The sequence below is a fragment of the Eurosta solidaginis genome, chromosome 5 (assembly GCF_040869045.1).
Source record: "Eurosta solidaginis isolate ZX-2024a chromosome 5, ASM4086904v1, whole genome shotgun sequence".
NCBI classification, from domain to species: domain Eukaryota; kingdom Metazoa; phylum Arthropoda; class Insecta; order Diptera; family Tephritidae; genus Eurosta; species Eurosta solidaginis.
Window position 1 is genome coordinate 245,314,230 of NC_090323.1, and position 1,085,337 is coordinate 246,399,566.

The window sequence follows — 1,085,337 nt, forward strand, 5'->3', positions numbered from 1 at the left end:
ACCTATCAGCCAGGCTATGGCTTTTAGCAAAAAAAAAAAGCAGGTGGTCTCAGCGAGCCATGGTTCTTCGAAATAAAGTTATATAAAACTAATTAAAGAAAACATTTAAGATATATCTACTCTTCCATCTGCTACAAAAATCAAACCCAATATAAAAAAGACTGCCTGAAAGTATGCTACACATATTGCTTTTGCGCGCAGCGATCAAGCACGCAGAATATGACAACGTTAATAAATAATCATAACAACAAAACCAGCAAGCAACCACACTTATATACATGTTCACATTAAAGCAAGCAGCCACACTTGTGTACAAGGCAACGAAGAATATTCCATACATATAACCAGCAGCTTGAAGTAGAGAGATTATTTCACATACATATATGTATGTAGCTGGCAGCTAAGAGCAGAAGTTGTTAATCACACATACACACGCACATGGCTGGAAGAAAAGCATAAGCTATATAGCTAACATGAGATACAACTGTTATAGAAGGCATGTTTGTGAAACGTCTAGACCTTAGGAGAAATATGCGAACGAGGCAACAGAAATTATAAAAGCAGCGCAAGCTGAGAAATAATAATCAGTTTGATTTAAACACGCTATTAGTGAAGTACAATTGTACTACTTCCAAAGTAGTCTGAATAAAGAACATTTTGCAATACTGAATATTGGAGTTATTTATTCTACAGTTCAGCGCTTTGAACGATAGCAGAAGGTGCGTAATTATCAGGAATTCCCCAAAATTCGTTACAGTATGTACATATATATCAATACATCACAAGTAAATATCTAGAAAAATAAAAAAAAAACGTGGATGATAAAAATAATTGCGTTTTCAAACAATGTATGGGTGTTTCCGTAAAATTGTCATCTAAGAGCAAAGAAGTAAAGTTTTGTCTAAAAAAATTTTATAGATATATATAAATTTTTCAGATGGCTATGGAGAAAGTGCATCTTGATACTCATTATAACAACCAAATGTTGAAAGTGTAGCATCAGTTGGTCTATATGTTCAGAGAAGTTAGGTACCTTTCTGTTTCCTAAAAAGTTTTTAACAACCCAAACGAACTCGTCTTATACACATTTTTTATTTGCTTTCATGCGGCGTGTCAACTTTGGATCAGAAATTAGTATTCTTATCTGTGGTCCATCGAAAATCTAAGCCTTCACCTATTTAGAACTTAGTTTTGGAAATGATTTAGAAATATATTTGAAACATTCATCACTTTTGTCTAATAACTATCGTAGGAGTGCGAGTTCGACTCCCACTCCCGGGAGAAAAGGCTTTGAAGAGATTTACAAGGTATAATCGAAACAGCTGTCGCCTTGTCCGTCCTGATGTCACGTTGTTAAAATTTTTCCCAAATTATTAAATAAATTATAAAATTAAAAAATTGCTTCAAATAAATGTTTTCATACATTTAGAAAAGCAATATGGGCAATCCCCGATTATTAAAATCATACAAACAGACAAAATTGGTTAATTCGTTGTAGTTCTATAAATAGAACGAAAACAGCAACAAAAACCAAAGTTTCTTTGAAAACCGCCGTACCAAGCATAGCTTTAATACATAATTGCATACGAAGTATGCAATGTGTAAAAGATTAAAATATGCAAAAAAGAAGACAATTGGGAAGAACTTTACAACAGGCATGACGTAGCTGAATGCGTTCTAATAAAAAACGTGTTAAATTTTGATGGTATAATTAAGAACATTTAGGATCTCCTTTTCTTGCTATCGCAATGTAACACGCTTTTATTAGAACAATTAGGACTGTGATATAAACTGTAAGATTTAATAATTTAGGTGTAAAGTTTTAATGTTAAAAATATATAATTATGTACAATATAGAATTTTTTTGTCGCAGACGAAAAAGCCTAATTATCGTTTAAGCTTACAATGAACTTATAAAGTGTTATATTTCTTTAGAGTCAATTTATTGTTTACTTTTTAGTTAATTTTATTAACCAAAATAATAAAAGCTTATTTTTAAAAAAGTTTTTTTTTCTTTAATTTTATTTTTTACTTTTTAGTTCGTTTTATTAACAAGTAATAGAAGCTTGTTCTTATAAAAGCTTTAAATATAAGTATAGGGCGTGAAACAAAAACACATATATCAGTTACATCTGCGTATAATGCGTATTGGAATTTATTAGTACACATTTTATGCGCAGCAACTTCAGAGGTGTATTTAAAGTTTAAAGCATTGTAAATATAAGTATTGAAGTCATGAGCCTGGGCATTCGCGCAATTTTAGTGATGTAAATTGCATGGCGCCAGCGCCAATGCGGTGCCAGCTCAATGGTAGCTCATTGACGAAATTACTCCAAGCGAATTTTTGACGCTTCTTAGTAGTGAGTGCGTAGTACATTTTACTTGCGCTATTGAGTGAAACGACTTTTGTGTATCAGGCACGAGTTTGGTGTTATTGGCGCTACTGGCAGTGATGACACTGAGCTGTTGACGGTAGCGCTGGTAGTTCAGATTTTGAATCAGAGAAAGAATTGATGACCCGTGTGAATTATTATGGCTTTGGCCGTGTAAATTATTATGGTGTATTTGTATATTTTAGATTTAATGCACAATTAATATTTGTGTGTTTGAGCGGCCAAATAATAACAGTAGTATTGCTAAAGTGCTGCTTAGTTGATGGAATGTCGCTAATTTCTTAGCGATGATCAGCAGATTGTCAATATTTCGTTCAACGGACGCGCGAAATTGCCACATCTGCTCAAATTTTCCAAAGATTTTCCATTCTTGATTTAACTTAAGCTGTTATGCCAATATTTTTCAGCCAGCTTTTTTCAAATAGGTAATTTTTCCAAAAGCAAAATAAATTACAGAAAAGATTACAGGGTTAAACAGCCTTAAAAATTCAGCTATGTTGGTTATACACAGAAATACAACAGAGGGTTGTGTCTCCGCTTTTCGCAAGCGATGAGATTCACCACGCGTGACACGTGATTCACCACGTCCAAAACTCACAATCCACGGATAGGTACCGGCGTGTTTGTATGGGACTTAGGCTGTTATGCCAAAGTAAATACAAATCTTTACCGATAACTGTGTTATCGATTAATTTATCGAATTCTAACAAAGTAATATTGCATTGTCATCGGAGTTATACATGTGTGTAAAATTTCAGCTCAATCGGACACCGGGAAGTGTATCAAATTTAACTTGCAAGATTCCATTACAGACAACAAAAGTGAAAGTAAATAAAAGCTTATAAAAAGAAAAAGTTCTGCAGGGCGAAATCTAAAGCCCTTGGAATAATGGCAGGAATACTGTTCGTGGTATTACATATATAAATAAATTAGCGGTACCCGACAGATGATGTTCTGGGTCACCCTGGTCCACATTTTGGTCGAAATCTCGAAAAGGCCTTCACATATACAACTACCACAACTCTCTTTTAAAATTCTTATTAATACCTTTAATTTGACACCCATATTGTACAAACACATTATAGAGTCACCCCTGGTCCACATTTATATCGATATTTCGAAAAGCCGTCCACCCATAGAACTAAGGCCCACTCCCATTTAAAATACTCATTAACACCTTTCGTTTGATACCCATATTGTATAAACGCATTCTAGAGTCACCCCTGGTCCACCTTTATGGCGATATCCCGAAAAGGCGTCCACCTATAGAGCTAAGGCCCACTCCCTTTTAAAATACTCGTTAACACCTTTCATTTGATACACATATCGTACAAACAAATTCTAGAGTCACCCCTGGTCCACCTTTATATCGATATTTCGAAAAGCCGTCCACCCATAGAACTAAGGCCCACTCCCATTTAAAATACTCAACACCTTTCGTTTGATACCCATATTGTATAAACGCATTCTAGAGTCACCCCTGGTCCACCTTTATGGCGATATCCCGAAAAGGTGTCCACCTATAGAGCTAAGGCCCACTCCCTTTTAAAATACTCATTAACACCTTTGTTTTCATACCCATATCGTACAAACAAATTCTATAGTCACCCCTGGTCCACCCTTATGGCGATATCTCGAAAATGCGTCCACCTATAGAACTAGGGCCCACGCCCTTTTGAAATACTAATTAACACCTTTCATTTGATACCCATATCGTACAAACAAATTCTAGTGTGACCCCTGGTCCACCTTTATGGCGATATCTCGAAAAGGCGTCCACCTATAGAACTGCCTACCCCCTTTTAAAATACTCATAAATACCATTCATTTGATACCCATATCGTACAAACAAATTCTAGAGTCACCCCTGGTCCACCTTTATGGCGATATCTCGAAAATGCGTCCACCTATAGAACTAGGGCCCACGCCCTTTTGAAATACTCATTAACACCTTTCATTTGATACCCATATCGTACAAACAAATTCTAGTGTGACCCCTGGTCCACCTTTATGGCGATATCTCGAAAAGGCGTCCACATATAGAACTGCCCACCCTCTTTTAAAATACTCATAAACACCTTTCATTTGATACCCATATCGTACAAACAAATTCTAGAGTCACCCCTGGTCCACCTTTATGGCGATATCTCGAAAATGCGTCCACCTATAGAACTAGGGCCCACGCCCTTTTGAAATACTAATTTTCACCCTTCATTTGATACCCATATCGTACAAACAAATTCTAGTGTGACCCCTGGTCCACATTTATAGCGATATCTCGAAAAGGCGTCCACCTATAGAACTGCCCACCCCCTTTTAAAATACTCATAAACACCTTTCATTTGATACCCATGTCGTACAAACAAATTCTAGAGTCACCCCTGGTCCACCTTTATGGCGATATCTCGAAAATGCGTCCACCTGTAGAACTAGGGCCCACGCCCTTTTGAAATACTCATTAACACCTTTCATTTGATACCCATATCGTACAAACAAATTCTAGTGTGACCCCTGGTCCACCTTTATGGCGATATCTCGAAAAGGCATCCACCTATAGAACTGCCCACCCCCTTTTAAAATACTCATAAACACCTTTCATTTGATACCCATATCGTACAAACAAATTCTAGAGTCACCCCTGGTTCACCTTTATGGCGATATCTCGAAAAGCCGCCCGCCTATAGAACTAAGACCCACTCCCTTTTAAAATACTCATTAACACCTTTCATTTGATACCCATATCGTACAAACAAATTCTAGAGTCACCCCTGGTCCACCTTTATGGCGATATCTCGAAACGGCGTCCACCTATAGAACTGAGGCCAACGCCCTTTTAAAAAACTCATTACACCTTTGTTTTCATACCCATATCGTACAAACAAATTCTATAGTCACCCCTGGTCCACCCTTATGGCTATATCTCGAAAAGGCGTCCGCCTATAGAACTAAGGCCCACGCCCTTTTAAAATATTTACGAACACCTTTCATTTGATACCCATATCGTACAAACAACACATTCCAGGGTTACCCTAGGTTCTTTTTACAACATGGTGATTTTCCCTTACTTTGTCTCCACAGCTCTCAACTGAGTATGTAATGTTCGGTTACACCCGAACTTAGCCTTCCTTACTTGTTTAAGATAAATTCGATGGAATATTTCTTTCTGGAAACAATTCAGCTTAACGGTATGGTAAATGGCTGGTTTCCGCAAGCAACCTATGAAAAAATGTGCGGTTCGTAAAAGGCACGCTTCTCTGCTAGCTGGCTTTTAACTGAGACTATGCAAACCACTCCCATAAATTGTACAGAAATTTTACGAAAAAATCGAACATATTATTTACGCCCCATTCTAATGAATTGATAACGCTTTTCAAGTTTTTTTAAGCACTTGCTTAGCATGGTAGTTTGTTAAAATAAAATTGATTGGGCTACAAAACTGCATACTAAAAAAAAACATATCAAAAACCATCCATATATGTACTACTCCTATAGTGTTACTACGGGATGGATACACTCACAAAAAACAGAGTGCCGATATATTGCTTTTTAAATGTTTTTGTTTTTGTATTCAATGATCGAATGTACCTAAATTTAAATTGGTTTGCATTAGTACAAAATTCAGTTTGCTCTTAAATTATCGAAAACAAGTAAGTAAAGCTAAGTTCGGGTGTAACCGAACATTACATATTCAGCTGAAAGCTTTGGAGACAAAACAAGGGAAAATAACCATGCAGGAAAATGAACCTAGGGTAACCCTGAAACGTGTTTTTATGACATGTGTATCAAATGGAAGGTATTAGAGAATATTTTACAAGGGACTGGGCTATAGTTCTATAGGTGGACGCCTTTCGAGATATCGCTATAAAGGTGGACCAGGGGTGACTCTATAATTTGTTTGTACGACATGGGTATTAATGAGGGTTTTAAAAGGGAGTGGCCCTTATTGGTATATGTGAAGGAATTTTCGAGATATCGACCAAAATGTGTACCAGGGTGACCCAGAACGTCATCTGTCGCGTACCACTAATTTATTGATATATGTAATACCACGAACAGTATTCTTGCCATGATTCCAAGGGCTTTCGATTTCGCCCTGCAGAACTTTTTCATTTTCTTCAACTTAATATGGTAGGTGTCACACCCATTTTACAAAGTTTTTTCCAAAGTTATATTTTGCGTAAAAAAACGAATCCTATCACCATGTTTCATCCCTTTTTTCGTATTTGGTGTAGAATTATGGCATTGTTTTTAATTTTTCGTAATTTTCGATATCGAAAAAGTGCGCGTGGTCATAGTCGGATTTCGCCCATTTTTAATACCAAGATAAAGTTAGCTCAGATAAGTACGTGAACTAAGTTTAGTAAAGATATATGGATTTTTGCTCAAGTTATCGTGTTAACGGCCGAGCGGAAGGACGGACGGTAGACTGCGTATAATACCTGGGCGTGGCTTTAACCGATTTCGCCCATTTTCTCAGAAAACAGTTATCGTCATAGAAACTATGCCTATACCAAATTTCGTAAGGATTGGTAAGTTTTTGTTCGACTTATGGCATTAAAATTATTCTAGACGAATTAAATGAAAAAGGGCGGTGCCACGCACCTTTTGGTATTTTCTTTTATTTTTGTTTTTCGGTACACCATATCATTACTGGAGTTGAATGTTGACATAATTTACTTATATACTGTAAAGATATTAAATTTTTTGTTAAAATTTGACTAAAATTTCTTTTTTTTTTTAAAGTCGGCGTGTTTGTCATCCGATTTTGTCAATTTTTATTTACCGCACATATAGTAACAGGAGTAAAGTTCCTGCCAAATTTAATCACGATATTTTCAACGACTGCCAAATTATAGCTTGCAAAACTTTTAAATTACCTTCTTTTAAAAGTGAGCGGTGCCACGCCTATTGACGAATATTTTACTAATTTTCTATTCTGCGTCATAAGGTTAACCCATTTTTCGCCCAGATCATTTTGATATATGGAAGTCTATATCTATCTCGATTAGTTTATGCCATTACGGATTACCGTTATGCGAACAAAATTAATATACTCTGTGAGCTCTGCTGAGCTGAGTATAATAAAAATAATAATTTAACTGACGAAATTTGATAAAAAATGGTCACTGCTCTTTTCGTTTTCATTGTACAATCAACATTTTTTAATAGCACTGCATAGTTCTAGGCGTCTCTTTTTAGTGTTCAATTATAAAACATATCGCACAACTAGATCATTAGGTAGCTAACTCAAAAAGCTAAAATTTCGAAGCTGTATCTCCGGACTTCCTAGTTCTATACCTACCCGTATACTCGATTAATTAATACCTTCCTAATCAACGAAAAAGGGCTTCGTAAAATTTTTAAATTGCATTGGCGTCAGTTTTTCACGTTTTCTGAACGTTACGAATTTTTGAGTTGATCGGTGTTCTAGAAGGAGGCCTTTCCTGCGCACTTGATACTGCTTTAGAAATTTTTGGCCATAAAGTTTTAGGGTTAGCGATTGTTGGAATTTGGGGGTAGATCTAACTTTCCGCTTCGCTACAGAAACCCCCAAAAGAAAGAAATGTGCTAAATTCATTAGTTTAACATCAAAAACTCTTGAATGGGGCAATTTAATAACCGTATTGCCACTAACTTTAAGTTTGGCTTGGTCAGTGATAACAGATGTAGGAAGTGCGGGTTGGAGCAGGAAACAATGGAGCATGTTTAGTGCTGCTAGTGGTAACACTACGAACTCATTCAGTCTATGTGAGGTTCTCCCATCATCACCAACTCGAAAAAACTGAAAACGGTAGATAATCTAGAGCGTGCTCTTAAAACATCCTACAACAAATCTACCCCCTATCAGCGTCCAAAATCAGAAATCCCCGCCTAGGTGGAGTGGTGAACTAAGGGTGCTAAGGTCAAAAGAACGCAAGCTATAAGTCTGCATAACCAAGTTATGGCAACGAGGATAGCCAAGGCTGAGTCTTGCCAATCCTTTTATTCGTCGATTAATAAACGCCGTGAATCGTGTGCGTTTTGCAAAGTTCTGTTCGAGGAACCTCTCAACGATCACTTCTTGACAGGAGAGAATAGGGTGTGGGCGGAATCTGCTGAGCATTCACTAAACATCTTCTTGAACACTCGCTCTCTGATAGCGGTAACCCCTCAACTGACAGAGGTATTCGGTGCCAGCTGCTTCATTCGGACAGGTTGCTGAACTCCGGCATTAGCAAGAAAAAATATGATTCGATTCGAAAAGCAGGCAGAACATTACATGAATACACCCAAGACTAAAGACCAATTAGCCTTACCTTCTTCATGTAGAAGGTTCTGGATAGGCTCTTGGATATCCACATTAGCTAGGTCCTAGATGGCCCTAAGATTTATACGGCACAACATTCGTATATGGAAGGGAGTTCTACCGAAATGGTCCTCCATGAGCTTATATGCACCATAGAGAGTCATACAATACAAAGAATACACCCTAGCTTCCTTTTAAGATATAAAAGACCCTCGAATTAAAGTGGAACACTAGAAGAAGCGCGTCGAAGGTTTTACGTGTGAGCAGCCAAAAGCGACTTAACGTCAACCCTAGTTAAACGGAGCTGATACTGTTTACTAACAAGAACAACGTACCACAGTTTCGACTACCCTCTCTAAATGATACTCTCGTCACTCTCCCAGTATTTGGGCGTCGAGATACACGGCAAGTTTAGATAAAACCGAATGTAGGATTGAAAAGGCTTACATTACCTTCTATTCGTGTAAAAGAATCGTCCTCAAAAACGTGGGTATAAACCCAAACTCGTGATGTGCTTATATACGGCCATCTTTAGAATCATACTAACATATGGGGTTATAGCATGGTGATCGGCCATGGACAAAGAGTGCAACATTAAAAAGATGAAGCGAGTAAAACGGGCAGCTCTCAGAGGGGTGCGCTAATATTGTGTCCAACTGACGAATCAAATGTGCTCCTAAACCAGCTTCCTCTGTACCTTGACATATGTGAAACTGCAGCTTGTTCGGCACTAAGATTTGGTGAGTCTGATTGATCGAACTCGATGGAGTTGGGCTTACGGTGTCTTCTGCGAACATCTTAAGGTATCGTTGTCAGTCCGTCTACTCAATTTCGCTAGTATTTTCCAAGCGGAAGTTCCGGGATAGAGAGGACGTGTACGCTCCTGTCGGAGGACTCAGTGGACTCAGATAGCCAAGCATCCTCATCACTTCATTCAAGGCTGTCGGTTGCAACTGAGTAACCCTAGTGTGGGTATCTTGTAACAAGGACATAGAGGGCAACGAGAAGGCAGATAAACTTGCAATGACCGGGGCACTGTTTGATTCTGCGGATGCGGTTGAGATGCATATACACTTACATAGCAGATTGAAGGAGTTAGCAGTCTCCAACTGGTATTCTTCGGACACCTGCAAGAGAGCCAAGCAAACATGGCCGCATTACCATAGTAGGAGAGCCGTGAACCTACTTAATAAGTCAAACATTTAGGATCACTGCCACAATCACGCCACACTGGCCGCTTGAGCTTTATTCTGAGGACTCTTTTAACAGTATTTGCTGGAGCTGCGACGAGGAGGCAGTAAAGAAAGCGTCTTGCACTACCTGTGTGAATGCCCAGCTGTAGCACAAACTAGGTTTCTAACTATGGGCAGTCGAAGATATACTGCCGGAACTAAAGGAAGTAGCTTAATACTCTGTAAAAGATATCGGTAGGTTCATTGTCCGCACCAAATGGTGAGAACGGAGTACCAACTAACCATACTAAAACTGCAGCAATTGGTTCCCGGAGAAACTTGCATCAAAATAGCGCCTCTTGCGTTATTTGGACTCGGATCTTTGGTATCCGGGCGGCGCAGGAAACCATCCAACCGGTCAAGAAACGGGTCAAGAAAATTTGTTCTTTGAAATTTTCTTAAAACTATAATCAGTTCACAAGTAAAAATATTACTTATACTTGACGAGATGCTCAAATTCAGGAGCAGATTATTGTAATCGAATTTCGAAATCATTGTTAGTGGAAAATTCCAAGTTTTTGAAAATATGGTTGATATATATTTAGTAATTTTTTTTTGCTTAACAATTATTTCTAATTAAAACAAAACAAATAACGTTCATAACTTTTCTCCATACATCAAACATACATACATATCTTATTACGGCAAGGAAAGTGTTTCAAATTTATACCTGCGCGCTTTCACAAAATATCACACAATTTTTCCGCATACATTTTACGCTCTTCTATCACATTCTAATAACAATGCTATTGCTCTTTAAGTTCAGCTCCGGCATTCACATATCCTTCTCTACCACTGACATTTACTACCATTGAAAGTTGCCTTTGTTCTGCCTCTTTGGCCTTTTGTTCTGATGACTTGGCCCATTCTTGTAACTCTCCTGAAGCCCAGAACCAATAAACTAGACAGCCAATGAGGTAGATACCAGCCGAAATGAAAAATACTGCTTCCCACTCCTGGGATGTTTGATTTGTTACTAAATAGCCCGTCAACATCGGACTAACTATACCAGGAATGGTGGCAAACGTATTACCGAGACCCATTAAAACACTGGCATGTTGAGGTGCAATATCAAGATGGTTGACACTAAAAATTAACAAAAAATACATAAAAAGTTATATTTAATTTTACAGAAAACAAGTAAAGGTGTCTAAGTTCGGCTGTAACCGAACATTATATACTCAGCGTGAGCTTCAATTGTGGCACCGCCCGTTTAAAAAAAATGTCTCCCCATTTCCTCTTACAATAAAACTTGATAAGTGAAATATCATTGATTCAAAACAATTTTTTGCTAAGTTATAGCTTATTATTATAGTATACGACGCTTTTAAACTTGTTTTATATCTAATTTGCCGTGGTCTTTAACCGATCCAGTCCATTTTTACTAGAAATATTGTCTACTATAAGGACAATACGTGTACACAATTTCATTACGATATTTTAATTTTTCATCGAGTTATGGCTCCCGAAATATAGAAAAATATAGTCATAAAAGGGGCGGTGCCAAGTTTTTCCTATTTATTGTTATAAATCCACTTGGGAAATGAAATACCATTGATATAAAGCTCTTTTTTGCTACGATATAGCTATGTTTATTCGTTCACGACCCATTTTAAAAATCGGTTATATAAACGATTCCTTAAACGATTTCGTTAATTTTTCTCTAAAGCATTCCTTAGAGTAAAGGCAACCTCTCTGCCGAAATTTGTTACGATAGATTTAACGATTTTTGATTTATGATGAATAATATTGATTTTATCATAAGTGGGCGGTGCCACGCCCATTTTAAACATTTTTTTCAAATTTTTATCAAGAATCTCAATATCAGTCCACGTGTCAAATTTCAACATTCTCGGTGTATTCTTTACTAAATAATCGGGTTTTTTGTGTTTTCCAAAATGTTATAAATATAACAAGTAAGGAAGGTTAAGTTCGTGTGTACCCGAACATTACATACTCAGTTGAGAGCTATGGTGACAACATAAGGGAAAATAACCATGTAGGAAAATGAACCGAGGAAACCCTGGAATGTGTTTGTATGACATGTGTATCAAATGAAAGGCATTAAAGAGTATTTTATGAGGGAGTGGGCCATAGTTCTATAGGTGGACGCCGTTTCGAGATATCTCCATAAAGGTGGACCAGGGGTGACCCTAGAATTTCTTTGTACGATATGGGTATCAAATTTAAGGTATTAATGAGGGGTTTAAAAGTGAGTGGTGGTAGTTGTATAGGTGGTCGCCTTTTCGAGATATCGCCATTAAGGTGGACCAGGGGTGACTCTAGAATGCGTTTGTACGATATTGGTATCAAATTAAAGGTATTAATGGGAGCTTTAAAAGGGAGTGGTGGTAGTTGTATATGTGAAGGCGTTTTCCAGATATCGACCAAAATGTGGACCAGGGTGACCCAGAACATCATCTGTTGGATATCGCTAATTTATTTATATATGTAATACCTGCCAAGATTTCAAGGGTTCTTTATTTCGCCCTGCAGAACTTTTTCATTTTTTTCTACTTAATATGGTAGGTGTCACAACCATTTTACAAAGTTTTTCTAAAGTTATATTTTGCGTCAATAGATCAATCCAATTACCATGTTTCATCCCTTTTTTTCGTACTTTGTATATAATTATGGCATGTTTTTCATTTTTCGATATCGAAAAAGTGGGAGTGGTCTTACTGGATTTCGCCCATTTTTTACACCAATACAAAGTGAGTTCAGATAAATACGTGAACTAAGTTCAGTAAAGATATGTCGATTTTTGCTCAAGTTATCATGTTAACGGCCATGCGGAAGGACAGACGGACAACTGTGTATAAAAACTGGGCGTGGCATCAACCGATTTCGCCCGTTTTCACAGAAAACAGTTAACATCATAAAATCTATGCCCCTACCAAATTTCAAAAGGATTGGTAAATTTTTGTTCGACTTATGGCATTAAAAGTATCCTAGACAAACTAAATGAAAAAGGGCGGAGCCACGCCCATTTTGAAATTTTCTTTTATTTTTGTATTTTGTTGCACCATATCATTACTGGAGTTGAATGTTGACATAATTTATTTATATACTGTTAAGATATAAAATTTTTTGTTAAAATTTTACTTTAAAAAAATTTTTTTTATAAAAGTGGGCGTGGTCCTTCTCCGACTTTGCTAATTTTTATTGAGCGTACATATAGTAATAGGAGTAACGTTCCTGCCAAATTTCATCATGATATCTTCAACGACTGCCAAATTACAGCTTGCAAAAATTTTAAATTACCTTCTTTTAAAAGTGGGCGGTGCCACGCCCGTTGTCCAAAATTTTACTAGTTTTCTATTCTGTGTCATAAGGTCAACCCATCTACCAAGTTTCATTGTTTTAGCTTTCTTTGGTAATGAATTATCGCACTTTTTCGTTTTTTCGAAATTTTCGATATTGAAAAAGTGGGCGTCGTTATGGTCCGATTTCGTTCATTTTAAATAGCGATCTGAGATGAGTGCAGGAACCCACATACCAAATTTCATCAATTTACCTCAAAATTTACTCAAGTTATCGTGTTAACGGACGGACGGACATGGCTCAATCAAATATTTTTTCGATCCTGATTATTTTGATATATGGAAGTCTATATCTATCTCGATTCCTTTATACCTGTACAACCAACCGTTATCCAATCAAAGTTAATATACTATGTGTGCAAAGCACGCTGAATATAATTAGGAAATATGACATGCATTACGAGGTGTGTTCAATAAGTATCGCGAATTTTGTGTTTTTTTTTCAAAAATTATTTATTTGTTCATGAATATCTATTTTTTCCCCTTCAAAGTAATCTCCATGAGATAATATACACTTGTGCCAACGATTTTTCCAATCTTCGAAGCACTTAAAAACATAATTTTTTTTTTCTTGTTCAGTTCCTCCTTCGATGTCGTCTTTATCTCGTCAATCGTAGCGTAGCGTTGTCCTTTCAATGGCCTCTTCAGTTTACGGAACAAGAAAAAGTCACAGGGGGCAAGATCTGGGGAATACGGTTGCTGTGGCGTCATTACTACTTACTTAATTAATTGGCGCTTAACCGTCTAAACGGTTATGGCCGTCCAACAAGGCGCGCCAGTCGCTCCTTCGCTCCGCCAACCGGCGCCAATTGGTCACACCAAGTGAGTTTAAATCGTTTTCCACCTGGTTCTTCCAACGGAGTGGGGGCCGCCCTCTACCTCTGTTTCCATAGGCGGGTTCCGATAGAAACACTTTCTTGGCCGGAGCATCATCTTTCATTCGCATAACATGGCCTAGCCAGCGCAGCCGCTGCGTTTTAATTTGCTGGACTATGTTGATGTCTGCGTTTAGCTCGTACAGCTCATCATCATTGTGGCGTCATTAGTGTGTTGTTTTTGGCCAAAAAGGCGCGTCGAAATTGAGCAATTTTGGTACAAAATTGAATGACACGAGCCAATCGATATGTCTAGGTCCTCAGCAACTTCTCTAACGATGATTCGACGATTCGCCAATACCATTTTCTTCACTTCATGAAATTTTTCGTCTGTTGTTGAAGTGCTCAGACGTCCGGCACGCTCTTCGTCGTTTACATCTTCTCGGCCTTCTGAGAACATTTTGTACCACCGATAAACGTTGCTTCGGTCAAAGGTAGCTTCTCCGTATGCCACAGTCAACATTCGGAATGCATCCGCGTACTTAATTTTGTTTTTCACACACCTGTATCAAGGTTCTTTGATCAATTTTTTTTTTTTTTTGTGAATAGGTAAAAATCGAAGACGAGCCAAAACATGTGCAACCAAAGCAACTGTCAACAATTAATTGAACATTCAAAATGGCTGAGCTTGTCGCCATAAGTGAGATACATGAGTACCAACATAACGCCACAAAAGAATTTAAATTCGAAATATAGCGAAAATTCGCGATACATTTTGAACACATCGCGTATACTTACGCAAAACCAGACCACGCGAATGCGCCCAAGCCTACCGCAATAGTAATGCACACCACTGACCATGTCGGGTCTAACAAGTAGGCAGTCATAATCATAAATGTCGTCTGTGACAGAAAGGCGCCACAGTTGAAATAGCGACGAACTTGTGTTGTGGTTAAAATTTTTTTCATTTGCAACCAATCGGCTAAATAGCCGGACACACCCAGCAGAATGCCCATGGCAAGATAAGGTATAGCTGATACAAATCCAGTTTTATCCAAATTAAAGTTTAGAGTATCTATGAGAAATAAAATGACATATTAAATATTTAATGTAGACCACAGCAAGATTTTCATACCTTTAAGAAATGTTGGTAATTGCGTAAGCAGTGTATAGAAGCCCCAATTTTCGGAAAAATGCGAAACTACAATGGCATAGAAAGGTTTTGATGTAAGTATGGCTTTCCACGGATGCTTTATTTGCAAATTCCCACTATATCCTATTGTTTTCTGTATATATTCACGTTCGTTATCTGTACAGTAACGATCACATTCTGGACCCGGACGTACAATAATCACCCATAACACAAACCATATTAAACCAATGATACCAAACACATAGAATACACTCTCCCAACCATAAGCTGATGCTAAAAGTCCGGATGAAGGCATTGCAATAACGGTTCCAGCATAATTTCCTGCAAACGCAATCGAAGCCATACGCGAACGTTCAAGTGGTGGAGCCCAACGTGACCAAACTGCATGAATACAGGGAAAGGTGACTCCCTGTAAAATTTAAATAAAAACAACATTGGTGTGCATTATTTGGTCTGTGCATTAAGTATGGTAAGCAGTTTTTAAGTAATTAAAGTGAAATTTTAAATGGACACAAAAGCCACAGTTTGAAAATGCAGTTCCTGTGTATGTTCGCTGTAAATTGTATGACCTTTTCGCTCTTATTTTGAATCCAAATTAATAAATAAAGTTTTAGTTGTAAAGGTGGAGATTCGTGGTATTAGCGATCTTTGGGCATTATTGGTCGTAGTGCTTTTTATTTTATATTTATATTTTATTAAAATAATACATATGTTAAAAATAAACAATTGTGGGCACGCAAAGAAATCTATTTGTACTATGCCACTAAAGTCAGTATTTGATTAGAACCAACACTGCATTACCGGCAGTTGCTAACATTCGCCATACTGCACACTGCGATTACCCAGAAATAAGTTTGAACTTTTATTGATAAATTTAGAAATGAATACGAAATATGAGGTCTTAAAGGCCTAAAAATATGTTCGTCTAGCCAGACGACAACGCCGAAATGTGACATAATCAACTTGGGTACAAAAAAAAAAAGGATAAAATGAAATCCACAAATATTTGAATTGGATTGCTGCAAGTGATTTTGTGGCTTGCTTTAATTTACTTTTTAAAGAAATGTGAGCCATATTGGATTTTATGAAATAAAGCATATATGTATATTAATTATGTATGTATGCATGTATATTAACGTTAATAAAAAAGGCTTCAATATCTTTGTATAATAGCTTTCAGAACATGTTATTTTCTCGTAGATACTCTAATTGGCGCAATCGCTACATTTCGTCTTTCGCGTTGCATGGTATTTTTCCCGTTAGTTTGGCACAATCGAGCTCTTCTATACGAAGACCATTCAAAGATTATACTCGGCTTAATGCCACGTATGCCCGGCATTTGGCGAAAAGTGCAGATCCTAGATACACCACTGCGTTATCCACCGCACACCCTTGCATTTTATGAACTGTGCAAGCCCAAGACAGTATAATTGGAAGCTGTACTCATTCAATAGTGCCATAATTTCGTAACGCAGGGAACTGTACCGACCTGGGTTTAATTAAATTAACACAGTCGCGTCTTAATGGGAAGTCTCTTAAAGTTTGATGGCAAGATTCCCCCGTTCCGTACGATTATTTGCCCCCTATCTAAATTTTTGTATTATGTTTTCACTGTCATCGGCCTCTAAATTACGTTTGAAATTTAAAGTCTCTAGCTCACCGGGAAGTTACTTAAAAACCGATCTCTTAATTACCAATTTCGAAAATCGTATCTAAATATTTATTATCTAATTATTTCGATTTACAGAATTTTTTTCTCTTTTTGTTCCTTTGTCACGGCGTCTTAACCTATCTGTGAAGTTTCATGTTTGTAGCTCAATGAGAAGTTACTTAAAAATCGATTTCAAAATTCCCTCTGTTCCGTTTGATTTATCTAAATATCTCAGTCCGTGCACCCCCTAGCGAAACTTTTTGTATTGTGTCATCGGCTGTCAACGACCTCTGCATTAGATTCCAACCTAATAAAAACGCACGCAAGTCATTTTCTGTCAAAAATATTTCATGCACATACAACTTGTATGATAGCAGGGATGCACCTTAACGTTAAGCTAATCGTTTATCAAAAAATTTCCACCGTTTCCGTTGAAACACTTCGAAATATTATCGATAAAGAAATTATCAAGATAAATTGTATCTCGTTTTTAACCGAAACGAAAAGCTTTCGTTAACGTTAAAAACGTTAACGAAAACGTGATACTTTATGTTTGAATTGTGCTGGCAATGCTATAGCCATGGTGAAGCCGTAAGGTGGCAACAACGAGCGCACATACATACACAAACTCTATGTAATTTGTTTGTGTAATTCGTTGGTGGTAATGTCAAAAATACTCTGAGAAATGTTCGTACTGTCAAAATTCATGAGAAAAGTTGCAATCAGCTTGGATAATGCTTTCACCTTTAATGACTCCGCCATCAATCAGCTTTGCCAGCATAGTTTGAAATTAATAATCAACATAAACGATTTGATTTCGTTTTGATATGGCAGAAAACGAAACGAAATCATTTCGTTAATTTGACGATCTTAACGTTAATAAACGAAACGAAATGACTTCGTTTCGTTTATTAACGTTGATTATCGTAACGAAATGATATTGTTTCGTTGGTTAAGCATGCCTGTATGATAGCAATCGAAATTAAATTTGCTGCGTGAAAACCTAAGGCAAGGTGCACACGAGGCTACGCGTCATAGACGCGTATAGAATATTTCATATAGCTACAATTTCTCTACGCCTCAAGATCTGCACACGAAGCTACTTTCGAGTGTCGCTACAAAAAGCAAACAATTATTGGAAAAAATAAAAAATTTTATTTCTTCAGCTATATCCGTCCCCGAAACCAAAGGAAAATAGGTATTAAACGTTGTTTGCATCTCCGTGCCTTTGTAAATTATGAAAGGCAATTTTAAACCACCGCGGACTAGAGAAAAGGGTGATTTCTAGTTTCCAACATTTTTCAGCCTTTTAAACGCTTCAACAATGTCTAACCAAGCTGTTGTGGTGTTTAATACTCTTTTTCGCTTTGGTAATATACCTTTCACGCACTTTTATAAACTAAAGTAACATTTTTTAACTAATTACACAAATTTGCATACAAAAAAATGTAAACAAACATCTTGTTCTTCTTTTTTTTCAAGCGTGCGCACGCTCAGCGACCAACATTGCTGTACGCTTAGCTACACGAAAATTTCATGCTTTGTCGCTTTCATGCAGCTGACGCCTCGTATGCAGCTCTCCATTCAAATACATCTGTTCGGCATCAAAGCGTACAAATTTCGCCTGCAGCATCTATGACGCGTAGCCTCGTGTACACCTTGCCTAATTCGCTTTCCAATTTTCGTTCTGCGTAACATTTCAGTTTGACGTCACACATGCTTTACATTGTCGCAACGCATCGCATATTTCGGTTAGAGCAATAAACGCCGGTTGTTTGCGTGCGCCAAAAAAACGCAGTGTGATTTTATAAGGTTGGTTGACTTGTTAAGCTCTAAATTTCGGTTTAAAAATACCAAATTTCCAAATTCTTATCTAAATATTACGATCCGTGTGCCACCTAACCAAATTTTTTCTCCTTTTCTTACATTTTCCCCGTGTCTTCACTGATCTGTTAAGTTTTACGCTTGTAGCTCAATGAGAACTTACATAAAAATCAATCCCAAAATTCCCTTCGTTTCGTACGATTTTTCTAAATATCTCATCCTGTGCGCCCCCTAGTGAATATTTTTGTATCGTGTCATCGACCTCTGAATTAAGTTTGAACTTTTAAGTCTCTAGCTCAATGAGGAGTTACTTAAAAATCGATTGCAAAATTTGTATGAAAAGCGGACAAGCGACGTTCAACAGACCTAATATAAAGGAAGTAAAAACCGATTTTTATAAGAGACTGTTACGATCCCTTGTATAAACAAGTTTATTTCAATTGGAAGGACTTAACTTAAGAATACCGTTTGAATTCAAATTTGCAGTTGTTATTGTTAATAAATAGTTATTGATAACCGCAAAAAATTTACCTCGAAAACGCCTTCAATAATGCGCACTACGAGAAACATTTCTAAACTGTGTTTAGCCGCCAGTGGGGTGAGTAGCGTAAGTAGAGCAGTTGTACCGATACCCAAACCGAAAACCTAAAAACAACAAAAATCAAAGATTAACTTAATTGCTCTTTCCAAGAGTTTTCAAAGTGCATCAGCTTACAATGTTACCACCAATTTCTGCACCAACAAAACCGCCAATCAATTGCGTTGTTATGTAACCATAAAAGAATGAACTCAATATGAGACCTTTTTCTTTAGTATTCCATGGAAAGTCTTGTTCGTACGATATATTACCAGCATCATCGATTACTGTTCGATTCTCAGTCATGGCAACAATGGCCACGCTTAGATTGACGCGCAACGAATAGACATTGAAGAATCCTAGAAACGCCAATAGCACAACAACATAGCGACGTTTCTTCCAAAATTTCCATGATAGTGGCTCAGCTTCAATGATATCATTTCTATGGTAAGGGTGAACATAAAATAAGAGAAAGAAGTGGAAGCTCTACATATTTTAGCAAATATTTTGGTTGTTAATCTAACATGGCTATGTCCTTCTTATCTTTATATTCTATGGATTTAGGGTTACCAGATATTCATACATACTTATCAGCATTTTTGTTTCTGCAATTGAAATTTTTGCCTAAGCAAGCAGAAAAAATTTAGAAGCGACAAAAGGTCATATTATTAAAACATTTCAGCACCCCAATAAACCTTTCAAGGACGAAAAAAATTACTTCTTTATTCAATATCCGACACATACATTGTTGCCCTGTTGCCAGAATAATGAATATGCATTTTATGCGATTTTACATTAAATGGTTAACTGGTTTAGCCACTGAATGTTCTATATTAAATAATATTCCTGAGTAACTAACATCACCGCCATTTAAGGGATGTGATGGCAGACTTCGGAGCCAAGTAGTGTCGTTCATGCAGGACAGCGAAAGTCTCTCCGTTATCCGTATATGGTTTTAAACATGGCCTCAAGGTGGGAACTGGGCCGCAACCAGTTGAAACGATGCCGCCCCCCCCCCCCCCCTCCCTAATCCAGGGTGTTATGCGAGTTCGTGTCCATTGCATGGTTTGCGCAGTCAGGGTTATCAGACTGTATTCTTATGTACCCTTTTGGATACCAGTGTACCTCCGGGAGTAGCGGTGACTTGCAGCGGCCCGAATCTTGCCGTAGTTGACAGTTTCATATCCCCTTTTCCTTTTTTTCAACTTTTTCGGCCACCTGTGCAAGCTAGCAGCTGAAGGACTGTACCCCTTGGGGACAAGCCCAAACTTTCAGCAGCCGACAAAGCTAGCTAATTAGCTAGAAGAAAAGCAACTCCCGGCTGCACATGTACAGGTAGCCCGTCCCATGTAAGAAACGGGCACCCCGATCATCAGGAGATTGAGAGCAGGGCTAAGTATTCCACGGGCAAAATTACTGCATCGAACCCGGCAAAGGAAGCTTGCGCCAAACCAGCTGAATCTCCTGATGGTTCTAAGGCTAGCAAACGAGTCCCCCCCATCTATCCGCAACCAGCGGGACTTACGCAATGACATAAAGATAGTAGAGAGCCTTGGCAGCTCGCCCTGCGACATGTTTACGGCGGAGCAAATAAGTACTCTGGCCTGGGCCAGAAACATTGCTGCAAAAAACAACAGCAGTAGCACCTCTTCTTTCGCAGGTGCGCTGCTTCCTCTTCCACCACAACACCGGCCAACCGGAAGGCGCCGTCCTTTAATAGACAAAGATCTTAAGGGACCGTCCCGAGCGTTCTTAAGAGGCACAAGCCTTTGGCCTCCACCCCTCGTTCCCAGACCAGGATATTACGCTGGAAGTCTTGAACCGCGATCAAGGATGTCCTTAATGGCATTCTAAGGGGATTTAAGAACATAATGACCAAATTTCCGGGGCCTACTTGCACTATCCGCGATGCCGGCTGGTACCAATGCTTTGATATCCTGTGCCGATGAGAGTTTTTGGAGGCTTTATAAGCCATCGCCGCGGTAAGACAACAGTGGCTCGGCACCGAACTGGTTGCGGTCAGTTTGGAAGAAATTATGAACACCTTGGTTTTTAGTCTACCGGTTGCCAGGTCATTGCATATGATGATGACATAGTCCTGACGTCTACTAGCAAATATATTGGTCCATGGAAACTGGACTCAGCCGAGAAAAAATCGAGATGGTGCTCTTCACCCGCAGACGCAACATACCAGAATTTTGATTGTGACGGACTAAATATGGCTGCCTATCTTATAACTTTAAAAGAGCTGTTCTTGTATATTTCCATATCCGCTACTCAACTGAAAGACACAATTTTTTTTATTACTCATATATTTTTTAGATGATTGTCACTCAACTAAAAACAAAAAATATAAAAATCCGGCGGGTTAGGGGGTCTAGAATATACCCACGGCAGCGATTAAAATATTCAAATAATATTCAATATTGAACCTTAAGGTTGCTTGTCACCGTACCTAATCTATATCCGGCAATATACCATAAATATCCCAAAACGTTCAGGGAGTGGCTTTATCGCTACAACAATAAATAACCGCAAAAAAAAAAACAAGTAAAAGTGTCTAAGTTCGGGTGTAACTGAGCATTATATACTCAGCGTGAGCTTCAATTGTACACTTCATTTCAGATAAATTACTTTTCTACATAACACGTGGCACCGCCCCTTTAAAAAAAATGTCTCCCCATTTCCTCTTACAATAAAACTTGATAACCGAAATATCATTGATTAAAAACTATTTTTTGCTAAGTTATAGCTTATTGTTCTAGTCTACGACCCTTATAAACTTCTTTTATATCTAATTTGCCGTGGTCTTTAACCGATCCGGTCCATTTTTACTAGAAATATTTTCTGCTATAAGGACGATATGTTAATTTTTCTTCGAGTTATGGCTCCCGAAACATAGAAAATTGCTTAGTCATAAAAGGGGCGGTGCAACACCCATTTCCAAAAATCTTAGGTTAGGTTAGGTTGGGTGGTAGCTTCCCTGATAGGGGAAGCTCACTTGGACAACATGACGGTCCGTTGTGATACCACATATAATAAACTAAACTAACGGTGACGTAGATATAACTACTTAGAGAATCGTTGGGTAGCAACGATAAAGTTCCGAATGATCCCGATCTCAACCTTGGATAGCTCCTCGGGAGATCCAAGTGAGTCACGACCGAAATACTTTCGCCTAGTTCTGGCAAAACCTGGGCAGTCAAGCATAAAGTGATTTGGTGATTCCACCTCATCATCCTCCATACAGCTGCAGCAGGATGGAGTTTCCAATATATTGAGACGTACCGCATGGATACCCATGGGACAGTGCCCTGTCAGAACCCCAATGACCATTGATAGGTGAGCTTTAGTGAACCCAATTATTTCAGCAAACCTCCTGCCATCCACTTTCGGCCAGAAAGATCTTGATACCCTGCAAGACGTAGTGTCCGCCCAACGTTTGCTGAGCTGACTCAAGGCACAGCTATGGAAGAGCAATCCACAGGTGGCTAGCGGAATCCCGAAATCCCTACAGCCACCTTCATCCGGTTCAGTTGTACCGATTCGGGCTAAGAGATCTGCTTGACAGTTACCCGGAATATCACTATGGCCCGGGACCCAGATAATCTTAATTGTAAAATAATTCGATGCAAACACAAGTAAGGTCAGGTACTCCCAGACCACCCTCGGTCGCACTGTAGTTGAGCTCAAAGCCTTTATAGCCGCTTGGCTTCAGAGTAGATGTTAAATTCCCTAACCGTAGTAGCGCTGGATAGCATTTCATCCACCGCATCCTTAATCTCAGCAACTTCCACTTGGAATACACTGCAGTGATCAGCCAACTTACACTTGCGGCTTACATTTAGCTCTCGTTTAGCAAGCACTCCGAGTGTGTTTCTACTATGAAAAGCTCTTATGGACTCATTCAATTTAAGTGACGTCCTCAGGGACCGCCCAGTGCAGCCTAAGCTGTACTGACCCAATTACGGTCGTAAGTGTATTTTTATAGCAAGAACAAGAAAACCCACTAAGTAAAATTGAGTGCTAGTCAATGGTACAAACTTTCGTTGGATTTGCTTTTATGCAACAGTTATAAAGCGGATTATTTTTCATTATGAAGGCGGTTAAAAGTGTTTCTTATTTCTCGCCAAACAACTTTTTAAGGCAAAAAATTGTGGTGGTATCTACATATTCGTAGTATATACAAATAAACATAAGCATTGGTTCAAGTTGCGGAATTTAAATATGCAGATTTCAGCTATGTAATCTTATGTGATTATTGTATTAGGCGGTCGCTATGGTGTGATTGTAGCGTGCTCCCCCTCACCGAATGTTCAGGGTTCGATTCCAGGCAACATCAAAAATTGAGAAAGAAGTTTTTTTTCAATTAAGTAGAAGAAATTTGTTTCAAGCGGATTCGCTCCTCGGCATAAAACATGTATGTCCCGTCCCTCCAATTTGTAAGAAAAAGTAAAAAGGAGTACGATGCAAATTTGATGAGAAGCTCGGCCTCAAATCTTTTGGGAGCCTATCGCGCCTTACATTTATTTTTTATTTAATCTTATACTATGATTTACAGCTCCGACACATAAGCTGTTTTTCATATAGATGAGTTTAACACATGCTTATGCATTATGAGTAGATTGCATGTATTTTTATGGAGAATGGTAGAATGAGCGACACTAGCGCCATCTGATATTGAAAAGTAGCCAACTCCCCAATTTTGTTCCAAGCAAATCATAAGAAGAAGAATTTGACATTTCCTTTGGCTAAAGGTGTTGGCAAACTTTGCAAGTGAAATTATTTTTCCCACTGGTTGGTAAATTTTCTAACATTTTTCACAATTAAAAACTGCAATATAACAATCGAATACGACACAAAATATGTTAGCAAGTATTTTTTTGTATAGGGAGAATGTTTACAACAGTGCTTCGCGAAATTTTGTATGTGAATGGGCAAGGCGTAATAAACTTCAATTGCCAAGTCTGAAGTTCCTTCATATTTACAAACGCAACATCTTGGTTGATTGTGGCGATGTTATTGCAATGCGTAAGCTTGTGTTAAACGCATCTATTTTAAAAATGTCATTGTGGCACGGCCTTTAGAAAGCCATAGCTGTGTTTGCAAATTTGATTAATGTTTGTAGTATGTATGTCATTACGAAACACAGTTTATGGTGATTAGTTTTCTTGGAGAGCTTGTGTACGAAAAGATGTTATTGATAAATTATAGAAAGGAAAACACTTAGCAATTTTTATTTGACAATTTGGTCAGCATACTGCAACCTTTTAATTATTTCTCTTCCTAGAAAACATTTGTTTGACCTTATTATTTTCAAAGTTTGTATTTTTTTAATTTTATATTAAGTCGCTTTCATGTTTGTCCCCTCATTTCCATACGAATTTTTGACCCACGGAAAAGTTTTTTTCGCTAACTTTCCGTTGAGCTAGACACTTGATACTTACAGCTTAGTTCAGATTTGGGAGACATTACAATGCAAGTGAAAAAAAAAATCCACTAGGTAGCGCACGGATCGAGATATACAGAAAACTTATTTTAAAATGGAAATTTTGCGGTCGACTTTTAACTAACTACTCGGTGATTTACAGACTAGAAACTTAGCACATAGTTTGCGAGTTGATGGCACTACAATTCGTGGAAAATAAAATGCCGCCAAGTGGCAGACGAATCGAGATAAACGAAAATCCTTGAAAAAACGCTGGGAACCTTGCGATCGAGTTTTAAGTAATTTCCCGGTGTGCTAGAGACCTGAAACTTGGGCCTATATCTCGAGACCCAAGACACCCAGCGGTATAAAAAATTATCTGTAGTAAAGCACACATCAACAGCTTCAATTTGATATCCATAATGTAAAAACGCATCCTAGTGTTACCCTGATCCACGTTTTGGCCTTTATCTCGAGACCCTAGTCACCAATAAGTATGAAAACTAGCCTGTACTAAAGCACTCATCAACAGCTTTCATTTCATATTGAAATGTTCGAATTAATAAGAGGAATGTTTGAGTTTGAATGCCTGACAATAATTGAATTTATTAATGAAATTCTTTCTCTTTTATAGATAATTTCTCAACCTACACATTCATAATTATCCTAATACTAACAAACTAAAAATATGTACATTTGTAATAGTGGTATGCATACATGCAAAGTCAGCAGATTTATATTCATGTAAAATGTTTGTATATGAATATTTGGTTAATTCACATTATTGGTTGTATGTAAATATTTTGGTGACAAACTAACATTGACGATCGGCAGTGTATTGACCGCAGTGTGTGACTAAACAGAATTTGTTTTGTGTGAACTGACAAAGGTTTCATATTCAGCATTCCATTGATGTTAGCTAACCGCTGTGTTAGGTCAATGTAATTTATGTAACATAATATTGTAATATGATTATGCTATTACTAAAATGTATTGGCATAGAAGTTCATGGTGCGTAATGCCGCAAATGTATTGCATAGGTGGGCATGACGCATAATGCTACAATATCCATATTGTATAAACACATTCTAAGGGTGCCCGGGTCCATGTTTTGGCCTATATCTCGAGACCTTAGTCACAAATAGGTATGAAAACTACCCTGTACTAAAGCACTCATCAACAGCTTTCATCTGATATCCATATTGTATAAACACATTCTAGGGGTGCCCGGGTCCACATTTTGGACTATATCTCGAGACTCTAGTCGCCAATAGGTATGAAAACTAGCCTGTACTAAAGCACTTATCAACAGCTTTCATTTGATATCCATAATGTATAAACACATTCTAGGGGTGCCCGGGTCCACGTTTTGGCCTATATCTCGAGACCCTACTCACCAATAGGTATGAAAACTACCCTGTACTAAAGTATTCATCAACGGCTTTCATTTGATATCCATATTGTATAAACATATTCTAGGGGTGCCCGGGTCCACGTTTTGGCCTATATCTCGAGACCCTAGTCACCAATAGGTATGAAAACTACCCTGTACTAAAGCACTCATCAGCAGCTTTCATTTGATATCCATATTGTATAAACACATTCTAGGGCTGCCCGGGTCCACTTTTTGTCCTATATCTCGAGACCTTAGTCACCAATATGCATCCTTGTTCACTTCCCGGAAGAAAAATTATCCCACATTTTATTCTAGATATAACGCTACCTACATACCAAATTTCAGGCAAATCGAGCCATATATACGATAGTTTAGAATAAATCGGTCGCTGGTCCACTTCCCTTCGGAGTCCATAAGCCTCATACAAACATACATACATATATATATCCCATTTTATATATATAGATTACACTTAACATCAAATAACGTGTAAAATATATATTTATATAAATAACTAACCCGGTTTTGAAGACAATTAATTAAAATAATAATTAATAATTTACAGGCCAAAAAAAAAAAAATAACATTCTATTTTATTTCTATATTTTTTTATTTTATTACATATTTTTATTTTATTTTATATTTTTATTTTGTTTATTTATCTTGTTTTATTTATTTTATTAACTAACAAAGTAGTACCCATTGTTATTATTGTTGCAACCAACAAAAAAAAAAAAAATACTCCAGCTTGAATGTTCTCGTATGCTCTTGTAAACACTTTCAACATCAGCAAAGAAAATTACACGTTTACTCATATTTTTTGACTTTAGCGCTATACTTCCAACAAAAAACTATGCACACAATCTCCGTTCATTTTATTTAACACAAAAACAAGAAACACACATAGCGCTCGTAGTATGCATGTGAAATGGCTCGTAGTGTAAATAAATGTTTGGTATTTACATATATTGGGGTCATTTTTAAGTGAACCGATATGTTAACACTATAATTATATTTTTTTTTAATGTCCTGCACATCGAAAGAAACCTGGCCTAAATGGGATCCTAAAAGATCCTGTCACGTGTACAACCTAGGAAGGGATACAATTTCCACACTTGTGGGGGCACTAACTGGTCATTGCCTCATAGGTAGGCATGGTTACGAGCGCCTTATCGTCGTTGCTGTAGAAATTGTAAAGAGGATGATGAGGAGGAAACGGTGGTTCATCTCATTTTCAACTGCCCAGCACTAAGCGGAGCACGGAAGCGCTTCCTAGGAGCTCCATTTCTTGATAATCTGAGCCAGGTTGTGGAGCATGACGTCAAGGCCTTGGTAGCTTTCATCAGGTCCTCAAAATGGTTCGAAGAGGAAAGGTAACGGTGTTTTTCGTGGTATCACAACGGGCCTAATACTAATGGCCTAAGTATTCCCTCGGGCAGCCACACTAACCAACCTAACCTAATGTCCTACACTGCACCTTGAGAACACCTATCCATACATATACAAATGTTTGTTTATACCTAAGAACTATTTAGGCCGCAAAGGGGAAGCGAAATTTTCAACTTACCTATTTATATATGGCTTACAATTAATTTAATTAAGTTGAAAAATTTAATTAAATTATGTTGAAAAACTTAATTAAATCAAGTTAAATTCAATTAAATTAAATCGCGGGTTCGAGTCGAGCTCAAGGCCTAACAATAATTATGTTATCATTATTATTGTTATGATAAATTTTTTCTTAATTGAAAAAATTATTAAATTAGAATAGAAAAAAGAAAAAATTTTATACAACTGCCAAAGCTCGTTGTATAGATCCATTTCGGGAACTGCTAAATTCCTTCATCGGCAAGGTTTAGGCGTCGCTGCTATAATCATTCAGCCATCACAGCAGTTTTTTGTTTGTCTTCATTAATCCTACTTCTATTCTGGTTCTTGCCAATTGATATTCACAACACTGCGACATCTGTTGCAGAATGAATGTGAAAATTGGATTTGTTTGATGGCAATGCTGCCATAGTGTTATATTTTATTGACACTTTTCCCCGTGCGCTGGGATATATTAACAATTTTGTTGTTATATCGTCCTACTGATTTGTAAGATCGCGGGTTCGAATCGAGCTCAAGGCCAAGCTTTGGCAGTTGTCTAAAATTTTTTCTTTCTTCTATTCTAATTTAATAATTTTTTCAATTAAGAAAAAATTTATCATAACAATAATAATGATAAAATAATTATTGTTAGGCCTTGAGCTCGATTCGAACCCGCGATCTTACAAATCAGTAGGCCGATATAACAACAAAAATTGTTAATTAAATTAAATTAAATTAAATTAAACTTTGGTGATTTTCGTCTATGTAATTTACTTTTTTACTTACGGGTCATGATGCGCTATCTCCATTGTGTGTCCATTGAACTTTTCACTTTTCTTAAACTCCGCCATCATTAATAAAGTACTGTTTCAGGTGACAATATATTCAAACTAAAATTAAAATAACCAAATTCGTATTTATATACTTTATGCGCTGCTATATTTTATGTCGAACTATATTCTTATGGAAAGCATTTCCTGAGAAAATAAAATAAAATAGATTTTAATTAATTAGCAAATAATACGCACTAATGAATGCCGTAAGTTTAAATAAATATTGTTGAGTCTTTTGTTAAGGAAATTGGTAGCCCAAAAACAAATTGTGCACAAAAAATTTCAGACCAAATTTTTCATGCCATGCACGCAACGAAATGAAAGTTAGTAAATTGAACTTCATTCACTAAAATATATCCGCATTGCATGGTTAATTGAACAGAGTTGTTTGTAAGGAGGAAAAACTTGCATAGAAATTTCAACAGAAGAAAAAATATTAACTCAAGTTAACAATATTCTGTAAAAATGACAGATTCTCAGCCCATCTAACTTTTCGTTTTAAAGATTAATCTTTGTAATATCAACAACCACTGTTATATTTTAACAGTTTTTATTGGTATTCTTGTGGTGACATATCATCATCATCTTCCTCAACTCCAATTGAAGCATAGGGCCTCGACCACCGACTTAAATCTTATTCTGTTAGGTGCAGTTCTTGTGATGTCATTCCACGTGTATCCTGCGTCTTCGAGTTCTTTATCCACCGTTCTGCGCCAAGTTTTCGCAGGTGCACCAGGTCGTCGGCTTCCTTGTGGATTCCATCGCAATGCTTGTCTGGCTATATTTACTGGAGGTCTTCTGAGAGTGTGACAAATCCACGACCATTTACGCTTGGTTATTTCTGTGGCAGCCTTAGGTTGATTTGTTCTAGACCATAAGTCGTCGTGACATAAGCCGTGTTTTATTATATGTATATACATCTACATTTGCGTGTAAAAAAACGCTTATCATCACTTTGATAATGTTTAATAAACCCATCTAGCGGCAATAGTGGTACATAACTTTCTACAAAACGGGTTGTAGTAAATAGCGGAGAAACGCAGCTCTGCTGGTCACAGTGTATAACCTATAGCTTAGGCACAGGTTTTCGGTAGTTGGTTAATCTAAGCTTAAACTAAGTTTGCTTAAACTCTAGTCAAATTTAAACTCCAGTTAAACTACTGAGCAGTTTTTCAATCACAGTTTTCGCCTTTGGGGTAGGCTTTTTTGTGTGGCACATTGGTATTTTATTATCTAGATAATTTGTAGATACGGCAACAGCTGGATTTTGTTTACCCAACAAACATGGAAAAAATATTTCTCCAGCGAAATATATTCTAGTTACGGAGGTGATATCCAACATCATTATTTAATTATTCTTAAACCAGATAGTTCTCGAGTTGATATTCAACTTCATTCTCCAATTATTATCCATCCTTTGAGAGATTTTGGGAAATATACAGATCTGAAATGAATATCCAACATATTTCTCGAATTAATATCCTACATTGGTTATCGAGTTGAGGTGGAGTTGAAAAAAGCTCTAAGGTGGTACCACCAAAACCAGCAAAAGAAATTATGTATTTATTATTTTCTTTTCATGGAAATACTGTAGTATGGAATCTTACATTTGAGTCCAGTTAAAGAACCACAAGTTGCTAATTAAATTTATTCAACTTGAGTAATAGCATTATTTGCTTTATAAAAAATTCCCTCTTTCGCTGAGTACGCCATGATTCTCGAGTTGAGCCACTGTTTCGTAAGAACTCTTGAGATTTCAGAAGCTTGCGTAGTTATCAACATGAGCTCTAAGGGTACTCATGCCAAAATGCTTGTTGGGTATATTCGGCGCCATTTCAAACTAACGCAAATAAGTGATAGGTTAACCAGAGTTTAACCCTACCAGATTGGCCGCTTAGCTTCAACTCCAGTTAAGTAGACTGAAACCTGCTGAATAAGTTTAGACAAGCGAAGTTAAACTGACAAACAGAGTTGAACTTGTACTGAAAACCCGAGCCTTAATCGATTTTTTTTCTTTTTTTGTCAATAAATATTTAGACCAGGAAATTTCAGATTTTGTTTTTCAAAACGAGCCTGCTTTAATTTTCTTTATTATTGCTCAAAATAAAGCCCAACTAGCCACCTGCAAAAACATTTATGTCACTTTGTAGGGCAACGCCAATTTATCTGCGCCTTTGCGCTTTGAAGTTTATGGGAACGATCATGGTACAGTTATAAAGAAAAAAAAAAAAATATATATATATAAATATTTACGTTGCACCTAGCGCTTAAAATGCTATGTATTATAAAATAATTTTTGACCGCTAAAAGCTGTAAATAAAAATATTCCGTTCAGTAGTTTGTTTTAATAATTAAGCACTGAGTTTAACTTATCACTGAACGAAAAAATGTTATCAGCTGATCTACAAACAAAACAATAATATCATTTAAATATTACGTAGGCACGAAACAATTTGCATCTTTTAAAAAATTATATCATAATATCAATCAATTTTCTCGGATAAGATATATAATATGTATGTGTAGAAACATTAGGGTGGCCCAAAGTGGTGATGCTAAGATTTTTACGCTGTCACCTATTATGTAGGTTTGCTTACTATAATAAAAATATTCCTTCATTAACATATTTGCAAATAATATTTATTAAAATACTTAAATTTGTTTTTTATTCACTTGAAAACAAGGCGAATCTATACAAGGAGAAGAATGTCAAGTTACAAAAAAATTAGCATTAATTTCGATTCACTGACATCTTGCTGAACCAGAATATTGCTTGGAAATTATCTAGAAGAAACAATCAGCTGATAGAATAACACCACCTGGCAGGGCATTTTTTAAGGATTTTTCACTAGGTTGCCAAAGATAAGAAGAAAGTGTTAGTGTAGCAATTTTATTCGTTTAAGGCAAAAGAATTTTTTTTTTTCGTAACGTCGATTTTGAGAAGACGCGTATTTTATTTGATATCTGAATCAACGCGCCTTTTCAACATATGACATGTGCTGCCAACTCTCTTTACTGGGCACTTCACCACCTCACTCCATGATTGTTGAGAAAGTGATTTCCCATTATAATCAAATTAAATCAAACCACCGACTGTCAACTGCAGATGAGACCATCAACTCGAGAATGTTTGTGGCACTGAATTGAGCAGGTACAGCTTTATATGATCCAAGGCCAGCTGTAGCGGAGTTAGTTCGCAAGAAAGAGAGGCGTTACCGAGAACCTGGTCTCACCTTGTACTCCGACAGGGATTTCGTTTGGAAGTTTTTTCGTAAAGATGGCGGTTTGTGATTTTATAATCATATCATTTAATAGACGAATTGTCATTTTTATTATACCACATCGAAGTATTGTGGCAGATACCTACCAAAATAAGTATTTTGTACGGAAAACTTTGAATTCCTAAATATTTTAATATAAATATGTGTATAAGACTGAAAAATTCACCTATATGTGATGAAATGTATTTCAAATTTGTTTAACGTGCAATGTGAATTTAATCACTGTTATTGTTATATTAATTTATTAATTACATTGTTTGTGTATCAATAAATAAGAAAAAATAAATTTGGCCCCTTTTTTTGAGTTTTGGTCCATTTTTGGTCGAAAAAAAAAACATGCTGTGGCAACCTTGGTTGTGACTAACTCATACCAAAACATTTGCAATAAAACAAGTAATCCCACGAATAGTTATTTTTCATATCCAACGTATTATATACTTGCCGAAAATTTTTTTATTATATGCTGACAAAAATCATCGAACATGTGCAGAATATGTAGAATTTATATATGTCAGGGAAGTCGTGAGTACCTATGTTCTTTTCCATATAAATCCTCAATGACAGTACATTTGATGAACTATCATTCATTCGTTGATAAATTTTTATACTCAGTTGAGCAGAGCTCACAGAGTATATTAAGTTTGATTGGATAACGGTTGGTTGTACATATATAAAGGAATCGAGATAGATATAGACTTCCATATATCAAAATAATAAGGATCGAAAAAAAATTTGATTGAGCCATGTCCGTCCGTCCGTTAACACGATAACTTGAGTAAATTTTTAGGTATCTTGATGAAATTTGGTATGTAGGTTCCTGAGCACTCATCTCAGATCGGTATTTAAAATGAACGATATCGGACTATAACCACGCCCACTTTTTCGATATCGAAAATTTCGAAAAACCGAAAAAGTGCTATAATTCATTACAAAAGACCGATAAAGCGACGAAACTTGGTAGATGAGTTGAACTTATGACGCAAAATAGAAAGTTAGTAAAATTTTGGACAATGGGCGTGGCACCGCCCACTTTTAAAAGAAGGTAATTTAAAACTTTTGCAAGCTGTAATTTGGCAGTCGTTGAAGATATCATGATGAAATTTGGCACAAACGTTACTCTTATTACTATATGTACGCTTAATAAAAATTAGCAAAATCGGAGAAGGACCACGCCCACTTTTAAAAAAAAAATTTTTTTAAGTAAAATTTTAACAAAAAATTTAATATCTTTACAGTATATAAGTAAATTATGTCAAGATTCAACTCCAGTAATGATATGGTGCAACAAAATACAAAAATAAAAGAAAATTTAAAAATGGGTGTGGCTCCGCCCATTTTCATTTAATTTGTCTAGGATACTTTTAACGCCATAAGTCGAACAAAAATTAACCAATCCTTTTGAAATTTGGTAGGGGCATAGATTTTATGGCTTTAACTGTTTTCTGTGAAAATGGGCGAAATCGGTTGATGCCACGCCCATTTTTTATACACAGTCGTCCGTCTGTCCTTCCGCATGGCCGTTAACACGATAACTTGAGCAAAAATCGATATATCTTTACTAAACTCAGTTCACGTACTTATCTGAACCCACTTTATCTTGGTATGAAAAATGAACAAAATCCGACTATAACCACGCCCACTTTTTCGATATCGAAAATTGCGAAAAATGAAAAAAATGCCATAATTCTATACCATATACGAAAAAAGGGATGAAACATGGTAAGGTAAGGATTTTTTTATTGACGCGAAATATAACTTTAAAAAAAACTTTATAAAATGGTTGTGAAACCTACCATATTCAGTAGAAGAAAATGAAAAAGTTCTGCAGGGCGAAATAAAAAACCCTTAAAATCTTGGCAGGTATTACATATATATAAATAAATTAGCGGTATCCAACAGATGATGTTCTGGGTCACCCTGGTCCACATTTTGGTCGATATCTGGAAAACGCCTTCACATATACAACTACCACCACTCCCTTTTAAAACTCTCAATAATACCTTTAATTTGATACCCATATCGTACAAACTCATTCTAGAGTCACCCCTGGTCCACCTTTATGGCGATATTTCGAAAAGGCGAACACCTATAGAACGAAGGCCCACTCCCTTTTAAAACTACTCATTAACACCTTTCATTTGATACCCATATCGTACAAACAAAGTCTAGAGTCACCCCTGGTCCAGAAAGGCCCACTCCCTCTTAAAATACTCATTAACTCCTTTCGTTTGATACCCATTCTTTATACGGTGTGGCTACCTGGAAAGCTTTCCTTCGGAAGTCTACAACTTACGAAGAAATCTACTTCCGATGGTACAAATTCCGCATACTAGGACGTCGCACTTTAGAAGTTTTTACACATACACGTCGTGCAAATTTTTCAACTCCCTTCCTGCCACTGTACAGGTAATAAGAAATGTCAACTTATTTAAAAAAGAAGTTAAGCTGTATCTTTTTGGTTATAATCACTTTGAATTAGAAACGATGCTGAGGATGACCCTATAAACCGTACATACCTTAGGAAGCTGCAAATATTTAGTATTGATTCTCTTTCATATCTTTGATGATTTAATTTAATGTATAACATAAACTCTTTATGAAATTTTTATTTTTGTACACCCCACACAAAACAATATACCAAAGCTAGGACTGGCATTTAGAACTATGTTAAACTTTAATATAAAAAATGCCATATACTTTTCCTATGCTGCATAGTAATTTGAAATTATTTAATGTAATATTGTAATCTTAGGTTAATAAGTATGCATCTGGAAAATGTTTAATAAAATACAATACAATACAATACAATATTGCACAAACGAATTCTAGAGTCACCCCTGGCCCACCTTTATGGCGATATCTCGAAACGGCGTCCACCTATGGAACTAAGATTTACTCCCTTTTAAAATACTCATTAACACCTTTCATTTGATACCCATATCGTACAAACGCATTCTAGAGTCACACCTGGTCCATCTTTATGGCGATATCTCGAAAAGGCGTCCACCTATAGAACTAAGGCCCACTCCCTCTTAAAATACTCATTAACTCCTTTCGTTTGATACCCATATTGCACAAAAGAATTCTAGAGTCACCCCTGGTCCACCTTTATGGCGATATCTCGAAAAGGGGTCCACCTATAGAACTAAGCCCCACGCCCTTTTAAAATAATCATTAACACCTTTCATTTGATATCCATATCGTACAAACAAATTCTAGAGTCACCCCTGATCCACCTTTATTGCGATACCTCGAAAATGTGTCCACCTATAGAACTAAGGCCCACTCCCTCTTAAAATACTCATTAACTCCTTTCGTTTGATACCCATATTGCACAAACCAATTCTAGAGTCACCCCTGGCCCACCTTTATGGCGATATCTCGAAACGGCGTCCACCTATAGAACTAAGGCCCACTCCCTTTTAAAATACTCATTAACACCTTTCGTTTGATGCCCATATTGTGCAGACAAATTCTAGGGTCACCCCTGGTCCACCTTTATGGCGATATCTCGAAAAGGCGAACACCTATAAAACGAAGTCCGATTCCCTCCAAAATACTCAGTAACTCCTTTCGTTTGATACCCATATTGCACAAACGAATTCTAGAGTCACCTCTGGTCCACCTTTATTGCGATACCTCGAAAATGCGTCCACCTATAGAACTAAGGCCCACTCCCTCTTAAAATACTCATTAACTCCTTTCGTTTGATACCCATATTGCACAAACGAATTCTAGAGTCACCCCTGGCCCACCTTTATGGCGATATCTCGAAACGGCGTCCACCTATAGAACTAAGGCCCACTCCCTTTTAAAATACTCATTAACACCTTTCATTTGATACCCATATCGTACACAAAAATTCTATAACCTTTATGGCGATATCTCGAAAGGGCATCCACCTATAGAACTAAGGCCCACACCCTTTTAAAATACTCATTAGCACCTTTCATTTGATACCCATATCGTACAAACAAATTCTAGAGTCACCCCTGGTCCACCTTTATGGCGATATCTCGAAAAGGCGAACACCTATAAAACGAAGGCCCACTCCCTTTTAAAAATACTCATTAACACCTTTCATTTGATACCCATATCGTACAAACGCATTCTAGAGTCACCCCTGGTCCATCTTTACGGCGATATCTCGAAAAGGCGTCCATCTATAGAACTTAGGTCCACGCCCTTTTAAAATACTCATTAATACCTTTCATTTGATACACATGTCATACAAACACATTCCAGGGTTTCCCTCGGTTCATTTTCCTACATGGTTATTTTCCCTTATGTTGTCACCATAACTCTCAACTGAGTATGTAGTGTTCGGTTACACCCGAACTTAAACTTCCTTACTTGTTTCGATTAGCACCAAAAAACTTCATTAGAATTAGCAAGTTATATATTTTTTGACATTTTGGGGAAATCATATATGTTCAGAAAATGTCTGACTTTATTTCAGTTAGGTGTTGTTCACGCATTTTCGAAATTTAGTTGTGGCCAGATTATGATTACTACGTGGCCGCGGCGGACTACTACATGGCCATTTGGCCACGTTCGTATTACTTAAAAAATGCCCTGCCACCTGGTACTGAATTCGCCTTGCTTGAAAAGCTTTGAGCTGTTTAAGTGATCTCAAAAAAGGTTTGAGTTTTCGAAAATGATTTTTTTCCATATCATTATATTTTCGGACAACCCGTACATACAAAGGTAGATAATAAGCTAAAATTCTATACGAATAATGATGAGAATCGTAGCCACTATTGCTACTGTAATCAGCTTAATTTGCGATTAACTACACGCTCGCTTGAACAGGAAAGTATTATTTATTTAAGTGTCCAATAAAAAACGCAGCATGCACTTAATGTCACTGAAAATTTGAGCATATGTACTTTTTATATAAACAAATAGTATGCATGAGCTTAAGTACATAATTCATAAGTAAATAACAAAAAAAAAAATTGACTAGGAATTTGAAGATGAATATGTGCTCATGTACAAAAAATTTGGATTGCTTCATACGTTTTGCGATGTGTAGGAAAAACATGCTAAAAGTTGTTTAATAAGGCCTTCCGAGTTATAGAGTGAGGAAGATATGACCGGGCTTACAAAATCGTAATATATCTCACGTCTGGTGTTAGAACTTTTAGAAAAAGCATCGATATCGGCACTAATTTAAAATACTCGAAACAAATTATCGATTCTAGAACTTATACACAGTAAGAGGTATCTATTATACTCTATCCAAATGAGCACTTCGGAAATTTTACCAAAAGCCAAGAAACATTTACTAGAAAACATGCACGGACGTTTAAGTACCTGCGAAACACAACATTATAATATGAAAGCTGAAATAAACTACTTATACAAAAGCTGTAATCTATTGCAAGAAACAATGAAAAGAACACTGGGTAGGTTATTAAATTACATGGGAAGCAAAAAAAATGCAACACGATTGATACAAACGGTTTGACCCGAGATCTTTTAAAAAATAAGCAACCAGGTTGTGCAGGGTTTCAAAGCATAAAATTAAGGCTAAAAGTCAAATGACTGGAAATTACTGACCAAAAAAAAAAAAAATTTGGTGAAACGGTTTTATTGAAAACAATACATACATTACGCATTAAAATTTGTGAAATGAGGCAAGAAGGTTCACACATCAATACAAAATTGGTCATAAAATACGAACTGTGTTCTTGGAAAGACTGTTCTTAAAACAAGCCCATCGGTCACGAGTTAAGAAAAAACGTACTTAACAGACTTTTGTCAACGAATTTTCTTAATTCTGAACTTGTTTCGTTCGCTTTAGAACGATCTTTTTCTCTGAGTGTAGCTTGTAGGGAAGTTACTTAAATTTCAATTACAAAATTCGCAAACAATGCTCGCTACACAGAGTCAAGCTAAATAAAACCGTTTAAAAATATACATTTTATGACTTTGAATATTTAGATTATTTTGTTAATCGTTCTTTAGAGAACATGTATTCACTTATTATTTTATCTATAAAAACCTTTTGTTAATGAGCTTAAAGCTGGAGACATTGGTGCTTTATCGGTAACCGTATCGGTAACTAGTGATGGCTCGATATTTCGCTATTGGTGATTGCATCGCCGCTATTGACAAATCGCTAATAGCTATAGCTATTGCAATCCAAATATATCAGTGATTGGCTATTTTCCTTCATTCGATTCTTTTGAATGACAATCACCTCTGGCAGAATATCGCCAATAGCGATTATAGCGATTGGCGATTTTCCTTCAGCATGAAATTCTAATACTAATAGCAGCGATGCAATCATCGATAGGGAGATATCGTTCATCATTGCTCATCTGTGTGCTTTACTTTCCGAAACAGCGAACGGAACAAAGCAAACTTGTGCAACAACTAGAACGACGACATTGTGAAGTCGGCTAGAAACGCAGCCACGTGGTTTGGGTAATTTTTACAGACAAGCGAAAGATCGAACTCAAAAATAATCAACGCAAAGATCAAAGAGACCGCAAGGCACAACTCATTCAAAAGCAATTATCGAAGTGCAGAGGTATATAGAAGAAATTGTAATTGCACGAAAAGTTGATCCTTTTTTATGGTGGCAGAAAAACAATTACAAGTATCCCAATCTATCTCCTATAGCTCGCGAAAAGTTGGGGTGTTTAGGAACATCGGTTCCCTGTGAAAGACTTTTTTCTCAAGCCGGCCTTATTTTAAGCGAAAGAAGAATGCGCTTAGATGATGAAAAGGCTAAAATCCATATCTTTTTAAACGCCAATCATAAAATATAAAATTCGTTATATTTTGATTTTATATTTAAGTATTTATAATAAAATAATTAATATTTGTCAAAATATTAAACAAGCAATATAAGTTTAAACTTTAATTTCATGAAATGTATAAAAGAAATGGAATGACTGAATTTTTTTGTTTTTAATTACACTATGTGACGCCAAATAGACATGGGTCTTTAGACTTGGCCTAAGATTGATTGCCTGTGTTATTCATAAGTTCATACTTCTAGGCAGTAGCCGTTAACAGTTTTATAAAATTTGTGTTTTTGATGGTAAAATAAAAGAATTATAGAAACATATATCACTCGTCTTATTGTAAACAGATTAACTCAAAATTTAAGGTTTTTGGGAGAATGCAATTCAAGATTTGTCATATGGTTTGTATATGGTTGAATTCTCCGGCTAATTTCTAGGGCACTGCAGTGGGTGGCTAATTTTCTGCTAAAGAATATTTTTATAATAGTTTGAAGAATTTGCTATATTTTTCCTCTGTATTTTTAATTAAAAATTGATTCACTTTACTGTACAAATTTATGCAGCCAAATACAACTTTCAGAATAAATTCATACGGAGTATTTCTGAATACATCGGTGTAGTATAATATAGTAAATAAATCATGTTTTTATGGTGTTACATATACAGATTTATTTAGGGTTGATTCATCTTACATTTAAAAATCAAAGCATTTTCAATTAACAAAATTATAAAACAAAGATGCATATACATTTATTTCAGCTAGTTTCATCTCATTGAGTGTAATACGAGTCTGAACATATTGTCGTCAGCCAGTTAATAATATATATCATAACATCTCAGAAAATTAGAATTTCACATTACATTAGTTTACAATTAAAGGTACATACTTTTTTCTTTTTATTCCAATTTTGGTTCATATATTCTAATAAAATTTAATTTAGTATAAATTAATGTATAACATTCAATCTACTCTGGCAAAAAGAGTTAAACATTCATTTTTTATATACAAGTATACAAATAATTGCAGATTCGCTTATTAAAGATAAATTAAAGCGATCGCCATAGCTGTAAAAAATAGCCATAGCTGTAAAAAATAGCCATACCTATATTCACTGATAGCTCAAAATCGCTCTTCTGTATGGAATCGCTTGTTGAAATAAATCGATCGCTATAGCTATAGCTATAAAAAATAGCCGATATTCAAAAATAGCCATATCTATTTTCGCTGATAGCTCAAAATCGCCATATCGTCCATCACTATCGGTAACCTTATAACAGCTGATTCGACCAACCTTATGGGAATCAATGCAATCGATTATTAGTGCCGCTAAGGTCGTAACCGTATCTTAAGCTCCCATTACTGATACTTAGCATAGACTTGACTTGACTTGGCGTAAACTTGGCAACTTAGCCACTATTATACTCCACTTAGCGCATACAACCTGGCATCATAATCAGCGTTGAAATTTATTTTTAAATAAATGTCAATTTGTATGACCAAATGTCAAAATGAAATGGAAACAAACAAATGGCATCTCAAAATGGAAACGTCACTTAGAACTTACATAGAAAATCAAAATTCAACAGACTTCTAAGTCAAGTTAAGTTTTGAGTAATCAGTAACATGCAATGTTCATTTAACAGAACTGTAAGTGACAGTTCGCAAGCCAAGTCAAGTCTATGCTAAGTATCAGTAATGGAGCCTTTAGCCAACCAATTGGTTTTTGGTTTACCGTCGTAACGATAAACAGCTGATTACGTTAGGGATACGACTACAGCGATACGACAAACGGCACCAATGACTCCCGCTTAAGCAAAGAAATCGATAACGCATACGCATATAAGCAAACGCAATCGCAAACACAAACCATGGAATTATTTCCAAGCAACCAACAAAAGACAAATAAATAAAGAATCTTATTAATGCATTGATAGGCTACAGATATTATACAACAACTATAAATATTGAGGATTATGACACAAATATGCAAAAAGAAGGGATTTGTAAGCATTGGTTGCCATAAATATATTACATAAGCTATATTTTCTTAAGTACAGAAGGAATAATAGCAGCTGTAACTGTCATATAGACAGGGTGTTCCAAACTGCTAATTGGTATTTGCATTTTTATACTCAGCTGAGCAGAGCTTACATTATATTAATCTTGTTCGCATAACGGTACCCTGTAACGGCATAAACTAATCGAGATAGATATATCAAAATGATGATGTAAAGACGATAACTTGAGTAAATTTTGAGGTATCTTGATGAGTAAATTTTGAGGTATCTTAATGAAATTTGGTATGTACATTCCTGGGCACTCGTCTCAGATCGCTATTTAAAACGAACGAAATCGGACTATAACCACGGCCACTTTTTCGATAATGAATATTTCGAAAAACCGAAAACCTGTGATAATTCATTACCAAGGTCGGGTAAAGCGGTGATACTTGGTAGGTGGGTTGACCTTATGACGCAGAATAAAAAACTAGTCAAATTTTAGACAACGGGCGTGGCACCGCCCATTGTTAAAATAATGTAATTTAAAAGTTTTGCAAGTTGTAATTTGACAGTCGTTGAAGATATCATGATGGAATTTGGCACAAACGTTACTCCTGTTACTACATGTCCGCTAAATAAAAATTGGCAAAATCGGATAACGAACACGCCACGCCCACTTTAAAAAAAAATTCAAAAGTCAAATTTTAACAAATAATTGAATATCTTTACAGTATATAAGTAAATTATGCCAACATTCAACTCCAGTAATGATATGGTGCCACAAAATACAAAAATAAAAGAAAATTTTAAAATGGGCGTGGCTCCGCCCTTTTCCATTGAATTTGCCTAGAAAAATTTAATGCCATAAGTCGAAGAGAAATTTACCAATCCTTGTGAAATTTGGTAAGAGCATAGCTTCTATGACGCTAACTGTTTTCTGTCAAAATGGGTGAAATCGGTTGTAGCCACACCCGGTTTTTATACACAGTCGACCACCTGTCCTTCCGCTCGGCCGTTAACACGATAACTTGATCAATAATCGATTTACTAAACTTAGTTCACGTACTTATCTCAACTCACTTTATCTTGGTATTAAAAATATCGAAATATCGAAAAATGAAAAATGCCATAATTCTATACAAATACGAAAAAAGGGATGAAACATGGTGATTGGATTGGTTTTTCTTTACGTAAAATATAAGAAAAACTTTGTAAAATGGGCGTGACATCTACCGTATTAAGTAAAAGAAAATGAAAGAGTTCTGCAGGGCGATATCCAAAGCCCTTGGAATCATGACAGAATACTATTCGTGGTATTACATATATAAATAAATTAGCGGTACCTGACAGATGATGTTCTGGGTCACCCTGGTCCGATATCTCGAAAGCGCCTTCACATATACAACTAACGTTCACTCCCTTTTAAAACCCTCATTATTGCCTTTAATTTGATACCCATATTGTACAAACACATTATAGAGTCACCCCTGGTCCATGTTTATGGCGATTTCTCGAAAAGGCATCCACCTGTAGAACTATGGCCCACTCCCTTTTAAAATACCCTTTATTGCCTTCCATTTTATACCAATGTCATACAAACATATTCCAGTGTTACCCTAGGTTCATTTTCGTACTTGGTGATTTTCTCTTATTTTGTCTCCGAAACTCTTAGCTGAGTATGTAATGTTCGGTTACACCCGAACTTAGCCTTCCTTACTTGTTGGCTAAAGTCTTGGTTTCCTCGAAAGCGATGCCGCTATATAGCAGAAGTTAAATAGCGGTTGTCAAAAACGCCGCACTGTAAAACTAACTAGATGGAAACTAACAGCGTTTTCGTTTCTGAAAAAATGATTGCCTAAAGAAATGGAAAAACATTAATAGAATTACTCCTACCCTAAATTGCCACTATCAGCTGTTTGGTATGGTTACTCTGCCACACCGTCATTTTATGTAGGTTAAATGTGTGACGCTTTTGCATAGCGAGCAGGTAACAATTTTCACAAAAGAACGAAAAGGCGAGTGCAAAGAAAAAATTTACATTTCAAAAGGTTGTTTACAATCAGAAGCTTATTTTGCTATTGCAATTGTTTCGTTGGCTTTGAACTAGCCCAAAACCCTACATGCTGCTTCCAATATCTTTTTCGATAGTTCCAAACCAATGCATAAATATCTGAATTGGAAATATCAACTCCCTTTTTAGGATAGCTCAGATCGAAGCGAAAATTCGAAATATTTTTGGTGGTAAATTTTCTGCGTTGTCGGCCTACACCCGCTCTTTAAAAGAAGCGAGAATCGGTCTAAACCCGACTACACGATACAAAGTATGTCTGCATAGAAACCATTTCATAAGTATATATGTAAAGGCAATAAGTATTTCGGACTCCCTAAACTCGCTATCTGAAGGACTTAGGCATTGCTTATGAGAATTAGCTTATATATAAGTTGCTTGTAATTGTAAATTTACTATGTTGAATTTATGCCGTAAAAACTCCCTAAGTGAAATCCTTTTCCTGCCAATTTTCTTACCTATATGCTCAGGAGTTTACGTAAGAGAAAGGCTTTTAGGAGTAGAGAAAGAAGGCAAACTCATAGGTCCTAAAAGCCAGTGACAATATATGATATAATAAAACCCATACTGCCGATTTTTGAACTATAGGAAAACTAATAACTATCGAACTAGTACTTTTTGGTACTTTAGTTCTAGTTCTTTTAAACAAAAAAGGAAACTTAGGACTAAACAAGTAAGGAAGCCTAAGTTCGGGTGAAACCGAACATTACATGCCCAGCTGTACACTTGAAATGCTGTTAATGTTTCTTTTGTGTGCTTAATTGTGTTACAAGGCTGCGCAATAATACATATACATCATATGGTTCTATTCCGAACTAATTTTTCTTAGAGTTATGGCTCCCGAAACATAGAAAATTGCTTAGTCATAAAAGGGGCGATGCCACGCCCATTTTTTAAAATTTGAATTTTTTCCTATTATTGTTATAAATCCACTTGGGAAATGATATACCACTGATATAAAGCTCTTTTTGCAAAGATAAAGCTTATATTATTTTAAAAATATTTTACATAAAAGTGGGCGTGGTCCTTAACCGATTTCGTTAATTTTTCTTCAAAGCATTCCTTATAATTAAGGCAAACTCTCTGCCGAATTTTGTTACGACGATTTTTGATTTATGATTCATCATATTTGTAAAATTGATTTAACACAAGTGGGCAGTGCCACGCCCATTTTATAACATGTTTCCAAATTTTTCTCAACAGTCTCAATATCAGTCCACACGTCAAATTTCAACATTCTATGTGTGTTGTTTACTAAATAATCAGGTTTTTGTGTTTTCCAAAATGTTTTATATATAAAAAGTGGGCGTGGTTATCATCCGATTTCGCAAATTTTAATACCAATCTATTCTGGGTCCAGATAAGCTCGTATACCAAATTTGGTGAAGATATCTCAATATTTACTCAAGTTATCGTGTTAACGGTCAGAAGGACAGACGGACGGACGGACGGAGATGGCCTAATCAAATTTTTTTCGATACTGATAATTTTGATGTACGGAAGTCTATATATATCTCGATTCCTTTATACCTAACCCTCCTTTATACCCTAACCTTGTACCTGTACAACCAACCGTTATGCAATCAAAGTTATTATACCCTGTGTACAAGTACAACTAGGTATAAAAATTAAGGTGAGTAGACACAACGACCTATCCCAATAGAAAGGTCGTAGCTTAAACGTTTTGTTAACAAGATGGTATTTCCGAAATTCTGTTAGTAACGTCGTATTTCAGCGAAATCGTAAATAAACTCGTATCTCAGGAAACCGATTAAAAAGGTTTTACAACTTAGACAAATTTAATATTAATCAGAAAATATGTAAGTTAGAATTACACGGTTCTCAAACGACTTCGATAGGCAAACTGTAATAGAGACCCCTATGTCTGCTTTAGTAGGGTTAACAGTTTTAAGTCATTTACGAGCTATGGAGAGGGACTTAGTTGAATTGAATGCATATCTTTCGGTCAAAAAATTATTTTTTATGTGCTGCGAAACTTATATAACTTATTTTATAACCCATGGTTAGGTTAGGTTGAACTGGCCGGTCCATGAGGACCTCCATAGACTGATTGAGTCCGTAGTGTTACCAGAAGTTTGTTTTAACGATTAAACTGAAAAACCCTATCAAAAACCAGTAGCGGATTTGAGGGGGGTCGAAGAGGCGTTAGCCACCCCAATCCCCCTCCCCCTTTCCCCAGATTACATTTTTTTTCCAAAATTTATTCGGAACAAAATTTTTTTCACGAATTCCCAGAAACCCACTATTTATATGCAGTATTTGTATAAATATAATGATGGATATTTGATCGTTACTTTTCATAATGCAGTTTTTGTATGCATGCTTTAATTTTAGTATCAATTTTCAAATAATATTAGCGCTCAAAAATAAGAATGCTCATGCAAATCAGTCCAATGCTCAGAAATATTAGCGCTGTTTATAACATACTGAATCAAAGCGCTGTTTATAACATATTGAATCGGCCTTAGATAGCTTCGGAGGTTATCACGCCTTACATTTATTTTTTTTAATCAAACCTTACTTTATTGAATAAACGAAACGTACCATAGTTTACAAAAAACATCTGCAGGAATCATTAAGTGGACTATGTGAAACGCGCTGGTCTGAAAAACATGATGGAATAATGCAGTTTGAAGAAAACATCACAAAAATTATTGCTTCGTTTCAAGAAATTTCTACTTGGCAAGATTCAACAACAAGTTCTGAGGCCCGTTCTATGTTAAACTATATTTGCGAGACAGAGTTCGTGATTTCAATAATTTGTTTGGGCAATGCACTTTCTGTTACACGACCACTAAGCTTACTTTTGCAAACACTGTCAGAAGATTTGAGTCAAGCTTCTGAAGAATTGAGTAACACTTTGCGAACATTAAAAAACCATAGGCTTGAAGCAGGAAGTGGATTTTCGGGACTTTACAAAAAAATAGTCGTTTTAGCAGATGAGTTGAAGTTTGATATTGTCTTCCCACGAATTGTTAAAAAGCAAATACATCGGACGAATTACACTTCATCAGACGCTGAAGAGTATTATCGAAATTTATATACCTTTTCTTGATTATATCATTCCTGATTTATAAGGTAGATTACATGAAGTTACATTGCAAGTTTTTAGTCTTAATTTGCTACTCCCATCGCGAATCATCAAAGATAATACACTGCAAAAAAAGAATTTGTGTAAAGAACTTGCCCAAGATCTTGGTAAACCATACGCATCTCTTATTGGAGGAAATAAAATTAATCTAGATGGAGAGTACGAAGTGTAGTCAGAACGCTGGTCTAATAAGCCACACAAAAAATCAATTCTACTATCAGCTGAAAAAGTTTTAAATGATTGGAATGAATATGCGTTTCCAGCAAAAAATGCTCTTATCAAAATTCTGGCCACGCTTCCAGCTAGCAATGCTTGTGCTGAAAGGAGTTTTTCGACCCTTCGCCGGTTGAAAACGTGGTTACGGTCCACAATGTCCGAGAACAGACTCATTGGTCTTGCACTTTTAAATAACCATTTCGATATTGAGATTGATATTGATCATATAATTGAAAGATATATAAAACAAGTAAGGAAGATTAAGTTCGGGTGTAACCGAACATTACATACTCAGTTGAGAGCTATGGTGACAACATAAGGGAAAATAACCATGTAGGAAAATGAACCGAGGGAAACCGTGCAATGTGTTTGTATGACATGTGTATCAAATGAAAGACATTAAAGAGTATTTTATGAGGGAGTGGGCCATAGTTCTATAGGTGGACGCCATTTAGGGATATAGCCATAAAGGTGGATCAGGGTTGACTCTAGAATGCGTTTGTACGATATGGGTATCAAATGAAAGGTGTTAATGAGTATTTTAAAAGGGCGTGGACCTAAGTTCTATAGATGGACGCCTTTTCGAGATATCGCCGTAAAGATGGACCAGGGGTGACTCTAGAATGCGTTTGTATGATATGGGTATCAAATGAAAGGTGTTAATGAGCATTTTAAAAGGGATTGGCCTTCGTTTTATAGGTGTTCGCCTTTTCGAGATATCGCCATAAAGGTGGACCAGGGGTGACTTTAGAATTTGTTTGTATGATATGGGTATCAAATGAAAGGTGTTAATGATTATTTTAAAAGGGCGTGGGGCTTAGTTCTATAGGTGGACCCCTTTTCGAGATATCGCCATAAAGGTGGACCAGGGGTGACTCTAGAATTCGTTTGTGCAATATGGGTATCAAACGAAAGGAGTTAATGAGTATTTTAAGAGGGAGTGGGCCTTAGTTCTATAGGTGGACGCATTTTCGAGGTATCGCAATAAAGGTGGACCAGGGGTGACTCTAGACTTTGTTTGTACGATATGGGTATCAAATGAAAGGTGTTAATGAGTATTTTTAAAAGGGATTGGCCTTCGTTTTATAGGTGTTCGCCTTTTCGAGACATCGCCATAAAGGTGGACCAGGGGTGACTTTAGAATTTGTTTGTATGATATGGGTATCAAATGAAAGGTGTTAATGATTATTTTAAAAGGGCGTGGGGCTTAGTTCTATAGGTGGATCCTTTTCGAGATATCGCCATAAAGGTGGACCAGGGGTGACTCTAGAATTCGTTTGTGCAATATGGGTATCAAACGAAAGGAGTTAATGAGTATTTTAAGAGGGAGTGGGTCCTTTTCGAGATATCGCCATAAAGGTGGACCAGGGGTGACTCTAGAATTCGTTTGTGCAATATGGGTATCAAACGAAAGGAGTTAATGAGTATTTTAAGAGGGAGTGGGCCTTAGTTCTATAGGTGGACGCCTTTTCGAGATATCGCCATAAAGATGGACCAGGTGTGACTCTAGAATGCGTTTGTACGATATGGGTATCAAATGAAAGGTGTTAATGAGTATTTTAAAAGGGAGTAATCCTTAGTTCCATAGGTGGACGCCGTTTCGAGATATCGCCATAAAGGTGGGCCAGGGGTGACTCTAGAATTCGTTTGTGCAATATGGGTATCAAACGAAAGGAGTTAATGAGTATTTTAAGAGGGAGTGGGCCTTTCTGGATCAGGGGTGACTCTAGACTTTGTTTGTACGATATGGGTATCAAATTAAAGGTATTAATGAGAGTTTTAAAAGGGAGTGGTGGTAGTTGTATATGTGAAGGCGTTTTCCAGATATCGTCCAAAATGTGGACCAGGGTGACCCAGAACATCATCTGTTGGATACCGCTAATTTATTTATATATGTAATACCTGCCAAGATTTTAAGGGTTTTTTATTTCGCCCTGCAGGACTTTTTCATTTTCTTCTACTTAATATGGTAGGTGTCACAACCATTTTATAAAGTTTTTTCTAAAGTTATATTTCGCGTTAATAAAGCAATTCAATTACCTTACCATATTTCATCCCTTTTTTCGTATTTGGTATAGAATTATGGCATTTTTTTCATTTTTCGTAATTTTCGATATCGAAAAAGTGGGCGTGGTCATAGTCGGATTTCGCTCATTTTTCATGCCAAGATAAAGTGAGTTCAGATAAGTGCGTGAACTGAGTTTAGTAAAGATATATCGATTTTTGCTCAAGTTATCGTGTTAACGGCCATGCGGAAGGACAGACGGACGACTGTGTATAAAAACTGGGCGTGACATCAACCGATTTCGCCCATTTTCACAGAAAACAGTTAACGCCATAAAATCTATGCCCCTACCAAATTTCAAAAGGATTGGTTAATTTTTGTTCGACTTATGGCGTTAAAAGTATCCTAGACAAATTAAATGAAAAAGGGCGGAGCCACGCCCATTTTTAAATTTTCTTTTATTTTTGTATTTTGTTGCACCATATCATTACTGCAGTTGACATAATTTACTTATATACTGTAAAGATATAAAATTTTTTGTTAAAATTTTACTTTAAAAAAATTTTTTTTTTTAAAGTGGGCGTGGTCCTTCTCCGATTTTGCTAATTTTTATTAAGCGTACATATAGTAATAAGGGTAACGTTCCTGCCAAATTTCATCATGATATCTTCAACGACTGCCAAATTACAGCTTGCAAAAGTTTTTAATTACCTTCTTTTAAAAGTGGGCGGTGCCACGCCCATTGTCCAAAATTTTACTAATTTTCTATCCTGCGTCATAAGTTCAACTCATCTACCAAGTTTCGTCGCTTTATCTGTCTTTTGTAATGAATTATCGCACTTTTTCGGTTTTTCGAAATTTTCGATATCGAAAAAGTGGGCGTGGTTATAGTCCGATATCGTTCATTTTATATAGCGATCTGAGATGAGTGCTCAGGAACCTAAATACCAAATTTCATCAAGATACCTCAAAATTTACTCAAGTTATCGTGTTAACGGACGGACGGACGGACGGACATGGCTCAATCAAATTTTTTTCGATCCTGATTATTTTGATGTATGGAAGTCTATATCTATCTCGATTCCTTTATATACGTACAACCAACCGTTATCCAATCAAACTTAATATACTCTGTGAGCTCTGCTCAACTGAGTATAAAAAGGGAAGCAAAGAATTAAATTTACTGTGTGAATATGAACTATACAGAAGATAAAAATGATGTCAAAAAATTGGATGTACTATTGTTAATTTGAATAACTAAATGAAACCAAATATGTGTATGAAATTATTAAACAATGTAAAAAATACTAATAAATTTACCCCTAAAAAATAACGGTCTGCGATACGTTTCCCTTGTTGTTTTTTCTTGCATTTTCACGTATAAAGTACCTTGATGTGAACTTTGTTCAAAACTCATCAGCTATAGGGAGAAACAATTACTGACTGAAATAGCCCCCCCTCAAAAAGTAGCCTGGATCCGCCACTGTCAAAACCCAGACCTATGTTGTAAAATAACTCCGTCCTCTTGGCAAATACTAGAAGCTTCCTAGGACTTAAGCCACTTGCTACTTCAAGATCTGGCAGCTGTACCACTCCTAATAGCTGAAGTCTTAGCCTAGCAAGTGCAGGGCACGAGCATAGAACGTGCTCGATCGTTTCCTCCTCCAACCCGCACTTCCTACATCTGCTATCACTAATTTATTTAGCCATGTCCGTCTGTCCGTTATCATGATAACCTGAGTAAATTGCGATGTACCTTAATCAAATTTGGTATGTAAGTTCCTGGGCACTCATCTCAGATCGCTATTTAAAATGAACGAAATCGCAACCACGCCCACTCTTGCGATATTGAAAATTTGGAAAAATCGAAAAAGTGCGATGATTCTACCAAAGACGGATAAAGCGATTAAACTTGGTAAAACTTAGTAAAACTTAGGACAATGGGCGTGGCACCACCCACTTTTAAAATAAGGTAATTTAAAAGTTTTGCAAGCTGTAATTTGGCAGCTGAGTATGTAATGCTCGGTTACACCCGAACTTGTTATTTCATCCGATTTTTCTTGCGAGTACTAACTGAAGGTATTTTGAAACACCAATGAATATCAAATAATTATCCTCTTAAAGTTCCCAGCTAATTAAGGGCATCTCTTTCCTTCCTCCGCTATCAAAGGGTGGTGGCTATAGGAAAGCAGCATACTTTTTAATTTTCTTTGATACATTCAGCTGCCATAATGTAAACACCATTAATGTTCCGGGAAGTTTTTTTCTCGTATTCTTGATCTTTAGAACCATCCATGGTTACCTCCTCTGAACGACATTATAATAAATAATATTAGAGCAGACAATGACAAAGACTCGTCCGTATAAAACTTCAGCGACACCAGGTGCAACTACATTTGTCAATACCAAAAGCATCTTTTTATGTAAAAGTTTGCGCAAAAATGATGAATCGTTTCGCCGGCTTGTTCAAAAAGTTTAGTGGTCAGATGTTTTTCTGTCCTCATTGTTTTTAAGCCATGATATTTTCATTTCCACCACCTCACAGTTCGAGGTTTGTCATTGTACCTGGGCCATGCCAATGCTAAAACACCTTGGCACTAAGGGAGTAAGCTACCTGACGCACGTTTGCAAACCTGGGAAACCGGCTAACGAAGGCGAGTCATAAGGACCGTATCACCGTTTCCGCAACATGCATAGCACTATCGTCGCTTCCAAAAGCTTTTGACACAGTGAACCACGGCACTCTACTCCAAGATGTAGAAGGTTCACCCTTTCCCCTTCGTATAAAAAGATGGATTGCAAATTATCTGAACCTAGCCGACCATATCCACGGCCACTCTGTTTTACGTCGTGGAATATTGGACGTTCACGTCGATGGTGTTGTGCTACCGATTGTCAGTCATTCAAAGATCTTAGGGGTAACATTCGGTCACACTCTCACCTTCAAGGCGTATGCCATAGAAGTTGTATCTAAAGTACAAAGCCGCAGCAAAATCCTCAAGTCACTTGCCAGTAGCACTTGGAGAAAAGATGAAGAAACGTTGCTAGCCACGTACAAAGCAATTGGCCGGCCGCTCAACAGAAAGTCTAAACTATGGTGATACAATCTTACTATACCCTTCCTCACAAATGGCGAGGAGAAATGAATTGCCTTCTGCTTGTGTTTTGCAACAATTTTCTTATGGTCCAAGGAGTTACTGTGGCCTCATTAAATCAACGCTTGATTCGCAAAAATATTTTTTACCCTAATAATTTTTCAATTACTTTTGAAATTCCTTGTAATGTAATTGGAGAATTTTCAATTACAAACAAACAATTTTTTGTACTCGAGCCGAGTATTTGCAACAAAAAAAAAAAAAAAACAAAGTTGGTATTTAAAAAGCTTTGTATTAACAACCTTCACTTAAATATTTTTTCTTTGTGCAGAACACGTTTTTAAGTTTTTATGTATAAACAAATGCAAACAAAAAAAAAAAGAAAAACAAACAAAAGAACAGAATTTGATTGTAAAAGCTGTTTTGCACTAAATCAATACATTTGATATCCGACAACAAACTACGAATCGCGTGAGCCTCAAACAAAACTTTGCGACCGTTTTTTCTCAAACCGCTGACGTTTAACTCGAAAGACGTTAGACGCGGTTCATTGGTGCGAATGCACTGATTGCTTAAAAATTTTGTTTGCCATCGGCTAAGCTACGCTCGCAATAAAGTGGATAAGTGAGTTGAGTTTAAAAAAGCCGTGGGCAAGTCAAGCTTTGGCCTACTCGCTCGCTACAAGTGATCTATATGCATCTATTACGATTAGGGTTGTTACAATAAATGCAAACTAGGTTTTCACAACTTCACTCTCTGGGATTTCTCTAAACCTTTTTAAAAGAAACAATCTGTATGGTTTTTTCCTGTGAAACTTAAAATCTCTAGAGGATACTCATATCCATGGTAAAAATATTATATTTGTATTGTAACGAATTTAGAGCAATTCCGCTTATTTGCAGCCTTCTACTAACGTTCGAATCACTAAAATGTTGAATAAATAACTCCACTATTCAATAATGCAAAATGGCCTTTATTAAAGTACTTCACAATAACACTTCTACTTCGCAACTGATGGCTTGCTTAAATCAAACTGACTTGTCGTGCATCAACTGTTGCTGCTTTTATACTGTTTGGTTTCGTCGGCATATTTTTAGGCAGTTCTATTGCTAGAATTTACTAGTTAGTTACCAGCTATAACTACGTTTATAGCTTCTCATATGCGCGTGTATATGTGAGTGATACTTGCACAAATTATTGCCTACTTTGGAGCGCATCTTAGATAAGATATCTGCATGTGTTTGTGCGTCTCTCTTCTCTGCGTGTACGTACATATGTGTAGACATAATGACTGATTCGTTTATGTAGATACAAGTGACTGCCTGCTTTATTGTTGTTGTGGCTTCATTTACTTAGCATCTGAATAGCGATGTGAGTATCAATTAGTATCACTAATATTCGTCACAGTATCATGCTCATATCGGTCGAAATTGTAGGATGTTTTATTTAAAAAAATATATATTTAAAATAAGGAGAGAAAAAATTTTAATTTTGTTTGTTTAGGAATAAAATGTAATTTTCCATAAGAAAAGCGTGGATGCTTATGGAAAATAAAATTCTAATTGCAACAGAAGAATTTTCTAATTCCACTTCGTATAGTTCAATGCATTTGAATTGCATTCCATGAGTGCCAAATTTTTCTGTAATTGAAAAATTCGTCATAATATTTTGCAAAATTTTTATATACGGGCTCGGAAAATTATTCGATTAATCCACTAAACGGTTAACGATGATTCGGTATGAAGTATGAAACCCATAGCATGCTTACCAATCGGTTAACGGTATTCAAATAGTCGCCTAGCTTCGACTAATAGTCTCTTTTCTTTGACTAATATTGTTGTTGTTGTAGCGGTACTTCGCCCCATCGAATAGGTGCGATCACTCACTAACTCATCAATACCATCTAACGAGAGATCGAGGAAACTAGCTTTTTCAACAGAGTTGGACCAGAGAGATAAGGGTGCTAGATGTGTTGGTTCCTCATTGTAATAGAAAAGATGGTTGGTGTCATGTGGAGATACGTTACAAGCGGGACCTACGTTTGGTATGTGGCGGTTGATTCTAAATAAGTAAGAGTTTGACCTATTACAGTGTCTAGATCGGAGTTGAGTTAGAGCTAGAGTGACGCACGTTTCCCTGGGAAGGTTGTTTCCCTCAAGGTTGTTCCCCTCAATTGCGAGTTCATTATATTGGTCTTTAAGGACGGAGTTCACCGGGAAGTCTCTATCAAAGTAGCCCAACAACTCTCTGTATCTGAGGTCCTTTTCATGCTCCTTTTCTTCATTTTTAGGTGATGTATTTCTTCATAGTGCTCACGGAGATGAATTCTTTAGTTCCAGGGGATATCGACGTTTCTTGGTAGTCAGCAAAAACTATCTGTTCAACATTTCATTTCTCCTTTTATGAGAAGTATTATTGCCTCACTGTGTAGATAATGTTGTGGAGACATAAGAAAACATCCCGTGGCAGTTCTGAGTGCGGTATTTTGACATATCTGCAGTTTCCTCCAGTGTGTTTGTTTTAGGCTCCGCGACCATATTTCTTTATTACTGGTTATGCACGTTTCTTTGTCCTTGCCCCAAGTGCTGCCGTCAAGAGACTTGGGGGCTTTGTTATGGCTCTAGATTTTAGGTACAATTTCGGCTGTATGCTCACTGAAATGAAGGGTCTAAACGAACGTCGCACCCACTGTGGTCGATATTTGCTTTGTCCACGTTTTAAGTAAGATAGCCTTAACGATAACATTCTGTCGTAAGAAAATTCTCCCTGTCAATTGTATGAAACAGGCCCCAGGATGTGCGGTCTTAAAGTGTTAATCAAAAACAACAATAACAACTTTTCTATATGATCTTTGTATTCCTTTTCTGTTCACTACTTCCAGGTAAACAACTAAGAATTTCACTAATTTATTTTTTATTATTTTTAGAGCATATTTGGCCTTAAGCCGTAAAGCTCCATTATTTTATATTTGAAAACAAAACACTAATGTTTTGCTATAAATGCTAATGATAATATGATCTCTCTACAGTATAGGTTTTGGCCATTTATACATAAATGTATGTACATAGTCAACACTTATCACATAAAAAATTTATAAAAGGGGGGCTCATTAAAGCTTTTAAATTTATAAGGTGAAAAAATATATCCGTTTACACACATCACACAGGTCTCTGAATCTTAGACTAACAATACTTATTCTTATCTTTAGAAAGAAAGCACTGCAGGCTCATGACGGATATTTTGGCCTGTGCTAGCTAAGACTCCATATATTAGGAGTGATGCAGCTATCAGATCTAGAAGCAGCAATTGCTATAGGTCCTAGAATAGTTCTAGTATTTGGCAAGATCATAGTGTTTTTTATTCAAATGTATTGGTTTTTGAAAGTTAGGTCAGTAAACAAACTTCGGTAACTCATTGCACTCTTTCAGTCTACTTATGTGAGGTCCTCACGAAACGGCCAGTTCAACCTAATCTAACAGCTAGGTACAAAAATATCGCGAGTTAGCACTGAACGCAGACCTTTTTACCGCACAGTGAAAATTTGCAATAATATATGCATAACAATTTTAAGGTAAGAATTTAAAGTAAAAATGTCATACCAGTAGTGTTGGGAATTTTCAAATGAATTCAACTATCGATATTTATGTAGTTACTGAATTATTTTAACTATCGGATGAATTTTTTCATTAATTCATTCATTTTATCTGCTCTTTAGCTAGCCCGAGGCCAGTACCGATGTTTTTTGTAGTACATTTACTATACAAAACAACAATGTCTGAATTGTTTTGGTTATACCCCGGGGTAGCTAAAGAGCATACTTATATAAGACAAAATGTTGAATGTGACTAAAATTGGGTATATTTTGCTTCAAGCAAGTAATGCAAATATTCAATTTAAATGTCTTTGTTACATATTATACAAAGCGCATGCCTGATATGCAGAAGGTTTTGGTTCGCAACCCACTGAGTTTTTTGGTCTTACCAATTCATATGGCCAATATTTCAGTACTCCCCCAAACCGTTGGGGAGATCTTATTACGTTAAAACAACAACAGGACAGAAGATTAGTGAAATTGAATTTGTATATGTGTTGTTCAACAACATAATTTTGTTTGAACAGTCCCCAAAAATACACTATTGGAAATGTATTCGACAGGGACTGTTAAGGAACTGCTCGCTGTACTTATTGCAGTAGATAATGGAAAAGAAGTAGAACTATTTGCCTCTTCCGAAATTACAAACGCTATTTCTCCTGAATGACTTTCGAATGAATGAAAATGAGTGAACTATCGAATAACTCGATAGTTTTTTTCATTCGATAGTTCACAACAGTACATACTAGCATAACCGTGGATGCGTAAAAGCGGGGTTAACTGTAAATTATGCCGGTTTTTCAGTAAAAGTCCAACTCAGTTCGTCAGTTAAACTACGCTTAAACTTACCCTGCAGTTTTTCAGTATACTTTAACTGGAGTTTAAGCTAATGTTAAGCGGCCGATCTGGCAGGGTTAAACTCTAGTTAACCTATCAGTTATTTGCGTTCGTTCGAAATAGCGTCCAATATACCCAACAAGCTCATGTTGAAAACCAGGCATACTTCTAAAATCTCAAGGGTTGTTTCGAATCAGTGGCTCAACTCGAGAATCATAGCGTACTCAGGAAAAGAGGATATTTTTTTATAAAGCAAAAAATGCTATTACTTTCTCTAAGTGGATTCAAATCTAAGCTTCCATACTACAGTATTTTCACGAAAATAAAATAAAATATATATAATATATTTTTGATTAATTACACCTAATTACTGCTATCAACCAGGTGTTTACAATAAACAGCTGCTGGTTTTGGTGGTACCACCTTGGAGATTTTTTCAACTCCACCTCAACTCGATATGCAATGTAGGATATCAACTGGAGAAATGTGTTGAATATTCATTTGAGAACAGTACATTTCTCAAAATCTCTCTAAATTAGGAAATTGGAAAATATTAATGACGTTGCAGAGCAACTCGAAAACTTTTAGTTTTACAAAATTTCTCAAAGGTCGGATAGTGATTGAAGAATGAACGGATATCAACTCGAGAGCTAACTGGTTTAAGAATATTTAAATAATGATGTTGGATATCACTTCCGGAACTAAATATATATTTCGCTGGAGAAATTTTGTATCCATGTTTGTTGGGTAAACAAAATCCAGCTGTTGTCGTATCTACAATTTATCTAGATAATAAACAACCAATGTTGCCGCAAAAAAAGCATACCAAAAGGCGGCCTTAAACTGTGACTGATAAACTGCTCAGTAGATTGACTGGAGTTTAAATTTGACTAGTGTTTAAGCAAACTTAGTTTAAGCTCAGCTTAACCAACTACTGAAAAACCAGGCCTTAGTCCAAAGATTTCGGAACTTTACATTTTTTTACTACCTTAATCAACAAACACAACGGCTCATTTACATATACACTTCTTGTCCCCTCACTTATAAAATATGTTACAATTTGACTGATTTCAGTGACGTTGCGAGCATTATTTCATTAAACTTAAAATTCCCGTTACGTTCACTTTCTTACCAATATACGTGCAATGATTGATTATCACCTGGTATTTTTTTTTATGTACAACTAAATAACTCATGAATAACCCACTAGCGTTATGCGCAGTCTTTAACACACCAGTCTTGAAAGTAGACTAGTATGAAATTCATAGCCGATGAACTTTCTTTTCTTGCTATTGGCATTTGAGCGCAACTTGAATTCTTCAACACCACATCATTCACTAACATAACATAACATCTGTCTGTATACCGATTATTAAATAAATAATCTTTTTTTTTAGTGATTTTATAATCTAGATATTATAAAACTTGATTTTCTTCAGTATAAAACTTATCAGACTTTACTCTTTTAGTTTTGCGAACATAAACAAGGACGCCATGGTGCACAGTGGTTTTGGTTGTACTGGCAAGCTGAAAAAAAATTAATATCAACGCCAAACTTTAACATATTTGTGCAAAACTTAAAACTGAGGAGATCCTGAGGTCGCTGGTTACAAATTTGAAATTCGTTTTACAAAATTCAAAATGGCGTATGAGTTTTTCGAGTTGGCTCATTACGAATCAAAACACATTTTCAAAAATTTGGATAAGTTTTTTATATACATAAATTTAAGATAAACTGCTCATAAAAAAATGTACAACACAAAAATCAAAAAAAAAAAAAAAAAGTAAGGACGGGACCGTGTTCTGCTGTGCCGAAGACTTCATACCTTTCATGAATGGCGCTGAACAATAATCTTATCCCGTTCGTAATCTCCAAATAATCGGATGTATAAGATTAGAAATATATATTGAACAGATGTACATACCTAAACGATTTTTAAGATAAATATAAAATAAAAAATGGCGAAAAACCCCTCTATCTGAACGATCGGTTGTATAGGATATATATTATATATAACTCCAATCGGAATGATTTTTACAGGAAATCTTCTATGATATATTAGGATATACGTCACCAAGTTTCACGTTTTTATATTGGAAACTAAGGGAGAATTGGCCAAAAATCTTTCTATCTGAACGATCGGTTGCATGGGATAGGAATATACTATATACATATAGCTCCGATCAAAGTGAGTTTTTCAGCAAATCTTCTATGATATATTAGAATAAATATCACCAAGTTTAACGTTTTTATACTCAGTTGAGCAGAGCTCACAGAGTATATTAAGTTTGATTGGATAACGGTTGGTTGTACATATATAAAGGAATCGAGATAGATATAGACTTCCATATATCAAAATAATCAGGATCGAAAAAAAATTTGATTGAGCCATGTCCGTCCGTCCGTCCGTCCGTCCGTCCGTTAACACGATCACTTGAGTAAATTTTGAGGTATCTTGATGAAATTTGGTACGTAGGTTCCTGAGCACTCATCTCAGATCGCTATTTAAAATGAACGATATCGGACTATAACCACGCCCACTTTTTCGATATCGAAAATTTCGAAAAACCGAAAAAGTGCGATAACTCATTACAAAAGACAGATAAAGCGACGAAACTTGGTAGATGGGTTGAACTTATGACGCAGAATAGAAAATTAGTAAGATTTTGGACAATGGGCGTGGCACCGCCCACTTTTACAAGAAGGTAATTTAAAAGTTTTGCAAGCTGTAATTTGGCAGTCGTTGAAGATATCATGATGAAATTTGGCAGCAACGTTACTACTATTACTCTATATGTGCTAAATAAAAATTAGCAAAATTGGATGAAGAACACGCCCACTTTTTAAAAAAAAATTTTTTTAAATTCAAATTTTAACAAAAAATTTAATATCTTTACTGTATATAAGTAAATTAAGTCAAAATTCAACTCCAGTAATGATATGATGCAACAAAATACAAAAATAAAAGAAAATTTCAAAATGGGCGTGGCTCCGCCCATTTTCATTTAGTTTGTCTAGAATACTTTTATTGCCATAAGTCGAACAAAAATTTACCAATCCTTCTCAAATTTGGTAGTAGCATAGATTCTATGACGGTAACTGTTCTCTGTGAAAATGGGCGAAATCGGTGGAAGCCACGCCCAGTTTTTATACACAGTCCACCGTCTGTCCTTCCGCTCGGCCATTAACACAATAACTTGAGCAAAATCCGATATATCTTTACTAAACATATCCCACGTACTTACCTGAGCTCACTTTTTCTTGGTATAAAAAATGGGCGAAATCTGACCATAACCACGCCCACTTTATCGATATCGAAAATTACGAAAAATGAAAAAAATGCCATAATTCTATACCAAACACGAAAAAAGGGATGAAACATGGTAACTGGATTGGTTTATTGACGCAAAATATAACTTTGGAAAAACCTTTGTAAAATGGGTGTGACACCTACCATATTAAGTAGAAGAAAATGAAAAAGTTCTACAAGGCGAAATCAACAGCCCTTGAAATCTTGGCAGGAATACTGTTAGTGGTATTGCATATATAAATAAATTAGCAGTACCCGACAGATGATTTTCTGGATCACCTGGTCCACATTTTGGTCGATATCGCGAGAACGCCTTCACATATACATCTAAGGGCCACTCGCTTTTAAAACCCTCATTAATACCTTTAATTTGATATCCATATCGTACAAAAACATACCAGAGTCCCCCCTGTCCCACCCTAATGGCGATATCTCGAAAAGGCGTCCACCTATAGACCTAATGCCCCCTCCCTCTTAAAATGCTCAGTAACACCTTTCGTTTGATACCCATACCGTACAAACATTCTAGAGTCACCCCTGGCCCACCCTAATGGCGATATCTCGAAAAGGTGTCCACCTATAGACCTAGTGTCCACTCCCTCTTAAAATGCTCAGTAACACCTTTCGTTTGATACCCATATCGTACAAACATTCTAGAGTCACACCTGGCCCAGCCTAATGGCGATATCTCGAAAAGGCGTCCACCTATAGACCTAATGCCCACTCGCTCTTAAAATGCTCAGTAACAGCTTTCGTTTGATACCCATATCGTACAAACATTCTAGAGTCACACCTGGCCCACCCTAATGGCGATATTTCGAAAAGGCGTCCACCTATAGAACTAAGGATTACTCCCTTTTAAAATACTCATTACCACCTTTCATTTGATACCCATATCGTACAAACACATTCTAGAGTCACCCTGGCCCACCCTAATGGCGATATCTCGAAAAGGCGTCCACCTATAGACCTAATGTCCACTCCCTCTTAAAATGCTCAGTAACACCTTTCGTTTGATACCCATGTCGTACAAACATTCTAGAGTCACCCCTGGCCCACCCTAATGGCGATATCTCGAAAAGGCGTCCACCTATAGACCTAATGTCCACTCCCTCTTAAAATGCTCAGTAACACCTTTCGTTTGATACCCATATCGTACAAACATTCTAGAGTCACCCCTGTCCCACCCTAATGGCGATATCTCGAAAAGGCGTCCACCTATAGACCTAATGCCCACTCCCTCTTAAAATGCTCAGTAACACCTTTCGTTTGATACCCATATCGTACAAACATTCTAGAGTCACACCTGGCCCACCCTAATGGCGATATCTCGAAAAGGCGTCCACCTATAGAACTAAGGATTACTCCCTTTTAAAATACTCATTACCACCTTTCATTTGATACCCATATCGTACAAACACATTCTAGAGTCACCCTGGCCCACCCTAATGGCGATATCTCGAAAAGGCGTCCACCTATAGACCTAATGCCCACTCCCTCTTAAAATGCTCAGTAACACCTTTCGTTTGATACCCATACCGTACAAACATTCTAGAGTCACCCTTGGTCCAGCTTTATGGCGATATCTCGAAAAGGCGTCCACCTATAGAACTAAGGATTACTCCCTTTTAAAATACTCATTACCACCTTTCATTTGATACCCATATCGTACAAACACATTCTAGAGTCACCCCTGGCCCACCCTAATGGCGATATCTCGAAAAGGCGTCCACCTATAGACCTAATGCCCACTCCCTCTTAAAATGCTCAGTAACACCTTTCGTTTGATACCCATATCGTACAAACATTCTAGAGTCACCCCTGGCCCACCCTAATGGCGATATCTCGAAAGGGCGTCCACCTATAGACCTAATGCCCACTCCCTCTTAAAATGCTCAGTAACACCTTTCGTTTGATGCACATATCGTACAGACACCCCTGGTGGAACACCCCCTATGGAACTAAGGATCACTCCTTTTCAAAATACTCATTAACAGCTTTCATTTGATACCCATATCGTACAAACACATTATAGAATCACCCCTGGTCCACCTTAATGGGGACATCTCGAAAAGGCGTCCACCGATAGACCTAAGGCCCACTCCCTCTTAAAATGCTCAGTAACACCTTTCATTTGATACCCATATCGTACAAACAAATTCTAGAGTCAGCCCTGGTCTACCTTTATGGCGATATCCCTAAATGGCGTTCATCCATAGAACTATGGCCTACTCTCTCTTAAAATACTCTTTAATACCTTTCATTTGATACACATGTTATACAACCACATTCCAGGGTTACCCCAGATTGATTTTCCTTATTTTGTCTCCATAGCTCTCAACTGAGTATGTTATGTTCGGTTACACCCGAACTTAGCCTTCCTTACTTGTTATATTGGAAATTTAGGGAGAAATTGCCAAAAATCTTTCTATCTGAACGATCGGTTGTATGAGATATATACTATATATAGCTCCGATCAGAGTGATTTTTTCAGGAAATCTTCTATGATATATTAGGATAAATATCACCAAGTTTAGCCTTTTTATATTGGAAATAAAGGGAGAAATGGCTAAAAATCTTTCTATCTGAACGATCGGTTGTATGGGTTATATATTATATATAGCTCCGATCGAAATGATTTTTTCATGAAATCTTCTATGATATATTAGAATAAATATCACCAAGTTTAACGTTTTATATTGGAAATTAAGGGAGAAGTTGTCAAAAATCTTTCTATCTGAACGATCGGTTGTATGGGATATAACTATATACAGCTCCGATCAGAGTGATTTTTTCAGGATATCTTCTATGATATATTAGAATATATATCACCGAGTGTCAGGTTTATACTTTCTAAATTGCGGCAGGAATGACCAAAATCGTCTTATCTGAACGATCGGTTGTATGGGATATAGTGGTCCGATCCTACCGGATCCGACAAGTGTCTAATATAATACAAAAATACATCCTTGTGCCAAATTTTATTGAGATATCTCAAAATTTGACGGACTAGTTTGCGTTCAAACAGACAGACGAACGGACATGGCTATATCAACCCAGTTCGTCGCCTTGATCAATTCGATATACTTAATGGTGAGTCTATCTTCTATATTTCTCAACGTTACAAACATTGGACCAAAGTTAATGTACCATTTCATGTTCATGAAAGGTATAAAAATTCATCAACGTTGATATTTTGCCAAATGAAACATTGCACTTTGTTATACTAAAACAGTTCATTTGAAAATACGGAATACGGAATGGCTGTATTGATGGATTACAATAAGTCTCCAGGAAGTAAAATAACCAACCATTTTTACCTCAACCGAAAGGACCTTTCAGCTTAAATGTTATGCCGGTAGGTTAAATATTTATTAGCTGCTCAAACCTTCAAATCATCTAGTTTTAGAAACAGATATGCGACCAAAATTTGTCCATTACATTCGTTGAAGCTAGCAATCCAGGAGCTAGTCATGACTCATTCGTTTGGAATGTGAACAGCGTAGAACAGGAGCTATAAGAAGATTATGGGAATGCTAACACATAGTTACTTGGTATTGTATACCAAGTTATAATATTTTCCTAGGTGATTCTTTATATCCCTTTCAGCCATATTCGGTTACCCCGTTCAAAAATTCGGCGCGGTGGCGTGGTGGTAGCGCGCTCCGCCTACCACACCGAAGATCCTGTGTTCATTCTGTTCTTTCAAGCGGAATCGCCACTCGGCAGTGATTTGGCAAACACTCCGAATGTGTTTCTGCTATGAAAAGTTTCTCACCGAACCCTCATCTGCCTTGCAGTTGCCGTCGTAAAACATGTAGGTCCCGTCCCGCCAATTTGTAGGAAAATTTAAAGGAAGCAAGACGCAAATTGCAAGAGAAATTCTGCCAATTTTTAAAACATTAAATTCCTATCGTAAACTCTGATCCTGAAAATGTTATCACTCCGAAATGAGCTTGCCAACATCACCGAATCCAAATCACCTTCCACTATAAGAATGAGTATTGTTATTAAGTACATGTTTTATTGCAACATATATGTATATACTTATGTGCTTTAAATTCAGATACACTGTAAAATTCATTTATCTTAAAGCTAATAAAATATTTACATACAAAATTAACGTATTTGGTCTTGGCAGACTTATGTATATATGTAAATATGTATACATTAATCTTAAATATATCACTTGAATACAACTACTAAAAAATAAAACTTTTCACTTTTAAACATAATGGTAATACTAAAAAAAAAAATATTGCTTCAGTTGAGAAACAAAAATTCTTTCGAAACTTATAACTACAAAATATATCTTAAAAAATTCAAAAACAACATACAATTATAAAAAACTATGTACATATAAAAATATCACTAGCATTGTAAAAGTTGAATTAAACTTTCAAAAATTAGAGCCTGCAGTTCAGCTGCAGCAGTCAGTCTGTTTGTGGCATCCGCCATTGTGGATAAAATAAGTGTGATATCTTATCCGTCAACTCCCTGATAGGCAGTCTAGACCTAATAAGCTTCTTCCCCTGCTTATAGTCGGAGAACGAGTCTTGAAAATGTGAATAGCTTCACAAGGGCACATTTTTTCAGATTTGGTGCTTTTTAGTTGTTGAAACTATGACGCATCTAACCTATGAAAAACATTTTTAAAAAGTCTTTCATCCACATAACGTGGCATTTTAGTAATAGAAGGTAAGTTTGACGTACCTCGGTACTGCGGCAGTTGAAGGTACGCTTTCTTCTTGGATTATAGAGTGGGGGTTATCACGACTTCCGCACTTTTTCACAGTCTAACCATGGAATTTTCAGTTAATAATAAATTTCCTCGCTCTATGCAAATACTCGTTTTTAAGGAAATAAATTTCACGAAACCGCTTAATTTGGTAACATTCCGATAATTTCAATGGGACCTATCGTTGTGTCGAGTTTCTTATTACTGTTTCTTTTGCTGAAATGCAACCTAATGTGAAAGAAAGAGCTTTTAGACATACTTTTCAATATTTTGCATACGACCCCTTGGCCTTTAAACATACGCTGACTGCGAATGTGTGTTTTATATTATATGTGATAGGCCTGTGCCAATGATCAGCCTTTCTGAAACATTTTCATTTTGCCGCTGGTTTATCAACTTAGCGGGCGTCTCAGAGCCAGTTAGTTATTCCGGTACCTAGACTGCTGACTTAAAACGTATCTTACAAAACTAAAATATGATCGAATCTGCAAAAAAATGTCCTTCCATGAAACTCCTTTATTTCATGCCAGTTTTTGGACTATATTAGAAAATATATTTTAAAACTAAGGTTGGGTGCGAGTTCGCCTAAATTTTAGGTAGCTAAACTAATATTCCACTGGAACTTTCCAGCACTGCAGTAATTTAGAAAAAGCTATCAAAACTGTGCGAGTTGATTTGAAAATTTAAATTGTTATTTTCTGCTAAGAAAATAATAACAATATGGGAAATTTGGTATTTTTGATGCGATTTCACGTTTAAAAAGAACAGAGATCAATTAGGTCCGCGGTAAATACCTATCCCAAGATAGCAGTACAAGAAAATGCTGTGGCTCCGTTTTATAAGGCTTTTTTTTTCGGACATAGTAGAGCACATGCACAATGACATTTTCCACAATCCCCAGTTCAATACTGTGATGTTGATACGCCTCCAATAACTTCGTTAGGCCAATTAGTGCACTTGGCTGCCAAATATGTTGAGATTGCGGTCCATATTTGCGAATGATCCAATTCTTGTGTCTCCAACATCAGCTTGAACAATTGAACGTACAATCGATCGGTCCTTAATCGCAGCAGGGATCACCGCTCTATAATCTATGATTTACTTAAATTGAATGGACAAGAGCCATTTATTTGCATATAAAATATTGAAAAATCTATATTTTTGTTTTTGAAATTTGACATTTGAATTTAGGTTGAAAAGTATGCTCATAAAAATTCTAAATTTTTATTTTGCACTGCCTTACCGACAGTTCCCAGTGATTTAGGTTTTTTCTGTATTTAGGAAGAACTTTAGGTCAACTCGCACACAGCCTAACAAAATGACATGAAATATGACACTTTTTAAACCATCAGAATTCTGTTGCTCTAATTCCAACGCGAGTTCAGTACCAGGTGTCGTTATCCCTTCAGCTGATTGCTTTTTCTTGATTATTTTCCATACAGTGCCTTTTACTACCACAAACCACCTACCCAGATTGCGCATTCACGAGTTCAAAATTATTTCGTTCTGCGCATATACGTCATAGTGGACTCTTGAGCGAATAAAAAAAGAGCAAGAAATAAAGAGCTAAACGAAAAGAATCAATTCATACGTCATAAAAAACAGCTGATCTAATGTTTACAAAATAATCAAGAAGAAGCAATCAGCTGTTGGGATAACAACACCTGGTACTGAATTCGCTTTGCCACCATCTGGTATGGATTCGCCTTGCCGAATTCCGTTGTAACTTCTAGTTTGCCAGATATTAGCAGATAATTGAAAAGAATTGAAAGTATTTGAAATAACTTATTGGAAATTTAAATAGATTTATTCATTACTAAGTACCAGTAAAAAGTAATTGTACTTGATAATTAATTTTTTAAATGACAAAATCATTGTTATTGGCCAATTACGATTACCAAGTATATTAATAACTGTACAACACATTTTCCAGCAAAATTTTTTTTTGCTGGGCGCTTCACCTCCGTTTCTGAGTAGCGCTCAGGGCATGACAGAATTTTGTTCACGCCGTGTAAAATAACAGCAAGACATTTAAAATACGTACATGATCCCTGAAATTAACTAAATATAGAAGTATGGAGCCCATATTTGCATACAAATTAGCTATTTAAACTTGCTCTTGGAAAGGTTTGCCTCTACGTTGTAGGGAAGTCAGTAACTAGTGATAAAAATTTCTTGTTCGAAACTAGATCTAAAGTGCCAAGTAAGTACAAGTTTGCTAGTAATTAGATGTTCTCCTGTTACAAAATCGTCATTGTAGATTTTTATACGTATTTCATTTTTAACATATTGTTAGCATCACTATGCTTTTACTAAATAATCACAACAAAAACAACAATCATCCAAACTCACATAGAAGGCGACGAAGAATATCTCACATACACATATGTAGTCATCAGCTAAGAGCAGAAGTTGTTACTCACACATACACATACATGTGGCTAGAAGAAAAGCATAAACTACAAATATACATGTATATAGCTGGTAACCAAGCATGAGCTGGGGCTGTTCTGGAACACAGGTTCGTGAAACGACTAGACATTAGGAGAATTGGCGATCGAGACAACCGAGAGTATAAAAGCAGCGCAAACTGAGGAAACGGTAATCAGTTTGATTAAAACACGCTATTATTTGTGAAGTATAATTGTGAAGTACTCCCAAAGTAATCGAAATAAAAAGCAGTTTGCAATACTGAATATTGGAGTTATTTCTTTTTTATTCCACAGCTCAGCGATTAGAACGTTAGCAGAAGGTGCATAATAACCAGGATTTTCCTAAATTAGTTACAATATATTTGAGAAACAAAAAAATCTGCCAGCTTTAAGGAGTTTCAACAATGAGTATGCAATTTCTTACCCACACTTTCCACCAACTCTATCGTACTAGAAGCAACATATTCTATTCGGTCCAACTCGGAGCCAACGAAATAGTACCAAGAAAAGAACTGGATCATACCTATAAAGTTGTACACTAGTTCGGAACTATCTAAAAAGTGCCAAAAAACCAACCAGTTCTTAAGTGGAAATTTGTATCTAGTTAGGTATTACAGAAAAGGTAATGCAGTAGGGACAATTTGCACCGCCTAGGACACTAAAAAGTTCAATTCGCCAGTTGAAAACATGTAATTACGATATCGCGCGAACTAATAGGGGTTTCGAAAGCACCAGAAGCGCACTACTTTTGAACTAGAGATTTTCCTTACATGATTTTTGCAAGACTGTGTTCCAAGTTGTGAAATAACAACAAATTTTCAGATATTAAAAGACATTATTAAGATTAAAAGTGAGAGTGCCGATTAAAAACTTTATCTCATTCATAAATAGGCACACAAACGATATTATTTTTATTGGCATTGTGATTGTTATTTTTATAGCTTTCATAAACATTAAATGATATATGAAGCTCAGTCTGATCGACGATGTTTGTATGTCAGTTAGAGTTAGATCATATTATCTAACTTTAAGCAAGACGCAGTTCGTGAAATTATCAACGGCGAAATTTAGGGAGCCATAAAAGGTTAATAATATATGTCACCCGGTCTATGAAAAGGTGGCTTATGACTCAAAAAAGAAATTGCGACAAACAGCTGTTAACAACTGTTTTTTTTGCGAGAAACAGCTGTTTTTTTTTTGAGTCATAAGCCACCTTTTCATAAACCGAATAGTCCCTTGGATACCGCCGCATAGTGGAAACAATTCCAACAATTTTTTTCATTACTCTGCACGCTGTGGTGTGGTAAAAGCGTTCTTCGCCTACCAAGGTGCAAGTTCATGCGAAAAAGCTATGAAAAGCTTTCAGTAAAAAATCAAAAGTAGCATGACGGAACTTGGAAGAGGATCGTGCCTTATGTTTGGGATGATTATTTTAAAATTGATGATGGCTTTAAATGTGGAGTGAAGGAATATATAAAAGGGGTGTGATTATTACTTTGTAATTGAAATTTGATGTATGTACTTACTTTCGTTATGCATAAAAGAATTCGATTTCCTTATAATATTACCAACATTTTTAAACAAAATTCACACTTACAAAAACAAAACGCAGTTTGTGTGTATGCCCACTGTGTACCAAACATTCAAGCTCGCGTTCAGAGAGAGCATTCAAACACAACACATTGTAGCGTTAGATGAAATGTTGAAAAAAGCCAGCACTCGCTAATATCTAACCACTTAAGCATTTTCATTTCATTTCGTTTTGCTAGTGATCCTTTACCGAAATACTTTCGATTAGGTCTAACAAAGTCTAGACAGTAAAGCATGAAATATCTTTTGACCACCGCCGAAAAGTTTGCTCACAAAACAAACAGCTGATGATAAATCTACTCGTCTCTCACACCTGCTCACGTAGAGCAATCTTAAAGCTGGAGACATTGGTGCTTTATCGGTAACCGTATCGGTAACCTTATAACAGCTGATTCGACCAATCTTATGAGAATCAATGCAATCGATTATTGGTGCCGCTAAGGTCGTAACCGTATCGTAGCCAACCAATTGGGTTTTGGTTTACCGTCGTAACGATAAACAGCTGATTACGTTAGGGATACGGATACAGCGCTACGACATACGGCACCAATGACTCCAGCTTAAGGCCCAAATACTGATACTTAGCATAGACTTGTTTTGGCTTAAGAACTGTCACTTACAGTTCGGTTAAATGAACATTGCATGTTACTGATTACTCAAAACTTAGCAACACTTAACTTGACTTAGAAGTCTGTTGAATTTTGATTTTCTATGTAAGTTCTAAGTGACGTTTACATTTTGAGATGCCATTTGTTTGTTTCCATTTCATTTTGACATTTTGTCATACAAATTGACATTTACTGATTATGATGCCAGATTGTGCGCTAAGTGGAGTATAATCAAGGCTAAGTTGCCAAGTTTACGCCAAGCCAAGTCAAGTCTATGCTAAGTATCAGTAATGGGGTCTTTAGGCCTGATGATGTGGCTGAGCAATGAGGGTATATTTCTCTCTCATTACGTACCACCGCCACGATAGGTTTCTAGCGAGCCCGCAAAAACACGCTGCGTGTGGGCGAGGCTACGCGCGGTAAACTGAAGCGTTATCACGAATTAGTCTGTTTAACATTGCGTATGAGGTTATATCGAAATACTGATGCCCATAATCAACGAAAGCAGCCTTTGACAGCAAACAGTTATTTGTATGCTGCTATGTGTGAATTTAAGTTATCTGTAAACTTCATAAGGCTCTGTTCTGAAGAACACCACTAGCTCCGTAAGGATTGGGAAGAATCTCTCCTAGCGATTCAAAACCAAACGAGGCTTCAGACAAGGTGCCTCCCTTCCTGCAATTTCCTTAACATAGTGCTGGAGAAAATAGTTCAAGAGCAGACTATACCTTGATTGGTATAAACTATTGTAAGAGCGCACAATTACTGTCCTATTGAGTAGATCAAGAGGCAAAAAAGGGGTAAGGGCAAATGTGAACAATACGAAGTACTTGCTGTCATCCAAGAAAGAATCGGCGCATTCGCACCTAGGCTGTCAGATCACTATTGACGAATTTCCTCTATTTGGGAACTAGCGTTTATAGCAAAAACAATTTCGGCTTAGAAAATAATTGCAGAATAACTCTTTCCAACAAGTTCTACTTGGACTAAATAGGCATTGGAAAGTAAAGTTCTCTCTCGACGAACAAATCGTCCTCTACAAGTCGATCATTATACCTGCGCTGTTGTTTGTTTCGAAATACCCCAGCAGGTTAACGGGGCTTAGAATGTACCCGCGGCAGGTATGCCTGTCGTAAGAGGTGACTAAGATACCAAATTGATTGAAGGGGCTGTGTAGTGCAACCCTCTCAAGGTGTTGCCAGCGCAAAATATATGTAGCTTCTCCAACCCAATCGTCCACCTTCCCTGACCGAGCTCTGGGGCGAGAACTGGGGCTCTGGCGACCCCGAGCTTCTCATGGATGTAGAGAATGGGAGGGCGGATGGCCTTGAAAGTTTCATGTGGTCATACAAAATTGTGCCCGAGAGGGTCGGGCTGGTTCCTTAATGATGCTTGTTACCGGAACTGTATCCGGCAAAGGACCATCAACATCGATAACTCTACCGAAGGCCTTCGGGGAGTGTCCTTATCGCTACAATAACAACAACCTGGTACGAAATTATGGGCGGTGTCGAGAGAAGAAAAGATAGCTCTTGGAGAGTGTTCGAGAGAAAAGTTCTCCGAAAGATGTATGGTTCGCTCCGTGATACCGACGACGAGTATCGAGTATGTGCAGCGAATAAAGCCATCATGGCCCTCCAGCAATAGGAGTTTTCCAGTATGATCACGGATAAAACCCTTAATGACATATTTTTTTTGAATCAAATTTCTCAGTCAAATATTTACTTTTGTTTGTTTAATAATAAATTTTCAATCAAAACAAAAAAAAAAACCAAACGCATATTTTGAAAAAAATTTTATACCAATATTTAAATAAAAAAACTAATTAATTATTACCAACTTTTACTAGCTGAACACAAACCATGTCTGTTGGTATAAGCAGGCCTCCTTTTACCAAACTCGATGATGACTATTTGGTCAACATTGAATTGGAGCAACAGCCACCGCCTGAACCGGTTAAGAAAAAGAAAAAACTTACTAAAGCCGAGAAAAAAGCGTTAAGATTAAAAAGGCAGATTGAGTTTAAAAAGTTGGAGATAACGGTATGTACTTGTAATCAGCCAACCTTATCCCATAGGGCAGTTGTATTGAACTTCGTAAAAATTTCACATTAAGGAACATCTAAAACGAGAACTCGAGCTATCCAAGCAGTCAGCGAGACGAGGAAAAGAAGATTGGGAGGAAATATGTCGTGAAATTAAAATAAAGGAATTAAGAACTGAAGTTTTGGTATGTTGTAGGGGACTTCAAGCCTTAGAGTATAATAAACCTTTTATCCTAATATTTTTCTTTTACTTTTAAAGGAGTGGGAAGAAAAGACCCAAAGGATAATGGAACAGAAAGATGAGAAAATAAAAACTTTTCTGGCAGATATGGATACCACACAAGAAATGCATCGACGCAATTTTGAGCGGCATCTTCAGGTCTTGGATTTTGCCACAAGTAAGTTAAGGTTGTGCATTGAGGCCCTGTTTTTCAATGGGAATTTAAACTCTAGTTAATGTTGACAAATTAAAGTCGTTCAACAGGGCGTGGCAGTTGCTTCCAGTCGGAGTGGAGGTCACTCTCTTCCGCGTATTCTTAAGGAGTGTTCCGATTAGATTATTTGTTTGGCCGGAATATTTTTGTCCATGCTTCTGCACCATCAGCAGGACGGGCTCGATAAGTGACTTGTAGCTCATGATCTTCTCTGGCCGAGAGGGGACTTTAATTTTCAATTGCCTACTCATTCCAAAATAGCATTTATTGGCAAGAGTGATTCTTAGCTGGATTGCAAGTATGACGTTGCTGCTTATGTTTATGCCTGCTCCCAAATAAACGAAGTTTTTTATTGTTTCCTCAATAACCATCAAATCCATCTTCTCCACTTCTTTTTGTAGTTTGGAGAGAGAAAACTTAATCCAGTAACTGCGCGCTCTTATCGGAGCAGTTAGGCTCTGCAGCTTGTATTATCACTCTATGTGATACCTCGTTTAGTTTCAAACGGCTCGGAGATGTTCTTCCCAATTTGAACTTAACTCAATGTGTTGTTAAACATTATTTAGCACAGCCATTCAAGCTTTTCGGGGAAACCAAATTCAGGCATAGCGGAATATAGGCAACTTCTTTCCGTAATGTCAAAGGCTGCCTTAAAATCGATGATGAGGTGATTGTGTCAGAAGATTTGACATCTTGGATTTTTATCCAAGACTGGGCGATTTGGGAAAATCTGGTCTTGTTTCGCACTTACAAAAGTCTATGAGCTGTTTCACGATAGGCTTCAATCATTCAAAATATATGCTTAACAGGACCTTATATTTGTTACAAAGACGGCTGATTCTGCGATAATTGGCGCAATTTGCAGGACCCCCTTACTGTGGTCTGGGCAAAGAACACTTTGATTTCAATCGTTGAACATGCGCTCAACGGACCATATTTTGGAAAGAAGCTGATGCATGTGCCCTACAAATTCTTCGCCTTTGCAATTAAGTAGCTCTGTCGACAATCCATCAGAACCCGCAGCCTTGTTTTTATACTCAGCTGAGCAGAGCTCACAGAGTATATTAACTTTGTTCGCATAACTGCAATGTCTAACGGCATAAACTAATCGAGATATAGACTTCTATATATCAAAATGATCTGGGCGAAAAAAGAAATTTATTTAGCCATGTCCGTCCGTCCATCCGTCCGCCCGTAAACACGACAACTAGAGTAAATTTTGAGGTATCTTTATGAAATTTGGTATGTGGGTTCCTGGGCACTCATCTCAGATCGTTATTTAAAATGAACGAAATCGGACTATAACCACGCCAACTTTCGATATCGAAAATTTCGAAAAATCCAAAAAGTGCGATAATTCATTACCAAAGACGGAAAAAGCGATGAAACTTGGTAGGTGGGTTGACCTTATGACGTAGAATGGAAAATTAGTAAAGTTTTGGACAATGGGCATGGCACCGCCCACTTTTGAAATAAGGTAATTTGAAAGTTTTGCAAGCCGTAATATGACAGTCGTTGAAGATAACATGATGAAATTTGGCAGGAAAGTTACTACTATTACCATATATGTGCTAAATAAAAATTAGCTAAATCTGATGAAGAAGACGCCCACTTAAAAAAAAACAAAAATTTAAAGTAAAATTTTAACAAAAAATTGATTATCTTTACAATAAGTAAATTAGATCAATATTCAACTCCAGTAATTAAATGGTGCAACAAAATACCAAAATAAAAGAAAATTTAAAAATGGGCGCGGCTCCGCCCTTTTTCATTTCATTTGTCTAGAATACGTTTAATGCCACAAGTCGAACACAAATTAACCAATCCCTCTGAAATTTGGTAGGAGCATAGATTCTATGACGATAATTGTTTTCTGCGAAAATGGGCGAAATCGGTTGAAGCCGCGCTCAGTTTTTATACACAGTCGACCGTGTGTCTTTCCTCTCGGCCCTTAACACGATAACTTGAGCAAAAATCGATATATCTTTACTAAACTTAGTTCACGTACTTATCTGAACTCACTTTATCTTGGCACAAAAAATGGCCGAAATCCGACTATGACCACGCCCACTTTTTCGATATCGAAAATTACGAAAAATGAAAAAAATTCCATAATTCTATACCAAATATGAAAAAAGGGATGAAACATGGTAATTGGATTGGTTTATTGACGCAAAATACAACTTTAGAAAAAACTTTGTAAAATGGGTGTAACACTTCCATATTAAGTAGAATAAAATGAAAAAGTTCTGCAGGGCGAAATCAAAAGCCCTTGGAATCTTGACAGGAATGCTCTTCGTGGTATTACATATATAAATAAATTAGCGGTACCCGGCAGATGATGTTCTGGGTCACCCTGGTCCACATTTTGGTCGATATCTCGAAAACGCCTTCACATGTATAACTAAGGATCACTCCCTTTTAAAACCCTCATTAATACCTTTCATTTGATTCCCATATCGTAAAAGCACATTCTAGATTTACCGCTGTTCCACCTTTATGGCGATATCCCGAAATGGCGTCCACCTATAGAACTATGACCCACTCCCTTTTAAAATACTCTTTAATACCTTCCATTTGATACCAATGTCATACAAACACATTCCAGGGTTACCCTAGGTTCATTTTCCTACATGGTGATTTTCCCTTATTTTGCTTCCAAAGCTCTCAGCTGAGTATGTAATGTTCGGTTACACCCGAACTTAGCCTTCCTTACTTGTTTAATCTGGGTATTGTTATTTTAACTTCGTCATATTCGGTTGGGCTAAAATTTATCTAACTCATCGAGTTCGGGAGCGGTTTCATCATTTTTCCTGGGTTAGGCTGAACTGGCGGGACGATAAAGACCTCACATAGATTGAATGTGTCCATAGTGCTACCAGAATTTGTTTGACGACCAAACGGAAGAACCCCAATGAGGTGCCAGGATATATGTGAATAACTCCGTCCTCTTGTCAAATACTAGCAGTTTTCTAGGACCCAGATTAATCACTGCCTCCAAATCTATGAACTCTGCCGCCCCTAATAACTGGAGCCATGACCTGGCGAGCGCAGGGCACGACCACAGAACGTGCTCAGCCGTTTCTTCCTTCAGCACATACTTCCTGCACTTGCTGTTATTTACGAGGATTTACTTATAAGCATGTGACGCCTTCTCCAGTCACTATGCCTAGCGTGAATATTAAGTCTTCTCTCTTCAGAGATATGGGCCACTTTGTGAGTCTAGTATCTTGGGCTTTGCACATGTTCTTAGACATTTTGCAGCCCCCCCCCCCGCTTATGTCCACGCCTTTTTTGCTTGATGGATCATATGTAACTCCTGTCTCCTTTTGATTTCTGCCAAACGGATTGGGTCGTCTATCATCGACTCCTTTACCAACTCATCGCCCTTTTCGTTACCTTCTACCCGTTTACGACCGGGAACCCAGTAAAGATGTATGGTCCGGCCTGATCGAAGTTTTTTCAATGCTTCTTTGCATTCCAGAACAGTTATTGATGAAATACTGTGTGAGATTATTGCCTTAATCGCAGCCAGACTATCAATATTTATATTGACGCGACGGCAGCTTAAGCACGCTTTCTCCAGAATTTCTTCCGCTTTCTACAGTGCTATAATTTCCGCCTGAAAAATGCTGCAGTAATCTGGCAGCCTGATCTACTTATTTCTGAGTCAGTACAGTAAACAGCATACCCAACCCCTTCCATTAATTTGCGCCATCCGTATACACGTGTATAGCATGTTCTATTTCTGCCCTCCCTCAATTGTGGCCCCAATATCTCTTTCGAAGCTCAGGCACGGGACCATACATTCCGTTTGCCCGATATTAGATGGTGCTAGACTGCTGTGGCCATAAGACCTTCATTCAAGCTGCCCGAGGCCTTAAGCCTTGTTGGCGTTGCTAACGCGATGTTGTCGGCCGTTAAGTCTGCAGGCGGAATATGTAAAATTGCATGCAATGTTGCTCTCGGGTTGTTTTTAAAGCTCTCGTTATGCTAATCATTGATACTCTGCATACCCTCTCAAGTTTTTTGGTATACGTACTTTTTTGTGTGGCTGTCCACTAAACAAGAACTCCATAGTAAGGTATGGGTTTAACAATTGCCGTAAATACCCAATGAGAGAGTTTGGGTGAGAGGCTACCCGTGCATCCTAGCATCCTCTTGCATGCATACATTGCCGCGGAGGCTTTTTTCGCTCTCTCTTCCGGATGGAGTTTCCACGTCAATTTATATCTAGTATAACTCCTAGATACTTTGTGCTATATTTTTCTTGCAGGGTTACCTCACTAAACCTAGGCTTAGTCCAATTAGAAACCTTACACTTCCTAGTAAATAATACTAGATCGGTTTTTATCGCGTTGGCGGCTAACCCGACTCCAGGTGTCTAGGCATGTACACTCAGAGAAAAACGCCGTTCTAAAATCCAGCACCACCGGACTCAACTCAAGCTTTTCATGTTCTTACTTTTTTGTTCTTGAAAAACGAACGACCTGTTCTTAAAACAACAACCTTGTTCTTGAACTGACACCATTTTCTTGAAAAAAGAACGGCCGGTCTTAAAATATGAACAAATGTTCTATTAATGAGAACGATGTTCTTAAATCAAGCCCAAGAAAAAAAAAAACGGTACAATTCGTGTGCACTACAATGTTAAATACACCATTTGGCACCAGCTATGAAGCGGTTGTAGTGGCCCAGCGGCTATGATGTTGCGCTTGCGATCGTGTTGTGCGAGTTCGATCACCGCCAAACTCTGAATTTTTTAAAACAATTTTTTTTTGTTCTATTTTTTTAACTCTTATTTTTCGTTCAGTTCCATTCACATATCCACAGCTAATTCTCAAACTTGTTATGAATTGTTTTAAGTATATATGCAGATTACATCTTTAAATAAGAATAATTTCTCAATAAGAGAAAGGTATGAGAAAATGCTTATTATGCATTTTTTCTTAAACTTATGAATTTTAATAACAATTTTTTTGTTGCAAATATTCTTTATTTATGACAAAAATATTATTATTAATAAAAATTAAATAAATATATTTAAAAAAATACTTTCCCTCCCAACAAAGATCAAGCACGAACCGTTCTTAAATTGAGACCGAAAAATGTTAAATCGGCCCCAAATCGTTCCCGAAGCGTGAGAACGAAAAATCCAAATCAAGCCCAAGTAGTGCTTGAAATGAGCACAGAAGGTTCACACATCAATACCAAAGTGGTCATAAAATACGAACGGTGTGCTTGGAAAAACTGTTCTTAAAACAAGCCCATCGGTCACAAGTTAAGAAAAAACGTACTTAACAGACTTTTGTCAACGAATGTTCTTAATTTTGAACTTGTTTCGTTCGTTTTAGAACGATTTTTTCACTGAGTGTACATCCCGAAGGCCCTAATTCATCAGATTGGTTTTTTCCACGTTGCCGGTTAACCCGGCTCCAGGTTCCCAGGCATGTACATCCCAAAGGGCTTGATCCGTCAGAGAGCTGATTGTTGCTAGGCATCTGCCACTTATGACGACTGAAATGTCTTCTGCTTACATCGTGAATTTGAATAGTTCCGTATAGAACGGCATAGTCGGCTGGTTGAAGACCAGTGTCCATAGCGTTTGTAATAATACCCCACGCTATTCCTCTGTTACATGCACCCCATTGCGACGTCATTCTGCAGCTCAACATGGAGCCAATCCAAATTATAAAGGCCGGATGTACTTTAATCTAGTTGAGACTGTCCATGATTGCTCATTGGAGACGTTGTTGAAAGACCCAGCAATGTCCAAAAAAATACCTAGGACTCTCTTTATTCATGACCACCATATGCAATACCTTCCTTTGGTGAAGGCATGTTGTGCTGAGGAGAAAAATCCTGCATTCTCTCTAGGTTTTAATTTGATAAAAGATATCAAACCAATAGGGTACATATCACTAGTTCTTCACGCTTTTGGTATGAAGACTACTCTAACCGTTTTCCGAAGCTGCGGGACGTGGTTAAGTTGTATGTAACTCTCAAAGGTTGGAAAAAGTTCCCGCTGTGGAAGTTTGTGTTAAGTATTTATTCTGTATTTCCCTCAGATAAGACTCTTCCCAGTCTCGCCGTTTCGCTGTAGCATTCTATTTCGGCTATGCCGTGAAGCCGCAGAATTAAACATTTTAAAAATCGCCCCATTTTACAGATTGCTACAACGCCCTAATACAAGCGTCTAAGCGACTTTATGAATCCGAGGCACAACAAATGATTGTAGAATTTAAAGAAGAGCTCAACGCCCGCAAGGAGATCGAGGATGGTTTTCGCCTCAATTGTGAAAATATCATGCACGCAACGAATTTACTAGTGGAACATCAAATGTTAACTGACTATAATATGTATGTTGAGAAGCAAGATTACCAAGTGAATACTGAAATTGAGAAACGATTTCAAGTACGAGATGCAGTTACCGCAAAAATGAAAGCTCTCCATCAACAACTCGATAATTTCATAGGTTCACTTGTGAACACATCTCTGGACGCTAAGAAATATGAACATATACATGCTCTTATGGATCGACAACGTAATTTTGTTTACGAAACACGTAAGCTAAATGATATTGAATACCGTTTGACGCGCAACTATGGCGAATTGCAGCGTGAGTTAGTACACATTGAATTGGATGCACAGCGACGCTTTGCCGACTTACGACTGGAATATGAATTTTTTATGCAGGTGCGCAAAGGAATCGAACGCACCATTTCGCATGATAAGCACGTGGTATTTCAAAAACTACAGACACTATCTGGAGAGTGCTATGGCATGCTGAAGGTTTGTTAAATTCAATTTTTGGAAATTTGTTTATTAAGTCCCGGTGTTTCAGTATTTAGCTAAGCTTAAACTGAGTTTGCTTAAACTGTAGTCAAATTTAAACTCCAGTTAAACGACTGAGCAGTTTTTCAGTCACAGTTTAAGGCCGCCTTTGGGTTATGCTTTTTTTGCGGCAACATTGGTTTTTTATTATCTAGATAATTTGTAGATACGACAACAGCTGGATTTTCTTTACCCAACAAACATGGAAACAAATTTTTTCCAGCAAGATATATGTATATCTAGTTCCGAAAGTGATATCCAACATCATTATTTAATTATTCTAAAACCAGATAGTTCTCGAGTTGATATCTAACTTCATTCTCCAATCACTACCAACCTTTGAGAAATTTTGTAAAATTAAGAGTTTTCGAGTTGATCTCCAACGTCATTAATATTTTCCAATTATTATCCACCATTCCAGAGATTTTGAGAAATGTTAAGTTCTCAAATTAATACTCAACACATTTCTCCACACTGGATATCGAGTGGAGGTGAAGTTGAAAAAAAATCTCCAAGTTGATACCACCAAAGCCAACAGCTGTTTATTGTCACACACCTGATTGATAGCAGTAATGAAGCGTAATTTATCAAAAATAAATTATATATATTTTATATTATTTTCGTGAAAATACTGTAGTATTGGAATCTTACAAAGAACGACAAGTTGGGAATTATCCTTTTTCAACTTAAGTAATAGCATTTTTCGCTTTATAAAAACTTTCCTCTTTTGCCGAGTACACTATGATTCTCAAGTTGTGCTACTGTTTCGTAAAAACTCTTGAGAGTGTATAGGTATGCTAGTTTTCAACATGAGCTCTAATGGTATTTAAGCCCAAATGCTTGTTGGGCATATTCGATGCCATTTCGAACGAACGCAAATCACCGATAGGTTAACTAGACCATGCCAGATCGGCCGCTAAGCGCAGCTTAAACTTCAGTTAAAGTAGACTGAAAACTGCAGAATAAGTTTAAGCGTGGTTTAACTGACAAACTGAGTTGAGCTTGTAGTGAAAAACCGGACCTAAGTTGATGATTAATGTTTTCAAATAGGACTATCAAAAGCTATTGAAATATGGTGAATTATTACTTTCACTCTCTGTGATGTGCCGTAAATTACAAACAGAATCGGAAAAGATTATTGCGCCGAAAGAAAAGCATAAAACATCTGAGAACGAAACGGCATTATGCTTAGAATCATTGAATCTGGAGGATCATGTGGATGTGTCTGAAGCGGTAAATACATATGTATAATAATGAAAGTTTTTTTTTATATGAACACTACATTTCATCATGTGTATGAGCATTATGTAGCTTTACACTCTTTTTCAATACTAAATGGTAGTGCCTGAGCTATGATCTTGATATTATTGGCCTTAACAAACGCGCCGTGAGTTCTGCCTTCTTTGGTTTAGATAAAAAAACGAAACAAGTGAGTCTTGCGGTAAACGAATTGTACTTGCTCTCTCTATTGAAGGATATAAATTCGAAACTGGGAGAGATTTTGTTCTATTTGGAAACCAACAAAAACAATGTCATCTTAGAAATCAAACGGAGAGTACCTAACCCTTACCAAAAAGTGCTTCTTTGGACTGAGTAGGCAGTTGAAAAGTAAAGTCCTCTCTCGACGAACAAAAATCATGCTGTACAATTCGCTCATCATACCTGTCCTGATGTATCGCTAGAAATCATGGAGGGTTTCGAGAAAAAATTTCTCCAAAACATTTATGATCCTGTCAGTAATGCCGACGGCGGGTATCGAAGAAGGTGTAATGACGACCTTTATAAGTTTTACGCAGATGTGAAGATAGTGCAGCGAATGAAAAGCCAAAGGCTTCACTGGCTACGTCAAGTGAATGCGAATGGACGAAGATGCTCCAGCCAAGAAAGTATTTCAAGCAGAGGAATTGGGAGACCTCCACTGAGCTGGGAGGGGCAGATGGAGGAAGATTAAGCTTTCCTTGGTGCCCACTATTGGCGTCAGTTATCGCAAAGTAGGTATAGCTAGCGTAACTTGTTACGAAACAGCCAAAATCGTTTAAGCATCAGTTAATGATGATAATGTTTCATCCACACTTTCTACAGTTAGTGTTTTTATTTTTTTGTCAAGATGAGAGATTTGTTCTATTATTTTGAATATGTTTTAAAGCTATTTTAAATAAGCGTTATTTTTATATTTTCAGGAGCTGATAAAACAAATGGAGCTCATGAAATATTTTTGGCATCGACAAGCACTCGCCTCAACTCAAAATCTATTATTGGCCAGAGAAAAAAATGAATTATTAGAAGAAAATCAAAAGTATAAGGACTTTATAAAACTAATGAGCAAACGTGAAAATATTGAGGATATGTTGAAAACTTTGACAGTTACACCTTTATTACCAGAAGAACCTCCTAATTGTCTCTAAATATTTTGTAAGATGAGTTGGAAATCTTTTGTAACAACTTTTATTTGATCATTTATTCAATAAACTCCAAAAAATTTTGTAAAACAGACTTTTGCAGTTTCAGGCATTTTATAATTTATTAAGGTTATTAACTTTGTTTGCATTACAATTTCTCACTACTTTCAAGTTTAAGGTTTAGGATCATAGTTGAGTATATCAAATGTTAAAATTTTATAGAACGATACCGACCAATCTTTGTCCTCATCCTTATTCATTGTATTATCTTGGGGCAATGTATAGTCACGACGAAATCGCATAAAAATCTCGGCAAAAACGATGCGATGAGGCACAGACGTAATTTCTATGGGAACGCGCATATCTGCATCAAGTTTACGCAGCACTTCGTTAATTTCTAGTAATTCCTCGGATGATTCAAAATCTTTTGTATTCCTTAGACCAACAAACAACATGTCAATGAAGCAATATCGGCGCCCTGTAATAAGTTCGATTAAGATATTTTAAGGTACGTCCACACCGGTAACGAAATAGCAAAGTTGTATAACAATTGTTTTAAAACAATTGCAACTTTTTATACAACCAAGTTATCTAATTACTTTGATCTTTACCGACAACCTCTGGGTAACATGTAACCTGCTATAAAAACAGGAAAAAATTTATACAATTTTTTTCAGTTGAAATTCTAACAAGTTACATAACATTGGTTATATAACTGTTTGTAACACGTTTTGTTACTGGTGTGGACGCACCTTTAGATTTCGGTTTTTTTTTATAAATTTTCTTTAGGCAGATTTTGCTTACCGAAATTTTTGCGTGTGGCTACTTTCATTGGTATCGCTTTTCGTAGATGTTCGGTTTCAAAATTTACCAACCTCAAACGCGAATCATTTCGTGAGAGTAACATATCACGCGTAATTTGTTGAAAGCCCACGGGTGTTGTGAATTTACTTACTTTTCCTGTACTCTGATTGCGTATAATATCCGTGATGACGATGGCAGCCTTCATAATATGAGATGACGTTGAAATAAATAATGAACTTAAAATTAAAAAGAAACAAGTAAGGACGGGACTGTCTTCGGCTGTGCCGAAGACTTCATACATTTCATGAATGAGGTTAAGCAATAATCTTATCTCGTTCGTAATCTCCAAATAATCGGATGTATAAGATAAGAAATATATAGTGAACAGATGTACATAGCTTAACGATTTTTAAGATAAATATAAAATAAAAAATAAGTAGGTACTTTGTGTGAGGATCCAAAGTTTCAGGTTTTTTGTGGTCTGCGTGTAAAAACTATAACTACGAATCACGTATTTCAACAATATATGACGTAAGCGTAACTATTTGATGAATTTTGAAGCTTCTAGCCGTAAAAAGGGGGCAAAAATTAGAGTTTATATGGGGTATATAATATATATACCACCGATCTCTATGATTTTTTCAGACAACAATATATGCTATATACGTAAGCATTCGTTGAAATTTGAAGCCTCTAGATCTTAAAATAGGGCAGTAATTACGAAAAGTTCCTTATCTGAACAATCGGTTGTGGGGGATATATACTATATATACGACCGATCTCATCAATTTTTTCAGGCAACAATACGTGCAATATACGAAAGTATATGGTGAAGTTTGAAGCTTCAATCTGTTAAATTGGGTAAGATATTACAAAAACCCTCTTTTTCTGAAAAATCGGTTGTATGGAGGATATATGCTATAGTGGTCCGATCCGGTCGGTTCCGACAAATGTCTAATCGGACACCAAATACACCCGCTCACCAAATTTTATCAAGATATCTCAAAAATTGAGGGACTAGTTTGCATACAAACAGACAGACGGACAGACGGACATGGCTAAATCAACTCAGCTCTTCAACCTGATTATTTCGGTATACTTAATGGTAGGTCTATCTATTTTCCTTTAAGGACTTACAATTTTCGGTTTCGTGACGAAATTAATATACCATTTCATTTTCATGAAAGGTATAAAAATAGCAAAAAACCCCCTTAACTGAACGATCGGTTGCATGGGATATATATTATATATAGCTCCGATCGAAATGATTTTTACCATGATATATTAGAATATATCTCACCAAGTTTCACGGTTTTATATTGGAAACTAAGGAAGAAATGGCCAAAAATCTTTCTATCTGAACGATCGGTTGTATGGAATAGGTATATACTATATATATATAGCTCCGATCAAAGTGTTTTTTTAGGAAATCTTCTATGATATATTAGAATAAATATCACCAAGTTTAATGTTTTTTATATTGGAAACTAGCAGACCCGGCAGACGTGGTTCTGCCCTAAATTTGGCCGATCTGCATACATTTAAATAAGCTTTTTCCGTCTAACTCTGCCCTACCCTTCTACACTTTTTCCTAATCCTTTTATTTGCTCCTCCCTCCGTCTTTTTCGCTTCATCTCCATCTCCATCTCATTCTATCTCTTTCTCAGTCTCCTTCTCTCTTTTCTCTTCTGTCAAGTTTTCTCCTTCTTCTTCATCTCTTATTGCCAATCCCAGAGGGTGGTATGTATTTTGTTCAAGTCCCACTCCGAGTCTCAGTCTCAGTTCCAGTCCTAGTCCTAATCCCAGTCCCAGTCCGTTTCTGGTACACTTCCCGGAAAAAAAGCATCGTAAATACTAATATAGGCAAATTTACGTACGTATGTAAATAGGTATGTGGGTATTATTAATTCTTGTCTTTATTTCGGCTTCGCATGCATATTTATGAATTTTGCCAGGTTAATGCGACTAAATCGAATATCACAATGAACTTTAGAGCTCTCAGCAACATTTGATATCCATAATACACACACATTCTAGGGGTATCCGGTATCTGTATTATAGCACACATCAACAGCTTCAATTTGATACCCATATTATAAAAACACATTCTAGGTGTATCCGGGTCCACTTTTTTTGGCTATATCTCGAGACCTTAGCCTCATAGTTGTATGCAAATTATCCTGTACTATAGCACTCATCAACAGCTTTCATTTGATATCCATAATGTTTAAACATATTCTAGGGGTACCCGGGTCCACGTTTTGGGCTATATCTCGAGACCCTATCCTCCCAGTTGTATGAAAATTATCCTGTACTATAGCACTCATCAGCAGCTTTCATTTGATGCCCATATTGTATAAACACATTCTAGGGTTATCCGGGTCCACGTTGTGGCCTATATCTCGAGACGCTAGTCACCAATAAGTATGAAAACTACGCTGTACTAAAGCACTCATCAACAGCTTTCATTTGATAGCCATATTGTGTAAACACATTCTAGGGGTACCCGGGTCCACGTTTTGAGCTATATCTCGAGACCCTATCCTCCCAGTTGTATGAAAATTATCCTGTACTATAGCACTCATCAACAGCTTTCATTTGATATCCTTATTGTATAAACACATTCTAGGGGTACCCGGGTCCACGTTTTGGGCTATATCTCGAGACCCTAGCCTCCCAGTTGTATGAAATTTATCCTGTACTATAGCACTCATCAACAGCTTTCATTTGATAGCCATATTGTGTAAACACATTCTAGGGGTACCCGGGTCCACGTTTTGAGCTATATCTCGAGACCCTATCCTCCCAGTTGTATGAAAATTATCCTGTACTATAGCACTCATCAACAGCTTTCATTTGATATCCTTATTGTATAAACACATTCTAGGGGTACCCGGGTCCACGTTTTGGGTTACATCTCGAGACCCTAGCCTCCCAGTTGTATGAAAATGATCCTGTACTATAGCACTCATCAACAGCTTTCATTTGATGTCCATATTATATAAACACATTCTAGGGTTATCCGGGTCCACGTTGTGGCCTATATCTCGAGACGCTAGTCACCAATAGGTATGAAAACTACGCTGTACTGAAGCACTCATCAACAGCTTTCATTTGATGTCCATATTGTATAAACATATTCTAGGTGTACCCGGGTCCAGGTTTTGATCTCAAGACCCTAAACACGTAGCGAAAAAGAGGTAGACGTTGGCCGATTCTCAGACCTACCCAATATGCTCACAAAATTTCATGTGAATCGGTTCAGCCGTTTCGGAGGAGTTCAGCCTCTAAAACCGTGACAGAAGAATTTTATATATTAGATTAAGGGAGAAATTGCCAAAAATCTTTCTATCTGAACGATCGGTTGTATGGGATATATACTGTATATAGCTCCGATCAAAGTGATTTTTTCAGGATATCTTCTATGATATATTAGAATATATATCACCGAGTTTCATGTTTATACCTCCTCCAGTTTACGTCATGCTCTTTTAAATTTGCAATGTGCTCCTATTAATTTTTCCTACAAACTGGCCGGACGGAACCTACATGTTTTATTCCGACAGCAAAGTAGATGAGAAGCTTTTCATGACAGAAATACCCTGGGCGTGTTTGCGAGATCACTGCCTAGGGGCGACCCGCTTAGACAAAACTTTTTTCTAATTGAAAAAACTTTAAAAATTGTTGCTGTTGCTTTGCCCGGATCTGTTGCAAAGCCAGGATCTTTGGTGTGAGGGGCCGAGCACGCTACCACTATATTTTGAGGATCGTACATCCAATTCTTGAAGTAGGTATGAATGTCACTATGTACATACATATGTATCAATGTACCGTGACTGCTCCAGTGATGTCTAACGATATACCGGTCTTTGCCAGTTCATTCGCTTTTCCATTGCCATCTATACCCATGTGAGGGCAGATCTGCTTGTCTGTCTGAGAATATGCAAACCTCTCTACCGTTTACCGAGTTTTCCCAACAGGAAGCAACAGTCTTCTAACTAGGAAACTAGCTTAGTGTGGAAGACGGGCTGAGAGTTGGAATTCTAGCTATTCACAGAACAACAGTGAGGCGACACCCTCTTTACACTACATGTCGGCTGACCAGTCAGTTCTCTTTAAGTCCTTGTCAAAATTTAATGAAGGCGAAAGGTAATATGTTGTCTAATACACATCGGGTAACCTCTTAGAATAATGCTATGTCTATACTGATCCAGGCTCCAGCATCTAGACGCCTTGAGTCTGATGGCAGAGGTAGTAGGTGTTAAACGTATGTGGAGTTTAACCAGTCTGTTGATCATGACGTAAGTGCTCCTTTTACTCCTGCACAGGCTGCCCGTTTTAGGTACTCTGTTAAATTTTTTTAATGTTCTTTTGCTTGTCCAAGGCTCGCCACACTAGATCGATGCCTACGATAGGAAGGGCCTTATGACTGCTCTATAAGCAGCATTGTAAGTTTTGGTCATAGGCCCCTATTTCTGCTAACTATTCCCTTACACGAGTAGTATGTCATGTACTCATTCTCTACTGTTCTTTCGATATTGATTTTCCACTTTAGCTTTTTGTCTTATTCGAATCCAAGGTACTTAAACATAGTCGAGAGCGAGAGCACTCTGCTTTTCATGAAAATGGAAAAAATATTATAATTCATTACCAAGGTATGATAAAGTGACGATTTGGGGTTGACTTTACGCCAAGAAAAAGAAGCTTGTAAAAGTTCCGAAAATGGGCGTGGAACCGCCTACATTAAGAAAGAGAAAATTTTTAATTTTTCCAAGCCGCAAATTCTTAGCCGTTGAGGATATCGTGTTGAAATTTAGTTTGGAGTTTGCCCTTGTCATTATACATTTACTTACTTACTTAGTTGGCCCTTAACCGTTTAAACGGTTATGAATTATCTGCTACGGGTATTGCCTTTTTTTTGCCACAGTTTAATAATTGAGCAATATATGAGTCTGTGCGACAGGACCAAAACTGTCAAAAAGGGACCAGCGGGACCAAACAGCGGAAATGACGATTTTTGGTCCAAATGGACTAAAGTGGCAACCGGGGTTGGCATCACTACATAGATATACAGGCGAAACTTACCACAAAGAGTTTTGTCTCTGCTAATATGGTGGAAACAGCACTGCAGATGATATGTGGATTGTGGATTTTAGTAAACGTCAGAACACATTCAACATCCAACATCCATATTTGGAAACTTTTGATTTGAATTACACTGTTGGACAAAACTAAAGCACACTAGTAACTAGTTATTTATTATTTGATTTTTTGTACCGATTTTAAAATGACTTCTTTTATTTAAAGGCCCAATGAATAACCGAAACCGCCTAACGTATATATATATATATATATATATATATATATAGACTATTTAAAAAAAAATAAAAATATCTGGTTGTGGCTGAGTGACGGAGATTACATCAAAATGTCTCATACAAATTTTCAGAAGAGGGTACACAATTTTAGGAAAGGGTTCAAGATTGGGGTTACCTTTGTGTCCCCTAGTGTGACTGCAGAAACTTGCTACAAAGTGTGATGGTGTTCACCTTAAACCACCCTGGGCTCCCACCAACAAGGTGCAAAACTTTGCTGCCATATTTCGCAAATTTTTTTTTTTGCTTTTGCTTATTTTTTTTTACTTTTTTTTACTTTTTAGTTAATAAATAATCTAAAAATTAAAAATAGGGATTTAAAATTTTGCGTGATTTGCGTGAATGCAAACTTTTTTTGTTTGTTGTACCTATTTTAAAATGACAAAGCGATAGTGCGCGGGTTGTGTGGGTCGATATTCTTTCTTATCTGGCTCATTTATTATATCCGTTCATAAAACAATGGCCATATACAAAAATTTACTTTAGTGAATAATCAGCCATATTCCGCCGGTTTCTACTGCAAGACTTTGGTTACCCAGTAAGCAAGAAGTTCGTTGTGCGTCTGCCGCTTTAAGAAGATGGTCGAGCCTAACGGTTACTCAGTAGAAGAAAATACAGGCCTGTCAAACCACCGCTCTCAGAACCGGTACGGGCTGTCTTCTTATGTTTCAAGAACACCATCTACACATTGGGGCGAGAGTACGCCCCGTTAGGAAGAGAAATCTCAAAAACCTAGGCATCCAAACAGATATCTGATTGAAGAAGCCCCGCTTATCAGGGACTTAATAAGTCATCTCTGCAAACATTATGAGGAAAAATGGCACCTGAAAACTCAGCGATTTACACAAAATGGTGTCGGACCTTCATGCCATATTCCGCCGGTTTCTACTGCAATACGTTGGTTACCCAGTAAACAAGAAGTTCGTTGTGCGTCTGCCGCTTTAAAAAGATAGTCGAGCCTAACGGTTACTGAGTAGAAGAAAATACAGGCTTGTCAAAACACCGCTCTCAGAACCGTTACGGGCTGTATTCTTATGTTTCCAGAACACCGTCTACACAGTGAGGCGAGAGTGCACCACGATAGGGAGAGAAATCTCAAAAACCTGGGCATCCAGACAGATATCTGATTGAAGAAGCCCCGCCTACCAGGGGCTTAATAAGTAATCTCTGCAAGCATTATGAGAAAAAGTGGCACCTGAAATTTCAGCCTTATTTAGAAGAAGATCGCAAAATGGCCCTCATTGATTTACACAAAAAGGTGTCGGACCTTCATGCCATATTCCGCCGGTTTCTACTGCAAGACGTTGGTTACCCCGTAAGCTAGAAGTTCGTTGTGCGTCTGCCGCTTTAAGAAGATGGTCGAGCCTAACGGTAACTCAGTAGAAGAAAACACAGGTCTGCCAAAACACCGCTCTCAGAACCGCTACGGGCTGTGTTCTTATGTTTCCAGAACACCATCACACCACAGTGAGATGAGACTACCTTGGACAGAGTTAGTTACCTTCTCAATTTATAGTTAGCTATCTTGATTTGACGCGCTTATCACAAACCCTAACGAAAACCGAGTCATTCGAATGTAAATAGGAACGCTTTATAGGATAATGAGGTGTGGTTTGTCAATAACAAACCTTGTTCCAGCTAGGAAGGGAGTTATGTGAGCTGCCAATAAATTTTGGAAAAAACGGAGCTGGTAATTTTTGCAAGGAGAGACAAGATACCTGTTTTCAGAATACATATATGGTTGGGGAAATATCGTGCGGAGAAGGTATCTTCTTCTTCATTTAGTAGCCACTGATTCGCATGTCCATTTCCCTGTGCTCCCTTTTTGCTCACAGCATTCAAACAATTTATTAATTTGCACAAGAGGGGAACTAATGGAAAGTTCCTCTCCAAAAACTCTGCATACAGAGTCTTTCGCCCTGAAAACGAGGGCAATTAAACATAACGTTTTCTGTGTTTTCCAAATCAGTAGGACATTGTGAATAATAAGGATCCTCCTCTATCATACGCCTATGTAAATACTCCTCAAAAACCACCATGCCCACTCAATGTCTGCTTGACGTGCTAGTTTAGTTTACCGTGATTCAGCTCATACCATTCCTCTTCGTTCCGAACAAACGTGATCGATCTTCCAGCGCCCTTTCTTCAACCACTGTTCTTGTCATATAGCTTTGTTCGTGACCTTGTGCTTTTCATCGCATCTTTCGATGGTCGCCCGTTTCCAGTGCCATATAAATCGGAAATTTCCCTTGATAGCAGATCTACTGGGATTTTCCGAGGTAAAACAAGGACTGCGCCATCGGGCACCGTCAGATAAGCACTTGCTATTCGAAAAACAGTAATTCTTCAGGTTAGGGTGAAATTTGTCGAGTTGGAGCTTCCTTTAAAATTGGAAGGACTAATGACTTTAGCTTCGATCCAACAAAAACACTCCCTAAAGTTAAGGAGAGTGTTGACAGCGAAGACCGTCGGAATGGTAAATAAAACTGGTTCTTTACTATAAAACATTCAACTGTATGTTTGTCATGAAAGGCTTCTCTGCACAAGCACATTGAAGATCTATCAATATCTGGGAAAAATCGAAAGGCAGCGCATTAAACTTAAAAAAAAGTTCCACTTTAATCTCCTCGGCGACAATAGTTCCTTTTGAAGCTAATTAGCTAATCAGGGAAGAATATGCGTAATTGAAAGTTCTTATTCCAACAGTATTAAGAATTACTTAGTTCATATAAGCTCTTTCAAACTATTTATTTACCTGCTTGGATCCGCGTATGAATTCCTGCTCTTTGAAATTGCGATCCCATAAATAACGTAACTTTAACAAATTTGCCTTTGTTACCAAATACTTAAATGGATTATGTAAATAGACTAATTTCGGTATAGTTTTTCGCTGGTCATTGTTGCGTTGCATATTATTTTGCCAATTATTGGAATTTGATCTGTTGTTGTTGCAAAATGCAGACGATTTAACACGAGCCAGCACACGCTCGCACGTCCGTCTGTGCTTTGAAGTAAAAGTGTAAAAGTAACGCCATGAAGAATGCTGCAAACCCGAATGCAATTTATGATATTTAAGTCCAGCACGAAAGTCCAAAAAAATTCGATCAAAAACCACTAATAATTTTGTTGACATTTTTTATGAATTTTGTTTACTTGACTTTAGTGGAATCGAATAAAGTTTGACAACATTGGATGAAATTTGAGAAGAAAATAATGAGAACAGTAAAAAGTTTAGGGTTTAAACGCAATTTATAAATGACGGCTAGTACATTTTTTGAGTGAAATTCCATCCAACTTAAAAACTTAGCATAATGAAAGACTCAAGAAACAAACTTGACAAAAAAAAATTGCACAGGCTTCGTATAAAAGGTGGTCGCTTGCTTAGTATTGGCAGCTACATAAAGAATAAAGCGCAACAAGACTGTTAGACTCCTTTTTATGAATGCACATACAACCAGTTTTTGAAGGCAACAAAAAGGGGTTGTTGTTGTTGTTGTTGTAGCGACTCCCAAGGCTTTGGGGAGTGTTATCGATGTGATGGTCAATTGCCGGATACAGATCCGGTACGCTCCGGTACCACAGCACCATTAAGATGCTAGCCCGACCATCTCGGGAACGATTTATGTGGCCACATTAAACCTTCAGGCCATTCCCTCCCTCCCCGCCCCCAAGTTCCATAAGGAGCTTGGGTTCGCCAGAGCCTCAGGATTCGCCGCGGATAGGTGAGATTGACAATTGGGTTTGGAGAAGCTATATATTGCGCTGGCAACCTGAAGGGTTGCGCTACACAGCCCCTTGAATCTTGTAATTTATTCGCCTCTTACGACAGGCATACCTACCGCGGGTATATTCTGATCCCCTAACCCGCTTGGGGAACAGCAAAAAGCGGTCCTTATCAATTTTACCTTTCATGAAAATGAAATGGTACATTTATTAAGTTTGGCGTCTGTGTTTTTTATCTATTTGAACGCAAACTATTCCCTCGATTTTTGAGATATCTTGGTAAAATTCGGTGCCGGACATATTTAGTTATCTGATTTGGACATCCACGTCAATGGCATTACGTTGCCGACTGTCTTAAATTCCAAAACACAGGGTGTGATGTTCGATCAGAATCAGCATTTTGGCGAGCATGCAGGAGTAATGAAATACAACGCCTAGAGCTGCAAGAAAACCCCCAAGTTTCTTGCTGGCAGCAAATAGGGCAAACAAATAAATAAAATAAACGCTCGTAACCACCTATAAAGAAATTCGCCGGCCGCTTGTATGCTACGCGTACCCAGTATGATCGCCAAGAGAAAACTATAGGCCTGTCGAAATCCCGCTCTCAGAACTACAACGGGATGCCTATATATATCTGCAGAACATAACGTACGCAGTGAGGCGAGAATACTCCACATAAAAGAGAGAATGATATATCAATGAAATTCTGCTGAATACGCAGAAACCGAGGCACCTCAAAAGACATCTTATTGAAGAGATCACGCCTCCCAGCAATTTAAGAGCTCATCTCTTAAAGAAATCCGGCACTTAAGAATCCAGCCGTATGAAAAAATAAAATGATAAGGCTCTCAGATACATACATAAAAGGACGTCGGTCTACTATAGAAGGAGCTGTAGCGTTTTTCAGACGGAGTAGTAGCGGTAACCAAAGCAGTAGAAACACTTAAGGAAATAGCTTAAGTTGTAGCGGCGTCAACTTTTATATTGAGAGTCAAGCAACAACTAAGGCAATAATCTCGCATTGCACAGCATCTAAAAGTATTTTAGAGTATAGGCAAGCTGGAAAAATCTGGAAAAGGAGAAGCATACATCTGCAACATCTTTATAGGGCATATGGGAATAAATGGGAATGAAAAGGCGGATGAGGTAGCTGAAAAGGGCACATACCTCGAAGCTAGCTCCATAGACATACCAATTAGATTGGGCGCCTTTAAAGAAGGCGAGAGTTGTACACGATCGAGCAGAAAAGGCGTGAACTCAGGCTCGCAGCTGTAAAGTGTCGAAGATATTGTGTAGGTCTTACAACCTTAGACTAATAACGTTGCTTTTCTCATTAAAAAGAGAGGACTGTACACCCACTACGGGTACACTGCCTTCTGGCGTCGCGTGCCTCTAAATTAGGTGTGGTCAGTGATAGGAGAAGTAGGAAGTGCGGGTTGGAGGAGGAAATGATCAAAAACATGTTGTGCTCGTGCCCTGCGCTTGCCAGGCTTAGCCTCCAGCTAGGAGTGATACAGCTGTCAGATCTAGAAATAGCAAGTGGCATTGGTCCTAGAAAGCTTTCAGTATTTGACAAGAGGGCGGAGTTGTTCTAAACCTTAGGTCTTGGCTTTGATGGGGTTTTTCACCCCCAAGTAACCCTTATCTCTCTGTCCAACCATGTCGAAACTGCAAGTTTCTCTGGACTCCCGTTAGAAGATATTGATGACAATTAGTGAGTGATCGCACCTATTGGGGCGAACAACTACTACAATAAAAACAGTCCCGTCCATACTTGTTTTATTCAATTTCTTAACATTTAGCTCTGTTTATCTATATGTGTACGTATTGACGTATTTGGTACCTTAATATCGTTAATCTTTGTTGCTCATTTATCGCTAAAATTGAAATAAAAATACAATGTTTCAGCACTAAGGTCAGGCAAGAGCGCTGAAATCGGCAATACTGATCTTGTTGCTTGTTTGTAGACTTTTACCTTATCCAGGAGGAGGTTTATGAGCTGTTCGCTAGCAGGATCCCATCCGCCTATGACTCCTCTTCGAAACACCTCTACCTTGACCTCGGAGGCAAGCACCGCTAGCTGGCTAGCTAGAGGTTGGTATTTCTCCAGTTTCTGCTGCCGAGCCTCCTTGAAAGATTCCACTGGTATGATGATTCGGTCTTAGATTGCCAGCAGTATCGTGGGAGGCCTCTACTGTTATGTTTTCTCTCACATTCCTGGGACATCCCAGAGCTTTAACGAGTCTGAATTGAAAGTTGTTGTGGCTTCGCTGTCGTTCCGAGGGGGAAGGGGGTGCATTGGTTAAGCACATGGCGCAGGGCCTCTAAGTTCCTTTCGCATTTGGGACAGCGCTTTTCTGGGTGAGGCTTAAAATACTCTAGTCGCAGAAGGGAAGTGGATAAGTGGTTATATGGCGGTGTTTCCTCGTAACTTCGAAAAATTTGCCTTAGTCCCGCGGTTCGACAACGGTGAAACCCGCATCAGTTGGTACACCACACTGGATCCAGAGTTTAGGATCCGGTGCGGACTATGCCCAACGTTGATTTACTTTGCTGCTAATTCGGTTCTTTGTCATTTAAGGTCTTAATTATAATTATAATAATTTAGCATTCAGCCGATTTAAGCCTTACGTCATATCAGTTTTCCTCGTTTGCCATAACTGGGAGCACAAAGGCGGTCTCTCTATCGCTGCAAAATACGGATGTCACAGGGTTTCATCCTCGCCCGGATCGCCTTCATTCAATTGCAATCCAAAACCTACCAAACGAAGCCTCTGGATTTGTAATCATTGTGCTCATATTTTCGAGAAGCATTTTGGGTTGGTTTACGTCAGTCCACATTTTGGCTAATATCTTCCAAAATAGTTGGGCGATCGTATAGAAATTTGCTCTATGTGGAAACCCTTTTGAACACCTTTTATTTGTTATAAATATGGTTTAAGCACATCTCAGGGCTATCTCTTGTGCACAGCGTAAAAAATCGAGGAATATGAGATTGGGAAAATGAACTTGTTATGGACTAACCAGGTTGATTGCGAGGCCTCAAGTTCCTTATAATAATATTTGTATAGGAAAGGAACTAGTTTCCAACAAGCTCCCTTTGCCTTAATATGAGAAGGAAGATGAATGGATTCATCCCTTTCTCTGCCAATGTCTTTACAAAAAATTCGTTGAATGAACCATAATGCGACCAAGAAGGTAAAGAAAAGAAAAGAAAAGAAAAGAAAAGAAAAGAAAAGAAAAGAAAAGAAAAGAAAAGAAAAGAAAAGAAAAGAAAAGAAAAGAAAAGAAAAGAGAAGAAAAGAAAATAAAAGAAAAGAAAAGAAAAGAAAAGAAAAGAAAAGAAAAGAAAAGAAAAGAAAAGAAAAGAAAAGAAAAGAAAAGAAAAGAAGAGAAAAGAAAAGAAAAGAAAAGGAAAGAAAAGAAAAGGATGAGTTATCGGTTCTAAACCGACTAGGAATCACTTTGCTACAGAAAAGTTATCAATTTATTATGGAAAAGTTAATGATTTGTAGACAAAATTTAGCGATTTTATATCGAAAACTTATCGAACAATTATCGATATGCTATCAAAAATAACCAACTGTTGGCGACGACACATTTGTTTGTTATAAAACAGACAGCGAAAAAACTTCATTATAAAATCAATAACACATGCAACCCTTCGATATCAAGCCGATAAGAAACCAATTATAAAGCGATGACAAGCCAATAAAGAAAAAAATAAAATCAAATACATTTAGGCTGAGCTTTTCCTCCAACTTAGGTCGGGAGGCGACACCGTTTAAAAACACTTTTCTCTAAATTTTTGGTGCTTGTAAACTGAACCCAAAACCTTCGGTGCGGTAGGCGGGGGTACCCTACCATCACACCACACTACCCACCGATAGCTTGCTGATATGTCAGTAGCGTTTGTTATCAATAAGAACCAGATGAAAGTATTCTAAAAACCAGACATTATGTGTTTCTGGAAGAGTTACCGCTATTGCAGTTTAACAGGAATGCTAACACACTGGGATTGTGTTGCGTTACAACAGCCCTTGCAAAAAATTTACAGAACAAATATCTATGTATGTATATCAAGTTATGCTTTCAAAAGTCAAGTATTTAATTTGGTATGTACTACTGGCCTTGAAATGTAGATGATATTGCTTAGTAAAAAGTTACTTGCCAATTTAGGGGTATTTCTTAGTGTGTTTAAACCCGAACTATAAAATATTTGACCACGCGGGATTTGAAATTTTTTTTGTGAATGCTTTACAATTTGTTTTCACTTGTTTTATACCCTTTAACAAAACATGCATTTGAACAGAATTGTTTCATACATTTTAATAAGCAATGAAACCGTCGACTTCCAAGCTGCACTAAAACTTCGTTTATTGAGGTGCTCTAGTTTACGCCAGGTTGAAATTTTTCACGTTAATATATCTAAGGACACTTTTTTTTTTGCTCCGAATGCTCTACTTTTTGTTTCATGAGTCTGATCGAAATTTAGATAACAAATTTCTACACCACTTATTTTCAGTTGTCCAAGCCAAAATTGTAATTTATAACTTAAAAACTAAAATAAATCAAACGAGCCAGACCCGTTCCCATCTTGCGCAACAGGTTTGTAATTTTTTGCATTTCCTTAATTTTTATGAAATTTTCATGATTTTTAGGTTAAGGCACCATTAATCGATCACATTGGAGATGGTTAGGAATATGGGTATGGCTACGACTATGGCGTAAGCTATGGGTTAAGGAAGTTTAACTGGCCCTTTACATGCGCTTGCGCTGCCGTCTGGCAAATGTTAGCAACTACCGGTAATGCAGTGTTAGTTCTATTCAAATATTCACAATAGTGCCACAGTACAAATATATTTCGTTGTGTGTTCACAATCGTTCATTTTTAACAAATTATTTTAATAAAATATAGCTAAACAAAAGCACTGCGATTAATGCTCAAAGCTCGCTAATAGCACGAATCACTATCTTTTACAGCCAAAACTTTATTTATAGATTTGGATTCCAAATAAGAGCGAAAAAGGGACCTGCACATAAAAACAACTATTAAAAAATAAATATATGTAAGGCGCGATAACCTATGAAAAGATCTAAGGCCGAGCTTCTCTTCCAATTTGCGTCGTGCTCCTCTTGATTTTCCCTACAAATTGGCCGGACGGGACCTACATGTTTTATGCCGACTCCGAACGGCACCTCCAAGGCAGGAGAGTTTTCAGTGAGAGCTTTTCATGGCAGAAATACACCCGGAGCGCCTGCCAAACACTGCCAAGGGGCGACCCCACCTAATTGTATATGTAAAAACTTCATAAAGCGCAATTTTTTTCGCAGTTGCCGCGCATATTTTATTTTAATCCAGGGTTGCGCGTTTACAACTTTGTTTTGGATTGTTTACACTTTCTTTGTAAACAATTGTGAACATTTACCAGCATATATCATTTCAACTTATATTCTAAACTGTCATGTAGAACAGATCGATTTGAAAAGTCCAAAAAGTTACTTTTTATTTATTATAAAATGAAAATTAATGAAAACAATGAAGAATCGGAGAGTGAAAATGAATAAAAAATATTAAAATACTAAATATTAAAGGGTATCTTTTATTATTTTTTTACAAGATTGGAAAACTGTTTAAAAAATAGTAAAAATGCTTAATTAGTAGTAGATTGTTTCTGACTTATAAAAAAGAGCAAAAAAAAATGAATTTTTTACGTAAACAATTAGCTTGTAAACAATTACATTCTTTACATGTAAACAATTACTGTAAACAATCTAAACAGTTCACAGGCCCAACCCTGGTTGGATCTAGCATTGAAACTAGTTATGTAGCGGTTGTTTTTAAATTGTTTTCTGAAAAGTTTTTCATGAGATATTTGCTCTGAGCCACGCAGCTTGCTCTATTTATTTTGGGCTGCTCTGAACTGCTCTGCACTTATTTTTGATAAACAGCTCTGTTTCTAGAACAGAAACCAACATGGTTTATGAAAAATTTAATATAGGGTGCAGTACGTTTTTGCTAATTATAGCCCACTTTAAACTAACCAACACTACTTATACTTGCCATATCCAGCCCCCCACTTGCGTCAGTAATACTTTCGTCTTTCCTACGGCGTCAAAATATAATGCTAAGAGCAGATCCTGTTTCTGGTCATTGCTTCCACCGCAGTGTCACCTGCATATCCAACAAATTCCATGTTTTCGAAAAGATTATCTCTAGCACACCGTCATACATCGCATCCCATATCGTTGGCTCTACGACAGATACTTGAGTAATACCTCTGGTGATGTTGTGCTTTCTTGGTCCCTAATACCATATCGTTGGCTGTACGACAGATACTTGAGTAATACCTCTGGCGATGTTGTGCTTTCTTGATCCCTAATCCATATCGAAAAGGACTATTCTATCGTTACAACAGCTACCAAATATTCTGCGCAAGTGAGCGGATGTGCCAAAGTTTTGTAGCGCTGTTATTACATGCATTCAGTGCACAGTGTTAGGTTAGGTTAGGTCAGGTTAAGAGGGCATGCGTGGGAATTACCCACACTTCCCCTCATAGACATTTTTGTCCATTGTGAGTGCCTTCAGTAAGTGCAGAGTGGCGGCACATTCATTTAATCCCATTATCTCCAAGTGGTACTAAACGAATACCACTTGCTTTCTCTGATGAACCCAAGAAGAAGCGAGACGTCTACCTTCCCAACCTTTGCCAGGCTGTCGAAGAAACGTGATCGTTCTAATTGAAGCGCCGAACATTGGCAGAGAAAGTGGTAGATCGACTCCCCTTCCTACTCATCTTGACAGCTCCTGAAGAGGGAGTTTGTTGGTATTCGCCGCGGTTGGAGCATTGGTGCGATAGCACATTGACCTGTGATAACACCCGTAAGTACCCTCACCGCAGATTTGTTCAGTTTGAAAAGAAAGCTGGTGACTTTCCTATCCAAGCATGGCCCTAAGGACATTGAGACTTCGCAGTAACATTTGGTCCATGGCAAGTCCGTTGCCCTGTTCTCATTTTCCTCAATTCTCCCCAGGAGGTAACTCAGGGGCGGTCGGACGGAGCTGACTTATGTCTAAATTGGAACCTTTCCTAGCCATCTCATCCGCGAGTTCATTCCCTTCAATGCCGCTGTGCCCAGGAACCCAGCAAAGAGAGACATTAAGATGACTTATAGAAGCCAGAGAGGTTCTACACCTACGCACGATGTCCGATTTTATCATGTTGAACTCTAATGATCTTAAGGCGGCTTGGCTTTCAAGCAAGTGCACAGTGTTAGAAGCATTCTTAATATCCAAAGTACCTAATCAGTTCACAGAACTTTCTTTTACTTTGACTTCTATTAAAAGCAGTTATATTAACAAATGTAAGAATACGGATCCCGCTTATTTCGGGATGTCAACGAATGCAAAACTGTTGTTTTATCAAAATTATCCCATTTGTAATTTTCAAAATTCGCCAATGTCAAACATTCAACCACCAACGCATTGTTCGACTATCTCTACACACATCAACATTAACCTCATCATCATGCCAAGTGCATTTACAATAAATTTAACAACAACAACACAGCACAAATACAAAAAATCATACTACTCAGCTTCAGCCTTGCCAAACATCCCCTGAATCAGAAAAGAAAAAAGCACAGAACCATGCGCGTAATGCGGTGTGACGCTGGCAAAGACATGGGACTGACATACTGGCAGAGCTGCCACCCCAAAATATCACAAAGCAAGCAATACGAATGATAAAGGTAAGTGTTTAATATACTAGATAAATTGTAAATGAACAAAAGAAATACGAAAAGTAGCTGACGAGTCAGGGTAAACATCGGCTACGCACTCAAGTCGAAACACACACAATCACACTTGCACGTGAATAGGTAAGTTACATGCGCCCCACAGCAGTTATAACAACAACAACAACAACAGCAACAGTAGTGATAAAAACAGAACGAAAAGCCGGTAACATATTTGCAAAAATCAGCTGAACTGCAATAAATAAAAGAAAATATACAAACATACGGATAAATGTATACGAATGCAGCAAACATCAAATAGCGAGAGAAAAGAGAATCGTAGTAACCGGGCGAGAGCGGAAAATGTGGCATAGAAATTCATTTTCCAAATACATTTTCACGCTCACAAGAAAAGTTCCACATCAAATAATTTCCACACATTCGGATGACTGATGGTGCACCATAACATTTCGCATAGAGGGTTAATGAAATAATTAGTCAAGTTTTCTACAATTAAGCCATTACTGAAATCAATCTTCCATACAAATTCTTAATTATCTCATTATTACTTTATTGAATGCCTAATGGAGTGAAAAATCTAATCTGTATTGCTTGGGTAAAGCAACATCAAAACATAGAAAAAAGTGCTTTTAATTACAAAAAGGTTTTCTAACTGACAAGGCCCAATTTAAAAGCATGGGAGTAACTTTATTAGTCTAAGGTTGTAAGGCTTACATATGGTCTTCGACACTTTATATCCCCGCGCTTGGGTCGATCAAGTGTAATTCTTGCCTAATTGGGACGTCTAGCTTGTGCCCTTTTTAGCTATATCATCTGAGTTTTTATTTCCATCTATTCCTATATGCTTCTCCCTGTTCCAATCCTTTCATGGTATTGCCTGCTCTGTTTGGGCTCTAAGAGCGCCTTCGATGAGCAAATACGGAATCAGGTAGTGTGTTGGTTGTCTATTTGATGACGCTATACTATTAAGGCCGTATGATAAACGCTCAAACTGTTCCGAGGCACTGAGCCTCGCTGTAGCTGTTAACGCTTGCCACCAGATCTACAGGTGTAACGAGCAGAATGGAATATAGTGCAGCAGTCGGGGTTGTTTTCAGGACTCCTGTAATGCTAAGCATTGATAGCATGCATAGCCCCTCTAATATTTTCAGGCATCCTCTTTTTTGTGAGGCTGTCCTTCAAAAAAGGACTCCATGGTATTTAAAATAGCTGTAAATACCCAATGAAAGGGGGAGGGTGTTAGAACCCACGTACACCCCAGCATTCGATCCATCAAAGAGCTAATTGTTGGAAGGCATTTTCCATTTTATTAAAAAGCGTAATACATTTTTGGGGCTTTGACAGATGTTTGTTAATGAAGCAAGTGGTCCTGTGTGAAAAGGAAATATTAATTATTTCATTAAATAAAATTGTGATTCCATTAAGCATTGTTGGTATAATTCATTTATTTTTTTATTATTATTCGAGTATTTAATTAAATAATATTTAGTCTTAATATTTAGGGTGTCACAATACATGGGACTTTGATCAGAACAGATTCTGGCCGTTTGCGAAGCCCACTTTGTTAGGAGTTTGGAAGTAATTTAGTTGTTTTAGAAGATGATGTACCAAGATACCAATTATAAGAAGGGGTTTCGCTCAACCTTCATACTGGTTTAGTTTGTCAGGAATTATTCACGTTATAAAGTTTAAAGATTTAATTAAAGAAATATAAAATAGTATGGAGTTACAAAGTTAATAATAAATATGACATTTTAATCAGATTTGATTTCACGCACGCCGCGATGTTTAACAAGCTGATGTTCTTCAGTAACTGATTCATGTCGTCGACCACACTTAGGAGGGTTGCTATGGTCAATTATGGCAAAGTATGGCACGGTTGCAATTCATTGTCTTACACAATGCCATTCTGTTACCGTTTTCGCATACTGTTTGTTTACCGTAAAAAATGAACGTCAGACTAGAAGCGAATTGAGGATAAAAGGAATTGAAGTACAAGGAAACTGCTAGGTTCAGGGAAACAAAAAATGTTGTTGGACGTGTTGATTTAATCTTACAGTTCATTAGATGATTTGTATCATACAGGATATACAACACGCTTTCCTTAATATGATTCTGGTAAGTGCTTAACCAGAGCGTTGCCAATATCAAAGTTGTAGCACGTTAACGTGCGACTTCCGGAATAGCGTGCCTTCTTTTTCTGAAACATCTGGAAATCCACGAATGCTTTATTGCGGGCCTGCGCATTTCCTTTGGATTAAACTCTGAGTTATATCATATGACTGGTTTTCGGCATCTAGTGGTTTACTGCCGGAATGTCGTGGTTGGTAATAGCTCAGCAGAAGCTTCTTGTTCAGAATCTTATTACATTCTTTACTATGGAGCACGTTCGTCTCGTTACGTAGTTGGTGTATAAACTTCATAAGAAGACGTCCTGTGGCTATTCTAAATGGAGCTTTAGCAGACCTCCAACTTACAACGATAGGTGTGCTGTATATCAGGAGCCCACATTGGTTATATTAAGTTAGAGAATTTGTACACAATGAGAAGGAGTTTTTGCTAGATTCCAACTTTTTTGCATATGAACACGTCTTGCACTTCACCACACACAATTCAATTTCAATTTTAACCAGTTAACAGCAGAAAATTCTCTGTCAACAATTTCAGCTGGTGTATAAATTCACTGATTAGGCCATCAAAATGTATATCAATCTGAATGGTAGAGGTAGGTAAACCTCTTGATACAAGGGGAAAAAGACGCTCATATATATTTGAATAAGGTGTCATGTTTGATAACTTCAAAGGCACCCAGACACCTGTTTGCAATGCTTTATCTTTTCTGTATGATATCTGCTCCTGATCAGTTAGTTAGCCAACTTTATATCGCACGGCAACAGGTGCATTTCATCAAAGTCCTGAAGAAGCATTGCAGGATTGAGTGCTGAGATTTAAGTTATGATCAGCTAGTTTGATCACTATATTTCGCTCGGCCACAGGTGCATTTCCTTCCAAGTCCTAAAAAGCGTGGCAGGATTGATTGCTGAGATTTTGGCTCTGTTTTTAAAGAGCTCGACTAGCCAACGAGCGCATCTGTATAAGTACCGCATTCGAATGCACCCCGAATGTTCCTACTTCTGTTAAAACACTGCATATACACCGCTAATGCAGCATAAATCCACAATCCACAATTCACTTGAGCGCGCAATGCAGTCATCGTTGCCAACTTTGCTCAACAACTTAGCGCCAAGCCGACTTGCAACGCTAGCATCAGTGGTGACGTTCCAATTGGATAGCTGCACTTGTGCACATTCTGGTTGCTTTTAACCAGCACAACAGCGCTAGTTGGAATTTGTAGCTAATGCGTTGCGGTTGTTGAAAGCGGACGTGGAGCGAGTTAACGAATTCTTATGTTTATGTAGCTGGGCGTGCGTATGTGTAACGGTTAATGTGTGAAACTGTGCTAATTGGAGGAAGAATGCAAAAAAATTCTGGTTAAAAATCATATGCTAATTAAATTCTGATTGCTATTGCCACGACGGACGTTTAACGTTAGAGCAAAAAGTATTTGCATATGCAGAAATTGGCCTTGCACGGTGCTTCCTGTCGCAAGACAGCCTCCACTGGCTGGCCGTTCCGGTCAACGGTTTTCGCAGATGTTGCCAGTTAATAAAAAACGAATATAATTATTCTCCAATAAAGGTTTAGTGTGGATGTGTGTTGGCGTATATAAAAAGAGGTACAAGAAGTGAAAAAAAATATTCTGAATAAATTAATTTTTTTTTTTTTTTTGTTAAATCGTAAATCTTTGTAATAATGTACTTAATATATACATGCATACATACATGTACATGTACTTACATTCTGAACTGAATTAAATTATTGCCAATTCTTCCGATATTATTAATCACAAGCCTTGACTGCTGTAAATGCACCTTCACTAAGAATTATCGCTAGTTTAAGATTTCTTAAGTAACAACTATAAATTTAAAATTCAAAATATTATAAAAAATAAGTCGCGTATTTTTAAGATTTCCAAAGACACACTTAATCCTATAAAGCGCTTAAAAATCGCACAAAAGCGTGAGCAACATACCCCAAGCGTTTGAGTTGACACTAAAGCAAAAATAAATAAAAATACACTTAGGTAGTATAACCAACACGCCACTAAGAGCAAAATACAATAAAATTGCAACAATTGCAAAACGATAAAAAACTAAACAAAATACTAAAAAAAAAAAAGCAGCAAAAGTAAGCGGCTTAACATACAAACGGAAACAGCAAAGGTGAGTAGTATCTGAGTAACCTCCTCTACGTTGCTAACCTCAGCAAACTCTTTCCGGCGCACCATCTTTGGTTTGTGACGCTGTTCAAAGTGCTTGGGAATGTGTGTGTGTGTGTGTCTGTGTGTTGCGTATGTGTGCTATCTTACGCACATGTGTTAAGTGCCATATTGGCCGGTTTGTTGGTTATTTAGTTAGCCAAATAGGCTAAAAAGGCCAATCAAACAAAGTAAGCAAACAGAAAAAGAAACATCAAAGCAACAACAATACCTACAATTCTATAAAGAGAAGAACAATTTACAGTGGGTACCTATGCTTAAGAACTTTTGCTTTTCATTCTTATATAATGCATTAAAGTGGCGGTGATGTATATAAGGGCGTAGCCTGGGAAAGCATTATTAATTTAGGTTGAGCTCAATCATAACCCCAAATAAACTGAATGTGTCCATAGTATTACCAGAATTTGTTTGATGTTGTTGTTGTTGTAGCAGTGCTTCGTCCCACCTAACAGCCGCGACCGATCACAAATTGTCATCAATATCCTCTAACGGGAGTCCAAGGAAACTTGCTGTTTCAACAGGGGTGGACCATAAGGAAAGGGCTGTTAGAGGCGTTTGTTCCACATTACAATTAAAGAGATGGTTGGTGTCATGTGTGGACACATTGTAAGTGGGGCATACATTTTGTATGTCGGGGTTGATTCTGGATAGGTAAGAGTTTAACCTGTTACAGTATCCAGAACGAAGTTGAGCAAGAGTGACACGCGTTTCCCTGGGGAGTATGCGTTCCTCTTCCACGAGTTTTGGATACTTTTCTTTGAGTACTGGATTCACCGGGCAATTCCCGGCATAAAGGTCCGACGCCTGTTTGTGGAGTTCACCAAGGACCTGCTTGTGTTTTTTCGCTTCATACGGCTGGTTTCTCAGGTGCCGTATTTCCTCAAAATGCTTACGGAGATAACGCCTTAAGCCCCTGGGCGGTGCTGGCTCATCAATCAGATACCTGTTGGGATGCTCGGGTTTCTGGGTATTCAACAGGAACTGTTTGGTCAGCATCCTATTTCTCTCCCTGATGGGGAGTATTCTCGCCTCATTATGCAGATGGTGTTCTGGGGACATAAGAAGACATTCCGTGGCGATTCTGAGAGCAGTATTTTGGCAGGCCTGTAGCTTCTTCCAGTGGGTAATTTTTGGGCTTAGCGACCATATGGGTGACGCGTAGCACGTAATCTGCTGGCTAATTGCTTTGTATGTGGTCATGAGCGTTTCTTTATCTTTTCCCCAAGTGCTGCCAGCGAGGGATTTGAGGATTTTGTTACGGCCCTGAATTCTCGGAACAATTGCGGCTGCGTGCTTACCAAAATGTAGATCCTGATCAAACGTCACACCCAAGATTTTGGGGTATAGGACAGTCGGTAGCGTAGTAGAATTAGTTTGATCCTGGCCTTGGTTAATAGATGTCTCGATATATTGTAATTCTGCCGCCCCTAACAACTGAAGCCTTGACCTCGCAAGCGCAGCACACAATTGATGAGGCCTTAGTTATAAACATGTGTGCAGTTATTATGCCCATTATGTGTTTTAAGTATTCTCAATTTAGAGATAAAAGCCACTTTGTGAGTCTAGCGTGATCTTAGAAATTTTGCAGTTCTTCGCTACTGTCCACGCCTTTCGGGCTAGATATGTGCATATGCAACTCATATCTCCTTTTTATTTCTCACAAATCAATTGGGATGCCTACCATCGTGTGCCTCATCCTCCTTTTCCAGCTCATTTGCCTTTTCATTACCTTTTATCCCTTTTTGATCGAGAACCTAGTATAGATATATGGTCATGCCTGAGCGAAGCCTCTCCAATGCCACTTCCTCTTTGCATTCCAGGACACTTCTTGCTGAAGTACTGTGGGGAAGCTTTTAATTTTTAATAATATTTCTATAGGAAATTTCAAAGTTAATCAATATATATCAAAATTTGATGGAAGAAGGAAATACCACATAGTATTTTTCTTATAAACCTGCTATCGTAGCTCAAAATACATAAAATTTATGCTGAGAAAGGGCATTTATGAATCGAATTCTTATACTGTACGTTTTCACGAATTCTGTAAAAGGGGCCTTTCAAAAAAATTCTAAAAAAGCGTTCTTCAAAGTGATTCTCATAAAGGGCTTTTTTATATTTCTCTAAAAGCAATCTTGTCATGGGACACATCGGGAATGGGACGTTGTTCTTCTTAGCATCATCATCACTAGGTTAGGTTAGGTTAGTTTAGGTTAGGTGGTAGCTGCCCTGATAAGGATAGCTCACTTAGGCAACGCGAAGGTCCGTTGTGATACCACATACACCAAAAATAACGGTGTCTTAGATCTAGCTACTTAGAGAATCGTTGGGTAGCACCGAGAAAGCTCCGAATGATACCGATCTCAACTTTGGATAAATCCTCGGGAGTTCCAAGTGACTCGCGACCGAAGTACTTTCGCCTAGTTCTGGCAAAATCTGGGCAATCAAGCATAAAGTGATTTGGTGATTCCACCTCGTCATCCTGCATACCGCTGCAGCAGGATGGAGTTTCCAGTATATTGAGACGTACCGCATGGATATCCATGAGACAGTGCCCTGTCAAAACCCAAATGACATTGATAGGTGAGCCTTCGTTAACCCAATTATTTCAGCATACCTCCTGCCATCCACTTTCGGCCAGAAATATCTTGCTACCCTGCAAGACGTGGTGTTCGCCCAACGTGTCCTGGGCTGACTCGAGGCCCAGCTATGGAGGAACAATCCACAGGTGGCCAGCGGAATCCCGAAATCCCTACAGCGATCTTCATCCAGTTCAGTTGTACCGATGCGTGCTAAGAGATACGCTTGACAGTTACACGGGATATCACTATGACCCGGGACACAGATAATCTTAATTATAAAATAATTCCATACAATCTCAAGCGAGGTCAGGCACTCCCTGACCACCCTCGATCGCACTGTAGTTGAGCTCAAGGCCTTGATAGCCGCTTGGCTATCAGAGTAGATGTCAAATTCCCTAACCGTAGTAGCACTGGATAGCATTTTATCCACCACATCCTTAATCGCAGCAACTTCCGCTTGGAATACACTGCAGTGATCAGCCAACTTAAACTTGCAACTTACATTTAGCTCTTGATAAAAGACCCCCCCACCAACCTTTCCATCCAACTTCGACCCATCCATTAACAAGTTAACCGGTCCCATGCCCCAGATAATTCCTCTTCCCCACTCCTCTCCCGGTGGAATGACTGGGGTGAAGGTTGTATAGGGAGCAGTTATCGGCATACAATAGTCCGTTCTGTCCGGGATAAAGTCGAAACTGGTAAGAAGGCTAGAGTGGCCGAAGTCAGAAAGCCCATAGTTCATATCACGAAGCCTGACCAACGACCTTGCCGCGGCCGCTTTTCCCGCAATGTATGAGCCGTTTATTTTGAAAGTGGCATAAGTCATTTCCAACTCATGGTCTTAAATACATTGTTATTTTTAAACGAATGCATATATAGATGGTTCTACAATTATAAAATAATAATAAGAAGTGCATCTTTTGGATATTGGACTCTAAAAAACTGGAGGCGAGGAGAGATACAAACAAATTACCACTGAACATAAACGACATGAAATGACTTATGCCACTTTCAAAATAAACGGCTCATATACTGGATATATGTTCAGCATGACGTTCAGTTATCATTAACTAGCGCTTAACCGTCTAAGCTATTTTGACTGTTTTAAAAGAAGTCACCCCAGCTTTCCCTGTTTCACGATAATTGACGCCAATTGGGAGCACCAAGGGAGGTTAAGTTTTCATCCACCTGCCTCTCTCAATTTAGTAGGGTATCCTCCATATTCTGCTTCCAAGTTGCGGTGCCGATTGAAATACATTCTTGGCCGGAGCGTCTTCGCCCATTCGAATTACATAATCTAACGAACGAAGCTTTTGTCTCTTTATTCGCTGGCATATCCTCATTTCATTAGAGCCATCTAATCTTCTTTCGATATCGTCCATAATTTCGTCCATAAAAATCGCATGAAAAGGAGTCATGTCTGAAGCTTCGTTTGGTTCCGACTATTTGAATGGCTCGGAGAGGTCCTATTGCTAAAGAGCTCCTGCTGTTGCTAAACGTCACGTCATTTGGCAAAGGCTTATTACCTTGGCAGAGAGCTTAAATTCAGACATAGCAGGATACAAGCAACTTTTTTTCGCGCTGTCAAAAGCTGCATTGAAGTCGATGAAGAGATGTTGATGTAGATTCTCTTATCTTGAGTCTTCTACAGTATATGGCGCATCGTGGAGATGTGGTTGATAGGAGACTTACCAGGTCTGAAGCCTGATACTGATAAGATCCAATAAGTTCGTTGACTATGGGCTTTTGTCTTTCGCACAATACGCTGGATAGATCCTTATACGCGCAAGCAATAATTGGCGCAGTTTGCGGAATCGCTTTTCTTGCGTATTGGACAGAGCACACTTGAATTCCAATCTGGAGACATACGCATTTGGCCAGTTCGGTCGACACTGCAGCTAGGTGCCAGGGGAAAAGGGAGGCCTCCACTAAGTTGTGGTGGCATTTGGATAAAGATTTGACCTCCCTTGGTGTTCCCAATTGGCGTCGGTTACCGCGAAACAGGCAGAGCTGGTGTGACTTGTTACGAAACGGCCAAAATCGCTTAGGCAGTTAACGTCAATTATTGATGACAATGATGTGGTCGATAACATTTTGCACCCTGTATGTTACCATAGCTCTGATAATTCGTTGTATTCTACGTATAAAGAAACAAAAACAGCAAAATCAGTAAGATCAAATCATATTCGAAAATTCTTGAAAATGCTTTAAAATTGATGAAACAAATGAATGACTAGAAAGTAAAAATAACAGAGCAAAGAATTTCAATAGCAATTTCGATTTATTTTATTCATAAAAATCCATCTCAAACTAAATTTTGAAATAAACTTAGTAGCGGCCTTTCTGCATATATCAGTGCCACGATATGTGATTGCCTTCAAATTTGTTGTCCTATTTAAATCTCTCCTTTCACAGCTAAACTTTTTTTAGTTTTGCACTTAAAATGTTTATTGCAATATTTACTTATGTATACAAAGAAAAACAAAACAAACATTTAAAAATAAATTACTATTTCTTGCATTAAAAATAGTATGGAAAACCCATTACTGTCCTATATTAAGCTGCCTATTGATATTCGTCCACCTTGTCATAAGTGCACTCGCAAAAGTTTGGCCTTAAAAGGAAAAGTAGTCTAACTACCTTATCATAGAAACAAATTTTGCTTTGCACTTTCAATTTTAGTGCATGCACACATTCACATATCTATGTATATATTGGTGAACCTCATGGTATGAAAGTGCCTACTGTGCTCGCCAACTATTCCGAAAGTTCTAGATTCAAGTCCGGCAAAAGTTACATTACAATAATTTAGAAAAATATTTTTTTTGCTAAACGGGATTGTTCCTTCTGCAGTTGTTAGGAAAACATTTACTTCGAGTATATTTTTGCCATGAGAAGTTTCTCAGCGGAAATTCATCAGGCGTGCAGTCGCCATCAGATCTGACCACTTTGTAGGAAAAATATAAAAAACGCACAGCAAAAATAAGGAGAGAAGTTCGGCCTCAATTTCATTGTAGGTATATTGAGCAAAGTTATTTATTTATTTATATATTTATATTCTCACAAATATATTTAAATAAACATTATAAGTTTAAGGAAACATAATTTTAAGAGCTAAAACTAAAAAGAGAAAAAAAAACCTTTTGAGTGGTAATCACTCTAAATTTAAAAGTTGCTTCCAAGTGATGTTTATTAAATATTGGGTTCACTAGTTTAATGGACACGATTCATGAAGCAATAAAAATAGATATAACAAGTAAGGAAGGCTAAGTTCGAGTGTAACCGAACATTACATACTCAGCTGAGAGCTTTGCAGACAAAATAAGGGAAAATGACCATTTAGCAAAACGAACCTAGGGTAACCCTGGCCTAAACCTTTTCGAGATATCGCCATAAAGGTGGACCTGCGGTGACTCTAAAATGTGTTTGTACGATATGGGTATCAATTAAAAGGTGTTAGTGAGTATTTTAAAAGGGCCTTAATTCTATAGGTGGATGCCTTTCGAGATATTGCCATAAGGGTGGCCCAGGGGTGACTCTAGAATGAGTTTGTACGATATGGGTATCAAATTAAAGGTATTAATGAGGGTTTTAAAAGGGAATGGCCCTTAGTTGTATATGTGAAGGCGTTTTCGAGATATCGAGCAAAATGTGGACCAGGGTGACCCAGAACATCATCTGTCGGGTACCGCTAATTTATTTATATTTGTAATACTACGAACAGTATTCCTGCAAAGATTGCAAGAGCTTTTGATTTCGCCCTACAGAACTTTTTCATTTTCTTCTACTTAATATGGTAGTTGTCACACCCATTTTACAAAGTTTTTTCTAAAGTTATATTTTGCGTCAATAATCCAATCCAAATACCATGTTTCATCTCTTTTTTCATATTTGGTATAGAATTATGGCATTTTTCTTCATTTTTCGTAATTTTCGATATCGAAAAAGTCGGCGTGGTCATAGTCGGATTTCGGCCATTTTTTATATCAAGATAAAGTGAGTTCAGATAAGTACGTGAACTGAGTTTAGTAAAGATATATCGATTTGTGCTCAAGTTATCGCTTTAACGGCCGAGCGGAAGGACAGACGGTTGACTGTCAATAAAAACTGGGCGTGCCTTCAAACCGATTTCGCCCATTTTCACGGACAACAGTTATCGTCATAGAATCTATGTCCCTACCAAATTTCACGAGGATTAGTAAATTTTTGTTCGACTTATGGCATTAAAAGTATTCTAGACGAATTAAATGAAAAAGGGCGGAGTTACGACCATTTTGAAATTTTCTTTTATCTTTGTATTTTGTTACAACATATCATTACTGGAGTCGAATGTTGACATAATTTACTTTTATACTGTAAAGATATTAAATTTTTTGTTAAAATTTGACTTAAAAAAAATTTTTTTTTTTAAAGTGGGCGTGTTCGTCATCCGATTTCGCTAATTTTTATTTAACACACACATAGTAATAGGAGTAATGTGTCTACCAAATTTCATCATTATATCCTCAACGACTGCAAAATTACAGCTTGCAAAACTTTTAAATTACCTTCTTTTAAAAGTGGGCGGTGCCACGCCCATTGTCCAAAATTTTACTAATTTGCTATTTTGCGTCATAAGGTCAACGCACCTACCAAGTTTCATCGCTTTATCCGTCTTTGGTAATGAATTATCGCACTTTTTCGGTTTTTCGAAATTTTCGATATCGAAAAAGTGGGCGTGCTTATATTCCGATTTCGTTCATTTTAAATAGCGATCTGAGATGGGCGCCCAGGAACCTACGTACCAAATTTCATCAAGATACCTCAAAATTTACTGAAGTTATCGTGTTTACGGACGGGCGGACATGGCTAAATGAATTTCTTTTTTCACCCAGATCATTTTGATATATAGAAGTCTATATCTATCTCGATTAGTTTATACCGTTACGGATTACCGTTATGCGAACAAAGTTAATATACTCTGTGAGCTCTGCTCAGCTGAGTATAATAATAAAGAAATTCTCAAAACGGGTGAAATCAAGGTGCGATTATAGCTCAACGCCAGAATAATAATTTTTCGGTGGTTTGTTTGACTGATAAGTTGCTATTTCTATTGCTCTTTACCAACTATATTTAGTCAGTTTTGCGCCATCTGTTGCAAATCACTGATAATGCTGGATTTGTTTATTGTCAATTACTTTGTTTGACATTCAAAAGTGGTCTTGGTTTATTAACATTTAATTTTTGTTTTGTGGATCAGAGCTCAAGGCCAGAACAGTATTTTATTTTTTATTTTTTTTTTATGATAAGTATTGTTTTTTTAATTTTTCTTTAATTGACACAAAATCAAAATACAATTTTTCGATTATGGGAGATAGATCTCGGGTTACGCTCAAAGTGACAAAAGGGCATAATGGTTACGTGATAAAAGTAAGAATAGATATTACCAAATATTATAAATAGCATAAATAAAATTTTATAATACCGAGAAACGCCTTCTAACGGACACCTTTATTAGGTGGATTTCTCGCTTAACCTTGTATGCTAGTTTCATGCACCAAGTTTAAAGTAAAATTTTTAGAACGAATTGCCCTGCGTTACAATGAAAGAAATGGTGCTAGTAAAATCAACAAATCGGTTCTGTTGTACTTGACTTAACGGAAATTGGATGAAATTGATCGAGTTATGGTTAATTCGACCGAGTTCTTTGTCAAACGAACAAACTAGTTTAGTCATTTCAACCAAAGAGAAATTTTCGCTCTTAAGTTAACAAAATTCTGTAAAATTGACAGATTCCTTGTCAATCTAACTGATTTTTCTGTTAACACAACTGATTTTACAGGTAATTTCAACGGCGATCAACTGTCAATACATGAGCAAATTTCAAAGAGAATTTTACGCTCACTGCCCTCTCTACTTTGTACTTATGACGATGGTGCCACTTGTTAAAAAAAAAAATACCAAAATAAACCATCAAATCGAATAAACACACAAAATGTGAAAACAACAAAAAACTAGTTTTTTAGTTATCAATACAAAACAAAAAACCCTTTTTTGAATGTACTGTGCAAAAATTATGAGATACTGGGACACCTATCTATCGGGTACAATTTTGCAACTTCTCGTCCAAGCGAAATGTAAAATTGCGCCCTCTTGTTGCAAAAGTTTTGTTTGAACGAACAGGATTTTTCCAAAGTTAGTAACATTTTGTTCAAGTTTTTTCGAATTTTCACTCACGCGAACGAATTTAATAAGATAATAAAAAACATCCTTTTTTAATGTTGATGTTTCCGACAACATAAAAGTTTGAGTTGTTTTGGAATCGTTTCAACTTAAAGTGTTACGAAAATTAAACTTGCCGAATTACATGTAAAGTTACTCCAGTGGTGAATTACCTTCCTGGGATTTGATTCTTTACTTTTCTATAACTTACAAGTACTGTTTTTAAAATGTTACGTCAAACATTTATACTACAAGCTTTGTTCGAAACAATCGAGTATGGCAACTACATGCGAGGGAAGAAATTGAGAATGAGCTGAGCTGCAACTGAAAGAATTGAGAATCAGTTTTGTGACCCCTTTTTTCAGTTCTATTTGCAAAGCGAAGTTCAAAACTATAAATAAAATAAATTATAAAATATAAAATTTGGTGAAATTGCGTTTAATAAAACAAAATTATAAAGTGTATAATGTTTAATGTGTGCCAACATATTTGATGTAGCCCAATTGACGTTCGGTTAGTAAGTGCACCGTGGTGTGATGGTAAAGTGCTCCGCCTACCACACCGTATGCCCTTGGATCGCACCCCGGGCAAAGCAACATCAAAATTTTAGAAAGAAGGTTTTTCAATTAGAAGAAATTTTTCTAAGCCGGGTCGCCCCTCGGTAGTGTTTGGCAAGAGCTCCGGGTGTACTTCTGCCATGAAAAGCTCTCAGTGAAAACTCATCTGCCTTGCAGATGCCGTTTGTAGTCGGCATAAAACATGTGGGTCCCGTCCCGCCAATTTGTAGAGAAAATCAAGAGTAGCACGACGTAAATTGGAAGAGAAGCTCGGCCTAAAATCTCTTCGGAGATTATCGCGCCTTACATTTATTTACAACTTTTTTTGTTCATTTAACTACTAAAACGGTCAATTACGAATCACCGAATTTTGCGCAGTTGATTCAACATCTTGTTGCGATGGATAAAAACTGACAGAAATGTCGGTTGAATTGACCCGCATTTCGGTTGATTTTACCAGTATTTTTCTTTTAGTGTAGACGGACACCCTTTAGGCCGCACGCGTACAGTTATTAGCTATAAAATGGGATGAAAATCATCTACTGAGTCGACACGAACCTCTTAAAGGCAGACACTGAGAAACTCTTTCTTGACAAATCAATTAAAACCTCTCTTGGACGGACGTGAACTACCCGTAAGCGGAGAAACTGATAGAATGAAAAGAAGTTTATACTTTTGAAGAACGTTGTACTGGTTCCGGACATACAAACGTATGTATGTGCCAAATGGAAAAAGGAGGCTTTCCAAATGAAAGCAATTTCGCGTTAGATAAATATGTACTCATGTTTAAGAAATGTCACTATGTAGTATCGCTTTTATTCAAATAAGAAGTAAGGCTTTAAGATTGCCTGAAGTTGGGTAAGGTCAAAGTGGTCGAACCTTAAAGACTTCACATAAACTGAATTTGTCCATAGAGTTAACAGAAGTGGCTTCTAGATCTTAAAATGTATGATGATGTGATTTTTGGCACCTTTCAGCACTACGCTTGGTATCGAAAACTTTCCTACTTGGTTGATAACTATGTTCTTCTTTCCCAGTTCATCGGTCATTTCGTCACCGTCTATGCCCATATTACCGGTGCCCTATAATGATTGTAAGCTTACCTCTATTTCAATTCGTCAAAGCACTTATTGGCACCGTAACACACTTCTAGTTATTGTGCTCTGCGGGATTATTGCCTCAATGACCGCCTGGATGTCAATACAAAAGCTTACGCGAGTTCAGTTTGCGCAGTTTTTTCCTGTATCTCTGACAGTTTTTACGATATTTTCACTACCGAAACGGCAAAGTATAGTATAGACCATCCCGATTTCATTTGTTTGTCCGCATTTTCGTATCGTGTATCGTATTTTTCGACATTTCGGCGCCTTTACCCCAGCCTTCCAATTCTTCTGAGGCCGAAGCGTAAGCTTTCATAGTTTTTGGAACAGAACAATATAAAAAATTTAATTAGCCACCCATTCCGTTGAGGGGTGGGGAAAAGTTGGCTGGCAGTGAGTGTCCGCCCAAGGGAAGTTTAACTGTACTATGCCCATATTATACGGTCGTATGTACTTTTCCGAATATAGTAGATACATACAAAAATTTGTATATAGTTCCACTACCAAAAGCTGAATTAAATTCAATTTCCAGTTAGACTAAAGCAATAAAAAGCGAAAAAATATGAAAACAAAAATACTTACCGAGAAGATCTTAAGAACGTCAGATATGTTAAACACATTCGACTGGTTTAGTTTTATTATTATTTTTTTTGGCAACGTTCCAAGCATAATAGAGTTCTGTATAAAATTCTAAGAAAAATTCATGCAAGCCGAGCTCAGAAAGAACTGGTTGTAGTTAAGAATATATATCTGCATATTTTCGAATTGAATATTTCGTAGGTTTGCCGACTAATATCAGCCGAATTCCCGAATGGAAATGTGACTTATCAAATTCATCTTCTTGTAGCGATAAAGATAATCCTCGAAGATTTTATCGATGTTGATGGTCCTTTGACCGATATTGATCTGGAACGCTGCAGAAAATAGCACCATTTAGGTATTAGCCCAACAATTGTGCGAACTATTTCATATGACCACGTTGGACCTTCCAGATTTTCCAACCCCCGAGTTCCATGAGACAATTGGGGTTGCCTGCTAAATAAACAGGATTCTTCACGGTTAGGTGAGATTGACAATTAGTTTGGAGAAGCTATAAATTGCGACAGCAATACCTTGAAAAGGTTTCCCGTTGTGATATCACGAAAAGACACTATCACCTTTCCTCTTCGAACAAGAACCTGATAAATATTGAATATTGGAAATAGGCGTGGGAAGGCCTTTCTGTGACCAAGAGTTTTCTTACGATTCGAAGTTTTAACTCCAAGCTTATTTTGTTTACAGCCCTTAATATTCTTTTTAAAACTGGAAGAAATCGTATAAGGGTTATGCCCACTTTGATATAAAGGAAGTGTAAAATGAATGTAGGCTAATATAATAGGCAAAAAATAACTTTACTTCAATGCTATTTTACTTATCAAATGTATTTATAACAATAAAAAGAATAAATAAAAAAAATTTGGAAACGGGCGTGGCACTGCCTTTTTATGAGCAAATCATTCTTCTACGTCTCGAGTACTGGAAGTAAAACAAGTGGGCAAATACTTAGAACCAACATAACTTTAATGAATGGGGCTGAACAATAATCTTATCCCATTCGTAATCTCCAAATAATCGGCTGTATAAGATAAGAAATATATATTGAACAGATGTACATACATACCTAAACGATTTTTAAGATAAATATAAAATAAAAAATAGGTAGATACTTTGTGTGAGGATGCAAAGTTTCACATTTTGTATGGTCTGCATGTAAAAACTATGACTACGAATCACGTATTTCAACAATATATGATGTATACGTAAGTATTTGATGAAATTTGATGAAATTTTAAGCTTCCAGCCGTAAAAAAGGGGCAAAAATTAAGTTTATATGGGGTATATACTATATATACCACCGATCTCTATGATTTTTTCAGACAACAATATATGCTATATACGTAAGCATTTGGTGAAGTTTGAAGCTTCTAGCTATTAAAATGAGGCAGAAAGTGCGAAAAGTTTCTAATCTGAACAATCGGTTATATGAGATATATACTATACTAGTTTATTCCCATCGGTTCCACCCCACGTTTCTATAAAAATATTCAAAGTAAATAACATAAATTTTAAAGTTATTTTTAGGATGTATATTTGCGAATTTAGGAACTGCTGAAACCATACGAAATGAAATATTTTTTGTAAATTATTTGGAGTATAAACAAAAAGATTTTTTGATGAGCCAACTCTGGAGTAGGCTACCTATAATTGTCCATGGGTGAAACATGAGTTGGTAAGATTGACTCCTACTACAGCTAATGACTGTCCTTGAGCTTTATTGATAGACAGTACGAAAGCCAATCTAATAGAAAATTTGAGGTGTTTGTAATTTAAAGGCATATCTGTCAATATTGATTGAATCCTTGGTATGAAAACTTTGTTGTTTTCGAAATTTCTCAATCAAATAGCTGCTTCAATGAAATTGGAAGTATTGTGATGATAAACCTTGTCGCGTTACATATGCGCGGAGGATCCAAATTACGAAGCATAATATTATGGACCCTTTTTTAAGGATCAATCGATGATCCAAGATATTACTTTTCTTGATCTACTAAGTAGGTTCTCTGTTCTCCTGCTATCCTAGTTCGGTCAAGTTTGCTTGGTTATCTTGCCGGTGTAGGACGAACTGATTGGGGAATTAAGCGCCATGAGCGCTGCTTCACTACCGCCTCCTCCAACGTGATCCTACACGACCTCTCTATATCCAGAACTTCCATTTGTAAAGAACACTAGCAAAGTTGATGTTCACAGAATACACCCGCTTCCACACTGCAATACATTGTGTGGTAGTCTAATGACGGAGCCAGGAAGCCTTCTGAGTATAATACTGTGGCCATACCGCTTCTAGTTCCAACAGCCAGACTCACATAATCCTACTGCTTAACAAGTTGAAGTCTCACGTATGTGAAGGTCCAGAGGTAGCCACCATGCTAGGGCTCCATATGTAAGTATGGGTCTAATGGCAGCCGTATATAGAAATATCCTAAGTTTGGGTTTTAGACCCCGTTTTCTGCTGACGATTATTTTATACGATTAGAAGGCTATGAAAAATTTTTCGACCCTACTCACAGATACTTGAGGGTGAAGGTAGTCGAAACTGTGGTATCTTTTTCTTCTTGGTAGACATATTAGCTCTGTCGTACTAGAGTTTACGTTAAGGCCGCTTATGGCTGAGGAAGCTTTATTCCAGGAGTAAGATTGGAGCCCGGTACAATGAAGACACCTGCCGTTTAGAATATAACGTAATCAAATCGAAAATTTTCGGAAGTTCCTAGCCTCGCTGTCTCTTTTTCTCTTTTTTAAATATGGGAATATTTTTCTGCTTCCTTAACTGACATCTATAAGGCATCTCAATATATCTCCTTGCAGAGTCCATGGGAATAGTAATATTGAAGGAACTGAATTTGCAGACGAGATGGCCAGGAAAGACTCCGAAACGAACATGAGCGAGACGCACAGCCCCGTACAACCACCGCTTGGTTATCTGATAAGAGAAATCGAGAAATAAAGTACTAGGGCAACGGAATGGTTGTGAGGTCTCAAGGCCCTTATGATAATATAGTACTTGGGCAATGGACTTGCTGTGGACCAAATGAAATGACTGTTAGGTCTCAAGGCCCTTATGGCCATGTTTGAATAGGAAAGGAACCAGCTGCCTGCTCAAGTTACACAAATCTGTAGTGAGCGTGCCTACGGGTGTGATCCCAGCCCATTGCGCATTTGCATCATTGGTCCTACGTGGGCGCATACCAACAAGCTCCCTCTCAGAAGCTGTCACGATGCTGAGGAAGACCAGTCGTTTCATCACATTATCTGTCTATGTGTAAGACTGCCGACAAATCGATTCAGGTTTTTGGGGAAACGGTTTTTTGATAGCCTGGCCGAGGTTGGAAGGTGGATCTATCGCTGCTATTTAAGTTAGTACGTAAGAGAAAGCTAGTGGTTCGTTGAAAACTACTAAGAAGAACTGTGTTTGTATGAATGTTCCGCCAGCCGGCACTCACAAAGGGCATGGAAATTTCAAATGCACTCCCTCTTAAACTTATCTAACCTAGCCTAGGTCTCCACTTTTATATATCTATGTATGTGAATGGTGCGCCCGGTTTCCGAAGATGTTTCCGTAATCTTCCATTAAGAGAAATAAGTTGTGCGAGTGTGCGAAATCCACCACTGATTAACAAAGCGTTAAAAAAATTTAATAAATAAACCGAATCTATCTCCATGTCCATCTTTTACTTATATGGTTTTAAGCTATAAAATTTGGCAACTCAACATAAAGCTGTTTAACCACAAATGTACGGTAGCCAAAGTCGGCTCAAAGTCAATGCTATACTTTCGAACCATTAAAAAAAAACAACCATCTGCCACTTGACTCAATCTAAGTGTGGTTGGGTCGCTTCTTGGCCATGGTCGTGTGCGTAAGTGCGCAAAGTGTTTTCTAGCTTAAATTTTCACTACTTTCCAATAGAATGTGAATATGAATGTAGGTATGTGTGTTTATACTCGAAATGTGTTTGTATGGACCACTTTGTGCTTAAATTTAAGCGTCAGATTGGAGGCTGTCCGCTAGTGACAGCAATGCTACAAACAACTGTCAAACGGTCACTCACTCACCGTGGTTCCTTCACTTAGCGGCGCTTACTCGTAAATAGCATAAGTAAATATTTTAATTGGAAAAGTAAACAAATAAAATTACGCACAACAACAACAAGAGCAGTTACCGATCCAATGCATTTTGCCCAACTAAACAGCAAGTTTTACAGATTTTGTTCATTCTTTTCTTTGCCGCTTTATTAGGTTTTCGATGCCACTTTTCTTCAATTTACTTTTACAGTTGTGTACATATATATGTATGTGCGTTTACCCGACCCGTTTGAAGAAAGTATCTCCAATTTTTGAGCTATGGTTAACCGGTAGGGTCTCAGAGCGGCTACGAACGCATTGGGTATGGCTGGCATAAACAGCTTTACCTGCCAATGGACGAAATCAATGCTGAAGCAAAGTTTACCCGCCCACATTGGTGCGATTACAACTACCCGCCTTATAAGCAGAGGAAATCTTCAGGGAGGTTCTCTCACCGTTCTGTTGTAAGTTAGATTACAAATATAGAGATCAAAACAAATGGAGTGAAGGCAGTCGCATACGCAAACGGCGTCGTAGTCGCTGTAGCAGGCCCGTTCTTCCCAACTTTTAGTGATTTAATGGAACTGCTTCATCTTTGTAACAAAGTTTTCTTCGCAGGTGACGTTAAAATAACCTATTAAATTCTTTGAAACTATAAATTCAACGCGAATAAGTAGCCTTGTTACCAACAATGGTCAATCAAGGGTCAATTTTGATTTATAAGGTTTTGGAATCATCAAGGAATTTGTTTATCAGTGTTATAACTGAAAAAGACTTTAGCAAGAAAACAACTGTAGACATTTTTTTAGACAATTAAAAAGTATATTTCATTACAAACAAACAAAATGTATCCATTGAAATAACCGTTCCATAATCGCCTTGATTTATGATGCAAAGGCTTACGAAGGTGCCCGGTGTCAATGTTTTACAATGAAGAATAAGGGATGTATGAACTTTACGTGGATACAACTAGTTACAGAGATCAGAAAACAAAAATGGCCACGGCACAAATAAGGCAGATTTTATGCCAATGGTATCAGTTGTTACTTTTGTTGTAGTAGCAAAAACACTTCTCGAAGGTTTGGCGAGTGTTGCGGTTGTGCGCAGTTTCTTGCCGGATATGAATCCGGTGCGCTCCAGCACGACCACTTCTATGATTTTTCACCCCTTTAACCACCATGACAGTGGATTGTAGTTGCCAAGCATGCGTAACGCAAGAACATTTAAGCCCCTTAACCCAATGATATCAGTATAAGCAGCTTACGCCAGATGTTGTAAGCTAATTTGCACCATTAGTCTAGACTCTAGAGTTAAGTTCCCCAACATGACGTTAAAGAAGCCGCATAACAAGAAGTCAGTTTCTCTATAGACTCGTTTGGTTTCGAATAGTTGGGAAGATGCATCCTAATATTTACGGATCTTATGATGTTTCTCTTCATCATCTTCTCATTTGATAAAGCTTTATAAGCTCTGCAAGACACATAAAATAATAAAAAACGCTATATGCTCCTTTTATCGGCTGAGCTTGCAAGCCCATGCTGTCGATGAAAAATTATTAGCTAGCATGGAACTTGTAGAAAAAATCTGTTAGCCAAATTACAGATTGCACCTTGTGAACCTCGTTATCAATAAATACTATCCAAGCAATGCAGTACAAGAAAGCAGACTATCAAGTGAGACACGAGTCCCGCTGGCCCAACTTCGTTTTGGATACTTTAACCGGCTCGACCGGTTGTCGAAAAAAATCAGTTCGTTATCAAAATGTAATTGATTTGTTACGTTTTCGACATTATATCGATAACTCATCGATTTTTCGATATTTATTTGAAAACAACCAGACAAACAATCGGTAACTTTTCGATAACAAATCTTTATTTTGCAGATTACATCTCGATATCATCTTTATAACCAGTCCCCATTTTTTTTATGTATACCGACATCCCTCGATTTTAGTTGTAATTGATAACAAGCCGATAACCCTTCGATATCAAAATAATAATTCGCCTCCTGTAAAAATGTGATAATAATAGCCGGAACTTTGTCAAATGATTCCAAAATAGTGCCAAAATGATCCCGAAATAGTCGCATGCAAAATCCCATAATTATTTCGAAATGCCTCCGAAGTGAGCCCAAGGTGATTCTTCAACGATCTCAAAAAACAACTCCAAAATGATTTGAAAACAATTTCGGAACGAACCCAACATTACTCGAAATAATCCCAAAATTATTACCAAACCGTCTACAAATTATCTAAAATTGGTCCTGGAAATAGTCCCTGGATTGCCGCAAAAATATATGATCGTAGCGTTCTATGGTTATTCTAGTTTATATTTTGGAGAATGATAATTATTTACAGACTGTTTACAAGGGTGGGTCGATTTGTATGTACTAAAAAAATTTTCATATGTACACCCTGTCTGACCTGGTTGGCTGGCTGGCTGGCACGAATTTTGTAATTGAAATTTAAGTAACTTCCCAATAAGCTACAAGCTTGAAACTTGGAATGTAGTTCAGAATCCGATGACAATGCAATAATAAGAAAAAAACTCCGATAGGTGGCGCATGGACCTAGATATTCAAAAAAATTGTATTTGTATTCCGATTTGGCTCATATTGCAAACACATAATACATACATGAATAGAAAACGGCCTGTGAAAAAAACCGCCGTAGGTGGCGCAAGGGTCGAAATATTAAAAAAAATCGTATTTGTGTTCCGATTTGGCTCATATGGAACAAATATTACATATAGTCCGGTAGAAGTGAATCAAAATATTTTGGAGATCGAGGGACAAGCATACGTGGCGCAGAGTCGAGTAAAGTCTTTGGAAGGATTATGTATTGAGGACTTAGATTGTAACAAATTGTCAGGAAAGAGTCCGTATAATAATGAGTGCCTAAATGAACTAAATAGAATCAGAAATAATAAGCAATTAAATAAAGACTAAAAACTTGAAAAAAAAAAAAAAATGTTTAAGTTAAACCGTTTTATTGAAAATAATACTTACATGAAGTAATAATAATACTAAAAGCTAGAAAATAATTAGATAGGCCCTAGGTACTAGTCATCACACTCCTCATCAACCTAGGGCGTTGATCAGACTTTTAAATAAACGCGTTGGACGCGTCAAATTTCTATTGATACTCATAAGTAAGACCAACTGAACCTTAATAAGGTTACGCTACGCCTCACATTTTTAGAAAATTCACGCGCCCAACGCTTTTATTTAATTGTCTGATTAACGCCCTAGGTTGATGAGGAGTGTGATGACTAGTACTTAGGACCCACCAAATTATTTTCTAGCTTTTAGAATTATTATTACTTCAGGTAAGTATTATTTTCAATAAAACCGTTTAACTTAGAAATTTCTTTTTTAATTATTTTGTTGGTCTTCGATATTGTTTGTTATCCCTGATGAACCGAATAAATGTTATATCTGATATAAACACACGTGAGCCACGCTTCTTGAGACATGCATTCAAGCATTCTCTTTACTTTGCAACCCCTTTAAAATCCGATATACATTTTAATTTTCGAAATTAATAAGATTAATACCGTTTTCACACAGAAACTTAATCGAATCACAATTTTATTTAATGAAATAATTAAGTTTCGCTTTTCATACAGGGCCTTTTGCTTCATTAAGCGAACATCTTTTAGCAGCCCCAAAAAAATATTTCGTTTTTACAAAAAATAGTTAAAATGGAAAGCAGCCGTTTCCTTCTTAACCATAAATACAATCAAAATAAAATGTAGTCGCAACTACCCACAAATATTGCACTCACCCAAACAAAGGACTTAGATTGTAACAAATTGTCAGGAAAGAGTCCGTATAATAATGAGTGCCTAAATGAACTAAATAGAATCAGAAATAATAAGCAATTAAATAAAGACTAAAAACTTGAAAAAAAAAAAAAAAAATGTTTAAGTTAAACCGTTTTATTGAAAATAATACTTACATGAAGTAATAATAATACTAAAAGCTAGAAAATAATTAGATAGGCCCTAGGTACTAGTCATCACACTCCTCATCAACCTAGGGCGTTGATCAGACTTTTAAATAAACGCGTTGGACGCGTCAAATTTCTATTGATACTCATAAGTAAGACCAACTGAACCTTAATAAGGTTACGCTACGCCTCACATTTTTAGAAAATTCACGCGCCCAACGCTTTTATTTAATTGTCTGATTAACGCCCTAGGTTGATGAGGAGTGTGATGACTAGTACTTAGGACCTACCAAATTATTTTCTAGCTTTTAGAATTATTATTACTTCAGGTAAGTATTATTTTCAATAAAACCGTTTAACTTAGAAATTTCTTTTTTAATTATTTTGTTGGTCTTCGATATTGTTTGTTATCCCTGATGAACCGAATAAATGTTATATCTGATATAAACACACGTGAGCCACGCTTCTTGAAACATGCATTCAAGCATTCTCTTTACTTTGCAACCCCTTTAAAATCCGATATACATTTTAATTTTCGAAATTAATAAGATTAATACCGTTTTCACACAGAAACTTAATCGAATCACAATTTTATTTAATGAAATAATTAAGTTTCGCTTTTCATACAGGGCCTTTTGCTTCATTAAGCGAACATCTTTTAGCAGCCCCAAAAAAATATTTCGTTTTTACAAAAAATAGTTAAAATGGAAAGCAGCCGTTTCCTTCTTAACCATAAATACAATCAAAATAAAATGTAGTCGCAACTACCCACAAATATTGCACTCACCCAAATATGTGCCTATTTTCGAAAAAGCCCTATTATCTTTTGCAGCAAATGCAGCAAAAATTAAAAGTGAACTTTTTCGTGTTTTTTTATTTTTCGTAAATTTTTGGAAATATTTTATTTTTGATTTTTATTTGGTACATTGACAAAAAAATTTGAAGCACCAAGCAAACCCGACTGGATTTTTCACTCGATTGGGCATTCAATAAATCAATAATGAGATAACTAAGAATTTTTATTTTGTATTTAAGATCGAGTTCAATTCGGGCTTTAATGTAGAAAACTTTACTAATTATTTCATTAAGGCTCTGTGTGAAATTTGTCATAAAGCACTTTGAACCCATTTGTGCCACCTTGTATAAATGTATGTATGCACGGTTGCCACTTTTGGTCCATTTGGACCAAAAATGGTCCTTTCCAACCCCATTTGGTCCGCTGGTCCCCTTTTTCCAATTTTGGTCCTTTTTAGGCTGTAATCAAGATTGTTTGTTTTAACTGAGGAAAAAATGTTTAACACTGCATCTTCTTTCATTCACATAACATGGCCTCGCCAGCGCAGCCGCTGCGTTTTTATTCGCTGGACTATGTTGATGTCTGCGTATAGTTCGTACAGCTCATCATTAAATCTTCTTCGGTACTCGCCATCGCCAACGCGTAGAGGTCCATAAATCTTTCGAAGAACTTTTCTCTCGAACACTCCCAAAGCCGCTTCATCTGCTGTTGTCATGGTCCATGCTTATGCCCCATATAGCAGGACGGGTATGATAAGTGACTTGTAGAGTATGATTTTCGTTCGCCTAGATAGGACTTTACTTTTCAATTGCCTACCTAGTCCAAAGTAGCATTTATTGGCAAGATTGATTCTTCGCTGGATTTCAGTGCTGATGTTGTTGCTAGTGTTGATGCTGGTTCCCAAATAAACGAAGTCTTTTACTATTTCGAAATTATGGCTGCCAACAGTAGCGTGGTTGCTAAGGCGCGTATGCGCTGACTATTTGCTCGATGACAGCAGGTACTTCGTTTACCATCAAACCCATCTTTATCAGAAAAATTTAGTGTGCTGATATTATTCCATCAATAGCAGTAATTTTAGGTGCAATGATTATATCAAAATATTGGATATTTAAAAAATGTCAGTGTACATAATTTAGAAAACTAAGTATCTTAACCCAAGAAATATTTTTATTGGAAGTAAGGCAGGAATATTTTATTCCCGTTGGAGAGCAGAACCCCAGAAACTTTAAACATAACATTATTACTAATAACTAATTTCTCGTACCTCGTCAAATGGAAATTCGACCATTACTACTCAGTTCAAACTTTTAAGAGTTTTCAATAGTAAATCTGAGGACTGTGGCTAGAATGTGAGTTTTGAAATGTACATTTTTCTCTAACACAAATTACATGGAAATAATGTATATTTCAAAACTCACACTTACTGAATCTAAGCCATAGATGAGAAAATTGAAGCGTGAGGGTGCACTGGTAAGCGGAAGAGTAAATAATTAAATTTAAAAAAAGTGGGGCACCCAGCCTGCTATAGGGAAAATTTGTGTATCCAATTTTATTTCGATCCGTTAATTTTTCTTCGTGTTATGGCTCCCGAAACATTGAAAATTGCTTAGTCATAAAAGGGGCGGTGCCACGCCCCTTTATAAATCCACTTGGGAAATGAAATACCATTAATATAAAGCTCTTTTTGCAAAAATATAACTTATTTTAACCTTTTAAAAATCCTTTATATAAAAGATGGCGTGGTCCTTAACCGATTTCGCTAAGTTTTTTTCAAAGCATTCCTTATAGTAAAGGCAACCTCTCTGCCGAATTTTGTTACGATAGGTTTAACCATTTTTGATTTATGATTAATAATATTTGTAAAATTTATTTTATCACAAGTGGGCGGTGCCACGCCCATTTTCAAATTTTTTTCAAATTTTTATCAAGAGTGTCAATATCAGTCCACACGTCAAATTTCAACATTCTAGGTGTATTATTTACTAAGTAATCAAGATTTTTGTGTTTTCCAAAATGTTATATATTGTTACGAATATTAGCAAAACTAAGGGGTGCTGCCATCTCTAAGCCGATGCTAAGCAGCGCATTGCATGCACATCCATAGATCAATCATTATGTATCTACATAAACGAATCAATAATTATGTCTACACTTATGTAGGTACACGCAGCTGAGAGCAACGCACAAGCCCATGTAGATATGTTATCTGAAATGCTCCTAAAGTTATGCAATTGTGATTGTGAAAGTGTCGCTCACACATACAAGCGCATGGGGTATGAGAGAAGCTATAAGAATTATACATTTGTAGTTGTAGCGGAGAAATTTATAACTAACTAAATAATTCTGGAAGCGCCTAGAAGATGCCACGAGGAAATCACAGAGTATAAAAGCATCAGCGGTAGAGGCGCTATGTGGAGTTTGAATTAAGCACGCTATCTGTCGGGCAATAGATCAGTTTCATTTGAGCTATCAATCAGTTTGGTTATTAAGCTATTCGTTGCAAAGTATAAGTGTTATTGTGAAGTACTTCAATAAAGGCCATTTTTCCATTATTCAGTATTGGAGTTATTTATTCAACAGTTTAGTGATTCGAACTTAGCAGAAGATTGCAAATAAGAGGAATTTCAGTAAAATCGTTACAATATATAAAAAGTGGGCGTGGTTATAATCCGATTTCGCTCATTTTCAAAAGCAATCTGTTCTGGGTACAGATAAGCTCGTGTGCCAAATTTGGTGAAGATATCTTAATATTTACTGAAGTTATGGTGTTAACGGACAGACGGAAGGACGGACGGACGGACGGACATGGCTCAATCAAATTTGTTTTTCGATACTGATGATTTTGCTGTATGGAAGTCTATATCTATCTCGATTCCTTTAAACCTGTACAACCAACCGTTATCCAATCAAAGTTAGTATACTCTGTGTGCAAAGCATTCTGAGTATAATAACATTTTTATATAAATAAAACAGAACTAGTTTGACTTGCGGCATGGGTTTGCTCTAAGGTTTTTCGTTAAAACAATTATTTATATAAGGCTTTTTGTTAGAATGAAAGTGTGTGTGACTTTGTACTTTACCACAACCTGAAAACAAAGATTTTACAAAGAATTCTAGACATTCGTGAAATGCCGAATTTTTTGTAAGCCAATTAAAACTACAAAAATTTGGTCCATTTCTTTGGGATTTGGTCCTTTTTTTCGATGAATTTTGGTCCTAAATGAAAACATGGTGTGGCAACCGTGTATGGATGGCTTGCACCTTATGTTGTCACAAAACACCGTCGCATGAACAGTTAGCTCCTGAATCGCCTAGATATAAAACGGTGAGACGCTCTCCCATGTGAAAAAGTTAATATATCTGTTGCTCTTATCGGCAAACTGTAAATCACCAAATCGACACCAATTTTAATGTTTTCATATGCGCGTATGTGTGTGTACAAATTTCGCAGATATACCAATAGTCGCGCTGATTGCTGCAGATAAACCGTACGATCGAACGCCAACAAATTAAGACCAATTTAAAGTAAATTTTTATTTATATAAAACAAAATAACTGGGCTACGAGTGCCGGCAGGCCTAATAAATTTAGTGTATGCTCGTTATATTGGGACAATTATGGGACAACTACAACAATATCAACAACAGCATAAGTAGCAATAATAATGCTATCAGCGACAACAAAAACAAGTGTAACAACTAAAGCAGCAATCTTTTACATATGTGCAAATATGTATGTATATGTGTGCCTGCAATACTCGGCCATTATAGCCAGTTGTTATTAAACCAACAACAACATCCAACTCGAACATGGCGCTATTGATAATTGCTGCTATTTCGAATCAGAAGCGTTGTCATTTGAACACAAAAAACAATTTGCAAATACAATGTGTATTACAAGTTTTCCAGACTAAATACTAATAAACTGTGTATGTGAAAAACTTGGTCAATTATGTATTGCATTATTGATTCCAAAAAACTTTAAGTGATTGTGTAAAAAAATGTTTTCTTGCCGCTGACAAGCAATTTCCGTTAATTTTTTATGGGATTTTTTTTCTTTCGGATTTTCAAGTTATGCATTCGCCATATCGCTCATATCGCAACTAATTGTCGCTGCAACACATTCTACTGCTACTTTTTACTTCCTTCATATTACTTTCGTTTGTTGTTTTCCGCTAATTTCCATACAAAATTGGAGCATCTTGCAATCCATTTTTCAATAACTTCGCGGAGAGCTAGATTCTTTAAACTAAGAACATGGAACACGATTGAAAAAATTTTCGCGGGAGTCCAGGGATTGTGAAAATTGAAAAAATCATACAAACATGGAAATTTTTCTTTCGAGCTTTCAGGAACTTCCCGATAACCCTTAGACATGAAACTTTAGACCAGGCTTTGGGATAAGATTGTAATATGGGTATCAAATGAAAGGTGTTAATTAGTATTTTAAAAGGGCGTGGCCTTAGTTCTATAGGTGGACGCGTTTTCGAGATATCGCCGTAAAGATATATAGATTTTTGCTCAAGTTATCGTGTTAACGGCCGAGCGGAAGGATAGACGGCCGACTGTGTATAAAAAACTGGGCGGGGCTTCAACCGATTTCACCCTTTTTCATAGAAAACCGTTATCATCCTAGAATCTAAGCCCCTACCAAATTTCACAAGGATTGGTAAATTTTTGTTCGACTTATGGCATTAAAGGTATCCTAGACAAATTAAATGAAAAAGGGCGGAGCCACGCCCATTTTGAAAATTTCTTTTATTTTTGTATTTTGTTGCACCATATCATTACTGGAGTTGAATGTTGACATAATTTACTTATATACTGTAAAGATATTAACTTTTTTTTTTAAATTTGACTTTAAAAAAAATTTTTTTTAAAGTGGGTGTGGTCGTTTCCGATTTTGCTAATTTTTATTAAGCATACATATAGAAAATATAGAAATAGCAGTAACGTTCCTGCAAAATTTCATCATGATATCTTCAACGACTGCCAAATTACAGCTTGCAAAACTTCTAAATTACCTTCTGTTAAAAGTGGGCGATGCCACGCCCATTGTCCAAAATTTTACAAATTTTATATTCTGCGTCATAAGTTCAACTCACCTAACAAGTTTCATCCCTTTATCCGTCTTTGGTAATGAATTATCGCACTTTTTCGATTTTTCGTTCATTTTAAATTGCGATCTGAGATGAGTGCTCAGGAACCTACATACCAAATTTCATCAAGATACCTTAAAATTTACTCAAGTCATCGTGTTAACGGACAGACGGACGGACGGACGGACATGGCTCAATCAAATTTTTTTCGATCCTGATGATTTTGATATATGGAAGTCTTTATCTATCTCGATTCCTTTATACCTGTACAACCAACCGTTATCCAATTAAAGTTAATATACTCTGTGAGCTTTGCTCAACTGAGTATAAAAAAACCAAAAGCCAACTCTTACATTACTTCGGTGCTCGCTATCACGATCAACGAAAAAAATTGTCAGAAACAAAGGGCGAAAACAAATTTGACAATTGCTTTCTCACAGTTGACGAATAACATAATACTGTTTTCACACAGAAACTTAATGATCTCATTTCACCTGCTAATGAAATCGTAAATTTTTTGCTTTCACACAGAAGTAACTGCTCGATTAGTATGAAGGATGAGGCAGACAATCATGGCGGAACGATACAAGGTGCGAGCATGTTGACATACCTACAAACAAAAAAAATTCCATGTACTGGTAAATTCGATGGACAAATGTCAAAATCGTACTGCGCCGGTAGTTGATGTATCAAATCAAATAAAAAAGGTTATAATCAGCTGTTCGATGCGGCCACCTTGTATCGTTCCGCCATGCAGACAATGACATTTGCTTTGAAAACTAAGAAGCGGAAACGGAAGCGGAACGCTGCCAACAGAGTCGCATTGTGCTTTTGACTTCATTAGGCATTCGATTAGCTACTAATGAAATAATAATAGATTCGAATTTTGTAGGGAAGATTGAGCTCAATAAGCGTCTTAATGTAGAAAATTGCCTTTATTATTCAATAAGCCGTCTGTGGGAAATTAGTATAAAGCTAGACGATAAACGAAAACGTAAACTTCGGAGTACCATTAGCAGACAATATCGCCAACGCAGCTATCGTTCGCTAAGCGTCTTGCTCGCCAAACGGAATGAGGCCGATAATCTTGTTGAACTTTGAAATTAAAATTTTAAAATAACTACGGTAAAAACTTTTATGAGGAACAAATATATAAAGGTGTAGCGCATTTTGCCGAACTTAGGTAAAGATTATATCGAAAGTCTATTTATTGCACTCCAACTTTATAATTTTGTTCCTCATAAAAAAATTGTTCAGTGGTTATGTTAAAAAAATTTGTATATATTGTATCCTACTTCTTATTGTGTATGCAACTCTTATCTCTTTAGCTTCAATGAGGCCTCTAACATGGGTGTTATTTTTGACTCTTACTTTTCTTTCCTAAGCCATATAAATTGCAAAAGAGCAAATTCGTCGTTTTAGTGGTGACCTTACTGATGCGTGTACTCTTAAGCTTTTATACACGTCTTTTGGTTGCTCCAAGTTTGAAAATTCTATAAGCTACAAAGTAACGGAAGGGGTCGGGTCTGTTGTTTTCTGTGTCGATCCAGAAATAAGTATATCCTACCAGATCACTCCATTGTCTTTCAGTCGGAACTTGTAGCCATGAAGAAAGCAGCAGATCTTCTGGAGAAAGCATGCTTAAGCAGTAATCGCGTCAATGTATATATAGAAATCAAGGCGGCGATCAAGGAAATAATTTTAAAAACTACTTTATCAAAAAGTGTCCTGGATTGAATATACGCATTGAATAGACTTCAGCCAGGCCGGACTGAGTTTCCGTTGAGCTGACAAAGGAGGGTGCAGCGCTCGCTGAATCGGCGGTGGACGTTCCAATCCGTTTGGTAGAAACAAAAAGCAGACAGGAGTTGCATATGATACATCAAGAAAAAAAAAACGGGAACAGAATTGTGGGGCTACAAAATTTCTAAAATCATGTACAAATCCTACGATATTAGACTTACAAAGTGGTTCATATCACTTAAAAGAGAAGACTTTAGGCTCACGATGTGCACTCCAACTGGACGTTTCCTACTGGCGTCACATGCTTATAAGTTAGGTCCCGCCAGCAACAGCAGATGTAGGAAGTGTGAGATGCAGGAAGAAACGATGCGCTAGCGAGCTTGCCAGATCTCGAGGCAGCAATAAAGCTAGGTCCTGGAAAACTTTTAGTATATGCCAAGAGAATGGTGTTATTCTTTAACAAACATCCGTTTAGTCGTAAAAGAAATTCTGGTAACACTACGGACACATTCAGTCTATAGGAGGTATTTATTGACTGATCAGTTCTTTCCTTCATAGATTTTGGATAAGAACCTCTGCTAAGTCTGCTTTGAAAGACACTAAAGAAATTCTTAGTCAGCTCGCTGCAACGAACACGGACATCTTAAAAACTTTTGCAGTCTTTGGTTCATAAAATAAAGAATTTCATTGAAGCCGCTTGCAAAAACGTATTCTCATCCATAGGCTCTTCTAAGTAATTGTACAAGCGGTGTTGGACTAACTTCTTTTTATAGCAGTACTTCACACCACCCCATAGGTGCGAACAATTATGAATGGTCATAGGCATTCTATAACGAAAATGCAAGGAAACTTATATTTTCAATAGGGTGGGACCAAAACGGGCCTCTTTACGCTCAATGCAACCTGCTGAATTCTTAAATCAGTTTTCTGTTAGGATGCCCAGTTTTCTGCATTGAGTGAAATCAGTTGCTAGAAAACCGTGGCTTGTAACCTTGTGGTCTATAAAAGTATGCTGAGCCCAACACTGTGTAAACCAATGGATCCCACTTTTCTTGGTGCAGCAGTGCCATTATTACTGATAACTAGATGATGTAGTGAAACAGACTTCGTGCTTATATTATTCAATGAATAAACAGAAATCGTGGCTCATATGGAAAATTATAGTTTCCTCTTTCGGCCATATTTGCTAAAATTTTTCATGAGTGTATGTGAATTAGGCAGACCTTCTTATTTTGATACCGCTTACCTACTTCGGTGCTTTCTTTAAATTGCTTGCTAAACAGCAGCTATAACAACCAGGAAATAAAGAGCTACAGTTAATTGTACGAGCAAGTGCCCGTGCTCTGAAAAACATCGGTGTCAGCGGCGGATTTACATAAGGGAACTTGGGGCACGTGCCAGGGTCCCCACAAGGTAGGGACCCCAACAGAACAGTGGCGGATTAAAACTTCGTGAGGTCCGAGATTGAAATTCAGAAGGGGCCCTGCAGAACTCAGACAGGCGGGGGAGAAATACTAATAAATTATAATAAATAAATCCTAACTCTTAACCCTTAAACTTGTAACAGGCAGGGGAGAAATCTGAAATACTATGAAATTATAATAAAAAAACAATACTTCAACAAATAAAAGATGGAGAAATAATTTAAATATATTAAAAAACAAAACATAATATTTCTCCCTCACTCTTGGTTTAACAAAGTATTTTTTTATAATTGTATAGTATTTCTCCGCCGCCTGTTCGTGATTTAACAAAGTATAATTTAGAGAGTGCCAGGTCACAGGAGCCCCCCTGCAAACGGTGGGTCTTGAACCTATAGCACCATCATGTAGCCTCCTAATAATCTACCACTGCCAGTATAAAATCATAGATCAAGGTCCTTTTCCGTCCTATGAATCGTAATTAAATTAAATATGTCATACATAATTAAATATTTCAAAAACTTAATTATGCAACTCCATGTGAATTAGCAAAGAGTGCTAAAAAGTTACTTAATAATTACAAGAATGATCTTGACTCTAATTTAGAAATTGAATTTCTTTTATTCCAAAAATTTTGTTCTGAATTGCTTCAATTCGAACCTGAAGCTGGGATCAGCATAGAACAAGCGATGTACTCCTTGATAATTGAAAAGGAAGTCCGAGAAACTTTCCCGAATACTAAAATGGTTTTAAGAATTTATTTAACTTTATTGATAAGTAACTGTACTGGAGAGAGGTCTTTTTCCAAATTAAATCTAGTCATTTATTCCTTGAGAGTATCGATGACTCAAAAAAGATTGAATCATTTAACTATTATAAGCATGGAGCGTGACATTGTACGTGATATTAATATTGACGATATAATAAAATCTTTCGCTGAAAAAAAGGCACGGAAACGCTTCCTATGATTACAGGTAATAAATAATATAATAAATCTAACTACCTACAGGTCTTTTTTATGTAATTCTCTTTTAAATCCCTTACAAGGGGGCCTCCACATCATTGGTGCCCAGGGGCCCCACTAAACTTAAATCCGCCGCTGATCGGTGTTCAACAAATAAGAGCACGACAAATGGGAGTACGACGCACTGCACTATTAACCTCTTGTTTGGCAAGCAAGCATATCAGACCAGTTTTATAACCTTTATTCTATGACATTTGGTTTGGCTAAACTAGATAAAGTTGATTTCTGTTTGTTAAATTAGTTTCAGGAAACCATATAAGAAAGTCATTTGCGAATATAACAAGGTCCTGATGATTTGCAGCTAGGGCAGACCCTTTGTTCGTACTCCCTATGATATCAGCCTGTGGATACACTATCGCCACATATATCGTTGAAAATTTATCGAGTGAACAATATCGGTATCGATTTAATACCAGAGTACGTGCTCTCATCATAAGACTTGCATATTTTTAACTATGGCGTTCGATTCGAGCACATTTCAATCCCAATCCCACGAAGGATATCAGTGTTCCAAATATATAAATTCAAACAATAAAGGTCGGTGGTCGAAACCACAGAGCACATTACTAATTATACAAGCCACTTTTGAGCACAATTAAGGAAGACGCGGTATACAGGCATCACTGTGTTTTTTTAATAGTAACTCTCAAATCTCAACAAACTACACCTATGAGCTAACCTAAAAAAGGGATTACACAAAATATTATATCCAAACTATCGTCTTTTTATAAAACTAGCCGGACCCGTGCGCATCTTTCGCAATAAAATACAAAAGTCTCATATCAAATATCAACAGAAATCAGCTGTTCTATCAATCAATCATTTATCAATAACAATTTACATGTGCTTGCGCTGCCATCTGGCGAATGTTAGCAACTGCCGGTAATGCAGTGCTCGTTCTAATCAAATATTCACAATAGTGCCATAGTACAAATAGATTTCTTTGTATGCTCGAATCGTTTATTTTTAACAAATTATTTTAATAAAATATAGCTAAACAAAAGCACAACGAACAATAATGCCCAAAGCTTGCTAATAGTACTAATCTCCATCTTTACAACCAAAACTTTATTTATTGATTTAGATACCAAATAAGAGCGAAAAAGGGACCTGTACATAAAAACAGCAATTAGAAATAATATATAAGATAGTTAATTGACTGCTATTGCAAAGTTCAGCCAAGGGCTGAAACTTTCATTTGCAAAATTGCTAATTTGAAAATCCATAGAGATGAATCTGATAGTTGAATTATTATTTAAATGCCACATTCATATTATAATAAGTTATGCTACTTTATTTAGTTCATGGATCTTTTGAAGTCTATAATTAATACGGTTATTGTATATATTAGGGTGCACCAAAGAAAGAATTGTACGGTTTTTTTTTTTTGATACCGAAAAAATTTACTTGTGAGAAATTTACTATCGCATATTGATATAAACCAAAGATGCACAGTTTTTATTACCAGCAAGTATATAAAAAAATGTATTAAATGAAATTAAATTGCAACAGAAACAAGTTTTGAGTGATATCTGCTTCCCATTTGGATAAATATTTAATGTTACTTAAGTTTTTGAAGGACAACTAGCAGAACGTTGACGTCGTGATAAAAGCTGCTAACTCCACTTTTCACTCAAATCAAATTTTAATGGTGCTCCCCGATTTACAACAACTACTAACACGGATTTATTAGTTGGAGGTGTGCTTACCCCATAGCAACTATTCGCGCTATATAGGGCGCGTTTATAATTTGCACTGCAATACACGCATTTGACCAAGTATAAGAAAGTCGAAAACTACAGTGGTATTATTGACCAAAACAATTAACACAAATTTTATACAAAACAGAGTTAAGTGAGCTAAGAGAAAACCTTCTGTAATTTCAGACTTTGCCTCAGCGGGTTAGGGGGCTTAGAATATACCCGCGGTAGGCATGCCTGTCGTAAGAGGCGACTGGAATACCAAACTGATTCAAGGGGTTGCGTAGCGCCACCCTCTCAAGGGGTTACCAGCGCAATATATAGCTTCTACAAACCCAATTGTCAAGCTCACGTACCCGTGGCGAATCCTGTTTGATTTTCAGCCAAGCCCCTGGCGCCCGAACTCCTGATGGATCAAGAGGATGGGAGGGCGGAATGGACTAAAAGTTTCCATGTGGTCATACCAAATCGGTACCGAGATGGGCGGGCTTGTGCCTTTATGGTGATTGTTACAGGAACGTATCGGATCTGCATACGGCAAAGGAACATCAACATAGATAACACTCCCAAGGACTTCGGGGAGTGTCCTTATCCCTACAACAACAACAACAACATCTAAGAGAAGCATATTTTGAAACAAGGAAATTAAAGCGTAATTGAATAAAAGATCTAATTCAGCTAACACCAGTGGCAGATCTAGGGGGGGGGGGGGGGGGGATATGGGGGCTGAAGCCCGCCCCCAGTACCAAATCCTAGATCCGCCACTGGCTAACACATCATTTAAGCCATATTAGGTAGACATACAAATGTTTAATATCAAAAGGGTGATAAAAACGTAGAGACCAAGATGGAATAAGAAAGTTAATTCAATACAAGGAAGAGATATGAGAAGCTGATACTATTACGTTTCAGAAAATCCAAAGGAGCTTAGCACCGTGGGGTATTTTATCAATTTAGCTGGCCAAAAGTCGATTTTTGAAAATATTCCAATTTTTTAAATATACTCCCACTGAATAGTATACATACGCCAAACCCCATCTGCAACTTCAACGGAGCTAACCGCGCACATCTAAAGTTGTATAAAAATTGTGTGCAGTTCGATGTATTTTTTCTATTAAAAAGCAATACACCTTTCTAACCCAAATACTTGTTCACTTGTTTGGCCTTCATCAAATCTAGTTACATTTTCTTTTAGGACAGGTAAATGTGTAATTAAAAACCTTGCAAACAAAATGATATATATTTTTTTCATGGCATATCATGTCAGTAATTTTTTTGGAAAAGTTTATACCGGCGATTTTTTGACTGGTGATCAATTTTGTAAGAGACTGTCGTGAAAACCAGTGTTTTTTAGTTATCGTGATATAGTTTTATATTCTCCGATATTTGTTTTTTGTATATACCCAGATATATCTACAATACGGTGAGGTGAAAACCCTACCTAAAAAGGTATTAATTGGAAAGCGGGAGTGAAAGGCATGACGTGGCTGAATGCGTTTGTAACACTTCAACCATCGTAGGAGTGCGGGTTCAAATCCCACTTACTTACTTACATAATTGGCGCTTAACCGTCTAAACGGTTATGGCCGTCCAACAAGGCGCGCCAGTCGCTCCTTCGCTCCGCCAACCGGCGCCAATTGGTCACACCAAGGGAGTTTAAATCGTTTTCCACCTGGTCCTTCCAACGTTTTAATTGCTGGACTATGTTGATGTCTGCGTATAGCTCGTACAGCTCATCATTAAATTTTCTTCGGTACTCGCCATCGCCAACGCGTAGAGGTCCATAAATCTTTCGAAGAACTTTTCTCTCGAACACTCCCAAAGCCGCTTCATCTGCTGTTGTCATGGTCCATGTTTCTGACCCATATAGCAGGACGGGTACGATAAGTGACTTGTAGAGTATGATTTCCGTTCGCCGAGAGAGAACTTTACTTTTCAATTGCCTACCTAGTCTGAATCTTTGCTCGATGACAGCAGGTACTTCGTTTTGTCCTCATTCACCATCAAACCCATCTTTACCGCTTCTTTTTCCAGTTTGGAGTAAGCAGAACTAACAGCGCGGGTGTTTAGGCCGATGATATCAATCTCATCAGCATATGCCAGTAATTGCACGCTTTTATAGTATATTGTTCCAGTGCGGTTAAGTTCTGCAGCTAGTATAATTTTCTCCAGCATCAAATTAAAGAAATCGCACGATAGGGGGTCACCCTGTCTGAAACCTCGTTTAGTTTCGAACGGCTCGGAGAGGTCCTTCCCAATTCTGACTGAGCTGATTGTGTTGCTCAACGTCATTTTGCACAGCCGTATAAGTTTTGCGGGGAAACCAAATTCAGGCATAGCGGCATATAGGCAGCTCCTTTTCGTGCTGTCGAAGGCGGCTTTAAAGTCGACGAAGAGGTGATGTGTGTCGATTCTCTTTTCACGGGTTTTTTCCAAGATTTGGCGCATTGTGAAAATCTGGTCTATGGTAGATTTACCAGGTCTGAAGCCGCACTGATAAAGTCCAATCAGCCGGTTAACGGTGGGCTTCAATCTTTCGCACAATGCACTTGAAAGGACCTTATATGCATTTTGCAGTATCCACCTTCTTGTGGACTGGGCAAAGAACACTTAGATTCCAACCGTCGGGCATGCTTTCGTCCGCCCATATTTTGCTAAGAAGCTGCTGCATGCGCCTTACCAACTCCTCGCCGCCGAACTTGAATAGCTCCGCAGGCAATCCATCAGCGCACACGGCCTTGTTGTTTTTCAATCTGGTTATTGCTATTCAAATCCCACTACCGAAAGAAAAAGGCTTTGAAGAGATTTACAAAGTATAATCGAAACATAAAATTTTCCCAAATTATTAAATACCTTTCTTTTGATACCCTTATTGGCATATCTCATGTAATTTTTTTTAACTTAAAAAAGGTGTAAACCTTGTGAAAACATCCTCAGTGGCAACACCTAGATGAAACGCCTTAAAATGTAATACTATATCGATGAGCCAAATCATTGATTCAAATCGGTTAAGCTTTTCCGAGATGGTAGTGCATATACAAAGAAATATAAAAATGAAGGTGAGGTGGCTACCCTAAATGGCAACCCTACTTAAAAACGTCAATAGAAATGCGGAGTAAAATACCTTTCGTATGATACCGATATTTACATATCTCATGTAATGCCGAAAATTGACGCCGGATCCAGCAGAAACCGGGATTCAATCCATAGTAATTCTGCGCGGAACACCGTGAATTTACTGTCAGATATTTGCTTTCATAAAAAAGAAGTGAGACAACCAATTTTTTAGAAATAACTGCTGTTTTAATTTTGGCCAGCTAGACTGATCAAATACACCACCGTGCGTAGGTAATAGAAGAAATGTAATTAATGTGTGTAAAGCGGTGTGGAAGATGACACCCAGAACTCGAGATACCGTTGCTCGTCAGTAAAACATTACGAATTTTAGCAAATGTATCATGAGGTCACTTGTTAAGATTAAAAGATAGATGCGATGATGTATATTGGAACGATTTTCCCTCATCCCTTGTCAAATTTGGTTTCGAGACAAACCGGTTTCGCCGTTGTGCCATCATCAGTGTCGATTTTCGTTCCGATCTGTAGTTGTCGTTTGTCTTGTATTTATAGTTCGTAGGTACATGAGCAGATATTGTCAAAATTGATGCTTGCGTATATTTATGTGTATGTGATGTGTAGATGCGAATTACGACATTAGAGTGCTCATCTATACAAATCTTCTTGGAGACGCTGCACATTTTCATTGCTTTTAGTACTTCAAACAACTTTTACTCTAAACGTGAAGAAACAATTGCCAATATCATTAATAAATATCATGAAAAACGAGGGCCTTGTATATTTTCTTAGAGTACGCCAGAGTTGGCAATAAAAAGCTTATGCAGCATCTTTTAGTTAGATACACAAACGCAGCTAACTTTTGTATCAACATTTTGAAAGAGTGATTTACACTACCAGAATTTTTTACGTAAATCTTATATTAGCTGTTCTATGTCTACATTTTTTATTCGAAATCGGCACAAAGTTCTTTCCCTTTTTCCTGTCCTTCTAAAAAACACTGCGGAGTGACATTTTCACCGGCTTGGGTTTTCGTTGCCAAGCACAATACTGTATCAAAAATTTATAGCTTTTTTTAACACCCTATTACATACATGTATATAAAACCTCTAAAACATATCTACTGTGGCACTTGGCTTACCCATTTTTGTTATTACTACAGTAGTCGCTCACGAATAAGAACATTTAGTAATTATAATGTCCAGAAATTAGAATCAACTTTTTAAATACATTACACGATCTGAAATTAGAATCGAAAATTCTAATTTCTGAGCGTATTTTGTTTTTTTTTTTGTTGCAAAATAGACATGAAAATTCTAATTTCTGGACTTATTTTGTTTTTTTTTTTTTTTTGTTGCAAAATAGACATGAAGAGGGAATCCCCAATTTATTCACGTTACGCTCGGTAGATTTTCGTCGCGGTTCTGTACAGTTTTTGTTAGTTTTTTGTATGAAATTCGATACACGTGCACGTGTTTTGGCATTGTTTGTTTAAAAGTAAAAGTAATTCGCTGAAATGCCAAATAAACGTAAGAAAAATACTTTGTTATTCGAAACCAAAGTTCATATCTTGGAAAAGCTTGACAAAAGTGTTTAAGGGAAGCGGTTAGCCCTAGAATTTGATGTGGCGCCATCTGCAATAAGCTATATCAAATCGAATAAATCATCAATTTTAAACGCTGTTTCTATACCTATCATGAGGCTAACAAAAAATCATTGCACATCGCTGAACATTAGTTATGAAGTTTCGTTAAACACCTTAGCTTCATTAGGGGAGAAACTGCATTTATTTAAATATTTTTTCCAATTAACAAAAAAAATATACATATGTTTATTGTAATTGGAGTTTTTGGTTTTTGGATCTTTTTTTTTATTTTTAACTTTATATTAAGTCGCTTTCATGTTTGTCCCCTCATTTCCATACGAATTTTTGACCCACGGAAAAGTCTTTTTCGGTAACTTCCCGTTGAGCTAGACACTTGATACTTAGAACATAGTTCAGATCTGGCAGACATTACAATGCAAGTTTAAAAAAAAAATTCGCTATGTGGCGCACGGATCGAGATATACAGAAAATTAGTTTTAAAATGGAAATTTTGTGATCGACTTTTAACTAATTTCTCGGTGATCCAGATACTCAAAACTTAGCATATAGTTTTCGAGTCGATGGCACTACAATTCTTTGAAAACAAAATGCCGCCAGGTAGCAGGCGAATCGAGACAAACGAAAATCCCTGAAAAAACGCAGGGAATTTTGCAATCGATTTTTGAGTAACTTCCCAGTGAGCTGGAAACACGAAAATTGAGCCGTAAGTCAGAACCCAGTGACAATGCAATATTTTATCAAAAAAATTCGGATAGGTGGCGCATGGATCGAGATATTAGGAAAATTAATTTTAATTTTTGAATCATTCAATCCATTTTTAACTAACTTTCCCGTTACCTAGGGACTTGTAACTTAGCACATAGTTCGAGAACCGGTGACAATACAATTCGTAGAAAACAAAGTTCCGCTAGGTGGCCTGCTAATTGAGATAACTACAAATCCCTGAAAAACGAGGGGAATCTTGCGATCGATTTTTGAGTAACTTGCCGGTGAGCTAGAGACTTGAAACTTGGGCCGTGGATCAGAACCCTGAGACAATGCAATATTTTGTCAAAAAAATTCCGCCAAGTGGCGCATGGATCGAGATATTAGGAAAACTAATTTTAATTTGGGAATATTTCAATCCATTTTTAATTAACTTCCCGGTTACCTAGAGACTTGTAACTTAGCACATATTTCGAGACCCGGTGACAATACAATTCGTAGAAAACAAAGTTACGCTAGGTGGCGTGTTAATTGAGATAACTCCCTGAAAAACGAGGGGAATTTTGCGATCGATTTTTGAGTATTTTTCCAGTGAGCTAGAGACTTGAAACTTGAGCCGTGGGTCATAACTCGATGACAATGCAACATTTGATCCAAAAAAATTCGCTAGGTGGCACGCGGATCGAGATAGTAAGAAAACAGATTTTAATTTGGGATCTTGCAATCGATTTTTAGCTAACTTCCTGGATATCTAGAGATTTGAAACCTAAAATATAGTTTAAAACCCGGTAACAGTGCAATGTTTGATCAAAAAATTTGAGCTACGTAACGCACAAGTCGAACTATTTCTAAGATTAAGCCATACCTTCATGGCTAGCCTCCTGAGTGTTGCAGGCGTTGTAGAATTCCACCTCGTTGAAGGCCCAACTCAATGCACGTCCTTACATACTTTTAGGCGTGCGCGACTTTCACCACGATTCTTTTAGACTTTCAGGTGTATGCGAATTTCACCACGATTTTCAGCTGTGCCAATTAACTAGCTGACAAACGACTCTTGTTATGATGCGAGGTGGAATTCTGTTGTTTTCGCCACTAATTCTCTTAAATCTTGCTATTTTGAACAAATAAATAAAGACAAAAATTTTCATTTAGGAATTACTTAAATTACTAATCAAAGTTGCAATTGCCTTTTTGTAGACGGTACTAAAAAATTGAAAATAACAAGATGATAAAAAATGTTTAAGGATTACCTTTATATAAATGGACAAAAAAATAGAAAGCAATTTTTCCTTTAATACAGACATAGTATTCTTGAATTTTGACTAAAAAAACTTTAACAATAGCTCTTGTAAAAGAATTTTGGGATTTAAAATAATCAATTAGTTAATCCCAAGTATATGGTTTGCCTTAAATTGAAAGACTGAGCTCCACCTTTATAGTTTTAAATCCCAAAATTCTATAACAAAAGCTATTGTTAAAGTTTTTTAGTCAAAATTCAACGAGACTATGTCTATATTAAATGAAAATTGCCTTCTATTTTTTTGTCCATTTATATAAAGGTAATCCTTAAACATTTTTTATCATCTTTTTATTTGATTTAGCATATATGTATATTTAATAAAAAAAAAAACATGTGAAATGTATTGTACCGGATTGTTACCTTATGTTTTCTCGTTTTTTGTGAACAAAATTGAATAAGACACAATTTCAGTGTAGTTTTTTAATCGCCCTAAAAACAAAGTGGCTCTAATTTGTGAGCGTCTACTGTACTTAGCTTACGGCGATTTCATTGTTTTGAGGAAAAAAATTTTCATTTAATTTTTTGTTTCGCGAACTTTTCATACTTCATCTATTAAAATTTTTAAAGCATTTTACTTGCGAAATTAATTCATTTCTTTTATTACCCAAACTTTTTTTCTATGCCATAAATAGTGCTTAAAATTTTTAATTTATTTGCTTTCCATTACAACACGAAAACAAAAGCCATAACAATGGGGGCTTAATGCGAGTAAAAACAATGCAAAATTTAAGGCCAAAGTGAAAAAAATTTGCTGAAATAAAATCTGCGGGTGTTATAACTGTAAAGTGTGCAAATATAAACGGAAATAAAGTAATTAGTTTTGAAATTGATTTTTTCTTCTACCATTCCACTCATTTATTTTACTTAAATGAGTTTGGGTATTTTTTGTGCTTTTGAGTGTGAAATGGTTTACGTGAACTTTTTTTCCGCACTCTCACATTTGTTTAAAATTCATTTTTCATGTAACAATTCATTTTGCGAACACAAATTAAAGTTAGATAGAATTACTAATCTGTAGTTAACTTCTTTTTATTTATTATACTCAGCGTGCTTTGCACACAGAGCATATTAACTTTGGTAACACAATGGTTGATAGTAACAGCATAAACAAATAGGGATATATATAGATTTCCTAATTAGAAAAAAAAAAATGGGAATGACACCGACCACTTGTGATAAAAGCCATTTTAAAAATATATTATTCATCATAAATCAAAACGAAATTCAGTAGGGAGGTTGCCTTTACTATAAGAAACGCTTCGAAGAAAAAACTTAACGAAATCGGTTAAGGACCACGCCCACTTTTATATAAAAGACTTCTAAAAGAGTCGCTATATCTTATAAGCTATATCTTCGCAAAAAAGAGCTCTATGTCAGTGGTATTTATTTTCCCAGGTTCAATTATTACAAGAAATAGGAAAAAATTAAACTTTTTGAAAATGGGCGTGGCACTGCCCCTTTTTAACTAAGCAATTTTCCATGTTTCGGCAGCCATAACTCGAAGAAAAATTAATGGATCGTAATAAGATTAGCAGAAAATATTTTAAAAATCGCCGCGAGCGGTTAAGGGCCACGTCAACTTTTAAACAAAAGATGTTTAAAAGGTTTGTGGCTAGAATATATAGCGAAAAGTAAAAAATCCATTCAAGCAGTACACAACTTTCCTAGAGCCTCAAAAAAATAAATCCCTTGTAACTAAATTCGAAAAAGTAATTTAACTGAAATACACTGCACATCTGAAACTCACGCAGAGTATATAATGTTCGGTTACACCGAAATTAGACAGCATAAAGTTGGTTAAATTTACGGCCTTTTGTTTTAATGATTATCATGAATTAATAATAATATCTGGCAGACCCGGCGGACGTTGTTCTGCCCTAAATTTGGCCTATCTGCATACATTTTAATACGCTTTTTCCATCTAAATCTGCCCTACTCCTCTACACTTTTTCCTAATCCTTTTTTCAATCCTCCCTCCGTCTTTTTCGCTTCATCTATCTCAATCTTAGTCTCATTCTATCTCTCTCTCAGTCTATCTCTTTTATTCCAGTCCCAGTCCCAGTCCCACTCCGAGTCTCAGTCCCGGTCCTAGTCCTAATCCCAGTCCCAGTTCGTCTCTGCTCGGAAAAAAGGATCGTAAACACTAATATAGGCAAATTTATATACCAAATTTCAGGCAAATCGAATAGGACGTATGTAAATAGGAATGTGAGTATTATTAATTCATGTCTCTATTTCGGCTTCGCATGCATATTTATCAGTTTTGCCAGGTTGATGCGACTAAATCGAATATCACAATGAAAATTGCTTTACAGCTCTCAGCAACAACTTTCATTTCGTATCCATTTTACCCACACATTCTAGGGGTATCCGGGTCTATGTTTTGGCCTATATCTTGAGACCCTAGATACCCAGCGGTACAATATATTACTCCTTACTAAAGCACTCATCAACAGCTTTCATTTGATATCCATATTCGATAAACACATTCTAGGGGTACCCTGGTCCACGTTTGAACAAAATCGCCTGACGCATCTCTTCAAACACCGGCGACCAACTAACACACATTTTAGCCTTTTCTTTTATATATATGCATAGATTTTTATTTTTCACACTTCACTATAATATTAAAACTAAATGCATATATTTTGAAATTCGGCTTAAAATTTGCACATGGAGTAACTAAAGACTCTCCTGAATTAAAAAAAAAAAATGTATTAGTACTTCTAAATGGCGGGCCCCTCAGAAACCCCGGGTCCGGGGAAATCCCCCCCCCCTCTCTCGACGGGTCTGGTGATGTGCTATACTTGATATCATTGGCTATAATATTTTTTATTGATAAGCAGGTTGTTTAATTAAACACCAAGCAATTAGACGGAAGTACATCCCACCTGAAAATATGAGTGCTGGTGCGTGTACTTAATATTTTATTATTACGTATAAACATTTAACAAAAATATCAATAAAATAATATTGTGAATATAAAGGAGATATAATCTATCCTATATTTCAAGTTAGATCAAACTACACACGGGATGCAAAAAAATCAAAATCGTAGTTTAGGAGTCCATCGCGGACAAACATAGTGACACGTGATTTTTATATATAAAGATAATACCCAACGGATTAATATCCTCCAAAGCCCGTCCGACCGTCGCGGGGGGCGCAGCCGAATGACGCACGGATTTGGTTTTGCTTTTGCCGAGCTGTTGATAGGAGGAGGTTTTTTAAGCGTCGAGATCTAAAACTGCTCAGTTACAGAATAAAAATCATCAGCTCAGTACTATATGTAACAGTTAGAAATTACATAACAATTAGAAATTATACATATACATATATACTACATTGTTAAATAAGTGAACATTTTTAGTTTATTTGATTTTTATACTCAGCTGAGCAGAGCTCACAGAGTATATTAATTTTTTTCGTATAACGGTAATCCGTAACTTCTATATATCAAAATGATCTGGGCGACAAAAGAAATTAATTTAGCTATGTCCGTCCGTCTGTCCGTCTGTCCGTTAACACGATAACTTGATCTTAAGAAATTTGTCATGTAAGTTCCTTGGCACTCATCTCAGACCACTATTTATAATGAACGAAATCGGAACATAACAACGCCCACTTTTTCGATATCGAAAATTTCGAAAAACCGAAAAAGTGCGGTAATTCATTACCATAGACGGATAAAGTGATGAAACTTGGTAGGTGGGTTGACCTTATGACGTAGAATAGAAAGTTAGTAAAGTTTTGTACAATGGGCGTGGCACCGCCCACTTTTAAAAGAAGGAAATTTAAAAGTTTTGCAAGCTGTAATTTGGCAGTCGTTGAAGATGTCATGATGGAATTTGGCAGAAACGTTACTCCTATCGCTATATGTGTGCTAAATAAAAATTAGCAAAATCAGTTGACGAACACACCCACTTTAAAAAAATTTTTTTTTTTTGAAGTCAAATTTTAACAAAAAAGTTAATATCTTTACAGTATATAAGTAAATTATGTCAACATTCAACTCCAGCGATGACATGGCACAAGCAAATACAAAAATAAATTCAAAATGGGCGTGGCTCCGCCCTTTTTCATTTAACTTGTCTAGAATACTTTTAATGCCATACGTCGAACAAAAATTTACCAATCCTTGTGAAATTTGGTAGGGGCATAGATTCTATAACGATAACTGTTTCATGTGAAAATGAGCTAAATTATTTGAACCCCCGCCCAGTTTTATACACAGCCGACCGCCTATACTTCCGCTCGGCCGTTAACACGATAACTTGAGGATATATCTTTACTAAACTTAGTTCACGTACTTATCTGAACTCACTTTATCTTGGTATAAAAGATGGCTGACACCAACTAAGACCACGCCCAATTTTTCGATATCGAAAATTACAAAAAATGAAAAAAGTGCCATAATTCTATACCAAATATGAAAAAAGGGATGAAACATGGTAATTGGGTTGGTTTATTGACGCAAAATATTACTTTAGAGAAAACTGTAAAATTGGTGTGACACCTACCATATTAAGTAGAAGAAAATGAAAAAGTTCTGCAGGGCGAAATCAAAAGCCCTTGGAATCTTGGCAGGAATACTGTTCATGGTATTGCATATATAAATAAATTAGCGGTACCCTACAGATGATGTTCTGGGTCACCTTGGTCCACCTTTTGTTCGATATCTCGCAAACGCCTTCACATATACAACAGGCGGCCACCGTGGTGTGATGGTAGCGGGCTCCGCCTATCACACCGTATGCCCTGGGTTCAACTCCCGGGCAAAGCAACATCAAAATTTTAGAAATAAGATTTTTCAATTAGAACAAAATTTTTCTAAGCGGGGTCGCCCCTCGGCAGTGTCTGGCAAGCGCTCCGATTGTATTTCTGCCATGAAAAGCTCTCAGTGAAAACTCATCTGCCTTGCAGATGCCGTTCGGATTCGGCATAAAACATGTAGGTCCCGTCCGGCCAATTTGTAGGGAAAAATCAAGAGGAGCACGACGCAAATTAGAAGAGAAGCTCGGCCTTAGATCTCTTCGGAGGTTATCGCGCCTTACATTTATTTATTTATTTATTATATACAACTAATGGTCACTCCCTTTTAAAATACTCATTAACACCTTTCATTTGATACCCGTATTGTACAAACACATTCTAGAGTCACTCCTGGTCCACCTTTATGGCAATATCCCTAAAAGGCATCCACCTACAGAGCTAAGGCCCACTCCCTTTTAAAATACTCATTAACACCTTTCATTTGATACCCGTATTGTACAAACACATTCTAAACTCGCCCCTGGTCCACCTTTATGGCGATATCTATAAAAGGCGTCCCCATGTAGAAATAAGGCCCACTCCGTTTTAAAATACTCATTAACACCTTTCATTTGATGCCCATATCGTACAAACACATTATAGAGTAACCCCTGGTCCACCTTTATGGCGATGTCTCGAAAAGGCGTCCCTGTAGAACTATGGCCCACTCCCTATTAAAATACTCTTTAATGCCTTTTTTTTTTTTTTGGCGGGGAGGCTGAAAAATGCCTAATGCACCATAATTGCTGCCGTCGCAGCAACCGTGTGTCCGTAGACTAAAAAACAGCCCCGTTCTGGAACCGTCGCCCACCCCGGCACCAGTTTCGCATTACTTCAGGGTGGCGTTCCATATTTCTCATTTTTTAAGAGCCTACTGTTGTCCCTGCGTCCAGGTTCCCGCTATTTGCTCTGAGTGTCCATTTAATCGCCACTGTTTCGCATGCGCATTTCTCTGCGCTCCCTCTCAGCATCCATCAGGCGTGTCATTACTATAAATACCATTTTGCTCACTGCAGTCCAGCACTCTTTCCTGTTGCACATATGTGATACTAAATTTCTCGTGGTAGGTTCCTCCCCAAAGACTCCATGCAAGGTGAGTCTTTCATCGTGGAAACGGGGGCAGTGGAACATGACGTGTTCTGCGTTTTCTAACTCCGTGGTACACATTGGGCAATGAGGATCTTCCTCTATCCTACGCTTCCATAAACACTCTTTGAAACCGCCATGTCCACTCATTATCTGCGTGAGATGGTAGTTCAGTTCGCCGTGCTTCCGCTCATTCCATTCAGCTACGTTCCAAACTAGTGTGAAAGTCCAACGCCCTTTACTCGAGGCCTCCCACCGTTCTTGCCACTTAGCTATTGTTTGTATTCTTGCCCTTTTCTTGTCTTCTTCAGATGGTCGCTCGATATTAGTTCTATACAGATTGGCCATTTCGCTTGCCAGTAAGTCCACTGGGATTTTCCGGGTTAGAACCAGGATCGCGTCGTCGGACACCGTCCGATAAGCACTTGCTATTCTTAAAGAAGCAAGTCGGTACGCTGCTAATATATATTTTTGATGGGTCTGTTTAGATCCATACCACACTGGTGCTGCGTATAGTATTATTGAGCTGGTTACTGTGGACAATAGCTGACGTGTAGCTTCGCTCGGACCACCAATGTTAGGCATTATTCGCATAAGTGATCCATTATCTTTGGTAATTTTCTCCCCCACCGCTCTGAAGTGCTCTTTGAAAGTTAACTTAGAGTCAATGTGCACTCCTAAGTATTTTAAGGAATCCTTTGAGGTAATTCGGTGATCCCCGACAGTTAAGACTAACTCGTTCGCCGACCGTTTGGAGCTTACTAATACCACTTCCGTGTTTTGGCTAGCCAACTCCAGTCCCGTGTTGGTCAGCCATTCCTTTATTCTTGCTACGACGTCACTACATAATGCTTGAAGCAGTTCCAGTTTCTTGGCAACTAATACCACTGCAATATCATCAGCATATCCCCCAATTTGCGTGTTTTCTGGTAGATCAATCTTTAGCACCCCGTCAAACATTACATTCCAAAGCGTTGGACCGATAACAGATCCCTGTGGGACGCCTCCTGTGATTTTGTACTCTTTTGCTCCTTGATCCGTGTCAAAAAGAAGTACTCTGTCTTTAAGATAGCTACCTATTATTCTGCGTAAGTAAGCTGGAGTGCCGAAGCTTTGCAGCGCTGCCATTATCTGCATCCAGTTCGCAGTGCTAAAAGCATTCTTGATGTCCAACATAATCAGTGCATAGAACTTCCTTTTATTTTGGCCTCCAGAGATAGCTTCTCTAGCTATATTGACGACTGTTTGTATTGCATCTACGGTGGATCTTGATTTGCGAAATCCATATTGACTATTCGATAAGCCACCTGGTCTTTCTAGAGTCAGCTGTAGGCGCTCACTAATTATACGCTCGAAAATCTTCCCTAGGGAATCCAGCATACAAAGTGGCCTATATGAGGATGGTTGGTCCGGCTGTTTACCACGTTTCAGCAATAGGACAAGTCTTTGTCGTTTCCACGGGCGAGGGAACACGCCTTCTTGCATACAGGCATTAAAAAGATCAGTAAATAATGTAGCCCTAGTTGTGTTCGCGGCTTTAAGAGCTATGTTTTGTACTTCGTCGGGTCCTGGGGATTTGTTATCAGCAACTTTTTTGCAGCGTCCAGCACCTCTTGCGTTGTAATTTGCGGAATTTCCGTACTTTCTATATCCTCGCTTGGATAAGTCCAGCGATCTTGCGCCGGGAAAAGTGTTTCAACAATAATACTCATCAGTATCGGGCATGTAGGTTGCTGTGATATCGGTCCTTTAACTTTGGCCATCACAGTTCTGTAGGCTGATCCCCAAAGATCTAGGTTGACATTATCCAGCAGTTCCCTAAAGCATAACTTCTTGCTCTTTTTTATGGCATTTTTAAGTGCCTTTCTTCGTGCGACATAGGTGCTGTGTAGCTCCGCATATCGTGGTGATGAGCGTGCCCTCTGCGCTATTCTTCGTGCTTTGTGACATTTTCTACGCTCTTCCGCAATTTCGTCATTCCACCAATATGCCGGAGTGGGCTGTGCTTTCCGCGACTTCTGGGCATGGCAGCATCACATGCCATACCTAGCAACTTAGTGATTTGAACCGACTGGTCTTCCGCATGCGATTCTCGTACTATGGCGTCCTTCCAGATAATGTCAAATATTTATGGGTCGAAAAGGTGCTGTTTCCATTTCCTACTTTGTCGATGTCTTGCTGCTACCGTTCGTGGAGTTTCGAGCAGCTCTACGCTAATAGCTTTATGGTCGCTGTGTGTGTAGACGTTGCTTATGGACCATTTTGCTCGTCTTGCTATTTCGCTGCTAGCGAAGGTGAGATCTATAATGGATCGTCTGGTACCTGTATCGAAGGTATATATCCCTGGTTCATTTAGGAGTTCTAGCCTCAAAGAAGTAAGGCTTTCGAGAAGAACTCTCCCTCTTTCGTTGGTACGTCTACTTCCCCACACAGATGACCATGCATTGAAGTCTCCACACACTACTCTTTAATGCCTTCCATTTGATATCCATGTCATACAAACACATTCCAGGGTTACCCTAGGTTCATTTTCATACATGGTGATTTTCCCTTATTTTGTCTCCAAAGCTCTCAGCTGAGTATGTAATGTTCGGTTACACCGGTACTTAGCTTTCCTTACTTGTTTTATTATTCTCCAATACAAATACATAAAAATTAAAAACATTGTATTAGAGTTTAACAAAATGATAAAATCGGTAAGCATTTCCATACGGGTGAATGTGCGAACAAAGAGGATATCTCCGACATTACCAGTAGTGGTACTAACAGAACTTGTCGAACAGCACCCGCAAGGCTATTATGGAGAGAAGAAAGAGGATCTGTCTGACAGCACAGATTATAGTATAAAGAGGACTCTTCCACGTTCAGGCATTAAGAGTTACAATTAGTCTTTCCATAGGACATGCTCACACCAACTAATATAATGAGTTTAAAACTGGCTATGATCGCATGACCCTTTGCGACTCATCCCGGATTCATCCTATACTACTTGCACTTTTTGCAGGGTACTTATAAATAACCAAATGCTATACAATTTTAACCCAAAAACCCAATTACACAGTTTCAAAGGGGGTATGCATATTTGTTATGTGTGTGTATGCGTGTGTTAGTCTGTGCCAACACTTAATTAACTTCATTAAATACAGCTCAATAATTTTTAATTAAGTTGTACCACAAGAGTAACTATTATTCGTATGTACGGTTATATGTCATCATGGAGGTAGGTCAGTGGTGCACAATATCGGCAGAGCTTCCAATATAAACGCAACTTTTTTCGTAATAGCATGTGTTAGCATGGAGTATGTTTGAGCATAAAGCTCACTCATGAGATGTTTACTGCTTCAAGTACAAGCTAAAACCAGAGATGAGTCTTAAATATCAGCTGTCTGTACATTCAATTGTAAACAATGTTTCATTCGTTTCCAAGAAAGGGTCTTAAATATCAGTTGGCTATAGGGTGGCCTAAAATACGCAAAAAAACTCCAACAAATCCGTTCGGTTTCATTATTTGCAAATAAACTAGCAAGTAAGCTGATAAAAGCTTTTTAAAATTTATAAAAAAGGCAAAGTTTTATAAAAATATTTTGTAGTAGATAAGTGAAAAAATATGAAATAATATATTTCGATCGGGTTGCTTTGCTTGGATGCTCTGGAACCGCCATAAGATAACAACGAATGGCTAGTCTCTTTCTTCGCTTTGATGCGACAAAAACATTTATGTATATTCACATACAATAAAAAAGGTGAAAAATTTATAAGAAATTACGAAATTAAATCCACTGTTATCATGCGTGGTTCCAGGGGGGGGAGGGGAATTTTTTTTGTATTGACTGTAATGAAGTATATAATACTAATCTACATACTAATTTCTTATCACACAATGGATTTTGACTAATTTTTAATTGTTCATGCTTTTTTAGGTTATTATTACATATATTTAAAAAAAGTTCCCCCCCCCTCCCCCCCCCCCCCCCCTAGAACGCAAAAAAGTAAGAAAAATTAAAAATTTGTAAAAATCCGTTTTGTTATAAGAAATTGCTATGAAGATTAGTATTATATACTTCATTACAGTCAATACCAAAAAAGTCCCCCCTCCCCCACCCTGGAACCGCGCATGACTGTTATATTAACAAATGCAAAAAGAATAAACTTGGTGAAGTGTCTGCGTTGGCGTCCACAAAAAGCAGTTAATGAAATATGTTGCGTTAGCCTATACGTATACGTACAATTTATCTCAGCTGTCAAAAATGAAATGTCACAACGCGCTACAAAAACATGGCCTTTATCTATCCATTTACAACAATGCGAAGACTAAGAAGCCAACTTTTTCACCAATCGGAAGTTGCTACCAAAACCCGTTTCGTGTGCAGCCCTTCGATGAAAGAAACGAAAAAAAAAAGAGTTATTTTTTTCTTCCGATTTGTAATCCTGATATAAAGTCGACATTTTTGATATCCAATTTGATAAGTTTGAGTCAATTTTCGGTGAAAATCATAAATTAAACCTTTACCATGTAAAATACCCCAAAAATTATTCTGAAATGCCCAAATTTTTGAGGATGATGGCATATATGGCCAATATCAATAAAATGCACATTTGCACGCGCTCTCAGAGAGCGAGAAGTTTCATATCAGGTCTAAAACTGTTTGAATTGAACCTCTGTCGCTGACATTGAATCTTTAGGACCGTTCCATTGAGTTATCGAGCTCTGGCTCGCGATCAAAACTCATTGGAACGTTCTGGATCAACTTTATGAGAGTTGAAGATACTGATAGAATTATTAACATTTAAATAGTTTTGCACGTAAATAAACTTTATTTTCCTTACATTTTCTTCAAGTTGTTTACTCTTTCCGCGTTTTTGCTTTTAAATATGGTGAAATCTTTTACGTATACAGATATGTACACATATATAATTCAGTGCTACGATGGCTCAACTATATTTTTTTCACTTCACTGGAGTAGGGATTGTCAGAAGGAGATGGCAAACTCAAAATGAAACCAACACATTGACAACATTTTCTTACTGCACACAAAATCTGCTAAGTTTTATGTTTTCGTTAATGGAATTCCATTCCATTTGTCTAACACCAACACGCTGATTTTGACAATCTGAACAAATATAGTTGAGCCATGAGTGCTACCAACTCAAAAGTGGTTAGCTGTCAAAAAATCTGCTACAGAAAACGAAACGAACAGAACTGCTATACGGAACAGAAATTGAATCAGATAAATATCAGGATCACAACGTTGTTGTTGCATTTGCATGTTAAATTTCTATCCGGTTCACGCGTCATTGGAATGTCACTTTTGTTGCTGCGATCACTCGACATGTAGGTGAACGCCGAATACTTTTTCGAAGCTCACCGAAGCTCTCGTGTGCACCACTGAGGTAGGTGCATTTAAATGAGTTGATTATTAAATGAATATATTTGCTATGCATGTAGTTGTTGTTTGTGCAACTGGGCCTTTGCATTGATTTCTGTATTTATTAATATCGCGAGTTAAGGTTATTTGAATATAAAAAAATTTTATGATTTGTTAGATTTAAAATTTGTTTTGATTGCCTGCTTCACTTAAAGAGGTTTTTTCCATTAATCATGATTGCCATAGAACTCTTCAAGGTTAATATTTTCTTTGAATTGGTTTGAATGAGATATTCCTTAAATTTTAGACAAGAGGCTGCAATCACAAAATAAATGTTTTCTCGTGTACTTTTGATACGATTTCTCGTAATATGCTTTTCTTCTACAAACTATTCTCTTATGGTCTTTAAACTCATATAATTGAAATTTTATGTTTCTTCTATGCCACTACATCTTGTAAGGTTTTGGTCGATGCCAAATTATCGGAGTCTTTTTCTGTAAACCGCGAATTTCGTCAAGGCTGCCTTCTAAGTCCGGTATTGTTCTCGGTTTACTAAAATGAATTAAATGATTATTTATGCGGGGGTGCTAGAGTTGATAAATGGTATGAAGGTAATGGTGTGAAGGTAGTCAGGTACGCTGATGATAGTACCTTGCTTTCTGAAGCTACAGTAAATGATAAATTCAACTTGAACAAGTCAAAGTTATGATATTTAAGAAACGTGGTAGAATTTTTTTCTGGAAATACAAATACAGATACAAATATGAATACAAATACTGAGGTGTTACCCTCACTTGTCAACTATCTTTTATTAGGCACTCAGACTCAAAGTTGGCTGATGCGAAAAACGCCATTAATGCAACGTGTTTGAGCCACGTCAATAATTTTTTTATTTGCCTGTCGCAGAACATTAAAATCTTTAATACTGCATCTAGGTTCATCATGTTTTACAGAGCACGAGTTTTCTGGGGTTGACCAATTCAATCAAGTTGAGAATATAATATTAAATGATACTTATTCCAGCTTTCGCGCTTAGTTATATGTTGCATTTGGAAACTGGCTTGCAGCTGCTGTATTTAGATACGCTTGCACTACATATACTTCATGTTGCTCGCTGCTTCAGATTTTCTTATTACAGACTTCTGCGAATTCTAGCAGAGAAGACTGCCAACTTGGAGGTCGCCTGGGTAAACGTATGGAAGAATCTGCTAGCTGCGTAAGTATACCCTTCATTGCACAGATCACTGCAATGTCGTTCAGGCGCAGAATGTAGCCGTTAAGCAACCCGCAGTAACTCGGGAGCAAGCATGATTAAGCTACAGTCGCGCTAATATATACCATATTGATAGTCAGTTGGCGATTAAGGCAATAATCTCATACAATACTTCACCAAGAAGTGCCCTGAAATGCAAAGAAGTATTGGACACACTTCACTCAGGCCGAAGCATACACCTGTACTGGGTTCTTTGCCAATAAGAAGCTAACGAAAAGGCCGATAAGTTGGCAAAGAAGTGTGCAGCACTCGATGAATTGACGGTAGACCTCCCAATCCGTTTGAGGGATATGAAAAAGAGAAAAGAGTTGCTTATGATCCATCAAGCAGAAAATACCTGGAAAGAATCGCGGGGCTGTAAATTTTCTAAGATCACGTGCAAATCTTACGATGTTACACTGATAAAATTGCTTATATTTCTAAAGAGGGAAATTTAAGGCTCACGATAGACATATGAACTGAACACTGCCTTCTGGCGTCACATGCTTATAAGTTGAAGCCCCGTCACATATAGTTTTTCAAATAGATGCGTGTAACGCAATCTTATGCATGATGAGTAGATTTATGGGGAACAGTAGATTGAAAGACACTGGCGCCATCTGACATTAAAAAGTAGCCAACTTCCAACTTATGTTGCAAGCTAAGCATAAGAAGAAGAATTTGACATTTGCCTTGACTAAAGGTGCTTTCACACTTTGCAAGTTAAATTATTTTTCCCCATTTTTTGGTACTTTTCTAAAATTTTTCTCATTTAAAAGCTACAATTTAACAAATGAATAGGACACAAAATATATTAGCAAGCATTTTTCTTGTATAGTGAGGATGTTTATAACAAAGCTTCGCGAAATTTTGTATGTGGATGGGCAAGACGAAATAAATAAACTTCACTTTGAAGTCTGAAGTTGCAACATCTTGTTTGATTGTGGCTCGGCCATTAGGTCTCACCAGTAACGGTAGATGTTGGAAGTGCTAGCTGTAGGAAGAAACGGCTCAGCATATGATGTGTTCGTGTCCTGCGCTCGCCAGGTCAAAGCTTCAGCTACAAGAGGCGGCAGAGTAGCCAAATCTTGAGGCAGATATTAAGCTAGATCCTCGAAAACCTTAAGTATTCGTCAGGAATTATTTTATAACGTAAGTCCTGGGGGCTAGTTAGGGTTTTTCTGTTTGGTCGTCACACAAATTCTGGTAACACTATAAATATTTTCAGTATATGTGAAATCTTTATTGACCGGACAACTTAACCTTACCTAACCATTTTCACTACTTGTGAATTTGTTGTTTCCTAGTAAAAATTCTAAAACAATAACTAAATTTTAACGAAGTTCTTACCACTGCTTATTACAAATTTAACCAGCACTACTTAACTTTTAAATTACTGCTTCTTGCCATGTAATACACGACTGCAAATAGCTACTCTGTTTGCTTATGAATATTGTTTTTTATACTCAAATACATAATGTAGGTAGATATATATATATATTCACTTGCATTTTTTTCTAACCCACTTTTGCATACTTTTTAAAAAGTAAAATTATTAACAAGAAAATTACAGAAATTATTTATAATGGAGTAAGACTTTCGGTTTAGATATTATTTCGCATAACTCAAGAACGTGTTACTCGCCAAAAAGTAAGACAATCGACCGCAAGTGGAAAAATAAGAAAAAAAAATATACTAAAAATATAACAGCGAATTGTAGATAAGAAAAAAACCTAGAAATTATGCTTATTTACGGTTTAGTTTTGCATAAAAACATATTCGCATAGTAATAGATATTTACATTCCTACATACATTTTGCCAGCTGCAGTAGGCGCTTTCTGGGGCACTAACACAATTGCAAAGAACGCCAAAAATAGATATATTAGCGTAAAACAAGTAAGGAAGGCTAAGTTCGGGTGTAACCGAACATTACATACTCAGTTGAGAGCTATGGAGACAAAATAAGGGAAAATGACCATGTAGGAAAATGAACCTAGGGTAACCCTGGAATGTGTTTGTATGACATATGTACCAAATGGAAGGTATTAAAGACTATTTTAAGAGGGAGTGGGCCATAGTTCTATAGGTGGACGCCATTTAGGGATATCGCCATAAAGGTGGACCAGGGATGACTCTAGAATTTGTTCGTACGATATGGGTATCAAATGAAAGGTGTTAATGAGTATTTTAAAAGGGAGTGGGCCTTAGTTCTATAGGTGGACGCCTTTTCGGGATATCGCCATAAAGGTGGCCCAGGGGTGACTCTATAATTTGTTTGTATGATATAGGTATCAAATTAAAAGTATTAATGAAAGGGAGTGGTGGTAGTTGTATATGTGAAGGCGTTTTCGAGATATCGACCAAAATGTGGACCAGGGTGACCCAGACCATCATCTGTCGGGTACCGCCAATTTATTTATATATGTAATACCACGAACAGTATTCCTTCCAAGATTCCAAGGGCTTTTGATTTCGCCCTGCAGAACTTTTTCATTTTCTTCTACTTAATATGGTAGGTGTCACACCCATTTTACAAAGTTTTTTCTAAAGTTATATTTTGCGTCATTAAACCAATCTAATTAACATGTTTTATCCCTTTTTTCGTATTTGGTATAGAATTATGGCATTTTTTTCATTTTTCGTAATTTTCGATATCGAAAAAGTTGGCGTGGTCATTTTCGGATTTCGGCCATTTTTTATACCAATACAAAGTGAGTTCAGATAATTACGTGAACCGAGTTTAGTAAAGATATATCGATTTTTGTTCAAGTTATCGTGTTAACGGTCGAGCGGAAGGACACACGGTCGACTGTGTATAAAAACTGGGCGTGGCTTGAACCGATTGCGCCCTTTTTCACAGAAATAGTTATCGTCCTAGAATCTAAGCCCCTACCAAATTTCAAAAGGATTGGTAAATTTTTGTTCGACGTATGGCATTAAAAGTATCCTACAAAAATTAAATGAAAAAGGGCGGAGCCACGCCCATTTTGAAATTTTCTTTTATTTTTGTATTTTGTTGCACCATCATTAAAAATGAAAATAAATGTTAGGCGCGATAACCTCCGAAGAGATCTTAGGCCGAGCTTCTCTTCCAATTTGCGTCGTGCTCCTCTTGATTTTCCCTACAAATTGGCCGGACGGGACCTACATGTTTTATGCCAACTCCGAATGGCATCTGCAAGGCAGATGAGTTTTCACTGAGAGCTTTTCATGGCAGAAATACACCCGGAGCGCTTGCCAAACACTGCTGAGGGGCGACCCCGCTTAGAAAAATTTTCTTCTAATTTAAAAACCTTATTTGTAAAATTTGTGATGTTGCTTTGCCCGGGGTGCGAACCCAGGGCATACGGTGTGGTAGGCGGAGCACGCTACCATCACACCACGGTGGCCGCCAATGGCACCATCATTACTGCAGTTGAATGTTGACATAATTTACTCATATAATGTAAAGATATTAACTTCTTTTTTTTAATTTGACTTTAAAAAATCTTTTTTTTTTAAGTGGGCGTAGTCGTTCTCAGATTTTGCTAATTTTTTTTAAGCATACATATAGTAATAGGTGTAACGTTCCTGCCAAATTTCATCATGATATCTTCACCGACTGCCAAATTACAGCTTGCAAAACTTCTAAATTACCTTCTTTTAAAAGTGGGCGGTGTCACGCCCATTGTCCAAAATTTTACTAATTTTCTACTCTGCGTCATGAGATGAGTAACTAGGAACCTACATACCAAATTTCATTAACATACCTCAAAATTTACTCAAGTTATCGTGTTAACGGACGGACGGACGGACATGGCTCAATCAAATTTTTTTCGATACTGATGATTTTGATATACGGAAGTCTACATCTATCTCGATTCCTTTATACCTGCACAACCAACCGTTATCCAATCAAAGTTAATATACTCTGTGAGCTCTGCTCAACTGAGTATAAAAAGACAGAGAACCGAGTTAAGTGCAACAAAAAATAAATAGCGTACTAACTTAGTTAATATGCACAGCCAACCCAGCTCACAATAGTGCCAACGTGTCGTTAGGTAGGTCCATATTATGAGTACAACACTGATGGGGAATTAAACCCCGCGAATATCTGAAAATGGATAAATGAGAAACTCAAAACTAACCTCGTTTTTAGTTACGCGCCTTTTAGGATATACCGGCGTTCCAACACCTGGGAGGTTGTGGCCGTTGCGTAACAAGTCAATCCAGTTATACCTGTTTCATGAAAACGGACGCCAACTGGCTCAACAAAGGGGCACCACGGCTTCTTCCACCTGCATTTCTCAACTTGACATAGCTATTTTCACCTGCTACCAAATACGGGCGTCGTTAGGAATATTTTATAAGTCTCAGAACTTTTATCCATTAGTATAACTGCCGTAGCTAGCATAACCTTTGGGTTATTATTCACTGTTTTTTGTGCGTCGGAATCACGAACAGGACAACAAATCTCTCGAGCCCTCCAAGGGCTATCTTGTCGTCTCTCTGGACTATCAGAAATGGTGAGAAGTCATTATCCGGTTAATTTCTATGCCACCAATGCTTTTGTTCTTAATGTTGGTTCCCACATAGACAACGTCGCTCACACTTTCACATTTATATCCGTCAACAGTGATGTGCCTGCGCAGCCAAGGCACGGATGTGCTGATTCATTCAAATAGTTCGCCTTGTCCAATTAGAGAAGCCAGGACTTACAGCGCCTTTGTTAAGATCAACGATATCGAATTTACAGCTAGAATTTTATTCGGCATCATTAGGTTGAAACAAAAAAATAACCACGTATAGGTCACGTTTGGTTAGGAATGGCCCGGAGAGATCCCTACGGAGGTGGAGGAGTTGGCAAAGCCTTATTAACTTTATATAGAACTTAAATTCAGATAAAGCAGAATACAAGCAACTTTATTTTGCGCTGCCAAAAGCTACCTTGAAGTCGATAAAAGATGATGCGTGTCGATTCACTTATCGTAAGTCGTTTCCGGTATCTGGCGTGTCGTGTACTTCTGGTCATTAGTAGTTGGTTCCCAAATAGATGAAATCCTTTCTATTCAGAAGCTTAAATGCGCATTGTCTTGAAAAAAGCCTCCTTCCATTCATGGAATTTGTTTAAGGAATCAGTTGTTTGTTGTGAACTTCTGTTAAAACTTAAAGCGAATTTTGATGTTTATTGGGTTACTACAAGTGCTCCATTTATGTAGATATGTGCGTGTGCTTCAGTGCACTCGAATCAATTGAGTTAAGGACCCATATTAGGAAATAAAGCAAATGCAAGTGGCAGTGGCAGCGTTTTAGGAAATATTTTTAAATTTTTCATATGCCCCTTATTTATACTGACTTCAAAATAGTTACCCAGTGCAGTTCGAAACAAATAACGCAAAAAAGCAATTATTGCGGACGCACAGTGGTGCCGGATGTACATTTTCTAATTATTGTTTGCAGAAATTTTACCTCTTAAAATATCGGGGATATAATCATCATCATTAATTGGCGCTAATCGTCTAAGCGGTTTTGGCCCTTTCATAAAAAGTCACGCCAGCAGCTATTCCTGTTTCGCAATAAATGCAGGGATGTCAAGTCTTCCTCAACCTGCCTCTCCCAACCCCTGCTTTCAAGCTGCGGTGTTGACTGATACTTACTTGGACGGAGCGTTCTCGTCCATTCGCATAACATGACTTAGCCAAATCTTTTGGGGTTTTATTCGCTGCAATATCGCAATTTATGCATAAAGCTCATACGGCTCATCATTTTACCTACTTCGATGCTCGCTGTCAGGAACATAAGTCTTCCGGAGAACTTTTCTCTCGAACACTCCAATAGCCATCTAATATTTTCTCCACACCGTGCATGATTCCGAGCCATACATCAGGACAGGATGTTGAGCGACTTGTAAAGCGTGCTTTTTGTTCGTCGGGAGAGGAACTTACTTTTCAATTGCCTGCTCAGTCCCAAGTAGCATTTGTTGGGAAAAGCTTCTCTCCGTTTGATTTCCTAGTTGATATTGTTTATGCTGTTAATGCTGGTTCCAAAATAGATGAAATCCTGCACAGTCTCGAATTTATATCCGTCAACAGTGTCGTCGCTGTCAAGGTTAGAATGCGCCGAGTCTTTATTGGATGAAAACAAGTACTTCGTCTTTTCTTTATTAACTGCAAGACCCACTTTTTTTGCTTCTTCGAAGATATAAGAAAATAAAAAACTCACGCAGTTGCGAAAACCACTGATATTCTATTTTAAATACCAAAAGTTTCAGACAGATCACGAACTATTGGAAAACCTTCTTTTCTTCACCCTAAATTATTTTACTCCATTTTATTCGTTTAACTCTGCGAGTTTTACCATTAATAGTTAAAGAGCTTAAGATCACCGCCACCTAGAAGGGAGAATTTATGGTCAGGGTCAGAGCGACGCATTCGCAGAGAATGTGTACGGGCGATTCATTCTCCACCTCACAAAAGCTACAGATTTGCGTATCGGATAGATTTAAGTTACTTAGTTGATAGACGTAGACTACAGTGTGCCGTATAGTACATCTACTTAGGTTAAGGAAATTTGCTAATATTCTCGTTTCTGTAGAAATTCTCTTTGTAGACATTCTCTACTGGATTTCTGCCTGAAAAATAGTTTAGTAGCATCCCATTGAGTTCATGAATTTCTGCCCATAGATGCCAGCTCCCATTTGTCCATCATCAAATTTTAGCCTATCTGTGAACCAGACCTCCAAGACAGGGTCAGTATGAGGATTACCTGTTTCTTGAAGAGTTACTCCCACAATGGACACCTCAAAATTCCGTTAGATTCTGAGCGTAGGGGCCATTGCATCACTTTGTTGCAATACTTGATTTTCTATGAGTTTTTTATTAGTTTCTTATGCCCTGTCATGTGTCCGATCTTAAATAAAAAAATAAATGTAAGGCGCAATAACCTCCGAAGAGATCTAAGGCCGAGCTTCTCTTCCAATTTGCGTCGTGCTCATCTTGATTTTCATACAAACTAGTCGATGAAGCTTCTGAGGTCTTTGGCCACTAAGCGAAGGAAGCATAGGTGACTATTGGCTTACCAACAGTATTAAGGGTTCAGTATATCGTATAGGGATACAGCCCTATTCTTTATTGCCATGGAGTCGAATTCAGGCGAAGAAAGCCCTTGTTGCTTTCTTAAGGATGTCACCCAGGGTGGTTCTGGCATGGCCAGATGTCCCCATACGGTCATGGAGAGTTAAATGGGTTGAAAGTGAATAAAGTTTATTGCACTCGCTTGACAGTGGTTGGCGTTGTTCCTAAGTATATATAGTACAGAAAATGAATTTTAAGTAAAACCTTACATATCGAATGCATTGTGCTTATGGTCCGATATTGGCTCCCCTGAGACGTGCCAGTTATTGACAGTAATGGCAATATTAAATCAGCACGGAGTAAGAACTATAATTTTTCCTTTTATAGCATTTACTGTATGAGAATTTGCGTCACAGCAGAGGATCCATGCTAGACCACTCTCCTGACAATATTTGATGGCGACTTTTGATTCAGTGGTTGGAGTCATTTCCTCCTCACCCAGGAAGTATGTATAGGCCACGACCTATTGGGGTTGGAATCATAAGTAGTAAAGTTGTAAAGTATTCCTTTTTTAGGTCTCTCTTATGTAATCCAATACCACTGTGTGTCAGAAGCACGCGGGCATTGCGCTGGCGCTTTGTACGTCACTCACTACCAAGCACACATACTAACACACAATACGTAATACAGGCTTTTTATAGTCATATTGGAACTTTAGACTGTGGGTTCACAATTCTAGGTCAACGAAGTGAAATTACAAGCCTCTGAAGTGTTTTTTCCGCTTTGTTCTTTGAGTTCAAATTTTTGTTCTTTTATGTTTTGTATGCTGTCGGTAAATATGTAAAATTACTGTGTTTGTTTGTAAAACATATTTTGCCTTTTCATTCAATCTGTATTAATCTGACTTTGCTATTTAAATCTACGAATTATTATATGAATTATGCTACCAGTTATTTCTTTTTATTTTTCAACAAATACCGCTGTCCCGCTGTTTAAGTAATTAAAGAAAATTGCTGCGAATGTCAATGGTCTTGTTTGTTAAACTTTGTTCTAAATAATTTTTGAGTTTGTATCATCTGCTGGCATTTGGACAGAATTTTTTATTTTGGATACCAAATGCCGTATTTTGTTTTGGTGCCCTTAATGGTAACAAATGTAGATAAGAGGAAAATATTTTTGATGTGTAAATATCTTTGCTCACGGAACGGGGGGATCCTGAATGTCATGGCTAAATGAATTTCTTCTTTCGCCCAGATCATTTTGATATATAGAAGTCTATATCTATCTCGATTAGTTTATGCCGTTACGGGGTACCGTTATGCGAACAAAGTTAATATACTCTGTGAGCTCTGCTCAGCTGAGTATAATAAAATACAATAAAGTAAAATAAAATAAAATAAAATTATTAAAATTAAAAAAATTTTAAGTAGAATAGAATAAAAAGGAAAATAACATGAAATAAACAAAATAAATCAATATAAAATAAAATAAAATAAAATAAAATAAAATAAAATAAAATAAAATAAAATAAAATAAAGTAAAATAAAATAAAATAAATTAATATAAAATAAAACCAAGTAATATAAAATAAAATACAACAAAATAATATAAAACTAAATTAAATTAAACAACATTTGGTAGAATTAAATGAAATTAAATGATATTGAATAAAATAAAATTAAATAAATTAAATTAAATTAAATTAATTTAAATTAAATTAAATAAAATAAAATTAAATTAAATTAAATTAAATTAAATTAGATTAAATTAAATTAAATTAAGCAAAACTAAATTATATTAAATTGAATTAAATTAAATTAAATTAAATTAAATAAAATTAAATTAAATTAAATTAACAAACCACCGCTGTATAGCTAAATGGTTAGCGCAGCATGCCTAAAGCGTACTGATGATGAAGGCTTAGCACCCTTCGAAATGGATCTATCTGCGCAGCTATGGCAGGTTGTCTGACAAATTTTCTACTTACTATTCCAAAAAAAAATAAAATTTTTCAAAATTAAATAAAATTATTGTTGTGGCCTTGAGCTCGAATCGAACCTTAAATTAAATTAAATTAAATTAAATTAAATTAAACTAAATAAAATTAAATCAAATCAAATTAAATTAAATAAAAATGAATGTAAGGCGCGATAACCTCCGGCAAGATTTTAGGCCAAGCTTCTCTTCAAATTTGCGTCATGCTTCTTTTCATTATTCCTACAAATTGACGGGACAGGACCTACTTGTTTTATGCCGACTCCGAACGGCATCTGCAAGGCAGATGAGCTTTCACTGAGAGCTGTTCATGGCAGAAATACACTCGGAGTGCTTGCCAAACACTGCTGAGGGGCGACCCCGCATAGAAAAATTGTTTCTATTTGAAAAAACTGTTTCTAAAATTGTGTAGTTGCTTTTCCCGGGGTGTGAACCCAGGTTCGTCGGTGTGGGTTGCGGAGCATGCTACCATTACACCACGGCGGCGGCCATATCAAATTAAATTAAATTAATTCGTTGTAGTTCTATAAATAGAACGAAAAACAGCAACAAAACCAAAGTTTCTTTGAAAACCGCCGTACCAAGCATAGCTTTAACACACAATTGCATACGAAGTATGCAATGTGTAAAAGATTAAAATATGCAAAAAGAAGGCAATTGGGAAAGACTTCACAACAGGCATGACGTAGCTGAATGCGTTTACAACCATTTCAACTATCGTAGGGGTGCGAGTTCGACTCCCACTCCCGGGAGAAAAGGCTTTGAAGAGATTTACAAGGTATAATCGAAACAGCTGTCGCCTTGTCCGTCCTGATGTCACGTTGTTTAAATTTTTCCCAAATTATTAAATAAATTATAAATTAAATTAAGTTGAATTAAATCGATTGTTATTTACCTAGTTATCCTTTTGTTATCAAACAATTTTGGATAATCGATTTGTTATTAGAGTTTTATCAAAAGTAATCGATTTATTATCAAAAAGTTATCGATTGATTACCTAAAAATTATTGAATGAAAACATATTTGATATCGTATGGTACCAAGAAGTTTGTTTACTCTGACGGTAATAAATCCGGTGTGCTCTCAGAGAGCAGGTGTAAGAGTCGAGGTGCAAAATCATTGGCAGTCTGTTGCGATTTCAGCCGAAGTCTAGATTTGTTTGTGGTTTTTCTTCCTTACTTTCACCCGCGTAGGTCCTCGAATCGTGCCCACATCTAAAACTCTAGAGATATGCCATCCGTCTATCACAGCGTAGTGAATCCGATTGCATGTATTTCGAACGGGAAACATCCATGTATATTGCTGTATATTTGTTTGCATGTACCTAGTGCTGGATATGACCATGTCTCAAGCACCGACGAAGTCTATCAACCTAAGTCCATTCAAAGAAGTTTCAGTCATGTGGCTGAACTTTCCATTAACTAGCCGGGCATCGGCACCAATCCTATTAAGGGAACGATCATTCCAGGTGCATGTCCTTAACTCGTTAGCCTTTAAACGTTTGACGATATCCTCATCAAAAACGCGTTTCTTCTCAAAAAAAATTTACCTAAGTAAACGTTTCTTAAAGAAATTGTGTTTAAATGAGAAAAATTTTAATGTAGTGAGTAAGAATTTTTTTGTATAAAACTTTTCATTAATTTCAGAAAACATTTTGCTTCATTTTATTGATTCAAGAATACTTGGCGGTCGACATGGTGTGATGGAAGGTTGCCCCGCCTACCACACCGAGGATCATGCGTCCAACTCCCAGCCAAAGTAACATCAAAAATAAATAAATTTTTCTAACACCTAACTGATTAGAGATCTGGCGACTCTGCCGCTCCTAGTAGCTGGAGCCTTCACCTGGCGGCCGCATGACACGAGCACAGAACGTGCTAAACCGTTTCTTCTGCAGCTCACACTTCCTATATCTGTTGTTGCTGAAGAGGCCTAACTTATAAGCATGTGACACCAGCAGGCAGTGTCCCGTTAATATGCCCATAGTGAGCCTTATATCTTCTCTCTTCAGAGATATAAGCAATTTTGTCAGTCTAACGTTGTAGGACTTGCACAAGATTTTACAAATTCCGCAGCTCGCGCTTCTGTCCACGCCTATCCTGCTTCATGTATCATATGTACATAGCTCCTGTCATTTTGATTTTTCTCAACATGGGACAATGTCCCATTGGGACTTACATTTTCGACTTATCTAGTGCTGCAGCTTTCTTTGAAAACTCATCGTAAAGTTGCAAACATCAACAAGAAATCCACAGTTGTGGTAGTAACAATTCAATTTTTTATTATTTTTTTATGCGATTTTCTCCATTAAAAAAAAATGATTCCAAGGGATAAAAATATCTTAGTTTTTGTGAAAATAGCTTGTATAGATTAAGAAAAGCGTATATATCACGCAAAATCAATCCCATTTTGTCTTCGATTTTCGGACTTTATAGGATTTTTTTTAGTGTGATCAGACGATACTGGTGAAGTCCCCCTGCTAGCCCTTAAACTGATTATGATGGGTTGCACTAGCTAGGTTGTCGCCTTCTCATATTGGCTCACCACAAAAGGATATGTTCAGTGGCAACACAATGACCATTCCCTGATTCTGTGGAGAATGACAATCAGCAGCTTTCCCCACTCACGTGGACTTCTACACACGGGTTCACTCTTCGCTGAATAATATATTACCAATCTTCGCAACTTTTTTAATTTGTTCTCTCACAGGTTTCTCCTATTTCCAATAATCAGCTATTCAGCGTAAGCTTTCGTAAAGGGTTCGCAATTTTCACAAAAGGTAGATGTGTGACCATGGCGTAATCGACTCAGATTTAATAATAATAATAATACCCAACGGATTAAACCCTCCAAAGCCCGCCCGACCGGCGCGAGGGGCGCATCCGAATGACGCACGGATTTGTTATTGCCGAGTTGTTGATAGGCGGAGGTTTGTTAAGCGTCGAGATCTAAAACTGCTCAGCTACAGAATAAAAATCATCAGCTGAGTACTATACATAACAGTTAGAAATTACATAGAAATTATACATATATATACTACATTGTTAAATAAGTGAACATTTTTAATTTATTTGATTTTTTTTTTTTTTTGTTAAGAGTTAAGATAGGATAAGACAGTTTTCTTTATGGTAAAAAGTGAATCCGTTATATCAAATGAATTAGAATGAGTGTTAAAATCATGACACAAACACCGAAAAGATTCATTTAATTCGAAATTAGTTCTACACTGCCTCAAAAGAAGAGGTTTGTAATGTCTTGACACCCGTGATGGGACGTTGAAATTTACTTCGTTCAAAAGAATTGGACTAGAAATCAGTCCATTCAGGAGTTTAGCCATAAATATAACGCCTAGCATTTCTCTACGACTTGCAAGAGTTGGAAGATTGATAAGCTTTAACCGACTAGTATAAGGTGGAAGATTATACGCAGAGTCCCACTGAAAATTCCTTAAAGAGAAAAGTAGAAATTGCTTTTGTATTGATTCAAGTCTATCTGCATGAACTCGATATTGTGGATTCCAGACTATTGATCCGTATTCTAGTATCGGTCTAACTAAGGTGATGAAAAGGGCTTTAGTTACATAAGGGTCACTATATTAGAACTAACAAAGTAAGAATCAGATTTTACAGAAGTGAATTACGTACACCCAAAATTGTTTAATTCGAAATAAGTAATCAAACAAAAGCAAGCAGTTCACTATACTCCAATAATTTTATTTCTTACAATTTAAGTTGCCATTAATAAGAGTGTTATTATTGTTAATTGTGCTAACCAAAGTGTTGAGTGCTGTTATTTTTATTAACAAAAAACAAGGTTTGACGCTGGAGCTGGGCTCTTAAGCTTGAGTTTGCAAGCCAACGACAAAGTCATCCATCCTGAAATTGTGTGAACTGGCTTTCACTTTAATAAAATTTGTATTTATATTGTTAGTTTTGTTTTTGTCTTCGCTTCTACCTACACTTCTGTAACAACATCAAACGACCTATTGTTGTCATGCACAGAGTTGTTGTTGTGACTTCTTACTAATTTCGATATACCAGCGTATTTTTGATTTTCCTTTCCTCAGCTGCTGCCTTCATCACCTTTATTGTCATTCTCATTGTTAGAGGCAGCAGCAGCGACAGAGGCCGAAATACTTCTTCTACAGTCTCATAAAATCTATTCCAATGCCCCCACTTCTCGTTCACCTTCAGATTGTTTATTGCATTTGGCATATCTTTCGTGTTCATAAATTAGGAGCACGTCTGTTTGATGTAATTTATTTTCTTATTGTTTAATAGCAATGAACAAGCACACAGCAAAAAATTTTACAAAAACAAAACTTAATTTTTTTTTTTCTTTTATCCATGACCGCACCTCCCACTCAATAAAAAGGTGGCAGCAACCATGCTTTTTACCTTTCTTATAAACATAAAAACATTCATGCATACCTCGCTTATTTTAAACATATTTTCTATGAGATACAACAATAGCGTTAGTTGCAATAACAACCACTATTCAGGCGCCATAGCATTTGTTACACTTGTTATTGTGTTTCACTCTAACTGAATAGCCTTCCCGCTTCCTAACCCTCTCATTTGGCATATCTGGGCCCTCTTTCACGATTTAACATCTTTTACCAATTTATTTGCTTATCTTGCAAATAACCTTTATACCCTGCTGTGCTAGGTTAGGTAAGGTTGAACTGCCCGGTCCTAGTTTGTTTAACGACCGAACTGAATTACAACGACCTCTTCGCAGAAACTATACGCCTTTTAGGACCTATGCAATTTGCTTCTATATATGATAGCTGTATCACTCCTAATAGCTGTAGTCCTAGCCTGTAAATCCTGTAAAGCCTCTAAAGCTTATATTAGATTGCCCAATATAGATGTATGCTTCTCCTTGTCCCGATTCCCTACAGAGTATACACTCTAACACGCATTTAGATGCTGTGCTATGTGAGATTATTGCCTTAATTGCTAATTTACTGTCAATGTAAAAGCTAACACAATTTCAGCTTAAGATATTCTCTTTCAGTGCTTCTACTGCTTAGTTTACGGCTAATATTTCCGCTTGGAAAACGCTAGAGTAATCTGGCAGCCTGTTGGATATGTTTATTCCTGGATCAACACAGCAGACCGCAGTCCCTACTCTTTCCACTACCTTGGAATCATCTATGTACACATGTATCGCCTCGTCTGCCATTTGAGCACCCTTGCGCCAACCGTACACCTCTTTTGTGGCCGTAAGATCTCCCTCGAAGCGCAGATAGGGAATCAGGTAGTCTGTTCGTCTTGTGATTGATGAAGCTATACTACTATGGCTGTATGGTCGCGGCTCAAGCTGCTCCGAGGCACGGAGTCTGGTTGCAGTTGTTAACGCTATGATATTTGCTTTCAGGTCTATCAATTTTATTTATTCTCTGGACAAATTCTCAATCTCACAGCAGGGTATATAATTTTTGGTTTGAAACGAACTTTAAATTTTTTACTTGTTGTTTCTCTTCATTTTTTTGTCGTTGGTTGGTTAGTCTCTTGGCTAGGCTGTTTGTAAGCTTTTTAGCCAGCGCTAATGCTGCTGCAGTCTTAAATCCACCAGGCCAAAATCTCATGCATCTTTGAATAAATGCTGTTGGAATAAAGCATTTAACGGTATCCTTTGTTTGTTTTTCTTTGCAAAATTGGTGGCATCTGCTGAAATTTGTTGCAAATGCAACTTCTTTAGTTGTTTTTATTGCTTCTAATATTGACGGAAAAGGTGCTGCAAATATCGCTTGTTATTGGTGGAGTCGGCGTTGGCGTTGTGTTACAATTACTGTTTCTCAGCAATTTTTGTTGTTAATGCACTTATTGGTTGGCAGCAAGTAGCCAGTAGTGTTGCCAGGAAAAAATTTCTTTATGGCTAGAATCTAGAAAAAAGGGCTAGAAAGAGCTAAATTTCTTGAATTATTGTTGAGTTATTATTACTGCTGCATTCATAAGTATTTTTTGTGTTCATTAAGTCGTTGTTTATTTCAAAGTCATGAGAGCATTTATTCAGCCGTTTAAGACCACTTCTTATTGTCAGAAGCGAATTCAACATAACTAAATTCATTTTGTTTCTGTGTTTTCTTTTAATTAAACTCATGTTTGAAAACGTTCTTTCAACTTCAGCACTATTTATTGGCAGCAAAAGAAATTTAAGCACAAAATCGACAAGCTCTTGGAAAGGGTTTTCATTTAACGCGTTCTTAAACTCTTTAACCTCAAACCAAAAACTTAAAGTTGAAGTCAAATTTTTCCAATTTCGGAGACAGATATTCTTCCACTGCATTTCTAACCTAGTTATCTCATTAGTGCTATACTTGTTTTTATACGTTCCATGAACATGAAATGGTATATTAACTTTGGTCCGATGTTTGTAACGTTGAGAAATATAGAAGATAGACTCACCATTAAGTATACCGAATTGATCAGGGTGACGAACTGAGTTGAAATAGCCATGTCCGTCTGTCCGTCCGTCCATCCGTCCGTCCGTCTGTCTGTTTGGACGCAAACTAGTCCCTCAAATTTTGAGATATCTCAATTATATTTGGCACAAGGATGTATTTTTGTATTATATTGGACATTTGTCGGATCCGGAAGGATCGAACCACTATAACATATATCTCCCATATAACCGATCGTTCAGATAAGACGATTTTGGTCATTCCTGCCGCAATTTAGTAAGTATAAACGTGAAACTCGGCGATATATATTTTAATATATCATACAAGATTTTCTGAAAAAATCACTTTGATCGGAGCTATATATAGTATATATACCATACAACCTATCGTTCAGATAGAAAAATTTTTGGCAATTTCTCCCTTAATTTCCAATATAAAAACGTTAAACTTGGTGATATTTATTCTAATATATCATAGAAGATTCCCTGTAAAAATCATTTCGATCGGAGCTATATATAATATATATCCCATACAACCGATCGTTCATATAAGGGGTTTTTTTTGCATTTTTTTATATTTATCTTAAAATCGCTTAGGTATTTACATCTGTTCACTATATATTTCTTATCTTATACAGAGCATTATTTGGAGATTATGAATGGGAAAGATTATTGTTCAGCCCCATTCATGAAAGGTATGAAGTCTTCGGCACAGCCGAAGACAGTCCCGTACTTACTTGTTTTCATTTGTGAGATATGAAAACAATTGACGTTTCACAATTCTCAATGTGTTTTCAACTGAAAAGAAATCTATTTTTCTATATTTTGCGGCAAGCGTTGCCTTAATTGCTCTATTAATTTAAATATGAAGTGGCGACATATGTTACATATCTTTCTTTCAATAAATTCGTCTATACATTTATCTTCTTTTTTAATTCGTATATATTCTTCAAAGGTATAATGAAAATAGGGTACGGGAGACATAAGTTTATTATAATCTGAAGTTAAAGGGTCGAAACTCTTAGAACGTGACCTATGCTGTTGCACAAGCTGGAAAAGCAAATGTACAACCTCATGGCATAGTCTATCGATTAAAGTTTTTTGTTATCAGTTGAGTACCGAGTTGCAACATCATACATAACGAAACAAATAAAATAAAACTTCGACACACATAAAACACATTACGAATTTCACAATACGTATTGCCGAAATAGATTTGGAGCCAAAAAGGAGCAAAAATTTTAAAAAGGGCCAAAAAAGAGCTAGGAGGTAAACCGGAATTTTTGGAGCTAAACGTAAAAAAAAGGGCTAGATCTGGCTCCAAAAGCGTAATCTTCGTAGCTTTCTACCTTTTTATGGCGTTAATTGTAGAACTGATTATTCACGTAATGCGCCTCTTGTGCGAGCCCTGATTGAATTTAATTTAATCTCGAGTTCTATCCAATTTGATTTTTCACTTTCGAAAAGTGTTTTTTCTAAGATACAATATTCTAGGTTTTTAGTCTTAGTTTTTATTTTTCATTGTTAATTGTTATTAGTCTGTAAGAAACTTTTGTTCATAGACTAACTTAATAAATAAATAAACAAAATGGCAACACTGGTAGCCAGCCCGCTTTGTTTATAAAAACACGTTCACAACAAAAATGAGCTTAAATAAATCACTGTTGGTAGTGAGATAGTTGTGAGGTAGAAATGGTAAGACTAAATTTCTTGAAGGCATTTAGTGCTTGTTGTTGTTGAAATGCATTACGTTTGCCGCTGTCGTTTATTGTTTCACAGCTGACAGATCATTGCGGTGACAGTGATTTACACAAGACCTTGCCAAGTGCCACAAACTAATCCGCACTCGACGCATTCATAATGCTTTTAAACTTAATTGATTCACTAGACGCAGCTTGATGGGAAGGAAGTATGTAAAGGACATTTTAGTCAGTCATATATTTGAGTATTCGCCAAATTGAGCAACTTTTCCACGTGGTGGCGTATATGGTCGATCAAACTATGTTGCTAAACTGTGGTTCCGGCTGTGAATGCGCATCTCTCCGCGATCCACATAATTCGCGAGGCTCTTCAAAGCGGCATTTATGTTGTAACAAATTTAGTGAAATTCCGCTTATTTCAAATCTTCTGCTAACGCTCGAATCACTAAACTGTTGAATAAATAACTCCAATATTGAATAATGCAAAAATGATCTTTATTAGACTACTTGAAAATACACTTATACTTTGCAACTGATAGCTTGCTTAAATCAAACTGACTTTTTGTGCCTCTACCGTTGCTGCCTTTTATACTCTTTGATTTCCTCGTTGCATCTTCTAGGCGCTTCTGTTCTAGAATCTACTAGCTGGTTATTTGTTATAATTATAACTGCAGATGTACGTGTATAGCTCTCATATGTGCGTGTGTTTGTGAGCGACACTTCCACAATTACAATTGCATATCTCAGATAAGATATCTGCATGTGTTTGTGCGTTGCTTCTCCGCTACGTGTACGTACATATGTGTAGACATAATGATTGATTTATTGATGTGCATACAAGTCACTGCTTAGTTTTGGCTTAGAGATGATAGTATCCCTTAGTGTTGCTAATATTCGTCACAATATGATAACTGCTCCCGCTATGACATAAAAAGATATAAGATATGTCATCGGATGGAGGGTAATTGCCTTCGTAATGGCTTGAAATAACGTCATCTGCAGTAGTAGCCTCCAGAATAAAATACCAAACTACTTGGTTGTCTCTTGATCAAAGACCAATAAACAGCAGTTGAAGCATGTTTCTCACTTATTACTTAGCGCCGCTGCTGGACGTCGAAAGTATAGAGCTAGCCCGAAAAATCAACTGGTATTATGAGGTATGCCACAATTCCTTGGAAATAAGAACGCTGTCTATTTGTGAAAAGGGAACAAAGGCGCCCACTTAGAAGAAAGAAACGTAAGGCGGACTGGCGTGAGTATAAGGACCCCTGGACCCCTCGCTGATAGGAAGGTTTAAAGACCGGGCGCATTCGAGCAGAAACTAAAATAGCAGCCAAGTAATCCAGGTATACAGTGTACTACAATTTTTGGAAGGAGCACCTCTCGTAATTGATAAATAGCGTGGCAGGCGACGAACCAGCTACATCGAAAACAGGTGATAGGTCAGTTATGGGCAGGCGAGCATATGTCTTCAGATTGAAGTTAAAATGGCGATATCGTAAGCTGAACTAATTACCGTGGAGTCAGTCTGCTTAATGTTGCGCATCGAAACCCCTCACAAATGCGATCCTGTGGCGTTCTGACATTGGCTTTCCCGGTGAATACAAATATGAAGAAGTGTTTGCACGTGACAAAAAGAGGAGCGATGTGCTTTAACGGAATCATCTCGGTCTGTTCAGTTGCTTTTCTTGCAGTTTCTTGATCGACTATCTGCAATATATGACACAATCTTTGAAGAAGTGCTTCTGCATTGAAGAGGCTTGAACGCTTTTTGATTGTCGTACTAAATTTCAGCGGTTGTATGATTGTTAGATAGAAGTTGTCGAGAAGTCTCCTTTACGGCTGTTAGCTTTGGCTGAAATATGCTAACATAGCCCAGTTGCCTAGTACTTAAGGAGAGTGAAAGATCTGTCCGATAGAAAACACTGCCATTTAGTTTGCAACCATCGGTTAAGACTGAAGGATTGTGGGTATGGAATAGATATATTGTCTATTCGTGCTGATCTGAGATTCCTTTAGAGAATTTGCTGTCTAAAGGAAAGTTCGGAGTAGTATAATCTTGTTGACACAACTTTTCCGGGATGGTTTTCGGAATACTGTTATGACTAAATCTAATGTCGCTCTATAGCAAGACTGTATTCAGTCCAACCGCATTATATTTATTTTGGAGTTTACCATATTTAGCATAACCCCAGAGTCTTTATCGGTGTGGAAGGTAGTGTCCCATGTTTGTGCCAGTACAATTTACTGTCTTAAATAACTTCGAGGCATTTAACCTCTTAGGAATGTTCGAGCCTTATCCTGTTTAATTGCGGTGCTTCGTAAGATGGTAGTTTGTAGCGCTTGGCAAAAGTACCATTTAAGCCTTCGCAGTATTCGCTTTGTGGCGTTCGCATGGGACCGATTATCTATGAGGATTATTGGGGCCTGCAGTAGCTCGCATAGAGTCTAACGGTGTTTTCCGGTTGCCCCGCAAAGCAACATGAAAACGTTTAGAAACAGTTTTTTTTTTTCAATTAGAAAGGAAGCAATCTAAGCGGGAGTCTGTGAAAACTTATCTGCCTTGCAGCTGCCGTTCGGTGTGGGATAATGATAAGTATGCACTCTATCAACATCATAGGCACTAGATTTTTGTAGCTCTTTATAGCAAGTAGAAGGTAGTAAAGCCACAAAAATACCGCAACCACAACAATAACATTGCCTAATGAGATCAACATTTAAGGCTAATAAACAACTTTAGGAACAAGAATAATTATGCGTATCGTCGGTCTTTTCATAACAAAAGCTGGGATTGCATAAACGAAGCAAACCTTTTTCGCCATTAGTTTTTTGAGCTCTTGTTGTTGTTGTAGCAGTGCTTTGCCCCATTCAATAGATGCAACCACTCACTAATTGTCCTCAATATCCTCTAACGGTAGTCCGAGGAAACTTGCTGTTTCAACAAACAGAGAGATAAGGATGTTGGAGGCGTTGGTTCCACAATACAACTGAGAAGATTGTTTGTGTCATGGGTCTTTAAGAACGGGATTCATCCGATAATCCCTGGCATAGTAGTCCGACACCTTTTCATGTATAACCCTGAGGGCTTTTTCATGCTCCTTTTTTTATACGGCTGAATTCTTAAGTGCCAGATTCCTTCATAGTGCTTACGGAGATGACCTCTTAAGTTCCTGCGGGCAGAGCCTTTTCAATCAGATGTCTCTTGGGATGCCCAAGTTTCTGGGTATTCTGCAGAAACTGCTTCTTGAGCATTTTTTTATTTCACTGCTTTATGGGGAGTGTTCGCGCCCCGCTGTGTAGAAGATGTTATGGGGACATAAGAAGACATCCCGTGGCAGTCTGGACGCGGCCTTCAGTTTCCTACTTTTTGCGCTCTGAAAGGCTAAATTTAATTGATTCGCGCCTTTTTTCGTAAAAAAATAACTTTCAGGTTTTTATTTTCTTCACAATATTGTGACGAATATTAGCAACACTAAGGGATACTAACATCTCTAAGCCAATACTAAGCAGTGACTTGTATGCACATATGTCCAGGGAGAATTGGTATGTGAAGTCTTAATTGGGAAGGTCATGGTTCAACACCAATTCGTTGTGGCGGAGATCGTTGATGAAGCCATATTGGAAGTGGACTTCTTAGTTGACCATGACATCAGGATAGATATGCGGAAAAGGATTATGCGCTATGACAACCAGGATAGGCCACTTAACTTTAGTTTGGAGAAAGGGTTCAGCAGTAAGCGAGTGCTGGTGGTGGACATTCGACAGAGACCACAAAAGTCCAAGAAAGTAGATCGGGCAAAGGTTGATGGAACGAATGGGCCAAAAAAATTAAAACCGAAGGTACCTGCGAGAGAAACACTGGCATTGAAAAACCCTAATGGACGCACTAAAACGAACGAAAGAATTTCCCAGAAAGAATGCAAGGGTGGTTTCAAGCCAGGGCGCACTACTGTTGGGAGACGTCGGAATGATACTGATAATGTGAAGCCAATCGGTCAAGAGCAAGCTCTACAAAGTAGTTAACTGGCCAAACAACAGAGCGCGAGGAAACGATCCAGGATAATGGGTAGTAAGATGAAACGCAGGTACGATGAGAACAATAATTCGGAAGGTTTCTTGGAGGGATATTTGGTGCTGTTATACAACCATCACCGGCGGAAAGGTATCCAAATTTCGGTGCAGTTGGGAAGGCTCGTAAAAAGTTGCGAAGAAGATCAGTGATACCATCTACCTCATACAAACCATTAGGAAACTACGAAAGTACGAGTGGTTCATTTGGAAATGCTAGCGGCCTTTATATCAGGAAATTTGTCTGATCGGGGCGATCAGACTTAGGTGGAGGGCAGTGTGACGAATATTAGCAACGCTAAGGGATATATCATCCCTAAGCCAATACTAAGCAGTGACTTGTATGCACATAACCAAATTAATCATTATATCTACACATATGTCCATACAAGCAGCGGAGAGCAACGCACAAACACATGCATATATCTGAGATACTCCCAAAATTAGGAAATTATTTGTGCAAGTATCACTCACATATACACGCGCATATGAGAAGCTATAACGTGCATTTATAGTTATAATTTTATAGCTGGTAACTTAGTAAATTCTGGAAACGCCTAGAAGTATGGACGAGGAAATCGAAGAGTATAAAAGAGCGCAAACTGAGCAATCATATCTGTGTGATTTAAGCACGCTATCTGTCGAGAAGGAGTAGTGTTGTTGTGAAGCACTTTAGTAAAGGCCATTTTGCATTATTGAATAGTAGAGTTATTTATTCAACAGTTTAGAGACTCGAACGTTAATAGAAGGTTTCAGATAAGAGGAATTGCCTAAATTCGTTACAATATCATTCGCTTCACACTGTGTTTTGCTAAATGTAAACTACTGTTTTGCGGTTTTTTAAGGTAAAGTTAATTATGTAAAAATATTGTATTACTTATATTTTATAAACTATTTGCATTAGCAGGGCTTATATAAATTTTATTTGTCATATATTATGAGTTGGGAGAGGCATGTGGAGAAGAATTTGACCTCCTTTGAAGATCCTTTGGAGATAACAGATTGTCATCAAACTTCTCTAACGGGAGTCCAATGAAATTAGCAGTTTCAACTGGAGTGGGCCATCAGGAAGTTGCTGCTAGAGGCGGACGCTCCACATCACAATTAAAAAGATGATTGGTGGCATGTGGGGACACATTGTATATGTATATGTATTACGTTTGACGCGACTTATTTCGGACAAGCAAGAGTTTAGCCTGTTACAGTATTCAGAATGAAGTTGAGCCAAGGTGACTCGTGACTCCCCAGGTAGTTTGCTTTCCTCTTCCACAAGGGTTGGATAGTGTATATTGATAACCCGTGGCAGTTCTTGGAGAATTTTGACAGGCCTGCAGCCTTTTCCAGTGTGTGACCAGACCCAGACCAGACAGGCGACCACACTGGTGACGCGCAGCATTTGAGCGACCGGCCATTTGCTTTGTAAGTGGTTAGCAACGTTTCTTTCTATTTTCCTCAAATGCTGATGGCACACGAATTGAAGATTTTGTTGCGGCTTTATGCTTTGAATGCGATTTTGATGGCATGCGCCTTGAAGGTGAGAGCGTTAGAGAACGTTAACATAAGACCTTTAGGTGGCTGACAGTCGGAAGCATAACACGTCCAATATTTGCATCATCTGTTCCTTGAACGTCGTAAACAGAGTGGCTTTGATCGGATTTGATCGGTGATAATGCAAGGGCGCGCGAGATGAAGAGACTAGAAAGCCTGTGGAAACAGCTATTTATTCCCGAAACTAATTCGTTCATTTGAGGGCCAGATCCTGTTTCCATTATGATGCAATCGTACGCATTGAAAATAATAGTAACTCCTTCTTGCGGGGAAGGGAGCTTTGTGATGTGGAAATGAAACAAAAGCGTGGATAGAAAATCACCCTGTGGCACCACCTATTTAATTTTCTTAGGTTTTGAGGTTTCGTTCCTCAATTTAACCAATACTTGCCGACAATTTAGATAATTTTCGGTCCATCTTTTTAGACGAGGGGAAAATGGTGAACTTTCTATATCTTGGAGTATCGTTCTATGGCTGACTGTGTCAAAAGCTTTTGACAGATAAAGTGCCGCGAGCACCGTGCTGTGATAGGTTTTTATCTCGGTGTCTATGTTGTTTAGCGTGGTGGTAGTGCTATGCATTTGGCAGAAGACATGCTGATGGGTGGCTAAGCAATTTTGGCGGGTTAGACAAGGATTTGACGGTTGACCAAAATTTACCTTCACCGTCAGAGAGGTTCAAGTTCTTTAGATGCTGTTGTTGTTGCTGTAGGAGCGCTTCGCTCCATCCAATAAGCACCAATGTCCTCTAACGGGAGTCTAAGGAAACTTGCCGTTTCAACAGGGGTGGACCATAATGAGAGGGGTGTAAGAGGCGTTGGTTCCACAATACAGTTGAAGAGATGGTTGATGCCATGTGGGGACACATTGCAAGCAGGGCATACATTTTATATGTCGGGGTTGATTCTGGATAGGTAAGAGTTTAACCTGTTACAGTATCCACATCGAAGTTTAGCTAGAGTGAAGCGGAGAGTGCGGTCCTCCTCTGCTATTTGTGAGTATTGTTCCTTAAGTACTGGATCCACCGGGCAATTCCCGGCATAGAGATCCGACGCCTGTTTGTGGACTTTACTGGGGACCTTGTGCTTTTTAGCTTCATACGGCTATGTTTTCAGGTGCCGTATTTCCTAATAATGCTTACGGAGATGACCCCTTAAGCCCCTGGTCGGTGTAGGCTCATCAATCAAATGTCTGTTGGGATGCCCAGGTTTCAGGGTATTCAACAGAAACTGTTTGGTTATCATTTAATTTCTCCCCCTAATGGGGAGTATTCTCACCTCATTATGTAGATGATGTTCTGGGGACATAAGAAGACAGACCGTAGCGGTTCTTTAGATGCTCTTTCCATTTGGCAGGTTTGTGTTTATTTACCAGCCGCATAATATCCAAGTTTAGATTTCTAATTGATGGTCTCTATGGTCAAGTTTTCTCATTAAGTCACGTTGTGGTATGATTTCGAGTATTCGACCGAGCGATAAAACATGCCGAAGCGATGACTGATGAAAAGTTGTCCCCGCAATTAATAAATTAAATGTTTTATACAAAAATTTTGGATTCTTAGTCAATAAATTGAAATTTTTTTTAGGAAATGTTTTTTTTTTTATTTAAAGTAAGTGTTTTTTCTGAGTGTAAGCACCAAAAACTTCTTAAAACTTGAATACATATGCATTGCTACTAACATGCATACATAAGGTAGTCTTTCGTATCCTTCCTTCTCCTAAGTTGTCTCCACAAAATATCACCAATAATCCCGTAAATACTTACAGTGATTGTCAATCAATTCCCAAAATATTGTTGCAGCAATTGGCAAGTACATACATACATACATATAAAGTCTATAAAAACAATCTAGCGAATACGACTGGCTGCCAGAAAATAATCCAACTAAAAAGTCAATAGCAGTCAACAATGGCGTTGTAAAAACCATCATAGCTTCAAATTCAATGTTCATTCGTTTTGTCCTTTACTTGCAACAGCGCGCGTCGAGTCAGCGGAGCTCATGTACCTGCACCAATCATACCATTAGCAAATACTTTTGGTTTTTATAGTCACTTCTCATAATTTTTATACACAAAAAGCTTAAACGCTACATACATTTCTTGCAAACTCCGATGGTGCCTCTAACCTTTGATTTCTTGCCGCATAACTTACATACTCGTACAAACTCACAACTAAGTCACAACGTATGTATTAATGTACCTTAGCGCGTTGTGTCACAGAATGCGAGTCAGACTGTTGGTTGTTAGCTGGCTGCTCACTGTTGGCTTCCACATTCAGCATGAAGCATGAGTATGTACGGTTTTGTTTGAAAGTTAATGCTGCGGCTAAGATGGCCACTGTTAAATGATGAGAGGCAACCCGCACAACGTGCCACACAAGGTATGATGTAGCCTTCACAGCGGCGTCCAATGTTGGCTGGCATTGTCTAAACGGATTATGATCGCGTCGTCTTTTGGGAATTGTTGACTGCTATTTCTCACATAAGTCTTCCCTCGCTATGAACACACATACCTACATATACATATGCGCTTACAGTAACTTTGCACGAAAAGAGATTTTCGGGATAATATCGTCTGGCGCTTCTCCTTGACTATGACATTTGATGGTATGCGACTGACGCGCATTTTGTTTGTGTAGGTTTTGGTTTATTGTAGATCCGCTTACCACCTTTCGCGTGTTTTACGTTTCGAATAAAGCATAACATTTACATTATTTTTTTTTTTTTTATTTTTTTTTTTTACATTATCTTTAGCCAATTTTGGTTTGGGTTTAAGTTTTATTTAAAGTTAGCATTTGGTAGTTGTTTATGCAACTCATCACTCTCCTTATTCGTTTCAAACGTTCTATTCTGTATCTCTTTAATCTTCTACTTTGAAATATATTTATGCATGTACGTATGCACAAACATACAATTATGAGCAACTCTGTGTGTCCTAGAAGAATGATCAGTGCCATTGCTTTTGGCGCCTAACTTGTCTGGCTATCGCTAACTTGCCATAAATTTGTTGCTGTTAAACATAGCCTGGGACTAATTCGCAGTCAAGCCGCAACGCTTGATGAGCTTCAGCAATTCATTTTTCTTTGTTGCACTTGTCGAGTACTAAATGTGCAACTATGCATTGTTCGCTTTGGGTATAATATAAAAATAAAACTAAGAGGATTATTGGAAGCAAGTAAGCCCATTTATTTTGCGCGTATTTAATTCGATAGAATAGACCATACCCACACTAATATATGACATATTCCATTTAAGTATTTTAGCTGAGAGATACATTGGAGACATGCTGACCTAAAATTCTACTTGCGACCACCAAACGACACAGTCCACAGATCAAAGCATTCTACTTGCGCCGTTAGACGACCAAACGGACGAACCTCAACTAGGTACCAGGACTTATGGTATAAAATAATTATGTTCTCTTGGCGAATACTAAAACTTTCTAGGACCTAGCTAAATAGTTGCCTCGACATCTGGCAACTCTGCCGCCCTAATAGCTGTAGCCCTAACCTGGCGAGCGCAAGCCACGATCACAGAACGTGCTAAACCGCTTCTTCCTGCAGCTCAAAATTCCTACTTCTGTTGTTACTGAAGAGGCCCTACCTATAACCATGTGACATTAGAAACCAGTAACCAATTAAAAACCTCATCGTGAACCTTAAGTCTTCTCTCTTGTTTGTATTGAACAGAGTATTCTGGTCTAGGTCCCAACATTCGCGTGTCCCATCATTTCTTTAAACTCTTGTGGAACCTTACAGCTCCCGACCCCGTGCGCATATGACACCAACCATCTGTTGAAACCGAAAATTTCTGTTAGAGAATATTGATGATAGCGCATAAAAGCCCAAAGGCAATGCATTGTATAATCAGGGGAAAGAGGGGAAAGCAGGAGGAGAAAAAATGGACTTCATTTGGTGCTCCCAATTGACGTCAGTTATCGCAAAACACGTATCGCTTGCGTAACTGGTTACGAAGCGGTGAAAATGGCTGAGGTGGCTATGGGCAATTTATGATTTTGATGATGTTTTGACAGCGCACTGCGCTTAAGTAGCTGAAACCAGGCTAATCCTCTTCATCTGCTGACAACGGGAAACGAAATAGTACATGCACCATACCGTTTCCCTTTATTCCAGCGCCGTTTCCTATATTTCGTCCACCGGTTTTTTCCACTTTACTATTTGCGCGACCTTATCCTTTTCTTGATCGCGTCGTCGGACGCCGTCCGATAAGCACTTGCTTATATCAGTATGTCGTTAAGCTGCTAGTATATCTTAATGATGGGCCAGTTAAGATCCCTGCCACACTGGTGCTGGATGTGATACTATCGGCCTGGTAACGTACGAAAATAGCTGCGTATTCGCCTAAGGGCTTCACTAGCTTTAAAAACTTATTCTTCCTAGGGCATCATTACATTATGATTGAGGCAATTGCACTCATCCGATTTTAGATTCTTATTATCTGCAATTCGGAGTGTTGAATCCAGTTCCTCCTGCTCTGTTATTCGTGGAGTCTCCATACCCTCGAGGTCCTCGCTTTGATAGGTCCAGTAATCTTGTGTCGGAATAAGAGTCCCGACGGTTCTTCTCATAAATTTCGGGCGTGTAGGTTGCTCCTATTTCTGCCCTTCACAAAGATGAAGATCGACATTTTCCACTAGTTTCTTTAAGCACACTCTCTTCCTTTTTTCTATCATTACAAGCAGATTCTGCAGACGTTGCTCTGCCCAAGCTTTGGTCTATCTGCACAACTTTTAAGCATCTTTTACCTCTTACTCTCCCTTCTCCTCTCTCTCTCTTCTCTCTCTCCCCTTTTCCTTATGCTTTTGTTCACTCTTCCCTCTGGCTTTCTCATTTCCTGCGTCTCTTTCTCCCTCTCCGTCTTTTCCCCCACTTCTTTTCCGCTCCATCTATACATACATATCTCTCTATTTTCTTCTAACTCTATCCTTTATCCTTACCTCTTTTCTCTTCTCTCTAGTTATTATTGTGCTTCTCCATCGCTTTTCCCCAGTCCCAGTCCCACCCGAAGTCCCAGTTCCAGTCCCAGTCGGTCTCTGCTCCATTACCCGAAAAGAAGTGCATGAATATATAGATTATGCCCAATTTCAGGTAAATCAAAACAAGAAAATAATATGTCCAAAAATATCGGTCCCTGGTCCTCTTCTCGGAAAGGGTATCTCGGGCAAAGGACTACGTAAATACCAAATTTCACGCAAAACGGACCTCGAATAGAGGTTTTCAATAGATCGGTCCACTTCCCGGAAAGAAACGTCACAGGAACGCTATCCTATCCTTCAAGTTTGATCAAGCTGCACACGGTATGCAAACTTGTTTAAAACCGGTTAAGTATCTGAGGAGTCCATAGCGGACAAACAACGTGACACGAAATATATATACATATACTAGCAGACCCGGCAGACGTTGTTCTGCCCTAAATTTGGTCTATCTGCATACATTTTAATAAGCTTTTTCCGTCAAACTCTGCCCTCCCCCCTCTTCAGTTTTTCTTAATCCTTTTATTCAATCCTCCCTCCGTCCTTTTCGCTTCATCTATCTCTACCTCCGTCTCATTCTATCTCTTTCTCAGTCTTCTTCTCCTTCCTCTTTTTGTCTTCTCTCAACTTTTTCTCATTCTTCTTTATCCCTAATTGCCAGTCACATATGGTCGTATGTATTTTGTTCCAGTCCCATTCCGAGCCTCAGTCCCAGTCCTAGTCTTAAGCCGGAGTCATTGGTGCCGTATGTCGTATCGCTGTATCCGTATCCCTAACGTAATCAGCTGTTTATCGTTACGACGGTAAACCAAAACCCTATTGGTTGCCTACGATACGGTTACAACCTTAGCGGCACCAATAATCGATTGCATTGATTCTCATAAGGTTGGTCGAATCAGCTGTTAAAAGGTTACCGATACGGTTACCGATAAAGCACCAATGCCTCCAGCTTTAATCCCAGTCCCAGTCCGTCTGTGGTCTACTTCCCGGAAAAAAGGATCGTAAATACTAATATAGGCAAATTTATATACCAAAATTCAGGCAAATCGAATAGGACGTATGCAAATAAGTATGCGCGTATTATTAATTCATGTCTTTATTTCGGCTTCGCATGCATATTTATCAGGTTTGCCAGGATGATGCAATTAAATCGAATATCACAATGAAAATTACTTTAAAGCTCTCCGTAACAGCTTTATTTGATATCCATATTACGCACACATTCTTGGGGTATCCGGGTCCACGTTTTGGCCTATATCTCGAGACCATAGTGAACCAGGGGTACGAATCAAAGTACTCATAAACAACTACCATTTGATGGCTATATTGAACAAACACATCCCAGGATTAAGCAGGTCCACGTTTTTATCTGAAGACCCTATCCAGAACGGGACAAAAAGTATCCTATGTAGTCTACTGGTTCTAAGCTACCTCTCCACCAACTTTCAGCCAAATCGGTGCATCCGTTCTTGAGTTATAAATAATGTACCTAACACCACTTTTTTTATATATTTCTTTTCAGTTGGTACGGATAAGGTTGTGCACGTGCTTATTTAATTTTACATACATATATGAGATATAATCTAACCTATATTTCAAGTTAGATCAAACTACACACGGGGTGCAAAACAAATTCAAAATCGGTTCAGTAGTTTAGGAGTCCATCGCGGACAAACAAAGAGACACGTGATTTTTATATATAAAGATTAAGATTAAAGGAAAGAAAAAATTATTGAAATCGGTCAAACAGTTTTTGTGTATTAGCTTTGATATTTTGTACAACTAAGGTTTTTTAAACGAAATTTTCTGTCGTAAATGATCCCTGAATCAGAACGAAAATAACAGAGAAAAAATTATTAAAATCGGTAAAGCTGTTTTTTAGCTTTGGACGTACTATACATACATAAATTAAGCACTGTTCTTTGGGCTTTGAGGATAGTGCGCAGCTTAATTTGAATGCTTCCTTCCCGTTCTGGGCATCTAAAACTGCCTGCCGATTGTTGTTGATTTTAATATACTTATACTATTTATAAATATACTAGCTTTACGCGGCGTACATTGTAACGCCCGAAATGGAATGAATGTTGCATTAATTTTCTGTTTTGTTTCTTGATAATTTAGTTTATTGTTCTGTAAACTGAATTCGTGAAATTTTCGTTTAAAATATTTTGTTATTGTATCTTATTGTAATACATGTGGGTACACAATATTTTCGGTTTTTTCGTTCGGTGCAAATATAAACAAATTTTTTTGGCGTTCGAACTCTAGAGCAAGCAACATATAGCTTGGCATTTGAAAAGCACGGACTCTCTAAATTTAATCCTGCAACAGTAAGCGATTGTCCTTGTGCTTTGTTGATTGCAATTGCAAAAGCAAGCTGTACAGGAAACTGTAAGCGCTTAAAATTGAATGGCAAATCTGTAGGAACCATTGGGATCCGTGGTATGAGCATATCTTCACCTTTGCTTTTACCGCTGATAATTGTTGCTTCGATTATATACGGCATTAATTTCTACACGCTAGGGCTGGTTCCATTGCACAATTTTGGTGGCTCTAAATTCCGAAGAAGCATGATTGGTGAGCCAATTTTCAAAGTTAATATATGCGCAGGAATTCCAGGTGGTTCTAAAGAGTTTTGAAATTCAATTGGATAACTCAGAATTTGATCTTCATCTGTAAATGTGTCGATCGATTTATATTTCGTCACTTCACCAGGAATTTGGTTTTGAATGCGATCGTTGATTTTTTTAACAATATCATTTTTGGAAGCTAAGATTGCTCGTTCGCAAAGCCATAAAAAAAATTTTTTTATTTAAAATTCTTAATTCTAAATTTTGAAAGACCTTCGTCTTGATCGAGGGAACCTACAGCCAAAATTTTGTGATGATTGATTTGTGGGAAGTACGTTTCCATAGGGAACGCACACACAGAATTTGAATTTTATAGAAGATGTAGATAGATTGAAGCTAACAAATTTTTTAACGGCGGATTACTAAACGTCCAAAAGGCATAACGGCCAAACTCAACAATGCAGTTAAATTTTAGGTGTTAAAACAACTTAAGTTTGTACGGCAGCCATAGTTCTGAAAAATCCCATTTATAGGGAGGGTGCTACGTACCTTTTTTCCCAATTCCAAATTTTACTGGAGGGGTTAGGACTTAACGTCATATAGCTCCTTACCAATTTTCATTATCCTACCATTACTACATCCAGAGATATGCAGTATGATATATTCTATTTGTATGGGAGGTGCCACGCCCCTTTTTCCTAATTCTACATTTTCTTGGTGGTGTTATGGATTGACTTCATATAACTCCCTACTGAATTTCAATGTTCTGGCATGTATACCTTCAGAGTTACGCAGTACCAAAGATTCCATTTATATGGGAAGTGCCACGCCCATTTTATATATCGAAATTATTTTTAGCCTAAAACCTTCGCGTTGATCGAACGAACCTATAGCCAAATTTTGTGATGATTGAAGTGTGGGAAAAACGTTTCCATAGCGAACACACACACACACATACACAATTTGATTTTTATATATATAGATGTGGGTTCACCGCCGACCTAAATTACTTTCGAAGAGATCTCAAATTCTTTTAGCAGACACTAAAGTTTTCGCCAGCTGTTCGTTACGACATTTTCTTTTTTTTTTTGTGCTTCCACAGCTGCCGTTCACATTGTTGTTGCAACAGTTTTCAAACACGCACGAAGCGTAATGCAGCCGCAGTACATCTGAGCGTGTGAGACTGTAACGGTATGCCCGGCAACTGTCCGCCAGCGCCATCAAATTCTGTAGCAACCCATTTGCTTCACTTGCCATGCATGGCAGTCCGTCTTGTCTCGTAAAATCTTACGATTTATTACCAACTGTGATTACGCAACTTCCTTTTTGAATAGTGGAACCAACAAACAATTCTTGAAATTGTAAAACTACTGAGATTTGCAAGTGCAAAGCTGCCTAAAGTTGAACTACGACTACCACCACATACTCTTATTTGTATGTATGTTTGCATATAGACTGGGAACCCGATGGTAGCTGTACAACCGGCCAATGCGTGCGAATTTTCCATTTCATGCAATCGAGTGCCATAAATTATTCAGAGCAAGTCAAACTGTATGTCCGTTGCAGATATTGAATTTCAAACGAAATACTTGAAAGCTCTGCATATTACAAACATATGTACATAGGTATGTATGAAGGAGCAGACATAAGTCGAAACCGATAGCAAAAGTTATGCCCTAGCTCCAGACTTCAGCTAATTGCATACTCGTGTACCACATACAAAAAACATACCAACTAGAGGTTTACGCCGGTCACTATATCGGCGGCGGCGGCGTAGGCGTGGGCGGCGCGCCCGTGTACGCCGGTGTTCTTGCTTTAGAAAGCTTTTTTCTATTTAAAAAAAAATATTTATGAAAGGTTTTGTTTGTATGTATTTAAGGGAATCAACGTATTGGCGATTTCGGAAAGATCCGGGGTTTTTGCCTCAAAGTCTCGCGGATCGTTCAAAAAATTTCAAGAGCAGCTCCTTGCGGAGGGACTGTCCTTCATTCACTTATTCCAGGGAGGCTTCGAACCTAGCTCCGGTCTAAGGGACTGGTACTGCTGCGTCTGCCGAAAACAATTGAAGTACTTAAAATGGTCACACCATTGTCTGTATGTCTCGTACAAAGCGTAGTTTCACCGAAGGAAATGCTCTGGTGTAACTTGTATTACTCTTTATCGACACGATTTGTTTAAATTATTTGTGACCCCTTGCTGGTCACGCACAAAGGCGACTTGCGGTTGCTATTAATGGTCTTTAAATACTCATGGCTCTCATGGCACAGTTTTACCGATGAGCACCAACGCTGGCCTATTGTTAATCGCGCCAGAAGGGGCATCTAGTTTTTTCGGCTGTTTTAAGAGATATAATTCCCGAAGTGCGAACAGTAGCAATCCTGTCCACCACCTCCTGGCCCTCATACAACATGCCAGCACATAAGCTATAGGACTGTGACTTCGAACTCATACCTTTGTGAACGTCACTAGAAACTCTATGTATAGCTCCGAAGGCTTTCTAACGGATTTTTTTTTTTTTTTGTCGCGCTATCCTGCCTAGTACTACCAGAGAAACACCTCAAGTGAATATTATTGCGTAACTTATAGATGAAAATATTATAATCCTACATAATTTAAATTTTATAAGGGACCTGGATACTTTTTTTTTTTAAATGTAGATCAAAATTTGGAGACGTTTGTGTTCGAAACATTGAATTCAATATTCTTCGCAAAACCAAAACGATATGTATTTTAGAATGAAAGTCGACCAATTCTAAGCTCAAACTGTTGTTTTCCGGCCCTTTGATACAAGAATTCATTATGAATAACCGCGTAGCTTCAGTTTTCAGACTAGTTCGACTGTCCACTATGTCAGAGTAGTAGCACACCCGGTCATTTGTTCCACTGTCTGGTAGGGTTGCCAAATTTTTATTTCGGGTTCGCGGGACAAACCTCATATTTGAGTCAAATTAACGGGATTTTTAAAAATTTCCCGGGCATTTGAAATATAACAAACACCTATATATTTGTGTGGGTTCCTCATTTCGGCAAAATAATTTTTAGATAGAATTAAAGTCATTTATTTATAACAAATATTTGTATGAAGCAGGCTAATAATTAATACGTTTACTGTGTTTAATGCGAACTCAATATTCTATATATTCATTTTGCTAACGCTATTTTAAAATACAACACTTCCCCATGCAAAATAAATATTTAGGTGTGCGATAGGTCAAACATTGACAATATTGAGAACCACAGTAGGGATGAATTTTTCTTCTTTGCAGAGTTGCATGCAATATGCTAATGACCTGAATACAATCGAAGCCGCAAATATGGCCATGTTTCATAGCAGATTATAATTTATTAAAATTGATATTGTGAAAATGCCGGGACATAGCATTTCCCGGCGGGACACTTTAAAATTTGTGAAAAATACGGGATATCCCGGCCAATGCGAGACATTTGGCAACGCTGTCTGCGGAAAACTTTTGCTTCACCAATTTTAGTGTTCTTGCGAAGGATATTTAAACTTGGTTGATAGGCTAAAATTACTGTGATTCACTCCAAGGGACTAGTTGGGATAGGGCCGCCAACTGTAGGAAATGTCAAAACGGGAGACTCAGGTGTTGAATGATAACTAAAGTGTGAAAATAAAAATGAACACATTAAAAGCTATTTTAAAGTTTCGCAAATAAATAACAGATGTTTGAGTATAAGGACAAGTGATTTTTCAAACCCTCCCCACCACCACAAACAGTCCGCCACGTAATAGAAAGTGATAACCAATCAATTTGTAACCCTGTTAATTTTGTGGACTTTGGTGCAGTTACACTTACTGAACTTGACTTTATCACCAGCATCTCCACCCTGAAATCAGCATTCAAACGAGATTTATGTACATGGGTTAACTTCTTTCTTACTAAAGAAATGCATCTGGTCTTTATCGGCTTAAGTATGAGGTGACAATAATTTCAAATGAGACCTACTTACTAAACGATGTTACATAACTGATTTCGCTTATTATTTACGCCAATCGGAATATAGAATTTTTGAAAAAATCTGCATTTTTTTCGGGTAACTTGCTTTTTTAACAACTTAAGTACAATTTGAAAACATGTTCGACTTGGGTAATTTTATTTGAATGCATTGTTCCTTCTTAATTTTTTTTTTTAAATTATGCAAAGTGAGCATTTTATATAATTTTTCTTTTAGTATTTTGCTTTAACAACTTGGTGAATTGGCTGATGCAAACTCCGTGGTAAGCTGGCATTGAAAGCGCCTGTTTTTTTTTTTTTAATTACTTTTGAACGGGTAGAAAGAGTTAAATCTCGCAATTGGATTCTTATAACTGGCAGTGATTCGCATCCGTACATACCCCTTTCGACCATATCCGTCCAATTTTCGACATGAACAATTTACAGTCTAGACAGTATTAAATGAGTAGAAAATGTAGAAACGCGCCGGACGCCGCCGCGCCGATATTTTTGACATTCGGCGGCGGCGTGCAAAAAACGACGAAAATCGGCGGTGGCGGCGGCGTTTGTCGGCGGCGTACATCTCTAATACCAACATACAAATTTATTGTTAGATTTAATTTCAAAGTTTTATTGTTAAACACCTTCTTGGGATTGTTAAGAAATTCATTTGAATTCTTTTTTTAAATTTATTTATTGTTTTCGTTTGTATTTTCTCGCTTCGTTGGTACATGCATTTGCATTAACCGTTAACTGGTTTAACATACCATTAGACGTGGTAGTGTGAACCAATTCATGCCCCAGCATCAACAAGCCGGACGTTATTTCGACCCACTGACTTACAATAAATCTATGCAGACCATTGTCACCGATATTTAATGTAAGCCTGCTTACGGCGATGGGAAGAATATAGAACCACTGCTGTTGCTTAAGAATTTGTTCAAAGTAATATGTCTTACTGTGTAAATTCCAATTTAAGACCTACTCTAAATTAGATAAAGTTAGGCCAAACTGGTCCGCCACTAAAAACTCCACATTGACTGAATGGGACCATAGTGTTATAAGGGTTTGCCTGATGACCAACGGAAAACCCCCAATTAGGCGCCAGGACTTATGTTATAGAATAACTCCGTCCTCTTCGCAAATACGAGAAGTTTTCTAAGACCTAGCTTAATTGCTGTCTCGTGGTCTGACAACCCTGCCGCACCTCGCAGCTGGAACCTCGATCTTGCGAGCACAGGACACCAACACCGAACGTGCTCAAACGTTTCTTCCTACACCTGCTGTTACTGACCGTGCATTACATATAAGCATATACAGTGTTTAATTTTCTATTAGTAACGCTTTTTTTTACCAGTGTGACATTCCTTATCGTATCAGTTGTTTTCGCGGGCTTGCTGGAGACCTATGCTTTCTCAGCGACAGAAAGTAATGAGAGAATATGCCTCCACAGCTCGGGCACATCGTCAGGTTGAAGTTTGCTCTCAGTGCGTGGGTGCTAGAGCCGAGTAGTGTAATCAACGGCTATCTGTTTCGTAAGCAGATTTTCGACGACAGTCATTTCTCGTCCCACGACACTCACTTTATGTGCTACACAAAGGCGTGTACGGATCTTGGCTGTTACAAGGTGGTGGTCCGACTTGATATTTGTATCTCGCACCGTGCGAAAATCACTGGAACTATACCAGACGTAATCTAATTGGTTTCGTGTTCCTCGATCGGGAACATCCAATGTGCTAATTGTATCTTATAATGCTGGCAGCCGGTGCTGTAAATGACCGTTTTTTTGAGATGTTGGATGGACGATATATTTTCCGACTGTAAGACCACTGACCCCTTCCTTGCCCACCTTGACGCCTAAGTCGCTCAGCATTATTTTAATATCACTGCGGTGGCAGTTATTGAATACCATTATACTTTATCATAGAAGGAGTCCTTACCCTTGTCGTCCGCATCCTGTATTGGTGCGTAGGAGCATAAAAACGATATGATAAAAAACTTTGCCTTGATGCGGATAGCAGCGATACGCTAGATAACGATAGTATTTGACGACGAACTTTCTTCCCCACCAAAAACCAATACCTAAGCTATGAACTGCGCGTTTGTTTATATGGCTACTGTAGTAGTAGGTATCGCAAGGCTTTATCGACCTTGTGCCTTGCTCCATCCATCGTAATTTCTGTATGGCGGTGGCGAAGGCTTTTGCCTTAACAAAGACATCAACCAACGGAAACAGTCGGGCACCAGTACCTTCTACTAAAAGAGTGAGGACATTCTAGACACTGAAATCATGGTCTTTAAAATCAAAGTCCCTTAAGCGGTTGCATAAAAAATAGTTCTAATCCAAGCCGATTTAACTCCGAGAATATTTGGACCGATCTTCTCTTCCAGTTTGCTGCGCGCTCATTTTTGTCGGGACGGGACCTATATGTTTTAAGTTGACTATGAAAAGCAGCTGGTGGGCAGATGAATTTTCAATGATAAGCTTTTTCCAAAACCACTGGGACGATCTCGCTTGGAAGCACTTTTTTCTAATTGAAAAAATTGCTTTCAAATTTTTATGTTGCTTTGTTCGAGACTTCGTTCCAGGACCTGCGGTGTGGAAGATGGACGCATAATTTAAAAAGCGAAAACTTTATGGGATACGGTATTTTTAAAACTTGTACACACCGTTGCTCCAAAATATTTTCCACCACTGTATGCAGAAATGTGTACGTAAAATAAGCTGAATTTATTCTTTATGCATTTGTCAATCAAGTAACCAGTTAAACGCCCATATTTTAATACGTACCGACTTAAAAAAATTTGCAGTAGTCATAAAATTAAGCAGTTTTTTCGTTTGTGTGCCAAATCTGGTTTAGAAATGCAATTGGCGTACGACGCATAGCCAGCCAAGTAGGCAGTCGTCAGTATGTCACATCTGCACAAATGTGCAGATATCAAATCCACCTACATCTTTTGGCAAAGCTTTAAAAAAAATTATATATACCATAAAAATATTACAAGTGGCGGCAATTTTTGGCTCAACTTCCCGATCAGTTTGCCACAAAACTGTTCGCAAAGTGCATGAGAAGTGGGTTTATGACTTCATTTATTACTAACAAAAAGGTATGTTAAGTTCATAAAATATTTGGTAATATTAAAAAAATGTTTTACCATTGCAATATTGTTACATGCATTTATATTTTTTATGAATGCACTTATAAATGGGCACATACTTCACTAGATGAAAATATAGAACTTAGATTTAATTCAAATTTGATTTATGGTAGGACACATTCTCAGCCGGCTGACCTAAATTCTTTTTGTAAAATAATTTTAAATCTTGGTACTATTGTTGTTGTTGGCGACTTGTTTTTTTAGTTGTTCATATTTTGCAGGCTTAAGGTCGAGACCCCCAATTATTATTATTATTATTATTATTATTATTTTTATTATTATTAATAGGCCTGGAAGTACTGCGACCTTTGTGCAGATTTATTGTGCAAGACCTTTCAGCCTAATTTTGTATCTGGAGGCTATTGATGTATCTAAGTACCTCTTCAGGCTTTTTACTCCATACCACATAGTGATTTAGAGTCCCAGCACCTAGATGGGATAGTCTCTGCCTAGCTAGAGCGACGCATTCGCAGAGAATCTGAACCGGCGTTTCAGCATCCAGCTCACAGAAACGACAAATTTGGGTATCAGATAGATTTAATTTACTTAGGTAATATCGTAGACCGCTGTGTCCCGTGTAGTACCCAGTAAGAGTTCTTAGGTCTTGCCTGCTTAGGTTAATGAGTTTGGCTGATACTTTCGTTGCCGGAAGTATAAACAGTTTGGCCTGCCATTGCCCTGGGCAATCAATCCAGTGACGTCTGAATTGTTTAGTTTCCCAGTTACATATAGTTTCCCTGGTGTGTGCTTTTGTGAGTACACAAAAGGGCTCTGGACCATAGAATTCTGATGTAGCACCCTACTTTGCTAGGTAATCTGCATGTTCATTACCTTCATGTCCCTGATGTCCGGGAACCCATCCCAACATCACCGTGTTTTTGGCTCCAAGGGCATTAAGGATTTCATTGCATTCATCCACTAGCTTAGATGTAACTGTGTAGGATAGCAAGGCACGCAGTGCCATCTGGATGTCCGGCATAATGTAGATGCTCTTCGGTGTTGAGCCTCTCCGCAGACATTCTCTACCACAGACCTCTATTGCATGAATTTCTGCCTGAAATATGGTGGGGTAACATCCTATTGGTACCGATCTTTTGAAGTTTGGCCCATAGATGCCAGCTCCCGTTCTTCCATCATCGAATTTCGATCCATCCGTGTACCAGACCTCTGAGTCAGGGTCATTATAAGGATTTCCTATTTCCCAATGGGTCCTATCCACAATGGACACTTCAAAGTTCCGTGAGATTCTGAGCTTAGGGGACATTACGTCACGCAGTTGTAATGAGGGATTTCCCATGAATTTTCTTATTACTTTCATATGCCCTATCATATTTCCTTCCTTCAACTCAGAAATATTTGGAAGTCTTAGTGCACCTAGCGTTGTCTCTTTCTCTGTCAGAATATGGAAGGGAGGTATTCCCACTAGAGCACTAAGTGCGTCAGCAGGGGGGTTCTCATCGCACCCGTTATGCCAACGCAAACTAATCGATGCAGTTTGTTTAGTTTAGCCGTTGCCTTTCTTTGTGTGGCCTTCTGCCACCAAACTAGAGAAGCATTGGCCTTACGACAGTATTAAATGTCCAATATACAATTTTTGGACAATTCCCCCATGTTTTGCAGTAGAGACGAGTACAGGCGAAGAAAGCTCTTGTTGCCTTGTTCAGGACAACATCCAAATGAGCATTTCACGTAAGGGTTCTATCCAGTGTGACCCCTACATATTTAGCTTCTATTGAGAATTGTGTTTTTGTACCACCCAGGGATGGTTCTGGGATGGATACTTTCCTTCTCCGGGTGAAATGCACTAACTCCTGACCCCTGATTAAAATACTGGTTTTTTATTCGTTTGTTTCCGATATATTTCGGATACACTTCGATAACCGTCTTCAAGGAACTAATTTTAAGTCTCTAGACTAATCTGAAAAATACAGAGAAATCTTTCCTGGTTGTTGTTGTAGCAGTGCTTCGCCTTATCCCATAGGTGCGACCACTCATTAATTGTCATCAGTATCCTCTAACGGGAGTCCGAGGAAACTTCAATAGGGTTCGAGCAGAGAGATAAGGGTGCTGAGACGTGGGTTCAACATTGCAATTAAAAAGCGGGGTTGATTCTTGACAAAAAAGAGTATAATATATTATAGTATAACGAGTTCCTGGTATTTATGTTCGAATCTCTAAGAATAAATAGCTAAGATAGTCAGTATAACAAAATGTTCTTTATTTAGACTACTTTGGGATTAGTACTTCACAAATACAATTATCGCGTATTTCACTATGGCGTGTAAAAATCAAAACTGTTTCTTAAATCTCTGGCTCAGTAGTCCGACTTTGCCTTTGTAATGGGTTTTTTGTTTAATTTTTTCATAGTGCTTACAGAGATGACTTCTCAAGGTCCTGGGAGCATAGACCTCTTCAACAGATATCTATTGGGATGCCCAGGTTTCTGGGTATTCAATAGAAACTGGTTTTTCAGCATTTCATTTCTCTTATTTATAGAGAGTATTCTCACCTCACTGTGTAGAGACATAAGAAGACATCCCGTGGCAGTTATGAACGCCGTATTTTGACACGCCTTCGGTTTCTTCCAGAGTGTTTCTTCTAGGCTCTACGAAGTGTGAACGCCTACCGTAAAAGCGGCCGACTAATGGCTATCAGCCCTTCCTTATCTTTGCCCTAAATGCTGCCCGCAAGAGAGTTGAGGTTTTTGTTAGGGCTTTGCACTTTAGGTACAATTTCGGCTCCATGCTGGACAATATGTAGATACTGATCCAACGTCACTAGTTTTGAATGTAAGACACTTCTATTGGGTAGACACCTCCCACATACATGCACCAGGCCAAAAGAAGAATTTTTAGACGCCCCAGCGGGATAGGGGACTTACAATATACCCGCGGTAGGTATTCCTGTCTGCCACCGTGGTGTGATGGTAGCGTGCTCCGCCTATCACACCGTATGCCCTGGGTTCAACTCCCGGGCAAAGCAACATCAAAATTTTAGAAATAAGATTTTTCAATTAGAAGAAAATTTTTCTAAGCGGGGTCGCCCCTCGGCAGTGTGTGGCAAGCGCTCCGATTGTATTTCTGCCATGAAAAGCTCTCAGTGAAAACTCATCTGCCTTGCAGATGCCGTTCGGAGTCGGCATAAAACATGTAGGTCCCGTCCGGCCAATTTGTAGGGAAAAATCAAGAGGAGCACGACGCAAATTGGAAGAGAAGCTCGGCCTTAGATCTCTTCGGAGGTTATCGCGCCTTACATTTATTTTTTTTTATTTTTTTAGGTATGCCTGTCCTAAGAGGCGACTAAAATACCAAATTGATTCAAATGGTTGACCTTGACTCAGAGGTCTGGTTCACGGACGGATCGAAATTTGATGTCGGAAGAACCGGGCCTGGGATCTATGGGCCGAACTTCAAGAAATCGATACCAATGGAATACTACCCCACCATATTTCAGGCAGATATCCATGCAATAGAAGTCTGCGGAGAGGCTCATCCTCGAAGAGTATCTTCGTTATGTCGGACAGGCAGGCGGCCCTGCGCGCCGTGCAATCCTACATAGTTACATCTAAGCTAGTGGATGACTGCATTGAAATCCTTAATGACCTGGAAGCCAAACACAAGGTTTTGTTAGAAAGGGTTCCCATACACCAGGGACATGAAAGTAATGAACATGCAGATTACATAGCAAAGCAGGGTGCTATAGCAGCATTCTATGGCACAGGGCCCTTTTGTGGACTCACAAAAGCACACACCAGGGAAACCATAAGTAACTGGGAAACAAAACAATTCAGACGTCACTGGATTGACTGCCAAGAGCAAGGACAGGCGAAACTGTTTATAATTCCGGCAACGAAAGTATCAGCCAAACTCATTAATCTAAGCAGGGAAGACCTAAGGACTCTCACAGGACACTATGGTCTACGATATCACCTAAGTAAGTTAAATCTACCCGATACTCAAATTTGTTGTTTATGCGAGCTGGAGGATGAAACCTCGGTTCACATTCTCTGCGGACGAGACGCTCCCATCTATGTGGTTTGACTATGTGATATGGAGTAAAAAGCCTGAAGAGGTACTTAGATACATCAAAAGCTCCACAAAGCCTTGGGGAGTGTCCTTATCGCTACAACAACAACAATGAGAATTTTTGGAACAAATGCCGCTTTTCTATAAAATCGGACGAAACACATTTACTCAGCGGGCTCCAACTTCTGCTGGGACATTGATATCTGTTTTAATAAAAAGTCAATTCTTGGACGGACGCGAATTTCTCGTGAGCAGACAAAGTGTGAGGATAAATATCGATTTATAACAAGTCAACAAACTGTTCGTTAAAAACATAATGTCTTTTGCAAAACATTACGCGTAGACCCCCGCTTTTCCTGAACAGCCTTCTCGACTAGTTGCTTATTTGTTGCTAGTTTTTGCTTCTCGCATTCACTGTTGCCTGCTATGTATATTTGTGTGGCTTTTTTCTATTCCATCGGTTTGCCTTTCTGTTGTTGTTGTCCAACATTTACTAATAGCGGCATGGCAACGTATTAAAACTGCTAATATTTTCCACAATTTTAAACAAAACAACAAAATGTTCCTTGCTAAACTGGTGAACTGAAAACCATGATTTATGTAATAACATGACTACGTCCTCTTGGGTTAGGTTAGGCTGGGTTGACCTGGCCGGTCCATGAAGAAGAAGAAGTTTGTTTTGACGACCAAACTGAAAACCACTATCAAAACCCAGGGCTTATGTTATAAAATAACTTCGTCCTCTTGGCAAATACTAGAAACTTCCTAGGATTTAAGCCACTTGCTGCTTCTAGATCTGACAGCTGTATCACTCCTATTAGCTGGAGTCTTAGCCTGGCAAGCGCAGGGTAACAGCACAGAACGTGCTCGATCGTTTCCTCCTCCAGCCCGCACTTCCTGCATCTGCTATCACTGACCAAGCCTAATTTAAAGGCATGTGACGCCAGAAGGCAGTGTCCAGTCAGAATACCCGTCATGAGTCTACAGTCCTCTCTTTTTAATGATAGAAGCAACTTTGAGAGTATAAGGTTGTAAGACCTGCACATAATCTTCGACACTTTACAGCCCCACGCTTGAACCCACGCCTTTCCTGCTTGGTCGATCATGTGCACCTCTCGCCTTCGCTTAATTTCGCCCAGTCTAATTAAGACGTCTACGGAGCAAGCTTCAAGGTATGCGCCCATTTTACATAGTTCATCCGCTTTTTAATTCCCATCTATTCCCATATGCCCTGGGACCCAATATAGATGTATGCTTCTCCCTATCCCGATTCTCTCCAGGGACTGCTTACACCCTAACACACATTTAGATGCTGTGCTATGCGAGATTATTGCCTTAATCGTTGCTTGACTGTCAATAATAAAGTTAGCACGATTGCAGCTTGGACTATTTTCTTTCAGGGTTTCTACTGCTTTGGTTATGGCTACTAATTCCGCTTGAAAAACGCTACAGTAATCCGGCAGCCTGTAGGATCTGTTTATTTCCGGATCAGCACAGTATACCGCAGACCCTTCTCCTTCCACTACTTTGGAACCATCCGTGTACACATGTATCGCCTCGTTCGACATTTGAGCACCATTGCGCCAACTGTCCACCTCTATTGTGGCCGTAAGATCGTCCTCGAAGTGCAGATAGGGAATCTGATAGTCTGTTCGTCTAGTGATTGATGACGCTATACTAATATGGCCGTATGGTAGGCGCTCAAGCTACCCCGAGGCTCCGAGCTTGGTTGCAGTTGTTAACGCTATATTATTTGCTACCAGCTCTACAGGTGGAATGTGCAGAATGGCATACAGTGCAGCTGTTGGGGTTGTTTTCAGGGCTCCCGTAATGCTAAGCATTGATAGTCTGCATACCCCCCTAATTTTTTGAGGTAGGTTGCTTTTTGTGTGGCTTCCCACCAAACAAGAACTCCATAGTAAAAACACAATGAGAAAGAGAGGGCGATAACCCCCACGTACACCCCAGCATTCTTTTACATGTATAAAGTGCCGCTGAAGCCTTCTTCACCCTCTCCTCCACGTTGAGCTTCCACAGCTTACTGTCTAGGATGATTCCTAGATACTTTTTGCAAGGTTTGTCCTGTAGGTTCACCCCTCCTAACTTAGGCCTGATCCAATTTGGGACCTTGTACCTCTTACCTCTTGGAGAATACTAGAAAATTTTCTAGGACCACCTCGCTTGCATACGTGTCAATTTGGTTTCACATGATTTTTGATACTTTGCACTGCTACACTTGGTTGCACACCTTTCCTGCTTGGGCAGCTCTTGTCTCCTTTCGTAGCTCCCTTCTATATATTAAGTTTTCATTAATTAATCAAATCCGTTAGTACTAGTAACACTCCCCCTATAGTGGGTGGTTTGAAAGCAGGGACCTTCTATCTCCTTGTAAACAAAACTACCTACATTTAATTGGGTCTTACAGCTGCGCCGCAGGACACAGTGCACACAGGCACCGTGCCTAGGTACACCTGTAGAATATTATTGCTAGATAGTCAGCATAGGCTAGGAAGGAGAGAGAATACCCCTTTGCGCACTTGAATTATATGAGAGAAGGTCTCAGCTGACTATACAGTGCTCGGTTACATGCGGGGCTAGATATCCTTACTTGTTCATAACTTTATAGCAGATTTATATAGTATCAGTTTTATTACGGTTATTGAAATAATTGGTTTTAACATGAGTACGTGTGTACGAGAGTGCTATTTTATTTTACTAACATGTCCGACCTCAAACTTACAATGGACCAGCAATTAATTCTAAAGTGGTATACTTTGAGCTCAGACATTGGTTTGTATGATCTCACTTACATTTATTAGTTTGTTCGATTTTTAATTATTGTTCACACTAGCAATATGTAATGCATTAGACCGTTTTAGAAAAAAATTATTCTTTTCCCCTTCAAACTGACACATGATTTTAAATTAGGACTTGTCAGTGATAGCAGATCTAAGAAGTGCATATTGCAGGAGGTAATTATCGAGCACATTTCGTACTAGTGCCCCGCGCTCGCAAGGCCAAAGGCTCGAGTTGTTAGGATGGGCGCATTTATCAGATCTAGAAGCAGCAATTGGCATAGGTCCTAGACAGCTTTTTCGCTTTTTCTACTCGGGCTAGCCAGCTTAACCTAACCTAATATAATCTCATTTAAAACAGGCTCATTATTTTTTGAATATTTTAAAAGTTTAATATTAAGACTTATTACGCCTTTTCCGGGAGCCCTAGATTTCAAACTGATAGCAGTATGTTAATATAGGATCGTTTTATTTATTGGTTACAAATTGTGCAACTTATTGCGAATATTTTTCTAATAATACGCCCATATATTCCTTTTGTAATACCTAGTATGATTTATATTAGAAATTTGCTTTGTGCAAGTTCTTTTCTTCTCTTTCTATGATAATTCTCTCTAAGCGTGACGTCACATTATTACAAAAAATAATGTGACGAATATTAGTGACACTAAGTGATACTCATATCATTAATCTGATACTAAGAAAAGTAAAGCCACTACAACAATAAAGCAAGCTGCCACACTTGTATGCACATAAACAAATCAATCATTATGTCTTCACATATGTCCATACAAGCAGTAGAGAGAAACGCACAAACACATGCATATATCTGAGATAATCCCAAAATTAGACAATCATCGTTGGAAGTATCACTCACATATACACGCGCATGTGGCTATGCGAGAAGCTATAATCGTGCATCTGTGTTATAGCTGATAAGTTTATAGCTGGTAGTAAATTCTAGAAATAGAAACGCTTAGAAATATGCTAACGAGGAAACCAGAGAGCACCAGTTGAGGCACGACGAATCAGTTTGATTCAAGCACGCTATCTGTTGAGAAGTAGAAGTGTTATTTTGAAAGTAGTCTAATAAAGATCATTTTCATTATTGAATATTGGAGTTATTTATTCAACAATTTAGTGATTCCAACATTAGCAGAAAGTTTCAAATAAGCGAAATTGCACTAAAAATTTTTACAATAAATTGACCATCTCGATCTAAAACACTGTTTGGTTACTACTTCGTTATTTTTATTGCTTTATTATTCATCCATCCACCTGATAAGGTTCGACTCTTTGTCTTTGCTCTCTGGCTATGACATCTCATAGTAAAAAAAAATTCAGTCTCTTGACAAACATTTTGTTGGTTGTCTACTTTGATAATCCACCAAAGAGTTTTTATTTGTTAAGAGGTGTCACTCGATACCTCAGCAAATTACTCGATGTTTTCTCAAGGCAGTCGCAGGTCGTGTTTTTTTTTTTTTGTCAGATATATTTATGGAAATACCTTTTATACATTTTCGTGGCGTTTTTGTGTTTATTTTAATGATTGCATTAAATTAATTCTGTTTCGAAAAATCGAAATTGCGCAAAATCACTACACCGCATAAATACATAGGGTGGAGTTAAAGAAAAAAAAAAAGCTTAATTGAGAAAACATTCGACAGACAAACTTTAATACATGGTTGAAACTTTGAGTCGTAATATATTATTATTTGTTGATGTGTAAACATCTTTGCTCACGATATGTGGAATCCTCAATGTAAGAATTCTTTCAACGTGCGTTCTTTAAAAGTGACGCCAGCGCCAAAACGACGCAAAAGTCGAATGTGATGGGGCCTTAGGATATTCAAATTGGGGGGAAAAAATAAATATTTATGTGTGCAATTAAGAAATTTTAAAATTTGTTCATTATGAAAAACCGTCAATAATGTCAGAAAGCATTATACCTGGTCAAGGCGAATTCAGTACGAGGTGTTGTTGTCCCAACAGCTGATTGTTTCTTTTTGATTATTTTCCATACGCCTTGTACTTTAATATGTCAATTAATCGAAATAATTCAAACATTTCTTTTGACTTGGCATTCTTCAGCACGGCGCATTGGTTGAATTCGCTTTGCCACCAGCTGGTATGGATTTCCTTGTATCTGCCGCTGTTTTTGTCACGGCGTTTTCAACGAAACGGTCTAATATAGCTTTATATATACTTACATATGTATTTGTGTATATTTATATGAATGTATTTTTTTGCAATAAAAGTATTGCGATTTGTTCGGTGTGCGACATTGACATTAGTCAGTGACACGAGTTAGCAATATACATATATAAATACGTAAATCGTGCGTACGACTTAATTGTAAAATTTTACTTAATACCACTAATAAAAGCTCGACAAAGCTAAGTGGTCTGTGTTTTATGCTTAGCTGACATGCAAATGTTTCTAATTACACCATATCGTAATAAAAACGTGAGACTAGTTTATTTTTGTAAATTTCAAATGACACTAAACTTTATTAGATTTCGAAGTTAAGGTTTGTGTTGGATATTTTTGCATATAACGGCAAATTGCTATCGGAAATATGACCTTGAAGTTTTATGACAAAACTAAGGGGAAATTAGATCATAACTTTTGAGAATCGTAGAGCTAACTTATTCTATTATGTTATTTATGTATGCAGTTAGACTTTGAAACAAAGTTGTTCTTAGACCTTTCATAAAAATGAAATCGTATATTAACTTCTTCATGAATCTCAAAATTCAAAGTCTCTATAGGAAAATAAATAGGCCTACCAATAAGTATACCGAAATGATCAGGATGAAGAGCTGAGTTGATTTAGCCATGTCCGTCTGTCTGTTTGTATGCAAACTAGACCCTCAATTTTTGAGGTATCTTGATAAAGTTTGGTTAGAGGGTGTATTTAGGTGTCCGATTAGACATTTCTCGGAACCGGCTGGATCGGAACACTATAGCGTATATCCTCCATAAAACGGAACTTCAGAAAAAGAGAATTTTTGCATATCTTCCTCAATTTATCAGATTGAAGCTTCAACCTTCACCGTATGCATTCGTATATTGCACATATCTTTGTCTGAAAAAATCATAGAGATCGGTGGTATATATAGTATATACCACATTTAACTGTCATTTTTGCCCATTCAAATTTCATCAAGTACTTACGTTTACGTCATATATTGTTGAAATATGTAGATATGAGATTCATTGTCATAGCAGACCACAAAAAAGGGGAAACTTTGCATCCTCACACAAAGTATCTACCTATTTTTATACTCAGCGTGCTTTGCACACAGAGTATATTAACTTTGATTGGATAACGGTTGGTTGTACAGGTGTAAAGGAATCGAGATAGATATAGACTTCAATATATCAAAATCATCAGTATCGAAAAAAAATTTGATTGAGCCATGTCCGTCCGTCCGTCCGTCTGTCCGTTAACACGATAACTTGAGTAAATATTGAGTTATCTTCATGAAATTTGATATGTAGGTTCCAGGGCACTCTTCTCAGATCAATACATAAAATGAGCGAAATCGCACTATAACCACGCCTACTTTTTCGATATCGAAAATTTCGAAAAACCGAAAAAGTGTGATAATTCATTACCCAAGACGGATAAAGCGATGAAACTTGGTAGGTGGGTTGAAGTTATGACGAAGAATAGAAAACTAGTAAAAAAGGTAATTTAAAAGTTCTGCAAGCTGTAATTTGGCAGTCATTGTAGATATCATGATGAAATTTGGCAGAAACGTTACTCCTATTACTATATGTATGCTTAATAAAAATTAGCAAAATCGGAGAACGACCACCCCCACTTAAAAACAAAAAAAATTTTTGAGTAAAATTTTAACAAAAAATGTAATATCTTTATAGTATATAAGTAAATTATGTCAACATTCAACTCCAGTAATTCCACCCTTTTCATTTAATTTGTCTAGGATACCTTTAATGCCATAATTCGAACAAAAATTTACCAATCCTTGTGAAATTTGGTCAATGTGTTGCTTCTATGATTATAACCTTTTTCTGTGCAAATGGGCGAAATCGGTTGAAACCACACCCAGTTTTTATACACAGTCGACTGTTTGTCCTTCCGCTCGGCCATTAACACAATAACTTGAACAAAAATCGATATATCTTTACTGAACTTAGTTCACGTGCTTATCTGAACTCACTTTATCTTGGTATTAAAAAATGGCGAAATCCGACTATGACCACGCCCATTTTTTCGATATCGAAAATTTCGAAAAATGAAAAAAAAATGCTATAATTCTATACCTAATACGAAAAGAGGGATGAAACATGGTGATTGGGTTGGTTTTTTGACGCAAAGTATACATAAATTTAGAAAAAACTTTGCAAAATGGGTGTGACACTTACCATATTAAGTAGAAGAAAACGAAAAAGATCTGCAGGCCGAAATCAAAAGCCTTTGGAATCATGACAGGAATACCGTTCGTCGTATTGCATATATAAATAAATTAGCTGTACCCGACAGATGATGTTCTGGGTCACCCTGGTCCACATTTTGGTCGATATCTCGAAAACGCCTTCACATATATGACTAGGGGCCACTCCCTTTTAAAACCCTCATTAATACCTTTCATTTGATACCCATATCGTACAAACAAATTCTAGAGTCACCCCTGGTTCACATTTATGGCGATATCTCAAAAACGCGTCCACCTATAGAACTAAGGTGCACTCCTTTTTAAAATACTCATTAACTCCTTTCATTTGATACCCACATCATAAAACACATTTTAGAGTCACCTCTGGTCCACCTCTATGGCGATATCTTGAAAAGGCGTCCACCTATAGAACTATGGCTCACTCCCTTTTAAAATACTATTCCTATTGATACCCATGTCATACAAACACATTCCAGGGTTACCCTAGGATCATTTTCCTACATGGCGATTTTCCCATATTTTGTCTCCAAAGCTCTCAGCTGAGTATGTAATGTTCGGTTACACCCGAACTTCGTCTTCCTTACTTGTTTTATTTTATATTTATCTTAAAAATCACTTAGGTATGTACATCTGTTCACTATATATTTCTTATCTTATACAGCCGATTATTTGAATATTTCGAATGGGATATGATTAATGTTCAGTCCCATTCATGAAAGATATGAAGTCTTCGACACAGCCGAAGACAATACGCATACCCAAAAAAATAACTTTTGAGGATGCGAAATTTCTTTTTATTTATTTTTTTTTGACTCTGATTTTTAAGGTTTTTTTCATGACCAAATTTTTAGTAAGTCATGAAAAAAACCATAAAAATCGAAGTCGAAAAGAACTCAAAAAAATGAAATTTCGCAGGGCAGGCTCGAAAATTATTTCTTTGGGCATGCGTAGTAGATCTTTTTTTCTGAGCCCAAAAATCCATGGCGCGATATCGGTTAACTTTCGTCCATTCAAATCGACCCACCCTAATGTATATCTTATATATTATTTCCAATTGCTGTTTTTATGTGCAGGTCCTTTTTTCGCTTTTATTTTGAATCCAAATCTATAAATAAAGTTTTGGTTGTAAAGATGAAGATTCGTGCTATTAACGACCTTTAGGCATTATTGGTCGTACTGCCTTTGTTTAGCTATATTTTATTAAACCAATTTGTTAAAAATAAACGATTTGTGAACGCACAAAGGAATTTATTTGTACTATGGCACTTATGATCAATATTTGATCAGAACTAACACTGCATTGCCGACAGTTGCTAATATTCGCCAGATGGCAGCGCAAGCGCATATAAGTTTTTATTGATAGATTATTGATTGATAAAACAGCTGATTTCTGTTGATATTTGATATGAGACATTTGTATTTTGTTGCGCAAGATGCGCACGGGTCGGTCCAGCTAGTATATATATACATGTATTCGTCATTTTTATATATGCAAAAAAAAAAAAAAAGATGAGGCTGAAGCTTCTCACGAATAGGCTGACGGATGGATTGATGAGCATTACTAACTCTTAATATTTTTTCGTTAGAGGCTATCGAAATCCAGCTAGTAAAACCTAGTTGAAAGCCAACTATATCAAGTTTATTTCATTCGAGTAATTATCTTCTGGTTTCAGATAGGATAGATATCGTTAGCTTAATGTCAAAATGTGCAAAGTCACTTTTTACGAATTTTACAGGAGACGAAAAAAAGTGAATCATTTTTGAAATAACCTTTTTTGTCAAAATTGTGAATGAGGATATCTTAGTTGCACTACTTTTAAGTGTAGAAGCTTTGAAAAAGACAAATAAAAATCATGTATGCTAACCCAGCCACCGTGGTGTGATGGTAGCGTGCTCCGCCTACCACAACATATTCCCTGGGTTCACACCCCGGGCAAAGTAACATCAAAATTTTAGAAAAAAGGTTTTTTCAATTAGAAGAAAATTTTTCTAAGCGGGGTCGCCCCTCTGCAGTGTTTGGCCAGCGCTGCGGGTGTATTTCTGTCATGAAAACTCTCAGTGAAAACTCATCTGCCTCGCAGATGCCGTTCGGAGTCGACATAAAACATGTAGGTCTCGTCCGGCCAATTTGTAGGGAAAATCAAGAGGAGCACGACGCAAATTGGAAGAGAAGCATGGCCTTAGATCTCTTCGGAGGTTATCGCGCCTTACATTTATTTTTATTTTTATGCTCACCCAGCAGCTATTTTATGACTTAGCACAATTTCCGCACTCAAAACTAATTTTTTCTCCTGACTTAGCACTTTTTACTCAATATGTTTTCCCATCACTCCTCCCCTTTAATGATTGAAACATAACACTAAAACTATATATTTCACAAAAAATTCTATTTATTTGTCAAACTATTTCTAACGGTTGGCGGCCACCGTGGTGTGATGGTAGCGTGCTCCGCCTACCACACCGGATGCCCTGGGTTCAAACCCCGGGCAAAGCAACATCAAAAATTTTAGAAATAAGATTTATCAATTAGAAGAAAATTTTTCTAAGCGGGGTCACCCCTCGACAGTGTTTGGCAAGCGCTGCGGTTGTATTTCTGTCATGAAAAGCTCTCAGTGAAAACTCATCTGCCTTGCAGATGCCGTTCGGAGTCGGCATAAAACATGTAGGTCCCGTCCGGCCAATTTTCGGCATTTCTCTTCGGAGGTTATCGCGTCTTACATTTATTTTTATTTTTATGCTCACCCAGCAGCTATTTTATGACTTAGCACAATTTCCGCACTCAAAACAAATTTTTTCTCCTGACTTAGCAATTTTTACTCAATATGTTTTCCCATCACTCCTCCCCTTTAATGATTGAAATATAACACTAAAACTATATATTTCACAAAAAATACTATTTATTTGTCAAACTATTTCTAACGGTTCTGATTTGAACTCTACCTGGATGGTGCGCAGACAATATCTTATTTTTAAATTCAAAAAAATTCTGTGTTGTGTCTTATTCCATAGAGACAACTGCCACATACTTTATCTACAAACTAAATGCCAAATCTCTTAATCGTTGTCAAGAGAGTAAAGACTTGGGTGTAATTTTTGACTCCAACTCTCTTTTTCTGGTCACATTGACTTCATTGTTTCAAAATTTGTTGCAATGGTTGGGTTCAGTAGACATAACACCACACTCAAAAAAAATTATCATCAAGGCGATGCCATCTAGGCATCAATGTGCAATTTTTCGTCATCAATGATATTATGTTATTGACATTTTCGAAATATTCGTTTGATACTTGTATTTGTCAAGTTAATAGACTACATACAAATGTATTGCGTTTTATAATCAATCTAGTATTAAATGCTATCATAATGAAACTAGGAAATTTATACAGGTATCATTTTGATACATTTTAAGGGCGAAACAAATATTTTCCATGGGCAAATCAATAGTCAAGATACAAAATTGATACTTTTAATTATACTTTTTATAATATTTATCGTTGCATTGATACCACGAAAATGATACCATTTATAGTTCATTTTTGCACATCGTGTATATAATTAATAGTGATACTTTTTTTTTTTGAGTGCAGTGACTTTAAGAACCCTATGACGTTGAAGGCACTTTATATATCCTTGGTCAGAAGTGGTCTTGAATATTGCTCAATAATATGGAATCTTTCTATGAATCTAACTCCTACAAAATTGAGTGAGTTCAAAAAATGTTTACAAATATTGCTTTACGTATGCTTCACTGGCCAGACGGCCTCCCATCATATACCAGTAGTCACAAATTGCTCGGTCTTCAGGCTTTGCATGACAGAAGAAGTTTTATCTCACTCATGCTTGCCTATAATGTAATAAAATTTAGCACGAATTGCTCTGATTTATCTAATTTGTTCATTCCATATATTCCACTGCGTGATCTTCGGCATAATAGATTATTTATCGAAATAACTCATAAGACGAATTATGCTATGAATGAACCTATAACTAGGACTATACACTTAGCAAATCGAATCAGTAATTTTATTAATTTTAATAACAGCTTATATAAGTTTAAGCTTGAATTTTTTTCTATTTTTAACTAGTCTGTAAGAAAGCATGTAGTTATCGACATGTAAGGATTGAAGTAGATTATGGCCAGCGCAAAGCATTTATCAAGCACCAAAGGCATGTCTCAATTGGGTGAATCCAATTTCAAGGGGTTGTGTTCGCAAACCTCTCAAGGGGTTGCCAGCGCAATATATAGCCAACCCAATTGTCAACCTCACCTAACCGCGGCGAATCCTGTTTCATTGACAGCCGGGGCTCTGGCGACCCCAAGTTCCTCATGGAACTATGGGGTGGGGAGAGCGGTATGGCCTAGATGGTTTTATGTGGTCATATAAATCGTTCCCGAGATGGTCGGGCTAGTACTTTAATAGTGCTTTGTTACCGGAACGTACCGGATCTATATCCGGCAAAGAATCATCAACACCGGTAACACTCCCCAAACTTTCGGGGAGTTTCGTTGTCGTTAGTACAACAACAACAACAAAGCATGTACTTTTAGACTGAATGAATTAAATAAATAAATAAAATGCGCGCACAAAGAAATGATTAGTAATTCAGATTGATATTATTGACAGGTTGACTTAGCACATTTTTTTTAAACGCTGACGACTTAGCACATTTACACATCATTGCCCACAGCACGTAAAAATGAAAAATTAAAATATTTTTTTTTGTGTATTTTGAATTCAGTTTTAAAACTGCATTAAAAAAAAATGATTCAAAAAAAGTGACTTAGCACATTTTCACATTAAGCTAACGATATGGAGAATAAGTATATTCGTGTGTTTTGCAATTCTCCTCAAAGTATTGCCAAAATTGATCTGAAATTCATTAATTTAAGAGATTTCGTTCAATGACGGTCAGTTAGAGTGCAATGCACTCAACGCACATAAATACCGACAAATGCAAAAGTATTTGTGACCACCGAGATTTAAACACCAACTTAACCTGCTATTAAAAGACGACAGAGAAGAATTAAAAAGAAAGAGAAGCGAAAAAAAATTATATGAAAAGAAGGCTGTGAAATCTTTAAAAGTAAAGAAAGCGCAAGCAAAAAGTAAAAAGTTGCACAACAACATGATCTCTTCTATATCAGAAGGAACAACGACGGAGGAGGTGAGGGCGATCAAATGAGTCTGCAAGAACTGAGAAATGTGGCAAGCTTTTATTGTGGCTAATGCATTGATGTAGTTCTTGTGGCACAAAGTCATAACAAACAACGTCAGTAGAAGAGAGGAGCGGTAAATCTGGAAGTTGCACAGTCAAAAACTGGAAGAATTAGTTTATATTTGCAGTTCTCACTGAGAGAACGTTTGCAGAAATAATGTTAGTAAATTATTACATATATACATATCATATGCACTCAAAAATAAAATAATTTAAAAAAATGTTTTAAGTTAAACGGTTTTATTGAAAACAATACTTACATTAAGTAGTAATAATACTAAAAGATAGAAGATAATTGGGTAGGTCCTAGGTACTAGTCATCGCACTCCTCATCAATCTAAAAACGTTGGGCGCGTGAAATTCTGAAAATGTGAGGCGTAGCATAATCTGATTAAGGTTCAGTTGGTCTTACTTATGACTGTCAATAGAAATTTGACGCGTCCAACGCTTTTATTTAATCGTTTGATCAACGCCCTAGATTGATGAGGAGTGTGATGACTAGTACCTAGGACCTACCTAATTATTTTCTATCTTTTAGTATTATTACTACTTAATGTAACTATTTTTTTCAATAAAACCGTTTAACTTTAAACTTTTTTTTATTTATTTTATTATACTGAAATTTCACTAGCAAAATTTGAATTTATGTGCTCCAAAGTATTCTGACGTCACTTCTACCGGGAAATGAGTTTTTGTAATGAAATTTCACTAATAAAATTTGAACTTATGTACTTCAAAGTATTTTGACGTCACTTCTACCGGGAAATGAATTTTTTACAGAAATTTCTCTAACAAAATTCGAACTTATGTGCTCCAAAGTATTTTGATGTCACTTCTACCTGACTGAATATAATATTTGTTCAAAGAGCCAAATCGGGCAGACAAGTACGAGTTTTTTGAATATCTCAATTTTTGCGACACCTAGCGTGAATTTTTTTTACTAAAGCGGTTTCTTTTTCTGTATACCAAATATGATTTCCAAATATGAGCCAAATCGGAACACAAATACAATTTTTGTGAATATCTCGATGCTTGCGCCACTAGCGGCGATTTTTTTCATAGGTCGCTTTCTATGCATGTATGTATTATGTGTTCCAAATATGAGCCAAATCGGACCACACGTACGATCTTTTTAAATATCTCGATCCATGCTCCATCTAGCGGCGTTTTTTTTCATAGGTCGCTTTCTATTCTTGTATGTATTACGTGTTCCAAATATGAGCCAAATCGGACCACAAATACGATTGTTGTGAATATCTCAATCCTTGCGGCACCTAGCGGCGATTTTTTCTTATTATTGCATTGTCATCGGGTTCTGAACTATATTCCAAGTATCAAGCTTGTAGCTTATCGGGAAGTTACTTAAATTTTAATTACAAAATTCGCGCTGGCCGGCCGGCCGTGCAGCCGGTCAAGTCAACCTAAATAAAACCGTTTAAAAACAAGCTATATATAAGGAAAAATGGTGCATGATATTGTGCCCTGGATGTCCTTCCCTAAATGTGGACAAATAATTTTCTTACAAATTAAAATTATTCTTTTCCTTGGTTATAAAATAACTTTCTTAAAAGTGAAGAAAACGTATGAAAAAAGAAATTAAAAAAATTAATTTTGAACTGTGACGTCTGCGGATTTCTAGTCGAGGTGCTTAACATTACGGTTGAGTGGCCCTTATTCTTTGAGCTAAGTAGTGCACATAAAGATTGTGAGAAAGTTTAAATTAAATATTCTTGACTAGCCGGACTCGTGCGCATCTTCCGCAACATATCAAATATCAACAGAAATCAGATGTTCTATCAATCAATCATATATCAATAAAAACTTACGTGCGCTTACGCTGCCATCTGGCGAATGCTAGCAACTGCCGGTAATGCAGTGTTAGTTCTAATCAAATATTCACAATAGTGCCATAGTACAAATAGATTTCTTTGTGTGCTCAAAATCGGTTCTTTTTATCAAATTATTTTAATAAAATATAGCTAAACAAAAACACTACGACCAATAATGCCAAAAACTCTCTTATAGCACGAATCTCCATCTTTACAACCAAAACTTTATTTATAGACTTGGATTCCAAATAAGAGCGAAAAAGATACTTGCATATAAAAACAGCAATTAGAAATAATATAAAAGATTGAAAAAAATTTAGGCAACATTTTCCCTCAAATTTATGAAGGTTTGTGCAAAAATCAGGAATTCTTACTCCTTAAATTGAAATCAAGGTGAATTCAGAACCAGGTTTTACTAAGCCATCAGCTCTGATTGCTTCTTCTTGATAATTTCCAGACAAGGCGAATCCATACAAAGTGTTAGCCAAGCGAACTCAATCCGAATTGCCGAGTAGAAGAATGTTAAGTCAAAATAAAATTAGCATTGATAGCGATTAAGTGATATATTGTTCTACCAAAGCGTTTTGTGGAAAATATAAAGAAGAGCCAATCAACTGGTGGGATTACAAAACCTGGTATTCCCACATTACAACCACGTGACGTAATGCCCGCTAAGCTCAGAATCTCACGGAGCTTTGAAGTGTCCATTGTGGACAGGACCTTATAGGAAACAGGGAATCCCTATAATGACCCTGACTCAGAGGTCTTTTTCACGGATGGATCGAAATTCGATGACGGAATAACGGGGGCTGGCATCTAAGGGCCGAACTTCAAGAAATCGATACCAATGGGATGCTACCCCACCATATTTCAGGCAGAAATCCATGCATTAGAAGCCTGTGGGAGAGAATGTCTGTGGAGGGGCTCAACATCGAAGAGCATCTACATTATGTTGGACAGCCAGGCGTCCCTGGGAGCCAAAAATAAGGTTTGGTTAGGATGGGCTTCCGGACATCAGGGACATGAAGGTAATGAACATGCAGATTACCTACCAAAGCAGGGTGCTATAGCAGCATTCTATGGTCTTGAGCCTTTTGCGGACTTACAAAAGCACACACCAGGGAAACCATAAGTAACTGGGAAACTAAACAATTCAGACGTCACTGGATTGACTGCTCAGGGCAAAGACAGGCCAAACTGTTTATACTTCCCGCAACGAAAGTATCAGCCAAATTCATTAATCTGAGTAGGGTGGACCTAATAACCCTCACTGGGTATTATAAGGGACACTGTGGTCTACGATATCACCTAAATAAGTTAAATCTATCCGATACTCAAATTTGTGGTTACTGTGAGCTGGAGGATGAAACGCCGGTGCACATTCTCTGTGAATGCGTCGATCTGGCTAGGCAGAGACTCTCCCATCTAGGTGGTGTGACTCTTAGTCCCTATGAGATATGGAGTGAAGAGCCTGAAGAGGTGCTTAGATACATCAAAAATCTCCACATACATAATTAGGCTGAAAGGTCATGGTCAATAGATCTGCACAAAGGCCCCAGTACTTCCAGGCCGAGTAATAATAATAATAGCACCTGGTGCTAAATTCGCCTTGCTTCCAGCAACGTCTTGGTGCAACAAGATGTCAGTTAATCGAAATCAGAGTTCATTTTCTTTCGACTTGACATTGTTCTGCTCGGCGAGTTGGATTGAATTCGCTCTGCCATTATCTTGTATACAACCGCCTTTTTTTTATTTTTTTTAATATTTTTTAATGGACGTTGTGGCAGCGCGCTGCCCTCAAGTGGCCCAATGAAACCAGGCTAATCCTGTTCACGCGATCGATTTATATATATATATAATAACTTTTTATTTTTTTTATTTTGCCGAGTCTTTGATGGGCAGCGGTTTGTCAAGCGTCACGATCTGAGACTGCTCAGCTACAGAAGAAATTTCATGAGCCAAGCGTAATACTTAAAGAGAATAGAAGCAAACGTATTATACATTAATTTAGAGAGGTGAGAACAATCTTTTTTATAGAAAAAAGGGAGTCCGAGCTATCAAATGTGTTTGAGTGAGAGTTATAATCTTGGCATAAACGCCGAAAAGGTTCATTTTGTTCGAAATTCGTTCTACATTGTTTCAGCAGAAGAGGTTTGAAGTGTCTCGATGTCCGAGAGGGAACGCAAGAGTTCACTTCATTCAGAAGGAATGGGCTCGAAATTGATCCATTTAAAAGTTTTGTCATAAATATTACACCAAGCATTTCACTTCGACTAGCAAGAGTTGGAAGATTGATAAGCTTTAATCGATTAGTATAAGGTGGAAGATTAGTTAAAAAGTCCCATTGGAAATTTCTTAAGGCAAATAGTAAAAATTGTTTTTGTATTGATTCGAGACTGTCTGCATGGACTTGATAACGCGGATTCCAAATTATCGAGCCGTATTCTAATATTGGCCTAACTAATGTTTTAAAAAGTGCTTTAGTTATGTAAGGGTCGTTAAATTCTTTTGACCACCGTTTAACAAATGCAAAAACACCTTTGCCTTTATTCACTGTAGCATTAATATGAAGATTGAAACTAAGTTTGGAATCCATCATGACTACCAAGTCAATAAAATTATTTACAGTTTCTAGACCATAGTTGTTAATTGTATATGAAGCTGGTGGCGAAACTCTCCGAGAAAAACACATGAATTTACATTTTTTGAGATTGAGCGACATATAATTTACATTGCACCAGGTAACCAAGTGATTTAAATCCATTTGAAGCAAGGAATGTTCCTCAACCGAGGCACATGATTTGAAAAGTTTTACATCGTCTGCGTACATCAAGATTTTTGAGTATTTAATTGTACCAGATATATCGTTTATGAACAACAAGAACAGAATCGGACCAAGACGGCTGCACTGAGGAACACCAGAAGAAACATTGATGACCCCAGAAAATGTATTTTTAAAGATAACTTTTTGCGTACGATAACCAAGATACGAAGAAATCCAACATATAAGACGGGGTTGAAAACCGAGTTGACTGAGCTTATGAATAAGTAATGGGTGTGATACTTTGTCGAAAGCTTTACTGAAATCGGTGTAAATTACATCAGTGTGAAGGCCTTTTCTAAATCCATTAGAAACGTGGGTGGTAAATTCTAGTAAATTGGTGATAGGTGATTTGCCCTTACAGAACCCATGCTGCGAGCTTGCAATTATGGGGGAAATAGAGAATGTTAGGTGGTAGATAACAATAGCCTCAAATAACTTTGGAATAGCGGATAACTTTGCTATGCCCCGGTAGTTTTCTATTGAAGACCTGCTTCCATTTTTATGAAGCGGAATAAGAAAAGATTCCTTCCATATTGTTGGGAAACCGCCATAAATTAAAGATAAATTAAATAAATCTGTTAGCGGCTGATAGATGTTTGCAGCACATTTTTTAAGAAAGTGTGTCGGGATTCTGTCGGGGCCGTATGAATATGATACTTTTAAAGTTTTTAAATAATTGATTGAAATTTTCCACAATTTAGAAAAAAATTTATAGGTAGTTATTTTTTTCTGAGTGTATGGAAAAGAAATTGTACTAAAGGAAATATCTATAGAAAGAGCAACTAAGAAGTTGTGGCATAGATGTGTCAAGAACGTGGAGGAGTTAGAGAGGAGCTGCTATGCAAAAACAAAATAATAATACATTGAGCTTAAACAGAAACCTTAAATACCAGTTTCACTGACTCTGATCTTTTGGTTGGACTGGTATAAAACTTGTGGCTAGCTACAAACCAGTAGATGTAGCTATTTATTTGTATGTCGTCCAATACACACATGGAATCAGGCCTGCCACAGTTCGCATTCGTATGCCAATTGTTTTTGTATGAACATGCCTGCTGTCTGTGTGAAGGGGCAACTGGGGGAAACGTCACTTCCTGGAAATCCATGTGAATCAAGTTTAAATTTTTTTTGCATTCTTACATCGATATTTTATTTTCTTATTCGAGCACGATTTGTAGCTTGTTGCTACCATTGTTCAGCATGACTCATGCATTGTTAACAAAGCAAAAAAAATTAAAAAAAAACTTTTTGCGTGTTGCTCTGGTTTTGATTGATTGTGTGAAATCTGCATTCAAAACTTTTATTATATCAATGATTCGTATCAACATATATTTCTACATACACGCCAAAGTTTGACTCCCCCTAAAAGTTCTTAATCTTATTAAATCCCGTAAAAAGAAATATTAGCATCCTTTCCACGACAGCGGATTCTATGCATCGGAGCAACTCGGAAAATTTTTTCTCCGACCGATAGTGGCGCTATTTTTGGGTAAACTCATTTAAATTGTTGGGTCCCTCCACAAACTTCCATCCTCAGAGCAAATCTTTGCAGCTAGAGATATCCATACCCTAATATTCCGGGTACGTATTGAACCCAAATCCTGTCCTAGGAAGTGGTCCACCTACATTTGCCAGAAAAAAATCTATTAAGAAGGTCATACTACTACCAGTGTGTCTCGTGCAAAGGATGATTCTGATCTAAATTCCAAAAATCCATCGACTCTCAAATTTTTATAAAGCTTTTGTAGCTCCCTGTTGTTTGCGTCCAAGAACTTTCCATGGCTTACGATTAAGCGAATCTCCGCCACTTTTTAGCAGCACGCTGGCCAGCAGGCCATATCATCAATCTGCAGTTGCTCGCGTCGAACGGCGCCTACAGCTCACAAGGCTACTCCAATCCATCACTGCAAACTACAAAGCATGGATAGAAGCAGTACCCTGCACCATCCTCTGCCCCGTCTCGCCCCTGCTTTTCCAATCCAGCTTGGCAGCTGAAATCTTCGCAGTTGTTCTGGGCACTGCAGTGGCAACTATCTGACAGGTATATTCAATTACAAATTCGTCAACACTAGACACACCAGCAGTAGTCGGACAACACGAACGACAAAACCTAAATCCATCAAGACGTGTCTCATCTATCCCATCTATTACACACATACTGACAATTGCACTTCAGAATTCTACAATTAAATTGCAACAGGTTAACTGGAAAGATCGCGGAGATAACCGATTACATGAATCAAAATAATATCCGTATAGCCGAAATTCAATAGACTACTCTAACAGCCGGACAGAATCTCCGAAATTGTGATGGGTACAACATCAATAGAAAAGATCGCGTGAGGGGCAAAAGTAGATGGCCTCGCTTTCATCGCCCATCCTACCGCGCAAAAGAGTCCATATTAACCCAACATCAGCCGTAGGGACAAAGTCCTAAAAAGTCAAGGCATAACTGGTCGGCTCAGGTGATGTTAACTTATCAAAAATAAATATCTATATTCCTCCTGTCCCCTGCTGTCTAAGAGGCTATCGCCCTGATATCAGTGCGTCACTTAGAGGTAAAACCAGTGTTATTCTTGACGATTTTAACGCACACCGCGACCTCTGTCTTTGCAGCCTGCCAGCCGACACCGGAGGCAGAGAACTAGCACAGCTCGCCTGGAATTTCCATTTTCAGCGTAGGACTTATAAACTGCGTCATTTGTAACTCGAAAAGTGTTTCGATATTACTTGGCTTTCATATCCAGCAAGAATTTTTATAATTATATAATTTTAAATCCCAAAATTCTTTTACAAGAGCTATTGTTAAAGTTTTTTAGTCAAAATACAAAACGACTATGTCTGTATAAAAGGAAAAATTGCCTTCTATTTTTTGGTCCATTTATATAAAGGCAGAACTTAAAATTTTTTATCATCTTTTTATTTTAAATTTTTAGTACTGCCTAGAAAAAGGCAATTGCAACTTTAAGTAATTCCTAAGAGAAAACTCTTATCTTTATTTATTTGTTCAAAATAGCAAGATTTAAGAGAATTAGTGGAATTTTCGCTGACAACATTGGCGAAAACAACAGAATTCCACCGCGTATCATAACAAGAGAATTCCACACCGTTTGTCACCTACTTAACTTGCACAGCTGAAAATCGTGGTGAAATTCGCATATGCCTGAAAGTCTAAAAGAATCGTGGTGAAAGTCGCGTACACCTAAAAGTATGCAAGGACGTGTATTGAGTTGGGCCTTCAACGAGGTGGAATTCTTCAATGCCTGCAACACTCAAGAGGTAGCCATGAAGGTATGGCTTAATCTTCTAAATAGTTCGACTTGTGCGTTACGTAGCTCAAATGTTTTGATCAAACATTGCACTGTCACCGAGTTTTAAACTATATTTCAGGTTTCAAGTCTCTAGGTATCCAGGAAGTTAGTTAAAAATCGATTGCAAGATTCCCAATTGAAAATTAGTTTTCTCAATATCTCGATCCATGCGCCACCTAGCGGAATTTTTTGATATAATATTGCATTGTCACCGGGTTCTGACTTACGGCCCAAGTTTCATGTCTCTAGCTCATAGAGAAGTTGCTCGAAAATCGATCGCAGGATTCCTCCCGTTTTTAAAGGATTTGCAGTAATCTTGACTAGCACGCCACCTAGCTGAACTTTGTTTTCTATAAGTTGTGCTGTCACCAGGCCTCTAACTATATGCTAAGTTACAAGTCTCTAGGTAACCGGGAAGTTAGTTAAAAATGGATTGAAAATTCCCAAAATGAAATTAATTTTCCTAATATCTCGATCCATGCGCCACTTTGCGGAATTTTTTTGATATAATATTGCATTGTCTCCGGGTTATGATTTACGGCTCAAGTTTCATATCTCCAGGTCACCGGGAAGACACTCAAAGATCGATTGCAAGATTCCCTGCATTTTTTTAGGGATTTTCAGGGATTTTCGTTTATCTCAATTCGTCTGCACCCTGGCGGCATTTTGTTTTCCACGAATTGTGGGGCCATCGACTAGCAAACTATGTGCAAAGTTTCAAGTCTCTTGATCACCGAGAAGTTAGTTAACAGTCGATCGCAAAATTTCCACCTTAAAACAAATTTTCTGTATATCTCGATCCGTGCGCCACCTAGCGGATATTTTTTTCACTTGCATTGTAATGTCTCTCAGATCTGAACTATGTTCTAAGTATCAAGTATCTAGCTCAACGGGAAGTTACCGAAAAAGACTTTTCCGTGGGTCAAAAATTCGTATGGAAATAAGGGGACAAATATGAAAGCGACTTAATATAAAATTAAAAAAAAAAAAAAAATAATAATAAAAAAAAATAAACGATAACATTCAAGAGAAATACAATATTTTAAAGCCGCTGTATCTTGATATATTTGTTACTTACTGCATTTTGGTAAATTAGCTGAGGTCCAATAGTACTAAAAAGTTTCATCGAAATTGGAGTTATAAAAAATGTAGAGTCGTAAACTTGAGAAATTTTACATCATTTGCAAATTTGAATTATTTGGAACTACTTTGGGGAAACTGGTTTCCAAATATCAATGGGCTGATGAGTAAAGTACTTTTTTAACTCATATTCATTAAAAAATACAAAAAGTTTATAATGCTTTTAAAAATTATATTTCTTTATAAATCTCATATATTAAAAATGACTACTGGTTGTGTAGAATCGTAATTAGCTCCTTATCCTGCAGGGAAATATATCACATTCCAATCATCAAATACAAATTCTATTTAAAATTATAACATAATAAAACATAGCATAGTAAGACATAATGAAACATTGTTGAACATAATTCTACAATTAAATTTTACAATTAAAACATAAATAAGTGAAATTATGGTTTTTGCCTATAAAGTGAGCATACACTAAAGACGTTCCCACGAAAATTAATCTTAACTAACCTGACCAACAATTTTTCCCAGATGCCAAGTTTTAATCGGCTTAATTTTAGTGTAGTCGCACTTGGGTATAACAATTTTCACATATGAGTTTTCTATGACAAATTGTAAAAAAGGAAATTATGCTAAACAAAGCCTATGTGGTCACATTTCCTCATACCCATATTTGTAATGGCCAGCTGTTGGTGAAACACAATGCGACATTTGCAATAAAGTGATTAGCATTTTTCATGCTACAGCGGCTCGGTGAACAAGTGATGAAGGCGGACATGTTGGCGGGAAAAGCGCCTGTTTAAATTACCACATTACGCTGTCATAAACAATTAATATTAAACATAAATCAATGCATTTTACGGAACTTAATGCCAAAAAGATGCAAGTCGCCAAATAAAACAATTGAAAACAAGTTGAAATTCCATAAGTAATTAACTTTGGAGTTTTTATGCTAAAATTTGACTGCCTCCGATAGATATAACATTACCAAAAAATGTTTCTATACAATAGCGATCTTCCCTTTATCTCTCATTTCCAATAGAAGTTAGTGAACAAAAAACGCAGATGCAGGCAGGTGTCTGAGTCGCCAAATTAGCTACCCACTCCCTTGAGCGGACACCTCTCTTGGGCAGACAAAAGCTGACAGACGGTGAGTGTCCTTCCGGTGGTGATTTCACAGTAAATTACGCGGATATTTCACTTTAGTAGTGGTACAGTGTAGCAAAGTACGACCGCTAAAAAATTTTGGAAAAAGACCGTGGACCCTTGCCTATTTAAAGTTATCTCTCAATGATAGTATTAACGCTATAAATCGAACAAAAGTTGACCAATCCTAACGAAATTTAGTATAAAAATTATTTTTAAACCAAAACGTAGCAAAATTAAGTTCAGTTTTTAAAATGGGCATGACACCACCCACATTTAGTAGAAGAAACTTCAGTGATTCGAACGATAACAGAAGGCAAGGAATAATGCATAATGTTCGGTTTATCACGAACTTATACTTCCTTACTTACTTAATTGGCGCTTAACCGTCTAAACGGTTATGACCGTCCAACAAGGCGCGCCAGTCGCTCCTTCGCTCCGCCAACCGGCGCCAATTGGTCACACCAAGGGAGTTTAAATCGTTTTCCACCTGGTCCTTCCAACGTTTTAATTGCTGGACTATGTTGATGTCTGCGTATAGCTCGTACAGCTCATCATTAAATCTTCTTCGGTACTCGCCCTCGCCAACGCGTAGAGGTCCATAAATCTTTCGAAGAACTTTTCTCTCGAACACTCCCAAAGCCGCTTCATCTGCTGTTGTCATGGTCCATGCTTCTGCCCCATATAGCAGAACGGGTACGATAAGTGACTTGTAGAGTATGACTTTCGTTCGCCGAGAAAGGACTTCACTTTTCAATTGCCTACCTAGTCCAAAGTAGCATTTATTGGCAAGATTGATTCTTCGCAGGATTTCAGTGCTGATGTTGTTGCTAGTGTTGATGCTGGTTCCCAAATAAACGAAGTATTTTACTATTTCGAAATTATGGCTGCCAACCGTATCGTCGTTGCCAAGGCGCGTATGAGCTGACTCTTTGCGCGATGACAGCAGGTACTTCGTTTTGTCCTCATTTACCAGTGCTTATACTTCCTTACTTGTTTAAATTTGTTTTACTGACAGCTTTTGCTTTACTTGTTGAGTTTGAAATTTAATTAAAACTTAATTGTTCTTCGAAAGTCTGGAGTATTTTCAACTATTGAAATTAAAGCGCCAATACGTTTAAAAGTTTGGTTAAACCGAAGCATGGTTTAAAATTTTATTTGAAACTTCTAACCGCGTAGGGAAATGTTATTATGCAACATTTTTAATTAACTTTATATATTCAATTAAATTTTTTCTTCTTTCCAGAAAATTGGCCATAAAACTAGAGGTAAGTAAAAATTTTAAAATGAATTCATTAAACCAAAAAAAAAATATCTCTAAGAATTTTGATTAACTATAACTTTTTTAAATCGTAATTAAGCTTTTTATATACATACATAACTATATAAGCTTAAAGGTCACTTGCCAACAAGTTGCATTGTCTTCATGGCTTTAGCCACAAAGAAAAAGAGAAGACAAAAATTTAGTTCAGTAACCTTTTGAGCGCTTCATTATTATTTATTACTTCTAGGGTTTCTTTTCGTTCAATTCACACATAATTCACAAGAAATCAAGTAATTTGGAAATGTCGGAAGCTACGAGACGTATTTTCGCTCACAAAAAAATCAAGTGATAATAAGTAGATACATATGTGTTCAGGTTATTTTGTATGACTGCGTCTTAATAAGTTAGTAATTGTGTGTGGGTAGAAGATTTGTGGCAACTACTCTGTAAAGATAGTATACTTTGACTAGTCTTCAAGTCTCATATTTTGGGGATTTTTAATACAAATTTTAGATATTTTGGGTACAGCTGGGAATAAATAAGCTTCAAAATGTTAAGACCTGACTTAAACCAAAAATTAACCTCGCTATGTTTGAGGCTAAGGCCAAATTCTTTAGCGCGAATTGAAACTGTAGTTAAAGTTAATCCCCATCTAACTCTGCTGCTATGATCATTTACATAAAATTATCTCAGTTGAATGCGCCAAAGTGGCAGGGTCAAACTTTAGTTCACTTAAACTGCTACCGCAAAACTGGGCTTAAGTTTGGATCGATTAACGAAAACTTTACATAAAGGATAATGGATAGACCCACAAATAAGTATAGCGAAATGATAAGGCACACCAGCTTAGTTGATATAGCGCCATTTGTCTGCGTTTTTTTGTTTTTTTTTTTTTTGAACTCAAATCAGTCCCTCACTATATAAAATCTTTTGATTAAATTGGTGGAACAGACCCATTTTTATGTCCCATTAATCAATTGTTGGAACAGATACAACCGGTCGGTCCTTTTAAGTATAAATGGAGCTAAGTGGTATAGTAAAGATCCCCGCTATCGCTAAGTTATTCGAAGCAATCGTTACTAATCACCTAACATTTTCGATTTCCACATAGATCGATAGTTCTCTGCAACACTTTTGTAGTAATCGACCATAACTAATTTGCTTGAATTACAACTCGCTTCTCGAATGGTTTTAAAAACAATCATCACATCGACCTTATTTATATACATTGATTTCAGTAAAGCGTTTAACAAAGTATGCCACTAATCACTTGCCTGTAAACTCGAATCGGTTGGCTTTAAATCTTGTTTCACTCCTTGGATCTTAACTAAACTCTTTGGTACAATTCAAAGAGCAATTTTCAAAAATATTTGCTCAAAATATACTTGATGTTCTCTCGGGTGTTCCTCGGGGCCTTCTTGGCCCTGTTCACCTCTTTATAAGCGATATTTCTTCAACTATAAAATATTCTTAAATCTTCTTATGTCATATGCATCGATTGAAGAACGTTTACGGGGTTCTTTTGGGCAAGTTCTGTATCATTTCGAAATTAATTCGTACTCATTTCGGTCTATTTTGAAACCATTTTAGGAATATTACATAATACCTCCAGTTTTTCAAGGTGGATATGGTTACCTTAAAATCTATAAAAATCGTCGTTTATGTATGTTACATAGACGTATACTTCTCTCAATTGGCTCATTATAGCCACAACTAGTTCAATGAAATTTCTGGATCATTTCGAAACTATTTTATCATTTCAAGACCAATTATGTATCATTTCGAAAAAAACTGCATAATAATTTCGGCACTGTTTCAGGATAATTTTGAGATAGTTTTTGGTATAATTTTGGAATAACTCATTGATTTTTAAATGAATAAAATTAGGCTTTCGGTGTTAATTTGAGCCCAGTATTGTAATCGTTCCAAACTAAAAATATTTCATTGCAGTTGTAAATACTTTAGGTTTAGCAAACAAACTCACGCTATTAAATTGATTCATTACTGCAACATGCAATGTGAAGCGACGAGTCATCCTCAGTGTACGCTGCAGAAAGATTGCGTGCAAAGAGACAGAAAATTAAAAGTCTGAAAAGCAGTTTGTAATTTTACATTCGAAAAAGTGTGACACTTGAGTTTTTACACACACACTCACGCATACATAACCAAAGGAACCCTGCAAAAAATCGTGCGATTAGTCCCTAAAGAGATTGGTTTCCGAGTGATCTATTTTGTATACAATTGATCCCCTTTAGTCCCTTTTGGGAACATTTTCAGGGATTAGTCAGGTTGAAATCTGTGTAGCTCATTTTAAGAAATATTAAAAACAAAACAAGTAAGGAAGGCTAAGTTCGGGTGTAACCGAACATTACATACTCAGCGTGCGCTTGAATTGTACATTGCATTTCAGAAAAATTACTTTTCTACATAACACGTGGCACCGCCCGTTTAAAAAAAAATGTCTCCCCATTTCCTCTTACAATAAAACTTTATAAGTGAAATATCATTGATTCAAAACCATTTCTTGCTAAGTTATAGCTTATTATTCTACGACCATTTTAAACTTGTTTTATATCTAATTTGCCGTGGTCTTTATTCGATCCCGTCCATTTTTACTAGAAAAATTTTCTGCTATAAGGAAAATGTGTGTACACAATTTCATTACGATATGTTAATTTTTCTTCGAACTTAGAAAATTGCTTAGTCATAAAAGGGGCGATGCCACGCCAATTTTTCTATACTCAGCTGAGCAAAGCTCACAGTAGATTAATTTTGTTCGCATAACGGTAATCCGTAACGGCATAAACTAATCGAGATAGATATATACTTCTATATATCAAAATGGTCTGGGTGAAAAAATAAATTCATTTAGCCATGTCCGTCCGTCTGTCCGTTAACACGATAACTTGAGTATGTTTCGAGATATCTTGATGAAATTTGGTACGTACGTTCCTGGGTACTCATACCAGATCGCTATTAAAAATAAACGAAATCGGACTTATAACCGAAAAAGTGCGATAATTCATTACCAAAGGCGGATAGAGCGATGAAACTTGGTAGGATGGTTGACCTTATGACGCAGAATAAAAAAATAAAAAATAAATGTAAGTCGCGAACCCAGGGCATACGGTGTGGTAGGCGGAGCACGCTACCATCACACCACGGTGGACGCCAGCGCAGAATTGCAAGTCAGTAAAATTTTGGAAAATAGGCGTGGCACCGCCCACTTTTAAAAGAAGGTAATTTAAAAGTTTCGCAAGCTGTAATTTGGTAGTCGTTGAAGATATCATGATGAAATTTGGCAGGAACGTTACTCCTATTACTATATGTGTAACACATAAAAACTAGCAAAATCGGATTACGAACACGCCCACTTTTAAAAAAAAAAATTTTTTAAATCAAATTTTATGTCAACATTCAACTCCAGTAATGATATTGTGCAACAAAATGCAAAAATAAAAGAAAATTTCAAAATGGGCGTGGCTCCGCCCCTTTTTATTTAATTTGTCTAGAATACTTTTAATACCATAAGTCGAACAACATTTTACTAATACTTGTGAAATTTGGTAGGGGCATAGATTCTATGACTATAACTGTTTTCTCTGAAAATGGGCGAAATCGGTTGAAACCACGCCCAGTTTTTATACACGGTCGACCGGCTGTCCTTCCGCTCGGCCGTTAAAACGATAACTTAAGCAAAAACCGATATATCTTTACTAAACTTAGTTCACGTATTTATCTGAACTCATTTTATCTTGGTATAAAAAATGGCCGAAATCCGACTATGACCACGCCCACTTTTTCGATATCGAAAATTACGAAAAATTAAAAAAATGCCATAATTCTATACCAAATATGAAAAAAGGATGAAACATGGTAATTGGATTGGTTTATTGACGCAAAATGTAACTTTAGAAAAAACTTTGTAAAATGGGTGTGACACCTACCATATTAAGTAGAAGAAAATGAGAAAGTTGTGCAGGGCGAAATCAAAAGCCTTTGGAATCTTGGCAGGAATACTGTTCGTGGTTTTACATATATAAATAAATTAGCCGTACCCGACAGAAAATGTTCTGGGTCACCCTGGTCCACATTTTGGTCGATATCTCGAAAACGCCTTCACATATACAACCAAGGGCCACTCCCTTTTAAAACCCTCATTAATACCTTTAATTTGATACCCATATCGTACAAACGCATTCTAGTCACTCCTGGTCCACTTTTATGGCTATATCCCGAAAAGACGTCCACCTATAGAACTAAGGCCCACTCCCTTTTAAAATAATCATTAACACCTTCCATATGATACCCATGTCTTACAAACGCATCCCAGGGTTACCCTAGGTTCATTTTTGGACATGACAATTTTCCCTTATTTTGTCTCCAAAGCTCTCAGCTGAGTATGTAATGTTCGGTTACACCCGAATTTAGCCTTCCTTACTTGTTAAATTTGAAGTTTTTCCTATTTATTGTTAAAAATCCACTTGGGAAATGAAATACCATTGATATAAAGCTCTTTTTTAGAAAGATATAGCTTATTTTATTCGTCCACGACCCTTTTAAAAATCTTTTATATAAAAGTGGGCGTGGTCCTTATCCGAATTCGTTAATTTTTCCTTATAGTAAATGCAACCTCTGTGCCGAATTTTGTTACGATAGGTTTAACGATTTTTGATTTATGATTAATAATATTTGTAAAATTGATTTTATCACAAGTGGGCGGTGCCACGCCCATTTTAAAATTTTAAAATTTGTATCAAAAGTCTCAATATCAGTCCACATGTCAAACTTCAACATTATTGGTGTATTATTTACTAAATTATCAGGTTTTTTGTGTTTTCCAAAATGTTATATATATTAAAAGTGGGTGTGGTTCTCATCCGATTTCACTCATTTTCAATACCAATATATTCTGGGTCCAGATAAGCTAGTTAACCAAATTTGGTGTTGATATCTCAAAATTTGCTCAAGTTATCGTGCTAACGGACGGACGGACGGACGGACGGACGGACATGGCTTAATCAAATTTTCTTTCGATACTGATGATTTTGATATATGGAAGTCTATATCTATCTGGATTCCTTTACAACCAACCGTTATCCAATCAAAGTTAATATACTCTGTGTGTAAAGCACGCTGAGTATAAAAACGGCAACGAAGTGAGTAAAATAAAAGAGATCACAGGTGATTGAATCTAGTTATTTAAGAAAAATGCGGAGCCCTATACCAAACCTAAATTACTAGAACGTAGCGACTACGGCGGAGTTAGGGTTAAATTTTCGGATAACAGTTTGTATTCGTTTTTGAAAAGCGGGCAAACAACTTATATCAAATATATTTGGTGGCTTGGTATTGTATTTCTGCCATGAATAATGCGACTGGGCCCTATTTGAGTACTTATTTAACCTAAAAAGGACTATTTTTCATTTGTTCCCATATTGGTCCTATCGATCCCTTTCGGGTATAAATGGGTACAATTAGTCTCCTCATAGAACTTGCTCAAACAAAAGGGAACAGTTCAACTCATACAAAGAGTCCAAAATTGGCATTGGTCGCATACTCCTTTGCGACTAATCCCCGATTCATCCTAGACTAATCGCATTTTTTGCAGGGAACACTCAAACTGTTATTGTCTGTTAGTGTCAAAGTGCGAATCAAAATGTTTTCTAAACTCAATTAGAAAAGTTGTTCGATTTTCAAAGGAAATAGATAATATCATTGTTTTCTTAGAAATGCATAGAGTCAAGGATAAATAAACCACTTAAGTAACTAATAATCGTGCAATGACCTTTTTATATTATATTGTTATAATAAAACACTAATTTGCAGCGTTGTTTGGGAATATTTCTCTTTATTTTATTGGGATTATTGACCTGCGTACTTGCGTTTCATTAAGACATAATTAATTTTTACGACCATGCTAAGTGTATTTTGTCATGCGAACTGTATGATTAATTGAGCAGACTAATTAACTTAAAAACAAGGTGATCGAACTTTTTTAATTTATAAAGAATGCAGTACAGTTACTTGGGAATTTCCTAGAATTTCTCAATGAAGACAAAAAAAAAAAATATTGGCCACTTTTATCATCTGCTATGCCCCAAACTATTGACCTTTTTGGTTCTCAGGATAACACGATATTATAAAATAATATCTACACTAGGGCGGCCCTTCCATATCAAATTAAAAATATTTTTCAAACGATAGTACCTTGGTCAGAAATATCACACAACAATTTTTGGCCCGAATTGGTTCGGACGGTTAAAAAGTATCAGACAAGGGTCAAAGTTAAGACTTTTCTAAGCAGGATCGCCCCTCGACAGTAGCTTGGCAAACAATCCGAGTGTATTAATGCAATGAAAAGCCTCTGAAAATTCATCTGCCTTGCAAATGCCGTTCGAAGTCGGCATAAAATTTGTAAGTCACGTCCGCCAATTTGTAGGGAAAAGAGAAACTCCCTCAAACTAATAAAAAGTTTCATACAAAAATTTTAAATTGCTAGTAATTCCTCAATTTAAAGAAAATTTTTTTATGAAATGTTTACGTATTTTAGGTAAGTGTTTTCTTCTGAGTGTATAAAGTAGAGATTTTACAAATAAAAAAATATTATTTCGGATGAAAGCGCGTATTAATACCCAGCCCTAGGATCTTCGATATACATTAGGGAGGCATTCAACACGAAAAGTCAGAAATTTTAAGTAGTATGGAAGCCATCACAATTACAAGGTTCTTAGCGAATTTACTAAAGAAGAGATGAGACCATCACATCACTACTAAGGTAAAAATCTTGGCATGTGGCTACATGGCATTTTCAACCGATTTATACATAACTGCATGCTTGGCCAAATTTTAGCATAATATTTTCAACGAATTCAATCTTCGCTACTGCTAGGCCACTTTCCAAACAGTTTGACAAAAGTCGAATCTACATATATTAAAACCGGGAAATTCCGACCAACTCGTCTTATCAACGCATTAATCTCTGTAAATTTTTTTAAGGGCATGAAAAAAATGCATCATCACGTTAGAGATGTATATTTATAAAACTAATGGAGACTGCTGTTGTTCACTACATTGGGAGATTTGGAAATGTTTGGAGCCTGAAACTATCCATCGATAACATGACACATCAGGTTATTGAACAAGCTATTTTATTCGTTGGGTGCCTCCATTTTAATGAGAAGAAAAATCAGTGTGCAGACAGAAAAAGTAACTAAGTCAATTGTAGACACTAGGGGATGCCTCAAGGTGGTTTGATATTTTCTCTGTTATGGGTACTTGTCATTGATAACTTTCTTCGTCTACTGGAAAATGTGGGATTTGTTACAAAAGGGTATGGAGATGACTTTTTTCATTTCGAAAATTTTGGAAAATTGAAATTTAATTTTGTAGAAAATGCGGGTCTGTTTGCCTCAACCCTTTAATAATTGAGTACATGTACTATATATACTAATAAGTATAGAATTCCGAAAAATGGCCAGCACAGAAATTCCAAATAGCAGAGGTGATAGAGGCGAAGGGAGTATAAATGAAAGTCGAGTGGGGGTGGCAGTGAAAATGGGAATAAAATTCGGAGTAGAAATGAAACAAATATTTAGATTCGCAATATCTAGGCAATTATTTGAAGGGTGTATACAATACTTGATATATTAACTCTACATAAGTATGAGGAAGTGGTAAAGGGCTTGGGAGTGGGTGTGGAAGTGCGAGGGGTAGGGTGTGACAGTGCATGTGAAACAAATATTGAAATTAGCAAGAGAGCGTGAAAGTAGGCGTAGAAGTGAGAGTGACAGTAAAACAAAAGTAAAATTTTACGATATCTGCGTAATTAATTGAAGGAGATATCCACGTTTGGTATATAGATTCCATATATGAGGTAATACAGGTCGAGAAGGTAGAGGCGTGAAGGTGGAGGCAGGATTGAGAGTGTATATGAAACAAAAATTTAACTTTCAATGCCGCCGTAAATTTTTTGAAGGAGTTATCCAATATTTTTTATACCAGCTTCATATATGAATTTATCAAGGTAGCAGAGGTACAGGGAGTTTAAAATGGGGTAAGAGTGGGAATGAATATGAGAGTGGGGGTGAGGATGAGAGTGAAGTGGGAATGGTTTTCGAAGCGAGTGGGATAATTAGGATGAAAATGCGGTGGAAGTAAAGGAAATAAGGAAGCGACTGGAATAAGTAGGTGAAATGGAAGAAAAAGTAGTAAAGTTGCAGTCTATTCGATGAAATAGAGAGTAATATAGGGCAGGCCAATGTCCGCATGGTGCGCGAGTTAAGTAAAAGTTTAAAATGGAGTTTATACTGGCGAATGGAACAAAGCTTAGGGTCAAATATACAAAGTTTTGGCGGCCACCGTGGTGTGATGGTAGCGCGCTCCGCCTACGACACCATATGCCCTCTGTTCGCACCCCGGGTAAAGCAACATCAAAATTTTAGAAATAAAGTTTTTAAATTAGAAGAACATTTTTCTAAGCGGGGTCGCCCCTCGGCAGTGTTTGGCATGCGCTCCGGGTGTATTTCTGCCATGAAAAGCTCTCAGTGAAAACTCATCTGCCTTGCAGATGGCGCTCGGAGTCGGCATAAAACATGTAGGTCCCGTCCGGCCAATTTGTAGGGAAAATCAACGACGAAGCACGACGCAAATTGGAAGAGAAGCTCGGCCTTAGATCTCTTCGGAGGTTAACGCGCCTTACATTTTTTATTTTTTTAATTAAGGGCGCCCAGTTTTAGATAAATGTCCTATAGGCCCATATAAATCCCTGTACCAAATTTGATAATGATATTTTCATTTTTGCTCATGTTATCATGTTAGTTAACGGACGGGCATGGCTAAATCAAAATTTTTTTTCACAGTGATAATGTTCATATAAGAACATTTTCAAATTTGTCAAAATATGTATGAGTTTAACCCCTCAAAAGAAGCTTAGGACCTCACATGGACTGACATATGTCCACAGTGTCCTCGAGAAGCTTACTCTTAGTTAAAAATTTAACTTTTCGTGTTCTAAGCGGGTCTTAAGTCTCATAACATTAACTTTGGAATTTTCATTTAAATTTATTCTTGTCGCTCCTCAACGAAAATGATGACACGCATTTGCAAATTTTCCTTAGACAAACTTTCAAAGCATATGAATTTTACATACTTACCTACATATATGAATCAGCCAATAGCAAAATAGTTTAATAGGATAATCAGCACAAATCATTTTAACGTTGATTGTGACGGCCTCTTTAACATCAGCAGTAAATCGCGTCGCTTTGTTGTGGTCTTTGACTTTCCATCAACCTTACCACAAAACTTTCCTTTACATTTGTTTCCCCCATGTCTTAGATTGTTGTGTTTTTTTGTTGCTGTTGTTTAAAATATTACCGTTTGCTATTATGTTCTTTTGTTGGCACTGATGTTTGTTTCCTGTGTTGTGTATTTGTAATTATTAGGTATCCGTTGTCTACATACATTGGCATTATCTCTATGATGAAACTAGGTCAATCCAATCCAAATGGGCATTCAATTACATGCTAAAATACATACACATAACATAGATTCGCAGCAGTACATTCAACTAGTTGTATGTGAAAGTAGTACCAGTGCCAAGTCCGACTAGTCGGTACACAAATTGTTTGCCCTATAACTGGAAACTGAGAATATCCTACGAATGTTCTTTTTTTGCGGTTTTTGATGGAAAATGCTATTAGATTCTTATAAATGGCAATGATGGGCAGTTGCTGGTGCTGTTGTTGTATCGATACGGACATTCCCCGAAGGCCTTGGGGAGTGTTATCGATGGTGATGGTTCTTTGCCGGATGTATATCCGGTACGTTCCGGTACCAAGCCCGACCATCTCGAGAACGATTTGTTATGACAACATGCGCTCTTCATGGCCATACCGCCCTCCCGCCCCCTAGATCCATGATGAGTTCGGGATATCCAGAGCCCCGGCTGTTAATGAAAGAGGATTCGCCACGGATAGGTGGGGTTGACAATTGGGTTGGAGAAGCTATATATTGCGCTGGCAACCCCTTGAAAGGGTTGCGCTACACAACCCCTTGAATCTATTTTGTATTTTAGTCTCCTCTTACGATAGGCATACCTACCGCAGGTATATTCTAAACACCTAACCCGTTGGGGTAGTGATGCGCAGTCGTTGATACCCCTTTCGACATGAACAATAAACGGCCTATACAGTTTTAAATGAGTAGAAAATATAGTTACGCGCCGTTTAAGGTCCCTTGGAGGCGAGGCTTATTCAGTCAGATGTCTGTTGGGTTGCCCAGATTACTGGGTATTCAGCAAAAACTGTTTGTTCAGCATTTCATTTCCCCTTACTTAAGGGGAGTACTCTCGCCTCACTGTGTAAATGGTATTATGGTGGCATAAGAAAACAATCCGGAGCAGTTCTGAGAGCGGTGTTTCGACAGGCCCTGTAATTTCTGCCCATGTGTATCCCTTAGGCTCGCTGACCATATTGGGTATGCGTAGCGTGAAAGCGGTCTGCCAATTGCTTTGTAAGAGGTAAGTATCACTTTTTTATCTTTACCCCTAGTGCTGCCGGCGAGAGATTTGAGGATTTGCTGTTGTTATTGCTCTGTATTTTAGGTACGATTACGGATACATGCCAAAATGAAGATCCTCGTCGAACATGCCACCCAATATTTTTGGTTGAAAGATAGTCGCAATGCCATCGACGTGCATGTTCAATGTTCAAGCTCCTCTGATATCCATTTATCTTTCTTGTATGACTCTGATTCGACAGCAGCTTGTCACAAGCATTTGGCTGTTGTATATACTCGCCTTAAACGTAAGCAATTTCGTCTTATCTTTATTTTTTCTTCTGTCCACCAGTTAAGGCCTGTAACGCTCTTTATTTGGAAGCAATAGGTACATTGGGAAAAATAAAACAGATCAAAGTAGTAAGTAAACAATTAAATTAGTCACTTAAGCACAAAAAAATAATTAAAATTTTTAATGCAGTTTGGAGACTAGATTTCGGCCCGCATCAAACATCCATCTTTTGAAAACATTTTTCCTTTGGTTTTGCCTGCGAAATCTCGTGTAAATCCATCTCGAATAACCTTGTTATGAGCTCATTTATAAATCTTAATTAGAGCAGACACATCTTGGGTATTTGCATATTTACATATGAACATAAATATTGTTTTTCCTAAACCAATGACTTCAATGAATTTAGCATTGATGTAATTTATGAATATCCGCCTTCTTTGTTGACCAAACTCACTTCAGTTTACGGTTTGTGTGCTCTTGTGCCGACATAAGCATTCTTCTGACCACTTGACATTCCTTCTTCCTCTCCTCTTGCTACGTATTGCACTTGCCACAAATTGGCACACCCGGAAATATTTGACTCTTTACTTTGCTTGAACTTAATTGAGAATTATGCGTTATTAGCATAAAATATCTGTGCGTCTATGTTGGCCTGCTTTTATGCCTATTTGTTTTTGCTTTGTGTACTTAATTGAGAAATGACTTTGAATAATAGCAACACAATGCAACAATTGCTTAAGACTAATGGCATAATTTTGTATTAGAACGAAGAATTTGAGCAGCAGACTCCAAAGCAAAACTTGTGCTAGTGGAATAAATTGTTGGACGAAAAATTAGGCACATTTCCTATATAAACTGGAATCTAAAAATTTAAAATTAAAAAAAAAAGCTTTTTTATTTTTTAAGTTGATAAATTTTCGACAGAGGACCAGTTAAACTCTCAGCGTACGTAGATGACGTTACAGTTGTTATAAGTGGAACGTGTTTTCTAATAAGCGGCCCTCTGACAGATCAGGCTCTTCCGGGTGTACACGTCTGGTGGCGTGTTAGTCGCTAACGCGCAAAAAAGCCGATATAGTATTATTTACTAGGCACTATAAGGTCCCTATTTGAACTAAACCTAAGGTTTTAGGGGTAACCCACACAAACAAGTGTAGCCCAAAATATCTAGGAGTCAATCTAGATAGAAATTGTCAGTGCTTGTCGTCGAAACTTCGTGTGGAAAAGAGAGTGAAGAAAGCCTCCGTGGCACAGTATGCATGCAAGACGATAATGGTATGTATGTGGGGCCTATCGCGTGTTTACAGCGATTTTCAAGCACATAGGTTTTGGGAAGTGTTATCGATGTTGATGGCCATTTGCTGGATTTAGATCCGGCACGTTCTGGCAACAAGCACGATTAAGGTGGAAGTCCGACCATCTCGATTACGATTGAATTTGACCACATTCTTCACCTTCTAGGCCATTTTTTCATGCAGAAAGTGCCGTAGAAACCATAGCCGCGATACACTAAGCACCTTCTTATCCTGTGACGGTATATTCGGGTTCTGACTATGCAGAAGGCGCAACATATCCTCCGATTTTATTACGCATGGTCACCATGCTTTGACTTTTGGTATCGCGTGGGTCTGCGCTCTATCCTCCACATTAATAAGCACGTTCGTGCCTTGCGTTTGGAGGTTTGGTACAATTTCCTCTATTCACCGCTAGCTCGCGCAGTTTTCGAACGCTATCGCAACACTCATCCTCTCGAAAACAGCCGGGGATTGCTAGTTTGACCCTTCCGAGATAACCGGGGTCTTAGCGTTAACTCCGTTTTGTGGTTTCTCTGACTTACAGCTTTCGAGGTACTTTCTACCTCGCTATTGGGATCCATATGTATTGCTTTCGAGATAATACGGGATTATTTTTAGATAATTTGAACCTATTTTACGGAGTTTAACTAAGGATTATTTCGCGATTTCTTTTGTAATCATTTCTGGAGTGTTTAAGATTTTTTGTGGATAGTTTCGAAATTGGGTAAAGGACGATTTAGATATAAAATCGTACGTTCTGAAAGTGATTCCATATTTGTTTAGAGAAGGAGTACACCTTTATGATCCTGAAAGCCAAGAACGCTAAATTCTCCTTATTCTCGGCGAAGAACTCAAAACAAAATTTTGTTCAAGAAATTTTTTTTTTTTTAGAAAAATATTGTTTTAAATTTTTTTCAATAAAAATTCTATGAAGTGAATGGTGTCTTGCGCAATTTTTGATTATAAGTATTTTCCAAAGGCAAAAACGATTTTCTTACACGGAGTTCTCCTATCATCGGACTGCAAGATCAATCAAATAAAGAAACGCCTTAAAAAAAAAAATCAAATAAAGGCGTTTTACGTTTATGAATGCATTTCAGCTTACTGAGAGAAAAGTTAAAGTTGAATCAAATTTTTTTGAAATAGATTAAATCGACAAATATGCATACATCCAAGTGTAAGTCCAAACTTTACAAAAGCGAATGGTAATTAAAAAAGTTTCACACTTTTGATCAAAAGCATTTCAAGCACTATTTACACACATTCACCATGGACGATTGCCTCCGAATTTGTAAAAGCCAGTCATGAACTTTCAACTTTTTGTTTTGAGTTTCTATCAAACAATTGAATTGGAAAATTTCATAAAATATTTATTTATGTAAAACAAAAAAAAAAAAAAAAATATTGAGCATACTACTTGGAACTATAATTTAGAGCTTCCTTCACAGCAATTTGAAAGCATCTTCCTGTTTGTGTAATAAATACATACATAGTACGTACTTATATACATATGTACATGCATATATATTTTACATATGCACCAGCTGACTTTCGGGCGTTGTACAAGTCTTTGCCTGAGTAAAATATCGTCAACGAAAAATCTTGTTATGCATTTCCGGCGACAAATCAATACAAAATTGTAAATTTTCTTTTAAAATACAATCATGGTTGCCATCTTGCTGAAATTGTAGCCAATGTCGGTCCTTCTTTTATTAGTTCCTTTATATTAGTCTGGTTTCGTGTTTTTCCGCTAATATCAGAACAAACAAGTAAGGAAGGCTAAGTTCGGCTATAACCGAATATTATATACTCAGCTGAGAGCTTTGGAGACAAAATAAGGGAAAATCACCATGTAGGAAAATGAACCCAGGGTAAGCCTGGAATGTGTTTGTATGACATGGGTATCAAATGGAAGGTATTAAAGAGTATTTTAAAATGGAGTGGGCTATAGTTCTATAGGTGAACGCCTTTTCGATATCGTGACTCTAGAATGCGTTTGTACGGTATGGGTATCAAATGAAAGGTGTTAGTGAGTATTTTAAAAAGAGTTCTATAGGTGGAGGCCTTTTCGAGATATCGCCATAAAGGTGGATCAGGGTGACCCAGAGCATCATCTGTCGGGTACCGCTAATTTATTTATATATGTAATACCACGAACAGTATTCCTGGCAAGATTCCAAGGGCTTTTGATTTCGCCCTGCAGAACTTTTTCATTTTCTTCTACTTAATACGGTAGATGTCACACTCATTTTACCAAGTTTTTTTCTAAAGTTATATTTTGCGTCAATAGACCAATACAATTACCATGTTTCATCCCTTTTTTGGTATTTGGTATATAATTATGGCATTTTTTTTATTTTTCGTAATTTTCGATATCGAAAAAGTGGGCGTGGTCATAGTCGGATTTCGGCCATTTTTTACACCAATACAAAGTGAGTTCAGATAAGTACGTGAACTGAGTTTAGTAAAGATAAATCGATTTTTGCTCAAGTTATCGTTTTAACGGCCAAGCGGAAGGACAGACGGTCGAATGTGTACAAAACCTGTGCGTGGCTTCAACCGATTTCGCCCATTTTCACATAGTTATCGTCATAGAATCTATGTCCCTACCAAATTTCACAAGGATTGGTAAATTTTTGTTCAACTTATGGCATTAAAGGTATTCTAGACAAATTAAATTCAAATGGGCGGAGCCACGCCCATTTTGAAATTTTCTTTTTTTTTTGTATTTTGTTGCACCATACCATTACTGGAGTTGAATGTTGTCATAATTTACTTATATACTCTAAAGGTATTAAATTTTTTGTTAAAATTACACTTAAAATGTTTTTTTAAAGTGGGAGTGTTCTTCATCCGATTTTGCTAATTTTTATTTAGCACATATATTGTAATAGGAGTAATGTTCCTGCCAAATTTCATTATGATATCTTCAACGACTGCCAAATTACAGCTTGCAAAACTTTTAAATTACCTTCTTTTAAAAGTGGACGGTGCAACGCCCATTGTCCAAATTTTACCAATTTTCTGTTCTGCGTCATAAGGTTAACCCACCTACCAAGTTTCATCGCTTTATCCGTCTTTGGTAATGAATTATCGCACTTTTTCTGTTTTTAGAAATTTTCGATATCGAAAAAGTGGGCGTGGATATAGCCCGATATCGTTCATTTTAAATAGCGATCTGAGATGTGTGCCCAGAAATATACATACCAAATTCCAAAAAGATACCTCATAATTTACTGAAGTTATCGCGTTAACGGACAGACGGAGGGACGGACATGGCGCAATCAAATTTTTTTCTATACTGATGATTTAGATATATGCAAGTCTATATCTATCTCGATTCCTTTATACCTGTACAACCAACCGTTATCCAATCAAAGTTAATATACCCTGTGTGCAAAGCACGCTGAATATAAAAAGAGAGTCTTGAAATAGATTTTTGTGTATATTCCCAAGGAGCTAGAGTCTGGCGACTTAGGTTATGTTAAACTGGTCGGTCAATAAAGAACTCACATATACAGAATGGGTCCCTAGTATTACCAAAATTTCTTTGACGACCAATCGCAGAAACCCCATTTAGGTAGCAGGACTTACGTTATAAAAAAACTCCGTCCACTTGGTAAATACTAGAAGTTTTCTTGAACCCAGCTAAATGTGTAGTTGCCACAAGATCCTGCATCTATGCCGCCCTTAATAGCTGGAGTGTTTACCTACCGAGTGCAGAGCACGAACACAGAATATGTTTTACCGTTCCTTCCTGCAGAGTGCGCTTCTTACGTCTACTGTGACTAACAAGGCCTAATAAGCATGTAATGCCAGAAGGCAGTGCCGAGCTAATATGGCATCGCGAACCGTAAGCCTTCCCTTTTTAGAGATGTGGGCAACTTTGTGAGTCTAACGTCGTAGGACTTCTACTCGTCTTTAGAAAGTTTCCACTTCCGCGCGTAGACAAAGTCTTCCCTGCTTCATGGATCATATGCATCTCCTGTCTCCTTTGCCAACTCATCGTTACCTTCTCTCAGATTATGACCGGGGACCAAGTATAGATGTATGGTTCGGCCCCAATGAAGTCTCTCCAATGCTTCTTTGATGATTTTACAGGGATCGAGATATATAGTGCTTTTGGAAACTTGCGAGCTATTTTTAAGTGGCTTCTCTATGAGCTAGAAACTTACAACTTTACCATTGTTGATGTCACTGTGACAATGCAACAAAATGCGAAACTATTCCGCTAAGTGACGAACGGGTTGCAATATTTGGAAACCACAGGAAACCACAAAGGAGGGCACAGCACTCGATGAGACCGAAGTTGGATGTAATCCAACAAGGAGGAAAGGCGTGGGCAGGAGCCTGGGCCTGCAAGGTTTCTAAGATCATCTGCTAATCTTACGACTAAAATTGTTCTTTTACGAAAATTGTGGCCTGATCGCGACGCTAAGGCGTTACACTCTTACCCTGTATAAAATGACGGTGTGGCAGTGTAACCCTGCCAAACCAGCTGATCCTGACATTATATTTTTGTAACTTCAGAAATTTTTGGCGAAGAAAATTGAAATTAATTTTCATTATTATTGACAATGCGCTTGTGAGAACCAGCTGATACGCGGCGCATATAAGTTGGCACTTTTAAAGGGTAGGAGTAACTCGTTTAAGGTTTTAACGTTTATTTTTTTTTTAAGAAAAGAAACCGCTATAAATTGCTTATATCTGTAAAAAGAGAAGACTTCGGGCTCACGATGGGCGTACTGACTGGACATTGCCTTCTGGCTTCACATGCTATAAGTTAGGCCTCCTCAGCAACAGGAAGTGGACATATGTGGCAGATGCAAACGGTTATTATCCAACTGGTGATCATATACCCAAATTACCGGAACAAGTGTTGTTAAATTTATTAATAAATTCTGCCAACAACGCCGGCAAAGAGCTTAATCCGGTATTTGCAAAGCGAGCCAAAATATATGTATGTACAATAGGCCGGGTCGATTTGTGGGGAGGCAAACAAATCGCCCATTGCTCTGTGAAAATCATATTCTAGGGATCAAAATAAGAAACTTTGCCGAAGGAACCATACCTCTAAAACGAATTCTGATGTCCCCCCCCCCTTTTGGTTGTAGGGGCAAATTTTGAAAAATCCCACTTTGAAATGCCTATGTTTTTTTCTTTTTGGAGTTTATTTTTCTCTTTAGAAATTTATTTAGTCAGAACATATGTAAATGAAAAAATGAATTTAACTTAGTAATAGAAAAGAAATTAAAAAAAAAAATTATTAGAAATTAGCGTTTTTACAACCCCCTTTTAAAACCAAGGCATCACTGTGACACAATTGCAGATCGTAAAATTGCTTGTGTTGTTTTTTTTAAGCCACCACAAGACACAGCAGGTAGAATTGAAATTGCCCCTCCCCAAAAGTTCGACCCAAAGGGGGGGACATCAGAATTCGTTTTAGAGGTATACGATTTCACATACATATACGATTTTCACAGAGCAATGAGCGATTTTTAAATCGACCCGCCCTAATGTACAAATGTATTATTATGTATAATATTGTATATTATTATAAGAGTCAATGCATTTTAAGACATTCCAAAACGGGTCGAAATATATGTTTGTACAAATGAATGAATAACTTAATGAGTGAATGCTGGAGTCCTCCCTCGCGTGGTCAAAGCTTCCGCTACTAGGGGCGGCTATGTCCTAGAAAGCTTCTAGTATTTGCCAAGCGGACAGAATTTTTTTGTAACATAGTTCTTGGTACTTAATTGGGGGTTTTACGTTTGTTCATCAAGCATTTGATACATAAACAACTTAAACAAAGATATAATCATGTTAAACTTTGACATTAAAATTTTAACATAAATGTAAAAATTATTGTAAGGAACAAAAAGAGGAAGGCAGGTCGTCTCCTTCTGCGATAGTTCTGCCCTAGTTCGGAACTTATGCGATTCACAGCAGGGTATTTATAAAAAGTTTTTTTAGCAAACAGTTATTGATTTTAAAACTGTATATGCAACTACCAAATTTAGGGCCGGTTTAAAAATTGTTGTTCCTTTTTTCAAAAGTTTTGGCTCCAAAAATTTTTTTGATCTGACAATCTCTTAACGATGAATAAACGCAATCAGCAAAAAGAGACGTAAATGTGTAAAAGCTGACATTTTTACTTTGCATAATTTGCAAAAGTGTATTATGTTTCAAAAATTTCTAAACATTTTTCACCCACGGAATTGCATAATATTTTGGGCCTTGTTTTTCTCGCTTTCTTCATGCACATTGTTTCCTAATTGAATTTCAGTAACGCTTTGTTTTAGAGTGAAATAATAAAAAATATTAATTTTAAATAATATGGAAGTAAAAAATGCATAAAATTTCTAATTAAGATTTATACTCTACAACTGCTAATTCAACTTTATGGTGAAGGTGGCTGGAAGGAATGGCGCCTGAAACGTAGTCAAGGTATTATAAACTGGCAGTTTCACATTTGCATATAATCGAATGAAGATTTATTGCGTGTCATGTAAGCATAAATACAGGGTGCTTCATTATTATTAGTGGTGTTTTTCTTATGCAGATATACATCTGCGTTTTGTGGTTAAAACGATGTTTATCCGCATTTGTGTATGGTAAATAACAAAATTTTCTTCGCTTCGCGCTTAGCAGTTTATACAAAATTTTAATACTTATTGAAAAATGACGTCAGGAATCTGGTTCGGATTAAATTATGTATTATGTGGTAGCGTTGGCTTCTCTCTCGTCTCAAACTTAGGTTTTGCTTCACTTTGGTTCACTTTTTATACAAGAAACTTGATTTAAGTTGCGTAATTGTAGACAAACTTTTCGAAATAAAACAAAATTTGCAATCGTCGGAAAAAAGCAAAGAAAATGCAACCGAATGTCAAAAAATCTTACAAAATACAAACTCGCTCATTTCATTTTCAAAGCTTAGTTTTTATTTTTCCTGATTTTTATTTTTTGTGGTGTAACTTGCATCATAATACAAATATGGAGATGTAGTTCCGTTTCCGCCGCCATCACCCCCATTTGACATAAACTATGTTTTTGACATATTTTTGTTGAAACAGCGATACCATATCCTTAAAAAGTTAACGTTCCAAAGGGGCATATTTGTTGCAATTCTACTTGCCTCTTTCTTATATAAATACGAATTGGAAAACATCTTAAATATGTGTTGATTGTATGAAGGGTAAGAAAATTACTACGTAAGACTAAGGGCCTCTTTATACGCGTCGTCTTTTTTCGTCTATTTTTTGACGTTGAACAAGCTGTTTCGAGCTTGTATTGAGTTCAATACCGGTCGAAGAAAGTACTAGAATTGCATCTATCGGGGAAATATGTATCTATATCGTCCATATTCGGTTCAACATAACAGTTGCTACGATTTTAAACCCATGTGAGGTTTTTTCAACTATTGGATCATAAGCTATTGCTAGGGCTGGCAGCTTGTCGTTGATGTGAGGCCTTTTGGATCTGCATTGCTGTCACAAACTATTGATTAGTTAAAGGAAGGTAAGAAGAGAGTCCGCTTGACTAATGAATTCTAAAAAGAGCAAACGCTGCGACTTGGTTGCCATCAAGAAGATGAACGAAGTGATGGCGATGAAGCAGTTCCTCAGTAACTGACTGTGGCGCTAATAGATCGCACGTTTTTCTATAGGACATCTTTCGCATCTTGGGGATTTGAAGAAAGGTCAGAATGTTGCGAATTGAACCAGATCAATCGCTGACCACTTAGTTGATAAGGCTGTACAATATTAGCTCCTCCGTGAAATAGTTAAAAAGCGTTTCCCAATTTCCAAAGGCAAGGCCTGAATCCCATGTGAGGTGAAGTCGGAGGACGCGCGGAACCTGTTGCATCTTATGAAAGTAGTATACTGACAAGGCATTGAAAAATGCTTGCGTATATGCATCCTCCAGAGCAAAAAGGAGTCGTAATCGCAATGCTCGAAATATTGGAGAGAGAGGGAAAAACAAATGTTGCGGCGAGACATACAGATCCACTTGCCTTTCGAGGAAGCACACAGTTCTTAATCACTAGCCATGGCTGTAACTATTGACAGGTTTTTGTAAAATGTGTAAAATGTATTGGTACAGTTACTCAAGTAATAGTTCACGATACTTTTTGTATTTTTGCATAAATTTCTTAACAAGAGTTTGCAGTGTGATTTCACCAGTGATGTGGTCTAAAGTTTGAGAAGCACTCCTCTCCTTAAAAGAGGAAATAGATATTTCGTTACTTTCTTGATGCCGTATTTGAGTTGAATTCAATTAGTTCATATTTTAACAGCTCGGTAAATATTTATCCTTCTAAAACTAATAGTTGAATAAAAATATCCCATACAAAATTTTAAAATTTCCATCCCATAAATTTGTTGATATGGCAATGGTGCTTCAACGACGCAAAGCTGTAATGTGTTTGGGCTTCCCTTATTTAAGAAGCACGAATTCCCCGCAAAAATCGCGAGTACTTCATGCATGCATGTATGGAGTGCTCACTATGGACCAACCGAGTGCTCCAAAATTAACCACAATTCATACAAAAAATATGGTCCAATTAACATTGCGATGTCCTAGGACTGGACCATATACTCCAGTTTCATGGAGTACCCATAGTCCAATAAACATCGTGTTGTGATTACAATCGTTAAAAACGACCAATGATCGGCTTACATTATGTTCGTGTAGAAATATGAGTTGGTCCATTGCTGCATTACAGTGGAGTATAATGGTAAGTACTCCAGTGGACCACATAATCCAACGATTTTTGCAGGGTTTCAACATGCAACACCCTGTATGAATGCACACCTATTCACATACTTATGTATATTTTCATATGTGAAACATGTTTTTAATTAGCATATAGTTAAGTCGTAAATGCAGACACCACTGTTTTCGTTGTTGTTGTTGGTTTTTTTTTTTGTTTTTGTTGTTATTATTATACTATTTCTTGGGTATTATGCCGCAATGCCGGCAGTTATTCCTTCGATTAGCCAACGTCCGCCTGAACGTCGGATCTGTCGTTTCATTAGCTAGCAGGCCCATTTTTAGCGTGTTGTAGTAATTTTGCGGAATTTCAAGATTTCAATTTTAATTAATAAAAGCAAAAGTGCGGAAAGATATTTTGTGATGCTGCTGGCCCATACAAATCGCCTTAGGCTAACACCAACTTTAGTAGCAAAACCATTGACGTTTGTATTGTTGTATGTATTGTTAATACAGGAAAAAAAAATGCCGCCACAAATTTTTCTAGTCTCGATTAATACCGAAAGCAATTTTTAAGATTTTTTTTTTTTGTTGCTTGAAATGGAAGCATTGTGGTTTTCTTATAATAGGTACGGGTTGCGAATCTTAAGATTCTCGAATATTCTGTGCCTACTGTTATCATTAGAATCACTGAGCTGTTTAATAAATACACTTAAATCCGTGTTGTTCAAATTATTGCCAGATACCCAAATCGATAAACACTTTCTCAAGGCCATGCCACCATGCCCATTTTCAAGCCTCTTCTGTGTATATTTTTCAAGGCATTTAGCTCAAAGTGTTTGTTATGTTGGTAAAAAGTATACCCTAAAGTCTGTAGCGTGTGGCAGGACGCCATTGCTGTGTGAGCAAGGGTATGCTATTTCTCAAGGTCCTCAATTTGCTATGAGAGGCAGGACACCAACTCCAATGACAAGACAATAATTTGAAAGTGGCAAATAATGTGTTTAGGTGGAGTTGACACTGCTATAAAGGATGTAAGAATTATTATGCCTAGTGGCAGACCGGCAGAAGTGCATGGATATTCTATATATACAGTGCAATCGCGTACTTCACTTACGACGTATAAAAATTAGACTGAACCCTATTCCCTAGAACCCTTGCACGATAGGGGTCACCTTGTCTGAAACCTTGTTTAGTTCCAAATGGCTTGAAGAGTTCCTTCCAAATTCTGACTGAACTGATAGTGTTGCTCAACGTCATTTTGCACAGCCATATAAGTTTTGCGAGGAAAGAAAATTCAGACATAGCGACAGCTCCTTTTCGTGCTATCGAAGGCGGCTTTAAAATCGAAGAAGAGGTGATGTGTGTCGATTCTTTTTTCGCGGGTTTTTTCCATTATGAAAATCGGGTCGAAGGTAGATTTACCATTTTTCAACTAAAAGCGACCTGAAGTAGATATAGTTACATGGGTCTAGTCCCATGTATAGACCGCTTTTTTTGTGTGCCGGTGTTTTGTTAACGAATTCTTTTAAAAAATGTTGAAGGGCTTACTGAACATAAACGAAATTGATTATAAACTTTCAATCATTACTGAAGTTGCAACGGGAGTTTGAAAAAAATCTTTAATTTCAAAGGAAAATAATTGTGAAAATTAAAGTGAGACATAAATTTGTTCCAAGTTTTACGCTTTTTTTCTGTGTTATTTATTCAGTTGGTATAAATGATGAAGTGATGTATGTATGAATGTGTGCCTATCAAGGTCGAAGGGCGGGCTTTTCCAAAAAACTGTTAATAAATTCAAATCAATGATAGCCAAGTGCCAAATATCTTTTACCCAAACACTTTTTGATATATATTTAATTGAATAATTTATATAGATACGAACTTGACAAAGGATACACACATACAACTTCATATACGTACACAAAAAATCAGAAATGCTATGGGTAAAATCATTATCCATATATGTATAAGAAAAAGTACTGCAAAATGTATGTAGCTGACACTGATTGAAATCAGCAAATTAACATAAAATTAGCACCTCATAGATTGTGATGAATTGGTAAATAAATGTGTATATATATTGTGAATACCCACCAAAAAATTGTGTAAAGTACACATGATTTAGGCTCCATTTAGGCATGTCTTAGCAAGGCACCGTGCATTCAATGTGGAATGGAAGGAATGGACAGTTTTCGCGTTTGTTTATGAGGTGGGTTGGTTAAAGACTGAGGAATGCTTAGTCGATGCAGAGTCGGGTGGAGGTGACAAGGTAATGCTCGAAGCGAGGATATGAACAGCGTTGATTCTTACCAGAGAGTGAAAACGGAACACTATTGGAATAGGAGACGCTTGTACTAATAGTAACGCTGACCCTTCGGAGACTAATGTCGAAGTCTTATTTTTTAACGGTGTCACTCGGAGCGAGGATATTAACGACGTTGGTCCTCACCGGAGAGTGTTCACTTAGTACTGTAACGAATTTTGGGAAATCCTGGTTATTATGCACCTTCTGCTAACGTTCGAATCGCTGAACTGTCGAACAAATAACTCCAATATTCGGTATTGCAAACTGGTCTTTAAATTACTTTGGGAGTACTTCACAATTATACTTCAATTCACAACTAATAGCGTGTTTAAATCAAACTGATTGCTGATTCCTCAGCTTGCGCTGCTTTTATACTCTGGGTTTTCTCGTTCAGCCATTTCTCCTAAGGTCTAGCCGTTTCGGGAACAGTTGTATCTCATACTTGGTTACGAGCTATATACATGTATATTTGTATATTATGCTTTTCTTATAGCCATATGCGTATATATGTATGAGTAACTACTTCGGCTGATGATTACATGTCTGTAGGTGAGATATCTCTTCGTTGCCTTGTATATATGTTTGTAAATGATGATTGATGTGTTCATGGGCAAAAGCGTTGCATGCTTTAATGTTTTTGTTGTTGTGATTATTTACCAACATAGTGCATAACATAGTGATGTTAATATTCGCCACAGTACTATTAGAATAGGTGACGCTCAGAGAGAGGATATAAACGACGTTGGTCCTTACCGGAAAATAATGAATTAGTAGCGGAGAGTTTTTTAGTAACGGTGATGCTCGGAGCGTAATGCCAGTGTACTATTGGTAACGGTGACGCTTGGTGAGCTATGCCGGAGTACTGTTAGTAACAGTGATGCTCGCCGAGTAATGAGGGAGTACTATTTCTAACAAACCGTCGAAGAGGATATTATCAACGTTGACTCTCACCATACAGTGATGAGGGCGCAAATAGTATAGACTCAGGGAGAGGATGTCCAAGAATCAAGGACGGCGGTATTGGTGCCTGGGAGGAAATTTCATTAGTAATATGAACTACTAGCTATTAATATAGATGTAAACTCAAGATAGTGGCGTTGGCTTTAGATCAGAGTAGAAGAAGAGTGCGCCCCGCCACAGGCATTGGGTCGTATTCCCCTATCATCAAAGCAAAACGCTTGTACATTACCTTCACACAGTGAGTACTGGTATTGAGTCTACCAGATTTTTGTATTATCTTTCCGTAATAGTTTTCTATACAGAATAACACACAGATACTCGATTTTATTGCTGATAGCCAGGTTTTCGCCACCAACCTTGAGTGGTATAAAGTTCGGCCTTTTGTGCCTTCGTGTGAAGAGTACCAGTTCAGTTTTACCGTATTGTCGCATACCATTACAGAAATTGTAAGGGAGTTTTATCTGCATAAGAACGCAAATATCGTTCGAGTAAGCAATCACCTTATGGTCCTCCTTCTGTCTGATTTGTAGTAGCCGATACAGTGTAGCACCCAAAGTAGCGATGAGAGAACACTTCCTTACAGAGCGCCGCTATTTACCAGCCTATGAAGAGCATTTTCATCTATCACCGAGTGAATCCTTCTGCGAGTAAGCAGTTTGTGTATGCGGCATGTATCGTTTTGTAGGATCGTTAAGGCCGAAGTGAATACCTCGGAAACCTTATTATGTTGCTATAACTGCTTACCGAATATTTTGTCGGTGTATTTTCAGTGTATCCACGTATTTATATGCTTAAGATACATATTTACATTTAGAGGTGTGATTCATGCATGCAGGCGTGTGACGGGTATATGTAATTTTGTGAAAATTGGAAAATTATAATTTCTTATCGTGCAATTACAATCAAAAAAACAAAAAAAAAAATAAACAAATTGCATACAACAAATAAAACACACACAAGTACGTACATACATACAAATGAGTTATTGAAGCAGTGCTGCATGAATGAAATGACAATTGTAAACAATTGTGGTATTATAGTTGTTCTTGTTGTTGTTATCTCATAAGCAATTTGTATGCAAAACGCATTCGCCTTTGACTCTTAAGCTAAGCAACATAAAATTACATAAATTGCATACAAATGTAAAAATACATTCATACATACATGGACATAAGGCATTTGAGATGAAATCAAAAGAAAATCGAAGCAAAGCCTTTCTTCCCATTGCAAGACGAGCGCGCTGACACGTGACAAGTGAATGTTGTAGAAATGAAAATTTTTGACATTTTACATCAGTTGTTCACAATGACAATCCACAGCAGATGCGAGACGGCAACTTATGAAAGAAGATAATAAAATTGCAAATGAAGGCTGCCGTAGTAATAAATATTTTTATATACTTACGTAGGTACAGATCACTGTACAGTCGCTCGTCGCCCAGTACACAAGATGATGCGCAAATGTGCTCCTTAACTAGCTAATTGAGAACCTTCATATATGTGAAACTGCAGCTTGTTCGGCGGTAGGACTTCGTGATTTTAACTATAGCAGCTCGAGGCAGTATGAACACAGGCTTCCCCGTGTGGCTTCGTCATGAGATTATCACACACGCCCTAAGTAAAAGTTTAACTCCCCTCAAGACGGAACTGGTGGGGCGACGTGGTGCAAAAATAGGACGCAATTTTGCTCTACACCGACGATACCAAAATGGACTGCGGTGTGAAAGCGGGTGTCTTTAGTGAAAATCTAAAGGTGTCGCTGTCAGTCCGTCTTCCAGATTTTGCCAGCATCGTCCAACCGGAAGTTTTGGGTATATAAAGGGCGTGTACACTCCTGTCGGAGTATTCGTTGAGGGAGCGCGAGGTGTGCATTTACTCAGATAGCCAAGCAGCGCTCATGGCGCTTATCGCCGCTATAACTTCACGTAAAGCCATCAGCAGATGGAAGTGGTCGCTTCAAGCCTCAGCTAGCTTCGCAAACATAACACTTATATGGATACTTGGTCACAGGAACATCGAGGGCAATGAGAAGGCAGACGGACTTGTAAGGGCAGGGGTATTGCTGGATGCTGCGATGGTAATCGAGATGCAACATCTACTTACATCAAGCAAAATAAACGGCTTTATGGGTTTACGTAGCAGATTCAAGGAGTTCGCAGTCTCCAGCTCGGACACCAACAAGATAATCAAGCAATCCTTATAAATAGGTCAAGGAAAGAAATCTTAAAGATCACTGCCAAATTTACGTGATACTAGGCGCTTGGCCTGCATGATGAGAGTCAGTCACGCACCAAATAAAATCAAAGAAGCAGTCGCGCACCACCTCTTTAAATGCCCAGATCTAGGTGAGGTTAGGTTGAACTGGCCGGTCAATAAAGACCGCACATAGACTGACAACTATAACGCACACTAGTTTTCTACCTACGGGCAGAGCTTGAGGAAGTAGCTAAATGCTTTATAACAGATATCAATAGGTTCGTTGTCCGCCCCAAATTGTTCAAATTGGTTACCGGAGAAACATGTAGCAAAATATAGTCACTTGGGCTCGGATTTTTGGTATCCTGGTGGCATAGCAACAAACCAACCAACAAAAGGTCATCGGAAACAGCATTGAATACTGGGTAAGGCTGACGGTTTTCCACGCTCCTTTCTTCTAATTTGTACATTCCTTACACACAATATCTTGCTGTCGACACTTAACTTTACGTGGTAAATCGTAATTTACTAACTTACTTAATTAGCGCTTAACCATTTGCACCGACCAAGGGCTTTCATTTCAGCGTAGCCCTATTTAACATTAATTCGATCATCATCGATTGCGAGATCGGTTTCATCAAATTCACTAAGCGGTACCTTGCTGTCTCCAATTAGGAGGACAGAAAAGTGTTCACTCCATAATCTAAGTGTTCTCCGAAGTTCGGTTTACCAGTTCGCCGTTTTCGTACTTACAGGACTTTGTCGGAACTTAAAACCTTCACTCTGTTGCAGATTTTTTTTGGTAAAGTTTGCGAGCGGTACTCCATGTGCCTAGTAGCTGAAGCTATTAGCACTCACGGCTTTATGGCTTTCTTGTTTCTTAACAAAGTCAAGTCAAAATTTGCATCACAAAAAATTTTCCCACAATTATTCGTGAACTTTGGGTCACTGTGCATATTTCTCTAATATTTATATATGTAAATAAAAAGTAATGTGAACTTTACCTCAGACGCAGCTACAAATTAACCAATTGAAAATGCTTTAACACATTTCACCTTTTCAAAAACAAAAATAAAATAGCTATTTGAAACTATTTATAAACAATGTTGTAGAATTAGCCGGTGAATAAAAAAAAAACTTTTATTTCGCTAAATGCAAGTTATAGATAAATCAGCGAAAATGCAACCGAAGCAACAGCAGCCTGCAGTAGAGGCGGAGGCGGTTCTTTTAGACTTGACAGAAACATAAATATGAAGACGCAACTGGAAAGCTACATTAGAGAAATCTACAACGAATATCCCGGCCAGGATTACCATCTGGCTGATTTGCCTTAATAATTGTCCATTTTCTTCGCTGGTTTTGTTATAATTTTTAGTGGGTTATAGGCAAAGCTTGGGACCAGCCAGCTCTTGTTTCTGATGACTACCACGACAAACGTTGAACGGAGTATGATTTTAAAGATATTGATTTGACGGCATGTACCTAGAATGTCAGAACTCTTTAGTAGAAACTACCAATCCCGGCTGCATCGGTTGGTTGGTGTTCTTGTTAAAGCAAAAGCCGACATGAACGCCACCAGTATGACGAACGCAGTAGGGCAGAAGGGGGATGGGGCCTTTCGATGTGTACTTCAGTGCCCATATGACCAAACGTTATGTTCGGAGCCAAGGTAATGGTTTTGTGGTGGGAAAGAAACTTTGACAGCTGTGAACACAGCTGTGAACGAGCTATCGCCGCGATCCGCATTAAGGCGACATTTTTCAATATCTATTTTGTATGCCTTTCCGCACCTATAGACAATACGGACGAAAAGGGCAAGGACTCCTTCTAATCTATAAGAAACCAGAAAAGACAAACGATGATAATAAAATCATGCCATGACCTAAACACCAAGAAAATTTACAATGTAATATCTCCCAATGGGTTGAGACTGATTCCAAATACATATATATGGTCATCTATAGTACCAAGCTGCTTGGCTGTTTCCTGATCGAAGAATACGAAATCAAAAGGATAACGTCATAATCGAGAGCAGGCATAGTTTCAGTGTCCTATTGCGCAAGATACGAGATTCAACTATCGACTAGACCACAACCTTGTGGCAGCCGAGATCCGTAGAAGGCTCTTTGCAAAAAAGAAAGTTCGCGCAGTGAAACAAGGAAAGTTTGCCATCGAAAAACTGTTCGGGAAACAGGCAGCCGATGATAACTTAACTCGGCACTTACGCCTGCTAACTCAGAGCAATCATCGACCTGACGATGTGGCCCAGCAGTGGGAGCATATTTCTCTCTCCTTTCGTACAGCCACTGCTGAAACTATGAGTTTCGAGCGAAAAAGCAAAAAAAACTGAATACGATGAGGAATGTTAGGCTGTCTCGGAAAAAAAGTACGCTAAGTACGTACTCCCCAAAACCTTCGGGTAGTGTATTTATATTTACAACAACAATATTTGATGCAGGGTGTCATTTTTCATCCGTATGGTCAGTCAGGGGGTTGCAACCCTGCAAACTATAAATGTATACAATTATGTTTAAAGATACTCATAAAGTTCAATTCAAGTTAGAGCTACGTTGCTGATTATGTCAGAAAAAACGAGATTCCAAGCACCATAGTGCTGGGTAGTTAATGGGGGTTGGGTTAGGTTAGGTTAAAATGGCCACCTCCAGTGTCCAAGCGGAGAATCACGTAGGCTATTGTAACGTAGGATACCAAGAATAAGCACTTGCTACCTTTCTGTAGAAAGTGTTTCATACACCCATGAAACTTTACCTGCGTGTTTGCCTAATATAGCGCAGGATTTCATTTATATATTCAAGCTCCGCAAGGCACCCAAAGCAGTGTATGTGGAGACATGGGTACCTGGTATTCGAAAGGGCGGTAAATGGCGTAGATACTGCTTTGCGGTTTCTATCTTCTCCTCAGAGGACAGTGCGGCCAGTTAGAAGACCCACTAAAGGGCAAATAGACGGGCTATTATTAAGTATGGAAGTGCAGGTTGTAGCCAATACAATTTATTGTGGCGAATATTACCATTTCTAACATCACTATGCTGTTAGTAAATAAACACACTGACTTTAAGCCATTCACACATATAACCAGTAGCTTGAAGGGAAGAAAAAATTTCACATACACATGTTGACTACATATATGCAGATAAGAGCGTAGAAGAAAGAGAAACAATCACACATCACGCTATCATCAGCTAAGAGCAGAAGCTGTTACTCGCCCATAAACACGCGTATAGCTAGAAGGAAGCATAAACTACATATACATGTAGGTATAGCAAAATAACTAAATATGCGACACATCTCTTCCAGAAGGCATGTTTTTGAAAAGTCTAGACCTTAGGAGTAATAGGTAAACGAGGCTAACTGAGAGTATAAAAGCAGCATGGTGCAAGCGATAGTCAGTCAGTTTGATTTACACACGCTATTAGTGAAGTACGCGATAATTGTAGTTGTGAAGCACTACTCCCAAAGTAGTCTAAAGAAAGAATGTGTTTCTATACTAAATATTAAAGTTATTTATTCGACAGTTCAGAGATTCGAACATTAGCAGAAGCTGCAAAATATTCAGGAATTCCACAAGATTCGTTATATTATGTATACATGAGTAATGCTGTCAGTATGTACGTATTTCCACGCAACAATCGACCATACTTGAGTAGTGAATAGTCAGTAGAAGTCCAGTGATGATTGGTGGACCTATATTCCATTTTGTTATTCCATACGAAATTTTTTTCACATAATTAGCTTGTAATGGTTTTTAAGTTTTCTGCGTTGAGTGTAATTTACGATTCTGTCAGAATGTACATGACTGAGAGCAGCCGAATACATCTATTAAACAGCAAGTAGGGCTTTGATACCTGGGAGGTTGGAAAGGACTTGATTCCAAGCTGCTCGTCCCTTATATTGTTTTTAAATAGTAAGAACAGTTCAGAGGTGCCAAATTAATGCAATGCTTGCTGAAATCCTGACACAGACAAAGGAAAAGTGTAAACAATTTAAAATTAAATCTGCAAATGCCTCCAATTTTACTTTAAATATGATTCCAAAATCAAAATGCACCTGTGTTTAAATATACATTTTCCGCTGAGTTTAGATCTTTTTGTTTTAATTTTTCTCCTTTTATTTGTAATGAATTTTGGCATCGACAAAATTTTTTGGGTAAAGCAACCATGATTCAAACTCACTTTATTCTTGTTGTTGTATATAGTATGAGATGTCTTGCTGCTGCCAATGGCAGTTTCTTCATGCGCTAAAAACACGTACAATGCGGAACGCAAACAAAAATCACAAATAACCAACAGTTGGAACGTGCCATGCATTTACAACCAAAGTGCAAATTTACTGAATGAAGTTTTCAGTTATAGAGAAAATGTACCTGCCGAAAGTTAGTTAAACGTACAAGAACTTACGTAGGTTAGGTTTGGATTAAGTCGTCGCTCTTCAAAATCGATTACTTTTAAAAAGCAAAATGAAGATGAAGAATTACGATTCCTTAATTTTTTTGTTAAAATAATTACCAGATCCGAAAGATGAAAATCCGAACAAAACAAATCCGCGGACAATTTTTACAAATCACACATTAATCATGTTCCTGTATGAGAAATCTCTCAACTCGAACGAATGGCAACGTCGATTGTTAGTATTGATGATAGAGCCTAGGATAGTAGTTCGAAATAAACAGTCTCTTGTGACTTAGTAATATTGCACACCAAGATCAAATCAGGGTTCATCTGTATTAACAGATACCTTTGGGGCTGACATAAGGTATGTAGGATAAATGAGAAAACAGTACACCAAATATTGAAACATAAGTGCAACCTTAATATCTTCTTGTTATTTTAAGTTCATACGTTCGAAACTGCCTGAAGGCCTTAACATTAAAGGCGTGCCTTCTACCACCGAAATTGTGGAAACTACACCAATGCCGCAGCGGAAGCGATTGACGTTGTTAGCATAGATTCCTTCGCAAGACGGTCGAAACTCACACTGTCTCCTCTTCATTCTGCCCCCCCCCCTTCCCTTTATTGGGGTGCCAACAAAAAGCTCGGAGTTGGGTTTGAAAACCCGTACCGATACAAATTATGAGGAAGCTTTCCATAGCCTTGGAAATGTAATAAATGAACTAAATAATATAATTGGAAGCGGAAAACGATCAGGGAGTGGATGCATTTAAAGAGGTAAAGCAACCTAGGAACAAGAGAGATACCAAGCACTAACAGACCGCCACGTGCCTTTGCGAGGCTGCTCAAAAAAACTGATAAAACGTGGTCGCGAACGTTGCCTAGATGGTATTCCATTTCCTCAAGGCCCGCCAAAAATTAGGAAGGTTGTTCACAAGAATCCAGAAGACGAACTCCAGGTATCAGAAACCGCAAAAAAGATGACCGAGAAACCGAAATATTGAAAACTGTTGTGAGATAAAAACGTCGAATGTTGTAAGCAGGTCGTCCGTATGCTATAATAGTCAAAATAACAGGATCGCACTCATACTTGACCATCCTAAAAGTAGAAAAACTGAGAATTCATTGAAGGGAATGCATACAGTGCTCCGCAAAACCCATAAGACGGCAAAAGAAGAGTTACTTTTCAAAGTACTTGAGTAGTCAGCGACTAACCCTGCTAAGCTGGAAGAGGCTGTAGGCCGTGTACTCTCAGCAAAAGCTGACTTTTAATCGCTGAAGAAGGAGTCCACGTGGGAAGTTGTGCTCGCAGCTGGACAGCTTCGAAGTTAATCCATCTTGCGTGCATTCGGTACGGAAGCATACGGTGGAACGCAGATAGGAACTAGCTCTCTGCCGACGAAAACAGCCTGAAAAATAAGCGGCATTGGTAAAATTTGAGTCGGTCGAGTTTTTTGTCGAATTCGGGCAACTCAGTGAAAACATGTGCAAACGTGCTCAAATGCCTTCTTTGCACTAGGAGAGGAACCAGCGCCACTAATCACCACACCATTGGCTACATTTTCCCGTTACTAAAAGAAGGGGTACGGATATTAAGACCCTTATGAGATTATTACAGCTCAACCTCAATCACTTCGAAGCACTCCAAGACCTCCTGGAGATAACAAAAGGTTGGTACTGGATATACTGTGCGACAATTATAGAACGGCTTAGTGACCCCAACATACGCAGAGCCTTGTGCTCAGCCCAGACGGAATACTTGACGGAAGTTCCGTGGGGATACTTAGACGGTGGCAAATTTACTTTGGGTCGAAGTCCAACACTGCCATGGGTACTGGTGCGTATACGTAACATTTTTTATTGTTATTTGGCATTTAAGAGCTATATGTGTACGTACAAGTGAAGCTAATATAAGCGTGCTAGAAAGAAAATTTTTAGAAAACTACCATCATCATTGTCATCACTATGGACAAAAGCGGAGTAAGGAAATTTCGGAAGACAATAGTAATAGCCGATTCGATAGAACAGTGACGCTTGAACCTTGCTGATGATGACCTTTGTGGTTTATCAGCCCACAAAATAGATTTATACAGCTAGTTTTATAGAGATTTATTTGTTTCTATTCTAATTAAAAAAAATATAATCAATAAGTATATTATAACAATAATAATGAAATAAAAGTAAGGAAGGCTAAGTTCGGGTGTAACCGAACATTACAAACTCAGCTGAGAGCTTAGCTGCGTTGGTTTCGTAGGGTTACGTAGATGGTTTATAAGTGGTTTTTAATTCCATATCGTATACGTTTGGGAAATATCGACCAAATTGTAGACCAAGGGTGACGTTTTTTGGAACGATTTTCCTTCATCTTTTGTCAAATAAGGGCAAATCACCATGTAGGAAAATGAACATAGGGTAACCCTGGAATGTGTTTGTATGACAAGGGTATCAAATGAAAGGTACTAAACAGTATTTTAATAGGGAGTGGGCCTTAGTTCCATAGGGGGACGTCCTTTCGATCCAATCACCATGTTTCACCCCTTTTTATACTCAGTTGAGCAGAGCTCACAGAGTATATTAAGTTTGATTGGATAACTGTTGGTTGTACATATATAAAGGAATCGAGATAGATATAGACTTCCATATATCAAAATAATCAGGATCGAAAAAAAATTTGATTGAGCCGTGTCCGTCCGTCCGTCCGTCCGATAACACGATAACTTGAGTAAATTTTGAGGTAGCTTGATGAAATTTGTTATGTAGATTCCTGAGCACTCATCTCAGACCGCTATTTAAAATGAACGATATCGGACTATAACCACGCCCACTTTTTCGATATCGAAAATTTCGAAAAACCGAAAAAGTGCGATAATTCATTACAAAAGACAGATAAAGCGACGAAACTTGGTAGATTAGTTGAACTTATGACGCAGAATAGAAAATTAGTAAAATTTTGGGCAATGGGCGTGGAACCGCCCACTTTTAAAAGAAGGTAATTTAAAATTTTGCAAGCTGTAATTTGGCAGTCGTTGAAGATATCATGATGAAATTTGGCAGGCACGTTACCCATATTACTATATATACGCTTAATAAAAATTAGCAAAATCGGAGAAGGACCACGCCCACTTTTAAAAAAAAATTTGTTTAAAGTAAAATTTAAAAAAAAAATTTAATATCTTTACAGTATATAAGTAAATTATGTCAACATTCAACTCCAGTAATGATGTGGTGCAACCAAATACAAAAATAAAAGAAAATTTCAAAATGGGCGTGGCTCCGCCCTTTTTCATTTAATTTGTCTAGGATACTTTTAACGCCATAAGTCGAACAAAAATTAACCAATCCTTTTGAAATTTGGTGGGGCATAGATTTTATGACGATAACTGTTTTTCTGTTAAAATGGGCGGAATCGGGTGATGCCACGCCCAGTTTTTATACACAGTCGTCCGTCTGTCCTTCCGCATGTCCGTTAACACGATAACTTGAGCAAAAATCGGCATATCTTTAATGAACTTAGTTCACGTGCTTACTGGAACTCACTTTATCTTGGTATGAAAAATAAACGAAATCCGACTATGACCACGCCCACTTTTTCGATATCGAAAATTACAAAAAATTAAAAAAATGCCATAATTCTATACCAAATACGAAAAAAGGGATGAAACATGGTAAGGTAATTGGATTGTTTTATTGACGTGAAATATAACTTTAGAAAAAACTTTATAAAATGGTTGTGACACCTACCATATTAAGTAGAGGAAAATGAAAAAGCTCTGCAGGGCGAAATAAAAAACCCTTAAAATCTTGGCAGGTATTACATATATGAATAAATTAGCGGTATCCAACAGGTAATGTTCTGGGTCACCCTGGTCCACATTTTGGTCGATATCTGGAAAACGCCTTCACATATACAACTACCACCACTCCCTTTTAAAACCCTCATTAAGCCTTTAATGTGATACCCATATCGTACAAACTCATTCTAGGGTCACCCCTAGTCCACCTCTATGGCGATATCTCAAAAAGGCGTCCACCTATAGAACTAAGCCCCACGCCCTTATAAAATACTCATTAACACCTTTCATTTGATACCCATATCGTACAAACATATTCTAAAGTCACCCCTGGTCCACCTTTATGGCGATATCTCGAAAAGGCGACCACCTATACAACAACCACCACTACCTTTTAAAACCCTCATTAATACCTTTAATTTGATACCCGTATCGTACAAACACATTCTAGAGTCACCCCTGGTCCACCTTTGTGGCGATATTTCGAAACGGCGTCCACCTATAGAACTAAGGCCCACTCCCTTTTAAAATACTCATTAACACTTTTCGTTTGATGCCCATATTGTACAAACAAATTCTAGGGTCACCCCTGGTCCACCTTTATGGCGATATCCCTAAATGGCGTCCACCTATAGAACTATGGCCCACTCCCTCATAAAATACTCTTTAATGCCTTTCATTTGATACGCATGTCATACAAACACATTACAGGGTTTCCCTCGGTTCATTTTCCTACATGGTGATTTTCCCTTATGTTGTCACCATAGCTCTCAACTGTGTATGTAATGTTCGGTTACACCCGAACTTAACCTTCCTTACTTGTTTGTATTTGGTATAGAATTATGGCACTTTTTTCATTTTTCGAAATTTTCGATATCGAAATAGTGGGCGTGGTCATTTAGTACCAAGATAAATTGAGTTCAGATAAGTACGTGAACTAAGTTTAGTAAAGATATATCAATTTTTGCTCAAGTTATCGTGTTAACGGCCGAGCGGAAGGACAGATGTATAGAACTGGGCGTGGTTTCAACCGATTTCGCCCAGTTTCACAGAAAACAGTTCTCGGGCGGGGCCACGCCCCTTTTGAAATTTTCTTTTATTTTTGTGTTTTGTTGCTCCATATCGTTACTGGAGTTGAATGTTGACATAATGGACTTATATACTATAAAGGTATTAAATTTTTTGTTAAAATTTGACTTTTGATTTTTTTTTTAAGTGGGCGTGTTCCTCAACCGATTTTCCTAATTTTTATTAAGAACGCATATAGTAATAGGAGTAACATTCCTGCCAAATTTCATCATCACATCTTCAACGACTGTCAAATTGCAGCTTGCAAAACTTTTAATTTACCTTCTCTTAAAAGTGGGCGGTGCCGCGCCCATTATACTAATTTACTAATTTTCTATTCTGGGTCATAAGGTCAACCCACCTACCAAGTTTCATCGCTTTATCCGTCTTTGGTAATGAATTATCGCACTTTTTCAGTTTTTCGAAATTTTAGATATCGAAAAAATGGGCGTGGTTATACCGATTTCGTTCATAGCAATCTGAGATGAGTGCCCAGAACTTACATATCAACTTTTATTAACATATCTCAAAATAAAAAAATTATATTACAAATTAGAAGGTCGACAAGCCACAATAATCATTAAATCTAGAATATACCCGCGACAGGTATGGCTGTCATAAGATACCCATATGATTCATTGGGACGCCAGTGCAGTTTTTAGCTTCTCCAAGCCAATTTTCAACCTCACCTATCGGCGGCGAGTCCTCTTTCTTTAGCAGCCGGGGCTCTTGCGACCCACCTATGGAAGCAGAGGTAGAGGGCGGCCCCATTCCGCCGGAAGGACCAGGAGGAAAACGATTTAAACTCCCTTGGTGTGACCAATTGCCACCGGTTGGCAGAAAGAAGAAAGGACTGGCGCGCCTTGTTGGACGGGCGGTAAACTGTTAAGCGCCAATTAAGTAAGCAAATAAGTTGTCAAAAACCAAAGCCTCACTACATTGCTTGGTTTCACCATTCAGTGCACCCACCCAATATCCCATCCTCTTCAATACAAATGAAAATCCTGTTACAGCGATTATTAAGTAAATAAATAGAAATATGGAAGGCTTTTTTGACAAGCTGTCACGTCTTGGCATTTCTTAATAAGGTGTACAAATTTATTTTTAAGTTTACATACATCCATTCAAAACCCACCAACAACGTTCACAATAACATACCGATGTACAAAACTAGGAAAAATTCAAGTATTATAATTTATACAAACGCAAATCTGCTGTCATGCCTTGAATAATCATTTATTCTGCAAACGGAGCGCGGCTGCATTTAAAAGCCACTTAATATCTGGTAGCTGATTTTCTTCATCTTCCTGCCGGTCAACTCAATCATTGCTCCATTTATAAGTGCACATTGACTATATTCCATCATTATTCGTTTATTCCGCTCGCTATTGCAATGCAACTGTAAAGGCTTCAACTAACCACTGAGGTGTTCGCTGTTCACAAAGTGTTTCGAATTATATTTTTCATCTTTGAATTATTTTCTTTTTCGTTACTGGATAAAATGCCACATTACAGCCACTTCACTTTCAATTCGAATATATGTATACAGATGCTCTCAGTAAGCTTTTAAAACTTTTGTGTTGGTTATTGGTGCGAGCGTAAAAGGTCTTCCATATAGAGCTTTTCAAACAGGCTAGCAAAATTTGATATTGTACCTTTTCTTTTCTTGTTCTTTCTTACTTGAACAACGTTTGCGAACTAATCCAAACAATATCTTTACACAAGCCCTTAATTGAACACCGGTAATCAGCAAGCTATATATTAGGCTATTGGCGCTAATCGCTTAAGCTCTTGTGTAAAATACTTAATTATTTCGGCAACGTTCAATACTCTAAGGATGCACATTATACATATATGTAACACTTCTATATTTCTGCAAAAAGCTAAGTACATTCCCCAACATCAGAGTGCCGATATATTGCGCTCTACATGTTTTTGTTTTTGTATTCAATAATCGAATGCACCAAAATTTTAGTTTTTCCTTGTTACACTTATGCTGCTATAATCAGAAAAATTTTATAGGCTGTCTTGCTTTGATTTCGCTTCCAAAACACATTGCGAGCATTTTCTATTAGCAATATATGAGTATTACATATATGACATTATAGATAAAATATACCGTAACGAATATTAGCAGCACTAATGGATACTAATGGATACTATGGCCACCGTGGTGTGATGGTAGCATGCTCCGCCTATCACGCCGTATGCCCTGGGTTCAACTCCCGGGCAAAGCAAGATCAAAAATTTTAGAAATAAGATTTTTCAATTAGAAGAAAATTTTTCTAAGCGGGGTCGCCCCTCGGCAGTGTCTGGCAAGCGCTCCGATTGTGTTTCTGCCATGAAAAGCTCTCAGTGAAAACTCATCTGCCTTGCAGATGCCGTTCGGAGTCGGCATAAAACATGTAGGTCCCGTCCGGCCAATTTGTAGGGAAAAATCAAGAGGAGCACGACGCAAATTGGAAGAGAAGCTCGGCCTTAGATCTCTTCGTAGGTTATCGCGCCTTACATTTATTTTTTATTTTTAATGGATACTATCATCTCTAAGCCGATGCTAAGCATTGCCTTGTATGCACATCAATAGTTCAATCATTATGTCTACACATATGTAGGTACACGCATCGGAGAAGCAACGCACAACCACATGCATAAATTTGAGATACTCCCGAAAGTATGCAATTGTTGTGCAAGTGTCGCTCACACATACAAGCGCATGGGGTTTGAGAGAAGCTATAAAATCATGCATCCGTAGTTACAGCTGAGTAATTTTATAGCTGATAACTAACTAGTAAGTTCTGGAAACAGAAAAGCCTAGAAATATGCAACGAGGAAATCAAACAGTATAAAAAGGCAGCAACAGTAGAGGAACGAGAATCAGTTTCATATAGCACGCTATCTGGCGAGCAATAGTAGTGTTATTGTGAAGAACTTTAATAAAGGCCATTTTGCATTATTGAATAGTGGACTTATTTATTCAACAGTTTAGTGATTCGAACGTTAGCAGAAGATTGCAAATAAGGGGAATTACAGTAAATTCGTTACAATACTAATGTTAGAACATGGCCGCAGAAGCTGAGTGTTCTAACAATTTTTATTTGCTGATGTTACATGAACTTGATTAGCCTTAAAACTACCCCGACAGCAGCATTGCATGCCACTCTACACATCCCGCCTGCAGACCTAACGGCCAAAAACATCGCACTAGCAACGGCAACAAGGCTTAAGGCCTTGGGGCAGCTTGAGTCCAGGCCTTATGCCCATAGCAGTATAGCGCCATCTAATATCGGGCAAACGGAATATATGGTCCCGTGACTGAGCTTCGAAAGAGATATTGGGGCCACAATTAAGCCGGCGGGTTGGTGAAGGGGTGCTGAAATTGCAGAACATACTATACACATTTATACGGATGGTTCAAAATTAATGGAAGCGGTTGGGTCTGCTGTTTACTGTATCGACCCAGATATAAGTACATCCTACAGGCAGCAAGATTATTGCAACGTTTTTCAGGCGGAAACTATATCAGTGAAGAAATCAGCATAAATTCTAATTCTTAAGGCTCACTATGGGCATACTGACTGTAGACTGCCTTCTGGCGTCACATGCTTATAAGATAGGCCTCTTCAGTAACAGTAGGTGTAAGAATTGCGAGCTGCAGCAAGAAATGGTTGAGCTCGTTCTATGTTCATGTCCTGCGCTCGCCAGGTCAAGACTCCAGCTATTAGGGGCAGCAGAGTTGCCAGATTTGTAGGCAGCAATTAAACTGGTTCCTAGAAAACTTCTGGCATTTGCCAAGAGGACGGAGTTATTCTATAACATATGTCCTGGCACCTGATTGGGGTTCTTCCGTTTGGTCGTCAAACAAATTCTGGTAACACTATGGACACATTCAGTCAATGTGAGGTCTTTATAATTGTAATAAATAAATTGTATATGGAGCACCCTTCACTGACTTGTAGCCTTAGACCATTACTCTGTTGCCATGTTTATTATTTCCCACTTCCGTTAGTTAAATCAAAGAGTTCGAGAAGCAAGACATATCAAAAATACTGATTATTGCAAGTACAATTATGGGAGCTTAGATGTAAGTAGTACTCGATGACGAATGTTCTATTTGAGTCGTATTATCCACATTCTTCATTTTAAATTTCTCCTATTGATCACACTAATGTATGGCAAGTGAATGAACCAAAAAATTAGATAATTTTTAAGCAACAAATCTAGTGGGTCGTCTTGCTTGTTATCCCTAAAATATTAAAACAGGCAGAATGGACGCCTTGCACTGAATTTAGGTAAACCTGATGTCAAACAAAGCTCTATCACTCGAGGGATTTCCAAACTTGACATAAATTAAACATCCTGTGCCCGAATTATGAATACCCGTATATGTCTACGATCGTATTAATCGATAGTTTTATTCACGTCCGAGAACCCTTGTTTAATAAATGGCTCTAACTTTCGGGACGCATTGAGGTTCCTTGAGGTACTACCAAATTTTATTTAGGGATACGATTTTTAAGGTTTAAAGCCATTTTGAGGCTATTTACCGAACTGTTTTTGTATCACTCTTTCAAGACCATTGTAGGACTCTTTAGAGATCTTCTAGAATTTTTTCGGAATAATTTCGGAACTGTGTTGAAATAGGTTTGATATAATTTTAAGGCTATATTTGGGTCACTTCAAAATTAAATTTTGGATTATATAGAGAAAATATCCGAAGCACTTCGTGACTACTTTCAGAGATATTTTCGAAATAACTTTTGGTTTGTTTTCAAGGTTATTTCGGAACTTTATTGTGCTCGATTTGATCATTTTTTTTTTCATTTTTTTTATTTTAACCTTTATATTAGGTCGCTTTCATATTTGTGCTCTCATTTCCATACGAATTTTTGACCCACGGAAAAGCCTTTTTCGGTAACTTCCCGTTGAGCTAAACACTTGATATTTAGAACATAGTTCAGATCTGAGAGACATTACAATGCAAGTGAAAAAAGTCGCTAGGTGGCGCACGGATCGAGATATACAGAAAATTAATTCTAAAACGGAAATTTTGCGGTCGACTTTTAATTAACTTCTCGGTGATCCAGAGACTTGAAACTTAGCACATAGTTTGCGAGTCGATCTCACTATAATGCGTGGAAAACAAGTTGCCCGGGTGGCATAGATAAACGAAAATCCCTGAAAAACCCCAGGGAATCTTGCAATCGATTTTTGAGTAACTTCCCGGTGATCTGGAAATATGAAACTTGAGCCTTAAGTCAGAACCAGGCGAAAATGCAATGTTTTATCAAAAAAAATTCGCTAGGTGTCGCATGGATCGAGGTATTAGGAAAATTAGTTTTAATTTGGGAATCTTTCAATCCATTTTTAGCTAACTTCCCGGTTACCTAGAGACTTGTAACTTAGCACGTGGTTCGAGACCCGGTGGCGATACAATTTATAGAAAACAAAGTTCCGCTAGGTTGCGTGCTAATTGAGATAACTACAAATCCCTTAAAAACGAGGGAATCTTGCGATCGATTTTTGAGTAACTTGCCGGTGAGCTAGAGACTTGAAACTTGGGCCATTGGTCAGAACCCGGTGACAATGCAAAATTTGATCAAAAAAATCCGCTAGGTGACACGCGGATCGAGATAGCAAGAAAACAAATTTTAGTTTGGGAATCTTTCGATCCATTTTTAACTAACTTCCCGGTTACCTAGAGACTTGAAACTTAGCACTTAGTTAGAGGCCTGGTGACAATACACAGTTTGTTTCCACCTTTTGATGTAGACTGTAATGTTCCTACCACTACCGAGGCTCTCTTCCCATTACTTAACACATTTTCTTAAGTATTTTAGAGTTGGTTTTCCTTTACTTATGTCGGGGACGATTAATTACTCAGACCTGCACACTACCACAACGCCGCTTACAAGTTCCATGAAAAATATACGGCGACAGTCCCCTGTTTTTTTCGAAGGCTATTTTTCAATCGAAATACGCTTCCAGAACTTTCATTCATCTCTGGTCCAAGATAGATAGATTGCTTCGGTTCCCCAATGTATACGATTGAGAACGTATGACTCGGGATTGAGCAAGACCGCTATAGTGGTCCGCTTCCCACATCAGTGCCTTACTATACTCCTTACCTTCCTTTTAGTGAAATATCTTGTAGCATTTTGCTTCAGTTCGTTTATCTTGGGCAACAATTGCACCAGTCGTTCATTCACAAAATTAACTCGACTAGCACATACATATGTACATATAAACTTTTATTTTTGTCTACGTGTGTCTTTTAATTATATGTACATAACCACCGTATATGAAGCCTATCAGTGCATGAGCTCCACCCACCCCCATTCAGTTTGACTGGAGTATTGCATTCCTTTATGTGACATGAAACACAACAAATTGCTGAGGTACACGAAATCAGCAAAGTGTGAAATTAATGCGTCCACAAGCACTTGACAGCCGCATTAGTTTTCAAGACAAACAGGCCCACGCAATCACAGAAGCAGGCGGCTGCAAATTCACTCAACATTTTTTTGTTAGTAAATAAATAGTACGTGCGTCCAGCTTCCCGATAAAAAAACAAAGTGACACATACATACAAGCTTATATGTATTCTACTAAATAGAAATTGATAGCAAACTGGTCAGGAACAAGAACAAAAATGGCTTTAGAAGAACCTCTAATCGCCCACACCGATGATCACACATACCTAGGGAAATATAACCCAGCGGGAGAATCAACTGGAAACGGTCATTAATTGCCAAATTTTGATGGAATCCAAATAAAACCTCAAATGCAAATTAAAAATGGCATGAGTACCAAGTACTCGTGATGTTCGGGGTGTACACGTCTTGAAAATGTTGTGTTTTTAAGTTAACTAGAGCTCATCCAGGAGTTGAATGTAAATCACAGCAGATCCAGCTTTACCAGAAACAAATAAATTTAGACTTTTTAGCAAGAGCTTTTGCGGCTTTTTATCTGTAATAACCGTTACCTACAAATTATTATTTGACTATAAGCTTGTTATTGTCAACGCATCGGATTATTATAGGTTTATTACACTGAAAGAAGAAAGGTGCTAGTAAAATCAACAAATTGGTTCTGTTGTACTTGACTTAACGGAGATTCGGTGAAATTGATCGAATTATGGTTAATTCGACCAAGTTCTTTGTCAAGCGAAAAAATAAGTTTAGTCATTTCAACAGAAGAGAAATTTTCACTCTTGAGTTAACAAAATTCTGTAGAATTGACAGATTCCTAATCAATCTAACTGGTTTTTTTGTTAACACAACTGATCTCAATGGTCATTTCAACAGCGATCAACAGTCAATACATGAGCAAATTTCAAAGAGAATTTTACGCTCACTGCGCTCTCTACTTTGTACTTATGTATGCTGTGTACTTTAGTATGCACATATTTACGTATGTATATGGCGGCCGCCGTGGTGTGATAGTAGCGTGCTCCGCCTATCACACCAAAGACCCTGTGTTCACACCACGCGCAAAGCAACATAAAAATTTTAGAAATAACGGTTTTCAATTAGAAGAAAATTTTCCTAAGCGGGGTCGCCCCTCGGCACTGTTCGGCAAGCACTCCGAGTGTATTTCTGCCATGAAAAGATCTCAGTGAAAACTCATCTGCCTTGCAAATGCCGCAACATAGGTACTTTCGTACAAAGCTGTCGCAACAACTTTTTTTGTTCATTTGACTACCAAAACGGTCAATTACGAATCAACGATTTGTGCGCAGTTGATTCAACATCTTGTTGCTATGGATAATAGTAGACAGAAATGTCGGTTAAATTGACCCGTATTTCGGTTGATTTTACCAGTCTTTTTTTTAGTGTATCGACTTGGTATAGCGGCCGCTTACCATACCAAAGGTCTTGAGTTCAAGTCCATGGGCAAAGAAACATAGCGGCCGCTTACCATACCAAAGGTCTTGAGTTCAATTCCATGGGCAAAGAAACATCAACAGTTTAGAAAACAGTTTTTTGAAGTATGGGTTTTTCTTTTCTGAAAATATTGTTGCCCTATTGGTTCTTCTCAGCTCTCTTCCTAGTTTGTATGTTCTCTTTATGGGTATCATTACCTAAAAACTCAGCTACCTTACAGAGCACCAGGCGATCTAGTTCAAAAGTTAGAATTAAAGAAATATGAGGATACCACTTTTCACAGAAAATAAAACGCCAGTAGAAAAAAGTTTTTCTACTCGTGGTCGCCCCTGGGCAGTGTCTCATAAAGGAGCACGGCCAAGTTGCAAGTAAAGCTAGGCCTAAATCTCCTGACAGGAATATCGCGTTCAGGGTTTTTTCTTTATATCCTGGCTACAGATGTGTAATCGATTTTATAGTGATATTTTATCAGTTTCACATAGATAATCCGCCGATATCAAATCGGTAGCACTCCCATGAAAAATCGTTAACTTTCCGATTAAAAATCAAAAGTTTTTCAATGGCAAATCGATAAGTGAAATTCTGGTAAGGATAATAAATCCATAGCTTTTCAATAATAAACCGATAACTGGTCCAAAAATAATCAGTAACTCATTGATAACTTTTGTTATCAATAGAAAATTTATAACACTTCGATAACAAATAGATAACAATCCGGTCAATTCTGACATCGAATCTTTTATTCTTATTTCCTCCCCCTCTTTGAAAACATGAATATATTCTGTTCTCTTATTGGCCGGAATGTTTTGGTAATACCTTTCAATTTTTCCAGAGTACAAAGGTAGGTTTTATAAATGGACTCGCCCTCCTAGTTTCACACCCATCACCATGTTTTCCTCTCTAGCTATTTGTTCTTCCGAATCGTCTATTCAAATACAACTGAGTTAAAGTTTTACTTGTAGGAATGTTCACCAGATTTGTAATCAAGTATATTGTGACTAATTAATTTTTCTCTCATGGTATCTTCTTGTTTGGTATTTCAGGAGCTATACATATGAACATACAGCTGCGGTCAAAATCTTAGTAGTGAACATATGTACGTAAAAACGAATGAATTAAAATTATATGTAATCGCTTTTATAAAAAAAATTACTTTTCCCTCTTTTAGCGCAAATAGCTAACAAACAAAATCCTTTAACAATTTTAACCTTTATCTTATTTAAATAAGGTAAGCGAATATTCAGAAAAACTGCAGCGAGTTTGGCGCGTTTAAAAACTTAGCAGTGTAGTGGGGTTTTTTTTTTACATTGGATGTTGGCTAATATTTAAATTGATATTTAGTCGCCTGACCCTGATTCTTTTGGCATCTTTCAACCGAAATCGACACACATGCGCTACTTACAACTTCCAATAGTTGCGTATTCGCTGTTGGCTTGCGTTGAGCTACTGCCCCTTTGACATCAACCCACAAATTTTCAATGAAGCTTATGTCTGGCGACTGTGGCGGTCATTCCATGACATTTATGTCGCGTTCCTTAAACCATTTTTTTGCTATTTTGCCCGTATATTTCGGGTTGTTGTCTTGCTGGAACGAGCAAACAAATAGGGTTTAGTCTTTTGAATGTGGCAGAGTGATGTCCTTGAGCATATCAACATAAAATGCGACAGTCATAACTTTCCTAACACAATGAATGGGTCCCACGTCTAGCCAAGCAAGCATGCTTAGACCATAATACAGGGACCTCCATGTTGTACGGTTTTGTTTTATATTTTGGGTGGTATTCGATATTAAGTATCCATCCTACATATTGGCGTGATCCCTTTCCATCATATGACAATGTTCTACTCTTCAGATCATAGAATTATGCGCAATTTGGCCGAAGGTCAATTGAAATACTCTTTGGCACATCGAAGTCTCTTTTGTACATGCTTTTTAGTCAACAACAGTACTTTTCGTGGATTGTGAGCACCCTGGTCAGGCTCAAGCCAACGTCGACGAACAACTCAATGCTTGAAGACACTTTTAAGGCATCTCTAATCTCAGTAGCAGCCGCAAATGGAAACTGCTTTGAGTACGTAATTAACATCTCTTACCGACACTGCTGGCTTTCTTTCATGCTTTTTGCCACTTGATTGGTACTTCACGGCATTACGTACCATTGTTGGTGAGCATCCAATGATATTTTGCAGTTCCGCATAAGTTTTGCTCATAGCAAAAAATTTGTTTATGAGGGCGCGCTACGCAGGTGCAATAAAAATTTGGCCATTAGCTATAAAATATCAATTAAATAAACTAGCTCCACCGTTCCTTTTAAATTTTTCACAAAGCCGGTGGCGATAATTTTAAGTTTTTATATAATTTTTCATGCACTTCTAAAATTTTGACTGACTAAGTAAAAAGCCGTTGCAACTAACGGTTTAAACAAATTCCGCAAAACCATCAGGTTAATCCTGACAAGCGATTGCATATTTTGAAGGCGACTTCTTGGTCTAATGGGTTTTACACTGCATACCAAGAAATTGTTACGATGAAAAAAAAACTTTGCCACATACATAAATGAAATGAGCCATAAGCACTACTAAGATTTTGACCGAAACTGTACGCATCAACTTATAATAGAAAAGTAAAAATATTGAGTTGCAACTGAATAAAACAGACGATCACTTAGTAGCCTTTGACTTCACATGAGCTTCCTTCGCTGTTGGTTTGTTCATTCACTGTCAAATATCCAACCAACCGCACAATTTCCAAAGGCTGCACATTTTTTTTCCAGAGTTGCTTATTTCTGTGTAATTATTTGTGTCGTTGTTGTTTATGACGTTGGCTAAGATAAAATGGCATACAGTAAAAAAATTTTATGTATAATTAAATACAATTTTAAATTTAAAATAGCATATAAGAAGTTAGCTTTAGGTAGCTTTAGGGACAGCAACGGCATTCCGGTTTAGCGAATTTTGCCGAATTAAAATCTGGGCCTTTCTAACATGCAAGATATCAATAGCAGGATGGTAAATTTCTCGGGCATCAACACAACCAGCTTTTTCTCTAATATCTTGAGCAAAAGCTTATTGACAGAGTGTTATGAGCATAGGCAATGAATTAAAAAAATTAACACTTACACCAAAGAAATAGAGTTGGAGTGGGAGTAATAGGAAGAGGAAGAGGAAGAGTGCGAGTGGAAGTTGGAGTGGAAGTCCGAGGGAGATAAATGGAATAAGGAATCGATAAGAATAAAAAGATAAATGGAGGATTAACTAGACGATAATGGTATAGAGAGAAAAAAGGTGAAGCGATGCTCAGTTTTGGAATTTAGGCAAACCAATTTCGGGAAAGAAAAAGTCTGCCGGGTAGACTTATTTCTAATAAAAGAGAGTACATATGTACATTATGGTGGCCCTTCGTTGTATGGAGGGGAAAAAAGTGTTTGGATTCTTGATCTTACCCCTTAAAAATATGCAAATAGCTCAAAAACTAATCTATACAAAGTTTTAGGCCAATCAGAAAAGATTTAGAGGTGGCGCAAATGACTTGAAATCCTGAAAAATGACGAATTTTTACAATTTCGTGTTTCAGACTTCCATATTTCTAAACCCTACTAAAATTTATTGCTTTTCCATGCCGTAATAAGATCTGTATTTTCTTACTTTTCTAAAATGGCCACAATCTTCATCGGCCGATCAATAACAGAGTTACAAGGCAAAATATATATTGCTTTCGACAAACAAATATGAAAACTAAATTAAGTTTGTGCAAATGTGTGTATCAGTGAATCGTGGTATTCGGATAAAAAACGCTCAAATAAACTTATTTATACACAAATATATTATCCCTTGAAGCCAAACTTGAAGTTTATTTATTTAAAAAAGTATGCACATATATCTTTTTATAAATTTTCTTTCGAAATGCGTGATGCCACAACAAATTTAAGCCTGCGCTGCAACTTGTTCTTACAACAAGCATGTCGAAAGAAATTAAAAACAAAGTATAAAGAAATGAAAATATATATTTTAAAATTGCAAACAACTACAAAAAATTTCTTTGGCGTTGTCTTATTAAAACTAAACTGCTCTTGAATGAACAAATTTTGAATAGTAGGTTTTTTTAAATAGATACTTTTGTATTGGGATGGAAAACCACTTCCAGAAATAATAGGTCGTGAAAAGGTGAAACGACTTCCAGTCGTTGTTACTTACAGGAATGGCGAACAGTTAATAGGAGCTCCAAAGTTATATGCTGCAACAGGCTCGGAAATAGCTGATACGTTGTATGAACTGTTATCTGAATGGGATCTGAAGGATGATATTGTGGCCTGTTATTTTGATACGACATCGGTTAACACAGGCGTTATAAAAGGAGCTGCAACGTTATTAGAAAAAGAACTTGAGCGAAAACTTTTGTATCTACCTTGTCGTCATCATATTTATGAAGTTCTGTTGAGAGTTATTTTCCAGTAAATACTAGTAAGGACGTTCAGTTATTTCGGCGATTTGAAGAAAATTGCAAAAACATCGACAAAAATAGTTTTAGAGATTTGCTACAAAATAACGAATTGAAATTATTTTTAAGCGATAGCAAAGATACTATTTTAAAAAACTTTCTAAGGAATAGTTGAAAAAGAAAATAGTAAGAGATGACTATAGGGAATTATTGGAATTATATGTCTAGGAGCAAGTGATGGCATAAAGTTTCGTGTACCAAAGCCCACTCACCATGCTCGGTGGATGTCTAAGGCATTGTGTTGCTTAAAAATCCATTTATTTCGTGAACAGTTCAAATTAACGGAGTATGAAGAGAATTCGATAGCAATTGCTTAAATACTTAAGTATATGCGCGTTTATTATACAATTCGATGTTAAGCTTTGGTTTTACTGTACCAATCCTCATAGAGCACTTCTTCAAGACTTATCTTTTACTAAAGAAATTTATAAATACAGAAATGCTAATAAAAAAATATCTGACATTGCAATAAAAAAGTTTTGTAACCACCTATGGCACCTGTCTGAAGAATGTATTGCATTGGCATTGTTCGATGATGACGTCTCTTGTACCATGAAGAAAAAGATTGTTGAAGAATCAAAAGCATAAACAACTGCGACAAGGAAACAGAAAATTTAAAGAGGTTACACTTAAGGCCCAGAGAAATCAATAAATTCATAGAAAAAGAACTACACGATTTTGTAACAGAAATTATAATTGATTTTTTTGGTCGGTTTGGGACATCATCTCAATTTCTGGAAGTAGATCCACTATAAAGTAGTTAACGACACAGCAGAATGGGGAGTAAAGCTTATAGAAGAATATAATAGAATACTTACAAATGACGAACAAGAAAAACAACATTTTTTACAAGTTGCATCTGATTACAAAAAACAATTTGAATCACATACTAAATCATCATTTATTAGATCCTTGGAAATAATATCATATTATATACGTGTCAGCTAAAGTTTCACAAGATATACATATGTATATGTTTTAAAAATGTATTTTCAAAAAAATTTATAATAAATAAATTTGAAACAAACTCATTTACGTATTCTCATTATATACACATTCTTGCAGTAATGACACCGTGTTTAAGGCATAATTAATTTTATAACTTTATTATTGTTTGGCACCTTTTTGTTGTTTTAGATTTATTTGAAAGCCAAGTATCTCTACAACTTACTAATAACACGATAAATTACGTTTCACCCATAACAAATGAAGTAGGGTTGACCAAATTTAAGAAATTGTAAAAATTCTTAATTTGTCAGGATTTCAAGCTCTTTGCGCCACCTCTAACCCTTTTTCGATTGACCTAAAACTTTGTATATTCTAGTTTTTAGGCTATTCGCATATTTATAGGGGGTGAGATCTAGAATCTGAACACTTTGGAAAATTAGGGCCACCCTAATTTACATACAAACATACAAGTGATACGTGTAAAAAAAATTGATATTTAATATTAGAAAGTCACAAATGAAGTGAAAAGTTGCTATAGATTAATTTTTATGATGAATAGCAAACTTTTACCAGCTCTTTATATTTCCTAAATCACTTACTCACTTTTATCTCAAATCTTCATTATCAGTTTATAAACTAAACATTCAATACACGTCACTAAACATATCTTATGGATAATTAAGTAATACTAAAGCTTACGCAAAAAGTTTGGTGAACAGACAGAATGAATATTTAAATTTTATTCAATTATTAGAAAAGCATTTGCTGATGCCATGATTTTTAATTAGCTCTGACGACCTGGGGCAAAATTATTCATAAACAAGCAAATATGATTTGATGTGCTAACAAAACCAATACTTGCTGGCGGACAATTGGCATCCAGAGGGCTGTGGAAGATAAAAAAATATTTGTAGGCCATTGACGACTGCAAGTTAAAATAAAATTAAATTAATTACCACAAGCGCTTGCTCCAGCAGCTGCAACTTCCACAAGGAAATAGGAAGACCGTTTAATTAATCATATACTATAGTTAGTCAATATTATCAATATTTATGTGCCAGTTGTCCAATGAATTTGTTTATTTCCTTGAAGTGGAATGGAGTGACAAAAACATTTATTTATAATTGAGTTAATAGGAGCCTTATCTGTGCGCATGTCCAAGAAGGTAACCGCTTCAAATACACTGCAAAAATATGGATGGTTTTTTTTTTATTATTTTGGATCCCCAGAGGGTTAAACGGTTTAGAATAGCCCCGCGGCATATATGCCTATCGTAAGAGGCGACATAAATATCCAAATGATTCAAGGGTTGTCAGCGCAATTTATATATATTAATGGCGGCCACCGTGGTGTGATGGTAGCGTGCTCCGCCTATCACACCGTATGCCCTGGGTTCAACTCCCGGGCAAAGCAACATCAAAATTTTAGAAATAAGATTTTTCAATTAGAAGAAAATTTTTCTAAGCGGGGTCGCCCCTCGGCAGTGTCTGGCAAGCGCTCCGATTGTATTTCTGCCATGAAAAGCTCTCAGTGAAAACTCATCTGCCTTGCAGATGCCGTTCGGAGTCCGCATAAAACATGTAGGTCCCGTCCGGCCAATTTGTAGGGAAAAATCAAGAGGAGCACGACGCAAATTGGAAGAGAAGCTCGGCCTTAGATCTCTTCGGAGGTTATCGCGCCTTACATTTATTTATTTATTTTTAAATCGTTCGCCAGATGGTCGGGCTTGTACCTTAATAGCGAGTCTCTTTGTAGGTAATGAGACCATTTTTTATATTCAGTGGAAATTATTTTGTGAAAGGAACACACAAACACACTTGAGAGGGGAGAAAAAACAACAAGGCGGCATTATTTTTAGAAAATAAAACGCCATAAGAATTGCGTTTAACACGACTCACAAGGCGGAAAATTAAAGTGTTTCGTAAAACTTATTAAAAACAAATAAACTCTGCTTTTATGTGCATCATCTATGCCAAGTTCAGCACATGAGACTTTCAGTTATGACGAGTTGTTATATATAGCTTCACTCCATGCATCCATAAAATAGGCCAATATTTCTAGAATTTCTTTAACTACCAGTATCAATAAAAGAGGCGATAATCCATGGATACTGGTCGTTAAAGAAATTCTGGAAATTTTCAGGGAAGATGGAGCGAGAATGGTCGCATAGGACGACGACTTAGTGGATCTGATCATAGACAAAATCCTGCAAAATATTAGCGAGCCAATGGAAACGACATTTCCCGGAATTTGTGGGAGGGACGCAACAAGTTAAATGGTGTTACACTGAAATGAATTGTACTGTTAGTCCAGATCCTTAATAAAGTCCTCAAATCTCTTGCTGGCAGCACTTGGGAAAAATATATAGATACGCTCATTACCACTTACAAATCAATAGGGTGGCCGCTTGAATGCTACGCGTCCCTGATATTGTCACCAAAACCTAAAAGTTACTCACTGCAAGAAAATACAGGTCTGTCAAAACACTGCTCTCAGAATCGCTGCGGGTCTCTTTCTTATGTCCCCAGAACAAATGAAATACTGAACTAACAGTTTATGTTAAATACCCAGAGACCTTGGCATCCCAACAGACATATGATTGAAGAGGACCCCCCCTGCCAGGAGCTTAACATATCACCTCCGCAAGCATTATGAGGAAATTCGTAACCTTAGAAAACAGCCGTATGTAGAAGAACACAACACAAACTGGTCCTCAGTAGTATCAACAAAACGGCGTCGGACCTTTAAGCTGGGAATTTCCCGACGAACCCCGTTCTTAAATATAAATTCTCTGAACTTGTAGAAGAGGGAAGCAATCTCCCTAGGGAGACGCGCATCACTCTAGGTCAACTTTGATCTGGATACTGTAACAGGTTAAACGCTTACCTATCCACAATCAGCCCCAACATTCATAATGCCTGCTATGTGCCCCCATATGACACCAACTATCTCTTTAATTGCAATGTGGAGCCAGCGCCTCTAACATCCGTCTCACGCTGGCCCACTCCTGTTGAAATTACAAGTTTCCTTGCAGTCCCGTTAGAAAATATTGAGGATAATTTTTTATCGGTCGCGCTTATTGGAAGAGGCAAAGCACTACTACAACAACAACAACAAGGGTGAAATATTATTTTGTACGAGAGATCTTTACAAGCATTTGCGTAGGATTTGGCCTAAGGGACTCTAAGACTAACGGAATCCAACATCTTAAGACTAACCAAATACGGTCTTCACGTCTGACATGGACCATATTACGGCTGTTTTTGACTTCCAGAACCTAAGATATCCTTGAGGTGAGGATAGGAAGAAATATCCAGACAATGATAGGTGCAATTATATCTGTACAGACGTCTCAACATTCAAGAGGTTGATAAGCGCAACTCAGAACTTCCGCAATTAAATTGTGAACCTCAACTAAGTATGAATGTATCATAAACATATTTAGCAGGCGAGGCTCTGGCGACACCAAGTTTCTCACGGAATTAGGGACGGAAAGTGGGGGCGGGATGGCCTAGAAATTTCAATGTCGTCAAACTAAATCGTTCTTGAGGTGGTCGGGCTTGCCGGCTAATGGCGCTTGTTACCGCAATGTACCGGATCTATGTATATCCGGCGAAGGACCATGAACATTGATAATATTCCCTAAAACCTTATCGCTACAATAACAACACAAAATTCGAAGAGAAAACTGCAGCTGGACTTTACTTAAAATATGTGCATCGTACCAACTTCCTGATTCCTGCAATGCCTTCCACGAGGAGGTCTAAACACATAAAAGTTCAACATACCATCTGAATGATATAAATTTGCAGATAAAAAGGTCATCCAAGGTACCGCAATGGACATAAGCGAGGCTCAAAGGTTCGTGCAACCACTGCTGGGCTATATCCTGAGGAATGTTCAAGAACATTCTATAAGGCAACGATCTTGTTGTGTACCAATTAGGACGATTGCTAGGCCTCAATTTATGGCCATAATTGGATATGAATGGAACTAGCTTCTTTCTAAAGCTAAACGGGTCATCACAAATTATTTCGCTATTGAACCGATGCTCCGACACATAACAACATGCTTCCTCAGCAGAAACAGTTAGCATAAGGAGGAAGATGAGTGTAGTGATCACATTCGCTGCCGATGTCTAGGCTTGTAGACAAAACGCCTTAGGTTTCTGGGCGAATGGTTTTTAGAAAGCCTAGCAAAGGTTCGAAAGGCGGCTATTTTGCGTACCCTTAAGCTCATCAAAGAAAGCAAGTTCGCTGAGGACATCTGGGAAATAATCTATTTGGTGAAGGAATTCACAATAGACACATATATCTCCGAGTGGAAGTGTAAGAAATTCCGATACATGCCCTCTCAACATAACCCATCCTAAGTTAGTAGATATTACTTGGAATACAAACGTCAATGACAATTTGAACCGTTCAAAGTATGGAGCCATTTTCTTGTGGCGTTTGCGCCAACTCTATTTTTTTCATTTGTATCAACGCATTCGCATATCTCCATACATTTTCTGCTAGCTTTTGGATTCTTGCTTTCAAAATATTACGCAATCTTCCACACATCCGGACTAGTGTATTCAATAATCCAAAGTTATTACTGCTAAGCTGCAAATGCATTTAACTTTTGGCCTGAACGAAAAGTTGGATAATCCACATAATAGTCAGGGCCCTATTGCTTGCGGTCAAAACTTAATGATGGTATTTGAACTCGCTTCCATTTATCACTTTTTCCTATACGAACATTAAAATGCATTCGTATTTGTTCATATATATATATATATGTATATAATCCATAGTTATGTAACCCATCTTAAACTGCAGCGAAATTTTTCATATTAAGGCCCGGTTTTCAGTACAAGTTGAACTCAGTTTGTCAGTTAAACTACGCTTAGCTTATTCTGCAGTTTTTCAGTCTACTTTATCTGAAGTCTAAGCTGAGCTTAAGCAACCCACCTGGCAGGGGTAAACTCTAGTTAACCTATCGGTGATTTGCGTTCGTTCGAAATAGCGTCGAATATACCCAACAAACATTTAGGCTTCAGTACCATTAGAGCTCATGTTGATAGCTAGCATACCTCTAGAATCTCAAGAGTTATTACGAAACAGTGGCTCAACTTGAGAATCATAGTGTACTCAGCAATAGAGGGATTTTTTATAAAGCAAAAAATGCTATTACTTAAATAGAAAAATGATAGTTCCTAACTTGTGGTTCTTTGACTGGAGTCAAGTGTAAGATTCCAATACTACAGTATTTTCACGAAAATAAAATATATATGATTTAATTTTGATAAATTACGCTTCATTACTGCTATCAATCAAGCGCTTGTTTCTCACAATAAATAACACGACTCTACAAAAGAAATTTGTACTTTGTCCTAAAGTTTATTTCATGATTTATTATAAACAAAAACGAAAAGAAAAAAGTTGCCTTTCGTAATAGTTGTAGTAACAATACTCATTGAGCTAGAGTGATAACTGAATAAAGATCAGGTGTTTTGTACAAATCTAGAATAACCTAAAATATCGTCGCGAAAGTGTAAATATGAAGCCGATGCTTTTTATTATATATGTGGGCAATTTATTAAAGTTCGAGTTATAAAATATGAATTAAATACATCTCTCATCCTCTGTGAAGCCTACGAAGCATATTTTGGATGTCCTCTTTGGAATCAAGACAAGACATGGGTCCTACATGTTGCTTGTAGTTATTGTAAAAGATGTGTAGAGGGCAAGCAAATTTTATTTAAATAGTAAATTAAATAAAGTAGTAAATTAAAGACGTAGAGGTAAATATCCTAAGCTTGAATCTTCTTCTTATCCGGTCGCACATGATCTGACATGACCAGTACCAGAGCCACCGAAAAAATTATCGCAGAGAAGTGGCTCATCTCTTAATTCCTATAAAAGCAATGCTAATAAGGAGTTTTTACCGATACCAGAACAACCAAAACATCATTTCATCATAATGATTTGATTAGAGATTTAAATTTACTAAAAAGTAAAGCAGAACTTCACCTAAACTCGATATCCAATGTAGCATAACAACTGGAGAAACGTGTTGAATATTCCTATGAGAACTGTACATTTCTCAAAATCTCTCAAAGGTTGGATTATAATTTGAAAATACTAATGACGTTGGAGATCAACTCGAGAACCCTTAATTTTACAAAATTTCTCAAAGGTTGGATAGTGACTCAAGAACTATCTGGTTTAAAAATAATTAAATAATGATGTTGGATATCACCTCCGGATCTAGATATATATTTCGCTGGAGAAATTTTTTTCCGCGTTTGTTGGGTAAACAAAATCCAGCTGTTGCCGTATCTACAAATTATCTAGATAATAAGAAAACCGATGTTGCAGCATAAAAAGCAACCCCAAAGGTGGCCTTAAACTGTGACTGAAAAACTGCTCAGTAGTTTAACTGGAATTTAAATTTGACTAGGGTTTATGCAAACTTAGTTTCAGCTTAGCTTAACCAACTATTGAAAAACCGGCCCTAACAGAAACAACCAACAAAAGGTCGTTGGGATGTGCGTGAGTCTCTTTCAAACCAACAGTAGCCGATAATTGAAAATGAAATGAAAAAATAACTAAATTTTTTTAGCAACTTCCGTCATAAAAACTCTACTCCTAAAAAACTGCTACTCGTCTTAATTCAAATCCATTTATCTCAACTCAACTCAAACGCAATTCCACACAAATCATTTGGAGAAAATCAAATATTTAGTAACTATTGACATTGCTAATTGCAGCAAATGAACACTGGAAGCAGGGAGCTATTCGTACTGTTAAACCAAACAAGATTAGCGAATAACAAAAAAGTACAAAAACAGCTCTTCGAAAGTCAATCGCTGGCGTACAAACGTGCTCAACATAAGCCATACACTCCTCAGTTCTCCAGATGGTTGCATCGACTATCATTACGCCGATCACTTTATCGGCGGCGTTGGCGGCGTTGGCGGCGCGCCGGCGGAAGCCGGTATTCTTACTTTAAAAAGCTTGATTTTTCTATTTAAAAAAATAATATTTAGGAAAGATTTTGTTTGTATGCATTTAAGGAAATCAACGCTATGGCCATTTCGGAAAGATTCAGGGATTTTGCCTCAAAATCTCGCAGATCGTTCAACAATTTTCAGGAGTAGCTCCTTGCGGAGGGATTGTCCCTCGTTCACTTACTCCAGAGAGGCTTCGAACCTAACGCCGGTTTTTGGAATTGGTACTGCTGCGTTTGCTGAAAAGAAATAGCGATACATAAAATGGCTACACTTTTGTCTGTATATCTCGTACAAAGCGTAGTTTCACCTGGAGTAAACTCCTAATAATCGTCGCGAACACAATTTCTTTAAATCATTTGTGGCTCCTTGGCGGTCAGGCACAAAGGCGACTTACGGTTGCTATTAATGGCCTATTAATACTCATGACTCTCGGCACCTCCAGTTTTTTCGGCTGTTTTTAAGAGCTACAATTCACGATGTGCGAACATTAGCAATCCCGACCACCAGTCGCTACCACGCCTCCTGACCCTTACACCATATGCCAGCACAGAAGTTATAGGACTGCGACCTCGAACTCATACCTTCGTCGACGTCACTTTCCTAGAAGACCTAGGTGTATCTCCGAAACCTTTCTAACGGATGTTTTGTCGCGCTATGCTGCCGAGCTACACCAGAGAAACACCTTGAAACGTTAGAGAGTAACTATTCGGCCAAGGATGCCGCCCTCGAAATCATAAGCAGTCTAAGTGGATGTCATTGCGTAACTCATGGGTGAAAATCGTGTAATCCTCGACGCATCTACATAATTAAAATTGTACAAGGACCCTGGATAAAATTTAAAAAATGTAGACCAAAGTTTGCAGACGTTTGTGTTCACAACATTGTTCACAACATTGATTTCAATAGTCTTCGTTAATCCAAAACGATATTTTAGAATGAGACTGGACCGATTTTAAGTTGAAAGACGTTAACTGCTGTTTTCCGGCCTTATGATATAAGAGCTCATTATATATGGCCACGTAACTTTAATTTTCAGACTAGATCGACTGTCCACTATGATAGGGTAGTACCACATACGCTCATTAGTTCGACTTTCTTGGGAAAGCTTTTGCTTCCCCACTTTGAGTGTTCTTGCGAAGGACAAAGCCTTACCAGGTAAATATATGTACATATGTGCCTACGTATTCACATTTTTAAAAGGAGCCGTAACGTGTAGGTGATATTTAAACTTGGTTGATAGGCTAAAATCAGGGTGATTCATTCCCAGAGACTAGCTTTGGATAGAACCATCAACTTTAGGAAATGTCAAGTTTGGGTGTTGAAGGGTGAAGTGTGAAAATCAAAACTAACATTTCATACGCTATTGTATAGTTTCGCAAATTAACAACATATATCCTCAACTTAGGTATGAGATAAGAAACCTTTCAACCGAGTGTTTTTGCGCCTAGAACCTACTGAAGGACTTTGCAGCACCGCTTTCGCTTATTCTTTCATCCAATCGCAATATAAAATTCTTTAAAAATTCGGCACCCTTTTTGGGTAATTTGCTTTTTTTTAACTTGAGGACAATTTGAAAACATGTTCGCCTTGGGCCATTTTATTTGAATTCATTGTTCATTATTAATTTTTTGAAAAACAAGTAAGGAAGGCTAAGTTCGGGTGTAACCGAACATTACATACTCAGCTGAGAGCTTAGGAGACACAATAAGGGAAAATCAGCATTTAGCAAAATGAACCTAGGGTAACCCTGGAATGTGTTTGTATGACATGGGTTTCAAATGGAAGGTATTAAAGAGTATATTAAAAGGGAGTGCGCCATAGTTCTATAGTTGGGCGCAATTTCAGGATATCGCCACAAAGGTGGACCAGGGGTGACTCTAGAATGTGTGTTGTACGATATGGTTTTAAAAGAGAGTGGCCTTAGTTGTATATGTGAAGGCGTTTTCGAGATATCGACCAAAATGTGGACCAGGGTGACCCAGAACATCATCTGTCGGGTACCGCTAATTTATTTATATATGTAATACCACGAACAGTATTCCTGTCGAGATTCCAAGGGCTTATGATTTCGTCCTGAAGAACTTTTTCATTTTCCTCTACTTAATATGGTAAGTGTCACACCCATTTTACAAAGTTTTTTCTAAAGTTATATTTTGCGTAAATAAAAACAAATCCAATTACCATGTTTCATCTCTTTTTTCATATTTGGTACAGAATTATGGCATTTTTTTCATTTTTCGTAATTTTCGATATCGAAAAGTGGGCGTGGTTGTAGTCCGATTTCGTTCATTTTAAATAGCGATCTGAGATGAGCGCCCAGGAACCTACATATTTCATCAAGATACCTCAAAATTGACTCAAGTTATCGTGTTTACGGACAGACGGACATGGTTAAATGAATTTATTTTTTCGCCCAGATCATTTTGATATATAGAAGTCCATATCTATCTCGATTAGTTTATGCCGTTACGGATTACCGTTATGCGAACAAAGTTAATATACTCTGTGAGCTCTGCTCAGCTGAGTATAAAAATATGCAAAGTGATTATGTATGAATTTATTATATAACTTTTCTTTTAGTGTCTTTTTTTTTCCTTTTTTTGTTTTGGAATTTGGGATTAATGGCAGGGTTCTATGACCATAGCGCCAGGTACAAAATCAAAATGGTATTTCTAGATTGTCGTTTCATTCCACATGTTCCTCCGTTATTCATAATAGCTCCGTTATTTACAGTAGCTCGTTATTCAGTAATATCTAAATTCCGTTATTTCTCAAAATGTAAATTTTATTGGTTTTTAATTGGCACCACTCCAGGCACAAAATCAATAGTAATTTGGTTTTTATATGGCACAACGCCAGTTTTTAAACCTCAATATGAATTCACTGATTCCTGTTGGGAGTGCAAAATCACCACCCTGACTCCAGGTAAGGGAAGCCTTGCATCTCCCAACTCCGCCAAAACGCCAGAAGGAAGCACAAAGCCAACCTTGTGGTCTATTTAAATTTTCAGCTCAACCAAAAAAACCCGAAAAATTGCAATTGAGCCGAGGATGACACTGCACGACCACTCCGACGGACAGACTAACTAGAACGGAATGTTTTAGTGTCTTGTTTTAATAACTTTGTGAATTGGGTGGTGCAAAGTCCGTGTTAAGTTGACATCGAAAGCGCCTGTCTTTTTAAATAACTTTTTAACAGTTAGAAAGAGTTAAATTTCGCAATTAGTTTCTTATAACTGGCAGCGATGTGCATCCGTTGATACCACTTTGGACCATATGCGACCAATTTTCGACATGAACAATAAATGGCCTAAACAGTCTTAAACGAGTAGAAAATGTAGTAACGCGCTGGACGGCGCCGCCGCACCGATATTTTTGACATTCGGCGGCGGCGTGCGAAAAACGAAAAAACCGACGGCGGCGGCGGCGTTTATGGCGGCGTATATCTCTACTATGGGGAGCTTTTTTTCTGAACTTCAGCTTCATAGCTACAGGTAGTGAAATTTTTGTAAAAAAATATAATAAAAAAGTGCTTCACATTGAATGCGCGTGCGCATATGCTTGTTTTAAAAAGCGTTGACAAAAACCATGTCCGTTATATAGAAAAACAAAAAAAAATTTACCAATAGAGGAAAAACGTTGGCGGTCAAATGAAATGAAAATGTGCGTGTCAACTTGGTAATTTATCATATACAATGATGGAGTATTTCACCAGCTCACTGCATATTTTAACTTATACTTACGTATGTATGTCCAAATATAATGGCACCCCATAGGGTGTTGATATCGGACTAAATTTGTTAGCTTTATATGTGATTGATTTGCTTATAAATAGAGAAAGTTTTCAATGTTCGTATGATAATCAGGATTTTTTTTTTGGCGCTTCGTAACAAGCAACACGCACTATCCCTTTATCACGAAAGCTGGCGTCAATTTGGAGCACCAAGGGATATCTAGTCTTCCTCCATTTGCCTCTCCCAACTTAGTGGAGATCTGCCTCTTCCTCTACTTCCAAACTGCGAAATACTTTCTTGGGTCGAAGCATCTTCATCCATATGCATAACACGATCTAGCCAACGAGACCTTTCGGCTTTTCTCCACTACACTATCTTCATATCTGCGTAAAGCTTATACATCCCATCATAATACCTCCCTCAATACTCGTGGTAGGCATCGCGTAAAGGACACCGTCAATAATTCCGAGCCATACATCAGGACAAGTACGACTTCTAGAGCTTTATTTTTCTTCTCAGAGAGAGGACTTTATTTTCATTCCCAAGTGCAAAGAACCACTTTTTAGCAAGAGTTATTCTCAGTGTGAGTTCTAAGCTGACACGTTTTCACTGCTTATGCTATCCACAGATAGATGAAGTACTTCACAGTCTTGCATTTAAATAAGTCAACGGTGACGTGGTTGTCAAGGCGCTAATGCGCTGATTCTCTCTTGGGTTACAGTAAGTCGTTAATTTTTTTGCCTCTTTACCTAATCCAGGGAAGGCAGAACTTACTTTGCGTTTGTTAAAGCCAATAATATCACCAATCACAAATGATGATCAGCATTCGCTATTGATTTCTAAAGGCTCCATTATTAGATTGTGCCATTAGAGCTTAGTTCTGCTGCTAGAACTGGCTTGTTAAGCATTAGCTTTAAGAAACCATTCGAAAGGGGGTCACATTTTCTGAAGCCACGTTTATTTTACAGTGAACATTTTACAGGATATACCCAAAAAGAAGATATAGTTAGTAGAGTTATCAGGACTGAAGCTGCATTGATAACGTCCAATCAGTTTTTTGTTGGCTAAAGGCATCAATCTTTCGAAAAATATACTAGATAGAACCTTTTAAGCCATGTTAAGCAGGTTGCTTCCGCAGTAATTGCAGCCGTTTGCGGATTCGCCTCTCTTTTGAATTAAACAGATCACACTTAAATTCCAATATCCGTGTTTGAACAGCTCCGCGGTTAGTCAGTCGATACCCGGCGTATTGGTTTTCTTTAGACGCGATATTGCCATACTCACTTCCTCATAGTCCGGTTCTGGAACTAGTTTGTTGTCATCGGTTATTAAGTTATCGGATTCGCCTTCTCCCTCGCTCCCTGGCAATGAAGAGAAGTTCTCCCTCCACAAACTAAGCACACTCTGTACGTTAGTTACCAGCTCATTATAATCATTATTGATGGAACCTGTCTAGGTATTAAAATCTTCCGCCATCTGCCGATCTTTTTAATTGAATTTTAAGAATTCTAGGCAACTTTGAAGCTCCTCACTCTCAAGCCATTCTGCCTCACGTTTTTTCCATAAATATATGCCTCTCCACTTCCTTCCTTGCGCCTTATAACACCTAATTTTACCGCGGCGGCACGTAATGAGAGAATATATATGCTTCAATATCGTCTGGATGAAAACTGCTCTCAGTCACAAGACTCTTTTTTAAGTCACTGGGTGCACTTCTTTTGCATTCAGTACATATTTGGATCTCGTGGAGTGCGCATATCGAGGACAATGAAACTTTACCTGGCTTCGATCACGAGAAAATCGATTTTTTTCGTATTATATATTATATAAGTAGTATCTTTTATGCCGGAACCTGGTACCACATTTCTAGCCCCGACATAGTCCATCATAACCTCTACCCGATGGGAGATATAACACCGTGGAGGCAAAGTTTTCCGACTGTGGGACCAAAGATCTATTCCCTGTTTACGCTGAAGTTAAAGTCGAACAGCTTTGTTTTAATATCATGGTGGGGCAGTCATCGTATGTCTTTTTTAGTTTCTCACGCGTAAGCGCATATAAACGTTAAAAACTTCGTCTTAATGCGAAACGCGGCGAGACAGTCGTTCACAGCTGTGAACGACGGTGTGTATTTGGCGGCAAAGTTCCTTTCCCACTAAAAATCAACACCTTGGCTCCGAATCGCGAAACTCGCTCCATACGATCAATGTGGTAGATGTCGCATGGCTTTGTCGTCCTTATGCCCTGCACCGTCCATCGAGATAATATCAGCGAGCTGTTTACAAAGTTACAAGAAAACGAAGAAGACTCAAATTAATGTAAGCTTGTAAATAAAACATGGTAGAAAGGGTTCAATTTCGAAGTTTGATTGGCAGTAACTGTGCTTTTTAGGCTTATTCCAAAAAACGGGGAAATTTACGCTTATGAAACAAATTCTTTAAAAAAGTAGATTAGTTCAAAGTCTAAAAAAAATAATTTTGTGGAATATTGTGTAAATTTTCTCACAGCATAATTTTGCTGGATAGCTGGTAAAGGATCTAACCCCTAATAATTGGAACTTGCTGCTGCCAAAGTCATTCCTTTAGCAGCGCTCCCTACAAGCTCCCTTAAACTATATATTAACTATATCGTATAAAACCACCCTTTATTTCGTTTAATTTTAGTTATTGTCTATGTTTTCGAAGTAAATGACATAGCGTTGGAAGGAAATGTTATCAAAATGAGCAGGAAATATCCGAGACTTTGTTTTGCAAATTTAATAATAGAAACTGAGAAATATCTTTTATAAGCTAAAGGCATTTCCTCAAACTTTAATGAGTAGCCGATATATGACATTACGTAATTCAAGCATGTAGTATGCAATATATTATTCTGAATAACTTATAGTTAAAATTAATACAATATTAAAGACGAAATGTGCATTTCATATCGACTTAACAGATGAGCGAACCGAACATTACATACTCAGCTGCCAAATTACAGCTTGCAAAACTTTTAAATTACCTTCTTTTAAAAGTAGGCGGTGCCACGCCCATTGTCCAAAATTTTACTAATTTTCTATTCTGCACCATAAGGCCAACCCACCTACAAAATTTCGTCGCTTTATCCTTCTTTGGTAATGAATTATGGCACTTTTTCGGTTTTTCGAAATTTTCGTTACTGAAAAAGTGGGCGTGGTTATAGTCCGATTTCATTCATTTTAAATACCGATCTGAGATGAGTAGCCAGGAACTTACATACCAAACTTCATTAGGATACCAAATAAATTACTCCAGTTATCGTGTTTACAGACAGACGGACGGACATGGCTAAAGGAATTTCTTTTTTCGCCCAGATCATTTTGATATAAGATAAGCTTGATACTGCCACACCACGATGGACGTCACTCCTGGCAGCTACATAAATCAAATATTTGAGGTCTGGCTTCTACCTTTAGGTTATGAAGTGGAGCATTTTGTCTATTTTCCTTCTACTTAGTTAAGGTTATTAAGTCGACTTCAGGTAGCAAGATGGCAAAGATGTACTGGGATATGTTACAGGATATAGATGCTCCATAATTCGATGTCTAAATATTCTTTCTAAAACGAACAAACTATTGAATTCGCCAGCAATTTATTTATCGGTTGTTAGCACTGCTTCCAAATGTCGGTAAAATGGGACATTTTAAATTAAACAACGATTTTGAAGTTTTTTTTTTTAGTATTCATTTCAATTTTCTAGAACTGCAAACACAGACTTCAATGAACACAAATATTTAACGCTCCGAAATCACGGAATTAACAAATAAATTATCAAATTTAACTTAGGCACAACAAGTAAGGAAGTTAACGTTCGTGTGAAACCGAATATTATTTACCCAGCTGGCTATGTAGTTTATAGCCTCACGACTATTTCTAAATCGATTGTTACTACATCTGACTTAGAGCTCATGCAAAGCTTTTGAAATATTTTCAAATATCACTCATTTTCAATATCACGCACAGATACACTACTATCTTCGGCAAGATTGAAGACTTGGCAATCCGCAAAAATAGTGTAGAGCTGCGTCGTTAACTGTGCCCTCTCTGAATAAAGGTGAACAGTGTGCCTCTTTCAGTAACCTAGGACCACGCTAATTATTTACTGCAATCAAAGAAAAAATGTGTGTGCTCGGCAGCGTGTTACTCATGAAGAGCATAAATTCAATACTTTGAAGGACTTTGTCTATCGACGAATCAGCAACAACTGCGCAATTTCAGCATAGAAACCAAACGTGGAATCATTCTTGCCAACAAGAAACTTTCAAATAAGTAGGCAATTGAAAAGTAAAGTCTTTTCTCAATGAAAAAGACTCATACCTCTTGATATATAGAATCAAGAATAGTGGACGGTTTCGAGAAAAGATATGATGGTCTTTGGAGTACGCCACCCAGATGGGAGAGTTTCTGTCTTGTCAGCGCGACATATTCGAAGAGCATGTGAATGAGAACGTGAAGTTTCATCATAAATGCGACATTCAACTTACTAAGGTGATATGTTGTTGTTATTATAGCAATAGAGCGTTCTGGTAACAAGCATTATGTACTAGCACAGCCTCAGCGGGTTAGGGGGCTTAGAATATATCCGCGGTAGTTATGGCTATCGTAAAAAGCGGCTATAATACCAAATTGGTTCAATGGTATATAGCGCAACCCTCTCAAGGGGTTTCCAGCGCAATATATAGCTTATTCAGCCCAATTGTCAACCTCACCTACCCGTGGCGAATCCTGTTTCATTAACAGCCGGGGCTCTACCGACCCAGAACTCCTGATGGAGCTAGGGGGTGGAAGGGCGGTATGGCCTAGAAGGCTGCATGTGGTCAAACCTAATCGTTCCGAGATGGTCGGGCTAGTACCTTTATGGTGCTTGTTACCGGAACGTACCGAATCTGCATCCGAATGAGGACCATCGACATCGAAACACTTCCCAAGGCCTTCGGGGAGTGTCCTTATCGCTACAACAATAATAACAACGTACTAGCGCGACAATCTCGGCAACGGTTTAATATGACCACATTGAACCTTCTACATCATCCAACATCAGACTACAAGGCACGCAAGTGTGCTGGCTGTCTGACATAATGAGAATACTTCTCGAGAATAAGCCTTTTCGTAGACATCCTCCACCGCAAAATTCCATTGCATAGATTTCTGCCTAAAAAATGTTTTTCATACGGCTGAATTCTTGATTGCCGGATTTCTCTATAGTTCTTTCGTTCAGCATTTCATATATGTGCTTTATGGAGAGTATTCTCGGCTCGCTGTGTAGGTAATGTTCTGGGGACATAAGAAGAGATCCAGTGGCAGGTTGAGCGCGGTGTTTTGACAGGCCTGAAGTTTACACCAGTTTGGTTTTATTTAGGCTCGGCGACCATATTGGGGACGCGTAGCATAAAAGCGACCGACCAATTGTTTTATGGGTTGTTATGAGCGTCTCTTTATCTATGCACCAAGTGCTGCCTACAAGTGACTTGAGGATATTGTTGCGGCTAAGGTAGCGTGATGCCATCGACGTGGATTTCCAATATGGTCTACATTCGTTTTGTGTATATTGTAAATAAGGTCGCCGAGGATTTGGTTAAAAACTGTAAGGGCTAGGGAAAAAGCCTTTGATTTCAAAATATGGCTCGTCGATGGATGGGCCGAGACCTGTTGCCATTTTCGTGCAGTCATCCTCCTGTTCTATGTAGCCCGTATGTATTTTGCTTCCAATCATCACTATAGTCATAGTGCTGTTTTTTTTTCATATCATTTATGGAACTCTGAACATCTACTATGTATGTAGAAGTTAAACACAGCCGATCACTACAACTGGGTATACAAATTACCACACCATTCAAATAAAAAGGCATAACACGTAACTACGCAAATGCTGATATTTATATGCCTCACATAAATTTGGCACCAAATTCAGTGTAAAATCGCATGAGGAGAATTTAATTTTGTGCACGGGAAAAGTATGATTTTGAGGATGGTTCGGTGATTTTTGGTTGAGCCAACATTCATATCGAGTCACATATGAGATAAGAATTATGTGAATCATGACCAAAAGTCATAAAGTGGCTTAAGTGGAGTTTAAGCACCCGTAAGTGCCACAAATACCAATTGCAAATCTCTACAACAACGACATGGCAATGTGGCGTCAATTTCAACGTTGTATGTGTGCGATTTGTGCATGTGTTGCATGCAAACATGCCACAACTCTGATAGCAATAACAATATTCGTTTCAAAGAAAACCGCAACCCGTTCTCGTATTAACAACAATGCACACAACAACAATTTCACATGATTGTCGACTGCAAAAGGAATGAACAATCAAAGAAATTCGTCCCAGCTGGGAGTATTTAAATTCTTGCATGTGCAAACAACGCCTTCATAATTTTTTTTTGTTATTATTCCTATCACAACTTTTAGCGTTGTGTTTTCTTTTTTTTTTTTTGTGTGTGTGATTATTTTTATGATCGCGTGGCGCTTAAAAATCAATTTGCGACTGTCTAGACGCCGAGGGAGGGCCAAGTAGCATGACAGACCACAAACGGAGTAACAACATTCTTTAGCATATGAGCCCGCTTACACTTCAATTCCCCCTTTGGCTACAAATTCAAATTATTTACATACGCTTTTCGTAAGTAAAAACAGTGCAAATTGCGCTGGTCAAGGCTATATGAGCTCCCCAAGGATTTTTTCGACAATAAAGGAGAGTGTCAAATAGGAGGAAAACAACAAGAGACAAGCTGGGAAAATGAAGAGAAATATAAAGCAATTTTCTTAATTGGAAAATTGTAGCGTACGTAAGTGACCGTGAACCTTTTTGTAACTCGTTAAAAGGCTATTGCACGCAGTGGCATTTAAGGCGCGGAAATGTCAAGTTCAAGAGCGCATAAATAAAAACCGTTTAGACACTGAACTGCAATTCACACAATTTAAAGTGCTAGTATGATTTTTTACGCAATTGTGGTTTAAAAGTATTTGATCCACTTGAAGGAGGGCGAGTTATCTTTTTAATTAAACAGTTAATTGAAAAAATTTGGTAAACATTTTTTGAGCTTTGCCCCTCGTTGGGTAAACTCTAAGTTCAAAAGATAATCTACCATTCTGCAGATCGACCCTAGAGTTTATAAAATTAAAAGTAGATATTTTCTTGTGTTTCTTAAAATTTTCTAATACGTTTTCGTTCGTGTTCATGCTTATTTTCCATTTCCTTTTCGACTGCTGATAAGGTGATGACGGTTGGATAAATAAGAATTATACGTCACGGAAGCCAATAAACTTTGCACTTTTAAGAAATGTAAATAACATTTCAAAAACTTCTGCATTTGCATCTACGTAAGTTATGAAATGTTCCGAAACTGGTTTGCGTGTAAAATATCAGTGTTTTTTTTTGCGATATGCATGCAAATGATGGTGGGTAAAAAAAAAAACAAGTAAGGAAGGCTAAGTTCGGGTGTAACCGAACATTACATACTCAGCTGAGAGCTTTGGAGATAAAATAAGGGAAAATCACCATGTAGGAAAATGAACCTAGGGTAACCCTGGAATGTGTTTGTATGACATGGTTATCAAATAGAAGGTATTAAAGAGTATTTTAAAAGCGAGTGGGCCATAGTTCTATAGGTGGACGCCATTTCGGGATATCGCCATAAAGGTGGACCAGGGGTGACTCTAGAATTTGTTTGTACGATATGGGTATCAAATGAAAGGTGTTAATGAGTATTTTTAAAGGGAGTAGGCCTTAGTTCTATAGGTGGACGCCTTTTCGAGATATCGCCATAAAGCTGGACCAGGGGTGACTCTAGAATGTGTTTGTACGATATGGGTATCAAATTAAAGGTATTAATGAGGGTTTTAAAAGGGAGTGACCTTTAGTTGTACATGTGAAGGCTTTTTCGCTGTCAATATTCCAAGGGTTTTTAAATTCACCCTGCAGAACTTTTTCATTTTATTGTACTTAATATGGTAGGTGTCACACCCATTTTACAAAGTTTTTTCTAAAGTTATATATTTTTTTTTAACTCGGACTTTGTGGCAGCGCACTGCCCTCAAGTGGCCCGATGAAACCAGGCTAATCCTGTTTTTTTTTTTTTTTAATTCATACATACAATAAGCCAATCGAATTACAATGTTTCATCCCTTTTTTCATATTTGGTATAGAATTATGGCATTTATTTTCATTTTTCCTAATTTTCGATATCGAAAAGTGGGCGTGGTCATAGTCGGATTTCGGCCATTTTTTATGCCAAGATAAAGTGAGTTCAGATAAGTACATGAACTAAGTTAAGTTAAGATATATCTTTTTTTGCGAAAGTTATCATGTTAACGGCCGAGCGGAAGGACAGACGGCCGACTGTGTATAAAAACTGGGCATGGCTTCTACCGATTTCGCCCATTTTCACAGGAAACAATTGTCGTCATAGAATCTATGCTCCTATCAAATTTCACAAGGATTGGTTAATTTTTGTTCGACTTGTGGCATTAAACGTATTCTAGACAAATTAAATGAAAAAGGGCGGAGCCACGCCCATTTTGAAATTTTCTTTTATTTTTGTATTTTGTTGCACCATACAACACCGCCTGGAGTTGAATGTTCACATAATTTACTTATATACTGTAAATTAATAATAAATTTTTTTTTTAAAGTGGGCGTGTTCTTCATCCGATTTTGCTAAGTTTAATTTAGCACATATATAGTAATAATAGTAACGTTCTTGCCAAGTTTCATCATGTTATCTTCAACAACTGCCAAATTACGGCTTGGAAAACTCTCAAATTACCTTCTTTCAAAAGCGGGCGGTGCCACGCCCATTGTCCTAGACGTTACTAATTTTCTATTGCGCATCATAAGGTCAACCCACCTCCCAAGTTTTATCGCTTTATCCGTCTTTGGTAATGAGTTATCGCACTTTTTCGGTTTTTCGAAATTTTCGATATCGAAAAAGTGGGCGTGGTTGTAGTCCGATTTTGTTCATTTTAAATAGCGATCTGAGATGATCAAGATACCTCAAAATTTACTCAAGTTATCGTGTTTACGGACGGACGGACAGACGGACGGACATGGCTAAATAAATTTCTTTTTTCGCCCAGATTTTGATATATAGATTTGATATATAGAATTCTATATCTATCTCGATTAGTTTATGCCGGTACGGATTGCCGTTATGCGAACAAAGTTAATATACTCTGTGAGCTCTGCTCAGCTGAGTATAATTATTTTCATAACTTTAACGCAAACAAAATGTTATATAATCTGGTCTTTCTAACTTTAAAAAGAAGAAGATATCCTCTAAAATGAAAGTATACAGAAAAGCTTTGCCTGATTTCGATTTGTCCGAAGGGTGTCAATTGACCTTATGGCCACGTAACAAACGAATAGTTCGTCGGTTAAAAATCGATTACTTAAGTTAAATTGAATTCGATTTAATTTAATTTAGATTCATTTAATTTTGTTTATTTCATTTCATTTTATTTGAATTTTATTTTATTTTATTTTACTTTTTTTATTTAATTTTTTTATTTCAAATTTTCTCTTTTGAGGGTTTATATTAAATATCGGTTGTAAACAACAAGATACTTAATGCTATTTCATTATATTAACTAGTTACATTGATTTGGTTTTACAGTTGTTGGTAAGATTTTCTATAAATAACTACATATGTATCAGGGTTTTAAATTTATATAAATCATCGTAGATTAGTGTATGCTTAAGAATTTCCAAATTATAGAGCTTGTCGCTCCTCGCTTTTCGGTGAGTTGAAGTTCCTCAAGGCTATGGTTTAGTGATTTTGGGATAACTCCAGTTGAGGATATTACTATGGGAATTATGTCGATTCTGTGCAGCTTCCACATCTCCTTAATTTCGTGTGCCCGACCTTGATATTTTCTGAGCTTCTCCGCATAGCACTCTTGTAGGTAGTGTGTGTTTGGAACACCTATGTCTATTAGGTAAGCCTGATTCTCCTGCTTATTTACGATCGTTACATCAGGTCGGTTATGTGGCATGGTAAGATCTATTAGAATAGACTGGTCCTAATACATTTTGAACGCGCTGTTTTCAAGCGTTGCCTCTGGGGTATATGTGTAGTATGGGCATTCCGCTGTGATTAGATCATAACGCAGAGCTAGTGTTTGATGTATGATCTTTGCTACCTGGTTAGGCCTTGTTAAATATTCGGCAGCCGCCAATATAACACATGCACTGGTTATGCGGTGAATTGTTTCGGGATGTCTTTGACATCGTCTACAATTATCACTTTCAATAGGAGTTCGCATTACATATTTGCAGTGGTTCCTTGTTGCAATAACCTGGTCTTGGATGGTGAGCATGAACCCCTCGGTTTCAGCGTAGATACCAGAGTGACTTAACCACTCATTGGATGCTGATTTGCCCACTTCTCTATGTTCTAGAGCGTATGAGTTTGTTTTTGTTTCTATTTTATTTTTATTTTAATTTATTTTATTTTATTTTGTTTAACTTTACTTTATTTCATTTTTTTTAATTTATTAATTTTTTTATTTTTTTTTTATTTTAATTAATTTCATTTATTTTATTTTATTTTGTTTCATTTTATTTTATTTTATATTATTACTAGCAGACCTAGCAAATATCATTCTGCCCTAACTTTGATCTGACGGCAAAAACTGTATAGAGCTTTTACCTATCACTCTCTCTCTCTCTCTCCCTCCCCCTCTCTCACTTTCCTACGTCCTTTTATTCACTCCTCTCTTTGCGTCTTTTGCGGCCACCGTGGTGTGATGGTAGCGGGATCCGCCTACCACACCGTATGCCCTGGGTACACACCCCGAACAAAGCAACATCAAAATTTTAGAAATAAGGTTTTTCAATTAGAAGAAAATTTTTCTAAGCGGGGTCGCCCCTCGGCAGTGTTTTGCAAGCGCTCCGGGTGTATTTCTGCCACGAAAAGCTCTCAGTGAAAACTCATCTGCCTTACAGATGCCGTTCGGAGTCGGCGTAAAATCATGTAGGTCCCATCCGGCCAATTTGTAGGGAAAATCAAGAGGAGCACGACGCAAATTGGAAGAGAAGCTCGGCCTTAGATCTCTTCGGAGGTTATCGCGCCTTACATTTATTTTTTTTTTTCTTTGCGTCTCTTTCTCCCTGTATGCCTTTTCTATCCCTTCTTTTCTCTCTAGCTCTCTTTCCTTCTCCCTCCCCGCTCCATCTATACCAATCTCTTTATCTTTATCCAACTCTATCTCTTTCTCAGTTTTTTTCTTTTCTCTAGCTCTTTTTATTCTTCTCCATCTGATATTCCCAGTCCCAGCCCAGTCCCATAAAAAACTTCCGCTCCATAAAAATAAAAACATAATATAACATAAAAAAACAAAATAACAATAAAAAATTATTAAGAGGTGTATCATCGTTATCGCTTTTACGTTTTAAAAAATAAGATCCGATTCTCACACTCATTCACAAAATTTCATCAAAATCTTTCGAGCTGTTTCGAAGGAGTTCAACCACAAACACTGTGAAACGAAAATTCTATTTATAATTTAAATATTTTATTTTATCAAACACTCAATTTGTTTTTCTAAAGCTGACAACAGATTGTAAGCGAGAAGCGTTGCTATAATATAAAGATGAAAAATTATGAAAATTATTTCTTACGGAAAATTCCAAAAAGATGTCCGAGTGCTAGAGACGTTTGAAGCTTGTCAAATGTATGAAAATAAAAACTGCTTCTCGCCTAGCAAAGCTTATAGCGAGCACTCTTACGTCAGCTTAAAGCTTCAACATTTTTTTCCGCTCGTTTATACCTATATGACACTACTTTATTTTATCTGTATTTTTCGTGCATTTTCTCTTATATTTTTTGTCGCCCTCCCTCCTAATACGATTTCAGTAGTGGTGTAAGTCTAAAAACTATATTTCAAAAAACTAACGAAACACAAGAAAAATATAACCTAGTTCATTAAAAACAAATGAGACAGTTGGTATTTCGATAGGTTTTTTTGACAGTCGGCCCTTTTTTCTTAATTTTTTCTGACAAATGAAAATTTTGTTTATAGTTTGAAATTTTTGTGCATAAAAACGCAACCAAAATCAACTTTTTTGTGAAAAAAGAGAACCATCGGAGAATGTAATAATTTTTCCGTGTTATTTGCATAGTTTATATTGTTAAAAATGTTAATGAAAAAAAAATTTAAAACATAAACGAAAACATGTCAAACTCACTAATTTTGGGGGAATAGTGGTCTCGCTTTCTCATAATAGAAATTGTTTTCGTCAGTTTTTCTAGCTTAGAATCCAAGACAAAATAAAGTAGTGTCATATAGGTATTAGAAAAACTCATTTGTTTTGTTTTTGTTTTCAATTGGAATATTTTTCTAAGCGAGCAGAAAAAACTTTGAAGCTCTAGAAAAATATTTAATTATTTTTTCATTGTTTACACTTTATATCATCATATACGTAAACTTAACCAAATAATGTACAACCAACAAAACCCTAAAAAGAAACAAATTTCAACTTAAACCTGAATATCTAACCACGTGCTTTGTTTTGGTAAACTCAGTATCAGTAACAACAACAACGCATTTGCAGTGTATACATTTGTTCGAGAACTTGCATGCACAAAAAATGTGTAAAGGCTCAAAAACTTTAGTTTATATATAGGTGACATGTTTGCCTTGAGTTTATGTGTGATTTTTCTGACTATACTTACGCTTTCATTCTTCATTAGCCCATACAGCATACCAATGCCGCACACTACGCTTGCACTTGTATCTATCTATTACTTCATACAGTACGTATACCAATATTACGCACCAAGTCTGCATTTTCATTCTACATCTATCCCCTATATGGCATACCTCCTACAAAGATTACGCTTAGGCGTGCGCTTACATTTACATCAAACGCTTTTATGCAGCATTCCCCACTGCCGCGAGCAAAGATGTTTATTATATGCCAATAAGCGCACCCTACTACACATACTGATTAACATACACACGTGACCATTCAAGCCTTAAGGTTAATTTTATTCAGGCCAACGTCATCGCCAAAAGCTGATATTTTTTTGCTTTTCGTTTATTCGGATTCACATATTGGATATTTTAATGAAATCATTTAATTATCTGCAATTTGATTTGACATTGAGGAAAATTATACAAAAGTTTACTGAAAACTAATTTGCGGCTTCATTTAATTGTTAGTTATATATGTATATATGTAGGGCCCAAAAGGTAATAAAAACATAACTTAAAAACAAAGGAAATAGTTTTAATAATTTTATATAACATAAACATTTTTGGTATGAACTTGAGATTCATATGTATTACGTAATTGGCTTACTTATTCAAAACGAAAAGTTCGAAAAATATTAATTGTTTTTTTTTTTCTTGAAATTGAGAGTTATCAAGAATTTTTAGCAGTTGACGATACATGGTGATTGATGCATTGAATTTAATTGATTTTAACAAATGTTAAGCTTTTCTTATTTGTTTGACGGGTAAATGTTACTTTTTCTTCAATAAACGGTACACAAATATTGGAGAAAAATTGCAAAGTTTACAAACGGCGATGGTTACTAGGACATGATCCTGAATTTCACTTCTTCATCAGCTTCTCGGGAACTGAGTGTTGAGTTCGAATCTCCAACATTCATACTTTATATTAGTGTAAAAATAAAATAATTAAAAAAAATTTTTTTTAGTTAAACGGTTTTATTGAAAGTAATACTTACATTAAGTAGTAATAATACTAAAAGATAGAAAATAATTAGGTAGGTCCTAGTCATCACACTTCTCATCAATCTAGGGCGTTGATCAGACAATTAAATAAAAGCGTTGGACGCGTCAAATTTCAATTGATAGTCATAAGTAAGACCAACTGAACCTTAATCAAGTTATGCTACACCTAACATTTTTAGAAATTTCACGCGCCCAACGCTTTTATTTAATTGTCTGATCAACGCCCTAGATTGATGAGGAGTGTGATGACTAGGACCTACTTGATGAGGAGTGTGATGACTAGTAACTAGGACCTACCTAATTATTTTCTAGCTTTTAGTATTATTACTACTTAATTTAAGTATTGCTTTCAATAAAACCGTTTAACTTAAACATTTTTTTTATTTATTTTATTATACTGAAATTTCACTAGCAAAATTTTAACTTATGTGCTCCAAAGTATTTTGATGTCACTTCTATCGGACTGTATAAAATATTTGTTCAAAGAACCAACTCGGACCGACAAATACGAGTTTTTTGAATATCTCAATTTTTGCGACACCTAGCGTAAATTCTTTTTACTAAAGCGGTTTCTATTTCTGTATGTCAAATATGATTTCCAAATATGAGCCCAATCGAACCACAAATACGATTTTTGTGAATATCTCGATCCTTGCGCCACCTAGCGGCGATATTTTCATAGATCGCTTTCTATTCATGTATGTATTATGTGTTCCAAATATGAGCCAAATCGGACCACAAATACGATTTTTGTGAATATCTCGATCCTTGCGCCACCTAGCGGCGATATTTGCATAGATCGCTTTCTATTCATGTATGTATTATGTGTTCCAAATATGAGCGAAATCGGACCACAAATACGATTTTTATGAATATCTCGATCCTTGCGCCACCTAGCGGTAATTTTTTTCTTATTATTGCATTGTCATCGTGTACTGAACTACATTCCGAGTTTCAAGCTTGTAGCTTATCGGGAAGTTACTTAAATTTTAATTACAAAATTCGCGCTGCCCGGCCAGCCGTGCAGCCTGTCAAGTCAACCTAAATAAAACCGTTAAAAAATCCAATGTTACTAAGCTCTTAAGCGCGCCTAAAATATTCCACACAATTAGGATTAAATAGCATATATAATTAGTATGAACCTAAATGGTGAATAAAAGGAATAGCAACAAAAAGGCAATACTTAGAGACCAATTGCAAAGCGAGAAGCGGGGCATTAATATGGCTGAGTGGTCAAAGGGACTAGTGTAAACACTATTATAAAGTATGAATGTGAGAGATTCGAGTTCAATGCTCAGCTCCCGAGAAGCTGACGAAGAAGTGAAATTCAGAAACATGTCCTAGTTACCATCGCCGTTTGTAACCTTTGCAATTTTTCTCTAATATCAATAACAAAAAAAATTGTATAAAGCAATATTAGCATATCGCGCTAATTAAACACAGATGAAACAATACACAGCTAAACACGTTTTACTTGTATGTAAGTAACTCTCTTTTATAAAAAATAATAGTAAAATGGCGGCCCTGGTGTTGTAGTAGGGTGCTCCATCTATAACGCAGAAGATCCTGGTTTTACCCTCCGGGTAAAGTAACGTTCAAAATTTAGAAAAAAGTTTTTCAATTAGAAAAAAAAAAAAGCTTTCTAATCGGGGCTGCCCCTCGGAAATGATAAACATTCCGAGTGTATTTCTGCCATTCTCAGTGAAAACTCATCTGCCTTGCAGATGCCGTTCGCAGTTAAAACATGTAGATCTCGCCCCGTCATTTTATAGGAGAAATTTAAGGAGCACGAAGCAAATTAAGCATCCTAAAATCTCTTCGGAGGTTATTGCGCCTTGCAGTTATTTATATATAGAAATGTTACCTATATGCACCGGATCTATACGGCAGTGGTGAGACCCATACTCTTCTACGCCGTCACCGTATGGTGGACGGCACTCGATATCGAATCTAACAGGAGTAAAGTAACGAGAGTGCAGAGGATGGCGGCAATGCTCACCAGCGGTGCCCTTCCCTCCACTCCCACCAAAGCTCTTGAAACCATATTATTCCTTCTCCCAACTGATCTATATGGCAGATACTGTGCCTCCTGCAACGCGGCGAGGCTCAACGCTATCGAACCATGGAGGGATTGCAGGTTTGGTCACACCCGGATCCTGAAGCAAGTCCCTGAAACCTTCTTGAAATTGGACCATACAACATCGCCCCCTTGCTGGGACAACAAATTTTCCACAAGAATCCCAGAGAGGAACGAGTGGGCAAACGGCGTAGAGCGGGGATCACACGAAATCTCCGTTTTTACAGATGGCTCTAAACTAAACAACAGAGTCGGCAGCGGGATATTCTCGGAGAAGCTCAATCTAAGCGAGAGCTTTCGCCTACCTGATCACTGCAGTGTTTTTCAGGCTGAACTCATAGCTATCTGGGAAGCAGCCCGCTATCTGGCTAACCTACAGGTAACCAATTCTATTTCAATTTTCTCTGACAGCCAAGCTGCCATAAAATCCCTGCAATGCAGTAACACCTCGTCACTAGTGGCATTGAAGTGCAGAGAAACCCTCAACAAATTAGCTGAAAATTGCAACCTAAGCATAATATGGGTTCCTGGCCACTGTGACATCTCAGGAAACTGCGCTGCGGATGAGCTAGCTAGGGAAGGCACCAACTTGCAAACAACAACCTCCGCTGATTGGGCCAGCCCTCCTCTAAACACTTGCAAATACCACCTGCGATCTCTTTTCACGGATCAGGCAAACGCCAGATGGGCGAGGGAACCTACATGTAGTATATCCAAGCAAATCTGGCCTAAGCTGGATGAAAAGAGATCGCGATCGGTGATATTATTAAACCGTATCTCTATAAGCCCACTAGTGGGCCTTCTTACATGTCACTGTCTCATGGGCACTCACGGTGCCTATATGGGCCTGCAGACAAATGACTTCTGCCGCAGCTGCAGGGACGAGGAGGAGATAGAAAGCGTTGAGCACTATCTGTGCCACTGTCCCGCACTGTCAAAAACCAGGTACCAATGCCTCCACAGACACTCTTTTGGGTGCTTTGCGGAGCTTGAATCTATAAACCCAAACGATATCTTGCGTTTCATTAGGCAAACGCGCTGGTTTGGCCTCACTGGGGTCTAAACTCTCCTCTTCTTCGAAAGTAGGGTAATAGGAAATAGGGCCCCCTGCGTGGTAGCACAACGGGCCACAACGGCCTACGTGAGTCTCCGCTCGGACAGCGGAGGCAGCCACTCTAACCTAACCTAACCTATATGCACCGGTACCCGTAATGAGGAAATTAAACAAAGGAGATTTATCTTTAGAATTTCTTGAGTGTAATTTTATATAGAACCCAATTCTAAACAAAAATTCCTTGCGAGTTATTTTCTTGGTAGCTGGTAAAGTTTGCATCCTGTCGGATAGTGAGGAGGAGGAGAAGTCTTCTTAACAAATCCAGGCCGAACACACGCAAACTGATAGCTGTCTGCACCGGTCATTGGGTAGTAGGTACGCATGCGGAAAAGATGGGCATTCCGTATAATGACTACTGCAGAAGCTCCAAAGATTTAAATGCCAGGGAAACAGTAGAACACTTTAGGTGTAAATACCCGCCTCTAGCCATAGCACGACTAGGGTTCCTTGGAACCCCGTTTCTAAAAGACCTCAGAGGTTTATCTGTGATAGCAATCCCGAATATTCTTAATTTTATCAACAACTCGCGCTGCTTGTAATACATTGACCGTAACATTCCGTAGGTTTTTAGACGAGTTACATGGCATCAAAATGGCTACTTGGGCGACCAGGGTCGCAGCCATTTCACCTACCTACCTACCTATTTTTTTCACCCATTCCTACTATTCCAAATAAAAATTCCTTGTGACCTTTTTCACTTCTCCCATTCCTCTTATTCTGAACAATGTTCGAAAAAGCGGAAACCGGTTATGGGAGAAAAGTAGGTATTATGAATGTGAATTAGAGGGAGATTCTCTACCATTTCTTATGAGTTTTTTCACTTGTTAAATTAAAGGGAATGCAATAAAATAGTTAAAGTAAATTGATTCTTTTAAGAAAGAACACTTATTTGTACAAATTTGAGCTAAAATATGTACATTCTACCACAATATTCTTTATTTTAAGTTGAAAATTATATCATAAGCAACGGAAGAGCTCTTGGTATATTTGATGCAGCCATCAAGAAATTGCGCGAAGAGGCTTAAATAGATTTTGGCATATGACGAAGGACGAATTCAACTAGATTTGGCCGCCAGAAAATGGCTTTGCTGAATGGAAGCAGGCAACTCCAGCGGACTTGTGTTATCCCGTCGTATTTTTCTTCTTATGCTCCTCTGTTGTTGTTGCTGTGGTACCAATTCATAGCTCATTTCAGTGAATACCATATGAAATGCAATACTGTGCATTATTTATACTTTACTTTTTAAACAAATTCGCAACAACAATTAAACTTTTCAATTTTTTACAGAAAATAAGAAACGCGCAACGAAATTTCAATTGAAAAACAGCTGGCTTCGAAATCCTATTCCCCAATTATTGTTCTCCCTAGGAGAAAAGAATTGGAGACATTTTTTCGCGAGAATAAAAAAATCCGCGAGAATATCTAGAATTGGGCTGATAGTTTTTTTAGTCTTCTTATGAACTGCATAGTGTGTTATTTTATTAATATCTTTATTAGAAAGATGAGCATGAGGAATGGATAAGGTGCGAAGTAACAGTTTTTGAACAGTGGATCCATAGTAAAAACAATAACAGTACCGGCCAATTTTTTGGGATAATCACAACTTATTTGTTAACCCAAAATTGTAGTATAATTTGCACTTATAACTGCTGAGCTCCTCATGACCAATACTAAAATTCACAGTTATCCGAACCGTTACTTACTACACGAGGTTTCAGATAAACTTAAGTTTTATAAGTTATTCCAACTAATAGGTAATTGGTTCTTGTATCTTACCTTAATGTTGCCATCATTGTGTCACATCTGGCACTGTTACGTACTGGAATTGAAACTGCTGTGATATGCCGATGGTAATAAAATTAAAAAAAAAAAAAACAAGTAAGAACGGGACTGTCTTCGGCTGTGCCGAAGACTTCATACCTTTCATGAATGGGGCTAAACAATAATCTTATCCCGTTCGAAATCTCCGAATAATCGGATGTATAAGATAAGAAATATATAGTGAACGGATCTACGTACCTAAACGATTTTTAAGATAAATATAAAATAAACAAGTAAGGAACGCTAAGTTCGGGTGTAACCGAATATTACATACTCAGCTGAGAGCTTTGGAGACAAAATAAGGGAAAAAAACCATGTAGAAAACTGAACCTAGGATAACCCTGGAATGTGTTTGTATGACATGGGTACCAAATGGAAGGTATTAAAGAGAATTTTAAAAGGGAGTCGGCCATAGTTTTAAAGGTGGACCAAGGGTGACTCTAGAATGAGTTTGTACTATATGGGTATGAAATGAATGGTTTTAATGAGTATTTTAAAAGGGAGTTGGCCTTAGTTCTATATGTGGACGCTTTTTCCAGATATCGCCATATAGGTGGACCAGGGGTGGCTCTATAATGTGTTTGTACGATATGGGTATCAAATTAAAGGTATTAATGAGGGTTTTAAAAGGGAGTGGCTCTTAGTTGTATATGTGAAGGCTTTTTCGAGATATCGACCAAAATGTGGATCAGGGTGACCCAGAACATCATCTGTCGGGTACCGCTAATTTATTTATATATGTAATACCACGAACAGTATTCCTGCCAAGATTCCAAGGGCTTTTGATTGCGCCTTGCCGAACTTTTTCATTTTTTTCTACTTAATATGGTACAAAGTTTTTTCTAACGTTATTTTTTGCGTCAATAAACCAATCAAATTACCATGTTTCATCCCTTTTTTCATATTTTGTATAGAATTATGGCATTTCGTTTTTCGTAGTTTTCGATTTCGAAAAAGCGGGCGCGGTTATAGTCGGATTTCGGCCATTTTTTGTACCGAGAGAGAGTTCAGATAAGTACGCGAACTGAGTTTAGTAAAGATATATCGGTTTTTGCTCAAGTTATCGTTTTAACGGCCGAGCGGAAGGACAGACGGACGACTGTGTAAAAAAACTGGGCTTGACTTCAACCGATTTCGCCCATTTTCACAGAAAAAGTTACCGTCATAGAGTCTATGCCTCTACCAAATTTCAGAAGGATTGGTAAATTTTTGTTCGACTTATGGCATTAAAAGTATTCTAGACAAACTAAATGAAAAAGGGCGGAAACACGCCCATTTTGAAATTTTCTTTTATTTTTGTATTTTGTTGCACCATATCATTACTGGAGTTGAATGTTGACATAATTTACTTATATACAGTAAAGATATACAATTTTTTGTTGAAATATGATTTAAAAAAAATTTTTTTTAAAAGTGGGCGTGTTCTTTATCCGATATTTATTTAGCACATATATAGTAATAGTAGTAACGTTCCTGCCAAATTTCATCATGATATCTTCAATGACTGCCAAATTACAGCTTGCAAAACTTTCAAAATTACCTTTTTTTTTAAAGTAGGTGGTGCCATGCACATTGTCCAAAATTTTACTAATTTTCTATTCTGCGTCATAAGGTCAACCCACTACCAAGTTTCATCGCTTTATCCGTCTTGGCAATGAATTATCGCTTTTTTCGGTTTTTTCGAAATTTTCGATATCGAAAAAGTGGGCGTGGTTATAGTCCAATATCGTTCATTTTAAATAGCGATCTGAGATGAGTGCCCAGAAACCTACATACCAAATTTCATCAAGTTATCGTGTTAACGGACAGACGCACAGTGTTCGTGTAGAACAAGCTAGCTGGACAAAATTATTTTATGATATTTTTCGTTTCATATGCAGTCATTTATTACAACTACGTCATTTTTTTTCAGCCATATGTACTTTTTTTTTTATTTTTTTCCAAAATTTTACTTCATATGCATACATTTGCTTATTTCATATACAGTAACCATGTGAATAAGTGACATAGATCCAAAAAATTTAAAGGACTTAAGAATATTACTTTACTGTACTTAAATTGATTGGAATACAAATCTCAATACTCTAAAAAATTCTAAAAATTCGGAAAAAAATTAAAATTTTTTCTGAAAATTCGTCGAATTTTTTAAATATAATTAGTTTTTGTTATAGATCGTGACAAATTTTCTTACGGGAAATTAGTTAAAATAAATTTGCGAAAGCGAAAATTGTAAGAATTATCCAAAAAGGGGTGTCTACTTATTTATGTGAGTGACTGTACATATGTACATACATATTTTGTATTTATTTGAGTATTTATCCTGGCACTACAATTTTTATAGAATTATTTTATAGTACCAGTCAGGAATGTAAAAGTGAATTACAATAATAATACAAACAATGTAAATAATTAAATTAATTATGTCAAAATTACTTATTACAAAAACTTAAAAGTGAAGTATCATACAAAGTAGAAAAGACAATAGATTTAAATTGAATAAAACCTGATCCAACAAAATTATCTTATATAATTATGTTATTATTCGCTATCATCACTTTCTTTGGATGAGTCACTTGTGGAATAGTCATGAGCATCAGCAACACTACTGTGAAAGCTTGAAACAACTGGGGTATTTATTGACTCCTCAACATTATCGGGGGACAATAAATTTAAGACTTCTGAGTTAGACTTTAAATTTTTTCTTAGGTATCTCCCTAAAACTGTTAACTAAAGGATCCGCTGTTATAAGCAACATATCTTAAGATCTCTATTCGTGGCTTCAGCGTCTGCTTTTGTGTGTTATAATCCCTGAATCGTCTCAAATCTTTGTTACGGGCTTCCTGTGCTTCCTCTAAAAGTTGACCAATAGGTAAAATTGCTGATTTTATAATTTCAGTACTATGCCACTAAGAATTTATGAACTGTAACAGGCATATTAAAACCATGGATAGAGATTTATGTATAGTTTTTTGTCTCGACCGCAAGTTTTTTCAAATCTTTGGATATTTATATTGTACCCAGATGCTAATGCGCGAAGGAGAGTGTCGAATCTTTTGATGAGCGTTACATCCCAATCCCGTAATCTCAGCACTAGCCTCAGAATTTTCGAAAAACCTACGAGCAGTGTTGCCGTCATTGGTATTTGCCGAAACCTGGTTTTGGTTTATCTTCATCAATCATTGTATGTACCTGTTTTTATGCCTTGGTGACTGGTGCGGTAGGTTGTGGCAGGTTGAAGTCAATGATCTTCGGGTTTTTGCTTTTGGTGTGCTCTTGTTGACCTTGCGCGTTTATTTTTGTATGTTTTATGGCTACGTGTTTGTTCCCTGTACCAGGAAATTGGTTTTGCCGTTTGTAGATCAGCTTTAAAGGTTCGAATATCTCGTCGGAGCTGGTACGTACATACATCCTAATTTATATGTAGAGATAACTAAATCTACAAAAAAAAAAAAACAATTAAAAATAGATGTGCAAAGAATTCGCAATGGTTTTTTCTTTCGACTATTAGAGAATACTTGCGACTATAACATATGTAAAATTAAGCCCGGATGTCCGCGGATGTATGTAACTTTTTTGTCCCTAAATTTAAAAATAAAGGGAAAAATACCTTTTCTTCTTAATAACGGAATGTTAAATATATTAAAATACTCTAATTATGAAAGAATTACTATTAAAAAATTTTACTTACCTTCGAGTTCAGAATCCATCAAAAAAATTATGAAAGTGTTCACTAAAAAAAAATATGAATCTTAATATTCAACAAGAATTTTGCAAATTAATCAATGCATTTTACGGCCACTCCTGCCTTCTTACTTCAGTTTATATATGAGCAAAAATATCAAAAAAGAGCAAAATCCCGTTATTTTGTTTGTTTTCTTCATTCTCAACACTTTCTTGGAATAAGAACTTTGTTTCGGTCCAGCTAGCTTGTTCTACACGAAACACTGTGAGACGGACGACGGAAGGACGGACATGGCTCAATCAAATTTTTTTTCGATACTGATGATTTGATATATGGAAGTCTATATCTATCTCGATTCTTTATACCTGTACAACCAACCGTTATCCAATCAAAGTTAATATACTCTGTGAGCTCTGCTCAACTGAGTATAAAAATAGGTAGGTACTTTGTGTGAGGATGCAAAGCTTCACGTTGTTTGTGGTCTGCATGTAAAAACTATGACTACGAATCACGTATTTCAAAAATATATAACGTAAACGTAACTATTTGATGAAATTTGATAAATTTTGAAGCTTCTAGCCGTAAAAAAGGGGCAAAAAATGACAGTTTATATGAAGTATATAATATATATACCACCGATCTCTATGATTTTTTCAGACATCAATATATGCTATACACGTAAGCATTTGGTGAAATCTGAGGCTTCTAGCTGTTAAAATGGTGCCGAAATCGCAAAAAAAAATATATATATACTATATATACCATCATATATATATTATATATATCACCGATATATATGATTTTTCGACACAACAATATATACTATATACGTAAGCAATCGGTAGATTTGAAGCTTATAGCTGTTAGAATGGGGTACAAATTGCGAAAAGTTTCTTATCTGAACAATCGGTTGCATGAGATATATACTATATATACAACCGATCTCTATGATTTTTTTCAGACAACAATATATGCTATATACGTAAGCATTCGGTGAAATTTGAAGTTTCTAGCTGTTAAAATGGGGCTAAAATTGCGAAAATATATATATATATATACTATATATAACACCATATATATACTATATATACCACCGATCTTTATGATTTTTTCAGATAACAATATATGCTGTATATGTAAGCATATGCTGAAATTTGAAGCCTCTAACTCTTAAAATAGGGCAGTAATTACAATAAGTTTCTTATCTGAACAATCGGTTGTGGGGGATATATACTATATATACGACCGATATTATCAATTTTTTCAGGCAACAATATGTCCAATATACTAAATTATTTGGAGAAGTTTGAAGCTTCAATCTGTTAAATTGAGTAAGATATGACAAAAATCCTCTTTTTCTGAAAAATCGGTTGTATGGAGGATATATGCTATAGGGGTCCGATCCGGCCGGTTCCGACAAATGTCTAATCGGACACCCAAATACACCCGCTCGCCAAATTTTATGAAGATATCTCAAAAATTGAGTGACTAGTTTGCATACAAACAGACAGACGGACAGACGAACAGAAGGACAGACGGACATTGTTAAATCCACTCCGCTCTTCATCCTGATTATTTCGGAATACTTAATGGTGGGTCTATCTATTTTCGTTTAAGGACTTACAATTTTGGGTTTCGTGACGAAATTAATATACCATTTCATTTTCATGAAAGGCATAAAAAAACAAGTAAGGACGGAATGTCTTCGGCTGGGCCGAAGACTTCATACCTTTCATGAATGAGGCTGAACAATAATTTTATCGTGTTCGTAATCTCCAAATAATAGGATGTATAAGATAAGAAATATATAATGGAGAGATGTACATACCTTAACGATTTTTAAGATAAATATAAAATAAAAAATGGCAAAAACCCCCTTATCTCAACGATCGGTTGTATGGGATATATCTTATATATAGCTCCGATCGAAACGATTTTTACAGGAAATCTTCTATGATATATTAAAATATATGTCACCAAGTTTAACGTTTTTGTATTGAAAATGAAGGGAGAAATTGCCAAAAATCTTTCTATCTGAACGATCGGTTGTATGGGATATATACTATATATAGCTCCGATCATAGTGATTTTTTCAGGACATCTTCTATGGTATATTGTAATATATATCACCGAGTTTCACGTTTATACTTTCTAAATTGCGGCAGGAATGACCAAAATCGTCTTGTATGGAAAATATATGTTATAGTGGTCCGATCCTACCGGATCCGACAAATGTCTAATATAATACAAAAATACATCCTTGTGCCAAATTTCATTGAGATATCTCAAAATTTGAGACTAGTTTGCGTTCAAACAGACACACGGACGGATAGACGAACGGACAGTTTGTCGCCCTGATCAATTCGGTATACTTAATGGTGAGTCTATCTTCTATATTTCTCAACGCTACAATCATCGGACCAAAGTTAATATACCATTTCATGTTCATGAAAGTTATAAAAACACTTTTATCAAATTAGATACAGAAATAAAAACCACGGATTCTTGTAGATTTTTCTTGAGGTTCGAGTATCTTACCATTTTTGAACGAAAGAACAACTTATAATATTGCACTCTGCCGAGGGTTTTTCCTCTTTTGAAATTATTTAAAACTATTGTTTTTGAACATACAACACTTTAGAAAAACATAAAAACATTGAAAATGTATGGACAGTAAATCAATACCATCTTAAAGCTATGGTAATTTCGTCAATACTAAAAGCTATTTTCCTAAACACGTAATGTAAGCAGATGCTATATTGTTTGTATCTTCAATCTTGTTAATCGTCTTTTCTCTTCTTTCCATGATTCTCAGGCTTTCTAAAGTTTATCTTTTTGTTTCTTTCCTGGATTACAGTTTGAAAATGGTTTTGTAAAATTTATTATTAATTATAGTACTAACAACGAGTTTAATAATTTGATATATATTGCGAGTTAGGAAACTTTTTCCCATCATGGAATGTATGACGCTATTCATGTTCTGGCAGCTTTGAAATAAGATTTACGTTTTATAATTTAAAATAAGATAAAATATCTGGAATTGAATGAGGTACGTCAACTGTCAATTGTATTGAGGAAATGAATGTGATGAAGAGTGGAAGTTGTGGTTATCATTAAAGACCACTGAAGACCTGCTACCCAAAGAATCCGAAGGTTACGTATAGAACGTGAGAAGCATTTGTCTTTGCAGCATGGCAGGTGTTATGCTCAAAGGGAAACCTAAAGCTCTAAAGATAGAAACTCATACAACGTAATGATGGTATCCAACAATGAAATTCACCGAATGTTCCACCCAAATAGTTTAACAAAGCATATACAGCAATGAACTGTGAAACAAACATAGAAGCCACGCCAGAGACTCTAAATTCTCTCCTGATTGAAAGCTGTATCAACGATAAGGCTTCGTAAGAAATATTTTTCGGTATGACAACGCATTACAGATGACCTCATATCAAATTCAAAGGGCGTTTTAATAAGGGCCCTACCCTTCTTCAAAGACCTCACGGTCATCCGTATTTACAAATTAATTTTATTGCTGATCTGTAAGTCTAAGCAGCCACGCTATGTCAAGAACACGTTGGAGAAAGCGATGTTCTTCGAAGATTTTTACTTGGTTTATGCTTATAACAGAGATTGCCTTCATTATAACACATAATGAAGTTTCTTACACTGCTAAGGGTTAAAAATATGAAACCAATGAGCGTACAAATCACGCACATATTAGGAAAGTGCACTTCCAAACTTCCGTGTGCAGCTTATCAAAGCCACCTTGACACTTATTTACACTTGTCACATAGCTCTTTTAAATCACTGTCCTGCATCTTCTTTGAGAGTATAATTGCAAAAATGTGATTACAAGGCGCAGTCGGCCATGATGGCTAGTTTTATGTTAAAGCTGTAGTTTTCAGTGCTGGAAGGTAGGACCTATAGCACGTTAATATTAACAACCTCATTTAAGTAAAAAAGCATTAGGAATAGAGTACTACCCAGCGTCGGGATTCAAATCCCCAATTTTAGGTGGTATTTTTTGTTTGCCATATTCAATGAAGATTTCTGCAGGTATTTGTCTCGACCTAAGTATATACTCGATCGGTTAATGATCAAATGCTTAATTGCTTCGTTTTAAAAAATTTTATATTTCACTTTAATTTTTATATGGCACGAAAGCAGAAGAACAAGTATATCCTCAAAAGTAGGTATGTATGTATATATGTATGTATGTAAGTACAACATATATTTCCTTAATCAACACTCGGCTATTAGGGTGTTCGGCTTCTTGGCGATATTACCTCTTCATATCTAGCACGAGGTACAAGCATTAAAATATTCATCAAGCAACATTGCTGTCCTTCGATCGAATACACGTTATCAGATAGATCGCTGTAATAAACAGACGGCATGCCTCTAGTATTTTGGATGAGCGCACCGTTCGAGGACCTAACATCGACTCGGATTACTATCTCGCTCCTAAATGTAAGGCGCGATAACCTCCGAAGAGATCTAAGGCCGAGCTTCTCTTCCAATTTGCGCCGTGCTCCTCTTGATTTTTCCCTACAAATTGGCCGGACGGGACCTACATGTTTTATGCCGACTCCGAACGGCATCTGCAAGGCAGATGAGTTTTCACTGAGAGCTTTTCATGGCAGAAATACAATCGGAGCGCTTGCCAGACACTGCCGAGGGGCGACCCCGCTTAGAAAAATTTTCTTCTAATTGAAAAATCTTATTTCTAAAATTTTGATGTTGCTTTGCCCGGGAGTTGAACCCAGGGCATACGGTGTCATAGGCGGAGCACGATACCATCACACCACTGTGGCCGCTTCTACGTTGCCAAAATAGGTGCTCTTCCTATGCAATAAACAAAAAATACAAGGACACGTAGAGATCGGAAGGCTGCAATTGCAACTAACTACCAATGATTTTCCAACTCGACTCTTACACCTATTCTCTGAGAGCACAGATCAACCTGACGGAACGCAGGTTACTAAAGCCTGAGAAACCAGCTAATATAGGAGAGTCATATCGCCCGATTTCTCTCCTATCGCCAGTAGCCAAGACGGTTGAAGCCATTTTGCTCCCCTACTTCAAAGCAAATTTGCAGCTAGCCTGTCACCAGCATGGCTTCAGAGAAATCCATAGCACCACCACCGCGCTAAATGCCATCAGCAACCAGACGAATTGCGGTTTAAATCAAAACCCCCACCATAGAACAGTACTCGTTGCGCTAGACCTATCACAAGCTTTTGATACGGTTAACCATGGCACGTTACTGCAAGACCTGGAAGGGTCTACCCTTCCCCCATGTCTTAAAAGGTGGACCGTAAATTATCTGGGTGGTCGGCAGGCATCGGCGCAATTTAGAAATGAAACATCAAAACCAAGAAGAATTAAACAAGGGGTACCACAGGGTGGAGTCCTATCCCCACTTTTGTTTAATTTCTACATACCTAAGCTAGCTTCGCCACCAGAAGAAGTTACTATCGTTTCCTACGCCGATGACTGCACAATAATGGCCACAGGCCCAGGCCCACAGATCGATGAGCTCTGCAACAGAATAAACGGCTGCCTCCCTGATCTCTCCAGTTTTTTCGCCTCGCGAAAACCTGGCATTATCACTGACTTAATCCCCCGCGACCTTAGTTACAACACGGACGTCCCAAATGTCGACCATTTTTAACATCCACATCGATGGCACTACTTTACTGACTGTCCTACACCCCAAAATCTTGGGTGTGACATTTGATCAGGATCTACATTTTGGTGAGCATGCAGCCGCAACTGTACCGAAAATCCAGAGCCGTAATAAAATCCTCAAATCCCTGGCTGGCAGTACTTGGGGAAAAGACAAAGAAACGCTCATTACCACATACAAAGCAATTGGCCACCCGATTGCATGCTACGCGTCCCCTATATGGTCGCCAAGTCTAAAAACCACTCACTGGAAGAAGCTACAGGCCTGCCAAAATACTGCTCTCAGAACCGCCACCGGCTGTCTTCTTATGTCCCCAGAACATCATCTACATAATTAAGCGAGAACACTGCCCATCAGGAAGAGAAATGAGATGCTAACCAAACAGTTCTTGTTGAATACCTAGAAAACTGGGCATCCCAACAGGCATCTGATTGATGAGCCAACACCGCTCAGGGTCTTAAGGAGTCATCCCCGTAAGCACTAACACAAGCAGGTCCTCAGTGAACTCCACAAACAGGCGTCGGACCTTTATGCTAGGAATTGGCCGGTGAATCCAGTACTCAAAGAACAGTACCCAAAACTTGCGGAAGAGGAACGCATACTCCCCGGGGAAACGCGAGTCACTCTAGCTCAACTTCGTTCTGGATACTGTAACAGGTTAAACCCTTGCCTATCCAGAATCAACCCCGACATACAAAATGTATGCCCCGCCTGCAATGTGTCCCCACATGACACCAATCATCTCTTTAATTGTAATGTGGAACCAACGCCTCTAACACCCCTTTCATTATGGTCCACCCCTGTTGATACAGCATGTTTCCTTGGACTCCCGTTAGAGGATATTGATGACAATTTGTGATCGGTCGCAACTATTAGGTGGGGCGAAGCACTGCTACAACAACAACAACAACGGAACGCAGGATCATTCGGAGCATATCTACCGCCACTGTAGACAAAATGCTTACCGGCGACCGAAGAAAACAACTGGTGTGATTAAGAATACTGCATTACAACCGAAAGAAAAGACGCTGCCTACAGGGCGACGTTAAAAGCGAATGCAGCAAGAAGAGTGTGCGAATGGAACCGCGAGTTGAAAAGGAAAGCAAGACGCCTATAAATGATGAAAAAAAGTCAGAAGCCAAATGGTGCGCATGCAAGAAACTTGAGCTGCTAGTCACCAATAATAACGCTCGTAAATTTTTACCTAAAAATAACGATGTAATACTTCTCTCTAATAATGGAGACAGCGATTATGTCGCTCCGAACCGATTATGGTGAAGTCAGAATCGCAGTTTAGAAAACAACGAGCTATTCAAATACGGCGGTGGAGGGTAGGTAAGACGCATGCACCAGCTTCTTTGCAAAATATGGTCGGGCAAGTCCATGCCTGGCGATTGGAATCTAGGTTTTCTTTTCCCAGTGCTGCAAACTGCGCAAAACTACAGCTGAATCAGCCTTCTTAATATCGCATACAAGGTCCTGTCAAGTGTATTGTTCGAAGTATTGAAACCCACAGTGAACACGCTGATTGGACCTTACCAATGCGGCTTAAGACCTGTTAAATCTGCCATGCGCCAAATCTTGGAAAAAACCACAAAAAAAACAAAGAATTGACACACATCACCTCTTGGTCGAGCCGCCTTCGACAGTATGAAAAGGAGCCGCCTACATGCCGCTATGTCTGAATTTGGTTTCTCTTTCAAAACTTATATGGCTATGCAAAATAGCGTTGAGCAACAACATCAGCTCAGTCGGAGAAGGGAAGTACGTCGCCGAGACGTTCGAAACTAAGCGAGGTTTTTGATAGGGTAACCCTCCGTCATGTGATTTCATTAATTTGATGCTGGTAAAATAATGCAAGCTGAAGAAATTAGCCCTCTGACTGGTGTAAGCTGATAATATTCATAATTGTAGCAGGAACACCGCCGCCGTAAGTTCTGCTTACTCAAAACTGGAAAAAAGAAACGGGAAAGTCAGATCCACGTGGTACTAGAAATAATGTATACACTTTCTATAAATGACAAAACTTGTATGTAGGATAAAGAAAACAAGTAAGGAAGGCTAAGTTCGGGTGTAACCGAACATCACATACTCAGCTGCCAAATTTCAGCTTTCAAAACTTTTAAATTACCTTCTTTTAAAAGTGGTCGGTGCCACGCCCATTGTCCAAAATTTTACTAATATTCTATTCTGTGTCATAAGGTCCACCCACCTACCAAGTTCCATCGCGTTATCCGTCTTTGGTAATGAATTATTGCACTTTTTCGGTTTTTCGAAATTTTCGATATCGAAAAAGTGGGCTTAGTTATAGTCCGAATTTGTTCATTTTAAATAGCAATCTGAGATAAGTGCCCATGGACTTACATACCAAATTTCATTAATATACCTAAAAATTTACTAAAGTTATCGTGTTTACGGACAGACGAACGGACGGACGGACTTGAATTTCTTTTTTCGCCCAGATCATTTTGATATATAGAACCCTGTATCTATCTCGATTAGTTTATGCCGTTACGGTGTGCCGTTATGCGAACAAAATTAGTATACCCTGTGAGGCCTCCTCAGCTGAGTATAACAATATCGGCTAAAACTAAAACACCCTATCAGCAACGTTTGTATCTACACATATTTGTAAAAAACAAACAACAAAACTTGCACTTGACTAAAATGAAATCGCTGTCACCGCCGTCATCCAATTAAATGCAAATATTTAGAAATCGCAACTGTATATACATATCTATATATATACAAACATTTGATAGCGAAAAATAATTTCCCTCTGCGTTGATTGCTTGCTGTAAGCAAAGTAATGACAACAACGCCGATATTCGACGAACCAATTTAAATACAGCCACTGTACGTTGATAATTTGTTGTTGCAGTTGATTGGTACTAGCACAGCGTGTCCACTGGCGACAGTGGAACCAATAAAAGCCACCCACCAAGAGATACCTTGCAGCACCGCACCACTGTCCGCAACAGTGGTTCCTGCGAATGTGCAGCACTCACTTGTTGTAATTGTCAGACACGTAAATAACGATATTGTCACAGTCCGAATGGCTATGTTGGGGTAGGCCAAGATATAGAATACATTTGCTTGAGACACTTTGCTCGTATGGTAGACGCCAAATTGCCGCTTTGTGGCGTAAAATTCAAATGTATGCTTTTCTTAATTCAAATGGAGCGAATTTGACGCGGTGCCGTGTGTGTGTGTGTTCATATTTTTATATGTTTGCATGCGACTGATCCGTTTAATATCGTATATTATCTATGTTTAAATGTTATAGCCAGTAGTGGTAGCAGATAGATAGATTCTTTCAAATAGCAATAGTTGAAGATATCAAAGAAGTCGTAAATTTAGTTTCAGCAAAGCGATTACTTCGAGCAAGAATCTATAGTGTTATGTCCGTCCGCTTGAATTAGCGGTATGAAGTAACACATATAAATGAAGCTCATATATAACTTTGCTTCTTTTTCAATATTCCATATTTAATTGGAGGACACATATGGTCAGACTTAAACATTTATAGTACTTCCTAGCACAGCGTACCGGATCTATATCGGATGAAGGACCATCAACATCGTTAACACTACCAGAAACGTTCCGGGACTGTCTTTTTTGTTACAACAACAACCCTCTTTCGATTCCTTGCCAAATGCCTCTTCGTTTTCTTTGTAGCTTTACTCTTGGCTTTCCACTCAGAGATGCTCCACGTTTTCTTTTTCGTTGTCCTTTCCCTTCCGCCAGCCTTCGGTTTCGTTCCCTTCCGCTTGCGTTCGGCCGTTTGCTCCACTCGTCCAATGTGCCACATTTTATTCCGGCTCTTTCTTACATTTTCCATGTTTTTAATTGGAAAATTAATTTCGGTTCTTCTTCTTCTCCCTTTGGCTTTTGCTTCTTCTTTTTTCTCGTCTGTCCTTTTTTTGTCTTTGTCTTGCTTTCCATCTTTTTCTACTACTTCCGCTTGCTTGCAAGATACCTGGCCAGTTTCTTTCCTATCTCCTTTAGCTCCCTTTCGCATTGCTTTTCAGCCAACATTTTCAATTTGTCAAGCATTTATCCTATCTATTTTTATTTGCTTTCCTCCTTCCCTTCTTTTATTGGCCTTCTTCTTCTTGATAAACTTTTCACTGCTAATTTCGCTCCCTTTTCATGTCCCACTTATCATCCTTCCTTCTTCCTACCCCCTTCCTTTTTACTTCTTAATCAACTTATTTCCCTTCCTTTTGATTATTCTTCACATTCTTTTATATTTTATTCTCTTCTTCATACTATTTCTTTTTCACTTTTCTATCAATTTATTTCCCTTCCGTTCCCCCCTTTCCTTCGTCTTCTTTTCGAATTTCGTTTCCTCCCCATCTCCCCTTCCATTGTCACTATGACTTTCCTTAGTCGCTCTCCTCCTTATAACTTTTCCTTTTCTATCCCTTTCCAACGGTATTTTCCTTCTAATTTGCGGTTTGCTTTCCTTTCACTCTCTTTTTTCACTTCTCTTAGTCTTCTTCTAGCCCTCATCTTTTCCACCAATTTACATTACTCTCTGCCTCTTACCCTCTCAGTTGGCTGCCTCATTTACACATAAAATAACTATACCAAGTAGAGCTTACGTTTTCTTCTTGAACACAAGCGCGATTTTCGAGACCCGAAAAATCGAGAAGTATTCGTAAATCTCGCGAGCTTCTCGACATTTTTACTTAATCGCTGTATGGACAGTATTTATACACTTGATTTTTTTACTTGTGACTTTTTTGTTGATTTTATTGCTTCCAAAGACATTTAACTCAAAACATATTTATTATACATATAATTTTGTTCGCAATATTTTATTTTTCAACGAGACATCAAGAACACAGCTTCTCGCGAGATTCTCGAATCTCGAATTTCTCGAAATACTCGCGATCTTCCCAACTTTCAATTCAGTCGCTGCGTTGGTAATATTCTATACATTTCGGGGGTTTTTTACTTGTGGTTTTGCGGACATTTTGGCTTGTGCTCCAGAAGAAATCGTAAGCTCTACATAAAACAGCCAATGAATCGATTAAGTTGAATGTCGAGAAGCTCGCGAGCCTTACGAGTAATTCGAGATTCGAGAATCTCGCGAAAAGGCGAGACTCGCGAGAAATCTCTTCTCGAACATGTTCGAGAAATCGTGAACTCTAATAAGTATTTGATATCTAATTGAAGTAAAACGAATTTAATTATATGGGAAAGATTCTCCGTCGTCACTTGTTTGTTCCATCTTCAGTACAATTCTTCGTCAATTTCTAGTTGGTAATAAAATGTTTGGTATCATAGCAATATGGTATTTTTTGTTTGATTTTCTATAACACTGACATTACTACTAGATGATTTAATGAAAAGCGTTAATAAAAATAAAAATGAACACGAAAACAAAAAATTATTTTATTTTGACAAATCAATTCACAGTTTAAAGACATGCATACATATGTACATTCTTGCATATTTACGTACGAGTGAATTAGGAAAGATATGCCTTTCATATTTGGTTATTTTGTTTTTTGTAGAAAAATTTGTTTATATTTATCTCCCATTGCATACCAGTTTATCATACACATAATATTCCCTCTGATTGCCCCTGCTGTAATCGCGAAATCTATTTCCTTCCGCTGCTGCCTCTTTAGGCTATGATTTATGAGAGCGCATGCACTGAATTGAGTGCATTTTCGCCATTGCTATCACCATCCACAGCGCCAATGCCGACGGCATCACAAGATGAAAGCAAAAGTCATAGACATAAATTTAACAAAGTTGCAATGTTGACAACTGATGAACATAAATTTCATTTTGAGGAAAACTTTAAAGACTATAAAAAAAATTAAAACTCAAATATGATTGTCCACACGGCAAGTCTCATTTTATTTCATTATTTTATTTTTCTTTCAGATCATATGGCTTGACGGAAACGATGTAAGTATCCTTCTTTTAGTAATTTAAATTTTATAATACTGATATAATGTGTATAGAAACCTTGCTCACATATCGAGAACTTGATACGGGATAAAATAATCTTTTTTTTTGTTTACTTCAAAAACGTCCCATCTTTGAACTTGTTTCAAAATTGCACTTTGTGAGTAATGCTGACCGATCCCGTGATTTGTGAGGAATAACGTGACCTGTGATTGTGACCACTCAGGTCTAGCTGCTCTTATCCGTCTCTGTGACTGATTCAGAGCAAATACCATGACAATTAGAATGAATTCTTTGCATTTGCCTGCTGATTGTGTTGCGAATAAGTAGCACTAGATGTCGCAGTAAAATCCTACAGAAAACCCTCTGTAAACGCCCGTACTTACAGCAGATGTGGGTTATTCTATACGACAACATGACACTCCTAATACGCGTCCAAAAAATATCAGAAGCCGATGGCCACATTAAGCCTTCTTATTTGCCCACCCTGTCGTTAAAGTCGCCAAGCAAGACTTTTATATCATGGCGGGAGCAGCGCTCGTATGTTGATGTTAAGCGTTTGTATAAAGCGTCTTTCACGTCATCGTCTTGCTCCTCTGTCGGTGCAAGAGCGCAGATGACTGATACATTCCATGCCTGATTAGAAATGGGAAGCTCTCACACTAAGTCAACCATGGTTGTTCCTTTCAAGATGTCGCTGAAAAGTATTGTGATCTTTCAGTAGCTGTGACAAAGTTATTCCCACAATGGAACGCTGTGATTATAATTTGCTAAAATACTACTAAACTATTTCACAAATATGACTTTAGTGGTACCTCAAATGCGAAAGTTTCTGATTTAAAAATGCGCATTTTCGAATTACAATCGAAAGTAAAATTTTTTTTGCAATTTTGATAACAAAATTGTATGAGTTTTCAATAACACTGGATCACAAATTCCAATTTTTTTGGTGCACCAGAGACGCCATTATGAAATTCCTATGTAAAATCACCCCCTGATTTCGAAAATCAAGGTTATTTTTATTCTATGGTAACGTTTTTTGAGATATTTACGAATAACGGTTTTTCAAACAAAAAAATAATAATAAAAATTGGGTCCACTTCTAATATATAAAATTCTTCTGTCACGGTTTTAGAACTCCTCCGAAACGGCTGAACCGATTCTCATGAAATTTTGTGAGCATATTGGGTAGGTCTGAGAATCGGCCAACGTCTACCTTTTTTTCGCTACGTGTCTAGGGTCTTGAGATCAAAACGTGGAACCGAGTACCACTAGAATGTGTTTATACAATATGGATGTCAAATGAAAGCTGTTGATGAGTGCAATAGTACAGGATAATTTTCATACCCCTGGGTAACTAGGGTCTCGAGATATAGGCCAAAACGTGTACCAGGATACCCCTAGAATGTGTTTATACATTATGGATATCAAATGAAAGCTGTTGATGAGTGCTATAGTACAGGATAATTTTCATACAACTGGGAGGATAGGGTCTCGAGATATAGCCCAAAACGTGGACCAGGATACACCTAGAATGTGTTTTTACATTAAGGCGCGATAACCTCGTAAGAGATCTAAGGCCGAGCTTCTCTTCCAATTTGCGTCGTGCTCCTCTTGATTTTTCCCTACAAATTTGCCGGACGGGACCTACATGTTTTATGCCGACTCCGAACGGCATCTGCAAGGCAGATGAGTTTTCACTGAGAGCTTTTCATGGCAGAAATACAATCGGAGCGCTTGCCAGACACTGCCGAGGGGCGACCCCGCTTAGAAAAATTTTCTTCTAATTGAAAAATCTTATTTCTAAAATTTTGATGTTGCTTTGCCCGGGAGTTGAACCCAGGGTATACGGTGTGATAGGCGGAGCACGCTACCATCACACCACGGTGGCCGCCGTATATATATCCATTTAATACTTAAGTAACCTACTGGTACATAGGTGTTAGTATTCGTATATCAGTTAGTTAGTCCTTCGATTTTGTTGAATGAATGCTCATTTTTTTTTTTTTTTTTTTTGGTAATAAAACAGAAAATGCAAAAAAATAAAAAGTTTTCCAGATCCTTCTTCGCAAAGTACAAATTTTTTTATATTTTTACAAAACAATGGAAAAATCCGTAATGATTGTTCGTTATCTTTGAATCTGCAGGGCCTAGCAAAAAGTGTTTTATGCGCAGTTTATAGCAAATTTTATTTCCTTTTAAAAGCTTCAAACCGTTTTGGAATTCCTCAATTCGTTCTTGAGATATATATGATTAAGTGGACTCAGTTATTATTATTATTTTTTTTTTTTTTGGAAAAACCGTTATTCGTTAATAACTCAAAAATGTTACCATAGAATTAAAAATAACCTTGATTTTCGAAATCAGGGGGTGATTCTACATAGGAATTTCATAATGGCGTCTCTGGTGCATTTTGGCTGTAAACCAGTGTAATCAGTTGTCCCATACAAATAACTGCATTTATTTACCATCAATGCAAACTTCCGTTTTATAAGATTTCAATAAATATGCATAATTATTTATTTTCATTAAAGTAGTTTTGGTCACGTGAAGATTTTTGTTGAATTTTATTATTGCATTTTTTTTTGTTTTTGAGAAAGGTGATTTCGGCGTAACCAACCAATAAAGGAAACTTGTCACCACCGTGAATAGCGAACAGTAGTCAAAACTATTAAGTGGCAAGGTGATGATCAATGCAATCATACCAATTTACAGTAAATCATAGTGGTCAATATTCAATATGGTTGGTTTTATACGCAAACTTGGCTTCATAACGGTGTGAATCATTAAAACGTTTTCATTCACTTTTAAAATTGCACGTTGCATTGTTTGACTGTATAAGCCTATGAAAAATTCATGAGACTGTCAAGTGCGTAACCATAAATGGCAATTAAATAATAACTCAAACTCGCACTGAATGGCAGCCATAAAAATGGCTAGGAAAATTTATAAAAAATGCCAGCTAAAGCAATTAGAAATTAAAATTGGACTGAGGCTGGTCGATTACTTACATGGGAGCGTATGGGAATTGTTGGCAGAGCTTTAGTTATCATTGCAGCTAAACAAACCCGGTAGGGAAATCAGTAATTAGATACACGAATTTTGGGGTCAGAACTAGACCTAAAGTATCAAATAGATACTAGTTCGATAGTTTCTAGAAATTATTTAGTTCAAAAATCGACAATGTGATTTTTTTTATTTTTATTAGCTCCACACTATAAAATAAAAATAAATGTAAGGCGCGATAACCTCCGAAGAGATCTAGGGCCGAGCTTCTCTTCCAATTTGTGTCGTGCTCATATATCTTTTTTCCTAAAAATTGGCGGGATAGGACCTACGTGTTTTATGTCGACTCCGAACGGCATCATCTGCCTTGCAAGAGTTTTCACTGAGAGCTTTTCATGGCAGAAATACACTCGGAGTGCTTGCCAAACACTGCGGGGGCAACCCCGCTTAGAAAAATTGTCCTCTAATTGAAAAAACGTGTTTCTAAAGTTTTTGATGTTGCTTTTTCCGTGGCGTGAACCCAGGATCTTGGGTGTGGTAGGCGGAGCACGCTACCACCACACCACGGCGGCCGTCAGCTCCACATAATAGTGTTAGTAAATAATCACAACAACAGCAGACACACTTATGTACATGTACACATACAATGCGACGAAGAATATCTCACACACACATATGTAGTCATCAGCTAAGGGCAGAAGCTGATACTCACACATACACACGCATATGACTAGTAGAAAGCACAAACTACAAATATACGTGTATATTGCTGATAACCAAGCATGAGATACACCTGTTTGCGAAATGACTAGACCTTAGAGAAATGGGTGAACGAGAAAACCGAGAGTATGAAAGCAGCGCAAGCTGAGGAATCAGTAATCAATTTGATTTAAACACGCTTTTAGTTGCGAAGTGTAGTATAATTGTACTACTCCCAAAGTAGTCTTATAAAGCCCATTTTGCATTACAGAATATTGGAGTTATTTATTCGACACTTCAGCGATTCGAACGTTTCAAATAAGCGAAATTCGTTACAATATTAATTATATAAATATAGGGTAGCCACAAATAAACTGCCACTAGCTTTCAAGGGTTTCGACTATGAATATGCTGCCTTTCTCACTAATATTCCCGCAGGTTCGAAACCATCGACAAAGGGGATAAAATCGTACGAGAAGCAACATGTAGAATATCTGTAGGGATCGGAACCAACGATATAATACCAAAAAAAGTTGTTGCAAATTTCTACTATAGTTTCGAACTACATATCGAAATAATGCCAATAACCCAACTAGTTCTAAAGCAGCATTATTTATTTAGTTCGGAACTACACAAAAGGTAACGCAACAATTGAAAGTCCGTAAAAGATATAGAGGGCAAAAAGGTAGAAGTTTCAAATGCACTAATTAGAAGCGCACTAGTTTTGAATGAGAGATTTTTCCTACAGGAAAATGGTGATAGTCATGTTGTTGCTACATAAGCTGTGGCAGTTGTCAGTTGGTACTTAATTTTGTTGTTATCCTTACACTTTTGTTTATATACTATTCATGTTTATTTTACAAATAATATAATGTAATATTATTTATTGAAACTCTGCATCAACAGGATTCTTTTGTCGAAAGTGCTGCACTCAGAAGAAATTGGTTTTTTTTCTTACAAAACAACGCCAAAAAAAGCGGCATATACCTAATTATGATATCCCCGATTTGGCAACGTAATGCGGTCCCATATATTCATTCATATGTAACTATGTAAATGTGTACTTAATCATGCTTGAATAATAAATTGTAAAAATAAATAATTAACTGAAAAATCAAATTTACATCAATTTCTGAGTATTTAAGGGCTCCATAAATAAACACGAAATATCACGTACAATACATACATAACGACATACAACATATTTACACTTTGTTTGGTTGAGGTGCGATCAAATTTGTTTGCTTATTCCAATTAGCAAATGATTTTACAAGACAATAAACATGGCACAGATGTGTAGGAAATTTAAAGTATACCATCTTTACCTTCCGAGTATTATTAAGGTGCAGAGAAATATTTTTAAAAGCCTTTTTTTTTGACATAGTTTAAGTCTCAATATACGAATCACGAAATATGTAAATTTATATGTTAGTACCTGGGCGACCGAGCTTTGCTCGGCAACGTTTCGTTGTGCTGGCAACGTTTCTTTATTTTAATTTCGAATATGTGGCAACCTTAGATGGCAACCCCACTCAAAAATGTCCCTATTGTAATGCGGAGTAAAATACCTTTCATTTGATAACCATATCGGCATATCTCATGCAATTTTTTTTTAATTTCGAATAGGTGCCAACCTTAAATGGCAACCCCACTCAAAAATGTCCCTATTGTAATGCGGAGTGAAATACCTTTCGTTTGATACCCATATCGGCATATCTCATGCAATTTTTTTTTTTTCATTTCGAATAGGTGGCAACCTTGTGAAACATTATGAGTAACAACACCTAGGTAGAAAGTCTTAGAAGGTTATACATTATCTCTGTGCCAAATTTTATTTAAATCGGTTGAGCCGTTCCCGAGATCGTTCGGCTATACAAACAAACAAGAATTGCTCGTTTAAAGTTATAAGATATATTGTATGCTCTATTATCAAAGGCGCGCTTTTCAGGCGATCTGTTAATTTTAATTAATTACAAAAACAAAATACACCAGATAGAATAAATTTTAAACTGATAAGCTGATAACCATGGTGACGTAAAAAGACTCTCTGTTCTCTATGAAGAGATGTCACTTCCCTGCAAGGCACGATATTCAGTTTAAGCTATGCTTTAGAAAAAAATTTTTTAAAATTACCATGACGGAATTATGCTCTCAAGTTAAAAATAATAAACAACCAAGAGAAACATAACACTTGTAATAGAATTGCGAGTTCCATAAAAAAAATTTCTAAATACAGTCACTGTTTTCCCTTGTATTTAACCGAAGACGTTCTAAAGTGTCGTTGATCAGGACATAATGAGACGCACATATATTTCTTTGCGAAACCAAGGGAAAAGGTAGTTGTAACGGCATGAGTTTTCTTGAGAGGTGGATATTGCTTGACAAACGAAACATTTCGTTAGCATTTCTTGGGAGTTTTTTGGTAGGGAATTTCTCTTTTCTTGCGATGTAGATACATTAGCAACCACCCAACTATATGGATGAACACCACTAATATCAGTGAACAATGGAAGGATGCATCAGTGAATGCTGCTTAAATTAGTCATGCCTTAAAAGCTGGGTGGTTGCCGTATCTATCACTTAGGATTTTCTAGTCGACCTAAAGACTACAAATGAAAATGAAATGGTACCAAAGGGGATAACATTTTTGAATTGTCTCCCATTTATCCATGCGGTGTAGGCACATTATGCAAATATTAATTAATTAAATTCAGTCGGAAAAATAAACAGAAGTACCCCACGAAAATGTATAGAAGACATTTTGTGCACATCTCGCCCAAAAAGCCAGCGACTACCTCGAAGAAAACATCGAGCAAATGGCTAGAAGTAACGAATGATCTCTTTTTATATTTATCCTCTTTGATGGTAGTAACTGAATCTGGCTTCTTACTCAGCAGATCGTATAATTACGTGCGCAAACATTTCATATTGTGTACATGTACTTAATGGCACCACCCTAATATGCTGCAGAATATTTCGCAGATGTTTACCTCTTCAACTAAATGTCAAGTGCTCTGTATTTGATTTGCTAAGTGTTTTCAAATTTATTTGTTTATTTAAATCAATCACATCTTCAGTGAATACTCTCAAAGCCACATTGTAAGGTATTGCTTACAAATGGATGTGTTTAAGTATGTATGACATTTTTATTCCATAGTCAATGCTATGAACGTTTTTATACTGGTAAAACTAAATCGTAAAGTCGTTAATCTTACAGAGAAATTTTCTGTGGCTTATTCGAAGTGTCATCCTGATTTCGAGCTAAAGATAAGGATAGATATGATGAGAAACTTATAGAACGTGATTTGTGTTCACCGAGAAGAGCTATATTTTTCAAATAATTAGTAACACACTAAAGTCCAGATATAGCAGCATACAGACGTAGCGTATCTCCAAAACCCGACCTACTAGAGATTTATCAGGACTGAGGCTGCATGGTAGGGTTCATTCAGTTCGTTGAATTTGGGTGTGTGCCTTTCGCACCGTACTTTATACAGAACGTTGTATGCGATATTAATATATTGTAGTGAATATTAGAAATTTCGATATATCACTATGCCGCTAGTAAATAAATTATTCACAATAACTACAGAAAAGCGAGCAGATGAAATAGAAAACAGCCGCACATGTGCATAAGCAGCAGCCGAGAGCGCAGACAAAATTACGCCTTCCTATGTATTGTAATAAAGAGCGCAGGCGACGCTACACATACATGAGCACAGCAATAAAAATTGCATATGACAAAGAGATGTAATGCATGTATGTATATAGGCAAATCCAAATTAACATACAGAAATTAGAAACAAATACTTAAGCAACTATTCGAGTCGGCTTTTCACGAAAAGTCTAGACCCTGGGAAAAATAATGGAGAGCAAACTGAGAATATTAAAGTAGTGCAATGATATGACATTTTGATATACTGAAAATTTGAGTGTATTTGTTCGACAGTCCAGTGGCTCGAATGATACCTTAAGATACGAAACTATGTTATCTTTGCTAGCAAAGAGGAAACGTGTCCTCTCGAAAACTTAAGAATATACTAGTTGTCGGTTACCAGGTTGGCGTTATAATTCATGCAAGAATTTTTCTCAGGTCTGAAAACCTTTTGTAATTTACCGATTTTTCTAGACGAGGCTTTGCGAATTATTCCTAGCAACCACCATCTGGAGCTCCTCGCACTCACTTCGTTCAACTTAATTTTTCTTTCTTCTAAGTAAGTTCAATACAAAGAACTGCAACCATTCAGCGGGTCAACCGTCAAGCCCTATTGGTCTCTGTTGGTCTCGAGAGTTTTTTTAATGCATCCATTAGTACACAAAGCCAAATGTCGTGCAAACAGACGGGCACATAAAGGCAAACTTGACGTGAAACCCATTACCATCGCCCCAACAGAGATTAAGGAAGGCCCGGACAATACTGCCATGCCAATGCAAAAAATTCATGGCGCTGAGGGTGAATGCAACTTGACGTACGTTTTCAACCTTTCGCTGAAGTCCTTTATCATTCCGGAACAAAGGGAAATAGCAAGGAAAATTCCACGACTAAATTCTGGGAAACCTGCTAACGATATGCGTCATATCGACCGATATCGCTCGTTTCGTCAGTACCGAAGATTTTAGAAACCGTCCTGCTTCCTCATTTCAATGCAAATCCTAGCTTGGGTACCCATTAACTCGGTTCGTCAAAATTCATAGCACTACCACCGCGCTTAATGTTAGAAACGCTCAGATAAATTACGGACTGATCCAGGAAAAATCCAAGTTATGGGACGATGCACAGCTATAGGTGTTCCTCCCTTCCTATAAAGAGGTAGGCCGCAAATCGTCCGAAAACCTAGCAGAGTTAAACAGGGGGTGTCACAGGCTGGTTTCCTATCCCAGCTTCTATTAAATTTCTACATATCAAATTTTATAGCCAGAAGTAGCTACTATTACTTCATATGCCGTCGAGTGCACAATAACGTTAACAAAACCTGGCCCTCCAATAGACGAATCAGTTTCTAGGAAAACAAATATCTGCTTAGTCTTCCTGGTTTCTTCAGCTTGTGTCACTCTGCTTACGACATAGAAGCAACAGATACGTACATAGTGGGCGTTCATGTCGATAATGTTACCTTACAAAGCTCTTAGGGATAACGTTCGATAACAATTCCACCTTCCAGGCGTATGCCAACGAAATTGTATTCAACGTACAAAGCCGCAACAAAATCCTCAAGTCGCATGACGGCAGCGGTTGAGAAAAAGATAAAGAAACGTTGCTAACTACCTACAAAGCTATGGTCCAGCCGTTCCTGTGTTACGCGTCAGCAATCTGTTCGCCCAGAAACACACACTGGAAAAGGATGCAGGCCTTTCAAAATGATGCACTGAGAACTATCACTTGATGTCATCCTACGACCTATAGTAATTCAAAAGAGCCCAACATTAAAGAGCATAATGAAATACTGAACATAGAGTTTTTGTTCAGTTGTCATAAACCAGGGCTCCCTAGCAAACAACTGCTTGATCTAGCCCCGCCTTCAAGAGCGATAAAAACACATTTCCGCTAGCACTATATTGAGATCACGCACATGCCTACGCAGCCGTTGATTCAGACACGTTCTAAGCAAATACATCGGTAAACACCTTTGCTAGGTTGCGCCCGGTGAACTCTATCATCAATATACACTATTCTACCCTTGCAGAAGAAGAAATCAGACTACAAAGACACTACTCACCCTAGCCCAACTTCGTTCTGGATACTCTAACAGTTTAAAATCTTACTTGTACAGAATCAAACTCGACAATAATGTACACAATAACCTGGGTCGATTTGTATGGACGAAAGTTAACCGATGTCGCGTCATCGATTTTTCGATAGGATTTGGGCTCAGGAAAAAAGTTGCACTACGCATACCCAAAAAAACAATTTTCGAGCCTGCGAAAAAAATGGCGAAAGGGTAAAGTTTTCGATCAAAACACTTTTTTTTCAAAAACTGTTGTAAAAACGTTGGCGATAACAGTTTTTTGAAAAAAAAAACATTTTTTGGGTTTTTGGCAGTGTTTTGGTCGAAAAGTTTACCCTTTCGCCATTTTTTTTTTCGCAGGCTCAAAAATTATTTTTTTGGGTATGCGTAGTGGAACTTTTTTTCCTGAGCCTAAGTCTTATCGAAAAATTGATGGCGCGATATCGGTTAATAAACCGAACCAGTCTAGTATACAACAAATTTTTTCAATTTTAACTTACGCCCCTAGCAGCAACTTCCATATGGTACATTTCTGTTGAAACTGCTAGTTTCCGTGAACACCTGTTAGAGGACCTTGATGAAATTTTGTGAGTGGTCGAATGGAGCGGAGAACTATTAACAAAACAACGTTATCATATTCAGAAGAAAACGAAGCTTATCTCTTAAAGCTGAAACTGCATACTTCATAAGGCCATATTTCGAACAACGTCAGTCAACCTGAACCTACTGGGATGAAACTTTGGGTGGTCGTGAGGTGGTGAAATTCTTATATTTGCTTTATATTATGTTTTCATTTGTTGTAAACAAATACATAAATGAAGACATAAATTGTTTTGCGGTGTCAATAAAGGAAAGGAAGTATGAAAGTGACCATTCGTAAAAAACAAAAAACTGTTAATAAGAAAAAAATTATTTCGCTAAATTTATGAGTTTACAAGCATTACAAAATACATATTTTCAAATGCAACATAACCACTTATGGTTGTCGAACAGATGTAGGGAAAAAACTGCATGAAAAATCAAAGAGAGTTATGACAACAAACCCGCAAATAGGCGCAATCGCACTAAATGTCAACCAAATATTGGCGGTCAATAAATTTAGCTAACAAAATATAAAATCAAATGCCAAAATACTAAAAAACATTAACACAAGCTTAATTCGCTTACTTGCAATAAATCGAAAGTTATGACATGCATGAATATCGAAAACTTTTATATATATACACATGTCAGTATTTTCAATCGTCGACATTCAAATCGATTTAATGTATAGCAACAAAAGTTTACAATGTAAATAATGCGCCATTTAATGAAAAAATATTGTTTAAATGGTCTAGGGCACGGTTGCCATACCATGTTTTCATTTGGGACCACAATTCATCGAAAAAAAAACAAATCTCAAAAAAGGACCAAATTTTGTTTTATTTTATTGGTATACAAACAGTTGGGCAATTCACAAGTGCCGTGATCGTTATAAAATATAAAATTTTAAGATGTTTCAATTTTTTCCTCCTATATAAAATTTTAATAAAAGACAGTGATGAATTTGCTATAATTTTTTTTTTTCCTTTATTGACAACAAAAGTTAAAATTATTACAAGATTTCTCAAAACAAGCGAAGTTTTTGCGAGAGAAAATATCTTATTTCTATTTTACTCTATTTGTTATCAATTGTTATGAGTGGTTACAATAACAGACAACAGTAAGGAAATAATTAAAATTTAATTAAAACTAAAATATAGCTTAATAATTTAATATTATGTGAGTATAGTTAAATATATATGAGTGTAGAACGTACTTTCATCTAGATATTAAAATCAAAATTTGTAAGAAGTAGCCGTTAGACCACGAATTTAAAAAATTGCACATTTCTTGCATTTTTAACTTCAACTGGAAGTTTGTTGAAAAGTTTAACACCTTAATGTCTTAGTGACTTTTCGCATATTTCCGCTTTATTCTAACTCTAAGTGTATATTATGGGGTTGATTCTTCCGGAATGTTTAAATTATGCTTTACTAAGTTATTTTTAATTTTATAAAATAATATTAAAGTTTGAAGGATGGAGTTCTTCCGTACATCAAGCCTGTGTTGGTATATCAGTTCACTTGCTGTCCTTAGCGGCAAATTTAAAATGTTTTTTATTATTTTATTTTGAATTCTTTGTATTTCATTTGTTAGCTGTTCGGAACAAGTGTTCCAAATTGGATTTAAATAATTAATATGTGACATAACCAAGGCGTTGTACAGAACATGTGTTTTTGTGGAATAGGTTTTCGATTTCTATAAATAGCAAAATTTAGTGGTATTATTTTCATTTTCAATTTGTTGATATGTTCTCGCCAGTTTAAATTGGCATCAAACCAAATACCGAGGTACGTTAAATTGTCGACTCTCGAAATAAAGCTGCTTCAAATCATTCAATTTAGGTATATTTGTATAGTTGTTGAATATTATAAAGTTAGTTTTAGATAGATTAATTTTTAATAAATTACGCTGAAACCGTTGTGAAATTAACTTAAGGTCTCTTTGCATATTAGCCAAGAGGTCAGCGAGAGTATCAGGAGCATACAAAAAGGTCCCGTCGTCGGCATAGAAATGCTGTTTGAAAAAAAAAAAAAAATTTATGTAAGGCGCGATAACCTCTGAAGAGATCTAAGGCCGAGCTTCTCTTCCAATTTGCGTCGTGCTCCTCTTGATTTTTCCCTACAAATTGGCCGAACGGGACCTACATGTTTTATGCCGACTCCGAACGGCATCTGCAAGGCAGATGAGTTTTCACTGAGAGCCTTTCATGGCAGAAATACAATCGGAGCGCTTGCCAGACACTGCCGAGGGGCGACCCCGCTTAGAAAAATTTTCTTCTAATTGAAAAATCCTATTTCTAAAATTTTGATGTTGCTTTGCACGGGAGTTGAACCCAGGGCATACGGTGTGATAGGCGGAGCACGCTACCATCACACCACGGTGGCCGCCAAATTGTTGTTTATATATAATAAAAATAATGTGGCAGCTAACTTCGATCCTTGTGGAACGCCAGATTTAACATTTTTAATTGAGCTTTTTGTATCTTTGATTTGGACAAATTGTTTTCTATTAGTTAAAAAGCTTTCGAAGAGGTTAATAGCACTGCCATTAACTCCCAACTCCTTAAGCGTTTGGATCATAATATAGATATTTACTGAGATCTATTGAGAGCATTGTAACATATTTTTTCTTATCTAAGTTTTCATATAAAAATTCTGTGCAATTGATACTGGCAGATAATGTGCTTGAGTTTTCGGTAAATCCAAACTGATTATCGCTTATTATATTGTTAATTTTAATAAAATGTTCGAGTCGGTTTAGCAAAATGCCTTCGAAAACCTTATCGATTCAAGATGAACAATCAAAAATAAAATGTAGTCCATGGTATTGTATTTTCCCATTTCTAGAATGAGTCTATGTCGTTCACCAACCTAAGGTTGTGAACCTACTTTTGCTTACAAAGCTCTTGGTTTCAGCACAGTAAGGTTTTAGTAAGGAACGGTTCAAAATTTGCGTTGTGGTAACCGAACTATGTGGAAAACTCAATAAAGCATAAATGAAACTAAGCCATTTTGTTAGTGGTATTTTTATAGATGCTTAGGGCCGATTACACCAACTCGACTTAGGCTAAAACTTAATTGCAAATTAAGTTAGCCCAGTTTTGAGGCCAAGTTTTTTTCCGGTTTCACTAACTTAGCTACTTAACCTGTTTAGGACCGAAGCCTAAATTCTCATTAATAATAGAATAGAACCATGTTATCGACAGCTATTTCGCCTACATGCATGTATATGTGTACATAGGTAGGGTTATGTTGTTCGCACACATATACATGCATGCCGGTACAACTTTGTGGGAAGACTTTTCCCCCGGTTCAATAGTTGTCCTCGACAAGGCAACCGGCTACTTTTCCAGCGATCGTTGAGCGAACTACTAACAACCGTCCGAGGAGCCCCACCACATTTATTTATATCAAGGTAAATTAATTTGTTCTGATTAGAATTTTCAATTTAATAAAACCAATACTAAACGAGAAATATCTCGCCTTTCTCCTTTCTTTTCTCTATTACCAAATCGCAATTGTGGTGCCTCCACTCCCGTGCCGAGTATGCGACACACCACAATTGTACATGGTCCTTCGAGCCATTTCACATACAAAAAAAACCCTATCAGCTGTTTTATGCGTAGTAGTATTTTTGGCTACGTTATAATTACACGCCACACAGTGAATTCACACAATAGCGGGGTTGCTATATTTGCACAATGAAATAAGTATCAATACTACCATTTAATTCGACTCAAAATTTGTACTACAGCAACACTGATGAAAGTCGAGAACAAATCAGCTGACAGGTAGGCTAATTTGTGACACAGCTAAGCATTGGTGGTGAACCAGAAAAATTAAAAACATGACTTAACTAAGTTAAGTCGAGTTGGTGAAATCGGTCCTTATTTTTTCTCTTGACGTTTAAACTTTATATCACAGCCTGGATTCAGTAAATGTGAGTTTTGATACCTGGCATCAGGGGTTAATGGGGTTCTGCGGGGATAATTTTACACAAAATTTTTCTTCTAAAATCATATCTCTTTTGCATTTTCTTCAAAAGCTGAATATAATAATACAATTTTTTAATCGCATTCGTTGTACATTTATAAAATATTTCCTGTGCCAAAATACTTAGTTTTAAAGTACCTTGCGTGACTTAACACCACAAAAGTTATGAAATTCCTTGAACAAATTGAGCTGGTTGAGAAAGTTTTAAATATCGACGTGCCAAACAAGAAGTAATGCATAGAGTTTCTTTGTAAAAATTTTAAAAGTGTTAGGCTCACGGCAGAGTGGTCGCTATAAGCTATGCTGAGCGTGAAGTAATTTTTATTTTCATATTTTTTTTTTTACAAGCTTGAAACATCTCTGGCACTGTCACATGTCACTTTTATAATTTATTTAAATTTTATTTTAATAGTTTTCTATTTTTATATTACAGAAACGCTTCTCGCTTCCACTCTGTCGTCAGCGTTACTTTCTGTTTGGCACGTTGAACTGGCAAGTACAATTAGGTTAGGTTGAACTGGCCGGTCAATAAAGACCACACATGGACTGAATGTGTCTATAGTGTTTCCTGAATTTGTTTGACGACCAAACGGAAGAACCAAATGAGGTACCAGGACATATGTTATAAATAACTACGCCCTCTTGGCAAATACTAGCAGTTTTCTAAACCCAGCTTAATTGCTGGCTCAAGATCTGGCAACTCTGCCGCCCCTAATAGCTGGATCCTTGATCTGGCGAGCGCAGGACATAAACACAGAACGTGCTCAGCGCAAGTACACTTAATATAAAACAAATTAGTTTCATTCTTTTACTTAGTTTTCAATTCATTAAACTTCACGCTTCATCAGTGGCAAGCCCTGTCAAATTTCTTAGAGTTGCACGTGCATTTGAAATACATTCTTTTAGCTCTACTAGTGACAAAAATCTTTCACTATGTGTTTAATAAGCGATCGAAATATCTAGCCATTAATATTATAATTATTATAAAACAAGAGTTTTTTTTTTTTTTTGATAAGTCGTTTGTTTCATCAACAATTAACGACAATGTGTTTGCCAATACTTTTTTTTTAATGCCTCGCCTAAATTATTTCCTAGGTGAATGTAATTTTTGTGGTGAGAAATCAATTTAGGTAAATTCAATACCTGAGTGAAAAAGAAAGAAATGTACCAAAATCGGAGCAACTGCCTAAAAATGACCAAAATTGAAGAAAAGAGACCAGTGGACCAAATGAGGTTGGAAGGGGCCATTTTTGGTCCAAATGGAACAAAGTGGCAACCGTGGTATAGGTTTGAATATAGAAAAAATAAAAAGATTACAGGGCGGCTTATTTGAAAACATGCCGCCAAAGTGCATGTAAATAAAAATGTAAGATAATTTACAAAAATTAAAACTCGCTCAATCACTATTCATTCATTTAATGTTAGCTCTAACGCATGGGACATGCCCGAGGGTGTGGGGGAAGGTTGATGATAAATTAACGTTATGATCGAATTATAAACGCTTGATGCCAAATGCATCGGATGGATATTAAGAGTATTGTTAATATTTTCTAGGTACATTTGTTGTTGCAGTTGCTAACAATTTTTATTGCCAACATGCAACGGTCTATGATTACGGCATGTTGGCATTCAAACGTTTCATGTAATAACAACAAAAACAACATACTCATCAAAGCAACGGCAACAACTCTTTAAAGAGCTGATCCGAAGAATCTATTTTTTCGCGCTTAACAATTTTTGTTGATATTTGAATGTAATCTTTTGATTATTACATCATAATGTCATTGTGTGGAAATATAAAATTTACGTACAAATACCCACTCAGCATTTAGGTGATTAAATTTTGAATTTCCCTACATATAAATACAATTTGATTACTATTTCTGACTAAATAATGAGTTATCATTCAATTGGGAACAAGTGCAGTATACGGACAATGCTGATATAAAAAAACGAAAAATTGAGATCGATAGGTATTATTAAAAGAAACATAACGGTATATTTTTTTTTTGTTGGACAAACAACAACAAAAAAAAGTTATTAAAGGTCAAAGTTCATAATAAGCTTTTTTTTAATCTACATTACTTCTAAAGTATTGAACCGATTTTCAAAATTTTGACGTCGTTGGATATGTATTTTCAATACCTTTCATTTGATGTATATCTTAAGTATATAACTGCAAAGAATTTCCTGAAATAATATAATTTTTTAAAAAACATATCAAAATTTTTACAAACTGAATTTTTTTTAAATTTAATTACCGTATTAAATATATGAAAATATAGTTTGGTAGGTGGGAAATAATTTAAGCTTTCATTTAAAATTATATATAATATCCTTAGTCCCATCAATGCAATACCAACTGTCCTGTCCCTGGTATACCAAAACTTAATTTTGGGCAAATTAACAGTAATTCTGCGCAGAACACCTGGTATTTGTTTCCTTTATGTGCAGAAAATCTTTCCGAGTTGGCGGCCTTCGGCCGCGCTTATTTAAATAACCCTGGGCTACGCCATGCCAAGTCCGGGTGGTTGCCTGAACCGTGGCAACATGCCACGGTACGCACTCTTTTGCGCGTTTTTAGGTACAGCCTAATAAAATTACAACAACCATGTTTTGGAAATGGCAATAAGGCCATACTGGCTTTATTTCAATATACTTACACATACAATAAATTAGCGTTATATACTTAGTAAATATAGCACTTTTAAACATCGAATTTTTTAAGTATTTTACGTGATAGGAATACAAGCAGCATATCAAATTAAAGGTACAATGAAAAAAAAATTTTGAAAATCGGTTCGAATAAAGAGAAATTTAGATTTAAAAAAATGCTTCATATGAACTTTGACCCTTAATAACTCCTGTTATTGTCATTTGCCCACAAACAAAATTGTGTAGTTATACTCACCTTGACCATGTCTATCAATCCTCATACTTCATTTTTTGATTTCGGAATTGTCCGTATACTGCACTTTAAGCCTACTATTGAACAAAAGAAATAATCAAATATTAATATTTTTGATGATCAAAAACTGAATATAGTTTTTCAATCACATTTTGGGATCATATTTGAATCAAATGTGTTTACTTTAGGTGATCAAAAATTTTAATCATTTTTCATTCAGCTTTCTGAATCTTTTCTTACAATCTTTGTTGATTGAATAATGAATTTTATACTTGTTAAAATTTTACTTTTCATTAAAGATCTTATTTTTTTCACATACACACATTGTTTCAATCATGAAGTTCAGAAAAAATATATTAAAATTTTATTCTTCAAGACAAGAAATAATGTATATAGTGCTCCTAACAAAAGATGCCCTAACCAATTCTCCACCATCGGCTTCTCAGAAAATACAAATTATACCATTAGACAATACAAAGGTTGTGAACTATTTGAACCCCAGGTAAGTGAAACTCTCTTGACATATGTACCTGGATATGGCTTCAACATCGCGTACCATATCGTATTTTAAGATGTTGACGATCATAGCTGATGTTGGATGTTGTAGTCGCAGGTGTATATTGGTCTAGTTTGTTTGCGAATTACCTTTCGTTCAGTAGCTCACTTCCGCATGCTTTCTCCCCCTGATGAAATAAGATTACTATGTAGTATCTTATTTTGTATGAGATATAAAGAATAAATGTATGATAATCGCATTCCAAAAATTATTCAAAAATCTCAACCAAAATGATTGAAATATGTTCACGAATATTATCAGAAAATGACTGTGAAAAACATTCAAATATTACTCTAAAACAAATAAAACCCAATTTTAGAATGATATTAAATATGAACAAAAAGCGTTTCGAAATATCAATTATAAATGATTGTTCAAGAATAATCACATTAATGGTACATTTTTCTCCCGACGATACGTTAATTTTCGAGCAGAAAATGCTTTTAAATTTGAACGTGTTAAACATCTTGGGGTATGATATTTGAATATTTTTTGATCAAAATTTTCAAAAAATGCTGGCTGGGTACTATGTACTTTATATATGAACATATTGATATTTGATTCACATCTCGAGTTGAATTGAATATTAATTGTTGTCGAAAAACTTTTGTTAAAATCGAAAGTAATTTGACGGTATTTTTACTCATGATTCAATTACTAGAGATTTGTTCGCCAATGGTGGCAGAGCCTTGACACTCCCAAATTTAAAAATCTGGACGGTTTGCTTTTACAAAGTAAGGAAAACGGGGAATAATTAAATTTTCTTCAGCGAAAATTGTAGTAGAAAAGTACCTTGAGTGGTATATTAGTAGTAGGGCTGGGACTATCCGCATATTCGAATATCCGGATATCAATGCGGATGTCCATTGACACGGATAAAATCCGGACGGCATGGATATCCGGTTAATATTCGTTTGTGAAACTACTATATCATTATTTTTTATTATTTATTTTAATTATCGGCTTATATTTTGGCGCAGATTTAGAGAGAAAAGCTGCGTCCATACCATTCTCTTGAAAATGGAAAAACCGATAGTGGCTCCATAGACTTGATGTCCATCCTTTGTTTTGTAGCATTTTTTCCCAATATAAACAAATGGCACTGCTATTTTCACTTCTTTGGAAATGATCCCAAATCTTGCTGACCATTTTAGCACTCATTATTAGTTTAAATTGACGCTTTGTAAAATTGTTGATGTTTGTAAAATTGTAGCTTTTTAATTTTTGACATTAATTTAATAATCTACAAACATATTTTGTGAATAATTTTTCGATGTTTGCTTCATTCAATTCTTATGTGCAGATATTCAACTATTATATTGCAGTATCCGGACATACGGATATCCGGATTTCCGTTTACGTATCCGGATATCCGCACAGCTGATGGTTTGGTTTTGGATGGTTTTTATACTCAGTTGAGCAGAGCTCACAGAGTATATTAAGTTTGATTGGATAACGGTTGGTTGTACATATATAAAGGAATCGAGATAGATATAGACTTCCATATATCAAAATAATCAGGATCGAAAAAAAATTTGATTGAGTCATGTCCGTCCGTCCGTCCGTCCGTCCGTTAACACGATAACTTGAGTAAATTTTGAGGTATCTTGATGAAATTTGGTATGCAGATTCCTGAGCACTAATCTCAGATCGCTATTTAAAATGAACGATATCGGACTATAACCACGCCCACTTTTTCGATATCGAAAATTTCGAAAAACCGAAAAAGTGCGATAATTCATTACAAAAGACAGATAAAGCGACGAAACTTGGTAGATGAGTTGAACTTATGACGCAGAATAGAAAATTAGTAAAATTTTGGACAATGGGCGTGGCACCGCCCACTTTTAAAAGAAGGTAATTTAGAAGTTTTGCAAGCTGTAATTTGGCAGTCGTTGAAGATATCATGATGAACTTTGGCAGGAACGTTACTTCTATTACTATATGTACGCTTAATAAAAATTGACAAAATCGGAGAAGGACCACGCCTACTTTTAAAAAAAAAATTTTTTTAAAGTAAAATTTTAACAAAAAATTTAATATCTTTACAGTATATAAGTAAATTATGTCAACATTCAACTCCAGTAATGATATGGTGCAACAAAATACAAAAATAAAAGAAAATTTCAAAATGGGCGTGGCTCCGCCCTTTTTCATTTAATTTGTCTAGGATACTTTTAACGCCATAATTCGAACAAAAATTAACCAATCCTTTTGAAATTTGGTAGGGGCATAGATTTTATGACGTTAACGGTTTTCTGTGAAAATGGGCGAAATCCGTTGATGCCACGCCCAGTTTTTATACACAGTCGTCCGTCTGTCCTTCCGCATGGCCGTTAACACGAAAACTTGAGCAAAAATCGGCATATCTTTAATGAAGTTAGTTCACGTGCTTACTTGAACTCACTTTATCTTGATATGAAAAATAAGCGAAATCCGACTATGACCACGCCCACTTTTTCGATATCGAAAATTACGAAAAATGAAAAAAATGCCATAATTCTATACCAAATACGAAAAAAGGGATGAAACATGGTAAGGTAATTGGATTGTTTTATTGACGCGAAATATAACTTTAGAAAAAACTTTTTAAATGGTTGTGACACCTACCATATTAAGTAGAAGAAAATGAAAAAAGTTCTGCAGGGCGAAATAAAAAACCCTTAAAATTTTGGCAGGTACTAAATATATAAATAAATTAGCGGTATCCAACAGATGATGTTCTGGGTCACCCTGGTCCACATTTTGGTCGATATCTGGAAAATGCCTTCACATATACAACTACCACCACTCACTTTTAAAACTCTCAATAATACCTTTAATTTGATACCCATATCGTACAAACTTATTCTAGAGTCACCTCTGGTCCACCTTTATGGCGATATCTCGAAAAGGCGTCCACCTATAGAACTAAGTCCCACGCCCTTTTAAAATACTCATTAACACCTTTCATTTGATACCCAAATCGTACAAACAAATTCTAGAGTCACCCCTGGTCCACCTTTATGGCTATATCCCTAAATGGCGTCCACCTATAGAACTATGGCCCACTCCCTCATAAAATACTCTTTAATGCCTTTCATTTGATACACATGTCATACAAACATATTCCAGGGTTTCCCTCGGTTCATTTTCCTACATGGTTATTTTCCCTTATGTTGTCACCATAGCTCTCAACTGAGTATGTAATGTTCGGTTACACCCGAATTTAGCCTTCCTTACTTGTTTTTTATACTCAGTTGAGCAGAGCTCACAGAGTATATTAAGTTTGATTGGATAACGGTTGGTTGTACATATATAAAGGAATCGAGATAGATATAGACTTCCATATATCAAAATAATCAGGATCCAGAAAAAATTTGATTGAGCCATGTCCGTCCGTCCGTCCGTCCGTCCGTCCGTTAACACGATAACTTGAGTAAATTTTGAGGTATCTTTATGAAATTTGGTATGTAGGTTCCTGAGCACTCATCTCAGATCGCTATTTAAAATGAACGATATCGGACTATAACCACGCCCACTTTTTCGATATCGAAAATTTCGAAAAACCGAAAAAATGCGATAATTCATTGCCAAAGGCGGTTAAAGCGATGAAGCTTGGTAGATGGGTTGACGTTATGACGCAGAATAGAAAATTAGTAAGAATTTGGACAATGGGCGTGGCACCGCCCACTTTTACAAGAAGGTAATTTTAAAGTTTTGCAAGCTGTAATTTGGCAGTCGTTGAAGATATCATGATGAAATTTGGCAGGAACGTTACTACTATTACTATATATGTGCTAAATAAAAATTAGCAAAATTGGATGAAGAACACGCCCACTTTTTAAAAAAAAATTTTTTTTAATTCAAATTTTAACAAAAAATTTAATATCTTTACTGTATATAAGTAAATTAAGTCAAAATTCAACGCCAGTAATGATATGATGCAACAAAATACAAAAATAAAAGAAAATTTCAAAATGGGCGTGGCTCCGCCCATTTTCATTTAGTGTGTCTAGAATACTTTTAATGCCATAAGTCGAACAAAAATTTACCAATCCTTTTGAAATTTGGTAGGAGCATAGATTCTATGACGTTAACTGTTCTCTGTGAAAATGGGCGAAATCGGTGAAAGCCACGCCCAGTTTTTATACACAGTCCACCGTCTGTCCTTCCGCTCGGCCGTTAACACAATAACTTGAGCAAAAACCGATATATCTTTACTAAACTTAGCCCACGTACTTATCTGAACTCACTTTATCTTGGTATAAAAAATGGCCGAAATCCGACCATAACCACGCCCACTTTATCGATATCGAAAATTACGAAAAATTAAAAAAATGCCATAATTCTATACCAAATACGAAAAAAGGGATGAAACATGGTAACTGGATTGGTTTATTGACGCAAAATATAACTTTGGAAAAAACTTTGTAAAATGGGTGTGACACCTACCATATTAAGTAGAAGAAAATGAAAAAGTTCTACAAGGCGAAATCAACAGCCCTTGGAATCTTGGCAGGAATACTGTTAGTGTTATTGAATATATAAATAAATTAGCAGTACCCGACAGATGATTTTCTGGATCACCTGATCCACATTTGGTCGATATCGCGAGAACGCCTTCACATATACATCTAAGGGCCACTCGCTTTTAAAACCCTCATCAATACCTTTAATTTGATATCCATATCGTACAAACACATTCTAGAGTCAACCCTGGTCCACCCTAATGGCGATATCTCGAAAAGGCGTGCACCTATAGACCTAATGCCCACTCCCTCTTAAAATGCTCAGTAACACCTTTCGTTTGATACCCATATCGTAAAAACATTCTAGAGTCACCCCTGGCCCACCCTAATGGCGATATCTCGAAAAGGCGTCCACCTATAGACCTAATGTCCACTCCCTCTTAAAATGCTCAGTAACACCTTTCCTTTGATACCCATATCGTACAAACATTCTAGAGTCACCCCTGGCCCACCCTAATGGCGATATCTCGAAAAGGCGTCCACCTATAGACCTAATGCCCACTCCCTCTTAAAATGCTCAGTAACACCTTTCGTTTGATACCCATATCGTACAAACATTCTAGAGTCACCCCTGGCCCACCCTAATGGCGATATCTCGAAAAGGCGTCCACCTATAGACCTAATGCCCACTCCCTCTTAAAATGCTCAGTAACACCTTTCGTTTGATACCCATATCGTACAAACATTCTAGAGTCACCCTTGGTCAACCTTTATGGCGATATCTCGAAAAGGCGTCCACCTATAGAACTGAGGATTACTCCCTTTTAAAATACTCATTACCACCTTTCATTTGATACCCATATCGTACAAACACATTCTAGAGTCACCCTGGCCCACCCTAATGGCGATATCTCGAAAAGGCGCCCACCTATAGACCTAATGCCCACTTTCTCTTAAAATGCTCAGTAACACCTTTCGTTTGATACCCATATCGTACAAACATTCTAGAGTCACCCCTGGCCCACCCTAATGGCGATATCTCGAAAAGGCGTCCACCTATAGACCTAGTGCCCACTCCCTCTTAAAATGCTCAGTAACACCTTTCGTTTGATACCCATATCGTAAACACATTCTAGAGTCACCCTTGGTCCACCTTTATGGCGATATCTCGAAAAGGCGTCCACCTATAGAACTAAGGATTGCTCCCTTTTAAAATACTCATTACCACCTTTCATTTGATACCCATATCGTACAAACACATTCCAGAGTCACCCCTGGCCCACCCTAATGGCGATATCTCGAAAAGACGTCCACCTATGGACCTAATGCCCACTCCCTCTTAAAATGCTCAGTAACACCTTTCGTTTGATACCCATATCGTACAAACACATTCTAGAGTCACCCCTGGCCCACCCTAATGGCGACATTTCGAAAAGGCGTCCACCTATAGACCTAATGCCCACTCCCTCTTAAAACGCTCAGTAACACCTTTCATTTGATTCCCATATCGTACAACTAGAGACACCCCTGGTCCACCTTTATGGCGATATCTCGAAACGGCGTCCACCTAGGGAATTAAGGATCACTCCTTTTCAAAATACTCATTAACAGCTTTCATTTGATACCCATATCGTACAAACATATTCTAGAGTCACCCCTGGTCCACCTTTATGGGGATTTCTCGAAAAGGCGTTCACCTATAGAACTAAAGCCCATTCCCTTTTAAAATACTCATTATCACCTTTCATTTGATACCCATATCGTACAAACACATTCTAGAGTCAGCCCTGGTCCACCTTTATGGCGATATCCCTAACTGGCGTCCATCCATAGAACTATGGCCTACTCTCTCTTAAAATACTCTTTAATACCTTCCATTTGATACACATGTCATACAACCACATTCCAGGGTTACCCTAGGTTCATTTTCCTACATGGTGATTTTCCTTATTTTGTCTCCATAGCTCTCAACTGAGTATGTAATGTTCGGTTACACCCGAACTTAGCCTTCCTTACTTGTTTTAATATGGTTTGGTCACTGTTACAGAATTTGTTTAAAGAAAGCTGTACGATAGAATTTTAATCAAAAATACATTATTTCAAAATTTTGTTCAAAAGCGCCCAATGTGAGCATAAGTTCAATGAATTTTGGCATAAGAGTGAGTTAGTGACCCCCAGCGAGTTAGGGGGTGAGAATATATCCGCGGTAGGTATGCCTGTTGTAAGAGGCGACTAAAATACCAGATTCAAGGGGCTGTGTAGCGCAACCCTTTCAGGTTGCCAGCGCAATATATAGCTTCTCCAAGCCCAATTGTCAACCTCACCTATCCGCGGCGAATCTTGTTTCACTAACAAACGAGGCTCTGGCGACCCGAAGCTCCGCACGGAACATAGGGGTTGGGAGGGAGGTATGGCCTGAAGGTTTAATGTGGCCATATAAATCGTTCCCGAGATGGTCGGGCTAGCACCTTAATAGTGATGTGTTACCGGAGCATACCGGATCTGTATCCGGCAAAGGACCATCACATCGATAACACTCCCCAAAGCCTTCGGGGAGAAACCTTATCGCTACAACAAAAACAGGGAGTTAGTGAAAACCATTCTAAGACGAAGCGTTTTTGTGAAAAATTCAGAAATTTTTTAAAAATATTTTGAGATAGGATGATTTTGAACTGGCATCTGACATGTGGTGATACTCTACTCAGCAGCCACAATGAACTGACAAAAAAAAAAGAGCTTATTGTCTTAGAAATGTATAATCCGGCCTTGACTTTGACAGAAGAGTTAAGCTTTTGTGCAGTCCTACTACACTGGTAGTATTTACCATCTTATTCTGATATTTCGGAAAGCTCTTTTCCGTTTAAGTATTCATAGAAGTGTTCCAGATAAACCGTGAATTTAGAATATTCGGAACACATTCGTTTGATACTAACTCACGAGGTCCGAATATTCCAAATAAATATATACATAATATGCCAAATATAAAACGATTCCACAAATTCTTAAATGGAGACGCGTGTTCCGAACACACAGCACAAATAAGTAAACATGCTTAATCAGTACATTTCGTTTGGTATCTCCATTATTTACTAATGACATTTATACGTGAACCGATTTACTAGTCGCATTTTTGGCGTTGAACAATGAATTATAAATTGGTTTATTTTTCGAATGTTAATATATTTACGGAGGTGCACGATTACTTGGTGTCCGTACTTTTAATAAAATTACCTATGTCAGCTACACTAATAGATCCTCACTTCAAGTAATTGTGGACAAGTGAGTTAATCCTTTGTGGATTAGCTCCGTCTACCACACGAAGAAACTCCAATTACCGGGCAAAGCAGCACACAAATTTTGAAGCAAGTTTTCAAAAAAAGTATTGGCAAATGCTCCCAGCGTGTTTCTGACAGGAAAATCTTCTCAGTGAAAAATTGTCTACCTTGCAGACGCCATTCGAAGTTAGTGCAAAACATGTACGTCCTGTGCTGCCAATTCGTAGGAAAAATTAAAAGCAGCACAACGCAAATTGGAAGAGAAGCTCGGCCTAAAATCTCTTCTGTGGCTATCGCGCATTGTATTTATTAATTTTATTTAAATTGGCTTTCTTCTTAGCAATAAAAAGCCTTAATATTCTGTTAACTAGAGTTACCCCACTGGTTGAAATGCCGCCACCGTGGACGACACTATGCCTTTGCTTTTCTTTTTTACGATTTTCCTTCCTTTCCTTTACTTTCCACTTACATTCCTATATTTTGTTTTATAATAAATTTTCCAACTTAAATATTCTCGTTTGGTTTTGTAAACACTTTGAATATCAGCAAAGAAAATAACTAATATTTGCTCTCGCCTTATGCATCCCACAAAACAGCTCTCAAATCTGAGTTCGTTTGCAAGAGGACTGCTGGATTTCTCAACACAACAACATCAAACACATGTTGCTTTCGTAGTGTGAGTGGTAGTAATCCCTAAGTTGAAATACGTGTTTGACACTGGCTATATTTTACTTTTTTGAAGTTATACTTCTTTAGGCGCGTTATGGAAAATTATGAGGGTGAAATTTAGAAAAATGTGACAAAAAAGTCACAGGTTGAAAAAGAAATTCGTGTGTCTGTTCGCTGCTAATTGTAGGATCAAACATTCTTTGAGTGAGATGTATGTATATGGATATTTATAGGCAATCGAAAAAAGGCTACCAATAGAATAGAAATAGTGCCTATATTTTTAGAATTTTTTAATGTATGTAAATTAAGTGAGTTTGGGAAGTATCACTATCATTGCTCTTATTAGATTATTGTATTTTTATTAGGATGGAAAAAATGAAAGGAATTATATATACTGGCTGATATTATTTCCACCCTGCCAATGATCTCTACAGATATCTATGTATTTTTAAATTAGAAATTATACTCTCCCTAAGTGAGATTCGAATTCGAGTCGTCGAATTTTTAACACCGCAAACCTACCACTAGCTCTCACTCAGGAAGTGTATAATTTCTAATTTAAAAATACAAAGATGTCTGAAGAGATCTTTGGCAGGGTCAAAAAAGCTTTAATATCAGCCAGTGTGTAAGAGCATTAAGAGAAATTATTGTAAATACGTCTTGAACTAATTAAATTTATGAATGTAATAAATAAATAAACGATTAATCAGAGATCTTATAGTATGCATGTATGTAGATATATGTATACTAATGTTTTAATTAATTATTTATATATATGTATATATTTCTTCTGCACGTGTATTTATCACTGAGCGCCTCCTAAACGAAGGGACCGAGTTTGATAACATTTTGTGTGTGCATTCAAGGGGGTTTGAGGATGCCTTAAACTCACAATTTGGTTCGGGAAGTGGACCAATGCCGACCTATTCTAAATAACGTTATTTATGGCACCATTAGCTTGACATTCTGTACAGAGTTACCTTTTTGACAAAGTCTGGAAATCTTTTTATTCTGGTAAGTGTACCAGGGACCGATCTTTTCTTAATCAAATAATTTTTGGTTTCTTCAAATTTTTTATAGGGGTACTTATGGGACTAGCTTTTTATTTGAGAAACTTTTCTATCCGGAAAGTAGATCAGGGACCGAACTATTCCAAAAAAAATTTACTTAATAACATTCGATTAATTCGCGAATTTATGCTACACTTAATGTAGGAATAAATATTTATTTATTTAATTTTTCAAACTTAAACTGAACTCTTTTGACTTTGTTGACTATCTTTTTCCAGTCCTTTCATTGTGTTATTGTAATTTCATAATTATTTGCATGTAATTTAAAACCATTTTTAAATGTCAAAGAAATATAATTTCTCAGGGACGTACATGAGTACAAGCACCAATGGGAAAAAATAAAACTAGTATTATTTGCTAGGAAATATGAAGTCTCTAATTGGACTAAGCCGAAGCAGCAAAAAATATCTAATAGTCATACTAAACACTAAGCTGTCGTGGAAATTCCATGTGGAAGAGAGAGCGAAGAAATCCTCCGTGGCACTGTATAAATGCATAAAGATGCCAGGATGCAGGTGGGGCCTGTCGCCCAAACTCTCTCATTGGGTATTCACAGCAATTGCGAAGCCCACACTTTACTATGAGATTCTTGTAACATCGACAGATATATAAAAAAAAAGTTCTTATACCAAGAACTAGAGGGGGATATGCAGATTATCAATGCTAAGCATAACGGAGTCCTAAAACCTACTCCGACAGCAGCATTGCATGCCATTCTGCACATTCTGCCTGCAGATCTAATGACCAAAAATAGCGCGGTGGCAGCTGCAAGAAGACTTAAGGCCTCAGGGCAGTTTGGGTGCAGGCCATATGGCCATACTTCCGTCCATATAGCAAAAATGTGAGACGTTTCTACAACAAATGACTCTGTGCAACAAGAAATACTGTGTGAGTTCAAATAATGTATCAAATTTCGCAATGATAAGCTACTAAGAAAACCCCAACGCATATTATTTAAGTCGTATTATTTTGGTAATCAAACGTATTGATGATCCTATTACTTCTTATCTCCTTAAAAACTCAACCATTTGGAAACTGAATATTTTTTTAAATTGCATATGTAAGGCAAAGCTATAAACCGCTGCACACACACTCATGATATACAATGTGTATGTCAGAATGTAAGCGCCCATATACCCAAGTATAAATTCAACACCACCTGCTAGTTAATTATCGTTAATCAGGGAATAATCAAATTGCTATAAAAATCAATAACTATTATACGCACGATGAAAACGAGCGACCAACAACAATAAGCAATAATGACCATCAACACAAATCAACGCAATAAAATCTTCAAATTGCCACCAGCAAAACAACTTTCAGCTTCATGTACTTAAGAAACTTGTGCATGGCATGCAATCCCATACGAGCAGTAAGTTCCCAGTGATAAGATCAGTAGCGCGCAGGTAAACGTAAGCGTGTTGAACTCTCGATGGATTGCTTTTTTTTTTTTTATTATCAGAAGTAAACATTTCCCATCAGCGATGTAATGCCTTGGCAATAGATGCTTTTCCAAACCAACAAACAAACATGCATAAGTACACACGAATTTTTGAACACTGATTATTTCAAAATAAATATACTAGCTAGAGCTAAATTAGCTTAACTGACCAAATAGAAATTAAAGCTCTCCAAATTTACTGCGCTTTTTTAATATTTTCCAATATGTACTAGAATAGTTCTATTAGTCTAAATCTCGATTTTAAATGAAAGTTGTATCGGTATGTGTTTCATATAAAACCGTTGATTCGTCGATACTAATCGATAATACACCGATAACACTTTGGTAACACTCCGATAACATTTCATTTACTTTTCTATAACAAATCGATAGGATTTCTTCATCAAACCTATAACTTTTCAAAATCAAATTGATAACATTCCAAAAAAACCAATATCGTTCGATAACAAACGGGTAACGTTTTGATAATATAACGATAAACAATCCATTACTTTTCGAAAGTAAATCGATAAGCATCCTATAACAAATTTATAAATTTATAGCTTTTCGATAACAAACAAATAACTTTTTGATATCATAACGATAAGTTTTCCATTAATTATCGATAAATTATCGACAGTAAATCAATATAATTTCAATAATAAACCCATAACTCGTCGAAAAAATCAGTCACTCGCTGAGTTTCATCGAAGAACTAGCGGCCTTTTATAGATTTACAATCGAAAATTTATCGGCTACCTTTGTTATCGAAAGAAAATTCATAAATGGCAAATCGATAACTTATTTAAGCCTCTTTGATGACACCTATCAAAACCGATAAGAAATGGATAGCACTACTATGACTACTATGACCCGTCGTTAACAAACCGATAACTCATCGATAACAATCCGTTATAAAATTTGATAGCAAAATCCTAACACGCCACCTGGTTTGCACACATTTCGCAACAGTGTAGTGACTACAATTACGTTTACATTACTTACTCGTTGATATAGCATACCAATGCTACACACAATGCCTACACTTATATTCTACATACATATGTATAAATATTCCACCTCCTCCATGACTGCGCCTACGCTTACAATTAGCTTACACTTACATTCTGAATTCCCCTATACCGTGAACAAAAATGCTTCCACAACAGAAAATAATGTTGCGCATACGCCATGTAGCACCAATATGTGTGAAAGTTTGAAATGAAGAAAAATCGACTGACGCATCTCTTCAAACACCGGCGACCAACTAATACATATTTTCGCCTTTCTTTTTATATATATAGATTTTTATTTTTCACACTTCACTATAATATTAAAACGAAATGCAGTTTATCGTTGCTTTTGAATTTCGGCTTGGAAAACTAAAGAGTCTCCTGAATGAAAAAAAATATCTTAGTACCTCTAAATCCCGTAACATTTTATTATTACGTATAAAAATATAAAAAAATTGCAATAAAATAATATCGTGACTATAAACTGAGATATAACCTATCCTAAGTTTCAAGTTCGATCAAATTACACACGTGGTTCAAAACAAATTCCAAATCAGTTCAGTAGTTTAGGAGTCCATCGGGAACAAACATAGAGACACGTCATTTTTATATATTAAGAAGGTGTGACATTTTATTTGAATTTTTTCTAAACACTTTTTTTCTTTTTGAAGGTTTGAGAAGAAAAGTTCAGTACTGAAAATTACAAATAAACATATACATACATATGTAATACCGTTTTCACACAGAAACTTAATCGAATCACAATTTTATTTAATGAAATAATTAAGTTTCCCTTTTCATACAGGACATTTTGCTTCATTAAGCGAACATATGTCAGCAGCCGCAAAAAAATATTTCGTTTTTACAAAAAATTGTTAAAACGGAAAGCAGCCGTTTTCTTCTTAACTATAAATACAATCAAAATAAAATTCATGCGCAACTACCCATAGATGTAGCACCTAACCACATATGTACCTATTTTCGAAAAAGCCATATTATCTTTTGCAGAAAATGCAGAGAAAATTAAATTTTGAATTTTTTCGTGTCTTTTCTATTTTTCGTAAATTATTGAAAATAATTTATTTTTGATTGTCATTCGTTACATTGACACTGAAATTTGATGCACCAGGCAAACCCGCCTGGATTTTTCACTCGATTAGGAATTCAACAAAGCAATAATGACATAATTAATAATTTGTATTTTTTATGGAAGATTGAGTTCAATTCGAGCTTTAATGTAGAAAACTTGACAATTGGCATAATACTACTCCTATATTACTAATAGACAATCTCGCAATGTTTTTTGAATTCGAAATCTAAAGAAGACAACCACAAAATTTTTGTGATTGTAGCAGCATAAGTGCGAAAAGAAAAAATTTAAATTTAGTTACATTCCATTATTGAATACAAACCCAAAAACATTAAAACAGCAATATACCGGCATTCTGATGTTTGTGAATGTACCTATAGTAGCAATAAAAGAGTATTACATATACGCAAATAAATTAATAAACAAGTAAGATTGTCTAAGTTTGGGTGTAACCAAACATTATATACTCAAAACGAGTTCCAATTTTACAGTTCATTTCAGATAAACTACGTTTTTAATCCTACTGACGCTTATTTTATAATGACAAAATTTTTATTTTCCATAAATTGAGGTAGTCTAAGTTCGTGTGTAACTATTATTCGCAAATATATAGCTTTGTATTATAGTTTACGACTCTTTTAAATATCTTTTTCATAAAAGTGCGGGTGGCCCTTAACCGATCGCGTCCATTTTTACTAGAAATCTTTCCTGCTATAAATAAAGTATACATTCCCAATTTTATTACGGTATGTTAATTCTTCTTCGAGATATGGCTCCCAAGACATAGAAGATATCTTACTCAATTTTTTGATATTTTCTACCTTCATGTTTTAATTCCATTAGGAAAGATATTAAGCTCTTTTTTGCAAAGATATAGCTTATTTGATTTGTCCACAACCCTTTGAGAAATCTCTTACATAAAAGTCGGCGTGGGCCTTAACCGGTTTTGTAAGTTTTCTTCGTAGCATTCCTCATAGTAAAAGCAATCTCTCTGCCGAATTTTGTTATTATCGCTTTAACGGTTTTCGATTTATTTTAAAATTGATTTTATCACAAGTGGGCGGTGCCACGCACATTTTCAAAAATGTTCTCAAATGTTTATCAAGAGTCTCAATATCAGTTCACGCATGAAATTTCAACACTCTTGGTGTATTATTTACAAAACAATCAGGTCTTTGTGCTTTCAAAAATTTGATACTGTAATGAATTTAGTGCAATTCCTCTTCTTTGCAACCTTCTACTAACGTTCGAATCACAAAACTTTTGAATAAAATAACTCCAATATTCAATAATGCAAAACGGCTTTTATTCAAGTATTTCACAATAACACTACTACTTCTCGACAGATAGCGTTTCTAGCATATACTTAGTTACCAGCTATAAAATTATAACTACAGATGCACGTGTATAAGTGAATGATACTTGCACAAATAATTGCCTACTTTTGCGAGTATCTCAGATATATTCATGTGTTTGTGCGTTGCTCTCCACTGCTTGTATGGCAGTGATTAAAATGGTTATGTGCACGAACGGATGGACAGACGAACATGGCTAAATCCACTTTTTTTTCATCCTGAGCAAATTGATATATGTAAGCCTATATTTATCTTGATTCTTTTGTGCCGTTACGTTATATTGCCAAGGTTAATATACTCTGTGTGCAAAGCACGCTGATTTAAAATATATAAGTAAAACGAATTTGACGACAGTAGAATAAAAGTATAAAGCAATTGTAGAGCTCAATCACCTCGGTGTCCATCCACTTTGCTCTCAGCTTCTTACGAAAATAACGAAATCCAAAAACAATATCAACTGTGTGTAAACATAGTAGTCATACTCCGCGTTCCAATGATCAGTGATTCAGATTCGGATAAAAATTTAATACGCAAATGCAACAACAAATTGATGGATAACATTGTTGTTGCATTTGCATGTCAAATTTCTATCTGTATCTGGATAACGTTTCATTGGAACGCAACAATAGCCTGCAACATAAGAAAGTTTTCACGCAATCCATAGCTTATTTTGGGTATATTTTTGTCTGAATGTTATCTAGAAGTTGAAGTACATTAAGTTCTTATAGCAATATTTTAACGAGCTTTAATAAAGTAAAAATTTAAAGGGGAAGGCCAAACTGTGCCACTATGCTATTGTTGTTATGTAAATATGTCTTAGCATTTACGTGGATACATCTAACTACATACATGGCTACATATTTTTTAGTGCACCTACGTTGCCGACTGACTGGTGCATGCTCAGCCTAGTTGTAGTGATACGCTTCAATTAAGTGCTACTAACTTTATTTTTCATGCTCTTGTAACTGCGTTGTGATAAATAGAAACACCCAAGAAAAAAACGCGTAAAAATAAACAGCTAAAGTACTTGAGCGATGATAATAAGAAAGAAATTCGGCGACAAACCTTACAATTAGGTAATTATGATGTAGCGATAAACATAACATAGCCAACCAATCTGATCTGGTATAATGTATTTTTATAACCAGCTGTACTTGTACACAGGGCACTGATTGGAAAACGGTTGGTTTTACAGGTATAAAAGAATAGAGATAGATATAGACTTCCATACATCAAAACCATCAGCATCGAAAAAGAACATTGATTAAACCATGTCCGTTCTTCCGTCTGTCCGTTTTTTCGTTCGTTAACACGATAACTTGAGCAAATATTGAGATATCTTCACCATATTCGGTATATGGGCTCATCTGGAACCAAAATAGATTGTTGTTGAAATGAGCGAAATCGATAGCGATAACCACGCCCACTTTTTCGATATATAAAATTTATAAAAATGGAAAAAATGAGATAATTGAAAAAATTTGGTAGGTGGATTGGTTTTATGGCGCAAAACATATATTCCAAAAAATTTTGGATTATGGGCGTGGCACCACCCACATTTATTAGAAGAAAATTTGGAAGTTTAACAAGCCGTAAATCAAAATCCGTTAAATATATTACATCGAAATTTGGCAGAGACACTATACTTGCTAAATTATATAGACTGAGTGAAAATGATCAAATTCCTTTAAAGACCACGCCCACTTTTCCTAAAGGTCCTACCTTAACCAAATTTGCAATAACTGTATGGTATTTTACTATATTTGACTGATATTCTACTTCAGCAGTGGTATGGTTGAGCTAAGAACAAAACTTAAACAAATTTTGAAAACGGTCGTGACCTGCACCTTTTTTGTTACTCTTACCAAACTACATTTAATGCCATAAGTCGAACAAAAATCTCCCAATCCGAACGAAATTTGGCATAAACATTTTTTTCATTGCTACAACTGTTAAACTGAATTTTTACACGCTCAAGATTGTTATTGGTAGCCTCTGCATTCTTTTTGCTTCTTTTGAGCGAAAAAGAGTTCAGAATAGAACCATATATGTAATATTGTGCAGCCTTATTACACTGGTTAACCACACAAAGCAAACAACAACAGCGTTTCAAATGCACAGCTGGGAATGTTATGTTCGGTTTCACCCGAACGTAGATTTGCTTAGTTGTTCTTTTTGTCACCTGTTACAAGCGATGCACTATGGGTGTTGCTTACGCCTGTGACCGTGGAAGTAAAAAATTGCCCTTTGGTATTATGGCTGGTACGCCCTGCGGCTTCATTTACTAATGTCACTGCTTGTGTGATAGGGGTACTATGAATAGAAATCCTAATAACAACTTACATCGTCTCTCGGCTAGAGGTGAGAAGTGTGGGCTCATCTTACTCCGTGACATCTCGAGTCGAAGTTCTGCAGTTGGTATTATAAATGAGAAAGTCCGTAGTCTTCTTTATCGTTTGTGTCGGATTTATCTTGTCCGTTGTGAGCTTGTCCACCATGTTGTCCACATTGTGTGTTTATCTCGATAGATATCACTTTTGGATCGACGAGTATACTGGACAGCCGGCATGCGTTGAGAAAGTACCTATAAAACCGAGCTCGCCCGTGCATCTGAGGGGATCATTCGATATCAGCCACTCGATATCCACGCGCTGGCCGTTCATTCATCAACACAGGTACCTCGTCGCCTAGGATTAGGGTGGTATTGATGTGCCAATCCTAACATTCCCCAGATCCGGTTGGGGAGAATGAAAGGCTTTTCTTTTTGTCCGCCTCGTCTGACTCCGAAACATCTGGAGTAGAAGTTCTATAGTTGGTATTATAAATGACAAAGTCCGTCATTTTGTTTGTCGTTTGTGTCTGATTTATCTTGTCCGTTGCGAGCTTGTCCACGTTGTGTGTTTATGTCGATAGATATCATTCTTGGTTTGACGAGCATACTGGAAAGCCGGCATGAGTTGAGAAGGAACCTACAACACCGAGCTCGCCCGTGCATCTGAGGGGACCATTCTAGATCAGCCACTCGATATCCACCCTCTAGTCATTAATGCATCGACTTGGCTACATTGACGCCTAGGATTAGTGTTGTATTGGTACCCCAATCCTAACATTCCCAAGATCCGCTTGAGGAGGATCCACACACCGTGGGGCTGTCTACCCTACACTGTGGATGGAATGAAGGAAATGCTTTGCTTTTAGTCCTCCTCAGTCTGTGGTTCGGCCTTCCTATCATTCCACACTTCCGCGGGGGAAGATCGACAAACCGTTCGGCTTGTCTACCTCAGCCCTAGGATGAAGTAAATGGTAGGCTTTCCACATTGGTCACCGCAGTATGTGGTTAAGTCGCTAGGGAGATGCCGCAGACTGTCGCTTAAGCCCCTTCGCCGCAGCAAGGCGACTAACATTGAAGACGAATTATATATATTGTGATGAATACCCTTACTCCTTAACTAAATCTCAATATCTCTCGGTACTCTTGAACATAATTTAAGTGAGTAGTAACAAACACAAAACCAATTAGATCCATTATTTTACTTAGTTTTCAATTCAAATTTTAACTCGACGGCCATCGTAATGGCTCCATCAGTGGCAATCCCTGTCAAATTTCTTAGAGGCACACGTGCATTGGAAAAACATTTTCTTAGCTTAACTAATCAAAAAAATCTATCACGAAAAGTGTTTCTGGATACTAAAACAAGAATTTTTTATGATAAGTCAGTGTAATGCATTTTCCCGGATCTAAAATTTTTCATTGACTGAGCAATTTTTGTGCTAATAATTCCATGGAAGGAAATCGAAAACTGAATGCGGGTTAATGAAAGAGTGGCAAATGCTATGGGCAGAGTTGTGAATTTTTACCTCAGTGAAAAACAAAAATACCAAAATCGTGGCTACTGCCTAAAAAGTACAAAAATTGAAAAAATGGACCAGCGGACCAACTGGGGTTGGAAGGGAACATTTCTTATCCAAATGGAGCAAAGTAGCAACCATGATTAGAATGTTACTAAGTAAAATCACATAACAGAAAGCGAAAACCACATTTTTTGTTGGGTCTGCTGAATCCATGCAGGTTTTTATATGAAAATGATCTAATATAATGTACATATATTAAATTAACAGCATGTTGTATAATTGTTCGTATTTAATTATAACAATTAAAGTAGCGCCAGCGAATACAACAAAAATAATAATAACAACAAAAATTATTACAACAAAAGCAAAAGCCATGCACATTGTATAATATGAGCAACGCATTTTCAGAAATAAAAATAAAAGACTAAAAATACGCACTGGGAAGTATTTGTGGCAACAATAAATTTTCTTGCATTGTGTATTTGTGTACCACACACATAAATATGTATGAGCATATAGATAGAGAGGTGTGTATTAATATACTTTTCACCACTTACGCCTATGCATCGTCTGCAGTGGCACGATCTAATAGAAATCCCAAGTAAGAAGCGAGGCGTGTGGGCGCATCTACTAATGAGCAGCCATCAAATTATATGGAAATACATAAGTACGTATTGGTAGCGAACCGAAGCTGGAATGAATGGAATCGAGCATTTATATGTTTTGATGCGTAATCATCTTTGCTCACGGTTATGAGGGAATCCTGAATGTAAGCGTAAGTGTAAGTCTAGAATAAAAATGCAGGCGAAAATTTACGCGTAAGTGTAAGCACTACACTATAGCGTTATGTTGGAACTATGTATGTGGTTGGGGTGATATGAGTGAAATCAGACAGCCAATCAGGGCAAGAAAATGAAAGCAAAAGAAAAGAAAATATTGGAAAGTAAAGAAAATTAAAATAAGGGAAGAGAGCAAAATTAGGCAAAAGAAAGGAAGTATGGGCGTGTTGTCGATTTCTTATCGACGAGTTATCGGTTTGTTATTGGTACGTCTCCGAACAGATATGTATATAAGAGTTCTAGATTTGTGTCAAACTTCTAACGATAACAAATGTCATCAGGTTTTTGTAGCTTTACTATCGGAAAGTTGCCGATTATCTTCCGTAAATGTTAGCGATATGTTATTGAAAAGTTATCGATTTGTTATCGGAGTATTATCAGGTTGTCATCGGCGCGTTTTTATGTGTAATTCGTTTTCAAAAAGTTATCGAAATTTTGTTGATTACTTTTCCAAAAGCTATCGGCGTGTTCTGAAACATTATCGGCGTGTTGTGGGAAAGTTATCGAAAAGTATTAAAAAAACTTTTATCGATATGCTATCGAAATTTTACCTTCATGTTTTCGATTTGTTACCGAAAATTTGTCAACCTTTTAATGAAAAATCATCGATCTTTTAGCGAAAATTTATCGACTTGTTATCGGCCCCAATATTTTTTCGGTATGTTATCGATTGGCTATCAATAACTGATCGATTTGTTATAAAACTGTTACCGATATGCAACCGATACCGTTTTATTATAAAACCGACACCGATAAAACTTCAGTAAAATGTTGACGCATCCGTAGCGCGTCGATTGAAAGCTGCTAAGAAAACAATAAGAATCCTTTGACTCGAAGATAATCTTGCTTTCAATAATAAGCATAGAATTAATATTTTAAGTTGCTGATATCGGTTTTTACGGATAACAAGCCTACGAAGTTCTCAAATAACCCAAAATTATTTATTTCTGGTAAAGTCACCTCTGTTGTGTTGTGGTTGAGTGAAGAGGCAGTACACCACAAACTGGAATTAAGGAGGCCGTTCTTAATCTCTTGCCCTGTAGACAACCTTTTGATTTTTTGGCTGTTGTGGAAGATCTTTCGATTGCCCAAATTGATTCTTGCACTAAATTTAGGAGAAAAAGCTTCAATAACGGTTACCCGTTTTTTGATGAAAATGATAAAAAAACAAGTAACGAAGGCTAAGTTCGGGTGTAACCGAACATTACATACTAAGCTGAGATATTTTGAGACAAAATAAGGGAAAATCACCATGTAGGAAAATGAGCCTAGGGTAACCCTGGAATATGTTTGTATGACTTGTGTATCAAATGGAAGGTATTAAAGGGTATCTAAAGAGGGAGTGGGCCGTAGTTCTAAAGGTGGACGCCATTTAGGGATATCGCCATAAAGGTGGACCAGGGCTGACTCTAGAATTTGTTTGTACAATATGGGTATCAAATTAAAGGAATAAAGGGGTTTAACAGGGAGTGGTGGTAGTTGTATATGTTAAGGCGTTTTCGAGATATCGACCAAAATGTGGACCAGGGTGGCCCAAAGCATCATCAGTCGGGTACCGCTAATTTATTTATATATGTAATACCACGAATAGTATTCCTGCCAAGATTCCAAGGGCTCTTGATTTCGCCCTGCAGAAATTTTTCATTTTCTTCTACTTAATATGGTAGGTGTCACACCCATTTTAAAAAGTTTTTTTCTAAAGTTATATTTTACGTTAATAAACCAATCCAATTACCATGTTTCATCCCTTTTTTCGTATTTGGTATAGAATTATGCCATTTTTTTCATTTTTCGTAATTTTCGATATCGAAAAAGTGGGCGTGGTCATAGTCGGATTTCGGCCATTTTTTATACCAATACAAAGTGAGTTCAGATAAACAAGCGAACTGAGTTTAGTAAAGATATATCGATTTTTGCTCAAGTTATCGAGCGGAAGGACAGGCGGTCGACTGTGAATAAAACCTGGGCGTGGCTTCAACCGATCTCGCCCTTTTTCACAGAAAACAGTTATCGTCCTAGAATCTAAGCCCCACCAAATTTCACAAGGATGGGTAAATTTTTGTTCGACTTATGGCATTAAAAGTATCCTAGACAAATGAAATGAAAAAGGGCGGAGCCACGCCCATTCTGAAATTTTCTTTTATTTTTGTATTTTGTTGCACCACATCATTACTGGAGTTGAATGTAGACATAATTTACTTATATACTGTAAAGATATTAAATTTTTTGTTAAAATTTGACTTAAAAAAAAATTGTTTAAAGTGGGCGTGGTCGTTCTCCGATTTTGCTAATTTTTATTAAGCATACATATAGTAATAGCAGTAAAGGTTCCTGCCAAAACTTTTAAATTACCTTCTTTAAAAAGTGGGCGGTGCCACGCCCATTGTCCAAAATTTTACTAATTTTCCATTTTGCGTCTTAAGGTGAACCCTCCTGCCAAGTTTCATCGCTTTATCCGTCTCTGGTAATGAATTATCGCACTTTTTCAGTTTTTCGAAATTTTCGATATTGAAAAAGTGACCGTGGTTATAGTCCGATATTGTTCATATTGATTAGCGATCTGAGATGAGTTCCCAGGAACCTACGTACCAAATTTCATCAAGATACCTCAAAATTTACTCAAGTTATCGTGTTAACGGACGGACGGACATGGCTCAATCAAATTTTTCTTCGATACTGATGATTTTGATATATGGAAGTCTATATCTATCTCGATTCCTTTATACCTGTACAACCGACCGTTATTCAATCAAAGTTAATATGCTCTGTGAGCTCTGCTCAACTGAGTATAAAAACAATTGCCGAATAAATAACACAATTCGAATACCAACGCAAAGTCGAATATTGAATCGTAGGTGCATACCGATACGTCACAAGCATAAGCATAAACCAATTCAAAACAAGGAGGAATATTTGGCTTTAAGCGCTTTTTCTGTTGGTCGGTAGCAGCAGACGCTGCACATAAAAGTGAAATGCTGCTAACGCAAACGCCAACCTCGCAAAGCAAACACTGCACTCAATAACAAAGCTTGTATGTGAAGAAAAACTATATGAATGAAAATGAAATGAACGTGCAGGTAGCAGCAACATGAAATGGAAAGTTTTATTGTTTGCGTGAATGCGTTTTCCTTCAACAATAATAACAGCAACAGCTGTACAAGCGTTGAAATGAAGTTGACAAAGAATTTTTTTAATAAAAAAAAACACATTTTTCTCTGCTTTTTTAAAGCACTGATCAAATATGCGCATATTTTTAGATTTTAAATGAGTGGCAGATTTCACGTAGAAAAATTTATATTTCTAATAAATTTATCTTAAACGATACAACTTTTACGGTACCATACTTTTATTAGAGATTTGTTCCCCGTTATTAAATCTTCTCGGTTAAAAAATATTTTCATAATATACGAAAATTATATATATTTTATACATACATACGTATGCGGCGGATTGATAAACCTTCGGAGGTATTTTTCATGAAAAACATTTTACCAATAAGTTCTCTCTTCTCTGCTGAAGACGTTGGGGCATTATAAATAAACTTTTTACACAATGCAGATACTGGCCTAACAAGTATCTTCATTATATGATCGGTCATGTTTACGGTTAAATTTTTCGATCATAAACATTTTTTTATTAGCTGCTGGTTAAGTTAATAAAGTTAACGCTAAGCCGTTGTATTTTATGTTATGAATTCGATAGCAATTTCGGTGCACTTCCCTAAAATTCGAAGAGCGTTATTTAAACGCCAATAAATTTAGACAACCCCAAAAGCGATGAATTTCATTTAGTACAAGATAAATATATATATGCAGTGATGCATGAAACTAGTCACAAATCTACTAGTTTGTAACTAGAATTTTCCTTCTTCGATAATACAGAAAGTGTGCTGATTCTGTTCAAAGCCTAATTGAAGTTACCAAGTCTAACAGTAATTACAGCTCTTTTTGCGATGCTTAAAGGGTAAAGAATTGACATTCTATTCCTAGGAGGAATTCATTTTTGTTGTTGTTGTTGTTATGATTAAGATACTTCCAGAAGGTTTTGGGGAGTGTTTTCGATGTTTATGGTCCTTTGCCGGATTAAACATTTAACATTAGTGTACATAACATTTATTATTCAAGTACAAGACCGAACATCTCGGGAACGATTTAATATGAACACATTGAACCTTTTACGCCATCCCGTTCACCACTTAGTTTCATATATAACTTGAGGTCGCAAGAGCCGCTCCTGCTAAGGAAACAGAATTCGGCTCGTGTTGGTGAAGTTGTCAACTGGATTGAATAAGCTATAATTTGTGCTGGCAACCCCTTATAAAGATTGCGCTACACAAGCCCTTAAGAAACCGACTGAATCGAGAGAGTAAGTCTCCCTTCAACATATTTTATTTATTCACAACGCCGACCTTGTACGTGAACTTTATCAGACAAAAATTCCTCCAGCGTATTGCCAAATCAAAGGCAATAAACTCGAAAAATTTTCAAGGGCTACGCTTCAGCTATAAAATCCTCAGTTTGCTCCACAATTATGCCTGGACCAGTTTCCTCCCACATGGTCTACTATCAACGTCATCTATAAAACTGATCCAATACTGATAATCCAATATAAAATACTGCAACTTTGAAAAACTTGATATATATCCTATCCAACCACGGCTATCCTTTATCACATTTCATAGTTTAACTTCGCACTCGTACTAATTGTGAGATAAATGCCAGTTAGCTGGTTTAGCTGTCGGATGCGTACGCATGCAATTATATTATTAAGAGATTTTAGTAACGCATACAAAGTCGTCGAGTTTTCGACTTAATGACTTTTCTTGATTTAGTACCTTACAATTTTCCCAACAATAAATAAGCTTAGTCAAGTATTAACATAACATTTTATACGTTCAATTACGTGCGTGTTATGTGGTTTATCTGCAGTGCTAAGTTCAGTTTTTCCCCTTTTCGAATATATGTATATATATCACTTTCCTGTAGAGTACATAAATACAATACAAATTAATTGTTTTTTAAATTATCGCTGTGTCCAAAAAGTACTAAATTAAGATTACCGAAGATTTTTTTAAAGATACAACCGAAGAAACGCACACCCGCAAATTGACTTTATTTATTTATAAGAGGTTTATATACATCTTATATATTATTTCTAATTGCTGCTTTTATGTGCAGGTCCATTTTTAGCTCTTATTTGGAATCCAAATCTGTAAATAAAGTTTTGGTTGCAAAGACGGAGATTCGTGCTATTAGCGACCTTTGGGCATTATTGATCGTAATTCTTTTGTTTAGCTGTATTATATTAAAATAATTTGTTAAAATCAAACGATTGTGAGCCCGCAAAGGAATCTATTTGTATTGTGAATATTTGATTAGAACGAACACTGCATTACCGACAGTTGCTAACATTCCCCAGATGGCAGCGCAAGCGCTTGTATTATCTAATATATCTAATCTAATATATATTATAAATGGGAAAGTTTGGATGTTAAGATGTTTGGATGTTTGGATGTTTGGATGTTTGGATGTTTGTCCAGACGTTTGTCTTTGTGACTCAATAACGCAAGAACGGCTGGACCGATTTGGATGAAATTTTGCACACATATAGCCAATAGTCTAGAAGGATCTACTAGCTATATATTTTTCAAAAGGGGCGTGGTCCCCGCCTCCCAGGAACAGTTATAATTTAATTATTATATTTTTTCGTCTTTGCGACTGAATCACGCCAGAATGGATACACGGATTTTGATGAAATTTGGGACACAGACAATAGTCTACTAGCGAAATTTTTTTTCGTACATGGAAAGAGGGGTGGGGGTCCCACGACCCGTTCTAGAAATTATTTTTCATAATTTTTACACATTATAACTTTACGTATACTGGCCTTCACCAATATCACAGACTCAAGGTGTCAAATAAGTCGAGGGCTTACAAAGTAAGCAGTGACACCCTCCGCCCGCCCCCCTTTATCTCCCCCTCTGGTGTAAAATCCATAAATTGTTATAACTCAATCTAAATTTTCTCCTAAATCAATAGTTTTTGGTATCTGGTACATACAGAACGAGATCTAGACAATTTTGGAGGAACGATCAGTGGTCCTCTCCTCTACTTCCGCCATCCGCCCTCCATCAATTGTTTTTATTAGCACGCTTTTATTAGCTTTACCTGTATGTTTCTATCTAACTTTTTATTCGCTCCAATGCGCCTGCTGCCTTATTAACATGGTTTTATAATTAGCTTCACCTTGTTTGTAATCCCGTAAGGGTCATATCGAGACCCTTCCGGGATCATTTCTGGATGGTTTTCGGGATCGGTCCGGGATTACGCCGGGGTAATTTCGGGACTTTTTCGGGACTATTTCGGGATCATTTTGGGACCCTTCCGGGATCATTTCTGTATAGTTTACGGGATCCGTCCGGGATCCCGTCGGGGTTATTTTGGAACATTTTCGGGACTATTCCGGAATAATTTCGGGACTATTTCGCGATCATTTGGGGACCCTTCCGGCATCATTTCTGGATGGTTTTCGGGATCCGTGCGGGATCTCGTCGGGGTCATATGGGGACTTTTTCGGGATCATTTGGGGGCTCTTCCGGCATCATTTCTGGATGGTTTTCGGGATCCGTCCGGGATATCGTCGGGGTCATTTGGGGACTTTTTCGGGATCATTTGGGGGTTCTTCCGGCATCATTTCTGGATGGTTTTCGGGATCCGTCCGGGATCTCGTCGGGGTCATTTGGGGACTTTTTCGGGATCATTTTGGGGCTCATCCGGCATCATTTCTGGATGGTTTTCGGGATCCGTCCGGGATCCCGTCGGGGTCATTTCGGGACTTTTTCGCGACTAATACGGGATCATTTGGGAAGCCTTTCGGCATCATTTCTGTATGGTTTTCGGGATCCGTCCGGGATCCCATTAGGGTAATTTCGGGACTATTAGGGGATCATTTGGGAACCTTTCCGACATCATTTCTGGATAATTTTCGGGATCCGTCCGGGATGCCGACGAGGTCATTTCGGGATCATTTGGGATACCTACCGGCATCATTTCTGGATGGTTTTTAGGATTCGTCCGGGATCCCGTCGTGGTCCTTTCGGGACTTTTTTTCCGACTAATACGGGATCATTTGCGGACCCTTTCGGCATCATTTCTGGATAGTTGTCGGGATCCCGTCACGGCCATTTCGGGACTATTAGGGGATCATTTGAGGACCTTTCCGGCATCATTTCTGTATTGTTTTCGGAATCCTTTCGGGATCCCGTCAGGGTCATTTTGGGACTTTTTCGGGGCTAATACGGGATCATTTGGGGATCCTCTAGGGGTCGTTTCGTGACGTTTTCTGTTTTATTTCGGGATCATTTGGGGACCCTTCCGGCATAATTTCTTGATGGTTTTTGGGATTCGTCCGGCATCCCGTCGGGTTCATTTCGGAACTTTTTCTCGACTAATACGGGATCATTTGCGGGCCCTTTCGGCATCATTTCTAGATAGTTGTCGGGATCCGTTCGGGATCCCGTCAGGGTCTTTTCGGAACTATTAGGTGATCATTTGAGGACATTTGCGGCATCATTTCTGGATAGTTTTCGGGATCCTTTCGGGGTCCAGTCAGGGTCATTTCGGGACTTTTTCGGGATCATTTAGAGATGGCTTTCAGGATTCGTCCGGGAACCCGTCAGGGTAATTTCTGAACTTTTCCGAGACTATTTCGGGATAATTTTGGGACCTTCCCAAGATCATTTCTGGATGGATTTTGGGATCAGTCCGGGATGCCGTCAGGGTCATTTTGCTATTAGGTGATCATTTGAGGACCTTTCCGGCATCACTTCTGGATGGTTTTCGGTATCCGATCAGGATCCCCTCGGAATCATTGCGGGACTTTTTCGGGATCATTTGGGGTCCCTCCCAAGATCATTTCTAGATGGATTTCGGGATCTGTCCGGGATCCCGTCAGGGTCATTTAGGGGTGCGTTCGAGATCCCGTCAGGGTCATTTCGGGACTATATCGGGATCATTTCTGGATGGTTTATGGGATCCGTCCATAACCCCTTAAGGGTCATTTCGGGACTATTAGGTGATCATTTGAGGACCTTTCCGGCATCACTTCTGGATGATTTTCGGTATCCGTTCGGGATCCCGTCGGAATCAATGCGGGACTTTTACGGAATCATTTGGGATTCCTTCCGGCATCATTTCTGGATGGTTTTCGGGATTTGTCCGGGATCCCGTCGGGGTTATTTCGGGACCTTTTCGGGGCTAATACGGGATCATTTGGGGATCCTCTAGGGGTCGTTTCGTGACTTTTTCTGTATTATTTCGGGATCATTTTGGGACCCTTTCGGCATAATTTCTTGATGGTTTGCCGGATCCATCAGGGTCATTTCGGGACCATTTTGGGATCATTTGGGGACCCTTCCGAGATCATTTCTGGATCCGTCCGGGATGCCGTAGGAGCCATTTCGGTATTTTTTGTTACTTTTCCGGGATAGTTTTTGCACCCTTCCGGGATCATTTCTGGATCTGTGCGGGATCCCATCTGGGTCAATTCCGGACTATCTCGGGATCATTTTGGAATCCTTCCGGAATCATTTCTGTATGGTTTTCGCGATCCATCGTGGATCCCCTCGGAGCCATTTCGGAACTTTTTCTGGAGTTAGTCGGGATAATTTAGGGACCCTTCCTGGATATTTTCTGGATGGATTTTGAGATCCGCCCGGGAGCCCGTCAGGGTCATTTCGGAACCTTTTCGGGATCATTTTGGAACACCTTCAGGGATCATTTCTGTGTGGTTCTCTGGATACGTCTAGAATCGTGTCGCTCTCATTTCGGGTTTTTTTGGGACTATTCGGGGAACTTTTGGAGACCCTTTCGGGGCATTTCTGGATGGTTTTCGGGATCCGTCCGCGATAGCGTTGGCGTCATTTCGTAGCTTTTTCTGGATAATATCGGGATCATTTGGGATCCTGTCAGGTTATCAGCTCATTTAGTTCTTTTTTTTACTCAATTACAAAAATAAAATGCATTAGACAGAAAACAAAATTTTAAACAGATAATAAGCAGGCTAACGCGAATAGCCAATATATTTAAAATTTTCCTTGCGGACGGGGCCGCGGGTAAAGGCTAGTATATTATAAATGGGAAAGTTTGGATGTTAAGATGTTTGGATGTTTGGATGTTTGTCCAGACGTTTGATTTGTGACTCAATAACGCAAGAACGGCTGGACCGATTTGGATGAAATTTTGCACACATATAGCCAATAGTCTAGAAGGATCTACTAGCTATATATTTTTCAAAAGGGGCGTGGTCCCCGCCCCCTAGGAACAGTTATAATTTAATTATTATATTTTTTCGTCTTTGCGACTGAATCACGCCAGAATGGCTACACGGATTTTGATGAAATTTGGGACACAGACAGTAGTCTACTAGCGAAATTTTTTTCGAACATGGAAAGAGGGGCGGAGGTCCCACGACCCCTTCGAGAAATTATTTTTCAATAATTTTTACACATTATAACTTTACGTATACTGGCCTTCACCAATATCACAGACTCAAGGCGTCAAATAAGTCGAGGGTTTACAAAGTAAGCAGTGACACCCTCCGCCCGCCCCCTTTAGCTACCCCTCTGGTGTAAAATCTATAAATTGTTATAACTTAATATAAATTTTCTCCTAAATCAATAGTTTTTGGTATCTGGTACATACAGAACGAGATCTAGACAATTTTGGAGGAACGATCAGTGGTCCTCTCCTCTACTCCCGCCATCCGCCCTCCATCAATTGTTTTTATTAGCACGCTTTTATTAGCTTTACCTGTATGTTTCTATGTAACTTTTTATTCGCTCCAATGCGTCTGCTGCCTTATTAACATGGTTTTATAATTAGCTTCACCGTATTTGTAATCCCGTAAGGGTCATATCGAGACCCTTCCGGGATCATTTCTGGATGGTTTTCGGGATCGGTCCGGGATTACGCCGGGGTAATTTCGGGACTTTTTCGGGACTATTTCGGGATCATTTTGGGACCCTTCCGGGATCATTTCTGTATAGTTTTCGGGATCCGTCCGGGATCCCGTCGGGGTTATTTAGGGACATTTTCGGGACTATTCCGGAATCATTTCGGGACTATTTCGCAATCATTTGTGGACCATTCCGGCATCATTTCTGGATGGTTTTCGGGATCCGTCCGGGATCCCGCCGGGGTACTTTCGGGATCATTTGCGTACCTTCGAGAGATAAATTCTTGATGGTTTCCGGGATCATTACGGGACTTTTTCGGGGTTATTTTGGGTCCCTTTAGGCATCATTTCTGGATGGTCCTCGGGATTCGTCCGGCATCCCGTCGGGGTCATTTCGGGACTTTTTCGCGACTAATACGGGATCATTCGGCATCATTTCTGGATGGTTTTCGGGATCAGTTCGGGATCTCGTCGGGGTCATTTGGGGACTTTTTCGGGATCATTTATGGATGGTTTTCGGGATCCGTCCGGGATCTCGCCGGGGTCATTTGAGGACTTTTTCGGGATCATTTGGGGGATCTTCCGGCATCATTTCTGGATGGTTTTCGGGATCCGTCCGGGATCTCGTCGGGGTCATTTGGGGACTTTTTCGGGATCATTTGGGGGCTCTTCCGGCATCATTTCTGGATGGTTTTCGGGATCCGTCCGGGATCTCGTCGGGGTCATTTGGGGACTTTTTCGGGATCATTTGGCGGCTCTTCCGGCATCATTTCTGGAAGGTTTTCGGGATCCGTCCAGGATCTCCTCGGGGTAATTTGGGGTCTTTTTCGGGATCATTTTGGGGCTCTTCCGGCATCATTTCTGGATGGTTTTCGGGATCCGTCCGGGATCCCGTCGGCGTCATTTCGGGACTTTTTCGCGACTAATACGGGATCATTTGGGAACCCTTTCGGCATCATTTCTGGATGGTTTTCGGGACTTTTTCGCGACTAATACGGGATCATTTGTGAACCCTTTCGGCATTATTTCTGTATGGTTTTCGGGATCCCATCAGTGTGATTTCGGGACTATTAGGGGATCATTTGGGAACCTTTCCGTTATCATTTCTGGTTAATTTTCGGGATCCGTCCGGGATGCCGACGATGTCATTTCGGGCCTATTTCGGGATCATTTGAGATACCTACCGGCATCATTTCTGGATGGTTTTTGGGATTCGTCCGGGATCCCGTCGTGATCATTTCGGGACTTTTTCTCGACTAATACGGGATCATTCGCGGACCCTTTCGGCATCATTTCTGGGTAGTTGTCGGGATCCCGTCACGGTCATTTCGGGCTATTAGGGGATCATTTGAGGACCTTTGCGGCATAATTTCTGGATTGTTTTCGGAATCCTTTCGGGATCCCGTCAGGGTCATTTTGGGACTTTTTCGGGGCTAGTACGGGATCATTTGGGGATCCTCTAGGGGTCGTTTCGTGACTTTTTCTGTTTTATTTCGGGATCATTTGGTGACCCTTCCGGCATAATTTCTTGATGGTTTGCCGGATCCATCAGGGTCATTTCGGGACCATTTTGGGATAATTTGGGGACCCTTCCGAGATCATTTCTGGATCCGTCCGGGATGCCGTAGGAGCCATTTCGGGATTTTTTGTTACTTTTCCGGAATAGTTTTTGGACCCTTCCGGGATCATTTCTGGATCTGTGCGGGATCCCATCTGGGTCATTTCCGGACTATTTCGGGATCATTTTGGGATCTTTCCGGAATCATTTCTGTATGGTTTTCGCGATCCGTCGTTGATTCCCTCGGAGCCATTTCGGATCTTTTTCTGGGGTATGTCGGGGTTATTTCGGGACTTTTTCTCGACTAATACGGGATCATTTGGGGACCCTTTCGACATCATTTCTGAATAGTTTTCGGGATCCGTCCGGGATCCGGACGGGTCATTTCGGGACTATTTCGGGATCATTTGGGGTACCTACCGGCATCATCTGGATGGTTTTTGGGAATCGTCCGGCATCCCGTCGGGGTCATTTCGGGACTTTTTCTCGACTAATACGGGATCATTTGCGGGCCCTTTCGGTATCAGTTCTGGATAGCTGTCGGGATCCGTTCGGGATCCCGTCAGGGTCTTTTCGGAACTATTGGGAGATCATTTCAGGACCTTTCCGGCATCATTTCTGGTTAGTTTTCGGGATCCTTTCCGGGTCCCATCAGGGTCATTTCGGAACTTTTTCGGCATCATTTAAGATTGGTTTTCAGGATTCGTCCGGGATCCCGTCAGGGTAATTTCTGGACTTTTCCGAGACTATTTCGGGATAATTTAGGGACAATCCCAAGATCATTTCTTGATGGATTTAGAGATCTGTCCCGGATCCCGTCAGGGTCATTTAGGGGTGCGTTCGAGATCCTGTCAGGGTCATTTCGGGACTTCTTAGGGTCTATATCGGGATCATTTCTGGATGGTTTATGCGATCCGTCCATGACCCCTTAAGGGTCATTTCGGAATCAATGCGGGACTTTTTCGGAATCATTTGGGATTCCTTCCGGCATCATTTCTGGATGGTTTTCGGGATTTGTCCGGGATCCCGTCGGGGTTTTTCGGGACCTTTTCGGGGATAATGCGAGATCATTTGGGGATCCTCTAGGGGTCGTTTCGTGACTTTTTCTGTATTATTTCGGGATCATTTTGGGACCCTTTCGGCATAATTTCTTGATGGTTTGCCGGATCCATCAGGGTCATTTCGGGACTATTTTGGGATCATTTGGGGACCCTTCCGAGATTATTCCTGGATCCGTCCGGGATGCCGTAGGAGCCATTTCGGGATTTTATGTTACTTTTCCGGGATAGTTTTGCACCCTTCCGGGATCATTTCTGGATCGGTGCGGGATCCCATCTGGGTCATTTCCGGACTATTTCGGGATCATTTTGGGATACTTCCGGAATCTTTTCTGTATGGTTTTCGCGATCTGTCGTGGATCCCCTCGGAGCCATTTCGGAACTTTTTCTGGAGTATGTCGGGATAATTTAGGGACCCTTCCTGGATATTTTCTGAATGGTTTTTGAGATCCGCCAGGGAACGTTTTCGGAACGTTTTCGGGATCATTTTGGAATACCTTCAGGGATCATTTCTGTGTGGGTCTCTGGATACGTCTAGAATCGTGTCGCTGTCATTTCGGGTTTTTTTTGGGACTATTCGGGGAACTTTTGGAGACGCTTTTGGGGCATTTCTGGATGGTTTTCGGGATCCGTCCGCGATAGCGTGGGGGTCATTTCGTAGCTTTTTCTGGATAATTTCGGGATCATTTGGGATCCTATCAGGTTATCAGCTCATTTAGTTCTTTTTTTTACTCAATTACAAAAATAAAATGCATTAGACAGAAAACAAAATTTTAAACAGATAATAAGCAAGCTAACGCGAATAGCCCATATATTTAAATTTCTCCTTGCGGACGGGGCCGCGGGTAGAGGATAGTTGATAGATAATTGATTGATAGAACAGCTCATTTCTGTTGATATTTGATATGAGACTTTTATATTTGTTGCGTAAGATGCGCACGGGTCCGGTTAGTTGATTTTTATTGTAGATTTTGGTATTTTTCTTTATGCAGTCTAAGCAGGTGAATTTGAAGAAGAATTGCAGTTTCCTTTCCTGATGTCTACATTTAAAAAAAGTCGCCAGGAATTCATTCTTCTTCGCTTATGATATATGTTTATTTAATAATAATAATAATAATAATATATTTATTTATATATTATATATTATTACATTCCTTACAGACTAGTTACAGGTAAAGATAGACTACCAACTAATTTAACAGGTCATTTAGTAGCATTTTAAATATTTTTTCGCAATAGGAGAAGTCCAAAGCTGAAGAATTTGGCAGCAAGTTAAACTCTTTTAGAGCTCTAACAACAGGAGCATTGGCTGCATAATTGGTCCTCGCCAGCCCAACGTAAAATGTGGCATGATTCCTTAAACAAATATTAGGAATAAGAAAGAATATATTAAGTTAAAAATGAAAGTTAGAGATAGGAAGGTTTTCCTACAATTTAATGTCTTGAGATCAATAAGCATACATCTAAATTCATAAGCCGGAAGATCAAAATGAAGGGGGCACAGAGCGTACTTTAAAAAGACTTTCTGAACTCTCTCCAAACGACTTATATGACAGGAATCATACGTACGCTAAATACTAACAGCATATTCAAGTCTCGAGCGCACCAGTGAGGTTTTTTAGGTATACGGATCCGAGAAATCTGAGCTGAAACGTCTGACAAAAGCCAGCATAGAATAAGACTTAAAAAAAAAATAAATGTAAGGCGCGATAACCTCCGAAGAGATCTAAGGCCGAGTTTCTCTTCCAATTTGCGTCGTGCTCCTCTTGATTTTTCCCTACAAATTGGCCGGACGGGACCTACATGTTTTATGCCGACTCCGAACGGCATCTGCAAGGCAGATGAGTTTTCACTGAGAGCTTTTCATGGCAGAAATACAATCGGAGCGCTTGCCAGACACTGCCGAGGGGCGACCCCCTTAGAAAAATTTTCTTCTAATTGAAAAATCTTATTTCTAAAATTTTGATGTTGCTTTGCCCGGGAGTTTAACCCAGGGCATATGGTGTGATAGGCGGAGCACGCTACCATCACACCACGGTGGCCGCCATAGATAATAATATAATTAATATAATTAATATGGCTTTGAAACGAGAACTTCGAGTCAAAGACCACCCCAAGATCAGTGATTTTGGAAACAATGCTTAGTTGTGAGCCTGCAATATAATATGAAGTAGGGATAGGGGAGCGGGATTTGGAATAGGAGACATGGGAGCATTTTTTAATATTTAAGGGAAGCATATTTTTCTGGCACCAAGCTATAACATTGTCCAGATCACTCTGAAGTTTCAACGAGTCAGCGGAACACGTAATATTAATAAAAATCTTCATGTTATCAGCATACAAGAGGAATTTTGAAAATTTAAAACAACTAGTAATATCATTGATGAAAATCTCAAAAAGAATTGGACCTAAAATGTTTCCCTTAGGAACGCCTGAAGAAGCAATGAAAGAGTACGTCGACACCCCGTCAACTACAACTGAACAAGATCGATTTGAGAGATACGATTTGATCCATCTTAAAACACTTGAGTGGAAGCCAAAACACTGTAACTTCGATAATAAGATACGATGATTAACTTTATCAAACGCTTTCGAAAAATCAGTATACACGGTGTCAACTTGTGCGCGGTTGCTAAAAGCTTCAATGCAGTATTCGGAGCAAACTGCTAAATTAGAGGTAGTTGATCTCTCCGACTTGAAACCATGCTGATCTACCGAGATGAGACAACTAATGGCAAAGAAAATTTTATTTTTTATTATACATTCAAACAGTTTTGAGATAGTCGAAACGACAAATTGATTTGACGAATCCACAGTTCAACATCGTCTAAAGAGATTTCAAGAGCCCCAAAGTTTAGCGCGGAAACATTAGCACTAAGGCCACTGTAAAAATCACTACTACTCAAATTAGAGTCGGCCTCAAAATTCGAGCTGAAAAAATTCGCAAAATGATTTGCAGCAACTGATGCTGAATCAGCTTGTGTATCCTTGTAAAATACAACAGAGGGAATACTCGAACACGATTTTTTATACTTCACAAAACGTCAAAAAGCTTTCGGATTCAGTTTAATATCCTCTTCGAATTTTCTTATATAATTCTGCTTCAAGACTTTACTCAATGATTTAAACTCATTCAAATATTTTATATACATTTCTTTGTAAAAAGGAAGCCTTGAATTTTTAAATTTTTTGAAAAACATTCCTGGAGGCAAAAGTTCATGTTATCACTTAAAAATATGAGATCCAATATTCTATGAAGACTGTTATTAAAACTGTTATTCTGACTAAGGTCACTTTTTGAAAAACCGTCAATCACATATGTTTCAGCAAACGCATTTGAAGATTTTGGAAGAAGCCCCCTACTATTGTCAAAAGTATATCATTCTAAATTACTGAGGTTGAAGTCGCCAATTACGCAAACATTTTCATGGCTAGATGCTAAGGCTGAAATATTATCAACACGCTCTTTATAAAGTAAATCGCTACTAGAAGGGGGTATATACGAAGCACAAGTTAAAAGTTTAGAAACTCCATGAACAGAAATGCAGGGAATATCCAATAGGGAATCAGCATTCGGCAAAGGCACCAAAGTCGCACGAAATTTTCGTCGAACCGCAATTAAAACGCCTCCTTCTCTTGATAAATCAGTTTTTGATTCATCTCGATCTTTACGAAAAACGCAGTATATATTTTCATCGAAGAATTCACCATCCATAAAAGTATCCTTAAGCCAAGTCTCAACTATTACAAAGATATCATAATCCAGGTTTGAACTCATCGTAAAGAGTAAGTCGGGTTTGGTTCTGATACATTTTGAAAGTAAATTTTAAGATCTTTATGAGAATGTGTTTTTACTACATCCCGTGTTGAAATAGCCCGTCCTTGCGAAAAGAACGAAACGGCCGTATTTGAACATTTGTAGGTATTGAACAGATATCAGGAACTAAGACTGAAATGCATGTGAATGAGCACGTCTTATTTTACCTGAAGTGAAGAGAGAGTCACATGACTAAATCTTCTAAATACTCCAAAATACTAATTTTTTCAATGAATATTTCCTTTTTTAAAACATAAAATTTCCTGGCAGAAGTTGTAGCGTTCCGTATGTCTAAATTTTCAGCTAATACCAAGATCATGGCATGAAGAGGTTTTCTTTTGATGGTAACGTGTTTAATGCGCGAAGAGTGCCCTATATATTGGAACTTTTCATAAAGGCTGCAGTGCTCCCATACTTTTGACCACGAAGCAACTGTCTAATGCTAATTTCAAAGCAGAACTCCACACGATCGACTTGATCATTATATAAAACAGAGAATGTATAATCCTTGGTGAGGGATCCTAGAGTTTTCCAATTACCCATCGATACCAATATAAGGCAACTCAAGCTTGTCTAACCCTGTCTTTTACATAAAGCTGCCATAACAACTTGCTATCAGCGGTATTTCCCCAATTCAGGGTCGTCTAAACTCAGCTCTCTAATACCTCCGTATACCGAAGGTTCTCCGATCTTGATACCTAATCCGCATGATTTAGAGCACCCGGTAGCGACATATTATTATTTACCTCTATAAAATATCGTTCAGTTTATTCAGTCAAAAGCCTCCAATTGGCATTCCTTACTCTCAAGGTCTTGTCGAAGATCGTCGACAAAATCGATGCAAAGAGATTGATTGAGACATGACGGTCCGCCAGGCCATCCATCCATTAATACAATAGGTTGTGTTTCTATTATGGCTTTAGGAGCCCCCGATAGGGAATCAGGTAGTCTGTTGATGACGCTATACTACTATGGCAGTATGGTCTGCGCTCAAGCTGCCCCGAAGCACCGAGCGACGTTGCAGTTGTTAACGCTATGTTCTTTGCCACCATGTCTACAGGTGGAATGTGCAGAATGGCATACAGTGCAGCTGACGGTGTTGTTGTCAGGGCTCCCGTAATGCTAAGGATTGATAGTCTACATACCCCCTCTAACTTTTTAAGGTAGGTTCTTCTTTGCATGGTTTTCCACCAAACAAGAAAACCATAGTATAGGATAGGGTTTACAGTCGCTGTAAATACCCAATAAGAAAGGGAGGGCGATAAACATGTACCGTCGAGGCCTTCTTGACCCTCTCCTCCACGTTGAGCCTGCACAACAGCTTACTGTTTAGGATGATTCCTAGATATTTTGTGTAATGTTAGAGCTGCAGGGTCACCCGTCTTAACTTAGGCCTGGTCCAATTTGGGACCTCGAACCTCTTAGTAAGCAAGACCATATCCGTCTTCTCTGCATTGGCTATCAACCCGACATTGGTTGCCCAGGTATGAATATACAGAAGCGTCCATCCGCCCTGCGGCGTGACTCTGATTTCGTGGCTTCATACAATACACATTATGAGGTAATCTTCCTGCAATTTAACATGCAGTCGATACATTTGGTTATGGCTGGATGTTCTTTAATATGGTTAAGACCATTCATGTTCGCATATTTAGAAACATTGTTGAAAGCCCCGGCAATGTCTAAGACGACTCCGAGAGCATACCCATTATACTCCAAGGCTTTCTCTATGTTTATTACCACCCTATGCAGTGCAGTGTCTATCGACTTGCCTTTGGTGTACGCATGCTGTGTTGTGGAGAGCAGTTTTTCATACACGTGGATGCCTCTATCTCTACGTTTTGAGAGGAAAGGATGTTAAGCTAATGGGTCTGTAGTCTTTTGGGATACTTGTGACCGATCTTCCCCGCATTTGGTAGCAAAGCTGCACGAGCAGTTCTCCAAGAGTGTGGTACATGATTCAGTCTTATAAACCCATCGAATATTATCTTAATATATTCCACGACCGATGTATTTGAAACTTGTAGCATAGCCCGGAATATACCACCTGGGCTCGACGGTTTAAACTTAGAGAACGTATTCACCACCCATGACCTTGGTATCGGTAACCAAGACCCGCACTGCACGCTCCGTGATAGAAGTGTGAGTGCTGTCTACTGGCTCTTCTGTATCATTCTCCCGATGGAAAATGTATGAATGATGGAAAAAGCACCTCAAAGGACTCTTTACCATCACGTGACCATTCCACGTTCTCTTTCTTTATTGCTATGACTTTCTTTCAAACGTGCTGTTTCGCTGATGTCCGCACAGAAATTTTCCATGAGATTCTCTTCACCCTGGAAATTTCACGCCTGTATATCCTCAATAGATCTCTGCACTCGTCCCGACACGTTTCGCTTTCCTCGGTCTTTACTTACTTCAACATTTCTGTTACCTTCTTTCCTAGAAAACTCAGCTCATTGCTCCACCATGGCGGCTTTGCCTTTCCTCTGAATCTATTAAGGGACAAGCTATTTATACGCAGTCATAAGCGTCCCTGTTAAGAAATCATTGGACTACCCCAGTCCCTCCACATTGGCAACCTCTTTGGGTTGTCCCAGTTTTGTTTCTATATGTTTCTGGAACTTCGTCCCGTTCGTTGACATAGGGGTTCTAAAGGTTCCTCCCTTCTCTACGATAATAGAAGACGCAGAATAATCCAGAATTCTAGAGATTCGCAACAATATCTTTTAATGTCTGTGCCATTTCTCTTTAAATGTACCACACTCTTAATATAGTGTATGTAAGAGCGCACAGATCGCGATTTAATGTTGGGTCTCGCCCGAATATATAGTACCTTACTTGTTCTTGATAGTTTGGCAAGTGTAATAAAGCATACCAAATGTTAAACTACCAGCTAAAACCCCAAAAGCTTCCTGATTGGCACCCTAATATGCGTACATACATAAATACTGACAGCCTTAACGTATCCAACTACAAATTAGATTATAATTACAGAAGCAAACGGCTAGTAGATACGCGAAAACGTTTGGGTTAAAAAACTCAAAACAGAAGATATAAATATTTAACTATTTCAAGTTTATAAACATAAATAATTAACACCCCTAATGAAGGCAATACACAGCATACAATTAAGACAAGTATTGGGATTCTCAGGCAGATTGCAGACTGTGTTCAAAGTTGTTTAATTTATAAACGCTATTCAGTCTATGATTCAAGATAATCTCCATTTCATTTCAAAAATTTGAAAAAAGATACGCCGGGGGTCTCTACTTGAATACCTCTTATTTCCAAAGCATTTGTGTCACGAGAAGGGACATACATTTTCCATATAATTTTCTCTTTTATACTATGGGGCTATGAAATCTCTTATAGAAACCGTCCATGACTAGATTGGGTCATGCTAAATAGTAACTGCCCCTGTAAAGGAAGCGTACTTGGACATAATAAAGATATTATGTGATACCACCAGACATAAAGTTGTCGGAAGGCTATTTATAATATCGAATAAGACCAGTATCAACCCTAAATAAAGATTTCACCAGAAGCACGTGTGTGCCTAGAGTTTGCTTGGTTGACTCAAGACTAGGGGTGGGACTATCCGAATAAAAATTATTCGAATAATAAACTCTTTTATTCGCCAGGTATTCGTAATCCGAATAATATTTATTCGGAATTTTTATTCGTTTATTCGGATAGTACTATCCGGATAGTGCGCACTATCCGGATACTTCGAATAGTAAAATAAAAGACATTGCGTTTATTTACGCTCATCGCTTGTGCAGATGAGCATGCACATATATTTATACGTACATATATTTATGTGTGTATAGATGCATATATGCATATATTTTTTTTGTTTGGGGTTGCTTTGTTAATATTCATTTATTTAGTTACATATATTTACTTAACCAAAGTTGTGCTTGAGACTTAAGCTAGAAATAGTTATCGGGGTCGTTTACAACTATACTGATCATAGAACTTTGTTTATTAGTAAACAGGTGTGGAAATGGTAATATGGTAGGGATTTTTGTTTCCCATATACATACATATATACATATGTATGTATGTTAGTTGTATGGACAATTTTTGTTTTGATATCTTTTGGTTTGTATAAACATCTAATTGGTCACCATTAAAAAAATAAGTTTACATGTCATTGTCAACATTTTTTGCGAAGTCTGATGGATCAAAAGTTATTTAAGGTCAATGTTAACTTAATGAAAACTTTGGAAAAAATTTCCTAAAATAAAGTATGAAGCAATCCATTTTAAACGTCACAAAATTCTAGAGGAATTAGTAACTAGCTTCAAAAACGGCTGTCTGTCTGCTTTTGCCGCTCCTTGAAATTTGATTGTCCTTGAACACGTTAAACGCTGTAATATAAATACCCAAATGTGCATATAAGAATATTCTAACACATGTACATGTTGTATTCTTGCAGATCGTTTCAGTTGCCTCGTTCACCGGTTCTCCAAGGGTCTAGACTTCTCGCGAACAGCCTTCTCTTTTACCTCTGCATCTCATATTCACTGTTGCCTTCTATGTATATGTGTATATGGCTGAGTTATATGTGATATTTATTGCTGTCTTCTATTTCACCCTGCTTGACTTGCAATTGTTGTTGTCCAGCATTTATTACTAGAGGCATATTGACGTATCGAAAATTCCAATTTTGTCGATTTTAGGTGTAAGTCACAAAAAAATTTTTTTTTTCAGCCTCTATAGGAAAGTCTTAGCTTTAACCCCTGTGCGTCACATGTAACCTTCATATAACCGCGAATCTCATATATGGCAAATTTGATAAAAAAGACAAATTAAAAATAATTGCCTGTACAGCAGGCCCCAAGGTTTAAAGGAGTTTCTTTGTTATCAATTAATGCAGTCATGTTATTATATGCTTGACCCCAGACTGTAATTGAAAAAGACGCCACCTCTCAGCCACATTTGTAAAAATCGTATAAAATATACATAAGAAGAATTTCATTGTTGATTTCAACTTGTCTAAACATGATTTTGTCATCTATTACTACCACTAGCTTACGTAGGTTTCCACTATGCACCTTGTCGATGCTGTGAAAACTTAGCCGTGCTCCACACCTCCAGCCTATATGGGTTAAAGGTATTCCCTCTTCGAAGTTTTGCTTCCAATGAGAGCGGCGTGATTTCGGTGACTAAGAATTGAGTCCATTGGATGATTTACAGCCAGGGGGTATAACTGACTGTACTTCGATGTAGCCTTCCCAATATCTTGTGTTGATAACAAAGGGGGAAAAATTAGCTCTTGGAGAGGAAAATTTTGCGAAGATTCAATAAACTACGGCTGATCGACAGCAGGTGAATCCAATTAGAGAAGTATATTAGAGACAGGTACGGATCCGAGCGAGTAAGAGTGCTATCCGACAGTACCGTGCTCCATTAAGAATTGTCAAGCGTTTAGAAGCAATGGTCGATCCAACAGGCTAGGAAAGTGAGTGCTGCGCATGGGCCGTGGGGTGGTAGGTGTACGCCGAAGAAAGGTTAGGAGTTTTGCTGCGAGAAACCTTTGGTACGGCAACCTGTATTAGCCTTTGATACAGTCAATCATGACACTTTACTGCAGACTTGGAAGGGCTCACCCTTTCTCCAAGTCTCAAAAGGTGGACTGCAAATGATCTGTGTGGTCGGCAGGCATCCGTGCAGTTTAGGAAAGTAGGGTAGTGAGTAGTGTCCTATGCCCACTTGGTTTAACTTTTACATGTCTAAGTTCGCTTCCCCACCAGAAAGAGTAACTATTCTATCCTACGCCGATGACTGCACAATACACTTGTATTTTAGACATATGTAATGTTTTTGATTTTGGTATTACCATTTCAAGGGATGAGAATGAATTATAATACCCACCCTAGCGTACATACATAGATATATGTATATAGATATTTATATGTACAAGTGCAAACACAAATCTGTAATAAAGCACCACACCACGTCAGAGTAATTATTAGCTGCGTGAGAACTGCGCTAATCATTTGAAACGCTGTCAGTTACCAATTTGCCTTACAAAAAAAAAAACTAAATACAAAGTCAGCCGAACGTAAAAACGGCAGCACTGGTAAGCTATAATACTGAAGTGTCTGAAAAAAAAATTATAAATGTATATTTGCTAATGGCCTCAGTGTGATATTAATTTTCAAATTCTAAAGTCTATAAATTGGCGATTACTGGTTTTGTTTTGATGTTAATTACGGTCTTGTACAATAAACTAAATGATTTTTAAGCAAAGTTAGTCATGCATAAAAATAAGTAACGATAAATGCGCTAACGACTAATTGAATAAGTTAAATATATACATTAAACTCTGCAAAAAAGCGACTTAGTTCAAAAGCAAATAATTAAAGCTAATTTTTTGAGTGATAAATTCCTTGAAAACATGCTCCATGTTTTATTGTAAATTAAGCCAACTCGAAAATGTGATTTTTTTAAATTCTATGACTCAATAAGATAACCAACTGACGATAGTATGCTACATTTACAGATTACCGAAAAAGGCCGCAATAGCGGACAAAGGTGACTTTGAATCAGTTTTTTAAGGGAACTCTATGAAAAAAAACTTTGGTTGGGTATGGAATACTTCTTTTTACAATAATACGTGCAATTTTTCATCTTTTTGGGTGTCTTTGATGGGGATGTCTCGCCCTGCACACACCGGCGTCATCCCAAAACGTCGACTTGTAGGTACTTGCACCCTCCTCCCATATTTGGCCGGAGTCTCCTCGAGGTGACAGCTGGTAACGCTTCGGCGGGCGAATGCGTGCGGCGACATTTTTCTCCTCCCTATAACCAGATTTTCCTTCTTCTCGCAGCTCCCATCTGTACCCCATTTCCCCTGGGCCAAGCTTCCTGTAAACAGGGGCTATTTTTACCTCAAGACCGGCCATACGTTGCGAAGAGAATAAGGTGCCCATGCGTTGCTAACAAATATGGCGAATATAGAGGGGCCATATCGATAAAACCAGTAATTCCGAGTGTCATCCGAACCGTACTCATGGGATAAATAGCACTACGTTAGTGTGTCTTATAACGATAACCTCCAGATACCTGACGGCCTCTGGTTGTACTTAGTCTTTCTGGGATATTGGGAGCTATGTCCCAGCTTACCTACCTTCCCCCATACTCGTGGGTATCTAAGCTCAGAATCTCACGGAACTTTGAAGTGTTCATTGTTGACCGGACCCACTGGGAAGCAGGGAATCCTGACTCAGAAGTCTGGTAAACGGATGGATCGCAATTCGATGACGGAATAACTGGAGCTGGCATCTATGGGCCGAACTTCAAGAAATCAACACCACTGGGATGCTACCCCACCATATTTCAGCCAGAAATCCATGCAATAGAAGTCCGTGGTAGAGAATGTCTGCGGAGGGGCTCAACATCGAAGAGCATTTACATTATGTCGGACAGCCAGTGCGCCTTGCCTGCCTTGCAATCCTACACAGTTGCATCAAAAGCAGTGGATGACTGCACTGAAATACCCCAGCGGGTTAGGGGATCAGAATATACCCGCGGTAGGTATGCCTGTCGTAAGAGGCGACTAAAATACCAGATTCAAGGGGCTGTGTAGCGCAACCTTTCAGGTTGCCAGCGCAATATATAGCTTCTCCAGACCCAATTGTCAACCTCACCTATCCGCGGCGAATCCTGTTTCACTAACAGACGAGGCTCTGGCGACCCCAAGCTCCTCATGGAACTTGGAGGTAGGGAGGGAGGGAATGGCCTGAAGGTTTAATGTGGCCACATAAATCGTTCCCGAGATGGTCGGGCTAGCACCTTAATGGTGCTATGGCACCGGAGCGTACCGGATTTGTATCCGGCAAAGGACCATCACATCGATAACACTCCCCAAGGTTTTGTTAGATAGGTCCACGGACATCAGGGACATGAAGGTAATGAACATGCAGGTTACCTAGCAAATCAGGGTGCAAGGGAGCACTCTATGGTCCAGAACACTTTTGCGGACGTACAAAAGCACACACCAGGGAAACTATAAATAACTGTGGAACTTATCTGGATACTCTCCATACATCCCTTTTCCCTTTCCTTCATCCCTCTTCCATTATATTAGTGTCCTCTTCCTCTCCTTGCACTTCTTTCTATTTTAATCTTTTTCACACCTTTTCCAACCCTTTCCCAATACTCTTACTCTTCTTAATACTTTTCGTCTTTCCTTATTGCTTTTTTCCTTAATATTATTTATTTCAGAATAATTTATCCACCCAGTCCCTATTCCTCATCTCACTGTTTCCCTTTACATTTTCTTTCTCCCTTTTCTAACCTTTCTTTAGCTATTTCTTGGTTACAACAAATCGGGTTAGCCGCTATTTGGTAAAATTTATCGAACTATGTTTAATTTAACAGAATGTGTTTTTTTGTTTATTCATTTCAGCAGAATAGAAACTATAACGCCCTTCTCACTCGCATTTCTCTTAAGAATTCGATATGTGATTGAAATATTTTCGGAGATATAAAAAATTTTGCACAGAATGGGGCGTGGCTCCTTCCACTTTTCCACCATTTCATATAGGATTGTTCTGTCAGTCCTATTATCAGTTTATCTGGTTAAAAATACGTTCTGCCCAGTGTATTTTGCTTTTCTAATAGAACAGAAACATAACCACAAAAGCAGACAGTTTGATAAGCAAATCTATGAATAACCCAACTCAAATGCTCCTTTTGCTATAAGACAAACCTTGAGCTGATCATGCATATAAAGTTCATTATTTGCAGCTAGCATGGCATGTCTCACAAAAAAGCTTTTTAGCAATTTTACTTTCCGAGATGATGTATGCATTTAGTTATTATTTAATTTAATTGCTATCAAACACAACCGATTCTCATTACTGTTTTCTTTACTTTCAGATTCAATCGAAAATCGAAAATGTGCTTATAAACGTAAGTGCTTCCTTTTTTTAATCTATCTACCGTTCAGTAGAATAATGTCCTATGTCGGCCGCCGTTTTGAAAACAACCTATTTAAGAAAACTTTTGAGTAATGCCATATTTTAAAATTTTATTCCAAAAACGCCCCATTTGAGTTCAAATTCATTACATATTGTCATTAGCAGGTCATTTATCAAGGTGACTCAAACCAAGGCGGAGTCATTTTGAAATAAAATAAATCGAAATAAAAAATTATTCATCATTTAAAACTTTCTGATTGATGAATAACAAATTATTTTTATTGAAGCATTTCTTGAATAATGCATAACATTTTATCGTTGTTCAAAATATTGTGAGTGATGATAACCGGTCATTGAGCATTGAGAACGAGAATACGCGAACATGAAATGGACGCAAAAAACAGAAAAACAAATACCGCGCTTTCTCAACACCTGACTGACAATGACCATACAGCTGATTTTGGGAACGCAAAAATTTTAGATGTTGAGAGAAGATGCAAAAGGAGGATGACACTGGAAAGTCTCCGCATCCAACAACATATGATGAATGTCATGAATTTTAAAGAAGACATTGACAATACAAATAGCGCTTATACAGCAATAATAAAAAATGATAAAAACAAAAATAGAAAATTAGAAAAATGAATGTGTCGATTGTCCTGTGATATTATTGTGTTTGTACAACTAATTAAATTATTGTTAGTTATTGTTTTAATGTTGAATTTGTAATGTTTATTGAAAATAATGATTACTTTTGTATTTTCATGTTGTTTGTTTGAGAATAAATAGACTTCCTGATGATGACGCGGATGCGTCGAAATGGATTAAAAATTTGGTTTTTATATTTTGTTGATGACGCCCATCCCAGAATCAAACAAAGTGACAACTGAAATAATTTTTTTTTTTTTTTCTTTGGAAAGAAATTCTTACTTCAAAGAACTCTAAGCAAGCACAATAATCCTTTGTGATCTAAGCAATTTTTGGTACCACATATATGTACATATATTAAATACAAAAACCCGATTGCGTATTCTAAATCCTCCAAAAGAGTTTGAAATAGGAACAGATGTTTACAGCACAATTAATTGGAGCATATTTGTACATTCAGTAACTTTTCAAGGAACACGGACTGAGTCTCCTTGACAACCAACATTGCCAGCAAAAATAATTTTCTCTCGCTCAACCTTCCCTGCAAGACTCGACTGCGAGGACACAACCCTACATCAAGAAAAATCGCGGACGTAATTGATTAAAAAATAGTGCGATAAAGAGAAAGAAAAAATATCAAGAATACAAAGCAGTTTCCGGTACAGTAGGAAACTTGTCTTTAAAAAAAAACCTAGTGGCAAACAGCTTTTTATAACTCTGGTACAGCACTAAAATTAATATTATAATACGTTGTTTAACCATTGTGTTCTTGCCGGCTTTCTTTTAGGTAAGAAAATGTCAAAAGCGTATGTGGATCGGTTGTATAGATTGCAATTGCATGCCGATTGTGATGAAATGCGAAAATGGGTTAACACAAATACTCAAATGTTCACTTATTGTGTGCGCCAAAGACCGTTAGACTCCATTATATATATATATAATGATAATATTGTAGCCTTAGCATCTGATCACGAAAACGTTTGCGTAATCAGAGATTTCAACCTTAGCAAATTAGAATGGTCTAATATAAACGGTGGCCTTCGTCTCTACCCAAAATCTATTAATACATTTGCTGAAATATACTTGATTGACAGTTTTTCAAAATTTGACCTTAGTCAAGTCAACAGCTTTTATAATACGTTTCATAGAATTTTGGACCTTATCTTTCAAGCGATATAATTAAAATATAAATTTTTCTATCCAGGAGTGCCTCGGCCCTCTGTCTACTCCTGGTTTGCATCATGTACCGCTTGTTCTTCATTTGGAGTTTTATGAGTTTAATACTTATTGTGAGGACTCTTTTTCAAACTTTTGCTTTAAAAATTACGATGTCGATATTGTCAATTCGTCAATTAATTCTATTGGCTAGTATATGCTATTTACTGGGGTTGAAGTCTCAGGTTGTTTTGATATATTTGAGAATAATTTAAGCACTATCTGTAGTGACAACATCCCGAAAACCAAAAAAGGGCTTATAAAGTTCCTTGGTTTACTAAGGAGTTGAAAAAACTTAAGAATTTACGGAACAAGTTTTATAAAAAATTTAAAAAATCATAATTGCCTTCTCATACAGAAAAGTATTTGCAGTACTTAAAAGAGTTTAAGTCATTGAGCAAGGATTTGAAGAAGAAATATGTGCGTAACTTTGAGGCAGATATAAAATTGAATCCCAAAGCTTTCTGGGGGTACGTTAAGTCTATAAAATCCTGTTCAAGTATTCCCTCCGTTGTGTGTTTCAATGATAAACAAGCAGACTCTTCATCAGATGCCGCGAATCTTTTCGCTGATTATTTTAGTTCAAATTTTGACCCAGACGTGAGTAATAATTGGCTTCCCCCTGCTGATTCTATGTTAAATTTTGGTGGTCTCGAGCTCACTTTAGACGATGTTGAAAGGGGGATTCAGCAAGTAAAATTGTCATCACAGACTGATTCTGATGGCTTGTCATCTCTTCTTATCAAAAACCGTTCTGCTTTCGCCTACCCTCTATGGCTGGTTTTTAGTAAATCCCTCGCGCAAGGGGAGTTCGTTGATGCATGAAAAATTACGTTTATCACTCCCATTTTCAAAACTGACAATAAAAACAATATTGTTAATTACAGACCGATCTCTAAATTATCTACTGTCTCAAAAATTTTCGAATGTATTGTAAAAGCAAAAAATATTTTCTCAATAAATAGTCTAATCTCTGTAGATCAGCATGGTTTCATGTCGGGAAGATCAACCACGTCTAACTTGACAGTGTTTTCGGAATACTGCATCGACGCTTTTACTAATCGATCCCAAGTAGATACCGTGTATACCAACTTTTCAAAAGCCTTCGATAAAGTTAATTATAGTATTCCAATATCTAAATTACATTGTTTCAGTTTTCATTCTGTTTTTTTGAAATGGATTAAATCATATCTCTCGAACCGTAGTTGTATCGTGGTAGTTGATGGTGTGACCTCATATCCCTTCATAGCTTCTTCAGGCGTTGCTCGAGGAAGAATACTGGGCCCTATTCTTTTTGTGATTTTCATTAATGATATTGCCAGCTGTTGTGGTCTTTGATTCCAAGTTTTATTTTCATAGTCATTTAAACTTTACAATAGCTAATGCTTACTCGATGTTGGCTTTTGTTCGACGATTCAGTTCTGATTTCACTGACCCATATACTTTAAAATCACTATATACTACTTTCGTATGTTGGAGATTGGAATATGCCGTATTTATTTGGCGGCCGTTTTATGCTTGTCATATTTATCGTCTTGAAAGAATTCAAAAAGTATTTATTACGTACGCTCTACGTCCCCTTCATTTTGATCATCCTTTTCCTTCCTACGAATCCAGATGTTTGCATATCAATCTTAAGACTTTGAACTGCAGGACAACTTTTCTCTCTCTAATATTTGTTTTTAATTTAATACGTGGGGCTTTTATTGTCCCTACCTTTTAGAACGTATTTTCCTTGCTATTCCACATATATGCCTAAGAAATAATGCGTATTTTTTTGTGGGATTGGCAAGAACTAATTATGCTGCAAATTCTCCTCTTTCCAGAGCTCTTAAAGAGTTTAACTTGTTCTCAAATTCGTCAGTCTTTGATTTTTCCTACTCTGAAAATACTTTTAAATTGTTACTTAACCAAATGTTAGATTAGTGCGTAAGTCTTTATATATGCCATTAGTCTGTAAGAAATGTAACAATTTCAAGATGAGTAAATAAATAAATAAATATATATATGATTCCATATATGATTATATATACATATTTCTAACTTGTTCATGTCTTTATAACATTTTAGAAATCTTGTTTTTGACAAAATGAGTTGGTGTCAAAAATAAAAATATGAAAACTTTTTCACAGACAGAAGTTACTTCTACTTTTGTTTAAAGCACAACAGTTTTCTAGGGAATTTCAATTGTACGAAAATACAAAGCACTCGAGTAGGTTAAGATTCTATGTAAATCACAAACTCATCTCAAGTTCAAATTCAAATTCAAGTAGAAAACTTTCAATGCCATTCAAGCATAAGGAAGTTAAATACACCAAGTGCTATACATGCAGAGTGTGGTACGTGGATCGTGACTTAGTTGGACTTGACTTGAGTGAGTGTTTAACCACAATTGGCAATTATTTGCAAATTATTCAATGAATGCCATTTAAACAACGCAAATTTTCGGCTCTTTTGTGGTTTGGTTTGGTTGGATGTTACTTGATTTTACCTTCACACCTGATGCCACCGACTATCACTTTCTGTTTCTTTTATTTTATTGGCATGTCATTCATTGTTTTTGTGTTCAAAAATTATTGATCTTCTCGTAACGGTTTTATAGCCAATGGCGAACTTTTTGGTTTGCAAATTCTGTGTATTATGCCATTACTTTTTGTTCAAGAACGAGTGTCGAATAAAACAAAAGAATAAGTAAATTTCAGAAGTTATCTTTCATTTCTTTTATTTTCATTTCCCTTCCATTGATTTTCCTTCCTTTCCTTTCCTTTCTTGTCCTTTCCTTTCCTGTGGTTGAATTTCAACCACTGGGCGAACTCTAGTAAAGATAAAAATGTGTGAAAATAATTTCTTATGGAAAATTCAAAAACTTTTCAGAGTGCAAGAAACGTTTGAAGGTTTGTAAAAAATATTAAAATAAGAATTGCTTCTCGCCTCAACTTTACTTTTAATTCCTTGAAAAGATCCCCAAGCATAATATATGTACATATACATACGTATGTATGTTCATAACTCCTTTTGTCATGAAAAGCTTCTCGTTGGAAATTAATTTGCTTTGCAGATGCCGTTCGGAGTTCGCATAAAATATGTAGGTCCTGTCCCGTTAATTAGTACTAAAAATTAAAAAGGAGCACGACACAAATTGGAAAAGAAGCTCGGCGTAAAATCTCTTCGGAGGTTGTTTGTGCCAAGACCTTGACATTAAACTTGCCGACTTAGCAGTCGGCATGGAATAATTACAAATTATAAATATCACGCTTGACATGCTTTTGCAGATTAGACCTGTAAAGCACCTTTAAATGTTTCTTCATTCGAGAGCTAGCACTTTAAATATTATTTTACCTACCACGCAAAAAGATGGTATGAACACATTTTTTGGGTGGAAACCCCCTAAAATGATTCTTGATTATGAGAGATGTTTTTATAATCGGAAATAAATTTTTTTGTCTTGAATGTCATAAAGTATCATTGCAATAGTTAATAAATAAATTAATTAATGGACACAATGAAACTTTTAAATTTTCTTCTTCTAAAATTTTAACAAATTTCTATTTTTGTCATAGAGTTAATCCACATATCAAGTTTTTTTTTTTTAATTTTCCCGTCTTTGATAATGAATTTTTGCATTTTTTGGTATCAAAAAAGTGGGCGTGGTTATCGTTCGATTTCGTTCCCCCATTTTTAATACCGATCGGTTTTATGTCCAGATACGCTAATGCACCAAATTTATATAATGTAATAATATAATATATATCAATTTTTGCTCGAGTTATCGTGTTAACGGACAGATGGATAGACATGGCTCACGCATGGTATAACATGGTATAAAGAAATGTTGCTAAGTCATATGCCCTTTTTAATATGATGTTCAACTAATGTATGTACGTTACATTTTTATTGTATTTTATTGTATTGTATTGTATTTATTTAATCACATTAGTACATTAAGATAATGAAATCTTTTAAGAGTACAACAACCAGGTATTACAATTGAATTAGAAATTTGCATATGAAGCAAAATATGCCTAAACATTAATTTAAGTTACATAAATGAACAGATCAAAAAATATAAAAAAGGAGTATAAGAAAGTAGTATAGAAGAAATATAGAGAAGTAGTTTGAAATTATTTTATATAGCCAGTTTGAGTTTCAAGATTAGAACAATAGCTGTAAAGAATACGTCTATAGTTGTTTTGGTCTAGAGAGTTTCTCCCAGAAGCAGGGATTGAATTCCAGAGACGCATGGTGTTGACAAAAGACAGCCTAGTCGAAGGTGCATAATTAAAAGCAGGTACGGATAGAGTGCATGAGCGGAGAGACCTATTAAATACCATTTTATTATACAAGTATTCCGGTGTTTTTTTTAGGATCAGGCGAAACAGAAAAATGCAACTCCTTGCCTTCTGATAATCAGCCAGGTTACAGCCCAGAAGTCTAGATCTCCAAGCGGATATATGTTCAAACTTATGTAAGCCATAGACATACCTAGTGACATAATTAAAGGCAACCTTCATTTTATGGGTAGATCTTTAGTTGAGCTTATTGTATATTAGCTCCGAGTATGTAATAAGGGGTAAAACGAGTTGTGCGGCAGTTATGCGGCAGTTACTCACGAACGTGCGTACCAAAAACGTATCAGCTGACACGACCTATCTTATGAGTGTGCAATGTAAACAAAAACTCACCGACGTGCACCGCCCGTACGTACGTAGCCCGGAACGTAGAAATCAAAACAATTTTGATTTTTTCCGTAAGAACGTGTCAGCTGATCGCTCTCTCACTAGATAGAGTTGCCTAGTAAACTTTTGTGCGCTAATTTTTGACGGTTTGCAGTTTTATGCAGAAACACCTAATTAAAGTTTGAAAAATTTGGAAATTATTCGAAATAATTATTAAAAGTGCAGATTATAAATATGTAATCTATTTATATTTATTTAATATTAATTCCAGCCTTTTACAACATCAAAAATTAAATTGGAAAAAGTTGATGTTTCCATAAGCATGCATGCAAAATGGTCAATGGCAACAGTGCTTATCTGTAAACAATACATACACAAATATGTTATGTACATGTACGCAGACGCACACATTGATTCCTAAGGGCTTGAGAGTTCGGTCAAACGTGTTTCGTACGACTAAAAACGTACGTACGGCACACGTCGGTGGGTAATTGCCGCTTTGGATGGCAAGCTTTCTTTTGATATGTAATGGCGTACAAGGCGCAGACTGTCGCAAACTGCGCAGAGCCCCATACACCTTTCCTACCACGGGGTCAGAATATACCCGCGGTAGGTATGCCTGTCGTAAGAGGCGGCTAAAATACCAGATTCAAAGGGCTGTGTAGCGCAACTCTTAAGATTGGAAGCGCAATATATAGCTTCTCCAAACCCAATTGCCAACCTCACCTATCCGCGGCGAATCCTGTTTAACTAACAGACGAGGCTCTGGCGACCCCAATCTCCTCATGGAACTTGGGGATGGGGGGTAGGTGATTGCCTAAAGGTTTAATGTGGCCACATAAATCGTTCCCGAGATGGTCGGGCTAGCAACTTAATGGGTCTGTGGTACAGGAGCGTAACGGATCTGCGTCCGGCAAAGGACCATCACATAGATAACACTCCCGAAAGCCTTCGGGGAGCAACCTTATCGCTACAACAAGAACAAAAACCACGGAGTTGATATGATCAGTCTCAGTAAGACTAGTATTCATTATAACACCAAGGTTTCTAACTTTACTAACGGTCTTCACCGTAGCGCTCCCAATACTTAGCTCAGGTATTGTAAGATTTGCGATATTTTTTCTGGCAATGGGCAAAACAAATGATTTAGCTGCGTTTGTCATAAAATAGCAGATAAATCGTTATTTATTTTAAGGCAGAGATCATGCATATTGTTTTAGCAATCGGATAAATAAAGCTGAATATCGTCATCATATGCATGCATACTTACAAACTCACAGAAATAAAGCACATCACTCAGGAAAAGACTGAAAAGCAGTGGACCAAGTATGGACCCTTGCGGAACGCCACTCACCACTTTCTTTGGCTCCGATACATCTGATCCATTACTGACAAACTGATACCTGTCAGACAAATAACTTTCCATCAACCTCCGAGTGTACTGCCAAAACCAAAATAATGCTGTAGCTTATGACATAGTAGTGTCGACTGAGTCAAATGCTTTTGAAAAGTCAAGCAGACACAGAAGGGTTAAGTGGCATTTATCAAATGATACGCGTATGTCATCAAGTATTTTTATCAAAGCTGTTGAACAGCTGTGTTGAGCTCTAAAACCTGACTGGTTTGGCGAAAGTAAGTAGTGTCCGGTAACATGCGAGCTGATCTGTTCAGCTAATAGGCCCTCAAACACTTTAGATAGCACTGGTAAAATACTTATGGCCCTAAAATCTTCCGGAGAGCTTGCTTTTTTATTTTTGGGCAGAGTCAAACCTTAGCTACTTTCCACAGTTCAGTTCGGAAAGCATGAGCTCGTAATGGCATAGTTGATGATGTGAGTTATGGTGCTTATTGTATATGACAAAATTATTTTGACGAATTTAATCACAATTCCATCCAACCCAATTGCATTGGTTCCAATTTTATATATGCACCTTATGACTTCAGGCTCCGACACCGTACAAAACTCAAAAATAACAGGGTTTGAGGTACGCACAGAACAATTTACGAAGGGAGTGTTAAGCACATTTGGGCTTAGGGGACATTCAGTGGGAGCCTTACCACACACACGTAGGTTTTTTATAATCGGAATATATTTCACTTCTCTTGAATATCATAAAAATCATTGCAACTATATTTTATATATTATAATATATACACATAGAAAATTATGAAATTTTACACACTCAAGTGTGTGCTGAGCTTAAATATTAAGGTAACTCATTAAAACTCGTAAATACATCGGAACAATGCAAACCGCACAAATAAAACAATTTACATGTGAGCTTTAGAGATTTTCAGGCTTATGAGCTCTTCAAGCCGTTTTTTAATGTTATTTAAGCAACTCTTTATCAATAAACCTTGTGTTACAAAATATGCGCCCCTATTGAGTTTTAAAAATGTATTAAGCTCCATCTGCGATCTAACCAACTAAATAACTCATTAAACATGACGAGTTTCCTATCATTGCAGGCTGCTTTTGGTGAAATGTATGAAATTGAAGATTGAAAATGTTTAACGGGAACCGAACAGAGAGGAAGTTATGTCTAAAAGAAGTTGCCCTCCTAAGAATACACTGAATACGCGGCATCTGCAAAGCATATGAGTTTTCACTGAGAGCATTTCATGGCAGAAGTACACTCGGAGTGGTTGCCGCACTGTCGAGGGCGAACCCGCTTAGAAAATTTTCCTCTGATTGAAAAAGCTTGTTTCTAAAATTTTGATGTTGCTTTGCCCGGGGTGCACGCTACCATCACACCACGGAGGCCGCCATATAAATATGTACATACGTAAATATGTGAATACATAAATACGCATGCTTACATATACATACATATGAATATAGAAATGAAAATAGTAGTCACAAAACTGATTCTCAATTCTTTCAGTTGCAGCTCAACTCATTCTCAATTTCTTCTCTCGCATGTAGTTCATTGTTTCGAACAAAACTTGTAGTATAAATGTTTGACGTAACATTTTAAAAATAGAACTTTAAGTTATAGAAAAGTAAAGAATCAAATCGCAGGAAGGTGATTCACCTCTGGACTAACTTTACATGTAATTTGGAAAGTTCAATTTTCGTGACACTTTAAGTTGAAACGATTCCAAAATAACTCAAACTTTTATTTTGTCGGAAACATCAACATTAAAAAATTATGTTTTTTTATTATCTTATTAGATTCATACGCGTGAGTGAAAATTCATAAAAACTTGAACAAAAGGTTACTAACTTTGGAAAAATCCTGTTCGATCAAGCAAAATTTTTGCAACAAGATGGCGCAATTTTGCATTTCGCTTGGACGAGAAGATGCAAAATTGTACCCGATAGATAGGTGTCCCGGTATCTCGTCATTTTTTGTACAGTAAATTCAAAAAAGGGTTTTTTTCCTTTTGTATCGATAACTAAAAAACTAGTTTTTTTTTTGGTTCCCATTTTGTGTGTTTTTTCGATTTGATGGTTTTCTTATTTTGGTGTTTTTTTTTTTTAACAAGTGGCACCATCGTCATAAGTACAAAGTAGAGAGTGCAGTGAGCGTAAAATTCTCTTTGACATTTGCTCATGTATTGACTGTTGATCGCCGTTGAAATGACGTAAGATCAGTTGTGTTAGCAGAAAAATCAGTTAGATTGATTAGGAATCTGTCAATTTTACAAAATTTTGTTAACTTAAGAGCGACAATTTCTCTTCTGTTGAAATGAATAAACTAATTTCTTCGCTTGACAAAGAACCCAGTCGAATTAACCATAATTCGATAAATTTCACCGAATCTCCGTTAAGTCAAGAACAACGAACTGATTTGTTGATTTTACTAGCTCCATTTCTTTCTGTGTCGTTTTAAAAGAATTACTGAATTTTTTCACAATGCTTATAGAAATTGCTCCATAAGTCCCTGGGAGGCGGGGCCTCTTCTGTGAAATTTCTGCTGGGATGCCAAGGTTTCTGAGTATTCCATAAACTTTTTGCTCAGCACTTATCGTTTCTCAACTTTATAGCGAGTACTCTCGCCTGGCTGTGTATATGGTGGTCTGGTGCATAGAAAGACTAAGCGCGGTGATTTGACATGTTGTTTCTTCCAGTGTGCTTCTTTTAAGCACGGTTATCGTAGCGGAGGCGCATAGCATTGGCTGGCCAATTGGTTTATAGGAAGCTATAAGCGTTTCTTTGCCTTTACCCCAAATAAAGCAGAGACTTGAGGATTTTGTTTGTATGAACTTTATACACATACAATAAATACAACGACAAAATATAGATCCTGATCGAACGTCACACCCAGTATGTTTTTGTGTTGGACAGCAGACCTATTCCATTATCATGCAGTCATCAGCGTAGGGCGCAATGACAACTCTGGTGGGGAGCGAAAGGAGTTTCGATATGTATGTGGCATCCCTTGTTTAATTCTTTTAATAATTGTTTTATGTATCGTTTCTGAACTGGGCCGATACCTGCCGATCACACAAAAAATTTGCAGCCCACCTTCCACCTAGGAGGAAGGGTAGACCGTTCCAAGTCATGGATTCATGTTAGTAGCGCTACCAGCCATTTTTCGTTTTTCATGGATGAAGAATGTGGACAGATATATATTGAAGACAAGCGCCGGGTATTTAAATCTCTCATATCCAAGGTTTTTAAACATCGGCATGGCAATCGGGTCCATCGTCTTTCATGGTCGTTTCATCGCTGTTTCTATTAAAAAAATTCTTAATTAGATTTTACATTTGATTGAATGAATCGTATATTCGCTTTCATTATAAACAAGTAAGGAAGACTATGTTCGGGTGTAACCGAACATTACATACTTAGTTGAGAGCTATGGAGACAAAGTAAGGGAAATTCACCAGGTAGGAAAATGAACCTAGGGTAACCCTGGAATGTGTTTGCATGACATGTGTATCAAATGGATGGTATTAAAGAGTATTTTAAGAGGGCCATGGTTCTATAGGTGGACGCCATTTAGGGATATGGTCATAAAGGTGGACCAGGGCTGACTCTAGAATTTGTTTGTACGATATGGGTATCAAATTAATGGTGTTAATGAAAATTTTAAAAGGGAGTGGGCCTTTGTTCTATAGGTGGATGCCTTTTCGGGATATCGTTATAAAGGTGTACCAGGGCTGACTCTAGAATGAGTTTGTACAATATGGGTATCAAACAAAAGGTGATAATAACTATTTTAAAAGGGAGTGGGCCTTAGTTCTACAGGTGGACGCCTTTTCGAGATATCGCCATAAAGGTGGCTCTTTAATGTGTTTGTACGATATGGGTATCAAATTAAAGGTATTAATGTGGGTTTTAAAAGGGAGTGGTGGTAGTTGTATATATGAAGGCTTTTTCGAGACATCGACCAAAATGTGGACCAGGGTGACCCAGACCATCATCTGTCGGGTACCGCTAATTTATTTATATATGTAATACCACGAACAGAATTCCTGCCAAGATTCCAAGGGCTTTTGGTCTCGCCTTGCAGAACTTTTTCATTTTGTTTTACTTAATATGGAAGGTGCCATACCCATTTTACAAACGGACGGTCGACTGTGTATAAAAACTGGGCGTGCCTTCAACCGATTTCGCCCTTTTTCACAGAAAACCGTTATCGTCCTAGAATCTAATCTCCTACCAAATTTCACAAGGATTGTTCGACTTATGGCATTAAAAGTACCCTAGACAAATTAAATGAACTTTACTTTTATACTGTAAAGATATTAACTTCTTTTTTTAAATTTGACTTTAAAAATTTTTTTTAAGTGGGCGTGGTCGTTCTCCGATTTTGCTAATTTTTATTAAGCATATATATAGAAATAGCAGTAACGTTCCTGCCAAATTTCATCATGATATATTCAACGACTGGCAAATTACAGCTTGCAAAACTTCTAAATTACCTTCTTTTAAAAGTGGGCGGTGCCACGCCCATTGTCCAAAATTTTACAAATTTTCTATTCTGCGTCATAAGTTCAACTCACCTACCAAGTTTCATCGCATTATCCGTCTTTGGTAATGAATTATCGCACTTTTTCGATTTTTCGAAATTTTCGATATCGAAAAAGTGCGCGTGGTTATAGTCCGATATCATTCATTTTAAATAGCGATCTGAGATTAGTGCCCAGGAACCTACATACCAAATTTCATCAAGATACCTCAAAATTTACTCAAGTTATCGTGTTAACGGACGGACGGGCGGCCGGACACGGCTCAATCCAATTTTTTCTCGATACTGATGATTTTGATATATGGAAGTCTATATCTATTTCGATTCCTTTATACCTGTGAGCTCTGCTCAACTGAGTATAAAAATGACAAGTCCTCTTTTCAGCTCACTTCTATTTTTTTACTCAACTTGACAGTTGTGAAATAGCATTTTAACTATTAAAAAATAAAATCCAAAAATACATAGCATTCAATTCCTAACATAAAAGTCATCCTAAGTATGTCAAACATTCATTAGATAAAATTGGAACTCACTTTATTTTTCAAAATTGTGAAGGGACAAATGGCAAACTCTAAATAACAGCACTGCCACCGGTTGCAACTGTCAAACAGGAGGTCATATGTTACTGACAACCTCTGTATTTCGACATTCGCATTACTATCAATGTATACACATATATACATATGAACATATGTATGTAACTATAAATAATAATTTGCCTCTACAATTCTAATGTAGCATCTCAGATTTGGTCCGCAGTAAAATGACAAGTGTTTAGCTGATTCGTTGCCACACTGACCTCAAAAATTGCTATATGAAGCGCTACAGCATTAGCATCGTTGACTTGTTTGCTGCAAAAAAAAAATAATAATAAAAGTGAAAAACAAAAACAAATCAAATACAGAGACAAACAAAAGAAGCCATAATAATAACAATAAAAATAAAAAATAAAAACTCGATGAAGATGATGATCATCACATGCATGAATGTGGAATTTCTCGTTGAACACGCAACACAACACCTTCCAACATGCCACATGCGGCAGCTAGAAAATATAATATTGACGAGATACTGCCAGATATGTTGGATGGCGGAAATCACACACGCACACACACATGTGTTAATTTTTATACTCAGTTGAGCAGAGCTCACAGAGTATATTAAGTTTGATTGGATAACGGTCGAGATAGATATAGACTTCCATATATCAAAATAATCAGGATCGAAAAAAAATTTGATTGAGCCATGTCCGTCCGCCCGTTAACACGATAACTTGAGTAAATTTTGAGGTATCTTGATGAAATTTGGTATGTAGGTTCCTGAGCACTCATCTCAGATCGCTATTTAAAATAAACGATATCGGACTATAACCACGCCCACTTTTTCGATATCGAAAATTTCGAAAAACCGAAAAATTGCGATAATTCATTACAAAAGAGAGATAAACCGACGAAACTTGGTAGGTGAGTTGAACTTATGACGCAGAATAGAAAATTAGTAAAATTTTGGACAATGGGCGTGGCACCGCCCACTTTTAAAAGAAGGTAATTTAAAATTTTTGCAAGCTGTAATTTGGCAGTCGTTGAAGATATCATGATGAAATTTGGCAGGAACGTTACTCCTGTTACTATATGTACGCTTAATAAAAATTAGCAAAATCTGAGAAGGACCACGCCCACTTTTAAAAAAATTTTTTTTAAAGTAAAATTTTAACAAAAAATTTAATATCTTTACAGTATATAGGTAAATTATGTCAACATTCAACTCCAGTAATGATATAGTGCTACAAAATACAAAAATAAAATAAAATTTCAAAATGGGCGTGGCTCCGCCCTTTTTCATTTAATTTGTCTAGGATACTTTTAACGCCATAAGTCGAACAAAAATTAACCAATCCTTTTGAAATTTGGTAGGGGCATATATTTTATGACGCTAACTCTTTTCTGTGAAAATGGGCGAAATCGGTTGATGCCACGCCCATTTTTTATACACAGTCGTCCGTATGTCCTTCCGCATGGCCGTTAACACGATAACTTGAGCAAAAAACGACATATCTTTAATGAACTTAGTTCACGTGCTTACTTGAACTCAATTTATCTTGGTATGAAAAATTAACGAAATCCGACTATGACCACGCCCACTTTTTCGATATTGAAAATTACGAAAAATGAAAAAAATGCCATAATTCTATACCAAATACGAAAAAAGGGATGAAACATGGTAAGGTAAGTGGATTGTTTTATTGAAGCGAAATATAACTTTAGAAAAAACTTTATAAAATGGTTGTGACACCTACCATATTAAGTAGAAGAAAATGAAAAAGTTCTGCAGGGCGAAATAAAAAACCCTTAAAATATTGGCAGGTATTACATATATAAATAAATTAGCGGTATCCAACAGATGATGTTCTGGGTCACCATGGTCCACATTTTGGTCGATATCTGGAAAACGCCTTCACATATACAACTACCACCACTTCCTTTTAAAACTCTCATTAATACCTTTAACTTGATACCCATATCGTACAAACACATTCTAGAGTCACCCCTGGTCCACCTTTATGGCGATATATCGAAAAGGCGTCCACCTATAGAACTAAGTCCCACGCCCTTTTAAAATACTCATTAACACCTTTCATTTGATACCCAAATCGTACAAACAAATTCTAGAGTCACCCCTGGTCCACCTTTATGGCGATATCTCGAAAAGGCGTCCACCTATAGAACTAACGCCCACGCCCTTTTAAAATACTCATTAACACCTTTCATTTGATACCCATATTGTACAAACGCATTCTAGAGTCACCCCTGGTCCACGTTTATGGCGATGTCCCGAAAAGGCGTCCACCCATACAACTAAAGCCCACTCCCTTTTAAAAATACTCATTAACACCTTTCATTTGATACCCGTATCGTACTAACAAAGTCTAGAGTCACCCCTGGTCCACCTTTATTGCGATACCTCGAAAAGGCGTCCACCTATAGAACTAAGGCCCACTCCCTTTTAGAATACTCAATAGCTCCCTTTCGTTTGATACCCATATTGCACAAACGAATTCTAGAGTCACCCCTGGCCCATCTTTATGACGAAATCTCGAAACGGCGTCCACCTATGGAACTAAGGATTACTCCCTTTTAAAATACTCGTTAACACCTTTATTTTGATACCCATATCGTACAAACAAATTCTAGAGTCACCCCTGATCCACCTTTATGGCGATATCTTGAAAAGGCGTCCACCTATAGAACCAAGGCCCACGCCCTTTTAAAATACTCATTAACACCTTTCATTTGATACCCAAATCGTACAAACAAATTCTAGGGTAACCCCTGGTCCACCTTTATGGCGATATCTCGAAACGGCGTCCACCTATGGAACTAAGGATTACTCCCTTTTAAAATACTCATTAACACCTTTAATTTGATACCCATATCGTACAAACGCATTCTAGAGTCAACCCTGATCCACCTTTATGGCTATATCCCTAAATGGCGTCCACCTATAGAACTATGGCCGACTCCCTCATAAAATACTCTTTAATACCTTCCATTTGATACACATGTCATACAAACACATTCCAGGGTTTCCCTAGGTTCTTTTTACAACATGGTGATTTTCCCTTATGTTGTCACCATAGCTCTCAACTGAGTATGTAATGTTCGGTTACACCCGAACTTAACCTTCCTTACTTGTTTATGTATGAAAATGCAATATGACGAGGTATGAATAAAGGCATAGAAGTTGAAGAGCGTGGAAAGCGTATTTAGTCGTTAGACTTTCAGTCATGCAGACGTGATTGAAAACAAATTCTAATTATAGCCCAACAGTTCGTCGCTAAAGAAAAAGTCAAAAACTCGTATTATCGGGCATGCAAGAGTTCTGCCGCCATTTATTTAAGTAAAATGTCATAGAGACGAAGACGACATATGCTTTGCATTAATCCAAATGAAAGAATGTGTGTGGTTAACAACAACAATTTCTTAGTACATAAACAAATTGTATGCCTCTGTTAAATTTTTATACTCAGCTGAGCAGAGATCACAGAGTATATTAACTTTGTTCGCATAACGGTAATCCGTAACGCCATAAATTATCGAGATAGATATAGACTTTCATATATGAAAATGATCTGGGCGAAAAAAGAAATTTATTTAGACATGTCCGTCCGTCCGCCCGTAAACAGGATAACTTTAGTAAATTTTGAAGTATCTTGATGAAATTCGGTACGTAGGTTAGTAAAATTTTGGAAAATGGGCGTGCACCGCCCACTTTTGAAAGAAGGTAATTTGAAAGTTTTGCAAGCCGTAATTTGGCAATCGTTGAAGATATCATCATGAAATTTGGCAAGAGCATTACTCCTATTCCTGTATGTATGCTAAATAAAAATTAGCAAAACCGGATGACGAACACGCCCACTTAAAAAAACAAAAATTTTATGTCTAACAAAAAAATTAATATCTTTACAGTATATAAGTAAATTATGTCAACATACAACTCCAATAATGATATGGTGCAACGAAATACAAAAATAACAGAAAATTTCAAAATGGGCGTGGCTCCGCCTTTTTCATTTAATTTGTCTAGAATACTTTTAATGCCATAAGTCGAACAAAAATTAACCAATCCTTGTGAAATTTGGTAGGGGCATAGATTCTATGACGATAATTGTTTCCTGTGAAAATGGTCGAAGGGTCGAAGCCACGCCCAGTTTTTATTCACAGTCGACCGTCTGTCCTTCCGCTCGACCGATAACACGATAACTCGCGGAAAAACGATATATCTTAACTAAACTTAGTTCACGTACTTATCTGAAGTCACTTTATCTTGGTATAAAATATGGCCGAAATTCGACTATGACCACGCCCACTTTTCCGATATTGAAAATTACGAAAAATGAAAAAAATGCCATAATTCTATACCAAATATGAAAAAAGGGATGAAACATGGTAATTGGATTGGTTTATTGACGCAAAATATAACTTTAGAAAAAAACTTTGTAAAATAGTTGTGACACCTTCCATATTAAGTAGAATAAAATGAAAAAGTTCTGCAGGGCGAAATCAAAAGCCCTTGGAATCTTGGCAGGAATCCTGTTCGTGGTATTACATATACTATAAATAAGTTAGCGATACCCGGTCAACCTGGTCCACATTTTGGTCGATATCTCGAAAACGCCTTCACATATACAACTAAACCCTCATTAATACCTTTAATTTGATACCCACATCGTACAAACACATTCTAGGGTCACCCCTGGTCCACCTTTATGGCGATATTTCGAAACGGCGGTCACCTATAGAACTAAGGCCCAAACCCTTTTAAAATACTCTTTAATACCTTCCATTTGATACCAATGTCATACAATCACATTCCAGGGTTACCCTAGGTTAGTTTTCCTACATGGTGATTTTCCCTTATTTTGTCTCCAAAGTATGTAAATGAGTACCTATGTAATGTTCGGTTACACCCGAACTTAGCCTTCCTTACTTGTTTTGTTTTTTTTAATATTTTGGACGTCATTTATCGTTTGAAATGACCCAAAAATATATTTATACATAGCTATCACTCAAAATTTCAATTTCAACCCAATTAACGCATAAGTTTGCAGAACTGCACAGAGCAGCCTTTTAATTTTTCATAAACTAGGAAACATTGACTTTCGGTAGAATCTGAAACTTTTTTTAAGGTAAGTGAAATATTTCACAATTTTTGTTCGTTTTCATTTTTCAAACAGGAAAATACAAAAAATTTGGTAAAAAAGTAAAAATTAACTCCTCTAAACAGCAAAGAATATGAGCACATGAGTTCAGACAGAAGATAAATTGTTTGCTGCAGCAAATAAATCTTAAGCCGAAAGTTGAAAATGAATAAAGGGAGATGTTTACAGCGCGTCGATAGAAACAGCTGGTACGACGAAAAATGTCTTTGTAGTTTTGTCTATCTAATATCGGAAATCATGAGCACTACAAGCTTGAATTATTGGCTGGAGAGTTTGGCAGAAGGCATACAATTCTTTTCAAGCTATTTTCTTAATATAAATTTGGGGCCCAAAGATTATGAAGCAGATGCCTCAATTCAGAATGCTGGAGCATATATTCCACAATCCGATCAAGAATATTTCGTCTAACAAACCAAAAAGCAGACACTGTTTATTTGTCGAGGTAATCTAGTGCGGTTGCAAAAATGTGGAAAAATGCAAGCAAAAACTATTATGCGAAATAACATTAGTATTTCCCCTTCCGAGCCAATTTATTTGAAACAACAAACAATTTGACATAAGCAATGCACATTTAAAGCATTTGAAGAGGAAGTAGAAGAAGAAGTTAGAGGGGTATTACGAAAGTGAGTGAGATTGGGAAGGAGACTGTAAGCGGTAATTGGAAAGGGAGTGGAAGTAGTAGATGGAGTGTGAATGGGAGTAGGATTGGGAGTATTAGTGGTAGTTGTAGTGGTAATGGGAGTGGGAGTAGGAGGGAAGGTGTGTCTGAGCGAAGAATGAAATTTGAATTAGGAAGTGGAGTGGGAGAGGGATATGGGGAGGAAGTTAGTAATTTGGAGAAAAGGAGTGAGCTGTATAACTAGTTTAAGCGAATTGGAGGACAGGATTATTAAAAATAAATGGAAAACTGAGAAGGAAGGAGTCATAAGGAGAAGTGAAATTGCCATTTTTCAAATATTGAGGGGTAATTTTTTGGCTAAGGATACATCTGCCCGGAATGCTTATTTATATTATTCGCTTACCAATTTTTAACAATATTTCTGAAAAGGTAATAAAGTCACAGATTTTGAAGCCCAAGCAGTGCCAAGGTTATTTCCCTAAAATTTCAAATAAAGAATAATAAAGAAATATTTGGCGCGATTTACCTTTACGGAGAGATTCAGGCCGAGCTTCACTTCCGATTTACGTCGTGCTCCTTTTTAGTTTTTCCCTCAAGCTAGCGGGACTACTACGACTACGAACCGCAGCCACAAGGCATATCAATTTTCAATGAGAAAATTATGAGAAATGCATTCGAAGTGCTTGCCCAACTACTGCTGAGGGGTAAAACCGGTTAAAAAAACTTGTTTTCTAATTGAAACGAAAAATTTTTTCTAAATTTTTGAAGTTCCGTTGCTGTGGCAGCTAGAGCACGCTATTATCACACCACGGCTAGACACATGCAAAATTTAAATAATATGTGGAATTTCAAGTTACTGGAACTTCATAGTTTTGTTGACAAGTAAAAAGTGGACGTTGTTAAAGATGGACATTGCTGACATGGCCAACTCTTTAGGCTAACGGTAATTGGCGGATGTGCGGCTGGATGAGGATCAATTCAAGACTAATCTACAATATGATTGCTGCTTAGACTATCACTGGCTGCCACCGTATGTGCTTCGCCTGCCACACCGAAGACTCTTGGTTCAATTTCCGGCAAAGCAACAATAAAAATTTAGAAACAAGTGGGGTCTCCCCTCAGCAGTGATTTAGCGTATACTCCGAGTGCATATCTGCCATGATAAGTTTCTCAGTGAAAATTCATCTGCCTTGCAGATTCCGTTCGTAGTCGGCGTAACACATATAAGTCCCGTCCCGCCAATTGGTAGGAAAATCTCGGCCTTAAATGTCTTCGGAGCTTATCGCGCCTTGTATTTATATATTTTTAAGGGTATCGCTTTTCAAAATGCTCAAATTTATGTTTGTAAGTATGTAACTCTTTTATTTCAAATAATAAACAATAAATTGTTACGTATACATATCGGTACGGGTCTTTTTAGATGGTACGGATATGTTTACGTGTAATTGGTTGGTTTTTAATAAAAAAAATGTAAGCAAAAGTAGATGGGCGTTACCGAAAAGGATGATACCGTCTATTTCGGTGTAACATTTGAAAATATGAAGAGCTATTTGCCTTCCAAAGAAATTCCAAATCAATTTGATTAAACATTTTCTAGTTTTAACTTAAGCGCATTCATAAATACTAAAGCTGTAAAAGAAGGCAGAACTTATCAATCAATTGGCGGCCACCGTGGTGTGTTGATAGCGTGCTCCGCCTGCCACACCGTATGCCCTGGGTTCGCACCACGGGCAAAGCAACATCAAAATTTTGGAAATAAGGTTTTTCAATTAGAAGAAAATTTTTCTAAGCGGGATCGCCCCTCGACAGTTTTTGGCCAGCGCTCCGAGTGTATTTCTGCCATGAAAAGCTCTCAGTGAAAACTCATCTGCCTTGCAGATGCCGTTCGGAGTAGGCATAAAACATGTAGGTCCCGTCCGGCCAATTTGCAGGGAAAATCAAGAGGAGCAGGACGCCACTTAGAAGAGAAGCTCGGCCGTAGATCTCTTGGGAGGTTATCGCGCCTTACATTTATTTTTTATTTTTTACTTATCAATCGCAATCTTCACTACTTTCAACTACATCTTACTTTCCATATTTACTACAAAAACTCCTTAAATTTAAAAATAAATTACAAAAAGTGAAATGTGAAAGAAAAATGAATTCCTTTGCTACCCGCATTCCACAACCGCTCCCTAGACTAAGAAAAAACTCTCCTCGTCGTTAAGTGCCACAAATTCTGCTGTTAACAAGTCCATTTTTAAAACCATAAATTTCATTTATTTTTACAAGTTGCAACAAAAATTAGTATTAGTTAATAAGTGGGCTACGTTTTTTGGTGTTGTATCGGTTTCTGTTTTGAAATATGTTTTTTGCTACTATGAACCCATTATTATCCTCCTTTATCGCTTTTGAAAGTACTTTTGTAACTGTGTTTTGCACACTTTGTGTTCATAGCAATTAAAGTGAAAAATTTCAAAAGTTTATTGTTTCAAAGTGAAGCGCAAAATTTAATGAATTTACATTTTTAAAACTTTTAACTCATATTTGATATTGTGCGCAACCATCAAGGAATTGTGTAAGTGATTAGAAGAATAAAATAAATTCTAGCCGCCTTATATGCTTTATTTGTTGTTAAAAAAATAAATTAGGGTCATTACGCTTTCGGCAAAACTTACGAATAAATTACTTTAAGTATTTATAGCAATCGTGAATTTAATTGCTACAAACTGGCATAGAGGGCTTGCAATTACTTTGGCTGCCACAAGTTGTAGTTCAAAGCCCGGGGAGCAGTAGCCGTCGACTCCGATGCAACCGATTTGATTTTTAATTTTTTACTGAATGCAGGCAGACAATAGATTAGATGCTTATATTTTAGGATCGACGTTAATACCAGTTTCTTACCCACTCTGCAGGGCTAAAATGCAATTTTTGTGTCATTATATGTGACCCGGCCTATGAAAAGGTGGCTTATGACTCAAAAAAGAAATTGCGATAAACAGCTGTTAAAGATAAACAATATATTTCTTCAGTTTCTTAGTAGTTTTCTTTTTTTTTTTTTTGAGTCATAAGCCACCTTTTTGGGGTAAAGCAAGAAAATTGTTTTTATACACAGAGTGCTTTGCACACAGAGTATATTAACTTTGATTGGGTAACGGTTGGTTGTACAGGTATAAAGGAATCGAGATAGATATAGACTTCCATATATCAAAATCATCAGTATCGAAAAAAAATTGATTGAGCCATGTCCGTCCGTCCGTCCGTCCGTCTGTCCGTTAACACGATAACTTGAGTAAATATTGAGATATCTTCACCAAATTTGGCACACGAGCTTATCTGGACCCAGAATAGATTGAAATTGGTATTGAAAATGAGCGAAATCGGATGATAACCACGCCCACTTTTTATATATATAACATTTTGGAAAACACAAAAACCTGATTATTTGGTAAATAATACACCTAGGATGTTGAAATTTGACGTGTGGACTGATATTGAGACTCTTGAAAAAAATTTGAAATTTTTTTTTTAAATTGGGCGTGGCACCGCCCACTTGTGATAAAATCAATTTAACAAATATTATTAATCATAAATCAAAAATCGTTTAACCTATCGTAACAAAATTCGGCAAAGAGGTTGACTTTACTATAAGAAATGCTTTGAAGAAAAATTAACGAAATCGGTTAAGGACCACGCCCACTTTTTTATAAAAGATTTTTAAAAGGGTCGTGGACGAATAAAATAAGCCATATCTTTGCAAAAAAGAGCTTTATATCAATGGTATTTCATTTCCCAAGTGTATTTATAACAATAAATAGGAAAAACTTCAAATTTTAAAAAATGAGCGGGGCACCGCCCCTTTTATGACTGAGCAGTTTTCTATGTTTCGGGATCCATTAACGGATCGTAATAAAATTTGGTACACAAATTTTTCCTATAGCAGAAAATATTTCTAGAAAAAATGGACGAGATCGGTTAAAGATTACGCCCACTTTTATATAAAAGATCTTTGAAAGGGTCGTAGACGAAAATAATAAGATATATCTTAGCGAAGAAAGCTTTGTGTTTATAGAATTTTACTTTCTAAATTGAATTATAACATTATATTTGAAAACACTAAACTTTTTGAAAATGTGTGGGGCACCGCCCCTTTTATGACTAAGCAATTTTCTATATTTCGGGAGCCATAACTCGAGGAAAAATTTATATATCGTAACAAAATTGTGTACACATATTTTCCTTATAGCAGAAAATATGTCTAGTAAAAATGGACGGGATCGGTTAAAGGCTACGGCAACTTATATATAAAACAAATTTAAAAGGGTCGTAGACTAGATTAATAAGCTATAACTTAGCAAAAAATAATTTTGAATGAATGATATTTCACTTATCAAGTTTAATTGTAAGAGGAAATGGGAAGACATTTTTTTTAAACGGGCGGTGCCACGTGTTATGTAGAAAAGTAATTTATATGAAATGAAATGTAAAATTGAAGCTCACGCTGAGTATATAATGTTAGGTTACACCCGAACTTAGACACCTATACTTGTTTCTGTTTCTTTTGTTATAATTGAAATAGTTTTCAAGACATTTAAAAAGATAGCCTGTAAAATTGTCAGCTTTTAATTTAAGTATTAACAGGTGCCGCATCCAGACTTCGATTTTCCATAAAAATTGTTTTTATAGAAGTTGTACCAGAGCTCTAACCTTTAGAACTCAAATCGCTAGCTATACATAACATTTCAGGGAATTGAACTTATGTGGATAATATACATATCGTATGAGGAATCGCATAAAATTTGAGGTTAAACTTTAACCTCGAGTAACTACTAAACGAATCAAGTTAGCAAAAGAAATATTCGCACCTGTTTTGTAAACTTTTCAATTTCCTATAAGAATATGTATAGCTAGTGGTCTGGGCACTAAGGGTTAGAGCTCTGGTAGACTTTTTATAAAAAGTTGAAGATTTCCCATACGATTTGTATGGAAAACCTATTTCGCTATGAGGCTTAATATTAAAATTAAAAGCTGAAATTTTTACAGGCTATCTATTTAGACATCCTGAACAAGATTTTCATGATACCAAAAAGAAACAAAAGAAAAACTTTTTGGCACACCCTAATAGGTATTTGTATATTCGAAGCTCTTGCAGTAGGAGGAAAGTGCTGATCAACGTCATAATATGTAGAAACACTCTAAGCTCTTTTTTCAGGATTTTATTGAAATTGGTTTCACGAGGCGAGTGCAGCGCTGTACTTGGAAAATTTTGTTTGCACACTTCCTCTTGAAGTCACAAGTTCAAGTATCTCCATTGAATATCATACTTTTTATGAAGTGTTTGCAGTGATGCCATAGAAACAAAAATAAAATCTCACGAAATGAGTTGAATTCTCCTATTTTTTTCCTCATTCGAACGAGAAATTCCCTCATGTTTTCCCATACAACCTAAATACATACAATTTTGAATTTAACAGAGAAACATTAAATTTACCGCATATTCCCTATCTTCTACAATGAACCTTACACCTCAGCTAAATAATTCTCCAGACAAAGTTCTGCATAAAAATATCCAACAGAGCAAATTGCAATAAATTTATTATTTTGCTCTCGCTCCACTACAAATACCATTTCGTTTTTAGTTTATATTCTGCTATTTGCTTCACTACAAAACAAGACGTAGCTCGTAGCGGAGCCTTAGAAATGCTATCAGAATTTTATGCTACGGCTCCCCCCTATGCTCAGTTCATATTTTTCGTTTCTACTTTCTCTGGAGTAGCAAATGCAAAGACTAATTTTTACTCATTAAGTTGACATTTTCCTCAATGTGGAGGCATTTTTTTAGGAAATGTTTTCCTCATTTAAAGTAAATGTTTTTTCTTAGTGTACTGATAAGGAGTTTGCAGACTTCAGATTTAAAGTTATAAGCGCTATGAACAAATTTATTAAGCCTTATAAAGAAATGTTATAAGACTTATTTGCAAGTTTTTTGGTGGGTGTCTAACATGTGCATACATATTTAATTTGTGTACGAGTATGATTAAGCCTATTATTATGTAAGGTATTTGAAATAATTTGAATGAACAAATTACTTATTAGCGTATCTACATATAAACATATGTGTGAAGGCTTAATGAAGCTATCGTTGTAATTAACTGAATTGGATTTGACTTTTAAACATAAAATAAGTAAAACGAGCTTTTCGATGGAAAATTTTTAATAAATTTTGCAGTTTTTCTATATGCGCTCCTTATTAATTTTAATTTTTTTTTTCGCTTCTGTTGCATTTTCTGGCTGGTCTCAACTAAGAGATAAGTTTCAAATTTGTATCTAAGCGAACGATCTCTTTAAAATTTAACGCACAATCCCCCTCCCATATTCCGTGCTTTTAAAATGTAAGTTCTCTCTCTCTTGGAAAGATTACACTTAAACATCGAGCGCAAGATTACAAGTCTCGTATGAATTTCGATATGTGCGGCATCTTTCGGACCTTTTTTCTCCTTTTGTTACATTGCCTTTGTACTCTACAATGTTTCAAATTAGTAGCTCAATGGAAAGTATTTCAAAGACTGATTCCACCCGATCCTTACAATATTTCTAAATGTCTGGGTCCGTGCGACACCTAGCGAGACTTTTTGTCTTACCTATTGAACTGCCATTGACCACTGAACTAAATCTTTAATTAGTTCAGTTAAGTGTTTAGTTCACAAGGCACTTACTTAGGATCGGTTTTTCAGTAAAATTTTGTCAATTAAACTACGCTTAAACTTATTCTTCAGTTTTTTGGTCTGCTTTAACTGCAGGTTAAGCTGAGCGGCCCAACTGACAGGGTTAAACTTTAATTAACCTATCAGTTATTTGCGTTCGTTCGAAATGACGTCGAATATACCCAATAAGCATTTGGGCTTGAGTACCATTAGAGGGCATGTTCATAACAAGGCATACTTCCAAAATCTCAAGAGTTGTTTTGAAACAATGGCTCAATTCGGGAATCATAGCATACTCAGCAAAAGAGGAAATTTTTTATAAAGCCAAAAATTCTATTACTTGAGTTGAAAAAATGTAATTTCCAACTTGTGGTTTTCTAACTGGACTCAACTGTAAGATTCCATACTACAGTATTTTCACAAAAATAAATAAAATATATATAATTTATTTTTTATTAATAACGGTTCACTATTGCTATCAACCAGGTGTTTGTTTCTCACAACAAACAGCTGTTGGTTTTGGAGATTTTTTTTCAACTCCACCTCAACTCGATATCCAGTGAAGGATATCAACTGGATAAATGTGTTGAATACAAATTTGGGATCTGTATATTTCTCAAAATCTCTCGAAAGTTGGATAATAATTGGAAAATAAATAAAATATATATAATTTATTTTTTATTAATAACGGTTCACTATTGCTATCAACCAGGTGTTTGTTTCTCACAACAAACAGCTGTTGGTTTTGGAGATTTTTTTTCAACTCCACCTCAACTCGATATCCAGTGAAGGATATCAACTGGATAAATGTGTTGAATACTCATTTGGGATCTGTATATTTCTCAAAATCTCTCGAAAGTTGGATAATAATTGGAAAATACTAATGACGGAGAACAACTCGAAAACTATTAATTTTACAAAATTTCTCAAAGGTTGGATAGTGATTGGGGAATGAAGTTGGATATCGACTCGAGAACTATCTGCTTTAAGAATAATTAAATAATGATGTTGGATATCATCTTCGAAACTAGATATATCTTTCGCTGGAGAAATTTTTTTTCCATGTTTGTTGGGTAAACAAAATCCAGTTGTTGCACTATCTACAAATTATCAGATATCTATCTAGATAATAAAAAACCAATGTTGCTGCACAAAAAAGACAACCACAAAGGCGGCCTTAAACTGTGACTGCAAACCTGCTCAGCAGATTAACTGGAGTTTAAATTTGACTAGAGGTTAAGCAAAATTAGTCTAAGCTTAGCTTAACCAATTACTGAAAAACCGTGTCTTAATGGCAAGAATTCAAATCTCGTTGAATTTCCTCGGCACATGCGCAATCTGGCGGATTTTTATACTCAGTTGAGCAGAGCTCACAGAGTATATTAACTTTGATTGGATAACGGTTGGTTGTACAGGTATAAAGGAATCGAGATAGATATAGACTTCCATATATCAAAATCATCAGTATCGAAAAAAAATTCGATTGAGCCATGTCCGTCCGTCCGTCTGTCCGTTAACACGATAACTTGAGTAAATTTTGAGGTATCTTGATGAAATTTGGTATGTATTCCTGGGCACTCATCTCAGATCGCTATTTAAAATAAACGATATCGGACTATAACCACGCCCACTTTTTCGATATCGAAAATTTCGAAAAATCGAAAAAGTGCGATAATTCATTACCAAATACGGATTAAGCGATGAAACTTGGTAGGTGAGTTGATCTTATAACGCAGAATAGAAAACTAGTAAAATTTTTGACAATGAGTGTGGCACCGCCCACTTTTAAAGGAAGGTAAATTAGAAGTTTTGCCAGCTGTAATTTGGCAGTCGTTGAAGGTATCATGATGGAATTTGATAGGAACGTTGCTCCTATTACTATATGTATGCTTAATAAAAATTAGGAAAATCGGAGAACGACCACGCCCACTTTTTAAAAAAAAATTTTTTTAAAGTCAAGTTTTAAAAGAAAAGTTAATATCTTTACAGTATATAAGTAAATTATGTCAACATTCAACCTCAGTAATGATATGGTGCAACGAAATACAAAAATAACAGAAAATTTCAAAATGGGCGTGGCTCCGCCTTTTTCATTTAATAGAATACTTTTAATGCCATAAGTCGAACAAAAATTAACCAATCCTTGTGAAATTTGGTAGGGGCATAGATTCTATGACGATAATTGTTTCCTGTGAAAATGGTCGAAGGGTCGAACCCACGCCCAGTTTTTATTCACAGTCGACCGTCTGTCCTTCCGCTCGACCGATAGCACGATAACTCGCGGAAAAACGATATATCTTAACTAAACTTAGTTCACGTACTTATCTGAAGTCACTTTATCTTGGTATAAAATATGGCCGAAATTCGACTATGACCACGCCCACTTTTCCGATATTGAAAATTACGAAAAATGAAAAAAATGCCATAATTCTATACCAAATATGAAAAAAGGGATGAAACATGGTAATTGGATTGGTTTATTGACGCAAAATATAACTTTAGAAAAAAACTTTGTAAAATAGTTGTGACACCTTCCATATTAAGTAGAATAAAATGAAAAAGTTCTGCAGGGCGAAATCAAAAGCCCTTGGAATCTTGGCAGGAATCCTGTTCGTGGTATTACATATACTATAAATAAATTAGCGATACCCGGTCACCCTGGTCCACATTTTGGTCGATATCTCGAAAACGCCTTCACATATACAACTAAACCCTCATTAATACCTTTAATTTGATACCCACATCGTACAAACACATTCTAGGGTCACCCCTGGTCCACCTTTATGGCGATATTTCGAAACGGCGGTCACCTATAGAACTAAGGCCCAAACCCTTTTAAAATACTCTTTAATACCTTCCATTTGATACCAATGTCATACAATCACATTCCAGGGTTACCCTAGGTTAGTTTTCCTACATGGTGATTTTCCCTTATTTTGTCTCCAAAGTATGTAAATGAGTACCTATGTAATGTTCGGTTACACCCGAACTTAGCCTTCCTTACTTGTTTTGTTTTTTTTAATATTTTGGACGTCATTTATCGTTTGAAATGACCCAAAAATATATTTATACATAGCTATCACTCAAAATTTCAATTTCAACCCAATTAACGCATAAGTTTGCAGAACTGCACAGAGCAGCCTTTTAATTTTTCATAAACTAGGAAACATGGACTTTCGGTAGAATCTGAAACTTTTTTTAAGGTAAGTGAAATATTTCACAATTTTTGTTCGTTTTCATTTTTCAAACAGGAAAATACAAAAAATTTGGTAAAAAAGTAAAAATTAACTCCTCTAAACAGCAAAGAATATGAGCACATGAGTTTAGACAGAAGATAAATTGTTTGCTACAGCAAATAAATCTTAAGCCGAAAGTTGAAAATGAATAAAGGGAGATGTTTACAGCGCGTCGATAGAAACAGCTGGTACGACGAAAGATGTCTTTGTAGTTTTGTCTATCTAATATCGGAAATCATGAGCACTACAAGCTTGAATTATTGGCTGGAGAGTTTGGCAGAAGGCATACAATTCTTTTCAAGCTATTTGCTTAATATAAATTTGGGGCCCAAAGATTATGAAGCAGATGCCTCAATTCAGAATGCTGGAGCATATATTCCACAATCCGATCAAGAATATTTCGTCTAACAAACCAAAAAGCAGACACTGTTTATTTGTCGAGGTAATCTAGTGCGGTTGCAAAAATGTGGAAAAATGCAAGCAAAAACTATTATGCGAAATAACATTAGTATTTCCCCTTCCGAGCCAATTTATTTGAAACAACAAACAATTTGACATAAGCAATGCACATTTAAAGCATTTGAAGAGGAAGTAGAAGAAGAAGTTAGAGGGGTATTACGAAAGTGAGTGAGATTGGGAAGGAGACTGTAAGCGGTAATTGGAAAGGGAGTGGAAGTAGTAGATGGAGTGTGAATGGGAGTAGGATTGGGAGTATTAGTGGTAGTTGTAGTGGTAATGGGAGTGGGAGTAGGAGGGAAGGTGTGTCTGAGCGAAGAATGAAATTTGAGTTAGGAAGTGGAGTGGGAGAGGGATATGGGGAGGAAGTTAGTAATTTGGAGAAAAGGAGTGAGCTGTATAACTAGTTTAAGCGAATTGGAGGACAGGAATATTAAAAATAAATGGAAAACTGAGAAGGAAGGAGTCATAAGGAGAAGTGAAATTGCCATTTTTCAAATATTGAGGGGTAATTTTTTGGCTAAGGATACATCTGCCCGGAATGCTTATTTATATTATTCGCTTACCAATTTTTAACAATATTTCTGAAAAGGTAATAAAGTCACAGATTTTGAAGCCCAAGCAGTGCCAAGGTTATTTCCCTAAAATTTCAAATAAAGAATAATAAAGAAATATTTGGCGCGATTTACCTTTACGGAGAGATTCAGGCCGAGCTTCACTTCCGATTTACGTCGTGCTCCTTTTTAGTTTTTCCCTCAAGCTAGCCGGACTACTACGACTACGAACCGCAGCCACAAGGCATATCAATTTTCAATGAGAAAATTATGAGAAATACATTCGAAGTGCTTGCCCAACTACTGCTGAGGGGTAAAACCGGTTAAAAAAACTTGTTTTCTAATTGAAACGAAAAATTTTTTCTAAATTTTTGAAGTTCCGTTGCTGTGGCAGCTAGAGCACGCTATTATCACACCACGGCCATACACATGCAAAATTTAAATAACATGTGGAATTTCAAGTTACTGGAACTTCATAGTTTTGTTGACAAGTAAAAAGTGGACGTTGTTAAAGATGGACATTGCTGGCATGGCCAACTCTTTAGGCTAACGGTAATTGGCGGATGTGCGGCTGGATGAGGATCAATTCAAGACTAATCTACAATATGATTGCTGTTTAGACTATCACTGGCTGCCACCGTATGTGCTTCGCCTGTCACACCGAAGACTCTTGGTTCAATTTCCGGCAAAGCAACAATAAAAATTTAGAAACAAGTGGGGTCTCCCCTCAGCAGTGATTTAGCGTATACTCCGAGTGCATATCTGCCATGATAAGTTTCTCAGTGAAAATTCATCTGCCTTGCAGATTCCGTTCGTAGTCGGCGTAACACATATAAGTCCCGTCCCGCCAATTGGTAGGAAAATCTCGGCCTTAAATGTCTTCGGAGCTTATCGCGCCTTGTATTTATATATTTTTAAGGGTATCGCTTTTCAAAATGCTCAAATTTATGTTTGTAAGTATGTAACTCTTTTATTTCAAATAATAAACAATAAATTGTTACGTATACATATCGGTACGGGTCTTTTTAGATGGTACGGATATGTTTACGTGTAATTGGTTGGTTTTTAATAAAAAAAATGTAAGCAAAAGTAGATGGGCGTTACCGAAAAGGATGATACCGTCTATTTCGGTGTAACATTTGAAAATATGAAGAGCTATTTGCCTTCCAAAGAAATTCCAAATCAATTTGATTAAACATTTTCTAGTTTTAACTTAAGCGCATTCATAAATACTAAAGCTGTAAAAGAAGGCAGAACTTATCAATCAATTGGCGGCCACCGTGGTGTGTTGATAGCGTGCTCCGCCTGCCACACCGTATGCCCTGGGTTCGCACCACGGGCAAAGCAACATCAAAATTTTGGAAATAAGGTTTTTCAATTAGAAGAAAATTTTTCTAAGCGGGATCGCCCCTCGACAGTTTTTGGCCAGCGCTCCGAGTGTATTTCTGCCATGAAAAGCTCTCAGTGAAAACTCATCTGCCTTGCAGATGCCGTTCGGAGTAGGCACAAAACATGTAGGTCCCGTCCGGCCAATTTGCAGGGAAAATCAAGAGGAGCAGGACGCCACTTAGAAGAGAAGCTCGGCCGTAGATCTCTTGGGAGGTTATCGCGCCTTACATTTATTTTTTATTTTTTACTTATCAATCGCAATCTTCACTACTTTCAACTACATCTTACTTTCCATATTTACTACAAAAACTCCTTAAATTTAAAAATAAATTACAAAAAGTGAAATGTGAAAGAAAAATGAATTCCTTTGCTACCCGCATTCCACAACCGCTCCCTAGACTAAGAAAAAACTCTCCTCGTCGTTAAGTGCCACAAATTCTGCTGTTAACAAGTCCATTTTTAAAACCATAAATTTCATTTATTTTTACAAGTTGCAACAAAAATTAGTATTAGTTAATAAGTGGGCTACGTTTTTTGGTGTTGTATCGGTTTCTGTTTTGAAATATGTTTTTTGCTACTATGAACCCATTATTATCCTCCTTTATCGCTTTTGAAAGTACTTTTGTAACTGTGTTTTGCACACTTTGTGTTCATAGCAATTAAAGTGAAAAATTTCAAAAGTTTATTGTTTCAAAGTGAAGCGCAAAATTTAATGAATTTACATTTTTAAAACTTTTAACTCATATTTGATATTGTGCGCAACCATCAAGGAATTGTGTAAGTGATTAGAAGAATAAAATAAATTCTAGCCGCCTTATATGCTTTATTTGTTGTTAAAAAAATAAATTAGGGTCATTACGCTTTCGGCAAAACTTACGAATAAATTACTTTAAGTATTTATAGCAATCGTGAATTTAATTGCTACAAACTGGCATAGAGGGCTTGCAATTACTTTGGCTGCCACAAGTTGTAGTTCAAAGCCCGGGGAGCAGTAGCCGTCGACTCCGATGCAACCGATTTGATTTTTAATTTTTTACTGAATGCAGGCAGACAATAGATTAGATGCTTATATTTTAGGATCGACGTTAATACCAGTTTCTTACCCACTCTGCAGGGCTAAAATGCAATTTTTGTGTCATTATATGTGACCCGGCCTATGAAAAGGTGGCTTATGACTCAAAAAAGAAATTGCGATAAACAGCTGTTAAAGATAAACAATATATTTCTTCAGTTTCTTAGTAGTTTTCTTTTTTTTTTTTTTGAGTCATAAGCCACCTTTTTGGGGTAAAGCAAGAAAATTGTTTTTATACACAGAGTGCTTTGCACACAGAGTATATTAACTTTGATTGGGTAACGGTTGGTTGTACAGGTATAAAGGAATCGAGATAGATATAGACTTCCATATATCAAAATCATCAGTATCGAAAAAAAATTGATTGAGCCATGTCCGTCCGTCCGTCCGTCCGTCTGTCCGTTAACACGATAACTTGAGTAAATATTGAGATATATATATAACATTTTGGAAAACACAAAAACCTGATTATTTGGTAAATAATACACCTAGGATGTTGAAATTTGACGTGTGGACTGATATTGAGACTCTTGAAAAAAATTTGAAATTTTTTTTTTAAATTGGGCGTGGCACCGCCCACTTGTGATAAAATCAATTTAACAAATATTATTAATCATAAATCAATAATCGTATAACCTATCGTAACAAAATTCGGCAAAGAGTTTGACTTTACTATAAGAAATGCTTTGAAGAAAAATTAACGAAATCGGTTAAGGACCACGCCCACTTTTTTATAAAAGATTTTTAAAAGGGTCGTGGACGAATAAAATAAGCCATATCTTTGCAAAAAAGAGCTTTATATCAATGGTATTTCATTTCCCAAGTGTATTTATAACAATAAATAGGAAAAACTTCAAATTTTAAAAAATGAGCGGGGCACCGCCCCTTTTATGACTGAGCAGTTTTCTATGTTTCGGGATCCATTAACGGATCGTAATAAAATTTGGTACACAAATTTTTCCTATAGCAGAAAATATTTCTAGAAAAAATGGACGAGATCGGTTAAAGATTACGCCCACTTTTATATAAAAGATCGTTGAAAGGGTCGTAGACGAAAATAATAAGATATATCTTAGCGAAGAAAGCTTTGTGTTTATAGAATTTTACTTTCTAAATTGAATTATAGCACTAAATTTGAAAACACTAAACTTTTTGAAAATGTGTGGGGCCCCTTTTATGACTAAGCAATTTTCTATATTTCGGGAGCCATAACTCGAGGAAAGACTAATATATCGTAACAAAATTGTCTACACATATTTTCTTATAGCAGAAAATATGTCTAGTAAAAATGGACGGGATCGGTTAAAGGCTACGGCAACTTATATGTAAAACAAATTTAAAAGGGTCGTAGACTAGATTAATAAGCTATAACTTAGCAAAAAATAATTTTGAATGAATGATATTTCACTTATCAAGTTTAATTGTAAGAGGAAATGGGAAGACATTTTTTTTAAACGGGCGGTGCCACGTGTTATGTAGAAAAGTAATTTATATGAAATGAAATGTAAAATTGAAGCTCACGCTGAGTATATAATGTTAGGTTACACCCGAACTTAGACACCTTTACTTGTTTCTGTTTCTTTTGTTATAATTGAAATAGTTTTCAAGACATTTAAAAAGATAGCCTGTAAAATTGTCAGCTTTTAATTTAAGTATTAACAGGTGCCGCATCCAGACTTCGATTTTCTATAAAAATTGTTTTTATAGAAGTTGTACCAGAGCTCTAACCTTTAGAACTCAAATCGCTAGCTATACATAACATTTCAGGGAATTGAACTATCTACTTATGTGGATAATATACATATCGTATGAGGAATCTCATAAAATTTGAGGTTAAACTTTAACCTCGAGTAACTACTAAACGAATCAAGTTAGCAAAAGAAATATTCGCACCTGTTTTGTAAACTTTTCAATTTCCTATAAGAATATGTATAGCTAGTGGTCTGGGCACTAAGGGTTAGAGCTCTGGTAGACTTTTTATAAAAAGTTGAAGATTTCCCATACGATTTGTATGAAAAACCTATTTCGCTATGAGGCTTAATATTAAAATTAATAGCTGAAATTTTTACAGGCTATCTATTTAGACATTCTGAACAAGATTTTCATGATACCAAAAAGAAACAAAAGAAAAACTTTTTGGCACACCCAAATATGTATTTGTATATTCGAAGCTCTTGCAGTAGGAGTAAAGTGCTGATCAACGTCATAATATGAAAAACACTCTAAGCTCTTTTTTCACGATTTTATTGAAATTGGTTTCACGAGGCGAGTGCAGCGCTGTACTTGAAAAATTTTGTTTGCACACTTCCTCTTGAAGTCACAAGTTCAAGTATCTCCATTGAATATCATACTTTTTATGAAGTGTTTGCAGTGATGCCATAGAAACAAAAATAAAATCTCACGAAATGAGTTGAATTCTCCTATTTTTTTCCTCATTCGAACGAGAAATTCCCTCATGTTTTCCCATACAACCTAAATACATACAATTTTGAATTTAACAGAGAAACATTAAATTTACCGCATATTCCCTATCTTCTACAATGAACCTTACACCTCAGCTAAATAATTCTCCAGACAAAGTTCTGCATAAAAATATCCAACAGAGCAAATTGCAATAAATTTATTATTTTGCTCTCGCTCCACTACAAATACCATTTCGTTTTTAGTTTATATTCTGCTATTTGCTTCACTACAAAACAAGACGTAGCTCGTAGCGGAGCCTTAGAAATGCTATCAGAATTTTATGCTACGGCTCCCCCCTATGCTCAGTTCATATTTTTCGTTTCTACTTTCTCTGGAGTAGCAAATGCAAAGACTAATTTTTACTCATTAAGTTGACATTTTCCTCAATGTGGAGGCATTTTTTTAGGAAATGTTTTCCTCATTTAAAGTAAATGTTTTTTCTTAGTGTACTGATAAGGAGTTTGCAGACTTCAGATTTAAAGTTATAAGCGCTATGAACAAATTTATTGAGCCTTATAAAGAAATGTTATAAGACTTATTTGCAAGTTTTTTGGTGGGTGGTAACATGTGCATACATATTTAATTTGTGTACGAGTATGATTAAGCCTATTATTATGTAAGGTATTTGAAATAATTTGAATGAACAAATTACTTATTAGCGTATCTACATATAAACATATGTGTGAACGCTTAATGAAGCCATCGTTGTAATTAACTGAATTGGATTTGACTTTTAAACATAAAATAAGTAAAACGAGCATTTCGATGGACAATTTTTAATAAATTTTGCAGTTTTACTATATGCGCTCCTTATTAATTTTAATTTTTTTTTTTCGCTTCTGTTGCATTTTCTGGCTGCTCTCAACTAAGAGTTAAGTTTCAAATTTGTATCTAAGCGAACGATCTCTTTAAAATTTAACGCACAATCCCCCTCCCATATTCCGTGCTTTTAAAATGTAAGTTCTCTCTCTCTTGGAAAGATTACACTTAAACATCGAGCGCAAGATTACAAGTCTCGTATGAATTTCGATATGTGCGGCATATTTCGGGCCTTTTTCTCCTTTTGTTACATTGCCTTTGTACTCTAAAATGTTTCAAATTAGTAGCTCAATGGAAAGTATTTCAAAGACTGATTCCACCCGATCCTTACAATATTTCTAAATGTCTAGGTCCGTGCGACACCTAGCGAGACTTTTTGTCTTACCTATTGAACTGCCATTGACCACTGAACTAAATCTTTAATTAGTTCAGTTAAGTGTTTAGTTCACAAGGCACTTACTTAGGATCGGTTTTTCAGTAAAATTTTGTCAATTAAACTACGCTTAAACTTATTCTTCAGTTTTTTGGTCTGCTTTAACTGCAGTTTAAGCTGAGCTTAAGCGGCCCATCTGACAGGGTTAAACTTTAATTAACCTATCAGTTATTTGCGTTCGTTCGAAATGGCGTCGAATATACCCAATAAGCATTTGGGCTTGAGTACAATTAGAGCGCATGTTCATAACTAGGCATACTTCTAAAATCTCAAGAGTTGTTTTGAAACAATGGCTCAATTCGGGAATCATAGCATACTTAGCAAAAGAGGAAATTTTTTATAAAGCCAAAAATGCTATTACTTGAGTTGAAAAAATGTAATTTCCAACTTGTGGTTTTCTAACTGGACTCAACTGTAAGATTCCATACTACAGTATTTTCACAAAAATAAATAAAATATATATAATTTATTTTTTATTAATAACGGTTCACTATTGCTATCAACCAGGTGTTGGTTTCCCACAACAAACAGCTGTTGGTTTTACAGATTTTTTTTCAACTCCACCTCAACTCGATATCCAGTGAAGGATAACAACTGGATAAATTTGTTGAATACTCATTTGAGATCTGTATATTTCTCAAAATCTCTCGAAAGTTGGATAATAATTGGAAAATACTAATGACGGAGAACAACTCGAAAACTATTAATTTTACAAAATTTCTGAAAGGTTGTATAGTGATTGGGGAATGAAGCTGGATATCGACTCGAGAACTATCTGGTTTAAGAATAATTAAATAATGATGTTGGATATCACCTTCGAAACTACATATATCTTTCGCTGGAGAAATTTTTTTTCCATGTTTGTTGGGTAAACAAAATCCAGTTGTTGCACTATCTACAAATTATCAGATATCTATCTAGATAATAAAAAACCAATGTTGCTGCACAAAAAAGACAACCACAAAGGCGGCCTTAAACTGTGACTGAAAAACTGCTCAGCAGATTAACTGGAGTTTAAATTTGACTAGAGGTTAAGCAAAATTAGTCTAAGCTTAGCTTAACCAATTACTGAAAAACCGTGTCTTAATGGCAAGAATTCAAATCTCGTTGAATTTCCTCGGCACATGCGCAATCTGGCGGATTTTTATACTCAGTTGAGCAGAGCTCACAGAGTATATTAACTTTGATTGGATAACGGTTGGTTGTACAGGTATAAAGGAATCGAGATAGATATAGACTTCCATATATCAAAATCATCAGTATCGAAAAAAAATTCGATTGAGCCATGTCCGTCCGTCCGTCTGTCCGTTAACACGATAACTTGAGTAAATTTTAAGGTATCTTGATGAAATTTGGTATGTATTCCTGGGCACTCATCTCAGATCGCTATTTAAAATAAACGATATCGGACTATAACCACGCCCACTTTTTCGATATCGAAAATTTCGAAAAATCGAAAAAGTGCGATAATTCATTACCAAATACGGATTAAGCGATGAAACTTGGTAGGTGAGTTGATCTTATAACGCAGAATAGAAAACTAGTAAAATTTTTGACAATGAGCGTGGCACCGCCCACTTTTAAAGGAAGGTAAATTAGAAGTTTTGCCAGCTGTAATTTGGCAGTCGTTGAAGGTATCATGATGGAATTTGATAGGAACGTTGCTCCTATTACTATATGTATGCTTAATAAAAATTAGGAAAATCGGAGAACGACCACGCCCACTTTTTAAAAAAAAATTTTTTTAAAGTCAAGTTTTAAAAGAAAAGTTAATATCTTTACAGTATATAAGTAAATTATGTCAACATTCAACCTCAGTAATGATATGGTGCAACAAAATACAAAAATAAAAGAAAATTTCAAAATGGGCGTGGCTCCGCCCTTTTTCATTTAATTTGTTTAGGATACTTTTAATGCCATAAGTCGAACAAAAATTTACCAATCCTTGTGAAATTTGGTAGAGGCTCAGATTCTAGGACGATACCTGTTTTCTGTGAAAATGGGCGAAATCGGTTGAATCCACGCCCAGTTTTTATACACAGTCGACCGTCTGTCCTTCCGCTCGGCCGTTAACATGATAACTTGAGCAAAAATCAATATATCTTTACTAAACGCAGTTCACGTACTTATCTGAACTCACTTTGTATTGGTGTCAAAAATGGCCGAAATCCGACTATGACCACGCCCACTTTTTCGATATCGAAAATTACGAAAAATGAAAAAAGCCATAGTTATATACCAAATACGAAAAACGGGATGAAACATGGTAGTTGTATTCGTCTATTGACGCAAAATATAACTTTAGAAAAAACTTCGTAAAATGGGTGTGACACCTACCACATTAAGTAGAAGAAAATGAAAAAGTTCTGCAGGGCGAAATCAAAAGCCCTTGGAATCTTGGAAGGAATACTGTTCGTCGTATTACATATATAAATAAATTAGCGGTACCCAACAGATGATGTTCTGGGTCACCTTGGTCCACATTTTGGTCGATATCTGGAAAACGCCTTCACATATACAACTACCACCACTCCCTTTTAAAACTCTCACTAATACCCTTAATTTGATACCAGTATCGTACAAACACATTCTAGAGTCACCCCTGGTTCACCTTTATGGCGATATTTCGAAACGGCTTCCACCTATATAACTAAGGCCCACTCCCTTTTAAAATACTCATTAACACCTTTCGTTTGATACCCATATTGTACAAACGCATTCTAGAGTCACCCTGGTCCACCTTTATGGCGATATCTCGAAAAGGCGACCACCTATACAACTACCACCATTCCCTTTTAAAACCCTCATTAATACCTTTCTTTTGATACCCATATTATACAAACAAATTCTAGGGTCACCCCTGGTCCACCTTTATGGCAATATCTCGAAACAGAGTCCACCTATGGAACTAAGGATTACTCCCTCTTAAAATACTCTTTAATACCTTCCATTTGATACACATGTCATACAAACAAATTCCAGGGTTACCCTAGGTTCTCTTTACTACATGGTCGTTTTCCCTTATTTTGTCTCCGCAGCTCTCAACTGAGTATGTAATGTTTGGTTACACCCGAACTTAGCCTTCCTTACTTGTTTTTTATACTTTTGTTGTATTGTCTCAATGGCGTGATCCAAGTGTAAGGCTTCAAGTTTCTAGCTTAATAAGAAGTTAATAAAAAATCGATTGATATATTCATCTAGATATTGCTCTTTAATAATCAATATTCAACGTTTCTAGTCTCTAGATCATTGAAAAGTTGCTTAAAACTGGATAAAAAAAATTAAAAATTCGGAGGAGTCTTTTAAACATCACGATCCCTGCGTCACGCGGCGAATGCGTGTTCTATGTAGAAGAATCAAAATATTCTAAAATTACAAAGTGATACTAAGGCTTCCGATTTACAGCTTGCAAACCTTAAAACTTTCTTCTTTTTCCAAAATTTTACCAAATTTTTAATTTGCGTTACAAAGTTAACCCACTCGCCAAGTTTCATTACGTTGCCAGTATTTCTTAATGTATTGTCCCATTTTTTCGAAATTTTTGGAGTCAAAAACGTAGGTGTAGTTATAATCTGATTTCGAACTTTTTAAGGTCAAATATATTTTTAGTCCAGGTCAGTCCGTGTACTAAATTTGGTGAAGACATCCAAATTGTTCCTAAATTTTTCATGTTAACGAACAGACGGAGGACCACACCAAAGGCTGGATATAAAAGTGAAGTTTTTTTTAATAGTAGGCGTGGTCGCTATCCGATTTTATTAATTCTTAATTGGTATTTATACAAGAGCAAGCATAACTTCGGTGCCAAATTTAAAAATGAAATCTTCAACGGATTTTCATCTGTGCCTACTTCTAAATGTAGGCGGTGCCATGCCAATGACCGACAGTGCTTTCATTCAGAACTTTTCATCATTAAGGGTTTTATTTTTACATCTGTCCATTTCAACCGTGGTGTGATGCTAGCGGGCTCCGCCTACCACACCGTATGCCCTGGGTTCACACCCCGGACAAAGCAACATCAAAATTTTAGAAATAAGGTTTTTCAATTAGAAGAAAATTTTTCTAAGCGGGGTCGCCCCTCGGCAGTGTTTGGCAAGCGCTCCAGGTGTATTTCTGTCATGAAAAGCTCTTAGTGAAAACTCATCTGCCTTGCAGATGCCGTTCGGGGTCGACATAAAACATGTAGGTCTCGTCCGGCCAATTTGTAGGGAAAAGCAAGAGGACCACGACGCAAATTGGAAGAGAATCTCGACCTTAGATCTCTTCGGAGGTTATCGCGCAAAGTAAGCACCAACTAAGGAACTCAATTTGAAATGTCTTATTTCGAAATTGGAAAACGAGAGAAAATAAACTGGATTTCCTGATATATTTTCCTCACACAGTATGTTAATTCATGCACACTGTAATGGATTTTCTTTGAATCATAAAAAAAGAGTGGGCGCTGCGACGGTTTCATAGATTTCTGCACTTTCAATAGCAACTGCATCTGCAAAATCATCAAAATCGGATAAGGCGACTAAAACAAATAAGGCTACAAACAATTAAGCATTTCGCCACCCACCGCCACTTCAAGTGAACAATGAAACAAACAACAAGTAGTCAACCAAATACCAACAACATAAGCAACAAATAAAGGTGTTTAAGTTCGGATTAAACCGAATATTATATACTCAACGTGAGTTCCAACTGTACGGTTCATTTCAGATAAATTACTTTTTCGAATTTCGTTACGAGGAATTAATTATTATTTTTTTTTTTTAGGGCTCTAGAAATGTTGTCTAATGCTTGATCGGTTAGGAGCGTGGCACCGCCCATTGAAAAAATATGTTTCCAGATTTCCTCTTCCAGTAAAACTTGGCAGATGAAATATCATTGATACAATACTACTTTTTACAAAAAATATAGCTTATTATTCTAGTCCACAAACGTTTTAAACATCTTTTATATAAAAGTGTAGCATGTTCCTTAACCAATTTCGTTAATTTTTCTTCGAAGCATTCTTTATAGTAAAGGCAACCTCTCTGTCGAATTTTGTTATGATAGGTTCGCCGGTTTTCGATTTATGATTAATAATATTTGTAAAACTGATTTTATCAAAAGTGGGCGGTGCCAAGCCCATTTTCAAATAAATTTTTAAATTTTTATCAAGACCCAATATCAGTCCACACATCAAATTTAAATATTCTAGGTGTAATTTTTTTTGTTTTCCCAAATGTTATTTATGTAAAAAGTGGGCGTGGTTTTAGTCCGATATAGCTCATTTTAAAAGCCATGGGAGGTGAGTGCCAAGGAACCCATATACTAAATTTCAATACGATATATCGATATTTACTCAAATTAGCGTGTGCACAGACAAACGGACGGATATGGTTAAATCAATTCCATTTTTCCTCCTGAGCCTTTTGATATTGTGACGAATACTAGCAACACTAAGGGGTACTATCATCTCTAAGCCGATACTAAGCAGTGATTCATATGCACATCACCAAATCAATCATTATGTCTACCCATATGCCCATACGAGCAGCGGAGAAGAGACGCACAAACACATGCACATATCTTATCTGATATGCACCCAAAAGTAGGCAATTATCTATGGAAGTGTCACTCACATATACACGCGCATACGAAAAGCTATACACGTGCATCTGTAGTTATAATTATATACCATTAACTAAGTAAATTCTGGAAGCGCCTAGAAGTATGCGAACGAGAAATCACAGAGTATAAAAGGCAGCAACAGTAGAGGCACGACAATCAGTTTGATTTAAGCAAGCTATCAGTTGCGAAGTATAAGTGTATTTTCAAGTTGTCTAATAAAGACCATTTTTGCATTATTCAATATTGGAGTTATTTATTCAACAGTTTAGTGATTCGAACATTTGTAGAAGGTTGCAGATAAGAGGAATTTCAGTAAATTCGTATATATATCTCGATTCGTTAATACCGTTACGAACAACCGTTATGTTACCAAATTTAATATACTCTGTGTGCAAAGCACGCTGAGTATAAAAATAACAGAAAGCATTGGCATTGACTGTCGCTCCAACCAAAAACAACTTGCCGATACATTGCCTTAAAAAATTGCAACTGCCAACAGCAATAGGACAAACACATACATAGATACAAAGTTACAAACATTTAGCATATTTCATAGATATTCGTAGTCACATTGGACTTACGTATAAGTGCACATAAATAAGTTAAATGTTTTACGAACCGCAGACTAGAGATGGGTGCGATATATCAGGACCACAGTACTTACACACAGGCGGAGTTAATTTATAACATAGCTCCTGGTTTTTGATAGGGTTTTTCAGTTTGTTCGTTAAAACAAACTTCTTGTAACACTGCGGACTCATTCAGTCTATGTGAGGTCCTCATGGACCGCCAGTTCAACCTAACCTAACAGCTTGCGAATAAATACATATTTTGAACAAGATTCACCTAAGATGGATTGTGTTGTCGGAAGCGAAATTTAAGCGCACGAGGTATGCCTCAGTGACGCCTTCAACAAAACTGGATGTCGTGTTGGGGTCTATTGTCGTGACCTTTATGAAGTGACAATACTCCTTACAGAAGACTACGGATCTAGACCTGATGGGTGTCACTGTTTACACATAACAACAACCCGATTGCTGTCGAATCTACCTTTCCCCCCTAACTCAATGTTTTATTCAATTCCATGCCTACAGGATCGTATGCAGTCAGAGGTTCTCAATTTTATTCTAAAGGCGCCTCCCTAATACCGGACCACTTGCGGCAGTGATAAAATATCTCGTACGGCATGGAGCTGTGCCGTTGTTGACCGTGACTGAATGACCTTAGATTTGGAGATCATGGAAGCAGCATACAATGAAAAACGAAAATTTAGCCACCGATTCCTGAAAGGCTAAAATTGCGCCTTTGAACTGGGTGTTAAATCAGCTCTAAAATATTCTTTATGCTCGGTCACAGCATAAACCATTTCGGTCGTATGCCAGCTGTGATGAGGCCAAGCCTCTAGGCAGTACACCGGCGGCATAACGCGCAGAATAAGTTGAACAGCTCTAGGGATGGACCAGATCATCGAAAAGCAAACATATGACTTGTTTCAACAGACCCTCTGCGGGCAGCGGTGTTGAGCTGTCTAAAGGTCTTGGCTGAGCTATTCCACGGCCGCCGTGGTGTAGTGGTAACGTGCTGCGCCTACCACACCGAAGATCATGCGTTCAAGACCAAAAACAAAACAACTTTTTCTTAGCAAGGTCGCCCCTTGGCAGTAATTTGGAAAACACTTGGAGTATATTTCTGCCATGAAAAGCTTTTCAGTGAAAACTCATCTGCCTTTCAGATGCTGTTTCGGAGTCATAGGACCTAAATGGACCCGCCAATTTGTAATAAAAATTAAAGGCAGCAAATTGGAAGAGAAGCTCGGCCTAAACTCTCTTCGGAGGTATATAGCGCTATGCATTTTATTTTTTTTTTAATCTTTATATATAAAAATCACGTGTCACTATGTTTGCTCCCGATGGACTCCTAAACTACTGCACCGATTTGGAATTTATTTTGAACCCCGTGTGTAGTTTGATTGAAATATAGGATAGGTTATATCTCAGTTTATATTCGCAATATTATTTTATTGGAATTTTTTTTTAAATGTTTATACGTAATAATAAAATGTTACGTATACGCAGCGGCACTCGTATTTTCAGGTGGTGCGGATATACTTCCGTGTAATTGCTTGGTGTTTAATTAAACAACCTGCTTATCAATAAAAAATATTATAGCGAATGATATCAAGTATAACGCATCACCGCGCCCGGCGAGAGAGGCGAGGGCGGTGGGGGGATTACCCCCGGACCCGGGGTTTTTGAGGGGGCCCGCGATTTATAAGTACTAAGACATTTTTTTTTTTTTAATTCAGGAGAGTCTTCAGTTGTTCCATGTGCAATTTTTAAGCCGAATTTCAAAAGCAATGAATATCTGCATTTCGTTTTAATATTATATTGAAGTGTGAAAAATAAAAATTTATATATATAAAAGGAGAAGCTAAAATGTGGGTTGGCTGGTCGCCGGTGTTTAAAGAGATGCGTCAGTCGATTCTGTTCAATCGTGGACCAGAGTACCCCTAGAATGTTTTTATAGAATATGGATATCAAAAGAAAGCTGTTGCTGAGAGCTCTAAAGTAATTTTCATTGTGATATTCGATTTAGTCGCATTAACCTGGCAAAGCTGATAAATATGCATGCGAAGGCGAAACAGAGACATGAATTAATAATACCCACATACCTATTTACATACGTCCTATTCGATTTGCCTGAAATTTGGTATATAAATTTGCCTATATTAGTGTTTACGATCCTTTCTTCCGACCAGAGACGGTCTGGGACTGGGATTAGGATTAGGACTGGGACTGAGACTCGGAGTTGGACTGGGACTGGGATTGGAACAAAAGAGATAGACTGAGAGAGATATAGAATGAGACGAAGATGGAGATAGATGAAGGGAAAAAGAAGGAGGGAGGAGTGAATAAAAGGATTAGGAAAAAGTGAAGAGGGGGAGGGCAGAGTTAGACGGAAAAAGCTTTTTAAAATGTATGCAGGTAGGCCAAATTTTGGGCAGAACAACGTCTGCCGGGTCTGCTAGTTGTATATAAAGAGGAAGCATATCGTACCAGAATAAATTTAAAAATGCACGGGGTCGGGGTTAAATACAATTTTAAATCTCCCATCTCTACTAAATATTGATATTAGCTCAAATTGATGGGAAAAAGACTGTTTTGGTATGCAAAATGGGAAAAAGTAACTGTTAACTTTTTTGGAGCATAGTTTATGAATATGGGTAATTCCACTGAAGTACATGTTTTTCTAGTACTCTGTCAAAACTGACCGACACATATTTATTTACTTTTTTTTTTTGTCATTTGCCGGAAAAAAAATGTTTTTGATTTTTTAAATTTTTTTAAATTAAGAATCACGTTTTCAAATACATATATGACTAATCCAATTTCAAGAGCAATCAACTAAAAGACAGTCGATCTCTGAACAATTGTTGCTGAACATAGAATTTAGTATTAATAATGTACTTTACAGCACAATGATCGCCTATATTTCTTAAACGATTTTTTTTTTTTGTTTGTTAAAAAAGTGAAAATGCCCACGTTATACTCAATATCAAAATTTTCCAAATTGGGGTATTTTCAATTTTTGTTCTTCTGATTCGGATCGCCAAAGTCTGCTGAGAATAAACGTTTTCAAATCAACAAAGCTTTGCTCCTATGAAACAACTAAGGCAAATCTATAAAAGGTGAAGGCGAAGCGAATTCAACCCAATTCACCGTGCAGAAGAATGTCAAGTCCAAATAAAATTAACTGACATCTTGCTGAACTTAGGTGTTGTTGCTTGGAAAATATAAAGAAGGATATATTTTATTTAGAGGAGGGATATATATGAAGCACCTTCCAGTCCTGTGTCAGTATATTACTTTTTTGAGGCAAGAACAGGTTGCGCGCATCCTCCGACTTCACCACACATGAGACTCAGCCCTTGTTTTTGGAAGTTCGGAAAAACCCCCTTTGACTATTTCAATGTGCTAATATAGCTTAGCTTTATCAACTTAATTCTACTGAACCTGTGAAGAGTGGTAGCGGTTTATTTGATTGGTCCGGCCACATTGTGACTACGAGATCAAGCAGCTTCGTTTCTTCAGGTCTCCAAGTTTCATTATGTATCTGCCCATAAGAATACTTGCGATCTTTTAGCGCCACGCTCAGGAACTGTGAAACTGTTATGTCGATTCTATCGATGCTATCATTTTCTTGGTGACAACCTAAATCGCAGCGTTTGCTTTAAAAGGAATGGATGAGTAAACGGGAGTATATTTGTTATCTTCCTTTAGCTTATCAATCACTTCGTGGCAATAGCGCCTCCTGCTGCGTTACTTCGCATGATGGCCTGAAGGTACATACTAGAGCGCTGTAGGCTTGGGCTGAATCCTCACACCAGTGCTAAACTGTCGGTCCTACCAATGGCCTGACGTATAATAGCGGAAAATATATTATATGTATGTTTGCAGGGGCAACAAGGCAAGCAGAATTGCAATCTGAAATACAGTTTTGGACATTCATTTTTCAAGAATAAAATGGGAATGCCAAAAACACAGTAAAGGTGAAATGTGGGCAAAGGTTGACAAGGAGAAGAAATGGAAACCTCTTTATAGTTGTATCATGGTTTCAACTAACTTTTGACAAACTATTGGACATGATAACATAGAAATCTCCCCCTGCGGGTAAGTGGTTTAGAATATGCCCGTGGTAGGTATACCGTTCGCAAGTGATACACATGTCCATATTGCTCCCTCTTGAGTACTACAACGCTCGTGGATTGGATAAACATAGTATCTTAGGTTTATCCAATCCATGAGTGTTGTAGTACTCAAGCGGGGACAATAAATACATGTGTATCACTTGCGCGAACCTATCATGATCGTTATTAAAAACTGTATCCGCGGAGAGTAGAGAATGCGGTAGTGATCTGTACATACTGTATCATAGATACCTGTGTACGGGTCTCAGCTCCAGGCCTGGTGTGTGCTTTCATAGTGGTGGTAATACAGGAACTGTGGTTTCCCCTCGATTGCGAGGAGTTGTATAGTGCAACCCTCTCAAGGGGTTGCCAGCGCTTCTCCAACTCAATTGTCAACCTCACTTACCTGTGGCGAATCCTGTTTCATTAACAGCCGAGTGTCTGACGACCCCGAACTCCTTATGGATCTATGGGTTGGGAGGGCGGGTATGGCCTAGGAGGTTACATGTGGTCATACGAAATCGTTCCTGAGATGGTCGGGCTAATACCTTTATGGTGCTTGTTACCGGAACGTACCGGAACGATGTGCATCCGGCAAAGGACCATCAACATGGATAACACTCCCCAAGGCCCGCCCGATCATAAGATAATTTGGTACCAACAATCGTGCACTGAAGTGCTTGGTAGCAAACATCGAGCCTTTTTTGGCCCACTGATCATGCAATTAGATGGCAGGTACTCACGTCAAGCATGCAATATTTTACAGAAAAATCTATGATTATGGTGGCTGAACTTTCGTGGAATCGGCCATATGTAGATACACATGCGGTTTTTGTGCACTTGTTTTGAGCTGCGTTTATTTGTTGTTGTCACAATTCTGTTAGCTTTATGCTCCATTTGATATTGCTCGCTTTTAACGGTGTCAATGAACGACCTTCCGCAGCACCAGCATGCTTTAGCTTTTCATTTTTAGCCAGCAGAATTGATCACAGTGCAATTTAGCTTCGGGGCGCCCAAGCCACGTAAATTCATTTAAGTCAAACGTTTGTAAAAGTCGCCACCACTAACATAGCAGCCATCAACAGACACCAACGCTATCACTTGACTGTTACAAAAACACCGCAAGCACATATACATATATGCAGCTATAATACTAACAATAACAATAACAAATGCTATCAAGAGCACACGACAACCGTCAACAGTAACTGCATTTTATACCTTTTGCTTTAACGTTTGTTGTTGTCATTGTGCTGGTTGTCACTGTTGCGCTGCCCACACAAAAACGCAAGCAACATCGATTGGCAACGGTAATAGCATCAGTTGTTGCAACAACTTTTCAAAGTCTCAAAACTTTACTTTTATGCCCGTTGATTATCGCTGCCCTCGTCGCGTCGCTTCCTTTTTGTGCACACTTTGTTGCCTTCTACGACATTGCAAAGTTACTTCTTTCGTTGTTGTTACTGTTGTTATGTGCAATTAAAAATACCATCTGCACACGTTGTAATGTTGTTGTGATACTTGGTTTTTAGATGCTGCTCAAGTTTGGTATTGCCGTGCCCTTTTGTGTGACTATGGCATTAGCAATGGTTTTTGTTTTTATAATTTTATAGGCGAATATTTGTTGGCACAATCTTTGAGAATATGAGAATGCTTTTTTGCAAAATATTTTATTGGTGGGCTTTTTCTTTTTTTTGTTGTGCATTGATAAAACAGAACTGTCGTTGGTTATTAAAATTTATGTTCATAGGCAATTCAAATCTGGGTGGTCATTTAATAATCTTGGAATGTTCATTTTTATTGGTGCTTCTTTTGCGGATCTTGAAAGCTTTGTGTCGGATAGAGATGTTCTGGGATAAACAGATTCAGTATAATAACACACAAAAAATGTTGGTGTCAAGACCGCACTTTGTGGTGTTTGTCCGTATAAAAAAACAAAATAGTGTGGATTTCATTCCCAAGACGTGCTGAAAGAAACTACTCCAAAAAGAGGATTTAAATTATGTTTAGCTTAGGTTGAACTGGTAGTTCCGTAAGAATTTCACATAGAATGAATGAGTCCACGGAATTTAAATTAAAATAAAATTAAGAAAATTGAACGTTCAATGTGGAGAGTGGATCAGGCTACCATCACATTACTGCGGCTTGCTGCTTACATCTGTCATTACTCAATACAACGAGCGGCACGCGAAAATTTGCAAGTTCTATGGCTACTTCAGCCTCTTTGGCAGTGACGTGGAAAGCACGTTTCCCTTGACGGACATCAGTCGATATTGGGAGGGCAGCGAGAAGATAATCTGTGTATTCTTTACATTTTTACCTCTTTTCATTTTTAAAGTTGACGACAGTACGTTTTTCAGAATGGCTTTAGAAAATTACTTAGCACATAAACTGTGAACTGAATCAAGAACACCATAATAGAAAATACTCGTAGTGTTAGACTTATCAAAAGTCTTTGTGCCGTTAACCACGGCACGTTACTGCAAGACTTGGAAGCGTCCACCCTTCCTCCCATTCTAAAACTGTGGACCACAAATTATCTGTGTGGTCGACAGGCATCGGTGCAGTTAAGGAACTTAATATCAAATTACACAACACTGAAAGAAATGGTGCTAGTAAAATCAACAAATCGATTCTGTTGTCCTACCGAGTTCTTTGTCAAGCGAACAAATTAGTTTAGTCGTTTCAACAGAAGAGAAATTGTCGCTCTTAAGTTAACAAAATGTGTAAAATTGACAGATTCCCAATCAATCTAACTGATTTTTCTGTTAACACAACTGATCTTACAGGTCATTTCAATAGCGATCAACAGTCAATACATGAGCAAATTTCAAAGAAAATTTTACGCTCACTATGGCGGTCGCCGTGGTGTGTGGGTAGCGTCCTCCGCCTACCACACCGAAGGCCCTGGGTTCACACCCAGGGCAAAGCAACATAAAAATTTTAGAAATAAGGTTTTAAATTGGAAGAAAATTTTCCTAAGAGGGATCACCTCTCGGCACTGTTCGGCAAGCACTCCGAGTGTATTTCTGCCATGAAAAGATCTCAGTGAAAACTTATCTGCCTTGCAAATGCCGCAACATAGGTACTTTCGTACAAAGCTGTCACAACAACTTTTTTTTTGTTCATTTGACTACTAAAACGGTCAATTACGAATCAACGATTTGTGCGCAGTTGATTCAACATCTTGTTGCGATGGATAAAAATTGACAGAAATTTCGGTTGAATTGACCCGTATTTCGGTGGATTTTACCAGTCTTTTTCTTTCAGTGAAGAATAAAACAACACGTGCCACAGGATAGAGTCCTATTCCCACTTTTTCTTAACTTTTACATATGGCAGCTTCCTTCCTCAGCAACAACAGCTACCATTGCGGCCTACGCCGATGACTGCGCGATAATGGCAAAAGGTTCTCCATCGATGAGCTGTGCTATAAAATCAACGACTATCACTTTACTTCGGTGGCATCACGTTACCGACTATCTAGCATCCATAAATACTGGGTGTGACGTTCGATCAGGATCTACATTTTGGCGAATTTGCAGCCGCAGTTGTACCTAAGGTCCAGAGCCGTAGCAACATTCTCCGTCTCTCGTTGGCAGCAATCGGAGCAGAAACAAATAAAAGCTCTTGACCACTTTTAAATCAAATACAAGCAGCCAATATTACGCGTCCACAAAATGGTAGAGGAGCGTAAAAGCAACACAATGGAGAAAACTACAGGCCTGTCAAAAAGTCGCGCTAAAAAACCTAGTCATTTCAGCAGACATCTGATTGAAGAATTCTCGCTTCCTAGGAACTCAAGGCTTCATCTCCGTGGGCATTACGAATAAATCCAGCATTTAAAAATTCAGCCTTATGGAGAAAAGAAGCAAGAAACTTCCCTCTGAGACATCCACCAAAAGGCTTCGAACTACTATGCCAGGGAGTCCCGTTGAACCCCGTTTTTAAAGACAAATTTCCCAAACTCGCAGCTAAGGAAAGCAACCTCCCCAGGAGACTACACGTCTGCTTAACTTCGATCTGGATATCATTATAGGTTAAACTCTTACTTATCCAGAATCAACCCCGACATACCCAATGTATGTAGTGTGTCCCCAATTTACAACAACTATATTTTCAATTGCAATTTAGAATCAACGCCTATATAACATCCTCTACCTCTCTGGTCCAACCCCGTTGAAACTGCAAGTTCCCTTGGACATTGATGACAATTAGTGAGTGATCGCACCTATTAAATGGGCCGAAGCAAAGTTACAACAACAACTCCAAAGCTAGCTTTAATATTGCTCCGAAAAGCATGCTTCGAATTTATTGGTGTGAAGTTTGAAATCAAAGCTTGATTCGGATATTCTGCAGACTCTACATAATGTAACAATATTTCCACGCATGAGAATCTAAAAGTTTTGGTAGTAAAAGGAATTAAGTGACGTACAGGCTTTTCTTACTGGCAGTGTTTGATTCAAGTCGAAGGAAACATATTTTGACGAATTTAGTGCAATTCCGCTTATTTCAAATCTTCTACTAACGTTCGAATCACTAAACTGTTGAATAAATAACTCCAATATTCAATAATGCAAAATGGCCTTTATTAAAGTACTTCACTTATACTTCGCAACTGATAGTTTGCTTAAATCAAACTGATTGCTGATTGCTCAGATCGTTCCATACTCCTAGGCGTTTCCAGAATTTACTTAGTTACTGCTATAAAATTATAACTCAGATGCACGTGTGTATGTGAGTGACGCTTCCACAGATAATTGCCTACTTTTGGGAGCATCACAGATAAGATACATGCATGTGTTTGTGCGTCTCTTCTCCGCTGCGTGTACGTACATATGTGTAGACATAATGATTGATTCGTTTATGTAGATACAAGTGACTGCCTTCTTTATTGTTGTTGTGGCTTCATTTACTTAGCATCAGACTAGTGATGTGAGTATCACTTAGTGTCACTAATATTCGTCACAATATCATCGAAATACTTCAGAAAATCCTACAAAACGAACGAGGTTATCCCTTGAAAATAATTAAGCAAGCCCCTGTTGTATATTTCTACCATGAAAACCCTTCGCAGAAAAATCCATCAGCTTTAGCAGAAGGCTTGCGGGTCGGCGTTAAACGCCAATTAGTTGTTTTAGACAAGAAACTAACAATGAACAAGTTGTGCATAGCCTTGTCGTCTTGTTTCTAAACTCGAGTGATGTCTGCCGATCATCCCGTTAGTTTCCTGCTCATATTTTTAAAATCGAGGGGAGCTGATTCGTTAATAATCGTGTGAGTATTGTTTTATGTAGCGGCGTCAATCAATTTACGGAATCATCGGCAGTGTGCCGAGCCAAAAAGCGGGAGCAGTATAGCGGTTATATACTACAACACTTGTAAAAGGAATTGCATGAATTGGGGTCCTACACTGGGCTACTACAAACCTGACATGTTTTTTGTAGCTTTACCTTCCAAAGAGTGCCGTGCCGGCATATTTGATCACACTCTGGGATAATTTCTGCTTTTCTATTTGATTGAATAGATAGATGCGGAAAATTAAGCTGCCTTGCCGAAATACCTTTCCTTATCTTGAAAATGTTTTAGAGCTACGGGAACTCCTCCGTGGTGTAGATCGGTAAATAGTTGTCTAAGCATGCGCTGACGATGAAAATAACAGCCAGGCTGGCATAGATCCGCATAAGCCTGATGGCAGGTTGGGCTGATGATTTTGGTTGAGTAATGAAATACTCGGATAGTGGGAATCCAGTTAACTAGGAAGTGAAATGCACGATGTGTGTGGGTAAATCATTCCCTGATGTTTGGCAGGTCTTGCGGACTCCTTTATTTTAGGGATGGCTGAGAGTATAAAATGTTAACGTAATCGAGTTCTTGGTTTGATTTCATGTAGGTTTTTACTTTATGCTTAATTCTTAAACTTAAATAAAGTGCCAGTAAAGTTTCGTTGAAGGCTAAATAGCTTGTTTAACTATTTGGACTAAAACTTGTTGTACAAGACTTTTAGCGCCTGCGCAAATTGCAAATTTAAAATTAAAAAACAAAAACAAAAAAGAACAAAACTTAAATTGGGGCCATTTCAATAAATTCAAATTAGACGCATGGCCTGCAAAATTGGTACGAAAAATTAATTTTTTCCACCATCCAACAGCAATAAAAATGTGAAACTACTCCCATTGGACATTTGTTGCTGATAAGCGTGCATTTTACACAAACACATGCACGTGCTCATATCTAAGTAAGTTTTGCAGTATCTAAATATCGAGACTAATGTATATTTGCGATACAATAAAAATTATTACTGTTCAGCTACTTAAACAAATAAAACAATTTTATCGTGTCACATTTCGTTTCGCCAATTATTTTCTATCGCCTCCAATAGGCGATTTGTCGCCCAGTGGCCAACTTCTCAAATCCAATTTTATTCCATATTATTAAACGCTTGTCGATTTAAAAGTCAGTTTTGTTAGCAATTTTTTCTTACCTGCAGTTGTTGCATATATGTACATTAGGGCGGGTCGATTTAAAAATCGCTCATTGCTCTGTGAAAATCGTATTCTAGGGATCAAAATAAGAAACTTTGCCGAAGGAACCATACCTCTAAAACGAATTCTGATCTACCCCCATTTGGGTCGAACTTTTGGGTAGGGGCAATTTCAATTCTACCTGCTGTGTCTTGTGGTGGCTTAAAAAAAACGGCAAGCAATTTTACGATCTGCAATTGTGTCACAGTGATACCTTCATTTTTTAAAACGTTTGAATAAAAAACCCACACAACTATGTTTATGACATGCAAATGCATCAAAGTGATGCCTTGGTGTTAAAAGGGGGTTGTAAAAACGCTAATTTCTAATAATTTTTTTTATTTCTTTTCTATTACTAAGTTAAATTCATTTTTTCATTTACATATGTTCTGACTAAATAAATTTCTAAAGAGAAAAATAAACTCCAAAAAGAAAAAACATAGGCATTTCAAAGTGGGATTTTTCAAAATTTGCCCCTACGACCCAAAGTTGGGACATCAGAATTCGTTTTAGAGGTATGGTTCCTTTGGCAAAGTTTCTTATTTTGATCCCAAGAATATGATTTTCACAGAGCAATGGACGATTTTTTTGCCTCCCCACAAATCGACCCGGCCTAATGTACATACATATATAGCTGTGTTTGTATGCATGTTGCAGCTGTTATATTAATATTTATTTGCTATTGGTGGCATGGAATGCTGTTCCCGAAGCTGTTGTTAATTAAAAAAATAAAGCAAAAATTAAAAAAGTTTATTCAACATTTGGTAGAATAAACTCTGTTGCCAAATTATAATATGTAGTCTGTCTACAGCAGATCAGAGCTCACAGAGTATATTAGTTTTGTTCGCATAACGGTACCCTGTAACGGCATAAACTAATCGAGATAGATATAGACTTCTATATATCAAAATGATCTGGGCGAAAAAAGAAATTCATTTAGCCATATCCGTCCGTCCGTCTGTCCGTAAATACGATAACTTGAGTAAATTTTGAGGTATCTTAATGAAATTTGGCATGTAAGTTCCTGGGCACTCATCTCAGATCTCTATTTAAAATGAACGAAATCGGACTATAATCACGCCCTCCTTTTCGATATCGAAAATTTCGAAAACCCGAAAGAGTGCGATAATTCATTACCAAAGACGGATAAAGCGATGAAACTTGGTAGATGGGTGGGACTTTATGACGCAGAATAGAAAACTAGTATAATTTCGGACAATGCACAGTCGACTGTCTGTCCTTCCGCTCGGCCGTTAACACGATAACTTGGGCAAAAATCGATACATCTCCACTAAACTTAGTTCATGTACTTATCTGAGCTCACTTTATTTTGGTATTGAAAATGGGCGAAATCCGACTGTGACCACGCCCACTTTTTCTTTATCGAAAATTTCTAAAAGTGAAAAAAAATGCCATAATTCTATACCAAATACGAAAAAAGGGATGAAACATGGTAATTGAATTGGTTTATTGACGCAAAATATAACTTTAGAAAAAAACTTTGCAAAATGGGTGTGACGCCTACCATATTAAGAAGAAAATGAAAAAGTTCTGCAGGGCGAAATCAAAAGCCCTTGAAATCATGGCAGGAATACTGTTCGTGGTATTACATATATAAATAAATTACCGGTACCCGACAGAAGATGTTCAGGGTCACCCTGGTCCACATTTTGGTCGATATCTCGAAAAGACCTTCACATATGCAACTAAGGGTCACTCCCTTTTAAAACCCTCATTAATACCTTTAATTTGATACCCATATCGTACTAAAAAATTCAAGAGTCACCCCTGGCCCACCTTTATGGCGATATCTCGAAAAGGCATCCACCTATAGAACTAAGGCCCACTCCCTTTTAAAATACTCATTAACACCTTTCATTTGATTCCCATATCGTATAAACAAATTCTAGAGTCACCCCTGGTCCACCTTTATGTCGATATCTCGAAAAGGCGTCCACCTATTGATCTATGGCCCACTTCCTCTTAAAATACTCTTTAATACCTTCCATTTGATACACATGTCATACAAACACATTCCAGGGTTATCCTAGGTTCCTTTTACAACATGGTGATTTCCCTTACTTTGTCTCCACAGCTCTCAACTGAGTATGTAATGTTCGGTTACACCCGAACTTAGCTTTCCTTACTTGTTGTAAATTATTCTTTTAACAACTTTTGTGGTTAATGAATATACTTTTAATTTATTTCAGTCATTTATTATAATTGATATTTACTTACCTACTTACTTGAATTGTTTTATTTTTATTCTCTTTTTTTGTTTTGCACAAACCGCTCAGGTTTTAAATGTTGATTGACCAACTGACTGTCTGATAAAATTCATTCAACTGTGTACGAGTAGTAGCAGCCGCTGCTTAGAAATCAGCATTTGGTCGACAACATAACGAATAATGAGGCAACAACAATTTAAAGTGGTGCAGCTACTTTGATGTGTTGTTGATTTTAAATATATACACATACATCTTGCAGAAACCATGAATAATTTAGATGAGTGTGTGTGTTTGTTTGGTTGGTTGTTCTCTGCAAGTGTACAATCTGTCTAGCCTGTTTGTTCAGCAAAGATCCCCTTGTCTGCGAAAATCTATTGGTTTAATGCAACCACATTGAGGCTTGGCTTGTCTATTAGCAAACGTCTGTCATGTCTATAACGGCTGCTGTTATTCTCTCCTCTGTGATTTAATGTATGTATTATTACCATTTGAATGGTTCAGTTGAAATACAGTATTTATGTATTACGGATATACAGTGGTGGATTGATAAAGGTGTGATGAACGTATTTTGTTTTTATAATCAAAAAAAATGTGTGCTATAACTTATTTAGAATTCTTAAGCGTATATCGAAACAACTATGCCAAGATAATCATATATATATTATTTCTAATTGCTGTTTTTATGTAGGGGTCCCTTTTTCGCACTTATTTGGAATCCAAATCTATAAATAAAGTTTTGGTTTTAAAGATGGAGATTCGGGCTATTAGCGAGCTTTGGGCTATTTTGGTCGTACTGCTTTTGTTTAGCTATATTTTATTAAAACAATTTATTAATTAATAATAATTATATATGATAAATAAAATATATATAATAATAAACGATTGTTAGCACACAAAGAAATATTTTTGTACTATGGCACTATTGTGGATATTTGCACTGCATTACCGGCAGTTGCTACCACACGCTAGTTTTAATTAGTTGATAGAACAGCTGATTTCTGTCGATATTTGACAAGAGACTTTTATGTTGGTTGCGCAAGATGCGCACGGGTCCGGCTCGTATGTATTAATTTTTTAAGATTGGAAAAAATATCAAAAGGACATTTGGGTGACATGGCGTATGAGTAATATTTTTATTAAAAATTTGTATAAATGGTGGAAATGTCTTGGTCTCAAGGCCTTTAACTTACATTTTCATTGTATGTAATTACTTACCTACTGCAAGATGGTAGATCATGATTTTCATTTGCCGAGAGAGGAGTTTGCTTTTCAATCACCTACATAGTCCAAAGTATCATTTATTGGCAAGAGTGATCCTTATTTCTCTGGATTTCTATGCTGATGTAAAATCCAATCAGCCTTTCTTATTTCGAAATTATGGCTGCCAACAGCGGTGCCAAGGTACTTCGGTTGTCCTCATTCACCTTCACACATCTTTTCCGCTTCTTTTTCCAGTTTAGAGTAAGCAGAACTTATGGCGCAGTTGTTCAGGCTGATGATATCAATGTTGTCAGCATTTGCCAGTAATTACACGATTTTATATAATATTATTGCAGAGCGGTAAATTTTTGCAGGTAGTATTATTTTCTCTAGCATCAAACTAAAGAAATCGCACTGTAAGGGGCCGGAAACTCCTTTAGTTTCGAACTTAGCTTGGGCAGGTCCTTCCCGATTCTGACTGAGCTGATGGTGTTGCTCAACTTCATTTTGCACAGCCATATACGTTTTGCGAGGAAACCAATTTCAAGGGTGCAATTCCATAAAATTTTTATTTCCTTTTACGTTTTTACCATTACCAAAGTACCCAAATGGGATTAGAGAGGTCAGGCACAGATAACTCTCTTTGACAATTAGTTACAGTTTTTTTTTTTTTTTTGTAGGGATTTATAAGGCCACCACTGTTATACATACACTTGTGTACATAAATACTCGTACATGCATTCATTTAGAAAAGAGCGTTCGTTTACCAAGGTGTGTAATTTTTTAACCGGGCGGTTACTGTTTATGTCTTTATTAACTTCTTAATTACATAATCACAGTAATTTAGCTGAGCAAGTTACAATATTTGCGAATTAATTGTATGAAGAAACAAAAACAATGCAATTGACCACCCGCAACTTAGTGCAATAATCAATTTATTAGTTCTGAAAGATTGTAGTAGTGATAAAATCTAATTGATAGTCGCAATATAGTGAGGGACGATTACATAATTTCACTTTTATTCTCTAAAATAATTCATTTTATAGATATACAATCGTAGCACCTATATTTACTTGTTAAAAAAAAAAGAGTCAATTCAATTTTCTCTAGCTCTTTAAACGATTCTGGTCAAGCACCCTTCACCAAGGTAACTAGCATAACGGCTGAACTGTGACGAAGTCTAATTAGAAGTCGTTCATCTCACAATGAAATATTTTATACACCTTAGGTCTAAGAATCCACCGAAAAATATTTTTCTCGAAAATTTGCGACACGATAGTACATCTCAGGCTTGCATCTTTTTTTATTTATTTTTTTTATTTCGTGGAACGAGGAAATGCTTTATGCACTAACCGGGATATTTGAGCCTCATTGCGAGACTCTCCGAGTGTAGGACTCCCTTCTTCCATTCACTAAAACCTAACCTCCCAGCACGCGCAAATCCCCTTACCTGGGACCGCGTTTACCGTTACTTCGGGTACGGGTGCGCGCTACGTGAACTCCATGGCTATTTTCAAGCTAATGGGCTTATCATCCGTCTTCTCGTTTACTGATAAAAGTATATGCCTCACATATGTGCTGACCATATCCCATCTGTCTTTTCGGCAGGTCATGTTATTGATGACACTGCCGGGGGATAGGGGGCCAAGTAACTCTACCCTCTATCTTCTACCATCCTTGGTTTATCGGAAAAGTGGCCGCATTCGAAGAAGGTGTGGCGTACATCGTCTATTTTCGTACAGTACAGGCAGCTCGGTTATCAACCTTGCCCATTCTGTGCAGGTATTTGTGTAAGTAACCGTGTTTGGTAAGAAACTGGGTCAGGTAAAAGCCGAAGCTATTCGCAGCGCCCCTCTGCGTTGGACCAAGGTGAATCGGTTCTTCCGGTATTTGATTGCGTTTCCCCAGATTTCTGCACCATATAAAAAGAGTAAAGAATCCAAGGCTGATGCAAGCAGCTTCATTGTACCGTTGTCATTGGCCTGTGTTTGCTATTTATGTACTCAAATTCGCTATTATGCGCGCAGCTCTTTCGCAGGCTCCTCGTATGTGATCCGAGAAGGTGACTTTGCTGTATAACCTCACTCCCAGATATTTCGTTGAAGTGAGTCGATCTCCGTTTTTGCTGTTGGTAGCTGGAGACCGTGATCAGCAATCCACCTATTTACATTACGCATGACCTAGTTTAATTTTAGCTGTGTCAGCTCGCTGCTTGGTGCTGTTATCACAGCTGACACATCGTCTGCAAAAGCAAAGAGGAAGGTGGTTTCTGGCATTGTCAATGGAAGAAAATTGTTGTGAGTTATATTCATGAGATCGGGACCTAGTACCGAACCATGAGCTACTCCACTTGTTATATTGCTCGCTATTACTGTGCATTGCTCTCGTACTTCACTCGGCTCTTAAATACTGGTCGATTTGTTTGCCAGAATTTATGGATTCGCTATCAAAAGTTATGCTAATAAAAAGTTGTTGATTTGGAATGAATCTGTTTGTTTGCGCTTTATTGTTTTGTTATCGAAAAGTTATTGATTTCTTATCGGAGTGCTACCAATTTGTGTTATCGATTTAACACAACTGAAACCCGCCGACGATAAAAATTCGCTTTTGATAAAAAGCCGACAGCAAAACAATAGAGTAACTTAGCAGTATTTGTTATTACCGACTACGGGCCGACAAAGCTCTTCTCAAAAAGACCGGTAATAATTGTTACTGGTACACAGAAAGAAATGGTGGTAGTAAAATTAACAAATCGGTTCTGTTATTCTTGACTTAACGGAGATTCGGTGAAGTTGATCGAATTATGGTTAATTCGACCGAGTTCTTTGTCAAGCGAACAAATTAGTTTAGTCAATTCAACAGAAGATAAATTGTCGCTCTTAAGTTAACAAAATTCTGTAAAATTGACAGATTCCTAATCAATCTAACTGATTTTTTTGTTAACATAACTGATCTCACTGGTCATTTCAACATCGATCAACAGTCAATACATGAGCAAATTTCAAAGAGAATTTTACGCTCACTGCGTTCTCTACTTTGTACTTATGTATGCTGTGTACTATACGTATGCACATATTTACGTATTTATATGGCGGCCGCCGTGGTGTGATGGTAGCGTGCTCCGCCTACCACACCGAAGACTCTGGGTTCACATCTCGGGCAAAGCAACATAAAAATTTTAGAAATAAGGTTTTTCAATTAGAAGAAAATTTTCCTAAGCAGGGTTGCCCCTCGGCACTGTTCGGCAAGCACTCCGAGTGTATTTCTGCCATGAAAAGATCTCAGTGGAAATGCATCTGCCTTGCAAATGCCGCAACATAGGTACTTTCGTACAAAGCTGTCGCAACAACTTTTTTGTTCATTTGACTACTGAAACGGTCAATTACAAATCAACGATTTGTGCGCAGTTTATTCAACATCTTGTTGCGGTGGATAAAAATTGACAGATATTTCGGTTGAATTGACCAATATTTCTGTTCATTTTACCAGTCTTTTTCTTTCAGTGTAAAGTTACCTCTATTATGGTTTCACTTTAACCGTTGGGCGAGCTCTAGTTGATTTAGAAACATAAATTTTTCAGACTAACACTCTATTAGAAGTTGTTTTTATTTGGCTCATTTTATGTCCGATGCGTCCTCGTCGTATATTTTTTTGTTTGCATCCTCAAAAAACTGAGTGATGCCAAAATTTGCGGGCGCTCAACGTGTTGACGGAAAAAATATTTTCCAAATTCGTTAGCACACAGCATAGCTATGCTAATAAGACTATCAATCACATAGACGCTTACATATCACATATCTTCTACACATCACTAAGGTAAGTGCAATTGAATGTATCATAAGATTTTACCGCCCAACTGTTGAAAAACAAAATAATTTGGACGCACATGACTTAACACAAAATCAGCCTTAACAAATTTCACTTTTGCTTGTTGTTCAATAACAAAAGAATTCTCTGAAGTATAAACATTAAAATGTAAGCAAAACAAGCATCCAACATCAACGCCAACAATTGTTTTTAACCAAAAATGTCAGCAATAATACGAAAAATCTACAAATTTGACAATTACTTACAACAATTACAGCAAAACCACAGCATCCGATATGGTCATCACTGCCAACTTGTTGACACGCGGTATAGCAGCAAACCTAAATTTTAGCAAGTGGAGAAAATGAAGAAATTACAAGCGGCCACAGTTAAAAATGCAATTTCTATGCGCAGCCGCGTATTTATGTATTTATGTGAAGAGTAATGTGAATAACAACTAATGCCATAATAAAGTGACAACAGTTAGGAAAAACTTTCTTCAAAACAAATGCATTTCTTACAGCTTCTGCGAGCACACCAGCAGCAACCTGCGGCATTATAAACAAACAAAGGCGTCACGGCGCCTACCACAGCATACATAGTTGTCACATCCGCTAAAACTACTGAAAGCTTTGAAGCAAACGAATATCTGATCGTTTTGCCGCCCGACTTACTATTCGTTGGGACCAATGATCAGCTCTAAAGTTGTTTACGAAAAAAAACTGCAACTGCAAATGCCAAAAGGTGGTTTACGCAAAGGCGGGGCGTTACTTTTCGCACCAAAGTTGACACTAACCAGACGACTGCCGACTAACCAACAGCCTTACTGCCCCCCCCCCCCCCAACCGAACAGCTCATAAAAAACGTGAAAGAAACAAGTAAGGATGTCTAAGTTCGGGTATAACCGAACATTGTATACTCAGCGTTATCTTCAATTTTACAGTTCATTTCAGTTAAACTACTTTTCTACATAACTCGCGGTACCGCCCGTTTAAGTTTACAACAAAAATTGGTAAATGAAATATCATGTTTACAACTTTTTGCTAAGATAATGCTTATTATTCTAGTCTACGACCCTTTTGAAATTCTTTTGTATGAAAGTAGGCGTAGTCTTTAACCGATCCCGCCCACTTTTTCTAGAAATATTTGCTGCTATTAGGAAATATGTGTACCCAATCTTATCACGATCCGGTTTTCTTTTTTCTCCGACTTATGGCTCCATAGAAAACATAGAAAATTGCTTAGTCATAAAAGGGATGGCGCCACGCCTATCTCCAAAAATTTGAATTTTTTCTTATTTCTTGTTATAATTCCACTTGGTAAAAGAAATATTATTGATCTAAAGCTCTTTTTTGCAAAGATATAGCTTATTTTAAAATTCTCTAAATAAAAGTGGGCGTGGTCCTTAACCGATTTCGTTAATTTTCCTTCGAAGTATCCCCTAGAGTAAACGCAAGCTCCCTGCTGAATTTTATTATTGAGGTGTTAATTGTTTTTATACTCAGAGTGCTTTGCACACAGAATATATTAACTTTGATTGGGTAATGGTTGGTTGTACAGGTATAAAGGAATCGAGATAGATATAGACTTCCATATATCAAAATCATCACTATGGAAAAAAAATTTCATTGAGCCATGTCCGTCCCTCCGTCTGTCCATTAACACGATAAATTGAGTAAATATTGAGATACCTTCACCAAATTTGGTACACAAGCTTATCTGAACCCAGAATAGATTGGTATTGAAAATAAGCGAAATCGGATGATAACTACGCCCACTTTTTATATATATAACATTTTGGAAAACACAAAAAACCTGATGATTTAGTAAATAATACACCTAGAACGTTGAAATTTGACGTGTGGACTGATATTGAGACTCGTAATAAAAATTTGAAAACAATTTTTAAATGGGCGTGGTACCGCCTACTTGTGATAAAATAAATTTTACAAATATTATTAATCATAAACCAAACATCGTTAAATCTATCGTAACAAAATTCGGCAGGGAGGTTGTCTTTACTATAAGGAATTCTTTGAAGAAAAATTAATGAAATCAGTTAAGGACCACGCCCACTTTTATATAAAAGATTTTAAAAAGGGTCGTGGACGAATAAAATAAGCTATATCTTTGCTAAAAAGAGCTTTATATCAATGGTATTTCATTTCCCAAGTGGGCTTATAACAATAAATAGGAAAGACTTCAAATTTAAAAAAATGGCACCACCCCTTTTATAACTGAGCAATTTTCTATGCTTCGGAAGCCACAATTCTAAGAAAAATTTACGGATCGGGATAAAATTGGGTACACAAGCTTTCCCTATAACAGGAAATATTTATAGAAAAAATGGGCGAGATCGGTTAAAGACCATGCCCACTTTTATATAAGGGAACGTACCCAAACTACGTGACCCATTTTCTACAACTATTTGTCCCCCTCTCCCTCCTCGGTGACCACCTGTAGTATATTTTAAGACCCCTCCCCTGCCCCTCTAGTTTTCACGTAGTAGTTCATAAGTATGAATTTAAATTATTTTTTGCTAACTTAAAGAAAAATTTTATTTGATTTATAATTTGTTTTTATTAATTCGGAACCCACCGCGTTACGCGAAGCGTGCGTGCATACATATAATTACAAGTTAATAATAATAAGAAGAAAAAATGTATTTGAAAACATATTCGAACAACCACTTAATTTATAAAGTATTTTTCTTTTTTATTTCTTTTCATCTAATTCAACTTTAAGGATCTGCAGAGGTCGCACGCGATACACGCCGTCCACTGCATTACCGTGCACGTTTTTCTGATGATTTTTCATGGAAATTTTTGACGCGAAATGAATTCCACAAAAAATTGCAAGATTTTCTAAAGATAATTGACTACGTGACAAAGTCTCAATAACTCCCCTCATCCTTGTGGCCAGGTGTAATACCTAAAGAAACCCCCCCCACACCCCCTAAAGGGGTCACGTAATTTGGGTACGTTCCCTAAACGATTTCTGAAAGGGTCGCAGATGAAAATAATAAGCTATATCTTCGCGAAAAAAAGCTTTGTTTCAATAGAATTTTACTTTCTAAATTGAATCATAACATTAAATTGGAAAACACAAAAATTTTTTAAAATGGGTGTGGTACCACCCCTTTTATGACTAAGCAATTTTCTATGTCTCGGGAGACATAACTTGAAGAAAAATTAACATATCGTAATGAAATTGTGTACACATATTTTCCTTATAGCAGAAAATATTTCTAGAAAAATGGACGGGATCGGTTAAAGGCTACGGCAACTTATATATAAAACAAATTTAAAAGGGTCGTAGACTAGATTAATAAGCTATAACTTAGCAAAAAATAGTATTGAATCAATGATATTTCACTTATTAAGTTTTATTTTAAGAGGAAATGGGGCGATATTTTTTTTTTACTGGCGGTGCCACGTGTTATGCAGAAAGGTAATTTATCTGAAATGAAATTTGAAATTGAAGCTCAAGCTGAGAATATAACAATATCAGTCCACATATCAAACCTCAACAGATTAGGTGTATTATTTACTAACAAATCAGGTTTTTTGTGTTTTCTAAAATGTTATATATATAAAAAGAGGGCGTGGTTATCACCGATCTCACTAATTTTCAATACCAATCTCAATATTTACTCAGTTATGTTAGCGTTAACGGACGGACAGATGGACAGACGAAATGACGAACGGATACTGATCATTCCGATATATGGAAATATTTCTCGAATAATCTGCAAAACACAACCGTTATGTTACCAGAGTTATTATACTCTGTGTGGAAAGCACGCTGAGTATAAAAATTAAAGCGCGAATAGAAATGATTGATGAACCGTTTAAAAGACCAAATATGTTGAAATGCGTGTGCGTTTGCTGTGGCAGCTACTGTACGGCCAAAGTGTCTCAACTGACTTTACAAAAGTGCGCTACTAAATTATCTCCAAGTCACCACGAGTTTGCAAAATGGTCTAAACTAAAATATGTGCAATTGATACATTGCGAACTAAATTGAGATGCAGAAATTGATAGTTTCTTCGAGAAAGTTTCGCAAACAAACGCAGTAAGCTTACAATTCGGAACTGAATTTATTTATACCCAACACATGTTGGTGCGGTTAACTGTTTTGTATATTTGTTATATTAAGAAGTACTTAAGAAGTGGCAGGGTAACGCCTGACGTAAACTTTTTAAATGGTCATATCTTTTGATTTACAATTCGCAATATATGCATATTGGATGCAACGATATTGCTGTAGTTATGTATACAATCAGGCGATGGAAATTTTTTCTTGAAAACTTGGGATTGTCGATACGCATTATCATCATAATTAAAGCTGCAGACATTGGTGCTTTATCGGTAACCTTATAACAGCTGATTCGACCAACCTTATGAGAATCAATGCAATCGATTATTGGTGCCGTTAAGGTCGTAACCGTATCGTAGCCAACCAATTGGTTTTTGGTTTACCGTCGTAACGATAAACAGCTGATTACATTAGGGATACGACTACAGCGATACGACAAACGGCACCAATGACTACAGCTTAACTTACGCTTTACCGCCTAAGCGATTTTGGTTGTTTCGTCACAAGTCACGCCAGATATAGCTGTTTTGCACTAACTACCGCCAATTGGAAGCAACAAGTGAGGTCAAGTCTTCCTCCACATGCCACTCTCAACTCAGTGGAGGACTTCGGCTTCCTCTTTTTCCAAATTATGGTGTCAACTGAAGCATCTTGGTACATTCGCATAATATGACCTCGCCTGCGAAGCCTTTGAACTTTTATTCGTTGCACTATCTTTATATCAGCGTAAAGCTCCACATGCCCATAAAAACTTTAAGTGTATATGTTTATTCACCGCGCAGAGATGACGAACCCGCTCCCGCATTCATTGATGTTGGAATATATGCCCCCCCCCCCCCCCCCCCCCGATTATGACGAAGTTAGAATAGCAATAACAAGATTGAAAAACAACAAGGCCGTGGGCGCTGATGGATTGCCTGCGGAGCTATTCAAATACGGCGGCGAGGAGTTGGTAAGGCGCATGCAGCAGCTTCTTAGCAAAATATGAGCGAACGTGTGCATGCCCGACGATTGGAATTTAAGTGTTCTTTGCCCAGTCCACAAGAAGGGAGATACTGTAAAATGCGCCAACTATCGTGGAATCAGCCTTCTTGATATCGCATATAAGGTCCTTTCAATTGTATTGTGCGAAAGAGTGAAGCCCACCGTGAACCGGCTAATTGGACCTTATCAGTGCGGCTTCAGACCTGGTAAATCTACCATCGACCTGATTTTCACAATGCGCCAAATCTTGGAAAAACCCGTGAAAAGAGAATCGACACACCATCACCTCTGATGACGTCGAGCAACACCATCAGCTCAGTCAGAATTGGGAAGTACCTCTCCGAGCCGTTCAAAACTAAACGAGGTTTCAGACAGGGTGACCCCCTATCATGCGATTTCTTTAATTTGATGCTGGAGAAAATTATACTAGCTTCAGAACTTAACCGCACTGAAACAATATTCTATACAAGCGTACAATTACTGGCTTATGCTGATGACATTGATATCATGGGCCTAAACACCCGCGCTGTTAGTTCTGCTTACTCCAAACTGGAAAAAGAAGTGGTAGAGATGGGTTTGATGGTGAATGAGGACAAAACGAAGCACCTGCTGTCATCGAGCAAAGAGTCAGCGCATACGCGCCTTGGCAACCACGCTACTGTTGTCAGCCATAATTTCGAAATAGTAAAAGACTTCGTTTATTTGGGAACCAGCATCAACATTAGCAACAACATCAGCACTGAAATCCAGCGAAGAATCAATCTTGCCAATAAATGCTACTTTGGACTAGGTAGGCAATTGAAAAGTAAAGTCCTCTCTCGGCGAACGAAAATCATACTCTACAAGTCACTTATCGCACTAGTGTTGCTATATGGTGATGAAGCGGCTTTGGGAGTGTTCGAGAGAAAAGTTCTTCGAAAGATTTATGGACCACTACGCGTTGGCGATGGCGAGTACCTAAGAAGATTTAATGATGAGCTGTACGAGCTCTACGCAGACATCCACATATTCCAGCGAATTAAAACGCAGCGGATGTTATGCGAATGAAAGATGATGCTCTGTCAAATTGGAAGGACAGGTGGAAACCGATTTAAACTCTCTTGGTGTGACCAATTAGCGCCGGTTGGCGGAGCGCAGGAGCGACTGGCGCACCTTGTTGGAGGGCCATAACCGTTTAGACGGTTAAGCGCCAATTAAGTGAGTAAGTAATATAAGTTTATCAGTGGCTCCATAAGTATGTTTAAAAGTATTAAGGTGAGGTTAGGTTTTTTTGGCCGGATCGGCTAGTAGAGATCTAACCTACGGTGAATTTGTCATTAGATCCTAGGTTCACACCACGGACAGCAAAACATTAAAATTTTAGAAACAAGTTTTTTCAATTAGAAGATAGGTTTTCTAAGCGGGGTCGCCCTTCCGTAGTAATTCGGCAAGCACTCCGAGCGTATTTCTACCATGAAAAGTTTCTCAATGCAAACTCCTCTGCTTTGCAGATGCTGTTCGGTGTCGGCATAAAATATGTAGGTCCACTCCCGCCAATTTGTAGGAAAAATTTAAAAGGAGCACGACTCGGTCTAAAATCTCTTCGGAAGAAATTGCGCCTAACATTTATTTTTATTTTATTACCAGAAAATCTACTACTTCAATAATAATGACGTAACAATGGTCTGTCTGGTCGGTCTCGACAGCGGAAAATTGGAACTGATGCACACTTCCACCATCTCTCAAAGCCTAGATTAGATACCAACTCTGTATGTAAGTTATTTTGTGCTTTTATTTTAAACGAAGATTTATGCATGTATATATATGTAACAGGAGCGCTAACCCCACTGCAACTAGGGGAGAGTTTTTGAACCTTGCTTTTGTTTCTAGAGACTTAGCCTCCCGTACAAGGGGCTATAATGTTTTCTCTGAGCACTTCTTATCTGACGATCGCTAAACAGAAATCTCTCTTGGCGAGTCACGTCTCAAGAAAATCTCATTTAGGAACCCTAAACGTACCAACTCAGATTTCTATAGCTGCAAGCAAAGAAAACTTCTGGGCGTTAATTTTAAATCAGCATGGTGAACGGAGACACGTAAAACAACTCAGTGCTTGCAGTAAGCAGCTCTTAAATAAAGATCTCGGACTGGGAGTTCAACAAGCTGAGATTGGATGTTTTTAAGTATGAGGTAAAGAGAGCGAAGCGGGACTCCTCGTAACTGGTCCCTGAGGCTCAGGAGGGACCTCTGGAAGGATCCCGCTCCATTGGAGTACTTAAGATATGTGAATAGAAGCTAAGAGATAAGAGGTGAGGAATTCCTTAAATATCTTATAGATATTAATTTTCTCAATGTCCCAGTCCAAAAAATCTGCTTCTATGCCACCGGTTACCAGCCTTAGAGGAATGCAATCCACCCATTCGACGAGAGGCGAATTACATGCTCCATTGTCGCTTTTAAGACTCCAAAATCCCCGGACCAGATGGAGTAATTACTGCTCAACTAAAGTGGGCTTTTGAAGTTCCCTACAGCTGGCTGGTTACCATTAACGCCGGAATTCTTAGGACTGGCTCTATCCAAATTAATAGAAAATCGTCAAACCTCTGTATAAAGATAACATTTATTCCATCCCCTTTCCTTTTGATTACTCTGGAACACTTCGACTCTGGTCGAATTTATCTGAAGACTGGCGAGTGGCAGAACTGTAAAGACGAAGTGGGAGGAGCGACCGCTCACAGCAAGGTAGACAGGGTGGGCCAGAGTGGTGTGTTGTTTTTCCCCTGCTTTGAGTCGCGCTGATGAACGACCTACTCCAAGACCTCATTATTGGGGGTGTGCCGTTAATGTTATCTGAAATAATTAAGAACCTGGGGTTTGTAGTTGACTGCATGCTGTCATTGTACCGTACAATCGGTCAACACAACCATACAACAAAGCGCGCCAGTCCATTCTTCGCTGTGCTAACTAGCGTCAATTGGTAGCACCAAGGGAGTAATAATCGCCTCCCAAGTGGTCTTTCCAACGGAGTGGCGGGTTCCGTTAAAAAAAAGCTTGACCTAGCCAGCTTATTCACTGTGTTTTAATTCGCTGGGCTATGTAGGAATTTGCATAAAGCCGTCGTCAGCGAGTAGAAACCCAAAAATCATTCGAATAACTATTCTCCCAGAGTCGTCTTATATAGTTTTGTCATGGTCCATGCTTTTGCACTAGTGACTTGTAGAGCATGATCTTCGTTTGCTGAGTGCGGACTTTACTTTTCAGTGACATACTCAGTCCAAAGTAGCTTAAGTTGTAGAATGACTATACGCAGGATTTCTAGACTGACGTTATTTCTTGTGTTAGTGCTGGGACCCAAATAAACGAAGTCCTTCACTACATCGAAATTATGGCTGTCAGCGGTGACGTAGTGGTCAAGGCGAAAATACGCCGACTCTTTGCTTGATGACAGCAAATGCATAGTTTTGTCCTAATTTACCATCGAACCCATCTTTTCCACCACTTTTTTTGAATTTGGAGTAAGCAGACCTTACGACGCGAGTATCCTGATCGACGATGTTAAAGTCATCACCATACGTCAGTAATTTTACTCCAGGGCGGTTAAGTTTGGCAACTAGTATTATTCTCTCCAACATCAAGCTAAAGTAATCGTACAATAGGGTATTACCTGTTAGTTTGGAAGGGTTCTTCTAACTAAGCTGATGATGCTGCTCAACATCGTTTTGCCCAGCCGAATAGGTTTTACGGGGAAACCAAATTCAGACATAGCGGCACATAGGCAGCTGATTTTTGTTTAACTGTGTTTCTCTTGTAGGATTACCTTTCCAGTTCGGGCGTAGCTCAGTTCGGGCGTAGCTTAGTTCGGGTGTATGTATTTTTTTAAAGCAGGTTCACGCAGGTGCCGATAGAAATACTTAATTTCTTCAAGGATTGATAAACCAGTCCTAAATTAGTTCTTAAAAAGCAATACTTTGTGAAATCTTTGTCTCTTCATTTAGTCTCGCCGTCGAACGCGTAACTCTTTCAAGTTCACGTAAACATACGTATGTATTTTCAGCAGTTAAGTTTCGGGTTATATCAGCTAAGTGCAGAAACATGCGTTCACATAAATGTCTGTAAATATTAAAACACATTTATGAACCCACTTGTTAGTCATTAAGCTTAAGTGGCAATCTCAACAACGTAAAGAGCTTTAAATTGTTGAATCTTAGAAGTTGCACGTCCCATGACAAGCTTTAAAGCATCGAGATGCTCTTCTATCAGTATAAAGCCACTGTACGCTGCAACTTAACCCTGCATTACATTTTTCTTTTGCTTTCTTGTATTTCCCCATAAACTTCCTTTTCAACAAATATTTTCCGCAAGTTCAAGTTTAAGTTACATACATAAGTACAACAGTGTACATTTCTACATCAGTAGTGCACAGCACCGACAGAGCTTCGAATACAAACGAAAATTCATTTTGTAGTAGTATGTGTTTAATTACTAACTTACTTACTTAATTGGCGCTTAACCGTGTAAGCGGTTATGGCCGTCCAACAAGGCGCGCTAGTCGCTTCTTCTCTCTGCCAACCGGCGCCAATTGGTCACACCAAGCGATTTTAAATCGATTTTCTGGTCCTTCCAGAGGAGTGGGGGATGCTCTCTACCTCTTCTTCCATAGGCCGGTTCCGATAGAAACACTTTCTTGGTCGGAGAGTCATCTTTCATTCGCATAACATGGCCTAGCCAGCGAAACCGCTGCGTTTTGATTCGCTGGACTATGTTGATGTCTGCTCGTACAGCTCATCGTCAAATCTTCTTCGGTACTCGCCATCGCCAACGTGTAGAGGTCCATACCCATACATCTTTCGCAGAACTTTTCTCTCGAACATTCGATACGATAAGTGACTTGTAGATAATGATTTTCGTTTGCCGAGAGAGGACATTACTTTTCAATTGCCTACTCAGTTAAAAGAAGCATTTATTGGCAAGAGTAATTCTTCGCTGGATTTCAGAGCTGATTTTGTTGTTAGTGTTGACGATGGTTCCCAAATAAACGAAGTCTTTTACTATTTCGAAATTATAGCTGTCAACAGTAGCGTGGTTGCCAAAGCACAGTATGTGTTTACATGGCAAATAGTTGAGCACAGATTTGACTCATGAGATGTTTACTGATTGACTGCGTGATTTACTGAGTCTCTGTCGCTGCACTCACACGACATGTAGGTGAACGCCGAATAGTTTTCCGAATCTCTATAAAGCTCTCGAGTTCACCACTGTTCTATATACATTAAGTCCCCTTATTCACAGCTGATACTATTGCTTAACTGGAGAGCTCATCTCCTGCATACAAAGACATGCATGTAGCTCTTCCTCGTAGGCTTAAGATACTTGAACTTTGGCTTATTTCAGTTGTCATCTTGTTGTTTGCTTGTTTGTCATTTTGCAAAAACAAGTTGACCTATTTGTTTATGCATTGTTTCTCAGATTGTCACCTTCAGTTTCATGTTGTTGCTGCTGTAATTCGGACTTTTTTATTATACCAAATTGCGCTTTTGGTTTAGCTCAAGCTCGCTTGCTGAAACCAGCACATCGCCTGGAGTCAATAATGATTTATTTGCCACATTAGCTGTCGTGGATTATAGTTTTCGCAATTCGTAATTTTGCTTTTATTGCGATTTAATATTTATTACTTACGATTATTATTTTTTTTTTCTTTTTTATTGTAGTTAGTTTGTAGTAAGAAATCAAATAACAACATTATGTACTTTGTTCGGTAACTTTTTGATTTATAATGGTTAGTCGTTGTACACTTGGCGTTCGTTTTCAGTTTCTACATTGGTTGTTTGTTCATTCGCTCGTTGTTTTTGTTGCAGCTAGAAATATACTTCCCGAAGCTTTTAGAGAGTGTTATCGATGTTGATGGGCCTTTGTCGGATATATATCCGGTAGATTACTTTAACAAGCATCATTAAGATACAAGCCCGTCCATCCCGGGAATGACCACATTGAATCTTCTACGACATCGCCCCCCCCCTCCGCCACCTTATAGTTTCATAAAAAACTTGGGGTATTCAGGGCCTCACCGGCTAAAGAATGAAGATTTGCACGGGTAGCTGACATAGGGGTAGAGAAGCTATAAATTGCGCTGGACAACCCCTTGAATCCCTATTCATTCATTTTCGTTTTTGTTATTTTATATGATTCGCAAATATAAATCGAACCTAGCTGCGGATTTTTGCTGATAGTTCTTAGCCGGATAAAAATTCGAGACCCTCGGTTAATAGTACCCCCACGTACTACATAACACGACTGCCTTGAGACCGGCATCGAACCTTTTTGTTAAATATGACCTTGCTTAAACACATAAAATAAATTGATGTTGGTTCACGTTTAAAAATTCAATTATCTTGCAAATTTAAGCAATGCAGGTTTTCGTGCAAAAGCAAAATCAGTGCGTTGCCAACATGTGCTCCCGGCTACACGACATCAGATAAAGAAAGTGGTATGCCTGCCAAAACAACGCACTCTAAACAGCCACGGGATGTCTCCTTATTACATCTTAAGTGGAAGTGTTCTAGGTTAAAGAGCGCTATAAGATCCTGAATGAGCACTTCCGGCTGCATGTAACACAGTATTTTGACACACAGGAACATGTGCTGGATAGCATGCGTACCTTCACTGAGTTGGTGGCCCCTTTCAAAGAGTCACGCACTCCATTTTTAAAACCGCATTCTCGTTTACCGCAGAAGAAAACCCAGGTGGTCACGCATCACACTGGCTCAGGTTTTATCTGAGTACTTTAACAGATTAAAATCTGACTTATCCAGAGCCACACCTTGCATATGTGATCCTGTAGCGGTATTTCCCCACAACACATATATCGTCCATTCAACTGTAATGTGGAACCAATACCTTTAATATTAACTTCTTTATGTTGCCACCCTCATAACAAATCTATTGTTCCGACAATATCTGGAAATAAGCTTAAAATTTGGAGGCTGAAAGGAAGGGGAAAAAGACTGGACACGAAAAGAAAAGGAGAAAAAGAAAGACGAGGATAGAAAAGGAAATGAAAGAAAGAAGGGAACCGTTTTTTTTATAAGTGTGTTCTCGACGAGGCATAGAAGTTGTCGATCTGTTAAAAAGTGCTATAAATTGTCCATCGATAAAAAAAAGTTGTTGATGCGTATTTGAATTTTTTTCGACGAGTGAGTTGTCGATTCGTTATCGAAAAGTAATCGGTTTATTATCGAAAAGCTATCGAATACGCCTCGGAAAGTCTTTGACGTTACTAAAAATATAGCGATTTGTTGTCAAAAATTATTAGATAAATTATTGTAAAGATATCGATTAATACTTACTTAATTGGCGCTTAATCGTTTAAACGATTATGGCCGATACCTATTTATAACCGAAAAGCAGTTGATTTAATATCGAAAAAATATCGGTAGTTCGGAGGGCTGCCAATTTGCTATCGGCGTGTTACCGGTTCGCTTTCAAAAAGTTATCGATTTGCTAAAAAAAAAAAGAATTATCGATTTTTTTTCGTGAAATCGATATTAATGTAATATCCGTATAATGATTATGCATCAAAAAGTTAACAATATTTTATCAAAATATTATCGGCTTGTTATCGGAGTACTACCAGTTTTTAACTGGCATTTGTCGCTTTGTTATCGACCATTTATCGTTTTGTTATCAGAGATTAACGATTTATTATCGAAAAGATATCGATTTTTTGTCGTAGTACTACCTTGGTTAGTGCGATTTTTGCAAAAGCATCTTTTATATTCATATATGATGGTGTTACGAATCCTGGGGATTTCTGATAATTATACACCTTCTGCTAATGTTCGAATCGCTGAACTGTGGAATAAATAACTCAAATATTCAGTATTGTAAAATAGTCTTTATTTAGACTACTTTGGGAGAAGTACTTCACAATAACACTTATACTTCACAACTAATAGCGTAGTCAAATCAAACTGATTACTGATTCCTCAGCTTGCGCTGCTTGTATACTCTCTGTTTTCTCATTCGCCCATTTCTCTTAAGGTCTAGTCATTTCGCGAACATGTGTTCGAGAACAGTTGTATCTCATGCTTGGTTACGCAGCTATATACATGCATATTTGTAGTTAATGCCCTTCTTCCAGCCATATGCGTGTGTATGTGTACTTCTTCTCTCAGCTGATGGCTACATATGTGTATGTGAGATATTCTTCGCCGCGTTCTATGTACGTAAGTGTTGCATGCCTTAATGTGTACATGTACATAAGAGTGGCTGCTTACTGTTTTTGTTGTTGTGATTATTTACTATCAGCATAGTGATGCTAATATTCGCCACAATATGATTAATCGCTACAACTAATGAAACATAATTATGTAGCTTGCTTTAACGATACCATAAAATCAAGCACAAGAGGTTAATTTACTTATTTAACTGAGTGTAGCTAACCAGCGCTAAAAAAGCATAACTTTTCGGCCTAATTCGAACAAAGTATACCCGCAAATTAAAATTTTGCAAAGACTACTAACGTGCCATAATCTGTAATGAAAATTCAGTTAATGACAACATATGTTAAACGATTCGTTACAAATTTTTGCGTTGTTTAAAGTTTTCATTTTGAAAGATCTCAGGAGATAGAGTATTTGCTAGCTTGAGTAAACTGACCGTTAATTATAGATATTAAAATACAATTCATTTTCGCACTGAAGCTTTAAAGCTATAATATCACCACTAGTATAATGAAGGTATAAAACGTCCGACCAAGTATAAGACAATGAGATATAAGAGGAGTATTGGTTTAGGTTCTTGAATATGTTGTAATTGCATAAAAGACTCAAGAATTTATCACATCGTAAGGAAATATGTCCAAGCTTGTAGAAGGACGTTTTAAGTCGATTTTGAGCCGCAAGGTGTCCTGTCCCAACTTTTGACAATTTTCTATTTACTGCGGTGCTAATAAAATATCTTTCGGGTTCATCATAATAATAAGAAGCCCCTTGATACTAATACTAATTTAATAGCGTGTTTTTTAAATTCTATATGTTCAGCCACTATGTCAGGTCGGCGACATTAGACAACTATTTTTTAACAAGTCGACCATGAAGGTTAACAACAATGTTTATTTAACATACTAATATTAGTTAATGACGAAGCATAAAATAAATACGTACACTCTAACTAAGACATCGCAGTAAAAACATACCTTCCCATGGTATGCAGGAGAAGTTTCAGTTAAAATTTATTACTACATATAAACGCAAAGCAGTTGGTAAGTTAATATAGTCGATTATTTAAATCGGACTTAAACCCTTTCATTACGATCCACTATTGCTTTAACTTCAAAATACAGGAATCTTTAAAGAATATCTATTTGATTGAGAAAAATATTTACTTTGCTTTTTTTATTTCTATTATTATAATTGGGCAATTCAAAATGTCTTTTACTGTCTTATGTAGTACTTTTTAAATACGACCCTTGTAAGTAGTTTGCGCAGAGAAGAGTTTACTGTTCAATTGCCTACCTTGTCCAAAGTAGCATTTATTAATAAGAGTGATTCTTCGCTGGATTTCAGAGCTGATGTTGTTGTCTGTGTTGATCCTGCTTCCTAACTAAACGAAGTCTTTGACTATTTCGAAATTATGGCTGCCAACAGTGGCGTGGTTGCCAAGAGGCGAATGCGCAGACTCTTTGCTTGATGACAGCAGGTACTTCGCTCCCTGCTCATTCACCGTAAAACCCATCTTTACCGCTTCTGCTTTGAATTTGGAGTAAGCAGAACTGACGACGCGGGTGTTCAGGGTGACTGCCTTAATATTCTCGATATAAACCAGTAATTGCACGCTTTTATATAATTTTGTTCCAGAGCTTAAAAGTTCTGCAGTTCTCCAGCATCAAATTTAAGAATTCACACCATATTGAGCACTCTGTGTGAACCTTGTTAAGTTTCGAACATCTCGGAGAAGTTCTTCCAATTCTGATTGAGCTGAAAGTGTTGCTCAACGTCATTTTGCACATCCGTATACGTTTTGCAGGAAAACCAAATTCTTACATAGCGGCGTAAAGGCAGCACTTTTTCGTGCTGTCGAAGGCGGCTTCAAATTCAGCGAAGAGGTGACATGTGTTAATACTTTTTGCTTTGGCGCATAATGAAAATTTGGTCGATGGTAGATTTACCAGCCGCTGAAGCCGCTTGGTGGTCTCCAGTGTTTGGCACAATACGTATGATAGGCCCTAAAATGCAATACTAAGAAGACTCGCTGGTTTCGCGATAGCTGGGGCAGTTTCCATATTTTGCGTAGAATTTAAAGCATGTGCCTTAACATTAGCGCCCGTGGCCTTATTGTTTTTTAAACTGCCTATCCCTATTCTTACTTCTTTATAGTCGGATAGGGGGTACACAAAATTCCGTCATCATCGATTGCAGGCTCGAGCTCATCATCTTCTCTGGGTGTATCATCACTCTCCCTTCATTAAGAAGCGCCGAGTGTTCCCTCAATAATCTCGGTACTCTCTGCACATTGGTAACAAGTTCGCGGCTTTTGTTCCTACAGAAGTTCACCCCGGCCTTAAAACCTTTCGTCTGTCGAAGAATTTTGGTAAAATTCGCCGGCCTTGTTCCTAGTGGATAACAGCTCAAGCTCCTCTCACTCTCACCTCTCCGCTTCTGATTTTTACTTCCTGTAAAGGAAGCGTTCACACACTCTTCTTGTTAGGTTCGCATCTAACGTATCCATTACAACGCGCCATTCTTCATCGTGCCGTGGTCCCCGGTAACCAATTTTTTCATAGGCGGCGGTACGAAAGGCTTAGGAGGTATGCTTCCATTGTTTTTGCATTTCATCAGGTTGACCCAGAGAGCAGCTTTATGTGAGCAAGAACAACATAGTACATATGTGGGTCTTAAAATTATATCAGACCTTGTGAATTTCCTAAATGTGTCTTGCTACCACGGTTGCCACACCATTTTTTCATTTGGGACCAAAATTCGTCGAAGATAAGGACCAAATCTCAAAAAAAGGACCATCTTTTTCCTCCTTATAAAAATAATCGAACTAACTAAATAAAGGACTACATCGACATACAATAAATATAAGGCTAGTTTTACATTGTTCAATGTATAAAATTTTTAAGACTTTCTCTACCAACAGTTGAGGACCTTTTTTTGCATCGTTGATCGAAGTAATCTCCAATTTGCAGAGCAGTTTGTTTTTTTTTTTTAACAAGGTACAGTGGAAAAAATTTGGGCTACGCTGCCGCCGAACTTATAACTTGGTTAACCTTAAAAGAAATTAAACCAAAAATTGTGTCTTTCTTTTTCTAAGAGCTTACTTTTTCTAAATTGTTAGCATAGAGCTGGTCCCTATCAGGCCTGAGGTTAAAGTCCAATGGTCTTGTAGCAATAGATTTCTGATTCAATATTTTTCATATAGTTACTATGCAAATCTCACTCAAAATGGGCTTGGAATGTTTCTTAATTAGATGGTGTAAAAACGGCAGACAAACTCATGCTAAGTATTAGTATTAGTATGGCTCAACTCCACCATAGTCGTGAAATTCCTTGAACTCATTGATTGGCTATGTGAGAAAAATTTATGTATCGACTACCCACGATGCATAAGATTTTTAAATTTTTTTACAAATAGATCCTATTCAGACAAGTAAGGAAGGCTAAGTTCGGGTAAAACCGAACATTACATACTCAGTTGAGAGCTATGGTGACAAAATAATGGAATATAACCATGTAGGAAAACAAACCTAGGGTAATTCTTAAATGTGTTGGTATGACATGTGTATCAAATGAAAGTCATTGAAGAGTATATTATGAGGGAGTGGGCCATAGTTCTATAGGTGGACGCCATTTAGGGATATCGCCGTAAAGGTGGACCAGGGCTGACTCTAGAATTTGTTTGTACGATATGGGTATCAAATAAAAGGTGTTAATGAGGGTTTTAAAAAGGAGTGGTGTTAGTTGTATATGTGAAGGCGTTTTCGAGATATCGACCAAAATGTGGACCAAGGTGACCCAGAACATCTTCTGTCGGGTACCGCTAATTTATTTATATATGTCATACCACGAACAGTATTCCTGCCAAGATTCCAAGGGCTTTTGATTTCGCCCTACAAAACTTTTTCATTTTCTTCTACTTAATATGGTAGGTGTCACATCCATTCTACAAAGTTTTTTTTCTAAAATTATATTTTGCGTTAATAAACCTATCCAATTACCATGTTTCCTCCCTTTTTTCGTATTTGGTATAGAATTATGGCATTTTTTTCATTTTTCTTAATTTTCGTTATCGAAAAAGTGGACGTGGTCATAGTCGGATTTCGGCCATTTTTTATACAAATACAAAGTGAGTCTAGATAGGTACATGAACTGAGTTTAGTAAAGATATATCGATTTTTGCACAAGTTATCGTGTTAACTGCCGATCGGAAGGACAGACGGTCCACTGTGTATAAAAACTGGGCGTGGCTTCAACCGATTTCGCCCTTTTCACAGAAAACAATTATCGTCCAATAACCTAAGCCCGTACCGAATGTCACAAGGATTGGTAAATTTTTGTTCGACTTATGGCATTAAAAGTATCCTAGACAAATTAAATGAAAAAGTGCAGAGCCACGCCCATTTTGAAAGTTTCTTTAATTTTTGTATTTTGTTGCACCATATCATTACTGGAGTTGAATGTTGACATAATTTACTTATACACTGTAAGGATATTAAATTTTTTGTTAAAATTTGACTTTAAAAAAGTTTTTTTTTAAAGTGGGCATGGTCGTTCTCCGATTTTGCTAATTTTTATTAAGCATACATAAAAATTTCAAAATTTCAAATTTCATCATGATATCTTAACAACTTCCAAATTACAGCTTGCAAAACTTTTAAATTACCTTCTTTTAAAAGTGGGAGGCGCCACGCCCATTTTCCAATATTTTACTAAATTTCTATTTTGCGTCATAAGTTCAACTCACCTGCCAAGTTTAATCGCTTTTGGTAATAAATTATCGCACTTTTTCGGTTTTTCGAAATTTTCGATATCGAAAAAGTGGGCGTGGTTATAGTCCGATATCGTTCATTTTAAATAGCGATCTGAGATGAGTGCACAGGAACCTACATACCAAATTTCATCAAGATACCTCAAAATTGACTCAAATTATCGTGTTAACGTACGGACGGACGGACGGATATGGCTCAATCAAATTTTTTTTCGATACTGATGATTTTGATATATGGAAGTCTATATCTATCTCGATTCCTTTATACCTGTACAACCAACCGTTATCCAATCAAAGTTAATATACTCTGTGAGCTCTGCTCAACTGAGTATAAAAATACACAATATTTCAATATCGTCGGTTTGCTTGAAGGCACAGTTTGAGCATGAATTCTGTGATGTAAATTTTTGTTTTCAATAAAATTTTTTCGCCGGCCATCGTATTGGCTCCATCAATAGCAAGATTTTATAAAATTATCAAGAGGCATGCGTTCTTTTGAAATTAATTTAAAATTTTGTGTTTATCACTTTTATTTAGCTCTGCTAGCGACAAAAACCTATTACGAGAACTGTTCGTTAATCAATATCTGATCACCATAACAAGACCCTTCGTTCTGATAAGTCCGTTGTTTTATCTGCTACTAAAGAAAATTTGCTTTTTTTTGTAAAATCCACCATTAATCTTTAGTGTGCTTCTTTGGCTAAATTATTCGCTGCTGAAGTTTCCTCGCTTCTACTGCAATATAATGAATGAACGATTTTTGAATCTGTGCAACACATACATATGCAGCTAGCAATTGTGGGAAGAAATCAATTTCTAATAGGAAGACTGACTATATGTGGGTTGATGGAAACCGATTGCAATTAAGAAACTGCTTAATCAGGCAAGTTTTGGGACGCATTTTGCATTTTTACCTATGACAAAAAAAAAAAGTATCAAATCAAAGCTACTTGCCTAAAAAGGACCAAAATTGACAAGAAGGGACCAGCGGACCAAATGGGATTAGAAGGGACCATTTTTGATCCAAATGGACCAAAGTGGCAACCGTGCTTGCTACAAACATCAGAGATTTTAAAGCTGTATTCGCGAGATTCGCGTGCAAAGTGGCCGAAAAAATACAACAAAATAGGCACTGAGTTATATAATTTGAAGAAGTGCCATCAAAGGAAGTGCCTATGGGCTCATTAGCGGAAAAGATGATATTCAGCTTTCCTTTGTTATTATTTGTCTCCAAAAATAAACTAATGAGGCTAATGAAAATAGTTCGAATATAAAATGTATATTCTTTGTAAACGTTAGTATGTATGTACCATAAATCGATAAAAAGATTTATCCAAATAAAATATCAATCAAATGTGTTTCACATAATTTTTTCGCTACCCACATTTACGCTGCTCTGTACACTTGTTTAATGTTTATGCATCAAAATATCTTCAAAGCAACTGAAAATATAATCAAACAATAAGCTCATGTACCTGACCTACTCCGCAGTACGCAAATAAACAAAAACATTTAAAAGCGCTAAATGCAAACGAATGCAAAACAGTCCACACCTTTTACAAAACAACCTGCCGGAGGCGTCTTTTTTGCAGCTAAATAAATATTGCAAAACTAAATGTTGCCACAGTTTTTTTTTTACATAAATTATTGCATATATTTACACATATATATGTACATACTTATATGTGTGTGTAAATATTTTGCTCTCATGTTTTTCTGGTGGGGTAACTGAAGCTGGGATTTGTATGTGTTTTATGTAAAGCTAATTATTTTTATTAACATACAAAGAAGAAGTAACGCCCGCAATTTTTTCCAAATAACTCGTTTACAAGTGGAAAGTTTTAAGTACGGAGCAAACTCCAGTAAAAACGAAAATGGCAAACTTTTAAGAGATATCCAGAGAGTACTTGGATAAACGATGACAGTCATTTGCCGCCTAGGGACGACCAATCCGTACCCGCAATCGGTGATGACGCATTTATTGTGACATCAACCATCTCTTCAATTGTAATTTGGAAACAACGCCTCTAACACCCCTCTCATTATCGACCACCCGTGTTGAAACAGCAAGTTTTCTTGGACTCCCGTTAGAGGACATTGATGACAATTTGTGATTGGTCGCACCTATCCGATGGGGCGAAGCACTGCTACAAGAACAGCAATATATATTCAAGAGGTTAATAAGCATTGCGCAAAGCTTTATAATTTCAAACCTTCCGCACCCTCATTGTCAACCTTACCTACGCGAGGGGAATGCTGTTACAAATTTTAATCTATCATACTCAAAGCATAGAGCAAACGAGGATCTGGCGATCCCATGTTCTTCATGGAACTCCTCAAAACATTCGGGGAGTGTCTTTACCGTTAAAACAACTGTTTAAGTGACTTAAACTATGAACATTTTTCGTTCGTTTGTTTCATTAGCCATTGAGAATGCTTGTAATTCTCAACTGGTTAGTGAAATATTCTAAAGACATAGTTTAAATTTTTTATCCCAAAGCGGGGTTTTTCAAAGCAAAATAAGGTGGCTCAAACCGCAGCCAATACCTTAGAGCCCCCAGTGCTCGCCCCCAATAAATACATAAAAGGTGTAACAGGTACATAGCGACCTCTCTCTAAAAAAAAATAACATAACTACAGTCCACAAAAATAACAAATAATATAATTATAGAAAAAACAAAAAACTATTCGCCCGTCGAATCACCAACGCTTAAACACAACAACAACAATAACGGAGATATTGCCCCCCCCCCCCCTCCATACGATTTTGACGAAGTAAGAACAGCAGTAATCGGGTTAAGAAACAATAAAAATTGGTCGGGCGCTGATCTAATGCCCGCGAAGCTGTTCTAAAAAGGCGGCGAGGTGTTGGAAGTCACATGTATCTACTTCTATGCAGAGTATTATAGGGCGAGTAAATCCCCAACGATTGCAATGTAAGTTTTCTTTGCCCAGTTCACAAGAAGGGGGATCTATAAACTGCGTCAACTATCGCGAAATCAGCCGTCTTATCATCAACCAAAGAGACAGCGTATTTACGTCTTGGCAACTACGTCCCTTTTGGCAACTATAATTACGAAATATTACATGACTTCGTTTATTAGGAAACCAGCATTTACACAAGCAATAACATCAACTTTGAAATCAAGCAGACAATCAATCTTGTCAAAAAATGCTGTTTTGGACTAGGTAGACAATTGAAAGTTGTAGTCCTCTCTCAGCAAAGAAAAATCATGCTCTACAATACACTTAACGTACCCGTCCTGCTATATAGCCCAGAAGCATGGACAATGATATCAGACGAAGCGGATTTACGAACCTCAACGCATTGGCGACGGCGAGTACCGAAAAAGATATAATGATTGGCTGTATGAACTTTACGCAGACACCAATACAGTCCAGCCAATTAAAACACAGCGGCTACGTTGGCTAGGTCATGTTAAACGAATGGAAGATGATGCTCCGCCTAAAAAGTATTCTTGTCGGAACGTTCTTATGGAAGCAGAAGAAGAGAGTGACCACCACTCCGCCGGGAGAACCAGGAGAAAACGATTTTAATTATCTTGGTGTGACCAATTGAGACCAGTTAGTCCAACAAAGATGCAACAGGCGTGCTTTGTTGGACGGCCATAACCGTTTAAGCCGTTGAGCGCCAAATAAGTACGTAAGTGAGTCATGAATAAAAGGCAGTTGTATTTATGTTATGCATCAGTAAGTTGGTAATTCCGACTAAGAAAATACTATGGAAATATGACATCAGAACGTCCTGAAGTGCACGAAATAAGTTTTTTGTTACCTGTCATTGTAAACACCTGCTGCTATGCTCCTAAGGAGACCGTCTGCTAATTACATTGACAAATAGTATGCCGCTTTTCATGAAAACTCTTCCCCATATTGACAATCTCAACCTGCCCAGGGAGACCCGAATTGCTCAAGCACAGCATAGATTTAATTGTTCAGACTATACTGCGATGGGTCGTAGCTCTTGAACCAGCTTAACTTCTTGTACTACGGTTTGATTTCGATGAGTGGACGTAATTGCTTTGCGTGGCTCAATGCTGCTACAACAACAACAAAATTAAGTGATACGCTCTATTTTACGCAAAAAAACTCTTTCATGGTCTATCATAGCCAAAAACTATTTGCTAATTTCTTTTTCTTCACATTTTCTTTTTGTATCTTCGAGTTAATTATCATGCTATATTTACTACTTTGCTGTTTCTGATACGTTGGGTGCGGATATTATTTCGCATTTAACGAATCAACATTTTTTCTCCCATTCACATGGCCTCCTCTTCATTAAGGTCTGGCCGAAAGGCTTGTCAGAAATTTTGATGATGCCAATTAATTGCTACAAACTAATAATAGCGTAAGCTCCAAACGTGATTACACAATAGTGCGAAAAAAATTTAAGCACTCATACATACATACATACATACATACATATGTATCTATGTGTGAAGGTAAGATGAGAGTTAAAAAGCATAACTGATTTGGATATTTTCACCAATTTGATATGGTTAAAAATAACAAGTTTTTAATAATATTATTTAAGCCACTTTCATAGAAATGAAGTCAAAATTCGTCTCAATTTCACTTTAGCCATTGCGGAATGACCGAAAAATATTTAGTTTTTTGTTTGATATATTTTTTATATAATTGCTGAGTTTAGTTTTAACTCATTTGTTAGCGTAATTATAATTGCTTATAAGGGCGACTGTGATAAATAACATTGTTTTAATTAAATATAAAATAAGTCTTTACCATGGTCAAAAATTAACTTTATAGGCCCGTCACATAAGGTTTTTGATGCAGCATAGTGCGCTGACAGATGAGTAGACTGCATGTATTTGCATGGAGAGCGACAATTAGCACATCTGGCATGCAAAAGTAGCCAACTTTCAACTTTTGTTGGAAGCAAAGCATAAGAAGCAGAATTTGACATTTGTTTTGGCTATGAGTGCTTTCAAACTTTTGCAAGTAAAATTATTTTTCGCACTCATAGGTCGGTTGGTCTAATATTATGTTTATATTTAGTATTTAGTATTTATTTATTAAGCCAATTAGAATACAAAATCTTACAGGCTAAGTAGAAATATGTGGTAACAGTAGGCAAATTACTAGTATAAATCAATGGCTTACTTATAAAAAGGGTTTATTGTACTTAAAAAGCGCTCTTTTGAGCAAGAAAAATCTATTTCCAAATAACTTAAAATTCTATTAAACTCAATCAAGGTTCTAGTAATTGGCACTGATTGCACAAAGAGCTCTGAAAAGACGTACATTGAAGAATTCAGAGTTCCTAAGCGCTCTGGCAGGAATGTTTATGAAAATCCTCTCAAGGAGCATTGGGCAGTCAGTCGCACTACGAAAAACGTCAAAAATAAATGGCAGTGACAAAATTATTCTCCTGTTCTGCAGTGACTTTAAATTGATCAATAGGCATCTAGCTTCATAAGTCGGAATATGTTCAGAGAAGCGTAAGCTGCGCAAATCAAAATATAAGAATACTTTCTGGATCCACTCTATTCTTGCAATTTGACACTGATAATACGGCGACCAAATTAAACAGGCATACTCAAGTTTACAGCGCACAAACGCTGTATACAAAAACTTTAGCGCATAAGGGTCAGAAAACTCCGAGCTATGATGCCTAAGAAATGCAAGCATGGCATACGATTTCGAGATGCAAAAGTTAATATGGTCTGCGAAAGTAAATTTGGAGTCAAAAGTTACTCCCAGATCTTTTATTTCACTAACCCTTGTAAGGGGCGAGTTAGATAAATGGTATGAGGTATCAATGACATTAACGCGTTTTGAAAATGTTATAAGAAAACATTTTTTTAAGTTAAGGGTTAACCGATTGCTATTACACCATGTACTTAAATTATCCAAATCTAATGGCATCAGTCATGCTGACTGCGAATAAGTGAATAGATTTTTAAATCATCCGCATATAGTAGAAACCTAATTGCAGAGAAGGAAGAGCGAATGTCATCAATGAACAATATGAATAAAAGTGGTCCTAGGATGCTTCCTTGTAGGACACCAGAATAGGCAACGAAAGACGAAAACTTCACATTGTCTACAACAACCCTACAACTGCGGTTTTATAGGTATGATTCAATCCATTTTAGAAACACTGAGTGGAGACCCATACAGGCCAGCTTCTTAACCAGGACTACATGAGAAACCCGATCAAACGCTTTAGAAAATTCCGTATATACTGTGTCAACCTGACACCCAGACTGCAATGCTGCGATGCAGTCATCAGAAAAAATAGCGAAGTTAGCCAAAGCTGAGCGTCCCGGAAGAAAGCCATGTTGGTCTGGACACACAATATTCCAAACGAAAAAAAGTAATTTTTGTTGGATTATGCATTCAAAAAGCTTTGACGTAGCGGCAAGTTTTGAAATGCGTCTGTAGTTGCTAATATCATTTTTATTTCCACTCTTAAAAATAGGTGTAATAAAAGCCAGTTTCCACGCGTCAATGAAAGTAGCCGAAGAAAGGGAACTATTAAATATTAATAAAAAAAGTGTGAACAAGAGCTTCGCACTGCTTAAAAAAAATTGCTGACAGACCATCAACATCGGTATTTGATGACTGTTTAAGTCGAGAGATGCCACAAACGACATCAGCAAAAGACAGTGCAAGATTTGCAAAATTTATCGATGGTTGTATGTTAAAACTAATGTCATCACTATTATCAGACTCGGATGCGAAGTTGGCCATGAAAAACTCAGCGAACAGATTTGTCGCATCAGCTGGAGTATCAACAGCTGTATCGCCAAGGAAGGGAGAGGAGGGAATATTCGACACAGATTTTTTCGAGTTAACAAAATTCCAAAACGAGTTTGGATTTGTTTTTAAGTTTTCTTCAAAACTTCAATATTGTAACGAATTTAGCGAAATACTGGTTATTATACACCTTCTGCTAACATTCGAATCGCTCATCTGTCGAATAAATAACTCCAACATTCAGTATTGTAAAATTGTCTTTATTTGGACTATTTTGGGAATAGTACTTCACAATTGTACTTCACAACTAATAGCGTGGTCAAATCAAATTAATTACTGATTCCGATACTGAACATGTGTTCGAGAACAGTTGTACCTCATGCTTGTTTACGCAGCTATATACATGCATATTTGTAGTTAATGCCCTTCTTCCAGCCATATGCGTGTGTATGTGTACTTCTTCTGTACTTCTTCTCTTAGCTGATGACTACATATGTGTATCTGAGGTATTCTTCGTCGCCTTCTATGTACGTAAGTGTTGCTTGCCTTAATGAGTACATGTACATAAGAGTGGCTGGTTGCTGTTTTTGTTGTTGTGATTATTTTCTAACAGCATATTGATGCTAATATTCTCCACAATATTAACCAACGCAACATCTTGCACCATTGTTACGATGTTTACTTTTGCTTTATAACTCATGAACATGAGAAATTTTATTGTGACGCCGCCATAAGCAAGTGAGGCGGTCTAATCTCGGGTGTAACCAAACGTTATGCACCCAGTCGCGGTTTTCGGAAGAAAACGCATACAATGTCGATTTGTAATGAAAGGAAGCAACCAAGCTATCGCGTAGGAATATTGTCCTGTACATACTAACGCTATTCAAGTATTACACGTTTTGGTGTTTAGAAAATTTACATCTGGTGGCCCTTTGTTGTTACTCCTTAAAACTTTTGTTAACGCTGGTTCCCAAGACCAATTTTTTCACCTTTTTAGAATGATCTTCTGTAGCATCATGTTAAATAAAATATACGCTAGACATCTGTTTAGTTTATAATACCTCTCAATGGTTTCATTCAGTCCTAACGGCACTACGACCGGAAGTCGACGTGATTTCGTAAAACGGTATTGCGGCGGAGTGGCGTATGGCTGAAATCCGGCTGATTGTCGACTTACCAGGTCTAAGGTAGTAGGAAGCGGGCCTTTTCCGCGTTAATAGCCACTGATTGACCTTTCTTTTATTGGGACTGGGCAAAGCCCCTAATTATTCCCATTTGGAGCATTGTCCCACAATATTTCATGTAAAAGGTGATGCCGCTTTTTGCCAACGCTTCGTATCCGTGTTTTAACAGAATGGCGGCTAGTTCGTCGCTTCCTGTACTTTAGTATTCTTCAGCCAAAACATTCGTTATATTTGGGTAGAAGAACGTTGTCTCCGGCGTCAGTTATTGAGCTCCATGCCTCGAATTCCTTCCATAGCTGCCGAAGTTTTCGGCGTTTTCGAACCTTCCATCATCAGTCTCATTAGTAGAATTTCCGTACATTATTCCTATCAGCGATCGTCAAAAGCTGCACATACTCATGCCTTATACATCTTTCTTCTGATGAAATGTCATTCTTCCTGATGTTAAATGATGATTCACCAAAATGCAGTTATCTGAAAAAGCGCTAAGGGAATTTTAGTAAAATTTCACTGATTACCTTATTTTAGCTCACAAAACAGGAATACGAAAAAAAATCTGAGGTGGTCTCACTTCGAATTAAAACATAGTTCAGGCACATCGTGAGTCTTGTAAGAAAAAATCATATATATCAGTCGCAGATATAGTACATATCCCATACAACCTTTTGTTCCGGTAAGAGATTTATGGCCATAGCTACCTCATGCAGGCAACAAGAAACGTGAAACTTTGAGCTAGGATTACCGTTCTATTGTTTATTTGATATACATATATCGGCACAGATTTTTGTATTTGATTTTCAATTGCGCATTTTTGTTTTTGACAGTACAACCGTGTGGACCAAAATAGCGGTTACATTAACTGCTATCGATTTTTGGTTACACTATTAATACTCCGGTGTCAAGTTTGTCGATAACGGTCAGAATAGGCTGTTAGTGTCACAAGTCGAGTTTGGACGCTAAACTGACAAGCTCAAATAGTAATTTGAATAAAAACTTTTCTCTGTGCTACAATATTTTTGAAATTTTTTTTCGTGTCAATTAATTTTAATATCACACCGAAGTTCCTTGGCTTCATATGAAAGTGTTTTTTCTTTGCACCTCTTTTTTGTATTCAAAGTGCGAATATGTATCTGTGCCTATTCTTCAGGGCAAAACAAAAACAAAAGTGAAATGAGTGTATAGGGGTTGAACAGCTCTGTTGATTTTAGTCGATCGCACCCTCGAACTTTCGAATTTCCCCAAGTCTTGGCACACGGTTAGGGTTATCTCCATTCCGAAGGCCGTCAGAAGCTCTCATGCATCACCTAAGGATTTTATGCAGGTCACCTCGCTGTCCTAGTCAGAGGCAAATTTCTGGGCACCCTGCGCGATGTTCTGCAGGGCTACCTGGATACTGTGGCTAGGTGGGCTGAATCATGTGGATTGGCGGTCAACCCGAGAAAAACAGAATTGGTTCTTTTTACAAGGAGATATAAGATGCCTTATTTCAGAACTCCCTCAATAGGAGGGGTACTGTTGGCACTTTCTGATAGGGTTAAATATTTGGGGATTGTTTTGGACAAGAAACTGTCCTGGAGACCCAATGTGGAAGATCGGACCAGGAAGGCCGCCGTTGTATTGTACTGCTTCAGAGGGGCTATAGGATAGAGATGGGGACTCTCGCCAGGAGTAGTACACTGCCTTTGTGAGATGGTGGTCAAACCGATTCTACTATATGGGGTGCTGGTCTGGTGGAAAGCACTGGATACGGCGAGCACCTCTAAAATCGAATTATTTTACAATTAAGATTATCTGGGTCCGGGGCCATAGTGATATCCCGCGAAACTGTCAAGTGGATCTCTTAGCCCGCATCGGTACAACTGAACCGGATGAAGGTGGCTGTAGGGATTTCGGGATTCCGCTGGCCACCTGTGGATTTCTCCTCCATAGCTGTGCCTCGAGTCAGCTCAGCAAACGTTGGGCGGATACCACGTCTTGTAGAGTAGCGAGATCCTTCTGGCCGGAAGTGGATGGCAGGAGATCTGCTGAAATAATTGGGTTCACTAAGTCTCATCTATCAATGGTCATTGGGGTTTTGACATTGCACTGCCCCATGTGTATCCATGCGGTACGTCTCAATATACTGGAAACTCCATCCTGCTGCAGCTTGATGGAGGATGATGAGGTGGAATCACCAAATCACTGTATGCTTGATTGGCCAGCTTTTGCCAGAACTAGACGAAAGTACTTCGGTCGCGACTCACTTGGCTCTCCCGAGGATTTATCCAAAGTTGAGATCGGTATCATTCGGGGTTTTATCGTTGCTACCCAACGATTCTCTAAGTAGCTAGATCTAAGTTATGGTTATTTTTGGTTTATGTGGTATCACAACGGGCATTCGTGTTGTCCACGTGAGCTATCCTTATCAGGACAGCTACCACCTAACCTAACCTAACCTAACCCTCGAACCTTCAACATTTAGCATGTGAGTCAATAGCATAACCCACATGTATACTACAACTCCCACAAACGCTCATTTTGCACGAGTAAGAACAACCTCAAAAGGCAAATCAAACAATGCCGCTAAAGGCCGTCACTCATTCGCATAAATCACCGCAAAACATATGTTAATGTGTATACATACATATGTATTTACATACATGCTGTTTGTGTGCAACTGTCACGCTCGAAAGATCACCGACAATGGATTGTGTGAGTTTTTGTTTTAACTTTTTTAATAAACTCTCGTTTTGAAATGACTCATTTCTCGAGTATTGCACGAGATTTGGCTTTCCGATTTTAGGTTTTTACATTTATTTCGTTTCAGCGTTAATGACATCACAGTAACATTACATATGTTTGTTCCAATCTACTGGAAGTTGCAAAATTTTGCAATCTTAATATATATATTTCTACTGTGCGTCTGTTTGTAACTAAACTCCTCTTAAATGACTGGACCAACTTCAATGAAGTTTGTGTGTGTGCTTCAGGGGATTTGAGAATGCTTTAGATTAATAATTTGGTCCGTTTCCTTTCCTATCTCTCTGGGAAGTGATCCACCAAGTGTGGACCTATTCATAAAAAAAAATACAAGTAAGGACGGGACTGTCTTCGGCTTTGCCGAAGACTTCGTACCTTTCATGAATGGGGCTGAACAATAATCTTATCCCGTTCGTAAGCTCCAAATAATCGGATGTAAAAGATAACAAATATATAGTGAACAGATGTGCATACCTAAACGATTTTTAAGATAAATATAAAATAAAAAATGGCAAAAAAACCCCTTATCTGAACGATCGGTTGTATGGGATATATATTATATATAGCTCCGATCGAAATGATTTTTATAGGATATCTTCTATGATATATTAGAATATATATCACCGAGTTTCCCGTCTCGTCTTATCTGAACGATCGGTTGTATGGGAGATATATGTTATAGTGGTCCGATCCTACCGGATCCGACAAATGTCTAACATAATACAAAAATACATCCTTGTGCCAAATTTCATTGAGATATCTCAAAATTTGAGGGAGTAGTTTGCGTCCAAATAGACAGACAGACGGACGGACAGATGGACATGGCTATATCAACTCGGTTCGTCGCCCTGATCAATTCGGTATACTTAATGGTGAGTCTATCTTCTATATTTCTCAACGGTACAAACATCGGACCAAAGTTAATATACCATTTCATGTTCATGCGATTTCTTTGAAATTTGTTAAGGGGCTACCTCCGTGAAACGCTTATATTTTGTGAAACTTTTATTTCCGTAAAGTGCATCAGGGACGAAAAAATCTAATAAATGGTGCGATTTTCTTGAAATCCGGTGCGGGGGTACCTTTTTGGCCAAGATAATATTTGAGAAAATTTTAATTCCGAAAAGTGAACCAGGTACCGATCTATTGTAAAAAATCGTAGTTATGGTGCGATTTGCTTATACCCCTTTCTGACTTATTATTTGGGAAACGTTTCCCTCCGCAAAGTGGGCCATGGATTGAATTATTCCCAAAAACTTTATTTATAGTGGGATTTCCTTGAAATTCGGTACAAATTGCTACCCCTTTTGGCCAAGCTAATATTTGAGAAAACTTTTTTCTGGGAAATGGACCAGGAACCGAGCTCTTTCAACATATTGAGTTTATGGTGCGTTTTGCTTAAAATTAGACACAGAGGTTCTTCTTCGACAAGCTTAATATTTAGGATCCTATCTCTCCGAAAAGTGGACCAGGATAGTGCGATTTTGTTGAAGCTCGTTATTTCGAAGAGTCTGATCTTATATATTAAAGCGGATGCAAAAACTGCTTTACGTTTTCAGACGTACATACAGGTATTAAATGTTTTTACCGCGCTTTCTCTTCAGAAAAAAATTTTACTTTCATATTATTTTGCTGACTTTTTCAGCTCTAATTTCGAGTCGTCGTCTGAGCCGTTCGATGACAACTATTTCCCAGATACCAATTCACCAATTAATTTTGGATCACTTTCACTATCGCTTGATGATGTGCTCGATGGTATTCTGCATATTAAGTCATCTACGAGTTCGAATGTTGATGGTTTCTCATCTTACCTTTTCAAAAATTGCACTGCTGTTGCTTATCTTCTTATGATAATTTTTAATAAATCACTTCATTCGGGTGTTTTTATTGATGCCTGGAAATTTGCCTCTATCACGCCTGTTTTCAAAAAAGGTAATAAAAATGATATTGCCAACTACAGGCCAATTTCAAAATTGTCAACCGTATCTAAATTGTTTAAACATATTGTCAAGCAAAATATGTCTTTTCCATCAAGTGATATATTTCTATCAACCAACATGGCTTCATATCTGGTCGATCCACGGTTACCAACCTTGCCGTGTTTTCTGAACTCTGTACATCTGCTTTTAATGATCACCTGCAAATTGACACTATTTATACTGACTTTTCCAAGGCCTTTGACAAATTGAGTCACACACTTTTAGTTGAAAAGTTGGCGATTCTGGGCTTTCACTCTACTTTTCTATCTTGGACAAAATCGTACCTTTCTTCTCGGCACTGCATTGTAGTTGTTGACAATTTATCATCTTATAACTTTATTGCCTCCTCTGGTGTTCCTCAAGGTAGCATTCTGGGACCCTTACTCTTTATCATTTTTATACTCAGTTGAGCAGAGCTCACAGAGTATATTAAGTTTGATTGGATAACGGTTGGTTGTACATATATAAAGGAATAGAGATAGATATCAAAATAATCAGGATCGAAAAAAAATTTGATTGAGCCATGTCCGTCCTTCCGTCCGTCCCTCCGTCCGTCCGTCCGTCCGTTCGTCCGTCCGTCCGTCAGTCCGTCCTTCCGTCCATCCGTTAACACGATAAATTGAGTAAATTTTGAGGTATCTTGATGAAATTTGCTATGTAGGTTCCTGAGCACTCATCTCAGATCGCTGTTTAAAATGAACGATATCGGACTATAACCACGCCCACTTTTTCGATATCGCAAATTTCGAAAAACCGAAAAAGTGCGATAATTCATTACAAAAGACAAGTAAAGCGACGAAACTTGGTAGATGCGTTTAACTTATGACACAGAATAGAAAACTAGTAAAATTTTAGACAACGGGCGTGGCACCGCCCACTTTTAAAAGAAGGTAATTTAAAATTTTGCAAGCTGTAATTTGGCAGTCGTTGAAGATATCATGATGAAATTTGGCAGGAACATTACTCTTATTACTATATGTCTGCTTAATAAAAATTAGCAAAATTGGACAACGATCACGCCCACTTTTCAAAAAAAAATTTTTTTAATTCAAATTTTAAAAGAAAAGTTAATATCTTTACAGTATATATGTAAATTATGTCAACATTTAACTCCAGTAATGATATGGTGCAACAAAATACAAAAATAAAAGAAAATTTCAAAATGGGCGTGGCTCCGCCCTTTTTCATTTAATTAGTCTAGGATACTTTTAATGCCATAAGTCGAACAAAAATTAACCAATCCTTTTAAAATTTGGTAGGGGCATAGATTTTATGACGTTAACTGTTTTCTGTGAAAATGGGCGAAATCGGTTGATGCCACGCCCAGTTTTTATACACAGTCGTCCGTCTGTCTTTCCGCATGGCCATTAACACGATAACTTGAGCAAAAATCGACATATCTTTAACGAACTTAGTTCACGTGCTTACTTGAACTCACTTTATCTTGGTATGAAAAATGAACGAAATCCGACTATGACCCGCCCACTTTTTCGATATCGAAAATTACGAAAAATGAAAAAAATGCCATAATTTTATACCAAATACGAAAAAAGGGATGAAACATGATAAGGTAATTGGATTGTTTTATTGACGCGAAATATAACTTTAGAAAAAACTATATAAAATGGTTGTGACACCTACCATATTAGGTAGAAGAAAATGAAAAAGTTCTGCAGGGCGAAATAAAAAACCCTTAAAATCTTGGCAGGTATTACATATATAAATAAATTAGCGGTATACAACAGATGATCTTCTGGGTCACCCTGGTCCACATTTTGGTTGATATCTGGAAAACGCTTTCACATACACAACTACCACCACTCCCTTTTAAAACTCTCATTAATACCTTTAATTTGATACCCATATCGTACAAACTCATTCTAGAGTCACCCCTGGTCCACCTTTATGGCGATATCTCGAAAAGGCGTCCACCTATAGAACTAAGCCCCACGCCCTTTTAAAATACTCATTTACACCTTTCATTTGATACCCATATCGTACAAACATATTCTAAAGTCACCCCTGGTCCACATTTATGGCTATATCTCGAAAAGGCGAACACCTATAGAACGAGGGCCCACTCCCTTTTAAAAATACTCACTAAAACATTTCATTTGATACCCACATCGTACAAACAAAGTCTAGAGTCACCCCTGGTCCACCTTTATTGCGATACCACGAAAAGGCGTCCACCTATAGAACTAAGGATTACTCCATTTTAAAATACTCATTAACACCTTTCATTTGATACCCATATCGTACAAATGCATTCTAGAGTCAACCCTGATCCACCTTTATGGCTATATCTCTAAATGGCATCCATCTATAGAACTATGGCCCACTCCCTCATAAAATACTCTTTAATGCCTTTCATTTGATACACATGTCATACAAACACATTCCAGGGTTTCCCTCGGTTCATTTTCCTACATTGTTATTTTCCCTTATGTTGTCACCATAGCTCTCAACTGAGTATGTAATGTTCGGTTACACCCGAACTTAACCTTTCTTACTTGTTATTAATGATATTTGTGAGTGTTTTACCTTCCGCAATTTTCTGCTATATGCTGACGATCTTAAAATTTATTCCTCTGTTCGTTCTCTGTCTGATTCATCTCGAATTCAGAATGATTTAAACAACGTTGTTTTGTGGTGTGAAAAAAATCGACCTCTTCTTAGTGTTAGTAAATGTTTCCATGTGTCGTTTGCGAAGTCTCGTTCCTCTATTCCTACCTCCTATTCCATTGGCAACTCTAATCTATCCACCCTGAATCAAATATCCAACCTGGGTGTTATTTTCGATGCTAAGTTTTCATTATTGAGCCATATCAATAGCACTATAGCAAAATCGTATGCTATGCTTGCTTTCATACGTCGGTTTAGTTCGGACTTAAGTGATCCGTATACACTGAAGCTCTTATACACGTCACTTGTTCGCTCCAAACTTGAATATGGGGTCTTCATTTGGAGACCATATTTTTATTGTCATATCAAACGACTTGAACGTGTTCAAAAGATGCTTTTGCACTATGCTCTACGCTTATTAAATTTTATAGACCCACTTCCACCATATATTGCCAGATCCAAATTTATCAACCTGAAATCGTTAAACTCCAGAAGAACTATTCTCTCGCTCTCTACAGTGTTCGACATTATAAATGGTATAATAGATTGCCCTCTTTTACTTGAACGTATATTTTTCCATGTCCCGCAGCGTTGTCTTAGGAATAACGATCTTTTTTCCTTAAAACAAGTCAGAAGTACTTATGCTACCAATGCACCTATCTATAGAGCTTTAAGGGAACTTAACACTCCATCGGGTTCTTTTACCTCTGATTTATTTAGCTCTAAAGCCAAATTTGTAGTTTCACTACTTGTAAGTTTTGATTAATGTAGTAATTGTATAATCGTGTAATATTTATATTGATCACTTAACATTTATTATTTATACTAAGCACAAAAAAACAAAAAAATCCAAAGTTTTGTCATTAGTCTGTAAGTGCACTCTCGTCATGTATGACTACAAATAAATAAATAAATAAATATTACAATCATAAATTCTAACTTTTACACTGGGTCACCTGTTGCTCTGCAAAATGGCTGATTTTGTAAGTAATGGTACCCCTTTATTTAAAATTAAGAAATATTTTGTGAAGAAATACACAAAATTACGAAAGAGTTGAGAACAATCAACAGGTCAACTTTGATTTCAGAAAAAAAAAAAAACATTAGTTTCATATGTGGACCCATTTCTGATATATATGGAACAGGGTGATCTCGAAATATGTTTTCCCGATGTTGTCATCAAACAGGATGTGTTAAGAGGGTTTTTAAAATAGGTGATTGTTAAGAATTACGAGAGGAGGATAGCCAAGAAAGGCAGGTGAATAGAAATAGAGGGAAGTTGATGGAATGAAACCACGTGGGAATAGTAAAGAGAATAATCAATAAAGTGAAAGGAGGAAGATACGGTGGAGTGGCAGGGATCAAAGATGTAGAGGGCGAGGAAGAAGCAAAAAGATAAATTTTTTTTCACAGGGAATACAATATTACTGAGCAAGTATAAATACATCGCATAGAGGAACAGGGCCTGAGAATGTCACAATTATGTATCTATTTCTTATATATAAAATTCTCGTGTCACAAGGAAGAAGAAAGCTTGAAAATGTTTTCTGCGCGCTTAAAAAATAGTTTAATTAAATTTAAAATTTTGAAGCTTTAGAAAAAAATGTTTGTTGGGATCTTTTAATAAATTCTCCATATGTGGTGGTAATCTAAAAATGTGAGTATTTTAAAGCCCCGTCATATAAGCAGTGTTTCATATAGACGCGTTTAACGCAATCTTATGCATATGATGATTAGATTGCACTAATTTTAATGGCGAACGCAGATCGAGCGACACTTGCACCATCTACCATGAAAAAGTAGCCAACTATCAATTTTTGTTGCAAGCAAAGCATAAGAAGAAGACTGCGCCATTTGCTTTGGCTAAGGGTGCTTCTTTCACACTTTGCAAGTTAAATTATTTTCCACCATTTGTTGGTACTTTTCTAATATTTTTCACAGTTAAAAACTGCAATTTAACAAATGAATAGAATTCAAAATATGTTAGCAAGCATTTTTCTTGTATAATGTGAATGTCTATAAACGTACTTCTCGAAATTTTGTACGTGAATGGGCATGGCGAAATATACTTGCATTGCTAAGTCTGAAAATCCTTCATATTTACAAACTCAACATCTTGCGTGATTGTGGCGTGGTCAATGGCATTCATAAGATTGCGTTGAACGCATCTGTATGAAAAAGCTGATTGCGGCTCTTTGTTGTTTACCTAGTTGATAAGTTATCTTTTGCGGCTGAGTAACCTTAGATCCTGACGGTCAACAAATCCCTGCTTTTCAATGACTCGGCATCAAAAAAATACATACATATATAAAACGCGCGTTATGCGGGGTGCACCCCTTCTGCCGGTTGAGCGAAATATCGTGTGTAATCCATTGAGCATTATTTTTATTTCAAATCGCATGCATTGTCTCCTTTTTTCCTGCTCTTAAAAGACGAACATTGAACTTTTTACTTTTTGATTTTGTCTTCACTGATATTTGAAATGAGATTGATACAAATCCAGACTACACAGCTTCCTCATAGCATATATTCGTTGCTGCCACTGTAATTTCATTAATTCGTAATTTCACATTGCGCTCTGCTCATTACTGAGCACTTGTTGTATGTAGTTCGATTCGCGAAATGTTATAGCAATACAATAGCTTTACAACACTGATAGCATCTAAATATATTTCCCAAAGCACACTTGCCACCTTCACACATTTGCTCTCAAGTTCGTTGCCTAAATCTTTCGTATTCATCAACATAATCAGCACAACAATCGCTTTTGCTATTGCTGCGATAATTTTTCCTTTGAGGAAGTGAAAATTTGCATAGAAAAATGGAAATTAACAAAATTTGCGCATGCAATTTTCAACGTTTACACGTTTTCGACGCATATTTTGACATTTCTGGTATACCAACAACGAATGTGTATTAGTACTAGGCAGTGTAATTGTGGCTAACAAGTAGCATTCAAAATTGTGTATGTACTATTGTCGGAAAACATTTACCGTTATGACAATCTTAATATGACGTAATATTCATGATGGCTGTCTGTCAAATTTTGGCGTAAGCATTGCATTTTTTATGACTTTTCTCAAAGACCTGCTGTGTTTGTATAAAACCAAATTAACAAGGAAAACAACAAAAGGAAGTGAATAAAAGGGAAATAAGAAATAAAGTTAAAGTTAAACTTTAACTCTAATTGAATATTTGTGAGATTATTGACTTTCAGTTTTACATTTTCTAATTTTTTTAGAGGTTTTATAACCTCATTAATATTATTTTATTAATTTGAAATATTGGCATATGAGCAAAGTCAACAACAACATACAAACTTTTACCAGCTTTGACCAATGCCGAATTACAATGGATCACAAGCTGAGCAGTAGGTTAGGGTGTCAGTATTTTTGCAAAAGCTTTTTTTTTCATCTTTTCACATTGCTGTAAAGATTTTTGCTTGCTATTTCCCACGTGACCCCAACGACGCGCCCTCACGTACTTTGTGGGCACTAAAAGTTGGTCCGAATTAAATTTTGCGGAATTAAATTCCAATGAATTCGGTCAAATTGAAAATATTTTAATTCAATTACATAGTTTTTTCTCAATTTCCATTTACGCTCTGGTATTTTTTCTTTTTTTTTTTCTCTTGAAAGCATTTATTGAATGGGTCAAATAAATGTACAGATGGATTTATATGTGAAGATGTTGGTTTATGCTGACGAAAGAAAATCAATCAAAACAAGTAAAGCTGTCTAAGTTCGGGTGTAACCAAACATTATATACTCAGCGTTAACTTTAATTGTACATTATTTCATTTCAGATAAATTACTTTTGTACATAACACGTGACACCGCCCGTTTAAAAAAAAATTTCTCCCCATTTCCTCTTACAATAAAACTTTATAAGTGAAATATCATTGATTCAAAACTATTTGTTGCTAAGTTATAGTTTATTATTCTAGTCTACGACCATTTTAACTTTGTTTTATATCTAAGTCGCCGTAGTCTTTAACCGATCCCGTCCATTTTTCTAGAAATATTTTCTGCTATAAGGAAAATTTGTGTACCCAATTTTATACCGATCCGTTAATTTTTCTTCGAGTTATGGCTCCCGAAGCACATAAAATTGCCCAGTCATAAAAGGGGCGGTGCCACGCCCATTTTTTTTTAATTTGAATTTTTTCCTATTTATTGTTATAAATTCACTTGGGAAATGAAATACCATTGATATAAAGCTCTTTTTTGCAAAGATATAGCTTATTTTATTCGTCCAAGACCCTTTTAAAAATCTTTTATATAAAAGTGGGCGTGGTCCTTAACCGATTTCGCTAAGTTTTCTTCAAAGCATTCCTTATACTAAAGGCAACCTCTCGGCCGAATTTTGTTATGATAGGTTTAACGATTTTTGATTTATGATTAATAATATTTGTAAAATTGATTTTATCACAAGGGGCACCGCCACGTCCATTTTTTCAAATTTTTATCAAGAGTCTCAATATCAGTCCACACGTTAAAATTAAACATTCTAGGTGTATATTTACTAATAATCATTTTTTTGTGTTTTCCAAAATGTTATATATATAAAAAGTGGGAGTGGTCATCATCCGATTTCGCTCATTTTCAACACCAATCTATTCTGGGTCCAGATAAGCTCGTGTACCAAATTTGGTGAAGACATCTCAATATTTACTCAAGTTATCGTGTTAACGGACAGACGGATGGACGCACGGACATGGCTCAATCAAATTTTTTTTTTCGATACTGATGATTTTGATATATGGAAGTTTATATCTATCTCGATTCCTGTATACCTGTACAACCAACCGTTATCCAATCAAAGTTTATATACTCTGTATGCGTAGCACGCTGAGTATAAAAATCAGAAGTCAGTTATTTTCTTTATGTTACGTTCGCATGAACTATGCTCCAAGAGATTGAAGTCAAACTTAGAAATATATGTGGGTTTACACAAATAATGTTTTATTTTTCAAAATTTTTTAACATAGTTTATTTTCAATTCATTGTTTGTCTTACATTTTTACATTTATATATTTATATTAAAACTAGCAGACCCAGCAGACGTTGTTCTGCCCTAAATTTGGCCTATCTGCATACATTTTAATAAGCTTTTTCCGTCTAACTCTGCCCTACGCCTCTACACTTTTTCTTAATCTTTTTATTCACTCCTCCTTCCGTCTTTTTCGCTTCACCTCCATCTTCGTCTCATTCTATCTCTTTCTCAGTTTCCTTCTCTCTTTTCTTTTCTCTCAAGTTTTTCTCCTTCTTCCTCATCTCTTATTGCCAGTCCCAGAGGGTGGTATGTATTTTGTTCCAGTCCCATTTCGAGTCTCAGTCCCAGTTCCATTCCGAGTCTCAGTCTCAGTCCCAGTCCTAGTCCTAATCCCAGTCCCGGTCGGTCTCTGGTATACTTCCCGGAAAAAAGCATCGTAAATGCTAATATAGGCAAATTTATATACGAAATTTCAGGCAATCGAATAGGACGTATGTAAGTAGGTATGTGGGTATTATTAATTCTTGTCTTTATTTCGGCTTCGCATGCATATTTATCAGTTTTGCCAGGTTGATGCGACTAAATCGAATATCACAATGAACTTTAGAGCTCTCAACAACAGCTTCAATTTGATTCCCATAATGTAAAAACACATTCTAGGTGTATCCGGGTCCACGTTTTGGGCTATATCTTGAGACCCTAGCCTCCCAGTTGTATGAAAATTATCCTGTACTATAGCACCCATCAACAGCTTTCATTTGATATCCATAATGTATAAACACATTCTAGGGGTACCCGGGTCCACGTTTTGATCTCAAGACCCTAGGCACGTAGCGAATAAAAGGTAGACGTTGGCCGATTCTCAGCCCTACCCAATATGTTCACAAAATTTCGTGTGTATCGGTTCAGCCGTTTCGGAGGAGTTAAGCCTCTAACACCGTGACAGAAGAATTTTATATATTAGATTAATTATTATTTATTTGAATGTTGCATATTTAATTTCCTATTTTCAAATTACGTTTTCTTTTCATGTTCACGAGAACATTGTGATAACAAGTGTGATAACTTCTGTATAGGCGTCACAATTACAAATAGAACCGGTCACCTGATTTTGAATTCACTATCATGGTCTCGTTCTGTATCTCTTTCTATCACCCACTGAGGATAGCCGGCCCTATGCGCCGCCTTATTGAACAGGCTGTCAAAACCCTGCCAAAAGAGCGAAGTCTGATAATGCGAGATCCCAGACGAATTTTGTCCATTTTAAGTTATATCTCAACCATTCTTATTTAGTAGCATTCGTTTCGACTCATACGTAGGCTAGTCTTACACATCAAACTTCATGAGCACTTAGTACTCCCTTCTTGATATTTATTTGTATTTGCCTAAGCTGGGAAAAAATTCGAAAAGTGTCTCAATCGAATTGGTCCCACAACACCTCGCTGGGGCACATAACAATGTTATTCTTTGGTCTTGCCTTCGATTTCTAAGCCACAGCACGACATGTATGTAATTATTTATCTATATATGCTCGCTCAATAAATGCAATATTTACTTTAACAGACAATGAATGAGCCAAATTAAGTTAAAGAGTCAAAATACCGCCTGCCACACCTGACATTGCTGCACTTGCTACAACCACTGAGGTGCATTCAAAATCGTGGCACTTGTTGCACGATGCGGCTGCAGCGATTATAGTGACGGCGCTGGCGAAGGCGGTGTCGACAGCTTTGCTGGTGTTTAACATGCATCTTACATTTATCTGTTCGCTCGACTTTACCCATCGAGTGGCGCCCCATAGCTTGCATGTTTTTCTGGCATTTGCACTTACTTTTGTTGCATTTTTTGTTGTTGTATTGCGCTGTAGTTCTTGCTCCGTTCGCTCCTTTGTGTGTCGTTTGTTTGTTTGTTCGTTTGTTCGTTTGTTTATTAGTTATGATTGTTGTCTCTGCTGCAATTACTAATTAGTTTATATTATTATGATTATTTCGTTTGCCTCTTGGCTGCCTGATTGGTTGCACGGCTGAATGTCTGTTTAGTTGACTCTCTGGCTGATTCGACTGACACGAAAGCAATTATTTGCTGGCGTTTGAGCACTTTGTCCCTCCCAATGTTTGTTGGCACGCTGAGCGCATTTTACATTGCTCGATGTGATTGTGATAATTTATTGGTGAGGAGTGGTAATTTGCCCCGACGGGCTTTAACGCTTGGCCCCCCACTTGATGCAGTGATATGAGCACTGCACACACACATATACATACATACATGGACACAAGCATATTGCGATTATTTGAATTTCTATCGGCTTTGTTGTTGGTTGCGTGGGGGCAAATGCGCAGCCTCAGAGGCGCTGCAGGCATTTGATAAATTCGTGTGAGTGGGAAAATTAAAATATAATTTTTTTTTCGGTTTGAATGACTTCTTACTTGGTGTGGCATAATATTTGGTTTAATTGAGTTGTTAATTAAAATGTGCGAAAACGTAAAACAAACAAAATGAACAGTCGTGTGCTGAAAACTGCAATGAAAGCGAAAAGCACATGCAATAAAATTAATAATGCGAACTGCTAAAGAAATTGTAAATAATTTTTCCTGCCACATTTACATTCATACATACATATTTACTTATACATATGCACCGCCTGCCAACACGCATGCAAAATTGTCAATTTGACTGTCACGGAAGAAATGCCTGAACGTCAGCCAGCGTGACGAGCTCAAGGGATCCTAATTCTCACATTCAGCCAAAGTAGCTGCACCATTAAGAAATGTGAATGAATAAAAATGCCACTTTGAATGGATGACTGAAAGTGCCAGTGACTTGTCGAACTATTTTCTTTTGTTCATTTGCCATTTGCTGTAGTGTCTCACTATCATGGGTGGTATTCAATATTGCATTCTGTCACACAGTTTATACCTAGCCAAGTGCTTTCTCTCTAATGGCACATAAAAATGGTAGCTGTCACATTCAGGTTTGGTGCGTTCCACAGAAATTTAGGTAATCATTGCCTCAGATTTAACTAACAAAAAACAACTTACAAATTGTTAGCTAGAAGTTGCCATTCTTACATTCGTTAACCTGTCGAGCGCAGGACATGAACACTGAACGTGTTCAGCGGTTTCTTACTGCAGATCGCTTTTCCTACCGACGAGACCTAGCTTATAAGCAAATGATGCCAGAAAGCAGTGTCCAGTTAAGCCTTAAGTTCGTCGGATTTGCACATGATCTTAGAAATTGTGCAGCCCGCACTTCTGCCTGCACCTTTCCGGCATGATGGATCATATGCAACTTTTGCCTTCTTTTGATTTCTAGCAAAAGGATTGGGACGCCTACTGTCGATTCATCAAGTGCCAACTCAACGCCCTTTTCATTACCTTCTTTTCGATTTATTGCCGGGAAAAAGTTAACATCAAAACAACAACAAAACATTGTATATGTATGCTCCGGCATGAAGGAAGTCTCTCTAATGCTTCTATGCATTCCAGGACACTTCTTCATGAAGTACTGTGTCAGATAATTGCCTTCTCCGCCGTCTGCCTATCAATATATGTATTGAAGCGACTGCAGCTTAAACTCGGCTTCAATTTCCGACTGAAAGACACTGCAGTGATTTGGCAGCCTGCAAGATCTACTTATTTCTGTCGGCACAGTGAACAGCAGACCCGACGCCTTATGTATGTTTTGCCGTTTACGCACTCTTGCGCCAACCCGCCGCCTATATTGTGGCCCCAAAAATTCCTTCGAATCTGAGGCACAGGACAATGTAGTCGGTTTTAACGGCTAAGCACCAATTAAGTAAGCAAGTAAGGTCTGCAGGTGGATTGTGCAGAATGGTTCGCAGAGCTGTTGTTGGAGTTGTTTTTAGGGCTCTCGGTGTGTAAGCATTCATAATTTGCATACCAACTCAAGTTTTTTAGCATCCGTACTTTTTGCTGCCCATAGTGAAGTAGAGGCTTGATAATTGCCCTAAATTCCCAGTGAGAGACTGTAATTTTCAGCCATTCGTTCTAACATCGAGCATCTCGAACTTCTAGCAATTAAGCCTTTCATTTTTTTGTTTTTTGTGACCACCTCCTTCTTCCCACAATGAGCGTAGCACTCAACCAAAATAAGGCCTTGCAGGCAATGGCTTTTCGCAAAACGATCGATGTTTTATTTGCCGTTTTGCTTATCACATCGACCACGCTGAAAAAGTAACTCAGTGGTGGTACTGGGAAAGGTCGAGTTGCTCTCTTTATTTAGTATACGATTACGGAACAAATACGTCGAAAAGCTCACAGGAGTAATGAACTTTTGAAGGCTAGCGGGGTCGTTGCTACACATTACTTGTGTACTGAAACCAACCAGTGTCAAAGTTATTCGAAATACCGATGCTCTTAACAAATGCTCCTATAGCTCAGTGGTCAATGAAGTGCAGAGGTATTAGATCTGGTCAACTGAGATAAAAATAACCCAGCAAAGTTAAAAAAGCTAGAGTTAGATCTAAAAAGCCCTGTCATAATACTGCAGAAAAAAATTATGAAATCATTGGAGTAAGTACTGTTTGAAAATATTGCGTTTGCTGAGTTTTGGGGTGCACTGTTGAATATGCGCATTATTCAAAGTCAACTAAAACATGTGATTGTATTGGTGTGATCATCTCTAACGTTGATAGTCTATATCTATATTAGTCCCGTTTGAGTTAAAGTAATTCAATGAATATGGAACAGATGGTATAACCCTTGATGCAGCGTGCATCCTAATTAGATTTTACTATGAACTGGAAATTTGAGTAGTTCGAGCTTCCTCTTCTTTATGTATTTGTCGCTTACAACCAAACATCTTTGTACATAAACAAAATATGTGATAAACCAAGCAAAGGCAATATCGGGAGTTTTGCCAAACCGTAGACACAAGATTTCCGCATCAGCAATATACATATATAAACATACAAACATGCATACATAAGTACATAAAAAAAAATAAATGTAAGGCGCGATAACCTCCGAAGAGATCTAAGGCCGAGCTTCTCTTCCAATTTGCGTCGTGCTCCTCTTGATTTTTCCCTACAAATTGGCCGGACGGGACCTACATGTTTTATGCCGACTCCGAACGGCATCTGCAAGGCAGATGAGTTTTCACTGAGAGCTTTTCATGGCAGAAATACAATCGGAGCGCTTGCCAGACACTACTGAGGGGCGACCCCGCCTAGAAAAATTTTCTTCTAATTGAAAAATCTTATTTCTAAAATTTTGATGTTGCTTTGCCCGGGAGTTGAACCCAGGGCATACGGTGTGATAGGCGGAGCACGCTACCATCACACCACGGTGGCCGCATAAGTACATAGCATCTGTAAAATAACGAACATGTAGTTTCTATTCATATATGCAAATTACTCTATAAAACTATGTGCAACATCAACTCAACTGCAGTAATAATAAAAGCACAACAACAAAAATAATAAAAATAATATACAAATGGATGAGTGAATGAGTGAAGAAGCAGCACAACTGCAACGGACAGACTACATACATATATCTAAGCAAGTACCAGACAGCAAACAGACACAGGCAACATTAAAACATTGTTAGTTATGGAGCAGTTTGAAGAGTATGAGATGCCAACAATGCCGCAAACACCACAAAGATGTGGCAATAGCAAAAAAGGTATAATCTAATGCAAGCAGAAACTTTCGCAGCAATAACTAAGCACTAATGAAAAAATGTGGCAGCAACAACAAGAAAACGAGTGCAATAAGAGCAGTATATTCATACATACACACATACATACTTACCTAAACATAGTTATGTATTTATTGTGTTGAATGAAAATCATATGCTGTAAATTCAATCAAGTGAATGCAACAGCAAAACAATCAAATCCTATTGAAGTGTACATCAACACCAACAATAATGCTGCCACAAATCTAAAAATCAAAATATGTTTACATATGTGTATATGTTTATGTATACAGTTGGTGGTGAGCAAAGAAAATAAAAGTGTTTAGAGGAAGGGATTAAAATGCATAAGAAATTAAGTTCGATTCGGTGCTTGCAACACATGGCGGTGGGATCGAAGTTAATATTGGGGGTTGTGGGAGGTGTTGGAGCATCTACACGCATATGTACATATGCATAAACTTATTAGCCAAGGTTTGTTGAACGGGAAATATATGTGTCACAAATAGCGCAACTCCGCACATAAAAGCGAATAGTTTACTTTTCTGAGTTCCATTGCCGTAAACTACACACTTACGTGCATATAATGGACATGTATGTGAGTAATTCCACACCATGAGGCTTCTAGCGAATGGTTTGTGCTATAACAAGAACAGAGATGATCAGATATATATTTCTTTCCCTCTTTGTATTATTTATCGTAATTTTAAATATGCGTAATTTTAAATAAAGCTTTGTGTAAGTAAGAACAGAACCGTCGCAGCGGAGTCGGTAGGGGTCGAGGCACGTCACAGGAGCTTTTCTAATTCCAATGCATTCGGTTATGGTAATAAAAACGGTTTTTTCTGGTTGCCTACGTGGCTACGTGGTTAACCTGGCAATTCTTGTCTGAGGTAAATTTCAGCAGACCCTGCGAGATATTTTGCAGTACACAGCCCTTGATGAGGACAAGCAATGAACCATGGAAAATTTAAATACTTTTTACGCGGAAATATACTACTTCCACTTTCAGGATACCCGTCGGTACTTTCCCGATAGGCATAAGTAGTTAGAAATTGTTTTGCACAGGAAACTCGTGCAGACCTAATGCGGAATGATCAGATGCCGATATTTGAATTAGGGACAACGCGTACTCACTAGATCCATAATATATTATTATTTTTTTTAAATAGCTGGAAAGCTTTGTTTTTATTGCTTCAGTGAAAATAGTTTTCGATCCGTGATCGTATGTTACGATTCCATAGCAGATTATTGCTCTCCCACCTCAGATATTCCAGCATTTTTACCAACTTTGACTACATCCCAGAAAAGACATACTATTGTGCATCGATAAATTCAACTGTGCAATTTTCACATCATCCCCTTGATAAAGAAGGTAAGAGGTAAAGAGACCGATCGAAATTGAACAAGAAGGTTGAAGGGGAGGTATTGTGTCAGGAGCCCGATGCTAGCGGCAAGCTTTCGTAGCCCGATCAATGTAACGTTATATGATACAATGGATTGGATGATGCACAGTGTTACTACGGTTATAGACTCAACATCTTCGCAGATATTCAAGCTGCTATAAAGGCCCTGAATTTACTTAATTACTTACTTAATTGGCGCTTAACAGTCTAAACGGTTCTGGCCGTCTAACAAGGTGCGCCAGTCGCTCCTTCGCTCCGCCAACCGGCGCCAATTGGCCACACCAAGGGAACTTGAATCGTTTTCTACCTGGTTCTCCCAACGGAGTGGGAGCCGCCCTCTACCTCTGCTTCTATAGGCGGGTTCCGCTAGAAACACTTTCTTGACCGGAGCATCATCTTTCGTTCGCATAACATGGCCTACCATGCGCAGCCGCTGCGTTTTAATTCGCTGGACTATGTTGACGTCTGCGTTTAGCTCGTACAGCTCATCATTAAATCTTTTTCGGTACTCGCCATCGCCAACGCGTAGAGGTCCATAAATCTTTCGAAGAACTTTTCTCTCGAACACTCCCAAAGCCGCTTCATCTGCTGTTATCATGGTCCATGCCTCTGCCCCATATAGCAGGACGGGTGCGATAACTGACTTGTAGTGTATGATTTTCGTTCGCCGAGATAGGACTTTACTTTTCAATTGCCTACCTAGTCCAAAGTAGCATTTATTGGCAAGATTGATTCTTCGTTGGATTTCAGTGCTGATGTTGTTGCTAGTGTTGAGGCTGTTTCCCAAATAAACAAAGTCTTTTACTATTTCGAAATTATGGCTGACAACAGTAGCGTGGTTGCCAAGGCGCGTATGCGCTGACTCTTTGCTCGATAACAGCAGGTACTTCGTTTTGTCCCCATTCACCATCAAACCCATCTTTACAGCTTCTTTTTCCAGTTTGGAGTAAGCAGAACTAACAGAACGGGTGTTTAGGCCGATGATATCAATGTCTTCAGCATATGCCAGTAATTGCATGCTTTTATAGAATACTGTTTCAGTGTGGTTAAGCTCTGCAGCTAGTATAATTTTCTCCAGCATCAAATTAAAGAAATCCCACGATAGGGGGTCACCCTGTCTGAAACCTTGTTTAGTTTCGAACGGCTCGGAAAGGTCCTTCCCAATTCTGACGGATCTCAACGTCATTTTGCACAGCCATATAAGTTTTGCGGGGAAACCAAATTCAGACATAGCGGCATATAGGCAGTTCCTTTTCGTGCTGTCAAAGGCGGCTGTAAAGTCGACTAAGAGGTGATGTGTGTCAATTCTCTTTTCAAGGGTTTTTTCCAAGATTTGGCACATTGTGAAAATCTGGTCGATGGTAGATTTACCAGGTCTGAAGCCGCACTGATAAGGTCCAATCAGGCGGCTCACGGTGAGCTTTAATCTTTCGCACAATATACTTGAAAGGACCTTATATGCGATACTAAGAAGGCTGATTCCACGATAGTTGGTGCATTTTGCAGTACCCCCCTTCTTGTGGATTCGGCAAAGAACACTTGGGCTCGAATCGTCGGGTATGCACTCGTCCGCCCATATTTTGCTAAGAAGCCGCTGCATGCGCCTTACCAACTCCTCGCCGCCATACTTGAATTGCTCCGCAGGCAATCCATCAGCGCCCACGGCCTTGTTATTTTTCAGTCTGTTTATTGCTATTCTAACTTCGTCATAATGAATATAACTGCGGTGAAACCGAGAGTGGAATGTGACGAAGCACTGTTAACACAACAACAACAACAACAACAACCTTTGCAAAAAGATAATTGCAAGGTTGACTTTCCAAACAGTTAGTCACACTTGTCGGACGACAAGTAATTTTTGCCAATCAAAGTTGAACTCCCATGAGGGGCTAAGCTCATACAATTTACCCTGTGTACAAAAAGTTCTGTATGTGGCTCTAAGTACATAAATTAATCAAGAAAAATTTTCAGTCGCCAAATTTGTTTAAGATAATCTTATATATATTTACTACATTTCGGCATCATCATAAGCTGTAAAAAACTATAATTATTAATATTCAGCATCAACACGCTATCAGCTGTCTCTTGCGTTATCACCATCAACAATAACAAAAAACAAAAAAACGTCAAGTGGCTACTCACACCTTCGGCGACAGTTAAGAGATGCCTGACTGGCAGCCAGCTGTCACTGAACAGCCTTATTTGTGCTTGATTACAACACTTGTATCGAGTATAATTTTCCATTAATAAAAAAAGAAACTCTGCTCTTAAAAAAAAACAACAATGTGTGCTTATGTACATTTAGTGGTTGGTAATGACAAAAGTTTTATTTCTTAAAGCTAACTAATAAATAATTCAAAAGAAGATGCGCCTACAACCAAAATGGTCACTTACGAGGCTTGAAAAAAAATGTAATTTAAAGAAATCGCTATTAATAATTCAAATTAAAACGCCTACGGCACTTCACAGTTAAGCTTCTCATAAATACTTTCTTTTTTCACTATTTTAGCGCATTTGTTCAACCATAGTAATATGCAGGTATGTATGTATGTTAAGCTGGGTCGATTTATTAACCTATATCGCGCCATCGATTTTTCGATAGGTTTTGGGCTCAAGAAAAAAAGTTCCACTAAGCATACCCATACAAATAATTTTCGAGCCTGCAAAATTTTAGTTTTTTATCTTTTTCTTTTCTTTGATTTTAAGGTTTTTTTCATGGCCTACTTAAAAAATTTTCATTTCATTTTAAAATTTTCTTGTATACGGATAATTTTCTTGTCGGACAGGGGACTCAAAATTGTCCACTCTGGCGATAACAGTTTAAAAAAAAAATATTTTTTGGGTTTTGAGGAGCGTTTTGGTGAAAAAATTTATTTTTTCGCCATTTTTTTAAGGGTTTCTTCAGAAACGTGCAAAAGTGTTGCCGATGAAAACGAATTTGTATCATAGTTCCTATCCCACTTAAAACTATGCGATAAAAACGTTGGCATTAACAGTTTAAAACAAAAAAAAATTTTTTTTTGGTTTTTGGGACTTGTTTTGGTCGAAATCGTTTTTTCTCATTTTCAAGGCTCCAAATCATTTTTTATGTATATGTTATCCGTTCCGTTATCGGACTAAAAATCGATTTCGACAAAAATGATGAAAAGCCTCTTACTTGAACAGTCGGTTGTATGCGATATATATTATAAATATGTCCGAACTTGACGATTTTTTCAGACATCTATCTATGCCCAATACGTAAGCTTGTGGTAAAATTTTATGCTGCTAGCTCTTAAAATGAGGCAGAAATGGGGCAGAAATGGCGAAAACCCTCTTATTGAACAATCGGTGGTATGGGAGGTATATTTGTATATGTAGTGGTCCGATCCGGTCGATTCCTTCAAACAAACGGACAGACGTACGGACAGATGGACATGGCTAAATCAACTCGGCTCGCCCCCTGATCATTTTGGTATACTTATTGGTGGGTCTAACGGAAACATATACATAAAAAATGATTTGGAGCCTTGAAAATGAAAAAAATCGATTTCGACCAAATCAAGTCCCAAAAACCAAAAAAAATTTTTTTGTTTTAAACTGTTAATACCAACGCTTTTATCGCACAATTTTAAGTGGGATAGGAACTATGATACAAATTCGTTTTCATCGGCAACACTTTTGCACGTTTCTGAAGAAACCCTTAAAAAAAATGGCGAAAAAATAAATTTTTTCACCAAAACACTCCTCAAAACCCAAAAAATATATATATATTTTTTTTTCAAAAAACTGTTATCGGCAAAGGATTTAGCAGACATACATGAAAATTTTAAAATCAAATGAAAACTTTTAAGTAGGTCTTGAAAAATCCTTAAAAATCAAAGAAAAAAAGTCAAAAAACTCAAATTTTGAAGGCTCGAAAACTATTTTTTTTGGATATGCTTAGTGGAAATTTTTTTCCTGAGCCCGAAACCTATCGAAAAATCGATGGCGCGATATGGGTTAACTTTCGTCCATGCAAATCAACCCAGCTTAATGTGTGTACATATGTAATACGCGAATGCTTGTTGTTGGATATGCCTTTAGTGCATTAACTAATCAATGATTGTAAAACAAGATGGATTATGGATTCACAAGTTGTTTTCTTCAATTAAAAAATGCAGAAAAATGGGCTGCATTGTTGTTTGTTAGCATTGTCATAACATGTCATATACTTGTACTAATTGTAAATATAAATACATATACACATGCATATGTATGTATGTATTGGTTTAGTGTTACATGGCGTATGAGTGATTGGAATAACGAAGATCGAGGAAAAAATGAAATACATACAACACTTTCGGAATAAATTTCAACTGCAGAAAACAAGGTTTTTCTAGACATGGTATAAATGGGTGCACCTCATAGTACCGACATTCACAATCGCGACAATTCATAATCCCGACAATATTCAGAAATCGCGACAAGACACAATAAAACATAACTTATCGCGACGTAACGAAATCCCGACAAGACAAGTTTTTGAAGTGCGATCGAAGAGCGCCTAAGCAGAAAGGTGTTCTGAGCAGAAATACTGTGGATCGCGTAGTTGGTGTTGGGTCAGGTTAGTGTTGTTTTGCAGAAGTGTGTAAAATAGTAGAACAATACTGAAGAACTGTATTTCTTATGAAATCATGTGATTTCCCAATTAACATCTTGTCGGTATTTAGATCGTGTCGGGATTATGAGTGGTCAAGATTTTGTGCTGTCGATATTATGAATTTTCGGGATTTGGTGGTGTCGGGACTTTGAACTGTCGAGATTTGGTATTGTCGGAATTATGTTTTTCAGGATTTTGTATTTCGGGATTTTATTAGTCGGTATTGTGTTATGCATGCGGTGTAGACAAATGCAATAGGAAGAGTATAGGAAAGAAAACGAAATGCTTAAGAAAATAGTAAAATGAAGAAGGCACAAAAAGCAAAGAGAAGGAATAGAAAAAAATTTCTAATAAAAATAAAATTTTAAGTAAATGAAGGGAAAACCGAAATGACAAGGTTAACGAAACGAAAGCGAAAATATATCGGCATCATTGCTTTAGAGATTTAGAGGGAGAGTAGATCTTTCGAGTTAATTCTATTATTTGTTCAGAACGTAGAACCGGAGGTGAAAAACACCTGCTGAACTAAGTGCAGCACCAAATTACTATGTTTTATTCTACTTTTATGATTTATTTTTTTGTTCCTTTTAATTAATCTTATTTGTTCAATCCTTGAGTTAAACTCACTTGCAGCAGAACATTTTATCTTTTTAACGCAGTATATATTACGTTGAAGTGGCCGGTCCGTAAGAACCTAACACCTAAAGCGAATGAGTACATAGTGTTACCAGATGTTGATTCAACGACCAAACCCTATCAAAAACCAACTTATGTTACAAAATAACTCCGTCTTTTAGGCAAATAATAGAAGCTTTCTGGGACCTATGCCACTTGTTGCTTCTAGATCACACAATTTTATAAAGTGGAGTCTTAGCCTAGCAAGCGCACGACACGAGCTCAATTCCTCCTCCCAACCGCACTTCCTACATCTGCGATCACTGACTAGGCCTAATTTAAAAGCATGTGACGACAGAGGAATACCCGTCATGAGTCTATATCCCTATCTTTTTTAATGAAAAAAGTAAATTTATTTGTCAAAAGTTGCAAGACCTACACATGATCTTCGATCCCCGCGCTTGAGTCCACCTTTCCCCGCTTGGTCAATCATAAGCAACTCTCGCCTTCTTCTAATATCGTGCAACCTGTTTCGGATATCCACGGGATAAGTTTCGAGGATTGCGCCCTTTTTAGTTTACTCATCTACTTCTTCACTCCCATCTATTCCCATATACTCTTGGATACAATATAGACGTATGCTTCTCCCTCTCCCGATTCTTTCCAGGGACTTCCTATACTCTAACACACTTTTAGGTGTTTTGATACGCGACATTATTGCCCTAATTGCTGCTTGCCTGTTAATATAAAACCCTAAGAAAAACCAACCATTCACCACCATTTTATTGCAGAGTTTATTAAAAAATTTGTCAAGAATGTATGAGTTTAGCCCTAATGTAAGATTAGCTCTGAGCTAAATAGGTAACTTGCCGTTCTGCAAGTGGACCTTAATAATCACAGTTGGGGGCTTTTTTTTACATACATTGATGTAAATAAAAAAGCAAAAAGCAAGGCGTGGTTACCTCCGAAAATACTAAAGGCCGAGCTTCTCTTTGCGTTGTGCTCTCTTTAAATATTTCCAACAAATTCGCAGGAGGTGCCTACATGTTTTACTCCGCTTTCGAACGGCATCTGAAAGACAGATGAGTTTTCACTGAGAATCTTTTCATGCAGAAATGCACTCGCAGAGTTTTTGAAATCACTTCCGAGGGACGACCTCGCTTGGAAACCCCTTTTTCTAATTGAAAAAACTTGTTTATAAATTTTTGATGTTGCTATGCCCGTAAATCGAACCCCGGATCTTCGGTGCCGACTCTCGCCATGCAGCGGAACCATAATTGATATTTGTAGGCTGAGCTCTGCTGCTGGAACTCACATCCGTTCCTTAAAGCTTAATAAGAATGCTCTTTGGGCGTATTAGTAGCTATCTTCCAAAAATATAACCCAAATCGACTAAGTGGAGTCATGTAGGACCTACATTAGAATAAATTTTGTCTATACTCGTACAAAGAAACACAAAGATGTATGTACACACTTGCATACAAACATACAAAGAGATGATTATTTGTTTAAAAGACTTTGTTTCAAAAAATGTATGTTATATTAATCGGTTTTTTTGCAAAAATATGTATGTCACGCCCAAATCAAAACGAAATGAATTTAAAATATATACACACTTACGTACACAGTTAGGTATGCCAGAAAATGTTGGCTTAATTACTATTTGATATTATACAACCATGTGATGTAGTGGTATCGCTGAATGCATGTTTGAACGTTTGATTCACAGCGAACAAACACGCATACTGCATTTTTTTTAAATCACTCATGTTTAAAAAATGTTGTTATTGGTGGCAGACCGAAAATATATACATATTTCGCCAGTTGGCCGAGCAAAGAATAGACTAGCAGACGGACGAAACGGCTTAAACTATTAAGCGCCAATAAAATAAATAAGTTAACTGAAAATGAGAAATATTTCAGTTTAGTGATTCGTTTTTAATTCATAGCTGCACAAAACACAATTTTCTGATTTTTTCATACATTTTGCGAAATCGCTACGTAATAATGAAAATAAACCAGAGATTGAAAATAATTGTTAACAAATATTATTTTTTTGTATTTCAATGAAAAAAATTATAAAATGTAAAACAAAAAACCCCAAATCAACAAAAAAGGTTATTTTTAAACTTTTTTTGGTCTTCCAGCAACACAAAAAATTTATTTTTGAACATAATAAAGTGAACAAGAGCTTAAAAGTAAACCTTCACAAGTAATATTTTTTTAAGCGTTTCTTCGCTTAAGTTGTACCTCCTTCCATCTAAAATGAAATTCAACAAAGAAAATGATCTTTCTACTGATACTTGCGTATTAGGGACACAAAGAATGACTAAGGCTAATTCAAACAGATCAGGAGATATAAAGCGAATATATTGATAATAAGTAAAAATGTCTTCATATACCGCCAAGCGTGTATGAAGGCTTTCAAAATTGTCAATTTCAGCAAACATATTAGTAAGTCCGAAAACTGCATGATGAGGAACTACAGATACTATATTTTGAGCCATCTCATCCAAAAAGGTACTGAGTTTCGAGCTTTGGTGAGCGTTTATGAGCTCCTGGTCAATAGAGAGACATATTTTAGCAATTGTTATAGCGCCCTGATGCATACAATACCTATAAATTTGATCCAGCTTAATATCATATTCCTCAAGAGTTTCCAATACTATTCTTTTTATTTTGTCCCCAGTGTGTGGGTGTGACAATGATCTCATTCCGAGAGTTTTTACAACTACTACTAATCTTTTGTTACAATTTTTATTAACGAATTCTTAAAGGACTCTGGTTGTATAGAGTATGAAATTTTAATTTTCTTTTTTGATGGTTCGCTATTTTCGAAATTAGACCTGAAGCCGTCTAAAAATCTTCCGTGCTTCGTTATTATTTTACATTGCGACTTTTTCTTCCTCGATATATTTGAAAACGTCTCTAATGGCATTGTGTCCCCCAGCGGGATAAGGGGCTTAGAATATACCCGCGGTAGATAAGCCTGTCGTAAGAGGCGACTAAAATACCAAATTGATTCAAGGGATTGTGTAGCGCAACCATATCAAGGGGTTGCCAGCGCAATAAATAGCTTATCCAACCCAATTGTCAACCTTACTTATCTTTGGCGATTCCTGTTTCATTAACAGCTGAGGCTCTGGCGACCCCAATTTCCTCATGGAACTAGGGGGTGTGGAGGGCGGTACGGCATAGAAGTTGTAATGTGGTCATATAAATCGTTCCCGAGATGGTCGGCCTAGTACCTTAATGGTGCTATGTTACCGGAACGTACCGGATCTATATCCGGCAAAGGACCATCAACATCGATAACACTCTCCAAAGCCTTCGGGAGTGCCTTTATCGTTAATACAACAACAACAACAACAACAATAATGGCATTGTTTGCTGCAACCCTATTCCTGCCCATAGTGTATTTGGACTATATTATATTTTCCCAGCTTATATACCCTTCAAATGTTTTTCTCAGAAAAATTTTCTATAATATTATTTTCGTTTGAGTTGTTCAAGTTTTTCAAAACAATAATCAGAGAAAGAACGAAAATTTCACACTGTAAGGTTTTTTCTGAGCCAAAAAAAAATTTTTTTTGTCTTTCAATTTTAGTTTTCAACGAATATCTGAATATTTGGCTTAAATTTCATGTTATTTTCAAAACCTTTTAAATTGTTATTAGATATTTTCGATGTCTGAAATAAACATATCACGTAGCGGAATTTAACATCTACGCTGAAAGTAAAGCGGCTATCAAGGCATTGAGTTCAACTATAGTGCGATCTAGGGTGATCTGGGAGTGCCTGATCTCGCTTGCGACTGCATCGAACTATTTTATGATTAAGATTATCTGGATTCTGGGCCATAGTGATATTCCGGGTAAATGGCAAGCGGATCTCTTAGCCGGCATCGGTATATCTAAACCGAATGAAAATGTCTGTAGAGATTTGGGAATTCCGCTGGCCACCTGTGCTTTGTTCCTGCATGGATGGACTTCGAGTCAGCTCAGCAAGCGCTGGGCGGACACGACAACCTCTTGCAGGGTGGCAAATGCCTTATTTGGCGTAAAATACGTAACTTTAAAGCACGATACTCTCCCGACGAAATATATATGTATAAGCGATTCTTTTATCCAGTTGTATCCTAATGTAACCAATTTGGGTTGTTTGTGGAATAAAAATATCCTTTTGTATGAACGTACGTAATTTTAACTAAACAAATTGATTTCCGCTGTACTCTTAATGAGGTATAAGTTTGTTTAATTTGTGTAACAAAATTCGCAATATTAGAAGCACCCTAATATCCATACAAAACTTTCTCTGCTTTTTAAAAAAATCGGCCTTATTAAAAAGTGAAAATTTTTCCAACATCACATACAAAAATATGTTAATAAACTTGTACGTATAAATTTTTACTGCTTCAAGTGCTTTGCATCACATTTAGCTATAATAGATATTTGCTGTGTTTGCGGCTATCAAGCATTGAGTTCAACTACAGTGCTTTCGAGGGTGGTCTGGGAGTGCCTGCCTGATCTTGCTTTCAATTGCATCGAACTATTTTATAAGTAAGATTATCTGGGTCCCAGGCCATAGTGATATCCCGGGCAACTGTTAAGCGGATGTCTTAGCCCGAATCGGTACAACTGAACCGGATACAGATGGCTGTAGGGATTTCGGGATTCCGCTAGCCACCTGTGGATTGCTCTTCCATAGCTGGGCCTCGAGTCAGCTCAGCAACCGTTGGGCGGATATTACGTCTTGCAGGGTAGCAAGATCTTTCTGGCCGAAAGTGGATGGCAGAAAGTCTGCCGAAATAAATAGGTTCACTAAGGCTTACCTTTCAATGGCAATTGGGGTTTTGACAGGGCACTGTTCCATGGGTATCCATGCGGTACGGCTCAATATACTGGAAACTCCATCCTGCTGCAGCTGTATGGAGGATGATGAGGTGGAATCATCAAACCACTTTATGTTTGATTGCCCAGCTTTTGCCAGAATTAGGCGAAAGTACTTCGGTCGCGACTCACTTGGATCTCCCTAGGATTTCTCCAAGGTTAATATCGGTTTCATTCGGAACTTTATTGTTGCTACCCAACGATTCTCTAAGTAGCTATATCTACGTCCCGTTATTTTATTGTATGTGGTATCACAACGGACCTTCATGTTGTCCAAGTGAGATTCCCTTACCAGGACAGCTACCACCTAACCCAACCCGATTGAGAAAAATTTTATTATTTAGTTTTATCAAGAACTTAATTTTTACTATGTCACTTTTCTTTTTCTTTCATTTTATTATTTATCACTAAAATTATGCAATTACCGTGGTGATATTTGTTTAAGGGTTCAACGTGATTCCGAACATCACAATGCAAGTTCATTGTTAGTTTGGAGAGCACGTCTTGCCAAGCCCAACTCGTGCTTTAAAATAGAACGTTACAATCCACTCTTAATAATGATTAGATTCGGTTCGAGCATCACAGTGTAAGTTCTTTCTAGCCTCCTTCTCGATCTTGAAGGAAAAAGGCTTCTATATACCATATATGTATAAAGATTCTGTTGAGCTGGACGAGATTTTGAATTTCACCGCACATCTAATGTATGTGATTTAGTGTTTCGAATAAGACGCGCTTCGCAATCACACATTTGTTCAATATTTTATATTTAATTAAACTAAATAGTCGCTATCTTTTAATAAAGAGAAATGGTTTATATGTATGGAAGTTCACGCAATAATGAAGGAATATCCGGCACAGTTAACGAAAGCTTTATGGCAATTTCAAGCTCCAACTTCTTAGACGCTAGGTTAAAGAAATATTTATGCTGCAAAGAAAGAGAGAAGCCAAGCATGCCGGCATGAGCATAGAGATCTGTAAAGGATCTAAAAGCCTGAAACTGAAAGGCCTGAGAGAGTATCGTGGACAAATTTCTGTGAGCACATCGTTTGCTCCCGCGAAATGGCGAAAGGAAAGATCTAGGCTCCTGGCTTGGTGACTGATACCAAGGTCGAAAGCACGAGGAAGACTTTCTCTAAGTTGAAAAATCCGGGCTCATATGGTATATTCCCTACCATGCATGGGTGCATAAGTATCATGAACTCCACTCGTACAGAACTGTTCCTTTCGCTTTCCTACCAATGGTGGTTAAGATGAGCCATATGTACCTCAAAAACCACAGGCCCATTAGCTTTGCATCACTACTGCTCAAAACATTTGAGGGCTAATAAATGTGTAAAAAAATCTCCAGATGCATGAAAAACTGTTTTTCTCAAACAATATGTATACATAAAAGGGGTACACCTTGGTAGTCTTCTTAGACTTTGGCGAAGCACTTAAGAATGAGTGCGATGGTGAATGGTGTTCATTACATTGAAGTAGATGGGCAGGCTGCATATGCTATATTGCCGAAAATATTACTTTGCAATTGGGGCTTTGTGAGGCCACGAAGTCAGTGAATAAAGGCATGCCGTAGGGTGGGACTCATCAAACTTGCGGCGTACGCTGATGAAGGTGCAGCTGTCATAAATGAAACATCTATTCAATGAATCGGGCGTCTCGGGATATACATACCTGTGAATCTAATGCCGGGTCGAACACCAACTCATGGAGCACGGATCTGGTTTTGTTAACAAAGTATGGGTACAAAGTCCCGAATTTGACTATAAGCTAGACAGGACAGTTCTACAGGAGAAACTTTATTAAAAATATTCTGAAACCATTTTGGAACAAAACCTTAATGGTACTTTATAAAAATAAAATTATTCTGGGGTGTACGTAGGACCTATCGCGCTCTATCGGAGTAAATATAGTTCAAGAACTAATTTTAATTTCTAGGTTATTCTTGACTTAATAAAATATCTGTAAAAAAAAGTTTTAAGTAAACTTGCACTTTGCTTAATTGGCAAAATTGTGTCTCGAGGAATTTTTTTCTTAAGCTCGTTTTGAAATAAAATCTTTTTTTTTTGAAATCAAGCTTAGAGCTGTCATAGCACTGCTTAAACGCGTAGAAGCGTATATCATACAGTATAGCAGCAACCATGGCTTAGTGGTAGTGTGCTGGCAAAGCTAATCGCAATGGTTCATGACTTAAGTGTTGGGGTGGCCCCCCTCCCCCCCCCCCCCCCCCGGAAATGGTGTAGGAAGAACTTCTAGTGTAATTCCACTTTGAAAATTCTCTCAGCATGCCAATATGGTTGAGCAGAAGTAAATTAGAAGAGCAGTTCAGCCTTTTATGGCATGTATTTGGAAATAATTGCCAGTTTTACGATTGGGGTTATAATACAAAACGTTGCAAAAGTAATCAATGTATTTGAGCCCTAACAGCAGCTTTTGTGTGGTTCCAGCAAAAATAAAATTTTACAAAACCTTGGATTGCAAGATGTAAATTTGCAGGCGAATATTAACCATAATAAATGAAGTTTGAAACAATTGAATCACGTCGTCTGGCAGGGAAAGTGAAATTCACCAAAACGAGAGATTAGGAGACCAGGAAATGCTTCCTTCAAAATATCAGTTATACTAAAAGACCCCAAACTATTATTGAGAAAAATAGATCAAATGGTTCGTATTTTAGTAGCATTTCTACAAATCAGAAACTTTGAATTTATATTCCCACCTTATTTGAAAGCGTTAACTCCACATTTAAACTTCCCTCTAAAAAATCATCAAAATTATGTAAAGTAAGTTATGTTTTTTTTATAACAATTTAAAATTATTAGGAAATCTTTAATAAGCAGACAACATAAATGTACAACTATATGTTATCGTCACTAATCAATCTCTTTATATCATCAAACTCTCCAATTTAGTAACTCATTAACGCCTGCCTTATCGGGAGCGATCACTTACCAAACAAACGATCAACACAAGGTGTGCAAACTATCGTTTAGCCGTGGATTTGTGATCCTAATTGCTAACACTTTGCAGCACATAAACGAGCTTAAGGCAAAGACACATTCATACAAGTGCCTTCATACACACATATTAGCACATAATTAAAAAAATAAAAAATTGTATGATCTGTTAAAATGGCGGTTTGGCTGAAAGAATCGTTGTCTAACGACTCGTCACTCTCTGATCTACTGTAGGTATATGAGACCAAGTAACCTCGCAAACGAGTTTCCCTGTCTGAACGCAGTTTTAGTATAATCGCACAGTTTTTTTCCGCGTAAATACATGCCAACTGGAATTTAAGTAATGCCTTAATTAAGTTATAAATATGTATGTATTAATGTATGTATGTATGTATATTCATATACATACATAGGTGTGTTCATAGCGGTAACTTGCGTTGATTGGGACACGTCTCCAGCTATCTTACATTTTATATCTTTAATATGCTTGGGTGCCTATTTTAGAAATTTATCTGTAATCAATCGTGATATATGTTTAAATATATATTTATAAATATATTTAGACATATTGCACAATATAAATATATTTCTATCCATACTGGCTGGCACCCGCTACAGTTTTTATAATTTAAAAATGTTGTAATATGTATATTATGCTAATAATAGTACGCGATTATAAATTTTATGCAATTTTTTTGCAAAAAAATCTCAGATAAAACACTTTTTTTCTTATGGGCGTCAGGAACAAGCAGCGTTTTGATTAGAACAAAAGCTCACTCAAACCCCCTCCTTCTCCTTCTTCCCTATCTTCCTTTTCCTATCCCTTTTCTTCACACCTGCCTCTCACTTGTCCTCTCCCTGCATCTCTTTCTCAATCTCCGTCTTTTTCTCTCCCTTTCTCTCTATATGTCTCCATCTTCCTCTACCTCTTACTTTTCCGGGCTCCTCTTTCTCCCTTTCTCTCTTTCTCTCCATCAACATCATTTTATCTCCTTTGCTCTCCATTTCTCCCAGCGCAATTTATTGTTTCTTCCTCCTGAATTCTGTTTCTGGAAGTAGGGGTGGGTAAAGGATGGGCTAGAGGGTTCAATGTGGTCACATAAAATTGTTCCCGAAATGGTTGGGCGTGTGCCGTAATGATGTTTGTTACTTGAACGTAGCGGATCGATATCCGGCAAAGGACCATCAACATCGATAAACCCTCGCTACAATGACAACAACTACAACAACCAACTATAATATTGTCGATTCTGGATACTATTAAGCAAAAACTCAAATTTTGATTCTTTGAGTCTCCATAAAGAAGTCTTTATTTCGAGTGCTATGAGAAACCCCTTAATTGTTTCCAATCATATGTTCCTAATGATTTATGCTGGCCTTTTATGAATGCAACTAAGTATGTGATGTTGTAGAATGACTTCGCTGAAAGCGTATTGCAATGTTTGTTTGACAGCGAGCACACAACCGAACTGTTTCTTAAGAAAAAATATCACTTTTTTAAACAATTTTATTTGCATTAACTAGTATAGCAAAGGTTAATGGCAAGTAATTTTTATCATCTGTTACCACATTGTGGCAAATTGACACGCCCTTATTATAAATTCCTGCAGATTATATCGGAGTTTTCTTTGCGGAGTTATAACATTTCTGCCCTCTTTCGGAATTATTTCGTTATATATTCAGGACTCTTACAGGTTGATTTTGTGATTGTTAGCCAAATCGATTCGGGACTTTTCAACGATCAGATTTTTTCACTCAGAACATTGCTAAAAGATCCAATGTGTAAGATTATTTTTGAATTTTTGCAGGATGATTTCGGGATTATTTCGAGATATCTTGATATTCATTTGCATTATTTCGAGATTCAGATTGTTTGCAGCGTAAATTTAGAATATTTTGGAAAAGGTTTTGAAAACACTTTAGTACCATCACGGCTCAATGTGGTATTATCAATGTGATATATCAAAGTTATTTCAGAACCCTTTACAAATCAATTCGCGACGGAATATGGATCATTCATATCCGAATTTATACGCAAAACATCTGCAAAATTCGATAAATGAGCATCTTAACCAAATTTCAACGTGTGCCATCGTTTTTGCACCCGTGGCGTAGGGGGTGGCATCCTGCCCCGGGCACTACTCATAAGGGGGCGCCAAATGGTCCGCACAGCAGCAATTCGTGGATAAATTTAGTAGGCATTATTGCAGCTAAACAAAATCTAATCGTTGCGACATGTTTGGAGTAATTGAAAGCATATACCTTTTTTCTCACGTTCAACGTTTCGATGGGAATTATTAAAAAATGATTTAACAAAAACTGTCAAACATGAATCTGAAATACGATGGAGCGCCAGAATAAAAGCGGTTAGCGTTATCTTCGAACAATTAGCAGAGGACATTAACACCACAAGTGACACCAGGAGCGAAGCTACAATTCTGTTGCAAAATATACTGTAACGAATTTACTGCAATTCCCCTTATTTGCAATCTTCTGCTAACGTTCGAATCACTAAACTGTCGAATAAAGTAATCCACTATTCAATAACGCAAAATAGCCTTTATTAAAGTACTTCACAATAAACTACTATTGCTCGCCAGACAGCGTCTTAAATCAAACTGATTGTCGTGCCTCTACTGTTGCTGCCTTTTATACTCTCTGATTTACTCGTTGCATATTTATAGGCTTTTCTATTTCCAGAACTTACTAGTTAGTTATCAGCTATAAAATTACTAAGCTGTAACTACAGATGCATGATTTTATAGCTTCTCTCAAGCCCCATGCGCTTGAATATGTGAGAGACACTTGCACAATCATTGACTTTCGGGAGTATCTCAGATTTATGTATGTGGTTGTGCGTTGCTTCTCCGCTGCGTGTACGTACATATGTGTAGACATAATGATTGAATTATTGATGTGCATACAAGTCACTGCTTAGGATCGGCTTAGAGATGATAGTATCCCTTAGTGCTGATAATATTCGTTACAATACTAAATTTTAGTTTCACAACATTAGTTCATTTCTGGTATGAAATGTTAAGGGGAATTGATCGTGCTCAGATTACAAGATCCGGGGATGAATTTCAGAGAAACGTATCAAGACCTTAAATCATTAGCGGAAAAATACGCAACTAATACTACGCCACTTGTTTGCACTCTCGCAATTGTAACAAGGCGCGCCAGTCGCTTCTTCACTGTGCTAGCTGGCGCCAATTGGTAAGGGAACTTAAATTGTTTTCCACCTGGTCTATCCATCGAAGTGGCGCCCGTACGCCTCCTCTGCTTCCATAGGTGGATTCCGATAAAAATACTATTTAGGCGTAGCAGCATCTTTCTTTCATATGCATGACATGGCACAGCCAACGTAGCCGCTGCTTTTCAATTCCCTGGATTAGATTGATGTCTGCATAGAGCTCGTACAGTTCGTCATTCAAACTCACCGTCGGAAACGTGTAGAGATGCGTAAATCTTCTAACCTGATGTTGAAGAACCGTCATTTTGCACAGCCGTATAAGTTTTGTGAGGAAACTAAACATAGACATAGCAGCATATAGGCAACTCCTTTTCGTGCTGTCGTCAAAGATGGCCGCAAAATCGATAAAAGGGTGATGTGTGTCAATTATTTTTCCGTGGATTCTTTCCAAGACTTTATGCATAAAAAAAATCTGGTCGATGGTAGATTTACCAGGTCGGTCTGAAGCACTGATAAGATCCAATCAGATGATTCACAGTGGTCCTCATTATTTCGCACAATATACTTAACAGGTCCTTATATGTGATATTAAAAAGGCGGATGTCGCAATATTGGCGCAGTTCGAGATCAATTGGATATTATACGGGGATTGTCTTCAGGATCATTTGGAAAGTCTTTTTAAATCAATTCAGTACCGTTTTGGCAACGATGTGGACTATCGTTACAGGACCTTTACGGCTTCGGTTTCGATGTAATTTCGGAACTTTTTCAGAATGATTTCCGTTCCTATATAGGCTCATTACAGAATTATTTGCAAGATTTATTCAAGTAGCCTCGAATTTACCAGGTGAAACTAAATGTATATAAAGTAGTGCCGATACGAACCCGATTACCACATAGGACTTGTCTTAGAGTGATTCCGATATCGCAGTTACTGAAAACAATCCCTAATGATGCAGAAGTAGTTCCGAAACAAACAGCCCCAAAATGATTTCGCCATTATTTACGATAAGTCCCAAATTTACCCAAAATTAGTTTTGAAAGATTCCTGAAGTGATCCCGTAACTGTCTTGAGGAAGTCACGAAATATTCCCGAAAATTTTTTAAAAATATAGCCAGATTATCATAAAAACCAATTCCTAAATGATCTGGGTATTATCTCGATTTGTGTGCTATGAAACCTTTTCTGAAGAGAGTTAAGAATCTTTACATTGTACATAACTTTGAATGGCACTGAAATATTTTTAAGTCTGATGTATGTTGAGGGAATCTCGCGGAACTTTGAAGTGTCCATTGTGGACAGCACCCACTAGAAAATAGGGAATCCCTATAATGACCCTGACTCAGAGGTCTGGTTCACGGATGGATCGAAATTCGATTATGCCAGTCGATACTAATGGGATGATACCCCACCATATTTCAGGCAGAAATCCATGCAATAGAAGTCTGTGGTCGAAGAGCATCTACATTATGTCGGACAACCTAAACAGTTACATAATGACCTGGGAGCCAAAAACAAGTTTTTGTTAGGATGGGTTCCCGGACATCAGGGACATGGGGGAAATGAACATGCAGATTACCTAGCAAAGCAGGGTGCTTAAGCAGCATTCTATAGTCCAGAGCCCTTTTTTGGACTTACAAAAGCTCACACCAGGGAAACCATAAGTAACTGGGAAATTAAGCAATTCAGATGTCTCTGGATTGACTGCCCAGGGCAAAGACAGACCAAACTGTTTATAGTTCCGGCAACGAAAGTATCAGCCCAACTCATTAATCTAAGCAGGGAGGACCTAAGAACTCTCACTGGGTACTATACGGGACACTGTAGTCTTCGATATCACCTAAGTAAGATAAATCTATCCTATACCCAAATTTGTCGTTTCTGTGAGCTGGTGAGTGGAGGATGAAACGCCGGTTCGCATTCTCTGCGAATGCGCGGCTCTGGCTGGGCAGAGACTCTCTCATCTAGGTGGTGTGGCTGTTAATCCCTATGTGATATGGAGGAAAAAGCCTGAAGAGGTACTTAGATACTTCAAGGGCCTTCAGATACAAAATTAGGCTGAAAGGTCATGCACAATAGATCTGCACAAAGGTGGCAGTGCTTCCAGGCGTAGTAATAACAAAAATAGTAATTTTGAGACAACGTTTTAGTGCGTTCAGATACGCATCTTCTTCAAGCTTTCTTTTGCCAGTTTGTTAAATCTATTATTCGTCTTCCGGTTTCTATCATACATATTAGATATACTTTCCGATGAAAGCTAACGTTCAGGATTTTATTCGTACTTATTTCACCCTGCACACGAGATTTTAATACAGTAGCCTGAATCACCAAATAACTGTCACATTTGTAATACCCAGCTTTGGGTTAGCTTTTTTTGAATTATGGTGAATATTTCCGTATTTGATTGAATCGAAAGTAGAAACGCCAGCAACATCATTGAGTCAGTTAATGGCAAAGTTATAATTTTAGTTTCAAACTCTATTTATAGACACTTGAACCAACATCGCTGAATAACATCGTTGTAAAATCACTTCGATACTAAAAAAATGCCATTCAAATTTTAATCCCATCATCTACGGATCTTTTGATCTTTGTCTAAATCTTCTTGTCCTATAATATTATACACTCCTCGGTTTATTTGTTGAAGTAGACAAGAACATTAAAATGGCTATAATGACCACAATTAAATATTACCCCACCACAAAAAAAAAATCTGCAAAAAATTCCAAAGCGAACGACATAAATCTTAAATCTAAATATACCAAATCAAAAACAAAAAGGAGCCTCGATGCCGTTCATATTATATTTTAAGAAAGACAAACCTCTCAAATGCCAACAGTCAAAAACAAAAAAAAAACTACTAAGCTATAAAAAAAACGAAACTTAATGAAAAGCAAACAGTCAAAAACGGGAACAAAAATAATGAATGTGGACAGTTAAAAATAACGTGGGCGATGAGATCATAAGACAAATTTTGGAGTTGACACGTTGGTCTGTGCTTCCAAGTAAATATTTCGGACACGCCAAGTGATCAAGTGATCTACGAACTGTATATTGGATTGACACGGTTGAATGGCTTATATATGCATATATGTACAAATATTGAGGTAGATATACATTCATACATATTTGTGTTCTGAAATATGCGTATATAAGTAAGAGTGTACGTAAATTTGTATATGCTTAGTCCAATGGAGCATTAATCAGGTATGTTGATATGAAGTTTTGCGCGAAAAAACAACAAGCAAATGATAATTATTTGACAAGATATTGACACTATTGAGTGCCACAGAGTTAAATATGGCATATTGCTAGCTTTGAACAAACGGTAAAACAAAAGCCTTATCTTAATAATATAAGCTAAGTTGTTTTCTAACACACTTGAATTCTAGTGTTAAAATTAAATTGTTATTAATACTCGGGTATTTCTTAAATATACAAAAACTGGCTTATGATTAAATGTTTACACATTAATATATGTACATTAGGGTGGCCCTTATTTTCCAACGTGTTCCGATTCTCGATCTCACCCCTTAGAAATATCCCAATAGCCTAAAAACTAGAATATACAAAGTTTAAGGTCAATCGAAAAAGTGTTAGAGGTGGCGCAAAGAGCTTGAGGTCCTGAAAAATGATGAATTTTTAAAATTTCTTAAATTTGGTCAACCCTACTTCATTTTTTATGGGCGAAACGTAATTTATCGCATTACTGGTAAGTTCTAGAGATATTTGACTTTCAACTAAATCTAAAACAACAAAAATTGGTTAAATAATAATAAAGTTATAAAATAAATTATGCCTTAAACACGGTGTCATTACTTCAAGAATGTGTATATAATGAGTATACGTAAATGAGTTTGTTTCAAATTTTTTATTATAAATTTAATTAATTATCTTGTGAAACTTTAGCTGACACGTATATAATATGATATTATTTCCTAGGATCTAATTAAGGAAGATTTAGTATGTAATTCAACTTTTTTTTTGTAATCAGTTACAACTTGTAAAAAATATTGTTTTTCTTGTTCGTCATTTGTAAATATTCTATTATATTCTTCCATAAGCTTTACTCCCCGTTGTTCTGTGCCGTTAATTTCTTTTATATTTATAACAGTATCCTTAACTTTTTTATAGGTTCCTGTATCGCCCCAGTATAGTGGATCTACCTCCAGAAATTGAGATGATATCCCAAAACGACCAAAAAAATTAATTTTATTTCCTGTTACAAAATCGTGTAGTTCTTTTTCTATGAATTTATTGATTTCACTGGGCCTTAAGTGTAACCTCTTTAAGTTTTCTGTTTCCTTGTCGCAGTTGTCTATGCTTTTAATTTTTTCTACAATCTTTTTCTTCATGGTACAAGAGACGTCATCATTGAACAATGCCAATGCAATGCATTCTTCAGACTGGTACCGTAATTTCTTATTGCAATGTCAGATATTTTCTTATTACCATTTCTGTATTTATAAATTTCTTTAATAAAATATAAGTCTTGAAGAGGTGCTCTATGAGGATTGGTACAGTAACACCAAAGCTTAAAATAGAATTGTATAAGAAACGCACATATACTTGCCATCGAAATCTCTTCATACTCCGTTAGTTTAAACTGTTCACGAAATAAATAGATTTTTATGCAATACAATGCCTTAGACATTCACCGAGCATGATGAGTGGGCTTTGGTATACGAAAATTTATACCATTACTTGCTCCTAGACATATAGACGTTAATTCCAATAATTCCCTATAGTCATCTCTTACTATTTTGTTTTTCAACTATTCCTTAGAGGGTTTTTTTAAAATAGTATCTTTGCTATCGCTTAAAAGTAATTTCACTTCGTTATTTTGTAGCAAATCTCTAAAACTATTTTTGTCGATGTTTTTGCAATTTTCTTGAAATCGCTGACATAACTGAACGTCCTTACTAGTATTTACTGGAAAACAACTCTCAGCCGCACTTCATAAATATGATGACGACAAGGTAGATAAAACAATATTCCCACAAGTTTTTTTTTCTAATAACGTTGCAGCTCCTTTTATAATGCCTGTGTTAACCGATGTCATATCAAAACAACAGGCCATAATATCATCCTTCAGATCCCATTCAAATAACAGTTTATACAACGTATCAGCTATTTTCGAGCCTGTTGCAGCATATAATTTTGGAGCTCCTATTAACTGTTCGCCATTCCTGTAAGTAACAACAACTGGAAGTCGTTTCACCTTTTCACGACCTATTATTTCTGGAAGTGCCGCAATTTATCTATTTAAAAAAACCTACTATTCAAAATTTGTTCATTCAAATTTATAAAAAAATATATGTGTATACTTTTTTAAATAAATAAACTTCAAGTTTGGATTCAAGGGATATATGTATTTGTGTATAAAAAAGTTTATTTGAGCGTTTTTTACCCGAATACCACGATTCACTGATAAACACATTTGCACAAACTTAATTTACTTTTCATATTTGTTTGTCGAAAGCAATATATATTTTGCCCAGTAACTCTGTTATTGATCGACCGATTTTGAAGATTGTGGTTATTTTTGAAAAGTAAGAAAATACAGATTTCATTACGGTATGGAAAAGCACTAAATTAAAGGTAGGGTTTTGAGATATGGAAGCCTGAAACAGGAAATTGTAAAATGTCGTCATTTTCCAGGATTTCAAGCCCTTTGCGTCACTTCTAAATCTTTTTTGATTGGCCTAAAACTTTGTATATATTCGTTTTTGAGCTATTCGCATATTTTTTGGGTGTGAGATCAAGAATCCAAACACTTTTTTTTCCCCTCCATACAACGAAGGGCCACCCTAATGTACATGGGTCAGTTCTTTGAAATAGATGACGCCATTATGAAATAAGGAAGTGTATTTAAGTGTTAAAACTTTAAAGTAAAGACGGATTTTTCCGAGACAACTTATTTGCACTTGTGGCAGAAAGAATTGGTTCAAAACCTTGAACATTCTATCATTCACTTCATTGGCATAAGCACTTTCATGAGGACTCCCAAGTCTGCACTTTCTATCGTGGAATGAAGCCTTTGCAAAAAAGTGTCTCTGCTAAAGATGTGCTTTTGTGTGCTATTAAAGTTTTTCCGATATTTGCTTATGGTCGTGAACGTCCAACAAACAAGTTGAATTGAATTGAATTGAATTGAATTGAAGCGTTGGTATTCTGCTTGTCAAGGAGGAGAAGGGATATATTGTGTATACATAAATCTTTTTCTAAGCATGTTCCAGGAATTTTTACAGGAATATTTTATTGTTTTAAATCGTTTGATGTTATTTACGGTGTGCCGCGAAGAAGTACGTAATGCAAGTAAATATTTCATGTATTGATCAAGTACATAGAATTTGACTCTCAAGCGTTAAAGAATTTAATCTTATGCTGCGGTGAAAATCTATGTAGGGATCATACTTAACCCAGATAACCCTAAAAGTTGCTAAGACGAAAACTTTTGATTTTTTTGGAAATGTCTGTTTAAAACCGCTATAGAAAGAGAATCTGATAAATCTGAATCTGAAAAATTCGTTTTGCGCTAAGAAACTACTATGTATATTAGTGTTATATATTTCACTACAGTCAATATTTACTCTGTACATGATGCAATTGTTCCTCCCCCCTGGAACCGCGCATGATATAGGACTTTAGGTATATAAGGGATAAAAACATATTTTTATTTATTGGAATGGAAGTTTACAAAACACTTGGTATGTACTCCAATATTGCATTTTACACATCTTGTAGCGGTTTTTTGATGGCAATATCCACATCGGATTTGTTTTTCCTGTGGCTCTATAAGATGATCCATACGGTCATAGCGAATCTCGGCAACTTGCATGGCCTTCTTGGTTGGTTGATGGCTTTGGATGGGTAGTCAGCAGCATGGTAGCCACTGCACGCCTAAGATCAGTTGGCCAAAACATGTTATACATGTAAAACAAATGCGGTTGTTCTATACATATAACGGTATATTATCGTCCGACTCATCGGATCAGCTTTCAGGCCCGGCTGCACTAAATTTTATTCCTGCTGGCGCTTGCAATTGGGCAGATCGAAAATTATTTACGCCAAAAGCATCCTGAGGACCAGAATCTTCGTCGCTTGCATTAACTGTTTTCTTCACCATCTTCCAACAAAATAAAAACCTCATGAACCGAGAGACACCTGCAAAAAATAGTTCTTGCAGACACCTATCTTCCTAATGTCCTATATGTAGAACACTAGCATTTGCTCATTTTTACTACTAACTAATTTTCAATGTATTTGACTATAATTTTACACATTTGAAAACTCATTTATCTTAATATATAAAAAACATGTGTCACAAAATTTTTGGGCGCGATGGACTCCTAAACTACTGAACCGATTTGAATTTTTTTTGCACCCCGTGTGTAGTTTGATCTAACTTGAGAGATAGGATAGGTTACATCCCAGCTTATAGTCGCAATATTATTTTAATGCAAATTTTTTTATTTGTTTATGCGTAATAATAAAATGTTACGTATACGCAATGATGCACCTCTTTTCAGTTGGTATGGATATGTTTGTGCACGTGCTTATTTAACTTTACATACATATAATATATATATATATATATATATATATATATATATATATATATATATATAGCACATCACCAGGGCATATCTGCATTTCGTTTTAATATTATAGTGAAGTGTGAAAAATAAAAATCTATATATATTAAACTGATTCGGAGTGAGATTGGGACTGGAATAAAATACATACCATCCTCTGGGACAGGCAATAAGAGATGCAGAAGAATGAGAAGGAATTGAGAGAAGAGAAAAGAGAGAAGGAGATTGAGAAAGATATAGAATGAGACGAAGATGGAGATAGATGAAGCGAAAAGGACCGAGGGAGGAGTGAATAAAGGGATTAGGAAAAACTGAAGAGGGGGGAGGGCAGAGTCAGACGAAAAAAGCTTATTAAAATGTATGCAGATAGGCCAACTTTAGGGCAGGAAAACTTCTTCCGGGGCTGCTAGTTTGAAATAAAAGTTGGTTTGAAACACAAATGAGCTATTCATGGCACTTCAATTTCTTAACCGCAAGACAAAAACAAATCTTTCTTCCATTCTCTGGCCATTGGTGACAGCCGTTCTCCCTCACAGCAATTATTTGCAGGTAGGTATGGCAATGGAGGAAGAGAAAGATGTTTCACTTGAATGAATTCACAATGTTCTTGAAAAACGAACGACCATTTCTAAAAACAACAACCTTGTGCTTCAACTGGCACCATTTTGAACATATGTTCTATTAATGAGAAAAAGGTTCTTAAATTAAATACAATGTCCTTAAAATAAGTTAAATGAAAAAGGAACGATACAATTCGTGTGCACTACAATTTTAAATATATCATGTTGTACGAGCTATCAAAGAGTCGTAGTAGCCTAGCGATTATGATGTAGCAGTTGCGATCGCGTGGCGCGAGTTGGATTCCCATAAAACTCTGAAATTTTTTGAAACAATTTTTTATATTCTATTTTTTGTAACTCTCATTTTTCATTCAATTCGATTTTCCATAACAACCATTTTATTAATAACTTTTGTTAATGACAAAAAAATTATTATTAATAAAAAAAATGGGTACTTATTAAAAAAAATTACTTTCCCACTTCCACTAATGATCGAGCATAAACCGTTCTTGAATTGAGAACGAAACTGTTAAATCGACTTCAAATCCTTCTCGAAGCGTGAGAACGAAAATCTTAAATCAAGCACAAATAGTGATTGAAATTAGCACAGAGAGTTCACACATCTATACCAAACTGGTCGTCAAATACGAACGGTGTGCTTGGAAAAAATGTTTTTAAAACAAGCCCATCGATCACGAGTTAAGCAAAAACGTACCAAACAGACTTTCGTCGACGAATGTTCTTAATTTTGAACTTGGTTCGTTGGTCTTATAACGTTTTTTTTTTTATTCTGATTATTATATAAATTAAAAAATGCCAAGATTAAGGGAAAATCAAAACTAAAACGTCTTTACTCAGATATCCTTGTAACCGATACCGGTTTTTGTCATAGATTAACTAGGAATGACGGAAAATCGTTCCAAAAGAATTCTTAATTTTACCCAGTCGAAAAAACGAACAAGAAAGGATTTTGCAAATATAGTTTTGCTGTAATCTTATCTGACTCAATTAAACCACCAAATCCGGTGATTTTTTGCTTTCCCGTACAGAAGGTTTCTAATTTTATTTGACATAAATTTAGAGATAAATTCAATGATTTGCTGAAAGAGAATAAAATTAATACGAAACAAAGCAAATTTTTTGATACAATTTCATTCGAACTTTATTGTAACACTTTATAGTAGACAACGTTTTCGGTTTTTCCATCTTTCGCGTAAATGAATAATGACGTGAGCAAGCTACATACAATTGTGCATGAGAAAAAATTGGGTATTCTAAATTAATACCGCACATTTGTAGAGAATGTCCTTCCGCCTTATTAATTTTCATAGCGAAGACAAGGCGAATAGGGAACTGCAAACGTCTGAAATCGAATGGTAAATCCGTCGGAATCAGTGGAATTCTGGGTATCAAAACGTCTTCTCCTTTGTACTTCCCTTTCAAAATTGCTGCTTCGATAACGTTACCCATTAGCTTCTTCACAGCGAGTCTGATACCGTTGCAAAGTCGTGGCACAGTAATGTTGCGCAGCCTAATAATCGGTGCTCCAATTTTTAATCGTAAATTATGAGGTGGTAGGCCTGGCAAATCGAGTGAGTTTAATAATTCAGTTGGATAATTTACGACATCATCTTGATCAGTAATAGTGTCCATTGACTTATATGCAACTATGTCACCAGTTATTTTATCCAGAATAGCTGCATTTATATCATTGACATCCTTATTTTTCCCAGCTAAAATTGCTCTTTGGCTGAGCCAATCATAGTTTTTGTAATGTTGTACTATGTTTGGAAATACACTCTGTATCAATGCCTCTTTAGACTGTGCAAAAGTGCAGAAGTTGTTAGGCAATGTAATCATTCCTGTTGGATCGACAGACATTTGGCCATTTCCGATTTTCAGTAATTGCTGTGAAAATTCAGCTGCTGACAGAACGTTTTGTAGTTGAACACGTACGTTTGTTATAATGTAAGCGTGTTTATATGTCTCCATAAATACGATGATTTTAAATATGCATTGATTTCATCTCCAGCCGTGGATTTTAGGATCACAGGTAATGTTTGCCTGAAATCTCCAGCCAGTAAAATCATGGCACCTCCAAAGAATGTTTGGCCTCCTCGTAGATCTTTCAAAGTTCTATCAAGTGCTTCCAATGATCTCTTGTGTGCCATAGTACACTCGTCCCATACGATGAGCTTACATACTTTAAGCACTTTTGCCATTCCAGATGTTTTCGAAATATTACATGTTGGTGTTTCATTTACCTGCATATTCAAAGGCAACTTTAATGCAGAATGTGCTTTGCGACCGCCTTCCATTAATGTAGCCGCAATTCCGGAAGAAGCGATTGCCAATGCAACGTTATTATCTGATCGAATTGTTGCTAATATCAATGAAATCAAAAAGGTCTTGCCTGTTCCCCCAGGAGCATCCAAGAAAAAAAATCCACCAGCTCCACGGCTTAATTTTTCATGATTGTATCATAAAAATGTTGCTGTTGGTCATTCAATTTCGTTAAATTTAATGTTACAAATGTGTTTAGTTCATTAAAATGATAATGGTATGCACGCTCCAGTTCTCGATTGAACATATCATGCATTGGACGATTTGCTGTTGGCATGCCCAATTGTACTAACGATTTGTTTAACATCGACAAACAAATGTCGTCAATCCTTATCAATGCTTCATTGTAAATTTCCAATGTGAATTCCAACTCATAATTTGCAGTATTTCGATGCATTTGGTTTAAAATATCATCTGCCATATAATCTTTGAAATTATTCCATAATTCAAATGGATTAGATGGGGGACACATTGTTCGTATTTAATATGGACTGGCTATTACAGCTGAAACGGCAAGCGTATCTTCCCAATGTTTATCATCCTCTAACAAATTTTATTGTTGACATGCTTCACGATATGTAGCGCACAATTCACCATCAATTGTTCTTAAAGGTTGGAATGATGTTGGGCCACGAACATTAATTAACCACAATCGCAACTAAAAACACTCAGCATTATTTGGATGAACTGCATAAATGCGTCTTAATACATCTGTTGAGAACACATTAAGATGACCCTGAAATGGTTTTCCTTGTTTTCGCCTTTGAAATGTTTTCCTGGATTTATCCCATGTGAAATATTGTGGCACTTCTGCATACAGCAATGTTCTTGCAAAATCGTCCGATTGACATAAATGAAAAAAGGCAGTCAAAGTTGTAGACGGTGCACTCGTTGCTCTAAGCGCTATGTATGTGTGCTGAAGCATCTCTCATAAACAGTCTACAAACCTCGGTGTTTATGTTTACTCTCCTTCGAAAAAAATTTGCAACTTAGCATCACGACACAAATCGAAAAATTCGTATATTTATTCAAAAAACGTTGTACACATGAAATGATTTTGAGACGCTCGTCACCCAGAGAATTATTACCACTCATCAGCACAGCTTCCTTTTTATACCCATATTGAAGTACTCATTAACAGCTGCCATTTGATACCCGTAATATAAAAACACATCCCAAGGTTATTCTGATCCACGTTTTGGCCAATATCTCGAGACCCTAGTCACCCAGATGTATGAAAATTACCCTCTGCTAAAGAACTCATCAACAGCCTTCATTTGATATCCATATTGTATAAGCACATTCTAGGGTTATCTGGGTCCACGTTTTGGCCTATATCTGGAGACCCTAGTCACCCAGGGGTACGAAAAATTATTATGTACAGCTTTCATTTGATATCCATATTGTATATACACGTTCTTGGGGTACCCGGGTCCACACTTTGGCCTATATCTCAAGACCCTATTCACCTAGTGGTACGAAAAGTACCCCACATTAAAGTACTCATCAAAAGCTTCCATTTGATACCCATATTATACAAACACATCGTAGGGTTATCCGGGTTCACGTTTTGACGTATATCTCAAGACCCTAGAAATTAAAAAAAAAATTTTTTTGCTAAAAACCTTCCCCTATTTGATCCCTATAATATGAAAAAAGGACGAATAAAATCGGCCTGGTATCGGCCCCAAAACAGGGACAGGAACGAACATCATTTCATTTTTATATATATAGATGTATCGCACAATATTAATGCACTAAATATTTTATCTGAAAAAGTAATAGTTTGTCTGTAGTTAAGGTCGAACACTTGATAAATACGTACGAGTTGATATGTACTAACCGTGGAATGCTCCAAAAATGGAATAAACTCATGTAGGTACATACAATATAAAAGTTTATTTGCATTCTTCTAAGTAATTAACCAAACTTCTTTATGAAGAATCATCGTGGCGTAACTTCTTAGTTTTTGAGTTGCTTCTACTTACCTACTCACATATATTTTTTTACACACTTTGCGTATTTTTCTTGGATTAACTTTGGCATAAAACATATTTTTTGGTATACTAACATACAAACATACACGTAGGTACAATACAAGATATATACATAAAAAAGTCTAAAAGCAACATTACAAGCGGTTGAGAAATCCAATGAAAGCAGCACAAGTTGGTTGTAGTTTTTAAGATTAAATCAAAGAAAAGGGAAAAAATTTGCAATTTTTTTTTTAAGTTAAGCTTCGAATTGTCGCTCATCACACATTAAGTGCTTATGTGTGTGAACTCGATTTGCTACTTTTTACACAATTCGAGTTCACAATGGAATGCGCATGCGTTGACTATGCTCCAAGTGCTATTGAACAAAGAGCAACACCAACAACAGTCAAATGATTTTATTTTTACTTTTTATATAAATAAGTGAGAACAGCAGCAATTTATGCCGCAGTCAGCACCCAAACGTGAACGCTGGTGTCAGCAACAAATTCTTAGGTGCTCATAATTATATACATTGTACTTATACAAGATTTGGGTTCAGCTCAGACCTGCTAACTTGTGTGCTCTCCACTGCAAAGAACAGCAATTGTTTTTCAATATACACATACCGATTTAATGTATTTTTGCAATAAAATTCACTTTCAACATTTACACTCACCACATCTCTCAGATACTCTCATGCGCTCTTTCTATCTCTCGTTTCAGTTTGCCTAACCACGTGCACAAATAATGATCCAACGATCGATTCAGCCAAACACACAGCAGCGCGATCATTAACGCCACCACCTTCAAACAACATCTCCACCACCTGCATTGGACGTTACCTCATGAATGGCATCCAAAGTGCAATACGAAAATACTCATAATTCGCTCGTGACGCGATCGGTAACTGTAGTCGAACGCCAACCATTAACATCGTCTTCAACTTCGTCGTCATCGTTGCTAAAGTGACTTAGCAGTTCGTAGCTGCTAGTGTGGAGCTGCAAACTGTGAGCTGTGGGTTGTGGGTTGTGTGCTTTGTTTCCTGGGGCACCACAGCACTATAATATTGTTATTGTTGATTTTTCGACTTTTGGCATATTGCGGCTCATGGCATTTATGTTAGCTTTGGCCTCAACGAACAGCAGCAGCAGTCGACATGGCAGCAACTAAAATTTTCGTCCGGACTTTGTCAACAAAAACAGCGCTCCGATGGCGCTAGTACGAATTTATCTACCGAGGCGTGTTGACCGGTGCTGCGGTGTGTCGCTGTTATACCGTTGATTGTGTTAATAGCGCACGATATATATATATATATCTTTTCTCCACTTTTCTGCTTACAAAACAAGTCAGCTAAGGAGGCTTTATTAAGTGTGCCGCGCATGCGTTAAAGAAAAATAGAAGTGAATAATGTGAAAAGCAATTAAAACGAATGCATAATAATTAATATAATAAAAAAGCTACCGATTAAAGTTGCTTGTGAGTGTCATTGCCGCAAGTGTGTGGCGGCTTAAAAATTTTATATATCAGCGCAAAAGATACAAACGAAATTTTGGTGCTTCTCCTCCTTTGAAAGCATTTTATAACAACGGAAATTTCAGCAAGTGGATTTTTATAAATCGCACGTTAATAAATTTTGTTAAATCGCAACAATTTTAGTGTAAGCTTAAAATGCGCTGTAATTATATAACGTGAAATACGTACTTACAGTGTCAGTATATGTAATTAAAAGGCCAGTAACAAATAGGCAACTAAAAAGTTATAAATGCTGCGAAAACAAAAAAACAAAAGAAAAATGTGAGTTCGTTTAAGAAAGTGTAATTTCGCGCTGTAGCAAAGTGCAAAATTCAACAATAACAAGTGTATATATTTATTTGATATATTCTTAATAGTGTGTAAAATTTAAAACGGCACTATTTTCATCGTCAACTGCAACCAGACAAGCAGCACCAACGCAATGGGCACGAAATCTCCTGGTGGACCGCAACGTTGTCGTCTGATATTACAGCGCTGTTTGGCCATACAGCTGAGTAAGCCCGGTCATACGCCAGAGGATTTTTGGATGTACGATTCGGGTTATATGATTTTTCAGGTGAGTGGCTATAAAAAAAGTGTAATTATATGTACGCATGTGTTTGTGTGTGTGTGTGTGTGTGTGTGTGTGTGTTGCACATATGTAGTTATAAAATTGCCAGCAAACATGTTTTGGCGTAAAGTGCAAGTAGATACATAAACATCCGCACACACACACACAAACATACACACTTTATTTGACTTTCTTAAAAAAATTTTACGATTTAATTGTAAGCTAAAAGTTGTGAGCTCGTTGCTTGGTCTGTCCAGCCAGCCGCCAACTGGCTTTCGATTTGTGTCACGCAAAAGAGATATTATTTATATGCGGCCTTGGCCCTTTTAACTGGCTTACGAACCAAAAGTTCAACTTCACTCCGATTGTACTTAAAATGCATTAAAGAAAAATGCACCAGACTGAAATTAAGCGTTCGATAAAAATCAGTAACTTATTTGTTGCAGCGACACTTAGGGTTTATTGAAACTTCGTTTACAACAAAGTTAAATTTAAGAGTGCTTTGTATACAGATTTTTAGATTTTTTTTATTTAGATTATATATTTTCTTTCCCAATAAACATTTTGTATTCCAGCTCGATTTCAGCAGCGTTTTAGAACTCATTATTCTCTCGTTGCCAACCTTCTGCCTAATAGTTTGCATATTCATGACATTCATGCCCTGATGCCTGTGGACTCTTCCTAACAAAACCAAATTTTTGGCAACCATATCGATTAGGATGCTTATGCATTTATCAAATTGCTTAGAAGTAATTGTGTAAGACTGTAAGCTATGCAAGGCTGCCTGTCTGTCTGACATAATTAGGATACTCCTCGAAGATAAGCCACTTCGTAAACATTCTCTACCGCAAACTTTTACTGGATATGTTGCTGCCTGAAAAATACTGGGGTAGCATCTTATTTGTATCGATTTCTTGAATTTCGGCCCATACATGCCAGCTCCCATATTTCCTCTGAGTCATAGTGGCGGTCACCGTGGTGTGATGGCAGCGTGCTCCGCCTACCACACCATATGCCCTGGGTTCACACCCCGGGCAAAGCAACATCAAAATTTTAGAAATAAGGTTTTCCAATTAGAAGAAAATTTTTCTAAGCGGGGTCGCCCCTCTGCAGTATTTGGCAAGCACTCCGGGTGTATTTCTGCCATGAAAAGCTCTCTGTGAAAACTCATCTGCCTTGCCATTCGGAGTCGGCATAAAACATGTAGGTCCCGTCCGGGCAATTTGTAGGGAAAATCAAAAGGAGCAAGACGCAAATTGGAAGAGAAGCTCGGCCTTAGATATCTTCGGATCTTCGCGCCTTACATTTATTTTTTTATTCATAGACAGTATATGGATTCCGCCTTTCCCAAAGAGTTTTGTCGAAAAGAGATACCTCAAAATCCAGTGAGATCAGTGGGATCGTGGGAGCCATTGCATCGCGTAGTTGCAATACGAGATTTCCTTTAAATATTCTGATTACTTTAATATGCCCAGTCATGTTTCCACTCTCTAAATCACATACATTTTGAAGTCTAAGTGCATCAGGTGTTGCCTCTTTTTCTATTAGAACAGGGAAGGGTGTCAAAGTTCAGGTGCAACCGCACATTTTATACTCAGCTAAGAGCTTCTATCGCACAGTTACAGTTATTTTCAGTTTTTGCAATTAGTGTTATCCTAAGTGGGTGTACTTATTAAGCCATATTTTCCAGTCATATAAGAAATATTGCTCTTGATAAAGGAAATAGGAGAACCTAGTTTTTTTAAGACTGTTGATTTCTTCTTTCAGTTATTTCTCGCGAAACGTAGAAATAAGATTGGTAAGATTGAGCGATGTCAACCCGCACTAAAATTCGTTAATCCTTCCAATTTGATATTATCATGGTATTCTACTCATCCACGATCATTTTAAAAATCTTTATTTGAAAATTGGTTCTGTTTCTCAGACGATAAATAAATAAATGTAAGGCGCGATAACCTCCGAAGAGATCTAAGGCCGAGCTTCTCTTCCAATTTGCGTCGTGCTCCTCTTGATTTTCCCTACAAATTGGCCGGACGGGACCTACATCTTTTATGCCGACTCCGAACGGCATCTGCAAGGCAGATGAGTTTTCACTGAGAGCTTTTCATGGCATAAATACACCCGGAGCGCTTGCCAAACACTGCCCTAAGGGCGACCCTACTTAGAAAAATTTAGAAAAAAAAAAAAAAAACACGATACCGTCCCTTTTACCAGTAATATTTGGGGCTACAAGAGAAATAAACGTGAAAAAATACTTGGTTATAAAAGGGCCAGTGCCATGCTCGTTTCCATTTTTTTTATTCATTTTCCTGACATAAGTATACAAAAGAAGAAAAATAGCCCTTACATAAACTTATTTTTCGCAAAGATACTGCCATTTTTATTCTCTTAAGATCTCTTAAAAATCCCTTAAATAAAAGTAGATATGGCCCGATTTCGTCCATTTTTCCAGGCTTATTTCCTATAAAAAGGGCAAGCAATTTGGTGAGTTTTATGATAACAGCTTAAACGTGTTTTGATTTATGGTAAATTACATTTGAAAAATTGTGTTTATCAGAAGCGGGTGGCCACGCTCTAATGAAAAAATGTGGCTGCATTAGCTACATACTTTAGGTGTGTTACTAAATACATAAATACTGAGATAGGTGCCAAGGAACCAAGGAATGTGGTGGATATAAAATTATAATTCGCAAGCTCTATGATTCCAAGCTATGAGTATGATTCTCATATGCAAGCTCAATTTGCCCTGTACATGAAACTTGCCAAATCGATAAACTTCATATTCTCAAACCCCTCTCAGCTGTGAAGATTTCAAATGTTTCTCAACTCATATTCAAATTGTACGTTTTCGAAGAGTTTTAAAACAGTATAGTTTCAAATTTGAACTTTTAGAACTATTTTCGGTTGTTTACTGGGAGCCCGTAAAACCAACAACAAATCCAAGAAAGAAAACCGATGGTAGATAGTAATTATTAGATTACGTTATGTGTTTTAGCTGACCTAAATCATGGTTTCAATTCCTTACAATACCGCTGACATTCTGAGCTCTTCAAGCAGCAAACATCTCTACATTTTCTATAGAAACGGTTTTCCATTATCAAAACAGGTCGAAAGTGAATCGAATGAATTTATCCGATTTTTATAGTTTGCATAAACATATCAAGTTGACTTGCAGTCTGTTTGTAAGTACAAGAACAAAAAGGAAGGATAGACCAATCATATATTCAATGTAACAACAACGAAATGATTAAGAGAATGAGCTATATTTATATGGAAATATCCACTATATGTCCGTCTATATGTTTAAACAAAAATTAGTTTGCAAATTTCGAAATTATTTGCATGTTATTTTTAATATATATATGTACATATTGTAACGAATTTTGTGAAATCCTGGTTATTTTGCACCTTCTGCTAATGTTCGTATCGCTGAACTGTCGAATAAATAAATCCAATATTCAATATTGCAATATGGTCTTTATTTAGTCTACTTTGGGAGTAGTACAATTATACTTCGATATCACGTACTTCACAAAAGCGTGTTTAAATCAAACTGATCCATTATTACTCAGCTTGCGCTGCTTTTATACTCCCTGTTACCACGTCCGCATATTTCTCCAAAGGTCTAAACGTTGCACCTTCTAGAACTGATATATCTCATGCCTGGTAATTTAGTTATATGCGTGTGTATGTGTGAGTAAGAATTTCGGCTCATGACTACATTTGTGTGTGTGTGAGATATCTGTTCACTTCGAGCTGCTGGTTATGTGTGTGCATGTACTTCTCGTCGCCTGCCATGTAGCTTGTTCTTTTATTTATTTCTTTTTTGTTCTTGTTGTTGTGTGATTATTTACTAACAGCCTAGTAATGCCAACAATCGTCACAATATACATATATCATGGTTTCTATATGGTATATATTCCAAGATGGTCGAGTGAAAAAAGATTAAAAGATTGGATACCGGATAACTTCCCAACACAGACCCACGCTATTTAGCATAAATAAGATTCTTCACATATAAATAAATCTTATCTTCTTAAATGCTTTCAAAAACTTGGGGTCTGTGTAGAAATATTGGTCTGTAATTGCAGACATCACTCTTACTCGCAGATTTTCAAATTTCCAGACATCAATAAACTCTCTAAAGCGAAGTGACATATTAAAGGCTAACTTAAGAGACCCATCTAATGCCAGGCATCCTTTCAATAAGGCAGCCGAGATGCCATCGAGATTTGTATTATTAAAGTGTTTTATCTTTTAAAAATCACTGGCGATATTATTTATTAAAATTGATGTTTAATCGAAGTTTAGGGAAAAATTGATATGAGAAGAAAAGTCAGAAGGAGGTACAACATCATGGTGGAAAAAATTGCAATTAAATAGCTAATTTATCTCACCAATGCTTTTAGTACGTAATGCTTTAACATCTGTGATTATTAGCACTGTCCCTCTATCGCGTTGCCTATTTTCCTGTTTCCCAGTTTTCTTGGTTGGTTAACCAATTTCATGCGGTCTTGATCCGTGCACTTTTTAGCTTCCCATATCCTTTTACTTTCAAAGCAGCTGTTCGCTGTACAGATGTACAGCGGCTCTTCTTATGAAATATGCCTGTCCAAAACTCAGCGCCGTATAGTAATTTGGATTGGGTGATGTCCATCAACATGTCCATTTTAGTCCTGTTAGTCCCTCAATGTATGCCCAAAATCTCCTAATCAACGACACATGTTTAGATTGAATGTTGCATTTGTTCTCAGTATGTTGAACATTAATCTGGAGTCAAAAGAGTACCAGTTCTTTAAGCTTTTGAGATACTCGAAGCTTAAAGTACGAACAACGCGTTACTAATCTGTGTTTAAGATTGTTATTCTACATTAAATTAACAATTTAATATTAAAACCGATTTCAAGTTTTTAAGAAAATCTTTTTTTTTTGCTTGTTCAAAATCGTCTCTTGAAAAAACTTATATTGGCAACATTTTCGTCAATGTTCTTTTTTCTCAATATCTAGGCAAACGCACAAAAACCAATTAATACAATAGACGCTTTTTCACAAGCAAAACAATATTTTCCTAAAAACTTGAGTTCTGTTTTGAAGAGTAAGGGTTATTCCTACAAGTGCGTCAACGGCCTTAAAAAAATATTTTGAGATTTTACAACCTATGTGTGCCCTAAAACTTGAATGAATTGATGGTTAGAATATCTCAAAAACAAGAACCAATTTGGTAAAACTGTTATTGCTTTCGTACTCGGCATAATCGTTTAATGTGGAATTAATACCAACCAAACTTGACACAAAATGACTATTGCCCAGTGTTTTTCTTATGCGTTTGCAGCACTGTTTTGATAACAAAAAGCTGATTTTATGATCAGTCGAAAATTTCTTTTAAAATTAGCGGACCCGGCAGACTTTGCCCTAACTTTGCTTTATCTGCATAATTTTTAAGAAGTTTTCAACTCTTACTCGGCCTATTTCTTTCTCCCCCTTTTCCTTATCCTTTTATTCACTTATCTCTCTGCCTTTGTCATACTCTGCGTCACTTTCTCCGTCTCCATTTTTTTCTCATCTATTCCTATCTCTTCGTCTAACTCTATCTCTTTTTCAGTCTCTTTCTCCTTCCCTCTTTTCTCTTTTTTTTAGTTCTTTTTTTTTATTTATCCGTTTTGCCAGTTTGATGGAACTAAACAGAATATCACAAAAAAAATTACTTTACTATAAAGCTCTCATCAACAGATTTCATTTGATATCCATATAGTATAAACACATTCTAGGGGTATTCGGTTCCAAGTTTTTGCCTATATTTTGAGACCCTAGTCACCCAGGGGTATAAAAAAATTACCGTGTAGTAAAGCACCTATAAACAGCTATCATATAATATCCATAGTGTATAAACGCATTCTAGGGATACCCAGGTCCGCACTTTGACCTATATCTAGAGACCCTAGTCACCCAAAGGTACGAAAAATATCCCGTGTTAAAGAACTCATCAGTTGATACCCATATTGTAAAAACACACCCTAGGGTTACCCGGGTTCACGTTTTGGTCTATATCTCAAAACTCTAGTCACCTAGAGAGATAAAAGTATGCCTAGGACTTCCGTGGGGGAAATTACACAAGCATGCGCATTTCTGCATTATCCGTGCTGTAGTTAGGCGCCATTATGTAACAACATACAGACATTCGCATTTGTTTATAGATAAAAGATAAACATATTGTGACGAATACTAGCAACACTAAGGGGTACTATAATCTCTAAGCCGATACTGAGCAGTGACTTGTATGCACATAACCAAATTAATCATTATGTCTACACATATGAACGTACACGCAGCGGAGAAGCATCGCACAACCACAAGCATATATCTGAGATACTCCCGAAAGTATGCAATAATTGTGCAAGTATTACTCACATATACGCGCGCATGGGCTATGAGAGAAGCTATAAAATCGTGCATCTGTAGTTATAGCTGAGAAATTTATAGCTGATAACTAACTACTAAATTCTGGAAATAGAAGCGCTTAGATATATGTCGGCGAGGAAAGCGGACAGTATAAAAGCGGCAACAGTAGAGCACGACAATCAGTATGATTTACGCAAGTTATCAGTTGCGAAGTATAAGTGTTATTGTGAAGTACTTTAATAAAGGTAATTTGGCATTGTTGAATAGTGAACGTTAGTAGAAGGTTGCAAATAAGAGGAATCGCAGTAAAATCGTTACAATATGAATTACTATATTTTGGATTTTTTGTATAATAACCGTGTTTTTTTACACGTATATACGTCTACGTTTGCGCGTAAAAAAACGCTTATCCTCACTTATATAATGCTTAGGAGACCCATCTAGCAGCAGTGGTTCAACAACTAGCTATAGCAGCGGGTGTACCGAAAAGCGGAGACACAACGCTCTGATGGCCATAGTGTATAACATATTGCTGAATCCGTTGCGATGAATTGTGGAGACGTACCATTTTAAGAGGTGATTCAAAGAATTAGTGTAGAGGTTATTCAGTTACATCTGAGTAAAATGGGTATTGAAATTTAATAGTACTAATTTTATGCGCAGCAATTTCAGAGGTGTATTTAAAGTTTGACGCGTAGCAGTCCATATAAAGTTTAAGCGTAAACGTCTATAGATGTAAAAAAAAATCACAGCTAATATGTATCTACATATTTAGGTGCATATGTGATGCGATTTTTTGTTAAGAATCGTAAGGAAATCTACGTATGCTGTATTTTGGGACTATTCCTCTATTCAGAGTTTGAGCTTTCAGATCCCGAAAATAATGGCAGGCAAAACATCCAGAAAATCATCATCCCTACGCAATACGTATGTGTCCTACCGATATTTTTTTGTTGAAAATTTTTTAAAAGGATCTTGACGAATACAAAATCTATTTACTTAGATTGGTAATCCGGCTAAGTGGATTAGATTAAAAAAAAAAGTTTTTATTATACATAGTTGTGAAATATATATCTGAATTTGAACCTGAGAAAATTGTCACCGTTTTCGCCTTTTTGAGCATTCTAAAACTCTGTGCACAACCTCTACATCAAGTTTTCTTTTGTGTATCAAAAAACCGTAAAAAAATTATATTTTTAGTTCATTCCTGTTACAATAAAGCGTAAATATGTACACGTCTAATACTTAAAAAAAAACTGCCGAAAAATACATTAAATTATCTGTTGTAAATAACTTCACCCACCATTTAATTTTGATAAATCAGTTGCAGTCTGAAAAACTTTTAAGCAACAATGATAACTGCATAAGCCACAAAAAATTGTTGATGCAACTAAAAAGCTTCACCAACCATTGGCACTTTTTACATTTTTATACTCAGCGTGCTTTGCACACAGAGTATATTAACTTTGATTGGATAACGGTTGGTTGTACAGGTATAAAGGAATCGAGATAGATATAGACTTCCATATATCAAAATCATCAGTATCGAAAAAAAATTCGATTGAGCCATGTTCGTCCGTCCGTCCGTCTGTCCGTTAACACGATAACTTGTGTAAATATTGAGATATCTTCACCAAATTTTGTACACGAGCTTATCTGGACCCAGAATGGATTGGTATTGAAAATGGGCGAAATCGGATGATAACTACGCCCACTTTTTATATATGTAACATTTTGGAAAACACAAAAAACCTGATTATTTATTAAATATTACACCTAAAATGTTGAAATTTGACATGTGGACTGATATTGAGACTCTTGATACAAATTTGAAAAAAATATTTTAAATGGGCGTGGCACCGCCCACTTGTGATAAAATCAATTTTGCAAATATTATTAATCATAAATCAAAGATCCAACATAAAAATACAAAAATCGTTAAACCTATCGTAACAAAATTCGGCAGAGAGGTTGCCCCTACTATGAGGAATGATTTGAAGAAAAACTAACGAAATCGGTTAAGGACCACGCCCACTTTTATATAAAAGATGTTTAAAAGGTTGTGGATGAATAAAATAAGCAACATCTTTGCAAAACGGAGCTTCATATTAAGACGAATTTTAGCAACATTAAGGGATACTATCATCTCTAAGCCGATACTAAGCAATCACTTGTCTGTACATAAACAAATCAATCATTATGTATACACATATGTACATAAAGGCAGTGGAGATATACTCACAAAAGAATGCAATCATCGGTGGAAGTAACACTCATATATACACGCGCATGTGGCTATGCGAGAGACTATAAACTACAAATTCACATGCATATCTGAGATACTCACAAAAGTATGCAATAATCGGTGGAAGTATTACTCACATATACACGCGCATATGGCTATAGTTTATAGCTGGTAACTAAGTAGTAAATTCTAGAAGAAGAAACGCCTTGAAGTATGCGAACGAGACAGCAGAGAGTATAAAAGGAGCGAAAACTGAGTACGCAGCAATCAGATTGCTACGAAGACGCTATCAGTTGCGAAGTGAAATTTAATTGTGAAGTACTTTCAAAGCAGTCTAATAAAGACCATTTTGTCATACAGAATATTGTAGTGTTTTATTCAACAGTTTAGCAATACGAATGTTAGTAGAAGGTGTAAAATAAGCGGAGTTCCCTAAATTCATTACAATATCAACGGTATTTCATTTCCCAAGTAGATTTATAACAATGACTAAGAAAACCTTAAAATTTTAAAAAATGGGTGTGGCACCGCCTCTTTTATGACTAAGCAATTTTCTATGTTTCGGGAGCCATAACTTCAAGAAAAATTAACGGATCATAATAAAATGGGGTGTACAAATTTTCTCCATAGCGGGAAATATTTCTAGAAAAATGGGCGAGATCGATTAAAGACCACGCCCACTTTTATATAAAAGATTTTTAAAAGAGTCGTAGGCGAAAATAATAAGTTTTATCTTAGCGAAAAAGAGCTTTGTATCAATAGAATTTTACCTTTTAAATTGAATTATGACATTAAATTGGAAAACACTAAAATTTTTGAAAATGGGTGTGGCACCGCCCCTTTTATGACTAAGCAATTTTCTATGTTTCGGGAGCCATAACTCGAAGAAAAGTTAACATATCGTAATGAAATTGTGTACACAAATTTTTCCTATAGTAGAAAATATTGGACGGGATCGGTTAGAGACCACGGCAACTTAGATATAAAACAATTGGGTGCACAAATTTTCCCCATAGCAGGAAATATTTCTAGAAAAAATGGACAAGATCGGTTAAAGACTACGCCCACTTTTATATAAAAGATTTTTAAAAGGGTTTTAGACGAAAATAATAAGGTATAACTTAGCAAAAAATAGTTTTGAATCAATGATATTTCACTTACCAAGTTTTATTGTAAGAGCAAATGGGGAGACACATGTTTCTTTAAACGGGCGGTGCCACATGTTATGTAGAAAAGTAATTTATCTGAAATAAAATGTGCAACTGAAGCTCACGCTGAGTATATAATGTTCGGTTACACCCGAACATAGACACCTTTACTTGTTTCTTATGCCAACAATTCCTTTGCGCTGCACAAACCTCCAAAAATAAAGGATTGTGCGCCCAATTTGTATTAGACGAGGCGTCACATGGACTAGACATACCGCAACTGCACATCGCTGCAACTAACTTCTGCCAATAGATTGCATCTGTAAAAAATGTGGTGTAGTGGTTGGAATTGCTTTATTGCAATTTTTCGGGCGTGGAAGTGCATTCGATAATACATTTTGCTGCATTTTGTTATCCTTTCTGAAATGATAGTCAACCGGAAATTCGGTTGTCCGCCCACAAAAAGCATAGAACGGTAAATTTAGAAAACAGCCAACTCTACAATCTTTTTTGTATAGCCTTGCACTTTTAGACCGGCATTGTCCTTATGCAAGAATAGCACACAATTTTACATATTTTGATACGGGTTATTGATGACTTTGAAAAGTTATTGCACTGCAATTTCCTGTAGTCGTTGGTGTGGCAGGATGTGCTGCAAATTTTGTATGCAACAGTAACTTTACGCGTAAGCCATCGTGTCTGGTTATTCCAAATAGGGAAACATCGAATCACTGTTAGTAATTGCAGTTTTTGTAACTAAATTGGTAGAAGGAAGTACATGATTCATTGGTTTCTCAAAACATGATCCGTCCCTTCATACACCGAGTTGAACTCGAATTTTTTAAATCCTGTTTACCACCATACGTCTCAAGCATATTTACTAATACAACAACGCTTAAATAGTACGTGAATATGTTTACTTACATACAATTCGAAAACTCCCTTAGCCACTAGAGAGATGATCTCTTACTACAGCGATTGCTCTGATGTCGTTGAATAAAATCGGAGTCTTCGTTCAAATACTCGCTCACTTTATTTGCGATTTGCCTGATGCAGGTAATCAGGCAAATAAGCAACTAAATAAGTTTATCCAGCACGTAGAATGAGTATTCAGTATTCTGGGTGTCAGGTTTGAGAGAATGTTCTATGTTGGGAGTTTGTAGGAGACAGTGGCGTGTGGCAAAATTCACCAGTGCATTACGGTTATCCTTCTTCATGTCTACGAGAACTAATCATCATCTTCGCAGCAAAGCTATTATCATATTACTTAAAGGGTAATAGATTATGCTCAACCGACAGCTCTTTTTCACATGATATCCTTTGTTGAGAGTATTTGATAGTCATATATAAGACCAACTGTACCTTAATGAGGTTATGCTACGCCTCACATTTTTAGAAATTTCACACGCCCAACGCATTTATTTAATTGTCTGATCAACGTCCTCGATTGATGAGGAGTGTGATGACTAGTGGGAGGACCTCGGACCTAGGACCTACCTAATTATTTTCTAGCTTTTTGTATTATTATTACTTCATGTAAATATTGTTTTCAATAAAACCATTTAACTTAAACATTTTTTTAAATTATTTTATTTTCAAGTTTTTAGTCTTTATTTAATTGCCTATTATTTCTCATTCTATTTAGTTAATTTAAAAAAATAAAAATAAAATAAATGTAAGGCGAAATAACCTCCGAAGAGATCTAAGGCCGAGCTTCTCTTCCAATTTGCGTCGTGCTCCTCTTGATTTTTCCCTACATATTGGTCGGAGGGGACCTACTTGTTTTATGCCAACTCCGAACGGCATCTGCAAAGCAGATAAGTTTTCACTGAGAGCTTTTCATGGCAGAAATACAATCGGAGCGCTTGCCAAACATGCCGACGGGCGACCCCGCTTGGAAAAAGTTTCTTCTAATTGAAAAAACTTATTTCTAAAATTTTGATGTTGCTTTGCCCGGGGTGTGAACCAAGGGCATAGGGTGTGGTAGGCGGAGGACGCTACCATCACATCACGGTGGCCGAAAAATTTAGTTAATTTAGTGACTCATTATTACAAGGACTCTTTCCTGACAATGTTACAATCTAAGTTCTCAATACATAATCCTTCCAAAGACTTGACTCGACTCTGCGCCACGTATGTTTGTCCCTCCTCCAACCCCAAAATATTTTGATGTCACTTCTACCGGACTGTATGTAATATTTGTTCCAAATATGAGACAAATCGGACATCATAGGTCGCTTTCTATTCTTGTATGTATTATGTGTTCCAAATATGAGCCAAATCGGACCACAAATAAGAATTTTTTGAATATCTCGATCCTTGCGCAACCCAGCGGCGATTTTTTTCATAGGTCGCTTTCTATTATTGTATGTATTATGTGTTCCAAACGTGAGCCAAATCGGACCACAAATACGATTTTTTTGAATATCACGATCCTTGCGCCTCCTAGCGGCGATTTTTTTCATAGGTCGCTTTCTATTATTGTATGTATTATGTGTTCCAAACATGAGCCAAATCGGACCACAAATACGAATTTTTTGAATATCACGACCCTTGCGCGTCCTAGCGGTGATTTTTTTCTTATTATTGCATTGTCATCGGGTTCTGAACTATATTCCAAGTTTCAAGCTTGTAGCTTATCGGGAAGTTACTTAAATTTCAATTACAAAATTCGTGCCAGCCTGTCAAATCAAGCTAAAAAAAACCTTTTAAAAAATGGGCGGATCAAAACATAGGCATTTCAAAGTGGGATTTTTCAAAATTTGCCCCTACGACCCAAAGGGGCAAAGTTTCTTGTTTTGATCCCTAGAATATGATTTTCACAGAGCAATGGGCGATTTTTTTGCCTCCCCACAAATCGGATCGGCCTACTGTACAACCAACCGTTACCCAATCAAAGTTATAATATCCTGTGTACAAGTACAGCTGTGTATAAAAACAGTACATTAGACATTACACAAAAGTTAATATTGAACCCTCGGCTCTATTTATTTAAGATCAAAATTCGTACATTTTCAATTTTTGAACTATGAAAGTATTTTATTACTTTCAGTTTTCTTTTAAAAAGAAATGCATCAATAATTAAAACTATTTGGTTTATTATGTAGAAATTCAGAAATTGAAGCAAGCAAAACCAAGGCAGAACTTTTTAAGGTCACTAATAATATTTGTATGTGCTTTTTTTAGCTCATTGGTAATATCTCTATTTACACAGTTGTACAGTAAGCTCTATTTTATATAAATACAATAGGTTTCTACAAACGAAAAAAGTACATACAACACATTCGACATTGCACTTGACACCAGTTCACTGTAAAATTTGTACAGCAAAACACCTTTCATATATGTATGTCACCATTCTATGAATATTTGTATTTTTCAATGCTGAAACTTTAGTAGATTCAATAAACTAATTTTAGAGCGCGAAAAGTGTTAATTGTTCCTTTGTATGCTTCAGTGATCAAGTCAACATGTTTTTTTTATGATAGTAATGAACAATAAAATTTATTCAGTATTCGTCATTAAGTATGAAACTTCACAATTTAATTTTGAAATAAGCAATGAATTCTTGGGAATGAAGCTGGTGTTATTTTTTATACCTTTCATGAACATGAAATTGTATATTAACTTTGGTCCGATGTTTGTAACGTTGAGAAATATAGAAAATACACTCACCATTAAATATACCGAATTGATCAGGGCGACGAACTGAGTTGATATAGACATGTCCGTCTGTCTGTCCGTCAGTCTGTCTGTTTCAACACAAACTATTCCCTCAAATTTTGAGATATCTCAATGAAATTTGGCACAATGATGTATTTTTGGATTATATTAGACATTTGTCGGATCCGGTAGGATCGGACCACTATAACATATATCTCCCATACAACCGATCGTTCAGATAGATAGATTTTTGGCCATTTCTCCATTAATTTAGAAAGTGTAAACGTGAAACTCGGTGATATATATTCGAATCTATATATATAAAAAGAAGTGTTCATTTTGATTGTCACTCCATAACTCGAGAACGGATAGAAAGATTGCCATGAAATTTTTAGGAAAGATACAGGAAGGAGAGATGATGATTAGTTGATTTTGAAATCCCAAATCGGTTTAGCCATATATCTATATATATAAAAATGAATGTTTGTATGTATGTCATCGATTAACTCAAAAACTACTGGACAGTTTATTATGAAAATTGGTATATGTATATGTATTTTTCCACGGGGAAGGTTTTTATAATGAGTACTTTGATACCGGGTGACTAGAGTCTCGAGATATAGACCAAAACGTGGACCCGGGCACCCCTAGTATGTGTTTATACAATATGGATATCAAAGGAAAGCTGCTGATGAGTGCTTTAGTACAGGGTAGTTTTCATACCTATTGGTTACTATGGTCTCGAGATATAGGCCAAAACGTGGACCCGGGTACCCCTAGAATGTGTTTATACAATATGGATATCAAATGAAAGCCGTTGATGAGTGCTTTAGTACAGGGTAGTTTTCATACCCATTGGTGGCCAGGGTCTCGAGATATAGGCCAAAACGTGGACCCGGGCACCCCTAGAATGTGTTTATACAATATGGATATCAAATGAAAGCTGCTGATGAGTGCTTTAGTACAGGGTAGTTTTCATACCTATTGCTGACTAGGGTCTCGAGATATAGGCCAAAACATGGACCCGGATACCCCTAGAATATGTGTGTATTTTGGATATCAAATGAAAGCTATTGTTGAGAGCTTTTAAGTAATTTTCATTGTGATATTCGATTTAGTCGCATCAACCTGGCAAAACTGATAAATATGCATGCGAATCCGAAATAAAGTCATGAATTAATAATACCCAAATACCTACTTACATACGTCCTATTCGATTTGCCTGAAATTTGGTACAAAAATTTGCCTATATTAATATTAACGATGCTTTTTTCCAGGAAGTAGACCAGAGACGGACTGGGACTGTGATTAGGACTGGGACTGAGACTCGGAGTGGGACTCGGACTGAGACTCGGAATGGGACTGGAACAAAATACATACCACCCTCTGGGGCTGGCAATAAGATATGAAGAAGAATGAGAAAAACTTGATAGAAGAGAGAAGGAGACTGAGAAAGAGATAGAATGAGACGAAGATAGATGAATCTAAAAATACGGAGGGAGGAGTGAATGCAAAGATTAGGAAAAACTGTAGAGGGGCGAGGGCAGATTTAGACGGAAAAAGCTTATTAAAATGTATGCAGATATACCAAATTTAGGGCAGAACAACATCTGCCGGGTCTGCTAGTATATCATCGAAGATTTTCTGAAAAAATCACTTTGATCGGAGCTATTTATAGTATATATCCCATACAACCGATCGTTCAGATAAAAAGATTTTTGGCCATTTCTCCCTTAATTTCTAATATAAAAACGTTAAACTTGGTGATATTTATTCTAATATATCATAGAAGATTTCCTGTAAAAATCATTTCGATCGGAGCTATATATAATATATAAACCCATACAACCGATCATTCAGATAAGGGGGTTTTTTGCCATTTTTTTATATTTATCTTAAAATCGTTTAGGTATGTACATCTGTTCACTATATATTTCTTATCTTATACATTCGATTATTTGGAGTTTACGAATGGGATAAGATTATTGTTCAGCCACGTTCATGAAAGGTATGAAGTCTTCGGCACAGCCGAATACAGTCCCGTCCTTACTTGTTTTTCTTTGTTTTGTTTTTTTCTCTAACATTTCAGTATAACACTCAATGCCAAGCTAGGTGTTGTTCTAAGAGTGCTGCCGATAACAAACAACGCTGTCCGTTGTACTAACACTAGTATTTTTGTGGTGCTCGCCGTGTACAGTGCATTCCTCCAGACCAGCACCCTATAGAACAGAATCGGTTTGACTAGCTTCTCATAAAGCCAGTGTACTACTCTTGGCGAGCGCCCCCATCTCTTGCCAATATCTCCTCTGCAGCAGTACAAGCCGACCGTGGCCTTCCTGGCCCTATCTTCCACATTGGGTTTCCAGAACATTTTCTCGTCTAAAATAATTCTTAAATATTTAACCCTACGGGGTTCGCTGGGTCGCCATTCAGCAATGTTTGACAAGCACTCCGAGTATATTTTTGCCATCAAAAGCTCTCATGAAAACTCATATGCCTTGGAGTCGGCATGAAACAAGTAGGTCCCGTCCCGCCAATTTGTAGAAAAAATTAAAAAAGGAGGACGACGCAAATTGGAAAAGAAGCTCGGTCTTAATTATCTTCAGAGGCTAACGCGTCTTACATTTATTTATTTATTTAACCCTATCAGAAATTACAAACGGTACCCTCCCAATTAAGGGAGTTCTGAAAGCGGGTATCTTTTATCTCCTTGTTAAAGCAATGGGTTCCGTTTTTCCAGGGTTGGCCGCATTGCCACAGTGTGCAGTTAGTCCTGCAGAACAACGCACAAGGTGCCCAGAAATTTTCCTTTGACTAGGATAGCCAGGCCATTTGCGTAGGCAACCACCTGACAGTTATTGGCTTCTAGCTCCACGAGAAGCGCCTTGACTACCACAACCCAAAGCAGAGGATATAACACACCACGTGGCGTGCCTCTACACACCTTCCTCTCCCCACTCTGCTGTGACAGTTCTACTGCCGACAAATTTGTTAATGGATTCAACCAGTGCCCCATCTACTCCTTAACCAACCAGAGACCTTTCGATGGTTTCAGGTAAGACATTGTTAAACGCCTCCTCGATGTCTAGTAAGGGCAAACTTTTTGTATTTTGGGGATCCCTCTATTTGCTTTACAATCGAATGGAGAGCCGTTTCTGTTGATCTGCAATAGGCATGCTGGGAAGGCGACAGTAAACCCCAAGGAAACCTTTCCCCTATGTACGCATCAATCAGACGCCCCAAAGTTTTAAGAAGAACTGACAAGGGACCTATTGGCCTGAAATCCTTAGATGATACATGAGAACTTCTGGCAGCATTTGGAATGAAGATAACCTAGATCGTGTTCCAAAACTTCGGAATATAGCTAAGTTTAAGGCATTTAGGGTCAATGATGGCCAACCATCGGCAGGAATCGCTAATGAACTTGAAGTTACGCGGGATTGATGTCATATTCGGTAGATAAATAATGTTGATTCTCGGCAGAACTCTCGCTGAAATTGATTTCGAGTCAACTAATTAATTCCTTATTTAATTGCGATTAAGATACGATTCCCACAATAGCATTAACTGGCTCATGTTACAGAAACTTGAATGACTAAATTTTTTTTAACCAGAGGAGCAAAAAACTTTGACTTTTCAGTATTGCATATTTGAATGTGAAGTCTGAGTTTGCGTACACATAAGTCATCAAATTCATATCGTTTTTTACTAAAATTGACTTATTCGTGGCAATCGATTACGTGATTCGAATTTTATTTATCGAACTAATTAAACTTAGCTCAATGAATATAAGTTTACAAAAAAAATTTTATTAAAAGATATATCACGTTCATTTAAATACGAACAGTACCTATGTATATACGGTTTTTGTCATGAATTCAAAATATAACTTGCAATAAATTAACAAAGTTATTTGCGTAAATTTAGTGCCCAACAAAAAGTCTCGGCGGCTCTCATTCCATTCATCTTTTCCGCTTTGCGCCTTTTTAATACTCAGTTGAGCAGAGCTTACAGAGTATATTAACTTTGATTGGATAACGGTTGATTGTACAGGTATAAAGGAATCGAGATAGATATAGACTTCCATATATCAAAATCATCAGGATCGAAAAAAAATTTGATTGAGCCATGTCCGTCCGTCCGTCCGTCTGTACGTTAACACGATAACTTGAGTAAATTTTGAGGTATCTTGATGAAATTTGGAATGCAAGTTCCTGAGCACTCATCTAAGGTCGCTATTTAAAATGAACAATATGGGACTATAACCACGCCCACTTTTTCGATATCGAAAATTTCGAAAAACCGAAAAAGTGCGATAATTCATTATCAAAGACGAATAAAGCGATGAAACTTGGTAGGTGAGTTGAACCTATGATGCAGAATAGAAAATTAGTAAAATATTGGACAATGGGTGTGGCACCGCCCACTTTAAAAGAAGGTAATTAAAAATTTTGCAAGCTGTAATTTGGCAGTCGTTGAAGATATCATGATGAAATTTGGCAGGAACGTTACTCCTATTACTATATGTATGCTTAATAAAAATTAGCAAAATCGGAGAACGACCACGCCCACTTTAAAAAAAACTTTTTTTTTAAGTCCAATTTTAACAAAAAATTGTATATCTTTACAGTATATAAGTAAATTATGTCAACATTCAACTCCAGTAATGATATGGTGCAACAAAATGCAAAAATAAAAGAAAATATCAAAATGGGCGTGGCTCCGCCCTTTTTCATTTAATTTGTCTAGGACATTTTTAATGCCATAAGTCGAACAAAAATTTACCAATCCTTGTGAAATTTGGTAGGGGCTTAGATTCTGGGACGCTAACTTATTTCTGTGAAAAAGGGCGAAATCGGTTGAAGCCACGCCCAGTTTTTATACACAGTCGATCGTCTGTCCTTCAGCTCGGCCGTTAACACGATAACTTGAGCAAAAATCGATATATCTTTACTAAACTCAGTTCACGTACTTATCTGAACTCACTTTGTATTGGTATAAAAAATGGCAGAATTCGGAATATGACTACGCCCACTTTTTCGATATCGAAAATTACGAAAAACGAAAAAAATGCCATAATTCTATACCAAATACGGAAAAAGGGATGAAACATGGTAATTGGATTGGTTTATTGACGCAAAATATAACTTTAGAAAAAAACTTTGTAAAATGGGTGTGACACCTACCCTATTAAGTAGAAGAAAATGAAAAAGTATTGCAGGGCGAAATAAAAAACCCTTGAAATTTTGGCAGGAATACTGTTCGTGGTATTACATATATAAATAAATTAGCGGTATCCAACAGATGATGTTCTGGATCACCCTGGTCCACATTTCGGTCGATATCTGGAAAACGCCTTCACATATACAATTACCACCACTCCCTTTTAAAAGCCTCATTAATACCTTTAATTTGATACCCATATTGTACAAACGCATTCTAGAGTCACCCCTGGTCCACCTTTATGGCTATATCTCGAGAAGGCGTCCACCTATAAAACTAAGGCCCACTCCCTTTTAAAATACTCATTAATACCTTTCGTTTGATACCCATATTGTACAAACGCATTCTAGAGTCACCCCTGGTCCACCTTTATGCCAATATCTCGAAAAGGCGTCCACCTATAGAACTAAGACCCACTCCCTTTTAAAATGTTCATTAACCCCTTTCATTTGATACCCATATCGTACAAACAAATTCTAGGGTCACCCCTGGTCCACCTTTATGGCGATATCTCGAAACGGCGTCCACCTATGGAAATAAGGGTCACTCCCTTTTAAAATGCGCATTAAGCCCTTTCATTTGATACCCATATCGTACAAACAAATTCTAGAGTCAACCCTGATCCACCTTTATGTCGATATCCCTAAATGGCGTCCACCTATAGAACTATAATTTGATACACATGTCATACAAACACATTCCAGGGTTACCCTCGGTTCATTTTCCTACATGGTTATTTTCCCTTATGTTGCCACCATAGCTCTCAACTGAGTATGTAATGTTCGGTTACACCCGAACTTAACCTTCCTTACTTGTTCATTTTAACATTAAATTTACATAAAATATCAATGCTTATTTCAACCTGAGATCATCTTACAGAAAATACCCGAGTATTTATGTAACTATTACTTACTTAACAATTACGTTTACATAAATTGAAATTTGTTTACATTTAGTAAAAAAGTATTAGCACAGCTTTGTATGTATGCAAGTCCATATTTGCTGTTGTAATGTTTACTATGTAAACCATTTTGACGAGCCAAGAATATTGATGATTTGCGTCGTAGCTGCATAAGTATTAGATATTATTTCTGATTTTTTTAAATTATCATAAGAATGAAGTTACTTATACGGCGTGCGCCAAAAAAAATGATAAATTTGTTACACGTGGCGGAAATGGGCCATACATGTCGCGGAAGTAATAAAATTTATGTTAGGCCCGGTTTTTCAGTAGATGGTTAAGCTAAGCTTAAACTAAGTTTGCGTGAACCCTAGTAAAATTTAAACTCCAGTTAAACTACCGAGCAGTTTTTCAATCACAGTTTAAGGCCGCCTTTGAGGTAGGCTTTTTTGTATGGCAACATTGCTTTTTTTATTATCTAGATAATTTGTAGATACGAAAACAGCTGGATTTTGTTTACCCAACATACATAAAAAAAAATATTTCTCCAGCGAAATTTATATCTAGTTCCGGTGATATCCAACATCATTATCTAATTATTCTTAAACCAGATAGTTTTCGATTTGGTATCCAACTTCATTCTCCAATTACTATCCAACCTTTGAGAAATTTTGTAAAATATATAGTTCTCTAGTTGATCTCCAACATCATTAGCATTTTCAAATTATTATCCAACCTTTGAGAGATTTTAAGAAATGTACAGTTCTCAAATGAATATTCAACACGTTTCTCCAGTTGATCTCCTACATGGGATATCGAGTTGAAGTGAAGTTGAAAAAGAAATCTCCAAGGTGCTAATGAAGTGTAATGAAACGTAATTAATCAAACAAAAATTATATATTTAATTTTATTTTCGTGAAAATACAGTAGTATTGGAATCTTACATTTGAGTCCAGTTAAAGACCCACAAGTTGGGAACTATAATTTTTTCAACTTAAGTAATAGCATTTTTCACTTTATAAAAATTACCCTCTTTTGCTGAGTATCTTGATTCTCAAATGGAGTAACTGTTTAGAAACAGCTCGTGAGATTTTAGAAGTATGCTATTAATCAACATGACCTTTAATGGTTCTCAAGCCTAAATGCTTGTTGGCTTTATTCGACGCCATTTCGAATGAACGCAAATCACAGATAGGTTAACTATAGGCACGGTTACCAGATCGGCCGCTTAAGCTCAGCTTAAACTTCAGTTAAAGTAGACTGAAAAACTGCAGAATAAGTTTAAGCGTAGTTTAACTGACAAACTGAGTTGAACTTGTACTGAAAAACCGGGCCTTGGTGTAAAATGTAATTTGTCCAATATTGCATACAGAAAAAAATATCAGTTGCTTAGGAAAGCTAATTAATAGGTGATTGTTTTACGGAATTCCGGAAAGTAACTCACTTCTAGTCAACTACAAACCATCAGATCTAGTTCAAAACTGGTGAGCATTTGGAACCACTACTAGTTCCCTCTCTATCTATTTTAAATGCGTTCAACTGTCGAATTTAACTTGGCGATGTCCTAGGGGATGGAAATTTGCCTCGCTGCTTTACCTTTTCTGTAGTTACGAACTAGATAGAAATTTCCACTTTAGAACTAGTTCATAAATTGGCAATTTTTCGATAGTTCCCAACCAGTTAAAAACCCGTTGGTATGGATCTTTTCAACTTATTTGTATTACTTCGATAGTTCTGAACTAGTGTAAAAATTTACAGTTTAGAGGTAGTTCTGTTGTTCGTACTACACTGAAAGAAATGGTGCTAGTAAAATCAACAAATCGGTTCTGTTGTTCTTGATTAACGCAGATTCGGTGAAATTGATCGAATTATGGTTAATTCGACCGAGTTCTTTGTCAAGCGAACAAAATTAGTTTAGTCATTTCAACAGAAGAGAAATTGTCGCTCTTAAGTTAACAAAATTCTGTAAAACTAACAGATTCCATATCAATCTAACTGATTTTTTGTTAACACAACTGATCTCACTGGTCATTTCAACAGCGATCCACAGTCAATACATGAGCAAATTTCAAAGAGAATTTTACGCTCACTGCGCTCTCTACTTTGTACTTATGTATGCTGTGTACTATATGTACGCACATATTTACGTATGTATATCGCGGCCGCCGTGGTGTGATGGTAGTGTGCTCCGCCTTCTACTCCGAAGACCCTGGGTTCACACCCCGGGCAAAGCAACATAAAAATTTTGAAAATAAGGTTTTTAAATTAGAAGAAAATTTTCCTAAGCGGGGTCGCCCCTCGTAACTGTTCGGCAAGCACTCCGAGTGTATTTCTGCCATGAAAAGATCTCAGTGAAAACTCATCTGCCTTGCAAATGCCGCAACATAGGTACTTTCGTACAAAACTGTCGCAACAACTTTTTTTGTTAATTTCACTACTAAAATGGTCAATTACGAATCAACGATTTGTACGCAGTTGATTCAACATCTTGTTGCGATGGATAAAAATTGACAGAAATTCGAAATTTTTGAATTGACCCGTATTTCGGTTGATTTTACCAGTCTCTTTCTTTCAGTGTATTTTGTTGGTTCCGAACCAGACCGAACAGTTCCGAATCTGCATTGAAAATATCAACTCCCATTTTTAAATAGTTCTGATATAGGCGAGAATGCAAAATATTAAAGCTGGTACCTTTTTCCAAAGGCTATATTACAAAACCCATTTCGAGTTTCGATGCAATGTTTCGAATTGCCCTAAAGTGCCCTCTGAAGAACTTAGCCATGTTCTATATGTATTGACACAAATAAAAGTTACATTTCACTGTTTTATGTACTATGTTGAACCTATTTATCCCTTTTCCTGCCATTTTGCTTACCTACTATGTCCTATAGAGTTGATGTAAGCAAAACAAGGTGGGGAAAGAAGGCATACTCAAAGTAGAAGCTCCTTGAAGCTAATAGTAGTTCGTTTTCGTGGATAACATATTTATCAAGTACTAGCAGACCCGGCAGACGTTATTCTGTCTTAAATTTGGTCTATCTGCATACATTTTACTAAGATCTTTCCGTCTAACTCTGCCCTCCCCCCTCTAAACTTTTCCCAATCTTTGCATTCACTCCTCCCTCCGTATTTGTCGCTTTATCAATCTCCATCTTCGTCTCATTCTATCTCTTTCTCAGTCTCCTTCTCTATTTCCTCTTCTCTCAAGTTTTTTTCATTCTTTTTCACCTCTTATTACCAGTCCCAGAGGGTGGTATGCATTTTGTTCCATTCCCACTCCGAGTTTCGGTCTCAGTCTCAGTCCTAGTCCTAATCCCAGTCCCAGTCCGTCTCTGGTCTACTTCCCGGAAAAAAGCATCGTAAATACTAATATAGGCAAATTTATATACCAATTTAGGCAAATCGGATAGGACGTATGTAAATAGGTATGTGGGTATTATTGATTCATGTCTTTATTTGTGCTTCGCATGCATATTTATCAGTTTTTCCAGGTTGATGCGACTAAATCGAATATCACAATGAAAATTACTTTAAAGCTCTCAGCAACATCTTTCATATGATATCCATAATACACACACATTCTAGGGGTATCCGGCATAAAGCATTTCTCTGTACTAAAGCACACATCAACAGCTTCAATTTGATATCCATATTCTATAAACACATTCTAGGGGAACCCGGGTCCACGTTTTGGCCTATATCTCGAGACCCTGTGCGTCGATCGCAACCAAACCTATGTGCAAACTACCACGTGAGGTATATGCAACTTATGTGAAAGTCTGAACAAAATCGACCGGTTAATTTTTGATTCTATAAGCCTCACACAAACGGACATTCATTTTTATATATATAGATTTGTTAAGTATGAAAACGCAAACTGTCGGGTTTTGAACTACAGAAAATCTAATTATTTAGTACTTTAGGACTAGTTCTGCACTAGAAACTTTTATCACGAGTTACTGACTTCCCTACAGGGATAGAAAAATTACACCCAAATAATACTAAGTCAGAAAATTATTTATCAAAAAAATTGTGAAATATGACAACTTTTTTGTCTTTTTCCTTCCTTTTGCATGTTATTTTTTGGACTTCAAAATTTTCTTTATAATTAGCAAAGAATAAAAAAAATATTTGTTTCCTCATCTTCTGCCAGATATCAGATCTCATCATCCCGAATAAAAACCATTTGTTACACTTGTAACATTAAACAATTAGCCTAACTTATATCTCGACAAAATTTAGTTGGCTTGTGATTAGTTGACAAGTATTAGAGTGATGGCCATCTCTGATCACTTTGCGTTCTTTGCCATACAAAATAGTTAGTTTTTTCCGGGATCAGGGCTAGAACCCATTACCAAGCCCAAATGAGCTGAGTTTGTATCCACAACTTTCGGTGGCATTTTAGTTGTTTTAACTTACCATAATAGAACTATTATTTTTCAACATTTGCACTGTTTCAAGGCTGGTATATTTGTGTCCAACACCTAACAATTGATATTTCGTAGGACACTCACATGTAAAAATACAAATTCGTTGGAATTTAGAACGCCCTTTGAACATATGCTCCAAAGAAATGTATTATAATCTTTATACAAATAATTTGCGGAGCAAAAAAAATTGGCGTTGCATTGTTCATTGTTTTTTCATTCATTCATTCGTTATATTTATTTTTCACATTAGATGGAAAGATGTTAAATTCATGAAATTAAAAAAAAATATCCAAATTTTCAGCAGTAATGTGCAAATATAATTTGAAACAACGCGCCCAAAGTAAGAGAAAAGTCCAATTTAGAATTCATAAATCTTTAATTTGTTCATGCATAAATACACACACAACAAGTAAGGAAGGCTAAGTTCGGGTGTAACCGAACATTACATACTCACCTACCAAATTTCATCGCTTTATCCGTGTTTGGTAATGAATTATCGCACTTTTTCGAAATTTTCGATATCGAGCTGTGAGCTCTGTTCAGCTGAGTATAAAAATATTAGTGCCGAAACATTTTTTTGAATTTTCACGGTCACTGCACCGTCTAGCGAAAATGTTTTCTCTAATGTTGCATTTTCACAGAGTTCTGAAGCGTATTCTAAGTGTCAATAACCTAGCTCTAAGGGAAGTTACTCAAACAGCGCTCGCAAGATTCCACGTGTTGTAAATGGGGTTTCTAAATATCTCTAAATCCTGCCCCACCTAGAAAACTCGTTCATTCTAAATATTACAGCCTAATAGAGCACAAAGCTTAATTAAATCTTTCAGATCTCTGAGTTACTGTGAAGCTCCTTAAAACTCGAAAGCAAACTATAGCTTTTCGGGAACTTACTCAAAAATGGATTGCAAGACTTTCCAATTTTGTATGAAAATTGGCGGAAAAACTTCAAACAAAACTAATATAAAGGAAGTAAAAATCTCTATGCCCCTCTTAACATTAAAACTAAAAGTGGCAAAAAGATAAATTTTATTTCCTTAGACCGTTATCCATATATGTGTGTAACTATACATGCATTCATACTAATTTACTATGTCACGTTACAAAAAAATATTAAATTAAAGGCCCAATCACGTTGTTAACCATTTGTGGTCATTACCATAATTTGTTAATATAATTTGTCATTGTGTTAATATTTTTTGTATAATTTTTATGACTTTTTGTGCTTTGCACTAATCTGCAATTTCAGCAGTTATTTTACTATATAATAATGCCGTTATATTAACAATTTTTACATCAAAAACTTTAATTATATATTAATGCTATCCGCTGAAGGTTTACATCAAATTTTACATGCATCGTTAATATGTTATTATTATATTTTATATGTTTATGTATCTGTATGCAAAATGCAAATGAGCCCCTATTATATAACAAAATTCAAACAGTAGCTGCATTTGATTTGCATACATCACATTAATGACGTGTTGAATATTTTCTACAATCATGTGCATATTTTCAACCCAATAATTTTTGAAACTTCATGGCAATTTATAAAAGTTTCACCGTGATTGTGTGTCTGAGTTAGACACTTCGGGCGAACAACTTAAGTCTAGTGATTTTATTAATACGTATGAAGTTGCAAAGGTGGTCAAAAACACAAATGCGGTGTACTTTGAACTTTGAACAGAACAACAAAACAGGGGCTACTGTACCCTCCGATTGATAGGTTAAAGCATAATGTCGTAAAGGCTTAGACCTGGTTTTTCAGTACAAGTTCAACTCAGTTTGTCAGTTAAACTACGCTTGAACTTATTTTGCAGTTTTTCAGTCTACTTTAACTAAAGTTTAAGCTGAGCTTAAGCGGCCGATCTGGCAGGGTTAAACTCTAGTGAACCTATCATTTATTTGCGTTCGTTCGAAATGGCGTCGAATTTACCCAATAAGCATTTGGGCTTGAGAACCATTAGAGGTCATGTTGATTAATAGCATACTTCTAAAATCTCACGAGCTGTTTCTAAACAGTGGCTCTACTCGAGAATCATAGCGTACTCAGCAAAAGAGGGAATTTTTTATAAAGCCAAAAATGCTATTACTTAAGTTGAAAAAATTGAATTCACAACTTGTGGTTCTCTAACTGGACTCCAATGTAATTCCATACTACAGTATTTTCACGAATATAAATTAAATATTTTGCGCGTTAAAACGGTCCATAATTTTTATAAATCAATACTGCCTTATAAGTATTTATTATTCATAGAACATAATTTGCAGTTATCAAAGTCATTAGTAAACAAACTTAATAAAGATCAATTTTTTCTTTCCCATATACAGTGAAATTCCCCATTACGGACAGTCCTTATAACCTGACAGCTCCAATTACCGTACAAATTTTGGGCACACAGGTTTTTAATTCATTTTTTCATACAAATATCATCTTAATAAACGGACACTCTAATTACCGGACGCGGACAAAGTATTTCAAACCATTTTTATAAAAAAATTTCTCAAAAACGGACAAATTTCAAAAATATTACAAGCAAGCTTTGTTGTTCATTATAAAAATGAAATAGGTGATTCTCCTTTTAACATGTATGCACACATTCAAGCCGTGTGTTTCAAATTAAGGGTAGTTTTCCATTCAGTTTGCTAAGTCAGTTGTATACGAATGGTTGGGTTCAAAGTTCGTAATAATATGGCGCCGAAAAAGAAGGTACTTTCTATAAAAGAAAAAATGGAAATTATTAATGTTTTCGAAAAAGATAAACTATAAGCACGTGGAGTTTCAAAAAGGTGAAGAATAGTGAGCCCAAAAATTTAATGGTAGTAGGTACACGTTTGGCAAAACACAAGCTGCTGAAATCAATAAAAATAAAGAAAAAAATCGTTCTAAATAGGAGTCTGGAGTTAATGTTCATCAAAAGCGAAGTTTTCTTAAAGAAGGCGGCTCTGAAATAGACAACATGTGTTTTAATTGGTTCGCTAAGGCTAGAAGTCAAAACATTCCGATTTCTGGTCCCATTTTGAAAGCAGAGGCAATGGAAATTGCAGGCAAACTGGGTGTACCTAATCTTAATGCTTCAGATGGATGATTAAACAAATGGCGAATAAGGAATAATGTTGCTTTCAAATGCGTATCTGGCGAAGCTGCAGATGTAAACCAGGATGGTGTGGTACAGTATAAGACAAAACTGCCATCTCTGTTGACCGGTTCAAGTCTCAAGACATTTACAACGCAGACGAAAGTGGGCTTTTCTTTCGTGCCTTACCTGACAAAACCCTCGTTCTTAAATCCGAAAAATGCGTGGAAGGTAAACTATCAAAGGAAAGACTCACAATTTTGTTCTGTGCTAACATGGCTGGAGATAAGGAGCTGCTTTTGGGTACAAGTAAAGCAGCCTGTCCTCGATCTTTTAAACATGTTGCAATCGCTAAACTGCCAGTGGATTGGAAGTCTAATAAAAAACATGGATGACTCAGTTCAATCGAAGAATGAAAGCCCAGAATCGAAAAATTTTCTTTTTTTTTAGATAACGCGGCTTCTCATCCAAAGGAATTGAACTTAACCAACATAAAAATTATTTTCTTGCCGCCAAATACAACGGGCCAAACTCCGAATCCGAGATTTGGAACTTTGTATAGAAGCTTAGTTTAAAACAGTTGCTATCTAAAACTGACAATAAAAGTTCAGCCTCAGAGCTCTCAAAATCGATTAATGTACAAGAAGCTGTGTATTTCATCAAAGCATCTTGGTATAAAGTGGAAGCCACAACCGTCCGAAATTGCTTCCGAAAAGCAGGATTTTTGGAAACTTATGAGGATCTTACAGATTTTGATCCCGAAGATGACATTCCACTGGCAATCTATGCTAGGATTCATGAAGGACTAGATTTGGCAAATGATTTGGAAGGTTTTCTCCTAAGGAATCAACATTTTTTCACTGAGGACAACAATATAGAAATTCAATTTGGCCAACAAGATGATACTATGGACATAAGTGATTCAGAAGATGAATTTTCAGAAGAAATAAGTGAGCCTATAACATCATATGACGAGGCTTTAAAACTCGTTGCGCGCTTGAAATAATTTGCAAAAAATTACTATGCAGCTTTTCAGCACACTAAAGATATCGAGAGTCACTTTGAAAATGAACATTTTAAATTAAAGCAATCAATGTTTAAGCAATCAAGCATTACCCATTTTTTTCAATCAAACTAGTATTGAAATGTAAAGACTTGTGCAATGTACTTAATCGATATATGTATGTATATGTATTTTTATGTAGCAAATATTCTTTACTTCCAAAAATTTCTCAAACAAACTATGTATAATACAATTTATATATGTGGTATATATTTTGTGACTTCATCCCCTATAAGCGGACATCTCCCATAGCCGTACAAAAACACTGCGACGGTGAGTGTCCGGTTATAAGGAATTTCACTGTATATAAATATGCATACATGAGTATATACAATTGTTGATGCAAAGGGTATGCATTAAATAACTATCACTAACTTATTCGTGGATGTTGCTAACTTGAAGCAGAGCTTCCAAATAACTCTCATCTAATTAAGAAGATTTTAGCAAGTAACGAAATCGGTTTTTGGTTACTCTCATTTAGAAATCTTTATTTTTTAACCACAAAGCGTCGGCAATGTCTTGTGTCCTCTCGCTGTAGAGGAAGTCATACTTCCTTAGGAGACGCGAGTCATTCTGACATAACTTCGATGTGGACACTGTAATAGGTTAAACTTTTAAAAAATAAAAAAGTAAATTTAAGGCGCGAAGAGATTTTAGGCCGAGCTTCTCTTGCGTCGTTCTCCTCTTAATTTTTTCTACAAATTAGCGAGAACACTGCCGAGGGGCGACCACGCTTTTATTTAATTTTCTGATCAACACCCTAGATTGATGAGGAGTGTAATGACTACTATCTAGGGATTACCTAATTATTTTCTAACTTTTAGTGTTATTATTACTTAATGTAAGTATTGTTTTCAATAAAACCGTTTAACTCAAAAATTTCTTTTTAATTATTTTATTTACTATTACGTTTACCTATTTGCGCTTTATTGAATGTCTAGAGGAGTGGAAAATCTAGTCGGGTTCGCTTAGTTCGCTTTCGGGTTTTATTGTCAATGTACCAAATTGACCATCAAAAATAAATTATTTTCAATAATTTACGAAAAAATGCAAATTTTTTTACGGCATTTGCAGTAAAAGATAATATGGATTTTTCAAAAATAGGCACATATTTGGTTAGGTGCCACATCTATGAGTAGTTGTGCACGCATTTTGTTTTGATTGCCCTAATGGTCGGGACACAACGAAGTTTTTCATATAGATGCGTTCAACGCAATCTTATGCATGCCAGTAACGTCGCCACAATCACGCAAGATGTTCCGTTCCCTTTGTAAATATGAACGAATTTTAGACTTAGGAATTGGAGTTTATTTCGCTTTGCCCATTCGCGTACAAAATTTTGGGAATCATTGTTATAAACATTTTCGCCATACAACACAAATGCATGCTAACATATTTTGTGTCCTATTCATTTATTAAATTGCAATTTTTAACTGTGCAAAATGTTATAAAAATTATCAACGAGCGGGAAAAATAATTTTATTCGCAAACTCTGAAAGCATCCTTAGCAAATGTCAAATTCTTCTTCTTATGCTATGGTTGCAACAAAAGTTTGAAGTTGGCAACTTTTTCATATCAGATGGCGCCAGTGTTGCTCAAACTGCCGTGCTCCATAAAAATAGTGCAATATACTCATAATGTATAAGATTGTGTTAAACGAATCTATATGAAAAACTGCTTATGTGACGGGGCTTTAACTGTTAAGAACGAAAATGCTGCTATCCATTTTAGCTATTTTTGTAAAAGAGTGATAAGTTTTTGGGCTGCTGTTCGCTTAATAAAGCAAGTGGCCATGTGTGAAAAGGAAAACTTAATTATTTCATTAAAAAAAAATTGTGATTTTATTAAGATTCCGTGTAAAATTGGTATAACATATAAATAATAAAATTATAAGTAAACAAATATCTGGTAACTTGTTACGAGTTTAAGTATAACTTTCAACTAACTTATTTTGGAGCCCTGCTTGAAACCGCTTAAATATAAATTTAAAAAAACCGGCTAATTCCATGCTATAAACTCATTAATCCGTTAAAATTAGATTATTGTTGTTAATAGAGTTGAAGTGACATCATATATGACTTACTATACAAATAAACCGCAATTTGATATATATTTTTTGCAATATTGTATGGAAAATGATATAACAGTTGACGCAATTAACATCCCATTAATATATACATTTTTTTCGAATCCATAAATAAATACTAGCAAATAAAGTGAGATTAAACCATTTATAGTTCATTGTTGCTGCTAAAGTTGATATACCATTAGTTATGCACAGCGATTTGATATGGTTTTTTCGCTAAACTGGATATAAAGTAGTCTAATGGACGATGCAATAAAAATCCCATATTTATTTTTATCAAATCAGTGAATTAATACTAGTAGAGTTAATTAGATCTTATTTGCATTGAACAATAGGAAGTAAAAGTAATATAAAGCTGCTTTAACTTGTCTATATCGACTTTTGGTAGTTACTATTTTGTCTAGTTGATGTAATTTTTACAGACGTACCGAATAAAAAGATAGTTTTTGACAGTCGGTAAATCTAATCACACCCTTTTGTCAATTAATTTTTAGTACTTTTGCTCTTCCGTTGTCTGTCTTCTTTAAGTCAAGCTGGCTTCAAACTATATAGCTGAGGCTAATCATTTAGTTTAACATTAAGTAAAGTCACTTGATATGAGATTAAAACACAAAATGAATAATCAAATCTTATAAGTATGATGTCACCACGGAACGTAACATTTATACTTCACATTGGGTACCAAAAAATGTACGTATGATGCTATAATATTAGAGCTGTAAAATAATCTTTGGCAGAGTTGCACGAAAGGCGAATGAATTAGAAAAACGCTGTGTGGCCAAAGCTTTACACGAACAATAAAGTTAGATTTTTCAAGCTTAAACAAATTGTTTCGTGGACACCAATTGAAAATATCAAAATAAATTATATATGCCCGTAACAACAATAACAGCACCACTAAGTCATAAGATTTAGCGCGTCCAAAGGAGCATTCTTGGTCCAAATTCGAAGCCAAACCAAAATTTCGGTTTTGTGTTACTGATCGATCAATTACCGAAGCTGAGTCCAGGGGAACGACTTGCAGCTCGATGTCTCATCTACTGGTTTGACGCTTATATATCGCATTATCAATCCTCTTTCTTTTAAGTTAATTAGCAGTGCAAGACCTTTCTTACCAGTACTTATAATATAACAACAAGCTTTATCTTGACTTCGGCAATATTCATTTATTTTATACAAATATACTTATAAATGATGAGCTGTGCGAGTTTTACGCAGACCTTAACATGGTTCAGTGAATTAAAATGCAAGTTCAGAACTTTACAATGCAAGTTCAGAATATTACAATTCAAGTTCAAAAAATTACATTTCAAGTTCAGAATTTGAACTGTAATTTTCTGAACTTGAAATGTAGTTTTCTGAACTTTAATTTTAATATTCTAAACTTGAATTGTAATTTTCTGAATTTAAATTGGAATTTCTGAACTTGAATTGGAAATTCTGAACTTGGATTTTAAGTTTCTGAACTTAGGCCCGGTTTTTTAGTAGTTGGTTAAGCTAAGCTTAAACTAAGTTTGCTTAAACTCCAAACAAATTTAAACTCCATTTAAACTACTGAGCAGTTTTTCAGTTACAGTTTAAGGTCGCCTTTGGGGTAGGCTTTTTTGTGCAGCAACATTGGTTTTTTTATTATCTAGATAATTTATAGATACGGCAACAGCTGTGTTTTGTTTACCCAACAAACATGGAAAAAAATTCTCCATAATTATTTAATTATTCTTAAACCAGGCGGCCACCGTGGTGTGATGGTAGCGTGCTCCGCCTATCACACCGTATGCCCTGGGTTCAACTCCCGGGCAAAGCAACATCAAAATTTTAGAAATAAGATTTTTCAATTAGAAGAAAATTTTTCTAAGCGGGGTCGCCCCTCGGCAGTGTCTGGCAAGCGCTCCGATTGTATTTCTGCCATGAAAAGCTCTCAGTGAAAACTCATCTGCCTTGCAGATGCCGTTCGGAGTCGGCATAAAACATGTAGGTCCCGTCCGGCCAATTTGTAGGGAAAAATCAAGAGGAGCACGACGCAAATTGGAAGAGAAGCTCGGCCTTAGATCTCTTCGGAGGTTATCGCGCCTTACATTTATTTTTTTATTATTCTTAAACCAGATAGTTCTCGAGTTGTTATCCAATTTTCCAGAAATTTTGTAAATTTAAAAGATTTCTAGTTGATCTAAAAAGTCATTTTCCAATTATTATCTATTCGAGATATTTTGAGAAATGTAAGTTCTTAAACGAATATTCAACACATTTCTCCTCCATTGCATATCGAGTTGAGGTGGATTTGAAAAAAATCTCCAAGGTGGTACCACCAAAACCAACAGCTGTTTATTGTGAGAAACAAACACCTGGTTGATAGCAGTAATGAAACGTAATTAATAAAAATAAATTATATAGGCGGCCGCCGAGGTGTGATGGTAGCGTGCTCCGCCGACCACACCGAAGATCCTGGGTTCACGCCCCGGGCAAAGCAACATCAAAATTTTAGAAACAAGGTTTTTCAATTAAAAGAAAATTTGTCTTAGCGGAGTCGCCCCTTTGCAGTGTTTGGCAAGCACTCCGAGTGTATTTCTGCCATGAAAAGCTCTCAGTGAAAACCCATCTGCCTTGCATATGCCGTTCGGAGTCGGCATAAAACAAGCAGCTTCCGTCCCGCCAATTTGTAGGAAAAATTTAAAGGAGCACGAAGCAAATTTGAAGAGAAGCTAGGCCTAAAATCTCTTCGGAGGTTACCGGGCCTCACCTTTATTTATTTCTTAAATTATATATATTTCATTTTATTTTCGTGAAAATACTGTAGAATGAAATCTTGCATTTGAGTCCAGTTAGAGAACCACGAGTTGTTACTTACATTTTTTCAACTTAATAGCATTTTTTGCTTTATAAAAAATTCCATCTTTTTGCTCAGTACGCTATGATTCTCGAGTTGACTTACTGTTTCGAAACAACTCTTAAGAGTTTAGAAGTATCAACATGAGCTCTAATGGTACTCAAGCCCAAATGCTTGTAGGTTATATTCGACGCCGTTGCGAACGAACGCAAATAACTGGTAGGTTCAAGTAGACTGAAAAACTGCAGAATAAGTTTAATCGTAGTTTAGCTGACAAACTGACTTGTACTGAAAAACCGGGCCTTAAACTGGAAAAGGTGTAGACTCTTCTTTTTCAACATGATAAGAGCTTATTATTCCTTTCCAGCCATGATAAGGGGAAAATTAGCAGTGACAGTAGAGGTAGGAAGCGCCCGCTTCTGAAGAAACGGTTGAGCTCGTGTTGTGCTTGTGTCCTGCTCCAGCGATCTCAAGGCTCCGGCTACTTTCAACATAAGACTTATCAGATCTCAAGGCAGCAATTAAGCAGGGTCCTACAAAGAGCCCGATATGGAGAAATCCGCCAAACTTTGGTTTTTTTGGAGAAAACAATTTTTTTTGAAACATGGTATCACGTAAATACCTTTTTGTTAGGAACATTGAGGGGTATATTGGAGCTATAGTGCATAGCCGTTACTCGTCTTACATAATGTCTCAAAAAGATATAGTCAAAAGACCGAGCAAAATATATATAAATTGAGGTCGCAATGTTAAATATACATTTCTTTCAACACTTCTGTACCGATTATATCGAAATTTTAACAAAATATGGAGATATATGCAGCTGTTAGCTATGTAAAATTTTTTTGATATACGAGACCCGGTTTTGTAGATATCGGTAAAAATATAAAACCGAATAACCGCCAAATATTTTTTACTGCAAAGTTTGCAACACATTTATTTTAACACCTTTCTACCGATTCTTTTGAAACTTTAAAAACATATAGATATGTGAACGAAGTATGTTTATGTAAAAAAGTTTTAATACCCGAGATCCTTAAATTTTTTTACTTATTTAAACACTTCTAACTGATTGTGTTGAAATTTTATCAGGATGTACTTATCTATGTGGGGTATATTTAGGTAAAATTTTGTTGATACCCGAAACCCGGTTTTAGAGATATCGGCAAAAATATGAAACCGGGTAACCGTAAAATATTTCATACCCGTTTTTTAATTTTTTCTCTACACCACAGTAGTATACCATCAATTACCTCATCTTCGAATATTCACGCAAAGAAAGTTTTTGATGTTTGTACATGGGGCAAATGTACGAAATTTTCGCCAAAAATTGGCAATCGTCAAAAAGTGTAGAGCATTTTTTTTTTTTAATTTTTGTACCAAATTTGTGTTTTTTTCTTTTACTTTAAAAGTAAAACCTTGTTAAAAAAAAATTTTTTTTTTCTCCACTTTTTGACGATTGCCAATTTTCGTCGAAAATTTCGTATATTTGCCCCATGTACAAACATTAATAACTTTCCTTGCGTGAATATTCCAAGATGAGGCAATTGATGGTAAACTACTGTGGTGTAGAGAAAAAATTAACAAACGTGTATGAAGTGATAAAAGTAAAATTGTAGCTGTGCCCACAAAAAAACATGTTCTTGAAAAAAATATACGCAACCAAGTGCTTCCACTTTTCTGCGTCTACCTTCAAAACTGAAAGGGGCACATAGAATTTGAAGCCCCAGTTATTTTTAGTCCCTGATAGGCTATCATCGTGCATAATCCAAATTTCAATACTCAGTTGCTATAAGCAAAAAACTGTCAATATTGAAAATGACAAAAAAAAAGTATCGCTACTTTGATTGATGATAGTTTTGAGTATTGGCGGGGCACATCAATTTTGCTCATACTTAGAATCTCCGTCTCAAAAACAACATTCGGCTTAAATTCCATAGCGTTTCAGCGATGCCTCAAAATTTTATCGAATAAATGCAAAAAACAAATCAAAAGTATATCTTGAAAAAGTGTAAAAATCGACGTTTTTTACGTTTCGAAGTTCTGCAAAAACTGAGTACCAACTTTATTGGTTTATAAAATCATCAGATCGGATAGCCAAAAGGTCAAACTTAATGCCCTTGTACTTTTTTCTGGCGTTAAGTTGTTTTCCCGTGTATAAAACCCGAGTATTCAAAAAAGTAAAAGTTTTTGGGATTTGCCCATATGAATTAATTAATTTGTTTTTTTATGATATGTTTCTTCTATAGTTTATATATACAGTTTATTATGTCGCCTCTTTTGATCAATATGCAAGATTCTAAATCCCATTGTACTTATTATTATATTCAAAATAAATAAAACGAAAACCAAATAAAAATCTTCGGTTTTGACTAAATTTACGGTCTTTTTTCGCAGAACTCTATTTTTAAACCGGCTCTGTTTTCTTTTCTTCTTTATTTCGAATTCCTTTTGTGTATCTAGATATACATACATACTTTTTTCTGCCTCAAACTCACAGAAGTCACAGATTAAATTTAAGGTATTTAAAAAATGGATGTTGCAGCCCTTTTCCAAGTAAGCGACTGTTTATAAAATTTGCTATGATTTTAATTGAACAATTTTTCCATATCCGCTCTTTGGTGTTTTAGTGCTCATTGCATTGTTTTGATTTATTGTTGGACACTTAAGCATGACTTCATATAAAATGTTGAATTATTAACAACGTTCACCTCGTTAATGGAATTTTAATGTAATTGATAATGCTAAGACCATTAAACTCGTACTTATTGCAGTACATAAATATTTTGATAATAAATGGTTTAAGCGCGCCAAAACCATTATTCACAGTTATCGTTGTTGTTGTTGTTATTGTGCTCAAACACTCGAATTGATGTTGGTATTTATGTTATGTTATGCTTCAGATTTGATACGGTAAATATGTATGGTGCATACAATAAAAAAAAATTTTATGACTTGCTATAAATTCCGCTCTAATTAAATAATTTCATAGCTTGATCAGCCAGTGAGAAAAGTTGTTGTTAAATAAAAAAAAACTGAATATAGCGAGTAAAAGTACTTTTTAATTGTTTCAAATTATTGATAACCCAAAACTAATTAAATTAAAAGGTGTTTGTTTAGTACACAATGGAAAAATGTATGTATGTATGTAATTACGTGACGTAGCGAGTAATTTGTCGGCTTGACCTACTCTAAATTGATTTTGATTTCATTTCCAAAATCTAAAGCGCTTTCATGTTATTGTATCGGTAAAGCCACTACCCGAAGGAGTTTTAACGCTGCTGATGGTCCTCTGGAGGATATGAATCCATCCATCCAGTATGTTCCGATAGGAAGCACCATTAAGGTACTAGCCCGATCATCTCGGGAACGGTTAATATGACCACATTAAACCTTCCAGGCAATCCCGCCCCACCCCCCTAGTTTCATGAGGAACTTGGAGTCGCCAGACCTTCGCCTGCTAGATATGTGTATGATACATTTATATTTGCAACAGGATTCCCCTCGCGTAGGTGAGGTTGACAAGTGGGTTGCGGAAGTTTTGAAGCTATAAAGCTTTGTATTGTGCTTATCAACCCCTTGAATCCCCTGTTCTTCTCCTATCGGCTGTTGCTTGAACAGATGATTGTTTTGCTTAGAAGTTTATAATATGTTATAGAAACTTTTCTAACTCATTTTAATCTAAGTTGTTACGTCAATTGGGTCGGGGACAAGCCAGCATACAAATCAAGTGTTATTCGTACTAGTCACGTACGATGATGAGTCGTATCTACCGACATTATTCCTTTAGCCGGTATAGAACTGTTGAAAACCGCTCGCTTCACTCATGTAAATGCAAATATTCGGTTAACCAGCCATCAGCATGGCTTCCGTAAAATTCTTACCACTCCCACTGCGCTAAACGCCATTAAACCCAGATAAATTGCAGACTGAACCGCCCAAAACTCCCAAATGGGACGGACGATGCCCGTGGTGTTAGAAAAACACAAAGTTCATAGACCGTGTAGTCGACTATAACAAAACCAATAACGGTTTGTCATCAGCGATCTACACATTGAAGGCATCAAGCCATCAATCACCCTAGAATTCTAATAAAAGGAAGAGCTTAAAGAAACCCCGTATGAGCTGCTACAAAAATCCTCGACGAATGAGATAATAGCACCTGATTGGCGCACCCATTTGACGGTGGTGAAAGAAAAAACAACAACCAAAAAGTAGAAAGGCAGTTATAAATAGAAAATTTCAAAGTGCGCTGATGGTTTGATGCGCTTTAACTTCAAGCCCTCAATGTGTGGACCGCTGATGATAAACCGTTATTGGTTTTGAAATAGTCGCCTATACGGTCTATGGACTTTTGTATTTATTATTATTTACCTTTATATTAAGTCGCTTTCATGTTTGTCCCCTCATTTCCATACGAATTTTTGACCCACGGAAAAGTCTTTTTCGCTAACTTCCCGTTGAGCTAGACACTTGATACTTAGAGCATAGTTCAGATCTGGGAGACATTACAATACAAGTGAAAAAAAAATCCGCTAAGTGGCGCACGGATCGAGATATACAGAAAATTAATTTTAAAGTGGAAATTTTGCGATCGACTTTTAACTAACTTCTCGGTGATCCAGAGACTTGAAACTTAGAACATAGTTTGCGAGTCGATGGCACTACAATTCGTGGAAAACAAAATGCCGCCAGGTGGCAGACGAATCCAGATAAACCAAAATCCCTGAAAAAACGGAGGGAATCGTGCGATCGATTTTTAAGTAACTTCCCGGTGAGCTAGAGACCTGAAACGTGGGCCGTGAGTCAGAACCCAGTGGCAATGCAATATTTGATCAAAAAATTTTCGCTAGGTGGCGCATGGATCGAAATGTTAAGAGAATTAATTTTGATTTGGGAATCTTTCAATCCATTTTCAACTAACTTCCCGGCTACCTAGAGACTTGAAACTTGGGCCGTGAGTCAGAACCCAAAATTCCAAATGCCTTTTTGCAGGCAGCACTAAAAAAGTGAAAATAAAAAGATGATAAAAAAATTTTAAGGACTACCTTTATATAAATGGACCAAAAAATATAAAGCAATTTTTCCTTCATTCAGACATAATCTTGTTGAATTTTGACTAAAAAACTTTAACAATAGCTCTTGTAAAAGAATTTGGGGATTTAAAATTAGAGAGGTAGAGCGCATGCTTAAATTTTAAATAACCAATTAGTTAATCCCAAGTACACGATTTGCCTTAAATTGAAAGATTGCGCTTCACCTTTATAGTTTTAAATCCCAAAATTCTTTTACAAGAGCTATTGTTAAAGTTTTTTAGTCAAAATTCAACAAGAATGTGTCTGTGTAAAGGAAAAATTGCCATCCATTTTTTGGTCCATTTATATAAAGGTAGTTCTTAAAATTCTTTTATCATCTTTTTATTTTTATTTTACTCGTTTCTTTGTATTATAATCCAATAACTTGTAAAATATAAATTTTACAAAAATAACATAACCGGTCTTGAAAACAAGCAATTAATATAAAAATTAATTATGTACAGACCAATAAAACCAAACATAAAATGAAAATGCTAATTTAAAGTTACATGGTTTGTCAAGCCTTATTTTAGGAATTTAGAAACAATGTTATGATTGATTGAAGCTAAGGTAAATGGACCATTAACAGACTGCAAAAGCTGAATTAAAACTGTCTAATAGCCCTGACAGTTTTGTCACGCCTTCGATAAAAAAAGATAGATTATTGCGCAAAAATCAATATCATTACACACACAAAAATAAAGTGCAGTGCTAACACGGTGTTTTATTATTATTAAAATTTTATTTTCAGAATATTTTTTTTTTCAGTACCTCTTGGGGATGAAATTTACACTATTTTAGTTTTATATATGTACAACAACACCAAAAAGAGTGGTTTTGGCACCACATTTTTTTTTTTGTGTGTTTATAAAAAAATTATCCCCAAAAATTTCGCGGATTATCCAGCTTTCTAGCTTTAGAAAATAAAAAACATGCACTTACTTACTTTATTGGCGCTTAACCGTCTAAACGGTTATTGCCGTCCAGCAAGGCGCGCCAGTCGCTCCTTCTCTCCGCCATCCGGCGCCAATTGGTCACACCAAGTGGTTTAAATCCTTTTCCACCTGGTCGTTTCCAAAGGAGTGGGGCCACCCTCTACCTCTGCTTCCATAGGCGGGTTCTAATAGAAAGACTTTCTTGGCCGGAACATCATCTTTCATTCGCATAACATGGCCTAGCCAGCGCAGCCACTGCGTTTTAATTCGCTGGATTATGTGGATGTCTGCGTATAGCTCGTACCGTCATCACTAAATCTTCTTCGGTACTCGCCATCGCCAACGCGTAGAGGTCCATAAATCTTTCGAAGAACTTTTCTCTCGAACACTCCCAAAACCGCTTCAACTGCTGTTGTCATGGTCCATGCTTCTGCCCCATATAGCAGGACGGGTGCGATAAGTGACTTGTAGAGTATGATTTTCGTTCGCTGAGGAGGACTTTACTTTTCAATTGCCTACCTAGTCCAAAGTAGCATTTATTGGCAAGATTGATTCCTCCTGGATTTCAGTGCTGATGTTGTTGCTAGTGTTGAAGCTGGTTCCCAAATAAACGAAGTCTTTTACTACTTCGAAATTATGGCTGCCAACAGTAGTGTGGTTGCCAAGGCATATATGCGCTGACTCTTTGCTCGTTGACAGCAGGTACTTCGTTTTGTCCTCATTCACCATCAAACCCATCTTCACCGTTTCTTTTTCCAGTTTGGAGTAAACAGAACTAACATGCAGACTTGGACATTTTTAATTAAGACCCAATTTTAGTAAAGCCAAAAACGTTTCCTTGACTATTCTTGTGTTTTTTTGTGTGCCTATTTTACAATCCAATCAGCCGTGGATGCTGTTTGTTCACGCCCCTCATTGTTATTTTAGCTTTTGTTGTTTTTTCGTTGTTTTTTTAACAGCCAATCACTTATTTTGATCCTTCGTTCTTAATTGAATTCACATTCAATTTTATTGATTTATGCATTTTGACGTCACTTTCAATCAATTTTAATTAATTGGTGAGCCAACAATAGCATGAAATATATACAATTTAATTTGTTTTTATACTCAGTTGAGCAGAGCTCACAGAGTATATTAACTTTGATTGCATAACGGTTGGTTGTATAGGTATAAAGGAATCGAGATAGATATAGACTTCCATATATCAAAATCATCAGTATCGAAAAAAAATTCGATTGAGCCATGTCCGTCCGTCCGTCCGTCCGTTAACACGATAACTTGAGTAAATTTTGAGGTATCTTGATGAAATTTGTTATGTAGGTTCCTGGGCACTCATCTCAGATCGCTATTTAAAATGAACGATATCGGACAATAACCACGCCCACTTTTTCGATATCGAAAATTTCGAAAAATCGAAAAAGTGCGATAATTCATTACCAAATACGCATTAAGCGATGAAACTTGGTGGGTGAGTTGAGCTTATGACGCAGAATAGAAAACTAGTAAAATTTTGGACAATGGGCATGGCACCGCCCACTTTTAAATGAAGGTAATTTAGAAGTTTTGCAAGCTGTAATTTGGCAGTCGTTGAAGATATCATGATGAAATTTGGCAGGAACGTTACTCTTATTACTTTATTTCTGCTTAATAAAAATTAGCAAAATCGGAAAACGACCACGCCCACTTTTTAAAAAAAAAAATTTTTAATTCAAATTTTAAAAGAAAAGTTAATATCTTTACAGCATATAAGTAAATTATGCCAACATTCAACCCCAGTAATGATATGGTGCAACTAAATACAAAAATAAAAGATAATTTCAAAATGGGCGTGGTTCCGCCCTTTTTCATTTAATTTGTCTAGGATAAAAATAATGCCATAAGTCGAACAAAAATTTACCAATCCTTGTGAAATTTGGTAGAGGCTTAGCTTCTAGGACGATAACTGTTTTCTGTGAAAAAGGGCGAAATCGGTTGAAGCTACGCCCAGTTTTTATACATAGTCCACCGTCTGTCCTTCAGCTCGGCCGTTGACACGATAACTTGAGCAAAAATCGATATATCTTTACTAAACTCAGTTCAGGTACTTATCTGAACTCACTTTGTATTGGCGTAAAAAATGGCCGAAATCCGACTATGACCACGCCCACTTTTTCGATATCGAAAATTACGAAAAATGAAAAAAATGCCATAATTATATACCAAATACGAAAAAGGGATGAAACATGGTAATTGTATTGGTCTATTGACGCAAAATATAACTTTAGAAAAAAACTTGGTAAAATGGGTGTGACACCTACCATATTAAGTAGAAAGAAATGAAAAAGTTTTGCAGGGCGAAATCAAAAGCCCTTGGAATCTTGGCAGGTATTACATATATAAATAAATTAGCGGTACCCGACAGATGATGTTCTGGATCACCCTGGTCCACATTTTGGTAGATATCTCGAAAACGCCTTCACATATACAACTAAGGGCCACTCCCTTTTAAAACCCTCATTAATACCTTTAATTTGATACCCATATCGTACAAACACATTCTAGAGTCACCCCTGGTCCACGTTTATGGCGATATCTCGAAAAGGCGTCCACATATAGAACTAAGGCCCACTCCTTTTTAAAATACTCATTAACACCTTTCATTTGATACCCATATCGTACAAATAAATTCTAGATTCCCCCCTGGTCGACCTTTATGTCGATATCTCGAAAAGGCGTCCACCTATATAACTAAGGCCCACGCCTTTTTAAAATACTCATTAACACCTTTCATTTGATACCCATATCGTACAAAAAAATTCTAGAGTCACCCCTGGCCCACCTTTATGGCGATATTTCGACTATAGAACTAAGGCCCACTCCCTTTTAAAATACTCATTAACACCTTTCATTTGATACCCATATCGTACAAATAAATTCTAGAGTCACCCCTGGTCCACCTTTATGTCGATATCTCGAAAGGGCGTCCACCTATAGAACTAAGGCCCGCGCCCTTTTAAAATACTCATTAATACTTTTCATTTGATACCCATATCGTACAAACAAATTCTAGAGTCACCCCTGGTCCACCTTTATGGCGATATCTCGAAAAGGCGTCCACCTATAGAACTAAGGCCCACGCTCTTTTAAAATACTCATTAACACATTTCATTTGATACCCATTTCGTACAAACAAATTCTCGAGTCAAGCCTGGTCCACCTTTATGGCGATATCCCTAAATGGCGTCCATCTATAGATCTATGGCCCACTTCCTCTTAAAATACTCTTTAATACCTTCCATTTGATACACATGTCATACAAACAAATTCCAGGGTTACCCTAGGTTCCTTTTACAACATGGTGATTTCCCTTACTTTGTCTCCACAGCTCTTAACTGAGTATGTAATGTTCGGTTACACCCGAACTTAGCCTTCCTTACTTGTTTTTTATGTATTTGGATACATAAACATATATGCGAGTATGTATGTATTTATCGGTTTGAATAAATCTTCATATGAATGTATTTACATTTGGATGTTATTCGACCTGCATTGAAATATATTTCTATTCAGAATTTTATTAAACTAATTGTTGAGTGTATTCCATTGATGACTCGCTATCACCCACTACTTTGAATGCGTGGAACTTTAAAATAAAACAAGTAGGACGTGACTGTCTTCGGCTGTGCCGAAAACTTCATACCTTTCATGAATGGGGCTGAACAATAATCTTATCCCGTTCGTAATCTCCAAATAATGGGATGTATAAGATAATGAATATATAGTGAACAGATGTACATACCTAAACGATTTTTAAGATAAATATAAAATACAAAATGGCAAAAAACCCCCTTATCTGAACGATCGATTGATTGTATGGGATATATATTATATATAGCTCCGATCAAAATAATTTTTACAGGAAATCTTCTATGATGTATTAGAATATATCTCACCAAGTTTCACGGTTTTATATTGGAAACTAAGGGAGAAATGGCCAAAGATGTTTCTATCTGAACGATCGGTTGTATGGGATAGGTATATACTATATACATATAGCTCCGATCAAGGTGATTTTTTTAGGAAATCTTCTATAGTATATTAGAATAAATATCACCAAGTTTCACGTTTTTATATTGGAAACTAAGGGAGCAATGACCAAAAATCTTTCTTTCTGAACGATCGGTTGTATGGGATAGGTATATACTATATACATATAGCTCCAATCAAAGTGATTTTTTCAGGATATCTTCTATTATATATTAGAATTTATATCACCTAGTTTCACGTTTATACTTTCTAAATTGCGGCAGGAATGACCAAAATCGTCTTATCTGAACGATCGGTTGTATGGGAGATATATATTATAGTGATCCGATCCTACCGGATCCGACAAATGTCTAATATAATACAAAAATACATCCTTGTGCCAAATTTCATTGATATATCTCAAAATTTGAGGGACTAGTTTGCGTTCAAACAGACAGACCGACGGACAGACGGACATGGCTATATCAACTCAGTTCGTGGCCCTGATCAATTCGGTATACTTAATGGTGAGTCTATCTTCTATATTTCTCAACGTTACAAACATCGGACCAATGTTAATATACCATTTCATGTTCATGAAAGGTATAAAAAGTCATTTATATGTTCAACACTGCAAGCTACAAAGAAATTTTCGAAGCGATGTAGTTACCAGTGGACAAGTTACATACAGTTGTTCGTGCATACGGATCACGGAAAACTCCTCACGTATGATAAGTAGAGCTTACGATTTCTTCTCGAACTCGACTTCTCGCGAGATTCTCTAATCTCGAAATACTCGTACAACTCGCGAGCTGCTCGACTTTCAATTCAGTCGCTGAATTGGCAGTATTCTATAATTTTCGTTGTTTTTACTTGTGGTCTTGTTGACATTTTCGCTTGTGCTCCAGAAGAAATCGTAAGCTATATGTATATAAAACAGCCAATGAATCGATTAAATTCAATGTCGAGAAGCTTGCGAGGCTTACGAGTAGTTCGAGAATCTTGCGAGAAGGCATGACTCGCGAGAAATCTTTTCTCGAACAAGTTCGTGAAATCGTAAACCTTAATTTCAACTACTTGGGTGTATGGGTATGCCTGGTATAAAAACTCCACAACTTATAAGAACTTTTATTTTTATGACAATATTTTGAAGCTATGTCCATTTAAGATATGTTCCATTGCGTAAACTACCTCCTTTCAATTTACTTTCATGCAAGTACTATAACTTGTCCTAGCTGCTTTTTAAATTTTGGGCTTAGGTTTCTTGACCAAAATGGGGTACAGCTAGGATCTTTTAACTGTTCTCTTAAGATTTTAGTGCTTGAAATACACTCCTAGTCGTTCTTCAAATGTACCCTATAAATACATTACCCGAGGATTTTGTTGGTGGATATGAAAGCAAAGTAATCGAAACAGCTTTTGAGGTACTAATGTATCGTCCTCATTTATAGTTATATTTTTATTTATACCCCTGAAATATGTTTCGGCCTATATCTCGTAAACGTCCCAAAATGTTTAATAAAATAAAATGGAATTAAATTAGATATATATATAATGAAATCAAATAAAACAAAAAAAAAATAAAAGTAAAGTAGACGGAAATACAATACATAAAAGAAAAAATAAAATCAAATAAAATAAAATAAAACAAACAAAAATAAGATAATATAAAAAAGATAATAAAATAAAATAAAGTAGACAAAAATAAAAAACAAAAAAAAATAAAATAATATTATCTGTATTTAATTAGCGAGACATGCTCATATTTCTTTATACAATTGTTTTTGTTATTGATATAGAGAAAAATTACAAAGTTTACAAATGGCGATGGTTACTAGGACATGTAATCTTGTACAGAGTATGAGGGTTGGAAATTTCGAGTTCAAGACTCAGCTCCCGATATGCTAGCTGATAAAAAAGTGAAATTCAGAAACATGTCCTAGTAACCATTGCCGTTTGGAAACTTTGTAATTTTTCTCTATATCAATAACAAAAACAACTGTATAAAGCAAAAAGAGCATGTCTCGCTAATTAAATACAGATAATATTGTTTTATTTTATTTATTTATTTATTGTTTTTTTCTATGTTTTTTATTTTAGTCTACTTTATTTTATTTTATTTTATTTTATTTTATTATCTTTTTTTATAATATCTTATTTTTGTTTGTTTTATTTCATTTCATTTTATTTTTTTATGTTTTGTATTTTTTGTCTACTTTGTTTTTTAGTTTTTTTTTTGTTTTATTTTATTTTATTTCACTATATATATATATATGTATATATATATATATAACAATTTAAATCCATTTTATTTCATTGAACATTTTGGAACGTTTACGAGATACACGCCGAAATGTAGTTCAGGGGTATTAATAAAAATATAACTTTTATATTAAAAAATAAAATAAAGTAAAGTAAGGTAGATAGGTTGAACTGGCCGGTCCATGAGGACCTCACATAGACTTATTGAGTCCGTAGTGTTACCAGAAGTTTGTTTTAACGACCAAACTGAAAGTTTTGGATTTATCAGCGAAAAATTATAGATATTTTACCATATGTTATCGAGTGTTATCGAAAAATTATCGATTTTTCAAAGAAAATTATCGATTACTTACCGTAAATTTATTGATATTTAATCAAAAGTATATCAATTCGTTTTCGTAAACTTATTTATAATGAAATCTTGTTAGTTTAGAAGACGATGCACATAACTTTTCTATTAAGCATATTCATGTTAAAAATTAAGCTAACTTATTTCTAATATATATATATATACACATATAAAATACTACAAATTTAATATGTATATTTATATCAAATTGAGCAAAATTTGTGATATTTGTGATTTCGGAAAACGTTCAACTCAGAGTCATACATAAAAAGTTATTTTAGTAAAATTCGTTTGACAAAGTAAGTTCACGTTTTTCCATTTTTATAGTCCATATTTCTATTCATTGCATTTGTTTCTGATGATGTATTCAACTTTATTAAATATACTCCTTTTAATTAAAATTGATTGAATGTAACTTAATGAACATTCATAAAGATTACCACTTTATGCCATGCCGCCATCGTTTTATGATGTAATATATATGTGGTGTCTGATCAAATGTCTACTATTCTACGTAAACGTATGTATGTGGGTGTGAACAAGTCTGCTGAATCACAGTTTTTATTATACACCCACAACTTCAAGAAGCTTACAGAAATCAGCATAACATAACATACACAAATGCAGTCGCAGGTGAGCGGGACCATGTGTGTGTGTGTGTGAGCGGTGTGTTGGTGTTGAATACGAGTGTGATGTGTGACTTGACTTGAGCCATTTACATTTGCAGTTAATTGAAACTTTTGAAAAACTGATCAACTGTCATTGCTGCTACTGTCATTGTAAATTGTGTAGCCTATGGCAAGGTGTTTTGGAAATTGAAATGAAATACATAATAAAATAAAAATAATAAAATATCACTGACATTAAGCATGTCACTTTGACTATCAATTTACATATAGACATGCTGTTTTGCATGCTACTGAGCATGCGTGAGTAATTTAACAAAACGTAAATTATATTTTTTAATACTTAACAATTTAACATTTCGAATACGAACATATTGAGTATGGATGAGTGCTGAGTGCATGAGTGCTTTTTAAAGTATAAACATCTTTGCTCAGGATATGGGGGAATACAGAATGTATGCGTAGTGTAAGCGTAGTGTAGCATAATCTGGGAACAATGCATGTACATATGTGGTAGAGTTGATATAGGCGAAATCACACAGCAAAAAAGAAAAGATAAGAAAAGAAAAGAAAAGAAAAGAAAAGAAAAGAAAAGAAAAGAAAAGAAAAGAAAAGAAACGAAAATGTAAAGGATAAGAACAGTTACGGATAATTCAATTTTTCCTAAAAATTGACGGGAATTGACCCCGAACTGTATCTGAAAGACAGATGAATTTTCCCAGAAGTTTCTCAAGGCAGAAATATATTAAGAGTGCTTTCGAAATCACTGCCGAGGGGCGTTCCCTCTTAGAAAATGTTTTTTCTAATTGAAAACACTTTTATCTAAATTGTCAGTGTCGCTTCTGGGCACGCTACCACGACACTTCGGCCGCCGCTATCGAAGTAGCAGCCAATGACTCGGCAATAGCAAGCCGATAACAGACTGATAAATGGACTTAAATATTTGGCTGTAGATAATAAAAAAAAATAAATAAATGTAAGGCGCGATAACCTCCGAAGAGATCTAAGGCCGAGCTTCTCTTCTAATTTGCGTCGTGCTCCTCTTGATTTTTCCCTACAAATTGGCCGGACGGGACCTACATGTTTTATGCCGACTCCGAACGGCATCTGCAAGGCAGATGAGTTTTCACTGAGAGCTTTTCATGGCAGAAATACAATCGGAGCGCTTGCCAGACACTGCCGAGGGGCGACCCCGCTTAGAAAAATTTTCTTCTAATTGAAAAATCTTAATTCTAAAATTTTGATGTTGCTTTGCCCGGGAGTTGAACCCAGGGCATACGGAGTGATAGGCGGAGCACGCTACCATCACACCACGGTGGCCGCTGTAGATAATAAACCAATAATAAAGCAATAACTTGTCAGTATCCCTTGTTACAATTAACAAGTCCACCAAGCTTTTCTCAAAAAACCCCAAATTATTTATTTCTGGTTAATTTGCCGCTAATGGGGTTTTCTAGGCGTACTACGAAAAATTTACATATCGAGCTTCACGAGTACTTTGTACTCACGCCTGTTTTTAATTTCTTGTTGCTCAAATTTGAAATAAATGGGTACAAAAGCATTGGGATTGAAGAAAAGTTAGTGAATCAGCTATGTAAAATTTGAGGCCACTTTAACGGGAAATCTCTCGAGCTTACAGAAACTGTCAACATTGAGATTTTGTAACTTTAATCTTTGAAGAGACCATTTGTTACGGAGAATATGCCAAATGTTTAGGTTTCAACAATTTGCGTGTACTCTCCTTACTTAATTTTATAAAAATTCGTGCCGAATGATGACAGTAAGAAGTATAAGGCGATTAAGAAATCTCACCAAATATTTGTAAAAAAAACCAGCAAATATATATTTTCCAGTTTTTTGTCGGTGATTTTCTCAACACTCTTAAGTCTTCTAGATATTTGTACATGCACTGCAAAGGAAAGTGTTTATTATTTAAAATTTAATTTAAACAAGTAAAGGTGTCTAAGTTCGGGTGTAACCGAACATTATATACTCAGCGTGAGCTTCAATTGTACATTTCATTTCAGATAAATTACTTTTCTACATAACACGTGGCACCGCCCGTTTAAAAAAAAAAATATCTCCCCATTTCCTCTTACAGTAAAACTTGATAAGTTAAATATCATTGATTCAAAACTATTTTTTTGCTAAGTTATAGCTTATTATTCTAGCCTACGACCCTATTAAACTTATTTATATCTAACTTGCCGTAGTCTTTAACCGATCCCGTCCATTTTTTCTAGAAATATTTTCTAAAATAGCGAAAATTTGTCTACCCAATTTTATTACGATCCGTTAATTTTTCTTCGAGTTATGGCTTCCGAAACATAAAAAATTGCTCCGTCATAAAAGGGGCGGTGCCACGCCCATCTTCAAATATTTTAGTGTTTTCTAATTTAATGTTATAATTCAATTTAAAAACTAAAATTATATTGATACAAAGCTCTTTTTTGCTAAGATATAGCTAATTATTTTCATCTGCAACCCTTCTAAAAATCTTTTGTTTAAAAGTAGGTGTGGTCTTTAACCGACCTTGCCCATTTTTTCTAGAAATATATCCTGCTATAGGGAAAACCTGTGTACCCAATTTAATTGCGATCCGTTAATTTTTCTTGGAGTTATGGCTCCCGAAACATAGAAAATTGTTTAGTCATAAACAAAATTTGAAGTTTTTCCTATTTACTGTTATAAATCCACTTGGAAAATGAAATACCATTGATATAAAGCTCTTTTTTGCAAAGATATAGCTTATTTTTTCATACACGACCCTTTTAAAAATATTTTATATAAAAGAGGGCGTGGTCCTTAACCGATTGCGTTAATTTTTCTTCGAAGCATTCCTTATAATAAAGGCAACCTCTCTGCCGAATTTTGTTACGATACGTTTAAAAATTTTTGATTTATGATTAATAATATTTGTAAAATTGATTTTATCACAAGTGGGGGGTGCCACGCCCATTTTAAACAATTTTTTTAAATTTTTATCAAGATTCTCAATATCAGTCTACAAATTGGTGAAGATATCTCAATATTTACTCAAATTATGGTGTTAACGGACAGACGGACGGATGGACGGACGGACATGGCCCAATTAAATTTTTTTTCGACACTGATGATTTTGATATATGGAAGTTTATATAGCTATCTCGAATCCTTTATACCTGTACAACCAACCTTTATCCAATCAAAGTTAATATACTCTGTGTGCAAAGCACGCTGAGTATAAAAATGGAGGCTTAGATTTTTATCTTGTGTTTAACAAGATCGCTAAAATTAGGATAATGTCTCTTCCGATGATGTTACGGGCGCAACAGCAAAAAATGATATGAAAGTAGGCTTTAAGATACTTAAGAAAGAATTGCAGTTCGCTTACTAGATGTAGACTGAATTGAGGTCTGACTGAGTAAGTGGGATAATTCAATGTGCTGCTCGCTCTTCTCTTCCTTCGTTTCAAATTCAGGTTTTCCGGAAGTGATATCTTACAAATGATATCAAAGCTGATTATTTAGGTAGTTATGTTCCGGTTCCGGTATTGTAAGGTATTGTGTAATTCCTTAGCAATTGATGTGATTACAAAAATAACTGCAGGGTTCATGCACGCAATCGAAAGTGGCTGCGTGTTTGTTTATTTCAAAAATGTTGGAAGCAATGACTACTACAATAAAATCAATTTCAAAAAGCAGATGTCATAATATTGTTATTTTTTTTTTTTTTTTTTTTTTGCTACTTTGTTTCTCATAGTTACGGGTAATGCCATTAGCAGAGGTCCCAGTGAAGTGAAAATGCAAAATTGCTTCACTGCAATACAGTTTTCAATATGATGCGGTAAAACGGTTGACGTTTTGACAGTTTTGATGCGGCAATTTGTGTGGCGTTATATTGCATTTATTTGTTATTAATCTTTGTTGATGCCTTTACACAAAGCATGCTGCAAATATTCACATGTGCGAATAATTCGCACTAATTTGTGTCGCGCACTTGCATTGAAGTATACGAATATTTCGCGAATGTTATGCGATTGGCAGCATCTATATAATAACACGCTAACAAAATTTCCACACAATCAATTGACAGGCTGTTTCGCATAGTTAGCATACGTAAAATCATATAAAAGTTAATGAATCGATTCGAATGGATCAGCCGCAGTGCATAGGCCTTTTTTTGTTAACAAATATTACTCTATTTCTTTATAATTAATAAAAAAAGCTTTTTGTAAATTCGAAAAATCTCCGCAATATCGAAATTTACTTTCGTGGCCAAAAGTACGCCATCTGTAGGATCAATTATGTTAGTGCTCTAAGACACAAAGCAACATACGTAACGCCGGTGAATTCTGATTTTTAAGGCTGTCTAACTCTATAATATATTCTGGTTTTGGAAAAATTACCTACTTGAAAAAAATAAGCTGGTGAAAAATAGCGGCATAACAGCTTAACTTAAATAAACAATTGAAAATCTAAACCAAGCGATTTGTAAAAAAAAGCTAATTTGTATATTTGTGTCTCATTTGCTCGATATAGGCAACCGGCATCATAGCGGCCGTATTGCATAGGCCGTATGTTACCTACTATATTTATTATTAGGCTAACTTTGCTGGATTATATGCCCATTAACCGGTTGCTTAGATCCCATAACTCTATTTTATTTATGTCGCTTAAAGTTATGAAATTCATTTTATATAGATCTCAATGGGAATCCCAACATTAAATATTCGAACATTAAAATCTTCATATTTCCACAATGATAACATTAAAACCCTGAAAAAAGTCAAAGTGCACTTATTGCGTTTTTATATGGAACTGTTTATTCACTTCACATAATTTTTTCGCACTTTAAGTACTATATTTTTTTTTTTTTTCTTTCATTTAAAATTTGTTTAGTAAAATTTTTATTGGAGCTTTTCGGCCGGGGTTTTTTCCTTCTTAATAAAACAACGTTTTATTTAAATATCCTACGCGTTTCGACGCAATTTTTGCGTCTTCATCAGGGATTTTTTTAATTATAATTTTTTGTACATTAACACTAATATTTTTCTTTTGTTAAATAACATTTAAAGTATAGAACATACACATCTATAAATACATCTTTGACACACTGTACACCCTTTGCTTTCACCAGTCAAAAATCTACTTTGCCTTCTTTCTCATTACATAATTTTTTTATATTTTTATTTTATTTTTTATGAAGGTATCCTCTATTCTATTCGAAATTTTCGTTTTGTGTCACACTTATATATTAAGTATGTATTTATACAAAATTAAACTCAGTAAAACGCCAATTGCATACCTAACGGGTGGCGTGAAATAGGCTAAATTCCTTTAACACATTTCTTGGTTTTTAACTAAAAGTTCGTGTTTTTTGAGATATGACACTATTGAAGTAAATGGGCGATATATGTATATGGGTGATATAGGCCTACTGGGGAACCGAGCATCTAAAACTAACTTCGGTAGCGCGTCAACGATGACCTCTCGGGTGGTGTAGAAAAAGCTATTGTTCAATTCAATTTCAAGTAATTTCACCATAATTCTATGTCAATTTCATTTGATTTTACATATTTTTGTTTAAGGAGCTCCATATCAAAACGTTATAATTACATTTGAAAAGTTTGTAGAAAATTTAAGAAAATACAATCAAAAGTACAACATCTTAGATCAAATTCAAAATTATAATGAAAAATTTTAGTAAGTTAGACCACTTTGGTATATTTCCAACACTGGATGCATAGACTGAGTTGAAAAATATACAAACTGGTCGAATTTCGACCACAGGCGATACTAGTAGTTATTATTATACTGTATGCTATAACTCAGCTCTTATGCGCTCTAATTTAAGTAAGTAAAGCTAATAAACCTTAAAAATTGAAAGTTATATGAAAGCACATATTCAATAAAACATCTGATACCCAAAAAAAAGGAATAAAAGTACTCTGCTTCAATATATAAAACCCGGCGTTCGTTATGTTAGCAATCGCATTTACTTTAGGGAATAACAAAAATAGAAGATTCGTAACATCACTACTTCAAACCGCGTGTGACACATCGTAACTTTGGTCGTAACTTGCGGTTGCAAATTGCAGCGAGTTGTAAAAAGTGATTGTCACTCGATTAGCACTCGCATTTAGTCGCAAGCTCATCGTGATTCTCTTTGCTAGCATTACTAACTATATTTTGCATATACAATACGTATGTAAGTATGTGTGTAGATATGTTTGTATGTGCCGCATTGCGAATTGCCATTCGTCAAAAAGTTTTTAATTGCCAAAAATAACGGGAGCAATGAACTGCAATGATTTAGTGACTTTACATGCAAGTGACTTTGGCAAGGTGGGTGACGTTATGGTTGTTGTAGGCGTATTTGGGTGTTTCATGGCTACAAGTTTTTTCGATTAAGATAAAACGTTTTGATTTTGACACAAATTCTACTTAACTCTTAAATGTGTTTGTATGTATGAGTATGAAAACTTGCATTGCTTGCGCAATTTGTCTATGATGACGTTTATACTTATTTTACACATCGCGAATGATTTTTTATTGCAAATGAGTTCTATTATATCTGCGACTGTTGCAATAGATTAAACCTTGAAGGCTAGTTGGTTGCCAATTTAGATTTTAAGTTGTCTCTGAAACTCAAACTTGATTTTTAATATAAAATCACAAAGGCCAAAACATTTAAAACCATTTATATTTTACAAAAAGTCGTTCGGTTTTCGCAAATTTAAAGCTGCTGTTGTTGTTGTAGCGATAAAGACACTGACCGAAGGATATTGATGGTCCTTTGCAAGATAAAGATCCGGTACGTTCCGGTAACAAAGTACCATTAAGGTACTAGCCCGACCATCTAGGTAACTATTTATATTACCACATTAAATTAAGGTCTCTCCCCCCACCCTTTAGCCCCATAAGGAACTTTCGGGGAGTGTCTTTCTCGTTAATACAACAGCAACAACACCAAATGTGAACTTACAGTTCTTTACGTGCTTTTCAATTTTACCAATTCGAGTTGATCACCCCGTTAGACAAGACCACATACGCTCGCGAAGGCTGCAGCTTTTGCTGTAATGCGTAGTCGAACTGAAGGAAATTTTCAGCTAGTAAGAAGTAAGACGACGCCGAATGGGTGACCTTGCGACTCTCTGTTGTTGTTGTTCTTGTAGCAGTGCCTCGCCCCACCTAATAGGCGCGACCGATCACAAATTGTCATCAATATCCTCTAACAAGGAAAATTGCTGTTTCAACAGGGGTGGACCATAATGAAAAGGGTGTTAGAGGCGTTGGTTCCACATTACAATTAAACAGATGGTTGTTGTCATGTGGGGACACATTGCAAGCGGGGCATACATTTTGTATGTCGGGGTTGATTCTGGATAATTAAGAGTTTAGCCTGTTACAGTATCCAGAACGAAGTTGAGCTAGAGTGACTCGCGTTTCCCTGGGGAGTATGCGTTCCTCTTCCGCAAGTTTTGGGTACTGTTCTTTGAGTACTGGATTCACCGGCCAATTCCTAGCATAAAGGTCCGACGCCTGTTTGTGGAGTTCACTGAGGACCTGCTTGTGTTTTTTTTTTCTTCATACGGCTGAGTTCTCAGGTGCCGTATTTCCTCATAGTGCTTACGGGGATGACTCCTTAAGACCCTGAGCGGTGTTGGCTCATGAATCAGATGCCTGTTGGGATGCCCAGGTTTCTAGGTATTCAACAGGAACTGTTTGGTTAGCATCTCATTTTTCTTCCTGATGGGCAGTGTTCTCGCTTAATTATGTAGATGGTGTTCTGGGGACATAAGAAGACAGCCCGTGGCGGTTCTGAGAGCAGTATTTTGGCTGTAGCTTCTTCCGGTGAGTAGTTTTTATGCTTGACGACCATATAGGGGACGCGTAGCATGCAATTGGCTAGCCAATTGCTTTGTATGTGGTAATGAGCGTTTCTTTGTCTTTTGCCCAAGTACTGTCAGCAAGGGATTTGAAGATTTTATTACGGCTCTGGATTCTCATCCTACTTGATGGGTATCAGTCGGAATAAGTAGTGGAAAGTAAGGTCCCGAAATTCCTTGAAGCCTTCTCAATTTGCTCTGTTAATGAAGCGACGACATTCGGAAATAACGAAATCATCTCAGCGACCAGTTGGGAGTACAGTTAGAAGGTGTCAAGTTGCCAATATTAGCCAAAGTCTTCAGTTAACACATTTACATAGTCCTGAGCTAACGATATAAATCACTGGCGAGATATGACAGTCTTCTGCAATCACCTATGAAGACCTCCAACCCAATTGTCAACCTCACCTACCAGTGCCGAATCCTGTTTCATTAACAGCCGAGGCTCTGGCGACACCGAACTCGTGATAAATCTAGGGGGTTGGACGGCGGTATGGCCTAGAAGGTGACATGTGGTCATACCAAATCGTTCCCGAGATGGTCGGGCTAGTACCTTTATTGTGCTTGTTACCGGAACGTAGCGAAACTGCAACCGGTAAAGGACCATCAACATCAATAACATTCCCCAAGGCCTTCTGGGAGTGTCCTTATCGCTACAACAACAACAACAATCTCGCGGGAGATTTAACATTAAAAAAGTTAAATTATTACGAATGGGTTCTACTAACAAAAAATAAAAAGCTCAGCATGATCCAAAGGTAATGAACCATAAAATTGTGTTATTGTTATTATTTGATATGTAAACTAACTTTAAAAATATAGTATGGGTAGGGCATTTGGACCTAAAATGGTGTTTTATTAAAAATTAAAATCAAGAATTGTAAGAAACTGAAAAAGTTTTTCTTAAGATTTCATGAGCTTAACACCGGCTTATAATAATTAATTATTCAATTATTATATTTTTCTAAGAGAAACTGAAAAGAAGGAAAGAAACATTTACTGGAATATTGCGATGGTACCATTTCGAAAACCGCCACGTAATCATCATGAGGCCAGATTCGAACCGCGAACCACACGTTGAAACTGCAGCTGCCTTAACCACTAGGCTATCCATCGGAATATGCCAGTAAATGTTTCTTTCCTGCTTTTCAGTTTCTCTTAGAAAAACATAAGAATTGAATATTAAATTATTATAAGCCGGTGTTAAGCTCATGAATTCTTAATAATAAGTATAAATTCAACACACCATAAAAACAAACAAACAAACAAATTTTTGTTTGGTAGGATCACCGAAAAATCGGCATATAGCTTTCAAAATTTCCTTTCCTATAACCCTCAACGGGACTCAATGACATTGACTCATCCTCTAAAAAGTGCAATGAGCTATTCAGTAACGCCACCTTGCTCTGCTATGCGATTTTAAAGCTGAACCTTTAACTGAGTTACACATTTTTTACTACATTGAATACATTCCATTAAATTATCCTTACTGCGGAATGGTAGCACTGGGCGTATGAGTAACTACAGCCAGACATAAAAGTACAGCGTCACCTATACGGATATACATTCAATCTCACCTTTCACTCAATCAATCATACATTTAATTAATTTGGCTTTTATTTCTCCATTCAATGGTTTTCTGACATTTGATTTTCACAATTTCATGTACAGTTATCTCATCACACTTCATTGCCTAAATAGTATACAACACATGATGACACTACATTGGTATTAAAGTTAAAGAGAAATCATTAAAAGCAACACATAAACTCTTCTCACATTTTACATCAATATATTATTGCATTACCACATGAAAATCACCGGCTTTGTAGCCATTCAATGCTGCGCCAACTGCACAATACACATTTATACGTTTGTATATGCCAAAAGTTTGTCTGGAGTGCATTTTGATAGTGCCGGTTTACTCCATCATTTTGTTGTTCTTGTTTTTGTAATTTGTATTGTTCTGAATTTTGCGTTTACTGCTTTCGTTGCTTTATGCTATTATCTATAGTCATCCTCTGTCACTTTGTTATTGTCATTGTTGACGCTACATTAAAGCGCTTCTCTTCCTGCTGCTGCTGATGGTCCTTGCAATGTGATGTTGCCGGCATGCAAACTCTGGCTTTACCAACCTTTTGTTGACACCAACACTAACCTTCATTGCTATGATGTTGAAATTGTTGGTATCAGCTTTTGTTGGTACTGCAACTGACTTTTGACATGTTCAAGTACGTTTCCCAGTCGATTGCTTGCAGTTCAGCAACAACACGAAATTTAATCACCTTAAAATTTATGCTTTTGATAGCTTGGGACGCAGTAGGGATCATACTTTAGGTTGCTATGTGGAATATGGTATATTTTTAGTATTATAGTTGTGGGAATTGTGATGCTGTGGTTGTAATATGATTATAAACTGGCATTGTAAAAACAACATCACATTGTATTAATGCGTTTGTACGAGTGAATTGGTGCACAGAGCCTTTCAAAGTCAATGATGAACATTGCTAAAATACAAAATATTAACATTTTGATTTAGAGGCTGTCAGACTCAGTACAGAAATCTTCAAAAATATATTCGTTTGTGACTTGAGAGCAACACAATTATTCTAACATGTGAGGTGATTAAGGCCAAGCTTCCCCTAATTTTTCCGACAACTTTGCGGTGTGACCGGTTAACTACCCAGTCAGCTAACAGGTAAACTAACAGGGAAACTGACCTATACATTTAAGCTAAAATTTTGTAAATTATATACATATAAATATAAGTTCTCGGCTATGTCCGTCCATCTGTGCGCACGATGAGATATCGTATTGAAATTCCCATCGCTATTTAAAATGAGCGAAATCTAATGATAATCACGTCCATTTTTATACATATACAATTTTGGACAACACAAAAAACCTGCTAAAATTTGATCTAGACCATTTTTACTAGAAATACAAATAGTAAGCCTAAATTTTATTAGCGTAAACAGTATACTATATGAAAGATATATATGACCCGGTCTATGAAAAGGTGGCTTATGACTCAAAAAAGAAATTGCGAGAAAAAGCTGTTAATAGCCGTTTTTTTTTTTTTTTTTTTTTTGAGTCATAAGCAACTTTTTCATAGGCCGGGTCACATATTTGGAATGTAAATTGGGGAGTATTGTTATACAATATGAAGAATTACAGAATGTGTTATCATAGGCGTGGTATGCGGTATTGGTATACTGCTTTGAGTACTAGAGAATGTGAAGGTATGCTATATGGAGTAATACAGAACGAGAGCGTGAGTATAGTATACTGTAGCATAATTTGGAAACAATTTACGGTGTAGAGTTGATACGAGCGAAATCACAGAGCAACTTCATACAAACACGTCATCTACATATAAATTCTCAAAGAATATAAACAATTTTTATGCATGGAAATTCACGATGAGATGTATACACTAACCTACCTGGGTCGATTTGTATGGACGAAAGTTTCTCCTATATCGCGCCATCGATTTTTCGATAGGATTTGGGCTCAGGAAAAAAAGTTCCACTACGCATACCCAAAAAAACAATTTTTGAGCCAGCAAAAAAAAATCGATTTTTCGACCAAAATTCTTCTAAATCTCCATAAAAGAATTTATTTTTTTTTTTCAAAAAGTGCATTTACCAATTTTGCATTTGCCAATTGACACGAAAAAAAAAATAGATAAGAAATGATTTGGAGCCTTGAAAATGAAAAAATTCATAAAAAATCGTTGAAATTTTGCAGGCTCAAAGATTATTTATTTGGGTATGCATAGTGGGACTTTTTTTCCTGAGCCTAAATCCTATCGAATAAATCGACCCAGTATAGTATATACTGCTGTTTTGTTGGAAATGATGAGCCAGGGATATTGATGTATATTGAAACGATTCTCCGTCATCCATTGTCAAATTTTGCTTATAGATAAACCGGTTTCGGGGTTGTGCCATCGTCTTTTATTTCTAGTTCGTAGCTTTTTCTTGTATTTCTAGAGCAGTTATATTCAAAATGGATGTATATTCAAAATGAATGTTATGTGTTCGTTCAGAGACGGGGATGGTTTTCACTGATCAATGTAAGTGGTTCGCTGTGGCAGGTAGATGTCAGTAATTTTAGTCGTTTTGCATATCGTCGCCCACTAACCAAAAGCATGAATGCGCAATTTTTCCGATTTTGTGTTATAAGCCTCGTTATATTACCATTTAGATTCTCTAGGTTCTACTTAAATCTAGAGCTTCCTGCGCACATAGAAACCCCAAGAATTTGCAGTGCCATTTTCATGAATGTACAATTCAGTCACACAAAGTTGAGCCAGAAAAATTAATGTAGCACATTCATGTTTCTGGCTGGCAACAAGGTAATGATTTTCCTGTCTGTATGACACATTCGTTGATATGGCTAAACAATTTTTCAAAAAAAGTACGAACAGCACACATTCGTACGTTCGAATGTTCCGGTATACGTGCCCGAATGTTGGGCACCAACTCGTAACTCACCAAAACTTTTCGAGGTTCACACACAATGGTATGACGATTTTTTTAGTCATAATTACTTTACTCAGGGAGCTATAAATCTACCCATGCGATATATATGTTAGTTCAGATACATAAAAGATGAGCTGTATAAGGTATTATTCATAAAAAATTAGAAGATGAAGAATTTTTATAGCTGAATACCTGAAAAAAAGATAGCTGTTTAATTGAAGACAAACCGAATTATTCGAAGCCGTTGCCTCTTCTCGAATCAACACTAAAATACTTGAAAAAATTGTGTGAAAAATTGGTTATATCAAAAGAATATCATTCTTTTTATAAAAATATTAAGGACAACGCTTTACCCAAACCCAATATTTCAGAAGATTCTGATTCTGATGAGAATAAGAACTAGTTCTAAGTTTGCAATAATATCTTAAATAAAAACGCTTTGGTGTATATGAAATTGAACAGAATGTGTAACTTTTTCGTTTACATATGTACATACTTTCTACAAGTCAAAGCCGCGGATGTTTTCCCAAGTACTGTGATGCTCCGAATCCCAAGCCGCCAACAGAATTGGCCTAGCAGGTATTGGCTTGACTCTGCAGTAATTGTTCACGTGTTTTCAGGTTGAGGCCATACCATGACCTCTTGGGCCAATTCTTATAGCGTATTTGGATTCAGCGCATCAAAATTTATAGAAAACATGAGTCGCGTTACCTGATCCGACTACTTTTAATTTTTTTGTATAGCTGTGTTAACAAAAAATTAGATCAGTTTTTAAAATTTTTGATGTACCAAAAAAATGAATGTGCTAAATCTTGGAAAATAGAAGAGATGCGAGAAGAGCGATTATCTCAGTTGAAAGAGCATAGTGTGGATATAATATATAGATATACTTTTACATTAGAAACTAATTCTTCTAATTTTGAGGGAGCAATAAACTTTGAAACTCGACTTCCCAACATTTTCATTTTGACACATTCATGCTTCTGGCAAGCGGGCGACGATATGTGCGTTTGCTGCTTTGATTATTTTATTGTTTTGTGTTTATTTTTTGAATCGTGCATATCTGTTGTACCTATCTTTTTTTTTTTTGTAAACAAGTTTTAAAGGTTAAAATATTGTCTGTTGTCTTACTATTTTACCGTCGAGAATTTTCTGTCTGAAAAAATCCATGGTTTAGAGTAGTTGATCCGAAAATAGTCTAGATGTTTCCTATAGATTGTCTGTAGAAGATCAGGACTGACAAATCAAGTAGTAGTCCTTAGATATTCCTGAACCATCTCGATATCAATACAGCGATCAAATCACAAACGCGCAATGTTCAGAAAACGCGAAAAGCTGGCTGTTTCCCATAAAAGCGCCGATCTCATTTCTATTTTTTACAAATATTTTCTCTATGACTGGTTGAGGTAGTAGCCGGTGGGTGATAAATTGGTAACTCCAGAGGTACGCGGAGATAAGATACTTCTAGTCAGCTCCCTAAAGATCTAGGTGTGCGATATGGCGATATGAGTTGAGTCAAATGTACAGATTACTTTTTCCAAAAAGGATTTACTAAAATATATTTACAAGACAAAACCATGAAATTAGCTAGGCGAGATCAAGTCAATCAGCCTTACATCTATTTATAAATAGTTCTCATGATAATTTTTCTCTTATTTTCAACATATTGCAAAATAAATTATTTTAATTAAATTAACATCCTTGTAAATTTAATACTATGATGTGATTCTTCTTTATTTTAGGTAAGGAAACACTCTCACTTTTAAGTCCGCAAGAGGAAGGTAAGTTGCCAATTCGAATATTATTCAGCAAGTGGGTTGATAATTTCTGTTTCTACTAAAATCGAACCAAGAGAAAACTTGAAATTTCACAAAATCCACCTATGAGACCTTATTTAAACACCATCATACATAGCATTTTATTAAATAGTTGTAAAAATTACGCTAAAAAATCTTGTTTGCAAACATATAAATTTTACTGAACCCATAAATTAAAGCAGCGACATATGGCATAACGGTCGCACAAAAGCTGTTTTTGGTACACTAAGCTAGACACAGTAGCATATGTGGCAACATGCCACAAAACGGATGCGGAAAAGGGCTGTAAATGTGTAACGATGGCGGTAACTGGGGGAAGGAAAAAATGTATGTAAAATATGAGTGTATGAAAAAGGCGCGTTAGAAGGGCGCCAAGCCGAGTTTTTATAAATATTAGACTGGGTCGATTTATTAACCGATATCGCGCCATCGATTTTTCGATAGGATTTGGGCTCGGGAAAAAAGTTCCACTACGCATACCCAAAGAAATAACTTTCGAGTCTGCGACAAAAAAAATTGCGAAAGGGTCAATTTTTCGACCAAAATACTGCACAAACCCAAAAAAAAATTGTTTTTTTTTTTCAAAAAACTTGTAAAAGCGTTGGCGATAACTCTATTCGCACATACATATGTACGTACTCCATTCATTGGGAAAGGTTGCCAAATTTAAAAGCTGGATGTAACTAAATTTGTTAGTTATCTTTCTAATCCCCGGGTTTTCAGTAGTTGCTTAAGCTAAGCTTAAACTAACTTTGCTTAAACTCTAGTCAAATTTAAACTCCAGTTAAACTACTGAGCAGTTTTTCAGTCACAGTTTAAGGCCGACTTTGGGCTTTTTTGTGCGGCAACATTGGTTTTTTTTATTATCTAGATCATTTGAAGAGACGACAACAGCTGGATTTTATTTACCCAACAAACATGGGAAAAATTTCTAGTTCCGGAGGTGATATCCAAAATCATTATTTAATTATTTTTTAACCAGGTAGTTCTCGAGTTGATATCCAACTTAATTCCCCCAACACTACCAACCTTTGAAAAATTTTATAAAATTAAGAGTTTTCGAGTTGATCTCCAACGTCGTTAATATTTTCCATTTATTATCCAACTTTCGAGAGATTTTGAGAAATGTACAGTCCTCAAATTAATACTCAACACATTCCTCCAGTTGATATCCTATACTGGATATCGATTTGAGGTGAGAAATAAGCGCCTGGAAAATAAGCGACAGGAGTTGTAAATGGAGAGGTGGAAACAGAGAAAGAACAGAAGAAGATAAAAGAGAGAGGGTGAGTGTGAGGGAGATGGAGAGCAAATAAATTGGGAGTGGGGAAGTAGGAAATGGAGATAAAAATGGACAAAGTACGTGTGGAAAATAGAAAAGAGATGAAGCAAGAGAAGGGAGGGAGATGAAGAAAAATCAAGGGATCTTGAGGAAAGAAAGTGAAAATAGAGAGAAAAATCGAGAAAATCAAAGTGAGAAGATACGAGAGAAAGACAAGGATACACACGAAGAGAGGAGGGAAAAACAAGAATATACAACATTTTTTTTTTTTTTGCAGAGGCTAGAAAGTAAATACATCGCAGGGAGGAATATTATCGGGCAGGAGAACATCGCAATTATTGATCTATATCTCGTGCAGGACAAAGTCCGCTGGGTACTCTAGTGCACTATAAATTAGATTATAACTTCTATTCTCGATCCCTGGTTAACACAAATGAATTATTGTACTATCCAGGCCAATAGACAGTATCACTTGCTGGTGGTGAGCGAAAGGCAAATATGAGTTCCAAAGTATGTAAATATACATATATCATATAAACATACATATTTAGGCGCACATGTGTTTGAATATTTTTATTTTTAGAACCAGACGGTATGACATAACATGTGCTAGTCAAATATATAACAGCAATTATTGCGCAACATCTATTTGACACAATTCAAAAACGACAAGGAAAGAGCAAAGGCCCAAAGGAATGGTCGATGGAAAAATAAAAAATGCGTATGAAGGGAGATTGTTTTAGATTTTTGTTATTGTTGTATGCAGCATTAAGTTGTCTGCAGAAAAAAACCAATCGTAGAACAGTGGCCTTTCGTGTTCGTCTTTTTTGATGTCCTGCTTTTTTTTATACCCAGCTGTACTTGTACACAGGGTATTATAACATTGATTGGATAATGGTTGGTTGTACAGGTATAAAGGAATCGAGATAGATATAGAATTCCATATATCAAAATCATCGGTATCGAAAAAAATGTCATTGAGCTATGTCCCTCCGTCCGTCCATCCTTCTGTCAGTTAACATGATAACTTGAGTAAATATTGAGATATTTTCACCGAATTTGGTACACGAGCTTATCTGGACCCAGAATAGATTGGTATTGAAATTGAGCGGAATCGGATAATAACCACGCCCACTTTTTATATATATAACATTTTGGAAAACACAAAAACCTCATTATTTAGTAAATAATACACCTAGAATGTTGAAATTTGAGGTGTGGACTGATATTGAGACTTTTGATAAAAATTTGAAAAAAAATTAAAATGGGCGTGGCACCGCCCACTTGTGATAAAATCAATTTTACAAATATTATTAATCATAAATCAAAAATCGTTAAACCTATCGTAACAAAATTTGGCAGAGAGGTTGCCTTTTTTATAAGGAATGCTTTGAAGAAAAATTAACGAAATCATTTAAGGACCACGCCCACTTTTATATAAAAGATTTTTAAAAGGGTCGTGGAGGAATAAAATAAGCTATATCTTTGCAAAAAAGAGTTTTATATCAATGGTATTTCATTTCCCAAGTGGATTTATAACAATAAATATTAAAAACTTCAAATTTAAAAAATGGGCGTGGCACCGCCTCTTTTATGACTAAGCAATTTTCTATGTTTCGGGAGCCATAACTCGAAGAAAACCTAGTTCAGAATAGAACCATATTATTGCGCAGCCTTGTAACACTATTAAGCACACAAAACAAACAACAACAGCATTTCAAGTGTACAGCTGGGTATGTAATATTCGGTTTCACCCGAACTTAGACTTCCTTACTTTTTTTAATTAAATTTGAAAGACGATAAATAAGTCTCGGCGTTTAGATACTTAGATATATGTACTGCAATTGAGCGCCTTATAAGAACCGAATTGGCTTTTCTTAGCTTCACAGCCGTTATAGACGTTTGTTTAGAGGTTAGTTTTTAAATGTTGCCGTTGCTCTACCGGAAACGGAACTGGGTTGCAATATGGCACTTCCGTTTCACATTTTACATCACTTAATAGCTGTTTTGGCTGCAGCAAATGGAACATGGTTTTTTTGCATTATTTTTCAAACATGCCCAGCAAAAAACATGTAAGCGATTGTAAAAAAGTATCTTATAAGACTCACTTAAGACTTATCTTACAGTACACTAATACGTAAAGTTGTCTAAGGAGAGTTAAAAGTTGTCGCAGGACATCAGTACAGGCGAAATAATTTGTAGCGACAGAAGTTTGGCATACAAATGAACTTTTGTGTCTACATGTGATACGACAAGTTATCTTTTTAACTCAGAATTGGCTCCTCATGAGGGGTTAAACTCACAAAATTTTGACATTTTTTAAATTTAACTCTGAGTTAAAAATTTATGCAAATAGGCCTTAGAAATTTCTTACTGCTTCCTTTCAACGAACTGATATAAAAATTACTTAAACAGGGCAACCATTTTTTGTTCTTTTTTGGTAATACATACATACATATATGACGAACAAAATAGACACCAGACACTTTTAGGGCAGGTCAGTGTCTTCTTATTATGTACTTATGCAGCTTAGTGCGAAGAAAATATGTGAGTGCTTGAGTAAGTTTTTGCGGTCACTGCCAGCACTGTGGCATTGACATTATTAAAATGCGGCAAAACATAAAATTTAAATACAGGTATGAGAAAAAGCAAAATACAAGAAGTTCAATTTTGTATTCATATTTACGTATGTGTTTGTGTATATAAGGGTGATCCTTAGAAACAACGTCCCTATTGGACACAGTTTACACGTATCGCACAGAGGTCAACGTTCAGAGAATCCTATGAAAACTACAAAGGTTTGCCCGCAGTATCACCGGTTCAAGGACTAGACGGAAAAAATCTTTCTTGTTTCATTTTTCAAGGACCTACCCAATATGTACATGCAAAAGGCGGTCCTTGAATTTGACGCATACGTTGAATAGGTCTGGAAATAATTTTTTTAATTTTTTTTCTCCGTTCAGGCGCTTTTCGATACACATTTCCGATCGGAAGATGATTCAGAAGAGCCTGCAGACATCACTTACACTTTGATCACAGATCAGTCAGTGCCGAATTTGGTGACCTGTACCAAGATCGAATGCGTGGTGAAAACTTTCTTTAAGTTCGAATCGCAGGGCCCAAATGGTATATTCTCTGCCATGCTATAAATTTCGAGTAGAATGATCGTGGAAAGATTTAGACAATATACAATGGGTCCATAAGACTGAATCATGTACCGCACACCGTAGGGTCTGCGAAATACTGCGGCGATCCAGAAACTAACAGGTCCCAGAAGCTGCCAGATCACTGAAGTCGTTTTCAGGCGGAAGTAAAAGCCCTTACCAAAGCCGTAGAAACCGTGGAATCAAATAGCTTAAATTGCAGACGCGTCAACGATTACTTTGAAAGCCGAGCAGCTGAAAAGGATTGGGATAGGGAGAGAAATGGGAGTATATTGGAATGAAAAAGCAGATAAACTAGCTAAAAAGGGTAGCATCCCTCGAAGCTTGCTCCGTATACGTCCCAATTGGGCTAGTCAAGGAAAAGGTGAGAGTTGCACATGATCGACGAAGCGGGAAAGGCGTAGACCTAAGCGCTGGGCTATTAAGTGTCGAACATCATGTGTAGGTCTTACAAACTTAGTCTAACAAAGTTATTCTTACCATTAAAAAGATAGGTCTGTAGGCTCATTAAAATTGATACAGCTATCAGATCTAGAGAAGAAAGTGGCATAGGTCCCAGAAAGCTTCTTGTATTTGCCAAGAGGACGGAGTTATTTTATAACATAGGTTAAGATCTATGCATTTCATAGGGTTTTTCAGTATGGTCGTTAGGTAAACTCATGGTAACACTATGGACTCTTGCAGTCTAAATGAGACTCTGAAGGACCGCCCAGTTCAACCTATTTTACCTATCCCAAAACTCACCGTATGCTATTTTTATTAGCCTAAGGCCCGGTTTTTCAGTACAAGTTCAACTCAGTTTGTCAGTTAAACTACGCTTAAGCTTATTCTGCAGTATTTCACTTTAACTGGAGTTTAAGCTGAGCTTAAGCGGCCGATCGGCAGGATTAAAGTCTAGTAAACCTATCAGTTATTGGCGTTCGTTCGAAATGGCGTCGAATATATCCAAAGGCATTTCGGCTTGAGAAATATTAGGGCTCATGTTGATAACTAACATACTTCTAAAATCTCAAGAGTTGTTTCGAAACAGTAGCTCAACTCGAGAATCATAGCGTACTCAGCAAAAGTGGGAATTTTTTATAAAGCAAAAAATGCTATTGCTTTAGTTAAAAAATGTAATTAGCAAATTGTTTTTCTTTAACTGGACTCAAATGTATTTTCACGAAAATAAAATGAAATATATATAATTTAAAAAATAAATAAATATTACGCTATGACCACAGAAGAGATTTTTAGGCCGAGTTTCTCTTCCAATTTGCGTCGTGCTCCTTATAATTTTTCCTACAAATCGGCGGGACGATACCTACTTGTTTTATGCCGACACCGAACGGCATCTGCAAGGCAGATGAATTTTCACTGAGAGCTTTTCATGGCAGAAATACACGCGGAGTTCTTGCCAAACACTGCCGAAGGGCGACCCCGCTTAGAAAAATTGTCTACTAAATGAAAAGCCTTGTTTCTAAAATTTTGATGTTGCTTTGCCCGGTGCGTGAACCCAGGATCTTCGGTGTGGTAGGCGGAGCACGCTACCATCACACCTAGGCGGCGATCTATATAATTTATTTTTGATTAATTACGCTATAAACCAGGTGTTTATTTCTCACAATAAACAGCTGATGATTTTGGTGGTACCACCTCGCAGATTTTTTTTCAACTCCACTTCAACTCGATATCCAATGTAGGACATCAACTGGAGAAATTTGTTGAAAATTCATTTAAGAACTGATCATTTCTCAAGATCTCTCCAAATTAGGATAATAGTTGGAAAATATTAATGACGTTGGAGATCAACTCGAAAACTTTTAATTTTACAAAATTTTTCAAAAGTTGGATTGTGATTGGAGAATGAAGTTGGATATCAACTCGAGAACTATCTGGTTTGGGAATAATAAAATAATGATTTTGGATATCACTTCCGGAACTAGATATATATTTCGCTGTAGAATTTTTTTCCATGTTTGTTGAGTAAACATAATCCAGCTATTGCCGTGTCTACAAATTATCTAGATAATAAACAAGTAAGGAAGGTTAAGTTCGGGTGTAACCGAACATTACGTACTCAGTTGAGAGCTATGGTGACAGCATAAGGGAAAATAACCATGTAGGAAAATGAACCGAGGGAAACCCTGGAATGTGTTTGTATGACATGTGTATCAAATGAAAGGCATTAAGGAGTATTTTATGAGGGAGTGGGCCATAGTTCTATAGGTGGACCCCATTTAGGGATATAGCCATAAAGGTGATTCAGGGTTGACTCTAGAATGCGTTTGTACGATATGGGTATTAAATTAAAGGTATAAATGAGGGTTTTAAAAGGGAGTGGTGGTGGTTGTATAGGTGGTCGCCTTTTCGAGATATCGCCATAAAGGTGGACCAGGGGTGACTCTAGAATGAGTTTGTACGATATGGGTATCAAATTAAAGGTATTAATGAGAGTTTTAAAAGGGAGTGGTGGTAGTTGTATATGTGAAGGCGTTTTCCAGATATCGACCAAAATGTGGCCCAGGGTGACCCAGAACATCATCTGCTGGATACCGCTAATTTATTTATATATGTAATACCTGCCAAGATTTTAAGTGTTTTTTATTTCGCCCTGCCGAACTTTTTCATTTTCTTCTACTTAATATGGTAGGTGTCACAATCATTTTATAAAGTTTTTTCTAAAGTTATATTTCGCGTCAATAAAACAATCCAATTACCTTAACATGTTTCATACCTTTTTTTGTATTTGGTATAGAATTATGGCATTTTTTTCATTTTTCGTAATTTTCGATATCGAAAAAGTGGGCGTGGTCATAGTCGGATTTCGTTCATTTTTCATACCAAGATAAAGTGAGTTCAAGTAAGCACGTGAACTAAGTTCATTAAAGATATGTCGATTTTTGCTCAAGTTATCGTGTTAACGGCCATGCGGAAGGACAGGCGGACGACTGTGTTTAAAAACTGGGCGTGGCATCAGCCGATTTCGCCCATTTTCACAGAAAACAGTTAACGTCATAAAATCTATGCCCCTACCAAATTTCAAAAGGATTGGTTAATTTTTGTTCGACTTATGGCGTTAAAAGTATCCTAGACAAATTAAATGAAAAAGGGCGGAGCCACGCCCATTTTGAAATTTTCTTTTATTTTTGTATTTTGTTGCACCATATCATTACTGGAGTTGAATGTTGACATAATTTACTTATATACTGTAAAGATATTAAATTTTTTGTTAAAATTTTACTTTAAAAAAAATTTTTTTTAAAAGTGGGCGTGGTCCTCCTCCGATTTTGCTAATTTTTATTAAGCGTACATATAGTAATAGGAATAACGTTCCTGCCAAATTTCATAATGATATCTTCAACGACTGCCAAATTACAGCTTGCAAAATTTTTAAATTACCTTCTTCTAAAAGTGGGCGGTGCCACACCCATTCTCCAAAATTTTACTAATTTTCTATTCTGCGTCATAAGTTCAACTCATCTACCCAGTTTCGTCGCTGTATCGGTCTTTTGTAATGAATTATCGCACTTTTTCGGTTTTTCGAAATTTTCGATATCGAAAAAGTGGGCGTGGTTATAGTCCGATATCGTTCATTTTAAATAGCGATCTGAGATGAGTGCTCAGGAACCTACATACTAAATTTCATCAAGATACCTCAAAATTTACTCAAGTTATCGTGTTAACGGACGGACGGACGGACGGACGCACATGGCTCAATCAAATTTTTTTTCGATCCTGATTATTTTGATATATGGAAGTCTATATCTATCTCGATTCCTTTATATATGTACAACCAACCGTTATCCAATCAAACTTAATATACTCTGTGAGCTCTGCTCAACTGAGTATAAAAAGGAATGTTGCCACACAAAAAAGCATACCCCGAAGGCGGCCTTAAACTGACTTAAAACTGCTCAGTAGTTTAACTGGAGTTTCAATTCGACTAGAGTTTAAGCAAACTTAGTTTAAGCTTAGCATAACCAACTACTGAAAAACCGGGCCTAAGTGTTCATTGTAATAATACGCATAGAGTTAGCCACCATATCACGCCCTACCGACACAAGTGGCACAGCCAAATAACGCACTGATGTTTTTTGTTTCCCAAACTCTGATGGGGACAGTTTTTCAGTTTTCGATCCAAACTGAAAACAAACTTTAACTTTTTCAGACAGACTATGGAATGCATTAATATTTTATAAATATAATACAGGCTTAGTTAATTTCCGAAAATTAACATTCATTCATTTTTAATATGCAAGAAAAAAAGGATGTTTGTTGAGAAAACTAGGCTTAGTGCTTATATGAATGTTTTTTCAATTTATTTTCCTTCTTTTCGATACAATTTGTTTTTATATTTTTTTGCTTAAGCCGATACTAATTCTAAATTCTTATATAAGGCTTTAATTCCTTCTCATGGTTCAAAAACAACCTCAGTCAATAAAAACTTATTTTCGTTGGATACGCTATAATTGCTGTTATGGCTACATTAGGGTGTCCCTTATTTTTAGAAGTCTTTTTTTGTAACGCATACCCTTCAGATCGGTTTTCCTTAATCCAATATACTCAATAAAAAAATATAAGCTCATTACGAAAACTCTAAACCGTGCCGAATTACTTTGGAAACAAGTTGGTTCAGGTTCAACGATTAACATTCGATCAAATTCTTTTTATTTGAAATGAGGTGTTCTATAAACAATTTTTTACAATTTGGGTTTTATATATTATATTCTAAATAAAGTGTACTAATATTTAGAATATAATTTTACGAGAAGTATCAGTGGTGTAGATGGGAGGGATTTTAGGGAATGGATCCCTCCCATGGGCTTCGATGCCATATACCTTAAATTGAAACCTAAATATGTGGGTAGTTGTTTTTCTGAAGATTTCATGATTTCATCCACATATAGTGAGTACATTGATTTGCGATACTTGGATACAGTGGCGGATTTGCAGGGGGTGGTGCGGGTTCAAACCCTCCCCGTAGGACTCGATTTTCTATGGAAAAAGACAAAAAAAGGCAATTTTACTGGCAAAAGAACTCTTTGAAAGCCAAATACCACCAAATACCACGCAAATGCTCTTTCGAAACAACAAATTGTTCCATATGGATCACATTGTTATTAAATTTTCATGTTAAATGTTCATCCGTCAGTGGCGCCACCTTCTGTATTAGAACAACAACGCAACGCAGTGCAGCTTTATACAGAAATATAGCCCGGCTACATTCAAAACGACGACTGCGAACGACAACGGCGAAAAACTGAAGCTTGACGATAATTGCCGCCAAGCACCGACGACTGATTATAATGAAAGCGACAACGACAGTTCTGCATTAGCTCAAACAACAACAAAAAATTTGGAAAAAAGTATTGCATGTGTTAAAAAAAGTTATAAGAAATCAATTTCAACACATATTTAAGGCTATTTGCATTTATTTTGATTTTTATTCACAAAAAGAAAAAAGGACGCCACGACCGTCGCCTGTCAAAATAGAAATAGATCTAATCTAGCGACAGCGGCATTCATGATTAATTGCCGCTTTGTCGTGTCGTACCCAAAAAATTCCTCCCCATAAGAACATGTGTAAAAATAATTTGACAGATGCCGCACCGTTGTTGTCGTCCTGAATCTGTTTTCCCTAATACGCTAGCTTTTTCCAAATAAAAACAATTTGATAATATTAGGCCAACTGATTTGGTGGCGTTTCTTATTAATAGAAAAAAATTTCTACATAACTGTTCGTTCAAATAAGACGTGCGCGGATTATTATTCTTGAGTTGTCGGGTTTTTCATTTCAAAAATGTAAGTGGAACTAAGAAGCAATAAAAACAGTATATTTCTGGTGGGTGAGATTAATCACCAAATAACAGGCGCAAAATTAACGTCGAATCGTCAAATTCTTGCGGTTCTGTTTTTCAACATTCGCGAAATAAAGTTAAATATTAGTGAAAGTGCAAATCCCACCAGAGCTTTCCCTAATTGTGTTAAAAAAATTGTGGATCTTTATCAGTTCTGGCGAGAGCTGCAAAAAAATTGTAAAAAGATACCGGATTTTTATAAACGTCGCGAGGAGGATTTTCAACAGGATTTGGATAATTTATTCGATATCGCACGTGCTGATGCTCTCAACAGAATTAAAATAGAAGAAGATAAAGTATTCTTACGTAAACAGAGAGAGCCAGGCCGCCCAGGTTGCTTAATGGGTGTAGACAAAAAGTTGGCTGTAATTGAAGAAAAGGCAAGGTTAAGACAACTAGCAAAAGAGAAATATAGATTAAAACAAATGCCCTCGGATGCCGTATCGACATCTGTTGCTGCTTACAAGGATATGACACATACAAAATTACATGACCAATCTGCAAGCTCTGAAGAAAGTCTGAACGAACCGACTCCTTCCACTTCTCAATCAATTCGTTCTTTAAGTGCAGTAGCAAAAAGAGGAAGGAAAAATTTCATCACGCCAAAATTGGTTGCGACTTTAGACAGGTGTCAACTCAGCATTCGAGATTCTGTTTATGTAGTTCAAGCTGTAGTGGAAGCACTAGGTCTTAACTGTGACGATTACCCAATCAACAAATCCTCTATTCAACGCATTCGAACGCAAATGAGAAAACATAGAGCAGAATCCATTAAATCTGATTTTCAGAATAACATACCCGAAGTTGTTGCTGTTCATTGGGATGGAAAACTGTTACCTAGTCTCAACGTAAAAAGCTCTAAAGAAGAACGCTTGCCAATCGTTATTTCGTTTGAAGAGAAAGAACAAATTCTTGCAGTCCCGAAATTAGAGAGCTCTTCCGGCAAAAATCAAGCAAATGCAGTACTAAATACGCTAAATGATTGGAACCTTAATGATAAGGTACAAATAATGTGCTGTGATACGACAGCATCTAATACAGGTCGCTTGAATGGAGCTTGTGTGCTTTTGGAGCAAGCATTAGAAAGAGAATTGTTACTTTTTGCTTGTCGTCATCATGTTTACGAACTTGTGCTCAAAAGTGTATTTCAAACTAAAATCCAAGAGGACAGTACCAGTCCCGAGATTCCACTATTTAAAAAGTTCAAAGATAACTGGAAGAATATTAATCCTAATGCTATCGAACCCTGCTCTAATTTCGTAAAACAACACTTTTGTGAGACGATGATAAATGAATTGGTGGAGTTTTATTACAACGAACTGGAGAAGTCAATTGTACGAGATGATTATCGGGAACTGATTGAACTAGCTATTATTTTTTTGGGAGGAAACTCTGAGAATAAAATTAAAATCAGACCTCCAGGCGCATTGCATCAAGCTCGGTGGATGGCAAGAGCTATTTACTCTATAAAGATATGTTTGTTGCAGTCTCAATTTAAAATGAGCGTCAAGGACGAACAAGCGCTTAGAGATATTTCTTTATTCATTGTGACAGTTTATGTTAAGCCCTGGCTAAGATGCAGTTTAGCAGTAAAAGCGCCGAATCAAGATTTACTCTTTTTAAATACCCTGAAGGATTACGAAAGAGTTGACAAGTTGATTTCCAAAGCAGCTTTAGGAAAATTCAGTCACCCCCTGTGGTATTTATCAGAAGAAATAACCCTGCTATCAATTTTTGACGAAGACGTTGATGAACAAACCAAGAAGAACATTGTAATTAACTTAAAAAGAAAAAGCTTTGATGATTCCGGAAAGAGGTACGTTCCATCGAAGGATGACACGTCGATATCTTTATATGGTGAATATTTATTCATATGTATTAAGCTATGCTCACTATTTACTAAACGCTAAACTTTTGTTCTTGTTTTAGAAAAATCTCTGAGTGATTTCATCACTATTAGAAGCAAAAATATATTTTCGAGGCTAAAAGTTGACTGCAGTTTCCTTCAGGAAAATATATCTTCGTGGGAAGAAAACGTGGCCTATATAGAAGCAAAAAAGAAGATTTTGTGCTTAAAAGCAGTTAATGACACAGCTGAAAGAGCTGTTAAACTTATGCAAGACTTTCATGGTTTAATAACCGCAGAAGAAAAACAAAAGCAGTTCCTTTTACGCTGTGTGCAAGAACATAGAGATATGTATCCAGATTGTAAAAAACAGACTTTAAAATGAAAATGTTCTGAGTAATCCTATTAACAATATTTAAATTAAACAATCTTTAATACAAATTTCTATTATTAAACAAAGCAATGAACATTTTCGTTGATCTAGCTACTAGATGAAGAAAGAAACTGCTATTTTTGAGGCCCTGTCGGCACGGGTTAAAGTTTACGTGGAAAGTTAAAATTTGTTATTTAAGCAGAGGTTTGTATACTGAACCGAATTAGAGGGTATGCGTTTTGATAATTGGAAAACGAAATATTTCGTTCATATAAGGGACACCCTAGGCTACATACCTCTTTTTCAGTTCTCTCATATCGCACACTTAGATCAAAACAGCGATCAACTCAAAAACTCTCAATATTCAAAAAACGCGAAAAACTAATTGCCTTTCCCATATTCGCCAATACAATTCTAAAATTATAGAAATCATTTTCTCGTTGATTAGTGGAGGTATAAATAAATCGAATATACCGTTCGGTAGGCACTGAATTGGAAAATCCGGGTATGCTCAAAGCTTCGACACTTTGGATTTTTGAGTTAGGTCCCTATTGATAGCGGCCGCCATGTTGTGATGGTAGCGTCACGTTTTTATATTGTATGGGATAGGTATATACTATATACATATAGATCCGATCAAAGTGATTTTTTCAGAATATCTTCTATGATATATTAGAATATATATCACCGAGTTTCACGTCTATACTTTCTAAATTGCGGCAGAAATGACCAAAATCGTCTTATCTGAACGATCGGTTATATGGGAGATATATGTTATAGTGGTCCGATCCTACCGGATCCGACAAGTGTCTAATATAATACAAAAATACATCTTTGTGCCAAATTTCATTGGGATATCTCAAAATTTGAGGGACTAGTTTGCGTTCAAACAGACAGACGGACGGACGGACAGACGGACATGTCTATATCAACTCTGTTCGTCGCCCTGATCAATTCGGTATACTTAATGGTTAGTCTATCTTCTATGTTTCTTAACGTTACAAACATCGGACCAAAGTTAATATGCCATTTCATGTTCATGAAAGGTATAAAAAATATATTAACACATGCATATACTTATTATTTATTAATAATTTATTTTATTTTTTTTTTAATAATTTATGTGCATATTTCGCTTCCGTGTGTCTGAGATTATCTGTCAAACCAAAAATTGACAATTGTTGACAGCCAGACAGACAGACATGCGAATGCGGTACGATTACAATTCACAATGACAATGTGCAATATGCGCTGCTTCCTTTATTGCATATGGATACTTATTTGTACTTGTTGTAGTCAAATAAAGGTTTCACACGGACGCCCTGGCATAGTATGCATTTTTACACATAAATAGCTATAGAAATGTGTAACTTCATATTTTGCAAATGTACTAAAACAAATGTCTGAAACCGTATGAAATGTAAAGGGAATATCTACTCAAATAACGCTGACAACCAACTGACAGACTCACTAACAGCAAAATAGCAAAGACGATTGGCTAAACAGACAGCTGAATAGACAGATAGAAAGAAATACAAATGGCATACAGAGATAGACAGTCAGGAAGACAGACACGTATGCTCTTAGTGCAACTGAAAAGGAGCTGATAGCAAAATAGTTCATACCTTAGGATTAAAAGGTAAGTATGTGTTAGTAATTGTAGTTAATGTTAGTACAGATATAAACTTCATTGAGAAAAAAATCCGATAGGAAATAAACTTTTAGTGAACCATTAGAAGGGAGTAGAAGCATGACGTGTGCCACTTAGAATTGAAATACTCAGATGATTGAACAAAATCAATCAATATGCGGTGCATACTCCCTCATACACTTTCATAAACACATATACCCTGTAGAGAAAGAAGTTTCCTATGGTGATTTCTTTTCTACACTAAACTTTCGCCACTTTCAGGGGCAAACATTTTTAAGATTCTCACTTCGCCCTGTGAAATTTTAGCCACTTAAAATGTTCCTGCATGACTTGAAAAGAAGAAAAGTTGTAACCCTGTCACGTAATCAGCTGCTTCTTCGCCCCAAATAAACAAAAACTTTCGCAAATTATATTTATTCAAATAAAATTCATTTTATTATACTGTTTTTAGTATAATGTGTTTATTTGTTAATGTGACTCATCAGCTGATTGACAGGGTTGTTCTCTGCACGTCTGATGAGAAAAGATAATGATGCCCTCTATTGAGGCTACACTGATTTTACAACAGAACACAACTTTTTGAAGAGTTGGCGTGAATGCGACATTTTCGTGTAGAAAATAAATCACCACTAGTAATGCGTTTCTACATAATTCGGAGCCACTACTAGTCGCTCAAAGTTGCCTGTAGATATTCCCCAACTCACTTACCATTTGATATTTCGGATCTAGCATAAAATCCCCCTGTTTAGATGTATATACCGTCTAAGTTCCCAAATACTCGTTAACCTGTGATTTTGTCACAGTGACTGAAAAATAACAGTTCATCGCAACGACAGCTAGGAGAAATCGTCGGTACTAATGGACTACAACGAAAGCTGCATATCTTTCCAAATCTTTTTTTTTTTTCAATAGCCGCAATCAAGGCCCCAATTATAGCACTAGTCACTGTGATTTCTACAGCTAGTGAGTTAGAACAAAATACTGCAGAAAACTGCTACATAGAACACAACGACTTCAATTCGATGAATCCGTGCTGCTATCTACTTATAGATGCGGCAGTAGACTCTGTTTGGATATCCGCGTATGTAGAAATTGACTGCGATATTTAGCAGCGTAGATCACGGGTTCATTAACTGATGTTGTATCAGCAAACTGTTCTTCTGTAAGCAGTGCTATGATTGCGATTATTGGTAAACGTGATTGTTAATTGCAATTTCGAAATAAGACCACAAAGTCACAAATAACGTTGTTTTTCAAGAATCGTAGGATGCGTAAGCTTTTTTGAACTAGTCAATCCATAAGAACCTCATTTAGACTGACAACTAGACTGCATGCGTCCATAGTGTTTTCAGTTATTGTGAAGAAGGTGTACAGCGTTTCAGGGTTTTGATCTTGCCTATCCTGTGGAGATATTTGCGGAAGCAACTGTGTCCGACTAAAAATTCGATCAGGTAAAGCTCTTTTTCTCCATGTGGTCGCTTCAATTATGGGTTAAGTTCAGGAATTCTTTCCCAGATCGAACTTGCCAACTTCGTATCGATTTGTCTGTATTGTAACAGCGTCTCTACTCGCCTCCGATCCATTTTTGAATATTGCTTTTCTTTTCTCAGCGAAAATATATATATATCCGTATAGTTCCCGCAACGACAAGGACATCTTCCGCCGAGACTTTACGGAAGCTATTCGCAGTGACCCTCTGCGTTGAACCGCAGTAAGAACGGTTAAATGCTGCAAGAGTCCTTAAATAACAAAAGGGTTGTAGTTGTAATCGAAGTTGCTATTTGCCTTTATTTCCGAACCAGTGGTTTCTCCCACTAGTTATTGATTTTCCTGCAGGGTATGACCATATACATATATGTATATACACCTTCTTGCGGCTTGATAAAATAAAGTACTTGAAAGAATAATTGACTTTGCAGTGGATAATGGAAAGACCTTTTACTGTACAATTGTTATGTGGGTGGAACTAAAGGACTACGTTATGACCCATGCGAACGAAAAATGCACCATTCCACCCCTATTTTTACTTTGATGAGCCGCTTAAAGAAAGTAACAATACTCTATTGGTATAATTACAAAGCGGTGATGGGGGGAATGAACTCGACTATTTCGCATCAGTTAGATATATTTATTTCAGTATTGGCACACGTCAGCAATGAGAATACTGCTGTCGAAGTTTAAACGCTATCGTTCATGTGATCATGAATTTACACTAGGGCGGGTCGATTTAAAAATCGCTCATTGCTCTGTGAAAATCGTATTCTATAGATCAAAATAAGAAACTTTGCCGAAGGAACCATACCTCTAAAGCGAGTTCTGATGTCCCCCCATATGGGTCGAACTTTTGGATAGGGGCAATTTCAATTCTACCTGCTGTGTCTTGTGGTGGCTTTAAAAAAAACAACACAAGCAATTTTACGATCTGCAATTGTTTCACAGTGATACCTTCATTTTCTAAAACGGTTGAATAAAAAACCCACACAACTATGTTTACGACATGCAAATGCATCAAAGTGATGCCTTGGTTTTAAAAGGGGGTTGTAAAAACGCAAATTTCTAATAATTTTTTTTATTTTTTTTTTTTTCTATTACTAAGTTAAATTCATTTTTTCATTTACATATGTTCTGACTAAATAAATTTCTAAAGAGAAAAATAAATTCCAAAAAGAAAAAACATAGGCATTTCAAAGTGGGATTTTTCAAAATTTACCCCTACGACCCAAAGGGGGGGACATCAGAATTCGTTTTAGAGGTATGGTTCCTTCGGCAAAGTTTCTTATTTTGATCCCTAGAATATGATTTTCACAGAGCAATGGGCGATTTTTTTGCCTCACCACAAATCGACCCGGCCTAATTTACACACTTCAATGTATGTATATGTGGTCAAAATATATCCAAATTGTACCCACTGTTTAAATGTTTTCGACCTTATTAGCCTTAAATTGAAAGAAAGATAAAATAGAAGTCAGTTTTGGTTTATTATCTATGTTGTATCTATTTCACAAAAACAGTTTTTCCCAGACTTGCGTTAGAGTCCGCTTAGTTGTCTTCTACAGTTTATCGTCTGTTACATTTTTATCTACTACTTCAGAGTCTTTAGAGCCAGACCCAGCAATAGTTCTTTCACTAATCCCCTTCAAAGACCCTCTTCTTCAATATACAACATAGAAAGTGCAAGCCTATCGTAAAATGAACCCAACCGATGTAAACTACAGTTTCTTGCCAACACTAAGCTACAGCTTTCTTGCATTCTATCCGAACTACGGCGTAAATATCCGATCATGGCTTTTATTGAATTTTGGTGGTATTTCGTAAAATTGTATCTCAAAATACTCCTAATAACGTGGTTTTTATGTGGGATTTTTTGGAAATGTTTGCTTGTCTTTCAGAAGAAATTGTAAGCTCTGTGTAATACTGCCAGTGCAGCGAATAAATCGAATGTCGAAGATATCGCAAGATAACGAATATTTCGAGATTATAGAATCTCGCGAAAAATTTTCGTTGTCTGAAAAATTTTCTACTTACTATTCCAAAAACAAAATAAAATTTTTCAATTATAGAAAAATTGAAAAAACAATCAATATAATTAAAACAAGTAAGGACGGGACTGTCTTCGGCTGTGCTGAAGACTTCATACCTTTCATGAATGGGGCTGAACAATAATCTTATCCCATTCGTAATCTCCAAATAACGTGCTGTATAAGATAAGAAACATATAGTGAACAGATGTATGTACATATCTAAACGATTTTAAGATAAATATAAAAAAATGGCAAAAAACCCCCTTATCTGAACGATCGGTTGTACGGGATATATATTATATATAGCTCCGATCGAAATGATTTTTTCAGGAAATCTTCTATGATATATTAAAATATATATCACCAAGTTTCACTTTTTTATATTGGAAATTAAGGGAGAAATGGCCAAAAATCTTTCTATCTGAACGATCGGTTGTATGGGATATAACTATATATAGCTCCGATCAAAGTGATTTTTTCATAATATCTTCTACGATATAATTAGAATATATATCACCGAGTTTCACGTTTATACTTTCTAAATTGCGGCAGGAATGACCAAAATCGTTTTGTCTGAACGATCGGTTGTATGGGAGATATATGTTATAGTGGTCCGATCCTACCGGATCCGACAAATGTCTAATATAATACAAAAATACATCCTTGTGCCAAATTTCCTTGAGATATTTGAAGGACTAGTGTGCGTTCAAACAGACAGATGGACGGACGGACAGACGGACATGGCTATATATACTCAGTTCGTCGGCCTGATCAATTCGGTATACTTAATGGTTAGTCTATCTTCTATAATTCTCAACGTTACAAACATCGGACCAAAGTTAATATACCATTTCATGTTCATGAAAGGTATACAAATTATTATTCTGGCCTTGAGCTCGAATCGAACCTTGAATCCATTTTTCCTCGATCAAATTCGAGAAATCGCGAGCTCTACTTATGACTACATATCATTGAAAAATAAGTGTTATTAAGGAACAGTTTATGCAAGAGCGGAAACAAATTGTTTTGCTCATAAAAATAAATGAGATTTAACATTTGTACGTAAAAGCAATGATTTGTAAAATTTTTGAGCGTTGTGTTCATTGAAGCATAGATCTCCCCCATATTAGTTCGCACGTTACAATTTTATATGCCTCTATGTATGTCATGACTCTTAAAATGCAGCGGGTAGGTGTGTATATCTAAATGTATCATGTAAACCCTGAGCTATGTGTGCTTTGTAAGGTGAGTGGATGAATTGTTTATTTGTTTATTTTTAGCACCATGTCGGATTTGTTTGCTCATCACATTTTATTTGCAAAAACAATAATATTTATACAATAAAGTAACATAAATACAAAAATTTTAGTTCTGCAAATACATACATGTGTACATATGCATTTTTGCTAATATTTTGTGCTTCTTCTTTTTGTATCGCGATTCTTTTTTTATACTCCTCTTGAGACCTGTGAATCAACATTTTGTTTAGTCACAAATCGTACCTTTTTACTCAAATATGTTACGGATTTTGTTGCAAATAATTTAGTTTAAAAAAGTATGAGTTTTTTACTTCCTTTTTAGGGATGTAAGAACAACACAAAAGCATAACAAATTAATTTTCTGAAAAATCATTGTTTTGACGGCAATGAAAGGCAAGGCATAAACTATAATTAAGAATCTACTGATTTTTGTTTTCTTATGAAAAACTATAAATTTTGTAATAGTATACGAGTAAAGCTTTAAGCTTGCAAAATAAATGATTGGCACTTAAATATTAAATAAATTAGCTCTACCAATTAATGTTTTTATTTTTAATTTGCCTGACTATATTTCTGACTTCTTGCACAATTTTTTGCGTATAGTAATCTAATCATTACTTTGACAGTTTTGTTCAAAATTATACAAGTTTTGCACAAAAGTGTGGCAGAACGGAAAATCTCATATGCGATTTGCGGCAAAGTCCATTGTTATTATAAATTTTTTATATTTTTTTTTTTTTGTTATTGATATTAGGGAAAATTTACAAAACTGCACACGGCGATTGCTGCAAGGACAAGTTTCTAAATTTCCCTTCTTTATCAGCTGCCGAGATTTGAACTCCACTGCATCTCGAGCACGCTCTAAACCAACTCTTTATCTCCATGTTTAATCAGACTGCCAAATTTTGCATAATTTCATTGGTCGGTGTTCTTTGTCAAGCGGAATATTACCCTTTTGAATTCTTTATTTTGGAAAATCGGTCACAAGTTGTTGTTTTTGTTATTTTTGTAGCGATAAAGATACTCCGCGACGATTGTGGGGAGTGTTATCTGTATTGGAGATGGTCTGCTGGATATACATATATCCGATACGTTCAGGCTACAAGCTCAATTGAGGCACTATCTCCACCATCTCGGGAACGACTTAATATAACCACAATGAGCCTTGTAGGCCACACCGAAGACTTGATTGAATATATCTAACAATATTTGCATGTACGAGTTAGTTCAGTGAATGAAAGCACTCCACTGTAAAGTTGAGCTCCTCCAGTAGAAATCCACTTTCGTGACAGTTCCACAATTTGACTTTTTTATACAATTTTCTAATTTGTAAAATATTCCTATAACGAAGGAAAAAATAGTTTTAATTTTTAAGAAGATTATTTGTACATACATATTTAGGGAGGGATTTCTAAGGCGAAATATCGTACCATTTTTCCTTACTTTAAAAGCTGTTTTCCCCGTTTCAAGGAAAAATTTTATTGAGTGTGTAAAGCCATAAAGGCTTGCATTGCGCTTATTAATCCCCTCTATACCCGTTGCCGCTAAGCCTTGAGAAAAACTGCTATCTCCATAACTTGAATACACTCTGCACACCGATCTTGAAACAGTCCGTCATGCGCCGAATTTCGTAATTGCATTTCCGTTCATTGTTCGGATTAGCCTCCAAATCATGTTCATGCGAAAAAATAAGAGCTTTAAAGTAATTTTCATTTTGATATTCGATTTAGTCGCATCAACCTGGCAAAACTAATAAAAATGCATGCGAAGCAGAAATAAAGACATGAATTAATAATACCCACATACCTATTTACATACGTCCTATTCGATTTGCCTGAAATTTGGTATATAAATTTGCCTATATTAGTATTCACGATCCTTTTTTCCGGGAAGTAAGCCAGAGACGGACTGGGACTGAGATTCGGAATGGGACTGGAACAAAATACATACCACCCTCTGGGACTGGCAATAAGGGATGAAGAAGAATGAGAAGAGAAAAGAGGGAAGGAGAATGAAAAGGAGATAGAGTGAGAGGAAGAAAGCGATAGAGGAAGCGAAAAAGACGGAAGGAGGAGAGAATAAAAGGATTAAGAAAAGTGAAGAGGGGGAGAGGGCAGGGTTAGACGGAAAAATCTTTTTAAAATGTATGCAGATAGACCAAATTTAGGGCAGAACAACGTCTGAAGGGTCTGCTAGTACTTTTATATACATATATACATCACATTCTCCGCTATTTAGGGGATGTTATTATACATATAAACCTTCCTCTCAATCATTCTATCTATTAACAAGTAAGGAAGGCTAAGTTCGGGTGTAACCGAACATTACATACTCAGTTGAGAGCTATGGAGACAAAATAAGGGAAAATCGCCAAGTAAGAAAATGAACCGAGGGAAACCCTGGAATGTGCCTGTATGACATGCGTATCAAATGAAAGGCATTAAAGAGTATTTTATGAGGGAGTGGGACATAGTTCTATAGGTGGACCCCTTTTAGGGATATAGCCATAAAGGTGGATCAGGGTTGACTCTAGAATGTGTTTGTACGATATGGGCATCAAACGAATGTTGTTAATGAGTATTTTAAAAAGGAGTGGGCCTTAGTTCTATAGGTGGACGCCTTTTTGAGATATCGCCATAAACGTGGACCAGGGGTAAATCTAGAATGAGTTTGTACGATATGGGTATCAAATTAAAGGTATTAATGAGAGATTTAAAAGGGAGTGGTGGTAGTTTTATATGTGAAGGCGTTTTCCAGATATCGACCAAAATGTGGACCAGGGTGACCCAGAACATCATCTGCTGGATACCGCTAATTTATTTATATATGTAATACCTGCCAAGATTTTAAGTGTTTTTTATTTCGCCCTGCAGAACCTTTCATTTTCTTCTACTTAATATGGTAGGTGTCACGCACATTTTATAAAGTTTTTTCTAAAGTTATATTTCGCGTCAATAAAACAATCCAATTACCTTAACATGTTTCATACCTTTTTTCGTATTTGGTATAGAATTATGGCATTTTTTTCATTTTTCGTAATTTTCGATATCGAAAAAGTGGGCGTAATTATAGTCCGATATCGTTCATTTTAAATAGCGATCTGAGATGAGTGCCCAGGAATCTACATACCAAATTGCATCAAGATACCTCGAAATTTACTCAAGTTATCGTGTTAACGTACAGACGGACGGACGGGCATGGCTCAATCAAATTTTTTTTCGATACTGATGATTTTGATATGTGGAAGTCTATATCTATCTCGATTCCTTTATACCTGTACAACCAACCGTTATCCAATCAAAGTTAATATACTCTGTGAGCTCTGCTCAACTGAGTATAAAAAAAAACGAATCAAAACCCGTTGCATAGTTTTAAAGGTGTAAGCATTCAAAGGGACATAGGGACAGAAAAAGCGACTTTGTTTTATACTATGTATTGATGATGATAGTGAAGTAGAACTTGATGACAAAATTGGTTTCCAGGTAAATGAAGACCTTTACTGTTTCGAAATTAACGTTATTACCAAAATTCTTTTCAACGACTCTTTACAGAATGATAGCCAAGCTAATTACAAAGGTTGAACCATATATACTCAGAACACAGCAAACGAGATACCGAAAGCTTTGCTGTGTCGCTGATATTGATACACTCAGGTGGAACCCTCCACAGCATTTAGACAAATCGGCTAATCAAGTTTTGTTTTGCGTTGGGCTGTTCAATAAGCGCCAGCTATTTCTACTAAAAACTACGAGCGTGCTTTGTTGGGGACGGAGAAAGCCATTTCTACCAGCATTGTAAAATATCTATATATGTGACCCGGCCTATGAAATGTGGCTTATGACACAAAAAAAACTACTACTACTAAAAAACTGAAGAAATTCATTGTTTATCTTTAACAGCTGTTTCTAGCAATTTCTTTTTTGAGTCATAAGCCACCTTTTCATAGGCCGGGTCACATATATAAAGTTCAAATTATATATGTATGTAGGTATAGATCAGGTTGCGTCCTAAACGAATCGACCGATCGTAACCAAATTTGCACAACCCACTAAAAACCTTCCAAGGGTGGCCATAGGCTAAAAATAATTTCGATATATAAAAGAGGCTAGGCACCTCCCATACAAATGTAATCTTTGGTACTGCATAACTCTGAAGGTGTTCACGCTAGAACATTAAAACCCCACCGTTAAAAATTTGTTTAACTTCAGTCTGTCTACATCTTCTATATCTATATAAAATTCAAACAAATGAGACAACTTACAAATCGACTGACAGAGTCGTGGAAGAATCGCAAGCTGTACATCTTCTGTTTAATTTTCTTAACTCCTAGCAGCCGTCAGGAATTCCTCCTCATCGATTGACCCTTAAAAAAGGGTCCGTAATAATTATGCTTCGTAATTTGTATCCTCCGCGCTTATGTAATGGGGCAAGGTTTATCATCACAAAACTTATACCGAAGGTGATTGAAGCAATGATTTTATCAGGAAATTTCGAAAACAACAAAGTTTTCATACCAAGGATTCCATTAATAACGACAGATATGCCTTTCAATTTTAAACGCCTCCAATTTTTATTAGACTGTCTTTCGCAATGTCTATCAATAAAGTTCAAGGACAATAATTATCTGTAATAGGAGTTAATCTTACCAACTCAAGTTTCACCCATGGCCAATTATAGGTAGCTTGCTCCAGAGTTGGTTCATCGAAAAATCTTTTTATTTATACTCCAAATAATATTATAAAAAATATTGTATATCCTATGGTTTCAGCAGTACCTAAATTCGCGAATACACAACCGTTAAATAAGTTTAAAATTTTGTTCTTTATTTTGCATATTTTTCTAGAAACGTGGGTGAAACCCACGGGCATAAGCTAGTAAAGTATAAAACAAACGAAGTATCAAATATTCTTGATACGTTGAAATAGGTTTGCAACGGACGAAAAACTGATAGCCCTTAGGTGCTGACTGGGTAAAATTATTTTAAGTAAATAAATCCATTTAAAAGAATATAAGTTGAATATATGTTACCTTACATTAAGTTTTACTTTATCAACTCTTTAAAGCAAGGGATCAAATGCCGTCGTTGGCAAGAATGGTAGGTTAAGTGGCGTCATTGCCATTTTTGCTGTCACCGCGAATATCACACTTTTAGTGAGCTCAACACACTCTATATAAATGAATTCGCAAGACAATAAATATTTGGTTTTTTATTCATAAAACATTTTGTATGAATTTCCGCCTTATTGCAATAAAAAAAAATCGAGCGCGTTTTAGTTTAGGTTGCAAAAAATGGAAAATCGAATCTACTTATTTTGGATTTGTGATATTCAGAAATACTGCTTACTGACAGGTGTTGATATCCGATTTATTTTTGGGTTAGTTGAGATATTGCTTTATTTAAATATTGCTACCAATTGCAAGTTTATACCAATACTTGATTAGCTTAGTATGCGAGTATTATGCAAGCGTGGGAAATCAAGGCATTCCATGGCATGTAGGTAGGTAGGTTGAACTGACCGGTCCATGAGGACCTCACATGGACTGATTGAGTCCGTAGTGTTACCAAAAGTTTGTTTTAACGACCAAACTGAAATACCCTATAAAAAACCAGGACCTATGTTATAAAATAACTCCGTCCACTTGGCAAATACTAGAAGCTTCCTAGGACTTAAGCCACTTGCTGCTTCTAGATCTGACAGCTGTATCACTCCTATTAGCTGGAGTCTTAGCCTGGCAAGTGCAGGGCACGAGCACAGAACGTGCTCGATCGTTTCTTCCTCCAACCCGTACTTCCTACATCTGCTATCACTGACCACGCCTAATTTAAAAGCATGTGACGCCAGAAGGCAGTGTCCAGTCAGAACACCTGTCATGAGTCTACAGTCCTCTCTTTTTAATGATAGAAGCAACTGTGTTAGTCTAAGGTTATAAGTCCTACACATAATCTTCGGCACTTTACAGCCCCGCGCTTGAACCCACGCCTAATATTTCCGCTTGGAAAACACTACAGTAAACCGGCAGCCTGTACGATCTGCTTATTTCCGGATCAGCGCAGTATACCGCAGACCCTACTCCTTCCACTACTTTGGAACTATCGGTGTACACACGTATCGCCTCGTCCGCCATTTGCGCACCCTTGCGCCAACCGTCCACCTCTATTGTGGCCTTAAGATCTCCCTCGAAGCGCAGATAGGGAATCATGTAGTCTGTTCGTCTTGTGATTGATGACGCTATACTACTATGGCCATATGGTCGGCGCTCAAGCTGCCCCGAAGGACCGAGCCTGGTTGCGGTCGTTAACGCTTTGTTCTTTGCTACCAGGTCTACAGGTTGGATGTGCAGAATGACATACAGTGCAGCCGGGGTTTGTTTTCAGGGCTCCCGTAATGCTAAGCATCGATAGTCTGCATACCCCCTCTAATTTTTTGAGGTATGTTGTTTTTTGTGTGGTTTTCCACCAAACAAGAACTCCATAGTATAGACTAGGGCTTACAATCGCTGTAAAAACCCAATGAGAAAGAGAGGGCGATAGGCCCCACGTACACCCCAGCATTCTTTTACATGCATAGAGTGCCGTTGAGGCCTTCTTCACCCTCTCCTCCACGTTGAGCTTCCATGGCAGCTTACTGTCTAGGACGATTCCTAGATATTTTGTGCAAGGTTTCTCCTGTAAGGCCACCCCTCCTAACTGAGGCCTGGTCCAATTTGGGACCTTGTACCTCTTTGTAAACAAGACCATATCCGTCTTCTCCGCATTGACTTTCAACCCGACATTTGATGCCCAGGTGTGAATATCCCGAAGCGCCCGATCCATCAAAGAACTCATTGTTGGAAGGCACTTTCCACTTATGACAATTGCAACGTCATCTGCGTAAGCCGTAAGTTTTACGGGTCCCTCATCGAATTGCCTGAGCAGTTGGTTGATGACCAGCGTCCACAGCAGAGGTAATACCACCCCTCCCTGCGGCGTGCCCCTGTCCACTGATTTCGTGGCCTCGTACAATCCCCATTGTGATGTAATCTTTCTGCAATTTAACATGCAGCCGATCCATCTGATTAAGGCAGGATGTACTTTAATGTAATTAAGACCATCCATAATCATCCATTCAGAAACATTACTGAAAGCCGTGGCAATGTCCAAGACGACTCCTAGAGCATACTCCTTATATTCCAGGGATTTCTCTATGCTTATTACCACCCTATGCAATGCGGTGTCTACCGACTTGCCTTTGGTGTACGCATGCTTTCCGTGGCATGTACGATCGAAAGATTAATTGTGATGAGGCGTGTTCATGCTCAATTTCGACTCTTACGTTCTCGTTAATGCACTTGGGGCAACGCGACAATCTAGGTTCATGACGCAGTAGCCAAACCGAGTGATACTTAGGGTTGCATTAGAGAGATAGAATATCTCGCTGGCCTAACAGGTATACACTAAAGTTTGCAGCGTCTGCTCAACGTGAGCTTCGGCAGCAAGCGGGTATTTATCTTCTTAGCCGGAACGTCATCTCTCATTCGCATAACATGGGCCAGTCAGCGTAGCCGCTGCGTTTTAATTCGCTGGACTATCTTGATATCTGTATAAAGCTCGTATGGCTCATTATTAAATCTGTTTCGGTACTCGCCGTCGCCAACGCGTAGAGGTCCGTAAATCTTTCGAAGAATTTCTCCCTCCAACACTCCCAGATTCGCTTCATCATATGTCGTCGTTGTCCATGCTTCTGGACCATATAGCAGGACGGGTACGATAAGTAACATGTAGAGCATGACTTTCTTTTGCCGAGAGAGGACTTTACTTTCAAATTGCCTACTTAGTCCAAAGTGGCATTTATTGGCAAGAATCATTCTTCGTTGGATTTCAAAACTGATTTTGTTGTTTGTGTTATTGCTGGTTCCCAAATAAATAACGTCGTTTACTGTTTTAAATTTATGGCTGCCAACACTACAGGTACTTCGTTATGTCCTCATTCACCATCAAACCCATCTTTTCCGCTTCCTTTTCAAATGTGGTTGGTTGCTGTGTCGCCCAGATCCCAAGGATCCGAGCCCAAGTAGCGCACGGGGCGTCATTTTGATGCACATTTCTCCTGTAAACAATTACTGCTGATTTCGTATGACTATTCGATACTACGTTCGAGCCATTTGGAGAGGACGATTAACCTTCTGATATATTTTACAGAGCACTTAGCTAATTCCTGAAGTTCCGGGAGTACTGTCCATAGTTAGAAACGTAGTATGTGCTGGAGCAGCGCATTCACACAAGTAGTGAGCGATTGTTTTTTGCTGCCCTCTTCGTCGCATCTCCTGCAGATACTGTTGAAAAGTATCCTCATTATTTCAGCATGCAGGCCATGCGGTCATTATCCCATTATTGTGGCAGTGATCATAAAGATTTCTTTCCATGGCCTATTCAGTAGATCCTCTGCTCTCTTACTGTCGTAATTCGGCCAGGTTTGATTGGTTATGCTGCAAGTGTCCGAGGAATACCAGCTGGACACGGCTTAATCCTTGCATCTGCTATGTATGTTTCTTTTAATCGATGTAAGTGAACAATGCATCTCGTCTTGCTCCGCAGCCTCCAGCAGTTCCCCTGCCCTTTTAAGTTCGTCTGCCTTCTCGTTATCCTCGATATTCCTGTGAACAAGTACCCACATGAGGGTTATGTTTCAAGTGTGGAATAAGCAGAACTTACAGCGCGGGTATTCAGGCCGGTGATGCCAATGTCGTCAGCATACGGCGTTAACTGTGTACTTTTTTAGAATATATTTCGAGAGCGATTAAACTCTGCAGCTATTATAATTTTCTCCAACATCATAGTGAATAAATCGCATAATAGGGGTCACCCTGTCTGAAATTTAATTGAGGAAATTAAAAAAAAAAATAGAATTAAAAATTGAATTAAAAAATTAAATCTAGTTTAGTTTCGAACGGCTCGGAAAGGTTCTTTCCAATTCTAACTGAACTGATGGTCTTGGTCAACGTCATTTTGCACAGCCGTATAAGTTTTGCTGGGCAAGTAAATGCAGACATAACCGCATATAGGCAACTCCTTTTCGTGCTGTCGAAGGCGGAAAAGAAGAACATATATTTGGAATATCCGAACTTTTTTAAAGGAAAGCGCCAAAGCTCAGCTGGTTGATGTTTGTAAATGTAAAAAAGGGCAAAGGCAAGGAAGAGGAACAATCGAGTTCTACGACGTCTACTACAATTGTAAGGGGAAAGAAAACGGAGCCATATTCAACGTGCTTGTTGAAATATCTTCGAAATTAAAGATTTCTTAGCTTCTTATGGGTCCAGGTGTACGGTGTTTTCTTAAATTTTTATCAAAAAGTTTCTAAAATGTTCACGAAGTGGTCTTATACGCTGCTAATAACATATGCCGGCCACCGTGGTGTGATGGTAGCGTGCTCCGCCTACCACACCGTACGCCCTGGGTTCGCACCCCGGGCAAAGCAACATCAAAATTTTAGAAATAAGGTTTTTCAATTAGAAGAAAATTTTTCTGAACGGGGTCGCCCCTCGGCAGTGTTTGGCAAGCGCTCCGAGTGTATTTCTGCCATGAAAAGCTCTCATTAAAAACTCATCTGCCTTGCTGATGCCGTTCGGAGTCGGCATAAAATCATGTAGGTCCCGTCCGGCCAATTTGTAGGGGAAATCAAGAGGAGCACGACGCAAATTGGAAGAGAAGCTCGCGCTTAGATCTCTTCGGAGGTTATCGTGCCTTACATTTATTTTTATTTGACTTTGTTAGCTTTTGGCACAACTCTTTATTCTTGTGTATTCTTTGAGCTTTTATCAGGTCATTGCAAAACTCAGCGATCATGATCATACAAGTAATTATTAATGTCCAAAGCGATAAAAAATATCTCCCATAACGTTTTTTGCCACTTTATCAGTGATTTGAAAACCAATCTTCTGAAAATGTATTGCATTGCATGTCCATAAAAAACAACACAGTCTCATGTTTAAAACAATCCGACTGCATATTTGTGTGTTTATTTGATATTTGTAAAGAGATATTTTATGACTTTTGTGATTTCAACACTTCCGAACAAATGCGGCTTCGGAACAAGATTGTTTGTTCCGTTATAACACTTTTTTGTATGTTTCACGCAAATATTGTATATTTCGAAATTTCAATCGTCAGCTAAAAAACCTGAAGTAAGAATTTAGTTGAAATGCAGGTACGTATGAATGTATATACTTGTGACCACTAGCCCAGTAGGAAAGGTTTTAGATCACATAAGTTGTTCTTCTTTTCGGCTTTTCATTGAGTGAATTTTTTGAATTTATTTGCCTTGAGTTGCAAAAATCAGTGCTCGAAACGTCATTTCGCTCTAGAAAGGATTCGAGAGGTTGTTAGCGCAACCCTTTCAAGGGGTTTGCTAACACAATTTATACATTTTTCAGTCCAATAGTTAGCCTCATCTACCCGTGGCAAATCTTGTTTATTTAGCAGTTGAAGCTGCTTCGACGCAAACTTTTTAAAGGAAAGAATTAGTTGGATGACCTAGAAGGATAAAATTGGTTATATTAGATCGTTCCGCGATGGCTATTTTCTGGAACTTACTAGATCAGTATACAGCAAAGGACCATCAATATCAGTAAAATTTCTCAAAACATTTATCGCTACAAGAAGAAGACGAAGAGGAAATCCCTTCGGTTTAAAATGTTGCTCCTCGTTTTCCTCCGAGACACTTTGACTTATCTCCGGAAAAAATAAAGTCTTACTTAGACAGCAACAATTAAGTAGGCTCATGAAAAACGACCAGCTACTATTGTCGTCTTTCAGCTACAGGAAGAAAAGGAAAACTCTATTGTTCAGGAACAGCTCTAGGAATGGAGCCAAAATAATGGTAATTTCGTCTATTAGATAAAGCAAACCTGAGCAGTTAATTACGCCATCGATTAGTATTAAAATTTCCATCAATTACTTAATTAATTAAATTGTTTACCAAACTTTGTACATTATAAAATCAGCGATGTGGAGCGATTTTAGAGAATAAGACCACACAAAATAATGGAGGGTCATTCAACTTTCGACCTAACAAGGATATTATAAAGGGATTTCTCTAAAAGCTTTCGCATGGCGCTTAAAAGAAACTAAATTGGAGCAAGCTTTAGAATTAACACTGTTCATGTGATTAACAAAGGTGAAGCTAGAGTTGAAAGAACCGCTTACTCAGAGAAGACTTTGGCTGTAGGCAGTTGATTAGCTAGAATCTAGCTACTCGATTTTGCGTTTCCGTTATGATCATATGATATTTACTGTGATATTTATCTTCTTTGTTTCTGGGATTCCGCTCAACTAGATTAATCAGGTTGTTTTGTACTCGAATAACGTCTGAGAAGAGGAATCTCAGTTTAACAGCTTCAAATCATTGGCATGATGTGCAAACTCTGAATAATAAAGACATGAGCTAATATCGCTCGTAAACTTAAGAAATTTAAGCTGTTTCTAACTTTGATCATCTGTTAGTAAGATATGTCCCGATGCATATCAGAGGAGCCTAAGTCCACGGATGACATATCTTCAGATTTTTTATGCATTATAAACTAGAACATCAAATCCTTAGTTGAACACAACAACAAAAACTATCTAATCAATCGCTATTTTTTCAAAGTTGACTAAGTCCTACATTATGCGTAGATCAAAATTTCCTCAGTCCATTCAAGCGAAACAGATTGCGATCTGCTACTGAACGTTGTGACAAATTGGCGGTAGTTTACAAAGTCAACAAATCAAATCGTGCGACTTTTGGCAGAAAATTCATTAGAACTTTTCAAAACAAAGTCCATATGATTTCTATAAGTTTTGTGCTTAAGTAGAGTTCTCCGGCAGCTATATTTATTGAACATCTCGGATGGACTTAGGCAATTTTTACTCATATGAGATTAATTTCGAACGAGAAACGTTAATATCGGTACAATAAAATATGGGATCAGATTGTCTTAAATATTATACGGAAACCGGTGTAAATTGGGTGGAGACTAGTTTAAGTTTATATTAATATTTAATCTTTTCCTACGAATTATAAAACCTTATCCGGCACGGAAACGGGCTTTTGTACGTTTTTCTCAACGTTTTTGATACCTCCTAATGGATGTAAGTCTGGTGAATTTTCGGTTCGAGATGTCGGACTTTACTTTAGCTTTTTTCCTTAGCGGTTGTTGTGTTCATGAGCTCTAGCAAATAACACAATGGCAGGTATGAACTAAATTCCTGCATGGAAAATTTTTTCTCATTGTGTACCTTTATAAAGTAGCTAGCAGACCCGGCAGACGTTGTTCTGCCCTAAATTTGGCCTATCTGCATACATTTTAATAAGCTTTTTCCGTCTAACTCTGCCCTACCCCTCTACACTTTTTCCTAATCTTTTTATTCACTCCTCCCTCCGTCATCTCCATCTTCGTCTTTTCCTATCTCTTTTTCAGTCTCCTTCTCTCTTTTCTCTTCTCTCAAGTTTTTCTCCCTTCTGTCACCGACAGTTTGCTTGTGAGAGCATTGAGGACATTCGCTGGTTAACTGTGAAGCAGAACGGTAGTCAGTTCGTGGTACAATCAATTTCCTTAACATTTGAATTATAATTTAACCTAAACCTTTTGTTAATTAAATAAACAAATACATTTATTACTTTTATAAACGTGGTGAAACTATTCATTTTAATCCATTTGGACATTCCTGACATCTCAGAAGTGGGATGAACATATTTTACATCCATTCCTACATACGAATTGAATTTTCAATCAACGATACAAGCGAGGGGAAATACCACAAGTAAGCGAATCAACGAATAAGTTTAAAAAGAAAAAGAGCAAACAAAATTGCTTCAAACGTCTCTTAACATATTTAAGAGATCATTTGCAACAGTTACATACGAAAAGTTACAACGGCAAGTGACTTTGCATACGTACAAAACAAAAGGTAAACGCAAACGAATCAACAATCGAAGTAGCGAATGTAAGAACACAAGCAGAAGGGCAGTTTGTGTGTTTGCAACGACTTCGATACAAATAAAACGACGAGAACGCAACAACAACAAAAAAAAAAAAAATAAGACAACAGCAAGAGTAGATTTGTTTTGTTTTGTGTTTTTGGCAACGGCTTAAGAGCAACGTAAAAGGGGCAGTGGTGTTTATAGCTGCAATATTAAAGAACGTTCTGGAATTCTATTGAGAAGAATTATTGTGTGCCATACGGGCTGAACAACGGCGAGACGTTCAAGAAAAACCAACGTGATTACAAGTGAATTTCGGCAGAACTGGAAAAAAAAGAGGCAAAACAATTTTTTTTGCATATTTGTGGATGACAATTGCATGCAGAAAAGTTAATTGCACTATAATATGGGAAAAATGATCAAATTAAACACTTTAAAGGTTGATCAAATCAACAAATTGCTACAAAACCAAGGTGCGACGGTAATGGGCAATAAAGCAACAAAAATTATTAAATTGACAGAAATGTACGGCGTTGATGAAGTTGATGCTGAAGAGTTGGAGGTAAGCAGCGAAGTTACAGCTATGCAGAAGCAAATGGAAGAAATGCGTGGCATTATTGCGGGGCTAGCTAAGTCTGTAAACGATTTGGTGACAGTACAGACAAGGCAAACGTTAACACCGTCGAACGCCACAACGATTCCAGCAGAAGCAAGTTGCCACGACAACCATTCAACTGCCACAACAGAGGTTCACGCTGAAATACCAAGGAGTTCATCGGAACATGATTTTAATGGTACACCAATAGCAGTTCGTCCATTGTTAGTCCCAATGACGCAACGTGAATGGAAAAGAAGTGCAGTACACGACATCATCGCAATATTACCGGATTTTGATCCATTAAAAGGGAGTTTAACATCGAAACAGTTTGTTGATAAAGTTATACAGCTACGAGAAGCATACGGATGGTCTGAGCAAGAAATTTTGTTAGCCGCTCAATCAAAGTTGAAAGGGGTGGCCAAAGAATGGCTCGATGCACAAACCGTATTTCAACGATGGTCAGCTTTTGTATCAGGATTTCAAACAGATTTTCCTTTCACAATGTGTACCGCAGAAGTGCACACGGAATTATCACGAAGAAAGAGGCGAACAAATGAAACTTATAGTCAATACTATTACGCTATGTTAAATATTGGTAGGCGAGGTAAGGTTGATGAAGAATCAATCAATACATATATTATTGGGGGGTTAAATGACAGTAATTTAACACGAACCCTTATGGCAATGAAATTATCAACATGTAACGATTTATTGCGATCTCTTGATAGTTTAGCAAATGTATATTGTGCGTTCAAAGGTACAGATAGTGGTAATAGAAATGTAAACGAGGTAACACGAAATGTTACTACAGAAAAAAAAATATACAAAATGTTTTAATTGCAACGAGTATGGACACATTGCAGCAAAATGTCCAAAGCCTGCAAGAAAGGAAAGATGCGCAAAATGTAACAAGGTGGGACACGATTCTAAGTCTTGCCGCTATGAAAAATCAACGGTTGCAAAGGTAGTTAGTGAAAATTTATATCCACCTTTAATGTCAAGTGTCCTGCTGAATGGTGACCAGTATTCGGCGTTTGTCGATACTGGCAGCGACACATCAATCATATCCGAATCCAAAGTACCAACCAATGTGGAAAAGAAAGTATGTGCTAGAAAGTTAGAGGGATTTGGGGGTGCAAGCGTTGAAAGTAAAGAAGAGATTGAAGTAGAATTAGTTATAGAAGGCAGCACACTGAATACGAAGTTGCATGTAGTACCCGACGAGTTTATGCCATACGATCTGTTCATTGGACGAGATGTTTTGTGTCGAAAAGATTGTTCACTGGTTATACAGTCGGGAAATATGCAAATACAGAAAAATACGGCATGGGGTTTTAATGTTAATGTATCATTAAGCAAAGATGAAATGCATGAAGTACTTCATTTACTAGAAAAATACGATGATTGTTTTGCAGAAGATTTAGGAAAGCTTGGACGTTGTAAAACAACAACTATGGAAATCGTTGTCAGCACCGAGAAACCAATTACAGGTAGGCAGTACCAGGTACCTTTTATCCAAAGACCTGTACTTTCCACGATAATTGACGAATTGCTTAAGCACAATATAATTCGTCAGAGTTCATCACCTTACGCAGCTCCAGTTGTAATAGTGAAGAAGTCAAACGGGGAAGATAGAATGTGCGTTGACTTTAGGGCACTTAATGCGGTCACCATAAAAAAACAATTCCCAATGCCAATAGTAGAAGAGCAGTTGTCAAAGCTTGGAGGTAATACGTTTTTTACCACCCTTGATATGACTGCAGCATATTATCAAATTCCATTACATAAGGAGAGCAAGAAGTTCACAGCGTTTTTGACGCCTGAGGGATTATATGAGTATAATGTAATGCCATTTGGACTGCGAAATGCACCAATGGTCTTTCAGGAGATGATTATTCAACTTGTACGTGGTTTGAGAAACCGAGATAAAATTATAAGCTACGTTGATGAGGTTATAATTGCAACAAAGAATGTTAGTGAAGGTATTGATGTCCTAGCCGAGTTTTTGGATGCAGTACGAAATGCTGGTCTCACGCTAAAACCAAGTAAATGTACTTTTATGTCAAGAAATGTTAAATTCTTAGGCCATGTCGTAAGCCAAGATGGTATTAAGCCTGGTGAGGAGAAAACAAAATCAATTAAAGCTTTTCCTCAACCCACTAATGTAAGTGAAGTCCGTCGATTCCTTGGCTTAACAGGGTTTTTCAGGAAGTTTATACCAGATTATGGTAGTAACGCTATGCCGCTAACAACGTTACTAAAGAAAGCGCAAACATTCGTGTGGACAGACGAACATGCCATAGCTTTTGAAAAATTAAAACATGCACTTTGCACTCAGCCGGTGTTAGTTTTGTTTGACATAACAAAGAGCCACGAAGTACACACCGACGCTAGTTCCATAGGGCTATCTGGAGTGTTGTTGCAGCTAGAAGGCGAGGATTGGAAGCCGGTACACTATTACAGCAGACGATGTAATGCAGCTGAGTCTACGTATCCATCACATGAATTAGAAGTATTGGCGATCGTAGAGACGCTTGAACGATTACGAGTTTATTTAGTCGGTAATCCATTTGTTGTACGAACGGACTGCAATGCAATTGCAACAACTAAGTCCACTACAGCATTGAAGCCGCGCATTGCCAGATGGTGGCTAAAACTACAAGAATTTGGTTTTACATGTACATATCGACCTGGGTCTAAAATGCAGCACGCAGACTCACTTAGTCGAGCGCCTGTTGAAATATCGAAAGGTACAAACACTGTTGCAGAAAAGGTATTGAAACTTAACCGAGGCAATACGATGGATGATTGGATTTACTCAATGCAACTTCAAGATGAAAATTTAAAACGAATAAGCGATATAATTACAGGGAAAGAAACGGCAGATGAAGCTACAATTAAGCAAATGAAAACCGATTATACGATGCATAACAGTCGATTATTTAGAAAAGCTAAGGGCGAAATGAAATTAGCAGTACCAAAATCAGTAAGATGGCGAGTTGTTAAGTCATGTCATGATGACTCTGGACATTTTTCTTTAGAAAAAACATTACAGCGACTATGCAAATATTTTTGGTTTCCACGCATGAGGAGGTATGTCAAATCATACATAGCAGCTTGTGAAGAGTGTTGCTTAAATAAAATGACGGGAGGTAAACCGCAAAGCCAATTGCACGTAAGCGATGTGTTGCCGATCCCATTTAGGCACATTTTTATTGATCATGTGGGTCCATTCCAACGCAGCAAATCAGGGTTTTCGTACATATTAGTAGTTGCATGCGGATTCAGTAAGTACGTAATCCTAAAGGCAGTCAGAACTACGAAAACTGAACCAGTCGTAAAAGCACTAGAAGGAATCATGGCCATTTTTGGTCAACCACTTAAAATAACATCAGATCGAGGTACGGCGTTCACTTCGAGGCAATTTGAAGAATTCATTTCCAATCATGGTATTCAACACAACAAAACTGCAGTACGAACACCGAGAGCTAACGGACAGGCCGAACGCGTAAATAAAACAGTTATCAACGCTTTGAAATGTATGAGCGAAACGGCCAAAACATGGGATAAAATGCTTCCAAACATTCAATGGACGATTAATTCCCAACGTAATGAGGTAACAAAATACACGCCTAATGAACTTGTGTTTTATTTCAATCCCAGAGATGTAACATACAACCGAATGATACAAGCTATAAACGATGATGATAAGGGTAATCCAGATATCGAGGTGAAACGTGATGAAGCAGCAAACAATATAATGGCAGAGAGACATAAGTGGAAAGAGCGTTATGACAAAAGACACCAAACTCCAAAGAAATACGATGTTGGCGACTTAGTGGTCATTGATCATGTTCCAAATGCAACAGGTCTCTCCCATAAGCTGGATCCCGCATTTAAAGGACCATATATTGTTACGAAAGTACTTAACTACGACAGATATATTATCGAAGATCTACCAGACTCAACACATACACAAAGACGTTATTGCAACATATGTAGTGTGGATAACATAAAACCGTGGTGTGCATTGATTCCCGAACTTGATGGTATCGACGACGACGATGATTCGTCCATGCAGGACGAAATGTCAGGAAAGGCCGAGCTGTCACCGACAGTTTGCTTGTGAGAGCATTGAGGACATTCGCTGGTTGACTGTGAAGCAGAACGGTAGTCAGTTCGTGGTACAATCAATTTCCTTAACATTTGAATTATAATTTAACCTAAACCTTTTGTTAATTAAATAAACAAATACATTTATTACTTTTATAAACGTGGTGAAACTATTCATTTTAATCCATTTGGACATTCCTGACACTTCTTCTTCATCTCTTATTGCCAGTCCCAGAGGGTGGTATGTATTTTGTTCCAGTTCCATTCCGAGTCTCAGTCCCAGTCCCACCCCGAGTCTCAGTCTCAGTCCTAGTCCTAATCCCAGTCCCAGTCCGTCTCTGGTATACTTCCCGGAAAAAAGCATCGCAAATACTAATATAGACAAATTTATATACGAAATTTCAGGCAAATAGAATAGGACGTATGTAAATATAGGTATGTGGGTATTATTAATTCTTGTCTTTAATTCGGCTTCGCATGCATATTTATCAGTTTGGCCTGGTTGATGCGACTAAATCGAATATCACAATGAACTTTAGAGCTCTCAGCAACAGCTTTTATTTGATATCCATAATACACACACATTCTAGGGGTATTTGATATCCATATTGTTTTGGACTATATCTCGAGACCATAGTCACCCAGCGGCGTAAAACTTACTCTGTATTATATATTTGATACCCATAATATAAAAACAAATTCTAGGTGTATCCGGGTCCATTTTTTGGCCTATATCTCGAGACCGTAATCACCCAGCGGTGTAAAACTTACCCTGTACTAAAGCATACATCAACAGCTTCAATTTGTATAAACACATTCTAGGGGTACCCGGGTCCACGTTTTGGGCTATATCTCGAGAGCCTAGCCTCCCAGTTGTATGAAAATTATCCTGTACTATAGCACTCATCAACAGCTTTCATTCGATAACCATATTGTATAAACACATTCTACGGGTACCCTTTTCCACGTTTTGGACTATATCTCGAGACCCTAGCCTCCCAGTTGAATGAAAATTATCCTGTACTATAGCACTCATCAACAGCTTTCATTCGATAACCATATTGTATAAACACATTATACGGGTACCCTTTTCCACGTTTTGGACTATATCTCGAGACCCTAGCCTCCCAGTTGAATGAAAATTATCCTGTACTATAGCACTCTTCAACAGCTTTCATTCGATAACCATATTGTATAAACACATTCTACGGGTACCCTTTTCCACGTTTTGGGCTATATCTTGAGAGCCTATCCTCGCAGTTGAATGAAAATTATCCTGTACTATAGCACTCATCAACAGCTTTCATTTGATATCCATACTGTATAAACACATTCTAGGGGTACCCGGGTCCACGTTTTGGGCTATATCTCGAGACCCTAGCCTCCCAGTTGTATGGAAATTATCCTGTACTATAGCACTCATCAACAGCTTTCATTTGATATCCATATTATATAAACACATTCTAGGGCTACCCGGGTCCACGTTTTGATCTCAAGACCCTAGGCACGTAGCGAAAAAAAGGTAGACGTTGGCCGATTCTCAGATCTACCCAATATGCTCACAAAATTTCATGAGAATCGGTTCAGCCGTTTCGGAGGAGTTCAGCCTCAAAACCGTGACAGAAGAATTTTATATATTAGATATTCTTTATCACATGACCTTATTGCTTTATGTTGTCCAATTTTAATTTTTTTTTCCACTTTTATGACCGCCCTATGGCTTTTGGCAACCCCGAAATATAAAATAGACTGCAACAAAAAAGTATAGTTGCATTTATGTAAGTATACGTATTTACATATATCACGGTTGCCACTTTGGTACATTTGGAACAAAAATGGTCAGCTCCTTTACTTTTACACTGGACTTAGGCGGTTATTCCTTATAACCATATGGTTCTAAATGTAGTATACTTTTCTGCACACTTGATACTGTTTTAGATTTTTTGGGGATCGAGTTTTAGCGTTAGGGATTGTTGCAATTTAGGGGTATTACTTTAAATATCGTAAGATGGCTGGCTCAAGGTCTTAAAAATAAAAACACACAAGTTGTTTTAAGCCGTCTTGAGGGAACCACAACATGAAATTTTTTTACATAAACTGTCACAAATATACGTACATTATATTTTTACACGTCCATACCCCGTCATGTGGAGTTTTGTACTGTCCTTTAGTTTGTAAGTTAATGTTTGTATAATGGCATTATGTATTTTTGTACTCAGGGTCCTTTGCACACAGAGTATATTAACTTTGATTGGATAACGATTGGCTGTACAGGTATAAAGGAATCGAGATAGATATAGACTTCCATATATCAAAATCATCAGTGATCGAAAAAAAATTTGATCGAGCCATGCCCGTCCGTCCGTCCGTCTGTCCGTTAACACGATAACTTGAGTAAATTTTGAGGTGTCGTGATGAAATTTGGTACGTAGGTCCCAGGGCACTCATCTCAGATCGCTATTTAAAATGAACGATATCGGACTATAACCACGCCCACTTTGTCGATATTGAAAATTTCGAAAAACCGAAAAAGTGCGATAATTCATTACGAAAGACGGATAAAGCGATGAAACTCGGTAGGTGGGTTGACCTTATGACCGAGAACAGAAAATTAGTAAAATTATGGACAATGGGCGTAGCACCGCCCACTTTGAAAAGAAGGTAATTTAAAAGTTTTGCCAGCTGTAATTTGGCAGTCGTTAAAAATATCATTATGAAATTTGGCAGGAACGTTACTCCTATTACTGTATGTGTGCTAAATAAGAATTAGCAAAATCGGATGAAGAACACGCCCACTTTTAAAAAAAAATTTGTAAGTCAAATTTTAACAAAAATTTAATATCTTTACAGTATATAAGTAGATTATGTCAAAATTCAACTCCAGAAATGACATGGTGCAACAAAATACAAAAATAAAAAAAATTGTAAAATGGGCGTGGCTCCGCCCTTTTTCACTAAATTTGTCTACAATACTTTTAATGCCATAAGTCGAACAAAAATTGACCAATCCTTGTGAAATTTGGTAGGAGCTTAGATTCTAGGACGACAACTGCTTTCTGTGAAAAAGGGCGAAATCAGTTGAAGCCACGCCCAGTTTTATACACAGTCGACCCTCTGTTCTTCCGCTCGGCCGTTAACATGATAACTTGAGCAAAAATCGATATATCTTTACTAAAATAAGTTCACGTACTTATCTGAACTCACTTTGTATTGGTATAAAAAATGGCCGAAATCTGACTATGACCATGCCTACTTTTTCGATATCGAAAATTACGAAAAATGAAAAAAATGCAATAATTCTATACCAAATACGAAAAAAGGGATAAAACATGGTAATTGGATTGGTTTATTGACGCAAAATATAACTTTAGAAAAAACTTTGTAAAATGGGTGTGACACCTACCATATTAAGTAGAAGAAAATGAAAAAGTTCTGCAGGGCGAAAACAAAAACCTTTGGAATCGTGGCAGGAATACTGTTCGTGGTATTACATATATAAATAAATTAGCGGTACCCGACAGATGATGTTCTGGGTCACTCTGGTCCACATTTTGGTCGATATCTCGAAAACGCCTTCACATATACAACTAAGGGCCACTCCCTTTTAAAACCATTAATACCTTTAATTTGATGCCCATATCGTACAAACACATTATAGAGTCACCCCTGCTCCACCTTTATGGCGATATCTCGAAAAGGCGTCTACCTATAGAACTATGGCCACTCCCTTTTGAAATACTCTTTAGGATTACCCTAGGTTCATTTTCCTACATGGTGATTTTCCCTTATTTTGTCTCCAAAGCTCCCAGCTGAGTATGCAATGTTCGGTTCCACCCGAACTTAGCCTTCCTTAGTTGTTTATATTAAATTTTGGTCCTTTTCTTTGGTATTTGGTCCTTTTTTCGATGAATTTTGGTCCCAAATGAAAACGAGGTCTGGCAACCATGTTACATATATATATAAAAAAATGCCTTTGGTATATAAATGTAATAACTTTTAAAATATATTGCAAATTGCTAAAGTATTGTGGCCAAAGATTGCGAATTGAGATAAGCAAAATCAAATTTTGTTTGCTCGCCATTTCGTCCTTCGAGATTTAGTTTGACAGTGGAGTTACATCAGATTGGAATCCGCAAACTGAGTAGATGTGTTGGCATTTTGTAAATAAATAAGATGTCATATCAAGCAACGCAATGTAGAGGACAAGTAGTCCTATGGTGGTAATGGAAAAACTGTTTTAATGTATTACATCAAGTATGAAATTATTAAATAAAGCAATTTGTACATTATGCATTGTGCAATATTTACAAGATAATAAGTATGTCATTTAGTATCATAATAAAAAAATGAATATAAAGGGTGATGTACCCCCGAAGATATTTCCGCCTCTTCTCTTCTCTTCCGATTCGCGTCGTGCTCTTTTTTAATTTTTTCTAGAAATTGGCGGGACTTGAACTACATGTGCAGATGAGTTTTCATTGAGAAGCTTTTCATGGGAGAAATGCAATCGGAGTATAACTTAGTTGGGTATAAACCTTCAATCTTCAGCTTTTTCGGGTTCTTTTAAAAAGAGATTTGAAACTTGACAACGGTATATACAATCAACTATAAAAACATAACACAACTCCGGTCACACTGCAAATGGTACATGTACATGGTATATGTTTTATGCAAATATGTCAACGCAATAACTCTGTTGTTTCTCTAATGCTAACAACCACCCTTCAAAAAACTCGAGTACTCTATAAATAATGTAAGGAATACTCCTTTGGGAGTATAGGACTGCTCCAAATATAATCTGTATTAATACAAAAAATGTGCTCCAATTAACATTGCGATGTCCTAGGAGAGGAGTCGGTGATCCCACTCTCGCTTTGTTTGTGAGTATTCCATAGAGTACATACGTGAGAGTACTTTCCAAAGTACTTTCACTGTAGTACTCCATGGAGCACCCACAGAGGATCATATGCCAAAGTACTAAAGAGGAATTGTGTCGAATAGAATTATCGAAGTGAATTTAATTTAAAATGAAAGTAAATGAAGAGGGGCCATACAACTTTTATATTTTATACTACGAATATTCTTATGTTATTTAGCATTTGCGTGAATAAAGAAACAAATATAATATGTATACATAAAACCAGTGCGCTGTTGCATTTTATCAGAGTTGCCAAAATAAAATTTTATTATTAGTTATTTGCATGCAATATTTTACTTTTGGCAACTCTGTTCGATCGTCATCGTGTCGTGATCACTGTCGTTAAAAAACGAGCAATGATCGCCTGATGGTGGTCCGCAAACGCATTGCAAAGGAGTATTGTTAGAGTACTCCAACATGAAGAAAATGGAACACGTAATCCAACAATTTTTGCAGGGCACATCACAATTGGGATAAGTTACAACGGCTAAGTCATGACGTGGCTGAATGCGTTTGTAACACTTCAACCATAGTAGGAGTGCGGGTTCGAATACCACTCACGGGAGAAAAGACTTTGAAGGGATTTACAAGATATAATCAAAACAGTTGTCGCCTTGTACGTCCTGATGTCACGTTGTTTACATTTTTCTCAAATTATTAAATAAATTATAAATTAAAAATTGCTTCAAATAAATGTTTTCATACATTAAAAAGGCAATGAGCGTAATCTCCACATAATTCATACAAATATATCCGCTGCACTTGAAAACTTCACTCAGTTCAGATATTTTGTTCCTCATTGATCATGCATTCAATACGATACTTTGTTTTGAAACTCGCTCATATAATTCTATACAATCAAATTCAAAGACAATCGTTTGCGATTGGATTACTTGCTTTATGGCAAGCTTATTTCATAGCAAAAGTGAACGTGTACTTACTTACTAAATTGGCGCTTAGCCGTTGAAACGGTGTCCAACAAGGCGCGCAAGCCGCTTTTTTTATGTTAATTGGGGCCACCAGGGAATTTAAGTAATTTTCCACTTGATCCTTCCAACGGACTGAGGGCCAACCTCTTCCTCTGCTTACTTAGGCGTGTTCTGATAAAAATTCCTTTTTAACCGGGCTCTCATTTTCCATTCGCATAACGGCCTATCGAGCGTAGCTTCTGTGTTTTAATGGGGTGGACTCTTTATTGTCTGCCCAAACTCGCGCAGCTCATAATTTAATCTTTTTCGGTGCTCGCCATCGCCAACACCTAGAGGTCCGTAAATCTTTCTAAGAACTCTTTTCTCGAACACTATCAGAGCCGCTTCATCTGATGCTGCCATGATCCATGCTTCTGCACCATAGAGCAGGACGGGTATGATAAGTGTCTTGTGAGCATGATTTTAGTTTACCGTTATTGAAAAAAGAATTTGAATTTCGCAGATAAGAATGCCATTTACGCTATAACCATATATATGAACATAATAATGACAAAAACACATAATGGAAATTGCTTCTGTTTTTTCCCCGTAGCAAAATAAAAGCGAGCAGCACTTCCGTCTGCAGTATGCGGGTTCACAAAGATATATCTACAAAATACTTCGTGGCTATCATTCAAAAAGCACTTCAAACACCATGAAAAACTAAAGCGAAACAACAACAACAATGCTGTCAGCAAACTGAGCTTAAACTGCAGCAAATGACTAGCAAACAATCTTTCAACTTAAAATACTTCAGTTTAATTTTTTTTTATTTGTTTTTGTATTTGTTTTCGCTTTTGTTTAACTTTTTGGTGGTGCAGCGGTAAATTTCCTAATCTAGTGTGTGCCCCGCATTTGTTCTGCTTGGCTTAATACAATTGCACAAATGCAAAGTGCACTTCAAACAACTTAACAAAAACAAATGTTGCCAGGTTTTTAAATTTTTTTTTTTACGTAAAGTCTATTATTTTACCGAAAAATATAATTTCAGCACATTTTCATTATCGTTGGGCTCTCGTGCAAGGTGAACTGAGAAGTGAAATAGGAGATGAACGAAACGAAATAGCTAGGTAGGAAGCGATGAAGGTGAAAATAAGGTGTTACAAGATGGGGAAAGGGAACGGGGAAAGACAGATAAAACGATAGAAATTAGAATAGGAATAGTGATGAGAAAATTAGAGTAAGAGTATGAGGAAGAGCGAGATTGGAGGGGTATACGGAGAGCAGAAAGAATAGCATGAGAATAAGAAAGCTGAAGAAAAAGTAAAAAAGGAGTGAGGGAAAAACAAATGAAATATAAGGAATAAAAAGAGAGAGGGGACGAGAAGAAGAAAACAGTGGTTACGCAAATCGAAATCTAGAGGGGAGAAGATCAAGAATAAGATGGGGAGAAATTGAAAGGAAAAGGACGAAAGAGCGGTAGTGGAGATAAAGGGAACGTGAAGGCGAGTGGGACAAAAGGTGGGGGAGTGGACGAGAAAGCAAGAGAAAAACATAGAGAACAACAAGAAGAAGGAGTAGAAGTAAAAAAATTATAAGAAATATTTAAGAGATAGAGAAAGATTAATATAGAGAATGTAAGAGAAGTAAAAAAAGGGGAAAGGAAGACAAAGACGGGAAGAACTCGGAAGAAAACTCGGCAGAGGACGAGGCAATGGGAAAGTAGGAAGAGGAAAGAGGGGGAAACAGGTAGAGTATGAGAAAAAGTGAAGCCATAAAGAAAATGTGTATAAGTAGAAAAAAAGAGAAACGGGATAAACCGGGAAAGAATAAGTAAATTCATAAAGAAATAAAAGCAAGGGAGCAGATTATTTTAAACCAATTTTTATATTATTCGGGTCCGTAGCAAAGCGAGAGTTTCTTCGTGCACTTTTATAAAAACAAAATTGTATACCGACAGACAATGTCCTGTCCGAAAATTAGATTGGCTACCTTTGTGGTCATCCCTAACCCTTATCACAATCTATCCTATGTTCGTACTTTCTAATTCATATTCTTATTCCTGTCCTTCTCATACTAGCTTTGTAAGCATAAACTTTTCATTCTTCTTCTCCCTCCTACTCACACTCCCTAATCCATTCCGATTCCCACTTCTTGTTCCATCACCTCTCCCACTTATACTCGTGTCGTTTCTGTGAGCCTGAGGATGAAGCTCCGGTTCACATTCTCAGCGAATGCGTCACTCTGGTAAGGCAGAGGCTCTCTCATCTATGTGGTGTGACTCTTAATCCCTATGTGATATGGAGTAAAAAGTCTGAAGACTTCCACTTCCACTACCACGACAACTACCACTACCATTACATATACCGCTGCCAGTGCCACTTCCACTAACACTATCATTAACATTACTACCACAACAGCTACCCTTACTACTCCCATTCCCAATCGCACTCCCTCTTTATCTCCCACACTCACTCCCTTTTTTCTCTCTACGTCGCCAACAAAATTTTCTTTACGTAAAGAATCTATATTAAGCTGGGTTGATTTGCATGGACGAACGTTAACCTATATACGGCCATCGATTTTTCGATAGGTTTTGGGCTCAGGAAAAAAAGTTACTCTAAGCATACCCAAAAAAATAAATTTGAGTCTGTAAATTTTTACTTTTTTTCTTTGATTTTTAAGGTTTTTTTCATGACCTACTTAAAAAATTATCATTTGATTTTAAAATTTTCATATATACCCTGTCCGACTCAAAATTGTCCGCTTAAAACTTTAGCGGTAACAGTTTTTTGAAAAAAAAAATATTTTTTGGGTTTTGAGGAGTGTTTTGGTGAAAAAATTTATTTTTTCGCCATTTTTTTCTGAAGAAGAAACGTTCAAAAGTGTTGCCGATGAAAACGAATTTGTCTCATAGTTCCTATCCCACTTAAAATTATGCGGTAAAAACATTGGCATTAACAGTTTTTAAAAAAAATTTTTTTTTGTTTTTGTGACTTGTTTTGGTCGAAATCGATTTTTTTCATTTTCAAGGCTCCAAATCATTTTTTATGTATATGTTTCCGTTAGACCCACCAATAAGTATACCAAAATGATCAGGGGACGAACTGAATTGATCTAGCCATGTCCGTCTTTCCGTCCGTCCGTCCGTCCGTCCATCTGTCCGTCTGTCCGTTTGTTTGAACGCAAACTAGTCCCTCAATTTTTGAGATATCTTGATGAAATTTGGTAAGCAGGCATATTTTGATGGGGATTTGACATTTGCCGGAATCCACCGGATCGCACCACTATAGCATATACCTCCCATACAATAGATTGTTCAATAAGAGGGTTTTCGCCATTTCTGCCCCATTTCTGCCTCATTTTAACAGCTAGCTATATCAAATTTTACCACAAGCTTACGTATCGGGCATAGGTGGTTGTCTGAAAAAATCGCCAAGATCGGACATAAAAAAAAAAGAACCGATTGTTGAGATGCGAGGATTTTCGCCAATTCTGCCTCATTTTTTTATGCTATGCCCAATACGTAAGCTTGTGGTAAAATTTAATATTGCTAGCTGTTAAAATGAGGCAGAAATGGGGCAGAAATGGCGAAAACCCTCTTATTGAACAATCTATTGTATGGGAGGTATATGCTATAGTGGTCCGATCCGGTCGATTCCGGCAAATGTCAAATCCCCCATCAAAATATGCCTGCTTACCAAATTTCATCAAGATATCTCAAAAATTGAGGGACTAGTTTGCGTTCAAACAAACGGACAGATGGACAGACGGACGGACGGACAGACGGACATGGCTAAATCAACTCAGCTCGTCCCCTGATCATTTTGGTATACTTATTGGTGGGTCTAACGGAAACATATATATAAAAAATGATTTGGAGCCTTGAAAATGAAAAAAATCGATTTCGACCAAAACAAGTCCCAAAACCAAAAAAAAAAAACTTTTTTTTAAACTGTTAATGCCAACGTTTTTATCGCATAATTTTAAGTGGGATAGGAACTATGAGACAAATTCATTTTCATCGGCAACACTTTTGCACGTTTCTGAAGAAACCCTTAAAAAAAATGACGAAAAAATAAATTTTTTCACCAAAACACTCCTCAAAACCCAAAAAAAAATTTTTTTTTTTTTTTCAAAAAACTGTTATCGATAAAGTTTTAAGCGGACAATTTTTAGTCGGACAGAGTATACATGAAAATTTGAAAATCAAATGAAAATTTTTTAAATAGGTCATAAAAAAAACCTTAAAAATCAAAGAAAAAAAGTCAAAAAACTCAAATTTTGCAGGCTCGAAAATTATTTTTTTGGGTAAGCTTAGTGGAACTTTTTTTTCCTGAGCCCAAAACCTATCGAAAAATCGATGGCGGGATATAGGTTAATAAATCGACCCAGGTTAATCAATATGCCTAATATAAATTTTATACGTAAAGAGACTGTGGTGGGCGGCAGGGATATATGTCATCGCCCAAATATCGAAAATTCTATACAGATTATTATACGCGAAATGATCAATAGTTTTAGCCAAAAGGCATGAATTTACGCTAATATAATATTTAAATTGCTGTACGCGTTAGTGAAAATTGCTTGAGAACTTTGGACGCCCATAGCACGTACACACGCATCCTTTTTTGTTTATGAGATAACGAAAATTATTTTACTGAGGCGAAACTTTCTGATTATTGCATAAACCCCAGGCCGTGGTGTAGAGAGCCACAACCTTTTACATTTGCTATAAATTTGCATGGGAACGCCTGAAGAGTGTCTTCAAAAGAGCGCTAACAAAATTCAGATCAGACCCAGGGAAATTTATGTTTTCCCGTAACTGAATATTGGGCATAAGTTGCGCATTTTTTACTCCGATTTATGTCCTACTCGCAGATACCTAAAGAAAACCTCACTCACAAGTCACTCGAAGACATGTTCGCGAAATGACTAGACCTTAGGAGAAATTGGTGAACGAGGAAACGAGAGTAGAAAAGCAGCGCACGCTGAGGAATCAGTAATAAATTTAATTGAAACACGCCATTAGTTGTGAAGTGAATTATAATTGTGAAGTACTCCCAAAGTAATCTAAATAAAGACCAGTTTGCCATATTGCATATTTTAGTTATTTATTCGACAGTTTAGCGATTCGAACGTTAGCAGAAGGTACATAATAACCAGGATTTCCCTAAATTCGTTGGAGTAAAAAAAAACAGCGCATATGGCAACATTGATCTGAAAATAGAAAAAAATGCACACATTTAAGCCAGGCTCACACTATATTTCAACAACGACTTGCCTTTGAGCGCGGCAAAGCTTATGAAGATAACATCTTTAATGGCCAAAAACTGCCAGCAAATTAACAAATGTTGTTGTTGAGCGACAGCCACACATTTCAAGTGATCATTGCGTTTGCTCTGTGACCCAGCAGCTGCGATTAGGAGGTACTTGTAAATGCAGCTTCGCTTGGGTGCTTAACAAACTCAGCCATTCTAAGCTCTGTTGATGTATACAAATTTCCACATTTTTCGTGACGCAATCGTAATGGCTACATTTCATTCTTGAAATAAAGATGTTTTCTCAGTTGTAGCAAATGAGTTAAATTACATATCTACTCGTATTTTATAATTAAGTCAGCATGCTTTCAACATAAAATTAACGACTCAGTTACGTATTTGATGGTAGTAATATATTCTTTCATCATTAGACAAGATCCAGAAAAAAGGCCAACGATCTGTCTGCATATCCGTTAATCTGCAGAATAAGTGAGGCTGTGTGAATGGTGCTAGAGTACATAACGCGTTTACTTACTGTTAGAGTGCAGAGAAATCACCGCATATATTTCTGTTTTACATACACCCGAAATATTTTGTTAAAAAATCGAAGTTCTTCAACATCTTGTTTTGCTTATAGAAGAGAAGGCCAAAGCATCCGATGCCTTCAAACTCACCCAGCTCAGATTTAAAGAACATTTGGGAAAGTATAGTACCATCCTCCTTTACAGCTAGTTTCGAGGATCCAACATGAAAGCGCCTTAAAAGGTAAAGAGATAATTCGCTTATATATTCAACCTTTTATTTTTAAAGTCCTGTCAACAGCGATAGCTTCAACTCTTGATAGGGTTTGTGGAATCTAAATGTCCTGTATACAATGCAAAGAGGTCTTCAGTCCCTTTAAGATGATGGCTAGATTAACAAATAATATTTTATGTCACACAACCAAACCTGGCACCACTAGGCCTAGAGTGGCGCCAGTGGTTGAAGTGAAATGATAACACAGATAACTGATATATGATACCGATAAATCAAATATCCACAACATGCGCTGTGCGGACAATGCCTTATATCGTCTAGCTATAATTATCCGGTCAGGCGATGCTGGCCTTGAAATCATTCCTACAATCAGTTCAATTTGCCAGACAACAGTCGGCGTTAGGACCTTGCGCGATGACTGAAGACACATTCATCAGAGTTGTGGGAAGCATTTCCCATACTATAACCTCTATGCTGTTTCTGTAAAGCCTGTTACCCGACAAACAAAGTTTTGTCTGACCAGAAAAAATTTACGGTAATTTATTGCATATGCTTGGATGGATCTTGATAGACCATCCTTCTCCGACCATTCGTACATCAGCTTCAGCATCCCCCTAAAGAGGGTAGAGAAGAGAGGAACCTTTAGAAACCCTAGGTCAACAAACTGGACAAAATTCCAGAAACAGGTAGAAACGAAACTGGGACAACCCAAAGGGGTTGCCAATGTGGAAGAACTGGAGGACTCTAATGAATTTCAAACAAGAATGCTAATGACTGCATATAACAAAGCTTGCCCTCTAAGAAGATTCAGAGGAAAAGCAAATGAGCAATGAGCTGAGTCTTCTAGGAAGACAGGTAATAGAAATGTTTAAGCTAGCAAAGACCGCGGAAAGCGAAGCGTGTCGGGACGAGTACAGGGATCTACAAGCGTGAAATTTCCAGGGCGAAGAGAATCTCATGGAAAAATTTCTGTATGGACATAGAGTGCTCCTGCGAAACAGCACGGTTGAGAAAAGCCCTAGCAAGGGGAAATATAGTTCAGGGACTAATAAAGAAAGAGAACGGGGAATGGTCACGTAAGAGTAAGGAATCCCTTGAGGTGCTTCTCGATACACATTTCCCATCGGAAGATGGCTTAGAAAAGCCAGCAGACAGCCCTCACACTTCGATCACGGAGCGGGTAGTGCCGGGCTTGGTGACCGATACCAAGATCGAGTGGGCAGTGAAGACGTTTTCTAAGTTTAAATCGCCAGGCCCAGATGGTATATTCCCGTCCATGCTACAAGTTTCAAGTAGGGCGGTCGTGGAATGGCTTAAAATAATATTCGATGGGTGCATAAGACTGAATCATGTACCGCACTCTTGGAGAACTGCTCGTGTAGCTTTCCTACCAAAGGCGGGGAAGATCGGTCACGTGTATCCCAAAGACTATAGACCCATTAGCTTAACATCATTTCTGCTCAAAACCTTTGAGAGAATGATGGATGGTACATAAAGTCCAACGTGGATGAAAATCTGCTCTCCACAACATAACATGCGTACACCAAAGGCAAGTCGGTAGACATCGCATTGCATAGGGTGGTAATAAGCGTAGAGAAAGCCCTTTAATATAAGGAATATGCTCTAGGAGTCTTCTTAGACATTGCCAGGGCTTTCAGTAATGTTTCTGAATGGATGATTATGGATGGTCTCAATTACATTAAAGTACAGCCAGCCTTATCCAGATGGATCGGCTGCATGTTAAGTTGCAGGGAGATTACATCACAAGGCAGGCCACGAAATCAGTGGACAGGGGAACGCCGCAGGGAGGGGTGCTATCACCTCTGCTGTGGACGCTGGTCATCAACCAACTGCTCAGGCGATTCGATGAGGGACCCGTAAAACTTACGGCTTACGCAGATGACGTTGAAATTGTCATAAGTGGAAAGTGCCTTCCAACGATTAGTTCTTTGATGGATCGGGCGCTTCGGGATATTCATACCTGGGCATCTAATGTCGGCTTGAAAGTCAGTGAGGAGAAGACGGATATGGTCTTGTTTACAAAGAGGTACAAGGTCCCAAATTGGATCAGGCCTAAGTTAGGAGGGGTGACCCTACAGGAGAAACCTTGCAAAAAGTATTGAGGAATCATCCTAGACAGTAAGCTGTCATGGAAGTTCAACGTAGAGGAGAGTGTGAAGAAGGCTTCAACGGCACTTTATGCTTGTAAAAGAATGCGGGGGTGTACGTGGGGCTTATCCCCCTCTCTTTCTCATTGGGTTTTTACAGCGATTGTATGCCCTATCCTATACTATGAAGACAACCCCGACAGCTGCACTATATGCCATTCTGTATAATTTTCTATAATCATCATCAGAATGAATATATATCAATCAACATGAATATATGCCATTCTGTATATTCCACCTGTAGACCTGGTAGCAAAGAACATAGCGTTAACAACTGCAACCAGGCTCGGTGCCTCGGGCCAGCTTGAGCGCTGACCATACGGTCATAGTAGTATAGCGTCATCAATCAACAGACTACGTGATTCCCTATCTGCGCTTCGAGGGCGATCTTATGGCCACAATAGAGGTGGACGGTTGGTGCAATGGTGCTCAAATGGCGGACGAGGCAATACAGGGGTGCACAGATGGTTCCAAAGTGTGGAAGGAGTAGGGTCTGCGGTATACTGTGATGATCCGGAAATAAACAGATCCTACAGGCTGCCGGATTACTGTAGCGTTTTCCAAGCGGAAATGGTAGCCGTAACCAAAGCAGTAGAAACCCTGGAAGAAAATAACCCAAGCTGCAATCGTGTTAACTTTTATATTGACAGTCAAGCAGCAACTAAGGCAATAATCTCGCATACCACAGCATCTAAATGCGTGTTACAGTGTAACCAGTCCCAGGAGAGAATCGGGACAGGGAGAAGCATACATCTATATTGGGTCCCAGGGCATATGGGAATAGATGGGAATAAAAAAGCTGATGAACTAGCTAAAAAGGGCGCATCCCTTGAAACTTGCTCCGTAGACGTCCCAATTAGACTAGGCCAACTTAAACGAAGGCGAGAGGTGCACATGATCGACCAAGCAGGAAAGGCGTGGGTTCAAGCGCGGGGCTGTAAAGTGTCGAAGATTATGTGCAGGTCTTACAACCTTAGACTAACAAAGTTGCTTCTATCATTAAAAAGAGAGGAATGTAGACTCATGACGTGTATTCTGACTGGACATTGCCTTCTGGCATCACATGCCTTTAAATTAGACTTGGTCAGTGATAGCAGATGTAGGAAGTGCAGGCTGGAGGAGGAAACGATCGAGCACGTGCTATGCTCGTGCCCTGCGCCTGCCAGGCTAAGACTCCAGCTATTAGGAGTGATACAGCTGTCAGATCTAGAAGCAGAAAGTGGCTTATATCCTAGGAAGCTTTTAATATTTTCCAAGAGGACGGAGTTATTTTATAACATAGGTCCTGGTTTTTTATAGGGTATTTCAGTTTGGTCGTTAAAACAAACTTCTGGTAACACTACGGACTTATTCAGTCTATGCGAGGTCCTCATGGACCGGCCAGTTCAACCTAACCTAACCTTGTTGCATATTCCTCCATTAACATTGTCAAACTGTGATCCATATTACATAAACAGCTTTGCGTTTATTACGATCACATGCGGGGTTCGGTAATTCATCAAAAAAGGCGAAACCGCCAACATTAGTACGCACAGACGGTGTAGCTATGACGATGTTTAAATAGTTTGTCGAGAAGGACGCATGTCCTCAATATATCCCTATCCTCCTTTATCATATCCAAAACATAGGAACAGACAAAACTGGCACCGCTGTTTGGGAAACCAGCATATCAGTGACATTCGATATTTCTCCTGTCGACAGTAGGGACTGCACTTGAAAATGCTGCTGACGACATATTAAGTAACACCCACTGGCGCATTTTGTAGGGCGGCCAGAATTGTGAGGGGATTTCTCCTTTTGAAGTCCGAACAAAATCTACATAGCGGGAGACGCGAGCGCTCTGTGAAAGACCATAACAAGGAGCTGAAAAGTAATTCCTCCTATATTTTTTGCAACCGCTGCATCCCTGCAAACAACTGCTTGATGCAGTTTCGCCTCCAAGACAGAAACACGGCCATATCTGTTGGAAAAAGTCTGTGCGCACCGAACATGAAACAAGAGGCGGCTTCAAACTCAAACTTCTTTCTCTGGAATAAGTCGATGTCATGGTTACGTGGTTAGAGCTGAACTGCAGTATTACCCATATTGCAAATCAGACCAGATTTAGCGCAGAGTTCAACCTGTCCCTTGCTCTTTCAACGATTAGCAATTACCCTGGCCAATAGCCATTAACAGTAATATTAATAAAGATAAGCGTGCAGAATACGTCGTTTCATTAAACTGGCATATACAAGCAGGGAAAGATATAGTTTTCAACGACGATACGAACTTAAATTTATTTTGTCATCATACCATAGGTCGCTCCAAAGTAGGATGCCATGCAACTTAGCAACATCCTGCAGCAAGAGGGCCAAATATTTATTGCGTTGTAGCTATTCTGCATCTGGTGTTGTTGCATTGGATAGACAGCAGGGTCCGTTTAGAAAAGAGACTTGTGGCGCATGGAAAACTAATGTCTTACAAGAATGGGAAAGAAAAGACAAGGCAACAACTTAGCAGACTAAGTAATAATTTGCGACAATGCTTTGTGCCACTCTACAACAGAGACCGTTGTAGCTACCGATTCCTGTGGACGATTGCATGTGTTATGCCCTTGCTTGGCCTTATTTGCCAAAAATAAAAACATATTGTGACGAATATTAGGAACGCTAAGGGATAATATCATCCCTAAGCCAATACTAAGTAGTGACTTGTATGCACATCAACAACTCAATCATTATGTCTACACATATGTACGTACACGCAGCTGAGAGAAAACGCACAAACACATGCATATATCTTATCTGAGATGCGCTCAAAAGTAGGCAATAATTTGTGCAAGTATCACTCACACATACACGCGCATATGAGAAGCTATAAACGTAGTTATAGCTGGTAATTTTATAGCTGGTAACTAACTAGTAAATTCTAGAAATAGAACCGCCTAGAAATATGCCAACGAAACCAAACAGTATAAAAGCAGCAACAGTTGAGTCACGACAAGTCAGTTTGATTTAAGCAAGCTATCAGTTGCGAAGTATAACTGTTATTGTGAAGTACTTTAATAAAGGCCGTTTTGCATTATTAGCAATTACCCTGGCCAATAGCCATTAACAGTAATATTAATAAAGATAAGCGTGCAGAATACGTCGTTTCATTAAACTGGCATATACAAGCAGGGAAAGATATAGTTTTCAACGACGATACGAACTTAAATTTATTTTGTCATCATACCATAGGTCGCTCCAAAGTAGGATGCCATGCAACTTAGCAACATCCTGCAGCAAGAGGGCCAAATATTTATTGCGTTGTAGCTATTCTGCATCTGGTGTTGTTGCATTGGATAGACAGCAGGGTCCGTTTAGAAAAGAGACTTGTGGCGCATGGAAAACTAATGTCTTACAAGAATGGGAAAGAAAAGACAAGGCAACAACTTAGCAGACTAAGTAATAATTTGCGACAATGCTTTGTGCCACTCTACAACAGAGACCGTTGTAGCTACCGATTCCTGTGGACGATTGCATGTGTTATGCCCTTGCTTGGCCTTATTTGCCAAAAATAAAAACATATTGTGACGAATATTAGGAACGCTAAGGGATAATATCATCCCTAAGCCAATACTAAGTAGTGACTTGTATGCACATCAACAACTCAATCATTATGTCTACACATATGTACGTACACGCAGCTGAGAGAAAACGCACAAACACATGCATATATCTTATCTGAGATGCGCTCAAAAGTAGGCAATAATTTGTGCAAGTATCACTCACACATACACGCGCATATGAGAAGCTATAAACGTAGTTATAGCTGGTAATTTTATAGCTGGTAACTAACTAGTAAATTCTAGAAATAGAACCGCCTAGAAATATGCCAACGAAACCAAACAGTATAAAAGCAGCAACAGTTGAGTCACGACAAGTCAGTTTGATTTAAGCAAGCTATCAGTTGCGAAGTATAACTGTTATTGTGAAGTACTTTAATAAAGGCCGTTTTGCATTATTGAATAGTGGAGTTATTTATTCAACAGCTTAGTGATTCGAACGTTAGTAGAAAGTTGCAAAATACGGAATTTCTCTAAATTCGTTACAATATGTTAAGAGTCACACGACCGTTCTCATTGTTGATGGACAAAATTTAGCAGAACAATGGTTGGATGATTGTGCACGAGCGTTTAACACTCTTTGTCTTCCCATACAAATTCTGATTTTCAAATTATATTGAAGCTTTCTGATTTTAATTGCCTATTCTAATTTTCAAATGAAGTTTTCTAGATTTCTCATATGAAAACGAGTAGACTAGCGTCATAATATTCCAGTAGTATTTAAATTTTTCATATTTTGAAATGGTATGTGATTATTGTGATTTTTTTTTTTCAAATCTCCATGAATTAGTTAAATAATTTTATTATTGCCATTAAAACTGTTTTTATGAAAAAAATGTTATAGCAAAAAATTCAATTAATAACACATAACAGAATTGTAAGGAAGCAAAACACTTCCTCCGAAAAAAAATATTATAATTTTACAGAGAAAAATATAGTATACACTCCGTAGTTGTACTTACAACTTGTGTAATTCAGGCATCAAAAAAAATTACATATACACCTAACATATTTAACACCAAGTAAGGCCGTCCGATACATTTCACCTTTTTTTTACTGGTTCGTGCAACGCCCACAAAAAGCGAAGCCACGATCTAGTTTGGTATCAAAAAAACACTTCATTTGACCAACCAACCGCGAAAATAACAATAATTTGCCATTTGTTGCAAATAAATATCTTGCCACTTAACTGCTGCAAAACACGCCAGTCCAATATACATACATATGTATGTAAATACAACAAATGCAAATTCAATAGAAAACTTACTGACAAAGGAACGACGTGTTGCACGTTTATTGTGGACACAACTAAGTACATAGATCCAAGCAAATATAAAGAAATTTCCAAATACAGCGCAATACAACAACTGAGGTGAGATCAGAGTGGCAACATTGCCAAAAAAAAGTTTGCAATTAGTACGCGTGTCATGTCTACTGTCATACAATTTCACTTTGCATTATTGCTTTGCCATGTACTAAATATAATATCTTTACATTTACTACTGAGTAAACAAAGATCGAATACATACATACAGAAAAATTAAGCCCAAATTTTTCTTCCGGGGCAGAAATTAAAGCACGATCTTACAATGTCTCTCAGTAAAACTCAGGATAAAACCTTTCTGGCTTTTTCATATTTTCTCCGACGAGCCTTATACATATTATGTCTATACTAACCTGACTTCATCCTCATTTAAAATTTTCTATCTTATTCAAAATGTATGCTAATATTTTAAATTATCACGATATTAGAGGAAAAGATTACTTCCCTCAATTATTTTCCTTGGTTAAGTTAGGTTGAACTGGCCGGTCCATGAGGACCTCACATAGACTGAATGAGTCCTTACGGGCCCATTACTCATATTTAGCATAGACTTGACTTGACTTGAGAACTGTTACTTACAGTTCTGTTAAATGAACATTGCATGTTACCGATTTTGACATTTTGTCATACAAATTGACGTTTAATGATTGTTTTAAACAATTTTTACACTCATATATTAATTATAGTACTCAAAATTAACTTTGTTTAAAAACCACCACTTTTTGTAGCAAATATTTCACAATAAAATGACAGCTGGAAAACAGCTGATTATGATGCCAGATTGTATGCGCTAAGTGGAGTATAATCGTGGCTAAGTTGCCAAGTTTACGCTAAGTTAGTCAAGTCTATGCTAAGTATCAGTAATGGGCACTTTAGTGTTACCAGAAATTTGTTCAACGACCAAACTGAAAATCATATCAAAAACCAAGACCTTAGTTACACAATAACTTCGTCCTCTTTTCAAATGCTAGAAGCTTTGTAGGACTTATGCCACTTGCACCTCTTACATCTGCTATCACTAGCCAAGCCTAATTTAAAGGAATGTGACGCCAGAAAGGGGGCGGAGTGTTCGAGAGAAAAGTTCTTCGAAAGATTTATGGACCTCTACGCGTTGGTGATGGCGAGTACCGAAGAAGATTTAATGATGAGCTGTACGAGCTATACGCAGACATCAACATAGTCCAGCGAATTAAAACGCAGCGGCTGCGCTGGCTAGGCCATGTTATGCGAATGGAAGATGATGCTCCGGCCAAGAAAGTGTTTCTATCGGAACCCGCCTATGGAAGCAGAGGTAGAGGGCGGCCCCCACTCCGTTGAAAGGACCAGGTGGAAAACGATTTAAACTCCCTTGGTGTGACCAATTGGCGCCGGTTGGCGGAGCGAAGCAGCGACTGGCGCGCCTTGTTGGACGGCCATAACCGTTTAGACGGTTAAGCGCCAATTAAGTAAGTAAGTAAGAATACATGTCATGAGTCTGCTGTCCTCTCTTTTAAATGATAGAAGCAACTTTGTTAGTCTAAGATTGTAAGACTTTCACATAATTTTCGAAACTTTAAAGCCCCACGTTTGGACCCATGCGTTTCCTGCTTGGTCGATCATGTGCAGCTTTCGCCTTCTCTTCTACTGCTTTCGTTACGGCTACTAATTTCGCCTTAAAAATGCTACAGTGATCTGGCAGCTTGTAGGATCTGTTTATTTCCGGATCAGCACAGTATACCATAGATGCTACTACTTCTATTACTTTGGAACTGTTGGTATACATGTGTATCTCTTCGTTCGTCATTTGGTCACCCTTGCGCAAACCATCCACCTCTATAGTGGTTCTAAAAGCTTTTTCGAAGGTGAAATGTGCGGAATGGCATACATTCAGCCGTGGGGGTTGTTTCTGCATACCTCCTCGATTACGCTAAGTGCCGCACGAGTTGTTATTTCTTAAAGCCACACACTTTGCATTGCTTGTACACCGCGGTCATTAGACCCATCCAATTCTATGGCATAACGGTTTGGTGGCCAGCAGCACGTCAGCAGGTTGACCAGGGTGCACCGGTCACCCGACATGATTATCACATTTGCACAAAAAATACCGTTTTTTACCTACTTTAGACTTTCTTAATTGTTAACAATTAAGGTTTCACACACCATACTTAAAAAGATACAACTCTAATGATAAGTCCGAAAACGATGTCTTTGTCTAGGTAAATGTATGGGTAAACTTGGTCTTACCTCTTGCCGCGTGCGTGAAGGGCGCTTTGATAAGCCCGTACTTGTGAATTGGGTCCTTTACCCAAACACTTCGCTTACGTCCTTTGGTTATGGTGCAACTCTCGGTCGTGTATGGCGTATCGAACCGCGCGTTCAAAACGCAGACTGCAGGAAAATATAGCTTTGCGCAATGCACCACACGACAAATCTGTGTTAAAGGGCGCGCCAAGAGCAACAACGATGTCGAGAATCTTGTCATCACATGACGCTTAAGCCCGTGCATAAATAGCAATAATTTTTGTGTGCCCTCAGCCAGTCCGGCAGTTAATAAGCTAACATTGTTGTTGTTCAAGATCTTAACTTCTTCGCAATTATTTATTTTATTTTATTATATTGTATTTTGAAAGTGACAAAGTCGACTGTTAAGATATCTTCGGCTGTCTTTCCACAAAAATATTGAATTCCAATATTTGGACATATTCCTATGCCCTAACACTTTCGTCTCCTCCTTCTTCTTCAGCTCAGCATCTATTGAGCTCCCTGCAATGTGGTAGATGTGGCATGGCCACAGATATTACAACAACTACGTTTATTCGTGTATTTATGACATTTTGATGTCATGCTGTTTAGAGTTTCCATAACTGAGTTAGTCTCGGTCGCGTTTTCATTGTATTACTGCATGTGTGACGTGACATTTCTCCCACTTAGGTTCATTAGTGCGCCGCTAAAAACGGCGCCACATAATAATAAACAACAATAATAAAATGATGTAAATACGGACTTTTGCTTTCGATTTCAATGTTAAACACGTATTTTCGTGTTGAAAAGTGAAAATTCCTATTGAATATATACAAAAGTTTACTCGCGCGACTCTCTCCGCAGCTCAATCATCGTCGTCTTTCAAACTGTAGAAATATGTTGTATGTTGCAAGTATATATGTATGTGTGTATAAGTATGCCTCGTTAAGGTGAACGCTCATACATGTGCATAAATGGTGTTGCTCATTTGACTGGCTTCACTTTTATTATTGTTGCAACGCACAATTATTGCCACCAACAACTAACTGCCTTATTTTGTATCGCCATTATTGGTAATTCGCATTGATCGTTGACTTTTATTGACAGCAATTGCTGTGTTGTGGGCAGACGTTTATATCCAGTTGTTTCTTGCCACTCATGTTGGCGTGTGAAAAATGCAAAATACCTACATAAACTTAATTAGTTGTAATGAAATGGCAACCATGCAAACGCCATAAATTAGCAAATGTCATGAGCATGGTTTAATTAAGACGTTTTCATTATCCTTATTTATGTAACTTTGGGATTGAAAGAGAAACCTGTTATATTTATTTTATCACACCTTCGTTGGAACGCTGCATAAGCATATTTATTTCAACTCGTAGTCTTAATCTTTCAAAGGATCCACGTCCCATTTCGTATTATACTGACAGAAAATGATAATAATGTTTATTTGTTTTTATGGTCTGCCAATTATAAAATGCAACTTTTGAAATCAAGGAAAACGGGAGCTGGCATCTATGGGCCGAACTTCAAGAAATCGATGCCAATGGGATGCTAACCCACCATATTTCAGGCAGAAATTCATACAATAGAAGTCTGTGGTAGAAAATGACTGCGGAGGGGCTCAACATCGAAGAGCATCTATGTACATTATGTCGGGCAGCCAGGTGGTCCTACGTGACTTGCAGTCCTACACAGTTACATTTAAGCTGGCGGATAACTGCACTGAAATCTTTAATGAGCAGGGAGCGAAAACAAGGTTTTGTTAGGATGGGTTCCCGGACATCAGGGACATGAAGGGAATGAACATGATGATTACCTAGCAAATCAGGCTGCTATAGCAGCATTCTATGGTCCAGAGCCCTTTTGTGGACTGACAAAAACACACAGCAGGGAAACAATAAGTAACTGGGAAATTAAACAATTCAGACGTCACTGGATTGACTGCCCAGGGCAAAGGCAGGCCGAACCGTTCTTACTTCCGGCAGCGAAAGTAACAACCAAACTTATTAATCTAAGCAGGGAGGACTTATGAACTCTCACTGGGTACTATATGGGACACTGTGGCCTACGATATCTCCTAAGTAAGTACCCCAGCGGGTTAGGGGGGTCAGAATATACCCGCGGTAGGTATGCCTGTCGTAAGAGGCGACTAAATACCAAATAGATGCAAGGGGTTGTGTAGCGCAACCTTTTTAGGTTGCCAGCGCAATATATAGCTTCTCCAAACCCAATTGGCAACCTCACCTATCCGTGGCGAATCCTGTTTCATTAACATCCGAGGCTCTGGCGACCACGACCTCCTCATGGATCTAGGAGGTGGGAGGGCGGTATGGCTTCTAAGGTCGAATGTGTTGATACCAAATCGTTCCCGATATGGCCGGGCGTGGTACCGGAACGTGCGGGATCTGCATTCCGGCAAAGGGCCATCAACATCGATAGCACTCGCCAAGGCGTTCAGGGAGTATCCTTATCGCTACAACAACAACAACAGGTTAGCGAAAGTTTGAATTTAGTTTACAAGAACTAAATTACATATTGAAAAATTGAAAAGAAAAGCTGTTAACATACATACATAAATATTTCTAATAATAATTATCCAGAAGAAACCAAGTCAATGAAATTGTATGATCTGTGATGTCTGAACAGATATGCACACATTACTTATTTGGGGTCACCAGGCTGAACTCTCTAATAATACCACATTGATGTAAGTATGACGCATCGAAAGCACTTCGAACTTTCTCACGATTCATCAACATCTAATGAATTCGCATACTCAATACGTGCATGAGTGCTACATGAAAGACATCATGTAGCTTGTATGTCCATCATCAAATATAACCATAGACATATCCTATCATTAAGCATTATTTGGATAAAATGGAATTTTTCTTCGATTTGCCTTGACTTTGGTTTATCCAAACGTATATTACATGCCGAATTGACCCACAAATGCCACAATGTTCGTGCAACATGAAATCCGTAAGTAATGCCAAAAAAATTTAATATTTTTTAAATTCATGCAACACATGATTTGCTTTTTGGTCAACTTGCGAATGTATGTCGAATTGAAACCTTGGTTTAAACTTCCCGCTTGTCGGTTCCACTATGTTTATTCGTGAGGCATGCAACACTGATTTATTGATTGCCCAGCTCGGCAGTTTACTTAGATGGCTTTGGTGTAAGCCAAACGATTGATTACACTCCACATACGACTATAAAGCCCTTGAGCTGTGCCCTAAGTGCAACGTGAATATGAGTGTTGCATAAACAGATCTTTTAACCATTATTGCTGAGGATATCCATGGATAGGTGGGTGTTGGCATAGAGATATGTCTGTATTTACACTAGACTGTTTCAAAAAAACTCTTTCTTTATTTTTTATGGGATAAAAATTTTCGTTTTAGTTTGTTCTTCTTCTAAGTGTGAAAGCTTTTGTTGAAGGCGGTTGAAACGTTGTTACTGGCCAAGTCTAGTGTATACTTTATGGTCGGTGATTCTAAGTTGCAATAACTTTGCTTGCCGCATATATAAGCCCAGAAAATTTAAATTCGTTTGACTTCTAGTGATTTGAATTGCTTTAGGCGCACTGTAAAGCGCATATTATACTTAATATTTAGTGTATACATACATATACTCGAAGGCTATACGTATGTATACTGCATTTATTTGGGAAATATTTGTATGGTTTGTATTTTATAAGAAATACAGTTGATTGCAAACCGAAGTGCGCTTAATCGCAGCCCATCTGAAGAAAGAAGATACATGAACGCCATCAACAAAGTTTGGTTTTGGAACCACATACATATAAAGTTTCTTGAGCAAAAAACATTTGATATTTAAGATTATAGTAGTTTATAGTGATTGATATATACTTGCTGGAGTCTATACTAAAGACAAAAACAATTACTGGCTGCAATATGGTATGCGATGTACACAATATATAAGGGCGTGATTTTCAACCAATTTTATTAGATTTTAGCGCAAATATACTTTGAGGTGACGACAGTAAGCTGCTTAAATAGCTTTCTGTAGTAACAGAGCTATTAAAATAAATAAATTCAAGGCGCGATAACCTCCGAAAAGATTTTAAGTCGAGCTTCTCTTCCAATTTGCGTAGAGCTCCTTTTAATTAATCCTACGGGACGGAAACTACGCCAAATCCGAACGGCATCTGCAAAGCAGTAGAGTTTTGATGGCAGAAATACAATCGGAGTGTTAAAAAATTACTTCCGAGGGGTGACCCCGCTTGGAACTTTTTTTTTTAATTGAAATACTTTTTCTAAATTCTCGATGTTGCTTTGCACGGCGCTTGAACCCATGAACTTCAGTGTGATAGGCGGAGCACGCTACCACCATACCGAAGCGACCGTCAAAAGCATCCGCACATAGCCTCGAAATAATTCGGAAACGATCGCAAAATTATCCTGTATCTCGAAAACTGACAACTTTTCCAAAATCATTGAGGTACTGAGCCACTGCTCACTATAGCAATATAATGATGCTGTTCCAGAGAAGCTGTGCAGGGGAGCATCTGAAAACTTTTTCAAAATTACTCATCCGCCATTTATAAAGCCCGTAGGCTTAATATCACTGGTCAAAGTCAATAAACTTAAAATTATAACGCCTAAAAATAACTAAAAAGTTGCTCTGCTCTGTTACTCCGTTTTTTGTTTTTTCAAAGAAAAAATATAGCCAGAAAATTTTCCCCAATATTGTGGATCTCTGGAGCCAACAATCATTAACGCCCCGATTCTCAGCGTTATCGGTAAAATAGTACCCAGAATATTATGTAACCGAATATCGTTACCAGTTCTTTTACCCGCGATTCTGGCCAAAGTGGTAACGCTGTCATCACCGAAAAACTCACCAGTGTCTATGGAGAAATTTGAAAGGTAGTTTTCTTCGCTTTCACGGTTGCACTTTGGACCATTTGGACCAAAAATGGTCTCTTTCAACCCCGTTTGGGCCGCTGGTCCCGTTTCTTCAATTTTGGTCCTTTTTTGGCAGTAGCCACGATTGGTACTATTCTTTCTTTTCACTCAGGTAAAAATTCACAATATTGCCCAAAAATTCGCCACACTTTCGTTAGCCCCCATATAATTTTGAATTTACTTCAATGGAACTCTCACCATAAAAAATTGCTCAGTCAATAAAATGTACCAGAACAATAACATTTCACCTAAGATATAATTTATGCCAGGCATTAAAGAGAAAACTGTTGGCAAACACATTGTCGTTAATTGTTGATGAAATAACCGACTAATCAAAAAAAACTCTTGTTTTATAATAATATTAATAACGGCTAGATATTTCGATCGGTTATACAATACTATGTAAAATATATGAAAATAAAAATTGCTTCTCGCCTAGCATAGCTTATAGCGAAGACTCTGCCGTGAGCCTAACACTTTCAAAACTTATACAAAGAAATTCTATGCATAACTTCTCGTTTGGCACGTTGATATTTAAATATTTCTCACCCAGCACCCCAGCGGGTTAGGGGGTCAGAATATACCCGCGGTAGGTATGCCTGTCGTAAGAGGCGACTAAAATACCAGATTCAAGGGGCTGTGTAGCGCAACCCTTCAGGTCAATATACAGCTTCTCCAAACCCATTTGTCAACCTCACCTATCCGCGGCGAATCCTGTTTCCCTAACAGACGAGGCTCTGGCGACCCAAGCTCCTCATGGAACTTGGGGGTGGGGAGGAAGCGATGGTGGCCTGAAGGTTTAATGTGATCATATAAATCTTTCCCGAGATGGTCGGTCTAGCACCCTAATGGTGTTGTGTTACCGTAGCGTACCGTATCTGCATCTGGCAAAGGACCATCACATGATAACACTCCCAAAAGCCTTCAGGGAGCAACCTTATCACTACAACAACAACAACAGTTCAAGGAATTCCAGGACTATTGTGGTGTTAAGCCACGCAAGGTTATTGAAAACTAAGTATCTTGGCACAAGAAATATTTTAACTCGAAGACAGAAGTAAGAGATTTGATTTCGGAAGAAATGTTTTGTATAAAATTATTCCGGTAGGTGCTAGCAGAACCCCTGAGGCCTGGGATCAAAACTCACACTTACTGAATCTAGGCTCTGATATGAAGTTTAAACGTTAAGGGAAAAAGTAAGCATCTATAAAAATAACACTACCAAAATTGCCTAGTTTCATTTATGATTTACTGAGTTTTCCACATACATAGTTCGGCAACACCAGAACGCAAACTTTGAACCGTTTCTTACTAAAACCTGCTGCACTATACATTTTATTTCATTGCAATCAACAACATAATGCTAGAACCAAGAGCTTTGTGACCAAAACTAGGTTCACAATGTTTGGTTGGTGAAAGACATAACTTATCCTATGTCAAAATATAGTACCATTTTTGGTTGCATGCACATATATTTGTTTGTTCAGCTTGAATTAAGGGAAAGTCTTCACTATGTTTAGGAAAATTTCATATGGAAACATTCTAAAATTTTGTATTTTATACTAATAAAATAAAACAAAAATTTGGTCCTTTGTTTCGATGAATTTTGGTCCCAAATGAAAACATGGTGTGGCAACCGTGTTCGTTTTACAGAAAATGTCTCGCTTGTACCAACGGGACGATTTATATATGCATATTATGCATGATAAGTTTCTACATAGGTATATTGTAATTTATTCTGTGAAAGTACATAATGTAAACAAATATGTATAGCAATAGGCAACACTTTTTTACCATTATTATCTTTACTTATTTTCGCATACAATTCTTTATTTTTTAGTTTTGCCTTTTTTATACAACAGCTGTTGTGTGGTTATTTCGATGTAATCACCTACTTTTGTGGGTAAAGAATAATCCGGAAACTTTCGCTGGTAGAATACCAAAAGGGTGTAAAAGTTGCAACATGATTTCGTTACCGCGGTGAAGAATATTGTAACCACACTAGAATCGGGGCGTTAAATAAGTTGAAACTTTCGCGGCCCTTTTAGGGTGCAACTTTAGTATCGAGGTATAAGCAATTATGTATGTGTTGATAGATTTTCTAAATGAGCAGTGCAAGCCTTAAAATTAAATTATAGCGCTATAACAAATATTTAAAAATGCCACCATTACCAATACCAAACACGTATTTAAACGCAAATGTTTATACACTCACAAAATCAAAAAGCCGGAGAATGTTCAAGTTGGACCGTTTTGTTGTTTACAACGATTTTGTAAACTACTTCGAAGTTAATAAAATTAAATGAAATTAAGTTAAATTAAATTAATTTAATATTGTGGGAAAAATTTAAACAACGTGACGTCAGGACGGACAAGGCGACAGCTGTTTCGATTATACCTTGTAAATCTCTTCAATGCGTTTATAACCATTTTAACTATCGTAGGAGTGCGAGTTCGACTCCCACTCCCGGGAGAAAAGGCTTTGAAGAGATTTACAAGGTATAATCGAAACAGCTGTCGCCTTGTCCGTCCTGATGTTACGTTGTTTAAATTTTTCCCAAAATATTAAATAAATTATAAAATTAAAAAATTGCTTCAAATAAATGTTTTCATACATTTAAAAAAGCAATATGGGCAATCCCCGATTATTAAAATCATACAAACAGATAAAATTGGTTAATTCGTTGTAGTTCTATAAATAGAGCAAAAACAGCAACAAAACCAAAGTTTCTTTGAAAAACCGCCGTACCAAGCATAGCTTTAACACATAATTGCATACGAAGTATGCAATGTGTAAAAAGATTAAAATATGCAAAAAGAAGGCAATTGGGAAAAACTTTACAACAACTAAGGCATGACATAGCTGAATGCGTTTATAACCATTTCAACTATCGTAGGAGTGCGAGTTCGACTCCCACTCCCGGGAGAAAAGGCTTTGAAGAGATTTACAAGGTATAATCGAAACAGCTGTCGCCTTGTCCGTCCTGATGTTACGTTGTTTAAATTTTTCCCAAAATATTAAATAAATTATAAAATTAAAAAATTGCTTCAAATAAATGTTTTCATACATTTAAAAAAGCAATATGGGTGATCCCCGATTATTAAAATCATATAAATTAAATTAAGTTAAATTAAATTAAATTAAATTAAATTAAATTAAATAAAATTAAATTAAATTAAAGTAAATTAAATTAAATTAAATCAAATAAAATAAAATATATTTTTAAAAAAATTTTATGAAATAAATTAAAATTGAACTAAAAGATAACGGAAAGAGAAGGTAGGAAAGAAAATGGGAGGGGAAGAAATGGAAAGGAAATAAGATAAAAGAAAAGAAAAGAAAAGAAAAGAAAGGAAAAGGAAAAGTATCGCGACTTCTGCAGTGGTTGAATTTCAGCCAACTCGAGTAGTACTAACTGAGTAGAGTAACTGAGCGCGATGTAACTCGTGGGATATTTAGGTCGAGGTTCTCTTTTAAACACCATTAGTATAATGGAATAAATGCCCACGTCACTGCCTAAACCTTATAACATTGTAAGGTGTCTTACACGTTTCCGAACTTCACGATCCTTTAATAAGTTCATATGAATTAAAACATTATTTTTAAACCTTTGTGTAGATTTTCTCTAAAATCTATACATTTTACTGGATTTTATTTCAATATTCTCTTAGTGAAATGTTGAAGTATAAAATATCTATATATATCAGGTTTGGCGTAACACTTTCATTTATTCAGTTTTGATTAATTTGACAATTTGTTGCCGGAAATTAGGAGACAGAAAGTACCAACAAGCATTTATACCATTACATTTGATAAATAAAGACAACTATTCAGAGCTTAAATCAAAGCTTAACACAGTAGCGTGTCGTTTAGTCTGCATGCATGAAATAACAGGAAATGTCATTACATAATTTTCAACAAATTGACTGATTGATTGTAGCTACCAGCAAAGTTAGTAAATTTGCATTAAAACGTCGTTAATATAGCGTAGGTTGGATGCTTCAAGAGAAAGCAGATAAATTAATGTCAACCCATTTGATTAATCACATGATGCTGTATAATAATGAAAATCAATTACCGTATCCACGTTTGCCCTTTTTGCATTGCTGATAATACACGAAAATATGTTGATGCATTTAACAAAACTTAAGCAATACTTTTGCATATAAACCTTCCTTTAATCCCTCTCGCCTACAACAACTGACTGCAAAATCTCTAGTCTATATAAATTTTAAAAATGGAATAATGACATTCTCTCTACCAAAGCCATTAACTCTTGACCTTTCATTTATTGGCCTTCACGGTCTTTGATGCCACCATCAAATGCCATTCTAATGCATTCCAACCTTCAAAAAAGTGTAATAAATCAGTTGGTTTTAATATTTTTTTGTTTGTAGTTTTGCTTTAGTTTTTGTTTGTTATTTAATGTTTCCGCATTCATAAATGCATAACGAATGCGGCAACACCCGCTGGCGCAGCAAGCGCCAATTGATGGGCGTAGTACAGCAAAACAGAACTCAGCAGTAGGTCCAACTTCGCCGCCTTAGTTGTAGGATTTCCACACTTACATACATACCGACAATGCAGCCAAGCGCCAATAAATGCAAAAGTACATTACTTACAAAGAATTGCAGACAAGATTTTATAAACAAAACTTCGCTATTCGACACACACCAGTGTTACGATGAGCGTGCAACAAACACAATACACCAATATTAGCAACTCATAACCAATCATATGAGCATATAGACCAATAGTGCAGCAAACATATCAATCCCGAAATACCGCGGTTACCGAATTGTATTCCATTAATTTCTAGCAGGGTACCCGGCGTTGCTTGGGTTGGGCAGATACTAATCTAAATAAAAAGATGTATTTTAACGCATTCCTTCCCCTTACTCAAAGTCAAGCAATCAACATATAAGATTTTATTGATCTTCAAAATGTATCTCTCAATTTTTTCTAAATTTTACAAAATTTGTCGCACCACCCAGTGGCGCACGGGAAAATGAAAAAAAATTTTATTTAAAATTCTTAGTTCTGAAATACGGAAAACCTTCGTCTTGATCAAAGGAACTTATAGCCACACTCGGTGATGATTGAAGTGTGGGAAATACGTTTCCATAGGGAACACACACCCACACAGAATTTGATTTTTATATATGTTGATAGATAGATGTTATTTGCATACATACATATGTCAGTGAGTATATGCATCGGCGCAGCGTTCAGAACTCCTTGATTGGCGGAGAGTACCGCTCGTTCTTTCTGATAGTCACAAAATGATGTTTTGTCCCTGTCCTGGAGGTCCAATTTAAATTACTAGACTAAGAAGACTTCACTTGCAGCGCTACAATGGGACCATTTTCAGAAATGGAAGACGCCCGCAAAGTGTAGTAGTTATAGTGGCTTTATAAGATTGTAGTCAAGCCAATTCTGGAACGTGTTGAACACGGCAAACATTAGCAAAATGCTTATGTGAGTACCAAACAGTATCAGCACTCTTCCTTGGAATTGAATCTCATGCTGCACATACCTATTTATTTGACGCTTAATCATTTAAACCGGGTGCCGCTTCTTCGCTGTGACAACTGGCGGCAATTGGTAACATCAAGCGGACTTAAACCGCCCTCTACTTCTACTTCCATAGGCGTGTTCCTATAGTCTAGTTTTGGCTGGAGTATGCTGCGCATAAACCGGTGGAGTTTGCGGCCAAGATGGCTATAGCCGAGACTTTTGTCAGGCATCGTGTTATTAGATATAGGCTTTCTGGCTTCGTGCACAAAAAAGCTCTTATTAACCTCGACTTTATACCACACAGGACAGACTACTGCCTGCCGGCAAAGTGCCCCCTGTACACTCTTTACCTTAATTATTACACCGAGAGAGCACGGTGTAGACGAAATAATCATCTGTGGCAGTAGTGTAATTAAATGATTGAGGGATTGGTCGAAGTCGGCTGGGAAGGTTGTTATGGACTTTCCATTCAGAACCTTAATGTAAGCCGAAATTTAAACCTGCCCTATCACTGTAGCGTCTGCCAGGTTCTTCTGGGGTAAAGTCGTAGTTGACACCATAAAGAATGCGTGGAATGAGATAATTTCCAGTGCTGCTGGGGTATAACTTGACATCTGCTCGTTTAGTTAAGCCTTGAGTTTAACTGTGATACATTGTGGACGATATGGAAGTGCCTTATCTCACATGCGATTGCTGCGAAATATTTTAGGATTAAGATCATCTGGATCCAAAGTTTGTTTTTCGCCTTGGTCGTTGTGACAGTGAACTTCTGTTTATGTGTCCACACCCCTTAGGACTGCCATTAGGCGATTAAATCCGCACTGCTTCAGATGGATGCTTCCCTGTGCTCCCTTCCAACATTCTCCAATCGCGTCATAGTTATAAAACTCTATTTTGCTCACAGCAGTCCAACAGTATATGTGTCTACTCCTTAGGGGAACTGAATTCCCCGTGAAAGGTTTTTCCACACAAACTCTGCATACAGCGATTCGTTCGCCGAAAAAACGAGGGCAATGAAGCATTATGTGCTCTGCGGTGGCACAGTACGGACAGAACAGTTTCTCCTCCATCCTACGCCGTTGCGCAGAGTGTGAACAGAGAAGTTTCTACTCCAAACGAAGCTTATGCAAATCCTCCTTTAAATCGCCGTACCCACTAAATATCTGCGTGAGGTGATAGTTTAGTTCCCCATGCTTCCGGGATACCGGAATGCTGTCACGCGCAGTCTTAGCCGATTATGTACAGTTGAACGGAAAGTAAATGGCTGTATGGAATTCGTAGTTTCGTTAGCCATTTGTGATCTACTCCTGTATTGATGGACCTCAAGTCAGCTTAGCAAACGCCGGGCGGGCACTACCCTTTGTGGGCTAGCGAGATCCTTCTGGCCGGAAGTGGATGGAAGTCTATAGCTATCAATAGTGATCGAGGTTTTGACGGATTACTCTCCAGTGGAAGTCAATGCGGTAGGTCTTAATACTAGAAAAGCCTTCGAGTCATTTCATGGTCCATTGTCCAGATTCTACAGCAGAGGATCTATCCAGGGTCGAGACAGGACTTATTCAGAACTGTGTCATCGCAACGAATTACTAGGTTGCCTCATATGGTCGCGTACTTAACCTCATAAGACAGAAGGCACCAAGATATATATTAAGCAGTACAAATAACAAATAAGATCAGTCCCCTTTGAAAATTACGGAGACTCATATCTACTAATCAAAGGAATGCGAGCATAAATATGAACTCAACTGAAAGTAAGCAAGTGCACTTGACAAGAAATTAACGTTTGGCTCTTTTAGCTCTAAATCGCCTTGCTTTTCTAGTGGATATCGCACCTAAACCCAGATAAATAAAATACAGCCACCCTGTCTACGAGAAGACATGGCAAGTTCCGGGATTGATCCTACCATACAGAAACTTCGTAATTTCGTGGCCGTTTGTTGTTCATCCCCAATCACTTCACTTCACTTAACTATAACTTTTGCAGCACTGTTTTATGGACTAGCAGGATTATAGCCACATCTAGCTCATGTAACCGCTCTCTACAAAATGTGTTCCCAGCTCCTGTAGTTGTTCCACAAAGCTACAACTTACATAGTCCGGCTCCAACCGCTAGGAGCAATGTGGTGCAAATCAGCGCTGGCCACCCACTACGATATTCATAGTGTACCGGTAGAAAATTACCCGTCTAGAACGTATTTCAGCTGGATTTCGTTCGAAGATTGGAGATGTATCGACTAAGCAGGTCTAAGTGCTACTACAACAATAGTCGAAACTCCTACTCGTAAAACAGAAACCGCTAATAAGTTACTCCAATATATCAAAACATATTCGGGATCAGTAAATTTTGTTAAGATCGGCAACTCTGATTCATTCATAATGTGATTTGGCACATTCAAAGACGCATACTCGTAACTCATATACTTACAAATGCATATGTTTTACAAACATATAGGAGATGTGTGCATGTGCGTACAAAATGTTGTCAATAATTTAAGACACAACAAATGAGCACCACAGAGAACACGACAGCTCATTTGTTGCAAATGCTGTCGAGGTTGAAAGGAAATGTCCAAATGATGCAAAACACACCAAACGGACACATAAAAGAAAATGACCAGGCGGTCCCAGACTTTGACGGATAAATTAATAGACGTGTTACTTATTTCTGTACTTGCAAAGTAGACGTCGTCAACAGAAGAACAACAACTGCTTATTACATGCTAAATATAAAAAAGTTTACCCTGGTCCATAGCGTACTTAAGCATTTGATGTATTTATATGCTGTAAGAAGGCAAAAGAGATGGGTTTTGAAATAGGTGGATTGACAAAGCCTTATAGAAATTGTTAACAATTTAGTTGAAGAGGATTTTCCTTCGGAAGGCGACAGTCGGTCGTACATAGAGTTAATAAAAGTTGTTACCTAGTTACTAAGTGTCTCGCGCCTAATAAATCGACGTGACCGAAGAGGGTGTCACCACAATGTTGTAAGCAGCTGGCGACATATTAATCCTACTTCTTGTTGGCATATTTAAAGATGCCAATGGTTCATATCGAGTGCATAGATAAAATAGCCTTCAGTTTTCATTCCTAAAGCAGACAAAGCAAGCAACTCGGAAGCTAAACATTACAGGTCTAAAAACCATTACGCCTTCATCCTGAAAACACTGAAGGTAGTTATTGACAAACAAATAAGGGACAACGCTAGGTCTAAGTTATGCTGGACGGTTACAGCTGAACACACATACCGGAAGGGAAAATCGGTTTAAATCTCTGATATGCAAGGAATACATCCTGGAAGGCTTCCTCAATATTGGAAGTGCATTTAATAACATTTAGCCGGAGGCTATCCACAGCTAGCTTGTGCGCCATGTAACTCAAGGCTCTATCTTTGCATGGATTGATTATATGCTCCGGAGTTGAGACTGGGTTAAGTTGACTACCAGGAGCCCTCCTCAGGCCAGCATTTTGCGGCTTTTCCTATAGAGCCTGGTAGTTGACGAAATCCTGTCTGACGACGAACTAATACTGAATACAGGTAAAGTATTGCCAACGATAAGCGAGGTAAGGTTTTACGTGTCTACCTTCCGACGTCGGCCTAACCTCAAGGATGCACCATATCCCAATCGATGATTTGAGCGAAGACACCATCACCTTGATGGGGTTGGAGCCTATCTTACAACTCTTTCATTCTAAGCGTCATGGAACCCGATTGCAATGCAACTCCGCATTGGAGCTAACCAACTTCTACCGCATTCGGATATCGGCCTACCGCAAATGAACAGAAATGGAGCAAGGTCCACTGGCTATCCGCTCCTCGTGCTACCACTTTGGTCCGAGTTTCGCAGCCGAAGCTACTACCGGTTGAGTATTCGATCAACAATGGTGACCCGCCGTCTCCTCGGTCTAAACACCTCCAAAGCATACCTTTTGAGCTAGTCAATAGTGGAGAGCGCCCCACTTTTATCCACCATTTATCCTTCTATAGTTATTCCCCAACTCCTGATGTCCGAGTACACTTTCCAACATCCGTGAGCTCACGGAAAAGGCTCTTTGTAGCATTTTGCAGGAGCCAGTCATAACAGATTAGGGGTGAGACCTACGAAATCATAGCTTGCCCTCTTTAATAGTGTTTAAGTGACTTAAACTATGGACATTTTTCGTTCGTTTGTTTCATTAGCCATTGAGTGTGCTTGTAATTCTCAACTGGTTAGTGAAATATTCTAAAGACATAGTTTAGGTTGTTTATCCCAAAGCAGGGGTTTTTCAAAGCAAAATAAGGTGGCTTAACCCGCAGCCAATACCTTAGAGCCCCCAGTGCTCGCCCCCAATGAATAAATACAAGGTGTAACAGATGCAAAGCAACCTCCCTCTCTAAAATAACAAACAGTCCACTTAAATAATATAATAGCAAAAAAACTATTCGCCCGCCGAATCACCAAAGTTTAGACAAATGGAGTTTGCCGAAACATACCAGTACGTCAGTAAAACTCTCTACCGATATTAAATATTTTGACATAACTCTTGACTCCAAATTAAGCTGGAAAAGGGACATTCAAATCAATGAAAGTTCCTGGAAAAGAGACATAAGTAGCAATGGAAGACTGTTGCCATTTATCGTCCTTGTTACAAAATCACAGTCATTGTACCGATACGAACGTATGGTTATCGAGTATAGTGGAGACCGCTAGATAAAAGATCAATCAATAGAGCATGCCTCTGCAAATAAGCGTGCAGGGTGTGTCCCCAAACCAGGCTTCGAGGCAACGATATTAGATGACAAAACAAGAGGATAATTATACGCTGTCAAAACTGACCTAACGTATGACACTAAATATTTTACGGAAATTGTTAACTGCCAGGTGGAGAATATAAAGTATCCTATGAGAGAAGAATTGTTAGACAGTAGAAGAGACATAACGGTCTACGAATAGGGTTCATAATAGTCAAAGGGTAAGTGTATTCGAAGCATCTCTGGGTGAATCAGTCTTACCGACTTACTGACTCTGGTAGTGTCTTCCAGAATTCTGCCACAAACAAAGCAGACAGACTATCCCAGCGCAGTACTGTCTCAAAAACACATTTCACATTCTGCTTCTTATGGCAACTTAACAAAATCAGATGTGGTGCGGTGACTAGTCGCACTCTCACCCATCCTCAATTTATCCCTCTATTGGGAACCTTAGCACAACATTATTGATTGAAAGGAATAAGCTGATGAGACGGCCGCGAATGGTTCTAAAATGGATACAAACCAGGTACACAGCTCGAATGACCAACATTGGGTTATCCGGTGAAAAAATTAAGGAATAGCCTGTTAGGAGAAAAAACTTTCTATAGGAGCATGGATGTCAGTGAGCTCTCAAAGTCCCTCTGGCCATGTTTGGCTGACGAGCTAAACCAATCTGCAATGAAAGTACTTATGGTCGCCATCACAGGACACTATACTATTACACCGTTACTTGGACGATGCCGTTAAGCAACAAGTTCTTGCTACAGAAGCTGTCAGGATTAGAAAGAAGAGTCGACTTACAACTTTCCCTGCTAAAGACGCGTCGGCTCAGAAAGTCTTCCTGTCGGCACCCATGTGAAAGACTTTAAGTCCATAGGTGCTCCCAATTGACGTCAGTTGTATCAAAGGAAGGAAATCTAGCGTGACTTGTAATTAACGGCAGAAATCGTCTAGTCGGTCAAGCGCCAGTTAATGATGATGATTAGATCTATTAGGGCAGAGTTGATTTCTATTTTACTTTAACCTACAAAGCCAGACCCCGTATTAGAAATTTTCGCTAGGTGATAGAAATGTGGTCTGCCAACAATTCGAATAACGGAAAGCCGTGCCGAAAAAGTCCATGTTGTATCTATAAGAAACGTTAAAATCATGGTATTGGGATGGTATTCCTGTAAGGGTTAGAGTTGGGAGCTCGTAATCAAAATAAGGATCTTTCACGGATTGTTTATTTCCTGTGGTTTCACCAACATTGGCAATTTTTAAATGTGTTTTTATTTTATGCTTGACCCACCTTTTTCTCATTAATTCTTGGTCTGTAGGGCACCCTTAGGTCTACCAACCATTATATCTAAATAATTTTAAATCCGCAATGTACCAATCCCATTTGCACTTACAGAAATGCCAGAAATTAAAATTACCACTGAAATAGCAAGGAATGGCGCCAATGTCGCTCTTCATCTGTCTTAATCATATTAACTTGGACAAGCCCAGCGCGTTTGAGATTGAAACGATCAATCTGAACATCAGCAAAGTCGCTCAAAAGCATGAAGGGCTAAAGAAATACTATTTTCGTCACGTTCACACGGTTGGTCTTCGTTATTTGTTGGAATCATAGCATTAGCTGGTCGATCTTGTTACGGCTGATGATTGAGCAGCGACAGCATTTATGTCTTCAACATGGGTTCCACATTTTTGCTCAACGGTTGATGGCACACAGCTGCATGTCAGCGCATATAATAAACCGCGTTGCGGTTCATAAATTTCACGACAAAGAAGCCCATCGATTTCATATACGTTTTTAAAATGAATAAAAATAAATGCAAAGATATTTACAGTGCGACCCAGAATAAGTGTTTATGAAACATGACAAATTAAAGATTTAATGAACGAATTAATTTAAAGAACACATTTCTCTTAATTTAAATTTATTACAGGATTAATTAAATCAGACCGCTAGTTCAAATATATCGCTTTTGTCTTTGATTTGAGAAATTATTAAAAACGCCTCAACAAAACTTTAAACCTATATGAAGTGTAGTCCAGAGGATCGATAAGCAAAAAAAATACAAAGGGTTAGTTTTACCACGGTCCCGGAGCAAATACTTGCACATATTATACGTAGTACATGTTTATCTTCGTCGTTCCTTAGTGGCTTTCCATTGTGTTATCGGCTATGTGACTTGGCTAGATATCTAAGCTGAATACCGAAGTTTTCGATGGGTACCAAAGCTGCGTACAACTCCTACTATATCAACAACAAATTCGTGGATCATAAGCCGTGCTTGGTTACCTCTGAAAGATCATAGAACAATTTTTGACTGAGAGCAGCTAATCGACCTCAACTTAGTGTCGAACAATAGCAGAGCTTCGTCCTCCTAATTATATCTGCATCTGCGGCAGTTATGATAGGATAGGATCAGTGTGAGTTCCGATCACACAATGCTCTCAGAACGCTTCAGTGCAGTGAGAAATGAAAGAATGTAAGAGCGTCTTTTATCATAGGAAGGCCAAACTAGTTTTTAAGTTCCACCCGTAGGAAGTGCTGACCAAAGCGCATTAACGTAGTGTTCGTGCCAGCCCTGAAATATGGTAGATTTTCAAGTCCCTATGTCCAGTAACACATAAGGAGCTTACATTGAAGTACTTGACCGACTCATTAAGGGCTTTGCGGCATTTAGTTATCGCGTTTCCCATTTTTAGGCAGATTTATAGCACCGCTGTTTGTTAACATTTCCACTACAATGGTGAAAAGGGTGGAAGGAGACCTTTTATTCCAGTTACACTAAAAATATGACTCCTCCCACCTTCCGATCAAGCTTAGAGCCCACTTCCCCATTTTTTTCAAATGCTGGCTTTTCTAATTCGCAGAGCTCAGATCACATGTATTTCTTTAGCCACCAAATCAAGCAGCGGTAGGTGCAGTATACTTTTCAGTGCCTCCGCAGAAGTGGAGACATGAGCACTGACATGACAGAGCTCCGAGCGCCTTTGGCTTTTTGCAAACGTTTGAGGTTCGTAGATTTTATAAGTGGAGGCCACCAAACCACAACACCGTACCGGAGAAAGAACTCTACCTTGCAGGATACCCCTGTTTGTTGGATGTTAATTCGATTATAACTTCATGACTACACTATTTCCAGGTGTTATTGCGAAAGCATCAGATTTAAACTCGCAGCATCACTGCGATACGAGTAAAGCCGCATGTAGAAGGAAATTCGTCAAATCAGTATTAGAAAGCTTCAACTGATATATTTAGGTAACAGAAAGCTCTTTAGCTCAAACTTAACCAAAATACAGTTTCTTACCTTACCTTCTTCTACAACTCAGATGAGCTTAAACCCATTGGCCCAAACCGCAAACCATTTAGTTATTTACATCCGGGGTCTTTGATGAGGACTACATCAACGTCGGGTTTAAAAAAGACTTCCCTACTACCACCACAGTATAATCGGGTTCATCTCTGTCACTGGGCATCAAATTTGCCTGACTCGAAAAATTGCTCGAAGTACTAGCGCAGTTTGGCGTGGCGGAAGCCATGCTTTCCATGGCAGAGAGCTCCGCTTACTCTTCGGTAGATTTTTTGAAATTTTTCCGTGATACGGCGGTCTTTAACCGAATGCATAGGTAGAACAGTTTTGTACAACTTTTAAGATAGTTATGGCATTCCTCATTTGAATTTTGAGATTTTGCAGTTTTTTAAACATTCTGAGAAAGGGTTTCTTCAAGCAAATTCTAAGATATGACGCCCGATAAAATGGACTATTTCACTCAGCCTTCGACACAAAGTTTGAGTGATGTGACAAGACACGATTGACTTTATTTGCAGGGCGATGACGTTGGCCGCTTAAGTGGAGGGCATACTAGGGCATACCATAATTAGAGATGTTGTTGTTTTTGTTGTATTAACGATAAAGACACTCCCCGAAGGCTTCGGGGAGTGTTATCGATGTTAATGGTAATTTTCCGAATATAGATCCGGTACGTTCCGGTAACAAAGCACCATTAAGGTATGCCCGACCATCTCGCTAACGATTAATATGACCACATTAAACCTTCTAGGCCATCCCGCACTCTCCACCCCCTATTTCCATGCGGAACTTGTGTTTGCCAGAGCCTTGTCTGCTAAATATGTGTATGATACTTTTGTAACAGGATTCCACTCGCATAGGTGAGGTTGAAAATTGGGTTGCGGAAGCTTTGAAGCTACAAAGCCTTGTATTGCGCTTATCACCCCCTTGAATCCCTATAAATAGAGATCTGTTTCTGTTATGATATAATTAAGCATCTAAAGCAGGGGATTTTCAACACACTAAGTGCAACACTTTTATATCATCGAAGCTGTTACCCTGTTAAAAGTCGCATATCCGACGCGCTGCAAAACAATGCCCCAGAAGCAAGAAGAAGCACAGCAATCTTAGTGCATTGTGTTTCGCAAATTCAAAGTAATTAGCGCAACCTTTAATGGCAACAGATAATAAAATGTTATTTATGTGTTGGTATCATAAATTAAGCTCAACAACAGAGTGGACGAACAAACAACAGTTGATTGCTTTTTGTTGTCCGTTGTAATTGTGTGTGTTTGTGTTTGAGTATGTTGCTTACATTAATACGCCTGCGACTGCGGCAAAGACAAAAGCAAATGGGTAATTTTGCATGCAACGCGCTTTAATGAATGCAACCGCAGCACGACCGACTAAATGTTAAATGCGCGACTAAACCCAACCCAACTATCCATTTGTTGTTGCAATTGCACATTTGTTTGGCACATTAAGCGCCGCGGATTAAGCGCAAAGCTCAAGCAAAAAAAACGCTAAATTACAAAACAGTGGCAACAACAAATTTAAGTACTTAAATATGTGTATATATGTGTATGTATGTATATATATATATATATATATATATATATATATGTATGTTAAATAAATTTGCCATACAGCAGCCACATAATAATACCTATCACAGTGGCAATGTGCGCATTCAACACGCGCGCCACAAAACGCTACCAGCAAATGGCCTTAGATTACTTGCATTTAATGCGCTGCTAAGTGTTGCTATTAAATGGTGACTGCTGCGACTGCTGCAAGTGATGCTTTACAAAAGAAGAAAACAAAAACAGCACACCACTAACAAATACAACGTGCAAATAAAGCTTAGAGGGGCGAAAATTTGCATTTGGCAGCAGCAACGACACAATCGGGCATTCATCGATGATTTATCAGTTTCACTAGCGATTTATCACGTTGATTGTGGCATAGTGGCAAGTGGATGGGAAGGCTGAAAAGCGGCCGGCATGAGTCAGATGAGATCTGTAGACAATGTGGCATTCACAAAAACATTTGAAGCCTATTGGCATGTTGCTGCCACCACTTTTTCCATTCTGCCATTTCTATTTCGATTGACCGTAGATATGAATCAGTGAGCTGCAATTATTCATCTTTTAAGGCTATTAGTAGATTAACCAAAAAATGAGTATTAGTGCGTATGCAAACAAGGAATATCGCACTTATATCCACTAACACACATTTACATAGTCATGCTTCGTAAAATGAATAACCGCTCATAAGCCACGAAGCATTTCAGTACTCAATTGTCATATTGAGCAAGAAAGTCAACTGTGTTATACGAAAACACTAATTGGAATAAATAAGACTAAATGTGCAATAAAATGAATAAAGTCATATCAGTCTGCTGACGCTAGCAACACAAAGATGTACACGAGACTTAACTGAATACAGCGCCAAAGTAAAACTGATGATAAACGAAGTATACAGTGTATTACACACGAAATCAACGTGCTACTGAGTTAAAGCGACAATGACATCAATTTATACTCAACAATGTCATATATATATGAGACATATGTGTAACGGGGCACTCTTATGTATTTTGTATTTTATGTGCTAATCACTCATAGTATTTGTCTGTAATTGACTAAGTGCACATTTAGACAAAATTTTTTGGCTCATTACTAAGTTCACTAATTTTATTAGTACTCAAAGCAGATCTCTGATATGAATAAAGAAATTTCGCATTAAATCACTTTAAGGTGGCAGCAAACAGTTTCACAAGCTTAACTCACCCAGTCCCAATTATGCGCGTACCTTTTGCAACACGTGCAACACTTTGGCAGGCACAAAGGCAAGGTATACTTTACATTTCAACGAGATATGGTAGCTGCTGCAGCAGCGTAACTGTCAATTTTGTGAAGTTGATGACCGTTAAGGACTTTACCCAACACACGTTTAAGTAGGCGTGGCTTGGCATTTGATTGTTTTTACTCAAAGCCTTGGGTGTCACTTTCCATTCAACAACCTTCCAAACTGTGGCAGTTTCAGTGTGGAAAGTTCATAAAGGTGTGAATCAGATAATTTATAGCTATCAAAGTTGATTTGAAATGTTTCAGGGTCATTTAATTTACTTCTTTTGGCTGCAAATTGGATTGAAATTTGCCAAAAATTATCTGCTTATTGTCAGTAATGGCTTTTGAAAAACAGTTAAGACTCGTTATATTCCAATAATGCAACTTATTGTGGTTGTGGTGATTTATTTGTTGGCGCACCTTGGTCCTGGGTCACAGGGAATTACACACTTTGTATACCTTTCATGAAATGGTATATTAACTTTGGTCGAAAATTGTGGAGAAAATATAGACCCACCAATAAACATACCGAAGTGATCAGGATGATAAGCTGAGTTGATTTAGCCATTCCTGTCTTTCTGTCATTTTGAACGCAACCTAGTACCTCAATTTTTGAGATATCTTGAAGAAATTTGGCGAGCAGGGTTTATTTCGGTGTTTGAATGGTCGTTTATTGAAATCGACTAGAAGGACCCACTATAACGTATGTCTCCCATACAACCGATTTGGATAGATAGCCCTATAAGAGGCTTTTCGCCATTTCTTCCTTATTTTAACAGCTAGAAGCTTGAAACTGCACAGGATGCTTACATATATGGCATGAATTACTGCCTACCGGCGGATGCTGACGTGCTAGGCTAAATTTTTCTAAGCGGGATCTAAGCTTCCCAGTCACAACGCATCTTCCTTGCAGATGCCGTTGGGAAAATTGCCGCGAAATGTGTAGGTCCTGCCCCGCCAAATTGTTGAAATTAGAAGAGAAGTTCGACCTAAATCTCCTTTTTTTGTTATATGAAAAAAGTAGTTAGCCCTATTTCTGAAACTGACGCCGAAAACATAGTCTTACTTAACATATTACACAACCTAAAAATTAAAAAGGTTTTTGGGAGTATTATTGATGTTGATAGTCCTTTGCAGTACGATCTCGGGAACGATTTAGTATGACCCCATTGAAACTTTTAAACCAAACCGCCACCCACGCCCTATCTTAGGAACTTGGGATCGCCAGAGCCTCGGCTGCTAAAAACCAGAACTCACCAAGGGTAATTGAGGTTGAAAATTGAGTTGGAGAATCAGATCAGATATCCAATAAGTTGGGTTAGGTTAGGGGAAGCTCGGTTGTATAGAAAAAGGACGGTTGTCATCGATGTTTTTTCGATTAAGACTGACCTCTGCCATGGATAAACCCACCTAGCTCCTGCAAAATCTGCACAGTGTATTATGTGACATTATGACTCTACTTCATCATCCTTAATGCAGCTGAAGCAGGATGGACCTTCAAGTATATTAGCACGACCCGCATGGGCTCTACCTCCATTGATGGTTCATCCTAAATGATTCCAATAATTTCGGCATTTCAGCCTATTTATGTATACAGAAGGAGACTACAAGTGCGCATGACAGTTTACCGGTATACTGCTATGGCCCCCGCAACCAAATGATCTTTGTATCCAAATAGCTCGTCGCCATCGCAAGAAAGGTCAGGCACTCGATTGCTCCACTATTGAGATCAGGACTATAATAGACGCTTGGCTATAAGAATAAATGTTGCATTCTTAATCGCGCATCAGTCTTCAGTATTTTTAGGCAAGCACTCGATGTGTGTTGTTTATTCCACCAGAAGTTAAGAAATTGTTGCACACCCCTTGCGAAGAACGGCGAAATACTGACTGGTCTGAAATCCTTAGGTGATACGGGAGAGCTCTTGCCGGCATCGGAAACGACTAAAGACTTGCACTGTGATAGAAAGAGCAATTCTTTTTCGAATTTGGTAGCTCCATTAATGTTTTTATCGTATTGTATAGTTTAAATTATAATATTGGTATTAATCATTATTCACAGTTTTCTTAATTTTTTTTTTTTCAGAACTTTCTTGCCGCCAATGCGCAATGTTGGTGGAATGCTCCACTCACCGCTGCGACTCGTGCGCTCAAATATGCCGGTCATGTGGCGCCTGGAATGTTATTGGTAACAGCGGAACCATGCGCTTTGGAAGTACTGCGCGGCGCCTATGCGCGTAGTGTTTTGAAACCACCGGCGACATATGTCATCAGCTCTGTCGGTAAGTTATTGAAAAGAATGTATGATACTTAACATACATCTAATGAACTGAGATAAACCTAATGGAATATCCAATTTTATGGATTCGAATTTAACATTATTTTCAATTTTTTAAAACCAAATGAAAACAAAGGAAAAGGAAAAAGGGGAGGGAAATAAAAGGAAGGTAAAGCAGCTAAAACTGGACTGGAACCGAACTGAAACAGGGATCAATCGCAGAGCCGAAATCAGAATCGAAAAGAGAACCAAAGTCAGAGCCAGATTAGGTTTGTTTAGTCCGTCCGTTAGAACATCACATAGACTATGCACAAAACTGCGAATTTGCTCATCACCCAGTCTGAAAACCTATATAAAAAAAACAAGCTCCATGTTATTAAATAACTTCGCCCTCTTGGCAAGTACTAGACATTTTCTGGGACCAATCATATTCACTAAATCCGACAGCTGTGTCACTCCAAATAGCTGGAATCTTAGCCAAACGAGCGCAGAACACGATCACATAACGTATTCGATGATTTCCTTTTAAGTGCTTTGTGCCAAAAGAAATTTCAGTAAAAGACGAAACTTGGCTAAAAATCCTGAAAAGCGCTGTTAGCTCAAACGAATAGGGGGGTTAAGCTGCACGATCACTGTAACGTCTTCAAGGTGGAGGTCGCCGTTTTTAAGTATGCAATAAAAAGGATCCTATGGGAATTCAATACCCTTATGTTGAGTGTCACTCTGATATATTGTCTCGAGCAGTATTTGTTCTCTGCTTCTAGACAGGTGGGCCTCGAGTCATATACTCAAAAGCACTTTGATGACATTACCTCTTGCCAGGTGTCCAAGATTTTTCGGACAGCCGCTGACTCCAAACATAATTGGTTAATATTAAAAAGGGCAATGCCTAAAGGCAGTCCATGCGGTGAGCCTTAAAATCCTGAGAAGCAGCAGCTCAGTTTTGCATTGTGCAAAACAAGATGAATTAATTCACTCACCATCTTATAATATATAATAATATTATAGGTTATTTATAGCCTTTATTGCCGCCTGGCTCTCAATATAAAAGATGATGCGGCTGCTGTTTAAGCTATTTTCCAAAGAATCCGGATACAAAAGCGGTATCGAAGCTGAACCGAAATCGCAGCCAAAACGTAATTATTTACTTTTATCTTTGACCTAGGTGTTGTTATTCTAACTGCCTATAGCTTCTTCTTGATGATTTTCCATTAATCGGTATCAATTAGAGTTGGGTCGTTTCGTTCTGAACTTGTTCAATTGACCGGGTCTCTCAACTGAACAAGTGAACTAGATCTTCGATTTCGGTTCTTTTTGTTCTTTTAGTTCATTTGTTCTTTTAGTTCGTTTTATCTAATGTTATTCTTTCTCTCTTCTTGTTCGCGAACATTGTAAATTCATACATACATATATACGCAGAAATTCACAGTGAGCACGAATGTCGACGATGCCACTTACACTAAAGATATGTGTGGCCATCTTTGTGTGTGGCACTGCTAAAACAATGTATGTATGGACTATTTATAAAAAACATGTTTTGTAAAAATCTAATTATTACATTTATTAAACTTGAAAAGTTCATATTTATGTACAATTTGTGTCTGTACTCTTTCAATTTCCTGAATCTTCAAAAATTTGTAACTTTTTTGAAGTTAATTATACATATATATAAACTTATTTATTCATTACTCATTTAAATATACGTACACAAAGCATTGCTGCATACACACCCCCATCTATACCTTGTTGGCTTTTTTCGCGGGTGCGAGCAGCAGTGATCAAATTTGCTTGAAAAAAAGAACAGATGAACAAAAAGAACAACTTGTTCGTTCATCAGAAAATGAACGAAAGATTCGAATCTCTGAAATGAACGAAAAAGCACAACTCTAGTATCAATGAAAAGTTTCATTTGACTTGACATTCTTACGCACGGCGAGTTGGTTGAATTTGCTTTACCACCACCCGGTATGGATTCGCCTTGGGTTTATCCATGTACTTTAAGCGAATATATACAAGGTGATGGCAAAGCGAATTTAACCAATTCGCCACGCAGAAGAATGTCAAAATAAAAGAAAATTTGCATTGATTTCGATTAACCAATCAATTGTTGTACAAGACGTTGTATCAAGGCGAATCCATACCAGGTGGTGGCAAAGCGAATTCAACCAATTCGCCGAGCAGAAGAATGACATGTCAAAAGAAAATTTTCATTGATTTCGATTAACTGACATATTGTTGTACAGGGCGTTGTATGGAAAATTATCAAGTAGAAGCAATCAGCTGTTGGGATAACAATACCTGGTACTGAATTCGCCTTGTTATCACCTTGTATAGATTTGCCTTGACTCAATGTAAGCACTCAACTCGATAATTGTATCGCATAAGGAAACAGTGAAAATGACAATGGGAACAAAATTTTAACAACTCAGATTGTACTCTACATTCGTTATCATCGGTTATTCAGTTCAATTTTTATTACAGCAACCACTTTCGCTTAAATTCATCATACCTTGTAAATTAAAATTGAATAATGTAAAATAACAACAAACAAGCGATGTTAAAAATTTATTAAGAAAACAGTAATCCCCTGCCGCTAACATTTAGCAGCTCGATTGAAACATCATCATCTAAAGTCGAAGATTTCAGCAGTGGCAACAACACCCAATTACAACTTTAACCACAAAAAAAAATCACAACAACAAACATCTATAACATTGGAGATTTATTTGAGCACAACTTTTTTATCTTCCATTTATTCAACATTTTATGGCCATGAACTTGTCCATGAGTCTTCCATCCATTTTTCCACCAGCCAATTGCAATCATAATTAAATTCAAGCAAGAAATGTTGCCACCATTTAATACAAACCTGCGATGTTACGAGTACAATACGATCGGTAAGCCAATGGGCATTGCCATTGTCATTGCCAACGTTTCTCGACTTTGGCTGTCAATTTTAGCAGCAAGTTAATTAAAGTTTCTGCACTTATTCAGCTCTTTTTATTACATTCAACGTCTTTCTAAGGCTTTTCGTGTTCATTGTCTACTTTTCGCTTCGGCTCACTGCTTTATTTCTTTCATAAGACTGAAGCTATAAATATATGAATTTCGGTCAGCTGGTTTTAGTAGCTTCCTAATAAAAAAAGAATGCCTATAAATTGTAGAGCTAAAAGTAGAGGTTACGATTTATCGAACATGTTCGAAATGAGATTTCTCGCGAGTCTCGCTTTCTCGCGAGATTCTCGAATTTCGAATTACTCGTAAGACTCGCGAGATTCTCGACTCGACTCTCGAATTACTCGTAAGGCTCGAGAGACTCTCGAATCTTGTTTTACTCATAATACTCGCGAGCTTCTGGAAATTCAACTTAATCGATTCTTTGGTTGTTTTATATAGCGCTTACGATTTCTTCTGGAGCACAAGCCAAAATGTCCGCAAAACCACAAGTAAAAAACCCCGAAATGTATAGAATATTGTCAATGCATTGACTGAATTGAAAGTCGAGAAGATCGCGAGTATTGGGAGTAATTCGAGATTCGAGAATCTCGCGAGAAGCTGTGTTTTTGATGTCTCGTTGAAAAATAAAATATTGCGAACAAAATTATATGGAAAGTGCCTTCCAACGATTAATTCTTTGATGGATCGGGCGCTTCCGGATATTCATACATGGGCATCTAATGTCGGGAGGGGTGACCTTACAGGTGAAATCTTGCACAAAATATCTAGGAATCATCCTAGCCAGTAAGCTGTCATGCAAGCTCAATGTGGAGGAGAGGGTGAAGAAGGCATCAACGGCTCTTTATGCATGTAAAAGTATGCTGGGGTGTACGTGGGGCCTATCGCCCTCTCTTTCTCATTGGGTTTTTACAGCGATTGTAAGCCCTAGTCTATACTATGGAGTTCGGGTGTTTGGTGGAAAGCCACACAAAAAACAACATACCTCAAAAAATCAGAGGGGTATGCAGACTATCGATGCTTAGCATTACGGGAGCCCTGAAAACAACCCCGACGGCTGCACTGTATGCCATTCTGCACATCCCACCTGTAGACCTGGTAGCAAAGAACAAAACATTAACGACCGCAACCAGGCTCGGTGCTTCGAGGCAGCTTGAGCGCCGACCATATGGCCATAGTAGTATAGCGTCATCAATCACAAAACGAAAAGACTACATGATTCCCTATCTGCGCTTCGAGGGAGATCTTAAGGCCACAATAGGTGGACGAGGCGATACATGTGTACACCGATGGTTCCAAAGTAGTGGACGGAGTAGGGTCTGCGGTATAGGGCGCTGATCTAGAAATAAGCAGATCTTGCAGGCTGCCGGATTACTGTAGCGGTTTCCAGGCGGAAATATTAGCAGCGAAAAGCAGTAGAAACCCTGGAAGAGAATAGCTTAAGCTGCAACCGTGTTAACTTTTATATTGACAGTCAAGCAGCAATAAAGGCAATAATATCGCATAGCGTAGCATCTAAATGAGTGTTACAGTGTAAGCAGTCTCTGGAGAGAGTCGGGACAGGGAGAAGCATACATCTATATTGGGTCCCAGGGCATATGGGAATAGATGGGAATGAAAAAGCGGACGAACTAGCTAAAATGTCCGCATCCCTTGAAGCTTGCTCCGTAGAAGTCCCAATTAGACTGTGCGAGATTAAGCGAAGGCGGGAGGTGCACATGATCGACCAACCGGGAAAGGCGTGATTTCAAGCGCGGGGCTGTAAAATGTCGAAGATTATGTGTAGGTCTTACAACCTTAGACTAAAAAAGTTGCTTCTATCATTAAAAAGAGAGGACTGTAGACTCTTGACGGGTATTCTGACTGGACACTGCCTTCTGGCGTCGCATGCCTTTAAATTAGGCTTGGTCAGTGATATCAGATGTAGGAAGTGCGGGTTGGAGGAGGAAATGATCGAGCGCGTTCTGTGCTCGTGCCCTGCATTGCCAGGCTAATACTCAAGCTATTAGGAGTGATACAGCTGTCAGATCTAGAAGCAGCAAGTGGCTTAAGTCCTAGGAAGCTTCTAGTATTTGCCAAGAGGACGGAGTTATTATATAACATAGGTCATGGTTTATGATAGGGGTTTTCAGTTTGGTTGCTAAAACAAACTTCTGGTAACACTACGGACTCAATCAGTCTATGTGAGGTCCTCATGGATCGGCCAGTTCAACCTAACCTAAATGCCATTGAAGCAATATAATCAACAAAAAAGTCACAAGTAAAAAACCAAGTGTATAAATACTGTCCATACAACGATTAAGTATATCGAGAAGCTCGCGAGATTTACGAATACTTCGAGACACGAGAATCTCGCGAGAAGTCGAGTTCTCGATTTCTCGGGTCTCGAAAATCTCGCTTGTGAGAAGAAATCTTAAGCTCTAGCTAAAAGAGCAAATGAGAGTTTATTTGTGACTAGTCCCATGTTAAACGATGGAATCATATCATTTGACAACTACTTTCGCCTTCCTGTTTGACATAAAGTAAGACAGGTAAAGGCCAAACGAAAATTATAGAAAATACCTTTGGTAGACGAAATCGTTTGGAGGTGAATCGTTTGTCTGAGCTATCGTTCACAATACAGAATGAAGCCCTAAGAAAGCTAACGACTTCGAAAAAAAAAAATAATACAAGTCGCGATATACCTCCAAAGAAATCTAGGCCAAGCTTCTCTTCGAATTTGCGTCGTGCTCCTTTTAACTTTTCCTTCAAATCTACGGAACCGGACCTACATGGATTTTCCGACTCGGAGCGGCATCTGCAATGCACATGAGCTTTCACTGGGAACCTTGCCATAATAGAAATACACTCGAAGTGGTGACTCCGCTTGGAAAAGCTTTTTCCTTATTAGGAAAACTTTTTATAAATTTTTGATTTTGTTTTGCCCTGGACTTCACCTTTATTGCTTCCTGTATGAATTTTTGAATTTAATGGTGTTAAATTGGAAACTTCAGACTTCACTACTAAGATGTTTACACAGAAAGAAATGGTGCTAGTGAAATCAACAAATCGGTTCTGTTGTTCTTGACTTAACGGAGATTCGGTGAAATTGATCGAATTACGGTTAATTCAAACGAGTTCTTTGTCAAACGACCAAATTAGTTTAGTCATTTCCACAGAAGAGAAATTGTTGCCCTTAAGTTAACAAAATTCTGTTAAATTGACAGATTCCTGGAAAATCTAACTGATTTTTCTGTTAACACAACTGATCTCACTTGTCATTTCAACAGCGATCAACAGTCAATACATGAGCAAATTTCAAAGAGAATTTTACGCACACTGCGATCTCTACTTTGTACTTATGACGATGGTGCCACTTGTATAAAGAAAAATACCAAAATAAGAAAACCACCAAATCGAAAAAACACACAAAATGGGAAAACAACAAAAAACAAGTTTTTCAGTTATCAATACAAAACGAAAAAACCCTTTTTTGAATTTACTGTGCAAAAAATTATGAGATACCGGGACACCTATCTATCGGGTACAATTATGCAACTTCTCGTCCAAGCGAAATGCAAAATTGCGCCCTCTTGTTGCAAAAGTTTTGTTTGAACGAACAGGATTTTTCCAATGTTAGTAACATTTTGTTCAAGTTTTTTCGAATTTTCACTCACGCGAACGAATTTAATAAGATAATAAAAAACATCCTTTTTTAATGTTGATGTTTCCGACAACATAAAAGTTTGAGTTGTTTTGGAATCGTTTCAACTTAAAGTGTTACGAAAATTAATCTTGCCGAATTACATGTAAAGTTACTCCAGTGGTGAATTACCTTCCTGGGATTTGATTCTTTACTTTTCTATAACTTACAAGTACTGTTTTTAAAATGTTACGTCAAACATTTATACTACAAGCTTTGTTCGAAACAATCAAGTGTGGTAACTACATGCGAGAGAAGAAATTGAGAATGAGCTGAGCTGTAAATGAAAGAATTGAGAGTCAGTTTTGTGACTACTATTTTCATTTTTATTTGCAAAGCGAAGTTCAAAACTATAAATTAAATAAATTATAAAATATAAAATTTGGTGAAAGTGCGTTTAATAAAACAAAATAATAAAGTGTATAATGTTTAATGTGCGCCAGCATATTTGATGTACGCCCAATTGATGTTCGATTAGTAAGTGCCACCGTGGTGTGATGGTAGCCTGCTCCGCCTGTCACACCGTATGCCCTGGGTTCGCACCCCGGGCAAAGGAACATCAAAATTTTAGAAATAAGGTTTTTCAATTAGAAGAACATTTTTCTACCCCCCTTCCCCCCCCCCCCCCCCCCCCCCGGCAGTGTTTGGCAATCGCTCCGAGTGTATTTCTGGAATGAAAAGCTCTCAGTGAAAACTCATGTGCTTCGCACGAATCAACGATTTGTGCGCAGTTCATTCAACATCTTGTTGCGATGGATAAAAATTAACAGAAATTTCGGTTGATTTTACCGATCTTTTTATTTCAGTGTAGTTATAATCGGTTTAAATCTTAAACTTATCTGAGTCTAAAATCTCAAAATTGTTTGTAAGTAAAGACAAGTTTAAAAACTAGAGACTTGTAGGGCCTTTAGTTTAAAAAGAAAACCAAAAAGTTTGAACTTACTGTAAAAAAGTTTTCATTTGAGAAATGTGCTACAAGTCTTAGATTTGTTCAGAACAATTTGTTTCAAAGATGTGATAGCTCAGTCGGTGAAGCCCACGACTCTGACTAGCTCAACGTCGACTCGAAACCTACCAACGGACTGAACAATTTTTATTTTTTTCCAATTCTTGGTTTTAAATTGAAGCCAAACTCTCCGTACTTATTCTCAAAAAAATCGTACAATCTAAAATTTTTGGCAAATTTAGTTCGGCCATAAATGTTGTACAAAAAAGTTTCATATTTAGGCTCAAACATTTAACCTTGTAGGAGGATAACAAAAATAGTATTTTCGTTCACATGTTTAGCAAAGAAGGTGTGAACTCACCCAACTTGCCAATAGAAGCAAAAAGTCACGGAAAGTTGGTGACGCGAAAATTGATAGCCGATTCGCGCTTATGACGCCTTCTACCTCTTGCTATCAATCGGCTGACTTTTCTTAATGTTAAGTAGCACAAATAAGCGATATGAGATTTGAAAAAAGTGCTCATCTCAAATCCGTTGAAAAGCTCTAACGTCCCTTGCAAATACTTAAGACCAAACAGGCCTTCTTTGTTCCTGTTTGAAACATTGGAATGCTTGATTTATCTTACCTAGGGAACAGGATTCCTTAGGGAGCGGTTCTCGGCAACTCAACGCCTTATAAGGGTAGATCTACAAATATTTTTCGGCACTCAATTGGAAAACTAGTTGAAGGGTACTCGAGAGCAAAAGGTTTGTATTGAGTAACTTCGTGGCATCTATGGAGCCGTCAATACTGAACTACCAGCGCCAATCAAAGGCTCTTCAAGCACTGGGAGTCGAGTCAACTCTGCAGAAATAATAAGTAGATTGTTATGTGGCGGAACTCTCACGGCGGAGCGACGTATGCATTAGGGGTGTGTCCTTTCACTCCTGCTTTGGATCGTGGCTGTGAACGACTTACATCTGGAACTGGAGGGTGGGTGCTGTCAGGTGGTGGATTATGCTAATTGTCTGGCAAGGTAGGGTGAAATTTCTGAATACACCAAGAAACGTTTTACAAGTTGTCGGGATAGGAAAAGCCATAAAAAGTACCAAAACGGAGTTACTATAAAGAGAAGCGTGAAGAAAGACAACCACCGACCGCTGGTGATGTCTGAGACTGTTTCGTAGCCTGCAATTATTCTCAACAGTACGCTGCTTTGAACCGCCGTGATGTGGTGGTAGCATGCTCCGCCTATCACATCCAAGTGGTCCTAGGTTTTAGTACCTGGTAAAGCAGCATCCAAAATTTACAAAAAAAATGTTCTTCACTTATAAATAAGTTTTTCTAAGCGAGGAGGACCCTGGGCAGTGGTTTGGCAAACACTCCGGGTGTCATGAAAAGCTTTTCCGTGAAAGTTCAGCTGCTGTTCAGCAGGCGCTCGGTTTCGGCTAAAAAAATCCGGCTTTCCGATCGGCGCAGCGTGCTCCAGGCGCAGGTTGCCGCTAATGAATGAGCGGTAAATGGGATGCTATGAGAATTCAATCAAATAGTTAGGCGGCTTTAAAATCGCTAAGCTTTGCCACAGTGAGATTATTGTCACCTGATATGAACGACAGGGAGGCTTCGAGCCAGCATAGCAAGCACCAATTACTTTAAGCTCTTAGAAAAGTATTCTAGATCTATATCGGCCACAATCGAACACCCTCCAACTGAGCAGCTGCCATACCACCCGCAATTACTTGCTGTTATATAAGAAAAATTGTGTGCTTCAATAGTAGCGGGCCTCTATCAAGTTGGAAAAATCAGGTTGAGCTAGGTTTGATCTGCCTTGGTGCTCCGAATTGGTGTCAGTGGGGTTACCTTTAAATAACGTGACGCTCATTTAGCTGACCATAACCCATCTACCCTCAGGGGCGCAACGCCAGTTATGGAAATTATATTAGGCAGAATTTACAGGCAACCTAAAGTTGCATGTCATTTACTACCATAAACTCAAACTATCTTTTTTTCCGTGAACTCCAAAACTCTACACACAATTTAAAGAAATACAAAATTTCAAAACATCGTGATATTTTCCAACACTCACGAAGAAGTAAATTTTTTATTTTGTTTTCTTAAAGCTTTCAGAGCGTATAAACATTTCAAAATTTCTATAAGTCAAACTTTGACTTTATCTAACTTATCCAAATTTCGAGTGCACCATATAAACTAAAATAAATTCGCAGTTATCAAAACAACAGTAAAACTTTAGAAAAAGTTGCAAAATTCGTTAGCTAATAAGACGGAGGCCAAACATGACCTCATCTGCCGATGCTTCGACTAGTACCACAAACCCGAATCCGTTGTATGATGACGACCTATCAGAGTTGACCAAAAAAGAGATACTCTTTTGGGCACGCAAACTCCAGTTATCACCATCGGAGCTGTTTACGCTATCTAAGCAGGAGCTCGAAGTGCATCTTGAAAGGGTGCAAAGGGAAGAACTCTATGATGAGCAACGTAAAAGTCAATATGAAAAGTGGGAACGGCTAGCGGAGATGAAGCGTTTTTTGCTCGAAGAGGAACGCAGGCAGCGCCTTAAAGGTGGTGTAACACCACGTCGCACCATTTGGGATATACTATACGCTGCAGCCAATGAAATAGAGTCTATGTACGGTGACAGTCAAGCATTTTCGGACAGCAGTGGTGCGGGCAGCTCATGCCTTTACTCAGACTCTGTTGGTTCAAATTATGCATCCACTTCATTTGGTGGTTTCAAAACACCGCCCGTTCCGAATATGTGTTCGACCATTTATGAAATGCATCCGGAAGATTCACAATACACCCCACCAGATTTTCCCTCCACACTTTCGGCTACACCAATCAGCTATGGTACTCCACAACATAGAAATGCCATGAATTGTCCACAGCGGAATGCTACCTACAATGTGAGTGCAGCGAATGCCACATATGATATATGCGCTCCAGGAAATGCAACATACAACGCAAAACGAACGTCGCGAGCTTCAACAGCAGATGCAACGTACAATGCTTGCGCATCGCGTAATGCAACATTCGGCATGCCACGCACAGCTAATGCCACCTACAATGTTTGTCCGTCACAAAATGCTACCTACAACGTACCAAGGAGCGCAAATGCAACTTATGGTACCTGCAAACAAGCCACAAGCGCAACCTACAATATACCACACAGCAATGCAAATGCGACTTATAATGTGCCTCAGCGAAGTCTCGCAAATGCAACCTCGTCCAAAGTTTGTCCCAATGCAACGTATAATGTCGCGGGTACGCAAAATCAAACCTCGAGTGCCACATCACCACGAGGACGCGGTAACGTTACCTTTGACGTGGGTCCGCCATCTGCCGACGCATCTTCAAGCTTTCGTCCTAATGCTGCGATGGCTTCTACTCCAAAGCATTGCCCACGAACTGGTCGTAAGCCATACTTTCGCAATTATACCGATTATTCGATGACACTCTCAGGTACGGGCATCAGCGAGGCATCGCAGAGTGTTTCATATGATGTTTTTAGTGACAAGAAGAGTATGGTTCGTGCTGCAGCCCGTACATATTCGATTCCTAATCGCAGTTTATCATGTCCGCCAAGTGGACGCACACACGCTCGTTTCGCAGGCCCGGCGCGGTCAGGTAGCAATATACGAGGTCCACGTTGTGCTTCACGAACTCGCTCTCCTACTCGCAGTGAAAGTCCAGTTCAAGCTATTGCCGCGGCTAATTACGGGTTTTCACCAACGGCGCGACCACCTGCTGATCGTTCTTACGGCTGGCCAAGACGTTTGTGTGAAGGCAAAATGCGTGGCTTTTGTGATTGCGCACAACGTTCGCGCAGTGTACCGCCGCGTTGCTAGTGCCTAACGGGATTTCTTCAAATACGTCCTAGTTTTTCGTAAGTGTTCACTGTCCGAAATTCTTCTATGCGTTGGAATGAAGTCAATCTTTGCTGCTGGATACAGAAGTTATCTAATAACTTCAAGGATCAATGTTACCTTGAAGAAGGAAAAGAGAATCACATTCTCTTTAATAGTAATTTTTAATATATAAACTTATAATATCTCTAACCGAAAACCAAGTGTTTGCCAATATATGTATATAGTGCAATATATAATCACATAAACTAAAAAATAGTTTTAATATTCTTTGTCCCAAAATAACATTTCGATCTCTTGAACATTTCGTGCTTTCAACATGTTTGAGACAACCCATCAAATTTCAGGGAAGGCAACTCTTGCTATCTGTTAACAGACGAACTGCAACAACTGATCAGCGAGCGGCCAGCAGTCGTAGTAGGAAAAGGGAGTATCCCAGCGACAACAGCTGGGCGGAAAGACGGGCATATGCAATCTTTTTCTTATGGAAAATTGCACCTTGCCTTTATCGTTATACCTTAGTGGTCCTTGTTACCGGATCGTACCGTATCTATGTCCGGCAAAGGACCACCAACATCCATACATCGAGTATTTAATCGCTACAACAACAACCACATAAGGGACAACATTCGTTTTGCACCTCTGTTCCCGTCGTTATAGTACTGTAGCATCGTAAGTGTCAAAGTGTGGTATGCCAACATTTGTTGATAGGACGAGTGAGGAGAGGAGAGTGCAAATTTAATTTATTTTCTTTGGTTTTTCACTTCTAGTCAAATTTTCCGTCATATATATTCGTATAAAATTCAAATCCTCCGGCTTCCTGTTAAATGCCAATTTAGTTTTGTTTCATGGGTTTCGGTCTTCCATACAGAGTTGCAAATATTGATTGCTTAGCTAGCTACGTTTGCTGTGCTGCCCTATTGCAGTTTGGTTAGGCGGGGACTGAGCAGCTTCGGCAGAGAATGTTCATAGTATGCATGAAATTTTTAACCATAGTTTAAAAGCGAATTAATCGTGCGTATGGTGACGAATTCATCGCTACTTTCAATGCATATTCTTAAAACCCTTGGCAATGAGGGATTCAAATTTTTAGCACATGTCTTTCCCAACCTTCATCATCCCCGAAAAATGTAAAATGACGAGAGTAGGACCGCTACTAAAGCCTTATAAACGAGCCAACGTAGGAGAATCTATTCCCCCATATCTCTCCTATCGCCAATAGCAAGACACTCGAACCCATTATGCTCCCCTATTGCACCGCAAACCTGCGTCTTGCCTGAACGTGGCTTTCGAAAACTTCATAGCGCTACGACCGCGCTAAACGCCATCAACACACAGATAACTTGCGAATTGAATCAAAAGCCCCGCCACAGGACAATACTCGTACGGCTATACTAATCAAAAGCTTTTGATACAGTCAACCACGGCAGGTTTCTGCAAGACTTGGAAGGCTCCCATCGAAGTGTTATAAACTTGCTACCGGTAACGATAGCTCTCGATGGATTATCGGCGTGTTATCGAAAGGTTATCGAAAATTTATCGATTTTTTATTAAAAAGTTATCGATCTGTTATCAAAGATGCATTGATTTACTGTCGAAAACGTATCGGTTTGTTATAAAAAAAGTATAGAAAATGTATCGATATGTTGTCAAAAAGTTATCGATTTGTTTCGTAAAGCTATCCATTTACTATCGAAAAGCTATTGATTTGTTATCCGAGTATTAACACCTTGTCATTGGAATCAAGAAATAATCGAATGTTCGTCGATTTGCTATGCACAAGTTGTTGACTTCTTATCATCGTGGTGTAATCGATTTGTTAACGACGGCTCATTGGTTTGTTGTAAAACAGATACCGATAAAACTTCAATGTAAAATAGATAACACATCTGTATCCGTTGATAACAAGCCGATAAAAAACCACTAATAAACCGCTTAAGCCATTAGCTCGACAATAATAAGCCGATAACTTGCCGATATCGATGCTTACCTTAAAGGCCGACTTGCACAACGGCAAATTATCTTTTTGACTAATTTGAAAATTTGTCAAAAATGTATCAGTTCAACCTCTCATGAGAAGCTTACTCTGAGTTAAAAAGGTAACTTGCCGTTCTGCAAGTGGGCCTTAGAAACTGAAGAAACCTTTCTCAAATATACTGAAATTATTGGTTTTTGGTAAAGATAGCTCTGCGCTCGAACTCTATGTAGAGTTGTTTACGAATTTTCTAATTGAAATCTAAGTAACTTCCCGATAAGCTACAAGCTTGAAAATTGGAACATAGTTCAGAACCCGATTACAGTGCAACAAAAAGAAAAGAATCACCGCTAGGTGCCGCAAGGATCTAGGTATTAAAAAAATCGCGCGTGAAATTTCTAAAAACGTGAGGCGTAGCACAACCTGATTAAGGTTCAGTTGGTCTTACTTATACATATATGAGAACTAGCCTTTACCCGCGGCCCCGTCCGCGAGGAGAAAATTAAATATATGGGCTATTCACGTTAACCTGCTTATCAAGTTATCGGTTTAAACAAATTTTTCTGTCTAATGCATTTTATTTTTGTAATTGAGTAAAAAAAAGAACTAAATGAGCTGATAACCCGATAGGATCCCCAAATAATTCCGAAATTATCCAGAAAAATTCACGAAATGACCCCGAAGCTATCGCGGACGGATCCCGAAAACCATCTAGAAATGCCACGGAAGGGCCTCCAAAAGTTCCCGGAATAGTCCCAAAAAACCCGAAATGACACCGACGCGATTCTAGACTTATCCAAAGAACCACAAAGAAATTATGCTTGAAGGGTACCAAAATGATCACGAAATAGTCCCGAAAGTCCTGAAATGACCCCGAGGCGATCCACGACGGATCGCGAAAACCATACAGAAATGATTCCGGAAGGGTCCTAAAATGAACCCGTATTAGTCCCGAAAAGGTCCCGAAATGACCCCGACGGGATCCCGGATGGATCCCGAAATGATGCCGGAAGGTCCAAATGATCAAGTATTAGTCGAGAAAAGTCCCAAAACGGACAGATCCAAAAACCACCCAAAAAAGATGCCGAAAGCGTCCCCAAATGATCCCGAAATAGTCCCGAAATTACCCCGACGGGATCCCGGACGGATCCCGAAAACCATCCAGATATGATGCCGGAAGGGTCACGAAATGATCCCGCATTAGTCGAGAAAAAGTCCCAAAATGACGCTGACGGGATCCCGGACGGATCCCAAAAACCATCAAGAAATGATGCCGAAAGGGTCCCCAAATGATCCCGAAATAGTCCCGAAATGACCCCGATGGGATCCCGAAAGCCATCCAGACATAATGCCGGAAGGGTCCCCAAATGATCCCGTATTAGTCGAGAAAAAGTCCCAAAATGACCCTGACGGGATCCCGGACGGATCCCGAAAACCATCTAGCAATGATGCGGGAAGGTAGGTACCCCAAATGATCCCGTATTAGTCGAGAAAAAGTACCGAAATTACCGGATGGGATCCCGGACGGATACAGAAAACCATCTAGAAATGATGCCGAAAGGGCCCCCAAATGATCCCGAATTATTCGAGAAAAAGTCCCGAAATTACCCCGACGGGATCGCGGACGAATCCCGAAAACCATCCAGAAATGATGCCGAAAGCGTCCCCAAATGATCCCGTATTAGTCGAGAAAAAGTCCCGTAATGACCCCGACGGGATCCCGGACGGATCCCGAAAACCATCCAGAAATGATGCCGAAAGGGCCCCCAAATGATCCCGTATTAGTCGAGAAAAAGTCCCAAAATGACCCTGACGGGATCCCGGACGGATCCCGAAAACCATCCAGATATGATGACGAAAGGGTCCCCAAATGATCCCGTATTAGTCGAGAAAAAGTCCCGAAATGACCCTGACGGGATCCCGAAAACCATCCAGAAATGATGCCGAAAGGGTCCCCAAATGATCCCGAAATAGTCCCGAAATGACCCCGACGGGATCCCGGACGGATCCCGACAACCATCCAGAAATGATGCCGAAAGGGCCCCCAAATGATCCCGTATTAGTCGAGAAAAAGTCCCGAAATGACCCCGACGGGATCCCGGACGGATCCCGAAAACCATCCAGTTATGATGCCGGCAGGGTCCCCAAATGATCCCGTATTAGTCGAGAAAAAATCCCAAAATGACCCTGACGGGATCCTGGACGGATCCCGAAAACCATCCAGAAATGGTGCCGAAAGCGTCCCCAAATGATCCCGTATTAGTCGAGAAAAAGTCCCGAAATGACCCCGACGGGATCCCTAACGGATCCCGAAATGATGCCGGAAGGTACCTCAGATGATCCAGTATTAGTCGAGAAAAAGTCCCAAAATGACCCTGACGCGATCCCGGACGGATCCCGAAAACCATCCAGAAATGATGCCGAAAGGGTCCCCAAATGATCCCGTATTAGTCGAGAAAAAGTGCCGAAATGACCCCTACGGGATTCCGGACGGATCAAGAAAACCATCTAGAAATGTTGCCGGAAGGCACCCCAAATGATCCCGAAATAGTCCCGAAATGACCTGACGGGATCCCGGACGGATCCCGAAAACCATCCAGATATGATGCCGAAAGGGTCCCCAAATGATCCCGTATTAGTCGAGAAAAAGTCCCGAAATGACCAAGACGGGATCGCGGACGGATCCAGAAAACCATCTAGTAATGATGCGGGAAGGTACCCCAAATGATCCCGTATTAGTCGAGAAAAAGTACCGAAATGACCCCGATGGGATCCCGGACGGATCCCAAAAACCATCTAGAAATGATGCCGGAAGGTACCCCAAATGATCCCGAAATAGTCCCGAAATGACCCTGAAGGGATCCCGAAAACCTTCCAGAAATGATGCCGAAAGGGTCCGCAAATGATCCCGTATTAGTCGAGAAAAAGTCCCGAAATTACCCCGGCGGGATCCCGGACAGATCCCGAAAATCATCTTGAAATGATGCCGGAAGGCACCCCAAATGACCCAGACGAGATCCCGGACGGATCCCGAAAACCATCCAGAAATGATGCCGAAAGGGTTCCCAAATGATCCCTATTAGTCGCGATAAAGTCCCGAAATGACCCCGACGGGATCCCGGACGGATCCCGAAAACCATCCAGAAATGATGCCGGAAGAGTCCCCAAATGACCCCGACGGGATCACGGACGGATACCGAAAACCATCTAGAAATGATGCCGGAAGGTACCCCAAATGATCCCGAAAAAGTCCTAAAATGGCCCCGACGGTATTTCTCACGGATCCCGAAAACCATCTAGAAATGATGCCAGAAGGTACCCCAAATAATCCCGAATTAGTTCCGAAATGACCCCGACGGGATCCCGGAAGGATCCCGAAAACCATCCAGAAATGATGCCAAAAGGGACCACATATGATCCCGAAAAAGTCCCGAAATGACCCCGACGGGATCCCGGACGGATACCGAAAACCATCCAGAAATGATGCCGCTAGGTGCCCCAAATGATCCCGAAATGACCCCGTCGCGATCTTGGACGAATCTCGAAAACTATTCAGAAATGATGCCGGAACGGTCTTCAAATGATCCCCTAATATTCATGAAATGACCCTGACGGGATCCCGGACGGATCCCGAAAACCATCCCGAAATGATTACGGAGGGGACCCAAAATAACCCCGAAAGGTCCCGTAGTTATCCCGGAAACCAACAGGAATTTATCTCTCAAAGGTACGCAAATGATCCCGAAAATACCCCGACGGAATCCTGGACGGATCCCGAAAACTATACAGAAATGATCCCGGAAGGGTCCCAAAACGATCCCGAAAAAGTCTCGAAATAGTCCCGAAAAAGTCTCGAAATGACCCGGGCGGGATCCTGGACGGATCCCGAAAACCATCCAGAAATGATCCCGGAAGGGTTTCGATAAGACCCTAACCATGTTAATAAGGCAGCAGGCGCGTTGGAGCGAATGAAGAGTTACATTGAAACATACAGGTAAAGCTAATAAAAGCGTGCTAATAAAAACAACTGAAGGAGAGCGGATGGCGGGAGGAGAAGGAGAGGACCACTGATCGTTTTTCCAAAATTGTTTAGGTCTCGATCTGTATGTGCCAGATACCAAAAACTCTTGATTTTGGAGAAAATTTATTTTGAGTTATAACAATTTATAGATTTTACACCAGAGGTGGAGAGAAGGGCGGAGGGAGACGGAGGGAGACGGAGGGTGTCACTGCTCACTTTGTAAGCCCTCGACTTATTTGACCCCTTGAGTCTGTGATATTGGTGAAGGCCAGTATACGTAAAGTTATAATGTGTAAAAATTATTAAAAAGTAATTGCTCGAAGGGGTCGTGGGACCCGCACCCCTCTTTCCATGTTTGAAAAAAATTTCGCTAGTAGACTACTGTCTGTGTCCCAAATTTCATAAAAATCCGTGTAGCCGTTCTGGCGTGATTCAGTCGCAAAGACTAAAAAATATAATAATTAAATTATAACTGTTCCTAGGGGGCGGGGACCTCCCCCCTTTTGAAAAATATATAGCTAGTAGATCCTACTAGACTATTGGCTATATGTGTGCAAAATTTCATCCAAATCGGTCCAGCCGTTCTTGCGTGATTGAGTCACAAAGACAAACGTCTGGACAAACATCCGAACATCTTCACATCCAAACTTTGCCATTTATATGAGAACTAGCCTTTACCCGCGGCCCCGTCCGCAAGGAAAATTTTAAATATATGGGCTATTCGCGTTAGCCTGCTTATTATCTGTTTAAAATTTTGTTTTCTGTCTAATGCATTTTATTTTTGTAATTGAGTAAAAAAAAGAACTAAATGAAACCTGATAGGATCCCAAATGATCCCGAAATTATCCAGAAAAAGCTAGGAAATGACCCCAACGCTATCGCGGACGGATCCCGAAAACCATCCAGAAATGCCCCGAAAGGGTCTCCAAAAGTTCCCCGAATAGTCCCAAAAAAACCCGGAATGAGAGCGACACGATTCTAGACGTATCCAGAGAACCACACAGAAATGATCCCTGAAGGTGTTCCAAAATGATCCCGAAAAGGTTCCGAAATGACCCTGACGGGCTCCCGGGCGGATCTCAAAAACCATCCAGAAAATATCCAGGAAGGGTCCCTAAATTATCCCGACTAACTCCAGAAAAAGTTCCGAAATGGCTCCGAGGGGATCCACGAAATCGAGGGGATCGCGAAAACCATACAGAAATGATTCCGGAAGGATTCCAAAACGATCCCGAAATAGTCCGGAATTGACCCAGATGGGATCCCGCACAGATCCAGAAATGATCCCGGAAGGGTGCAAAAACTATCCCGGAAAAGTAACAAAAAATCCCAAAATGGCTCCTACGGCATCCCGGACGGATCCAGATATGATCTCGGAAGGGTCCCCAAATGATCCCAAAATGGTCCCGAAATTACCCTGATGGATCCGGCAAACCATCAAGAAATTATGCCGAAAGGGTCCCAAAATGATCCCGAAATAATACAGAAAAATTCACGAAACGACCCCTAGAGGATCCCCAAATGATCCCGTATTAGCCCCGAAAAGGTCCCGAAATAACCCCGACGGGATCCCGGACAAATCCCGAAAACCATCCAGAAATGATGCCGGAAGGAATCCCAAATGATTCCGTAAAAGTCCCGCATTGATTCCGACGGGATCCCGAACGGATACCGAAAATCATCCAGAAGTGATGCCGGAAAGGTCCTCAAATGATCACCTAATAGTCCCGAAATGACCCTTAAGGGGTCATGGACGGATCCCATAAACCATCCAGAAATGATCCCGATATAGTCCCGAAATGACCCTGACGGGATCTCGAACGCACCCCTAAATGACCCTGACGGGATCCCGGACAGATCCCGAAATCCACCCAGAAATGATCTTGGGAGGGACCCCAAATGATCCCGAAAAAGTCCCGCAATGATTCTGAGGGGATCCTGATCGGATACCGAAAGCCATCCAGAAGCGATGCCGGAAAGGAGTCTCAAATGATCACCTTATACCAAAATGACCCTGACGGCATCCCGGACTGATCCCAAAATCCATCCAGAAATGATCTTGGGAAGGTCCCAAAATTATCCCGAAATAGTCTCGGAAAAGTTCAGAAATTACCCTGACGGGTTCCCGGACGAATCCTGAAAGCCATCTCTAAATGATCCGAAATTACCCTGATGGATCCGGCAAACCATCAAGAAATTATGCCGAAAGGGTACCAAAATGATCCCGAAATAATACAGAAAAAGTCACGAAACGACCCCTAGAGGATCCCCAAATGATCCCGTATTAGCCCCGAAAAGGTCCCGAAATAACCCCGACGGGATCCCGGACAAATCCCGAAAACCATCCAGAAATGATGCCGGAAGGAATCCCAAATGATTCCGTAAAAGTCCCGCATTGATTCCGACGGGATCCCGAACGGATACCGAAAATCATCCAGAAGTGATGCCGGAAAGGTCCTCAAATGATCACCTAATAGTCCCGAAATGACCCTTAAGGGGTCATGGACGGATCCCATAAACCATCCAGAAATGATCCCGATATAGTCCCGAAATGACCCTGACGGGATCTCGAACGCACCCCTAAATGACCCTGACGGGATCCCGGACAGATCCCGAAATCCACCCAGAAATGATCTTGGGAGGGACCCCAAATGATCCCGAAAAAGTCCCGCAATGATTCTGAGGGGATCCTGATCGGATACCGAAAACCATCCAGAAGCGATGCCGGAAAGGAGTGTCAAATGATCACCTAATACCAAAATGACCCTGACGGCATCCCGGACTGATCCCAAAATCCATCCAGAAATGATCTTGGGAAGGTCCCAAAATTATCCCGAAATAGTCTCGGAAAAGTTCAGAAATTACCCTGACGGGTTCCCGGACGAATCCTGAAAGCCATCTCTAAATGATCCCGAAAAAGTCCCGAAATGGCCCTGACTGGACCCCGAAAGGATCCCGAAAACTATCCAGAAATGATGCCGGAAATGTCCTCAAATGATCACCTAATAGTTCCGAAAAGACCCTGACGGGATCCCGAACGGATCCCGACAACTATCTAGACATGATGCCGAAAGGGCCCGCAAATGATCCCGTATTAGTCGAGAAAAAGTCCCGAAATGAACCCGACGGGATGCCGGACGAATCCCAAAAACCATCCAGAAATGATGCCGGAAGGGACACCAAATGATCCCGAAAAAGTCCCGCAATAATTCCGACGGGATCCTGAGCGGATACCGAAAACCATCCAGAAGTGATGACGAAAAGGTCCTCAAATGATCACCTAATAGTCCCAAAATGACCCTGACGGCATCCCGGACAGATCCCAAAATCCATCCAGAAATGATCTTGGGAGGGTCCCAAAATTATCCCGAAATAGTCTGGGAAAAGTCCAGAAATTACCCTGACGGATCCCGGACGAATCCTGAAAACCAATCTTAAATGATGCCGAAAAAGTCCCGAAATGACCCTGATGGGACCGGAAAGGATCCCGAAAACTAACCAGAAATGATGCCGGAAAGGTCCTCAAATGATCTCGCAATAGTTCCGAAAAGACCCTGACGGGATCCCGAACGGATCCCGACAACTATCCAGAAATGATACCGAAAGGGCCCGCAAATGATCCCGTATTAGTCGAGAAAAAGTCCCGAAATGACCCCGACGGGATGTCGGACGAATCCCGAAAACCATCCAGAAATGATGTCGGAGGGGACCCCAATGATCCCGAAAAAGTCCCGCAATTATTCCGACGGGAATCTGAACGGATACCGAAAACCATCCAGAAGTGATGCCGGAACGGTCCTCAAATGCTCACCTAATAGTCCCAAAATGACCCTGAGGGCATCCCGGACAAATCCCGAAATCCATCCAGAAATGATCTTGGGAAGGTCCCAAAATGATCCCGAAATAGTCTCGGAAAAGTCCAGAAATTACCCTGACGTGTTCCCGGACGAATCCTGAAAGCCATCCTTAAATGATCCCGAAAAAGCCCCGAAATGACCCTGACGGGATCCCGAAAGGATTCCAAAAACTATCCAGAAATGATGCCGGAAAGGTCCTCAAATGATCCCCTAATAGTTCCGAAATGACCGTGACGGGATCCCGAACGGATCCCGACAACTATCCAGAAATTATGCCGAAAGGGTCCGCAAATGATCCCGTATTAGTCGAGAAAAAGTCCCGAAATTACCCCGACGGGATCCCGGACGAATCCCAAAAACCATCCAGAAATGATGCCGGTAGGTATCCCAAATGATCCCGAAATAATCCCGAAATGACCTCGTCGGCATCCCGGACTGATACCGAAAATTATCCAGAAATGATGCCGGAAAGGTCCACAAATGATCCCCTAATAGTCCCGAAATTACCCTGATGGGATCCTGGACGGATCCCGAAAACCATCCAGAAATGATGCCGGAAGAGCCCCCAAATGATCCCGAAAAAGTCCCCAAATGACCCCGACGATATCCCGGACGGATCCCGAAAACCATCCAGAAATGATGCCGGAAGAGCCCCCAAATGATCCCGAAAAAGTCCCCAAATGACCCCGACGAGATCCCGCACGGATCCCGAAAACCATCCAGAAATGATGCCGGAAGAGCCCCAAATGATCCCGAAAAAGTCCCCAAATGACCCCGACATACTCCAGAAAAGGTTCCGAAATGGCTCCGAGGGAATCAACTACGGATCGCGAAAACCATACAGAAATGATTCCGGAAGGATCCCAAAATGATCCCGAAATAGTCCGGAAATGACCCAGATGGGATCCCGCACAGATCCAGAAATGATCCCGGAAGGGTCCAAAAACTATCCCGGAAAAGTAACAAAAAATCCCGAAATGGCTCCTACGGCATCCCGGACGGATCCAGAAATGATCTCGGAAGGGTCCCCAAATGATCCCAAAATGGTCCCGAAATGACCCTGATGGATCAGGCAAACCATCAAGAGATTATGCCGGAAGGGTTCCCAAATGATCCCGAAAGAAAACAGAAAAGTCACGAAACGACCCCTAGAGGATCCCCAAATGATCCCGTATTAGCCCCGAAAAAGTCCCAAAATTACCCTGACGGGATCCCGAAAGGATTCCGAAAACAATACAGAAATGATGCCGGAAAGGTCCTCAAATGATCCCTTAATAGTCCCGAAATGACCGTGACGGGATCCCGACAACTATCCAGAAATGATGCCGGAAAGGTTCCCAAATGATCCCGTAATAGTCCCGAAATTACCCTAATGGGATCCCGGACGGATCCCGAAAACCATCCAGAAATGATGCCGAAAGGGTTCCCAAATGATCCCGTATTAGTCGCGAAAAAGTCCCGAAATGACCCCGACGGGATCCCGGACGGATCCCGAAAACCATCCAGAAATGATGCCGGATGAGCCCCAAAATGATCCCGAAAAAGTCCCCAAATGACCCCGACGAGATCCCGGACGGATCCCGAAAACCATCCAGAAATGATGCCGGAAGAGCCCCCAAATGATCCCGAAAAAGTCCCCAAATGACCCCGACGATATCCCGGACGGATCCCGAAAACCATCCAGAAATGATGCCGGAAGAGCCCCCATATGATCCCGAAAAAGTCCCCATATGACCCCGACGACATCCCGCACGGATCCCGAAAACCATCCAGAAATGATGCCGGAAGGGTCCCCAAATGATCGCGAAATAGTCCCGAAATGATTCCGGAATAGTCCCGAAAATGTTCCAAAATAACCCCGACGGGATCCCGGACGGATCCCGTAAACTATACAGAAATGATCCCGGAAGGGTCCCAAAATGATCCCGAAATAGTCCCGAAAAAGTCCCGAAATTACCCCGGCGTAATCCCGGACCGATCCCGAAAACCATCCAGAAATGATCCCGGAAGGGTCTCGATATGACCCTTACGGGATTACAAATAAGGTGAAGCTAATTATAAAACCATGTTAATAAGGCAGCAGGCGTATTGGAGCGAATAAAAAGTTAGATAGAAACATACAGGTAAATCTAATAAAAGCGTGCTAATAAAAACAATTGATCGAGGGCGGATGGCGGGAGTAGAGGAGAGGACCACTGATCGTTCCTCCAAAATTGTCTAGATCTCGTTCTATATGTACCAGATACCAAAAACTATTGATTTAGGAGAAAATTTAGATTGAGTTATAACAATTTATGGATTTTACACCAGAGGGGGGAGATAAAGGGGGGGCGGGCGGAGGGTGTCACTGCTTACTTTGTAAGCCCTCGACTTATTTGACCCCTTGAGTCTATGATATTGGTGAAGGCCAGTATACGTAAAGTTATAATGTGTAAAAATTATGAAAAATAATTTCTCGAAGGGGTCGTGGGACACCCACCCCTCTTTCCATGTTCGAAAAAAATTTCGCTAGTAGACTACTGTCTGTGTCCCAAATTTCATCAAAATCCGTGTAGCCATTCTGGCGTGATTCAGTCGCAAAGACGAAAAAATATAATAATTAAATTATAACTGTTCCTAGAGGGCGGGGACCACGCCCCTTTTGAAAAATATATAGCTAGTAGATCCTTCTAGACTATTGGCTATACGTGTGCAAAATTTCAGCCAAATCGGTCCAGCCGTTCTTGCGTGATTGAGTCACAAAGACAAACGTCTGGACAAACATCCAAACATCTTCACATCCAAACTTTGCCATTTATATGAGAATATCATTTGTAAAGATATGAGCGGTTGACTATCAGCTGAAATTTCACACGGCCCAGGCTTTTATTTATTTGTCTGATCAACGCCCTATATTGATGAAGAGTGCGATGACCTAAGACTTACCTAATTACCTAATGTCTAGTTTTTAGTATCATTATTACTTAATGTAAGTATTGTTTGCAATAAAACCATTTAACTAAATGTTTTTTTAAATATTTTATTTTAAATAAACAATATTGTGGCGAAAGCAGCCACCCTTATGTACAAGGCACCAAGAATATTCCACACACATAACCAGCAGCTCGAAGTGAAGGGATACCTCACATATACACATGTAGTCATCAGCTAAAAGCTGAAGTTGTTACTTACACATCACACGCATATAGCTAAATAACCAAGTATGGGATACAATTGTTCCATGCTCTTGAAAAGTCTAGACCTTAGGAGAAATATGCGAACGCGGCAACAGAGAGTATAAAAGCAGCGCAAGCTGAGGAATAACCAATTAGTTTGTTTTAAACACGATTTTGTTAAGTACGTGATCATTGTGAAGTACTACTCCCAAATTAGTCAAATAAAGACCATTTTGCAGTACTGAATATTGGAGTTATTTATTCGACAGTTCAGTGATTCGAACGTTAGCACAAGGTGCAAAATAAGCAGAATTTCCCAAAATTTGTTACAATATTATTAAGGTGCGAATCATTGGCCCTAGTAGCATGTGACAGTGTTACTAGAAATACAATTACATATTTATATAATCTGTATATATACGCGTATATTTGTTTATAACTTGCTGCATGCTATACGCAACAAAATTGTTTAAGAATTTTAATAAGTTGTTGTTGCACAGTTCCGCATCGTCTCTCGCATTAGTTATGCCTCGTCGAATATTCTATTGCCGCAAATGCCAAAGCGGTAAATGGTCTGTTGCAAAGGAATTTCATGGTCTCTTATTTATTTATTACGTGCGAGTAAGTTAAGACTGCAACATTGTTTTGGTGGAAAAAAATTTCAAGAATTCTTTGCTGCATAAAAGCGATAATTTGTGTAAATCAACAAGGAGTTTTGTTATTATCAACGTGCTTAGGAAAATTTATAATTTTTGGCATTATAAATATTATGCTTGTCAGCACCAGCTATGATGCTAATCGATGTTGTGCTGTTCAGGGAGAAGAACAATTCTTATTTTAGCAGTATTTTGTATGTTTGCCCGTTGGTGTTATTGTGTGGTTCACTTGGTGTCGCGTGCATTCAAAAATGTACTATGCATGTAGGTATGTACATATGTATATACTTTTTTAGTAAGAGCAATAATGCCATACCGATCAATAAATAAACGTTTTAACCCTCTGCAAGTATTTTCAAAAATTCTTCATCATTAAAGACTGCATATAAATTTGCACATCTTCTTTATCCTGCATGCAACATAACGTTGCATGTTGTTAGTGCCAAGCAAAGCTCATTTCAACTGCTGCTCATAATTTATGTGCATATTTCATAATCATGAAATATTTTCAAAATGCAGATGAGCTCAACGAAAATTTATTAAGCGCTCAATGCGCTTGCAATATGTCGCATAATTTATAGCGCAAACGGTAAGCATGCAAACGCCAACAACAACAATAATTGCACAATTCCTATCACAACTCATTGCAACAGACACAGAACATTCAAATTGATTGCATCGCACGGTTACCGCAATGCATTTCTTGTTGCACCAAAATTTATGGCAATGCAATCAAAATGAACGAGCGTAAGAAATAAAAAACAAAAACAATTACAAACAACATCATAAATTTGTGTGTCATGAATGAAAATAAATTTAAATCAAATTATGCAATGCCAATTGATAGCACCGACAAGTGTTTGCCCCATTGCGAGGGAGTAAGGACCTCCATGACTTTTATGCTTTTAAATTTTATTGTTTCTGTTTTTGCTTGCAACATCGATCCATAAACAACTTCAAAGAAAAGTGAAATTTTCCTTCTTTCTTGCGTGCCAGCGTGAGACCGTAGCACGTGGCATGACCAATTGCGTATGTGGCTTTACTGATTATTTTTGTTGTTGTTGCCAGATCATGCACATCAATCAGCCCATTAATAGTTAGCAACAATAAATACAACTAACCTCAAAGTGACATTGTTGCAAATGAGGAGTCTCATTTAAATGGCCTCAACAACATCAATTCCTGCTGCTACAGCTGGCAACGCAGTGTGGGGCATAAATTCTGTTGCAAAAGTTTCATGTTAGAAACAAAGTTAACAACATTTCCCACATGTGAATACAATACCAGCTCTCAGATTGGATTGTGATATACAAAGCAAGCATTTGAAGAACTTTTTAGCCAAGGATGGTATGGTGGTAGTGTGCTGTTCCACCATGCATAAGGTCCTCGGCTCAAGTCAAGGAAAGCAACATTAAAGTGCTTTAGAATGCGAGAGTGATAAAAGTTTATTTAGTTCGTGCCTCATTATTCTGACCATGACATTAAGCAGCTTATGATTATTCAGATATCCAAGTTTTGGTTGATATCTGCCCACAGGAATTCCTGCGGTTTATTAGCGTCACATTCAGGAGCTGCTTCCTCGCGCCCTTCACCTTCTTATGGACAACCGCAGTTGCAGCATTTTGTTCCTTTTAGAGTCGCGGAGTCTCTATGCTACCGCCACCTAGCTTATCAGTCCCTTCATAGTAGCTGAACTCCTTGGTTCAAAACGCGGTCCAGTGAAGGCATTCAGTTTCAAAGTAATGGTAAGCCTTTACGTCTGTGAGAGGCAGCCTACACCAGCAATGCTGTAAGACCCAACAGTGGAAAAAACTATGATATCGGTTTGCGGTGGTCTCAAGTCCGGGATGCAGTTGATACCCATTCTTAGGTCAGGGCTGGGTGCAAGAAGAAGCAAAAAGATGCCCTAAATCTTACGTACAGGTTCTCCTGTGCTATCAATATATATTGCAGAGGTGCTCCGCTTCGTATTAATATAAGAAAAAGTCAGGAGTTTTGTTGTGTAAAAAACCCGTTTTGACAGTGGAGGCCCATAGGGAAGTTGCTTTCAGAGGCTGGGGTTTCATATTGCTATTAAAAAGTTGGTTGGTGTAATGTGGGAACACATCGCATACAGAACATACATTAGGTATGTCGTGGTTCATTGTGGGCAAGTAGAAGTTAAGCTTATTACAGTATCGATAATGAAGTTGAACCAGAGTGAATCGTGTCTCCCTTGGAAGTCAGCTTTCTTCTTCTGCAAGATTGGGTAGCGTATATTCATAACGTGGCTCACCAGCAAAGGTGTTTACCGATTCTGTGTGGATTAGGCTTAAGACTTCCTTATGTTTGTCGGGATCAAATGGCTACGTGGGCAGGTGCCGAATCTCATCATAGTGCTTACGTAGATATTTCCTTATCCCTCTTGGACGCGGGTTAGACCAAGCAGTTGTTTGCTAGGTTACCCTGCTTTGTAACAATTTAGCAAAAACTGCCTATTCAGCATTTCGTCATGCTCTTTAATTTTGAGCTCTTTTACCTCATTATGTAGATGATGTTCAGGAGACATAAGATACATCCCGTGGCAGTTCTGAGTGCAATATTTTGGCAGACTGGTGACGCGTAGCACATTAGCGACAGGTCAGTTGCTTTGTAAGTGGTCGGCAGCATTTTTGTTGTCTTTCCCCAAGTGCTGCCGACAAGTGATTTGAGTGGTGTAGGAAGTGATAGTAACTCCTTATGGTGGGGAACCCAGCTTTGATATGTAGAAATTAAATAGATTTCGGGATAGCATACCACCCTGCCCTCCATGGAATTGCAAAGAACCCATTTTTTGAGATATTTATACTTTGAGGATAGGGTAGTGCTGGCCAAAACCACAGTTATTGCTATGACGGGTGAGAAGAAGAAGTGGAACTACATCTCTACTAAGTTGTTGGTATAAGCACTTCCCATCTCTGAAGTATCTAACACAGCGGGCACAGTATGATAGCGGCAACAATGACGGTTAAACAAAACAACAACGACAATAACCTCCATGGTTTATTTCCAGCAATGTCAATTTCTTATTGGTGTTCTGACTGTTGTTGTTGGCTCCATTATTGTAAATGTTGCTGCTGTGTTTGTTGCTACTGCGGTTGCTGTTGCTGCTGCTGCTGCTGTTGCTGCTTGTGCTTAAAAACAATCAATCAACAACAATTTTTCGCTCAATTAGACATCATCATTCAATCGGTGATTCGTGAGCTGTTGTGATGAGTTGGAAAGAGGAGTCATAGACAAATAAACAAGCAATAAAAACAAATAAGGACGGGACTGTCTTCGGCTATGCCGAAGACTTCATACCTTTCATGAATGGGGCTGAACAATAATCTTATCCCGTTCGTAATCTCCAAATAATCGGATGTATAAGACAAGAAATATATAGTGAATAGATGTACATACCTAAACGATTTTTAAGATAAATATAAAATAAAAAATGGCAAAAAACCCCGTATCTGAACGATCGATTGTATGGGATATATATTATATATAGCTCCGATCGAAATGATTTTACGGGAAATCTTCTATGATCTATTACAATAAATATCACCAAGTTTCTCGTTTTTATATTGGAAACTAAGGGAGAAATGGCCAAAAATCTTTCTATCTGAACGATCGGTTGTATGGGATATATACTATATATAGCTCCGATTGAAGTTATTTTTTCAGAAAATCTTTTATGGTATATTAGAATATATATCACAGAGTTTCACGTTTATACTTTCTAAATTGCAGCAGGAATGACCAAAATCGTCTTATCTGAACGATCGGTTGTATGGGAGATATATGTTATAGTGGTCCGATCCTACCGGATCCGACAAATGTCTAATATAATACAAAAATAAATCCTTGTGCCAAATTTCATTGAGGTTTCTCAAAATTTGAGGTACTAGTTTGCGTTCAAACAGACAGACGGACGGACGGACAGACGGACAGACGGACATGGCTATATCAACTCAGTTCGTCGCCCTGATCAATTCGGTATACTTAATTCTATATTTCTCAACGTTACAAACCTCGGACCAAAGTTAATATACCATTTCATATTCATGAAAGGTATAAAAACACAATGCGGCGCAACCGTAACAGATGACAACACGATAGACAACCATCAATCGTCACTGTAGCAACAAAAGCAGTAGCAGCAACGACAAAAGCAGTTATCTGCTAACCGAGCTAAAACGAAATACAAAAAATAACAAGTAAGGAAGGCTAAGTTCGGGTGTAACCGAACATTACATACTCAGTTGAGAGCTATGGAGACAAAATAAGGAAAATCACCATGTAGGAAAATGAACCTAGGGTAACCCTGGAATGTGGTTGTATGACATGTGTATCAAATGGAAGGTATTAAAGAGTATTTTAAGAGAGAGTAGGCCATAGTTCTATGGATGGACGCCATTTAGGGATATCGCCATAAAGGTAGACCAGGGCTGCCTCTAGAATGTGTTTGTACGATGTGGGTATCAAATGAAAGGTGATAATGAGTATTTTAAAAGGGAATGGGCTTTAGTTATATAGGTGAACGCCTTTTCGAGAAATCCCCATAAAGGTGGACCAGGGGTGACTCTAGAATATGTTTGTACGATATGGGTATCAAATGAAAGCTGTTAATGAGTATTTTGAAAAGGAGTGATCCTTAGTTCCCTAGGTGGACGCCGTTTCGAGATATCGTCATAAAGGTGGACCAGGGGTGTCTCTAGTTGTACGATATGGGAATCAAATGAAAGGTGTTACTGAGCGTTTTAAGAGGGAGTGGGCATTAGGTCTATAGGTGGACGCCTTTTCGAAATGTCGCCATTAGGGTGGGCCAGGGGTGACTCTAGAATGTGTTTGTACGATATGGGTATCAAACGAAAGGTGTTACTGAGCATTTTAAGAGGGAGTGGGCATTAGGTCCATAGGTGGACGCCTTTTCGAGATATCGCCATTAGGGTGAGCCAGGGGTGACTCTAGAATGTGTTTGTACGAAATGGGTATCAAACGAAAGGTGTTACTGATAATTTTAAGAGAAAGTGGGCATTAGGTCTATAGGTGGGCGCCTTTTCGAGATATCGCCATTAGGGTGGGCCAGGGTGACTCTAGAATGTGTTTGTACGATATGGGTATCAAATGAAAGGTGGTAATGAGTATTTTAAAAGGGAGTAATCCTCAGTTCTATAGGTGGACGCCTTTTCGAGATATCGCCATAAAGGTGGACCAAGGGTGACTCTAGAATGTTTGTACGATATGGGTATCAAACGAAAGGTGTTACTGAGCATTTTAAGAGGGAGTGGGCACTAGGTCTATAGGTGGACGCCTTTTCGAGATATCGCCATTAGGGTGGGCCAGGGGTGACTCTAGAATGTTTGTACGATATGGGTATCAAACGAAAGGTGTTACTGAGAATTTTAAGAGAAAGTGGGCATTAGGTCTATAGGTGGGCGCCTTTTCGAGATATCGCCATTAGGGTGGGCCAGGGTGACTCTAGAATGTGTTTGTACGATATGGGTATCAAATGAAAGGTGGTAATGAGTATTTTAAAAGGGAGTAATCCTTAGTTCTATAGGTGGACGCCTTTTCGAGATATCGCCATAAAGGTGGACCAAGGGTGACTCTAGAATGTTTGTACGATATGGGTATCAAACGAAAGGTGTTACTGAGCATTTTAAGAGGGAGTAGGCATTAGGTCTATAGGTGGACGCCTTTTCGAGATATCGCCATTAGGGTGAGCCAGGGGTGACTCTAGAATGTTTGTACGATATGGGTATCAAAGGAAAGGTGTTACTGAGCATTTTAAGAGGGAGTGGACATTAGGTCTATAGGTGGACGCCTTTTCGAGATATCGCCATTAGGGTGGGCCAGGGGTGACTCTAGAATGTTTTTACGATATGGGTATCAAACGAAAGGTGTTACTGAGCATTTTAAGAGGGAGTGGGCACTAGGTCTATAGGTGGACGCCTTTTCGAGATATCGCCATTAGGGTGGGCCAGGGGTGACTCTAGAATGTTTGTACGATATGGGTATCAAACGAAAGGTGTTACTGAGAATTTTAAGAGAAAGTGGGCATTAGGTCTATAGGTGGGCGCCTTTTCGAGATATCGCCATTAGGGTGGGCCAGGGGTGACTCTAGAATGTTTGTACGATATGGGTATCAAACGAAAGGTGTTACTGAGAGTTTTAAGAGAAAGTGGGCATTAGGTCTATAGGTGGGCGCCTTTTCGAGATATCGCCATTAGGGTGGGCCAGGGTGACTCTAGAATGTGTTTGTACGATATTGGTATCAAATGAAAGGTGGTAATGAGTATTTTAAAAGGGAGTAATCCTCAGTTCTATAGGTGGACGCCTTTTCGAGATATCGCCATAAAGGTTGACCAAGGGTGACTCTAGAATGTTTGTACGATATGGGTATCAAACGAAAGGTGTTACTGAGCATTTTAAGAGGGAGTAGGCATTAGGTCTATAGGTGGACGCCTTTTCGAGATATCGCCATTAGGGTGAGCCAGGGGTGACTCTAGAATGTTTGTACGATATGGGTATCAAAGGAAAGGTGTTACTGAGCATTTTAAGAGGGAGTGGACATTAGGTCTATAGGTGGACGCCTTTTCGAGATATCGCCATTAGGGTGGGCCAGGGGTGACTCTAGAATGTTTTTACGATATGGGTATCAAACGAAAGGTGTTACTGAGCATTTTAAGAGGGAGTGGGCATTAGGTCTATAGGTGCACGCCTTTTCGAGATATCGCCATTAGGGTGGGCCAGGGTTGACTCTAGAATGTGTTTGTACGATATGGATATCAAATTAAAGGTATTAATGAGGGTTTTAAAAGCGAGTGGCCCTTAGATGTAGTATATGTGAAGGCGTTCTCGCGATATCGACCAAATGTGGATCAGGTGATCCAGAAAATCATCTGTCGGGTACTGCTAATTTATTTATATATTCAATAACACTAACAGTATTCCTGCCAAGATTCCAAGGGCTGTTGATTTCGCCTTGTAGAACATTTTCTTCTACTTAATATGGTAGGTGTCACACCCATTTTACAAAGTTTTTTCCAAAGTTATATTTTGCGTCAATAAACCAATCCAGTTACCATGTTTCATCCCTTTTTTCGTATTTGGTATAGAATTATGGCATTTTTTTAATTTTTCTTAATTTTCGATATCGATAAAGTGGGCGTGGTTATGGTCGGATTTCGGCCATTTTTTATACCAAGATAAAATGAGTTCAGATAAGTACGTGGGCTAAGTTTAATATATCCGTTTTTGCTCAAGTTATTGTGTTAACGGCCGAGCGGAAGGACAGACGGTGGACTGTGTATAAAAACTGGGCGTGGCTTCCACCGATTTTTCCCATTTTCACAGAGAACAGTTACCGTCATATAATCTATGCTCATACCAAATTTCAAAAGGATTGGTAAATTTTTGTTCGACTTATGGCATTAAAAGTATTCTAGACACACTAAATGAAAATGGGCGGAGCCACGCCCATTTTGATATTTTCTTTTATTTTTGTATTTTGTTGCACCATATCATTACTGGATTTGAATTTTGACTTAATTTACTTATATACAGTAAAGATATTAAATTTTTTGTTAAAATTTGAATTTAAAAAAATTTTTTTTTAAAAAGTGGGCGTGTTCTTCATCCAATTTTGCTAGTTTTTATTTAGCACATATATAGTAATGTTAGTAACGTTCCTCCCAAATTTCATCATGATATCTTCAACGACTGCCAAATTACAGCTTGCAAAACTTTTAAATTACCTTCTTGTAAAAGTGGGCGGTGCCACGCCCATTGTCCAAAATCTTACTAATTTTCTATTCTGCGTCATAACGTCAACCCATCTACCAAGTTTCATCGCTTTAACCGCCTTTGGCAATGAATTATCGCATTTTTTCGGTTTTTCGAAATTTTCGATATCGAAAAAGTGGGCGTGGTTATAGTCCGATATCGTTCATTTTAAATAGCGATCTGAGATGAGTACTCAGGAACCTACATACCAAATTTCATCAAGATACCTCAAAATTTACTCAAGTTATCGTGTTAACGGACGGACGGACGGACGGACATGGCTCAATCAAATTTTTTTTGGATCCTGATTATTTTGATATATGGAAGTCTATATCTATCTCGATTCCTTTATATATGTACAACCAACCGTTATCCTATCAAACTTAATATACTCTGTGAGCTCTGCTCAACTGAGTATAAAAAAAGTTGTAGCCAAGACGAATAGCGTTGTCATTCAAGACTCAGTTTAAAAAAAAGCTAATCTAGCCGCAACGAAACGAGGCAAAACAAATCGTCATCAATGCAACAACATTTTTTTATATGAGCAATATGTTTGTATATAAGTGGATATGTTTCGATTTTGTTGTTACTAAAATAAAATGCAATGCCAAACGAAATTGAAATTGAAAACGAAAATGAAATTGGGAATTGAAACAAAACACCGATTGATGGCCATCAGCGCAGTTAATGGTAGCAACCATTGAGGCATTCGTTGACTTCAACAATAATCATTGCAGATATTGCAACAAACAGCGATTTCATCACGATTTTCAATGTAATGCAAAAAAAATGTTGCCAATGCGCACTTACACACACACACACATTTTAAAATTGGCTGTTACATTGCTGGATGATGATTTTCACATTAGACGGTCAACAATCCGGAAAATCGTTGATCGGCAAAAGCAAAGCCAAAGGCATTCGAGTTGTTTGATTGCGCGTGTGTGGCACGCTACCGTTATTACCATACAAAAAATACTATTCGTCTAGGATGAGTTCGGGCTCTTTTGATCCACAGTACGCTTGGCGCATTTGTTATAAGACTTTTGGAAACAATTTATTTTTCTTACCCAAGTCAATGGCCGAGCACGTTCTTTGCTAATTAAGAAGTATTGCAACGTTGAAGTAATAAATAGCTACGTTGAGAGCTACATTGAGCGAAATTACCTGCTCTTTGCTTAAAAATAAGCCGAATTTAAACTCCCGCGGTAGGTTAGATTTAGTAGGCTGTATCATGTGTTCTCCGTTCGAACTAAACTTGTGGAGAGAATAAAAAAGCCAAATTTTACGCTTTGATAGCTGATAAAACAACAGACGCAAGTCATAAAGTTCAGCTAACCTTATGCATCCGGTCGATGTGGAGGACATTGTTCTACGCGAGGACTTTCTAGGATTTATATTGTTGACGTCGACTACTGGACAAGACGTGAAGAGGCGAATATTTGAAGAATTGAACGTCCTAGGACTGGATGTAATCAATCTTCGAGGACAAGGCTACGACGGGGGATCAAATTTCTCTAGAAAAGAAAATGGAATAAGCGCATTGATTTTGAAAGAGCAACCACTTGCATTTTACACTCACTGCTGCTGTATGCAAGGCGTGTGAAGTTCCCGAAATTCGAAATATGCTTGGAACCGTTTCTGCAGTAATAAATTTTTTCACATCATCACACAAAAGAACGCAAGCACTTGAGGATGAAATCAAAGAAAGATCACCCGAATCACAGAAAACTCGCCTCAGAACACTTTGCCTTACTCGATGGGTTGAAAAACACGATAGTGTGGATACCGTTAGTGAATTTCTCCCACATATTGCTGAAGTGTTAGGTAACTTGAAGTTTGATAAATATCTTGAAACGTCTTCAAAAGCTGATGGCTCTCCAAACATTCAACGATGTGAATTCGCCGATTGTGACTCTCAGTAGAACACTTCAACAACCTGAATTGCAATTGAAATCGGCCTGTGCTCATATTGATCATATAATCATGATTTTTGCCAAGACGCATGAAGACGAAACATCGTTCTATGAAGTCTTCAAGAGAGCCGAGGAAAACGCATGTGAATTGGGAATCAAACTTGAAATTCCACGCATTTGTGGCCGATAAATGCACCGCTCCAATGTTCCAACTAAGAGTAAGTCTCCTCTCGAATTTTTCCTGTGAGTTCTTGTTGATTAAATGCGTATATTTTATGTGTGAATGATTCGTTGACATTCTACTTACAGAGCTACAATTTACTACCCTTTCCTGGACTACATGATTTCTTCATTGACGTGAATTTTTGAAGATACTGCCTCTGGAGGGACTGATTCCAGCATACTCTGTAGGAGTAACGATTGAAGAAATTGTACTTGCTGCTAAAGTTTATAAAGAAGATTTCCCCAGTCACAATGAGACAATGCTGAAAAATGAGATTTTATTGTGGCATAACCATTGAAAAAGTAATCCATTCAAGAGTGCTCAAACAGCTACTGATGCCCTGAAAATCATTAAATCAGCACACTCTTCTTCATTTTTTCCAAACGTGACGACACTGTTGCAAATATTTGCGACAATCCCCGTAATATTAGCGACCTCAGAGCGTTCTTTTTCTGTTCTAAATCGCTTGAAGACTTTTTGAAAGTCAACATGTCTGAAAATCGACTGACTGGTCTGACACTAGGGAACGTCCACAAAGAAATAGAAACGGACATTGAAGAAATAACCGATCTTTTCTGTAAATCGAAGACCCGACGACTCCAATCTTTAGATTGGTCGATAGAAGATTGAACCAGCAATATGTTGGTTTGAAAGAAAGGGTTTTATGACTATTTTTATATGGTTGTTATATCATTATCTCGAGTGTGCTGAATAAAAGAAGAACTTCATTTCAGAAAATATTAGTAAGTTATTTAATTTTTTTTAATTTTGAAAATCCTCGTTTTGTCATGTCATTTTATATTCTGTATACATTTATTTAACACATCATGGAAAACAAAAACAAAATTTGATAGTGAAAAAATTTCAAGCCCCCCCCCCCCCCCAGTACCAAATCCTAGAGCCGCCACTGATCGGAGCTATATGTATATCGTATATACCTATCCCATACAACCGATCGTTCAGATAGAAAGATTTTTGGCAATTTCTCCCTTAGTTTCCAATATAAAAACATGAAACTTGGTGATATATATTCCAATATATCATAGAAGATTTCCTGTGAAAATCATTTCGATCGGAGCTATATATAATATATATCACATACAACCGATCGTTCAGATAAGGGGCTTTGTTGCCATTTTTTATTTTATATTTATCTTAAAAATCGTTTAGGTATGTACATCTATATATTTCTTATCTTATACATCCGATTATTTGGAGATTACGAAGGGGATAAGATTATTGTTCAGCCCCATTCATGAAAGATATGAAGTCTTCGGCACAGCCGAAGACAGTCCCGTCCTTACTGTGTTTTTTTTTTTTTTTTTTGTTTTCATATTTTGATATTTTATGTGCCAATTGTGCGACGCGTCTTACTTACGCATGCTATAACTTCACAATGGGGTGCTCTCGTATTCTTTTATATTTTGTCGTAGTATATAAACAATCCGTTCAGCTTGCAAGACAAAGCGAATCCCCCCAACATGTTTCGAAATCGAATTGCATGTTGCACAGACATTGCATGCTTAAAACGTTTTTCCACTTAGTGAGCACGTAATTGAGCGCCATACTTTTAATGAGCAAGTGCACGCACAACAAAAGCGATATGGTGCTCAACAAAGAGAAGTGATCTTCAACTGTCATGGCTTGAGGATCAGAAGATCAAAGTGTTTTGCGTGGTAATGTTGTTGATATATTGTGCAGGTACGAATTGCACCAATCATTATCAACAAAGCTTGCATACGAATTTAAGCAATAAAAGCATAAAATGGCATATGAATATAACCAAAAACAAATCAGTTAAGCCGATGTCAGTTGGCTGTTAAAATGTGCGATCGCCATCACCAACACCGATCGGTTTTGAAATTTTCATTGATTAAATCATGTCAATAAAGATTTGTATGCCACCATGCCACCACCAAACATACAAACAAACATACTTATTTAGTTTGCATGCGGTCTATGAAATGTGCGCAATGAATTTGACCACCTGACACTCGTGTGCCACAACTTACCATAGAGTCATGCAGAGCATCTTTATATTTATATAGTGGACAATGGCAGAGTAAATATGTATGTAGAAAATTAAAAGAAAAGGCTCAAAGTTAAGTGAGTAGTGAAAGTGTAATAAATCTGTGAAAATTACACTCAAGCGACAAAGCAGATCACAAGCACTTAATGATCGATCGATAGCAATCGCACACATGTGCTCGCCTTTTTTGGTTTATTTTCTTTTCTTGTTATTATTTTCAATCACCCACTACAGTCATCCATCTATGGATAAATACATATATCATTTTCACCGATCTCGTTGAAGGATCACTGATCATTAGGCTGCAAAAAAGGTGCAAACTCCTTGCATACTAATGCAAAAGTAAAAGCGAATTTAAACTAGACCATAACTTGCGTTGAATATTAATTTTTGAAGCATGAACTCGAGTACTTCAGGTGAGTTGCTTTGCATATAAAATATTGTAACGAATTTACTGAAATTCCTCTAATTTGCAACCTCCTACTAACGTTCGAATCACTAAACTTTTGAATAAATAACTCCACTATATCAACTGTTGCTGCTTTTATACTGTTTCGTTTTCTCGTTGACATATTTCTAGGCGCTTCTATTTCTAGAATTTACTAGTTAGTTACCAGCTATAAAATTACCAGCTATAACTACGTTTGTAGCTTCTCATGTGCGCGTGTATATGTGAGTGATACTTGCACAAATTATTGCCTACTTTTTGGAGTATCTCAGATATATGCATGTGTTTGTGCGTTTCTCTCCGCTGCTTGTATGGACATAAGTGTAGACATAATGATTAATTTGGTTATGTACATACAAGTCACTGCTCAGTATCGGCTTAGAGATGATAGTGTTCCTTAATGTTGTTAATATTCGTCAAAATATGTATGCAGCTATTCGATGAAAATGAAAAATCTACATTTTGTCATGTTTTATATATTTACATAATAAGCATAGTAAGCAGCATAACTGATATTCTACTTATTAAGATATCCATTAAGAGAAATAATTAATTCATCTAAAAACGTTTAAGAAAGGTAATATAATACTTTTAAAACACCAGTAGCCAACCCGACCCGAGTTTTGTTTCTTTATTTTAAAGAGCTCATGCTCATAGTGTGATGACACAATTATTTGTGGCTTTCCGCAAAACAAAATTAACAGAGCACATGAAACAAACCTGACCTGAAGTAACAATATCGAAGTGATCGAGTTACTTTAACCTAGGATCAAAGTTTATAAGATCACTTCAAGTTAGTGAGAAAAAAATACTACACTTTGCTTACTCTTACAATGAAAACGAAATTTTGCTGTCTTTATAAAATTTAGCCAAACAAAAGGAAGAAAAAAGCTCACAGGAAAAATTGTGTTCGACTTTTTATAGGTGTTATTTGTACATGTGGTAGTGATCGTGGCAAATGCTACCACTTTTTTGGTAGCTACTAATTATAAAACAAAACTTATTGTCTGCACGTCTGTGTGGGGAAATGCATTTTCCCTTTTATGGTGAGCACAAAATAAATTTACTATGGGATAAATAAAAGTGTTCCACAGTCACGGAAGTTCAGTAAGTGAAAATTCAAATGATCATGCAAAGCAGATCACATCAAATACTCTGGCAAACAAGTTAGCTTAAGCGTCGCCTTACGTGATAAAGAAAAGGTGCGCCTTGCAAGAGTAAAGGGTAAAGAGTTGTAGCCCAGCGGGAAGTCAATAGACAAAAGTAATGGTAATAAATTTTTAAAACTAAATGACTCGTTGGTATAATCAAATTAAAATAAATTATTAAATTATAGTTTGTTATTAATGTAAATATCACATAATATCCTGTTTCAATCACCTGAACTTGAAAAGTTTGCTCCCTTTCGAAATAGATAACATATTTTGAGTTGAGTATAAAATTTTAATTAGCTAAGGCCCTGTTTTTCAGTACAAGTTCTACTCAGTAAACTACGCTTAACCTTATTCTACAGTTTTTCAGTCTACTTTAACTGAAGTTTAAGCTGAGCTTAAGCGGCCGATTTGGCAGCGTTAAACTCTAGTTAACATATCGGTGACTTGCGTTCGTACGAAATGGCGTCGCATATACCCAACAAGCATTTGGGCTTGAGTACCATTGGAGCTCATGTTGATAACTAGCATACCTCTAAAATCTCAAGAGTTGTTACGAAACAGCGACTCAACTTGAGAATCATAGTGTACTCAGCACAACAGGGAATTTTTTATAAAGCTAAAAATTCTATTACTTAAGTTGGAAAATGATAGTTCCCAACTTGTGGTTCTTTGACTGGACTCAAGTGTAATATTCCAATACTACAGTATTTTCACGAAAATGAAATAAAATATATATAGGGAACTCACAACGTGTTATTGTCATAAAATCTGTTGAAATGACTTAAGCTGTGACATATGTCTTTCGTTTGTTTCATTATCTATCGAGTGCTCTTGTTACTGTCAATATACATGACATAGTATAAAATTATTATCCCGAATTGGGAACTCTACAAGCAGCCAACGCCTTAGAGCTAAAGTGCTCCCCCCTAATGAAAACAACTTGTTATGTACTTTATATTTAGCATAGTTATTGTCCTGCCGAAAAATTGGCTTGCCTTCATTTGCAAAATGGTATTTCCTACCTCTCTTATCACTCTTTCCCTTTCTTTTCCTCTCTATCTTCCATTTTTATACTCAGTTGAGCAGAGCTCACAGAGTATATTAATTTTGATTGGATAACGGTTGGTTGTACATATATAAAGGAATCGAGATAGATATAGACTTCCATATATCAAAATAATCAGGATCGAAAAAAAATTTGATTGAGCCATGTCCGTCCGTCCGTCCGTCCGTCCGTTAACACGATAACTTGAGTAAATTTTGAGGTATCTTGATGAAATTTGGTATGTAGGTTCCTGAGTACTCATCTCAGATCGCTATTTAAAATGAACGATATCGGACTATAACCACGCCCACTTTTTCGATATCGAAAATTTCGAAAAACCGAAAAAGTGCGATAATTCATTACAAAAGACAGATAAAGCGACGAAACTTGGTAGATGGGTTGACGTTATGACGCAGAATAGAAAATTAGTAAGATTTTGGACAATGGGCGTGGCACCACCCACGTTTACAAGAAGGTAATTTAAAAGTTTTGCAAGCTGTAATTTGGCAGTCGTTGAAGATATCATGATGAAATTTGGCAGGAACGTTACTACTATTACTCTATATGTGCTAAATAAAAATTAGCAAAATTGGATGAAGAACACGCCCACTTTTTAAAAAAAATTTTTTAAAATTCAAATTTTAACAAAAAATTTAATATCTTTACTGTATATAAGTAAATTAAGTCAAAATTCAACTCCAGTAATGATATGATGCAACAAAATACAAAAATAAAAGAAAATTTCAAAATGGGCGTGGCTCCGCCCATTTTCATTTAGTTTGTCTAGAATACTTTTATTGCCATAAGTCGAACAAAAATTTACCAATCCTTCTCAAATTTGGTAGGAGCATAGATTCTATGACGGTAACTGTTCTCTGTGAAAATGGGCGAAATCGGTGGAAGCCACGCCCAGTTTTTATACACAGTCCACCGTCTGTCCTTCCGCTCGGCCGTTAACACAATAACTTGAGCAAAATCCGATATATCTTTACTAAACTTAGCCCACGTACTTACCTGAACTCACTTTTTCTTGGTATAAAAAATGGGCGAAATCTGACCATAACCACGCCCACTTTATCGATATCGAAAATTACGAAAAATGAAAAAAATGCCATAATTCTATACCAAATACGAAAAAAGGGATGAAACATGGTAACTGGATTGGTTTATTGACGCAAAATATAACTTTGGAAAAAACTTTGTAAAATGGGTGTGACACCTACCATGTTAAGTAGAAGAAAATGAAAAAGTTCTACAAGGCGCAATCAACAGCCCTTGGAATCTTGGCAGGAATACTGTTAGTGGTATTGCATATATAAATATATTAGCAGTACCCGACAGATGATTTTCTGGATCACCTGGTCCACATTTTGTTCGATATCGCGAGAACGCCTTCACATATACATCTAAGGGCCACTCGCTTTTAAAACCCTCATTAATACCTTTAATTTGATATCCATATCGTACAAAAACATACCAGAATCACCCCTGTCCCACCCTAATGGCGATATCTCGAAAAGGCGTCCACCTATAGACCTAATGCCCACTCCCTCTTAAAATGCTCAGTAACACCTTTCGTTTGATACCCATATCGTACAAACATCCTAGAGTCACCCCTGGCCCACCCTAATGGCGATATCTCGAAAAGGCGTCCACCTATAGACCTAGTGTCCACTCCCTCTTAAAATGCTCAGTAACACCTTTCGTTTGATACCCTTATCGTACAAACATTCTAGAGTCACCCCTGGCCCATCCTAATGGCGATATCTCGAAAAGGCGTCCACCTATAGACCTAATGTCCACTCCCTCTTAAAATGCTCAGTAACACCTTTTGTTTGATACCCATATCGTACAAACATTCTAGAGTCACCCCTGGCCCATCCTAATGGCGATATCTCGAAAAGGCGTCCACCTGTAGACCTAATGCCCACTCCCTCTTAAAATGGTCAGTAACACCTTTCGTTTGATACCCATATCGTACAAACATTCTAGAGTCACACCTGGCCCACCCTAATGGCGATATTTCGAAAAGGCGTCCACCTATAGAACTAAGGATTACTTCCTTTTAAAATACTCATTACCACCTTTCATTTGATACCCATATCGTACAAACACATTCTAGAGTCACCCTGGCCCACCCTAATGGCGATATCTCGAAAAGGCGTCCACCTATAGACCTAATGTCCACTCCCTCTTAAAATGCTCAGTAACACCTTTCGTTTGATACCCATATCGTACAAACATTCTAGAGTCACCCCTGGCCCACCCTAATGGCGATATCTCGAAAAGGCGTCCACCTATAGACCTAATGTCCACTCCCTCTTAAAATGCTCAGTAACACCTTTCGTTTGATACCCATATCGTATAAACATTCTAGAGTCACCCCTGTCCCACCCTAATGGGGATATCTCGAAAAGGCGTCCACCTATAGACCTAATGCCCACTCCCTCTTAAAATGCTCAGTAACACCTTTCGTTTGATACCCATATCGTACAAACATTCTAGAGTCACACCTGGCCCACCCTAATGGCGATATCTCGAAAAGGCGTCCACCTATAGAACTAAGGATTACTCCCTTTTAAAATACTCATTACCACCTTTCATTTGATACCCATATCGTACAAACACATTCTAGAGTCACCCTGGCCCACCCTAATGGCGATATCTCGAAAAGGCGTCCACCTATAGACCTAATGCCCACTCCCTCTTAAAATGCTCAGTAACACCTTTCGTTTGATACCCATACCGTACAAACATTCTAGAGTCACCCTTGGTCCACCTTTATGGCGATATCTCGAAAAGGCGTCCACCTATAGAACTAAGGATTACTCCCTTTTAAAATACTCATTACCACCTTTCATTTGATACCCATATCGTACAAACACATTCTAGAGTCCCCCTGGCCCACCCTAATGGCGATATCTCGAAAAGGCGTCCACCTATAGACCTAATGCCCACTCCCTCTTAAAATGCTCAGTAACACCTTTCGTTTGATACCCATATCGTACAAACATTCTAGAGTCACCCTTGGTCCACCTTTATGGCGATATCTCGAAAAGGCGTCCACCTATAGAACTAAGGATTACTCCCTTTTAAAATACTCCTTACCACCTTTCATTTGATACCCATATCGTACAAACACATTCTAGAGTCACCCCTGGCCCACCCTAATGGCGATATCTCGAAAAGGCGTCCACCTATAGACCTAATGCCCACTCCCTCTTAAAATGCTCAGTAACACCTTTCGTTTGATACCCATATCGTACAAACATTCTAGAGTCACCCCTGGCCCACCCTAATGGCGATATCTCGAAAGGGCGTCCACCTATAGACCTAATGCCCACTCCCTCTTAAAATGCTCAGTAACACCTTTCGTTTGATGCACATATCGTACAAACATATTCTAGAGTCACCCCTGGCCCACCCTAATGACGATATCTCGAAAAGGCGTCCACCTATGGACCTCATGCCCACTCCCTCTTAAAATGCTCAGTAACACCTTTCGTTTGATACCCATACCGTACAAACATTCTAGAGTCACCCCTGGCCCACCCTAATGGCGATATCTCGAAAAGGCGTCCACCTATAGACCTAATGCCCACTCCCTCTTAAAATGCTCAGTAACACCTTTCATTTGATTCCCATATCGTACAAACACATTCTAGAGACACCCCTGGTCCACCTTTATGGCGATATCTCGAAACGGCGTCCACCTATGGAACTAAGGATCACTCCTTTTCAAAATACTCATTAACAGCTTTCATTTGATACCCATATCGTACAAACATATTCTAGAGTCACCCCTGGTCCACCTTTATGGCGATTTCTCGAAAAGGCGTTCACCTATAGAACTAAAGCCCATTCCCTTTTAAAATACTCATTACCACCTTTCATTTGATACCCATATCGTACAAACACATTATAGAATCACCCCTGGTCCACCTTAATGGGGACATCTCGAAAAGGCGTCCACCGATAGACCTAAGGCCCACTCCCTCTTAAAATGCTCAGTAACACCTTTCATTTGATACCCATATCGTACAAACAAATTCTAGAGTCAGCCCTGGTCCACTTTTATGGCGATATCCCTAAATGGCGTTCATCCATAGAACTATGGCCTACTCTCTCTTAAAATACTCTTTAATACCTTTCATTTGATACACATGTTATACAACCACATTCCAGGGTTACCCCAGATTGATTTTCCTTATTTTGTCTCCATAGCTCTCAACTGAGTATGTTATGTTCGGTTACAGTCGAACTTAGCCTTCCTTACTTGTTTTATTTCTATTGGTTTTTCTATCACCGCACCTCTAACTCACTCACCCACTAGCAATCCCGACCGCAATTCCTGAAATACAGAATTCCTACACAAAATATTGAATTTGTACTTCAAATATCGGCAGAGATATAGACATTTGTAAATGTTTTCTTCCTTTCTTCGGGAATTCTTGAAAATTTTTAAAAAATATATCATACCATTTAACATAAAAAACTTTCTTTTGCAATGAGTAAGAATTGAACAAAAAAAGAATAACTAGCAAGAAAACAAATGCAAGCAGGATATCCCACTAGTAACGCAGTGTCAGCCGAGTTATCCGCGGTTCAAATCTTGGTGAAACCTTTGGAGACCTAACAAAATTGCCTGCCGGTTTTGACGATAATGGCGGTTTTCGAAGTGGTACCATTTCATTATAATTTAATAATAATTATTACTATCCGTTGTTAAGCTCATGAGAACCTAAAAAATTAAAACTCTATACAGATTAAAATATAAGCTAGATATATCCCTTTGACAAAATAAAACCCTAACAGTTTCGAAAATATTCCGAAATAGTCGCAAAGTAATAACTCAAACAACCTACAAATAGTCCCGAAGATAATCCTGAAATAGTCCGGATATAATAGAATTTTCCAGATCATTCAAGTATTGTTTTCGGTATTGATTTTGGGACAAATCGGTGCTATATAAAGATCATTCCCGCATGTTTCTGGAGCACTTCTAAATTTTTCCTTGTCATTTTGTAGAAGTACTCACTGATAACTATTCCGGAGGTATTTCCGTAATGGTCCCGTAATAGTCTGGTTATGACGCCAAAGGTAATCCCGAAACGATCGCTAAAGTATCCGGGGCAGTGCCGAAGTTAAAAGAAGATAGTCACGTAATGCTCCTGAAATAAAGTTTTTCAACATACAAATATATTGTGCCCTCACCGGGCACTCACAGAGGTCATTCACAACGTGTGAGGCACTCGCAATATACCGCAGGGAATGGCTGTCTCTATGAAAAAATTGTTCAGACAAGACTTGTAGAGGATTCCGTGGTCTACAATTTTATAATAGGCGAAAAATGCTGCAATGCGTTTGAAACCAAGATATGTGCGTAAAATTCTTATTCGAGACCTCTGTCCTTAAATACTAAAAAATGCATCCACTGGAATAATAGCGTTAGTGCTCTCCTACTTGCTCATCCCAATTATTACAAGATTTAATGAAAAATTCCATAGTATTTCTGAATTTCAAAGGATATTCTGAACTTCAAATGATATTCTGAACTTCTATTGTACTTTTCTGAGCTTTTTTTTTACAAATTTCGTTCTTAAACCTTTAAAAGGTGTAGAATCCGTACACATCGTAGAATATTTTCTACCTTTTTAAGCACTTTTATTTAGCTTGACTTGACAGGCTGTCACGAATTTTGAAAATTGAAATTTAAGTAACTTCCCGATAGGCTACAAGCATGAAACTTGGAATATAGTTCAGAACCCGATGACAATGCAATAATAAGAAAAAAATCCGATAGGTGGGGCATGGATCGAAATATTTCAAAAAATCGTATTTGCGGTCCGATTTTTTTTATATTTGGAACACATAATACATACATGAATAGAAAGCAACCTATGGTGTTCGATTTGGCTCATATTTGGAACAAATATTACATACAGTCCGGTAGAAAGGACATCAAAATATTTCGGAGTTGGAGGAGGGACAAGCATACGCAGCGCAGAGTCGAGTAAAGTCTTTGGAAGGATTATGTATTGAGGACTTAGATTGTAACAAATTGCCAGGAAAGAGTCCTTGTAATAATGAGTCCCTTAATGAACTAAATAGAATGAGAAATAATAAAGACTAATAACTTGAAAATAAAATAATTAAAAACAAAAATTTTAGTTAAACGGTGTTATTGAAAAAAAATATTTACATGAAGTAATAATAATACGAAAAGCTAGAAAATAATTAGGTAGTTCCTAGGTACTAGTCATCACACTCCTTATTAATCTAGGGCGTTGCTCGGACAATTAAATAAAAGCGTTGGACGCGTCAAATTTCTATTAATAGTCATATATAAGACCAACTGTACCTTAATAAGGTTGTGCTACGCCTCACATTTTTAGAAATTTCACACACCAAATGCTTTTATTTAATTGTCTGATAAACGCCCTAGATTGATGAGGAATGTGATGACTAGTACCTAGGACCTACATAATTATTTTCTAGCTTTTAGTATTATTATTACTTCATGTAGATATTGTTTTCAATAAAATCGTTTAACTTAAAAAAAATTTTTTTTTTAATTATTTTATTATACTAAATTTAACGCTGAGAGAGAACAACCACTTTATACCTTTCGATATGGTACAATCTAACGAGTGTATTTAGAACACACAATTAAAAGAAAAGCAAATAATTTTAATTCTGAAACAGAGGGCAATCCAGTAACCATATCATAATGGAAAAAAGTAGTATTTTTCAATTTAAAAAGCTCTATCTTATTGCGCTGGCAATCCCTTGAAAGGGTTATGCTACACAACCCCTTGAATCAATCGTTTTAATCGCCTCTTACGACAGGCGTACCTGCCGAGGGTATATTCTAAGCCGCCTAACGCGCTGTGGGTAACACGACTACGTCTAAAAATATCTTTTATCCTAAATATTAGAACCTTATAGAGGCCTAAGTTTCGGTCAAAGTTTCAGGTCTCTGGGTTATTGGAAAATTCCTTAAAGTTCTAAAGCCGCCTACCACACCGAAGGTTTTTTGGGTTCACGCTCCGGGCAAAGCAACATCAAAATTTTAGAAACAAGGTTTTTCAATTAGAAGAAAACGTTTCTAAGCGGGGTCGCCCCTCCGCAGTGCTTGGCAAACACTACGAGTGTATTTCTGTCATGAAAAGCTCTCAGCGAAAACTCATCTGCCTCGCAGATGCTGTTCGGAGTCGGCATAAGACTAGTAGGTCCCGTCCCGCCAATTTTTAGAAAAAATTAAAAAGGAGCACGACGCAAATTGGAAGATAAACTCAGCCTAAAATCTCTTCGGAGGTTATCGCGCCTTACATTCTTGAACAAAATTTCCAAGTCCGGATGTTTTTTAGAATTTTAACAATCCGTGGAGCAAAATGGATTGCAGGAGTCTCCATTTTTGTATGGAAATTGGCAGAAAAACATCAAACGAAGCTAATATAAAAGAAGTAAAAATATTTTTCTTCGAATAGTGAGAAGATTTAAATTAATACTTCCAAATTTATATGAGCCCGCGCGCATATTTTTGCAAGTTGGCGCATCATCAATTGTGCAAGATTGTTTTCTAAGAGTACGCTTACACAGCCACCGATTATGATCCCCCGATGCCGGTCGTAATCGTCCGATAACACATGTATTTAGACGAGCGTGTGTACATTTCAACCGATCACCGAATTGTTGTCGGCCGTTGTCGTTTGTGTTTAATTTTATCGTCCGATAAATTGCGTACATTTACTGTGAAAAATTAATTATTTGTGCGATGGAGTGAAAATTTAATTAATTGGGTGCAAAACAGGTGCCCTTTATGGGATAAGCACATAAAAGCATAAACGCAAGCGTATTTTTGCGAAAAAGTAAACTGTAAGAAAAAAAGCTGCCGGCCGATAATCGGTTGCAATTTTTACATTAGACCGGCCAATTTCATCAGCTGATTGCAATTTTTCGGTTTATCGGTGGCTGTGTAAGCGTACCCTAAGCCGTGCTCTACAATAACAGCAAAACCGGAACGGTCTCATCGGCTACAGCCTTAAACTACTTTTATAATAATTTTAAATAAGCAGATACCTATCTGAGGTTAAAGCCTGATGTTCGTACCGATAAAAATAAAAACTTAAGTTTTTTAAGATTAATCCATTTTATTATTACTTTAGTAATAAAATCGGTGTACTCGAGAATGTATCGATACTTATTTGGGTAGCCAAAATAAATGACGCTAGAGAAATCAACAAACCGGGTTTGTTGTTCTGACAGGCATTCAGTAAAATTTATTTCATTAGGGTTAATTCAACCGAGTTTTTTTGCCAATGGCACAAATTTGTTTAGTTATTTCAACAAGAGGGTCTCAATCTAATAATATTCTGTAAATGTGACAGACTCTCAATCAATCTAACTGATGTTTCTGTTAAAAGAACTGATTCCATTGGTCATTTCAATAGCAAACAACTGTCAATTATATGCAAATCCATCAGTTAATTTTTGACAGAAACTTACTCCCACTGCGCCCCTACTTTGTTGTAATGACCATGGTGCCACAGAAATCTCTGCCATATCAACAGTCTTCACTGTACTCCTAACTTTGCTTAAAGTTTGTTGTTTTAACAATTTTGATTGTTATTCTTGGGTGACAGTTATAATTGTTAAGTTAACAGTACTATGGCTGGCGCATGACGAAGTGTTTTTTGTTTGTACTTCCGGCAACGAAAGTATCAGCCAAACTCATTAATCTAAGCAGAGAGGACTTAAGAACTCTCACTGGGTACTATACGGGACACTGTGGTCTACGATATCATCTAAGTAAATTAAATCTATCCGATACTCAAATTTGTCGTTTCTGTGAGCTGGAAGATGAAACGCCGTTTCACATTCTCAGCGAATGCGTCGCTCTGGCTATGCAGAGACTCTCCCATCTAGGTGGTGTGACTCTTAATTCCTATGTGATATGGAGTAAAAAGCCTGGAGAGGTACTTAGACACATCAGAAGCATCCAGATACAAAATTAGGCTGAAAGGTCATGCACAAATGTCGCAGAGCTTCCAGGCCCAATAATAATAAATTTTAGAAATTGAATCGCAACTCCAGAGATATTGAGGTGTTTGGTTGAACTATATAATAAATTTCTCGCTGGGCTACTTAGGTATATCCACGCCTGCAAGTCGAACACAAAATTGGTCTTCGCTAAAGGGCATAGGATAAAGCTACTACTTATTTACTTGCCAAATATTGCAGTTGCTGGTCAAAACGTGGCGGCACGATCACCTTTTTCGCAACAAAACGCTAACTCTAAAACACCATTCTGATTTTATTGACTGCATTTGTTGGACAAATATGTTTTTCTCATGCTTTGCTTAACGCGTTGTATTTGTTTTTATGAAATTTTTTTTGTTTTTTTTTTTTTTGACAGTAACTTTTTTTGAATAAAAAAACGAGAAGCAAAAAAGCGAAACAGTGGACACAATCTAGGTTAAAAATGGACAGGAGGAACAAATTTAAAAAGCTTGAGAAAGTGTTACAGTGACAAATTTTCTTTCAACCCGATTACGCTAATTCATGTCAGTAATTGGGAGAAATGTTTAAAGTTAGTTGAACATAAAAATGGGTAACGGTGAACTGCTGACCTCGAATTTGTTAATTCAATGGAAAACAATAAAATGTAACCGTATTTTGTTCAAAGCAAAATTGTTATTATTTTTTTGTTTTTCTAACTGTATATTTTACATTTTGTTTTTCTATTCTTATTTTGATTAATATGACCCCAATACTGTGGCGAATATAATGACATTTAATTTACTTTACCGCTCGAGTGTCTTAAGTGGAGTGTTGTTGATCGACGCACCCACCCATTACGAAACAAAAAAGTAGCACCTCATTTAGATTGTCTAACTAAGAACTTGTTTATGTACATACATAAATATGTGCCTAACAAATTATAAACGCACTTAAGTCAGTAAAAACAGAAGTTCTTGTGAACGGGGCTAATGGCCCTTTGCGAAAGAAAAGTCTTTGACAAAATGTTAGCTATTTTGTGAGAATACAATAAAACGATTCTTCACGAAAAAAAAGAACATAATGTGATTACGATCATTTGCTGCTGGTTTGATTGTTTTGTGTATGGCATTTTCTATGACACGCATCCAAGACTTGCACCATCATTTCGCATTTATTCACTTAAAATATATACATAATTAATCACGCTGTATTCTATTATGCGTTCTCTATTGCTTTGTCATTTACTACGCTACTTACCCATTATAAAGTTTTGTTTGCCTTTTTCCTATTGTCCATGACCCAAGGCGTTTGTTTGTAATACTTTTGTTAGCATTGTTGAGCGCGAGAGTCTGCGCATGCGTAATGCTTTACAAGTCTATGAACTTCACTAATATGACAAATAACGAAGATTGTAATGTAGTAATAAAAGCATTTACATTTTGTGCCCAAACTTACTTATTCAACCTAGGAATAGCAATTTTGTATACTATAGACAATTTTTTCGTACTACAGACAAATTAAATTTAATGGGGTTACACTGAAATGACAGCCCTTGGTCGGGTAAAAATTCCAAGTCGCTCCTTGGGAATCGTTCGTACTACTACCAAGACTTGTAATATAGGTTAAATTAGAGTAACTGCCTCACAATAGAGGAGTAGTGCACTGGAGAGCTTCATAGAGCTTAGGAAAACCTTTCGGTCTTCACTTACTTGTCGTGTGTTGCATAAAGTCCAACGTGGATGAAAAGCTACTCTCCACAACACAATATGCGTACACCAAAGGCAAGTCAGTAGACACCCCATTGCATAGGGTGGTAATAAGCATAGAGAAAGCCCTGGAATATAAGGAATATGCTCTAGGAGTCTTCTTAGACATTGCCGGGCGATTATGGATGGTCTTAATTACATTAAAGTACATCCAGCCTTAACGAGATGGATCGGCTGCATGTTGAAATGCAGGAAGATTACATCACAATGAGTATTCTACGAGGCCACGAAATTAGTGGAGTGGGTAACGCCTCAGAGAGGTGTGCTTTCACCTCTGCTGTGGACGCTGGTCATCAACCAACTGCTCAGGCGATTCGATGAGGGACCCGTAAAACTGACGGCTTACGCGGATTACGTTGCAATTGTCTTAAGTGGAAAGTGCCTTCCAACGATTCGCTTTTTGATGGATCGGGCGCTTCGGGATATTTATACCTGGGCATCAAATATCGATTTGAAAGTCAACGCGGATAAGACGGATATGGTCTTGTTTACAAAGAGGTACAAATTGGATCAGGCCTAAGTTAGGAGGGGTGACGCTACAGGAGAAACCTTGCGCAACATATCTAGGAATCATCCTTGACAGTAAGCTGTCATGGAAGCTTAACGTGGGGGAGAGGGTGAAGAAGGCTTCAACGGCACTTTATGCATGTAAAAGAATGCTAGGGTGTACATGGGACTTATCGCTCTCTCTTTCTCATTGGGTTTTTACAGCGATTGTAAGCCATATTCTATACTATGGAGTTCTTGTTTGGTGGAAAGCCACACAAAAAAAAAACATACCTCAAAAAATTAGAGGGGGTATACAGACTATCAGTGCGGAGCATTACGGGAGTCCTGAAAGCAACCCCGACAGCTGCACTGTATGCCATTCTGCACATTCTACCTGTAGACCTGGTAGCAAAGAACATAGCGTTAACAACTGCAACCAGGCTCGGTGCCTCGGGGCAGCTTGAGCGCCGACCATACGACCATAGTAGTATAGCGTCATAAATCACTAGACGAACAGACTACCTGATTCCCTATCTGCGCTTCGAGGGAGATCTTAAGGCCACAATAGAGGTGGACGGTTGACGCAAGGGTGCGCAAATGGCGGACGAGGCGATACATGTGTACACAGATGGTTCCAAAGTAGTGGAAGGAGGTGGGTCTGCTGTATACTGTGCTGATCCAGAAGTAAGCAGATCCTACTGGCTTCCGGATCACTGTAGTGTTTTCCAAGCGGAAATATTAGCCGTAACCAAAGCAGTAGAAACCCTGGAAGAGAATAGCTTAAGATGCAATCGTGTTAACTTTTATATTGACAGTCAAGCAGCAATTAAGGCAATAATCTCGCATAGCACAGCATCTAAATGCGTGTTAGAGGGTAAGCAGTCCCTGGAGATGGGAATGAAAAAACGGACGAACTAGCTAAAAAGGGCGCATCCCTTGAAGCTTGCTCCGTAGACGTCCCAATTAGACTGGGCGAAATTAAGCAAAGGCGGGAGGTACACATGATCGACCAAGCAGGAAAGGCGTGGGTTCAAGCGCGGGGCTGTAAAAAGTCGAAGATTATATGTAGGCCTTACAACCTTAGACTAACAAAGTTGCTTCTGTCATTAAAAAAAAGAGGACTGTAGACTCTTGACGGGTATTCTGACGTGACACTGCCTTCTGGCGTCACATCCCTTTAAATTAGGCTTGGTCAGTGATAGCAGATGTAGGAATTGCGGGCTGGAGGAGGAAACGATCGAGCACGTTCTGTACTCGTGCCCTGCGCTTGCCAGGCTAAGACTCCAGATACTAGGAGTGATACAGCTGTCAGATCTAAAAGCAGCAAGTGGCTTAATTCCTAGGAAGCTTCTAGTATTTGCCAAGAGGACGGAGTTATTTTATAAAATAGGTCCTGGTTTTTGATAGGGTTTTCTGTTTGGTCGTTAAAACTAACTTCTGGTAACACTACGGACTTATTCAGTCTATGTGAGTTCCTCATGGACCGGCCAGTTCAACCTAACCTAACCTACATGCCGTGTGAGCGCAGCGTTAACGATTCGCCGCTGGTAGGTGAGGTTGGCAATTGGGTTGGAGAAGCTATATATTGCGCTGGTAACCCTTTGAGAGGGTTGCGCTACACAACCCCTTGAATCCCCATAAGCATCTGTCTTACATACGCCTCTTTTAAATCTTTTCATCCAGATTTCATTAACCACGGCGGCCACCGTGGTGTGATGGTAGCGTACTCCGCCTACCACACCGAAGATCCTGGGTTCTCGCCCCGGGAAAAGCATGAACAAAATTTAAAAACAAGTGTATTTCTGCCATTAATATCTCTTAGCGAAAACTTATCTGCCTTGCAGATGCCGTTCGGTGTCGGCATAAGACATGCAGTTCCCGTCCCTCCAATTTTTAGGAAGAAGTAAAAGGTGCACGACGCAAATTGGAAGAGAAGCTCGGCCTAAAATCTCTTCGGAGGTTATCGCGCCTAACATTTTTTTTAATTACTAACATTTCACATTCATTATATATTATGATCGCACTAAGCGCAATTTTAGCTGTCCGTTCTTACATTTTGACTCTACAGAATTAGTATATCCCCCATTTGTATGTTCCAGAAATTAAAATACCAAGTACATTTTGGGAACAGTTTACATTAACATCTTTATGCCTACTCCGGGAAAAATTAAAAATATGATAGGAGATATGTTGGAAGTGTCAGTGTCATCTCGTCGGACATCAAAGTTGAAGCTCTTCATAATTCTGAACACATAGTTCAGGACCACCTTGCGACTAGATTAACCTTTCAGTTTGATTGGATTAAAACAGATTAAACCTTTGTTGAGAAAAACTATCTGTGCGATGCTGTCTCTTAGAAAAGTACATTGCTTACTCTGCTGCGTAGTTTGCGTTGTACAACGATAGTAAGCCCATAACAGCACGCAACATTTGCCCAACATCAAACTCATTAAAGCTTTGTATTTGATATTACGAATGTCAAAATTTTTAACTCTTTATGACATAAAAAGTCAACTACCCGACATTGGTTTTTTTTCGTTTCATGACATCTTCACATTTTTTCCGAAGGCATCACAAAGTGGCTTGGTGTTGATGCAACATGTTGCTAAAGATTAACTTAGCATTTTTAATTATCGGACAAAAATGTTTCATTAAGACTAGTGGTGGGAAAGCAAACTTTTACAGATTTAGCATAAGCTGACCAAAGGACACTTGTAAACCAATATATACTATTATTAATAAGAAAGAAGTGAGCCGTGATGGACTTTAAATAAGAAAAAAATTATCTGCGCTAAGTCCGCTTTCTAAAAAATTGTTATCATTATTAATATGTTGCACTAGTACTATGCAAGATGTCGAAGATCATGTCACACAGTTATTGATATCATTGAAAAGCGGAGACTGTAGGCTTTTGATGGGCACTCTGCCGTCATATGCTTTTAAATTGGGCATTGTAAGTGATAGCATATATATAGGAAAGGCGGGTTAGAGGAAGATGCAATCGAGCACGTGGAGTGGCAGAGCTATCAGAAGCCCCAAGTAGCATATGTCTTAGAAATCTTCTGGTATTTGCCAAAAGGATGTAGATATTTTATAACCTAGGCTTCTGATAGGATTTTTCAGTTTGGTCTTTGAGAAAACTTCAGGTAACCCTATAGACTCATTCAGTCTATGTGAGGTGCTCACGGGCAAGTTCATCCTAAGCTAACCTAGGTTAGTAGAAGATTTTATATTTTTCTTATATATTCAATCTACGATCTGCAGTTGGTGACCACGTTGTTTTAATAAAAAACCAACTAATTACACCCAACCATGGCAATACGACCTGAAAAGACGAGTACCGGCGTGCATACGTAAAATTTTTTTATCATCTTAATATTTAAAAACACGTGTCACAGGTTTGAGGCCAATGGACTCCTAAACTACTAAACTGATTTCGAATTTGTTTTGCACCCCGTGTGTAGTTTGATCTAACTTGAAATATAGGATTGGTTATATCTCAGTTTATAGTCGCAATATTATTTTATTGCAATTTTTTTTACTTGTTTATACGTAATGTTAAGATGTTACGTATACGCAGTGGCACTCATATTTTCAGGTGGTGCGGATATACTTCCGTGCAGGGATGCACCTTAACGTTAAGCTAATCGTTTATCAAAAAATTTCCACCGTTTCCGTTGAAACACTTGGAAATATTATCGATAAAGAACTTATCAAGATAAATTTTATCTCGTTTTTAACCGAAACGAAAAGCTTTCGTTAACGTTAAAAACGTTAACTAAAACGTGATACTTTATGTTTGAATTGTGCTGGCAATGCTATAGCCATGGTGAAGCCGTAAGGTGGCAACAGCGAGCGGACATACACACACAAATTCCACGTAATTTGTTTGTGTAATTCGTTGGTGGTAATGTCAAAAATACTCTGAGAAATGTTCGTACTGTCAAAATTCGTGAGAAAAGTTGTAATCAGCTTGGCTAATGCTTTCACCTTTAATGACTCCGCCATCAATCAGCTTTGCCAGCATAGTTTGAAATTAATGAATCAACATAAACGATTTGATTTCGTTTTGATGTGGCAGAAAACGAAGCAAAATCATTTCGTTAATTTGACGTTCTTAACGTTAATAAACGAAACGAAATGACTTTGTTTCGTTTATTAACGTTAATTATCGTAACGAAATGATATAGGTTCGTTGGTTAAGCATGCCTGCTTCCGTGCAATTGCTTGGTGTTTAATTAAACAACCTGCTTATCAATAAAAAATATTATAGCGAATGATATTTAGAGGCACTATGACATTTTTTTGAATACAGGAGAGTCTTTAGTTGTTCCGTGTGCAATTTTTAAGCCGAATTTCAAAAGCAACGAAAATCTGCATTTCGTTTTAATATTATAGTGAAGTGTGAAAAATAAAAATCTGTATATATAAAAAGAAAGGCTAAAATGTGTGTTAGTTGGTCGCCGGTGTTTGAAGAGATGCGTCGATCGATTTTGATCAAACTTTCAGTTGCGTACACCTCACACGGTGGTTACTACAGGTACAGGGTCTCGAGATATATGCCAAAACGTGGGCCAGTGAATGCTTAGACAGTGTTTATACAATATGGATATCAAATGAAAGCTGTTGATGAGTGATTTGGTACAGAGTAATATATTATCCAGAGACGGGCTGGGACTGGGATTAGGACTAGGACTGGAACTGAGACTCGGAGTGGGACTGGGACTGAGACTCGGAGTGGGACTGGGACTGGGATTGAAATAAAATGCATACCACCTTCTGGGACTGGAAATAAGGGATGCAGAAGAATGAGAAGGAGAGAAGAGAAAAGAGAGAAGGAGATTAAGAAAGAGATAGAATTAGACGAAGATGGAGATAGACGAAGCGAAAAAGACGGAGGGAGGAGTGAATAAAAGGATTGGGAAAAAGTGAAGAGGGGGGAGGGCAGAGTCAGAAGGAAAACGCTTATTAAAATGTATGCAGATAGGCCCAATTTAGGGCAGGAAAACGTCTGCCGGGTCTTCTAGTCTGTTATAAAATGGAGATACATACAAACAAGAAGTGAAGCTAATATAAGCATGGTAAAACAAATCGATTTAGATTTGATTTTTCAAGCCTCTCAGGAAATAAGTATGAATTAATATAATGACAGTGTCGTCAAGGATTCTAAGCAAAATTTTCTCCAACTCCTTTTTTTGTACTTTGAGCGTTTCTTCGGAGTATTGTTGTGAGTTTCCCTTTTTATTCTTTTCTTTCTAAAAAAAAATCTTTTTCTTGGAAAATGTCAGCCTTACAAGCAATTTATAGGTAAATATCTCTTAAATTGCATTTACACACAATTTCTCCAATAACGATTTCAATATAATAAAGATACATATGTACATACAGAAATACAAATATAATAGTCGATCAACGATCATCTTCTGTGATTTTGTAACAAATTTGAATCCAATAGCATCAATGACAATTTTACTAAGCAGCTTTGCGTTTAACTTAGCAGTTGCCAATTACAATGTTGCAATAGCAAACAAAAAATAAAAAATAAACAACAATAATAAAAACAGAAATCATAATAATAAATGTCCGTAACGGATTTTGCAAATGCCGCGAAATATGGCGCACATTTGCACGATTTTCGTTTCGGCGCTTATGACTGACATTTATCAGATGAAATGGCCAGACGCGCGAACAACAACAATTGCAAAAATAACAACCGTAACAGAGTAATCCCAAAAAATATGTTGGATAGCAACGCAATCAGCAAAGGTGGCCAGAAGAAGTAAAAAAATAGATAACCAAATAAGGCATTACAATAATCATCATCACAAAACACCAAAAGCAACATCCACAACAAAAATGCTTGTTGCTCGATTAAATGACTTCATTGCAACATGTTGCAGGAATAGACATTAAAAGCGTTCACATGCCACATTAAATGAATGTATATACATACGTAAGTCAAGTGAGCGTTATGGCGTGGTTGATAGTTGTAGCATGTTTAGAAATGCAAATATATGTATGTATGCACATTAGGGTGTGACTAGTTTAGGGCCGTTTTCACCATCCTTAATTAAGTATTAACTGGAGAATAGAACTCCATCAAATAGCTCTATTTGGTATTGCGGCTTTCAGCCAAAAAATTTTAATATATTATTATTAAATATTTTCAGTGGCCTATATCTATATTGAATCTTTAAATGGAGACAACATCAGAGTCGAAGCTATAATTTTCACACTAGTTTCCATAACTAAGCTAATAGACTACACCGGCATAAGCTTCCGCCCCAATAAAGCCAAAAATGGTCAGAGGATTATTATTGAAAGTATGCCTGTCCATTCGAGCAACTTAGGTTTGCATACCTAATGTCGAGTCTGTCTAGGAATGCATTTTGATAGCCCTAAAACAGCGTTGTTCTATCCCCTCCTGTCTAGCTATGCTCTATGGTAAGATTGCTATAGCACCTTTGCCTCCCATCCTGTGAATGTCGTAACTGAATTGTAATTACTTTGTATACGGACGAAGATCACTCCGAGATATCAGAGTTGCGCTGTCTCAATTTGCACTTATATAGGATGGACAAAGTGGTAAAATTTTGCCATTGGCAAAATTGCGTCACACCATAAGATATAAACACAAAGTTTTCCTCCATATACAATGAGGTGTATGTATATTGCAGAGAGCTACAAAGTACATCCTAAATTTTCCATGTCACAAGATACCATAACATTATTGCTTTTTGTAAGGAGGTTACTTAATATTACGTTATATGATGTACAACCCTGGCTAAATGTCAATATTTCGCCCACTTCCACAGATTCTAGTATCTTTGTTTATTATGTTGTCAATATAATAATCTACTGCTCTAACTCTAGTAGAAGTTAAAACCCATCATTGAGGCGCTGAGCTGTTTCTGAGTTCAGAAGCACTTCTAAATCTCCCTCATTCAGTCATCGCAGGCCCAATCAGAAGATGGATTAAAATTCCTGTCCGCTGAGACTAGAATATATAACATAGCTCTTAATGCTATACATTTCTGATGGTTTAGCTAGATATCGACATTCACGAGACACTAGAATACAGGTACCTTATTGCTGAAAACCAAGTTTATTATTCCCGCCTGGGGAAGGATGAGGCGGTCATCAAAATTTATGGTGACTTTTCATTATTAGTATATCAAAAAAATACATGATTTTTCTCTCAACAATTTTTCACATATTTTTTGAAGTCATCATAAAGTTGGTAAGTGTTGACGCAACATGTTTGTAAAGATTTACTCTGAGCTTTTACTGATCACATAGAAAAAAATACAATAAGTCTTAGGTAAAGGGTCGAAGTATCAAAGACTAAGCTTTTGTAAGGAGTAAATATCCTTTGACACCAAATTGGTACCTCTTCTAGATTAGCTACTACTTGATCAAAGACCCTTAATATAAAAAACAAAACTTGGCGCTACTAAGCTCCTACCAGCTTAAGAGCAAACTTCTCATGCAATTTGCTTCGTGCTCCTTTAATTTTCCGAACAGCAGCTGCAAGGTAGACAGATTTACACTAAGAAGCTTTTCATTCCAGGAATACACTCGGAGTGCTTGCCAAACCACGGCCGAAGGGTGTCACCGCTCAAGTCTAGTTTTTTAATTGAAAATACTGTTTTCTAAATTCTGATGTTGCTTTGCCCGTGACTTAAACCCAGGTCCATCGGTGTAGGATTTATATTTGGTTTATTAACGGCTTATAATTGGTGGGTTACAGTTACGTCATCAATTTAATGTTAAAGTTTTATCGGAATCCGCTTTATAACATAGAAGTGATTCATAGTTAACAAATCGATAGCAAGCCCATAATAAATCGACAACAAGAAGATAATTTTTTGGAAACAAATCGAAAACAAATCGGCAGCATACTGATGACAAATCGAAAACTTTTCTAGAACTATAATATAGTATTCGATAGTAAATCGACACTTTTTCGATAACAAATCGATAATTTTTTAAATTAATCGGTAACTTTTCTATAATAGATCGACACATTTTTTATCATTTTTCGATAACATATCGCTAATAAATTTGTAACGCGCCGATAGTAAATTGGTCACACTCCGATATCAAATAGAAAGCATGTCGATAAGAAATCAACAACTTTTTGATAATATTTCAACAACTTCACGATAATAAATCTGTAACTTTTCTATAACAAACCGATAGGTCCGGTCAATAAAGACCTCACATAGACTGAATGTGTCCATAGTGTTGCCAGAATTTGTTAAACGAACAAACGGAAAACCCGCAAGTAGGTACCAGGCCTTATGTTACAGCATAACTCCGTCGTCTTGATAAATACCAGAAGGTTTCTAGGAACTAAATTAATTGTCGCAACTGTGCCCGCCCCTTGTAGCTGGAATTTTGAGCTTGTGAGTCTTATGTCGTAGAATTTATGCGTGATGTCAAAAATTTTGCAGCCTCGTGCTTTTGTTCACGCCTTACCAGCTTGATGGATCATATGCAACTCCTGACTCCTTTTGATTTCTGCAAAGCAGATTGGGACGTCTACCGTCGATTTATCGAGTGCTGCACCCCACTTCTCCAACTCATCGGGTTTTTCGTTACCTTCTATTCCCTTATGACAGGTAACCCAAGATAGATGTATGATCCGGCATGAGCGAAGTCTCTTCAATGCTGAATGTTTGCATTCATGGAATATTCCCGAGATAATTGCCTTCATCGCCGCCTGATTATAAAGAAATAAACCGATACCTCATCGATGAAAAATCAGTAGCTCATCGATAAACTTTTTTTACGATAAAAAAAGTATAACGCTTCGATAAGCCTCATCGATGTACACCTATAACAAACCTTTCCTTTCCATTTCTTGCCTTGATTTTCTGGTCAAAGGCGCACATATCAACTCTAAGACGTACATTGTTCCGACATTTTGCTACAGTGTAGTGACTTCACTTATACTTACATTCCGTACTCTCCTATACCGTGAGCAAATTTTATTACACATCGAAGATTATATTGCCTAAAAACGGCAGACCCTACTTTTTACTTATGAGGAGGTTACCCGGAGCATTTCGTTGTATATTTCACATTCCCTTTCAAATGGTTGTGTCATTTTTTTTTTCTTTTAGCTGTCGAAATTTTTGTAATGCAAAGCTCGTGGCCTAAACGATCGTGATTGCAAATAGCCCCAGCTCGGCTGAGTGTCCACCCGCTTTACTACACAAACGGTTGAACTTTAACATTGAGTAATTGCCACTTACACACATATGTATTTACATATGTACATATTGCACTAACATGTTGTGTCACATAACATAAATATGCGTTCAACCAACAACCAACAACAAATACTTCTCTCGCTCGAAATTAAACGCTGCCATAAACATAAGTTGCAAGCAATTTGCGATATAACAATTTGCATTTTTGTGTATCAAACAACTTGCAACAATCATGCTATCAGCCAAATTACAAAAAATTTAACTAAAAAAAATTATTTACGCTTTTTAACGCTTCGTATTCGATTCGAATGGTTTTGGTGGAAATTTGTTGAAATATAAGCTGACGGAAGCAATTAATGTGTGTCGCCGAAAAATGCGCTGCAACACTACAAATAAGCGCCACCAAGGTGAAGTGCTTGCACCATACATATTGCAACGAATTTTGGGAAATTCCGCTCATTCCAAACCTTTTGCTAACGTTCGAATCACTAAACTGTTAAATAAATAACTCCAATATTCATTAATACAAAATGGTCTTTATTAGACTACATTGAGAGTACTCTCACTTCACAACTAATTGCGTGTGTAAATCAAACTGCATGGTCTTGCCTCAGCTTGCTCTGCTTTTATGCTCTCGGTTTCCTCGTTCACCCATTTCTCCTAAGATCTATTAATTTCGTGAACTTCATGCTTGGTTACCAGCCATATACATGTATATTTGTAGTTTTTAGCCATATGCGTGTGTATATGTGAGTACTACTTCGGCTGATGGTGAGTATCTCTCCGTTGCCTAGTATGTACATGTGTAAATGATGTTTGATTTGTTTACGTACATACGAGTGGCTGCTTAGTATCGGCTTAGGGATGCTAGTATTACTTAGTGATATTAATATTCGTCACAATATCTATGTGGGACAAAATGCATTTACAATTCATGTAAACATACATACATATATATATTTATGTATATATGTGCTCATATATCTTTCTGTATATATTTAATTGTGTATCTAATCACTTCACGGCGGTCCATCCAATATTCCACCTACCCTACCCTCTCCTTTCATACCCAGCACAAGTTGCTTATCCATTTTTGTCCGTTTCACCGCCCATAGGCAGTTGTGACGCACGCTTTCTGATTGTTGCGCGCATAAGCGGCGTATTATGCAAATGCCCGATCATGATGCTTGCCTATTCCATTTGCCGCTTCTGCATTTTCGCTTCTGTCATTAAAACTGTGAAATCGTGACGATCTTTCAATGAGTTTAGCTGATTTGCATTGCGATTCCTGGTTATGTTGCTGTCGGAGTGTTGATTGTGTTGTTTGTGGTATGATGACCGCCTCAAAGTCTGAGATATTCTCTTGTTTTGGCGCCAGCTTTAAGATGATCCAATCACCGCTGGCTAAATTGAATCTTATTAAAATTCAACTTACCTGCCAACGACGACTGCCATCTGCAGATATGAAATAGAAATTTAAATTGTAATGGATACATTAGGATGGTTCAGCTGGTATAGAACTCATGTTGTACAAAACCCAGTTTTGGACTTCAGTTTATTCCAAATTGTGCTGTGGCAGGACGCCCTGTCTTATGTGACATTTCTCAAGGTCTTTAGTTTGCTGCTTATGGCAAGGCGCCACTTCCTTTGGCATGGTAATGTTAAAAGGCCGTATTTACGAGCGTAATATCTGCCTTGACGGGAATTCTCAATGCCTAGTAGCGGACCTGCAGAGCTACAGTATTATGCAACCGTTAAGTTAATATCTCGCCATTGTTGGTTTGTAAGAGATGACAGCAACGCAGTGATCAGACAAAGTGATTTCCTTGTATCTTAAGCTATTACGCAGCACCTTTCGATAAATATGAGTTAAGAGACATTACCCGCTTCATAACACTGTCAGCAGTCGTAGCACTGAAATGTTTCCAATAGATGTTTTGTCAAAGAAAATTTTGTAGTAACATAGTGCGACAGGCGGTTCTTGCATCAATGCGCCGCCGTACTACAAAAGAGTGTATCAGCGCCAGTAGCGCTACCCTCGGTACCAACGTAATAACCCAACACCGAGCAAAGTTACACTCCCTAGTTAAGGATAATCAATTAAGAAGTTTTAGCGTGTAACCTTTGCAAACATATTTTCTCACTCCTGCAAAGTTTGTATTCTAGCGCCTGCTTGAAATTGACTTTTAATCGTTTTTCATAGAATTGTATGTGGAATCTGACTCCGACAACTTGAACAAAGACTGACTTCTTATATATGAACTCACTAGTGACATTGAAACAATGGCATGTTTCAAGAGGAAGATTTTGTTCATTTTCTTAGGCCATGTCATCTAAAAACGAAATGAAATTCATCTGAGTTTTCGCCGAGAGCTTTTCATGGCAGAAATACACTCGGAGTGCTTGCCCAACGCTATCGAGGGGCGACCCTGTTTGGAAAAAGGTTCTTCGAATGGAAAAAAACTTGTTTTTAAATTTTTTTGTTGCTTTGCGCGGGGCGTGAACCCAGGATCTTGGGTGTGGCGGACCGAGCACGCTATCATATCACCACGGCGATCGCCAAAAAAACGAAATATTATTATTAATATTACTAGGCCTCAATACAGTGCGACCCCTATTTAGATTTTTGTGCTTGGCCTCACAGCCTATTACTCTATGTGGAGGTTTTTAATGTATCTAAGTTCCTCTTCAAGCTTTTTACTACATATCTCGAGTCCTGCCTTAACAGACCGATGCATTCGTAAAGAAAAAACCCGCTGTTTTATCCTGTAGCTCACAAAAGGGGCAGGCTTGTGTATTACATAGATTTAACTTTCTTTGGTGATATCATATACCAAAGTATGCCATTTAGTACCCAGTGAGAGTTTGAAGGTCCTCTCCGCTTAGATTAATGAGTTTAGCTGGTACTCTCGCTGCTGGGAGTACATATAACCAATTTGTCCTTCATTCGCGCTGCGCAGTCAATCCAGTGTCAACTGATTTGTTACCAGTTACCTATGGTTGCCCTAGTGTGTGTTTTTGTGATTCCACAGAAGGGCTCTGGGCAACAGAATGCTGGTACAGCACCCTGCTAGGCTAGGTAGTATACAGGTCTGTAGTTTTCGTCCCGCCAATTTGTAGGAAAAGTTTAAAAGTAGGAACTCGAAAATACCCAATGAGTACATCCTAGCATCCTCTTGTATGCATACAGTGCGGCGGAGGCTTTCATCCCTCTCTCTTCCACATGCAGTCTCCACGGCAACTTACTATCTAGTATATCCCCTGAATACTTTGTACTATATTTTAGGTTTACTCCGATTAGGGACCATATACTTCCTAGTAAATAATACTAGATCAGGGTTTTCGGCGTTGGCGGTTAACCCGACTCCAGATGCCCAGGTATGTAGATCCTGAAGTGCCTGATCTATCAGAGAGCTAATTGTTGTTAGGTATCTGCCGCTTATGATGAGACAAACGTCGCCTGCATATGCCGTAAGTTTGACTGGTCCTCCGTCGGACCGGCTAAGCAATGTTGAAAGCTCTGGCAATGTCCAGAAAAACACCTAGGGCATATTCCTGGTATTCCAGGGCCTTCTCTATATTCATAACCACCCTATTCAATGCAGTATCGACCGACTTGCCTTTGATGTAAGCATGTTGTGCTGAAGAGAATAATTCCTCGTTCATTTTTGATTTTATATACACATCTTTTAATCTCTCTAGGGTTTTGAGTAGAAACGATGTCAAACTAATAGGCCTGTAGTCTTTTGTATTTTTTATTTTTGTATTAATTAGGCAATTCATCCCAGCACAACAATTTGGCAAAAATTATTTTATAGTGCTAGTCGGTAAAAGGCATAAAATAGGAACAATTTAAACTTGAAACTTAAAGCTAATGACTATGGCTAAGAAAAGGTTACAATAAATAATATATTTAATAAATAGTAAATAAATAAAATAAACGAATGATAGAGTATATTTGCTTAGAAGAAATCAGTATTTTAATTGTCCAGGTTATTACAGAAACTTGTTAATTCTTTATTGAAGAGCAGAGCATTGCTTATAAGCCTAAGTCTAGAAGGGAGCGAGTTCCACAGACGTATGGAAGTAATGAAGAACTGGCGATCAGATATTAGCATACGATGTCTGAAGTGGGTAAGGAGAACAGATCTAGACGACTGGAGAAAATTTAGCCTCCGATACAGATAGTCAGGTTCCTTCATATATACTAATTTATGTAGCGTAGTGTGCGTTTTAAGTTTAATAAGGTTATCGAAAGAAATATTTAGCAACCTGTAAGCATGATGAAAGACGTGGTCAAGTCTTTTCAACACATAGACGTATCTAGCAATGTTGTTATAAACAACATTAAGTTTCCTATTACATACATAGTCACAATTAGAGTAAACCTCACAACCATAAAGGAGCGTAGGTATTAAGTACGCTTTTGCTATTAGTAGACGAATATGTAACGGAGTAAAATATTGTGTAAGCCAGAGTGTACGAAGCATCCCATACACTTTTCCCACTGTGCGGAAGATGTGATCTTTCCATGTCAAGGTTTTGTTAAAAACTACACCTAGATTTTTTGCCGTGTCAACGTATTCTATAATAGTGTTATCTAAAATTAAATTTTCCATTCCACTTTTATCTAGTGACCTTCTATGAATGACTATACATTTCGACTTCTTAGGGTTAAGACATAAGCCGTTCATAGAAGCCCACGTAACAATTTGACATAAATCGTAATTTAAGTTATTAATACATGAACTGGTACGATCACTAGGACAGCACATATACAATTGTACGTCGTCAGCATAAATGTGAATATTACAATACTTGAGAACACCAGGCAAATCGTTTATATACAAAACATAACACAGGGGACCAAGGATTGAGCCTTGTGGGACCCCTCTTAAAACACTGACGAAGTCAGACTTTCTGCTACCAACACTTACTGCCTGAGTTCGGTCGGCCAAATACGATCTGATTAGGGCTGTCGCACAGTTGGAGAAATTAAATAGGTTGTTCAGCTTCTTGCAGAGAACCGAGTCAAACGCTTTTGAATGGTCGAGAAGAGTCAGGAAAGCAGTAAAATTTTTGTCAACTTGTTCTCGAATATCCTCTATCACCGATAGGAGCGCCGTTTTACAGCTACGATTTGACCTGAATCCAGACTGGGAATCTGTGAGAAGGTTATTATCCTGCACATAAGTATTTATCTGGCAGTGCAAAATTCGTTCGACGACCTTGGAAAGGAAAGGCAGAATAGCTATAGGTCTATACTCCTTGTTTTGCTTGGGGATTGGGATTACCTTAGCAACTTTCCCACATTTGGGAAATACACAGGACGTCAGCATAGAGTTAACCAAGTAGGTTAAGTGAGGAAGGATTTTAGGAAGAATTATTTTTAAAAATTTCGGACATATACCATCGAACCCCATAGCATTAGACTTTACTGAAAGAATGGCTTGAACGACATCACAATCATCGACACTAGCAAACTCAAGAGGACCAAAATCAACATTAGTGCGAATACAATAATTGTCAGCACATATATTGTCAGTTGAGATTGGCAGATTTACAAAATTTATATATATCTCGTTAATGTCTACATCAGGGAGGACAGAAATATCGCATTTGGATTTTCCGATACCAATATGTTTAATCGACTTCCAGGTTTCCTTCAAACTCAAAGCAGCACTAAACTTGTTATTATAAAATTTCTGCTTAGCTGACCTAATGGCTTTGTTTGCAGCGATCCTAGCTGCTTTGAAGCAGTTGTGAGCCTCCAGGGTTTTGTATCTTTTCCATCGTGAGTAAGCAAGGTTACGCTGGTGAATTAAGTGTTTTAGATTGGCACTAAACCAAGGGGTATTATTGTGTGTAGCAGCCTTGAGTTTCACTGGCACATGGTTGTCGAAAAGCCTAATAATATGGTTCTGTGGGAATGATGCCTGATCATCGACCGATGTCAGCGTACGAATCAAGCTCCATTCGACCGACTCCACCGCTGCATTAAGGGAACTGTAATCTATGCTTCTAAAATCACAATACGTAAAGAAACATTGGATGTGTGCCGTTTGAAAGTTGTAACTAAGAAATATCAGATCGTGTTTTGAAAAGCAAGATGCCGACAATTGATCGTAGTGGAGCAATTTCAGGGGATCATTCACAAAAAATAAATCCAGCAAAGAAGAATTTGAGTCAGTAAAGTGTGTAGGTGAAGTTAAATTGGTGGGAAAAAGTCCAAGAGACTCCATACTTAGCTTTAGAGTTGAGTCGACGAGAAGGTTGGAGTTGAAATCCCCAGCGATGATTATATTATCATAGCTTATAAGTAGAGGCTCGAGAAATTCAATACAGCCAGAGAAGTCAACTCCACGATTAGGTCTGTATGCACAGCCGATAAGAAGCCTTTCATTATTTACAGAGAACACGTCTACGAACACATATTCGACAGAATCACTTAGACTAGCACTGCAGCAAAGTTTACAGGATAAACTACTTTTAACATATATAGCAACACCACCACCATGACCACGTCTATCAGCCCTGAAAAGTTGATATCCATTTAGTTGCACCAAATCATTTTTGTGACATGAAGAAAACCAGGTTTCGGAAATACATATAACATCTATATCAGAACCCTCAGATATGAATCTCAATTCATCCAGCTTTTTATATAGGCTTTGCGCATTGAGATGGAAGACTTTGAGCCCTTTAGTACGTTTGCTGAATACGCGCAGCAGTGTATGTAAGCAGTATTTGGAACTAGACAACCTATAGTCTGGGACCATCACTATCTATGGGATATAAAGAATGCTCTACGATGCGTAATAATAAAGACCACATGAATGATTGTTTACAAGCATGATAGGGAGAGATAAAGACGGAAACGAAGAGACTCAAGAACTTAAGTAATATACCATACATAGAAATTAATTTATTGATCATTATTCGTTGGCACATCATCGCGCTTTCTTCGCCGGTATTCTCAAGACGCTCTAGAAAATCCAAGCTATGTATTGCTTCAGGGCTGGCGTTGGCTGTTCGTCTGATACGTACCAAACCCTTCTTAGAAAAAACCGCTACTACCTTCCTTTTCTTCTTTAGACGGATCGCTGCCTTGAAGATCGCATAGTTTTGCCTGGACAGCGAAGCATTTACATAAATCGGAGCATTTGAATTTATGCCCACATGAACTAATTGCAGACCCTTGATGTTTGGATTGTTTTGGCGCCTAAAGGTGCATATACTTTTTAGCAATTTGTTTCTGTCTATCGGCGATTGAAATTTGATTATTACGGCCGGATCTGTCACGCTGTTGTCTAGTTTCCGTAGCCGAAAAATGCTCGTTATAGGAATTGGTTGCAATCTAAGAGTGGAACAGAGGTGATGAAAGACACTTGTTAAGTTTTCTCCTTCCTTAAAGGGAATTCCGTGTACACGGACTTCACTTGCGGCAATATGGCTCTCTTGCTTTGACGCATTGTTTTTGAGTGTTTTTACTTCCTGTTCGAGATAACCAACGCGCTCGAACACACTCTCCAGCTGAGTAACTCTTGCATTAAGCTCACTGACCTCTATCTTCAGCACCACAAATTTGTCTTCTAGTTTTTTACATACGAATTCAATGAGCCTTTTTTCCGAGTCCAGAATTTGCTTAGCAATCAGATCGTTGAACTTAGCAAATCGCTGATCCATGCTTTGCATTAAACTAGGAGAGAAGCCGCTGATCCGTTGCACCTTTTTGACGCTATCCACCTCGTTATTAAGGTCGTCACCACGACGCTTACCATTGACTTGATCCATGGTGTTCGAAAAAAACGGGCCAAAAATAATGCTCGAAGAAACTGGGTGGCAGCTCTAACGTAGCTTAGATTATTATGACGCAGGCTTCAAGTTTAGCATAGACGCAAACCACAAAAATTGCCAGCTTTTCCGCTTTCGGTACGAAGATTACTCGTGCCGTTCTCCAAGATTGCGGTACGTGGTTCAGTTTTATGAATCCCTCAAAAATTATTCTTAGCCATTCTGTGTTCGTTCCACTGGCCATCTGCAGCATAGCACGGAATATCCCATCTGGGCCCGGCGATTTGAACATAGCAAAAAATGGTATTTTTCCTTTTTATCAGTCTCTGGACTGCATCTCCTTTAAATAGGACTTTTCTCAGTCTCGCCGTTTCGCTGAAGCATTCTATGTCGGCACATTCTTCCATGAAACTCGCTTTGGCCTGTTTATTTCACATTTATAGATCCTCAACAGATCTCTGTATTCGTCCAAGCACTCCTCGCTTTCCGCAACTTTTGCCAGCTTAAAAATCTGGTTTACCTGCCCTCTAAGAAGACTCAGCTCCTTACCCCACCATGGTGGCTTTGTTTTCCCCTTCATTCTTCTCAGATGACAAGCTCTGTTGTACACAGTTGACAGCGCCTTTGATAAACCTAAAGGTTTTCGCCTTCTCTACCCTCTTTAGGAGGATTCTGAAGCTGATATATGCATGGTCTGAGAATGATGGCCTGTCAAGGACTCTCCATTCATATCCCGATATATCCTGCTCAGATCTCAATGTGATATCAAGCACATTACTTGACGTAGGATCAGCATATGTATGCATGCTACCCCAGCTGACCACCTGTAGATTACTCTGTAGTATGTAACAAAAAAGGGATTCACCTCTATCATTAATATCATCCCCTCCCCTCACGCTGTGATGCACATTCACATCCGCGCCTGTGAGAAGCCGTCCTCTGCACCCTTCTTGATCCGCTAGCCTTTTGAACTCTTCTGGTTGGGCTTCCACGTTATGGGCCATGTAGCAGGATGTTTGGATAAGGAACTGTTCTTTTTCCCCCTCTGTTGCTACCGTTGCTAGGTCTTCGGTGCTGAAGTTAGATAGAATAAACGAATATAAGTGTTTTCTAACCATTACTGCAGCTCTTACCCTGATGGTCGTCTTTGTGTAATAAACACAGAATCCGCGAGCGCTGAGTCCAGAAACCTTTTCTCTAGATGAGACCCATGGCTCCTGTATCAGCGCCACATCAAATGAACCCTCCTCAAGTGTCAGGAGGAGCTCGCTCGAAGCCACTTTACTGCATTTGATATTTATCTGTAAGACTCGAAACGCCATTGAGCTGTTTGCCTGTCTTCAAATCTTACGCCACTGCACTCACAAAATACATTTTTCTTCGCTCTTTTCGGGGTCTGTAGGTACGTTTCTGCCTCCTCTGCTCGAATCGTCTTTGCTAGGCTCGCAGCATTATTAAGCTTTTTGCGCAATTCTAACACCTCTGCCTGTCGATTGACACCAGCCCATTGGGGTTGCAATCTAATAGTGTCACAGCAAAGACCTGCTTCGCAACTTTGCCACTTTGTTCATTTTCTTCTCGGCGAAAGCCGAAGTCTCATCGTTAGCTCCCTTTAGTATCACCGAATAAGCTGGAGTCTGCTTATTACCTCCCTTTAGCTTTTTAGCATTTACGCTTTTATTTCTCATTTCCTCTTCCTATACTACAGCTTTTATGGCTTTCTAGAACTTCCCTCTTCTCTCCGCTTTGCAGAATTTGAGGTTTGCCTCCGTCATTCCAGCTAGTTTGCTTCCTGGTTCTGAGACGGGGGCGTTTCCCCTCCGCCTACTGCCTCTTAAAAGCAAGCTTGTCAGGTTCAGCCCATCACTGCCTCTTGCCTCTCGGGGCACTTTCTCTCTGGCCCATGCCAAGATTAATGTTAGTTCTTTGTCTGTGCTGGTAGACTGCTCCTCTACCGAGCGCACTGACTGCATACTATCATCGCTATCCGCATCCGTATCATTACTGATAGCGATTTCTTCTTCAAGGGCTAGCGACGCCATCGCTTTTTACTTCAGAGGTTTTCGAGCTCATCTTGCTCGCACGACCACCTGCCCAGCAAGTAGGGCCCAGCGGTCTAATGTTAAAAGTGGGAATAAAAACCGTCCGCTAAAACGGCGCCCCAATGCTGTGGTAAAGTCATCATTACTTCCCGAAGCGGTCCGGTATGGGGTAGGCTCCGTTCCGAAAGTACCCTCTGCTTGCAGTTCATCCAATAGGGGCCGTTCCTAGCATCCTTGATTAGGAGGTTGGACAGATATCAATTTTAACTTGTTTAATATTTTAAAAAGCTATAAATATTTCAATGAGTTTCAAGAGAAGAGTATTCATTTTTTGACAACTCATAATTGGTGAAATAGAAATAAATTTCAATAAAGAAAGTAACAACTTTATTTATCACACATTCAATGAATATATGTAACCAAAAGTTTTATTAAATCGCCATCAACATTTATTTCTAGTTAATACCCTAAAAAAATATCCTCATTTCGACTGATGAATGGAATTTCACGCCTTCTCAGCCACTATTTCGAAAACGCGCTACCTCTGCATAAATTTACAATGTTTTGACGTGAGCTGGGGCATTTATACAAAAATTCTATAATGGGGCTTTCAGCCGAGATAGGGCGATGTTCCACTCAGCAGTCAGATATGTAATACTCCGATATTGCTACAACAACATTTGCACAATGAGTTTTTAATTCACGAAGTATTTTGATTGTAGCAGTTCAAGTTTTACAATAAAAAATTATAATTTAGGTACATCTCCTCATGGAAAAGAAAAACGAAAACATTTTAATAGAAATATATTAGCACTCTGATGCTTGCGAGTGTATGCTTTCTGTACTATTTATTTAGAAATATTGCATAATTTTATGACAGCATTTAATTTATAACAACACTTATGAACATCCCGTAATTTTTTTTATATATGATAGAGCAAATCCTCTTTCAGATAAATCTGTATATAACCTTGACGGATGCCCAAGAAGAGTTCCAACCACAGCACAAAGACCTCCGTCCACAACGCCCGGTGTTCCAGAATCTGCTTCAATTTTTACTTCATATCCATAAATCCATATATTTTTAAATATTCCAGCGTCGTTATAGAACCAACGAGGAAAACTGCCCATTTTTGCTATAGGTTCGCTTGTAGAATGGATATCATCACCTTTTCCACTTCGTGAATAAAATCCACTAACTAGCATATTCTTGCTCTTGTATAATTGAGTTTTGCAAAGTCCTATTGCTCCTACTGTAGGTTTTTCGTCAAAGGGGCTTTCCACTTTAATTATACCTATATCAATATATTCGCTTCCCTCAACTGGATTATGATGAACACAAGACACTTCGCGAATGTACCCGGTTTGAGATATACTATTCACACCAGCTTTAACTCTGATCTTTTTCGGATCTACCTCACGCATCCTAAAGTTGTAACCACATATTCGAAATTGACCAATGATCCAACGCATTCATATTTTTCTTTTACATATATTGCCACCACATATGGCACATATGGTGGTGTATCTTTTGCATGCATAAAACTGCTAGAACTGCCACCGCGAAATTGCACATTCGTGTAGGTGAAAGGGAAGCTAAGCGCCACCAACATGAGTCCGAAATAATTTCTTAAACTCATTTTAAATTATAACTTTTTGAGAGGCTTGTTAAATATTGAATAAATCGAAATAAGTTTTGTGGGCGCTATTTATACATTAGTGGAATGTGTGAATAACAAATAAGTAGAAACTTCTAGATTCAGGAAATGGGCCCAAAGCAAATATTTTGCTGGTTTGAAAAGAACATTTCCTTGTGATTTGTTTATATATTTGCACAGTTAAGTTGTGCTATTGAATTTCGAAAGGCCACCTGATATAATGTTTGCATTTTTAATGAATAAGCACAGAAAAGTATTATTGCTTTATTCAGTGCCTAATGGGCGCTATACATAAGTGGATTCCGTAAATAAAAATCAAGTAAGGAAGGCTAAGTTCGGGTATAACCGAACATTACGTACTCAGCTGAGAGCTTTGGCGATAAAATAAGAGAAAATCACCATGTAGGAAAATGAACCTAGGGTAACCCTGGAATGTGTTTGTATGACATTGGTATCAAATGGAAGGTAATAAAGAGTATTTATAGTTCTTTAGGTGGACGCCTTTTCGATAAATCGCCATAAAGGTGGACCAGGGGTGACTATAATGTGTTTGTACGATAAGGGTATAAAATTAAAGGTACTAATGAAAAGGGAGTGAACCTTAGTTGTATATGTGAAGGCGTTTTGGAGATATCGGACCAGGGTGACCCAGAACATTATCTTTCGGTACCGCTAATTTATTTATATATGTAATACCACGAACAGTATTCCTGTGATGATTCCAAGAGCTTTGGATTTCGCCCTGCAGAACTTTTTCATTTTCTTCTACTTAATATGGTAGATGCCACACCCATTTTACAAAGTTTTTTCTAAGTTTTATTTTGCGTCAAAAATCCAATCCAAAACCAAATCACCACGTTTCATTCCATTTTTCATATTTGGTACAGAATTATGGCATTTTTTCATTTTTCGAAATTTTCGATATCGAAAAAGTGGGCTTGGTCATAGTCGGATTTCGACCATTTTTAATACCAAGATAAGGTGTGTTCAGATAAGTACGTGAACTAAGTTTAGTAAAGATATATCGATTTTTGGTCAAGTTATCGTGTTGACAACCGACTGGGCGTGGCTTCAACCGATTTCACCCATTTTCACAGAAAACAGTTATGGTCATAGAAGCTATGCCCTTACCGAATTTCACAAAGATTAGTAAATTTTTGTTCGACTTACGGCATTAAAAGTATTCCAGACAAATTAAATCAAAAAGGGCGTAGCCACGTCCATTTTGAAATTTTCTTTTATTTTTGTATTTTGTTGCGTCATATCATTACTGGAGTTGAATATTAACATAATTTACTTATATACTCTAAAGATATTTTTTGGTAAAATTTGACTTTTAAAATAATTCCTTTTAAAAAGTAGGCGGTTCGTTATTCGATTTTGCTAATTTTCATTTAGCACACATATAGTAATAGGAGTAACGTTCCTGCCAAATTGCATCATGATATTTTCAACGACTGCCAAATTACAGCTTGCAAAACTTTTAAATTACCTTCTTTTAAAAGTGGGCCGTGCCACCCCCATTTTCCAAAATTTTACTAATTTTCTATTTTTCGTCATAAGGTCAACCCACCTACCAAGTTTCATCGCTTTATCCGTCTTTGGTAATGAATTATCGCTCTTTATCGGTTTTTCGAAATGTTCGATGTCGAAAAAGTGGGCGTGGTTATAGTCCGATTTCGTTCATTTTAAATAGGGATCTGGGATGAGTGCCCAGGAACTTACATACCAAATTTCATTAATATACCTCAAAATTTACTCAAGTTACCGTGTTTACGGACGGACGGACGGACATGGCTAAATGTATTTATTTTATTGCCCAGATCATTTTGATATATAGATGTTTATATCTATCTCGATTAGTTTATGCCGTTACAGGGTACCGTTATGCGAACAAAATTAATATACTCTGTGAGCTCTGCTCAGCTGAGTATAACAAGTAGAAACTTGCAGATTTGAGGAAATGGGCACAAAGAAAACATTTGGCTGTTTTGAAAACAACATTTCTTTGTGATTATTTTAGATATTAACACAGCTTAATTGTGTTATTGAATTGAGAAAAGCATGACCGGATTAACCCTCAACGAAGGCCTATGCAACCATCAATTTGGGGGCCCTTTAGTTCACGTCCGTTTCCTTCTTTTTTTCGATTAAAAAATACAAACTTATATCTTTCATAAAAGTTTCATTGTCACAATGTAATAATATCAATAAAATTACTATCTACATTTTAGACATGTCGTTTTCAACATTTGTTTTCAGCAAATTCATCAATTGGCCGAAATCGCGATAAAGTGTACCGAACTTTTTTTTTCTTTTTGCCAGTATTGCTTAAAACGCTGCTTGCTATGAAACTTTATTTCGTAACTCACCTAAAAACACTATATATCTTTGAATTAAAATTGTCTATATTTGATACATCACCCATTTAAAAAAAAAACTCTAAAGTGGAAAAATGGAGAAAAAATCAGCATCGGAGAAAAAGGTGAATAATATGTTAATGAATTATTTTCTTCGTACAATTTTAAGCTTAGATAAGGTAAATAATTTATTTTAATTGAATTCAAATAAGTGGTAAGTAAATTATGTCCGGTATGCATGTTTGGCTGCAATAATTAAGGCTGCAATTTTGTGTAGCGAGGCAGTGCAAAAAACCCCTAGTTTTTGTTTTCTTTTTGTAATTGAGCAATTTTTCAATCACGCACTGATAAATTCTCTTAACGTGGTTGAAGGAATTTTAATATTTGTTGAAAAAGTGTTGAATAATAACAGACAACATGAATTAAAACTGGTCAAACATGTGCAGCGGGGCAGTGATTTTACAAAAAGTATATAGCTTTTTCAATAAACTATAAATTTACAGGTTCGCTTAAACAAAACCCAGCAAAATAAAAACTAGTAAGGAAGGCTAAGTTTGGGTGTAACCTAACATTACATACTCAGCTGCCAAATTTCAGCTTGCAAAACTTTTAAATTACATTCTTTTAAAAGTGGACGGTGCCACGCCCATTGTCCAAAATTTTACTAATTTTCTATTCTGCGTCATAAGGTCAACCCACCTACCAAGTTTCATCGCTTTATCCGTCTTTGGTAATGAATTATCGCTCTTTATCGGTTTTTCGAAATTTTCGATATCGAAAGAGTGGGCGTGGTTATAGTCCGATTTCGTTCATTTTAAATAGCGATCTGGGTTGAGTGCCCAGGAACTTACATACCAAATTTCATTAAGATACCTCAAAATTTACTCAAGTTATCGTGTTTACGGACGGACGGACGGACATGGTTAAATGAATATCTTTTTTCGCCCAGATCAATTTTATATATAGAAGTCTATATCTATCTCGATTAGTTTATGCCGTTACGGGGTACCGTTATGTGAACAAACTGAATATACTCTGCGAGCTCCGATCAGCTGAGTATAATTATGTGGCTAAACACAAAACTGCAGGAAAGTATGAAGCATACAAGCTGAACAGATCTGCTACACAGCATGCTTTGCACACAGAGTATATTAACTTTGATTGGATAACGGTTGGTTGTACAGGTATAAAGGAATCGAGATAGATATAGACTTCCACATATCAAAATCATTAGTATCGAAAAAAAATTTGATTGAGCCATGTCCGTCCGTCCGTCTGTCCGTTAACACGATAACTTGAGTAAATATTGAGATATCTTCACTAAATTAGGTACACGAGCTTATCTGGACCCAGAATAGATTGGTATTGAAAATGAGCGAAATCGGGTGATAACCACGCCAACTTTTTATATAAATAACATTTTGGAAAACACAAAAAACCTAATTATTTAGTAAATAATAGACCTAGAATGTTGAAATTTGACATGTGGACTGATACTGAGACTCTTGATAAAAACTTGAAAAAAAATTTTAAAATGAGCGTAGCACCGCCCACTTATGATAAAATCAATTTTACAAATCTTATTAATCATAAATCAAAAATCGCTAAACCTATCGTAACGAAATTCGGCAGAGAGGTTGCCTTTACTATAAGGAATGTTTCGAATAAAACTTAACGGAATCGGTTAAGGACCACGCCCACTTTTATATAAGTGATTTTTAAAAGGGTCGTGGACGAATAAAATAAGCTTTATCTTTGCAAAAAAGAGTTTTATATCAATGGTATTTCATTCCAAAGTGGATTTATAACAATAAATAGGAAAAACTTCAAATTAAAAAAAAAAAACGGGCGTGGCACCGCCCCTTTTATGACTAGCAATTTTCTATGTTTCGGGAGCCATAACTCGAAGAAAAATTAACGGATCGTAATAAAACTGGGTACACAAATTTTCCCTATAGCAGGAAATATTTCTAGAAAAAATGGACGAGATCGGCCGGAAAGACCACGCCTACTTTTATATACAAGATTTTTAAAAGGGTCGTAGAGGAAAATAATAAGCTATAACTTAGCAAAAAAGGGCATTGTGTCAATAGAATTTTACTTTCTAAACTTATAACATTAAATTGGAAAACACTAAAATTTGTGAAAATGGGTGTGGCACCGCCCCTTTTTTGACTAAGAAATTTTCTATGTTTCGGGAGCCATAACTCGAAGAAAAATTAACATATCGTAACGAAATTGTGTACACGTATTTTCCTTATAGCAGAAAATATGTCTAGTAAAAATGGACGGGATCGGTTAAAGACCACGGCAACTTGATATAAAACAAGTTTAAAAGGGTCGTAGACTAGAATAATAAGCTATAACTTAGTAAAAAATAGTTTTGAATCAATAATATTTCACTTATCAAGTGTTATTGTAAGAGGAAATGGGGACACATTTTGTTTTTAAACGGGCGGTGCCACGTGTTATGTAGAAAAGTAATTTATCTGAAAATAAATGTACAATTGAAGCTCACGCTGATACTCATATAATGTTGGGTTACACCCGTGCTTAGCCACCATTACTTGTTATTATTGAATATACTCTCCTTTCAATTCAATACGCTTCTATGCACACTAATACAATTTGTCAAATGAGTCGGAATGGCTTTTTTAGGAACCTTGTCTAGTTCGTCGGTCGTCGCCTTTGAATGCGGTCAATTGAATTTTTTTTTATATATTTGAGTAAAAATTATTTTCAGTTCTGATTGTATTTTTCTTTCACTCTCTAGAATTTAATTTTTGTAAGAAAATTTTAGAAGTCTTTTTCATTTTTCGGGGGTCCCCTAAAATCGTGGGCCCAGGCAACTGCTATTCTGCCTAATTGTTAATCCGGCCCTGGAGAAAGGCTATGTGATATAATGTTTGTATTTTTAACGAATAAACACAGAAAAGTATTATTGCGTGCCTAATGGAGTCGAAAATCTAGACGGTTTTGTGGGCGCTATTTATACATTAGTGGATTGTGTAAATAAAAAATAAGTAGAAACTTCTAGATTTCAGGAAATGGGCACAAAGAAAATATCTGGCTGTTTTGAAAACAACATTTCCTTGTGATTATTTTAGATATTTGCACAGTTTAATTGTCTATTTTATACCTCCAGAATACCAGAGTTGGGAGCAGGGCACTAAGTTTTGAGCAGCAACATTGCTCGAAGTTAAGTGGGCTGACATAATCAGGGTCCTGTGTTAAGTGTTAATGAGACGTTAATTGGTTGTGGACTTAAACTTCTCTTCATCCTTCCCATATTCGTAAAATTTAGTGATTTCAATAGCAAATTCACACAGAGTGTTAATGAAATAATTAGCCAAGTTTTCTACATTAAAGCTCTTAATAAACCCAATGTTCCATACAAAATTGATGAAGTTAAGTTTCAACGTGATATTGACGCTGTTCATTCGTGGTGTCTACGTTATAGACTCCGTTTAAATATTAAAAAATGCTTTAAGATGACGTTTGCTAAAATTTTGAATGTTCGTATTACGAACTATAGCATTTCGAACACTTTCCTGCGCAATGTTACTGAAGTAAAAGATCTTGTGGTTATCTTTGACCCGAAGTTGAACTTTAATAATCATGTTGACTTCATCATTGCAAAGTCCTACTCAGTACTTGGTTTTATACGTCGGAATTCCACTAAGTTTTCTGACCCTTGCACTCTGAAAATGTTATATATAACATTTGTACGCTCGCGTCTTGAGTACGCAGTTTTCATATGGAGGCCCTATATCCAAGTTTCTATTAAAAGAATAGAACGTATTCAGAAGGTGTTTCTTAAATTCGCGCTAATAACCTTAAAATTCGACGATCCTGTCCCTTGGTATGCTTCGCGTCTCATGCTTATTTATCTACAATCTTTGGATAGTCGTAAGTCTATGTTGTCGATGACTTTTATATTCAATATTATTATGCCCTTCTCTCTTGGAAAGGATTACTTTTAATATTCCTAGGCGTAACCTCCGAGTCACTTACCCTTTTTACTGCAAAAAGGTTAAAATAAATTTCGCCAGCAATGCTCCTCTTGCAAGATCTATGCGATAATTTAATATTTTGTCTCAAACAATCGTCATTGATTTTTCAATGACCACTGAACCTTTCGTAAATCTTTTTCGCTCGTTATCTATAAATCTTTAAACTTGTTTTAAATGCTTAGCATATTAACTTCTTAAGTTTAGTATGTAACATACTTGTATTTTTATATAAAAATGTATGTACTTGTTGTTAGTAGTCTGTAAGGCACTTTGTTTCATTGACGGTATTACAATAAATATAAATATATAAATATAAATATAAAATACAAATCCTTAATTACCTCATTATTGCTTTATTGAGCGCCTAATGGAGTCCAAAATCTAGACTATTTTGTGGCCGCTGTTTATAAATTAGTTGATTGTGTGAACAAAAACTAAGTAGAAACTTCTAGATTTCAGGAAATGGGCACAAAGAAAACATTTAGTTTTTGAAAAAAATTCTAAGCACTCCCGTGTGCCCTCCCATATACATATGTAATTAAAATGCATATGGATGTTTTTAATTTTCTTATCAAAGGGCAAGGAAAAAGCTCTCTCATATGATGAACCCGCTCCGGTAAAAAAAAAAATTTACACTAATAAATTAGTCAAAATTGTTATGGCACTGAAAAAATTTTTTATTCAAAATTCATTCATTAAGAAAATTAAAATTACTTCACCCATTTGAGGGTTTGACTCCGGAGTTCGAGATAAGATTTGGAAACTTGCGTACGCCTTCATTTTGACATTATGTTAATGATATTAAAAGTCATGATAAGACGCATTTGCGCGTCTTGGGATGTTCCATACCCTGGGTCACAGAATTTAGTCGCTTCCAATGCCTTGCTCGAGTTTCGCGCTCAGTTCGAGGATTAACATAATGAAATTCTCCACAGGTCTAGGCTTAAGTTATTTTTTGTGGTCTACACTGAGCTAAGGCTCGAGCAGTTGCTGAAACTTCGAACCGATAGGATATTAATGAAGCCAACTCGTTCAAATATTTTATTTGGACTAATATTTGGGTCGCCAGCAACATCTACAACAACTACCTCGAAATCTGCTGGTCAGGGGGGGGGGCGTAGTCACTGACTGTGGGGCTGACTGATCGTAGCAATCCTTTCGGACATATGACTACGGAAAGTTGGAGATCTATAAAAAGGGAGCTTATTAGTTTAATGTTTAAGATGATGCGGGAACAACCAAGTAAGCCCCTTCCAACCTTTTATTCGGGGGATGGTATAATGTATAATGGTGTGAAGATGATAGCGTGCGACAACATCGCGAGTTTGCGGTGGCTCGCACCAGCATTGGGTCGTATTAATTCAAATAAGACAAAACTTTGCCTTCTAGATTTCTAGAATTTGACACAATATAAATACTTCTAAATTTAAGTTAATCCTATATAAAGTTATACATATGTATCTATGAAATTTTTGGGTGAAATACCCGTAAAAAATTGTAACCCATTTATGGATAAACTCCTATATTCATTAAAAATTTAACAGGTTTAAAAAACATTTTAAATTGACATTTCCGTAAAAATTTTGAATTACAAGAGCTTTATAAACCTATTTTACTTGTTATGAATATGGAGGGAAAAGTGCAAAAGGTTTATAAAACTTTTTAAAATGACGCGTCCATAGCAATTTCATATTATAGGAGCTTAAGCCGCTGTTTATACACAAATATTTTTGTTGTTGAAACTCGTTATTTGCTGAAGAGGGTGGTAACGAGGAAAGCGGGGGCACCGAGTTTCTGGTGTTCGGCGACTTGCTTTGAGATGTCTTTCTTTTGTTTTCAAATTCTGGTTTTTGTCATTTTTTTTTTTTTTTTTTATTGAGGAATTTTTCGTTGATTTTGAATAGAAATTTTTATAAATTTATTTAATATTTCTTATATTTCACAATAATTTTTTAAATTTTCAATGAATAAAAGAACGTTTAGAAAGAATTGATATAAAATGTTAAATTATTGTCGCCGTGTGTAAATCTGATACGCAACTTCAAAAGAAGAACCCCATAGTAAAGTATGGGTCTGACAATTGCCGACAATACCCAATGAGAGAGTTTGGGTTATAGGCCCCAAGTGCATCCTAGCATCCTCTTGCATGCATACAGTGCCGCGGATGCTTTCTTCGCTCTCTTTTCCACATGGAGTTTCCACGAGAACTTATGATCTAGTATAACTCCTGGGTTACCCCTCCAAGCTTAGGCTTAGTCCAATTAGTGACCTTATACTTCCTAGTAAATAATACTAAATCGGGTTTTTCCGCCTTGGCGGTTAACCCGACTCCGAATGCCCAGGCATGTACATCCACCAGAGAGCTAATTGTTGTTAAGCATCTGCCGCTTATGATTACTGAAACATCTGCGTATGCAGTAAGTTTGACTGGTCCTCCGTCGAACTGCCTAAGCAATTGGTATATAACCAGCGTCCACAGCATTGGTGATAAAAACCCCACCCTGCGGCGTTCCTTTGTTTACAGATTACGTTGCTTCGCACAGACCTCATTGCGATGTAATCATTCTGCAGCTTAACATGGAGCCGATCCAATTTGCTAAAGCTGCATGAACATCAATCGACTTGAGACTGTCTATTATCGCTCTTTCCGAGACATTGTTTAAAGCTCCGGCAATGTCCAGAAAAACACCTATGGCATATTCCTGGTGATCCAGGGTGTTCTCTATATTCATAACCACCCTATGCAATGCAGTATCGACTGACTTGCCTTTGGTGTAAGCATGCTGTGCTGTAGAGAATAATTCCTTGTTCATTTTTGATTTTATACACACATCTATTAATCCTTTTAGGGTTTTGTGTAGAAAAAATTTCAAACTAATAGGCCTGTAGTCTTTCGGGTGCAGATGAATGGCTTCTCTCGCTTTCGGTATGAAGATTACTCGAGCCGTTCTCCAATATTGCGGGACGTGGTTCAGTTTTATGCATCCCTCAAAAATTATTCTTAGCCATTCTATGATCGTTCGACAGGCCATCTACAGCATAGCAGGGAATATCCCATCTGGGCCCGGCGATTTGAACAGAGCACACGTTTTTGTTGCCCATTCAATTTTAGTATTTTCCTTGTACTTATTTTTTTTTTTTTATTATTTTGTCACCACTGAAAGCCCAGGGTCACACAGCTGGGTGGTTATCTTCACCACTCTTCAAAAAATAACTGTAGAGGGAGTTTTGTCCCCAGAGTTTGCCCTCCATTTTCTCCCTTTGCTTTACTCGGTACTTGAACCCACGACCTTCGGCGTGGTAGGCAGAGCGTACTACCACCAAACCATGGCGGCCGCAGGGAAAACCCGACGAGAAAAATGTAGCTGTATAAAATTTCGTTATTTTAAGGGAAATTAGCGTAGCCCAGGATGGCACAGATCTTAAGTGGAAGTGGAAGTATTTTCTGTAGAGTAAATCGGTATGATACATTTGTTTTAAGTTAATTTAATAACACTGTACAACAGAAATTTAGCGCCATTGGATTTTTATGAAAGGTGGTATCGCAACGACAATTTTCTCGGAACAAACTTATCCTATCTTATAGTGTTTTTAGACCATATTTACGGAACCCTGAAGTACTAACATCCTGAAATACTACCATTTCTTCGTTTTTCACTTTAACACATTTTTTCGAAGGCATCATAAAGTTGTACATTTTGTGGCAACTGTTAATCTATATATATAAAAGAAAGTGGTGTTAGTTACACTATTTATAACTCAAGAAACGATGAACCGATTTGGCTGAAAATTGGTGGAGAGGTAGCTTAGAATCAGACATAGGATACTTTTTATCCCATTCTGGCTAGGGTCTTGAGATCAAAACGTGGACCTGGGTAATCCTGGTATGTGTTTGTACAATATGGGTATCAAATGGAAGCTGTTGATGTGTGCTTTAGTACAGAGTATTTTTTATACCGCTGGGTGACTGAGGTCTCGAGATATAAGCCAAAACGTAGACCCGGATACCCCTATTATGTGTGTATAATTTGAATGTTAAATAAAAGCTGTTACTGAGAGCTTTAAAGTATTTTTCATTGTGATATTCGATTTAGCCACATCAACCTGCCAAACTGATAAATATGCATGCGAAGCCGAAATAAAGACATGAATTAATAATACCCACATACCTCTTTACATACGACCCTATTCGATTTGCCTGAAATTAGGTATATAAATTTGCCTATGTTAGTATTTACAATCCTTTTTTCCGTGAAGTAGACCAGAGACGGACTGGGACTGGGACTAGGACTAGGACTGGGACTGAGACGCGGAGTGGTACTGGGACTGGGACTCGGAATGGGACTGGAACAAAATACATACGACCCTCTGGGACTGGCAATAAGGGATGAAGATGAATGAGAAGGGCTTGAGAGAAGAGAAAAGAGAGAAGGAGAAGGATACTGCGAAAGAAATATAATGAGACGAAGATAGAGATAGATGAAGCAAAAAACTCGGAGAAAGGAGTGAATAAAATGATTCGGAATAAGTGAATAGGGGGAAGGACAGAGTCAGACGAAAAAGCTTATTAAAATGTATGCAGATATACCAAATTTAAGGCAGAACAACGTCTGCCGGGTCTGCTAGTTTGCATTAAAAGTCATACTATTCACAAGGTGTCCTTCAACCATGTGTGCATAATCCTGAAGTGTTTAAGCTCTGGTGCCTCATGAATATTGGCAGGGCCGGATTAACCCTCAACGAGGCTCTAGGGAACCATCGATTTGGGTCCCTATTTTCACGGCCGTTTCCTTCCTTTTTTCGATTAAAAAATACAGACTTATATCTTTCATAAAAATTTTAGTGTCACAATGTAATATCAGTAAAATTACTAACTATATTTTAAACATGTCGCTTTCAACATTTGTTTTCGGCAAATTCATCAATTATATCATCAATATCTATTTTGTTCAATAAATCTGACTCAATGCAAAGTATACGTAACATCTCGAGTCGCTCTTGTCGCGTTGTAGCTCTTTCAGTAGCTTTGATTCTTTTTAATTGCGAGAAGGATCGTTCGGCAGAACAATTTGTGATCATTAATGTTAAAAAAACCGAAGAGCTATTTTTGTGTTAGGAAATACAATGGCTAATTGATTTTCCATTAGAATCGTATACAAATGACCATGAGTTTTTTGTGCATCAGTCTATCTGGAGGACACGTAACTTTGGAATTGTTTCATTTCAATGAAAAATTCTTCCAAATCTGTAGAATAAAAACGAACTAAGATATTTATAGCTTCGTGGAGGTCTCCATCACTTAAAGAAAAGTTGATGAGAAATGCGAATCTCTCTGAAACTTCCATATAAACTTTCGCACGTCGTTTGATTTCACTGTGAGGATTGTCAATGATTTCGAGGAAACCTTTTGTCCTAAAATCATCGCGAGGCGAAAATTCTACTTCTGGTGCATTTCCGTCATTAGGTTTTTTTTTTTTTCTACGACGATTACCTTTTTTCGATTTCTGTATAACCTACACCAGGTAATAATTGTTTTCTTTTTTCCTCGAAATCATTGAACTTTTCACGAAATGCAACTAAACTCTTTTCTAACGATCCGTACAAAAAGCACACGTTTGCAAATCTGCTTTTTCACTTTGCAATGACTTACTCACTGAACGCAGAGCAGTTAAAATAGAGTTCAATAAAATCAACATGAAACCAAATTCGAATTTTTGCATTTTATTCGCGATACACGTCGCCTCAAAACGAGTATCAGTATTTTGTCATTCATCATCAGCAATGATTTCTAAAGCCTCTAATACCATATCAAATGATTCGTAAATTGTATTCGTCGCACTCGAATGTGCTTCCCAGCATGTAGTCTTCAAGTTTTCTCATTGTGTTTTTTATTTGTTATCCATCATTAATCATTCACTCATTCATCATTGTAGTTGAAATTTCCGCTTAAAGGCTTCTACACCCTCTGTTCCAAAAATAACCGACATTTTTGAAAATAAAAACAACCAGTGTACATTTTCAATTCAATTCAGTTCACTTTATTAAGTCTCTGATTACATAAATCTTACAGACTAGCAATTCTAAATTATTTTTTACAAAGAAATATATTCCAATATATGAAGATTAAGTATAATATAATTCAACTTTAGTACCAAAACATGATCTCGAGAGTGCGAAGTCTAGATCAAGAGTAGAGAAAATCTTGTTAAACTCCGCGAGAGCCCTTGAAATAGGGCCATTATTCAAATAGTTAGCTCTGGTTACTTTGACGTGAAATGGATATTGCCTACGAAGCGTTCTGCACGGAACATTGAAGGTAATTTTCCCCAGAAGTCAAGGCAGTCAATCAAACCACAAACTAAATCATAAATAAACGTGAGGAATTGGCTAGACCGTCTAGACACAAGTGACTTCATGCTTATTAGGGCACATCGAGCATTATACGAAGGTATAGAATCAGAAAAATGAAGGGGTTGAAGGTCAAATCGAACGAATCTCTTCTGTACTCTTTTCAGTCTTAGTGAATAAACAGAATAAATTGGATTCCAAATTTAGAGGCATATTCCAGTTTTGAAAGCACCGATGAATTATATAATGCTTTTCTTGTGTATGGATCTGTAAAATCTTTGCCATAGCGCCGTATGAAGGCCAGATTCGAATAGGCCTTGGGTAAGATGTAGCTGATGTGATTAGCAAAAGTAAAGCCCGAATCGAACATTACACCAAGATCAACAAATTCGCTTACGGTAGGAAGGCTATCACCAAAAAGGGTTTACGTGGACTCAATTGTATAAAGGTTTTTGGAAAGTGTCATATGAAAGCACTTCTTTATATTCAGTCGTAGGTTCTTTTTTAATGCTCGCAACTAGTTAGATTATTAAGATCATTTTGTAAAAGGATTACGTCAGACACACTCGCAATGGTTTTGAAAACTGTCAAATCATCTACGTAAAGCAGATATTGTGAGTTCCTGAAACAGATACCTATATCGTTAATAAAAAGAAGAAAGAAAATCGGTCCAAGAATACTTCCTTGTGGAACGGCAGAAGTGGCTTCAAAGGAATAAGACTTCACATTCTCTATTTCAACAAAAGAAATTCCATTAGAGAGATATGATCTAATCCAGCATACAAATTTAGAATGGAAACCCATCAATTCTAGCTTACGCAATAATATGTTATGAGAATCAGTGTCAAACGCCTTTGCGAAATCGGTGTAAACAACGTCTACTTGATTACCAATCTTAATTGCACTGACGCAAAATTGGGAGAATGAGGCAAGGTGCCCTTTATTGCAAAGGCAAGTTTTTCTTTAATGACTTTCTCAAAGAGTTCCGAGCAAGTAGACAGTTTATAGATGGATCTATAGTTTGTCACATCATTTTTATTGCCTGGCTTAAATATTGGGGAAATCGAGATCGAGGCTATTTTCCTTTTGTCAATAAACTCACCACTTGATAGGGAAAGATTGAAAATATAGTTTAATGGAATACAGAGAGACGAACTGCATTTCTTTAAAATAAATGAGGACAGACCATCAATGTCACTTTTTAAAGAAGATTGTAGGGCGGTGATGCCTTTAATTACATCTAATTCAGTAATGTACAAAGATCCAAAGTCGACCGTTTGGGCAATATCAGCATTTTGAGATAATTCTTTTTTATTATTCAATATACTCTCCTTTCACTTCGATACACTTCTTTACACGCTCATACTTACTTACTTACTTAATTGGCGCTTAACCGTCTAAACGGTTATGGCCGTCCAACAAGGCGCGCCAGTCGCTCCTTCGCTCCACCAACCGGCGCCAATTGGTCACACCAAAGGAGTTTAAATCATTTTCCACCTGGTCCTTACAACGGAGTGAGGGCCGCCCTCTACCTCTGCTTCCATAGGCGGGTTCCGATAGAAACACTTTCTTGGCCGGAGCATCATCTTTCATTCGCATAACATAGCCTAGCCAGCGCTGCCGCTGCGTTTTAATTCGCTGGACTATGTTGATGTCTGCGTAAAGCTCGTACAGCTCATCATTAAATCTTCTTCGGTACTCGCCATCGCCAACGCGTAGAGATCCATACATCTTTCGAAGAACTTTTCTCTCGAACTCTTGCACGCTCATTCAATTTGTCAAATGAGTCGGAAGTGTCCTTTTTAGGAACCTTATCTAGTTCGTCGGTCGTCGCCTTTTGAATGCGGTCAATTGAGTTTTATTTATTTGAGTAAAATTTATTTTCAGTTCTAATTTTATTTTTCTTTCACTCTCTAGAAGTTTATGTTTGAAAGAAAATTTTAGAAGTCTTTTTTTATTTTTCGGGTCCCCTTAAAATCGGAGGCCCCAGGCAACTGCCTATTCTGCCTCTTTGTTAATCCGGCCCTGAATATTGGCCCTTATAAAAAAGGTAACATTTTATACTAATACTTGGCAAATATTATTTATTTCCCCCACCACCACTTTTGCTCATTTTCTATGGAGGTTCTACATATCTCCTAAGTATTCATGCAACATGTTTCTAAAGATTCATGCGGCTATTAATGCGTGGGTTGAAAAGCTATGGAAGGTGTGATGTATTAAGTTTAGTAGGATGTCAAAGTACCACTTTCATATTTGTTGCAAATTGACCAATAGCCTGTTGTGATCCATTCATCTATAAGTGCAAAGGAAAAATAGCACAGGCGTGCTGGACTATGAGTGTTTTCAGCGAAATTGATCTGTGTGAAATGTGCTTTCTGAAAAGTGCAGGAGTTATCGTGCTGCAAGAAAAATTATATATTAATCGGATTGTGTAACAAGACTTTTGAAAAACAGTACAGTACTAAATATACTAAACATCAATATTCCCTTCAAACGACATCGGTATATTAACCACTATTGCACATTACCCAAATTATGTTAGCATCCCAGGAACCACTTAACGTCCGAATGCTCTTCCAACCCATAGCTATTGATAATTTATTGCAACAATGAGACAAATTGCAACAAACTGAAAGTGAAATGTTTATCTGACGCAACTGTTTTAGGAAGAAAAACATTTACTTTCAACCTCGTTTAATTGCTTTTTGAGCATCAATAACAGTTCATTAATATCAAATTTGAACACTTATTAAACACGCGATAAGCTGCCAGTTGCAAGTTGTCAGATGCTGGTGGCATGCCACGTAAGTAATCAACGCGAATTAATCAATGCGTTTATGGTCTTACACGTTTTGTTATTCACGTATTAAAGTATTAAAGTCGATACTTAGTATGTACATACGTACATATATGCATATCTGTTTGCATATATGTATGTATTTTTATGTGCATATTTCTGACTTTATCTCTAATATACCTACAACGCTTTCCAACACTTCCTTGAACGATAAAGCAAACGCACAAAATTTATGATCAAAGTGAGTGTTAACGCCATTAAATGACTGAACTGGTGGCATGCAGCAACGACGCAACGGCAGCAACCGAACGGTCAGTGCGACATGGCAAAAACCAATTGTTGCACTTTGTTTGTGTCTTTTTTTTTGTTTTTTTTTTTTTTGGTATTCAATAATAAAAATCGCTATTTGTAATTGATAATAAACACTTTGTTATTAGTTAGTGGCTTTCTGTTTGATTTACGCGTTTCTTTTTTAGTTGTTTTTGTTGTGGTTGTGGTTTTTATCGTGGCTATTTATTTCTTCCAGGTTTTCTGCAACGAGCAGGCAAGCGGGCTCATAAAAATTTATGACCCACAGAAAACAATCAAAATAGCAAAAATTACTAAAACAACAAACACGTTTATATTGCTTTCACGTTCGCCATTCGTTGATTCATAAAAATTTCCAAAAATTATTAAACAGTTAAAATTTAATAATATTTACAGCAAATTTGTTAAAAAAAAAGGTATGCCTTACAAAGCGTTGGCGATTCCTCAATTCCTCACCTAGCGCTGGCTGTGTTGCACAGTGTCGTATTTATATGATTTTGCAACTGAAATTGGAATTCTTATGATGTAAGAACTTGAGGGATCTTTTGCCACTTTGCTTAATTTTTATGAATCCAGTTAGAGGAAACTATATCGTATGATACACTGACAGAAATGGTGCTAGTAAAATCAACAAATCGGTTCTGTTGTTCTTGACTTAACGGAGATTTGGTGAAATTTATCGAATTATGGTTAATTTGACCGAGTTCTTTGTCAAACGAACAAATTAGTTTAGTCATTTCAACAGAAGAGAAATTGTCACTCTTAAGTTAACAAAATTCTGTAAAATTGACAGATTCCTGCTCAATCTAACTGATTTTTCTGTTAACACAACAGATCTCACTGGTAATTTCAACACCGATCAACAGTCAATACATGAGCAAATTTCAAAGAGAGTTTTAGGCTCACTGCGCTCTCTACTTTGTACTTATGACGATGATGCCACTTGTTTAAAAAGAAATACCAAAATAAGAAAACCACCAAATCGAAAAAACACACAAAATGGGAAAACAACAAAGAACTAGTTTTTCAGTTATCAATACAAAACGAAAAACCCTTTTTTGAATTTACTGTGCAAAAAATTATGAGATACCGGGACACCTATTTATCTGGTACAATTTTGCAACTTCTCCTCCAAGCGAAATGCAAAATTGCGCCCTCATGTTGCAAAACTTTTGTTTGAACGAACATGATTTTTCCAATGTTAGTAACATTTTATTCAAGTTTTTACGAATTTTCACTCACGCGAACAAATTTAATAAGATAATAAAAAAAAAACATCCTTTTTTAATGTTGATGTTTCCGACAAAATAAAAGTTTGAGTTGTTTTGGAATCGTTTCAACTTAAAGTGTTACGAAAATTAAACTTGCCGAATTACATGTAAAGTTACTCCAGTGGTGAATTACCTTCCTTTTTACTTAATTCTTACTTTTCTATAGCTTACAAGTTCTCTATTTAAAATGTTATCTCAAACATTTATACTACAAGTTTTGTTCGAAACAATCAAGTGTGGCAACTACATGCGAGAGAAGAAATTGAGAATGAGCTGAGCTGTAACTGAAAGAATTGAGAATCAGTTTTGTGACTACTATTTTCATTTCTATTTGCAAAGCGAAGTTTAAAACTATAAATTAAATAAATTACAAAATATAAAATTTGGTGAAAGTGCGTTTAATAAAACAAAATAATAAAGTATATAATGTTTAATTTGTGCCAGCATATTTGATGTAAGCCCAATTGACGTTCGGTTAGTAAGTGCCACCATGGTGTGATGGTAGCGTGCTAAGACTGGCACACCGTATGCCCTGGGTTCGCACCTCGGGCAAAGCAATATCAAAATTTTAGAAATAAAGTGTTTCAATTAGAAGACAATTTTTCTAAGCGGGGTCGCCCGTCGACATTGTTTGGCAAGCGCTCCGAGTGTATTTCTGCCATGAAAAGCTCTCACTGAAAACTCATCTGCCTTGCAGATGTCGTTCGGAGTCGGCATTAAACATGTAGGTGACGGGAGTCTGTCCAATTTGTAGGGAAAATCAAGAGGAGCACGACGCAAATCGGAAGAGAAGCTCGGCCTTAGATCTCTTCGGACGTTAGCGCACCAGACATTTATTTATTTAAATGGCAAGGTACTTTCGTACAAAAATTGTTGCAACAACTTTTTTTGTTTATTTGACTACTAAAACTGTCAATTACGAATCAACGATTTGTGCGCAGTTGATTCAACATCTTGTTGCGATGGATAAAAATTAACAGAAATTTCGGTTGAATTGACCCGTATTTCGGTTGATTTTACCAGTCTTTTTCTTTCAGTGTGGTAAAAACCCCACAAAAAAATATGTTAGAGTTCGGGGCATCCCTATAAAGGATTGGATAGGATCTTTCCCATCCAGTCGATGGAAATCAAGCTAGCCTTAGGACAAGATGATTACGATAGACAAATCCAAACGGCGAAACGGTTCTGATATATCGCGAGCAGACATGGATGTGGCTAATATTAGAAGAAGGTGCTCGTGTTTGGAAATTTTCAATTACATTTTTAATTCCAAAACAAACAATTTTTTTGTACACGGGCCTCAAAAACACGATATTACTTTGGGTACTTTTTTTTTCTTTTTTTTTGAGGAATTTAAACGAATTAATTATTTCAACTGGGTACTTGCAATAGGAAATTCGCGGTAGTTTAGTTCTTTAAGTAATCATTACTGCCCATCTCTAATTGAATTGCAAATACTGCACTCCAATATTATCTAAGGAAAAAGACTCGATATTAATATCATAAAAATGTTGTACCTAACGAGTGAGGGTTTGAACTATTTTATCCTCTTTACGGTGCGAACATAGGGTGCGAGTAGTTTGCTCAGCTCAAACACGTTTTTACACCATGTGAGTTAACTAGTCAGTAATTCCGCCTAATATTGACTGCAAAAACCTAGAGAGGTCTTGTTTCTTTACTTTATGTTTGCCATGGTGCACCAATCGGTGCTATTCAGAAATCGCTATGTGAAGCTTTGCTCCGAGTCAATTGGTGGAAGTACCTTGGGTTGGAAATTTTTTAAAGATATGGGTTGAATACAATTTCAGGTTTCTGCAGATTGCTATATGAAGAGAGCTTCACTAAACTGAAAACATACCTCACCATAGTAAATTGCTACCGATTGACATAGACAGTAAGTATGCGATCAGAAAGGCATTGTAAGATGCTTGGAGTATTTCCGCTTAAGACATACCTGTTGTACAGGTGTCTAAAATCCACGAACCTGAACGTTTAAGGGATCAAATACATTGTCTCAAACGCAATCGGGCTAATACCCATAAGTTCTTAATACTAGAACGTACCGGTAGCCTAAACCTTCGGGAAGTGTATTTGCGATTACAACAACAACTAAGCAAATCAGTTTCAATTGGTCATCATATTACAGAATATTAAGCATATTTTGTTTTGGTCTTTCAGATCAAAAATAGTAGTTTTTGAGATACATGATAAGAAGACATTTTTAGTTTATTAATTTTGATTCCAGAGTTTGCGTATTCCGTGGCCCTGTAATTCCAACACTTAATAATATTCTTTGTGCATACAATCTCGATAACATCCAAAGTACAGTGCCGCTCTGGATTGCTTGGTTTGGGTAGCAAGCTCCCTTTTACTCCATTTAGTGTTAATGATGATGCCATAACAAATGCTCAGCAGCTCTGGTGGAATTCCCGTCTCAATATATTTATCCCTTTGAGTTTCTATATCTGAAAAGCTGTTACGAGTAAACGGAAGACTCTAGAAAAATGGTTTCCTAAGGAACTTCACTGAGCAACAGTGTGGTGAATAGACACACAGGTACTTCACTGTTTAATCCACCCATGGAAGATTGCAGCTGTAACGTGGCGTACCGTGTTCTAATCACATCAGCTTCGCATGAACTCCAGTTGTTCAGTGTACAATAATTAACGCAAATAATCTGAATATATCCCTGAATGAGTAGCTCTAGGATTATCAGTAGGGTAAAAATCTCTTTCGATTACGCAACATCAAGAGACGATCTCCGCAATTTTAACTCTTCAGTCATCTCGTTGCCCTCTATGTTGTGACTCCTCGGATGCTGATGGACCTGAGAAATGTGTGGTTGACTCACCAAATCTGGCTACCCTCCGGTTCCGGTTGTACCCATTTAAGCTTTGCGTATCTCTTGGATGGCGAAAGTCTCGGATTAAAATCATCCGTCTGTGTATACTAGTGTGTCGACTTTCTGGTTGAGCTTCCCATCTTTCTAAACCTTTCTTGCAGAAAAAATGTTCTTATATTGTGCATCAAGGGAGACGTTTACATTGAGCAGTGAACAGACTGACATGTTGTTTATGTTATATTCCGTGGACTTGTACATCTGTGCTTTTAGTTCTAGTCTAAGGCCGCATTTTTTCATAGTATTCTTTTTTAGGCATACAGGCGAAAAAAGCTTAAAAGGAATAAAATTCTTAAAATATGATGCAACACACTCGTTCACGTATGTATTTCACGTATGTTTATGGTCTGGTGAGAATTCGTGAAAGGAATTTTCTGGTAACACCTAGAACACGTTCGCTCTATAGGAGGCTCTTACGGTCCGGTCAAATCAATCGTATCTAACCCGTGTTTATTATCTGCTAGGTAAGGATATGACGTCCAACCTCGGCGCTTCTTCCCCTTGCAAACTCTGCGATGTCTATAATATGTCAAGACGACCTTTTGTTAGATCACGAGAACTATTATTTTCACGCCTTTACGAGTCTTTGTTAGACACAGTAGTTCGGCAGCAATGTAGTCCATAATAATGATGCCTACATGCCAATAACCACAACAACAACTATTCTTATAAAGAAATATTTATGTGCATGGCTGTTGTAAGCGCTCCGCATTTATTTTTATCTTTATGAGTGCGCTAAACAAATATTCGAGTTAAGCCCTCGTGCCACGCCACATGACCACCAACACTTTGCCGCCGCTTACTCGATTGGCTACCCCCAGCGTATAGCCGGCATGGCGTGTTATATTTGAACTTTTTTGCAATTTGTTAAATTTTGCAGCTAATTTGTTGAACTCACATACCTACACACACACACAGATTAAGCAAACGCAACATTCAATAGCATGCGGATCAGTGCAGCCATTCAGTCTGAGGCGGAAGAAGCTCCTCATTGCTATTACCGAACTGTGTGAAACGTATTGAATTTAAAAAATTTAAAGCATCGCCAGCCAGATATGAAACGAGCAGTTGTCGGATCGATAAACGCGCTGCGGCGGTGGAGTTTGTGCATTTGGCGCGCGAATAGGTAATTCAATCAATTGTTGGCATATACCTAAACACACACACACACACATTCACCACATTGTTTATGCACCTTCAGCAACATGTTGCCCGTCACTTGCCTTTTGTGGCTTGTTGTTGATGCTGCTGCTTTTGCTATCGTTGGCGGTGGTGGCGCATAAACACACAAACAAATATTCAAGCGTCAGCGCGCTGGGGGTAATCAGACGTTTATAGATACTAATAGCACTAACGATCTCAATGTGGATGCGACTGCAACTTTTTGCAGGGAATGCGCCACGTTTTTGCAGCTTAGGCTTTTGTCTTTGACAATTTGCTTGCTTTGAAGCAGCTGTGATGGCTAAACGCAGCTGACAATGATCGGGTAACTCTTTCCTTATTAGAAAGAGTTATGCCATAAGGTAACAATGCCTATTTGCACATATGCATGTATGTTTAGCGCTGTTGTATGTAGACACATACCAAAAAATTGTGTTGGCGTTTATTAAAATAATACGGATGCAGTTATACTTGCACAGAGAATAGCGCATGCAATATAAGCTTACAAAATATCTTTCCATGTATGGAGAGATACGAAATTCAGCCAGAAGCTTGGTGTAAGCTGCATAGAACAAGCTGCCTGATCAATCTGAAGCCTACAAAATGGGAGTTTTCGGAGTTAAAGATTCCGTGAATGAAAGGCTATCCAAATGCTAGGGTTGTATAATTTAACATCTGCGAAGTGCATGCACGCATGTCACAGATCAGAAGGTTCGAGAGGCCAAACAAATAATTAACACAGAAATATACCTAATTCATATGCTGTTTTGTTGCGGATGCAACAACAACAATGACAGCTTTGAAATCTAAGAGAGAAATTCCCCTAGAAGCCAAAATTACTTTGAACTGAATATACAATTGAAAAGTAACATCCTTTCCTATACATTACATCCAGTACAGTACATCCATTTAGCTATACAGAACAGAATCCAATAGCTGACAACATTAGATGAAAAGTTGAAATGGTTACAAACGCATTCAGCTACGTCATGCCTTAGTATTTGTAAAGTTTTTACTACAACTAAGGCATGACGTAGTTGAATGCGTTTGTAACCATTTCAACTATCGTTGGAGTGCGGGTTCGACTCCCACTCCCGGGAGAAAAGGCTTTGAAGAGATTTACAAGGTATAATCGAAACAGCTGTCGCCTTGTCCATCCTGATGTCACGTTGTTTAAATTTTTCCCAAATTATTAAATAAATTATTAAATTAAAAATTGCTTGAAATAAATGTTTTCACACATTTAAAGCAATACGGGCAATCCCCAATTAACTCATACGATTAGATGAAAAGGCTCTGGGAGAATTCGAGAGAAAGGTTCTTCGAAAGATTTATGGACATCTAATCATTGACGACGACGTGTACCGAAGCATATTTAATGACGAGTTCTTAGAGTTCGACATCGACATATGTAGCTCATCTAATCAAAACCCAGCTTATGGGGTCATTTAAGGTCGCTCAAGAGGTCCTTTTTGAGAGCCCGCTAATGGAACCCCCCTTTACTAGAAGCACGAGGTGGATAACCAACTGGAATTCCTTGGAATTTCCAATTGGCTTCTGTTGGCAGCCATAATTTCGAAATAGTAAAAGACTTCGTTTATTTGGGAACCATCATCAACACTAAAAACAACATCAGCTCTGAAATCCAGCGAATAATCACTCTTGCCAATAAATGCTACTTTGAACTAGGTAGGCAATTGAAAGTAAAGTCCTCTCTCGGCAAACAAGAATCATGCTCTTCAAGTAACTTATCGTACTCGTTGTTGTTATTGTTGTAGCGATAAGGTTGCTCCCCGAAAGCTTTGGGGAGTGTTATCGATGTGATGGTCCTTTGCCGGATACAGATCCGGTACGCTCCGGTAACACAGCACCATTAAGGTGCTAGCCCGACCATCTCGGGAACGATTTATATGGCCACAATAAACCTTCAGGCCATTCCTCCCTCCCCACCCCCAAGTTACATGAAGATCTTGGGGTCGCCAGACCGTCGCCTGTTGTGAAACAGGATTCGCCGCGGATAGGTGAGGTTGACAATTGGGTTTGGAGAAGCTATATATTGCGCTGGCAACCTGAAGGATTGCGCTACACAGCCCCTTGTATCTAGTATATTAGTCGCCTCTTACGACATGCATACCTACCGCGGGTATATTCTGACCCCCTAACCCGCGGGGGGATATCGTACCGTCCTGCTATTTGGTGCAGAAGCATGGACCATGACAACATCAGATTAAGCGGCTCTGGGTGTGTTCCAAAGAAAAGTTCTTCGAAAGATTTATGGACCTCTACGCGTTGGCGATGATGAAAAATCAACTGGCGGGCCTTGTTGGATGGTCATAACCGCTTAAACGGTTAAGCGCCAATTAAGTACGTAGGTAAGCAAGGTGGCAAAAAGAAGGCACGACAGGCGCTTTTTGTTAGAAAGCCAAACCGATTTAAATGGTTAAGCGCCTTTAACTACTATTTCTTTCAAATTTCCCTCATCAAGCTAATCTCCTCTGTTGAAATGAAATAAACCTTATTTACGGTACATATTTCGTGATGGGTTCTTCCTTGTGTATGTGTATAAGCGCGAGGCATGTTTGGCTCAATTGGTATTCGCTTTCAGCTACCAGCATCACAACCGCCGCCACTTTTAATTAAAAGTATTCACTATTTATTACAAATAGCAAATTACTACAAATATCGATTTTTCTTCTTTGCTGATATTTTTCCTATTTTTTTTAATACAACAACAGATATTTCTATATCGAATAGTGTTTTGATGCCTTTACTATCGCATTGCACATTCGTTGGGTGTTGCGGGCGTTGCTCTTGATAAATCCATATTAAAATTGAATTTTTCGATTTATTTAGGTCCTATCGACCACCGCCTGAAAGCATTTACTACTATTTATCAAAGATAGTGTTGTCGTTGTTTTTATTTTTACTGCATTCAATATATGCTCGAATGTGTGATGCTGTAAATACATATCTTACATATATACATATTAAATTTAGACAGTATCCTATGTATTTTGTTATTGGTATTTATTATCCAAATATTTGTAAAATCATATCCACCAACGCACAGTGGCGCCTCTGCCGTGGCAAAAATCAAAAAAATCATGAAAGCGTTCGCTAAATCTAATACATGTTTCTAATAGAGAATTTTCCAGGGATCAAGAATATACAACTGTTTTTTCACAGAAAATTATAGTTTACCAAGGTAGAGCCGCTCAAAGTTGACCAATTTTCAACATTGGGAAAAATTTGAAATTTTTCTTCTTTTTCGTTGTATTTAAAATGGTTTTGTGAGTAAATAAGGCGGCCGGTTGTCGTTTTCTTGTATAGCAATTAAAGATAATTTAATTTAGGATTGAAACAAAAAAAAAATTGTTTGCCTGAGCAGGTATATATAATTCAGTACGGCCGTAAGGTCGTTTTTGTTATTGGAACTTGTTAACAACATACATTTTTTTAGTTACGAATATTATACCCGAAATTCATTTTAATAATTTGAGTATGTATATAAAGCTATCCATCATACAATGCACATTATCATTCGTCTTTTGGAGATTAAGGAACTAATTATTCTGTTTACTTAAATAAAGTGAATAGTATTTTTAAATATAGTTCACAGATTAATATTTAGTCAGATACACTCGAATCCAATTCTAATATGTATCTAGAAAACTCGAAACTATTTGCGGTGTTTAAATCTACAAAGTCAAGACGAGACTTCGTTGAGGCTATATGAGAGAATTAGCGAGTGAAACAAGCATTAAAGAAAAGGAAGGCCTGGAAGAAAAAATTGGTTCACAATACATTATGATAGAAAGAAAATGGAAGGACGCCTATCGTAACAATTCAAAATTTCTAAGTAAGCATGAATAGTGGCTAGCTGACAAAACTTTTTTGGACGAAGAAACGCCTAGCACGTCAACCAATCCAACTAGAGGGAGACCAACAAAACCCATAGAAGAGTGTTCTACCTACACAAGGAAAAAGAAGCTGTCTGATACCACAAAATCTATGGCCACGACTCATCTTTCAGAAGCAGCGGCTATTAAATATAAAAAATACGAAGAAAACGTGAAGTCTCATATAACAGAAGCAGTTGCGATAGCAAGTCCAGTGCGACTGATGAGGATCAAAAACAGCTTTCCCACACCACCAAATACCGAATTATCAGCTGAAATTGAACTAAAAACCTAATGAGTCATACGTCTACACGACTCCTTCAAAGTTTTACTGAAGAAAAGTTGAAATCACTGCCAAAGGAGCTAGCATTGATAACTAAGTGGGGCTGTGATGGATCATCAGGACAAAGCGCATATAAACAAAGAATAAATGTAGATGATGAAACAATTACAGACAGTAATATGTTTATGGCTTCTATTGTTCCATTACGACTCAAAGATGAAGCTTTAGAATATTGGAAAAATCCACGTCCGTCATCAACTCTATTGTGCCGCCCGATATTATTTAAATACGAGAAGGAGTCTTGAAAATCTTGATGATTCAATAACTGACGAACTAAATTATGAGTATGAAATATCTCCTTTGCATGTTAGGATAAGATGTATGGAATTTGTTTTGAAGATGGCTTATACACTACCACAACAAGGAGAAGTTTTCGACGACAATACAACATGTAGGGAGAAACAAAACAGGAGAAAAAAAATAATTCAGGATGCATTCTATAAAGAGATTGGCCTTAGATTTGACTGTCCAAAGTATGGATACGGAAATACAAATGATGGTAACTCCTCAAGAAGATTTTTTGAAAACGATGAAGTGACTGCTCGCATAACAGGAGTTGATAGAGATATTGTGAAAAGATTGGGAGTAATTTTAATTATTTTAAACTGCCATGAACCAGTTAATGGACCCAAATTTGGAGAATATGCATCTAAAACTACAGAGTTGCTGCATCAAAAGTAACCTGAGAAGAAACTTACACCAACGGTACATAAAATTTTAGCACATGGAAAAGATTTAATAGAGTACCAGTGCTTACCATTATGAGAATTGTCTGAAGAAGCTCAAGAATCTAAGAACAAGGACTACAAAAGATATAGATGTATGAACACCTGCAAAGTATCACGAGTTAGACAAAACGAAGACCTTTTCAACATGTTAGCTATCTCTTCTGATCCAGTCATACCAACTATGAGGTATGTAAGAACACAGAAAGATCTTACAGATGCGTATAGCTCAGAAATGGTTCCAGTGACGATGACTATGTTAAGATAAAATAAGTTTCCCACTTCTTATCACAACAATGAAAAAGAGATTTACTAATCAATTTTGTTACTTTACTGAAAAAGAAGATATCTATGTACAAGTTAATTTTTTATTTCAAAAAAAAAGGAATTAATTTAGTAATTTATAAATATATACTTTTCGTTATTGCATTTCTCTAAAGTTTATCATATTTATTTTAAAGCTTAGGCATTTCGCCTTCAAACGAGTATTAAATTTTTATAGAAATCAGTACGTCTATCGAGTTTGGTACAAATTGGTAAAGCGGTTACTAAGATCAAACTTTTTAGCATAAATGGGCAGTGCCACTCCCTTTTTCCAAAATTCGTTGGCTGTTTAATCTTTAGCTCAAATAAAATTTCATTGAACCACTTTCAATAACTTTTAGTTATTAATAAAATACATATTTGGCTTGTAAATTTTACGATGAATTTTGAAGCACTTTGTTATTGTGGCACCAAAAACGGACATTTGAGTTTTATAAGAGTATTGCCATTGAAAAGAAACAATACGTCTATCGATTTTGGTAGTTATTGATTACGTGACTACTTAGATACAACTTTTTATCATAAGTGGACAGCGCCACGCTATCTTATCAAAATCATTAGTTTATCTTATTTAATTCTTAAATACGTCATTATAAGACAAATCTCATTTTATTTTTTTTTTTAATTTTTTACTAAAAACATTTTGTTTCTGCATTTTTCTAGAAATGTTCGACTTTGATTGAATTTTTGAAGCACCTTGTATCTGTGACATTCTGAGCTTTCACACAATAAAACTCCAAATAATTTGCTTACATTTGCATTTTAAATTTTTAGAATATCTTCATTGGTTCAAAAGTTATGATTTTTGCAAAGAAAAAACTCAAAAGGCGCCACTGTGCAACGTTGAAAATCTATGATATTTTGCTATATGATATATGAATCAGGTGGCAAAAATCACAAACCCCATTTTATCAGCTACTTAATTTATTTCACTAACTACCATAACCCATCCCATCTAATGTACAGTGGCTAGATTGAATGGCGGATGTGAACGAAGTCGTGCCAAATGTATTGATAACCATTTCAATTTATTTATTTATTTATTACGTCTACAAATTTAACAATTAGTCAGACTAAATATAGTTACGGATTACAGAAAAATTACAGATGCATACAGAGTGAACAAAATTTATATTATAAAATAGGTATATATATTATTAGACCAGTTATCGGGATGGACCGAGCAACAGGAATTCGTTCTTAGTGCTGTCGAAATGGACGTGATTTCGAGCAGCTGATGTATATTTAAAACACAATAAGAAGGGCAGTGTGGGAGGTTGGAAAGGACGTGATTCCAAGCCACCCAGCCAAAGTTACTGGAGCTGGTGACAAGAGTGCGAGGTTGGAAAGGACGTGATTCCAAGCTACCCACACAAATCATTGCGTATTTAAGGTAGTCAGTAGATATTTTTTATTACGTGGAGTGAGTCACAAGTAGCAATGTTTTGCAGTGCTTATTGAAATCAATATACAGACAACGAAGAGGTTCGTGCATTTCAAAATAAATTCGATCTGCATCTGCTTATATGAAGCAGTTGAAAATGTCAAGATGGTCTAAAGGGAACATTAAATAAAATTTCACCAAGCAGAAACGGGATATTTACCATCCCTCTAATAAGTTTTACTACAAATAACACACCTACCATCTCCCTACGACTCCGTAACGCAGGGACCTGGATAAGTTTTAAACAGGAGAAGTAGGCAAGAAGAGTCCTTGTTTTTAGCACAAGACGTGGAATTTCATCAGGTCCGCTAGAATAGAAAATTTTTAGGCTGTCCAGATGCATCAGTACGTCTTCCGTATGAATATACGGAACAAATGCTGAATTAAGCGAGGACAGAGGAGGCAGAATGGATAGTTCAATGGCGGGGAGTCATACGCTGTGGAATAATTAGATTTAAAGAAGGTGGTAAACAATGGTGCCAAAATTACAACCTTGTATTTGGTTTGATATAGTGGGGCCTCATAGAAAAATTTACTCTGACATATGTATATACAGTGGTGGATCCACGAGGGGGACGGGATTGGTGCTTAATCGTTTAAACCGTGATAATCATCCAACACGGCGCGCCAGTCGCTTCTTTGTTAGGTTAACTGGCGCGAATTGGTCACACCTAGGGAATTTAAATCTTTTTCCACCTGGTCGTTCTAGCGGAGTGGGGGCCGAGCTCTTCCTCTGCTTCCATAGGCGGGTTCCGATGAAAATACCCTCTTAGCCGGAGTGTCAGCTTTTATTCGCATAACATGGCCTAGACAGCATAGCCACTGAACTATGTTGATATCTGCATAGAACTTGTACAGCCCGTCATTAAATCTTCTTTGGTACTCGCCAACGCGAAGTTGTCCGTAAATCTTTCGAAGAACTTTTCTGTCGAACACTGACTTCACCGAACAACATTTCTACGAGTCGACAGAATTAGAGCTAGTAGCGTTTCTTAATTGGATAGTTCTAAGCTAGTTGGGAACTCGTACGATGCGCTGCCGGGTATTTACTGATAAATATGTGTTTTTCTTATTAAACGGTTTTATTTAGGTTGACTTCACAGGCTGCACGGCCGGGCGGCCAGCGCGAATTTTGTAATTAAAATTTAAATAACTTTCCGATAAGCTACAAGCTTGAAATTTGGAATATAGTTCAGAACCCGATGACAATGCAATAATAAGAAAAAAAATCCGATAGTTGGGGCATGTATCGAAATATTTCAAAAAATCGTATTTGTGGTCCGTATTTTTCATATTTGGAACACATAATACATACATGAATAGAAAGCGACCTAAGAAAAAAAATCGCCGCTGGGTGGCGCAAGGATCGAGATATTTGTATTTGTGGTCCGATTTGGCTCATATTTGAAAATCATATTTGACGTACAGAAAAAAAACGCTTTAGTAAAAAAAATTCAAGCTAGGTGTCGCAAAAATTGAGATATTCAAAAAACTCGTACTTGTCTGTCCGATTTGGCTCTTTGAACAAATATTATATACAGTCCGGTAGAAGTGACGTCAAAATACTTTGGAGCACATAAATTCAAATTTGGTAGAGAAATTTCATTACATAAATTCATTTCCCGGTAGAAGAGACGCCAGAATACTTTGGAGGACATAAATTCAAATTTTGCTAGTGAAATTTCAGTATAATAAAATAAATAAAAAAATAATTTAAGTTAAACGGTTTTATTGAAAACAATACTTACATTAAGTAGTAATAATACTAAAAGTTGGAAAATAATTAGGTAGGTCCTAGGTACTAGTCATCACACTCCTCATCAATCTAGGGCGTTGATCAGACAATTAAATAAAAGCCAAATGTCACAAGACCCCGTTTTTTGGAAAGATCTCACTTACTAAGGCTTTTCGTCTACATATTACAAAGTAGTTAACTGTTATATTTTCTACAAAGGTGACACTCCCTTTAAATTTGTAATTCACTTTATTTGTGATTGTAACGTTGGAACAATTTCGAAAGTGTCTTCTCGGAAAAATCACATCGATACACAAAACAAGAAGCGGTTTGTAACCAGATTGTATCGATCAACATTTTCCAATTTAAGTTCAGAAATTTACATTTCAAATTCAGGATTTCCAATTTAAATTCAGAAAGTTACAAGCTAAGTTCAGAATTTCCAATAAAATACAAAAATTCCAATTTAAATTTAGAAATTTACAATTCAAGTACAGAATATTACAATTTAAGTTTAAAATCTACAGTATAAACTCAGAAGGTTGCAATGCAAGTTAAGAAATCTGCAATTCAAGTTCAGAACATTACAATTTAAGTTCAGAATTGAAAATATAAATTCAGAAGCTTAAAATTTAAGTTCACATTTCCAATTTTAATTTAGAAATTACCAATTCAAGTTCACAAAATTACAATTGAAGTTCAAAAATTCCAATTTAAATTCAGAAATTTACAACTCAAGTTCAGAACATTACAATTTAAGTTCAGAATTGACAATATAAATTCAGAAGCCTAAATAAAATTCAAGCTCACATTTCCAATTTTAATTTAGAAATTACCAATTCAAGTTCAGGAAATTACGATTGAAGTTCAAAAATTCCAATTTAAATTCAGAAATTTACAACTTAAGTCCAAAAAATTACAATTCAAATTCAGAACATTGCAAATGAAGTTCAGAATTTACAATATAAATTCAGATAGTTACAATTCAAGTTCAGAACTTCGAATTTAAGTTCACAAAATTATATTTTTAGTTCAGAGAATTACAAATCAAGTTCAGAATTTTAAATTTAAGTTCAGAAAATTTTTCAGGTATTTTTTCATTCATCCAATGGATGGTAAATGTAAGCGTTAATAATTTGGTACATGGATATGAAAGCCTACTATATGTTAAGGAAACATTGGAGTTCTTAAATCATTTAAATCAATTTTGCTCACGTGAAAGAATACCGCACTTAAGGAAAAAGAAAGAGATAGCAAAGAAAAAACCCTTCCCTCTCTTTGCACGCAGTTACAAGGCCATACATTTATATTTTTAGGTTCACGATCCATTGGTCTGCATTGAGTATGACAGCAGTGATGACAAAGGTATGACCATTTACACAGTCAACGGAGCGTCCACACTTCGGCAAGTAACGTATAGATTCTGTGTACATAGAACTTCGGACCATATGTCAAAAATATTTCAACTTATTCGCCATAATCATCATTTACTTATCATGAACTGGCGCTTAACCACCGAAACGATTTTGGCCGTTTCGTAAGAAGTCAAACCAGGTTTCCCTGTTTCGCGATAACTGACGGCGATTGGGAGCATCATGGGAAGTCAAGTCTTCCACCACCTGCCTCTCGCAGCTCTGTTAAGGTCTCTCACTTCCACTGCTTCGAAACTTCGGTGTCGACAGAACTACATTTTTGGCTGGAGCGTCCCATGCATTTGTTGGAAAGAGTTATTCTCCATTTGAAGTCTAAGCTCGAGATGTACACACTTTGGAGAAAACTTGAGGTAGAGTATCTTCAAGCCAAAATTTTGGCAACTTTGTCAAGAAAGCATTCACACTTTCGCAAGTATCATTACATTTGTATAAATTGGAATAACTTTTGAAAAACAAAACCCTCCTTTAAAAATTTCTGAATTTGAATTGTAATTTTCTGAACTTGAAATGTAAGTCCGAGTGCTGAGTCCAAATCTAAAGGCGCAGATAATCAAGTTAAAATTCCCCTTTCCAATATAGGCTATTTGCATTTTCAACCGATGTAAAAATTTCTAAACAAAATTCCAAATTTGGAAATTCCTTAACCGAACCCTGGATGGCGCCATTTACTATACATGTCCTTATATAAAGCACGTTTTAACCTCTCTAAAATAAATAAGTAAGGAAGTCTAAGTTCGGGTGAAACCGAACATTACATACGCAGCTGTACACTTTAAATGATGTTGTTGTTTGTTTTGTGTGCTTAATAGTGTTACAAGGCTGCGCAATAATACATATACATATATATGGTTCTATTCTGAACTAATTTTTTTTAGAGTTATAGCTCCAGAAACATAGAAAATTGCTTAGTCATAAAAGGGGCGCCGCCACGCCAATTTCTCAGAATTTGAAATTTTTCCTATCTATTGTTATAAATCCACTTGGGAAATGAAATTGTTATAAAGCTCTTTTTTGCAAAGATATAGCTTATTTTATTCGTTCACGACCCTTTTAAAAATCTCTTATATAAAAGTGGGCGTAGTCCTTTACCGATTTCGCTAATCTTTCTTCGAAGCATTACTTATAGTAAAGGCAACCTCTCTGCCGAATTTTGTTACAATAGGTTTAATAATTTTTGCTTTATGATTAATAATATTTGTAAAATTGATTTTATCACAAGTAGGCGGTGTCACGCCTATTTACTAAATAATCAGGTTTTTTGTATTTTCCAAAATGTTATATATAACAAGTAAGGTAGGCTAAGTTCGAGTGTTACCGAACATTACATACTCAGCTGAGAGCTTTCGAGACAAAAAAAGGGAAAATCACCATTTAGCAAAATGAACCTAGGGTAACCCTGGAAAGTGTTTGTGTGACATGGGTATCAAATGAAAGGTGCTAATGAGTATTTTTAAAGGGAGTGGGCCTTAGTTCTATAGGTGGACCCCTTTTCGAGATAACGCCACAAAGGCGGACCAGGGGTGACTCTGGAATGTGTTTCTACGATATGGGTATCAAATGAAAGGTGTTAATGAGTATTTTAAAATGGAGTGGGCCATAGTTCTATAGGTGGACGCTTTTTCGAGATAACGCCACAAAGGTGGACCAGGGGTGACTCTAGAATGCGTTTGTACCATATGGGAATCAAATGAAAGGTGCTAATGAGTATTTTAAAAGGGAGTGGACCTTATTTCTATAGGTGGATGGCTTTTTCGAGATATCGCCATAAAGGTGGACCAGGGGCGACTCTAGAATGTGTTTGTACGATATGGGTATCAAATGAAAGGTGTTAATGAGTATTTTAAAATGGAGTGGGCCTTAGTTCTATAGGTGGACCCCTTTTCGAGATAACGCCACAAAGGTGGACCAGGGGTGACTCTAGAGTGCGTTTGTACGATATGGGCATCAAGTTAAAGGTATTAATGAGGGTTTTAAAAGGGAGTGGCCCTTAGTTGTATATGTGAAGGTCTTTTCAAGATATCGACCAAAATGTGGACCAGGGTGACCAAGAAATTCATATGTCGGGTACCGCTAATTTATTTATATATATAATACCACGAACAGTATTCCTGTGATGATTCCAAGGGCTTTGGATTTCGCCCTGCAGAACTTTTTCATTTTCTTCTACTTAATATGGTAGATGCCACACCCATTTTACAAAGTTTTTTCTAAAGTTATATTTTGCGTCAATAAACCAATCCAATTACCATGTTTCATCCCTATTTTCATATTTGGTATAGAATTATGGCATTTTTTCATTTTTCGTAATTTTCGATATCGAAAAAGTAGGCGTGGTCATAGTCGGATTTCGGCCATTTTTTACACCAATACAAAGTGAGTTCAGATAAGCACGTGAACTAAGTTTAATAAAAATATATCGATTTTTGCTCAAGTTATCGTGTTAACGGCCTAACGGAAGGACAGACGGTCGACTGAGTATAAAAACTGGGCGTGGCTTCAACCGATTTCACCCATTTTCACAGAAAACAGTTATCGTCATAGAATCTATGCCCGTACCAAATTCCACAAGTATTCTAGACAAATTAAATTAAAAAGGGCGGAGCCACGCCCATTTTACAACTTTCTTTTATTTTTGTATTTTGTTGCACCATATCATTACTGGAGTTGAATGTTGATATAATTTACTTATATACGGCAAAGATATAAAACTTTTTGTTAAAATTTTACTTTTAAAAAATTTTTTTTTAAAAGTGGTCGTGTTCGTCATCCGATATTGCTAATTTTTGTTTGGCTCACATAAGTTAACACAACAAACGTTGCAATAACAAAATTATTGCATCACAGCAATATCAAGTGACAATGCGAACATTTAACCTGACTGTTTCCCATGGGCAAACGACACCACACGCGCTACCAAAATATGATGACGCTGCTACAACAAACCCGGCAAATATTCCCAGCACATGCAAGTGCAACGTGACCTGACAAACATACAAATATAGAATTAGCCGTAAAGTAGAATTAAGAATAATTGTAAAGTTAGTTCTAATTTGAAAGTGAACAAATAAAGTCGGACTTCGTGTCCACAAAAAATATATTTTTTTAAGGATTTAATGTAGCAAAATCCTAACTGGCGCCCGAGCGGTAATAATCGGGTGAAAACGCGCAATAAAATCGTTGTGGCAAAGACACCTCAAGCAGCTGCAAGCCACCGTGAGTTTGATCGGAAATCAGTTAAAGTACTTAATCGGCCGATAAAAAACAAGCGCCAACCCGGAACGATCGCGCCAACCCGATAAAGGACCAAGTGCAGGAAAAGAGGCCCCCCAGTAGCGAAAGCAAAAAGGAAATACACAGCTATTAGCCGCCTGCCCAGGAGATGAGGATGTTCCTGATTATAGCGTAAGGAAATTAGAATTTTAAGAAAAACCTGTGAATCAAGTGAAAATTTTTAAAGAAAAGTGAAAATAAGAAAAGAAAATTTATTTAAAGAAAATTGAATAGTATAAAATATCTAAAACAAGTAATTTTATTAGAAAAGCCACGAATTAAGTGGAAAATTTTTTAAAGAAAAGTGAATATAAGAAAAGAAAATTTATTTAAAGAAATTCAATAATATAAAAATATTTAAAACAAGTAATTTTATAGGAAAATCCACGAACTAAGTGGAAAATTTTTTAGAGAAAAGTGAATATAAGAAAAGGAAATTTGTTTAAAGAAAATTTAATAGCATAAAAATAGTTAAAACAAGTAATTTTGTAGGAAAATCTATGAATTAAGCGGAAACCTTTTTAAAGAAAAGTGAAAGTAAGAAAAGAAAATTAATTTAAAGGAAATTTAATAGGAAACAATTTTTAAGTGAGATAATTTTTAAAGAAAAGTGAATTTAGAAAAGAAACAAATTTTGAGAAAATTTAATAGTATAAGAACATTCAAAATAGGGAAACAAAACTAACGGTAGGACATAGGATAGGATTTAACAATCAAATTCTAAACTACAATACTAGGTTGTGCAAAAAAAAAAAAAAAAAAAAAAAAAAAAAAAAATCTGCAGTTCACCACCCACAATATAAAATTTAGGAAAAGCTAGGAAATAAACTATAGCAACAAATAGCCATTAAAAGAAGTATAAACGCTCATAAAATGATCCGACCAAGTGTGCTGAACCCCCAAGCTAATCAAGCTCCCCAACCCGCCCAACCCTTACCTCAAACATCAAGTAGCCAAAGCAACTCCACTACCGAATTAGAAGCCCTAATTACTTCAATTGTCACCAGAATACTTAGGAACGAAGGACGACAACAATTCCAAGCCCTACTCAACCCCAACGCCGACTTAACCAACGCTACTGACGAAACTATTAGACCAGAGCTCCAAGGACAACTCTCAGATCTTGACAAAGTCCCGGACATAGTACGCAGTATCCGAGATTTCAACGGAAACCCAGGCGAATACAGCTCCTGGAAGAAAAGTGTCGATAGGGTCTTAAAAATTTACGATTCACTAAGAGGAACCCCTAAATATTTTGGCATTCTATCCGTTATTAGAAATAAAATTGTCGGCAGTGCAGACATTGCCTTAGAATCATATAGTACGCCCCTTGACTGGAAAGCAATTTCCAGATGTTTATCACTACACTATGCGGATAAGAGAGATATTACCCCTCTCGAATGCCAACTCACATCCTTGGTGCAAGGAAATTGTACGATTCAAGAATTCTATCAAAACGTATACACTCACCTGTCCTTAATACTAAACAAATTAACAAGTCTGGAAATAAGCCAGGAGTCACTATCGCTCCTTACACAGACTTATAGGCATAAAGCCCTTGACACATTTATTAGAGGCTTAAAAGGCGATCTTCCCCGACTCCTAGGGATGAAAGAGCCCGAGGATCTCCCACAAGCCCTACACTTATGTCTCAAACTCGAAAACCAAGTTGCCCGTAGCAGCTATTCCTTTACACAACCAAGCACGACTCGAAAAGCCAATCCCATTTTCACACCTTTACTGCCACCAAGGAACCCGCAGTACAAACCTCAACCATTCTATCCGCAACTCGCGTATATCCCAGGACCGCACATGCAACCTCGACACCAACAGTTGCCCCAATATTACCAACAAGTCACCCAACCAAACCATCAAACTCAACAACCTTGGCAAAACTATCGCCAAACCCAACCACCTAGACCAACGGCACCGAAGCCGCAACCTCGTCCAGAGCCTATGGACATCGATCGCTCCACCCAGTCGAGAGCACTAAACTACATGAATAGGCCAAACTTCAATAAACCAGCCGAAAAAAGGACGTCAAACCTTTCGCAACAAATTCCATTTAAACAGCAACGGAATTTTCACATAGACACATCCACACAAGACGAACAATATTACCAGGAAGACCAGCACTATCACCAAAACTGGACACCAACCGAAGAGGAATACGAGCGATACGTAGCCAATGCAGAGCACGAAGATTTACTGCAAGAACACCCTGACGATAACCAAGCAGATTATATTGATGTTAATTTTTTAGGATGAAGAGTTCCTCGTTACCCTACGTTGAATTTAGAACGAGGAACGGGAAAATCCTTAAAATGTTAATTGACACCGGTTCAAGTAAAAACTATATACAACCTCAATTTGTTTCGAAGCCCATCCCCAACGAGAAACCCTTTTTCGCAAATTCAATAGCGGGTCAAATTAAGATCACCCACCACACAATAATAAATCTTTTCGGAAAAGATAATGCAAATTTAAAAATTTTTATTTTGCCAGAATTAAAATCCTTTGATGGGATCATCGGCAACGATAGTCTCAAAGATCTCCATGCAACCATTAACGTTCGTGATGATATAATCAAGTTCGGTAATGGTAAAGAAGTTAAAATTAAACAAATGCTTTCCCCTGCCGTAAACAAAATCGAAGTTAGGACCGAACATATGACACCCTCTCAAAAATTTTATATGCAACAACTTGTAAAAAAATATGATCAATTATTTACTGAGCCAAACGAAAAGCTAACCTACACAACTACCGTAGTAGGCGAAATAAGGACATCTTCCGACACGCCCGTATACACTAGGTATTACCCATACCCTGTTGGAATGAGAGAATTTGTCACCAATGAAATTCAAAGCTTACTTAATGATGGCATAATAAGGCCATCGCGTTCCCCATACAACTCACCTGTATGGGTAGTCCCAAAAAAACTAGATGCCTCTGGGAAAAAAAAGTACAGACTCGTAATCGACTACAGGAAATTGAACAAGGTAACTGTGGCCGATAGGTATCCAATTCCCGAGATTAACGAAATAATTGCGCAACTAGGAAATAATAAATACTTTTCCGTACTGGACTTAAAAAGCGGATTCCATCAGATACCTTTAAAGGAATCTGACATCGAAAAAACAGCCTTTTCTGTCAACAATGGCAAGTATGAGTTTACACGACTCCCTTTTGGGCTGAAAAACGCGCCATCCATATTTCAAAGGGCCTTAGATGACATTCTAAGGAATTACATAGGTAAAACCTGTTATGTCTATATCGACGACATTATAGTTTTCGGCGACAATGAAGAAAGCCACCTCCGAAATATCGAACAAATATTTCGCACTCTACAAGAAGCGAATATGAAGGTACAATTAGATAAATGTGAATTCTTTCGAAAAGAAGTAGAATTCTTAGGATTCATTATCTCACCTGACGGCATCAGAACCAACCCTTCAAAGGTCGAAGCAATTCAAAAATTCCCATGTCCAAAAACTTTGAAAGATTTAAGATCTTTCCTTGGACTATCCGGATACTACCGCCGCTTTATCAGGGATTACGCTAAGTTAGCGAAACCCCTGATCACGCTTTTAAGAGGGGAGGAGGGACGCATTTCGAAGAATGCATCCAGTAAAAAACAAATAACTCTCGACAGCACAGCATTAGACGCCTTCAACAAATTAAAATATTCACTTGTGTCAAAGGAAGTAGTTTTAGCATATCCTGACTTTACTCAGGACTTTCATCTCACCACCGACGCCTCCAACTACGCGATCGGCGCCGTTCTCGAACAATCAGGCAAACCAATAGCCTACATATCCCGTTCGTTAACAAAAGCCGAAGAAGCATACGCTGCAAACGAAAAAGAGATGCTAGCGATAATTTGGGCAGTCAATAGTTTCAGAAATTATTTATACGGTTCACCTAAAGTGGTAATCTTCACGGACCACCAACCCTTGACTTTCGCTTTAAGCAACAAAAACTACAATGGCAAGATGAAGAGGTGGAAGTGCATCCTGGAAGAGTATAACTATGAACTACAATATAAACCAGGAAGAACCAATGTAGTTGCCGATGCACTCTCTAGGCCTCCTAGAACAGAAAACAATAGCCTTTCAACTGCCACTTGTCACAGCAGCGATAGTTCCTCACACGACCTAATACCCAGTTTGGAAACACCCATTAACGTATTCAAAAACCAAATCCTCTTAAAATCAGGCCCGATATCAACATATCAATTCAAAATAGTTTTCCCGACTTATCATAGACACATTGTAGAGGAACCAGACTACGATACTACCCGACTCATTAATATCCTTAAAAGATATTTGAATCCATCCGTTATAAACTGTATAAAAGCAGAAGAATCAGTAATGGGGAAAATCCAAGAAATCTACCCCATCCATTTTAGATCTTACAAAATAAGGTTCACCCAAAAACAAGTACAGGACATCATAAGTGAACAGGAGCAAGAGGAAATGATCATAAAGACTCATCGAAGAGCACACCGAAACCATTGTGAAAACAAAACCCAAATTTTAGAAAACTACTTTTTCCCAGCCATGTCCAGGAAAATAAAAAATACAATTAAGAACTGTTTGGTATGCAGCGAGAATAAATACGATCGCCATCTCAATAACCCCGAATTGAAAAAGACGCCATTACCACAGTACCCAGGACACATCCTTCACATCGATATATACGCAACAGAAAAGAACCTAGTACTAACGGCAATCGATAAATTCTCGAAATATGTTTAGACGAAAATTATAAAATCCAGAGCAATAGAACACGTGAAAGAGCCCTTGCGTGAACTTTTATTCCAATTTGGCGTCCCAGAACTCATAGTCATAGACAATGAGACAAGCCTCAATTCCGCATCCATTACCTTTATGCTCGAGGACACCCTCGGCATCCGAATATACAAAACTCCTCCATATAAAAGTTCGGTTAACGGACAAATAGAACGCTTTCATTCCACCCTTACAGAATTAATACGTTGCCTAAAAGCTGAACGAAATTTCTCATCATTCCCCGAACTTTTGGACAGAGCAGTTTACGAGTACAACTATACAGTACATTCCACAACAGGACGAAGACCAATTGAAGTATTTTTCGGACGAAACGCTAGTACAGACCCAAGCCAATTTGAACAAGCTAGGAGAGAAATTACAGAAAAACTCAGGGAAAAACAGAATAAGGACCTTACCCAACACAACAAAAAACGCACACCCACAAAAACATACATGCCAGGAGATATTGTATTCGTAAAAATTGACAAACGACTAGGATCCAAGATATCCCCAAAATACAGAAAAGAAATAGTAAAAGAAGATAAAAGCACGACAATTATAACTGATTCAGGAAGGACGGTACATAAAAGTAATATTAAAAGTTAATAATTCCTACATTTACAGACTTCATCTCCTCCTACAGATTAACGGAGACGTAGAAATCTTGGACTACACGCACTCCTATTTAGTGACCATCAATAATGGACTCGCCAAAATTCAGGACGGTACCTTTAGACTTATTCACGTAATTGACCTTAATAAGTACGAAGCACTTTTGACGGACATTCACACTCACCTAGCAGAGCGACTACCTAAGGACAGTTTTCTTTATCCAATCCTTAAACATGAAACAAACCAAACCCTCGAAATCCTTGAATCCCTTAAACCAATAAAGAAACTACGTAAAGAAAGAGCTATTAATATTCTAGGCACTGCGTGGAAATATCTGGCTGGATCACCGGACCACGATGACCTAGAAATCATTAACAACAACCTGATGAACCTAAATGAAAATAACAATAAACAAACGATAATAAATGAACTTTTTAGTAAAAGGTTAAGCAATATTACCATAATGACAAATTCAATTTTAAATGCAATAAGTAAGGATAATAGTATAATCGATGAAATTGTAGTAGATTTCCAAAGTAAAATAAGGTTAATAAAAGATGAATTAATAAATATAAAATACGCCATACAATGGGCTAAAGGAAATATCCTTAATACTGTAATACTTAACAAACAGGAAGTAAAAGTAGCATTAGAAAAATTAAAGGCAGAAGAAATGCCATTTAACAACGCAGAAGAAGCGTTAGAATTTTCAAAAATAAATGTTTTATGTAAAGAAATGATAATTATCTATATGGTAAAAATTCCACTTACAAGTAATGAAACTTTTAGGAAAATAATATTAAGGCCAGTAAAAAAACAAAATAATATTGCAATAAATATTCAATACGATGAAATTTTGAAATGTAAAAACATTACATACGGCATTCGTAAGCCATGCGAAATATACAATGAAATATCAATATGTAATAGAAATAATTTAGTAGACTTAAGTGAAGATCAATGTATACCTAGATTAATAAATAGTTTGAATTCGAGTTGCTCTACGATGTCAGGTCAGCACATATCTGGGGTAGAAGAAGTACAACCAGGCATTATCCTGCTAAACAACTTCAATGGTCAGATAGAAGTTAACGAGGCACCACAAGAACTTAATGGGACACACCTTATCCAATTTTATAATTCAACAGTAAAAATAAATAATCAGTTATACAGAAATATTGCATCCCAACCATTTGAAGCCATACCTTCAGTCCTGCAGCTAACCCCAGCTGAAAAAGGTCATATGGACATTTTATCATTAGAAGTTCTGCAAGAGCTACACATCAACAACACAAAGCGAATTAATTTTTTGAGAAAGACAACATTTTCTATTGGGACACTGACAATCGTAACCATCATAGCGCTGGTGGGTATATTAATTATCACCCGTACACGTAAATCAATTAGTATTGAATACATTGGAAAAAGCCAAGCAGCTCAAGCCGCAATTCCTACAGGGGTTTTACCCAGCCAGACGAATAAAATCCCGACCTACATCAAGTTCAATGATCTTCCCTTCTTCTAATGACCGAGGACGTTCATTCTTGAGTGGGGGATAGTTAACACAACAAACGTTGCAATAACAAAATTATTGCATCACAGCAATATCAAGTGACAATGCGAACATTTAACCTGACTGTTTCCCATGGGCAAACGACACCACACGCGCTACCAAAATATGATGACGCTGCTACAACAAACCCGGCAAATATTCCCAGCACATGCAAGTGCAACGTGACCTGACAAACATACAAATATAGAATTAGCCGTAAAGTAGAATTAAGAATAATTGTAAAGTTAGTTCTAATTTGAAAGTGAACAAATAAAGTCGGACTTCGTGTCCACAAAAAATATATTTTTTTAAGGATTTAATGTAGCAAAATCCTAACTCATATAGTAATAGGAGTAACGTTCCTACCAAATTGCATCGTGATGTCTTCAGCGACTGCCAAATTACAGCTTGCAAAACTTTTAAATTACCTTTTTGTTACTAGTTTTCTATTTTGCGTCGTAAGGTGAACCCACCTACCAAGTTTCATCGCTTTATCCGTCTTTGGTTATGAATTATCGCACTTTATCGGTTTTTCGAAATTTTCGATATCGAAAAAGTGGACGTGGTTGTAGTCCGATTTCGTTCATTTTAAATAGCGATCTGAGAAATTTTCGATATCGAAAAAGTGGACGTGGTTGTAGTCCGATTTCGTTCATTTTAAATAGCGATCTGAGATGAGTGCCCAGGAACCTACATACCAAATTTCATCAAGATACCTCAAAATTTACGCAAGTTATCGTGTTAACGGACAGACGGACGGACGGACGGACATGGCTCTATCAAATATTTTTTCGATACTGATGATTTTGATATATGGAAGTCTATATCTATCTCGATTCATTTATACCTGTACAACCAACCGTTATCCAATCAAAGTTAATATACTCTGTGAGCTCTGCTCAACTGAGTATAAAAAGTGGGCGTGGTTATCATCCGATTTCACTCATTTTCAATACCAATTATTCTGGGTCCAGGTAAGCTCGTGTACCAAATTTGGTGAAGATATCTCAATATTTACTCAAGTTATCGTGTTAACGGACAGACGGGCGGACACGCGGACGGACGGACATGGCTCAATCAAATTTTTTTTCGATACTGATGATTTTGATATATGGAAGTCTATATCTATCTCGATTCATTTATACCTGTACAACCAACCGTTATCCAATCAAAGTTATAATACCCTGTGTACAAGTACAGCTGGGTATAAAAATAGCAAAATTACAATGCAACAACATAAGCTTCTTTTTAATATATGTATGAGAGGCTAGAATGCGTATTAAATACAAACATACGTACAACTCTAATTTTTGATGAGTTTACTGGTAATTTGCTCATGGGATAGTTTAGTTTCTATGACAAACCTAATTTATTTCGATGAGTAAAAATTTACATTTCATGTAGTAAATATATTCCCATGAATTAAAAAGCGAGAGAAAAATCTTGAAAGAAAAATTGTGTGAATGGAAATGCTTAATTTGTAGCCAACAATAAAGTCAAGACATCTAAGACAAACGGACAACAAATTCAAATTGGCAAATTACAAATCGCATGCAACACATCTCACCGTTGTCACGCAGCCATCAAACATGCATGTTGTATTGCATAAATATTTTTGCATATAAGTATGTATGTACATATGTCTATATAATACTCGTATATGAAGCAAAAGAAAATTTTCTATTGCCAACATTTTTATTTGGTGAAGATAAATATTGCTGTGACAATGCTTTTCGACTGTGATTGTTGTTATACTTCTGCAGCAGAATATGGTTAAAATTCGTGGCATGCATATGTATGTAAGTTTGTATAAGCTGTAGGTTACACTTAGGTTGCTGTTATTTGTCTTACTTAAAGCGCATGCGCAGCTTGGTTGTAAAAATGTCCAATTTTTTTTTTTGTTCGACTTGGTTGTTGCTGAACGTCTTTGAGTGTTTGTGTGTATTTTCACTGCTCATATATTGTGTGACTACTCTTTTGCCCGTTTTCTTTGTATTTTCGGTGGTGTTGTTGCTGCTGATTGCAAGTGACATTTGCAAGCTCTGAAATGCATTTTGCCAAAGTCGTTAGAAAATTGTTGAACATGGCACTATTTTTGTCACTGATTACTGTTGCTGACAACATTTTGACGGTGCTTGTTGCTAATTAAACGATTTATTGTTGTGGCGAAAATTTTTAAATAAACTTTGTTCAAAGTGAATCAACTAAATTTGGGTTTTTAGTTGACCTTCATTTAAGCTAAGCTTCTTTGAAAATATTCTACAAGTTTCAACTTTCCCTTTAATTTGACTCCTACATGGGATAGACCTTCTTTCTTGACGTAACCTTAGTAAATTGTGATAAAAAGGTTCCTAATTCCCTCAGAGGGTAGGCTATGTTGCCAGTGACCCGTGATTGTGGCAGTAATTCAAAACATTTAATTCCTCGTTCTATTTATGTAGCAGGTCATTTGCTCTCTTACTATCGTTATGATGTTTGTTTGGTTGCCGAGGAGGTGTCCAAGGAGTACCAATAGGTACCCACTATTCCCTGTGAGTGATTGATGCATCTCGGCCGCCTTCGCATCTCTAACAAAGTCCTTGCTCTTTCGAGCTCTTCGATTTTCTCTTTGTCTACAGTATTCATGTGACCTGGAACCCATACGTCGGTGCTTTTTAAGAAGTCAGCTGCCTTATGATGCGACCTCTTGCAGTTCTTTACGACATTCGACAATGTGACATGAGCGCTACTGGACTGACTTAGAAAATGCATAAGTTGCGACCTCTCACTGAGTTATCCGACAGGAGCTTATATGCCCCCTCTATAACTTCCACTTGGAAAATAGTTCGGACATGAAGAGAAACTACAAGCGACGCCCTAATTTTTTTAGAAAATACACCATATCCCACGCCGCAGTTCATTGTGGATCGGTCGTTGTAGAGCAATATTACATTCTTTCCGTACAAGCCGTCCTCCCTGCAGCCCTTTATTGAATGGACATCATTCTTACCAAGTTTGACTTTATCACCGTATGTATCTGTAACAGTGGACTAGCTAGCTGTTTCACATACAAGTCGAAGTTGGATGAAATGGTTGGTGAGGATGTTTTTTGCCAATCGCTGAACCTAATCGTGATTGCGATTTGGGCAAACCACTGGCTTGTCCGAATCCACTCGGTATTATTAATATATTGGAAAACACTTCTCGCTTCAGCTTCATGCTTGATTTGCTAGATTTCGCCTGATCTAAGCGAAAGTGCTTCGGGCTTGGTTTTCTTAGATATCCGGAGGATTTATTCAGGGTCGAGATTTGTCTTATTCGAAACAGTTATGTTATGTGCTATCACAACCAATCCTTGGGCTGTGCAAGTGAGTTTCTACAACCGGGGTAGCTACCTTAGCCTAGCTTAACCTTACCTACATTCTACGAGACCTAACGTAAGATTTGGTGAAACATATCTCGGGAGCTTGTCAGCAATTTTGTTTTCGTGCATGTAGCAGTATTCCGAAATATACATACAGCTAGTTGTAAAATCATAAATCGTATACTGCTTCCATGATTTTCAATGTAAAGGGTTTCAAGCATAAACAGCGAGCATTTTCTCTTAGACTCGACTGATACAAACAAACAAGCCATCTTTTACTTAAAAAATGATGCTTGATTTGTGTGCATCCGACCCAAGATCTGCTTGAAGCATAGGACATATGACGAATAGTACAGTATAAGACATCTTGATAACTTCATAGTGTGCTTCGGTAATTAGTATTTTTAGAGGCGAGTTTAATTTCGATAATTTGTGATCCGGCCTTGAGCGCAACGGCCTTCATTATTTTATATCGATGCAATTTTCATTTGCTCCATAACATCTCCAACATAACGTAGTGCTTGTAATTCCTTAAAATACAACAACAAAGATGTAAAGTTGCTTTAACTTTTCTAGTGCTCTCATTGTAATTTTCGGCATCAGCAGCAACACCAGCAACATGTTGATTTGCATATTTTGACAAAATTTCCGATTTTATGTATAAACATTTGGGCTTGTTTGCCAATTTTCGACGATCTCATGTTTACAACATTAAAGAGCTGCGTATAAACATACACGTGGAGGTACAACGGTAGCTACATGCACATTAGAGCTCACAACAATTTTCGTTGCCATATCTTGCATTGATGTTGCTGTTGCTATTGCAATTGCTGTCAGTGTTGCTACAAATCTCGAAGTTTTTGGCACATGGATATCACATACCAACGATCTTGAATATTTATGATATGGTGCAGCCGCAGGCAGGCAGCCAGGTACCTTTGATACTAACAACAACACAATATTTGCTTTATCGTTCCTCGCTATCGCTTTAGCCGCAATGTTGTAGCTGCTATTCTGTTGCTTTGATGGAGCAACGACATGTGTCCGCCTAAAGTTCATGGCAACACTGACAGCCATCGAAGGAGCATAGCAAGGAAGTAAACAACATTTCCATTGGACGAATCACAAGCAGCAACAATTAGACGCAATGCTGCACCAGCAAATGCCACCAACGCAACGCAATAAAAGCAGCGATTGATAAGACAATAGTGGTGGTCGTAAACAACAACAACAACAAGCATAATATATAAAACATGCAGGAAAAATGTAGCAAGAAAAGAAAAGTTATGCGCCAACAACACTTTCACTTCACCGGCACCGAATGAAACTGAAAAATTTAACAACCGCGTAGGCAACAATGACAACAACTAAAATTCAAAATTAAAAGACAAAACAAATATTGCGATGTTAACAGGAGCAATTGCAACAACATTTTGCTCGTCTGCTGCTGCTGTTGCTCTTGCTGCCGCATTATTCCAGTGTGTTGTCGGCAATTTTTATACTCATCTGAGCAGAGCCCACAGAGTATACTAATTTTGTTCGCATAATGGTAATCCGTAACGGCATAAACTAATCGAGATAAATATAGGCTTCTATATATTAAAATGATCTGGGCGAAAAAAGAAATTCATTTAGACATGTCCGCCCGTCCGACCGCCCGACCGTACACACATTAACTTGAGTAAATTTTGAGGTATCTTGATGAAATTTGGTATATGGGTTTCTGGGCGCTCATCTCAGATTGCTATTTAAAATGAACGAAATCGGACTGCAATCACGCCCACTTTTTCGATATCGAAAATTTCGAAAAACCGAAAAAGTGCAATAATTCATTACCAAAGACGGATAAAGCGATGAAGCTTGGCAGGTGGGATGACCTTATGACGCAGAATAGAAAGTTAGTAAAATTTTGGACAATGGGCGTGGCACCGCCCACTTTTAAAAAAGGTAATTTAAAAGTGTTGCAAGCTGTAATTTGGCAGTTGTTGAAGATATCATGACGAAATTTGGTAGGAACGTTACTCCTATTACTAAATGTGTGCTAAATAAAAAGTAGCAAAATCGGATGACGAACACGCCCACTTTTAAAAAGTTAAATTTAAAAAAAATTCAATATCTTTACAGTATATAAGTAAATTATTTCAACATGCAATTCCAGTAATGATATGGTGCAACAAAATACAAAAATAAAAGAAAATTTCAAAATGGGCATGGCTCCGCCCTTTTTCATTTAATTTGTCTAGAATACTTTTAAAGCCATAAGTCGAACAAAAATTTACCAATCCTTGTGATCCTTTGGTAAGGGCATAGCTTCGATTCCAGTAACTGTTTTCTGTGAAAATGGGCGAAATTGGTTGAAGCCACGCACATATATAATGAATTAGCGGTACCCCACAGATGATGTTCTGGGTCACCCTGGTCCACATTTTGGCCGATGTCTCGAAAACGCCTTCACATATACAACTAAGATTCACTCCCTTTTAAAACCCTGGTCTATCTTTATGGCGATATCTCTAAAAGGCGTTCACCTATAGAACTATGGCCCACTACCTTCTAAAATACTCTTTAATACCTTCCATTTGATACCCATGTCATACAAACACATTCCATTCATTTTCCTACATGGTGATTTTCCCTTGTTTTGTCTCCAAAGCTCTCAGCTGAGTATGTAATGTACGGTTACACCCGAACTTAACCTTCCTTACTTGTTCTAATTGCATTTGCTGTTGTTTGACAAGTCTTTGAATATTTAAAAGTTTCAACTTTTTTACTCAGTTTTTCACAAAAGTCAAACAACTTCATGTACTAACATATACGGCTTTTAAGTCTTTTTCGCTGTTACAATTTTACTTACAAACATATACATTGACATATTAAAAATGTAGCGCGCACGCGTTCCTTGTTGTAGCACCAGCTCTACGTACATATATTACAACAACATTTTTTGTTATGCTTCTGTATGAATTTTGTGCTTATTTTTTTTACGCTTTAGTTGGCTTTCATTGTCACTTCGCATGTTGTTGTTAATTTTATAGTTTGTGGAATTAAAAGTAAAATCGTTCATAAACACATTACATCATCAGGCCGCTGTTGCATGCAGCTTGGTGGCGTGTTTCACATTGGCTTACGCCAATTTCGCAAGCTCAACTTATTTATTATCGTTATGTAGTGCTCACTAATTCTTTTTTCTTTAATATTTCTTTTTACTTTACTGCTGTCATTAGGTTGCAACAAGTTGCAGCTGCAATGGCAGCAAATCAAATGTTGTGTTTTGTTGTATTTTGTTCAATTGCGTTGACATCATTTTTGTCACACAAATGCTTGTTGCGAAATATGTTACATTTTTCATGTTTTCGGAGAGTTATATAACAGTTTTTCAAAAGAAGTTTGTAGTGTTTTGGTTACGAAATAATGAATCTTACAGTCTCGGTGCAACATTCAGAATGATTATGTGCAACCTATCCTGACTTCGAAACAATAAACCGAGTGTAGTTCTCACTCACTCACTTAAATATTCAACACGGTCCAGTGACTGCATTCCAGTTTGTCAGTGTTCGTTAATGATTTATACAAGCTTTCTGTTTTTCTAAGCTCTCGATATATTAATGATAGAGGTGATGCCTTATTTTGTTACATACTACAGAGTAGTCAAGTAGTAGCCACCTAATATCGGGCAAACGGAATATATGATCCCGTGGCTGAGCTTCGAAAGAGATATTGGAACCACAATTGAGCCGGAGCGTTGGTGTAAGTGTGCAGAAATGGAAGAGCATACTCTACACGTGGATACGGTTGATTCCATATTAATGGAAGGGGTTGGGTCTGCACTTTACTGTGTCGACCCAGAAATAAGGGGATCTTACAGGCTGCCAGATTACTGCAGCGTTTTTCAGGAAAGCAGCAGAAATTCTGGAGGAAGTGTGCTTAAGCTGCAGTCGCGTCAATTTATATATTTATAGTCAGGCTGCGATTAAGGCAATAATCTCACACAGTACTTCATCAAGAAGTATTCCGGAATGCAAAAAAACATTGGAAAAATTTCGCCCAGGCCAGAACCATACATCTTTCCTGTGTTCTCAGTCATAAAGGGGTAGAGGGTAATGAAAAGGCCGATGAGTTGGCAAAGGAGGTTGGAACACTCGCTGATTCGACGATGTACGAGTATGTCCTAATCACTTTGGGAGAAATCAAAAGGAGACAGGAGTTGCATATGATCCATCAAGCATTAAAGGCGTGGACTAAAGCGCGTGGCTGCAAAATTTCTAATATCATGTGCAAATCCTACGATATTAGGCTCACAAAGTGGCTGATATCTCTGACGAGAGAAGACTTAAGGCTCACAATGGGCATACTGACTGGACACTGCCTTCTGGCGTCACATGCTTATAAGTTAGGCCTCGTCAGTAACAGCAAGTGTAGGAAGTGTGAGATGCAGGAAGAAACTATTGAGCACGTTCTGTGTTCGTGTTCCGCGCTCACCAGGTCAAAGGTCCAGCTATTAGGTGCGGCAGAGTTGCCAGATCTTGAGGCAGCAATTAAGCTGACTCCTAGAAAACTGCTAGTATTTGCAAGAGGACGGAGTTATTCTATAACATACATATGCCCTGGCACCTAATTGGTGTTCTTCCGTTTGGTCGTCAAGGAAATTCTGGTAACACTCTGGACACATTCAGTATAAGTGAGGTCTTTATTGACCGGCCAGTTCAACCTAACTTAATCTAACCTAAGCTCTCGATATTTGACAAATTTAGACGTGGCCCTTAGATTCGGTTTCCATCTCTTTGCCTTACTTAATTATTTCAAAGTTCATTTCAAGAAAGCACCACATGAGAAACACTTCACTTTTATGCACTATGTTGAAACAAGTTGTGAGATAGGGCACTTTCGAACTGGCAGCCGGGATAGTCGTCAGAGCCTTAAAAATAAATAAATGTAAGGCGCGATGACCTTTCGAAGGGATTTTAGGCCGAGCTTCTCTTCCAATTGCGTCTTGATTTTTCCTACAAATTGGCGGGACGGGACCTACTTATTTTATGCCGACTCCGAATAGCATCTGCAAAGCAGATGAGTTTTCACTGAGAGCTTTTCATGGCAGAAATACACTCGGAGTGCTTGCCAAACACTGCAGAGGGGCGACCCACGTAGAAAATTTTATTTCCAACCCGACGTTTCGCCAGTGTCTCTAGCTTTTTCCAGTGTTATCTATGAATTTGTATATCAATAACATGGTAAAGTCTTTTATTCGCGCCGAACGCTAATGGCCAAAAGAGCCTAAATAAGATTTCTTTAACTAAATTGAAATCTGTTTACTTTTTAATATAATTGTTTTTATACCAAAATCCACTTGTAATTGACTTATGCATACCAATTTACGTGGTATTTGAGAATTTATTAGTCTATTGTCTTTTCAGTGCAGTCAGTTTGTTCGAGACCTTTTTTAATCTTTGCTACGTAGTCCATTTATGTTTATGAATGTCTTTTTGATAATTGTACTTACGTGTGGGGGACAGAAGAAGGCGTCTCATCTTCTTAATAACATACAAATATAGTAACACTAGCAGACCCGTCAGACGTTGTTCTGCCCTAAATTTGGTCTACCTGCATACATTTTAATAAGCTTATCCTCTCTAACTCTGCCCTCCCCTCTTCACTTCTTCTTAATCATTTTATTCACTCCTCCCTCCGTCTTTTTCGCTTCATCTATTTCAATTTTCGTCTCACTATATCTCTTTCTCAGTCTCCTTATCCTTCCCTCTTTTCCCTTCTCTCAAGTTTTTCCCATTCTTCTTCATCCCTTATTGCCAGTCCCAGAGGGTGGTATGTATTTTGTTCCAGTCCCATTCCGAGTTCCATTCCCACTCCCAGTCTCAGTCCCAATCCTAGTTATAATCACATTCCCAGCCCGTCTCTGGTCTACTTCTCTGAAAAAAGGATCGTAAATACTAATATAGGCAAATTTATATACCAAATTTCAGACAAATCGAATAAGACGTATGTAAATAGGTATGTGGGTATTATCAATTCATGCTTTTTTTTGCTTCGCATGCCTATTTATCAGTTTTGCCAGGTTGATGCGCCTAAATCGAATATCACAATGAAAATTACTTTAAAGCTCTGAGCAACAGCTTTCATTGGATATCCATATTACAGACACATTCTAGGGGTATGCGGGTCCAGGTTTTGGCCTATATCTCGAGACCCTAGTCACCCAGCGGTATAAATTACTCTGTACTAAAGCACTAATCAACAGCTTCAATTTGATATCCATAATGTAAAAAAACATCCTAGTGTTACCCTGGTCCACGTTTTGGCCTATATCTCAAGACCCTAGTCACAAAGAGATATGAAAATTGCCCTGTACTAAAGCACTCATCAACGGCTTTTATTTGTTATCCTTCTTGTATAAACACTTTCTAGGGGTATCAGGGTCCACGTTTTGGCCTCAATCTCAAGACCCTAGTCACCCACGGGTACGAAAAATACCCCGTATCAAAGTACCCATAAACAGCTTCCATTCGACGCCCACATTTTACAAACATATCCCAGGATTACCCAGGTCCACGTTGTAATCTCAATACCCTATCCAGAACGGGATAAAAAGTATCCTATGTCTGTCTCCTGGTTTTAAGCTACCCCTCCACCAATTTTCAGGCAAATCTGTCCATCCGTTCTTGAGTTATAAATAGTGTAACTAACACCACTTTCTCTTATATATGTACATATATACATCACATTAGAAACTTCAAAAATAACAGTATTTCTCCACTATTTAATGGATGTTATTATACAATCTACAAACTTCACTCTATCTGTTAAAAAAAAAAAGCGCATGAAAATCCGTTGCGTAGTTTTAAAGGTTTAAGCATTCAAATGTGATACATGCAAAAATACCAAAAAATAAAATTTTTTTGAAGAATTTTAAGGAAATCTTTAATATTTTTAAAGAAAGATTACTTTCAATAGATGTATGCATTCTTAACCATTTATGTTGCATTAACAATTAACCATTTATGTTACATAAATATGTATGTACATCCTATGGCAAGCTGATATGATATGAAAATACATACATATGTACCTACATTCATACATGCCTATAAACCTACGCCCGAATTTAAATAACGCAGCGAATGCTATGTACATATGTGTCGCATCATACCTAACTCAAAAGCAATTAGCGCGAACAGTTGACACCGAACAATCACACACACGAATTTTGTGGTAAAAATGTTACTTTTGTTTAAACAATTTGGCTGATATAAGAAAGGAATCAAGTATTTTTTTTGATGCAGATCGAAGGTAAATATTTCAAGGTTTTACTGAAAAGTAGAATTTTTTAAATCCATCCATCCGTTTATGAGTTATAGCTGTATAAACAAAAATTTTATGATTTTTTACTACATTTAGGCAATTTTCCACGCCCCTATAATATATATCTTCAAATTATATTAGCTGTACCATCTCACGTAGCTAAGCTTTAAAATGCAAAAAACCGTTTTAAAATCGGAGCATTCTGTGTGAAGTTATGTGCATACATGGAATTTAGCGACTTTATTTTATAAGATTTATAGATAAATAGATAGATACATACAGCTAATGTAATAAAAATTTTCAAAAGCTTTTGATGGTCTAAAAAAACATATATTCAAACATTCATGAAAGAGAAGCGATGAAGGGCAAATCCATATGTTTATAAATATGTGCAAGTGCATATTTCTCCATATTTACGCAAATGATTGTGGGAGAAAGAAAGCGACAAAAAAGTCTTAAAAAATTCAAATTTACAATGCATAAATTTTGCCAAAGAAGATTGGCATATAGATAAAAAAGATAGATAAGAGAAATGTGCGACGGTAATAGAAGACGATAAAATGAAATCGTGGGAGTTTCGCAGATTTTCCAACTCACTTAGAAACGTGAGTGCAACTAAAGAAAATGCTTAATGCAAGCAAGCATGCAAAAATCCAAACACATGAAGAGTTTTTATAATGGAATGGACGCATGCGCTTTAAGCGCGTCGAAAACAGCGCCTAGAAGTACGAAGTGTTTGTGTGACAGCAAGCGAATGCGGGAGGTTAAGGTCAAGAGCCTAAAACATGTTTGCTTGTCATTACTAGATGGTATTTACTCAAAGTTACATACGTACAAATATTTTTAAATATGAAGTGTGCAGAAAAGTGTGCAAAAAACATAGACACTAAAGCGATGCTCGCTGTCAATCAGGGGTATACTGAGCCAGTCAAATGGCAAACGAGTACAAAAAGCTTTAGCATTTTGTAATCAAGTTGCCAAAATTCGATTTTTAAATTACACCGGAATTGAATAAGTTCTTATTATCTCAGAAAATGCTTATTGGGTATTTTTTTTATACGATTTTCCTCTTTAGCATTCAAATACAGCTGAAAAGAGTACAAAAAGAAAAATGAATCGACTGTGTATACAGAGTGAATCGAAATTGTCGTCCGGTGACCGAAACGAACAAAATATTTGAGACAAATTCTTTTGGTAAACCAGAAAGAAGACGCATGATTGATGATGACGTTAACGTAAGCATACGTCTATTTTTTTAATCTTTTTTAATTTGTTTGCTTACTAAATTTTGAAATTTTTGGAAATTTTGTCTCAAAATTTACGGATATTAGTAAAATTTTCTAAACTTTTCGATTTCGGTGAAAGAAAACTAAAAAAACCGGTGATAAAAATCAATATTTTGGTAAATATGTCAAAAAGTGGTAAAAATACAAAATAACGATTTCTCGAAAGAGTTGTTTGAAACTAAAAAAAATGTATTTAATACATTTCATTCACCTTAGTCCCAGGAATAAATGGCCGGAGAAAGCTATCGCGATTTTGGATCACTCTGCATAAAGCGTATGCTGGCTTTTGTTTACAGAGGGAACCCGATTATTTGGTGTATTTATGATCTTGTGATCGCATGGCTCATTGTTGTTGTTGTATTAACGATAAAGACACTCCCCGAAAGCTTTGGGGAATGTTATCGATGTTGATGGTCCTTTGCCGGATAAAGATCCAGAACGTTCCGGTAACAAAGCACCATTAAGGTACTAGCCCGACCATCTCAGGAACAATTTATATGACCACATTAAACCTTCTACGCCATCCCGACCTCCCCAGCCCCTAGTTCCATGAGGAACTGGGGGTCGCCAGAGCCTTGGCTGTTAATGAAACAGGATTCATCGCGGATAGTTGAGGTTGACAATTGGGTTGGAGAAGCTATATATTGCGCTGGTATCCCCTTGAGAGGGTTGCGCTACACAACCCCTTGAAACAATTTGGTATTTTAGGCGCCCCTTACGACAGGCATACCACCGCGGGTATATTCTAAACCCCCTAACCCGCTGGGGGCAGCGCATGGCTCATGTCAAATGCAAGCGGTGAACTCAATAACCATTGAACTATTTGACTTACAATACTCAAATTTCCGATTGTGGGTCGATAAATCAGAGAGCACATGATTTGTGCATTCTGGACACCGCCGGTGGAGTATGGATACGATGATGATTCGGATGTTAAGTTTCGGTTGATGAACCAATAACTTTTGGTTGGTTAATGATGGACCGAGTTTGTCGGCCGGGAATGGTAAAAGAGAGAGTGGCTAATCGGTGCCAAAGTAACAAGTAGGTATAGAATGGCGGAGCTGTTAAATTGGATTCCGTTCTTCTAATATAATTACAAATTTTTTTAATTAAGAAAAAATAAAAAAACAACAACAAAACAATTTATGTTAAGGTCTTGAGATCGTTTCGAACCAATGATCAAATCCAAATTTACTCAGTGATCTTTCCCCGTAAGTATGGTAGCACCAGTGTCTTGAAAATAAGAAATATAGTAAACAGGTCGTACTCGCTTAAACATCTTTGCCACCAAGCGGAGTAGAGACTTGTGCAGAATGAGGAAATGATATACTCACATAAGATTTTTTAGTACAGACTTAACTTACCCGAAACCGTGCTTTCGAAATTTTTTTCAAGTGGAAGTATTTGTAAAAAAACTAATGAGATGCATGCAAATAATATTCATTTGCATTATGTTGGTGTATTTTATTATCTTGGTGCTTGTGGTGGAAACCAGAGATGCGAGTGTTTGCTGTGCTATTGGAGCAGATATTTTGTAGCTTGGCTAGAAAAAAATTCGCTCATTATCTACTAAAGCATTTGCAATAAAAATCCATCCTTCATTTTGTACAAAGGTAATCATTTGTAATTACAGGCAATGCCCTTTTTCAATGGTGTGAACCAAAATACAGACAAATTAGGTTATAATGCACAAATAGACTTAAGAAACACTTACTCACATAAAAAGTTTTTGTATTTACATACACTGCAATGTTTGTAGATTTATGCGAGTATATTCATATGTGATTTTGTAAGAGGCTCTGGGGGCTCTTTTTAATATAATAATGGGTGGGTTGTTCACCAATGAGTGATTTTACTTCCTTTAAATGCCAGAGCCCCAAACTCGGATCTTTCAATTGAAACACACATAATTTTCCACGTTATTCTTTTAAAATTATGAAAATTGTTTTGCCTTTATTTGTTGTTGCTGTAATAAAAATTTTTCTAACTCGAAAGACGATTCCGAACGGCATTTACTCTCCTAAAGCAATTGCATTTTGGTGAGAAAAATTTTCCATGACAAAAACACTCGAAGGGATTGTTGAAACAACTGTTATGAAGCGACCTTGTTTTAAAAAAATTTTCCAAACGATTTGATTTTAAATGTCCCATCGCTGTTGTTGTTGTAGCGACAAGGACACTCTCCGAAGGTCATGGGGAGTGTTATCGATGTTGACAGTCCTTCGCCGGATGCAGATCCAGTACGTTCCGGTACCAAGCCCGATCATCTCGGGAACGATTTGTTATGACCACATGCGACCTTCTAGGCCATACCGCCCTCCCACCCCTAGATCCATGAGGAGTTCTGGGTCGCCAGAGCCTCGATTGTTAATATAATAGGATTCGCCGCGAATAGGTGAGGTTGATAATTGGGTTTGGGGAAGCTATATATTGCGCTGGCAACCTGAAAGGTTTGCGCTACACAAGCCCTTGAATCTATTTGGTATTTTAGTCGCCTCTTTCGACAGGCATACCTACCACGGGTATATCTCCCTAACCAGCTGGGGTGTCCCGTGTTCCGTCGCTTCATGCCGTTGGCAAATTAGGCCAGCATACTTCCTCTAAAAGACAACGGTCGCCTGACTAATATTATCATTAAATCCACGATAATATCTTCAGAATTAGTTGTAACTTATAGGTAGTTATAGGTGACCTTTTCCCAAAAAAAGTCAGTGGAGTTTTTCTGGCAAAGAGTTGGATTCAGATCTTTGAAGGCTCTCGAAACCTCATATTTGCCGTGATTGAAACTATGCCTAATACTCAGACAGATTAAATTTATTATTTCTTACACCTACATTGGGATGATAGGTATTCGATAACAGTTACGCAAATACTATGGAGACTGACCGAGCTGATAGAAGCGTCCGAGAACCGAAGTAAGCACCAGTTGGGCCAAGATATTATAATGGACGGCAAATGACCATAGCATCAGCGTGGAGGTTCGAGACAGCATTAGCTGGTCGGCTGTATAAAAGCTGGCGGCACCAGCTGCGTAACGCGACGACAAATAGGACAGATAACACTGAAAGAAATGGTGCTATTAAAATCAACAAATCGGTTTTGTTGTTCTTAACTTAACGGAGATTCGGTGAAATTGATCGAATTATGGTTAATTCGACCGAGTTCTTTGTCAAACGAACAAATTAGTTCAGTCATTTCAACAGAAGAGAAATCATCGCTCTTAAGTTAACAAAATTCTGTAAAATTGACAGATTCCTGGTTAATCTAACTGATTTTTCTGTTAACACAACTGGTTTCACTGGTCATTTCAACAGCGATCAACAGTCAATACATGAGCAAATTTCAAAGAGAATTTTACGCTCACTGCGCTCTCTACTTTGTACTTATGACGGTGGTGCCACTTGTTAAAAAAAACACCAAAATAAGAAAACCATCAAATCGAAAAGACACACAAAATGGTTAAAGTGTATAATGTTTAATGTATGCCAGCATATTTGATGTACGCCCAATTGAAGTTCGATTAGTAAGTGAGTACATATGTATGTATATGTAGCAAGCATGCGTATTTATGTATTCACGTGTGTATGTATATGGCAACATAGGTACTTTTATACAAAGCTGTCGCAACAACTTTTTTTGTTCATTAGGAATCAAGAATTTGTGCGCAGTTGATTCAACATCTAGTTGCGATGGACACAAATTGATATGATAGAAATTTCGGTTGAATTGACCCGTATTTCGGTTGATTTTACCAGTCTTTTTCTTTCAGTGAAGTGATGGAATGGGTACTACTAGCGGATTCCGATGAATTTTAGCGTATTTCAGGGATATTTGCCTATATTTGGCGCTTTGTTAGTCAGAAAGGTCATCTTTAAAGAGACTCAAAAAACACTGCTATTTTACCTCACTCGTACAACCGATGCCAGAGCTGAGAGCGGGGAGATAAATAGCTTAAAGGCATCCACCCCGTCAAACGTACTTAAGTGACAAGCGTCACCTGCGAGGGCTGAGGTGCTACAGCGAATTCGCTCCCTTTATATGCCCTTTATTGTGTGTGATCAGGCAAAGAAACGCTATATTTCTTTGGCATCTCAATAAATTATCTTTGGCCGTTGGCCGACAGCTTATACTTGCTCAGCTGTTTTTTGTTGCCTTTTGCCCAGCTGATCTGTCTTTCCTGTGCTGATTCATTATAGTGTATTTTCAGGCGCAGGCGAAGGTACAGTGCTAGGTGAAATACTGTAACCTTAAGTTACAAAGGTTGCAGAAGATGAAGGAATTTGTAGTACAAGAATGATACATTGAAGTTTCCGCTGATTCTGAATCTTTCAAAGGTTCTGCAAAATTATTATTTTAAACTCAATATGATTTAACCTTCCACATCTACGTGAAAGAAAGCACGCAATTAGGTTTAGTAAATTAAATAAAACGGAGCTTTGTTTCTGCGACCACGCATTCAGTGTCTGCATGGAAAATTTTATAGCTGGGTACCAATTTGCATCGAAAAAATATAGTACATACTTATGAAATAGCTCAGTAAAAATACAATCAAACAAAGTTAATATTTTAATATTTGCCACATGTTGCATGCCACATACAATAACTTCAGCACAGTTTCTTTGTAAAAACTCGCATTTTTATTAGTTTTTAATTTTTTGCGGTTTGGTATTTTTTCTACACACTGCAGAGAAAGGGTGAAGGCTGATTGATTAAACAATAACTTAACTTTTTCTTTTACACATACACAAGCACAAACATGTAATATATAAATATATTTAAAATTTTATACCAATTTTCACTCAACTCTTCATACTTCTCATACATAATTTTAAAGGAAATTGCATGCAATATTCAAATGCGTAAATTTATGAAAGCAAAAGTGCATTGCCCAAGGCAAAAATATTAAAATTATAAAACCAATGCAAAACCAACAATAAATTTAGTAACTGAGCTAAACACTTTTGTTATACACGAACTGCGAAAAGTTAAATTCATTTTACATTACATTTTATGCACAATCTACATTGTTAGTTTGTTGTTATTGCTATTGCTTGTGGACATGGAAAGCTGAATTCGTGTTGTAAATATTGTATTAGTGGAGTTGTTCAATTCACTACGAGTGCGTTCAATTGATTTACGCGTGATATACAAATCGCCTTTGGCAATGAAATCATGACGAGCTCAGGAAATTGATTTTTTCATATAAACAAAAGCATGGCATACAAATATCCTTAACAAGTATTTACTAAATGTTTCATATAGCTCACGGGTTTGTAAAGTAGTGCAATCATTTCAGTTTTCACGCAAATGTTGCTTAGAGTTTTTGTACATTTGGGCACGAATACTAAAATGCTTTAAAAGTATGCCACATGTAGTATAATATTCCCATAAGGAATAACCGCCTAAGTCCCATGTAAAAGTATTGGATTTAAGCTGTTTTCTCTAATAACCATGTGGTACCAAATGTTGCATACTTTTCTGCGCAGTTGATACTGTTTTAGATATTTTTGGCGATGGTTGGAATTTGGGGGCAGCTCAAAATTGACCACAGACCACATACAACGTCAAATTCGTTTGCCGTCCGTTTGACTACAAAGGACACTTAAATAGACCAATTAGTGATATCCAAACGGTATGGCAAATTAAAATTTCATTTTGACTCTATGAAAACCCAGCATAAGTCGTTTATAATATCGTTCTTTCATTACCGAAATAAACTTGTCGAAATATTTAAGTACTTGAGCTTAATACTTAGTTCAGAACTTTTTAGTTTGTTTGCTTTTACATACTCTTTAAATTCCCAGAAATTTATTTTATAGTCCATCACGAAATTCGCGCCAACATAATCAGATAATCAGTTTTGAAACCAATAAATGATATAATGAAATTCAATAACACTCATTGCATAGATTTTTTGGTTCTCGGCTATTTTTAAAAAAATTTTGTTTTCTGTTAAATTTTTGTGCATAAAATTTTGTATAATCTAGTCTCTAAGATTAATGCGATCCCTAGACTGAATAACTTAGTTACTTACTTAATTGACGCACAATACAGGGTCACCCTATCTCAAACCTCGTTAAGTTTCCAATTCTGACTGAGGTGATGGTGTTGCTCAGCCGCATAAGTTTTCAAAGAAACCAAATTCAGACATTGGGGCATATGGGCATCTCTTTTTCATGCTGTCGAAGGCTGCGGAAGAGATGATGTGTGTCAATTCTTTTTTCGCGGGTTTATCCAAAATTTAGTACATAGTGAAAATCTGGTAGAGGCAAATTTCACAGGCCGATTCAAGGTGGGCTTCAATCTTTTTCTCACCTTTTATACTATAATTTGTCCCAATTTTCCCCTCAAAAGTTGCAGGTAATAAAAAACTAAAACTAATTTTTAGTTTTTTTCTAAGCCCACTTGCAGAATGAAAGTTAAATTTTTGACTCAGAGTTCACTTGACATGAAGGGTTCAATCAATATATTTTTGATAACTTTTTAAGTCAACTCTGAGCCAAAAAAATACTTTCCATTCTGCAAGTGGGCCGTAGAAGATTCCAGTATTTTGCTTATAAACGGCACCTTCCATAATTAAGCAAAAGCAAATGGTACACATATGTGACTAAATATTTAAACGAATTAACGCCGGTGTTTTGTTTAACTTCCTTGTAAAATAATGCTTTCATAATAATTACCATATTTATATAATTCCAATATTTAACATCGCTGTATCATATGTACGTACACACATACGTAATTAATGTTACGCCCACAACTGGCACCTGCCGCAGGCTCTTGATTGTTGACTTCAACATTTTGATTATGCCACAATCTGTAAGACACCATATCATACTGATAGCGGTAAAACTAATGTTCGCAACGCGATTGTAAACAATGTTTGGCATCTCAAAACAACACCAAAAAAGCCGGAAATATTCAGATAACTACATAACTATGTACATATTTTGTGCATTAAAATTCATTAGCATGAGGAAAATTTTGGAGGAATAAATTATGTGCAACTGCCTAAGCATTGAGTTACTACAATACAAATGGTTTCAGTCAGAAATTTCTTGCTTCTTTTTCCAAATATTCTTCACAATTATTTATGAATCGGTAATGTGAAATCAATAAAGGATGATAGTTTAAATTAGCGGGTACCGTTGTCACCAGAGCAACATGGCGTATGAGTGACCTTTTCACATATGATGAATTTCATATCAAATACCTATAAAAACAAGTAAGGAAGGCTAAGTTCGGGTGTAACCGAACATTACATACTCAGCTGAGAGCTTTTGAGACCAAATAAGGGAAAATCACCAAGTAGGAAAATGAACCTAGGGTAACCCTGGAATGTGTTTGTATGACATGAAATGGAAGGTATTAAAGAGTATTTAAAAGGGAGTGGGTCATAGTTCTATATGTTGACGCCATTTCGGGATATCGCCATAAAGGTGGACCAGGGGTGACTCTAGAATGCGTTTGTACGATATGGGTATCAAATGAAAGGTGTTAGTAAGTATTTTAAAAGGGAGTGGGCCTTAGTTCTATAGGTGGACGCCTTTTCGAGATATCGAAATAAGGGTGGACCAAGGCGACTTTAGAATTAGTTTGTACGATGTGGGAATCAAATGAAAGGTGTTGATGAGTATTCTAAAAGGGAGTGGGCTTTCGTTCTATAGGTGGACGCGTTTTCGAGATATCGCTATAAAGGTGGACCAGGGCTGATTAGAATTGGTTTGTACGATATGGGTATCAAACGAAAGGTGTTAACGAAATGAAAGGTATTAATTATTATTTAAAAGGGAGTGTGCCTTGGTTCTATAGATGGACGCCTTTTAGAGATATCGCCGTAAAGGTGGACGGGGGTGACTCTAGAATGTATTTGGACGATATGGGTATCAAATGAAAGGTGTTAGTGAGTATTTTAAAAGGGATTTTGCCTTAGTTCCATAGGTGGACGCCTTCTCCAGATATCGCCACAAAGGTGGACGATGAGTTTGTACGATATGGGAATCAAATGAAAGGTGTTAATGAGGGTTTTAAAAGGGAGTGGCCCTTAGTTGTATATGTGAAGGCGTTTTCGAGATATCGACCAAAATTTGGACCAGGGTGACCCAGAACATCATCAGTTGGGTACCGCTAATTTATTTATATATGTCATACCACGAACAGTATTCCTGCCAAGATTCCAAGCGCTTTTGATATCGCCTTGCAGAACTTTTTCATTTTCTTCTACTTAATAAAGTAGGTGTCACACCCATTTTACAAAGTTTTTTTTTAAATTATATTTTACGTCAATAAATCAATCCAATTACCATGTTTCATCCCTTTTTCTTATTTGGTATAGAATGATGGCATTTTTTTCATTTTTCGCGATTTTCGATATCGGAAAAGTGGGCGTGGTCATAGTCGGATTTCGGCCATTTTTTATATCAAGATAAAGTGAGTTCAGATAAGTACGTGAACTGAGTTTAGTAAAGATATATCGATTTTTGCTCAAGTTATCGTGTTAAAAGCCGAGCGGAAGAACAGACGATCGACTGTGTATAAAAACTAGGCGTGACTTCAAGCAATTTCGCCCATTTTCACAGAAAACAGCTGCCGTCATAGAATCTATGCCCCTACCAAATTTCACAAGGATTGGTAAATTTTTGTTCGATTTATGGCATTAAAAGTATTATAGACAAAATAAATGAAAAAGGGCGGAGCCACGCCCATTTTGAAATTTTCTTTTATTTTTGTATTTTGTTGCACCATATCATTACTGGAGTTGAATGTTGACATAATTTACTTATATACTGTAAAGATATTAAATTTTTTGTTAAAATGTGACTTTAAAAAAAATTTTTTTAAAAGTGGGCGTGTTCTTCATCCGATTTTGCCATTTTTTACTTAGCACACATACAGTAATAGGAGTAACGTTTCTCCCAAATTTCATCACGATATCTTAAACGACTGCCAAATTACAGCTTGCAAAACTTTTAAATTACCTTCGTTTAAAAGTGGGCGGTGCCACGCCCATTGTCCAAAATTTTACTAATTTTCTATTCTGCGTCATAAGATCAACATACCTACCAAGTTTCATCGCTTTATCCATCTTTAGTAATGAATTTTCGCATTTTTTCGGTTTTTCGAAATTTTCGATATCGAAAAAGTGGGCGTGGTTATAGTCCGATATCGTTCATTTTAAACAGCGATCTGAGATGAGTGCCCAGGAACATACTTACCAAATTTCATCAAGATACCTCAACATTTACTCAAGTTATCGTGTTAACGGGCAGACGGACGGACGGGCGGACATGGCTCAATCAAACTTTTTTCGATACTGATGATTTTGAAATATGGAAGTCTATATCTATCTCGATTCCTTTATACCTGTACAACCAACCGTTATCCAATCAAAATTAATATACTCTGTGAGGAAAGCACGCTGAGTGTAAAAAGGCACATTTTGAACCCGACCCCCTCAGATTTTGATTAAATTTTGCATAGAGGTACACTTTACCTATACAAACACCACCTACTTTTTGGAAATTGCATTTTTGAAAAATTGTGGGCGTGGCAAGGTGTTAAAGTTGTGAAAAATGCGTGAAAAATGGCAGTAAAAGGTACTTTTGAGCAGTGATAACTACGGAATGGATTAACCGATTTCAAAGCTCTTGGTACCATTGGAAAGGTATTGTAATCGAAATCGTACACTGAGAAAATTTGTATAACACTGAAGAGCATTTATTTTTTTTTTTTTAAATGCTTGATCTTTGTAATTTTTCCAAGTTTAGTTTTAAAAAAATTTAAAAAAAATGGGTTTTCAGCGAAATAAAAATTCTTACAGTATACGTTTTCGAAAGCCTATTTGAACACCTTTCTACCAAGATCTTGGAAATCGGTGGAGCCATTCCGTAGTTATCACAGCTCAAAAGTACTATGATATCAAAATATAGAGAAATGAATTTACTTACAAATTTTTATAAAAAAAAAGAAAACAACGCCATTTTAGTTTTAGATATTTTATATATATTAAATGGAACTTTCTAATAAAAATATATTTTTTTTTAAAAACACTTGGCCTTTGAATTTTTTCCTAGTTTAAAATTATTTTTCAGTATTTTTTTGCGGTGTATATTTTCGAAAACCGATTCGAATACCTTTCCAATGGTATCAAGACATTTGAAATTACTTGAGCCGTTCCGTAGTTATCACAGCTCAAAAGTACCATAATATCAAAAATAAGGAGATGCATTTACTTAACATTAAAAAAAAAAAAATACGCCATTTTAATTTTTTGATATGTTATATATATTAAATAGACCTTTCAAAAAAAATATATTTTATTTTAAAACGCTTGGCCTTTGAAGTTTTTTTTCAAGTTTAAAATTTTATTTTAGAAAAAAAAAACTTTTTTGCAATGTATTACAAATATTTTACAGTATATGTTTTCGAAAGCCGATCTGAATACTTTTCCAATGGTACCAGATCTTTGAAATCCGTTGAGCCATACGCAGTTATCACAGCTCAAAAGTACCTATTACCGTCTTGTTTCACACATTTCTCACAACTTTGATACCTTGCCACGCCCACAATTTCTAAAAATGGGGTTGTGTTTGTATTGGTAAAGTGTACCTGTATGCAAAATTTAATCAAAATGTGAGGCGGTCGGGTTCAATGCATATCGGTTTTGATATGAAATTCATTATATAAAGAAAAATGTTTGTATTTTCCGCTGTAAGGACCACTGTATATACATCTACATTCGCGTGTAAAAAAAACGGAATGCCTTCAGTGTAGCTCTTGGTTTCACTAGGTGAAACGCTTGTCATGCTTTTGGCCGCTCGTTCTGACTACAAAGGACAATTGAGTTCACCGATAAGTGAAAACGACATTTGCCCAATGGTATGGCAAATTTGGTATTAAAATCTTATTTGAATACAATAATCCGATAACAGTGGATGTCTTTTTTTAATTGACACCAACTTACAGTTAAATTGTATGTAGTTGTTCGCCGTTGTATGGCTGAGACAAGTAATATACCGTCATATGTCTACATTTGTATATCATGTGTGACGAAATTACAACAAACGTTGTTGTAAAAGTTAAATATATAGAATACTTTGAAGCGTCAATTGGCATTTGACCAAATCGGCTTTAGTTCAACACTGTAGTGCCCAAAGCTTTTAATCGCATCAAAGTTATGATCCCATTTCAAAGAGTTACTCTATGATATTTTTAATGGATCCTAATGCAGACAATATTTCATACACAATTAGCTCTATACCAGACAACATCAAGAAACTTAAATCCAAGTCGATCCCTCCTGTTAATTGCACTGAAAGAAAAACTTTGTTGTCACCCATTCATTTAAATGACTCTTTCCACAAAATAAGTCGGAATGTATTTATGTATATGGGGTATTCCATCCCATTTCGACCAATTTTGAACCCGACCCCTTTAGAATTGGCTGAAAGTTTTTCTTCTTTTTTTAGCTTACGAAAGACGTTTTTCAGAATTTTTTCATCTAACTCAAAAAAAGTTATGAATTTTAAAAAAAAACACCGTTTTTGTTTTCAAAATGCTATAACTTTTTGAAAAATTGACCGTTTGGGATCTTTTTTTTTTTAAATTTGTTTTTAAATGTACTTTTCGGAACAAATACAAACAAATTTTTAAAGTTTTTTTTTTTAATTTTTCAGTTTTTTTCTTTTTCTCATAAAAAAGTTCAATCAATTCTGCAATCATCCCCACTAATCCCGGAGTGGGCCGATTTTTTTTATATTTTTTTTAATTCAATTGAAAATAAAATTTTATTTTATCAATTGTATTTATATAACAAAAAAATGTAAGAAAATGATTTTTAAGTATTAAATTCATAATTTGTTACATTATTTTTGCAAAACTTACATGTTTACTGTGTCAGTCATTAATCCTGGTAATTTTAATCGTAGATTACCATAATATATAAAGAAAAGAATACTTAAAAATCATTTTCTTACATTTTTTTGTTATATAAATATAATTGATAAAAAAAAAAAATTTTTTTTTTTTTCAATTAAATAAAAAAAAAATCGGCCCACTCCGGGATTAGTGGGGATGATTGCAGAATTGATTGAAGTTTTTTATGAGAAAAAAAATGGCATAATTCGAAAAATCTCGAAATACTGAAAAATAAAAAAAAAAAAACTTTAAACATTTTTTTGTATTTTTTCCGAAAAGTACATTTAAAAACAAATTAAAAAAAAAAAAAAGATCCCAAACGGTCAATTTTTGAAAAAGTTATAGCATTTTGAAAACAAAAACGGTGTTTTTTTTAAATTTGCTTGAATTTACAACTCACGTCTTTAATGGGTTTAGAAACCATCATCATACCGGCGTTATATACACTGATTTCAGCAAAGCATTCGACAAAGTACGCCACTCATTACTTGTTTATAAACTCGAATTGCTTGGTTTTCAACCTGGCCTAACTCGCTGGATCTCCTCCTATCTTTGCGGTAGAAATCAAAGAGTAATTTTTAAAAAAATGTGTTCGAATGTCATCGATGTTCCCTCCGGCGTGCCTCAGGGCAGCCATCTCCGTCCTATTCTGTTTTTGATCCTTATAAACGATGTTTCCACAACTATAAAATATTCTAAAATTTTAATGTATGCCGACGACGTAAAACTTTTGAAGTCATACGCGTCGGTTGAAGAACGTTCTGTACTCCAGGCGGATTTAAATCGTTTAGTTACTTGGTGTAATGCGAATTTTATGCCACTCAACATAGAAAAATGTAAATCCATGTGTTTTTCACGTGGGAACATACAACCAGCTTCCTACACAATTAATGGCCAAACTCTGGAAAGCGTTGATGTTTTTGTCGACTTGGGAGTTACAATGAATTGCAAACTTAGTTTCAACCCTCATATTAATGCCACAGTCAATAAAGCGATAGGAGTTTTAGCATTTGTGAAAAGATGGGCAAAGGAGTTTAGTGATCCTTACGTTACAAAAACCCTTTTTACATCATTGGTGAGGCCGATATTAGAATATGGATCGATAATTTGGAATCCGCGTTATCAAGTTCATGTGGATAGACTAAAATCAATTCAAAAACAGTTTTTACTTTTCGCCTTTAGAAATCTTCAATGGGACTCTCCGTATAATCTTCCTCCTTACACTAATCGATTAAAACTAATAAATCTTCCTGTCCTAGGTGTACTATTTATGGCTAGACTTTTAAATGGATCGATTTCAAGCCCATTTCTATTGAACGAAGTAAACTTGAATGTTCCATGCCGAGTTTCAAGGCATTATAAACCTATAATTCTTAAGCAATGCAGAAGCAATTTCCAACTACACGAACCTTTTCTATGTTTGTGTGAAGATTATAACTCTCACTCGAGAATAATTGATGTTTCGGACTCGCTCTTTGCCATAAAAAAGACGGTTCTATCTTCTCTTAATAATTAAAAAAATATATTTATACTTTTAGTCTATTGTATTTTGTGAATCTGTATTTCTCAGCTGATGAGTTTCTCTATAGCTGAGCGGTTTTAGATCTCGGCGCTTAAGAAGCCACTGCCTCTCAAAGACTCGGTAACAAAAAAATTATAATTAACACATAAATAAGAATTAGGATACAAAAAAAATAAAAATAAAAATAAAAAAAAAAAAAACAGGATTAGCCTGGTTTCATCGGGCCACTTGAGGGCAGTGCGCTGCCACAACGTCCGAGAAAAAAAAATTCATAACTTTTTTTGAGTTGGATGAAAAAATTCTGAAAAACGTCTTTCGTAAGCTAGAAAAAGAATAAAAACTTTCAGCCAATTCTAAAGGGGTCGGGTTCAAATTTGGTCGAAATGGGATGGAATACCCCATATATATTAACACAAGAAACAAAATAAATGATTGTTGCAAAGAAAAACGTTTGCCCTCTAACATTACCACTGACCCGCTAACAAATCGTAGGCACTTAAGAGCAACAATAAATTATATGCAAAATGCAATGCACAAGTATATACGCGTTTAAATATCCATATAAAAGTTATTACGTTCCCCAGGTGCATTCAAGAAAAAAAGGTGATAATAATAAGTTTATTATAAACGGAAGTCAATCACAAGAGTCATTGGCGATTGGCAGGTGGTAGGTGGTGATTTCCATACAAAAAAATATGTAAAGGTGAATATCACCAGCGTAACTTTTGCAATTATCTTCATTACTTTTATCCGTCAGCTTGAAGTGCAGACAGTGAATTGTTAAATTCATTATTATCTTCGTGGAAGTCAAATGGTTTTATTGTTTGTTTCTTTCTTTAAGGTGTTAGCTACTGTTGCTTTTATTGTTTTCAGCTGTTAACCGTTAAGCGAATACCATTAAAAGTCGTGCATATAAATCTCATTATATTTTTGTTAAACGCATCAACTGATATTCATATATGTATAACGGGTAATGGGTGTTTATTCAAGTAAAGTGTGAATAATTGTACTGGTTGGGGCAAAAATACTTCCTTGAATTGTATCGCTGATGCTGGACTTTGTTAAACGGAGAGTAAAAAAATTGTTTAGTTTTTGACTTGCAGCCGAGTCGTCGGCTTCTTATTCATATTGATGTTTAATCGGTTTAATCTGTTTCATAACAAACCGATGAGCTGTCATTAACAAATCGAGAACATTCCGATAGCAAATTGATAACAAATAGAAAAAACGCCGATTAACGTACTAGTAACACTCCTATAACAAATCAGTTACATTTTGATAACACATCGAAAACTTTCGGATAAAGAATGGAAAACTTTTTGATAACAAATCGATAACTTTTCGATGACAAAACAAAATCGATAACGCGCCGATGACACTCCGCTAAAAAGCGATATCTCTTTGACTCCAGACGAAAGTGCCTAAATTCTTGAGCTTAAATCGAAAAAATAAATATATTGTAAGATCATAAATGCAACCATGTCAACTAGTGTAATAGAATAAGCAAAAATACATCACTGTCAAGGAAAGAAATGGAAGAAAAAGAAGATGGTGGGCTTCCGGTTCATTATTGGATTGAGCACTGAAAAATAAAGTACTGAAATAATTAAACCGAACATTTCTCGTGTTTAAATAACCATCCAAGATAAAAGTTACATATCAGGTGTGTTAACGAACCTCGCGCACTATTATAAATAACTATTTTGTAAAATGGATGCTCGAGAAAACATTATCAAAGTTTTAACTGAAAATAATGTGGATTTCCCTCCTACTGCCAACATTATACAATTACGCAGATTACTGCAAAATAAAGTCAGCGTGGGAGATAATAGCTCCGCAAATACGATGAATACCACTCCGAACACAAATATATCGGAGAACATTCCAGACGAAATTATTGAGATAAACGCTGCCGTTTCTATTGATTTCTCTGCCGCCACTGCCGTTCCAACTGCCTCTACTACCGATGTTTTGGTTGAATTCAATTCAACACCTGCCGTTCACGATGTTTTTGCTGCCGCCACTGCCGTCACCGCCATTCATACTGCCGTCACTGTCGTTCCAACTGCCTCTACTACCGATGTTTTGGTTGAATTCAATTCAACACCTGCTGTTCACGATGTTTTTGCTGCCGCCCCATCAAACTCTGCCCCAATTGACGTAAGAGCTACGACCATAAATGTGGATGACGAACTGGTGGTGCTACGAAAACGTATGGAGATGTTAAAATTAATGAAGGAAATCGACGTGCTAAGAGCTAGTTCTAGGGTACAACAGCAACGTAGACTGGATTTTGCCGATATAGAGCATGCTGTTTCCAAGTTCAGTGGTGATGATATATCAGTGACGGTGTGACTTTTTCTTCAAGAGTTCGAAGAAGTAATGGAGTCATCAAGAGTGACGACGTCGCTGCCTGGTGGGAACAGCCAAAGTTTTCCTTACCACCACCAAAGCATTAAGCTATGCCGAGTTAAAAAAGGCCTTTACGATGGAATTTGATGTGCCGATACAGAGGAACGAAGTTTATAAAATGTTGCCAAACGCAAGTGGGACAAAAAGAGCGAGTCATTACATTGCTACGTTCTGTTGATGCAGGCAATAGGAAAACGGGCAAACATATGCGAAACAGAAATCATCGATTACATAATAGACGGCATAGGCAATGTAGTGCCAAATGCACATCTACTGTTACCGGCAAAAACACTTGATGAGTTGAAGGCATTAGTGAGCCGTTTTCAAAGAAAATATTTCACAGTAGAACCAGGAGTGGGAACAAAACATACGAATGCAGCAAAACGTCAAATGACCCGAAACCACCACAAAAATGCTACAATTGTCCCAGGGTTGGGCATATTAAGCCTCAATGTTCGTACCCGCTACTACCGACTGGTTCTTGCTGGTTCCGCTGCTGGCGTATGGGCCATGATCATCGGCCGTGCCCAAATCCAGCAAAAATTTTAAAATCACTAACGAAGTATCAGCCATAGGTGAAAACGTCAATACTCACTCATCCGATGATGCCGTAAATGCTTTTAATTTTGTAAGTATTAAATTCGAATTAGGTGAGACGTCAATATCTGCAACAGTTTTTTTCTTTGTTTGATACCGGCAGTCCGGTTAGCTTTATAAGAGAGTCATACGTTCCAAAACAATTGGTGGAGAACCGGATGGCAAGAAGCTCCTCAAAATTTAAAGCCATTGGAGGAAAAGAGTTAAAAATAACACAAAAAATATTTTGTTATATTAGCTTTAATAAAAAATTGAATAACATTGAATTGAATAGCATACCAGACGATGATATGGTTGTACCAATTATTTTGGGACGTGACTTCCTATGTATATTTAATATCAAGTTGACGAATTTTAAGAAAAAATCAACCGAATTTTTAGATGTAAGACCCAAAAGTAAATTAAAAATGCCCAAAATTCCTCAACCTTTAGCTGATTCCAAAGCAGTCTCTATTATAATGCAACAAAGTGCCGCTAAAGATGAATATTTTTCTGAAAGTGTTACCGCCGATAACTGTCGAGAAAATTTTGACTCCACTTCCGCTTGTGTGCCTGACATATTTGATATCGACGTTTCCTATAACAAAAATGAAATTTATATAAACAATATACTTACAAATGAGCAAAGTACTGAGCTGAAGCAAATTATAAATAATACTTATTTCAATCCTAATATTCTGGAAAAACCATTTAAGTATGAAATGAAAATACGATTGAAAACTGTTGTTCCTTTCCATTGCGCTCCTCATCGGCTATCTTATCTTCAACGTACCGAATTACAAAATATTTTAAATGAACTTCTGAAAGAAAACATTATACGACCTAGTGATTCTCCTTATGCCTCCGCCATTGTGCTGGTCAAGAAAAAAACGGGAAAACTCGAATGTGCGTAAACTATAGGGCACTTAACAAATTAACTCTTAGAGATAATTATCCGCTACCACTGATCGATGACTGTATTGAGTACTTATAGAATAAACGATATTTTTCGGTATTGGACTTAAAGAGCGGGTTTCATCAGATTCATATGGCTCCTGAGTCCATACCATTTACATCTTTAGTAACCCCTCATGGACAATTTGAATATTTGAAAATGCCGTTTGGGTTAAAAAAGTTATTGCCACCGAGGTGTATGACGAGCACATCAAACTTTTAAAATCAGTACTGGAACGAATTTCATTACGAAGGTTGAAACTTAATATGAGTAAATGTGAGTTTGGGTATAAGGAAATTGAGTATTTAAGTTACAAAGTCACTCATAAAGGAATAGCACCTAGTAATTCTCATATAAAAAGTATACAAAATTTTCCGGCCCCTTCGAACTTGAAGCAGTTACAATCATGTTTACGGATGTTTTCTTATTTCCGCGGATTTGTACCGTCCTTCTCAGAAATAGCTAAGCCCCTGCAGAACTTACTTAAAAGAAATACCCAATTTGATTTTGATGACATTTGCCATGAAACCTTCCTGGAGCTGAAGTCTGGACTAGTTAAGAGCCCTGTTCTAGCCATTTGTAGCCCTACCAAGGAAACTGAGTTACACTGTGACGTCAGTAGTATTCGCTTCGGTGCAGTTCTGCTGCAGGAAGATAATAAATTCCATCCGATATACTATTTTTCTATTTTCCGCATCGAGTTCGGAATCGAAAACCACAGTTTTGAATTGGAAACGTTGTCCATGATATATGCTTTAAGAAGATTTAGACATTATTTAGAGGGTATACCATTCATGCTAGTTACTGATTGCAATTCATTAACTATGACCCTTGATAGAACACAGCTGAATCCTAGGATAGCCAGGTGGGCTCTTGAACTTGAAAATTATAACTATAAAATACAACATAGGAAGGGCACATCAATGGGTCATGTAGATGCTTTGAGCAGGAGGCAGAATAGTAGCCAAGCAAGCGTATGATACCAGCCGACAGTCCCAGAATAAGACTACAACCAAGACGTACGACGTAGGAAACTATTTTGTTATAAGAAACGTTGATACTACTTGCGGAAGCAATAAAAAATTTATTCCCGTATACAAAGGTCCATATGTAATACACAAGGGGGTCGGCCATGCTAGGTATGTTGTACGGGATATTGATAACTGCCAGCTAACACAGTTACCTTATGATGGAGTAGTTGAAGCCTACCGAATTTAAAGCTGGCCTCAATCACCCGATAGAGATGTAGAGGAACCAGACTAATATTTGTTGGAAATTAAGTTATACTGTATCGAGATCGATTACAGTGTCAGATTGGCCGAGCTGTAACTCTGAACACAAATAGCGAATTGTATCAAATTAACAAATGTACGACAGTGAAAATAGAAATTAAGTTATAATGTATCGAGGTCGACACATTTTCAGGTTGGCCGAGTTCTAAGATCATAAATGCAACCTTGTCAACTAATGTAATAGAATAAGCAAAAAATACAACCATGGGAACTAATTAATAGAATAAGCAAAAATACATCACTGTAAAGGAAAGAAATGGAAGAAAAAGAAGATGGTGGACTTCCGGTTCATTATTGGATTGAGCACTGAAAAATAAAGTACTGAAATAATTAACCCGAACATTTCTCGTGTTTAAATAACAACCCAAGATAAAAGTTACAATATTAAGCAAGTTGAAATTTTTGCGCCCCTTTTTCGGACAAACTTATAATAATCTCAAGGAGCAGAACAGGCCATTAAAAAAATTTCACACAGATGTCAAAACAGACGCTGTAATTGTGAATATATGGCGTTTTGTGCAAATCCTTTGTTGTATGCATAGAAAGAGAGTATTTTCTCAGCAAGAGATGTGGGTTTTTCTTTCTTATAAGCAGAAACACTCCACCTATAACCTAGACTCTTTGACGCACGCAAAAGCGCAAATAGATATATACACTCTCCTCTTTTGTTGGAAATATAGAGCAAATATGACAAACATGATCAAATTCGTGATTTTCATTACGGAGAAGCAACAAAGCACGAGATTATATCGTCTGTCCCATGGAAGACTAACTCGTTTCAAATCCCATGGAGGAATAGCACGATTCGTTGTTCGCGTGGAAAATTGACACGCTTCGGCTTCTCGCGTGGAAGACTAACACGTTTCAGTTTCTCGCGGAATTGTCGACAATCGCAGTACATTTTCCCTCCTGAACACAGCAAGATTTGTGCGATGCCGTAAGAATTTCTGCACCACGTTAAGTATTACAAACTTTATTACAGCGAACTAACGACTAATTCGAGTACCTCAATTAAAATTAGTTTGACTTACTTTGATTAAAAATTAATTGGTGTCGATAAATTCGCGAAAGAGTGTGCCCGAAAATGAAAATTTTCCTTTTGCACCGTAATATTTTTTTATGAGTTTATTGTAAAAAAATTACCAGCGTGCAAAATGTAGAAAATTTGTTCACGAATAAAATGAATGTTAAACTTTACATATACCACCTATGGTTTCCGAGATATTGATAAAAATACATAACAAGAAGGTTTTTTGTATAGCTTTACAGAAAATATTCGCACGACCCTGCACATCTGAACCTAACCTTTCTTCAATATATGTATTGTGTGTCTTCCACGCAAGAAGCTGAAACGTGTCTTCTATGGAACTGACGAAGTATTCAAGTTTATGTTTTGTTTTATATGAAAAAAACTATTTTAAACAAGTAAGGAAGGTTAAGTTCGGGTGTAACCGAACATTACATACTCAGTTGAGAGCTATGGTGGCAACATAAGGGAAAATAACCATGTAGGAAAATGAACCGAGGGAAACCGTGGAATGTGTATCAAATGAAAGGCATTAAAGAGTATTTTATGAGGGAGTGGGCCATAGGTCTATAGGTGTACGCCATTTAGGGATATAGCCATAAAGGTGGATCAGGGTTGACTCGAGAATGTGTTTGTACGATATGGGTATCAAATTAAAGGTATTAATGAGGGTTTTAAAAGGGAGTGGTGGTTGTTGTATATCGCCATTAAGGTGGACCAGGGGTGACTCTAGAATGCGTTTGTACAATATGGGTATCAAACGAAAGGTGTTAATGAGTATTTTAAAAGGGAGTGGACCTTAGTTATATAGGTGGTCGCCTTTTCGAAATATCGCCGTAAAGGTGGACCAGGGGTGACTCTAGAATATGTTTGTGCGATATGGGTATCAAATGAAAGGTGTTAATGAGTATTTTGAAAGGGCGTGGGGCTTAGTTCTATAGGTGGACGCCTTTTCGAGACATCGCCATAAAGGTGGACCAGGGGTGACTCTAAAATGTATTTGTACGATATGGGTATCAAATTAAAGGTATTAATGAGACTTTTAAAAGGAAGTGGTGGTAGTTATATATGTGAAGGCGTTTTCCAGATATCGACCAAAATGTGGACCAGGGTAACCCAGAACATCATCTGTTGGATACCGCTAATTTATTTATATATATAATATCACGAACAGTATTCCTGCCAAGATTTCAAGGGTTTTTTATTTCGCCCTTCAGAACTTTTTATTTCATTCTACTTAATATGGTAGGTGTCACACCCATTTTACAAAGTTTTTTCCAAAGTTATATTTTGCGTGAAAAAACCAATCTAATCACCATGTTTTATCCCTTTTTCGTATTTGGTATAGAATTATGGCATTTTTTCGTTTTTCGTAATTTTCGATATCGAAAAAGTGGGCGTGGTCATAGTCCGATTTCGGCCATTTTTTACACCAATACAAAGTGAGTTCAGATAAGTACGTGAACTGAGTTTAGTAAAGATATATCGATTTTTGCTCAAGTTATCGTGTTAACGGCCGAACGGAAGGACAGACGGTCGACTGTGTATAAAAATTGGGCGTGGCTTCAACCGATTTCGCCCTTTTTCACAGAAATAAGTTATGGTCCCAGAATCTAAGCCCCTATCAAATTTCACATGGATTGGTAAATTTTTGTTCGACTTATGGCATTAAAAGTATCCTAGACAAATTAAATGAAAAAGGGCGGAGCTACGCCCATTTTGCAATTTTCCTTTATTTTTGCATTTTGTTTCACCATATCATTACTGGAGTTGAATGTTGACATAATTTACTTATATACTGAAAAGATATTAAATTTTTTGTTAAAATTTTACTTTAAAAAATTTTTTTTTAAAAGTGGGCGTGGTCGTTCTCCAATTTTGCTAATTTTTATTAAGCATACATATAGTAATAGGAGTAACGTTCCTGTCAAATTTCATCATGATAGCTCCAACGACTGCCAAATTACAGCTTGTAAAACTTTTAAATTACCTTCTTTTAAAAGTGGGCGATGCCACGCCCATTGTCCAAAATTTTACTAATTTTCTATTCTGTGTTATAAGTTCAACTCACCTACCAAGTTTCATCGCTTTATACGTCTTTGGTAATGAATTATCCCACTTTTTCGGTTTTTCGAAATTTTCGATATCGAAAAAGTGGGTGTGGTTGTAGTCCGATATTATTCATTTTAAATAGCGATCTGAGATGAGATGCTCAGGAACCTACGTACCAAATTTCATCAAGATACCTCAAAATATACTCAAGTTATCGTGTTAACGGACAGACGGACGGATGGACGGACATGGCTCAATCAAATTTTTTTTCGATTCTGATGATTTTGATATATGGAAGTCTATATCTATCTCGATTCCTTTATACCTGTACAACCAACCGTTATCCAATCAAAGTTAATATACTCTGTGAGCTCTGCTCAACTGAGTATAAAAAATAATATAAAACAAATAAAAATAAAATATTATTACAAAAAAAATGTTTTTGTTTTATAAGCCTATTGATATAGGACTCCATGTTCGAATTCGAGCTTAAGGCCCTCAACAATATTTTTCAGAATATTTATTGTTTTTAATTTTTTTATAGTAGAATTTTTTTTTTATTTGGAGCAGACGTCATTTTTTCAGACACCTGTGATAGCTGCGCAGATAGATCCATTTCCAAGGTTGCTTAGCCTCCAATGGCTAGCGCAGGGTCTCTTAAGCGTACTGGTGATGGGCTTAGCAACCTTCGAAATGTGTCTATCTGCGCAGCTATGGCAGGTGTCTGAAGAAAATGTCTATCTTCTATTCTAAATTAAAAATAATTTTTCAACTATAGAAACAATAATTGTGTCATATGCCTTGAGGTCGAATTCGAAGCTGGAATCCTATTATAATAAAAATTTATAAAATAAAAAAATAAAAGAATAAAAATAAATTAAATTAAATTGAATAAAATAAAGTTATGTATAATAAAAAAAAACGATAAAAAAAAATTAATTAAAAAAAAATTCTTTTTGTTTTATCGGCCTATTGATAAATGATTCAAGGTTCGATTCGAGCTCAAGGACAGAACAGTAATTTTTTTCTAATTATATTATTAATAATTATTGTTTTTTTTGTTAATTTTTACATAATTGAAAAATTGTATTTGGTTTTTGGAATAGTAAGTAGAAAATGTATAGCTGGGCAGATAGATCCATTTCGAAGGGTGCTAAACCTTAATCATCAGTACGCTTTAGGCACGCTGCGCTATTCCAAAAACAAAATACAATTTTTCAATTATAGAAAAATTAGAAAAAAAATTTAGAAAAAACTTTAATTAAATTAACGAAAATAATAAAAAATAAAATGGAGTTAAATAAAATAAAATAAATTGAAAGAAACAAAAATAAAAATAACAAAAGTTAAATGAAATAAAATAAAAACTGTAGTCAGAAGGCGAAATGAAAGAAATAAAATGAAAAGAGAGAAAAGGAAAGGAAAAGGAAAAGAAAAAAAGGAAAGAAAAGGAAAGGAAAGAAAAGGAAAGGAAAGGAAGGGAAACGAAAGGAAAGGAAAGAAAAGAAAGAAAAGAAAAGAAAAGAAAAGAAAAGAAAAGAAAAGAAAAGAAAAGAAAAGAAAAGAAAAGAAAAGAAAAGAAAAGAAAAGAAAAGAAAAGAAAAGAAAAGAAAAGAAAAGAAAGGAAAAGAAAAGAAAAGAAAAGAAAAGAAAAGAAAAGAAAAGAAAAGAAAAGGAAAGGGAAGGAAAGGAAAGGAAAGGAAAGGAAAAGAAAAGAAATGAAAGAAAGTGAAGGGAAAGGAAAGAAAGGGATGAAAAGAAAGAAAGGAAAGGGGAAATAGGATATTAACCCTTCCGTTATGGTGTATTATTGTTGATATGGTATACTTAGTGATCGCTACACTGCACACTGGTTTAATTTCAACCTCTGAGCGAACTCTTGTTTTATTTTTTAATTGGAATTATTACCTATAGAATGAGTCTGATACCTTACGGGTGCAATGTTCACTTTGAAATTTTAGTCGCCTTATGTTACACCTTATCAGTCAAGCAGGATGATAACTAATGGCGCTTCATTTTCTGGAAAAACTGTTACGCTTTTTGTACGCTGTGCAAGGATTGTAAATATAAATTTTTTTCTCGTCTAAAAAGTAGGCAACGCCTTTACTGCTCGCAACGCAAAACCGTGACACTTTTACCCTGCATAAAATGATGGTGTGGCAGTGTAACCCTGCTAAACCAGCTGATCATGACAATTTATTTTCGTAACTTCCCAAATTTTTACAGAAGAAAATTTAAATAGAGGTAATAATTGCTACTGAAAATCAGCTGATACACGGGGTAACCATTTACCTTTTACCATTAACCTTCTTATGTTCTTTTGAGGTCTGCAACAGTTTTTACTTAGTTTTCTTTACATAGTTAGGTAAAACGAGATGCGTACTTTAAGTCGCTACAACTTGAAAGCTATGTGAAAACGACTTCAAATCTGAAAGAACATTGCAAGCACATAAATGGGTCTTCAATCCGGCGGGTTGTTTAGATATGAAACTCAATATAGCTCTTTTATGTCGGAGCTGCAGGGATGAGGAGGAGATAGAAAGCGTCGAGCACTGCCTCTGTAGATGCTCTGCTCTGGCCAGTATACGTATGGAATGTCTGAATAATTATTTCATCGAGGGCTTAGTAGCTCTTGGCTCTGCGGATATCGAAAATATTCTATACTACATCAGAAGGTCAAATTGGTTAAAATTCCTACACATCTATAGAAGGAAGTGCTATAGCCCACACAGTGGTATCACAATGCGCCAGCCGGCCTAAGTGTGTTCCTCACATTTCTGGGAGGCAGCTACTTTAACCTAACCTAACCTAATCCAGCTATTTTATGTATGGTCCGTTTTATCCGCCTACGGTTAAAGTATGCAACTTGAAAGAAATAAAAAAAAATCCAGGAATTCACGATGTTGTGTTTGTAAAAGGAAATGCTTTCTGTTATATCGGCCTACTGATTTGTAAAATCGCGGGTTCGAATCGTGCTCAAGGCTTTACAATAATTATTTTATCATTATTATTGTTATGATACATTCTTTTCTTAATTGAAAAATTTTAAATTAGATTAGAAGAAAGAAAACATATAGACAACTGCCAAAACTCGTTGTATAGATCCATTTCGCGAACTGCTAAATTCTTTCATCGGCAAGGTTTAGGCACCGCTGCTGTAACCATTCTTCTATCCTTATTTAAAATTTTTTAAATTAAGAAAAGAAGGTACCATAACAATAAAAATGATAAAATAATTATTGTAATGCCTTGAGCTCGATTCGAACCCGCGATCTTGGAAATGCTTGCGTTCTACCATTACTAATATATGCAGCAGAATCAAATTTGGTTTTTCTTAATCTATCACTGGCATATGACGAAGTGATCTCGCTTTTTGTCCAACTCACAACATTTTATTTCGCCAATAATTAAAACACTAGTAAACAATTAGCAGCTCTTCTTTATACTTGAAATTACTTATCAGAACGATTGCCTTATATTTTGTTTGAAAAAAATATAATAAATAAAAGAACCGGATTCTGCTCTCAAATTACATCAAAACTTGAATAGCAATTTTTAATAGCCTGCAGATAAAAAAAAAAATAATCTTAAAATTCAATTTAAAAGTCGTTTCGGATTCACACCAAACTTGAATGAATTAAGCAACTACCAAACAAAAATTAATTGTGACTCTAAATGGAAATGCCAACATAGAATTGATGGTCACTCGGCCATAAAACTCAAATATTTGCACAAACTTCTTAAATATGCAGCTTTGTACGTACAAATGTCAAATAAAAATCGAATTTCTTTAGTTTCAGAAGCTTTTAATGCACTTGCAAAGTCAAATGACATTTATTTGATAGTTAACAATTACATAATGTGTTTTATTTATTAAGTAATTTCTTTAACAATTACATCAAGTTGTTGTATTATTCTAAGGCGCTTTTTTCTTTTTTCTTTCAGGTGATATCGATGACTGCATCGTAACACCGACTGTGCAAGGACAATTTACCCCACTGCCAGAGGCACTCTGTGATGTCATAATGGACCTTACTGCAGAGGGTCATTCGGCCACGATAGAAAATGTGCGCGTCAAATTGAGCATACGATTTCCGCATATGACACCTCCCGCCACCGAAGTAATCTATGATACGTTGGCACAATTGATGCAGGAACAAAAAATATATCAGACCTCGAAGGGTTACTTCATCTTTACACCAGAGTAAGTATTTTGGTTTTTGTACAAAACTAAAATAATTTGCTTAGTATTTCTTTTAAAAATCCTTGTTTAACATTTTTTTGTAGTAAAAGTCCATAAAACATCAAAGTAGGCAAGTTTTATGAAAACAGTTATTTTTTTAGATTGTTTTTCAATTTTAATTTTTAGAAGCCATTGGTTGAGCTAGGTTGAACAGACCGGTCCGTAAAGACTAGAGCTGATGTTAACAGACTACCCGAATACCCGAGTATAAGCCGGGTACTAGGGTAATACCTGAGTAAATGCAATTAGTATCATTATAACAGTAATGAAATTTATCATACTACTTCAGATACGAATTATTTTTGAGCCGGATACATTTTAAGAACCGGGTACTCTTTCGCACCCGTGTAATTTTTTAGAACCGTATACTTTTGGGAATACGATTCGTTTTGGAAACTAGTTAATTTCCTATAACCCGATACTTTTTCTAAACTAGGTACTTTTCTAGAACCGGGTGCTATTTTAAAACCGAATACTTTTAGAACATGATAATGTTTTAAAACTGTGTAATTTTCGGAAAGCGCTTAAGTTTTCGGATGCGGGTACTTTTTGAATGAAATGTGTCCGAGACAATTTCAAATGGTCTCGAAATTATCTCTACCACCATCCCAAAATGAACCGGGATTTAGTTCTGAAATGGTCTCGAAGTTGTCGCTAACACAGTTTCGAAAAAAATTTAATTGTCCTTAAAAGTACTTTCAGTGGCAACATTTCAACGTACCAAAACGCGTGAGCATCTTCAGTACCGGGTATATCCTACCACTCCTAAAAATTATATAGAGCACTAGATGGCAACTGTATTTTCGTTTCCCACTTTATCTTATGATTTACTTCATTAAATATGTACATGATGGCCAAGCAATGAGGTTACGAAAGAATGCCCGGGTAGCAGGGTAATCGGTAATCGGTAATACTCGGGTACCTCATTACCCGGGTTAATTCATCAGCCTTAGTAAGGGCCTCATATAAAATGAATATGTCCATAGTGTAACCAGAAGTTTGATCGGCGACCTAACTGTATGTTGTATAATAGCTCCATCCTCTAGGTAAATTAAAGACGCTTTGTGGAAGCCAATCTCTCTCACTTCTAAATCGGATAACTGCGTTATTCCTAATACCTGGACACCTAATCTATCGAGCCTTTAATTACTTTGTTTATCTTATGTTAAAAGGCTTGCGCATGTCTTGGACACGCTTGATTCCGCGCCTGACAGTACACTAATCTTATTGTGATATATTAAATAGTGTTGAATCGCCCAGATTTTAGCCGTTACATATCCAGCCACACTAGTTATCCCAGCTTCCCAATAATTGACGCCAATTGAGAGTTACAAGGGAGACCAAGCCTCCCTCCATCTACCTCTTCCAACTCAGTGAGGATCTCCTCCTTCCTCTGCATTCAAATGCGGGCAGAACATTATATCTGCTGGGGAGCTTTTCTCTTGAAGGATTCAAGGATCATCTTCCCATCTTTTCCTAATACCATACATAATTCCGACCCATACAGCAGCACAGGCACAGACTTCTACAGCGTGACTTTTGATCGTCGAGGGAAGTTCAGTTTTATCGGAGGATATTGTTTTCGCCTTTAATGAAGGTTCAGAACAGCTTTGAGTTCATATCTTTCCACAGAGACGTATCTTAAACCAAGCCATCGAAGCTAGAGCTTAGAGTGTGGCACCTTACGCCTTACTTAAAATTACTTTATCGTTTTAATGTAAACCTTATGTACTTTAGACGTCGACGAAGCCGTTCACGACCACGTGCCATACGTAATGGTTACCAGGATTTTGAAGAAACCGACGAAATACCTCAGGAAGCTCGCACAATGCTAATGACGAACGCGGAGGCACTTCATTCATTGTATGGCGAAATTTCTACCGAACGCGATGGCGATCTAACACATCAATGTATACAAACGAATTTAGCTGATGTTATATGTGGAGGTAAGGAAAGATTATATCAAATGGTCCTATTATCTATGGTTATGAATGCTGAACACTCGATTTTTTTTATTGCAGGTAATCCAAACGATAAAATTCTTTATCCACGTGCCGCCAAAAGACGAAGTGCTTCCTTCCCTACACCTCGTAGTCTGGAAAGAAGGCATAGCCTACGTTTGTTTGGCTCCTCGAAACGATTGCAGCGATGCGCGTCAACACGAAGTCTCTCCAAGACTTATGCACTAACATTAGCCACTGACAGTAGCAGCTCAGAGTACCAAAGCACAGATTCTTCGTCACCAAGTAAGTGTGAAAACTTCCTGACATATCAGGTGGGAAATTATTTTATCTTTTCTGAAAACCATTTGGAGGAGAGTATGCGGGGCACTCACTTCTAAAATAAACTTAAGGGGGATCGAATATTCGATAGGACCTTGAAACTCCCTGCTTGGGCAGGAGGTTTCTCTTGACATTACGGAGATTGGCGGACGAGAATTGGCTACCTTTAGGCTGTAGCTCATCTTCCATTGGTACACCGGCTGGTAGATATCACGAAGGGAGATCAAGTCCTCCTTCAGCTACCTTTCCCAAATCAGTGGAGGTGCTGCTGCTCTTGTTGTTACAGCGCTAAATGCACTTCCCGAAGGTTTTGCGGAATTTTATCGGTTTTGATGGTCCTTGTCTCGGATATAGATCCGACACGTTCCGGTAACAAGTACCATTAACGTACAAGCTCCACAATCTCGGGAACGATTTAATATCACCACATCTAAACTTCTAGGCCATTCCACCCCTCCCGCGCCCTCCCCTCCCATAAGGAAATTGGGGTCGCAAGAACCTCGTCTCCTAAAAAAAAAAAAACAGGACGCGCGACGGTGAGGTGAGGGTGACAATTGTGTAGGAGAAGCTATAAATTGCGGTGGCAAACCTTAAAAGGGATTGCGCTACATAACCCCTTGAATCATTTTGGTAGTTTAGTCGCCTCTTACGACAGGTATACCTGCCGTGGGTATATTATTAACCCTCCAACGTAGTGAGTGAGATATGTGCTCCCCTGCCCGGCTACATCGTGAGGTCGGACTCCCGTGATCAGTTGTAAGAGCCGAGTGGAGTGATAATCACCTGTCTGTTTCGTGAGGACGCGACGAACCTTCCTTGCGCCACTAGTTAGTCCGAGTATATATTTGGGCATCGTAAAGTGCGCTTATCTAAGACACGTGTCCCTTGATCAGACGACACCCTACTAGCTTAGTCAATATTTTTATTCTGAGACTCAGTACTACAGATGTCCATATTGACCCTAATCAGGTAAGAGATGTTGCTTGGTGTTGGCTGAATTTTGCGTCTATTGAAGCAAATATATATTTCTTGGTCTCCATAGCATTAAAGTCACCAATCATGATTTTAATATCATGGCAGGGGCAATCATGTTATGTCTTTCCTAGTTTCTCATAGAAGGCTCAAATAAAGTGTGTATTGAGGTGTTTGTTACGCACCTTTTACCTCCAAAGCGTCAGGCATCACCAGGAATAATCCAAGGGTAGTACTAAGGGGAGTATTTCGGCAGACCCGCCACTTCATTCAACACTAGCTTCTTATTTTTTGGAACCATAATGACGAAGTCTTGCTCATTGTCGTCTACAATGGTGGCCATTTACGTCGGCCGTATACGCGGTTGTTTGCAGGGTGCAATCAAAGCCACTACCAACAGCAGCAGCATAAATGTATAATGGCGGTCCCAACCGCCATACTCCACTCCTTTTCAGGTATACTGAGCTCATCTCACTGCTATCACCATCGACCAACGTTTCACTGGGCGTCTTGGGTAAGTATTCTCTAAGGTACGGTACCTAGTCCTAAACTTTACAGTAAATGGTGTCTTTTGTAAAGAGAAAATCGTGACGGGCTTTATAACCGCTGTATATCGCTTCCAAATGCAACAGGTGATGGCCACAACTTATTTCCTAGTCTAATTTAGGTACGGTCGATATATAGAAAGTTTTTTATTTGATAGTGGTTAAACTTTAGCCTAGAGCAAAACTAAACTATTGCCATACCAAAAACCCTTGAAAACTCACTTAGCCTGAAATCCTACCTCTACAGACCTCCTTTAATAGTTTATGTTCTTACTTCACAGAAAAGGGATCTTTGTTGTCGCGTCTCTTCAGACGAAGCGGACGCACTAAACAACGTCAAATTGAAACATATTCAGCGCAGTTCCCACCTGCAGAGTGGTTCAATTCACGAGCTGTGCATCTACATAGTGTTGGCACGCAAACAGCCGATCACGTAAGTAGTAGCCAAAAATGTCCTGCTTATTATCAAAGCAATACCAAATGTTATTATTAATTTCTTATTTCTCCTCAGGATTTACCGGTGGTGCATACGCTATCCAATTCCACTTTTTACGATGGCTCCGAGTTAAGTCAACGCTCACTTACACTACCGCGCCGACATCGCCGACATTTGTCTAGCGACTCTACTTTCCTTATATCGTCTCGAGACTGTTCACCTATACGACGACGATCACCAGTCTATTGCAGCAGCTCACTACCACGATCCACACAATCGATACCGGCCACAACCAGTGGAGCAACAAGTATCACGACTGCACCAGCGCCCGCAAATAAAATTAATCATTCTTCAGCGACCCTATCACGACTTTCTACACCGAATCATACAACGACTGTATCGGCACTTGCAGCAGCTGCACAAAAATCTTCCTCAAAAAGTGTTATCGGCAAACATATTTTTGAACAATCTCCCTCACGAACGTCTACCACTCTGAAAACGTCAGCAAAACGCCAAGCGGAGAGTATTATAATGAATGGATACAATAGCAATTTGGATAGCAGTAAAGTATGCTATCGCAGCGTACAAAGCGGCCCTTCTAGTTTGGAATCAGGCAAAGCCTCTTCCATGCTCACGTCAGGACCGTCGAGTATTGATAGTGGCAAAGTGTCGTTCAGTAAAACCAGTGGTCATTCTAGTCTTGACTCGCAGTGTTCGACCAGTACGGCAGTGGTACAACCCAGTCCAGCAAGGTCGATACTCGTATTGAATGGTTCGCCGCGTGGTACACCACGTCATCAAGCCATGCGTGCACGCGCCGCTGAACAATCGCAGCGTCAACGTGCTTCAACACCTTCGCGTATACTCGAGGAAATCACTAATCAACAAACACCATCTAACGGTAGACCAACAAACACCTCCTCTGCGCAGTCCTATTTCAATGGCATACCGAATTCAAATTCGAACAATTCAATTACGCTTCAAGTAACCACTAACAATGGCAGCCAGAGCAACATACCGAGCACCAAAATTTTCGTGCAAAACTCACCAGCACGTAGCGTCATAACTCTAGAGAATGGCAAACTTATGGAGAACTCAAATGTATATATTATTAATAATGAAACAACAACCAATGAAAAGGGTGAGATCATTAAGAAAACGTTATCCAAACAGGAGAAAACCCCAACAAGAAACCAACAACAACAGAAAAAGAACCATTCTCAAACGCATGCGCAAACGTATACAACTCAGCCAATGTCCGCGCATCAGCCCACACAACCGACGACTATACAACACATTTATAAGGACAACTCGATGAGCGAGAATGATGCCAATTCGGAAACATGTGATTCCATTTCGTTTATCAGTGAAACATCACCAGATAATTTGGACACATTAAGCTCAACCGAAATCATCGATACCTCAAAATTCACAAAAAACATCAACAACGATGCGACTATGATAATAGCCGAAAGCTTTGCCTACAATTACCCCAAAATGGTTCCAACAACATTGTTTACAAAAACAATGTGCTCAAAAATGAATCCAATCCCAATTCACCCAGCAGCGAAAAGACACTCGCTATGGCAGCGCTTACAGCTAAACAAGATTTCGAAATTGCCGGTTCTGTTGGTAATTTACGTTTCTACGAAAAGAATACGAAAGAAACAGCACAAGCGAAATTAATGAACTCAAACTGTGATTTAAAGAACCTAAATCGTTATGAGTCATCGGGAAATCTGCAAAAGTCCGGCAATACTCTAAACTCAAATCCAGCTATTAATGGTGATGATCTGGCGCATATCCTACAAAAGAATATTATTGCTGTAGGTAGTGAACCAAATTTGGCTTTAAAAGATAATAATTGCCTGAATGCAAGCGACAAATCTGTTGAAAAGGAGGGGCTCGATCGCCGTTTTAGCTTGTCTAAAGACCCAAATGGTGCAGTCGCCGCGACAGCGGCTGGTAGTGAAGACGTCTATAACTTTCCAAGTTTAACAGATCTATCATTTAATTTTACCTCACTGGCGGCGCAGAAGATTTTACAAGGTGTCAGCTTAAATAGTATTGATACATTGGTGGAGCTGAATATGGCTGCGGCTGCAGCAGCAAATAAAGAGAAACAGCAAAATAATCAGCCAACACCGGTGTGCACCGATTATGGGCTGGTGTAGCGTTAAGCGATTAGTTTGATGAATAATGAAAAATAATTGTGAGCTTTCCAGTATAAAAAAGAGCTTTGGTCAAAAAATATTGATGTAGAAAAAGAGTAGTGTAAGTATGTGTATGGTTGAATATTTGGAACACAACGTGTTTTAAAAACAAATACAACAAAAATGCTTAAAAACAAAAACCATCTCGAGGCCGGAATGGAATATCATCCTATCCCGTATGTGTCAGCTCGAAAATGCCCTTTTTCAAAAATCGGTTGAAGGTTTGAAGAACGCCCTACCTCAGAATAAGTTTCAAAAACTTCTAACTCGTCCTATCACAGCTTAAAATGAATTAGATTGGTGCTGAGTCAGAGCACTGACATAATGCATTTTTGAAAAAGATTCAGAAGTAGGGTGTTATTCTGAGATAGGGCTTTTTTGAAAGGGCATCCGATATAGGCAGTTATTTCACTGAACAGTCTGCTAGTCCGCGAGAGTCGCGGAAAAAAGGCCAATGAACTTATTTCAAAAACCTTCAAGCTTTTTTCAGCTTCACACGCTTTTTCTGAATTTCGTTTGCCTATTTCGGAAGTGTAATTGAATATGTGCTGTTATTTGAAATAATTAAATAGACGCTAACTCAAAGATCTCCTTTTTCATACTAAGGAAATCTCTATACTGCCGGGCCGCTTAATTCAACATCCACCGATCTAAGCAAATACTTGATAAAAACAAACAGCTCTTTATCGCATATAGATTAGCAGTTATTTAAAAAGGCTTATTTTCTCCCACATCGGCTGCCTTATAATATGAGTTTGGACCTTTTCTCGAAATCGCACATTTATACTTATCATTCGCAATGTTTTTATTGATAATTTTCTCACCCCTTTCTTAACCTGTAATCAGGGACGGATCCGCCGAAATATCGAGCTGGTAAACGTATTTACTCGCGTATTTGTCAAATATGACCATGAACGTGACAAACATAAACCCTGGTCACTTTGCGACGCATGACCAGCAGCGAAAAAGATAAACAACGCCCCGTATGAGTGACAAAAGCAAAACAAATTTTCGTTTTTCTATGTGGCAAAAAACAAACCACAACGAAAGGGGCCATGGAAATACATGTCTGACTAGTGCCCATTCAGAATACTAGTGAAAAGTCTTTCGCATTCCTCCATGTTTTCATTCCATTTTCAAAATAAGTGACAGGGGAGCTAGATACCACGAATGGCCAGAGAATTGAAGAAACGTGGTTAAATGGTTATTTATCTCGCGGTAAATGAATTGAACTACCTAAAATTACCCCCTTTGTATTTCCAACAAACTTCCCTTTTAAATGAGTCTATAGAGAATCAGGGCCCGTATTACGATCCGCGATCGAAACTCATTTTTTAAATCACAATAGCTCTGAAATGGGGGAACGGATTAATGGGGTATTTGAACTAGCGACAAATAGTACTCGTTAGATCCATAACGTATTATAATTTTTAGAAAAAGCTTGACAGTTGCATAGTTATCGCTTGAGTGAAAATGGTTTCCAGTCACTGATCATAACACGTAATACGGGCCCAGACTTAATATTAATATTGATTTACAAAAATTTGAAAAAGAAGCGCACAGTCAGTTAAACAATTTGGCTGTGGATACACTTATTACAGTATTAAACTGTAACTTATTCTGAAAATATGATTCCTTATTATCTTATATAGATTTAACGCTCTTACAAAATCGAAAATATTTTCTGGATCCGTCCCTGCCTGAAAGTATTAAACCAAAACGCTTTCAGAAAATGCTTGTATGACATTTTATCACCCTAATAAACATTTTTATTGAATATCAATTTAAGATGCATTTGAGGATTGCCTTTTTCTCAAATATCAAATGTGAGTCCTTAAATGCATCTCAAATAACTGTTGATAGCATTCTCAAGTTAAAAGCTTAACTTTTAATACAGGATTTTCCCTCTTTCTCAAATTGAGAAATTTCAATACCCGAGAGTTTTACATAGTTCAATTTTAACATCCTTTCGACATTCATAACACTATGCGACAAAATCCACTTTTTCTGGGTATTGGGCCAAACCCACTTTTTTGTAGAGATTGAGGCTTAAGTAGACAAAGTACTATCTCCGTTTTTCGAAGTTAGCCTCCAGAAAATAGATATCGGCTTTCGAAGCTCGAAATTTTATTTTATTTTATTTTTTGTTACCGCATTCAGCAAATTAAAAAGTGGTCGTAGTCCGCCTTTTTCTTTTAATTGAATGGCTGAATTCTTTTTTTGAAAAATTACAGTACGAGAAATTCCAGTGGAGAGTATGTGCAGACATGAAAGTAGTAGCCACTATCATGGGACTATCTGACTATCTGAATTCAGCCATTCAAATAAAAGTAAAAGGCGAACTACGACCACATTTTTACTTTTTTAATTTGCTGAACGCGTTAGCAAAAAAAATAAAATTTCGAAATGTAGAATTTCGAACTTCGAAAGCCGATATCTATTTTTTGGAGGCTAACTTCGAAAAACGGACATAGTACTTTGTCTACTTAAGCCTCAATCTCCACAAAAAAATGGGTTTGGTCCACAGTGTAATTAATAAACAACCCCAACTCAGTAGTAGTATAGGACGGGACCTACATCTTTTATGCCTACTCCGAACGACAGCTGCAAAGCAGAAGCTTTTTCATGACACAAATACACTCGGAGTGTTTGTCCAACCACTACCGAGGAGCGACCCCTCTTAGAAACACTTTTTTCTAATTGAAAGCTTGTTTCTAAATATTTGATGTTGCGTTGCCCGGGAGTTGAACCCAGGAGCTTCAGTTTGGTAGGCGGAGGACTAGCATTATTCTCAAATCTCAATCTTTGTTCTTAAATGCATCTTAGATGATCGTTCATAATATTCTTAAGTTAAAAGTAATTTTTATATACTGGATTTTCCCAACTTCTCAAATTGAGTAGTTTCGTTTTCTCTAACCATACTCAAACATGACGGGAACAAAACGAAATTGAAAACAACATAGCTGGATACGCGAACGCCTCCTTCAAACGGCTATACAAGTTATCCACTCCTTATCTCCATTTGAGAGTCGCGTGGCTCATGTTTTATCTAGATTTTTTCCGACCTATGGCTCAATTTTAATGTGTTTTTGACAGACATAACTAAAGAGCAATCACAGTAGTCTTTGGTAAGGCGCTTCAACGTGGCTCTAGAAGTAGCGGGTTTGAGAAAAAGTGAAAAAATTATGGAAAACATGTTACATATCTATCCGATTGTTTTCAAAAATCCAGGAGTGGAAGCTCGTGTATACTGCAATGGCCCGGGGTTCAGTAAAATAAGTACTAATTTTTCAAGAAACATACTAAAAAGTAAAGGAACACTCGAGAGGCCTAGTGCATTACATAGGTAGCACATTAATTGAACCACTGGGTCACAAGATTACAGAACGAACCGAGAAAGCTGATGAGCAACCAAAAAGTGGTGTGTCTTCAAATGCATGCAATATAATCAATTCTCCCCCCTCCCCCCCCCCCCCCCCCTACTGTTAGTGTAAATAACATGAATGTGCTGTGTGTATTTTAATATTTAGCGGGCGGATAGATCAAAGAACAAGGATGTAGGAAGCAAAAATCGAGTTTATATCACATCACAGGGAACTCAAAAAAATAATCTCATCCCTCAGAAGCGATGACTCTTTTCTTACACCCTACTGCCTTTTCATGCATTGTTCCCTACCATGTCTAAATTGATGACTCCAGTCTTAGTCTGTTTTAAAAAAATTGGGCTCTTTGACATTTTTCTTGCACAAATTGTCCCAAAGCTTCTAATTTGTAAGTCAACAAGATTTAATGTGTGTTAGTACATCTGACGGAGACACTCTAGCTAGATCACACTCACGCCCAACATCCATAATTTAGAAACAAGGTTTTTATAATAAAAAGTGTTTCTTAGCGGGGTCGCTCGGGAATTGATTTGGCAAACACTCCGATTGTATTTCTGCCATGAAAAGCTCTCAGTGAAAACTCATCTGCCTTGCATATGTGTCGTTTGGAATCGGCGTAAAACATGTAGATCACGTCCCGCCAACTTGTAGGAAAAAGTTAAGGAGCACGATGCAAACTGGAAGTGAAGCTCGGCCTAAAATTCTTCGGAGGTTACTGCGTCTCATATATTTTATATATATACAACCAAAAATAGATAAATAAGCCATAAAACTCCTATCGTACATAAGGCAAACTGTGTGGAGAGCCTTGATAGCGGAACCTGGAAGAACTTACAATTAATTTGGAATTTGGATATATTCATTTATGTTGAAACAAATATAACAATAAGAAATAAATATATATTCTAGAAATGTTCAATACTCATTGAAACAATTGGAAGAAATCGAATTTGAGACAATTTAGTATACCACTAAATTTCCAAAAACACTTCAACCAACGCACAAAATATTATAATTTAAATATTATGCTTGGTTTTTATAATTTTTTTCTTTGCAGTGCCAAAATGTTTTAGTTGAAAAAAAAAAAAAAACAAAACAAAAAAATATAAAAACTTGAAAATTATTTTTAGTTTTATTTAAATATTTTAATATTTTAAATTTATAAATTCCTTTGTATTATATGCTAACGTAATTATTTTATTTATTTGGTTCCAATCTGTAGAATGCCGCCCAACAAATACAATAAATAATTTATACAAATAAATATATTTACTAATTCAAATAGTTACATACATACAAAAATATAGATTACATATATTATACATACATACATATATACTTTTTACAAACAAACATATATTTGTACATGCATAGCTTTCTTCATAGAATCAGTTGATTTTAATTTGTTAAATAGTTTTTAAAAATGCATTTCAATAATTTTAAAGTAAATGTACAGCAGGCAATACAAATTTTGTATTTTGTTGTTGGTATATGCATACATCTCCTACAGGACCGTGTTACAGTAGTATATAAAAATAAGTGTATATTTTTTTTATATTTATATATATATAAACATAAATAATTTTTTTTTTTTTTTTGCATTTCTCAAATTAATTAACTTAATATGAGTTTTGTTTTTGATTTGCTTAAATATTTGTTTATTATAAAAAAGTCTAGTTTGCATTTATAAAATAATATCTGAAATTAATTGAAACAAAATTATGATAATTTGTAAAACTAAAAAAATATAAAACTACTCCTACTATATACTACATAAAAATAAAAATAAAAATCAAAAGAGAAAAATTAATGCATATGGTTTGTGTAATATTTAACATTAAGGACATTAAATAAATGACTTATCAATGAAAATTTATAAAAACATAGGAAGGCCTTAAATTGAATCAAATTAAAAATTAGAATAAAAAAAATTAAAATCAAATAAACAATAAAGATTGTGTGTAGTGTGTGAATTTCAATATGAATGTTGGGGTTGGGTAAGTATTTTTCAAACTATAATCTCTCCAAACTATTGGCTATGTATATATAGGCTATGTGATTTGCTCGGTTTGGCGGTTCGAACCGTTTTTGCCCGCTTGGATTGGTTCATCATTGGGTGTTTCCGAATAAAGGTCAATCAAGAGCAAAACGTAAAGTTTGTCTACTTGGATAATTTTATAAATGTTAATCGAAAGCTCTGTATGTCCTCCCCTTAGGTATTGTTCTATTATTTTAGATATATCTGCACAAAAACAATTATCCGATCCAACACCAACTACGCGATCCCCAGTATTTCTGCGCAGAACACCCTCTGTGTATGCGGCCTTCGTCACGGGTTTATGAAGGCACCCATAAAAGCTATTAACGGTTAATCAAATATACATAGGTGAGGTTTGACTGTCCTATTCGTGAGGACTTCACACAGACTAAATGAGTCCATGGTGCTACCAAAAGTTTACACAACAACCGAACTGAGTTGAAGTTTTAGCCTGGCGAGCGCAGTGCACAAGCGCTAAACGTGCTCGATCGTTTCCTTCTCCAAACCGCACTCTCAACATCAGCTATCACTGACAAGGCCTAATTTAAAAACATGTGACGCCAGAAGGCACTGCCCTGTCAAAATACCTATCATGAGCCTACACTCCTCTCTTTTCAATAAAAGAGTAACTTTATATATTTAAGGTTGATCTCCGATACTCTGCATGCCCGCGCTTATTTCTTGCCTTATTTTAATCTCGCGTAATCTGATTGGGACGCTTACGGTACAAACGTCAAGAGATGCATCTGATCCACTTTTCATTGCCATCTGTTCTCATATGTCAAGGGACTTAATATAGTAGGTTCACATTTATTTCTCCCTATCACATGTATGTATATCCCGAAGCGACCGATCGATCGTAGAGCTATGTAGTTGTTGGAAGCACTTTTCACTTGTAACAACTTCAACGTCATCTGCATATGCAATAAGTTTGACGGATCCCTCATCGAACCGCCTGAGCAGTTGGTCTCTACAACAGAGGTGATATTACCACGCCCAGCGCCGTGCCCCTGTCTAATTGTGTGGTCTCATACAGCCCCCCCCCCCCCGCGAATTATTCTTCCCGCAGTTCAGCATGTAGTCGATCATCTCATTAGGGCTGGATGTACTTCAACGTACTTAAGCCCTCCACGATCGTCTTATACACCCGCCGAATATTATTTTAAGCCATTCCACGATCACCATACTTGAGATTTGTATCATGGCAGGGAATATACCATCTGGGCCCGGCGATTTAAACTTAGAAAAATTCATCAACGCCCATTCCATCATGGTATCAGTCACCAAGCCGGGTACTACCCTCTCCGTGATCGAAGTTAAAATATTGCCTGCTGGCTGTACTGCAATATCTACCGATTGGAAATGTGAGCAGAGCGACTTTTCACTACTACGTGACCATTCCCCGTTTAATATCTTTAGAAACAATAATAATAATAATTGTTTTTGTTTTTATCGGCCTATTGATAAATGATTCAAGGTTCGATTCGAGCTCAAGGCCAGAAAAATAATTTTTTTCTAATGATAATTATTGTTTTGTTTTTGGAATAGTAAGTAGAAAATGTTTCAGACAACCTGCCATAGCAGCGCAGATAGATCCATTTCGAAGGGTGCTAAGCCTTCATCATCAGTACGCTTTAGGCATGTTTCGCTAACCATTTAGCTATACAGCGGTGGTTTGTTTGACTGGCAAATTTGCTATTTCTATTCTACTTACTATTCCAAAAACAAAATACAATTTTTCAAATTTAGAAAAATTAAAAAATAACAATAATTATCATTAGAAAAAAATTATTGTTCTGGCCTTGAGCTCGAATCAAACCTTGAATAATAATAATAATAATAAGTCTTACTTTCTTTAGAAAATAGTGAACCAGGGATAACAATACGGGTCCCGGCTTTCCTATCTACAAACAATATAGGTAATACTTTTAGATGAACGTTTGAAGAAGTAGCAGGGTATATAATAGCGAATTTCAGAAATTTTTTGATTATTTGCACCTTCTGTTATAGTTCGAATCGCTGAACTGTCAAATAAATAACTAAAATATTCAATATGGCAAAATGTTCTTTATTTACAACACTACTATGGTAGTAGTACTTCACAATTAAATTACTCGCGTACCTCACTTGCAACTGCTTAAAATTAACTAACTGTTCCCTTCGAATTTTTATGTAGATATGTACGTATAAAAATATGAGTAGTTTAACAAAAACCATTAATTCCAGTCCCTTTTTTTAAAACGAATTGAGAACAAAATTCATAAACTAATAAAAAATTTGTTTCGTTTTATATACAAATAAAAAATGTGTGTTGTATGTATTCTTTAACTCATGTATTACATACGAATGTTCAGCCAAATCAATATACTTCTTTCTTCTAAAAAATACCCTTAAAGGGAAATTCATAAAGTAATATCTGAGAGGCTAGATCTTAACATATAACCTGTATCTGAGAATTATTGTTTATACTCCATTTCAATATTGTACATCGAGATCGAGATCCATCGGATAGAAAAATGTCTGTTTCCTTTGAAATCGGATCATTGAAATTTGTAACGTCTAATGAAGCCCGTACTATAGCAGGAAAGGGGGATTTCCTGTTGTTTGAATTTGAAACTCAAAAATATAAACAAATTAAAGATATTTAAATTTGCAAAATGAGATCCCAAAGAAATCTAGATCCCGGGGTTTTATTAAATGTAATCCCGGGATTTTGTGAGGGCAAAATGGCCTCCCTAGGCCGGTATTCGGGATCGGGATTCCCGGCACTCGATGCATTAACAGTGACGCATCGAAACTGCAATATTCGCCACAATATTTAATCATAAATAAAATGATTTTAAAAAAAAGTTTAAGTTAAACGGTTTTATTGAAATCAATACTTACATTAAGTAATAATAATACTAGAAGCTTGAAAATAATTAGGTAGGTCCTAGGTACTAGTCATCGCACTCCTCATCAATCTAGGGCGTTGATCAGAATATTAAATAAAAGCGTTGGGCCGGCGGGATTCGCCGCTCGAAGGTGAGGTTGACAATTGGGTTGGAGAAGCTATACAACCCCTTGAATCCCAAAATACGTGTCTATAAGACCAAGCTATATACTAGTATGTGGCTAGTATTAGTATGAAGCATAGTATTTTGGAAAAGGTTAACAGAGCGAAGGTAGTTTACGTGATTGAAAATGCCTTAAATTGACATAAAGAAATAAATAAATAAATGTAAGGAACGATAATCTCCGAACAAATTTTTGGCCGAGCTTCCCTTCGAGCGGGACGGGACCTACATGCCTTATACCGGCAGGGCAGTTTTCACTGAGAAGCTTTTCATGGCAGAAATACCATCGGAGTGCTTGTCAAATCACTGCGGAGGGGCGACCCCGCTTAGAAAAACTTTATTGTAATTGAAAAAGCAGGTTTCTAAAATTTTGGTTTTGCTTTGCCCGGGGCGTAAACCCAGGATATGCGGTGTGATAGGCGGACTTTGCTTGAAATATGACATAGCTTCGAAATTTTATCACAGAAGTAAAAATTATAAAGGACCGTTGAGTTTTAGATTATTCTCGTATTTGTAGATTAATTCATATAGGCGTCTGAAAAAAAACAGATATCGCTCGGATGCGGGTTTGTATATCTAGTGAAGCAAGCCCACTCAAAGGAGCATGTTTCGTAGGACTAGGACTATTTCTCCTAACGCTGGTAGCAAAGACACTTGAAGCCGTCCTGCTCCCTTATTTCATCGCAAACCTGCGACTTGCCGACCACCAGCTCTAAATACTATCAACACAGAAATTAATTGCTTATTCAAGTAAATATCTCACCAAAAAACATCCTCGTAGCGCTAGACTTGTCAAAGGCTTTTGACACAGTCAATCACAGCATGCTACTGCAAGACTTGGAAGATTCTTTCCTTCCACCTAGAAGTAACATCAAAACCAAGAAGAATTAAACAGGGGGTGCCGCAGGATGATGTCCTGAAGACATCTGCCTTGATGAGCTATGTTTTAAAAATAACAGCTATCTCCAAACCTTACCACTTTTTTAGTCTCGCACACTTGGCACCAACACCGAACAAGTCTTCAGCGACTTGGGGCAAAATCAAAAAACGCTCATAGCTACCTACAAGCATTACCAAGCCATACGCTTGCAGGCTACACGTCTCTGACATGGTCCCCGAGCTTAAAAGAAACACACTTTAGGTAAATAAAGGCCAGTCAAAGCACCGCGATCAGGACTGCAACGGGCTGTCTTCTTACATTAAATAAAAAAAAAAATGTAAGGCGCGATAACCTCCGAAGAGATTTTAGGCGGAGCTTCTCTTCCATTTTGCGTCGTGCCCCTCTTGATTTTCGGGACGTGACCTACATGTTTTATGCCGACTCCGAACGGTATCTGCAAGGCAGATGAGTTTTACTGAGAGCTTTTCATGGCAGAAATACACTCGGAGCGCTTGCCAAACACTGCCGAGGGGCGACCCCGCTTAGAAAAATTTTCTTCTAATTGAAAAAACTTATATCTAAAATTTTGATGTTGCTTTGCCCGGGGTGTGAACCCAGGGCATGTGATGTGGTAGGCGGAGCACGCTACCATCACACCACGGTCTTCTTACATTATCTGACATAAAGGAGCGAATCGAAATGCTGAACAAACAGTTTCTGTTGAATACTCACAAACCCTGAGCATCCTAACAGACAACGGATATTAGAGGATATGGACGACAATTTGTGAGTGATCGCGATCGATTAAGGAAGACGATTTCGGCTCAGCAGTATTAAATGCTCCTCCGATAACAATAACATGATTTAAATGATTTCGAAGCATAATTTCAATGTTCAAATATGAACGAGGAATTACTCTTTTCAGCACAACATGCTTACACCAAAGGCAAGTCAGGCGATACTGCGTTACATAGGGTGGCCATGAATATGGAAAAAGCCCTGGAACGCCAGAAATATGCCCTAGGTGTTTTTCTGGACATACTTCTCAACTTGATTGAAGTTCATCCAGCTTTAAAAAAAATGGATCGGCTCCATGTTAAGCTCCAGAATGATCATATCGCAAAGGGGTATGTGTGTGGCAACAAAATCTGTAAACAGAGGAACGCCGCAGGGTGGAGTTCTATCACCAGTACTGTGGACGCTAGTTATAAACCAATTGCTTAGGCGGTGGAACACACGCCGAAATGACGATAGACGTTCCATACCGTTTGGGAGAGATTAAAAGGAGACCGAAGTTGTATATGATCCATCAAGCAGGAAAGGCGTGGACAAAAGCGCGGGGCTCCGAAATTTCACTATAGGCATACTAGCTGGGCACATGCTTATAAGTTAGGCCTCGTCCGTAACAGCCGGTGTAGGAAGTGCGAGCTGCAGGAAGAAACCGTTGAGCGCGTTCTATGTTGGTGTCCTGCACTCGCCAAGTCAAGGCTCCAATTATTAGAGGCGACAGAGTTGCCAGATCTAGAGGCAGCAATTAAGTAAAGTCCTAGGAAGCTTCTAGTATTTGCCAAGAGGACGGAGTTGATCTATAATTTATGTAAGTCCTGACAGTGCTGTCCCCTGACAGTGCTGTCGCCTTACACTTTAAGATTGCAATGACCTACGAAATGGATATTGTCCCCTTTAAGAGGTGCTGAATCGATCGCAGTCATGGATCCATTAACGCTCTTGGTACAAGTGTGGCTACCAACTGCCCCTGCCTGCATCCAATTAGCACCAATTTAGAAGAGAAGTCATTAAACCTGTAGTGCGAACCTGTCTTCTTGTGTGACTGTCTAAAACTTTTTCTGCAGATATTTATAAATGGTAGACAAAATTGGAATACGAGTATGGTCCTCGGATTAAATTTTTATTTTTTTTATATGTAACAGCTTTGCAACAAGCAAGCGATATATATGTACATTTTAAAAACATAGTTCCTAAATTCAAAATATAGCTTCATCATTAATATATATATATATATATATATATATATATATATATATATATATATATATATATATATATATATATTGGCGTATTTAAATATTCACTAAAAACAATATATGTATGGGTGTTAAGACATACCCAGCAAAAATGGTGTACCTTTACTTTAAACGGATATAATTTTTTTTCTTCACCGATTTGCTTAATTTCTAACTTATCGTATTAAAGTTTAACGTTTTTGTTAACGTTTCAAAATAACGACACCATTTTGTTTCAGCTAAAAACGAAATGAATTATGTTTTGACTGCTATAACAATAATGATCACAAGTATTTCAACGGAAACGATTGAAATTTCTTGATTAACGTGAAACTTAACATTACGATGCATCGTTAACTTATGGTATCATCTTGAAAATGTCCAACAAAGAAATTGTAGCACAGTGCATAAATTATCCTTACGTTGTTGTTGTTGTTGTAGCTGTGCTTCGCCCCATCCAATAGGTGCGACCGATCACAAATTGTCATCAATGTCCTCTAATGGGAGTCCAAGGAAACTTGCAGTTTCAACAGGGGGACCATAGTGAGAGGGGTGTTGAGAGGCATTGGTTCCACATTACAATTGAAGAGATGGTTGGTGTCATGTGGGGACACATTGCAAGGAGGACATACACTTTGTATGTCAAGGTTGATTCTGGATAGGGTAGAGTTTAACCTGTTACAGCATCCAGAAGTTGAGCTAGAGTAACGCGCGTTTCCCTAGGGAGACTGCGTTCCTCTTCTGCAAGTTCTGGGTATTTTGCTTTAAGAACTGGATTCGCCAGGCATTCCTGACATAGAGGTCCGACGCCTGTTTGTGGAATTATGCTTAAGTCCCTTTTTTCGATATAGGAATTGTGATTCTTGTTTTGCTGCTCTCAGCTTTCAAAAGGTAGTGTGGCGTAGCCACTCTTGAAATAAAGTAGGATTGCGGCTGTAACAAACGACTTCAGTAAAGCAAAAAAGATATATCATAAGGAACTTTGGGCTAATAGCCCTTTCACCAAATGAAATAAAAATGATGTAGGATACACATTTTAATGTGGGTAGGCATATCGCACTTCTAGATCTAAACAGCTATGATTTAAAAAAAATTGTGAAAAGCTGATAGCAAATCGTTTGCTGTTGTTGTTGTAGCGGTGTTTCAAATGTTTTCTTAGTAGCTGGTGAACCCATTATACAAATCAGACATATTTAGCTTCCAGTAGATCTTAGCGTGTGATATATACATATATTTGAAGATACATCCATACAAACGATTGTGAATTATTTAATTTATCCAATAATGAGGAAGCTTAATAACTTATTACAATTGCAACGTCTACGCTTAGAAGATAATAAAATTATAATATTAACATAAAATATTGTATAATAATTATGTAGACATTAAAAAACTAAATAAATAAAAATAAATTACAGAGCAGTAATATAATATTTAGTAAAAATATTTAAGATCACCAACTGCCGGCACGTTAAAGGTATAGTACAAGTTTTCGTAGGGATATTGAAAAGGATTTACAAAACTCAGTCGTAATATTCCCTTTTCTAATGCGCCTAAATACTTTGTGTCCTAAAAAATTTAGGTATGTTAAAATCTCGTTTGTATGTACATATATGCATATGTATGTATTATGGTTCTTACCTCCAAAACGAAAGTTCTAATTTTTGTACCTGCAACCATCATCAAGACTGGATTGGTATCGCTTAGTAGTGACTTTTTATTTTGTTTTATTTCCAATAAGTCTATAGTCTTATAGACTAGCTCATCTGTTAGCTGATCACAATGCATCACATTGACATACTTTAGCTTTGGACAACCATCTAGTAACGCTAGAACTGCTTCATTCGTAACTGATCGACAGTACCTTAAACTAACAATTTCTATATCTTGTAAAGAGCATATATATCTTAAACATGTAACATCAATGTATTTACTACAATCACATCCGAATACTTTTAACTTTTTAAACTGAGACAGTGATCTCATCCCATCATCAACAATAAGACGTGGTGAGAAAATACGCAAACACTCCAATTGTTCACCTTTAAAATCAGCTAAAGTGTTAAGCAATACATTAAATGATTGTGTACGAAACATTTCAGCAGATAATTCTAAATCGATAAGTTTTGGCAGTTGTGCAATAGCATAGTATTCAATTGTTTGATTACAGGATATATTTAATGTTTCTAAATTGATGCAATACACAGGAAGAGCCGAAATAGCTACATCTGTAAGTGCATCACACCACTGTAGTGTAAGCTTTTTAAGGCCTTTCAGCGATGTGCAGATCTCAACAAAGTAATTATCTTGTATGCCACATTCAACAAATGTTAACTCCTTCAGGCATTTCAATTTACTCAAATATCGACCTGTATTTATTCAAATTAGAAGAATAAATTTTAATATAATTAGTAGATAGTTATTTACGTTAGGGACTACCTGTTACATCCTCTTCCCCTTCTAGTTTTAGTATTTCCAATGTGGCCAATTCCGACACAGTTTGCATTGCATTGTCATCCAGTGAGCACTTTTGTAAGTGTAGGCTAGTCAGATGCTTCATATTTACAAGTAATTTTCGCAAACATTTAGATTTAATTTTAGTCATTCCAAAATAAATTCGTCGCACGTTTGGACAATTTTTATGTACTTGAGCAACATATTCATTACGCTCCTGATCGGTGTACGGAAGATTAACAAGTTCCTCCAGGGAACTACCCGCTATTTCAAAAAAACGCCTCATTTCTCTTGTACTCATTTCGTTCAGGTCGTCTTTAAGCAGCACTTTGCAATGACTCTGGCAGTAGTATTGGAATATATTCCGCAAACGTGGACAAATCGTGGCCAAACGCACTTGATCTACCAAATCAAGTTGTTTAAATATTTCAAGCAGGCAGTCATCGTTTAATATTAAAATGCTCACATTTTTACTAATAACTTCAGCAGATGTTAAAACAATTCCCTTTTGTGAACTCATCCTTTTAATTAATTTTTGCCAACGAATTTTTAAGATGTTTGCAATTTTCCGCAGCCGGCATTTACGTCTTGAGTTGTGCGTTTTGTTTGATATCAGCTGTTTCACTTAAAACAGCTGTTGTTTTCAGGAGACAGAGTATGTGCCATGGCTCAATTATATGGTTGGCTCATCTCATCAGCTGATTTTATTTTTATCTTTGCATGGTCGATGGGATTGTCAAAAGGAGATGGCAAACTCAAAATGAAACCAAAACATCGACAACATTTTCTTACCGCTCACAAAAACTGCTATGTTTTATGTTTTCATTTCATTTCATTCGCCTTATACCAATACACTGATTTGGCAATTTGAACAGACATAATTTGTTGCTGTACAGATGAGCCAACCATATAGTTGAACCATGGTATGTGCGCAAACCTCATGGCTGCCACTAATCCAAATTTGAACTCAAAATGGTCCTTTCCAATCCATTTTGGTTCGTTGGCCGTTTTTTTTAAATGTTGGACCTTTTTAGACAATTAGCGGTTACTTTGGTAATTTCCTTCCCTTTTACAGTGGTAAAAATTCTCAACACTGCACATGGGTGACTCATATCTACAGCAACAACATACCTACTTGTGTTCACATTGTCTAGCTGTTTTACCTGGTTATGGTTTTATGGCTATAAGTCACCATTAATTGGCCCTTAAATTAGATGTGCATTTACTAAGATCTAGATTACATAAAACGAGGTTACCTTAATTTTATACTTAACTCTTAAGCGGGTGTTAGAAATTCGGCCCAAAACTCTTCGAGGTATATCGTCTATTGTGTTTTTATTCCCAACTACTTGTACACAAGTGAATCATAACTTTGTTTGGATAACATTACTACGTAAATGAAAAGAGAAATGATATAGATATAGACACATATCAAAAGTATCAGCACCGAAAGAAATTTTGATTTAGCCATTACCATCCGTCTATTGGAACGAAGTTGGGCGAAAAGTTGAGATATCTTTACGAAATTTGGTATACCGGCTTATATGGGCACAGAAAAGATCTGTTTTGAAAATGATCCAAAGCACTCCCCGATATTTTTGACATGTTTTAGCTGTTGTGATCTAAAATATAATACAGAAATTCTTTACGACAGAGTGGCACTCTGAATAAACGTCCAAAAATAACAGGTAGGGTGTCAAACGACTCGTCTTTAAAGCAGGATTGCGAATCTGGAAGTTAAAAATTTAGCTGTCAAAAGCAATTGAAATTTTTCTTTTGGTATTTTGATGATTTTCAAGTACCCACAAAAATAATCATAAAGAAAAGTGTTTTACGCGGATAAAGTTTTGATCGCCAAGTCGTATATTATCAAATACCGTACTACCATAGTAGTGTTATAAGGGCCTGTTAATGGTGACTTATAACCATAAAACCATAACCAGATAAAACAGCCAGGCATGCTTAACCAACGAACCGATATCCTTTCGTTACGATAATTAACGTTAATAAACGAAACGAAATGACTTTGTTTGTCAAATTAACGAAATGATTTTGTTTGGTTTTCTGACATATCAAAACGAAATCAAATCGTAGCGATAATTAACGTTAATAAACGAAACAAAGTCATTTCGTTTCGTTTATTAACGTTAAGAACGCCAAATTAACGAAATGATTTTTTTTCGTTTTCTGCCATATCAAAACGAAATCAAATCGTTTATGTTGATTATTAATTTCAAGTAGTGTTATAAGGGCCTGTTAATGGTGACTTATAACCATAAAACCATAACCAGATAAAACAGCCAGGCATGCTTAACCAACGAACCGATATCCTTTCGTTACGATAATTAACGTTAATAAACGAAACGAAATGACTTTGTTTGTCAAATTAACGAAATGATTTTGTTTCGTTTTCTGCCATATCAAAACGAAATCAAATCGTTGCGATAATTAACGTTAATAAACGAAACAAAGTCATTTCTGCCATATCAAAACGAAATCAAATCGTTTATGTTGATTATTAATTTCAAACTATGCTGGCAATGCTATATTATCCATTTTGATGGCGGAGTCATTAAAGGTGAAAGCATTAGCCAAGCTGATTGCAACTTTTCTCATGAATTTTGACAGTACGAACATTTTTCAGAGTAATTTTGACATTACCACCAACGAATTACACAAAGAAATTACATGGAGTTTGTGTGTATGTCCCCTCGCTGTTACCGCCTTACGGCTTCACCATGGCTATAGCATTGCCAGCACAATTCAAACATAAAGTATCACGTTTTTGTTAACGTTTTTAACGTTAACGAAAGCTTTTCGTTTCGGTTCAAAACGAGATACAATTTATCTTGATAATTTCTTTATCGATAATATTTCAAAGTGCTTCAACGGAAACGGTGGAAATTTTTTGATAAACGATTAGCTTAACGTTAAGGTGCATCCCTGAAAACAGCTGATCGAAACTTCCTTATGAAAATCAATGTAATCGATTAATGGTGCCATACCATAACGCTAACGCCATAACCATACCATAGCCAACCAATTGGTTTTTGGTTTCTAGCCATATCCATAACCTAAAAATATTTGAGTACTATATGGTCATGACTTAATGGACCAATTAATGGAACTTATAACCATATAACCATAACCAGATAATACAGCTGATTGAACCTACCTTATGGAAATTAAAGTAATCGATTAATGATTTTTGGTTTCTCGAAGAAAAAAGTTCTTGTTTGTTGCATGCACGGAATAATTTCTCCATACAAGTACATTTTAGGATGCAATATTAAATCGTAACCGCTTATCGAGGCAAATATATACGTGCAACTTATACGGCGAATGGTATATGAGCGTTGATCTAAACATATTTTCCGGTAAGTATATATACATATGCATTATTACACTCATTATATAAAATAATAATGGTTTCATACTTAAGTCAAGCCAATTTAGTTTTTTATCCAAAATTAATATATCCGCTATTTTTTAAGTTATGACTATGCACTGATTGTTTTGTAATCAAAGTTTATCATATTGCTCACTTTATTTTAGTAATATTGTGGGGCAATGTTCTCCAAAAAAAGGTGGGCTGAAAAATTTGGCACAAAATGAGCTGCATAGCTATCTGGTTATTGTGCAGTCATCGGCGTAGGAAACGATTGTGACTCCTTCCGGTGGTGAAGGTAGCTTAGATATGTAGAAATTAAACAAAAGCGGGGATAGGACACCACCCTGTGGCACCCCTTGTTTAATTCTCCTTTGTTTTGATGTTTCGTTTCTGAATTGCACCGATGCCTGCCGACCACCCAGATAATTTGAGGTTCACCTTTTAAGACATGGGGGAAGGGTAGACCCTTCCAGGTCTTCCAGTAACGAGCCATGGTTGACCGTATCAAAAGCTTTTGATAGGTCTAACGCTACGAGTACTGTTCTATGGTGGGGATATTGACTCAAACCGCAATTTATCTGGGTGCTAATGACATTTAGCGCGGAGGTAGTGCTATGGAGTTTTCTGAAGCCATGCTGATGAGGGGCTAGCTGCAAATGTGCTTGGAAATGAGGGAGCAAAATGGCTTCAAGCGTCTTTGCCACTGGCGATAGGAGAGATATCGGACGATATGACTCACCTACGTTAGCTGGTTTCCCAGGCTTTAGTAGCGGGACCACCTTGGCCATTTTCCATTTCTCGGGTATGACAAAGGTGGAAAGAGACAGGTTGAAGACATGCGCTAAATATTTGAAACCCTCTTTCCCTAGGTTTTTAAGCATCGGCATGGCTATGCCGTCTGGGCCCACTGCTTTGGATGGTTTAGCGCGACCAATGGCGTCCTCAACCTCTCTAGCGGTGATGGTAATTGGTGACGCGCTGAGTTTGTGTTTATGTGCACGTCTATTGGCTCTCCGTCTATCTTTGTCGACCGTAGGACGCATTATATATTGTCGGCAGAAAGCGCTCGCGCATTTTTCCGCATCCGACAGCACCTTATCGCCAAATGCGATGGAAACTTTGTCTTTGTGCTTAGTCGGATTCGATAGGGACTTTACGGTGGACCAAAGTTTACCTACACCGGTAGAGAGGTTACAACCTCTTAGGTGCTCTTCCCATTTCGCCCGCTTGTGTTCGTCCACAAGCAATCTGATGCGTTGGTTTATATCCCTTATTTGGGGGTCGCCTGGATCAAGCTGTCTTATAAGGTCGCGTTCCCTCGCTAAGCTCGCGGCCTCCGCCGGGAAGTGGGGCCGGATTTCGGGAATTCTCCCGGCGGGAATGAAATGTGCCGAGGCGGATTCAATGACCTTACGGAAGGCACGCTCCCCTTGGCGGGCATCAGTCGGGATAGGGAGGGCAGCAAGGCTGCTGTCTGTTGCAGATTTATATTCTTCCCACTTTCCTTTTTTGAAGTTTATGAAAGTGCGTTTTTCGGTGACGATGAAGTCGGCGCTACGCTCGAACGAAATAAGTATGGGCAGGTGGTCGGATGCCAATGTTACCATCGGCTGCCAGTTGACGCAGTTTACGAGTTCTGCGCTCACGATTGAGATATCTGAAGAGCTATCACAGCTTCCTACCATACGTGTGGGGGCGTCTCCGTTAATTGTGCAGAACGCCGTTTCGTCTATTTGATCCGCCAACATCTCACGCCTACTGTCCGCCCGCAAGTTTGAATGCCATAGGTCGTGATGGGCATTGAAATCGCCTAAGATAATGCGATTGTTGCCAGTGAGTAAGGCCTCGATATTAGGGCGGTATCCACTGGGGCAACAGGTGACAGGAGGGATGTAGATGTTGATGATTTCTAGATTTGCATCGCCTGACCGGACAGATAGGCCTTGACGTTCTGAGACATTGTCACTGCGGTCGATGCATGAGGGGTGACGCCGCCACTCTAGGGGTAAGTGAGGGGTGACTACGCCTAGGTTGTGGAAGGCCAGGACGCAATTGCTGTTGTGGCCTTGGGACTGGGCGCCCTTGGGCAAGCATTGGGGTACCCGGATGATTTGGGTTTGCGACCTGGCAACATGGCGCGATGAAACCCGTCGAGGGGTTGCCGTCGCGGAGACCAGAACATCTAGGAAAGTGGCACCACCCAAGGCAGGAGCTGCATTGAGCGGATGTCGCAAACCTATATATTCTGTGCTGGCAGGCGGTGCAAACGGAGGCAGGGACTAAGAGTCTGTTTCCCTGACCTGCACGATTGCTGCCAGAAAAGACGGGAGGAGAAGAAGACGGGGGCAGGGGCTGATGCTCAGCATTGCTACCAGCTCTACTACGAAGGTAGTAGTTATGAGTGGTATCAGCTGTTTGAGTTGTTGGCGCCGTGGGGCGCGAGCAGCAGCGGGTACTTGTTGTGGCTTGCTGAGCAGCGAAGCTGCTGGAAGGTAGTGGGGATACGCTTAGGCGTAGACTACGGGACGCCCTTGGGCGTGAGCAGCAAGGAGCCACAAAAGATTTATAAAAGTTACGTGGACGTCGGGTTTTGGGATCAAGCCCAGAACAACCTGTCCGATGCAACCATCCCTTGCACGAGACACACTGAACAGAGTATGACCGTCCTAAAAAGATTCTTTTCTGGCAAATGCAGCAAAACCATTTCTCAGGACCGGGGTGAGGAGACGGACCCGGATTGGGTTCGATACCTTCCCGGAGTAAGAGAATATGTAGCAGTCCTGCTGCAAGGAGCTGCTGGGAGGATGACAATTTGTGGGAGGGACGAAACAAATTAAATGGGTTTACACTGAAATGACAGTCCTTGGTCGGGAAAAATCCCGAGTCGCTCCGGTACATAGAACCGACTGCCTTGGGAAGTACATGCTCAATGGTACAGTTAGAAAATGTAAACTTTAGTAATTGCATGTTATTTTTTATTAATTTTATATATATGTTTTTGTAAACATAAAAATTGCATAAGTTGATGTTTTACAAGGAAGTAATGATGTTGTGAAATGTGTATCTAATTAATAATTATTTGCATTAATTAAAAATTGTTTCATTAAATTAACATTGCCAAAAATAACGAAATTTCGATGGAAATCAAAACTTAAAAAAAAGTAAAATAAGAGGTATTTATATATATTCATTATCTAAAAGTTGATTTAGTCATTATAACAAATTTCCATTTGCTTTATAATTCCTGCAAAGGAAAATAGTTTGCAGTTTCTTTCAACGCACTTCATGTTCTCCAAATGTCCATGCCACAGGCCCAGGCCCAAAGATCGATGAGCTATGCAATAAAATAAAAGGCTATCTCCCTGATCTCTCCAGTTTTTTCGCCTCGCGAAACCTGTCATTGTCACCGACTAAATCTTCCGCGACCTTATTTACAACATGGACGCCCCAAATGTCGACCATATTGAACATCCACGTCGATGGCACTACGCTACCGACTGTCCTATACCCCAAAATCTTGGGTGTGACGTTTGATCAGGATCTATATTTTGGTGCGCACGCAACCGCAATTGTTCCAAGAATTCAGAGCCGTAATAAAATCCTCAAATCCCTTGCTGGCAGTACCTGGGGAAAAGATAAAGAAACGCTCTTGACCACATACAAAGCAATTAGCCAGCCGATTACGTGCTACGCGTCACCCATATGGTCGCCAAGCCTAAAAACCACCCACTGGAAGAAACTACAGGCCTGCCAAAATACTGCTCTCAGAATCGCCACGGGCTGTCTTCTTATGTCCCCAGAACACCATCTGCATAATGAGGCGAGAATACTCCCCATCAGGGAGAGAAATGAGATGCTGACCAAACAGTTTCTGTTGAATACCCAGAAACCTGGGCATCCCAACAGACATCTGATTGACGAACCAGCACCGCCTAGGGGCCTAAGGAGTCATCTCCGTAAACATTTTGAGGAAATACGGCACCTGAGAACCCAGCCGTATGAAGCGGAAAAACACAAGCAGGTCCTTGGTGAACTCCATAGACAGGCGTCGGACCTTTATGTCGGGAATTGCCCGGTGAATCCAGTACTTGAAGAAAAATATCCAGAACTCGCAGAAGAGGAACGCATACTCCCCAGGGAAACGCGTGTCACTCTTGCTCAACTTCGTTCTGGATACTGTAACAGGTTAAACTCTTACCTATCCAGAATCAACCCCGACATACAAAATGTATGCCCTGCTTGCAATGTGTCCCCACATGACACCAACCATCTTTAATTGTAATGTGGAACCAACGCCTCTAACACCCCTTTCCTTATGGTCCACCCCTGTTGAAACGGCAAGTTTCCTTGGACTCCCGTTAGAGGATATTGATGACAATTTGTGATCGGTCGCGGCTATTAGGTGGGGCGAGCATTGCTACAACAACAACAACAACATTAGATTGGGACGCACCTCACTTTTCTGTAATTTCCGTTGTTAATACTAAAAATATGGCTCACTATGCAAAACTTAAGATTTTATAGAAAATATCCTAGACGTAATCATAAGGCAATAAAGAGAAGTTTTAATCTAATGTATATGGACATATGTTAATAAATTTATCTGGGACAACAACCTTTGGTTAGACAACTAATCATGATGATGAATGACAACTTAGAGGATCGCTCCAGTTGGAAGTGAAGCTATCAACCATCAACCTATGTAGTATTACTCATACGTATTGTTTGCGCATATTGTTTTGTCATAAAACAATACGCACTCCCCAGGTATTCATCGGAAACACTTATAGACACGATAATTTGTAGGTGGGTATGTACATACATATGTACCCGTATGCCTACATAGGCGCTCACGATATACCGGTACAACCTCTAATGTACTTGTATGTACAAAACAATCAGTGCATAGCCATAACGTAATCCAAAATAGTGGATATATTAAATTTGTATACAAAACAAAATTGGCTTGACTTAAGGATGAACGATAGAGGATCGTTATTATTTTATATAATGAGTGCAGCAAATTATGCACGTGTATATACTTACCGGAGAATATGTTTAGATCCACGCTCATATACCATTCGCCCTATATGTTGCATTTATATATTTCTCGATAAGCGGTTACGATTTAATATGCATCCTAAAATGTACTTGTATGAATAAATTATTCCGTGCATGCAACAAACGAAAATTTTTCATTCAACGAAGCAGAAAAATAATTAAAAATAATCAAAAATAATCAAAAAATAATCAAAAACGCCTTTTTTGATTTTTTTTGGTTTTTTTTAATAATCGCAAAAAATCATGATTTTTTTTTATTTTTTTTCTAATAGTAATCAATTAGTAATTGCTTTTTACAGAAAACAATTGAAATAATCATTGGCCATTAAAATAGGCATATAAATAATTGATTACTAATGCTAATTCAAATTTAACAGGTCTGGTTACGACTATGGCGTTAGCGTTAAGAAAGTTTCATGGGTTTTAGACAAATGGTATAGAGCATGGTACAATCACAATTATTGTACCATGGTATGGAGAAAACATAAAACTATGCAAAGCTTGTATGTTATCGAAAGAATAAATAAAATAAATAAATGTAAGGCGCGATAACCTCCGAAGAGATCTAAGGCCGAGCTTTTCTTCCAATTTGCGTCGTGCTCCTCTTGATTTTCCCTACAAATTGGCCGGACGGGACCTACATGTTTTATGCCGACTCCGAACGGCATATGCAAGGCAGATGAGTTTTCACTGAGAGCTTATCATGAGGAGCGCTTGTCAAACACTGCCGAGGGGCGACCCCCCTTAGAAAATTTTTTTTTTCTAATTGAAAAACCTTATTTTTAAAATTTTGATGTTGCTTTGACCAGGGTGTGAACCCAGGACATACGGTGTGGTAGGCGAAGCACGCTACCATCACAACACGGTGGCCGCCATTATATGGGAAGAGGGTGCACTAAATTATGAGTGCATTTACTAAGACCTATATTACATAAAACGAGATTACCTTCATTTTGTACTTAACTCCTAATCGGTAGTTAGAAATTCGGCCCAAAACTCTTGGAGATATATCGCGTATTGTGTTATTATGCCCAACTACTTGTACACAAGTGAATCATAACTTTGTTTGGATAACAGGGGCCCTATTCAGTAACTGTGTTTTAAAATGTACACTTTTTCTTCATATAATTTGTATGAAATAAAAATGTACATTTCAAAACTCTTAGTTACTGAATAGGGCCTCAGTGCTACGTAAATGAATGAAGATATGAGATAGATATAGATACATATCAAAAGTAACAGCATCGAAAGAAATTTTGATTTAGCCATTACCATCCGCCTATTGACACAAAAAGTCGGGCAAAAATTGAGATATCTTTACGAAATTTGGTATGCCGGCTTATGTGGGCACAGAAAAGGTCTGTTTTGAAAATGGTCCAAATCACTCCCCGATATTTTTTGACATGTTTTAGCTGTTGTGAGCTAAAATAAAAAGTAATTCTATACGACAGCGTGACACTCTGAATATACGGCCAAAAATATCGGTAATGTGTCAAACGACGCGTCTTGAACGCAGGATTGCGAATCTGGAAACGGAAGTTAAAAATTTGGCTGGCAAGAGCAATTGAAATTTTTCATGTGTGTTTTTAATGATTTTCAAGTATCCACAAAAATTATTATAAAGAAAAGTGTTTTGAGCGGATAAAGTTTTGATCGCCAAGTCGAATATTAACAATTAAAAAATTACCATACTACCATAGTAGTGCTATGCTTTTTGCGTACAGAACCATGATTTAATCACAAGAGGTTTGCTCGACAGACAAATTTTTTGACAATTGCAGCCATTTTGCTCCCAAATCGAATTAACATCCATTAACTGTGTTGTTTCTTTGCAATTTTTCGAAAAATATTAGTAGCAGAAATAGGAAGCAATCAGTTTACAAATACCCGATAAGTACTAAACTGCATAATTCCTTAGAACATTTACAGCCTCATTCTGTTTGGCGAACGATACGAACACAGGAACGATAATCCTTTTGGAGACGATATCGTCAAACAGAGTGAGGCAGTTATTTTAATTTTATGATGAATTTATTAACTATGCCATGATCTATTAGTGTGGCTGAACATAGGTTTTATGACGTACGGACACCAAGGAATCGTGCACTTTCGTAAACCTATGAACATACGAACCCTAAACCACTTAAAAATTCATCGATCAACGTCAAAAACTCGACTAGTAAATTGATTCACATAAAAATGGTAAATAATGGAGATGCCATAACGAAATATTGGTACATTGAGAATGTTAACTTATTCATTCCGTATGTTCGGAACATTCGTCTCCATTTAAGAATTTGGGGAATCGGTTTATATTTTGAATATTATGTATATTCGGACCTCGTGAGGTAGTATCAAACGAACGTGTTCCGAATATTCTAAATTAACGTTTTATCCGGAACACTTCCATGAATACTTAACGTAAAGGAGCTTTCCGACATTTCAGAATAAAAATGTAAATACTCCCTGTGTAGCAGGACCGCATAAAAGCTGAACTCTTCTGTCAAAGTCAAGACCGGAATATAAAGTTCTAAGACAATAAGCCATTTTCTTTTATTTATTTATTTTTTTTTTTTGTCAGACCATGTCGGCTGCGTTTTCAATATCGTCTTATCTCAAAATATTTTTCAAAAACTTCCCATTTCATGATTTGTCACAAAAACGCCCTATATTAGAATTAGATTAAAGAACGCCTCAGAATGCTTTTCACTAACTCCCTCTTATGTCAAAATGCATTGAACTTATGCTCAGGGAGTTTTGAAACAAATTTTGATATAGTGTATTTTTGAATAAAATTCTAAACCAATATAGCTCTTTATCAATTCTCGAAATATTTAGTAGAAACTGAATTATTTCCTCCAAAACCTGTTGGCATTTACAAATTTATTATGACTACTAATATCTACTAAAGGTACTTTTCTACTACATTTGAGTTTATTTAATCGACAGTTCAGTGACTGGAACGATAAAGTTGTAAACAATATCGATATGGTAAGGTATATAATTACAGCTGATTAAAAGCACCAAGGAGTATCAAAATCAAAAAAAAAAAAAGCTGATTAAAGGTATTTAGATTTAGATTACAAAATTTTTGGCAGTGTAATTGTGGTTGTTATAAACTAATATCTTAATTCATATAATAGTAATATGACCGGAGCAGATGCATCTTTAGTCACCCCCAATCAGCACCACATTGAATGCTGTGACAGCAATGGTGAAACAAACAGTGGCAGCGTAACGTCCGTGCCTAATAATAGCACCGTAATGGTAACTTCGCTCAAACCAGCTGAAATACTTGAAGAATATGGTCCCAATTTGAAGCTTTTGAATTGTAATTCTCAAGTAGCCGAGTTATTGACAATTATACGTGACAAGTAATTAATATTTACTGCCGTAACTCAATAATTTCCAAACGTAAACATATGTATTTGCCTTAATAGGAACACTACACGCAGTGATTTCAAGTTCTACGCTGATCGACTCATACGTTTGGTAATTGAAGAATCACTTAACCAACTACCATATTCTGATTGCCGAGTAGAAACACCTACAGGTGCAACATATGATGGACTAAAGTACCGCGCTGGAAATTGTGGTGTATCCATTATACGGTCTGGTGAGGCAATGGAACAGGGACTGCGCGATTGTTGTCGTTCTATACGTATTGGTAAAATATTGGTTGAATCCGATGCAGATACCCATGAAGCGCGTGTTGTGTATGCTAGATTTCCAGATGATATTGCCAGTCGGCAAGTATTGCTCATGTACCCGATTATGTCGACCGGCAATACAGTTTTACAGGTGGGTATATAAAGATAAAACATAAACTTTGGATTCATATTAAAATGTGTCATAGGCCGTCAATGTACTGAAAGAGCACGGTGTGCCAGAAAGTTGTATCATCTTATCTAATCTATTTTGCACGCCAGTCGCTGCTAAAACTGTTGTTGGTGCATTTCCCAAACTTAAAATTTTGACCTCCGAGTTACATCCTGTTGCACCCAATCATTTTGGCCAAAAATATTTTGGCACTGATTAACATGAGAATGTTAGTTTAGAATCATGTTAAAATATGCATATGATATGAATTGTATTACATAGCATAGTATAAGTAATATTATTATCTTATATAAGTTGTAATTTTAAAAATAATTCGCCGTCATAAGGACTTCTTCAACTAAGTTAAGCTGAACTTATTTTTGCTATTTTTTGATAAAAAAAATACGTATCAATGTTTAGGCTAAAAATACAAACGGAAGCTTAAGACTATGGGAAATTCGAAGAATTTTCATGAAAATTTTAAACTTTCGGGTAAGAAAATCTCTTTGTATGCAATTTTGTAGCTCATTGTTTTTTAGTATAATAATGTGCTTATTTTAATACGGTGAAAATACTAAGCGATTTTAAACAATACTTTTTCCTTAAAATAAAAGTTGTCTGGAAGAAAGGTGCTGAGCGCGCTAAAAAAAATTTAAAGTCAGAATTAAAATAATATCGTAGTAAAAATTAACTTTCCAAAAATTTAGAATTTATTAATTAGAAAAATGTGTCAAAAATATATGAGTTTAACCCTTCATGCCACGTTAACTCTGAGTTAAATAGATAATTTGTCATTTTGCAAACAGGCCTAAGACTGTTAATGTCAAACATTGATATGTATTTTTCCATATTTTTATAATTTAAGTACAGCTAAACTTAGTGAAATCTAAAAAGCGCATTCACACATAAAAATGTTATGTAAAGTTGTTTTTTAAATATTTAAGCATACCAAAATTATTTGTTCATAATCTCACACATTTTTATAAAGATCCACCGTAGAATATTAAAAGTAGCTTTATTTAAAATTTCTTTTATTTATACATTGTTTAATAAAATAATAGTTTCCGTTTATTTCGAAAAACGCATTTGAAAAATCTATTGATATCTACATATGCAAACGTGGGTATTTGTGGCGTTAACAAAACATAGGTCAATAAAAATGCGATAAGTTTACTTATTATTCCGAATCTATTAGCAACTCGTTATTGTAACTTAATTAATAAAACTCTGCATAGTTACCGATGTTGCACCGAAATCATTCACAGCTATATTGGTGACCAATTTGATCAAAGCAATTGATAAAGGACCGCGGTTTTATATAAGTAGCGCTGGCATATCATACCGAAGGCCGATATGCCGCTTTCTTTTTTATTAAAAGCATACCACAAAAAATTTTGATTGATTGAAGTGTCATGCCACAAACAAAAAATTTTTGTAGTCAGTTATTAGTGTAGAGGTCTACAAATTGGCAAACTGAAACCAAGTACCAATTTGTAATATTTCTCCAGCAATACAACATAGTTGTTAAAATTGTTTCACATCCTGTACCTTCCGGAAACTAACACCATTATCCCGACCATTTCGAGAAAGATACGATATAGGTCATACCATCGCCTCCTTCCGTGAAGATCTTAAGTTCACCAGAGCCTTAGGTTAATAAAACTATAAAGTTCCTTTGACATGCTCGGAAATTAATATAAGTATTTTATAATAAAAAAAAAATGCAAGCAAATTTTTATAATCAATTGTTATTATTGAGGACTATAAAAGCTTACATAAATAAGTCAGTACATGCAAAAATATTACATATAAGCAAAACATCTTTTGGAATTAAATTATAAATACATTTTTGTTTATTTAATTGCAAAAAATACATGAGAAAATACAGAACGAAACCACCATAATTTTTTTGAAAAGGTTCTTCATAATTTTCGAAAATTTAATAGAGAAGGGTGTTATAGGTACAAATCTAAACTCTCGATTATTATATTAGTCAGAGTATCTAGTTATCTTAAAAATAAAACATCCCCATATACATATCTAATGGATATATCTAGTTTAGTAGCAGGATCATTTTGCAATTTAAATAAAAAAATCAGGCTGTTAAACCTATCAACTTTTAGGAATTATTATTCTTTGCAGTAATGAGGAAGCGATTATTTTAAGTGCCAATTTCAACTTTACGAGCTCATTTTGTAATTAACAACTGTATCAACTTTATGCAGACCAGTCGAAAAAGAGCGTAATTGTACTGCTTGAGCATTTTGTATAAATACAGCTCCAGTTTCATCCCATTTTTCAGGAATCTCACAGTTTTGCAATGTGTATATCATTACATCGAATGTGCAAATACAATCGAGTAAAGGTAGATAACTAACTGTAGCCGATATCTGTCGCATAACATCACGGATTTCATTCTGTATGCGTTTCATTTCTTTGTTGGAAGTGACTTTACTGGCATCACTAGTATCACCATCGCCCAATTCGGCCTGCATTTTAAAATCCCAGCACTCCAAAACCTCTTTGGTATGCGCATTTGTTATAACCATAGATATCTTTTCAATCATATTCTTAGCAAGCCAATCTGAAATGTACATAATTAAGTAAGTCAGCTTATCGAAAAAATGATAAACTTAGGCGAACCTTCAGCCTGTTTCAAGACATTCGCAAGAAATTCTTCTATCTTTGGATCTTTCGACATAAGTATTGTTATGCCATATTGCTGTGTGTTTTCAAAGTTTTCCGGTGGATATATACCACGTTGAAACAGTATAGAATTAATGCCATATTCTGCAAAAGTATTAAGAAATATAATAGACCATACCGTTTAAACAAATTTGTTTTGGGACAAGCATTGATTGGCGCTCAGCAAGTTTCCAATCCAAAAATTCGCGCCTTGCTCATCTACAACTTACTTAGATATTCCACTATAATTTGTGATGAACCGCGTAGGGTAATGCAATTTTTGGTAGTTTGAGCTGTCGACATATTTTATAAACAATAAAACAGAGGAAAATAGATGGAATTGTTTGTTAAACTAAGCGCTCAAAATATCAAAATTAATTTAATCACAGGGTTGCAATCGTTCCACTGCAGCGTTGCCACCTCGCATGTTATATACCTATTTCTCGTTACGGTGAATGCGAGATGGATGTGGTGAATGTCAAGCAAAGTTTATTCAACAACGTGTTATTGACAGCTTTATACGAATTTAATATAACGACGGACTGTTGTGTAAAATATTGTAGACAAATAGAATTAACCCATTGTGGTCCAACTCATACTGTTGTATTAATTTTATTTTGATTCAAGGAAAACGTGAAATGCCATTTTAATTTATCTAATTTGTTAATAAAATGGAATGTTTTTGTTTCAGTTATTTGTATTTGAAAATTTTTAAAACCAACAAGTCGTAACCGTCCAGCTACTTCATGAAAGCTGAGATTCACCCTGGCAGCTCCTTTCTTGATTCTAAGAGTTTAATATTAACAACTCAACCAATTTACTTCTGTTAAATAAAAACTGAATATTGAAAGATTTGTAGGTGGCGCACATGGTCATCAAGGCCACATTAAGGGCCAATTAATGGCGACTTATAACCATAAAACCATAATCAGATAAAACAGCTGATCGAACCTACCTTATGGAACTCAAAGTAATCGACTAATGCTGCCATACCATAACGCTAACACCATAACCATACCATAGCCAACCAATTGCTTTTTGGTTTCTGGCCATATCCATAACCTAAAAATATTTAAGTTGGTGAATTTAATAACTTGTTGTATATTTTATTCATTGTTTTAGATACGTTATGACTAAGAGATTTATTTTTTGTAGAAAATGTTTGTAATTTTTTGCGTATTCTTCATTTTAATGAAATTTTCACGATTTTTAGGTTAAAGCATCATTAATCGATCACATTGGAGATGGTTATGGATATGGGTATGGTTACGACTATGGCGTTAGGGTTAAGGAAGTTTAATTGGCACTTTAACAAGTAGGCAGAATAGGCAGTTGCCTGAGCCTCCCGATTTTAGGAGCCACCGAAAAATGAAAAATACTTGTAAAATTTTCTTAGAAACATAAAATTCTAGAGAGTGAAAGAAAAATATAATCAGAACTGAAAATTATGTTTACTCAAATAAATAAAAATCAATAGACCACATTCAAAAGGCGACGACCGACGAACTAGACAAGGTTCCTAAAAAGGACATTTCGACTCATTTGACAAATTGTATGAGCGTGCAAAGAAGTGTATCGAAATAAAAGGAGAGTATATTCAATAATAAAAAAGAATTATCTCAAAATGTACATTGGTTGTTTTTATTTTGAAAAATTTCGGTTATTTTTGGAATAGAGGGTGTAGAAGCCTTCAACTCTATTTTGATCGCTATGCGTTCAGAGAGTAAGTCATTGCAAAGTGAAAAAGCATATTTGAAAACGTGTGCTTTTTTGTGCGGATCGCTAGAAGAGAGTTTAGTTTCATTCCATGAAAAATTCAATGATTTCGAGGAAAAACAAACAATTATTCTTATTATTAAGAATTCATGCGCTTAAAACCGGCTTATAATAATTCAATATTCAATTATTATCTTTTTCTAAGAGAAACTGTAAAGAAAGAAAGAAACATTTAATGGCATATTGCGATGGTACCATTTCGAAAACCGCCACGAATTCATCGTCAGGCAATTTCGTAATGTTATCAAAGGTTTCACCGTGATTCGAACCGCGAATCACACGATGAAACAGTAATTGCCTTAACCACTAGGCTATCCTGCTTGTATTTGTTTCTTTGCTTAATTCAGTTTATCTTATTTCTACAATAACAACACAATTGAGACATTTTGACTCTATTAATTTGCCTGTTATGTAGATTTTTCTTTTGTAAAGTTTCTTTTTGTTGCGAATGATAAGCTTTGTAAACTCGGGCTCAGCTTTACATATTTATGTTTGTTTGTTTTTTTTAATGGTGTGAGCGACGGCAACTTTGCCAATACCACACCAACTGGCAACGCTACCCCAACTGTCAAACAGATGGATACATAAACGAAAGAAGAAGAAGAGGGTAAATACTTGGACAACGAACGTGTCATACACCACGCCTTCAATACATTTATTTCATTTTATTAAACTTATATATATATTCATGTAAATTTCAAAACTTTAATTAATAAAATTAATTTTGGATATCGCACAAATAATTGTGTGCCTACAGTTTCAGAGTAGGATCAGAATCCACTTGCTTCGAATAACAAAATCAAAAGCGTATGATTTTGTGGCAGCGCATGTGAGTACATGCAAAACGGCAAGTCACCTTTATTTTCTTGCAACTGCGACGCAGCAGTGACGGAACGACGAATAAGTACCACTTAATAACGTAAAGCAATGGACTTAAAACGAAATCGCTCAGCAGCAGCGACAACGAAAACGACTACAAGCAAGTAGGCAACGATACAACGGCTAGCAAGCATCGCTCAGCAACGTCAAAACGAACGAAAAGGAATTTGCAACGTAACAACAAAAAATCATTGGGTTATACATAAAAATGGTGAAAATAAACGAACTTAAAGTAGAGCAATTGAAGAAATTGCTACGCGAACGAGATTTGGCAACGACGGGTACAAGGGATCAATTAATACAGCGTCTCGGTGCACACGAGGAATCCGATGAAGTGGACATACAGGAGGGAAATGTTCAGGAAGAATCATCTCAAATGTTAACGATATCCCAGCTACAGCAAGAAATGAAGCAACTTCGTGAAATGATGGCGCAGTTTTTGTCAAAGGTAGCAGAGCAGCACGCAGAAAAAGACAACACGGTAGCAGGCGACGAAAATGCAAACGAAGGTAATAGAAACGACAAGATTGTTCTAGAAGACGATGACAGAGCAGTGTCAGCTAATGGTGGCGCAACACTACGAAATCCAGGAAATACAAATTTTTCAAACGGAAATATGAGGCAAGCATCGGTCAAAGAAATTGCGCATACCCTGCCGGGATTTGATCCGACAAACAACGCAAGCATAACCGTACAGCAATTTATAGATAGGGTCAATAAAGTTGTAGAGGCCTATCGATGGGATGAAAGAATTTTGTTATTGGCTGTATACACCCGATTAAAAGGTGCCGCACGTATGTGGTTGGATGCATCACCCACAATGCACACAGCTTGGAACGATTTTGCCAACGCTTTTCAACGCGAGTTTGGCTCAGTGAAAACCGAAGCGGAAATTCACTTTGCCATGGCTAATGCGACACGACGACCAAAAGAAACCGTGAAGGAATATTGTTTCCGTATATCAGCACTAGGTATTCGGTACAAGCTTAGTGAAGCAGCAGTCATCAGATACACTAGGTCGGGTTTAAAACACCATGAGCTCCAGCACAGTATAGCAGCAATGAAGTTTGCAACGATGAAGCACATGCGCGATGCAATCGAGGATTATTTCATTAATCGTGGCGAGGCTAGTGAGCCGCATGCAAATCAAGTAATCAAACGAGATGAAGCAAAAACAAAATTGTATGCTGTAGAGAAAGGAAACGAGACGAAACCGCAGCTGAAATGCTACAACTGCAACGAACCGGGGCATTTCTCAAACAAATGTCCACTACCACAGACCCCAGCGGGTCAGGGGATCAGAATATACCCGCGGTAGGTATGCCTGTCGTAAGAAGCGACTAAAATACCAGATTAAAGGGGCTGTGTAGCGTAACCCTTCAGGTTGCCAGCGCAATATATAGCTTCTCCAAACCCAACTGTCAACCTCACCTATCCGCGGCGAATCCTGCTTCACTAACAGACGAGGCTCTGGCGACCCCAAGCTCCTCATGGAACTTGGGGCTGGGGAGGGAGGGAATGGCCTGAAGGTTTAATATGGCCACATAAATCGTTCCCGAGATGGTCGGGCTAGCACCTTAATGGTGCTATGGTACCGAAGCGTACCGGATCTGTATCCGGTAAAGGACCATCACTTCGATAACACTCCCCAAAGCCTTCGGGGAGCAACCTTATCGCTACAACAACAACAACCACAGAAACGTCATCGCTGTACAACGTGCCACAAAGTACATCCAAATGGAGGAAATTGCGATAAAACGACGGCAGCTACAAGACGACTTGGGGCAAATAATCTCGATGTATGTTTCCCCAAAATAATTTACAGACAAACGCTTCCGTATATCGCTTTTATCGATACTGGTAGCCAGTGCAGTATCATACGTAACTCAGTGGCAAATCGTATAAATGCAAAACGTAAAAAGTGTTGCATGCAAGTAAAAGGTATTTGTGGAGGAACACGAATGCTCCACGAGTCTATGGTCATAGACATAATCATCGATACAGCTGTCATAAGAGCTGAAGCTTACATCGCTGACGACGAGCTACTGCAGGAAGAAATACTTTTAGGACAAGACGTCATTGTCAACGCCAACGTTACAATGAAGATTGAGGATGGTCGAACTATTTTCGGGAATAAACGAGCTACAGCAGATTTGGTAATATCCGAATGTAAAATTGTCAAACTTTTGTCTAATTTCAGAGCATGTTAAAATGCAAAATCTTTTGACGAGTTATGAAGATGTTTTCTCTAACGGGTTAAGCGGCATCGGCAGAACCGATGTGGTCCAAGCGAATATCGAACTGGAGAACGGCCAGATTGTATCCCAACCTCCATATCGCATTCCAGAGCCGAAAGGAGGCATCAATAGTATGATCGACGAGCTATTAGAACATGACATCATCACGAAATCCACATCCGAGTATGCTAGCCCAGTCGTACTCGTGAAAAATAAAAATGAAAGTGATCGATTATGTATCGATTACCGACGCATCAACAAGTTAACGAAAAAGGAGAACTTTCCGGTCCCAAATATCGAAGAAAGGCTGCAAGAAGCCAAACGTTTTCGTTAGTTTTCGTCGCTCGATCTGAATAGTGGCATCAACTACATCCTACAGGCATCAGTTCAGGAGAAGTTAAGACAAATACAATAGCCAACTTTCCGTCACCACGAAACGTCACGCAAATTCTTAGATCTTAGCGGCTATCTTCGCAAGTTTGTCGCCGGATATTCTATCATATCTGAACCGTTACGTCAGTTCCTACGCAAGAATACAAAATTTGTATGGAGAGAACAACAAGAATCAGCATTTAACAAATTGAAACATATGCTCATCTCAAAACCAACAGTGGTGAGCTACCGCATCGATGCCGATCACGAACTACATACGGACGCCAGTTCCATTGGCCTTGCAAGCGTCCTAATGCAAGCCGAGAAGGGGCAACTCCAGCTGATTGCATACTTTAGTCGATCCACCACAGATAACGAGAAGCGTTTCCACAGTTATGAGCTGGAAGCTTTGGCGGTCGTGGAATCATTGGAAAGATTCAAGTATTACGTATATTGGAAAGAAGATTCGAGTCATTACTGATTGTAACGCTCTGCGGACTACAATGGAAAAACGAGAACTGATACCACGTATAGCCTGATGGTGGTTGAGAATCCAGGAATTCGACGTTGAGATCATTCACCGACCAGGTTCCCGTATGGAACATGTGGATGCACTCAGCCGTATGCCATATGAATGCGCCCACGAGATGGAAACCGCTGATCTCAGAATTGCTAAAACAATCATCGACAAGCCGGATTGGTTATTCAGCATCCAATTGCAAGATGATAAACTCAAGAACATCATCGACGAGATGAGGAATGGTACAAATCCAGAACACTCGGATTATGCCATCGAGTTAGGACGTCTATACAGGAAGTACAACGACAAACTTCTATGGGTAGTCCCGAAGCAAATACGACATGTGGTGTTACATGAATGCCACGACAAAGCAGGTCACATGGACGTCGATAAAACGATAAAGCGCATTCTCAATATGTTTTGGTTTCCTCGCATGCGTAATTACGTGAAGAGCTACATCAACTCCTACGTCGGATGCGCTCTGAACAAAACACCAGGTGGACCACGAGAAGGCCTGTACCATTACGACAACGTTAAGCCGATACCATTTAATACAATTCACGTCGATCATTTAGGTCCGTTTCCGAAAAGTTCCAAACGCAACGAGCACATATTGACCATTGTCGACTCATTCACGAAATTTACCATAATACGCGCAGTAAAGAGCACAGCAACAAATCACGTAATCCAGGTGTTATTAGAAGTAACGAGCTACTTAGGAATGCCTGAACGCATCATCTCCGATCGCGGAACGGCTTTCACGTCAAAAACGTTCCAGAAGTTTTGCAACGACAACAACGTCAAACATGTTCTCAACGCCGTGCGTACTCCACGTGCAAATGGTTACGCCGAACGAATGAATCGCATTATACTGTCCATGCTATTACCGACAACCGAAAATGAAAAACGATGGGACGACGATCTACGCCGGATCCAATGGTGCATCAACACCATGCCCAACAAGACTACCGGTTGTGCTCCATTCCAGTTACTCTATGGGTATACGCCACGAGATATCCTGCACAACCAGCTCATCAAAGCGCTCCAAGATGATTCCAATGACATGATGACCGATACCGAATTACAGCAGCTAGGAGGAGATGTAGCTAATCGCATCGACGACATTCGAGCACACGCAAAAGCTCTGTACGACTCGCAGCACTCCAGGCCGAAGACGTATAACGAAGGTGATCTAGTGCTTACCACGAATAAGCCGATGAGCACGGATACATCACGTAAGCTGGAACCTCGATACAAAGGTCCTTTCATTGTTAGCAAGGTATTACCAAATGACCGCTACGTGATAGAAGATCTCCCTCATGCTGAAAGGACACAACGCCACTATACATCCGTCTTTGCATCTGATCAAATACGACCATGGTGTCAGTTACCACCTGATGATCTTGATGACATCAGTGACAACGAAACCAGCATTTCGAGCGAGGGCACTACGAATGGTCAGGAAAGCCGACTGTGAACGACGGCAACTTTGCCAATACCACACCAACTGGCAACGCTACCCCAACTGTCAAACAGATGAATACATAAACGAAAGAAGAAGAAGAAGAAGAGGGTAAATACTTGGACAACGAACGTGTCATACACCACGCCTTCAATACATTTATTTCATTTTATTAAACTTATATATATATTCATGTAAATTTCAAAACTTTAATTAATAAAATTAATTTTGGATATCGCACAAATAATTGTGTGCCTACAATGGTGTGTCCAATTTATACTTATTATTAAGAATTAATGAGCTTAACACCGGCTTATAATAATTGAATATTCAATTATTATGTTTCTCTAAGAGAAACTGAAAAGTTCATCATGTGATTCGCGGTTCAAATCTCGGTGCAATCTTTGATAACATTACGAAATTGCCTGATGATGAATTCGTGCCGGTTTTCGAAATGGTACCATCGCAATATGCCAGTAAATGTTTCTTTCTTTCTTTGCAGTTTCTCATAGAAAAACATAATAATTGAATATTCAATTATTATAAGCCGGTGTTAAGCTCATGAATTCTTAATAATAAGTATAAATTGAACACACCATTAAAAGAAACAAACAAACACAAAACAATTATAATCTGGTGTAGGTTATACAGAAATCGTAAAACGTACTCGACGTAGAAAAAAAACAACCTAATGACGGAAATGCTCCACAAGTAGAATTTTCGCCTCGCGATGATTTTAGGACAAAAGGTTTCCTCGAATTCGTCGACAATATTCACAGTGAAAATATATGGAAGTTTCAGAGGGATTTGCATTTCTCATCAACTTTTCTCTAAGTGATGTAGACCTGCACGAAGCTACAAATAACTTAGTTATTTTTTATTCTAGAGATTTGGAAGAATATTTCATTGAAATTAAACAATTCCAAAATTACTTGAACTCTAGATGCACTGACGCACAAAAAACTTATAGTCATTTGTATAAGAATCTAATGGGAGATCAATTAGCCGATGTATTTCCTAACACAGGAATAAACATTCGGATTATTTTAACATTAATGATCACAAATTGTTCTGTCGAACGATCTCTCTCGCAATTAAGAAGAATCAAAGCTGCTGAAAGAGCTACAACGGATTTATTGAACAAAATCGATATTAATGATATCGAGCCATAAACGCAGAAAAGGCTTAACCGGCATAAACAAAATTGTTCAGTATACGCTTTTTTTGTATTCATATTGCGTTTACTTTCCAAAAAAAAAAAGACATCATTACTTGAAAGTGTCGGTTAAGCCAAAACTAAAATATTAAACAATACACATTTGAAACCAATAAAAAGAGAATAATGTTTTTATTCAGATTTCAAGACGGAATTCTTATTTAAAGGTGCAGACTGATTAGCAAATATCTTAACTTTACAACTAAACTAAGTTTTTCTAAATAAAACTATATAATTGCAAGAAGTAAATATTTAAATTCAAAACACGAAAAAACGAAACATGCACACCAAAATGTAAAAACTTTGTATTAAAAGGACAAAATTTTCTCGGAAAAAGGGCTTAACCTACACATTGCGAGCACAAAAAAATATAAACAAAGTGTTTTGTGCACTTGAGCCAAAATTGGCTTATCTATAACTTCTTATCGGTATTTCGTAGGACTTTGATTTTTTTGGAGTTGGTGCATATGGTAATGGCCTTTCGGTTTCCATCAAAAACAAAAATCAAAAATAATGTCGGTTAAGCCCTTTGTGCGATTATGGCTCGATATAATTGATGAATTTCCCGAAAACAAATGTAGAAAACGACATGGTTAAAATTTAGATAGTAATTTTATTGATGACAATAAAATTTTTATGAAAGATATAAGTTTGTATTTTTTAATCGAAAAAAGAAGGGAACGGACATGAAAAAAGGGTCCTCAAATTGATGGTTGCCTAGGGCCCGTTTATGTATATATGTTTATTAAGTCTATGATCGAAAATAATCTTACAGACTAGATACAAATGAATAGAAAGATATAAAAAGATATAATAGTCAAACTTATATATTAATTACCGTGTAAATAATAAAAAAGAAAAAAGATAACAATGAGATGAATAAAAAATAAAAATAAATTACAGCCACAGATCCAGAGAAGACTTGAACGTACTTCTCGACAAAGAGAAATCAAGAAGGAAACTCCCTGAGAGTCTATTAAATACGGTAAGTGCGTGGAAAATCGGGTCAAACATGCAATAGTTAGCTCTACCGACACGAAAGTAAAAGGGCAACGAAGTACGAAGACACCTATTAGGTACATTAAAATTAACTTTAGCTAGAAGAGCTGAACAATCCAAAGAGCCAGTGATGAGATCATAAACAAACATTAGTAGATGCGCAGCTCTCCGGATTTCAAGAGACTGGAGATTGATAAGCATGCATCGCGAGTAATAGGATGGGGTTGGATCGTCAAAGTTAATAGAAATTAAGCAAAATCTAATGAATTTTCTTTGAACCCTCTCTATTCTGGCAGAGTGGCCACTATAGATGGGATTCCAGACAACTGAGGCATATTCTAATTTTGAGCGAACTAAAGAGATAAAAAAGTGCCTTCCTAGTATAGGGATCCTTGAATTCTTTTGCATATCTGTGAAGGAAGGCAAGGTTTCTGTAAGCCTTCGGAAGGACATAACAGATATGACTAACGAAGGAGAAAGAGGTGTCGAAGACAACACCTAGATAAATAACTTCTTTGACAGAAGCCAGTGGAACACCTGAAATACCGTAGGGCGTGGTATGCAGGGTAGACGACTTGGAAAAAGACATTTGAAAGCATTTTTTGACATTTAAGTAGAGGCTATTTGCATTACACCAAGCAACAAGATTATTTAGATCATTTTGTAGGAGCACTGCATCTGACGGGCCATTAATTCTACGAAAAAGGGTTAATGCGGCCCTGATAGTCATAACCTATGGGCGAATGGATTGATCAAAGTCTAAAGCATATATGACACTACTTTATTTTTGCTTGGATTCCAAGCTAAAAAAACTGACGAAACTTTATCAGAACAGCAAGACACAACAACAAATTCTATCATGAAAAAGCGAGACCACTATTCCCCAAAAATTAGTGAGTTTGACATGTTTTTGTTTATGTTTTTTCATTTTATTTTTACATTAACACTTTTAACAATAAAAACAATGCAAATAACACGCGAAAATTATTTCGGTCTCTAATGGTTCACTTTTTTCACAAGAAAGTTGATTTTAATTGTGCTTTTATGCACTGAATTTTCAAACTAAAAACAAAATTTTCATGTGTCCGAAAAAGATAATGAAAAACCGGCCGAATGTCAAAAAAACCTATCGAAATACAAACTGGCTCGTTTGTTTTTAATGAACTAGATTGTAATTTCCTTGTATTTCGTTAGTTTTTTGAAATATAGTTTACACACTTACACCAGTACTCAAGCCGTATTAGGAGGGAGTGCGACAAAAAATTGAAGATAAAATACAAGAAAAAATACACGAAAATAAAGTAGTGTCATATAGGTATAAGCAAACTAGTTTCAACAAGTTTAACCAAAAATAGGTTGCTGTTAGAGGGATTAGGTCTACAGATAAGTTGAGTCAAATTGATACTCGTTTTTAAAAAAGTAAAATGATTTTAAGAATAGTTACCGGAAGCTCTCAGCACTGTCTTATAGGGAATTGAGACCTGTCAAATTCAATCACACTTTGTTGAATATACTTTAATGGCAAGATGGATATGGTGAATGACAAGATGGACATGGTGAAATGTTTTTGTTATTACCCTCTAACAGTGGTGCCGCTTTCTGTGTATATCCCGTATTAGAAAATGACGGAATGTAAAAAGCAAAAATTCGAAATTTGTCATTCGCCATCATCGTTTACTATATAGTTTGGCAGCTTAAGTAGAGGTTATGTTGCGAATAGAGTGGAAGGCAGTGGACTAGGCAGTCGAATGTCATATAATGAAGGAATGGTGTTCGGAGATTTTTCAAAGTTAAAAAAAAAGATGATAAAAGCTTTAATATAAATAAAACTATTGTTTCAATAACAACGAAAACGCCATATATATTCTGTATACATAAATTTGTAAGAATTATCTCACTTTAAAATTTGAATTAAATAATCTAAATTTTTTTTTGAAACTGAGTCGAGAACTGTGCGTGTGAATGTGCGAATTTTCACCGATCAGCTGTTAGTTGCGCTACTTGGTAAAATTTACAATGTTCGCCATTGTCCACCTTGTTCGCACGGTTTTATTGATGTTGAAGTGTTGAAATGTAAAATCTACATATATTTTATTCAAGGAGGTCCTCCTCCATGCAATCAAATCTCTAAAAAAAAAAAATATTTTATTTAAAAAATTATAACAAAAATGTTTACTAATAAAATGTAAATATGCTGAATTGTGCGCACTGATTACAAATTGCAAAACAATTTACCTGCTGTGAAGTGAACATTAATATCTGCAGCAAAAATGAAGTGAAGATTGCTAATTTTCGAATTTTCACGCCAATTCGACAACGAGTGAACTGAACAAAAAAACAATTTAAAAAAGAAAAGTTGCAATAAATATGTGCATACATAAGGTGTTAAACAATTAAGACTGTATGGTGAATGAAGCTACTTATCATTATATTTAAATATGTGTAAATATGCATAATTGGAAAAAATGCAATGGGTGCATAGCCAACTTTAACATTTTTCTGCTGTGTCGTTATAAAGAAGGAAAGCTCGTATGCTTTTTTATGATTTTAAGAGAAGTAAAATAAAGATTTTCAACCTTCACATACTTGGGAAGTAAACACTTTTTGCATTTTGTTGCTAATTGGCCCTATGGCCACATATTTTATGGCAATAACGCGTTTTGTGCTTCGCGTATCAGAGTGGAGCAGCAACAAAAAAGCGTCAATGTGTGCAATCATCGTTGCCACTGAAAAATAACTAATTCTCAAAATTTCCATTGAAAGGTACTATTTTGGCCTAAAGCCAAATTTTGGTACCGTATCATGAACCAAGTAACAGATCTCGCATTAAAGACAACAACAAAAAGTAAAACTTCTGCTGTGACGTCACGCTTTTGAAATATGTTTCAAACGAAGTGAAATGTAATAAATAATAAATAGTAAGAGACAAAAAACAAAGAAAATTTTTTGAATTGGACTTTTGTTGTTATTTTTTGAAATTTCTATAGGAAAAACTAAATTCAAATTATTAATTTATAAGAAAACTTAAATAAAAACTACACAAAACTTTATTTTAAGACATTAGCCATGGATTTTAGAAACCCCGCCGAAAAATTGCCAGTAGTTGGTGTTCTTTCCTCCACATTTCTAAGGCGCCATAAAATCCTTAAGTTACTTGTTGCCAGGTCTTGAGGTAAAAGGTGATGATAAAGAAGCATTTTTTTCAAGGCAACTGGCCAGCCGCCTGACTTAAATGAAACTCAACGGAGAAAGTTGCAGGCCTGTTACAATACTGCGTTCATACCTGCGGAGGAATGTCTCCTTATGACGCCCTAACATCATTCACATAGTGATGCTAAAAGTGCACACTGCCAAAGGGTGTATTAAGTTGCGAAAAACAAGACATCCCAGCAAATAACACATAATGATTTACGCAGTTCTACATTCATGTGAAAGAAAAACTACGAGGAGCCTAATCCATACAGTGTCCTTCGTTATTCACCCGCTGTGAGCTCCATAATTCAAACTGCTTCAAAATATATTTTTGAGATCGTGACAAAAGGGGGGCGGATGCGAAGAAATCCTAATGTCTGATATCAAGATAGAACGCCTTAAATGTCGTGCATTTCCGTTTGGTTGTTATAGCAGTACTTTGCTCCATCCAATTGGGGCGATCACTCAGAAATTGCCATCTCCTCTAACAGAATTCCACGGAAAATTGGTGTTTCAACAATTTTGTACCAAAGAAAGTTAAAGGCGTTGGTGGCGTACATACAAGACATACATTATGTATATAGGGGTTGATTTTGGCTAGATAAGAGTTTTACCTATACGGTATTCAGCTGGAAGTTGTGCCACAGCGATTTCATGGGAACTGGCTTTCTTCAACTGGGAGCTTCGGATATTGGACTCTGAGAACGGGGTTCGCCTGGTATTTATCGGCTAGGACATTTCCGACTCTTTTTTGGTTCACGTGGTGAATATGGTCGCTGAAGAATTGGCCGATGATAATGCCAAATTTCATAAGGCGGAAAAACAGGAAAGACTCAGAAAATAGTTGTTAATTTTACAGCAAAGTTCATAGATGAAAGGGCAGGACTGTTGCAAGTATCGTGTAATCATTGGCGTAGAAAACAATGGTAGGTACTTCGGATGGGAAAGCCAGCTTCGATATGTAAAAATTACACAATAGTGGTGATGGAACATGCCCTGCGGCATCCCTTAAATAATACTTCTTGGTTTCGTTCTTTGGTTCCTGAACTGGACCGAATGCTATGCATCACCACAAACGATTAAAACTCCCTTGGCTTAGAACTTGATTCAAAATAATAAACAATCTCAAAGAAAAAATCAACTTTTACGAAATTAAAATTTGTGTTCGTTAATAAAAATCGTCAATGAAAATTAAAAAAAAATAATAATTGAAGAAACCTAAAAACTTCAAAAGCGTTACGTCATTTGACAATAACTTTTTTCCTAAATTAAATTACAAAAAACACGGTTGTGGCATTACGGGATCTTTAGTCATTGGTTCATGGGTGCCGTATGTCGTATCGCTGTATCCGTATCCCCAACGTAATCAGCTGTTTATCGTTACGACGATAAACCAAAACACAATTGGTTGGCAACGATACGGTTACGACCTTAGCGGCACCAATAATCGATTTCATTGATTCTCATAAGATTGGTCGAATTATACATCTATATCGAAATATGGAAAACATGGACCTTTTTTGTTTCTACAGTGTAGTCTGGCAACTGCTTGTATACCTTGAAAAAATAAATTATCGATATTCGAAATTCGGAAACATCGAAAAGGTTTGCCGATTATCTTATGGAGTATTGTCGTGTTTGACATTTATCACCTTTCCCTGCGCATGGCGTAACCATATTAATGATGGCCTGAAATCAGCTGACCAATGATTTTTTAATGTGATTTGACACTTCAACTTCCGGCGCAGTACGATTTTTGACATTGGTCCATCGAATTACAAAAACAAAGCGTATGGATTTTTTATGGTCGCCCTGTTTCGCCATGGCCCTGTTTATGCATTTTTGTTGTGCTCTTTACTTTGTTTTCCTCAGTCTTCTTTCATATTCATCCTGATTATTCTTTGTTTTTTCTTGTGTGAATTTATTTTATCTCTTGGTTTAAGTCGCAAAAGGATGGCTAATGACGCCCGTTCTCTGAATCATAGTTTTTTAATTTTTATTATGTGTGGAAATTATTTGTAACAGCAGAAAACTTGTTGAATGCGTAAGCAAACAGCCAGCAGTGAATACAGAAAAAACTTAAAGCGTGACCGCTATGAAATCAATGTTGTTAACCAATCTTTAATCACAGCAAATAAATTATAATGAACTCAAGTGTAAAATTAAGCATCTACTTGTAAATAAATCTTATTAAAATGTACACATAATTAAAATTTATATATATACGCACATAGCAACGAATGAAGAGAGTGGGCAAACGCTCTCCCGGTAAAAATATTTTCTTAATCTGCTTAAATTTTCTTTAAGTGTATAACAATATTAGATCTCCAAATTATTAGATAGCCTTATTACAAATGGAAAATAAGTTCAGTGATCTATATTAATTTAAATTAAAATAATGCATTGTGACAACACAAAAGCATCTTCAGAAATCGAGCATGTAGATTGGAGTACTGGCACAGGTTCTGGTCATCATTATGCTAACGTCGTAAGGTAAGTACCAGCTCACACACAGAAATTAGCTTATGCGGTTACTATTCATATATTATATTTTATTTTCTTGGTAATTCTATACGACAGCATGACACTGCTACTACGCGTCCAAAATTATCGAGAGATGTGTCAAAAGACGCGTATTGACCTCGACAATAATAATCTGGACGGAAAATAAAAATTTTAGCTCGTTCAAAAAATATTTATGAAAAACCGAAAAATGACCCCGGAGTCTCTTGACGGTCTCTTGACGGACCTAACATTGTTATTTTCCGCCTTCGGTCTTTTGACACCTCTCTCGATATTTTTGGACACGTATTAGCAGTGTCATGCTGTCGTATAGCATTACCTTTTTTTAAACAATGATATGTGTACAATGATTGAGAAACAAGTAACTGAGTTTACCTGGAAGGCTCGGAGGCTCGGTATGCTCTTTTAGTAAGTTGTGCGGAAGGTATCGGGAAGGTGCGCCCGTTTACCTTTTCTTTACATGATTTCGCTTCAGCTTCGGCACGCTTTATTTCCGCCGGTCAAATACCTCATACCTCATTTCCCGGCTGAAGCTGTAGACCTGGAGACACGTTACCCAGCGATACCACTCGACCTTAGAGACCTTCATATTGGGAATCCCAACTTGGATATTATGCGGCTGGTAAATAAACGTGTCAAATGGGACGACAATTTAAAGAACTGCAACCTCTGCGGGTGTCGGTAAACTGTGGCCAAATGTCAAATCCTTGTCTAACCCGATATAGCACAAGTCCAAGCTCTCTAGACGGAATATCCATGCCAATGCTAAAAAATCAAAGCTTCTATCCCCACCAGAGAGTTATTATCATTTCCTACGCCGATGATTGCGCGATAATGGCAACGGGACCAGGCCCTCCACTACACCTTTTCAAATTGTAGTTCAGAAAATAGCAACCATATTTCAGAAAAGCTCAAGTGCATTTCGGAAAAAGTCAACTGTATTTCAGATTTTCCAAATTTATTCCAGAAAACCTTAAATGTGTTTCAGAAAACCACAAATTTATTTCAGAAGATGTAAAAGTATTTCAGAACTAGTCAAATGTATTATTTATGAAATACAATTGAAGTATCTGAAAAACATTTGTGGTTTTCTGAAATACATTTACTCTTATCTGATATTCATTTGAATTTTTCAAAAATACAATTTATTTTTCTGAATTACATTTGTACTTTTCTGAAATACAGTTGGAAAAGTGTAGTTTCTTGAATAAACAGCTATATCCTAGTTATTGTTGTTGTAACAGTCTTTCTAGTTTCTTCAAATCACGCGAAAAGATAAAGGAAAGTTGCTAACTGCTGCACTCAGCTTTTGCTTAATTGTCCCAAACCGGGACACCGTAGCAAATAACTGCCTGATCTAGCCCGCCTCCAAGAGGGTTAAGGGAACATCTCCATAAGCACTATGATGAGATCCGGCTCCTGCCAATACTGCCCTTTGATTCAGACACGCATAAGGAGTCCCAGGCAAAATCCACACATCCATCAGTTATCAATATACACTACCCTGCTCTTGGAGAAGAAGAAAGCACACTACCAAGGGCGACACGAGGCACCCTGGTCCAGCTTCGTTCTGGATAGTGTAACAGGTTAAACTCTTACTTGTCCAAAATCAACCCCGACATATGGTGTGTATGTCCTGCATGCGATGTGGCTCAACCATATTTTCAATTGTAACCAACCATCTTTTCAATTGTAATGTGGAACATAGGCTTCTAACAGCAAGTTCCTTATCGTTCACGCCAGTTGAAACTGCTAGTTTTCTTGGACTTTTTAGAGGACTTTATTAACCATTTGTGAGAAGTCGCACCTATTGAAAGGGGTGAAGCACTGTTAAAACCAGAACAACAAAAACTCCTCCCGAAAGTTTAAGGGAGTGTTGCGGATGTGGGAAGTCCTTTAACAGAAACGCATCCGGTACTGACCAGCACCTTCTGGTATCAGCCCGAGCTCATCGGGAACGATTTTTTAGCCTTCCAGCCTTTGTTATATCGAAAATCGAGTTGAAAAATCGCAAAACTTTTGAAAAGAAACGTGCTGCTTAAATTTGGAAGGCAGAAATATTGAAAGTATTTTTTTTTTTTCGTTTGAAAAATCACTGGCGCAAATGTTGTTATGGTCTTGAAATGATAAGGACACTCCCCGAAATTTTTGGGTAACAAGCACCATTAAGGTACTAGTCCGACCATCTCGGGAACGATTTAATATGACCACATTGAACCTTCTTGTTGTTGCTGCTGTTGTTGCGATAAGGACACTCCCCGAAGCCCTTGGGGATTGTTATCGAGTTGATGGTCCTTTGCCGGATGCAGATCCGGTACGTTCCGGTACCAAGCACGACCATCTCGGGAAATATTTGTTATGAATGCAACCTTCTAGGCCATCTCGCCCTCCCACCCCTAGATCCATGAGGAGTTCGGGGTCGCCAGAGCTTTGGCTGTTAATGAAACAGGATTCGCCACGGATAAGTGAGGTTGACAATTGGGTTTGGAGAAGCTATGTATTGCGCTGGCAACCTGAAAGGGTATTCGGTATTTTAGTCACCTCTTATGACAGGCATACCTACCGCGGGTATATTCTAACCCTAACCCGCTGGGGGATTGCACCTTCTTCACACATAATTCTTGATTACCTTGGCTACATATATTAGTTCAGACGAGGCTATGGATTATTGACTACCGAGTTAGAGGTTGATGACCAGAAGATTCAAGGGGTTGATAACCGCAATGTATAGCTTTCGTTAGTTTGTTTCTGAGGTTGTTAGGTTGAACTGGCCGGTCCATGAGGACCTCACATAGACTGAATAAGTCCGTAGTGTTACCAGAAGTTTGTTTTAACGACCAAACTGAAAAACCAGGACCTATGTAATAAAATAACTCGGCCCTCTTGGCAAATACTAGAAGCTTCCTAGGACTTAAGCCTCTAGCTGCTTCTAGATCTGACAGCTGTATCACTTCTAATAGCTGGAGTCTTAGCATGGCAAGCGTAGGGAACGGACACAGAACGTGCTCGATCGTTTCCTCCTCCAAGCCGCACTTCCTACATCTGCTATCACTGACCAAGCCTAATTTAAAGGCATGTGACGCCAGAAGGCAGTGTCCAGTCAGAATACCCGTCATGAGTCTACAGTCACCTGTTTTTAATGATAGAAGCAACTTTGTTAGTCTAAGGTTGTAAGACCTCCACATAATCTTCGACACTTTACAGCCCCGCGCTTGAACCCACGCCTTTCCCGCTTAGTCGATCATGTGCAGCTCTCGCATTCGCTTAATCTCCCCCAGTCTAATTGGGACGTCTACGGAGCAAGCTTCAAGGGATGCGCGTTTTTTAGCTAGTTCATCAGCTTTTTCATTCCCATCTATTTTCATATGCCCTAGGACTCAATATAGATGTATGCTTCTCCCTGTCGCGATTCTCTCCAGGGACTGTTTACAATCTAACACTCATTTAGATGCTGTGCTATGCGAGATTATTGCAGACCCTACTCTTTCCACTACTGTGGAACCATCTGTGTATCGCCTCGTCTGCCATTTGAGCACCCTTGCGCCATCCGTCCACCTCTATTGTGGCTTTAAGAGCCCCCTTGAAGCGCAGCTAGGGAATCAGGTAGTCTGTAATTGATGACGCTGTACTACTATGGCCGTATGGTCTGCGCTCAAGCTGCCCCGAGGCACCGAGCCTGGTTGCAGTTATTAACGCTATGTTCTTTGCTATCAGGTCTACAGGTGGAATGTGCAGAATGGCATACAGTGCAGCCGTCGGGGTTGTTTTCAGGGCTCCCGTAATGCTAAGCATTGATAGTCTGCATAACCCCTCTAATTTTTTGAGGTAAGTTGTTTTTGTGTGTATTTCTACCAAACAAGAACTCCATAGTATAGAATAGAATACGGCTTACAATCGCTGTAAAAACCCACGTACACCCCGCAGCCTTCTTCACCCTCTCCTCCACGTCCAGCTTTCATGACAGCTTACTGTCTAGGATGATTCCTAGATATTTTGTGCAAAAGTTCTCCTGTAGGGTCACCCCTCTTTGTTTCTTAAGTTTTAAAAGAATTTATTTTCCAGCAAGTCAAAGCTTTCGTGGATTTGGCCAAATACTAATATGGCAAATACGTTGAATAAGTACATGCAATATCTGCGTTTTCTCATTTGTGTTCAAATAAAACTTGTTACAAATGCACAAACTGGTTTACAAATTTGTTTCATATCGTTATTGTTTTATTTACCAAATGTTGATGTAACATACATTTATTTAAGTATGTATGTACGCACGCAGTATTTACTATTTGCAATCAGTCAATCCAGCATACTTAAGTTTGTCTTATTAGATACATTGAACTAAAGTATTTGATTTGAAATAAAATTATTTTATAATGGTGTTTAAGCGACCTTTATATTCCCTCAAACATTCTCGAAGCGCTCATAATTTAGGGTATGAATCGGAATCAGGTAAAGTATGAACCTCGAGTCTTTTATGACTCCGATATAATGAAAATACTGAGCTATATGTAAAGAGTGTTCAGCAAACAAGGCAACTCTGGAACAAATATACATCTTTTATTTTGAAAAAATTTTTCATACTCAATTAAAAAAAAACATAGTTTATAACGTGTCTTGTTGTTCCCGACGGACGCTTCTCTCTAATCATCTTCGTATTGATAGGCATTTTAACAATGTGAGTATTTCAAGCTTTTTTCATTGTTACCTCAAAACTACCCCTGTGGTATGGCCTGGTTGATCTGTCGAGCCCTCTACATCTTTAATTAAAGCTGGAATGCCCTAATTTTATGGGTTTCAACAAACATTCCCAACAATATAGCCAATCCTAATCCCTAATATAAAGCACATAAATGACTCCGAAAAGAGTCGTATAAGAAGGAAATTATTAGCTGTGTGTTAGCGTAATGGGAGTCCGATAGAATCCTATTTAGGCTCGCATAATGAAAGAATGCTCCAATTGGATGACCAATGGAATAAGGGAAATACACTTATTTCGGGCTTTTAAATGAGCTCATAATGAACGCTCCGATTTAGGTGTCTTTATGACTATTTTATGACTCCAAATGTTTGGTGGAATGAAACTTTTCTTGTTTTAAACTTATAATCTCACACATATTCAGAGGACCAGGACAATAGCACAAAAGGCGGCGAATGCATTAGAATATTTTGGCCGTTTTATATGTATGTAACTTTCTGGAAAGCCAAAAAGTTGAATCTTTAAACGTATTTCAGAGGCCAAATGGAGTGAAATACCTCTCACAAAAAGTTCCGAATTGACGTACAGATCGAGGTAGTTATTTAGAAAATTGTACGGAAGTGGAAATCTCGCGATAAATTTCCAAGAGACAGCGCAATTTATAGATGTTTAATATCTTCTTCACTGCGAAGTTTCCAATCTAAATGGACTCATGCCCAGTTTTTCAGTGTGAGTTTAACTAAACTTCAGTAAAAGTTGACTAGAGTTTGACAAGTTGCCACGTTGTTCTATAACATAAAATTTTGCTGCTCATCTTAGCTCAAGCGGCCGAAGTGGCAGGGTTAAGCTCTAGTCAACTTTAACTGGAGTTTAAACTTGCACTGAAAAACAGGGCATTAAAGTTTGTTATAATAACTTGATATTTGCTGACGAAAAAACCGCCACTTGCTTGTGTAAAATTAGCTGCATACGCAGTTATACAAAATTTTTAAATACCGATTTTTTTTTAATTTTGTTGTTGTTTGATTATTATAATTTACAAAAGTGTCACGTTTTAACTAAGCATTTGCGATATATGAGACACCAATTTGCGACGTTTTTATACTCAGCTGAGCAGAGCTCACAGAGTATATTAACTTTGTTCGCATAACGGTAATCCGTAACGGCATAAACTAATCGAGATATATATAGACTTCTATATATCAAAATGATCTGGGTGAAAAAACAAATTCGTTTAGCCATGCCCGCCCGTCCGTCTGTAAACACGATAACTTGAGTAAATTTTGAGGTATATTGATGAAATTTGGTATGTAGGTTCCTGGGCGCTCATCTCAGATCGCATTTTAAAATGAACGAAATCGGACTACAACCACGCCCTTTTTTCGATATCGAAAATTTCGTAAAACCGAAAAAGTTCGATAATTCATTACCAAAGACGGATAAAGTGATGAAACTTGGTAGGTGCGTTGACCTTATGACGCAAAATAGAAAATTAGTAAACGTTTGGACAATGGGCGTGGCACCGCCCACTTAAAAGAAGGTAATTTAAAAGTTTTGCAAGCTGTTATTTGGCAGTCGTTGAAGATATGATGGAATTTGGCAGGCACGTTACTCCTATTACTCTATGTGTGCTAAATAAAAATTAGCAAAATCGGATGACGAACACGGCCACTTAAAAAAAAAAATTTTTAAGTCAAATTTTAACAAAAAATTTAATATCTTTACAGTATATAAATTATGTCAACATTCAACACCAGTAATGATATGGTGCAACAAAATACAAAAATAAAAGAAAATTTAAAAATGGGCGTGGCTCCGCCCTTTTTCATTTAATTTGTCTAGAATACTTTTAATGCCATAAGTCGAACAAAAATTTAACAATCCTTATGAAATTTGGTAAGGGTAAAGCTTTTATGACGATAACAGTTTTCTGTGAAAATGGGCGAAATCGGTTGAAGCCGCGCCCAGTTTTTATACACAGTCGACTGTCTGACCTTCCGCTCGGCCGTTAACACGATAACTTGAGCAAAAATCGATATATGTATCTTTACTAAACTTAGTTCACGTACTTATCCGAACTCACTTTATCTTGGTACAAAAAATGGCCGAAATCCGACTATGACCACGCCCACTTTTTCGATATCGAAAATTACAAAAATGAAAAAAAATGCCATATTTCTATACCAAATATGAAAAAAGAGATGAAACATAGTAATTGGACTGGTTTATTGACGCAAAATATAACTTTAGAAACCATATTAAGTAGAAGAAAATGAAAAAGCCCTTGGAATCATGGCAGGAATACTGTTCGTGGTATTACATATATAAATAAATTAGCGGTACCCGACAGATGATGTTCTGGGTCACCCTGGTCCACATTTTGGTCGATATCTCGAAAACGCCTTCACATATACCTCTAATTTGATACCCATATCGTACAAACACATTCTAGAGTCATCCCTGGTCCACCCTTATAGCGATATCTCCAAAAGGCGTCAACCTATAGAACTAAGGCCCACTACGTTTTAAATAATCATTAACACCTTTCATTTGATACCAATATCGTACAAACGCATTCTAGTAACCCCTGGTCCACCTTTAGGGCGATATCTCGAAAAGGCGTCCACCTATAGAAGTAAGGCCCACTCTCTTTAAAAAACTCATTAACATCTTTCATTTGATACCCATATCGTACAAACACATTCTAGAGTCACCCCTGGTCCACCTTTATGGCGATATCCCGAAATGGCGTCCACATATAGAACTATGGCCCACTCCCTTTTAAAATGCTATTTAATACCTTCCATTTGAAACCCATGTCATACAAACACATTCCAGGGTTACCCTATGTTCACTTTGCTAAATGGTGATTCTCCCTTTCTTTGTCTCGAAAGCTCTCAGCTGAGTATGTAATGTTCGGTTACACCCGAACTTAGCCTTCCTTACTTGTTTTCTTTATATATTGTTTATTTATTTAAAGTTTTTTGTAAGAAAGTTTCCACTGTTATAGGGCGACACTGTCTTGCAAGCATTTACAATTTTAAAGAAAATTATTAAAGTTGAAATTCAATTACTTAGGCCATTAAAAGGCCAATTTTACATTGGAAACCATGAGTATATCTTAAAGCGGGATTAGTCATAGAAATTTTAGAAAAAGTATCGATACTCATTTAAAATACTTGGATCAAATTACCGATGCTAGTACTCATACTCAGTAAAAGGTATCGAGTATACTGGACCCAAGTGAGTACTTCGGAACATTTACCAAGAAGGAAGCATTTTTGTATCTGTTTTCAAATCTCATCATATAGCTAAAATTTTGTAGAATACAATTAAGGCAGTGTTAAGCTCGGATAAAACCGAACATATACCCAGTTGCGTGCTCTCACATATATGTACATATATTAAGGATATATTTAAAGAGAAACGTCGCGAGTATAAAATTATATAAAGCTGAAATAAAATACTTATAAATATACTAATATCAATTTATGTAAGTACAAAAGTTGCTGTCATAAAAACTACGTTCTCACCAAATTTCTCATGATTCAATCACAAGAGGTTTGCTCGACAGACACATTTTTTTACAATTGCAGCCATTTTGCTCCCAAATCGAATTGACACATCCACTAACTGCGTTGTTTCTTTGCAAATTTTCGAAAAATATTGGTAGTAGAAAAAGGAAGCAATCAGTTTACAAATACCCGATAAGTACTGAACTGCATAATTCCTTAGAACATTATTTTTAATTGTATAGTGAATTTATTAACTATGCCTCGATCTATTGGTATGGCTGAACATTGAACATAGGTAATATTATGAAAAGTGAGTACACCAAGAAACCTTGCACTTTCATAAACCTATGAATATACGAAGCCTAAACCAATTCAAAATTAATCGTTCAACGTCAAAACCTCGACTATTAAATCGATTCACGTAAAAATATCATTAGTAAATAATTGAGATGCCACAACGAAATGTACTCATTGGGAATTTTAACTTAATCAGGTAAAAGTCTAGAACAGGAGTCTACTGCTAAAACGCGTCCAAAAATATCGAGAGAGGTGACCTCGACAACAATAATCCGAAGGCGGAAAAGAAAAATTGTATCTCTGTCCGGAGATATTTGCAGTTGAAATTGGCAATTTTCATGTGGTTGTTGTAATGTTTTTGTGCACTGAAAAAGATTTTGTGTACAAAGGGATTTTGCACGCATTTAATCTTGATCCCCCCTCATTGGTGGACTGGCCAGGGTAATTTTTTACAAGCTTGGCTGAAGGCCGCCAACGCAACCCGGGGTCATTTTTCGGTTTTTCGTCAATATCTTTTGAGCGAGCTAAAGTTTTTATTTCCGCCTTCGAATTATTGTTATCGAAGTCAATACGGGTCTTTTCACACTTCTCTCCATATTTTTGGGTGCGTATTAAACGTCGACCTTGTGTTCTATTAATTCCGTATGTTCGGAACATTCGTCTCCATTTAAGAATTTTGGGAATCGGTTTACATTTGGAATTTTATGTATATACTTTTGATATATTCGATTCTCGTGAGGTAGTATCAAGTGAACGTATTCCGAATATTCTAAATTAACGGTTTATCCGGAACGCTTCCATGAATACTTAACGGAAAAGGGCTTTCTAAGACAATAAGCCATTTTCTTTTATTTTTGTTTTTGTCAGTTCATTGCGGCTGCTGAGTAGCGTATCACCCCATGTCGGGTGCCTGTTCAAAATCGTGCTATCTCAAAATATTTTTCAAAAATTTCCCAATTCAGGATTTGTCACAAAACCGCCTTATATTAGAGTTAGATTGAAGAAAGCTTCATCTCAGAATGCGTTTCATTAACTCCCTCTTATGACAAAATACATTAAACTTATGCTCATATAGGGAGTTTTTGAAACAAATTTTGGGATAGTGCATTTTTGAATAAAATTCTAACGTACGGCATTCTTCAAACAATTTCTGAAAGAATGATCGAACGAACCCAACTTTATCAATTCACGAAATATATTATTGAATTATTCCCCATTTTCATTACTTCGTAAAAGCAACCCGTCCAGATTTTTCAATTTGGGAGTGTAAAAGATCTGCCATCATTGGAGAACAAACCTCTAGTAATTTAATCATGCAAATTTCTTTATTCATAAATTTTTTATTTTTTTTGTTTTAATTGACACAAGCGTCGAATGGCAAGGTGCTTAAAAGAGCCTTAAAATGCCAGGTTATCTTAATTTTATTCAAAGTCAATTTGTCGTTTCGTTTCACTTGTTCCTCCGTTATTCACAAAACCTCCGTTATTCACAGTAGCTTCGTTATTCAATTCAGTTATTTCCCGAAATGTAAATTTTTTGGTTTTTTTAGTGGCACAACTCCAGGCACAAAATCATTAATATGTATTTCAGAATCCAATTAGCGGCTTGTAGCCATGTCTTCTTTCACTATCTCGTTCGTCACGATACGTATATAAAAAAGTTTGGTCTTTATGTGGCACCACGCCAGATTTTAATTTTCACTGATTCCTGTTAGGAGTACAAAAAACCACCCTAATCCAGGTCAGGGAAGCATTGCATCTCCCAACTCCGCCAAAACGCCAGCATGGAGCACAGAAGCCAACCTTTAGGCCTATTTTAATTTTCAGCTCAACCGAAAAGGTCCAAAATTATTGCAATTGAACCGAGGATGACACTGCACGTCCATGCAGCCGAAAAGACGAAAACGGAAAGCCATTTTTTTAACTCATACTATGCACTACCATATCTTTTTTTGGAATAAAAAGATGGATTAAGTACTTATGGTCACTAGTAAACATATGTCATTCAAAGGATTCACCATTTCAGAGCTATTGTGATTTAAAAAATGGATTTAGATCACAGATCGTGAAACGCAAGAAATATACTTTTATACTGTGAATGGAAACGTATGGAAATAGATGGAAATGAAAAGCGGACGGGCCAGCTAAACAGGGCGTATCGCTCGAATCTTGTACCGTAGACGTTCCAATCAGATTGGGCGAGATTGACAGAAGGCGAGTGTTGCACATGATTGACCTAGCAGGAAAGGCGTGGATTCTAGCGCGGGGCTGCAAAGTTTGGAACATCATACAACCCTAGATTAACAAAGTTACTCTTATCATTGAAAAGAGGGGACTGTAGCCTTTTGATGGTTATTCTGAGTGGACACTGCCTTCTGGCGTCACGTGCTTTTTAACTAGGCCTTGTAAATGCAAGAAGTACGGATTGGGCGAGGAAACGATCGAGCACGTATTGTTCTCGTGCCCTGCGCTATAAGGAGTGGGATATCTATCAGTTCTAAAATGCAACAAGTAGCATAGGTCCTAGGAAGCTTCTAGTATTTGCCAAGAGGACCGGGCTCAACCTAGTTAGTCACTCTCTTGAAACTTTATTCGTAAAACGCTTTTTGCAACAACAATTTATTAATTATCTCAAATGGGTCTGATTTCGTGGAAACTCCCATATGTAATGTTTATACACAAAATGGTTATACAAAAATAAACAATTTGTATTTAAGACAGGTTAAAAATTAATTGTTAAAATTTCCATTTATAGCAAAATGCATGCCTTAGGCATATTCGGACTGCGCCAAATACAATATCACCTTTGCTATTTACTTCATGCTTTCGCATAAAGTGTCCTATAACGATAAGAAATAAATAAATATTGTAACGAATTTACTGAAATTCCGCTTATTTACAACCTTCTGCTAGCGTTCGTATCGCTAAACTGTTGAATAAACAACTCCAATATTCAATAATGCAAAATGGTCTTTATTAAAGTACTTCACAATAACACTTATACTTCGCAACCAATAGCGTGCTTAAATCAAACTGCTTGCTTCTTACTCAGCTTTCGCTCCTTTTATACTCTCTGCTATCTCGTTCGCATACTTCTAGGCGTTTCTTCTTCTAGAATTTACTACTTAGTTACCAGCTATAAACTTACTAGCTATAAACTACAGATGCACGTTTATAGCCTCTCGCATAGCCATATGCGCGTGTATATGTGAGTAATACTTCCACCGATGATTGCATACTTTTGTGAGTATCTCAGATATATGTATGTGTTTGTGCGTAGCTCTAGGCTGCTTGTATGTACATATGTGTAGACATAATGATTTGATCTGTTTATGTAGGTACCAGTGACTTCTTAGTATCGCCTTAGAGGTGATAGTATCCATTACTGTTGCTAATATTCGTCACAATATGTTTAAATCTACGATGTTGTTTTTCTTTGACAATTATCTATTTATTGATTCCACTAAGTGGTTCGATCCGCAGTAGCTGGTAGAGTAAGGGTTACCGTTTAGGTCATCACAATGGGCTCAGTCGTGACCTAAAAGAGTCGGGCCCAGTCCTTTTAATCCAACCTAACTTAGTTGATTCAGTGGTAATAATGAATATATCGACAAAAAGTTCGAAGAGCACGAACTTTTGGGCTAAACCCAATTCAAGCTCTACGTGCAGCATTTTTATAGACAAAATTTAAGCTAAGTTATGTACTCGTAGTTGACTCATTGTGGGGGGAAATTTTTGAACAGATGATAGCCCCTCTTCCCCATATATTGCATATACAATTTCTTTGACGGGGAATTGCATTAGTCATATCAGTAAAGATTAAATTATTATTGAATCAAGTGGATATTTTGCCTTGTCTCAAGTTTTTTCCCAAAATATTTATTTAACGCCATTTATTTTATTGCTGCATTGATATCAACTGCAATCTGTATTTTTAAAATGAATTTATTCCTTGCGTTTTGTTTTGGTTTTGATTTAAATAAACATTAAAATTTGTTTAAACAAGTTTTCAACTGTTAAAAATAATTGTTGCTTTGCATAATAAAAACGGTGATTGGTGAAATAAGTTATTAAATCACAAAATGCATAACTAGACGAGATTGAATAACAGAGGTCGATCTAATTATGTAGAAATGTACGTATGCATGTGCAATGTGCAAAATGTATGTTTATTGTAAAAAACTATATTAGAGAGTAAACAACTTAGTCACATTCCGCATATACATATGACCCATAGATCCAGAAACTGGATGTGCACCTGAAGTTTTTTTCCCCTATACAATTTGACCCGCCCGCCGTCATACTGAGTAATATTGTCCATGGGACCATGAGTCTGAAATGAATTTCGAGACCCTAATTTTGTTAGAAAATATTTTTTTTTTTAGAAATTTTTATTATTATTTTTGTTAGAAAATATTTTGGGCTATTTAAAAATTGTATTTTCAATATGTAAAAGTAAAATATTCGTCGATTTTTGCAACAAATTCGTCGATTTTCCGCAAAAAGAAGCGATAAAATGCGAAAAATAGTAGGAAAGCGCCCTATAGCGACGAATATTTTACTTTTCCATATTGCAAATTCAATTTTTAAATAGCCCAAAATATTTTCTAACAAAAATAATAATAAAAATTTCTAAAAAAAATATTTTCTAACAAAATTACGGAGGCTCGAAATTCATTTCAGACCTATGGTTCCATGGGCAATATTACTCAGTATGAGCCATCGATTCAGAAACTGGATGTGCCTTTTCAGCAATAAATTTGACCCACCCTAATATATATATATATGTATATGTAGGTATATGCGATAATGGGAAAGCTTTCATAATATAGGAAGAATACTGTCCATTAGGCTGCCACACTAATTGGCACTTTTTCCATCGGAATTATACAATTTGTTGTGTTTAAATGTAAAGTCATCTCTCCGCAAACGATCATGCTCTACAAGTCACTAACCATTCCCGACCTGCGCTATGGTGCAGAAGCATGGACCATGACAACATCTCATGAGGCGGCTGTGGGAATGTGCGAGAAAAAAGTGTTTCGAGAGATTTACGGACCTTTACGTATTGGCGACGACGAGTATCGAAGAAGATTTAGTAATGAGCCATAGGAGCTTTACGCAGACATCAACATAGTCCAACAACGACAACAAACAAACATAAATATGTAAAACGCAGCCCGAGTTTACAAGCTTCTCATTCGCAACGAAAAGGAACTTTACAAAAACAAATCTACAGAGAGACAGAATGTCTCAATTGTGTTGTTAGTGTAGAAATAAGATAAACCGAATTAAGCAAGGAAACAAATACAAGCAGGATAACCTAGTGGTTAAGGCAACTGCAGTTTCACCGTGTGATTCGCGGTTCGAATCTCGGTGTAACCTTTGATAACATTACGAAATTGCCTGACGATGAATTCGTGGCGGTTTTCGAAATGGTACCATCGCAATATGCCAGTAAATGTTTCTTTCTTTCTTTTCAGTTTCTCTTACAAAAACATAATACTTGAATATTCAATTGAGGGGATTGGTGGAATAATGGTATAAGTCGAGTTACACCGTTTTTCCATATATCAACTAAATAAAAAGAGCACGATTACATACACATACCATATTAATCTTAGAAAATAATAGTGATATTTAACAAAGATATTAGCTTCATTTACGGAAAAACGTTATAACTCTAATACAATTTTGCAGTAGTGAAGCATCGAAATGGTATTAAAATATATTCCATGTCGTAGACCAGAAATAACTGAAAAATAAAAGAATTGAAGTGGTTTCAAAAACGACTAAGCAGACAGAGAACTCCATTGTTAAAAAAAGAAAAAGTTTAAAAATGATAAAAGTAATAAAAAAAAATTGCTAAAAATAACAAACGGAAATAACAAATAGTTATAAGCACTTCTAAATAATAGAATATAATGTATTTAACAATGGTTATTAATGTATCTACCATTTTGTTTAATAAAGTATCTCAATCAAAATATTTGATATTCGATCTATGGAATAACGGTATAACTAAAAAAAAGAAATCATCCATTTTCTAATAAAATTATGTACATATATATAAAATTTGTCACTTTTTCTTATCAAAGAATCATACTATCTAAAATCCTACCAAGTACGATTATTATAAATTTATTTTCACCTGAATTTTTAAGTTTTTTTCACTTTGCTCAAAAGGTTGATTCTTGAGTTATACCGTTATTCCACACATACCCTTAATTATTATAAGCCGGTGTTAAGCTCATGAATTCTTAAATAATAGTCCAGTGAACTTGAACGTTTTAATTCGGGTGTGAGAAAAAAAGCGAAATCAAAAGTCATTTGAAATTATTCAAAAGAAGAAGCATAATCGTGTGGACAGGAATGTAATTTACGAAATCATACTACCGAAATCGTGGCGCTTCCCAAGGCAGTCGGTTCTATGTACCGGAGCGACTCGGGATTTTTCCCGACCAAGGACTGTCATTTCAGTGTAACCCGATTTAATTTGTTGCGTCCCTCCCACAAATTGTCATCCTCCCAGCAGCTCCATGCAGCGGGACTGCTCCATATTCTCTTGCTCCGGGAAGGTATCGAATCCAATCCGCGTCCGTCTCCTGACCCCGGTCCTGAGAAATGGTTTTGCTGCATCTGCCGGAAAAGAATATTTTTAGGACGGTCCTACTCTGTTTAGTGTGTCTCGTGTAAGGGATGGTTGCATCGGACAGGTTGTTCTGGGCTTGGTCCCAAAACCCGACGTCCACGTAACTTTTATAAATCTTTTGTGACTCCTGGCTGTTCACGTCCAAGGGCGTCCCGTAGTCTACGCCCGTAGTCTACGTCAATGCAGCTCCTGCCTTGGGCGGTGCCACTTTCCTAGATGTTCTGGTCTCCGCGACGGCAACCCCCCGACGGATTTCATTGCGCCATGTTGCCAGGTCGCAAACCCCAATCTACCGGGTACCCCAATGCTTGCCCAAGGACGCCCAGTCCCAGGGCCACAACAGCAGTTGCGTCCTGGTCTTCCTCAACCCAGGCGTAGTCACCCGTCACTTACTCCCAGAGTGGCGACGTCTCCCCCTATGCACTTCAGAATTCTGCAGTTAAACTGTAATGGACTAACTGGGAAGATCACGGAGATAGTCGATTTCATGAAGCGGCACAGCATCCGCATTGCTGCGATTCAAGAGACTAAACTCACAGCAAGATCTGCACTGCAAACCTGTTCTGGGTATAATGTCCACAGAAAAGATCGCATGAGCGGAAATGGAGGCGGCCTCGCGTTTATCATACACCACTCTGTGCAATATCATATATTTGATCCTGGCATCGACCGCAGGGACAATGTCTTAGAACGTCAAGGCCTATCTGTCCGGTCAGGCGATGCAAACCTAGAAATCATCAACATCTATATCCCTCCTGCCACCTGTTGCCCCAGTTGATACCGCCCTAATATTAGCGCCTTACTCACTGGCAACAATCGCATTATCTTAGGCGACTTTAATGCCCATCACGATCTATGGCATTCAAACTTGCGGGCGGACAGTAGGGATGAGATGTTGGCGGATCAAATAGAAGAAACGACGTTCTGCACAATAAACGGAGACGCCCCCACACGTATGGTAGGAAGCTGTCACAGTTCGCCGGATATCTCAATCGTGAGCGCAGAACTCGTAAACTGCGTCAACTGGCAGCCGATGGTAACATTGGCATCCGACCACCTGCCTATACTTATTTCGTTCGAGCGTACCGCCGACTTCATCATTACAGAAAAACGCACTTTCATAAACTTTAAAAAAGGAAAGTGGGACGAATACAAATCTTTTACAGACAACCTCTTTGCTGCCCTCCCTATCCCGACTGATGCCCGCCAAGGGGAGCGCGCTTTCCGCAAGGTCATTGAATCCGCCTCGGCACGTTTCATTCCCGCCGGGAGAATTCTCGAAATTCGGCCCCACTTCCCGGCGGAGGCCGCAAATTTAGCGAGAGAACGTGACCTTATAAGACAGCTCGACCCAGGCGATCCCCAAATAGGGGATATAAACCAACGCATCAGATTGCTTGTGGATGAACACAAGCGGGCGAAATGGGAGGAGCACCTAAGAGGTTGTAACATCTCTGCTGGTGTGGGTAAACTTTGGTCCACCGTAAAGTCCCTATCGAATCCGTCTAAGCACAATGACAAAGTTTCCATCGCCTTCGGCGATAAAGTGCTGTCGGATTCGAAAAAATGCGCGAGCGCTTTCTGCCGTCAATATGTAATGCATTCTACGGTCGACAAAGATAGACGGAGGGCCAACAGACACGCACAAAAACGTAAATTCAGCGCGTCACCAATTACCATCACCGCCAGAGAGGTTGAAGGTGCCATTGGTCACGCTAAACCATCCAAAGCAGTGGGCCCAGACGGCATAGCCATGCCGATGCTTAAAAGCCTAGGGAAAGAGGGTTTCAAATACTTAGCACATGTCTTCAACCTGTCTCTTTCCACCTTTGTCATACCCGAAAAATGGAAAATGGCTAAGGTGGTCCCGCTACTAAAGCCTGGGAAACCAGCTAACATAGGAGAGTCGTATCGTCCGATATCTCTCCTATCGCCAGTAGCCAAGACGCTTGAAGCCATTTTGCTCCCCTACTTCCAAGCAAATTTGCAGCTAGACTGTCATCAGCAACTCCATAGCACGACCACCGCGCTAAATACCATCAGCACCCAGATAAATTTCGGTTTAAATCAAAACTCCCACCATAGAACGGTACTCGTAGCGCTAGACCTATCAAAAGCTTTTGATACGGTCAACCATGGCACGTTACTGCAAGACCTGGAAGGGTCTACCCTTCCCCCATGTCTTAAAAGGTGGACCGCAAATTATCTGGGTGGTCGGCAGGCATCGGTGCAATTTAGAAACGAAACATCAAAACAAAGAAGAATTAAACAAGGGGTGCCACAAGGTGGTGTCCTATCACCACTTTTGTTTAACCGGACGCAGCTTTAAATTTTTTTTTGCGGTATTAAATTGCCAATAAATGTAATATCAATTATCCAAGTCGTTCGGAAGTCGTAGGTCGTGTTTTCACGAAGTGTCTGCTGGCTTGAGTCTTAAGCTAGCAGACACTCCCGTTTCTCGAACCCGACGCAGCTTTAAATTTTTTTGTGCGGTATTAAATTGCCAATAAATGTAATATCAATTATCCAAGTCGTTCGGAAGTCGTAGGTCGTGTTTTCACGAAGTGTCTGCTGGCTTGAGTCTTAAGCTAGCAGACACTCCCGTTTCTCGGTACCGGACGCAGCTTTAAATTTTTTTTTGCGGTATTAAATTGCCAATAAATGTAATATCAATTATCCAAGTCGTTCGGAAGTCGTAGGTCGTGTTTTCACGAAGTGTCTGCTGGCTTGAGTCTTAAGCTAGCAGACACTCCCGTTTCTCGGAACCGGACGCAGCTTTAAATTTTTTTTTGCGGTATTAAATTGCCAATAAATGAGGTATAAATTATTTAATATATAATATTGTTGTTTGCTATAGTGTGTCTGCCACCTTAATAGGACTATGAGTACATTGCACTAAAAACCACTCTATGAGCTCTTGCTAATACCTTTCGTTTGATGTCTATATTGTACAAACACGTACCAAAACTTCCTTGCCCCATATTTTAGTGGATATCCTCAGACTGCGGTAATCTAGCGGTTTAAAATGTATTCTAAACTTTGAGTTAGACCTCAGTGGTCTTGACGTGGGAAGTTGCACGGACTTAGTGATTTCTGAGTGATAAGCTGTCAACACAACCTCACAACGGACACAACAACCTCTTTCCATTTGATTATATTTATATATGACGTTAAACAAAATTATAATTGATTTTTAGGCTTAGCTCATTCATAAATTCGATTTTACATGGAAATTACACGAAAAATCAAATTTGTTTCTGTGGTAACAAGCAATTACAACCAAACAAAGTAAATTTTTAAAATTAGCACTAGGCGTTTTGTAAGCTAAAATTGTTCACTGAAATTATAGATCCGAGTACACGGATTACATGCTGCTTATAACTCGACTTAGGTTGTTATTGCTTGTTGACATAGATTTCCACGTGTATTTTGTATGGAAAATTGGTTATTTAAATTAGCTAAGCCTTTGTCTTAAATATTAAGTATAAACCTGTAAAGCACTTTGTTTTTTTTTATGATAAATATTTATTTTCTATGAAAAGTTAAAAACAAACAAACACATATCCTTTAAAAATGAATCACTCTAATGTTTATATATATTATATATATATATGATTTCAACACTAAACAATAAAGCCATCAACAAGGAGCAGATAAATTATGATGAAAGCTTATTGATTGTGTACTAGACTGGGTCGAAAAAAAAGTTGCCAATGTCCGCCCCTAAATTTGAAGATTATGTTGAGAGGGTTTCGGAAAAATTTTTTTTAATTTTTTTGATCCTTCGAAATACTGCCGAAAATGTTTTTTCGTTGTAACTAGGTTATTTGATGTCCGATTTTTAAAATTGATATGTCATTATTTTGGCCTTGAGAAGCTTCACATTTCCGTCTAATGTCCTTTTAAGCTATGAAGTCGTTTTCACATGATTAGGTCAGCTAACAAAATTTTACCCCCGTCGGTTAACACGATAACTTGAGCAAATATTGAGATATCTTCACCAAGTTCGGTACACGGGCTTATCCCGACCCAGAATAGATTGGTATTGAAAATGAGCGATAACTACGCCCACTTTTTCGATATCGAAAATTTAGAAAAATGGAAAAAATGAGATAATTCAAAAACGAGTACCGCTAGGCTAATGAAACTTGGTAGGTGGATTGGTTTTATGACGCAAAACTTAAATTCCAAAAAAATTTTTAATATGGGCGTGGCACCGCCCACGTTTAGAAGAACAAAATTTGGAAGTTTAACAAGTCGTAAATCAAAATCCGTTAAAGATATTACAGTGAAATTTGGCAGAGATACTATCTTTGCGAAATTATATACACTGAGTGACGATTATCAAAATCGCCCACTTAGGTCTAACCTTAACAAAGTTTGCAATAACTCTATGATATTTAACTACATTTGACTGATATTCTTCCAACAATAGCGTTTCAAGTGCACAGCTCGGTATGTAATGTCCGGTTTCATCCACAACTAAAGCCTCGTTTTCATTATGGCATATATGTCGTCAAATGTTGCCAAAATAATGAAAACGGGCTGCCAAATAGTGTCAGTTGCGTTTGCAGTCAGGTTTGACAGCTCACTGTCAGACAAAATGGCATCCAAGTGAAAACGACCAAATTTCAGTTTGCCAGCGCGGTTGGAAACGTTTGACACACAAAAAAGATTTGCCAACATGCTGGCAAATCTCTCATTAAACGAGCAATTCTTGTTTGTTTGTATAGCCGAACGATCTCGGGAACGGCTCAACCGATTTAAATGAAATTTGGCACAGAGATAATGTATCACCTTCTAAGACTTTCTACTTAGGTGTTGCCACTCAGAATGTCTCACAGGGTTGCCACCTATTCGAAATTAAAAAAAATTCCATGACATATACCGATATGGGTATCAAATGAAAGGTATTTCACTCCGCATTACAATAGGGACATTTTTGAGTAGGGTTGCCATTTAGGGTTGCCACCTATTCGAAATTTAAAAAAATTGCATGAGATATGCCGATATGGGTATCAAACGAAAGGTATTTCACTCCGCATTACAATAGGAACATTTTTGAGTAGGGTTGCCATTTAGGGTTGCCACATATTCGAAATTAAAAAAAATTCCATGAGATATGCCGATATGGGTATCAAACGAAAGGTATTTCACTCCGCATTACAATAGGGACATTTTTGAGTAGGGTTGCCGTTTGGGGTTGGAGTAGTTGGAGGACGTAATGGATAAGTCAGCTTCAAATTCTGCAAATTTTCGTTCACCCAGTCGGTAGTACCACTGAAAAAAGGAAGCGGGTGAGAAAACTGACTGAAAAATGGACAGCCGATACAGGGGCCGGAATTTGAGGGAGGCTCAATGACAAGATGTGGCGGATATTTTAAAGATGTCCCGATTTGAGGTATCTGTCAAGTGGAACAGCCTGCGCTGCTCTTTCCGTGTGAGTTCCTTTTTTCTTTATAAATATACTAGCATTTACCCGCGGCCCCGTCCGCAAGGAGAAAATGAAATGTATGGGCTATTCACGTTAGCCTGCTTGTCAAGTTATCTGTTTAAACATTTTTTTCTGTCTAATGCACTTTATTTTTGTAATTGAGTAAAAAAAAAAATCTATATGAGCTGATAACCTGATAGGATCCAACAAATGATACCGAATTTATCCAGAAAAAGCCACGAATTGACCCCGACGATATCGCGGACGGATCCCGAAAACCATCCATAAATGCCCCGGAAGGGTCTCCAAAAGTTCCCGGAATAGTCCCAAAAAAACCCGAAATGACAACGACACGATTCTAGACTTATCCAGGGAACCACACAGAAATGATCCCTAAAGGGTACCAAAATGATCCCGAAATAGTCCCGGAAAAGTTCCGAAATGACCCTGACGGGCTCAGGGACGGATCTCAAAAACCATCAAGAAAATATCCCTAAAACCCTCCAGAAATGATGCCGAAAGGGTCCCCAAATGATCCCGTATTAATCTCGAAAATGTCCCGAAATGACCCCGACGGGATTCCGGACGGATACCCAAAACCATTTAGAAATGATTCCGGGAGGTACCACAAATAATCCCAAAAAAGTCCCGAAATTACCCTGATGGGATCCGGGTCGGATCCCCAAAACTCTCCAGAAATGATGCCGAAAGGGTCCTCAAATGATCCCATATTAGTCTCGAAAAAGTCCCGAAATGACCCCACGGGATCCCGGACGGATACCCAAAACCATCTAGAAATGATGCCGGAAGGTACCCCAAATCATCCCGAAAAAGTCCCGAAATGACCCTGATGAGATCCCGGACGTATCCCTAAAACCCTCCAGAAATGATGCCGAAAGGGTCCTCAAATGATCCCGTATTAGTCGAGAAAAAGTCCTAAATAACCCCGACGGGATCCCGGACGGATACCCAAAACCATCTAGAAATGATGCCGGAAGGTACCACAAATGATCCCGTATTAGTCAAGAAAAGGTCCCAAAATGACCCCGTCGGGATCCCGGACGGATACCCAAAACCATCTAGAAATGATGCCGGAAGGACCCCAAGTGATCCCGTATTAGTAGAGAAAAAGTCCCAAAATGACCCCGACGGGATCCCGGACGGATACCCCAAACCATCTAGAAATGATGCTGGAAGGTACCCCAAATGATCCCGAAAAAGGCCCGAAATGACCCCGATGGGATCCCGGACGGAACCCGAAAAGCAACCAGAAATGATGCCGGTAGGTACCCCAAATGATCCCGCAATAGTCCCGAAATTTACTTAACGTTTGACGTCAGTGGTGAAAACTGGATGTCAATCGACTGACACCACAATTTGATGACAGTCTTTGGCACACACTGCTATATCGACTTCATGCCAGTTTTTAATATGTAATGAAACACATTTGACACCAAATCGCCATGGTGACAGTTATGTTATTATTTGATGTCAGTGATTTTGACATAGTGAAAACAAAGCATTAGACTTTCTTACTTGTGCAAACTAATTTAAAATTGACCTATCGTGAAATAGTTGGGTACACTTATTTCCTTCATAACGGGAAACTTTTCTAACAAAAGTAGGCTAAACCAGATAATAACACACCCACTCTTGATAGTATTTAGTATCAAAGAACTGAACGATAGAAGCTTACAACCGAGTATACAATGTTTGGTTACACCCGAACTTAGACCCATTTACTTGTATAAAATTAAATTCGGTTTCATTCCACTTTACCCTGTAGGGGCCATTTTGATAAAATAGAATTAGAATCAATTCTTTTCTATTCGAGATTTGTGTGGCTTATAGCATTGTATATTTTAAGATGGACCAAAAAAACTAAGAAGCGCACGGCGGATAGCTTCGGTTGAAAGCAAATATTTATGTAGTACAATAGATACTCTGGCTACAAAACTTATACCATTGACTCATTTAGTATATGTACTCACAAATTAAGTACCATCAATGCATGGTCTTTGGAGCGCAATGCGATGTTTTTGCACGATTTGATTTCGGGTCATCTCAGCACGCGCTAAAAGACGTACTCACCTTTATGGTGAAGTATTTTCACCAAACAATAAATCGAGTTTTTTGGATTTTTCGCCTTAATTGGTGCTTGACCGTTTAAACAGTGGTTCTTGCAAAGATGGGAGGACTTCCCTGTTGTTGTGGTTGCTGTAGCGATGAGAGCACGCCCCGAAGGTTTTGAAGTATTATCGATGGTACTTTTCCGGATATAGATCCGGTACGTACTACGATTATAATAATGTACTAGCGCGACCATCTTGGGAACGATTTAGTATGACTACATGAAACTTTGGAGCCATACATGCCCTCCCACCCTCTAGATCCATGAAAAGCTTGGGCTCGTCAGAGCCTCGGCTGCTAAAGAAACAGGATTCGATTGGACAAGCTGTAAATTACGCTACACAACCCCCTAAATCAATTTGGTATAATAGTCGCCTCTTACGGCAGGCATACCTGCCGCTGGCATATTCTAAGCGCCCTAACCCGATGGGCCTCCCTCCTCCGGAACATCTCTTTTCATACGCATAACATTGGGTTTCCAGTGTTGCCGCTTGGTTTTATTTATTACATCGTTGATATCTGCTTAAAGACGCGGGTTTCATAAATCTTTCGTTGATACTTTTTTTCGAATACTACCAGATCCGCCTCATCTGATGTTGTCATGGTCCATGTTTATGTACTATAAGCAGTTACATGGTTGAAAAGATGCAAATCTGCTCACTCTTTTCTTGATGACAGCAGGTACTTCGTTCATCACCAAATCCATCTTTTGTGTTTTTTAAGAGTTAGCAGAACTTCTTACGCATGCTACGCCTGTTTATTCTATGCATAAATATTCAAATAAAACTGACACACCCTGATGTTTTTTTCATATATGTATTTTCACATTATTACGCGTAATCAAATAATATAAGAAATAAGAATATGTAATTATGTGCATTTAATAAAATATTTATAGCGATTGCAAGAATTATATATGACAGCTCGACTGTTTACTTACACAAATACAAATAATTTATAAGGTATATATATTTTTTGTTAATATATTTTGATAAAAAAACATGTTGTTGTAACGCAAAACAATTTCCCGAATCTTTAGGTGACTGTAGTGGCTGCGAGTAGTCCTTTGCCGAATATAGACCCAGTACGCTACGATAGCGGCACCTTCTGGCCCAACTTGCTTCGGAAAAATTTTCTTGAGCCCTCGAACCTTCAGAGCAAACATGAAATAGACATATGCACGTTTTATTATAAACTGATGTAATACAAAGTTTTTATTTTCTGTGATATTACGATATATTTTAATACCGGACTGGCAACATTATGATCAGTCTCGTATTATACTCAATGAGATAAAAAAAATAAAAATAAATGTAAGGCGCGATAACCTCCGAAGAGATCTAAGGCCGAGCTTCTCTTCCAATTTGCGTCATGCTCCTCTTGATTTTCCCTACAAATTGGCCGGACGGGACCTACATGTTTTATGCCGACTCCGAACGGCATCTGCAAGGCAGATGAGTTTTCACTGAGAGCTTTTCATGGCAGAAATACACCCGGAGCGCTTTCCAAACACTGCCGAGGGGCGACCCCGCTTAGAAAAATGTTCTTCTAATTGAAAAACCTTACTTCTAAATTTTGATGTTGCTTTGCCCGGGGTGTGAACCCAGGGCATACGGCGTGGTAGGCGGAACACGCTACCATCACACCACGGTGGCCTTCAATGAGATAAATATGGCGGAAATAGATGTCTTTGTATATTTATTTTATAAAGTGCTTTGAATATAAAGTGAACTGACCAAAACAAATCTTCTACTATACAAAGCTTTTTTTTGATATTTTTTCATGCTACACTGATTTATTCAGAAGTACTTTATATCGTCGGTCCCATGGAAGACTTACCCCTTTTACTTGTTCGTGCGAATATTTTTTGGAATGTCGTGCAAAAAATATCTTGTTATCTATATATGTATTAGAGATATACGCCATCGATAAACGCCGCCGCCGATTTTCGTCGTTTTTCGCACGCCGCCGTCGATTGTCGAAAATATCGGCGCGTTACTATGTTTTCTACTCGTTTAATACTGGCCAATTATTTTTCATGTCTAAAATTGGTCCGATATGGTCGAAAGGGGTATCAACGGATGCGCATCACTGCCAGTTATAAGAATCCAATTGCGAAATTTAACTCTTTCCACTCATTCAAAAGTTATTTAAAAAACAGTCGCTTTCAATGCCAGCTTAACACGGATTTTGCATCACCCAATTCACAAAGTTATTAAAACATAGCACTAAAGGAAACGTTATATAAAAAATTTAAATGCTCCCTTTGCATAATTTTTTTCAAAAAATTAGTAAAGAACAATGAGTTCAAATAAAATGACCCAAGTCGAACATGTTTTCAAATTGTCCTCAAGTTGTTGAAAAAACAAGTTGCCTGAAAAAGGTGCCGATTTTTAAAAAAAATTCTATACCCCGATTGGATGAAAGAATAAGCGAAATCAAGAATGCAAAATCTTTTAGTTGGTTCCAGGGGTTTAAATACTCCTTTGAAATGATTCTCAGCTCATACTTAAGTTGATGATATATGCACGTACGAGAGGGGTTTGAAAAATCACTTGGGCTTACATTCAAACATTTGTTGTTTATTTGCGAATCTATAAAATAGCGTCTGAAATGTTAACTTTGATTTTGGCGCTTCATCATTCAACACCCAAGTCTCCCGGTTTGACATTTCATAAAGTTGGCGTCCGTATCCCCAACTAGTCCCTTGGAATGAATCATATTGATTATAGCCTATCAACCAAGTTTAAATATCACCTACACGTTACGGATCCTGTTACAAATGTGAATACGTAGGCACATATATCTACCAGGTGAGGCTTTGTCCTTCGCAAGAACACTCAAAGTGGGGAAGCAAAATCTTTCCCAAGACAGTGGAACTAATGACCGTGTGTGATACTACCCTAACGTAGTGGAAAGTCGAAATATGCTGAAAACTGAAGCTACGCGGTTATTTACAATGAATTCCTGTATCAAAAGGCATGAAAACAACAGTTTGGACTGAGCCTAACATTAATATCTTTCAACTTAAAATCGGTCGACTTACATTCTTAAATATCGTTTTGGTTTAACAAATTTTGGTCTACATTTAAAAAAAATTATCCAGGGTCTTTGTAAAATTTATTATGTAGGATTATACTATTTTCACCTATAAGTTACGCAATAATATCCACTTGGACTGCTTATGATTTCGAGGGGGGCATCCTTGGCCGAATAGTTACTCCCTAATATTTTAAGGTGTTTCTCTGGTAGTGCTCGGCAGCATAAATAAATAAATGTAAGGCGCGATAACCTCCGAAGAGATTTTAGGCCAATTTGCGTCGCGCTCCTTTTAATTTTTTTTACAAATTGTTTTATGCCGACTCCGAACGGCATCTGATTTGCCCTGCTCGTGCACCCACGATCTTCGGTGTGGTAGGCGGAGCACGCTACCATAACACCACCTCGGCAGCATAGCGCGACAAAAAAAAATCAGTTAGAAAGTCTTCGGTGTTACACCTAGAGCTTCTAGGAAAGTGACGTTGGCGAAGGTATGAGTTCGAAGTCGCAGTCCTATAACTTCTGTGCTGGCATGTGGTGTGAGGGCCATGAGGCGTAGTAGTGACTGGTGGTGGACAGGATTACTACTGTTCGCACATCGGGAATTATAGCTCTTAAAACAGCCGAAAAAACTAGAGGCGCACTTTGCCGCAATCAACAATAGGCCAGCGTTGGTGTTAATCGTTAAAACTGTGCCACGGAGAGCCATGAGTATTAAAAGGCCATTAATACCAAACGTAAGTCGCCTTTGTGCGTGACCAGCAAGGGGCCACAAATAATTTAAAGAAATCGTGTCTACAACGAGTATTAGGAGTTAGACCAGAGCATCTCCTTCGGTGAAACTACGCTTTGTACGAGACATACAGACAAAAGTGTGATCATTTTAAGTACTTAATTTTTTTTCGGCATACGCAGCAGTACTTAGACCAGGGTTAGGTTCGAAGCCTCCCTGGAGTAAGTGAATGCAGGACAGTCCCTCCGCAAGGAGCTGAATGATCCGCGAAACTTTGAGGTAAACCCCCGGACCTCTCCGAAATGGCCAAAACGTTGATTTCCTTGCAAACAAAACCTTTCCTAAATATTATTTTTTAAATAGAAAAATCAAGCTTTTTAAAGTAAGAAAACCGGCGTAAGCCGCCGCGCCGCCCACGCCGCCGCCGATATAGTTATCGGCGGAAACCTTTAATATGTATGTATATATATTAGACTGGGTCGATTTATTAACCGATATCGCGCCATCGATTTTTCGATAGGATTTGTGCTCAGGAAAAAAAGTTCCACTACGCATACCCAAAAAAATAATTTTCGAGCCTGTGAAATTTCATTTTTTTACTTTTTTTCGACTTTGATTTTTAAGGTTTTTTTCATTAAAAAAAAAAAATGTTTATTTGATTGTAAAATTTTCATGTATACCCTGTCCGACCCAAAAATGTCCGCTAAAAACGTTGGCGATAACAGTTTTTTTGAAAAAAAAGTCAACGTTTTTAGCGGACATTTTTGGGTCGGACAGGATATACATATGAAAAATTTTTTCCCTAGTATATATATTATAATCAATATCTCGGATACTACGTGGTACACATTTTTTATCTTGGTCACTTTTTCATACAATAAACTCGTAAACAATTATTACGGCGCAAAAACAATCATTGTCGATAAGACAAGTGTAATAACTTCTGCATAGACGTCAAAATTACAAATAGAATGGATCACCTAATTTTTAATTGACTATCGCTGTCTCATTCTGTATCTCTTTCTATCACCCGCTGAAGATAGCCCGCCCTATGCGCCCCCATATTTATCACCCTGTCAAAACGCTGAACATCCTGTCAGGCAGGTGACTTATAAGATATCACACTTGTTTTATCCACAATGAACATAATTTTCATTATCGGTCACACTTTTTTTTTATAAGCTTTTCTCAGAGAACTGGAAGATTAACACCACGCAAAAAACTGAAACGTGTTAGTCCTTCCCCCGGACAACGGACTGTGCTAGTTTTCCACTCGCACAATAATGGTGCTAGTATTCCATGGGACCGACGATATGAGGTTACTATAAACGTTGTATTTGGCTGAATATATTTTTTATAGTAGAATGAATTAACCAGGGACACATTTTAATAGTTATTTTCATTTTTCAGTCGAAAAGGTCCAAGTGAAAAAAAATGTCTTAGGTGAAAGTTTATGGGATCCCGGGGCTGGTTAGGTTAGGTTGAACTGGCCGGTCCATGAGGACCTCACATAAACTGAATGAGGTCGTAGTATTACCAGAAGTTTATTTAACAATCAAACTGAAAACCCCTATCAAAAACCAGGACCTATCCATCCTCTTGGCAAATACTAGAAGCTTTCTGTAACCTATGCCACTTGCTTCTTCTAGAGCTGACAGCTGTATCACTCCTAATAGCTGAGGTCTTAGAGATGTAAATAAAATGATACAGACAGACAATAATTCTAAAAGCGGTTTGGGTCCAGGAGGATCTAATAAGGACCCCTTCTATACATTTTTCTAGAATATCTTCAATTTATAGACATCGACCAGTTATAATTTTATTATATTTTGTAAAAGAAATCGAGAATCCAAACTTGGTTAGCGGGCACCCTAATGTGCATGTGCATATACATATGTACTATATACATAGCGTGGACCTAAATAAAATACACTTTTTTTAAGTAGGAAAATTATTCATTGTAAAAGTACGGGTTAAATACTAATAATAATAATTTCACACAGACAGAACCACCTGTTAGCTTTAGGAAATATTTCGTTTTTTATAAAAAATAATTGAAATGTAAAACAGCCTTTTACCCATTGGGTTTGTAGATAATCTGAATAAAATGCATGTTTGAGCTTATTTACCTTAAAACTAAATATCTTTTGTTGCGAATGCTGCAGAAGTAAAATATTTTAATTTTTTCTGTTTTCGAACGAATATTTCAACGAATATTTACAAAGCGGAAAGCGCTCGATAAACTTTACAGACGTTTTTAATAGAGAATTCCAGGGATTACGAATAAATATTTTTTACTAAAAATTAAATTATAGTTTAGGGGGTAGATTCGCTCAAGTTGACAAACGTTCAATACTGGGATAATTGGTAGCTTTTGTTCTTTTACGGTGTATTTAAAATAGCTTTGTCCATAAATAATGAGGCCGTTTACTGATTTCTTGCATTGTAATGAAAGATAACTTAATGTTCGCTGTAAAAAATTTAAATCTGTTTTCTGGTAAAGTTGGCTCAACAATCTTTTTTAGTAACAAACTCGATCGCAAGTTGTAATATCTTCAGAAAAAAAAACTATTTGAGGTGTTTAAAGCTACAAGGACAAAAAGAAAGTTCGTTGAGGCTATGAGAACAGAATTTGCGAGTGAAATATGCAACAAAGAAGACGAAGGCCTGAAATAAAAAAATGGCGTACTTTACATCAAAATACAATAAAAATGGCAAACAGTCAGTCGCTCAACTTCAAAGTTTATAAGAAAGTATTAAACTTGGCTATCTGGAATAAGCTTTTGAACGAAGAAACGCCTACCACGTCAACCAGTAGAATAGTGTCCGACCTACACTGGAAAAAGGAAAGTTGTCAGATACTGCTACACCTTTTCCAGTTTAAATTCGGAAAATTACAATTCAAGTTCAGAAAATTACAATTCAAGTTCAGAATTTCCAATTTAAATTCAGAAATTTACAATTCAGGTTCAGAATTTCCAATTCAAGTTCAGCAAATTACAATTCAAGTTCAGAAATTCCAATTTAAATTCAGAAGTTTACAATTCAAATTCGGAAACTTACAATTCAGGTTCAGAAATTCCAATTTGGCCCTTCAAAATATAGTATCGCCTTATACCTTTTCAATACCCTCTATCACAAAATTTAACTCTCTTAAGTCAGAGTTGGGTAGGGTTTAACCTTGCCACTTCGTAGACGCCACTTGTGCATTTGTGTTGTCGTGACATTTTGCAATATGATGGTGCGACACAAAAACATAATTACCAATATTTAAATTTATAAATATTCTATAATCAGTATTTATTAATCTCGCGCACGTGTTGTGCAAAATAACCATTCCTTTGCAAACGCGATTGATATATATTACATGTGTATGACTTTAGACTAAACTAGATTTTCTAAATATAAATATTAAATTTATTTTCACTACTTAATATAATTATTTGCAGATTCGGCTCAGGAAGCAGTCAGGCATCTCAGAGCAGCGGCGACATTTGCCGCATTTGCCATTGTGAGAGTGATCCACAAAATCCTTTGCTGACACCGTGCTACTGTGCGGGCAGCTTAAAATATGTACATCAGGCGTGTCTTCAACAATGGTTAACTGCGTCAGAAACGAATGCTTGCGAATTATGCAAATTTCCATTCATAATGCATACTAAAATCAAACCGTTCAATGAGGTGAGTAATATCATGTATGTATGTAAGGACAGTGCTGGCCACTTAAATAGCACACCTACATATTTTTAGAAAGTATTTGCAACTGCTTTTATCTTCAACTGTTCTGTTCATTTTCAATTAAAATATACTTACCTCCTCATAGATAAAAAATTAAGTAGTGTGACGAATTTTAGCAACACTAAGGGATACTATCATATCTAAGCCAAAAGTAAGCAGTGACTTGTATGCACATCAATAAATCAATCATTATGTCTATACATATGTCCATACAAGCAGCGGAGAGCAACGCACAAACACATGCATATATCTGAGATACTCCCAAAAGTAGGCAATAATTTGTGCAAGTATCACTCACATATATACGCGCATATGAGAAGCTATAAACGTAGTTATAGCTGGTAATTTTATAGCTGATAACTAACTATTAAATTCTAGAAATAGAACCGCCTGTAGATATGCCAACCAAACTAAAACAGTATAAAAGCAGCAACAGTTGAGGCACGACCAATCAGTTTGATTTAAGCACTCTATCTGTCGAGAAGTAGTAGTGTTATTTTGAAAGTAGTCTAATAAAGACCAATTTGCATTATCGAATATTGGAGTTATTTATTCAACAGTTTAGTGATTCGAACGTTAGCAGAAGGTTACAAATAAGAGGAATTTCAGTAAATTCGTTAAAATAAGTTTATCAAGCCTATATAATTGAAAATTTCGCCTGCACTGGACTCAATTGCAAAACATGAGAGCTATCCCCCAAACTTATATGCTGGACACTTAATGCTGTTGTGAAGGCACGTCCCCTGCTGATCCCTTCCCTCTCCTAATTGAGAAAGTGGCAACACTTGCTTTGCAAAAACTTCAAAAAAAAAAAAAATGCGGGGCATGTGAAAGTAATTAGAAAATTCGTAGAAAATCCTGTATTGCAACTACGTAATGCAATGGCTCCCGCGCTCAAAATCTCACGGAATTTTGAGGTGTCTATTGTGAACATGACTCTTTGGTAACAGGGATTCTATGTACTGACCCTGACTCAGAGGTCTGGTTCACTGACGGATTACAGCTTGATGGAAAAACTAGAGCTGTCATCTAAGGTCCGAACTTCAAGAAATAGTTACCAATGGTATCCTATCCCACTATTTTTCAGGCAGAAGTCAATGCAATATAAGTTTGCGGTAGAGCATGTCTACGAAGAGGCTTATCCTTGAGGAGTGCCCTGATTTTGTCGGACAGCTAGCCATGTCTTACACAATTACTTCTTAACTAGTAGATGAATGCATTGTAGTCATTAATGATCTGGGAGTCAAAAACAAAGTTTTTTTAGGATGGGTTCCAGGACATGAGGAACATGAAAGTAATGAACAGGAAGACTACCTAGCCAAGCAGGATACTATAGCAGCATTCTATGGTCCAGAGATCTTCGGTGGACTAACGGAAATACACATTAGGGAAACCATAAGCAACTGCGAAACAAAGCAGCTCGAACAGCACCGGATTGAATGCCCAGGACAAAGACAGGCCAAATTTTTTACTCTCCCAGAAACGAGAGTATCATCCAAACTCATAAATCTAAGCAAAGACGATCTACGACTTCCCATTTGCTACTATATGGAACAGTGTATTCTAAGATATCATCTAAGTAAGTTAAGTCTGTTGCTTTTATGAGCTGGAGGATCCTCTGTCGGTTCCCATTCTCTGCGAAAGCGTCGCTATAGCAGGGCAGAGACTCTCCCATCTAGCTGGCGTGACTCTTAATCATTTCGTGATATCGAGTAAAAATTCTGAAGAGGTACTTAAATACACTAAAGGCTCAACATACGGTAATAGGTTGAAAGGTCAAGCACAACAGATCCAAATAAAGGTAGCAGTGCGTTGAGGCTTAATAATAATAATAATAATAACCATAATAATAATAATAATAATAATAATAGTTGAACATTTGGAAGTGTCAAATTAAAAAGCTTTTTAAACCTTTTGTATTTTGTATAATTAATGCCAATTTCACATAGGGTTAATTAATTAGTCAATTTTCTAATGCCAATTTCACACAGAGGCTTAATGAAATTATTAGTCAAGTTTTCTACATTAAAGCCCTAATTGAACTCAATCTTCCATACAAAACACAAATTCTTAATTATCTCATTACCGCTTTATTGAATGCCTAATCGAGTGAAAAATCCAGTGCTTTGTGCTTCGAATGTTATTGTGCAAAAGATAATATAGCTTTTTCGAAAATATGCACATATTTGGTTAGGTGCAAGTAACATCTATGGGTAGTTGCGCATGTATTTTATTTTGATTGTATTTGTACTTAGAAGGAAATGGCTGCTTTCCATTAACCTATTTTTTGTAAAAACGAAATATTTTTTTGGGGCTGATGTCAGATGTTCGCTTAATGAAGCAAAAGGCCCCGAATGAAAAGGGCAACTTAATTATTTCATTAAATAGAATTGTGATTCGATTAAGTTTCTGTGTGAAAACGATATAAAGCCCTTATTGAACTCAATCTTCCATACAAAATAAATTGAATGCCTGATTGAGTTAAAAATCTAGAAGGGTTTGCTTGGTGTTTCATGATGGTGATTTTCAATAATTTACGAAAAAATAGAAACACACCAAAAAAATGCAAAATTTTATTTTTGAGGCCAAAATTAAATGGCTTTTTAAAAAATAGGCACATGTGTTTGGCCAGATGCATCATCTTTTTTTTAGTTTTGCCCTTCCATTTTATTTTGATTATCTTTAAAGTTTTAAAGATAATGAGGAACCCGCTGCTATCAATTTAACTATTTTTCGGGCTGTTGACAGGCGTACGTTAATGAAGCAAGTGGCCCTGTGTGAAAAGGAAAAATTAATTAACACATAACTTGTGATTCCAGTAAGTTTCTGTGTGAAATTGGAATAAGGTGTTAATGCTTTATCCTTCCGATGTCCTAGATTTCAAGTTAAGTAAATAGATATTTTACTTGAAAATTAAAAAAACAGTGAAAGATGAAATCAGTTGTGAATACTGTTTAAAAATAAAATCGTGCTATTTCGCTGACCACTACTGTATATATTAAGTACTGTAAATGTTTCACATACACTGCTCAATTAATAAAATGAAAGTCTCTGTTAAGCTGGATAATAAAATCATATGGTCTAATAGGATTTGATACTTAAAGGTATTATTTTGATAAGTGTGTTTTAATCGTAATAATTAAGTACATATTAAAATCATCTTTTTTTTAGTTTTGCCCTTCCATTTTATTTTGATTATCTTTAAAGTTTTAAAGATAATGAGGAACCCGCTGCTATCAATTTAACTATTTTTCGGGCTGTTGACAGGCGTACGTTAATGAAGCAAGTGGCCCTGTGTGAAAAGGAAAAATTAATTAACACATAACTTGTGATTCCAGTAAGTTTCTGTGTGAAATTGGAATAAGGTGTTAATGCTTTATCCTTCCGATGTCCTAGATTTCAAGTTAAGTAAATAGATATTTTACTTGAAAATTAAAAAAACAGTGAAAGATGAAATCAGTTGTGAATACTGTTTAAAAATAAAATCGTGCTATTTCGCTGACCACTACTGTATATATTAAGTACTGTAAATGTTTCACATACACTGCTCAATTAATAAAATGAAAGTTTCTGTTAAGCTGGATAATAAAATCATATGGTCTAATAGGATTTGATACTTAAAGGTATTATTTTGATAAGTGTGTTTTAATCGTAATAATTAAGTACATATTAAAATGATAGGAAAAATAAAAACTACACTTCAAATGACACTAGCTGTTGGGTGATAAGCTATAAAATGCATATAAACAACCTTTTAACACGATTCTATAAATGTCATAATATTTCGCAATGCAAACATGCATAAAATAGTCTCTGACTTATATTTTCAACTAAAACAGTTTCCTAATTCATTCAGTTAATTTAGAAGTGAACCCAGCAAAAAGTGACCGGAATTTTATCAAATAGATGAGGCCAGGTGCAATCAGATATCTCCTTACCTTGTTGATCTGAAAAACCTCTCCTCCGCCAAATACTGACGGGTCGCATAGTGTGCAGCCAAACCAAATAAAACATTTCATTTTGTATGGTTTGGTACTGCACCGTATACTTTACTCCTTCCGTTACTTTGGAACCATCGGTGTACACGTGTGTCGCCTTTTCCGCCATTTGGGCAGCCTTAGTATAGGATACGCTTTACAATCGCTCGAAATACCCAAATTAGAGAGAGTGCGGTAGACCCCACGTACACTCAAGCATTATTTAACATGCATAAAGTGCCGTCAATGCCTTTTTACTGTCTAGAATGGTTCCTAGCAAGGTTTCTCCTGCAAGTTCACCCCTTCTACCTTAGGCCTGGTCCAATTGTTTACCTTGTACCTCTTAGTAATTAAGATTATATTACTCTTCTCTGTGTTGGCGGTCAAACCCATATTATATTCCCAGGTATGTATATCCAGAAGCGCCCGATCCATCAAAGAGCTAATTATTGAAGCAACTTTCGACTTATGACAACTGCAACGTCATCTGCGTACGTCGTAACTTTGACGGCTCCCTCGCGGTCTCATATAACCCATATTGTGAAGTAGTATTCCTGCAATTTAACATGCAACCGATCCATCTGTTTATGGCTGGATGTACTTCAATGTTATTAAGACCATCCATGATCGCCCCTTGAGAGACATTGTTGAAAGCCCCGTTAATGTCTAAAAAAAACTCCTAAAGCAAACTCCTTATACTTCAGTTCTTTCTTTATGTTTATAACCACCCTATGAAGTGCCGTGTCTACCGACTCGTCTTTGGTGTACGCATGTTGTGTTGTGAAGAACATTTTTTTCATCCATGTTGGACTTTATATACACATCTATTAGTATCTCAATGGTTTTGAGCAGAAATGATGTTAAACTAATGGGCCTGTACTGCCGTCCATAGCAAAAAGGCAGTAAAGTGTAAAAAGTGAAATCAGAGAAAATATACTTTTTATTTGGGATTTTGTACATTTTTCAAGTAAACTTCAAATATAAGACCTTGTTTTATCTTTCACTGCGAATTTTAATTGAATATTTATTTAGTTAATGAGAGAATTGTAAGCGCAGAAATTTATTGGCATTAAAATTCCTAGAAGGCAGTAAGTGCATTTTACTGGCCTTTTGCTATGGACTGCAGGGTAGTCTTTGGTAGGAAAACTACAAGAGCAGTTCTCCAAGAGTGCGGTACATGATTCAGTCTAAGGCAGCCATCGAATATTATTTTAAGCCATTCCACGACAGCTCTGCTCGATATTTGTAAAATAGCAGAGAATACACCATCTGGGCCTGGGATTTAAACTTAGAAAAAGTCTCCACCGTCTTCAAGATAGACTTGGTATCGGTCACTAATCCCGACACTGCCCATTCCGTAATCGGTGTATGAATGCTGTCTTCTGGTTCTTCTGGATCATCGCCAAATGAGAAAATTTGCGTCGAAAAGCATTTTATTGTGCTTCGAATAAGTCATTACGTTGTTCACGAAGTGCGGTGTTCACGCTATTGTAATTTATCCGCTATGCAGTTGGCAGCTGCTAAGTGCGTAACTTAATCTACACTTATGAAATGGTTGAGCATAAAATTAGTATTAACAAGTAAGGAAGGCTAAGTTCGGGTGTAACCGAACATTACATACTCAGCTGAGAGCTTTGGAGACAAAATAAGGGAAAATCACAATGTAGGAAAATTAACCTAGCCTAGGGTAACCCTGGAATGTGTTTGTATGACATGGGTATCAAATGGAAGGTATTAAAGAGTATTTTGAAATGGAGAGGGTCTCATAGTTATATAGGTGGACGCCATTTCGGGATATCGCCATAAAGGTGGACCAGGGGTGACTCTAGAATGGGTTTGTACGATATGGGTATCAAATGAAAGGTGTTAATGAGTATTTTAAAAGGGAGTGGCCCTTAGTTCTATAGGTGGACGACTTTTCGAGATATTGCCATAAAGGTGGACCAGGGGTGACTCTAGAACGCGTTTCTACGATATGAGTATCAAGTGAAAGGTGTTAATGAGTATTTTAAATGGGAGTGGGCCTTAGTTCTATGGGTGGACGCCTTTTCGAGATAACGCCATAAAGGTGGACCAGGGTTGACTCTATAATGTGTTTGTACGATATGGGTAACAAATAAAAGGTTTTAATGAGGGTTTTAAAACTGAGTGGCCCGTAGATGTATATGTGAAGTCGTTTTCGAGATATCGACCAAAATGTGGACCAGGGTGACCCAGAACATCATCTGTCGGGTACCGCTAATTTATTTATATATGTAATACCACGAACAGTATTCCTGCCAAGATTCCAAAGGCTTTTGATTTCGCCCTGCAAAACTTTTTCATTTTCTTCTACTTAAAATGGTAGGTGTCACGTAGACTGGGTTGGCCCCCATACAAAAAAAAAAAGTTGCTAATGTCCGCCCCTAAATTTGAAGATTATGTTGAGAGGGTTTCGGAAAATTTTTTTTAAATTTTTTTTGATCTTTCGAAATACAGCCGAAACGGGTTTTTCGTTGTAACTTGGTTATTTGACGTCCGATGTCATTGTTTTGGCCTTGAGAAGCTTCACATTTCCGTTTAATGTCCTTTTAAGCTATGAAATCGTTTTCACATGATTAGGTCAGCTAACAAAATTTCCCCTCCCCCCCCCCCCCCCCCCCCTAATGTATGCTTTTTTCCTTACCAAAAACTACTTAAAATTCAAGAAAATTTTGCTTTGAAAACATATTACTAAAATAATAAACAAAAAAATTATAGCACTTTCAATATTTATTGCAACTGTTATTTTACCTGATTCTTATTATACTTAGACCTGAAACTCATGATATTTTTGGAGGAAAAATTGCAGGGTTTGCATTGAAAAGTTAATAAAGATATGCCAAATATCATGAATAGGGGAAGTCAAAGTAAATAAGTGACCTGTAAAACCTGTTGTTTCGTATTTATAATAATAACACTATGCGACAAAATCAACTTTTTTTCTGGGTATTGGACAGAACCCACTTTTTCGTAGAGAATGAGGCTTAAGTAAACAAAGTACTATCTCCGTTTTTCGAACTTAGCCTCCAAAAATAGATATCGGCTTATGAAGTTTGAAGTTCGAAATTTTGTTAGCTGACCTAATCATGTGAAAACGACTTCATAGCTTAAAAGGTCATTAAACGGAAATGTAAAGCTTCTCAAGGCCAAAATAATGACATACATATCAATTTTAAAAATCGGACGTCAAATAACCAAGTTACAACGAAAAAACCATTTCGGCTGTATTTCGAAAGAACAAAAAAAATTAAAAAAAAAAAACTGTTCCGAAACCCTCTCAACATAATCTTCAAATTTAGTGGCGGACATTAGCAACATTCTTTCGACCCAGTCTAGTATCACGCCCATTTTACAAAGTTTTTTCTAAAGTTATATTCTGCGTCAATAAACCAATCCAATTACCATGTTTCATCCCTTTTTTTGTATTTGGTACAGAATTATAGCATTTTTTAATCCTCGATATCGAAAAAGTGGGCGTGGTCATAGTCGGATTTCGGCTATTTTTTATACCAATACAAAGTGAGTTAAGATAATTACGTGAACTGAGTTTAGTAAAGATATATCGATTTTTGTTCAAGTTATCGTGTTAACGGCCGAGCGGAAGGACGGAAGGACGGACGGTCGACTATGTATAAAAACTGGGCGTGGCTTCAACCGATTTCGACCATTTTCACAGAAAACAGTTACCGTCATAGAATCTATGCCCCTACCATATTTCACAAGGATTGGTAAATTTTTGTACGACTTATGGCATTAAAAGTATTGTAGATAAATTAAATGAAAAAGGGCGGAGCCACGCCCATTTTGAAATTTTCTTTTATTTTTGTTTTTGTTGAATGTCGACATAATTTACTTATATACTGTAAAGATATTAAACTTTTTGTTAAAATTTGACTTAAAAAATTTTTTTTTTGTAAAGTGGGCGTGTTTGATTTTGCGTTGCGATTTTGCTAATTTTTATTTAGCTCACATATAGTAATAGGAGTAACGTTTCTGCCAAATTTCATCATGATATCTTCAACGACTGCCAAATTACAGCTTGCAAAACTTTGAAATTACCTAATTTTAAAAATGGGCGGTGCCACGCCCATTGTCCAAAATTTTGCTAATTTTCTATTTTGCGTCATATGTTCAACTCACCTACCAAGTTTCATCGCTTTATCCGACGTTGGTAATGAATTATCGCGCTTTTTCGATTTTTCGAAATTTTCGATATCGAAAAAGTGGGCGTGGTTATAGTCCGATATCGTTCATTTTAAATAGCTAGCTGAGATGAGTGCCCAGAAACCTACATACCAAATTTCATCAAGATACCTCAAATTTTACTCAAGTTATCGTGTTAACGGACAGACGGACGGACATGGCTCAATCAAATTTTTTTTCGACACTGATGATTTTGATATATGGAAGTCTATATCTATCTCGAGTCCTGTATACCTGTACAACCAACCGTTATCCAATCAAAGTTAATATACTCTGTGAGCTCTGCTCAACTGAGTATAAAAAGTTTGTGTCTCCACTTATCTCCACTCTCAATTTTTGTATGGGTTACACAATATGACCGAAAAGATGTGTGTCTCCACTATTTCTCCATACACCACTACTATGTGTAATTGTGGATGGGCTTGTTTTTTGTCGCAAATGTAGATGTATATGATTGTAAAAGATTATTTCGTTATTAAGCAGTATAGCTTTTTAACTAAAAATTTATGGAAATCCCATTTTAAAAAGCACTAAAGCTCACTCATCGCCAATTTTCGGAAACTTTTCCAAAAAAAAAAAATGCTGCAAATCTTGCGATGCACCGTTAAGCTCGAAACATTTCACTATAAACCGTTTGAATAACTGTTTTCTGATCCATAATTCAGGTTTCGCATTCATGAATAATTTTTATTGGCCCTTACAATGTTTTTCGCGTGAACCAGTCAAATGGGTTATTATTATGAAATAGGGTGTTTATATTTGCTTCCATTTAATTCCTTTATTTTTATGTTTGTCTTGAAATTCCGATAAAAATTTGAGAAATGGTCGAGTTTGGCGTAGTTCAAGTTGAAGCTTAGAATGAGTTATCACCAAATGATATAATGATATGGTTCGATCTCAAAATGTTTAATGGTATTTCAAGTAGTTCAGCACATAATTGAAGCGAGTTAAGGATTCACGGGGTAGCACTCTAAGGACTAGTACCGAAACGTACCGGAGTTACTTTCCGATGCGGTCTATCATACCAACATCACTTCTTTATTAAACAGAAGAGTGCTATTGGAACGAAATAAATGAGTCTTAAGACATCATATTACGCTATCTACGTTAACTTCTTGTAAGAAGTCCTTGAGATAAGGATATATTATTTTAGGGCTTAACTTTCCTCAGAGGTCTATAAAAACGTGGAACAACATGATTGTTTACTTGTTTTAACTAATCAAAAATTTGTTTGCTAGTTTCTTTTAAAATCTTAATTTCAATTACAGTGGCGTAGTCTTGACATTTCTGGAATTGAGCGCAGACGCCTATGTTGTTCTGTTTTGTTCCATTGCGCTGCTGCTTTGTGTGTAATTTGGTCACTTTGTGTGCTGATCGAACGAGCAGCCGATGACGTAAAACGTGGACTGATTGGTTAGTGAATGTTTTAATTTACTAATTACATTTAGAACTTCCAAAAAATTGTTCTTACATCTTAAGCATCTTTCAACTTGTATGTATAGATTGGCCGTTCTGGACAAAATTAGCAGTGGTAACCGTTGGTCTAACGGGTGGCGTTGTCTTCATGTATATTCAATGCAAAGCTTACCTACATTTATGCCATCGTTGGAAGGCTAGAAACAGGTTCGTACTTACATGCATAAATACTCAAAACGTTATAAATTTACTTAATTATTTACTTTTATAGAATTCTTCTAATTCAAAATGCTCCAGAAAAAGTGCATCCCTTATCACCTCCATCGCCCACAGTTCAACATCGTGTGCGTCATGAGGGATCTAGCGAACCGCATCCATCCAGCATAAATGCACCACCAACAAGTGGTGATGGACCAAATGTAGAAATTGTTGCAAATGGTTCTTCGGCAACAAATGCTTACAATTATGTATCCAACACAGGCACTGGTAGTATTTCAGGTAGTTTAGATATGGAAGGTGTGACAGCTCTTCATCAGCATACTCTTCATCATTATCACCTTTCAGCCGAGCAACGTCGCTTACAACAAACAGATGATCTCGATTCAGACGTTCTGCCTACAACTCATCATCATTTAATGCCGCAACAACAAGTTGGACAAGTTGCTGTAGCGGCGAATATCGAATGCGCTCAACTACAAAATAACTATGAACGCGACTGGGCTCTGGACGATGTTGTTTCGCAAATTTCATCGTTTCGCCCTTGTCCACAAGGATCGGGTAGCATGACACCCTTCCACGATTCAATACACAATGTCCTCGAACATTCGGAAAACTCAAGTAGGGGTTCAGTGAATGATGTATGTGGCGGTTCGAGGCAGGACCTTAGCACTGGTGATATTTCTACGGATACGGGCCGTGAGCATGCGCTTCAATTGAGTAGCTTTAGTGGTAAGTGAAAATAAAATCCACATAGAATCGGTAAATGCCTTTGCCAGGACGCGCCCAATAAACCCTGTTATCAATATACAATATCCTACTCTAGCCGAAGAAAAAAACACACTACCAAGGCAGAAACAAGTTACTCTTGCCTAACTTCGTTCTGGATACTGTAAAAAGTTCAACTTTTACTTGTCCAGAACCAACCCCTACATATATAATGTATGTCCAGCATGCGATGTGTACCCACATGACATCATCTTTTCAATTGTAATGTGGAACCCACGCCTCTAACACCGATCTCCCTATGGTCCGCCCTGTTGAAACTGCCAGTTTCCTTGGACTCCCGTTAGAGGACTTTGATGATGTGCCTCTTCAACCAGATGACTGTTGGGATGCCTAGGCTTCTGGGTATTCAAAAGAAATTGTTTGTTCAGCATATCACTTCTTTTCTTTATGGGGAGTTTGCTCGTCTCGCTGTGTAAATGGTGCTCTGATGACATAAGAAGAAAACCCGTGGCAGCTCTGAGGTCGGTGTTTCTATAGCTATCAACGTTTCTTTGTATTTGTCCCAATTTCTACCAGTGGGGTTGATTTGTTATGGCCCGGAACTTGTTGTTGTTGTTGTTGTAGCAATGCTCGCCCCACCTAATAGCCGCGACCGATCAGAAATTGTCATCAATATCCTCTAACGGGAGTCCAAGGAAACTTGCCGTTTCAACAGGGGTGGACCATAAGGAAAGGGGTGTTAGAGGCGTTGGTTCCACATTACAATTGAAGAGATGGTTGGTGTCATGTGGGGACACATTGCAAGCGGGGCATACATTTTGTATGTCAGGGTTGATTCTGGATAGGTAAGAGTTTAACCTGTTACAGTATCCAGAACGAAGTTGAGCAAGAGTGACACGCGTTTCCCTGGGGAGTATGCGTTCCTCTTCCGCAAGTTTTGGATAATTTTCGTTAAGTACTGGATTCACCGGGCAATTCCCGGCATAAAGGTCCGACGCCTGTTTATGGAGTTCACCAAGGACCTGCTTGTGTTTTTTCACTTCATACGGCTGGGTTCTCAGGTGCCGTATTTCCTCAAAATGCTTACGGAGATGACTCCTTAAGCCCCTAGGCGGTGCTGGTTCATCAATCAGATGTCTGTTGGGATGCCCAGGTTTCTGGGTATTCAACAGGAACTGTTTGGTCAGCATCTCATTTCTCTCCCTGATGGGGAGTATGCTCTGAACTTCTTGGACAATTGCGTCTACATGCTCGCCAAAATAAAGGTCCTGATCGAACGTCGCACCCAGTATTTTCGGGTCGTGGACGGTCGGTAGAGTAATGCCATCGGCGTGGATGTCCAACATGGTCGACATTTGCGTTGTTCCCGTTGTAAATAAGGTCGCCGAGGATATGGTCGGTGACAGTGCCAGATTTCGCGAGGTGAAAAAGCGGAACAATTAGAGAGATAATCATTATTTTTTATAGCAAAGCTTGTTGTTGTTGTAACAGTGCTTCGCCCCATCCAATAGATGCGACCGATCACAAATTGTCATGAATATCCTCTAACGGGAGTCCAAGGAAACTTGCTGTTTCAACAGGGATGGACCATAATGAGAGGGTTGTTAGAGGCGTTGGTTCCACAATACAATTGAAGAGATGGTTGGTGTCACGTGGGGACACGTTACAAGCAGGACATATGTTTTGTATGTCGGGGTTGATTCTGGATAGGTAAGAGTTTAACCTGTATCCAGATCGAAGTGGAGCTAGAGTGACTCGCGTTTCCCTGGGGAGTGTGCGTTCCTCTTCTGCAGGTTTTGGGTATTGTCCAAAATGATTAGCACTAAGCTAGTGAGGTCAAGAACATTTGCGTGAAAAGCGACTGTACATAACTGTGTCCCTATAACACATCACAAATGTATATTTCGTCGGTGCAAACTTAGGAATTCTTTTTGCTACAAGGATTATAAATCACCGTAGACACCACAGTTTTCACGGACAGATCTAAAAATGCTTGTGGAGTGGGATCAGGAGTATTTGTAACACTGTTCTCCGCGTCCGTATACATATATGCGTCTTCAAGACTCAACGAAGTTGTTTTCGTTTTGCAGGGTGCATGTACAGAATTACAGAGTGGGCCATAAATCTGGCGAGTCGACGTAGCGTTTCTCTGACTTGAACGCTAGAAGGTTCATCATCAAGAGTGGCATATCTCAGCTTTGCGAGGCTAACAATAGGTGGAAGCGAATGCAGTCCTGGCTATTGAAAAGTAAAGTCCTCCCTTGGCAAACGAAAATCGTGCTCTAAAAGTCACTTATCAAACCTGTGCTGCTATATGATGCAGAAGCATGGACCATAACAACATCAGGTGAGACTGCTCGGGGGGTACTAGAAAGAAAAGTTCTTTGAAAGATTTACGAGCCCTTACGCGTTGGCGACGTCGGTACTCGAAGATTTAATGATGATCTTTACATGCTTTATGCAGACATCAACATAGCCCACCGAACTAAAACAGCGGCTACCCTGGCTATCTCATGTGATGCTAATAAAATATGATGAGGCCACGGAGGTATTCTTATCGGAACCCGCTTACGGAGAGACCAGGTGAAAACGATTTAGACTCCCTAGGTGTTGCCAATTGGCGCCAGTTATCCCAGCGAAGACGCGACGAGGTTACTTGTTGAGTGGCCATATCCGATTAAACGGTTTAAAATATTGTAACGAATTTTGGGAAATTCCGCTTATTTGAAGCCTTCTGCTAACCTTCGAATCGCTAAACTGTTGAATAAATCACTCCAATGTTCAGTACTGCAAACTAGTCTTTAATTAGATTACTTTGAGAGTACTTCACAATTATACTTCACTTCACATCTAATAGCGTGTTTAAATCAAACTGATTACTGATTACTCAGCTTGCGCTGGTTTTATACTCTCCGTTGCTTCATTCGCATATTTCTACTAAAGTCAAGACGTTTCGCCTTCTATAACTGCTGTATCTCCTGCTTGGTAATTGACATACATATATGCGTGTGTAACAACTTCGGGTAATGACTACATCTGTGTGTGAGTTATCTCATCGTTGCCTTTTATAAATGATGATTGATGTGTTCATGTTTTTTTATTGTTGCGTGATTATTTATTTAGTATCAGCTTAGTGATGCTAATATTCGTCGCAATATATTATGACGAATATTCACATCGCTTAGTGATACTAGCATCCCTAATCCGATAATAAGCAGCCACTTTTATGTACGTAAACAAATCAATCATCATTTACACATGTACATACAAGGCAGCAGAGAGATACTCACCATCAGCCAAAGTAGTACTCACATATGCACACGCATATGGCTATGCGAGAAACTATAAACTACAAATATACATGTACATACATGGCTGGTAACCAAGCATGAAGTTCGCGAAGTTACTAGACCTTAGCAGAAATGGGTGAACGAGGCAACAGAGAGTATAAAAGCAGCGAAAGCTGAGTAATCAGTGATCAGTTTGATTTAAACACGCTATTAGTTGTGTAGTGAAGTATAATTGTACTACTCCCAAAGAAATCTAATAAAGACCATTTTAAATTACTGAATATTGGAGTTATTTATTCGACAATTTAGCGATTAGAACGTTTGCAGAAGGTGTAAAATAAGCGGAGTTTCCCTAAATTCGTTACAATAATAAACAACAGTTGAGATTGCAGTCCTGTAGAGTTTCCAAAAGCAGTTGGTCATCATACGACAAAAAACGATCCTTAGCCATTCCAAAGATGGATTGAAGGGAAATTTACAGATTTATTGTGGTACTCACTGATCATTTGAGACTAAGAAAATGCCAAATGCTAATGCCATCATCACTCAAGTTTCAAGCTTGTGGAAATAACGAAGGTCTGTAACGTGCCCTATCTCTTATAATTAATGATAGTTTGGACACGTGGTTGATTCCAAATGAGATGGTCAGGGGGATAGGCTCACGTGCACCCAACATTCTTTTGCACATTTGCTTCGTTTTCTGTAATGTCCTTGGTGCTGCACACCCCGAATCAATTCGGATCAGATCATGTTTATTTCAAAGTTTGTCGCAATGCTTATTGTATTTTTTGTATAAGAATATGTCTTTAAATGATTTTTATGTTTACCTATTTATCAAACGTTTCTCTATTTTCCAGGCAGCTGTGAACAAAAAGCGCCCTCCATCAGTTCCGGTGTATCAAATGCTGTGGCCAATGGCTTGGGTGGTTTCGCTTATAAGCCACACACCAAACGCTACTCAAATTCGTCAATATTCATCGAGAATCGTGACATTCTTAATGACTCAATGGGTTTGAGTATGGAATCATCTGTTGATTATCCAGCTAATGAAAGTTACCTCTCTAACGCATTAACACCGCCTAGTGCAGCAGATGTTGAAGCTGAAAGTGAACAACTAGATCAATTTCTAGGAAAAGATTTACGTCGTTATTCTGATACAAAACTAGTAATTGGACCAGATAGCGAGCCGATGTTACGTCCAACAATAAACGATGTTTTGCTACCATCAGCAGTGCCCATTGATCTACCCTATACAACAGGAATCACAGCATTACCGGCAAGTGGCAGTAAACGTGTACGTCAACTTTTCAAACAGCACTCAGCTAATGCGACGGATACGATATTAGATATGGAATTACCCACTTCACCATTATCGCCACCTGCTGCCTATGCTGCACGTATGACAATTCCAACAGGGCGACAGACACAAGCATCTATACGTCGTTCCTTGCATACTGTTGATGAGCTGGGAACAAGTGATGTTCTGAATAGTAAAAATATACCTAGCACGGCTACAACGTCAGGTACGTCAACGAGACAACAGTCCACGACAAAATCAATTTTTAAATCGTTGCCAAATTTAAGTGGCAGTTGGGAAAATTTGCTCAGAAAATGAGCATTTCATTCAGTTCTGCCTAAATATATATATATATATATATTTACATACATTTACAGTCAAATTCTGATTAAAACTTATAAGTACTGCATTAAAATTGTATCAATGTACTGAGTTGACGCTCTCTAAGTTGTTGAGTTCGCAAGTAATTTTATCGTATTTTTTTTTTTTTTTTTTTTTTGTGCGATCAACAAACAAATAAGAAATATTTGTATATATTTGCGTCCAATATGTATTCACACTAAGGAATATATTTTAAATGCTCCAACTGGGCCAAAATGCTTGTATAAGAACAGGCTGTTGCGAGTGCATATGTATGCTTGTATGTTAATAATTAAAGAAAGTAAAATATGAATATAATGTAAAAATTATACCACTTAATGCATAAAAAAGCAAAAGCACAATCGTAAATGAAAAAAATTACAAAAGTGACGTGATCCACATTTTTATGTAATGATGAACTTTTTATCTACTACACCTTTTCAAGTTTATAATGAGAAAATATAAGTTTATATTGAGAAATGTAACTTTATATTGAGAAAATACGAATTGATAATGAGAAACACAACTTCATATTGAGGTTATATTAGTTGATAATGAGAAATAAGAGCTCATATTGAGAAAATTCAAATTGATATTGAGAAACAAAATTTCATATTGAGAATATATAAGTTGATAATGAGAAATATAAATTAATATTAAGAAAATTAATAATGAGAAAACATAAATTGGTAGTGAGAACATACATATGTACAAAATTTTAATTGTGATGTGCCATAAGTAATCTGGTCTGCGAGCTAGGATTGCAGGTAGGACTGCAGTAAGTCCGGAAAATATGTTCTGGAATGCAAAGAAGCATTGGAAAAACTTCTTCTAGGCCGTACACCGTACATCTTCACTGGGTTCCCGGTCATAAAGGGATAGAAGGTAACGAAACGGCCGATGAGTTGGCAAAGGAGGGTGCAATACTCGATGAGTCGACGATAGACTTCCCAATCCGTTTGGGAGAAATCAAAAGGAGACAGGAGTTGCATATGGTCCATCAAACAAAAGCGCGGGACTGCAATATTTTTAAGATCATGTGGCTCATATTTCTAAAGAGAGAAGACTTAAGGATCACGATGGGCATACTGACTGGACACTGCCTTCTGCCGTAAGATGCTTATATCTCGTCAGCTTAGGTCTCGTCAGTAACTGCAAGTGTAGGAAGTATGAGCTGCAGGAAAAAACGGTTGAGCGCGTTTTTGCCAAGAGGACGGAGTTATTCACATATGTCCTGTCACCTGATTGGGGTTCTTCCGTTTGCTCGTCAAACAAATTCTGGTAACACTATGGGCACATTCAGTTTATGTGAGGTCTTTATTGATCGGCCAGTTCAACCTAACCTAACCCAACCTCATTATTAATTTATATATTCTCATTATCAATTTGAATTTTCTCAATATCAATTTATATTTCTCATTGCCAATTTATAAATTCTCATTATGAAATTACATTTCTCATTATCAATTTGTATTTTCTCAATACTAAATTATATTTCTCATTATGGCTTTATATATTCCCAATATAATCTTACAGTATCTCATTATAAACTTGAAAAGGTGTAGATTCAAAGAGTGAATTTTTTGCGAAAAACATTTTTGTCCAGCACAAAGTTTAACAGATTTTAAAAAAGATGTGTTGTTCTATATCTATCGCGTATTTAGTTTTATAGCCCATTCAATCTTAATGCAACAAAGTGCAGTTCAAAAATGTTTCAAAAGTCCAGTATTTTAATATTTTTTGTGCCGAAAGTGTTTGTTATTTTGAAATTACGTTTTGTATGAAAGCGTAGGCGAAGCACTTTCAGAAAAAAGTTTTAAATGTGATTTTGTGAGCGCTTGAATTTTGTACTTTTTTATATCAAAATGAGCGATATAAAACGAATTATCCGCCTATAGTTGAGACTGGACAAAACTGTATAACTACAAAAATGGCTATGCTGAATCCACTAGTGGAAAACCACCCTATCTCGGCCGCCAGCTCGAAAACGCCGTATCTTAGTACACATTTGAAGAACGCCCTTCTTCAGAATCTCTTTCAAAATGGAAACTTTTTTGTATAAAGTAGCAGAGATTCGAGTTTGCACATCGAAACTATTTCGACCAGTTCCGGTCAAGAATGTGTGACCTTCGAACTACCTTCGTAATATCGCTCAATACATTTTAAAATGTTTACTTGCATAAATTCGAATTTTTAAAAGTAAATTCGAATAGATCAAACTTTTGAAACGAATTGTGAAAACATTTCATCGCAGCGTCAATAAAAACTTAAAAAAACTTACAAGTATACATATCGCACACTAACTAAAAAAGAGTCATAACTTAAGATTTTTCAAAATTGGTTTTTTTCCATAAACCAATTCACAGTACACATCTCTAACTGCTCCTTAAATTTCGTTGTCATTATTTTCTTCTTTAACTGGAAAATTACCCTTATGCCAGTTTTGGTGTTGATTGCATCGCTTGTGCTTAAGAACAACTGAACATAATGCGTATTATTTTAAATTCTGACTATCTTGGAAAAAAGTTTTACCTTTGTTGGGTATTAATTAAAATTGTGTCTTTTTATACGTAAAGAGTAAGTAAATTTGCTTGTATTATTTGGAAATGTGCCTTTTTTGATGAAATAATTGTGAATGTACGAGTAGTAAGTTTAGGTATAATTCAAAATTGCTATATATTTTGTCCGTAAACAAAAAATTAAAACAAAATTTCGTCAGTTAATTTTATAATGAAGGTCTCCTTCTTTGCAAAACTGGATTTCAGTATAACATTACAGACGTTTTCACATAAACCGTTTTTCTTCTCTCCTGAACATTTACATTTTTCAAGTTGTGACTCTTTTGTAGTTAGTGTGCGATATCCTTGTTTTTCTCTGGTATGTAACTTTTTATGCACCACTGCGGGCACATAAATTTAATTCATCGGATCTAAAGGCCTTACGAAACAGTTTAAGCAAACATGTCTATATTTTTCTTGCAAGGTAAATGTTAAGTGCAATTATTTGACATCCTTCTCCCCTTTATGATATAGCGATACATTCACAGCTCGAAGGAAGAAATTTGCGCAATATATAGAGTTTATAAAATTGGGAAAAAAATTTCATTAAGACAATGGTTGTTGTTGGCGCACATCGACGATGTTAAACACTTATGTATATTTATCCGTGGTACATACTTACATACATACATATGTGCACGTTAATTTGCTTTGTACTATATTTAAACAAATTTGTATAGTGTTTTTTTCCTATCGTTAAAAATAAGATTTAAAAATATGTTTTATTTGAACCTGCTTTAGATTTAAGAATTACTAATATGTCACATTTCAAACAGATTAATTAATAAATGAAATCATTGACTGATAAACTGAACTGTCATTAATTATCAATACAATTAATTAACAATAGCCAGCGATGGAAATGTGATGGATCTGAAGCAAGTAAATTTTTGTAAACTATCGATTAGACATTGACTATTCGTATATATTGTCCTGCGTACGTAGGAATTTTGGAAATTTTTGAGTTAGAGCATTAGGAGGCGTGAACATATCATTTTCGTACAAACAAATGCTTTAATAGCGACAGTCAGAGAAGGCCGATTACATGAGTCGACATTAGGGTGGCCACAGGAAATCGATTTTAGTTTTTCCGCTGGGGCACCCCCATAAAATTGCTAATAGACTAGAAAATGGTACATACAAAGCTTCAGGCCAATCCGATAATGTTAACACGTGCCTCATTGAGGTCAAAGTTCGGAAATACAGCGATTTTTCAGAAAAAATTTTTTGTGTTTCGTCAGTAAAAGTGAAACCATTTATGCCAGAAACTTGACTCGTACACCATTCGATAGGTAATTTTATTTGTATTGATTTTGATCTGAGTAATATTTTTATAAAAGGGTTATTTTTAGCAGTATTTAGCATTTATCAGATCAGGTCATAGTGGATATCCCTAATTTTTAATTTCCATGCAAACGTCTATGGGCATTACAATATTCAATGGTATACGAGTCAAGTTCCTGACATAAATAGTTTCACTTTTGCTGACGAAACACATCAATGAGGCACCTTTTAACATTATCGGATTGGCCTGAAACTTTTCTGATCTATTAGCATATTTTAAGAGGGTGCCCCGAAAGATAGAAAAAAATTAAAATTCACCATATACCTTGTAACCACCCTAGTCGACATTCTCTGTGACAGTGCTATTTTAATTTAATCTTCATGGTAGTGTGGAACGCTACTGCTATGCAAACCGCGTAAATGACAAAAAAATAAAAATCAAAAGTCGTACGAATTTGATGCTCCACGTCCCCTGTCAAAATTATCACTTTCGAAAATTTTCGAACTTAGCCGCCTTAGTAAAAAAGTAATTTCTCTATTTCTCGAAGCTAGCCTTTAAAACATAGTTACATATGTGCTTACGAAGTTCGAAATTTGATATTTCATAATTTTTTAGGCTTTTATTTTACCGGCTCATAATTTTAGTTAAAAAACAAGTAAGGAAGACTAAGTTCGGGTGTAACCGAACATTACATACTCAGCTGAGAGGTTTGGAGACAAATGTTGGAGTTGAATGCTGACATAATTTACTTATATACTGTAAAGATATTAAATTTTTTGTTAAAATTTGGCTTTTAAATTATTTTTTTTTTTATAGTGGGCGTGTTCGTTATCCGATTTTGCTAATTTTTATTTAGAACACATATAGTAATAGGAGTAACGTTCCTGCCAAATTTCATTATGATATCTTCAACGACTGCCAAATTACAGCTTGCAAAACTTTTAAATTACCTTCTTTTAAAAGTGGGCGGTGCCGCGCCCATTGTCCAAAATTTTACTAGTTTTCTATTCTGCGTAATAAGGTGAACCCACCTACCAAGTTTCATCGTTTTAACCGTTTTTGGTAATGAATTATCGCTGTTATTTCAGTTTTTCGAAATTTCGGATATCGAAAAAGTGGGCGTGGTTATAGTCCGATTTCGTTAATTTTAAAAAGCGATCTAAAATGAATGCCCAAATTTCATTAAGATACCTCAAAATTTACTCAAGTTATCGTGTTAACGGACAGACGGACGGTCGGACATGGCTAAATGAATTTCTTTTTTCGCCCAGATCATTTTGATATATAGAATTCTATATCTATCTCGATTAGTATATGCCGTTACGGGGTACCGTTATGCGAACAAAATTAATATACTCTGTGAGCTCTGCTCAGCTGAGTATAAAAACGTACAATAAAAAAAGTTAATATGTAGGCGTGATTCCGCTTTTCTTCCTCATTTTAATTATATGATTTTTTTTTGTTTGTTTAACCGGTGCCTTATTCCGTAAGATCTAGTTTACATATGGCGATGATATCTTCATTTTCGTACTTAACTCCTAATCGTTAATAAAATAACTATATTTCCCATATAAATTTTTCCCTTCGATAATCTGTAATTATGAACAAATTTTAAGGAAGTGTGTGTGTCTTCTATTTGTGAACATTGGCACATTGAACATTGAATCGCTAGTTAATTAGCAGATCTGCTCAGTGGCTGACGGTCACACTCTTCAGCCAATATACGCTGCCCTTGCTCTTCTGTTGCTGTGGCAGCGGGTCACAACGCACAGTTGCGCGCTGCTCTGAACCGTACGTCTTGCTTCATCTCTCGGAGTAAGGCGTAACTGAGGGTGCGGCGAGATCGAGTGGTGTTTCTTGCGCCGTCATTTCCAAAATTTGTTGGTTAAGTAATGAACAAATTTTAGAGATGCCTGCTTTGCTGTGCACCCAAATTAGGCCGTATCGAGTCATATGTTTTTAAATCACAATAGCTCCCAAAATGGTGAATCGGATTAATGAAATATGTGAGCTAGGGACAAAGCATACTCACTAGAACCCTAGTAGAAACTCAATTTGAATATTAGCGACTGATGAATGAACACAAACGTGCCAAATTGTAAGAGCCTTTAAAGAACTGCAACCTCGCGGGTGTTGGTGAACTGCGGCCAACCGTCAAACCCTTGTCTAATCCGACAAAACACAACGATGAAATATCTATCGCTTTCGGGGATAAAACTTGGTCAGAATCGAAGAATAGCGCGAGCGCTTTTTACAGGCAATTGTCAATTGCATCGTTGAAGTCCTTTTTCATATCGAAACAATGGAAAATGGCAAGGATTATTCACTATAAAGCCTGGGAACCCAGCTAACGAAGGCGAGTCATATCGACCGAAATCACTCCTCTCTCCAGTAGCGAAGAAATTGGAAACCGTCCTGCTCAATCATCTTTGTTTAGCCACTCATCAACATGGCTTCCGCAAAATGCATAGCGCTACCACCACGCCAAGCGCCATAAACACTCAGATAAGTTACGGACTAAATAAGGAAAAACCCTCTGCTAGGACGGTGCTCGTGGCACTCGACTGGTCAAACGCTTTTGAGACAGTCGCCCACGGCAGGCTATTACAAGCCATAGAAGGTGCACCCCCTTCTCTAAAAAAAAAAGACTGCAAATTATCTGAATGGGCGGAAAGCGTCGGTTCAATTAAGGAATGAAACCTCAAAGCCTAGGAGAATTTAACACGGGTGTCCTATCCCCGATTCTGTTTAATTTCTACATATCAAAGCTCCCTTCTCCACCAGAAAGAGTATCATTTCCTACACCGACGATGGCAACGGGACTTGTCCCTCCAATAGACGAAATAGTTTCTAGAATCAACATCTCCCCAATCTTTCTTGTTTCTTCACCTGGTACGACCTGGCATTATCACCGACCAAATCGACGGTCACTGTTTTCGGCGTGGAAGGATCAGATGACGCAAATATTGGACGTTCACACTCGATGGCCTAACGCTACCGACTGTTAGTCAACCAAAGATCTTAGGGATAACATTCGATAATACTATCCTTGCCGACAAGACTAGGGAAAAAGATACAAGAAACGTTGCTAACCATGTAGAAAGCAATTGGCCGGTCGTTCACAATCGCCTGGTCTTTAAAACACATACCGCGAAATGCTTCAGGCCTGCCTAAATACTGCACTCAGAACTGCCAGCGAGGCCAAAGAGGTCAACATTAAATAGCACAACTAAATGCTGAACCAGCAGTTGTTGCTTGTCACAAACCCGAACAGCCTAGCAGACAACTGCATGATCTATCCCCGCCTCCAAGAGGGTTATGTGAATATTTCCATAAGCACTATAAGCGATGTGTCCCACAACAAATTAAATGGGGTCACAAATTAAAACCAGCTAACATATGTGAGTCGGATCGTCCGATATTTCTCCTATCGCCAGTGGCAAAGACGCTTGAAGCCATTTTGCTCCCTTATTTCCAAGCAAATTTGCAGCTAGGCCCTCATCAGCATGGCTTCAGAAAACTCCATAACACTACCACTGCGCTAAATGGCATTAGCACCCAGATAAATTGCGGTTTAAATCAATACCCCCACCATAGAACAGTACTCGTAGCGCTAGACCTATCAAAAGCTTTTGATACGGTCAACCATGGATCGTTACTGCAAGACCTGGAAGGGTCTACCCTTCCCCCATGTCTTAAAAGGTGGACCGCAAATTATCTGGGTGGTCGGCAGGCATCGGTGCAATTTAGAAACGAAACATCAAAACCAAGGAGAATTAAACAAGGGGTGCCACAGGGTGGTGTCCTATCCCCAATTTTGTTTAATTTCTACATATCTAAGCTACCTTCACCACCGGAAGGAGTCACAATCGTTTCCTACGCCGATGACTGCACAATAATGGCCACAGGCCCAGGCCCAAAGTTCGATGCTCTATGCAATAAAATAAACGGCTACCTCCCTGATCTCTCCAGTTTTTTCGCCTCGCGAAACCTGGCATTATCACCGACTAACGACCTTATTTACAACATGGACGTCCCAAATGTCGACCATTTTGAACATCACCGTCGATGGCACTACGCTACCGACTGTCCTACACCCCAAAATCTTGGGTGTGACGTTTGATCAGGATCTACATTTTGGAGAGCACGCAGCCGTAATTGTTCCGAGAATTGAGAGCCGTAACAAAATCCTCAAATCCCTCGCTGGCAGTACCTGGGGAAAAGATAAAGAAACGGTCATGACTACATACAAAGCAATTAGCCACCCGATTACGTGCTACGCGTCACCCATACGGTCGCCAAGCCTAAAAATTACCCACTGGAAGAAACTACAGGCCTGCCAAAATATTGCTCTCAGAATCACCACGGGCTGTCTTCTTATGTCCCCAGAACACCATCTGCATAATGAGGCGAGAATACTCCCCATCAGGGAGAGAAATGAGATGCTGACCGAACAGTTCCTGTTGAATACCCAGAAACCTGTGCATCCCAACAGACATCTGATTGCTGAACCAGCACCGCCTAGGGGCTTAAGGGGGGATTAAAGGGGTTGTGTAGCGCAATATATAGCTTCTCCAACCCAATTGTCAACCTCACCTTCGAGCGGCGAATCCCGTTTCACTAACAGACGAGGCTCTGGCGACCCCAAGCTCCTCATGGAACTTGGGGGTGGGGAGGGAGGGATGGCCTGAAGGTTCAATGTGGCCATATAAATCGTTCCCGAGATGGTCGGGCCAGCACCTTAATGGTGCTGTGTTACCGAAGCGTATCGGATCTGTATCCGACAAAGGACCATCACATCGATAACACTCCCCAAAGCCTTCGGGGAGTAACCTAATCGCTACAACAACAACAACAACAGGGGCTTAAGGAGTCATCTCCGTAAGCATTTTGAAGAAATACGGCACCTGAGAACCCAGCCGTATGAAGTGAAAAAACACAAGCAGGTCCTTGTTGAACTCCATAAACAGGCGTCGGACCATTATGCCGGGAATTGCCCGGTGAATCCAGTGCTTAAAGAAAATTATCCAAAACTCGCGGAAGAGGAACGCATACTCCCCAGGGAAACGCGTGTCACTCTTACTCAACTTCGTTCTGGATACTGTAACAGGTTAAACTCTTACCTATCGAGAATCAACCCTGACATACAAAATGTATGCCCCGCTTGCAATGTGTCCCCACATGACACCAACCATCTCTTCAATTGTAATGTGGAACCAACGCCTCTAACATCCCTTTCCTTATGGTCCACCCCTGTTGAATTTCCTTGGACTCCCGTTAGAGGATATTGATGACAATTTGCGATCGGTCGCGGTTATTAGGTGGGGCGAGCATTGCTACAACAACAACACCAACACCAACAACAACAATAACAACAACAACAACATGTGTCCCCACATGGTACCAACCAGCTTTTCAATTGTAATGTGGAGCCAATTGGCCACCCCTGTTGAAATGCTAGTTTCCTTGAACTCCCATTAGAGGACTTTGCTGAAAATTTGAACTTTTGTTGGTGAGCTAATGAGACAGCGACAACGTGGCAAGAGACAGCGACAACGTGGCTAAAGACAGCGACAACGTGGCTAGAGACAGCGACAATGTGGCTAGGACTGCGACAACGTGGCTAAAGAAACAGCGACAACGTGGCTAAAGACAGCGACAACGTGGCTAAAGACGGCGACAACGTGGCTAAAGACAGCGACAACGTGGCTAAAGAGACAGCGACAGCGACAACGTGGCCAAAGACAGCGACAACGTGGCCAAAGACAGCGGCAACGTGGCTAAAGACAGCGAACAATGTTTTTTTACACTTCCCAGCCCAACTATCAATCTATTGAAAAATAAAACTCAAAACGCAATTAAATTTCTTATAAATATACGAAGAACTTAAATTTATTTATTGAAGGAAAACTTCGGAAACAGTACATATAACATATCCCAGACTACACAGTAGTTACAAAGTACGTACTTGCGATTATGCAAAAAAGAAATTAAAGTGGAATTCAAATTTCATTTTATATATGTATGTATAAAATAAGATAAAATACTAAAATGGATCCCGCTCCGAAGTCGTTGATTGATGAATAAACTCAAATTAAATGCATGATCATGACTGCAGTCTAAACACCAGTTAGGATGGTGTTTTTCGCTTTCGTGTGCTCGTTGTTTTTGCAATTCCGTTCCTACGCACGAAAAATGTTAGTCAGTTTATTTCGCAGACTTCCTATCGCAATTTTCTTTTGCTTTGTCATTGGCAACGTCTTCTGGTGCTTTCACACTCAAATGTGCCGGCCCAGTCTGTTGAATTTGTACAACTCGTTCGTTGGCTTTAATTGCTTTGCTCGGGGGTGGTGCCGCTTTTACAGTCAGAACACCATCCGATGAAATCGTCGATACGACATCTTTTGGATCATAGTCTTTCGGTAATGAATATTTGCGAATGAAGTGACGCTGAATCACACCATGCTCATCCTCTCGCTCTTCGTGCTTGCCTTCCACAACTACCATTTTATCTACAGTTTTAACAGTCAATTCATTTGGCTTGAACTGCGATACATCCATACAGACTTGAAAACCATCTTTGCCAACTGTAGGTATGAGTGACGAACCATCAATGTCTTTGCCCAATCGTGCACCACGTCTGGCTAATATTTGTGAACGGTCATATGGTGTACTACGGCGTCGCAGAGGTAATAGAGATTGGCTATGACGGACCGGCCGGAAAATATCCATCGGATGTAAGCCAAATCCAAAATCATCATCCAAATAAGGATCCAACTCGGTGTCTAATTCACGAGCCAAGTTCACTAATAGCGGTACAATTGCCATTTTTTTGCAGTTAACTTCTTAATACAAGAAAGATAAAATACTTTTTTAGCACAAGTAAAATTTTTCACTTGCAATGTACAAACAATTTACTTTGAAATTTTATTTTCAACTCAAGGGAGCGAGGAAGTGCACTCGCTTTTATAGCCGCTTACAACCGTTGGAGCAACATTCTGCTCAATAGAGAGTCAGCATAGGAAATTGCTCATATTTTCTACAAGTTTCTACAAATTTCTCAAAGCAAAAAAACTTTCGCAACTTTTTTGTTTATCCACGCTCTTAAATTTTTCACTCAGAAACGTAATTAAAACTTTACTCATTTGTACAGAGAAAATTTCATGCTCTTGTCCATTTTACTCTTCTCTTTAATTAAACGCGTCTGTTGTATCAACCATGGTTGCCATACCATGTTTTCATTTCGGACCAAAATTCATTAAAAAATAACCAAATATCAGAAAAAAGGACCAAATGTTTGTTTTATTTGATTGTGATACCAGCAATTCACAAAAGTTTCGTAGTCTTTGTTAGATATAAAATTTCAAAATGTTTCCATGATTTCATACACTAAATTTTAATAAACTTAGCGAATAGGAGACTTAATTCAAACTGCACAAACAAAAACACTACTTTTAGGTATTATATTTTCAAATTTGTAGGATAAGTCTATGCCTTCACTAACTATATATTTTGAATGTAGTTTCGCTGACAGAGCTCTTAGTTCCAGCATTATGTTGTTAATTGGAAAGAAATAAAATGTATAGCGCAGTTAGGTTTTAGTAAGAAAGGGCTCAAAAGTTTGCGTTTTGGTGTAGCCGAACTATGAGCAAACTGAGTAAATCATAAATGATGCTTACTTCTTCCCCTGAAGGTTTAAATTTCATACAAAAGCCTAGATTTAGTAAGTGTGATTTTAGAAAAAATCACATTTACTCAAACTAGCCCCAGCCTTCAGATTAAAAATCAAACGTCTTAAAAGTTTCAACTGTGCAATAACGGAACGGATTACATTTAAGTATGTACTAGAAATTAGTTAACTGCATTGTTATTGAAGTTTATGGGTTTCTGTACCCACGAGAAGAAAATACAAAACACATTTTTTGAAATCTAATCTTTTTTACATTTGCTTCTAAATCTGAATATAAAAGCAAATTTGTTCAATATCGATTCGCTATTCATTTATAAAGTTACCGCTTTAACGAAGTATTCCTGTCACAGTTAAAATGTGACAGTTAAAATATTTCTTATGCCAGGCTACTTACCCTGCAAAAATCGTTGGACCATGTGGTCCACTGGAGTACTTACCATTCTACTCCACTGTAATGCAGCGATCGACCAACTCATGTTTCTACACGAACATGTTGTAAGACGATCATTGCTCATTTTTAACGATTGTAATCACTACACGATGTTTGTTGGACTGTGGTTACTCCATGGATTACTCTGATGTAATGCGGAGCTGGAGTATATGGTCCGGTCCTGGGACATCGCAATGTTAATTGGACCATATTTTTTGTATGAATTGTGGTTAATTTTGGAGCACTCGCTTGGTCCATAGTGAGTACTCCATACATGCATGCATGGAGTACTCGCGATTTTTGCAGAGTAGTACCACAATACTCCTGTAATTCTTACATAGGATTTCTTTGTACAAAATTTTGAAAGTGTTACCAAACATAAAACCAATTAGTTTTATTATTTTACATAGTTTTCAATTCAAATTTTAACTCAACGGCCATCGTAATGGATCCATCAGTGAGAAGCCCTGCCAAGTTTCTTAGAGGCACACTTGCATTTGAGAAAAATTTTCTTAGTTCAACTAGTGAAAAAAATCTATCACGAGAAGTGTTTGATGTGAAATATCTGCATACTAAAACAAGAATTTTTTCCGATAAGTCCGTATAATGTGTTTGCCCTTAGAACCATCACTTTTCTTATTAATGCCTTGGCTAAAATATCTCCTATGAAATGTCATTGGTCTGCTACATTTTATTGACTGAGCAATTTTTGTGGTAAGATTTCCATGTACATAAGTAAATTGAAAATTATATGCATTGTAAACTTTACCAAGTAGCGCAACTAACAGCTGATTGCTCAAAATTTGCACACACACACAAACATCAATAATGGCCATATTAATGAAATCTTAGGGAAATTGAAGTTAAATTTTTAAACAGACACAAAATGTTATAATTTTAGAATATATAGCATCTAGGACACCTTAATTGCAGTAATTGAAAGAAAATGTTTGCCTATACTCAAGTATTTAATTATTTTTTCTAAATTTATCTTTAATATTGATGCAATGATTGAAGTTATATTTATCCAATGCAACTCTGCTCTTCCTACTGTTCTTCATGCCACTCCATTCGAGTATCTCTCTGAATTCGAGTGCCTTCCACTCTATTCGCAACATAACCTCAATTTAAGCTGCCAAACTATATAGTAAACAATGATTATATGTTAATGAAAGTGTTAATGAAAGTGTGCCAAATGTTGTGGGCAGAGTTGTGAATTTTAACCTCAGTGAAAAAGGAAGAAAAGTACCAAAATCGTGGCTACTGCCTAAAAGGGACCAAAATTGAAAAAAAAGGGACTAGCGGACCAAATGGGGTTGGAAGGGACCATTTTTGGTGCAAATGGTAGGACTAAATCAGTGGTAGGCAAAAATTTAAATGTAAAAGTTTATTAGTGAGAGAAGAGCATGAGCATCCCTGCAGAAAATTAAAATTACAACATGCAGATGGAATATTTTTTAAAAACAGTTATTCCAATTTTTTTTGAAAATTTTCGCCCCTATCGTGATATACGATCACGTATAGACAACCATTTTTTTAATGATTACAAATTGGGCATCTTATGTGTGCGTATCATCCTTAGCTCAAATATGTCACTAATCCGATTCATCGTTTTAGAGCTATTTGGATATAAAAAATTGATTTCAATCACGGATCGTAAGGCACGACATGGGCCTTGATTTTTTATTCAGAAATATTCCTAAGTCCCTCAATTCATCAAGTTGCACTTGCTTCGAAGGGTAGGCGATGTTTTACTACATGTGAATGCACATGAAACTCAGTTTGTCAAAGTGGCTTAGAACGGCATATGGCGCAAAAAATATGCACCACGTTTTGGAATAAGGTGATTAGGGGGACTGTGGCCTGCTTTTCAAAACGGCAAGGCCAGTCTTTCAATGTTTTTTTTTTTTTTTTTTTTGTTTTATGCAAATAGATTTTATTTTCTTTGAAGTGTATTACAAAAAAGCAGCGAAAAGTTAAAGCGGAAGCCAAACTTCGTGTTTGCCAACTCTCCAGTTAAAAGCAGGGATGCACCTTAACGTTAAGCTAATCGTTTATCAAAAAATTTCCACCGTTTCCGTTGAAACACTTCGAAATATTATCGATAAAGAAATTATCAAGATAAATTGTATCTCGTTTTTAACCGAAACGAAAGCTTTCGTTAACGTTAAAAACGTTAACAAAAACGTGATACTTATGTTTGAATTGTGCTGGCAATGCTATAGCCATGGTGAAGCCGTAAGGTGGCAACAGCGAGCGGACATACACACACAAACTCCATGTAATTTGTTTGTGTAATTCGTTGGTGGTAATGTCAAAATACTCTGAGAAATGTTCGTACTGTCAAAATTCATGAGAAAAGTTGCAATCAGCTTGGCTAATGTTTTCACCTTTAATGACTCCGCCATCAGTCAGCTTTGCCAGCATAGCTTGAAAATAATAATCAACATAAACGATTTGATTTCGTTTTGATATGGCAGAAAGCGAAACGAAATCATTTCGTTAATTTGACGTTCTTAACGTTAATAAACGAAACGAAATGACTTTGTTTCGTTTATTAACGTTAATTATCGTAACGAAATGATATCGGTTCGTTGGTTAAGCATGCCTGGTTAAAAGCATGTAAAAAGAAAGCGAAGTAGTTTTGAACCAGACATTTTCCCTACAGGTAGGCTCGTAAAATCATCAAAATAAAATATGTATATATGTATGCTCGTATTAGTGTATATGGAAATGTACTGAATGCAAAAGGGACCAGTTTAGGTAAAAAGTTAAACAGTATGGCGCCCTCGAAGCGTGCCAGCAATGAAAAATTCTTAAGTTTTCTACAAATTTCTATTAGTTATTCAAAGCAAGAAAAAGGCTGCTTTAGAACAGCTCTTTATTCAGAATACACAAGGAGCTAAAAAGAGTATAGATATACTGCCGCATGCGCTCTACATTTTGAGCATGTCTTTTTAAAAGACAAGTATTCAGATATTTTGCTTGTTAAATTTGTTTGCCAAGCTGCATAATATACGGTATTATAACTTGAACTGCAGGGGAATAAATTAATGGTGTTAGATATGTATAAACTTTTATACAAATTAACAGTGGCGAAAAAACAAAGTTTTTCGTTTAGACTTTGTGCAAGTGACCGTCCCAAAATCAAAATCAGAATATCCTCTCTTTTACAAATGGGTCGTTTCGTTCTGAACTTGTTCAATTGACCGGGTCTCTCAACTGAACAAGTGAACTAGATCTTCGATTTCGGTTCTATTTGTTCTTTTAGTTCGTTTTATCTAATGTTATTATTTCTCTCTTCTCGTTCGCGACCATTGTAAATTCATACATACATACGAAGAAATTCACAGAGAGCACGATTGTCGATGATGCCACTTACACTACAGATACATATGTGTGGTCACATTTGTGTGTGGCACTGCTACAATATATGTATGGACTATTTATGAAAAACATCTTTTGTAAGGATCTAATTATTATATTTATTAAACTTGAAAAGTTCATATTTACAATTTGTGTCTGTACTATTTCAATTTCCTGGATCTTCAGAAATTTGTAACTTTTTTTGAAGTTAATTATACATATATGTATATTGACTTATTTATTCATACCACATTTAAATAAACCTACACAAAGCATTGCTGCATACACACCCCATCTATACTTGTTGGCTTTTTCGTGAGTGCGAGCAGCAGTGAACAAATTTGCTTGAAAAAAAAGGAACAGATGAACAAAAAGAACAAATTGTTCGTTCATCAGAAAAAGAACGAAAGAACCGAATCTCTGAAATGAACGAAAAAGTACAACTCTACTCTTTTATAAGCTCTTTACTCAGCCAGGTTTAAAACGGATATTAAAGAGAAACCGAATTAAGCCGACGCATGTGCTCTTCTAACGTGGTATCTTCTCTTCATAAACAAATGTTCGAACTTTCTGGAGTTTTTTATTAGTATCATGGAGGAACGATACAAGGCGGCAGCATGGCGGCATACCTACAAACATAAATAAACATTTCATGTTTTTGTAAATTCAATGAACAAATGTCAAAATCGTACTGCGCCGGAAGTTGATGTATCAAATCAAATAAAAAAAGCTCATAATCAGCTGTCCCATGCTGCCACCTTGTATCGTTCCGCCATGATTAGTATTGAGGTTTATATCTTTATGCGTAAGCATATGTAGTTGCCAGCTCGGTTCTTCTTGGCAAAACATTGTACTTTTTGTTCAGGGCCCGTATTAATACGTTTTACAGTAACTGAAAATCATTTTCCCTCAAACGATAACTAAGTTACTGTCAAATTGTTTCTCTAAATATTATATTAAGTTATTTATCTAACGAGGTTTTTTTTTCGAAAACTCACATACATATTTATGCCATTAATCCACCATTTCAGAGCAAATGTGACTTAAAAAATTAGTTTTGAAAAACGTAAACGGGCCCAGGCTTCCTTCTGGGTTGTTCCTTTTTGCAAAAGTGCTTGAGATTACGTTAAGGCGAATCTGAACAAGGTAGGTAATTGCAAAACGAATTCAACCCAATTCGCCGTGCAGAAGATTGTCAATCAAGGCGAATTCAGTATCAGGTGTTATCCCAACAGCTGGTTGCTTCTTCTTGATTATTTTTCATACAGCGCCTTGTACTTTAATACTGCCAGTTTACCGAAATCAAATAAAATTTTATTTTGACTTGACATTCTTCTGCACGGCGAATTGGTTGAATTCGCTTTGCCACCACCTGGTATAGATTCGCCTTGTACAACAATATGTCAGTGAGTCGAAATCAATGAAAATTTTCTTTTGAATTGGCGGCGAATTGGTTGAATTCGCTTTACCACCACCTGGTGTAGATTCGCCTTGTTGTCAAGTCAAAAGAAAATAAGCATTGATTTCGATTAACTAAAAAAAATTGCCTTAAAATGAGGAGAATAGCTGTTAAAATGAGAAAAAACCGGGATTGATTTTGCTCCATAGATTTGCTTCCCCTCATCTAGACAAGTAATTTTCTGAAAAACTAAGAAGTTTTTTCCCTTGGTAATAGGAATAATTTTCTTAAAAATGGTTTTGTCCAGGCTAGAGCCACAATAATGAGGAATCCGTACGATAAGTCAAAAATAAAATATCGAAAAAAATGTCGAATTTTAGAATTTTTTATATGTTGAAATTTTCTTTGCCTAGCTCAAAATGTCGAAATGTTACAATGTCGAAATAAAAAAGGTCGAAACAAATACAAAATGTCGAAAATGTCGAAAAAAATTAGAAACTCAAAAAAAAAAAAATTTTTAATGCAATTAAATTTTCAATGGACATTTGCAAAATAAAACTAAAATTTTGATAATTTTCAATTATTTATAATATGGATATATACGTAGTTATAATAATTTCCTGAAAAAATTTCATTGCCGTTTTGTGGAATACTTGTGTGCACTTCATGCCAAATCCATTTTTTCCAATAATTTTCAAGAAACGTTTATATTAAAATAGGTGTTTTTATATATCGACTTCGATCGTTATCTGCAAAACTATAAAATTCAATACTTAGAAGCCCCAGTTGCGCTTTATAAGATCTGAATAAAGCATCCATGAATGTGTTTCGATTTTGAGTATCTAAGATTCATTACGAAATCCTCAAAGCTAGCTTGCGAGAATAATATACACCTAAACCCTGATTATATTATTTCTGACTTTGAAAAAATCATTCAGCCACAAAGTCGTTCTTTCCAAATGCAATTAATAAAGGATGTTTTTTCCATTTTGGACAGATTTTGTGGCGGAAAGTTCAAAGCGAAAAAACTGCCTCGATTTACGGAAAAGGTGAACACTTTTCTTTGCAGGTGAGAATGCTAAAATGCTTAGCTTTCTTGAAAGCAGAGGATATACCACAATACTTCGAGGAAATTAAAAAATCCATGAGCAATCAAACTGCAGGTATATTAAAATGGATGGAAAAGAACTACATAGCCACATTAGATAAGTCCAAAAAAGGCGTGATTCCAGTAAAAATCATCTCTCAGTGTATCCATCATCGTTTTGGTCAATACATGAACAAATGGATATAAACATACCAACAACGCGGCGTGAGAATGATAAAATAAGAAAAGACCGTAATATATGTAGGTAATGTAATAGTAAACCAGGCAACGGATTGGAGACAAGGCCTCTTCAACCGTTCGAATACTGCCCCAGGTGAAGAAATAAAGCACGGATTGGAGACACGGCCTCTTCAACCGTGCGACCAAAAGCAGTCAACATACACGCAACGACAAACCTACGGATTGCAGACAAGGCCTCTCCAACTGTGGAAACAACGAGTATGAGTGTAAACGTCTCATATGTAATCAGGGTTTATACACGGATTGGAGACAAGGCCTCTCCAACCGGTGGAAGTACGAGAAAAGCCCCGTAACGTATTGTGGAAAAAAAAAACAAAAAAAACCTATGAAAATTAAATGAAAATAGAAAAAACCTATTGAAATTAATAACACAAAAAAAAACAAAAAAAAAACAATATTTAATATTTACTTATATATGTATATACATAAAAAAAAAAAACCCTACAATACAAGTAGTCGAACGCATAAGCATGCTATTACCACTATATGCACAGTGTTTAAGGTACGCTTGGAAATCTTCGTAGAAGTGGTATGTATCAAGCACATTCAGGTAGTAAGCAGGGCGTGCCAGTCCCAGCGTTAACTATACCGCGAGACTATCTAAGTACAGCAACGTGACCCCGACAGACGTAGAGCTTAGTGCTCAACCTACCTCCCGACGGAATACTTGACGGTAGTACCGGGGGGTAAATGGTACTCAGACGGTAGGAGGTTTAGTGCGGTTAAAGTCCCACACTTACTATGAGGCTTTCGATGCTTCCTCGAAAAAAAAAAAAAAAATACCAACAACGCAAAACTCTGTAGAAGCTTGGCACAGAAGAATGCAAGTGATAATCGAAAACGACCATGTTGGAGTATACAAACTTATACATCATTTAAAAGAAGAATATATTGTTGTTAAAAATAAAATAAATTTAATTAGATCGAAAAAAATTATTAAACCAATAAAAGCGTATCAAAGAAAAAATGAAATAATAAATAAAATTTTAAATAAAAAAGAAGAGTATTCCAAACTCCATTTTAAAAAATTTAGCATATTACCCTACATTATCATAATTGTTTCAACAATAACAAATAGTTTAAAACCCACACAGATACACATGAGCTTCTAGATGAAGATTTTTGCGTTTCGCATTTTTAATATTTATGTATATCGGAGAAAAATTGTAAGTTTACAAACGGCGATGGTTACTAGGACATGTTTATGAGCTCCCGAAAAGCTAGCTGATGAAGAAGTGAAATTCAGAAACATGTCCTAGTAACCATCGCCGTTTGTAAACTTACAATTTTTCTCTAATATCAATTACAAAAACCATTGTATAAAGCAATATGAGCAAAGCTCGCTAATTAAATACATATGATTTATGTATATCTTTTAAAAAATTATTATTGGCCTTTAATCTTTAAAATTTATTAAACTATTTTATGAGCTCGAGGCCTTATCCAAATAAAAAACGCAGTATAAATATTTTATATTTGTATAACATACTCAATTGTTCCTGATGATGACTTCAGACTGAAGTCGAAATATCGAATATAAATGAAAATACAAATATAAAATATTTATACTGCCTTTTTTATTTGGATAAGGCCTCGAGCTCATAAAATAGTTTAATATATTTATGTATATCAATATGTAAGTATTTTACCTCTTGAATTTCCAAATGTTAGCTTTTAGTTGTATAAATATTTTGAGTTGAATAAAATTTAATAAAATATACATATCATCATCATTTATTGCAAAAATAGTATTAGTACAATAAGATTTAGGATCTTTTATAGTACAACAAAAAGATAAATCGCAATGTAGAAAAGAACAAAAGTAATAACAGAGGGTTATGTAGGTTAAATTATAATATTAAACATAGAGAAGTATTTTAATTTACTAGTATCTAAAATAAACAAATAATTAAATTCAATAACAAAACATTGTTTACACTCATACATATTGATGGCGAAAACTCAAGAAGTATAATGGTTTCAACTAAAATGAGCATAAAGAACATTTTTAAAGTTGCTTTTATTTAGACTACTACGAATGGATACTGGAATAGAGTTCCATAGGCGAATAGCATTGACAAAGAATAGCCGTCCAGATGTTAGATAGTTATAAGTTGGTACTATTAGGTCGTTGATTCGAGCAGACCTGGGGAATAATAGCTTATCATATAGGTAACTAGGCTCCTTACACATGATAAGTTCACAAAGGAAAATGCTATTTCTGGCTTTCAGATATTCGAAGATTTCACAGCCCAGTAGACGCGCTCTCCAGCTGGATATATGATCAAATCTAGCTAAGCCGAATACATAACGTGTAACATGATTAAATGCTACATCAATTTTATGAGCAGACTGGGAGCTGAGTTTACTGTACACTAGCTCAGAGTAGCAAATGATCGGCATAATCAATTGAATTGCAAGTTTTCTTCTAACATTGACCGGAGTATAAATAGCAGACATTCGTAAGTTTCTTAAGATATTGTATACTTTCTTAACCACCGAATTTACATGATCATCACAGGACAGCGTCGTGTTAATAACAAAACCAAGATTAGTCACTTTTGAAACGAGTTTGAGACATTTACTGGCAACGCGCAAGGGCGGAATACTTGAGAAACTTATTCGTTTTTTAGATATAGGCAACACGTGTGATTTCTCACTGTTCATGCATAAGTCATTTTTCCTAGCCCATTCAAATATGGATGTTAAGTCATTATTCAATCTTGAGCATAAATCATTTGTCCCCTCATGATTTCCCGACAAATATAGCTGGACATCATCAGCATATGCATGCATAAGTATTAGCATGCTGGCATGCATTAAATATGTCATTAATAAAAATACTAAAAAGTAGTGGACCCAAGATAGAGCCTTGGGGTACCCCTACCAATAGTGGTTTTAGACCTGAAGTTTCGGAGCCGACTTTGACAAGCTGGGATCTACCCGTCAGATAACTTCGCATGAGCCGCACTGCGGAGTCATCAAAACCAAAATAATTTTTTAATTTTAAGCACAGCAGGTCATGGTTCACAGAGTCGAAGGCTTTTGCGAAGTCAAGTAGGCATAATAAAGTCAACTGGTTTTTGTCAAAGGGTGCCCTGAAGTCGTCTAAAATTTTTATGATAGCCGTGGAGCAACTGTGCTTTGATCGGAAGCCTGACTGGAATGGTGATAGCAGACTATGTTTGCTAACATGGTCTTGAATTTGTTCCGACAACAATATCTCAAAGGCTTTCGAGAGTGCTGGCAAAATGCTGATAGGCCGAAAGTCACTAGGACAATCTGCAAACTTAGTTTTTGCAATGGGTATAACCGTGGCAACCTTCCACATATCAGGGAAGCAGGAGTTAGTAATACTGTGGTTGATAATATGCGTCAATGTAGGAAGAATGTACGGGGCAATTATTTTAACAAATTTGAGCGGTATATTGTCCTGACCGATTGCGTTGGACCTTATCTTATTTATGCATCTCGCCACATCAAGTTCCGAAACAGCTGTCATCTCAAATACTTAACAAACAGGAACCACATATAAGGGAGGGGTTGGGAAACTGGTATTAAGACAAGACGGGTTAGCTTGGCCCACAAAAGCTGCATTAAGATCTTCAGGATTAAGGGAACAGTCAGAACTCTCACTCACATGTACACGAAGTTTTTTCAGATTACGCCACAAAACATGATTAGGCAACGATATATTCAACATTTTACTGTAGTATTTGCATTTTTCTCTCCTAATATAAGCTGTGGTCTCATTTCGTGTAAGTTTGTATGCACGCCAATTTGCGTCGCTTCGGTTTTTCTTCCAGAGGGAATAAAGCTTATTTCGCTTGATAATCATAGCACGGACGGATCTATTAATCCAAGGGCAAGAGGAAGATCTGCTGCTATATACCCGAGATGGAACGTGAGTTGTATAGAGGTATAAAATAATTTCATTTAAAAATCTCAGCTTTTCATGCACCGAACTCAAGCTCCAACAAGCAGACCAATTTATGCTGGAGATGTCTCCAAGAAGGTTATTTACGTCCAGTCGTCGATAATCTGGTGAAATGGATGGTCTAGCTACTGCACTGTGGTTATCGAGCACTACATCAAATGAACAGAAAATTAGATCATGGTCTGAGATAAAGGATAATTCATCAAACTTTAAAACTTTAGACGTATCGGACACAATGAAATAGTCAAGAAGGCTGGGGCAGCAGTTCTGTCCATACCTTGTTGGTACGCACACATTAACCACTTCAAGACCAACACTTGAAACATCGTCTAACAAACGGCAGGTATACGGGTCACTACATAAGAGATTAACATTAAAATCTCCGCAAATAATTATATCAGTGTAATCAACTGCGACCGAGGACAACATTGTAAAATATTCCTTCACGTTACACCATTTATTAGGGTTATAGACGCACGAAAAAAGGACTTTGGTCATTGAACTAGACACTTCAACTAGCAAGTTCTCAGTGACGCCAACAGCTATACTTGATATGATTCTTGACTTGAGATGTTTTTTACAATACATAGCAACACCACCACCTTTCATTACCTTTCTATCCATCCTATAGAGTACGTATCCCTTTATGTCAAAATTGCCATCAAGTATTTCAGGTTTAAACAAAGTCTCGGAAACTCAAATGATATCAACACTAGATTGTTCAAATATCGCTTTGACTACATCCATCTTTTCACCATTTAAACTACGAGCATTAAAGTGCACTATGTTGAAACCTTTATGGTGCCTGCATAGGACATTAAGCAAAGCTAGGCTATTATTCGCAATGCTATTCGCGTTTCTACTATCTCCAAACACTGAGTACAATCGAATTAAAAGCAACTTTAAAGTAAGGAATAGACAAAGCCGAAGAAAAAGAAAAAAAAAAATAAATTAATGTTTGTGCCATCTTTACATAACAAAAAACAATGAATAAGCATATGAACTTAAGGTTGGCGAAATCGATCCAGATCAGCCTCACTGGTAACTTTTGTTGGCTGTGCGGATGTATCAAGTCCATGCCTAACGTAGACACAGCCACGGAGCGTGAATGCCGCCTGCAGCTTTCCCTGCTGTATGTATACATTTTATATACATAAATATCTTTCTTTATTAACAAATTTGAACTCTGAACATAAATCTATTTGGGACGTTATACAGGTTTGGTGGTGCTGAACCACTAAAGTACCCTGAATTTTTATGATTTTTGTAATAATTAGGTACCTAGTTGATGTTTTATATGAAAAATCAATTTGTCGAAATAATTCAATGAATCATGTATAAAATTTGCGCGAAATTTTTTTTTTTCGACATTTTATTTTTTGGGCTTTTTGGTGTTCGAAATATTTTTTTCGACACTTTTTTTCGGTATTTTTAGTTTTGGTATTAAAATTTTCTACATATCGTACCAGACCCCAATAATGAACCTCGCTGTCTTTTCTGAGGACCGTTACCCGGCATTTAGGCGGGGCTTTCAGGTTGATACAATATACTTAGACTTCTCCAAGGCAAGGTTGCTACGTTTCTACAGTGGTTTAATCTTACTTACACAACAGAAGTAATGTAGTAAATATTGACAGTGCTTACTCGAAAACATTTTGGCCACCATTGTACTGCCTCAGGGTAGCATTCTTGGCTTTTTACTATTTATCTTCATTTACCAAATTTCTGCTTTATGCTGATGATCTCAAAATCTATTCGGAGATCAGTTGTTATAATGATGTGGTTGTTCTCCAATCTGAGATTAATAAGCTTTATAGCTGGTGCGTCAAGAACCGTCTCTTCCTCAATATAAGTAAGTGTCACACTGTGACGTATGGTAAACTGCTCAGGCCACTACATCATATTATATTGCAGACACCTAATATCTTCGCACGACTCGTTGAAGTTAAAGACTTGGGTGTATACTTCGACTCAAACACTCACGTCAGCTTCACAATTTATAATGCGCTTTCGTATGGTAAAATGCTGAGGCCACTACATACTTTATATCATATTGCAGACACCTACATATCTTCGCACGACTCTTGAAGTTAAAGACTTGGGTGTATACTTCGACTCAAACACTCACGTCAGCTTCACAATTTATAATGCGCTTTCAATGCTTGCATATGTTAGACGCCATTCGGCAAACTTTTCTGACCCCTACACACTCAAAGTTTTATATTCATCCTTTGTGCGGTCCAAACTTGAGTATGCGGCTTTGATTTGGCGCTTTACCACGCAGTTCACATCAATCGCCTGGAGTGGGTTCAAAAATTCTTTATGCGCTTCGCGCTTACTTTATTACGATTATCTGAACCGATCCCGTCCCATGAATCTCGTTGCCAACAAGCTCGTAGTGTCCGTTTATACATAAAAAAAATGCTGACGTGTACATGAAAATCGCCGATACACGTGTATTTTTATTTTTTCTACCCTTTCCGAAAAGGTATAGGTATTTGGTTCATAGGACAGAATGTGTGTAACGCGGTGTAATGATGGATTTCAAAACTTCTAGATATTTTGCGAGCCGGACCACGATTCAGCATGACCTTTTAGCATGAAATACTGATGGACCGTGGTCCGGATTGCAAAATATCTAGACATTTTGAAAAGCACAATGTCGGATACAACAGGCACAAAAACAACATGTCTTCCTTTAGCATCACCAGCACATAGGTTAAGAGGAATCCATCCAAAAGGCTTAATCCTTAAAATCAGCATTATACAGTTTCAACCACAGTGCTTTTCTCTAAGGTTTAGAAGGATAATACTTTATCCCGATTCGTTCATGATACTCGGCCATAATTGGTAAATTGAAGCCAAAGTGTTCAATGACAAAGTAGCAAAGACGCTCGAAGCCATTTTGCTCCCTTATTTCCAAGCAAATTTGCAACTAGCCTCCCATCAGCATGGCTTCAGAAAACTCCATAGCACTACCTCCGCGCTAAATGCCATTAGTACCCAGATAAATTGCGGTTTAAATCAAAACCCCCACCATAGAACAGTACTCGTAGCGCTAGACCTATCAAAAGCTTTTGATACGGTCAACCACGGCTCGTTACTGCAAGACCTGGAAGGGTCTACCCTTCCCCCATGTCTTAAAAGGTGGACCGCAAATTATCTGGGTGGTCGGCAGGCATCGGTGCTATTTAGAAACGAAGCATCAAAGCCAAGGAGAATTAAACAAGGGGTGCCACAGGGTGGTGTCCTATCCCCACTTTTGTTTAATTTCTACATATCTAAACTACCTTCACCACCGGAAGGAGTCACAATCGTTTCCTACGCCGATGACTGCACAGTAATGGCCACAGGCCCAGGCCCACAGATCGATGAGCTATGCAATAAAATAAACGGCTACCTCCCTGATCTCTCCAGTTTTTTCGCCTCGCGAAACCTGGCATTATCACCGACTAAATCTTCCGCGACCTTATTTACAACATGGACGTCCCAAATGTCGACCATTTTGAACATCCACGTCGATGGCTCTACGCTACCGACTGTCCTACACCCCAAAATCTTGGGTGTGACGTTTGATCAGGATCTACATTTTGGTGAGCACGCAGCCGCAATTGTTCCGAGAATTCAGAGCCGTAACAAAATCCTCAAATCCCTTGCTGGCAGTACCTGGGGAAAAGATAAAGAAACGCTCATGACTACATACAAAGCAATTAGCCAGCCGATTACGTGCTACGCGTCACCCATATGGTCGCCAAGCCTAAAAATTACCCACTGGAAGAAGCTACAGGCCTGCCAAAATACTGCTCTCAGAATTGCAACGGGCTGTCTTCTTATGTCCCCAGAACACCATCTACATAATGAGGCGAGAATACTCCCCATCAGGGAAAGAAACGAGATGCTGACCAAACAGTTCCTGTTGAATACCCAGAAACCTGGGCATCCCAACAGACATCTGATTGACGAGCCAGCACCGCCTAGGGGCTTAAGGAGTCATCTCCGTAAGCATTTTGAGGAAATACGGCATCTGAGAACACAGCCGTATGAAGCGAAAAAACACAAGCAGGTCCTTGGTGTACTCCACATACAGGCGTCGGACCTTTATGCCGGGAATTGCCCGGTGAACCCAGTACTCAAAGTAAAGTATCCAAAACTTGCGGAAGAGGAACGCATACTCCCCAGGGAAACGCGTGTCACTCTGGCTCAACTTCGTTCTGGATACTGTAACAGGTTAAACTCTTACATATCCAGAATCAACCCCGACATACAAAATGTATGCCCCGCTTGCAATGTGTCCCCACATGACACCAACCATCTCTTTAATTGTAATGTGGAACCAACGCCTCTAACACCCCTTTCCCTATGGTCCACCCCTGTTGAAACAGCAAGTTTCCTTGGACTCCCGTTAGAGGATATTGATGACAGTTTGTGATCGGTCGCGTCTGTTAGGTGGGGCGAAGCACTGCTACAACAACAACAACAAAATTAAAATGCTCTATAGGCAGTTCCTGTCTTAAACCACATCATAGAGCACACTGCTGCTTGGCGCAGCTTCGCTTGGGGATTAATGGGAATCTCAGAAATTGGCATCCATCAACCACTAGTTTTATCATAAAAAGCAATACTATCAAATTTGTTAATGTTTCAGAAGCGGAAAGAAGACTTCCCAACGAGGTGCTTCAAAGAAAACGGCCAGACACGATTGTCGTTGTTTCCAGACCTAGATTGGATACTTAAGTTACTAAGCTATCACACTCCCACAAAGTTTTAGTTTTTGTGTTTCGGATAAAAGAAACAAGATATGTATGTATATAAATTTAATACTTTTTTTTTTAATTTATTTAAATAAATTATGACAGCTTAAATAAAATGTCAACTTCTATATCCTAAAAATTAACAATTTTTTCAACAAATGCATTGCCTGAGTGACTCTAAAACAAGACTTTTCTCTTTGCGTTTATGCTTTTTATTTCTTATCTTCAATCTCCTTTGGGTTCTCCTTTACGTTCAAATGTGCTGGTCCAGTTTGCTGAATCTGAATCACACGTTCGTTGGACTTATCCTCGATGGCTGGTTTGGGAACTCTGACCGTTAACACACCATCCGATGAGAGCGTTGAGACAACTTTATCGGCTTCGAAACCCTTTGGAAGTGCATAGCGGCGCACGAAATGCCTTGAAATATAACCATGATCATCTTCACGCTCCTCATGTTTACCCTCAACTACGACATGGTCGTCGACCACTTTAACAGTTAATTCACTTGGCTTAAACTGCTGTACATCCATGCTCGCTTGGAATCCATCTTTACCCACAGTGGCAAGTGGAAAATCTCTTTCAAATTTGCGTAGTTGAACGCTGGGTGACGTGGTAATGGCTGGCCAACGAGTATAGAATGCCGGATCGTAGAATGGTGTCAATCTGCCGAAGTCATCAGCCAAACTCAAAAGCAATGGTAGAGTCGACATTTTTACTTTTACTTTTTTCTCTAACTGTTCACTTTATTATAGATATGTATATGCAGGATTCAATTCAAAATGTTTGCAAAATATTTGTTGTTTTGGTTTATAGCTTTGTTATACGTAGATTGTTCAGCTCTTTATATTAGCACAGTTTGAAATTCAACTATGCTGCTAGAAGCGAATGTCGGCCTTTATATAGCCACAGCCCTCGGAGAATGCGATACATTGTGAGATTATGTTTGTCTACTCTCACGTGCTGAATTTGTTTGTCAGAGAGGTGTAGAAATTTCGATTTCCAGAGATTTCTGGTGTTTTGAACCAAATAGTAGGTGCATATACGTTTGTACAAACGTACATATATACATATATATTGATGTAGATATATGTATATATAGATGTGTATATACTAACGCATACATTGTTCGACTTGGCGGCTGTTTGAAATCGAATTTTCTCAACCCCTCAGCAAAGTTTGATTACAAAACATACCAGGGAACGCAATTATTGGGCGTTATATGTGTATAAAAATATATGTACATATTCCAAAATTTGTTTTTCTACAAAATCAACATCTTCAAATTGTTGTTAATGGTTAATGGACATGGGCAAAATGTTGTAGAAATTTCGATTTTCAGAGATTTCTGGTGTTTCGAACCAAATAGTGTGTATAATATATGTACATACATACGTTTGTACAAGCGTACATACTTATTGATATAGATATACAGTGGTACATATTCGTTTAAACGCAATCTTAATTTTAACTTTACCACCTTCGCTTTCTTTTGTTTACGCATTCATAACAACAAATTCTAGCCCATGTTCATTGTTAATCTAACGGAAATTTGACTGGCCCAAAAAACCTATTTTCGTTGTTGTTGTTGTACTCTTATCGTCACATATCCAAAAATATTACTACGAAAAAGTGCATATTTGTTTAAACGCAGCAATTTTATTTTTAAAAATTTATTCATTTATTAAATGTTTACCAATTAATTGGTCCTCCATTTTTATTAATGGCTACATATGTATATTCGATTGGGTATCGATTTGGCTAAATTTTGCAGGAGCAGGATGGAGGCAGTATTTTCATCGAGAGGAAAACCAAAAATTTGCCTCGCACACCCAAAATGAGTTGCAGGGTTTAAAAGGAATTATTAGACGATGCTCTCGTTTGATTTTCAGATGACAAAATGGATGAAGACAGCATTTTTCAACAGGATAACGCTGCCATTCATGTTTCTAAGGGGCCTTTGAAATATCTTGCAGAACACAACATTCCACTTATGAAGTGGCCTGCATGCAATCTGGATTCGAAGCCAGTAGGAGAACTTTGTAGAGCAAAATTTATGGACAAATGGTTCAAGGACACCTCTACAGGACTCCATTAGAGTTGAAGTTGGATATTAAAGAAGCTTGGGAAGATTTAAGCAGTATGCTCCTGCAAAATTTAGCCAAATCGAATATATGAAGCCATTAATAAAAATGGAGGACCAATTAATTGTAAAAATTTAATAAATGAGTAAATATTTAAAAATAAATTTGCTGCGTTTAAACGAATATGCACTTGTTCGTAGTAGTATTTTTGAATATGTGATGATAAGAGTACAACAACAACAAGGAAAACAGGTTTTTTGTGCCAGTCAAGTTTCCGTTAGATTAACAAAGAATGTGGGCTAGAATTTGTTGTTATGAATGCGTAAACAAAAGAAAGCCAAGGTGGTAAAGTTAAAATTAAGAGTGCGTTTAAACGAATATGTACCACTGTACATATATGTATGTATATTAAGCTGGGTTGATTTGCATGGACGAAAGTTCACCCATATCGCGCCATCGATTTTTCGATAGGTTTTTGGATCAGGAAAAAAAAGCTCCACTAAGCATACCCAAAAAAAAATAATTTTCCACCCTGCAAAATTTGAGTTTTTTGACTTTATTTTCTTTGATTTTTACGTTTTTTTTTCATGACCAACTTAAAAATATTCATTTGATTTTAAAATTTTCATGTATACCCTGTCCGACTCAAAATTGTCCGCTAAAAACTTTGGCAATAACAGTTTTTTGAAAAAAAAAAAATATTTTTTGGGTTTTGAGGAGTGTTTTGGTGATTTTTTCGCCATTTTTTTTAAGGGTTTCTTCAGAAACGTGCAAAAGTGTTGCCAATGAAAACGAATTTGTCTCATAGTTCCTATCCCACTTAAAATTATGCGATGAAAACGTTGGCATTAACAGGTTTTTAAAAGAATTTTTTTTTTGGTTTTTGGGACTTGCTTTCGTCGAAATCGATTTTTTTCATTTTCAATGCTCCAAATCATTTTTTATGTACATATACATATGTTTCCGTTAGACCCACCAACAAGTTTACCAAAATGATCAGGGGATGAGCTTAGTTGATTTAGCCATGTCCGTCTGTCCGTCCGTCTGTCCGTTTGTTTGAACGCAAACTAGTCCCTCAATTTTTGAGATATCTTGATGAAATTTGGTAAGCAGGCATATTTTGATGGGGGATTTGACATTTGTCGGAATCGACCGGATCGGACCACTATAGCATATACCTCCCATACAATCGATTGTTCAATAAGAGGGTTTTCGCCATTTCTGCCTCATTTTAACAGCTAGCAACATCAAATTTTACCACAAGCTTACGTATTGGGCATAGATTGTTGTCTGAAAAAATCATCAAGATCGGACTAAAAATCGATTACGACAAAAATGCTGAAAATCCCTCTTTTTCATCATTTTCATAATTTTTGTCGAAATCGATTTTTAGTCTCATCTTGATGATTTTTTCAGACAACAATCTATGCCCATTACGTCAGCTTGTGGTAAAATTTGATGTTGATAGCTGTTAAAATGAGGCAGAAATGGGGCAGAAATGGCGAAAACCCTCTTATTGAACAATCGATTGTATGGAAGGTATATGCTATAATGATCCGATCCGGTCGATTCCGACAGATGCCAAATCCTCCATCAATATATGCCTGCTTACCTAATTTCATCAAGATATCTCAAAAATTTAGGGACTAGCTTGCGTTCAAACAAACGGACAGACGGACATGTCTAAATCAACTTAGCTCGTCCCCTGATCATTTTGGTATACTTATTGTTGGGTCTAACGGAAACATATATATAAAAAATGATTGGAGCCTTGAAAATGAAAAAAATCGATTTCGACCAAAACAAGTCCCAAAAACCAAAAAAAATTTTTTTTTTTTAAACTGTTAATGCCAACGTTTTTATCGCATAATTTTAAGTGGGATAGGAACTATGAGACAAATTCGTTTTCATCGGCAACACTTTTGCACGTTTCTGAAGAAACCCTTAAAATGGCGAAAAAATAAATTTTTTCACCAAAACACTCCTCAAAACCCAAAAAATATTTTTTTTTTTTTCAAAAAACTGTTATCGCCAAAGTTTTTAGCGGACAATTTTGAGTCGGGCAGGGTATACATGAAAATTTTAAAATGAAATGGAAATTTTTTAAGTAGGTCATGAAAAAAACCTTAAAAATAAAAGAAAAAAGTCAAAAAACTCAAATTTTGCAGGCTCGAAAATTTTTTTCGGGTATGCTTAGTGGATAATTTTCATTTAAAAGAAGCAAAAAGGATACAGATGCTAACACCATTGAGCGGGTAATAAAGCAGTTTTCCTTCAGATATGGGTATTTCCCTACTGTTTATTTTAAAATAAAGATATAACAGAAAAATAAACATAAACACACAAGTGCCATTGTACTAAAAAGCGTTATTACAAAAAAAAGAGCAGGGTTATTGACGAAATTTTCCAACTTTTACTAGAAATAGCTTTTTATCTGCATCTACGTACTTTTACAAAATCTTTTATAAGAGGGCGATTTAACCGATTTAGTCCATTTTTACTGAAAATATTTCCTTTTAAACACCAAATTTTCGTCGAGCATATACACAAGTACTAATGATCACGATCCCGGAACCCCGGGATCGCTTTCGATGCCAGCTCAACATAGTGTGAAGCCTTTGTGAAAAAGTGAATGAAGGACAGTCCCTCCGCAAGAAGCTACTTCTGCAATTTTTTGAACGATCTGCCAGAAATTGAGCCCCGTTACATTGAAATGTCAGCCATTGGGTCCTGGCAAAAACTCCGGATCACTTAGTATATAGAACCGCTTGCCGTGGTAGGTCCGAAATGGCCAAACAAAACCTTTTCTAAATATTATTATTTTTTTTTAAATAAGAAAATCAAGTTATTTAAAGTAAGTACGCCAGCGATGCCGCCGCCTGTACACAGTTGATCCTACGCCGCCGCCGCAGCCGCTTATAAAGTGACCGGCGTATACCTCTATAAGTAAGATACTTTTGGGGTCATGCAAATTCTACAATTTCTTTTTTTAGGATCATTATTTCTCCTATTCTTCAAAATCGAGCTTTACGAAAGTTTTTTTTTGCTTCTGAGAAATAATCTATTGAATTTACTGAGCTTGGAAAATTCGTCAAATTTTTGTCAAACATCATAGAGAAATCTATAGCTTATTTTCGGGACAATCCCTGGATTGAAAATCGTCATCCCTAACGAGTACTCACAAGTACATTCGTTTATACATTTAGCAATTTACTACATTAGATAAAGCAATTCCTTAAGTTAGCCCTGTACGTGGCCCAATACAATAACTTTAAAACCTACCTGTGCAGCGTTGCCATATATTTTTTTTCCAAGTCGTCAGACGCCGCCCAAAAAATCGTCAAAAATCGTTATATCTATGGCAACAACCAATAACAACCAAAGTTGAGTTAGGACGAATTTGGGTTATTACCAAGGGACGTACGATTGTATTCGCCGGAAACCAAAACGAGATCGCCGGATTTCATTCAACAATATTAACTTTAAAAGCACTTTTCTGAAAATTGTCTTTGATTGTTATTTTTTGTTGCCACATACAACATATAAAATCGTTTTCAATTAATTTCGTTTTATTTTATAAATAACAAAAACGTCTTAAAAGATAAATTTTGTATTACATACAAAAGGTACTTGTTTTCAGTCATTTTAACAATTATTATTTTTATACTCAGTTGAGCAGAGCTCACAGAGTATATTAAGTTTGATTGGATAACGGTTGGTTGTACATATATAAAGGAATCGAGATAGATATAGACTTCCATATATCAAAATAATCAGGATCGAAAAAAAATTTGATTGAGCCATGTCCGTCCGTCCGTCCGTCCGTTAACACGATAACTTGAGTAAATTTTGAGGTATCTTAATGAAATTAGGTATGTAGGTTCCTGAGCACTCATCTCAGATCTCTATTTAAAATGAACGATATCGGACTATAACCACGCCCCCTTTTTCGATATCGAAAATTTCGAAAAACCGAAAAAATGCGATAATTCATTACAAAAGACAGATAAAGCGACGAAACTTGGTAGATGGGTTGACGTTATGCCTCAGAATAGAAAACTAGTAAGATTTTGGACAATGGGCGTGGCACCGCCCACTTTTACAAGAAGGTAATTAAAAAGTTTTGCAAGCTGTAATTGGCAGTCGTTGAAGATATCATGATGAAATTTGGCAGGAACGTTACTACTATTACTATATATGTGCTAAATAAAAATTAGCAAAATTGGATGAAGAACACGCCCACTTTTAAAAAAAAAATTTTTTTAAATTCAAATTTTAACAAAAAATTTAATATCTTTACTGTATATAAATAAATTAAGTCAAAATTCAACTCCAGTAATGATATGATGCAACAAAATACAAAAATAAAAGAAAATTTCAAAATGGGCGTGGCTCCGCCCATTTTCATTTAGTTTGTGTAGAATACTTTTATTGCCATAAGTCGAACAAAAATTTACCAATCCTTCTCAAATTTGGTAGGAGCATAGACTCTATGACGGTAACTATTCTCTGTGAAAATGGGCGAAATCGGTGGAAGCCACGCCCAGTTTTTATACACAGTCCACCGTCTGTCCTTCCGCTCGGCCGTTAACACAATAACTTGAGCAAAATCCGATATATCTTTACTAAACTAAGCCCACTTACTTATCTGAACTCACTTTATCTTGGTATAAAAAATGGCCGAAATCCGACCATAACCACGCCCACTTTATCGATATCGAAAATTACGAAAAATGAAAAAAATGCCATAATTCTATACCAAATACGAAAAAAGGGATGAAACATGGTAACTGGATTGGTTTATTGACGCAAAATATAACTTTGGAAAAAACTTTGTAAAATGGGTGTGACACCTACCATATTAAGTAGAAGAAAATGAAAAAGTTCTACAAGGCGAAATCAACAGCCCTTGGAATCTTGGCAGGAATACTGTTAGTGGTATTGCATATATAAATAAATTAGCAGTACCCGACAGATGATTTTCTGGATCACCTGGTCCACATTTTGGTCGATATCGCAGAACGCCTTCACATATATATCTAAGGGCCACTCGCTTTTAAAACCCTCATTACTACCTTTAATTTGATATCCATATCGTACAAACACATACTAGAGTCACCCCTGTCCCACCCTAATGGCGATATCTCGAAAAGGCGTCCACCTATAGACCTAATGCCTACTCCCTCTTAAAATGCTCAGTAACACCTTTCGTTTGATACCCATATCGTACAAACATTCTAGAGTCACCCCTGGCCCACCCTAATGGCGATTTATCGAAAAGGCGTCCACCTATAGACCTAATGCCTACTCCCTCTTAAAATGCTCAGTAACACCTTTCGTTTGATACCCATATCGTACAAACATTCTAGAGTCACATCTGGCCCACCCTAATGGCGATATCGCGAAAAGGCGTCCACCTATAGACCCCATTCCCACTCCCTCTTAAAATGTTCAGTAACACCTTTCGTTTGATACCCATATCGTACAAACATTCTAGGGTCACCCTTGGTCCACCTTTATGGCGATATCTCGAAAAGGCGTCCACCTATAGAACTAAGGATTACTCCCTTTTAAAATACTCATTACCACCTTTCATTTGATACCCATATCGTACAAACACATTTTAGAGTCACCCTGGCCCACCCTAATGGCGATATCTCGAAAAGGCGTCCACCTATAGACCTAATGCCCACTCCCTCTTAAAATGCTCAGTAACACCTTTCGTTTGATGCCCATATCGTACAAACACATTCTAGAGTCACTCCTGGCCCACCCTAATGACGATATCTCGAAAAGGCGTCCACCTATAGACCTCATGCCCACTCCCTCTTAAAATGCTCAGTAACACCTTTCGTTTGATAACCATATCGTACAAACATTCTAGAGTCACCCCTGGCCCACCCTAATGGCGATATCTCGAAAGGGCGTCCACCTATAGACCTAGTGCCCACTCCCTCTTAAAATGCTGAGTAACACCTTTCGTTTGATGCCCATATCGTACAAACACATTCTAGAGTCACCCCTGGCCCACCCTAATGACGATATCTCGAAAAGGCGTCCACCTATAGACCTCATGCCCACTCCCTCTTAAAATGCTCAGTGACACCTTTCGTTTGATAACCATATCGTACAAACATTCTAGAGTCAGCCTTGGTCCACCTTTATGGCGATATCTCGAAAAGGCGTCCACCTATAGAACTAAGGATTACTCCCTTTTAAAATACTCATTACCATCTTTCATTTGATACTCATATCATACAAACACATTCTAGAGTCACCCCTGGCCCACCCTAATGGCGACATTTCGAAAAGGCGTCCACCTATAGACCTAATGCCCACTCCCTCTTAAAATGCTCAGTAACACTTTTCGTTTGATACCCATATCGTACAAACATTCTAGAGTCACCCCTGGCCCACCCTAATGGCGATATCTCGAAAAGGCGTCCACCTATAGACCTAATTCCCACTCCCTCTTAAAATGCTCAGTAACACCTTTCGTTTGATACCCATATCGTACAAACATTCTAGAGTCACCCTTGGTCCACCTTTATGGCGATTTCTCGAAAAGGCGTCCACCTATAGACCTAATGCCCACTCCCTCTTAAAATGCTCAGTAACACCTTTCGTTTGATACCCATATCGTACAAACATTCTAGAGTCACCCCTGGCCCACCCTAATGGCGATATCTCGAAAGGGCGTCCACCTATAGACCTAGTGCCCACTCCCTCTTAAAATGCTCAGTAACACCTTTCGTTTGATGCCCATATCGTACAAACACATTCTAGAGTCACCCCTGGCCCACCCTAATGACGATATCTCGAAAAGGCGTCCACCTATAGACCTCATGCCCACTCCCTCTTAAAGTGCTCAGTAACACCTTTCGTTTGATACCCATATCGTACAAACATTCTAGAGTCACCCTTGGTCCACCTTTATGGCGATATCTCGAAAAGGCGTCCACCTATAGAACTAAGAATTACTCCCTTTTAAAATACTCATTACCATCTTTCATTTGATACCCATATCATACAAACACATTCTAGAGTCACCCCTGGCCCACCCTAATGGCGACATTTCGAAAAGGCGTCCACCTATAGACCTAATGCCCACTCCCTCTTAAAATGCTCAGTAACACTTTTCGTTTGATACCCATATCGTACAAACATTCTAGAGTCACCCCTGGCCCACCCTAATGGCGATATCTCGAAAAGGCGTCCACCTATAGACCTAATTCCCACTCCCTCTTAAAATGCTCAGTAACACCTTTCGTTTGATACCCATATCGTACAAACATTCTAGAGTCACCCTTGGTCCACCTTTATGGCGATATCTCGAAAAGGCGTCCACCTATAGACCTAATGCCCACTCCCTCTTAAAATGCTCAGTAACACCTTTCGTTTGATACCCATATCGTACAAACATTCTAGAGTCACCCCTGGCCCACCCTAATGGCGATATCTCGAAAGGGCGTCCACCTATAGACCTAGTGCCCACTCCCTCTTAAAATGCTCAGTAACACCTTTCGTTTGATGCCCATATCGTACAAACACATTCTAGAGTCACCCCTGGCCCACCCTAATGACGATATCGCGAAAAGGCGTCCACCTATAGACCTCATGCCCACTCCCTCTTAAAGTGCTCAGTAACACCTTTCGTTTGATACCCATATCGTACAAACATTCTAGAGTCAGCCTTGGTCCACCTTTATGGCGATATCTCGAAAAGGCGTCCACCTATAGAACTAAGAATTACTCCCTTTTAAAATACTCATTACCATCTTTCATTTGATACCCATATCATACAAACACATTCTAGAGTCACCCCTGGCCCACCCTAATGGCGACATTTCGAAAAGGCGTCCACCTATAGACCTAATGCCCACTCCCTCTTAAAATGCTCAGTAACACTTTTCGTTTGATACCCATATCGTACAAACATTCTAGAGTCACCCCTGGCCCACCCTAATGGCGATATCTCGAAAGGGCGTCCACCTATAGACCTAGTGCCCACTCCCTCTTAAAATGCTCAGTAACACCTTTCGTTTGATGCCCATATCGTACAAACACATTCTAGAGTCACCCCTGGCCCACCCTAATGACGATATCTCGAAAAGGCGTCCACCTATAGACCTCATGCCCACTCCCTCTTAAAGTGCTCAGTAACACCTTTCGTTTGATACCCATATCGTACAAACATTCTAGAGTCACCCTTGGTCCACCTTTATGGCGATATCTCGAAAAGGCGTCCACCTATAGAACTAAGAATTACTCCCTTTTAAAATACTCATTACCATCTTTCATTTGATACCCATATCATACAAACACATTCTAGAGTCACCCCTGGCCCACCCTAATGGCGACATTTCGAAAAGGCGTCCGCCTATAGACCTAATGCCCACTCCCTCTTAAAATGCTCAGTAACACCTTTCGTTTGATACCCATATCGTACAAACATTCTAGAGTCACCCCTGGCCCACCCTAATGGCGATATCTCGAAAGGGCGTCCACCTATAGACCTAGTGCCCACTCCCTCTTAAAATGCTCAGTAACACCTTTCGTTTGATGCCCATATCGTACAAACACATTCTAGAGTCACCCCTGGCCCACCCTAATGACGATATCTCGAAAAGGCGTCCACCTATAGACCTCATGCCCACTCCCTCTTAAAGTGCTCAGTAACACCTTTCGTTTGATACCCATATCGTACAAACATTCTAGAGTCACCCTTGGTCCACCTTTATGGCGATATCTCGAAAAGGCGTCCACCTATAGAACTAAGAATTACTCCCTTTTAAAATACTCATTACCATCTTTCATTTGATACCCATATCATACAAACACATTCTAGAGACACCCCTGGTCCACCTTTATGGCGATATCTCGAAACGGCGTCCACCTATGGAACTAAGGATCACTCCTTTTCAAAATACTCATTAACAGCTTTCATTTGATACCCATATCGTACAAACACATTCTAGAGTCACCCCTGGTCCACCTTTATGGCGATTTCTCGAAAAGCCGTTCACCTATAGAACTAAAGCCCATTCCCTTTTAAAATACTCATTACCACGTTTCATTTGATACCCATATCGTACAAACACATTCTAGAGTCACCCCTGGTCCACCTTAATGGGGACATCTCGAAAAGGCGTCCACCGATAGACCTAAGGCCCACTCCCTCTTAAAATGCTCAGTAACACCTTTCATTTGATACCCATATCGTACAAACAAATTCTAGAGTCAGCCCTGGTCCACCTTTATGGCGATATCCCTAAATGGCGTCCATCCATAGAACTATGGCCTACTCTCTCTTAAAATAATCTTTAATACCTTTCATTTGATACACATGTCATACAACCACATTCCAGGGTTACCCCAGGTTCATTTTCCTTATTTTGTCTCCATAGCTCTCAACTGAGTATGTAATGTTCGGTTACACCCGAACTTAGCCTTCCTTACTTGTTTTCTCTGAGCTCGAATCAAACCTCCTATATAATTTTAGGTTCTTAGTTATACATTTTCGCTTTCATTTTTTAGCATATTTATTTGCGGTTTAATATTATAACAGGAAAAGTTATTCAATTTTAATATTCCTTTTAATGTATCAGATTCCAGACGGTTTCGGATTTTTGTTTTGTTTAAATTTATTTTAGAAAAAGTTCGTTCTACATTCGCTGAAGAGTGTGGCAAGCACATTAGATCTGCAACGAATGCACATAAATTAAAAAAGCGTATGTAGAGTTAGCTCTTTTGATATTTTCCAAAAAACTTCTGGAGGAACTGCGGCATTTGTGGTATAGCGTTTAGTTTTTGGGTAATTTTGGCCTAACCAAAAGTCCAATTTACCTCTTTTTCGTCACATTTTGTTTTGTGAAATATCATCTATAGCGTACTTTATCAAAAGTTGTATATCATCAACAGTTTACAATTTATAAGACGAAATTCGGGTGAACTCGAAATGCCGCTTCCCCAAAAATTGGCGGGTAATGTGGTACGCAAACGTAGGCTAATTTTAATTTACTAAAGAAAATATTAAATAACTTCTTTTAAAATTTACCAATTTTACTAATAAAATATAAATAGCTTCTCAAAAGATAAAATAAAATGCCTCCTTGGCTCGTTGATATTAAAAATTAATAATTTATTGGAAATATCAAAATTGCTTAAAAACTTCAATTTGTGCAAGTCTCGCAAATAAAAATTAGATTTTTTTTGGGAATGCAGACGTTATGAGCCCAAACCGTATCGCACTGTAAACAAGCACTCCATTCTGATATATTTCTTTCGTACTTCCATAACTTTTCGCAAAAGGAGCAAATTTCTCCGTCTGGAGGCTTTTCAACAAAGTCCCCTTGATTCGATTCTGCGTAGGCGACACTTACTTCGGAGTCATTGGTTAATTCTTCACATTCAGCTTTTCTAGCTTTCGCTGCTGGTTTTTTGAAGGTTCCATGATGAAACGACCCCTTTACTGGTTGATACCACACTCTATTTGTATTAGATGTCGGTGAAGTAAGAGTACGTCCAGTCTCCGAAGTTGCATTATTTTGCTGGGAAACTTCAGAGTTTTCGGCAGTTAGGTGGTCATACATATCATTTGCAGCAATATAGTCTGCATCAGTAAAAATATTTCGATCGAATGGGTATACCAGTACATCTGAAACCGTTAACTGCAACGTGGCCAGTCTGAACCTTTTAATACGCTTTGGAATTTAGTAACTTATCTCTCATAAAACGCTTTAATTCGTTACTGTCATAAGTCTTGGGTGGGCTAATGAATGCTCTGTCTAGCGATTGCATTTTATGAGTGGAATGCGGAGGCAAATATATCATCACCACTCCGCCGTTTTCACGAGCTAAGTTGATCACTTCAATATTTATTACTGTAGTATCCCTCTAAAATCAACATTATTGGATCTATTTCTTGGTGTTTAAATATTTAAAATATATCTTACATAGAAGGCAGGCTTAAATCGTCATTTTTCATAACAGAATCGTCCAAGCGTCATTCTAGTTGAAAATCGTCAAAATGACGACGGCGTCGTCAATCTGTCAACGCTGTACCTGTATGAAGGCAATGCCATTCAATACAAATACGAGCAATGAACAGTGTCTCGTGCCCATAGAGTTGGTTGGTTGAACTGGCCGGTCCATGAGGACCTCACATAGACTGATTGAGTCCGTAGTGTTACCAGAAGTTTCTTTTAACGACCAAACTGAAAAACCCTATCAAAAACCAGGACCTATGTTATAAAATAACTCCGTCCTCTTGGCAAATACTAGAAGCTTCCTAGGTTTTAAGCCACTTGCTGCTTCTAGATCTGATAGCTGTATCACTCCTAATCGCTGGGGTCTTAGCCTGTCAAGTGCAGGGCACGAGCACAGAACGTGCTCGATCGTTTCCTCCTCCAACCCGCATTTCCTACATCTGCTATCACTGACCAAGCCTAATTTAAAGGCATGTGAGGCCAGAAGGCAGTGTCCAGTCAGAATACCCGTCATGAGTCTACAGTCCTCTCTTTTTAATGATAGGAGCAACTGTGTTAGTCTAAGGTTGTAAGACCTACACATAATCTTCGACACTTTACGGCCCCGCGCTTGAACCCACGCCTTTCCCGCTTGGTCGATCATGTGCACCTCTCGCCTTCGCTTAATCTCGCCCAATCTAATTGGGACATCTACGGAGCAAGCTTCAAGGGATGCACCCTTTTTAGCTAGTTCGTCCGCTTTTTCATTCTCATCTATTCCCATATGCCCTGGGACCCAATATAGATGTATGCTTCTCCCTGTCCCGATTCTCTCCAGAGACTGCTTACACTCTAACACGCATTTAGATGCTGTTCTATGCGAGATTATTGCCTTAATTGCTGCTTGACTGTCAATATAAAAGTTAACACGGTTGCAGCTTAAGCTATTCTCTTCCAGGGTTTCTACTGCTTTAGTTACGGCTAATATTTCCGCTTGGAAAACGCTACAGTAATCCGGCAGCCTGTAGGATCTACTTATTTCCGGATCAGCGCAGTATACCGCAGACCATACTCCTTTCACTACTTTGGAACAATCGGTGTACACATGTATCGCCTCGTTCGCCATTTGCGCACCCTTGCGCCAACCGTCCACCTCTATTGTGGCCTTAAGATTTCCCTCGAAGCGCAGATAGGGAATCATGTAGTCTGTTCGTCTTGTGATTGATGACGCTATACTACTATGACCATATGGTCGGCGCTCAAGCTGCCCCGAACCACCGAGCCTGGTTGCGGTCGTTAACGCTTTGTTCTTTGCTACCAGGGCTACAGGTGGGATGTGCAGAATGGCATACAGTGCAGCCGTCGGGGTTGTTTTCAGGGCTCCCGTAATGCTAAGCATCGATAGTCTGCATACCCCCTCTAATTTTTTGCGGTATGTTGTTTTTTGTGTGGCTTTCCACCAAACAAGAATTCCATAGTATAGAATAGGGCTTACAATCGCTGTGAAAACCCAATGAAAAAGAGAGGGCGATAGGCCCCACGTACACCCCATCATTCTTTTACATGCATAGAGTGCCGTTGAGGCCTTCTTGACCCTCTCCTCCACGTTGAGCTTCCATGACAGCTTACTGTCTAGGATGATTCCTAGATATTTTGTGCAAGGTTTCTCCTTTAAGGTCACCCCTCCTAACTTAGGCCTGGTCCAATTTGAGACCTTGTACCTCTTTGTAAACAAGACCATATCCGTCTTCTCCGCATTGACTTTCAATCCGACATTAGATGCCCAGGTATGAATATCCCGAAGCGCCCGATCCATCAAAGAACTAATCGTTGGAAGGCACTTTCTACTTATGACAATTGCAACGTCATCTGCGTAAGCCGTAAGTTTTACGGGTCCATCGTCGAATTGCCTGAGCAGTTGGTTGATGACCAGCGTCCACAGCAGAGGTGATAGTACCCCTCCCTGCGGCGTGCCCCTGTCCACTGATTTCGTGGCCTCGTACAATCCCCATTGTGATGTAATCTTTCTGCAATTTAGCATGCAGCCGATCCATCTGATTAAGGCAGGATGTACTTTAATGTAATTAAGAGCATCCATAATCGCCCATTTTGCAACAATATTGAAAGCCCCGGCAATGTCCAAGAAGACTCCTAGAGCATACTCCTTATATTCCAGGGATTTCTCTATGCTTATTACCACCCTAGCAAAGCGGTGTCTACCGACTTGCCTGTGGTGTACGCATGCTGTGTTGTGGAGAGCAGCTTTTCATCCACGTTGGACTTGTATACATCTATCAGCCTCTCAAAGGTTTTGAGCAGAAATGATGTTAAGCTAATGGGTCTATAGTCTTTGGGATACACGTGACCGATCTTCCCCGCCTTTGGTAGAAATGCTACACGAGCAGTTCTCCAAGAGTGCGGTACACGATTCAGTCGTATGCACTCATCGAATATTATTTTAAGCCATTCCAAGACCGCCCTACTTGAGACCTGTAGCATGGCCGGGAATATACCATCTGGGCCCGGCGATTTAAACTTAAAAAACGTCTTCACTGCCCACTCGATCTTGGTATCGGTCACCAAGCCCGGCACTACTAGCTCCGTGATCGAAGTGTGAGTGATGTCTGCTGGCTCTTCTAAACCGTCTCCCGATGGGAAATGTGTATCGAGAAGCACCTCAAGGGATTCCTCACTATTACGTGACCGTTCCCCGTTCTCTTTCTTTATTAGTCCCTGGACTATGTTTCCCTTTGCTAGGACTTTTTTCAATCGTGCTGTTTCGCTGGAGCACTCTATGTCCGTACAGAAACTTTTCCATGAGTTTATCATTGCCCTGGTAATTTCACGCACGCTTTCCACGGTCTTTGCGAGCTTAAACATTTCTTTTATCTGTCTTCTTAGAAGACTCAGCTCATTACTCCACCATGGCGGCTTTGCTTTTCCTCTGAATCTTCTTAGAGGGCAAGCTGTGTTATACGCAGTCATAAGCGTCCTTGTAAGGAATTCATTCGACTCCTCAAGTTCCTCTACATTAGCAACCTCTTTGGGTTCTCCCAGTTTTGTTTCTACATGTTTCTGGAATTTGGTCCAGTTCGTTGACCTAGGGTTTCTAAAGGTTCCTCCCTTCTCTACCCTCTTTAGGGGGATGCTGAAGCTGATATACGCATGGTCGGAGAAGGATGGTCTATCAAGAACCATCCAATCATACCTTGATATATCACGCTCGGAGCTCAATGTAATATCCAGAACATTGCTGGATGTTGGACCAATGTATGTAGGGACATTTCACCTGTTGGCTATCTGCAAATTGGTTTGCATGATGTAACAAAACAGAGATTCGCCTCTCTCCTTCGTATCTGCTCCTCCCCACGCATTGTGGTGCGCATTTGCATCTGCGCCTATGACCAACCGCCCTTTGCGCCCTTCCTCCTGTACTAGCCTTTTGCATTCCATCGGTGGAACCTCCACAGCATGGGCCATGTAGCAGGACGCCACGATAAATGCCTGCTTATTATTTTGCTCAACGGCCACCGCTACGAGATCCTCAGTGATGTAATTAGGCAGCATATATGAATGCAGCTGTTTCCTTACCATTACTACAGCTCGCACCCGTTCTTCCGTTTGCGCGTAGTAAATGCCAAACCCGCGCGCGCTAAGTCCAGAAACCTTTCCTCCCGATGAGAGCCACGGCTCCTGGATCAGCGCCACGTCAAATGAAGGAGGAGTTCGCTCGACGCCACTTTACTGTGTTGGAGGTTTATCTGTAGGACTCGCAGCATCATTGGGCTGTTTGTCCCCCTCCAGCACCTTCGTCTAGACGTCGTCGTCCTCCCCTAGCCTTTTTGGTTTAGAATATTCGAGGCCCCCTTCAGCCTCTCGTGACTGTTGTGCCAGGTGTCCCTCTGTGCGAGTCACAGCACCATTTACCGGTTGGTCCTCTTCTAGCACGTTCGTGGTGACGTCGAGGACCTCCACCTGTCTTTTTTCCCTTAGGATTTTGAGGTCGTTTTGGACTTCGCCCACCTCTAGTGTGTTAGGGTTTTTATCCTCGGGACTCCTTTTCCAGAGTCGCATGTAAATTTTTCCAGTGCCAAAGGACATTTTGCCAAGCTGCGTGTACAAAATATACTCCGCCTGCTTGTTTATTGGGAAGATGTAGAACTGACCATCCTCCGTAGGCCGAGATACAGTAAGTACCTTCCAATCCTGTGTCGGTATGTTCGGATTCTGATTCTGCAGAAGTCGCAGTGTATCCTCCGACTTCATCACGCATGGTATCCATACCTTAACTTTTGGTACCGTGGGGATTTACGCTTTATCCACACCCTCAAACCGCGCGTTCGTGCCTTGTCTTTGGGGGTTTGGAACCACTTCCTCCAGCCACCGCAAGCTTGCGATGTTGTCGCACGCTATCATCTTCACACCATTAAACCATCCCCCCGAATCAAAGGTTGGAAGGGGCTTACTTGGTTGTTCCCGAATCATCTTAAGCATTAAGCTAATAAGCTCCTTTCCACAGATCTCCACCTTTCAGTAGTCATTTGTTCGAAAGGACTGCTACGATCAACCAGCGACACAGTCAGTGACTGCTTTGCCACATCACTCATCTTCTCGGGAAAAGCAGGAGTCTTAGTGTTATCTCCCTTTGGCACCTCCGAGAAATCCGGAGTCTTAGCGTTAACTCCCTTTAGAGCCTCCGAGAAAGCTTGAGTCTTAGCGTTATCTCCCTTTGGCTTATCTCCTAATTCCTTAATTGGAACTTCCCTCTGACTCGCAGTTTTCGAGGTAGTTGCTACCTCGCTATTGGAGCCCATCTGTCTTACAGCTTTGGACCTACTTGTCTTGTCTATGCGACTGCCCTGCCTCGCGGCTCTAGGACTGGGTCCTTTCTGCCTCTTGAAAGCAGGCTTGTCGCCTTCCGCCGAACGTTGCCTCTTCATTCTGCCATTCGACGCTTCTTCCTCCTCGTACCGGTTGCAGAACCGAGGGTTTCTCGCAGCAAACCTTTTGAACTGCCTTCGACCTACTTCTACCGCTTCATGGGTCCATTCCAAGCGCTCGATCTCCACTTCTGTTGGGTCGACCACTGCTCTCAAGCGTTGTACAATTCTTAGTGCTGCACGGTATTGCGAGAGAGCTCTTTTACTTCCTCTGCTCCCTACGCTTCTCCACTCTTCTACTCCGTTTTCATTTGTGTGCTTCTCCAGCACGGAGTTCATTGAATCAGCACTACTCTCGTTCCCCGAGTCCGACGCATCGCTTAATTCGTATTTGTCGTCCTTGGATTGCGACTCAGTCCTCCTCTCGTCCTTATTACAATCAGGTAATGAGTCGTTCATCTTGGTCGTACGACCACCTGCCCGACAAGGTGGGCTCAGCGGTCCAGTATTATATACGGGGAAAGAACCGTCCGCCACAACAGCGCCCCTTACTGTGGTAAGGCCATTAATACTTCCCGAGGTGGCCCGGTATCGGGTAGGCTCCGTTCGAATACAGCCGAATTTATCCCCTGGCTGCAAATCGTCCAATAGGCACGGTCCGCATAACAACTCGGTTTAGGGGGTTGGCAGTTCTTGGTCACCGACATCCCGCCGCCCTCGTATGAGGCGAAACGGCGTAGATGTCAGTCCTAAACAGCTCCGCCTCACAGTCGGGCGCTATGGAGTTCGGCTAAGCCCTCACACCAACGACAAGGTGCCTATCCTAGTGAGGGGTGCCCATACAGTAAGTCCACAAAAATATATCGAAGACGCTATCAGAATCAAATGAAACATTTCTTCAACCAAAGCCATCGAAATAACCTATTAACCCATAAAATCCTTTCAAATAAAATTAATATTCTCCGTGAGCCATGAGAATAGAAATCGCCATGTTTTCATAAGCGCGTGTTGATCCTGTAGTGTAAATTGTCCTGAAATTGCTTACTATGTACGTCTGAGTGCGGGATATTTTTCTTAGCCATTTGTAGTTTTAGGCGTTATGGCTTTTTTGAAGAACCCTCAATGCCCAAGATTTTTTCTACGTATTACAAATTCGGAGAAGTTGCGTGCCAGAAACGCTATTGCGTATGACTACCCTGTTGTTGTTGTTGTTGTTGTGTTAAAAGTGCTTCGCCCCATTCAATGAGCACGACCACTCACAAAATTTCAACAACGTCCTATAACGGGAGTCCAAGAAAACTAGCAGTTTCAACAGGGGCGGACTATAGGGAGATTGGTGTTAGAGGCGTAGGTTCCACATTACGAGTACAATTGAAAATATGGTTGGTGTCATGTGGGGACACATCGCATGCAGGACATACATTACGTATGTCGGGGTTGATTCTGGACAAGTAAGAGCTTAACCTGTTAAGGTAACCAGAAAAAAGGTGACTCGTGTATCCCTTGGTAGTGCTCTTTCTTCTTCTGCAAGGAAATGTGCAGTGTAACTTTATTAGAGCGGTAAAGGCTGTTCATTTCATTCAACAAAATTTAAAATCGTAAACAGCTCAAAAGAGTGTATACTTTCTTTTCATCTTAATTTCCGAGCGTTCTCTTGGGTACATATCCTTCTGCCTTAAAGAAATGAAAAATAATCCGTTGAGGTCTTTCAATCTCTCCTGACGTACTGAAATAAGTCCGACTTCGGAACGCTTTATGATTCTTTTTTAATGAATTTGGGAAGCTTTTTGTAGACATTTTTCCACACTTCTCTAACGCTTCGGACTCATATCAAACATTTGTTTTAATCATATTGAAGTATCATTTCGGCTTCATTCCTAACCTTCTAAGCGGAGACGCTCCTCGTCAGTGGTTTGGCTAACACTCCGAGTGTATTTCTACAATGAAAAAAATTTTCAGAAAAAATTCATCTGTTTGCTGATGTTCGGAATCGGCATAAAACAATTAGGTGCCAGGTTAAGGGAAATAAGCTCAGCAAAAAGCGATATAGCATCTGTTCCCATTAACCGGTTTAATATTTTCATAACAACTTTTTAAAACCTAATAAATATTTTTTCCAAAAAATTAGTGCATAAAACAAAAATTTATAGGGTTTTAATATTTTTTTTTTTATTTAGGTTTACCTGCTACAGCCTTTTTTCTCTTAAAAATAATTGACTTACATATGTATGTTCTTAAATGAATTTATGGAATTATGACAAAACGATAACAATTTATGAATCTAAGATTTCTAAAGCTTTGATTTTACTTCTTTCGGATTCCCTTTTACATTCAAATGAGCTGGTCCTGTTTGTTGAGTTTGTACAACACGTTCATTCGACTTATCTTCGATGGCTGGTTTGGGAACTCTGACTGTTAATACACCATCCGATGACAGCGTTGAGACAACTTTATCGGCTTCGAAACCCTTTGGGAGTGCATAGCGATGGACGAAGTGCCGTGAAACATAACCATGACCATCTTCACGTTCCTCGTGTTTACCCTCGACTACAATATGGTCGTCAACAACTTTAACGTTTAGTTCACTTGGCTTGAACTGCTGCACATCCATGCTCGCCTGAAATCCATCTTTGCCCACTGTAGCGACTGGCATGTCTTTCTCAAATTTACGCAGTTGGCCGTTTTTGGAGGCGGTAATTGCGGGCCAACGAGTATAGAACACCGGTTCATAGAATGGAGTTAAACGGCTGAATTCGTCGGCTAAACTTAAGAGCAATGGTAGCGTCGACATTTTAATTTGTTGTCTCTTTTTCTATATATGTATGTAGTTTGAATGTAGACAATTTCCCTTTAAATATGCGTTGTACGACCAAGTTTTGTTTATATTTTTAGCGCTTATTCAGTGCGTGAGTTTCTAGCAGTTTAAAATGGAACTATGTATGTATGCCGCTGAACGCGACCGTCGTCCCCTTTTATAAACACTCTACAGCAGAGCCGGCCAAAAGTTGCACATTGTGCAATTTGAGTTCGTGTTTTCACACAGGCACTAACGATGTGCGATCACGATCGTTTGCTTTCGCTTGTCACTCACTAAAATCAACAGTGAATGCAAAAGGAAAAGTCCATGCTACTTTTTGGGCAAATAATAAAAACAATATGCTGCAAGGTTAAAGTGACTTTTAATACGTTTTAGTATTATTAAGTTCCTTTGAACATACATATTAATATTGACAATTTAAATATTAATTATTAATAATTAATTAATTATTAATAAATATTCCCAATTTAATATAAATATATTTGTGTACGTTCTACTTAGTTTTATTAATTTTCATAAATTTTTTTTTATTGAATAACTTTATGTATTGAAAATATATATATCTATCTTTACATTTACTTTGTTTTATAGTTCTTTCTTAATGAAAAAGTGAATTTTTTTAAGTAAATTTCGCAATGAATAAACACCATACCTTCTTTTATAAAAAAATTGTTTCTAACTAGCTCGACATCCGCGTTCTTAGTTATACGAATATAACTAAATATAAGGCGTGTTTTTTTATACACGCGTATAAGTTTACGTTTGCGCGTAAAAAAAAACGCCTATCCTCGCTTAGATAATGCTTAGGAGACCCATCTAGCGGCAGTGGTTAAACACACATCTACAGCTACAGGGTGTACCGAAAAGCGGAGACATAACCCTCTGTTGTGTTTCTGTGTATAACATATAGCTGAATCAGTTGTGATAGATAGTGGACGCGCATAAAATACATGGAATTAGTGCAGAGGGTGTAACATGGACACATATTTCAGTTACATCTGAGTATAATGCGTATTGAAATTTAGTAGTACTAATTTTATGCGTAGCAATTTCAGAGGTGTATTTAAAGTTTGTCGCATAGCAGTCCATATAAAGTTTAAGCGTAAACGTATATAGACGTTAAGAAAAAACGCAGCTATAGTCAGGATTAGCTTGAAATCAAATAACCAAAGTCCTTTTTAATTTCAAACTCTACAGCCCACATTTTCTTTTAGCACACTGTGGGGAGTTGCATTCCATTTTTACACACACTTATGCAGTTGTCTTAGTATTTGTGTGGCCGGCTCTGCTCTACAGCGAACAAAGCTCGAAGCGTAAACAATGCCTAATCACCCATCTACACACATATGCATGCATATGTAGATACCTAGGTACATACATATTATAAGTTTGTATGGATGCATATAAGAATATTATGCAAACATATATACATACATGCATATACACAAATATATCAACAAATAATAACGAATGTTTGACTCAAAGTTTGTTTACCATTTTATTTATGATATCCAGAATTTTCGACTTCCAGAAACTTTTTGAAATTTTCGTGCTTAGCTGGACTATAGCACTAGCTAGGTAGAATATCAGCATAATGTACTTAAATAGTAGTTATTATTAGTATACCACAAAATACATGGCAATTTTTCTTACAGTTCTTCCTTTTAAGGGGTTTGGGCCACCTTCACGACCAGATATCAATGCATATATATATGTACATACGTACGTACATACATATGTATTAGGGATTTTTTTAAATGAAAAACAAAGAATATTGAGCAAGTTCATAACAATACACGACTCCAACCGCTTGGAAGCATATGGCTTCAAGTGTCAAAAAGTCAACGATTTTCCAGAAGTTAATAGGTGGCGTAAGCCCTTCAATCAAGTTTTCTAACTTTACTTAGCAGAAGTAGTAACACATTCGCTATTTCTTAACATGATATCTTCGCAGGATTGTGATAGATTAAATTTTTTTATAGTAGGTTATTTAGAATAAAAGTTGATTTTTTAGAAAACTAGAAACTGCCTGAACCGGGATATCTATCTATGCGTAGTAAATAAAGGGTTTTTGTACTAGGAGGCCACCACATGCTCTTGATTGTGGCTGTGAATGGTGAAATGCCAAAACATAATGGCCTACAATGCCTGCTGTTAAAAGTTCAAAATCAAATCAAGACTTTTTGTATAAGGACAATGTTTAGCCTGCTTTGGGCCATTTAATGTATTTAACGTATTTAGATCACAGTATTTGAGGCCGCCACCGTGGTGTGATGGTAGCGTGCTCCGCCTACCACACCATATGCCCTGGGTTCACACCCCGGGCAAAGCAACATCAAAATTTTATAAATAAGATTTTTCAATTAGAAGAAAATTTTTCTAAGCGGGTGGCCCCTCGGCAGTGTTTGGCAAGGGCTCCGGGTGTATTTCTGCCATGAAAAGCTCTCAGTGAAAACTCATCTGCCTTGCAGACGCCGTTCGCAGTCGGCATAAAACATGTAGGTCCCGTCCGGCCAATTTGTAGGGAAAACAACAGGAGCACGACGCAAATTGGAAGAGAAGCTCGGACCTAGATATCTTCGGAGGTTATCGCGCCTTACATATATTTTTTTTTTTTATCTATAGTTGAGGCGATACGCAGGAGACACCAAAAAACTGCTTCGGGCATCGTTAAAATGTTTTGGTCGGGGCCTACCAAGCAGAACTAGAACTTCCCTTAGTTCGTAGACACTTCTGCGACAAACATTTTAAATCGGCATTAAAATTTAAGTATACATACATATGTGATATCTTTGACACCCAGGGGGCCAATTCACGTTCTGTGAAGTGATAAATCGGAACAAAAAACTCATACGAAAATTTTTTCAAATTTATGAAAATTCGTTTTCATTTTACCACTTCCAAGAATGGGAATTGGCCCCCAGATCCGTTTGTAAGGATGGGACCAGAGACCGTTAGAAGGAATGAAATTGAGACTGGGAAAAAAGTTTATTTAAACTACAAAATACATATAAGTGACCTGGAATCATGAAAGGGACCTATTGTGCAAAAACAAGTTTTCTAGAGAAAAACGCGTTTAAAGTTTTTGTTTAGGTTGACTGTGTAGCGGCTGGTCGTTGTGAACGAATTTTGTAATTAAACTCCCGATAAGCTACAAGCTTGAAACTTGGATGACAATGCAATAATAAGAAAAAAATCTCCGACAGGTGGCGCGTGGATCGAAATATTTCAAAAAATCGTACTTGTGGTCAGATTTGGATTTAAATGCGATTTGTGAAAAAACTTGGAAAGAGCGTTAAATTTCCTATAAGAATCACTCAAACAGTAAACAACGGTATTTTCGCACAATAGGTCCGTTTCATGATTCCAGGTCACATATGTAATATACATACATATATGCAGGGCAAGCAAACATACTTTAATTTTCAATATGGTTGAAATGAAAAAAAGTGGTTAACTTTATAATAAATCGTGCAAATATAAAGTAAACAAAATACCTACATACATATGTACATATGTACAAACAAGTATACACAGTTTTATTTATAGCAATTGTAATACAGGAATCATAGCGGAACGATACAAGGTGGCAGCATGGTGACATACCTACAAACATAAATAAAAATTTCATGTACTTTGTTTTTGTAAATTCGATGGACAAATGTCAAAATCGTACTGCGCCGTATTTTGATGTATCAAATAAAAAAGCTTAAAATCAGCTGTCCCATGCTGCCACCTTGTATCGTTGTGCCATGACAGGAATCTATGAATATACCTACTTACATTCAAACATGCATACATATGTACTAGGGCGGCCCTTATTTTCCAAAGTGTTCCGATTCTCCATCTCACCGGCCAAAAATAGCCGTGTTTTTTTTTTACACTGTATACGTTTACGTTTGCGCGTAAAAAAAAGACGCTTATCCTCGCTTAGATAATGCTTAGGAGACCCATCTAGCGGCAGTGGTTAAACAACTAGCTACAGCAAAGGGTGCACCGAAAAGCCGACACACAACCCGCTGATGGCCATAGTAACATATATGTAGCTGAATCAGTTGCGATGAATTGTGGACACGCACCATTTTAAGAGGTGATACATAGACACATATTTCAGTTACATCTGAGTATAATGCGTATTGAAATTTAATAGTACTAATTTTATGCGCAGCAATTTCAGTAGTGTATTTAAAATTTGAAATCGTAAAAGGTCCACGCTAATTCATTTATTGTGGGCTGGAATTTCTCTCTTACTTGTTATCAATAATTTTTAGAGAATTTGCTTCCAAACGCATTTCAAATTAAAAAATTGGTCAAATAAAAAAAAAGTTATAAATAGCAGAGGTGCCATGACTTCAATTGCACCAAAAATGTCCTACTTTCTATTCTGAATTTTTAGAAATTTTCGAGTACGAAGGCTTGTACTTTATTCTACTTGTGTATTTCTGGAATAAAGGAATATGATCACTTTAAATGCTTAGAACTCGTCCTTTTTCATGATTTCAAGTTCTTTGCGCAACCTCTTAATCTTCATATATTGGCATAAGACTTTATATATATTCGTTTATGCGCTATTCGAATTTGTTTTCTTCATTCAATGAAGAGCCACCCTAATATGCCTATAGATAAGGTTAATCATCCCAGCTTATCATACAGAATTATTACTGCCGTTAATGTTTGTACACACACATTCACATACCCTTATAAAGAGGGTCTTTCTGTACATATCTACATACATTTATATTTATATGCAGCCAGAACACCCTGAAATGTCAAGAACTCTCGCGTAGTTTCTCGTAGCACTTGAAAAAAAACGCAGTATGCGCGCTCAGCGAACCGATTGTTTCAGCAACAGCTGTGAGTATAAAAGGGGCTCGTTTTTGCGATGGGCGGCATAGTTGAATTTCAAACTGCAACAAAGTAACACGCTGAATAAGCGCTCACAAAGCATACATAAATATAAACAAAAGATAAATATTTCAACACAAATTTTTCGCAAGGTTTGTTTATTAAAGTGAATAAAGAACAAAACAAAGTTAAAATGTCAACACTACCATTGCTCTTGAGTTTGGTGGATGAATTGAGCCGTTTGACTCCATTCTACGAGCCGGTGTTTTATACTCGTTGGCCTGCACTTACAACCTCACCAAGCGGTCAGTTGCGGAAATTTGAAAAAGACTTACCAATAGCCACAGTGGGTAAAGATGGATTCCAAGCGAGTATGGATGTACAACAATATAAACCAAGTGAGCTAACTGTTAAGGTGGTTGATGATTACATCGTGGTCGAGGGCAAACATGAGGAACGTGAAGATGATCATGGTTATATTTCACGTCATTTTATCCGTCGTTACGCACTGCCAAAGGGTTACGAGGCCGATAAGGTGACTTCCACGTTGTCATCGGATGGTGTGTTAACAGTTAGTGTACCTAAGCCAGAAGCCATCGAAGACAAGGCCAACGAACGGGTGATACAAATCCAGCAGACAGGTCCAGCATACTTAAACGTTAAGGAAAATCCAAAGGAAAACCCCGAAGAAGAGAAGGATAAGAAGGAAAATAAGGAAAAGAAATAAACTTCAAGCTTTAACATTGCCAGTCGTTTTAGTCACTGAAATCCGTTGTATACATTCAAATTCATTTAATTATTGAACTGTTAAGAGAGTAAAGTCTGCAAATTATTTATTTGCCTCTTTTTGTTATTATTATTTCTTTTAAGTCTGTTCAGAATAATAAAATAAAACAATTCTTAAAACATAAAGCTACGTGTTTTTTTTTATTATTTATGGTGGTCAGCAATTAATGTCAATTTTTGAATAAACTTTTCCTGTGAAACCTTACGTCGTTGTGTCGTTTTAACCAGTGGTGTTGGTCAAATTTGTTGTAAACCTCGCGATAACCGCTTACCCTGAAAAAACATTGTTCTGATTGCTCTTTAGTTTGTTTCCTATCAATAGGGGATAATTTAAACACATTAGTATGTATACACATACATGCGTACATACCAATCCTTGAAGTTAAACACCAAGCCTTGCTCCCCTTTTGCATATATAATAATCAGGGTTGTCATGGAATCCAAGTCGCTTTTGCGTATTGTTGGAATTACAAACCAATATTGATTTCAATTGGTGTCATAAAACCGTATTGGTTTTGCTCTTTTCGAATGTAAATAAAAGCGATGTTCGAATCAGCTGTTTTGCGATGCACCGGCAATTTTGATGTTAATTTTTGCAAAATTTTATAAAATAGTTGTTTTGTGCATTTAAACAGAAATAAACAAATTTATTGACATCAAAACGGGATCAGCAGTTGTGGCATTTATATTATTGGAAGAAGAAAGTTGCGAGAGGGTCGAAAGGAAAATTTTGAGAGATCGCAGCAATCCATTTAAGTTACCAGAGACAGCGTAATTAAAAATATTTCTTAATGTGGGTTTCTAAATATTTATAGTGTATTTGCAGTTACATTGTATACTATCGCATAAACAAAGAGGCTTTCCGAATGGTATTGGACACCACTGAAGGACGCTCAACTGGATCGAAATTTCTGCCAGTGCTGCAACTAGCAGCTACGTTACGATTTTTAGCTGAAGGATCCTATCAAAGATCAGTTAGCATGAGTATAGGTAGAAGCACAGTGTCAACGATTTTAGATGATGTGCTTCGTGAGTGCGAATTTTAAACTCCAGTTAAAGTTGACTAGAGTTTAAACTTGCCACTTTGATAACATAAAATAATACCGCACATCGCAGCTAAGTGGCAGAAACCGACTACCACACCGAAGATACTGGGTTCACGCTCCGGGCAAAGCAACATCAAAATTTTAGAAGCAAGGTTTTTCAATTAGAAGAAAATTTTTCTAAACGGGGTCGCCCCTCGGCAGTGTTTGGCAAGCACTCCGAGTGTGTACTTCTGCCATGAAAAGCTCTCAGTGAAAACTCATCTATCTCGCAGATGCTGTTCGGAGTCGGCATAAAATAAGTAGGTTCGTCCCGCCAGTAGTTGTATACCACAAAATATGGCAATTTTTTTTACGGTTATTCCTTGTAAGAGGTTGGGCCACCTTCACGATCAGATATCAATGCACATATTAGGAATTTTTTTTTTTGAATGAAAAACGAAGAATGTTGAGCAAGTTCATATCAATTGCTTCAATAAGTATAGGTACATTAGTGTGTTTATTAAAAATTTCTCGAATTTTTTTATTAAAAAATAACGTCGTATAGTCATTTGAAACAAGCCTATCCAACAGTCAAGTACAACTGGTATGCAGTGTTTCGTCTATGTTTCTGCATGAAAAATAGTATTCCTTCTACGTGAAAATCCCACATCAGGCAAAAGCCGATAGATTTACGAAAGTTTTGGTTTTAAAAGCATTTAAATCGGTTAAATATTTTTAGAGAAGCTCTGCGCTCGCTAGAAAACATTTTAAAGTTTTCGAACACGACTCCAACAGCTTGGAAGCATATGGCTTCAAGTGTCAAAAAATCAACGATTTTCCAAAAGTTAATCGGTGGCGTAAGCCCTTCAATCAAGTTTTCTAACTTTACTTAGCAGAAGTAGTAACACATTCTCTTAACATGATATCTTCGATGGATTGTGAAAGATTAAATATTTTTATAGGTTATTTACAATACAAATTGATTTTTTGGAAAACTATATCTGACTGAGCCGGGTATCTATCAACGAGTAGTAAGGAACCCCTTCACAGTTTTTTCTAAACGCCGCCCTGATAAAACGTTCAAACCGCCACATGGAGCCTTCCTACAATATCGGTTGCTTAATGTGAAAATATGCTAAGTCACTTTTTACGAATTCTACAGGAGACGAAAAAAACTGAGTAATTTTTGAAATAACCTTTTTTCAAAACTGTGAATGAGGATACCTTAGTTGCAATACTTTTGAGTGTAGAAGCTTTTAAAAAGATAAATAAAAATCATGTATGCTAACCAAGCGGCCATTTTATGACTTAGCACAATTTCCTCACTCAAAACAAATTTTTTCTCCTGACTTAGCACTTTTTACTCAATATGTTTCTCCATCACTCCTCCCCTTTAATGATTGAAATATAACACCAGAACTATTTATTTAACAAAAAATACTATTTATTTGTCAAACTATTTCTAACTATTGGCGACCACGGTGGTGTGATGGTAGCGTGCTTTGCCTACCACACCGAATGCCCTGGGTTCACACTAGAGGTTTACGCCGATCACTTTATCGGCGGCGGCGCGCCGGCATACGCCGGTGTTCTTACTTTAAAAACTTTTATTTTTCTATTTAAAAAAATAGTATTTAGGAAAAGTTTTGCTTGTATGTATTTAAGGAAATCAACGTGTTGGCCTTTTCGGAAAGATCCGGGGTTTTGCCTCAAGATCTCGCATACCGTTCAAAAATTTTCAGGAGTAGCTCCTTGCGCGGGGATTATCCCTCGTTCACTTACTCCAGAGAGCCTTCGAAACTGACCCCGGTCTTTGGAATTGGTACTGCTGCGTCTGCTGAAAAGAAATAGAGATACATAAAATGGTCACAGTTTTGTCTGTACATCTCGTGCAAAGCGTAGTTTCACCTGGGGTTAACTCCTAATAATCGTCGCGAACACAATTTCTTTAAATCATTTGTGGCTCTTTGGCGGTAACGCACAAAAGCGACTTACGGTTGCTATTAATGGTCTCTTAATACTCATGATTCTCGTGGCACAGGGCGCCTCCAGTTTTTTCGGCTGTTTTTAAGAGCTACAAATCCCCATGTGCGAACAGTAGCAATCCCGACCACCAATCGCTACCACGCCTCGTGACCCTCACACCATATGCCAGCACAGAAGTTATAGGACTGCGACTTCGAACTCATACCTTCGTCGACGTCACTTTCGCAGAAGCTCTTTGTGTAGCTCCGAAGACCTTCTAACGGATGCTTTTGTCGCGATATGCTGCCGAGCTACACCGGAGAAACACCTTGAAACGTTAGGGAGTGACTATTCGGCCTAGGATGCCGCCTTCGAAATCATAAGCAAAGTAGGTGGATGCCATTGCGTAATGGGTGAAAATCGTATAATCCTCGACGCATCTAAATAATTAAAATTTTACAAGGACCTTGGATAAAAATTTTAAAATGTACACCAATGTTTGCAGACGTTTGTGTTCACATCATTGATTTCAATAATCTTCGTTAAATCAAGCCGATATTTTAGAATGAAAGTCGACCGATTTTAAGTTGAAAGATGTTATCTGCTGTTTTCCGGCCTTATGATATAGGAGCTCATTATGGATGACAGCGTAGCTTCAGTTTTCAGACCAGTTCGACCGTCCACTACTTTAGGGTAGTAACACACACGGCCATTAGTTCGACTGTCTTGGGAAAGCTTTTGGTTTACCACTTTTAGTGTTCTTGCGAAGGACAAAGCCTCACTCAGGCCCGACGAGAGGGGAGGGCTGAGGGGGTCATTTACCCCGGGCCCGGGCTTTAGGGGGGCCCGGGAATCTCAAAATGATATCCAATTTTAAAAAAATAAATAAATAAACAAACCACACCTTTAATCACCTTTCGTAGATTGCAATCATTTCAAATTTCAACAAATTTTATAGATCTCTTAACGTGTCTGCACCCCGCATAAGGTGTTGTTCGTTTTTGGCGTCGGCTTTGTAGCATAAAGTTGAATTCGTTTTCTGTTGCAACAGAAAAATTCGGTATGAAACGACGATCACGAGACTTATTTCATAAACAACACCTTTTTGGTGATAGTTGATTCGGTTATTGCATGAAAAATTAGAAGAACACCTTTTCTTTTTTGTGGCATTTTGGATACATGGATGAGGTTTCAATACGAGAAAATGCCGTTCAATTTGTCAGCAAATACAATTCAGACATTTCAGTGAGTTTAGGAGATGTATTGATCCAATTTAAGCACATTTACTTAGCAAATTTTAACGAAAATCTGTCACCATTTGAATTGTTGAATGCTATATGTGCTCTAAATCTAGCTACAATTTTCCCTAACATTTGTGTTGTCCTACGTATTTTTTGTACCATACCTGTTACATTAGCTAGTGCTGAACGATCCTTCAGTGTTATGGAAGGATAAAGAACTTCCATCGATCGTGTTCAACTCAAGAACACCTGTTACATTAGCTAGTGCTGAACGTTCCTTCAGTGTTCTGGAAGGATAAAGAACTTCCATCGATCGTGTTCAACTCAAGAACGCCTTACTGGACTTGGCATACTCTGTATTGAAGCACCAACAGCGAGGCAATTGGATTTTGACACTATCATAGATAATTTCGCAGCTGTTAAGGCCAGGAAAGCCCACTTGTGTTAACTAAACTCTTTTAATATACTAAATTACTACAAAAAATATGTGTATTGCAAATGGAAGAAACTTATTTCATACAATAAATGTAGTGTTTAAATAGAACTCTATAAGTAATAAACTGTACTTATTTTTTCATTAGTTTTCACACCTCTATTCACCGATTTTTAAAGTGCAATATTTCTCGCAATCTATATAATATTTTTTTTTTACAAATATATTAATACTTTATGAAGAATGTGTTGATCTGTATGAATGTGTAGATAAATTAAAGTTCGTAACTATATATTTATTGAATATTATATACATGTATATACAAATGCATATAAATATGTAAAAATGTTAATTTTATTTTTGAGAATTTGTTCATTTTAGTATGGGGGCCCGGATTTTCTCTCGGCGGTCCTGGCCTCACCTGGTAAATATATGTGCCTATGAAAAAGGAGCGGTAATGTTTAGGTGTATTTATACTTGCTTGATAGGCTATAATCAATGTGATTCACTCCAAGGGACTAGTTTGGATAGGGCCGCCAACTTTATGTCAAACCGGGAGACTTGGGTGTTGAAGGATGAGGTGTGAAAATCAAAATTAACGCTTCAGACGCTATTGCATAGTTACGCAAATAAACAACAGATGTTTGAATGTAAGCCCAAGTGATTTTTCAAACCCTTCTCATACGTACATATATCCTCAACTTAAGTATGAGGTAAGAATCATTTCAAATGAGTGTTTATGCCCCTAGAACCTACTAAAAGATTTTGCATTACTGATTTCGATTATTCTTTCAGCCAATCGCAATATACATTTTTTTTTTAAATCGGCACCTTTTTTGGGTATTTTGCTTTTTTAAACAACTTGAGGACAATTTGAAAACATATTCGCCTTTGGTAATTTTATTTGAATTCATTGTTCATTATTAATTTTTTGAAAAAAAAATATGCAAAGTGAGCATAAAAATTTATTATATAACTTTTCTTTTGATGTTTTGTTTTAATAACTTGGTGAATTGGATGATGCAAAGTCCGTGTTAAGCTGACATCGAAAGCGAAAAAAGTAAAAACTTTTTGTTTTTTCTTTATTAATATATCGGCCGAAGCAGCTCCTACCCAGAAATCATTTTAAAAAGAGTTTGGCCCAACTAAAGAATATGATCACTTTAAATGTTTAGAACTCGTCCTTTTTCATGACTTCAAGTTCTTTGCGCAACCTCTTAATCTTCATAGATTGACGTAAGACTTTATATATATTCGTTTATGCGCTATACGGATTTTTTTTCTCCATACAACGAAGAGCCACCCTAATATGCCCACAGATAAGGCCAATCATCTCAACTTATCATACAGAAGTATTACTGGCACGGTTGCCAGCTTGCGTCCATTTGGACCAAATTTGGGCAGCTCCAACCCCGTTTGGTCTGCTGGTCCTTTTTTTCAATTTTGGTAATTTTTGGGCGAGCCGTCACGATTTTGGTAGTTTGATTTGAATTTTTGAATTTTTTTACTTTCATAACAATCGCAACACGGATAAAAAAATTTGCTTGTTTGAATACCCTGTGAATGGCAATCCAAGAAACTCTCACCAGCAGAGCCGATAGCTGTTGGCACCGTTAACAGATTGACGACGCCGTCGTCATTTTGACGATTTTCAACTAGAATGACGCTTGGGCGATTTTGTAATGAAAAATGACGATTTAAGCCTGCCTTCTATGTAAGATTTATTTTAAATATTCAAACACCAAGAAATTACATATATTTAAAATTAAGATACAAGCTTTATTGAACATTGTATACCTTATACTAAAAATATGCTAACTTTTGCTGCAGACGGAAGCAATAACATGACCGACTCGAAGCATTCGGTCGCCCGAATTTTTGAAAAGGAAATTTCTAACTTAATCACTTTTAAATGTATATGTCATTCTTCGGCGCTTTGCTCTTCGTATGCCTGCTTAAAGCTAACCAGCAGTGTAGAAACATTGATGCGCAATGTGTATAATTACGTTTCCAATAGTTCTCAGAGAAGTACCTACAGATCATAACGAAAATCGATACTGATGATACCTACTCAATTGAAAAATATAATTGCGCTATTGGAATTGCAGCCAAAAGAGAAGCTATATCTATGTCAAACTCGCTGGCTATCCTTAGAGGCAGTAGTATACAGAGTATTAGAACTTTATGAGCCTTTAAAAATATTGTTTAACTTCGCTGTTAATGTTGACAAAATAGAAAATGCAAAAACCATCCTTGATAACTTGGATGACATTAATGAAATTTATCTCTCCTTGAAGTATATCCTTCAAAATATTAATAAATTAATAAAATTTTCCAGAGTGAGGGGCTTCAAGTACATAATATGTATTCGGAAATAAAAATTGTATAATTTTGTAAAGTCGGAATGTATTACATTCGACAACATAGAAATTATAGATTATAAAAACATTTAAAATATATTGCAAAGTGATCAAATTTATATAGGAGATTTTGCAATGGATAAACTTATCGCCTCTAACATTTCCGAGCAACAAGATTTTATTATTTTTTTATATTAAACTGTGTGATCAAATTAGAAAGCGTTTTGATTTTAACAATGTTGTTCTACAAAACTTAAGTTTCATGGATCCCAAAGAAGTTGCAGGAAAAAAAATTTATTTTTTGCATATGGTCTTGCAACATTTTTCGCAAACAATCGATCAGAAAATTGTGCAGGACATTGATAGCGAGTATAGGGAATTAAAGTTTTTAGAATTTAAGAAATATTTTGAAGACATTTCTAAGGTTCCTCCAGAAGTTGTTTGGAAAACTATTTCTACTATCAAAAGGGCTGACTCTACATACGCTTTTTTTAATTTATGTGAATTCGTTGTAGATCTAATGTGCTTGCCACACTCTTCAACGAATGTAGAACGAAAAAATAAAAAAAAATGTAAGGCGCGATAACCTCCGAAGAGATCTAAGGCCGAGCTTCTCTTCCAATTTGCGTCGTGCTCCTCTTGATTTTCCCTACAAATTGGCCGGACGGGACCTACATGTTTTATGCCGACTCCGAACGGCATCTGCAAAGCAGATGAGTTTTCACTGAGAGCTTTTCATGGCAGAAATACACCCGGAGTGCTTGCCAAACACTGCCGAGGGGCGACCCCGCTTAGAAAAATTTTCTTCTAATTGAAAAATCTTATTTCTAAAATTTTGATGTTGCTTTGCCCGGGAGTTGAACCCAGGGCATACGGTGTGATAGGCGGAGCACGCTACCATCACACCACGGTGGCCGCCAATGTAGAACGAATTTTTTCTAAAATAAATTTAAACAAAACAAAAATCCGAAACCGTCTGGAAATCGATACATTAAAAGGAATATTGCTAGCCCAAGATTATTTAAAATTGAATAACTTTTCCTGTCATAATATTGAATCGCAAATAAATATGCTAAAAAAATGAACGCAAAAATGTAAAACTAAGAAACTAAAATGATATAGGAGTTTATGCGAGGAGTTTCGAGCTCAAAGAAAACAAATGCAAAATCGTTGTTAAAATGACTGAAAACAAGTACCTTTTGTATGTAATACAAAATTTATCTTTTAAGATGTTTTTGTTATTTATAAAATAAAACGAAATGAATTAAAAACGATTGTATATGTTGTATGTGGCAACAAAAAATAACAGTCAAAGACAATTTTCAGAAAAGCGCTTTTAAAGTTAATATTGTTGAATGAAATCCGGCGATCTCATTTTGGTTTCCAGCGAATACAATTGTACATCCCCTGGTAACAACCCAACTTCGTCCTAACTGAACTTTGGTTGTTGCCATAGATGTAACGATTTTTGACGACTTTTGGGTGGTGTCTGACGACTTGGAAAAGAAATATATGGCAACGCTGGCTATTGTCCGGTTTTACATAGAACGCTTTGTCGTGTAACATTGTGCGTGTCTCGAAGTGGCGTTAGTGCAATACAATTATCAAATTTAATGTCAAATCCCGAAATAAAAGCGTATATGCTGTTTCTCGCTTATATTCTTAAAAATATAAGTACCTTAAATAAAGAGTTCAAATCAGAAAAGATTCGTCTGCCATTCCTATACGATCAAATTGAAGCACACTTCAAGCTTATCTTGAGCAACTTCATGCATAATGAGTACAAAATATTTCGTTGTTTTATAGCTTTTAAAAACGTTTAAACGATTAAGCGCCTATTAAGTAAGTAAGTAAGTAAGTAGTAGTGAACAGCGGAGGCATTGTTAAATAAAGCACTGCTAAAAATCCAATGTAACTAGGCTATGTTGAAGCGCGCCTGTAAATATACGACACAATTTGGATCAAAAAACATGCTTTGTGGATTGCATTCCAAAAGCAATAGATATTTAGCATTGCATTCTCCAAAAAATTATATACGGCTTTGCATTTGCTACGTCATGGCAAATACGCAACCTCAAAAACCGTGGTTTATTTTTGTTGATGCGTTGCAAACATGTGATATAAGTTATATATATTACTGATCTCTACGATTTTTTTTGACGACATTTTTTGTAATATATGTAAGCACTGTTTGAAATTCGAAGCTCCTATCTGTTAAAATGGGGCAGAAATTACGAAAAGTACCAAAAAGTACCCTTATTTTGTGTATTTGGTGTTGGAAACGTTGCTACAGCAAATGAAAGCTACGGATCCTGAACAATTTTTTTTCGTTAAAAAAATTTTTTTTTTGCATATTTTGTTTTGTTTTGACAGTTGTTAATTCGTTATTCAAAATTGAAAAAAAATAAACTATGGATTTTTATGTTGCGTATTTGCCATAACATAGCAAATGCATAGCCGTATAATTTTTTGGCGTTTTGTGTAAAACTATTACACTCCCCTATTGCATGCTTGAAAAATTTTGATGTAAGTAATAAAACTTACTACCTTGAATTAAAAAATATTTTTGTTTAAAGCTGAAGTATTTCTTGAATGTGATAACTTTACAGATGTACAACGACTTGCGGTAAAAAAAATATTTTAGATTTTTATATTGAACTCTTAAAGCAAATGCAAAAGCGCTTTGATTTTTCTGGATGTGATATACAAGTTTTATGTACAACATAAAAATACCGTCAAGTTATTAGCAGAACTCGGAACTTCTATAATACCGTTAATAAATAACTTTTCGTACTTGATAAAGTACATTGCATTGTTACACAATGGAAACTTTTAAGGCTGTTAAATTGTGATTTTAAGCCTGATATAGACGTTTTAGCTTTTTGGGAAAAAATAAGCTTTTATAGAAATGGTATGAACGAAAAGTGTTTTGAAGAATTGCTTGGTTTTGTGTAAGATTTACTGGTCTGCCACATAGTTCGGCGGCCGCAGAACGAAATTTTTTTGAATTGTCTCTTATTAAAACCAAATTACGCAATCAATTGGAGTTTATTTCAATCAACCACATAATGTTAGCCAAAGAACTTTGTACGCAAACCCAGATTCTCATTACGTTTGGTCGGTGAAAGACATAAAACTGTTTTTATTATACTTTTTTTTTTCGATGTAGCCCAGAATATATTATAAACATATATGATTTAAGTTCTTAAATTTATACACATACATATGTGTATAAGACTGAAAAATATGACCATAAGCGATAAAATGTATTTAATTATCATCATCAATAATTATCATCAATTTTAATTGAAGCACTTTTTGTTTGTTTGTAACGTCGTGTTGTTTTGTACTTTTTAAGTTGTTGATTATTGCATTGTTCGCATACCAATAAATGAAAACAAATTTTGGTCCTTTTTTTGAAATTTGGTCCTTTTTTTCGACGAAGTTTGGTCCCAAATGAAAACAGGCTGTGGCAACCGTGATTTCTGCCGTTAATGTTTGTAAACACACATTCACATACCCATATAAAGAGGGTCTTTCTGTACATATGTAAATACATTTGTATTTATATGCAGCCAGAAAACCTTGAATAGGTCAAGAACTCTCGCGTAGTTTCTGGTAGTACTTGAAAACACAGTATGTGCGCTCAGCGAGCCGATTGTTTCAGCAACAGCTGTGAGTATAAAAGGGGCTCGGTTTTCCGATGAGTGGCATAGTTGAATTTCAAACTGCAACAAAGTAATACGCTGAATAAGCGCTCACAAAGCATACATAAATATAAACAAAAGATAAATATTTCAACACAAATTTTTCGCAAAGTTTGTTTATTAAAGTGAATAAAAAACAAAATAAAGTAAAAATGTCGACACTACCATTGCTCCTGAGTTTGGCAAATGATTTGAGCCGTTTGACTCCATTCTACGAGCCGGTGTTTTATACTCGTTGGCCTGCAGTTACAACCTCACCAAGCGGCCAGTTGCGGAAATTTGAAAGAGACTTACCAATAGCCACAGTGGGTAAAGATGGATTTCAAGCGAGTCTAGATGTACAACAATACAAACCAAGTGAGCTAACTGTTAAAGTGGTTGATGATCACATCGTGGTCGAGGGCAAACATGAGGAACGTGAAGATGATCATGGTTATATTTCGCGTCATTTTATCCGTCGTTACGCACTTCCAAAGGGTTACGAGGCCGATAAGGTGGTTTCCACGCTGTCATCGGATGGTGTGTTAACAGTTAGTGTACCTAAACCAGAAGCCATCGAAGACAAAGCCAACGAACGGGTGATACAAATCCAGCAGACTGGCCCAGCACACTTAAACATTAAGGAAAATCCAAAAGAAAAACCCGAAGAACAGAAGGATAAGAACAAAAAGAAATAAACTTCAAGCTTTAATATTGTCAGTCGTTTTAGTCACTGAAATCCGGTGTATACATTCAAATTCATTAAATTATTGAACTGTTAAGAGAGTAAAGTCTGCAAATTACTTTTTGTATTGGTTTTTTTTTTTTTTTATTATTTTTTAACTTTGTGTTCAGAATAATAAAACACATCTTAAAAGCTACGTGTTCTTTTATATTATTTATGGTGGTCAACAATTAATGCCACTTTTTGAATAAACTTTTCCTGTGGAACCTTAAGTCGTGTCGTTTTAAACAGTGGTGTTGGTCAAATTTGTTGTAAACTTCGCGATATCGCTTACCCTGAAAAAATGTTGTTCTGATTGCTCTTTAGTTTGTTGTCCTATCAATAGGGGATATAATGTCTAGTTTTTCAGTGCGAATTTTAAACTCCAGTTAAAGTTGACTAGAGTTTAAACTTGCCACTTTGATAACATAAAATAATACCGCACATCGCAGCTAAGTGGCAGAAACCGACTACCACACCGAAGATCCTGTATTCACGCTCCGGGCAAAGCAACATCAAAATTTTAGAAGGAAGGTTTTTCAATTAGAAGAACATTTTTCTAAACGGGGTCGCCCCTCGGCAGTGTTTGGCAAGCACTCCGAGTGTGTACTTCTGCCATGAAAAGTTCTCAGTGAAAACTCATCTATCTCGCAGATGCTGTTCGGAGTCGGCATATAACAAGTAGGTCCGTCCCGCCAGTAGTTGTATACCACAAAATATGGCAATTTTTCTTACGGTTCTTCCTTGTAAGAGGTTGGGCCACCTTCACGATCAGATATCAATGCATATATTAGAGATTTTTTTTTTGAATGAAAAACGAAGAATGTTGAGCAAGTTCATATCAATTGCTTCAATAAGTATAGGTACATTAGTGTGTTTATGAAAAATTTCTCGAATTTTTTTATTAAAAAATAACGTCGTATAGTCATTTGAAACAAGCCTCTCCAACAGTCACGTGAAAATCCTACATCAGGCAAAAGACGATAGATTTACGAAAGTTTTGGTTTTAAAAGCATTTAAATCGGTTAATATTTTTACAGAAGCACTGCGCTCGATAGAAACCATTTTAAAGTTTTCGAACACGACTCCAACAGCTTGGAAGCATATGGCTGCAGGTGTCAAAAAATCTAAGATTTTCCAAAAGTTAATAGGTGGCGTAAGCCCTTCAATCAAGTTTTCTCTAACTTTACTTAGCAGAAGTAGTAACACATTCGCTAATTCTTAACATGATATCTTCGATGGATTGTGAAAGATTAAATTTTTTATAGGTTATTTACAATACAAGTTGATTTTTTGGAAAACTATATCTGACTGAGCGCGTTACTATATTTTCTACTCTTTTAAGACTGTCTAGGCCATTTATTGTTCATCTCGAAATTGGTCGGATATGGTCGAAAGTGGCATCAACTGATGCGCATCACAGCCAGTTATAAAAATCCAATTGCGAAATTAAACACTTTCTAACCGTTCAAAAGTTATTTAAGAAAACAGGCGATTTCAATGCCAGCTTAATACGGATTTCGTATCACCGAATTCATCAAGTTATTAAAACAAAAGACTTAAACAAAATTTATACAATAAATTTATATGCTCACTTCGCATACTTTTTTCAAAAAATTAATAAAATGCAATGAATTTAAATAAAATGTGCCAAGTCGAACATATTTTCAAATTGTCCTCAAGTTGTTAAAAAAGCAAGTTGCGCGAAAAAGGTGCCGAATTTTATATCCCGATTGGTTGAAAGAATAAGCGAAATCAGTGATGCAAAATCCTTTAGTAGGCTCCAGTGGTTTAAATTCTCCTTTGAAATGTTTCTCAGCTCACACTTAAGTTGCATATATCTTCAACACGTATGTGAAGGGTTTGAAAAATCACTTTATTTGCTTAACTATAAAATAGCGTCTGCAATCTTAATTTTGATTTTCATACATCATCATTCAAAGCCCAAATATCCCGGTTTGACATTTCCTAAAGATGGCAGCCCTATCCCCAACTAGTCCCTTGGAGTGAATCATATTGGATATAGCCTTTGAAGCATGTTTAAATACGACCTACACGTGATGGCTCCAGCAAACGTCTGCAAATTTTGGTCTAAATTTCTAAACCTTTTTTTATGTAGATTCGCCAAGGATTATACCATTTTCACCTATGAGTTACGTAATGATATACACTTAGATTGCTTATGATTTCGATGGCGGCATCCTTGACCGAATAGTTAGTCCCTAACGTTTCAAGATGTTGTTTTTTTGTGTAACTCGGAAGCATAGCGCGACAAAAACATCCGTCAGAATGTCTTCGGAGTTACACCTAGAGCTTCGAGGAAAGTGACGTCGACGAAAGTAGGAGTTCGAAGTCGCAGTCCTATGACTTCTGTCCTGGCATATGGTATAAGGGCCAGGATGCGTGGTAGCGACTGGTGGTGCTACTGTTCGCACCTCGGGAATTGTAGCTCTTAAAAGCAGCCGAAAAAAAGAAGGCGCCCTTTTTCGGATCAACAATAATCCAGCTTTGATGCTAATCGGTAAAACTGTGCCAATAGAGTCTTGATTATTTATTAGTAGATAACTGATAGCAACCGTAAGTCGCCTTTGTGCGTGACCACCATGTAGCCATAAATGATTTAAAGAAATCGTGGCGACGTCGGGTATTAGAGTTCATTAGTTGTGGACAATATGATACTCTGAAATCCAGCCATTCAATTCAGAGGTTTGCGCCGATCACTTTGTCGGCGCGCTGGCCACGCCGCCGTCGCCGGTATATAATAAAGTCTACGCCGCCGCCGCCGATTAAGTGACCAGCGTAAACCTCTACTAGGAGGCCACCACATGCTTTTGATTGTGGCTGTGAATGGTGAAATGCAAAAAACATAATGGCAGAATACCTGAACCATTTTATAGACATTACCTACAATGTCTGCTGTTAAAAGTTCAAAATCAGATCAAGACTGTTTTTGTATAAGGAAATTTTTTGCCTGCTTTGAGCCATTTAATGTATTTAACGTATTTAGATAACAGTAGTTGAGGCGATACGCAGGATACACTAAAAAACTCTTTCGGGGATAGTTAAAATGTTTTCGCCGGGGCCTACCAAGGAGCAACTAGAACGTTCATTAATTCGTAAACATTTTCGCGAAAAACATCTCAAATCGCCATAAAAATTGATATGTGATATTTTTGACACACAGATCCGTTTGAAGGGATGAGAGCAGAGACCGTTAGAAGGAATGAGGTTGAGACTGGGGAAAAAGTTTATTTAAACTATAAAATACATATCGGTCATTTACTTCAATAGTGTCATAACTCAAAAAACAGAACTTTTGAGTTAATAACATATATACGTACCCAATATCATGATCTATGTTGTATAAAAAAATCTTTGTGATCAGTTACCACGTGCTATCAAAATGAAAATGTGCCTTTATATGCGCAACATATGGCAATTAAAATCTTTGAATGGCTCTTCTGGAAAATTATGTTTTTTGAGTTATGACTCTATTGAAGTAAATGAGTGATATGTATATATAACATACATATCGTTAGCTTAATGTGAAAATGTGCTAAATCACTTTTTTTTGAAAAATTGTATTTTAATGCAGTTTTAAAACTGAATTCAAAACACCTACATCGATCACAAAAAAAAAAAAAAATATTTTTATCTTTCATTTTTACGTGCTGTGGGCAATGATGTGTAAATGTGCTAAGTCATCAGCTGTTAAAAAGAATGTGCTAAGTCAACCTGTCAATAATATCAATCTGAATTACTAGTCATTTCTTTGTACGCGCATGCTTTGTTGTTGTTATATTAACGATAAAGACACTACCCGAAGGCTTTGGGGAGTGTTACCGATGTTGATGGTCCTTTGCCGGATATACATAGATCCGGTACGTCCCGGTATCAAATCACTATTAAAGTACTAGCCAGACCATCTCGGGAACGATTTATATGACCACATTAAACCTTCTAGGCCATCCCGTCCTCCCCACCCCTTGTTCCATGAGAAACTTGGGGTCGCCAGAGCCTCGGCTGTCAATGAAACGGGATTCGCCACGGATAGGTGAGGTTGACAATTGGATTTGAGAAGCTATATATTGCGCTGGCAATCCCTTGAGGGGGTTGCGCAACACAACCCCTTGAAATTGAATTCACCCCATTGAGGTATGCCTTTGGTGTTTGATAAATGCTTTGCGCTGCCCATAATCTACTCCAATTCTTACATGCCGATAACTACATGCTTTCTTACAGACTAGTTAAAACTAGAAAACAATTCAAGCTTAAACGGCAAGCATGAGTGAGATAAAAGTTTTTCTGTCATGCAAAGCCTGCATATCAAGCAATTTGTACCTGCTGGTATATGATGGGAGGCCGTCTGGCCAGTAAAACATACGTAAAGCAATTTCTGTAACAATTTTTTGAACTTCCTCAATTTTATAGGAGTTAGATTCATAGAAAGGATTCCATATTGTTTTTGTTTTTATCGGCCTATTGATAAATGATTCAAGATTCGATTCGAGCTCAAGGCCAGAACAATCATTTTTTTCTAATGATAATTATTGTTATTTTTTAATTTTTCTAAATTTGAAAAATTGTATTTTGTTTTTGGAATAGTAAGTAGAAAATTTGTCAGACAACCTGCCATAGCTGCCCAGATAGATCCATTTCGAAGGGTGCTAAGCCTTCATCATCAGTGCCTAAAGCGTACAGTGCCTAAAGCGTACTGATGATGAAGGCTTAGCACCCTTCGAAATGGATCTATCTGCGCAGCTATGGCAGGTTGTCTGACAAATTTTCTACTTACTATTCCAAAAACAAAATACAATTTTTCAAATTTAGAAAAATTAAAAAATAACAATAATTATCATTAGAAAAAAATTATTGTTCTGGCCTTGAGCTCGAATCGAACCAGGATTCCATATTATTGAGCAATATTCAAGACCACTTCTGACCAAGGATATACATATAAAGTGCCTTCAACGTCATAGGGTCCTTAAAGTCACTGGTGTTACGTCTACTGAACCCAACCATTGCAAAAAATTTTGAAGCAATGAAGTAATGTGACGAGAAAAAGAGAGTTTGGAGTCAAAAATTACAAATAATAAAAAAGTTATAAATAGAAGAGGTGCCATGACTTCAATTGCCCCCAAAATTTTCAACTTTTAGAAATTTTCAAGTACGCAGGCATTGTGAATTCATACAATTCTCGATCACATGTTCGATCGCTGTTCGATTACTTAAATCATTTGTTCAATAGTGTTTTTCAAACATTTTTTAGACGACTGGTATATTGCATTATTTACATATTTTAAAATGTTTGCTTAATTGGCTGCTCATATTTTGTCCATTAACTAGATTTTAGAAATGAATATTAAAATGTAGTCTAATTTTCTGTAGAAACATTTAAAGGAAAAGCTGATTTGAAACACAAATGGACAATTCATGGCACTTCAATTTAATAACCGCGAGCAAAAAACAAACCTATCTTCCATTCTCTTGCCATTCGCGACAGCCGTTCTCCTTGTCAGCTATTATTGGACAGGTAGGTATGGAAATGGAGGAATAGAAAGATTTTTCACTTGTATGAGCGCAAGCTTGTACCTTATGTTACTTGACTTTAACGGTTGCAAATTTCATATACATACATAGCTATCAATTTCTGTTTAGTTTTGAGAATATTTTCCGTGACGGGTGTTGGTCATTTCTTCTATACAATGAATGAAGAAAAACTGTTTTCATTCGTATTATATTTTAATCTTAGTTGTCCGATATCTAAGACTGTAGTCATTTTAAAAAAGCAATGAATTAAAGACATAAAATTGCTTTGAAAAGGAGTAAATGTTTCTAGGATAAAGGAATATGATCATTTGAAACGTTTAGAACTCCTCCTTTTTCAGGACTTCAAGTTCTATGCACAACCTCTTAAACTTCATAGATTGGCATAAGACTTTGTATATATTCGTTTAGCGCTAATCGAATTTTTTTTCTCCATACAACGAAGAGCCACCCTAATATGCTTATAGATGAGGCTAATAATCCCAAATTATCATACAGAAATTACTGCCGTTATGTTTGTACACACGTTCACATGCCCATATAAAGAGGGTCTTTCTGTATATACATACGTACATTTGTATTTATATGCAGCCAGAACACACTGAATTGGTCAAGAACGTTCGCGTAGTTTCATGGCGCAACGATACAAGGTGGCAGCATGGAACAGCTGATTATAAACTATCATTCCGCTATGCGTAGTTTCTGGTAGCACTTGAAAACACAGTATGTGCGCTCAGAGAGCCGATTGTTTCAGCAACAGCTGTGAGTATAAAAGGGGCCCGATTTTGCGATGAGCGGCATAGGTGAATTTCAAACTGCAACAAAGTAACACGCTGAATAAGCGCTCACAAAGCATACATAAATATAAACAAAAGCTAAATATTTCAGCACGAATTTTTCGCAAAGTTTGTTTATTAAAGTGAATAAAGAATAAAACAAAGTAAAAATGTCGACGCTACCATTGCTTCTGAGTTTGGCAGATGATTTCAGCCGTTTGACTCCATTCTACGAGCCGGTGTTTTATACTCGTTGGCCTGCAGTTACAACCTCACCAAGCGGCCAGTTGCGGAAATTTGAAAGAGACTTACCAATAGCCACAGTGGGTAAAGATGGATTCCAAGCGAGTATGGATGTACAACAATATAAACCAAGTGAGCTAACTGTTAAAGTGGTTGATGATCACATCGTGGTCGAGGGCAAACATGAGGAACGTGAAGATGATCATGGTTATATTTCACGTCATTTTATCCGTCGTTACGCACTGCCAAAGGGTTACGAGGCCGATAAGGTGATTTCCACGTTGTCATCGGATGGTGTGTTAACAGTTAGTGTACCTAAACCAGAAGCCATCGAAGACAAAGCCAACGAACGGGTGATACAAATCCAGCAGACTGGCCCAGCACACTTAAACGTTAAGGATAATCCAAAAGAAAAACCCGAAGAACAGAAGGATAAGAAGAAAAAGAAATAAACTTCAAGCTTTAATATTGTCACTCGTTTTAGTCACTGAAATCCGTTGTATATATTCAAATACATTTAATTATTGAACTGTTAAGAGAGTAAAGTCTGCAAATTAAAGTTTGTTTTCAGAATAATAAAATAATACTTAAAACATAAAGCTATGTGTTCTTTTTTTTTTTTATTATTTATGGTGGTCAACAATTAATGTCATTCTTTAAGTAAACTTTTCCTGTGGAACCATAAGTCGAGTCGTTTTAACCAGTTATGTTGGTCAAATTTGTTGCAAACCTCGCGATGTCGCTTACCCTGAAAAAATAATGTTTTGCTTGCTCTTTGGTTTGTTGTCCTATCAATAGGGGATAATTTAAACACATTAGTATGTATATACATACATTCGTACATACAATCCTTGAAGTTAAACACCAAGCCTTGAAATTTGTAAGTATTAGAGTGGTGCCCAGATTGCTCCCCTTTTGACATGGCGCAACGATACAAGGTGGCAGCATGGGACAGCTGATTATAAACTTTTCATAGTCAGCTGAGCAGAGCTCACAGAGTATATAAACTTTGTTCGCATGAAGGTAATCCGTAACGGGATAAACTAATCGAGATAGATATAGACTTCTATATATCAAAATGATCTGGGTGAAAAAAGAAATTCATTTAGCCATGTCCGTCCGTCCGTCCGTCTTTCCGTCGGTCTGTAAACACGCTAACTTGAGTAAATTTTGAGATATCTTGATGAAATTTGGTATGTAGGTTTCTGGGCGCTCATCTCAGATCGCTATTTAAAATGAACGAAACCGGACTACAACCAAGCTCACTTTTTCGATATCGAAAATTTCGAAAAACCGAAAAGGTGCGATAATTCATTACCAAAGACGGATAAAGCGATGAAACTTGGTAGGCGCGTTGACCTTATGGCGCAAAATAGAAAATTAGAAAAATTTTGGACAATGGGCGTGGCACCGCCCACTTTTAAAAGAAGGTAATTTAAAAGTTTTGCAAGCTGTAATTTGGCAGTCGTTGAAGATATCATGATGAAATATGGTAGGCACGTTACTCCTATTACTATATGTGTGCTAAATAAAAATTAGCGAAATCGGATGACGAACACGCCCACGTTTAAAAAATTGTTTTTTTTAAGGTCTAATTTTAACAAAAAATTTAATATCTTTACAGTATGAAAGTAAATTATGTCAACATTCGACTCCAGTAATGATATGGTGCAACAAAATACAAAGATAAAAGAAAATTTCAAAATGGGCGTGGCTCCGCCCCTTTTCATTTAATTCGTCTAGAACACTTTCAAGGCCATTAGTCGAACAAAAATTTCCAATCCTTGTGAAATTTGGTAGGGACATGGATTCTATGACGATAACTGTTTTCTGTGAAAATGGGCGAAATCGGTTGAAGCCACGCCCAGTTTCTATACACAGTCGGCCGTCTGTCCTTCCGCTCGGCCGTTAACACGATAACTTGCGCAAAAAACGATATATCTTAACTAAACTTAGTTCACGCACTTACCTGAAGTCACTTTATCTTGGTATAAAATATAGCCGAAATCCGGCTATGACCACGCCCATTTTTCCGATATCGAAAATTACGAAAAATGAAAATTTTCAACTTTCTATTATGAATTTTTAGAAATTTTTAAGTACGCAGGCACTCTGAATTCATACAAGTGGCGAATGTTTGATAAAAATGTTCACAATAGTAAACAGCCTCGATCACCTGTTCAATCGCTGTTCGATTAATTAAATAATTTGTTCAATAGTGTTTTTCAAACATTTTTTAGACGACTGGTATATTGCATTATTTACATATTTTAAAATGTTTGCTTAATTGGCTGCTCATATTTTGTCCATTAACTAGATTTTAGAAATGAATATTAAAATGTAGTCTAATTTTCTGTAGAAACATTTAAAGGAAAAGCTGATTTGAAACACAAATGTACAATTCATGGCACTTCAATTTAATAACCGCGAGCAAAAAACAAACCATTCTCTTGTCATTCGCGACAGCCGTTCTCCTTGTCAGCTATTATTGGACAGGTAGGGTATGGAAATGGAGGAATAGAAAGATTTTTCACTTGTATGAGCGCAAGCTTGTACCTTATGTTACTTGACTTTAACGGTTGCAAATTTTATATAGCTATCAATTTCTGTTTAGTTTTGAGAATTTTTTCCGTGACGGGTGTTGGTCATTTCTTCTATACAATGAATGAAGAAAAACTGTTTTCATTCGTATTATATTTTAATCTTAGTTGACCGATATCTAAGATTGTAGGTATTTTAAAAAAGTAATAAATTAAAGACATAAAATTGCTTTGAAAAGGAGTAAATGTTTCTAGGATAAATGAATATGATCACTTGAAACGTTTAGAACTCCTCCTTTTTCAGGACTTCAAGTTCTATGCACAACCTCTTAAACTTCATAGATTGGCATAAGACTTTGTATATATTCGTTTAGCGCTAATCGAATTTTTTTTCTCCATACAACGAAGAGCCACCCTAATATGCCTATAGATGAGGCTAATAATCCCAAATTATCATACAGAAATTACTGCCGTTATGTTTGTACACACATTCACATGCCCATATAAAGAGGGTCTTTCTTTATATACATACGTACATTTGTATTTATATGCAGCCAGAACACACTGAATAGGTCAAGAACGTTCGCGTAGTTTCTGGTAGCACTTGAAAACACAATATACGCGCTCAGCGAGCCGATTGTTTCAGCAACAGCTGTGAGTATAAAAGGGGCTCGTTTTGCGATGAGCGGCATAGTTGAATTTCAAACTGCAACAAAGTAACACGCTGAATAAGCGCTCACAAAGCATACATAAATATAAACAAAAGCTAAATATTTCAACACAAATTTTTCGCAAAGTTTGTTTATTAAAGTGAATAAAGAATAAAACAAAGTAAAAATGTCGACGCTACCATTGCTCCTGAGTTTGGCAGATGATTTCAGCCGTTTGACTCCATTCTACGAGCCGGTGTTTTATACTCGTTGGCCTGCAGTTACAACCTCACCAAGCGGCCAATTGCGGAAATTTGAAAGAGACTTACCAATAGCCACAGTGGGTAAAGATGGATTCCAAGCGAGTATGGATGTACAACAATATAAACCAAGTGAGCTAACTGTTAAAGTGGTTGATGACCACATCGTGGTCGAGGGCAAACATGAGGAACGTGAAGATGATCATGGTTATATTTCACGTCATTTTATCCGTCGTTACGCACTGCCAAAGGGTTACGATGCCGATAAGGTGATTTCCACGTTGTCATCGGATGGTGTGTTAACAGTTAGTGTACCTAAACCAGAAGCCATCGAAGACAAAGCCAACGAACGGGTGATACAAATCCAGCAGACTGGCCCAGCACACTTAAACGTTAAGGAAAATCCAAAAGAAAAACCCGAAGAACAGAAGGATAAGAAGAAAAAGAAATAAACTTCAAGCTTTAACATTGTCACTCGTTTTAGTCACTGAAATCCGTTGTATATATTCAAATACATTTAATTATTGAACTGTTAAGAGAGTAAAGTCTGCAAATTAAAGTTTGTGTTCAGAATAATAAAATAATACTTAAAACATAAAGCTATGTGTTCTTTTTTTTATTATTTATGGTGGTCAACAATTAATGTCACTCTTTAAGTAAACTTTTCCTGTGGAACCTTAAGTCGTGTCGTTTTAACCAGTGGTGTTGGTCAAATTTGTTGCAAACCTCGCGATGTCGCTTACCCTAAAAATAATTTTCTGATTGCTCTTTAATTTGTTGTCCTATCAATAGGGGATAATTTAAACACATTAGTATGTTTACACATACATGCGTACATACCAATCCTTGAAGCTAAACACCAAGCTTTGAACTCTTTAAGTATTAGAGTGGTGCCCAGATTGATCCCCTTTTGAGATGGCGCAACGATACAAGGTGGCAGCATAGGACAGCTGATTATAAACTTTTCATAGTCAGCTGAGCAGAGCTCACAGAGTATATTAACTTTGTTCGCATAACGGTAATCCGTAACGGGATAAACTAATCGAGATAGGTATAGACTTCTATATATCAAAATGATCTGTGTGAAAAAAGAAATTCATTTAGCCATGTCCGTCCATCCGTCCGGCCGTCGGTCTGCAAACACGCTAACTTGAGTAAATTTTGAGATATCTTGATGAAATTTGGTATGTAGGTTTCTGGGCGCTCATCTCAGATCGCTATTTAAAATGAACGAAATCGGACTACAACCAAGCTCACTTTTTCGATATCGAAAATTTCGAAAAACCGAAAAGGTGCGATAATTCATTACCAAAGACGGATAAAGCGATGAAACTTGGTAGGTGAGTTGAACTTATGACGCAAAATAGAAAATTAGAAAAATTTTGGACAATGGGGGTGGCACCGCCCACTTTTAAAAGAAGGTAATTTAAAAGTTTTGCAAGCTGTAGTTTGGCAGTCGTTGAAGATATCATGATGAAATTTGGTAGGCACGTTACTCCTATTACTATATGTGTGCTAAATAAAAATTTGCGAAATCGGATGACGAACACGCCCACTTTTAAAAGTTTTTTTTTAAGTCTAATTTTAACAAAAAATTTAATATCTTTACAGTATAAAAGTAAATTATGTCAACATTCGACTCCAGTAATGATATGGTGCAACAAAATACAAAGATAAAATAAATTTTCAAAATGGGAGTGGCTCCGCCCCTTTTCATTTAATTCGTCTAGAATACTGTTAAGGCCATAAGTCGAACAAAAATTTACCAATCCTTGGTAGGGCCATAGATTCTATGACGATAACTGTTTTCTGTGAAAATGGGCTAAATCGGTTGAAGCCACGGCCAGTTTCTATACACAGTCGACCGTCTGTCCTTCCGCTCGGCCGTTAACACGATAACTTGCGCAAAAAACGATATATCTTAACTAAACCTAGTTCACGTGCTTATCTGAAGTCACTTTATCTTGGTATAAAATATGGCCGAAATCCGGCTATGACCACGCCCACTTTTCCGATATCGAAAATTACGAAAAATGAAAAAAATGGCAATTCTGTACCAAATATGAAAAAAGAGATGAAACATGGTAATTGGATTGGTTTATTGACGCAAAATATAATTTTAGAAAAAACTTTGTAAAATGGGTGTGACACCTACCGCCTTCAAATATACAACTAAGGGCTACTCCCTTTTAAAACCCTCATTAATAATTTTAATTTGATACCCATATTGTACAAACACATTCTAGAGTCACATCTGGTCAACCCTTATTGCGATATCTCGAAAAGGCGTCCACCTATAGAACTAAGGCCAACCACGTTTTAAATAATCATTAACACCTTTCAGTTGATACACATGTAATACAAACACATTCCAGGGTTACCCTAGGTTCATTTTGTTAAATGGTGATTTTCCCTTATTTTACCTCCAAAGCTCTCAGCTGAGTATGTAATGTTCGGTTACACCCGAACTTAGCCTTCCTTACTTGTTTTTATTTGATTTGATACATGAACTTCCGGCGCAGTACGATTTTGACATTGGTCCATCGAATTTACAAAAACAAAGTACATGCAATTTTTATTTGTTTGTAGGTATGTCACCATGCTGTCATCTTGTATTGTTCCGCCATGCCTTTTGAGGACATAATAATGTCTAGTTTTTCAGTGCGAATTTAAACCCCAGTTAAAGTTGAATAGAGTTCAAACTTGCCACTTTAGGTTGATAACATAAAATAATACCGCACATTGCAGCTTACTCGTTAAAAGTGGCAGAGTTTCAAGTCCGGGCCGGCCTAAAACCGACTACCACACCGAACATCCTGGGTTCACGCCCGGGGAAAAGCAACATCAAAATTTTAGAAACAAGGATTTTCAATTAGAAGAAAATGTTTCTAAACGGGGTCCCCCTCGGCAATGTTTGGCAAGCACTAACTCACCTACCTTGCAGATTCTGTTCGGAGTCGGTATAAAACAAGTAGGTCCCGTCCCGCCAGTAGTTGCATACCAAAAAATATGGCAATTTTTCTTATGGTTCTTCCTTGTAAGGGATTGGGCCACCTTCTTCTTCATATAATTTGTATGAAAGAAAAATATACATTTCAAAACTCATAGTTACTGAATAGGGCCCCAGATGTCAACGCATAGTACCAGGGGTGACTCTAGATTTTGTTTGCACGATATGGGTATCAAATGAAAGGTGTTAATGAGTCTTTTTAAAAGGGAGTGGGCCTTAGTTCTATAGGTGGACGTCTTTTCGAGATATCGCCATAAAGGTGGACCAGGGGTGACTCTAGAATGTTTTTGTGCGATATGGGTATCAAATTAAAGGTATTAATGAGGGTTTTAAAAGGGAGTGGTGGTGGTTGTATATGTGAAGGCGTTTTCCAGATATCGACCAAAATGTGGACCAGGGTAACCCAGAACATCATCTGTCGGATACCGCTAATTTATTTATATATGTAATACCACAAACAGTATTCCTGCCAAGATTTCAAGGGTTTTTTTTTTCGCCCTGCAGACCTTTTTCATTTTCTTCTACTTAATATGGTAGCTGTCACACCCATTTTACAGTTTTTTTCTAAAGTTATATTTTACGTCAATAAACCAATCCAAATACCATGTTTCATCCCTTTTTTCGTATTTGGTATGGAATTATGGCATTTTTTTCATGTTTCGTAATTTTCGATATAGAAAAAGTGGGCGTGGTCATAGTCGGATTTCGACCATTTTTTATACCAATACAAAGTGAGTTCAGATAAGTACGTGAACTGAGTATAGTAAAGATATATCGATTTTTGCTCAAGTTAGCGTGTTAACGGCCGAGCGGAAGGACAGACCGTCGACTGTGTATAAAAACTGGGCGTAGCTTCAACCGATTTCGCCCATTTTCACAGAAAACATTTACCGTCCTAGAATCTAAACCCCTACCAAATTTCACAAGGATTGGTAAATTTTTGTTTGACTTATGGCCTTAAAAGTATTCTAGACAAATTAAATGAAAAAGGGCGTGGCTCCGCCCATTTTGAAATTTTCTTTTATTTTTGTATTTTATTGGACCATATCATTACTGGAGTCGAATGTTGACATAATTTACTTATATACTGTAAAGATATTAAATTTTTTGTTAAAATTAGACTTAAAAAAAAACTTTTAAAAGTGAGCGTGTTCGTCATCCGATTTCGCTAATTTTTATTTAGCACACATATAGTAATAGGAGTAACGTGCCTACCAAATTTCATCATGATATCTTCAACGACTGCCAAACTACAGCTTGCAAAGCTTTTAAATTACCTTCTTTTAAAAGTGGGCGGTGCCACGCCCATTGTCCAACATTTTACTAATCTTCTATTCCGCGTCATAAGTTCAACTCACCTACCAAGTTTCATCGCTTTATCCGTCTTTGGTATTGAATTATCGCACTTTTTCGGTTTTTCGAAATTTTCGATATCGTAAAAGTGGACGTGGTTATAGTCCGATATCGTTCATTTTAAATAGCAATCTGAAATGAGTGCTCAGGAACCTACATACCAAGTTTCATCAAAATTTACTCAAGTTATCGTGTTAACGGACGGACGGACGGACGGACATGGCTCAATCGATTTTTTTTTCGATCCTGATGATTTTGATATATGGAAGTCTATATCTATCTCGATTCCTTTATACCTGCACAAACAACCGTTATCCAATCAAAGTTAATATACTCTGTGAGCTCTGCTCAACTGAGTATAAAAGCGAAGTCTTTATATTTTATCTTGCGTTTCCGATATGGCTCGGCTGAAAATTGCTGCAGTTTCGTTTCTGTTATTGCATGCTCGTTTTTTATTTTATTTATGAAATTAAATATGTTAGCATGTGTTCCAAACACACTTCGAATGACGTTGTGCCACCTTTCGATAGAATTATTTGAGCGGACTTCACCCAATTTGGTGATATTATACATATTCCATAATTCTTTCGGCGTTACTGTGTTCCAGGCTGAAAAAATTTCAGAAGTCAAAACTCAGAAAGTAATCAGACAGCAGAAAAACATTAAATTTTGCGTAAAATTTTATGTTTTTTTGCTGTCTGATTACTTTCAGAATTTTGTCTTCTGAAATTTGACTCCTGAATTTTGGCTTTCTGAAAAAAGGGTTCTGACTGACATGGTAGGCAATAAAAACATTGCTACTGGCACTCCACACTAACCAGTCACGCTCCACTTTCTCTCCATTTGGCAAGATTCTGTTTAACAACGAGGTAGGAAATGCCTCGTCATGACAATCACGAGGAAAAATAACAGTACACTTTTGAAGACCTCGACGAATTATTTCGTTGACTTCTTCAGCTCGCAAAAACTCATTATTCACGGTACCGATATCGAAGTCGTTTAAATAATCTGGACTTTGATACAGAGTTGGTGGTATTGTTCGAAGACTTTTTGAAGATGAACCTCCATCAGTGTCGCAACGAAAACTTTACGATTTCCGATTCATGTAAACATACATTTTTGTTTGATGTTTTTATTGTCTCCTCAGGTCCAGGCAAAAAATCATTATCAATATTCGTTGCTTTTGAAATTCGGCTTAAAATGTGCACATGGAACAACTAAACTCTCCTGAATTTAAAAAAAAAATTCTTAGTACCTCTAAATCGCGGGCTCCCTAAGAAACCCCGAGCCCGGGGGAATCCCCCCTCCTCCCCCCCCCCCCCCCCCCTCTCGACGGGCCTGCTCTGAACTGTCTGAAAACTGCGAAGGATTCCGCAAAAAATAATGTCGCCCGTTCCAAAGTAAACAGATGTCGCTCGAAATTTTCATTTTTTAGATATTCTGATAAATTTTGATAGCTGGCAGAGGCCATTATATTCAATCTTATGTAATAGTCATTGAGACAAAAATGGCGGAAATAGATTCCTTTGCATCTTTGTATTATAAATTTTCGCAGCTAACCTGTTAATTGTAAACTGATCGAATTCAGCGTTACTCCCGCTATGCTCTTTGAATATGCTTTGATAGAAATAAACCTTTAGTTTTCGATAATTTATGGTATAATAAAGTAAACTTTGTATTATACTTCAAAATTTTTTAACATTCATGGCTAAATACTAAGAAACTCAAAACTTAAGAAACATCAAGAATTATTTAAATCCGTATCCAGCTGTTTTACATTGGGAAGAGGTAAATACAGACAAATCCATTATTTTTAAATAATTATGGTGCTTTATTTCAATTAACTAAATTTATTTATTAAAATTTTATAACTGAAAATATAGAAGTTGAAGCAATGGATGCTCAGCATATTAAAAGCTTGGTTCCTCAATATGAGGTTGATAGTAGCTTATCAGAAAACGAGGAAGATCCTAAAGAAATCACAGAAGTTTTTTTATCCCTTCTTTAACTAGTACCGCATCTTCTGAAGTTATTACTCCGTAGCAAATTAATTATAGAAATGATAACGTAAGTACTTTTATACGATTTACATAATGCTGTTTCTATTGTACAACAGCGTACTTTAAGAACTCAAATACTCGACCTACACGTCAAACAAGGTCGATTTTAAAATTCCAAACGTCTCCTGTATACACAGATGAAAGTGATGCCGATCTCAGCGATGCAGATCCAACTTTCCAATGCGCGTTTCGTAGAAATAACTATCTGTTTTATCAATCTTCTTCTTCAGTGAGTTCATATGAAGAGTCATTTGTTCAACTCAAAAAAAAACCAAACGTATATCTCAGCCCTTAAATTGGAAACAGAATAAAATGAAAAGATTTCGTAACAGAGGTAAATTTTATGTAACCAGAGCTCAAAAAATCGTCCCGGCACGTTGCCTTAAAACACCATGTAATCAAAAATGTAGATTTAAATGTTCTGAAAAAATTAGCATCGAAGATAGGTACGAAATTTTCCGGAAATTTTGGGATTTGGGTGACTTATTGAAGCAAAAGACTTATTTGCTTTCGTGCATGATCGACGTTAGCCCAAAATATAGGTATTCAAATGCCGAGCAGCCAAGACAAAACAATAAAGCATTTTATTTCCCAGTAGATAATAAGAACATAAGAGTATGCAAAACATTCATTAAAACAACTTTAGATATTTCAGAACGTATGAGTTATACAGTTCAAGCAAAGTCGGAGGAGCACGTATTGGATCTACAAGATTTGTGAGGAAAATCTTGCAGTTCCAAGAACCCTCAACTGACTGAGGATATAAAAGCGCATATAAATTCAATTCCTCGTATTGAAGCGCATTACGCCAGAGCCTCCTCGTCTAAAGAGTACATAGATGGTAGTAAAACTAAACGAGATTTATTTAATGATTTTAGAAGCCAGCAATACGATAATTTAAAAGATCCTGGATCATATCAAAAATACTATGATATATTTAAAACCGAATTCAAAATTGGTCTTCATCACCCCAAAAAGGACCAGTGTGACCTTTGCGTATCTCGAAATAATAGGAAACTTGATTTAAATGACGAGCTAGAGGAAAAATATAACACTCATTTAGAGGAAAAAGATTTAAGCAGGGATGAAAAGCTAAATGGTCGTAATAAAGTCAACAATAACTTTAAAGTAGCTGTGTATGATTTAGAGGCAGTATTGCAATCTCCGAGAGGACAAACTTCTTCATTTTACTACAAATCAAAATTAAATTGTTACAACTTGACTGTGGCAGAACTAACAAGAAACGAATCCAAAGCAGCATATGAAAACGTACATTGTTATTTTAAAAACAAATTTGTAGCTTCTTTGTATTTCTTTCCTGTACAAAACTTAAAAATTAATAGTATTACACATAAGTTCTTAATCAGAGGTCATACACAAAATGAGGCCGATAGCGTGCACAGCATTATTGAAAGAGAGGTAAAAAAGAACTTAAATTCTGGCCCTGTGTATACCCCTGATCAATATTTAGCTTTAATTAAAAATGCAAAAAAAAACCAACCCACCTTTAAAAGTACACGAGCTAAACTTTGAATCATTCTATGATACAATTTTAATACCAATGTGGATGGGGATACAATTTTAATACCAATATGGATGAAAAAGATTTAAATTGGAATGAAATAAAGGTTTTAAAAATGACTAAAGAGCACCCCACCACATTTTTTTTACAAAACATCTTACAAGCAAGAAACTTACGAGGAAGTGAATGTAAGAAACAAACGAAGAAAAATGAAGCCTATTACAGCAATAGAACTTAAGCCGGCATATTTTCAAAAACAAGAGTTGAGTGACAACAAGAAAAGAGATGTAAGAGATCTTCTGCAAAAAGGATTAATACCTTTCTTCTATGAAAGCTTTTATAATTCTATATTATAAATATTTAAATTTGTATTAAAAATACTAAAATAGTTACTAGTGTTGAATGCTATGAATAAATACCACGAAAATCTTTAATAAAAGAGTTTCTTTTAGCTTTTAATTAGACCGTTGATAAAAAAGTACATACTAATTTTGGTTAAACTCGTTTTTTTCTGCCTCTACGGATAATTAAATTAATGCCTTTGTGATATGATACTACAAAAATAAGTTTATATATTTTTACAATAAGAACAATTTTGAGCGTGTGCAAACGCAGAATTTCATAAAATCGTTTTATTTTTTAAATGAAACTGTAGTATTCCAAATTACTCCGTATGAAACTATTTCTGGCTGTATAATTTTTCTATTGTAAAGTGAATTAACTCAGAATGAAAAAAGTAAAGCTTAAATTCAGCATCTCTTTCAAAGTAAGATGAAGACATTTTTTAGTAATCTGCTAGTTTAATAATTGTTGTTTCCTGTCATACCTTCCAAATTGACGTGAATCTCCAGGTGCTATCTTAATTAGAGTTGAAATCTAACTGTTTAAAATTACAAAACTTTTTTTTTTTTCCTAAAAATAAAATAACCTAAATATATAAATAATAAAAGTTGATTTTTTCGAAAACTATATCTGCCTGAACCGGGATATTATCTATCTAGGCGTAGTAAGGTTCCTGCATAATTTTACCTAAACGCCGCCCAGATAAAACGTTCGGAGCTAGCGCCACATGGAGCCTTCCTACAATATTCCCGTTGCTTACTAGACAACAAGATATTGGTCGAAAAATTGTAACATCGCTCTCTGTTAAATAAAGGGTTTTTGGCCTAGGAGGCCACCATATGCTCTTGATTGTGGCTGTGAATGGTGAAATGCAAAAAACACAACGGCAGAATACCTGAAGTTTTGTATAGACATTACAATGTCTACTGTTAAAAGTTCAATATCAGATCAAGACTGTTTTTGTATAAGGACAATTTTTTGCCTGCTTTGGGCCATTTAATGCATTTAACGTATTTAGATAACAGTAGTTGAGGCGATACGCAGGATACACTAAAAACCTGTTTCGCGAATAGTTAAAATGTTTTCGCCGGGGCCTACCAAGGAGCAACTAGAACGTTCCTTCGTTCGTAGACACTTCCGCGACAAACATCTCAAATCGGCATAAAAATTGATATGTGATATTTTTGACACACAGATCCATTTGAAGAGATGAGACCAGAGACCGTTAGAAGGAATGAGATTGAGACTGGGAAAAAAGTTTATTTAAACTATAAAATATGTACATATGTATATATAATATACATATATGCAGGGCAAGCAAACATTACTTTCATTTTCAATATGGTTGGAATGAAAACAAGTAAGGAAGGCTAATTTCGGGTGTAACCGATCATTACATACTCAGCTGAGAGCTTTGGAGACAAAATAAGGGGAAATCACCATTTAGCAAAATGAACCTAGGGTAACCCTGAAATGTGTTTGTATGACATGGGTTTCAAATGGAAGGTATTAAAGAGTATTTTAAAAGGGAGTGCGCCATAGTTCTATAGGTGGTGGCCATTTCGGGATATCGCCATAAAGGCGGACCAGGGGTGACTCTAGAATTTGTGTTATACGATATGGGTTTCAAATGGAAGGTATTAAAGAGTATTTTAAAAGGGAGTGGGCCTTAGTTCTATGGGTGGACGCATTTTCGGGATATCGTTATAAAGGTGGAGCAGGGGTGACTCTAGAATGCGTTTGTACAATATGGGTATCAAACGAAAGGTGTTAATGAGTATTTTAAAAGGGAGTGGGCCTTAGTTCTACGGGTGGACGCCTTTTCGAGATATCGCCATAAAGGTGGACCAGGGGTGACTCTAGAATGTGTTTGTACGATATGGGTATCAAATGAGGGTTTTAAAAGGGAATGGCCCTTAGTTTTATATGTGAAGGCGTTTTCGAGATATCGACCAAAATGTGGATCAGGGTTACCCAGAACATCGTCTGTCGGGTACCGCTAATTTATTTATATATGTCATACCACGAACAGTATTCCTGCCAAGATTCCAAGGGCTTTTGATTTCGTCCTGCAGAACTTTTTCATTTTCTTCTACTTAATATGGTAGGTGTCACACCCATTTTACAAAGTTTTTTTCTAAAGTTATATTATGCGTCAATAAACCAATCCATTTACCATGTTTCATCTCTTTTTTCATATTTGGTACAGAATTATGGCATTTTTTTTTATTTTTCGTAATTTTCGATATCGAAAAAATGGGCGTGGTTATAGTGAGTTCAAATAAGTACGTGAACCAAGTTTAGTGAAGATATATCGATTTTTGCTCAAGTTATCGTGTTAACGGCCGAGCGGAAGGACAAACGGTCGACTGTGTGTGAAAACTGGGCGTGGCTTCAAACCGATTTCGCCCATTTTCACAGAAAACCGTTATCGTCATAGAATCTATGCAGCTACCAAATTTCACAAAGATTGGTAAATTTTTGTTTGACTTATGGCCTTAAAAGTATTCTAGACGAATTAAATGAAAAGGGGCGGAGCCACGCCCATTTTGAAAATTTCTTTTATTTTTGTATTTTGTTTGCACCATATTATTATTGGAGTTGAATGTTGACATAATTCACTTATATACTGTAAAGATATTACATTTTTTGTTCGTCATCCGATTTGGCAAATTTTTATTTATCACACATATAGTAATAGGACTAACGTGCCTGCCATGATCATGATATCTTCAACGATTGCGAAATTACAGGTTGCAAAACTTTTAAATTACCTTCTTTTAAAAGTGGGCGTTACCACGCCCATTGTCGAAAATTTTACTACTTTTCTATTTTGTGTCATAAGGTCAACACACCCACCAAGTTTCATCGCTTTATCCGTCTTTGGTAATGAATTGTCGCACTTTTTCGGTTTTTCGAAATTTTCGATATCGAAAAAGTGGGCGTGGTTGTAGTCTGATTTCGTTCATTTCAAATAGCGATCTGAGATGAGCGCCCAGGAACCTGCATACCAAATTTCATCAAGATACCTCAAAATTTACTCATTTATCGTGTTTACGGGCGGACGGACGGACATGGCTAAATGAATTTCTTTTTTCGCCCAGATCATTTTGATATATAGAAGTCTATATCTATCTCGATTAGTTTATGCCGTAACGGATTACCGTTATGCTAACAAAGTTAATATACTCTGTGAGCTCTTCTCAGCTGAGTATAAAAAGTGGTTAACTTTATAATAAATCGTGCACATATTCATACATACAAGAATACACAGTATACACAGTTTAATTTATAGCATTTGTAATACAGGAATATATGAATATAAATTAATACATACATATACACTAGGGTGGCCCTTGTTTTCCAAAGTGTTCCGATTCTCGTTCTCACCCCCAAAAATATTGAAACAACCTTGAGCTGTGTATGGGCAAGCTTCAAATCGTAAAAAGGGCGAATTTTTACAATTCTTTGGTCCACCCTAATTCATTTATTGTGGGCTGGAATCTTTCTGACTGTAGTCATTTTAAAAAAGTATTGAAAAGTAAGGAATAAAGGTTTCAAGGATAAAGGAATATGACCACTTTAAACGTTTAGAACTCGTCCTTTTTCAGGACTTAAAATTCTTTGCGCAACCTCTTAATCTTTATAGATTGGCATAAGACTTTGTATATATTCGTTTATGCGCTATTCGAATTTTTTTTTCTCTATACAACAAAGAGCCACCCTAATATGTCCATAGATGAGGTTAACATCCCAACTTATCATACAGAATTATTATTGCCGTTAATAGGGGGACTCTCAATAAAGCATATAAATTTATAAGGTGTAAAATTATATCCATTTACACACGCTGTTATATGAACGCACCTAGTAATATTTTCGAAGAACTTGATTGTCGATCAGCTGTATTATTGCCAAAAAGTGTTTGATTGTTATACAAATTAAAAAATGCCAAGATTAAGTGAAAAATCAAAACTAAAACATCTTTACTAAGAAATTCTTGTAAATGACTTGCTGATGTCGGAGATTTTTGATGAAAAGGACAGCAATTATGTTTGCAAGGTTGCATTCCTTTGAGTTTACCACGTTTCCACCATGAAATGTGCGCGTAATTTTATACAAATTGTGTAAATGATTTTTCATACAAAATTTGACAGTTCGTTTACGCACTAGATAAATTTATACGTTTACGCACTTTATAAGGCATTTATAAGGTTAAATGAGTCCCCCTAATGTTTGTATACACACATTCACATACCCTTATAAAGAGGGTATTTCTGTACATATGTACATACATTTGTATTTATATGCAGCCAGAACACCCTGAAAAGGTCAAGAACCTTCGCGTAGTTTCTCGTAGCACTTGAAAACACAATATGCGCGCTCAGCGAACCGATTGTTTCAGCAACAGCTGTGAGCAGTGTTGCCAGGTTAGCCTTTTCGAGGCTAGATTTAGCCTTTTTTTTTTGCCTTTAGCCTCGAAATTTTGGGTTTAGCTTCGTGACTTTTTTCTAGCCTTTTTTACTCCGAATGTATTTTTAAAAATTTCTAAAATAAAATAATTTCAATAGTTCCTGTGAACCAGGGATGCACCTTAACGTTAAGCTAATCGTTTATCAAAAAATTTCCACCGTTTCCGTTGAAACACTTCGAAATATTATCGATAAAGAAATTATCAAGATAAATTGTATCTCGTTTTTAACCGAAACGAAAAGCTTTCGTTAACGTTTTTAACGTGATACTTTATGTTTGAATTGTGCTGGCAATGCTATAGCCATGGTGAAGCTGTAAGGTGGCAACAACGAGCGCACATACACACACAAACTCTATGTAATTTGTTTGTGTAATTCGTTGGTGGTAATGTCAAAAATACTCTGAGAAATGTTCGTACTGTCAAAATTCATGAGAAAAGTTGCAATCAGCTTGGATAATGCTTTCACCTTTAATGACTCCGCCATCAATCAGCTTTGCCAGCATAGTTTGAAATTAATAATCAGCATAAACGATTTGATTTCGTTTTGATATGGCAGAAAACGAAACGAAATCATTTCGTTAATTTGACGATCTTAACGTTAATAAATGAAACGAAATGACTTCGTTTCGTTTATTAACGTTGATTATCGTAACGAAATGATATCGTTTCGTTGGTTAAGCATGCCTGCTGTGAACACCTAATACCTAATAATATGAGTTCTCTACAAAAGATTAATTCTTTTTCAGCTGAAAATTCGTTGAAAATTTCAAAGCCAGATGTATTTTCTTACTTTGAAAAAGAGAAGTATAGTTATTCTTCAAGTCAAATAGCATTAAGAGAGCTGCAGTGGCGAAAAATGATAACTATACAATGGAAAAATGTACAATCCACCATGGAATATTGGTCGGAAGTCCGAGAACATAAAAATGCATTAAACGAACCTCCTTTTTAGAACTTGTCGAATTCATATTTAGTTTTTTAGTATTATCACTCAGTAACGCGGAGGTTGAAAAAATTTTTAGTGTCATGAAAATTCTGAAAACTAAATTAAGGAGCAAACTAAAAATTAAAATGCTTAATGCGCTGCTTAATATTAGATGCTCGTTAAAACGCCTATCTAAATGTTGTAATGATTTTGAAATTACCGATGATCTCATATCTATGGTAAATAGCCAAACTTTATACCCAGACTTAAGCTCTTCTGATTCTTCACACGGGGAATATTTTATATAAATAACTAGCAGACCCGTCAGACGTTGTTCTGCCCTAAATTTGGTCTATCTCCATACATTTTAATAAATTTTTTCCGTCTAACTCTGCCCCCCTCCCCTCCTCACTTTTTCTTAATCCTTTTATTCACTCCTCCCTCCGTCTTTTCGCTTCATCTATCTCTATTTTCGTCTCACTCTATCTCTTTCTCAGTCTCCTCCTTCCGTCTTTTCTCTTCTCTAAAGTTTTTCCCATTCTTCTTCATCCCTTATTACCAGGCAAATCGAATAAGACGTATGTAAATAGTTATGTGGGTATTATTAATTCATGTCTTTATTTCGGCTTCGCATGCACATTTATCAGTTTTGCCAGGTTAATGCAAGTAAATCGAATATCACAATGAAAATTACTTTAAAGCTCTCGGCAACAACTTTAATTTGATATCCATATTACACACACATTCTGGGGGCATCAGGGTCCAGGTTTTGCCCATATCTTGAGACCCTAGTCACCCAGCGGTATAAAAATTACTCTGTACTAAAACACTCATCAGCAGCTTTAATTTGATACCCATAATGTGAAAATACATCCTAGTGTTAGCCTGATGCACGTTTTGGCCTATATCTCGAGACCCTTCACAAATAGGTATGAAAACTACCCTGTACTAAAGCACTCATCAACAGCTTTCATTTGTTATCCATATTTTATAAACACTTTCTAGAGGTACCCGGGTCCACGTTTTGGCCTCAATCTCGAGACCCTAGTCACCAATAGGTATGAAAACTACCCTGTACTAAAGCACTCATCAACAACTTTCATTCGTTATCCATATTCCATAAACACATTCTAGGGGTACCCGCGTCCAAGTTTTCGCTTATATCGCGAGACCTTAGTTACACGTGGGTACGAAAAATACCCCGTATCAAAGTACTCATAAACAGCTTACATTCGATACCCATATTGTACAAACATATCCCAGGATTACCCAGTCCACGTTTTGATCTCAAGACCCTTTCTAGAACGGGATAAAATTAGCCTATGTCTGTCTCCTGGTTCTAAGCTACCCCTCCACCAATTTTCAGCCAAATATGTTCATCCGTTACTTCCTCTTCAATCACTCTTTATCTATTAAAAAAAGTGCATCAAAATCCGTTGCGTATTTTTAAAAGTTTAAGCATTCAAAGGGACATAGGGACAGAAAAATCGACTTTGTTTTATACTATGTAGTGATGTACATCCATACATACCTATAAACCTACGCCCGAAGTTAAATAACGCAGCGAATGCTATATATGTACGTATGTATGTGTCGCATCAAGCCTCACTCAAAAGCAATTAGCGCGGACAGTTCACAGCGAACAAACACACACGCATTTTTTGATAAAAATGTTACTTTTGTATAAATAATTTGGCTGATATAAGAAAGAAATCAAGTATTTTTTTTTTTATGCAGATCGAAGGTAAATAGTTCAAAGTTTTACTGAAAAATAGAATTTTTTAAATCCATCCATCCGTTTATGAGTTATAGCTGTGTAAACAAAAATTTTATGATTTTTTACTACATTTTGGCAATTTGCCACGCCCCTATAATATATACCTTCAATTATATTAACCGTACCATCTCATGTAGCTAAGCTTTCAAATGCAAGAAACCGTTTTAAAATCGGAGCATTCTGTGTGAAGTTATGTGCATACATGGCATTTAGCGACTTTATTTTATAAGATTTATAGAAGATTAGTTTGTAATATTTTTCTTATACCTATATGACACTACTTTATTTTCTTGTATTTTATCTGCAATTTTTTGTCGCACTCCCTCCTAATACGGCTTCAGTACTGGTGTAAGTGTGTAAACTATATTTCAAAAAACTAACGAAATACAAGGAAAATACAATCTAGTTCATTGAAAACAAACGAGCCAGCATGGTTCAATTATGTACAGGTTGGCTCATCTCATCAGCTGACTTCATTTATGTCATTGCATGGTCGAAGGGATTGTCAAAAGGAGATGGCAAACTCAAAATGAAACTAACACATTGGCAACATTTTACTTACACATACAAAAACTGCTAAGTTTTATGTTTCCATTCCATACCATTCGCACCAACACCAATACACAGATTTTGACAATTTGAACAGACATATTTTGTTGCTTTACAGATGAGCCAACCTGTATATAGTTGAACCATGCGAGCCAGTTTGTATTTCGATAGGTTTTTTTGACATTCGGCCGTTTTTTCTTTATTTTTTTCTGACACATGAAAATTTTGTTTTTAGTTAGAAAATTTGGTGCATTAAAACACAATTAAAATCAACTTTCTTGTGAAAAAAGTGAACAATTAGAGACCTAAGTAATTTTCGTATTATTTGCATTGTTTTTATTGTTAAAAGTGTTAATGTAAAAATAAAATGTAAAACATAAACAAAAACATGTCAAACTCACTAATTTTTGGGGAATAGTGGTCTCGCTTTTTCATGATAGAAATTGTTGTTGTGTTTTGAAGTTCCGATAAAGTTTCGTCAGTTTTTTTAGCTTGGAATCCAAGCAAAAATAAAGTAGTGTCATATATGCTTTATCTATATACACATATGCAATCATTTAAAGTACTTCCATGTGCTAGTCAAGGAAAATGTGCCTGATATGTTTTGAAACAGGAAGTTATGCTTAAGTTATGTTTATAAGTTTTTATTTACAAATGTGTAAACTAAAATATAAAAAAAATTTAATGAATTAACCAAAAAATTTAGTGAATTATCCAACAAATTTCTGGCCTTTTTTAGCTTCTTTTTTTTCTAAATTTAGCCTTTTCTAACCTTTTTTTTTGCTAATCTAGCATCTTTTTTTTTTGGATCACCTGGCAACACTGGCTGTGAGTATAAAAGGGGCTTGTTTTTGCGATGAGAGGCATAGTTGAATTTCAAACTGCAACAAAATAATACGCTGAAAAAGTGCTCACAAAGCATACATAAATATAAACAAAATATAAATATTTCAACACAAATTTTTCGCAAGGTTTGTTTATTAAAGTGAATAAAGAACAAAAAAAAGTAAAAATGTCGAGACTACCATTGCTCCTGAGTTTGGCAAATGATTTGAGCCGTTTGACTCCATTCTACGAGCCGGTGTTTTATACTCGTTGGCCTGCAGTTACAACCTCACCAAGCGGCCAATTGCGGAAATTTGAAAAGGACTTACCAATAGCCACAGTGGGTAAAGATGGATTCCAAGCGAGTCTGGATGTACAACAATATAAGCCAAGTGAGCTAACTGTTAAAGTGGTTGATGATTACATCGTGGTCGAGGGCAAACATGAGGAACGTGAAGATGATCATGGTTATATTTCGCGTCATTTTATCCGTCGGTACGCACTGCCAAAGGGTTACGAGGCCGATAAGGTGGTTTCCACGCTGTCATCGGATGGTGTGTTAACAGTTAGTGTACCTAAACCAGCAGCTATCGAAGGCAAAACCGACGAACGGGTGATACAAATCCAGCAAACTGGCCCAGCACACTTAAACGTTAAGGAAAATCCAAAAGAAAAACCCGAAGAACAGAAGGATAAGAAGAAAAAGAAATAAACTTCAAACTTTAACATTGTCAGTCGTTTTAGTCACTGAAATCCGTTGTATACATTTAAATTCATTTAATTATTGAACTGTTAAGAGAGTAAAGTCTGCAAATTATTTATTTGCCTCTTTTTGTTATTATTATTTCTTTTAAGTCTGTTCAGAATAACAAAATAAAAGAATTCTTAAAAAATAAAGCTACGTGTTCTTTTTTGTTATTTATGGTGGTCAACAATTAATGTCCCTCTTTGAATAAACTTCTCCTATGGAACCTTAAGTCGTCATGTCGTTTTAACCAGTGGTGTTGGTCAAATTTGTTGTGAACCTCGTGATGTCGCTTAACCTGAAAAAATGCAAATCCTTATGCTTTACTAGGAGATAGTTGAATATCTATAATAACACTATAGGTCACTATAAGATTTAACAATCTACTACTTTTATTGATCATGGACCATGGACCATGGATCCTAAACTTGACCTTAAATCACATATTAAAAGCTATGTGGATAGAGCTAAAGGTACGATTATATTTAAAAAGCGGTGGGCTAAACAATTCAATAACCCCTATATAACCCTTTTTACCTGGTTAGTACTATCTCTTTTGGAATTTGCTTCAGCTGTATGGACCCCGCGATTTTAGGCTAATTGTGACTCATTTTCATGCCTATGACTCGCACTTCCTACTGAAAAATTGTATACTTGTTGGCTTAAATAATTAAAGATAACAATTCGGGCGGGTGGCTTGGAAACAGGTAATTTATGAACTTCCCAAGCAGTGCAGCTCTAGATTTTGGTGATAATTGTGCAATTGCTGCTGGAAATCGCGTCCGTTCCGACAGCATATTCAATAATATACTAACGATTATAAATTTGAAATTAGAACAAATCACGTATACGTCTGCGTTTTGCGAGTTTTCAATTACGAGAAAAGTATGATGATTGAAAACTAATCATTTGGAATGTATCAATAAACTTCTACAATGGCTTTCGGAATTCCCACATCATCACCAATATAATTCGGAATTTACATATATGAATTTGAAACTATTAATTCTCATACACATTGACCTTTAGCCACAGTTTATGTCAAAACATATTTTATATAAAACTGAAATATAAAAAACATTAGGTTTTTGCTTTTGAATAATCGCAGATATAATAGATACTATGTATTTTATATACTAGCCATATTTTATCCAACCCAATAAGTTCTTACTGCAGACAATCATTGCTATATCTCACGTCATTTTATCCGTTGTTACGCACTGCCAAATGGTTACTAGGCCGATAAGGTGATTTCCACGTTGTCATCAGATGGCGTGTTAACAGTTAGTGTATCTAAACCAGCCATAGAAGATAAGTCCAACGAACTGGTCATTCAAATTCAGCAAGTTGGTGCGGCCTATTTAAATGTGAAAGAAAATCACGAAGATAGTACGAATGATGAGAAAACAAAGGAATTGTCCCAACATGGCTGAGCCATCGGCTGATCCATGAGACAATAATTCACGGAAATCGGCATTTCAAAATTTGTTCCGTTCAGATACTGATTTAATCATAGAGATATATACCTACTACTTTCTCACGCAAATATTATGTGCAATTTTACCATTTCGACTGTATTTTGGCATTAAACAGCTAACACTAGTTTAGCATTTAAATAAAATAAACACTAAGTCTATAAAGTCAAGTAAGATCTTTGTTTTTCAATTAAGTCATATACATACGTACATATCGACGTGCCATACGAAAACTAGCACTTTCAAATTTGTGTTACAAAGAAATTCAATAGGGGTATTCTCTGTCTAGGAACCATAAAAACGTAGAAAGTTTTCCATTTTACTGTCAAAAGTTTTCTGCATGCAACAACAATACAAATTTGCGAAAAATTTTCTACGGTTTCTACATTTTCTATGCACTGTAGGGCCATTTTCTCAGTCTAGGAAAAGTGATTATCGTATAAAAAAGCGGGGAGGGGGGGAGGGGGTAGCGTGCATATCAAGTAACATGGTTCTACCTTTGTCGATGGGTAAGGGTTGACGGGATCCGATAGGGTATGGAACTGTATATTATATCCTTGGACCATCTTGGGAATACTTGGGCACCGAAGTGTATCCGAGAATGCTTAAACTGAACAAAAATTGTCCCGAAACAGTGTCGAATAGATTCTGAAGTTGCCCAGAAATGATACCTAAAATAATCCGCAAGCAATTATTAAATTGTTCGGAATAGTGCCAAAGTAGTCCCAAAATCGTTCATGAATAATTCCATCCCCTTCAAACCTTGATCGAAATCCGTCAAAAGTTTACCCATAGACAATGGAGACACTTAGCTCCTTGATTATAATTCACTTGACACATACAATCTGCATTGTACTTGATTTTACTTAAAATTAAAGGAAAATGCAAATTAAAGTATGTAATCTCAAATAAATGCCAACATGTTCAAAGAACAATCAAAATAAAGTATAAAATTATAAATGGCATCCAACAGTGCCTACGCCACTTAGAACTTACTCAGAAAGCTCATTAAAAAGAACCGCAAGAGACAATTCTCAAGTCAAGTGAAGCCTATGCTAAGTATTAGTAACGGGCGCTTTAGTTAGGCAATTCACAAGGTGCCAGCGAACACCTGTGGTATACGTTAATCAAATTTTATATTGGAAACCATGGAAACAACTCCAATCTAAAAATTTTACATGAATACACGACACTCTTGTGAATTGCCCAAGTGTTCACAAGGGTGGTGTTTAAAAATATACCCCTAAGACAATAAAAGACCTTGTAAATTGCCTAGTTATGTAAGTATTTTTAGGAAAGTAGAGAAAGGGGGAAGAGGCCCACTTGGAAATGGAAGGGAAAAGGGTAAAAATACTTCCTATGCTGTCAAAGTCTGGCTTCCATGGAAATATTTTCTTAGCCGAACCGTTTGCACTTATCGCTCGTCCATTTAAACCAATAACTTTAATATCAGCAGAATGCTGCTGCATTGTATGCTCTTGTAGGGCTACTTACAATTTTTTTTATTCAAACGTGTTTTATGCTGACTCCAAACGGCATCTACTAAGGCTGATAGATTTTGTCGATAAGCTTTTCATGACAGAAAAACACTTCGCAGGCTTTGCCAGAAAACCGCTGAAGGGACAACTCGGTTTGGAAAAATCTTTCCAAGTTATTGATGTTACTTGTTCAGAGACTTGCACCCGGTATATAAGGCCTCAAACTCGCGTGAACATAAATAAACATTGAAATACATTGATATCTGGATACGAAAGCTGTAAAGTTTTGAATTAATTTTCATTTAAAAAAAATAAATAAATAAATGTAAGGCGCGATAACCTCTGAAGAGATCAAAGGCCGAGCTTCTCTTCCAATTTGCGTCATGCTCCTCTTGATTTTTCCTACATATTGGCCGGACGGGACCTACATCTTTTATGTCGACTCCGAACGGCATCTGCAAGTCAGATAAGTTTTCACTGAGAGCTTTTGATGGCAGAAATACACCCGGAGCGCTTGCCAAACACTGCCGAGGGGCGACCTCGCTTAGAAAAATTTTATTCTAATTGAAAAACTTTATTTCTAAAACTTTGATGTTGCTTTGCCCGGGGTGTGAACCCAGTACATACGGTGTGATAGGCGGAGCATGCTACCATCACACCACGGCGGCCGCCCAATTACGAATACTTTGTAGCTAAAAAATGTAATTATCAAGTCAAATTGTTTTTTACTGGTACTTGATAATTATTATATCTATTTCAATTCCTAACCAGATATTTCCAACCTGTTTAATGCAGATTATAATTAATATTGATATTGAAGATACAGTTAAAGGTAGTCAGTAAGTAGGAAGCACGTTTTAAGTGGTTCGAGAAGTAATAACTACGAACTGCAAAGTTGTTATTTCGTTAACAGTCCTTCGCCCCGTTAAATAGGGGTGACCGCTCACAAATTGTAATCAAAGTCCTCCAACGGGAGTCCAAGAAAACTAGCAGTTTCAACTGGGTTGGACCATAGGGGTGCTGCTGTCAGAAGCGAAGTTTCCGCATTACAATTGAAAAGATGTTCATTGTCATGTGGGGACAAATCGCATGCAGGACTAGAGGTTTACGCCGATCACTTTATCAGCGGCGTGGGCGGCGCGCCGGTGTTCTTACTTTAAAAAGCTTAATTTTTCTATTTAAAAAAAATAATATTTAGGAAACGTTTTGTTTGTATGTATTTTAGAAAATCGACGTTTTGGCCATTTCGGAAAGATCCGGGGTTTTTGCCTCAAAATCTCGCAGATCGTTCAAAAATGTTCAGGAATAGCTCCTTGCGGAGGAATTGTCCCTCGTTCACTTACTCCAGTGAGGCTTCGAACCTAACCCCGGTCTTTCGAAATGGTACTGCTGCGTCTGCTGAAAAGAAATAGAGATACATATAATGGTCATATTTTCAAAGCGTAGTTTCACCTGTCGCGAACAAAATTTCTTTAAATCATTTGTGGCTCCTTGGCGGTCACGCACAAAGGCGACTTACGGTTTCTATTAATGGTCTATTAATACTCATGACTCTCGTGGCACAGGGCGCGTCCAGTTTTTACGGCTGTTTTTAAGAGCTACAATTCCCGATGTGCGAACAGTAGCAATCCCGACCACCGGTCGCTACTGCGCCTCCTGACCTTCACACCATATTCCAGCACAGAAGCTATAGGACTTCGAATTCATACCTTCGTCGACGTCACTTTCCTAGAAGCTCTAGGCGTAGCTCCGAAGACTTTCTAACGGATTTTTTTGTCGCGATATGCTGCCGAGCTACACCAGTGAAACACCTTGAAACGTTAGGGATGTGCCTATTCGGTCAAGGATGTCGCCCTCGAAATCATTAGCAGTCTAAGTGGATGCCATTGCGTAACTCATGGGTGAAAATCGTATAATCCTCGGCGCATCTACATAATTAAAATTTCACAAGGATAAATTTTTTTAAATGTAGACCAAAGTTTGCAGTCTTTTGTGTTCACAACATTGATTTCAATAGTCTTCGTTAAATCAAGATGATATTTTAGAATGAAAGTCGACCGATTTTAAGTTGAAAAATGTTAACTGCTGTTTTCCGGCCTTATGATATAAGAGCTCATTATGGATGACCGCGTTACTTCAGTTTTCAGACTAGTTCGACTGTCCACTACGTTAGGGTAGTAGCACACACGGTCATTAGTTCGACTGTATTGGGAAAGCTTTTGCTTCACCATTTTGAGTGTTCGTGTGAAGGAGGAAGCCTCACCTGGTAAATATGTATGGATATGTGCCTACGTATTCACATTTGTAAAAGGAGCCGTAACGTGTAAGTGATATTTAAACTTGGTTGATAGGCTATAATCAATGTGATTCACTCCAAGGCACTAGTTTTGCATAGGGCCGTCAACATTAGGAAATGTCAAACCGGGACACTTGGGTGTTGAAGGATGAAGTGTGAAAATCAAAATTAACATTTCAGATGCTATTGTATAGTTTCACAAATAAACAACAGATGTGTGAATGTAAGCCCAAGTGATTTTTCAAACCCTTATTGTTGTTGTTGTAGCGATAAGGTTACTCCCCGAAAGTTTTGGGGAGTGTTATCGATGTGATGGTCCTTTGTCGGATACAGATCTATGCAGGACATACATTGGGTATGTAGATGTTGATTCTCGATAAGTAAGAGTTTAGCTTGTTAACTATCCTGAACGACGTTTGCTTTTTTGTTCTGCAATGGTTTGATAGTATAATTGGTAACGGGGTTCGCCGGGCTCGCGCGAGGTGAAGAAACCAGAAAGACTGAGAAGATAATAGTTTTTTCTTGAAATTAATTCTTCTATTGAGGGCCAAGTCATGTTGTCATTATCGCGCAATCGTCGGCGTAGGAAATTATAGTAACATTTTCTGGTGGGGAAGGGAGATTTGAACCCTGTTGCACTCCCTGTTTAATTCTCCTAGGTTTTGAGGGTTCGTTCCTAAATTCAACGGACGCTTGCCAACCATTCAGATAATTGACCATTTAGATAATTTCCATCTATTTGAACAGGTGGAAGGGGTTAATATTATTTGTCTTGGAGAAGCGTGCTGTGGTTGACTTTGTCAAAAACTTTTGGCAGTCAACCGCCACGAGCACTATCCTTTGAGAGGGTATTTGCTGGTTAAGTCAGTAACTTATCTGTGCGTGCTGTGCTTTTTGCGGAAGCCATGCTGGTGGCTTCTTTTTGGTAATTGGTGTTATTAATTACTGATTAGTCATAATGGTAAAAGTAATTGTACTTCATTTTACCAAACCAGTGTCTATATAATTTCGAGATTATCATTCTTTTGAAAGAAGATTACTATCATTTTGCCTGAATTTCTATATTTACATACTACATACTGTATGTATATGAAGTTATATGTATATACTAATGGTAATATACAAGAGATTGAAATCGTGGCTAAATTTTACTAAAAATAAAACTTTCATATTTTCCAGTTAAATGTCATATTTCCAGCGCATCCTCAAAGTGGATGAGATTGTCACTCGCAACTAAATAAGCACTCAACCACCACGAAAGTCTCACTACAAACCATTCTGGCACAAAAAATCGCAAAGAGAGATGTGCCGCAACAATGAGTACGGAATATGATACACCCATCGTATGGCCACATCATAAAAGTAATGAAAAAATTTGCAAATAAGTAGTTCTAGGATGCATCCAATGAAAGTGGTTTAATATAACCTATAATAAGCTCTTTATTGGAATTTTAAAAAATATTACACTTTAAGCTGACCAAGAAAGTTGTTGCTGTTGAAAGTTGTTAATTGTGAAGGTTCACATCAAAAGGAGCAATTTTAACGTCATGTAGGAATAACTCGGCCTTTGTAGACGAAATCACGTCTGTTTCGGAAATTAATGAAAACTCCAATCAGAATGTTTTGAAGCCAATCATTTCTCGGCTAATTTTAAAATCTCTAAATATAATACAGTTGTAATAGGTAATTGTCTGTACTTTAAAGATGTTTAAGTATAATTGATTGGACGGGTCATGATTAGACCAACTGAACCCGAATAAACAGTATATAGAGTTCTTGTTTGTCTGCTTGCATGTTTGTATGCGCATCACCCAGAAACCACTCTTTAAAATGCAGTGCAACTTTCACCGTTGTTTCTATCACAGTTGCTTTTCACAAAGTTGCTCCTATCATTAAAAAGAGAGGACTGTAAACTCATGACGCGTATTCTGACTGGACACTGCCTTCTGACGTCACATGCCTTTAAATTAGGCTTGGTCAGTGATAGCATATGTAGGAAGCGCGGGTTGGAGGAGGAAACGATCGAACACGTTCTGTGCTCGTGCCCTGCACTTGTCAGGCTAAGACTCCAGCTATTAGGAGTGATACAGCTGTAAGATCTAGAAGCAGCAAGTGGCTTAAGTCCTAGGAAGCTTCTAGTATTTGCCAAGAGGACGGAGTTATTTTATAACATAGGTCCTGGTTTTTGATAGGGGTTTTCAGTTTGGTCGTTAAAACAAACTTCTGGTAACACTACGGACTCAATCAGTCTATGTGAGGTCCTCATGGACCGGCCAGTTCAACCTAACTTAACCTTCACCGTTGTATCAACAGAGACCTAACTTAGAGCTTCAGGTATATTTTAAATTAGACTTCTGTTGATAAAGGATATAGGCCAAAGTGTGGATAGGGGGTATCCCTGAATGTGTTTTCACGATATAGGTATTAAACGAAAGATATTGACAGAGATATTAACATAGACGAGCCTGACCCGTGCGCATATTGCGCTACCAATATAAAATTCTTTTATCAAATATCAACATAAATCAGCTGTTCTATTAACTTACAGCTTGCGCTACCATCTAGCGTTTAATAGCAACTGTCGCCAATCAACCACGTTGACATTGTGGTACTGAACATCCGCGCAGTAAGGAAAAGAAGCGGAAAATATGTTTTTGATATTAAATGAGAACAAAACGCGGTACTTGCTGTCATCAAGAAAATAGTCAGGGGGTATATGCAGTTTAAAAGTAAAGGCCTCTCTCTGCAAGCGAAAGTCATGCTCTACAAGTTACTTATCATACCCGTTCTGCTATATGGTGCAGAAGCATTCGCGTTCGAGAGAAGAGTTCTACGAAATATTTACAGACCTCTACGCTTTGACGACGGCGAGAACCGAAGATTCAATGACAACAGAGTCCAAGGAGTTAAAACACAGCGGCTACGTTGGTGAGGCCATGTTAAGTGAATGAAAGATCATGCTCCGGCCAGGAAGGTAGTCTTGTCGAAACCAGCATACGGAGCCAAAAAAGAGGGTCTCCCCCAGTCCGCTGGCAGGACCAGGGAATATGACTTAAATTCCCTTGGTGTTCCCAATCGGCGCCAGTTTTAATTCAAAAATTCATGAAAAGGCCAAATTTGTTAGATTCTGGTTATAAAGCGCTAGTAAATGTTAATATGTTTCCATTTCCAGCTCTTCTCCAACCATCGTTATACAGAAGTAGCTATTCTTCGTTAAAGTTCATGGTATTGCATATAATTGGCGTAGTGCTGTTCCAAAAAGGCCTAGCCAGGTTTGTTGGTTCAGAAGGAGAAATTAAAGTATTTGAATATGTACATAAGTGTACTTAAAAATTGGTACTACCCTGCAAAAATCGCGAGTACTCCATGCATGCATGTATGGAGTACTCGCTATGGACCTACCGAGTGCTCCAAAATTAACCACAGTTCATTAAAAAAAAATATGGTCCAATTAACATTGCGATGTCCTAGGACTTGATCATATACTCCAGCTCCGCATTACATCAGAGTAATCCATGGAGTACCCACAGTCCAATAAACATCGTGTAGTGATTACAATCGTTAAAAACGAGCAATGATCGGCTTACAATATGTTCGTGTAGAAACATATGTTGGTCCATTGCTGTATTACAGAGGAGTATCCCTGCAAAAATCGCTATGGACCAACCGAGTGCTCCAAAATTAACCACTTACTCCATGGATTACTCTGATGTAATGCGGAGCTGGAGTATATGATCTAGTCCTAGAACATCGCAATGTTAATTGTACCATATTTTTTGTATTAATTGTTTTTTATTTTCTTTTTTGTGGTTAATTTTGGAGCACTCGGGTGGTCCACAGCGAGTACTCCATACATGCATGCATGGAGTACTCGCGATTTTTGCAGGGTTTGCACTTTGACGATGGGTGGTTTTGCGAAAACAGCGATGACATACATACATATCTGCCTTGAATGTGCTTACCGGCGTTTTACAGCCAACAGCTGAATACTATTACGTTTCCAGTCAAATCGTCGCTCATATGTTTTATCCTCCTTTTGTGAGCACCACAATTCTCAGGCACGATGCAGCAATCATTCCAGCTGATATCTACGCAATATAAAGCTGAAAAACGTATTTATATATACATATTTATGTACATATGTATGAAGTTAATACGTGTAGGTACCTACAAAATGCGCTCTATACAAATCGTCAGACCGGTTTATATATTTTTAATGAAAAGGGGGCACAAATTGCCGACATGCGCAGTGAAGCACGCTAAAATTTTCACTCTGTTAAAAGTTGATGACAAACCATCTGCCTACATTGTATGTCCCCTTACGCACGCCGCACCGGTTTAACTGGTTATCAGCTGTTTTCACTTCCTTTATATTAGGTCGGTTGAATGTTTGTCCGCTTTTCATACAAATCTTGCAATCGATTTTTATTAAGTAACTTGTCATTGAGCTACAAACGTGAAACTTAAAACATAGGTTAGAACACCGTGACAATAGCCGTGTTTTCTAACACGCGTATATCCGTTTACGCTTAAACTTGATATGGAATGCTGAGCGACAAACTTTAAATACACCTCTGAAATTGCTGCTCATAAATTTTGTCCTACTAAATATCAATACGCATTATACTCAGATGTAACTGAAATATGTGTCTTTGTTTCACCCTCTACACTAATTCTATGTATTCTATATGTGTCCACAATTCATCGCAACTGATTCAGCTATATGTTATACCCTATGGCCATCAGAGCGTTGCGTCTCCGCTTTTCGGTACACCCTGTTGCTGTAGCTAGTTGTTTAACCACAACCGCTAGATGGGTCTCCTAAGCATTATCTAAGCGAAGATAGGCGTTTTTTAACACGCGTAAAAGAAACGTATACGCGCGTGTTAAAAAACACGGCTAATGCAACAAAAGGAACAAAAAAATTCGTCAGGTGGCGCACGGATCGAAATAATTAGATAAGAATTTGAAAATTTTCAAACCAGCTTTTAAGTAACTTATCGATGAGCTAGAGACAGCCGTTGGCACATTACAAAAAGATTCGCTAGGGGGCTCGCTGGATGAGATATTTGGTAAAACCGTACGAAACAGAGGTGGAACGCAATTATTTGACTAATAATATCTCCTTTCCTACCAACTTTCCAATCCAAGTAATGTGCGCTCCAATATTATATTTTTACTTCTCATAAATATTTTTGCAATTTCTATGTCAAAATTTAAAAATCAAAGTTTAGCAAGAATAGCCGTGTTTTTTTTTACAAGACGTTTACGTTTGCGCGTAAACAAACGCTTATGCTCGCTTAGGTAATGCTTAGGAGACCCATCTAGCGGCAGTGGTTAAATAACTAGCTACAGAACAGGGCGTACCTAAAATCGGAGACACAGACCTCTGGTAGCCATAATGTATAACATATAGCTGAATTGGTTGCGATGAATAGTGGATACACACCATTTTTAGAGGTGAAATATAGAATTTGTGTTGAGATGAAACATAGACACACATTTCAGTTACATCTGAGTATATTGTGTATTGAAATTTAGTAGGACAAATTTTATGCGCAGCAATTTCAGAGGTGTATTTAAAGCTTGACGCTTAGCAGTCCATATAAAGTTTAAGCGTAAGCGTCTATTAGATGTAAAAAAAACACAGCTTATGTCTTTGTATAAGGAGACATTTTTCGCTGATTTTTGTATATTTATATAAAGGAAGTGCTTAAAATTTTTATTTATTTATTTTTTTTTTTTGTTGCTTTCATTGACGTCTGTGCCGGCAAAATTGTTGCTGTTCCTGCTATTGCCGGCTCAACGACCGGTTTCCTGGCAACGAACAGGATAACAGCAACAATAACAACAGCTGAGCCGGTTATTCTCACAGCTGTTTAGATATGTATGTACATATGTAGAGAAAATAATTGTTTGGATGTCTGTCGTCATTTTTCAGCACTTCAGCAATATATTTGTAGTTGTTAAAATAATACGCTTCATATCGGCATGAATGCTGTGGGAAATTCGCAGGCGTATGTAATCTATAATTGTTCGTATATAACTGTATTCGAACTAGTTCTAAAAGTATAGTCAGCAAAGTGCTGGCGTGGACCGTACAAAACAGATAACTTTCGAAAGCAGGTACTATTGAAATAAAGAGCCTGCAATAGCCAAAATATGGGCATATGTACAAGTAAGGACGGGAGTATTTTCGGCTATTCCGAAGACTTCATAGCTTTCATGGATAGAGCTGAGCAATAATCTTATCACATTTGTAATATTCGAATAATCAGCTGTATAAGAAATGTAATGTATAGAGAACAGAGGAACATTAGCGAGATTTTCGATAAAAATCAAATATGTAATAGATCGGTAATGCTTACGCAAAGTTTCACGTTTCTTGTGATCTACACGACCAGATATGTAGCTGTGACGATGAATTTCTTTTCTGAACAATCGGTTGTATGTGACATATACAATATATATGTATTTATGATTTTTCCAATACGTAAGCATGTGGTGTAGTTCGATACTTCCATCTGATAAAAAGAAGATATGACAAAAAAAACCTCTTTTCTGAAATATCCGAAAAATATCTAACCGAACACCGCAGCTAACCCGCTCATCAAGTTTCATCAAGATATATAAAAAATTGAGGGTGTAATTTGTGTTCAAACCAGGTTTGGGCCTGTAAACTGTTTATATTGTTTACAGCAATTGTTTACATGTAAACAATGTGATTGTTTACAAGTTAATTGTTTACGTAAACAATTCATTTTTGTAAACAATTGTAAACAATTAATTTTTTTGATTTTTTTATGAATCAGAAACAATTTACTACTAATTAAGCATTTTCACTATTTTTCAAACAGTTTTCCAATCTTGTAAAAAATAATAAAAAAATACGCTTTAATATTTAGTATTTTAATAATTTTATTCATTTTCACTGTCCGATTCTTCATTGTTTTGGTCAATTTTCATTTTATAATAAATAAAAAGTAACTTTTTGAAACTTCCTAATCGATATGTTTGACTTGACAATATAAGTTGAAATGACATATGCTGGTAAATGTTTAAAATTGTTTACAATTGTTTACAATGAAAGGGTAAACAATCCAAAAAGTGTTGTAAACGCGCAACCCTGGTTCAAACAGACAGACGGACAGACGAACATGGCTAAATCTACTCAGATCATCATCTTGATCATTTCAGTATGCTTATTGGTGGGTTTATCGCTTCTCCTTAAAGGACTTTCAGTTATTGATTTTAATTTTCATTGTATACAAATAGGATGTCAAATAACGAAGTAACAGTAAATCCATCCCAACGTAAGCTCGTATGTGGCTGACGAGAGAAAAGTTTTCGTCTATCGCAAACAGCTGCTGAATCAACTTTGCACAAATTGTTGATTCTGAATTGACCGTTTCAGCATTCAAATCAACAAAAAAAAAAGTTCATCAAATGTAAGCCTCGGCATAGTTAAAAAAATGTAATTCTAATTTAAAAAACGTTTTTCTAAAGATTTTGATGTTTCACTTCCAGACTTTGAACCTAAGACTTTCGGTGTGGTGGGTGCTACTATCACACCACGGTGACAGCTTAGTTTTGCGCTGTGAAATAACAACTATTTCCGTCAACAATAGAATAACAGTGGTTTTTGATATGACAGACATTTCTGTGGTACGATTGTCATATGAACAAAGAAGTGAGCGCGGTGAGCGTAAGTTTCTTTTTAAACTTAGCTGATGCATTTGCATAATATTGACAGCTGCTCGCTGACCAATAAAATCAGTTCAATTAACAGAAAAATTAGTTAGATTGATTTAAAATCCGTAATTTTTACAGAATATTGTTAACTTGAGACCAAAAATTTTTCTTCTGTTAAAATAACTAAACAAATTTGTTTTCTCATTTGTCGCAACTTGATTTCAAGCGGACATCTCATTCTTCTTATATATAGTATTGAACATGTGAGCTAAATGGAACCTTTGTTTGTAACCGAAAATTTCCAAAAACAAATAACGAATATAATAATTATCGAAAAAGTTCGTGCCCTAAATCTTTCGTTAACGTAATTAGCAACTGTAGGCGCTTGATAGCTGGACTAGAGCTGCAAAAGTATCGATACATCGAGTACTAGGTTCATAGTGCGATTATCGATGGTTTTTTTCTAAATATCGAGTACTATGTTCCCATTACTTGTTCCTTTTTCTAGCGGCAGAATTACCAGCGTTTAAAGTTTGGTAAGACAAATAAAACGTGAATAAATAAAATTACATAAATTATGTCAGATTTGTGTTTATTTTAGATAAATACCTAACAAGTTGGTGGCTCTGAATATTGAAAAGTTCAATGTGAAAGGTACGTTATTTATTTCATATTATATACACATACATATATGTACATCGCTCATTTGCTGCAACGTCGTCATAACTCAAAAAACACAATTTTCCAAGAGAGCCATTCAAAGATTTTAACTGCCATATGTTGCGCATATAAAGGCACATTTTCATTTTTATACCACGTGCTAAATTTTTAACTGATCACGAAGATTTTTTATACAACATAGATCGTGGTATTGGGTACGTTTATGTGTTATTAACTCAAAAGTCATGTTTTTTGAGTTATGACGACGTTGCAGCAAATGAGCGACATGTTTTCGTATATGTAGATATACACGCACCAGAACCCGTCATTGAGTTGGAAGACGAAAATTGTGTAGCCAAAAAGCTACGAAGCACAAAGTCAAGCATTTGGATCCATTTTGAAAAAATCAGTAATACTTTTGCAATATGGCACTATTGCAAAAAATGTTATAAAACTAGTGGTAATACGTCCAATTTGTTTCACCATCTAGAACGATCGCATACAACTACAAATTTGGATTCACATAGCTCGCAAAATAAGATTGATTTTTATTACTGAAAAAAACATATGAAGATCCATCATCACGTAAAAAGGCTTTTGACAGCACTATCGAAAATATCGAGTAAGCCGAATATCGATACTTTTGCAGCTCTAAGTTGGAACCCCTGAATTGATTTCAAAGGGGGTGGTTATTGGTTGATTTGTAATTGTTTTATAAGGTATTTCGAACTGTACCTATCTTACAAAATATCCGACCAGTCCCGGATAAATTAGGGATGAATCGCAAAGGAACATGCAACTATCTTTAACCAGTTTTGACCTAGTTATATGAGTTGAACTGAGCCCGTTTGTTAGAGCATGACCTATGAAGAGTATAATTGTACCTGTTTATGCCCCTACGGTTACTGGCGGACAGATCCTCTTTCTACTATATTTTGCCCCTTATGATAACTGTCGAAAAGGTCCTATTTCCATGTGTACTCTGTGCTGTGACACAGGTCCTCTCTGTACCCCTACAGAGTGGTCTTAATATTTTCACATACGGGTACGGTCGGGCAGGTCAGCTTTTATCCCTACCCTACAACATTACTTAATTATATTTAAGACTGTTGTTACTACTGCACTAATAAGGGACCAGTGATAATCAGTTATATCACATTGTATACGAATAATCCCTACAGAATAGGTTGTGGCACGGTTGATCCCTTGTGAAATACTCTCTTTAGTTCACAAAAGTCCTGCCCATGATTCAACTATATGGTTGGCTCATCTCTACAGCAACAGCGTACATACCTTTCTTCAGATGTGTGCGTGTTGGTTTTAGGCGCATGGAATGGAGAGAAAACATAAAACAGATCGATGAGCTTTGCTACAGAATAAACGGCTACCTCCCTGATATCTCCAGTTTTTTCGCCTCGCGAAACCTGGCATTATCACCGACTAAATCCTCTGCGACCTTATTTACAACATAGACGTCCCAAATGTCGACCATTTTGAACATCCACGTCGATGGCACTACGCTACCGACTGTCGTACACCCCAAAATCTTGGGTGTGACGTTTGATCAGGATCTACAATTTGGTGAGCATGCAGCCGCAATTATACCGAACATCCAGAGCCGTAATAAAATCCTCAAATCTCTCGCTGGCAGCACTTGAGGAAGGACAAAGCAACGCCCATTACCACTTACAAAGCAATTGGCCAGCCGATTGCATGCTATGCGTCCCCTATATGGTCGCCAAGCCTAAAAATTACTCACTGGAAGAAGCTACAGGTCTGCCAAAATACTGCCCTCATAACCGCCACGGATTGTCTTCTTATTTCCCCAGAATACCACCTACATAATGAGGCGAGAATACTCCCCATCAGGGAGAGAAATGAGATGCTAACCAAACAATTCCTGTTGAATACCCAGAAACCTGGGCATCCCAACAGACATCTGATTGATGAGCCAACACCGCCCAGGGGCCTAAGGAGTCATCTCCGTAAGCATTATGAGGAAATGCGGCACCTGAGGACTCAGCCGTATGAAGCCAAAAAACACAAGCAGGTCCTCAGCAAACTCCACAAACCGGCATCGGACCTTTATGCCAGGTAGTGCCCGGTGAATCCAGTACCCAAGAAACAGTACCCAAAACTTGCGCAAGAGGAACGCATACTCCCCAGGCAAACGCGAGTCATTCTAGCTCAACTTCGATCTGGATACTGTAACAGGTTAAACTCTTACCTATCCAGAATCAACCCCGCTTGCAATGTGTCCCCACATAACACCAACCATCTCTTTAATTGTAATGTGGAACCAACGCCTCTAACACCCCTCTCATTATGGTCCACACCTGTTTAAACTGCAAGTTTCCTTGAACTCCCGTTTGAGGATATTGATGACAATTTGTGATCGGTCGCATCTATTGATGCGGCGAAGCACGGCTACAACAACAACAACAACATAAAACTTTGCAATTCTTGTGTGTTGTGGAAAAATAATGCGCTAAGTTAGAGGTATTTACTAAAAAAAAATAACTTAAAGTAATATGAAACTAATTTTTGGTACCCTAAATTTGGTATATCTGCATATATTTTAATAAGCTTTTTCCGTCTAACTCGACGAGTTTTACGACTCCCTCCAAACTGGGGGTAATTGCTTGCAGATCGGGACAGTTGGTACCCACACATGTACTTGTAGCGTCTATTTCAGAACTACTTTCGACTGAATCAGTAATGAACCCATTCAAAAGTTCTGTAAAGGGCGGAAATTCCATTTTTTAGTATCGTCTTTTAATGAGATAGTTCTGCGATGGTTCGGAATTGGTGCGTTTCGGTGTAGGGTATTTATATAGTATGTACAATGTATATACATATATGTATAGCACAGCGTAAACAAAACGGAGACTGTTTATGAGAATAAAAAAAGGCTTGTCATACTCATATAAGCATACACACATAATACAATAAAACCTCGGAATTATCAAACATTTTTCCTACACGAGCAAAAATTACAATCATTGCACTGCAACATTTCGCCAAATTCTGCTAATAATTACACACACACTTTCGGTTGCCGGCAGGTCGGTATTTTTTATTTGTCGGCCGGTTAGTACCCTGGCACACCCCGCTCATATGCTTGAACTTGGACTTCCAATCGAATTGGGTTTGCGTTTTCCATTCAGCGCTGCAAGCTAGTTTAAAAGGGCAACATTCAGCAATTTGCTTTCATATGAAAACCAGTTAAGAAGCAATTCGGGCGTGTTTCTGTGGCGCATCGGTTGCATTCGAAAGTAACAAATTTAAAACCAAATTATCACTGACTTTTGCTTCAATTTAAGTGACAATTAAAATAAAAAAATTAAAAATTCATCAAAGCAAGAAGCTTAACAAAAGAGGATAAGGAAGATAAGGTCGAAGAGTGTCCTAATAAACCTTTGTGCGTGTTCGTGGGCGTGTAAGTGTGTGTTAAAGCAAAATATTTTACTACAATAAATTGAAGCAATGTCCATTATACCGTTTATACTTGAGTTGGCCGATGAGTTGCACGAAATTGATCGTTGTCTGGCCACAGGCGGCATGGATGTCGACGACTTCGGTTTCGGTATCTATCCACAAGAATTGCAGCCACACCAACAACCACAACCGCAGTTGCAACATCCACTGCTACAACATCAAGCACATCAGCAACGGCGCCCACGCTCCCTTTCACAATTTTATTGGTTGTCAAATTTAAGTAAAAGCCGCCATCATCCTTACTATCGTAGCAAGACATGTTGTAATAAAACCACAATACATTTGCTACACGACCATCAAGTGGAAAAGGAACCAGCTCAAAATGTAGGTAGTGCTGGTGGTGGCAGCCATATAGTCTCTAGCCCCATTAGTGTAGCTTCCGCTGGCGACAAAGAGCTTAATTCTCATGTTACAAATTCGAGTTCGTCAAATACGCCACCAGGAAAGTCTGCCTATTCTGTAGTAAATAAGAATGGATTTCAGGTCAGTATGAATGTGAAACAATTTGCACCAAACGAATTGACTGTGAAGACAATCGATAATTGTATCGTCGTCGAGGGTCAACACGAAGATAAAGAAGATGGACATGGCGTCATTTCGCGTCACTTCATCCGAAAGTATGTGCTACCGAAAGGCTATGACCCGAACGAAGTGCTTTCAACATTGTCCTCAGATGGAATTTTAACTGTAAAGGCTCCTCCGCCCCCCATGAAGACTGACGAATCCATGGAACGTATTGTCAATATACAACAGACTACTGTTAACAAAAGTAACAACACTAAAGACGACCAATTCAAAGCAGCCGCATCTGCAGTTGAGCAACCGGCAACAGTCGATACAGGTACATTGCCGGTAACAGTAACATTATCACAACAACAAAAGTCCAAGTTCCAGCAATTGACTTCAACAGTTGAGAGTGCACAGCAACAACAACAGCCAACGAAGCAGTCACAGCCAACAGCAGAAAAAGACTTACAAATAACACATGAGCGCAATGGTAATCTCGCTATGAATGAGTCAACTGCAGAGTTAGCATCTGAGCCACAAACAGCTGAGCAGACAGACATGTCTTTCAATACAAAATCAAGTAATAGCAATAACAAAAACAGCAGCGTCTTAAACGATGACGCCACTACTTCCTCATATGAGAATGGGGAAAAGGAAAGTTCTTCGGTAGAGGATGCAGAGAAGAAAATAGACGAAATGGAAAAAACACCACAAAAGTCCGATGCTGAAGCAACGTCGTCAAGTGACGCCATCATGGCTACTGACACATTAACTGAACCTATGGAAACGGAAGAGGATGAAATAGTAAACGAAAAAGAAGAAACCGACAAAACCCTATCAGCAGATACCGTGCCAGCTACAAACATTGAAGATGAAGCAATGGCAAATGTTAAAAACACGAATTCTGTTGCGAGCTCAATGTCAAAAACGATTAAGAACATCGCTACTAAAATTGATTCGCTTAAAGAGGTTGAGACTAACGGCGTAGAAGCTACCAAATCAAATGATGATGTTGATATTGGTGAGGTGGTGAGTACAGCTGTTGCTGAAGCGAACGATATTACTACAGTTACAAAAAATGGTGTAGCATCAGAACCAGAAACTAAAATTTCAGCTGATGTTGAAAGTGCCAGTTTAGACTCAGAAATAAAAGAAATGGACACCCAGGTTACTGATGCTGCTGCTAATGCTACCAATGGGGAAGGAGTGGATGGTGATGCTATCAATGGGGAAGGGGTGGATGGTGATGGTATCACAGTTGGAGTCGATAAGGAATCTAGGGTAGATGTGAGTGCAAGTGGTGGAGGTGATAATGGCGCAAGCGTAGAAGATGACAACGATGAAAATGATTCTGAAAATATTTTAGTGGTAGCTGCAGAAGCACCCAGTGCGGGAGATTTGGTAGCAGCGGCTGATGCAGCAATTCTTTTAACCAAGACTCAATGTGATGTTGATGTTGTCGGAGCCGGTGATACAGCCAGCAAACTTGCTATGACCACTGAAGAGATGGCAAACTAAATAGGAATGAGTAGCAGACAGTAGAAAGAACGAAATAATGAAGAAACACTTGGAAAGTGTTATTTCACATATGTACACTTACATACATTAGACCGTTTCAGACTTTTTTTTCAAACTTCCAAACAGAAGCTACGTTTTCGTGCAAAAAATACTCATAAATTATGAGCCCTTAATGTTGATATTACTTGCGAGTGCATTGCATTTTTCACTCTTTAATAGAAATTTTATGGAAAGCGTCACTTTCACTTCCACTGAGTTTTACAGGTACACATAACTTTAAAATGCGCGGTCTAACAAAATCTCAATTTACAACATAGTAAGGTCCACTTGCAGAATAGCAAGTTTTTTTTGTTTTGTTTTATTCAGAGTTAATTGAAAACAAATTGTCAAAAATAAATGAGTTTAACCTTTCATATCAGGTTAACTGTGAGTTAGAAAGTTAACTTGCCGTTCTGCAAGTGGGCCCAAGAGTTTAATAAATTTGTTACTCGTTCTAAGTAAAAGCAATGAAGGTTATAAGTAAAGGTTGCTAATCCGAACGGGAAGAAATCGCTTTTTTCGTCGAACATTTTCACAATGAAGAATTATTTTGACTTATTGATTGAATTTATTGTTTTCAAGCATAAACGTGCCTGCTCACGACTGACGATTTGCGGGAGGAGTTCGGATGGATATGCGACAATAGAGTTCCAGAATTCAGTTTTGATAATAAAAAAGGACTTTTATAAAATTTTTTGATATTATTTGTGAAGAAAATTCAAATGAATTTAAAAGAAATAAACGAAATTGTAGTTTAATAAATTTTTCGGAATCGTTCCGTAAATACCCCACAAAGTATCCGTCGGATACCGTAAAAGGTACGAATACTATTTCTTGGCACTGTGTTTAGTTAATAAAAATATTAAGAGCTCATATCGTCGGTCCCATGCAAGACTACCACATTTCAAATTCCTATGGAATAGTTGCACGATTCGTGTTCGCGTGAAAAGCTAGCCTAGTTCGCTGTTCGCGGGAAAGGCTAAACGTTTCAGTTATTCGTGTGGAAGACTAACACAGTTCGTTAACAAAAAGCTTTAGTCCAAATTTGCAGGGTCGTGCGAATATTTTTTTGCAAAGTTATTCCAAAAATGTTTTGTTATTTTTTTAATCTATATCTCGAGAGCCATTGGTAGTAGGTGAAAAGTTAAACATTCATTTTGTCTGTGATAAAATTCTCCACAATTTTAACTTTGGCCACTTTTTTTTTATACAAAAAGAAAATTTGCATTGTCGGTCACACTTTCGCGAATTTACCGATCCCACTTCTTCAAAGTTACGCAAATAATGATATTTAATATGATTTAATGAACTTTTAAATATGATAAATTCGCCAAAAAATAAGACTAAAATTTGGCTTTTCTCACCGTAATTTTTTTACGAGTTTATTGCATAAAAAGTGGCCGTGTAAAAAATGTGGAACATTTTATCACGATTAAAATGAATGTTCCACTTTTCACGTACAACACATAAGTACACAAAGTTGCAAAAAATATTTGTACGACCCTGCAAAGTTGGTCTTAAACTTTTCTTAACGAACTGTGCTAGTCTTCCAAGCGAACGACTGATACGTGTTAGTATTCCACGGGAGAACGTGAAACCTACTAGTATTTCTCGCGAACATCTGAAACGTACTAGTTTTCCACGCGAACTACGAACTGTTCTAGTCTTCCACGCGAACATTTGAGACCGATATACAGTCCATTTTACTAACCAATTCGTTACGGAGTTTTATCTCCCCTCTTCTAATCGTTTTTTTTTTTTTTTGACATTTGCTTTTTTTCACATAAGTGAGAATAATATTTGCAAATATGTATGTTCTATACAGTCCATTTTACTAACCAATTCGTTACGGAGTTTTATCTCCCCTCTTTTAATCGTTTTTTTTTGACATTTGCTTTTTTCACATATGTGAGAATAATATTTGCAAATATGTATGTTCTGAATACTTTGAAAAACAAAGTTCTTTTTTTATCCTAGGACATATTGCTCCGACTACAAGTACCAATAATAACAAGTAAATAATTAAACTATTTATTCACTATTTTTATAAGCTTTGTGCATACAGAGCAAATTGTACTGGCGCAATTCAGAAAAAATTTTATAAATAAAAAATTTTTAATGAACGTGGTCACTTGCATAAAAGTACGATAAGTAATTACTTAAAAATTATTTTGAAATTTGTGATTACTTTGGAAAAAATGTATACTAATTTAATGCACGTGGCCCATTGTCATAGTAGTAGCGAAAACTGTAAACTTTGCGGTGATTTTTTTTTTTATATTTTGAAACGGTCTAATACTCATTCACATGTACTTTCATACACAGATACTTAAATGAGAGGAATTTTATATGTAACTACTGTAGCTACTGTAAAGCCAAGTTGAAGAAAGTGATATAAAAAGTAGATATACATACATACATACACACATGGATAAATCGTGCAAAAATAGCGAAGATGTACGAACGTAATTTCCTATAGACATATTTACACAATGTACTAAAGAAATTATTTTTAATCCGTTAACTTGATAACCAGGCCAATATGATTTTTTTATATATCCACTTGGGAAGCAAAAATGAAACGGCAATTTTACCAGATATTAATCTTTTTGGTTTTCTGAGATCCTGAAATATGTGCAAACGTTCGTATGTACATTAGACTGGGGCGAGAAAAAACGTTAAAAATTCCGCCCCTAAATTTGAAACTTACATATATGTATATGTTTTTATTTTTTTATATCCTTACAAATTGCGAAATTGTTTTTTGTTATAATTTGGTTATTTGACATCTGATTTTTAAATTTAATTTGTCGTAATTTTTGTCTTAACGAGTATGTGAAAACTGCAGATTTCAAATGGACAATGAGAGGAATTATAGAGATTCTCAAGACAAAAATAATGACTTAACAATTTTGAAACTGGAGTTTTGTATTCATGTTCAAATTTTACGATTTTAGTTGTTTCCATTATAGAATTTTAATAAAGCATAGCATTGCGGTGAATACGCGAATTTGTGAATTGCCTAACTATTATTTCATGATTTAATAATTATATGACTTGCCATTTGTTAAGTTACACATACTGTATTTTACCAATTTCACACAGAAGCTTATTGGAATCAAATTTTGTTTAATGAAATAATTAACTTTTGCGATTCCTATAAATGACCACTAAAACCAATGTCAGTACAAAAACAAAAATTTGACGACCCTCGTAATCAGACAGGTGAAGTCATTAGTACAACAAAAAAAAAAAAAAAAAAACGGCCCCCATAATCCGGTTATGCGTTTTAAAGTAGTAGGGAGGGAAAATTTTAGGAGGAAGAGGGAAACTGAGAGTAAAAATAAGAGAAAGGATAGTGGTTTGAGACAAAGACTAATAGTGATAGGTTTGGGTAAGAGCCAGAGCAGTAAGAGTGAGAGGAAAAACGGGAAATTCGTGATAGAATGAAAGAAATGGGGAAGTTGAACGGGCCGATTAAGATAAAAAAAATTCTGGGAGGAGGGAAATAAGAGAGAAAGAAAAGGGATAGGTAGGTGGATAGATAAAGTCGGAGCCATGTCTTTCGGGTTTGATCATACGGCTATTTCATGGCTGTCTAAACGTTTCCAGGGTCAGCCAGAGCTGTTTAAAGAAAGTTCTGATAAGCCGTATATTTGTTTTTTGCCATCAATGAATTTCTATAAGCTCTGATTTTATGTAACATCATTGCTGTAAAACCGCTACCGCTTTATATTTTTACGCCAGCCGCCACTTTCTGCTCAATGAACTTCTCTTAACGCTTCGTTCACATAGATAAATGTTGGGACTGTGTACCACCGATCCTTAGCTTTTGTATTACAAGCCTCCAAGATACTCATCCGCAATTTCATGACATTGTTCTAGATCGTCAATCATCTCATTGACGTGAGCAGTATGATTCCATATTTATTTGTGGATAATTAGATACTCTGAAGCCAGTTGACTTTCCCACAAAAGGACATACAGTCCGCAAGCGTTATTTCCCTGCATGTTACTTTCTTTTCTCAGAAAGGCAAAGGCATTTGTGAAGAATTTTTTTATGGTACTGAAAAAATCAATGTACACATATGTAGGTATGTAAGTCAAGAAAAAACCCTTAAATTTATGAGGGCAAGTATTGTCAAATGCGACTCCATTTTGTAATATATTGACTTCACCTGTCTGGTTTATTTCACATGCACTTAGCTAACCAAATATGCACCAATTTAAAAAAAAAGCCATATCGCGCACCTAGATCTAAAGTGAGCTAACTCAAAAATCTAAAATTTCGAAGCTATGAATTCAATACCTACCGAATTGTATATTCAACATTGTTTACCACATAGTTTGGCAAATTAAATTGAGGTATTTGGCGTCTTTCAGTGAGTTTTACAGCTCCGGCTCACGCTCAATTCTCACGGGAATGCTCTGGATCATTGAGAGACTTGAGAAGCAGATGTCGTGAAATTTTCGCACACGTGAAATGTTATTGGCAGATGTCGCCGCTGTTGTTCATTTAACTCATACGGCGAAAGGCTAAGCAGCGGCATCTATTTTTGAAAAAGTATGTATATTAAAGGCCGCGTTGCCAACCTAAAAAGAAGTAATTAACAAATTATCTGGCTCACAAATTGAACCAGACTTCTATCTGGATTTATCTGGCTCAAATCGTTGTTGTTGCATTTACATGCAAAATTGTTTATCTGGCTCAGGATTTTGCCACCGGATGATAGCTTATGTTGCGCATACTGTGGAAGGCAGTAAAAGAAGGCAATCGAATCGTGTGCTATGAAGAACAGCAGGAAGAGCAGAGTTGCATTGCATCAATATACCTTCAATCTTTGTGTCAATATTGAATAGATGTAGAAAAAATAACCAAATACCAATATAAGCAAATTTTTCTCTTAATTACTGCAAATAAGTTTCCCTAAATGCTATATTTTCCAAAATTATCAGTTTATATCTGTTTAAAAATTTAACTTGAATTTTTTTAAAGATTTTCGTAATATGGCCATTAGTAATGTGTGCCAATTTTGAGCGATCAGCTGTTAGTTGCACTACTTGGTAAAGTTACAATGATATTCTATTTATTAAGACATCCACTCACTAATCAACGAGAAAATGCTTTGTTATAAAAAAAAAAAAATAAAAACTACATTGTCGCATATGAGATAGGTAGCAAGTTTTTCGTTTTCGGAATATTGCGATTTTTTGAGTTGATCGCTGTTTTGATCTACATAGGTGTGCGATTTTATCTTTTACTGCAAATGCTTCAAAAATAATATTTCATATACTTTGGTGTTTTCTATTTCTCAAAAACTTTTGAAAATAATTTGTTTTTGATAGTCAATTGTTACATTGACAATAAAATCAAAACCACCAAGCTGACTAGATTTTTGACTCCATAGGGCATTCAATAAAGCAATAATGAAGTAATTTATAATTCGCATGAAACTTTGAGTTTAATAAGCGCATTAGAGCTAGTTTACATTTAACGAGATAATTTTGATTTTCATAGTTAACGCCTAAGGGATAATTAAGTAACAAGATTTCCCATCTATAATCGGAAATTATGAAAAATCTTTAGAGATCTCTAGGGTGTCTAATTGGAAGCACGAAATGAAATAAATATGGAACGTATAGATTAACTATATACAATTTATTGTATACTAATGATTTCATTAAGACTCTGCGTGAAATTGGTAAAAAATGAAGTGTGTGGTTTTAATTTTTTTTTTTTTACAACATAAAAATAGAAAAACAGCTGTAGCAGCAAAAATTGATAGTTGATGAGAAATGCGACATAAAAAAAATAACTGCTAATAACTTACTTAAATATAAACTTACAATTAAATATGAGAACTACATAGCAATAGCAAAAAAGGAAATTCAAATAAAGACACTAAACTTATACATATATATAAAAAAAATCCTTAGGCAGAGACTAATAACTATAAAAAACAAATAAAAATATTATAGAAGCAGGCTCTAATGGCAAAAATGATAAAAATTACTTCAATCTTCAAGGAATGTACGCTATACTCTGTCGTACCGAATACACAATAAAATTATTGCAAACTAAACCTTTTTGTATTTTAATGGGCAATCATCACTATTACACTCAGAGAAAAATGCCGTTCTAAAATCCAGCACCACCGGACTCAATTCAAGCTTTTCGTGTTCTTACTTTTTTCTTCTTGAAAAACGAACGACCTGTTCGCAAAACAACAAACTTGTTCTTGAACTGACAATCAGAGAACGGCTGGTCATAAAATATGAACAAATGTTCTGTTAATGAGAACAATGTTCTTAAATTCAGTTCAAGAAAAAAGAAACGGTATAATATCTGCACTACAATGTTAAATACAACATTTGACACGCAGTACTAAACAATTGTAGTGGCTCAGCGGCTATGATGTTGCGGTTGCGATCGTGTGGCGCGAGCTCGGTCATCGTCAAACTCTAAATTTTTCTAAAACATTTTTTTTTGTTCTATATTTTTAAATTTATTAAAAATTTTTTCGTAAACTTTTGGTTTTTAATAAAAATTTTTTGTTATAAATATTTTTTGTTTATGGCAAAAAAAATATTATAAATAAAAAATAAATAGGTAACTATTGAAAAAAACTTTCCCCTGCAACCGAAAAATGTTAAATCGACCCCAAATCGTTCTCGAAGCGTGAGAACGAAAAATTATAAATCAAGCCCAAGTACTGCTTGAAATTAGCACAGAAGTTTCACACATTAATACCAAAGTGGCAATAAAATACGAACGGTGTGCTTGGGAAAACTGTTCTTAAAACAAGTCCATCGGTCACGAGTTAAGGAGAAACGTACTTAACAGACTTTTGTCAACGAAAGTTCTTTATTTTGAACTTGTGTCGATCGTTTTAGAACGATTTTTTCTCTCAGTGGAATTGGCACAAAAGCGCCTGAACAATTTAAGGCGCCAATTATTCGTCTTTGCTATGATCAACGGTAGTGGGGCGCAATAAGTGAAATGAAGATCTCCTTCAACATTTTTCTCTGCGCCCAAATTCTGTAGTCAATAGAACAACTTTCTAGCATAGAACGTCTTTATCCATTCGCATCAACTAGCCAACGAAATCTTTGGGGTTTCATTAGTTGCATAATGTGCACATCTGCTCGTATAGCTCATCATTAAATTTCCTTCGGTATAAGTCGTAGATATTATGGGAAGGACCATAAATTTTACGAAGAACTTTTCACTCGATTACTCCAAGGGCCGGGCTGTCAGACCGGTGCAACCTTAAACTATCTCGTTCCGGTCGATTCCGACAAATGTTAAATCACCCATCAAAATATGCCTACTTACCAAATTTCATCAAGATATCTCAAAAACTGAGGGACTAGTTTGCGTTCAAACAAACGGACAGACTGACGGACGGACGGACATGGCTAAATCAACTTAGCTCGTCCCCTGATCGTTTTGGTATATTTATTGGTGGGTCTAACGGAAACATATACATACAAATGATTTGGAGGCTTGAAAATGAAAAAAATCGATTTCGACCAAAACAAGTCCCAAAAACCAAAAAAAAATGTTTTTGTTTAAAACTGTTAATGCCAACGTTTTTATCGCATAATTTTAAGTGGGATAGGAACTATGAGACAAATTCGTTTTCATCGGCAACACTTTTGCTCGTTTCTGAAGAAACCCTTAAAAAAATGGCGCAAAAATAAATTTTTTCACCAAAACACTCCTCAAAACCCAAAAAATATTTTTTTTTTTTCATAAAACTGTTATCCACAAAGTTTTTAGCGGACAATTTTGAGTCGGACAGGGTATACATTAAAATTTTAAAATCAAATGAAAATTTTTTAAGTAGGTCATGAAAAAAACCTTAAAAATCAAAGAAAAAAAAGTCAAAAAACTCAAATTTTGCAAGCTCGAAATTTATTTTTTTGGGTATGCTTAAGGCTTGGTTTCCTCCAAAAGCGGTACCGCTATGTTACGACCGCTAAAGAGCGGCCGGTATACTCACCGTTTCTAGCGGCAACGCTTTGTTGGAAACTATGAACTGTTAAGGCAGACGAGTTGCAAAAGTTAATTTTACATTTTTGCATGTTTTTTTTAGTTTTTTATAATTATACTCAGTTGAGCAGAGCTCACAGAGTATATTAACTTTGATTGGATAACGGTTGGTTGTACAGGTATAAAGGAATCGAGATAGATATAGACTTCCATATATCAAAATCATCAGTATCGAAAAAAAATTCGATTGAGCCATGTCCGTCCGTCCGTCCGTCTGTCCGTTAACACGATAACTTGAGTAAATTTTGAGGTATCTCAGATCGCTATATAAAATGAACGATATCGGACAATAACCACGCCCACTTTTTCGATATCGAAAATTTCGAAAAATCGAAAAAGTGCGATAATTCATTACCAAGTACGGATTAAGCGATGAAACTTGGTAAGTTAGTTGAACTTATGACGCAGAATAGAAAAATGGTAAAATTTTGGACAATGGGCATGGCACCGCCCACTTTTAAAAGAAGATAATTTAGAAGTTTTGCAAGCTGTTATTTGGCAGTCGTTGAAGATATCATGATGAAATTTGGCAGGAACGTTACTCTTATTACTATATGTCTGCTTACTAAAAATTAGCAAAAACGCCCACTTTAAAAAAAATTTTTTTTTAATTCAAATTTTAAAAGAAAAGTTAATATCTTTACAGTATATAAGTAAATTATGCCAACATTCAACTCCAGTTGTTGGTGCAACAAAATACAAAATTAGAAGAAAATTTCAAAATGGGCGTGGCTTCGCCCTTTTTCATTTAATTTATCTAGGATACTTTTAATGCCATAAGTCGAACAAAAATTTACCAATCCTTGTGAAATTTGGAAGAGGCTTAGATTCTAGGACGGTAACTGTTTTCTGTGAAAAAGGGCGAAATCGGTTGAAGCCGCGCCCAGTTTTTATACACAGTCGACCGTCTGTCCTTCCGCTCGGCCGTTAACACGATAACTTGAGCAAAAATCGATATATCTTTACTAAACTCAGTTCACGTACTTATCTGAACTCACTTTGTATTGGTGTAAAAAATGGCCGAAATCCGACTATGACCACGCCCACTTTTTCGATATCGAAAATTACGAAAAATGAAAAAATGCCATAATTATATACCAAATACGAAAAAAGGGATGAAACATGGTAACTGTATTGGTCTATTGACGCAAAATATAACTTTAGAAAAAAACTTGGTAAAATGGGTGTGACACCTACCATATTAAGCAGAAAAAAATGAAAAAGTTTTGCAGGGCGAAATCAAAAGCCCTTGGAATCTTGGCAGGAATACTGTTCGTGGTATTAAATATATAAATAAATTAGCGGTACCCGACAGATGAAGTTCTGGATCACCCTGGTCCACATTTTGGTCGATATCTCGAAAACGCCTTCACATATACAACTAAGGGCCACTCCCTTTTAAACCCCTCATTAATACCTTGCATTTGATACCCATATCGTACAAAAAAATTCTAGAGTCACCCCTGGCCCACCTTTATGGCGATATCCCTAAATGGCGTCCACCTATAGAACTATGGCCCACTCCCTCTTAAAATACTCTTTAATACCTTTCATTTGATACACATGTCATACAAACACATTCCAGGGTTACCCTCGGTTCATTTTCCTACATGGTTATTTTCCCTTATGTTGCCACCATAGCTCTCAACTGAGTATGTAATGTTCGGTTACACCCGAACTTTACCTTCCTTACTTGTTTTTCTTTTAATAAACTCGCAAGGAAAAAATTTCAATTCAAAAATGTTGTTTATTTTGTAAATAATTTGAAATATTTGACAAAATATTCACCGCTTTGACAATAGCGGTGGGAAAAAACGGTGATGAACGAGTTTCTACCGTCATGACGGGAGGGTTGTTTTATGCCCGGCCGCTATATTACGTTACGGTGAACTTCACCGTCTTCTTAGTTTCTACATAATTACTTTTACATTGCACTATTTTGGACAACGTTCTCTACCGCTATGTAACGGCCGCTATATAGCGGCACCGCTTTCGAGGAAACCAAGCCTTTAGTGGAACTTTTTTTCCTGAGCCCAAAACCTATCGAAAAATCGATGGCGCGATATGGGTTAACTTTCGTCCATGCAAATCAACCCAGCTTAATGTACATACATATGTACATACATATATAATCTATCTACATATATACATACATTAGACTGGGTCGATTTATTAACCGATATCGCGCCATCGGGAAAAAAAGTGCCACTACGCATACCCAAAAAAATAATTTTCGATTGTAAAATTTTCAAAAATGTCCACTAAAAACTGGCGATAACAGTTTTTTGAAAAAAAAAAAATTTATATATATATATATATATATATCGACAACGTTTTTAGCGAACATTTTTGGGTCGGACAGGGTATACATATGAAAATTTTTTTAGTAGGTCATGAAAAAAACCTTAAAAATCAAAGTCGAAAAAAACGTCAAAAAAATGAAATTTCGCAGGCTCGAAAATTATTTTTTTGGGTATGCGTAGTGGAACTTTTTTTCCTGAGCCGAAATCCTATCGAAAAATCGCTAGTGCGATATCGGTTAACTTTCGTCCATACAAATCGACCGACCCTATTTTATATACCAACGTTTGAAAAATCAAATACCTCTAAGAGTGTCAATACCAGGCAAATCATACTTGACCGGCAGATGCCCAACATCGAAATTATATCAGGGGGGAAAAGTGGGAAGAATGGGAAAAAATGGTGTGGTATCTCCCATACACACTTTTATTTCCATATCATGTATCTCCTGAACCGCTTAAGTCACATTACTGAAACTTGACATAGCTGCCAACATTGTCAACGCCAAAGAAATTTGGAGGTTATTGGAAAAGGGGCGTGGAATCTCCCATACAAAACAAATTTCCATAAAATATCTGTAACCACTGAATCTACATCACTGGTATTAGCTGAGTATTGGTAAGTCTAGCAAAAGGAAGTGTGCACTCATATAATTCGTTTATCGTAAGTGTATATAACTTCGTAATATTTTAACTTGATTTTAGTTCGGCCCATTCGCATTTTGTACAAAAAGCTGAAATAGCAAAAAGGAGTCATAGCTATAATTTGGTTTGGACCTACTCGACATAAACACTGTGTTGTATAGGTACATCTAGAAATTATGCCACAGGCACATCTGAAATAAAGAGGAATTTGTATATTCCATGCTATAAATCCCATGCAAGCTTTAATTTTCATATCCTTTTTCTGAGAAATTTATAATTTTAAATATTTAGATTGATCGAATTTTCGACCTTGGGCGATACTAGTTATAATAATTACTTGGCGCTATATACCTTTTAGGAGATAAGGGCTGATCTTCCAATATTTGCTGTCCTGCTTCTTGATGTCTAATACAAAAATTGTGGACCTAGGATATTGCTCTTCATAGCAGAAAAGGCCCTACCCAATCACTGCCGAGGGGCGACCACGTTTTATAGAAAAATTCCAAGAGGATTTTAGTTGTCACGCCTCCAAAGTTGAGGACCTTTGGTTAGTTAGGCCAGTAGATTACTAGATATTACACGACCGCGGCCGCCATGTATGTATGTATGTACAAATTTTTTGTGGTAACATTATTAATTTTATTTATACTAAATGTATGGAAATCATTTTGTTCATACATTTAAAAGAGTATTGTATCGTAATAAAATTTCGTTGGTCAAAATAATAGGTGTACGGAGCTTTTTTTCGAAATCAAAGTGAGCAGTTCAGTTATAAATTCCTTATTCCATGGTGCTTTTAATAACCGGTATCTCTTTAATATATTGTATGACTTTGCCTTTGTATTGATTTCATTAATTTTGGGCAGGTTTCCAAAAATTGCTCGTGGTGTTAAATGAAAATCAATCAATCTTTTCTGAAGATCACTCCACAAATTCTCAATCGCGTTGAGGTCAGAGGACTGATTGACTGACATTTGCATTTCTAAACCAGTCCAGATCAGATATCAACCTCAAAGTTGCGAAATATTTAGTGGCGAAGTGAAGAATAATTTTTATGGAAATTATTCTAAAAGTACTGCACATCTCCCGAAGGGCAGAGCGCATTCTTCTTCATAGAGCAAAAGGTAAGATGTATGTTCTTTATTTTGAATGAAGAATTCAATGATAGCTGCGTAGAACAGGGTTATATTGCAAAATGTTTTGCTGCCATATGCGGAAGAAAACATGCCAGATTATGGTATCAGCAAGATAACGATCCAAAACATCCTTCTAAGTTGGTATCTGAGTAGTTAACAAATGCGATGTGATATATATCCAACAGCCAAGTCAATTCCCTAACCTCAGCCCTATAGGAAACTTGTGGAGTGAGCTTAAAAAATGATTAGCAGATTGGCATTTTTTTAATTCAAAAGCAACGAGCAATTTTGACAGAAGATGAAAGTTTGAAAAGACTGAAGGAAATTTATCAAATTCATGCTAAATAGTTTCGACAAGGTGGACATGGAGAACATACCGGTGTCTAAAACAAACTATGGAGTTAGGAATTTATAACTGAATTGTTTACTTTGATATCAAAGAAAAGTTCCATACAACTATTTTTTGCCCGATGAAATTTTTATTACAATACAATTCTCTTTTCAATGAATGAACTAAAATAATTTTTAAACGGTTTTATTTAGCTTGACTTGGCAGGCCGGCCGTTGTGGACGAATTTTGTAATTAAAATTTAAGTAACTTCCCGATAAGCTACAAGCTTGAAACTTTGAATATAGTTCAGAACCCGATGACAATGCAACAATAAGAAAAAACTCCGATAGGTGGCGCATGAATCGAAATATTTCAAAAAATCGTAATTGTGGTCCGATTTGGTTCATATTTGGAACACATAATACATACAAGAATAGAAAGCGTCATAGGATCGAGATATTAAAAAAAAATCGTAATTGTGGTCCGATTTGGCTCATATTTGGAACACATATTAGATACAGAAATAGAAATCGCTTTATGAAAAAATCCCGCTAGGTGCGGCAAAGATCGAGATATTAAAAATACCCGTACTACATACAGTCCGGTAAAAGTGACATCAAAAAGCTTTGGAGTTCGAGGAGGGACAAGCATACGTGCCGTCGAGTCAAGTAAAGTCTTTGGAAGGATTATGTATTGAGAACTTAGATTGTAAGAAGATAAGAAATATATAGTGAACAGATCTACATACCTAAACGGTTTTTAAGATAAATATAAAATAAAAAGTAGGTAAGTAATTTGTGTGAGGATGCAAAGCTTCACGTTTTTTGTGGTCTGCATATAAAAACTATGACTACGAATCACGTATTTCAAAAATATATGACGTAAACGTAACTATTTGATGAAATTTGATGAATTTTGAAGCTTCTAGCCGTAAAAAAGGGGCAAAAATGACAATTTATATGAAGTATATAATATATATACCACTGATCTCTATGATTTTTTCAGACAACAATATATGCTATATACGTAAGCATTTTGTGAAATTTGAAGCTTCTAGCTGTTAAAACGGGGCAGAAATTGCGCAAAGTTTCTTATCTGAACAATTGGTTGTATGAGATATATACTATGTATACCACCGATCTCAATGATTTTTTCAGACATCAATATATGCTATACACGTAAGCATTTGGTGAAATTTGAAGCTTCTAGCTGTTAAAACGGGGCAGAAATTGCGCAAAGTTTCTTATCTGAACAATCGGTTGTATGAGATATATACTATGTATACCACCGATCTCAATGATTTTTTCAGACATCAATATATGCTATATACGTAAGCATCTGGTGAAATTTGAAGCTTCTAGCTGTTAAAACGGGGCAGAACTTGCGCAAAGTTTCTTATCTGAACAATCGGTTGTATGAGATATATACTATATATACAACCGATCTCAATGATTTTTTCAGACCACAATATATGCTATACACGTAAGCATTTGGTGAAATTTGAAGCCTCTAGCTGTTAAAATGGGGCCGAAATCGCAAAAATATATATATATATAACCAAAATTTAAAATTTAAAAAATTTAAAATTTAAAGTTTTGAAGTATTGTTTTGATATGCTTGTTTTCTAGCATATTTTATTTATTTATTTATATACAAACATTCATATTTATTTAATCATACATATTTTAATGCATATATTTATTTATTTTTCCATATCGGTAACATGTAATTAAATACTCTGACTTACTTTACGTTATATTGAGTTTTTTGTATATGAATCCATTTTGTCGTTATGAATTATGTTTGTTTTACTACAAACGACAATTTGTCTTACTGTACTAATGTATATTCTCTCAATAAATGAAAAATGAAATGAAAAAAAAAAATGAAAATATACTATATATACCATCATATATATTATATATATCACCGATCTCTATGATTTTTTGACACAACAATATATACTATATACGTAAGCAATCGGTGAAATTTGAAGCTTCCAGCTGATAAAATGGGGCTAAAATTGCGAATATATATATATATATACATATATATATACTATATGTACCACCATATATATACTATATATACCACCGATCTTTATGATTTTTTCAGACAACAATGTATGCTATATGCGTAAGCATTCGTTGAAATTTGAAGCCTCTAGCTCTTAAAATAGGGCAGTAATTGCGAAAAGTTTCTTATCTGAACAATCGGTTGTGGGGGATATATACTATATATACGACCGATCTCATCAATTTTTTCAGGAAACAATATGTGCAATATACAAAATTATATGGTGAAGTTTGAAGCTTCAATCTGTTAAATTGAGTAAGATATGACAAAAATCCTCTTTTTCTGAAAAATCGGTTGTATGGAGGATATATGCTATAGTGGTCCGATCCACCCAAATACACCCACTCACCAAATTTTATCAAGATATCTCAAAAATTGAGGGACTAGTTTGCATACAAACAGACAGACGGACATGGCTAAATCAACTCAGCTCTTCATCCTGATTATTTCGGTATATAATAAAAATAAAATAAATGTAAGGCGCGATAACCTCCGAAGAGATCTAAGGCCGAGCTTCTCTTCCAATTTGCGTCGTGCTCCTCTTGATTTTCCCTACAAATTTGCCGGATGGGACCTACATGTTTTATGCCTACTCCGAACGGCATCTGCAAGGCAGATGAGTTTTCACTGAGAGCTTTCCTGGCCAAACACTGCCGAGGGGCGACCCCGCTTAGAAAAATTTTTGTGAAATTGTGAAAAATGTTGGAAAATTTCCAAAGAGTGGGACAAATAATTACACTTGCAAAGTCTAAAAGCACTCATAGCCAAAACAAATGTCAAATTCTTCTTCTCATGCTTTTCTTGGCTTCTTTTGCACGTGATGAGCTGTTTGTCGGTCCCATGCAAATACCTACAGGTAATCTACTAATCGGTCAATGCACGAAGCTGCATCAAAAATCGCATGTTACGGGGCTATAAGTGTAAGTAGATGTCCCTTTTATTGCTGCAATTGAATTGAAATTGATTTTTCGTCACTTTATATTCTATTTCTATTTTTGTAAGCAAATTTCCCATTAGATGGCAAAATGCCCTTAAATTACATTTGTTTGATTTCACACTGCTTGAGTGAGTCATTCAATCTTATTTGCTGCCAAATCCGCACAATTTAGGTGTCTATAATAATATAGCCGTCGCCGTGGTGTAGAGGTAGTGTACTGGCCACTGGCACAAATGATAAGTGGTTTTTCTCCGCAAGCTTGACAAAAAAAACGCTACAACTAGCTAAACAGTTCCATCATGGTGGAACCATACAGGTGGTGGCAGGAAATCCGCTTATTTGACACTTTTTTAGCTCTTTTGACACTATTGGCCTGGCACAAAAGATCCTGGGGTTCGAGGGGTTGATAAGCGCAATACAAAGCTTTACAAGCTTCAAAGCTTCCGCAACCCAATTGTCAGCCTCACCTACGCGAGGGGTATCCTGTTACAAATATGAATGTATCATACACATATTTAGCAGGCGAGGCTCTGGCGACCCCAAGCTCCTCATGGGACTAGGGTTTGGGGGGCGGGATGGCAGAAGCTTTCATATGGTCATATAAATCGTTGCCGAGATGGTCGGGCTAGTACCTTAATGGTGCTTTGTTACCGGAACGTACCGGATCTATATCCGGCAAAGGACCAACAACCACAAAACCTTCGGCGAGTATCTTTGTCGTTAATACAGCAACGATAACAACAACAACAGCACATAAGATCATGCATTGTGCGCTGACAGATGAATCTACTGACGCATGTTATTGCACAGGCAGCGACAAATAGGTTTCGGTAGCCACAAATTGAAAAGGAATTACCTAACCTATTGTGAAAAAAGTCGATAAACATATTTCCTTTATCAAGTGAAATATTTCTCATAAAACTGTGAAGAATCGTTTAAACAAACACGCCCACATTAGATAATTATACATAATGTAAAAACTGAATGTAAATAAACTTTACGATACAAGCTCTCAGCTGAGTATTTAATGTTCGGCTATACCCGAACCTAGACACTCTTGGTAGTTTTAAATATTTTTTTCATGGTTTCATGTACTGTTTACTGGTAGAAAAATGCGATAAACTCAAAATAACCGGACCATCCGTTGCACCACGAAATCTAACTCGTCTGAACTATTTCAATGACCTTGCTTTTTTTACGTTTCCCACATAATATGGTGTGTTTTGGAACATTTAATGAAAAACAACTTTTAAATATAATGTATATACTCGTAGATATGTATATGCAACATAGTCCCAATCAAGGTGTGAAACTAGTACCATAACCGTTTAAAACTGTTTATATGTACATACGTGTCAACTGTGTAAATGCACTTTCATTGATCTTTTGGAGAGTGAAGAGAACTGAGAAATCTCTGGACAATTATGAAATAAAAAAAATGTAAGGCGCTATAACCTCCGAGATTTTAGGCCAAGCTTCTCTTCCAATTTTTGTCGTGCTTCTTTTAAAATTTTCCTACAAATTGGCGGGATGAGACCTACTTGCTTTATGCCGACTCCAAACGGCATCTGCAAGGCAGATGAGTTTACACGGAGAAGCTTTTCATGGCAGAAATTAACTCGGAGTGCTTGCCAAACACTGCCGAGGGGCGACCCGGTTTAGAAAAATGTTCTTCTAATTGAAAACCCTTATTTCTAACATTTTGATGTTACGTTAGAACATTTTGATGTTAGTTGCCCAGGATGTTCGGTGTGGTAGGCGGAGCACGCTACCATCACACCACGGCGGTTATGATATAGTGCTTCAAAATTTCCCGTGTGTTTTGTTTTTGTATCACAATAATAATTCATGTATCATGAAACCGATTTTGCTTTTGGTCATGATGATTAATCTTAATCTTAGCAAATATTTTTCCCGAGATGGTCGGCTAGTGCCTTAATAGTTCTAGCTTCCGGAACGTATCGAATCAATATCCGTTAATACTCCCCAAAATCTACTCGCTACTAGAAAATGAAGAAAAAAGAAAGAAGGCGATCCGCTTACAAGCTTCAAGTCTTCCAACACAATCCCCTAAAAATACAGGGGTGCTTTTTAATATGCCCCCGAAGTATAGTATTACGGCTTAGTGAAACGGAGACACCTGGCACGAGTCTGGTTCATTCCTTTAACTCGTTATGCGATGGGAAGCACTATTCCAAAGCTCTCAAATTACATACATTTTCTCCTATAAAGCGATTGAAACTTCTGCCTTCTCTACTAACATCTTTTGAAAGTCTAATAATTTCTTCTTTTTCCGCGGCCGCCGTGGTGTGATGGTAGCTCCACCTACCACACCAATGATCCTGGGTTCACGCACCGGAAAACCAGCATCAAAATTTTAGAAAGAACTTTTTTCAATTACAAGAAAAGTTTTCTAAGCGGTGTTCGTCCTTGTATTTCTGACATGAAAAGCTCTCAGTAAAACTCATCTGGCTTGCAGATGCCGTTCGAAGTCGGTATAAAACCAGTAGGTCCCATCCCGCCAATTTGTAGGAAAAATTTAAAAGAAGCACGACACAAATTGGAAGAGAAGCTCGGCCTTAAATCTCTTCGGAGGTTATCGTACCTTACAGTTATTTATTTTATTATACATATTTTTATCTTAAACGTCTTCTTTTCAAAACACGGATCTCTAAAACAAAGTAATAATGCTTCTAGCATAATTATTTTGTAAAAAATTGCCAATATATACTTAAAATTGCACTCCCATACGTATGTATGTATGTATATTGGGCAACGCTGTGCTATATACTGACATTAACAGAAACTTCAAAAATTCACCAACTCGGCAAAAACTAGCGTGTCCGTGCGCCCCCTAGCGAAACTTTTAGTACTGTATCATCGGCTGTCATCGACCTCTGAATTAAGCTCTAAATTTTTAGCCTCTAGCTCATCGAGAAGTTACTTAAAACCCGGTTTCAAATTTCCAAATTATTATCTTATTTTTTATCCGTGCGCCACCTAACGGAATTTTTTCTCCTTTTGTTCCTTTTTCTTGGTGTCTTTACCTGTCTCTGAGGTTTCATGTTTGTAGCTCAATGAGAAGTTATTTTAAAATCGATCTCAAAACACCAAATTTCCAAATGCTTATCTAAATATTTCGATCCGTGCGCCACCTAACGGAATTTTTTTCTCCTTTTCTTAAATTTTCACGGCGTCTTATCCTATCTGTGAAGTTTTACAGTTGTAGCTCAATGAGAACTTACATAAAAAACAATCCTAAAATTCCCTCCGTTTCGTACGATTTTTCTAATTTTGTCTTTAGCTCATCGAGAAGTTACTTAAAAGCTGGTTTGAAAATTTTCAAATTCTTATCTAATTATTTCGATCCGTGCGCCACCTAACGGATTTTTTTCCTTTTGTTGCATTGTCACGTTGGTCTAACCTATAAGAAGTTACTTAAAAATCGATTGCAAGATTTGTATGAAAAGCGAACAAACATTCAACCGGCCTAGTATAAAGGAAGTAAAAACAGAGCGGAATTTCGAGGACCCGTTCAAAGAGTACATATTTTTGTTTCATAATAGTCTACAGATTTTCGAAATTTTCTTCACTTTCGAGAAATTCAATGACAGGGTTGGCGTGGTTTAACACATTCCCACATATGTACATATTAGACTGGGTCGATTTATTAACCGATATCGCGCCATCGATTTTTCGATAGGATTTGGGTTCAGGAAAAAAAGTTCCACTACGCATACCCAAAAAAATAATTTTCGAGCCTGCAAAAAAAATGACAAAAGGGTAAATTTTTCGACCAAAACACTCCCCAAAACCCAAAAAATATTTTTTTCAAAAAACTGTTATCGCCAACGTTTTTACCACAGTTGTTTGAAGAAAAAAAATATTTTTTGGGTTTTGGGGTGTGTTTTGGTCGACAAATTTACACTTTTGTCATTTTTTTTTGCAGGCTCGAAAATTATTTTTTGTAGTGGAACTTTTTTTCCAGAGACCAAATCCTATCGAAAAATCGATGGCACGATATCGGTTAACTTTCGTCCATAAAAATCGACCCAGGTTAGTAGTAGTTGTTGTTGTTGTAGCGATAAGGTTGCTTCCCGAAGGCTTTGGGGAGTGTTATCGATGTGATGGTCTTTTGCCGGATAAAGATCCGGTAAGCTCCGGTAGCACATCACTATTAAGGTGCTAGCCCGACCATCTCGGGAACGATTTATGTGGCCACATTAAATCTTCAGGCCATTCCCTCCCTCCCCACCCCCAAGTTCCATGAGGAGCTTGGGGTCGTCAGAGCCTCTTCTGTTAGTAAAACAGGATTCGCCGCGGATAGGTGAGGTTGACAATTGGGTTTGGAGAAGCTATATATTGCGCTGGCAACCTGAAGGGTTGCGCTAGACAGCCCCTTTAATCAGGTATTTTAGTCACATACCTACCGCGGGTATATTCTGATCCCCTAACCCGCTGGGGGACCCAGGTTAGTACATATGCAAGTTAACAGTAGACTTCCCACAGTGCCCTTATGGCAATTATAAACAAATATTCCATTTCTCAAGCCACTGGCATTTCATTAAATAATTATAAACAAATTAAACAAATATTATATTTCTCAAGCCACTGGCATTTCATTAAATGTTTATAAACAAATTAAACAAATATTATATTTCTCAATCCACTGGCATTTCAATAAATAAATATTCCATTTCTCACGCATCGGTTTTCATTAGCACATCCGATGCAATGCTTATATTGTAAATATTAAATTAAGTTATAAATAAGAGCAATTGTGGAAAATAAAGGCAGTTTGGTTTCTGAGTTTGGTGTCAATGTTACATTCTGTAACTAAACATACAAAATTCTTATTATTTTTTAAAAACCCCTCCTAAAGTAATAGGTCGATAATTGGCGTCCAGCGTGTGGGGCACGCGTTGTAAAAATAAGTATAATATTTAACTAACTACCATTGTGAATTTATAAAAGTGGCGAATGTTTGAAAAAAACGTTGACAATAGTAAACAGCCTCAATCAACTGTTGAATCGCTGTTCAATTACTTAAATTATTTAATGTGAAGTTCGTGGCATGAAATTTTAAAATTGACAAGAAACAAGTAAGGAAGGTTAAGTTCGGGTGTAACCGAACATTACATACTCAGTTGAGAGCTATGGTGACAACATAAGGGAAAATAACCATGTAGGAAAATGAACCGAGGGTAATCCTGGAATGTGTTTTTATGACATGTGTATCAAATGAAAGGTATTAAAGAGTATTTTAAAAGGGAGTGGGCCTTAGTTTTATAGGTGGACGCCTTTTCGAGATATCGCCATAAAGGTGGACCAGGGGTCACACTAGAATTTGTTTGTACGATATGGGTATCCAATGAAAGGTGTTAATGAGTATTTTAAAAGGGAGTGGGCCTTAGTTCTATGGGTGGACGCATTTTCGGGATATCGTTATAAAGGTGGACCAGGGTGACTCTAGAATGCGTATGTACAATATGGGTATCAAACGAAAGGTGTTAATGAGTATTTTAAAAGGGAGTGGGCCTTAGTTCTATGGGTGGACGCATTTTCGGGATATCGTTATAAAGGTGGACCAGGGGTGACTCTAGAATGCGTTTGTACAATATGGGTATCAAACGAAAGGTGTTAATGAGTATTTTAAAAGGGAGTGGGCCTTAGTTCTATAGGTGGACGCCTTTTCGGGATATCGTTATAAAGGTGGACCAGGGTTGACTCTAGAATGCGTTTGTACATTATGTGTATCAAATGAAAGGTATTAAAGAGTATTTTAAAAGGGAGTGGGCCTTAGTTTTATAGGTGGACGCCTTTTCGAGATATCGCCATAAAGGTGGACCAGGGGTCACACTAGAATTTGTTTGTACGATATGGGTATCAAATGAAAGGTGTTAATGAGTATTTTAAAAGGGAGTGGGTCTTAGTTCTATGGGTGGACGCATTTTCGGGATATCGTTATAAAGGTGGACCAGGGGTGACTCTAGAATGCGTTTGTACAATATGGGTATCAAACGAAAGGTGTTAATGAGTATTTTAAATGGGAGTGGGCCTTAGTTCTATGGGTGGACGCATTTTCGGGATATCGTTATAAAGGTGGACCAGGGTGACTCTAGAATGCGTTTGTACAATATGGGTATCAAACGAAAGGTGTTAATGAGTATTTTAAAAGGGAGTTGGCCTTAGTTCTATGGGTGGACGCATTTTCGGGATATCGTTATAAAGGTGGACCAGGGGTGACTCTAGAATGCGTTTGTACATTATGAGTATCAAACGAAAGGTGATAATGAGTATTTTAAAAGGGAGTGGGTCTTAGTTTTATAGGTGGACGCCTTTTCGAGATATCGCCATAAAAGTGGACCAGGGATGACTCTAGAATGCGTTTATACAATATGGGTATCAAATGAAAGGTGTTAATGAGTATTTTAAAAGGGAGTGGGTCTTAGTTCTATGGGTGGCCGCATTTTCGGGATATCGTTATAAAGGTGGACCAGGGGTGACTCTAGAATGCGTTTGTACAATATGGGTATCAAACGAAAGGTGTTAATGAGTATTTTAAAAGGGAGTGGGCCTTAGTTCTATGGGTGGACGCATTTTCGAAATATCGATATAAAGGTGGACCAGGGGTGACTTTAGAATTTATTTACGATATGGGTATCAAATGAAAGTTGTTAATGAGTATTTGAAAAGGGAGTGGGCCTTAGTTCTATAGGTGGACGCCTTTTCGGGATATCGTTATAAAGGTGGACCAGGGTTGACTCTAGAATGCGTTTGTACATTATGAGTATCAAACGAAAGGTGATAATGAGTATTTTAAAAGGGAGTGGGCCTTAGTTCTATAGGTGGACGCCTTTTCGATATATCGCCATAAAGGTGGACCAGGGGTGACTCTATAATGTGTTTGTACAATATGGGTGTCAACTTAAAGTTATTAATAAGAATTTTAAAAGGGAGTTGTGGTAGTTGAATATGTGAAGACGTTTTCCAGATTTCGACCAAAATGTGGACCAGGGTGATCCAGAACATCATCTGTCGGGTACCGCTAATTTATTTATATATGTAATACCACGAACAGTATTCCTGCCATGATTCCAAGGGCTTTCGATTTCGCCCTGCAGAACTTTTTCATTTTCTTCTACTTAATATGGTAGGTGTCACACCCATTTTACAAAGTTTTTTTCTAAAGTTATATTCTGCGTCAATAAACCAATGCAATTACCATGTTTCATCCCTTTTTTCGTATAGTCGGATTTCGGTCATTTTTTATACCAATACAAAGTGTGTTCAGATAATTATGTGAACTGAGTTTAGTAAAGATATATCGATTTTTGCTAAAGTTATCGTGTTAACGGCCGAGCGGAAGGACAGACGATCTACTGTGTATAAAAACTGGGCGTGGCTTCAACCGATTTCGCCCTTTTTCACAGAAAACAGTTATCGTCCTAGAATCTAAGCGCCTACCAAATTTCACAAGGATTGGTAAATATTTGTTCGACTTATGGCATTAAATGTATCCTAGACAAATCAAAAGAAAAAGGGCGGAGCCACGCCCATTTTGAAATTTTCTTTTGTTTTTGTATTTTGTTGCACCATATCATTACTGGAGTTGAATGTTGACATAATTTACTTATATACTGTAAAAATATTAAATTTTTTGTAAAATTTCACTTTAAGAATTTTTTTTTTTTTAAGTGGGCGTGGTCGTTCTCCGATTTTGCTAATTGTTATTAAGCATACACATAGTAATACAAGTAACGTTCCTGCCAAATTTCATCGTGATATCTTCAACGACTGCCAAATTACAGCTTGCAAAACTTCTAAATTACCTTCTTTTAAAAGTGGGCGGTGCCACGCCCTACCTAGTTTCATCGCTTTATCCGTCTTTGGTAATGAATTATAGCACTTTTTCGATTTTTCGAAATTTTCGATATCGAAAAAGTGGGTGTGGTTATAGTCCGATATCGTTCATTTTAAATAGCGATCTGAGATGAGTGCCCAGGAACCTACATACCTAATTTCGTCAAGATACCTCAAAATTTACTCAAGTTATCGTGTTAACCGACTGACGGACGGGCAGACGGACGGACATGGCTCAATCAAATTTTTTTCGATACTGATGATTTCGATATATGGAAGTCTATATCTATCTCGATTCCTTTATACCTGTACAACCAACCGTTATCCAATCAAAGTTAATATACTCTGTGAGCTCTGCTCAACTGAGTATAAAAATCGGCCCACTCCGGGATTAGTGGGGATGATTGCAGAATTGATTGAAGTTTTTTATGAGAAATAAAAAAAACGGCGAAATTCGAAAAATCTCGAAAAACTGAAAAATTTAAAAAAAAACTTTAAAAATTTTTTTTGTATTTTTTCCGAAAAGTACATTTAAAAACAAATTTAAAAAAAAAAAAGATCCTAAACGGTCAATTTTTGAAAAAGATATAGCATTTTGAAAACAAAAACGGTGTTTTTTTTTTTAATTCATAACTTTTTTTGAGTTGGATGAAAAAATTTGAAAAAATTCTGAAAAACGTCTTTCGTAAGCTAGAAAATGAAGAAAAACTTTCAGCCAATTCTAAAGGGGTCGGGTTCAAAATTGGTCGAAATGGGATGGAATACCCCATATATACTATCTATACCATCATATATATATTATATATATCACCGATCTCTATGATTTTTTTACACAACAATATATACTATATACGTAAGCATTTTGTGAAATTTGAAGCTTCTAGCTGTTAAAATGGGGTAGAAATTGCGAAAAGTTTCTTATATGAACAATCGGTTGTATGAGATATATACTATATATACAACCGATCTCTATGATTTTTTCAGACAACAATATATGCTATATACGTAAGCATTCGTTGAAATTTGGATCCTCTGGCTCTTAAAATAGGGCAGTAATTACGAAAAGTTTCTTATCTGAACAGTCGGTTAGGGATTATACTATATATACGACCGATCTCATCAATTTTTTCGGACAACAATATGTGCAATATACGAAAGTATATGGTGAAGTTTGAAGCCTCAATCTGTTAAATTGAGGAAGATATGACAAAAATCCTCTTTTTCTGAAAAATCGGTTGTATGGAGGATGTATGCTATAGTGGTCCGATCCGGCCGGTTCCGAAAAATGTCTAATCGGACACCCAAATACACCCGCTCACAAAATTTTATCAAGATATCTCAAAAATTGAGGGACTAGTTTGCATACAAACAGACAGACGGACAGACGGACATGGCTAAATCAACTCAGCTCTTCATCCTGATTATTTCGGTATACTTATTGGTTGGTCTATCTATTTTCCTTTAAGGACTTACAATTTTGGGTTTCGTGACGAAATTAATATACCATTTCATTTTCATGAAAGGTATAAAAAGAGCAGAGGAAAAAAAGGAAGCTGTATATAAATTTGATGTTACGGGACCAGTGAGAGCAGCAGTACGGCAGTAAAGTAAGTTAATTTGTATGCTATGTTTAGTGACTAAAAATTCATTCTTGTACTTACGCTATTTAAAAACAATTACTAAAAGTATTTAAGTGTGGATTCACTAATACAAGTATTTAGAAGTATGTCATTAGAAAGTGAAAATAAAGCCCTAGTGGCTAGGTTAATAGCCGCAACTAACGCTTCTTTGAAATTAGAGGTAGCGGAATTGCGCAGGCACATCGAGGGGATGACTCAGGCAGCTACCATTGCGGAGTACAAGCCTGAGATTATCAACCAGCAAATAAAATGCGAGGAGTCTTTAGAGATAATAAAGTCGTTGCCCGAATTCACGGGAAAGCAAAGCAAATATGTTAGTTGGAGGGAATCCGCTAATAACACGATGAGTTTACACGTTAGAGGCAGCCGTAGGTATTTTGCTGCACTAACGATATTGAGAAATAAGATCACCCAGGAAGCCAATGGTTTGCTATCAAATCATGGGACAGTCCTTAATTTTGAAGCCATTTTGGCACGATTAGATTTTGCATACGCCGACAAGAGGCCAGCTCACATCATTGAACAAGAGATGAGCATTTTGAGACAGGGCTCTAATTCAATAATTGATTATTACAATAAGGTTAACGTGAAATTAACGTTGTTAATAAATAAAACGATCATGACCTACGGTACTGACAGTTCAGTCACTAGGGAACTTAATGCCAAGAATAGGCGAGATGCTTTACGCATATTTATAACCGGACTGAATGGGAATTTATCAAATATCCTGTTTTCATTGTCGCCAAGTGATTTGCCGAACGCTTTGGCAAAGGCCCAGGAATTGGAATCTAATAATATGCTAACAAATTTTGCTTTACAATTCGGTAGGCCGACCCATTTTTCGCCTTCGGCAAATAATGGGCAAAATAACTATAACCATAGAAGAAACTTCAATAATAATCTGAGGTTTGCACAAGAACAGCGTCAAAGAAATTTTAACCAAAGAATTGAAAGAGTGCAACCCCGACCGACCCCAATGGATGTTGATTCCAACATCAGGGTACAAAATCGGCCGCAGCTAAAACCTGCTTATAATTACCAAAATAATAACAATCAAAGTGGTAATATAGAAAAAAGATCACATGGAAACACCCAGCAGACCGTGCAACCACCCAATAAAACATTACGTGTTAATAATATAAATGAGGATCATTTTTTAGACCAAAATTAGCTTTGTAAAAATTTTAAAATCTTATTTTGACACAGGAGCAACTAGCTGCTATATAAAGTAAGGTATTTACAAGAATAGAAATGAATTGGCTATACAAAAAAGAGTTAAAACAATTAATGGTTATTCAATAATACGTTACTATCATTTTATAACAGGGACGGAAAATAATAATTTTTTTTTGCGGAGTCGAAAAAGTCCTGGTCAAAAAATTGTCCTAGGTGAAAATGTTTGAGTTCCCAAGTATCCCTATAGCAATATCTGAAGAATCATACATCTTTTTTATTTTTCGAACTTTTTCCATAAAAGTCCACATATAAAAGTAAAATCTGTATTTATAATTTTTAAGTCCGATAGAGCTAGTTAAACGCGGACTTTTAAAAATAAAAGTTAAATCAAGACTTTTATTTTTTAAGGCCGAAATAAAAGTCCCGCTTGATAACAAAGAAACGGCTTATCCGAATTAAAAAAATTTGGTACCAATCGATTCTCCTGGATTCCTAAAATTTAAAACCTTATGGACTTTTGAAAATTTCTGTTAATAGTACTAGAAATTTATCATAAACAACTAGATCGAAAATCTCGTAGTATAAATGGTGAACTTGCAGTGGATTTTTGCAATAAATTTCGTTCCAATACAACTATTACAGTGAAAATTGGTAAACCGCATTCTGCTATGATAGGAAAGCTTTCCAAAAAAGAAATGGTCGTAATCGGTCAGTAGCCACGACTCTTTCTCTATATAGAAATTTCCGCACTGAACATGCAATATTTGAGTATCTAAAGAAGCCACATTATTTGAATTTGGCATGTAAATTACTGATATTGCATGTAGTTGATCCACATAATTTTTTTGAACAATGGGCGTGGCACCAACTACTTTCCAAATAAGATTTTTTGGATTTTCAAGTGCGATAACTCGTACATACTTTGAGCAATATTTTTGCAAATTGGTAAGCGAACTTCATATTTGTATTTGTACATGCCGACGGAAAAAGTTTTAAAATCGAATTAAAGCCACACCCATTTGTATATAAAAATATCAAAACTGGCTACTTGAATTCATTGCTAAGTACGTGAATATGTCGGAGTTATTTCGGGACTTTTTCGGGATCATTTGGGGATCCTGCCGGTATCATTCCTGGATGACTTTCGGGATCCCATCCGGGTCATTTCGGGACTATTTTGATATCATTTTGGGACCCTTCCGGAATCATTTAAGGACTCTTCGAAACCGGTAGTTCAGCACGCATGATTTTTTAAATTATGAGCTTTTATGGCCATTGATTTGCTGCAAATGCCTAATGTTTGTTATTCGCAATTTTGTGTTTTTCTAGTCCTGAGGAGGGTTTCAGATTGAAACCGAAATATCGACCAATTATATAAATTATAATACCACAAAATATATGGTGTTTTATTTATCTTTGCGACCTTGAGCTCAATAATTAACCAAGAAGTTAAAATTTTGTGTTTAAGTTAAATTAATTGATATGACAGGGGTGAAGGAATTACTATTCATAGAACAAAGGAGTAAAACTAAAATTAGCTAAAACCAAAGAGAATTTTTTAGATGAAAATAGTGTTTAGCTGGTTAAAATATTACAAAAAGTGTAGTTATAGGTATAATAGTTCGTTACAGGATTCATTTAAAATAATCAAAAAATAGAACGGAAAAGTTGTGTTAGATATTAAAAATAAAACATACCAAAGTTTAATTACGAATAATTTGCAGCAAATCCATGGCCATAAAAGCTCATAATTTAAAATTCATGTGCGACCGGTTACGAAGAGTCCTTAAATGATTCCGGAAGGGTCCCAAAATGATATCAAAATCCCGAAAATTATCCAGAAATTATGCCAGAAGGGCCTCAAAATCATCCCGAAATAGTTCCGGAAAAGTCCCGAAATTACCCTAACGGAATCCCTAAAACCATCCAGAAATTATACCGGAAGAGTCCCCAAATGATACCGAAATAAACCCGACGCGATCCCGAAAACCTTCCATAAATGATCCCGAAAAAGTCCCGAAATGACCCTGACGGGATCCCGAAATGCATCCAGGAATGATACCGGAAGGATCCCCAAATGATCCCGAAAAAGTCCCGAAATAATTCCGACATATTCACGTACTTAGCAATGAATTCATGTAGCCAGTTTTGATATTTTTATATACAAGTGGGTGTGACTTTAATTCGATTTTAAAACTTTTTCCGTCGGCATGTACAAACACAAATATGAAGTTCGCTTACCAATTTGCAAGAATATTGCTCAAAGTATGTACGAGTTATCGCACTTGAAAGTCCAAAAAATCTTATTTGGAAAGTAGTTGGTACCACGCCCAATGTCCAAAAAAATTATGTGGATCAACTACATGCAATATCAGTAATTTACATGCCAAATTCAAATAACGTGGCTTCTTTAGATACTCAAATATTGCATGTTCTGTGCGGAAATTTCTATATAGAGAAAGAGTCGTGGCTACTGACCGATTACGACCATTTCTTTTTTGGAAAGCTTTCCTATCATAGCAGAATGCGGTTTACCAATTTTCACTCTAATAGTTGTATTGGAACGAAATTTATTGCAAAAATCCACTGCAAGTTCACCATTTATACTACGAGATTTTCGATCTAGTTGTTTATGATAAATTTCTAGTATTATTAACAGAAATTTTCAAAAGTCCATAAGGTTTTAAATTTTAGGAATCCAGGAGAATCGATTGGTACCAAATTTTTTTAATTCGGATAAGCCGTTTCTTTGTTATCAAGCGGAACTTTTATTTCGGCCTTAAAAAATAAAAGTCTTAATTTAACTTTTATTTCAGGACTTTTATTTTTAAAAGTCCGAGTTTAACTAGTTCTATCGGACTCAAAAAATAAAAATCCGAAAATAATTTTTAACTTGATCCAAATATATTTAAAGTCCAAAATTAATAGTTTTGTAAGGACTTATATTATAAAAGGAATAACTGTTTCAGCCCCTGTTTTATAACGTTGTTCGGTAAAAAGCAAATTTTTTATGAAATTGAAAATTTAGAAGCAGATTTATTAATCGGATATAAGTTTTTGAGAGATATAAAAGCGGTAATTAATCTTGAAAAGAAGAGGTTGATAATAAATAATGATAAAGAAGAAGAAATATTTAGCTTGGGAAGTGAATACGAGCGACAGGAAACTTTAGAAAATGAAAATACTTTGGGAGCAAGGACTTCTAAAGTGCCAGCCGATGGTAATACCGGCAAAAGAAAGGAAGATAAAAAGGAAAACACTCGGGACAAAGAAATCCAATATTATTAAAACTGATCCGGAAAAGATTCAACCGATTTCAAGGTATCCATTACCTAAAACAGTGAGACAACTTCGTAGTTTTCTGGGGATAACAGGTAATTATAAAAAATTTATTAAAGATTATGCAGCGATAGCGAAACCATTGACGAAGCATTTATCAGGGAAAAATGGGCATGCGTCACAGCACATGTCTAAAAAAATCGAGGATAGATTATTACAATACGCAATTATGGCTTTTGAAAGATTAAAGAAATTACTTGCAAACCAAGTTGAACTAACTCAGGCGGATTTTACAAAAAAATTTATATTGGCAACAGATGCCTCAAATGACGCATTGGGAGGAGTATTAAGTCAGGAAGGAAAGCCCATTATTTTTATATCGAAAACATTAAATTCAACAGAAAGAAATTATGCGACAAACGAAAAGGAGCTTTATGCCATAGTTTGGGCATTAAAAACTTTAAGAAATTACCTTTATGGGGTATCAGATCTGGAGATTCACACAGATCATCAGTCATTCTCTTTTTCGGTTGCTCCAGGAAACCCTAATGTTAAAATGAAAAGATGGCACACTATAATCGAAGAATATGCTCCAAAAATAATTTATAAGCCAGGTAAAGTGAATATAGTAGCGGATGCGTTATCTAGGCAATACAAAAAAATCAGGTATCTGATGACTCATAAGATCGTGCTACGCAGCATTCTGCGGAAAGCTCAGATAATATGGAAATTCCGGAGACAGAAAAACCATTGAATCAGTTTAAACGGCAGATATTGCTAAGTAAAGGACGTTTTACCATACATGAGTCAGTAATTACCATTGGCGCAAGAAAAGATGTTAGATAGACAAATCAAAAACGGAAAAATTAAAACTTAATCACTCGATGTTATATACGAGCATATCATAGGAGAGAGAAATGAATTAAGACCTAAGTATAAGAAACAGATAGTAAAGGAGGATTTAGGGAATAGGGTTAAAATTAATCAAAGAAATAGAATAGTGCACAAAGATAATATAAAATCTTAATTATACATTTTTTTAGATGACACCAGCAATAATTTTATCACTAATTGCTCTAGCGATATCAGATATAGTAGACAATACACGGGAGGATTATATACTAATAGATGATGGTGATATTGCCTTATAACGCAGCTTTGGAACAATTTTTCACATAACCAATTTAAATTATTTTGAGAATCTCTTAATGGCAGATAAAAAATTGTAAAACGAAAAATTCGGATACAATAATTTACAGGAAACGTCTGAATTATCAGATATTAAGAATTCAGACTTAGAATTTGAAACTGGTTTTATAGAAACCTTATTGGGGAAACTACAAAGAAGGAGTGGAAGAAATAAAAGGGGTATTAATGAATTAGGGACAATATGGAAATGGATAGCGGTATCACCAGACCATGATGATTTGGTGTTAGTAAATAACAAATTGAACGAATTAACTGATAATAATAATAAACAGTACACTACAAACTCGGAAATTTTTAAAGAAATGTATAGATTAACCGAAACAATAAGAAGTTTAAATGGAAATGAATATGTTAAATTGCTTTTAAAACGAAGAAATTAATTTTTAATGTCGGAATTACAAAATAGGAATTTTAAATCCAGTAATTTTACATTTTGATGAAATAAAAAATATCACCGAAAATGGGCACGGACGAATGTCTATATTAGATTTAATAGACGTATCTACTTTTAAAATATTGCAAAATGAAGATGTAATAGTTGTTTACATAAAATATCCAAAAATTATATTTGATTGTAAATTGTTTGAAGTAAGGCCAATTGCCCAAATAGATGGTAAGCTATTAATTGCAGAAGAAATTGCAAAATGTAACGACATATACGTTAATGTTGAAAATTGTAAAAAAGAATTGATAAATACCTATTGTAAAATTAATAATACAAATAGTTGCTTGTCGGATATTTTAACTGGATATAAAGCTAAATGTAAAAAAATTAAAGGCAATAAACAAATAGATGAAATAAAATAAGGTGCTATATTAGTTTCAGGGAAGCATATTATTGATAATCAGGAAGTAGATGGAATTTATTTAGTTACATTTGAAAATCAAACAAATATTGATAATGTTACATATGAAAATATAGATTCAAAAATTTGGCAGTATGTCAGGAATAGTAAAGTAAGTAATTTTGAAATTGTAGATTACATTGAGTCAAAAGACTATAATTTGAAATTTGAAAACATTAATTTGATCAACTATGTAAGAAATGAAATACAATCACACCCTGTATATTGGATTGTAATTGTATTAACATGTATTATAATTATAATATATATATTTTTTAAGATCAACAAAGTGGTTGAGAGATGGAAAATAAATAGACAGTCAATAAAACAAGAGGAAATTTTTTATGAATTAACCGTTAAAATGAATCAACTTACAAACAAAATTACAGAATCGGGGCGATTCTCTTAAAGAAAGGGGGGAATTAACAGTACACTTCCCACAGTGCCCTTATGGCAATTATAAACAAATATTCCATTACTCAAGCCACTGGCATTTCATTAAATAATTATAAACAAATTAAACAAATATTAATTATATTTCTGAAGCCACTGGCATTTCATTAAATGTTTATAAACAAATTAAACAAATATTATATTTCTCAAGCCACTGGCATTTCAATAAATAAATATTCCATTTCTCACGCATCGGTTTTCATTAGCACATCCGATGCAATGCTTATATTGTAAATATTAAATTAAGTTATAAATAAGAGGAATTGTGGAAAATAAAGGCAGTTTGGTTTCTGAGTTTGGTGTCAATGTTACATTCTGTAACTAAACATACAAAATTCTTATTATTTTTTTAAAAACACCTCCTAAAGTAGGAGGTCGATAATTTGCATATACATAGATATCGCACACCTATGGAAATGTTTAGGAAACACGAACCCCCTCCCGCCGTATGCACCAATGCAATTTATAATTTTCACAAATTCTCGCTAATTAATGGTGGTATTATTTAATCTAGTATACAGATAGGTAGGCGTTAAATTAAGAAGCGCGGAGGTACTTCTAACATGGAAGGGCGTCAAGCAAAATAACCGGTGCTAAGTTTTGTACAAGCTCTGGTCAATCAGTTGCATGGAATCCAATAATAAAATATTCTGCCTAGGAACATGTAGTAAGTGGCCCAAGGAATTCCCAAGTCCAAGCAAGTTCACTTGCATCGTTTTAAGAGGTTTAACAGCCACTTCTTTCAAATCCGTTTTCACAAAACATTTTCTTCAATATTATGTTAGAGGTAAAAATGCTAGATAAGTGACGACGCATTCTTCTTCTGACATCTGAATAAGCGTACAAGCGACCGGCCAATTGCGTGCGTGGCTATGATCGTTTTTTTATCTTTGCTCCAAGTGCTGCCGGCAAGAGACTTGATGATTTTGTTGCGGCTCTGAACTTTAGGTACAGTTGCAGCTGCAAGCTCGCCAAAATGTAGATCCTGATCGAATATCACACCAAGTATTTTTATACTCAGTTGAGCAGAGCTCACAGAGTATATTAACTTTGATTGCATAACGGTTGGTTGTAAAGGTATAAAGGAATCGAAATAGATATAGACTTCCATATATCAAAATCATCAGTATCGAAAAAAAATTCGATTGAGCCATGTCCGTCCGTCCGTCCGTCCGTCTGTCCGTTAACACGATAACTTGAGTAAATTTTGAGGTATCTTGATGAAATTTGGTATGTAGGTTCCTGGGCACTCATCTCAGATCGCTATTTAAAATGAACGATATCGGACAATAACCACGCCCACTTTTTCGGTATCGAAAATTTCGAAAAATCGAAAAAGTGCGATAATTCATTACCAAATAGGCATTAAGCGATGAAACTTGGTAGGTGAGTTGAGCTTATGACGCAGAATAGAAAACTAGTAAAATTTTGGACAATGGGCGTGGCACCGCCCACTTTTAAATAAAGGTAATTTAGAAGTTTTGCAAGCTGTAATTAGGCAGTCGTTGAAGATATCATGATGACATTTGGCAGGAACGTTACTATTATTACTATATGTCTGCTTAATAAAAATTAGCAAAATCGGAGAACGACCACGCCCACTTTTAAAAAAATTTTTTTTTAATTCAAATTTTAAAAGAAAAGTTAATATCTTTACAGCATATAAGTAAATTATGCCAACATTCAACTCCAGTAAGGATATGGTGCAACAAAATACAAAAATAAAAGAAAATTTCAAAATGGGCGTGGCTCCGCCCTTTTTCATTTAATTTGTCTAGGATGCTTTTAATGCCATAAGTCGAACAAAAATTAACCAATCCTTGTGAAATATGGTAGAGGCTTAGCTCCTAGGACGATACTGTTTTCTGTGAAAAAGGGCGAAATCGGTTGAAGCCACACCCAGTTTTTATACACAGTCGACCGTCTGTCCTTCCGCTCGGCCGTTAACACGATAACTTGAGCAAAAATCGATATATCTTTACTAAACTCAGTTCACGTACTTATCTGAACTCACTTTGTATTGGTGTAAAAAATGGCCGAAATCCGACTATGACCACGCCCACTTTTTCGATATCGAAAATTACGAAAAATGAAAAAAATGCCATAATTATATACCAAATACGAAAAAAGGAATGAAACATGGTAATATATGGCCGAAATCCGACTATGACCACGCCCACTTTTTCGATATCGAAAATTACGAAAAATGAAAAAAATGCCATAATTATATACCAAATACGAAAAAAGGAATGAAACATGGTAATTGTATTGGTCTATTGACGCAAAATATAACTTTAGAAAAAAACTTGGTAAAATGGGTGTGACACCTACCATGTTAAGTAGAAGAAAATGAAAAAGTTTTGCAGGGAGAAATCAAAAGCCCTTGGAATCTTGGAATGAATACTGTACGTGATATTACACATATAAATGAATTAGCGGTACCCGACAGATGATGTTCTGGATCACCCTGGTCCACATTTTGGTAGATATCTCGAAAACGCCTTCACATATACAACTAAGGGCCACTCCCTTTTAAAACCGTCATTAATACCTTTAATTTGATACCCATATCGTACAAACAAATTCTAGAGTCACCCCTGGTCCACCTTCATGACGATATCTCAAAAAGGCGTCCACCTATAGAACTAAGGCCCACGCCTTTTTAAAATACTCATTAACACCTTTCATTTGATACCCATATCGTACAAACAAATTCTAGGGTCACCCCTGGTCCACCTTTATGGCGATATCTCGAAAAGGCGTCCACCCATAGAACAAAGGCCCACTCCCTTTTAAAACACTTATTACACTTTTCGTTTGACACCTATATTGTACAAACGCATTCTAGAGTCACCCCTGGTCCACGTTTATGGCGATATCCCGAAAAGGCGTCCACCCATAGAACAAAGGCCCACTCCCTTTTAAAACACTTATTACACTTTTCGTTTGACACCCATATTGTACAAACGCATTCTAGAGTCAACCCATGTCCACTTTTATAACGATATTCCGAAATGCGTCCACCTATAGAACTTAGGCCCACTCCCTTTTAAAATACTCATTAACACCTTTCATTTGATACCCATATAGTACAAACAAATTCTAGAGTCACCCCTGGTCAACGTTTATGGCGATATCTCGAAAAGGCGTCCACATATAGAACTAAGGCCCACGCCCTCTTAAAATACTCATTAACACCTTTCATTTGATACTCATATCGTACAAAATAAATTCTAGAGTCACCCCTGGTCCACCTTTATGGCGATATCTCGAAAAGACGTCCACCTATAGAACTTAGGCCCACTCCCTTTTAAAATTATCATTAACACATTTCATTTGATACCCATATCGTACAAACAAATTTTCGAGTCAGGCCTGGTCCACCTTTATGGCGATATCCCTAAATGGCGTCCATCTATAGATCTATGGCCCACTTCCTCTTAAAATACTCTTTAATACCTTCCATTTGATACACATGTCATACAAACACATTCCAGGGTTACCCTAGGTTCCTTTTACAACATGGTAATTTCCCTTACTTTGTCTCCACAGCTCTCAACTGAGTATGTAATGTTCGCTTACACCCGAACTTAGCCTTCCTTACTTGTTGTATGTAAGACAGTCGGTAGCGTAATGCCATCGACGTGGAAGTCCAATATGGTCGACATTTGCTTTGTGTATGTTGTAAATAAGGTCGCAGAGGATATTTCAGATTTGCGAGGTGCAAAAAAGGGAAGAGACTAGGGAGATAGCCATTGATTTTATAGCATAGGTCAACGACGGATATAGGGCACCATTTTGAGGTACCACTTGTTTAATTCCTCTGGGTTTTTACGTTAATTTCCTGAACTGCACAGATGCCTGCCTACCACACACATAATTTTCCCCACCTTTCTATTCAATACTATCCTTAGATACTTAGCCACGAACCCAAAAGTCTAGTATTTTCTTGTGTTTGAAACAAGTTAAATTTTGAATAAATTAACAGCTGGTCCGATTTGAGACATAAAGTAATTTTTTAAAAATTAACAAATGGGACCATATCGAAACCGAAATAGTTTTTAAGAACAAAACCAAAGCCGCAACCAGAATGATATTTTAAATCGGTTTCACTCATTGGTACCGACAGACCTTTCAGCCAACAACAAAGTATGTTGATGCCAATGACGTCCAATTAAATGTACAACAAAAGCGACGCCACACCACAAAAGTATAAAAGGCGCAATTTCTTTAGCAAACAATTTATATATTCACCTGCTACCGTAGTTTTAACAACGAACACGTTTATTTACTAAATTTACATAAAAACATCGAGCATAATTATTTAAGACAAAAACAATATAATTACAAACAAATATGACTCTTGTGCGAACCAATTACGATGGTTTCTCGGGCCAACTCGATCGACCGCGTTATTATCCACCATACGACTTCAATCTTTACCCTTATCTTTGGGATGATTCAAGGTTGTGGTGGCCATCCACTGATCATCTAATTCGGCCACTTGATGATTTGGTATCACGACGTGTACGTAATCAATTGATACAATCGTCGTTACTAGATTGGAGATATCCAATGCGATTTGAGAACTATTATGCTGGAGAACGTGTGCGTGTAGATGAAAAGGGTTTTCAGGTGGACATAGATGTGCGTCAATTTAAACCTCATGAAATTGTAGTGAAAACCAACGATGATTATGTGATTGTGCAAGGAAATCACGAGAAACGTAATGACGGAAATGGTTTAGTAGAAAGACATTTTATTCGAAAATATTTGCTGCCAAGAGGATTTAATGCAAATGATGTGATTTCCAATCTTTCATCGGATGGTATTTTGACTATTAAAGCACCGCCGCCACCACCAACGAAATACTACACTCCAAATGAGCGCTTGGTTCGTTTGCATGAGACAGGAAAATTGGCATTGCCCTGGAAATGAAATTTATTTTTGTAGTCTTATTTTTTAGTTTAGTGTTGTTGTGAAAAATGCATATTGTATAGTATGTGCAGTATGAATACATAGATACAATGCAAACTAGGTATTCACATACATAGATATACTGCATAGTCGTACAAGTGCCAAAAAAATTAAAATAGAAAATATTATAAGTACAAATACGAATATCAAAATAAATAAATCAAAAGATTAATCATCAAAATTTATTTATAATTCGTACCTACACAATTGCTGTCTTTTTTCTAATGCAAGTGAAATTGTCATGTGTGGGACCCTGCAGGCCAACCAAACAGTTGAACACTAACTCAAAACTAGTATGAAGGCTCAGTATACCTAGTCAACCAATTGTATCCCAACAAGCAAAATAAACGTAATGTAAGTTTTTAAGAAGTTTACTCGAATAAACAATAAGTTTACAACACTTTGATTTTTGTTTAATAATCGTTTAGAAATAAGCGTAGAATAATCGAAACGGATCGTTGCTTTCAAGTTATATATAAATGCTAACTTTTAAAAAGTTTATAAAGAAAAGCTTCTTATATTTCCGAAATTTTTTTTAAAGTATAATTTTTATATATGTAGATATTAGAGCGGGTCAAATTGTATGGTTGGATTTTTTGTCATAAGGAGTATAGCAAAAACGTAATCACAGATGATTCTAAGAAAAATTGCTGAAGACAACATAACTCTAAGTCCGATTTCGAGTCCCCCACTTTTGCAAATTAGATATCTTGCCATATGAATGTAGGGTTTGGCCAAAATATCTTCATTGCTTCTGATAGAATTATAGGAAAAATATCATATTGGGCTTACTTTAAAGGTATTTTAGGTACATTTCAGAATCTGTATTAATATCTATAGTGTTTTTTAATTTTAGTAGAGATATCAGGCTTAAATCATGAGAAATTAGCCTAAAATGAACTTTTAACTACTATATTATCATTTTTAACAAATTTCTTATGGACAATTTTTTTCTTCTTTACAGCTTTTTGTATTTAAATTTAAAATTGATGAACCAAATCCTTCTACATCATCTCAATCCACTTTATCACATATACTTGAACACCACATTATTGCATTTGGTTTATCAAGTGAATTAATTTGAATTTACCGTCTAGTCGTAACATTTTAAGATTTTTTTTTTTTTAAGTGATCATGCTAACATTCATAGTAAAATGTTTTCGGATAAAAATTTAACCCCTCAAGTAATTGATAAATTGGTTGAAATTTGGAATAAATTGAATATTAAACTAATTGATAGACGTAGTATTCTAAGAAAACTAAATGTTTTAATTGAAAAATATCACGAAAGCATTAAACACAGAAAAAAAGTTCAGAAATTTACAGCATTCGTACAATCAACAAATGAATTATTTTATATTGGGAAATGTAAATGCAAGTTAAAAACGACAGAATGCTCATGTAGTTTAATACCAAACCATTTAAAAGAATTTATGATGGACCAATATAATAGAAAATTCACAATACCTGAATATATGGATGACATTGTAGAAGAAATACCTACAAAAATACCAAGTTTATTCGTTGGACACGATACCTACTACGTAATTTACTTAATATTTTAGATCATACTACGCTCATCCAGAAAACATTTTATTAACAATGTTATTTGATGATACGTGATAGAGCTATCAAAAAAATGTTATACTATCGAGAAAAATACTTGATCCAACTAAACTCAGAGTTTACAAAAAATATAATATCACTTTTAATGCTTCAGATTATACTGCTATGACTGATCTGAATGACGATAATTTACTATCTGATCCGGCATTCACAAGAAATATTCCATACGATCACTTGGTACAATTCTTAGATTATGACAAGCCAACACTAGATGATCCTAATATTCCCAATGCTGTTAACATCTGTTTCCAAACGTGTTATAGAAAAAAACGTGAAGGTGTTATGGCTGTTACAGCAGAAAGTCGTGAAAAACAACCACAAATGGAGAGCAAAAAAGATTTTAAAAAATAATAACATAACATTACTTTTATTTTGAAAAATGCGTTAAAATGGTCAATTCTAAGTAAAAAAAATAATTTTTTAAATAAATTACATTAAAATTATAAAAATTGTTGTTTTTGCTTATTACTTGAAAATATACGTTTTATTTTTTAATTTTTTCTACTAAAACGAATTCGAAAAAACAAAAACTGTCCGAATGAAAGTTGTTGGAAATTTTGCAAAAGTGGTGGACTTTTTCTTAGAATCATCTGTAGATTACGTTTTTGCTATACTCCTAATGGAAAAAAAATTTACCCGCTCTAGTACATATACATATTATTAATGTGCTTGTATGTTTAATGGTGTGTTCAACATTTTCCTTAATATTTTAAGAATTCACGAGCTTAACATCGGCTTATAATAATTGAATATTCAATTATTATTTTTGTTTAAAAGAAACTGAAAGCGAAGAAACAGTTACTGGCATATTGCGATGGTACCATTACGAAAACCGCCACGTAATCGTCATCAGGCCATTTCGTAATGTTTCACCGAGATTCGGGTCCTTCTTTTGTTTTTTCAAAAGGAATTTTTGTCCAGAAAAAAGATGTGGTGTGGCACCGTGATCATGAAATAGTGACCAAGGCTGCCAAATTTCAGCGAAAAGTACGCAATTCTTTCTTCAAATACCAAAGAGGACAAATATAATAAATATATTTATCCTCTTTGTAAATACCAGAATCATTGTGAATCAAACTAAGTGTGATATCTTATCTGTCAACTGCCTGACAGGATGGCTACTTTTTAGCGTTTTGACAGTGTGTTCAATATGGCGGCGCGTAGGCCCGGCTATCTTCAGCGGGTGATAGAAAGATATACAGAATGAGACAGCGATAGTAGATTACAAATCAGGTGATCCAATCACTTTAGAATTTTGACCAAATTGTTTTGACGTCTATGCAGAAGATATCACACTTAGTTTGATTCACAATGACCAGAATGGTACATTTTTTCTGCTGATTTTACCCACAGCGAAACAAATGGAAATTGAAAATGAATATATAGCTAAACTATTCATTTCGTAAAATATTTCAACCGAAGTATTATAAATTGCAGATCTTGGAAGGGGCCGATTAGGACGATCTTATTATACATACATACATAAAAGCTAAAAATTTTAAAATTGTATATGTAATTAAAACAAAATTTTATAATTTTCATAAGTTCCTGATCAGAGCGGGGGAGGAGGCGATCACCCCCCCTCGCCCTCCCGCTCCCCCCCCCCCCCTCCCCCTAGATCCACCACTGATATAAAGCGTAGTAAACGTTGAAAATATTCCAATTTTTCTAGGCTAAATATACAACACTCAAAGAACACTCAACTCAACTCAAAGATCGACTGCTAATACGCTACCAAAAATATCGAGAGAGGTGTCAAACGACGCGTCTTGACATCAGTATAAATAATCCGAAGGCGGAAAATAAACATTTTAACTCATTCAAAAGATATTAACAAAAAGACCCGCGGAGGTACTCCGAAACCGGGGGTGGGATCCATAGTATTTTACGCAGAAAACCTTTCTGCGTTGGCGGCCTTCGGCCGCGATTATAAAAAATAACCCTGGGCTACGCCATGCCAAGTCCGGGTGTGTGGTATAACCGTGGCTACCGCCACGGTGATGCACAATTTTTTTTGTGTGTACAAACACAACAACAACCACATGAAAATCGCCAACTTCAACTGCAAATATCTCCGGACAGAGATATAATTTTTCTTTTCCGCCTTCGGATTATTGTTCTCGAGATTAATACGCGTCTTTTGACACCTCTCTCGGTATTTTTGGTAGCGTATTAGCAGTCGACCCCTCAACTAGACTGTTACCCAAGTTAAAATCCTTTATACGTGTCTGATCCTGTATTTAATTAAGGCAAACAGCTACATTTTACATTTTTGTTTTTTTAATTCAAAATTCAGTTTCAACTTTTTTCACATTTATAAATTTTCTATTCAAATATTTATACATGAGGGCAATTCTCTCGGTCTAGTATTCGTTCAAATTGTAAAATATTTTCCACGTTTTCTAAGCTAAATTTAACACACACAGAGAACGCCCTATTTACACAAGGACCTGGATACATTTCGTTTGTATACAACAATGCATGATTTTTATCAACTGTTCGCCTACGTGTTCGAATATCCCGCGGTTAGTCCGTCGTTTCCCAGTGCTCTATTATTTTTAAACCGGGAAATTTCTCACATCGAAGTGGTTGGTGGAACGTAATATTTCGTTTTTGTTCTTGTTGTAAGGACAAGGACACTCCCCGAAGATTTTGAGGAGTGTTATGTTGTTGTTGTTGTAGCAGTGCTTTGCCCCATCCAATAGGTGCGACCGATCACAAATTGTCATCAATATCCTCTAACGGAAGTCCAAGGGAACTTGCTGTTTCAACAGGGGTGGACCATAATTTGACGGGTGTTAGAGGCGTTGGTTCCACAATTGAAGAGATGGTTGGTGTCATGTGGGGACACATTGCCAGCAGGGCATACATTTTGTATGTCGGGGTTGATTCTGGATAGGTACAAGCACCATTAAGGTACTATCCCGACCATCTCGGAAACAATTGAGTATGACCACATGGAACCTCCTAGACCCTCCCACCTCCTAAATCCATGGCACATCCATGGGGTACTTGGGGTCTCAGAACCTCGGCTGCTAAAGAAGCATCAAAATGCCACGGATAGGTGACGTTGACAGTTGGGTTGGAGAAGCTATAAATTGCGCTGGCAACCACTTGAAAGGGTTGCGCTACACAACCCCTTGAATCACTTTGGGAATTAGTCACCTCTTACGACAGGCATACATGCCGCGAGGGTATTCTAAGCCCCCTAACCCGCTGGATAATTTTTCGTCGTCGCGTACTATACGGATATTATTTTTATTCAGTCAGGATATTATGTTTAGTAGTCAACAACTATCTCTGCGATTTTTCCGGTTAACCTGTTACAATTAAGTTGCAGAATTCTGAAGTGCAACGTTAGGGCAGTCGCCACTCTGAGAGTCAGAGATTGGTGGATGCGCTTTGATGGATATGGGCTTTGTCGGGTGTGCTGTCCGATTGCTACTGGAATACATGGTGTCAATGGGTTGTACTTGTGTTTTGGCAGCATCGTGCAACAAATGCACCCTTCGGACGGTTGCCATTTCTAATCCCAGAGTATCTATGAAGGTGGCATCGGCCAAGGCGTGAACTGCATTAGACCGATGTCACGATTATAAATATTCTTAGATGGCATACAGAGCACATGGTGTGAGGACTAGGAGTTGATGACTCCTTCTTACGCGAGTGCGTGTGTCCAAAAAGGAGTGGTGGGACGGTGGTAAAAGCTGGGGCTCGACATTGCCACTGTCCATGCTACGTAGATTCTAGTTATAGGTTGGAGCAATCGCGTTAGATGGGGGCGCCATTTGGCGTGAGCGACAGCGGACAGTTGATGTGGCCTACTGGTAGCCGTTGCTGCTAGAAAGTGGCGGGGGTATAACTGACAGTGAACCGCGAGACGTCCCTGGTCGCGAACAGCAGGGAGCTACAAAGGTTTTGTAGACATTTCGGGGGCAACGAACGTTGGGCTCTGACCCAGAACAGTCCGAACGGTGCAACCATCTTTTACACGTGACACACTGGCAAGAGTATGGCTGTCTGATGTAAATCCTTTTCCGACATATGCAGTAGAACACCAGCCTGGTACAATACCTTCCCCGAGCAGCAGGGTATGGAGCAGTCCAGCTGAAAGGAGCTGCTCCGAGGAAGACAATTTGTAGGAAGGGTGCAACAAATTAAATGGGGTTACACTGAAATGACAGCCCTTGATCGGAAAAAAAATCCCGAGTCGCTCCGGTACAAAGAACCGGTTGCCGCGGGCTTCTTACAAAGCTTATACGACATTACCAAACGTCGTTAAGCATTATAAATCAGTTAGGAATAGGAAAAACTTCTTGGGCTTGCTTGAACCAACCAAACCTACGCTTTCATATACCTTGGTATGTACATACGTACAATCCTTTGTCGAAATAAAATAAAATAAGTTTTTTTAAATTTATATTTTATTTTAATTTATCTTCAGTCAAAATTATATACTAGGTACATAAACTATAGGGTCTAACCCCATTTGGGAAATACATCCCCGACACTTTCAATCTTTCTTCTGCTGTTTTTCTTCACTCTTATTCTCCAAGGGAGGATTATCCTTAATATTCAAATGCGCTGGACCAGTTTGCTGAATGGGTATCACACGTTCTGCGTTGTTATCCTCCAGACCAGCTGGTTTAGGAATATTTACCGTTAATACACCATCAGACGAAAGTGTTGATATGGCCTGTTCGGCTTTATAACCCCGAGGAAGACTGAAACTGCGTACAAAATGCTTTGAAATAAAACCGTGTTCGTCCTCTCGTCCTTCATATTTTCCTTCTACGACGACATTGTTATCAACCACTTTAACGGTTAATTCGTTGGGTTTAAATTGAGCCACATCCATCGACACTTGATAGCCGTCTTTGCCAACTTTTGGTAAAATATCGTCTTCCATATCTTGCTGAAGGCGTCTTAGACGACTCCATGGAGAATATGCAATTTGGTTATTGAAGAAATCATCGTAGAAAGATGAAAACGGTGTTCGACGAGAGGCCAACCGTTGCATCTCCTCAGCCACACGCCATAAAGTTGGTAATGAACGCATTTTTACTTGAAATTTGTTTATAATTCCTTTTGTTTAATATCGCTCGTATCACTTCTTGAATCCTTATCAGAATTGAACAATTTATTGGAGTTACAGCAATGAGCCGGCTGCTTTTATACTTTTGCGATGCTTCTCTCTTCAAGTCATCAAGTAATCTTATTTATATACAAGTGCTTATTTCAGAGAAGAAAGCGAAAGTTCGAGACCAGAAAAACACATTCAGCGAAGTACTGAAAGAGAGCAAACAGAAGAGCTGATTTTGATTTTATTATTGTTGTGATAATCATTTAAGCAGTCATCAGCGCTGCCAGACTTTTCAGCAATCCAGCTAGATGATGAAAAATTAAATAAGGGCTAAAAGAAAGTAAAAGTCCAAAGAGAGTTTAAAGACATTGAGCTATATATGTGACACGGCCTATGAAAAGGTGGCTTATGACTAAAAAAAAAAAAAAAATTACTAAGAAACTGAAGAAATGCATTGTTTATCTTTAACACCTGTTTCTCGCAATTTCTTTTTTGAGTCATAAGCCACCTTTTTATAGGCCGGGTCACATATGCATAAAATTAGTTTACTCCATTTTTGATAGTAATCACCTTAAAATTTATTAAAAGCCATCACGGCTTTGATAATATAAATATTTCATAAGCCAAGAAAAAAATTTGAGCTAGTGTATACTCTTATTACATAGAAATAAAGAAAGTTATTTACATACAGATATGTAACATATGTATTTGTTGGACCTGTTGAAAATTTTCATAAAAATTATACGTTAGTTGCGTGTGATATTAAATAAATGATATGCAGGGCTTCGCCACGACAGACTACTCTTTTAGGCGAGTGGGAGAATTTGGTTAAAACATGGGAAATATTTTGAAAAAATTTATAATATTACTAGCAGACCCGGCAGACATTGTTCTGCCTTTGGTCTATCTGCGTAAATTTTAAGCAGTTTTTACCTCTTACTCTCCCTTCCCCTCTCTCTTCCTTTTCATTATCTTTTTATTCAATCATCCCTCTGCCTTCTCTTGTTCTGCGTCTCTTTCTTTTCCTCTCCATCTACACCTATTTATCTACCTTCGTCTAATCCCATCTCTTCCCCTTTCCCTCTTCTTTTCTCTCTAGTTATTCTTACTCTTCTCCATCCCTTGTTCCCAGTTCCAGTCTATCTCTATTTCCCATAAATAGGTGTCGAAATACTTATCTAGGCAAAAAAAATAGGAAGCCCTATGTACATACCAAATTTCAAAAAAATCGAACCATGAAAGGAATTTGTTCGAATTGATCGGCCCCTGGTCCATTTCCCGGAAAAAAGTATCGTTAATACCAATCTACCAAATTTCAGACAAATCTAGCCGTGAGTAGAATTTGTTCGAATAGATCGAACCTTGGTCCACTTTCCGGAAAGAAACTTAACAATAACGCTATCCTATATTTCAAGTTAGATCAAACTGCACACTGTGTGCAAATTAATCAGTTAAATAGTTTTGGAGTCCATCGCGCACAAACAACGTGACACGAAATTTATATACATTAAGTAATACAGATCTCAAAAAAAAAATTTAAATAGGCAATCATGTATATATCAAATTTTTAAAACCAAAAATGGAACTAACATATTACTAAGACGTTGCTTTTATGAAAATAGGTGCAGGGACATTTTTGTAATATTTAAACAGTTCTTGACAAAAAAGTAATTACCATTTTTTATATGTACGTGGAGTCAAATAATCGCTGTTGTGAGGAACAGGGGGAACTTTTAAAACTTCTGAACTGTCTTCATAGCGCCAATCAATGCCTTTTTTAATGCGGATACCCTGTCCATGCTTCTACTAGCTGAAAACTCTGTTTAATTTGACTATGAGAGACCAAAATTTTAAATGCTATTTTTATTTACGAAAGATTTTAAAATCTATCATAATCCATCAAAGGAAAATCTTTAATGGGCTACTTTGCCACTTAGTTCTTGACCACGGTTGCCACACCATATTTTCATTTGGACCCAAAATTCACGGAAAAAGGACCAAATCTCAATAAAAAAAGGACCAAATTTTTGTTTTATTTTATTGGTATATAAGGAGGTCGTATTCGTTGTAAAATACAAAACTTTAGGATGTTTTCCTATATAAAATTTTACTGGACATAATAAATACTTTGCTTAAATTCAAGGAACAAACAAAAATAAAATGTAGTTCATGGTATTATTTTTTCACATTCCTAGAATAGGTGTATGTCGTTCACCAACCTAACGTTATGAACCTAGATTTGCTAACAAATCTTTTAGTTCCAGCAATATGTTGTTGGTTGCAATGAAATAAAATGTATAGCGCAGTTAAGTTTTAGTAAGGAAGGGTTCAAAATTTGCGTTCTGGTCGAACTATGTGGAAAACTCAGTAGAGCATAAATAAAACTAAGCAATTTTGTTAGTTCTATTTCTATTGATGCTTACTTTTTCTCTTAACGTTTAAACTTTATATCATAACCTAGATTCAGTAAGTGTGAGTTTGGGGTTAATGCTAGCACCTACGGGGATAATTTTACACAAAATATTTCTTCCAAAATCAAATCGCTTTTGCATTTCCTTCAAAAGCTGAATATAAAAATAAATGTTTTTGATCGCATTCGTTGTACATTTATAAAGTTATCGCCTTCAAGAAGTATTTCTGCCTTCGAGTTAAAATATTTCTTGTGCTGGGTGAAAAAGATTTAACTATGGACGTGCCTTCACAAACTCTCAATATCTCTCGGTAGGCTTGAATTAAGTAAGTGGCAAGTACACTTAATACAAAATAAATTAGTTTCATTCTTTTACTTAGTTTTCAATTCATTAAACTCCACGCTTCATCAGTTGCAAGCCTTGTCAAATTTCTTAGAGGCGCAAGTCCATTTGAAATACATACTTTTACTCTACTAGTGACAAAAATCTTTCACTAAGTGTTTAATAACCGATGGAAATATTTAGTCGTTATTCACCCCTATTCTGCATTTCGATTACGTTCCCGTTCTCCGCTCCGCTTTAATCGAAGTTTGGTATTCTGCATTACGACGGAATCGTAAAGAGAAGAGGAAGAGCAAATGATTTTTCGAAATCATCTGTTGGTACGGAATGTGTGAACATTGGAACAAAATAAATTAAAGCAAATTTGTAAAAAACACTGAAAAACGTTTATATTTTATTATCCACGCCATTTTGTACAAAAAAAAGCAATAGAATATATTGCCGCAGTGTTATATTTTTTTGAGTGAAGTGCTTTCATAATTGCCAATTCCCTGCCGTGGCCACCAAGTTTTGTTAAAACGGATTCCTGCACGAATATAGTTGACATTTTCTGAATTTTAAGGATGCTAATTTCATTGCACTGGCCTAAAATACTTTATAAAGGTTTATTTATTCCTTCCGCAAGGATTGTTTACGTTTTCGCTTCACCTTCCTCTACGCCGGCAGCTTGCTTTGGCATATAACTGGACCCAACGAACAGACACAAATTATAACTGTCTATTATAATGGAATCAATAGCCGCGGCATATTTGTGGAGTTGGAAAGCAACGCATACGAAAATGGCCAGACGAGAATGGAAAGGCAAATATTGCGACATTTGTGTAATCCATTTGAGATGAGTGACGAATTGTAAGAAATTGAACTTAAAAGTGGTATAGTTTAAAGACTTATTCTCTTATTTAGGTTCAAAAAAAAACTCTCGACTTAACAAGGATGCTTTCAAGTATGTCTTAGATACTTTTGCGGGGCAAATACGTCCAAGGACTTCGACATCGACATGTTGTTTTTGACCTGGAAACATATAAAAAACAATCATCATCAAGCCTTCTACGTTTCTTAACAAGTTTTACTTACATTTTTGTTAAAATTCTGTTATAATTTGCAACTTAGAAAAACGGAACTACGATCGAAATGCAGAATACAAAAAATCGAACGATTCGAAGTTGGATCGAAAGAGATTGGAACACAGAATACCAAAATTGCCAAATCGAAAAAATTCCAATCCAAGTCGAAATGCAGAATAGGGCTGATTATTATAAATATTAAGCAAGAGTTCTTTTCATAAGTCGGCTGTTTATCAACAATTAACGACAGTGTGTTTGCCAACACTTTTCTTTTTAATGCCTCGCCTAAATTATTTCCTAGGTGAAATGTCACTGTTCTCGTACATTTTTATTGACTGAGCAATTTTTTGTGGTGAGAAATCCATTCAAGTAAATTCAAAATTATATGTGTGGGTTAACGAATGTACCGCAAATTTTTTGGGCAATATTGTGAATTTTTACCTGAGTAAAAAGAAGGAAAAGTACCAAAATCGTGGCAACTGGCTAAAAGGGACCAAAATTGAAGAAACTGGACCAGTGGACCAAATGGGGTTGGAAGGGACCATTTTTGGTAAAAATGGGGCAAAACTGGCAACCGTGTTCTTGACTCTCAGACGCTCTCACGCAGGCGCATTCATGACGAAACCATGGTTCAATTATATGGTTGGCTCATCTCATCAGCTGATTTTTTTTATTTCATTGCATGGTCGAAGGAATTGTCAAAAGATGGCAAACTCAAAATGAAACCAACCAGGCATGCTTAACGAACGAAACGATATCATTTCGTTACGATAATCAACGTTAATAAACGAAACGAAGTCATTTCGTTTCGTTTATTAACGTTAAGAACGCAAAATTAACGTTAATTTGACGATCTTAACGTTAATAAACGAAACGAAGTGACTTCGTTTCGTTTATTAACGTTGATTATCGTAACGAAATGATATCGTTTCGTTCGTTAAGCATGCCTGAAACCAACACATTAGCAACATTTTCTTACACATACAAAAACTGCTAAGTTTTATGTTTCCATTCCATTTAATTCGCACCAACCCCAATTCACAGATTTTGATAATTTCAACAGACGTATGTTGTTGCTTTACAGATGAGCCAACCATATAATTGAACCATGTGGCGAAACCACATCTTCGATAATGAATTGAGCGTAGGTACTATATTCAGTTAGCAAAATTTTAGCATCGAGTGTTCGAGTGTAATCTCATACTTTCTTTCATAGATGAATGGATTTGCCACTCTTTGTTTCGAGAGAGTTCTGTCAAAATGCACATTTTTTATAGCATTTGCTAATGATGCCACTCCAAACAGAAATTAATAGATTTTATAGTTTCAATCATTTAATAAAATGGTTGTCGGCAAATATTTATTTCTTTAAACTTATTTTACAATAATAAGACTAGTTAAAGTTAAATATGTATAAACAAATAAAGAAAAATTTGCTATTTAATTACATAAATTAATAAGTCAAATAATGTAACGCATTTAACTCACAGTGAAAATCAAAGCTTCTTTTGAAATTTGAGAAAATAACCTAGGATATAATAGTTAACGTCATGTGGTGGATAGGGCTTATATTACATGTCTCACGTTCCAGGTTCTGTGATCAGAATCGACTGGTGGCATCGGGACTTCATATTTACAAACTTTTTTTTAGTGATAACATTTGATTGGGAAATAATATTTACCCTCTGCCTTTGAACAAAATATATTTACACTAAAAACCTATTTTTATCTGTTTTTCTCATAATTTTTGAACGCATTTCTGCAGTTGTAGGTCAAACTAAAGTTTACCGAAATTTTTGGCCCGTTTTTCGTTTTAGTTGGCACATTTTTTGTTCTGGCACCTGCTTCAGCTGACGCGAGGGATTTATGTATCTCTGATTACCCCCAGCAAAAAGTTTAGATAAATCCCTCGTGTTAGCGAAAAAAATGAGACCGTAAACAAATGATTCGTATCAAGTCATATTTGTTTTCTCTCTTGATCTCGAAAATTCTAGATTTATAAAATACAATGCTGTTTCTTCACTGACTTCCCAATATTGAAACATACTCGTACACATGCATATATGTATGTACGTATATACAAACATATATATATACAGTTACAGAAAAAAGCTTTTGAGTTATGTATATATATATACATATGTATTGGAAACTAGTGACGGTGTCAAAAAAATTCAAATGCAAAGTTTTAATAAAAATATGCTTTTACATATATATTTTATTTATTTATTTATTTATTTATTTATTACGGCTTTCCTAAGCCTAGCTTAAATCTATTTTACATGTTTATAATTGTCTTCTGGACTATGCAATCTAGAATAGTTACATCCATGTCCTACCTTACAGCCCCGACACATAAGCAGTTTTTCATATACATAGATGAGTTTAACACATGCTTATGCATTATCAGTAGATAGCATGTATTTTTATGGAGAATGGTAGAATGAGCGACACTAGCGCCATCTGATATTGAAAAGTAGCCAAATCCCCAATTTTGTTCCAAGCAAATCATAAGAAGAAGAATTTGACATTTGCTTTGGCTAAGGGTATGTGAATGGGCAAGGCGTAATAAACTTCAATTGCCAAGTCTGAAGTTCCTTCATATTTACAAACGCAACATCTTGGTGGATTGTGGCGATGCTATTGGAATGCATAAGCTTGTGTTAAACGCATCTATATGAAAAATGTCATCGTGTCACCGCCTTTAGAGTACTATGGATGGGAGACTTCCAGATCATGCGAACAAAGTGTTGTGCTAGTGTAGTATGTAGGCATTTTACGCATGTTAGTAAAGCGCGAAGGCAACATCTGCACGGCGATGCACTGAGTTAATCGAGTGATGCATTTCAGTATGTGCTTCGGCAACCTTTTTGTATGCGTACAAGAGTTTGGAAGTCTTGGCGCTACATAGCAAACAAATACCTACTTAATTTTCATGTGTTTACACGTTTGTGCTAATTATTTAATTAAAACTGAAATTATCTCAAAAATTAAGACCACAGCTTAATTCGTGCACTGTCCTCTGCCTTAGACAAAAAATTTATTTGTATTTAGTTTAGTACCTCGTATGACCTCCTTTTTGTTAAGTGACATCTTCAAGGCGATTTTCCATAGTTGCAATTAATTTTTGAGCGGCTTCGCGTGGTATCATATGCCATTCTTCTACAAGAGTAGTTTTTAAATCTCACCAATCTTACTAACCTGCCTTTGCCGTGTAGCCAAGTCCAAAATTTACCACAAATTATGGCTACAACAACAACACCACAAATTATTAATGACAATTAAGGCGAGAGATTGTGGAAGTGGATTCATGAGGTACGGACAGTTCCATATTAACCCTGCCTGATAATCCAGGATTTGTGTTAAGGGTCTTTGTCTTGGTAATTGCGAAATTGATTACTTATGTATTCCTAAATTAGGCGCACTTTGTAACAATTGCCTTTTGTTAAGGTTAAATACAAATTTTTGTCCATTGTGCCATCAAAGAAAGTTATGTTTTCAACTCCAGAGGCAGGCAAGTAGGCCCAAAACCATCACACTTCCACCACCGTGCCTTACAGTTGCCTTCAAATTTTTATTTTTGAACTCCGTACATACATATCTGCTTTGTACCCAACCTATAGTAGCAATATAGAAGTATTACATATGTATGTATATGTTGAAAGGCTACTTTTTCTATGCAGTATATTTATTATTAATTTTCTTTATAAAAGTGCTTCCGAGATGAGTGCCGCATCCACATACTAAGCATGGGTGTGTTTTTTGGGTTGTTCTTAAACCCTTGAAGAAACAAAGGAGATATTTTCAAATAAAAAACTTCAACTTTGGCTTAAAAAGTTTTGTAAAGTAAAAAAAAAATCAGTTTTTGCTAGCTGGCTTGAGGTCCGAATTGAAATAAAACATAAGGGTTTTTTTATATTTTACCAATATATTTCGATTACACACGGTAATCGTCTTCAGGGTGAAAACTACTTCCCGATGTTGATATGGTCCTTTGCTGGATATAGATACGGTACGTCATAATTAAAATAGTTAGCTCTTACTACTTTGATGTGAAATGGATATTAGGTACGAAGCGTTCTGCACGGAACATTGAAGGTAATTTTCCACAGAAGTTCTGGCCAGTAAATCAAATCACAAACTAAATCATAATTAACATGAGGGATTGGCTAGACCGTCTGACTTCATGCTTATGAGGGCCAACGAGCACTATACGAAGGTGTAGGATCAGAAAAATTAAGGGGTTGAAGAGCAGTTCGAACGAATCTCTTGTGTAATCTTTCCAGTCTTACTGAATGAACAGAATAAATTGGATTCCAAATAATAGAGGCATATTATTTTCATAAATAAACTTATTACTTGTTTTATACATATGACCCATTGTGGGTATTATTTGCGAAAATTTGGCAAATTTCTCACAGCCTAGTGTAGTTGAAAAAAATTTAAGCTGGCATCCCTGCTGCGGGTAATGAGTTCACTGTTTCCAACAGTTACTCATTGGCAATAAGTCATTGGCATGGCGCTATGGTCATTGGTTTTCGAAATCAATAACAGCTCGTTATTCTCACTTCACAACTCTCTTTATACAGCGCATTGAATCAACGTGCCATCTTTGTCAACGTACTCTTATTATCCAATCTTTATAGAGAGAGTTTCGAGAACTTCTCTTTTATTTATTTTTATTTCAACCATTTTCCAGAAAAAACTAGCAATTTCATCCAAAGAGGATAAACACAATAAGAGCCGTCATTTGTTATTTTTTTGTCATTTACTCGATGTATACTGAGAGGTAGTCGCTATTTTTTTTTTGGGCGAGATGTTTATAAATGTCTTCTATACATTTTCGTGGGGTATTTGTGTTTATTTTTCGACTGTATTTAATTAATTAATTTAATTCTCTTTCCAAAAATCACAGTTGCACAAGGGGCCTACACGGCATGGATAAATGCGAGACAATTAAAAATGTCCCTCTCAGAAAAGATTCGGCATCAATTTTTCAATTTCCAGCGAGATGCCACAAAATAACGAGTGACGGCTCTTGTTGTATTTATCCTCTTTGTTTCAGCATGGTTCAACTATACATGGTTGGCTCATCTGTAAAGCAACAAAATATGTCTGTTCAAATTTTCAAAATCTGTGTATTGGTGTGAATGGTATGGAATGGAAACATAAAATTTAGCAGTTTTTGCATGTGTAAATAAAATGTTTCCAATGTGTTGGTTTCATTTTGAGTTTGCATTTCCTTTTGACAATCCCTTCGACCATGCAATGACTAAATAAAATCAGCTGATGAGATGAACCAACCTGTATAATTGAACCCTGCAATTTCAGTATACAAAAGCAAAGCAACGCCGAAATATCATTGGCAATGAGTACGGTTGCCACTTCGGTCCATTTGGACCAAAAATTGGCCCTTCCAACCCCATTTGTTATTTTTTTTTCACAGAAACAAAAATTCAAAATACTGCTAATAAAATTTGCAACACATTTATTAACCCATATATAATTTTCAATTTACTTCAATGGAATTCTTGCCACGAAAATTGCTCTGTCAATAAAATGTAGCAGAACAATGACATTTCACCTGGGAGATAATTTAGCCGAGGCATTAAAAAGAGAATTGTTGAATGTTCGGGCAAACACATTGTCATTAATTTTTGATGAAACAACGGTCTTAAATTGCTCTGTCAATAAAATGTAGCAGAACAATGACATTTCACCTGGGAGATAATTTAGCCGAGGCATTAAAAAGAGAAGTGTTGAATGTTCGGGCAAACACATTGTCATTAATTTTTGATGAAACAACGGTCTTATCAGAAAAAACAGTTGTTTTAGTGGTTAGATATTTCAATCGGTTATCAAACACTTTTCGTGATATATTTTTGTGATTAGTCGAGCATAAAGAAATTTATCTCAAATGCAAGTGTGTCTCTACGAAATATGACAATGAACTGAAAACTAAGTAAAAGAATGAAACAAATTTGTTCCAAACAAACAGTATTACCTTTCAAATATCTTACAAAAAAATTCTATGCAAAAACTTTGAAATCGTTAATCTTAGTTTGGAACGTTGCACATTGGGGATTAAGCACTAAGTTCATTCAAAACTACTTACAGGTTCGAAAAATCAACCGATTGTAACAATGTTTATACAGAAATTTTCGTAACTGAATTCTGAAGAGGCTCACATCGCCTGATTCTTCAAATTTATTTGTTTATTAAACAATTTGTTGTTATTAAACAATTCTTTGCAGAACTTTATATTATAATACGTATTTATGTATCACTTTCGTGACATACAATTTTTGCTCAATACTTAAGAGAATGATATACACTTTAAGAGATAGTAGGTATTGCTAATCTGAAATCTGACATTCGTTTTGCAAAATTAATTTGTTTAAAAAAATTTTTAAAGAACATTTTGCAAAATTGTTTTTTTTTCTAAATAAGCGGCAAATTTGGGCTTTACAGAAAAAAAGGTCTGAAATTATAGTTTTGTTTATTAAAATACAATTACTTATAAACAAATTATGAAATAAATAATTATGCAATTTTAACAAATCAATCAGTTAACATCCATACGAAAATGAATAATAATATAAGTACAAAATATCAAAGTCTAAGAAGGTGTAGGATTTGTTGAATTTAAATTGCCTTCAAAATTCGTAAAATTAAATTATTTAAACAAATGAGTATAACTCCTCAAAAAATATTATTACTTTTTTTTTTTTGAATTTTATAAATCGGGCGATGTGAGTCTCTTCAGAATTCAATTACAAAAATTTCTGTACAAAAATGATTAAAATCGGTTAATATTTGTGATATGCAGGTGGTTTTGAAAAGTTCGTCCCCAATGTGCGTTGATATTTAAGTCTTTCTCACCCTGTTCAAAGCAGCTCAGTGAGTTCAAAGAATTTCACGACTATTACGGTGTAAAGCCGCTTAAGATACTTGAAAATTTAGTACTTGTGCTAAGAAATATTTTAACTGGAATTAAGGCAGAAAATATTTTTGAAAGTGATAGCTTCATAAATGTGGAAGGAATTGCGATTAAAAAATTTATTTTTATATCCAGCTTTTGAAGCAAATGCAAAAGAGGTTTGATTTCTGAAGAAGTGTTTTGTAGAATTATTCCCGTAGGTGCTTGCAAAACCCCACAAACTTCAATCACAACACTGTTAATTTGTTTCTCGTACCTAATTACGTACCTTTAATCAACCGGTTCAGTTATTACACAGTTGAAAATTTTGAGACGCTTGATTTTTAGTCTGAGTTCAAAACGCACACTTACTGCATCTAGGCTCTGGTATGAAGTTTAAACTGTTAGGGAAAAATTAAGCATCTTTAAAAATAGTATTAACACAATAGCTTAGTTTCATTTACGATTTACTGAGTGTGCCACAACGTAAATTTTTTAGCCGTTCCTTACTAAAACCTAACTGCGCTATATATTTTATTTCATTGCAATCACGCAAAACTAGGTTCTCAACGTTTGGTTGTAGAAAGACATAGATATCCTAGAAATGTGAAAATGTTATACCAGAAGGTACACTTTATTTTTGTTTGTGCAGTTTGAATTAAAGCCACTGTGTTCTTTATTGAAATGTTATATAGGAAACCACGGAAACATCCTAACATTTTTGCTTTTTACAACGAATACGACACTCTATGTATTTGCCGAATCGTTTGTATATACCAATAAAATAAAACTAAAATATAGTCCTTTTTTTTGAGGTCTGGTTTTTTTTTTCGATGAATTTTGGTCCCAAATAAAAACATGGTGGGCAACCGTGGTAATGAGTCATTGGTTTTCGGAATCTAAAACAGCTCATTATTCTCACTTAACAACTCTTTATTCAGCGGATTGAATCAACGTATTCTTATTATGAAGTGAACCAATCTCTAGACAGAGAGAGAACTTCTCTCTTAATTTTTTTAATTTCTTTGCATGTTCTAGAAATTACTAGCAATTTCAGTATACATACATATTTGAGCATATAAAAAGCAAAGCAACGCCGAAAATTCATCAGTTTTTCACAGTTGATTTGAGATATAAGAAAGTGTTGCGGTTGTTCGCAGTTAATTTTTGAAAAGTAATTGAATTACAAATAAAAACAATTTTGCTGTATAATTAAACAGTTTAAATTTAAATAAATAAAGCAAGTTCATTGAAAAATGTCGAGTTTACCAATTCTCTTGAACTTAATCGACGAGTTGGAGCGTGAACCCTTGTATTACGGAAACGATTTCGGTTTAGGATTGTATCCACAGCACATTCATCGTCGGCGTCATGAACCGGCTGGAAACAACGTTCTTGGTTATACCCTCCCTTTAAGTTTATTGAATCGTTCAGGTGACAGACAAATACGTCGTCGAGGTCAACAGGGCGAGGGTAGATTGTCTGCAGTTGGTAAAGATGGTTTGCAAGTTTGTATGGATGTGGCACAATTTAAGCCGAGCGAACTGACAGTTAAAGTAGTGGATAATAGCATTGTGATAGAAGGTAAGCACGAGGAGCGTGCGGATGAGCATGGCTATATTTCAAGACATTTCGTTCGCCGGTATGCGCTACCCAAAGGCTATGATGCTGGTAAAGTCATTTCGACATTGTCGTCGGATGGTGTGCTGACCGTAAGTGCACCAAAGCCACAGGAGGAAAAGACAAATGAACGTGTTGTGCAAATTCAACAAACCGGTCCGGCTCACTTGAATGTAAAGCAAAATGAAGAAGAGAAGGTTGGAGATTCCAATGGAGCCAATGGAGATGCCACAGCTGAAAAGAAATAGTTTTGTACATGTACTTCATAAATATACCAGTTATGTCAGAAAAAAATACGTATCTAAATATAAGTCATTCCATACGAATGGATCATACATATAGCACTTAGATTTTAGCTTTGTCAGTGAATTGTAATTGCTAAGTTTCATTTTTAAATTTAGGATTTTTTGTTAATTTATAATTCTTACACGTTTCTAAAAAACTTAAAATTGAATTATTTTTTTCGTAAAAATAAACTGCTTCAAATTTATTTATATAATTTTTGATTTCTTTATTCGGGGAAAACTTATTTGTGGTGATGTAGCTAAGGTTTTGGGGTGTGTTATCGTTTGTCGGATGATGTTGCTGTTGCATTAACAGTGCTTCGCCCCATTCATTGGGCAATGAGTGCGTCCACTCATAAATCGTCGTCAAAGAACTCTTAAGGGGAACAAGGAAAATCAGATTGCTTGTGGATGCGAAAAAATGCGCGAGCGTTTTCTGCCGACAATACATAATGCATTCTACGTCGACAAAGATAGACGGAGGGCCAACACAATGCACATAAAACATAAATTCAGCGCGTCAGTGGGCCCAGACGGCATAGCCATGCCGATGCTTAAAAGCCTAGGGAAAGAGGGTTTCAAATATTTAGCGCATGTCGTCAACCATTCCCGAAAAATGGAAAATGGCCAAGGTGGTCCCGCTACTAAAGCCGGGGAAAGCAGCTAACATAGGAAAGTCATATCGCCCGATATCTCTCCTATCGCCAGCAGCCAAGACGCTTGAAGCCATTTTGCTCCCCTACTTCAAAGCAAATTTGCAGCTAGCCTGTCAGGAAACTATAGCACCACCGCCGCGCTAAATGCCATTAGCACCCAGATAAATTGCGGTTTAATTCAAAACCACCACCATAGAACAAAATCAAAAGATTTTGATACGGTCAACCATGGCACGTTACTGCAAGACCTGGAAGGGTCTACCCTTCGCCCAAGTCTTAAAAGGTTGACCGCAAATTATCTGGGTGGTCGGCAGGCATCGGTGCAATTTAGAAACGAAACATCAAAGCCAAGAAGAATTAAACTAGGGGTGCCACAGGGTGTTGTCCTTGTTTGTTTAAATTCTACATATCAAACCTACCTTTGCCACCAGAAGGAGTTACTATCGCTTCTTACGCCGATGACTGCATAATAATGGCCACTGGCCCAGGCCCACAGATCGATGAGCTTTGTAACAGAATAAACGGCTACCTCCATAATCTCTCCAGTTGTTTCGCCTCTCGAAACCTGGCATTATCACCGACTAAATCCTCCGCGACCTTATTTACAAAATGGACGTCCCAAATGTCGACCATTTTGAACATCCATGTCGATGGCACTACGCTGCCAACTGTCCCACACCCCAAAATCTTGGGTGTGACGTTTGATCAGGATCTATATTTTAGTGAGCATGCAGCCGTAATTGTACCGAAAATCCAGAGCCGTAACAAAATCCTCAAATCTCTTGCTGCCAGTACTTGGGGAAAAGACAAAGAAACGCTCATTACCACTTACAAAGCAATTGCCCAGCCAATTGCATGCTACGCGTCCCCTTTATGGTCGCCAAGCCTAAAAACTACACACTGGAAGAAGCTACAGGCCTGCCAAAATACTGCTCTCAGAACCGCCACGGGCTGTCTTCTTATGTCCCCAGAACACCCTTTTACATAATGAGGCGAGAATACTCCCCATCAGGGAGAGAAATGAGATGCTAACCAAACAGTTCCTGTTGAATACCGAGAAATCTGGGCATCCCAACAGACATCTGATTGATGAGCCAACACCACCTAGGGCTTAAGGAGTCATCTCTGTAAGCATTATGAGGAAATACGGCACCTGAGAACTCAGCGTATGAAGCAAAAAAAACAAAAGCAGATCCCCAGTGAACTCCACAAACAGGCGTCGGACCTTTATGCCAGGAATTGCCCGGTGAATCCAGTACTCAAAGAACAGTACCCAAAACTTGAGGTAGAAGAAGAACGCACACTCCCCAGGGAAACGCGAGTCACTCTAGCTCAACTTCGATCTGGATATTGTAATAGGTTAAACTCTTACCTATCCAGAATCAACCCCGACATACAAAATGTATGCCCTGCTTGCAATGTGTCCCCACATGACACCAACCATCTCTTTAATTGTAATGTGGAACCAACGCCTCTAACACCCCTCACATTATGGTCCACCCCTGTTGAAACAGCAAGTTTCCTCGGACTGCCGTTAGAGGATATTGATGACACTTTGTGATGTTGTTGTTGTTGTTGTTGTTGTTGTTGTAGCGATAAGGTTGCTCCCCGAAGTCTTTGGGGAGTGTTATCGATGTGACGGTCCTTTGCCGCATACAGATCCGGTACGCTCCGGTAACACAGCACCGTTAAAGTGCTAGCCCGACCATCTCGGAACGATTTATGTGGCCACATTAAACCTTCAGGCCATCCCTCCCTCCCCACCCCCAAATTCCATGAGGAGCTTGGGGTCGCCAGAGCCTCGTCTGTTAGTGAAACAGGGTTCGCCGCGAATAGGTGAGGTTGACAATTGGGTTTGGAGAAGCTGTATATTGCGCTGGCAACCTGAAGGGTTGCGCTACACAGCCCCTTGAATTTGTGATCGGTCGCACCTATTGGGTGGGGCGAAGCACTGCTACAACAGCAACAACAACAACAGAGGGATGGATGTTCGTTAATTTCAAAGGACTTCAGCGACAGGTTGAAAACGTGCGTTAGGCAGTTTATTACCTCAGCGCCAAGGTGTTACAGCACTGGCATGGTTATTCCGTCTGGGCCCATTGATTTGGAGGGCTTGGTCTTGTGGATGGCTTCTTCAACCTCTATGGGAGTGAGTGTAGATATTGATAACGGGGTTCATCCGGTGCGTGCTGGCAAAGACCTTAACCGACGTTTTTTCACCTCACGAAATCTGGTACTGTCCACGACCAAACCCTCGGCGACCTTATTTACAACGTGAACAAATCAAATGTCATCCATATTGGACATTCACGTCGACGGCATTATGCTACCGACTGTACTTAACCGAAAAATACTGGGTATGATGTGCAATCAGGAACTACATTTCGACAAACATGCAGCCACAATTGTACCAAAAGTTCAAAGCCGTAATAAAATTCTCAAGTCTCTTGTCGGAAACACTTGGGACAAAGACAAAGAAGTACTCATAGCCACTTACAAAGAAACACACAAAACACCGAGCTCTTCTTATGTCTCCATAAAATCATCTACACAGTGAGGTGAGACTACTCCCCATAAAGGAGAGAAATTAAATGCAAACAGTTTCTGTTGAATACCCAGGAACAGACATCTGATTAAAGAGGCTCCGTCTCACAAGAATTTAAGAAGTCATTACCATAAGCACTGTGAAGAAATATACCACTCGGGAAATCAGCGGTATGATGAAAAGGAGCATAAAAAAGACCTCAGTGACATACACAAAAAAGTGGTCGGATTACTATGCCAACAATTGTCCGATAAACCCTTTTCTCTAAGACAAATACCCTAAACTCGCAGTTTGCGAAAGCAACCTCCCCAGGGAGATGTGCTTCACTCGAGTTCAACTTCGATCTGGATACTGTAACAGGTTAAACTCTTACCTATCCAGAATCAACCCCGACATAAAAAATGTGTGTCCTGCTTGCAATGACACCAACCATCTCTTTAATTGTAATGTGGAACCAACGCCTCTAACACCCCTCACATTATGGTCCACCCCTGTTGAAACAGCAAGTTTCCTCGGACTCCCGTTAGAGGTTATTGATTAAAATTTGTGTGTGATCGCACCCATTGGATGGGGTGAAGCACTGCTACGACAACAACAAGAACAACAGGTAATGAATGCGCGATCACCTACGTTCTCTCTCTTCTATGGACAATGGAGGATTGGAGATCCGATCTTGCTGTTAGCTTCGTTTTTTGGATCGCAATAATGCACATGGCCTTGTACTTTCTAAAAAACTCTTCAACAACATTCTGTTGAAGAAGCAGCTGTGCTAGGACTTGGTTTAAAGAGTCGGCGGATTGATGGGGCAGGGCGAAGTACATGTTTTTTGTTGTAGCACTGATTCTCACCATCCAATATGTGCGATCACTCACAAATTGTTATCAATATCCTCTAAAGGATGTGCAAGGAAATTTGGAGTTGCGGGATCCAACCCTAAAGAGACATGGGTGTTAGAAGCGTTAACTCCACATCACAATTGAACAGATGGTTGGTGTCATGTGCTGACACATTACGTGCAGGACATATGTACATTATATATGTCGGGCTGAATAAATAAGAGTTTTACAGTGTCCAGATTGGAGTTGAGACAGAGTGACTCATGTCTCTCTGGGAAGGCTGTTCTCTTCAACTGCGGGTTTCGGGTATCTGACATTGAGGTCGAGATTCGCCGGCTATTTATCGGCATAAAACTTTGCAAAATCTGAGGCCCTTTTTATCATATTTTGGTTCAAATGGCCGAATTCTTTTGTGCCGGATTTCTTCATAGTTCTTGCGGAGATGACTCCTTATGCTCCTGAGAGCCACGGCGCCTTCAATCAGATGTCATTAGGATGCCCAGGTTTCCTAGTATTCAACATAAACTGTTTGTTCAGCATTTAGTGTCTCTCCTTTATGGGGAGTATTCTAGCCTCACTGTGAGTGATGTTCCGACGACAAAACAAGACATTCCGTGTCAGTTCTAAGTGCGGTGTTGAGGACGTCTCTTAAATTTAGATATAATTGCGACTATTTACTCGTAAAAATTCAGGTCTTTATCGATCGTTAAACGCAGTATTTTTGGATGTCGGAAAGTCGGTAGCGTAAGGTAGGTGAGGTACGAGTACTGTTCGGTGGTAGGGTTCTACGTTCAGTCTGTAATTTGTTTGTGTATTGATGTCGTTTAGCGTTGTGGTGGTGCTATTCAATTTTCGTAAGCCATGCTGGTGATCGGTGTATAAGGGAGTAGGATAGCTTCAAGTGGCCAGGGAGTAGCCCGACCACCTCGGGAACGATTTATATGGCCACATTAAACCTTCAGGCCATCCCTCCCTCCCCAACCCCAAGTTCCAGGAGGAGCTTGGGGTCGCCAGAGCCTCGTCTGTTAGTGAAACGCGATTCGCCGCTCGAAGGTGAGGTTGACAATTGGGTTTGGAGAAGCTATATATTGCGCTGGCAACCTGAAGAGGTTGCGCTACACAACCCTTTGAATCTGGTATTTTAGTCGCCTCTTACGACGGTCATACCTACCGCGGGTATATTCTAAGCCCCTAACCCGCTGGGGGTGCCTTTCAACCTAGTTGGCGGTGATGGTAATAGAAGGCACGCGTCTGTTGGCTTGCCGTCCAGATACATATATGTTGAGCAGCATTAAAGTACGTATTTGGGGTTCTGTTCGGATTTGCATTCGCGTAGTGAGGTTGACAATTGGGTTGTAGAAGATATGCGTTGCGCTTAGCAATTTCTTGAATCACATTTGTCCTAATATATGGCGCAAAAGGATGGATGATGGATTGCTATCGATCAGATCTTCATGATACACCAAGTCCTTGAGAATATTCACATCAAGAGAAACGAGAGGCACCATCACTTTGAATTTTGGTTCCCTCAATTTGCCAAATGACGTTGAGCAACACCACCAGCGTCATAAGGATTGGGAAAAGCCTAGCCCTTTGATACAAAAAAAGTCTTCATAAAAGGCCACTCGCTATAGTGCGTTTTCTTTAACCTGGTGATGGATAATAAAATAATTATAATTATAACGAAAATGTGGATCCGACGGTGAAAGAAGACAAGAGGAAGTACTTTTTCTGTGTTTAAAAGTAGGTATAATAATGAACTGTATGAGCTCTATACGGATATGAACATAGTGTAAGAAATAAAAACCCGAAGGCTTCGCTGGCTAAGTCATGGCATGCGAATAAAGAAAGACCCGCCGGATAAGATAGCATAAGAAGGGTTAGGAGACTTACAATATACCCGCGGCAGGTATACCTGTCATAAAAGGCGCCTAAATTCCCAAATTGATTCAAGGGGTTTCCAGCGCAATTTATAACTTCACCAACCTAATGGTCAACCTCACCTACCCGTGGCGAATCCTGTTTCTTTAGCCGAGGCGCTGTGACCCCAAGTTCCTCATGGATCTATGGGGTGGGAGGGTGGTATCGCCTAGAAAGTTTTATGTGGTCATACCAAATCTTTCCCGAGATGGTCGGGCTAGTACCTTAATGATGCTTGTGACCGGAACGTACCCATTCTATTATTCGGCAAAGTGTCATCAACATCGATAACACTCCCCAAAACCTTCGGCGAGTGTCCTTATCGCTACAACAACAACCGCCACTGGGAGAGGCTGGTGAAGGAATATCTTCTTTCTTAATTGGCGTCTTTTATAGCTAAAATCGCGTATACGGTTGAGAGCCAATTAAACAAAATGTACTCCAAGGCACCGGTAAATTAGTCGCATTTTAAATGCGGATTCTATCCACAAAATAAATCTTAATATATAAAAATCACGTATCACTATGTTTGTTCCCGATGGACTCCTAAACTACTGAGCCGATTTTGAATTTCTTTTGCACCCCGTGTGTAGTTCGATCTAACTTGAAATATAGGATAGGTTATATCTCAGTTTGTAGTCGCAATATTATTTTATTGCAAATTTTTTTATTTGGTTAGACGTAATAATAAAATGTTACGTATACGCACCGGCACTCACATTTTCAGGTGGTGCGGATTAGCCCCGGGCCCTGGGTTTCTGAGGGGGCCCGCCATTTAGAGGAACTAAGACATTTTTTTTAATTCAGGAGAGTCTTTAGTTGTTCCATGTGCAATTTTTAAGCTGAATTTCAAAAGCAACGAAAATCTGCATTTCGTTTTAATATTATAGTGAAGTGTGAAAAATAAAAATCTATATATCTTATATATAAATAGACAAGATGAAAAAATGTGGAACCGTTTTCTGCTAAACTATAATTCTAAGGTATACAAATTATACATGTATTGTTAGGAAATTTTGAGCTGCACTGTTATCCATATATAAAAAAAATTGAAAAATCATTTTAATATAAATAATTTAACATAAAAGTCAGACCACTACACATGTACTTATTCATACTATAGACACGCTGTGTGTGTGTACTTGCTTTTTGTGTACTATGCTGAATCGTGAGCATGGCCGAGGAGTTGCTTTGTACACAATAAAAATGAAACAAAAATACATAGCTGATCATGCATCAAGTCTATTTCTTTTCTTTCCATTGCTTTCCTTTCTTTTCCATTATATTCTTTTATTTTCCTTTCCTTTGTTTTCTTTTCTTTGTTTCCTTTCCTTTCATTTCCTTTTCTTTCATTTCCTTTCATTTCTTTACTTTCCATTCCTTTCCTTTCCTTTGCTTTCCTTTCCTTTCATTTCCTTTCCTTTCGTTTACTTTCTTTACTTTCCATTCCTTTCCTTTCCTTTCCTTACCTTTTCTTTATTTTCCTTTCCTTTCCTTTCTTTTAATTTTCTTTTTTTATTTCTTTTCCTTTCCTTTCCTTTCCTTTCCTTTCCTTTCCTTTCTTTTCCTTTCCTTTCCATTCCTCTACTTTTCATTTCTTTCATTTCTTTTATTTTCATTTCCCTTCCATTGATTTTCCTTCCTTTCCTCTCCTTTCCTTTCTTTTCCTTTCCATACCTTTCCTTTTCCTACCTTTTGTTTACGAGAAGCAGATTGATTAAATCATACCCTTCCTCCCAGAGCAATATAAAATTTCCCTATTTTGAGCTTACTTATTCATTATATTACCCATCGAATGTTCCTATTATTATATTAAAATGACAAATTATATTTCTTTTTTCATTTCCCTTCCATTGATTTTCCTTCCTTTCCTTTCCTGTGGTTGAATTTCACCCACTGGGCGAACTCTAGTAGAAAAAGAAAGACTAAAATGTGTGTTAGTTGGTCGCCGGTGTTTGAAGAGATGCGTCGGTCGATTTTGTTCAAACTTTCACACAAGTTGCGTAAACCTCACGCGGTGGTTAATACATAGGTTTGGTTGCGATCGACGCACAGGGTCTCGAGATATAGGCCGAATCGTGGACCCGAGTACCCCTAGAATGTGTTTATAGAATATGGATAACAAATGGAAGCTGTTGATGAGTGCTTTAGTAGAGGGTAATTTTCATACCCCTGGGTGACTAGGGTCTCGAGATATAGGCCAAAACGTGGGCCAGTGAATGCCTAGACAGTGTTTATACAAAATGGATATCAAATGAAAGCTATTGATGAGTGCTTTAGTACAGAGTAATATATTATCCAGAGACGGACTGGGACTGGGATTAGGACTAGGACTGGGACTGAGACTCGGAGTGGGAATGGGATTGGGACTGGAACAAAATACATACCACCCTCTGGGACAGGCAATAAGGGATGCAGAAGAATGAGAAGAAATTGAGAGAAGAGAAAAGAGAGAAGGAGATTGAGAAAGAGATAGAATGAGGAGATGGAGATAGATGAAACGAAAAAGACGGTGGGAGGAGTGAATAAAAGGATTAGGAAGAGGAGGGAGGGCAGAGCCAGACGGAAAAAGCTTATTAAAGTATATGCAGATAGGCCAAATTTAGGGCAGAACAACGTCTGCCGGGTCTTCTAGTGTTAGTTATTTTTCATACAAAAAAAAAAAAAAACAAAACACTGCATAAACGATACGTATATAACGAAAGCTCTTTGCTGGCAAGTGCATTAGCACTTGCAAATGGGAATGCTCCATCGTGGCTTGTCTACATAAGTTTAAATATCTGCATTTGGTCATACGGTACAAAATCGCGGAGATGGAGAATTTAGGTTAGATCATGATGAAAATAGTTCTATAGTTTTATCATAAATTTAAAATTGTTACTCACCTTCCGATTAACGTAACTAATAGCGTTTTCTTTTCTGGAAAAAGTGTTACGATTTCTGTACGCCGCGCAAGGGTTGTAAATATATTTTGTTCTATTCTAAAAAGCAGGCAACACTTTTCCGGGGTACTTGGTTCTTTTGTGAAAATTGTTGCCCACTCGCAACGAAAAAACGTTACACTTTTACCCTTCATAAACGCTAACAAAATTTCCATACAAACAATTGACAGGCGGTTTCGCATAGTTAGCATTCGTAAAATCATATAAAAGTGATATTAATCGATTCGTATAGATCAGCCGCAGTGCATAGGCCTATTTTTGTTAAAAAATATTACACAATTTGTCTATAATTAATAGAAAAAGTTTTTACAATCTCTCCAAATTTGGATATTTACTTTCTTGCACAAAAGCGCGCCATCTTTGGACAAATTATGTAAGTGCTCTAAAACACAAGAAACAGTTTTTTGTAAATCCAACAAACTCTCCAAATATGGATATTTACTTTCTTGCACAAAAGCGCGCCATCTTTGGACAAATTATGTAAGTGCTCTAAGCCACAAACCTACATAAGCGTGAAATATTAAAACATGGTTTCCCATTGTTGCAACTTACCTATAATAGCCTCTACCAAAATCCTAAATAATTGTTCCAAAATAATTTGTAGCGTACCAAAAAATCTTAAATAGAATTAATTTTTGACCAGCCCATTTTTTGTGGCAAATTTCACTTACACGTAAATACATTAAGTCTTTATTTAACAGATTCTTTGTTTTTATTTTAGTTGTTTTCAAAAAAACATGAAATCGCAAATAATCAGTTAACTTTTGTTGAAACTAACTAATTTATTTATAACAATTAATGGCAAATTTGACCGAAAATGTGTCCCAAAAACGTTTTTGATTTTAGGGCAAAACGGCAACCGGCATCATGGCGGCCGTATTGTGTAGGCAGTATATTACCCACTATCTATATATTAATACGCTAACAAAATTTCCATACAAACAATTGACAGGCGGTTTCGCATAGTTAGCATCCGTAAAATCATATAAAAGTGATATTAATCGATTCGTATCGATCAGCCGCAGTGCATAGGCCTATTTTTGTTAACAAATGTTACTCTATTTCTTTATAATTAATAGAAAAAGTTTTTTGTAAATCCAACAATCTCTCCAAATATCGATATTTACTTCATTGCACAAAAGCGCGCCATCTTTGGACAAATTATGTAAGTGCTCTATCTATCATATTTCCACAATGATCACATTAAAACCCGGAAAAAAGTCTAAGTGCACTTATTGCGTTTTTATATGGAACTGTTTGTACACTTCACTTTATTTCAAGTAATTTCACCATAATTCTATGTCAGTTTCATTTAATTTTACATAATTTTTATATTTTTGTTTAAGGAGCTCCATACCAAAACGTTATAATTACATGTGAAAAGTTTGTAGAAAATTTAAGAAAATACAATCAAAAAGTACAAAGTCTTAGATAAAATTCAAAATTTTACAGAAAAAGTTAAGTAAGTTAGACCAGTCTGCTATACTTCCAACACTTGATGCATAGACTGAGTTGAAAAAAATACACGTTGGTCGAATTTCGACCACAGGCGATACTAGTTATTATTAATTATTAATTTATTCAGCGACACATTTAAGAATTCTACAACTTTTCCAGTTTAAGTTCAAAAATTTTCAAGATCAGAGTTTCCAATATTCAGTAAATTAAAATTCAAGTTCAGAAAATTACGATTAAAGTTCAGAAATTTTTAATTCAAGTTCAGAAAATTACATATCCAGTTCAGAAGATATAGAAGATATAAGTAGCACGTTGTTTTTCAAAAGTTATTGCAATTCATTTTTCCAGTTCGGTTGTAACTGACCTAGATCATTTAAAAATAACTTTGACGGATAAGTCCGTCAAATATTAGGCCAGATGATTTCAATATATTGTGACGAATATTATTATCACTAAGCGATACTACGTAAATAAATCAACCATCATCTACAAACGTACATACAAGGCAACGGAGAGATACTCATAAACACATGTAAGTAATCATCAGCCGAAGTAGTATTCACATATACACACGCACATGGCTATGCGAGACACTATAAACTACAAATACACACGCATATAGCTGGTAACCAAGATTCTAGAGGGAGAAATGTCTAGACATTTTTAGAAATATGCGGACAAGGCAACAGAGAGTATAAAAGCAGAGCAAGCTGAGTAGTCAGTAATCAGTTTGATTTAAACACGCTATCAGTTGCGAAGTGAAGTTTAATTGTGAAGTATAATTGTACTACTCCCAACGTAGTCTAATAAAGACCATTTTGCAATACAGAATATTGGAGTTATTTTTTATTCAACAGTTTAGCGATTCGAACGTTAGCAGAAGGGTTTGAATAAGCGGAATTCTCTAAATTCGTTAAAGTACTAACTGGTTCGCTGTACAGAGTTTGAGGAATGTAATGCTGGTTGAATTATCTTGACATATGGCTTCGCCCTTATCTGACCAAGCCAAAGATCTTGACATAGCTTTCGATGTATACTTATGTGTAATAGTTATATGTGACTTGCGAAAATCTGGAGATACTGAACCGCCAGTTTTTGCCAAGGTGTGTACATCCCGAGCTAAGAAATCAAACAGAGGATAACTCTTACCAGCAAGTGCATGAAAAAAATTTCAATCGGCCAAGATATTGACAGTTTAGCAGCAGAGGAAGGAAGAGACCTCCACAAGGTGGAGGAAGACTTATTCATCCATGGTGCTCCCGATCGGTGTCTGTTATCGCGAAACAGGGAATTGTAACGAAGCGGACAAAATCGCTTAGGCAGATAAGCGCCAGTTAGTGATGATGATGATGGATAGGTTGGATATTTTTGAAATACCACGCTTATCTCACAAATCCGAAGATCTATGCACATAGTAGCTATACGTTACCTGCGGAAGTGTGGATGCTCCGTAGACAGTGTCATCACTAATTACACACTCAATGTAGACTAATGGTTCGTGACCTCCTATATGTGCCCTACAAATAAAGCTGGTGGCCTTTTACCTAAAAAGCGAAGGAAGGATTTTTTCTCTATCCCATATTTGCCTAACAGGTAGTACGTATATCCATGTATCAAATTATTAACATTTATCAACTTACATACATTTATTTCCATTGGATGAAAGAAAATATACCTGAACAATTTTCTTAACTCGGATGTAAATTTCTGAACTTAAATTGGAGTTTCTGAAACTGAATTACAAATTTCTGGGTTTGAATTGTAACTTTCTGAGTTTAAGTTCAAAATTTCGGTTCTCTTTAAATTTTACTTTAAGAAAAATGCGTAATAGTTTTGGAGCGCGTCCAAAACCTATAAAATGAATTTCAACCGTGTAAAAAAACACATTAAAAGAGATTGGTGCGGCTAATAGGTCAAAATAAAATAGGTTGTAAAGTTAGTTGTAGCTTTTTGACATAACATCTTAAGAACTATCGTCAAAAAAGTTGTAACTAAATCACCAACTAACCATGGTCCCCTTCCCGGAATGAAAAGTTTCTCAAATATTATATTTGTCAAAGAGGTACGCCAGTACGGAATTTCAAGCGAATCGCAGCATAAATAAAATTATTTGGAATAGGTCAGCCTTGGTCAACTTCCCGGCTGAAAATGTGAATCTAAAGCATCCTCAAACCCCCTTGTCGTTTGGAAGGAGTTCAGTGACAAACACACGTACAGAGAAGTATATATATATATGTACTTATAAGATAAATTCCCAATAAACATTTTTGTCAAATCTCAGTTTGAGATATATTTAAGAATCAGTCCATTTTTCACATTTCAAACGTTAGTTTTCAAATGCATTTCAAAAAACCGTTGATAGCATTCTCAAGCTAAAAGGCACAGTTTTAATATGGAATTTTTCTTTATTTTCAAATTGAGAATTTTTGGATTCTCAACTTTTTCTCAAACGAGAATAAAGCGGAACGAAATGGAATCCACTGTTGTGCCACTTTCGGTAAGCAAATTTATTATTTGCCTCACTTCACTTTTAACTCGTTTAGATTTATGAATAATGTAGTACAATATCACTTAATAATATTAAAGTGTATAAATACTTCTTTATTTTTTCACTTTATGTCCTACTTCACTCAATAAAATCGCCTCTTTAAGGTACGTCCACACCGGTAACGAAATAGCAAAGTTATATAACAATTGTTTTAAGACAACTTGCAACTTGTTATATAACCAAGTTATCTAATTCCTTTGATCTTTACCGACAACCTCTGGGTAACATGTAACCTGCTATAAAAACAGAAAAAATTTACACAACATCGTGTTATACAACATATTTCAGTTGAATTTCTAACAAGTTGCATAACATTGGTTATATAACTGTTTGTAACACGTTTTGTTACTGGTGTGGACGCACCTTTACATTGCCAGCTAAAGTATGCAAATTAGAGATCGACGAATTATCAACGGCACTATCGACGACACTATCGATAGCATTGATGTAAAATAATCAGGTTGTGCTATGTTTTATTTTATTTTTGAGTTTCATGAGCCCTTATTATGTACTTTAAAATTTAGACACATTAGCGCAAAAATTATTCACATTATTATTAACGGAAATATTCCATAATATCTATGGAACGAAATGCAAGTATATCTCAAACCATTCTCAAGTTGAAGAACAACGTTTGAGAAAAAGTTGAGAGAATATTTAGTTTCAAATGATTAATAATGATAAATATCAAACTGAGAATTAATGTTTTCTCAAAAATTTGAGAGAAAAAAATTTTCAAGTACCTATGTCTCAAATTATTCTCAAGTTGAAGATCGACGTATGAGAAAAGGTCGAATAATGTTGAATATCAAACTGAAAATCAATATTTTTCTCAGTTGAGATTTTTGTTTTCAGTGTTTGTTGGGTTAGATCTTTTTAGTGTAAAAACATTAGGATATGTGTACATATACATACATATCACGGAAATGACGATTTTGCATCGTGCTCCGAGTCATTGGGGATAAAACAAGTGTGATATCTTATTCGTCAACTGTCAGGCAGTTCAATATGGTTACTTTTTAGCGTTTTGACAGGGTGTTCAATATAGCGGCGCATAGGGACGACTATCTTCAGCGGGTGATAGAAAGATATACAGAATGAGACAGCGATAGTCAATTAAAAATCAGGTGATCCATTCTATTTGTAATTTTGATGTCTACGAAGAAGCTATCACACTTGTTTTATCCACAATGGACATTAGCCTAACGATTAACAAAAACAAAGCACATCGAATTTTTAATTATATTACCGTGCTGCAACCTTGTATGGTTCCGCCATGGATAGATGTTTCCGAAATGGCGAATAACAAGGTTTCAGCGGTTTAAAAATTAATTAGAATTGGTATGTATGATTTTTTTTATCCAAATCGTCTTTCCGGGAACGCAAACCAAATCACCTTAAATTTAACAATTCACTTTAAATTTTGAAATTTTTTCGGCAATTTCCGCAAATTCCTGCAAACAGCAACCTTTAACGAAAATGTATTGTATTATTTTCCCAAAGTTTTTTGAAATTATTAGGTGGATACTTATACCGTTTTCACACAGAAACTTAATCGAATCACAATTCTATTTAATGAAATAATTAAGTTTCCCTTTTCACATAGGGCCTTTGGCTTCATTAAGCGAACATCTGTCAGCAGCTCCAAAAAAATAGTTAAAATGGAAAGCAGCCGTTTCCTTCTTAACTATAAATACAATCAAAGTAAAATGCATGCGGAACTACCCGCAGACGTTGCACCTAACCAAATATGTGCCTATTTTCGAAAGAGCCTTCTATCTTTTGCAGCAAATGCAGCGAAAATTAAATTTTGAAATTTTTTCGTGTTTTTCTATTTTTCGTAAATTATTGAAAATAATTTATTTTTGATTGTCATTTGTTACATTGACAATAAAATTCGAAGCACCAAGCAAAACCGACAGGATTTTTCGCTCGATTAGGCATTCAATAAAGCAATAATGAGATAATTAAGAATTTGTATTTTGTATGGAAGGTTGAGTTCAATTAGGGCTTTAATATAGAAAACTTGACTAATTATTTCATTAAGCCTCTGTGTGAAATTGGCATTACATTACATTTGCCGATAAATCGAAAAAAATGCCATTACTCCGCTGATATCGTAATCCAACTTATGCCAGTTATGATTATGTTTGTAATAAAGTTTTGATTTTTACTGCAACTAAATTCTTCACCTCCATGATTTTGCGTCATATGCATGGATGTGAACGGAATTGCTGAATCGCCAAAACGTACACCGCATTCCTAGAACACGAATGTAGCATTTTAAAATATCTGAAATCCGAGTTCCAAAGAGATGTTACCAAAAGTCGATATGTACATATGTATGTACTGAGATGTCCATTAGGGTGTATTACTTTAGACGAAATTTTTTATCTTAATCCGACGTGATAATCGTATACTTTGTACAAAATTAAATTCCATTACGCCTTGCTTTCACATAATTGAGCCTTTTATTTTAAAAGTGGTATAAGTCATTTCATGTCGTTTAAGTTCAGGGGTAATTTGTTGGTATCTCTCCTCGCCTCCTGTTTGTTAGAGTCCAATAGCCAAAAGATGCAATTCTTATTATTAGTATATAATTGTAGAACCATCTATATACGCGTTCGTTCAGAAATAACAATGCATTTAAGACCATGAGTTGGAAATGACTTATACCACTTTCAAAATAAAGGGCTCAATTCACAGGATAAGTTATTTTTCGGCTAAAATAGTATACTTTGCGCAAATAAAAATCATTACGCTGCACACAGCGGCTTGAGGAGCCTAGAATATACCCGCGGTAATGCATTCCTGTATTAAGAGGCGATGAAAAACGTTGCAATAAGCTTCGAATGGCATTTCCTTTTACCCGTGACGACCACGAAATACGGACTAGGAATGGAGGAAATGTACCTGGAATGTTCAGACCTTTTCTAAGGATGATACCAATGGTATCGTAGAGGCAAAGGTTGATATCACCGCCGTAGTGGAAATGCAAAGGACAATGAACAAAGGGCCTATGAATTCAAGGGATTGTCAACTTTCCCTACGCTGGGAATCATGTTACAAATATGAATGCATCATACACATATTTACCAGACGGGGCTCTGGCGACCCCAAGTTCCTCATGGAACTAGGGGGTGGGGAGCGGAATGCCCCGGAAGTTTAGATGTGATCATATCAATCGTTGCCGAGGTGGTCGGGCGGCTAGGTGGATGGGCGGAACGTACTGGATCTATATCCGGCAAAGGCCACCAACATCGATAACACTCCCCAAACAACCGCAACAAAAGAGCCTTGCGACGCCAACTTTCGGGGTCATAAGGAGAAGGGGAAGTCGGAGCAACGGTGCTGTCTTTCTGCTAAGTGCTGTCGTTTTAGGCTGCGAGCAAGCGTCTAACCGCGACACGCGTTAAAGCGAGGTTGATCAATATAAAATTTATTTGTACCCACCCACCAATAGATGATGCAGCGAATTTAACGTCAGTATCGGCAAAGAAGGGGTTTTGCAGCTGGAAGTATTTTCATCTGCAGTACCAAGTGTTGGCATAAACAGATACACCATGCTACATACTTAGGTTTCTAATATTCAAAGTGCACGAAAGAAAATATATGGCGGATTTTCCTTTGCTAAATAGCGGATTTAAAATTATATCTTCACCTTTTCAGTTTAAGTTCAGAAAACTACAGCTAGGCCCAAAATTTCACGTTACGCAACAATATGGAGAAGATCGACAGCAAAAGCAGGTTTTGGCAGCGCGAAAGGAATTACCTTTATGCTGCTATCTCTGGCGTATCCCGCCATATGACGTCTTACCTCCACGAGGACTAAGGGAGAACTCTGCAAGCCATTCGAAAACAAACGGGGCTCATTCATGGTGACTTTCTATTGTGATCCTTTATTGATATCATTGTAACTAACTAACGCGCCATAAGTCCTGTCTTCTCTCAAAGACGAAAACAGTGGATATAATGGTGAACTAGGACAGATATGAATGAAACTTCAACCAGCTTTAAGAGATAAATCACGCTCTTAGTTTGTATTAAACCTGTTCTGGTGTCTTACTCGGTATCATAGGCGGTGCCGCAATAAGAAAGGACGGCCCCTAGATTATTCGAGATAAAAGTTCTCTGCAATATTTTCATGATGGAAATTGAATAAAGAGCTGTAATGAGGACCCTATAGAGTCGACAAGGTGAGATAATGAGCTACTGAGACTCTCTTTTTGACCGCCAAAATCGCCTAAGTGAGTAAGTGACAATATTGATTTTCGGGATTACTGAGTTTTCCTGATGACATCCCTGCCCAAACTTCTAGCGAAAACATTTTGATTTCGACTAAGAGAACAACGAGTTGTGATAGTAAATTTTTGTTTGCTAACTAAAAGTATTGTTGGCAGATAGCATCAATTTTTTTTTAAGACACGTGTGATCTCAGAACTCAATTCTGTACTATAAAATAATCTTACAGAACTGAGGTATTCGATTTTTAAATAGAATAAATCAAAATCTTAAGTTACACACCCTAATGTTTATGAGGACGTGTATGGATAAAAGCCTTATGTGGTGTGTTTCTTATTTTCGCCCTTTTAGGCATGGATCAATAGTTTTTATTCATGTAATTAGTAGTAGTTTTTATTCAAATAGGCCATAAAACATCCATTTTCATGAAAATCTCCTTGAGAAGGGTGTTATCATCCAACTTTTGTTTAATAATTAAAAATTTTGGGCGCAGTTGGGATATTCACGTTAAAATATTATTAACTGATCTGGTTAAAAATTATTTATCTCCAGCGTTTTTTGTTTTCGTTAACTTTGTAAACAAGATAACCACATAAGTCGATAAGCTGATAACCATTGTCACATGAGTAACGCAAATATTCTCGAAATTTTAGTTTTGCGACTTAAAACCTTCATTTTTGCAGCGGTTTTATATATGGGCATGAGGAATTCCACGGTTGGTGCGGTACAAATCGTATGCTTTTTTTGCAGGTTTTTACCTTAAATAAATATATTGGCGGCCACCGTGGTGTGATGGTAGCGTGCTCCGCCTACCACACCGTATGCCCTGGGTTCGCACCCCGGGCAAAGCAACATCAAAATTTTAGAAATAAGGTTTTTAAATTAGAAGAAAATTTTTCTAAGCGGGGTCGCCCCTCGGCAGTGTTTGGCAAGCGCTCCGGGTGTATTTCTGCCATGAAAAAGCTCTAAGTGAAAACTTATCTGCATTGCAGATGCCGTTCGGAGTCGGCATAAAACATGTAGGTCCCGTCCGGCCTATTTGTAGGGAAAATCAAGAGGAGCACGACGCAAATTGGAAGAGAAGCTCGACCTTAGATCTCTTCGGAGGTTATCGCACCTTACATTTATTTATTTTTTAAATATAGTCATGTAGTCATCACCTAAGAGCAGAAGTTATTACTAACACATACACACGCTTATAAATAGAAGACAAAAGTAAATACCACATACGTAAAGGAGAATTAAAGCAGCTTTTCGAGAAGGTTGTTCGTAGAGTTGTAAAAAAAGTAGATATTGCTATCCTGCATTTTTGAGTTATTTATTCGACAACTCAGTGATTCGAACGATAGCAGAAGGTCCATAATTATCAATAATTTCCCAAAATTTGTTACAATATATTAAAAGCCTTCATATAAAGTTATAGCCTGAAAGGTCAAGAACAATAGATTTAAATAAAGGTCGCAGTGCATCGAGGGCTAAAAATATGTAATAATATTATTCAAAATTCAGTTCATAATAGCTGTGTTTTTTTTTTTTGCATCTATGCACGTTTACGCTTTAACTAAGCGTCAAACTTTAAATACACCTCTGAAATTGCTGCGCATAAAATTAGTACTACTAAATTTCAATACGCATTATACTCAGATGTAACTGAAATATGTATCTATGTTTCACCTCAACACTAATTATATGTATCACCTCTTAAAATGGTGCGTGTCCTCTATTCATCGCAACAGATTCTGCTATATGTTATACATTATGGCCACCAGAGGTTTGTGTCTCCGATTTTAGGTTCACCCTGTTCCGTAGCTAGTTATTTTACCACTGCCGCTAGATGGGTCTCCTAAGCATTATCTAAGCGAGGATAAGCTTTTTTTACGCGCAAACGTAAACGTATACACGTGTAAAAAAAACACGGCTAATATCGACATATCTCAACCAAATAACTACACGATCAAGTGTACTTCAAAAAATTTAAGGTTGGTTTTCTCGCAGACAGCTGTGAGTGATTTTGCGGATATGCCGGGAAGCCACAGATATACATATATACAAAAGAAGATAAAGAGAGTAATTCGAATATCGGCGAAAATGTTCAATTTTCCATGGAATGCGCGATATGCAAATGTATACAATTACATAAAAAGGCAATCACTCCAAATTTGCTTAGTAATCTAAAAATTCTTATAAAATAGTGAGTTTAGGATTATTTAATTTATTCATATCATAACTGTTTTTATAAAAGTTATTTTATTTAAGAGCTCCGACTGAATAATAACATTTAGCTTTTAAGATTGTTTTAAGTTGTTGGAAATACTTTATTACAAAAGCAACTAAGCTGTGACTTAACATCACAAAAACACTAAATTAGTTCATAAAGTAATGTAAAAGGATATTCATCACCTGCATATACATACATACATATGTGCAAAACTTACTGTGCATACCTACATACATATAAGGAAAATTGGTAAGTGACGAAATTTAATTTATATTTCCTAGTCAATATGTTATAGAATAACTCCGTCCTCTTGGCAAATACTAGAAGTTTTCTAGGACCTAGAAAACCTGTTAATTGATGCCTCGAGATCTGGTAACTCTGCCAACCCTAATAGCTGGAGCCTTGACCTGGCGAGCGCCGGACACGAACACAGAACGTGCTCAGCCGTTTCTTCCTGCAACTCGCACTTCCTATACGTGCTGTTAAGCTGTTAAGTTATAAGCTTGTGACGCCAGAAAGCAGTGTTCAGCTAGTACCTATGCTTATCGTAACCCTTAAGTCTCCCTTCAGAGATATGAGCC

General features: G+C 37.2%; 21 protein-coding genes and 1 pseudogene across 49 annotated transcripts; 14 read left to right on the forward strand and 8 right to left on the reverse strand.

The window, feature by feature from the left end:
- Positions 1-10,426: 10,426 nt before the first annotated feature.
- Positions 10,427-56,775, reverse strand: MFS9 (major facilitator superfamily transporter 9). Of its 11 annotated transcripts, XM_067789316.1 has the most exons (8): positions 51,340-51,588; positions 49,263-49,362; positions 28,455-28,558; positions 19,393-19,696; positions 19,209-19,322; positions 15,185-15,611; positions 14,848-15,124; positions 10,427-10,997 (listed from the first exon to the last, which is right to left on the reverse strand). In XM_067789316.1, exons 3-8 carry the CDS (start codon positions 28,520-28,522, stop codon positions 10,658-10,660), a joined length of 1,530 nt encoding a protein of 509 aa, XP_067645417.1. In that variant the 5' UTR covers positions 28,523-28,558; positions 49,263-49,362; positions 51,340-51,588; the 3' UTR covers positions 10,427-10,657. The 11 variants fall into 11 exon arrangements, with proteins under 11 accessions (XP_067645417.1, XP_067645425.1, XP_067645423.1 ...); XM_067789324.1 differs by lacking the exons at positions 49,263-49,362; positions 51,340-51,588 and adding an exon at positions 56,599-56,775; XM_067789322.1 differs by lacking the exons at positions 49,263-49,362; positions 51,340-51,588 and adding an exon at positions 56,599-56,775 and having other exon boundaries at positions 28,455-28,645.
- A 13,190-nt stretch (positions 56,776-69,965) lies between these two features.
- On the forward strand, positions 69,966-79,862 carry LOC137254393 (dynein regulatory complex subunit 2). The gene is made up of 6 exons (XM_067792023.1): positions 69,966-70,187; positions 70,261-70,374; positions 70,449-70,587; positions 76,793-77,415; positions 78,508-78,690; positions 79,638-79,862. Exons 1-6 carry the CDS (start codon positions 70,008-70,010, stop codon positions 79,860-79,862), a joined length of 1,464 nt encoding a protein of 487 aa, XP_067648124.1. The 5' UTR covers positions 69,966-70,007.
- A 143-nt stretch (positions 79,863-80,005) lies between these two features.
- Positions 80,006-89,177, reverse strand: LOC137253043 (uncharacterized). Its single transcript, XM_067789326.1, has 3 exons — positions 88,791-89,177; positions 80,661-80,859; positions 80,006-80,334 (listed from the first exon to the last, which is right to left on the reverse strand). The coding sequence occupies exons 1-3, from the start codon at positions 89,166-89,168 to the stop codon at positions 80,030-80,032; spliced, it is 882 nt and encodes a 293-aa protein (XP_067645427.1). The 5' UTR covers positions 89,169-89,177; the 3' UTR covers positions 80,006-80,029.
- Positions 89,178-100,881: 11,704 nt separating this feature from the next.
- On the forward strand, positions 100,882-813,415 carry ko (Stork-head domain-containing protein knockout). Its single transcript, XM_067789313.1, is given in 12 exon segments — positions 100,882-101,799; positions 217,244-217,265; positions 310,866-310,889; positions 372,702-372,734; positions 507,540-508,905; positions 650,522-650,717; positions 801,329-801,587; positions 803,364-803,572; positions 803,648-803,872; positions 805,707-805,858; positions 805,937-807,320; positions 807,323-813,415. Coding segments are annotated over 8 exon segments (3,273 nt in total). The 5' UTR covers positions 100,882-101,799; positions 217,244-217,265; positions 310,866-310,889; positions 372,702-372,734; positions 507,540-508,770; the 3' UTR covers positions 808,036-813,415.
- On the forward strand, positions 509,291-536,435 carry LOC137253014 (tigger transposable element-derived protein 4-like; annotated as a pseudogene).
- Positions 660,524-662,333, forward strand: LOC137233936 (uncharacterized). The gene has a single exon (XM_067757479.1). It carries the CDS (start codon positions 660,571-660,573, stop codon positions 662,143-662,145), a length of 1,575 nt encoding a protein of 524 aa, XP_067613580.1. The 5' UTR covers positions 660,524-660,570; the 3' UTR covers positions 662,146-662,333.
- Positions 813,416-819,511: 6,096 nt separating the features above from the next.
- LOC137233938 (uncharacterized) lies at positions 819,512-822,539 on the reverse strand. Of its 2 annotated transcripts, XM_067757490.1 has the most exons (4): positions 822,376-822,503; positions 821,895-822,311; positions 821,097-821,824; positions 819,512-821,024 (listed from the first exon to the last, which is right to left on the reverse strand). In XM_067757490.1, exons 2-4 carry the CDS (start codon positions 822,208-822,210, stop codon positions 820,890-820,892), a joined length of 1,179 nt encoding a protein of 392 aa, XP_067613591.1. In that variant the 5' UTR covers positions 822,211-822,311; positions 822,376-822,503; the 3' UTR covers positions 819,512-820,889. The 2 variants fall into 2 exon arrangements, with proteins under 2 accessions (XP_067613591.1, XP_067613590.1); XM_067757489.1 differs by having other exon boundaries at positions 821,895-822,539.
- A 10,752-nt stretch (positions 822,540-833,291) lies between these two features.
- kri (krishah) lies at positions 833,292-835,261 on the forward strand. Of its 2 annotated transcripts, XM_067757492.1 has the most exons (4): positions 833,292-833,426; positions 833,505-833,735; positions 833,802-834,162; positions 834,218-835,261. In XM_067757492.1, exons 2-4 carry the CDS (start codon positions 833,509-833,511, stop codon positions 834,398-834,400), a joined length of 771 nt encoding a protein of 256 aa, XP_067613593.1. In that variant the 5' UTR covers positions 833,292-833,426; positions 833,505-833,508; the 3' UTR covers positions 834,401-835,261. The 2 variants fall into 2 exon arrangements, with proteins under 2 accessions (XP_067613593.1, XP_067613594.1); XM_067757493.1 differs by lacking the exon at positions 833,292-833,426 and having other exon boundaries at positions 833,434-833,735.
- A 659-nt stretch (positions 835,262-835,920) lies between these two features.
- On the reverse strand, positions 835,921-837,278 carry mad2 (mitotic arrest deficient 2). The gene is made up of 3 exons (XM_067757494.1): positions 837,096-837,278; positions 836,824-836,970; positions 835,921-836,764 (listed from the first exon to the last, which is right to left on the reverse strand). The coding sequence occupies exons 1-3, from the start codon at positions 837,166-837,168 to the stop codon at positions 836,361-836,363; spliced, it is 624 nt and encodes a 207-aa protein (XP_067613595.1). The 5' UTR covers positions 837,169-837,278; the 3' UTR covers positions 835,921-836,360.
- An 11,061-nt stretch (positions 837,279-848,339) lies between these two features.
- On the forward strand, positions 848,340-901,152 carry LOC137253046 (uncharacterized). Of its 17 annotated transcripts, none has more exons than XM_067789339.1 (7): positions 848,340-848,429; positions 851,858-852,011; positions 881,983-882,214; positions 891,741-891,885; positions 891,975-892,095; positions 892,160-892,836; positions 896,981-901,152. In XM_067789339.1, exons 2-7 carry the CDS (start codon positions 851,917-851,919, stop codon positions 897,736-897,738), a joined length of 2,028 nt encoding a protein of 675 aa, XP_067645440.1. In that variant the 5' UTR covers positions 848,340-848,429; positions 851,858-851,916; the 3' UTR covers positions 897,739-901,152. The 17 variants fall into 17 exon arrangements, with proteins under 17 accessions (XP_067645440.1, XP_067645437.1, XP_067645434.1 ...); XM_067789336.1 differs by having other exon boundaries at positions 848,352-848,732; XM_067789333.1 differs by having other exon boundaries at positions 848,352-848,727; positions 851,826-852,011.
- Positions 901,153-907,481: 6,329 nt separating this feature from the next.
- Positions 907,482-908,568, reverse strand: Hsp27 (Heat shock protein 27). Its single transcript, XM_067789329.1, has one exon. It carries the CDS (start codon positions 908,449-908,451, stop codon positions 907,831-907,833), a length of 621 nt encoding a protein of 206 aa, XP_067645430.1. The 5' UTR covers positions 908,452-908,568; the 3' UTR covers positions 907,482-907,830.
- A 16,034-nt stretch (positions 908,569-924,602) lies between these two features.
- Positions 924,603-925,422, reverse strand: LOC137253048 (heat shock protein 23-like). The gene has a single exon (XM_067789349.1). It carries the CDS (start codon positions 925,255-925,257, stop codon positions 924,757-924,759), a length of 501 nt encoding a protein of 166 aa, XP_067645450.1. The 5' UTR covers positions 925,258-925,422; the 3' UTR covers positions 924,603-924,756.
- Positions 925,423-944,618: 19,196 nt separating this feature from the next.
- Positions 944,619-945,499, reverse strand: LOC137233947 (heat shock protein 23-like). The gene has a single exon (XM_067757504.1). The coding sequence runs from the start codon at positions 945,264-945,266 to the stop codon at positions 944,766-944,768; it is 501 nt and encodes a 166-aa protein (XP_067613605.1). The 5' UTR covers positions 945,267-945,499; the 3' UTR covers positions 944,619-944,765.
- Positions 945,500-950,119: 4,620 nt separating this feature from the next.
- On the forward strand, positions 950,120-951,050 carry LOC137253049 (heat shock protein 23-like). The gene has a single exon (XM_067789350.1). The coding sequence runs from the start codon at positions 950,332-950,334 to the stop codon at positions 950,863-950,865; it is 534 nt and encodes a 177-aa protein (XP_067645451.1). The 5' UTR covers positions 950,120-950,331; the 3' UTR covers positions 950,866-951,050.
- A 10,565-nt stretch (positions 951,051-961,615) lies between these two features.
- LOC137233948 (heat shock protein 23-like) lies at positions 961,616-962,515 on the forward strand. Its single transcript, XM_067757505.1, has one exon. The coding sequence runs from the start codon at positions 961,808-961,810 to the stop codon at positions 962,330-962,332; it is 525 nt and encodes a 174-aa protein (XP_067613606.1). The 5' UTR covers positions 961,616-961,807; the 3' UTR covers positions 962,333-962,515.
- A 6,165-nt stretch (positions 962,516-968,680) lies between these two features.
- Positions 968,681-969,523, forward strand: LOC137233949 (heat shock protein 23-like). Its single transcript, XM_067757506.1, has one exon. The coding sequence runs from the start codon at positions 968,852-968,854 to the stop codon at positions 969,374-969,376; it is 525 nt and encodes a 174-aa protein (XP_067613607.1). The 5' UTR covers positions 968,681-968,851; the 3' UTR covers positions 969,377-969,523.
- Positions 969,524-972,065: 2,542 nt separating this feature from the next.
- On the forward strand, positions 972,066-972,973 carry LOC137253050 (heat shock protein 23-like). Its single transcript, XM_067789351.1, has one exon. The coding sequence runs from the start codon at positions 972,302-972,304 to the stop codon at positions 972,824-972,826; it is 525 nt and encodes a 174-aa protein (XP_067645452.1). The 5' UTR covers positions 972,066-972,301; the 3' UTR covers positions 972,827-972,973.
- A 16,288-nt stretch (positions 972,974-989,261) lies between these two features.
- Positions 989,262-990,108, forward strand: LOC137253056 (heat shock protein 23-like). Its single transcript, XM_067789359.1, has one exon. The coding sequence runs from the start codon at positions 989,399-989,401 to the stop codon at positions 989,921-989,923; it is 525 nt and encodes a 174-aa protein (XP_067645460.1). The 5' UTR covers positions 989,262-989,398; the 3' UTR covers positions 989,924-990,108.
- A 16,491-nt stretch (positions 990,109-1,006,599) lies between these two features.
- Positions 1,006,600-1,012,742, forward strand: LOC137253051 (heat shock protein 67B1-like). Its single transcript, XM_067789352.1, has one exon. It carries the CDS (start codon positions 1,007,044-1,007,046, stop codon positions 1,009,078-1,009,080), a length of 2,037 nt encoding a protein of 678 aa, XP_067645453.1. The 5' UTR covers positions 1,006,600-1,007,043; the 3' UTR covers positions 1,009,081-1,012,742.
- Positions 1,012,743-1,045,303: 32,561 nt separating this feature from the next.
- On the forward strand, positions 1,045,304-1,046,223 carry LOC137233952 (heat shock protein 27). The gene has a single exon (XM_067757513.1). The coding sequence runs from the start codon at positions 1,045,422-1,045,424 to the stop codon at positions 1,046,001-1,046,003; it is 582 nt and encodes a 193-aa protein (XP_067613614.1). The 5' UTR covers positions 1,045,304-1,045,421; the 3' UTR covers positions 1,046,004-1,046,223.
- A 5,851-nt stretch (positions 1,046,224-1,052,074) lies between these two features.
- Positions 1,052,075-1,052,884, reverse strand: LOC137233953 (heat shock protein 23-like). The gene has a single exon (XM_067757514.1). It carries the CDS (start codon positions 1,052,725-1,052,727, stop codon positions 1,052,182-1,052,184), a length of 546 nt encoding a protein of 181 aa, XP_067613615.1. The 5' UTR covers positions 1,052,728-1,052,884; the 3' UTR covers positions 1,052,075-1,052,181.
- An 11,706-nt stretch (positions 1,052,885-1,064,590) lies between these two features.
- On the forward strand, positions 1,064,591-1,065,606 carry LOC137253052 (heat shock protein 23-like). Its single transcript, XM_067789353.1, has one exon. It carries the CDS (start codon positions 1,064,744-1,064,746, stop codon positions 1,065,353-1,065,355), a length of 612 nt encoding a protein of 203 aa, XP_067645454.1. The 5' UTR covers positions 1,064,591-1,064,743; the 3' UTR covers positions 1,065,356-1,065,606.
- The last annotated feature ends 19,731 nt before the right edge of the window (positions 1,065,607-1,085,337 follow it).

What these genes read in the sequence shown, in the direction of transcription:
- MFS9 (XM_067789324.1), bottom strand. Translation starts at nt 28,522, where the DNA reads ATGATGGCGGAGTTTAAGAAAAGTGAAAAGTTCAATGGACACACAATG. An exon ending in ATTACCAACATTTCTTAAAG is followed by an intron (nt 15,125 to 15,184) that starts GTATGAAAATCT and finishes TATTTCTCATAG; the next exon opens with ATACTCTAAACTTTAATTTG. An exon ending in TTCGCGTGGTCTGGTTTTGC is followed by an intron (nt 10,998 to 14,847) that starts GTAAGTATACGC and finishes GTTAATTTTTAG; the next exon opens with TGTCAACCATCTTGATATTG.
- mad2 (XM_067757494.1), bottom strand. Translation starts at nt 837,168, where the DNA reads ATGTCGACAGCTCAAACTACCAAAAATTGCATTACCCTACGCGGTTCA. An exon ending in AATTATAGTGGAATATCTAA is followed by an intron (nt 836,971 to 837,095) that starts GTAAGTTGTAGA and finishes ATACTTTTGCAG; the next exon opens with AATATGGCATTAATTCTATA. An exon ending in TGTCTTGAAACAGGCTGAAG is followed by an intron (nt 836,765 to 836,823) that starts GTTCGCCTAAGT and finishes TGTACATTTCAG; the next exon opens with ATTGGCTTGCTAAGAATATG.
- LOC137253051 (XM_067789352.1), top strand. Translation starts at nt 1,007,044, where the DNA reads ATGTCCATTATACCGTTTATACTTGAGTTGGCCGATGAGTTGCACGAA.
- LOC137233938 (XM_067757489.1), bottom strand. Translation starts at nt 822,429, where the DNA reads ATGAGTTCACAAAAGGGAATTGTTTTAACATCTGCTGAAGTTATTAGT. An exon ending in AGGGGAAGAGGATGTAACAG is followed by an intron (nt 821,825 to 821,894) that starts GTAGTCCCTAAC and finishes GAATAAATACAG; the next exon opens with GTCGATATTTGAGTAAATTG. An exon ending in TTAGAACTTTCGTTTTGGAG is followed by an intron (nt 821,025 to 821,096) that starts GTAAGAACCATA and finishes TAAATTTTTTAG; the next exon opens with GACACAAAGTATTTAGGCGC.
- LOC137233948 (XM_067757505.1), top strand. Translation starts at nt 961,808, where the DNA reads ATGTCGACACTACCATTGCTCCTGAGTTTGGCAAATGATTTGAGCCGT.
- LOC137253043 (XM_067789326.1), bottom strand. Translation starts at nt 89,168, where the DNA reads ATGTCAACAAAATTATTAGTGGTTTTTGATCGAATTTTTTTGGACTTT. An exon ending in TCATACGCGGATCCAAGCAG is followed by an intron (nt 80,860 to 88,790) that starts GTAAATAAATAG and finishes CATATTATGAAG; the next exon opens with GCTGCCATCGTCATCACGGA. An exon ending in AGCCACACGCAAAAATTTCG is followed by an intron (nt 80,335 to 80,660) that starts GTAAGCAAAATC and finishes AACTTATTACAG; the next exon opens with GGCGCCGATATTGCTTCATT.
- LOC137253052 (XM_067789353.1), top strand. Translation starts at nt 1,064,744, where the DNA reads ATGTCGAGTTTACCAATTCTCTTGAACTTAATCGACGAGTTGGAGCGT.
- Hsp27 (XM_067789329.1), bottom strand. Translation starts at nt 908,451, where the DNA reads ATGGCAATTGTACCGCTATTAGTGAACTTGGCTCGTGAATTAGACACC.
- LOC137253056 (XM_067789359.1), top strand. Translation starts at nt 989,399, where the DNA reads ATGTCGAGACTACCATTGCTCCTGAGTTTGGCAAATGATTTGAGCCGT.
- LOC137253050 (XM_067789351.1), top strand. Translation starts at nt 972,302, where the DNA reads ATGTCGACGCTACCATTGCTCCTGAGTTTGGCAGATGATTTCAGCCGT.
- LOC137253048 (XM_067789349.1), bottom strand. Translation starts at nt 925,257, where the DNA reads ATGTCGACTCTACCATTGCTTTTGAGTTTGGCTGATGACTTCGGCAGA.
- LOC137233936 (XM_067757479.1), top strand. Translation starts at nt 660,571, where the DNA reads ATGACCTCATCTGCCGATGCTTCGACTAGTACCACAAACCCGAATCCG.
- kri (XM_067757492.1), top strand. Translation starts at nt 833,509, where the DNA reads ATGACCGGAGCAGATGCATCTTTAGTCACCCCCAATCAGCACCACATT. An exon ending in TTGACAATTATACGTGACAA is followed by an intron (nt 833,736 to 833,801) that starts GTAATTAATATT and finishes TTGCCTTAATAG; the next exon opens with GAACACTACACGCAGTGATT. An exon ending in CCGGCAATACAGTTTTACAG is followed by an intron (nt 834,163 to 834,217) that starts GTGGGTATATAA and finishes AATGTGTCATAG; the next exon opens with GCCGTCAATGTACTGAAAGA.
- LOC137233949 (XM_067757506.1), top strand. Translation starts at nt 968,852, where the DNA reads ATGTCGACGCTACCATTGCTTCTGAGTTTGGCAGATGATTTCAGCCGT.
- LOC137233953 (XM_067757514.1), bottom strand. Translation starts at nt 1,052,727, where the DNA reads ATGCGTTCATTACCAACTTTATGGCGTGTGGCTGAGGAGATGCAACGG.
- LOC137233952 (XM_067757513.1), top strand. Translation starts at nt 1,045,422, where the DNA reads ATGACTCTTGTGCGAACCAATTACGATGGTTTCTCGGGCCAACTCGAT.
- LOC137253049 (XM_067789350.1), top strand. Translation starts at nt 950,332, where the DNA reads ATGTCAACACTACCATTGCTCTTGAGTTTGGTGGATGAATTGAGCCGT.
- LOC137253046 (XM_067789339.1), top strand. Translation starts at nt 851,917, where the DNA reads ATGCATTGTGACAACACAAAAGCATCTTCAGAAATCGAGCATGTAGAT. An exon ending in CGTAAAACGTGGACTGATTG is followed by an intron (nt 891,886 to 891,974) that starts GTTAGTGAATGT and finishes TTGTATGTATAG; the next exon opens with ATTGGCCGTTCTGGACAAAA. An exon ending in CGTTGGAAGGCTAGAAACAG is followed by an intron (nt 892,096 to 892,159) that starts GTTCGTACTTAC and finishes TTACTTTTATAG; the next exon opens with AATTCTTCTAATTCAAAATG.
- LOC137233947 (XM_067757504.1), bottom strand. Translation starts at nt 945,266, where the DNA reads ATGTCGACGCTACCATTGCTCTTAAGTTTAGCCGACGAATTCAGCCGT.
- LOC137254393 (XM_067792023.1), top strand. Translation starts at nt 70,008, where the DNA reads ATGTCTGTTGGTATAAGCAGGCCTCCTTTTACCAAACTCGATGATGAC. An exon ending in GGTCTTGGATTTTGCCACAA is followed by an intron (nt 70,588 to 76,792) that starts GTAAGTTAAGGT and finishes CCCATTTTACAG; the next exon opens with ATTGCTACAACGCCCTAATA. An exon ending in ATGTGGATGTGTCTGAAGCG is followed by an intron (nt 78,691 to 79,637) that starts GTAAATACATAT and finishes TTATATTTTCAG; the next exon opens with GAGCTGATAAAACAAATGGA.